The following is a 1,153,433-nucleotide window of genomic DNA, read 5'->3' on the forward strand; positions in this document are numbered from 1 at the left end:
GTTAGAAATTATTTGAAATGTACTTTAGAATCTGTAAACTTTCTGGATCTTAGAAGCATCTCAAAATACTTGTCCTCTGAGAGAATGAACTTTCTCATGAGAAGAAATAACCATGAGACTGGCAACTTGGGATTTCATGCAAAGTTTACAAAAAATATTTGGTCATCCTTGACTAGTTTTAAGATGAAGTAAACATGTTTTTCCTGCAGTGATTACAGTGGGATTTTTTTACACTGTTTATTCAGAAAACAAACGTTTCAGTTTGACATTTTTGTTTTATCTTTGGAACTAAACTAAATCAAATGTTAGCTTATATATGTGCGTATTTTACTTAGAGAACACCTATGGTCTAAGGAAAATATATTTTTTTTCTGAATCACAAGATAATTTTCAGAAATCCAAATCTAAAATAAATTTTAAAAACTGTTTTTATCTGTAAAATGATAAAATATAATCATAGTTGCTGGTGTATGAAAAATAAATACTTATTTTTAAAGTAGAGTAATGAAATCATTAAAAAATGGCATGAGGGATTTACCGTCAAGGTTAAAAAGAATAAGCTGATGTGAAAGTACTAGAAAATGATACAAGACATGTGAAGGCACTTTAGAATGTGTTCGATCGTGAGTAGCTTAGGTTTGCAAGTCTATCACCCACACAAGACTGAACATTCCTCTAGAGCAGAGGACGCATTTGTCATTGTAACTCCATCTGCCTACCGCTCAGTGTAGCCCCACACTATTCTCCATAAAAGCTGGCTGATTTCTGTTGTATAACTAGGCAGGAGAGAAAGCAAAGACACTATTTTAGTTTGGTAGAATTATATGGATACCCTGGTCAGTGCTTGAGCATAGACAAGGGAGCCCAGATAGGTATCAGAGATGACTGGAATAGCACAAGTATGAGGTGACATGGAACCTGGCTGCTGGCAGAGAGACTGAAAAGGGAGGGATGGCTCAAACAGAGTCTGTGTGGGGAATAAAAGGGCAAAGCTGATCAAAAACAAACAAAACTAAACAAAGATAATTGTAAAACACCGATCCTGCAAAACTGGGACTAAAATAGGAAGACTGATGAACTAGAGAGCAAGGGTTGGGAGAGGAGATGCTGATTCCCCAATCCTGAAGTTCTCCCAGGTCAGCTTCCTGGGGTAACAGTGTGGAGGCACAAGCAAGGGCTGAGTGTGGCAGTGACCAGTGTTCAGAGCCAGGCCAGGCATCAGGCTGCTGAGACCAGTCTCGGTGATGCGTGCGAGCTGGAGGGAGCCAGAGAAGGGGGGAATATGCCAGGAAAGATGGCATTACAGAAATCAATGAAGGTGATTTCCAAAATCAGGGGATTCCACAATATAAATACTACCACTGAGGCAAATAAATAAGGAAACAATTTCTAATCAAGCCATTCCCTGTTATTGCTTGTGAGAAAGATCATAGGAGAGAGAACGAATTTATGGTGAAAGGAGAGGATAGCACAGTGCTAAGTGGTACAGTCTGTCATTCAGGGCCCTCCTTGACCCAAACTAATTTATCTATCCTGGTAGGCAAGAGCAGGCCTTCTATTCATGGTTCTTTTCCAATTCCTTCCTTCATGCTCTCATACCTACTTTCCTTTTCTGGAGAGCACCCCTCCTTGTGTAATACCTGCCAAAAACCCCATCTTCTCTCCAGTTTTGTCTTCTTCCTGAGCCAGGCAGATGTCTTGTATTCTCTTGAACTTTCCTGCCACTTTTCAACATTTGTTCTGGCACGTGGAATATTTTGGATGCTTACATATATATTTTTTGTGTGTTGCCTTGCCTCCTTTGCTAGACATATGCCTTCCAAGAGAAAAAACACCAGATTCAGCTTTTATTACCTCTGTGTGAATGCTTGGGAATGAGAAATGTGCTTCACACATTTCATTTATTCCTCCGTTTAGCAATCTGAGGGCTGATTGATGCCATATGTTGTTTTGGGAGTTGGATTCTGAGTAAAAAGATAGGCAGGATCTTGCCCTCTGGAAGGTTACTTTCCATATTTGGAGTTAATTAACTAGTTAAGTCATTCCAGTTCTAAAGATTTATTGCTACAGGGATCATTTTCTAATTATAGTAGTTAAAACAACATTTAAACATTCTTCATTAAGATGGTCTTATAATTATCTTCCATGTGAGAGAAGATATCTGAAAGACTACTTTCAAATAGAAAATTATTGCTTACAATCATTATTAAGAAAAGGAGAAGGTATTTTCTCATAGAAAATAATCAAACTGATCTAATTCTTAGGAGCTAAGTTTACAAACACTGGAGCAGAATGTCCTAGATGAGGAAAGACTCTGGTATAATGAGTTCTTAATGTTTTCAGTGCGTCACTGGAAATATAATGTAATATATCAATTTAAGAGAGAAACTGCTTTCTCTCTCAGGGTGTAACAAAAATATCTAATATGCTCAAGTTACCAATTTGCATAAAAACATTTAAAGCCAATGCATTCCAACAATTCTCATGGCAGGTAGCAACATGTTACTTTATAAAAATAATGCCTTATAACAAAAGGATGACTCAGTGTGTCACTGAAACAACGAGCAACACTCAACAGCTAGTGCTAAATGCGTGCTGGCAATGAGAGGATGAAAACACATCTTGATATTAAGATTAACTAGTATAAGCAACATTTTGGGAAAATGTGATATTCTATTTCACAAAGACAAATAAATGAGTATGGTAACCTCCCTGAGCACCAGGTTAGCATTTGAAGTAACAATGAATGGGATTCCTCTCACTTATTTTACTAAGCAATTTATTGTCCCGGTATTAGGCAAGATCCAAAGTTTTTCTCCTTGGAGAAATGGTCAAGACATTCATTGATTTCAGTTCTTATTTTATCTTTTCAGCCTTTATTTTATACATAAACAAACTGAAGAAGTCTTCAGTCCATATAACTTTCTCTTGATTGCATCACAAAACATTTAAAGATGCTTAGCAAAATCCTACCTTCTTATTCACCTGCAATCCTACCTTGTATCTATGACAAACTTCATATTCATTGAATATTTCTTTTTAAAAATCAAGATAAGGCAGATATTTGGAAGATTTTAAAGTCAGAGATTAGAAGATTGGGGGATGAATGGTAATTTGGAAAGCTATCAAATAACATAACCTCTATTTAAGAAACAGGAGGATAAGATTTCTCCAAAATTTAATATTGATAATAACCTATATCCATCCCTTTTCAAGTACTGACAAAGTGGTACAAGTCCCTTTCTGTCATTATATAATTTTACCTGATCTACCATGCACTGATTTTCTTAATTTCCACTAACAATTTTCTCCTCTCCCTCACATAATATGCATCCACTGTGTATTGTATACATGGTATTGGAAAAAGGGTAGAGAAACAGACAAAATGCTATTATTTCTGTTTTCTGTGCCTTGATTTTTCCCTTTAATGCTTTAATACTACACCTTAGTATATTTCCTAAAAATTGTAGGATGACTTAGAGTTTTTAATCTAATGGAAATTTCCAAGAAGGAAAAGTGGTACGTGGTAATCCTCAAACTTATCTGAGAAGGGATCCAATCTTTTTTTAAATTGCTGACTATCTCTAAGCCTTATAGAACACAATTTTGGAAACATCACATTAGAGAGAATGGGGCGGAGCCAAAGGATCAAGAAACAGTCACTGCTAATGTTGTCCTGCTGTGCCGACGGATTTTTAATTCAAAGCGAATTGGAAGATGAAGTTTTTCTTCAGTGAATTTTTAAGACTGCATTGAAGATTTACTTCAAATATTTAAAATTTGGGGGATGATATCTACGTAAAGGAGTCCAAGAAGTCTAATAGAATTGCACAATATTTAATTTGTATCTGAATCATTTACGAAACCTGGTGCAAAGATTAATCTAAAATAATTATTAAAAATAATTTCCTTAGGCATAATATTCTAGGTTTATTTGTTAAATTTTCCTTCTTTTGTTAATATTTGTTGGGTAAAATTGTTTTGTTTCAGATAAATATATATACTCTTATGCCTAAGAGTTAAATGTCTTGAAATAATTTTCATTCTGAGGAAAAAGAAACAGGAAAAGCTAAAATACTATAAACTGAATAAACTCTAATACTCAAACACCTCTAAATTAAATACCTCTTTTCTACATTGACATCTGAATATCAGGAAGACTGGTGAAAGTCACCTTTGAATAATAACTCTCCCAGAAGAATTTTAAGACATAGACTCTGACAGTCTATGAAGGCAAGTAAAAATCACTACTCTCAGGACAATGTCTCATAAAGACAGATTTAATCTTATAATTGATTACAAGTAAAAACAATAAGATGTTTAGATACTGATAGGTGCTTTTTTTCTGCCTTTAATTTTTAATCCAAGCTATTTCAGTTCCCCAATTTTCCATCAATCCAAATACTTTCTTTTAGAAATACTAAAGTTAGTCTCTTCTAGAAGATTATCATCCTTTATTCAACCTTTGAGAAGTATTTGTGAAGGGATTGAGAAGTATTTGTGAAGGGACTAGATGGATAATGGGAAACAACACAGACATGGTTTCTAACCTTATGAAGCCTTTTATTGGAGATGAAATATATTTAACCAAATAATCAGACACATTGATATATACCAAGGAATAGTAATAGATGCTATCCTACGGAGAAAATATACAGTATGTAGTATACAATGTAAAGAGTATCATATGTAGAATACATACTATATAGTATGTAATTTATATATATATATATGTATATATATGTATAGTATATAGTGTTCCCTACATTTCATATAAAAGATAAAGAAGTTTAGAGTTTTTGAGTGTTAGAGTTTATTCATTTTAGGTTTACTGTTTCTTTATCCTTGATACTACATGTAGTATACATCCAGTATATAGCAAAGTATGTTGTATATTATAGTATATGGTATGCAGTAAAAAATATATAACATATGTGGCATATATTTTATACAGCAAATAATCTACAGTATGTAGGATATAGTATAGGACAGCTAGGTGAAAGGCTAAGAGTTGAAGGATGCTTAGGAGTTAATTGGGAAAATAATAGAAAGATGAAGGAGATTTCTGGTCAAAGGAAACAGACTATGATCAGCTCTGAGATGATAAAGAATATGGCTCCTTTGACAAACTGAAAGATGCTAGGACAACTCACCCCTCCTGTTCCTCCCACACGCACAATCCCATATGCACATTGCCAATGCGAGGCTTGGTGAAGGGGGTTAGAGGGGAGAAAGCTATCTCTAAGGACCATCTTGAGGGATATCACAGGGCAGATTCCAGCACTGGCCAATGTGTCAGTCAGAGTTATCTTTCAAAAGTCAATCCAAAAATGAGGGGTTCTCCTGCTTAGGAAGCTTCCAGCCTCCTATGACTCTTATGACAGAGACAAAGGCCCTAACACAGCCCAGACCAACCTGCAATATAAAATCAAGGAGCTTCAGGGCAGCAATGACTCTGTCCACTTGGAGACCTTGTATTTTCTTATAATTCAACCCATGAATCATACAATCTATGTGGCCTGATTGTAAGAATATGTGTAAGTGGAGTCTCCAATCAACAAATGAATTTTGCGAAACATAAAACTGAAGGAAGTTCCTCCCACCAAATTCCTCCCAACAAGGAAGTGAATCTGGTCAACAAAGCCGTTATCATCCAACGTCTTACATAGCTGTATGACTACTTAGAGGCAGGAATTCTGCTTTATCTTTGAATCCCTGATGTTTACTTTAAAGTCTGATGCAAAATAAGCAGACATAAATGTGGAATTAATGAATGGATATTTTAAACTATTCAAGGCCAACCTCTATTTTAAATAATCATATTTTTGAAGGCTTTATTGACAGTCTAATTTAATCTCCAATTTTGAAATGAGCAAATCAATCTGTAGAGATTAAATAATGTTCTGGTCCACATCACTAGGGAGTAGCTCAAGGATCTGCACCAAATGTGACTCTGAATGTGATGATCTCACAGGGCACCAGGCCATTCTCTAGAAGGTTCTTAAAGATGATGTTGAGAGCCTGACAACCATGGTGATACCCTTTTCAGTTTCCTTTGAGAAACCTCCTCCGGGTTGCTGCAAAGAGAAAGGTGGAGCGGGGGTAGGCGGCAGGAGGAGAGACTCCAGCCTTGTGTTTACTCTTGACGACCCACTTTGTGAATCATGAGCAGACTGGCTTTTCCTCACCACTCATTCCTCCCTCCCAGCTGCTTGGAGAACACATGAACAGAATTGCACAATGCATGAAGCCAAATAGAAACAAATTTGCTTTTTAATGCATATGTCATTACTTCTTGCCATTAATGTGGATGATCATGTTTATCAAAATAGTCATTCAAGGTTGTCAGTGTTACAACTAGTTATAAATCATTTTACCTGAGAGTTAGAAGATATTTTCCTATGGATATGACATTGTATATTGTGATTATACCTTTAAGCCAGTCCAAAAACAGGATATTGATTTATGTGTCACAGATATTTGTGGTATATGTAAAATGATTCTGGAAGAGAATGAGGGAGAAGTAACACGAAAATGGATACTATTTCAACATATGCCAATAAAAGGTGGGTGGAAAGTCTCAGGGAAACATAAGTATCACCTCATTTCCTAAGGTCAAGCATTCGGACCGCTGTGGTGCTCCCCAGAATCCGGGACCAAGAAGAGCTGGAAGCTCTTATGTTAGAGTTGGCAAGACTGCAAGAAGAGAGGTGACTGCTGCAAATGTGTTTTATGCCCTACTTAACAACATTAATAGTGAAATAGAGAGTGAGAGAAAACCCACGTGCCAATAAATTTGTACATATAAGACATTTGTGTAAACTGATGCATTAAAAGCAACAAATACCTACATGGAACCTAGCTGCTGCAGTAAAGAGTTGTTAATTTCATTAGAAAAGCAACAGTGAGCAGTTAAAATAACCTATAAAAATATGTATTACAGAATGTCATACACTGGAGACTAAGTCTTCAGGGAATACTTATAAGGGACTGGAGTTGCTTTACAGAAAATTCCTAAAGAAAATAGAAACCACTGCAAGACATTAAAGATAGGAGGGAGGCTTAAACATTTCAATAGTTTTTTTGAAGTGAAAAAATTTTAATGTAAAAAACTTTACAACAAAAATCATCAATTTAATCCTAACTACTGCTGTTAATATTTTCAGTTTTCTTACATTCTCTCTGTCAGCAATCCCATTACGTTTCCCTAGACAAGCCATTCTTTCAAGGTAAATGTGACCATGTCATATTGTGTCCTCTCTCCTCAAATCTACCACCTATGCTCAGATTTCCTCACTTTCAGCTAACTTTACTTCTTATTTCACTGTGAAAGCAGAAATAAGCAGCAAAAACTTAGTCCAGTCTTAGGCCAACTCCTTTCTTCAGGTACTAGACCCCAAGCCCTTCTGCTCTGAAAGTCTCTGGTCCTTCGATTATGTCTTAAAACAAAGATGTGTCAGCTGGGCGTGGTGGCTCACACCTATAATCCTAGCACTAGGCCATGTTAGCCAGGCTGGTCTCAAACTTTTAACCCCAGTTTTCTCACACACACACACACCCTTACACACACACACACACACATCCCTCCTTTAACCCCACATCTCTTCCAGCTATGATGCTATTCCTCTGTACCCCTTCACAACAGTCTTTTGATGGCTTGTTAAAAATGCTATCCCTGGATCCACATTCAATTTCCTCTCCACCTCTTCCTTGAACCCACGTCTCTCAGGTGTCGGTGCCCAGGACTTTTTCAAAGCTGTTCTTATCGATATGAACAGTGACATCTACATGGTCTATCTAATGCTCATCAGAGCACTTGAAGTCCTTTGTGGTCCTGATCTTCCATAAAACAGTAATAAAAATTATATAACTGCATTGTTATCAACACAAATATAAACCAGGTGGGTTTCATTTTTATATATTCATTGTTATTATGTTTATGTTTTTCTTTTGATTTGAAAATAAATAAAAATTAAAATATTTCGTGGGTCTCTAAAAGTATTGTGGGTCCTTAGCACTGTGTCTCCTCTCCCTGATGTCTGAGTTAGCCCTGACGGTGAGATTTCTGTTCTCACCTTCCTTAGACTCTCAGAGGCACCTCACGTAATTTTCGCTTTCTTGAAACCCGTTAGCAAATGTCTTCAATGACACTGCACTCTTGGTTTTCTTCCCACCTCTTTGGTTGCTGTTTCTCAGTCTCTTTTGGAAGCACACTCTGCCTCTTCCTGCTTTGTAAACATGGATGTACTCCAGGACTGGGTCTAGGATACCTTCCCTAGCTACCTGGACACAATCATTTGGCATTCTTGCCCTATGTCACAGTTTTACAAACTGATAACTTCTAAAGCTATACCCCAGCCCCTACTTTTCCTCTAGACTTTATACTCAAAGATCTTAACTGCTTATCTGACATGTTCATTGGAATATTTTACAGGCATCTTAAATTTACCATGCGTAAAATAGGATTCCCCAATCTTGCCCTTCTGCAATGTTCTGTATCACAATACAGGGCCCTGCCATTTGCTCAGTTGCTCAAGCCAAAATCCTTAAAACCATCCTTAACCTTTTCTCATACCCCTTACATAATTTATAGCAAATATTATTGGCGATCCCTTCAAAATAAATCCAGACTCTTCCACTGCTGGTGATAGAGACATATAATCCATTTAATAGAAATAAAAGTGATTAGATTTATGGGCTAATGGATAGTAAAAATAAAAACAATGACTATATCTTGGGATAAAGGCTATGGTGCAAAGAGAAACATGACAGAGTATTCTTTTTACTCTCAGAAAGATAACGATAATTATGCCAATGTGCTGCAATTTAGGAAACATAAACTTATCTAAATCAAAATAATTTAATCAACACATGTAAGATGATGTCTAGGTGGAACAATAACGTGGAATGTAGACTGTGGATTTGGTAATACAGCAGATAGAAAACTTCTGAAATATAGAAATAACCAATGAGAAGATTAGACCACAATGGTAGCCGTCCCTGAGCTAAAACAGACCAGGATCTCTTAGAAAGGTTGGTAAAAATCCAACCAGGCATGGTGGCTCACACCTGTAATCCCAGCACTTTGGGAGGCCGAGGTAGACAGATCGCTTGAGGTCAGGAGTTTGTGACCAGCCTGGACAACATGGTGAAACCCTGTCTCTACTAAAAATACAGCAATTAGCTGGGTGTCGTGGTGAGTGCCTGTAATCCCAGCTACTCAGGAAGCTGAAGCAGAAGAATAATTGCTTCAAACCAGGAGGTGGAGATTGCAGTGAGCCGAGATCACACCACTGCACTCCAGCCTGGGTGACAGAGCAAGACTCCATCTCAAAAATAAAATAAAACAATAAAATAAAATAAAGGTTGGTACAAAAACCAAGATATTGTCACTTAATAGACTTTAGAAGAAGAGAATGCTTCCTGAGGAGGAGATGGTCAGTAGAACCTAATCCCACAAAGAGGTCAAGAATGCAGGTCAGTCAATGGCCTTCAGAGTTGTGAAGGTGTCAGGGCACTACTGACTTCAGCATCTGAAGTTAAGTGACAATCCACCCAGGAAGCAGAGTAAGAACATTAAGGATCTTTCAATGATAAGTATTAATCAAAGACATCTTTTAGTAGAAAAAGTAGCACAATGACTGAAGATGGAAATTAGGTGAAGTAAGTTTTCAAGATGTGAAATACAGAGATTTGAGATATGAAGTGCACAAAAGCTGAAAAGAGAAAGCAGGAAACTTCAAGAGGCAGAAAGGACCGATCTGGAGAGTAGATTCCTTAGCAGTATCAATCTAAAGAATAAAATGATTCATGACAGTTGGCACGAGTTTGCTTTATTTGGGTGCATAATTCAATTTCTCCTTTCTTGACTCATAATTAACACAAACTTACTGATACTGGCTGAGCTGAACTGAAATGAGAGCCGTCCACCTACTTTGAAAGAATGTGGATGAGTAGATCACCACTACTCCATCCTCTCAAATCTGCATCCTCACACATCATATTTAGAAGCCACTGTATCCCCAACCCAGATGCCATCAATACTTATCTGTATCACTATTTTTCTTTTTGACATATTTTAATCATTTGACAGAGAAAATTTTACAAAGAAGAATCATAGCTGTTGGCCAATAAACGGCTTGAAATCTTAATAACAGGTTCAAATTAAATTACCAAACTAGTGAGAACAACATACAATATAATATGGTTATTGTCATTTAATTGTCAACACAATTCACAATTTGCTGTTAATTTTTTAAATTTTAGCATAGGTGGATATAATTAGGGCTGTTAATACATAGCATGCAATTTTCATACTCAATTGAGATGAGTACCTAGCAAACACTGTGTTCTGGTAATGGACATTTTCAAGATCACCTGACTGAACAGAGAATCAAAAGGTATAGTGCACCAAATTATCGGCAAAAAATATTGAAGAAACCAAAAGTCGCTCCTCCCCTTCCTTTCTGTCACCTGTGTTGCTAAGCTGTTATCAATTACTCTGCAGGCCAAGGCAATTTCACCTGAAATTGCACATTAGGGGTAGAGAAGAAGAGCAACAAGAATGACATGTCCAGAGCAACCATGTTCTAGTCAACTATGAATTAAATTAGGTGTCTTCTGAATTACACAAAATGCCTGCACTTGGCTGATAACACAATGTTTATTGTACTTCTACCCTTTCCCTTGGAGGGAAAAAAAAAAATCACTGACATCACATCACTTCCATGTTATGGATTTTCTGTTATGTTACCATGGAAACTTAGCATTTCCTTTCATTACCTCTCTCTCACACACAAACACACAAAACAAAAAATGGAATTACACATTTATAAACACTTCATTACAAACTCCTCTATGCAGACTAAGCATTTGGTAACCAGGTCCAGTGAGAAAGAACAGAACTCAATTCTTGCTATGTCAATCACTGGTTTAACCAGAAATCATTCCGCAACTTTTCCCCAGTGCAACACACGGTTTTCCATGATTGGGATTATTTCCATGGATATATCAGAATTTGCTAGACTAAGAATCTTTTAAAGTTTGTGTCCTTATTGTGTAGTGACAAGAAGGACATTTTTTTTTGCTTTCTTTAAGCTACTGGCCCAAATTCCTCTTATAAATTTTGTAACAGGGAATAAGTTGTTAGATTCATATTTTCAATTAATTCATTTTTGAAATAGGTGACATGTGAAATATAATATTTTATTTTTCTTTTGCATCAATGATACATACTGGTTTAGGTTTTCAGGCCCCCAAAATCATAACTGTGCAGTATTACTTTTACATAAAAGCTATTTTCATTTTTTAAAATGTCTACATTAGAATGAATCACTAAAAAAAAATAAATAGAAAAACAGATGATATGATACCAATTAAACCTAATTAAGAGAATCTCCCTAGCAACATAATCACTTCCTCAGCTAGCTCTAACTAGGTTTTATCCTCCCAGAACCTTCCTAGCAGATCTCTTCAAGTGAGAAAAGTTCTGTGAAAACGACATTTTCTGATGACTCAGAGGCCCTCACTCATAGAACTTAGCACTTGTTTTTCTTATTTTGCTCTACATGGACTATTAGTTTATATTTTCTTGCTGAGCAAAGAAACCCCATACAATCAGTATAAAGAAAAACTAAATTTGAAACAACATTCTTTTGAGCATCTGTGAGAAGTGGACAGGAAATGAAAGTACTCAAAATATACAAATTTTCGTTTCTAAATAAATGTCAGGTGGAAGATTTTTAAAACTACGACTTATCAAAATGATGGGCCATCAGGCAGAAATTAGATTTACAAATTAATATTTACATGGTCATAACATAATCAGACCTTAAAAGAGCAATTTGTATGAACTAGAAGATCTCTTTTGTATGGCTGGAAGAATATGCTACGAAATGTTAACAGTGATAATTTCTGGTTGTTGGAATTAATGGCGATTTTTTTCTTCTTTTGGCTCTTCAGTATTTTCCAAATATTTTAGAATGTGGTGGGTTTATGATACTTTATTATTATTATTATATATTTTCACATCAAGAAGTCTGAAAATGACAGTTGTTGGTATTATTTCAGCTGCTTAATAATGATCTTATTTCAATTTTTCCATTCTTAGCTTTGTCACATTTTCGCTTATCAGCTTTTTGCTTCATGATTTTAAAAAATGGTTGCCTTGGTAACAAGGATGACGTCTAATTTCAAGATGGAGAACAGGGCCCAGGACAATGCTAGCCAGGCCTATTGCATTCAGTACTTCTACCAATGCTCCCTTTTGAGAACTAACTCCCAATCTGATTCTTTTCTTATGCCTCATTTGTCAGAATTGGATTACAAGGCCATCCAGAGCTTCACGGAATACAGAGATAGACTCCCATAATTGGTTTAGATTCATCATAAGCCACTGCCTACATCTGATGGCAGCAATGTCATCTTGAACAAAATCAGGATGCTATTATGCTGGAATGAAAGTGAGAATGTGTACAGAATAAGACGGTAGGCTGAAAAATGCCCTAATCATCCCCTCCCATCATAAACATCTTCATATCTTAATCTCTGGAACCACGAATGTTACTTTATATGGGAAAACAGGTTTCTGAAGATGTGATTAGGTTTAGAATTTTGAGATGGGCCAAGCCTCCTGGATTCTCCAGGTGGGCCCTAAAAGCAATCGCATGTATCCTTATAAGAGGGAGGTACTGGGAGATGGGAGATTACATACATACATATACACACCCACACACACATGATAATGATGTGAAGACAGAGCAGAGAGAAGATACTGGTCTTGAGGATTGGAGTGATACGGTCACACGTCAAGGTCTTCCGGCTAGAACAGGCAAGGAACACATTTTCCTGTAGAGCGTACAGAGAGAATGCAGCACTGACAATTCTGATTTCAGCTCAGGGACACTGGTTTTGGACTTTCGGCCCCTAGAACTGAGAACGTAAATTTCTGTGCTTTTAAGCCTCCCAGTTTGTGGTAATTTGCTACAGCAGCCACACTGCTCCCCGGAAAAATACAAATAAAACTGAAAGGAAACTAATATTTTATATCTGCCATATAGTCAGTCTCTCTCTCCACCACACACTTTATAAGAAATATAAATAATACAAATATATATTATAAATAATATAATGTAATGCCATATAAATATATATAACTTAATACTATGTAAATATAACTTTAAAGTGATAGTCACATTTAGGTGACTTTTTTTTTTTTTTGAGACAGAATCTTGCTCTGGCACCCAGGCTGGAGTACAGTGGCGCAATCTCGGCTCACTGCAACCTCCACCTCCTTGGTTCAAGTGATTCTCCTGCCTCAGCCTCCCAAATAGCTAAGACTACAGGCACGTGCCACCACGCCTGGCTAATTTTTTGTATTTTTTAGTAGAGACGAGATTTCACCCTGTTTGCCAGGATGGTCTTGATCTCCTGACCTCATGATCTACCTGCCTCGGACTCCCAAAGTGCTGGGATTGCAGGCTTGAGCCACTGCCCCAGGCCTCTAGATGACTACTATTATTAAAATTAAATAATTTGTAAAGCAAAGCCATAACTTTTACTATATTTCCATTTCAAGAGAATAATATATTTTCAGCAAGGAGTTGCCTCAAATTTGAACATATCTTCACATGATACACAGGCATCAATAGCAAATTTCCACTGACTTTGGCAGAAACTACCTGAGTGTTTTCAAAAGTAGATTTGGCTGTCTGGTGTAAGTTGCTGATATCTTAATGGTTTTTGATTCATCAGTGTTCTTCTGTTCAATAACAACTTTAAAATTAGAAAAGAAAAAGTTACAAGTAAAATCAAAACAATTTATACAAAGTCCAAAATGTACAATCGGAGGAAACTTTTAAGGAATACATTCAAGAAATGGGAAAAAGATCCTGCTCTCAATTTTCCTGCAGAAACAAGGCTAAATAGTAATAGTATCTCTAACCTGCCATGGAAAATAAATGAGGGTTGACAGAATATTGGTTTTCACTTCAAAGTCGGTTATTAAATTTTTTTCTTTTTTTCCCTGCAGAATGCAACACGACATGGGCTATTTTCAGACTATGAGGTCTCTTTAATCAAAGTCAGCACTGGCTGTGAAGACCACCTGCTCCCAGTAATTACTGTAAGCACACTCGGTGTCTCCTGATTCAAATGACCTATTTCTTGGTGAAATAAGACATCTCTTAACTTCGACTGTGTTAAATATGCTCTCAACTCTAAATTACTTCTTCACAGGAGACAAATGCCCTTAGATCAATTCAAGGCACTGATCTCGCTCAGTGGGCCCATCAGAACTTGAATCCCAAGGCACAACAAGAAAACAATCCGCTGAGTACCCGACAAACATGATTAGATAGATCTGAAAACCAGCCAAATGGAAAACTGCAAAACTTTTTCTGAAATTTTTATTCAGAGTAACATAAGAAGGGAATTAATTTTGCTTTTTATCGTGTATGAAGCAAATAGATCCTACCTTTAAAAGAGTAGGTTGTTTGCCTAATATTTGTAATAATTTCATATGCACCAATTAACACATTTTTTTTTTTGCCTGACTTCTGTCCTAAACACATGCATCTATAAATCTGCTTGGATTTTCTAGCTTCAAGATTAAAACAAAATACATCACAGTAATCAGACCTACAAAACAATTACTTAGGTTTACGAACTAATAATTTATATAGAATATAAGCTTGGGGTCCTTATGGCTGAATGATTTCTCCTACTTGATTCGTTTCTGTGTCTGGTGTGGTTGGCCCCCTCTTTGTTTTAAGACTATTTCCTGCCTTAAAATCTGAGTACTTGTCCTCTTTCTTCTCTTCCCCTTGCCCCTTGCCTCTTAATAGGCTTCATTGTCTCTCTTTTTGCTGGTGGCTATTTAAATACTCATAATTTTCTGCCCTTTCTTTTTATCATCACCTACACTCCTCTCCATTCCCTCAACTTTCCTTCCCTTCTCTTCTCTGTTCATCCCTTTTTTGGGCTTCTGTTTTTATCCCAAATTTCTCCTACAACCTTATTTTCTTTCAGGGTGATTTCATTATCTATAAGGTAATAATTCCACAATTAGTTTCTCTAGCCCTGACTTAAAAAGCGGGGGGCAGGGGAATGCCCAAATCATTTAATAAAAACTGAAACATGCACAGAGGGATTTGTTATGCACAAGATACTAATTAGGACAAGAAACAGAGTGGAAAGACCTTTGAAAGGTCACACAGTACCCTCCTTTTATTCCAGCTAAGGCTTTCCCTAAATCAGCATTCCGGAAGTATTCCAGGGAACACTCATTCTGCAAAATGGCTCTGGAAAAGAAAAAAAAAAGGAGTTCTATGGCCAAATTAATTTGGGAAAAACTGCATACCATGTCTTCCCTCATGAATTTCAATGAACATTAACATTGTAAAAACGGAAACATCTTAGAAGAGATATATTTATTTGCATTTAACCCAACATTACACAAACTCATTTGACTCTGAAACATTTTTAATAAATCATCTTATCTTCAGCAACATTCCTTTGGCCGTTGCAGTAACCTCCTATTTTCTGCTTTAATCATCACTCTGCTCCAAGCCACTTGAAACTACCACCGGAATCATCCATCTAAAACATTAATCACACCTCATAACTCATCTCCCTGAAATAATCCAGTAGCACTAGACTGTATACAAGATAACATCTGTACTCCTCAGTGGAGCTCAGGATTTCTAGTAATCCTATCTCCAGCTTCCTTGCCTTCACATTTTTTTGCTACAAACTACTACTTAACCCATTCTCCTTCAGGCTACCTAACACTATAGTATCACCAAATTACTTAAATTCTTGAAAATGCCCACTTATACCTGTTCCTTTCCCTTCTTACCCCAATAGACTATTGCATATTTTTTTCCATAGTTCATGTGTGTGCTCCTTTTAAACACACTTTCGTGATCACTTTCCTTTATGTCCAAGTGAGTCATTTGTTCTTTCCCTTGCGTTTCCTTACCACTTTGTAAATATCTCTAGAAACATCAATCCCACTGAATCTATTGCACCTAGGAAATTGCAAGCCTGTAGACTTCCACTGTCTAAAACTGTAGGATTAGCTACCATGTGACTTTTCAGCACATGAAATGTAATGAGTTTAAACTGACATGATTTTAGCATAAAATATACACTGATTTCAAAATTTAAAAAAGAATAAACTCATACCATTAATAATTCAAAATATTGATTTTATGTCAAAATGACATTTTGGAAATATTTGGTTAAATAAAATATATTCTTAAATTAATTGTGCCTGTTTCTTTTTACGTTTTATGCAACTATCGGAAATTTTTAAAATTACCTGTGCTGTCACATTTGTGGACCACATTATGTTTCTATTAGACTGTTCTAATTGTGCAGTTCTAGTAGGCTTGCATCTTCTCTTACAATTACAGGACCTAGCTATCATTTGGAATCAATACTCAGCAAACGTTTCTTGAATCAATGAATAAATAAATTAGCTGCTGTCTTTTTACATTGTCTTATAAAATAAAATTCTTGCAGTTCGTTAGCATGACATGAGTCCCAGAGGAAAAAAAGTCTTCCACATGAATGATCTCAATATTGGATGGCTCTAAATGGTGTCAGCAGCAACAGCAACAATACTCTTTTCTCAGAGAAGGAAAGGAAAAGAGAGAAAAGGTCCAAGATCATATTGACCTTTTAAATAAACCCTATACCTTGAACTATTCTAGGTTAGAATGCACATAAAACGGCATCACAGTCTCTGTAACTTTCTATAGAATGCATGCTACCAGACTTTGATGAGGGCAGAAGAAAAGAATAAAGAAAATAAAGAAAAAAAACTCAGTTGTAAGGCAGCCCAAGTCCTCTATCACTTCCTGTCATAAATTTTCTTTTACGAATCACTTTGAGAGCACAATTCCAGAGAGAAATGCTATAGAAACTCTGGTGTAAGCCTGGACAGAAAATCAAACCCATATGAGTTTTTGTTAGTGAAAAATCTCTGTGTGACCTTATGTGAGTTGTCTAGTGTCCATGTCTTAGGATATGCCATAAAGTGATAATTCTGAAAACTATAAAGCAATTGGAACAATCTAATGCTGCTGCTGATGTTCTCAGATAGTTTAAGTCATATCCAAATTACTTTCAACCAATGTACATGGTAGCATGTTCCTTTGCTTCAGCTACAAATCCAAATGGTGTCTTCACAAATGATGAAGACTTTCGTCTAGAAAAGATTTAATAGATGGCAAAATATTATGTAAATTATTTCCTCTGTTACTGGGTTTTCTCCATGTATTTTAAATTTCTGTTAAAACCATTTATACTGTTTCCAATTAATGTGGGAAGTAAGGAGAGTAAGCTGCTATTTACAAATAATTTCACTTGAATTTAAAAGATAGTTGGCTGGCACAGTGGCTCATGCCTGTAATCCTAACACTTTGGGAAGCCAAGGCCAGGGATCACTTGAATTCCGTAGTTTGAGACCAGCCTGGGCAACAGGTGAAACTTCATCTCTCACAAAAAATTAGCTAGGCATGGTGGTGTGTGCATACCTGTGGTCCCAGTTACTTGGGAGGCTGTGGTGGGAAGATCCCTTGAGCTCAGGAGGCAGAGGTTACAGTGAGCTGCGACCACACCACTAAACTTTAGCTTGGGCAATCAAGTGATAACTTGTTTCAAATACATACATACATACATATATACAAGATAAGTTATTTTTTGTTTTTAGCTATTTTCTCTCATGTGGTTTTGTGGTAACTTACATATAAACTCTTTTCTGGGAAAAAAAAAATGTTATTTATTTCCTTAACTGAACAATAAACATTCCTGAACTGGGGAGAGCGTAAGTGAGTGGCCACCAAAGACTGCCACTCCGTCATGACTACAAGCATCATGGCTGTGAAAACCAAAGTTCATTTGGGGCTCAGCAAGGGTGAAATTCAAATTTGCCAATGGATGGCCCATTAGAAACAATAGACATGGACTCTAATTATTAATATAGATATTGATAACCCTAACATCCTATATTAGGATTCATATTCTCCTAATATTTCTCTTATGTTCTCCTAAGTTATGGTCTAATATGAAGATTGGGGAGAGAGAAAGTAAAATAAATATTATGGTGATTTATTTTATACACAAAGTTGTTCCATAAAGGGATGATGGAATCCAAAAATCTACTTGTTTTTCCCCTAGACTTGTATCAATAATATAGTTATAATCTCAGGTTTATCCATTATAAGAACAGAAGAAACAATAACATGGATATTAGATTTGTTTCCTGTGGCTGCTGTAACAAATTTCCACAAACATGGTGGCTTAAAACAACATGCATTTATTCATTCACAGTTCTGGAGACCAGCAGTCCAAGGATCTGTATCACTGGGTTGAAATCAAGGTGCCAGCGAGGCTCGACTCTCTCTGGAGGCTCTAGGAGAGAATCTGTACTTTACTTCTTCTGCCTTCTGGCATCCCTTGGCTTGTGGCCACATCACTCCAATCTCTTTCTCTGTGGTTGCAATGCTTCCTTCTGTTCTGCCTATAAAATAGCCCTCTCCCTTCCTCTTATAAAGTATTTGTGATTTGCATTTAGGGATGACCTTGAAAATCCAGCACGATCTCCCCTCAAGATATTTAATTTGATCCTGTCTGCAATGACTTTTTTTTTCTTTATGAGGTAACATTTACAGGTTTTAAGGAATTGGGACATGATATCTTTGTGTGGCCATTATTCAACCTACAACACATAATAAATATTTTATTCAAAAACACTGGGACATTCACTTCTTGTCAACAATCAACCTCTATGAGATTTTGTCCAAAATCTATTTCCAAAATTTAAATGCCTTGTAAGCATTTTTAACATCTTTTAAATTTCTAAAACCTTTGTAGTTATGGCCATTCAACCAATATTAACTGAGCACTTACTATGGGTCAAGTGTTGCTAACAGTATAGAATTTATAAAAATATTTATTCAAGCAAAGTAGAATCTTAATTTGAAAAGTCAATAACATGCATTTCCCAACATTAACTGTCCTGTCAGTGTTACAGACTTTGAAAAATAGATCTCCAGATAAGGCTTAAAGTAAATATATTTTAAGTTGTAAAAGTCATATGATCAGTTTAAGCCTTAATTTAAAGCTAAAAGCACTGCCCCTCAATTACTTATGTCATATTTCACAAATTACAGAACCACAACCTGAAAACACTGTGGTCCTTTCCTTCTTTCCTCCATAGAAAGCATTTGTTAAATTGTCCATGTGTTCAATTTCCTAGGACATAATAGGTAGTAAAATGAAGTTTCACTTAGTCAATATTTGTCTAAGGCTGTTGTTAGATATATAAAATTCACTCATGTATTTATCCAGTAAATATGTTTTAGCTGTCTTTGATGTCTATGATAGGCATTTGCCTAAGTGCTTGGCTAACAGTGAAGCCATCAAAGAGCGTGGAGGTAAAGGGAGGGAGTTGCAGCACAGAGGAAAAGATGTTTTACAACAGGTCGGAGGACCAGGTACTACAGAGAGTAGTCCGGTGACACAGAACTCAGTCTTGGGGGCTGGGGGTGGTTTCTGTGCAGAAGTGCATCAAGCTGAGGCCCTAGGACCTGCAGGGATAGTCCAGGCAAGGAATATGAGAAGGAGGAGCCCTCCCAGACTTAAAGATTTGGAAAGTTCAAGCATTTATAAGGGACCGAAGAGGAAGAGGGTTAGGGAAACCTGGAAGTAGTTAAAAATGGCTGAAACTCAGTGCAGGAGGAGGAGAAATGAACAGCCTCAATTTCATGAAATTCCTGCTGAACAGAAAGGATAAGTCCCCTCTTAAAAAGGTTATGTGAAGGTTACTCTGTTATGTGAAGAAAAGTTGGAAAGGCAAGATTAGAATAACAATGAGTCAGGAAACCATAAGAGCTACATAGGAGAGAGGGGAAGGTGAAGACTGAAAGTATGTAGAAAACTTTTTGCATTAGAGGAAGATTTAGACGTACAACTGTTAGAAAAATGAGGTTAAATATATGGACAATATTGTCTCCAGGGCATGTGAGTAGAAAAACTACGCAACTCATCTCCCTGCATATCTTCCCCTCCATCTAATTCATTGACTGTACTCATCACCAGGGCCACTTCTTGCTTGGATTTTGTGGCTTCCTAATCCTCTATTATCATTTCAGATGTTGCTATAAGAGTGTTGCTTTATATTCCGTGAGAAAGAGTTGCTGTTATTTGATTTTGGTGGAAACTGTACTTTGAAAAAATAACCTTATATCTGAGAATACACATGGGCATTTTTCCGTTTTATATTTCATTCTTCTGTCATCCTCCAAAGGATGACATAAGATAGAGATATGAACCACTGTTGAACCACCATGAACGCCTGCGGGTTCTGTGCACCCAGCACTTAGGACAGCTGGTTTACCCAGTGGGAAGATTCAGCTTCATTTGTGGTGAGCCAGCTTCCTTGATGCTCAGCAGTGCCCTGGCAATGCCAACTAACCAAGGCTATAGTTTGCCAGAGTGCCCAAGTCAAGGCAACGATGGGCTTTCCCTCTAATCTGCAAAAAGAGACTTGAACCTAAGACCCATATCACTCTTACAAAGTCAAGATGCAGCCTGTGTTAAAATAAAAAAGTTGGGACCATCACAAAATGTGTGGATGTTATTTGTTCCACGTTTCTATTTCAGTTAATTATTATTCTCTCTTGGGCTGTCTTTTACTTGCAATGAACTAGCATATAGTAAGTTTTGTTGATGCACTATTATCTCTCTCAAACCCCTCCTTTCTAGTCTTTCACTTTGGCCCAACTTGCACACCATTGTTTTTTAATCAAACTAGGAAAATTGTGACTAGGACCCTATTTTCCATCTATCTTCCATGATATAAATGAAAGAAAACCATAATAATTTTCTCCCAAAAACCCTCAATGACCTCAGTCTACTGGTGAGTAAATAAAGTTAGTTCAACCTTCTCCTAATACCTAGGACTTGTACATAATATTACTCATCTGTCTTCCTGGCCTTCTCTCTTAGTAACTCTCACCACAAGTCACTGAACTACTCAACATTCTCCAAACACATGTATGCAGTTTACTTGTTCTTCTACTACTGCTGCCTGTAATTCTCTTCCCCAGCTTCTCAGCCTACCACAAGCCTACTCTTACTTCAAGATTCAAGCCACATGTTACATCCTCCGTAAGAACTCACGACTCATACATTGGAAATTGATTTTATGTCTAGGCTTGCAAAGCCTTTGCTAACATCTCTACATTGTATTTAAACACACACACACATGCACACATACACACATATACATTTTTTTAAAATTTAACAGCAGATCTTTAAGTTTTACTAATGTTAACATTCCTTATTTTGACTATGAGTAGCTCTGAAGATCCGTGACCCGTATTACTTATGATTTTGACAAAGCACAGATTCAATCACCCACTGTTGAAAGAAGATGGATACTAGAATGAATCTGACAATGAGTTGTGAGCCCAGCTTATGCCTGCATATCCCAGAAGCGATGTGCTCCAGAAAAGGTCAAATGCCATTTGGAGGAAAAATGACATACAGTGTTAATACTCCTAAATCATAAAGTAGATATATTCTTTAGCAAATATAAAAAGCAGCAAATTTTCATTGAGTGTTTAGCATTTGCTAAGGACTGCTCTAGGCATTTTCAATATAATATTATTCCTCATAATAATTTTTAAGATAGGTGTGATTGTTATACCCAATTTTCAGATAAGACGACTAAGGAAAAGAAGACACAAAGCTGTAAATAGCAGGGACAAGATTTGAACCGAGGCCATATTATTTCACAGATTGCCCCTTTAACCAACAGACTCAGTTGCCTACCAGGTGGAAATTATGAATAGTTTCCTATGGTTGGTGTTTACAATCTATCTCTACCTTTCTTAGGGACAAAGATCATGCCTTTTGGTTTGTTTCTTCAACAGTACCCAGCAGTGTCCCATGTAAACAGCAGACTCTAGTACTAACAACAGGCTTTACAACTATTACTAAATCGAAGTTCTCCCAGAGTAACAGCTGTTCACTAAATGTTGAACCCCAGTAATTCTTCTCAACCAAGAAAAACAGCTTATTCACTTATAATTCTGCTTTCCTCTTAAATGCAAGGCTACAAATTCTCATTTGCCTTGGGGATCTTCACTAAAAATAATTTAATACATACTGGAAACATTTAGCTCCTTCATTGCAGCTATTTAAAATAAGCATTGGCACAGAAATTGCAGCATTAGGAGATATCTTTACTCTACACATTAGGGACCACTTGTCAGAAGCAGAGTTAAAGTAGATTTGAAACATCTCCAGGCTGCTTAGGTCTCTAGTGCTCTGAAGTATTTGAATGTTCACTCTTTGACCCATGGCTGTTTAGATCATTTTGATTTTAGGAAAAGAAAAGGAATAATGATTATAGAGCCTGTTCCAGAGGAACTTATGCCTTCCGTTTCTTTCATTCTATTTGGGCTAAAATGTACTTCATCAGCGTTCAAGTTAAGGCATGAAGATGGCAATGTGACCAAATGCTATAACCAATGTGCCCTTTGTGCCTTTGATTAAAATGTTAGGAAGCTTCACGAATATGTTGGAAGTGGTAGGGAAATCATTAATAAAAATTCTAATGAAATACATATGGGCAGTGAAAACCATAGTCCCATAACAGAAACGCTAATACTAAATGTAGCCTATTTATTTTTCTTTTAAAACAAACTGCAAATATATCACCCTTGGTTTTAAATTATCTACTTCATTAGGTTAAGAAATTGCTTTTTCATTGCTAGCAAGTGGCTCTTCATCAGAGATAGTATGTCCAGCTGCCAACAAGTCAAAGCCTAACTATTTAAACTGTATGTAATGGAGGAACAAAAATCACATAAGGTTAGAAGCTCCTATTGGATCTATGACCACTCAGGGTTTTACATCTGTAGCTCAAGAAATATCTCCCTGGACAACATCAGTACTTATTGGCTGGAAGTTATTCTCCGTGGAAGGCAAATGGAATGAGAATGATGGATTGTGCTTTACTCTGTGGAAATGGACAACTTGGCAAATTTTTTAAATTACTCAGCAAGCCAACCATTTTTAGTAGTAATAAATTATCTTAAATATTCTCTGAGTTACAGGTAGATCCTCAGTAGCTTTGAGCTAAACAGCTCACATGAAGACCTCCTCTGCAAGCCAGAGTATGGAGGTGAGGGTGGTATCTACAAACTTAAGAAGTGGTTCTCAGGTAAAATTCTGGGTCCTGTGTAGACCCGCGTAGCCTTGCTACAAAGCAAAGCAGGTTTGACTCCAATAGGGAAGACAGTCCATGTATTTGAACTAACAACCTAAAATAGATTTGTCTGTCATAAAATTCAAATCCTTCGAAAGCATCTTTTTGACATTTGTGTTCTTTTTGTTGCCTCTCCAGAATTAGGGGCTCACAGGGAGTCCTTACTAATTATGAATGTATTCTTTATCCTTTAAAATTCAGAAGAAATGTCTTCTATGTTCTTTTGCCCTAGATTTAGGATCCAACAGGTTCTATATGTTAGGATTTAATCTTCGGAAAGACATTGCTTTTAATACAAGCTATGTATAAGTGGCACAGCAGTTATTCAAATTGGCGCTTACATCATTTTTTTGAAGTTAACTGCTTAGGCATGCTACAGGCTTGATTTTTCAAGGAGCTACTACAAATGTTCACTTCAAGAATGGGTGATTTTAATGAGGTGATTGTAACAGTTGCTGTCTCCTTGAATCTTGTTCTTGAAGAGAGGAAAAAGAAAACCTACCCTTCTATGTATTGTCTTGAGATCTTATCCAAATGGCAACTATAATGTGAATTTGAAGAGGCCACTGAAAATTCTGCATTTGGACCAAGCTGAGAGGCGCCTGTAAACACATGCTTTGCATTTAGGAAAATGTCAAAAACAACATGCAGAGTGCCCTAATTTCCTAAAAATACAATGTAGCAAAGCTGGGCACAATGGTTACTGCCTGTAATCCCAGCACTTTGAGAGGCTGAAGTGGGAGGATTGCTTGAAGCAAGGAGTTTGAGACCAGCCTGGACAACATAGGGAGACACAGTCTCTAAAAAAAAAAAAAAAAAAAAAAAAAAATTAAGTAGTCAGGTGTGCTGGCTGGTGCCTAACATTCCAGCTATGTGGGTGGCTGAGATGGGAGGATTCCTCGAGTCCAGGAGGTCCAGGCTGCAGTGAGCTATGATCACCCCACTGCACTTCAGCCCGGGAGACAGGTAAGACCCTGTCTCAATAATAATAATAATAATAATAATAATAATAATAATAATGCGGGGGCAGTGAGTACAGTAAGTAAATATATTATAGATTAGAGCACAGATCTGGAAAAAGTTAATGAAAGTCAGTAAGTACTAGCTATCTTTAAATACAGTCAGAGCACAAACCAGTGAAAATAGCAAGCATGTGTCCCCAGTGAAAAACTCAGGATGATGGAAACAAAACAGAGGTGACATTGAGCCTTGTAAGAACAATATTCTGCTTTGCAGTCTAAATCTTAACTTGTCAAGCAAACCATTACAAGAAAGTAATTAGATTCTCTATTAAGGGATGAGTAGTGGCTTATTTTTTCCTTTTGCCATTTATATGCAGCTGTAGGAATTTATGCCTAAAACCTCTCATTGCTTTCTTGACAGTACAAATAGAATGATTTTTATAACTACATTTTTACTACACAGTCCTCACTGACCAGATGTTACATAAAGGCACTCTGTTTCTTAAAGTGTATGTTGTTTCTCTAGGCACGCACACTAACCGTGAGAAGCCTCTTGGGGATGTGTTGAAAATGACATGCGCAGGTCCAAGTGTCAGACAGTCTTAATTGTGTAGGAGTGGTGGTACCTAGAGGTAGTTAGATGGGTTTTTGGTCCCCATATCCACATCACTTTCCCACGTCTCCCCAAATCAAATCATAACAATTAATTCTAAGTATCCATTTCGTATATAGTTTGACATTTGAAATACTAGAAAATGTTGCTATTTTTACTAAAATGAAACAGAATCTTAGCAAAAAATGTGCATACTATGCAAACTCGGCTTAAAGATCGGTTAGCAGATCATCCTCCCCTTCCCTCACCTTCTAACCAGGTTACTGACCCTCAGCCCTTCCTTCATGGAAATTCCAGAGCTGGTCCTGTAAGCAGGACATTTTAGAGAAACACTCCAAGTAATTCTGAGGCAGAGTCTGCAAAGCGTTCTAACATTTTACCAGTTCCGTGCTAGCCACCTGCTGAGCACAAACTGTTGAAAAACACAGTTGCAGTTTAGTCTATGAAAGTAAGATTTTTTTTTTTTTAAACAAAAAAACTAAATCTCACAGTTCTCATTCTCTCTCTCTTTTTTTTTGAAAGCCCACAGATGAGAGCTTGGTACTAACGGTGCCAAGCTGCTTGGAGATGTGCTTAGAAGCAGCCATTCCACAAAACAACCCAGCACCTCTAGAGGAAAAAAAGAAATGCATGCTTTTGTCCTTGACCCCAGGGTTGTGTCATTTACATATGAAAAAGGCGAGATATTTATTCCGAAAGAAAGACACTGAGAGAAAGATGCCACTGGGACCATATTAAAAGGTACAGCTTTCTCGACAGGGAACTTTTCCAGAACCAGAACTCAAATGAATTACCTTTTTCTTTTTTTTTTTAAACCTCTGCCACAGCCTTCATGAGCACCTTCAGCAGCTGGTTCAGAAATCCTTCACTGTACACAGTCTTGACCAAATATAAGAGAGAGGAATTTGTGACTGTCCTAACAGGCCAAGTTTTCCTTCTCTCCAATAGTTTATCTACCAAGGGCAGCCAACAGCTGTGTGTTGTTCCATACAGCGGTCTTTTAGAGGAATCTCATGGTCTGCAAGTTAAGGTATAAGGCCAGAGACTAGTTTATTCCTTCTAGCCTATACTAGCCTCTGGCCCTACGCCTTAACTAGGCAGCTGTGGTTTCAAGGAGGTATTACTGTGTCTTCTCATGCCACCTTCCTGCTTGCTGTAAGGCTGGCTCCAGCTTTTTGGAGCCTTAATCAAAGACAAGGTCCCTGCAATCAGAACATAGTGACTTTAGTGAACTTAAGTATCGCTTTGGTCCAAAAGAGCTCTATTTCCAAAATTTGACTCCTGCTCAGTTTAAAGCCCAAAGCCACTACTCCCTTTGTTCATCCTCATGTAAAAATGCCTGGTCACACTGCAATAGGAGCTCCTCCTGTCTTGGCCTTACCCATTTCTAACCCACCTCCATTTCTGCGTTGGTCTACTCTTGAAGCCCCAGTGCTTCTTGCTGCCAAATTGCAAGACTTAGGATAATACGTACAAAACACTTAGATTTTCTTGTTTCTTCTTAGTCTGGGGAATCTGTTTTTAGTTTGTAACTATTATATTGTTAATTAAATAGTCGCCAATAACATAAAAATACGTATTGGTTAATTAAGTGGGGATACCTACTATTCCTAATGGAACTGTTACATTTCAACCAAGAATCATGAAAATCTTTTTTCTGCCCTTCTTTCACTGCCACATTCAGCAATTTGATATTAATTCAGTTTTATCCAGAGGAACCTTGAATATAATAAACTAGAGCTGTGGGTTCCTTGTTTTAGAATGGTACTCATAAGCCCTTTAATAAACAATTTAAATACTTTTTCTTAACAAAATAGACAATTTCATGAGCAATTTTTACCGCCTCAAGCTCTAAAGCTTAAAATATTTTGAAATAAAAATGATTATAAACAAAGCTGTATACTGTATACTCTTAAATATTGTTTATTTTGCTTGACAGATGCATAGTAAGAGATAATATTAAATAAAAACAAATACACTACAGAAATTACTCCTATCAATTTTTACCAAAAAGAATTTTGAATATTAATGCTGTTTGAAAAGGAATATATGCACATAGTCATCATTTGAAATGCAAAAATGATTGTGAAAATTATATCTCTTTCCCATTCCTAATCTCCAGGCATCAGCCAAGTCTCTTAGGGGGTTACCACTAGTAATAGCTTCTTGTATCTCTCTAGAGATTTTTCTTTTCTGCTCACTTGGAAGCATATCTATGTTTCTTCCAAATTATTTTAGAGATAGCTTATGCATGTATAAACACATCTGTCTGTATACACATATATATACACATATATAAATGTACATATATATGTCAGTAACATTTATCTGCATCCTGTGTTTTTTTTTAATAAGAATACATACTTAAGCATTCATTAAGTATCTCATAAAGGCCGCAGAGTATTCTACTATGTCATATATGTTTTAAATATTTTCCATTGTTTTTGTTTTATTTTATTTTACTTTAAGTTCTGGGATACATGTGCAGAACGTGCAGGTTTGTTAAATAGGTATATATGTGCCATGGTGGTTTGCTGCACCATCAACCCATCATCTAGGTTTTAAGTCCTGCATGCATTAGGTGTTTGTACTAACGCTCTCCCTCCTCTTGCCCCCCACATCCTGACAGGCCCTGGTGTGTGATGTTCCCTTCCCTGTGTTCTCATTATTCAACTCCCACTTATGAGTGAGAACATGCAGTGTCTGGTTTTCTTTTCCTGTGTTAGTTTGCTGAGAATGATGGCGTCCAGCTTCATCCATGTCCCTGCAAAGGATATGAACTCATTGTTTTTTTATGACTTTATAGTATTCCATGGTATATAAGCGCCAAATTGTCTTTATTGAGTCAATCATTGATGGGCATTTGGGTTGGTTCCAAGTCTTTGCTATTGTAAATAGTGCAGCAATAAACATACATGTGCATGTGTCTTTGTAGCAGAATGATTTATAATCCTTTGGATATATACCCTGTAGTGGGATTGCTGGGTCAAATATTATTTTTGGTTCTATATCTTTGAGGAATGGCCACATTGTCTTCCACTATGGTTGAACTAATTTATACTCCCACCAACAGTGTAGAAGCATTCCTATTTCTCCACAGCCTTGTCAGCATTTGTTGTTTCCTGACTTTTTATTAATCGTCATTCTAACTGGCGTGAGATGGTATCTCACTGTGGTTCTGATTTGCATTTCTCTAATGACCAGCAATGATGAACTTTTTTCATATGTTTGTTGGCTGCACAAATGTCTCCTTTTGAGAAGTGTCTGTTCATATTGTTCACCCAATTTTGATGGATTTGTTTTATTCTTGAAATTTGTTTAAGTTCCTTGCAGTATTTCCCAGGTTTTATTTCTCTTTTCTTAAGTGAGGGCATTTAAATGCCATGAATTTTTAACATACGAAAGTTTTATTACATGCATTTTTTCAGTATTTTCTTTTATGGTTTCTAGGCTTTGTATCAGTCTTAGAAAAATGCTCCCAATATCAGGATTATAAAATAGTTCTTCTCTTCTAACATATTGTTATGTTTTATAATAAAATAAATCAGATTAATTTAAATAATATATTTCAAACACTGTGGAAAATAAGATAATTCAGAATATAAGTAGCACTGTATACTTACACATGGGAGAAATAAAACTCTGATAAGTAGTGTTAGAACAAATGGGTAGCATTCTCTGTTAAAATAAACGGGTAGGAATCAGATTCCTACTCACTCCTTATAATCATGATTATAAGAGGACTGAAATATAAACAACATTTTTTGACAGAATATTAGGAAACTAGGAAATAGAAACATTAACACAATGTCACCATTTCAAAGCAGTCTTAGCTCTTCCTTTCATTGCTACGTATTTCTAAAAAACTACCATCACAGTATACTTAACAATATTATATCTTGATTATCATGATGAATATTCTTTCCTTGCTAACACATAATCTTGTAACACTCATTTTTACTCATATATTCCATGACTCTTATTTTTCAAACCATATGGAAATTGGGAGTACGCAATTACCTCCAAATTATGTTATCAGCTATTAGTTATTGGTTTTTTTTTTTTTTTTTTCTTTTTGACAGGGTCTCACTCTGTCACTCAGGCTGCAGTGTAGTGTCATGATCATAGCTAACTACAGCCTTGAACACCTGGCCTCAAGCAATCCTCCTGCCTCAGCCTCCCAAAAAGCTGGGACTATAGGAGTGTGCCACTATGCCTGGCTAATTCTTTTTTCTGTAGAGATGAAGTCTCACTGTGTTGTCTAGGCTGCTCTCAAGATTTATTAGATTCTATCTAAAATAAAATAAATAGCTTTAAAAATTCCTCCAAGATAATCTTTAATTATTAAGAGGTAGAAAGGTGAAAAGAGTGTGAGAACAGTGAACTTGGTTTATAAAAATACATTGGAGTAAAAGTTTGAAAAATAGTTGTATTTTCAAGGCATTTTGGAAGAAACTAGTAAGTTACCTGACAAGATTATCATGCTTCAAAGAAGAAGAAAAAGAAGTGGAGAAGGAGGAGGAGAAGGAGGACAAGGAAGAAAAATAATTTTTTTTCAGAACTTAATGACTAAAACATCATAAATAGTAAATTAATAAATGGCAAACTTGCTTTGTATATCTGGTCACAGTTAAAATATTGTTAATGTTTTCACTCTATAATTTATACTTTTTTTTTTTTTTTTTTTTTTTTACAAAATCTAATTGCTCCAAATTATCTTTATTTTATATCTTTCTGGAGTCATCTAAAAGTGCTGTGGATTTTCTAAATAAGCTATTAACTAAATTATGCTTATTTTTAAAATTAGCTGTGGAAATTGACAATAAGCCAATTAAAAGACATTTGTCTTCCATTTTCTTTGCCTTCAAAAGAAGCTTCTCATTTGAACAATAATTTCAGTAGATTAAATGAAGATCTCTCTGCAGCCCTCAGGCTAGTCAGATCAACAAAGTAATCTAAACTCATCATAACCCCATTAGAATTAGCCAACAAAATATTTAGATCTATTTACTCTTTTAGTACTGTTTCTCAGTTCCAGAGCTACATAACTGTAAATGAGAGCATAGTTTTTAGCTACTTTCACATTATACCTACCGCTTTTCTGTAATGTATTAAAAAATAGAAAAGGATCTCAAAAATAAAGGTAGTAATGAAATAGTGACTACACTACACTTGGAATCCAGTTCAAAGGCCAAATGTCACATATAAATTGGACTAACATTTAACTTTGCAAAGTTGGATCTTTAATACATTTTTTAATTGGATTGTTAGCAACTAGATAAAACTCAAGGCTACCTGGATGCTTCCCAGGGGAATGTCCATTTCCATCCCAATCATTTTATCCACAACTACCTTTATGCTTTGATGACTTATCCCTACAATTCTTGCTATGCAAAAGACAGAATGAATATGTGGGTATAATAATATATATGTCTTGCTGATAATAATGCCTTCCTACCCAGTTATAAACTATTCTGTCACAATTAGAGACAGATTTCAAGATTCTATCATGTGTTACAAAATTGTTAAATTTTGTAAGATTTCCAGACAGTGTCCCAAAGTCCCAGAATCTCATCATGGGACAATCTTTAGAGAGATTCTGGACAGCACCAAGAAATGATAGATGTAGCCATCCTGATCAAGCAAATATCCCAAGTTATTTACATGCTATTCTACTTCCCAGACATGAATGGTTGAGCCAGCCTTTAAAAGGAGCAGTTAGAGATGACAATGGGTTAGATTCCTAAGCATTCCTTAAGTCCCCTTCTATGCTTTATGGAGAGAAATCTAATGAATGAGGTCATCAAAAAGACAACAGACAAACTAAAAAGGCAGCAGCAGCCTTAAAGAGAAAGCATTCTGAAAAGAAATAAAAGAGAAAATGTACTTGTGGGGAAAAAAACGCCGTAATAGCATATGCTATCTATGTAGTATTTTCTATGAAACAGTTATCATTAACATATGTTAATTAATTTAATCTTCACAAAACATGTATGAACTAGTACTTTTATCATGCTATTTTACAGGTTAGAAAACTGAGACCTGAGAGATAAAGTCATTTGCTGAACATCATAGAGTTATGATTGGCTTGGCTTATGAACCCAAGTATTTAGATTCAAAAGTCTATTTATCTTAACCTGGAATGCTGATTACTTCTCTAAGAAAATGCAACTCAATTTCTGGCTTAAGCAGGAATTTAGGGAGCTCTCTTGAACTCATTTCTGAAATGGCCAGGGTGTAATGTCTGTCCTGCACTATTTACTATTTCTTTCCTTTATTTTCCAAGATTGGACAATGTTAGAGCATCTGGCATACATTGTTACTTTAATAATTAAACAGAGTCACTTAGACACCCTTTATTTTCAACTGGAATGATGTACTGAAGCATGTGCGTAAAATGGCTATTTATCTGAATTACTGCTGCAGTGACTAGGAAAGGCTACAAGCAAAAATATTATGGCCAGTGCCTCCAATAAAGCCTGGATCTGCTGGAAGAAGATGAATGATGCTTTTCTGGTATAAAGATCCCTAAGGGAATATTCTAGTACTAGTAACTGGTGGACTCTTCTGTGGCTGTTATGGCAATAGAAGGGGATGAGCCTAGAGACCTTACTTTTTACCCAAACCCCCATCTCAGCTGATCTACCTCCCCACATTCCTGTCCTCCAATCACAACTTAACCATCATGTGCCAATGATCTGCTCTTTTTTGGTCCACATCTAATTAATTGTCTTCCTTCATTCTACCCATATTTCTGCCTCTTGTATTTTTCTTGCAGATTTCTCTTGAGTCAACTCTTGCTCCTGGTTGGTTCTTCTCTGGGTCTCCCACTGGCTTAATTTCCAACTATCCCACCCCTGCCACGGGGAGCCAGTGCTAATGAAAAACTGCATGTGTGGACAGCCATGCAGGAGAAACAAAGGTGTTTGTGAATATGCAATTCATGATGGACAAAACAATATAGGCTGGCTCAGTGTCTCACACCTGTAATCCCAGCACCTTGGGAGGTTGAGATGGGAGAATTGCTAGAAGCTAAGAGTTTGAGATCAGCCTGAGCAACACAGTAAGACCCCACCTCTACAGAAAATCTAAAAATTAGCCAGGCATAGTGGTGCATGCCTGTAGTCCAAGCTACTTAGGGAGCAGAGGTGGGAGGATCACTTGAGCCCAGGAGGTCAAGGCTGCAATGAGCTGTGATTGTGCCACTGCACTCCAGCCTGGGTGACAGAGTAATATCCTGTCTACAAAATAAATAGATAAATAAATATCTAATAATGGCCAGGCTGCTGAATCTACTGCTGACACTAGACAGTTTGAGGGAGGAGTAAATTATCAAGGACAGCTCAGATGAACTCTCAGGTTTTTGGAGGTCTATTTCAGAGAATCATTTAGATGCAACAGATCAGACATCACACAATATATCTTTCTGTCTAGGAATCCTTGAGACTTGAGCTTGTAACTTGAAATTAGTGAACCAGGTTGGAATGGATTTACTTTAATCCAGCATCTAACTCTTTAGTATCTTTCATTCATGCATAGATCTCCAGATAACCATAACCTGTGATCTCTGTAAATAATAATAATAACACAAAACAACTCCATTCACCTTCTCCCTAGATTCAGAAAGTTAATGGACACACCATGCTTTGTTTTATGGGCTTATACACTTGAAAGAAGATATGGCTGGTATTTACAAATCAATCATCATGAGTAATAACTAACTCTCTTCCTCTCCTAAAAAGCCTTTTATTCCTGTTATTAATCAAGTCCCTATAAAAAGTATGAAATATTATTTGGGACTACAATTAAAATATTACCATTTGAAAGCCAGAACAAAAAAGGAACTGGGAGATTTTGTAATATACTTCCTGAAAACCCAGTGAAGATAACATGCATTATTATTTTTAAAAATCTCTTTGTGGGAATATTTAAATAGAAAAAAAGCTAATGATTATTGGTCAGATATAGGAAACTACTCTAAATTTGAATTTTAACATACCATACCTCAAAATTAAGGTATTTTTTTCTTGGGAGGGAAACTGGTGAACTAAGAGGCAAAGGAAAAAGGGAGATTTACATTGTACTTTGGCCTGTTTGACTTTTTAAGTGTCCACATTATTAGTTTTTCAGATATTTAAATGTATTACTTAATATAATATTTTAATATTTTATTAGTTACCACATAGCAAATGAAATAAAAGAGAGCTAAAATTTAAACAGCTTTCTTATGAAATCTGTAAGTAGAAACCTATGTATAAAGAGAAGACAAATTCTTCATATGATCAAGGTAAGTAATACACATTCATTATTAGCCTTTAAATTTACATCACCTTTGCTTTTCAATCTCATGTCCAACTGCCCACAATTCCACACATTGTCTTAATTAAGAATCACCATCTGTCTACATACTTCCATACCGGGGCCAAAATTATTTGTATAACGTTACCTCTTCTCTTCCCCATTACATAAAGTAATAATTAACCCATTTCACATGCTCCCATCTCATCACAGTAATTGTACCCATGATGGACTCAGGTAAAAATATCATTCCTAGCGATGGCTATAGAAATTACAAATCAAATCCTCAAACTTATATCTACATTTTTCAAGCATTTAAAAGATTACACTAGCAGCATAATAAAAAAGAACCAATTAAAATATTCAGATAGAAAATATGCAGTGTGATAAAAAAAAAAACACATCTTGGTGATATCACTAATGGAAATGTTTTAATGAAATTCACAGAGAAGTTGTTTTCTAGTGCCTGAAATATTTGTATTCTGAAGTATTTTTGACATCGAAAGATAAATGAATACTTTCAGATTTCACTATCAGTGAACCAGAAAATAAAGATGATATTTTCAATTCATTTGGTACATATGGATGATTGAAGCTTTTGAATATTAAAACGCTTAATAGGCAAAGATTTTATTTTTATAGTTTATAAATAAATGAGCAGATGTTTAGTTGTAATTTACATTTTAAATTAGAAACTTAAGCTTATTCATAGTAAGATACGCATAACATACAAAGACGGGCCGTGGTAAACTATATATACGTCTATATTGTTAAACAACTTTCCATTTTTAAATTGTGCTGATCCTAGCAATAACATAAGACATTATCTTGACTTAATTTCAATCTTAAATTTGTGTCTGTGTGGAGAGAGAGAGAGAGATTTCAAGGAGATATGGGAAGTGGCAAAACCATGAAGTAAGATGAAGAGGATTGTGGTTTAAAGCATTCACTTTATTTATTTGTACAGCTTGGATTCACCTTGAAAACATATCACTTTAATTTTTCCCATACCCAATGTAGAAACAGGTTCAAGAGGAATTTGTAAACACAAAAAGAACTGGACAGTCAACAAAAAAGGCATCTTTGTGTTTCTACTTAGAAATCCTAGCCCCAGGTCTATTTAGAATGGCCTGCAGTCAACTTTATTTAACCTGACTTGTGGTTTTCATTTTTCTTCCAAGCCTTCCATGGTTAAGAACCGTTTTAAGATTGTAAGCATCTGTCAAAAAGGTTTGTCTGATTATAAGATCTGTCTGGTCAATCACACAAGAGATCCATCAAAAGTCTATGGTTCAGAAGTCCTTGAAGCTGTTCTTAGCTTGATTCACTGCATACTACTGGATCCTTTTGGCTGGAAGTCTTTCTGACCACAGTGATCTAAAAACTCAAATGATGGGTCTTGCACTGGGTCCATGTGTCTTTTTCCACTGTACCCATCCTAGTTCAGGCATCGTATCCCACGAGAAAGTATTCAAAAAACTGGTAACTGCTTTTTATGTTTTCACTCCCTTCACCCTTTCCACTCACAGATCAGGCCAGATCTACTTCTCTGAGAAACCCAGTGCTTGCTGGATGTCATCTAGATTTCTAATGTTCAAAGTACTCCACATCACTCTTCCCAACTCCCCTTCACTAGACTCAATCCAACTCTCTCTTCAGGATAAACTAATTTACTTTACAGCCCTCCAAATATGCCCAATATGGGCTCAGCACTGTCACTTGGCTCAGCATACCCTTGTCTGGAATGCCTCTTCCTTCTCCACTTCTCAACTGCCTCTTTGCCTACTAAAATTTTACCTTCCTTTAAAGTCAATGCCAAAGGTTAGCAGTTTCCCAGACTGTTCTTAAGACTGGCCCAACAAGCATCATCTCCTTTTTGAGCAAGCTTCTGCTCTTTCAGCACTTGCAGTCAGCCTTCTCTATTGCTTATTCACATCATGCCTGTATTAGTCTTTTCTCATGCTGTTAATAAAGGCATACCAAGACTTGGTAATTTATAAAGGAAAGAAGTTTAATGAACTCACAATTGTACATGGCTGGGGCAGTCTGACAATCACGGCAGAAGGCAAAGGAGGAGCAAAAGCACATCTTACACGGTGGCAGGCAAGAGAGAGTGTGGGCAGGGAACTCCCCTTTATAAAATCATCAGCTCTCCTGACACTTATTCACTAATCACGAGAACAGCACAGGAAAGACCTGCCCCCATGATTCAATTACCTCCCACTTGGTCCCTCCCAAGACATGTGGGAATTATGGGAGCTACAGTTCAAGATGAGATTTGGTTGGGGACACAGCCAAACCCTATCAACACCCCTTCCTCTTCTTTGATTCTACTTCTGAACTTAGCTTAACCTTCTCTTATATAACAAAGCATCTTGTATTGTGTGTTTTATAGAAGCTCAAGAAATACTGATTGAATGAAATGAACAAGGGAAGAGCAAGCAAGCGATGTACTTAGCAGGAAACTTTTACATGACACTCAGGTTTCATTTTGAAGAAACCCAGGTCAATGTGTAGATTATCTTGGCTCTACCTCTTTAAACAGAGCACAGATTGAAATATGCAAGTTGCATGCCAGTATGTTTTAAGTAGAGAAACAAAAGGAGTGCCTTTACATTAGTGTTTCCTTGAAAGAAGATAGAGATCATTCAGGACACCAGATTTTTTTCACTTATTTTGAGGATCTTTACAAAGGAAAATGGCACTTTCAAGTCACCATGATAATATAGCCATCTGTTTGGGTTTGATCTACCAGCTCTGCTAGGGGAAGTCTTACTTCATATTGGCTGAATTGCTGACATGAGTCTTAAAGATAAGACAATTTGAGAAATTGAAAATACAAAACTGTCATTTTTACCACTGTGTGTACACATTTTAAACACATGTGGTTCATAGTTCAGTTTTTAAAAATTCAAGAGAACTCTGGTCACCTAAATTTCAGAAAACATGCCTAATGTCTGTATTTTAAGATCATCATATTTCTGTTATATTTTATGACATGAGAGGACAAGATATGATTCTTGGCTTATTGGGGCCATCCTTCAATTTTCCTCTTACTCTTTTCATTTAACCCTTCAACAAAATTAATCAAATGCCTGGCACTATACTGGATATACCTGATAAGCTCAAAAGACATACTTCTTGTGAGCAATGCTATTTAGATATAGTCCTTTTTTTCACACAAAATTTCAGTTTCACTATTGAAGCCACTGGTTTTCCCTAAAGCCAGTTCTTCTTGACTCCGTAATTGGTACCAATGGTATGATTTGTTTTCCTTGGGTTGAAGCAACAAAATCACCAAGGGCTTCAATATTTTTCACACAAATGGTCGCAATATTCTTCCAATTAAATGTACTAATTTTAATATTTTTATACTTTAATGTATTATACATGCATCTATATTCACCTTCCTAAAGTTTATTACTTAATTAAGGGCTAATGACTCAAACTATCCCTTATGGCATTTTGTAAAATTGTCCCAACCTACTTTTCCAATCTTAATATGCCACATTTTTTGGTAAAGATACCAATGACATAACTCAAATTCAATTATTTACTATCCCAAACATACCTGGCCCTTCTCCTCATTACTCAGGATCTTCCTCTCTGTGACCCTCTCTTCCTTCTCTGCACAACCACAGAAATTCTCATACTGTCCAAGAAACACCTCGAACAATTTTTCTATAGTCTTAAATGACTCTCATTTAAGACGCATACATATTTGAGTTATACCATCCCTGGAAACCTATAGCTTATCATCTGTATTTTATTTTTCTGATTTTCATTTGCTTTTTCTTTAGAGACAGGATCTTGCTTTGTTGCCCAGGCTGGGGTGCAGCTGTGTGGTCATAGCTCACTGCAGCCTCAAACTCCTAACCTCTAGTGATCCTCCTGCCTCAACCTCTCAAGTAGCTGAGACTACAGGTGCATGCCACCATACCAGCTAATTATTTTATTTTATTTTATTTTATTATGTTCAGAGATGGAGTCTTGCTTTGTCAGCCAGGCTGCAGTGCAATGGCATGACCACAGCTCGGTGCAGCCTTAAACTCCTGGCCTCAAGTGGTCCTCCTGCCTCAGCCTCCTGAGTAGCTGGGACTACAGGAGCACCCCACTATGCCTGATCAATTTTTAAAATGGTTTTGTAGATATGGGGTCTCACAGTGTTGCCCAGGCTTGTCTTAAACTCCTGGGCTCAAGTAATCCTCCCACCTGGGCTTCCAAAGTAGCTGGGACTACAGGTGTGAGCCACTGCACCTGGGCATATTTCATCATTTGTATTTCCTAAGCAATTCTCCACATTCTGCCTTACTTTGCCTAATACTCCACTAACCTGTACACCTCTAAGGTAGAGGTAGCTTTATTTACCATCACTCAGAGTAGTTGCTCACAAAACTTCCATTTGCTTGTTGATCTTTCTAATTACAAATCTTCTTCTGAATCCTACATATCTTCTAGGTCTTATATTAAAATATGGCAATGCTCACCATGGTTTCAACACCATCCAGAAGACTCCTGGGAAGATACAGTGAAGGAAAGAGACTCTGTCTATGGTACTTTAGGCATAGACGCTCACAGCCTCTTTGCACACCTATGCGATTTCTTTTAATTACTTCTTTACTTACTGTTCCATTTTTCTGTTTTTTACTCCTTCTTCCCTACCCCTTCATCATAAAGCTTACAGGGATATTTTCTGGCATTTTGCTTATCTCTTCTAGTAGCACTTGAAGATTAAAATATTTCTGACTTCTGAGATATACAGTAAAGAATGATAATTACTTTGCTAAGATATTGCTAATCTCAAAACTAACCTCCAAGCTTGTGGAGAAAAATAAACTTTAAAAAATATGAGCTGGATTTTAGCTTTTATTTTAAGACTCTCAAATGAGTTGTCAATCAAAATAGGTAATATAGTCAAGAAAAAAGTGATCAAAGCTAATGTGCATATGGTTGCATGTTTTTGTATACATATGTGTGTGTAAGTATATATACATATACACATATATGTATACATATACATGCGCGGACACGCGTGCGCGCGCGCGCACACACACACACACATATATATATAGCAACTACATACATTAAAAGAAAATTAAAGTCACCAGCAGCTTCAGTAAGCAGTCTTTCTTTCTAGCTTTATCCCGATTTCTGCCATTTGGACAGTCTTACCATAGTACCAAAAAAAAAAATGAATTAAAATTTAGAAGAAAAGCCGAGTTGATCTAGGCTGAAAATTATCATAAATTTGTTTTTCTGCTGAAAAGTTTTTCCAATAACAATACCCTTCCTTTGATTTTATTTACACCTATGACTTTGTGAGAAGAGACAATGGTTTTCTCAATAAATATCCATCTTGAAATATAGAGTAAATTAAAAATAGTAACTGTAGTCAAACCATAGATTACTTAAGGTGAACGGGTAGAAAACCACTTACCCCCGGTTGCCACAGTGATTTCACGTAGGAAGTGGCCATAAAATGGAAAATCGAAGGACAGATTCACTCTCTGCAAAGAACAACACCAGAGAAGAAAATCAATAATGTATAGCATAGTAAATGTAAAATGAAGAGCCTTTCACTTAAAACAAAAATGATGATTCTACTTTACGCCACAATTTTTGTAGTTCACTTTTAAAGCCTAAGTCCTCGGTGATACTAAAGAATATTTTTCCTGGTAATTAAAGGTTTGAAGTATATGAAAAGAATAAAGTTAACATCACCACTGCATTTTAGTTGTCCACTGAATAATCAGTTCAGTCATGATGATGAGCAACTTATTCTGAGGTTCTTTTTAGTTTGACTAATTCCTCCAAAATAGTAGTGCATGTTATGTCAAGATTCATGGGATTAAAAAGCAAAAGTGATTTTATGTTACACTATGTTACATATTTAGTTTGTTTTCCGTGCATTCCATAATGAAAAGCAGTTTCATAGAAGATGTCTTGCACTGACCAACAGATCTAAACCTGCAGACTTTTTTTTTTGAGATGGAGTTTTGCTCTTTTGCCCAGGCTGGAGTAAAGTAATGCAATCTCAGCTCACTGAAACCTCTGCCCCCTGGGTTCAAGCAATTTTCCTGCCTCAGCCTCCCAAGTAGCTGGGATTACAGGCACCAGCCACCACGTCAAATTCATTTATTTTATTATTAGTAGAGATGGGATTTTGCCATGTTGGTCAGGCTGGTCTCAAACTCCTGACCTCAGGTGATCTACCTACCTCAGCCTTCCAAAGTGCTAGGATTACAGGCATGAGCCACCACACCTGGCTGATCTGCAGAGAGTTTTATCTTTCAAATACAATCAGCTCTCCAAATTTAGCATATTATGTCTACTCTTAAAAACACAAGAGTTGTAGGATAAATAATATTGGTTACTGAAGAGCTTCTTTTTTTTTTTTTGAGTGGACGTATGTTTTTATTTCTTTTGAGTAAATATTTGGTAATAGAATGGCTGTGTGTATGGTGAATGCATATTTAACTTTTTTTTTTAATTGTATTTTAGGTTTTGGGGTACATGTGAGAAGAGCTTCTTTTAGTTGGTTTGGAGTAAATTACAGAGACTTAGGGAGAAAGTTCATAGATTGTACCCTTCGTTTTCCTAAAAAGGGGCCTGATGCTATAGCTGTTAATATTTAACTGTACATGTATATAGTGTATACTTTTTAAAAAATAATATATTTTAAAATGTTAAAAACCATAACATATAAAAATCCTAATCTTTGTTATATGTTTGAAATGATATTAAGTAGATATATTATTATTAGGCAAGAAACAAGAGAAACACTAAAAGTAATGGCAAAAACCGCAATTACTTTTACACCAACCTAATATAATACAGATGATCAAATGAAATAAAAGTATTCAGAGGGAAAGTAATTAGCTGGTTGAGAGCCCAACAGCACACAAGTACAACCTCCCTATAATAAAAGGCTATTAAGTTAAAATTCCACAATTGGTATATCACCCCGATATGCACATTTTAAAACTAGAAAAGTATATCTAGATTGAATTTAGCTTTTTCCAACTTTGCAAATGATTGCTTTTTTATAGCCATCATGAATTTCTAATGATTTATTTGGCATGAAATTAATCACTCATAAAGTGCCTTTCAATTAGGTTTTCTTTTCTTTTTAATGCAAGCCTCATCTTTATAAAAGATTTATGATCATTTTTATTTTGTGCTGACTAACAGGAACAACAAAACCCATTTTCACAGAGCTACCTGAAATAAGTGGTCACTAAGAATGCTACAATGAAAGAAGGGTTCAATGGCAGATCATTTATCTCAAAGATGTCAGGAATAATTTTGTGAAAGCACTTGCTTAGCATATTGTTTTCCATCATTCTAATTTATTTCCATGCTCATCAGTAAATTGGGAAAATTTACCTTATGCATTCTTACTTTCAGAGTCAGAGTTTGATTTAAACATATATCACTAATGAACCCTATCAATTACCACCAAATACAAACTAAAAGGCTGTTAACATGAGTTTCTCAGCCACTGCAAGTATTTAAATATGTTTGGAATTAGATTAAGATACACGGATACGGCCAGGCGTGGTGGCTCATGCTTGTAATCCCAGCACTTTGGGAGGCAGAGGTGGGTGGATCACGAGGTCAGGAGTTTGAGACCAGCCTGGCCAACATGAAACCCCGTCTCTACTAAAATGGAAGCAGGAGAATCGCTTGAAACTGGGAGGCAGAGGTTGCAGTGAGGGGAGATCAGACCATTACATTCCAGCCTGGGTGAAAGAGTAGAACTCTGTCTCAAAAGAAAAAAAAAAAGATACATGGATACAGATGTAAGTCAAAGACCTTTTCTTGAGGACAAATAGATATTCAAAGGAAATTTGCAAATACATCAATAATTCTGAAGAGTAACACCAATGACTGAAATGCTTCCCTGTTTAAAAGACCAGTTTTATAAGTTACCACTATTGCCTGCTTCACTCTGATACGGAATCATAATGGCAATTTAGGAAGATGCTGTCTTCTAAAGAGTTGTGTAATCCATTCATTTCTCACCAATCTGATACTCTTCTCCAAACACAGGTCACTGTCATTGCAATAAGTTCCTCATAAGTGTCATGGCTCTATTTCTCTTTAAATTTATTCTCTATGCCAGGGCCTCAACCCCAGGCGACAGACCATGGCCTCTTAGGAAATGGGCCAGGCAGCCAAGAGGTGAGCAGCAGGCAAGCCAGCAAAGCTTCGTCTATATTTACAGCCGCTCCCCATGGCTTGCATTACTGCCTGAGCTCTGCGTCCTGTCAGATCAGCAGTGGCAGCATTAGATTCTCAGAGGAGTACGAACCCTACTGTGAACTGCACTTGCAAGGGATCTAGGCTGCATGCTCCTTATGAGATCTAATGCCTGATGATCCATCATTGTTACCCATCATCCCCAGATGGGACCTTCTAGTTGCAGGAAAACAAGCTCAGGGCTCCCACAGATTCTATATTATGATGAGTTATATAATCATTTCATTATATATTATAATGTAATAATAATAGAAATAAAGTACACAATAAATGTAATGTGTTTGAATCATCCCAAAACAATCCCCTCCTACACTCTGTGGAAAAACTGTCTTTCACGAAACCAATCCCTAGTGCCAAAATTATTGGAGCTTGCTGCTCTATATTATCTAGCATATCACTCCCCCACTTCAAATCATTCAATCTAGAATCCCATTCTCACTGAGTCATGTCAACATAGTGAACATGAGTTCTAGGGCACACCATGAACTGGTCCCCGCTACTTGATAACTTTCACCCTTATACTCTCTGCTCAAGCCAGCCATAGGCAACATATTTTAGTTCCTTGCACATGCTACCCTTAACTCTTGATTGTGGTGCTTATATGTGACGTCCTTCTGATGGCAATATTCTCTCAACCTTGGTCAGTCATCGCTTCCATATTCTTCAAGCCTCAGCTTAGTTTGGATTACCCCCAAAGCCAATCTTTATATAAGGACTTAGGGGCAGGCAGTTTATTTGGAAGTTGATCCCAAATGGCACTTGCTCAAGGAAGTAGGAAAAGCAAAGCAAGGAAAAGAGAAAAATCAGTAGCAGGTACAGGATTGGACATGCTATCATTATAGGCGGTTGGGCCTCAGTACCCATGGACTGAGAAACAGTAGAGAAAAAAAAAACATGCCTCAGAATCACTTCACTGGACATCAGGAGTCTGGGACATTAATCTCTCCTATCCTACAAGAAGGACTTTGTGATTAATTGGATATAAAAGTTGGGAGTGAGTGAGGGACATCTAGAGTCAAGCACAGATTTCTAGTTGGGTGACTGCTGAACCATAGTGTCACCAATTAAGATTATGAATGCAGGAAGAAGAGCTATTTTGGTTAGGTATGAATGAGAAAACTTGCTGTGTCACTAATTAGCATCCTTTAATTAAATAATAAATGACCTCAAATAATATATAAAACAAAGGAATCTTCTGCAAACAAAAAGTCTAACAGAACCCTGGGCATTGTCATAAAAAGCAATGTCAATGGCATTTCTTTAAATGTAATACTGAAACAATGGTGCCATTGCTACAGCTTAAACATTATATGCTCTTGGATTTCATCCTTTAAGAAATATTTAACACGAAAGAAAAAAAAAGATTCAAGAAAATGATGGTGGGAAGACCCAATAAATGGATTAAGAGTCTTGACAAAATAGAAAATAAAAGCTCGGAAGTAAAATATTAAAGAACATAAGAGGCATAAATAAAATCAACTGAATTCGCTAACTACTTTCTTAAAATCTATAGAAAAGAGTTAACTAGTTGAAAGAGGGGGAATGGCAACTTTGAGACAAGCAAAAGAAGTATTAGGTCTTCATATGGTAGAAAATAAATTTATGAAACATTTTTGAAGAGTTGGTAGAGGTGTACAGTCTAGGTGGTCTGCAGTAAATTTATGGCACCTACATGCATATATGACTGTGCCTTCAGGTCACGTCATGCTTTCCCAAAACACATCCCATTAAAATTTCTGCCGACAACAGACTATCAGACTCATTCAGGGTCATACTCCTAGATTTCCGAGTTTGCCTACACGTCTTCTTACCTTCTTTACATATTTTTTTCTATGCTAATTGCTATTCATTTTCACACAATTATTATAATCTCTACTAATTCTTTTTTAATAACACAAGAATTATAATCCTAAATATACCCAATTCCCATTTGACTTGTTTGCCTATTTCTCAGTGGTATGGCAAGGATGAATTAATTAGTCAATGCCTCAAAACTCTGAAGACAGAAACCTCTTAATAAAGAGTTAAGAATCTGGAGTGGGCACATTTATAATCCTCAAAACCATGTTTTAAAATGTCATTAATAAAAATGTCTTTTTGTTTTAGGACAGTTTCTTATTTACTGTCATAAAACCATACTTTTCTGGCTCCCCAAGTCTTTTTATTTTAGTTTTATAAGAAATAATCCTGTGGAAAGCAGCTTGTGGGAAGAAAATTAGTAGTCACTGTGGTTTTAATAATTGTTGATCTCATGAGTTTATGATAGCAAAGGATCAAAAGAATACAGTGAGCATCCACTTATTCAAAAATAAACAAATTAATCATTAGTTTTTACACACATATTTTGATATTCTAGTTTTAATCATTCAAATAATTATATGTTTGAGGGGCACATATTTATCTCCTGAAACTCTCAAATAGGTGAGATGGTATTATTATCGGCAAAGCAATATTTATGTTATTTTTTTCAAAAAACAATTCCAAATATAAAATCAAATAAATATTGAGTCATAGTGTTTTCAGTTCATTTATTTATGTCAAATATTAACTTTGGGAGGAATTGTAAAACATAAGAAAAATTATATTTGCTTTATTTACATAAGTATTTCTAGTATATTGGTTTATTTCCAGTAAGATTTATATCCCTAATACATAAAAATGATCCAATAAACACCATATACCTATGATAAATTTAATTGGGATGTAGTATTTTCTTCCAAGCTACATTTAACAACTTACTTTTTTGAAACTGTATAAGGTCCACATAAAATTTATTCATCTATAAATGCTTAGAATAGATTATTGTTGCTTTGCTCCTTTACTCATCATAGAACACACATTTTATAATCTTCTCTTAATGGAAGTAGATGGAGCTTAATTTTTAAATTTTTAATTGCTCTTTCCAAATTATTGTATGCTTTAGTATGGCTTTGGAGTCACAGAGACCTAAAATTACATTTCTGCTTTGGTACTTAGTAACTGTGTAACTTCATACATTATTAACCTTTTAAAGCCACAGTTAGCTCATCTATAAAGTCAAGACACTTCTTCAAAAGGTCACCATAAAGACAAGGATCAAATGACCAAATAATACCTGGACCATCACAAGCATTGAGTCAATGAAATATAACAATGTGTACTGTGTACATGAAGGTGTCTAGCAACAGTTCTTTAAAACTAGTTTCCTAAACAAGCATAGCTCCTTATTTGATTCCCAATAAATAGCTGAAAATGATGTTCTTTCAAATATACCAGTGCATTATCACAGTACATTAAAAAAAGAATTAAACCAATTCTGGTAAATTGCTTTTCTAATAGAATCGGTATCACAATTAGACATGTTTCTGGGCAATATTATGATGTCTTCATTTTTGTTATATTAAAATACTCATAATTATTGTATATGCAGGTGTTAAAATAATGAAATTAAGATTTAATATATCAGATATTATGCTAAGTATTTAGCCTGTATTTAGCAAGAATTTAAATGCCAAAATCAGTAGGTACAACTATAATGAGAAACAGGACATTTGTAGTCTCAAAGCATCTTGCAACAAGATTTTTTTGAATTACAAAATAAAAAATAGTAACTTTACAGTGAAAAGACAAAACCTGGTAGGCATCACCTTATCCAGGTAAACAAAATTAACCTCACCATTAATGAGACATATTGTCATCATGTACCTCCTGATATGATACACAAAGAAGGACATCATAGTACTGTCAAAAACAGAGATCTATATTTAATCATGAAGATATAGTAGACACTCAAAATCAGGGACATTGTACAGAATAACTGGCCAATACTCTTTAAGAGTGTTAAGTTCATGAAAAACAAAGACTAAGGAATTGTTATAGACTGAAGGAAGCCAAAATATGTGACAAATAAATGCTACCTGGGTCCTAGGTTGGATCTTGAATAAGAAAAAATAATTTGCAGACAATTAGCAAAATTGGAACAAGGTCCATGGATTAGTTAAGAGTATAATACCAATGCAAATGTGTTGGTATTAACAATGGTACTGTGGGTATATAAGGTGTTAACATTTATGACAGTAGGTGAAAGCTCCATGGAAATGCTTTAAAAATTTTTCGCAAGTTTTCTATAAGCCTGAAATTATTTCACAACAAAATTTTACAGAAAAAAAGGATGAATGGTAAATACGAACAACCAGTAGGTATTACAGCTAAGACTTCAATCCAAACGTGTTGGGCTCCAAAACTGCATCTTGACAACTGTATCATTTCTGTCTTTCTTCTTTCATACTGCATGGTTTATTTCCTTCCTGTTATAAGCCTTCAGTGACTGTGTTTTCTACCTGGAATCTTTGTCAGTCTTTTGCTCTTGGTAGACATAACAGCACAATTTTCGTTAAAATGCAGTAACAATAAAACATTTTTTTTTCAGATGGAGTCTTGCTCTGTCACCAGGCTGAAGTGCAGAGGCATGATCTTGACTCATTGCAACCTATGTCTCCCAGGTTCTAGCGATTCTCCTGCATCAGCCTCCTGAGTAGCTGGGACTACAGGTGAATGCCACCACGCCTGGCTAATTTTTTGTATTTTAGTAGAGACAGGGTCTCACCATGGCCAGGATTCTCTCCGATCTCCTGACCTCATGATCTGCCGGCCTCGGCCTCCCAAACTGCTGGGATTACAGGCCTCAGCCACTGTGCCTGGGCAATAAAAGATCATTTGAAAGCACCCAGATGCATGAGTGCATGAGGTCCAGAGACACAAAAGAGAAAATCTGAGAAATGTGTAGAGCAGTCTAATCAGATTAAATGCAACTGGGCTAACAGAGCACCAAGCCAGGCTGAGCCCTTGCACCACTGTCAACACCTGGGCCTGGTCACAACAGGGAGCCCCACGCCGGCCCAGCCTCAAGGACTCTTTTTTTCTCACATTCCAGGATCAGATGCTTTCATTTCTTACCCTCTAAGGATAGTTCTAGGAGCCTGTCTTCTAAATGTATAAAACATTTACTTTCTTATTTAAAATTCTCAATGATAATTGTCATTTCATGCTTTATTCCCCTATTAAACTGAAATAACTTTGCTTATAAAAGTAATATAGGCCAGGTGCGTTGGCTCACACTTGTAATCCCAGTGCTTTGGGAGGCAGGAGGCTTGCTTGAGACCAGGAGTTTGACACCAGTCTAGGCAAAATAGCAAGACCCTGTTTCTACAAAAATAAAAAAGAATTAGCCAGGCATGGTGGCCTGTAATCCCAGCTACTCGGGAGGCTGAGGCAGGATTGCTTGAGCCCAGGAGATCCATGCTGCAGTGAGCTATGATCACCCCACTGCAACTCAAGCCTGGGTGACAGAGCAAGACTGTGTCTCTAAAAATATAAAAAATAAAAGTAATATAAACTGAAAAGTGGTTGACAGAAAAAAATAAAATTGGCAGGCTTTCACAACAAGCAACTATCAAAGAGGGAAAATAAAATATGGAGAAGAATATATGTGAATAACAGCATTGCAATTTTTTTTGTTATACCCTAAAGTAAGATTCTGCTTCCAGACCGTAAGTAAGTCTAGTGTATTCCAAAATAAAATAACACAGTGGGCAGGATAACTAAGAATGCTTTCACAGTGTAGAATTTTTTTTTAATGGAATATTAACCATTCTGATACTCTGGGAGGAGTGGACAGGACATGAGTCATTAATCCAGGCCCGGAAAACACTGGGGGCTGATCAATATATAAATATACAAACAGGGAATAAGCTACTTCTTTCAGAATAAAGTACATCAATTGAATTGATTTTCTGAGTTCGAAATTCTAACCTCTTCAGCACTTTGTTTCATAGCGGAACTTAGAACTTAATTAATCCTGGCTATTGAATGATGCTTTTCAAGGGAGTATACATAAATTGGAAAACAAAACGTAACCATTTGCAACTAGCTGATGCTGGTGCACATGAACTTGAGAGTAAGTGAACAGTCATCATTTTGACCTCTCTCACTGCATGGTTCCCAGCAAACACGTGGCTACAGTAGCTTGCCTGTACTTGCAAATGCTGAGAATTATTCATATTAGTCATGTGATATTTACAACTCAGGCAGAGTTCAGAGAGTCCAGCTGTTCAGGGGTACAGAAAGAGTGGGACAGGATTTTATAAAGAATCCTTCAAGGAAACAAGGGTTTGGGTGAGAGCCAGAAGGAATTGCTTCAGGATTTTTCATGCTGCCCTAGAAGCAAGTCAAGGGACTTCTCCAAGCTTCTCAAACCTCAGTGTGCAAATCAATCACCTAGGATTTTTGTTACAATTCAGATTCAGATTCAGGGGGCTGAAATCCTGCATTTCTAGCAAGCTCCTGGTACTTCTGATACTGCACCCTGGACCTTACTTTGAGGAACAAGGCTCTGTGTTATCTAAGTGGTCTTTGAAACTCCAAAACCATTGCTGTAAGGAAACTTTGGAAAGAGTAAAATAGGTTAAAAGGATGAATAGACTTGTTTCTGGAAAAGATCATCTCACTTTACCTGGTAGCACTTGTATGGCCTAAAATTTTCCACTGACAGAATTGAAATCTAGAGGTTCCTGCTAGCCAAATGCTTTTAAAACAAGTTTGCAAAACCTGAAGGTTGTGACGTTCTTGACCAATGATCCTCAAAAAAGGCAAGACAAAAAAAATTTCCTTGTATTTATCATTCAGAGCATGGAAAGGTCCTTCCTTTACTCAGTTGATAACAGTCTGCCTTTCACTTCCTAATTTTCAGTGAGTGGAAAATACCTGTTTTAAAGGTAAATGTTTGCATAATAGTTATTATTATCGATGTAAAAGATATCTTGGACACTATGCCAGGTATTGCTTTAAGCATTGTACAAATAATTATTTAATCCTAATGACAATCTTAGGAGGTAAATGCTATTATTACTTCCATTAATAGGTTAGGAAGTGATTAAGAAAGAGTAAATAACATGCTCAATGTTAAACCTCATAGTTGGCCAAGGGAGGACTAAAATCCAGGCAGTCTCGTTCCAAGTCCATGTGTTTTGACACTAATTCAAACTGCCCCTCCACTGACATGTGAGGATGAAATGTTCTTAACACACAGCAGTGATGAATCCTCTAGGAGATGGGTACCCCAAATACTCCAACTGGATCATTACACATTCTATGCATATAACAAAATGTCACATGGACCCCATCAATATGTAAAAGATGTACCAATTAAAAAATGTTTGGGATTTAGTGAGCAAAGTTCATGAGTGAAGTCACTAAATAATTTGAAATTCCATTGATGATTGAAATTGACATTTAGACCAAGTTCAATTTTAATTCTTCAACCTCATTTGCTAACTTCTCTTTAAAAAAAAAATAGAAATAATCTCAAATGAAAGAAAAGTTACTAAAAAATAATGCAAAGAACCCCCTCACCTCTATTTTTTAGTGCCGATTCATCTTTCCCATTTTGTCACATTTGTCAACTTTCTGATTTTTTTCAAAAACTAAATAAACTAATGCTTCACAACACAGCGTCCAAGAGTTGCTCCCTTATGACATCCTACGGATCCCTACAGTTTGGCCCACATGGAATCAGGACTAATGTGCTTAACCTTGGCCTAGTTATTAAACTTGAACCTTACTTGGCATTTCTTTTCAGACAGATGCTGCAGGGTAGGCAATTTCTGGCAATCTATCATTAATAGAGAGTGGCTAATAGTGTGTCACTTCTAGTCCCATTGGCATTTTAACAGAGCACCTCTAGCAAAATGAGAAAAAAGATGCTTACTCTCTGGGGCTGGGAATTCCAGGCACACTAGACGTTCTGATGGGAATGCAGTTTATAAACAAGCCACATAGAAACCTGGCCATTTTGCATAGAGTACTATCTATCCATCACCTAAGTGGTATGCTATAATTAGGTAGGAAGGAACAGACAAAAATAAAGATATTGGGACCAGGTATAAAAAAAAAATGTTTAAATATACTGAAATACTAACCTGTCCAGGAAATCTGAATCCTCAAACACATTCTTTTATAACGTGTTTCACAGGAATTAATATTATCTGCTTTCAGATGTGTTTACTCTAAAAGAACATTATATTCCATCTATAGTTTGCTAAATTTTCTGTTACAAAACATTTTCTTTCAAAGGAGTCATGTAAAATCTTTATCATCTTATAACTTTAGGATGAGAATGTGTTTTACTTTCACGTTATCTAAAATTAAACTGTTGTAAGTCTTCATAGACTCCTGAAGAGATGGCAGAAAAGATGATAAGAAATAAGTTGGAAAAGAGAATCTCAGGTTAAAGGCAGAGTAAATATACTTGTTTATTGCATTGGAGACATGGTTGAGGGGTCTCCTTTTTAGCAGTCTTTATGATTATGGAAGTTTAATATGAAATCTTCTAACAGGTTTTATCAGAAACCTAAATTGTTTACCTCACTCACGACTTTAAAAGGTGATTAGATATTTATCTATCTAGAATTATTTCATAGCCATCACTGGTAACAGAGAATATATTATATTACTTTCCATGATTAATTTTATGTAAAAACTGGTGCTCATCCTCCACTAAAGACCCAAGATGTAGAAATAAGATTAAATTGCAATGAAATATGAACTCAAATATGATCTGTCAAATAAAACAGCAACTTCTTGCTTTGGGAAGTGAAGGTTTGTTATATGCAAAAGAAATTGATCAATGTCAATTTCATAAGGCAGCTGTCCTCAAGGCTCTCCAAAGTCCTTTCCATGTCTAAAATTTGGTTCCTAGATTCAGAAAGAATAGATTAAATTATTAGTAATATGCATGTGTTTATGTAATTATGTCAGTAAAAAGAGTTGGTTAAGATCAGCATATTAGGTGGACCCAAGGAAAGTTTAATCTGTGTCGTGAGTGCCAACAGCAGGACAGGGGTACATTGTTCCATGTACTTATTGGCTTCCAGGCTGGTGGAACAGCCCTTTTCCCAGGCATGCAGAGAAATACAACTCAGCCACTCTAATCATGTTAGTTTTGTGCAATGAAAAAGAGTCAGGCCCTGAAATAATATTTGGGACAAAGGGAATTAACCTCAAGTTTGGTAAGTGACTTAAGTATAATTCAAGTAAAATGAATTAATGGTAGAATTTGTTAAAATATATAAGTAACTATAAAGTGCCATAAAATCTCATTTGACCGAGGCAGGTGGATCACGAGGTCAAGAGATCGAGACCATCCTGGTCAACATGGTGAAACCCCGTCTCTACTAAAAATACAAAAAATTAGCTGGGCATGGTGGCGTGTGCCTGTAATCCCAGCTACTCAGGAGGCTGAGGCAGGAGAATTGCCTGAACCCAGGAGGTGGAGGTTGCGGTGAGCCGAGATCGCGCCATTGCACTCCAGCCTGGGTAACAAGAGCGAAAATCCGTCTTAAAAAAAAAAAAAAAAAAAAAAAAAAAATCTCATTTGAATCTATTGTATGTGGAAGGCAGGACAGACGTTACTATCACAACTACTTAGTATGGGAAGAAATTGACAGGGAATTTAGGGATTTGCCTAAGGTCTCAGTTGTAATAAACTTGAATTTGGATCTTATGATGCCAAATCCTATGCTTTTGAATTCCTATTATTTTTTAAACCAACTAATCCATTATTACTTTGGAATTACATCTGTTTCTTAGGAAGTTGAAGACTAGAACACACCTTTTAAATATCTAAAGAGAATTCCTTTGACATTTTGTAACTATATGAATTTTTGGAGTATTTAGGATTTGATTAGAGCAAAAATATAAATAGTATTGAATAAAATATTACATTATGTCAAGTATATTTCTTCCTTTATGTATGTAGAAGACTTTATTAAACCAAAATTAAGCTATAGAGACATATGCAGATACAGCTTATTCCAGTCTGTTATTAAACTTGATGAAAATCCTATGAGCAATGACAAGTAAGACCAGGTTGATAAACTTGTGTCTCACTTGAACTGAAGTAACTCAAAAGGCAGAATGCACCGAGTTTATTCAACCAGTCAAACATAAGAGTAAATAAAAAGCAACCTATTGTTAGACATTATGAACAGCACTCAGGCAAAAATGTGCAGTCTAGATAAAAGCCTGATAGAGAAAGCAAATTAAATTGCCTTTCAATTTAATCATTTTGAAAAATGAGCACTTATCAACAGATTTTTTGATGCACAGAAAAAAATAAATGTATACAATATGAAAAAGCAACTTACTAAAGTCACCACAAGCAACCAAATTTAGCTCTCCCAACATAAACATTATGTAAATGTGAGACCCATGGTCATGCTAGCTGAAGCAATAAGTTCTTTTCCTGAAGGGAATAAAAACAAAAACCCTCTAGAAAACTTAATTTTTTTAATGAAATTTTCTGTGTATATTCAAGTAGTCAGAAATGCCATCAAGGACAGTTCAATATAAAAATTTTAAATGATCAACACATAAAAAGTCATACAAGTTTCATCAAAAACCTTACCTGCATTATGACAGAGATAGAGTGAGATAGACAGAGAACAGCACTTCAACCATTTCATTTTGCTGGTGTTTCTTATTTAAAGAATCAATCTTCCTACCAACATATAGAAAAATAAAAAAAATTTAAGCCAGAATATGTTTATGTCTGGCAAACAGTATATTGGCAATTGCTTGGCAAAAAATATACATAGAAAGATATAGATATAAATACAAAAAATCACCTTTACCTATCTATCCATCCATCTATTAATATATCTATCTATGGGCTGTCTTTCCATCTATCTATCCATTTATCATATACCTATATCTCTATCCATTCTTCCATCCATCCACCCACTCATCCATCCATCCATCCATCCATCCATATTTTTGCATCTATGTATTTCTTCCATCCATCCACCCACTCATCCATCCATTCATCCATCCATCCATCCATCCATCCATCCATCCATCCACCCACCCATCCATCCATCCATATTTTTGCATCTATGTATTTATCTATCTGAGAGAGACTCAGATACTAACTTATTTGGGGATGACAAGATGCCTCCCTTGACCAATCTTTAGTCAGTCTCTGCTGAGGCATCTTCTCCACGAGATCACTCTTGTCTGTGGACTTCTGTGTCTATCTTTGCCTCAGTCAGTTTCAGCAAAAATCCTGCTAAGTAAGTTTAGCAAGATTCTCCACCCTTGAAATCTGACCACCCTCAATACTGATCAAATCCTCATCCCCCACCGTGGTATCTAATCACCCCAACCCTCCTTCAGTAAGAATCCTAACAAGTCAGTTTAGGCACAATTCCCACTTATTTCTCATGTCTCCTCTTAGTAAGCTTCCCTCCACTGACACTCACTCTGCTCTTGGCCATATTTTCCCTCTTGCCCATGCTACATTCGGAATTGAGCCCAGTTCTATATCAAGGTTCTTTCTCCCATTGCAATTGTCCTAAATACAATCTGTTTTTACTGCTTTACCTACTTTTTTGACAAGGGTTATTGTTTGTTGTTGTTGTTATTGTAAAGCATTGGAACTCTCAAATAATAATACTCAGCAACTGTATCATTTTGTTGAGGTTGTCAGTGTCCTTTCATAACTATTTCATTTTTATTCTGAACATCGTCCTTGGAGGTAGTCAAGGGAGGCATTTTTACCCCCTTTCTTCTAGGTTACAACGCTGAGGTGCAAAGAGGCCAGAATCCAAGAAAATAAGTGTTGGAGCTAAGGTCTCATAACTTCAAACCCTGGACTCCTTCCACCAGGACAGAGATACATCTCTAGGAGTTATGAATTAGAACGTGATCAACTGTCATTTCAGAGGACAAAATAATTCTAATATGTCTGGCAGTTGAATCAAACATCGTTCCCAGAAACATATTAAATAATATAGATGTAGAAATATAGAGGAAAATCACAAAAATGTGGAATTTGAAATGTCTAGAAAGAGGGAAAAAACAAGTCCAGGCTGGTTTCTAGGTTTGTAGTCAGAAACTTTTAGATTTGTAACCTGAAAACTGTATGACTCTGAATGAAGGACAAAATACCCAGATAACTGTGAGAATTTTAATATAAAGTGCCTGCCTCATTGCTTACTTACCGTATGGTAGGAACTCATACCAGTTCTTCACTTTGCTTTATCTAGAAAGACATGGCCTTTCCCTTAACTTGTCAACTGCAAAACTAGATTTTAGCATCTGCTTACTTTGCAATGATTTAAGACATGTTATTTAAACAAAAAGGACAATGGAGAGATTTGAAAGCACATGTAATCAAATTCCAATATACACATGTGTCATATAAACACTAATGATTATGGTTGAGATTATAAAAGGAAAGAGATATCAATGTGTTTGGGCACCTCACATATGTGAATTAAGTGATTTCTATGTTTATTCTGCTCTGAAATGATAAGATATTATTGTGGATGGGAGAAAAGGGAAAACTTACTTTATTTCTACCCTCCTCCTCTTTCAAGAATATTATCTAAGATTCCAAAACACTGTTTGGACCATATTTATATGCAGTGATAGTAAAGGGGGAAATATATTTTTAAAAAAATAATGTTCCTAGGTAACACATCTCTTGTACCCTCTTCTCTTCCATTTCAGGAAGGAGGTAAATGGGTGGGAGGGCCTCTTCTAGGAGGGCCAACATACTTGCTTTCTTACTCTAGCTCTTGCTTACTCAGGGCTAAATTGTTAGCCCTCTAGCCCTGGGTCTGGTCTGTCCCTAGCTAAATCTTTCTTCTTCTTCTTCTTTTTTTTTCTTTTTTGCATAATTTGTTGCTAGAATATATACTTTTGGCCATGCAAATTACATGAACTGTGATAAGATTTGAGAAACTTCCTTCTTCCCTTTGGAGCTTAAATTTAAATCCTGTTTCCAGGTAAATTACCAGAAAGCTTTTTATGTCAATGAGAACAGGAGCAAAGCTAATTAAGAAGGTGGATTCATGTTTGCCATTTTCCATTTTGCCTTGTGCTTAACCACCTCAATAACATGAAGTATGTGTGTGTGTTCCTAGGCCTACCAAATAAGAGATTTGTTTTTTATACTGATAAATGAAAGCACAGGAGAGCACAAGACCATGCATAGCAAAGCTCTGTACTGAGTCAGCCTTGCATGAAACACATCGTAAAGTAAAAACCATCATGATGGAATCAAATCTGACAAGACGCAGGCCAAAAATACTCAAAATGAAGGGAAAACTCTATTTAAAATAATGTTTAACCTCCATTGTCATTAACAATGAATCCAACCCTAAGTGTATATTGGGTCTTGAGCTATAGTATAACCATAATAGCACATATATAATTTTTTAAAACTTTGTTTTGGGGTCAGCAATATGTGTGAAAGTTTGTTACACAGGTGAACTCATGTTATGGGAATTTGTTGTATGGATTTTTTTCATCACCCAAGTATTAAGCCTATTACCCAATAGTTATCTTTTCTGCTCCTCTCTCTCCTTCCGTCTCCCCCCTTAAATGACTCCAATGTCTGTTTTCCCCTACTTTGTGTTCATAACTTCTCATCATTTAGCTCCACTTAAAAGTGAAAACATGTAGCACTTAGTTCCTGTTTCTGGGTTAGTTTGCTAAGGATAATGACCCCCAGTTCCATTCATGTTCCCACAAAAGACATCATCTTATCCTTTTTTATGGCTGCATAGTATTCGCTGGTGTATATGTACATTTCTTTATCCAGTCTGTCACTGATGGGCATTTAGGTTGATTCCATGTCTTTGCGTTTATGAATAGTGCTGCAATAAACATTCACATGTGTGTCTTTATGGTAGAATGATTTATATTCCTCTGGGTATATACCCAGTAATAGGATTGCTGGGTTGAATGACATTTCTGTCTTTAGGTCTTTAAGGAATCATCATTCTTCTTTCCACAATGGTTGAACTAATTTACACTGCCATCAACAGTGTATAAGTGTTCCCTTTAATCTGCAACTTCACTAGCATCTGTTATTTTTTGACTTTTAAATAACAGTGATTCTAATTGGTGTGAAATGGTATCTCATTGTGGTTTTGTTTTGCATTTCTCTAACGATCAGCAATATGGAGCATTTTTTCACGTGCTTGTTGGCTGCATGTATGTCTTCTTTTGAAAAGTGTCTGTTCATGTCTTTGCCCACTTTTTAATGTTTTTTTTTCTTGTAAATTTAAGTTCCCTATAGATGCTAGATATAGACGTTTGTCAGATGCATAGCTTGCAAATATTTTCTCCCATTCTGTAGGTTGCCTCTTTACTCCCTTGATAGTTTCTTTTGCTGTGCAGAAGCTCTTCAGTTTAATTAGATCCCATTTGTTAATTTTTGCTCTTGTTGTGATTGCATTTGGTGTCTTTGTCATAAAATCTTAAAATCTTTGCCTGTTACTATGTTCAGGATGGTATTGCCTAGGTTGTCTTCCAGAGTTTTTATAGTTTTGAATTTTACATCTAAGCCTTTAATCCATCTTGAGGTGAATTTTTGTATATGGTGTAAGGAAGGGATCTAGCTTCAATCTGCTGTATATGGCTAGCCAGTTATCCCAGCACCATTTATTGAATAGGAAGTCTTTCTCCATTGCTTGTTTTTGTCAGGTTTGTTGAAGGTCAGATGGTCGTAAGTGTGTGGCCTTATTTCCGGGCTCTCTATTCTGTTCCATTTGTCTATGTGCCTGTTTTTGTACCAGTAACATGCTGTTTTAGTTTCTGCAGCCCTGCAGTATAATTTGAAGTTGGGCAACATGGTACTTCCAGATTTGTTCTTTTTGCTCAGAATTGCCTTGGCTATTTGGGCTCTTTTTTGGTTCCATAAAAATTTTAAATAAATTTTTCTAATTCTGTGGAGAATGTCATTGGTAGTATGATAGGAAGAGCACTGAATCTGCAAATTGCTTTGGGCAGTATGGCCTTTTTCATGATATTGATTCTTCCTATTCATGAGCATGTTTTTTTCCATTTGTTTGTGTCTTCTCTGATTTCTTTGAGCAGTGTTTTGTAATTCTCATTGTAGAGATTTTTCACTTCCCTGGTTAGCTGTCTTCCTAGATATTTTACTGTTTTTGTAGCAATTGTGAATGAGATTGCCTTTCTGATTTCACTCCTGGCATGGCTGTTGTTGGTGTATAGGAATGCTTGGGATATCTGAACATTGATTTTGTATCCTGAAACTTGCTGAAGTTGCTTATCAGCTAAAGGAGCTTTTGGGCCTAGACTATGGAGTCTCTAAATACAGAATCATGTCTCTGGAAAAAGAAATAGTTTGACTTCCTCTCTTCCTATTTGGATGCTCTATTTCTTTGTCTTGCTTGATTTCTCTGGCTAGGACTTCCAATACTATGTTGAATAGGAATGATGAGAGAGGGCATCCTTGTGTTGTGCCAGTTTTCTAAGGAAATGCTTCAGCTTTTGCCCATTCAGTATAATATTAGCTGTGGGTTTGCCATAGATGGTTCTTATTACTTTGAGGTATGTTCCTCCCATGCCTAGTTTCTTGAGCATTTTTAACATGAAGAGGGTTGAATTTTGTTGATAACTTTTTCCACCAATTTCTCTTAAGAAATGTTTGTTAATGGCTTACATACTCATGGATAACCAAGAACCCAAGTTATGACAATGGCAGAGTAGTGAAAATAAAAGCCTCTAACAATTGTACATATTTAACAATTAACATAAAGAGCACCAGTTAAGTTACAACCAGAAGTTCAAGTCCTTCCATTTATGCTTGAGGCTACCTCAAGTGTTAAAAGCAACAAACAATGTCATTGCCACACTAACAATAAGAAAAAAATGGACTATTTACAATATTATCATTTTTCATTTTTCATGAGACAACCAGAGAATCCTCACAAGGCAACCAAGTAAACCCTATTGCGAAGAGAACAGGCTTCTTTAAGGAGAGGCATAAGACAAAGTGTCTCACCTTGGGGAGGGCAAAGAGGAGAGAGGTGGCAGCCATATTTGAATAGGAGAAGAAATCAGCTAGTATTTGGAGGAACTTCTTCCTCTCCCTGTATATATTACCCATAGTGACTGACACTAGGACTAAGCCACATCACAGAAATCCCATGTGCTTACACCAACATTCAAAATTCCACAAAGTATATTTTATACTATTAAGCACTGTGCTATATATAGTAGGAAGGTTGTCAAATGCAATAGATCCCAGATAGACACTGTTCGAATCTCGTCTTTATTATTTTCCCTTCTTTTGAAAATCTGTTTGAAATTCCACAGTGAATTATTTCTAAATCTGTCATCTTGCCTACCTGGGGTTGTCTGAATATAGAAAAAAGTGGGTGGGGGTGGATGACGGAATTTAGCAAAGAAACGTAGCTACTTCGTGTGCTTCTCAGACTCAGGAAGCATGTGCTCTACACTGAAAATTAAATGAATAATCATGGTATACTATACTTAATTTCCATTTAGCTTTTAGAATTTGATCTGATAACAGAAACATCTACATATAAACATGGAAGGCCACTGCCAAAAATTTTGATATTTAACATTTATCAAATCAATGCCTCTCTAAAAAACTCCAGCCATTGACTGCATTAGTCCTATCTTTATATCAATAATGACAAAAGCACCTGAAAGGTTAAAATTGTTTTCTTTTCACGTCAGGTCATACTAAACTGAACAACTCATGGCTTCATTGATGACAGCATCACCACTGTTACCCAGGCCGGCAAAACCAAATACCCTTTAAAATGTTAAGTCTGGCGTTTATCATAAAATGATGATCAAAGAACATTCTGAGAATCAAGTGTGATAAATTTTACACACACAATTTGAGCATCAGCGTGGCTACCTAGCTTAACTTCCCAGCTTACCACTTTCTGGTGGAGACCCTTGGGGAGGTTATCTGAATTTTCCAAGACTCCTCAGTTCTCTTATCTGCAATGTGTAATTTTATAATATTTAAATCATAAGATTGTTGTGAAGATTGAAAAAGCTAATGCATTTGACCATTCAGGCTAGCGCTTGAATAGGCTACTCATAACCATGCAAGGCAAGGAAGGCTGGTATTAATACTCCATACTCCTTCTCATCTCCAGTTTACACATGCAGAAAGCACCTCAGAATAGTTAAATTATTTATTTCAGGAAACACAGGAAACAATCAGCCCAGGCTTAAAATATCAGTCTGATCATTTCTAAATTTTATTCTTTTTCTTTATATTAAACTTCTTTATTTAAGACCATAATTTGGTCTATATATGTTATCTAAGTCATAAATGACTTCAGTTAAATCTTTGGTTAAATTCAAGACCAAGAACAATAAACCCATGTAAATGGGAAGATACCAAATTCAAGTAATTTTAAAAAATGTTCCATATACTCATGGATTATAAGAAAACTAAAAATAATCCAAGATAAAGCTCAACTCTGAATCCAATATACATTCATCAGATATACTAAGAAAATGGTTCAATTAATGGTAGTTTATCAAAACAATTCTATTTCATTTTCTTTAATACCTTGTATGCAACTAAATCTAAATTACAATTGCAGAACTGAATACATTGGAAAAGTGATTACCACAGATAAGACTATTCTAATATTTAATTATCAAACTTATATAAGAAATGGTTATATGCCAATCAAAGCAACCATTTTTTCACAGTAGGAAAAAAAGAACCCTGAATGTCAAAACACTTACTGCAGCTTGCCGATGAGTATTGGACAATATTCCATGAATCTTCACTTTATCTTTTTCCATTTGGTCTATATTCACCCACAAATCCCGGCTGGCAGAATCAGATGGACCATATATCCGAGATATATAGTAATTGTGGTCTGTATCCTCCTGCAATAATAGATAATAATGTATATCAAGAACAGAGAAGTTTTCCCTACAATTCTTTTTAAAAATATCCTTTTGAATTTAACAATATTAATAGTCTTTAACAGAGCCAAGGGATTTAACTAACCTGTAAGAGAAGTGAATTTGGATTAAATAAATGTGCACATACACATACACACACATACTCAAACTATAAGAATAAAAGAAAAAATGTTAAAGAAATAGGTCTATGATTTGAATAATAATGTTTGGAAAGTGAATTTTGTCTAATTCATTTATTATCTAAGTACTAATTAAATAAAATAAGATGATTCTTGAAATCCAGTAAAATCATGAATCCCATGTATTTTCCCCCAAATCATCAATCTAGATATATATGTGTAATTGATCACAAAAGGGAAAAGAATATTCTCAGCAGTATTCTGAACAGATTTTGCCTTATGACTAAAAGACTATAATCCAAAATGTAAATGTTGAGAATAGTGATTAAACATTTGTATATTTAACAATTTCAATATATATTTCCAAGTTTTGTATTTTGTGTGTGTGTGTGTGTGTGTAAAATTAGTAGTATTCTTTAGAAGAAATTGTTAAATATACAAGACTTAGAAGGAAATATATACTGTGTAAAAAGATCTAAACCAGAATCTTTCTCACCAGAACGAAAATGTTCTTTTTGAAAAAAATGTCTCTTTCGAACTTACTACTAAAACCCTAAGGTATAATCACTATTCGTAATGACAAATTGAGACTTTTCTTCTTTAAAAATAACGTTATATCAGGGTCTGCTTTTAGCTAATGGTCCTGGGAATGGAGAGAATATTTTTTTTTCTTTAATTTGGGTTATTAAATTCTACTTTTATTTGAATTCTCATTACTGGTGTTACCATAGTACCTGTCACAAAGCCTTTATTAGTCATGCTTCCCACTCCCTGAAGAGATTTAAATGTTTTAAGAGGCAATTTTGATGATAAATACCCAGAAAAATTATATGATTCTTGGTTAATTCTGATTGCAATGTTTTTTAACCATGAAATGTAATTGTGCTTATCAATTTGAGGAGTTACTAGACTGAAAATATTTTAAAACATTCAGGTAAATGTAAAAAAATGTTGAATAAATTGGTCTATGATTTAAATAATAAGGTTTGGGATGTGAATTTTGTCTAATTCGTTTATTATCTACGTGATAATTAAATTAAAAAATTTTTTCTTGAAATCCAGTCAAAACATAAATCCCATGTATTTTTTCACAAATTCTCTCTCTCTCTCTCTATATATATATATATACGTATATATATATACGTGTGTATATATATATATATATATATATATATATAAATGGACAATGATTACAAAAAGGAAAAGAATATTCCATACAGAATTCTAAATAGATTTTGCCTCATGACTAAAATAAAGACTATGACCCAATATGTAAATGTTGAGAATAGTGGTTAAATGGTAACAGTAAGTTTGTAATCCCAGCACTTTGGGAGGCCAAGGTGGGTGGATCACTAAGGTCAGGGGTTTGAGACCAACCTGGGCAACATGGTGAAACACAGTTTCTACTAAATACAAAAACTAGCCGGATGTGATGGCACATGCCTGCAATTCCAGCTTCTCGGGAGGCTGAGGTAGGAGAATTGCTTGAATGCTGGGGGTGGAGGTTGCAGTGAGCCAAGATCATTACACTACACTCCAGCCTGGGAGACAGAGTAAGATTCCATCTCAAAAACAAAAACAAAACGCTAGCTATATCTGCAATTAAACTCTGGGTATGGCACACAAATTATATGTACACCTTAGTGAAAAAAAGAAAGGTCTTTACTGGTGGAAGAAGAACCCAAAGTAGTTATAAAGAAAGAAGAAGGAAGAACATGAAGTCCCCAAGATCTTTGAAACCTCAGTGGGTTTCCCACCCTCCCTCTGTTTCAGAACCTTATAACGACACTGATAGTTTGGGCTGTCTGAGGGTGAAACACACTGTGCAGGTGTCTCCTGCGTATGCAACTCCTCTGTGCTGTCTTGGCTTCACCACTGGAAGATTTGGAGGTGGGAACCTTCCTTGACATTGGGCACAAGCCATCTTGCTCATGTCATTACACTGGCCACAGTGGTTGGTGGCATGCATGAGCAGATAACCTAAGAAGGAACAAAGTCCTTACTCAGACATTCAGGAATTTAGGTAGAGAAGAGATCATTTCCCTGTTCTGATTGCTGAGATGTGTAGGTGTGAGACCTCGAACCACTGCCTCCATTTTGCTACCATGAGAAAACTCTGCCTAAAGATAAAGCAAATACATAGCTTAAAGAAGGAATTGCAGGCCAGACATGGTGGCTCACCATATCCCAGCACTTTGGGAGGCCGAGGTGGGTGGATTACCTGAGGTCAGAAGTTTGAGACCAGCCTGGCGAAAATGGTGAAACCTGTCTCTATTAAAAATACAAAAATTAGCCAGGCATAGTGGCGGATGCCTGTAGTCACAGCTACTCGGGAGGCTGAGGCAGAAAAATCACTTGAACCCAGAAGGCGGAGGTTGCAGTGAGCCTGGGTAACAGAATGAGACTCCGTGGAAGGAAGGAAAGAAGGGAGGAAGGGAAGGAGGGAGGGAGGAAGGGAAGGCAGGCAACCAAACTGAAGCGTCTTTGACCAAGGCCACCTAGAGTTCAATTCATTGAATATTTTCTTCAAAGCCACCCTTTAATACCATTCACTGAATTTTTTTAAATTAAAAATTAAATTATTATGTGAAATAATAATTCATTTAATTTTTCAGTAAATGGTAAAAAATGGTGGTTTTGAAGAAAATATTCAATGTGTTTAAATCAAAATGTAAATTTTTATCCCTATTGACAGTGTTATTACAAAGATTTCGGCAACACTGAAGTTAAAGATGTACTCTTCAGGTGAATTACATAACAGATTCTATGATGCTGCAAAATTTCCCTATAATCACTAAACAGATATTTTCTTTAAAATGTCAAAATTTCAGAATTGAATTCAGCATCATTTTTGAAATCAGCATTTATAAAATAACCCTGGCATTTTCCTTAATCTCTGGATTTCTGTGATTAGCTAAGAGTCTTGAAGTTGTCATAAAGAACAAGAATACCATTGTACTTAAATAATGAATTATCTGCAAAAACACACATGATTTAGTCTAATTACAAATATCCACCACTGATAAAGCCATGTGAAAATACACCTTCAGTTTTACTTAAATCAGAGCTGCCAAAAACAGTATCACATCTTTGAAATACTAGAGCTTGGTATTTGACTTCTATAGCCCATGCTTGCCAAGTTGTCATGGCAACTTTTATTCAAAAAGGAAGACAATTTATTGTTTACTTAGGAATGCAGAGACACAAGTTATTAAATTCCAGAGGTGTTTCACTCAGATATTCAGAAAAACCATAAAATAGATGTCTCAAAAAGGTGACATTTTAGCACTAGTAAATTATTCAAAACATGTCTTGTCCTTTTTTAGGAGTAATGGCACTTAAGATTCGTCAAAAGCCACTTTGAGTACAAAGATTTTCATTTTCTGCTCAAAAGCAAACTATTTCTAACACCATAGAAAATAAAACAAAACACTACTGTGATATGCCTAGTTGCCAATTCATTTAGGAAACCAACTGTTAGAGAAAGTAGATGGCACAGCATGTGGTTATAAATCATATAAATCCATGTTCCTCAAAAATGCATGGAAACGCTCAGTTGTAGACAAACAGAGGACATACACCAAAAACACAGAGGAAAAGTTATCATAACTGCAGCTTAGCCATTCTGCAGCAATCAACCAATCTGCGTAATTCCTAACCCAAATGCTGCCTCCTTTTCTATCATGGGTGTTGATTATGTGATGGACAGTGTTTATGAATGCCTCACGTTGCCTCGTGCAGTAATAATATTTGAACTCCAGCTTCATTTCACTTAGAACTTAAAAAATAAAAGATCAAAAACATATTGCATGACTATCACTGTGGTAGTCATTTGATATAATGGATACTTGAAATATAATCAAAATTCTTATTAGGATTATTTAACATTGAATCAATTGGCCACCTCTTAAAGATCACTCCTTAATTAATAAAGGGAGATTATAATTTGAATTATTCTTGCCAGGTGTTAACAAATAGACTGCAATCTTAGAAGAATGATTTTAAAATACTACTTGTGGATATTACACTCCTCAGAAATAAAGAGTTAATAAAAGAGTTCTCTGTGATCTAAGAAAATTCACGTTAATATAAGAAACCAAAAGGATGTGATGAAATAACAAGAGGAGAGAAAGAGTGAACTGCCAGTTGTCAGGTAAAGAATTACAGAGACGAACCCACTACTGGCCAGAATAAACATGACTAAATTACCAGTCAGAACACAGGAAATAGTCCCGAGGTACATACAACATGAAATGAAGAAGAATAATGAGAAAAATGTCTAGGACGAACGTTATGGATTGAAGTTTGCGTCCCCGTGACAAAATTTGTAAGTCGAAGCCTCGATGCCGAATGTGCTTGTATTTGGAGATAGAGTCTTTAGGAAGGTAATTAAGGTCAAATAATGTCTTCAGAGTGGGGTTCTGATCCAACAGGATTAGTGCCCTTGTAAGAAGAGATATAAGATTCATTTTCCATCCTTCCCTCTCTTTTTAATATCTTTCTCTATCACGTGAGGATACAGTAAGGAAGCTGTCTATAAGCCAGAAAGGGAGCCCTTACTAAGAACCCAAGCAGCTGGTACCTTGATTTTGGACTTTTAGCTGCCAGGACTGTGAGAAAAAATATTTCTGTTCTTTAAACCACCTAGCCTATTGTATTTTGTTATGTCATCTCAAGCTGACAAGACAAAAGTCATCATATAAATTGCAGGAAAAAAAAGGAGATCAGATGTATACATAGTCGTTGTAGAAAAAAAATTATATATTTAAAAATTTTTATATCTCCATTTTTTCTGAGATAAAGACTTGAATTTGCACATCATATCCCAAGAAAATCTGCAATAGAATTTTGAGTACTGCAAGATTTCCTAATGAGGTTTTCTATAGATTAATGAAGAAGTCTTACAGGCATCTAGAAAGATAAATTGAGCTATCAATATGGAGGAAAAAACATTGAATAAGCTGGTACCTGGTACCTCTCCATAATATCTGTCATCAATAACGATTATACAATCTTAGAGAATAAAGCTGTGACTCAAGATTTTTTTTTGTTCAGTCAAGTTGTAATTTAAATATATAGCAACAAATGTATTTCTAACACACACAAATATACAGAGACTATACCACCAATAAGAAGTGTTTAAAAATATAATGCCTAATTATACACTGAATCAACCAAGGGGTGAATCAATGTTCCTATGATAAAAATTCTGTAACTATTAGCTGTATTTAGCATGTGGCTATCTACGGGAATAGAGAAACTAAAGCAAATCTTCTGATGGTGAGCACCGTCTCCATGAAAACTATATAAAGAGAAAAAGGACAATTTCATTATCATGGTTATAAATCAGAATGCTATTACTATCAACCATGAAAATATAAAAATAACTAATGTTTCATAGCAGGAAATTGACAGAGAAATCTGAAAGTCTAAAAGTTTAAAAAGTAACAAACTCAAAATTTTGATTTTTTAGATAACCTTTTGTGGTAGAGGTCTGAAACTTGTGACATTCAGGTTGTATACATGGCACTGAAAGCCAGTTGAAAAAAAAATTAAATTCATAATTTTCCTCAAGCGTAGTATTATCAACTGAAGAATCACGAGGTTCACGAATTTGGAAGGAAAGCTTTATTTCTCCTTTGCAAATTCTAATATAATTAGGAAACTTGAGGGAGGGGATAGGAGCTTTATCTCACATTGCATTTCATGTAGTCCACTCCCAAACCAGCTTTGAGCTACCAGTCATTCCACAAGGCAGTCCCTGCAAGCTACAGACTGGCCCACTCTGCAGACTGGAAAGGGTATTTTCCAGCAAAAGTATAGAGCAAGACAAGACAGGGATTTATGTTAATCAGGGTAGCTGAGTATACATATTCAATAAGCTACAGGAGGAGTCATGAGTATGAAGGGAGAAACATGTCAAGTGCAATTGAGCTTTGTGTCTCTTCAAGGGTCACGTGTACAAAAAATGTTGTTAGCCAGATCCGAGGGTGGAGTTCTGGGTCCCCTGACATCAAAAGGTGAAGCCAAGGACACAAAACCTGTCACTGGGCATCCTCCTTGAGTCAGTGGAAACCTGTCCAGACGTGGCAGTCTGGGTTTAGGAGGGGATGCATTGTGAAACTGTCGAATGGTAATGTGGAAATTGTAAAGTGGGAGGGGGAATCCAGTTGCTGACTCAGATGACTGTCTAATGGTAATAAAGGAATGGCTCATCCGTTTCTTGTTTTCCAGAGCTGATTTCTGCTTATTCCTTAGAAAGAATTCTGGTTCAAGATTAATAAGGAAGGGGCATACTGGGGCATGACCGACCTCCCACTCCACCATGGCTGAGAACTCAGCTGTTTTAAGGTTTCTCTGAGGTCCTCTTGGCCATGAAGCGTCCACTCAGCTGGTTAGAAGATCCAAATTTTATTTTTACCTCTTAGTACTTATGCTATAATCTCAATTTTGCAAAGTTACATCTATTCAAATATGAATGTGTACATTTCTACTCACCTATCTATTTCTCTATCCTCTCTGATAATTTGTCTAAAGATATGGGTAGAAGATGTTTACCATAGATTGGTTAAGTCTAGATGATGGAATTTAGAAGGAGTCTCTTCTCTCTCATCTGCATTATTTGAATTTTTTATAATAAACACATTATATGAAAACCACTTTTTTCTTTTTGTCTATATAAAGCTTTAGAAAATATGGGCCGGGAGCAGGGGCTCACACTTATAATCCCAGCACTTTGGGAGGGCAAGGAGGGAGGATCTCGAGGTCAGCAGATCGAGACCATCCTGGCTAACACAGTGAAATCCCATCTCTACTAAAAATACAAAAAAAATAGCTGGGAGTAGTGGCATGCGCCTGTAGTCCCAGCTATTCGGGAGGCCAAGGCAGGAGAATCACTTGAACCTGGGAGGCAGAGGTTGCAGTGAGCCGATGCCATGCCACTGCACTCCAGCCTGGGGGACAGAGCAAGACTCCATCTCAAAAACATAAAAACGGAAAAGAAAGAAAAGAAAAAGAAAATATGTGAAAATGCTCAGGGGAATTAATAGTTGATTTTTTTGAATCAAACTGCCAACATATATCAAGAGACCCAAGGCCACATGCTATATACAGTAAATAGTTCTATAGAATTTCTATCATAAGTAATTTGAAGAGTTCTCAAAAAAGAATTCTTTAACATATTATAGATCAGATATTCAGTATAGATATTCAAGTTCAATAACTTAAAGTTTCTCTGTGAAACAGCTGATATATAAATTTCCATTACCTTTTCTTTCGAATACCAGCTTTGACAACTTAACTGCTGTAGAATGCAGTGTTTTTCACTAATTGCCATAAACTAAATCAGCATTAAGAGAAATGCAGTAAAATACTCATTTCCACTAACTTTTGAATGAGAGATTGGAGTTTGAATCTTTATAAAGTGATTTTTTATTGTTTTAAAGAAACAACACCAAATCATCTCCTTTTTTCATTCATTTATATAAACAGTAAACTGGACACACAGCTACATTCTGACATAGTTGTGGGTAGATCAGGAACCAGGGGCAGGAGGAGGATATCCTTTGGCCAAAGACATTAAACTTGCAGACAGGCCAACTGATCTCTAGTTCTCACTGGCTTGGTCTCTAACAAGCTGTAACTTTAGTGAGGTCAATTATCCATTCAGTTCATTTCAGTGTGACCTTTCCTGCACATAGATTCCCTCTTTTGTCAGAAGTAAAATCATACAGAAAAAGGCAGGAGTTGTGGACTTAAAAAGCTGACCAGTGGAATGGGTAATAACTCCTAGCTGGGTTGGAAACTGATCTCACTGAAAGCAATGAGGTAAAGATCCCACCCCTGAATCTCCACCTTTTTCCACTACCTTAGAAGGTGACTTTACAGGGAGTAAGGGGTGGGCAGATAATTAAGTCACATTAATTTTTTTATTAACAAAAAGTGAATGATAGTATTTAGCTTTTTTCCACTGGGTTGCTAAATAACTAAATTAAATGAACATTATTTAAACACATTTGAAAAGCATTAACAATAGAATATAAAGTATTCAGCATCCTTAAATCAAGCCCTGACAATTTCGGCATAAGAACAATTACACATTAGCTCTGAATAGGCTTCAGTGCCCATCAGCAAATACTACATTAATACCTTCTTCAGATGCTAAGAACCATCAATTACATGGTATACAATTCAATTCACTGTTATTGTGTTAGAAGAATTAAAATCTATCCATCTGTCTCCTGTGGTGATATCAGATTATTGCACCAGCTCTCATTATGCACATCTTTTCTGTGTCATTTCAGTTGTTTACCCATATCTTCATCATTTCCCCAAGAATTTTTACCTATTTGATCGATTTGCAGCATGGTCTATCCCTCTAGCGAGATCTTATCTATGACGTTTGTGAGAATGATTTATTTTACCACTCCTTCAGAAGAGTTTAGTTAAGTGACCCTCCAAAAAACGTAAGATTAGTAGAGAGGGGTGTGTGTATGCATATGAATTTACTGTGAAGTCAGAATACTGCACAACACATAAAAGACAGGATTGCAGATGTATTTCTATTATAAAACAGTTTCCATTTTCCCAGTAACAATCTCTCTTGTAGATGAGATTGTCCTCTCTGCTATGCAGAGTTGGGTGAGCCAGATGGCCATAAAAGCACAATACCTTTGTGATCTTTCAAATTTATAACAAAATTAACACAGTTCATTCAGTTAAGTGCCTGCCTAGATCTACAAGCATTTTGAGGTATATTAGTATGTGTTTATGTTAGTTCATTTATTATGAAATAGAATGTATTTTTCACTTGAGTATGCTATATCTTTATTTATCTACTCCTGATACAAACCTTTAATCTTTTCGAGAATGAGCCCCATTGACTATTCCCAGTCATGGAGTGATGAGATAGAAGATGCTAAAAAAACCATCTGAGGCAGAGTTTTAAACAAATTATTAGCATCTCAATTTGTCTTTTATAAATACAACCAAGTGATTCCCAATCAGTGTCATCTAAAGAGGTGCACAGCCAATCTACGAGGGATTTCTGAGGGCTTCACAAATCCAACAAAAAATGTGATTCAAATTTTTTTTAAAAATATGTATGAGATTTCTACTAAAATGCATAAAATTAGCATTAAAATAATGTAGCTCAGAGGAGATTTGAGTTGAAGCACAGGTTCTGACTCTAAATAGCCACTGTAAGTTCTGGGCTTTAGTCGGTATAGGAAGGAGTTGAACTAGATCTCTCATAGAATGGCTTTCGACTAAGCTTCTAAGATCTATGGTCACAAGGCAAACAGAAAGTGATTGCTAGGTATAGGTCAGAAGACCATTTGCCAGATTTAAGAGGTCCTCACTAAGAGAGATAAAAGCCTGTATTTGAATAGCTAGTGCAGGGAGCTAGTTACTGTTAGCACTGGTATCAGTTCCATTGGTACATAATCATCCTTGTTGAGAACTTGTAGATTGGCTCCAAAGTTGGAGGCAAAGTTCACAAATGTGTTGCAGGAAAGATAAGAATCTTTGGAGATACTATGCATTATCTACATAAACTGAATAAATTATGGGTCTTGCATACATGTGCGCAACTATCTTTCAAATGCACAATACAATTGTGATGGGTAAAATGCATGTTCATTTCTCAGAGCCACTGATTTTTTTCTGTAATTTTTGATGTTGTGATTTTCCAATCCACTGAAAATAAACAACTATGGTGTGGAGGGGCTTAATATGTTCTAATTTTTTTTTTAAAAATCACCATTTGTGGAGAGAGATCCAAGATGGCTGATGATTAGCAGCTCGGGCACGTACCTCCCAGTGAAAGCGCAAAGAACGAGAGGACGCCACACTTTCAGACGAATATTAGTTGCTCACGGACCACGAGATTCCCAGTGGAGGAGCTCCACGGGTCGCCAGGGCGACTCTTGTGGCCGGCGTGGCGGTTTTGCTGGTGCCTTAGCACGCCAGTTCTTGGTGCAGAGTCCGGATATTCCCGGGCAGAAAAGCACCATCAATCTTAACACCGCTCTTTTGGCCGGCTCAGTGGATTGCTCAGATTTCGGCGCAGGGAATCAACAAGTTGGATGTCAGAGACCCAGTTAGAAAGTCGGTAATTATAAAGACGACAGACGGACAAATATATAATGAAGGGAAGAAACCAGTGTAAAAAGGTAGAGAATACTCAAAATCAGAATGCCTCTCCCTCTACAGGGGATTGCAATTCCTCATCAGTAACGGAACAAGGCTTAATAGATTACACCGGTATTCCAATAACAGAAGCAGGTTTCCAAACGTGGGTGATAAGAAACTTCTGTGAATTAAAAGAACTTATTCTAACCCAATGCAAAGAAACTAAGAACCTTGAAAAAAGGTTTAACGAAATGTTAATGAGAATGGACAATTTAGAGAAGAATATAAGTGAATTGATGGAGCTGAAAAACACAACACGAGAACTTCGCGAAGCATGCACAAGTTTAAACAGTTGAATTGATCAAGTCGAAGGAAGGATATCAGAAGTCGCGGACCAGCTCAGTGAAATGAAACGAGAAGACAAAAATGCAGAAAAAAGGATGAAAAGGAATGAGCAAAGTCTCCAGGAAATATGGGACTATGTGAAAAGACCTAATTTACGTTTGATAGGTGTACCTGAATGTGATGAAGAGAATGAATCCAAGTTGGAAAATACTCTTCAGGATATCATTCAGGAAAATTTTCCCAACCTGGCAAGGCAGGGTAATATTCAACTCCAGGTAATACAGAGAACACCACAAAGATATTCTTCAAGAAGACCAACCCCAAGGCACATAATTCCCAGATTTATTAGGGTTGAAATGAAGGAGAAAATACTAAGGGCAGCTAGAGAGAAAGTTCAGGTTACCCATAAAGGGAAACCTATCAGACTTACAGCAGATCTCTCAGCAGAAACCCTACAAGCCAGAAAAGAGTGGGGACCAATATTTAACATCCTTAAAGAAAAGAACTTTCAACCCAGAATTTCCTATCCAGCCAAACTAAGCTTTATGTGCGAAGGAAAAATTAAATCTTTTGCGAACAAACAAGTACTTAGAGAGTTCACCACCACCAGCCCTGCTTTACAAGAGCTTCTGAAAGAAGCACTATACATATAAAGGAACAACCAATATCAGCCTTTCCAAAAATATATCAAAAAGCAAAGAACTTTAACACAATAAAAAATTCACATCAACTAATGGGCAAAACAGCCAGCTAGCATCAAATGCTGGTATTAAACTTACATATATTTTAATTGGATAAAAAGCCAAAACCCATCGGTATGCTGCATCCGGGCCCATCTTACATGAAACAATACACAAAGACTCAGAGAGAAGGAGGAAGATTTACCAATTGAACAGAGAGTAAAAATAAACTAATAAACAAAAAGCAGCAGATGCAATTCTCACCTCTGATAAAGTAGACTTTAAAGCAACAAAGATCAAAAGAGGCGAGGAATGACATTACATAATGGCAAAAGGATCAATGCAACAAGAAGAGCTAACGATTCTATAGATCAACGAGATAGAAAATTAACAAGGATATTCAGAACTTGAACTCAGACCCGGAACAAGTAAACTTAATAAATATTTATAGTACTCTCCACTTCAAATACACAAAACATACATTACCACCTCACACCTATTCCAAAGGTGACTATATAATTGGAAGTAAATCACTCCTCAGTAATCGCATAGCATTTCATAGGTTTAAATTAAATATTGGTTGGCTGTTTGTTTGTTATCTTCTTCCCTTACTCCTTCCTGATTACATCATTAAGTATAATTATCAGTATAAAAGAGGTTTTCAATACCCATTACTAAATTGCATTCTAGCCTGGGCAAGAAAGCAATACTCCCATTCTCTCTCCCTCTTTCTTTGTTTATAAAGTGTTTGATTATCACCAGAAAAAAAAAAAAAAAAAAAATCACCATTTGTAAAAGACGGAAATTTCTGTTCTAGATTTAACATCCATGACAGGGCTGGAAATTGGGTACTGTTCACACAATGCCTTAGCTCAGGCTACCATAACAATGTATGATAGACTGGATGACTTAAACAACAGAAATTTATTTCTCACAGTTCTGGAGGCTGGAAGTCCAAGATCAAGGTTCCAGATGATTTTGTTTTCAGTGAGGGCTTCCTGGCTTGGAAAGGGCTACTTTCTCCCTGTGTCCTCAGGAGATCTGGAGAGAATTCCCTGGAACCTTCTCCTCCTCTTACGGGAACACAAGTCCCATGGGATTAGGGCCCCACCCTTATGGCCTTATTTAACCTTAATTACTTCCTAAAGGCCCTGATTCCAAATACAGTCACACTGAGGCCTAGGACGTCGACCTATGAGTTTGGAGTGGGTGGAAGGCACAATTTTAGTCCACAGCCCATACACACAGTTTCTTTATTAAGTTTGGATTTGTAAAAAAATCCCCAGGTGCCAGATACATTACTTTCAAAAACTCATGTCATATTCTAGTACTAATCAGAATTGCCATTCAAGCTTTCTAATATAAGAAGGCTTTTGGAAAAATCCAGTTCTCTGTCTTTACCTATTTCTTACCAAAGAAAAATGGTAACTGACTACTATTTATAATTTTAAAAGAATTATGCAAAAATTTACTCAGGATTAGTTTTGAAAAATTATTAACTCAGTTAAGAATTTCACATAATCAACTTCTGTGGAAAAGCTGGGTGGTTTCTTTCTACCAACTTGTGACTACTTGACCAATAGTCTCATTTTTAAGGTAATTGTTACTGTTTAGTCTGGTATTTCCAGTGACAGGTAATAATATACATTTTTTTTTTTTTTTTGAGACAGTCTCACTCTGTCGCCCAGGCTGGAGTGCAGTGGTATGATCTTGGCTCACTGCAACCTCTGCCTCCTGGGTTCAAGCGATTCTCCTGCTTCAGCCTCCAGAGTAGCTGGGATTACAGGTGCACACCACCACACCCAGCTAATTTTTGTATTTTAGTAGAAATGGGGTTTCACCATGTTGGCCAGGCTTGTCTCGAACTCCTGACCTCAAATGATCCATGTGCCTTGGTCTTCCAAAGTGGTGAGATTACAGGCATGAGCCACTGCGCCCTGCCTAGTATACTTTTAGTCAGATTTTTAAAAATACTATTACTCATTTAATGTCAAAGAATGAAACTTTTCTTTAGTCTTTTTTCTTTGTTTTCAACTTCTCCACATCTTTAAAATCTTAGCCTCCTAGATTCAGGAAGTGATCAATAAGCAATTCATCAGCTGTAAATGGAATTTTGCGATGAGGTTTGATATCATTTGCCATAGAGTTAGAATCTAATACTACATTACCCTTCTGCACATCATTTTGCAAATAAAGATAACTTTCTGACCTTTGTCTTCAAGATTACAAAACAGAAGTTAGAATAAAAATAATGTCACAACACTGGAGTTATAGCTACTTAAGATAAACATAAATATATGTTGGAAACTATAAAACACTATTAGATATCACTTTTGTTAACACAAACAGAGTCATTGGTTGCTTAATGACGAGGTTCTGAGAAATGTGTCATTAGGTAATTTCATCATTGTGCAACCATTATGGAGTATACTTACACGAACCTAGATGGTATAATCTACTTTACACCTAGGCTATATGGTATGATCTACTGCTCCAGGTTACACACCTATACAGCAGCTAACTGTACTGAAATCCGTAAGCAACTGTAACACAATGATAAGGATTTGTGTATCTAAACATAGAGAAGTTACAGTAAAAATATGGTATTATAACCCTATGGCATCACTCTTATACATGTAATCTGTCCTTGACAGAAATGTTGCATGCATCACATGATTATAAACCATGGCAACAACAACAAAAAATCAGACATTCTACATTTTTATGCTATTAACATTTATAGAAGCATGAGTTCTCCTCAAACATCAGAGATCTCAACACAGGCTTTACAGAGTGAGCAACGATCTGTAGCCTCTAATATTGGAAAACAATTTTACAAATAAACAATATTCTGAAAACTCCCTTTTTACTGAATTTTATGTGTCTCTAAGCATATAACTTTAATTATGAAAATATGTCTCCAACAGAAAAAGCACAGAAGGAACAGCAATCAAATAAATTAATTTGTCCATTAATAGCATATATTATACCAGCATAGATAATTATTACCCTAAAGAGAATAAAGAGAATATTTATCCTAACCTAATTCTATGAGAATACTGTCACTTTTAATAGTAAACCTAGTATTCAAATGTATTATCTGTCTAATGGGATTAACAACTACTTATAAAATGAAATCATACATATGTAATTGAAATTCTGGGACTGCATTTTAAAAACTTAACAAGAAGGACCGGTAAAGAGGACATGCTATGTTGGGTAATTGTTTTCAAACTTACAATATTTCAAAATGGTAAAACAATATATAGATAAACGTTGATGGAGTCTCTCTTTATGTATTTATATTTGGATAAAAAATCCTCATAATAAACTTTTTCACATTTTGCATAATAAAACCTTTCTAAAAAAGCAGGATGCATGGTACTAAGAGTCAAAAACAAACTTATATTTCATATTATTTAGTTTGTCTCACCTTTAAAGTTTATCACATTGTTTTAAGGAATGCTGAACATGTGAGCAGAAAAAGAGCAGTAATAAAGAGAAAACAGAGCTTTAAAGCAAATTAATTTTTTAAAATAACATACAAATATATGCATGAAATGGTTTTGCTGTGTCCCCACCCAAATCTCCAATTGTAGCTCCCATAATTCCCATGTGTCATGGGAAGGAACCAGAGGGAGGTAATTGAATCATGGGGGCGAGTCTTTCCCATGCTGTTCTTGTTATAGTGAATAAGTCTCACGAGAGCTGATGGTTTTATACAGAAGAGTTCCCCTGCACATGCTCTCTCTCTTGCCTGCCACCATGTAAGATATCCTTTGCTCTTCCTTCACCTTCCACCATGATTGTGAGGCCTCCTCAGTCATGTGGAACTGTGAGTTCATTAAATCTCTTTCCTTTATGAATTACTGAGTCTTGGGTATGTCTTTATTTAGCAGCATGAAAATAGACTAATACAATGCATAATTGATAAAAGGGGGCCATATCAGTTAGTAAACTAGAAATGAATAAATAAGCTATAACACTTGAAATGCCAAAATGAAGAACACTTACTTTCTGTGCTTCAGCATCCCCTTATGTAAAAATATTTCTAGCAAGCTTCAAGAAGTATCAGGAATATTGAATTAGGGTTCTACATTCTCTCCATTTTTAATCCATTGGCTCAATCCCTGCCATCTATCATAATGAGATTTTGGTGCTTGGTTCTTCTTTTGGATCTTTTATTTTAAAACTAACAAAATGATTAATCACATATTTACAAAACTGAGTAATAAGTGTAACTAAAACTTATGCACCTATGATATTACAAAGCCCTCTGCTTGGTACATAATATATAATATATTTAATCCTTGCAACAAACCAGTGAATTGGATACCACATTAAAAATAAAGAAACTGAAGCTGAGACATATGGAGGAGCTTGCCTAGCACCACATCAATCTCAGGGATACAAAACCACTTCTGTATAACACATACAAACTCCAGAGTCAATATTCTCTCCACTTCTACAAAACTTTGTAGTTAACAAAATTTTTAGGACCTCAAAAAAAAAAAATCACACACTTGCTCAAATTGTTTCTGTTAGGCTACTTATCAGACTCTCTGTGAGCTCTCTCATGGGTCTCCCTGCTTCTCCTCCTCCAAGTTCCCCTCACTCTAGTCTCTACAGAGTAGAGTAATCCTTTTTGAAAAGTAATCCTATTAAAACAGCCATCTAATCACATCATGCCCCACTTCAGGAGGCTTCCCATCAGTCTTAGAATAAAATCCAGTGTCTTTACCACACACTGTGCTTGACACAACCGTCTCTCCAACTTCATATTCTCATCTCATATTCCACACCAATCACACTGGTTTTCTTGTTGCCCCATGAATATGTCAATATTCTCCAACATCAACATTGTACCTGCTGTTTCATGCCCCTGAAATAATCCTCTTTTACACTGTTTTAATTGCTTTAAGTCCTTTAAAACATTGTTTAACATCGGATTTTTTCTTCTTCTTTTACCTCGATTGAACTTCTTTAAAAATCTCTCTCTGGGCCAGGCATGGTGGCTCACTTTGGAAGACCAAGGTGGGCAGATTACTTGAGGTCAGGAGTTCAAGACCAGCCTGGCCAACATGGTGAAACTTTATCTCTACAAAAAATATAAAAAATTAGCTGGGCACGGTGGCACATACTTATAATCCCAACTATTCGGCAAGCTAAGGCAGGATAATTGCTTGAACCCAGGAGGTGGAGGTTACAGTGAGCCAAGATTGTGCCACTGTACTCCAGCCTGGGTGACAGAGTGAGACTGTGTCTCAAAATAACAATAATAATAATAATAATCTTTCTATGTAGCATATCCAATTCTGTGTTCTAGTGATTAGAACTTTGCCTAGTACCTAATAGGTACTCAATACATAGTTGTTGATGTTAGCGCTTCTTTACATTTTACAAGGCTAATTTCTTTGGCTTTGTGACCTCCTAGAAAAAAAGTCACAGTGGGCTGAGTGTGGAGCACCTGACCAATCCAAAGAATCCTGAATGAAGGGATAGTTGTTTTAAGTCATCAAGTTTTGGGGTTGTTACTTAGCAACAGACTACCGATAGAGGTGGCTTGGGACTTTGTATAATAGAGCATGGCCTTTCAAGACTCAAAAACTGAATAGTTAATCAAGTTAAATTGGACTGGTTTGTAATGTGCTACTACTTCGTCCTTGCTGTTATGAAGAAACCAGCACTGTGCCTTTTGTTTGTTTGTTTGTTTGTTTTGATAGGATCTTGCTGTCACCCAGGCTGTAGTGCAGTGGCAATCACAGCTCACTGAATCCTGGACCTCATGGGCTCAGGAGACTCACCTACTTCAGCCTCCTGAGTAGCTGAGACTACAGGCACATGCCACCATGCTCAGCTAACTTTTTAAAGTTTTCTGTAGAAATGGGACCTCACTATGTTGCCAAGGCTGGTCTTGAACTCCTGGCCTCAAACAGTCCTTGTGCCTCAGCCCCCAAAAGTGCTGGGATTACAGGCATAAACCACTGGGTGCAATTCTTTCTGTTCTGCATGGTATCAGCTGAGTTCACGGCTGGCCTGCAATCAGATGGTATGTCCGCTGGGTCCTGGTTGGCTTCAGTCAGCCTCGGTCACATGTTTAGGGTCTCTATCTTCATTTGCTGTCTCATTCCTCTATATGGGCTAGATTGGGATTATTCATTGAGAACAAATGTGAATCTGAAAGAGCCAGTTCTTCAAGATGGATCTCAAGTTGTTAACTGAGCCTAAATTTAAAATAGAGCCAAGTGGCCATTGGCTGATGGGGTCACACATACTCTGAGCTCCCCAGAAACCCACACCTTTTTATTTCTGGGACATTCAGAGCTCACCTGAACCAACTAATCAGCGCTCAACTGTCTCAGTCAGTCAGGGCTCAGCTGTATAAAGCAGTCAGGACTCAGCTGTATCAACCAATCAGAGCTAAGCAAGTTTCAATCCTTTAGTTACATAAACAGACCTGATTGGAAACTGTGGCAGGAATCTTTGCTACAGAACCCGAGCCTTCCCTTTGCTCTCTGGAATGTACCTTTGGTTGTACACTGGAGGCTGCTGCATCTCTGTGGTTTGCAAATTGTTCACTGGGATAGTCTCTTTCCTCCAAATTCCTTTCCAGATAAGTTTATTCACATCATAAAATGACAGAATCTAAGAGGAATAAGAGTGAAAGCTGTACAGCCTCTGGAGGCATTGCCTCCAAAGTACACAGCGTCACTTCACATTGTTTTCATCAGAACAAGTCACAAGGTATGGCCTGGACTGAAGAGATGAGAAGAGAGATCTTATCTCCTTATAAAAGGAACTGCAGGAATTTATGGCCATTTATATAATCCAATGCCATCCAGTTTTTTGTTGTTGTTGTTCCTGAGCAGTTGAGCTGTCTGGCTACACATAACTATATGGCCTCTCAGCCCGAAAGAGATTCTGTACCCATTTTCACTTTGTTGAGAGATCATTTTGATAATATTCTTAAATAGCATCCATTTTCTTTTTCAAGTAATCTCTAAAAGTGCTTTCATTTGGCATAGAGGAACTTTTAACAGTGTAAATCTTCCTACTGCTTTCTAAATAAGAATTTAAAAGCCTGATTCAAATGATAAATTCTTCTAGAATCACATCTTAGAAGAGGGAAAACCTTGTAGCCAACTCACTTAAGGTCAGGTAGCTGACTTGGATGGTAAATAAGGGCAGAACAAAAGAAGAGAGGTTGCAATCCTTTCATGAGTCATTAAAAATAAAGTAGCAAGAAGAAAAAGCACAATCTGTTGAGCAGTTTTGTTTTAAAATTACCAATGATACATTCAAACAAATAATTTCATAATATGGTTTTGCTGATTTTGCAGAAAGATTCTCTTTCAGATCGATAAAACTGGCATTTATACTTTGCAATAAAATCATAAGATAGCTAGAAGAGATTTTATTTCAGTGCAGCCCAAGAAGCATTTGTTCCTTTCTTTTTCTATTTTTTGGCTTCTTTCTTGCAAAGTTCCAGGGGTGAGGAGGGGAATCAATGTTATTAGATTTTCACTTTCTTAAAAACTAGCTGGAAAGACCCCAAGAAAAAGAAATGTACAGATAAAACATTCAAGAGACTATAGTCTAATGTAAGAAGATGCCATCAAATGGCCTATTTTTTTTTACAAGCATTTCTTTTACATGTCATGCATTTAAGTCAACAAGTATTCATGATTCATGGATTATGTATGTGGGAGGTATGAAGGGCAAGTAGGTGTTTATGATCTAGTCCTTGCTCTCTAGAATTCTGCAGCAGAGAAAGATGATACTGATATTCAAATATCCCTTTTCCAAACCAGCAGAAGATAACTGCTGAACTAAAGACAGGACTCAGTCCATAAGCTTTCTAAGAAAGAAAATCTCATTCAGTTTTAAAGATAAGAAAAATACGGTTCATAGAAGTAAGAGCATTTAACCTGGGCCTTGAAAAATGATTTAGAAATTGAGAGGGTCACTCTCTTCAGAGGGACTGGTCTAATCATAGGAAAAAGAACAGAAATAAACTACAAGTAATACAGAAACTCTCCAGAACAAATGCTCATACACAGAAGTAATGTGAACTGAGGACAATTTGATATGCCGAAATTAGAATGCACAAAGCCTCAGTCCAGAAAGTCTGAACTTAATTCTGTAAAAGATGGGAGCCTTGGAAGCAATGGATTAAATGTGGACTTAGAAGAAACAATCTAGAAAATACAGTGGATATGAGAAAGTACAAATTATAATCAGACATTGGTTTGGAAGCGATTTCAATAGGCAAAGAATAAAAATCATAATAGCTCAAAGTGGGTTACCAACAAGAACAAAAGAGAAAGAGGCTGTTACGAGAAAGGCTGTGGAAAATGCAAAAGATCTGCCGGTATTTGAGAGGGAGAGGAGCACTCAAAAATGACCCTGAAGTACTTAGTATAACCGAGTCAATCCAGAAAGTTTAGAGTAACTACTGCCAGTTAAAGTTTTAAAACAGAACTTTTCATATCTATATATCATTTTAAATACTAGAAAACAAATATGGGAAAATAACACCATTGATTCCCAAATATAGTACATACTCAACTCGCAGAAGCAAGGTCTTAGGAGTAATTAGTTATAACTGAGAGGCCTTCATATTCAAATAACACCTACATTTCTATTTTTCTCTCACTGAGTATTTGATGCATGCTCAAGGTGGGACATGCCATGATCTAACAAAGCCCTTTGAACTAGAGCCGTGGTTCTCAAATTTGTCAGCACATTAGAATCACCTGGAGACCTTGAAAAATTCCAAACCCCAAGCCACACTTGACACCAATTAAATCAGAATTTGAGATGGAATGCGGGGTATGATCACAACATGCAAACAAGCCTGGGAACCGCTGAATTAAAAACAAGTAACACTAATTAGCTGAAACTTCCAAATTGCAACTGAACACACTGTTTTCTAGATGACCATGCCCAAACCAAGACTTTAGAAATCTATAAAATATTTCAATTTATCCTTAAAGACTGATCAAAATTTAAGAATTTCACTCACAAAGTGGTAGAGCTTACCACTTTGCAAATCATGTACACCAAGGTTTATGTTCCAGGCAAGTGTAGGAAAATAAATAGTCCTAAGTCTGTTTTTGAAATGGTGACTCTTAAAGTTCTACCCATGTCGAAATCAATCTCAGTAAAGTAGGCTATGTCTAGATTCCTCTTCCTTAATGGATATCAGATCTAGACAATTTCTGAGATTTTTTTAATGCTTCGTAAGTTGCATCTATACGTGTTCCAAATATAGATATGGAGTCCTCATATCATGGTTTTTGCTGCACTGATTTGATGTAGAATTTTATGGTTTTGTTTTTTTCAGGTTATACCAGCTTCAAAACAAGTGTCAAGACAAAGTATCTTCAAAAGTGCGATGGACAAGCTGCATCCTGTTGAGATATCCACACAATTTTAAAGATCATTAATCAGACTGCAAGCACAATGCCTTCGTCCATTTGTGCTGCTATAACATACTTGATAATTCATAAAAAGAAGAAATTTATTTTCTCATAGTTCTGGAGGCTACAAAATCCAAGATCAAGGCCCACCTGGTGTGGGCCTTCTCATTGCATCCTCACACAGCAGAGGGCAGGAGGGCAAGAGAGAACAAACACTGTAGCCTCACGTGGAGGACAGAAGGGGATGAATCCACTGTTGCAAGCCCTTTTCTTAACAACATTAATCTATTTATGAAGGCAGAGCCCTTATAAACTAAACACTTCCCATTAGGCTGCAACTCTCAAAATTATTGCATTAGGGATTAAGCTTCCAACACATGAATTTTGGACACACATTCAGACCACAGCACATAAGAACTAGGCTTTGCATAGCTATGTCATGCAAATCATTAAACAGTGGTAAACTGGGTGTGACCACACCAAATATAATGATAATTATAAATAGGACTTAGTAGGAAGAGGTTATATTTAGCTTTGGGAAAATTAAATATGTGCATCCATCAGTTTAGAAATTTTGGCTAATTTGTGGTATTTGCTCTTGTTTGGTGGTTCCCAGACTTGTCTGCATGTTGGAATCTCATCCTGCACTCCAGCCCAGATTCAGATTTAATTGGTCTGGAGTATGGCACAGGCTTTGGAATCTTTAGAGATTTTCAGATTATTTTGTCCATCATACTTTATCCTTAAAAAGTTAAAAATTGAACCACTTTCCTGAAATGATACCCCTTCACCTATTTTTTCTTTCCTTCAAAGAGATAAATCACATGATTAAATTGACCAGTTTGGACTTCTTATTGGTATTTCATAACCTTGGCTAGACACTCAGAGGAGAATATTCTCTTTCCAAGTGTTTGCAGTTGAAACATCAACCAGCTGCTTTTTCATATTAAATATCATTCACTATTAGGATATTAGAAACATTTATTCAGGAGAATTTCATTTTAAGAAGCGTATAGTCAGCAACAACAAAAAACCCGCAGTCTCTGCATTTACGCTGCTTATAGTTTAGTGGAAAACATAGGTATTAAGTGATAATATTAATAACATAACCTAGAACCACTTGATTTACCTGTGCATCTCAGATGAAAAGTTCAAAAGAAATCAGAAAAGAAACTCAATTGAGTAGTCAAATACTCTACATTAGAACTCCATACACTTGTAAAAGCAGACAAGTTTCATTTACACATAGATTTCCTCTGCCTGAGCTTATCTAAGTAGTTCTCTTCACTAATCTATAATGTGAATACAAATTGCTTAGAATTGTCAGCAATTAATATAATGAATTTATTTAATTTATATATAAAATTAAAAATATTACTTAATGGTGAAAATACTAATAATAACCTGGAGGGGAAAACAGGTGAGAAAAAGCTTATGTCAAAGTTATGCTTGGGTCTTATATCCAGAACTTATAAGGAACTTAAACCATTGAATAAGCAAAAAACAAACAACCACATTAAAAATGGGCAAAATACATGAATAGAAACTTATCAAAGGAAGACATACCGGCAGCCAACAAAAATATAAAACAAAGGATTATCATCACTCATCATCAGAGAAATCCAAATCAAAACCACAATTAGTACCATCTCATGCCAGTCAGAAGTACTATAATTAAAACGTTGAGGCTGGGTGAAATGGTTCATGCCTGTAATCTTAGCACTTTAGGATGCCAAGGTAGGCAGATCACCTGAGGTTGGGAGTTCGAGACCAGCCTCACCAACATCGAGAAACCCCATCTCTACGAAAACTACAAAATTAGCCAGGCTTGGTGGCACATGACTATAATCCCAGCTACTTGGGAGGTGAGGCAGGAGAATCGCTTGAACCTGGGAGGCAGAGGCTCCAGTGAGCCAAGATTGTGCCATTGCACTCCAGCCTGGGCAACAAGAGTGAAACTCCGTCAAAAAAGAAAAAGTCAAAAAAACAATAGGTGCCAGCCAGACTGCAGAGAAAAGGGAGCCCTTATACTCTGTTGCTGGGAATGTAAATTAATTTAGCTACTGTGGAAAGCAATTTGGCAATTTCTCAAATAAATTAAAACAGAGCTACCATTCAACTTACAACACAACTACTAACTAGCAATAGAATTGCTAGGTATATATCCAAAAGAAAATATATTCTATCAAAAAAGATACCTGCACTTCTATGTTCATTGCAGCACTAGTCACAATAACAAAGGCACAGAATCAACCTAGGTGCCCATCAATGGTGGATTGGATAAAGAAAATGTGCTACATATATACTATGGAATACTATGAAACCACGAAAAATAATGAAATCGTGTCCTTTAAGCAACATGGATGGAGCTAGAGGCCATTATCCTATGTGAATTAATGCAGGAACAGAAAACAAAATACTGCATGTTCTTACTTATAAATAGAAGCTAAACAATGGGTATTCATGGACCTAAAGATGGCAAAAACAGCTACTGGGGACCACTAGATGGGGGAGGGTGGGGATCAAGGGTTGGAAAACTAACTCTTGGGAACTGTGCTCAGGACCTGAGTATCAGACACAATATATCCAAGTAACAAACCTGCACACATCCCCTTGTATCTAAAATAAAATTAGAAATTGTATTAAAAAGAGAAAAAACAGAAACAAAAACAAAAATTATCCTTGCGTTTTCCTCTGGGAAAAAGTTTATTACTCCAGAGTGCAAGAATGGAGACAACAGGGGAAGAGAATAATGAGAAGAATTCATATGTTCAACAGGAGACCAAAGGTCGTTAATAAATATTCCTTGGAATCAGATCAACAAATAGCACATCAGTGTTCTGTTACAACTAGCATAAAATCCAAAGTTCAATCTAGGTCTTTGCACCAGATTATTTTGACTTGATGATTTCTTACTAATTAGTCCAATATGAAGGACATCATTTATCAAATTCAACACATATTTGGTTCCATTATGTAGGTGAGATTTTATAAAACTTGTGATGGCTCAGAGCTTTTTATTACAAGAAAAATGCCAACAATCGTTTTCAAAACATGTAGAGGAATAGGAGGAATGTTTTTAAAGGTCAAGGAGGCAAAATAAGCAGATTGCCTTGGAAACTGTAGGTGGAAATTTCCCCCAGAATATCATGTATGTTCCTATTCTGCAGACCAATACATTGACCAATATGTCTTATATATAAGATCAATCAATGTATTGGTCTGCAGAATAGGAACAATGTAAAGCAACGTCCTGGCAGTTGAAATAAGAATTCTTACTTGTTGCTATTTCTAGGGTAATGAAGTCTGGCCCTAGAGATCTAGAATGAATAAATAAATCCTCTTTTCTACCTTATCTCTGTCATCAGATGCCATCTTAAATGCAACAGATACAAACTGAGAAATATATTAAGCAATCCAATAATCTGCAGGGTTTTTTTTAATAAAATGTTTTTGGGAAAGTGGTTGCATAAATAACTTTTGTGGATTGCAGACCATCTTAGTCTGTTTTGTGCTGCTGTAACAGAATACCACAGACTAGGTAAGTTATAATAAACAAAAATGTATTGGCTCATGATTCTAGATTCTGGGAAGTCCAGATGGAAGAGGCAGCATTGGATTAGGGCGTTCTTGCTATGTTAACTGATGGCAGAAGAGCAAAGAGGGGGCAAAAGAGAGCAAGAGAAGGGAGCCTAACTTATCCTTTTATCAGAAAACCCTCCACCAATTACAGCATTAATCCATTCATGAGGCAGAACCCGCAAGGCCTAATTAGGCCCCACCTCCCAACATTGTTGCCTTAGGGGTCAAGTTTCCAACACATGCTTTTTGGAGGACACACTGAAACCATGGCATGAACTTATAAGGCATTTATGACATCGAGAAATGTTTTAGATCTCCAGTAAAGAATTTATAAAGCAGTACTTCCCAAAGCGTAAAATGTGAATAAATGAGGATAATCTGGTAAGACACATCTAGTTATTTATCAGTCATTGATTCTCTCATGTTTTATTTCTTTTTAATGCTTTTTCTTAAGCAATGTTTCTATTTAAATGCCATTACTTTTCAAAAGAAAAAAAAACATTAAGAGCCCTTTTTTGGTTGGGGGGAGGGTTAAGATAATATCCAAGTGCCAGAGGCCACTGCCAGAGTGTTAAATCTGTCTCCCCCTTTAGAGGTAGGGTAGAACATATTTAAATAATCCAAAATATTGGTCATTACATTGCAGAGCTAAAGTCCAGAGTATTTCCTATACTCTGCCAAGTATTAACATATTTTATTCACAAAAACTCTAGGAAAGCTGCAATATTTTCATCTTCAAATTCACAACTCCCTCACCGCAATAACAATAATAATGAACGTAGCAGATCATTATTTGCATGTGCATCACATTTCTTTATCTTGGTACAGGGCCTTAAAGAACTCCTAAGCTCATTCTGGTTACCTACAGGAGGCTGAGAGGTTATTGTGCAAGCGAAAGGACCAACAATGAATTTGTCAAGGCCTGTAGAGGAGGGAGTTATTCACGTATTTCTAATCTTCTAACTCTTATTCTAGAAAGCTGCCTGCGAGGTCCTCTAAGGATTAAGCTGTCCATAATATAAATAATAGTCACAGAATATATCAGTTTCCAAAGAAATGCAAATTCCCTCACGTGGCTTTCAAGGACCTCTGGGCTCTGACCTCAGTCTTTCTGACAAGTCTTCCCAACCATCTTATCTTAGAAAACCTCTCTCACCCTCATCTAATGACCCATACGTCTGCATCCATTTTCTTTCTTCATATTTATAGTCGTAGATTTGTTTACTTTATTTCTACCCAACCCCACTAGATTGTAAGCTCCAAGAAGACTCCATTTGTATCTGCTTCATTTACTAAAAAATACTAGCAACTAGCACTCATGAAAGAGTTGTTGAATAAATAAACAGATGAACACAATCTAGGAACCCTATTGCTTAACTTGTAAAAAAGTGCACTCTGAATTTCTAGATGACAGCTGACAAATAGATTTACAGAGGACAATCCGAGAGTAAATGGAGGCATCATTGCTAGTCCGCTGCTAGCCACATAACAGTTCTGTGATGCATTCTTGCTGAGTACAACTGTAAGTGCAACATTTTAAGGAGATGTCTACAAAAAATAAAATGTGGCTGGAGGATAAAGACCAGAGTGAGTGAGGCTTGTCATTTGAGAAATGAATGAGGAAGAGACCACAGCAAGACAAGAGGGGGCGGCCTTATTGTGTACAGAGGTCAGGATGAGAATTAATACGTGAATAATCTGAGGATGAAAAATTTGGCTAAGAACTATAAAACAATTTAATAAAGTAAGAGGTCTAAAACAGAATTTTCTCACTTAAAACAGGATAAAATTACACCACAGCCTGTCAGGGGTAGAGGGCAAGGGGAGGGAGAGCATTGGGACAAATATCTAATGCATGCAGAGCTTAAGACCTAGATGATGGGTTGATAGGTGCAGCAAACGACCATGGCACATGTATACCTAAGTAACAAACCTGCATGTTCTGCGCATGTATTCCAGAATTTACAGTAAAATTAAAACATAAAAATATAAAAATAAAATGGAGGTAACTATATGCTAAAACAAAACAAAACAAAAACAGGATAAAATGACCATAAGATTTCGAGCAAAAGCTGTTGAGAATGTGCAAATGTTTCCTATGTGTGGATTAAAAAATGTATTTTATAATATCTGACATCATTTTAACTAAGCTTAACTGTATACTATGCTTTGTTTTGTTAAAAATACTTCTGGAAGTAAATTGGTGACTAATAGTTTGCTACTCAGACAGGAAATTCGTCTGAATTTTCCAAAAACCTCTAGATCACTTTTTGTCTTCTCTCTCTTTCCTTTCTAGGTTATATTTCCGGCCTGTCCTCTGTTATTTGGGTCAGAGCTCTTAGGACACTATCATTCTTACACAATATCTCATTCTAAACTGGATTATCCTGGGTATAAGAAAAAAAGGGTTGCTAATTGATGTTCAGTTTTCTTATCAGGCATTAATGTTTATTGAATAATATATGCAACTGTGAGTAGTTCTGTTGACATATGCAAAATGTAGTTAGAGATATAAAGGATTTCAGCTACCCAATTCTGTTTCAAAAATAGCCTAAAACTTTAAGAACATTAAGGAATAGTGTTTACAAATAATAGATCATGAACAGAGATACACATATATACGAGAGGGTATGAATCTCTTCAGCACCATAACCAGAGGGAGTCCATGTGAATGAAGAAAGAGAAACCGAGTAGTCTGGAAAATTAAAGTGGCTTCTTTTCTCTAGGAGATAAATGATCACAAGTTCACTGGGAAATGGACCATGAGGAAATGGGATTGAAGATGTACTAAGAGTCATATATTGTCGGTTATCCATGCAGCCAGTCACAGGATTCAAGAGTAGTTGTATTCTCTTTTAATAAAAAAGGTGCTTTGGGGCCAGGCGTGGTGGCTTACACCTGTAATCCCAGCACTTTGGGAGGCTGAGTTGGGCGGATCACCTGATGTCAAGAGTTTGAAACCATCCAGGTCAACATAGTGATGTCTCTACTAAAAATACAAAAATTAGGCAGGCATGGTGGTAGGTGCCTGTAATCCCAGCTACTCAGGAGGCTGAGGCAGGAGAACTGCTTGAACCCGGGAGGCAGAGGTTGCAGTGAGCCGAGATCAAGTCGCTGCATTCCAGCCTGGGCGACAGAGTGAGACTCTGTCTCAAATAAATATATAAACAAATAAATAAATAAATAAAAGTGCTTTGGGTGGCTGAGGCAGGGGGATTGCTTGAAGCTGGGAGTTCAAGACCAGCCTGGGCAACATAACAAGACATCCTCTCTACAAAAAATTAAAAAATTTAACTGGATGTGGTGGCATGTGCTTATATTCCCACCTTTTCAGGAAGCCAAGGCAGGAGGATCACCTGAGCCCAGTAATAGGCTGTAGTGAGCTCTGCACCACTGCACTTTAGCCTGGGAAGACAGTGCAAAACCATGTCTCAAAAAAAAAATTTTTTTGTTTTGTTTTGTTTTGTTTTTTAGAGTACCCTATACTGGCTAAGATTAGATTGGCAGGTTAGGTGTCCAACAGATGGAAAATTCATGAGGATTCCTTTTGGAAAAATGTTGTGCAATAGAACATCTTTCCACACATATGTAAGTCTTAATATGTCCATGCTGCCATGGCAGCTTAGCAGCCATAGCAAAATACCATAGACTAGATGGGTTAACCAACGTAAATTCATTGTCTCACAATTTTAGAGGCTGGAAATTCAGCATCAAAGTGCCAACATGATCAGGTTATTGTGAGGACTCTCTTCCTAGTCTGCAGATGGCCGCTTTCCCACTGTGTCCTCACATGGCCTTTCCTCAATGTGTGTGCATGGAGAGAGATGTCACTTTCTCTTTTCATAAGCCCACCAGTCCTATCAGATTAGGACTCCGTCCTTACAACCTCATTAACCTAATTACCCCCGAAAAACCCTATCTCTATATACAGTCACATTAGGGGATAGGGTTTCAACATATGAATTTAAGGGGATAAAATGCCGTTTATAGCATCAGACATCAATTACCAGGAAGCAGCAGAAAGGGCTGCAGTGTGGGAGTGAAGGGAAAAGGGTTCACTAAGATCAGTAGCTACAAAAAGAAGATGTGGGTCCTGACTCTGGCCTTGCCTTTAATGTCTCAATCTACACTGGACACAGTTACTTCATCACGCCTCCAAAACCAGTGTCTTGTGTAAGATACCAGATAGCTGTATCTGTAGAAATTGTTATAAACATGAGAAAAAATGCAACCAGTTCTTGGATTAAAAGCTTGCCCCTAAAACAGTCAGTTACTCGGTTTTCATTCTTTTTTATTTGTTTGAGCTTTATTATTTACAATTTTTTTTCTTATATTACCCTGCCTGGTCTCAAACTCCTGGACTAAAAGGGTCCTCTCACCTTGGCCTCCCAAAGTGCTGGGATCATAGGCGTGAGCCCCCACATCCAGCCAAGTTTCACTCCTTTTTATTTAGCTGAGTATCATTCTTTTTTCCCTTCAAATCTATGCACAATTTAGAAATACCTATAGCTATTTTATATATACTCAATCTATCACATACGTGGTGTTCATATGATCCTACAGTTTAACCCCATTTATTTTTAGTAAACTAGTAATCACCATAAAACATCTCCTGTTATTAAGAATTGAATCTTTTGCCAATGTTTCAAATCATTTTGACTTTCTAAAGTCTTGCTAACAATTCTAAAATGTTTCAGTCTTAAAAAAAAAAGAGGAAAAAAGATTACATGAAGAAATGTCATTGTTTAAATTACAGTATTTATATGCAATTAACAGTAGATATGAGCTTTTTTTCTCCATGTTTAAATACTTTTGAAAACTTGTAGTAGCAAATCAATTATACCAAGCAGCAAATTTCCTGTGACTGCAATTTCAAACTAATATTTCAGAGAAATATGAAAATGATCTTGGAAGCTCTCTTCAAAATCTCCAGTGGAGATGAGAGCTCTAAAACCATCTTCCATTTCTTATTTTTAATAATTTATTTTTAACTGAAGCAAAATGAAGTATTTTATCTGGATAGTGCTTATAAAATAAGTATAGGAGAATAATGGAGAAGAATTCTGGATAATATATCCAAGAATCAGGTATCTTACTGATTTCAACTCAACACAGTATGGGGAAAACAGGTAGACAGCAGTGACGTGTCTCCTGGAATCTGGAATAAAAGGTTTTCTGGGAGATGACCTAGTAAGTTTATATCAGGAAGGTGTTCACTAGCAATAGCAACTGGGGGCCCAATTGGAGAGAGAGCCTTGTAGAAATATTTTGTCATCACTGCGTTGGGCTACATATGACTAAGAAATAATGGCTGAACAGCCAATATGTAAGTGTTTGGATGTCTTTGGAGAAACTAGGAGATCTGGCATCCTGGGCCCAGGGTCTTACATGCCCTAATCCTCTGCAGCTGAGTGGTAGTCCTGTTAGCCGGGTGTTCTCCTGGTGGTCCCCATGGTCCTGATGCCTCATTGTTTTCCTGCATCCAGAAAGAAAATCCCTTACGATAGATACCTCATACTATGTGGGCTTCTGTCTTTATCCTTCTCTTAACACCTCGACTATTTACCTGCATGACTCCAAGGCCTCTTGAATTTGCTAATTAAATGTAAATGCAGTGATCATCTTTCAATATGAAAATTTAAAAAAAAATACGGAACTGAAGAATTTGAAATTCTTAGAACTCTAGTCAAGGAAACTTTCATGAACTCTCAGCAAAACAAATTTGGTACATGCTGGTAACTGAGAAAGTGGAAACCTCTTCTACGGTATGTTTGGATGAGTTCTGTTCAGAGGAAGCCTGTGTGAGGACAAAGGGAGTAATGGATCCAAAGCAGTGGTTAATAGAGCCCTTTTTAAAACTGGAATTCGATTTCTTCATGTGAGAACCAGGCAGATACATAATCCTTCAGGAAGATGGAAAGAGAAATTTCAGATGGATCACATCACAGGGGAACTCGGAAGCAGGTACTTCTTGATACCTGAGAAGGTTAAGAGATGGATTATTGCATGAAAGGAACCTGAGGAGGCCATGAATGAGTCTACAAGTTGCAAGTGGGTGCACAACCTTAGAAGGGTCCCGTGTTTTGATCAACCTTGTTCCCTGTCTCCTACCTAGCTGCCCAATGGCACCTGCCCACCTAGAAACACTGTGATGCCTGCTCCCTACTGAGAAAGCCCACTCAGCACTCAGGGAGGGCAGTGTCAGATTCACAGCAGTGGCTTCAGCTTGTCTGTCATCACTGACACTGACAGGAATCAGTAAGGTGCTTCTCTGTTCTCTCTATTTATCTCTCTCTGCCTCTCTCTTTCTTCAGGCATGTGTGCTTTGCAGCACTTCAATTTGTGATTGACTGGGCGAGAAAGCAGAGAGGAAATCAGCAAAGTAGGTAAAAACAGCTACCTCGGAAGCAAAATGACCAACGTGGAACAGAAGCTGCAACGTGCTAAAGCCAGGAAGATGTTTTCCCTGTAAGCCCCCTCATTGCCTTTGGAAACTGCTGGTGCTTTCACTTTGCTTTGTTCCAGAATTCTTCAAGGATTGAGGCTGCTAATATAAGCATTGCTTCCTCTCTTATTTTGTATGTGGACAGCCTCAAGTCTGTAACTCTTCCCAGACACAGTAGCTTGAGCTTTGATCAGCACAGGTTAATAAGGGCTATAGTGGACAAGCAGTTTCCAGAAGATACTAAGCATTGTCCTGTGCCGGAGGGCAGACAGATTTTGACATCATGGCCACCAGGTAAACACTTTCTCAGTTCCTCTATAACTACCTTACTTTCCTCTATTTTTCATCAATTTATTCTTTTGCAGAAGAAACTGGTACTCAGATAATTTGAGTGTGTAAAAGCAAATCTACTACTAGACAAAGAATCCCAGTGGCTAAGCTATAATCACATATTCTACTTCACTATTCATTTCAGTGTGGAAATGGTCAAGAAAAAATATCAGGCTTTCGTTAGCAACCAAGTTCTACTTCTTGTCACATGGACTCCATTTTACTTCCAGTCCAAACCACAAATGAGTCTTGGTTTTCTTGGTCAAAAAGGAAGTAGTCTCTCTATCCTTTCTGGGTTTTATGTCTAACCCTCAGTTAAACACTACTTTCCCTATATCCAATACAAGTTGCTTCAAATCAGTGGACAATTTATGAACATCAGCAAAGTACCCAGCACTGTTTCTTTTCTGCAGTCTGAGTTAGATTTTCCCTAGACTTGGTCTTTTGAAACAGCCCAGTCATTTCATGGTTACTTGGCTTGGAGCGATATCCAGAGAGTTTCATTTGCCAAACTTTGATTTAAACAGAGAGGCCCTTTTACTTATTCCAGAAGAGAATCGACTGTATACTCACCCATGGATTTGCTGTAATGGCGACATGGGGAATGGTTTCTGACTACACAAGTTGTTACTAGTATATGAGTTTTTAGTAAAAAGAAATACTTAGTTGAGAGGTAAATTCAAAATTGCCAGTAAGAAAGCAGAGTGACAACGATGGCTGGAACAGACCTAAGCAAACAAGCCTCATGGGAATGTGTATGTTTGCATTGGAAGGAAGCCGATGAGGGATCAGAGGATTGGAGATTGTCATTCATGGTGCCCAGAATCTTAGGTTCACCATCGTATCCTCTCTCTACCATTTCATAATTTCTGATCCCTGTTTCTTTTTTTTAAATTCATTATACTTGGTCTCTTTGCATTGTTTCTCTTCCTAATTTCCCAGAGCCACAAACTAGAGAGCATGTAAAGTTTAAGGAATTCAGTGGAGCAACATGGAGTCTTGGCCAGTCTTCCATGTACCTGTTCAGTTAATATTGATTGTAACGCTCAGTGAAATAACATCTAGTTGAAGAGGACACTAAGTATAACGTACAAGGGCTATCCAAGCCACCGTTAATTTCTCCCACAGAAGTCATTTTTAAATTAACATCTTTAGAAATAATGCACACACATGTTGAGTATGCACATACATACACACACGCCTTGGTCTTTTGAAACAGTCCATACACACACAAACACAAAGACACATGCACACACATACATATTACCAGATCTCTCTCTGGTAATTTGAAAAGAAACACTTTAGTATATTCCAACCTTGCCTAGACATAAGGATTTTTAAAAGCACTGTTTACAATGTCAAGTTCTTGAGTTCCTAATTTTGCAACTGCAACCCAAAGGAAGACAATGATACATTGGTAAGGTGGACATTCAGCAGAGAGAGGATGACGGGGGAAAGCTCTGTTGGAATAAAATGGAGCAAAGTGAGAAAATTAATGTGTGTCCCAGATTCTGATTCCCTGCTGTCAACTCACTCCTGGCTTTATCTCACAGACGGCTTCAAAGTTGGAAATTATTTGCTCTTCCTAGATTTTTTATGACCAACATTTAAAAACTCAAAAGAAAATCGGGAGGAACAGTGCCACAGCCATTTACCATTTGCTGTAATTTGCATTCACAAGTGATCACTAACTGAAAAAAAAAAAAGTTCCTTTTGAAATGTTTCAACATTGTCCTTAAGGAAAAGATAAAAACAGAGATTTTCTTTCTTCTGTCCTTTTATGCAAATGATTTTGATTGTGCACAGAATATATCACATTCTTTCTTTAGTAACAAGGTAAGAAATACACATTGACAAAGCAAAATTTTTTAAAATCCTTGAAATGGCAGTTATAATTATTGCTCAGCAACAAAATTATCTGAACAGAGCCCATTAAATGCATTCTAAATCTGCTCAAACCATAGCAAACCTATTCAAGGGCACAAAATAACATTTTGACTCTCATGGCAAAGGTAATTTTATTTTATGGACAATAGCTCAAAGTCTCCTGCTATAAACAGATTTACCTTAGATAAAATTTACCTTGGTTGAGGAAGGAAGGAAGAAAAGAAGGAAGGAGGGAAGGAGAGAGAGAGAGAAAGGAGGAAGGGAGGGAGGGAGGGAGGAAGGGGAGGAAGGAAGGGAAGAGAGAGAAGAAAGAAAAGGAAAGAAAGAAAGAAAAAGAAAGAAGGAAAGAGAAGGAAGAAAGAAAGGAAGGGGACTTCTTTATATACTAAATCACTTTATTTCCTTAGGTACATGATGGAAAATTATTTCCTTAGGTACATGATGGAAACTTTTCACAGAGCTTTTGAGGAATAGTAAACATACAAAGATCCCTCTAAAGAGTGTGTTTGCCTTTAGGAGATGATTTTACTATCATCTGGTCCAATTGGTAACATGAGAAAATTTTCTAATGAATAATTATAATTTTGTTTTACCACATTTCTATATTTATTCATAGTTATTTCCTTACAAACCCTTATTTAACTGCATTTCTCCCATTTGAATGTGACACTCTTCTGATGAAGATTAGAAGTAAATCCCATTTACTTGTAAAAGAAATAAAGCAATATCTGATTACTCAGTGGACAGAGGAAGATAAGTCATTTTTATTAAAATATATTGAAGATAAAGAAGATGATCATTTATACCTGTTTTTTAAGATAACAGATAATCCTATAAATCCTATTTGCGATGAACAAATGAATTGTTTTCAGTTCTTTGGGAAGGTTTGGTGAGATTCCTTGTAAACTTTTTTAGAGCATAGAATTTTAAACTAGCTTTTACTCCAAACTAGTTTTAAATGACAGAGCAAGTAAAGATTTCCATTCAGCTAATAAACACCATGCAAAGCACTATAATCTCACAAAAGTGAAGAATATAAGAACCTAAATATTCTTAAGAAAAAATCTGAGAATCAAAATCAATGCATTCATCTTTGAAAAATTACAAAATATTTCATTAAACCCTAAAAGATCAGACAGGATTATTTATAGGTAGAAAATCTTATCATGAAATAAAACATCTTCAGTTTTGGAAGTACCTAAAAGATTTCCTTAATAAGAGGTGAAATAACAAGTGAATTTTCAAAATTTAAACAATATTAATAGAAGTTTGCTTTGTAAGTTTTTTATTTAAATTGCTTTGGGCACAAATGACAACTGCCCTGTGAATTCAAAATAAGAGACAGACGATAGGTAGTCAGGTAGATAAATAGATACTTAGGTAGATAAATAGATAAATAGATAAATAGGTAGGTAGATAGATAAACAGATTGATAGGGACAGATCTCTAGATATTATCTAAACGGTGAATATAAGTGATTTCCATAGCTTAGCTCTTCAAGCTAGAGATTGCATAAATATATAAACTCTACAAAAGAGTTAGAAATTACTTGTAAAAGAGAAATCGTTCCAGCCATACTAGTTTATTCTATTCATTCAATTCAGTGCAATGGATTCTAAACTACTACTTCAATTTAATAGCTAAGGCTTGAAATAACGTATAGAAAATAACTCAAAACAACTGTTCCCAAGGGCTGCCAAGTTCAGTGCTTCTCTTGTTTCTAGACAGATTCAGATATCTATGCATTGCGCGGGCATGAACAGAAATGTTTTCTTACAGGGAAACACAGGAAGAAAACTAAGGCAGTCTCTTTTCATTCTAAATGTTACCATCTTTTCTTGAACATTTGTGTATTTGATGCCTTCTTTAACAGAGCATAGAGTGACACATTAGCAAATATTTTTATCACAAGTGCAAAAGCAATGCATGAATTAGACATGCAAACATTTTTATAAAGAGACCCATTTCAGTCCAGATGCGGTGGTTCACACTTAATAATTCCAGCACTTTGGGAAGCCGAGGTGGATGGAGCACCTGAGGTCAGGAGTTTGAGACTAGCCTGGACAACAGGGCAAAACCTCATCTCTACTAAAACAAAAAATAAGCCGGGTGTGGTGGCAGTGCCTTTAATCCCAGCTAAGTGGGAGGCTGAGGCAGGAGAATTGCTTGAATCCAGAAGGCAGAGGTTGCAGTGAGCCAAGATCACGCCACTGAACACCAGCCTGGGCCACACAGCAAGACTCTGTCTCAAAAAAAAAAAAAAAAAAAAGAGAGAGAGAGAGAGACCCTTATCTAGCTTAGATCTGCTTCAGAAATACAAGGTGAACTAAAACTCCCTGAACATCTAGCAGAGTGTATTATACATCATTGCTTAAAAATAGAAACATTTTTTCATACATTATGTTTAGATAATCAGAGAAGAAAATTAAATGTCTACTCTATTTGTGATGGCCTATTGATGTGTAGAACTAATAGTGTTTCCATCTAAGTTATAATATTTGACAAAGATGCGTGAGGCATTTTTGAGAAAGATTCATAGAAACTTCTTATTGCCACAAACAATTTCAGAAATCCCTGTTTATCAGACACCATCATCCTTTATGTTTTCAATGAATTGGTACTAAATTGTTGAGTACACATTAATTTGTGTAATAAAATAAATGGCAAAGACTCACTGTGATTCGTGTACCCAACTGGCATTAGCCCTTGTAAAGATTACCTAAGTTCACGGGCAGAGTAGATGCATCCTACGACAGATCTTCATGGAAACAAGCAGTGGCTCTGATGCTCACCAAGATTCAGTAATAAAAATCATGCTGTCAGCATGCCCGTGCCAACCCAGATCTATTTGTCTTTTGAGCTACAATCACTTCATTATTCCATTTGTAATTCTGAAAATCACAGGAAGAAAAACTAGTCCATAAGGTCTAATACATTTATATAGAATGGGATTGCCCAGTGAATGATCCCAGAAGCTGTCTCCTTACTGCCAAGTAATCTAATAGCTGAGAAGATGAGTTATGGTCCCCACAGGGACGTGAGCTGAACTGAATTCAATATTCTTTGAGACCTGGTAAACCCAATCCAGGTGCTGGTAGATGACATTTTTTACATGTTGCAAAACTGCTGGCAGATAAGCCTGTACCACATGGTGTGGGATCCTCAAATGTGAATTTCCCTGTACAATCCCCTCCCGTGCTTGGGAGAGCAAAGAAACCCTTCCCAGGAGCACCGTCCTTCTCTGGATGTATCCAGCTGCACTCTGGCCCAAGCACACCTCTCCATGAGCCACCAGGAGATCGGAGCCTCCTGCATCTTCTGAACTCCCTGCTCCTGATTTCTAGTCCATGCTCAATGGCCACTTGCTCCTTCATGCTAAGCCCTTTGTTCAACATGTAAATAATGAACAAATTTTGAACTACCAAAACAATTAATTTTAACATGATTTTAAAATTCAACTACACAAATATTTAGGTCTATGACATTGGGGCTGAACTATAATTTTCATATTGAAAATAATAATTTTCATCTGCGTATATTTGATGTGTCCTTTTATAAATTAGTATAAACAAAGAAGAGAAAGATGTTTGCAAGATGATAAAACAGAAAGTCAGCTGATTAAGTGTAATCTGGCATTCCCTATGTTCAAATTCCTGTCACTGTCACTATTAAATGCAGAGTAAGGATATATTAAAGTTCTCATGAATGACTATGGAATTAAGGTAGAAAGAACTTGATGCAATGATTATATAATTAATCTTGGGATCTCTTGGGGAATGGGAAGATTAAATATTAGATTTATCTTTGAACATGGAGAATGCAGGAATCTTATTCACCCTGAAACATAATTCTTGTTCTGAAAATAAATTATATGACTAACACAGTTAATAATTTTACAACCTGTATGTATCATTCTAAAGACTATTTTCATGCCATGACTATAAGTAAACTCAATTAGCTAACAGTGAAGCATCAAAGAGAAAATTCAGTTATTCTTCATAGAACTCTTTGAAGGACAGTTATGGATCTTTTTCCACTTTTGATTCAATAAAGAGCTGACATGTCAAGCTAAGAATAATCTATAATTGAGCAAGATATATGATACTCTATTTTAATCCTCATTATCTTTTTAGAGGATGAACAATAATTGCAGATATCACTTCTGTCTGATTTACTATTTTCGGTGCACTTTCTTCTTTGCAAAGTAAAAGTCCTCATTAATATGCTAAAAGAAAATGAATGGGATAAAATCAGAAGTTTAAAATCCATGTGTTTTTGCAAATTACCCAAACAGAATAAATTGAAATAGATTTTGCTGTCAGTTAACACACAACCTTTGGCAATACAGAGTGGAAGAAAGAAGGCCAGTTCTCAACCTGTATTAGATAGGGGCGGTCAAAGTAGTATCAGGCCACTCTGCCAGGAAAGGCAATGGCAGAGACCTGCAATTAACCTTCAGAATCAAGCAAGGAACAGAAGGCTGGGCAAAATTTCAGCAATATTGATTAATTTAAATTAATGAGTAGAAATCTAAATATTTCTGAAATTCATATGCGCATCCATAGCCTTTTCCTTAACCACCATCTCATGTCACACCACAACAATTCTGATCTAAATTTAACTCATCTTTTCATTCTTAGATTTGGGATTTCTGATCCAGTTCCCATAGCAATCAGGTAGGAGCATCAATGCAATCTTGCCTTTCCCTATTTAATATTGCACAGCAGCTTCCAAGTACCTTCCTGATAAATTCCAAACACCTCAGTGTCATACACAATGAAGTTTAAAATCTCGCTCCCGCTTATCTGTGAAACACTCTATCTAGTACGACCTTGACACCTGGCTATCTTCTGACACTTTCTTCATGACTTGGTTCAGATGACATCTCATCACTACACTAATTCTGCCTCTCTACAAAACAAAGGCCTCCTTCTGCCTGTTCATGAACCTGTGCAATATTTCTCCTTTTCAGTTGCATGCTTTCACGTGCTTTCATTCTCATCTTCTGTGGAAGCCAACCTGACACCTACAAGCATTTGGAAGATTTCAATTCACTTTGAGGTCCAAGATGTGTGCTTCTGCAGGATTAATCTTTGCCTCCCTTTGCACAGCTTTCTGATTTTGCAGCCACGTTAAACATCTACCAGTTTAAGATTCCCCCAAAAGGAAATACTTCTCTATATACAAAAAACCTCTATCAGATTTTTACATTCATAATAGATATAGTTAAAGGACTGTTCAGTATCAAATGATACTTTCTTTGGAAAAATGTCAAAAATCTACACTATCACATTCTTCTTGTCCATAAGAGTTTTCTTCTAAGAATTCACTGATCACAATGTAGCGTAAAGACAGAACCTTCTTCTAAGAATTCATGGAACACGATAGTAGCGTAAAGACAGAACCAGCATAGCAACATTCTGCAAATTTTTATCACTCTATTTCTATGAAATGGGATGATGTCTTACAACTCCTTTATAGTTACATTCATTATTGTCACTGTCAGACCTCTGAAATTGAGGGAGCTTACTTAGGCTTAAAATACAGACGCAGAGTAAGATTTTGCACATCTAAGGATGATCCAGTGTAATCTCTTGTATTAGTCCATTCTCAGGCTGCGGATAAAGACACACCCAAGACTGGGTAATTTATAAAGAAAAAGAGGTTTAATGGACTCACAGTTCCACATGGCTGGAGAGACCTGGCAATCATGGCAGAAGGTGAAGGAAGAGCAAAGTCACGTCTTACATGGTGACAGGCAGGGGAACCCTGCTTTATGAAACCATCAGGTTTCATGAGACTTAATCACCATCATGAGAACAGCATGGGAAAATCCGGTCCCTATGATTCAATTATTTCCCACTGGGTCTCTCCCACAACACATGGGAATTATGGGAGATACAATTCAAGAAGAGATTTGGGTGGGGACACAGCCAAACCGTATCATCTCTATACTGCAAACACACCATGGAGATTCTGTCCACATCAACATTACAAAATTTGCTTTTTCTTCATAAAATAATCAACACAATCACTTTTTTTTTGAGATGGAGTTTCTGTCTCGTTGCCCAGGCTGGAGTGCGATCTCCACTCACTGCAACCTCTGCCTCCTAGGTTCAAGCGATTCTAGTGCCTCAGCCTTCTGAGCATCTGGGACTACAGTCATGCACCACCATGCCTGGCGAATTCTGTATTTTCAGTAGAGATAGGGTTTCACCATGTTGGCCAGACCTGTCTTGAACTCCTGACCTGAAGTGATCTACACACCTCAGCCTCCCAAAGTGGTGGATTACAGGCACGAATCACCATGCCTGGCCTACATTCTTTTTTTAGATTAAGTATTTGCTGGTGACTTCTTTCCTCTCAAATAGATTTTCTAGTTAAAGGGTGCAGTGAACTATTAGAGTCCACACAATAAGCTTGTGTACAGCAATCAGCAACCGGTAAAATTTTTAAAGAAACATACTGCACCATTTGTAAAAAGATGCCAACACAACTGACAGTGTACGTGTGATAGCTGAAGACCAAAGAGAGCTTTTATACATGCATTTAAGAGAAAAACTGTTTATCTCTACTTTTAGCTAAATCTATCACACATATCTGTTGATCATTCTTGACTGTACTTTCTTCAGATATGAACTTCAATGCACATGAATAATATAACGGTTGCTGGATGCAACTGAAATTTTTAATTAGGTACCAGAATGAGAACTCCGTGAGACATACTCTTGGTAGGCAACTAAATTTAATCTAAGATTTCTTCTCTCAAAACTAATAGCTAAATCCTTGTAACCCAAAGTGTGGTCTGTGGCCTGTATCACCTGAGAGCTTATTAGAAACAGAATATCAGACCAGCTCCAGCCTAGAACTAAGAAATCAGAATGTGCATTTTAACCAGATTCCCAGGTGACTTGTAACCTTGTTAAAGTTTCAGAGACGTTGGCCTAGTTTCCAATCTCTGAGCCACTTTTGATCATGAAACTATACTAATATGATCCATAATCCCTATTTTTAAAACCTCCCTTCTTCAGTCATCCAGTGGCTTTTGAATCAAGGCAAAAAGCACACAGTACAGTCCTTTTCATAAACACTTTTCATAGGACACAAATCTCCCAAGGTCGCTATGAGGACCAAACCGCACAGCATCCACATAGTATCTGGCAGATCCTGGCCCTGAGTGAGTACCCACCAAACAGTCCTGTGCGCCATCCTTCTGCCCTCTTTCTTTCTTTCTTTTTTTGAGATGGAGTTTCATTCTTGTTGCACAGGCTGGAGTGCAATGGCACGATCTTGGCTCACTGCAACCTCCACCTCGCAGGTTCAAGCCAATTCTCGTGCCTCAGCCTCTCAAGTAGCTGGGATTGCAGGCATGTGCCACCACACCTGGCTAACTTTTGTATTATTAGTAGAGATCGGTTTTCTCCATGTTGGTCAGGCTGGTTTCGAACTCCTGACCTCAAATGGTCTGCCCACCTTGGCCCCCTAAAGTGCTGGGATTACAGGTGTGAGCCACTGTGCCCGGTCCCTTCCGCCCTCGTTTTACTAATTCAAAACTACTAACACCTTTGGGAGGCCGAGGCGGGTGGATCACAAGGTCAAGAGATCGAGACCATCATGGTCAACATGGTGAAACCCCATCTCTACTAAAAATACAAAAATTAGCTGGGCGTGGTGGCACGTGCCTGTAATCCCAGCTACTCAGGAGGCTGAGGCAGGAGAATTGCCTGAACCCAGGAGGTGGAGGCTGCGGTGAGCCAAGATCATGCCATTGCACTCCAGCCTGGGTAACAAGAGAGAAACTCCATCTCAAAAAAAAAAAAAAGAAAAAAAAAACAAAACACTTTTTGGTCTTCCTCTGTTAAAGTAGAAAGTAGAAAAATTGGCTGAATAACAAAATTACAGCTACAGTAACCACTGGGATTGTATTTTCAGGAGTGTTAATTTACCCCCAGTCAAAGAGATTTCTTATTTTGTAAATGATTAAGAAAATTCAGTACTCCATGAGAGAGATCACGGAGTTCTTGGAATCTGTGTTTAAGAAAATTCAGTACCCCACAGGAGAGAGCACAGAGTTCTTGGAGTATGTGTTCTCCTCTTTCTTTTTTAAATTTTTTTTAAACCTTTATATACTTAGTGGGTACAAGTACTGATTTTGTACATTTCGTCGTGGTAAGGTCTGGGCTTTTAGTGTACGCATCACCCGAATAGTGATGTGTTCTTCCCTTTCAATCTCCATTGAGTCCTAGTTCTGGGCAGAGAGTAAACGCCTCTGTTTCTATTCAGTTCTCCTTTCTTTACCCTGTACCACAGCTAAAGAGTGACCCGGGGAAGAATTTTATTGCCTGCTCCAAGTTGCTATAACTTCATCGTTGCCAAAATAGTGGGTCACACTTCAGGAGCCAGAATATCCTCTTATAGATCATAAGACTTCTGCTCCTAACACATCGACCGCTGTCTGGGGCAGCCTGGGAACACCATGGCTGCATAACAGCTAAGGCCATGAAGCGGGGTTTGAGAAATTGCCGTATTTTTTTAACATACCAAATTCTCACAGCCTGTGCTTCAGATCTTCTGAGGATTTCTCTCACTACGAGGGAACAAAATGATGCCTTGATACTATTTGCAGGACTAGGTAGTATCTGCTTCAGGAAGCTGAGTTCTTTTTCTTAAATAATGAGTATTTCAGGGACCCTGGTGCAGTAAAAAGAATGTTGCCTGGTTCTCAGAAATCATAAGCCTGTCACCTCAGAGAAAGTAGGAACTGAAACTTCAGGTTGAGAGAGAATGTACCAGCAGACAATAAGCAGATCATACATAACAATAGAACTCTGATGCAACCTCTACTGCAGCAAGTTCAAGAAGCCAAACCACAGCCTTGGCAGTAGTCAGCGCAGTAAGGTCAGGACTTCCTTAGTAACTGAGAGCTTCTCTATTTCTCTGTCTTCTCATCACACTCAGGACCAACCATTGAAAGTCAAAGATGTTCCTCAAACAAATCACAAAAGGTGCTGTTTCTGGCCGGGCTATGGTGGTTCACGCCTTTAATCTGAGCCCTTTGGGAGGCTGAGGTGGGTGGATCACTTGAGATCAGGAGTTCAAGACCAGCCTGGCCAACATGGTGTAACCCTGTCTATACTAAAAATGCAAAAGTTAGCCAGGTATGGTGGTGCACACCTGTAATCCCAGCTGCTCAGGAGGCTGAGGCAGGAGAATGGCTTGAATCCAGGAGGCGGAGGTTGTAGTGAGCTGAGATGGTGCCACTGCACTCCAGCCTGGCTGACAGAGTAAAACACAGAAACAAAGGAAAGAAAAGAAAGAAAAGGAAGGAAGGAAGGAAGGAAGGAGGGAGGGAGGGAGGGAGGGGGGAGGGAGGGAGGGAGGGAGGGAAGGAAGGAAGGAAGGAAGGAAGGAAGGAAGGAAGGAAGGAAAGAAAGAAAATATGCTGCTTCTAATTAGCTTACCTGCAGGTTCCCATGGCAAAAACCTCCAATCAGAGTGCCTCTGAACCTTCTATTTTTCACTAAAAACCTTTCCACTCCCTGACCTGCCTTAATATCTCTGCTGAAAACAAGTGATGGCAGCTGAAGCCTTGCCCTAGCAAACTGGATAAATCACCTCTGTTTATTCTCTTTTGGGCAGTCTTCACTTTTTAGCCCAAGTTTACTTGCTTGGTTCTGTTGGATCTAGTTTACAAAAAAGATCTTATTTTGTGATTTGCAGCACTAAGGACTACAGAAACTTAAGAAATGTAACACTGCCTTTGAGTCCTTTGAGCAACCCTAAAATCTGCCTAAAATGCACCCTCTGCAAATGTCTGTACTCAGCAAACTTTTCTCTGGTCATTCTCCTCCTTCCTCTTCATAGCTCCAACCATAATAAATAATAACTCATAGACAGAGAGACCAATCACCCCAGTTTGTCCAGAACTGTCCCATATTTAACACTGGAAGCCATCCTATGTCCCAGAAAATCCCGTGGCCCTGAGCAAGCTGGGACCAGTGGTCACCCTATGAGATAGTCCTGGATATGCCATTCTATACCTCAGCCAATGCAGAGGCATTTACTCTGCCTAGCATGCCCCTCCCTTTTCCCATCAACAGGTCATCAATTAGGTGAACTTCTCTCAATCCATCAAGCCCCCATCTAAATGCTCAGTTCTAGGCTAAGCCTCTTTGACAACACCCCAACTCTCAATCCCAAGCAGATTCATCACACCCTCCTTCATGCCACACTATAGTCCGCATATTTTTCTGTACATATCACATGGTACTGGGATGATCTGCTTATGGTACTTAGATGCTCTTACACAGGGCCAGGCGAGATGGCTCACGTCTGTAATCCCAGCACTTTGGGAGTCTCAGGTGGGTGGATCACCTGAGGTCAGGCGTTCCGGACCAGCCTGGCCAACATCGTGAAATGCCATCTCTACTAAAAATACAAAAAATAGCCAGGTGTGGTGGCATGTGCCTGTAGTCCCAGCTATTCAGGAGGCTGAGGCAGGAGAATTGCTTGAACCAGGGAGGCAGAGGTGCAGTGAGCTGAGATCCTGCCACTGCACTCCAGCCTGGGTAACAGAGTGAGACTCTGTCTCAAAAAGAAAAAAAAAAAATAGATGCTCTTACACAATGAATTCCTTGAGAGCAGGTGCAGTATTGTTGCCTTACTGTCATCACCACACCAAGCCTGTGTTTGTCTGAAAATGAATTAGTGGATGGTAAAGTGCCTTAGCTATTGTATATATTAATGAATTAAATTGCTCTTTAAAAGAAATCCAAAAGTGCTAGATTGAGATGAAGAGACAACTTATGTACATATAAAAGTTGGGCACCTAACATGACATACATTTGTTAATCCATGTCAATTACCCAGACTATGTATCTACCTCAATCTGGGTGTTATTGTCCTGCCCATCGTCTAACAGCAGGTCCGTGAAGCTTCTGGGCTCAGGAGAGTCTTGGCCGACGCTTGTTCGGTTCGTGTCTACCGCCTTGAGAAAGTCCAAGCTTCTTTTCCACCTGTGGCTGTATGTGTGTGAATTGACTTCCACCTCCTCCTCTGTGTGAGGGAAGGCCTGAGCAACTCCATACTGCCAATCTGTTTGAATAAAGAAAGAAAATGTGTTATCCCTCATTATGTGTACCATATACATGCATGCACTATTGGCTTGAGAAGGAAAAATAGTTATGTTAGGCATGAGAATAGAAAACTAACTTGTAACAGTGAAATCTGTTTACTTGTAATATCTTAAGCTGGTACGAACATCTCTGATTGGAATGCAATTGCAGGAAACACCAGGAGTTGTGACAATGGTTAGCGGGCAGATCTTGCAGAGTTTTTAAAAACAGATGTGCAGCCCTGAAGCAATGCATTTTTATTCCTTTCCCTTGCCCCTTCTGCACGCACATTTCATAAACATTCTCTAGCTATTCTGAGAAAGCAAGCTAGAATCCAAACGAAGGGATGAAATCGAGTGATTGTCAGATTATTTTGAAAATAAAAGTCAGACCTTATTTACTTGTAAGCTTATATTTATTTCACTTGAGTTGTGCTGGACAGCAAGGGGACACCAGTATATTTGAATGGGTTAAATAATACATGAAATTGTCTTCGTGTAAATGGGCGAAACTACCTGGTAGCTTACAAGCCAGTCTTGGTTCACTGCCTGACCCATTTAATAAGTAAGACCCTCAGGAGTCATCACTGCACTCTTGTTCATTTGCACTGTCCTCACCTTGAAATCTTGTCAGGGTCTAAAGGATGACAGTGATGGGCACTTATAGAAATGGATGGGAAGGCGAGGAGATGAAATCACAAAGGCATTTTAAAGCCATCTGCTGGGACTGGCCTTGCTGACCCAGCTCATCCTGCTCCTCCAGGAGTAAAAAATGAGATTTAATCATTACTCCTCGTCTTTCGTTTCGGTAGGTCAGCAGTGGAAGATGTGTCACAAGTATTGGAAATTCAGTTTCCGAACAAGAACAGCCTCCTTGCAGCCAACTATTACCAAAAGATATGAATGGACAGGTTTTAGAACTGGTAAGATATGGGTTCAAAAAGGGAGAAGAGAGCAGTGATTTAATTATAGCCATTATGTTTCCCTTGGTACGAGAACATTCTAAGAAACCAAAATGTATTTAATGCAGCTTATAATACAATGACTCAACTACTTAGAACTCTGATAACTAACTTAAAGTTACCACTACAGATCATAGGCATAATTACCTAAACTACCTCCTTTTTAACTCAAAAGTGCTAGTAATTCTTCTAGACAGAGAGGATATTATTTGGTTTCACAGTAAACTTAAAAGATCTCTAATTATCTGATATTTTGGTGCATAGAACCCAGAGGGAAACACTACCATGATGTCTACCATCCAGACCTTTCCTTGAGCTCACAGACTGTTAGAGCTCAAAAGGACCACAGAGACCAAAGTAGCCGAAACTTCACAGGGATAAACCCAAGAGCGAGAGAAATGTACCATTTTGTTCGTTTTATTAAATTGCTGTAGGGAAAAAAAAAAAACCTCACGTACATAAAGGGCTGAGTGTGGACACCCTCCCGGCCTCCACACAGTAAGTCTTTAATAAGCACATCTAAGCAGTGTTGTCATCATCACTGTAGAAAATATCACTTTCTGTAACAGCATCGTCCCTACTGGCTATCAGGTAGTACTCAAAATATGTTTACTGACTGACTGAATGAGTGGAGGAATGAATTTTTGACAGTCTATTTGGAGCAAGCATCACCGGACCAGGCAAAATTAAGTAATGAAAAAACTAACGTGCAAGGAAGAATCCAGGAGACTCGAGCTGGAATTCTTTCCAGTAGGTTTGCTGGTTGTATGATCCGGCATAATTTTAAAAAGTCTCCATGCTTTTGTTATCCTGTATTTTAAACAGCAATGAAAGCATCCTGCCTTCAAAAGCAGCCAGCTTTTCCTGAGACTGTGTCAGGCTCTAAGACCTATGGTTTTAGGGAAAGCTACATAAAGCAATTTTACTTGCTTTATTTATATATCCTGCTTCATTACCAAAAATATAGGAGACAGCTTATAACCCAGGTAAGCAACAAAACTTCATGACAACAAGATAAGTTCTCCTACCACAACATCTAGGTCAATGTCAGATACCTGCATTTTCCTTGCACTTGCTGTAGTAGCTCTTAGCAAGTTACACCCCTGACATAGCTATGCAAACACAGAGTCATGTAGGAACCACTGAAACCCATGCAAGATCCTTGTTAGAATGTCAGCCTAGATAAGAAATGGTAGCAAACCTAATGGAGAGAATAGATTAAATGATTCTAGATTGGAAAAAAAAATGGTATTAAAAAAACATACGCACTAAGGGAATGATGTCAACCAGAGGTATGTCAGTCTTCCAAAATATAAATCAGAAAAAAAAAAAACCACACACACACACCTACAACTTCAAAGACTTTGTCTTTATTAAAATCTTCAAAACAGAATTTCAAAGCAGCTCTTGGTTTCTTTTAAATAAGTGTTACTTTTTCCCTCCTTGATATTAATTTTTACCATTTTTCAGATATTTATAACATAAGCCAAAACAGAACTTTCTAGAATACCCATTAGCACCTTCCTTGCCCTTTTAAATTAGCTTCTGGGATCCTGACCCAGAACAGACAGTAAACGGAATGCCTAACCCTGGAGGAGACTTCTGCATGGGATTCTACTTTTCAACTTCCTCAGATTCTCTTTCCTATTTTTATTCCTGCCTTTTTTCTCTAGAGAGCATATACAAATGAACTCCAAAACTTAGAAACGATAAAGTCTCCATTTTGCATTTAAGTTGAAATTTGAGAAGTCTGATGAATGTGTTGAACTCTTGTTTTTGTACTGAACAAACTCCTGCTTTAGTAGGATTATTAGGGAAGAGTGGATTTGGCAGACAGGTAAGCATCTGTATGAGACAAGTATATATCTCTTACTCAAGCACTTTCAAGGTTTGGTCTCTAGACAGCTGAGGTTTGACTTTTTTTTCCCTATTGTTTACCAGCATTTTATGATTTTTGTATCTCTCGCCTGCTGTCTCCATTGACAGCTATTACAATCAAATGTTCACAAACCTCCATCCCTGTGCCTACTAGAATTTGCTACCTCAAACTTGGAACACAGATCACTTGCTTGCTCTAATTGTGTTTGCAAAGAGTAAACAGGATCTCAGGAAAAACCTGAGGGGTTTTCTAATGAGAATATTTGTGAGCTTTGGGGTCTGGCATCCATGAATATCCTTTTGGTTGGCATTTTAAACCGAATTCTTTCTCTCTGGTTACGTCATGAATAAACAAGCTACCTGGTCGTGCAGAGAGGAAATCCTATTATATGTTTATAATTTGGTAATACATGGCTCATCAAGACTGAAAAGTATGAAACTGACTTAGATTTTGATCTTACTTCTAAATGATTTTTAGAGAAGACAAAACAAGTCAAAATAGATGTTTTACAGACTAAAGACAGGATAATCAGAAAAAATCACAGCTTTGTTATCTATATTGTAAATTACTCCTCTGCATTTCACAGACTTTCAAACTCATACAAATATTTTAAATTACTCTTTAAATCAGCACCAAAACAAACTATTCAGAAGCAAGACGAAGGAATGTATGTGATACAATTTTTCCCTTTCCAGCTGTAGTAAAAACAAAATCAACAGGAGGGATCTCTGAGTAGTCGGGATGCACAGATTGTTTGCTTTCTGTCTACTGCATGTTAACTAAACCACTGATGGAAAAACCTTAAAGATCATTTTCCCCGACATATTTGGCTATAGATTGCTCATGGAAACACTAAATACATTTCTTGATTCCCATTAGAATATAAGAAGAGAAAGCTTTGAAGACACACTTCTGTAAACACAATATATAAATTGATCTTAACAAATTCTTGAGATATTTTATTAAAACAGCAGATAAAATATAATTGAAGAAAGTCTTTCATTGTTTTTCCAATAAACATTATTATGAAACCCCACGACGTTCAGTTAATCTGAGAGTAGAATAGGAAATTCACGTATATCCTCTTATGTATCCTATTAGTCTTTGCAAACCTTGCAAGTCTCTTTTGTGTCATCATATATTATAACATAAAAGCAAAAGGGAAGAAAGCCGTGCTGGGAAGGATATGTTTATGTATTATTCTAATAATTTTATTAAAATACCTTGCATTTAACTAATAGTTATTTGCTGAAAACATCTGAACATTTTTTGAGTCCTACATACAAAGCACACACATAATACATGTGGAACCACCAAAAAGTAACTGCATAAATTGACATGCATCTTATGTAATTAGGATCCGTTCTTACTGTACCTTCTGACAAACAGTTTGACCTGCACTTTTCAAGTGAACCAAATCACTACTGTAAATCCTCTGAAACATTCAGATTGTTCACTGAAAGCAGCTTGGCTGGCTAGATGCAACTGAGACTAGATGAAAATATTTGGCTAAGACAGACTGCCATATGGCTTAGCATGTCAATTCATTGCAGAACCAATGAGAAAATTCTATAGAAAATAGTTATATCCTTAAGTATGCCAATAAACTGGACTACCCCAGCTTTGAGGTTTTAACTGGCATCATTAAAGACTAATGTAGCTATAGAAGATAAAGTTTACAGAATGTTCGGTCCAGAGATATCAAGGGGCTGAATGGGACCTAGACACCCTATTTCATTAAAGCTCTGAGGAAGATTTTTGTGTCTGCTAGGATGAAGTCTGCCTCATATTCCATTCCCACCATAGGTACTGATATGGTTTGGCCGTGTCCCCAACCAAATCTTAACTTGAATTCCCATGTGTTGTGGGAGGGACCCAGTAGGAGATAACTGACTTGTGGAGGCAGGTATTTCCCATGCTGTTCTAGTGATAGTGAATAAGTCTCATGAGATCTGATGGTTTTATAAGGGGAAGTTGCCCTGCACAACCTCTTTCTCTTTGCCTGCTGCCATCCATGTAAGATGTGAATTGCTCCTCCTCACCTTCCACCATGATTGTGAGGCCCCCCCAGCCATGTGGAACTGTAAGTCCATTAAAACCCCTTTTCCTGTATAAATTACCCAGTTTCAGTTATGTCTTTATTAGCATGGTGAAGAAAATGGACTAATACAGGTGCCTTAGGTCACATTTCCATCATCTTTTGTCTCCTGGCTTCCTAGCCTATTTGTTTATTTGTTTGTTTTAGAGACAGGGCCTTGCTTTGTCACCCAGGCCTTAGTGCAATGGCACAATCATAGCTCACTATAACCTCAAACCCCTGGGCTCAAGTGATCCTCCTACCTCAGCCTCTTGAGGATCTAGAATTACAGGTGCACACCACCATGCCCAGTTAATTTTTAGTTTTATTTTTTGTAGAGATGGGGTCTTACTTTGTAGCCCAGGCTGGTCTCAAACCCCTGCCCTCAAGTGATCCTTCTGCCTCAGCCTTCCAAACTGCTGGAATTACAGGCATGGGCCTCTATGCCTGGCTAATTTTTAATTTTATTTTTTGTAGAGATAGGGGTCTCATTTTGTTGCCCAGGCTGGTCTTTTTTTATTTATTTATTTTTTTTGAGACAGAGTCTTGCTCTGTTGCCAGGCGCCAGGCTGGAGTGCAGTGGCACAATCTCGGCTCACTGCAACCTCCGCCTCCCGGTTTCAAGCAATTCTCCTGACTCAGCCTCCCGAGTAGCTGGGACCACAGGCGCGCATCACCACGCCCAGCTAATTTTTGTATTTTTTAGTAGAGATGGGGTTTCACCATGGTTTCGATCTCTTGACCTCATAATCCGCCCACCTCACCAGGCTGGTCTTAAACTCCTGGCCCCAAGCAATCCTCCCACCTTGGCCTCCCAAAGTGCTGGGATTATAGAAGTGAGCCACAGTGCCCAGCCCTATCTGATCTTATATTGTCAAATTCTTCCTTTTCCATCCTTTTCTCCACTTGCAACCAGAAACAACTTACAAATTTTTCACTTCACTTTTCTGACAAGCATCAAACGACTCCTTATATCCACTCAACTATAAGATATTCCATGCTCCAGCTACTCCCCTATCTCTTCCTTCTCCCCATCACGCCAATGCTCCCATCACACAGAATTTAACAGTCTCTTTACCTACAATGAATGAAGTTACCATTGCATGGATGAAAGCCTTTACTCTGCCCCAAGATTTTGGGCAATCTAACAACTCCTTCAAGATTCAGCTAAAATATTGTCTTTTTAAATGAACTTCCCCAGGCAGAGCTAATTGAGTTTTCTTCTATAACCCAGTAACTCATTTGCCATCAACACTCTTTTGCCTACCTCCACTGGAATGGGAGACTGTGCAGAGAAGAGTTAACACAGCAGGCATGCGACTGCTATCCTTAGAAAGTGCTATTCGCAAGGCTGGCATCTGGGAACTTAGATTTAGGGAGGGTTCCCATCATTCCCTAACTGATAAAAGTGGATCACAGTGCCTAAACTGGGCAAACAATACGGTTTATACTGAAAACCTTCCTTCCGTCTGGGAGTCTGGAATTTGGGTACATGTTAGACAAAAGGTAGCTTACATGACCAGCCCACTGTAAGACCTTGGGGACTGAGTTTTGAATGAACTTCTGGGATAGACAATATTTCACACTGTGAATGTGTTATAACAATTCATTGCTGAAAGCATGAAATGTATACTGTGTGTGTGGAGACTCTTAGAAACCTGACCCTGGTTTCTCTGGACATTGCTCCATATATATGCCTTTTCCCTGTGCCAATTTTGCTTTGTCTCCTTTTGCTGTAATAAATCATAACTATGAGCATGGCTATATGCTGAGTCTTGTGGATCCCTCCAGCAAATCACCAAAGCTGGGGTAGTCTTGGGGACCATGACACAGAGATGTCTCAAAATAGGGACTCTCGCTTATTTGTATATTTTGTCCCACCAATATAAGCATGAACATTGACATATAACAAGTATCTAAAGTTTTTTTAATAAATAATCAATGAATGAATGATTAACCAGGTTACTGCTCATCTGAGACAGTGTCTTAAAAGTTTATGTATGCAATCTCTTGTCTAATTTGTTAAGATTTTAGAATGAGTGCAGTGGCTCATGCCTTCAATCCCAGCACTTTGGAACACTGAGGCAAGCAGATTGTTTGAGACCGGGAGTTGGAGACCAGCCTGGGCAACACAGCAAAACCCCATCTCTACTAAAACTGCAAAACTTAGTAAATTTTGGTGGAAAACATTTGGGTGTGGTGGTGTGTGCCTGCAAGCCCAGCTACTTGGGAGGCTGAGATGGGAGGATCGTTTGAGCCCAGGAGGTCAAGCTGCAGTGAGCTGTGATGAAACCACTGCATTCCAGCCTTCCAGCCTGGGCAACAGCAAGAACCTGTCTCAACAACAACATAAAAGAATTTTAATCATGTTTCCGAGTAGTCAGAGAAAAGGGTAGAAAAAGGAGAACACAACAGGAAAAAACCTATAAAAGCTTCTATTTATCCGAGATGATCTTAACCCCAAAATAGCTCACTGGCCAGGTGGGTAATGTTTAGCTACACTTATGATTGCAGTTCATCACCTCTGTTCTTTGTGGTTAACAAAATCTGCAATAAATACAACACATGTGTTTGGAGAATGTGGGTGTGGCCCAGTGAGATTAGAAGGCTATGAACTACATGAAACAAATAACAATTTTAAGTTAAAACTAGAAAAAAAGCAGAGAATGACTCTGAAAGTTTGAGACATAAGGGTTCGATCTCTGAGGCAGCAGAGATCAAAGGCCTATGGCCAAGATGCAAGTACCCTGCACATCCCCTATTCTCCGTCCTTACCCTTCTCTGTCTTCAAAGTCATTGCAGGAATTTGGGTCATTATAGGGTGTTGTTTTGGTGAGAAACATTTGGCAATTTAAAAAATATATAAATAAAATGAAACAGAATGGAAAAATTCAATTAAGCAAGCACTCAATCCAAAATGCACACTTGGCCAGGCACTGTGGCTCACGCCTGTAATCCCAGCACTTTGGGAGGCCAAGGCGAGTGGATCACCTGAGGTCAGGAGTTCAAGACCAGCCTGGCCAACATGGTAAAAGCCCCTCTCTACTAAAAATACAAAACTTAGCTGGGCATGGTGTTGTGTGCCTGTAATCCCAGCTACTCGGGAGGCAGAGGCAGGAGAATCACTTGAACCTGGGAGGTGGAGGTTGCAGAGAGCAAATATTGTGACACCTCACTCCAGCCATGGATATGGAGTGAGATTCCATCTCAAAACAAACAAACAAACAAAAATACACACTTAACTAATTTACACTTTTAAAATGTAATGGTTTATAATCTTACTATTAAATAAAAGAATAAAGAGACGTTATAACTTTATGTGCAACAATGGTATATTGTTCTATGGAAAATAAGGCATGCTAAGCCTTATGAACCATCATTAATAAAATTTAAGACAACTTTAAGGTATTGCTACATCTTTACTAAAGTATTAAAAATAAATAGAATAAAAATGTATTAATGGTTATAAAACAAGGGTGTTTTATATATTGCTTCTAATGATAGGTTGATAATCATAACAATAACCCTCATTTAGGGTTAGTAATGGGCTTGGGCTTGGCATGAATTATTATTCTATTTTACATATGAGGGAACTGACGTATGTTAGAAGTCCAGTGATGGTCTGGGAAAGCAGCCAGACCTGGGTCGTGAGGCTGGGTCTTAACTCCTGTAAAATCTGCCTCTGATTAACTGTTCAGAGAATCAATATAGCAGTCTATCACAAAGCCTAGTGATATAACACAAGAAAACAATCAAAGAAAAAATAATCTAGGCAAAGTGTGCTATTTAAAACAGCAAAAATCTGTAATCTAGGCAAAAATCTGTTATTTAAAGCAGCAAAAATCTGTAAACAATTCAGCATGGAAAAGCAAATAAGAAATGGGATATCCCATCATGTTGACTCTGTTAATGGAAGGAAATAAAATGATGTTAAGGTAAAAACAGAGCAGAAAGTAATAGCACATTAATATTGATTATCGTTTTCTATTATATCTTGAAATATTTGAGAAGTACTTTAAAACAATCTTTGCATTAATTGAGGGTTTTCTATTAACTGCTTAGTAGAAATTTAAAAGAAAAATGAAATTCAAGATGATTTCAGCACGTGTTATACCGTGATAACCGCTTATCTTATAATAAAAAGAAAAATGATCAAAGAACTCAGAGCATCAACTGAATTTTTATATAAAATTTGTGAGATTTAAGGAATAGGCTTCTTTCCACAGGAGCCAGAATCCACAGATAACCTATAAATAGAAAAAGAGCATTTAATTAAATCTGAAAATATATCTTTTAATGAGGTTCTTGTGATTTTTCACGAAGAATATTGCATCATAAACCCAGAAGCCACATAAAATGTTTAGGTATGTAACCTCCCACCATCGCTAAAACGAGAGGGTGCAGCTTTATAGCCATATGGTCCTTCCCACCTAAAAATGTCTACTATTCTACAGTTTAGCTAAGTATCTTGTTTGTGTACTTTAGGCTATTTGGGGTCATATATTAAATACTTTACATTCATTTTCAAGTTTTCTATTTTACTTGTGAAAATTCATGTATTATAATAGTTTAGTGGTTCCACAGCACAATAACCAACTAAAACCACTTCGTAAAACTCTTTAACACTGCTATTGTTCTTCAGTTATCTTAAACTGCTCTTGTTTCCTATGTTGGGCTAATTTATAATGAGGGCTCTGAACTAACAGCTAAGTTCCACTGCATGAAAAGTTTGAGTACGCCAACCAGGGGAGATGGAAAATTCTATAAACAAAGACCAGTCATGGCCAATAGCCTCGCTATGGAAAATATAAAATGTCTGAGGCAGAAGAGGCCAGATGTAATCAATTGTTTTACTGGTCCCCAGTGTCAGAGATAATCTGCAAATGTCTAAGGCTCAACTCACTGAGGGCCTTCTATTTAATCCAGGCTGCCAGATGTCTGACAGAATCTCATTCCATATTGTCATAACACTATATTCAGTTCATGGGGTCAGAATCCATAATGGTGCAACGTTGAGCCCAGGACGACTTATCCAACAACCACAGACAGTAGCCAACACATGTACTTCTATCTGATTATGTTTTATAAATTGTGTGATTTAGATCAAATCAACCATACTGTTATCATCAACCTATCCAGTTCCCATTTTGATTAATTCAAGCTACTATGAGGGGTAAAATATTTTGATATGAAAAACATGTTTCTCTATGTAAATGTATGATTTTGAGTTAAAAAAGTCACTTTTCATTTAGCCTCTTTCTTCAAAATGGTAGAACTGTAAGCCAAAAAAAAAAAAAAAAAAAAAAAAAGAAAGAAAGAAAGAAAGAAAAAACTGGGAACATGATGAGAAGTAGAAATTTCAACATCAGTATAAATTTAACAAAGAAATATTGGGTATTCACAATCTAAACCATAATTTCAATACTATTTCACTCCATTAAATTTAGTAAGTTTTTTTCTCTTTTTTTGGAAATAAAACATTTAAATTTGGATATCAACTACTATTCATCCAAGTAACAGTTTTAAAATAAAGTTCCCAAGAATTTCTAAAATGCTATGAATGTCTGAATTCTGACATTACTTTTCTAAATAACATTCCCTAATTAAATTGCATGATTGCATGTATTTATGCTGATTATATAATTCAACTAACATTGTAAATAATCCACAATCAACAAAATTACATTAAAAAAAGATATCAAGACAGCAAAAACTATACTAAAATTAGATTTCCATTTCTGTGATATATTCCTTAAATATACAAACAACCAGTTAAGAATTAAGCCACTAAAATGAGATGGAAACCCACGTTTCAGAAGTAATCTATCAAGCCAGTAAATGAGTAAAGTTCTGACACTTAGAATCCAATGCTTCTCTTTTCCTTTATTTTTGAATTACATTTCTATAAAGGGTTTTCATAACTCATAAAGCACATTCTAGATAAACTAGAAGACTCTCTGCTTTAAGTAGTTGTTAAAATATATATTTAGGATAAATTCCTTCTAAGGGTGTGGCCTACTTTAGTACAAGACTAAGAAAAATACCTGAATTCCATAAATGGTTGAAAAACAGTGTCTTTCATATCAGACAATACATTCTTGCCAGGATTTTGCTAAAATTATGTTTTATATACACTCACTAATGCTCCCAACAAAGTACTAAGAGAGAAATAATATTCTTTATTTTATAAACAAGCAACACCTGCACAATGTGGACTTAAGAAAACATAGTCTAGTTCAAAAAGTCAGTAAGTGATGGATTTCATTGTATAAATAAATAAATATCCTTGCAGTAAGCATGACCTCATTCTAGTTAAAAACATTGGCCAAGCAAAGTGGCTCACACCTGTAATCCCAGCACTTTGGGAGGCTGAGGAGGGCAGATTATAAGATCAGCAGTTCAAGACTAGCCTGACCAACATGGTGAACCCTTGACTCTACTAAAAATACAAAAATTAGCCAGGCATGGTGGCAAGTGCCTGTAATCACAACTACTCCAGGGGCTGAGGCAGGAGAATTGCTTAAACCCCGGGAGAGGGAGGTTGCAGTGAGCCAAGATCGTGCCACTGCACTCTAGCCCGAGTGACAGAGCAAGACTCTGTCTCAAAAAAAAAAAATTCACATAAGTAAATAACTTGAAAACTTGAAGGGCTTTAAAAATTATTAAATTAAAATAGTTTTTAATATAAAAAATCATTAAAAAGGAAAAAAGGAAAGAATTAAAATATTATTCTGTTCTGAGTACAGGGGCCAGACCTTAGTCAATATCCATCCAGAATATTTCTCTGCAAGCCTGCACATGTAAGTATGCATGTGTGTACATACGTGTGTGTGCATATATGTGCATAATTTGATTTCAGCCCTACATAATATCTTTCTACATTATTGACTCTATTTATATTTAATGGACAATTCGTGTCTAATAAACTAATCCTGAATTGTTAAAATTTTAATTTGATACTGGAGGCTGTATTTTTGTGAACAGTCTCAATTCTTTTCTCAGAAACAATTTCTTAGTAGAATCTGTACACTATTGCACTCAGCCTCTATCAAGTTACACACTCACCAGCAGGACATGATAGAATACCACGTTTTATAGGGTAAGTTCCAAAACATACTTTACAAACTTTTGCTTTTAAAAAAACATTTACATTTTGTTCAGCATCTCCCAGATATTTTCTTCTTACTCAGACTAAACCATAGAAAGGGTATTACGTTGGTATAAAAATATATTATGGGATGGCGGGATGCAGGTGACATTGAAAAGCTAAACAATCTTTAAACAAACTAGGAAAAGGAAAGAGAAAGCAACATTGTTTAGGTGTAGGCATTTAGAATGGTGGCAAAGTTGCATAATAATAATTGTGGAGTTTGTTAAAGCGGAAGGAACATCTTTGGAAACAAGCTGATCGAACGTGTGGTTATTCTATGAAGGCATTAACTGCTGTGGTGGGCTCCACGCCTGGGTCAGGGGCCATCTCTCTAGGCGCTCCAGCCAAATGGGATTACCCTCGCCTGCCTTTTCACTCAATACTGAAACCTGGGTAATGGCTCTGCTCGGTTTATGTATCAATTAATGTAAACAAGAATAGTAGTGCTTGAGAAAATTGCGAAAGGCAGGTATCAGTGAAATACACATCTACCTTTCTCAATTAAACATATATCCCACAACCACTTCCCACTTCAAACATCGGTGATAACTAGCCTTGAGCACTTCCAGTATTCATGCGCAGAAATCACTATTTGTCTTGAACTCCAGCACCACTCAAAAGTAATAATCCTGCACCTCTTTTAGAATAAATTAATGCACATTAACATGTTCCCATTCTACACAGATAATTTTCTTTTGCATTTCCCCAGAGGAAAAGCAAAATGCTCTGAGACAAACTTTCAAGTATACTGCTTATAAAGAATGGCATGTGGATAAAGAAAGGAAAATACATCACTATGTTCTCACTCTAAGTTTACATAATGTCTCACAACTCCCAGTACACTGCTCTGGAGTGAAGTGTTTTAACCTGCCTTTTGTTATGAAATATTTGTCTGGGTAACCGACAGGCAGCTTGGGATTTTTTTTTTTTTAAGCCATCAACATCTTTCAATGCTATTTGGAATGCCAAGAGAATGCTTTGTTCCAGTCCCATTTATCAATCGAATACTTTATGAAGTTTAATTAAAATTAAGTCAAAAATATTCTCCGTGTTTGTATAAACCTTAAATTTGTTAACCTGTTATTGGATTTTCAAAAATACCTGTTTAGAAAACTCATTTAATTTTCTATTTATATGTAAATTCCAGTTTCTAAGCTTGGACTCAGGTCTGTTCTGAGAATGCTAATCCTAACTCGACCATATTTAAACTCATTGTAAATACACTTAGAAAGACCTCTCACCAGTTCATAATATGTTTATCAATAACTGGCATTTTAAACATTTCAGAGTGCTCTGCAAAATGCCTAAGTTCCTGTTTATGAAAAAAAAGTGCTTTCTCTTCGATTCAATGTGAATTCATTCATTCATTCATTCATTCAAATCATGGTGCCAGCTTCAAACTTTCCAAAGGCTTTCTAGTGGTTTACAGAAGCCCCAGCCAAAACACGGCACCAGCAAGAATCAGCCTTCTACTGGAGGACTGGAAGGAGGATCAGTGTGTCTGGAGTGGAGAAAGCACAGGCAAAGTGGTCTGAGACAAGGAGGGAAAGTGAGAAAGAACTGTATCTCCCAGGGCTTTGCAGAATGCAAGGAAGTTGGATTTTACTCTAAGGAGCTGTAAAGTCATTGGAAGGGTTTTAGGAAAAAAGGGCTTGATCTGACACGTCTTCAAAATAGATTGCTTGAGTATATGTTTTCACCACCTTAGGCTCACCTGATAAAAGCAAACAACGCTTTTATTCTGAAGATATCCGGCCTATCACACATAAAGTCAAGAAGGGGTTGACTAATTTGATGAGTTGTTAGCATAAGGAGTGGACTCAGAGAAGAAAAGTAAGTACTTGATTAGGCTGACAGATGAGTAAGAATTTTAATGTCTAGGATTGTTAATTCTCCATTTCATGTATTTAATAAGACATATGAAACACTTGACTGAGTTTTCCACATCATCAGCAACTTCTCTAAGTGGAAATAAGAAAACAGCTAGTCACTACTATAATCCACTACAATAATCTCTACTATAGAAAAAGTGGATTTAAACTTCATGCATCAGGGTGTGGCATGGAAGAGCAAAAATAACCAGATTTGTTCTTTGTTTAACATTCTAACAGGTAGAAAATAACCAGATTTGTTTTTTCCCCATTTTACTCTGTTTAATATTCCAACAGGTAGAAAGGAAGGCAAATTAATTTTAACAAATAAAATCAAAGACAAGAGCAGGGAAAGGGACACCCTAAAATTTATGGTGGCTTATAGTTCATAAACAGAGACTGGGTCTGAGGTCCACATCTTATGAGCAATCTGACCAAAGCATCTCAGTTTACAATGCATGTATTGCCCTGATAATGTAGGAATGTAAAGAGTAATGAAATTGATTTCCTAAACACATAATAAACCTTCACAGCTGTAGAAGATGTTCAAGAAATCTTTGTTGAATGAATGAACAAACATTTCAGAAAAAAGAAAGCAGAAATACAATTTCCTTTTACAAGAGTAAGGATTTAAGAAAAAATTAAGGATAGCTGTTATAAAACTAAGAAGCCTACACATTGAACATCAGTAAAATCTCTATGTTTTTCCTAACATTAACAATAAAAGTACACATAAACTAGTTTCTCAAACCTTAGAAGGCACTAGAATCACCTGGTGTTTTCAAAGAGTCCTGAAACCGACACGCTTCACAAAGACCCCAGGAGATACCGAGGCAGGTAGATCAGAGAACTATACTTGAAGAAACGTTGATGTCAGTAAAACACCGAACAATTCTATTTGGCCTGTGTCTCTGAAGTTCAAGGTCATAAATCTATACTTTGAAGGCATCAGCCAAAATTGTATGTGGAAATTGAGTGAATATATAAGATAATCTATAGATATTGGTTTTGATTTTATTTTAAAAATGAAAAGCCTTGTTCAAGTATTTGCAACCTTGTATTAACTCCTTAGCGGCATACACCTCTTTGAAAAGTGCTTTCTTATGATCGACTTTGTTTTTCACAGTAGCCCTTGAATTATGCAAGGCAGTTCCATTGCTCCAATTTTATAGAAGAAATTCAACTGCAGGTTGAAGGGTAAAGTGCCCTGTCTGAGGTCCCACCATCAGTCATACACAGAAATCACTATTTGCCCTGAACTCAAGTCCCACTCAAAAGTAATAATCCTGCATCCCTTCTAAAATAAATCAATGCACATGAACATGTTGCTATTTGACACATATAATTTTATTTCCCATTTCCCCAGAGGAAAAGCAAAATGCTCTGAGACAAATTTTTAAGTGTACTGTTGATAAAGAATGTCGTGTGAATAAAGAGAGGAAAAGACATCACCATGTTCTCACTTGAACTTTACACAGTGCCTCGCATCTCAGGCTGATGGCTGAGCCTGGGTCTTCAGACCTCAGGTTCAGTTTAAGCTCCCACACAAAGTCCACCTGGGATGTTCGGTGCCATTATCCCGCCTATTCCTACCCTGCTTTCACTAGGACACACCTGCTCCAGCACCAGACCTGTTACTGCAGTGGCCATCCAGAAATGAAATTGGGATACACAATGGAAGTGAGGGATACCAGGGACCTGAATTCTTTCTGGAACTTGAATTATACCCATAGAGGAAACAGATATGTGAAACTCAAAGTGGTACCTTCTGTTTTCTCTTGCCTGACACTTTGACAACGCATGGGAATATGTCATTATATGGAAAACTGCTGTACCAAGTCTCAGTAACACATTTAAACTGATGTATCACCCTATAGGTTAAGCCTACCTTTTATATTGTAAATATCAGGATTAATTATTGGAGTGATGAGCTGGGCAGGCCAGGTACTAAGGAAAGTCTAGGAAAACCTCCCACAGGCCCAGGATTCACATGAGAGAAGGTGAGGGACTATTAAGAGTGAAAATGCAGATCTGACTTGGGAGGTCCCAGGTGGGCCTGGAGTTCTGCATCTCTGACAAGCAGAAATGGTGTTGCTGCTGCCACCCCTGGTCCATGGATCATACTTTGAGCAGCAAGGTTACAGGAGGGACCCATTAAACCTTGGATTCCAGAAAATAACAGGAACAAAAGAAGAACCCAGATAGAGGAGGGAGGCAGAAAGAAATATAGCTACATACATATTCTCATCTCACTGGGGTGCTAGTTTCCTTGGAGTTACCTAAAATTTCTAAGTAAGAGCAGCTATTACACCAGAAGACTGAATATCTTCATCCTCTCAGCAGTACATTGTGCTAGTCCAGTGGATAATTCCTCCTCCTGACTTTGACTTCCAAAAAGGTCAAGTAGGCATTTATCCTCGAAGAACAAAACAACACAAAACCTTAGGAAGCCACACGTATCAATGTAGGAACACTTACAGAATTAAAGAAAAATGTTCCTTTCCTTTCTTTTTGTTTTTTGCAAGATAAACAGTATGACCTGTTTCTCAACTCGGCCGGATTAATTTAGAAGAAGGAATTAATTTTAAAATGGAATTCACCAATTATTCAGTGCAGACCTGATTGCTGTCAAATCTACTACTGATAATTAGAAGTATCAAGTGATTCACTCAGTAAATAGTAAAGATTTAGAATTTTCTCATTAGTGATTAAGCAGGGGTTACCTACAGAGATACGCTGCTTATAAGAGGATTTATATCATCAAATGTGATATGAGTATTTTAGATTAGAAACAGTCTAAAGACCATACAAAAGGTATAAAAAAGTATGTTAACACTGAAAATAAATGGTTCTTTGGAGACTACCACGAAGTGCTGAAATGAAATTTTTAAAATAATATGTCTAAATTTTAGCAGATTTACTGCTTATAGAAATAAATCTACTTTCAGATCTACTGTTCTTTGTTCAATGAAGAGGCAATTGTATAATGATTCGATGTCCCCGCAGTAATGTGAATGACTATCTGAGTACAATGAAGGTTACTTAGTTTATTTCCTTATAATCCTGTATTGCGTATCCACCAAAACTAATAAAGAAGCTGACTTTTACAGGCCACTTCCTTTTAAAGATGTAAAGGCATGTTTACTAGATGCTGGGTAGATATCTCGAAAAGGAAAAACAAAAAAGCTTACTGTTGTTGCTGCTGTCTATCAAAAATTGAGCGAGTGAGCATGTTTTCTATTTTTAAATCATGTAACAATAGTATCACCTACCAATCCTGCATAAAAACGTATATATTAATTAATTTTGCTGTCCTAACATTGGATTGATGAAACCAAATTAGATTGTTAATACTACTGTTGGTATTTCTAGATCGGCTGCAAAGAACAGTCTGTTCCATAGCTGAAATAAACCCAGGAATCTATGGTATCCGAGAAGAAAGATTAGGTGTTTGAAGCAGGATACTGCAATAGTAGACTTGGAGTTACCAAATAGACAAAGACTCACAGAATGGAGGGACAGTTCTGAATGTGTCTACCATCAGTCAGTCACAGGTGACCATTCAGGGACTCCAGGATTAAAATTTGTCATGTGACATATTGTTTCTTCCTCAAGGAAAAAGATTCTGAAACACTATTTCAAATGACTCCTTCATTTTAATAAGATTTTACAAAAATTCAGTTTTAGAACAATGAATGTATTTACTCTATGGAGAAAGTTTCTTGTCATTTGTACCAAAATGTGGAATTGCAGCAATCCGCAGAGGCAGGCATCACGAATGCCATGTATTCTGGACAAATGATAACAGCACTGGAGACTCCTGCTTTACTCTGTGAAAGGGCTGTGGGTGTTTTCACATGCATTGCCTCACTGGACTGACCCCGCTCAAAGAGAAGAGAGGTTAGGAGTTTCCGGGTGGTTAGTTATCACAAGAAAGCTTTACAATGAATCGGAGTTTGAATTTCATCTTCAGAAAGGCCTGATGAGCAATTTTGCTCTCATTCCGCAGTGGGTCCTTACAATCAATGCCATGCCAATTTGAAATAATCCATTATTTTATGGAGTACGTAATTTCAACTTTTTGTGTTTATGTTTAGAGATACCATTTACAAAGAGTTGACTGCAATCTAACCAAAGGGTGCATGCTGAATTAGCCACCAATGAAAAATAAAATTCACACCTACTAGCCTAACTTTCACTCATTCTGTGAAACTCCATCTCAACCCATCATTTTGTGCAGAGATGCTTCCAGGCTCTAAGTAAACTTACTAAGAAAAGACAGGTCAGATGTCTGGGTGAGTCTCAGAGATCTTTTTCTGCTAACACTCTGCTGCATCATGTGTAGAATATATTCACCTATTAAATCATCTCCAGAGGAATGAAGAATGAGCTTCAAGTCTCAATTGCACCTCCAACTACATCAACTGACAAAAGAAAAAAGCATGTACTACAAACCAACGTATCAAGACTTTAATATCACTTCCCTCTGGGCCTCACTTTCTTCATGTATAAAATTCCATGCCAACTATATCATCTTTAAGGTTTAGGATGTGAAGCAGAGCTTGAGAGAGGCAAACACTAAATTGTTCAAATTGCATTGACTCTTCAACAAACTCAAATAATTTTAAGTTAAATTTAAAACACAGAAACATAGAGCCACTATTGAAATTCTTTGATTGAAGATGCAATAGTCTGCAGTAATTGTCAGTAACTATTGTGAATAATGGTTCAGGAATTGTCAAAGAGCTGAGAAGCAAAAATAGCACAAGATTTTTAAAAAATCTTATACTTGTCACAAAAATCGTTAGGCACCAATTCTCCCCATTGAAATAAAGATATAAAACTGCTGTGGCATTTTTCTTGACCACTTTAAATTTAAACATTAATAAATTAATCAAGACCAACTCAAAATGAAAAATACAACAAATTTTATAAAACCAAATGTTATGGACTAAATGTCTGTGTCTCCCTATGATTTGTATTTTGAAATCCTGACACCTAGTTTGACTATATTTGGCGATGAGCATCTATCGAATTAAGTAAAGTTAAATGAGGTTAGAAATTTGGCACTAATCCAAATTAGAAATATTGGCTCAGTCATCCCTGATCCAATAAGGTTAGTGTCTTTATAAGAAGAAATATCAGGTTGCAAGTGTTCTCTCTCCCTGCTTATAATCTTAACTATCATTATTACAAGTATTTTCTTATACACATGTATGTATACACATAGATGACTTGACTATGTTCTTGCTCTATCATTTCCATAGATGTCTGGCCCATACCAAATAAATGCCATGTGAGGACGCAGCCAACAGAAGGCCAGCTATAAACTGGGAAGAGGTCCCTCACCAGAATCCAGATCTGCTGCCACCTTGTTCATGGACTGGTAGCCTTCAGAACTGCACTGAAATACATGTCTGTTGTTACACCACCCAATCTATGGTATTTTGTTACAGCAGCCCTAGTAGACTATGACACAAGACATCACAAACATAACTGATGCTTTACTGTGTGTTTAGCAGCTAATTAGTTCCTGTGAGGAATACATAAGAATATAGGGTTCCATCCTAAGTACAACTTGCAAAAATCTGTCAATACATTGAACCCTTCAACTAGATATATCCACTACAAAGACCCATTCATTTAAGCATAAAAGAGATGTCAAAGAAAACAAGATCATCTTGCTATTAAAAAATGCAGTCACGCCATCAAATTGACATTCACTCTCATCTTTTCTATGTCTTGTTTGTCAACAGTTTAGCAAAATATAATTGAAACACAAAGAGGCTCTGTGAAAATCAAGCAGAGTTTGAGTAACACTTAAAATGCTTTTATATCACTTCAAATGGTACCAAGGATATACGACACTAAGAAAAGGAAATTGTTTTTTAAGGAGACATTTTCGATGATACAGATTCAATTAGAAAATGAACCAAATGCCAGGCTCCCGGATGAGTCTGAATTATCTAGGCTTAGGCATTTCTCCACTGTGAAAAGGCTCAATTCCCAGGAGCAAGTTTATTTTAGGAGGTGGTAACAAGGAGTTCACATTGCCACATGTTAAGTCATGTGACTAACCCCTGGCAGTAAGGCAAACTGGTCAAGTGGTACCTTCAGAGAGTCTAAAGCAAGAAGGAAAACAAAACCCCAACTAACTCAGATGATAATTTGAAAAAGTTGCTTTAAAGAGGCACAGTGGCTCTTGCCTGTAATCCCAGCACTTTCAGAGGCCAAGGCAGGCAGATCACTTGAGATCAGGAGTTCAAGACAAGCCTGGCCAAAATGGCGAAACCCTGTTTCTACTAAAAATATAAAAATTAGCCATGCGTGGTGGCAGGTGCCTGCAATCTCTGCCACTCGGGAGACTGAGGCAGGAGAATCACTTGAACCCGGGAGGTGGAGGTTACAGTGAGCAGAAATTGAACCACTGCCCTCTAGCCTAGGCCACAAAGAGAGATTTAGTCTAAACAAAAAAAAAAAACTATCTATCTATCTATCTATCTATCTATAGGTAGGTAGGTAGATAGAGATTAGATAGATGAAAGGAAGAAGTTAAGCTTATCTAAATTGGCTCAGATTATTTTGAAACTATTTGTTGAATACTGTGCCAGGTACAGAACTAGGATCAGGAGGCACAAAGTTAGCATTGTGCAGAGATATCACGAAATTGACTTTAATCTCCCCCTTCCTTTTTCCTATGGGAGCATTTAAAGCCTTGTGCAGAAGTGGAAGCGAAAAGGTCTCACAGCAAATAAAGTTCGTGAATGTTTGGTTAAATCAAGTTAAATATATGTTAAGTCTGAAAAACTACTATGTCAACATGGACTGAGAATCTTCAACCTGGAGATCTTTTATCAAGAGGCATTTCTTTCCTTTCCCATTCCACAACATACCCACTTTATATATACATGCATACATAAAATGAAATACTTGTAGGTAATAATAGTCAAGATTACTCTGTTCTTGTTCCATCATTTCCACAGATGTAAGAAATAATAATTATGAGAACTTATTCTTACCTTGTAATCAATACTTTGCAGAGTAGTCAATAACCCATCATTGTAATAATGAGTTACTTGCCTCTCACACCTCCAATTTACTGCCCATCAAACAGCAGGTCCAATTGTAATCAAAGCTAAAGTGCTTTTATGTGGAATTATGAATGATTGGTAGCACACTATTTAAAACCCCATTCAAATGCCAACTAATTACCGAGGGGTGAAACTAGAAATAAAACACACCTGCTATTGCTATGTTTCTGAAATTCTAACACCCATTAGTAACACTGAATTCTGCTGGTGATAACCTACTTTGACATCAGAACTGGGTTGAAACTAAATTTGAAAATGAAAACTTCTTTACACCCTAAGATTTTCTTTTTCAAAAAAGAATATATAGAAGATTTCTCTATCACTAAATCCTTTTTTTTTTTTTTTTTTTTTGAGACGGGGTCTTGCTCTGTTGCCAGGCTGGAGTGCAGTGGCACAATCTCGGCTCACTGCAACCTCTGCCTCCTGGGTTCAAGCGATTCTTCTGCCTCGGCCTCCCGAGTAGCTGGGACCACAGGCGCGTGTCACCACACCTGGCTAATTTTTGTATTTTTAGTAGAGACGGGGTTTCACCATGTTGGCCAGGATGGTCTCAATCTCTTGACCTCGTGATTCGCCCACCTCGGCCTCCCAAAGTGCTAGGATTATAGGCATAAGCCACTGCACCTGGCCTACTAAATCCTTTTTAACACAACACTCTTTACTGCACTTATCAATCAAGTATGAATGAAAGAGCTCAGGGCTTTATAAACAGTGGAATAAAAATAAACTGTAAAGAAACAAGTAAGAAAAAAAAATCCAAGTAACAAGTCTACGTAGATAATAGAGAAATTGGCATGTACAATTTGGGAGTCAGAAGGAATCTTAAAGATTAATCTACTTCAGGTTAAAAACTGTAAGCTGAATCTATACATTTGTTTCTGCTATTATTATACAACTCACTAAAATCCAGGTTTAGGGACCTTTAAAACCATAAACCCATAAAGCAAATAAAATAAAAAAGAATGGAAGAGATACAAAGTTTAGCCTCCAGAAAAAATAGAATGCTGATTTGCTCACAGATTGGATATACCAGAAACATAGGGAAGGGAAGGTAGGAAATTTAGGAGGATTAAGAAGCAGTTAGACTACCAGATGATCTGCTCAATTTAGCAGAAAACTGGAGGCATATTATCTGGAAAGGGTAAAATAGAGGGACACCCGGTGCTATTAATTAAATATTTATATTCTCCAAGTTTATATATTGAAGCCTAATCTCCAATCGGGTGACATTTGAAGGTGGAGCCTTCGGGAGGTAATTAGGCTCAGATTGGGTAATGAGGGTGAGCTGCCCATGATAGGATTAGTGCCCTTATAAAAAGAGACACATGAGATTCCATGTCCCCATTTCTCTGCCATGTGTGGATACAGCCAGAAGGCAGAAAATACTACTCCAAAAGGACTCAGACCTCAATAATAGACCACTCACACACACACAAAAAAAAGAGAGAGAATATAGAGGTGGAAAAAATTAATCATCCAAGACAGTTTCACAGCAACGACAAGTTTTCAGACTGACAGAACTGACTGTGTGCCCTGCAATGGAAGAACTGTACCCACATCTGGGCACATCATTATGAAACTTTTGTACACTAATGGCAACTAAAAATAAGAGACAGAGAGAGAAAGTGAAAGAAGAGATCGAACACCAAAGATTAAAATCACTTAGGGCTGGGTGCGGTGGCTCACACTGTAATACCAGCACTTTGGGAGGCTGAGGAGGGCAGATCATGATGTCAGGAGTTCAAGACCAGCCTAGACAACAGAGTAAAACCGAATCTCTACTAAAAATACAAAAAATTAGCCAGGCGTGGTGGTGGGCACCTGTTATCCCAGCTACTTGGGAGGGTGAGGCATGAGAATCACTTGAACCTGGGAGGCAGAGGTTGCAGTGAGTGCAGTGAGATCATGCCACTGTACTGTAGCCTGGGGAACAAGGTGAGACTCGGTCTCAAAAAAAAAAAAAAAAATTACTTAGGATTTCTCAACAACAACACAGGAAAACTAGAAGACAAAAGAGCAATGCCTTCAAAATTGCATGGATAAATGAATTTCAACTTATAATTCAATATGAAGCCAGCTTTGCATGGGGTAGGCTACTTAGGGATGAAAAAGCTGAGATATTTATCTACAATGCATTTTTTTTTTTAGAAGGAGTTTCGCTCTGTCGTCCAGGCTGGAGTGCAGTGGAAGGATCTCAGCTCATTGCAGTCTCCCGCTCCCAGGTGCAAACCATTCTCCTGCCTCAGCCTCCCAAGTAGCTGGGATTACAGATGTGCACCACCATGCCCAGTTAATTTTTGTATTTTTACTGGAGATGGAATTTCACCATGTTGGCCAGACTGGTCTCTAACTCCTGACCTCAAGTGATCCACCCATCTCAGTCCAAAGTATTCTTTTCCAGAAAACTACTAGTGGATATATTGTACCTAAATCAGACAGTAAATCAAGGAAAAGACAAGAAATTTATGAAACAGGGAATCCAACTCAAAAGAGAGATGAAGGAAATAATATCTGAAACTTCTCAGATCTAAAAAGTGCTTTCATTAGTAACAGAGCTAACAATGTTAATATCGGAAAGCTGGCAGGAAGGTGGGTGACAGGGGGCTGGATTACATTTAAAGAGCTAAAATCTCATCTTCTGTTGTGTTTTAAGAGATAATTATTAAAGATGAAAAACCAGAACCAGCACTATAACCCTATTATTTAGATATATATAGAAAAATACCATCAGAAAACAGCTAAAAATAAGTGAAAACAGTTGCCTCTGGGAAGTGGGATATGACAGAGCTGATGGTTTACAACTCTTTAAACTGTCTGTTCATATGACTTTTATGAAAATGAAACAGCAATAAATTTGTCTAACACACTTATTTTCATTATGAAAGTCAGAAGATGACCTTTTCCTAGTTCATTGAACAGTGTGCCTTTAAGAATCAAGACCAGAGCATTTCATTGTTTCATTATTTAAACTGGCATAATTCTGTTACTAAACATAATCACAGTCAAATTTAGGTATTTGTTCACTCATTTATTTAACAGAAATCTACTGAATGCCAACTAGGTTCTCCATGGGTTTCGTAGTAAGCAAACCAGACCGAGTCCCCGCCCTCACAGTTTTTAAGTGGCTAAGAGACAGTACAGGGCATTTAGAGCTAGCTGTGAGAAGACCACAAGATTTTGAAATTAAGTCCCCTAATTGTATACTCATCTGTTTCTTTCCTTCATTCCCCGTGAAAGTTTTTCTTCCCACATACAAGATAATTCTTGACTTCACTTCCAGACACAGTAAACACCAGGACAATTTATTTTTCCTTTCTTCCCCTGAGCCGAGTCCAGCCATCAGCCAGTGAAGTACAGTCTTTGAGCCACTACAGATTTCCATGTTGATATTGCTTTGTCACCAACATTTCGGCCCACAGACTGGCTGACAGCCCTCCCCGGGCCACAGAAACCACCAGCTGGTTGTGGAACTAACAATTCACATCTCATGGTGCAATGAGGATCCAGTAATAAGTTTATTTTGTTGAAGACTGTGGAACTACATGAGAAATTGGCCACTTACGTACTTCCTGAAGCAAACGTGACATAAGTAATCCCACTTAAAGGAACAGCCTCATAATCTAGACAATTGAGTCTTTCTCTAGTTTTTCAAAAATAGCTTCAAAAGGCAAACTCTTCCTGCACTCTGTCAAACTTGCTTTCCACCCTTTTAGGCTCTCCAAAGTAGGATACTGAAAATGTTTGACATTTAAAACATGGTATACATAAAATATCTGGGGTCTTACTTGTTAACATAATCAAAGTAACTATCACGATTCTAGTTTCACCTATCTCTTGAAAAAACGGAATGTTCTAATTTTAGTTTCTTATTATTTACTCCAAATGAAGACTTTTTCTGTCTCTTTCAGGAATATTTTACACGCTTCCATTCATTCTCTTACTGACAATTCCGAGTATCAAATGGAGGTAGAATGGCACTCTCCCAGGGAGCTCAGCCCCCACAATGATGGGTGTTCAACCAAAGAGTGCTTATTAATGGTTGTTCTTGGGGCTTTTGGGCTGGTGGGCCATCATTCCCCAACCACTTCCTCTCAGACTGGCAATTCATCATCAGAGGGAAAATTCCAGTATTATACCTTCTTCCTGGACTGACAAAACTGCTGTTTCTCTAAAGGTAAACCTGAAATGCATGTTTTCTGATTCTGTAGAGTCTACCAAAGCAAGATTTTTTTGTGTTTCTACTTACAGATTTTAACATCTGATAAAGGTAGAAATTCTAATTAGAAGTGGAAAGCCTAAAATATTCTTGAACAAATATCCTTCCTTTCCCACCAAATTTCTTGACAATAATGAATTTTATAGATAAAATTTCCTTTACTATTCTTAAACTTTAAAAATATACATATATATCCTTCTATATCTGTGTCTATATGTGTGAATATATAGACACATATATACATACACACACATATATATATAATGAAATCTTGAAGAATGTTAATCAAAACACCTCCACCAATTGAAAATGACAAAGTTTTCACAAAGATAGAAATTAACCTTAGGCGTAGCTTATTAAGAAAAAATATATAATTAAAATTCAAAGTTAAGAACACTTTTTAAATCTCATTAGGGACTCTAAGTTAAAAATCTAAATTTTAATCTGTGGATTGAAGAGTTACTGCATTGCTTCCACCATAGGAAAGTTAATAAAATCTTAATAGGCTTTTCCTTTAGCAAAAATACAAGTTAACCTACAATTTAAGATATTTTTCTTAATTCTGATTATTCACTACATGTACATAGGAAGTAGTGTGGTTTTAAATATATTTGTTTCACCAGTGCAGTAAAAAGCTCCCTAAGGACACTACCCCAAATTTCTCCAACTGGTACATTAAGTACCAGTTCCTTCTTATTTCAACCATACATAAAAGTTAAGGTTTTTTTAAAAATAACTCATGTAACACCTCAACTGTGCCCTGTATCCATTCTCTCCTCAATCCACTCTCCCTTGGTCACAATTGCCAGATACATCTTTTTTTTTATTTTACTTCCAAATTTTATTGTGGGATGTGCATGTGCAGGTTTGTTACATGGGCAAGTTGCATGTTGCTTGGATTTGGTGTACAAATTGTTTCTTCATCCAGGTAGTAAGCACAGTACTCCATAAGTAGTTTTTCGATCCTCATCCTCCTCCCATCATCCACCCTCAAGTAGATTCTACTGTCTATCGTTTCTCTCTCAATATCCACATGTACTCAGTGTTTAGCTCCTACTTTTGAGTGATAATGTTGGGTATTTGGTTTTCTGTTTCTGCATTAATTTGCTTAGGATAATGGTCTCCAGCTGCATCCATGGTGCTGCAAAGGACATGATTTCATTCTTTTTACAGCTACATGGAATTCCATGGTGTAGATGTACTGCATTTCCTTCATCCAGTCCATCACTGATGAGCAGCCAGATACATTTTAATAGTAGTAGAAGTCCTGCTCAAAAACATAGACTGGCTCTAAATTGTCCACAGGATAAGGGCTGGGCATCCTAGTCTGATCTTCAAGTCAATTTCAAATGATGTCTCAATTCACCTTTCAAACCTTGTAGCTATAATGAGGGGCTCTCCCACTCCCCAGGTAATTATTGAACCTTCCTCTCTCTATGCAGAATGCTTGCCACTCCTTGTTTCTAGGATGTCTCCCTTCATCTGCCCTGTGCTTTAGCCGCCCCTGCCCAATCAGATCCCCAGCTTGATTACACATTCGCCAGAATCTTCTCCCTCTTGGCATGGCAATGAACATATGCCGACTTATATCACATGTAAACACATCTTCCATTCCTTCTTGGATGGGCTGAGTTGACTTGTTATAATCCCAACTTGTTATGGTCATAACAAGTTATGATCAGACACATTGCTTCATGAAAAAGGAGCTTAATAAACGTTTGTTGAGAGATGAATAAATGGAAAACCAAGCAGAAAAGTCTAGAACAACACAGTTTCTTAGTAAATCTCTGAATGGAGAAAAGCCCAAAAGCATTTATTTTGCCCAGAAGCTGCTCATTTTTCTTCAACCAAGAATTTCAAACCCCAGCCTTTACACTGAGGCCCTATCCAGCCTTCCTACTCACCAGGATACACAAGGTACATCTCAGCCCCCATTTCAGCCCTCTTATTTAATTCTTACCTCTGATTTCTAGTATAACAACCTTGATTGTTAAGAGAAAATAGTAACTAGCATGTACATTTCTAGTATTTTTCTACTTATCCATTATAACAAGGAACTGAACTATGTGATAAACCCAAATATACAGTTAATTGGGAAATTTAGTTTTGGCCAATGATTTTCACCTCTTGAAATAACTCACTCATTTTATGATTAGCATATAAAAACACAGGTGCATTCAATCCTCTCATTCTCAAGAGCTTCTTGAAAAACAGAAATAAAAGGTAAGCAACAAAATATAAAAAGGAATAATGAATCTCAATAGTCAGCTTCTTTAAAAATTGAAACAATAATCACCAGTGGGCTGTATTATCAATTAATCACATATTATTTTAAATCATATCTAAAATCAAAAGTCTTGCTAACACAAAGAGAATCAGGAGCAGTGCAGAACTGGAAGTCTCTGGGAACAGCTGCATGGTTTATCCTTCACCTACCCCTTAGATTTTAGGCTTTTTAGGTCCAAGCCAACTTCAGCAAATCCTTCTGTGAGACTGGAACGAAGCTCAGAGACAGTCTCTCATGGTAGAAAATGTTTAGTCTAGATTTCTTGGGACTCCTTCAGGACTACCCAGGGGCACCAGTGCAACACCAGGCTTGTTCTCGATCGCTTTTTCACTTCCCTAGTTCTTGAACCAATAAAGGTGCCACCCAGATGTTTCATCTTACTCCTCAGAAATCCTTTTCTGAATCATGGCAGTATTCCCAGGAGCTACAAAGCCACACTTGAGGATTTGAGAATTTCATAGTCAAAGGGTCTAAAATATGGTTTTATGTTTGCTCAATGAAATCAACAGAAAAATGCCGTAACTATTTTCTGAATTTAAAAAATAGGAAACCAAGATAATGTCTTCATTAACTGCAGAGAAGGCTACTACTTGTGCTTTGCAGTTAGCAACAGCTATGAAATCTGAAGGATGATGTGTGAAATTCAACAGAGCTTTCATTATACATGAAAAGCTTAAGTTCACATCACAGTTACACACCAGAAGGCATTCACTGTCTATTGCTTGATTCCATTTTCCTCATATAAACTGTCTTGTAAATGTCATTGTAATCTTCCAAGGGGATTACTGTTCTCAAACTTTAAAAGGATCCAGGCTCCTGATTATGATGATGATGGGACAGTTGATGCACACCAAGTATGAAGGCCATGATGACCAGAAAGTTGTTCTCAAATGATTAATCAGCCGTTCCTGACTGGAATAAACTAATGAAATACAAACCAAAGCCCTGACCAAAGCCAGTCATGCAAAGTGCTTTCTTTATTTTAGAGAATAGAATAATGCCCAGTAGAAAACAATGCAGCATATGAAGATAAGGTATAGGGAAGAGGCTGAGGGACAGAGGCCAAAGAACATAGGCATGAGATTGGAATTCTTCCAACGCCCTCTATCGCTTTGTCATTTAGGCTAAAAAACGTAGCCACATTATGTGGCAGACTTCTGCCTTAGAGTTCTCTATGTTACTACAGAGAAAACAGAAAATGTGGAGGTGAGTAAACTTCTGGATTGCATGCAGTATATTTTATTTGACTTCATATAGCATTTATTTTTCAAAAACAGGGTATTTTAAATCATTCTGTTGTTTTCCTTTATATTTCTATTGTTTTATGACCTGTCTCAATTGTTACAGGTGCAGAAACTTACTATTTCCATAAAGCAAATGCTTTTCTGACAAATTACTGAGTACAGTCAGAAGAAAAATTATCGTACTGTATTAACTGAAATATTGGCCAATAGCATTCAGGAATCTACAGAAATCTTCCCATGCCATATCTAAAGGATTCTAAGCTATTCGTTTTTCTCCAAACAAAGTAGCTTGGCTTTTCTACTAAATTCTTACTTTCCATCATACTTTCCAAAGAAGCTTTGAAGTCGAAGACCCAAGGCTTGGAAAATACCGATTTTAGACAATGTTAGCAATTTATCTCTTTAGCCATTGTCTTACATGTCAATTCCCCTATGAATAAACTTTAATTCACTTCCATCTCCATCGGGGAGAGGGAGGATGGTAGAATATCATGTCAGAAAGGTTGGTAACATACTTTAACCATGAGTATTTTCAGTTCAAACCACAGTTTGGTTTTCGTGGGCTTTAATTTCCACTGAACAGAAACCAAGTACATATGTATTTGATTTCTCCTTAAGGGTTGGTTACGGATGAATGACGGAATCGGAGAAACCCTCTAGCCATATAGACAGACAAGTTCATCTTGCCTTCCATCACGTGTTTCTGATCATTTTGTGTCACAGAAATAAAATGTCTGGCTGGCATATTGCAACTTAGGCTAACAAAGTAGAAGAGAATCAAACAATTGTCAAAGGTGATCACAGGCATGTCTATTGTATATATTACAATTCTAATTAAATAAAGCTGTGAGGTTCTTCAGCTATTAAAAATGTCATCAGTAATGAAGCTAATTTGTGTCTGACCAGGGCTTTTACAGTAACTGATTATTTACAGATGCCAAGTCCCCCAGGGAACTTTTGCCACCTGTTTTCAATTTGTGGATTGGCAGCCTTGCCCTGACAAAACTTACTGGTCTGACACTGGGTTATGCCATCTGTTGCAATGATGTTGGTACTTAATCAATAGTTTTACAGGACACCATCTACATCACTCGAAGACATTTTATTTGAATATTTCCCCTATATCCTGCTGCTATTTATAATATATGAAAATAAAATGGCTTGAATGAATAGCACTGCTCAAATATTACAGCCCTGCATAGTCGCTGAATAAGTTCAAAATGACACTCTGCCCCAAAACCAAACAAAATTTCAGAAATGGGCCAGATGCAGTGGCTCATGCTTATAATCCCAGCACTTTGGGAGGCCGAAGTGGGTGGACCACTTGAGTCCTGGAGTTCTAGACCAGCTGGCCAACAATGGTGAGACCCCCATCTCTACTAAAAATACAAAAATTAGCAGGATATAGTAGTGTGTGCCTATAGTCCCAGCAACTCAGGACGCTGAGGCACGAGAATCAGTTTAACATGGGAGAAAGAGGTTGCAGGGAGCCGAGATCGTGCCACTGCACTCCAGCCTCAGAGACAGAGTGAGACCCTGTCTCAATAACAGCAAAAAAGAAATGAAGAAGATCTGTGAGGCCATCATATTTAATCACTCATACAATACAGGAACTCCTTCTACCATAAACCTGAACAACTGACTTCACCTTCCATTTGAACAGGGTTCACTGTCTCAGAGCTCTTCATCTCACCTTTAATTAAACAGCTGGCAATTTTACAAAACCTGTCTTATCTCTGATTTAACCTGTTTACCCGTTAACTTCAACTTAACGATTGTTCTTTTGTCCAATGCAATGACATAAATGAAGTCTAAATCTTCATCTATCTGACAGCCTTTCAAATATTTGAACTAGCTTATCTTTCTTCTCAAATCTTTTCTAGGCTTTTATATTCCAAATCCTTTCAGCTAATGCACATAACATTTGTTCTCTTTTCTTCATAATTTTAGTTCATAAAAATCAGGTCTGTTTCATCAACATCAATGTAAACATGTTCTCTGAAAACACAATACCAAATAACAGTTTTAATGAGGACACATCTTTGATTTTCTGGAAACCAAACTTCTGTCAATATAGCCCAATGCCACATTCGCTTTTGACGCAGGATGATCTGATGTTTGACTGTTTTCTCTGCTTTAAAATGAGAAAGAAAGCAAGTCGTGCTGCTAAGGTGGACATGATATAGTATCTGCAATTTTTTTTTCAGTGTGCTGCAATGTCACTCATTTGTGCCTGGAATCTTGAACTGATTTTAAGCGGTAAGGTCTGATTTTTACCTATTTTTCACATATTTGATCTCTTCTTCTGTTTTATTATGAATACAGTTCTTTCCTCTTTGTACGTTTATTCTGTTTTTCGTAGTTTGAAGATTATGTTTCATTACAGTAAGAAATGAAATAGTGTTTTTTCTGGGCTTAAGCCCAAATAACTAAATAATTTTGTGTTTTAAGCCCATTTTGTTACTTACTTTTCATTTGTCTTTTTAAACTCCCATGTTTGCCTGATTTCATTAAGATACAGTGTAGTTCCCATCCTTTCGTTTTATTTGTCTTTGATACTCTTACCATCTTTCCATGTTTTAGGTATATCTTTTAAAAATCTAGCCCAGTATGAGAATGTGAATGAACTCACATTGGTTCCGTAAAGTACTATTTTTTGCTCAACAAGTCCATCGGTGATTTTGCTACCACCACAAAATTTAGAGTGATGCAGCTAATACCTGTACCAAAGCATGTATGTTACAAACCTGTGCTTTCTAGACAGAGGTGGGGAATGTGATGCTATCGTTATAGTCACGTTTTCTACAAGGGTGGCTGCTCCAAACTGTGTATAAAGTCTGTGCCATAAAACAAGTCTCGCCGTGAGGTGGCCATCTGTTAGCACTGACAAAGAGGGGCTGGGATTTATGTCTGGGCACCATTCACAGCTCCGGAATGTGGCTGTGGAAACAGGGACCCAGCAGCAGCTGTGATAATCGCACTGCTAGGTCCTGGGAGCCCTCTTCCCAGTGTTCTCCCTGGCCTCTGCATTTCAGGTCAGGATACGTGAGGGAAGCTCAGAAGATACTGGGGAAAAAATTGTAACATGAACTGTTCTCTTCACAAGAGGCCTGTTCTCAAATTATGGGTCTCTCAGCACAGCGGGAATGTCTCAGGCCTAGTGTGGTGTGACTACAGTCTTGCTTTATGTTCAGTAGTATTAAGAAGGGCAAAGGGAAGGAAAAGGAAGAGAAAGACAAGTTCAATAATAAAATGCAAAACTGTGTGTTCAATTCATGAGACAAAAAAATTTAATAAAATAAGCCTATAATGACAATCACTTCCTGGTTCACACTATTCAAAAATGTGACAAAAATTATAATATGTATGCATTTCTATATATCACACACCTACATTGGTCTACCTATCTATCTATATGTGTGTATATATACACACATTATATATATTTTATATATATGTGCACATATGTATATGTATATATGTCTCTCTCTATATAAAATGTCTAATACACATATATTAATATATACACTGTATTATATATAATTATATAATATATATACTATATCATATAATTATATGCACTATATCATTATATAATTGATATATTTTATGGGTATATAAAATTATAAGTATATATAATATAGTGTATGTTATATAATTATATATGATATATAATTATATGATGTATGTGTATTTAATACACATATATAATTATATATGTGTATTATATACATATATAACATAATTATAATTATGTATGGGTACATATACTATATATACGCATATATATGTGTGTATACATACACATATATATGCGTATATATAGTATATGTACCCATACATAATAAAACACAGAGTGAAGTTATATTTCTTTCTCTCTTTATGTGTATACATACACATATATATGCGTATATATAGTATATGTACCCATACATAAATGTATGTATACACACATATATAGTATATATATATAAAAAGAGAGAGAAAGAAATGTAACTTCACTCTGTGTTTTATAGTACCTGCATTTCTATAGTTATATCTCTGTCTAATTTGTAATACTGGTGATTGCAATGTGATTATAATAGCCCTTCCTAGTTTTCCCTAATTTGGGAAAATTGCTGAAAGTCTACTTGTCCCACTTTGCTGATACCTGAAAGAAGCATCTTCTAGAATTGAGACTAAGATCTCATTAATAAGAAGGACACTATCAATCCATTGAGGGCTACTGGGATATAATTAAATTAGGAATTTCATTTTAAAACTAGGGCACACAAGCCCAGTGTTAATAATGACTGTTTGATGGCATGCCAAAGTCTGAAGTTAATCATCTTGATTTCTGAGATTCATACATTAAGACACTTTCACTGAATTGTGTAACAAAAAGAAAAAAAAAACTGTTTTCCAGAGAAATCTGCCATGCAGACATGGATGGTTCAAGTACATGCCACAATAGGCTTTCTGACTCACAGAAGCTGAGGTATGTGCTGGCACCACAAACACAGCTTTATTATTCCAGAAGCAGATGTCTGATTGAATTGACAATGTGACACACAGAACATGCGGGAATTGTTGATACCCAAGAATCCCAGATGACATATTAAGGAATTCAGGTGATGTGAAAGTAAGTTCTATTAAAGGGTGATTTCTTTTGCAAATGCATAGCATTTGCCTTGGGACCAAAGGCACATATCCACCTCTTCAATGGCAGTACCTACCCCTGCCAATAAATGGCCAATAATCCATAGCAATTATTCAACATTATCCAGGATAAGACTTTATGATTATGGTAGAACTTCTCAAAGCATTTGCAGTCTGCCTTGAAACGCTATCAATCACATTAATCACAGCTAAGTCAGGTGATTTCAGTGCCCAATGATAGAAAGATTTTTAGGAAGTCAAAGATTCTAATGGATCATCCAGTTTAATACTACCCTCAAGCAAAGGGCCACTGGTTCCATGTGATACTCATTTTTGAATAATGCAAATTATTTCATGCTGTGCATTACTGCAGAAAAGTGGCCAAATGAATTTCCACATTTCTCTATGCAATATTCAAAATGTCATAAATTAAATATTGTCTCTGAAATGGCAACTTGCAAGTAGGAGGTATGTTACAGAGCACTCTCAGGAACAATTCCTACAAAGGTGTGAGGGAAGCTGGATTAAGCAAAGGGAAAATTTAATTGCAAAGAGGCTACAACAGAAGGCTGGGTTGCTCCCAGGGGGAGATCTGGAGCTGGAAAGGCCCTTAGAGTTGCCCCCTCTGGAGGCACAGAAGGCAGGAAAAGAGCCTGTTATTAACCAGGCACTCTGCTAAGGTCTGGAGATAAAGAGAAAACAAAAACAAATGGTGCCTGCCCTCAAGGAGCTCAGGGTCTACTAGGGCAGAGAGACACACAAACAAATAACAACAGCAAGGGGACAAGTGCTGTGACAATAGTGTGTGATCCTGTGACAGAGAAACTGCATAAGCAACCCAAGCCCAAGGCTCAGGGGCATTACTACATGGATATATGTAGGATGATGTGTGCTTATTATCTTTCCTATAGGGGTCAGTTTTTAACTCCTTTCAGTGTATAGCTCTTTTGAGTTTCTGAGTTATTTCTGCAGTGATGAAAAATGGAAAGCTATTCGGTATATTATGCAGGAATTCGGGAAGCTGGAGATTGGAAAAGACCCAATCCTGAAACTCCATGTTGCTCTCAAAAAGGACTGATGAGCATCAGAGCAACCTCCCTTCCTTCTTACTGCTGTGCTCACCCACCCGAAAACCAACCAACTGACAAACAATAACGTCGTAAGCCTCTAGGGGTGAGTTGGAGCCGGCTCTCAGGAATCAATGGTCTGCATCTCTCACCAAATCCATTTTGAGTGTGGTTTCGTCAGTAGCTCGACTTCAGACTTCAGCCACGGTGGGAGTAGCCAAAGAAATTGGCAGAGGCTACAAATCAGGGACTTTTTCTTTCCATAGAGAGTCTGTTGTTAAACGTTTACTGGCAGACCGTTGCTTACAACCCATGATGCTGCTTTGGCAAAGTGTTCCTAGTTGCCATATTCTTTATATTTCACCCAGTAATGAATTTGCCATTATTGCACTTACATATTTTAGAATCGCTGCATGTAGAGGTGAAAAACTACTGCTACCTTCCCAAAGGACCAGAGTTGAAACTCACTTTCTGACTTCAGGCAGGACCCAAAGCCTAAGGAAACAGAAGCTTGGTTCTAATCAGTGCTCATCAAAAGGGCTCTTTGGGCATTTTCCATCATGCCCTCCCCAGATCTGTATTCTTAAGTCAAATACATCAGATGTCAGATGAAAGTAACAGTAATGAAAAGTATTCAGACTCTCGTAGGGTTCAGTGGAGTGTGTTACTTCCGATTTCGGGGAAATGAATGTACCAGGGGTTCCCCTTCCTTCAACGTCTACTACTGAAATCTTGTAAACCTGATGCATAAAGTGAGCTACCAACAGAAAGAATCCAGACAAAGGAGTCTCTCCACGGATAGGAAAGGGAAGGCTCTGAGCCACAACCTATTAATCAGGAAAGAGAAAAAATTAAACATGATTGATAAGATGGCTGCAGACACTTCAGAGAAAACTCAAGAAAAGGTCAAAATGGACCCCCCAAATATAAGTAATTTATATTATTGAATGATTTCTTAATAGTTTCTCAGGATCAACTATTAATAAATTAGATGCTATATTTCTCCAAATTTGAAGCTATGTCTCATTTTAAAATAAATTTATTTTTAGTTCAAGAGTACATATGCAGGTTTGACCAACACGGTGAAACCCTGTCTCTATAAAAATACAAAAATTAGCCAGTCATGGTGGCAAACATCTGTAGTCCCAGCTACTCGGGAGGCTGAGGCAGGAGAATCGCTTGAACCCAGGAGGCAGAGGTTACAGTGAGTTGAGACCATGCCACTGCACTCACACAAAAGCAAAAACAAAAACAAAACCTTTCTTTCATCACGTTTTATCATATTACTGTTGTAAGATAGAACCCTAGTTTCAAACAGATGACCTGGGATATATTTCTTTTCACTGTAAGCTCTCTAGAGAAAAATGGCAAGACATAAAACCACCTAAGTGCTCTAAATTCAGTAAGATTTAGCTTGCGACATTCATCCCTTTATTTCCTGAAACAAGTATGTCTTATATAATTTTTTCCCTAAATTTAAGCTTTATGGCAAGAAAAACCCCTGATTTATTTCTTTTCATATTTGAAACACAAATAAGTATCTAGTCACTAAAAGTACTTCATTTCCATGTGATAAAAGGCAATACATTCAGTATCATTTTCTTTCAAAAAAGGCATAGGAGATGTTATAGTTGGAGCAAGCTCTCTGCTCACTTGGTATACACCAATTGCCACAATAGAAAATGGATCATTCAGATTTGTAGGCAAGTTCATGACACAGGAGAAAATGTGTCATCATTTTGAGGGCCTTCCTACCGTGGTAAAAACATCACCCATGCAAAGCAATCAAGCTTTGATTCAGAAGTTGAGGCAAATATGAGGCGGATCAAATTGACTCCTCTCATAGGTCATTGCGATACTTTCCCAGAGCAAACATTTTTCCAAGGTCTTTGTGTAATGTACCACCCAGTCATCAATGGCTGATGTGGGTATCAGTGCCATTTGACTCATTGAGGTGAACTACACACATTAACAGGATTGACTTTGTCTTCCATAACTTCCTGGAGAGTTAACCTGGCTCACTGCATGAATTCTAGAACTGATCATGTCATAGGACCGTGATTCCTGCTGAATCCTCTTTATGTGCTTCTGGTCTCTGCAATTTTTGTCACCTCTAGTGTATGAGATTTTGCTAATAGTTCTTCTCTTACAAGCTTTATTTAATGTGACACTTGTGTCAGAAACTTAGCAGAATGTTAGGAACAAAAGATTTTCAAGTTACATGTATTCAGATGCGCTTTGAGCTCCACAATGACCCAACTGTGGCCTCGCATTGATCATCAAAGTACCACTATCTCATGTGGTTGGACTGTCGTGACGCTTGTGGACACATGCAAGGAGAATCAACGACTTCTATTTAGATCTTGAAAATAATGAATTTGAACAGTGTACATCTCTGCCATGGAGTTACATCCATCTCCATGAGAACAACGAAGTAACTGTTTCATTTGAGGTATTTTACCAATAGGAAATTAAAGAAATACTACCCCAAAACACTGCATCTGCAGTGTTTTGTTATAAAAGCACGCGGGCAGCATCCTGCTAATAATAGCTAAATGAATTCAAACAGCCCATGTTGTATGGTCATAACTAGTAGCTTTCAGAACTATCTAGTAACACAGAAATACAACTCAGGGAAAGTAACTTATGGCTGCCCAGCTTTCTGAGGCACTAAAAAAACTGCTACACGTAATCCCCCATCGATTTTATATTCTTAGTTTCCACGGACAGCAAGCTATATACACTGATGATTTGTATTCCAATTGATTATGTAAATAGCAACTGAGGAATAACACATTTTTCAAGGTCTGTGTTGCTTTCATGTCTTAATATGAAAGTTTTATTGTAATATGGGAGGAAAAAAATTGTGTAATCTGGCACCACAATTCCCTTGTCAAGGAGTAAATGGGAACTGCCTTTGCTTGGAAAGCTATTTTAATACATGTTGAGTAGACGGTATGAGAGCAAGGTCATAGGACATTTGAACAATTCAACTTTAGAGTCTCTGGAGAGAAGTGTTTACTCTCATGGAGGACAGAAGAATAAGAGGGTAGAGGAGAGAACAGGGAGGACAAAGAGAGGAGCTAGCAAAATCAAGAGACCTCATCCTCACAAATGTCAGGGAGTTGGACTGCCCAAAATACACTTCAGAGATAACCTCTGTTTTATTTTGCCAGTTTTTGTTACTGTTATATTATTTTATTCTTCTTATCTATCTCTCTGTCTTAGAGGCAGGGTCTCACTCAGTCACCCAAGCTGGAGTGCAGTGGCGAGATCATAGTTTATCGTGGCCTGGAACTCCTGGACTCGAGTGATACTCTCATCTCAGCCTCCCGAGTAGCTGGGACTACACATGTGCTCTACTATACTAAGTTTTTTACTTTTTATTTTTTCTAGAAATGAGATCTCGCTATGTTGCCCAGTCTGATATCAAACTTTGAGGCTTAAGCAATCCTTCTGTCTCAGCCTCCCAAAGCACTGGGATTACAGGCATGAGCCATCTTGCCTGGACTTGTTACTGCAGTTTAAACCCCTTTTCCAGAATTCCCTTTCCACAACAAGTATTTATGAAATCATGATGTTTTGTATGAGTGACTTAGGGAGGGACTCAAAGATGCTACAGATCTTCACATCTATGCCACATAGCACAGCATAGAGAAAATATGTAGGTGACAGAAGTCTGAAATAATAGAGACACAGACAATGTCCTGGGCATTTTCAGAAATCCTGGCCATGGCTCTGTATTTCTATAGGTCATAGAATTCGGGGTGAAAGTGTTGAGCAATCTCTTCATAGAAAATCTTCAAAATCTGTAGGTCCCTAGAGTTCCATTTGGATTACTAGATGTTTTACATTCTAAATACATCTGGCACTCCCAGGAAAGAAGGTTATAAGTGATACATAGACCCCAGGTTTTAAATTACTAATTTAAATAAAGACCTATGCTATTCACTCTACACTGTAATATATCTCAGATAAATATATTTCTAAATTTAATTTAAGTAAGTATCAAGGAGAAAGCCATTTCAGGATTCTTAAATTAAGATATGAACTCTCAACTCACAGTCAGCATAAATTTAATAAAAACTTGGATAATGTCCTCGCTAAGAAAGGCACAAAATAAACTCACTGCTAGAAAGATATCATTTTAATACTCGCTGTTTTCTTTTCAGTGATGAATTGTTTTTCAGTAGCTTTTTATCAAAAGGTAAAGTTGGATGAGGCTTTGACCCCATCATTTCTAGTAATAAGCTCTTTGATTTCATCTCCCTTTTTAGTTAGAAATGTGTTTCTCAGAAACACCAAGATGATCATTCCAGGTATCTTAATTATCTTTTCCTTAAGAATCATTCAACAGTTTTGTAAGATTAAAAAGAAAGGGTTCCTCAGATCGATAGTGGGATGATTTTTATGGTTTTATGGAAGGGATGATAATCGTGGGCAAATTGCTCAACATCTTAGGATTGATGTTTTCATTTGTAACATGAACATTTAAGGAAATGACAGTCCAAATTTAGCTTTGTTTCTCCCTTCTATTCTGATATCACAAAGAAGAGTAACAACTAGGTTGCTTTCTGTTTCAACTTCTAACCAGAAGCCTGTCTGCCATAGGCCACAAAAACTGGTTGAAATCTGTATCTGCTCATGGCTCAAAATTTCCTGTTAGCTACAAGATAATGTGCCTGGACAGCAGTGATAAACTGCTCATCTTAATTCTCTGGAAACAAGGTCTAGTTGACTTTGGGAACTTAATTTGAAAAAGAGAAAAAAAAAAAAACTTACATACGCTTATCTGATATACTTATTTGTACAGATTTAAACACAATTGTTTAAGATGTTCTGTCCTTCCTTATACCTAATTTAAAATAAAATTTTTAAAAAATCCCTTCCTCAGACCAATTCTGAATTGAGGGGGGAAAAAAGGGCAGATAGCTTTGGAACTAACTTCAAGTACTGAACTACGTTACAGCCTTGGATGTATTAAATTCTAAAGGCCCTGGTCAATAATATTTTACATACAGCTCCAATTACATTTAGAATGAGAGGAGATCTGGTTACAGAGACAGATCTCTGTAAATGGTTTTATCAGACATCTCATTCATGGCCAAAGGGGATATACAGGCTTTCCAGTTCAGATTTACATGTTTAGACATCAAAGAACAGGAGAGCAAATAGGTTCTAATTTATTGTAGGTGTGTAGGTTTTGTTACATATTTAACCAAGCACATAGTGAGTGCTCAAGAAATTTCTCTCAGTTCAGAAAGGAATCTAAACATTCACTTTCCACAATAGCTTGAGACAGCTATGGATAAAACCATAGAATTGGTTATTTGCATCTCTCTTAGAGAGTATATTGTATAACAGGTACCTCACTGCTATACAATCAAGCTTGATTTCACCCTGAGGTAATTAAGAAATGGACTATTATCTGTAAGGCCGGTTGCCTCGCCGGGAGCACAGACGCACACATCCCCCCAACCTTTTTCTGAAAGCTCAGACAAGCCCGGATGAGCTCGGGCAAGCTCAGACATGCTCGGGCATGTTCCCTTCTCCCATGCTCGCACAGCCTGGCCTTCCCTTAAAGAACCCAGTATGCAAACAAGGTCTTGTAACCCTAGCCTCTTGCCAACCAATAGCAGTCAAGTCTTATTGACCAATAGCAGTTGAGTCTTAACCAATAGCAGCTAAGTCTTTCCAGCCAATAGCAGCCGAGTAATTTCAACCAACAACAAGCCAAGTCCTAGATGAAGGCTTGTAACTTTACCCAATAGCAGTCCTGCTCTCCCACAACCAATCGAACACCTCCACTCCCTATAAAAACCCCATGTCTGAGAGGAGTCCGTGCAACTTCTCTGGCCCCTCCTGTCAGACCGCAGAACCTCACCCGGGAGCCTGAATAAACCCTTCGCATTGGATCTTCTTGTGCTGGCCTCAGTTTCTTCATTTTAAACTCGGCGAGAACAAACCTTACATTATCTTCATCGGCTCTTTTCTATATGAAACACCAGCAATATACATAGAAACAGCAATTTTCATTTAAGAAGAACATGTGTTAATCCAAGAAAATATTAGATATAACTAAAAACAAGTTAAACTTCTAGCTGAAAGCTGAGCTTACAAAATATACAGATCTAAGTCAGACAATCTCAAAAGAATAATTTAAGTATTTCACCTTGAGGAGATCACAGTCAGAAAAGTATTTATATTTTTAAGCTTTCTGGTCGCACCTAATATATAGACTGCATAAAACTCAAACTCTAAAGAATAAATGTTACTGTCCCAGTAACTTTCATTGCAAAAACTAGATTAATATTGCTAAGGAACATGGAAACAGAATGTAAATTGGTACAACTTCTTTGAGGAGAGTTCAGCAACATATATTAATATCTGTGTAACCCTGTCCCAGCAAGAACATATGGTCGAAATTTTACTAAAGGGCCAATCAGATTAGTGCACAACGAGTCACTTCATCACAGTGTCATTTATATCAAAAACTGGAAAAGGTGGCCACACCCATCATGATGGGCCAGGTTACGTATATTATGATGCATTATTTAGTGCAACATTATCCTGGCATAAACATGATAATTTCATGTGTTGATATGGAAAGAAGATATTTCTAGCATATTATTGTACGAAACAGCTTACACAATTGACCTAATTTTTGTAAAATTGTATACGTGTAATCTAAATGTGTGCATAGCTAAAATGCTGTCTGGAACTTTGTGTGTGAAAATATGTAAAGGGCTACTTTTGGGTATTGAAACTCAGATCTTTTTGTTTACATTAAACTTTATGAATTATACATATTTTTGCAATGAGCGTTTACAGTGAATCATTTCTAGAGTCAAACTAAAACTACAAAGAGAGCAACATCCTTCTTAAAGTGTGACACAAATCAGTAGCATACTCTCTGCTCAAAAACTAATTTCCACACGGTCCCAGTTCAAAGACTAGAATTAGAGATGGAAGTAAGTTGGTACTAACTTGCTTGTGAACTCTTAAAGCCCCAGTTTTCAAATAAAGCATACAAATCTTCTTTGTGATTTATAAAATTGTTGAATTTCATAAATTGAGTTGCTTTATATGAAGACAGGAACATCTGTGCTGACATTTCACAAATTACGCGAGTGCCCAAAGAGTAGATATCTAAAACTGCCCTTTTATAATTAAACAGAACTGTTCCCAGTAGCACTTCTTAAATGCTAAGTTGTCTTAAGTTTTTACCATCTGCACTACAAAATAGAAAGAATCATGTAAACTTATGGGTGTAAAGCAAGCCATTACTCACAGACATTTCAGCACTGAGGTAGTTCAATACACTAGGACTAAGCCAATCAAATTTTTAGATAATGCTAATACGTAAGACATGCATACAGGCACTTAATTGACAGAGAATGTGCTAAATGCCTTGGACTCATAAATGTGTGAGACAGATACAGTCTGTGCCTTCATTGATCTATTATTCCATCTCCCTTTTTGTCCTTCCATGTGTACATTTGCTCATTCATTCATTTACCTATTAATCTACATAATAAATCAGCTAATGTCAATTATCAGAGATTTGTAAATTCACAAGTCTAAAAGGTAAATTTAAAGGTAAAATTACATTTAATAATATATTTCAGTAAACCTGGTAGATCCAAAATTTAAAATAAGATCTACGTAAATGAAGTTGTATTGTGAAAACAAAATTAATGTTCTTCCTATGTTTTTGTTGTAAGTCTTATATAGACAGTATAGAATACAAATGGATCAAAAATGAGATGTCACATGCAAATAATAAATTACTTCATTTTACAAAATGCAAATCATCTGAAACATGTGAATAAGCTATAAGATGCTAGACACTTACTCCTGGGTTTCTTCTCAAATGGCATTTACCAATTACATTAGCTGCCAATTACGTAAAACTGGCTTAGAGAGTAAGATTATTCAAAACATCCATAAGGATAATAAAAGATTAATATATACCAAATTTGGTTTTTAGGAGATAGTGTTAAATGGGCTGATGGAGAAAATCAGTCAATATACCAAAGGCTTACCATACTTTTCATCAACTGTCTACAAAGAAATTGCTTTAAACGATAAGCCCACATATTTTGCTTAACTGAATCAATTCTTCTTTGATTATTATTATCATAATCTCTGCCTTTTCCAGTGTCTACCTCCTCTGTCCTTCTTCCATCAGATTAAGCTGGATTTATATCACTGCTGTAAATTACTAAGCTTCCAAAGACCCAAGCCAAGCTTTTCACATGAGTTAAATGCACGATTTCATCACCCCACCCACACTTCCAAAAGTTATCAGCTGTCACTTTCATTTCCGGACTCTTTGAAATTCAGACAATCACCAAGGCTTGGAAGAACGTAATTTCATCAAAACAGTATATTTGCTGTCATATTTAAAAGAAAAAAAAAACAGACTGGTTTATTTTCATCCTACATTAAGGATAGTTTGTAATAAAAAATTTTTAAATCACTCTTAGGGATCACTTTGAGCATGATAATCATAAACTCTTTTTAGAAAAATCATGTTAGAGTTCAAGAAAGATAGAAGATTAACAGCTCTGAAATTGAAAGTTGAAATATCTTTTCCCTACCGATCTTTCCAGTTTTAGACAAATCTAGAAGAGTGGATTTTAATGCTAATACTACTTCTAGACCTACTGGAAATTTGAACTTCTGATCAAACTGAAAACAAGATTGGCATTTTTGCTAGACCTGTTCTTCTGTTTTATTGTCCAAAACAAAAAGAAGTTACCTCAGATTTCTCCTGCTGCTTCATATCCCATTTCTCGACACACTTTCCACCCTTAACAAACAAGCATGTGTGCACTTACACACTCACAAGCATCCACATCCAGTGTTTCTGCAAGTTCTATTGGCTCCACCCCAAATACTTAGAATCAAATGTCTCTCCTTTCTTCCCCTCCATTCCACATCCCTATTCCAAATCACAACCACTCAATCTCAATGGACACTCTGTTCTCACTGCTATCTCCCCAGAATTCATTTGCAACATAGCAGTCTATACTAACTAGTCATATAAATAAGGTTTGAAAATGATAGCTATAATATCTTAAGTTTGTTTTTTAAAAATGTACAGAAACTATAGAATTCCAAGTTACACATTGAGGTGGGCAGATCACTTGAGGTCAGGAGTTCGAGACCAGCCCAACCAACATGGTGAAACCTCGTCTCTACTAAAAAATACAAAAGTTAGCTGGGCATGGTGGCACTTGCCAATAATCCCAGCTATTTGGGAGGCTGAGGCAGGAGAATAGCTTGAACCCGGGAGGTGGAGGTTGCAGTGAGCCAAGATTGTGCTACTGCACTCCAGCCTGGGAGAACAAGACTGGAAAGAAAGAAAAGAAAGAAAAAAAAAAAGAAAGGAAAGAAAAGAAAGAAAGAAAGAGATACAACATTGAAAGAAAAATTAAATTTCCTTAGGTTGACTTTCTTCTGGCTAGACAAAAACAGGTTAACCTGTTTAAAATGCACCTCTCCTGACTACGTCTTACTTTCTTTCTGGAAAATCCAAAGCAAGTAACAATAAGCCAATTCTTCTACAGATTTGACTTACAGCTCAATGTATTTCCAAGACAGCTGCTTTTTAAATAGGTACACACCCAAGCAGGTCCTCTTCACCCAAGCAATCATTTTAGAAATTCAGATACTCAACATTTCCCTGTATATTCTCTGAACAAAACATGGAGGCGATGCTCTGAGTCAGTCTGGTATGCTTTGGGGTTTTTGACTGCTAAATGGAATTTCCTGCATTTCAACTCCCATTAGTTTTATACAGCCCAAGATTGTTTAATTTCAGCTGAACAATTTTTGGTTTGCTTTTGAGATCCTGTGGGAAAATCCATACAGTATTTATTCAATTATGGTTGAATGAATTCAGACGGTTGATTTTCATTACTTACTTGAGGATCTTAAGAAATCAATGTCATTTCTCAGAAAGTCAGCAGCCAGTCAGCTGGTGAAAAGGCTGATCTCCATGAATAACTCACTTTATGGTTCAAACAACAGCTGCTGTTAAGCAGCCAAGTGGACAGGGGGAGACCTCCTGGATACTCAAGGGAGGAAGGAAGAAAGGGAGGAAAGGAAGAAAATACCACTTTGTTTTTCTTTTTACATTTTAAAAATCTATTTTTTTATTTTAATAATTCCAACTTTTATTTTAGATTCAGGGGGTACATGTGCAGGATTGCTACATAGGTATATGGCATGATGCTGGCATTTGGGGTATGACTGACGCTGTCACCCAAGTACTGAGCATGGTACGTAATAGTCAGTCAACAAGTACTAAGCATGGTAAGTAATAGTCAGTCAACTCTGGCTCCCCTTCCTTCCTTGCGCACCTTGTAGTGCCCTAGTCCCCAGTGTCTACTGTTGCCATCTTTATGTCCATGACTACCCAGCGTTTAGCTTCCACTTATAAGTGAAAACATGTCGTATTTGGTTATCTGTTCCAGCATTCACTTGCTTAGGATTATGGTCTCTGATGCATCCATGTTGCTGCAAAGGACCTACTTTTGTGCTTTTTCATGGCTATGTAGTAGTCCATGGTGTTTATGTTTCACATTTTCTTTATCCAATACCCCATTGATGGGGACCTGAATTGATTCCACACCTTGGCTTTGCATATTGCTGCAATGAACATACAAGTACAGGTGTTGTTTTAGCAGACCAATTTGTTTTCTCTAGGATGTTTACCCAGTAATGGGACTGCTGTGTAGAATGATAGTTCTGTTTTAATTTCAAGAAATCTCCAAACTGCTTTTCACAATAGCTGAACTAACTTACATTCCCATCAATAGCGAATAAGCATTCCCTTTTCTCCACAGCCTTGCCAAGACCTCTTGTTTTTTGACTTTTAAATAATGGCCATTGTGATTGGTGTGAGGCAGTATCTTATTGCATTTCTCTAATGATTAGTGATGATGAGCATTTTTTCATACGCTTGTTGGCTCCCTATGTGGGTGTATGTGTTTGTTTTTGAGAAGTGTCTGCTCATGTCTTTTGCCTACTTTTTAATGGGGTTATGTTTTTGCTTGTTGAATCAAGTTTCTTACAGATTTTGGATATTAGACCTTTGTCAGATCATAGTTTACAAATATTTTCTCCCATTTTGTAGGTTGTCTGAGTACTCTGTTGATAGTTTCTTTTCTTTGCCATGCAGAAGTTCTTTAGTTCAATTAAGCCTGATTTATCAATTTTTGCTTTTGTTGCAATTGCTTCTGAGGACTTAGTCATAAATTCTTTCCCAAGGTTGATGTCCAGAATGGTGTTTCCTAGGTTTTCTTCCAGGATTCTTATAGTTTGAGCACTTACATTTAAATCTTTAACCCATCTTGAGTTAATTTTTGTATATAGCAAAAAGTAGAGGTCCAGTTTCATTCTTCTGCATATGGCTAGCCAGTTAACCCCGCACCATTTATCGAACAGAGAGTCCTTTCCCTCTTGATTATTTCTGTCAACTCTGTCAATAATTAGATGGTTGTAGGTATGTAGCTTCATTTCTGAGTTCTCCAGTCTGTTGTAAAGGTCTATATGTCTGTTTTTGTGCCGGTACCATGCTGTAGCCATATAGTATATTTGAAGTCTTTCCAACCTTGTTCTTTTTTGCTGAGGGTTGTTTTGGCTATTTGGGCTACAATTTGGTTCTATATGAATTTTATCATAGATTTTTTTTTTCTCATTCTGTCAAAAATGTCATTGGTAGTTTGATAGGAATAGTTAAATCTGTAGATTGCTTGAGCAGTATTTAACAATATTGATTATACAAATCTATGAGCATGTAATGTTTCTCACTTTGTATATGTCACCTGTGATTCTTGTCGGCAATATTTTGTAGTTCTCCTTCCAGAGATCTTTCACCTCCTTGGTTAGATGTATTCCTAGGCATATACTGTGTGTGGCTATTGTAAGTAAGATTGTGTTCTTGATTTGGCCCTCAGCTTGAACACATTGGTGTACAGAATGCTAATTATTTTTGTACATTGATTTTGTATCCTGAAACTTTCCTGAAGTCATTTATCAGTTCCAGGAACATGTTGGTAGAGTCTTAAGAATTTTCTAGGAATAAAATCATATTGTCAGTGAAGAAAAATACTTTGACTTCTTTTTCTACTTGAATGCCTTTTACTTCTTGTTCTTGCCTGAGTTCTCAGGCTACGACCTTAAGTACTCTTTTGAATATGAGTGGAGAGAGTGGGCATCCTTGTCTTGTTTCAGTTCTCAAGAGAAATGCTTCTAGCTTTTGCCCATTCGGTATGCTATTAAGTGCGGATTTGCCATAGGTGGCTCTTACTATTTTAAAGCATGTTCCTTTGTTGTCTAGTTTGTTGGGGGAAAATACCACTTTGAAAGAGAGTCTTCCCATCAATAATTCACTTTGGTCTCCAGAAGTTTGGCTATAATAATGTATCTGCCTATCTTATATTGAGCATGTATAAAATGATCAGTACATCTTCTGTGACTCAGTTAATGTTCTTTAAACAATATTATTGCATTATGGCCAACAGGGCACATACATCACTAACTACCCTTTCACTTAAAAACTGTCATAACTGGAGCAAGAAAATTAATCTATTATCACATTGCTATTTTCTAGTCCCAACGTACATGTAGACCCACTTACAGAAGTCTCCAATATCAAGATGAATTGTCATTTTTCTATTAGATATTCACACAGCAAATCAGTATATATTAAGAAAAGAATATTCCTTATACATTCTAACATATGCTGCATTTACCAAGCACCGTTCTCGTTATGTTATGATAGTTCTCTCAAATGTTAATCTCATTTATCACTTTCAATGGAGGTTAAAGGTGCATCTCTGATCTACACCTTCATATTCCTATTTATTGTTTTAGTTTTTCACTGCATCCAGCCTCATGTATTCTCAGAAGCTATTCAGAGCCCTCTGCTCTGACAAGCCCTGAAAAATGATCATGTCAGAACAGCTGTTAATTCTTTCATTTCTGCATATCAAAAATTTTTTTCCCACTAGACTACTAAAGGTCAAGTATTCAACTAGGATTAGCCTTCAAACACCCAAAGAATTAGTACTTTGATGCATAAAATGCTTTGTCACAAATTTAGACCCTCCCAGAATGAATATCAAAGCATATATTTTATACATTAAAATACTTTAAAATTTAAATATATAATGTATGTGTATTCGAATGCACTTATTAAATAATAATGCAATGCTTTATCGTTTAATAAAATACAAAAATAGGCAGCAGAGTATTTGAAATAATAGCATGCCATTTTTAACTATTATTTTTAAAGGTAAGTTCTTTTATTATTAACACTTTTCCACAAGAAAAGAAAGGGTTAGAGAGGTTAACTATGGCTCAAAGGCACTGGAGCTCTAAACGACAAAGCTGGAATCCACATTCAGGTTTCTCTTCCTTCAGAGCTCAGAGCATTAATTACCGCACAGTCATACATTTTTCTGATCCTAGACATCGTTTTCCATTGAAACAATCAAGCACCATTTAGAAAAATCTATCAGCCATCAACAGAGATGTGGAACTAGCAAACTGTTGGTCATTCTATTCTGAGTAAGAGTGAATGGAAGACCAAAATCATTCTTAACTGAGGGCACTGAACTCTTTCTATTATACCCAAAAAAGAAAATCACTCTGCAAAGCCATTCTCTACTTGCTTGCAGTTAATAGTCTTGTTTATTTTCTGCATTTCCCTTCATTGAAATTTGGGGAATGGCATCCATAGAGAACTAGGCAATAGGAATGAGAAGACATGTCTATTCATTTTTACCCTCTTCTGAGGTCCTGGTAATAATATGCTGAGTGTCTGGAACCTTTACTATATAACACATGCCAAGGATACCTTTGGGTATTAATTTAATGAAGAATTGTACTACAAATGACAGTTGTGAACTTAAAATTCCATTTCAAAGGAAGTCCTTGAATAAGATTATTTAACCATTTCATCCTTTAACATTTCTAGTGTTTACTGCACTGCACATGATCCCATATAGTTATTAAAGTGAGTAACACAGTCTCAAACATAAAATATCTTATTGGATGCTTAATTTCACAAGACTCATGTCAACAGTTAAGTAAGATTTCATAAGCATTGTGGGACATCTGCAATAAGCAAGGGACTTTCCTAAACCCTCAAGGGAAGGAGGGACTCAAGTAGGAACAAAACCTGTGTTAGATACAGGCTCTTCTCACTCCACAAGACTCAGTTAACTCACTACTATCAAGAGACAACTGAATTTACTGCAAGCATATGAGTGTACTTGGGAAGAACAGACAGGATAACATGGAAACGCTGTGGAGTCCTCTGCAGATCTGATGAATCCAAAGACAATCCATCTCTTCAAGGAGTTATTATTAGTAGTGACAGTAAAGCAAATATAACAATTAACTATAGTAAAAGTTGTAACTTGTTAAACAGCAAAACACTAGAATTGTGCCAAAAAAAAAAAAAGGAGAGAGAGAGAGAGAAAGAGACATAAACTACCCTGAGGATTATAACAGAAAGTTTTTAGGGAAGATGTAATATTAGTGCCAAATTCAATGAGACAGGTCAATTTTTTCCAAAAAGAACTGTGGAGCTAATAACATTAGCAAAACATGGTAGCAGTAAAGCAAAAGATGTTTTTCAATAAAGGACATATTTTGTTATCTGAGCATCAGTGAACAGGGGAAGGAATCCAAGTGCTATAAAATGTCCCGAACTTGCCAGGGACACAGAGCTAGTGTCAGGGTCAGGATTCAAACCTGATAGCCCGGGCTTCGAGTCTGTTTTTACAACTACTACAGTCAACAATGGTGTATTTATCTCACATTGCCACTGTAGCAAGTTACCACGAATGCAGAGGCTGAAACAACCCTAATCTCTTACCATATAGTTTTGGAGGTCAGAGGTTCAAAATTGGTCTCACTGGAAAATCAAAGTTTGCATTGGGCTGCATTTTTCTGCAGGCTCTAGGGGATACTTCATTTTCTTTCCTTTCTTTCTCTCTTTTTTTTTTTTTTTTTTTTTTGGCCTTATTTAGTTCTATAGGTCACTTGCATTCCTTGGCTGTGATCCTCCCCTATCTTATCTACAAAGTCAGCTGTCTAGAATCTTCAAATCTCTCTTTGCTCTCTTTGTCTCGGTTCTGGATTTTTACTTATAAGGACCCCTGAGATCAGGGGTCCCTAACCCCAGGGCCATGGACCAGACAAACACAGGTCTGTGGTTTGTTAGGAACCAGGCTGCACAGCAGGAGGTGAGCGGCAAGTGAGCAAGAAAAGCTTCATCTGTATCTGCAGCTACTCCCCATCACTTGCATTACTGTCTGAGCTCTACCTCCTGTCAGATCAGTGATGGCACTGGATTCTCATAGGAGCACAAACCCTATTGTGAACTGCACACTCAGGGGATCTAGGTTGCATGCGCCTTAGGAGAATCTAACGCCTGATGATCTGTCTCTGCCTCCCGTCACCCACAGATGGGACTCTCTAGTTGAAATAAAGTGCATGAGAAATGTAATGTGCAAAACCATCCCTCCTTCAACCCTGTCCATGGAAAAATTGTCCTTCACAGTACCAGTCCCTGGGGCCAAAAAGGTTAGGGATTGCTGCTTGAGATTAAAGCAGGCCCACCAGATTAATCCAGGATAAACTTCCCATCTCAAAGGAATTGATAAGCAAATTTAATTCCTTCTGCAAACTTCCTTCCCCTTAGCCATGTAACATAACAGAGTCACAGGTTCTATGGAATAATAGGATGTGAACATCTTTGGTCAGGGGAGGGAAAGGTATCATTCTTCCTACCACAAACAACATATTTAATTTGGTTGGTGCAAAGAGGCAGAGTCGAAGCTGAAACCAGAAAGAAAAGTTATAAAGAGTATTGAATATTAATAAGTTTATATATTTGTTTTATCTGAGCAATAAGAGGCTTCCTCATCTTTTATTATTAAAGCTACATTTTAGAAGATTACTCACTCAGGCAGTAGCATCTAGAATTAGGTAGAGGAGGTGATGCCTGGAGGCAGGGGATTCCATGAGGAATCAGCAGATTCAACTGAGCTGCCTTGAGAAAATTCTCCATTATGCCACAACCAATTCATAATTATGTTAACAGTCATTTCAATATTGGAAGCATTCTGCCGGATCCACTGTTATCCTTAATCAATGGGCAAAGGGAATTTGAGCAGGATATATTAGGTCCAATTTGAACCCACAATGTCTTGTGTGGTCTTGTCCAAAATCATAACAAGGGGTTTGGAAGCTGGTGTGAAAATACATTTCCAGTCCTCTGGAAACCTTTTTCAACTCAACAGGGAACAGCATAATATAAATCCTTCATATCTGATTGGAGTGAACTGGGGGCTTTTTCACAGTGAATGAAAGTAGTTTGCTGGAGTTAGATACGGTCTCTTCTCACTCCACAAAATTCAGTTAATTCACTGATATCGAGAGGCAATTGAATTTACTGTAAGCATACGAGAGTACTTGAGAAGCACAGACAAGATAACACGGAAACGCTGTGGAGACCTCTGCAGATCTGATGAACCCAAAGACAATTCAGGTCACATAATAAACCGCTCACAGCCAAGGATTTCACTAGAACCACAAGGCTAAAAGCCATCCTCCATTCCATCTGGGCTGCACAGGGATGAATAAAAAACCAAGGCCAAGAGAACTGAATCCAGGCCAGCATGGCCTTGGCAAAGAAGATCCTCGGTGAGTGTTGCCAGCATGGTATCCATTTCCAAACAAATTGAAGGTTTGTAAGATGAGAAGAATACCTAATCACCAGCAGGACTGCATGACTTCGGTCTGCTACAATCACATCAAGATTTTTTTATGAGACTCTTTTGTTAAACCACCTGGGACACTGACAGAAAGACAGACTCTTCAATAAGAAGCCACAGTACAGTTACTAGGTCAGCACAAGAAGCCTTTATAATAAAGGGCCTACAAGTCCACAAGTGCTCATGTATCTGTCTGGGCAGAAATATGAACATGTTAAATTAAGTTTAGCATAAAGCTGCCTCTTTACATATTTTAAAGGTTTCTTCACACCTAGTGAACTATAACCTAACCGGATGTGTAAATAGACTGTAAGCTACTCTTGTGTCAGTCACTGAGTTTTGGCCAATCAAAGGTGGCCAAGTGTTCACACCAGGTTCAAATAAGGCAAACTGCGAGCAGTAACCAATGCTTCTATTATTTGTTCCTTTTTTTTTTTTTTGAGATGGCGTTTCACTCTAGTTGCCTAGGTTGAAGTGCAATGGTGCCATCTTGGCTCACTGTAACCTCCGTCTCCTGGATTCAAGTGCTTTTCCTGCCTCACCCTCCCAAGTAGCTGGGATTACAGGTGTCTGCCACCACACCTGCTAATTTTTGTATTTTTAGTAGAGATGGGGTTTCATCATGTTGGCCAGGCTAGTCTTGAACTCCCAACCTCAGGTGATCTGCCTACCTTGGCCTACCAAAGTGCTGGGATTACAGGTGAGAGCCACTGCACCTGGCCGCCAATGTTTCTGTTTCTGTACCTTACTTCCATTTTCTATACCTCACTTTCCTTTCTCTGCCCATAAATCTTCTTCAATCACATGGTAGCCCTGGAGCTTCTGAACCTATTCCCGTTCAGGGACTGCCCAATTCACCAATGGTTCTTTGTTCAATTAAACTCTGTTAAATTTAATTTGCCTGAGATTTTTCTTTTAACAAATAAAAACTTCACTAAAACCTGCAACAATATGAATGCAGACATCTTTTTTTTTAAAGCTACCAACCACAGGAGTTAACAGATAAGGAAATACACATTTCAAACATGTAACATCTGGCATATCCATGTGAATTCATATATACTCTGAAGATTTTCATGTCAGAGGTTGGAGGGAAAAAGCGGATTCTTAATCTGCATCTTATTTCCATTTTATAAATACAGAAGCCAATGGGATGAATTCTCAGTGAGCTTTTACCATTCATTTCTCTATTCTTCTGGAGAATATTTACTACCACCAGACTGCAAGAAAACTCGAGAAATTCTGCACCAACTGGAAAGCATATCAAACTGATTTCAGGTTCATGAGAATATTACAGTCACAATCTAAAATTCTAATCATTATGAAATTTGTGGCCACTTCTACATCATAGCTATGGGAAAGTAAAAAATAGCCCACGAGTCTTTAGAGGAAAGTAGTAAGAATTAATACCAAGCCATTTTAATGGTGCAAAGGCAATATTCTATCAAATGTGGCAAGTAATGTTCCCAACAAACAATGCCCAGCAAAAGTCCATTTCCTCCGAAATGAAACAAAAATCACCTGTATTATTACCTGCTCTTCAAGTAAACAAGCCACTGAAATAATCCATTTTCTTAGGATGAGTCAGTTTGATTTAATAAATCTAAAAGGACAAGACAAGACTGTTCTTACTTGAAGAATTTCTTTAGAGGGCTGTGAGGGTACAAGGCAATAGGGAAAACTATTCAGCAAAGTGTATGAAGAAAGCCAGTGGCCCAGGGAGCTTCGTGTGCTCTAATGTTTTACAACACACAGCAATTTTGTGCCTCAACCAATAAAAGTCATGGTAATAGCATATGGCTATGCTTACATGTTAAAGCACTATATGAGATGAATTTTGCATAATGGCTCCTCAATTAAAGAACTTTTCACTCTGCAAAGGTGTGGTCTTATTTCTGAGAAAGATGGCAAAGATATAAAACTCCTTACATTAGAAGCATAGCATATTCACCCAAGACCTAAAGTAGGTTATACAGAACATGAAAGAAATGCTTAAATTCAGCATCTATTACTGTAAAAATACAGGCATATACTGAAAAATATCCTAATGTTACAGAACACTTATAAGCAAAAAAAAAAAAAAAAGCCCTATTAAATCAGAAAACAGCAAAGGATGGCTAAATCTGAATTACTCAGCTAACCGTGGGGTAACTCCATACATCAGCTCCAGAGTCCTCCTCTGAGAAAATGTTCAGCCTACATCTGATCTTTAGCCACTCTCACGGCAAGTGTAGAAGGATGGAGATGAAGCCAAACAAAATTATTACAACTTCTCTAAGTAAGTGCATGAAACAGAGACTTTTTTAAAGTAGTAAGATTAAAATTAGTGGCTAAAATGCTGCTTTAAAATTAACTGGAGGCATAATTATTCATAATTTGTCATCTTTGTTATTACAGATAACTGCTTGACTTTTCCCCTACAAATATTTAAATGAACATTTAGTCAACGAAGGATAAAATGATATAATATACATTAAATTAGACCAGAAAGTAGATTTGACTTTTCTTCGTAATATTTTTTGAAGAACCCAATTAGTTTTTGTTGTTGTTGTTGTTTTGAGACAGAGTCTCGCTCTGTCACCCAGCCTGGAGTGCAGTGGTGCCATCTCTGCTCACTGCAACAACCTCCACCTCCCAGGTTCAAGCAATTCTCCCGCCTCACCCACCCGAGTAGCTTGGATTACAGGCACCCACCACCACGCCCTGCTAATTTTTTTTGTATTTTTGGTAGAGACGGTTTTTGCCATGTTGGCCAAGTTGGTCTCAAACTCCTGACCTCAAGTGATCCGCCTGCCTAGGCCTCCCAAAGTGCAAGGATTACAGACATGAGCCACCCCACCCTGCACAATTAGATTTAATGAGAAATGTTTTGAGTCATGTAAGACAGTGCATAGTAACTACAGAATTTGCCTATCATAAAAGAAAGTTATGGAATTATTAAATGTGAACTCCATAAGACAGTACTCAAAATTATTAGGGAAAACAGTAACCACAAAATACCAGACAGATCAATATCCTGTCTTTTTAGCACTATAGAAGGTATTATATTGCACTGTTTACCATACTATATGATAGTCAACAGTTTTTACCATCTGGACAATCTTTTTCTTTTTTAACAGAATTTCTTTACAAAGGCATATCTAATATTTCAGTTTAAGTCCATTTAATCTTACTATGGTCTTTGGAAAAGATAGAGAATGATTGCAAAATTACCACTATCATTACAAAATAGCCACTGTAGATAGTTACTAAATATTCCCCTTAGTTCAAGATAAATAACACTTGGGCTTTCTGCTTCTGTGTCAACTCTTCAATCGCTTTAAAAAGCTCCACTCCAAAACCAAAGATTTTTATTTTTGATTGTTTTCTAAATTTTGAAGGCTGGAAACAAACACAATTCAAAACGGGCTTGAGTAGAAAATAGGTGTACCTCATCTCATGAAAAGATAAAAAATACTGAACAGTTCATTGAAATAAAATGAGAAGAGCTATGTGAAACAACACACAGTACATAATGAGAACTCAACACATGTTAGTAGAGTTGAAGGGTATGAAGTGAAGGGGGAAAAACAGAAAGAAGGAAAAGAAAACCCTGGGTGGCCCTGTTCATTTCCGTGAGTGAAGGGTAAAATTCTTTGTACTTTTAATAGTCACAAAGGGCATTCTTCTCCCTTCTGTAAAGATCTTCAAAAGGATAAACACAGATCAGGCATTATTGAAAGTGACGGATTCCCATTTGAACTGGTTTAAAAAAGATCAATTTCTCTAAAAGGTTTAGTGGTGTGCTATATAGTCAACACGCTGGTTCCTGGGTATGACTGGCCCCAGACGTCGAAAACCAGCAATGTTCCAACAAAATGCTCTGCCCATCATGTTCTTGCTGTCCAACGACCAGCTGCACCTCCTTCAAGAGCTTACAGGATGCCACCAAGGGCACCTGCATTCACTTGGAAAGGACAGTCATATGACACTAACTTTCTGTCACAATTCCCCGGTTCAAGAGAGAGGGCTCTGATTGGCCCACCTTGGTTCAGGGACCCATATGTGCTGAGGGTAGCGCCATGATAAGAACACATTATCTCTATAAAGTGAAAATACAGAGCAGACTCACACAGTATTTTTGCACATCAAGTTACTTTAAAATGTCTATTCTCTGGGAAGTATCTTTGGAAGTTTCTATGACTAGGAATCAGAAGCATTTGTGCTTGAGATAAAATGAAACAGAGGCATGGGAAATTCCACTGGGGATTAAGAATTCTCTCACTGTATAGCTGTGTAAATTTAATCAAATCCTATTTGAATTCTGCTTTTATTAGTTTATTTACCTATGAAATTAGAGAAGTGATCTCTTCTTGCCCTGATACTCTTTAAGTCTACAAGTAAATGATTTTAGCGACCTACTTCCTGTGTGAGGTAAGCTCCTGAAACCCAACAAGATAATTGTTTAAATGTTAAACACACCTCACATCTCAGAGACAGCTCAAATTAGGAACATCCAATGTTTACAGGTACAGCAATTTGAAGAATTATTAACAACGTCCCATGAAATATTTAATTCTACTGCTTCTCTATCTCATAAATTTTTGTCAAATCTCAAAAGTACCAAAATGTCTCAGATTCTTCTATTAAGGTGATTGGCATGTATTTCTTCTATTGAGGTGGCTGGCATATCTCAAAGTCTTCTAATAGGTGGTTGGCATGTATTTTTTTATTTCTTATTATTCAAGTAGACAGTGATGATTTGTTTTCAGAAAGTTATTTTAGAAACGGTTGAACATCCAAGAAAAGTTGTTGGGTTTTTTTTTTGTTTTTTTTTTTGCACAATCAAATAAGCTTTAATAAATAATGAGATGTGCTTGGACCTACCCAAATAAAGCATACAATAAAGGAATGACCTGTCTTGGGAAACTCAAATTATAGAAAAAATACTTATTCCATGACTCTTCAATTAATTGTAGCCAAAATTCAGATTTAGTTTAAAGGGATAAATCACACAAATGGTTTCTTTGATTCTATATATTGTTCTGAATATTAATGTGCAATTAAAACTTACTAGTGGATTAAAAAAATTTTTTATTAGAGTATATATTTCCAAGTTCTAGAGTTCTTAGCACAAATCACATTACTATGTTCGAGGTTCTTCACTATATTTTAAATAAAGTAAATTTTCCCAGAAGGTAGAATTTTTATGACATTAAAACACATTATTTCTCTACCTTCCATTTCCAGCATATGAATTTGCCCAACGATTAGGCCCTCTCATCTTGAAATTATTTTGCATGATCATATTAAATCACCTAAACTCTTTGAAATTACTAAAATTTGAATTTATTCAAGCAACCAGCTTGAACATCCATGTAAACAGACATATTACATAAAAAGCCAACCATACCAATGGAATTTATTCCCTTCTTTGACATCTCAAGTCCAAATATAAACATCTTTCAGATTTTATAAGCTATATAGTTGGAAAATTAGAATTCTCTTCTGCTCATACTTCAAAAAATCCACGTTTTCTTTTATTAATGTCACATTTGTCACATTTTGTCCAACAAAAGGCTATAGTAGAACCCTACAAACAATGGGTCTTTTTCAGCTACTGTGGCCCATTTTCCTTTCCACACATCATTATATGAAGGAAGTCCTTTCCTTCATTGTATGTTTCTTTGGGTAGGTACAAATACATCATCATGCGACATTTTTCCAAAGGAAAAAGTAAGGAAGAGGAGAAAATTCTCAGCCCTTTTACATGCTACTCTTTTGAGATTTCAGTTATAGAATCTTGTATATAAGTTGGAAATGGAAGTTTAAACGTGTAGTCAGATAAATGCTAGAGCTGTGATACTTTTTTTGGGGGGGGCATTTTGGAAAAACCATGTCCACAAGTCCTAATTTAATGTAACTTAACTATCATTGAGAAAACTCTGACCAGGGTTGTCCCTTATTGTTGGATATAACCCTGAGATCCCTTCTTTTAAAGCAATATTTTCTTTAGATTTTTTCCTCCATTTCCAGAGGGGGTGTAATCTATTCCTCCAACTCCAATCCGTACCCAAGATCACCGCTAATGTTGCTTTACATTGTTAAAGTTCTATTGCATCTTAGCCTAGAAATGGCTGTTTCATTTATTTATGAAGCACAGCACAGATATCCCAGAGGGACACTCAGATGTGTTAATTGGTTACTTTGTATTATTCAACAAATTTGCACCTGTTTATCCCTTGTTTATCTTTATTTCATCTGAGGCTTCTCAGCCACTGGTGCATAAAACCTTGAAATATTTTTGGATTCCACTCTTCGATTCCAGGGTATTTATTTCTCCCTCATCCTTGTATACAGCTGGCTCTGACGTTCATGAAAGTCTATCTCAGTTTTTCTCATGCCCACCTAGCCTCATCACCCATCCTTACTGCCACTTCTTTAGTTAGAAACATCATTACATTTTTTTCTGGACCACTGCAACAGACTTCTTACAAATTGTTTGGTTTCTGTTTCTTACTGCTCCAATTAATTCTACACACAACTGCCAGCTTAATCTTCCTCTAACCCAGCTCTGATTACGACACTGTTGGTAATCAACCTTCATGTACAGCTGATTGCTTACCCAGTAAAGCCCATCTGTGAAGTTACATTTCAAGACAATCCACAACTTTGTCTCACTACCTGGTACGGTTTGGATCTGTGTCTCTGCCCAAATTTCATGTCAAATTGTAATCCTCACATTGGAGGTGGGGCCTGGTGGGAGGTGATCGGATCACAGGGGCTGACTTCCCTGTTGGTGCTGTTCTCGTGATAGTGAATGAGTTCTCGTGAGATCTGGCTGTTAAAATTGTGTACCAACCTCCACATCTCTCTCTCAGTCCTGCTCCTACCACGTAAGATGCCTGCTCCCACTTTGCCTTCCACCATCAGTAAAAGCTCCCTGAGGCCTCCCCAGAAACAGATGCTGCCGTGCTTCCTGTACAGCCTGCAGAACCGTGAACCAATGGAAACTCTTTTCTTTATAAATTACCCAGTCTCAGGTATTTCTTTATAACAATGTGAGAATGGCCTACTACACTACCTTTCCAATTTTATCTTCCCATGGTACCAGGTAACTGAAACTCTTGCTTATGAGTGATCAGACTCTGGCCATGGGACCCACCAAATGCTTATGCCTGAGTTAGAGCCTCAAGCCTCCCTAGGGTGCTAGGGGATTATGCCAAGGTAAGATAACCAACGTTTCCTGTACGTAATATATACAATCTTGTATCTATGGACATGGGGTTTGCAAATCAGAAAAGCTAGTGATGCCACCATGCAAATAGAGGTTATGAGTTTTTATAACCCACTGAGAAGTCAAATGCAAAAGGAGTCCAGGGCTGAAGGAAAATGTGTTAGCTAATGTTGGCCTGTGCCTAAAACCATGATTACCACTGATATCAGACAAAGTCAACACTGTGCCACCTAAGTGGGTTATGAGCTCTCCTAAAGGTGTTCTGAAGACAGGATAGTGACCAAGGACTGGTCATTGCCTCCTTCTCTGCCTCTTTCACATATGTCCATCTGAACAGGAACCCTTCCTCATCTAGAAAGAAATTCTATGTAGATAAACTTGCCCAGAGATGGTTGGCGCTGCCACAGGGTGACAGCAAGAAACCTGCATTATCTCTGTCTTTGTGTTTCCTTGTTTTTCTGAGTTGCAGCCCAGCCATCTATTGGCATGCTAGAAAAGTTATGGCAGGACAATAGTCTGAAGAAAAATACAGCCTCTGTCCTCAGACAAGTTGCAATTTTAATATATATATATATATATATATATATATAATATATATATGAAATAATATATTTTAAAAAATTAATAAAAATTGACTATAATGTGATATGTGTTCCGATAACATTAAGCTCCAATAACCATGGGAGCACAGCAGAGGGAACAATTCATTCTGCTGAGGATGAGGCTGCCAGCAGGGGTTAGAAACTAGCATATTCTGATTGAGGGCAGACCAAGCAAAGGTCTGGAAATGATCACAAGGATGTGGGACTAAGACCATCCATGACATGCTAAAGACGACTACATTTAACTTCTGGGCATCAGGAGCATTAATTTGTCCCACAAGCAGATTAACGTAACACTTTGAAAAACATAATCCTGGAGATCGTTGTAAAAGATGAACTGAAGGAATGGAGGATCAAAGGAAATGAGGACAGTTTTAGATAAGAAATGTTGAGGGCTGGGTCTAAGTCTCAATGTCATTGGAGAGCAAGGAACAAATGCAAGAGGCATTTCCAGAGTCAATAAGAACATCGAAGATCTACACTGAAAAGATCAAAAGTGCTGAGATGAGCTCTCAGTATCTGCCAGTATCTAGAATATTTTAGAAGACCATCGTTGTATCGGAATGCGATACTTATGTAACAGCCATCTTTCTAAGCAGCTCATATATAAAGTATCTCTGGATTTTTCCATATCCCCAATGCAGATGAAGAAACAAAGGCTTGGAGATATCAAGTGAATTGTCTCTGAGATCCAACCCTGTCACATTCTAAGGTAAACAGTTTGTGATAGGGAGGCACATAATGTGTAACATTTGCCAATTTCTGTGGTGTAAATACTCCACCATGGACTATTTAAAGTTACCAACAATACATCGCTGCATGCATAGTTAGGATGTTATGTGCACAATGAAATCAGTTCTCATAAACTGGTGTGAGCCCGTCCCAGTGCACCAGTGGATGGAGCTCACAAACATATTGTCAGGCATTATATAAAGCAGAGGCTGGCAATTATGACCCATGGGCCAAATCCAGACATCACCTGCTTTTGTAAATAAAACTTTACTGGAACACAGCCATGCCCATTTATTTTGCTATGGTCTAGTGCTACTTTTGCAGTGCAATGTCAGACTTGACTAGTAGCAACAGAAACTCTATTGCCCCTAAAGCCTAAAATATTTACCATCTGTCTGTTTAGAGAAAACATTTGCCAACCCCTGAAATAAAATAGAAAGTAGATAAAACCAATCTATCCCATTGGAAATCAAAGCAACAGAGACCCTGAGAGAGGTGAGATGAGTGGGGGATTCCAGAGCAGAATACACAGGACTTTCTGGAGAACCAGTAAAGTCCTGCTTCTTAATCTGGGTTCTGGTTACCCAGTGAAAATATATCAAGCTTACAATTAGAATTTGTGATTTTTCTATATGCAAATTAGACTTCAATAAAAATGTTGTCAAAGAAGAAATCAAGACACTCCATGAGCAAATTCATACACTCTGTTTCTCAGTGATTTCAACGTTTTCTAGTTTTAATATCAAAATAGACCTAAAAACTAAGACATGTTTGTCTATTTGATGTACAAGAGATACTGATGAATTATTTAGATAGCTACTAGGAATAGCAGTAACAGGATCTAGCTACTGGATGGATGTGATTTTGGCCCAAACTTTTTTTCTGATGGTTGTACTAGATTTTTCACTTTTTTAGTTTGCTGGCAGAGTTGTCATGGTTATAACTTCACTGTCCTAAAATGTGTTTTTGAATACTAATTCCTTTGAATGGCATTTATTACTCTGTTCATAGGCTTGCTGCACTTCCTCAGGGAAGTGACTCTACGTTGTCATGATCGTGAACAGGACTTTAAAACATAAGAGGCCGGTCAATACATCAGTGTTAACATTCTCATGGGTGACTGAGTTCTCTTGGATGCTGAGCCAAGCATCTCTTTGCCTCTTGCTAACCCAGAGGCAATAGCTGATGTGCGATAGCCCAGATGTGCATTGGGGCAAAAGAGGAGGTGATGACATGTCCAGCCTGAGCTCCCAGGTGTGCTTCCTGGACATATACGCATCCTCTGGCCAGCTCCCACAGCCCATATTTCTCTCAAAGATGAAAGGTGAGGAGCTGGAGCTCATGCGTCCTCGGGCTCTACCACGGGCCAGGTTGCAGTATGGCAAATTTCCAGATTGCAGATTATCTCCCTCACTCCAGGCCCACACCACCTGTCTGCTGTCAGGGCAATAGCTGGCTGTGTCTCTTGCAGCTGGCCAGGCTGTTACCCAAAAGCCAGGCGCAGAAGAACATGGCTGGTGGTGGAACATCTGAGGAGAACACTGATCTTATCAAAGAGCATTCGGTTTCCACTGTCAGCCTCCACCACCCCGAACCCCAAGGCAGGGCCAGACCAAGTGATGTGTACAGTAGTTGCGAATAGGCTAAAAACCCCCACAGACAAATGGTCAATGATTTATTGAGCAGAACAATGAATTTCTGACTCTTCTACTAAATTTTCAAGAGGAGCATATGTCCTTTTTCTGGACAAAGGGCAGCTCTGGGGCATTAGCAAGGCCAGTGTTGACACTGAAATACTGTGGACCCTACACATCAACACTTCTCCTGAGATATATAAGAGACATTTCTTGAACACTTTTTACTAAAAAGCCAATGAAAGGGCTTGTTTCACCTTAGTGAAAGAAACACAAAAAGAACAGGTCTCGATGAAGACCCTATCATTACAGATGATTAGATGGTTCTTATACAAACTCAGGGAACCGCTGAAGAAACAGTCTAGAAAACAAACTAGTTAGCCACTGCCATGGAGAGGAAATGCTTCTAAACTGGAACACTGAGATTATTTTCACCAACTATACCACAACCTGGAAAGAGAAGCAGAAGCTATGCCCATAATCATTCTTTTGCCACCAAAACACCTCAGCAAATTGTAAGCAAATTTGAATAGGAGATTGAATGGAGTCAGGCCAGGACTATTAACTAAAAAGCCAATGAAAGGGCTTGTTTCAACTTAGTGAAAGAAACACAAAAGGAACAGGTCTCCATGAAGACCCCATCATTACAGATGATTAGATGGTTCTTATAGAAACTCAGGGAACCCCTGAAGAAACAAGGACAGCCTAGAAAGCAAACTAGTTAGCCGCTGCCTTGGATAAAAGCAAACCAGAAAACAAACTAGTTAGCCACTGCATTTATTTTCACCAACTATACCACAACATGGAAGGAGAAGCAGAAGCTATGCCCATAATCATTTTTTTGCCACCAAAACACCTCAACACATTGTAAGCGAATTTGAATAGGAGATTGAATGGAGTCAGGCCAGGACTATTAATAAGACTTACCTTTGCTTCCCATCAAGGTGACTAATGCCATGAGTGCAATAGAAATCTCACACTTGTATGTACTTACTTTGGGTCTGAAACTATCAACCTTATGCCAACGGTGGCATCTCTATTGTTGTTCTATTGTTCAAAGGTATGAATGAGGTCATTACATGTCATTACATTACATGTACTGGCCAGGCATGGTGGCTCACGTCTGTAATCCCAGCACTTTGGGAGTCTGAGGCATGTGGATCACAAGGACAGGAGTTCAAGACCAGCCTAAGATGGTGAAACCCATCTCTACTAAAAACACAAAAATAAGCCAGGCACGGAGGCAGACACCTGTAATCCCAGCTACTCGGGAGGTTGAGGCAGGAGAATCGCTTGAACGTGGGGGATGGAGGTTGCAGTGAGCTGAGATCACGCCACTGCACTCCAGCCTGGGTGACACGGTGAGACTCCATCTCAAAAAAAAAAAAAAAAGTCCCAAGATCTTGTTTTATATTTGCTTTTTCCTTTGCTATGCTATGAATGCTTTGGTCTAAAAAGGGACCTGAGAAATTCTCAAAGTAACTTTAACTTTTCAGCTCTTTGCTTATCATTTCTTTCTCATGAATGGTCATGAGCATTATGGAAAATTGCAATTTGATAAATTAATAAAAATATTAGAAATACAGATCCTAAATAGCTTCAGGACCCATTGTGTAATGCAAGTAAGTCAATGGAATGTCTACCAAGACAGAATATAGTAATCGTATATGATAATGAAATAGGATCCCAATGATTACTTATTTTACCTAGCTATTTTACCTAGATGGCTCTTATAGAAACTTAAAATTGGAAGGAAAAGTAATGAAAGAGAGGATTAATAGGACCATGCAATTATTATTTAATATTCCACAAGAAGAATTGACAAAAATAAAAAAAAAGATTGTTCAAAGCAATTTTATTTGATGCCTGCCTTCCTTCCTTCCTTTCCTTCTTTCTCTTTCTTTCCTTCCTTCCTGTTTTCCCTCCCTCCCTCCTTCCTTTTCTTTCTTCCCTTCCTCCCTTTTTTTCTTCCTCCCTCCTTCCCTCCTGCCCTCCCTCTCCCCACTTCCTTCCTTCTATATTTTACCTTCCTTTTCAGTGGAAAATGAAAGAACTTATCTTTTTCCTTCAAGAATAATCCTCACGTGTGTGTGTGTGTGTGTGTGTGTGTGTGTGTGTGTGTGCGCGCTGTGTTTTAACTGCTCTAATTGGTGATTTGGGTAGAACTAAAATAAAAATCTGCAGTTGAAATTAACTTTTCTATTTCCACAGTAAATAGTCTAGGCCAAAATTTAACATTACAAAAGATGGTATAAAATGTCTTTAAGAGGAAACAGAAAAGAATAACGAATAATTTTGCTGAAGTAGAAATTTGGCTTGACATGAGTTAAGTAGTTTCCCAAAGATCTCTCAAATACCAATTGAGTTAGCCAGGAGTCCAACCCAGGCCTAACTAACAATACTTACATGCTTGGTACCATGCCTGTTTGACACTGATTTTCTTCTGTTGTCAAAATAGTATCTAACCTCATTTTGACAAAGGGAAGTTATATGTGTGGCAGCAAGAGTGTCCTAGATAAAAGGACTAATACAAAAGGTAACTGAACATGCCAGGTCCCCTCTCCTGCTTCTCCATATCACTTTCTATTTGACCCAAAGTCATGAACTGGATTCCATATATCTCTAAGGTGACATATTACTTGAATGGAGCACAGCAAATTCAGAAGAACATTTGGTTTTGAAAGTGTAGTATTCAAACATGCTTAGAATGTGTTTTTTTAAATTCCCATAACATTCTGGCTTTAGGTTCTGTAACTAAAACCTCCAATTTGAGATATGAGGATAATCTATCAAAAGATTATGATTGACTTAAAAGTCATTTTGCGTGGAGAGCTATCTGTTTCTCTCCTTCCATTGCCAGTACATATGGTTGGTTTCTTGCTCTGCAGAAGAAAACATAATCCCAAAGTGAGAAAATCAAAAAAAAAGAGAAATCATAAAATGCTGTATAGTGTGTGAGACAAATAAACATAAATGAAGGAGGCTGAAGGCAAGCCTATGAAAGGCCATGTTTATTTTAATACCTGCTGAAAGATATTTGGAGCCCTGTCATCCTGATAACTCTGGCTGACTAAATGGTCTTGGTATATAGAAAGGAAAGGCTGGAAGGGAAGATAAGTTCAAGATCAGGAAAGACACATGTGTGCCAAGAGCAAAGAAAGTGGATGGAGTGTGGAGAAGGATGAGAAAAAAATAAATAGAGGAGTGAAAAATAGACCCTTCGGAAGAATCGAGAAATAGGAGAAGGACTAACACCAGCCATTGAGTTGGTTTCTGATACTTTGTCAATATTTTGACAAAAATAGTGAACACTACGTCATCATGATTGCAGTGAAGCAGGAAGGGATGTTGACCCAGGACCCACTGGGACTGACACGTTATTTGAACAGCATGTGATACACAGTATCAAAAATCTGTTTGTACAGTCATGCAAGTTCTTCAGGCAGGAAGTTTTTATAAGATTTCATTATTTAGCTTAAACACATGCAGACCCAAACTTACCAAATTAGAAGGTATTTCCTGTTTTGAAATTAAACTCCATCAGGTATATTTCCTGAAGTTTTCATCCTTGAAGCTCCAGTAATATTTTTTTATGTGACTATGTGATTCTTCATCAAGGTTCATTCACAGAAAGAGGGAATGTGGAGACAAGTCTGAAACTGCTTGGTATGCAGGGAGGGGGAGTCAGACAGAGGCGCAGCCTTTCTGCCTTTTCCTCCTGCCAAACCAGCTGATGCTCCTGTGGGGCAGGCAGGCAGCGACAACATTGGTAAACAAGCTGGTGAAGTTCAATCTGGAACTCTGCAGAGCACGACAGCCTGAAAATATATCTCACCCCACTTTAAATCTATCAAATTTACACAAGGCCAAACCTAGGGGGTGGTGACCATTACTGGTATTAGAAGGAGAGTCTTCCCTTTCAAAAAAGATTTGCTGTAGGGTTCCTTTAAATAGTGAGCCTACCAGAGCATTTAAAATACCTTTTCGAATGATTTACGTGCACCTTTTAAATCACACACTCACAGTGAGTTAGTTGCTGAATCACGTGCACCTGTAAAACAGCTGTTTGGCTGAAGCTTAAGGACGGTCATTAAAAACAGCTTGGCTCACAGCCTGGGCCTAAGGCAAATCAGCGCCTCCACACAGCATTCAGAGGTGCGAGTCAAAGGGGGAGTGCGGGCTGGAGGCTGAAAAGGAGAAAACGTGCCAAACTGGCCCGTCCTCAGGACTTCTGAAGAGTCCAGGTTCAGCTCACAGAGGGAAATAGATCATGCTCTTGAAAACCTTTCTCCTGCCATGCATTTGTACTCTTCATCTACCCAAAGTCATCTGAACTAATCTGACAAGCTCTCCTTGTGGGTTTTTGCTGGTTCCAGAAGACAACACTGGCTGCTATGACTGTCATCATTCAGCAAACACAAGCACACAATCTCTTTTCTTATCGTTCCTTCCTTTCCCTTCCTTCCCCATTTCCTCCCCTCCCCTCCCCTCCCTTCCTTCCATCCCTCCCTCCCTCCTTTTGACAGAGTCTCTCTGTTGCCCTGGCTGGAGTACAGTGGTGCAATCTTGGCTCACTGCAACCTCTGCCCCCTGGGTTCAAGCCTTTCTCTTGCCTCAGCCTCCCAAGTAACTAGGGTTGCAGGCGTCCACCACCAGGCCTGGCTAATTTTTACAGTTTTAGTAGAGATAGGATTTCACCATGTTGGCCAGGCTGGTCTCGAACTCCTGACCTCAGGTGACCCACCCACCTCAGTCTTCCAAAGTGCTGGGATTTACAGGTGTGAGCCACCACATGTGGCCTTTTTTTTTTTCCCTAAACCGTCTGTTTTAGGTAGTTCAGCAATCTTCCCAAAGAGAGCTGACATATTTTTCAAAATCAGTATACCCCTCTGCTTGCCATAGAGCAAGTATTATTGTTCTGGTCTTCCTACGTATTTAGAACAGGTCCAGTGTGCCTGAAATAAAAATTCTAAGTATATATATCAGCTTGGTTGCATTTCATTGATAAGAGTCAACATATCCTATAAGTCGGCAAATATTCCCCGACAACCATGAACTATGCTAAGATCACAGAGCTAAAGACCTTATTAGTGGTTTGCAGAGAGATCAGGTGGAAAAAAACCATCCCAACTACTTTTGAAAAGAAAAAAAAAAAAGGAAGATTCTATCTTTCTATAAATAAATAAATATTTGCTACTGAAGTTCTACTGTTTCCAACTGAGACATATCATCCTCATTTTAAAATTGATTTCAGTCAGTCTCTTAATGAAATAATCTCCTAAAATGGAATTTTAGAATTTGGGCCTAAGAAGAGTATAATGTCTCCTGCATAAATGACCTTAAGGGAATTTGGGCAACTTAAAATTTATCTGAAAACAGAAAAACAGTGGGCTGGAGCAATGAAATTCCAGGGAGGAAAGAAAATGAACAAATGAGCATCTATACTCTTCCAAGAGCACTAAAAGATGTTCAAATGACACATCCTCCAGATCGGAGGAGAAATTTTCCTTTGGGATCATGCAAGCAGGCAAGGAAACTCAGCACCACAGCACTTTGAGAATAACAGTCGCTAACACAGTTCCACCTACAAAGCGATTTTCTGCAACTGAATATGGACAGTGTGAAATGAATGTGGGGAGCATTAACATAAATTTGCAACAGAAACTATTCTCTTGTCCTTTACCTTGGGACAGGAAACCAGCAGGCACCTTTTTTTTTTTTTTTTGTTATCAGTGGTTATATTTCAGAGTGCCTGGATGGAAACTCAGCTTTGTTTTATTTTTTTTCTTCCTAACTCATAGCTTTGTGCTAGTCATTGCTTAGACTCTGATTCTGCACAAGAGAGAAAAAAAATTGATCTCAATCTTGTGTGTGTTGGCATGTGTACAAATAGCTTCCAAGTCAGAAGGAAAAAGATCCAAGGACACTTTAGAACATGATTTTTAAAAGATTTACCGTTAAAACATTTATTTGTCCGTCAGTTGTTAAAAGGTGTGGACACATTTCCACAAAGACTTGGACATTTCCTTGATAATCTATTTAACCTTTCACATTGCTGAAACAGAACCTAATTACTCCACATGCAGAAAAGCAATTTTGAAACCACTGGGGGCTTAGGCTAACTCTCCAAGATAGAAATCTGAGGGTTGGGTATGAATCAACGGCTCTCTCTGATCCCATTTGAGTTTCCCAGTAAAAAACTGTTACCCTCTAGAGAGTGGGTTCTTTTTTTTCTTTTTCTTCTTCTTTCAGTAGAGCAGGGCTGCATCATGTTGGCCAGGCTGGTCTTGAACTCCTGACCTCAAGCAATCAGTTCACCTAAGCCTCCCAAAGTGCTGGGATTACAGGCGTAAGCCGGCTACCATGTCCAGCCAAGAATGGGTTCTCTTTGAATGATAAAAAGCCCTATCAGTTGAGCACAGTGGCTCACATCTATAATATAAGCCCCTTGGGGGACCGAAGTGGGCGGATAACATGAGGTGAGGAGTTCAAGACCAGCCTGGCCAACATGGTGAAACCCCATCTTTACTAAAAATATGAAAATTAGCTGGACATGGTGGTGCAAGCCTGTAATCCAAGTTATTTGGGAGGCGGAGGCAGCAGAATCACTTGAACCCAGGAGGCAGAGGTTACAATGAGCCAAGATTGGGCCACTACATTCCACCTTGGGAGACAGAGCAAGACTATGTCTCAAAACAAAACAAAAAAGTCCTATCTTCCCTTCCATCATCAAATACACTTGATCTAGGACAGAAGAGATCTCTATAATAAAACCAGTGAAACTCCAGTCTACTCTCCTTTCTCTCAAATGCAGCGAGGTCCTGTGAATTAAGCCCCGCCCAGGGTGGGGACCTGAATCTCTGGCACACTTCATAATAGGATGGTCTCCCAAGTGCCCCCATAAAATTATTAATGGAATATAAGTCTTTTCATTTCTTCCACTTACTTACCTGTTTTTCCAAATCTTGCCATAAACACAGATTATTTGCACTACAAAAAGTAATATTTGTAAAAGCCTTAATTAAATTAAGGCACTCAATTTACCATGTTAACTAAAGCTAAAAACTCATAAAATGGTATACTGTACCCATCATTAGTTTGTCCCGACTTCCTCCTCCAGATTTAAAGCCTTTCACAACCTACTATGAACTTAAGATTTGGTGGAATTGGATAAGAGTCACTATATCGTAAAGATACCTGCACATGTATGTTTATTGCAGCACAATTCACAACTGCAAAGATATGGAATCAACCTAAGTGCCCATCAACCAATGGGTGGACAAAGAAAATGTCATATATATTCACCATGGAATACTGCTCAGCCATAAACAGGATGGGAATAATGTCTTTTGCAGCAAGTTGGATGCAACTGGAGGCCATTGTTCTAAATGAGCTAACTCAGAAACTCAAAACCCAGGACTACATCTTCTCATAAATAGGAGCTAAGCTATGGGTACACAAAAGCGTACAGAGTGATATCATGGATATTGGAGACTCAGAATGGAGGAAGGTAGGGGAGGTGAGGGATGAAAAACTACCTATTGGGTACAATGTACGCTACTCGGGTTGACGAGTACACTAAAATCCTAGACTTTACCACTATATGATTCATCTATGTAACCAAAAACCACCTGTACTCCTCAAGCTATTGAAATAAAAAATATATATAAAGAAGTTAGTGACACTGAACTCATTTTTCCAGGAGGATATTATACCTACCCATGATTACTTGTTCTCTACCTGGATTGCCTGTCATTCCTAACTCATAAGAAGAAAATCATCTTATCCTTCAGAGAGCAAGTGAAATGTCAGTGTCCTCTGGGATCTCCTAGGAGGTGCCACTCCCTCTCCTGCGCTCTCAGTGCCCATGACTCATAACCTACCCTGTGTTACTGCACTTCAGTGTCTTGTGTGTTACTTTCTCAAGGGGGGATTGATTTTGTTCCAATCTTTTTATTCCCAGAATTCTAACAGGACACCTTGAATGTTTTAGGCACTCCAAACAAACTGAATGACTACTGAATAAATAAATGAGTGAATGAATAAGTCAGTTTTGTCAACAACAACGACGTCATAGTAAATCTCAGAATAGATGGATAATGTCAACGAGAAGGGAGGCTGATGTCTCTAGGGCTAGAACATTAGAAATGAAGATGTGGAAAGAGACAGAAAGAGTTAGGACAACCATCATTATTCACGTTGAAGAAAACTCTTAGGTCAGGAGCTACCTGTGATCTTCTGAAGTCCATCTTAATAAAAGACGCAATGATCAAAATGTCAAGGGCTCTCATTGATCTTTATAGATATTCAAACAATTATTTTATCTCACTGATACACGACATGGGGTCTTTTATTTTAGTAACTGAAATCCCCCACCAACTACGTGCTTTCTCATTTCACTGTGAAGTCTTCCATACATTTCTCCAAGGCATTGTTGAAAATGGGTGAAGTGCGTGCTTTTAGCAAAACTAACGTTGAGTCTACTCTCACAACCAATGTCTCACCACAATATGAGAACAATGGGGAAAAAAATGGAAAGGAATTCTGCATTTGCCCATTTTTTTCCCATCAGAGATTCTTGAGAAAGTGATTCAATCAGCTGTTTCCAGGAACTGGCTATTACATTTCTCAGGCAAGATGAACACAGTGCAGTGAGCCCATGGATTCCTGCCTGCTGATGCCTCTATTAAGCAGACAGCCCTTTCTCTTCTACTCCTTTAGGCGATCTTCTGACAATATAATACTGCAATACTGCAGACAATAAAAACCTCCCACCCACCCTGTTCAGAAGTGCAATAAAACTAAGCTGCAGCGAAGGCACTGTCCATTCCAATGAGGACGTAATCTCACCTGGATCACTGGCTAAGCACAAATAAAAATCATAATTTCTTGCCTTTATTTGAGACCATGGGTTGATAGAAAGTCACAGATCCATAACAGGTGGAGATTGCTGTGTGAGTAACTGGCAATTCTGCTTCTCTAAATTTATTTCTGGTGAAACCAGACCAGGTAGGATTGTATTTGTGTCACCTCTTTTACTCTCCAAATTTTCTATGTTTATTCCTATTTGCCCTATATTAAAAAATAAGAAAAATATCAACTTTAGCCCCCCCGAGATTGCTGCCTAATGCATCCATGTGGATAGACTAAACGTTCATAAGTGGGAGACTCTAATGCCCGTGGACAGGTATAATGAGCACACTGTTTAGATGATCAACCCCGGTACAAAACAGCAACTGAGAAAAACTCATCAGTTTACCTTGTGGAAAACAGCAGGCAGCCTCAACTCAGTGAATGTTACTCCTCACCTAAGTATTGTCGTACAGAGGCTGATCAAAGCCCGCTTTGGCATGGGCAGTTCTAAACAGAAAAGTCAACTCACTAGCCTGTGACTTCAACTCCTCCCCGTCCCCCCCATAGCAGTCCCTCACTCAAAGTTTGTGCAAAGCACATGTTTGTTTTGTAAATATAATTTTACATAAGACCCAATGATGAAATACATACTCAAAGTCACCTTATTTTCAAAGATATGAATGCAATGCTGATTGCTAAAAACAAATTTTCAAAAAGCAGATCAAAAGCCTCTCTACGCCTTTCTGTCATTAAGTATACTGAAATGAGGGATTGTTCACCTCCCTTCTGGCTCTTTTCAGGCCTGTCATATGTCTCTCAAAACTGTCCACACAAGGCCCACTTACAGCAGAATTGCTTGGCTGTTACGGTGCATGCCAAGTGATAACTTTACTGGTGTACAGAGGCTACGCAGGCCCTCCGTGCCTTCTGCTGCCTCCTGCTTCCAGCTGAGCCACAATAAGCTCGACAGACTTTCCTGCAGGACCTAGCTGACCTTCTCTGGTGTTTGATGTTAAATACAGCTCACTGGTGTCACGGCTGGAACTTAAGTGAGTTAACTGTACTGTCTCAAGCGGGTTCACAAATTTATATTCTATACAGTCAGAGTTTGCAGACCTTTAACTTCACCCCAATTTTGAATCTATTTACTGTCAACCTCCCAAACAGCATGGCAAGGTAACCAGTAAGAAATACAACTTCATTGAAATGTGGGACAAGCCATTATGGTTCCTCTATAGATGTTAATAAAATGGGCACCAGGAAATTCCATTTTCCATCTGGGGAGTGAAGTAGATTTTACTAGCACTAACTCGTCACCTTTATTACAGGTGAACACACAGACACCAATATCTCTTTTATAAACGTGGAAACTGCACCATCAAGAAGTTGCATGTCTTTGCCAAATTTGTGAGTTGATAGAGAAGAAGAAATGGGGACACAGGATAGCTGTCATCTTTCCAGATCCCCTCGAAATGATTAACACAGACTGCCTGAGAGTTAAATACAGGTCTGGGGATTTTATATACATATTTTAAGTCTATCTGGAACCACACTTCTCATGTTGTGGCTGAGAAAGATTGTTTTCTATTTATCTTTCAATGTTTTCATCTGTGACTAGATAAGGACATTTATTGGCCACTATTATATAACTTTCCAGAGGAATCACAGGCTTTCACTCATCAGAAATGTCAATGTAATTGCTAGCCTGTGCATGAAATTTGAAGGAAATAGGTAAATTATATACATAATATATAACACACAAGGTATATATAAAGGAGAGTGAACTGTGCAGGTACAAAGAAGGGTGGTAGAGGGGGCTGGGAATGGGAGACTTCAAGAGACAATCTCTCCTCTATGAAGCCCAGACTCCAGTCCTAGGTTTTGGCACCAAATGTTAGGAAAACATAAAGGAAGAGTGTGAGAGACAGGAGGCAACTCAATGGCCAAACAGGTTTATTCCCACGAAACCCCATTCTTTTTAAATAAAACTAGCATTCAACAACATACCTTCTGCTTAATACTGGCAATTTACAACTTCCTGGTTTAAAGGAATAAAGCCCTGAACTGCTTATAAAATGACTTAAGAGATTTTTTTTTTAAACGTAAGCCAACCTTGGCTAAATGGCATTTGGATGAGTTAAGAATAAACAACATAAAGAGACAGATCGGATTTCCTTTGAAATCACAAAAGTCTCAAAATTAAGAGTTTTAAAAAGCTTTGTATTTGAGAGGCTCAAAGGTTTTGGACAACAGTTCAGTTGTTTTTTCAACCCTCAAAAATGCTTGGTACTGTGTCTGTTAATAAGGAAATAGTTCAATGAGTCAGTGTCTGAGCTTTCATTGCCTTGAAGCCAGTCCAAAACGGGAATTTCTGGCACTTGAGACCAACTTTATGAGCTTTCAAAACATACTTTAGTTTTCGAACCACTGAGCTGGATTTTGCCATTCAAATCACTAAACTGAGTCTCATATATACTCTCCAGGGTGACAAGCGTTTATCCCTTCTTGAGTCTGGCCATCCCATACAATTAAGCTGTAAAGTAGATGCTGCTGCATCTGAGTGAAAACACACACAGTACTGGTCACAAATGAAGCCTCCAACAAGCTCAACCCCAGGGGCACTCCAAGAGGCTAAAGCCAAGTGAATCATGACTCGTAGAGGGAAACCTCACCTCCAACACCATCTTCTTCCTTCTGATCCCAGAACCAGTGCTTTAAAAAATATATCAAGTAAACAAAGCTAACATTGATGTGTGTCTCACTGCCTCTCTATGCCAACACACACACATAACTCTACCCTCCAGGAAAAGCCTCATAAAGTATAAGTTACGATAAGCTTTTAGCCATACCGGAACACTATCCCTCAATTCACACTGGGTAGGCAGAGGCATATGTCTAGCTCCAGAGCCTCTGCTAGCCTGTGAAGCACTTTTGTGAACGTTAGAATTGGGTGTCCTCTGGGTGAAACATTTAGACAGAGTTATCCCAACTGAGTGCAGTGGCTCACACCTGTAATCCCAGCATTTTAGGAGGCTGAGGCAGGCAGATCACTTGAGGTCAGGAGTTCAAGACTAGCCTGGCCAACATGGTAAAACCCTCATATCTTAAAAATACAAAAATTAGTTGGGCATGGTGGCGTGTGCCTGTAGTCCCAACTACTTGGGAGGCTGAGTCAGGAGAATCACCTGAACCCGGAAGGTGGAGGTTGCAGTGAACCAAGATCAGCAACTGTACTCTAGCCTAAAACAGAGCTAGACCTTGTCTCAAAAAGGTAAAATAAAATAAAAAAATAGACACAGTTGTCCCAGCTGGCCCTAACACACTGAGCTTGGCATGTAGAACGCAGGCTAGATTTCAGCCCCTTCCCTCCCTAGGCCAAGGCCTCTGTGCAGAGCACAGACCACACAACGCAACTGTACTGCAGCCTTGTGTAGCCCCTCTGGCTCCATGAAAGCTAGAGCTGCAACCTTAAGGAAGAGGAAAATTGTAATCATAACAGAGTTTTCGATGGGGAAAAATGTAGCTAAGAGTAAAATTAACTTAGCATGTTTTGTTTTTGTCTGGTTATGTAATGATGCATGGTCTAAGTCAATTAATCATTTGAGAGTCTATGTTCTGTGAAAGCAAGAATTATGTCTTCTTAGAATATTTGCCAAATCCCTAAGTTAATGTCATAGCTTTCCAGAATAAGGGAGGTTCTCATTATTTAGTTATGAGGAAGATGGCCAACAAGGATGAAACTGTCCCTCTAAAACATCCATAAAATCATATGTCCTCTATACTTTTGATTAATTCTCTCTCATTGATGTCCTATGAACACACTTTCTCAAATTTAACACATAAAAATCAAGATGATTTTGTAGGTCACATTCTAAGTAATTTTTTTTTTTTTTTTTTTGAGACGGAGTTTCGCTCTTGTTACCCAGGCTGGAGTGCAATGGCGCTATCTCGGCTCACCGCAACTTCCGCCTCCTGGGTTCAGGCAATTCTCCTGCCTCAGCCTCCCGAGTAGCTGGGATTACAGGCACGCGCCACTATGCCCAGCTAATTTTTTGTATTTTTAGTAGAGACGGGGTTTCCATGGTGACCAGGATGGTCTTGATCTCTTGACCTCGTGATCCACCCGCCTCGGCCTCCCAAAGTGCTGGGATTACAGGCTTGAGCCACCGCGCCCGGCCTCTAAGTAATATTTTTAAAATCATGAAACCAAAGTTCTGTCTTTTAAAAATAATGCAAATTAGGGGCTGGTCACAGTGGCTCATATCTGTAAGCCCAGTGTTTCGGGAGCCCAAGTTGGGGAGGATCACTTGATGCCAGAAGTTTCAGACCATCCTGGGCAACATAGCAAGACCCCATCTCTACCAAAAAAAAAAAAAAAAAAAGAAAGCCAGGTATGGTGGTGCATACCTGTAGTCCTAGCTGCTTGGGAGGCTGAGGTGGGAAGACTGTTTGAGCCCAGGAGTTCAAGTCTTCAATGAGCTATGATCATGCCACTGTACTCCAGCCTGGGAAACAGAGCTAGACCCTGTCTCTAAAAAAACAAAATGAAATAAAGTAATAAAATAATACAAACTAAAGTGAATTTAAATGCTCACTTAAACAGAATAAAGGCTGGACATGCTAGTTCATGCCTATAATCTCAGCATTTAGGGAGGATGAGGCTGGCAGATTGCTTGAGTCCAGGAGTTCAAGACCAGCCTGGGCAACATGGCAAAACCCCGTCTCTACAAAAAATACAAAAATTAACCAGGCATAGTGGTGCACACCTGTGGTCCCAGCTACTTCGGAGGCTAAGGTGGGAGGACTGCTTGAGCACCAGGATATGGAGATTGCAGTGAGCTGAGACAGCACCACTACACTCCAGCCTAGGCAACAGAGTGAGACCCTGTCTCAAAAATAAAGAAATAAACAAGCAAACAAGTAATAAAAACGAATGCAACATAGCCAGTCACTTTGCACTGTTAAACATCATAACACTGGTTTGAGGAGACACCTTGAGCTCAGGGCAAAACTCAAACATAAACAGGGACTTGGCAAGTACCATTAAGGAGGGTAAAGTGCCATGTGTAAAGAAACCAAGATGCAGGCGAAACGGGAAAAGTTCCCTTGTCCCCCTCACAGCGTGTACAATGGGGGGTGGCTCCCTTCTTCAATGCCCCACTGCTCAGACCTCTAGGGGAGCAAACAGACGGGCAGACTGTGGGCTCCGACCCCATGGGCAGTATCTAGGGGTGAATGTTTGCAGCTCCTGAAGCCCCAAAGGGCATGTGCTACTGTGTGTTCTTTCAGGTTATTTTGCTATCTATAGGCGGCTTGTGTTAGTCAGCTCAATTAGACCCTTTACCTTGTCGCAAGGAGAGGGCTTTCTATATCCTGGGTTTTTGCCTTGGTGTGCTGGAAGAATCGGATCACATCTAGGCTTGGAGAATGAGTGCAAGGTTTTATTGAGTGGAGGTAGCTCTGAGCATATGGGGGAAGCCATAACGGGGATGGGGTGAGAGGGTTTTCCCCTGCAATAGGGCCACTCAGCAGCCTGGGCTCTCCTCTGACTGCTCCAGCGAAACTCCCCGTCCTTCCGCCAGACGTTGGCCTGGCAGTGTGCTGGCTACACTTGTGCACTGCTCTTGACATCCAGCCACCTGTGTGTTCCTCCACTGAGGAACACATGCTCCTCTGGACATCCAGCCATCTGTATGTCTGCCTGCTAGAGTCTCTAGGGTTTTTACAGGCACAGGATGGGGGTGTGGCAGACCAGAGTGGTCTTGGGAAATGCAGCATTTAGGCAGGAAATGCCTGTCCTCACCTAGGTCCCTGGGGGTGGGGCCCTAGCCAAGGACCATACCCTCCTCTGCTCAGCACTTCCTTTCCCCCCTTCCATATTATTTAAAGGGACCACACTCTTCCCTTCCCAGTACTTCCGTAACACAAGCACAACCATGACAGCCACAGGAGCTTGGCCTCGGAGTTGGGGATTAGCAGGGGTAGACAACAGGTACTGCCCCATCTAAAAGTGGTAAAGTGGCAGCAACTACCACCTGCAGCCACTGACGGCTACGTGAAAATGCCGTTGTTATAAAATTATCTGAGTGTGTGTTTGGGGGTGGGTAAAGTGGTCATTTATTTTCTCTTACTCCATTGCTCCTAAACCAACACTCGGCAACTATGCAGTACCATAAATCTCTGACTTTTCAAACAGCCTTTCAAACACTAGAAGGTAGTTCACACCTAGTGTTTGCCTAGCGTTTTCCTCTGCAGACTAAACACAGTAACATTTTACAATCACCATGTCGTGCTGTGTCTAGAACGGAGTCATCTAGATAGAGTTTGAACACATCATGAACAGAGGGTATGGTTTAATAATAAAAGGCAGAAGAGAAAGTCAAAATAAACCAAAAGTCTATTGCCAAAAATCACCACTATCAGCTGCAGATATATATCAAAAAGAAAATGTATTATATAATACCAAACATGTCCATGAGAAATTACTGAGGACAATACATATTGCTATCTTGCTCTGAATTCACTTTGCTTCTTGCTTTTTAATTGGGAAGATTAAGTATCAGCTCAATTTGTTAATTTCTTTCCTTAAAACAATTAACTATTAATTATAGTCACTGTCATTAGCTATCTCTAATTCTTCCAAGCTGCAGATACTTTTACAGCAGGCTCCCAACAAGATTGGCAGTTTAGAATATTCCCTGCCAGCAAGCTGCATTCCTCTCAGCAAGTGCCTACATGCAAGATTATGTCCTTTTTTAATAAGGTTTCTGTGCAAACCAAAATAAGCACAACATTATAAAAGTACACCGAATATCGATTAAAACCAAAGTGTTTATAAGATGAATTTTTATTTTCACTCTTTTCAATCAATGCAATAATAACATATTGCATTGATTGAAAAGCAGTTTTCAAAGAGCACATTATTAGGAATAATCAGAAGCTATTTACAGTTAGACAGTGTATTTACATTTCTCCCTATTTTATAGCCACAATGCAATACAGTAAATACTCTATGTTTACAAATGTACAAAATCAAAGTTTACATGATCAACCCTGCGCTTCTCACAATCTTCACTGATCCATCCCATGTGTTCAGTAACTATCCAGATAGTTTCCTGGGAGACGGACCTCACAAGACCCTCAGATGCAGGAATGCACATTTATAATATAATAATGCCCTGCAACTCAACTTGCACTCCGTACATGATGAAATAACTTCTTAGCAATTTAGAAATGCTTAGCAATCTATTACTTGGTACCAAAAGAGAAGCCATCCTTATCCATGCCCTCTTAAGAAAGTTTATTTGTTATTTGGGGTAAGAGAAGCTTACATAATCAAGTCGCTCCATACTTAATGTTCGTCGGGAGTCTCAATATTAAAGTATGAAAAAGTACTGTCTGTGTTAATATTTTACTCTTCTTTAATATGTCATCTCACACAATTTCCAAGCCTTCCAAATCCAAAGTTGGAGGCCAGGCCAAGCTTCTATTTTTGTTGTTTTAAAATACATCATAGCTGAAAACTTTCTTTCATTACAAAATAGTTGCATCAATTTGCTCAGCTGGTGTTTAATTTACCTGATGTTAGAAAAGATCGGTCAGCTCAGGATCCTCCATGTCAATATGTGCTTCTCAGTGTTTCCAAGGCCTTCCTTTCACAGCTTCTGTTAATGCAAAGAATAAACTGACCTTGAACTCTACCTGCCCTGTGTTTCTCATCACTTAGGCTTACAGGAAGCTCCACCTGCTTTGCAAAGCGTTTTCTCAGTCACTGTAACCCAGGTTAATTACATTCTTTGGAAGAGACCAGTGGGATTCTCTGACTCTTTCATGAACCAGCTACACATCTTAAACCACAGATCTCTTCATCTCTCATATCCTAATCGTCTCTCTCAAACAATGGAGAACTAGATGAAATTGGCATGCCTGGCACAGCTCATCGAAACAAGGATATCTGACCTGCTCCACTCTTCTGGCAGTAACTACAGGGCTACCGTACACAAATTATCCAATGGCTGAAATGGAGTGTGGGAACTTAGAACGTAGTCCAAAAGTGCTGAATGCAGCAATGGGACACCAGCATGGAAAGGGTAAATATATTCCACTAGTTCATTCAAACCCAAGGAGAAATATGGTGGGTTCTCTTTGCACAATTCACCAGGAGAGTGTGTGCTGTGAACTTTACAAATAGGTTCACTGCTTTAACATGAGGGAAAAACCAATCACGACTATGTTTTCTTTGTTGTCCAGTCCCCTGGTTTATGAGTTATTCACAGGAAGCTGAAGCATAATATAGGCATTTAATTTATTTTATTGTAAAGCATTCAGATGAGTAGGTTTTAATACCCATTAAAAAGTTTACTCAGCTGTTGACACATATCATAGACTTCTGGAGAATTAAAGGTCTCTAAGAGACCCATATTGTCTGAATCCCTTTCTTACTGATGTGAGAAAATACAAACAGACTAAACTTAAAAGGACAGTTATTGAAATTCAGACTGAACATATGTGTTTAACATCAAGAAACTGCATTCCCTTTCTTGCTAAAAAGGATAGAGGTTGAATTGAATCAGACATTTGCAAGAATTTCAAAACGATTTGTGAAAATTTATGTCTAAAATTCAAACGAAAGTCATAGAATTTGATGAGTATGAAGCATGATTTAAGTTTTTGTGATACTTTTGATGCTCAATTTCAGGATGGATTTGAAATATCATGGAAAATATATTTTTGTTTATAAGGTAGTCCGGCTGAGCTTAAAGCAAACTGTGGGTCATGAGAAAATAAAATATCATTAATGTTGTTATAGCAGTACCAAAAAATTGAACACAGTTCTATCCTGCCTCTGTGGCCAGACGGGGAGCAATGCTCAGGTCATCATGAAAGAATTCCTTCTCAAACTGCACTGGTAGACTCAATGCTTATGCCACTCTTAGTAACATAAAGCAAGAGTCAGACTCAAGAAAAGCCCTGACTAAATAACTTCACAATTTTCTAGAAGAGTTGAAACACTGTCAGTACTGACTTTCCAACTTAGATGATGAAAATCAGTCAAAAGCCACAGTGAGCCTTCTACAAAGAATGGTCTTCAAACTCGTTTCATAATACTTTTATTATTTCTAATCATCCTTCTTTATGAATGACTGAAAAGCTATATTTAACCAATGTTGCTACAAAACTCTCTGCTCTGCATACACATGGAATTTTACTCTAGAGACTCAATGTTGGGAAATCATGAATATAGCTGGATGACATGATTATTTAAATTACAAAAAATTATGACTATTACTCCAGTTCTCAAGCACTGAATAAATGACAGGTACTGTACATATTTATTTATCATCCACTGATCTTTGGGGGGAAATCTGAGCTCACTGCAGCTCTACCACTATGTAGCTCAGTAAGATTTGTCTCTGTAACTAAATTTCTTGGTCTGTTGAATGGGGATAATAATAATAATAAATAATCATTTCCTAGAGTGCAACAATGTTTGAAATAGTACATAACTTAGCATAGTGCCTATAAATAATTGTTAGCTACTGTTACCATGTTACCATTGTAATATTTACTCGAGAATTTTTCAGACTTCAATCGCTCATCCATCCATATGTAGTTTGAAAAAAGAAAAAAAAAGGTCTCCTTCCAGGCCAGGCATGGTGGCTCACGCCTGTAATCCCAGCACTTTGGGAGGCTAAGGCGGGGGGACCACCTGAATTCAGGAGTTCGAGACCAGCCTGGCCAACGTGGCAAAACCCATCTCTACTAAAAAAAATACAAAAATTAGCCAGGCGTGGTGGGATGCACCTGTAATTTCAGCTATTCAGGAGGCTGAGGCAGGAGAATCGCTTGAACACGGGAGGTGGAGTTGCAGTGACCAAAGATCATGTCACTGCACTCCAGCCTGAGCAACAGAGACTCCATCTCAAAAAAAAAAAAAAAAAAAAAACCTACCTCCACATAACTTCCCTGTGAATATTGTATCTATGTTGATATAGCTCATGTTCTTAACCTGCAGAGCATTTCCAAGTCAGATGTACTTTGTACTTAACCAAGATGCAAGAGAGGTAAACATGAAAGCACCACCTGGCTGTTAGGCTCGAGTTGAGACAGAGGGAATGAAAAAAATAAGCTCTCTATTCCTAAATGAGCTCTCAGCAAGTTGCAGAGGTTACAGCAGCCATTTAATTGGTTTCACATGAATAAATTTAAATGAGTATAGGGAGGACTTCCAGTTCCAGAAGAATGGGGCAGCATATTTTGCTCTAGTCCTCCCTCTTATCATACCTAAAGCCCTGGATAAAACAAATGAACCAAGGAGCGGAAGATTCTGAAAGGTAGAGACAGAGAAAAAGACAGAGTTTTTAGGGACCACAAGATACAAGGACAACTTGGTGACCTGAATAAAAGAACATTAAAGGAAGTTCTTCAAAGAGAAAGAAAATGACAACAAAAGGAAACTTGGAACATTAGCACAAAGGGAGAACAACAGAGCAGGAAAATATATGAGTAAATAAAATACACTACTCATTTTCTCACGATTTTAAAGATTTAAGTCAGATGATTGAAAGCAAAATTATGTATTTTAATGTAGTTTCAATGTATGTAAAGAAGACATTTAGGACAATGTGAGATGGCTAAAGCATCTTAAATGATAGTAAGAGTCATAAATTTCATTTGAAGTGCCAAAATATTGACATTAGTACACTCTGTAAGTTTCAGAGGTATTGCATAATCTCTAGAGTAACCACTAAAATATATACAAAAAGATATTCTCAGAAACACTATAGGTAGAGCAAAATGGAACACTAAAAATGTTCAAGTCACTTACAGGAAAGCAGACAGACAACAATCAAGGAAAACAAACAGAAAACAAATACTAAAATGACAGAGTTAAGCCTTAACAAATTACCAATAATTTCCTCAAGTGTAAATGTTCTAAATATACCAATTAAAAACAGAGATTGGTAAATTAAAAAAAAAAAAGACTCATCCATACAATGTCTATGAGAAACTCACTTTGACTATTGTACTTGCATGACCCTCAGCTTCAGTTTTTTAAAAGTTTCTCTAAGATTCTCTGTTCCCATCCTAAAAAAAGTGGGTTGGGGGGAGCGCAGGACTGATGGAGCCTAAGCTATAGACTTGTTCAAAGGTATAAATTAGGTCATTACATGAGTGTACTAAGATCTTGTTTTATATTTGCTTTTCTCTTTAGCATACTGTAAACGCTTTGGCCTGAAAAAGAACCTGAGAAATCCTCAAAGTACTTTGTCCCTTTGAATATTCTGGTAAATTGTTTAACAAAATGGACTAGAACTTAGCTATAACATGAAGAGAATAGGACTGAATGTCCTGAACATTATGGAAGATTGCAATTAGGTAAATTAATAAAGATATTAGAAATACAGTTTCTAAATAACTTTAGGACCCATTGTGTAATGCAAGTAAATCAATGGAACATCTACTGAGACAGAATATGGTGATTGTATATGGTAATGAAGTAGGATCCCAATGATTATATATTTTACCTACACTTCTTTTCAGAATTAAAATTGGAAGAAAAAAATAAGGAATAAGCAAGATTAATAAGACCATGCAACTATTAGTTAATATTCTACAAAACAAGAAATGAAAAAAAGAAAACATGATTCTCCAAGTAATTTCATTTGATGCCTTCCTTCTTTTTTTTCCTCCCTTCCCTTCTCCCTCCCTCCCTCCTTCCCTTTCTCCCTCCCTTCATTCCTTCCTTCTTCCCTCCCTTCCTTCGTGACCTTCCTCCTGCCCTCCCTCTCCTGCTTCCTTCCTTCTATGTTTTATCTTCCTTTTCAGTAGAAAATGGAAGATCTTATCTTTTCCTTTCAAGCATAATCCTCACCATTGTGTGTGTGTGTGTGTGTGTGTGTATGTGTGTCTGTGTTTTAACTATTCTAATTGATGATTTGGGTAGAACGAAGATAAAAAGCTGCAGTTTAAATTAACTTTTCTATTTCCACAGTAAATGGTCTAGGTCAAAATTTAATATTATAAAAAATACTATAAATGTTTTCTAAGACAAAGAAGAAAAAGAAAATAATAATGAATGTATTTCCCCACCCCCAGCACAGTCTTCTATCACCTGCTATTGAGAGCTGACAACACAGCATCCTAAAGCTGGAAAGCACTATTATTTTCAGCCATCATAATTGATCAAAACACTACAGTGAAACAGAAAGACTTACACATTTACCCTACATTTCCACTTAATTTTAGAAATGACTGAACTTACCAAAAGAGTTACTAAATGAATAATTGTAAATAAAAGATTTGAAATTTGAAAAAGTTTGAAGTCACCAATGCACTAATAGGAATAAAACTGAGGGTATTAGTCTGGTCTCACACTACTATAAAAAAAAAAAAAAAACCTGATACTGGGTAATTTATAAATAAAAGAGGTTTAATTGCTCACGATTCCACAGGTTGTACAGGAAGCATGTTGGCGAGGCCTCAGGAAACTTACAATCATGGCGGAAGGCAAAGGAGAAGTAAGCACATCTTACACGGCCAAAGCAGGAGGAAAAGAGAGAAGGGGGAGGTGCTACACACCTTCAAACAACCAGATCTTTTGAGACCTCTATCACAAGAACAGCACCAAAACGGGAAATCCACCCCCATGATCCAGTCCACCTCCCATCAAGCCCCACTTCCAACACTGAGGATTACAAATCAACTTGCCATTTGGGCAGGGACACAAATCCAAACCGTTATCACTGATGTTCCTAGATTTCTCTGGGGTATTCAATTCATTGTGTATTGCTGCATTCAAAAACATTCAGATACTTTGACAACTTGTGAGATCTAGGGCACTAGAGTCTATTAAAAGTCATGCTCTCAAGTCAAAGCTTAAGAAAATACTGTCTTTCAGCTGTATTTTTGATAGTTAAACTGCTTTAGGAAAGAGGTACAGATTAACACAGCTCCAGTAGCTCCTGGTTTTCTGTACTACACAGTTAGGAAAGCTAGTAATTTTAAAAATATAATGGGATCATTGGATGATAATCAGAAGAAACACCCACTGTCTAGCTAGAGAAACAGCTAGTGAGGTCATAATTTAATTTTACCATATTTAATTGTTGTCACATCAATTTTTAGGTTCTTAGACTTTATATGCCACTAACTTCTAAAAGGATTTGTGGCAATTTTCAAAGTGATTCCTAATGCTAGTTATTATTGTTTTTAAAATAAGTAGAATAAGGATCTTTAAGAAGGAATAAACAAAATAAATGGTACCAATACCTCTTATCATCAGATGTTACCAATATCATTACTCCTGTTGGCCAGGACCAATGAATTTGATTCTGAAAAAAAGTGGTATCAAAGTCATATGTATCATAAGCTAATTAAGGCAGGAATTGCTAGCCTACATAAGAGATGTTTGATAACTAACTTGTATATTCACTTCCCAAAATCCCATTCTCTTCATATTATAGCTAAGTTCTAGCCCATTTCTGTTAAAAAATTTACCAGAATGTTCAAAGGGAGAAAGTTCAGGTTGATTCCTATTCATTTGATGAATTTGATTTCAAGATAAGCTTATAAAAGTCTATATTAATAGACAAAGAATAAAACAAGTTTTTGTTTTTCTTTTTAAAATACCAACTGGCTTATAGAAAAACAGGCAAAAAAACTAAGATAAAGCATTCAGCATCTCAGCTCTAATAGCTCTGTACACTCAGACTAAACTCCCTGTAGAATGCTAAAGAAGTGAAATGCTTCAGGGCTGCTCATCCTAAGTCTTGAGATGCTGTGATTGAAAGTAACATGTGGAATCAGTTAAGTCGAAAGAAAATGGCACAAGTAATAAGCCAAGATAGAGTGGAGGCTGTTTAGAGAAAAGAAATAGCTTCAGGGAAATATTTTGAGTCACAGCAGACAGAAATTTCAAAGAAAGATAAACAATTTGCTTACATAGAACATACACTCTTAAATATGTATCTCTCTATTTACTATCTATATTTGCACAGAATTTAATACTGATCCCAGAAAAATTGTAATGTATTTCATTGATAAAATAATTTTCTTTTTTAATGAACTAAAATAGAAAAGACTGTATGTGTCTTGGCATGGCAGAAGAAGCTCTCAACTAGAGACAAGAGAACTGGGTTCTAGCTGGCTCACTCACCAAAGGCTCTGGTTTCAATGGGGAGGTTCATTTTTCTGGATCTTCAGTTTTCACAACTATAAGGTGAAACAAGATGACTTCAAAGTTCCCTCAAGTTCGTCTATGAATCCATAAATATAGCATCTCTTATGCCTTGGATGTTTGACAAAGGCTTTACCGAAGCTGATATCTACTTTTTTACCATCACAAGCAAATACATAATGTAAGGTATATGGGAAATTTTATATGGCAAAACAGTAACCTTGGATAACTTGAATGAGATGGTTAAGGGGAATTTATTTAAAATTATGCTAGAACAAATTGGAAAATGTTTACAGGAAGCATTTAGTATTTAAAGCTATGTACGAATGGAATTAAGTGTGTATATCTTAAAATGTGTATAGGTGAAATATACCTAGAAGGGTAAACTTTATTTTACCCTTCTAGGGTATTCTAACTTGTTATTCCATTCCACAGATACATTTCAGTTTTTAGCACTATCTCAAAATGATCAACACACTCACTGACTCCTTTCATGTTTCTGGCTTAGTTTTTGAGCATGCATGCTAGATAATCTGTACTCACACATTCAAATACTATATGGTCTTAGATCAATGGTTAACACTAGGTAATACCTGCAGCCTATTTACTGGTGAGCAAGTCACATCCCCAAGAAGGACCAAACTTTTGAGAGGGAGATGAGGCATTAACTAGGCTGTTCTTTTTTCTTTTTTTTTTTTTTGAGAGGGAGTCTTACACTGTCACCTGGGCTGGAGTGCAATGGCGTGATCTCGGCTCACTGCAGCCTCCCAGATTCAAGAGATTCTCCTACCTCAGCCTCCTGAGCAACTGGGATTACATGTGCCCACCACCACGCCTGGCTAATTTTTTGTATTTTTATTAAAGACGGGGTTTCACTATGTTGGCCAGTCTTGTCTAGAACGTCTGATCTCGTAATCCACTCACCTCAGCCTCCCAAAGTGCTAGGATTACAGGCTTGAGCCACCATGCCAGGCCTGAACTAGGCTATTCTTAGATAGTGGTAACTGGTGAGGATAGGCATGGAATGTTCTATCTTCCACCTTTGAAGCAGCTCCTCAACCTTCCTGTGCCTCTTCTAATAACAACCCCTTTCAAACAACAACAAGAAGCAGCCACTGAAAAAGTAATGGTTCTTGAACTCTCAGGTGATCAAAAGGAAAGGGAAGTTATCAGAGCTCTAGTGGAAAGACCCAGTCCTTTACTATTTAGCAGAAGGCACCAGATCATAATTCCACAGTCTCTCAGTGACTCATTTTCCTCACCTGGATAGTGGTTATAACAGTAGTATCAATTTTGTTTTAAAGATTAAATGAGATAATCCATTTAAAGGGCTTAGAAAAATGCAGGACACACATACTACATGTCATAAAAATGTTGTTGTTCTTATTGTCATTACTATCATACAGCAGCAGCATCCTGACTCCCTGGACAATGAATAATTAATTTACAAAGATGAAAGAGGTTTACAAGTATAAATCCACTGAACTGGCAGGCAAATGTACATGCAAGTGTACAGTTTACTAATCACTGTTATGTCCTTGTTCCTGGGATTCGTGGATGTCAAAGATATTGCTGTTACACAATGGTGACTTCAAAAATTTTAATATCACCCTGGACAGCTTAGGTCTTGTAAAATGTACGTGGAAGATTAACACAAACCCAACATTGACTTTTTATTTTATGGTCTGTACTAAATGTTTCCCGAAATATGTGAAAGCAGAATTTTGGAGTCCCAAGTATGAATGGCACTAAAGATGACATCCTAATGAGTCCTCTAGAAATACATCAAACATATACTCATTTTACGGCACCTACAGCATTTGAGATCTAGAGGGTCTTAGAACACTGCCTGGCTTATGGTAAGTGTTATGAAAGGATCTGTTGCTGTTGTCATGATCGTCATCATCATTTGTGTAATGATCTATGTATCTGTGTCTATTCTCTACAGCAATTAGACAACAAGCGTCTCCAAAGTAGGGATCATAATTTATTCTTCTTGATATCCCTACTACGTTGAATACTGCTTGACCTCAAAAGCATTCACTAATAAATGAATAATTCAATACATAAACAAATGCAATAATTAATGGTAAAATAATTAAGAGAGAGTAAATCAGAGCAAATAAATTTGTTGGTGGTATTCTCTTTTGCTGTGGTGGTTATCTGATCATTTCCTTACTGTGTTGCCAAGCTATTGTCAAGTTTGATTTGTGACTTTGGTGAAATATATGCTGGCTTTTATAAGCCTTATTAATCTCTTTCTTCTTGCTAACTTGCATTTGGATAATGCAGTGCTGAGGTGGTATGACTCTGGAATAAATTCTGGCTTTTCTACAAAATGAAAATAAAGTCTAGATTGGGCTAGATAAATATGAATCTAAAGAAATGAGATTAGCTTCATGATCTCGTGTGTGTCTATGTGTGTGTATGTAAAATTGTCACACAATATTTACCAACATCCCTGAGGTTTTGATTCAGGGATTCTTAGCTTTTATGAGACCAGTCACCTTCTTTACAGGTCCAAAACTGCAATTCTCATCCACAGAAACTTGGTTTCTGAGTAGTAATCCACACTATCCAAATTCATGAGAGGTTGATATACAAACAAGGATGCTGATATTTTCATGTACACACATCATAGGAAACAGTCATAAAGACTACTTTGCTTGTGTATGCATTCCTTGAAGGGAACTTTATTTTGGTGGTCAAATTACAATCAAATTTCCTTGGTGAACAAAAACTCAAAACTAAGGAGAATTACGTGGTCTTAACATAACAAAGCTCAGCAAAGAAAAGCAAAGTAGTCTTCTCATTGTAGGGACAGAGCTTTCTGGGACCTATCTTTAGAAACTCCCTTCCCTGGAAATATACAAAGACCCATGTACAGTATCCTGGTGTAGTCTCAAGAATTGCTGTGGGCAAAAAATGAGGTAATTTATGTCAGGTAAGTCATAATACCACTGAAGAAATACAAACAATTATCTTGATCCTAAACTTAGAGTCACTATGTCTTATAACTGATCCCTGAGAATACCCTTCACTCACTGGAATCTTAATATGTGCATTTTTTTTTAGGAGTTTTAACATCTGGGCACTAAGGAAAGGATAATTCAACTCCTATGTTAGAAGAATGTTGTTAATCAGCACCCCTAACTCCTATCCCATCCCTCTCTTTCAGATATAAATTATCAGTAGTATGTTGTCTTTTATGTTTAATAACTGCTTATTAGAAAACTGAAAATACTTGTGATACTTTAATCAATTAGGTACTTCTAGCAATTGCAATCCTAACTCACTCAATGTAGAGAAAAAAAATATTGGGGATTACCGCTACAGAAAACTTCTTAAAATGTCCTATTTGAATTTATAAACATGTTTTTATTTCAAAGAATGAGAATAAATTGATTAGTAAAAGATTTTTAAACTTAAAATAAATTACACTGACAGAAATTTTGTGGTGGAATAACAATGAAAACATAATTTTAAGATAAAAAAACCATCTAAACATTCTTTTAAGATCTTATTTACATATATTTTTGGTAAATAGTTGTGAATTATAAACTGCTATTTTTTTTTACATTGATTCATTTTAAAGAGTGACATCACACTTTTACAGCCAGAAATTACTTCTTTTGTAACACAGCAACTAGATCTTATAATGAAAGATTTTGAAACATGATATACCATAGCTGGGGCCCATGTGGTACCAGTCGGGGTGTGAAAACTGGTCAGATTCTGGGTCTGTTTTGCTGATAGAGCCCACATGATTTTCTGAAGATTAGAGGTGTGTGCGCGAGGTGCATGGCAATAAATTTAGAGCCAAGGAGGGAACAGTCTGCTGCTAGCCAGTCCGATACTCCTTTTATGTCAACTATAAAATAACTGAGGAAATAGAGAGGTTTCCACATTTTTTAACTAATATACAAGAAAAACATTTGAAGAGCACTGGAGTAAGGTGATTTCCTGTTTTCTGTTGAAGCATTTTCTACTAAAAATGTCAATGTTGCTGATTTAGTCACAGATTTAGAAAAACTAATATAATAAGGTCTACTATCTATGTTGTGGTTGCTTTAATGTTTCATGACCTCCTTAATCATATTTAATGTTATGCTTAGGTATGGTTATTTTGCTTTTGTTTTGTTTTGCAGATCATGGACTGAGTTTGTCTTCAGTTTGTCTATTCATAATGTTGATCTCAGAACACCATCCTTCTCTGTGTTCTTGTGTTAACTTGATTTTCTTGTGTACCCTGAAGGTGGGGAGAGGGTGAGGACATCATAAACAAGGATGGAAACATCTTGGGACAAACAACAGAACAGTCAGTGTTACTTCTAGGTAATAAGACACAAGTGGTTAAACCTTAAGCTTTTTTTTAAAGTATTCAGTGGAACCAGAAACAGCAAGATCCTTAAAGGAAATGATCATAGAGAGTCACCACTATCATCTAAGCCAGAATTTCAGGCTCCTAGCACTCATCAAAATAAAATTTTAGTTCCTGAAAATCAAAGGGAAATTTAATGAATACATTTCCATGGAAAAATATGATTACCATGCCACAATAAATCTTTCTAGGAGTTACACTGCCATCTCTTTGAAGCTGACCAACTTTAGTTATTGATCAGTTGTATGTATGCTTCCTTACTTGGAAAAAAAAGAAAAGAAAATATCAGAACCCTCTAATAGGTGACAGACAGGCTATCACACGTGACTGTGCAGTCCATTTACTGCCAAACATGGAGTGGAGAATGGGAGGTGTAGATATCTGGGCTCCAGGCAGAGAAAAGAATAACGCTTAGCACTTTAGGGGAACAATAATGCCCAAATGTCATTTTATATGTGAAATCTTCTCTGACCACCTCATTTTAAAGGGCAGCAACACACACATATACATAGTATTAAGTATGTCTTTATTTTCTGTATTTTTGGTGCTGGGGCCTTGCTGACTCAGGATAAACTGCTCCTTCCTGGATTAGTCCATTCCTCTAGAAATAGGTGGCTCACGCCTGTAATCACAGCACTTTGGGAGGCCAAGGCGGGTGAATCACGAGGTCAAGAGATCGAGACCATCCTGGTCAACATAGTAAAACCCCGTCTCTACTAAAAATACAAAAAAAAAAAAAATTAGCTGGGCATGGTAGCACGTGCCTGTAATCCCGGCTACTCAGGAGGCTGAGACAGGAGAATTGCCTGAACCCGGGAAACAGAGGTTGCGGTGAGCCGAGATCGTGCCATTGCACTCCAGCCTGGGTAACAAGAGCAAAACTCCATCTCAATTAAAAAAAAAAAAAAAAAAACCACTGGCCTATGAGCACACCTACGACATGCAAACCAACCAGTCCATGGCCCACACTCCCAACCACCTCCCCTATGGGGCTCTCACACAATCTCTGCCCACCTGCCCTAATCTCCCCAGAGTCATGAGTCACGTACCAGACAACTAAGGACAGCCCTTATGCCACAGAATCCACTAAAAGTATTCACATTAGTCAATCCAGAACCTGTTTCCCCTGCCTCACCTGTTCATTTCTACATAAACCATAATATAAGCTCTTGTCCATATTTTCCTTTTGCTTGTCTGCCTCCTGACTGACCCTGGTGCTTCCCTATGTGGCCTTGTGTGGTATGGCCTGAGGTGTCTTCTCCTGGGACACCTGATAAGTATAAACTAGCACTCAGTGCCAATTGTTTCCTGATCCACTGGCCACCCTATGCATGAATAACGCACATCTTAAAACACACACACATGTGCACATACACATTCACACACACACACGTGAGCACACATACACACATACACATGCATGCACTCACACTTTAGTCCCTCTCTCTTATTTTAGTCCATCGCACTCATCACTGTCTAACACGCCCTATAATTCACTTCGGTTTGTGTCTGTTTCACATCAATAGAATGTAAGGTACATCAAGGCAGAGATTTGAGTCTATTTTTTTTTTACTATTTTATCTCAACAGTAGAACAGGGCTCAGATATCTAATAGGTGCACAGTAAATATTTCTTGTAAAAATGAATGAACTAGAAATAACCTCAATAAACGGTCATTCCAACTTACCAACTATTGTCAAAAAAAATGTCTTAAAATCTTCTACTCAAAAACTAAAATCATGGTGTTTGGCAGATTATATCCAATGACACCAGGAAAAAAGTCTAATATTTTGTAACATTAGGGTACCTTGTGCAATGGTGAATTCATTCTGGAGTATTCAAAAGGACCTACTGATTCTAAATCATAATTTCATAATTTATCTGAGAATGCAATTGAGAATTTTCTATTGCTGACTGGTTGAGTTAGATAAACAAATCCAAAGAGTACTCATTATAGGGACCCTCAATGCTTGCAAAATATCAACAATCCTACCATCTTCCCCCACACTCTGTTGATCTTTAAGTGTGTGAGTCTTCACAAGATCACTTACTCAGAATGCCTCCTTTGGGCCTCTTATAAGAGAACCTCAAAACAATCTTTAATTGCTTATTTCCCAGAGTCTAACAAAAACCCAGTCAGGAGAAATAATGTTTACAAAGAATGGTTTAAAAATATCAGTTTTGCCAAAGGTTTTATATCTCAATTAACCCAAACCATCAGACAGTTGGATGCTTGGACCATGTTTCTTTTGGTCTCTAGTTAAATTATTTCCACTTGCTATCCTTTTGGATTCCTGGCTATGGCTACACTGAAATCATCCAAGAACCCATCCATACACCAGTCAAAATAAACAAAGGGAAAAGGAAACTCTGCTCATCTATCAGAAAAGAAAAAATTACAGTGAACCAATCAGGGCACATGAGGTTCTGTTTCCCATTAAGATTTAGGGTGCCACCTATCGCCTACATCTTAAAACTAACCTGAAAGTGGCAAGCAGCACATAATATTTCTGTGCATGTGAGGTGGGTCAAATGAATAATGTCTGATGACATAAAAGGCTAACACACATTGTGGAGGGAGGGTGTTCCTATTCCATATGACACTAGCTGAAGTGGAGATTAAAGAGGGTCTCAATTCCCAAGAAGTAGTAGTTTATAGCTTTCAAAGATGTCAGCTCAAATCTAGGATTCTTAAAATCTTTTTCCTGGTAACATACATCCTTGGCTTATACTAAGAAACTCTAACACAGGAAGATGGTGGATAGAAGGCAGGACTAGCCTGCAGCTCCCACTTGGATAGAGCAGCGTGTACAGACTCACATCGTGAACTTTTGCTCCAAGAACTACCACTGGAACATACCAAGAAATCCTAGAGAATCCACAGACCCTTTGAAGGAACTAGATCACTGCTACAGGTTTCATGAGACACTGAAAAACTGTGAATCTGCTTGCTTTCTCAGCAGGGAGGCTTGTGGTCTGGGGCAAGTTCTCAGCCCTGGTTACCAGCTGCCTGGAAACAGACTCGATGCTGTTACTGGGATGGCAGGGGGCAGGGCATGGTGGGAGTGAGACCAGCCTTTGGGACTGTGGGCTGCATGGGAGCGGGGTGAGGCCTGTGACTGTCAGGTTTCCCTCATTTCCATGGTGACCTGTATGACTCAGCAGAGGCAGTCATAATCTAGTAGTAATTACCACTAGAGCTAAGAAATGAGATAGACAGCAACACAGTAATAGTGGGGGATGTAATACTCCACTGACTGCACTAGACAAGTCATCAAGACAGAAAATCAACAAAGAAAAAAGGGGCTAAACTATATCCTACAACAAATGGACTTAACATATATTTACAGAACATTCTACTCAACAACTGTAGAATATACTTTATATTCATCAGCACATGGAACATTCTCCGAGACAGACCATATGATAGGCCACAAAACAAGCCTCAGTAAATTTAAGAAAATTTAAGAAAATCAAAATTATATCAGGTACTCTCTCAGACCACAGTGGAATAAAATTGGAAATCAACTCTAAAAGGAACCCTCAAAACCATGCAAATAACTAGAAATTAAATAAACTGATCATGAATGACCATTGGGTCAACAATGAAATCAAGATAGAAATTTAAAAATTCTTTGAACTGAATGATAATAGTGACACATCCTATCAAAACCTCTGAGATACAGCAAAAGCAGTGCCAAAAGTAAAGTTCATAGCTTTCATGCCTACATCAAAAAGTCTGAAAGAACGCAAATAGACGATCTAAGGTCAAACCTCACGGAACTGGAGAAACTAGAACAATCCAAACCCAAATCCAGCAGAAGAAAAAAAAATAACAAAGATCATAGCAGAATGAATTGAAACTGAAACAAACAAAAATATAAAATATAAACAAAACAAAAAAACCTGGTTCTTTGAAACGATAAATAAAATTGATAGACCATTAGCAAGATTAACCAATAAAAGAAAAAAGAAAATCCAAATAAGCTCAATTAGAAACAAAATGGGGTATATTACAACTGATACCATAAAAATACAAAAGATTATTCAAGGATACTATGAGCACCTTTATGCACATAAACTAGAAAACCTAGAGGAGATGGATAAATTCCTGGAAATATATAATGCTCCTAGATTAAATCAGAAATATGTAGAAACACTGAACAGACCAGTAACAAGTGAGATAGAAATGGTGAGATGGTAATTAAAAAAATTGCCAACAAAAAAAAAGTCCAGGACCACACAGATTCACAGCTGAATTCTATGAGACATTCAAAGAATTGGTGCCAATCCTACTGACACCATTCCACAGGATAGAGAAAGAGGGAATCCTCCCTAAAAATGAAGCCAGTATCACCCTAATACTAAAACCAGAAATGGATATAACAACAAAAAAGGAACCTACAGACCAATATCCCTGATGAACATAGATGTAAAAATCCTTGACAAAGTATTAGCTAACCCAATCTCCCAGCATATCAAAAAGATAAGCAGACATGTTCAATTTGGTTTGATATCAAGGATGCAAGGATGATTTAACATACATAAGTCAATAAATGTGATACACCACATAAACAGAATTAAAAACATAAATGATGTGATCATCTCAATAGATGAAGAAAAAGCATTTGACAAAATCCAGTATTCCCTTATGATTAAAACCCTCAGCAAAATCAGCAGAGAAGGGCGATACTTTAAGATAATAAAAACCATCGATGACAAACCCACAGTCAACATTATACTGAACAGGGAAAAATTGAAAGCATTCTCCCTGAGAACTAGAACAAGACAAGGATGCCCCCTTTCACCACTTCTATTCAACATAGTACTAGAAGTTCTAGCCAGAACAATCAGGCAAGAGAAAGAAAGCAAGGGCATCCCAATTGATAAAGAAAAAGTCAAACTGTCACTATTTGCTGATGATATGATCGTATACCTAGAAAACCCTAAAGGCTCTTCTAAAAAGCTCCCAGAATTGGTAAATGAATTCAGCAAAGTTTCAGGATACAAAATTAATGTATACAAATCAGTAGCTCTCCTATAAACCAACAGCAAACAAGCTGAGAATCAAAGCAATAACTCAACCTCTTTTACAATAGCTGCAAAAAATAAATAAATAAATAAAATATTTAGGAATATACCTAACCAAGGAGGTCAAAGAACTCTACAAGGAAAACTATGAAATACTACAGAAGGAAATCATAGATGACACAAACAAATGGAGACACAAACAAATGGAAACACATCCCATGCTCACGGATGGGTAGAATCAATATTGTGAAAATAACCATACTGCCAAAAGTAATCTACAAATTCAATGCAATTGCCATCAAAATACCACCATCATTTTTCACAGAACTAAAAAAAAATCCTAACATTCATATGGAACCAAAAAAGAGCCCACATAGCCAAAGCAAGACTGAGCAAAAAGAACAAATTAACAAATCTGGAGGCATCACATTACCCAACTTCAAACTATGCTATCAGGCCATAGTCTCCAAAACAGCATGGTACTGACATGAAAATAGGATAGACCAATGGAGCAGAATAGAGAACCCAGAAATAAAGCCAACTGATCTTCAAGAAAGCAAACAAAAACATAAAGCGGGGAAAGGACAACCTACTTAACAAATGGTGCTGGGATAACCAGCAAGCCACGTGTAGAATGAAACTGGATCCTCATCTCTCACCTTACACAAAACTCATCTCAACATGGATCAAATACTTAAATCTAAGACCTGAAACAACAAAAATTCTAGAAGATAACATCAAAAAAACTTCTAGACATTGGCTTAGGCAAAGACTTCTTGAACAAGAACCCAAAAGCAAATGCAACAAAAACAAAGATAAATAAATGGGACTTAATTAAACTAAAAAAAAGAAAAGCAAAGAATAAATGAAATAATCAGCAGAGTCAACAGACAATCCACAGAATGGGAGAAAATTCTTCACAAACTATACATCTGACAAAGAATTAACATCCAGAATCTACAAAGAACTCAAACAAATCAGCAAGACAAAAAGAAACAATCACATCAAAAAGTAGGCTAAGGACATGAATAGACAATTCTCAAAAGAAGATAAACAAATGTCCAACAAGCATATGGAAAAATGTCCACCACTAATTATCAGGGAAATGCAAATCAAAACCACAATTCAAAATCACCTCACTCCTTCAAGAACGGCCATAATAAAAAATAAAAATAAAAATAAAAGATGTTGGCATGGAGGTGGCAAAAAGGGAACACTTTCACACTGCTGGTGGGAATGTAAACTAGTACAACCACTGTGGAAAACAGTGTAGAGATTCCTTGAAGAACTAAAAGTAGATCTACCATTTGATCCAGGAATTCCATTACTAGATATCCACCCAGAGGAAAAGAAGTGATTATACAAAAAAAGATACTTCCATACAGGTTTATAACAGCACAATTTGCAATTGCAAAAATATGGAGCCAGTCCAAATGTCCATCAATCAATGAGTAAAGAAATTGTGTTTTATATGTATGCGTGTGTGTGTACATATATATATGTATACACACACACACACACACACACACATGGAATATTACTTAGCTATAAAAAGGAATTAAATAATGGCATTTGCAGCAAGCTGGATGGGATTGGAGACTACTATTCTAAGTGAAGTAACTCAGGAATGGAAAACCAAACACCATATGCTCTCAGTCATAAGTGGGAGCTAAGCTATGAGGAAACAAATATATATAAGAAGGATACAATGAACTCTGGGGTCTTGGGGCAGAGGGGGGGCAGTGAGGGATAAGAGACTACATATTGGGTACAACGTATACTGCTCAGGTGACAGATGCACTAAAATCTCAGAAATCACCACTAAAGACCTTATGCATGTAACCAAACATCACCTGCTCCCCAAAAAACCTATTGAAATAAAAAATAAACAAAAATAGAAAACCGAAACACAGAAAACCATGAGGCATCCACTATTTCCAAAACTATATGGATGTTGGTAAAATCTTTGACCACTACGCCTCAACTTGAAGAAATATTGCACAGTGTTTGCTTTTTTTCCTCACCTGAAGTTGAGGAAAAATTTTGTTCCTTTTAAAAAATGGCACACATTTTCATAATGGACATTGAGAATCCTGTAACTGTTGGTTTCTCTTTTGCTTTAGTCTCCAAGAAGTTTAGAACCAAAATCTCAACTTGGCTAACTAGTTGTTTAAAAGATGTGGCTCATAAGTTATTCCAAATACCACTTCCCACCATACACCTCCCAGGCCCTCCTTGATCTTCTGTTCTCTATATTTTCTCTAATTCTCATATTGTATCTATTTGTACTGCAATCTTATTGTGTGCTATTCAAAATCCTTTGTGGAGCAATGCAGATAATCAGATAATTAAGTAGGCACATGAAATCTCACTGGCTACCTGTCTTTGGAAATAATCATTTAAATTCTTTAAAGTAGGACATAGAAAAATAATGTGGCCAAATTGAAATTCCAAGAAGTGTGATAAAATTCCTATTTTTATGTCTATATCTTTTCCCATTGTGATATATCTTGAAGACTTTAAATATAATAATTCTCTAACCATCTATAAAAATATGGCAAAAAGTTAAATAACCAGATGCTCTTGACCCAAGAAATATAAAGATTTGAAGTTAACATAAAATTAGGACAGGTGAGCCAGAGATTTTAATTGAAAATACTTCAATTAACCCATTTTATAACATAAACGCATAAAGGTGTTGAATCTAAAATACTAAACTAGCATTTATTGTATTAATGTATACTGCTAATTTAGTATCCTATCATCTTTTCACATTTGGCTACCATATGAAGTTTAACGATTTATAGAGTTTTAAAACTTCACTTTTTTCCCATAGGACTTTCGTGCTGATTTCAGACCAAATATATATTTAAAATTTACAATTACTAGCAAACTATTGCTCCATTTTATACTTTGATTGTGGTGACTCAAGCTTCAAAGATCCTTTTTGAGGCCTGATAAGGTTCATGAGTATTTATTCTCATATAATATGTGCAATTAAAAAATCCTGCATTAATTTTGTAGAAATGATGTCTTAATTAGGCAGCAGTTGGTAATTTAAATGCCAGAATGTCTAACTCTCAGAACATCACCAGCTCTAGTAGCAGATGAAGGGGAAGCAGGTTTGTGATCTTCATAAACTACCTGGTTGAAAAAGAAATTGGACCTTATGGTACCTTATTCCTTAAGTGACCAGCATACGAAGTGTGCACGTTTTACATAAGCATAATGCAAATATCATGAGAAGCAGCTTTAAGGGCAAAAGTCAGATAAACAACCGATCTGAGACGTCTCAATGGGACTAGAGGTGATTCTCTGGGTTGAAAATGAAAAACACATGAGCCAGTGTGGAAAAGGAGTAGCAGGAGACAGGCAGAGAAAACAGTTACCATCCCCTTCCCAAATCCTGAGCGAATTACACACGTGGTTACTGGGCCATCTTTTGAGTTTCTGGGTCCTTTTTATTTTATAATCTATTTATTTCTATTTCTCTTTTTGTTTTCTAGCATAGACAAAGTGTTAAGAAAAAAAGTTGTAAAATTCTCAAGGGCAAGAACTCTGTATATGGAATCCAGCCCAGTGGCTATAGCATTGTAGCTTCTAAGTAACTATTTGTTTAATGCACCCTTCAAGCTTTATTTTAATATATATTTCATGAATATCGGCTGTGTGTAAGAAATTGTTTTAGGTCAAACATATCTGTGGGCAAGGAGTAGGTAATTACTTGGGTTTGACAATTGCAATGATTTGACAGTGGGACAGGTCTCAACTTACACGGATCCATAAACTTCCTGGTTTTCTGCTTCCCCGAAAAATAGATATATAAGCCATAGGCATTAATCCCTAAATTAATGTCAGCTTTTTTCATTGTCATTAAAGAAGTTTGCAGTTGCTGTTAATTTTCTACCAGCTATGCTCGCCAGACTAGATGAAAATTAGTCTTGGTTGTTGTTGTTAAAGTTAATTTTTGTTGTCACTGTTAATTTTCCACCAATTGTGCTTGTAAGACACATGTGTAAATTAAGATTAAAACCTGTTTTAACATTTTCAGACACTATACAGAAGTAATATTCTTAAGCGCAGTACAAGAAAGAGAAGTTACCTAGGTATAACAAATACAAACCTGATGATTATTATATCTAAATTCCTTGATGTCAAGTTTAAACTGTCTTCCCTAGGATTATTTGCACTCTAAATCTTAATGCCACACAATATACTCCAGTAACAAGCTTGCACATGTGCCACCTAAACTCAATAAAAGTTTAAAACAAATAAAAAATACAAATAAAAAAATAAACTGTCTTCCCTGTTTTTTGTATTTATTGAGAGAATGATTCAAGGTTAAGCTTCAAATTGTCTGTCCACTTGGAAATAATATTGTTTATTTTTCTTTTCAAAAAACAATCATAAATATAACTTTCAAGTATGTGGTACTCAATAAAAAATAATTTCTTAATGAGTTTGATGTTACAGGGGAACAGGTAATTTTTCAGTTTCATTGATTACAGAAGCTAAACATGATATAACTTTTATTTTCACAAAAGAAATGTTGCAGACAGTTAAAAATTATTTAATTATCTTATTAATGAATATTACATCTGAAAATTATCATATGTAATCACACGTATTCTCAAATTAGGGAGAACTAACATCTATTCTTAGCTCTGTTACTAACTGGTTGCAAGGTATTGGGCAAATCATTTAATTTCTCACAGTGTCAGCTTTTCACATGTAAAAATGATGAAATCAGCTAGATAACCTCTAAAAAAATAAACACCATATATTATATATAGTCTTTAAAAAGTTTAAAAATTGAATTACAACACAGAAGCATATACTTATGTTTTCTGCTCCCTAAACTACTTTCCTAATTCCCTCTTGACTAAAGAAGGCAATCACGGAAGAGACATGGAGAAAAGAAACAGCAGACCCACATCATTCTGAGATATAGTGGCTCTTTAAACAAGACAAGTCTTGTACTCACAGAGAAAAGGAGCTTTGCTGCTAAGAAAAGAGTGTAAAACTCCCAAGGGCAGAAACTTATGTGCAAGAAACTGTTCTAGGTGACAGGGGACAGCAGTAAAGGAATAGGTAAAATCCCCCATTTGTAGGGAAGTTACATTTTTATAGGGAGTGAGACAATAATTAAGTAAATATATAGAACCTCAGGTGGTACTAAGAGCTATGCAAAAATTAGACAGAGAGAGGGAGACATTTTGTGAGGCAGAGAGGCTACTGTGTAACAAGATGCTCAGGAAAGGCTTCATTGATAAACTGAGATTTGACCAAAGACCCAAAGGAATTGAGAGTCTGAGCCATGCAGACACCTCAAGGAAGAGTGTTCCTGATGCCATTTTATTTTAATGGCACTGGTAAAATTCTGCCCGAAATTATCTCACTTCCTCAATCCTAAGTGTTATTTACCAAGAGTCCACCATTGTGCAGAACTGCTAACCACGAAGCTCAAATCTAAAAAAACCAAAGGTGGAAATCTGCCTAGCAAAGTGAGTGACAGGAGTTTCCCTGTCACTTGTTATAATGATATAAATAACAAGCATATACTGAGAACTTACGCATGTCAGACACTTTATACTCATTCCTTCATTCAATTTCAAAATAACCACGGTATACAGAAAAACTAATTCAGGAACTGATGTAAGGTTATGCAGCTAGTAAGGGATGCAGCCAAAATGCAACCTAGGTCTGTGTCAATGTTCAGGATATGAACTGCAATTCTTGCAATTCTCTGCCTCTCTATGGTGCTAGATTGAGCACCATGGTTTGCCAGAATGTGCCTTTCCTTCCACATGCGTGCAAAGCTAAGGTTGTGTGGGCAAAGCCAAGGCTGTGTTTGCAAAGTAAGGTTATACAGTCAGTTCATGGGCTGCTTTCTTGGTTGCTGATTGGTAGATGGGTTGCTGAGTCAGCTCTCAATAGCTGTAGAACTCAGCCAAGATCATGACAGACCAAGAGAAGATGAGTTGGATGGCTTTTGAACTGGAAGCTTGGAGTGAAGGAAAGCGAAAGACTGCAGAGTCAGCTAGGGCCCCCACCACCTTGACCTGCTCTAAGACCCTTCTGAAGTGGTACCATGATTCCGAAGTGGGCATTCTTCTTTTTAAAATTTTTTTAGAGACAGAGTCTTGGTCTGTCACCCAGGCTGAAGTGCAATGGCATGATAGCTCACTGCAGCCTCAAACTCCTGGCCTCAATCAGTCCACCAGCCTCAGCCTCCTACAGTGCTGAGATTACAGGCATGAGCCACCATGCCCAGCCCTTAGTCTGATTCTTAAAGGGCAGAAGATGATCCTACGTGGTAGCTGAAAGCCTCCTTCAGGGGCCTCACCAAAGGAAATTTCAGAACTGAGCTGTCCAAGGCGTGGCCACTAGCCATATGTGACTACTGAGTGGGTGAAATGGGCAAGTCAAAGATGAGATGTGCTCTAAGTGCAAATACACACTGGACTTCAGTGACTTCAAATGAAAAATTATGGAAAATAAACACCACACAAGTAATTTTTATATTTGTTACCCAATGAAACATTTTTGATATGTACAGTGCTATATATTAAAATAAAATATATTTAAATTATTTCCATCAGTTGCTTTGGCTTTTTAAAAATAATATGGCTACTGGGAAATTTCGAATTGCACAGGAAGCTCACTTTAATTTCTCTTTCTACAAATTGGGCTTTGACTTCCTCCTCCGGGTGCTTCTCTGAATTCATCCCATCTGTGGGAAGAGAATCACACCAAATCCAACCCTAGGGCACTGAAGAGGGTTCAAGGGATTTGAGCTGTTAGCATGGTGGAGCCCTCCAGTTGGTAAAGTCATTTACTAAACTCTATTCGTGAATATACAGATTCCTTCTTCAAAGTTCACTTAGAAGGTTTCCTGAAAGCAAACAGTGCTGAGAAGGTCTGTGTAACTAGTTGAGGAGACAGGAGTTGTCATTTCTGACATGACATGCTGATGAGAAAGTAGAAAGGCTGTAAAGGACTGTTTCACTTACTACAGAATTTCACTTACAATAAGTTCTGTCTCCAAAATTATTTTCAATTGCTTATCGTATCACATCTAATGCATTCCCCTTAATTCCAGAAGTACCGCTTCTTGCAAAAGGAGCCATTATTATATTGGTCACAGATCCATCTTTTTGCACAGAGCTTCCACCTTATTTAAAACAAGCCCAAAGTCATCAGGAGGAGTTTATGACCAGCCTTATACTAGGAAAACTTCTCTCAATTTATTTGTGTTAGATGACTTTCTAAAGACATTTAAGACTGAGAATGACATTATAAAAATGCACGCTGAGGAATTCACTACAAAAAATTTAAGCAGTCCACAGATTATTATAAGTCACCAGCTATGTCAACCACGGAAACAGCTGACTATGGTAGTTTTTTCTTTCAAATATTATTTAATGCTTCCTACAACAAACATCAAGAGTATTACACATTCCTAATGTATATTCAGCCTCGGAAGTAAGCAGACAGTAGGACTTACGATTCAGCATTATATGTTTTTATCCATACTGGACTCCTAGCTCTGTGCTTGTCACAGCCACATCTGAATGAAAGCAATCCCCACACCTAGGCGTCCCTCTCACCATCGCATGCATAAGCCGATATGATTACCTATGCCAGCCCCCTTAGGACAGGAGTATTACCCCTCTTTGATGAAGGTCAGAGCCACGCCCTAAGGATGTAATATAAACATAAACCTAGATCTCTAAATATTTATGGAATTGAACTGTCTTGAATCTGTTTGTGATGACAATGGCAAACTGTAACAGTGGCAAAAAAGACCATTTCAACTAGGTCAACAGTAAGAAAGCCAGGTTCCTCCTGCTGTCTGATTGGGTCTTAGCTTGTACTGTATACTAAGAGTTTTATTTAGAGAGAAACAAAATCTTTATTGAGACTTATTGCTGTGTCAGTGCACCAGAGAACATCAAAACATACTGCTGTAGGGAGTGACCATCAAATTTAGGGATAGTTTGCAGGAGAAAGCAGAAGAAATCCCAAAGTATAAGAAGTCTACCTTAATTTACATAAGCTATCTTTCCTTTAAATAAAATTATACTACAGGATTGGGCTTTCATAGCCAAAGATGAAGTAATAGGAATGATCTGAGTTAAGAATTTACAGCAATCAATATGCCTAGACATGACTATGAACATAGCATGAAGCAATTTCAGTTGCAGTCCTAGCGGTAACTTTACATCTGAAGTCTTCCTGCGTAGAATTATTTCAACAAGCATTTTTGTCACGTGATTCCACAAGCAAGTCCTTTATTTATCAGCACTGGGCTAGCAGTGTGGCATAGTGGTTGAGGGCGAATCTTGGAAGCCAGACTGCTTGGGTTTGAATCCCAACTCAACTTCTTACTAGCTGAATAACTGTGGACAAATTATGTCATTCAAGTTGACCATGCCACAGACCTTCACCTCTAACACAGAAATGATTAACAGCACAGACCTCTTTAGGTGGTTGTGAGAATTCACTAACAGCCCTTAGAGAGTGACTGGTACATAGGAAAATAAATATTTAAGTATTTATTAAGTATTACCGTTATATATAAATATTTATTAAGTAGCTACTGAGTGCCAGGTACATATAACTTTTATAATAAATATGCATGTAACCTGAAATTTCTCTGCACTGTCAATATGAATATTCTGTAATTCTAAAGTCCCTTGTTTTACTTTAATGAAAAGAAGTGTCTCTTTGAGTTCTTTTTTTCTATAAATAAGCAAATTAAGAGAGAATGATCTAATATGAGAATAAAGCTAGGCTATCCTTTGTTTCAGTAAGGATCTCTTAACTTATTCTGTGAAAAGAAAGATCCAATTTTTTAAATCAAAGAAGCAATTTCACATGTAATATTATTTGGCTTTGGCTTTGTTGAGAACTTGAAAGTGAAACCGATTCTTTGGTTTATTAGACTTGTGTTTTACTTCAAAAGGTAAGTTATAACAGCTAGATGAAATTAATCTACAAGCGAAAGGGAAGTTTCCTCAATCATGCCTAGCTTTATAATCGCGCCAGAGGTTACAGCCCTCCCAAGGGCAGCTGGTCTAACATTAGGCCTAATCTCTTTGTAGGGAAGACACAGGACGCTTTTAAGCAGGAGGCAGAGGTGAGGAGCTGTGGCTTTTTCCAATGGCTGCAGTAGGTGCTGAGGAGTTAAGAAGCCCAGCTCAGAAAATAATATTTCCCATGTTAGACTCTGGGATTATGCCATTCAAAACTCTATAGCACAATCTAATAGATGTGAATTACAATTACGGAACATTATGGAAGAAAAAAGGGAGAAAAGTGAAAGAGGGAAAGGAAAGTGCAGGGCAAAGAAGGTAAAAAAAAAAACAGCTGTATGTGGTACTTTAAACTGGGACACAGAGAAATGGGAAGCCAAGAAATGATGTGCTTTACTCACATGGAGTGACACACAAACCATTATAATATTGCATTTTGGTGTTACTATCCAGAGAACAGAAATACTAAGTATCCAATACTTTTTTTTCTAAAGGAGAAAATAGCATATGTTGCTTTATTCTAACTTCTTAACTGGGTACTTATATTTTGAGTGAGGCTGGGAGACAGAGAAAGAAAGACGTAAAAGAGAAGCAATCATAGATGTCTAGGCAATTGCATTGGAAGAAGAGTGCATGGCAGGTCAGTGAGACAGAAATAAGGTCAGAATTAGACCCTACATGGGAAAGTCAGAAATAATGGAATCCCAAGTAAAGCAGCAAGGAGTGGGAAAGGGAATTTCTTAGAGCAGAACATTTCCAATTGACTTACATGTATTCTAGACTTCAACAAGCAGGAAGCATATATATGTTGGGGAATATCAGTATAAATGAGAGAAATACATTAGTTATATACAGATGCATGCACATCTAACTATATTGCACAAGTACAAGAAGTCTAAATGGTATTAAATAATTATTATATGTTATCCATAGTTCAGTTTTTAAAAGTGGGGTTTAGCAGTTCTTGATTAAAAAAAAAAAGCAGTTCTCAGAAATCCAAATACCACATATTCTCATTTATAAATAGGAGCTAAACATCAGGAACTACGGACATACAGATGGCAACAACAGACATTGGGGACCACTAGGGAGGAGAGGGGAGGGAAGGATAGGGGCAAGGGTTGAAAAACTAACTAGTGGGTACTGTGCTCAGTACCTGGGTGATGGGATCATTTATACCCCAAACCTCAGCATCAACATACCACACACAATATACCCAGGTAACAAACCTGCACATACACCCACTGAATTTAAAATAGAAATTGAAGACAAAATTAAAAATAAAAAAAATTAATTAACAAAATGAAACAAGCAGTTCTCTATCACGACTCTAGAGTTTAAAGGAATTAGAGGAAGCCCAGAGCTATCCCTCCAAGCTGACGTAATAGACTCCCTGTCCTTTACTGACAGGAGGTCATCAAATTTGTCACAGAGTGGGCATTAATAATTGAAACTGGAATAAAGACATGAATGAATGAATGAATGAATGAGAAAGGGCACTAAAACGTGAGACTGCCTCTGTTAGGTTCCCAGTTCTGCTGCTCATTCTACCTGCAATGACTCTAAGCCTCAATGGCTTCCTCTGTAACACCCAGGCTAATCTAAAAACCAACAACCCCATAGTATTTTTGTGAGAATTCATTTGAGAAAATTCAGAGATAGACTTAACCCAGTGCCTACACAGTTAGCCCTTATTTTAATTATATGGGTTACCTCTTGGCACTATTTGGAGTTCATCTCAGAGCACAAAATGTCAAGGTCTGTCTTGATCTATGTTTTTCCTGCCTGTAGATGTCTAAAATTAAGGCCAAGAAACACATTATCTCTTAAAGTTGCAATATTACAAGGTTTTTGTGCTATTAATACATATTTACAGTTGGTACCTCAGTAAGGCATGTTGGGAAGGCCACAGGTAGGGAAAGGAAAAGAAAGCAAATAAGAAAAGTAACTCATTCCACTTTATAACCCCAGCGTAGTTGTGGTCACTTGATAAATTCTCTTTTCAAGAGTGCCTGAGTCATTTAACAGTGAAACATTTTGAGGGCACTAGGACACTATTTAATTGAATGGCTAAAGCAAGTTATTAAATGAGACCCTAGTGGTTTGAAACAATTAATGAGTCATTTAATGAATTGCACTCCAGTGTATTTGGAGGGGCCCAAGTGGCTTGAATGAGTTAATTCATGGCCCCAAGTGCATGATTAACAGCAGGAGTGACATGGCCATTAACAGAAATAAAAATAACTGGCAAGGAAAAGAATAGACAGAGATTGTCATCATACAAATTTGAAGGAAAAAAATATATAGATAGATATAATTATGTTAGACCCTATACTTTCCCGTGTAGGGTCTAATTCTGACCTCGTTTCTTTTTCACTGATCTGTCATGCACTCTTCTTCCTATGCAATTGCCTAGACATCTACAATTGCTTCTCTTTTAGGTCCTTCTCTGTCTCCCAGAACCCAAAAACATAAACACCCAGTTAAGGAGTTAGAAAAAGCGACATATACTGCATCTCCTATATGTGTATATGTGTGTGTGTGTGTGTGTGTGTGTGTGTACAGATACATGTAAGTATAAATGTATATACATATAGACATATATGAACATTATATATATATAATGGGGTGTGTGTGGGTATATATATATATCTATATAATGGGATGTGTGTGTGTGTGTGTACAGATACATGTAAGTATAAATGTATATACATATAGACATATATGAACATTATATATATATAATGGGATGTGTGTCTATATATATATAATGGGATGTGTGTGTGTATATATATATATATAAAATGGGATGTATATATACAAAAAAAATTTATGTGTGTGTGTGTATATATATATAATGGGGTGTGTGTGGGTATATATATATCTATATAATGGGGTGTGTGTGTGTGTATACAGATACATGTAAGTATAAATGTATATACATATAGACATATATGAACATTATTATATATAATGGGATATGTGTCTATATATATATAATGGCGTGTGTGTGTGTATATATATATAAAATGGGATGTATATATACAAAAAAAAATATGTGTGTGTGTATATATATATATAATGGGGTGTGTGTGGGTATATATATATCTATATAATGGGATGCGTGTGTGTGTGTGTGTGTATATATATATAATGAGGTGTGTGTGGGTATACATATATCTATATAATGGGATATGTGTGTGTGTGTATATATATATATAAAATGAGATGTATATATACAAAAAAATATGTGTGTGTGTATATATATATATAATGGGGTGTGTGTGGGTATATATATATCTATATAATGGGATGTGTGTGTGTGTGTGTGTATATATATATAATGGGGTGTGTGTGGGTATATATATATCTATGTAATGGGATGTGTGTGTGTGTGTGTGTGTGTGTATATATATATATATATAAAATGGGATGTGCTGTGTCCCAAAATGATCGTGCAATTTAAGTCATAAACCAGGAGGAAATGAATGCTAGTCCTGGATCATCTTTCCAATAAAGCAATGGGTCAAAATTTGTGCTCTATTATGTTATCATAAAAAATGTTTACGAGACGTTTATGGTATTTTTTTCTACTACCTTCTGCAAGATTAAACGATGGGCTAAACTTGAAAAGAGATGTATATCAAATTACTCCAAAGTATTTAATTAATGTTCATAAGAGCTGAAATTCCTTTGGAGGTAGTCACCAAAGAATACAGGTTGGCATTGTCAAAACTGTGACATTTCTGTCCTATAAACAGATAATACAGCTTGCCTGGTTTCCAGCTCATCTCCCTTTTTCATGACATTCTTTAGTAACTGTGCTTTCCTTGATTTTACCAGTTTCACCCTACCCCCTCTGCAACTCCCACAGGGCTTGCCAATTCCACTTCAAACCTCATCATTTGACAAACTTCTCAGATGTATGTTGCTTGGTCACCTAGATCTGTGCAAACACCGTCTCTTCCAGCATTGTCCTTGTCTCTGCTCCATCTGCCTGACTTAAAATGTATCCCTTACTTGCAAGTGAGCTTCCCTGGTAATGACTGCTGGTCTGTGCCCTACAGCCATACTCTGGTTACAATATTGCCCACTGACTGCTTTTGTTTCCAACTCCCCAGGCCACCCGTCTATCAATCTCCCTTAGATAGTGATCTCATGGTAGGGCTAACTCCCTCTAGGCCACGGCACCCTGCTGTTGATAATCCACTCCTGTTCATTTTATTATTATTATTATTGTTTTGAAGGTTGCCAAACAGTTTGTTGGAGATCAATCACCAGAAGAAAAAGAACTTGGCCTGAAAAATAAAATCTGTAACTTATGCCAAATCCTAGATACATTTGAACAATTTCCCAGTTGTCCTGTACACTCTCAGAATCACACTGAAATTCATATCACCTTTGATCCACCCCGTTCAATAAATATTTGTGAAATGATACTTTCTTATCATTCTTTTGGCAAAGTCAATAGCCCAGTCTGCTAATTTGTTGGGTTTTTTTTTAATTAAAGGTATGAAAGGAAAGCTCTTCAAAAAGGGACTGCTTTAATTATAGCAAATCCATTAATAATTTCTCAAAGTTGAACACCAAAGCATCTTGCACCATCAGAAGTGGAGTGATAGGCGGGTTCCTTCACAAGACCACTCAGCAAACAGCAATTAAAAAATTAAACGTGACAGAACGTGGGCCGTGTGGAAGTAATTCAAAGTCATGCTTTCTTCCTTCTTTTGGTCAGTTCAGCATTAACACCATTTGTAAGTGACTTACGTCCTGCTGATGTTGTCTATGTAATTATAAAAAGCTGTCCATCACTATTTCAATAAATAATCTATTTTACTCTTACATTTGTGTCAAGTGACCTGAATAAGTTTTAACACTTTTACACCCAAGACAGAAGAAAATACTGTCTATGCCACCATTGATATTTTGAGTGGTTTCTATTACTTCATTCTCTGTTAACAGGAAATCCATTTAGATTTTACATATGTGGCATACACTTGTGAACACGCATGCACACACACTTTTTATTTATCCTCAGTACTCTTGAGCCAACATTTCACTCATATAAATCATTTTCCAAGTTTCTTTTTTTCTTTTTTTTTTTTGAGGTGGAGTCTCACTCTGTTGCCCAGGCTGGAGTGCAGTGGTGTAATCTTGGCTCACTGCAATCTCTGCCTCCTGGGTTCAAGCAATTCTCCTGCCTCAGCCTCCCAAGTAGCTAGGACTACAGGTGCCCGCCACAATGCCTGGCTCATTTTTGTATTTTTAGTAGAGATGGGGTTTCACTGTATTGACCAGGCTGGTCTTGAACTTCTGACCTCAAGTGATCCACCTGCCTGGGCCTCCCAAAGTACTAGGTATCAGGTGTGAGCCACCGCACCTGGACTATTTTCCAAGTTTCAATTGCTAGCTTCTCTGCTAAGATGTTTCAATGAATAACTTATCCATACATAGTATACAAAAGATGTTATTGGTAACTACGAAAGACTTAATTAGAAGATTTAAAAACACACACTAATATCCTAACTAGTGGTTTGCAAAGTAGTGTATTCTGGGAAACTGTAGGTGTCCCTGAGATCCTTTCAGGGGAGCTATGAAGTCAAAACTCTTTTCATACTAATACTGAGACACTATCTTTTTATTCTCATTCTATCACAAGTATACAGTGAAACTGTGTAGAGGTTATCAGGATAGCATGAGAGACTGAATACAGAAGCAGATACGCAAATATAGTCATTTTCCATTGAATTGAATGCTGAAGATATTTGCAAAAACGGAAATACATATTGTAACTCTCCTAAGTTTTTTTCTTTTCAGAATTATAGCATTTTTTCCCATAAAAATGTCATTTATGTAAAGATGTAGGGGCTTATATTTTTAAAGAAGTTGTTGGGCAATTTTTTAAACTCTAATCTTTAATTTCTGACATAATAAATATTGAGAGATATAACTCACAATAAACAAATTATTACTAATAGGTCCTCAATACTTTTTAAAAGTGTAGGCTGGGCACAGTGGTTCACACCTGTAATCCTAGCACTTCAGGAGGCCAAGGTGGGTGGATCGCTTGAGCTCAGAAGTTCGAGAACAGTCTGGGCAATGTAACAAAACCTCATCTCTACACAAAATACAAAATTCATCCAGATGTGGTGGTGCATGCCTGTAGCCCTGGCCACTCAGGAGGCTGAGAGGATCACCTGAGCCCAGGAAGCCGAGGCTGCAGTGAGCCGAGATCAATCATGCCACCATACTCCAGCCAGGGCAGGAGTGAGCTCTTGTCTCTCAAAATAAAAAAAAAAAGTAAAATAAATAAATAAAATTTAAAGGAATCTTGAGACAGTAATATTTGCACATCACTGATCTAAACAAAGATGCCCTTCCATAGCACTAACAAGCATGGAGGTGAGGGAACACTGGATGATTGAGAGGCACATATGATTTGACGCAAACTTCTTAAACTGAATTTTACTTTTCATTATCCATTCTTCTCTATGATTTTTTTTCAAAGTCTGAAGAAAGCAGAAAGAAATAGCATGAAAAGAGCAGCCAAAAGATTGTTCCTAGGAGACACTATTCAAACTATTTCAATATTCTAGGAAAAGAAAAGAAGACATAAGTTCTCAGGATTATTTTTTGAGTGTTCCTTGTGATCAAACACTCATTTGGAGTCAATCATTATACACTCATGTAAGAAGTAGAGTAACCTATACAGATATAAAATAGGGAGAGGATCATAAATTTCAGTTATGAATTTCATGCTATGAATATTAAATCTGGACAAAATAATCTGCATATTGAAAAGAAGAAGGTTGAGTTTTGATGGCAGCTATCATGGTCACCAAGGCTATCACTTTACTGTTATACTCAGGTTAATGTTGCTTCTCTAGAATAATGCATAATAATGCATTGATGTTTACTGTGTAGAGTAGTGGCAGAAATAAACATAAGTGAAATGTTTAAGATTTTAGGAGAAAAAAAAAGCAACTCTAACTTTGTGTGAGCCCGAATCTTATTTTAAACATGCAAATTATTTCAGTATCATATGGCGTTCCATCATTTAGGAATCCATCATGAGAAAAGTCTACTAGTCACGTAACTAGGCACTTAGCAAACCCTCGATGTCAACATTACCAGAAACACGTCAAGTACTAACACATGAACTTGAGCTGGAACCAGCAGTCAAAACCTTTCCAAAATGTCTAACAACATAAGATGGTTTTATGAAGAAGTAACTAGAAAAATAAGTTAAGCTAGGCATTCTTTCAGTTCAATGAGGAGGACATTGAGAATTAGTACACTGTCAACATAGGCTTTGCATAATAAGATATACAAAATATATGAAATGTCAAGACCCAATCACTTAAAATTGCTAATAAATTACCATGCCTTCTACAACAATTATTGGCAGTTTCAATAATTAGGAAACGTATAAGCAATTTTGATTTGGTACCATAATTATTGAAATTATTTGACCCTTTTCATATTCTCAATAATGTAATGAATCTTAAACATTTTTGTTGTCACATCTTGTCAGAAAGTAGAAATATTCTGTTAAAAATTCTGTTATCTGGCATCGTATAGATGATGTCAATCAGTAAATCTAGTAGATATTTCATTGAATTATAAAGTGCTCATAGTTGCTAATTAGGTCTTTGTAAGAAGCCTTAGCCTTAAGCATTGAAAGATTCTCAGTGTAAATGAGTCAATGGGGGAGAAAGTGAAAGGCTCCGGTGGTAAAAGAAGTTGGGGGTGGCTCATGCCTGTAATCTCAGCACTTGGGAAGGTGAGGCGTGCAGATCACTTGAGGTCAGCAGTTCAAGTCCAGCCTGACTAACCCTGTCTCTACCAAAAATACAAAAATTAGCCGGTTTGATGGTGCATGCCCATAATCCCAGGTAGTTGGGAGGCTGAGGCAGGGGAATCTATTGAACCCAGGAGGCAGAGGTTGCAGTAGACTGGGATCACACCACTGCACTCCAGCCTGGGTGACAGAGCAAGACTCTGCTTTAAAGAAAAAAAGACATCTTACATATAAATTTCAGAGGCAGGAGAAATGGGCGGTAACTGGGATATTGGAAAAAACCTTCAACTCATTCAAAGATGTAGGCAGCCTGAAGGCTCATTTGAGCATCACCTAATTCTAAATTACGCTTGTGTAATAACTGGAAAATAACATTCTGGATCTCATAAGATTGTTAAAAAAAAATAAAATGAGGTAATTGAAAGTATTTTTGCAAACTCCTAAGAATTAAAAACATGCAGTTAATTTTATGAATCATCTTTGCTGATTTCTATAGTACATTAAATGGTTCTTGAAGACGCAATAATTGCAATTAAACATTCCAGGGGTAAGAAGAGCATGACATAAGGTAGAAGCATTAAAATAATAAGAAAATAGAAAAAGAATAATGAAAGTGAAGACAGATGATGTTGAGAGAATATAGGTAACTCATGGAAAGTCCTGAATGCTTTATTTCTTAGAGAATTCCAAAATATCACTTCAGCGACCCTGCATTTTCTTTTCATTTTCTTTTTTCTTTTTGAGACAGAGTCTTACTCTGCAGCGCAATGGCGCGATCTTGGCTCACTGCAACCTCCATCCCCCTGGTTCAAGCAATTCTTCTGCCTCAGCCTACTGAATAGTTGGGATTACAGGCACGCACCACCACGCCTGGCTAATTTTTGTATTTTTAGTAGAGACTGGGTTTTCCTATGTTGGCCAGGCTGGTCTTGAACTCCTGACCTCAGGTGGTCCACCCTGCTTAGCCTTCCAAAGTGCTGGGATTACAGGCATGAGCTACTATGCCTGGCCGACATTGCTAATTTTAATTCAGTAGTCCCCCTTATCTCAGGTTTTGTTTTCCAAAGTTTCAGTTAGTCACGGTCAATTGCTGTCTGAAAATAGATGAGGTCAGGACAATATAACATCGAGAGAGAGAGAGAGAGAGAGAGAGAGAGAGAGAGAGAGAAAGAGATTGCATATTTATATAACTTTTATTACAGTATCCTAATTGTTCTATTTTATTATTAGCTATTTTTGTTAATCTTTTGCAGTACCTAATTTATTTAAACTTTATCATGGGTATTTATGTATGTATAGAAAAAAACTACAGTATATATAGGATTTGGTTCTATCTGAGATTTCCGGAATCCACTGGGAGTCTTGGAAAATATCCCCCAAGGATTAGGGAGGACTACTGCAAATATGTTTTTAAGAAGAGTGTAATAGAAAGGGCATTTTCTCACTGATTCCAAATAGAAAATAATTTTTAAGGATCACTATTCAACTTTGCCATGTAATAGATACCATCATGTACCAAAAAATTATTCAAAATACACTTCAAAGAGTGGACATCCAAGCTTTAAAGAACTGATTATCATATTGTGTTTTCAATGTTTTGAAATCCTCAAGTTACGGTCTAAAATGTTATCTCATGTTGTGGTTTCTTACATGGAATTGTTTTGCTACTTAAAATAACATTGGTCCACATGAGCCAAAACAACTGAATGTCTGTTTCAAAACTCACCATAATATTTTTCTCCTTCAATAGTAACAACAGAAGGAAAGAAAGTCCCTAGATTAGGGGTTTCCAAACATTCAGAATGGTCAAGAGCACCCAATCAACTCACTGATCACAAAAATCAGTTTAGCCACAATTTTACACTATCTACTTGTCTCCTGAATTAACCACAATAAGTTCCAAAGTGGGGTCCCATCTTTACTTCCTTCATACTTTAATTCATCCCATAGGACACACCTAAATTAATACTTCTAAAATGTACTTTTACTGCATTTCCTTGATCATATGTGTACAATGAATTTGTATTACCTACTGAAGTCACTACAACCTTCTCAGCCTGGAATTCAAGGTCTTCCATTATGTATTTATATATAGTGTATATAAATCACTAAAAATTGTATTTGTAGAAATGCAAGCACTTGGCAAAGTGTCTAGTACATAATGGGCATATAAAATTGAATAAATAATGGCACAATTTGATTCACACAGTCATACATAGAGATATAAAACTCACTGACTGCCTGAATTTACATAAAACAGTATCCACATCATTCTAGATGAATAATATTTACCAAGAAATCAGCAGACCTTGGCTGAGTATGTGCCCAGCACTGTGATACTCTCATGGTATTTTATAAATAATCGAATCTAACCAGAGCCTAAATATTTCAAATGTAATCAGGCTTACATTTGCATTTTATTCTTTAGGATATTTTGGAAGTTGTCATTTTCAGGGTCTTAATTACCTATCCTCTCATTGTTTTAGTCCCCTAAATGAAGGGACGTTATTTTTCCTCTTTATGCATGTTTAAGAAATTTTAATCCCTAGATTCTGCAATGATTCACTGGCTAATGATATAGGCAGAGACAAGAATAGCTCACTTACTTAAAGACCAGTCCACCTGCGTAAGGTAGTGGCATCAATAAAAACTAAGGAAGTTCAGGATTAGACTAAGCTAAAAAGGAAATATTCTATATATTTGCGGAGAAGAAACCCTCTGCTTGTTCTTAATTCCCCATGGTATGACTCAAGTTTACTAGTGAAAATCAAAATGCCTAATGAAAGTCATTTCAAAATAGTATGACACCCAGAAAAAGCCAGGGTTCGTTTTATACATCTTCTCTAATATCTGGGAGATGACAGGGCAATTTGAAGCTGGAAAGTGTTGGTGGAAGAAAGACACAGAACGATTTGTCAATAAAAACAAACTGAGTTGTGAAAACTATGCAATACAACTAATGAAACAAAAAGACCTTAAACTATCTTAGCTTCCATTAACTATCGGGGGTAAGGATAGCTTATGGATGGATTAAATTATCCAAATGCCAATGAGCACATTATAAATTAAAGGAGTTTGCCTAGAATTGAGTATTACAGTTATCCAAAGATTTTCTTTGGGAATTCTATCATTCCCAGAAAAAGAATATTTTAGTTAAACTAGACTCAAGATTGTATTTTCTAATGCAATTTGCAACCTTCATGTTTCTTTAAATGTTTATGTCTTTTTCCAAGAAAAAACATTTTTTACATCCAAGAGATGGGAAAAAGCTTTTATTTTATTTATTTTATTTTATTTTTGTACACTGGTGCATGGCTATAGCCCAGATTCTTGGGAGGCTGAGATGAAAGGATCAGCTGGACCCAGGAGTGTGAGGCTGCGATGAGCTATAATGGCATCACTGCATGCCAGCCTGGGTAACAGAGTGAGACTCTTTAAAAAGAAAATCAAGAGTCTGAAAAATAATATGTGATATCGATGTGATATTTTCCAAATATTTACATCCACATATCTTATAGCCAATAATTTGTAAAAAGTACATTTAAAGCTTATAGAACAGTCATTCTTACTCATTTTCAACTACTTGACAAATTCTTTCTTGCCCAAGCCCAGTCTAAATGTCTTTACTGTGCATATTCTCCAAATTCATCAGGGTTGATCCTTATAGGACATACTGTGGCAATCTGCTGGAAGCTGCTCAAACCCCACCCAAGGCACTTGCTGGCGTTTTGTTAAGCAGGACACATTACTCCATTGATGCAAACTCATGTTAAGGACCACATAAGAGGGAAGGAAAACACATTGAAGCTTTAAAGAATATACTTCAAGTACTGAAGTCATGAAGGAATAGGCTAACTTATTATAACAAAGCCCCAGATATAGTGACTCAAGGAAGTTACAAGTTTATTTTTCTCTCCAGAGGCAGGCAGGGGGCCAGGGTGAGGGAGCCGTTTTGCTCCATGAGGTCATTCAGGGATGCAGGTGCCACCCACTTCATCATTCTACTAAGGCATGGCCCTTGAATGCATACTTGAAGCTGGGTTACCAGGTCCACATTCCAGCCCACAGGGAAACGAAGTAATCTTTTACTTCTTAAAGTAACAGTGAGATTTTGCACACAGCATTTCTACTCATAATTGGCAAAAACTCAGTAACACAGTCATATCTAGATACACAAGTGGATGAGAAAATACGTCATAAGCTAATAGCCATGTGCCCAACTAAGAATGTATTACTCTGAAAGCAAAGGAGAATGAGTTACGGAGGCAAAGAACAACCTATGGAGTTGGATTTCAATACAAAGTAATAGAAATAATGGTGACCCCAAAAAACTTTGTCAAGTCCCAATTTGCTAGGGTTATATCATCTAATCTCTCTCTCTCTTTCCCTTTTTTCCCCTCCCTCTCCCTCTCTCTCTTTCTCATTCAGTCTCATTTCATCTTCCCTCCCTTATTTACTGATCTAAAAAATAGTTTTTATCAGAATATCACTTATGTTATTTTATCACAACAGAATTCAATTATCAATTTATATTCAGTGAAATGCAAACAACTTATTGAGATCATCTTCAAATCTTTCACTGAATTTTCGTTTTAGATAGAATCACATATATTCTAAGTTTTTTTTCAATGTGGGCAATCTGTGTCTAATATTAATTACTTAAAGAAGATCAGATATGTTTTTGTATGTGTATTTTAAGAACCTGCCATGTAATTTGTAATAACACCTATGAAACATCTGAGTTTAACCACTTTAAGTTAGCCAAAAGATAATATTTAACCTGACAACAGTTATGGTTGTTAGAAACACAGATGCTTTTATCTGCTATGCAACATTGACATAACTAAAAAATCTGAGAAACACTGTGAAATTAAATTGAAAAACACTGATATACAGAGTTGCTATTGCTAGACACATTCAGGAGTGATTCTGTCATTCGTAACTACTCAGATGTAGTGATGTTTTGTTTTCTTTTTTTTCTCTGAGATAGAGCCTCACTCTGTTGACAGGCTGGAGTGCAGTAGCGTGAACTTGGCTCACTGCAACCTCCGCCTCCCAGGTTCAAGTGATTCTCCTGCCTCAGCCTCCCTAGTTGCTGGGATTGCAGGCACGTGCCGCCACTCCTGGCGAATTGCTTTGTTTTCTCTTAAAAAACTGGATCTTAAAATTGTTTCCTTTCTTAGAGGAGGATATACATGCAGCGTAGTGTGGGTTGAGAAACCAAAATCACCTCTTTGTATACATTTCACCACAATCAAGCTGAGGAAAAGATCCAGTTTCTGCAAAGATTTTCAAATGTTGAAGCTTAAGTTTCTCTTACTGGTTTAAAATCAGTTTCAAAGTTAGCAAAACTCATTTTACCACAATAGAAAAAGCTCTCTTACTCTGCAATCCCAAATCCTTCCTCCTGACCTTTTTTTTTTTTTTTTTTTTTTTTTGCCTTCTGGTTCCTTTATTACTCTCCCAGAACCATAGTGTAAATAGAAATTGAAAATAAGAAATGGGGAGGGAGAAACTAGGAACCAGTGTTTGAACTCATAATCCTCGCCACTGATTATCCTCAAATTTTGTGGGGTCTATCTGAAGAAAGTGCTCCAGAAAAAGCCTGCTAATTTTTTTTTCAAGGCAAAATGTTACAAAAATATCAGGAGTAAATTTGCATAGAGTGCTTCTGCACACATTAAAAAAATCAACATGTCAAGCTATTCTCTCTTAATCAAAATGCCTCATACTTTACATGACATTGAAGTAGAGAGAGATGACAAAGATCTTTCATCCCTCTGATTCTCAAATGCCCGCGTTTTATTTTAGTTTGACAGAAGAAATAGACAGTTGAAGGAAACAAATTTTGTTGTTGATGCCTTAGAAAATTTGAATTAATCACATTTTTTATTTCCATTTCTGCTCTAAAACAAATTCACAGTAAGAACTGTAAATCCTATTTATGCTCAGCTGAGCATTCTGGGAAGAGATTGTACACGGACTAGTGCACATGTGTGCGCACACACACCATACAGTACCTTTATTTCCATCTTACTTATTCTTTTTTTTCTAGCCAAAATTTGGACATTTGACTACCTCTCTGACTGTTAATTATCAAGGCCATTAGCTGGCTTAATTCTAACTTTGTTATTCAAAATTTCTGCTTAAAAATATTTATGAAAATGAACTTTACTCCATTGTATCTTTTTAGCCTCTTGGATTATTCTTTTTGAATAAAAAAACCATAGCATTCTTTTATGTCCGTGATGTTCATTACAACCTTCAGTTACCTACCTTTTGTGACGCAATCAAGGAGTAAAATTAAGAAAGAGCCACTAACTCCATCCAGCATTTCTTTCCTGTTTATTTCCTATCACTGCCATTTTCTTGAATATTAACTGAAAAACTGAACAGCATATAATCCTGCCTTCTGCACCACTTCCTGTATTAGATGCTAAGGAAGCTTTATAAGGCTAACCATATGCTATGGAGCACCTACCAACTGCTTTGCATTTATGATTTAATGTTTGGACCTTCAGTCTGAGAAAGATATGATTGGCTCAACGAGTGATACCGTTAAACGGTGCCAGAGAAGTCATTTAGATGAATCATCTGCCCCACACCAGGTTTCCTCCACAACATTTCTGACACTTGCTTCTCCCAGATCATAAGTACCTTACGTTCCTTAGCCTTGCACAAGAACCTCCAAGAACAGGTGACAATGAACCTTCCCATCCTCTTCTCTGAGAAATTCCTCAACTTCCTTGACAGTCCAGCCAGATGTCCCCCAGGTTCCCTGGACAAGCACTCAGCTTTTCCGGCCTTCTGATCCCTTTAACCGAAATGCTTTCTGCCTCTAACTCTACCTACTAATGTCACATAAACTCTTTAAAGTTCAATTCAAATGTTGTTTTTTTTTTCTTTCAAAAAGCCTTATCTAATAATACCCCAGCTCCTAAAAAGAAAATTATCTTGTCTGCATCTGACGCTTTCAGTCCTTTACAATATGATCCGGTTCTCAAGCATACGATACCTTATATTCTAAGTACTTGTGTGTTTTACTATTCCTCTTTTAGACCTAGAGTCCTTTGAGGGCAGGGATCCTAATTCTGCAATTCCTACAGGTTACAACATCTTCTTCTTTTTTTTTTTAATTGTGCTTTAGGTTCTAGGGTACATGTGCAGATCATTATAATGAACATGACTGAGAGTCAATGGACAGCTGAAGTTGAGCAGAGTAGGAAAGAGACAGCAACTTATGTGCCCTGTGGAAGTTAGGAAGACTCCTTCTATTCTACAAAGTAAGTTGCTCTGCTCAATACTAACCAGTAAGAGGAGACTCCATGGTTTAAAAGAAAATTGTTTGGCCGGGCACGGTGACTCATGCCTGTAATCCCAGCACTTTGGGAGGCCGAGGCGGGTGGATCACGAGGTCAAAAGATCGAGACCATCCCGGTCAACATGGTGAAACCCCATCTCTACTAAAAATACAAAAAATTAGCTGGGCATGGTGGCGCGTGCCTGTAATCCCAGCTACTCAGGAGGCTGAGGCAGGAGAACTGCCTGAACCCAGGAGGCGGAGGTTGCGGTGAGCCGAGATCGCGCCATTGCACTCCAGCCTGGGTAACAAGAGCGAAACTCCGTCTCGAAAAAAAAAAAAAAAAGAAAAGAAAATTGTTTCACATCTGCCTAATAGAAATTGTTTCTAAACAGAGGAAAAAACTTTATCTCAAATGCTCTGTGGGTCTATTGCATGCCAACTTCCTGAAGTTAGACCTGCATTCATTTTTCAAGCTCATTCACAGTCCTACACTTGCTACTGATTTCACTGGCAGGAGTAACAGAGCCAATTCACTGTGATCATAAGTGCTGTAACTTTGCTAGAAAGCTGTGTATTGGATTAAGCCTAATTTAGTGAGAAGATTTTCATACATCTGTCTACTACCCTGCTGAACTGGCTCTGTCCCTCTCTGCCTTCTTTGACCTCCCAGATGCACGTCTGAAGTTTTTAGAGTATGGAAATCTGGCTTAAACATAAAGGAAAAACCTCACAAATCATTTATGGTAAGTCCTCATAAGAACTAAAAAACGGGTTCCCAGAAGTTACTCTCAAACTTTGTTTTGACTCCAGACCATTTGAGGAAGTACCAAATACTGCATGCCACCCAACACCCATAATCCTACTTTGCAGTGGAAACAGATCTTTGTGATACCAAATAAATGAAATGCAATTTCTTATCATATACTTTCTTTAGTAAAAAAGTAAACGTTATGTAATGTTTTGTAAGATATTTTATAAATGTTTTGTTCAAGTCCAGATTTGCTAAAACTACACTTCTGGTTCAGTGTGCAAAAGATCATACTTTGATAAACACTGGATTAAAGAAACGTTAATTCCAGCTGGCACTATGATGCACACCTGTAGTCCCAGCTACTCCAAAGTTTGAGGAGAAAGAATGGCTTGAACCCAGGAGTCTGAGGCTGCACTGAGCCATGCTTGTGCTACTGAACTACAGCCTGAGTGAGGTAGTGAGACCCCATCTCTTTAAAAATAGAAAAAGAAGAAGAATGTTAATCCCTATAATCCAGAAATTGGAAGCCGGATTAGATACATTCCCTTTAAATCCACAACTATAATCCATAAAACAAAACAAACAGACCCACAAACTACTCTGTTGAGTGTGCCATCCAATATTCATAGAATCTGTCAGCATCTCACAGAAGAGATTTTTATTTTTTTATCATTTCTAAGGCATCTCTAGGCTCCCTCCACCCTAAATCTCTGCTGCAAAGCACTCTGGGAACTCCATGGACAAACATCAGTCATGAACTTCAGTGCACTTTGGCGCATATGATAAAAACACTGCATGAACACCCTTGTTTTGAACCTGTAACGACCCTTCTGCTGTATTAGGAGATTTCCTGTCAAAACAATTCTTTGGTGCCAATAGTCAAACTGTTCTGTTAGGAGTTTGTGCAATCATTTGAATCAGCATAAAGATTGGACATGTGGAAAACAGGAATTAACCAAACAGTCCAGATTCTTTTCCGCACACTGGTGACCTTCAAGGAGACCCAGAGAAACTTTAAAAGCATGTCCTGGGGTGCAAGAAAATGGTGTTTTTAAAACTTGGGTTGACTTATCCCAGGGAACACCTATGTCCCATGACCATAGACCCTCTTTGCCAGAGAAGACTCTGGAGCGGGCTCGTGGATGCCCACCCAAGCCCAATCACCCCCACCCTGTCTCTAACTCCACCCAGCTCCCCTGAACCCCACCCAGTTTCTCAACTCCACAGCTGACACCCCTCTCCCTCTGGAACAACCCGAACTCCAAACCACATTTGTCTAGGTGTGGTTGAAATGCTTTTCTCCTTAGTTAAGCTAAGCCAATGTTGAAATTATTCAGGGAACTTTACGAAGCGTTTAAGGGTAAAACTACAAAAACATTTCAAGTACATAGTGTCCTTAGGACAAAATAATGAATGACTGACACCAGCTCTCCTGGGATGATTCTCCTTATAAGGCCACAAATTCCCGGTCCTGATTTTCATTCTTGCTACATTTGCCAACTTTGACCCATCATGCCTTCTAATAGGGCTGTCACCACTGTCAAGGTGAGTGGGATTTCCTTGACTTTCCAACCCTGCTTTGAATGTATTGTTTACATCTGGGAGCTTGCCATTATGGGACTGAACATCACCTCAGGGATAAGATGGCCTGGGCTGGCTTCTACAATTTCTCCCTACTTGATCTGTGTTGCTTTTGCAGAAGCCTTCTTTTATGTCCTTGACAATTTTATGGCTAATGGTCCTTGAAATTCCTTCTTGAACCTGTTGGATTTTCTGAAGAAAAATAATTCACCCATTGCTCCAGACCAGCATTGCAGCCTACTCACCCTGAAAAAGTGCCTTTCATTCATTCAATAACAACTTATGAAGTGCCTAAAGTGCCAGATGCCCATCCAGACTCTGGAGATATAAGAGTGAATAAAAAATATAGAAATGCCTGCCTTTATAGGGTTTACATTTAAGGAAAGGGACCCATACGGTAAAGAATATAATTTTTTTTTGACAGATTTGCTCTCCTTGCCAAGGCTGGAGTGCAGTGGCACGATCTCGGGATCTCGGCTCATTGCAACCTCCGCCTCCCAGGTTCAAATAATTCTCCTGCCTCAGCCTCCTGAGTAGCTGGGATTACAGCCACCTCCCATAACATCCAGCTAATTTTTTGTATTTTTAGTAGAGACAGGGTTTCACCTTGTTGACCAGGCTGATCTCAAACTCCTGACCTCATGTGATCCACCTGCCTCAGCCTCCCAAAGTGCTGGGATTACGTGTGCAGCCCGATATAATTCATTTGTATGATATGTTAGAGGACAAGACTCATGGGAGCCAAATAAATGGACATTGGGAGAACAGTCTGCACAATTAAATGGGAAATATCAAGATGGTCCTCACTGGTAAAATTATATTTGAAAAGAACTTTTAGCTCAAAGAATCTAGAAAAAGACAGCTTATAGTAAAATATCTCACTGTGATAGATACAGTTTGACACTAACACAATACCATGGTCTGTCTTCTGTGTTTTGACAGCTTTTTAATTTATCTTGTAATTATTAAAAGGTTCATAATGGTATGTCCCCAAGTCAACATAATGTGGTTAAAAGAATGACAAGGTCCTCATCAATCCTTTGGTCGTAGATGTGGACAGTTCTCTTCATGAGGTCCTAAATTTTTAGGAAGAAAAAATGGTGCTGCCTCATTACCTCTTGCTTTGTTTTTCTGTTCTTTGGGACACTAAATACTATAATGTTCCGGCTCCCAAGAGGATCTCCACCTACCTTCTGTCCCTGACAGATGAGATGAGAAAGCATTAAATCAGTTCCTAATGGTTCCTAGCAATCAAACCGCCCAGAGGTCAAATCCCAGCTCTTGTCTTGGGCAATTCACTCAATCTGAATGTCAGCTTATTCATCTGTATAAAGGAGATAATCACAGAACCTACCTCATGGAACTGGCTTTGCTGTATGTACTACATGAGATCATGCATATAAAGCACATAACACAGAATCCAGGGCACAGCATGCAGTATTTAAGTTATATATGACAGATTTTTTTCTCCTTATCTGAGCCTAACACCAAACTGGTATTACATAGAAACGAACGTAACATAACAGTAATAGTTGAAGTGCAAATAGTAGTTCTAGGCTAGATGCGGTCGTTCATGCCTGTAATTTCAGCAGTTTGGGAGGCTGAGGCAGGCAGATAACTTCAGGTCAGGAGTTTGAGACCAGCCTGGCCAACATGGTGAAACCCTGTCTCTACTAAACACACAGAAATTAGCCAGTAATGGTGACAGGCACCTGTAATATCAGCTATGCAGGAGGCTGAGGCAGGAGAATTGCTTGAACCTGGGAGGCAGAGGTTGCAGTGAGATGAGATTGTGCCACTGTACTCCAGCCTGGGCAACAGAGCAAGACTCTGTCTCAAAAAAAAAAAAAAAAAATTAAAGCTAAGCTTCATTTAGTGCTTACTAGTGCCAGGAAATGATCTAAGCATTTTCATTTTTCATATAATATTTCAGTAAACTCATCAGCTATAACTATATTCAGAGAAAAAGAACAGATGTCATGTTTTCCACTGTAAATTTTGCTGAACTACCCTCAAGGATTTTATCTTTTTTCTGTGATGTGCATTTTTCCTCCTTCCTGTCTACCTTTACTTACTTTGAGTTTTATGCTGCAGTATCTCATCAATTTCAATCATTTTATAGTAGTCACTTGGGTAGGACCCTAAGTCTGTTCCCTTTGTCTAATTTGTACAAAACACTGCCATGAAATCTTTATTCTCTCTTAGGGATCATCCTGTTTTCCTCTCCATCACTATGTGAGTGTCACCAGAAATTATCTTTACCTTATTCCTTCAAGATAATTTCCAATAGAGTGCTTTTATAAAACAACATCAAAGGATATGCTCATAATGACTTATTAAAGGCTTTGATGACCACTGCATTATTGCATATTCCTCCGCAATGAATCCTAAACTATATTTGCACTTGTTTTCTAAACCCTATGTTAACAGGGTGAGCTGGCAGGGGGGAGTTAAAAAAACTTAAAAAAAAATAACAGCTTTAGCTATGTTTCTAGCATTGCTATTACATTAAGATAAAAATTAAACATTTCAGATGATTAAATACAAATAAACACCATTCAATATAACATATTAATTACCGAAATATTTAAATTTAACATTAAAAGTAATATAATAACCAACCACATTGTGCTTATTCTTTAATTCTCCCAAGATTCCTATGATACAGTTACCAATACCTTGTACAAAAGAGAAAAATGTAGGCTTAGAGAAATTAAACCAACTTTTTTCCACAGGGTTTTTGTTTGTGTTTTGTTTGAGACAGGGTCTTGCTCTGCCACCCAGGCTGGAGTGCACTGGCACCATCTCAGCTCATCACAACCTCTGTCTCCTAGGCTCCAGCAATCCACCCCACTGAGCCTCCCAAGTAGCTGGGACCACAAGCACATGCCACCACACCTGGTTAATTTTTGTACTTTTTGTTGAGACGAGGTTTCTCCCTGTAGCCCAGGCCGGTCTCAAACTCCTGAGCTTAAGTAATCCACCCACCTCAGCCTCCCAAAGTGCTGGGATTATAGCCGTGACCTACCACACAAGGCCCCTTTTCACTTATTAAAGGTAGAAAAGTCCAAATCTTGAACCCTGAGTTCTCTGACTCGAAAGCCTATATTGAATCATTCTAATATCCCTATAAGAATCTGTAAGAAAGTGCAGAAGGGGCTAGCATATTTTTAATTAAAAGATTATCACTGAGGGTATAATCAAATGTTAACATTAAAAAAGAAATAAAAAATAACTTACATATTTTAACTTAAGATTTGCAGTTTCTCATTAAAAGTTTTGAGTTAACCACAGATATGTTTCATCTTGGTAATTCCTATATGCTTGGTATGTTTTGAAATAACATTTAAAGAAGAATAAAGTGTCAAGGTCAAAAAGTAGAGATTGATAAATAAATACTAACACTAAAACATTTTTCAAAGAAAACAAATGTATTTTACTGAAAAGAGGGTTTTAAAAAAATAAATCAACAGAATATACACTAGCAGTGGTCTCCACCTACTGACTGGGTAATTACTTAACTAAATCTGAAAGGGTCATATGTTTTGTTTCAATTGTATAGATTTAAACTTTTCTTTTCGAGCTAATTTTATAGAGTGAGAAAATGAACAAACCACATTAAATTTGGATCAGGTGCAAACGTTGCAAGACATTGGTTTCTATTTCCGAGAATGTGCCAATAGATTGCTAAATGTTGGCAGATTTCCTTGATACATGGACTGCTTTATTTATTTTTTTTATTTTTTTTTGAGACGGAGTTTCGCTCTTGATACCCAGGCTGGAGCACAATGGCGCGATCTCGGCTCACCGCAATCTCCGCTTCCTGGGTTCAGGCAATTCTCCTGCCTCAGCCTCCTGAGTAGCTGGGATTACAGGCACGCGCCACTGTGCCCAGCTAATTTTTTGTATTAGTAGAGACGGGGTTTCACCATGTTGACCAGGATGGTCTCGATCTTTTGACCTCGTGATCCACCCGCCTCGGCCTCCCAAAGTGGGACTGCTTTATTTTAATGCACATGAAGATGAGTAGACTAAGACTTTCAAATCTCATATAAAACTACCTATTAAGCTAAATATTGAGAACACATGGGCACAAAGAAGGGCACAACAGACACTGGAGACTATTGACGGTGGAGGGTGGGAGGAGGGAGAGGATCAAAACACGACCTGCGGGATATTGTGCCTATTTCCTGGGTGACAAAATAATCTGTACACAAAATCCCCACGACACAAAATCTATCTATGTAGCAAACCTCCACATGTACCCCTGAATCCGAAATAAAAGATTAAAAAGACAGCTTTTTCAATTCATTTCAAAAAATATAAACAAAAATATCATAAAGCCAACTATTACATTTAAACAGGTTCTACAGCCCCCAAATAACAGTTTTAATTTCTAAATTGGCATTGACAAATGACCTGCTTAAACCTAGTTAAAACTTTCCAATATTTTTAAGGCTAATGTCTTATAGAGATTTTATTAGCATATATTTACTAATGTTGACAACAAATAACCGAATTTCAGACAGTCTCTCCTGAGTTTTCAAGGGTACATTTATACATGTACACTATGTATGTTTTTTTCTTCTTCAGTTTCCAAGGATGAAACTTTACCTCCACCCAGGTCATTATTCTCATATTGAGAATACCCTGAGACTGGTGAGAGAGAGAGGGATTTGAAGATGGTACTTGAAGATGGCATATGGAAGAAGGCCATGAGCCCCAGTTTCTGAGTGGCCTTTAGAAACCTGCCACAGGTCTCTGCACAAGCATGGAAATAAAGGAAAAATTGTGCGTCTCTTCAAGAGAAATTCCAGGTACCTAGAGACCTGGCTAGAGTCACACCCACATATCAAACTATACTATTCTTTTCTGCTGACCCCAACTTTTTAGACAAATCCTTGCTTCCTTAACCAATTGCAAATCAAAGAATCTCAAAGTTTACTGTTGACCCGTAAGCCCCCACTTGAAGATATCCCACCCTGTTGGGCCAAACCAATGTATAACCTGTATGTATCGATTGGCAATTTTGCCTCTAAGTTCTTCTTTCCTAAAATGTACTCTGTCTTTCAATTCTTATCTTGTTTGGCCATCTGGAAGTTCAGGTCTTAAGCAGTAGCAGCCTGCTCTCCTTGCTTGGGGACCATACAATAAATAGTTCGATTTCTCTTGCTGAAATCCCATTGTCAGTGTGTGTCTTGTTCTGTGTACTGGGTGAATGAACCTAAAAACAGTTCAGGGACACAATGGGGAATTCCAGATGGAATTAAAGTTACCCATCAATTGATTTTAAGATAAAGAAATTATCCTCAATTATCCATGTGGGCCTAGTGTAATCACAGGGCTCCTTTTAAGTGTGAGAAAGAGGCAGAACAGGAGACTTAGCAAGAGGTGTCCCATGGAAGACACATCAGAGAAATGCAACTTTGCTGGCTTAGAATAAGGAAGATGGGGCCACAGGCCAAGGGATGCAGATGAGCTCTAGAAGATGCAAAAGGGAAGGAAATAAATTCTCTCCTAGAGCTTCCAGAAGGAATATAACATTTCAACAACTTGATTTTAGGACTTCTGACCTCCAGAAATGTAGCAGAATAAATTTTCATTGTTTAAGCCCCTAATCAAATAAAGAATACCCTAAGACTACATAAATCAATTATCTTGCTATGCAGTTCCATCCAAAAAAGATACATCTAATTTCCTTTGTTTTCAATCATTCTAAAGAACCAAGAAAACTACAAATTACCTACAAGATATCTTTTTTATAATGTATCCATTCCAATAATTTACTCTTTTCACTTTCCATGAAGTATAAATGAGGGGGGAAAGGTGTGAATTTGTGAAGCCAGCAGAAGCATGTAAGAATCTTTGAGATGGCTGAAATAATAACCAGGAGGGTGGCAATGGTAGCCGCGTGCCTGTTAGGAAATTGAGGGAGGATTTAAGGGCATAATACTGTAGGTGTTCATCATGTATTAGACAGCTGGACGTTAAGACTGTGTATTTCCAGAAAGGGAGCTTAAAGAAATCTGTTACACAACTGTGAAGACTGACCTTATGCTTACCACTGCATTAACAGTTGTTCTTTCTAAATTTTCCATTTTTAAAATTTCATTTCTTTATGAAGCTTCCTAAGATGATCAAGCGCTGAAAAGAAAGCACCAACCTTCAAGCAGAACTTTCACAGGAAAGGTGCTTTGAGGTATTTTCAACATTTTTTTTTTATTACCCATTATACTCTGGGATGCTAAATAGCAGAGAAGTAGCAAAGTAGATGACGACGGCATAGGAAAGAGTTAAAACCCAAAGTGAAGAGGCTATCTTTGGGTCCATTCTTTCCAGTAATGAGAGGGCAGAACCTCCAGGGTACAATAAAGCTTTTTCACTATTTGCAAAATGAAGCACAGCCCAACTGTACCACTGTGATGTAGAAAAATACATTTCCGAAGAATAACAAAGAGCCAAGTTTTTCCATTAGTGTTCTGAACTCTTATGCTCAAAATGAGAGCAAAAGATTTTAACCCAACATGAATCCAAGCTCCCCACAGGGCAGAGCGTCCAGGAGAGGAACCATTTGATTGTGCAGGTTTAACTTTGGCTACAGGTCAAGAGTCACTGATACATCCCTGCTTTCAGATAATCCATGGTCTTACACAAATACACCTGCTTTCCTCTTCCACTGCTTTCCTCACTGTGTCTATGCAGAATCCAGCACTGAGAGACAATCTGACGACTACAACTTTGCTGGTAAAACAACTAAAGAAGAACAAGTTCCACTTGTCTATTCTCTCTCTTGCAGTCTCCTCCAGCCACACTGAACTGCGCTCCTTTTTCTAAGACATCATCTTCTCTATCTTCTGTGAACACTGATGAAGTTGACCCTCAATGGCAAGAATGCCTCTCTTCCTGGATTTCTCTGGCTTTCCCAGCTCTCACTTACTCAGAGGAGGAAGCCCCCCTTGACTCATCCTTTACACTTACAGTATGTCTAAACTGTGACTACAGCCCGACGTGAATTTCTTCCTGAGTTCTTTTCCTACTCCCCCGAGAAAGTCTCTTTATTTGTTGCCTAGTCCACTTACCTGTGCTCTCTTTGAAGGACCTGCCTCTTATTCATCACTGCATCATTGCCTAGCACAACACCTATCATAGCTGCTTCATGGATAATCATACCACGTATAATTAAACGAACTAGCTAGTTCGCATCTGGGGTCCATCTTCTCCCATTTTTCTAAATATCAACATCTCATCAGCACTTTCCCTGAAGCTTTACTATTAGCAGAAAGATAATAATTTTGATAAAAAAATTATTTAAATTGTTCCACTTTTGATTTTCAAATTGTTGAGGCTGTATAGATTTTCATAAAGAATTCTAGACCAAAATCAAAATCAGGAGACAAAACAGGTTTTCCAAGTGATAGTTTCAGAATTCACCTAAGATATGTGCCAGATAGATGCCTATTTTAGCCTAACAAACATGAATATGATTAATCAGCATGCAATCATCCTTTCTTATATTCAAATTTCAAAATCTCGGCCGGGCAAGGTGACTCATTCAAATCATCTCAGCTCTTTGGGAGGCCAAGGCTGGAGGACTGCTTGAGGCCAAGAGTTCCAGATCAGCCTGGGCAACAGAGTAAGACCCCTATCTCTATTAAAAAAAAAAAGGAAAAGAAAAAAATTTAAATCAACTACACGTGGTGCACCTGCCTGTAGTCCCAGCTACTCAGGAGGGTGAGGTGGGAGAATCATTTGAGGTTACAGTGAGCTATGATCACACCACTGCACTCTAGCCTGAGCAACAGACTGAGACCCTGTCTCAAAAAAAAATTTTTTTTAATATTCCTGGATTTAATAAAAATGGCATTTTGCTTCAATTTATGCATTTTTCTCCCTCACCTAAGAAAGTAGTATGTTGCATTATTCATAGATAATTAGCTTTAATTGGTCAGAGACAAACATATGTTTCATTAATTATTATATCTAAATTCCACATTTATCAAGTCCAATACTCTTTCCCTCTGATATTAAAAAATATCTTGAATAGTATGTTTGGTCTACAGCTTCAGACAAAAAAATTTTTTTTGCTCTCATCCAACATACACCTTATTTATTACTTTGAACTGAAGTCAAAGCTGCTTGTTAATTTTTAATATACAAGCTACAGAAATCCTTTGACTTTACTCTTTTCTCCAAAAGATGGAAAATCCATTAAAATATATAAAAATGATATGGAACTAAGCCATGGCATGCATGTCTTGTTTCCTTCAGGTTCTAAATCATTAACTTATTCAAGTAAAAATTCCTTCCTTGGAGTGATCCGTACAACGAAGCTTACATACAAGGCAGTGCTGCGGGCCACGCTTGCCTTTCTGCAGGGCTGTTTGAAATCAGCAGTGATGCTCCCTGAATTCTAGGATATTCTGTCTAACATACAACCTCTCACAACATCAAATATAATTTCTGCGCAGCCCAGCTTTCAGTTTATGAAAGTCAAATGCAAACCGCTCCATGCAACGTACCAGCCCTGCAAGCACATCTAGAACATAACGTCAGCCGGCAGCTGTTTCTGAACAACTCCCAGGACTAAATATTGTTTTGAACTGGGATCTGCACCAATATCTTTGTCAATACAACTTTTGCACAAACATCTACCCAAGATCCAAGATTCATCTAAACAAAACCCGGATGGAAAAGGGCCCCAAAACATAATAGCACAACGTTCACGTCCTTAGTGTCACCGATGCCACTGAAAATGGAAATACGACATGAAGATTCAACGATGAGTGAGGTGGTTCATTTTACACGGCAAAGATTAAAATCACCTCCTCTTACCCTCTAAATATAAAAGCGCAAAAGGAAGCTTCCCATTTGTTAGTCTGTTCTTGTCATTTTAAAAGAAAGCCAGGACAGGGTTGATAGAAGACAGACACACACCAGTTTTGTGGATTATAGAAAGCTCTTCACAATCTACTTCTGCTATTCCTCAAACCAGATTTAAATAGAGTTGCAGCCCCACAGAACTCACCTCCACACTTCTGGATTCTGAAAGAATAAAAGAGCAGGGCTCCAGGGAGTCAAGGCAATAAAAAGAGACATATGCAAACCTACAATAAGTTTAAGGAGCTTGGGTGTCTCTTGGCAGGGTGTAAACAGATCCTACATTTACTTCCATTTTTCTTTGATTGGGAAGTTTCACGTTGAAAAGAAAAGAAAAATGAGTAGCTGTTGGATACATCTTGCGTAGTGTAGGTATTATAAATGCCCTTACTAGCTATATACAAACCCAGTAAACTTTCTCATTTATGATTCATGGGCTGATTCAAATTCTTAAACTTGAAGAAAACACAAATTAAAAGAGCCCTCACCTCTTTGTTCCTCTTTTCCACAATTCTGTGGCCTTATTGCAACACTTAGCTATCTTTACTGCAAACCTTTAGACAGCTACTACATTTCCAGTGCCTGAAAGAGTGCCTTGGAAGTAGTAAGCATTTAATAAATAATTTTTAAATGAATAAACAAGTATTGGCTACTTACAATTTTTGCTCCTTGGTTGAATGAGACTACTTCCATAATTTCACATACATAAAAACACCACATCTCAGGAAATTGACACATATGAGTGATTGATATAAACAGTAATCACAAGAATCACAAGGTTTTTAGAGAATATAACTGATTCAAGATGCTAGTTGAATTTTAATACTTTAGTTTAAATAACTTTGTCAGGTTATGCATCAATTATGGCTATACATATAATTCACAATTTTTAATTATTATATTCTTTTGATACACAACTAGCCACTATAAGTTCTACCAAAAAAAGTAGACATTTAGAACATCTTTCCTCATCTCCTATGTGAAGAATTGTGTATCTTTAAATATCACCATTTAAAGTTGAAGAAAATGAGCTAGCTTTTCCCTAGGTGGTTGAAATCAATCCCACTTGTTAATCAATGGTAGTAGCCTACAAACAACACCTTCTCTGATTGAAAGACCAAGATCTTGACGTAGCTGCAGGTTACTAAGGAAGAGTCCCAGCCATCAAGTTCAGAGTCCAATGGAGATATTAGCATGAAGCCAATTATCTTAGCATTCAGAAGGGTTACAGAAGATGTGCTCCAACTCTAACTGAGGTGGAGCTAGAGGTCAGTGGAGCTGCAGAAAAGGTCAAAAAGATTGAACATTTGAACTGAGGTTTGAAAGATGAGGAAGAAATTGCAAGGCAAAGAATCAGGGGCAGAAGAGAACCATGGATGAAAAGAATAGGAATATATATGAGAGAGGATAGTGCCTTAGTTGAACTCAAGTCACTTAGGGTAAGCTAATCTAGAGAGGCATAAAATGAGTCTGAAAAGGTTACTTGAATGTCGTGCTAATTAAAGAGTTCAGACAACGTCATGGTGGCTAGGAAGATATGCAACTTTTAAGCAAGGAGGGTGGCAAAGTAAGGATTTACTTTTGCAAAGACCAATCAGGCAAGAAGAGGAAGGAAGGAGACACTGACTGGAAGTGTCTGGTCGAGAGGCCACTGCAAAAGAAAAACCATCCAGCAGGCCGGGCACGGTGGCTCACACCTGTAATCCCAGAACTTTGGGAGGCCGAGGTGGGTGGATCACCTGAGGTCAGGAGTTCAAGATCGGCTGGCCAACATGGTGAAACCCCCATCTCTACTAAAAATACAAAAATTAGCCAGGCGTGGTGGCAGGTGCCTGTAATTTCATCTACTTCGGAGGCTGAGTCAGGAGAATTGCTTGAACCCGGAAGGTGGAGGTTGCAGTGAGCTGAGATCACATCACTGTACTCCAATCTGGGCAACAGAGCAAGACTCCATCTCAAACAATAATAATAATAATAAAAAGAAAAACCATCCAGCAAAGCAATACAAGAGTCCTGCAGTAATTAAGTGTCTTGGGGACCAGAAGGAAGGGGACAAATTTAAGAGACGTTAAGAAGGTAAAATTGCCAGGCTTTGACAAGCCTTTAGTTGAACAAGATAGAAGTAAAGAAGATTAGATAACACTGGCTCCCAGATTTTCTCTGGTACTGAATATTATGTACATACCAGTGCCTTTAACAAAATACCCTGCAACACAGAAGAGAATGAGCTTAGTTCCAACTGCCCAGTTGCAAGTTGTACAGACAGAAGGATCCATAAACAGTACATTCAACACATATTTAGTGAGCATCTGGTCTGTTCAGCTGGTGCTGGGCCCTGGGTATAGTAGGCATTTATTGATGATGAACAAAACAGACATCTCCTCTATTCTCATGGAAGTTTGGATTTCTCACAAAGCAAAGGCAGATCTCTACTAGAGAAAAGGGTGCCTTCAGAGAATGAATTCATTCTCCATTGGTTCATTTCTCCCCAAAATATTTTTAAAAAGAGCCAGAACATTGCACACTTAGATAGTCTTGTGATGTCTAGATCAGTGCTCTTTCATTCATTTCTTCCACTCATTCATCGACATGTATTTATGAAGTGCACTAGGCACTGTATTAGACACTATGCCAGGCATTCTTGCTGCTGGAAAATCTTAGTACCATGGCAAGCACACCGAACTGGGGACCAGACTTAGTTTGCTCTTAACTCATTTTGCCAAGTTTCTAAATGTCACTGGATTTACTTAACCAGTAAACAAGCATAATTATTTAGATCAATGATTGCCAACTGCACACTGCATGCCAATGTCTAATTAGAGGCCAGACCCCACTGGGAAAAAGAGAAAGAAGAGGGAAGGAGGGTCCTGTTGGTAGAGTGATTATGCTCACCCTCAGATCAGCTTTGCTTTTATCTGTATAACACATTTCACCTAAAGTAAGATTTTCTTTGAATAAAAATAGGCTTCTGGCAGGGCACAGTGGCTCACATCTGTAATCCCAGCACTTTGGGAGGCTGAGGCAGGTGGCTCACTTGAGACCAGGAGTTCCAGCAGCCTAGACAACATGGTGAAAACTCATTTCCACTAAAAATACAAAAATTAGCTGGGCATGGTAGAGTGTACCTGCAATCCCAGCTACTCAGGAGACTGAGGCAGGAGAATCGCTTGAATCCCGGAGGGGAAGGTCGCAGTGAGCTGAGATCGCACCACTGCACTCTAGCCTGGGCAATGCAGAGAGACTCCATCTCAATAAAATAAAATAAAGTAAAATAGAATAAATAAAACTAAAAATAGGATTCGGAATCTTAAAAAGTTAAAAATCCGTTGAGTTGGATGATTTCTAAGATTCCTTAAAATTCTAAAATGCTGTCCTGTGCATTTTCCACATGGAAAAACTTTAACAAATGGTGATAGGTCCCCAGGTCAACCTGCTACAGCTTACTTGACTTATACTATGTCTGAAATGTAACATTAAAAGGTACAGTCTGAAAAATGAGTGTTAGAAATAAGAAAAGTTGTAGCAAGGAAAGGAAGAGAAGGATGTAAAGCATTTAATGCCGTCTCTTGGGCACTAGAGAGTTTGTGGTTATATAGCATCTCTTTGGCATCTGCTATTGTATGGATGTGGGGGTTTTGGTTTTTGTTTGGCCCTGTGGAGTCTCATGGTGGAATCTGGCTCCCAATGTTGAAGGTGGAGCCTGGTGGGAGGTGTTTGGATCCTGAGGGCAGATCCCTCGTAAATGGTGTCTTAGTCCCATTCTCATGCGAGTAAATGAGTTGTCACCCTTGCTTCCTAAGAACTGGTTGTTGAGAAAGCCTGGCACCGCCTCCCCCTACCCGCCACCACCGCCTCTCTCTCTCTCTCTCTCTCTCTCTCTCTCTCTTGCTGCTTTTCTCATCATGGGATCCCTGCTCCTCTTCACATTCCACCATGAGTGGAAGCTTCCTGAGGCATTCATCAGATGCAGATGTTGGCGCTATGCTTTTTTTCATAGCCTTCAGAACCATGAACCAGTAAACCTCTTTGCTTTATAAATTACCCAGCCTCAGGTGCTTCTTTGTGGCAACAGAAATGGACTAAGACATTATCTTCAGCCTTCTCTTTAGCAGTCTCTCTTACCTTCCTAATGGCTTCTAGTGCCATTATGATGCCTTTTTCCTCCTCTCTTCCTGCCCACGGGACCACTCTCCAATGCAAAGTACTCACGATGCCCAACACTACTTACTTTCCTTCTCTCAAACTCTCCCCTGCACCTGGCACCCTCGATTTAGACTTATGTTTCTTCCATGCAGCTAATTTCAGCTAGACGTTAACAAGACAGAAATGTCAACAATTCATTCCTACGATCCTGAGAGCCTCTGACTCTACTGAAGATATTTGTAAATTTTTACAAAGTAATATTAGCTAATTCAATGAATGTCTAATTTGGTGTAAGGTCACTGCAGTCTTAAAGTCAAAAGTAGAATGATTTCAAGAATTCCTCCCCTCATTGATTCAACAAGTATTTACTGAACACTATTTTGTGCTTAAAACTGCATCAAACACTGTAGATTTCACTTTGAAAAAGGAGTACATGGTCCACTTTCAGGAGCCCATAGTTAAGCGGGAGACAGCAGGTTAGCTGCACAGTAAAGGTTCCTGGCAGATAGAAGAGCATGGGAAGAATGAGTGGCAAAGGAGGATAATCTGGGGGACTAGAGCCATCCTAGGGAGATTTTTGCTTGAAAACTTGTCCCCAGAAATCAGCAACTCTAAAGTATTCCTGCTATTCATAACTTCTGCCCTTTTCCACTTCTGGTTCTGTTCCTCCAAGAGGCCAGGTAAGTGGTTGGCCAGACTATCTGCAAGTTGTTTTAAAAACCACAGTAACAAAGGCAAACAGATGAATGGGAAGTCATTTATAATTTCAAGGATATGCTTATGTAAGTCAAACAATAGGCAAGTCCAATTTTTAAATGTCTCCTGGCCGGAAGTGGTGGCTCTTGCCTGTAATCCCAGAACTTTGGGAGGCCGAGGCGGGTAGATCACAAGGTCAGATTGAGACCAACCTGGCCAACATGGTGAAACCCCGTCTCTACTAAAAATACAAAAAAAATTAGCTGGGCGTGGTGGCACTCGCCTGTAGTCCCAGCTACTCGGGAGGCTGAGGCAGGAGAATTACTTGAACCCTGGAGGCAGAGGTTGCAGTGAGCTGAGGTCGCGCCACTGCACTCCAGCCTGGCGCCTGGTGACAGAGTGAGACTCTGCCTCAAAAAAAAAAAAAAAAATACAAAAATTAGCTCGGGTGGTGGCAAGCGCCTATAGTCCCAGCTACTCAGGAGGCTGAGGCAGGAAAATGGCTTCAACCTGGGATGGGGAGGTGGCAGTGAACTGGGATTGCACCACTGCACTACAGCCTGGTGACAGAGCAAACTCTGTCTCAAAAAAAAAAAAAAGTCTCCTAACAAATATATTTAAAATCCCAACTCTTAGAGAAAAGAAATGGTATTTTAAATATTTTGATCATGAATCAATTGCCTGTGGATTTATTGATTCATTATAAATCGGGTAAATAGGATTTCTTTACATCCATTCCTGTGGATATTGTTCTAGTCCCATAACTAATACTTCAGAACTTAAGCATGTCCAGCCACTAAAGGGAATGGAGAACAGGCAAATATTTCAAGTACAACATCTCCAATGTCTTGGTCAATTTCCTGTTTGAACTCTGAGCCATGATGCAAATTGCTTCCTCAAACTGTGCAGCCATAACAATAGATGGAAAAAAACTTTACAAATTAGAAAAGAATGGTCTGACAATGAACACTTCAGACAATTGCCACTAACTAGAGAAGCTAATTTTCTATTAAACACAAAAAGAAAAGAAAAAAATTGTTCATCTATGCAATTTCTAGATATCTTCTAAAGTGACGAGAAGAATATTAAGGTGAATGAATAATTCTTAGTCAAAAAAGTACACAAATATAAATGATTCATTTCTATCTGCAGTTCTAATTAGGAGCACAAATGATCTTATCCCTCAACTGATTGGGTTCAGTTTGCAATTTTAATATTAATTCAGCTTTAAGAAGCCTGTGGGTTACAGATGTAAAGGACAGAGAGACAGGATTTAATTATAGGCCATTTTGGTTTTCTCTGTCATTGAAATCTAAAAAGTGAATAGTGTTAATTATATTGTGAGAAGCTGAAATAAGTAATAAAATGACTTCCTATGCCAGTAAGGTTCTTGGCTAGCTCTGTAACTTACTAATTGTAGAACTTCAGGCAAGTAACTTAATTTTGTACACCTGAGCTCCCTCAGTTGTAAACTAGGTAATTTGTTGCTTATTGTGAAAGTTTAATAAAATAATCTACTTAAAGGGCATGGCTGAATGTCTGGCATATAAGTGTTTAATATATTATGACTATTATTATTTGTCCCTTAAAAAATAAAAGAGCCACAGCAGAAACTCAGTTTTCATGATCCTAGTTACTTTGTACATATTTGTCTTCCCTGACGATTTCTAATAAGGAAATTATTTGAGCAATGATTGTTTTCTTTATCCCCACAGTCATGGTATGATGTATCTTCAAGGAAGCACTTAAGAAAGATATTTAAGAATGCTTTTGAATTAAGAAGTAATGGAAAATAAATAAAAAGTCTTCAGAACTGTCAAATTTTCAGTACAAGTTGTTTTGATTTCCCCTTTATATTCATGTCTGGAAACAGTTTATTTTTGGTATGGAGAAAGCAGATGAAATGTGTGAAATGCCAGCATCGAGCTGTCAGGGCCAGGAAAGACAGGGATGTAAAAAGATGAAGGGAGCATCAAAAGCTCAAATCATTGCTGCACTAACAGTGATTAACTAATGGTTCTCAAACTCAAAGTGAACTTGTTGGGGGAAGGTGCCAATGCCCCTCTCTGGGTCTAAGTTCACCACAGATCATCAAACTGGCAGATGATGATGTCTGGCAAACAAAGTTTATTATAAGGAGAGTTGATATTGGTGTGTGTGTGTGTGTGTGTGTGTGTGTGTAAAGCATCCACTATTAGTTATCTTTAATGAAAATCACTTTTATTAGTATAATGTTATCACGCCAAAGCCAAAAAGCAAAAAATAGAAAAGGATAAAGAGCAAGAAAAGTATCTAATATACATGTAAAAGATAAACAGTTCACGAAATGTGCTACATTATTAGTAAATATATTAATTGACAAAATATCTCTGATTTACAAAATCTGACATACCCAGTTGTTAAACAGCACCCAATTTTTGAATACTTCCCTTGCAGGCACTAAACTATGCCCATTCTATTAGCTTATTTAATATAGATTGAGCATTCCAAATTTGAAAATCCCAAATCCAAAATACTCCAAAATCCAAAACTTCTTGAGTGCTGATATGATGCTCAAAGTAAATGTTCATTGGAGAATTTCAGATTTCAGATTTTTAGATTAGGGATGCTGAACCTCTAAGTATAAAGCAAATAGTCCAAAATCTGAAAAATCTGAAATCAGAAACGTTTCTACTCCCAAGAATTTCAGATAAGAAACATTCAATCTGTACTAAGAGTTTGACAAAAGAAGAAACTAAGGCTTAGAAAGTTCAAATGAATTGCCTAAAGGTACACAGATATAAGAGGTAGAGCTAGGACTTGAATCCAGTTCTGTTTGATTCCATAAATATAAACATCTAAGGGGGGAAAAGTAAAAACAAAAACCCTCCATTTCAAGAACTTCAAAAGCCAACTATCGATGATAATTTGAAAGGACACCAGACTTTGATGGGCCTGGTACATCTAATATATTAACACAGAACAACAAAAAAATTGTATTTGAGTTTTAATTACTTGTATATTTATATATTCCTCTCATAAAAGCTGTCATTTCTACTACTAAGATTGCAAAATTATATTGAACAAACACTTATTGTATGAATCAGGCACAATTTTAGGCTTGTTGAATACACCCATAAATAAAGATCCCTGTCCTGAAGTCATTTACAATTTAGTTCCATCACAGTTGAATCTATTCATAGTAATAACAAAAGTGATTTTAGAACTGTGGGAGATTTCTTCAAATTGGGATATATAAAATATTTTAAATGAATGCTGAACCGATTCTAATAACTGTACATATGTTTGTAATATAACACAATTTTCTCACAGTGGAAAACTGTCATAAATGGTAGCCAGGCTCACAGATGTGTGTCTACTCCACAAACTCTCAGGACTAGGGTGACTTAAAGATTCTAGACTGAATTCTTGGCCTTGAACACAAGGATGATAAAGATGTAGAACAGAGGACTTGGGAGCAAAGATCAAAGCCTAACCTCTCATCACTGTACAATTGGCTAAGGATAAAGTTTTAAATATGTGAAATTTCTCCCTGGCACTCTCCAGCACCTCTTCTGGAGTTCCTGGGACCCCTCTTTCCCAGGGGCACTGATTACCCAAAGACGTTGGTGTTTGTGGAAGGCCATGCTAGGCTGGAATTGTAACTGAGGGACAGGAACTGAGGTGTTTAACTTCACTTGCCAAATAAAATATCAAATTAGCCTTGCAATGTAAAAAATACCTAAGTCTTTTGTCTATGCCAACATTTCTCGACCAAGACATTTTGGGATGGATAATTGTTGTAGAGCACTGTCCTGTGTATATCAACTTGTTTAGTAGAATCTCTGGCCTCTACTCACTAGACACCAGTAGCACCCCTCAAGTTGTGACCACCTCAAATGTCTCCAGCCATTGCCATATGGCCCCTGGGAGGCAAAATTGCCTTGGGTTGATAGCCACTGATTTATATTAAAAACAACATATTTAGGCCCATGTGTACTGTAGTTTAGGCTCGTCTGATTGTTGTGGAAAGACAAATGGGTGTTTTCTTTTAAGATGCTATCATTTCAGGCAATTATGTAGAGACTGTCCTAAACACAGTTTACATGATGTCCCGATCTGCTCAGGCCACTTGCTCCCAGACCTCATCCCCTCACCCTGCTGCAGATGAGAGCAGTCCCCAGAGATTCCAGCCAGTCTGATGGCCCATGTAAGGCACCCAGCTGTGGCTATGATAGCTTTGTCTCCTGTCACCACAAATAGACGCAGTCTCCCCGGGGGTCGAGGGCCAGTCTTCTGTGCTGATTCCATGGCATCCACCATGGTGGGAGCCACAACACCTCCAGTGCCCAGGTCTGGCCCAACCAGAGCCAGGGAAATGCTGGTCTCTGTAGAGCCTGTTCAGAGGGCCAGAGTAAGTAAAGGAGAGTTTGGGCCAAAGAGACATAAAAGATGGGAGAAGCCAGAAAAGAAATTGATCTGCATAAAGATCTTTTCCAAGACATGTTCATGTCCAGCAACCTCGCAGGAGATACAATCTGCGGAACCAGTCACCCAGCTGTTTCCTTACGAAACCGTGGCCTTTCATTAACTGTGTCTCCTTCATCCCTCCTTTTCTCTTTGTCTTCACTCTAGTTTTCGAGAAATGGCAAACCTTCCCAAAAGCAGTAATGGTAAGTTAACTCAAGTTCCGTGTTCTAGAGACCCTGAAGAGAGACAGAACCTCGAAGGGGAAAGAGGAGAGGAGTGAGGAGGAGAGGCTGGGGGTGGGGCCTCACACCCGAAATCCCGACATTTTGGGAGAATGAGGCAGGCGGATTCCTTGAGATCAGGAATCCAAGACCAGCCCTGGCAACACAGCCAGACCTCATCTCTACAAAAAAATAAATAAATAAAAATTAAAATAAAGGAGACAGAGAAACAGAAGGAGGAGGGGAAATTTGTTCCAGCAGAGTAGTAAAATCTAATTATACATGTACTCTTCAGCAAAGAGAAAGCAATGTATGTGTACATTCTTTGCAGTTCTCAATAAATAAGGAATATAGGAATAATTAGTATTGCTTCTAATGAACTGTGATGCTTAATCTAGGAACAAAACTAAGACATTACTCACTTTAAGTCCTACAGTTTCAGATAATAAATGGTTCCATATTTGATACCTTGTCCATTCCTTCAGCCTTTTAAAACTGTACTCTATTTTCTGTACTATCTTTATCTGTAACCTTTATTGAGCAACTGAAAGAATGAATCTTAGAGTAGTTCAATAAATGGCTTTCTTGAATTGTGTCCAAGATTCAAATTACCTTGATTAGTTTGTGTCTGCAAAATTAGTAAAAAGTATTTTCACTCAGCCTGGTGATGATTATATTAGTTATTTTATTGCGCAAGACTAAGAACATGACTGAGTTAGAAACTATCACTACAATTTGAAGAGATCAAAATGTATTTTTACACAATCAGATTCTTTTGCTTAATAATTGACTCATGGTAATGTTCTCACCTCAGAAGGGCCTTGCAATGGGCACTATTCTGTAGAATAGGCAAAATAATGAACTCCTTCATAAAAATACAGATTTCTAATGAACTAAATGGTTCAAAGTCCACAATATCGTCCATTTGGCTGAATATGTGTTTTGATGTGATTACTCATCATTTGCATATTATATTATCTATAGTCAACAGATTTTGTGGAATATGAGAATTAACAGTATCACCATGGCTGAAAAATTTTGCTTTCTAGAATCCATTTGTATTTCTTATTTTTCAATGATTTAAAAACTTTTCCACTGAACTTAGAACAATCCTCTAAGTTTAATATGCACAGGAGTCTATCGAAAACCTTCTCTTTTTTTTTGAGATAGGGTGCTGCTCTGTCACCCAGTGTACAGTGGTGCGATCTGGGCTCACTGCAGCCTCAATTTCCTGGGCTCCAGGGATCCTCCTACCTCAGCCTCCTGAGTAGTTGGGGCCACAGGCATAAGCCACCATGCCTGGCTTATTTTTTAATTCGTTGTAGAGATGGGGGGTCTCAGTGTGTTTCCCAGGCTGGTCTTGAACTCCTGAGCTCAAGTGATCCTCTTGCCTCAGGCTACCAAAGTGCTAGGATTACAGATGTGAGCCACCACACCCAGCCTTGAGAAACCGTTTACATGCAGATCCTCATTCAGGAGTTCTGCAGAGATTCTGCCTTTCTCAATAGCTCCTGAGTGAAACAAATGCTGCCATGGACCATACTTTGAACAAGACTCTAGATTACCTTTTTGAGGCCTGATCCAATTTTTTCTCTCATCCCTGTATGTAAATGTCAGGCTCTTTCTTGACCAAAATCACTGCTCCTTATTGTCACCATCTGCTGGTTTTCACTCAGGTCTGGCTACCCGGGCTTCTTCAAAGAGTAAGAGGAAAGAGGCCAGGCGCAGTGCCTCATGCCTGTAATCCCAGCACTTTGGGAGGCTGAGGCAGGTGGATTGCTTGAGGCCAGGAGGTTGAGACCAGCCTGGCCAACATGGCAAAACTCTGTCTCTACAAAAAATACAAAAAATTAACCGAGCCTGATGGTGCATGCCTGTAATTCCAGCTACTGGGGAGGCGGAGGCATGAGAATCACTTGAACTCAGGAGATGGAGGTTGCAGTGAGCTGAGATCACACCACTGCACTCCAGCCTGGGTGACAAAGCAAGACTGTCTCAAAAAAGTAAAACTAAAAATAAATAAGGGAAAAGAGCTGAAGGAAAGCATGGGTTACTCCAGCTCTCTTGATTGGTCATATGCTCCGTCAAAGACAGCTTCTCAGAGTCATAAATGGTTACTGACAAGAGAGGTACCAAAACATGTGAGGAAGGATAAGTTGCAAGGAGGAAATCTTTGTCAAAAACTACTAGTTGTTGGGCCGGGCGCGGTGGCTCACGCCTGTAATCCCAGCACTTTGGGAGGCCGAGGCGGGTGGATCACGAGGTCAAGAGATCGAGACCATCCTGGTCAACATGGTGAAACCCCGTCTCTACTAAAGATACAAAAAATTAGCTGAGCACGGTGGTGCGTGCCTGTAATCCCAGTTACTCAGGAGGCTGAGGCAGGAGAATTGCCTGAACCCAGGAGGCGGAGGTTGCGGTGAGCCGAGATCGCGCCATTGCACTCCAGCCTGGGTAACAACAGCGAAACTCCGTCGCAAAAAAAAAAAAACTACTAGTTGTTAGGTGTGACTACTGCTTAAACAACAACAAAAAAAAAAAACCTTAAATATTTTAAGAACTAGAAATGTTACAATTCAGGTCAAATGTTACAATTCAGGTCAAACTTGAGAGGTTATTGTAGGAAAGGCCCTAGTTTATGTTACTTTATTCCTTTGGATGATGACAGTGGAGCAAGAGAAAAGCAATCCTCCCGTGATCTGACTTCCTTGGAAGGAATAATTCTTCGCCATCTATGTCCCACAACATAGCACTGTGAAGACACCATTACTTATAACCTTATCAATGTCATAAAATGTTTTGTTGATATATCTGATTTTGCCTATTTATCATAAAATCCTTTACTTTTGAACACTTCAAAAGCAAGAAATAGGTCTCGTGACTCCTTAAATCTTCTGGGGTTACATATCTGAATGCTTGGCATGTTGTAAGCATTCAACAAAATGTTTGTGAAAGCAAACTGAATGATATGCAAGGTCTGCTATTTTTGAAGCAGAGATCCCTCTTTGAGTTCCAACAGCACAGGACTCTGGGCTTTATGGCTGAATTCATTTTTCACATTAGCTCCAGGTCTGGGGTTGTCATTTGTGAACACTGAGTAAGCCCTGATTTACTTTCTTATCTGCTACTTGGAAATGCATTAAAATTCATGCCTTTCCTAAAGTGCAGTGTACGGGATATTTTATTTAAAATGCATAATTTGGTGGCTCTTATAAAGAATTTAACAGATAGTAATTTAAATGCAGGTTGTTTGCTTTAGAGTTTCTTAGTATGGGATGTGTAAGTAGTGGTCACGGAGGAACAGATTAGATGATTAGTTGGGTCTTTTGTGATGAAACATTCATGAGACATTAATCTTTTTAGCAAATTTGCTTTGCATTTCGCCTTCTAATTATAATGCACAGTAAAGAAGAGTTAAAGGTTCAAAAGTTTTAAGGCCATTGTCTATAAACAACTCAGCTGACTTCTCGTTGAATATTTTGAAGTAGAGAGACTTTTATTAAAGAAGTGTTAGTATCACATACTGAAAATTACTGCTGGGGAAAATACATATTTAATTTTTTCTTATTCAAAATGTGTGTGTATCTAAAAAAAAAAACCTATAAGCTATGCAGATGCAGTTTTCTCCTAGGTTAGATAAGGGATATTTCTAATTTAACTATACCGGACAAGAAAATTGACATGTAAAGCAATTACTGTCAGTGAAGTCAGGCAGTGAGGTTAGCATTACATAGTATCACCCACCCTCCTGACCACTACTTTCTGTAGAGGGTGAAAAGTATATTGATGAATGTTGCTAAGGTGGGTGACAATTACTGACCACCACCTTAGGTCAATCAAATTACTGTAATATAATTTAGGGAGTAAGGAAATGTAACATAGACTACTACATTTAATGCTGCTAGAGACTGTCCTACTTAGACCATCCTCAACGCCCATACCACAGGTGAAGCAGACCTCCCTTTAGGAAGAACTTTGGAAAACCTCTACTGCAATTTATTTTCTCCTACCACTAAGTGCCTATGTCTCTTTATAGTCTTTTAACTTCACAATAATCTATCCCATCCATTGAAAAAGGATAACACATATAACATGTACTGTATTAGTCTGTTCTCACACTGCTATAAGAACATAATGGAGACTGAGTAATTTATAAAGGAAAGAGGTTTAATTGACTCACGGTTCTGCAGGGCTGGGGAGGCCTCAGGAAACTTACAATAATGGTGGAAGGGGAAGCAAACACGTCCTTCCTTACATGGCAGCAGCAAGGTGAAGTGCCAAGCAAAAGGGGGAAAAGCCACTTAGAAAACCAGCAGATCACTATCATGAGATAGTGAAGGAGTTCACACAAAGAACCACTGCCATAATCTAATGTCCTCCCACAACGTCCCTCCCAAGAACTCGGGATTATGGGAACTATGATTCAAGATGAGACTCGGTGGGGACACAAACTATATCATCTACTATATTATGTTTCATTTTGTAGAATTAGGTTTTCATTAAAAAATATGGTAACTCGTGTGTGTGTGTGTGTGTGTGTGTGTGAGAGAGAGAGAGAGAGAGAGAGAGAAAGAGAATACTTGTCTACATATACATAACCCAGTTTATAATATAATCAATAAATTCACCACATGGAAAAGAAACATGCATTTTAATTATTTTATTATTTTTTATTTCCATTATCTAAAAATTATTTTTTGTAACAAAAATGTTCTTCATTTTTAAAACTATGTACGTGTATGGGTTGCAAAACTACTTGTATAAATTCCCAAAATCCCTATGTTTAAATAATAAACAAGGGTACTGAAGGGTCATAAAGGAATTTAAAATTTCCTAAATATATGTGACACAAGATATTAATAGGATATTAATAGAACATTAACAGGGATTACTTCTTCACATAATCAAATCTACTTCTCACTTAAACTGGAAAACTTTTTGTATCATTGCTTAACATTATAGCAATGGAGTGAAATAGTCTTTCCTGAAAGCTTATTTTCATGGGATGAAGAGTGAGTTCTTTAAAAAAATCTGCCATCTTCCCATTCCAAAACCCTTAGAGGCAAACAGCATCACTTCATGAAATTCAAGTGCAACCAAAAAGAACAGCCTGTGGGTACAACACAGCCACAGGAAGGAGGACTGCAATCCTAGTGGGTACTTCATGGAAACACTTGAAATTCTCTATTAACCTACGTGGAAGATGTTTGAAAATTCAAGTTAACAACAATGAAAACAGTTTTTCTTCTTTCGGTACTTTTACTAAGTACTTTCAATTTATTTTAGCCATTTTCCTCCAATGCTTCAGGTGGTTCCCTCCTTTATCCAACTTAGAATTTTATTCACATGGAAGAGACTTTACAAACTACCGTATCATTCAAGAAAGCTCACTGGATGCCTCCTGTGTCAAGAACCCTGCTGGGGAACTGAGAGGAGTCACCAACAGATAGAGCTCCTCTCTTGTAAGAATTTGCAGCCAGGTGCGGAGGCTCACGCCTGTAATCCCAGCACTTTGGGAGGCCGAGGCGGCAGATCACCTGAGGTCAGGAGTTCATGACCAGACTGGCCAACATCGTGAAATCCCATTTCTACTAAAAGTGCAAAAATTAGCCAGGCATGGTGATGCATGCCTGTAATCCCAGCTACTAGAGAAGCTGAGGCAAGAGAATCTCTTGAACCCAAGAGACAGAGGTTGCAGTCAGCCAACATCACACCACTGCACTCCAGTCTGCGCAACAAGAGTGAAACCCAGTCTCAAAAAATAAAACACAGAATTTGCAATTCGCCTGCAGGGAGTAGAGATAGGAAACACACAGTGCAAAACCACCAAACTGCAGAAACAGATGACAACAAAAACTGAGCTGAAATGTCTAAAGAAAGGATCCATTCCATAAAGAAAAGCAGAGAAAGCTTCCAGGAATAGGTACCTCTTGTGTCTCATTTTCATAGCGGCTGCAGAACTGGATTAAAGAAGGAAAGTGGTATTTTCTAGGTGAAACAGCTTGCACTAAAAAAGTCAGGGAAGACAACTGTTTCTTTTTATTAAAAATTTTTTTTATAGAGATGGGGTCTTAAACTCCTGGAATCAAGCAATCCTCCTGCCTCAGCCTCCTAACATACTGGGATTACAGGCATCAGCCACCTCACCCGACCTCAATTTGTAATGTATGAAGATGGGATTCCATTGGGTATGGGACTATTTTATTCTAACACTGGTATCTAACTGCCTAGCAATCGGTAGGTATAAACAATGAGTAGTTCTATGGTTAGGCACACAGATTTAGGAGTTAAACACTGGATCCCAGCCCCTGCTATTTACTAATTGCGTAATCCCAACACAGTGTATCACTGTAAGCATCAGTTACCCCAGCTTTAAAATGAAGCCAAAATACAGAATCTAAGTCATAGTGCTATTCCAAGAACATGATTATTTATACATGTAAATTGTTTAGCACAGTCCATAACACCATTTAGACTGTATGTTAGCTACGACAAGTATTGGGTCAAAATACATCGAGATTGGGACTATTAGAAAATGAGACTGGGGCAGTAAAGTGATCTTCAAATTTAAATGTATATGGAATTTCCTGGAGGCTTGTTAAGGCACAATTGAAGCCGAGAGCCCAACTTCTCATACATTCCCAAGTAATGCTGAATCTCCACATGTGCGCAACCACTGAGTTAAGAGCTACATGCCAGGCGGCCTTTTCCATCAGAGATAATGACTTACGCCAGTAGTTCTTAAAACGTGCTCTGCAGACCTGCACAAACCAAAGTGACTTCTTCTGAGTTCCCAGAAGAAGTTCTCAGATCATTTATTTTGCCACACATGAAAATCCACTCTTTGGAATCATCTGGACTTTTCTCTACCCTCTAAACAAATATAGAAAGCATGCACATTCAAATATTTCATACAAAAGCCTATGAAGCGTCACATTATTTTCAGGAAGAACTTCATGTAAATGAGAACACAAAGACCAATAAGTTATTTTTGGGGGAAGTGATACGGCCTGGCTCTGTGTTCCCACCTAAATCTCACCACGGATTGTAATAATCCCCCCGTGTTGTGGGAGGGGCCCGGTGGAGGTAACTGAATCATGGCGGTGAGTTTTTCTCATGCTGTTCTCTAATAGTGCATAAGTCTCACAGATCTGACGGTTTTGTTAAGGGAACTCCCCCTGCACATACTCTCTCACCTGCTGCCGTGTAAGATGTGCCTTTTCCTTTCTGCCATGATTGTGAGGCCTCCTTGGCCATATGGAACTGTGAGTTCATTAAACCTCCTTTTCTTTATAAATTACCCAGTCTTGGGTATGTCTCTATTAGCAGTGTGAAAACAGACTAATACAGGCAGCTTGTCACAATTCTGAGATGGACACGATGCCAGATCAACTCTGTGACTTGAGGTCTTGGCCTATGAGACTCCTCTTCCACGTTTCCCTCTTCCCACATCACATACCTTGACATAGGCTTCCAAAGTAGTAACTCATATCAGACCCGCCAAAAAAGTTTGGTGAGCTAAAGGAAATCTCTCATACAAGGTTTATTAAGGAGAAATCCCAAAATTAATTTTATTGTAATAGACCAAAAAAGCTTATAGCAGGACTTACTCTTTATAATAAAACAGAGGTGGGATATATGAAAAAAAGATAAATGGAAGGTATCACATCAATAACACAGTCCCTTTGAAAACCAAAAGATCATTCATAAGCTGATTCATAATCCGTCAGTAAGACTTGACTTTCTTTTTACCTCCTCGAGATTTAATCACTTCATAAAGCCCCCATTTTCTCTTTCCAATCTTATCTTCTATGGTAAAAATACCAAATCATAGGAGATTAACAGAGAAAAATAATGTTCTTTTCCTTTTATTTTCTCCTTCTCCTCCTCCACTAAAAACAGCTTTCCTGCCACTACCAGATCCAAATTATTCACCTTTGGCACAGGCACCGGGTTTATATTTATTCTTTATGGTGGTTGCTATGACTACACTCACGGTACCAAGGAAGAAGTGAAAGGTTGGACTCAAGCAATCTTTGAGTGCAGCTTTGTAAATTTTTGGCCTGGATAGGCTATTTTTGAAATAAAGAGAATTGACCTAAAAGAATTAAATAAATAGCCTCCACAGATACAGCCCTACTGAGATAGGAGGTGGGATTCAACTCCAGGGTCAGGGCTCAGATCCTGGACCAGATTGAAAACTAACTGAAACAGGGCCATGGAGGAAACTGCTTTCAATCAGGCCCACCAGTACAGCATGTCAATTTACCATTGCCATGGTAACACCTGGGAGTTACCGCCCCTTTCCATGGCAATGACCCAATGACCCAAAACTTACTACCCCTTCTTGAGAAATTTCTGCATAAACTGTCTCTTAATCTGCATGCAATTAAAAGTGGGTATAACTAGAACTGCAGAACTGCCCTGAGCTGCTTCTCTCTGCTGAGGAGGTAGCCCTGCTCTGCAGGAGTAGTCGAGGAGCTGTAACATCACCAGGGCTATAACGTTGCCTCTTTCGTAAAGCTGATTCCTTCTACCTCGAGCTTGCCCTTGACTTCTTTTCTGGGCAAAGCCAAGAACCCTCATGGACTAAGCTCCACTTTGGGGCTCGTCTGCCCAGCATCACTATTAATTTAGTCATCCTTGACATGGCACGGACTTACTGGGGAGAAGGGTTTCCTGCCAGGGCCTTGCTCTATCATTAACACTCAGAAGAAGAGTTTTCAAAGATCCCAAGGAACACCTCATGCCACAGGCTTAACCTGACACTTCACCTCCTGCTTGCAATAAATTACCCCTACTCTCTACAGCTCAGTTTAACATTTCACCCGACAAGAAGTCACCATAATTGCCTCTCCAAAGCTGCAGCAAAAAATAAATCCTACACGTTTATGACAATTTATGGGCACACTGGTGGAACATTCGTGTTATGGCATACCTGGCAAGAATTTCAGACCTGATACACGGGACTTCCTCTACAGACAGGGAACGTGGAGAGCAGAGAAGGGAAATGACCTGCCCCACATGTTGGGGGTGGGCAATTCCCTCTGAGAACCACATCTGGAAGCAGACAGCTTGCAAGGGCAAACCTGTGTCATGTCCCGGCAGGTTCCTACCACATATAAGAAGTGTATAACCAAAGCAAGATATTTTCTTGTACAATTAGATTCTGAACCAAAACTGGGGCTATATTCCTGGTTCCAATGTCCAGTACCCTGTGAATTTTGGCCATCACAAGTGACTTTTTTGGACAGGTGTGGTGGCTCATGCATGTAATCACAGCACTTTAGGAGGCCAAGGCCAGAGGATCCTTTGAGCTTAGGAGTTCAAGACCAGCCTGGGCAACATAGCAAGACCTCATCTCTACAAAAAGTTAAAAAATGAAAATATTAGCCAGGTGTGGTGATGTGTGCCTGTAGTCCCAGCTACTCAGGAGGCTGAGGTGATAGGATCACTTGAGCCCAGGAGACAGAGGCTGCAGTGAGACATGGTCATACCACTGCACTCCAGCCTGGACGACAGAGCTTCTGAGAGCCCTGTCTCAAAAAGAAAAAAAATAAAAAAACAAAAAGAAAGAAAAAACAGTGACCTTTTATATGACCTCAGCATTGCATTAGAAAATACCTCATTCCTGTAGCCTTTGAAAAGCAAGATCCTCCTGCATTTGTGAGTGTCCAGTGGTTTGTAATTCATCACTTTTGATTAAGTCACTACATTTCTACCCATTCGTGCACAGACTTCAGCAAGCATCCAGGAAAATGTCCAGCTTCATTCAGCTTTTTGGTTACTTAGTCATTTTGACTGAAACTCTTTATCCACTGGGATAGGAAACACGGGTTCAAAAATAAATTTACAAAATAAACTATGATCCTAATCCAGTTTCACCACTAAACATCAGGTTTGTTTTTCAACAAATCATATTTTTGCTCTTCACAGTCATGTCAGAAAAGGTTCTGAAGGAGAGAAATTGAGGTAATTATGTTGAGAATACCTCCTGCTACAGATACAATTTTTGTGTATGTCCGCCTTATCTACTCTTTAAATTTTTTGCATTTTATTTACATACATAATATTTTACATATTTGCAGAATACATGTGATATTTTATCACATGTATAGAATGTGTAACGATCAGTCAAGGTATTTGGAGCACCCATGACCTTCAGTATTTGTCATTTTTATGTATGAGAAACACTTCACATCCTCTCTTCTAGCTATTTGAAATACACAATAGTTTTGCTAACTATAGTCATCCTACTCTGCTACAGAATGTCAGAGCTTACTTGTTCTATTGAACTGTATGTTTATACCCATTAACCAACCTCTCTTTATCCCCCACTATCACCCACACACCCTACCCAGGCTCTGATATCAGTCATTCTATTCTCTAGCTCCAGGATATCAGGTTTTTTAGCTCCCTCATATGAATGAGAAATATGTGGCATCTTTCTTTCTGTTTCTGCCTTATTTCGGCTAACATAATGTCCTCCAGTTCTATTCATATTGTTGCAAATGACAGGATTTCATTCTTTCAGATGACTATCGTGTATATATACCACATTTAGTTATTTACTTATTTTTTCCTCTAAATTTCACATCTCTTTTATTTTCTAGCATTTATCGTTATCTCTTTGATTTTCTTCTTCACTAGAAACTATCTTAATGCAGCCAGAAGTTCCCAGTGGCACTCATGGATGGAGTCCTTATTGAGGAATACTACAATAGCAGTGGTAGACTCTTTGAAAACCCAAAAAAAAACTTTACAAATAAAGAGCATGAGAATAAATCGATATTGGATAAATTGATATTGAATAATTATCAAATTAATACCTTAGCTTTAAATTGTGAAACAAACAAAAAAAAAATTCCATTGCATTTGCTATCTTTTAAAATGCAGCGATGAAAACCATGTTTGCCACGTGAACACTTTGTTTTCAAACAGTATTCATGAATAAGTCAATTGCACTAAATATGACCTAAAACTACTTTGGCAGGAAGCCAAAATGCTCTAGACATAATGGCAGGTATAATAACAGTTGCAAAGACATCAGGGGCCCAGTGAATTTTCTAGAAGAAAAAAAAAATGTGACATAAGTTGAAAGCATTACTAAGAAGGAGGATATGTAACACAGAATACAAATATATTTTAAAATGGAAGCTATCTGGGGAAAATATATCTGATAATAAACACTGAATACACTTATAGCTCAGCTCTGTACTGCCTTTTTAAGTTACTTCTATCAGATTTATTTACATCTTATTGGATAATATAAACATGATGTCAAAAGATTAACAGCCTTTATAGAGCAAAAAGGAAGCTCTATTTATGGCCTATGTTAATAAGAATTCACAAGGGAGAGAAGGATACTCACTAACCCACATATAAGGAAAAGTCTAGCCATAAGGTAAGACTTATATCCTTCTTCTAAATTTGCAATGTGTTTAGCTCTCTTCAAATTCACCTTGTCAGAGCAAGATAAAAGCTTCTTACTGGCTTAGGTTTTACAGATAATCTTTAGGCCTTTGAGTCGAAGTCAGAATGAGTGTTACTTATAAAGACGTTCATTATGCTGTGACTTAAATAAGTGGGAAAATAAGGTGGTTAAATGATCAAGGTTTCAGTAGGTAATACAGGGGAGAAATCAACACAGAGCAAGGACGTTGGGAGCTGCAATTGTCAGGACACTTCTTATGAAAGGGCAGGGGTGGGAAATGTATACTTTTATCTAAATCCTAAAAAGGAAATCCAGCATTGAAGCCCACTACTGTATACCCATGAGTATTTTAGATGCCTCAAAACATGCTAAGATGTCCTTGAATCATATCTCCATTCAGTGAAAAGACATAGATAACACTAGAGAGTACCAAGTTATCAAAAGGACGTCAGTATTCTACCCCAAATCCGAAACCTCAGTGTAAATGTAGTGATCTGAAGCTACCTGTAAATATTATCATTTATCCTCCTTGTCAATCTCAGCCTCCAGAATAGCTGAGATCATAGGCATGCACCACCATGTCTGGCTAATTTTTGAAATTTTTGTAGAGATGAGGATTTTGCAATGTTGCTCTAGCTCGTCTTGAACTCCTGGCCTCAAACAATCCTTCCACTTCAGCCTCCTAAAGTGCTGGGATTACAGGCATGGGTCACTGTCCCCGGCCTCAAGTGGTTTTTAATGTGGGGCATTGCAGACTATCCATTGAGGTGTCTTGTTTCTTTTCATTTCTATTTTTTTATATGTTATAATGTACATACTATGTATGTTACAAAAATACTGTTATGTACATATATATTACTATGTATGTTATAAAAATACTGCTATGTATGTATACACTACTATGTATGTTATAAAATACAAACAGAAATGAAAAGATGTACAGGCACAAAAGATATAAACAAGCAATGTTGAATAAAAATCATTTGCACTTATTGAAAGTTTCCTATGTCCGGCACTCTGCTAGTCACTTTACCTGAATTAACTAATTTAATCTTCAAAGCCACATATGAGATAGGGTTGTTACTATTCTCATTTTACAAATGAACAAAGAAAAGCACCGAAGTCTAGCTTTCTAAGGTCACAGTTAGTGACCAAAATAGATGGGGAAACATGATAGATACAGCAATGGATAGATAGATAGATAGACAGACAGACAGATAGGCAGCAATTAAAAAAAAAAAAACCGAAACACACCATATTCTAATAATGGTCATTTCTGACCACTAGATGATAAATAAGATTTTTCTTCTATATACTGTTTTGTAGCTTCTAAAACATCTATCTATAATAAACAGAACTGTTTTCATAACTTGAAAGAAATATGAAATAAGAAAAAGCATTAAATTTTAAAATGGAAACACTAAAATTTAGTGAAAAGGGTAGAAAACCAAAAGACACTGACGAACAAGGTAGAAATTTACATTAATGGAAAAATAAAGAATGGGCATGGGCTGATTTTTTAATCATAATGTGCACATTTCCAAGTGTGATCATAGTCAAATAAAAACGAATCTAAAAACCAAGCCTCGGTCTGTGAAAATCAGCTTCAAAAAGAAATTAAATCACTTTGAAAAAGATGTAAGATTTAAAGAGAAGGATTCAAACGCTGATGTTCCATGGTACCGTTAATCGAAAATGTTTAAATGCTTTTAGATTGTGATGGGTAAACGACACAGATCAGTGCCCATTCTAGACAGCTGAGGAAAATTACTTGCTTCATAAGGATTCTAGGCAGGTTTCTGGAATTAAGTTGGTGGCAGTAATCATGTTGTTATTAGTGTAATTGCTTTCTGACATCTGTTTCACTGTCATAATCAGTTCTTTGATAATAGCAAATGACATGAATAGTATATAACTAATCAGTAATGTTCAATGCTTCAGTAAAATAAAATTGAAATTATATACCAATTATATATACTCCTTACGAAATTCTCTTCAATCATGTAATATCACACATATGATATTTAGTGCAATAACGAGGATAGGCCACTCCTTACTGTCCTTTCCTAGTAATTTGTTTTCAATAAATTTTATGAAGTCATATAAATTAGAAGTTCCTTGATGAAATAAGAATAAAATGTACACACTGTGGCTCAAAACATAAGGATGTGTAATTTGTAAACAAATTGTGTTTTTATTACATTTTTATTACCAAAGCTTACTATTCAATGTACTCTGTCTTGGAACTGTGAACTTAGTTTTAATGATAAATTTAATGTTAATAATAGTAAGACTGAAAAAGCATTCTAGGGTTGAGCCCGCTACCACAACTATGGTTATGAACTTTGAAAGTCACATAAACTTCCTGGATTGTATTTGTAAAATGAGGAGATTGGACCACATAGCCCCTAAATCCTCCATTTAGGAAAGTTTTATAATCTTATTTGAAAGCTGCATATTTATCTAAAGCTTAAACACTTGAGTTTTCAGTTAATGTTAATCTTCTCCATTCTCTGTAGTCAAATGAATAAAGCTTTTTAGTTTTAATCCTAAGAGATTCCTTTCCTGAAAAAAGAAGATAGCATTTCACGATTACATACAGATATTAACCGTCAATCCAAAACACACTGCTGGACCCTGGCGTTTCCAAGATAGATTCTAGTGAAGAAAAATAATCTACAGGACATCAGTGCATCAGAAGGTGAAAGGAGTGTGGTGAACAGACCCTTTATGCTTCCAGTAACATTACATAGAAAATTAGTTAACATTTAGTTTTTGTCTTCAATTATTCCTCCTTATCAAGAAGTGATTTTAAAAATATTCTACTGCCTAGCCTATTCAAATCATAAAATTGTAGACTGTTTGAAGATCTACATGGCTATTTAGAATGAAAGCAAGTGAATTTTTGGTCAATCTTTATTATCATAAGATGTTAATACATACGTAACCTTAACAGGTAGCAAGAAAGTAAATGGATGTACCCCCAAAGTCTACATTCTGAAGAGTATGCCATTACACATTAATCTCTGTTGAGTATCTCTAGTATCTGTTTAACAAACAAGTAACAGCTACCACTGGTGAATGTTTTGTATGTTCCAGTCCAGGTACTAAGAGTTTTCTATGTTTCATATTTTCATCATGACACACACAAAAATGTGAGGTGGATATTATCATTTGATTTTGCACAAGACAAAACCAAAGAATTGGGGATGCAGCATTTCCCAAGAACACAGAATTAATAATTCATGAAACTGGGAATCGAACCCTGTGAATTGAGTCTAGACCAGGGGTGTCCAATCTTTTAGCTTCCCTGGGCCACAGTGGAAGAAAAATTGCCTTGGGCCACAGATAAAACACACTAACACTAAAGATAGCTGATAAGCTTTAAAAAATTGCAAAAAATTCTCATAATGTTTTAAGAAAGTTTACAAGGCCAGGCACAGTGGCTCATACCTGTAATCCTAGCACTTTGGGAGGCTGAGGTGGGTGGATCACCTGAGGTCAGGAGTTCAAGACCAGCCTGTCCATCAGGGTGAAACCCCATCTTAAAAAAAAAAAAAAAAGAAAGTTTACAAATTTATGCTGGGCTGCATTCAAAGCTGTCCTGGGCCACATGCCCAAGGCACGTGGGCCATGGGTTGGACAAGCTTTCTAGACCTTCTCTGTTGTTTCTAAGCCAAAGGTAGCAGAACAGTATTTTTAAATTATTATTTTATCTATTTATTTTATTTGTTGAGACGGAGTTTCATTCTTGTCTCCCAGGCTGGAGTACAATTGCGCAATCGCCACTCACTTCAGCCCCCACTTCCCGAGTTCAAGAGACTCTCCTGCCTCAGTCTCCTGAGTAGCTGCCATTACAGGCACCCATCACCACGCCTGGCAAGTTTTTGTATTTTTCGTAAAGACGAGGTTTCACCATCAACTTCAGGCTAGTCTCGAACTCCCAATCACAGGTGATCCAGTGGCCTCAGCCTCGAAAAGTGCTGGGATTACAGGCATGAGCCTCCGCACGCAGCCCCATTTGCTGTAATCTTATGCGATGCTTAGAAGGAGCTGAAGCTTAAACCTGTAACACCCAGAGTCATGAGAAGTCACTGGTGAGTGCTACAATCCAGCTTGCATGTGTCACCACTTTTCTAGTCAACCAGCACATTGTTAAAATCAGCAATTATATCACACTTATTTATCTTTATTCCCAATTATGAAACAACCATGATAATAAATTCAATTAAGCATAATTCAGATGGAACTATTTGAACAGGCTGCAATGGTGCACACTGTCACACTCAATTTCCAAAATAGGCTTTTATAGCAGACAAACATTTCTATCTTTGTTCTATAAGACTGAATAATTGACTTAAATTCATCTGAGCTTGCATGTTTTCAAATAATTTCAACACTTCCATAAATTTAAGGAGACTATAGCCAAGTGACTTGTCTGTTTTACTGGGACTTAAATTCCTCTGATTACAGATTTCCAATGTTGTATTTATTATCATGGACTGGGAAACCACAGAGTAAAGTTAACAAATAGTATTGAAAATTCTAAAAGCTTGAGTTGTTTCCAGTCTTTTATATGTAAATAAAGAATTCCATAATCTATTCTAAAAATACAAGTGAGTATTTAGAACCTGGAAGTTTACATTTTTTAAAGTTATATATTAGTCGGGCATAATGGCTCACAGGAAGGCCTACATGGGAGGACTGCTAGAGCCCAGGAGTTTGAGACCAGCCTGGACACCATAGCAAGACCCTGTCTTTAATTAGCAGGCACAGTGGTGCATGCCTGTATTTGGTGCTAGCTACTCCTCGTTAGTCTGGGCTGGAAAGACAGCTTGAGCTCCAGGAGTCCGAGGCTGCAGTGAGTCATGATCGCACCACTGCACACCACCCTGGGCGACAGAATGAGACCCTGCCTCAAAATTAAATCAATATATGTATATATGTATATGTATAAATATACATATATACACATTCATTTAATTACAACTATTTTTTCCTTCCTGTTTCACCAAAATGCAAGTAATGGAAAGAGGAAATAGTTTTATGTTAGTCGCTTTTTGCTAATATCTTGCCAGGTTAAGATCCTTAAGTGAAAAAGAAATAAACTACACCAAAACAAAAAGGACAGGCTGCACTGCTGATTTATGTGGAAGCATGTGACAAACCAATTTACATAGACAAACAATGATAAATGACCTAACAAGTTCAGTTACAAGCTGAACAATCACTGCAGACCGATACACATTTATATTCCACGTTAGCATTTCTGCAAGTCTTATAAAACAAATCCAAAATCCTTTAATTTTGCATTTTGGTGTTTTCATGTTTTCAGTGCATTACAAAGTTAAACTAGGTCGGATCATTTAAGCAAGCACAAACTATGTAACCATCTTAGTGTGCATCCATAAATATTGTAAAATTATCAGAACCTGACCTAAGCCACCCATTTACCATCTTTCACTTTCTTTCCAACTCATTTACTTGTCCTGCCTGCCCACCAGCACACACACACCAACACACACACACACCCCAACACACACATCCCAACACACACACACAACACACATACACACACACTGAGAACGCAGAGCAATGTTGCAATTACTAAGACAAACAACCTTATAATCTATCCTGACGGATAACCTACAGATAAGAAGGGCTTATGGGTTTTAACTTTTGTTCTTGTTTGTAATTTCAACCTTGCATAAGCTTGGTATTTCACTTCTTCATTTTTTTTCACTTCAACCTGGTCAGGAATGTCTTGCTGGGTAGCATGTTACAGGTGATTACAATCAGCCCTTTTAGTCCTCAAACAATCAACTGTTGAATTAAAAAAAAAAAATACCTTCAATTCACCTAGCAGGCAATACTGGGAGAAAATAAATAATGCCTCTTTTATAAGACTTTACAGCTTATTACTGAGAAGAGAGTTCCAAACATTTCTTGAAAGGCGATCTTGAGCTCTATTCCTTGATTCCTTAAACACAAATAAAAGCTAAAAAAAAATCTTTATTTTCACAAATACTTACTGAGTACCTACTATGTGCAAGGAACTATTTTAATCACCAAAAAATTTCATCTTTGCAATAGCCATAACATTAATTACAGTGAGGAAACACAACATTCTTTTTTGTATCTATTATTTTAATTCCAGATCTCCTTATTAGTGAAAGAACAATGGAGTCACGATTGTCATTCTTTCAGGGTGTAAAATTGGCTTTAAAAAGTGGCTGAAACTAACCAAATTATTTTACATACCCTGTTCTCGAATGCAGCTATTATTTCTTTATGCTGTTAGAACCATTTCGTAGCCTACACTTCACTGATAAAATAAAATGGAACTTACTCATTTTTCCTGCTGCCACTTAAGATGAGATTCTCTTTCCAACAGACCTGATTCTATTTGAGTAATTTCATGGATTTAAAGACTTTGGGTTACATAAAATGTGATATCATCTAAGCCTTAATTAAATTTTTATTAGACGTCACAGCAATATTCCTGCATGTGATAAAAGAAAGCCTTCTTAAAGCCAAGTTGCATTTTTGGAGGGCTGTGATCATTTTTGTTGAGACAATGATCCTCACATGATTTCCTGTATTGGGGTAGTATAGATTCTCAACTTACTTATGTATCTACTGGTTATTTTCCCCCATGCCTATAAATGAGCTCAAATCGCCTTCACCAGCAAAAACCCTCTCTCTTCTCTTAGGTTCCCCGCTGGCCACTCCATCTCTATCATTTATTTCCCAACCACACTTTTTTTTTTCTTTTGAGACAGGGTATCACTCTGTTGCCCAGTTGACTAATCTTGCCTCACTGCAGCCTCAACCTCCTGGGCTCAAGTAATCCTCTCACCTCAACCTCCTGTGTGCCTGGGACCACAGATGTGCACCACCACATCCTGCTAATTATTTTTAGTTTTGTAGAGATGGGGTCTCACTTTGTTGCCCAGGCTGGTCCCAAACTCCTAGGCTTGAGCCTCCTATCTCAGTGTCCTAAAGTGCAGAAATTATGGACTTGAGCCACCGCATCTGGATCTCAGCCATGTTTTTTAAAAGGCTGGCATGTCATCCACATTACTGCATCCTCCTCTGACCTTCATCACTATCCTACTGCAATCTGCCACCAGCCAGCCACTATTCCTCCATCAAAACCACTCTTACTGAATTCCCCAGTCCACACTAGTGATTCTGCTTTTCCCAATCTGCTTCTCACTCTTGGTTGCTCCTCCTATATCTCCTTCCTGGGCCCATTCCTCAGTTTACCCTTCTCTGACTACCCCTCTAGGACTCTGACCTTGACCCTCTGCTCTTCTCTGATTATTCTTGCTCTGACTAGTTTCCACCACCACCAGGTACACCTGGATGATTTGACACCCTCATCTCGTCTGAGCTCTCTCTGCTGAGCCCCAGCCCTGGGCGAGTTGCTGTCTCCACTGGTATGTCCCAGGAACACCTTGGTACTCGCCAAGTCTAAGGTTAAGATCATTTTTCTATTCCCTAAAGCACCTGGAAAACATGAGAATTACCTTAGCTGTCCTCCCCTTCTCTGAAACCCGCATCACATTCCATCTTTATTGATCCAATAGTGCTGAATTTGGTCTGTCTCCAAGCCAGCCCTTCCTAGCTGCTTTCCACACTGCTAGGGAGAGCCTTCTAACAGCCCATCTGAGTTTGTCACTCAGCTGATAAAAAACCTGTGACTGGCCAGCTGTCAACTTCAGGGGACAATTCAGCACCCAGATGGGTGAGCAAGGCCCTTCCCAGTCTTGCGCCTGCTCTTGCCCAATAGGCAAGGGCAGTTCCCAAAGATTTCATGGTTCCCTGCCCCAGGATTGTTCTCACTGTTAAGGATGCCCTTCCATGGTCTCTACCTCCTGTCACTCACACTTCAAATGCAGATGCAGACATGCCTCCCTAGGAAACCTTCCCTGACCCTCTAAGCTAAGACCTATGCTCCCGTTTCTCCAATGCCATAGTGAATGCACCCACTCTCTCTCACACATGTACGCACACACCACATTTTCTTACAATTGTCCTTTTTACTTTCCTATTTTCAAAACTTCATGGTAACCTCTACCTGGCAGACTGCATTTTGTATCCTTTCACAGCACAATGCTTGACACATGATACATCTAGCAAATGTTTGTAGAGTGAATACATAATTCTTCTCAAAGCTAAACCTCACCATCAACCCAAACCTAACAGCATATTAATGTCATTTTAATCCAGTCATCTCAGTGCTTTTGAAATAATTGTATCTTGAGTCAATTTTGTTTAGTTTATAAGCTAATACAATTAGATAATTTGGAAAGCTTGAAAAGTTCTACTCACAACTGATAATATTAACAAACAGTCTATGAGTATATGTGTGTTAAAATGGTGGCATAGGTGGTATACAGATAGTGTAGCAAATGGGATATTGATTCGGTCCTCAGAGCCACCTAACCTCTTTCTCGAGCAGTTTTCTCTCAGTCCCTTTTTGGCATCTGTCCCTCTGCCTTTTTTAACTCCTGCCTCTTCATAGACACACACACACACACACACACACACACACACACACACACTCTCACTCTCTCTCTTTCAATGATCTTGTGCTGTTCTTGATCTAACCAGGAGCCTTACCAAAGGCTTCCTTTCCCAGTTCATTGAAACTTGGACACTCTACCCGTGTGTCTAGCACACCTGTTCTAGGTTTCAAATGGAGAGGATATGGATGACCATTCCTCCTCCTTGAAAAATATTTCACATTTTCCAAGATATATTACCTAAACCTAAATAAATGACTCTATAAGTTAATGACGACCTGCAAATCCATGCAGGAACAAGGACTGGTTCCACCACTCTCAAATAACACCATGAAGATGTCCGCTTCTATTGCCCAGAGGTATAGGGCTGGCCTCAACTAAAACACTAAAGGCCTCCATACAGCTCTGGAGGGAAAAAAAAGTAAAATATGAAATGGTCAGGAAACTCTGAACCCTGGATGTTTTATAAAGATTTGTATTCATTTTTTATGTTGACATTTCTTATCTTCTACTCTTTGATGCAATCTTAGGACAGCTGTCTTGTTCTTACACATAGATTGCTTACCTTTTCAATTATTTCTCTAGCACACAGGTAACATTTTGGATCCCTTTATAAATAGAGAATCATTATCCAAAAAAAGGTAACTTGTCATCCAAGGGAATTGTGTAATCCTAAGGTGGTTTATTTATCCCTAGAAGCAAGTACATTAATAAGGTCAAAGTATTATTTTCTCACTTCAAAGTAGATGACACAGCAGAATTTCGCTTCGTGTCCTCAGTCCATGCCAAGGAAACTGTTTCTGAGATCTTCATCTCATTTTACACAACATGAGTTTGTTAAAAAATAAATCCTTTGAGTGTTCTTTTAATGCATGTTTTATTGGAATAATGTTCTTCAGATCGAGATCTGGCCCTGGGCTATCAATGAGCTAGGGGGAGGACTGTGAATAAGAGAAATGCTTTGCATTCCAGCAGGCAGCCAGGCAAGTCCCAGCCTGCTGGACGTGCAGTCAGCACTCCTGGTTAGATATTGCTGCCTGCAACTTACTGCTCCCATAGCCATCCAGGGCTCTCAGGGGCTTGAATTTTTCCCAGACTACAAGAGTAGCACCACACAGGACCATCGCCAGACCAAAGGTGATGGTTTTATCTCTGGCACTTTGAAATGTAGATACATCACTAACTAATATTAAATGAGATTAAAATTTTCAGAGAAAACGCCCTGCCCCTTTTTGTCTCTGTCTCTGACATTCTTAACTTCCCACTTCTAATTTCCTCCACACCTTCAGAGAACGGACATTTTTGACAACAGTTATTATGACTGGAGAGACGGGTAATTTTACTGCTGTGTTACAGATGAAGAAATGGAGGTTCGGGGGTTAATATTTTTGCCCAAGGTCAAAATGGCAGCGAGAAAATGTCAGAGCCAAGATTTGGACTCAAGCCCATCTGGCATCAAAAGCATCCTTTTAGCAACCACCAGACATTGGAATGTTGTCTTCCCCGAAGAACTTTCCCACCACTCACACCCCCGCGGGACTCTTCCCTGGCTCTCTCGTGCACCCACAAGTATTGGTTTGTCCCTTGCACTATATCCATGTTCTATACATGAACATAGTCTCTTGTAAATCACACCCCTTATGTATAGAAACCATGTCTTTTTCTGTCTTACACAGTGAATTACAAAATTCAATTAACAGTAGAAACATCTTCCAGCTGAAGTTACCGTGGTGGAGGGAAAGGTTAACTAATATAAAAATTAGGCAAATTGAACTTTACAAAGGTATTTCAAATTATATCATGAAATGTCATATATTTTAAGCACACATCACACATAAATGTATAACATATGGCAGTCTCCAACTTATGTATAAACAAAATGAGATAGAATGGCTAGGTTTCCAATTAACCTACAACAGCCTATTTTATATCTAATAAGTGCATTGATGCATTCCTCCATGTGAGTTACTGATTAGTTACTGAATAAATAAATGGAAGGAGACGAGTCAATGCATTTATTAGAAGCAAGACAGACCTTTGTGGACTATTCAATAAGTCAGTCAGCAATTTTTAAATTAAGAGCCTACTATGTGCTACCTCCTATGTCTGAAGTATAGTTATACTATTTTTGTTTTATTTCTAAATTTTTAAAGTTCTGGAAAATCCCAATAAACAAACGTATTAAACAAAAAAAAAAAAAAATGAATAAGCATTGGCTATGGAGCACTTATGGTCTGTTTGATGGGTTATTTCTGGGTACGGATTATTGGACTAATAAAATCTATAATATGTCATCCATGAAATAGTTAAAGCTCTGGGTGTATACCTAGTAATGGGATTGCTGGGTCAAAAATATAAATCATTCCACCATAAAGACACAAGCATATGAAAGTGCACTGCAGCACTATTTACAACAGCAAAGACATGGAATCAACCTAAATGCCCATCAATAATGGACTGGATAAAGAAAATGTGGTACGTATACACCATGGAATACTATGCACCACCAAAAAAGAATGAGATCATATCCTTTGCAGGAAAATGGATGGAGGACGTTATCCTTAACAAACTAATACATGAACAGAAAACCAAATACCGCATGTTGTCACTTATAAGTGGGAACGAAATGATGAGAACACATGGACATAAAGAGGGGATCAACAGACACTGAGGCCTACTTGAGGGTGGAGGGTAGGAGGAGGGTGAGGAGCAGAAAAATAACTATTGGGTACTAAGCTTAGTACCTGGGTGACAAAATAATCTGTACCACAAACTGCTGTGGCACAAGTTTACCTGATAACAAACCTGCACAAGTGCCCCTGAACCTAAAATTTCTGAAAGTTAAGAAAAAGAGTTAAAGCTTTCTCTTTCATGGTCTCCCACTGCCTGGAAAGTTTATCTATACCCATAGGAAAAATAAAATAATGACAGGAACTGCTAGGCAAATAAAGGAAGACACTAAATGAAACACCAAGAAAGATGAGAAAAATAAGACCCAGGTACAAGAATTGAATATGTAATGTCAGAATGAGACAAAAAAATTACCTAAGAAAACCAACAGAGAAGAATCTATCACCAACATCCGAGATTTGAATCATTTTAATGAGAATATGCCCTACCAAATGAAATTATGCAGAAAAATTTATTAAGTATTTATCAAGTGCTTTCTATATACCAAGCACTGTGAAAGTGCCAAGAAAACAAACAAAAAAATGGAAACAAATCTGGTTCCTACCCTCATAGAGCTTACAATTTAGTGGGCAGAATAGTCCTCAACTGAATACTTATACAATTACAATATAATTGAAAACTTCGGTGGATTTCTCAAGACTCTTTCAGCGGCAAGTAACAAATCCCAACTCAGAATCGGAATTTCCTGGTTTATGCCTTTGGGCAGTCCAAGATTGCCTATGGACAGGTGTAGACTTTTATATTCCCAATGCAGCAACTCCCAGAAGAAAGACAGAAAGACAGAAAAGGAGGGAGGGAGGGATGGAGGGAAGGGAAGGAGGGAGGGAAGGAGGGAGGGAGGAAGGAAGGGAGGAAGGGAGGGTGGGTAGACCTTCTGTTTTCCAGAGCATAGTTAGAGAAAGACCAGTTAGCCTGAGGTCCAAGGGTGAAGGTATACTCTGCATGGCCACTTTTTGGACACAAGCTGGTTATGGGAAATATATCAGTATTATAAGAAACCCAAGAGAACAACGTACAGTGGGGAGAGGACATTCCTAAATAATAGGAGGATGCTGTTACCAAAGGATGGGAGCAAGAGATACTGAGCAAATAAAAACATCAGATGTTCACACCATACGATGAGTATGGAAGAAAGGAAAAACCCTGGAGAATGTTTCAAGAAAAACAATAAAAGCCAAGATAAGAAAAAAACGTGCTCTGAGTATAACAGAAACAAACTGTTGAGTACATAGAAGATGCTTTCCTGAACTGATTAAAATGTGAGCGAGTGGATTCATTAAGACCATTAAAAGAGTTAATTAAAGTCACTGAGTGCAGTACTAAGAGATCGTTTGGATTTTTTTGTTGAAAAATATTTAAGAGGCTGCCCAGTTATCTGTATCTGAAAAATCTCTTGAATATCTAATTCCCAGGGGGTATTTCCCAGTTGGAACCTTTCGCCTTGAGATAGGTGGATGCTGATTATGCAAATTTCATGGCTCTATCTCTAATTTCTATTTCATTCGTTGTTTATCCATATATCATTTTTAACTTTGGAATTTTCTCCAGAGAAGCAAATTAACCAATTTTAATATTTTATCAGACAATTCAAGTTGTGGATTATAAATTATTAGAGAGGATTAAAATTGTCCTTTCCCAGCCTTTGAAATGTTACTCAGATTTACAAAGCTCAGAAATGTAAAACTACTCTTGATAACACCAGTTAAAATATTCCTTTCTCTGTTCTTCCTAGCTTGCTATATGACTGCATCATTTGTAAACCATCCTTTGTAAATGAGTTCTGTTTTTTATATATGACAAATTCTCTTACTCTGCAGTCACTCCATCTCTACCTTCTCTGTACATTTTGTCATTGTTTTAAGCTTTATTTTTGAGACAAAGTCTCACTGTCACCCAAGCTGGACACCCCCGCCTCTCGGGTTCCAATGATTCTTGTGCCTCAGTCTCTGAGTAGCTGGGACTACAGGCGCCCGCCACCACGCCAGGTTAATTTTTTGTATTTTTAGTAGAGGCTTCCCAGAGTGTTGGGATTATATGAATGAGCCCCCGTGCCTGGCCTGTCACTGATATTTTAACCCAGGATATCACATTATAGAAATTATAACTGAGAAATTTTGCCCAAAGAAACATACGGTAAGAAAGTATCAATAAACCTCTGCATGGGTGATAAACCTGAAAAAATACACCATTTATAAAAGTGGAACACTAACAAGCATCCTACAGCACATTTTCAGAGAGCTTCCTATACTTGGAGCTAGGGACGCATTAGGAATCAGTCACAGAAGGCAGTTTATAGTCAAATGCAGGCACAAGTAATTACCATTGATGATCAGTGAAATGATGAAAACATGTAGGGTGCACTTGGGTAAAACGCCACTCTCAGACTTGGTGCTGGGGCAAAAACCCTAAATTTAAAAAATGATTCACTATATCAAAAATCAAGGCTAAGTGGAGACCTGGGAAAAAAACAGGAGAAAAGGGTGCCCCAAAAAGAGGTAAAGTCATGTGCAGAATTTCAGAACAGAGACGATGTATAGGGATCCTGGGGAAGGGCAGAAAGTGCTGAACTTGAACCTGAAGAGGTAGAACAGGACCAGATGCCTTCAGCATGAGAGCAAGAGGAAGGCACAGGAGTGGTTCCCACAGAGGAGGGACACAGCCAGATCTGCATTTTGAAAGATCTTTCTGGCTGTGGAATGAAGAGTGGGTTCCAGCAGGGCAATTTTGGAGGCAAGGTGGGAAGCCTTTGCAGTAAGCCAGGCTAGAAAGGCCAGGCCTGTTGAAGACAGGACAACTGAAATGGGGATGGAGAAAAGCCGTCCGAACTCAAACACCAGTGCTTGGCTTAAAAAAATATCAGCTCCTTATTGGCCGTGCCTACTTTCAAACTTCTCTTCTAAAAACAGCTTGACAAAACTGAGATTGCACCAGTCTGGCTTCCTGTATGGAGCTGTTTTGCAATGTCCAGACAATGAGACAGTCATGTGCAGAATGACTTTAAATCTTGCTTGTTTTTAAAAATATCTGAAATGAACAACAGATGTTAAAAGGATAACGAAGGCTAAACGACCAAGAAATAAAACAAGCTGCCTGGCTTTTCCATGTACTCCTGATTATAAAATGCTCAGATCACTATGCCTGAGTTAGAGCTGTAGCCAGTCACCAACTGTGCTGAGCTGGAGGTGGGGTTCACATTTTCAAATCAAACATGAAAATCGTAAACCTCTAATTTGCAAACGCCTGTAATCTAAATAAAATCATAAATTCTATTATCTATAGCGTGGTAGCAACTTGCAAACTGTACTGTCTTTCAAAGTAAATCTCCAATGAGATCAAAATGAATCAGCCGGTGAGCAAACACTAAGGAAAATCCGAAATCTTGGAGATTTTACGATTCTTTCAGAGCTGTTTCTTAAGATGCAGCAAACTTAAGACAAAGCCTTGGTTGGAACATTGCTGGTCCAGACATACAATGCTAAGAGGCACACTGCAAAAATGTCACCACGTCCATGTGTTATTTGCCTTCAGTTCACTTTGTGATAGTTCCTAAGAAGCCAGGTATTAATATTCCCTTCCCTTAGCTGAGTTGTTCATTTTAATTAACCTATCATTCCCCTATTTGTTTCCTAAGAAACCATTGGATGTATGGTTAGTTTGATGATATGATAAGAAAACCCCCCAGTTCTCCATCTAGAAACATCATTTCAACTAAAAACAGGTCACTGCCAAGTAGTCACCATTAACATTTGTTATGATGTCTGGGTGCAGTGGCTCATGTCTGTAATCCCAGCACTCTGGGAGGCCAAAATTGGTGGATCACTTGAGGTCAGGAGTTTGAGACCAGCCTGGCCAACATGGTGAAAGTCCATCTCCACCAAAAATACAAAAATTAGCCGCGTGTGGTAGCGCCCTGTAGTTGCAGCTATTCAGGAGGCTGAGGCAGGAAAATCACTTGAACCCAGAAGGTGGAGGTTGCAGTGAGCCAAGATCGTGACACTGCACTCCAGCCTGGGCAACAGAGTGAGACTCTGTCTCAAAAAAAAAAAAAAAAAGTTATGAAGCCCTGTGGTTCTTCTTCTGGCCATTAGATGTTGTAGGAAAAATAATTACATAGTCTCCCAGTTGTTTAGAAATTACATTCTTTACAAAATGATCCAGAGATTTAATGGGATTGCAGTCAAAAGCCCAAGAGTTTGTAGCAAAATCTGAAATGTTTATTCTAAAATGGCTCTGGAAAAGGAAAGAGTCTCCTGAAATAGCCAACTTCTGAAGAGCAAGAACCAGGAGGACAGGTTTGCTTCATCAGATATAAAGACTTATTACAAAGCTATAGCAATTAAGGCTGTGTGTCAGTAAAGGCATAATGATGGGTTCCCCTACCCTCTTTATCTTCAAAGTACATTATCTTAGCAGGGCTTATTTCAGAATTTATCTTTTTGAGGTAGACCTTTCACAAACCCAATAATCCAGAAATTCTAGCTCTAAATAGAAGTCAAGCATCTCCTGCATGTAAACAGGAAAAGACATTTGTAAGGATGCTCATACCCTGATGTTCACAAGAGCACTAATTATCCATGGATGGAAAATAGAATAAATCAGTTGTGGATCAGCAGATTATAATTAAGACCAACCCAAGTACATGCAGTTACTAAAAACAAAACAGCAAGTGATGTGATTTATTACACAACTCGGTCTCCACCAAGATTGTTTCACAACATACCCATCAGTACTTTACAAGTCTTTCCATATTAACAAATGTGACCATGAGATTCTGATACAAGAGCTATATTCACTCACACTTCATATAAAACAAAAGGTTTTCATAAAATTCATTTAGTTTGAACAAAAAATAAACATGTTTTAATGCTACATCAAATTTTTAAAGCCAAGTTATGATTCAAAGTAGGTACAAATATATATTATACAAGACATATAATATCCCATGCTAGTTTAACAAAACCAGCATATGAAAATAAAGCACTGAGCAGTATCTTTGTAATACAGCAAGAATGCTCTCAAATTAAAATGTGAAATAAAATTTCTTTTAACCTCACAAGTTAACTTGATTTTCACGGGGCATCCACAGTTTTCAAGGTATTAAAATATTCTTTAAATTTTTGTTGTATGACAGAAAAACTGAAGGGACCCTTCTGTTTCTGCTCCAAACAAACACCAAAGGAAAAAAAAATGCAAAGACACAGTGGTATGTCTCTTAGTTCAATTTTTGTTTCTTGGAATTAGCAAATCAAATGGCTAAATGACAAATCAACAAAAAATTCAAAGGTATATATTCCCAGGACCTATATAAATAGTAAACACAATTAAAATGGCTAATATCAGAAGCAATAATTCTTGAAAGAATTATAGACAGGCAGTACATTTTGGGTAATCTTAAATATAAAAGTATGGACTGATAAAATAATTCAGAAGTTGGATGTTTTTAAATTAAAAGTTGAGGACAGGATTCCTTGAAATCACAGGAACCCAAATCCACTAAGAACATGATTCAGTATGCCAAAAATTATTTCATATACTTCTCACTGGAATATTTTGCAATGCAGATTGTATTTATGTAATTTGAATATAGACAATTCTCAGTGAATTGAAGGGAAAATATAGGAAAAGGAGAAGAGACAGCCAAAGGGAGGAGTCAGCTGGAATACCAGACCTGCCCCCACCAGCTATGCCCACAGGAAGGTCAGTGGGCCCTTCTGACCAGACAAATGAATGAAAATACAGCATATAAATAACCAGGTTCATTAGGTCAGTGGTAGCTACAGTCTAAGTTTGTATATCGGAAAGAAATAAGCAAATAGGTATAATAGATTCAGCATGAGCAGTACCTAAAATGTACCTAAAAGACTTTCCCATCTTAAAAATCATCATTATTGGTGCATTTCATGATCTAAAATGATAAATTCTACCTATCTTACTTCCCTTTTAGGCTTTAGAGAAATAAATATTTTATTGGATGTCCACATTATGCTTTCAGAGAGAAAAGGGTGGAAGTTACCACTGGAAGCAGATACACACAGAAGCTTGTAACTACTACCCAAAAAACATTATTGAATGTTGAATGTTCCATATTCCAGCTGGACCCAAGAATACAGTATCCTAATCTAAATGAACCAGTGTGTACTTACCAAGCATCATGCTCAAAGAGAATGTATCAGTTTTATTTAGACTTTTCACATCACTGAACACTCCAAGGAATATATAGAAAATTGACTTTTAAATATTCAGATTCCTATGCAGTTTTTCCACGGGGCAAATTCTTCATATTCTCTCCATATTCTCAAAGCCTCAATGAGCTTCACACCTTACCTACAGGACAAGACCTCGAACACCACAGATTCTAAGGAAAATGTCCAATTATGGAGTAAAAAATAATTGAGGAACTGAGTAATAAGATTCCAGATGAATAAAAAGGAAGTCAATCTGCCTCTTGGCCTGTGACCCTCTCTTAACAAAAATCACAGACCACTCTCTATGATAAGGGCTCAAGCAGAAACACTGAGGACAGCTTATTTTAATTTGATGGGTAGAGGAAAGATACTAGTGCTTAGATCTGTTTGGATGGTCTCTGGAGGAAGAGACTAAAAGTCTAGATTTCCAGTAAGGTCACATAGTATCTGACCCCATGTTCAGATCTGTAATATTTAACAGGCTAATTCCAAACAGGCCCCTGACAAGACCTCTAATTCTGTTTAAATATACAAATCTATACTATCATTTCACAGCTTACCACCTTTTTAATTAAAAAGAGGAAAATTAAACCCAACAATAAATAGGAAATGAGTTCACTGTCTGGTTATAAACACACGTGGAATATTTCATATTCTCATCTTTTCTCAACTATCATCCTGTTAATTTATAACACAATAAACAGTGGAAGAAAGTGCCTTAATAAAAGCATCACTACTTAGTCTGTCATTCTGTAGTAACTTCCTCAGCTTAACAGAATCACTGTGTGGGAGGCAGTGAGGGAAGACATCCTGTGTGAACTCAGCGAAGAAAGGCCTCTTAGAATGGAGTACTCTACAGAGATAATTAAAGGTTTGGGGAAATGTGCTCAGAATAAAGCCAAAGGACTGGAATTCATCAGATTAGGAGAGGGCGGAAAGCAACTCAGTGATACACAACCTTATGTATTATGGCGATTCAATTTTATTTGCTTTTTCCCCATATCCAAAACAAATACCAAATAAGATTTAAAGTGAGAAAAAGTAGAAAAGGTAAGATGAAGACAGAGGTAAGCTAGTATACAAAATGTAGGCACTGCGATTTCAAGAAACCAAAATTTAAATGGTAAAACTTCTTAGCACTATTTATAACGTCCAGAAGATACAAACGAGTTCCAAAGAACTATGTCTGTTATTGAAACATAAGGTCTCTCATCCTATCTACATCTCTTTCTCTCTCTTATTTTCTGATGGCATACTATCTCGGGGAGCAGACACTATGCAAAGTATTGCAGAATATCCTCATCTACCTCCCTGTAACAGCTACCATAGCAAGTTTTTCATTATTTTATATTTTTTGAGACCGGGTCACACTTGTTGCCCAGGCTGAAATGTAGTGGTGTAATCACAGCTCATTGCAGCCCTGACCTCCTGGGTTCAAGTGATCCTCTCACCTCAGCCTACCAAGTAGCTGGGACTACTGGTGTGCCCCACCAAGACCAGCTAATTTTTAAAAACATGTTTGTACACGCCTGTAATCCCAGCACTTTGGGAGGCCGAGGCGGGTGGATCATGAGGTCAAGAGATTGAGACCATCCTGATCAACATGGTGAAACCCCGTCTCTACTAAAAATACAAAAAAATTAACTGGGCATGGTGGCGCGCGCCTGTAATCCCTGCTACTCAGGAGGCTGAGGCAAGAGAATTGCCTGAACCCAGGAGGCGGAGGTTGCGGTGAGCCGAGATCGCGCCATTGCACTCCAGCCTGGGTAACAACAGCGAAACTCCGTCTCAAAAAAAAAAAAAAAAACATGTTTGTAGCAATGAGGTCTCCTCCCTATGTTTCCCAGGCTGGTCTCCAACTCATGGACTCAAGCAATCCCCCTGCCTCGCCCTCCCAAAGTGTTTGAATTACAGATGTGAGTCACTGAACCTCACCTCCTAACAAGTTTTATGATAAAATATAGATATACTTAAGATGGAGTCTCCCTCTGTCATCCAGGCTGGAGTGAGGTGGTACAATCTCAGCTCACTGCAATCTCTGCATCCCAAGTTCAAGCGATGCTCCTGCCTCAGCCTCCTGAGTAGCTGGGATTACGGGTGCACGCCACTACGCCTGGAAAATTTTTGTATTTTTAATAGAGATAGGGATTCATCATGTTGTCCAGGATGGTCTTGAATTCCCGACCTTGTGAGCCAACTGCCTCAGCCTCCCAAAGTGCTGGGATTACAGGCATGAGCCACTGCACCCAGACGAGACCATATTTTTAAAGCCTCCTTCATTAAAGTTTATTGGCAGGAGGCCTAAAGACAGTTTAATTCAAAAGCAATTTCACAAAGAACAAAAATTACTTAATAGTCTTCATCTTCAGTGAAATAACACACCACCACCATCATATATGGATGCATCTATACTGTATTTCAAGATATTAAATTAAAAACATAAGTAAACATACAGTCAGAAAAGCAGTAGAGGAGAATAATGGAATAAACTTTCTGAAAGTCCTACCTATCAATAGAAAGTTTAAGTTAAATAACCTGATTTTAAAATGGGGAAAGGACCTAAAAATAGACATTTCTCCAAAGAAGACAAAAAATGGCCAACAGGTATATGACAAGGCGCTCAATATCACTATCACGAGGGAAATGCAAATGGAAACCACAATGAGGTATCACCTCACACCGACTGATATTAAGATGGCTATTGCCAAAAACACAACAGATAACAAGAATGGGTGAGGAAGTGGAGAAAAGGGAACCCTTACACACTGTGGGTGGGAATGTAAATTGGTACAGTCTTATAAAGCACAATATAAGTTGCTTCAAAAAATTAAAAATAAAATTGCCATATGACTCAGCAATCTATCTTCTGGATATATACATGAAGAAAATAAAATTAGTTCCTTGTAGAGATATCTTCACTCCCATGTTAATTGAAGCATTATTCACAATAGCCAAGATATGGAAACAACCTGAGTGTCCACTGATGAATAACTGGATATATATTCCATATACAGTGCATATATATGACATATATAGTACATACATATTATACACATTGCATATATAGTGCATATATATCATACATATTACATATATAGTGCATATATATTGCACATGTGCATATATATTATATATTGCATATATAGTACATATATATCATATATTGCATATATAGTACATATATATTACATATATTGCATTCATACTACATATATATGCACAGTGGAATATTATTTAGCCTTAAAAAAGAGGGTCTTGCTATTCGCGATAGCATGGATGAAGCTGGGGAACACTGCTAAGTAATTCAGACACAAACATACAAATGCAATTTGGTTTCTCTTATACATAGAATTTGAAAATAAGCAAGCTTCATGTTGTACAAGCTTAAATAGATATAATTACAAATTGAAAAATAAATAATTGTTAAAAGAAATGTATAAACAAAAAGATATAAGATTAAGAACATGAGTGAACATTCACCCAGAAACCAGCAGGATAGAAGAATGGCTGAATGAACTTTTTGAAGTTCCACCTATTAGTAGGATAGTTTAGCAGACTTCTGGATATTATGCTTTGGTTTTAACAACTATCCTGTGAAATTAGTTTTATATTTATTTCTATCCTATTGATGGAAACAGTCTTAGCATGGGAATTATTTAAAAAGTCTCCCAAGGTGACATTCAAGTTAATAGCTCAGCTTAAACTATAGTTCTATTAAGTTCAGTTCAGTCCAACAACCATTTAACACAACTATTTATTGGTAGTTGCCACAGCAGATTCAGAAATATATGGTCTGGTCTAGTAGAATACACGAGAGAGATGCAGACGTGTAAAGAAAAGGAAACCCTACAATATCAAGCAAAGTCATGCAAGTGCCTTTGGAAAAGGCATAAAGTGTGCTGAGAATTCTAAGACAACACATCTTTTTGTGGAGAGTGTCACGTGAGATAAATCTGTAGAAAAAATTAGAACATGGATGGGTGGAGACAGAGTTAGAGAAGGACGAGCAGGAGAAATGGCAGAAGTGGTAATGCATGGTACACACTCAGGGAACTTCCAGAAGCTCATGTGGTGAGAGCATTAAAGAAGAGGCAGGGTAGATAGGGTGGGAAAGTGCTTGAGGCCACATGGCAATGGCCTTGAAGACGACCATGGAGAAGAGACTCTATAATGTGATGGGGAAGCAGCTGAAGACTTTACTTCTTTATTTGTTTAATTACTTTTATCCTTTTTTTTTTTTTTTTGGCAGAGTCTCCCTTTGTTGGCCGCCCAGGCAATGGCGCGATCTTGGCTTACTGCTACCTCTCTGCCTTCTGGGTTCAATCGATTGTCCTGCCTCAGCTTCCTGAGTAGCTGGGATTACAGGCATGCGCCACCACACCCGGCTAATTTTTGTATTTGTACTAGAGATGGGGTTTCACCATGTTGGCCAGGCTGGTCTCAAATTCCTGACCTCAGGTAATCTGCCCACCTCGGCCTCCCAACATGCTGAGATTATAGGCGTCAGCTACCGCACCCAGCCCTGAGCTGAAGACTTTAGATCCCATGATCAAGTTTGTTGGTCAACTTATTCCTCTTTAAAAACATAATGTTTCTGCAATAGGAGAAAGCTTTTAGGAAAAAAATGACAAAACTTATTGATAATGACACATATTTTCTACATCTCTCCATGAGAATATCTGATTCTAGCAGTGAAGAAACTTGTCTGGAGCAAAATTAGTATCTTTAAGTTTTATTCAAATACATTCTCCCTGACAAGAGTCAATTGCTGAAGAACACACTGAAATGAGCAAATTCTCCTGATTATGATAATTTCAAACCTCTATGCAGACATCTATGAACAACAACAAAAAATTATCTCTAATATGAATGTTGTGCACCACAATTACGTCTCAGTCCCAACTTAGCCAACCTCCTGCTTCAAAACTTGTATGTATTCTCTAAAGGAAAAAGAAGCTTACATTTCATATTTTTAAAGTTTTGCATGCAGCCCCAAATCACTGATTGACAAAATAACTTTTATCCAACAATATGACAGATGTCCATTTTATAATAAATATTCACTTGAATTAACCCCTCTAGGTTTATATGCAAATAGAAACTAGTAATTATGTCTCAACAGCAACACTCTCACAACAAACTCCACAAATAAGTAATATTTCAAAGTTAATTGTTTAACTCCAACAAAAGCAGAAAACCAAAAAACATTCAACCAGACAAAGAACAACTAAAATAAGCATAAATAATATGATAAGAATAAACTACTTCCCTCTAAAACAGAAAGGGAATAGAGGAAATTAGCAGTTTCTCTGCCCTCTAGTGGCAATAAAATTAACTGCAGCATTTACTAAAGCAATACACAATAAAATGTCCCTGTTATGAAATCAGATATTTTTCCCGTGCCAAAATGTCTGTAATAAAAATCCTGATTGTTGCATGCCAAATTTCAAGACTGTTGGACTTTTTCCCCCATGTTGAACTTTTACATAGGCTATTTTACAAATAAAATTGTATTTTTTCCTGTTTCACCTTGCTATTTTTATATATTCAGTAAGCTAACCATTTAATTCCAATATTATTTCATAAAACTACGTATAAATTGATGTCTAGGGAAGAAGCTACTTTGGTTTATTAAAAAAAAAGTATTCAAAAATTTGCCAAGGAATTTAAAACTATTCTTTTTAAAATCAATTCTATCAATATATGGATTTCTAGAGAATTCCCATCAGAAATATCCAACTAGTTTAAAATAACAGTACATTGATGTTGAACATTTTAAGTATTTTATATTTCCCAAAGCAAGGGCTTTTAATTATACAGCCAATCTTACTTTGGGATGAATTTCATCTTCAATTTCAGAACTTCTTGGAATAGAAAATGTAGCGTGTGTGTGTGTGTGTGTGTGTGTGTGTGTGTGTGTGTGTATGTGTATATTCTTTTTTCAGTAACACTGAAAAAGGTTTGGAAAAAGATAAATATTTTGTTGACGTTTATTTATTTAAAATTTTTTTTTACTGCAAATGCATTATTTATTCCTAGTGTCAAAGAAAATTTAAACAAACAACTTGGGATGCATGTTGGCACACACATCTTTCTAACCTCCTCTGTGGTAGAGTCATCTATTCATACCATGAATAAGTACATGAAAATTACTGTTGTAATTTTTAAATAAATGTCTTTCCTGGAAGGCTAAAAGTGTTATTTTTTTCCTACCAATGAAACATATGGAGAAATAAGCAAAAGGTATAGTCTCCTATCATAAATCATACACAGTCAAGAACAACCTAGGTCCATTAATGCAGAATAATTAAATGTGATGAAGACAAATCAACACCCAAGAAATTTGCATTTTATTCTCAGCTTTAAGTGTTGTCATCATATTGCCTCCCTGCACATACACTCCAACACACACACCCCTCCAATCGTAAATAAGAGCGCAGAGTCAGTATCTGTGCTTTATCTAGAACAATTTACACCAGGTGTTGTGACTGTCTTCTAAGTCTCGGCTTGTTAAATTTCACTCAAGGGTTTCCTTTAAGATCTACAAGATTCACCTTGCCTGGAATCCCCAGGTGTCCCCAGCTTTCCATCTGTGCCTCTCAAGTTTGACTGTTGACCAGGTGATCATTAAACACACACACACACACAGCGGAACAGAATAAATTGATTATCTTACAGAGAAAGTTTTCCTTTTCTTTTCCTTTCAAGTTTTTTATTTTTATTTCTCGTTTCACCTCCTAAGTGCACCCGAGTTCACCAATTTCTGCCAAGATCTCTTTCTGCCTGTGTCTTCACTTTCTTCACTGAAAGGCAGAAATGGGAAGTAGGCACCCAGTTCGCAGAGGGCAGGGTCCCAGGAGGCAGCCGGCACCTCCCGCTCGGCGATCGCCCCGGGGACGGGGCTCCTCGCAGGACGTGCACCTGGCTGGACCGCCACTAAGAGGGCGGAGGTCGGGGGTCCTCTCGGGGACAAAGTTAGGGTGTCCAGGCCTGTCTGTGAAGCCGGCAGGTGGAGGACAATGGGGGCAGGGGTAGGTCTCCAGAAGCGCGCCCTTTCCCACCTTTTCCACCTGCTCCCCACCTCTGCGCCTGCCCCACCTACCCCGCCCCACTTCCAGCGCCCGCTCAGACCAGTTCACAAGACGGAGCTAGTGGGGATCGCCAAGGAGAGGAAGGTGCTGCCACAGGGAATGTTCTCATGCAGAGGGGAGACCCGCAACCCTGGGCTTTCACCATGTCCCCACGCACCCCCACCACACACTCGCTTAGTTTAACCAGCAGCGAGGAAGGAGGGGAGACGGAGAGCAGGCAGCCTGGAGATGCCAGGTGCTAGGAGACGTATCAACAGAAGAAGCTTTGCTCTCACACTGGGCAACTTGGGGGAGACAGTACCACCCCCTGCCGCCCAGGTGAAGTAAGCCCAAAAGCCTCAAGAAAACCCTTAGTCCCCGGCGTCCTTCTCTTGTTAACCCTCTTTTCCCCATTTGAGAAGCCTAAGTTTACCCGAAAAGCAACTGCAGTAACTTTCCCCAAGGGCAGACAGGTGATGCGGGGGGAGGGGGTAGGAGGAACGAGGGTGCCAGAGAGGTCTTCAACTGAGCACAAAATCAACAAGCCAAAGTGCTTCTTACCATGGATTTGGTCTCCGGGCTTCCCTTCGGCGAACTGAAACTGGTCCAGGAAGAAGTGGCAAAGTAGCACAACTCCTGCAGCGGCCAGGTCGGCCCTCGGGAACCTCGCCATGCCGCCGCCGCCACCTCCCTACCCCGCCCGCCAGTCCTTCGCCGGTGCTCGGGGACTCCCGAAGCGATAGGGGCGACTGGGTCAAGCGCTGCGGACCGGTCTCGGCGGGATCCAGAGGCCTTTGTAAATTTCGCTGGGATTTCACAGCAGGGAGCCGAAGAGGTGAAGACGCCAGCGCCAGCAGGAGCGCAGCCCTCTCCGGACCTCCGGGGTTTTCTTTGCAACTTGCCACCCTCGCAGCCTTCACCCGACCCTGAACAACAAGCCACCCGGGTGCCCGCAGACGGTGACTTCCGAGCCCCCTCGATGCGCTCCACTGGGTTCAAAACAGATCTAATTCCACAGCCTGCGCCGCTGCCAGCTCCAGATCCACTAAGGATGGTCGGCTCCGCAGGAACTTTCCTCGGTCTCGGGATGGCCCCGGCAGGAGGTTTAGGTTTGCAGGAAGGAGGTTGATGCCGAAACCCTTCCGACAAGTTTTGCTTCTCTTCTTCGCCCTACGCAGGGCGCGCGTCCTTTCTCGCAGCCGGAGGAATGGGCAGCTCCAAAGAGCTAAGCCCTCGGAACGTTCGGGCTGCAGCAGTCTGAGGTCCGAAGCCAGCAAAAAAATGTGTGTTTTTTTTTTAAAAAAAAAAAAGGAAGAAGAAAGGAAAAGGGTGGGGTGGGGGGAGTCTGGCTGGAACCTATCGGGAGAGGGCTCCTCCAGGCTCAGGAGGAGGTGGACCCAAGCCCCTGCGGAGCCCCAGGAGTTTGGTGGCGGAGGAGGCGCCGCCGTCGTCGCGCTCCTCCGCGCTCCTGCTCCACACTTTGAGGAGGGAAGGCGGCTCGCAATTTGCCAGATCTGCCGCCGCACCCTCCTCCCTCCTCCCTCCGCCCTCCCCTTCGCTCCTCCAGGCTTCTCCCACCTTCCTCCCTGAAACCAGCAGCCCGCACAGACCTGTCCAATGGCTGCACTTTCCTCGAGGCTGGCACAGGGGTCGCCGCCAGCAGAGCGAGCCGGGGAAGCCTAGCGAGGGGGAGGGAGAGGGCCACTCCAGCCCCGCGCGCCCCCGGCAGCCGGCGGCCCCGGAGCGCGGGGAGAGGGGACGGGCCCCGGGAGCTAGCGGGGGAGCGCGGGGCGGTACCTCCGCGCGTCCGGGGCACCATCCCCGCACCCGGCCCGCGCGCCCTGGGCAGCTTCACCAACTGCGCCCCCACCCACCTGGCTCCCAGGCCGCCTTCGCGCGCTACTGCGGAGGGCGATTGCGCCCCGCCTCGACACTGGCGGGGGTCTCCCTGGGCACTAAAGGGTTAACCACAGCTCTCCCTCCCCGCCTTCCCGGAGGCTGGGTCTGGCCTTGGCTGGGGTGTGGAGAAAGCACACCAGAGTCAGTTCTGGGTTACTGACCCTGCGAAGCCCCCTCGGACCCCAGCCCGGCGCGGGAGGGCGGCAGAGGGCGGCGCGCAGCAGCGTGGTCCCCGCCGCCGCCGCGGCTTTGTAAAGGGTCCGCGGGGGCGAAAGCGAGAGTTTAAAGGAACAGGAGGCCCATTGAATTTCCTACCGCGGCTTTCGGGGGCTCTGGCTGCCCGGTTTGTTTTTGTTTCTTCAGCTCGGGGATGTGTTTCCGCGTTAACCCTTGCAGGCCCTCTGGTTAGTTGACATCTTAGTTTGCATACAGTTAATCTTTTTTGAAAGCGATAAATACAAGGAAAAGAAGCCAAGCGCTATTGGTTAAAAGTACAGGATCTAGAGCCCGGACAGTCTGAACTGGAATTTCACCTCCCCCACAAGGAGCAATTTACTTTTATCTCTTAGCCTCAGTTATCCATCCACCAAATGGAGAGAATTAGAGTAACACCCTTATAAGGTGGTTGCAGTGGATTGGATGAGTTAATCCTCTGTATTTAATAAATGGAGAACATTGCCTCCGCAAAGTACGTGGCTTTAAGTGTTTCCTAAAACAAAAGTAAGAAAAGAAGACTTCAATCACATAACAAATTTGGTGTGTTCTAAGTTCAAGGTCTTTTCCACTCCAAGCTCTGAAGAGTCTATGGATGCTGTCAATAGATGTCTCAGCTTGCCACAAAACCCACTGGAAGTGGATTCCAATAATCAATCTACTTTGCAAATGTGGTGCCCAAAGCATGGCTCTCTCATGGGAAACGAGAAATATGTTTCCCCTAATCCAATACCCAATTTGCTCTTTATTTCCGAACAACAGATATACAAACCCAAACATATGTCTTGCCTACACTCTGTCATGCCAAGACCCTCACTCTCTCCTCAGCTTTCCTCCAATAGGTTGATTTCTACTTAGGAAACTTGGTTATTCGACTTCTGCTTAACCAGGAGTGTTTAAGTTCTATGTAATATTACATCCGAATATGAGTACCTAGATACATATCTGCTTAAAATCAAGTTTGAAAACTGAGTCTTCTTATCAAAACTTGATTGTGCAGTTGACCCTTGAACAACAGGGCTTTGAACTGGGAGGGTCCACTTTTGCATGGATTTTCTTCCTCCTCTGCCACCCCTAAGACAGTAATGCCAACCCCTCCTCTTCCTCCTCCTCTTCAGCTCCCTGGATGTGAAGACGATGAGGATGAAAGCCTTTCTGATGATCCACTTCGACAGTATGTTTTATCTTACTTATGATTTTCCTAACATTTTCTTTTCTCTAGCTTACTTTATTGTAAGAATACAGTATAAAATATATAGAACATACAAAATATGTGTTAATCAACTGTTTATATTATCAACAAGTCTTCTAATCAACAGTAGGGCATTAGTAGTTAAGTGTATGGGGAGCTGAAATTACACATGAATTTTCTACAGTGTGGGAGTCTTTTCCCCTGACCCCCATACTGTCCAAGGGTCAATTATAGTTTAATTGATATTGATTCTTTTTGTGCACCCCCAGTGAGGTCATAAATCCACGTGGAAATCTTCCCAAAATATTCTGCACAACTCCATCTCCCATGATATGTAAAATAATGGGGAATCTAACAGAAACCATTTCAAGAAAGCACCTCTTTTTTTTTTTTTTTTTTTTTTTAGTCTGGGTTTCCTCTTACTTTCACAGCAGAAAAATAGGTGTTTCCTCAGAACAAACAAATCCCCACCTCTCCTTGCTATCCTTTTCTTTTTTTTCCCCTTATTATTTTATGTGCGTATTCGTAGTGTTCATTTTTCTTGTTACTTGCAATCATCAATGCTTTGCCCTCCTGATTGACACTATATACTTTCTGTAAGTAGAAATTTAATGCCAATATTTGAAAGGGGGTTAAATGGGCATTCAGGGTCAGTCGGGAAAGACTTTTATATGTTTGGCTATGTCACCGATGTTGCTGAATTGTATTGGCTTACCCCTATCTTAATTTTATTCTGAAGAGCTACACACACAGAAATTTCGGAAGTATGGGAGAAGATACAAGTAAACAAAACTCAGTCATGCTTGATGAGATTTGCTATTCAGAAATAAGGATGAAAGAGCAGCATTGTATAACAATAAACTCAAGCTTTGATCATTTGCCTGAAATGTTGATGAATAATTATTTGTTAAACTATATTCTGCCTTTACATTGTAGCAAGCAACTAATAAATAAAATGTAGGTAGGACAGTATGTTCAGAGTGAAATGGAAAAAGTAGATTACTCATAAAATTCTGGCTAAAGTAGCATATTTTGTGGCCTAAATTACTTAGGTTTGCCATATACATTTCATCACAGTAGAAGTGTCTCTTTCCATTTTGTGTGGAAGATGTTACATCTTCCATCTGACATGAGAGAGAGATGTGTAATGGCTGGAGGTCTGTTTGTATTTACTATATACATGGGAAAGGAACTGGTGGTTCTTTCATCCACTCCCTTAATTTTAGCTAATCTCTCCAGGAACAAATGAATCAGGAACCACAAATGAATAGCACTTAGATTCTTTGTCCATGACAAAGATCTGGAAATCATAAGGCACTCTCTGCTTTAAAATAATATATGAGAATCATTCACTATTAGCATGTGTGCTATCGCTGTGGGGATTTCAAAGCTGTTTACAATCCTCATCTCTATCAATCTTCAGAGAGATTTTCACACATTCCAAGTGCAATACTCTCTATAGAAATGTACTTACAATTAATCGCCTCATCCCATTTCTGTCTTTACAGATGTTGTTTCCTAGGACCTGTCCAAAATTGGAACTTGGCTTACAGGATGCTGAAGAAAACAGCATCCTCACTTGGAAAAAAAATGAGATCCTATACGTGCTGTAGAATACTCAGCATTTATTATAATCTTTTCTTAACTATTCAGAAAATACTTTTTGTCCATTTTAACAGGATTTTTAAAAACTTTCTATAATTGCTGTCAGATGAAGGGAAATTGCTATTAGTGAATTGCTTTTATTCAGTCCAAATATTATGACCTTTCTTCTAGGTCTCAGCATTTCCTCTCCCTCCTCATTTGGTAGGGCTAATTTTTTGACCTCTGGTACGCAATTACAAGACTGATTTGTTCATCTTGGCTGATCTGCTCTCAGAATAAACTGGAATTCTATTGTACTGTTGATGGATATTTCAGCTTTTTGTACTTTATAGTTTTAAGGAGCTAATTTTATCAATCATGTGTTTGAATTGAATAAACATTTTTTAAAACTCAACAGCTAACATTCTCTTTAACTGGAACATTTAACATACAAGAATATTTAATGCCTTTTAGCCTCATATCAATACCACATGTACTATTTAGATGAAATTAACAATATAGGCATATTCATAATGAAATAATATCCTGCATTAAAATGGCATACATGTTTATACACTCCTTCTGAATCTTAATGAACTAAAGTGGTTTCAACTAGTAAATAGCAAAGCACAAAAAAAACGTGTAAGTCAAAATACTAGAAAACATATTAATAAAATGGAACACCATATTATCAAAAATGGATAGAAGCATTATGTTACATTTATTTTTAAATGGCAACAATGTATCATAGAAACTTAGACCTTATTCCTAAATTGTACCCAAAGATACATTAAATTCCTGCATTTTGCAAATAAAGGAAAATGGGCAAGTGCTCAGCAAGCACTTAGTGAATTGAAAAATGAAATAAACGTGTTAAAGAATATGCTGTACAATGCAGAGTGATGGAACATGTGGAAAAGTTCTCAAGTGATTATTGCTTTGAACATAGTTGTCAGCCTTATATCCTATCCAGATTTTGCTAAACTGATGGAAATATCTAAACTGCAGAAAATTTCACTCTCAAGTATCAGCCCCAGGAGAAATTGTGCTTCTGCAGAGCCCCTAGTGGAGGCTATTACTCCTGGCACAGATGACAGGGCTTTTTGTGTTGGAGGCAGGAGCGCTCTGATTCACAAAGGCACCACCACTGCTAGTATCCGCCCTGATGGCTTGTACTGAATTTCCTTTCCTCATCTTGCATTCATCCTGTTTTCTTTTGCCCTAAATTTCTGGTCCTTATATTTCTATCTCTACAAAATGTTTGTTGAGATATAATTTATATAACTTAAGATTCACCTTTCTGAAGTGTATACAATTCAGTGTTTTTTAGTATGCCCACAAGATGGTAAAATCAAGACTACCATCTAATTCCAGAATATTTCATCATGCCAAAAAGAAACCCCATACCCATGAACAATCACTGCCCATTCCTCTCTCTCCTCAGCCCTTGGCCAATACTAATCAACTTTCTGTCTCTGGGAATTTGCTCCTTCTGGAGAGCTCACGTAAATGGAATCATACAGTATATGCCCTTTTGTGTCTGATTTCTTTTGCGTAGCATAATGTTTTCAAATTCACCGATGCCCTTGACTATATCTTGTACTTCATTCCTTTTTATTCCCGATAATATTCCATTGAATGATATTATGGATATTCCTTTTTATTCCCGATAATATTCCATTGAATGATATTATGGATAAAAGATTAAATCCATCAGTTATTGGACATTTGGACTGTTCCCACTTTTTGGCTATTATGAGTAATGCAGCTTTAAAAATCCATGCACAATTTGTGTGAACATATGAGTAGTATGGTAAATGACAAACTGTGTTCCACAGTGGTTTCACCTTTTTACATTCCCAACAATGCACGAGGGTTCCAGTTTCTCCTCGCCATTGCAAATACTTGTTATTTTTCATTTAAAAAAATTACAGTGATCTCAGTTGGTGTGAAGTGGTACGACATTCTGGTTTTTCTTTGCATTTCCCTGATGACTAATGATGGTAAGCATCTTTTCATGGACTTATTGGACATTTCTGTGTCTTCTCTGGAAAAGAGTCTCTCCAAACCATTTCTCGTTTTTAATTCGATTGTCTTTTTATTGTTGAGTTGTACGAGTTCCAACATAGTCTGGATGTTCAGTTCTTTAAAATATGTAGGATTTGCAAACACTTTCTGAAAGGAATGAAATAATATGAGTTGTCTTTTCACTTTCTTGATAGTGTTATTTGATGCACATTGTTTTGTACTTTGATAAAGCCCAATGTGTATATTTTTCTTTGGCTACTTCTACTATAAGTGTCACATGTAAGAAAGCCATGCCTGATCCAAGGTTGATTTATGCCTATAGTTTCTTCCAAGAAAGTTACAGTTTCATGTTCATATTTAGGACTTTGATCCATCTTGTAAAAAATTTTGTATAAAATGTGAGAAAAGGGACAAAAATTATTCTTTTGCATGTGGACATACATACATTGTCACATCATACATTGTCCAGCCACTTGTTGAAAAGATTGTTTCTGCCCTGGATGATCTTGACATCATTGTTGAAAATCAGTTGGCCATACACATTCAGGTTTATCTCTGTACTCTCAATTCTATTCCATTAATATATATGTTTATTTTTATACCATACTGTTTTGGTTATTGTAGCTTTTTGGTAAGAGTTAAAATAAGGAAGTGTGAGACCTCTTGCTATGTTCTTTTTTTCAAGATTGATTTAGCTATTTTGAATGCTTTGCATTTTCATATAAATTTTAGAATCCATTTGTCCATTTCTCCAAAAAGGGCTGTTGGCGTTTTGATTGGGATTGAATTGAACCTGTAGATTAATTTTGGGACTATTGCCATCATCTTGACAATATGAAGTCTTCCAATCCATGAATGTGAGATATAGTTCTATTAATTTTGCTCTTTAATTTATTTCAATATTGTTATGTCATTTTGTAACGTCAGTGTACAAGCAATACACTTATTTTGTTACATTTATTTTGTTACATTTATTTCTACATTTATTTGTTACATTTATTTCTTATTTTGTTACATTTATTTCTACAAAAGCTTTGTCAATTTTATTCTTTTTGATGCTGTTACAAATGAAATAGTTTTCTTAATTCCATTTGTAGATTTTCAATGGCTTTTTTATTAGTCTGCTAGACTAATAAAGCACAACAAAGCACCACTGATGGATGGTACAAACACTCGCATTTCACAGGCTGAGTCTCAGGTCAGGGTGCCAGCAGTTTTGGTTTCTTCTGAGGCCTTTCTTCTTGGCTTGTCAACGGTCACCTTCTCACATGATCTTTCCGTTGTGTTCACGTCTTTCTTTCTGTCCAAATTTTCTTTTATCATAAGGACACCAGTGCGATTGGATTGGGAACCACCATAATGGTCTCATTTTAATTTAAACACCTCTTTAAATGCCCTATTTCCGATTATAGGCACATTTTCAGGTGCTGGTGACTCAGTCTTTAACATATGTATTTGGAGGGGGACAAAAATCCAGCATATAGCAGCTAGTAGATAGGAATACAACTGATTTCTGTTTATTAATCTTGCAACTTTGCCAAACACATTTAATATGTCTAATAGTTTGTTTGTTTGTTTGTTTTTACAGGTGTAAGGATTCCTTAGGGCTTTTCTATGTACAAGATCTGAAAATCTTTTTTTTTTTTTTGTCTTCCTTTTCCATATAGACAAATGCCTTTTGTTTTATTTTCTTGCCTAATTACCCTGTTTAGGACCTCTGGTACGATGTTAAACGGACGTGTTGGCAGTAGTTGTCTTGTTCTTCATCTTACAAGGAAAGCTTTAGCTCTTTCACGATTAAACATGACATCAACTGTGGAGTTTTCATTGATATCCTTTATCAAGTTGAGCAAGATTCCTTCTATTCCTAGTTTATTGAGTATGTTTATCATGAGTGGGTGTTGGATTTTGTCAACTTTTTTTTCTGCATCAACTAATAAGATTGTGCATTTGTTTCTTTTATACTATTGGTATGGTATATTTCATGGATTGATTTTAATATGTTGAATCAACTTTATATACACAAGAGAAATTCTACCTGGTCATGGGATATGGTCCTCTTTCTCAGATACTAAATTCAGTTTTCTAACATTAAAAAAAAATAATTCTATATCCATATTTATAAGGAACATTAGTTTTTATTTGTCTCCTCCTATGAAGTTTTTGTCTGGTTTTGTTATCAGGGTAATACTGCCCTCACAGAATGAGTTAGGAAGTGTTCCTCTTTACTTTTTGGAAACATTTGGAAAGTATGTATTCATTTATCTTTAACCTTTTAGTAGAATTCACCAGTGAAGCCATCTGGGTATGATTTGTGTGTGTGTGTGTGTGTGTGTGTGTGTGTGTGTGTGTAAATCTTTTTGATTATTAATGTACTGTTTCTCTTTTTTATCAGTCTAGTCAGATTTTCTGTTTGAGCCTGTTTTGATATTTGTCAGAAAATTTCCATTTGTTATCTAATTTGTTAGTATACAATTGTTTATAATATTCCCATGTAATAATTTTTATTTCTGTAAGATTTGGCAGTAATATCCACTTTTTCATTTCTGACAACTTGGGTGTTCTCTCTTTATTTATTGGTAAATTGAGGTAAAGCTTTGTCAATTTTGTTGATCAAAGAATTTTTAGTTTTGTTGATATTCTTGATTGTTTTTGTATTCTCTATTTCATTTATTTCCACATTAATCTATCTTGTTTACCTCCTTCTATTTGCTTTAGGTTAGCTTAAATTTTTTTTTTTTTTTTTTTTAGTTTCCTTTTATTTTATTCTTTTATCTCCACCATCTTTTTTATTTAGGCTATTGGCTAAATATACTATGTTGATACTGTTGCCAATATAGTGTCTTTTTCTTTTCAAAAATTACCAATTAATATAGCCATACATTGTTGAAGTGGCAAATCATGTTTCAGTTAAAAGGACACACTATTTAGTAAGAGGTTCCTTATTTTTTTAATTTTTTTTTTTTTTACTTTAGGTGCATACTATATCTGGCATTTCTCCCCATGTTATCCCTCCCCACCCTCCCCAACCCCCACTGTCTCTCCCCTACCTGCCCCCAACTGCCCCCAGTGTGTGATGCTCCTCTCCCTAAGTCCACGTATTCTCAAGTGGAAAGTTAGGTCATTGATTTTAGATGTATTCTTTTTAAATGTAGGCATTTATAGCTATAATTTTCTCTCTGAACACTGTTTTTGCTGCATCCTAAGTTTTGATATATTGTGTTTTATATCATTAATCTCAAAATATTTTCTTATTTCCCCTGTGATTTCTTCTTTTTCCATCAGTCATTTAGGAATGTGTTGTTTAATATGTATATATTAGTGACTATCCTGTTTTCTTTATTATTGAAGTCTAACTTTATTTCATTTTGGTCTGAGAACATATTTAGTATGATGTCAAACCTTTTACATTTATTGAGACTTGTTGTATTGACTAATATATAGTCTGTTTTGAATGTTTAGTGAACACTTGAGAAGACTATATTCTGCTGTTTCACAGATGTTCTACAGATGTCCACAAACATAGTGTTCTGCAGATGTCTCTTTAGTATAGATGGCTTATAGGTTTGTGCAAGTGTTTGGTAGTATGTTTAATTTTCTGTTTACTTGTGCTACCCACCATTTAATGTCTTCAACTATTATTGTTGAGTAATCTTTTTATCTTTTCAATTCTTTCAGTTTTTCTTTATGTCTTTTATGCTCCATTGTTAAGGGCATATATGTTTATAATTGTTATATCTGCTCAGTGGGTTGACTCTTTCTTAATTATAAAAAGTAATTTTGATCTCTGGTAATAATTTTTGTTTTAAAGTATTTATTGTCAAATATTAGTATGGACTTTCCAGTTCTCTTAGTTACGCTTTAGATGGTGTATGTTTTCCTATTCTTTTAACCTTTTGTGTCATTGAATCTGAATTCTGTCTCTTAGAGTTAGTTATAAACTTTTTTAAAAAACTTCATTATGCAATATCTTCCTTCTAATTGGAAAGTTTAATCCATTTAAATGTAATATAATTACTGACAATTAAGGTTTATATTTGTAATTTTGTTATTGTTTTCTTTTTTGTTGTTGTTTTTTGATGGAGTCTCACTCTATAGCCCAGGCTGGAGTGCAGTGGCACTATCTTGGCTCACTGTAACCTCCACCTTCCAGGTTCGAGCAAGTCTCCTGACTCAGTAGCTGGGATAACAGATGTGTGCCACCACACAAAGTTAATTTTTGTATTTTTAGTAAAGATGGGTTTTCACAATGTTGGCCAGGCTGGTCTAGAATTCCTGATCTCAGGTGAACCACCCACCTTGGCCTCCCAAAGTGCTGGGATTACACTTGTGAGCCATCATGCCTGGCCAGTTTTCTATATGTATTTTTCCCCATTATTTCAGACTTACTTTGTGTTTATTAGATATACTTTATAGACTACCATTTTAACTCTTGTTTCTTTTTATTTTATTTTCCTAGCAGTTGTCCTGTAGATTATAATTAATATTTTAATTTATAATGATCTAATTTTAATTAATACAAAATTAATTTCAATAGCATAGAAAAATTTTGCTCCTATGTAGCTTTTTTATCCACCCGCCATGGTTTTTGGCATAAATTACATGCTTATACACTATGCACCCATCAACACAGATTTACAATAGTGCTTTATGCAGTTGTCTTTTAAAGTCAGGAGAAAAAAAATTACAAAAAAAATAAACTTACACTGTCTTTTATATTTACCTATGTAGTTGTTTTTACTGGTACTTTTTAGAAAAAAAAAAAAATCATGTGAATTAGAGTTAGTATCTAGTATTCTTTCACATTAGCCTGAGAACTCCTTTTAGTATTTCTTGTAGAGCAGGATTTCCAGCTATTTCCCTTGGTTTTTGTTTATCTGGGAATGTTTTATCTTCACATTCATTTTTGAAAAATAGTTTTGCCTGCTATAGAATTCTTGGTTGCCAAAGTTTTGTTTTGCTTTGTTTTGTTTTCTAGCACTCTGAATATACCATTCCAGTGTCTTCAGGTCTCCATGATTTTTGATGAGAAATTAAATCTCAGTCTCATTGAGAGTTCTGTGTATGTGATGACTCACTTCTCTCTTGGTACTTTCAAGATTGTTCCTTTGTCCTTCAACAGCTTATTATGATGTATTGAGGTGTGGATTTCTTTGATCTTTTCTTAGTTGGAGTTTGTTGAGTTTCTTGGATAGGTAACTTAATCATTTTCATCAAATATAATAAATTTTTCCTACTACTTCCTCAGATGTTTTTTTCTGCCTCTTCTCTTTGTTCTCTCATTCTGGAATTCTATTTTGCATGCATCAGTGCACTCGGTGTTATCCTACCATTCTCTGATATGTTTATTTTTCCTTAATTTTTTCTTTTTGTCTCTCAGACAGAATAATCTCAGTCGACTGTATTCAAGTTAATGATTCTTTCTTCTGACTGCTCAGATATTCTAATTTACCACTCTAGTAGATTTTACATTTGTTATTATATTTTTCAGCCCAGAATTTCTTTTTGGTTCATTTTTGTAATTCAGTGGATGAGCATGAATTCTCATGCTTCTAAAAACAACTTACTTAGGCATGGCTTATTGCAGGGTTTTGAACACATTTGAAATAGTTTGTTTAAATTTTTGTCTAGTAAAGCCAGCATATGAGCTTCTTCAGAAATAGTTTATGTTTATTTTTCCCTGTGCATGGGCCAAACATTCTTACTCTTTTTCATGTCATAATTTTTTGTTAGAAACTGGACATTTTAAATAATACAATGTGATAACTTTATAAATCAGATTCTCTCCCCTCTCCAATGTTTGTTGTTATTGCTGCTTGATATAGCTGTTGTTGTTGATCTAGCAAATTTTCTGAACTAATTTCATAAAGTCTGCATTCTTTGTTACATGTGGCCTCTTAAGTCTCTATTTGGTTAGCCAGGTGTCAGTTAATGGTTAAACAGAAATTTCCACCAACAATTGGATTGAAAACATTATCTCAGTCTATACCAAGGGCTCTGTGTGCCTGTTGGGGCAAGCCTTCAACACTCATACTGGCAATCTACAAATCTGCTTTAAACCATTACTTTCTGCTGATTGTCAGCCAGAGGTGAGACCTTACAGCCTTATAAGGTATTTCTGTAGTCTTATGCAAGCATGTGGACTTCTACAGTCCAGAAATACATTGGAACTTCTCAAAACTCATTTAGGTCTCTCATTCTTCAGTTTTTCCTTTTAAGCTTTTTGGTTAGCCTATTACTTGCCCCATCAATTATCAATCTCCACAGGCAACCACAATGGTAAAACTCCTGCTTATAATTGTTTCTGACAAATGCCCTCACACTTACCTGCCATGTGGCTTTTAGTATTGGGAACATGCCAAGGTGCCTTGTAAGTGAGTCTTTCTGGAATCCTTCATGCAGGTCAAATAAGGACAGATATTCAGGAATGACTCTGAAGTGGCTCCAGCTCTGTTTGCTAATTCCAATAGCTACCAAGGCGCACCAGGAATGCAGACTGTTATTTTTCATGGTTGCCACTGAGCTGAAGAGTAAGACATAGAAATAGAGCATGATAAAATGCCACAAAACTCCCAGATTTTCGGTTGAGTTTATCTATTTTTTCTTGAATAACCACTTTCTGGGTTCCTTCAAGCATTTGGTTAATTTCTAGAATCCTGAAAAAGATGATTCTGTTACCTTTGCCAGTTGCTTTTCTAGAGGAGCAAATTTTGGATATCCTTATTCTAACATTTCTACTGATGTCACCCCTGCACCTTTTAAACAGTCTGAAAACTTTAGAGATTAAGGACCTTTATAAAAAACAAATTTGAAATAATTAAAATATAACAAGAAGAAAATATAATACATAAAGTTATAATATCTGGTTTAACATTAAAGTAAGTTAAATCTTTCAAAATATGTGGAGAGAGAATAGCATCACATTTGTATATTATTTTGATTTGAGAATATTTGTTAAGAGATTTAAAAACTACACTAATTCCCCCCTACCTTTTATGCATTTTGGTTTTAAAATTTTAATATATGTCATAATAGAAAATATTTATATCTTTAAACTCATTAACCTTATGCTGCCTGGTCCTACACAATGCAGCATTGCAAACTACTGCTCAGCATCCCTTTGCATAATTTTTAACTAAATAATATTCACTTTTAATCTATAAGATAAAAATGAGTTACATCGGGCCAGGCACAGTGGCTCACACCTGTGATCCCATCACTTTGGGAGGCAGGTGGGAGGATCACTGAATCCAAGAGGTCTAGACCAGCCTGAGCAACATGGCAAGACCCCATCTCTACAAAAAACAAAAAAATTGGCCAGGCTAATTCTCTGTGTGGTGGCACATGCTTTAAGTCCAGCTTGAGCTTGGGAGGCTGAGGCTGAAGTGAGCCATAATTGTGCCACTGCACTCCAGAAGAGCAAGATCCTGTCTCAAAAAAAAAAAAAAAGGAGTTGTATAGATGGAATTTGACTTCTGAGTTCTGAGTTATCAGAAATCTTAGCAAATAATTCAAATAAATATATTGATTTATTTTCTCACTTGACTTCTTGTAAAAAATTAAAATCTTTTATTAATCAGTCTAGTCTCAATAAGTAAACAGATATAGACCATGTCATCATGTTTTGAACATTTCTTAAAAGAGGCAGATTCACCTTAAAGACATTTCTTTATACATGTATGCTCACTAAAATGGCTCATTAAAGTGATTTGTCTTAATAGATAATAGCTCTTTTAACACTAATGGACATTGACCTCAGCTCATTATTTTGTGCTCTCCATACTCTTTCTGGTTAGATTTTAGCATGTTTCTGAAGTGATCCTAAAGATCTTAAATGGGCTAAGGATGTTTCAAGTTCTCTAACCTCCTATTTTATTGTTGTTGTGGTAAAATATGCATAACATAAAATTTAGCATCTTAACCATTTTCAGTGTAGAATTTAATGGCATTAAGAACTTTCACATTGGGCTAGGTGTGGTAGCTCATGCCTGTCATCCCAGCACTTTGAGAGGCCAAGGTGGGTAGATCTCTTGATGTCAGGAATTCCAGACCAGCCTGGCCAATATGGTAAGACCCTGTTCCTACTAAGAATACAAAAATTAGTCAGGTGTGCTGGTGCGCACCTGTAGTCGCAGCCACTCAGGAGGCTGATGCAGGAGAATTGCTTGAGCTGAGGAGGTGGAGGTTGCAGTGAGCTGAGATCATGCCACTGCATTCCAGCCTGGGTGAAATAGCAAGACTCCATCTTAGAAACAAAGAACTTTCTCATTGTTGTGCGACCAACACCACTCTCCACCTTCAGAATATTGTCATTATCCCAAAGTGAAACTCTGTGTTCATTACACAATAATTCCCCGTTCCACATTCCCCCATCCTTTGATAACCTCTATTCTACTTTCCATCTTTATGAATTTGACTAGCCTAGGTACCTCATATAAATGGAATCATATAATATTTGTTCTTTGGAGTCTGGCTTATTTCACTTAGTATAATGTCCTCAATGTTCACCCATGTTGTGGCATGTATCAGGATTTCATTCCTTTTTAAGACTGAATAGTATTCCTTTGTATGTATATAACACATTTTGTTTACCCATTCATCCATTGACAGACATTTATCTAACTTCCTTTCTTAAGAGTTTTAACAAAAACAATGGCATATAACTAGTCCGTTTGTTCAATCTAAAACTAAGTTGTAAAAGAAAATTATGCTAGCAAGTGAAGAAGAAAACACATTCACATAAACGCTTTAGGCCACATTCATACTTCAGGATACCACATTTACATGACTAGACTGCAGGTACATTTGAATTTTTAATCTGTTTACCTGCATATGGACCATTCACTACTGACTTCTAGCTGTAAATTAACTTTTACTTGCTTTTTTATTTCATGGTAATGTACTTGGTGTAAAAATCTCTAATTATTCTCAACATTAAGATTTGTAAAACATATACATCAAAAGTCGTAAGTACTACATCATAATATATCCTTTATGGCAATGGTTTTGCAATACACCAATTTTAATTTTTTAAAAGACAAATTAGTCCTGTTTGTTTGTTTTTTAGTCTTGTTACTCTGATTTCATTCTTATTCTAATCCACCTCCATTGTCACTTGTTTCAGAATTTTCCTGGAGATCCGGTTTTTCCCCTAAAGCTTCTCTTTGCCTCAAAAGCTACTACCTTTTTTCTTATGGTATTGCCCTTCCATTTCTATTTTATTTTTTTTATCCACAACTAAGAAAATACCATAGAATTGATTTGCTATAAACATATTACTGTAAGGTAGGAAATGTAGTATCAACATGATTGCAGATATGAACCATTTAAATGTGATAAATGTTACCAGATTGTCACAATTGATCCACGTCCATTAAGGAATGAAGGAGGCTAAATCTCACGTGGGATGTGGATAATTAAAATCAGCATATACAAGAGTCAAGATTGCTCATGTAATGTGATTTGAAAGCTTGAGAAGGCAAGAAAAGGGTGTGGTGAAAACTCTTTCTGCAGTGTATGCAATCAGCTGAAACTTGATGGCTTCAGCAAGTTCCTGCACACTCACATCAACAGCCCAATGTCAACCCAGTTATCTCAGGGATTCTTCACTATGCTTCTTTCTGGCCTCGATGAAAAGATAAACCCACTTTATTTTTACTTACTTATTTATTTTTTGAGGCAGGGTCTCACTCTGTTGCCTAGCCTGGAGAGCAGTGGCATGATCTTAGCTCACTGCAGCCTTGACATTCTGGGCACAAGCAATCGTCCAGCCTCAGCCCCCTAAGTAGCTAGGACCACAGGCATACACCACCACACCCAGGTAATTTTTTTTAATTTTTTGGTAGAGACATGGTTTCAGTATGTTGCCCAGGTTGGTAAACCCAGAATTTTATGGGAAATTATACTTACTTCACACATGATACTTAGCAGATCTGAATGTGTATTTCTGAATTTAAAAACAATATAATGTTCCTTCTTGTCCTGATCAATAAATAATTTAGTTTACTTTATTAAATGATTAGATAAACTCTGTTATACTAGAAGAGAATTAGTAGACAAATATTTGGGAGATCAGTTTAGAATAAGCTAATAATCCCTCATTTTAACGGAAAACATTGAAACTAGCTTTCAGATTGAGTTGATGCAGATAGCACAGGCAAGTCAGGCAGAAGACTTCTTTTCACAGTTTTTAAGCCAGATAGAATGAACTAGCATCTTTCAAAAGAGAAATATGCAAAATCTTGGCTCTGAAGGCATTGTGCTCCAAAGGTCCATGTTTGTCATTTTTAATTTTTAACCTGCAACATATATGCCCACTAGCAAATATGTTGTGCTAAATGTTACAAAGTATGTCAACACCAAAGTAAGTTGCCAGGACAGTCTAAAATATGTTTTTGGTTCATAAAAGTACTGAAATTGTACTTACAGCAGAAAAAAATGAGAAAAGTAAACATATAACCATTAGTATTATATGGTGACTACACACATAATATGATCCTGCAAGTTAACTACAAACTAAAAAGGATGGGAGATATTTCAGAGAAATACATATGATAATATTACATTGATCTAATAATAATACGACTAAAAGCCATGAGAGCAAAAACAGTAATACGTAACTTTCAAGTAATATGTTATTGTACACTTTGAGCTTTCCTATAGCTTCCTATTGAGTTTGTCAGGGTCACGTACTTTCGAAGTTACAGAATTTGGTCACCAATGCATTTTTTCAGTAGGACATAAGTATTATTTAATCATATCTAATTCACTGAAATATGTATGCACTATTTATTGAAATCTTGCAAAAGATGAAGGAACAGTGAAACTCAGGTATTCTCTGACCTACTTAAAATGACAGACAAATCACACTGTAATTTGTGTATTAAAAGGCAAATGAAAGCTTTAGAATCTCTTAAGAGCATCCAAAAAATTCTAATGAATGCTAATGTGCTATTGTTAATGAATGCCTTTTGTGCATAACTGGAAAAGTCTATTAGTTTCTTTTAATACTTAGAGGATTCCATTTATTATTAAAGAATTCAATACTTTCATTTTTTTCTAGCTCTGCAGAATGTGGTCTGACATATTTTACTACCTGTGTGCGTTCTCTCCTTCTGATTTAATTTTAGTTGTCCTGATTAAATCATCCATCATTTTTTAGGATGATTTTTCTCCTTATTGGTTTTTGGGACGGCCTCACTAGCTTTAGCTATTTGAAACTTTCTCTTTCTGATATGTCACTTTGAAAATAGTTCAGTGACTTTCTTATTTAAAATTTTTCTAATAGCATTTTAATTTCAGTTCATTTTTCTATTTATTATTCTTTATGCTCTTCCTGTCTTTTCAGTAGTCAATATGACTTAGGCTTTGAAATTTTGGATTTCTATCTCAATTTGGGACCCTCAATAAAATAAACAGCTCCCCCAAATAAAAAACATTATCCCTGTATTTTCATTATACACCTTGTAAATATTCCATAACCTCTAAATCCTATGACAATGAGAGGGAAGAACTTTCTAATGTATTGGATTAAGATGATCATGTTAGTTAGTTACTTTTTCTTATTTTAGGGACTGAGAGTTGATACGGTTTGGCTGTCTGTCCCCACTCAAATCTCATCTCTAACTGTAACCCCCATATGTCAGAGGAGGGGCCTGGTGGGAGGTGATTGGTCCATGGGGGAAGATTTCCTCCTTGCTGTTCTTGTGACAGTCAGTGAGTTCTAAGGAAATCTGATGGTTTAAAAGTGTGGCATTTCCCCCTTCGCTCTCTCTTTCCTGCTGCCATGTAAGACGTGCTTCCTCTTTGTCTTCTGCCATGATTGTAAGTTTCCTAAGATCTTTCCAGCCATGCAGAAATGTGAATCAATTAAACCCCTTTTCTTTATAAATTACCCAGTCTCCAGTTGTTCTTTAACAGCATTATGAAAATGGACTAATACAAGAGTGTTTTGTATTAATCCCCAAAGACCATTTAAACTTTATATTTTGTGTAGAAGGGAAAGCAAAAAGATATATTGTTTAGGGACCTGAGGATTCACTTTTAAACTTACTTGATGAAGGCCAACCAAGATCAAAGTCTATACAAGAAATGTTTATGCTACAGTACAGAGCGCATACACTATCCCTGGTAGTATCGGAACATGAAGATAGAGGAAGTGTAAGAGGAGAAGGAGCAAAGAATTCCATGCTTGAGTGGGAGGAAGTTCATTGAAAGATAAAAATCAAGAGGTAACATTTTAAAGACTTAGAAGATCTGTGAGCAGGTATAACAACGGAGCATTTTCTGGATAGATTATATGTATATTAGCAAATGATGATCACAGATAACTGACTTGTAGTTCTGGAGACAGCACCAAAGAATGATTCCAGATACAGGACAGAGAGAGATACAGAGATAATGTGATCAGAGGATAGTCATGGAGTTACAACCCCATAATGATCTCTGTCTTGGTTCCAGGTGATACCCCAGAGTCCTCACATCATTAACCTCATGACTTGTGTAGTCAATTTTATAAACTCTAAAATTAGATCCAAGATTAATAATGGAAACTTGACTCAGTATCTGAATTTTTATTTGATGCAAATACGTATCTGAAATGTATTTATTTATTTTTGCGATAGGGTCTCACTCTGACACCCAGGCTAGAGTACAGTGGTACTATCTTGGCTCACTGCAACCTTGACCTCCCAAGCTCAAGCGATCTTCCCACCTTAGACTCCCAAGTAGTTGGGAACACAAGTGTGTGCCACCAGGCCTGGCTAATTTTTATTTATTTTTAATTTTTGTAGAGACAAGATTTCACTGTGTTGCCCAGGCTGGTCCTGGACTCAAGTGAACCTCTTTCCCTGGCCTCCCAAAGTGCTAGGATTGTAGGCACGAGCCACCATGCCCTACCAAAAATAATAGTTATTCTTTTTTTTTGAGACGGAGTTTCGCTGTTGCTACCCAGGCTGGAGTGCAATGGCGCAATCTCGGCTCACCGCAACCTCCGCCTCCTGGGTTCAGGCAGTTCTCCTGCCTCAGCCTCCTGAGTAGCTGGGATTACAGGCACGCACCACCATGCCCAGCTAATAATAGTTATTCTTAATGGGGCTGTGGTGTAGCTGCCATACCCTGAAAGTGGTGCATATGAGAAAGGGATGAGATTTTTATGCTTATTAAAAGAGAACATTAAATAGCACACAAAATATCAATGGTGTATCATGGCTAACTGGTGCTCTTACACAACTGTGTGCAGCAGTCACCATTTAAGTAGCTTTAAATGGCTTAGTATCAAATTGGGTATGGGGCTAATTTAGTGACTCCACAAGGACTGCCATTATTATGGGCAGTTCCATTGGTTGTGAATCATTAGTTTAAGAAGAAGCCTCACAGGCCGGGCACAGTGGCTCACGCCTGTAATCCTAGCACTTTGGGAGGCCGAGGCGGGTGGATTGCTTGAGGTCAGGAGTTCAAGACCAGCCTGGCCAACATAATGAAACCCCAGCTCTACTAAAAATACGAAAAATTAGCTGGACGTGGTGGTGGGTGCCTGTAATCTCAGCTACAGTGAGCCGAGATTGTGCCATTGCACTCCAGTTTGGGCAACAAGAGAGAAGCTCCATCATAAAAAAAAAAAAGCCTCACAAAATAAAGAGATCCTCTGGTATTATATTGAAATGTACTATAAGGAAGCTTTGTAGAGCAAACGTTAGAGAAACTTGACATTAGCTCCTAAAGCAATGTTGCTTGAAAGTCCCTCCTTCCACTGCCTCCACCAGTATCACCAGATAGTCCTGTTTCAGGTGCAGACTTCCAAGCCACACCCAGCCTGGTGATTCTGATTCAGTGAGTCTGACTCCGGGTGGAACGTGGGAAAGTAATTCTTTAACAAGCTTTTTAGGTGATTAAATGATGCAAGTCATCCTAACACCACACGTCCAAAACAACCCTAGGTTAAAGGCATCACAATAAATTTCCATTAAACACCTGTATATGAATGCATTTTTTACTCTCTCTCTTGAATGTTAATGATGAATGAGGGTAAACTTAAAAGAAAATGATGAAGCTGGAAACCATCGTTTTCAGCAAACTGACACAAGAACAGAAAACCAAACGCCACATGTTCTCACTCATAAGTGGGTGTTGAACAATGAGAACACATGACACAGGGAGGGGAACATCACAAACCCGGGCCTGTTGAGGGGTGGTGGGGGGCTAGGGGAGGGATAGCAGGGGGTGTGGGGGATAGGGGAGGGATAGCAGGGGGTGTAGGGGATAGGGGAGGGATAGCATTAGGAGAAATACCTAATGTAGGTGAGGGGTGGGGGATGGATGCAGCAAACCACCCAACATGTAACAATCCTGCAGGACCTGCACATGTATCCCAGAACTTAAAGTATAATTTAAAAAAAGAAAATGTACCTTTATAAAATAATAATGTATAATATTTATTATTTTTATTTTTTGTAGAGGTGGGATTGCCTAGGCTTGTCTCGAAGTCCTGGCCTCAAGTTTTCTTTTCTACCTCAACCTCTCCAGTAGCTGGGGTTATAGTAGAAAAACACATGCCTAGTTAATGAATAATTTTTTTACACTTCTCCAGTGTCTTTTTTTTTTTTTTTTTTTTTTCCCAAAGACAGAGTCCGGCTCTGTCACTCAGGCTGGAGTGCAGTGGCACCATCTTGGCTCATTGCAACCTCTACTTCCCGGGTTCAAGCCATTCTCCTGCCTCAGCCTCCCGAGTAGCTGGGACTACAGGCATGCACTACCACACTTGCCTAAGTTTTGGATTTTTAGTAGAGACAGGGTTTCACTCTGTTGGCCAGGCTCGTGTCGAACTCCTGACCTCAGATGCTCTCCCGTCCTCTGCCTCTGAAAGTGCTGGGATTACAGGCATCAGCCATTGTGCCCAGCCTCAGTGTCTACACTTCTGAAGTGGGTTTTATTTGGATTAGAAAGTAAGAAGCATATATTAACAATTAAATATGAAGCACATTTCTCTAAGATGAAATCCATTTGTGTAATGAGTTGTTATTCAGAATTTAGGAAGGACAGTAATAGGTAAGTTGAATACCAGCCCATCTTATTAAATGGCTCCTCCCTGGTCCTGTTTAAATGTTACCAGTCCAAGCTTAAATCCTTTTGGTTCTAAAACAATAGTTTCTCCTATAGGGCTTTTTAGAGGTATTTATGGAAAGTTTCTTCTTCCTTGCTCCATTTATCAGATTAAGTAAAACATACCTGTATAGGGCGGTACAGTATTCATATTGTCATTATTTTAAACAGGGACATAATTGATATCTTGGAAAACTTACCCTTTAATTACAGATGAAATCTCTCATTGCTTATACATATATGTAAATGACATCTATTATTTGATTATTTATTTTAGCTTAAACAACTTTTTACATTACTGAAAGCAATGAAAAACACATTATTCACAGCTTTAATAAAATAGTACAGACATTAAGAAATACATACTTTGTGTTTCAAGGGTTCACTGTTACACAAATAATTTTTAGCTTTGTGATGTATGCTTTTGGTTATATAAAATACTTTATAGGAATTAATTCAAAATATGTATCATTCAAATGGCAGTAAATTTATATCTTGTTGTTTTTATATAATTATATTATCTAACACTTGTGCTGGAATATTTATTTATTTGCTTACACAAGATCTCACTCTGTCGCCCAGGCTGCCCAGGCTGGAGTGCAGTGTCATGATCTTGGCTCACTGCAAACCTCCACTTCCTGGGCTTCAGTGATCCTCCCACCTCAGCCTTCCTAGTAGCTTGGACTACAGGTACACACCACTATGCCTGGCTAATTTACATATATATATATATATTTTTTTTTAGTAGAGACAGGCTTTCACCATGTTGCCAGGGCTGAAGAATATTTAGATTGATGAGGGTTCAAGGCTTGTTCTTCCAAATGAATCAGAATAGTTGTTCAATAGAAACTGATACTGTCATATATACAGTTTGGAATGTAAAACTTATTAAAAAGTTACAGACCTTGAGAAAATCTCATATTTCTTAATTTGGGGATTCTGTTAGATCAGCTTCTAGTTTTGTGACATTCTATAGTAGGAATGAATCCACATCCTCATAACGGAGTTGTGTTCTGCGCAAACACAGAGTTCACCCAAATTAGGAGCAAGTTTGACAGAAGGACCTCTTCTCAAATCAGATTGTGAAGTAGCCACTACGACACTCAAATAAAACAATGGGTTACAGTAAAGGAAACAATATCTTTTTTACTGCCTTTTCTTCATAGCTCAGAACACAGACCAGTCTGGCTAATTTGGGAAAAGTGACAAAATTAGTAATGGTTTGTAGATGCATACGTAGAAGATTTTTGAAATTTTAACTTTTAATACTTTAAATGTCAGGTAAAATCAACAGAGAAAATGAAACGACTATCTAGAAAAAAATAGCTCCGATTAGCCCATTATTCAATTCTGCCTTTCTGTTTTCCCATTCTTCTTTCTTTTAATGTCTGTATCTGCCTTTTCTTGTCTATGAAGATATTTTGGAGTCTTAAAGGGTTATTGTCATAAAGAAGCTATAATGTATAACCTTGGCTAGTTTCTTCAAGGGTGTTTTTTAAGAATAAAATTAAACCTTGGTGCTTGCTTCATTAATATATATACTAAAATTGGAACAGCACAGAGATCAACATGGTCCATGTGCAAGGGTGGTTCACATGTTTGTGAATCTTTCCATATTTTTCAGTCTTTGTGTTGGAAGAAATGAGAGTATGAAGGGAGGATGGAAAAGGAGATTAAAGGTTACTTCATCTCTATCACTAATATTTTACTGCTTATATTATTAAAAGTTCATCTTCATTTATGAATCTAAGTGTTAGTTGTATGTTTCTCTCTCCTGTCTTTGTGTTTAAATATTTTTTAAAATATTACAGCAGTCATTTCACTTCCAGGTTTTTATTTCCTCAAATTTTATTTATTTATTCAGAGACAGGGTCTCAGTCTATTGCCCAGGCTGGAGTGCAGTGGCCCAATTACAGCTCACTGCAGCCTTAGCCTCTGGGGCTCAAGTGATCATCCCACATCAGCCTCCTGAGAAGCTGGGACCACAGACCTTTGCCACCACACCCAGCTAATTTTTGTATTTTTTTGTAGAGATGTGGTTTTACCATGTTGCCTAGGCTGATCTCAAACTCCTGAGCTCAAGCAATCTGCCTGCCTCCTCCTCCCAAAGTGCTGGGATTACAGGTGTGAGCCACTGCTCCAAGCCATTTCCAGTTTTTTAATCTAAAGAAAATAAATCAGAAGTGTGTGCTAAGATTTACGTACTTCAGGACTATTTATAATAGAAAAAAATTGAAAACAAGCTAAAAGTTGAACAATACAGAAATGGTAAAGGAAATTATAGCAAAGTTATATGATTATTATGCATTTATTTGGAAATCTTACTTTTTGTATGTTTCCTATTGCTGCTGTAATAATTACCACGGGCCTGGCATTGTGGCTCACACCTGTAATCTCAGTTCTTTGGGAGGCCAAGGCAGAAGCATTGCTTGAGCCTGGGGAATTGGAGTCTGGCCTGGGCAACATAGCAAAAGCCTATCTCTACAAAAAAATAAAAATAAAAAACTAGCTGGGCATGATTGCAGCAGCCTGTAGTCCTAGCTACTTGAAAGCCTAAGATAGGAAGATCGCTTGAGCCCAGGAGTTTGAGACTGCAGTGAGCTATGATTGTGCTACTGCACTCTAGCCTGTGGGACAGAGCAAGATCCTGTCTCTAAAATACATACATACATACATACAAACTTTGTGGCTTAAAACAACACAAATTTATTACCCTACTAGTCTGGTGGGAGGTCAGAAGTCTAAAATGGGTCTCCAGGGAAAAATTAAGGTATTGGCAAGGCTGTCTTTCTTCTCCGGGGAGTACTTTTCCTTACTCTTCTCAGCTCCTGGAGGCTTCCTGCATCCGCTGGCTCATGGCCCAGTCCTTACATAGCTCCAGCCTTTTGCTTTCATCGTTACACTTTCTTCTACTGACTGTGATTCTCCTGCCTCTCACTTGTGATTTTATCGTGTCCTCCCAAATAATCCAGAATCATCCATCTCAAGATGCTTAAATTAATAATACCTGCAAAGTCCCAGTAATGAGTATATATTCAATATATATAAATTGTTCTATCATTTTGTGGTAGAATATTTCTATTCCTTTGGTTATATACCCAGTAATGGGCATATATAAAATAAAATCAATAAAGAAATGAAACAATTCATATTGTTCCCTTGGCTGTTGAATTTTGTTTGTTTTAATGGTTCCCCTGCGTTTTCCCCTGAGAATTTAAAGGTCTTTTTAAAGCTGCATCGGAGGGAAGAAGCAGACATTCAGCACTTCTTGGTGCTTAATTTTGAAATGTAAATTCTTTGATTTCCACTGTTTCTGAACATTTTCTTCTTTCAGTAAGTAGGATAATGAGAGTGGTCATGATTCAGTATCATTTTGTTATCTCTGAGTTATGAGAAAATCTAGAAACTTTTTATTCAGTGTCTGATTGTTAAGGAAGAGATCTGCTTTCACAACTAATTTATTCACTGTCTTAATTATTTGAGCTTTTGTCACTGATACCCAAGGCTCCACTGTTAAACCTTTAGGAATTTATAAATACTTTCTTAAAAATCAGATAAAAATGTAAAGTGATAGTCAATTTTGCTTTTAATTTTGAAGGTTTTCTTGAAAGGACAATCTTTAACTTCATCTAACTGTACCCATGTTTTACATGTAAAAGTAATTTAATCCAGTGTAATAAAAAAGAACTTTATAATTCACATCATGATAATAACTACCATTTATTTAGTATCTACTATATGCTGGATGCTTTATATACATATATGATTCTCACAAAAATCTAAAGTGATCTGTATCTTAATACATATTTCATAAGTGTATAACCCAACTTTTTAACTGAATAAGTTGCTCAAAGTTATGTAGCCGATCAATGACAGAGCCACGTTTTTAATCCAGTGCAAACACACGTACATATTTTCCACAATGCTGAACTAGCCAAGCATTTAAAAATTATCAACTGTTGTCAAACTGTCTGTAGCATTTGTAAAAATGAGACAAAAGAAAACATATAGGTTCCAAAATCTCTAATTATTTGAAATTCATAGTAGAGATCAACTGACTATTCTATATTGTAGTATGCCATGCCTGTACATACCTCTAGATGTCACTAACAAGTCTAATGCATAAGTAGAGAAAATGCAGAAAAACAAGGAGATAGTAGAAAAGAAAAACAAAGAGAGAAATAAAACAGAGGATACCACCACTAACTGGCTACTAGAGAACCCCATTGGATAGATCTACTTTCATGTCAAGTGCATTTTTGAAAATGTGGGTGAAAGTCTCAGGCACATTAATCAGATAATAATCAAATATGGAAAGAGTTTCTCTTCCCAGAGAGTTTAAAGAAAAAAGGAAAAAAGCAACCTCTTTTTGTTGCACTTAATCTTCCATAACAACATTCTATACATATTCTTAAAGTTGGGTTTTTGTTTTAATTGCATGGTAGACCTGCTAAAATCTAATCAGAATCCAGTATATATATACACACACACACACACGTATATATACATATATACTATATACACACATACATACATATATGTATATGTGCATATAGATACATATATGTATGTGTACACATACATATATATCTATGTGTATATATGTGTGTATATGTACATATATATACATATGCATATGTTATATATATGTATATGTGTGTGTGTGTGTGTGTATATATATAAAACTTTAAAACAATTTTCCACTGCTACTTTAAATGTTAGGTTTATGAGAATCATAGCTCTTGTCAGCTGAGTCAGCATGTTCTGTTTTTCAGTTTTTGTATTTTTTTGTCAGGCAATAAGGACAAAATGCAGTAAGATGAAAATAATTATAAAACCTCTGGTGCACAGAAAAGGTAATGCCATCAAAACTGAATAACCTCAAAGGAGTTCTTTCTCATGATAGCTTAAAATGTGTGTCCGCTACTTATGGAAGTCTGAAATCAGAATTCTGAAGGTTGTTTAAAGGACACAGATGTATAATTTGTGAAAATTAAACTTCTATGGAAGATGAAAACATTTTCAAAAAGGTAACTGCCTATAATTATCTACATGTTGTCTCCTTGGTTCAATCTTTCTGAGACCATCTTGTGTTTCTTTAACTATAATTTATCAAAAATAGGACTGCATTTTAAAATCTGAAGTAGTGAAAAGTTCATTCACTGAGTTCTTTTTTTTTCCAAGTATCTACAAGGCAAATACCCTCTTCCATATACCATGGAAAAATGTAAGAATGAATCAGACTGAGTCTTTTCTCAAGGAACTACAAACCCTAAATCCATGAGAAGGTAAAGACTTATGTGACAATGCTGAATTACACTGGAAGAGTGAGTGGCAGGCCTTCAACGAATATTGGTTGAATGGATGAACATGGTCTAAGAAGAGGAATGTGTGCTATATAAACATAGGAAGGAAGGAGAGAGAAAAAAGAAAGGAAAGAAGGAAGGAAGAACGGACTGAAGGAAAGAGAAGGGGAGAGAATACTGAAACTAAAGAGTTTACAGCCATGGGAATCTTAGCATATGTCATCTATGAAAAACCAGTCCAAGGTATTTCATTTAATAAGTGTTAGTAAGTGATAGAATTGAAAATTATTTTTTCATGTATAATTCTCAATACAATATTTTCCCAACAATGTAGTAAAATAAACAAATATGTATTAAATACCCAAGGTGAACTGAGGCAGGATCAGGCTTTATAAATGATATAAGAAAAATGTGACTAGATTTCTTTGCACATTACTGTGTTTGCACAATAAATGGTAACTATCATTTATTACGTAGTTCATGTCTAGAATTATGAGGATGCCTCTTAATAAAACTATAGCTACAAATACTTCTCAAGAAGTAAATAGGAAAATAAGAGCAAAAGGAGTCAAGCTAATTTTATTTTATTATTTTGATTTTATTTTATTTATTTCTTTATTATTTTAGGTTCTGAGGTACATGTGCAGGTTTGTAATGTAGGTAAATTGGTGTTATGGGGGTTTCATATACAGATTATTTTATCACCTAGATACTAAGCATTGTACTGGATAGTTACTTTTTTCAAATCCTCTCCCTCCTCCCACCCTCATCCCTTAAGTAGGCCCCAGTGCGTGTTGTTCCCCTTTATCTGTCCATATGTTCTCATTATTTAGCTCTCACTTACAAGTGAGGACAAGCAGTATTTGCTTTTCCGTTCCTGCATTAGTTTGCTAAGGATGATGGCCTCCAGCTCCATCCATGTTCCTGCAAAAGACGTGATCTCATTCCTTTTTATGGCTGCACAGCCTTCCATGGTGTATATGTACTATGTTTTCTTTTTCCAGTTTACCATTGATGGGAACTTAGATTGATTCCAGGTCTTTGCTATTGTGAATAGTGCTTATGATAGAACAGTTTATATTCCTTTGGTTATGTACCCAGTAATAGGATTTCTGGGTAGTATGGTAATTCTGTTTCTAGCTCTTTGAGGAATCACCACACTGCTGTCCACGATGGTGAATGAATTTATACTTTCAACACTGCATAAGGGTTTTCTTTCCTCCACAACCTCACCAGCATGTTATTTTTTTACTTTTTAATAATAGCCACTCTGACTGATGTGAGATAGTATCTCATTGTGGTTTTGATCTGTATTTCTCTAATGATCAGTGATACTGACCTTTCTTTTTATGTGCTTATTGGCTTCTTGTATGTCTTATTTTGAGAAATGTCTATTCATGTTCTTTGCCCACATTTTAAGGGGGTGTTTTTACTTGTAAATTTGTGTTCCTTATAGATTCTGGATATTCGACCTTTGTCAGAAGCATAGTTTGCAAAAATTTGTTTCCCATTCTGTAGGCTGTCTCTTTACTTGGTTGGTAGTTTCTTTTGCTGTGCAGAAACTTTTTGGTTTAATTAGATTCCATTTGTCAATGTTTGCTGTTGTTGCAATCGTTTTTAGCATCTTCATCAGGAAATCTTTGCTCATTCCCATGTCCAGAATGGTATTGCCTAGGCTATCTAACAGGGTTTTCATAGTTTTGGGTTTTACATTTAAGTTTTTAATCCATCCTGAGTTGAGTTTTATATACAGTATAAACAAGGGATCCAGTTTCAGTCTTCTGCATATGGCTAGCCAATTATCCCAGCACCATTTATTAAATTAAGAGTCCTTTTCCCAATGCTTATTTTCATCAGTTTTGTCAAAGATCAGATGGTTATAGGTGTGCAGTTTTATTTTTGGCCCCATCTTCTATTCCATTGGTCAATGTGTCTGGTTTTCTCCCAGTACTATGATGTTTTGGTTACTATAGCTCGTAGTATAGTTTGAAGCCTCTGGCTTTTTTCATTTTGCTTAGAATTGTCTTGACTATTCAGGCTCTTTTGTTGGTTTCCTATAATTTTTAAGTAGATTTTTCCAGTTCTGTGAAGAATGTCATTGGTATTTTGATGGGAATAGCATTGAGTCTGTACATTCCTTTGGATAGTATGGCCATTTTTAACATTGATTCTTCCTATCCATGAGCATGGAATGTTTTTCCATTTGTTTGTGTCATCTCTGTTTTCTTTGAGCAGTGTTGTATATTTTTCATTTTAGGGATGTTTCAATTCCCTGGTATGTATTCCTAGGTATTTTATTCTTTTTGTAACAACTGTATTCGTAGGTATTTTACTCTTTTTGTGGCAATTGTAAATGAGATTGCACTCCTGATTTGCCTCTGGACTTGAATGTTGGTGTATTGGAATATTATTGATTTTTGTACATTGATTTTATATTCTGAAATTTTGCTGAAGTTGTTTATCAGTTCAAGGAGCCTTTTAGCAGAGACTAGGGGGTTTTCCAGACATTGAATTATGTCATCTGCAAACAGGGATAATTTTTCTTCCTCTCTTCCCATTAGGATGCTATCAGAGTAATTTTAAATAGCATCATAACATTGCAAGTCTTTGCCATGCTTTATACACTATTTGTCTTGGTTCTTTTCAACAAATAGTTTACTAAACATCTTTCAATGTCACAAGACATTTATTCTTTAAGATAAACTAAGGCTATTAAATGTTTCTTTTGAATTTCATTTATACCTTATCTCTCGAACTCCCGACCTCAGGTGATCCACCTGCCTTGGCCTCCAAAGTGCTTGGATTACAGGTGTGAGCCACCACGCCCAGCCTTATACCTTATCGCTAGTGTTCTTTGGAGGCCTTAAAGTTTTTCACTTTTGATTTCTGAATGGTGCCTTCCCCTGAGGCTGTTATCCTATAGAGAAGGCAGATTAATCCAGCATATATCAAATAAGCTGCTCATTTTCCCTGAAGTAAGCTGAACAGCATCGCTGAGTTAGACCAAGTGCTGAAAAATACTTTTCCAATACCTAGACAGCAATTGCAGGCATACTTGGGAACTTGCTTCAGAGAGTGGTGGTTTTGTTATTTGTTTTTTTTGTTCGTTTTTTGTTGATTTTTTTTTTATTTTTAGGTTAGATTTGCTTTTAGGGTAAATAATGACAAAATATGAAATGGGATGGAGAAATATTTGCTGTATGATCGAGCAACAACTTGAATTTGTCTACATAACAGCTGCACATGGACTATGTTCACATAGTATAGTACACTCGCTGCATGAGGAAGGAGCTGTCGGGGTCATCAAAGCAGTGGACATGAAGGCTTCGGGAGCTGGCAAAATCACCATATCTGCTCAGAAAGCTCAGATGGTGTATTAGTCCATTTTCACACTGCTGTAAAGAAGTAACTGAGACTGGGTAATTTATGAGGAAAAGATGTTTAATTGACTCACAGTTCTGCAGGCTTAACAGGAAGCTTGACTGGAAGGCCTCAGGAAACTTAGAATCATGGCCAGAGGTGAAGGGAAAGTAATCACTTTTTTCACATGGTGGCAGGAGAGAGGGAGAGTGAAGGGGGAGGTACCACACACGTTTAAACCATCAGCTCTCATGAGAACTCACACGCTATCACAAAAACAGCAAGGAGCAAATCCACCCCCATGATCCAATCACCTCCCACCAGGCCCCTCCTCCAATTCGACATGAGATTTGGGCAGGGTCACAAATCCAAACCATATTATATGGCTAAATGAAATTATCCATAACACCTGCCATCACAGTCATAAAACTTTTAGAAGAAAAGAAGAATGTTTGTGGACTATTCTGGCATTTTCTACATGGAGCAATTTTAAGTTATTAGCTTTTAAAGTGAGTAATTTTTAATGGAAACAACTTGACCAAAAATCTGCCACAGAATTTTCAGACTCATTATAACAACATTTAATGAGAAAAAAATTATATAGTAATCATTCACATTTAACGTATGTGTCTTTTCTAGAACTTAAAATGTCTGGATCAGAATATAGATAGCTATGTTTATTTCTTAGATTTCATTTAAGAATCATAAGTTCCTTGAAGTTATAATGTGTGTTTGATTTGTTTGTTACAAATCAAATTTGTAACAAATTGATGTTCCCACACCATATCTTAAGTATTCTGGGTGCTGCTGCAAAATATTACTTGACATTACTAATTAATTAACTTCAGACTTAATAATTATACACTGCAAATTATTTAATGCAGTCACTAAATTAAACCTTTTTAACATTCAAGAGCAATCCATGTTTGCTAAAGAATATTGAGAATATTTAGAATAGGGTTTAAGTCATAATGAGAAATCAAAATTGTTCATAGCTCACAAATAAGAGATGCATTTGCTTTTTCAATATTGTTCACCCCCACCAGGGGTTAGGCAGGTCCCCTTCCCATTGGGTACAGAGCTCAGACAAGCCCTACAGTCACAAAGCCTACATTCCCGTGCTGGGAGACAAACTGCAAACAAAATGAGCAAATGAAACCATAAAACTTGGAAGGAGCATGTTCTGGGGCAAAGATCATGAAGTGGGAAAGAATTTTATGTATGTGAAGCTTTCATAGCTGGAACAGAAAGTGAGAATGGAATGAACATGTAGACATTTATGCATGTTAGGAAGTTGAGTTTTGGGAAAGTGAGAATGGAACGAACATGTAGATGTTCATGCATGTTACGAAGTTGAGTTTTTACTGTAAGTACAAAAGGAAGCCATTGAAAGCTTTTAGATAGGGAAATCATGTGTTATTATTGAAAAATATAAAATAAATCTCCCAAACAGAAGGCAAAACCAAACCAAACTGCACTGATTGCTGTAAGGATGCTGGGGGAGCAAAACTGGACCAAAAGAGCTCCAACAGGAAGCAGCTGCAATAGTGTGTCTAAGAGATGATGCTGGCTTATATTAGGCGGACAGCACAGGAGGAGAGAATATGATAGAGTCAAGATGTTTTTTGGGAAACAGAACTGAGAAGAGTTGCTGATGGAATGGAAGGGGTAGGAGGAGTGAAGAATGACCTTCAGATTTTCACTGGAACACTAAGTGGACAAGAGTTCCATTTCCTGAGATAGCAATGGCTGACGGAGAGTTAGCATGGATGAGACCTGTGCTTGTCATGCATTACCAATACTCCCTTTCCTTCTTGGTGTCAGGATTCAGGTTTTATTAAGGATGGGAATGGATCCAGCCAAAATATATTTTTGCCTTCCCTTTCCTGAAGCTAGGTTCGTGGCCTTCAGCTGGGTTATGGCCAATGAGATACACGTACTCAGAAGTATGATGTGAGATTTCTAGAAAGGTGTTTGAGACTAAGTGATGTGACCCTTTTGTATTAAAGCTAAGCGTATGTTTATCCAAAAACATAACAGTTCTATTCTTAAATACCCAGCAAAAATGCATACATATGTTTACCACAAGGCATGTCCAAGAATATTCAAAACAGCACTATTTATATAACTTCAAATTAGAAACAGGCCCAAATGTCCATGAACAAGTAAAATGGATAATTTTTGGTATATCAATTCACAATGAAAACTGCTGCAGAATGCCACAAGATGAATGAATTTCCCAAATATAATGTTAAACAAAAAGCAAGGTACAAAAGAATATATATTATTTCATTTACAAAGAAAATTATAGTAACTAACATATGACATAGGAAGTCAAAGAGCAGATAGCACTGGAAAAGAGGTGGGATTGATTGGGAGAAGCCATTGGGGGAGGGTTTTGGGGGTGCTGGTGATGGTCTATGTTCTTTACATGAGTGCTGTTTTCAAAAGTTGTCTTATTCATTTTTGCACTCCCTTCACTTAGCAGAGTGTCAAATATAATAGGCATTCATTAAAGATATGTGTTGAATAAACTTGTTAAATTTAAAGTGAGAAGGAGTTTTATCAGTGAGAAAGTAGCTGTTGTATTATTTCAGTACTTTATACTAATTTATACCTCTGCTGAAACCAAAACAACAAAAATGGTTAGGCTGTGCTTTACATATTCTTTTTTTTTTTTTTTTTTTTTTTTGAGAAGGAGTCTCACTCTGTTGCCCAGGCTGGAGTGCAGTGGTGCAATCTCAACTCACTGCAGCCTCCCCATCCTGTGTTCAAGTGATTCTCCTGCCTCAGCCTCCCAAGTAGCTGGGGTTACAGGCACCTGCCACCACACCTGGCTAATTATTTTTTTGTAGTTTTTAGTAGAGATGGGGTTTCACCATCTTGGACAGACTGGTCTTGAACTCCTGACCTCTTCATCCACTTGCCTCGGCCTGCCAAAGCACTGGGATTACAGGCATGAGCCACTGCACCTGGCCGCATATTCATTTTAAAGCAAGAAAACATTTGTCAACCATATGTATTTTCCACATTTTGAATATTTAATTAGCAAATTCCTAATTTCTGGAAATTTTCTTGTTCAGATTATTTCTTCCCTGATAATCCCAGATTAATTAGGTAGTGGGGTGAAAACATGTACATTGGTCACTCAATCCATTTCTTGTGGTAATATTGAAGACAAAATGATTTTCATTAAATTTCAGAAATGCAATGTCAAAGTTAACTTGAAGTTTTAGAAAGTGCCAGGAGAGAAAAATAGGAAAGCTTAAAAATGTCCCTAAAAGGATAAGTCTTTCCACTCCACACTAACAGATTCTGAAGAATAAATTGGAATGCTTAGGAACTGTTACATGACAAATGAGAATAAAAATATTTTCTTTTTCTAAATGCGCTAAGAAAAACAAACAAAGAGAAAGATAAACACTTCCCAGATAATAACTAAACCATAGAAATTCAGACCATTTCAAATTTATGAGATATTAAAGCCAGAAAGCATCTCACATGAAATAAATTCTAATAATCTTAGAAAAAAAAATCTGGTAATCATTTGTCTCCATGGTTAAAGGAAGGTGATGGATTTCAAAGGGAAAGGAAAAAAAATCAAGTTTGTACTTTCATTTTCTTCTTTCCTATAACTAAATTTCAGCTTTTCTACTTGCAGAAAAGGAGTGAATTCCCTTTTGTATTATAAGGTTAAAGAAAAAGGAAATCATTTGAACTCTTGATCACACTTTGAAGTGGACTCTGATTGTAATAATACTTTATAAACATCCCCAAAAGGCTATTCATAAATAGTTATCTTAGATTTAACAACAAACAAAAAACCCCTAATATTTCCTAACCACAGATTACATTTCCAGCTCCATTTAGCCAGCCCCACAAGGGTGCTCCTATTTAGAGGAACCAGGGGAGACAGCAAATAATTTTGTTCAGTGCAACCCATTCAACTCATCAAAAGACTACTCAAGCATGGGCCTTATCAATGGGTATCTATAGTGTCATTGATTAGTTATCATTACTATGGAATGTACATTATGAGAGGCAACTGGACTTCATAGTTTAGAATACAAATTCTAGAGGCAGATAGAGTTTGAATGCTTTCTCCACCACTTTTTTTCTTGAATGACTCATTTTTAAAAATTATACTTTAAGTTCTGGGGTACATGTGTAGATTGTGCAGTATTGTTACATAGGTATACACATGTCACGGTAGTTTACTGCATCCATCCCCCCCGTCACCTACATTAGGTATTTCTCCTAATGTTATCCCTCCCCAATGCCCCTACCCCTTGTGATCCCTCCCCTAGCTCTCCCACCCCCTAACAGGCCCCAGTGTGTGATGTTCCCCTCCCTGTGTCCATGTATTCTCATTGTTAACAACCACTTATGAGTGAGAACATGCAATGTTTGGTTTTCTGTTCTTGTGTCAGTTTACTGAGAATGATGGTTTCCAGATTCATCCATGCCCCTGCAAAGGACATGAACTCAACCTTTTTTATGGCTGTATAGTATTCCATGGTGTATATGTGCCACATTTTCTTTATCCAGTCTATCATTGATGGGCATTTGGGTTGGTTCCAAGTCTTTGCTATCATAAACAGTGCCTCAATGAACATACATGTGCATGTGTCTTTATAATAGAATGATTTATAATCCTTTGGGTATGTACCCAGTAATGGGATTGCTGGGTCAAATGGAATTTCTATTTCTAGGTCCTTGATGAATCGCCACACTGTCTTCCACAATGGTTAAACTAATTTACACTCCCACCAACAGTGTTCCTATTTCTCCATACCCTCTCCAGCATCTGTTGTCTGCAGATTTTTTAATGATCACCATTCTAACTAGCGTGAGATGGTATCTCAATGTGGTTTTGATTTGCATTTCTCTAATGACCAGTGATGATGAGCATTTTTTCATATGTTTGTTGCCCTCATGTATGTCTTCTTTTGAAAAATATCTGTTCATATCCTTCGCCCACTTTTTGATGGGGTTGTTTTTTCTTGTAAATTTGTTTAAGCTCTTTGTAGATGCTGCAGGGGTAGACTGCAAAAATTTTTTCCCATTCTCTTGGTTGCCAGTTCACTCTAATGATTGTTTCTTTTGCTGTGCAGAAGCTCTTAAGTTTAATTAGTTTCCATTTCTCTATTTTGGCTTTTGTTGCCATTGCTTTTGGTGTTTTAGTCATAAAGTCCTTGCCTATGCCTATGTCCTGAATGGTATTGCCTATGTTTTCTTCTAGGGTTTTTATGATGTTAAGTCTTATGTTTAAATCTTTAATCCATCTGGAGTTAATTTTTCTATAATTTGTAAGGACGCAGTCCAATTTCAGCTTTCTGTGCATCGTTAGCCAGTTTTCCCAACATCCTTTATTAAACAGGGAATCCTTTCTCCATTGCTTGTTTTTTTCAGGTTTTTCAAAGATCAGATGGTTGTAGATGTGTGGCATTGCCTCCAAGGCCTCTATTCTGTTCCATTGGTCTATATCTCTATTTTGGTAACAGCACCATGCTGTTTTGATTACTGTAGCCTTGCAATATATCTTGAAGTCAGGTAGCATGATGTCTCCAGCTTTGCTTTTTTTTGCTTAGAGTTGTCTTGGCTATGCAGGCTCTTTTTGGTTCCATATGAAGTTTAAGGTGATTTTTTCAGTTCTGTGAAGAAGTTCAATAGTAGCTTGATGGGGATAGCATTGAATCTATAAATTAATTTGGGCAGTGTGGCCATTTTCACAATATTGATTCTTCCTAACCATGAGCATGGAATGTTTTTCCATCTGTTTGTGTCCTCTCTTATTTCCTTGAGCAGTGGTTTGCAGTTCTCCTTGAAGAGGTCCTTCATGCCCCTTGTTAGTTGTATTTCTAGGTATTTTATTCTCTTTGTAGTTGTGAGTTCACCCATGATTTGGCTCTCTAAAAATATGGAACACTTCATGAATTTGCATGTCATCCTTGCACAGGGACCATGCTAATCTTCTCTGTATCATTCCAATTTTAGTATATGTGCTGCCAAAATGAGCACGCCTCCACCACTTCTAAGCTGTGAATTTGACTAAATTCCTCAACTACCAAGGGCTTCAAAGTCATTAACTGAGAAATGAGAATGAACAGAGTCGTACATCACTTCATGATGGGGACACATTCTGAGATATGCATCAATAGGTGATTTCATTGTTGCACAAACATCCTTGGGTGTGCTTACACAAACCAAGATGGTAGAGCTGGCTACATATCAAGGCTCTATGGAATGAATAGTCTGTTGTTCCTAGGCTACAATATTGCACACATGTGCAAGGAGAGCTAGGGGAGCAATAGCAGGGAGTGGGGGACTAGACTGAATCCTAGAGGCAGTTGTAACACAATGGCAAATATTTGTGTATCTAAACACAGAAAAGATACAGTAAAAGTACAGTGTATAAGAAATAGTAGCTGGGAATGTTGGCTCACACTTGTAATCCCAGCACTTTGGGAAGTTGAGACAGGTGGATCAGGAGGTCAGGAGTCCGAGACCGGCTTGGCCAAGATGGTGAAACCCCATCTCTACTAAAAATACAAAAATTAGCCAGGCACGGTGGCAGGTGCCTTTAATACCAGCTACTCGGGAGGCTGAGACAGGAGAATCGCATGAATCCAGGAGACAGAGGTTGCAGTAAGCCAAGATCACACCATTGCTCTCTAGTCTGGGTGACAGAGCAAGACTCCATCTGGAAGGAAGGTAAGGAAGAAAGGAAGGAAACGCCTGTATAGGGCAGTGACCATGAATGGAACTTGCAGAACTGGAAGTTGCACTGGATGAGTCAGTGAGTGGGTGGGGAGTGAATATGAAGGCCTAGGATGTGACTCTGCACTACTGTAGACTATACATACTGTATACCCAGACTACATTTATTCAAAAATATTTTTCTTTCCTCATTAATAAATTAACCTTAGCTTATTGTAACATTTTACTGTATAAACATTTGATTTCTAACTTTTTCACTCTTTTGTAATAACACTTAGCTTAAAAGACAAATACATTGTACTAGTATATAAAAATGTTTTCTTTCTTTATATCTTTATTCTACAAGCTTTTTTTCTTTTTAAAATTTCTCATTTTTAATTTTTTTACTTTTGAAACATTTTTGTTGAAAATTAAGACACAAACACACATACTGGTCTAGGCCAACACATGGTTGGAATAACCAATTTCACTGTCTTCTGCCTCCACATCGTGTCCCACTTAGAAGGTCCTTGGGGGCAATAATACGTATGGAACTGTCATCTCCTATAAAAACAATGCCTTCTCCTGGATTCTTCCCAAAATATATTTTTCAGGAAGAAAACGTATAAAATATGTTTTATAGTCAACTTTTTTTTAAGTAAGTAGAAGGAGTACACTCTATAACAATAATAAAAAGTAAAGTGTGGTAAATGCATAAACCAGTAATAACACTGTTATCACTAGCAAGTATTATGTATTATACATAATTATGCTATATGTGCTATTTATTTACATTACTGTCAGCACAATAGACTTGTTTACACCAGCATCACCACACACATGTGAGTAATGTGTTGCACAATGACATTAGGATAGCTATAGTGTCCCTAAGTCATAGGAATTTTTCAGCTCCATTATAATATTATGAGAACACTTCCATTTATACAGTCTGTCTTTGACCAAAATACTGTTGTGAAGCACATGACTGTATATTTACCTCATGGAACTATGAAGATTAATGAGTTACATGTAAATAATGTGTTTATTATCTAACACCTAGTAAGTTCTAAGAAATGTTAATTATCATCATTGTCACTTTTCTTGCTATTATTGTGTAACTCAGAGAGTAGGAAAGGTCAGAGACTTATGAATTTTGCCCTAAGAAAAAGGGACACACAAGTCATAATTAAATTGATCTAAGTAATTACAGCATCCCCTAGGGCTGCTGTGGGAGCTCAGTGTGGAAGAAAGAATCAGTTGCCTAAAAGGTTTTCTTCACCACTTCCTGTTCTAAGGGGGAGGTCCTCCACCACCACTGGGGCAACTGCAGCTCTTCTTATGGATGGTAGGAAAAGACATGAGAAGGTCCACTACCTGCTAGAGAGAAGATGAATCAATCACTGTCAGACTGAGAGGTAAGACCTTGAGGCTAGGTGGTGTGAGATGCTTGATGATGACTGAGCAATGGGCAGAGGACCCAGATGAGGACAGTGAGGGGAAACTGGTACTCGTGCTGAGTCTACCACACCTCTAACAACTTTAAGGAGCTCTTTTTGTTGTTCGTTTGTTTGTTTGCTACGGGGTCTCACTCTGTTGCCCAGGCTGGAGTGCAATGGCGCCATCTCAGCTCACTGCAACCTCCACCTCCTGGATTCAAGTGATTCTCCTGCCTCAGCCTCCTGAGTAGGTAGGATTACCTCCCAAAGACTCTACCTCCAAATATTATCACATTGGAAAGGAAGGTTTCAACACATGGATTTTGAAGCAAAACGAACATTTAATCTATTCTCTCTGTGTATGTGTGTGTGTGTATCTGGTTTCTTTTGCTAGGTAGGGTAGTGAGGGAGGCATAAGTAAATGTAATGTGCCCTTATGTTTTTGATAATGGTAAATTAATTCAACTTTCTAAGCTTCTCCCTTCTGTTTTATTTGTCTAAACATAGGATTTGTTTTGCCCACTGAGTCAGTTGTGATGGGCCTGTCAAACATAGGAACAGACTATTGCCAAATAGCCTCCAAAAAGCAAGTGCTGCTTCCACGATATGAATGCATGCCAGCACAAACACTTCTCTATCAAAGCACTGAGCCAATATTTCTTAAAATCTATAGCAGAATATATGTTTTACATCAAGTTTACAACAAAACAACAATAGCAAAGAATGCATTCTATGTAAGGCAGCATATTTAGCATTGTTGTGCATCGAAAGACATGCAAAGACTCTCTAGGTACACAGTAATAAAGTAGAAACACTGGGGAATGAGATGCATTCATTCCTGCCATGCTAACCTGTGAATTTTAGCCATTTATTTAACCTCTCTGGGTGAGCCTCAGTGCCCCATACATTTGCAATTCCCAGGGTTGAATTGAGACAACGTGGAGGTTGTTCTTACTCTTGAAATTCTTGAAATCAATCCGACTAGAATGTATGCACAAGAAATTTAGCCAATAATGTCAAAATATAAGGGAGGGGTTGCGTATACAATGAGTTTTGTTGCTACCATGCGAGTTCAGGGCAAAGAGTTCACGGCAGGCTGAGTGGTGGAGGAGAGGCTTCCTGGAGAAGGGAGGACTTCACTGGAACCTTCAAGGACAGAGTAAGAGATGGATGGGCAGTGAAGACGGGATAGGGAGTTTTATTTGGTTGGCATGGAGGTAGGATTGTGGGTGATAAAGACTGGGGTAATGACATGAGAAGAAAGTTTTGTTGAAAATTAAAAAACACAAGATAAGTTTGGGAAAATATCCTGCAACTTGGCTATGATTCACTCATTCCTCACTTTTCTGTGAAAAAAAATCTCAAAGAAATATATGATGCCTTGTGAAATGAACTCATTCTGGCAATGCTATTGTTTATTTTTATAATTTTCTAATTATGTTATATATTTAATAAATTATGAAACTGAAAACAATGATCTTTTATAACATTTCCTAGTTTTTAATTATTTTCTTAAAGCAAATAAACAATAAATTTGTATTAATGAAAACCCTTTCTAGTAATGATTAATGTTAAATATCAAGTGAAAAACAACAAATAATCATTTTGTAATATATATAATTGGCCTAGATGTCAGCAAATATATATTTGGCACCTGCTGTGTGTCAAGCTCTGTGGCAGGTGTTAAACAGACACAAATCAAAGTGCTCTCTAAATGGAAGAAGAAATAATATTTGAAACCAAGAGTGAGTAGAATAAGGAAGAAATTTTGAAACCAACAAAACTCAGTCAATAATATAATGCAAATAGGTCTTTCTGATAAATGAGGAGTGTTTTGATTCCTATGTACCTTATTCCAAAGAAACCTGACAAATATTTTTTGCCTTGATTTATTAACATCGATCGATCTGATACATAACTTAATTTCATTCAACAAATATATTTTTACAATATCAATGCAGAATATTTAAATTAGATTGATTATTCTTAGCTTGTAGAGGTGACCAAATTTATCATATAATTATTTCAAAATATCCATTTATTAGAAAGAAGGAAATAAAATCTTCTGAAGTCCCATAAATGTCTACAAGCTGTTTCCTTAACTACAAAATAAAAAGGTAGTGATAGAATTATGACATTACTTCCTAAAAGAAAATTTTACAACATCATGAATTTGGCAGGGCATATCCCGATCCATCAATTTTCAGAGTTAATATGGTCTGGATGTGTGTCTCCTCCAAATCTCAGGCTGAAATGTGATTACTAGTGTTGGAGGTGGGGCCTCGTGGGAGGCATTGGAACAGGGGAGCAGATCCCTTATGAATGGCTTGGTGTCATCCCCCTGGTAATGAATGAGCTCATGCTCTGAGTTCACGCAGGATCTGATTGTTTAAAAGTATATGGGACCCCTGCTTCTCTCTCTTGCCACGTGATGTGCTGGTTCTCCTTCACCTCCTGCCATGATTGTAAGCTTCCGGAGTCCCTCAGCAGAAGCAGATGCTGGCACTATGCTTTGTGTACAGTCTGCAGAACTATGAACCAAAATAAAACCTCTTTTTTTATATAAATTACCCAGCCTCAAATATTCCTTTATAGCAATGAAAAAAAAAAGACTAACACAAGAGTCTTTTGGATTTTCCTTGAAGAAACAAAAGCTATAGCAGCAGGCACACAAAAGGTTAACTGCATATTTGTTTTTCAGGGAAGAATTTGTCAAAGCAGATATGCTTGGACAGTGTCACAGGCTTTTCACTTGTTCTCTAAGTCCCCTTCCTTCCTCTATTCCCAAAAGATTTTGCTTCTGTACTTTCTCTGAGTCTACAAAGTACCCATCAGTTTTCTCCTACAAATGACTAAATAGTCACATTTTAATTTTTTAAGCATAGTGATTAATGTTAGCATTAACAATGGTGGTTATTTATGGGGTGTGGCTAAAATGGGATCAGGAAGATGGAAGAGAGGGGTGAAGACTTGGAAGCTGGGGACAGAGACAGGAGAGAATATCTCACTGTATATCTTTTAATGGTTTCTGGTATCTGAAGCACATAACTGTAGCCCCTTGACAAAAACACAAGTAAGTGCCTAACAACAACAACATAAAACCAAATACCTATTCCCAGCAACACTAACACATCTGGAAAGAATATAATTCACTCTTTAATACATATGGGCCTTGTTAGTGTTAAGTTATAACAACCAGAAGTTGTAGTGAATAAAGGTAAATTAGGTAAGATATTTCAACTGTGAACTTTTCCTGTAAAATATGCAGCCTACACAACACTTTTAATAGTTCTAATGGATGGGTGCAGTGACTCATGCCTGTAATTCCAGCACTTTAGGAGGCTGAGGCAGGTGGATCACTTGAGTTTAGGAGTTCAAGACTAGCCTGGGCAACATGGTGAAACCCCATATTTACTAAAATACCAAAATTAGCTGGGTATGGTGGTGTACACCTGTAATGCCAGTTACTCAAGAGGCTGAGGCATAAGAATTGCTTGAACCCAGGAGGCAGAGGTTGCAGTGAGCCAAGATTATGCTGCTGTACTCCAGCCTGGTCAACACAGCCAGACCTTGCCAAAAAAAAAAAGAGAAAGAAAGAAAAGAAGAAGAAAGAAAGAAGAAAGAAAGAAAGAAAAGAAAGAAAGAAAAAAGAAAGAGAAAGAAAGAAAAAGAAAGAAAGAAAGAAACAAATCTGCTTTAAAATATTTACTTATTTGACATGTTTATGCCATTAGCCATCTTTCCAAGTCTCAAAGGCCTCAGGCCATGTTACTGTGACTCTACATTTGTGGGAAGGATATCAGTCTATTTCCTCACAGCTTGAGCTAAGGTAAAATATTGCATGGTATCAGTCAAGTTGATTTTACATATGATAATTCACAAAGAAAGCCAACATTTCTCAAGTTTTTTCTATTAAAAGAAAAGCTCTCTTTCAATCCTTTCTAAAAGTAAGGAAGAGAGGAGTTTCACTCGCTTTCTTATTACATGCTGTTTTTCTTTTTCTTTTTTTTTTTTTTTTTGAGACGAAGTTTCGCTCTTGTTACCCAGGCTGGAGTGCAATGGCGCGATCTCGGCTCACCGCAACCTCCGCCTCCTGGGTTCAGGCAATTCTCCTGCCTCAGCCTCCTGAGTAGCTGGGATTACAGGCACGCGCCACCATGCCCAGCTAAGTTTTTGTATTTTTAGTAGAGACGGGGTTTTACCATGTTGACCAGGATGGTCTCGATCGCTTGACCTCGTGATCCACCCGCCTCAGCCTCCCAAAGTGCTGGGATTACAGGCTCGATACATGCTGTTTTTCTAGTAAAGAAAACATTCTAAATACTTTTGCCATTCCTGGGTTCTAAGAAGAGTCGTAAAACATTGAATGATTGTGGCTGCTCTAATATCTTACATCTCTAGAAAGCCTTCCATAGGCAATTTCAAATACATTGCATTTAGAGTACTATAGTGCTATCCTTATTATACAAATGTCAACAAAGGCTGAAGAGACTAAGGGAGTTATCCAACATTGCAGAGTTAGTGGGGAAGTATGTTTTCAGAGAAATCCTGATTCAGACACTTTGCTGATGACATCTGACTACAGGGTGGAAAGAATGAACTATGACAATGTGGAAATGTATATACCTACACAGGGTTAATCCATCCGTGATCTTATGATTTGAGAGGTTTTATGCTACAGACTATATGCTTGGGTCCCCCCAAATCTATATGTTTAAACCTAACCCTGAATTCCATGGTATTTGGACATGAGGCTTTTGGGAGATGATTAGGTAAGGAGGGTAGAGCCCTCATGAATGGGATTAGTGCCCTTATAAAAGCAACCCCAAAGAGCTGCCTCACCCTTCACCATATGAGGATATAGCAAGAAGGCCATCTGCAAACCAAAAAGCAGCCCCTCAATATCTACCAAATCTGCCAGAGCCTTGATCTTGGATTTCACAGCCCCTAGAACTGTGAGAAATAAATTTCAGTTGTTTATAAGCTACTCAATCTAAGCTATTACATGACAGCAGCCTAAATGGACCAAAAAGCTTTTCTACTTAAATATACATCTTCCCAGAGCTTGCAATCAAGCTGAACCTTGTGGCTGTAATGCCTTCTCTTCAGTCATGGTTTTCCATTAAGCACCATAGGAATACTGCAGAAAGAACATGAGTTTTCCAGGAATGTAAGAAAATGTTGGAAAATGGAGAAACTATACTGTATTAAATATTTTTAAAATCACAAAATTGAGTTGATGAACATTTAATGTCTAGAAAGTATACACTGTAGTATCTTGTCAAATGTAATTCAACTCATATGATTATGCATAAATAGGCACATTTTAAATATGCTTCATGTCATTAAGTACTTCAAAGAGTATCAGAGCCTCTGAGGGACGTAAAAGAACCCCACCTCTTACCCTGGCCTGCCTGGAGATAACTCTTTACTTGTCAAATGCCAGCTCAAGTTCACTGCCTCTGAGAGGCTGTTTACTATTCTGCATTCCTGCTTCCTCTAGGCTAAAAAGTTAAGCATGTATTTCTCTGTGTTGTGGTGATAATTAATTGTTATAATGATTCAGTCATTTATTGTAGTTTTTGTTCATTTGCTTGTTTCGGGGTTTGCTCTAAAATACTGCCTGGATTTTCAATTAATCTAGAGCAGGGAGCAGGTATTACCCATCTCTTTACTCACAGTAGTAAAAATAGTACAGGTAAGATAGTAGGTGCCCCACAGTCATTTAAGGGATTAAATTTTCTTTCTGTTCAGATGCCAGAGCACCTGAAATTATATCTATATAATTATACGTTTTTGGAGTTTACCTATGCTTATCATAAAATGCACAAAATCTTGAGAATTATACTGGAGTACTTTTTCCTGGATCTTTTGCATAGCTTACTATTTTACCTAGGAGTGCATACACACAGAATATTATAATCATATTTGATCATTTAACTTTTACTCAAAGGATGATGGCTAACCTGAAACTGCCTCTCTCCTCCATTTACTTTTTCTACTTCTTCTCTTGATTATAATAAAATGTTTTCTCTTCATTCCTTCCAATTTGGACCTATCATAAAGGTTTTTACCAAGAATCAGTTGTCTTAAGGGTTATCTCAAAACTTTGACAATTCAAGATTTTCTTTTAAATAAACCTTTTCATAATTTACTCATAATTCTAAAATATTCATTTTCTCTTGTAGTGAATAAGAAAAAAACAAGAGACCGAGACTGGTTATCCTCATATTTAATATTTTTACATTTAATGATTCTTGATTAATTACAATATATGCTACAGATGTCCAGCATAAACTGGATCATTTAATGCATAATTACTCCTTTTAGATGAACTCAAGATCTATTGCTGTTATTTTCCATGGGCTGCAGCAATTATGTGCCTGAACAGAATTAAGTTCCCATCTCGTCATGTCACGGGACATTGTCTCATGGAACATGAGAAAGAAATAGAAACTAACTTGAGAAGAAATTAACCTGAGGAAAGTGTGGTACACAAAACTGTCCTACAAAGCTTATCACAGCCAAAGTGGTACTTTTATGAATGCTTTGAGGTTCCCGAAAGGAGGAAAACCGCAGATATCACCATTAACTCACGTAAAAAACAAATTACATTTTGCGGAAACTAATTATTCACATGATAGTATGTAATATTGTCACTAAAGGAGTAAGTTTTCACAAAATACAAATGGACTTGGCAACAAAATATTGCTCTTATGCTTCAAATTTTTTAAATTAACAAGAAAAACCTAAGAAAAAAATTCAGCATTGAAGAGATGAAAGAGTCAAATAAAGTCTATCGTGTATATTATTGCTTCATTCTGAAGTTTGTTTGTCATATTGACATAGAGCTAACAGATGTGTTAGTTTTTCCATAAGGATAACCATTATTTATGACAGCAGTGTGTGTGTCAGGGCTGAATTTTTGGAGACAACAGTAACCTTTTTACAATTTGATTGGTTTAATGTCATAAGAGCATTAGAATTCCAACACAGACTTTTGAAGAAAAAAAAATCACCTATATCTGCAAATTATTTAATTGAATCATGCACCTAACACCTGAATTTACTTGTCGGTTTTTATCTCTTGTCTCCTTCTTGAAGGCATTTTTCAAATGGGAATAACAAACTGCTAATGTGCTTTTGAGCCAAAAAGGTTACATGTCAGGGCTGCCTTCCAAAGGCCCACTTTCATAGAGCATTTTATTGGGGTCTAAGGGAAGTTTCAGAATAGGGGGATGAATGTGGAGCCCGCTGAATGGCAGGGTTGATATGGCAGAGTTGTAGGCTACAAGTCAGAAGTCAGACTTAAGCATTCAGTTCCATAACTACACTGTGTGATTGGCTTTAGGTAGGCAAGTCATAAATCAAATAAAATCGGGGTGAATATACCTCATTCGAAGAAAGGGTTTGAGAATTTGATGAGATGATATATAAGAAAGCACTTGAAAAGTGCAAAAGATGAAACAAATCTTAAACTCTATTTAGATTTTCTCCTGTTCTGCTACCTTAAAGTATCAAGCTTGACCTAAGGTTGAAGTATTCTGTTAAACCACAAAACTGTACCAAGAAGCACTTCTTTGAATTTAACTTCAAACACATTACAGGTCGAGTGTTCCTGATCTGAAATCCAAAATTGAAATGCTCCCAAACCTGAAACATTTTTAGTGTTGACAGGATGCTCAACCCTAATTGGATTTTCAGATTACAGAGCTCAGCTGGTATGTATAGATCAAATACCCTCAAATCAGAAAAAAACCTGAAATCTGAAACACTTCTGGTACCCAGCATTTCTAATAAGTGATATTCAACCTGTATGTACTCTCTTTGGGTGATTTAATTCATCTCTATTGATGCAAATCATGACTTCATAAATATACAGCATCAAAACTTAGATGGGAGCCTAAGTTCTGGTGTTCTCTTACATAGTATGGTGACTATAGCTAAGAACAATGTACTGTTACATTTCAAGATAGGTAGAAAAGAGGATCTTAAAAGTATCACCACAAAGAAATGATAAAGGTTTGAAATGGCAGACATCCTAACTACCCTGATTTGATCACTATACATTATACACATGTATTGAAACATCACCCTGTACCCTGTAAACATGAACAATTATCATGTATCAATTACAAACAAAATAAATGGCATCGTAGCTGTCTTTATTGAAACACTGTGCATATCTAATTTAATCACCAACTAAAAGCTCTATGTAGTAGCCCATATTATTTGTACTTTAAAAATGAAATTAAAAGAACTTGTTTAAGAAAACCAGAATGTAGGCCAGGTGTAGTGGCTCACTCCTGTAATGCCAGCACTTTGGGAGGTCGAGGCAGTGAGGTCACCCAAAGTCAGGAGTTCAAGACCAGCCTGGCCAAAATGGTGAAACTCCGTCTTTAGTGAAAATACAAAAATTAGCCTGGCGTGGTGGTGCATCTCTGTAATTCCAGCTACTCGAAAGGCTGAGGAAGGAGAATTGTTTGAACCTAGGAGGCAGAGGTTGCAGTGAGCCGAGATTGCACCACTGCACTGCAGCCTGGGTAACAGAGCAAGACTCTGTCTTAAAAAAAAAAAAAAAAAAAAAAAAAAGAGACAGAGAGAAAAAGAAGAAAGAAAGAAAACCAGAATGTAAATCCAGATCTGCCTGTTCTCACCTTTACATTGGTCTGGAACTGCAGATCCATGTTACCTGCAGCATATTGGAATCTTCACTGGCATATCTAGGTTACTCAAATTTAACATGTTTAAATCTGAATTCATTATTTTCCTTCCAAGATGAGATTCTGCCTTAAATTCATAATTTAATTAATTATAACAATATCTACTTAGACTTACAAGCCAGAACCTACAGTCATTTTACATTCTCTTTCTCTAAACCACCATTGCCAAATAGTTAAAAAAAAAAAAAAAAAAAGGCCAATTCTACTATAAAAAGTAGGTTGCAAAATCTTCTATCCACACAGCCACATTTTTAGTCCAAATTCAAATAATTGTTGGTTGGTATGATAGCCTTTACATTGCTCTCCTTTCTACCAGTTTTTCTTTATCCAAAACCCTTTATCATGTTGTAACTGGAGTTGTTTTCCTAAAACAATAATTTTGTAAAAAATGCGTGGTCACACCATTTCCTTGCTAAGAGAACCTTCATGGGTCTCCTGGTAAATACAGTCTAGAATCCAAACTCCTTGTCAAGACACAGCATCCTTTATTAACATGCCTTGACCTATGTTTCTGGTTTCATTTTCAGCATAGTTTGTATCCAATCCTCAGACATATGAAATTTGTCTAGAAAGTGTTTGTTCCAGCTTCCATTTCAATGGGCTTCCCTAATATTTTTTGCCTTTAAAACTCTCTTTCATTCTTCAGACTTAGCTTTTCCTAGCTCCTTCATTAAGTCTTTCTTTAGTAATCTGTCTGCCACCTGTCTGTTAGCTGATAAATTGACATCTCCTGGAAGGTAAGGCTCAAGATTTAGTCCCCCGTGCCTGAAAACTACAGTATTATCATATATAGGAGTGGTTTATATTTCTTTTGTGAAATAAATGATTGAATTAATAGTCTACATCTGAATACACTGGAAATTCAAAAGGTTATCAAAACCATAATTTATTTTAATAAGGTCTGGACATATTTATACTCAGTAATATTATATAGACATAGAAAATGTTAACCTTAAATAATGAGATTCAGAAAATATGATTAAGTATAGAGTATATTCTAGCTCAGAGCTTGAGGATAGCCACCTGGTAATACAAATTCTGGTTTCCCTGAATATATACTCCAATTAACAGCAGTTACAAGTAGATTTTTAAAGAAAAAAGAAGCCATTGCTAAGTTGTTTACCAAGAATTTACCTTAAAATAACATAAGCTCTTGATTGGCTGTAGATTGTTTTTTCCATCACAAATTCTAGGAACATGAAGGTCATGGAGGAGGCAGCTAGTCAGGAACCAAATGTCCTTTAACAATTGCCCTTGGCTTGAGTGTGGTAGATGAGGAGTGGAGCATGACTGAAATCTTGAGTAACGCCCCCTGCAGGAAAGGGACTCTGAATCGAGATCCTTGTTGCCTTTGGCCAGACCACCAACTGGCCCATTACTCAAGATAACCATCGTAACCAGGAAGCCACCTGCAGCCCCTTATCCACTTTGCCTAGCAGAGCCTGCATATGGTATCCCTGTTGTTGCCAGAAAAAGAAGTCCTGATCCAGACTCCAAGATAGGATGCTTGGATCTTGTGTAGGAAAGAATGCAAGGCAAGTTACAGAGTACAGTGAAAAGAGAAAGTTTATTGAAAGCTGCTCAGTTACAGAGTAGGGTGTTCTCAGAAGCAAGAGAAGGAATGCAGCATATTTGTTTTAAGTTTCTCTTATATAGGGGTCTTATCTATGTAAAAGCTAAGCTAAATTATGTCTGCGTGTGGGTGAGCTGAAGGAATGACAGAATTTATTACTTTGGTTGATTTAAAGAAAGTTATCCTTGGCATTTTAGTGCATAAGCACGAAGCATTAATATTATCATTTTAAAAGTGCATATTGTTATATAATATCGGGACATCTGGGTATTTTGTTGTCCCAGGTGTTTGTCCTTGCAGGCATTATTAAGCTGCTTCCTCAGCCTTAAACACTATATGACCATGGGTCATGACTGGCAAGGAATGTGCCTTGCTAGTTTTAAGATGAAGTTGATTTTTAAAAAGGTATTACTTGTCTGGGAGCAGTGGCTCACATCTGTAATCCTAGTACTTTGGGAGGCTGAGGCAGGCAGATCACCTGAGGTCAGGAATTCGACATCAGCCTGGCTAACACAGTGAAACCCCATCTCTACTAAGAACACAAAAAAATTAGCCAGGTGTGGTGGCATGTCCTTGTAGTCCTAGCTACTTGACAGGCTGAGGCAGGAGAAACGCTTGAACCCGGGAGGTGGAGGTTGCAGTGAGCCGAGATCGCGCCCCTGCACTCCAGCCTGGGCGACAGACTGAGACTACATCTCAAAAAAAAAAAAAAAAAAAAAAAAGGGTCACTCCTCTGCCTCTCCTATGTTCCCATTTTCCTAACAAAGTCAATTCCTGCACTTGGCCTAATTGGCTTTTTAAGGTACCAGCTGGAGGATCCTTGCACCTCTGCTGTTTCCCTTGCACTGGAGCACAAGCCCTGAAATAAAGCCTTATCTGGGGAATCTGCTTGGCCCATGTAAATTGCCATTACGTAAGGACCCAAGAGCCTGTGGTCTGTAACAAAAGCAGGTCAGAAATTAGGTGATAAACTTCCAGCATGGCAGCACGAGGAGCCATGCTGCCCTGTTCCCTACTGAAATGGCTGAAAACTACAAGAAACAACTGTGCAAAACCTCTAGAAATGATCCCAAGGACAAAGAGCAAATGAGCAAACATCTATTCAAGAACATCTCTGAAAATTTAGTAATAAAAGCAAGAATTTACAGGACTTGAGCCAAGACCTGTTCCTCCCGACTCACTGTCATCTCAGTGAAGCAGACTTGACACTGCTGACCCCAAGAACACAGGGCTGCCTTTCCTCCCAGTTCACAATTGGAGGACTTTCCTCCCAGGAGGAGCAGGGCATCCTTGCTTTCCATTTCTGATCCCAACTACCTGCTGCTGAGGCAAACTGCTGCGTGAGTGCAATGGAAGAGTGGGGATACCCGTCTGCTTAGTCATCACTCCTGGGACAGAGACTCTACCATGGGTGTACTATGCTGAAATACTGGGGCCCTGCTCACTCTTGCTCTCACTCACAGTGCTGGGGTCCTAGAGCAGGGATGTCACTCACAGAGACTGCCATCCTCTCCACTCATAATTCCAGAATTTCAGTTCAGAGATTTTGCCTGGGTGAAAACAGGTCAAAAACTAGTTAACACTTGATTTATTTTTAAGGAACTGACTTCATTTGCAACAGAGAGGAGAAATTCAATCCTAGAGGCACTGTCAAGAATAATTGCAGTTGTAGCGAAAGGTAATTGAAAGGAGATTCAAGATCTCCTTGTAGGGTAGGTCTGGCTAGGCTAGGCTCATGCCTGTAATCCCAGCACTTTGGGAGGCCACGGCAGGAGGACTGCTTGAGCCCAGGAGTTCAAGGCCAGCCTGGACAACAGAGTGAGACACCATCTCTACAAAGAAACGATTTTAGAAAATTAGCCAGTTGTGTTGGTGTGCACCTACAGGCTGAGCTACTCAGGAAGCTGAGCCAAGAGGATTGCTTGAGCTCAGGATTTTGAGGTTGCAGTGATCGTGACTGTGCACTTGCACTCCAGATTGGGTGACAGAGTGAGACCCTGGCTCTTAAAAAAAATAAAAGATATAGTCTAAACTGTAGTTCAGCAAGTTTGAAGAAGAGAACCAGGGAATAAAACATCTGGAAAGAGTCTTCCCAGAGTCTGCCTGAGGTCTGAGCAAAAATCAGTCACTTCAGTAACTATTCTGTCAGAGAAGCTACAATTTGATTGGATTAGTTCATGGAATAATTTATGTCTTAAAACATTATTAAAGACAATAGAACAATCTGCCAGCAACTGGTGTAGTTTAAAAGGTAAGAGTGGTCAAGGAAAGAGATGAAAATAGTCCTACTAGTACCACTGTCATCCCAGGGTGACTATGGGCATACCTGAAGCTGTATCTTCCAGAGAAAAAACATCAAAAGCTAACACCAGAGGTGAAGAGAAATAGATTTTGCTGAAGTAATCCACTCAGGCAAATAATAACGAGCCCTCCCTGGGGTTGGGTAAGTACTCAGAATTTCTGAGTACTCTTTGAAATTAAATAACGTTTACATTAAAATATATATATGACATTATATATACTATATAAAATGTTCAACAAAGAAATTATGAGGCATACAAAAAAGGAAAGTACGACCTGTACAGTAAAAAAAAAAAGACAATAGAAACTGTATATGAGAGAGACCTGATGTTAGATTGTTCAGAAAAAGACTTTAGCCATTACAAGCACGTTCACAAAGCTAAAGCAACGAAAAATAAAAAAGTAAAGAAAGAATAATAACAATATTAAATCAAATATACAATATCAATAGAGATAGAAATTTTAGAAAACAAATGAAAATTCTAACTAATTACTAAAATCAAAAAATGCACCATAAGGGCTCAATGTTAGATTTGATCTCGCAGAAGAAACAATAAGGAAGTAGAAGACATACCAACAAAAATGATGGAAGCTAAAAAACCGAAATGAAAAGAATGAATATAAAGAATGAAGAAAAGTGACAAATGCTTCAGGGAAATGCGGGGCATCATTAAGCTTATCAATATATGTGTAATGGGAATACCAAAGGAGAGGAGAGAAAAGAAGAGAAAAAAGTAGGCAAAAAAAAAGAAAAATAGCTGAAAGCTTCCCAGATTTATTGAAAAACAGTATTGTACACATCCAGAAAGCTCAATGCATTTTACATAGGATAAATTCAAAGAGAACCATAAAAGTACAAATCATAGTAAAAATGTTTAAAGACAAGGAAAACATCTGGTGGGCAGTAAGAGAAAAATTACTCAGTACTTAAAAGAGAACCCCATTAATATTGATAAGCCATAGAACAATCCTCAATAACTTTAAAAGGATAGAAATAATGCAAAATATGTTCTCTGGCTACAAAGAAATGCAATTAGAAATCAATAGCATTCCAAAAACTGGGAACTCATAAATATGTGGAAATTAAACACACTCCTGAATAATCAGTGAGTCAAAGAAGAAATTTTAAAAAATCAGAAAATACTTTGAAATAAATGAAAATGAACTTACACCATACCAAAACTTATTCGATGCAATTGAAGCAGTGCCTAAGGACAAATTTATTGCAGTAAATGCCTATCATGTAAAGGAAGAAAATATCTTAAATCAATGACCTAACCCTCTACCTTCTGATGCTGGGAAAGGAAGTGCAAACTAAACATAAAGCAAGCAGAATGGAGAACATAATGAATATTAGAAAAGAAATTAATGAATTAATAAATAGGAAAGTGATAGAGAAAAATCAATTAAACTAAAAGCTGTTTCTTTAAAAAGAATAATAAAATTTGCAAGTCTTTAGCTAGATTTACCACAGAAAAGATAGAGGACTCAAGTCACTTGAATCAGAAATTTAAAAAGGAACATTACTATGGACCCTACAGGAATAAAAAGGATTTTAAATGAATACTATATACAATTTTATGCCAACAAATCAAGCAGAAAAATGAACTTAGAAAAAATGAACTAATTCCTAGAAATGTATAAATAGACTAAAACTGACTCCAGACAAAAATAGACAATCTGACTGGACCTATGATAAATGACTAGACTGAAGAAGTAATAACAATATAATAAATCACTGACAAAGAAAAGTCCAGGCCTCACCACTGAATCTTACCAAATATTATATTTAAAGAATAATTAAAACCAAAAATTGCAAAGTCTTTCAAAAAATGGAAGAAAAGGGAATGTTTCTCAACTTTTTAAATGAGACTTCTATTACCTTGATCTCAAAATTAGACAGAGACATCATAAGAAAAGTACAGCTTAATATATTTTATAAATATAGGCATAATTTTTTTTAACCAAATACTAGCAAACTAAATCCAACAACATAAAAAGAATTGTACATCATTGCCAAATGGGATATATCCCAGAAATGCAAAATTGGTTCGATATAAAAAAATTACCATTATACATTTTATCAATGTAATAAAAAACAAAAATCACATGATTATACCAATACTTTTATGATAAAAACACTCAACAAACTAGGAATAAAAGGGATAATCCTCAATCTGATAAAGGCAAGTATGAACAAACCACAGTTAATATCACAATTAATTGTAAAAACAACAACAACAGAAAACAACAACAGAAACTGGAAGCTTTCTCCCTGAGAGAAAACAAAGAGAAGTATGTCTTCTCTCACCACTTCTATGCAATGTTATACTGTAGGTATTATTTAGAGTAACTAGGCCAGCAAAATAAATGTATTCTTTAAGATACTTAATTGGAAAAAAAAGAGATAAACTATCTTTGCAGATGACATGGTTTTGTATATAGAAAATCCTAAGGAATTCACTAAAAAGTATGAGAGCTAATAAATAAGTTCAGTTAATTTGCAGAACAGATGACCAATATTCAAAAATCAATCTTATTTCTATCCACTTGCAATGAACAATCTACAAAGAAAAATTTAAAACATTTCATTTGCAATAGCATTAGAAAGAATAGTGTATTAGTCCGTTCTCATGCTGCTAATAAAGACATACCTGAGAGTGGGAGGTTTAATGGACCAACAGTTCCACGTGGTGGGGGAGGCCTCACAATCATGGTGGAAGGCAAAGGAGGAGCAAAGTCACATCTTACATGGTGGCAGCCTAAAGAGAGCTTGTGCAGGGAAACTCCCCTTTATAAAACCATTAGATCTGGTGAGATTTATTAACTGTCATGAGAAACAGCCCTGGAAAAACCTGCCCCCATGATTCAATTACCTCCCACTAGATCCCTCCCATGACATGAGAGAATTATGGGAGCTACAATTCAAGATGAGGTTTGGGTGGGGACACAGGCAAACCATATCAGATAGGATACTTAGAAATCAATTTAAGAAAAGAAGTACAAAAATTATACTCTGAAAATGGCAAAGTAGTGTTGAAAGAAATTAAATAAGATGTAATAATTGAAGAAATACCATGTTCTTGGATCAGAATACTTATGATGGTAATACTCTTGAAGCTTATCTACAGATTCAACACAAATACTATCAGAATCTGTATGATTTCTTTTATAGAAATTGACAAGCTGATTCTAAAATTCAAATAGAATTTCAAGGGTCCTGGAATCACCAAAACAACTTTGAAAAAGAGAAGCAAAGTTTGAGGACAAATGCTTTTCAATTTCAGAAGTTACTATGAAGCTTGATTAATCCAGACCTGGTGGTATTGGAACAAGGATATGTATATAGATCAATGAAATAGAATTGAGAGTCCAGATACCAATTCACATATTTACAGTCAACTATATTAAACAAGAGTACCAAGGCCATTTAATGAAAAAAACAGTCTTTTCAGTGAAAATGGCTGAGACAACTAAATAACTACATCACCCAAGAATGAGTTTGGTTATCCTCATTATACTATATACAATAATTTACACAAAATGGACTAATATTGAAATACAAAAGCTAAAACTATAAAATTCATGGAATAAAACATAAAAATAAATCCTTATGCCCTTGCATCTGGCAGTGGATTCTTAGGTGTGACACCAAAAACATGAAAAACAAAACAAAAAATAGATAAATTAGATTTCAACACAGTTTAAAAAAAAAAAAAAACAACTTTTGTGCTTCCAAGGACACCATCTAAAAAGTGAAAAGACAGTCCTCAGAATGGCAGAAAATATTTGTAAATCTTATAGCTGAAAAAGGACTTACAGCCAGTCTATATAAAAAACTTTTACAATTCAAAAATAAAAAGACAACCCAATTAAAAAATGGGGAAAATTATCTGAATAGACACTTTTGTAAGGAAGGCATACAAATGCCTAATAAGCACATGAAAAGATTCTTAACATAATTAGTCATAAGGAAAATGCAAATAAGTATCACAAGTTATAACTTCATAAACACTAGGATGACTAGAATCCTAAGTCTGATACTATCAAGCACTGATGAGAATGTGGATAAATTAGAGCCTTCATACACTACTGGTAAGAATGTATGATCATGCAGCTGCTTTGGAAAACAGTCTAGCAGTTTCTCAAATAATTAAAAATATATATCAATTAACTCAGCAATTCCACTGCTAGATTTCACCCCAAATAAATAAAAACATATGTCTACATAGAAACTTGTATAAGGATATTTATAGAAACACTATTTGTAACAGTCAAAAGGTGGAAACAAATTAAATGTGCATCAACTGATGAATAAACAAAAGATTGTATAGCAATGCAATGAAATACTACTCAGCCATAAAAAAGGAATGTAGGACTGATATGTTCTACAACACAGATGAACCTTAAATATGGTATGCTAAGTGCAGAAGCCAGTCACAACATGCCACTGATTATACAACTGCATTTATATGAAAATCTGAAACAAAGAAATCTGTAGACACAAAGTAGATTTGTGGTTGCCTTAGGCTGGGTCGACAGCTTGGATGAGGATGATACCTTGAAAATTATGAGGTTTTTGAGATGAAAAAATATTCTAAAATTGACTATAGTGATGGTTGTACATGGATCTGTGAATATATTAAAAACCATTGAATAATAGTACACTTTAAATAAGTGAATTGGTATGGTATGTGAATTGTATCTCTAAATAAAGTTTTTTTTTTTTTTTTGAGACAGAGTTTTGCTCGCTGCAACATCTGCCTCCCAGGTTCAAGCGATCCTCCTGCCTTAGCCTTCGGAGTATCAGGGGTTACAGGTGTCTGCCACCACACTCAGCTAATTTTTGTATTTTTAGTAGAGATGGGGTTTCACTATCTTGGCCAGCCTGGTCTGGAACTCCTGATCTCAGATGATCCACCTGCCTTGGCCTTCCAAAGTGCTGGGATTACAGGTATGAGCCACCACACCTGGCCAATAAAGTTATTTTAAAAAAGAAGAAATCAGGCTACGAAGAGAATTCAAATGATGGCTACGAAGGTAATTGGCTGCTGGTGGAGACAAGCTTGGAGTACTACTACTTCAGTGGTCTCTACTGCAATGTAGGTGGCTTAAATCACTGGAACAGGCACAGCAGTTCAGCTTCTTGTCCATATACGAGGAGCTCAGCTGAAAATCCATGTCCTCTGGGTAAGAGTAGAAACAAAATCCAACTGCCTGTAGAAGGGTAGGTAAACCTCTTGTATCTAAGGACATAGACAAAGGTCTATTCCTGCTAGAGAAGTGGGGACAAAGGGAATGGACTGGTTTGCTAAGGTTGTCCTAACAAACTACTACAGACTGGGTGGCTTAAATAAGAAATTTATTTTTTCAGAGTTCTGGAGGAAGTCCAAGATCAAGTGGCAGGTTTGGTTTCTTCTGAGGCCTCTCTCCTTGGCCTGAAGACAGCCACCTTCTATGTTCTCATGTGGCCACATCTTCCCAGGTGCACATTCCTGGTGTCTCTATGAGTCCAAATTTCATTTCCTTGTAAGGACACCTGTCAGATTGCATTAAGGCCCATCCTAACAACCTCTTTTTAATGTAATGGCCTCTTCAAAGGCTCTGTCTGCAAATACAGCAGCATTCAGAAGTCCTGAGGGTTAGGGCTTTGACATATTAATTTTGAGGAAGACATAATTCAGTTCTTAACAGCATAGAAACTGTAACTCCAAATCCTTAGAAAGACCAGAAAACTGTCTTCTCTGGGATCCTAAGTCAATATCCAGAAGAGATCTATTAATGCTGGGTTAGGTGCAGAGAACTCTCTCCTCCTTAAGACCAATGCCACAGTAAGGACACCCAGGAGTGCTGATGAAGTGCCACCCCAGAGGGCCAGCGACACACACAGGCCAGAATAAGACCACAGAACTCCCTCCATTGCTGCACCCACCCTGAATCTAGCACTTCGTGGGGATAGAAAGTGAAGAAAGACTCAGTTTTTCAGCTTAGACATGCGGATGTTGCTGAACATGAGGGTGGAGCATGAACACCTTTAGCATCATAGTCTATACGCAAAGCACAAGGTAACAAAAGCCAATTGCTAGAAGATTTGAAGTATGAGAACAGAAACAAAGATGCAAACTTCTCATTAAAATAGTTCAAACCCACACACTAAAATCATGACTAAAGAAGAAGTATATGCTCATTTGTAGACATAAATACTATTTACTTCAGTCTCTGTGTTCTATGTATGACATTCAGGATTCAATAAAAATCTATCAGGGCCACGTGCTACGGTGGCATGTACTTGTAATCGAAGCACAAGAGGAGGAGGCAGGTGGGAAGATAGCTTGAGCCCAGGAGTTGGAGGCTGCAGTAAGTCACCGTTGTGCCACTGCACTCCTATCTAGATGACAGAATGAGACCCTAAACATGTATGATAAGAAGGGAAATTTCAGCAGATAAGAAGAAATAATTTCTTAAAAGTCAAATGACAACTTAAAAATAAAACGTAGGATATCAGAGGTGAAAAAGTCCTGCAATGGGCTCATCAGTCAGCTAAGCATAGCTGAGAAAATAATAAATAAACTTGAAGATGGGTCAGTAGAAATAATAGAGACTGAAGCTCCAAGATAAAAACTAAAAACAAACCCAAAACAGAATGAGCTCCCAGGAGCTTCAGGACAACATCAAATGGTCTAAAATATATGAAATTGGAGTCCCCAAAAGAAGAAGACAGAGAATGGAACAGAATAAAAATATGCAGAGATAATAGCCAGATATTTTCTCTCTCTCTTTTTTTTTCCAGACACTGGAAAAGGCGAGGATTGTTTTTTGAAATTTTTTTAAATTAATGGAAAAATATAAGCCACAGATCTATGAAGCTCAAAGAGCCCTAAGCAGGCCAAATTACTGAAAACACACCTATACACATCACGATCAATCAGCTAAAAATTAATGATAAACAGAAAAATATAAAAAGCAACCAGAAAAAATATAAATATTACATAGAGATGAACAAAGATAGTAATTTCATTAGACTTCCTAGAAATTCTGGAACTCCTCCAAAAATTAGTGATATCTTTAAAGTAGTGCAAGAAATCTTTAACATGACTTTTATACTAAACAAAAAATATCTTTAAAAAGTTAATATGAAGTTAAAACTTGATTAGGCAAATAAAAGCTTAGAGGATTTGCTGACGTCAGCCCTGTGTTTAGTAAGGAAGTTATTTATTCTTTAGACAGAAGAATGTGACATCAGATTGAAAATTAGAAACGATCCAAAGACATAGTGTGCTGGGAAGGGTAAAAATAACGGTAAAATATAAAAGACATTTTTTCTTTGAGTTGCTTTAAAAGATAATAATGTAGACATAGTAACAATGGAGTTTTGACACACATAGATGCAAAAGTATACAACATATAGAAAAAGAGGGAGAAGATGAAAGAATACTATTGTAAGGTCCTTATACTATGCATGAAATGACATTTGAAAGTTTATTGTGATAAGCTAATGATATATAGTATAAACATCTACATCGATCACTTAAAAATAATATAACATTTTACCTATAGTAGAATACAAGAAATCTTTAAAAGTATAACAATTTAAATCAATATTGATAATAATTAGTGATCTGATGCTCTCATAAAACCTTTGCTATCAATTGAAAGTATAAATATTTTAATGTAAGTCTTTAATTCTAAAATCAATACCTTTATCTTTTTCATGCTATAGTTTCTCTGCAAATTCAAATATAAAATAATGAAGATTAGCTGGGCATGGTGGTGCATGCCTGTAGTCTCAGCTACTTAGGAGGCTGAAGCAGGAGGATCACTGGAGCCCAGACCAGGAGTAAGTTTAGCCTGGGAAACATAGTAAGAGCCTGTTCCCCCCGCCAAAAAAAAACATAAACAAACATAAAAATCCCCTAAGATTTATATAGTAAAGGATTTTGTGGAAGAAGTGAACAATATTTTGTTAGCAAGTAATAGGATGAATTCTTCTCCTTTCCACTTCTTACCATGGTACAAAAAATAATGAACTTGCATCACAAAATCACTTTTTAAGTCATTATACTTCTAAACATACCACTGCAAATATACAGACAGTGTAACAAGCTTTAGCAAAAAGAGAAATTTTGTATGTGGAGCTTTTAATAGAAAGAAAGGACGTTGTTTATTTGGTCCTAATGCTTTTTACTCCACTTTAATTAATATTGATATTTTAGATAAAAAAGACACTAAAAGAATATTTATCTTTTTAGTTGCCATAAAACCCATTTAGTTCCAATAAAAGTTGAGCTTTTAATTGTAATATCAGCTTTGATAATTTTTCAACTTCCAAATTACAGTTATTGCTGTAATATGATTCATAGAAACCCATCAAACACTGGCTCCTTTCTTGCACTAATTGATCTACATTCATTCTGATCTTTGGCTTGGTAGTGGTTTTATGCCCTGCATGGGAATGAACGCTGCCCAGGCTGGTTTTCAGAAATCTTTTCCCATCATTCTTCCTTTCTTTTCAGTTCTGCCTCTAGATGCTGCAGTAGATGCAGTAGATCAAACCATCTCAAAAGCAGCAACGTGCTCATTGTCTTTTGAGTCATGGTATGATAGAGAGTGACGAAGAGGAACAAGAATATTTGGAACAGCTACAATAGTATCTATTATGCATCAATCATAGAAGGACGAGCTGAACTGTGCAGAATTGATAAGCGCCTATTGTTAGAGCTTTTTCTGTAACGTCAAATAGAAATAACCATTTGGAACTAGAATTTTTTTAGGGGAAGACAGCCTCTGTTGGAGGAGCATTTTCGGTGTGGTAGGCGGTTCTGCAATGGTAAAGCACATCAAATGAGCACATCAAATGAGCAATTCAATTTCAAAGAACTGGTTTTAATTACTTTGGCAATACTAAATGACCAAGCATTGAAATGTATAACACCAAGCACTGACTGGCAGCCTTTTGAATCAGAAATAGTCCATTTTCATATTTGTGTCTTGCAAGCAGCTTAAGTGTGGAAAAATGCAAATGTTTTGGGAAACTGCAAATGGGTATCTGCCAAATAGGTATCCATTAGGAGAAAAAATTCTAGTGCTCTTGAAAATTGTAAAATTTGCTTTCAGAAATTTCTAGATCACAGAAATCCTGTTTGACACACACATAATTTGTCTCGTCTCCACACTTAGGGCACAGGCTACTCTGCCTTGTTTCCTCTGTTAACATTTACATTTTTAAATAAAAGGTTCCATATTTCATTCTATTTAATTATATGATACAATATCTCTGAATCTGATATATACTCTATCAAATGTTCTTCAAAAAGTGAAGTCGCAAGGTCTTTTTCTAATGAAAATTTTTAGAGGAATTTATTTTGTAGAAAAATGTACAAATTTAAGAAAAACAGGGATTTTTGTAGCTTTCTGATACTACAAAAAACATACATTTTCTAATAGGCACATTATTAGAATGAAAACTGACCAACTTTAGCGACCTGAAATGTAACTAAAAAGAAAAAAAAGTCTCATGTGAGAAGTTGATCTTAACTTATAGATTAAAGAATTTGTAAGTTCCTTAATGTTTTTTCCATGTAAGGGCAAGATCTGTGCCTAGACTATCACAGGGGGTTTTTCCCAAGAAACAGAGCTCCCAGGACCCAAGAACTGTACAGGCATAGAGGGGGTGACCTAAGAATTTACCACAAGGGGCACTGACCCACATGACTGGGCTGGGCAGGTGCAGAGAGGTAACTTCTTTCCTTCATGACCACAATGAGATTGGAGTAGTCTGAAGAGGCTAGCAAAAGAAAGGACTTAAGCCTCAATTTCATGATTTGACACAGACCTTTTTATCAGTACTTTGTTCTGCCATCACTACAAATTTCTCTGTTAAACTGCACATTTTTTGGACAAAATGAGTTTTCCTTTTGCAGTCTGTAATGTAACACCTGTATACAGACATGGAATGGAATTATGGGCTTGAACGTGCTATGTATATACCTGGACAGAATTAATGTCATTTAAATGAATACATTTCCTTCTTACTTCAGCTGAGAAATCATTACTAATTTTCAGGCACACTGACATAAATTATTATCATTTTTGATATTAATGTGATTATAGTGTCAGGTTCTATCATAAGTCTGCTTTAATTTGACATTAAATACCCTCTACTTCTTGAAATGTTTCCATGAGCAGATTAATAATGAATAGTGTTGAGACATGTATTTTAATGTGTTTCAAGATTTTTACAGTTCAGTACTTTACACATTTGCATCTGCAGCAAAAGTAAGGTCCTATAAATTGATTTGTGAGGAATAACATTTCACCACCTCAGAATGTTTCACCATAGAATGTTTATTAGGAAAGTCAAAGTAAAGTGGAATTGTGCTTATTGGAGTCTACTAGACCAAATGAGTACAAAATTCTGCAAGTAAATATTTACTGTGATTCTTCATGGTTTATTTTAAAAGCAATTTTAATAACTTTGCTAATTCAGTGATAACTTTTCATAAGTTTTATTTTTAAGGTATTTTTTATCACTCTCTTCTTACGATCTGTTCTCAAAGCACATAATGCCTTCTGTATTAGTCAGGGTATTCTTTCTTTTTTTTTTTAATTTATTCATTTGAGATGGAGTCTCACTCTATTGCCCAGGCTGGAGTGCAGTGGCGTGATCTTGGCTCACTGCAACCTCTGCCTCCCAGGTTCACGCGATTCTCATGCTTCAGCTGAAATTACAGGGGCCGCTACCATACCCAGCTACTTTTTGTATTTTTAGTAGAGATGAGGTTTCACCATGTTGGCCAGGCTGGTCTCAAACTCCTGACCTTAAGTGATCACCTACCTTGGCCTCCCAAAGTGCTGGGATTACAGACATGAGCCACCGTGCCTGGCCAAGTCAGGGTTTTCAGAGGAACAGAACTAGTATAATATATGTATATATGAAAGGGAGTTTTTTAAGGAGAATTTACTGACACAATCACAAGATAAAGTCTCACAATAGGCCATCTGCAAGTTGAGGAGAAAGAAAGTTGTGGATCGGTACAAGTTCCAAAACTTCAAAATTAGGAAAGCCAAGAGTGCAGCCTTCAGTATGTGGCCAAAGGCCTGAGAGTCCCTGGAAAACCACTGGTATTAGTTCAAGAGTCCAAAAGCTAAAGAACCTGGGTCTGGTGTTCGAGGGCAGGAAGCAGCCAGCACAGGAGAAAGATGAAGGCCAAAGACTCAACAAGTCTCTCTCATTCCACTTTCTTCTGCCTGCTTTATTCTAGCCACACTGGTAGCTGATAAGATGGTGCCCACCCAGTTTGAGGATGAGTGCCTCTCCCAGTCCACTGACTCAAATATGAATCTCTTTTGGCAATACCCTCACAGACATATCCAGGAACTTAGCATCCTTCAATCCAATCAAGTTGACCCTCAATATTAACCACTATACCTTCTGAAAAATCTATCAATATAATATTTTAGCTGGGCTTGATGTCTCATGCCTGTAATGCCAGCACTTTGGGAGGCTAAGGTGGGTGGATCACTTGAGCTCAGGATTTTGATACCAACCTGGACAATGTAGTGAGATGTTGTCTCCACAAAAAAAAATTTAAAAATAGCTGGGTGTGGTGGCATATGCCTGAAGTCCCAGCCTCTGAGGTGGGAGGATCACTTGAGCCTAGGAGGCTGAGATTGCAGTGACCCATGATCATGCCAGTGCACTTTGGCCTGGGTGAAAGAGTGACAGCCTGTCTCAAAAAAAGAAAAAAAAATCAAAATAATATTTTTTGTTATTTCAATAATTTTCTGAAAAACTTAACTTTTGATTGATTATGATTAATCCTGAATAACAGGCAATATGCAGAAGTATCTGTAAAGAAGATATGAAAGAATTATTGGAAAGCTGAAGGAATACATTTTCCTAACACATTCCTTGTCTGCATTCCCAGGTCCCCATTTGCATCTGAAGTTGCATTCTTATTCTTATATTCTCAGCCAAATCATATTTCCCACAGATATTATCTATTAACTAATAATGGCAAAAATGGCAGGTTCCTATAACAGTACTCTTATGAACTGAATGTTTGTGTACACCAAAAGTCCAAATGTTGAGGTTCTAACCTCAGTGTGATGGTATTTGATATGAGGCCTTTGGGGGGTAATTAACATTAAATGAGGTTATGAAGGTGGAACCCTCATGACAGGAAGAGTGCCCTTATAAGAAGAGCTACCATGCAGGGCGCAGTGACTCATGCCTGTAATGCAGCACTTTGGGAGCCTGAGGCAGGTGGATCATTCAAGGTAGAGAGTTCAAGACCAGCCTTGTCAACATGGTGAAACCCCATCTCTACTAAAAATACAAAAATTAGCTGGGTGTCGTGGTGCATGCCTGTAATCCCAGCTACTTGGGAGGCTGAGGCAGGAGAATCTCTTGAACCTGGGAGGCAGAGGTTGCAGTGAGCAGAGATCATGCCATTGCACTCAAGCCTGGACTAGCTAGATAGGGTGAGAATCCATCTCAAAAAAAAAGGGGGGGAAGGGAAGGGAAGGGAGGGGAGGGGAGGGACACCAGAGAGGTCCTTGAGTGTACACAAAAAGAGGTCTTATAAGGACAAAGAGACATTGTAGCCACCTCCAAGCCAAGAGGCCTCAGAAAGAAACCTGCCTTGTTGGCCCCTTGATTTTGGACTTCCCAGCCTCCAAAACTGTAAGAAATAAATGTCTGTTTTTTAAGCAACCCAGTTGATGATACATTGTTATAGCAGCCAGAACTAAAAATAGTACCAACTTATGCTGCTTAAGCTGATATTCTTTGGTTGTTTAGCAACAGAAACTAACCTTAATAACTCAAGCAAGAAAAAAAAGACACACTGGAAAGATACCAGGGAGCTCTTAGAATTAAAGGAAAAAACAGAACAACCAGAACCTGTGAAGAATGAGATGCAGGTTTGCTTTGCAAATTGCAGTATCAGGAGTCAGGTCATCATGCTTCCAGGCATTTCTCTCGGGTGCTTCAGCCCCTATTCACTTCTTAACCACCTTCCATTCTATGTCTTTGCTTAAGATGCAAATTCCCATCAGAGAGAACTTAATTGACCTACCTAGGATTGGTAACATTTATTTCATAATTTTTATATTAATTTTCATAATTAACATCCATCAAAATTATATTTTCTTTGCTGTATTCTAGTTTTTTGACATCATAATGCAGGTATCATAACTGAAAAAGGAGAACAATGGTATAGAATTGTTTAAATCACATGTACTTATGCTCTGTCCACCAGGCTGGAGTGCAGTGGTACAATCTGGGTTCATGGCAACCTCCAACTCTCAGGTTCAAGTGAGTCTCATGCCTCAGCCTCCCAAGTAGCTGGGACTACAGGTGCACACCAGTATGCCTGGCTAATTTTTGTAATTTTAGTAGATACTGGATTTCACCATGTTGGCCAGGCTGTTCTCGAACTGCTGACCTCAAGCAATCCACCCGACTGGGCCTCCCAAAGTGCTGGGATTACAGGCATGAACCGCTGTGCCTGGCCAAATCACATGTAAATATTTTCCTAGAAAATCTGAAATAATTTCCTTTGAAATCATTTTGCTTTCTGATTTCTCAATTTCTGCTATAGTTATTACTCCATGTTCTCTGTTATCTTTTGTCTCAATTTTTATAACTGTCATTTCCCTAGAAAATCATTAATTTTATCTAAGTTTTCAAATTGATTAGCCTTCATTAGTACAAATTACTGTTTATATTTTCAAAATCTGGCCAGTATTTGTAAAAGTTTTCCTTATCTCATTCCTCTTCCTGATTTTCATATTTTCTTTATTTTATTGAACTAGTTGGTACCTTATCTCTTTTTTTACTGTTGCAGTGCATGGGTCTCATAATCAATTTTAATATATTCCTATGTGTTATAATTTGTCAAATTTTGCATTTGATCTTTATTAGTCAGTTTTTAATGTAGTCCATAGGTTTGTCATTCTTTTGCCATTTTAATTGAATTAAATACAGAATTAAGTTATCCTTATATTTATTGGCAAAATGAGTAAAGTGACAAATCTTCATATGCCTACATCTTTAGTGACATCTCATAAATAGATAGTTCTTTGTGACCCATGCCCAAATATATTACATAAACAGTTATTTTATCTCTTTGTATTAACAGTTGTCTCTGAGATAGATTTTTATTTTCTATCAGGTAAACTAAGTTTTGGTTTGGTTTTTATTTAGGCCATGACGATTTCCATTGCTTTTTGAAAAGAGAATATAATTGATTTAGGTTATGCTAATTCATTGATTTATTTTAGGATACTTATAATGATCAATTTTTATAAATATTCCATGGGGTTTGGAAAGATATGTTTTTGATTGAGTATAGATTGTTATGTGTTTCTAAACTAGCCTTATTATATGTACTTTATATACATAAGTCTTTGATGTACTTGGTTTGCTAACGAAAGGGATAACTATGTTTAAATCTCTCCCTAGTATTGTTTTCTAGGCAGAGGAATTTTTCTTTATTTATTTAAATATTATATGATTTGGTAAAGAGGATTCTGCTATCATTACTGATCATATTCCTTATAAGCTTAATAAGAGCTCCCAGTAACACTTAGTGATATTTTCTTGGCTTCAGCATTTTCAAATACTAATTTTCTTAATCAGAATTTGATTTTGCTGACATTTTAAAAACTATGACTTAGTTTACCACTTTACTCTCAACTTCACTTTATATTAGGTGTATGTTTTGTAAACAGCAAGGGTTTTTGTGGTTTTGACCAATAAATATTCTGTTTGCTTTTACTAAAATATCTATGGTATTTATAAATTTTATTGTTTCTATTTACTGTCATTTCTAAGAGCTGGAAGAAATCATGTGTAAAGATCTAAATGAAAGTATAAAAATGAGGTCTCACCAAATACAGAATATCAACGAAGAGATTCATATCATAAAAATGGAACTAAACTGATATTATGCAGATGAAAAATACAATAACTGAAATATTAAAAAATTAGTAGAGGGTCTCAAAAGCAGATTCAAGCATGCAGAAGAAAGAAGCAGTACATTTAAAGATCATACAATTATCTAGTATGAGAAACAGAAAGAAAAATAAATGAAGGAAAATGAATAGATTTTAGAGATCTGTGGGAACTATTAAGTACACCGACAAGCACACATGGGAGACCCAGAAGAAGGAGGACAAGTAAAAAGGCCAGAAAGAACATATGAAGAAATACGGGTAAACATCTCTCAAATTTGATTTCAAAAAATTATACACATCCAAGCATTTCAAGAAGCCTTAAAACTCTTAGAAGAAAACACTATAAATCTTCTTGACCTCGCGATCAGCAAGAGTTTCTTAGATATAACATCTAACACACAATGAAGGGGAAAACATAAAGAAATCATACATCATAAAAATAAAAACAAATTGTACATCAAAGAACACAAGGAAGCGAAAAGACAACCCACAGAATGGCAGAAAATGTTTGTAAATCATCATTTGATAAGGGTCTAGTATCCACAATATATAAAGAACCCTTAAAATTCAACATTTTAAAAATAAGTCCATGATAAATGGCTAAAATATTTGAGTAGACAGTCTGTTTTTAGAGCTCCCAGCTAAACTGAGGTTCTAGTACTAGAGAAGCTAGCAACCCTCCCCTAACAGAATATCAGAAGAAGCTAGATGTAAGTGTTTGTGCTTTTAATGGGATACTTCTTTTACCTGGCAGATGACCTGGAGACTTGTTGTCCAACCTGTGACCAGGGTTTGTCTCTCACATGGAAAACTTGTGTCCAGTTTATGCTTCTCTGACTATGGCTCTGGTGCTAGGAACCTGACTGTGTTCTCTTCCGGTGTCCCAGGGAAACTTAACCTGGAGCAACCCTTGGTCCTTCAGGTGGAAGGCACAAATTTAATACACAACCACAAGAGGGAACAAGTTCAAAGGTTTTTATTACAGATCCTGGTCAATGAGGGCGCAATGAGTCAGAAGGGTTGTCCTTTATCCCTGTATCATGTAGGCAGGAATGAAGAGTCAGGCAGAGAGAGAGAGTGAGCTCATAAGAGTATATATAAGGGAGTAGGGTATGGTTCACTTTAAATTTGTGGGCAAATGCTTGAATAATGCATTTAAAAGAAGTGGCAGGAAATAGGGAATTCCAGTCTCCTAGGCAGAAGAGATGCCCCTAAATTCTAATCTCTGGCCACCAGCTTGAGTAATTTGGGTATGGTCTAGACTGGACACTGTGTCAAGAGTAAATGAGTGCTGCTGCTGGTGTGACAATGTTAAACTGCATGAAAATGGATGCAGGTGCAACATAAAATTTTAAGAATTCATTACACAGTTCTCCAGAGAAGATATACAAATGACTGATAAGCACATGAAAAGATTCCCAACATTATTAGTCATTAGAGAAATCCAACTTGATACCACAAAATACCACTTTATCACCACTATGGTGGCTATAATAAAAAATACAGATATTAACAAATCTTTGTGAGAATATGGAGAAACTGGAACCCTCACGCACTGCTGGTAAGAACATAAATGATGCAATCACTGTGGAAAATAGTTTGGTGATATCTGAAGAAGTTAAAAATATAACCCAGTAATCCTACTCTGGTATATACACAAGATAATTGAAACTATTTGCTCACACAAAAACTTATACATGAATGTGCATAGCAGACCTATTCATAATAGCTGAAAAGTGAACATAATCCAGTTTATCAATTTATGAATGCACAAACAAAATGTGACATATCTATAAGTATATCCATATATCTCTATATTATTCAATAATAAATAGTATTAAAGTACTAGAACATTCTACAAATGGATAATCTTGAAAACATTAGCTAAGTGAAAGAAGCCAGACATAAACAGTTACATAATTTCCCTTTTTCTTCTGTGATTTCTGCCAAGAAGTAAATAATTTCATTTATATTAAGTACGTAGAATAGGGAAATCTACAAAGACAGAAAGTGGATTAATGATCATCAGGTAATATAGGAAGGGGAGAATTGGGAATAAGGGCTCACAGATATGGTATTTGTTTTTGAGGTGAAACATTCTGGGATTAGATTGTGGTAATAGATGCACAAGATTAGAATATATTTAAAAACCACTGAATTTTATAATTTATATAGGGGTAATAAGGCTATTTTTTTTGTGAATTCTTGGATGATGATTGATTTAGACAGGAACCCTGTTAATGGGGGTAAACCTTTTAGGGATAGTAGAATTAGTGGAATTATAGTTGTCAATATGCTAATTTGTTCCAGGCATGAGATAGTGACAGGACTGTGGTGCTTATACTCAGGTTGAGTACTAGAAAATGCAATTGTTAAGGTAAATAATCAGGTTTAGGGTGGTAATGTAATGTTTGGGCTATAAATTAGTACTGCTATTATTCAACCTGTGTGAGTGACTGAGGACTAGGCTAGGATTTTACACAGTTGTGTTTGGTTAAATCCCCCTCAACCACCCACTATAATGAATAGGATTTTGACAGAGAGGAAGATGCTTGTGTTTGTTGATGGGAAAATTTGAAACATAATCGAGATAGGATCAGATATTAGAAAGATTCCTTTGGGTTACTGCTGGAACTCAGAAGTGAAAGGGGGTTTATTCCTGGTTTTATTACTAGGGCTACTATTATTATTAAGGACGAGAATTGACTGATAGTGTTTATAATTGTTCATTGTCCAGAGGACAGGTTACTGGAAAGGATGCCAATCATGAGAATTATAGATGTGGTTGCTTGTGTAAGGAAATATTTGGTGGCTGCTTCCGTAGAGAGGGGATTTATTTTTTTAATAAAGATTGGGGTAAGGGCTAGTATGTTTATTTCTAGGCCTGTTCAGATGAGAAATCAGTGTGAGCCTAGCATTGTGATAAGAGTTCCTGTGAAAGCAGTAAGGGAAATAATGCGTTGATCTAAGGGATTAATTAGCATGGGCAGGGTGTAACCAACATTTTTGGGGTATGGGCCCGATAGCATATTTAGCTGACCTTACTCTGGGACATGGTGTAATAGGTAACATGGAGAATTTTGGATTCTCAGGGGTAGGTTCAATTCCTATAGTTCTAGAAATAAGAGGATTTTAACCTCTATTATTTACTCTATCAAAGTAATTATCTTGTCAGACATATTTCCTACATTTGGGGTGAAATGCTAGAAATTAGGACAGGCACTGAGATATATCATATGCAAAATGCTAGTATAAGTGGTGGATTTGTTAAAATGGCCAAGCTCAGCAATGCATAAAACTTAAAACTTTATAATCAGAGGTTCAACTCCTCTTGTTAACAATATGCTTATAATTAACGTTCTCTTTATCCCCACTCTTATCACTATAGCATTTCTTATAGTCATGAAAAATCTTAGGCTATATACAACTACGAAAAGGACCCAACATTGTAGGTCCCTACAGGCTGCTTCAACCATTAGCTGATGCAACCAAACTTTTCACCAAAGAACCCTTAAGGCCCTCAACATCTACAATTACCCTTTGTATTATGACTCCAACCCTGACCCTTTCTATTGCTCTCCTCTATGAACTCCCCTCCCTACAGAGGGTGAATTCTGCTCCAAGGTCACCCCAACCAAAATTTTTAATGCAGGGATAGTAGGCTAGGGCCTGTAGGCTTGTTTGAATTTTTATTTGCATTAATGAATATAGGTCTTCTTGTTTTATTTGTTTATATCCTACTCTTCACAGATAGGTCAATTTCACTGATTAAAAATAAGAGACAGCTGAACCCTTGTGTGGCCATTCATACAAGTCCCTATTTAGGGAACAAGTGATGACGCTACCTTTGCAAGGTCAGGATACTGCAGCTATTGCACATATGTCACTGGGCAGGCAGTGCCTCTACTACTGGTAATGCTAGAGGTGATTTTTTGGTAAGATTTGCTGAGTTCCTTTTCCTTTTTGTAATCTTTCTTTCCTTAGAGCATGCCTGTTTTGGGCTAACTGTGTAAATAATAGGGTGCTTATAATATTGTGTTTTAATATTAATCTGTTGGTTAACTGTCAGTGGGCTATTCCAGTCTGATGTAAGCTTATGCAATGGAGAATGTCTTCATGTTACTTGTATAATAGGCTAAATGGTAAATGTTATGGTATATCAATTATTTTTCAACTTAAATAAATACATAGTTTCATGAATTATCACAAAAATCATTCTTGTGTCATAGCCTCTAAGTCAAAAAGTAGGTCACTGTCAAGATCTCCTTTTCATAGTTTCAACACCTAGACTTGCACACCTAAGTAACTTATTCCTAACATGTGCTTTTGCATCTACCCTCTTTCCTGAACGTGTGTTTTGAAGATTCGACACTGTTGCATGTACTGTAATTTTTTCATTCCATTGTTCTATTTTATTACTCTGCTACCCTTTACTTAAGGTATTATACACACACATACACACACACACACACTTGACAGATATTTGGATTTTTTCCTATTTATAATAATGTGGTAATCATTATTCTTATATATGTCTCTCAATCCACATATGTATGCAATTGTGTGTACCAGTTAAACATTTTAGTGGAGAGATATATATATATATAATTCCTGGATTCACATATGTATGAAATTCCTGAAGCGGGTGAATGGTAGGTTATAAGGTAGCCATATGCTCAGCTTTAGAAGATAATGACACGTTTATACTCTTAGCAGAAGGTATGAAAGGTCTAGTTGCTTTATTTCCTAGGTATTATCAATAGTTTGTTGGCAGCATCCTTGGTATTTGCCAATTGTCTTAGTCAACTTGGGCCGCTGTAACAAAACACCATAGTCTGGTGGCTTAGACAACGGAAATATATTTCTCACAGCTATGGAAGCTGGCACATTTAAGATCAAAGCTGACAAGGTAGGTTTCATTTTTAAAACTCCTCTTGGCTTTAGGCAGCTGACATCTCCTGTGTGCTCACATGATCTATTTTTTTTGCGTGCATGGCATAATAGAGAGTGAGATGGAGAAACAGAGACAGAGGCAGGAAGAGAGAGAGAAAGACAGAGAAGGACACTGAGAGAGGTTTCTCTGGTGTCTCTCATAAGGGCACTAATCTTATGGTGGTCCCATTCTCATGACCTCAGCTAAGATTAGTTACCTCACAAACACCCCATTTCCAAATTCTATCAGATTGGGGGTTAGGACTTCAACATATGAATCTGAGAAACAGTCAGTCTATAACACTAACAATTAGTATTGTCAGTATTCTTAAATTTTAGCCATTCTGCTTGGCAGTATGTATGAACCTAGTATCTAGTGCTATCTAGATGTACATTTAATTTGGATTTTCCAGATAATTTACAAGGTTGAGATTTATTCAAATGATTATTTGCTTATTTTGTTTTGTGAATTTCATGTTCAGGTGTCTTGCTAATTTTTCTGTTACTTTTTTCTTATGGATTTAGAGTTTTAAAAAAATATGTTCTGGCCAGGTATGGTGGGTCATGCCTGTAATCCCAGCACTTAGAGAGGACAACGCAGGATAATCACTTGAGACCAGGAGTTTGAGACCATCCCAAACTACATACTGAAGTGCTGTCTCTCCAAAAAAAAAAGAAAAAGAAAAAAGCACACACCAGTAGTCCCAGCTACACTGGAGGCTGACCCAGGAGGATTGCTCAAGCCCAGGAGATTGAGGCTGCAATAAGCCATGAATGCACCATTGCACTCAAACCTGAGTAACAGAATAATAAAAATATATTCTTTGTATGTGTATTTGATTAGTTTTATGCAGTTCACTCTCTTCCATCTCTTCATGGCATCTTTTGCTGAACAGAAGTGTCTGAATTTAATATCATCCAATTTATTAATCTTTTATGGTTAATTTCATGCTCATTTAAGAAGTCTTATTCTTATGGATATTATAATCATATTTTTGCATATATTATATTCTAGGTCATTCTAGAAGGTTTATTGTTATGTCTTTCACATTTAGATGGACAGATGCTCCTCCACTTATGATGGAATTACATCCTGATAAACCCATTGCAAACTGAAAATATCATAAACCAAAAATGCATTCAACACATCTAACTTAACCGAACTTCATAGCTTGGCCTAGTCTACCCTAGACATGCTCAGAACACTTACATTAGCCTACAGTTGGACAAAATCATATAACACAAAGCTTATTTTATAATAAATTATTGAATATTTCATATAATTTATTGAATACCATAGTGAAAGTTGAAAACAATGGTTGTATGGCAACTCGAAGTACAGTTGCTACTGAATATTCTTTTCACAGCATTGTAAAGTCAAAAAATCCTAAATGGAACCATCATAAATTGGGAAACATTTGTTCAATAAAACCCATCTGGAATTGCTATTCACATAAGGTATGTGGAGGATATCAGGTTTCACTGATTTTTCTGCATGGAAACAAAGTTTTAGCCCATCATTGAAAATGCCCTTTCTGCACTATTTTGAAGTGCCCTCTTTGTTGGAAATCAGGTACCCCTCTATGTGGGTGTCCGTTTCTGGGATCTCTATTCTTTCTCTGGTTTGTCTATCGTTATGGATAGACAATATCACAATGTGCAAATTATGCTACCTTTATATATGATCTTCAATAAAGAATTCCTGACACTACATTCCTCACGACTTTCTTGGCTAATTTTAGGTCACTGTATTTCCATATAGATTTTAGAATCAGTTTCTCAAGTCTTTAATATCTGGTAGAAATTTGATAAGAATTTTATCAAATCTTTACAGAACAATTTGAAAAATAAACATTGTATATGTCTCTATGCATGTGTCTTCTTTAATATCTCTCATTAAAATTTTTAAGTCATATGTGTCTTTTGTAAAATTTATTCTAATGTATATTTTTAACTTATGATTTTACTTAATTATTTTTTGTTTCAAGATCTATAGAAATTCAATTAAACATTGTATATTAATTGTATAACTAACAAACCTACTAAAGTCAATAATTAACCTTAATATTGTTCTAAATAGTCTGTGTAGTCAATCATATTACCTGTAAATAATTCCAGTATTTTTTCTTTTCAGTTCTTATACCTTATATTTATTTATCATGTCTTATTTTCTCATTAAGATATCCAGTAATCAGTTAAAATATTTTGAAAGAAGTGGCAATAGTGGTTATACTTGGCTTATTCCTCATATCAAAGTGAATGTTTTCAACATTTCACCATTAAGTATAGCTGTGAGTTTTTTTTGCAGATGCCTTTTATTACACTAATAATGTTAACTTTCTTTCATTTCCTAGTTTTCTGAAATATTTTCATTATGAACAGATGTATTTTACCAATTGTTTTCTATACACCTATTAAAATTATCATGTAATTTTTTCTCATTCTGCTAATGTGTGGAGTTACACTGAGGTTTTAAGTTAAACCAAACTTGCATTCATAAATATAAATATATATAAATATATATATATATATGGTTATTCACATATTATATATTTACATTATTTATAATTTAAATTTAGTACTTCACATTATATATTACATGATATATACTATATGTATACACTTAATGCTTCACATTTGTGTTTATATGTAACACTGGCCTAAAATTTTCCTTTCTTACAATGTCTTTGTCAGGGTTTGCATCAAAACTATGCTGTGCTCATGATACATGTTGGGAAATATTACGTCTTTTCCTATTCTTTGAAACTACTTGTATAAGTTGGTCATTAATTCTTAAATGTAATTAAATTAAATTAATTAACTGATAAATTCTTAAAAGTTGCTAGTGAAACTTATGAACCTAGAGCTTGCTGAAGGAAGATTATTTAACATGAATCAATTTCTTTGTTATAGGATTACTTAGCCTTTCTATTTTTTTATGTTTGTTTTAGAAAACTTGCGTTTTTCAGGAATTTATTTCTACTGAATTTCGATTACTTTTTTGTCATAAAGCTTTTTAAAAAAATTTCAATTATCCTCTTAATGTTTGTAAGATCTGCGGTGATTATATCCTTTTTATTTCTGACATTGGCTATTTGTGCATTGTCTTTTTTCTCTGATTTTAAAGTATTTATTATTGATTTTATAATTTGTTTTTACCAGAGGTTAATCATTTTTTTTATTAAGGGTTATCACTCTTTTCATAAAACCAACATTTAGTTTTGTTTACCAACTTCATTTTATATGTGTTTCTATTTTATTAATTCTTACCTTGTATACTTGAAAAAACTCCAGTACTGATAACTGAATAATTATGAGGCTGGCATCTAGAAGGTAGATGTCCTAGGAGGATAGACGGTCAGTGACCACATCATATACAATGTTTGTTATTCAGCTGTGATTTCACTTCCTCACTGCCTTCTCTTACTTCTTTCACTATACAGATTTTTGGCAAAGATTTGTTTAACAAATTAACAGCAAGTCAAAGTCTGTCACAGGGACTAAATCTTTCTTTAACCATCAGTTTATGGTTATTAATAGATTAAATATGTAATATTTTTGGTAAGAAACTGGATTTTTAAAAAAAACTAGATTTGTTATTGCTGATCTATTAAGATGTCATTTCTTTTATTGCCCTAAATTATATTACATTGGCTGCAGACAATTGTGCTAATTTCCTGAGCGGATTTCTTAGTAACAAAACTTTGAATAGATATTATGAAGTTCCAAGGAAGTTATCTCTATAAAAGCCAGACCAGGCCTGAATAAATAAGCAAAAATTTTAAAAATTATAAAAACAAAAGGCTCTTTATTATTGTTTCTCCATTCTAGAGGAGAAAAGTGCTTTTTAGAGCACTCTACTTGCTCAGAATGTTTAATGACATGTATCACTGTGAATTTTTAAATAGGCCCTTAAATATTATAATCACTTATTTTTTGTTCATGCATACTCACAAATACAGAGTTCTTTAATTCAAGATATGGCTTGTACCTAGTGTCATCAAAATTTTCACAAGTGGATGCTTGTAGAAAGTGATACCTTTCTACTTGCAATTAATTATTTAAAGAGTAGGTTCTTCAGTTTGATGATTTTTTGCTTTAGGTACTAACCCTTGCATTGGTTTTCTGGACATATTAGCATTGAAATGCAAACCATTTTGCAAGTTGGCATAAAGAAAAGCAGAATAATATTAAGAATTGCAAAGCTGTCATTGGTTTGACGTTGAAATATACACTTGCAGTTTGATTGTTCAAAAGGCCACTAGAGGAAAAAAAAGTCTAGTCTTTTTATATTTCATGATGAATTTTTTCCCTGGTTTTTATTTATAAGAATGAAATTTAAGACTACTTTTGCAAAAAAACAAACAAACAAACAAACAAACAAAAAAAACAACAACAACAACAACATTCCCCCAGATACAGTAATTGCTTTATCTGAATGCACACCTTTAAAAGCCAAACATAATGCAGTTAATATTTCAAGGAGAAGCTGAATCTTCAGTTTTTAGTGTGATAAATATGAAAAATAATTGAAGATCAAGAAGCTAAAAAGGGAAAAGCAAATTCTTACATAGTTTTTTCAGTTTTCCATCTAAATATAAAAAGGAATATTCAAAGATGACATGGATATAATAGAATGATATAACACATTTATCTTGTGAGAAAGCATTATTAAAATGAACTTCATCACATACATTTGCTAGTTTGTTTTAGTCTAAATATCCTTTGTATTATTTGTAATTTATTATCATGTAAAAATTGTCTGTTTCTAGTTAAAATACACATACTGAAAATAATCTCAGCACCAATTATATTAATAAAGACTACTGTACTATTTATAGTAGATTATTTCAACATTGTTCTAAGCCAATGCTCACCAAAAGAACTTATTGGGATGATGACAATGTTCTCTAGTTGTCAAATATAGTAGCTACCAGCCACATTTAGCTTCGGAGCATTTGGAATGTGGCTAGTGTATCTGAGGAACTACATTTTAGATTTTATTTAATTTTATTGACAGACGGCATCTAATTAAACTGAAGAGCTTCTGCACAGCTAAAGAAACTATCGACAGAATAAATAAACAACTTGCAATGGAGAAAATTTTTATAAATTGTGCATCTGACAAAGGTCTAATATCCAGAATCTATAACGAACTTAATCACATTTACAAGAGAGAAACACATTTACAAGAGAGAACAACATTTACAAGAGAAAAACAACTCCATTAAAAAGTAGGCGAAGGACATGAATAGACTCTTCTATAAAGAAGATATACAAGCAGCCAACAAGCATATGAAAAAAAAAAACCAACATTACTGATCATTAGAGAGATGCAAATCAAAACCACAGTAAGATACCATCTCACAACAGTCAGAATGGCTATTATCAAAAAGTCAAAAAATAATTAGCAAGATCTTGACTAGGTTTCAGAGAAAAAGGAATGCTTATACACTCTTGATAGGAGTGTAAATTAGTTCAACCATTGTACAAAGCAGTGTGGTGATTCCTCATAAAACTAAAAATAGAACTACTATTTGACCTAGAAATCCCATTATAGGAGATATACCCAAAGGAATATAAGTTATTCTGTCATGAAGACACATGTATGTGTATGTTCATTGCACCACTTTTCACAATAGCAAAGACCCTGAAGGCCCACCAATGGTAGACTGGATAAAGAAAATGTGGTACATATATACCATGAAATAGTGTGCAGCCCTAAAAAAGAGTGAGATCATGTCCTTTGAAGGAGTATGGGGGAAGCTGGAAGCTGTTAACCTTAGCAAACTCACACAGGAACAAAGAACAGAATAAGGAGAAGGGTATGCATATTCTCACTTATAAGTGGGAGCTAAATGATGAGAACACATAGAGGAGAATAACAGACACTGGGGCCTATGGAAGGGTAGAGGGTCGGGGGAGGGAGAGAATCAAGAGAAATGACTAATGAGTTCTAAGCTTAATATCTGGGTGACAACATAATTTGTACAACAAACTCCCGTGACACAAGTTTACCTACATAACAACCCTGCACATGCACTCTCAAACATAAAATAAGTTTAAAAATATATACATAATTTTAATTAATTTAAATTTCAAATTAAATAGCCACATGTGTCTAGTTTCTACAGTAGTACACAGTATGCTACTTATATTCACGAGTCAAAATACATAAAATACTTAGAACAGCATTTGGCAGATAATCCATACAAGTATTGCTTGTTTGTTGTTGCTATTGTTACATGATTTTATGCTTAAAGTATGCTTTGGAAAATAGGTTATATAATTGTGGGGACTGCACACTGCTGGTTCTCCCTTCCTCCACCTTTGTCTATTTTTACAATCAAGATGGTGCAAATTTGGACGTATGCCAAAAAGTTTTCCAAAGTTAAATGGTACAAAGAAAACTAAAATTTTCATTTCTGAATCTCATATCAAATAAAGAAAACTGAACATGGGCACTGAGCCTATTTTACTTATTGGATAAGAAAAATCAGCTTTATTCTTTTAGTTTCACAGAATTGCAATCTGTATTTATAAGGTCTTCCTAAATGCTTGCTTTAAACAGTTTAGGGTGCATATAACTTGCATCTGAAGAAAAATTTAAATACCCTTAAGAGTACTCTCTTTTGGGTATATACCTGGTAATGGGATTGCTGGGTCAAATGGTATTTCTGGTTCTAAATCCTTAAGGAATTGCCACTCTGTCTTCCACAATGGTTGGACTAATTTACACTCCCACCAACAGTGTAAAAGCATTCCTATTTCTCCATATCCTCTCCAGCATCTGTTTCCTGACTTTTTAATGATTGCTATTCTGACTGGTGTGAGATGGTATGTCATTGAGGTTTTGATTTACATTTTTCTAATGGCCAGTGATGATGAGCTTTCTTTCATATGTTTGTTGGTCGCATAAATGTCTGCTTTTGAGAAGTGTCTGTTCATGTCTTTTGCCCACTTTTTGATGACGCTGTTTTTTTCTTGTAAACTTGTTTAAGTTCCTTGTAGATTCTGAATATTAAACCTTTGTCAGATGGATAGATTGCAAAAATTTTCTCCCATTCTATAGGTTGCCTGTTCATTATGATGATGGTTTTTTTTGCTGTGCAGAAGCTCTTTTAGTTTAATTAGATCCCATTTGTCAATTTTGGCTTGTGTTGCCATTGCTTTTGGTGGTTTAGTCTTGAAGTCTTTGCCCATGCCTATGTTTTCTTCTAAGGTTTTTATGGTTTTAGGTCTTCCATTTAAGTCTTTAACCCATCTTGAGTTAATTTTTGTATAAGGCATAAGGAAGGGGTCCAGTTTCATTCAGTTTTTTGCATATGGCTAGCCAGTTTTCCCAAACTATTTATTAAATGGGGAATCCTTTCCCTATTGCTAATTTTTGTCAGGTTTGTCAAAGATCAGATGGTTATAGATGTGTGGCATTATTTCTGAGGCTTCTCTTTTGTTCCCTTGGTTCTATATATCTGTTTTGGTACAAGCATCATGCTGTTTTGGTTACTGTAGCCTTGTAGTATAGTTTGAAGTCAGGTGGCGTGATTCCTCCCACTTTGTTCTTTTTGCTTAGGATTGTCTTGGCTATATGGACTCTTTTTTGGTTCCATATGAAATTTAAAGTACTTTTTTTCTAATTATGTGAAGAATATAAATAGTAGTTTAATGAGAATAGCATTGAATCTATAAATTAATTTGGGCAGTAAATCATTCTACTATAAAGACACATGCACATGTATGTTTATTGCAGCACTATTCACAATAGCAAAGACTTTCACCTAAATGCCCATCAATAATAGACTGGATAAAGAAAATGTGGAACATATACATCATGAAATACTATGCAGTCATAAAAAAGAATGAGTTCCTGTCCTTCCTTGGCAGGAACATGGATGAAGCTGGAAACCATCATTCTGAGCAAACTAACACAAGAACAGAAAATCAAACACTGCATGTTGTCCCTCATAAGTGGGAGTTAAACAATGAGAACAAATGGACACAGTGAGGGGAACATCACACACCAGGGCCTGTCGGGGGATGGGGGGCTAGGGAAGGGATAGCATTAGGAGAAATATCTAATGTAGATAACAGGTTGATGGGTGCAGCAAACCACCATGGCACATGTATATGTATGTAACAAACCTTCACGTTCTGCACATGTATCCCAGAACTTAAAACATAATAATAAAAAAAGTATTCTCATTTCTATTCTTTGTTGATTTTCTGTCATTAACCTGTATTTGGGGCTCCTTGTATGTCATGAATTCTTTCAATAACCCTGTGAAGCCGGCCAGTTGAAGTTGTAGAATAATCTTTATTATCTTTTACGTAAGGAATTGCATTTTCCTACATTTTTAATGTAGTAGCCTCAAGTTCTTTACTGAGACCATAGCTAAATTTTAATTCTATGCTTTTTAAAAGAATACTGTATGCTTAAGCAAAGATTCTGAATCTATATGGATAATATTAGAAGTTATAAACTAAAACAAATACAACTTTCAAAAATGCGTATGTCCCACAATGCCAAGAGTCAGATTGAGTCAAGGACAAGAACACCTGCAATACAACTTACCTTGTGTGAATATTTCTGCAATCAAAAATGTTGGTGTCAATATGAAAGCAGCAAGTAGGAAAAGATAATATAGAGAAAAACAGTAATGCATTCAAAAAATTAATTTAGATAACATTTGAGATTACTATAAGTCGGATAATAAATAATATTTCCCTGCCAGTCTGTACTCTTACAAAAGGCACTAATAGAATAGTGAAACTTACATGGTGTACAACTGACTTTCCATTTGGTTTAGAAATATCCCAGATAATCATGTGGTAGTGGCTCCCAGCTCTTTCTCCTTCTATTCAACTCCTTGAGGGCAAAATCTGGGCAGATTGTTAATCCATTCTATCTAAATCCACTGAAGTTATTGCAGGACACATTACATGAGAGAGGAGCATTTCTTTCCTTTAGATGCTGATTGCTGCCTAATAGATATAATCCCCTTCACCTTTCCTAACTTCAATTTCATTCAAATACTTACTGTCATCTGCTTCACAAGCTGCTACACAGATATTCTTGGCCCCAGGGGTATAAGTGAAGGGTTCCAGCCAAACATGATGGTCTCATTGCCTTTGAAGACATTGGCTTTGCCTGAGCCCGGTATCTATGCTGGCCAAGAAGAAGAGTGCTGTGGCCAGAAGTGCATGGGGAAAAGGATTTTCTTGCTGGTAGAAAGTGATAAGCAGAAAGCAATGGGTCTTTCTTTGCCTCTAAACTTAGTTATTTTTTTTATTATACTTTAAGTTCTGGGGTTCATATGCAGAATGTGCAGGTTTGTTACATAGGCATATATGTGCCATGGTGGTTTGCTGCATCCATCACCCCGTCATCTATATTAGGTATTTCTCCTAATGCTGTCCCTCCCCTGTCCCCCACCCCTGCTAACCCTATCCGTAGCCCCCACCCCCTGAACAGGCCCTGGTGTATAATGTTCCCTTCCCTGAGTCCATGTGTTCTCATTGTTCAACACCCACTTACAAGTTCAACAACACCACTCATCTTTGATCAAAGATGTGGTGTTTGGTTTTCTTTTCTTGTGTCAGTTTGCTGAGAATTATGGTTTCCAGCTTCATCCATATCTCTGTAAAGGACATGAACCCATCCTTTTTCATGGCTGCATAGTATTCCATGGTGTATATGTGCCACATTTTCTTTATGCAGTCTATCATTGATGGGCATTTGGGTTGGTTCCAAGTCTTTGCTATTGTGAACAGTGCCACAATAAACATACATGTGTATGTGCCTTTGTAACAGAAAAATTTGTAATCCTTTGGGTACACATCCTGTAAGGGGAGTGCTGGGACAAATGGTATTTCTATTCTAGATCCTTGAGGAATCACCACACTGTCTTCCACAATGGTTGAACTAATTTACACTCCCTCCAACGGTGTAGAAATGTTCTTATTTCTCCACATCCTCTCCAGCATCTGTTGTCTCCTTATTTTTTAATGACCACCATTCTAACTGGCGTGAGATGGTATCTCAATGTGGTTTTGATTTGCATTTCTCTAATGACCAGTGATGATGAGCATTTTTTCATATGTTTTTTGGCTGCATAAATGTCTTCTTTTGAAAAGTGTCTGTTCATATCCTTCGCCCACTTTTTGATGGGTTTTTTTCTTGTAAATTTGTTTAAGTTCTTTGTAGATTCTGGATATTAGCCCTTTGTCAGATGGGTAGATTGCAAATTTTTTTCTCCCATTCTGTTGGTTGCTGATTCATTCTAATGATAGTTTCTTTTGCTGTGCAGAAGCTCTTAAGTTTAATTAGATCCCATTTGTCTATTTTGACTTTTGTTGCCATTGCTTTTGGTCTTTTAGTTATGAAGTCCTTGTGCATGCCTATGTTCTGAATTATATTGCCTATGTTTTCTTCTAGGGTTTTTATGATGTTAGGTCTTATGTTTAAATCTTTAATCCATCTGGAGTTAATTTTTGTGTAAGGTGTAAGGAAGGGATCCAGTTTCAGCTTTCTGCATATGGCTAGCCAGTTTTCCCAAACCATTTATTAAATAGAGAATCCTTTCCCTATTGCTTGTTTTTGTCAGGTTTGTCAAAGATCAGATGATTGTAGATGTGTGGCATGATTTCTGAGGCCTCTGTTTTGTTTCATTGGTCTATATCTCTGTTTTGGTACCAGTACCATGCTGTTTTGATTACTGTAGCCTTGTTTGAAGTGAGGTAGCATGTTGCCTCCAGCTTTGTTTGCTTGTTTTTGCTTAGGATATTCTGCCTCTAAACTCTATTGCAAACACAATGCTGCAGCTTGTGTAGACCTCATCTAACCTGTAGGGGAGCTGGCCTGAGAGCACAGGCTGGGAAGTGAAAGTCTTCTACTAACAAGGTGTTTACTGAGGTCACAGAAGTGTTACAACGACCATCCTTAGAGGGGCTCCATCTCCTAATTTCCTTGTTGTGGGGTAAGGATTGCCACATGATTCAAGACATTCGCCTGAAGAGTTTTCAGTTTCTTGTAGCTACAAGCTTCTTAACTCATAGGTTTAGCATTATTTTTATGTGTATAGAAAAGTATAAATTATTTGAAAAACACAAGAATAGGAGGATAATTTATCACTTTTTTTTTTACAAAGTGCTGAAACAACTCATGATTATGTTGCCTTGGCTTTCTGTGGTTTGTCCACTTCTGCCTATGTGTATACCAAGTCAGTTCACCTGTGTTTCTAAGCTATAGGGCAAAGAAAGAACATTTTAAAACTTCTTCACATTCAGAATCTGAAAAGAATTGATTCATCATCTTAAAAAAATCAAAGAAAAACAAGGAACTAGCTTAAGTTGAAATTTTATTAAAATATTCAGATGTTCAATGCAGATAAGGTACTGATTCTGATTCCATATAAACATTATATTCTGTAAGGAAATTTATTCAAAAACGTTATAATTACACTGGGATTTTGAATCCTTTCTCTTTTTACCATTGTAGATGAGTTTCTATCAGATTGGGGAGACTGCAATTTTTTGGAAACTACACATGTTGGATCAGACTTGCTCTCGATGTTGCTGTTTTAGATGATCTGCCATGGTCTCCAGGCCTCCTGATGTTCTGTCATATAATGGATTTGAGAAGGAATAGATAGAATTCTGAAGAAGAAAATCATAGTTGAAAGGGTAGAATTTTAGCCATTAAAATAAGAAATCTCTCCAAGGATCATGCAGAATGTAGCAAAGATCCCAATGAATTTTCACTGGAATAATAACTAGAACATCCCTGATTCTTCCTCTAGAACCTACAGACTGCAATGCTTGATTTTCTGACACAAGCGTAGATTCCATGTATCCTGGGGTCCTCTGGAATTAGGCACCACTACCTCAGCTCTGGTGGAGTAGGGAAGTACAATGACCAATATTTTGACTACTTCTTTTGCTGGTTTCACTAGGCTTTCTGTATTGAATATAGTTAGGTTAGACAAAATAAAGCAAAACCAATGGCTCTAAGTATATAGAGCCAGTTTATGTACATTAAAATGCCATTTCATTTAAGTTTTCTGTAAACTACATAATTATGGTTTAAACTATATAATTCTAGTTTACAGGAAAATCTAAAATGTGTGAAATTCTATAGGACAAGCAACCTGGTTTCTTCAACAAATAATGTGCAAGAAAAATAAGAGACAGAATGGAAACTAGAGATGAAAACAGATTTAAGACATCTGTCTACCCATTTGGATGCATATACCTTCTAAAATTTCTGATTTTTAAAATGTAGCTACAACAACAAAACCCCAATATAAAACCTTTTGCTTATTTATGAAGCTGGTGGGGTAGGTTGAACACTGAAAATCTGATGTCATTGAGACATTATTGTTAAATGTTTAGGTATGATCCTGCCGTTATATTTTTAAAAGTCCTTATCCTTTAAAAACACAACTGAAGTCTTTACAATTGAAATTAAATGGTATCTGGGATTTGCTTGAAAGCCTTCTGGAGGGTGAGGAAATGGAAGCAGGAGAGATGAAACAATAATGAATTTGGGTTGATAATCTTTGAAGCTGGCTGATGGGTACGTGGCAGTTGCTTACAATGAATATTGCTATGAATGTTGGCATCAAGTGCCAATGAACGTTGCCATGAATACTCTCTCCATTTCTGTATCAGAATGTGAATTTTCTCCAAGAGTTTAAAAAATAGAGTTTAAGGCCAGGCTCAGTGGCTCACGCCTGTAATCCTAGCAATTTGGGAGGCCAATGCAGGCGGGTCCCGAGGTGAACAGATCGAGACTTTCCTGGCCAACATGGTGAAACCTCGTTTCTATTAAAAATACAAAAATTAGCTGGATGTGGTGGCACATGCCTGTAGTCCCAGCTACTCAGGAGACTGAGGCAGGAGAATTGCTTGAACATAGGAGGTGGAGGTTGTAGTGAGCCAAGATGATGCCACTGTACTCCAGACTGGCAACAGAGAGAGACTCTGTCTCAAAAAAAAAAAAAATAGAGTTTAAGAGATAGACTTAGAGAAGTCTATCTTTCTGATGACAGGGAAAGTAGACCTAGTTTAATTAATACAAAGTCATTTGTTTCCGAAACAATAGAAATCAAAATAGCAACAAAGGTCTGGAGATGTGCCAGGATTTCTTCTTTAGACATTCATAATGAAAGGAAAACAGAAAACGAAAAAGGATTTTTTCTTTCATCAAAATAGAAAATAAACATAAATCACTTCCGAGGTACTCTAAAGTCATCCACTAGGCCACCATACTCATACACAGTGGAAACCATATTAAAAACACATTGAAAGGTGGGTCTTTGATGGAGACCCCTTCCTCTGCTTGCTGAGAAGTATGAATCTGAATGCAACAGAATCCATCTCAGTAGAAATAAAGAATGTGTAACACCTACTGAGCCACTTTTCAGTTACCACAAGTTTGTGAGGCATTAATATAAAAAATACAAAATCTAAAAGACTTCACTTTAATTCCTTATCTCATGTGTATCTTTCAGATAGCAAAAGTTAAACTCAGCTGAGGATAAAAAGTATTAAATGTTCTGGCCAGGCACAGTGGCTCATGCCTGTAATCCCAGCACTTTGGGAGGCCGAGGTAGGCGGATCACCTAAGATTAGGAGTTTGAGATCAGCTTGAACAACGAAGTAAAACCCTATCTCTACTAAAAATACAAAAACTAGCTGGGCATGGTGGCGTGCACCTGTAATCCCAGCTACTCAGGAGACTGAGGCAGGAGAATCGCTTGAACCCAGGAGGTGGAGGTTGCAGTGAGTCGAGGTCACACCATTGCATTCCAGCCTGGGCAACAAGAACGAAACTTCATCTTAAAAATGAATAAATGATAAATTTTCTTTCTCCAGTAAAAATGAAAATATATATTATACCATCTTATTTTGTCAAAGATACATATTTGTTTGCTTAAATATGTATGTATTTTTTACCCATTAAGTAGGGCTACCTTTTCATTTTTACTCTGCTTTGATTTACTTGTCAAATCATCTAAATTCATTTTCTCTGTGCTTTAGGAAATAATTTACTTTCTGTCTTCATTCCTACCAGAACAATACTAAAAATGTGTATCATATCATTGATTAAAACACAAAAATAAAAAAGCCAAGTGTTTTGTTAGGCTTCAACCACAGCACTCGAGGCTTTCAAACTACTAGAAACCACCTATGCCAGTAAACTTGCTACTCATTTTCAGAACAAAGAACAGGATAAAGAACTATGACTTATTTTCATAAAAAAGAGAATAATTAAAACTTTAGCTTTCTATAATACTCACTTTATAAGGAGTAAATTTGATATATGTCTAAAATTAGATGTAATAAAACTTTTATACTTCAGAAGTGGTGTGTCATAACTAACTTACTTTATATCCAGATGGATTCTCATAATACCTACTTAAGAAAGGAATGAAAAAGAAAGAAAGGAATGAGATGTTCATCAAAGAGTACAAAGTCTGTGCAGGATGAATAAATTCTGGAGATCTAATGTAGAGCATGTTACTATAGCTAATAATACTGTGTGATATACTTTAAATTTGCTAAGGGAGATCCTAAATGTTTTCACCACACACACACACACACACACACACACACACACACAACCACACACACACAGAGTTAACTATGTGAGGTAATATTTTAATTAGTTTGGTTGTAGTAATCACTTCACAATGTATACCTATGTTAAAACTTAATGTATACCTTAAACATATAAAAGTTTTATTCGTCAACTATACCTAAAAATAACTTAAAAACGAAAAAAACGAAATAAAGGAACAAGAAAGGTTTTCCTTGCCATTTTCACTTTGCTTATACAAGTAAGGGGTAGCCCCAAAAATGGCCTAGGAAGATTTAATACATCCTCATTTCCTTTTTTTTTCTAAGTTATCAGGTAATTTCCTTTTTCTCTTCTAAGTTATCAGGTAATGGCTCTCACTACTCACCCTAATTTTTTTTTATACTTTAAGTTCTGGGGTACATGTGCAGAAAGTGCAAGTTTGTTACATAGGTCTACGCGTGCCATGGTGGTTTGCTGCATCCACCAACCCGTCATCTACATAAGGTATTTCTCCTAATGCTGTCCCTCCCCTAGACCCCAACCCCTGACAGGCCCTGGTACTCACTCTAAATTTAAACAGAACATAAAATGTTATCCTTTCTTTTGTTTTTGAAAATAAAATACGAAAGACATTCAATGAATAGTTACTGTAAGTAGCTGACTAATACTCTGTGGGTTAACCTGATATTTTCCAGATTTGTCAGTTCTTTTTGAGTATAAATAGTGACCACAATGCCACTGAACAGTGAACTGATCTTACAAGCAGATTGAAACTGTCCTGAAATGGAAAATTCTCACAGGACATTTATAGAGACTGAAACTCCTTTCTACCCCCAACTGAAATAACTCCACTAAAACAATTATTTATGATGTAGAAACATGTTCAAACAACACTGGTTCATTTGTGTGTGTGTGTGTGTGTGTGTGTGTGTGTATGTGTGTATGTTTGTACATGTGTGTGAAATGATACAGTTCACCCTTGCCACTTACCTCTGTTTTCTCTGGGTCACTCCAGTTCCGGTAAACTGGATTGACAAAGGCGCAGTTACCACTTCCCTCTGTTTTCCTTAAAGCACATAGGGCCATCAAGAAAAAAAAAAGTATTGAAATTTACCATAGTATATTTTCAGGTTGTTTGTTAAGAAACTTTTGAGAGACACGTTGTCTAGCCAGCACACTTATTTTCATGAATGTATTACCATTAGTAAAGTTTGTTTGTTTTTAATTTTCTTTTTGCAGGACACCAAGGCGACCACATTCATGAAAGCAAATGTAATTTGAACTCTGAATATTTAGATCCAAATAAACCCAGGCAAATAAAAGAAATGGCAAACGTTAGTCTTAATGTTGATTTCTGAAAATACTACTCAGTGCAAAGCATCCAACATTAGAAAGAACAATGTCATATAAAGCTGTACTAGTGATAAAGAAAGGCCATCTTGAAGTCCTTGGCACTGCAAAGTGCCAAACCACTACATCCTGAAGACTGTTTTCCATGACAGTATCTGTCATAAAGATCTGTAGTACATGAGTCACAGTCTTTAACATTTTAATCAGCAAGTTTAGATATAAGCATTTTGAAAAATTCTTTATGGTAGTGTTTCCTTTCATGAATATCCAACAGCAAGTCCTTGGTAATATCACATATTGGACGAGATGTGCATAATTCATTATCATTAACTGGACTCTATAGATTTTCTTTTAATGTTTCACTTAAGAATTAACACACTTATCAGAAGACATGCAGCCCTGGACTACTTGGTGACAACTGATGAAGAAAAAGTGTCCATCATAGGAACAACAACAACAAGAAAACCAAAACCTAAATAAGTACAGACACACACATACACACGAAAGGATCATAAACATGCATGTACACGCACATACACACACACACGAGAATGGAAGACCAGTTCCAGGATGACTGTTTTAAGGGCTTAATGACAAAAGTAACAAATATATAATGTATGATAATTGTATAATACAATGTATAACATATGTATAAGGTACATATTTTTGTCTAATCAGCCTATAGTGAAAATTAATGTTTGTCAGTAATATACCTCTAAGTCCCAAAATGAAATATAGTAAAAAGGCGTCTCTTACTGATTTGATTTCTGAAAAGAAACTGCCAGAGGTATAACTGCCTATTGTATCTACCAAACCACATGGTTCTTTTTGAAGAAACTGCAGCATTAGTGAGCCTCACAGTCTAATCTGGCTAATTATATTTGGCTGGTAATACGTTTTTCCTGTGGATTCAGTGTCTTTTAAGCTTCCTGATCTCCACGGTTTTTAAGAAATTGGCTTAAATATACAATAGATTAAATATTTCGTCTTCATGAAGGCTATATTTTGCTTATTGATGAATAGGGCCACATGCATCTATTTTGTGGGTTATTATTGAAAAAAGTCTGAACTGAGTCAACAAATATGTTAATTCTGTAACCACCAACTGAATGCTTCTTAGTTGCTCTGATTAATTTGAGTAAATTTGACTTTGACTCTTTGCCTTTACTGTGTTCAGCACTAGTCTATATTAAATGCTCTAGTAGTAATCTCAGCACATAGTATGGTTAGTGCATGAGCTGAGCCAGGGATGATCTTGGAGTTGAGGCTGGGTAGGGAGTGAAATGCAGTTTTGAAATATATCAAAATACCAAAGCAGGAAAATTTGGACATGGAAGTAGGGATGATCGAAACAGAATAGAAATTAGGAACTAAGTAAAGGTAAGACAGCCACTGACACTAAGAGCTCAGAAAAATTAATAGAGGCTGAAATCAGGCATGAAATCAGGAAGCAGGAGGAAACCCAAACCACAGGGCTAGACAGGACAGATGGTCAAAGGCTGAGCATGCAACCAGGAGCTGAAGAGACCAGCTTGGCATCGGTTGCAAGGATGTGAGGCAGGAGCAACACAGAAGATCTTGATATGAAGCAATTATTTTTGGTCTTAAACTGCTGGGACTCCAGATGACCCAGACCATGGCTGGCAGTCAAAGCTGGGTAAAATTTATACAATTCCCAGCCCTGTTAATTCAGTTATTGCAGCTACTTATCTTCTGAAAAGGTTTTAAGTCTGAAATAATTTTATATTAAAATGAAAAAAGAACATTTGAAGGTGTTTGGCCTTCAAGATTTGGGTAACTACAAAGTAGGAAGATGATATTTAAGAGTAAGGATGTGGAGCTGTAATAAAAGAAGAAAGGGTTTCAGAGTGCGTATTGGAAAGTGAGCAACGGCAAATCCTTCCTACCTTACCTTTTGTTTTTTAGGAGTCTCAAATTGCTTCTATTCTTCCCAGATCAAAGTTCTAACTCTCATTCTTGAAAACCCCTGGATTATTTACTTTATGAATAAATAGAAACGACATTAAATTTTGAGACATTAAATGTTAATGTCTTTCCTATTTATTTATAAGGTAAAATATCACACATACCATCCACAGATTCTTCCATGAAGGAAATGCTAGTGTCACTCCATACATTTGCTATTTCAAGGTTGACAGTATGATTTTCCATCTTCATCAATTATGTCAATTTGATATTCAAATACAGGCAATTTGATTTAAAATGGTGGATCCTTACATGAGGGAAATAAAATGTTTGTTTCATTATTAAGTTTTCTGCAATTTCTGAAACTCAATGGTGGAATGATGAGTCTTCCTCAGGCAAGAAAAGAAAAAATGCAATGTTTGACTTACTGATTTTGTCAATATGCCAGTAGCTGTTAAGGAGTTGATGTTCTTTTTTTCCCTCCCCCAGTGAATAAGTGAGTTGTAAGAATTGAGATTCTAAAGAACATAACCACCTCTAGGAATAATGATCAAGGACCTGACTTAGAAATTCTGAGTAGAGGAAAGGAAGTTGCATGGATCATATGAGCTTTTCTCCCTTGACTTATCATGCATTCACATAAATTATTAAGTTTCTCTTACATCCATTACATGCAGACACTATGCAAAGCGGCATTCTGAATGTGCAACAGGAGACATATGTCAGGGCAGAACTAAGATAATTCTGATGGCAATTTCCGATTTTAATTTAGTGAGCATATTTATATTTCTAACAGAATTCACTTATTAACTGAACAACATCGTTCTAGTGTTGATAAAAGCATGGAAGTGTTTATAATAGTCTGAAATGATTACAAATGGAATGAAGAAAAACAAAAAGAATTTTAAAAACCTATGTTACATCCAGTAAACATAACATTGAGGTGAATATTTTACATTTTTAACAGCTTTATGTAGCTATAAATCACATGCCATACAATTCTCAAATTTAAAGTATACAATTCAGTGGTTTTCAGTAATGTTACTTTTATTAATTTTTAATCTTTAAAAGAATGGTAACCTATATATCAGAAAAAAATTGCTATTTTAACCACTTCAAGTATACAATTCAATGTCATAATTCCATTCACAGTGTTGTGGTACCATTACTACTATTTCCAAAACGTTTTTATCACTCTGAACTGAAACTCCATGGCCAGTAAGCATTAACATCACATTCTCCTCCAATGAATCCCAGGTAAACTCTGGTCTACTTTCTGTCTTTATAAGGCTCTAGGTACCTCACCTAACTGGAATCATGCAGCATTTGTCCTTTTGTGTTTGGCTTATTTCACTTAGCATAATTTTTTCAAGATTCATCCATATTGTATACCATGTATCAGAATTTAAATCATTTTTACTGCAGAATAATATTCCATTGTATGTATATGTCACATTTTCTTTATTTATTCACCTGTTAATGGAAATTTAGGCAGTTTCCATCTTTTGGTTATTGCAAATAGTGCTATGGTGAACAGTGCTGTATGAGTATCTGTTTAAGTCTCTATTTTGATTCTTCTAGGTGTGTAACTAGGCGTTGAATTGATAGAACACATAGTAATTCTTAACTTTTGAGGAATTGCCAAACCGTTTTTGATAGTGCCGCACCATTTTACATTCCCACCAACAATGTGTGAAGGTTTCTATTTCTCCTCATCCTCATCAACACTTGTCATTATCAGTTTTATTATTATTATTGCTATCTCAGTAGATGTGACTTGGTATCGAATTGTGGTCCTGATTTTCATTTCCCTAATGACTAGTGATGCTGAAAATCTTTTTTATGTACTTATTGACTGTGTGTAATCTTCTTTGAAGAAATGTCTATTCAAGTCCTTTGTCCATTTTGAAATCGGGTTGTCTTTTTCTTCTTAAGTTTTGTGCATTTTTATATATTCTAGATATTGAACTTTAATCAGATAATTTTGAATATTTTCTAGCATTTTGTAGCTTGCCTTTTCACTTTCTTGATAATGTCTTTTGATGCACAAAAGGTTTTGATTTTGACTAAGTCCCATTTACCTATTTATTTTTTATTGTTGTTGCTTGTGCTTTTAGTGTCATATTTAAGAATCAGTTTCCAAATCCAAGGTCATGAAGATTTATCACTGTTTTCTTCTAAATGCATTATGGCTTTAACTCTTACATGTAGCCTTTTGATCCATTTTGAGTTAATTTCTGTATGTGGTGTGAAGTAGGGGTCCATCTGCACTCTTCTGTATGTCAAAATTGAGTTGTCCCAATATCATCTATTGAAGAGACTATGTGTTCCCCCATTGAATGGACTTGGCATCTTTGTCAAACATCAATTCATGTATGGGTTTATATTTGAACTTTCAATTCAGTTGTCTAGTCTCATGCCTTTTAAGACTGTTTTGTTTAGTGTACTTCTGTAGTAAATTTTGAAACTGGGAAGTCTGAGTTATCCAACATTGTTTTGGCTATTTGGTACCCTTGCAATATATAAATTTGAGAAGAGGATTTTCATGTTTGCAAAAATGGCTGTTGGAATTTTTGAAAGAGATTGCTTTGAATCTGTAGGTTGCTGTATTAGTCTGTTTCATGCTGCTATGAAGAAATACCTGAGCCTGGATAATTTGTAAAGAGGTTTAATTGACTCACAGTTCCACAGGGCTGGGGAGGCCTCAGGTAACCTACAATCATGACAGAAGGGGAAACAAATATGTCCGTCTTCGCACAGCAGCAGTAGCAAGGAGAAGTGCAGAGCAAAAGGGGGAAAAGCCCCTCGCAAAACCATCAGACCTTTCGAGAACTCACTATCACAAGAACAACAGCATGAGGGTAACCGCCCCCATGATTAAACTACCTCCCACCAGGTCCCTCCCACTACCTGTGAGGATTATGGAAACTAGAATTCAAGATGAGAAACTAGAATTCACATCAGGTGCTTTAGTTAGTATTAACATCTTGACAACATTGTCTTCCTTTCCATGAACTTAGTCTGTCATTGCATTTAGTCAAGTCTTATTTAATTTCTTTCAATAATGTTTTGTGATTTTTAAGTGTATAAATCTTTCACCTCACTGGTTAAATTTGTTCACAGGTATTTTATTCTTTTCGATACTATTGTCAATGGAATTGCCTTCTAGATTTCATTTTCAGATTGTTCATTGCTGGTATGCAGCAATACAACTGATTTTTGAGTGTTGATTTTTTTTTTAATTTATTTATTTTACTTTAGGTGCATACTATATCTGGCATTTCTCCCCATGTTATCCTTATACCCTGTAACTTCTCTGAGTTTGTTTGTTTGCTTTAGCAGCTTTCTTGTGAGTTGTTTGGGATTTCTTATTTATAGAATCATGCCATTTGTAAATACTGAATTTTACATCTGCTTTTCCAATTTGAAAGCCTAATACTTCCCTTTTTCCCAATTCCTTTGGCAAAAATTTATTTTTGATAACCACATGTATCCCTAGCTTAGTGGGGCTATAAAACGTCCTTAATATAAACAATTTTAAAGCTAGTGTATGGGAAAATTATTACAGCAATGTTTGGACAGTTTTAGGGTAGAGTCTGATTATCACTTAAAGCAAACATCTCGAGACTAGATAAGTGAATAAACCTTTATCTGGGTTGAAAGAAAACAAAGTTGACAGTGAGACTAGCTGTCACTCTGAATGCTGAAGTGTCCAGGACAGAGTGACAGCACAGTGTTTCTGCCGAGAGGCCTGTCCTTCAAAATGAGCATCTTTTTATACACATTGCAAGTTTGTTAATTTTTAAAATACAATTTTATAATTTGTTTTACTGTTTTCTATTAACTTTATTTACTAAATTGATTGTCATTTTGGTGATAAATGGATGATCTAATTTCTTATCTTAACTACAGACATGTGGGCGTCTTTTTTTTTTTTTTTTCCTAATTTACCAGTAAGTCACTTGGTGTGTCTATAAAACTGTTCAGACACACCAAGTGACTTACTGGTAAATTAGGAAAAAAAAAAAAAAAAAAAAAACTGTTCAGGCTGCTTAGTGAAATTCACCAAACACCTAGTTTCCACTATTATCCCACGAGAGTAACACTGTTGCAGTATGTTCCATATTTAAAAGTAGGTTTAGAAAACACTTGAGAAAAATGAGCTCAAGACTTCTAATTTTTTTGTTTTTTATTTTTAGAGACAGAGGACTCTCACTCTGTCACCCAGGCTGATGTACAATGGTGTGATCATAGCTCACTGCAGCCTGGAACTCCTGGACTCAAAAGATCCTCCTGCCTCAGCTTTCTGAGTAGCTGGGACTATAGGTGCATGCCAACATACCTGGCTAATTTTAAAACTTCTCAGGCTGCTTAGTCAAATTCACCAAACACCTAATTTCCATTACCATCTCAAGGGAGTAATGCTGTTGCAATATGTTCATATTTAAAATTAGGCTTAGAAAATATTCAAATAAAATGAGCTCAAAGTTTAATTTTTTTTAATTTTTATTTTTAGAGACAGAGTCTCACTATGTTGCCTAGGCTGGTATACAGTGGTGTGATCATAGCTCACAGCAGCCTTGAACTCCTGGACTTAAGCAATCTTCCTGCATCAGCCTCCCAAGTTGCTGGGAATATAGATGCATGCCAACACACCTGACTAATTTTTTAATTTTTTTAGAGATGGGGTCTTGCTACATTGTCCAGTCTGGTCTCAAACTCAAACTCCTAACCTCAAGCAATTCTCTTGGTCTCCTAAAGCACTGGGATTTTGGGTGTGAGCCACTGTGCCTGATCTGAGCTCAAAACTTCAGCACAGATTTTTTAAGTGAAAGGGAATACCATTTGTGAAGTTCATGGATGATTATTTCTGTAGCATCTTGGTGGACTGTATTATAAAACTTTAGTGTTAAAACCTGTCCACTCAAATGTATGAAGAATCATACTTTCTGAAATTAGGATAATTACAATACAGCTGTCAATGGAAGCATAATAATTCATCTATCAGAAGCTATTTTCTCTGTATGGCATGTGTGGAGGCATTGGTTCTCATGCTTCCATGAGTGAACTGATTTCTAAACATTGTTTCTAAGATGTGAGACAATATCCTGAAATCCGAGACACACTTGTCATGAGTTTAAGTACCTGAAAGGAACTGATGCTCTAACAATGTGGTAACTCACTCTCTGTGATGGTGGAAAGAGTATTTTTTAATGTTACTTATCATTTTTCTTATTTATTTATTGAAATTCACCCAGCATGTCTAGGACACATACTATGTACTAAACGTTTCACTGGGTCCTAGACTTACAAAATTGATCAGTATATGGCTCCCACCTCTAGGGCTTCTCAGAGGCTGGCAATTGCTGGGTTCTGTCTCTTAAATGAAATGACATGTTTACGAAATGCTTATCACAAGTAAGCGCCCACTGATAGTTGAGTGCTATTCTCTTTACCTTCTTTCCTTATGCCTTCCTCCTTTCATCATTTACATCTTTTTTTAAACTTCCTCCTTCTTCCCCCTGACCCCCATACTTGTGAAATGAAAGGACATTGGTGTAAAGAACAATCTTAAGGAGGTGTCAAAATTAATAATAATAATCACTGTAGTACTTCTAACTTTTTCCACCTTCTTTTTAGAGACATGGTCTTGCTCTTCACCCAGGCCATGATATAGTAGCATGATCCTAGCTCACAGCAGACTCCAACTCCTGGGATCAAGAGATCCTCCTGCCTGACCTCCTGACTAGCTGGGACTACAAGAATATGCTACTACACTCAGCTAATTTTTAAATTTTTTGTAGAGATGACATCTCACTATATTGCTCAGGCTGGTCTTCAACATCTAGCCTCAAGCAATCCTCTCACCTCAGCCTCTGAACATTCTGGGATTACAGGTATGGGCCACCATGCCTGGCATTACTCTTAATTTTAAAAAACAGATTAATTTGGAGCCTAGCAAGAACCTTTGCAATCATCTTGTCTCTGTCATTTAATACAGATGAAGCAACTAAGATTCTTCCCCAACTAGACTATAAGTCCTCTGGAGGATAAGGAACATGTCTGGTTTCCTCATTTCTCTGTCACAGCACCTTGTGAATGCCTGGAATACAGTAGAAATCAAATGAATGTTTGTAGAAAGAATAATGATAATTGCCTATAGTCTAAAGGTTTAGTGATGAAGTCCATTAACCTCTCTCTGCTTATTTCCACCCCCAACAATATATTTCATCAACTCCCATAGAGGAAAGACAATTCAGTTTTTACTACTGTTCAATAGAGCCACATTTGTATGTAGCTTCCTGTTCTGCTTAGCCCAAGACTTTAAGTGGGCCAGGAGCTGACTTCTGCCCTCTGTTTTTTTCCATTCCTTTTTTACCTGCTTAAGTGGCAGCCCAGAGGAGTTTGGGGGCTTCCCTGAAGATGAGCAGAGTATAGTAGATTAGGCATGGCCTTTCTATCTCTTTCTGCTATGGAGAAACTCAGAAAGTTATATGGCTGGAAAAAAAAAATCACCTTGGTACTAACTCGTTATTTTACAATATTTGAAAAACAAAGAACTGTGTTCCTCCTAAGCAGTTCTTTTAAAAAATGGAGAAGTATGAAAGATCTATGCATAAACTTCAAGATCTTCAAGAGAAGTTTCAGGCTGTGAAGCATTTGTTTTGTTACTACTGGAGAGAGACGTTTCCTAATCATAAAAATGCATGGACTTTTTTTTCTTAAAGGATGCATCTAAATTATGAAAGACAATAACTTCACTGGTGGAAATAGGATTCATTTATTCTGGAGTCATGCCTATTACATTTTGTTTAGCCTAATTAATGGTGAATCTGAGTTGTCCCAAAGAAGTAAATCTTACTTCTCCTCTCCCTACTTCCGCCTCAGTCATTTTAAAATCTTCAGTTAGTTTTTCCCAAATGTTTCCAGTCTTAAGATTTAAGGAATTTGAAGCCTTTCGCAATAGTCTAATCTTCCAGATAAAAGGAAAATACAATATTCTAATAAAAATAAAATATTTCTGTGTTTCCATTTTAATCATACCTATTTTAAATGTTCATTAAATATATTTCCCTCTACCAAGAAGAGATCATTTTACAAATGTTTTGTAAACATTTGTACTGGTTTCTTTTTGTTTGTTTGTTTTTTAACTTTGTCTCATCCTAAAAATCAATGAGCTATGTTTTATTTTTATTTTTTCTTCCCTGGCTTTATAACCTAGGGAAATAGGTTTTGTGGTTTGTTTACTTGTTCATTTTTAACTTGCAGTAATCATGAGAGATTGGTGTACTATATTTCCCATGTAACTCTCTGTCTCAAATGGTTCACATGTATCATCTTTCTTGTCTCAAAACCTGAAAATGTTCTTTTACACCTTGTGTCTGATCATTACAGTCTTTTTTTTTTAGGCTATTTGAATAGACTGTTTAAGGAAAGTAATCATAAATTTTAATTTTAGGCACCATTTTGTCCTTCTTGTAATAAAGACAGATTTGTGGCATTTTACAAAAGAAAAGTTAGCACAGTAAATGAACATAAAACAAATAGGTAGGTAGAAGGCTGGAGAAAGGGAATCTGAGAACAGGAAAACAGTACTGAGCCAGCGGTAACAAGATGGACGGTTCATGAAATGGGCATCACTGGAGTATGTATATTTATTAGAGGCAGGATGCAACTTACACTTTCAGATTCTAGAATTCAAATTTAAGCAGGACAATCAATTACACAGGCTATAATTTCAAAAAGAAACAAACCAGATGCTTAGAAGCACTTCTCCTCTAACTCAAGAGATAAAACATTTATCGTGTGGATAGTGTTACTGTAATCTAGTGTAACCAAGTAACGAGTCCCTCACAACGTTATTTTAGGGAAATCAGCAAAGGGTTACATTAGGTTGCTTTAACTAATAACTTTCAAATATCAGGCTGAAACGATGCCAAGATGTGCTTCAGTAAAAGTTATCCAGAAAGTGTGGGCAAGGAGGGAGGGAGATTTTATGGAGATCTTGAAGCATAACAAGAGAATTTGGTTTTGGGGGCATTTTTGTATGTTCATGTTTATCATAAAAAAGTCAACAACAAGCTTATAATGTATAGTTCATAATTGCAGTGTAACACATTAGATCTGTTATAAAAGTCTCTAAGTAGAAAAAAATTGTGCAAAGCCTTAAGGTATTAGAAGAAATAAGTTGAGTCTGTCAAGTCAACCTAGTCTCATTGAGGTACATGCTCATGAAGTAACATGTTATTGGACTACTGCTAATGAGAGAGAGAGAGAGAGAGAGAGAGAGAGAGAGAGAGAGAGAAATTATAAGAGAATGTAAATAGTAAACTATCTAATGGGCTCTACTGTCAAAATGATGATTTAAAAAAAATAAACAATCTGGAGGAAAAGAAAGAAAAGAACAAGCCAATTTGAAAAAGCAAGGATACATTAGGGGGAAATGTCTATGAGCTCACATTTTTATTTCCAAGTCCTTAAGGAACAAACTGAACCAAATGTTTGGGTGAAAAAGTTCAGAAAGAACTGGGTTTGCAAACACAACCAGAAATGCCACAAAAGGCAGAGGAAAAGATTTATCACCCAGGGTCACAAAACCAAACAATTGGAACACCAGATTTTGCTAAACGGATTCACATGATACAGCAGCTGCTTCATTTTTCTTCTACTCTTTTCAGGGAAATAAAATATGCTGACCACAAAACCTGTCACCGTTTAAGCACTCTTGCTGTGGCAGAGCACTTTAATGGAACATGCCCAGGAATATGGAGGCAATTAGTAGGAATAAAGCTGACCCAGGTTTCTGTAACTTAACCTTAAAGAAAACCCAGGCTGCCAATGGGAGCTCCGTCTTCAACCCACTTCTCAAGTGCAGTGTTAGCAAATTCATAACCACCTAATAGAAACCAGATGCCTAGCAGGAGAGTCCCCTTGGAAATATATTTGATAGGATAAATATATATGGATTTTTTTTGGGACAGTGTCTTGCTCTGTTGCCCAGGTTGGAGTACAGTGGTGGGATCATAGTTTGACCTCCTGGGGTCATGCAACCCTCCTTCCTCAGCCTCTTGGGTAGCTAGTCCTACAGCCATGTACCACCATGACCAGCTAATCTAAAAATATATATATTTTGCTGAGATGAGGTCTTGCTGTGTTGCATTGAGCTCCTGGACTCAAGCAATCCTCCTGCCTCAGCCTCACAAAGCACTGGGATTACAGGCATGAGCCACCATGAATGACCTAACAGCACATTTGAAAACTCCATCTTTACCTAGTAAAATGACTAGGAGTTGGTCTTTAGGTAATAATTAGAGAGAAAGACCAAAATGTACATAGAAAAAATTTCATCACAAATTATCAATAACAATGAAAAATTAGATGCAAGCTAAACGTCTAATAATAGGAGAATGGCTAATGACAGAGCATTATTCAGCTTTTTCAAGTCATGCTTTAAAGAATATAAAGTGGTATAGGGCTGTGAAATGCTTTGGATGCTTGTCCCCTTCAAATCTCATGATGAAATGTGATCCCCAATGTTGGAGGTAGAGCCTGGTGGGATCTGATTGGATCATTGGCAGATCCCTCACAAATGGCTCTGTGCCATCCCCTTGGTGATGAGTGAGTTCTTGCTCTGAGTTCATGTGATTCTGTCGTTTAAAAGTGTGTGGGACCTCCTCCCACTCTCTTTTGCTCTTGCTCTTGACACGTGATGGTCCTGCTCCACTTCGCCTTTTACCATGAGTAAAAGCTTCCCGATTTCTCCCAGGAGCTGAGTAGATGCTGGCACCAAGCTTCTTGTACAGCTTGCAGAACCGTGAGCCAACTAAACTGCTTTTCTTTATAAATTATCCAGCCTCAGGTATTTTTCTTTCTTTCTTTCTTTTTTGAGACAGAATTGTTCTGGAGTGCAGTGGACCAATCTAGGCTTGCTATAGCCTCCACCTCCTGAGTTCAAGTGATTCTCATGCCTCACCCTCCCAAATAGCTGAAATTACAAGCATGCATCACCACGCCTGATTAATTTTTGTATTTTTAGTAGAAATGGGGTTTTGCAATGTTGCCCAGGCTGGTCTCAAACTCATGACCTCAAGTGATCTGCCAGTCTTGGCCTATCAAAGTGCTGAGATTACAGGTGTGAGCCACCATGTCCAGCCCCAGCCTCAGGTATTTCTTTATAGTAGAGCAAAAAATGGCCTAACATAGGCTGTGGTTTTCAAAGTATGGGCTCTGGACTTCTGGAGGTTTTAAGATACTTTCCAAGGGTCTAAAAATTCAAAACTATTTTTCATACTAATAATAAGACACATGGGTAGAATATTCACTAAAATTTAAGCTAATGAGTTTTTATTATAGTAGACTTTTTACTGGGATGATATTTACACTGATGGCCCAGATGTGATGGAGAGGAAAACGGCAAGTATCTTAGCACTAGTTAAAGTCATGGTACCAAACTATACACTGTGTTCTTCATCACCACCTGTTGCCAGTAAAGCCAGTTATGACTTTGATAAAGCCTCAAAAATTATTACTCATATTAACTTTCAAGTCTGCAGTACAATTCATTTTCATATTCTGTGAAGTATGCATATAAAGCATCTTTGTGGAATACTGAAGCACATGTTGCCTTATGGAAAAGCACTGAGACTGAGTTGCATGCTAAACTAGCCACTTTTTCATCTTGGAGCAAAACTTGGATTTGAAAAAATTACTGACTGAAAAACTATGGTTCTTCACACTAGGGCATTTGGCAGACATTTTCATAAAAAGGAGTGAAGCAAGGCTCTTACATCAAAGAAAACACTAACAGTTCTGTTGCTGAGAAGCTTCAAACATCCAAACAAAAATAAGAATTTTGAAAAATAAGTATTGTCCACCATGAGTATGACAAATTTCCAATACTTTACTTGACTGATGAGTGTTTTTGTTTTTGTTTTTGCAATATTGGATAATTAAATGGGTCAACACTTGACATACTGCATAAATCGTTGAACCAGTATTTTCTAAATGTAACATGCATGATGATGCAAAATCACACATAAGTAAATGATCCACTCAAAGTGAAAAATATACCAGTGAATTTTTAATGTAACAGTTCAAAATCTATGGATGTGGTTTCAGATTCCGCATTAAAACTGCATTTTATGAAACTATCGCATGTAATGCTTTGGCGTAATAGAAAGGTATCCATCATTATCTCAAAAGCTATTAAAATATATCTTCTGTATTTTTCCATTCTTGCATTGCTATGATGAAATACCTGAGACTGGATAACTTATAAAGAAAATAGGTTTAGTTGGCTCACAGTTCTGCATGCTATACAGGAAGCATAGTGGCTTCTGCTTCTGGGAATGCCTAAGGAAATATACAGTCAGGTGGAAGGTGACAGGGAAGCAGACACGTCTTATATGACTAGGGCAAGATCAACAGACATATGGGACAGGTGTCACACAGTTTTAAACAACCAGATCGGCACATATACATCATGGAATACTATTCAGTCATAAAAAAGATGAGTTCATGTCCTTTGCAGGGACATGAATGAAGCTGGAAACCATCATTCTCAGCAAACTGACACAAGAACAGAAAACCAAACACTGCAAGTTCTCACTCGTAAGTGGGTGTTGGACAATGAGAACACATGGACACATGGAGGGGAACATCATACACGGGAGCCTTTCAGAGGGTAGGGGGCTAGGGGAGGGATAGCATTAGGAGAAATACCTAATGTAGGTGACAGGGTGATGGATGCAGCAAACCACCATGGCACGTGCATACTTACGTAACAAACCTGCACGTTCTGCACATGTACCCAGAACTTAAAGTATAATAAACAAAAAAAGAAAGAAAGAAAGAAAAAAAAAAACAGATCTCACAATAACTCATTCTCAATAGAACGGCACTGAGGGTATGGTGCTAACCCATTAATGAAAATTCCGCCTCCATGATTCAATCACTTCTCATCAGGCCCCCACTTCCAACACTGGGGATTACAGTTGGAGGTGACGTTTGGTGGGGACACAGATCCAAACCATGTCACATCCTTTTTCATATATATTTGTGTGAAGTTGAATAGGTTTAATGTACTTCAACAAAACAAGATAATGGTTTTAATGCGTAAGTAGATGTAAGAATCCCACACTAGCCCTCAGTAAAGGTTTGTATTAGTTTGAGTAGTGATAACATTTGGATGTTTTGTCCCCTTCAAATCTCATGTTGAAATGTGACCACCAATGTTGGAAAGTGGGCCTACTGGGAGGTTTTTGGGCCATGAGGGCAGATCCCACATGAAGGGTTTAGTGCTACCCTTGCAGTAATGAATGAATTCTCACTACGAATTCATGAGAAATCTAGTTGTTTACAAGAGCATGGCACCTCCTCCCTTTCTCTCGTGCTGACTCTTGCCATGTGATGCAACAGATTCCCCTTTGCTTTCTGCCATGATTGTAAGTTTCCTGAGGCCTCACCAGAAGCAGATGCCAGCATCATGCTGTTTGTACAACCTGCGCAGCTGTCAGCCAAACAAACCTCTCTTCTATATAAATTTCCCAGCTTCAGGTATTTCTTTATAGCAATGCAAATGGACTAACATAAGTAGCTTTGTTCTACTAAGAACTGGGATTTCAAATGTGAAGAAATACTTATTTACTTGGCTAACATACTTTTCCTTCAGTAAGTTTTTGCTAGTTACCAGTTCTGGAAATATTTTTTTCTCTCCATTTGTTCAACAAATGTGACATCTCAAAGGCCCACAGTTGGTAAATGTCATTTTTAAATAAAATGTTATATTTTAAATACATATAAATATTATACATATACCTTATGTATACAAATATGTTTTCATAATAGGTTATAATAGATATATTATTATTTAAAAATATATTAATAAATATAATTGTAAATATGGTAAGTCTTGATAGGTATAAACCACCTTAAAAAAAACTCTTTGGGGTCAGTAAGTTTTAAAAGTGTGATGGTATGTTGAGACCAAAATGTTTGAGAATGGTCAGTATGGAGAAATAAGGAGAAATAAATTTCATGGCAATTTAAATATTAAGAGGAAAGTGTGCATGTACATATTTATACATTAATTAAATTCTGGGTTAAACTCTGGGTTATGAGATTAACTAACATTTTAAATTCTTTTCTGGCATGTAGTTGGATTTCCCAAGTTCTATTTATGTGTCTGTTGTGCATTGGAATCTCAGGGTAGGGGTGATAGTTTTACAATTTGGAAAGATCACAAGGTGTGTCCCCAACTTGAGCTCTCCACCTCCACCATGCACACACACTTTGTAGGACATTTGCCTAAATAAAAGATGAGATCTGCATGCCTCATGATCTTTCCTTCCCAGTCTGCTGATTCCCCTCTTTTATCATCTCTGCTCAAGCCATCTCCTAGCCCTGGGGCACTACTCACACTTTTTGGATGTGTCACATTGATAACAGGAGGGGACAGGGAAGTGCTAGGTAGAGAAGGGCAGGTACCTGGTGAGGGCTCCATGTCCAGGACTGTGCCCACAGACCTAGGTGAGAAGAGGCATTTCCGTTTTCTTGCCCAAATGTTGTATTTCCCAGACCATCTTGGCCTGCCAAGCCCCCATCCTATGCCTATAAAACCCTCGAGACCCTAGCAGGCAGACACACAAGTAGCCAGACGTTGAGAGCAGCACACTGATGAAGAACACACAAGCGGAGCAGACGCCTGCAGGCCGACCAGCAGAACGATGTGGAGTTTGCCTGCTGGGATGTTGGAGGGGAGCCCAGTCACTGGGTAGCCAGACTCCAGGGGAAAACCACCTTCCAAATCCATTCCTTTCTGGTTTCCCCATCTTCTGAGAGCTACCACCACTCAATACAAACCCTTGCACCCATCTTCCAAGCCCACATGTGGTCCAATTTTTTCAGTACACCAACGCAAGAATCCAGGATACAGAAAGGCCTCTGTCCTTGCCACAAGGCAGAGGGTCTGCTTGAGCTGAATAACACGAGCCACCTACAGACAGCTAGACTGAAAGAGCACACTGTAACACACGCCCACTGGGGAGATGTAAAAACTCAACCCTAGACACTGCCATGGGGTCAGGTCCCCACAACTTGCCCGTTTGCATGCTTCCCCTAGAGGCTTAAGCAGTGGGGCAGGGAAGGAGCAAGCCCCACACACTCATAACATGCTCTGCAAGAAGGATAAGGGAACTTTTCCCATTTCAATATTTTTCTTAACTCTTGAATTTGCTTTTGAATGCCTTTCTCATCGGCTAGAACCTTTGCCAGCTCCGGAGCCAGACTGACCACTTCTCTGCACGCCACTGTGCATTGTGCATTTTACCATGAGCATGTGTAGTACTTTCTCTCCTTGCAATAAAACATTTTTCCAACTAGATTCCTCTATATGCAAACTCACTCTATTTTCCTTATTAAATTCTCTTAGACATATAATCTCTTGGGTTGAAAATGAATTGTAATACTGCTGCCTTTGTGATTGTCCTCAGCACCTACCTAGCAACTTGCTTCTTTCTAAATATTTTTCAGACAATTAAAAGTTGACAACCTATATAAGAATCTGTCCAGAAAAATGGACATTATAGTTTATACTCCTCCATTAGAATATAAACTATTATTTATTCTTAGATTCCTAGCCCCTAACACAGTGACTAACACATAATAGGTGCTTAACAGATGTTTGCCAAAAAATATATGAATGAATTGCTAAGATTTTCTGATTTATGTGTTTCTTTCTTTGGAAAGATGAAAATAAAGTGGTCTTTGAAGAACTCTGATTCATTAGTGAGCTTGAAAATCCAACACAACAAACCTACCATATTATCATTACCTTCAAACCAAAGACTGCCTCTCCCTTTCCAGTGCTTTCTATGAAGTGATCGTATATGTTTGATATATGCTTACTGCATCTATTTATTTACATTCATGTCTCTTGAAGATTAACTTCCCATGGGCAGAACCAAAGTCTTTATTCTCCAACTTGCTTAAGAAACACTATTTGCGCTCCAACTATATGCCATATCCCCTACCGCATAGCCACTCAGAGTGTGGTTATGTATGGTTTTGGTCTTATCTGGATATGGTTCCAGGATCAGATAAGTATAAGAACTGAGAATAAATGTTGAGAAACATTCATAGGAATTTGACAGAGTAATTTTACGTCTGTTGGTAAGAATAAGAAATTTGGACTCATATTTTGCATGTCTTTTTATTTTCTGTTTCTGTGTGTGTGTGTGTCTGCGTGTGTGTGATGTTAAAGAGTGGAGAGTTTAATAGGCAAGAAAGAAGGAAGAAGGCAGAAGGAAGAAGCTCCCCCATACAGAGAGAAAAGGAGGGAGACTCCAAAGCTGAAAGAGGAGACCACCGTTTTATTTCCTGTTTCTAAGACATTTTTAAATTATATTTTACAAAGCATTGATATATGATGGATTGGAAACACAAACAAAAACAGAGCTGTTCTTCAACACACATCATTTGAGTGGCTCTGTTCTACTAACAGGGATATGAGTAAATATTCACTTACCTGGTTGACTTCTATTTTTCATCCAATATGGTTTTGCTAGCTATCTCTTCTAAAACTATTCTCTTCCTTTCCCCTTATGAATGTGGTATCTCCAAGTTTCCACAGTTGGAAAGGTCCAGGTACTGTCTAAACTTCTCTGATCAGAATGAAACATTTTTCCTTGCAAATTGCTCTATATGAAACCCACTATAATTTTCTAATTGGTTTATTATAGATGCATAATCTGTTTGATTGAAAACTAATTCAATGTTGAAGTTAATTATCAGCTTTCATGATTTCCCTTAGCAATCACCTAGCAGCTTCCTTTTTCCTAAATGTTTTTTAGACAATTTAAACTGAATAGCCTTACATAAGAATCTGTCTAGAAAAAAATGTCTTATTTTATAATGACTCCTGAATATCCACAAATTTCTTTAAGTATATCTCATTTTGGATTTATGAATATATTTAGTTAAACTGTTCTGGATCTATGAAAAATTTCAGTTTTTAGGACAATAGAAACATTGAAAAAGGCAACAAAACTGCATTTTCTTGTTATTTTAAGACAACCTATTTAAAAACAAATTATAGGCATAGAAGGACACAATTAGGATTTTATTAGATTTCTTTAAAATCATCTTTCTCTATTAAATTCCTAGCTAATTGCCCACCATTTTTTTCATCCTTGACCTGTGCTCTATTCACACTAACCATGCAGTTCTGAAGCTGACCCAAGCGTTTTATAGAGCTGATGCTTATGGTTTCTTTAACTAAACATAGAAATTGATATTTCTCTTATTTGAGTTCCTTTCTCAGGAAACCAACCATCAGGCCTCCCAGATAGTATCAAGGACCTGAAACTCATGAGACCACTGCATTTGGACAATGAGATATCAGATGCCTCAACCATTATGATTGTCCAACTGACCACCTGCTCCCTGTTGACCAGCTCCTCTTCCTTACCCCTCTCTAATTCCTGTTTTCCCACACATGGTTACACTTCTTCCCTGCTATATAAATCCCTGATTTTAATTGGTCAGGGAGATGGATTTGAGATTGAGCTCCCATCTCTTTGGCCACAGCACCCCATTAAAACCTTCTTCAATGGCAATACTTGTTGTCTCAGTGATCGGCTTTCTGTACAGCAAGCAGCAGGACCTAGACCAAACCACTGGTGTTTTAGAAACAATTCCCTGTCACAGTTTGTGCCATACACATGTACACATGCTGCTCTATTTTTTGGTATGCTTTTCTTTGACACTTGGTGTATTTCAATCCATGAGTCTAGATTTGAGTGATATAGCACCTCTGCACCAACCCTTTCTCAGCCTTCCAACCATATTATCATTACCTTCAAACCAAAGACTGCCTCTCCTTTTCCAGTGTTTTCTGTGAAGTGATCGTGTATATTTGATATATGCTGACTAAAGTGTTGAGATTGTTTGCTTTTATATATACCTCTTCCATTAGAATATGAACTATCATATTCCTAGTCCCTAACACAGTGAGTAGTCCATAATAGGTGCTTAACAGATGTTTGCCAAAAAATGCATGAATGAATTGCTAAGAGTTTCTGATTTATGTGTTTCTTTCTTTGAAAAAATGAAAATAAACTGGTCTTTGAAGAACTCTGATTCATTAGTGAGCCTGAATATTGAACACAATAAACAGATTGTGGAAGTCGGAAGAGTGTCCCTAAGGATGCATTTAAGGAGAAATGATGTGACAGAAGATTTGAAAGCAAAAAAGAGCCTATCAGGAAGATAAGAAAGCAATTATTAAACAAAAATTAAGAAGCCAATCTCCCTCCCAAGCTTCTACCCTTTGGTAACATTATTGATTCACACTAGTCAAAGGTGCTGAATATATTTGCTACATGCCATTGGAAAACTATATAACTTATTACCAATAAAACACTCACTTCTCTTTACTGTCTTTCTTCATTTACCCAAGTAACCTCTTTTAAGAGGCATCTCTGATTTGCCTACAACAGATCCATCTACACTGATTGCTTGCACAAGAAGCAATGCAACCCAGAAATGTCAGAGACTGAAAGGTTGCCTTCTTGCTGTGTAAGATTTACTGTGAACAGAGGGAGGGTACTGAAAAATGCTGCAACCCTTGCTCCAGGGACAATCCCTGCCAAACAGAGATATACTGACGAAATCATAATGGTAAAATAGCTGTCAGACCAAATAATTGGAATATGGAGCAGTAATATGGTAAATATATTTTATACAGTTTGTATCGCTCTGTAGATTGTTTGGAGTTTGTGTCCAAAGAAAATGGATTTAGAACAACCTGGGATACTTAGCAATAACAACACACAAACACATGTATACCAATGAAGTTTGCATTATTCAAGCCAATATTCCTGATACCTTGCACGTAAACTGATTTTGTGTGGTCAAATAATATCTTAAATGATCAGCGAATTGATTAAAGAAATATGAGATACTGGTTAAAACAGGAAATCATTTTGAAATGCATGTGAAATTTTTAATCGTTTCATCAATTAATATGACTATTACTTTTTTAAAAAGGGTTCATCATGTACCCATTTCCCTAAGAAAAATAACACAAGAGTGATACCCTTATCAGTAAAATTGGTAATTAGGTTGTCAGCTGCCAGGCTCTGCTTTTCAGGAACTTCAGGGCAGAATCTGTCACACATGTAGACATCCAAATTAAATAGTCTAAAGTGAGGGCAATATTGGAATGACTGACCACAGTCTCTCTGCTTGTTTTGATTTGTTTTTGAGACAGGATCTTGCTTTGTTGCCCAAGCTGGAGTGCAGTGGCAAGATCATGGCTCACTACAGCCTCCAACTCCTGGGCTCAAGTGATCCTCTCCCTCAGCTTCTGATTTTGCACCTGCCTATCAAGTTATTTATAAAATTCCCACCATGTGTTAGGCAAGATGCAAGACATGCAATGCTGTTCCTACTTTCCAGAGGTTTATCAGCAAATAGAATTACAACAAATGAGCCCCAGACTTTGTTGTTTTAACTATCAGTCAGTTGTGTAGTCAAGACCAGCATAGAGATAGAGTTGTCGAGGGCCTCATCTAATCGTGAATTGTAAATTAGGCATCTTTTTAATGTTTAAAATGAGCATTAACTCTTTCAGGGAGTTGTAAGGAAAGCTGAGTGTAGAACACTACTCAGGCAAATTAAAGGCACCCTAATAGCTGAAAGATTTAATGCTGAGTTACACTGCAACTTAGGAATACTTAGGAATTCCAACGTTTGGGAATACTTAGAACCCAAAAGAACTAAGCTCAATATTCTACTTAAATCATGAAATTTCAGAGCTGGGACAGAACCTTAAAATAATTTATTCTTTCCCATTATGTTTTGGGGGTGAATTGCTCATAAAAGAGATTAAGTTTAGGCAACACAATGATTATCATTTTATAGTTAAATTTCATATCAAAGGTATAATGAAAATATATTATATATTTTTAGACAGAATATTTAGACAGAATCTTGCTCTATCACCCAGGCTGGAGTGCAGAGGCGGATCTCCAATCTCAGCTCATTGCAACCTTCGTCTCCTCGGTTCAAGAGATTCTCTTGCCTCAGGCCCCCAAATAGTTGGAACTACAGGTGCGTGCTACCATGCCTGGATAATTTTTGTTATTTATTTATTTTTTTAGTACAGACGGAGTTTCACCATATTAGCCAGACTGGTCTTGAATTCCTGATCTCAAGTGGTCCTCCCACCTTGGTCTTCCAAAGTGCTGGGATTACAGGCGTGAGTCACAGCACCCAGTCATAATGGAAATATTTATAAATGGCACATCAGACCCATGATTTCATGAACATTTTTGCTTAGGAAAGAACAAAGTAAAAAGTCAATTTTTAAAAAATGGAAAAAAAAACCCAGGCTGATCTATGTTTCTGTGATACATTGTTTCAATTTAAAAATAAATGTGTCCAGGCACAGTGGCTCAGGCACGTGATCCCAGCACTTTGGGAGGTACTGGCAGGAGAAGCACTTGAGCCCAGGAGTTTGAAACCAGTCTGGGCAATATAGCAAGACCATGTCTGTACAAAATAAACAAACAAACAAAAAAAACAGCTGCGAGTGCTGGCACACACCTGTGGTCCCAGCTCCTCCTCAGTAGCCTCCTTAGGCTAAAATGGGAGGATTGCTTGAGCCTGGGAGGTTGAGGCTGCAATGAGCCATGACTGTGCCCCTGCACTTTAGCATGGAAAGCAGAGCAAGACCCTGTCTCAAAAAAAAGAAAAGAGCATAAAAAGAAGGTAATATTTTTAAAAAAACATAATATGTAGTCATGATCTAAATTGTGGGGGTAGAAGGTTGGGTAAAACTGATTTGTACCAACTTCCTCGTTTTATGCATAAGAAAATATACATGGTAAAAATAATTTCTTCCCTGCTGCCCAGATAAGCTTTCCTCTTCAGTTTTCAGATTTCAGTTAATGACATAATCAACTGCGCAGTCACCTAAGTATAATACTCTAGCATCATCTTTGATGCTTGCTGTTTTTTTATTTTTTCGTCACTTCCTGTATTAAGTCAGTCACTGCTGCTCAGGGTCAAGTCCTCGTCATCTCTCATCTAAGCCTCTGAAATAGGCTTATGTCCTCTAGACTGAAAATCTCTTTCTCAATCTTTTAAAATCTATTCTCGCACTCTGCATTCTTCTCTTAAACACAGACATGCTCTTGTCATTCTTCCGCTTAGAACACTTGCCTTGTTCATATCAGTTACGGCCCTCTCAGGAACCAGCTGACATACTTAAACTGAAAAATTCGACATTTCCATGAAGTGGCAGTTTATGAAGGTGTGGCCAGAATAAAGAGAAATCGTAAGTGATGTGCACTGTGCTAGGCTAATAACATCAGACCGGTTACCACCTTAAGCTGGAGGGAAGAAGAAGGAGAAAGAGGAAGAGGAGGAGGAGAAGGAAGAAGAAGAAAGCAGGAGGAGGAGAATGAAGAAGGAAGAAGGAGAAAGAGAATAATAAGGAAGAAGAAAGGAGGAGGAGGAGAAGGAAGAAGAGCAAAGGAGGAGGAGGAGGAGGAAGCGTTACTGGATGTTGCCAGCGTAAGGGTCTGCTGACTGGCCTGTTGCTCCAAGCAGCCAGCTGAAATTAGGTAGCAGGAAGGAATCCAGGGCCATGAATATCCAGTTCTCCCTCTCTTTCCTCTCTCAAGGTGCTCCACTTTGGTCAAACATAATATAAATTCAGATGACAGGGGACCCATTAATGGAATCTGTAAAAGCCAGCCCACAACCAGCTGCTATCCTCTTTGTCTCATATGGTGGACAATGGGTGGAGAGGAGAGACAGAAGACAACACTTGGCCCTTTAAAAATAATAAATAAATAAATCACTGTTGGTGGCTCACGCCGGTAATCTAAGGCGGAGGTGGGCAGATCACCTGAGGTCAGGAGTTCCAAACCAGCTTGGCCAACATGGCAAAACTCCCATCTCTATTTATTTATTATTATTATTTTTTTTGAGACGGAGTTTCGCTCTTGTTACCCAGGCTGGAGTGCAATGGCGCGATCTCGGCTCACCGCAACCTCCGCCTCCCGGGTTCAGGCAATTCTCCTGCCTCAGCCTCCTGAGTAGCTGGGACTACAGGCACGCGCCAAGGAGCCCAGCTAATTTTTTGTATTTTTAGTAGAGACGGGGTTTCACCATGTTGACCAGGATGGTCTTGATCTCTTGACCTCGTGATCCACCCGCCTCGGCCTCCCAAAGTGCTGGGATTACAGGCGTGAGCCACCGCTCCCGGCCCCCCATCTCTATTAAAATACAAAAGTTAGCCAGGCATGGAGGCAACTGCCTGTAATCCCAGCTACTAGGAAGGCTCGGGAGGCTGAGGCAGGAGAATCACTTGAACCCTGGGCCAGGGGTGGTGGGACAGAGGTTGCAGTGAGCTGAGATTATACCACTTCACTTCACTCTAGCCTCCAGCCTGGGTGAAAAAGCAAAACTCCATCTAAAATAAAATAAAATAAAAGGAAATCTCTTTCGTTAGCTTTCAAAGATCTTAACTACCTCTCTACAACACACTTTTCTAAATGTAATCTGTTTCCCTTCCCATACTACCTAGTTGTGTTCCTCATTTTTGAAACCATGAGTTTCTGCATTTTAAAAAATTTTCTTGAACTCCTTTTCCACATCTCCACCAGATTTCTTCATCCTTCAGATCTCAATCCAAATGCTATCTCCTTTTATAGCTGTCTGAATTCATCCATCCAAATTGCTGGCTCTCCAGTATCATCACCTTCAAGTAATATATCAAGGTGTACCTCTCATTTGACTCTGAAGGAGGTCTGACTTCGTGAAATCTCTGGGAAAAGGGTAGCGGGTAGAATGTTTTATGGGTGGAGTAAGTAACGACTGGGTTGAAAAAATCCTCTCTCTCCTTTGAAGCCTCTTTCTGGGCCCTTTTTTTTTTTTTTTTTTTTTTTAACCATTGCAGGACATGAAAACAAGGTTAGGGATTAAGGGGAAAAAAATCAGAGTAAGCTGTTTAGGCTTCTCTTTTAAAATAGAAAAGAAACAAAAAGAAGGAGGGGGAGAAAGAATAGGTGGTGTAGGAGGAATAGGAGAAGGAGGAATCATATTGATGGCCTAACCCCGTTTTTAAGGGTAAGGTTTTAAAGCCCTGTTCTCCATTTCCGTTTTCTTGCTCAAAGCTAATATTTTGCAGGATTGTCAGAGCATGGCCAATATATGTAAAGGGACTGGGATTTGGGAGTGAGGTTTTTGGATCTCAAACTGTGAGAACTGCTTTATTTCTTGTAGGCGAAGGCACATGTGGACACGTGGAGAGAGTAAAGGTTTTGCAAGCATTACGAAATGACCTCAGTTACTATGCTAGTGAAATTCCAGTTTGCTAAGGCTAAGTATTTCTGGGACCAGGACAGGCTCACTAGTCACACTTGAGCTGCAAAAGCAGCTGTATGCCTTGAGGCACAGAATAAGCAAGATTTTGATTTCTGCTAAGGATAAATATTCATCAGTGGGCGCAGGCTAAGCCTGTCTAGGGATGTCACACTTGGATAGCAGCTAAACTTCTGCCTTCAAAGATTCATATTATCATACAAATGTTTGCAGTGAGAAAGGGTCTGACAGAATATAATATTACAGGAATAGATATTTCATTTGGGTCAGGGCCAACCATTCAAGAATGGGTTAGCTAGACTAAGATTTGGGATCCTAATCACCTCTCTTTCTTTTTTTTTTTTTTTTGTAGAGATGGGATTTTGCCATGTTGCCATGGCTAGAGTTGAACTCCTGGGCTCAAGTGATCTGCCAACCTTAGCCTCCCAAAGTGCTGGGATTACAGGCATGAGCCACCACTCCTGGTCTCTTTCCTTATCAGAAATGTAAACAAGCATCATTCTCTTATTCATTTTCCTTCCATTTTACCCCCATAGTATTTTGGTTTACATTTCTATCATAACATTCATCAGCGTCAAACATATATTATAACGGAATATCAACCAGAAAGTGGGGTTATTGTTTGCTGACACAAAGGAAGTCTCAATAAATGTCTGTAGAAGGCAATGATGAGACTTTGTCAAGATCACATTCACATCTTGTAATTTCCTACTCAACAATCTTTCTACTGTTGCATACTTACTATGATGAACTAAACATCTGTGTCCCCCCCAGATTTGTATATTGAAGCCCTAATAAAGTGATGGCATTAGGAGATGGAGCCCTTGGAAGTAATTTGGTTTACATGAGGCCGCGAGGATGGAGCCCTCATGCTGCGATTAGTGCCCTTATAAGAAGTCAAAGACATTCCAGATCTTTCTCTCTGCCATGTAAGAATACAGCAAGAAGGTGGCTGTCTGCAAGCCAGAGAGAGGGTCCTCACCAAAAACCGAACCTCGATCTTGGACTTCTCCGCCTCCAAAACTGTGAGAAATAAACGCTTGTTGTTTATACCACCCACTTTATGGTATCTTGTTATAATAGCCCAAACTCACTTACGATTCTATGAAAATTACTTGGAATATTTCCAAATCTAAACTTTTCAAATAAATTTTCTCACGAATATATGTTATTTCTCAGCATAACTAAAAAAAGTTTCTGATTTTTAACTTTTGTTAATTTACTAAATTAGCACAATGCTTCAAGAGGATGTGCCCCAATGCTGAGTAGTAAACAGTTATTTATTGCAAATGTTTCCCCAGGCAAAGATGATACAGTCTAACGAAGGAAAGCAATGGGCATAGTCAGGCTGCTGGTAAGGTAAGAATAAATGGTTGTTGATTTTTACCCTTTATTTTTTATTTCATTCATTTTTTAGTCAGAGTCTTGTTCTGTCAACCAATGCTAGAGTGCAGTGGCGAAATTTTGGCTCGCTGCAACCTCCGCCTGCTGAGTTAAAGTGGTTCTCCCGCCTCAGCCTCCTGAATAGCTGGGATTATAAACATGACACCACACCTGGCTAATTTTTGTGTTTTTAGTAGAGATGGGGTTCTGCCGTGTTAGCCAGGCTGGTCTTGACTTCCTGACATCAAGTGATCCACCTGCCTCAGCCTCCGAAAGTGCTGGGATTACGGGCATGAACCACCGCACCAGGCCTATTTGTACCCTTTAAACTTGATTTATAGATATAGATTTGATGATTGCATCTCTCATCTTTTACTATGAACTCTTGAAGGCTGCTGTATTTACTGCTTCCTTTAAGGTGTCATGAATGAGAATCTGGAGTATTTTAAACCATGAGGGTCAGTGTAGCAGACAGTTTTCAGAGACCCTTTATGATGACTTCTTTTTTGGCCAGTCCCCACCACAAGACTGCCTTGGTATGGTTTCTCTGTGGCTATGGTGTGCTGTGGCCCCTGTCCCATATACATTCATCCTCTGGGCAACACTATTTTGTTACAGGGACAGGAAGCAGAGGAAATATACCTACAGAGGGAGAATCAAAAGTAGACAAGCAAAAAGAAACAGAGATGAGAGGCAGATGAAGAACTCCTCTGGCTCAGACCTTTCTGAGGCCCCACTCATTCATTCCCTCCCTTGGGCTCTGAGACATCCTGTGTCTTTACCCTAAATTCATTATTTTGATCAAATCAGCTTGAGTTGCTCTTTTCCCCTGTACTCAAAGTGTCCTCACTAACACATTAGGTGGCAAGTAGCTAACAGAAGAGTCACAGAATGTATAATAAAATCCAGGAAATCAAATCTCTAACAACTTTAAGAGGCTTGCTTCTGTGCTTAGCTTTGTCTGAGCACGCCATGCTCCATCTCATGTTTTTAAAAAGTAATAAAAGAAATTTTCTTTTTATTATTATTATTATTATTTTTTTTATTGCATTTTAGGTTTTGGGGTACATGTGAAAAACATGCAAAGTTGTTGCATAGGTGCATTCATGGCAGTGTGATTTGCTGCTTCCCTCCCCCTCACCCATATCTGGCATTTCTCCCCATGCTATCCCTCCCCAACTCCCCCCCCCGCTGTCCCCCCCACTCCCCTGCAACAGACCCCCGTGTATAGTGCTCCCCTCCCTGTGTCCATGTGTTCTCCTTGTTCAACACCCTCCTATGAGTGAGAACATGTGGTGTTTGGTTTTGTGTTCTTGTGTCAGTTTGCTGAGAATGATGGTTTCCAGGTTCATCCATGTCCCTACAAAGGACGCGAACTCCTCATTTTTAATGGCTGCATAATATTCCATGGTGTATATGTGCCACATTTTTCCTGTCCAGTCTATCATCGATGGGCATTTGGGTTGGTTCCAGGTCTTTGCTATTGTAAACTGTGCTGCAACGAACATTCGTGTGCATGTGTCCTTATAGTAGAATGATTTATAATCCTTTGGATATATGCCCAGTAATGGGATTGCTGGGTCAAATGGAATTTCTATTTCTAGGTCCTTGAGGAATCACCACACTGTTTTCCACAGTGGTTGAACTAATTTACACTCCCACCAACAGTGTAAAAGTGTTCCTATTTCTCCACATCCTCTCCAGAAATTTTCTTTCAAGTTACTGAAAGCCTCTTGTGCCACAGATTCTTTGTACAAAATCTAATAAAAAATCTTAAGGTTAATTTTAAGATGGTTTCCTGCTTACATGAAGTTCTGTGTATCTCAAGGTTTTGGTATTATTTTCAAAGAGGGCCACTGTTATTTCATTTAGCCATCTCTTGGCCAAACATTTCAACTTACTTTAGGGCTTAAATGATTTCATGCAAAACAGATTGATTTTGAGGTTTGGCTTGTAATATCATTATGTGGATGTAATCAATGTATATAAACAATGCTTTTGGTGATGCTTTGAAGTAGGTAATCTTAAATAAAGTCCAGATAATATTCAGTAACCATATATTAGAAACAATTAATGCATACAATCCCAGATACTGGAAATATAGAAATAAGGATAAATATGGAAATAGCTGTTACAACATGATGTCTTCATTGCTGTAACATTGTTGCTCAGGACAGTGTTCTGAGTGACTCACCTCGACAGGATGGCAGGAAATATTTGCCTGGTATCAAATATGCATGCAGTTGGATAGCTCCGCCAGGCAGAAGGCATGAAGGCTCTCACGATTTTGGGGAATAGTGAGACTTTTCCCAAGAACAGGATGTGGAAGAATGGGAACAGCAAAAAATTAAACTTGGTGTGGTTTTTGAACATTATCACTTGAATATTTCCTAAAATAATTTTGAAAGTCTATGCATCAGGCCGGGCGTGGTGGCTCACGCCTGTAATCCAAGCACTTTGGAGGCCAAGGCGGGCGGATCACCTGAGGTCGGGAGTTCAAGATCAGCCTGACCAACATGGTGAAACCCCGTCTTAAAAAAAAAAAAAAGAAAGTCTGTGCATCTCCTTTTGCATCTTTAAGTTCATATCTAAGATTTTTGCTATATGTTTACATTTCTAACATATTTATGTTGTAGATGTGCTTTAAATATAATTGCATGAAATTTTAAAGATGCAAATTGAGCTCCTTAAAACTAAAGAAATTTTCTGCCATCGAATCTAAAGGACAAAGACTATTGGGCTGTCTATCCAATCAATGAAATCAGAATTTTCTTTTTAGAAGAAGTTTGACTTTATTATCCAATTCAAATAGATGTGTTAAAACGTTTCCTAGCACAATCATCTCTATTGATTGTAATTTCTAATTCTAAGGGGTTAGAAGGGAAAGGAGGGAAGAGAAGGGAGAAGGGAGGAGGGAAAGAGAAGGTGAGGGAGGAAGAAGAGAAAGAGAAAAGGAGGAAGGGGGGAGAGAGAGAGGAAGAGAAGGGAAGGAGGGAAGAGGAGGAGAGGGAAGGGGGAGAAAGGAGGGGATGGGAGGAGAGGGAAGAGAAGGGATGGGAGGAAAAAGAAAAGAAAAGAGGGGAGGGGAGGGGAGGAGAGGGGAGGGGAGGGGAGGGGAGGGGAAGGGAAAGGGAAGGGGAAGGGGAAGGGAAGGAGGGAAGTGAAGGGAGAGAAGGGAAGAGAGAGAAGGGAAGAGAAAAGAAATATAGAAACTTGGCAACGGTTTATCTCCTGCTCCTTTTTTTCCATATTGCTTTTCTTGAATCTCATCTTTTGCTACTTAAACGTTTCTTTTTTGGGTGTTTCAGTCCCCAACTGTCCCTCTGCTCCATTCTTCCAGGGCATATTCCTCCCTCTCCCCAACACAGTTTTAAGGTTAAAGAAAAGTACATTTGAGAAAGAGGAAATTACAAAGAAGAACAGCAGGCTAGTGCACCTTCCTCAATCATGCCTTTCAGAAGGGAATACATGACATTTGAGCATCTGCAAAATGATTCCCTAGAACTATCTGGGCCACATCCCCTTACGAGGCCCCCGAGGCCTGAGAGTAAGCATCCTCTGATCTGAAGACCTTGAGTAGAGTGAACCTTTGGATCTGCCTAGCCATCTGCTGAGGCTGGTCTGCTGGTCTGCTTGCTTCCTTTGAGGGACTCCTCTCTCTCTCTCACTCTCTCTCTCTTTAATTTTTTTAAATTTTATTTTTAGAGACATGGTCTTGCTCTGTCACCCAGGCTGGAGTGCAGTGGCAGGATCACAGCATACTGCAGCCTTGACCTCCCAGGCTAAAGCAATGCTCTCACCTCTGCCTCTCCAATAGCTGGGACTACAGGCATGCACCACCACACCTGGCTAATTTTTGTATTTTTTGTAGAGATGGGGTTTGGCTATGCTGCCCAGGGTAGTCTTGAGCTAGCAATCCCCTCACCTTGGCCTCCCAAAGTCTTGGGATTACAGGCCAGGCGTGAGCCACCACACTTGGCCTGAGGGAGTCCTTCTCTCTTCAGTTCAACTTGTAAGAACTTCATTACCTTGGTTCTAAGAGCAGGTGTGGATCAAATGACTCAAAAGGTCACTAAGAGTGACAACACAGTCTGGGGTGACAATTGTTTTTGTCAGTCAGAGGGAATAAAGATTTTTGTTTGGAGATTTGGGAAATCAGAAGAGAAGGTACCAAGGAGAGAGAAGATGACAGGAAGGTAATCAGTGGGTTAGAGACAGAGATATTATCTTGACCTAACCCACTTCTATTATGCAGTAGAGACTAAGACCTGACTCACTCATACATCTAGTATCACAACAAGGTAGTTTAAAAATGTGAAAGTGCTTCTATTTTTTGCAATTATTCATTTCTTCCATATTTTATTGACCTCCTTCCTTCCTGGTCCAGTTCATCTATCTTGGGCAAATTTCATAAACCTATGGTCACTTTCAATGATTAAAGCTTAGTCCAATCCACTTTAAGGCTGTTAAAACCAAATTCCAACCTCTATTTGTCTCCTACTTTTTCCCCATGGCACATTGCAGATTTGTGCAAGGCTGCTGTGTGGAGAAAGGAAAAGGGGGAAGGTTATGCTTTGGCTCTGAAGCATACCCCGCTCTTTTGTCAAGGCTTAGCTGTGTGGTGTAGACACAGAGAAGAGCTGGAAACAGACTGGAATCTTCTTAGGTAACTTGTTACCTGTCAATAGTAGGGGGGTATCTTCTATTGCAATGGGTTAGTGTAGTTCTGACTTTTTTTGCTTGACTTTCCTGTTGTTGTGGCCTTCATGGTGATAGTGTATGGATTTCGTGTGTGTGTGTGTGTCTAAGTCAATTTCACTTAGGACCCTTCTATCATTGGATGACTTTTGACATATTATGATATGTTAATAGTTTGGTTTTTTGTTGCCATCCAGATCTCATGTTGAATTGTAACTCGAAGTGTTGGAGGTGGGGCCTGGTGGGAGGTGTTTGTGTCATGGGAGCGGATCCCTCATTCCTTGCTGCTATTCTCACTGTAGTGAGTGAGGTCTCACCAGATCTGGTCATTTAAAATTGTGTGGCACTTCCCCCCACCCCACTCTCTCTCTCTCTCCTGCGCCTGCTTTCTCCATGTGACGTGCAAACTCCTGCGTTGCCTTCTGCCTTGAGTAAAAAGCCTCCTGAAGCCTCTCCAGAAGCAGATGCCAGTGCTATGCTTCCTGTACAGCCTGCAGAACCGTGAGCCAATTAAACATCTTTTTAAAAAATGACCCAGTTTCAGGTATGTCGTTGTAGCAATGCAAGAATGGCCCAATACACCTTTTAAAGGAAAGGCAGCTGCGTCTACCTTCAGCTCAACCCTGCCCCCATCGCCCTGTCTGGAAAGTGCAACACTTCACCTGAATGACCCTGAACAGTGCTACAGTTCCAATTTATCTCTATTTTTCATGTTTCCTCAAATGATCTGAAAGTAAACTCCAGCTTCCACATTTTCCGTGGATCTGCACGACCGAGAGATTGTACAATTTCCTCCCTCCCTCCTTTCCCTCTAATACAATTTCCTCCATTCCCAGGTACATTATGCCATGCTTTTATTATTATTATTATGTTATACTTTAAGTTCTGGGATACGTGTGCAGAATGTACAGGTTTGTTACATAGGTTTACATGTGCCATGGTGGTTTGCTGCACCCATCAACCTGTCACTTAGGTTTTAACCCCTGCATGCATTAGGTATTTGTCCTCATTCTCTCCTTCCCCCTTGCCTCCCACCCTCAACAGGCCTCAGCGTGTGATGTTCCCCTCCCTGTCTCCATGTGTTCTCATTGTTCAACTCCCACTTATGAGTGAAAACACGCAGTGTTTCGTTTTCTGTTCCTGTGTTAGTCTGCTGAGAATGATGGTTTCCAGTTTCATCCATGTCCTTGCAAAGGACATGATCTCACTCCTCTTTATGGCCACACAGCATTCCATACCACAGTCTTTTTAAGACTTGCTTGGGCAGAAAACTCCAGTGGCATCTACTTTTAAAACATGAACCCAAAAATTGTCTTAACACTCTTAGAAACGTTTTCTGTACACTTTACCCTGAGGCAGTTCTGGGGAGTAGATTTTGTAGATTTTTCACCTGTTTCTAGGCATCATCAGCCTAAACTATTGATTCTCTTTGAGCCTTTCCGTCATTGGTTTTGGGTAGTGCTGGTGATGGTATTTTAATCTCCTTCCCATTTCTTTTCCCAGGAAAGAAGAAAACTTCTCACTAAAGATACTGCACTAATCCAAAGACAATAACTTGAAAAACTTTCATCCTTCTTTCTTTCCAGTCATCTCCAGATTGGAGTGCAGTGGCCCGACCTCAGCTCACCTTAACCCCTGCTTCCCAGGTTCAAGTGATTCTCCTGTCTCAGCCTCCCCAGTACCTGGGATTACAGATGTGTGCCACCATAACCAGCTAATTTTTTTGGTATTTTGGGAAAAGACAGGTTTTCCTCATGTTAGCCAGGCTGGTCTCAAACTCCTGACCTCAAGTGATCTGCCCATCTCAGCCTCCCAAAGTGCTGGGATTACAGGCGTGAGACACTGTGCCTAGCCCAAGATAGTCTTAAAGGATTAAAAATACCATTTTTTTTAAATGAACACCATAGTTCTATACTAGATTTGCTATAATTCCTGTTATCAAGATAGGTGTCTGCTTATTAACATGATTGCAGGCTAGAGATCTGAAGAGAACTCATCAGGCGGGATGTACAAGTTGACACCAAAGAAAACAGTGAGTTAACCTTTGCTCAGTGACATACTTGGTGTTGCAGCAGATCTGAATTTCTGACCAAAAACTCAGGTGTTGAAGACATGATGCACTTCTTTCATTTCTAAAAATTTTATTAAATCTTTTAGTGAGCCCTTATTTTGCTGAGTTCATAAAAGCCAATCACTTTCATTGCTTGGTTGACTTGGAAGCCATACTGGGAATGAGAAAATTGGTAATGGGTAGAAAGGATCCAGGACCCTTAATGGCACTGTGGATTGTGAGGGTCTTTGGGTCTTGCATGAGCCCTGCCTGCAGAGTTCCTTCCTGCAGGTGCAGCAGCTCTTGGCTCCTGTTTTGTGCGTTGCTCAGCACATGGGATGCTTGGGCTAAACCAGTAGCGGTGCGAGTCCTGTCTCCCTATGTGATATGGTTTGGCTCTGTCCCCACCCAAATCTCACTTTGAATTGTAACAATTCCCATGTGTCGTGGAAGGGACTTGGTGGAAGGCAATTGAATCATGGGGTGAGTTTTTCCCACACTGTTCTCATGAAACAAATACGTCTCACAATATTTGATGGTTTTATAAAGGGGAGTTCCCCTATACAAGTTCTCTTGCCCGCTGCCATGAAAGATGTGCCTTTGCTTCTCTTTTGCCTTCCACCATGATGGTGAGGCCTCTCTACCACATGAAACTGTGAGTCCATTAAACTGCTTTCCTTTATAAATCACACAGTCTCAGTATGTCTTTACTGGTGGCGTGAGAACAAACTAACACGCTGTGTAAGCCAAGAAAGAATTTCCTTTGCCATTCTGCTATCTTCCCCAGGCACCACCAGAAATGGCAAATATAGCCCCTCATCTGTTTTTAGTCTGTGGATGATGTCATTTTTCTTTTTTTGGAGCCCTCGAAAAGGCTCCTAACATAATCTGAAAAGTAAACTTCAGGCTTTATAGTAAAAAAAAAAAAAAAAGAAGAGCAATTCTTTTTAGGTAGCTCCTGCTTTCTGTCCAGAAAAAAAAATTCATAAAGCATAAAAACACTAAAGTTCCCTGTATATAATATGGGATGAGAGAAAAAAATAGCAAAGGAAATGTTGCAGAAAATTTTTCTGCTATGGTATATTCAATTCAGCAACTAAAGGCACCACTTACCTTATTGGCACTTTTCTGTTTGCAAGAAAACACAAGACTGCAACTATGATATGAGTCATCAGGAATGCTAATCCAATACCCAGGAGAGTCCATATATCTGAGATTTGAAACAAATGAAAAAGATAAATATGAATTGAAATATGTGGAGACCACCCCAAACTGAGCCATTTGTTTAGTCATAATGTCACCTACTGTTCTGAGAGTACGTGAAGTCTGTAGGGGGATTAAACTTGACATGGCATCTATTTCCTTTCCATCCTTGTCCACATCTGGAAATGAGATAAAATGAGACAGTTAAAAAACAGAAAAGTGAAAACATATTTGAACAGATCTATCATGGGGTAAAATGATGAATGTCAGTAAATAATGAGATACCAGGAACATGGATAACTTTGATAAGACACCAAAAACATTAAGTCAAAGCAAAACCAAAATTAAACTGTATTGTTTTCATATCATTGTGTAAGATAATTTTTTCAATATTTATCTTCTTGACTTTACAAGACAGAAACACAGTTTCCACATCATTCTTTGTTTTCAAAAACTGACTCATTTTTTACCAGTGTACAATATTACTTTACTTTATCCATGATTTCCCTCAAATCCAAAAGGGAGAGCATTTTTCTTTAGTGAAGAGTTTTATTAAGTTATTTCAGAAAACCAATGGAGAAGATTCAAATTTTACATTACCATAAATACAAACCAGAGAACATATTTATTTCTCAGTACAAAGGAATAATCCTTCAAGTGCTTAGATTTGGAAATAGGTTAATAATCTCATCTGATGTTCTAGTAAAATCTCAGACATTTACAAGGATTCCATCACCTTTGTTTTATTTAGGGACATACATGATGAAACTTTTTTCTTTTTTTCTTTTGAGACAGAGTGTTACTCTGTCACCCAGGCTGGAGTGCAGTGGCACAATCTTGGCTCACTGCAAACTTTGCCTCCCAGGTTCAAGACATTCTCCTGCCTTAGCCTCCCGAGTAGCTGGGATTACAGACACCCACCACAACTCCTGGCTAATTTTTGTATTTTTAACAGAGATGGGGTTTTGCCATGTTGGCCAGGCTGGTCTTGAACTCCTGAGCTCAGGTGATCCGCCCACCTTAGCCTCTCAAAGTGCTGGGATTACAGGCGTGAGCCACTACACCTGGCCCATGATGAAACATTTAACACTGATGTGGATGGTCTTGAGAAAGTTAAGAATGAAAGAGTACCTTCCACCTCTAAAGGATATGAGGTTTATTGCTAAGCCGTAAATGTATTGAAAATTTTCTTGTAATATGTTTGCATATGTATGTGAAAGTTTACATACACACCCTTGTTTACCAGAATTAACAGAAAATAAATTATGATGGGTTGGTCAAATTTCCTGCTAACTTCACAGTACATGCTACAAAACGGGACGAAAACCTAGCTTTTGAATATGTGTGTATAAAAAGAAGCATTAGAAGCAATGCTTCTTCAGCAACGCGTATTGAATTTTCACCTAATCGCTCTTTTAAATTTGAAAATTTGTATGCTCGAAAGCAATTCCTCCACAAAAGCAATCAGCTTCTTTAAATATAAAAGGCTTAGAAGTTCATGAACGCCTATCAGAATGCCTTTTTTTCTTTAGTAAATATTATCTTAAAAGTAGAAATTGAAGACAATTTTATTGTTCTAATGTTTATGCAATTCAAATTAAAATAAATTGGAATTATGGGAGATTGGGATATATGCCTTTTTCTCACAATCCTTAAGATGCATTCCTTGTCAGTCTTCATTTGACCCTATGAATCCTATCTGCCAATCCTTCACACGTGTGCACACTGGTATGATCTAGAGATGAGGACACGTTTTCACTCTGAGTTAATTCAATTCCTTTAAATGTTCAAAGTGCCACTTTCCTGGCCTTAGGGCTACAGTAATCATCTTAGACAAATAGTACATATTTGAATGTGCCTATTAAGATAAATTTTAGTGGAAACTGTCTTGGAACACCAGTTAAAAAAATAATGGAGAAACTCAAGACATACGGAGAAAGGATACGAATGCTGTCTATCTATTATTCTTTCGTTCTATCTTATTTCCACATATCTATTATCTATATTCCCTATTTATCTAAATGTATATGTATTTATGTATAAAACCTGGTGATGAGCAAATAGAGTACTGAGTGGCTTTTTGACAGTTCTACGGGGAGTTCAGCTAGCCTGAAATAATTCTTATGTTAATTTTATGTGTGTGTGTGGTATCTGCATGTGTGCATGTTCTATGAGAAGGTAAAGGCAAAATATGCATAGAACAAGGGATAAAACAAAAAATGAAGACAGAAAATTTGTTCTTACATTGATAAAAGTTTGCCTGTAAAAACAACAGGAAGATTTGCTGAGAAATAAACCTCATCACCAATTTAGAGGCACAGGATATTCTCCAACTCTGAACTGTAATAGAAGCATGTACTTCTCTCTTCACCTAGCTTTTCCTCTCAACAATGTATCATGGACTTCCTTAAGGTCAGATGTCTGTACAAACAACTGTCACAGGCATTTATTTTTAGAAATCATTGTATTGTATTTGTATATATAAATATATATATTTTTAGTTCAAACATTTTGTTGTTGTTTTCCTTGCCTCTCCTTCTTTCCTCTTCACCCCAATATATAAAGGTGGATGAGGAGAAGGAGAAGGGAGGGACATTTTCTGTGCTGCAGAAAGAAGCAAGTGAGAATATTCAACATGCATTTTCATCTTTGTTTATCAAACTAAACCTCCTCCATAGAAAATCCAGTTCAAAGTAATTGTGGCAGACTGATCTCTAGATATCTTTAAAATCTCCCTGAAAGGGGTGAGTTTTCAACCCTTCTAATGGCAAACTGAGAACAGCATTAATCACATGCTAGAATGATATGCTGAAGTTCCACCCATTCTTTGTGCAACAGTAGTGAAAGAAATTTCCCTCCTGCCATGCCCCACTGAGTACTGTGGGCTGGAAGCAAAAGTAGAAAATCCTGTCCACCCTAACTAGAGGTTAGTGGACTCACGTATCCTCCAAGTTGACCATAACTACTTATTAAGAATCATTAGGGGGCCGGGCACGGTGGCTCACGCCTGTAATCCCAGCACTTTGGGAGGCCGAGGTGGGTGGATCACGAGGTCAAGAGATCGAGACCATCCTGGTCAACATGGTGAAACCCCGTCTCTACTAAAGATACAAAAAATTAGCTGGGCATGGTGGCGCGTGCCTGTAATCCCAGCTACTCAGGAGGCTGAGGCAGGAGAATTGCCTGAACCCAGGAGGTGGAGGTTGCGGTGAGCCGAGATTGCGCCATTGCACTCCAGCCTGGGTAACAAGAGCGAAATTCTGTCTCAAAAAAAAAAAAAAAAGAATCATTAGGGCTGGGCATGGTGGCTCATACCTGTAATTCCAGCACTTTGGGGGGCCAAGGTTGGAGGAATGCTTGAGCTCAGGAGTTTGAGACAGTCTGGGCAGCAGAGAGAAAACCCTTCTCTACAAAATTTTAAAAAATTAGCCATGCAAGGTGGTGTGCCCCTGTAGTCATAGTTACTAAGAAGCTAAGGTGACAGAATTGCTTAAGCCCAAGAGTTGGAGGCTGCAGGGAGCTATGCACTGCATTCCAGCACTGGTGACAGAGCAAGACCCTGTCTCAAAAATAATAATAATAGCCCTGGCATGGTGGCTTATGTCTATAATCTCATTAATTTGGGAGGCTGAGGCAGGCAGGTCATCTGAGGTCAGAAGTTCAAGATCAGCATGGCCAATATGGTGAAACTCCATATCTACTAAAATTACAAAAATTCGCCATGTGTGGTGGTGGGCACCTGTAATCCCAGCTACTTGGGAGGCTGAGGCAGGAGAATTGCCTGAATCTGGGAGATGGAGGTTTCAGTGAGTTGAGATTGCACCACTGCAATCTAGCCTGGGCAGCAGAGTAAGACTCCATCTCCAAAAATAAAAATAAAAATAAATATAAATATAAATATAAATAATTAAGGTGTTTTACAAAGAAAATACTACAGTGATTTTCTCCATTATTTTTCAGATGGAATCTGGGTAGAAAAGCTTAGCTATCTTACTCATCTATTTATTAGATTGGTGCAAAAGTAATTGCAGTCGTTGTCTTTAAAAGGAACAGCCAAAAGCGCAATTACTTTTGCACCAACCTGACAGTTCTCAATAGTAAATCAGTAAGACTTGTATAACAAATGAAAAATTTAAAACATGTCTAATCCTGAAGGGATAAAACAAGTATTTGCTTTTAAGTGGTGTGTTGGGTACTGTTATAGTTGATTGGGGTAAAGGGTGAAGGCTCCTATACAGAGAAATTGGACAGGGAAACTGGAGAAGCTGGTGGGGTGGCGGGTAATTCAGGGGGTTTAGGATAGGCTGATGTCATCCAGAGAAAACCAGTGCAAGTGGGACATTTTAGGCATAGCTGCGGGGAGCTCGGTGGCTGAGTGGGTTGGTGGGTGGGTATGGGAAACGCTGAACAACTGTCTGAGGCCAGAAGGATCCTAAAGGAATAGCACAATGAGGTTCACCTTATGAGCTTGGCAATTACTTAAGGACTAGGATAACCCTTTGCAGGTAATCTCTTTGCTATTTTATGACTACACAAGGCTGAACGCAAATATGATTCTCCCCCTTGTGTAATCCAAAAAGATCCATAAAGACCACAAACATTAAATAATACTTGTACTAAGATACATCAATCTAAATTAGAATGCTTGTTTGTTTTAATGTCAAGAAAAAGATGTTGGATGTGATATAATTACTTTGGCAGTCTTGAATTTTTATAGGGAATTATCAGAATCAGTTTTGCTCATATTAACAGTTAAGCTTAACAGAAGGGGGAAAAACCCACTTGTTTATTTTATTTTTTTCAAAGATCACCTACAAATAAAAAGCTCTTTAGTTTTTACAGCAGGAGGACCTGATGTATTTTGAGCTTTTATGGGGCTCTATGTTTTACCACTTATTTCATATCTAATCAGCGTGAGTGTAACATTGCAACGTTTCAGCCTTATTTTTGGATCTCTGGAAGTTCAAATTATTACCCAATGTACGTTGCACATGCTGTGGTTGCCTCCTTCAAATTCATTTAGCCTTCCATCCTCACTCCTTTCCCTCCACAAATTATATAGCATTTCCATGGTATGCTTTAGATAGTTACAGTACGTTGCTAGTCAGATAGTAGCAGGGCAGGAGAAGACGCCCCCCCCCCAGTCCTGACCAGAAATGCCAGGTGACCATCAGGTCATGGTTAGGCAGTTGTTAACCTGTCTCTCTAAAATAATAATTGGCCACAGCCGGCGCAAGGGAAAGGCAGTCTCCCAGTAGATAGAAACGCCTGAAACAGGAGATCAGTAGCTTCCTGATAAGATCTCAGCAGTTGAGCAAATGGGCTCACACATGCACATTAAGAGACGAAATGGCAGAGTTTAACTCGTGTGTGACCTTCCTCTAGGAACATTGGACTGTAAGGGAAGAGCACCTCAAGCGAGCATCCGCACAACTCCAGTACACACACTGTGCACGGCCCCTCCCAAGCATTGCGGGCCCCCACGCACGCAGACAGCCCACCCCAAGGGAAGAATCAGGGGAGAAGGGATGCAAGACCCTGAAAGTCTGCCAACATGTTAAACTCCAAGTCAGATGTTGAACTGTGTTCTTCATCTCTCAACTTGCCGCAGGCTTGGCCCTCTTCCAAGTGTCCTTTACTTCTTTTCATTAGTGCTCTAAAGCTTTTACATAAACTTTCTCTCCTGCTCTAAAACCTGCCTGTGTCTCTCTTATGTCCCTCAGTGGAACTCTTCTGAGGAGGCAAGAACTGAGGTTGCTGCAGACCCATAAGAATTCACTGCCTACAGTGACATACTTAGGTGCTGCAAGGCTCAGATACTTTCCATCGCTAACAGAATTGGATCCTCAACCCGATTTCTAGGGCCATGCCATTTTTCCTACCGTAATGTGGGCTCAGGACCACATCTATCACCACACGGCATTCCTAATCCATGGGATTGGTTTATAGATACACACAGATGTAAGTTTGTCCAGTAAGAATTCCGTCACAAAATGGTACATTTCGATGGATAATTGTGGTAAGAGACATCTTCTCCCCAACTCTGATGTAAAAGATGAAGCATGAAGCCCTCTTAAGCTCAGGTAGTCATCGGCTACCATTCTGCTACAATAAGCAGCCTAAGGACAAAATCAACTGATAGGAAGACAGAGCCTTCACAGTCATTGAGAAATAGCAGAATAACTTTAATAGCATTGCAAACTTTTCCATCAGTTCATGTTCCAAGCCTGCTCTGCATGTAGACTTTTTAGTTATATAAGTCAATAAATTCCTATATTATTTGAGCCAGTTTGAATTGGGTCTTCTATTAGTAGCACACACACACACATCTACACAAAACATGTAATTCTTCTACTTCTCCATTTTGCTCCCTACAGCTCTTCTCATTAAATCAATAATCCTGTGTTCATAAAATATTTACTGAACATCTACTATGTACAAGGTACTCTACCAGATATAATAAGGATGTAAAGATGAACAAGCCATGGCTGGGAATTTGTAGAAGCAGGAACTTAAAAAGAAAATGAAAAATACATTTAAAAATAACTAGGATGCAAAGTAGAAAATTAAATAGAAGAAAGATAAAAGTTCTTAAAGAGAGCATGAAAGAATTGCTTCAAAAACCTTTATTTTTCCAGACCCAGAAAGTGAAAATTGTGCAATCTCACTTGGGCATTTATGGAACATGTTATATATTGCATTTTTTCCAAAGAAGGAAGTGTTTATATATGTAGACTATATCTGTGCCTTGAAAAAATTGGTTATCCAAGGAAATAAAGATCCTATAACTAATTTTATCAGAAGAGATATGTCCAAATATGAGTTGTTAATAGGATCCTAGACTAATCTGCAGATTTACTAATTCTATATCACACTATACTAATTCTATACCACATTCAGTCTCTAATTTTGTAGTTTTGAAGGATGTGGAAGAAAAAGTCCTTCAGAAGCAGTACATTTGGAATATATTCCAGATTAGATTTAGGTAGCATTGTTTTTCTTTTTAGCAGTCTTGTTTATTATTTATTTGTGTGTTTGTTTGTTTTTGAGTTAGAGTCTTGCTCTCTTGCCCAGGCTGGAGTACAATAGCACAATCTTGGCTCACTGCAACCTCCATTTCCCAGGTTCAAGCAATTCTCCTGCTTCAGCCATCTGAGTAGCTGAGACTATAGGTATGTGCCATCATGCCTAGCTACATTTGTAATTTTATTTGAGATTGGGTTTCACCATATTGACTGGCTGGTCTCAAAATCCTGACCTCAAGTGACCCACCTGTTTTAGCCTCCCAAAGTGCTGGAATTACAGGTATGAATGACCATATTCAGCCATTAGCAGGCAATTCTTACAGCAACGTAACTATGAAACTCAAGTCTTAACATGTTGAAAGGTGATTGTGTCACTCTCCATTCACATTCCATGCTTTAGAAATTATATAAAGCCTACCCAATAAGAAATATTTATTGAACACTCATTATGTGCTAGACAAGATTCTAAATGCTTTCCAGATTTTTCTGTAATATGATAATGTTACAAAGTCGGAATTATTTCTCCATTGCATAGTGGAGAAGATGAAGGCACAGAGAGATTGAGCTATAAATCACCAAACGGTGCAATCTGATGGAGATTTTTAACTTTGGCTCTGTTGACTACATGGTTTTACTTCCTGTGGTCTTTCTAAAGTTAAAATATGCAGCCATAAAAAAGAAAGTGTTCATGTCCTTTGCAAGAACATGGATGAAGCCAGAAACCATCATCCTCAGCAAACTAACACAGGAACATAACACCAAACACCGCAACACCGCATGTTCTCACTCATAAATGGGAGTTGAACAATGAGAACACGTGGACACAGGGAGGGGAATGTTACACACCGGGACCTGTCGGGGGGTGGGGGGCAAGGAAAGGGAGACCATTAGGACAAACACCTAATGCATGCAGGGTTTAAAACCAAAATGGCAGGTTGACAGATGCAGCAAACCACCACAGCACATGTTTACCTGTGCAATAAACCTGCATGTTCTGCACATGTATCTCAGAACTTAAAGTAAAATAAAATAAAATAAAAAAAGGCCAGGCATTGTGGCTCATGCCGGTAATCCCACCACTTTGGGAAGCCAAGGCAAGCTGATCATCTGAGATCAGGAGTTTGAGAACAGCCTGAACAACATGAAGAAACCCCGTCTCTACTAAAAATACAAATTTAGCTCGGCATAGTGGCGCATGCCTGTAATCCCAGCTATTTGGGAGGCTGAGGCAGGAGAGTCACTTGAACCTGGGAGGCAGAGCTTGCAGTGAGCCGAGATCGCGCCACTGCACTCCAGCCTGGACAAAAAGAGTGAAACTCCATCTCAAAAATAATAAATAAGTAAATAAATGTATGAATGTATAAAAAATAATCATTTATAATGCTAATCAACTTTACAGTTTTTATGTTATGAGAGTAACACTCTCATAACATGATAAATTTCTGGTTGTATAAGATCTGAAAATGTCCATTTATCACAAATAAGCCTCACCCTGCAAACATCTCAAGATATAGAGAGGCTGCTGTGGTGCTAAAAAGAGTAAGGAATGCAGGGTCAGACCACCTGGATTTCAAGTTAGACTCTGCTGCTTTCTAGCTATGTGGCTTTGGGAGAGTCAGTCAGCTTCAGCTTCCTATTTGCAAACGGCAATAGGTATATCACTATCAGAATGTGTATGAGAATTAAATACTATGATGCACATGAAAATACATTGTGGACTGTAAAGTGATATGGCAAGCTGTCTGCTACACAATCTTTAGCTTTCTGCTATAAATTCTGGTAGTGTCTTTTCCCAGCTGACCTTAGGCCCACGTTCCCTAAGAGTCTGGGCCGCTAGGGAGCTGGATCTAACAAGTGCAGTCTCTGATCCCATTGTGAGCACTAGGTTAAGACTTAGAAAGAGTAAAAAGTCATTGCCATAGTTTCTGATTTCATGGCTTACCAATTTTGCCATTTAAAAATGTTTCTTTTTGTTGTTCTTGAGATGGGGTTTCCCCATGTTGGTCAGGCTGGTCTTGAACACCTGGCCTCAAGTGATCTGCCTGCCTCAGCTTCCCAAAGTGCTGAGATTACAGGAGTAAGCTACTGTGCCCAGCCTCAAACCCATTTGATGTCTCAACAGGCTGGAGGCTTTTGATCCTGTCGTACAGGAAAGGGAAGAATCAACAGGTGTTGAAGATGCTCAGTGCCTGCCATGTGCATGACTTTTCCTGATGCCCAGTTTAGGTTTCTACCCCATCAGAAGTGCTCCAGGAAGGAGAAAGTACTGCTCCTCCAACTTAACCTGAAAGCTGCAGCTCAAGAGTGTTTTCTGGTCCACATGCTGAGCCTCTGTCAGCAGGCTCTGTCGGCAGAAGAGAAAATTGAGGTAAGTCCTTAGCAAGCCATTCAAATTGTCATGGGTGAATTATATTGTAACAAAATGAGAAAGCCAGAGAAGCCACTAAATAATCTCTGAGCCACAAAGTGCTAAAATTCCACTTTGAGTAGCAGTGATTAATTTGCTTGGACTAATTTCTTTCTCATTTAATTAGCTCTGGCATGTTTAATAATATTTATAAGTATTAGGCAGAGCCCACCTGAAAGAGAAAGATAAACATCCCGCTCCATTCATGCATAAGAGCCTGTTTTCTTAACATGAAAAGGAGAAAGGAAAAAATAAAATATAATTGGATGCTTTCAGCCACAGCCAACACCCCAATCTTTCCTAAATTCTAACAGGTCTTTTTGCTATTAGTAGGTTATAACGAAGGAGCTTTTGAAATAACTTATTTCTGAGTGTGCTTGGTAACACCCATTCATTACACATTAACACCTGGAACAAAAACTCCTCCCACCCTTATTGTCACTGTGTGCCCATCTCAGCTCATTTGTCTCATTGTCAGAGAAAACAAATGATGAACTGCACATTTTCTAAGCATGGGTTCACAGATTAATTTGGTTGGAACTGGCAGATGGTTTACTCTAGTATGTTAATTGACTTGAATTGTTCTAATAAGTCTGAAGTTAAAAAAACACTTTTATTTATATATAATTGTTTTGATAAGTCTAAAGTAAAATAATATGCTAACACAGAGATGTAGTTATTCCATAAAATGCTGGTATTTCAGTAATTAGCTGGGCGTGGTGGTGCATGCCTGTAGTACCAGCTACAGCTAATACGGGGAGGCTATCCTGAGAGGCAGGTAGCAGTGAGCTAAGACTGTGCCACTGCACTATGGCCTGAGTGACAGAGCAAGACCCTGTCTCAAAAAAAAAGTGACATTTCCCCACAAAAACCCCATCCAAAGGTCAGCAGCCTTAAAGATCAAAGGTAAAGTCATGAAGATGAGAAAGAATGAATGAAAAAAATGTAGAAAACTCAAAAAGCCAGAGTGCCTCTTCTCCAAATGATTGCAACACCTCTCCAGCAAGGGCACAGAATTGGGCTGATGCTGAGATGGATGAACTGACAGAAGTCTGCTTCAGAAAGTCGGTAATAATGAACTTTTTTGAGCTAAAGGAGCATGTTCTAGTTGAATGCAAAGAAGCTAAGAGCCATGATAAAATATTACAGGAGGTGTTGAGGTGTTAGCCAGAATAACCAGTTTAGAGATGAGCATAAATGACCTGATAAAGCTGAAAACACAACACAAGAACTTCACAATGCAACCGCAAGTGTCAACAGCCAAACTGACCAAGGAGAGTAAAAAATATCAGAGTGTGGAGACTACCTTGTTGAAATAAAACAAGCAGACAGGATTAGAGAAAAAAGAATGAAAAGGAATGAACAAAACCTCAGAGAACTATAGAATTATGTAAAAAGACCGAACCTACGGCTGACTGGGGTACTTGAAAGAGATTAGGAAAATGGAACCAGGTTGCAAAACACACTTGAGGATATCATACAAGAAAACTTCCTGAACTTAGCAAGACAGGCCAACATTCAAATTCAGGAAATCAAGAGAACCCCAGTAAGACACTCCAGAAGATCAACCCCAAGACATATAATCAGATTCTCTAAGGTCAAAATGAAGAGAAAAATATTAAGGGCAACCAGAGAGAAAGACTAGGTCATCTACAAAGAGAAGCCAATCAAACTAACAGCAGACCTCTCAGCAGAAACCCTACAAGCCAGAAGATATTGGGGGTCAATATTCAACATTCCTAAAGAAAAGAATTTCCAACCTAGAATTTCATATCTGGCCAAACTAAGCTTTATAAGCAAAAGAGAAATATTAATAAGATCCTTTTCGAACAAGCAAATGCTGAGGGAATCCATCACTACCAGACCTGCCTTCCAAGAGCTCCTGAAGTAAACACTCAATATGGAAAGAAAAACTGTTACTAGCCACTACAAAAGCACACGGAGGTACCAATGACACTGTGAAGCAACTACATCAACAAGTCTGCAAAATAACCATCTAGTATCATGATGACAGGATCAAATTCACACATAAAAATATTAACCTTAAATGTAAATGGGCTAAATGCCCCAATTAAAAGACAGAGAATGGCAAACTGGATAAAGAGTCAAGACCTATTGGTGTGTTGTACTCAATCAATAGATGCTGGTGAGGCTGTGGAGAAATAGGAACGCTTTTACACTGCTTGTGGGAATGTAAATTAGTTCAACCATTATGAAAGACAGTGTGGTGATTCCTTCAAGACCTGGAACCAGAAATACCATTTCACCCAGCAATCCCATTACTGGGTATATACCTAAAGGAATATAAATTATTATATTATAAACATACAGGCTTACATAGGTTAATTGCAGCATCATTCACAATAGCAAAGACATGGAGTCAACCCAAATACCTATCAATGATAGACTGGAAAAAAATGCAATACATATACACCATGGGATCCTATGCAGTCACAAAACAGAATGAGATCATGTTTTTTGCACAGACATGGATGGAGCTAGAAACTTTTATCCTCAGAAAACTAACTCAGGAACAGAAAACCAAACACCAAATATTCTCACTTATAAGTGGGAGCTGAACAATGAGAACACATGGGCTCAGAAAGGGGAATAACACACACTGGGGCCTGCTGGGAGACAGGGAGGGCATCAGGAAAAATAGCTAATGCATCGTGGGTTTAATACGCAGGTGATGGGTTGATAGGGGCAGCAAACCACGATAGCACATGTTTACCTATGTAACAAACTGCACATCCTGAACATATATCCTGGAACTAAAATAAAATAAAATAATAAAATATTGACATTTGCCCATAGTCCAGTGTAGAAGACATTATAAATGTAAACAAGACAACAGGATCCAATACTTTTCCCTGATTCAAGATAATGGGGAAAACACATCTGACTGCATTATTCAAATTTAAAGGAATTTCAAATCATGGCATTCCAGGCATCAGAAAGAGATAAGAAGGTTATATTTAAAATTTTGTAAGTTAAAAAATACGTCCAAATTCTCACATTCGCTTCGTCACTTTATCTTAGTCATGACTGCCGCATCAATTTCACCTCTTAAATATCTCTTAGCTACTTTCTCCTTCCCATCCTGAATCTGCATGTGGCAAAGGCCCTCATATCTCTAGCACTGTACCAGGCTCCTAGCTACATTTCCTGATGCCAGATTAATGTCATATGGTATAAGTTGCCTGACTCAAACGTTTACTACTTTCCCACAGCTTTCAAAATCCTGTCCCAATGAGGTGGTTTTACATACAGGTCTCTTGTTATCTGGCTTCTTGCTGGCACAGCTAGTTTCATCGCAATTCCTTCTTGACTCACAAACCCTTTACTCTTATTCAAAGCCCCTTTTTCCAAGAAACATACTCTCATGCTTCTAGGGCTTTCCACGACATCTGTTTTCATTGGCTAGAAGATAGCTTCACTTCTTATCAATCTGGCTAACTCGTCTTTATCTTTAAGTTTACAGACCAATTATCATTTATCTCCAGAAGCCTTTCTTTGTGCCTCTGCTTAATTTAGACATGTCATCTTTGGTCTCCTGGAATCCTTATGACAGTGCTTAATCACACAGTACTTCCCTTGTCAGTTTCTTTATCAATCTTTGCAAGCTATATATTTTTTGAAGACAGGATCTGTATCTGTTTACTCTTGTACACTACAATTAGCACAAGCTTATACATCAATATTTACTGAAAATATGCGTTACCATCACAATCACAGTAGTTAACACTTGGATAATGTGTTACAGTTATCAAAGCACTTTTTTGGACTACATATATTATCTCATTTAATGAATAAAATAATCACTTATAATTTTAGCATGCATCAGAATCATCTGGAAGGTTTATTAAAACACATATTTTTGAGTCTCCTCCCCAAAGTTTCTGATTCAGTAGTTCTGGGTGGCCTAATAATTTCATTTCTAACACTCTCAACTGATGCCGCTTCTGCTGGTCTGGGGTACACACTTTGAGAACCACTGCCTTAGAACATTCCTGTTAAAGGTTAAGTGTTATTATTCCCAATTTACAGAGGAAATTGAAGCTCAGAGAGCAATGGCTTTGTAAGTAGTAAATTCAGGGCCTCTGAACTGCTTGTCTGCTTGTCATTGTACCATGTGAATATTAGTGAAATAGTAAATTTATTTCAATTCTACATAAAAGGCAGTTTCATATTATCAGATTCTTTCCTTAGGAGATTATAATTTGAAAATGCAAATCATGTGCTCTTATGTGGTTTTTATTGCAATTTTCATTCAAATTGGTAGTCAAGTTGGACAGAATTGCAAATGTAGGAAGGAAGCACATTTCAACATTATTTCAAAATTATTACAGTAGAGTAGAAATAACTTTACTTGAGTAGAAATGAAGCAGATAAGAAGTGTTCTTCTTTTTCCTCTTTGTTCAAACAGGTTGATGATGTGATGTTATGGCTGAGATGATACTTAAAAATGTTTTAGTTAAAAAACTTTCCTAAAGTTGGTGTTTTTTGAATTTTCTTTTTCTCCTGACTTTTTTTTTTTTTTTTTTTTTTTTTTTTAGCTGTTATAGAGTAATATTTCCCTGGAGTTGGATAGGGAAAAAAAAAGGAAGAAGAAATAGAGAGGAAACTAAATAATTCACAAACTGGGCAATAGAAAATGGCTGCAACTCAATAGAAACTGGTCTTGTTTAAGATGAAGAAGGTGAAGGTATTAAATTTTTGCTGTGGAGTGTAGTCCTTCCAAGAAATAGGTTTTTGAAATTTTTCTTTTCTTTTCACAGGAAATCTGAAAGATTTTTCCTTTAAAATGTATATTATGGCCTCTTATTTCCAGTAAGATCTTATTCATGTTTTCTCTCTATCACTTGAAATATACATAAAACCACACAAATAAACACAAAATGGGAAAGCTGAAATTAGAAAGAATAAGCAATGAATTGCTGGGCTCTAGAAGGAAGGAATTTCCACCAACTGCAGAATCTATGAGGGGCCAGGCTGAGAATCTATGAGGCTCTAAGACTCTTTTTGACCTTTTGGGAAAACAAGGAGGTTCTCTACTTGCTCAACACAAAACAGGAGATTTTTCAATGGCTTTCCATCACATGGAGATAAAAAGTGCAAACTCTGAACGTGTGTTGGCAAGTGAGTAATCATTGAGTACCTTCTATTTGCTAGGCTTTGCTAGCTTTAGGCATCATATCCTGTCAAACCATGTGCTTTCTGGCCTCTGAACTTACTCACTGGAGATAAGGTTACACCATTCCCTAAATGTACCAGGCTTATCCTTTTCTTAGTGATTTCATGTTTGCTCTTTCCAGTGACAGATACACTCTGCCCAAATCTTAGAATATCTTGTACTTTCATGGAATTGTAGTCTTAACTCAAATTATACCCTCTCAGAGACGTCTTAATCAACAAGTCTAAGATCAGCCACTGCCATCTATCTCTTCCCCGTCTCTTTCTGACATCTAACTAATTTTCTTCATTGCATTTTTTAACTACCTAAACATTATGCACACACACACACGCACCCAGACACATACATGCACATGTATATATATTATGTATATATATTTAAAATATATTTGTAAGTGTAATAAAAGTATTAAACATTATGTACCTAAATCAAAAATAGATATATCAATAGAAATCTGAAAACCTGAATGATTTTAAAGAGATACTATAAATCATAAAACTGTAACAGAAACTATAGAAATCCATGATAGTTCAATAATATTTATGATAGTGAAAAAGTCTTACCACATGCTTTAATCTAGGCTATTTTGCTGTTTGTTCTTTCAAAGTTTCAGGAAATGGTAATCTTCATGCTATACATTCAGAAAATAAGCCAATATTTGCCTGATAATAGAAGCTCAAAAAATATTATGCACCGAAGAAAATCTGAGAACAGTGTCATTTGTAGATGTCAACAACTTAAATAAATTACTGGCAATCTGAATATAAGAGTATATTGTGCTACAGCATTTAGTGAAAACCTTCTCTTCCCTCAGTATACAGTTCTAATCCATAAGGAAAAGGCAAATAAATTTGTATAAAAAGCAGAGGGCCTTGTGGGAGAGAAGTAAAACTATAGCAGATAATCTGTTGTCCTAAGTTGCCAACAGAGGACCTCCAATAACATTTCCACCTAAGAGCACTGTACTTATGAATTTCCTCAAAGTCTTAGTGAATAAATAATTCTCATGTTATATAAGCTTTTCTAAACATATAAAATGAATAATAGTCAAAACTATTTTCCTATTAATCAAGAATCTCCTAAGATATTTTCTGGCCTCCATCAATTTACTGGTGAATTATCTCAAAAAATTTTAATGAACAGGTAATTCCCAGATCATATGTACTCTTTTAAACATACGAAAAGATGAAGGTTAACTGATAGGTTTCAAAAAGCTATATATTGGTCAGGCACGGTGACTCATGCCTGTAATCCCAAGACGTTGGGAGGCTGCAGCAGGTGGGTCATCTGAGGTCAGGAGTTCGAGTCCAGCCTGGCCAATATGGCAAAATCCCTTCTTTACTAAAAATGCTAAAATTAGCCAGGAGTGGTGGCACATGCCTGTAATCCCAGCTACTCAGGAGGCTGAGGCAGGAGAATAGCTTGAACCCAGGAGGCGGAGGTTGCAGTGAGCCTAGATTGTGCCACTGCACTCCAGCCTGGGCAACAGAGAGAGACTCCGTCTTAAAAAACAAACAAAACCAAAAAGCTATATATCTCTGCTGCATCAATCAAATATAGCACATCTACAAAATCGTTGATTGACTTCATTCAAAGATGTGCAAAATCCCAAAATAAAATGCAGTAGATAATCTCCTGTAAAGGAGCCTAAAGAACTGGCAGTAATATAAAATTATATATATAGAGAGATAGATCTAGGAGGAATTCCATTGTTTATATATCTTTGTTGTTAGATAACTTCATACCCTTGGACAAAATGAAATCTTCCTAGCCTTGAACAAAATGAGGAATGATGGTCTTTAATGTGTAATACCTGTGAAGATGGGGCTGGCGTTGACAGAGAGGTGGACTCTTCTGGAATAAGAATAGAGTGGTGTGGGGAGCAACAGAAGAAAAATGAGTCTGCTAGGGACTATTTAATGTTGTAATAATCTCATAAATTTTAAGGACAATAGGACATTTACCACCTGGCCCGTGGACACTCTAGTTGTTTAGGGAGAGAGAAAACTTGGAAAAAAGATAAAAGAATGAAAAAAAAAGTAAAAGGCGGAGCAAGAGATGATGCTGATGGATTGCTACCAAAGAAAGATTGTCTTATCTTTCACTAAGGGCTCAGCAGTTTCTGTCACAATAAATTCTGATATCAAGTGATTTTGCCCCACACCATCTACAGAGCAACAGGCATTTTCTGTTAAATTAAAAATGTATAGAGTTTTCATTTTTCCTGAGCATTTTACCACATTTTCCAAGAAACAAATGGACATGAACATTATAATTTTTAGGTAATGGATACATAGCATGTATTATATTGGTGGTATTTGTAGTTATAAATATTTAGTTTTTGTTGTTGTTGTTTTTTGAGACAGAGTCTCACTCTGTTGCTCAGACTGGAGTGCTGGAGTGCAGTGGTGCTATCAGAGATCACTGCAGCCATCGCCTCCTGGGTTCAAGCGATTCTCCTGCCTCAACCTCCTGAGTCGCTGGGACTACAGGTGTGCACCACTACACCTGGCTAATTTTTGTATTTTTAGTAGAGATGAGGTTTTGCCAGGCTGGTTGCAAACTCCTAACCTCAGGTGATCCAATCACTTCAGCCTCTCAAAGTGTTGAGATTACAGGTGTGAGCCACCATGCCTGGCCAATATTTAGCTATTTTTGTAGCATGTCATATTTACATATGTAACACACACACATATCGGTACAAAATAATAAAAGTATATTGGCACTGGACTCACATTACATATTTATATTAAATAGAAGGGGTTTTAAAGTTTAGATTTTAAAAACCTATTCAAGTATTTGTCATATTGTACATTCTGCAGTATACTATATATTTTAGGTGAAAACATCTTTTAGAAAATCATTGTGTTGTGAAATGAAGATATTACAGTGGCCAAAAATATTTACTGAAGGTTAGGTGCTATGTGTTAAGGATCAGGGTAGCAGCACAATATAATCCCCCTGACTTCATGAAGTTTACATTTTATTGAAGGGAGTGTGTGTACGTGTGGAAATAGACAATATGCAAAGGTAGAAGTAACCAGGTTTATCATGGAGTCAGAGAGGTTGCAGTGCAGTGTGAGGACCAAGCTGGAAACAAGAATGTGGTCAATTCTTTTGAGAAGTTTTATCATGAAATGAAAGAGACGAATCTTTTGGACGCTGGAATGGAAGTGGGGACAAGTGAGGGCTGTTTTATCTTTTTCTTGTTTTCGGGTGATGGCTACAAGAGCCTGCGTGTTGATAATTCAGCAGACAATTCAGTAGAGAGGCAGGTGTCTGAAAAAGAGAGCAAGAAAATAAGTTTGGGGAAGAGGAGGAGGAATGGATTTCCGAGTGTTGGAGGCAAAGGATCTTTTCTGAGAGAAGACAAGGATCACAACAGGTGAAGGCTGGCTGATGGGTGTGCTGATGGGATGACTTGGGAATTCTTTGATAATGAATCTCTTAAGAAAATTTATGGGTAAATAATTTGCTGAAGTGTGGAGTGGGAGGACTGAGGGGAAGATAAGAAAGCACACATTTGGAGTAATTTTTAACTTCCAGAAATAATTCAGACCAGAAACATGTAATGAAATTTTAAGGCAGTACTGGATACCTATTTGAGGTTATAACACTCTCTCAATCTCTCTCTTTCTTTCTCTCTCTCTGTCTGTGTGCGTGTGTGCGCACACATGCAAGAGAGAAAGAGACAGGGAGAAAAGGGCATTTTACTTTATTTTCATTTAATTATTTTATGCATATTGTTCTACAATTCAAGTTGTACTAGAAGTCTTGAGCTCTGAAGGAAAAGAATTTTGATTTATTTGTATCTTCTAGTGTGAACCTCTATTTTTATAAATAATATACATACATGAGGTTATCTATTTTATTGTTATAACTAAAAATTTTTCTGTATTATATAACCAGCAGGTTCTTACTCACTGCCTCCTAGCAGCCTCTCTCTACTATTTGATATAATTAAATTCATATTCAGAGTTTATAACATTATTACTACATAAATAGTATGACTTTCTGCTGAGCCAATAGTGTATGAGGATTAATCATCATGTGCTTTTTATTTTTTTTCTGGAGTGAATTATCTAATTTACTTCTATTTTCTTACCTGTCTATGCTTTGTGGCTAACTTCTAAACTCGCCAGCCACTTTTCAACATAATTTTGTACTAGATTAAAATATGAGATAAACTATCAGTACCTTTTTTCTTTAGGAAAGGGTAACTTATAAAAGTTTTGGAAGAAGATTTCCAAACATCCTGTCGCTGTGCTCCAACCTGGACAGGTGGCTCTCGGGGTCTCCCCTCAACAACTGGTAGGCCTTCTCTCGAACATCAGACCTGGGTCCCAGATTCCATGTCTTCTTCCTCAGTTTCCTCCCTCATTTTGCTAGAGTGCAGGGTGCATGGGGGGTTAATTTCTAAAGATTTTTTTTCAAATGCTATAGTCATAGTCAATTTTTAGTTTGGTGGGCTTTGGAACTTAGGTTAAAAAAATTATTTAATCTAACACACAATAATCTTCTAGCTTCTAGATAGCTAGATAGCTTCTTCATTATCTTCTAGTCTCTAGATAGCTCTATTATCTTCAAGTTTCTAAGAAGATTGCTCCAGGGTCTTCCATATTCCAGTGATTCTTTCCGTATTTATGAATCTTTATATGTGGACAGTTATATTCACAGATAATGTTAATGGATAGTGCTGCCATATCAGTTTCCCTGAAATTTCCCTAAGGAGGGCCTCGGCGTAAGTCTTTCCTAATTCACTGTACCTGGAAGTTAGAAGCCTTCATCAATCTGGGGAAATGTTTGCATTATTTATTTTACCATGTTCTCCCTGCTTTATTTTCTGTTTTCTCTTCCTGGAATTTCTACTATTTGGATATTGAACCTTCTGAATTGATCCTTACCTTTTCTTTTTCCCCATATTTTCCTTTTTTTTATACTCTTTTTTTGGAGGAGAAGGGGTTGAATTTATATTCCAGTATTTTTGTCAATGTCTAACATTTTTGAGTGTTGTATTTTAATTTCCTAAATCCCTTTTTTCCTCTGGTCATTACTTTTTCAGACACCAGGTATATTTTCTAACTATTTGCACATGTCAAATAGATTTAAATGTTTTTCTTCAGATCTCTGTATCATTTCTGTTTCATTGTGGTTATATTTTTCGACCAGAATCTGTTAATTTATTAGTTTTATCTGCCTTTCTTATTTGCAGTGTTCTCTCACATTGGATTACGCTCAGCTTTCTGGGTGTATTGATGAGTAAAGCCCTGAAAAGATGATCAATGGGTGTCTAGCATGGGCTGGACTGGGTGACTGATGGGCTATGTTTCAGGTTATCAGCCTTCTTCTCTTGGTGCATGCCCTAATATAGAATTTTCAAGGCTTCATTCTGGTGTCATTTAGCCTCCCTATTGAGTGATACTTCCATCTTTCACTTTGTGGTCGCAATGGGAGTTTGGCATGGGGAAGATCTAAGAGTGGCTGCTAGTATCCCAGGAACCAGGAAAGAAATGAGAATAGATTCTCTCCACTAAACATGCAAATGGGCAATGATTCAGTGCTATGGTCCAAATGTTTGTATATCCATAAATTTATTGAAAACTTAATTACCAATTTGATGATATTCAGAGGTGAGGTCTTTGGGAGGTATTGAGCTCATGAGGGTGGAGCCCTCATGAACGGGACTAACGCCGTTACACAAGAGGCCCCAGAGAACTGCCCTGCCCCTTCCCCCATGTGAGGACACAGCAAAAAGACACCATCTATGAACCAACCAGAGAATGCTCACAGCAGACACTGAATCTGCCAACACCTTGATCTTCGACTTCCCAGTCTCCAGAACTATGAGAAATAAATTTCTGTTGTTTACAAGTTACCTCTTCTATGGTGTATCAGGCCCTTGTTGCATTACCATAAATAAATACCTGAGACTGGGCAATTTATAAAGAGAGGAGGTTTGATTGGCTTACAGTTCTGCATGCTGTACAGAAAGCATGGTGCTGCATCTGCTCAGCTTCTGGTGAAGCCTCAGGCAGCTTTCAATCATGGCAGAAATCAAAGGGGAAGCCAACACATCACACAGTGAAATCAGGAGTAAGCAAGAGAGACAGACAGTGGCAGGGAAGTGCTACACGCTTTTAAATGACCAGCTCTCATGAGAACTCATTCACTATTGTGAAGACAGCACTGAGCCAGAAGGATCTATCTCCATGACCCAAACACCTCCCACCACTGGGCCCCAACTGTAGCACTGGGGATTACACTTCAACAAGAGATTTGGGCAGGGACACAGATCAAAACTGCATCATGTGGTATTTTGTTACAGCAGCCCCAAAGGACTAAAACACTGGAACAGTACCTCATAGCTGTCCCCTGCTAAGTAAGCTGTTACTGAGTCCAAAGGTCTTGTTGTTGTTGCTGTTTGTTTTTCTCTTTTTCATTTTTTAAATAGAGATGAGATCTGCCTATGTTGTCCAGGCTGGTCTCTAACTCCTGGCTTCAAGCGATCCTTCTGCCTCAGCCTCCCAAAGCAGTGGGATTACAGGTGTGAGTCACAGAACCTGGCCTCAGTCCAAAGGTTTGGTGCAATTTTTCTAGAGAATAAATCTCCTTAATTGAGAGGTGGTGATGGGGGTGGGGCCTTATGGGGTGCAGCTGGAGTTTGGATACCAAAGAACTCCTTACAGGGTAGCAAGAAATTTCTTTTTTTCTTTCCAATTTAGTGCTCCATTCTGCAGTGTGAGGTGCAGGTTATCTTTAATTCCTGGACCTCCTATGGTGTCTGTAAAGTGAATGCATTTGCTCCTCATTGATAGCTTCTTCTGCATAGTGCTGTATACTATGGTGCCTCAAAGAATACAGAACCATAGTATACAACACAATGGTCAGAAACAGTGATGTCTGAAATAGAGATACACAGTTTCCAGCTCTTCCACTCAGATAAGTCACTCTGCCATCTACAGCTTATCATCTAAAATGTAGTTATTAACTTTTCTTGTTCATTCTTCATTGCCCTGCCCTTGTAGATTTATATGGCTTTATTTTGTTGTTGTTGTTTTGGTGAGTCTGGAAAGGGAGAGGTGATAAAGGCTTATGTTACCAGCTACCCCAGCATTTAAAATTTTCTTCATCTACTTTAGCTGCTCTAATGTAGTCACTGAAAAGACAGGTAGTTGGGATTCATTTGGAAGTAAAGTTTTTCCCAATAAAGATGATCCATGGAGAAAGGTAAAAGGAAACTGACAATATTTCCAAGAGAATACTCTCAATCATGGATAATGGAATTTAAGTTTGGTAAGAATGGGAGTAAAGGAAGATGAGAAAAATGATGAAATATGTAAAAACTGCTTTGAGGTCAATAGTTTGAGAATCTGAATAAGAACAGGGAATATTGCAGTGAAAGTACTAGATTGATTCCACAGCCTGGTAGTATACACCACTATGGTCACAAACAGTAATATCTGAAATCGAAATACTGTAACTGCATATGGTAACAATGTCCAGAATGTGACAAAAAGAATGAAAAGATCTGAAAGTATAGAAGAAAAGCTAATTAGGGATAGTTCAGATAATTGAAAGGACCAAGACCATTTGAAATATAAACTCATGGATGCTTAGTTCACTAAGAATGATTACAGGAATGGAAATAAATACAGGTAAAAGGTAAAAATCAATAAATGTAAGAAGGATGATGCCAGGAAGTATGAGGAATAGCAAACAGGGTAGCCAGATGGCACATGCCTCAAAGAAGTTAGCGACTTTGAAAGAGGAGGGTGGACAAAAGTTTTGGAGGAAACAAGGATGGATGAGGAGGACACGTGTCTCCCTCCTGGGTTTGAATTTTAACCATTTGACTTGTGAACGCTTAACCAGCTTCCACTGAGAGGGCCACAGTGAAAGCACTGCCCTCCAGGGACAGCCTGTTTCTGTTAGGGAAAGGAATTAAAAAAAAAAAAAATTAGAGATGTCAAAGCTACAGGACAGTTAGTTGATCAAAGAGCTGGAGATCCAGGAGACACAAAGAAAGAATTTGAGAATATGGAGGGAGGACATGGATTTAGATAAGCAAATGTGTTCTGCAAAATGGGATCAGAAATCCTTAGTGGTAACTGAAGGCTTCGAAAGCAAAAGTGTAGCAAAGGTAATGTTTAAGTTAAAGCCACGAATCCCCACGTTTTGGTAGAACTTCAGGGCAGCTGCTGCATCAGTAGTGTAAGACGGTGTGATATCTTCGGGAAGGAAGGTGAAGGGGTTCTGAGTTATGTCACCCTAAAATTTGCCACTTTGGAAGAAGGATCACTTTCAGGCAATTGAGAAAAAGCCACAGAGGATGAACTCTCTACCATTCCCTCTATCTGCCTGAAAACAGAACATGAATTCCTCTTACGAAGGCCCTATCCCCGCTCAGCTTCCAGTACAAGGAATGGGAGAATGACCTTATCACTGGAGAAAAGATGGCACTGAGATGCTATGCAAATGAAGCTTACTAGCCAGCCCTCATCTAACATTAGTTTCCCCCATACTTGTCCCACAACTTTCTGCCCCAGAAGCTCAAAATCCTTTTATTTTGTCTGGTCACTTCTCTGTCAATGTACTGTTCTTTTGTTAGGATGCAATATAAGCCTAAATTCTACCCAGCTCTGAGTTACTCATCACGGAGTTCTCCCATGTGTATACATGTGTTAATAAACTTCTGTTTGTTTTTTTGTCTTGTTAATCTATATTTTGTCAGTCTAATTTGCAGAGCCCTAGTCAATGAACCTAAGATGGGCAGAGGACAAAGTTATTTTCTTCTGTTACAAAGGGTATAAATATAATCAATCTTAATAAGTACCTCTTGATCTACCAAGACTCTTGGTAATTGGCCTTTGGTTTAAATCTAAATTTTTGATGACAGGTGAATAATTAATATTATTTTACAATAATATTTCTAATAAAATGCAAACAGTAGCCACAATAAGTTGTATAAAAAGAAGCATTCCAATGGTTTATAAACAGTATGAAATCATGTCTTTTCTTCACTTTTAAAAGTAAAGATACACATATTAGTTTTGGTTATTTCTGAGGTTTTGGGTTTAAACTGGATAAGGTTCTGAATTTTTAAATTATTTATAATAAATATATTAGAACACTTCTTTTCACTACAGAAAGAAACAACACAAATTTTAAAAACATATCACAACTACAGGAATTACATCCTTTTCTTCCTTATATGTGGGCCTACTTTTTTTTAATAGAAGAATGTTGTTATTCTGTGAAGCCTTTAACTTAATAAACAAGTTTGCTTTTGACATATACAAAGGCTATTAAATTGAATTAACACTCGAAGCCAGCAATTTACAACTAGACTCCTCACCAGAAATACTAGGAAAGCCATTAAAACAAGAAGGAGGGGACAAAAAAGAGATCTCCTAAGCCTGCCTGAGAATTACTGAATCAAAAATTCCCAGAGTGCATTAGTGTTCTGATAATAAGATAATACATAAAATGTTGAAACCACTCTCACAAGAAAGGTACAAAGAAAAAAATTAAATGAGATCTAATTAATCATTAACAATCTAAATTAGCAGGTAGATGGGACTAGTCACCATGTTTCTTTTTCTTTTTTCTTTCTTTTACTATGACACTAGAGTCTTAGATGGAGTAAAGGCATTTCATTGTATTCTTCCAGCTGATCACAAGAAAAAAAAAACCCTGGAGAAAATATGAAAGTCACCTATAGAAGACTCTGAAGGTAAAGGAAAAAAAGGGAATTTGTTCAGGGACTTCAGGAATCAAGGAACCACTTGGAGGAACTCCCTCTTGTTTGTTTGTCTCTGCCTTGTTTCTTATGTGTCCCTACCTGGCCAACAGAAAAGGCCACAACCCGGAAACGTGTATGGGTTCCCCAAAACGCCTACTTCCCAAATAAAAGTTCCCCAAAAGTCCTATTTGGTCTAGCCAAAAAAAAAAAAAACACTGGTCAAAGCTGGCCCAGCAGGACAGAACATTTTAACCATATCCACCTGTTGTCCAGACCAGTATTAGGGAAAAAACTGCCATTTCTCTACCCTAACAAGTGAATTCTGAAATGGTCTGAAAGCAGTTCACCTTTTTCACAGACAAAGGATTTGAGAACCAGATGCTGTCTGTCTTGAGTGTTGTGGAGCTCTGTGGACTCTGAGAGCAGCCCCTATCACGCAACTTGGGTTCTGCTCTAACTTCTGATAACCCATTAAAAATCCTGTTCCAATTCCTCAAAGAACTAAAACCAGAACCACTATTTGATTCAGCAGTCTCTTTCATGGCTACCTACCCAAAGGAAAAGAAACCATTACAGTAAAAAAGACACCTGCATGTGTATGTTCATTATAGCACTATTCACAATAGGAAAGTCATGGAAGCAACTTAAGTGTCTATCAATAGGCAACTGAATAAAGAAAATGTAGTAGATATATACCATGGAATAATACTCAGCCATAAGAAAAAATGAAATCATGTCTTTTGCAGCAACATGGATGGACCTGGAGGTCATTATCCTAAGTGAAATAACTGAGAAACAGAAAGTCAAATACAGCATGATCTCACTTATGAGCGTGAGCTAAATAATGTGTACACATGGGCATAGAGAATAGAATAATAGGCACTGGAGACTCAAAAAGATGGAAGGGTGAAAGAGGGGGTGAGGGATGGGAAATTATCTATCGGGCACAACGTCTACTACTTGGGTGATGGTTAAACTAAAAGCCTAGACTTTGCCACTACGCAGTATATCCATGTAACAAAACTGCACGTGTACTGCCTAAATCTACAAAAATAAATAAAATATAGAAATCCAGCAATACCAAAATGTCCTGCTACAGGGCCACTGAAGCCATCCATGGCTATGGTATACTCCTTTTCTGAGAGCCAACATTCCATGATTACTGAAAAATTGACTCTTCTCTTGAAGCTCTTTACCTTGGCTTTTTCTAGAACAACTTCTCGACCACCTCAACACGCTTATCTGGGTGATCTCTGAGAGTTTTCAGAATTTTTTTGATTAACTTTCCTTACTCTTATTGCTTTTGTTATGGAATTGGCATAGGTGATAGGCCAAGTCACACCTTGATGAATCATAATCAGGATCATGTTTTCCAAAGCTATATACAAAACTGCAAAAAATGGTGCAAAAATGAGCATTTGGAAATTTTAAAAACCTGACTTTTCTCTTTCCTTAATTGGATAACTTGAGTAAATTATTAAAACGCTTAATACCTTGGTCTGCACACACCACTGTATATTCTTTACATCTCAGAAACACTACAAATGTACAATGTTTCAAGAGTGGGAAAGTCTTTTGGATTCTTTAAAAAGAATGACAGTATATTATACTCAACAATAATATTTAATTTTGTTAAATAACAATGGTGAATAAAAGAATTAGTTATCTCTCTGGTTTTCACTTCTGCAACCTGCTGCTCTGTAATGGAGTTAGTGTGCTTGTCAATCTCCTTTAAAGATCAGGTGAAGCAGAGCCTCAATGTAGACTTTCGTCTTAAAGGTCCTTTAACTTCCATTTAAGCTTGATTTTGCTGTATGCATTTTGCTTCAAATAACAAGTTAATTTATGTTGTATTCAATTATAAATACAAAATAGTGTCAGTGTTAAACAGTATCTAGTCAACAGCAAGAATATATGAAAAAGCCTTTTCAATTAATTTTTTCTTCCTAAGACTTAGAATAGTACATAATAATTATACTCTTTCATATGAAAATAGTGTGCGATTATATTAACAGATGCTACTTTTTTGGATATTTTAAAAATAAAAAACGGAATGTGTGTTATATTGAATCCATTTATATGTTGGAAAAAGAATTTAGAATCTCATTTTTGAACCTGAAGTACCTATTTTCTTCATCTTGGTGTCAGCCATGGTGTTTAATAGATGCGTCATTTCTGACAATAGCACTTAAGACTGTTTTCCTTGGTTTGTTCTCTGTAATTATATTATTCTTAATTTTCATCTATCATTTGTTTTCCTTTTTGCCAAACAAAAGTTGTTGAGGGTATTAAGAAGAATGATGTTGAAGTAACTGAAGTACCTACTACCTCTTTCTGCATGGAAAAATAACACGCTGGACTTAGGGGAAACATGGTTAAACAAGCAAATCCAACTGTAAAACAGTTCTTTCGGGAAGGATGAGAACTGTGGCTGACTAGGTTTCTCTTTTATGAAAATGTGAGGAAGTGGAAAAGCCTGCTAGAATTAATGCCACTGGTATTTTGACACCTGCTATTTTATTAGATTGGATACTTATGGGAGAAAATGTTCCAGGCTTTCAAGTGATTACAATTGCTCTGTACTCTCAAAAGTGAGTCAAGTCAAAATAAAACAACACTAGTTTTCACATGGAGAAAGGTGAAAGTAGTGCATAAGGTACTCTGGGCATTTTTACACGATGCATGATGACTGTAAACATGTCTAGCGTGCTGCTCTTCCACTCCCATTAAACTCATCATGCACAAAGAGTGACTTGTTAAAAGTGTATTTCTCCTCTCAGCCTCGAAGGCCCATGAAGGCAGGAGTACCATCTGTCTTGGTCACTGCTTGGTCTACAGATTTGGATAGGTTTGGTTTTTGGTCATTCAATTTACATATTTTGAATTAAATTGTGCTGACCTGGCTATATAACCTGGAATGTCACAGAGAAAAAGAAGAAAACTTAAGATCAATATTGACCGGGAGAAATTTCTTCAAATCATGAACCAGGCAGATTAAGACCAACATACGCAGGCTCTGACATATTGTCTGTATAACCAGACTTTAATCACAAGTTCAGAGTCAGTGCCTAGCAGAGAATAAAAAGTCATTTGGTAACTACAGGGGTATTCTTTTATCTCTATGGTCTTTCAGTGGAAGAAACCCCCAGAGAGCAACATGGCCCAAAGGTATCAACTGGGGCACATGGTGACTGTGTGATTTAGTTCTTACAGGTAAAGTCGATATAGGTGGGGATGGAGTTAGGGAGAAATTCTCATAATAGCTCAGGCTGTGCTCTGTATCTCTGAAAATTCAGTACCTGTTATTTACCAATTTAGCAAATCAGAGGACAAAATAGCATGGATAGGAAATTTTCTACCTCAGTAGAATGTGGAGCTGAAAATGGAACACTCATCATTCGATTTGAGAAGGGGCTTCAAATTACCCAGGCGGAAATGGAACAGGGACCTGAGCACCTTATATATTTTTTTCATTGACTTTATATAAAAACATGAGAAAATTAAATATGTAATCTTACCATTACATTAGGAAAAGTTGAAAAGTTGAAAGGAACACTAACCTGAAGATCCAGACAATGCTTTATTATAAGAAGAAATGGCTTTTATGAAGCAGACAACTGGTGAAGAGAATGAAACTGATATGAACAGGAATAAAATATGGAAGCCTACATTAAAATTTAAAATAATGTTTAAAGAATTTAAGGTTATCTATATATCAGAGGTAACGAATATAGAAATAAGTATTTCAAAAAAACAGTTGATTGATGAGGAGTAAAAACTTAAGAATCTCATCGTGGGTCCGGGCATGGTGGCTCATACCTGTAAACCCAGCCCTTTGGGAGGCCGAGGTGGGCAGATCATGAGGTTAGGAGATCAAGATCATCCTGGTTAACACTGTGAAACCCTGTCTCTACCAGAAAAACAAAAAACTAGCCTGGCGTGGTGGCATGCACCTGTAGTCCCAGCTACTCAGGAGGCTGAGGTAGGAGAATTGCTTGAACCTGGGAAGCAGAGGCTGCAGTGAGCCAAGGTTGTGCCACTGCACTCCCTCCAGCCTGGCAATAAAGGAAGACTGAAAAAAAGAAAAAAGAAAAAAAGAATCTCCTCATGTGAATAAGAAGATAAAGATAGATTAATGACTTAGCCACTTTATGTCTCTGCTTCTTATTTGTAAAATACACAAACATAATACCACCCAGCTCCTAGGGCTATTGTAAGTCTTATTTAACACATGTAAGTGCCGACAACTGTACATACCACACACTCTATGAATATTTGCTATTATTACAAAAACAACCATTTCATTAAGTTCCTAATATATGCAGTATATAATTACTAGAAGTATAAAGGCTAAACCAACTGACACACTGATAAAAGTTGTTCAGATAACTAACAGAAGACCGAAATAGACAGGAAGAGCTCTCTGTCCTAAAATAACCCTGATGTCTAAAGAGCAAAAAATAGGAAAATACACAGACTAGTCATTTTTATGGTCAGTTTGGTAAACAGGCAGCTTTCTGCTTTGCCAATTAAAACACTTACAAGATAACAAACCATTTGTTTTCCAAAGTAAATGTTTGGCTCAATTGATTTTTTGCTTCTTTCTTAAAAAAATATCAAGATTGTTTTTAATGGCATTCTTCTAGGAAAATCCACGCAGCAATGACTACTGTCAGAGGTAAACCATCAAGAGAGACCGAGCGTGGTTTTCGATGGCAGCCAATGGTACAGTGGAAAAGAAATGGTGTGAAATTAGATGCCATGCCAACTACCATGGTAGGTAAATAAGAGAGAGTAAGAGAAATTCAAGCTGACAGGGCCCTTAATTGTTCTTCTCGTCCAAGTCCCTGCCTCCACTTTCATTTACACCTAAGAAAACTGGAGATCAGAAAAGTGAATTAACTAGAGAAAAATAGCCTAGCTTTTAACTTTTAACAGAGCAGTTACTAAGACAACAAACCTTGGCCCTCTATATAAAGATCTCTCCAGTATTCCAAACTGGTGTGTGTGTATGTGTGTACGTGCATGTGTGTGTCTGTGTGTGTTTGGTGTGTTTTCCTAACCAGTAGACTACCAGAGATAAGCTATTCAGCTCTCTTGCTCTCTTTCAAAAGCTAAAATCTTTTGTTGCTTGATATCTACAGAATAGAAGCTTCAAATAACTTCTATACACATTATTTTATTCAGATCCCTGAATAGCCCTATTAACCACCCAAGGAAAACATTGTTACCACATTTTACAGATAAAGATATCAACGTTTAAAGAGGTCTCAAAAGCAAAAAAATAGCAGAAGGCAAGATGTGTAACCTAGACTTAATGAATGCATGATGGAGAATCTTAATGTTTTATGACCTGTATGTTTTGAAATTGGTGGAGTATTTTTTTTTTTTTTTTTGAGACACAGTCTCACTCTGTAGCCCAAGCTGGAGTGCAGTGGTGCAATCTTGGCTCACTGCAACCTCCACTTCCTGGGTTCAAGCGATTCTCCTGCCTCAGCCTCCCGAGTAGCTAGTATTACAGGAATGCACCACCAAGCCTGGATAATTCTGTATTTTTAGTAGAGACAGAGTTTCTCCATGTTGGTCAGGCTGATCTCACACTTCTGACCTCAGGTGATCTGCCCGCCTCAGCCTCCCAAAGTGCTGGGATTATAGGCTTGAGCCACCACGCCCAGCCAAAATTAGTGGTATATTCAACTAATTATTAAATGCATGTGTATATAATCTATACTGTTTGATTCCTCTTTCTTCATTCCTTTATTTTTGAAGTAAACAAAAAGAAAACCCTGTGACACTATAGTCAATAATTGCTAATTGTTTATTTAAAAATAATTAACAGAGTATAATTGGTTTGTTTATCCTAAAACATAAATGCTTGAGGTGATGGATACCCAGTTTTCTGTGTTGTGATTACTCATTCATGCTTATACCAAAATATTTCATGTATCCCATAATATATACCAACAAAAATTGAAATTTTTAAAAATTAAATATTAAGTAAAAAATCCCAACCCTGTAATTTAGTGTCTTGCAATCATTTCTCAGGGTGTAGGGAGGGCTCCTTTTTGACTGGGTTTTCAGACCCCTGGCCTGGAGTGTGTTCTTCCCAGGTTCTTCTGGAAAGTCACTCTGAGCTCTGAATTTTTAAGAAAGAGAAAGCAAAGACCTGAAGATCAATATGGGAGAATGTACATTGTTAGGATGTGGAACAGGGGAGTTAATTCAACAAAGAATAAAAATTCAATTGGTGTAAAGGCCAGATCAGTCTGCAAAGAAAAAGCTGAAGACAGGTCAAAGACAGAAAAGACTGCATTAGCTAATTAGGGAGTGGGCAAGGAATCTGAACACCTTTGTCAGTGCAGCAAAGTATCAAGGCTAAAGGAATGAAATGATTGTGAGAGGATGGGGATAGTAGCTGTGATTTATAGATTGGAAAAATGTGATGGATGAAAGAAAGTAAGGATACAAAACCATGGCTCACCATTTGGGCAAAATATGATCTGATCCATATCTACATTAGTGTAATACATTGAATTGGTAGCAACTATGCTCTTAGATCCTCTAAATTAAAAATAAAAATAAACCAGATAGATTGATAGCTCACAACAAAACTGCAAGTGCTTATAAGAAGAGTGAAGAAAGGTAATACAGTAAATGAGATGGAGTGTATGATAATGAGAAGAGTCCTAAAGGAAAATGCTTCCTGAAGACAAGGTCAAGAGCACTACTGGACAAGTTGATAGGCACCCTAATGAATAAATGATTGTCTGCTATAAAATCACCATACCATTCATAAAGCAGGTATATAGCTGAGAAACATTCACAGAATGCCAAATTTATATCTATTGGGGAAGTTTTTGTAAGATTACATAGAGGCTACCGATAAATACACAGGGCAGAAGGTTAATCTGAGTCAGACAGAAAAAAAAGATGTTTGCTGTGTGAAATATTGTCAGGATTTCTTGGGCCACAGTAGCAAAAGGAATACTGAGAATGAATGGCAGCCCTTCAGCAAGAAGTAATTGGCCCTTATTATTTTAAATTATATTTAATAAAGAAAAACACTTATTTATAGAATTAGTAAATTGGAAAGTTGAGGTGACTGTATCTGATTATTGTTCTCACAAAACATTAATTATAAGAGTAATATATAGGTTATTGTAAATAACACCAAGTAAAGCACTCTAAAATAATTGAACTTTCACAGATATTTTTCAAATATGAGTTTATAAGTGGTTAGCATAAATAAACTCAAGAATGGCTTGGAATCTCTGAACACCTCAAGTAGTATTAGGACTAATATACTTGGGTCAAGATATCAGATACTCTGCTTTTCGATAAGTTCTGTAAAACGGTAGAGCTTTTCTTAGTGCAAATCCACTGAAATAGTTATAGTTTCAAGAATTGAGCACTTACTGTATACCTGGCGTTGTTCTAAGTGTTTTACCAATATTCATTCATTTAATCTTTACACTTACACTCTGAGATAGGTTCCAGTACTACCGACAATCTATATATGAGAATACTGAAGAGAATGAGATTAACATGTCCAAGCTCCTGCAGCATCAGAGCCAGATATCAACTCAGACACTCTGTCCCCAAATCCCATACACTCAATCAGCTAGGTGGTATCAGAGCAACATACCTACTCAGATGCTCTGTCCCCACATTCCATACACTCTACGACTTGAAATCAATGAAAGTAGCTGTGTGGCCCTTTAGTGGAATAGAAATATGTGGAAATTGGCAGAAGGTAAATCAGAGATGTGGTAATAATGGGTCTTTCTATTTGAGTCACTATCTGCCTTAAAAAAAAAAAACTTTATCCTAGAGGTATTTTTTTTTCTGACAATGAGTATATCATATGTCTAGCTATATCTCACAAAGCAATTATGTTATATCTTACTTTTGATAATTAGAATAAGTTTGGATAAAACTATTATCTCCACAAATATATTTTACATATATACATATATACAAAAATACACACACACACACACACACACACACACACACACACAACTTCTTCCTGGGATCTCAAGGCTCTTTGATATCAAGCATATCTTCAAATTAACAATAATACGCTGAAGAAAGTAAGATCTGGAGGGCCAAATAATATGGAGAAAATCGGGGCCAGAAATGGTTTATAAAATCACTTGCCTCTTCCTGCCATTCAGGCATACAGAGGACAAACTTCTAGAAACAGACCCTTTTTCTCAAGTCTTACTTTAGAAATGTAAAAAGTCTCCAATTTGCATTGCATTTTCAAAATTAATTTGACCAAAAGACTGTGGAAGAACAACAACAACTAAAACGTATGCATGTTTCTTGTTTATCTCAAGTGCAGTTTCTACAACCTTTGCGACTTTATTCTGTGTACAGATTCCTATTCTTCATGATTCTTATTCCATAGAACAGGGCAAAGTATTGGCAAACTGCAGCATGTTAGTTTCTAAAATGCATCTTTAGTTCCACATAATTCTGATTTATTTAAAGTTATTAATAATAAGACAAAATGTGGCACTTCTTCACTCCCTACTGAACCCAAATAGCTCGAATCTTCATAAGATTTTTATGCAGGAGGTGGGGTAGGAAGCTGAAATAGTCCATACATATGTAAGAGTCCAGCCCCAGAACACACAGATGTGTCTATCTTTTACATTCCTTTCTTGCGTCTAATTCTCTTGGTAGCCACTTCCTGATTTCCCTTCTGTGCCTGAGTATTTTCAGCTTCAATTTTCATGCTGTCTCATTTGTATTTTACGGCACTCAACAACAAAGATAGTTTCTTTCGGGAACTTCATTTCCTAAGCTCTTTTTACTTTAAGAACATTGGATTTTAGATTCAACTGAAAGTGATTTGTTTGCAATTGAGAGTAACTGAAAGCAAAGAAAGGCAGTCATTTATCACCAGCAAAGTTTTCCTTTCCCAAATATAGTCAGAACAAGCAACTGCACTATTTAATATGACTCTCCTTTTGGGTTCATCTATGTAGAGATATTGATAACGGTCATTTGTCCTAGCTGAAGTCAGCCTTTATATATGTTTCCATTGATGCTTACCCTTCACGTACAGGCTTGAATGATGACTGTGTTTGGTTAAATGTGTTCTGCTACACATCTTGTTAATAAGACATGCAAAAAAACCTCTCACTTTTTTGATAAAATTTTTCTTTCACTTTTCTTAATCTTGGCTTAGTCTTTTATCCATCAAACCTGTTTGTTCCCACTGGATGGAGAATGCCAGGGGATACATCATTCCTGCCAGGTAGATGGCAGTGCTTATGGGAGGTGATAAATCATTTTGTCATTTTGAAAAAATCACAAATTCATCTGCTCCCACAGGAGATACTATTATGCTGTAAAGTAGCTATGGCTGCCTATTTTTAATGTGGCACATGTCAGGGAGCTACTCACTGTACTGGTAACTCTGCTCATTGTTAACAAAGAGATTAATTAAAAAGTTAACCCTTGTGATTACAGTTGCACTTGTATTTCACCCATTCTGGGTTGAGATCTAGAGTCATTTCTCAGCAGCAAAAGAGTGCCCAAATTAGCTCTCCATCAAAGTCTCAAAAAAATAGAGGAGGAAGACAAGACCTGATAGCAGAAAAATTACTGAAATGGATCACCATGGACCACCAAAGAATAACTTAGATATTACTCTGAAATTTACATAGACAATTTGCACATTGCCTTTGAGTTACCTGCTTAGAAAATAACTTTAATATTATTCTGAAATTTACATACACCATTTGGACATTGCCTTTGAGTCACCTGCTTAGAGGGAAGAAACAAAGTCTCCCAGAGGCAAGAATGAAAAATTAGAAGTGAACAAATGAAAACTTCAATATGAGAGGACAAAGGAACTTCAAGCTCTTTCCCAAGGACTTCTTTCTGCTACTATTTTTTGTTTCACTTTTAAACCTACCGGACAACAATTTAGATCTGAGGGGGAAAAATAAATCTTGCTTTGGGAGGCTGAAGTGGGTGGACTACTTGAGGCCAGGAGTTTGAGACCAGCCTGGGAAACATAGTGAGACCTCCTTCTTTCTAAAGAAATTAAAAAATTGTCTGAGTGTGGTGGTGCATGTCTGCAGTCCCAGCTATTCAGGAGGCTAAGGTGCAAGGATCACTTCAGCCCAGGATTTTGAGGCCACAGTGAGCTATGATTGTGCCAGTACACTCCAGCCTGGATGACAGAGTGAAACCCTGTCTAAAAAAAAATATTAATAAAATATAAAAGAAAAAAATCAGCAAGACATGGAAACTGACCAGATGTTTCCAGCTGACCAGGGATGAGAAAAAATGAATAGCTTCCAAAAACACTCAAGATTGCTGATTTGTACAATAGGTTGCTAGGAATAATGGTCTCTGAATAAGAGAGGCAGATATATTAGGTTTGCAAGATGATATTGAATTCAATCCTAGACATACTGATCTGTAAATTATGCCCATGGTGATTTCCCCTGTAGAGTTCTAAATGAATGTCTGGCACTTAGACAAGACTGCTGAGAAGGAAGCAACGCTGTATGGTGGCAGGGGCCAAAGCTTTTGGTCAGACTGTCTTTGGTTTGAGTCTCTGCTCTCTAACTTAGAAGCTATATGATCTTGATAAGTTACTTAAATCTCTAAACCTCAGTTTCTTCAACTATAAAATGAGAACAATCTCTATCCCAAGGCTTATATAAAGATTTAGATAATATATGCCAATCACAGAGTATACAATTTCCTTTTAAGCTGGTAGTTCTCAGGTGTTGGGGTGACAGATGTGAGTCACTGTGCCCAGCCAGTTTAATCATCTCTTGACAAATCCTCCTTACTTCAGTGCAGTGTTGACTGACACCCGGTTCACAGAGCATCTCCCATAGCACAGAGTGATTTTCATAAAACTCAAATCCCAGAATATCCCTTCCCATTTCTCCGAGGGTAAAGTGTATACTCGTTACAGTATCCTACACAAACTTTCAGGCTCTGGATACTATCTACCTTTGGAATTTTAACTTCCACGCCTCTCTCATATGGGCCATATTCTCAAGCAGTACTAAACCACTTGCGGTTTGAAAATTATGTTTTTGCACATTTGGCTCTTTCTTCTTAGAACGTGTAATTCCTTGCCTATTTATAGTAAGCATCTATTTATTGTTCAAGATTCACCTCAAACATGCTTTATACATGAAGTGGGAGGACAAACCAACCTCCTGTGATAAAGTCCAACACGCTCGACACTTGCTTTTCTGGTTTCCATGTCAGCCAGGGTGTTGGCACAGAACATAGGCTTTGCCAAGGACAGGCTCTCACCCTGGACTCTGAATTATCTAGTGATGCATCATGGTCACCCTCGCTGGCCCTGTTGGCAGTTTCATCTGTGGTCAGTTTCTGAGACAATATCGCCACAAGGCTAGCCCTAGGTTCAAGTGGCAGCCACACTGGTACCCCTTCTCTATCAGCTCTGTGGCATCAATTTGGCCTTTGTGCCTGGCTTCACAGACCCTGAGCCTTGTTCTCCAGACCTCCAGGTGTTTCTGTGGGTCATGCAACTTAAAAAAAAAAAAAAAAAAAATCCTTCTCTGTATTTAAATTCATCAGTCATTTCTGTTGCTTGTAACTAAGAGCCCTGACTGTCATGCCCAGACAGAACGAATCAAGCTCCACTCTCTAATATCATGGCATTCTTCCTACAGTGCTTACATGTCTTTTACAGTGAGATGGTGTGTAACATCTCATTATATTGTGGCTCTGTTGCTCATCTGTCTCACCCACTCTATTAACCATCTGGGAGCTTGGATAATTGCCTTCTTTATGTTTTTATACACATCTGATCCCAGGTCCTCAAACACAATAATGCTCACTGAGTATTGTTTCCTTGTTTGTTTGTTTGGTATGAGGGAACTATCTAATGACTATCTAAATAACTGTGGTTTTGAAGTAGAATGCTTTTTCACATTATGCTTTTTCTTCTTCAAATAATGGCCTTCTTTTAAAAGTTTAATAATAATATGTAAGTAGGATGCATTTGCCTACATTGAATCTGATTATTTAAAGTGTTTTCTAAAGACACACAGTTGAGGCATGAAACAATCCTCTTGTTTTTAATTTAGAAAGAAATATTAACTTTTTCAAAGTTAGGTAAGAACTAGATCACCATAGCACATCCCAACATATTCAAGGATGCTCCAGTCCCAATCAATTTTACTAACTAATCTTCAGTTAACTAGAAATATCAATTTCCTAACCATGATAGTTAATTTAAATTACTGTAATTAAGACAGTGACTAAATTCTTTGGACTTGTGGCCATTTAACATTTTTTTAAACAGAGAAAAAGAAGAGAAATGGTATTGTGTAAAAGATGCCATTATTGACTTAAAGTATTCCATTTGGGTCAAGAACAGAGACCATCTTTTGATATGGATAATGGATTCTAGAGATAGTGAGGAGATTGGCCTTCTATTATCCACTCAGTGGGTTTGGAAACCACTCCCAATGCATTCTCTCATTTGCAGTACAGTCTCCTGCTGTCGGGATTGACTGTCAGACCAAAAAGACACCTATTCTCACTGTTAGTAGACACTGCTACTAAACTGCTGATTCTAAACCTAATGGGAGACAAAGGAGGCAGCTCTGGGAGCCTAAGCTGAATTGAAAAATGCATGAAAATTGGTTAGAAATCTGGAATCTTAAGACGTACTAAAATGTTATTAGGGAGACATTAGTTGAGGCTGCAATCTACTTTTATCGACTTTACACCTCCCTATAATTGAGAAACTCCCTATCTCCTACAAATGTAATAACCTGACAACAATATAATTCCATTTCCTCACCTCATCGTTATTTTGCTATTATTATATCTCTTACTCTACCTATTTCCTATTTCCTACCTTACAATGTTACAGAAGACTTAGTATAGATTTGCTATAAGCTGTTAGTTGTCCTTTAAGAAAAAATAAGGAAAAACAGCAGTCTTCTATATTTATTTATTAATTGCCATTATTGACGCCTTTTTGTCTATAGATGCATGTTTTCATTTTGTTTTATTTCTCTTCAGCCTGAATGTTATTGTTATGTATTTCTTATAGTAGACAGATGCCGATGACAAGTTTTCACAGTTTTTGTTTATCTGAAGTTGTCTTGTATTTCATGTTTGCTTTCAGATATATATCTATGTTTTTGTTTTGTTTTTGTTTTTTTTGTTTTTGACAGAATCTCAGTCTGTCGTCAGGCTGGCATAGAGTGGCACGATCTGGGCTCACTCCAACCTCTGCCTCCCAGGTTCAAGTGATTCTCCTGCCTCAGCCTCCCAAGTAGCTGGAACTACAGGCACCCACCACCACGTCCAACTAATTTTTTTTATTTTATTTTAGTAGAGACAGGGTTTCACAATGTTGGTCAGGATGGTCTTGATCTCCTAACCTAACAATTCTGTTTTCCTTTATCACTGTAGACTTTTCCAGATAGGATAATTTCTCTCTTCAAAGCCACTGAACTTTTCTTCTGTCATCTGTAATCTGCTAATCCTATTCAGAAAAATTTTCAGTCCAATTATTGACTTTTCAGTTCTAGAATTTCTATTTTGTTCTTTTTTATAATTTCTATTTCTCTGCTAAGATTCCATATCCGTTTAAAAATTAAGGTCATACTTTCCTTTAATTCTTTGAGCATATGACAAAAGCAATGGGGAAAAGACTCCCTGTTCAATAAATGGTGCCGAGGTAACTGGCTAGCCATATGCAGAAGATTGAAGCTGGACACCTTCCTTACACCACATACAAAAATCAACTCAAGATGGATTAAAGAATTACATGTAAAACAAAAACTATAAAAATCCTGGAAGACAACCTAGGGAATGCCATCCTGGACAGAGGAATGGGCAAAGATTTTATTACAAAGACACTAAAAGCAATCATAACAAAAGTAAAAATTAACAAATGGAATGTAAACTAAAGAGCTTCTGCACAGCAAAAAAAACTATCAACAGAGTAAACAACCCACAGAATGGGAGAAAATATTTGCAAACTATGCATCTAACAAAGGTCTAATATCCAGAATCTATAAGGAACTTAAATAAAGTTACAAGAGAAAAACAAACAACCCCATTAAAAAGTGGGCTAAGGACATGAACAGACATTTCTCAAAAGAAGACAGACATATGGCCAACAAGCATATCAAAAGAAGCTCAATATCACTGGTCATTAGAGAAAGGCAATCAAAACCACATGCGATACCATCTCACATCAGTCCAAATATTTATTATTAAAAAGTCAAAAAATAACAGATGCTGGCAAGGTGGCAGAGACAAGTGAACACTTACACACTGTTGGTGGGAGTGTAAATTAGTTTGATTATTCTGGAAAGCAGTATGGTGATTCCTCAAAGAGCTAAAAGCAGGACTACTATTCAACCCAGCAATCTAATTACTGGGTATATACCCAGAGGAATATAAAGCATTTTACCATAAAGAAACATGAACATAAATGTTCATTGCAGGACTGTTCACAATAGCAAAGACATGGAATCAACATCAATGCCCATTAATGACAGACTCAACAAAGAAAATGTGGAACATATACACCATGGAATATTATGCAGCCATAAAAAATAACAAGATCATGTCCTTTGTGGGACCATGGATGGAGCTGGAGGCTATCATCCTTAGCAAACTAATGCAGGAACAGAAAACCAAATACTGCATGTTCTCACTTGTAAGTGGTAGCTAAATGATAAGAACTTATGAACCCAAAGAAGGAAATAATAGACACTGGGATCTACTTGAGGTGGGTGAGAGGAGGGAGAGGATCAGGAAAAATAACTATTGGGTACTGGTCTTACTACCTGAGTGATGAAATAATATGTACAACAAATCCCCATGACACATATTTACCTATATAACAAACCTTCACATGTAGCCCCAAAACTAAAAGTTTAAAAAATGTTACAATGATTAAAAATTATTTTAGCATGTGTGTGTGTATATATATATATATATATACACACACACGCACAGACACACACACACACACACATATATATATATATTAGATGCTAACTGCAATAATCAGACATTTTAGAGTTGGTTTGTACTTGCTGCTTTTTTCTTTGACTAAGGGTTACCTTTTTCTGAATCTCTGTAAGTTTGTATTCACTTGATCTGTAGGTTATATACTGGAGATATTTTGGTCATCTTCCTCTGAAGAGTGTTGATGTTTTTCTCTAGCAGTCAGTTCACTTATTGATTATTTTGAAACTTGTGAAAGCATGGTTTTAAGCTATAATAGGGCTAATCTGTGAAAGTCTAAGGGGTTTTCCAGGCTTCTCTAACTTGGTGGACTCACCCTTCAAACTTTCTCTCCCTGGTGCATTTGGCAAGGTTTGATTTTAGGTTTCGTTGTCATGATCTAGGCCTTAGTCTGGGGTGTGATTCTTAATCTAAAGCAAGGCTTTATCTTATAACAAATTTTATGTGTCTTGAATGAATATCAATGATACTAAAAATGTGTTAATAAGATCTTTCCATTTGGCCATGTTGGACTTCCAACACTCATCAGAGCTGCTTGATCTCCAGTATTTCTCTTTCACTTTCGGCCCCACAGCAGTTTCTCTCTAGCAATCCTTGAGGAGTTTTGCACTGAGCACTTGGAGTCCAGCCTTCACATTCTTCTAGGCCTCTCTTCTGCACAGGTTCCTCCTCTCTGAGTCCTGCTTTGCAAATTCCAGCAGCTCCAGCTTCCCTAGCCATCATACTCTTCCCCAGCCATCATACTCTTCCCCAGCCATCATACTCTTCCCTAGCCATCATACTCTTCCCCAGCCATCATACTCTTCCCCAGCCATCATACTCTTCCCCAGCCATCATACTCTTCCCCAGCTATCATACTCTTCCCTAGCCATCATATTCTTTCCTAGCCATCATACTCTTCTCTAGCCATCATACTCATCATACTTACTTTCTGTGCCACAATTAGGAGATTATCCCCAGGCAGAGAGTCTGCAAAATCACAGGACTTACCCCCTGAGTTTCCCTTCTCTCAGGGATTGCCGTGTGGTGCTGCCCTTCTGACCAATGTTGGAAAAGAGTTGTGTCAGATATTTTGCCAAGTTTTGTGGTTGTCGAAAACAAGATGGTTAGTCTTGTGTCAACAACTCTACGATAGCTGGAAGCAAAAGTTCTAATATTTCATATTATTGATTTAATGACTTCAGTTAGTCTACCTCTTGCCAATCTTTTTGATATATAAGATGCCAATATCCCAGGTTAAACCAGGTGGGCAGTTCTTGCTTTATCAGCTGCACAATTTACATTTGATTGCCATATGTCCTGGTTTACTTGAGAGAGTCTTTCTTAATTTGTCCTGGTTAAATTGTGCTCCTTTCACATTCAAGTGTGTTTCAGCTTGGAAAATAAATCATTGGTCACTTTACTCATTTATTCCTATTTTTATTCAGGTATAGCCAATTTCTGATAGTCACTTTCCTAAGGAAAGCCTACTTGCCATGTACTCCCAAGGAGACTGGGCATGGTAAGCTCCTCTGGCTTGGTTTTCCTCTAACAGGTTGGCATAATAGTGGTGTGCTAGGAATATTCAAAACACAGTAGAAATGGTGTGCTTAATTGTAAGACATCAATTAGATGAAATGAGTTTGGAAAAACATTGGTTTTTCTAAAATATGGTGTACATTGCAAATGTGAGTAATGTTTTCAAGATAAAACAGGACACTGTGAGGAAATGTCACGTTTGCAAGGAGCTGCTTCAAGCTGTACCCTCAGATTTCCCCAGGGTAGTGCATTCTTTTCTTCTTGATGCTAGGGCTCTGTTGGTGAAACATATTTGAGAACACTTCTAGGTCACCTGAGGACATTTCTCAAGTCTCATCCAACTTTTAAATGTGATCTCTGTTCCTTTCTCCTGTCTGCCCAATTACCTCTCATAGGTCTTTGATTACTCAGTGCTCAGCAAAGCTCAGTTATGAGTTTTCAGTTAAGGATTCCACCTCCAGCACATTTCATGTCTTTTAAACTACAATGCAATGCCTTCTTCTATCCCTTTCTTCTGTCACAAACAACAGTGAAAGACTAAATGTGTTATATCTCATTCAACACACAAAACAACTTTATAAAAATGTTTGTTATTATTATTAGCATTATCAATTTTTTTAGAAGCACACATTTGCCAGACACTGTTCTAGGTATCAGGGATACAGAGATGAGCAGTACTTACTCCCTGTTGTTGAATAGAGTCTAACAGAAGAAACCTCAAGACTGACTTTAAACCTATGTCTTTTTTGAGACACAGTCTCACTCTGTCACCCAGACTGGAGCACAGTGGTACGATCTCAGCTCACTACAACCTCTGTCTCCCAGGTTCAAGCAATTCTTATGCCTCAGCCTCCCAAGAAGCTGGGATTACAGGTGCATGCCACTACATCCGGCTAATTTTTTGTATTTTTAGTAGAGAGGGGATCTTGCCATGTTGGCCAGGCTGGTCTCGAATTCCTGGCCTCAAGTGATCTGCCCACCTCAGCCTCCTGAAGTGCTGGCATTATAACCACTGTGTTGAGTCCTAAAATAGTTTACGTTCTACAACTATTTTGGTCATTGGTTAACCAAAAGTTGGAAACGATGTAGTAGATAAGACAGTGTAGTGACTTTTCCTATTAGTAATCCCAGCCAGCAGCCCCCAAGTGCCAGCACTATTCTTAATGAACTGCTGTAAAGGAAATGCTAACCTTCACATAGTCTCAGAGAAAATAAACAAAAGAAGAAACAGTCTCATGTTTTAAACAAAAGAAAAAATTGTGAAAAAACTTCAACCATATTTATTATTTAAAAATTGCTTTTTCTATTTCTATAAGCTACAAAACTTACATTTAGTCAACAAGAACAAAAAAGAAAATAAAGGCAAACCAGAATTTGTTTCCACAGGAAAACAGACAAGTTGTTAATGTACTATTTAAATATTTTTAAAATAATTTGATTCCTATCCATTTCTAATATACTAACTTCAGAGGTCATGTCTAAGATTTTACAAGATATAATAACACTATTAAAATGAGAAAATTTTAAAAAAATCTGATAATTTCTTTGAATTTGAATTAATATGATTTCTTCTAAGTTCTAATCAGTACTAGATAATTTATTCATTCTGTTATCAAAACAAAACTAATTTTTACACATCTGTTACTTACTCCACCTGGACAATAAATAGATATGTGAACTATTGCTTTCTTATCTGCATTAAGAGGATAGTTATGAGGGTTAAGAGTTATAGGAATATTATTCACAGGTAGACAAATTGGGTTTACATTCCAATTCTGCTGCTTGCTAGCTGTAAGACTTTAGGAAAGCATGTCTAATCCTGAAATTCATCATCTGAAAACAACATTCTCGTTATTTTTCTTATAATTAAATGAGACAATGGTGCCTGGCTCCTATTTAAAAATGGTGACCATTTATATTATTAGGTGACATGTTGTCTACTAATACATTTTTTCTGATTTTGTGATGGACTAATATCTTCTTGAAAAGTGCTCATCTTTAAGACGGTCCTGACCTAAGTCCATTTTATGGCTTAGAATCAGATGCTGTCTTATACGTAAGGATAAAGTTATATAACCTTTACATACATAAGCACAAACTGGCCCCCATCACTACACTTGATCTAATTGAAGTAACTGCTTCCTTTTGTTCATGAGTCTGATGACCATAAACAAAGCATTTGGGGGCTTAAGTTTCTTTTAGCAAACTAGATTGATAAGGCAGTTGCAGTAAGAACCTTCTGAGCCTCCATGCAACATCGATGTCTCTTTCAAATGGATGATGATGTGTTTCTTCACCAGATCAGGTATCTAACACGAGCTTAGGAAGATAGTATCCCACCAGAATTCCTAGTTCCTGTAGTTAGGAAACCTATAAACCTATAGAGCATTGCCTTTGAGTCTTCTCCTTTCTTACCATCAAGAGTTTGAAGATGAAGAGTTTATCAGGGTTCCAGCAGAAAACAGAGGACAGAGTCAAGTTGGGTTTTTAAGGAGAGTCCATTGTAGGAAATATTACAAAGTACTGGCAAGATTTAGGCAATGTAACAAAAGATGGAGCAGTATGTTAGGTCAAGTAGCAGTAGAAAGCCGAAGGGGCAAGAGGAAAGAGCTCTTTGAAGAAATCTATCTCCAGCACAGAGCTGCTTGCCATAAGCTAGCTCTTACCAAAGCACAGTCTGCAGTGGTGCAGAAGGAAGGGAGCTGGGGAAGATACTCTCATTCTCCCTCTACCCTCTGACCTTTGCCAATGCATCCCGCTGGCTGAATTCAGTTAGAAGCTAGAGGACAAGGTAGCCTGTTGATGCAGTCCAGGATGGCCAGCATCCCAGGCACAGAGTGTGGGAGAAGAAAGGCAGAGAATAGATAGAGAAGCGGAAATGCAATGCATGCTTCAAGGAAGGGGACAGAATAGACAATGTTTCTGGACTTGATACTGTGTACTAATAAATAAGACTCTATTTTTAAAATTCTGGTGTCTAAATTTTAATTTCATCTGTTATTGGAGTGGTGTGGGGTCATAGACTCAGTACTGATTTTTCTATTCTAATGATGATGCAATCAGTATGAGCTCCTATTTTAAAATTATGTTGAAACTATTGGGCATTTTTACAAATAATCAATTAACTAGTTAATTGAATAAATAATACACACAGTTTTATTCATGAATGCTTAAAAAAATTTTTTTTAGATGGAGTTTCTTTCTTGTTGCACAGGCTGAAGTGCAATGATGCAGTCTTGGCTCACTGCCACCTCTGCCTCCTGGGTTCAAGCGATTCTCCTGCCTCAGCCTCCCAAGTAACTGGGTTTACAGGCACCTGCCACCATGCTTGGCATTTTTTTGTTTTGTTTTTGTATTTTTAGTAGAGACAGGGTTTCACCATGTTGGCCAGAATGGTTGCAAACTCCTAACCTCAGGTGATCCACCCACCTTGGCCTCCCAAAGTGCTGGGATTACAAGCATGAGCCACCGCCCCCAGCTTAAACAATTTTATTTTACCTGTATTACTATTAATTACCATGCTAGTTGATATACAACATTTTTTCCTACAATGGAGAGAATATAAAAAGGAGATATGAAGAAAACCTGGACTTGATCACTAGCCACAAGGAGGTGATAAGATAGTGATGTTCAAACTTACTACAAAATTACTACAATTATTAAGTCATAGTATGAACGAAGTTCAAAGAACCTGAAGAAGGAGTTTCTGGAGCCAATGGTAATAATCCCTTTGTCTGTTCATGCCTATCGTCAACTACTTCCTAAAACCTATTAGGAATATTTTCTCTCACATCCTCCCTCTTACCTAAAAACGTTATACCCCCTACTAGTAATACATAGATATGATAATCTTTGACCCTTTCCCTCTAGGCTCTCAAACTTGAGGGATTTAATCAAGGACTTAAAATTTCAGAAGTTCAGATCTTCTCCTAGAAATGTTACCTACATTGAACTTGAGGATTTCTATGCAGAATGTTTTTTGTTTCGTTTTTTCTGTTTTTGTTTTTTGCTTTTTGCTGTTGTTGCTTTTAGATCTTCCTAATTTGTTCCTAGCTCTAGAAGTCAGGTTAACCAGATGGATAGCAGGTATATTTACGGGACTGCTTATTTTGATTTTTTTCCCCCTGCGATTCTGCTGGATACATTCTAGCTTGTTTTATATTGTTTATTTTGCTTTTCTTTTATCTTCCACTTTTACTGAGGAGTAGGAAGTAGCAATGTAAGAGGGTCAACTACGCAGGCAGCCTGAGTTTCAAGTAAAGAAATTTGACATTCTTGTTAGCTTTGGTTAGCTCTTCATAAGTATTTTTATACCTCTGAATGGATTTCAAAAGCAGGAGTACATTCTCAGAAAAAAAAAAAAAGTTACCCATTTGCTAATTCTCAAGATCACAGAGTTCAATGTACCTTCACAGAAGGGTGTACAATTAAGATTAATTCGATTTTCTATAATAGTCTGTCATCTGGTTTCCACAATAATTCAAGACATTATGTTGAGATGTATAAACTAACAAGCAAACCAAAAATATGTTTTGCTGATATAATCCTTCGAAACAAAGTATGCTATGAACTTTTAATCAATTTAGTTTGGGGTTGAGTTTATAACATATCATTTGAAGACATCTTTTAGAAATATCCTCCAAATAATGAAGAACAGTTTTAATTTTGAGGGAGATTATATATTAATCTTATTTTTTCACTCAAAGACAATCTTTGACTGCTACTATTCTGAGCTACTTGTTATTTCTAATAATAAAAGGATAGACTTTAGATCTGTGGTTTGAAACACCCGTTGGATCATTTAACATATATGAGTGTTGAATGTACAATTGAACTCTGGGGAAGCCATGTCTAGTGACTGGGGAATATTTTGTAAAATGCACTTGGAATTAAATTTACGCTGCTTGTGCCAGCCATTAAAAATCAACTAATGAGCTTGCGTAAGAGAGGCAAGCTCAAGTAAGATTGTAAATTGAGAAACGTAGCTATGATGCTAATTCTTTCCTAACAAAGGCCCTTGACTCCAAGAATATAACAAACGGGTTTCTGAAGGTCCTGTTTTTTTCGGTAATTTATATGTTGCCTCCTACGATATGCAAAGAAGAACTAGAGCCTAACAAAGGCTTCTAAATGATGTCCAATATGGTCCTAGGGAAAAGACAAATGCTCAAAAAGTAAAACAAAATTATACATCTTTCTCAGGGCAGGTGTCTTTTGCTTGTAAGAACTATATTTTTAAAATAAAGTATTACCTTCTGCTTTGTTTAATTTTTGTATTTCAGAGTACATCCTTTTATTTTGCATGTAAAGCCTCTGTCTAATGATCAAGGGCAATGAGTGGTATACACATAACTTTTTTTATGCTCTGATATGTACAGTTTATATCTTTAGCATTGAACTATTTAATTTAATTATTTTATCCGAGAATGGGATTTTGAATGCTGGCTTTTGAATGTCACTAGGTATCTAGCTGTTTGTCACATTCATCCCACCATAATTTGTTGTCCTAAAAAAAAATTACTCACCATTGTAAAGACTGTATTATATTAAATATACCTTTAGGTATGTTTTAATCTGATAAATGCACGTAATAGTCTTTTTCTCTTATTTAAGCCTATATTTTTCTGCCAAGGGACCATCAGTAAAAGTGGATGTCCAAGATAAATAAATATACATTGCATTAAAATGGTAATATGGGTAGAAAGCAATTCTTAGATAATTTCCTATTGGATATGAAAACTATTTTTTTTTCAAATACAGAACTCCATTCTTCTAACAAATTATTTTCTCTGCTTTTTAAAAGATTTTCATTAGAAAAACAAAAAATATATACTTTCCACATTCCAGCTATTTTGCTGTGTAATACCACAAATACAGTTATTTCTGGATTGGGTAGAAAGGGGAAAGGAGGAAACTAGATAAGTTCAAGAAATGTAATTTTTAAAAAACCTTTTAACCACAGGGTAACAGTGACTTGAAAAGATACAAATTACAATTAGATGCTGTTGGATACCACATTTTCCGAGATAGACTAGTGCTAGGAGACTCCATAAAATACCGTATGTAGAACAGGATTAGTGTAGAAAGAAACACTAATAAATGTTATTTCAATTAGCAACTTTTTTGAAACTCCCCACAGACATTTATTTATCTGAAAAAAAATTAAAACATATTATCTTTCCCTGGCTCCTTTTCCAAGAATCTAAGTGCCTTTGGACGTTCCAACAGGACTATATGAAATAGCAGCCAGTGAGTTGAAGACAATGAAGGCCAGGCACAATGGCTCATGCCTGTAATCCCAGAACTTTGGAAGGCCAAGGCAGGCAGATCACCTGAGGTCAGGAGTTTGAGACCAGCCTGGCCAACACGGTGAAACCCCATCGCTACTAAAATACAAAAATTAGTTGGGCATGGTGATGGGTGACGCACACCTGTATTCTCAGCTACTTGGGAGGCTGAGGCAGGACAATAGCTTGAACCCGTGAGGCGGAGGTTGCAGTGAACCGAGATCGTGCCACTGCACTCCAGCGTGGGTGACAAGAGCCAAAACTCTTTCTCAAGAAAAAAAAAAAACACAATGGAGCACTCCCTCCGGTGGGCCTCACAGTCAATGGGGAGTAACTGCATTTACTCTCTATGCACTGGAGGAAAGAAAGTGACTTGACCCATTTCAACCGAATCTGCACAACTTTCCTGTGGACTTATCCTCCATCTCCATTCTCACCACTCCCCCCAAAATCCCATAATTTCTAATATATGTGAAATATAGACACAAAGCCACACACTAACTCTTTAGGGAAATGGTAACTGTAGGTTTAGTTAGTGGTGACTGAAACTAAATCTTGCCCTGTTGTGTTAAAAACATTCACATTATCTGCATTCTGAAAAGCATACTGTGCTTAGCTTCCCACCAGAGGCACATATGTTGGAAACATGATCAGAGAGCATACTAACATTTAATGGCTACACATTTATACTCTTTTAATTTCCTCTATCAGTAAAATCATTCATATCTGTCATTTCTCACACTAATATGGTGGAAGGCTTGAGATGCACACTAATGGTTCCCGTGTACTACAGGAGTGGACCACTGAGATTTAAGTAACTCCTTCAGGGATACTGTGCAGAGTGAAACTCTGATTTTGAAGTATTATTTTTGTTGCTGATTTCTCAAAATGTATGGTGTGAACTGAGGAAACGTTGCCTTAAAGGATATGGCATCTCCGTGTGTGGTAGGCACAGAGTGGATTCTTGTGGAGATCAAAGAGACGTGTCTATTGCATTTTAACTATCTCTGCCACTTGCCTAATCAAGATCCCTTAGAGACGACTATATCCTGCAGTGCTCTAGAGACAAATAATAAACTCCTAAGTTTCACACATCTGTGTACAGCTGGGTCCTCCTTGATGATATAATGGATCCTTTTTCTGAAATAAAAGTCCAGGATCAAGACTATTTTATTTTTCTTTGCTACACAACATTTTTTGAAGGAGAAAACTGTTGCTCATTTTTAACCCTGTTTGTGTTTCTACATCTCAACCTTTAGACCATCCTGGACTTCCATTTCCTAATTTTTACTTTCTGTTTGATTTTCTTTCTTAGGGAGCTCTGGATGATTTCTTCCCCAACCTCCACCCCCTCCCACCCCCGACCAACCCTGGGTAAAGCAAATTTTGAGAACTTAGTATTTATGAAGCTTCAATTACAAAAATAAAAAGTAAAATAAAATAAAATAAAATACAGCCAGGCTTCCTATTACTCGGGTCACCCACATGACCAAAAGGAAGTTAAACTGTTTGCTGACATGTCTCTTGTGGTTTGAGTCTGAGCTCCCTTCTCTAGGAGCCTGGCCAAATACCCAGCTTTCACAGACAATCTTTTGTGGGTGGTGACCTCACTGGAATCTGAGAGCAAAGGCTAAAATACATGCCATAATCATTGCAAACAAACCCCAGTTCTGGTGCAGGATTGCTAGCCTCACATTCCTGAAGTAGCTGGAAATATGCTTTTCGGACAGTTTAATAGAATAGTAGGTCTCTTCTCTTAAAAACAACACTTCTTCCAGACATTCCACTCCCCGCTTACAGTACAACCATTTTCCAAGTGATTAAAAAGGCTCAGCATACTTTGATTTTTCCTTCTTCTTGATCATCCCTCATTCATATTCAATTATTACATTCTAAAATCTCTTTTCTAAAATAAATGTTCTGCTACTCCCTGAATGCAGTATCACTTTACTTTTGGCGTCTATCACTTTTATTATTATTTTCAATCTCTCTAAACAATCTCTCTACTTTCATCCCTATCTCCATTTGTTTTGCCTGTGTATGTAACAAACTTGACATGTTTAATTCATGGAAAGTAACCAAAAGGGAAAAAGGAAAGAAGTAGCCTTTGGCATGTGACCTTATTCACAGCCTTTGCTTAAACACTCACCTTATAAAACCTTGGCATTCCTTTTATTGACAAATTAGCATGGACAGTTTTGCTGTTGTTACTGAATTCTATTTTTTTTTTTTTTTTTGAGACTGAGTTTCACTCTTGTTTTTCAGGCTGGAGTGCAATGGCACGATCTCAGCTCACTGCAACTCCGCCTCCTGGGTTCAAGCAATACTCCTTCCTCAGCCTCCTGAGTAGCTGAGATTACAGGCGCATGCCACCACACCTGGCTTTTTTTTTTTTTTTTTAGTAGAGATGGGGTTTCACCATGTTAGCCAGGCTGGTCTAGAACTCCTGACCTCAGGTGATCCACCCACCTTGGCCTCCCAAAGTGCTGGGATTACAGGTGTGAACCACCATGCCCGGCCCACAGAATTCTTGTCTGTCACATGATGCTCTCTCTCTAGGACCATTTGGCTGCTTTTCAAGGAAGTGATCTCAAACTTGGTTTGGGAACTGCATCTATTTTCACTACTGCATACCAATGCCCTCACTTAGCCCCAGGTGCCTACCACGTCATGTGGCTGGATGTTGGCTAATGCATTTCTTTTTTCTACAAAGGGAATAGGACAATAACCTCCCCCAAAATAATTTCAATCATGTGGCTTATGTAGTTACACACCATCAGCAACTCCTCTCTCAACTGGAATTCTGGGGTTAGTTCAACATGGTATCCCATTTTATCATTAGCACAAAGGCAAGCTTCTGAACCTCTCTATGACTAAGTCACTTTACCTGGTGACAATTAATAAATTTGATTTGCCAATACTTTATGATTTTAGCACTTACATTCATAAGAAAGATTGGTCTATACTTCCTTTGTCCTGTCCTTAATCATTGTTGATACCAACATTATCTCAAGTCTCATAAAATAAGTAGGATAGTTTTCTACCACCTTTTTTGTTTCTGAGATAGGTGACATGAAACTGATAATATTGTTCCATGAAAATTTGGTAAAGCTAAGTTTTAAAATCATCAGATATGGGAATTTGCTTTGCAATTATTTGTTAGGTTGACATATGTATTAACTTCAATTTTCTAAATGTATATTTCACATTAAAAGGTGAAGGAAAAAATAAATTTACCAAGTCTTATTGGTCATTTAATAGGATGACTTTTTGGTTATCAATTTCATTTATTTAGGGTGACTACTTTTATTTCATCCTAAGTCATTTCTGGTCATTAAAAATTTCCAGATAATTACCAATTTTGTATAGTTTTAAAATTTATTGACAAAATAATATAGTAATCTCATATTTAAAAGAAATCTACTCTGACTGGCTTTTATTCTTTTTTCAATCCTGGAAATGTGTTTTTCTCGTAATTTGGTCAATTTTTACTACATATATTTATTTTGAGGATGAGTTGTTTGGGTATTTAAGTTTATGAGGAATTTTTTTAAATCCTCCTTTATTCATAAGAAAGATTGTTCTATACTTCTTCTGTTCTTTCCTTAAACATTGTTGATACCAGCATTATTCCAATTGTTCTGTCTATCTTCACATTTCCTTTGGGGATAGACTTCTCTTTTTGCTTACTTACCAAGGAATTATTTGCTTTATTGGAAAGTCAATAGGTGGTAAATATTCCTAACTCTGTTTGGCTGACAATGTATATTTCAATCCCCCTGTCTTCATAGAACTAGTTTACTAGGGCATGAATTTCTAGTTTAACAATTACTTTGCCTTAGTATTTTCTTTCTGTTGTCTTCTGAAATCTATTGTCTTGAGAGAATTCCATGCTCTGCAGTTGTTAAAATTTGCATTACTTCTGTGAAGGCTTTTATTTTATTTTCCAAAAAATTAGCCTGGTGTAGTGGTGTGTGCCTGAAATCTCACTTACTGGGGAGGCTGAGGCAGAAGAATTGCTTGAACCCAGGAAGCAGAGGTTGCAATGAGCCAAGATTGTGCCATTGCACTCCAGCCTGAGTGACACAGTGAGACTTCATTTCAAAAAAAACAAAATTAAAAATAAATAAATAAAACAAAAATTTAAATATTATTTTTTCCTTGTTTTCCTGCAATTTTATGATACTATGTTGAGGTGTGGATTTTCAGTGTATGTTTTGCATTCATGTATGTGAGAGCATTTTGTGTATTAATTTTGAGGTCATTTTATGCAAATTTTATGTAAATATTCTCAGCTATTTTATTCTTTCAGTATGTTTAAAAAATATTTTAGCCTAGACTTCTAAAAATCCCAGCAGCCATACATTGTAGCTCTTCCATCTATTCATCCATATATCACATATATCATAACTGTTCTTCTGTATTTTTTAATCTTTTTTTCTTTCTGTGTTGTATTCTGAGTGAATTCCTTAACGACATCCTTCACTTTATTACTTCTCTCTTCAACTGTATTTAACTTAGAATTGGATTTGGTTTTAAATTTCCGGGGACTAGTTGTTATACCCAAGTTTTCTTTAATCATCTGCTTTTTAACTTTTTATTTTAACTCTTTTTGTTTCTTAGGAAATATATTTCTTCAAGTTTTTGAGAATCATACTTATTTAAACACATTTTCAGTTGGCTTAATCATTTTGTTTTATTAGGAGCATAGTTTTCAGTTGCCAATTTCACTTACTGTCTCTTTTACCAAGAGATTTTCTTACTGTCTTGGAGTTTTATTTTTGAGCTTCTTTTGAATTGAAGTTTTCTCCCTTATGATGTTTTTCTATGCAGTGATTGTAGGGTTACTTTCCTTACATTTTTTTCCACTCTCCAGTTAAGTCTTTTGCTGTTTCAAGGACCCTGTGCTGCCATCATCTTAGGGATTGTTCCTGTGGAAGGTTAGATCCAAGTACTAGTTGCAAGGCAGTCTGTAATCCTTGCTATGACAAATATTCAGTTCTGGAAAAGCTACAGATTAAGGTAAAATTGCACCATTTCTTTATCCTAATTCCATGGGTGCAGGATGTTGTTTGCACACCCATTTTAATATGGTGAACCTCTATTTCACCAATGTGGAAGTACTTTTTGTTGATTCTTTTAGTGGATAAGATGTCCAGACAATTTAGCTTTTTTTTTTTTTTTTTTTACAATCTTAATAGTTCTCTGGAATCTTCTGGAATCCACCTTTTCTTGCTAAGTTTTTATAGCATTCTTAGTTTTTATAGCATATAATTATTTTATAGCTGTGCAACCATGCTGAGGTCCCTGGTCTAGTTCACTTTGCTTGCTTTGCAAATGAGTATTATGGAAACTTAGCCCACATCTATTTTTTCCTTTCTTATCAACAAAACTCAGAACAATGCCAAGATGAAAAGCTGTCTCCATATTCCACAAGCATGACTTCTGGAATACAATTTAAAATAGGAATCAATTTTGTCTTCCATGATCTTTAAACCTGCTACACATGAATGACATTTCTAGTAGGCCTCATGACTTCCCTGATCACTCTTGGGTAAATGAATAATGTGATGGGCACTCTATGCCACAAATATGGGCCTAATTTTGGAATTTAAATGCTCAGTCTTCTGTAACAAACAAAACCTCAAATTCAGCAGCATTTCTTCCCCTCCAGAAAGTTGACGACCATCTGAGTAGGTGAGTTGGCATTTTCATTCTTCTTTAGCTACTCCAGTCCCAGTGCCTTCTACTCATCTGGCATTGGAGTCTGGGAAGGCAGCAAGGAAGGAGAGGAAGAATATTTTGATTTGAATGTGCTTCCAGTTCTCTAGGCCTGGCAGGTATTTTAGGAAGAAACTGAGTGGTCGGTGTGGTGGCTCACGCCTGTAATTCCAGCACTTTGGGAGGTCAAAGTGGGAGGATCGCTTGAGGTCAGGAGTTCAAGACCAGCCTGGCCAACATGGTGAAATACCATCTCTACTAAAAATACAACAAAACTAGCTAGGCCTGGTGGTGCCCACCTGTAGTCCCAGCTACTTGGGAGGCTGAGGCAGGAGAATTGTTTGAACCAGGAGGCAGAGGTTGCAGTGAGCCAAGATCACACCACTGTCCTATAGCCTGGGCAACAAAGCAAGACTCCATCTCAAAAAGAAAAGAAAAGTAAAGAAAACAAAAGGAAAGGAAAGGAAAAAGAGAAAGAGAAAGAAATTGTGGCCTATAACTATACTATCCTGAATGTGTTTGAGTGTCTGATCTCATCTGGCCTTGTCAAAGCTAAGCCAGGGTTGAGCCTGGTTATTACTGGGATGGGAAGCTTCCTGGGAATACTGTGTGCTGTAGGCTTAAAAAGAAATTGTCATTTTTTTTTTACACAAGGCTTTTTTAGAGTTTCTTTACCTTGAGGTCTTCTCAACTTCTGACAAAACTATTCGGGGAAATCTTTTTTTTTTTTTTTGAGACGGAGTTTCACTCTTGTTACCCAGGCTGGAGTGCAATGGCGCGATCTCGGCTCACCACAACCTCCGCCTCCTGGGTTCAGGCAATTCTCCTGCCTCAGCCTCCTGAGTAGCTGGGATTACAGGCACGCACCACCATGCCCAGCTAATTTTTGTATTTTTAGTAGAGACAGGGTTTCACCGTGTTGACCAGGATGGTCTCGAGCTCTTGACCTCGTGATCCACCCACCTCGGCCTCCCAAAGTGCTGGGATTACAGGTGTGAGCCACCGTGCCCGGCCAGGGAAATCTTTTTAAAACCACCGGGCTGGCATTACCACTATGGGTACAACATTCTGTATCTAGGATTTTTATATTTTTGACTCACTTTTAAGGGGAGACATGGAATTTCTGATTTTCTAGCTACTCTCACTCTGCTTTGACGTGATGGCCCACCAGCCACAGCAACTATCTTTAGATATCTCATGAGCTTGACAAACATTTCTATGAGCTTTTACTACTATAGGAAACATATCAGTGCTCTCTGGGAAGTCCCTTTGAATTACACTGTGCTTTTCCTTCAAGGGAGGTGTGAAATCACAACATGGCCAAAACATCTTCAGAAGTCCTCTCTCTCTCTCTTCTTTTTTTTTTTTTTTTTTTTTGAGATGGAATCTTGCTCTGTCACCCAGGCTGCCGTGCAGTGGCACCATCTCAGCTCACTGCAACCTCAATCTCCAGATTCAAGTGGTTCTCCAGTCTCAGCCTCCTGAGTAGCTGGGATTACAGGTGCGTACCACCACACCTGGCTAATTTTTGTATTTTTAGTAGAGATGGGGTTTCACCATATTGGCCAGGCTGGTCTCAAACTCCTGACCTCAACTGATCCACCTGCCTCAGCTTCCCAAAGTTCTGGGATTACAGGCATCAGCTACTCTTAACATTCCTTTCTCAACACTTTTCAGAGCCTCAGTGTAGCACAAAGGGTCTAAAAATGACAGTCTTATAATCTGTATAATCTCTTATTTATTGGTCATTGTACCTTAACCTAAATATACACTTAACATTTTTTTCAGCATATTTCTTAGGAAAATAAGACATATGTAAAAATTGTTGGGTGGGTCCTCTGGTTGAACTCTTTTTGTTTTTTTGCCCTGTCATTTTTAGGAGTTGTCTGGAAAGGGGTTAGGATGGAATTCTGGACCCAGCATGTATGGTAGGGAGAATCACAGATTTGTTTCTGACATCCTTGAACAAGTGAAACAATGTCAGTACTCATTTACCACTAGAATTTTTGTTATCAGAAAAATCATTATTCCTTAGGTTTTTAAGCCAGATCTTTATTTCTAGAAACTGAGGCCGGGCACTTTGGGAGGCCAATGTGGGCGGATTGCCTGAGCTCAGGAGTTCAAGACCAACCTGGACAACATGTTAAAACCCCGTCTCTACTAAAATACAAAAAACTACCCAGATGTGGCAGCATGTTCCTATAATCCCAGCTACTCCAGAGACTGAGGCAGGAGAATTGCTTGAAGCTGGGAGGTGGAGGTTACAGTGAGCTGAGATCATGCCACTGCTCTCCAGCCTGGGCAACAGAGTGAGACTCCATCTCAAAAAAAAGAAAGAAAGAAAAGAAAAGAAGAGAAGAAAAGAAAAGAAACGAAAAGAAAAGAAACTGAATGATATTGGTAACTTTTACATATACTAAGATAGAGATGGAAAGATTAACCAGCATCACTATGCTGGCTCAGAGCCTCTTCTATGCCCTATTCAGAGCCCTGGGAGAAAGGAATCTATGGATTGCTTTCCTATCCATGTTGCCTGGTTGTCTGGCTTCCTGCTGTTCTTGGCCAATGGAAGACAGCAACTGGAGATTGGAAGGTGGAAGGACAGAGAATCTGGAATATGTTTTGCCTGCTTCCTCCAACTTCTTCATGATGGCAGTAACCAGGTTGTCCTCCCACTGCAGATTTTTCTTTGAAGCTCTACCACAGTGCTAGTTCTCATTAGAAGCTAGTTATCCAAGGCCTACTCCTTGTCTCTTTGCATTTAGGCTTTCTTCTGCTGCTAGTTTCCTGGAGCCTCAATATGTTGTTCTTTCAACCTTGCTCATACCTTGATTAAAGTAAGAGGCTACTTCATGAAAGCTTTGTTATTTAGGCCATCTGGTTTGAATTCTCTTTCTATCAGATTCCTGACTGATACTGCTATGCAGTTATTAAGTCCAGCAGCAAAAGAAACTATCAACAGAGTAAACAGACATCCTATAGGATGGGAGAACATCCTATAGGATGGGAGAACGTATCTGCAAACTAGGCATCTGACAAAGGTCTAATAACCAGCATCTATAAGGAACTTCAACAAATTTACAAGATAAAACAACCCCATTAAGAAATGGGCAAAGGACATGAGCACACTTTTCAAAAGAAGGCATACATGCAGCCAATAAGCATATGAAGAAAAGACTAATATCACTGATCATTAGAGAAACGTAAATCAAAACCACAATGACATACCATCTCACACCAGTCAGAATGGCTATTACTAAAAAATCAAAAAATAACAGATGCTGGCAAGATTGTAGAGAAAAAGGAACCCTTATACATTGTTGGTGAGAGTACAGATTAGTTCAACCATTGTGGAAAGCAGTGTGATGATTCCTGAAAGAACTAAAAATGGAACTACCATTGGATCCAGTAATCCTATTAATGGATATGCACCCAAAGGAATATAAATTGTCCTACCATAAAGACACATGCACATGTATGTTCATTACAGCACTATTCACAATATCAAAGATATGGAATCAACCAAATGCCCATCAATGGTAGACTGGATAAAGGAAATATGATACATACACATCATGGAATACTATGCAGCCATAAAAAAGAATGAGATTATATCCTTTACAAGAACATGGATGGAGCTGGAGGCCATCATCCTTAGTAAACTAATGGAGGAACAGAAAACCATGTACTGCACGCTCTCACTTTTAAGTGGGAGCTAAATGATGAGAACGCATGGACACATAGAGGGGAACAACAGACACTGGGGCCTACTTGAGGGTGAAAGGTGGGAGGAGGGAAAGGACCAGAAAAAATAACTTTTAGTTATTAGGTTTAATACTTGGTGATGAAATAATCTGTCCAACAAACCTCCATAACTTGAGTTTATCTATATTACAAACCTCCACATGTACCACTGAATCTAAAATAAAAAGTGTAGTCAAGGCAGGTCTTTTAATTCCAAGGCCAGTCTTCCTTCTCTTGTATATCACAATGTTTCATACGCTATATAGCCAATGAATAATTTAGTTTTATGTATTATGATGTTTTGCCATAAAAATAAACTAAAAAATATAGGCAAATACTTGTCAATATGAATATATATTTGTTTGCTAGGGCAATTTATCCTAGTTAAATATATACTATAAATTTTTTAATATATAATACCCTTTAACTTATTTTATGTATATAATTTTTGTTCCTTTGATACCATAAAATTCATAAACGATAGAACAAACAATACATTATAATTTACATGCTAAGGAGAAAAGTTCTTATATCATTTTTAATTTCAACAAATGAAAAGGAATAATATATGTAAAGCCTTATTCTTACTACTGAAGTCTTTATTCAAACTAAACACATTCTCATTCTAACACTGTAACAGAAAAATATTGCTTTTTGGTTTTTATCTACAGAATGAAAAATGTAATTCTTAGAAAATGTTCTTATTCCAAAATTAGAATTCCCCCTATATATTCAGAAAGCATGCTACATCCGTTCTCAAAATTGTTAGATGGTGGTAGCACTAAAATAAAAAAGAGTTGCTATGAAGTGATACTATATGTTTTCATTCTGGATGCCCAAACAATAAATTTGAAAAAGATGTATTTTTAAATTTAATACCAAAATGCATGGTTATATAATCATATATAAAATCTCTAACCACTGATCATGAATAGTCATAATTCAACCGTAAACTTGGGAGAAAAAAGCATTTTCATTATCTCCTTCTTTTGCCTGGTGGAAATAAGTCTTTCTCTGGAAAATACAAAGGGATTTCCTACATAGCAGAATTAGAGACAGACAGCAGATTAGGGCAATGGCAAACATAAACTAGTGCTTTCAGAGGATAAGAAAAGTCCCACGGGGGTTTCAAAATTAAAATGCATTGAACTACTTAGACCTGTCAACATTTCACGACTAAGAGGGATAAGTTCAAAAAGTTCTACCTCATTTGCTAGATTTTGCTTCTGTAAGGCAGAGATCAGCCACCTAGCAACAGCACAAAAGCTTCTACTCTGACATAGTTAAACTCATGCTGGCTGAGCAGGAAGAAAAGCTGTGTAGGATCAGGGCAGAGCTGGATGGCCTCCCGTTCCAGGGCCACTGGGGAGGCCTGGTTGGGGAAATTGTGAAATTCAGTCTGAGGAATGACTTTTTGTCAGCATTCTTAGAAGCTAGTCTCTTGAGCGCCCCCACTGAGCTGCGTCTCTTGCTCCCATTCAGTAGAGTGCACTGGCCACATACACACACATCACACACAGCAAAGAAAGAAGAGGTGTCATTTTCAACCAATAGCTACCCCATGAAGCTTGATCGTGCACATACTAGGAAAACTGATACAGTGAAAACTGTGTATAAACATTTTCCTCTGCAGCTATTTTAGGATGGAGGATGGAGTGAGCTTTTCGAATCTGATTCTTATACTCTAGACAGCTATTTCTTGTTCTTTCTTTTAAAGCAAGTCCTCTGGCATTAGATACCACTCCACAAATAACCCACCACTCTTCTCGGAGGACAGAAATACCTACTTAACAATCAGGTCATACCAGAAACCTTGGAAAATATCTGGATCACAAATCCCCGTCAGCAATGACCAGTGAATGGAATCTGGGCCATGTCTTTCCTTAGAGGATGCCCTCCCTGGATGAGTCAACAGGAGGCGCCAACTATGAAAGCTTACGGCTATCACCAGGAGCCTAAAAACCAGTCAACAGCTAAGTGTACAAATATATCAAGAGGCTTTCTTTCCGGGAAAGGGGCAAAGAGGGAAGAATAGGTATTACTGTGCTTTTCATTTTTGTGACTCCATTGCCATATGTGATTGGAGTACAATCCAGCTCTGCAAATTAGGCAGGGAAGAAGGCTCAGCGAGTTTGGCGAGAGCTGTTTGTTGCTTCACCTTCAATCACATTCCTGGTCTGTCTTGCTTGCCTGGCTCTGCAGGAGGCAGAAAGTGTGTAATGCTTTCTGACAACATGGAAAGAAAAACTGAGGGACGAGCACATTTATCCACAAGACACTTCGTTAAAAGCAGCCAACTGGTTCTGCCTTTTACTGTAAGAGATGTTTGTATTTTTAAAAATATCAAAACTATTTTTCTCTTTTATTTTCTTACCTGAAAAATTAGCAACATATGATTTTTAAAATCTTTTTAATACCTTTTTAAGTTATAAAAAGCAGTACCTGGTAAAATAAAAATGCGAAAATTCTAGTATGAAATCTCCCTTTCCCCCAAGCCAATCTTCTACAGAGCTCACTAACTATTCTTAATAGTTTGATGTGTAACTCACTAGTCCCCTTTTTGTTTTTCATACACAGTCACACATTTCCTCCCTCTCCAAATAGGATCTTAATATGTATATTATTCTGGCATTTGCATTTTCACCTAACAATATGGATACTTTTCTATGGCAGGATTTATATCTTCTATTTTAAAAATTTTACATAGTATTCCATGACACTATTTGAAACACTGAACTGTGTTTTCAATATGGTACTGTTGCAAAATGCCAAGATCAACATGTTTGTGTTTATATTTCTTGTTAATATGTGAGTAGGCTAGATTCCTAGGATTGAGATTGTTAAGAACTGAGCGTATTAAAACACAGAATGGCTATTGCCACTTTATTTTTCCTAAAAGGTTCATTTTTCTCCATGTTGTATATTTAGAAAAGTTATAGTCCCACAAGCTATATATAAAAGGGACAGTGCTTCTATATTCTCAGAAATAAAAGATATTACCAAAATTTTTTTGTCACTTTGATAGATAAAAACAGGATATCAATGACTTAATTTGCACTTATTTATTAGTTAGGTTGATTTATTTTTTCAGATGTGTGATGACCATTTATTCTCTTTTTTCTGTAAATAATATTTGTCTAGTTTATCTGTTACATAATTTTTATTGTTTTGAGGTTATACCATACATATTATGACTAATCCCTAGCTGTAGTGTACCCTGTATATTTTTCTCCTGGCCTAGATTTTTTTTTTTTTTTTCCCAGACAGTCTTGCTCTGTTGCCTAGGCTGCAGTGCAGTGGCACAATCTTGGCTCACTGCAAAACCTCCACCTCCCAGGTTCAAGGGATTCTCCTACCCCAGCTTCTCAAGTAGCTGAGATTACAGGCACCTGCCACCACTCTTGTATAATTTTTGTAGTTTTAGTAGAGATGGGGTTTCACCCTGTTGGCTAGGCTAGTCTTGTACTCCTGACCTCAGGCGATCTGCTCTCAATGGAGTCCCAAAGTGCTGGGATTACAGGTGTGAGTCACCAAACCCAGCCCTGTTATTGTTTTTCTAAACTTTGTTTATAGTGTCTTTTACCACACTAAATACTTTTGTTTAAGAATCATCCATATGATCAAGTTTTCGAATTTGCTTATCTTTTATTTTATGGCTGCTTAGTAAGCTTAGAAAAGACTTTCAGACTTCAAGATTTTAAAATATTCCTTATGCTATATTTTCTCTAAGAAATTTTATACTTTTCCCCTATATACACTTGTAATAATTCTGAAATTAATTCCTGTGTATTATGTCAATAATAATAATTTACATTTTAAATTAATGGCTAACCAATTATCTTAATATCAATTATAACATAGTCCAACTCATCCATTCTCATTAACTTGAAACGCCACCGATTTTATACTAATTTTATGTAACTATATTAAGCTATTTGTAGACTTTTATTATTTTCCAAGGCTCTATTTGTCTATTTCTGTTCCAGCTTCACAATATTTATTACAATGACTTTATAGCAAGCTGTATTCTCAAGTATTGCAAATATCAATTTTAATTTTGGCTGTAAGTTTTATTTATTTTTTTCCAAGTGAACATTAAAATCCATTTGGCCTATTTAGAAATCAAACAAAAATTTAAAATATTAACAATTTAATTAGCCAATTTAATTAATTGGCTAATGGTCATTTGTACAGTATTGAAAATCACTGATTCTAGAAAGTGGTTTGTTCATTTTTTTTCTATCCATTTATTTAGGTTATCTATGAGGGTCCTTTACTTGAGCTTTTCAGCTTTCTTTATGTGGGTGATGCACATGTACTGTTAGGTATAGGTCTGTATATATAATAATTGCTGCTATTTCAGAATGAAGCCCTTTTCCAATTATCTTGTTTAATTATTGTTTCTACTGGTGAAAAGAAAATTCATCTAGTCTTGTATATTTATCTTATGTCCATCTATCTTGCTGAACCATTTTTTCAGTCTAATAGTTTTGCAGTAAATTTGCTTGGATTTCCTAGACTGTCAATATCTGCAAACATATTTGTTTCTTCTTTTTCAGTATGTTTAGCTTCTACTTATTTTGGCTTGTACCTTTGGCTACAACTTCCTGAGCAAATAGAATAATCCAAGGCCTGGCAGACCTCTCTGACTTAAAAAAAAAAAAAAATCCTGGTTTTAAGGGAAAATGTTTTCAGTTTTTTGACGGAAAACACATTGAAATTTTTTGGAGTGAAGGACTACAGTTCTGACTTAAAATTTCTCCTATCTCCACCAATCTACTCAACTTTTATCCCTATTCTTGGGCCAATTTTATACTTTTCTACAAAATTGTCTTTTCCATGTGTTAGATTTGAAAACAACACACCACACTGCATGGCCTCTCAAGTTTACTACCTAAAAGACATCTAAATATTCTCTACTTTAAATTGACTTTTTGAAACCTCAGAATTATTTTCCTTTGCAAAACATTCCAGTGCCATTATAAGTATTTTTGTTAGTCCTTAACACTTGAATACTATGCTATGTTTGAAAAAATAACAGCAGAGGCCATGGTCTTACATTTTGATGATTTGTTCTGTATTCCACATAGTTAAGAATGACTGTTGGTTGCTATGGAGATGATTTAGCTGATGTTAAATATGCAATTGGTGAACAGATTACTAGTGTCTCCCACTTAGATACAAAATTTTTTAGAAATATTCTTCAGTAAAGAAAACAATTATTAATGATACATTTCAGCAATTGCAGAACCCTCTTTTAATTCACAGCTTCATCATGGCAGAGAAGGTTTGTTTTAAGCAAATGTCCATTTTCATCCTCTGCATTTGAGAGTGGTTAGGTAATTGTTTTAAGTCATGGAGTTAGTTAGCAGTGGAGCTGATATCAAAACCCAGGTCTGCCTGTTTTTAGAATTGTATCTCTTTCCTTTGTTGTACACTGCACTGCACACAGGATATGATCTATATGCCCATGGGTTCGGGGAATGTTCTAGAGAGGAGATTCTATATGAGCTGGGAAGTAAAGGATGAATCTAGAGTTTTTGAGTCAGTCAAGGTGGGAAAGCTTAAAATAGGCAAAAGGAACCATATAAATTCTCATAGGAACAAAACCACATGGTGTGTTAAAGAAAAAGAAACAGCCAAATGCAAATAAAGCTAAGTTTTAGATTTTCTTTAAGGCATTTTATTCAAATTCGTACTCATAGTATCATGCAACCCTAGAATCATAAGCCATGTAGTCAAATCTCCAGAGACAACATCCACAAGGGTTGAGCAGAGATTGCAGCCAAAGAACTAGGTTTGAATCTGAACTCAAGCTCTGTTTTATTTTTTTGGCTCTGGGAAAAGTATTTAATTTCACTAAGTCTTCTCTCTCTCTCTCTTTAAAATAGGATTTTGTTCAGTCACACAAGCTAAAGTGAAGTGATGTGATCGCAGCTCACTACAGTCTGTGCTCAAGCAATCCTCCCACTTCTGCCTCCAAAATGCTGGGATTACAGATGTGAGCCACTGTGCTCAGCCTCATCTAAATGTTCCCCATCTTTTTTTTTCTTTTTTGAGACAGTCTCACTCCATCACCCAGGCTGGAATGTGGAATGCAGTGGTCTAATCTCCACTCACTGCAACCTCCACCTCCCAAGTTTAGGTGATTCTCCTGCCTCAGCCTCCAGAGCAGCTAAAATTACTGGCACGTGCCATCACCCCTGGCTAAGTTTTGTATTTTTAGTAGAGATGAGGTTTCACTATGTTGGCCAGGCTGGTCTCGAACTCCTGATCTCAAGTGATCCACCTGCCTTGGCCTTCCAAAGTGCTGGGATTACAGGCATGAACCACCGTGCCCACCCTAAATGCTCCTCATCTTAACTGCTAAATGACACATACTATTATCTGCTCTACAGATTTATGTCATGATCACAGGTATGTCAAATACTTAAGTGATGCTTGACATGTAATTATCAACAATAACACACTTTTTAGGTTATTTTAAAATTTGAGTCAAGCAAGTGAAAGAAAGCTACAGAACGGTTTCAGTGATGATAACTACACTTTTTTCATTTTCCTTTAGTTTACCCCAGAAAATAACTTTGCTACACCTGGCCCAAGGGATACTTCTTAACTGTTCTATGTTCCTCCTGCATTCCGTTGTATGGGTGTATCATATAATAGATTATTCATCCACTTTCCTATAGGTGGACATTTAGGTTGTTTCCAATATTTTGAAATTATAAAAATGACAGAGTGAGTAGCCTTACAGACATGTATTTTTATAGTGTTAGAACTGTACCTAAAGAATAAATTCTATAAATAGAATTGTTAGGTCTAAAAGTAAATGAATATGTAGTTTTGTTAGATGTTACCAAATTCACCTCCATAAAAATTATACCAATTTGCATTAGCAATTAGCAAAGTGTGTGTTTCTTCACAACTTTGCTATCAGAATATGTTGCTTATTCAGGGATGAGAAATGACATCTTAGCATGGTTTTAATTTGCTTTTTTAAAATAAATGAATTTTTTTCATATGTTTATGCACTGTGATGGTTAATTTTATGTTTTAACTGAGCTAAGGGATGACAAGACAGTTGGTAAAATATTATTTCTGGGTATGTCTGTGAGGATGTTTCCAGAAGAGATTAGCATTTGAATCAGCAGACTGGGCAAAAAAGATTCACCTTCACCAATGAGGGGAGGCTTCATGAAATCTATTTAGAGCCCAAATAGAATAAAAAGGTCAAGAGAAGGGGAATTGATTCCTTCTTAAGGTGGCACAACCATCTTGCTGCTCTTAGACATCCGAGGTCTTGGTTGTCAGCCTTGAGATTTTGGATGTACACCAGCCATCGCCAGTTCTCAGGCCTACAGTCTTGGATTGGGAGTTACAGCACTGGCTCCTCTGGTTTTTAGTCCTTCAAACTGGGACTGAATTACATCACTTTATTTCCTGGTTCTTTAGTTTGCAGATGGCATGTTGTGGGACTTCTCAATCTCCATTATCACAGGAACTAATTCTCACAATAAAACTTTGCTTACATATATATATCTCCTATTGGTTCTGGTTCTCTGGAGAACATTAATCATTCTCTATATTTTAAAATGAATTTTTTGTCCCTTTCTTCTCAGTGATATCTGGGCTTTTCCTGCACATTAAAATAGTTCTTTATTTATTACGGATATTTGTCCTTTTTCTGATACATGCAACATAAATATTTTCTCTCACACTGCCAGTTGTCTTGATATTGCTTATGGTGTCATTTTTTGTCATAAAAAAGGTTTACAAATTTTTTTTGTAATTAATATCTGTCTTCAAATGCAATTGCATTTCAGTCATTAAAAAAAGCTTTTTCCTACATTCAAAATATAAAGAAATTCATTTTGTAATTCTTTAGTGTGTATGGTTTCACTTCGAATTCTGATTTAAGTGAAGATTACTTTTGTGTATAAATAGTGTGAGGCATGGTTCTAAGTTTAACTTTTTCCAAATTCTTAACTAGCTATCCCAACACTCCCTTTTCAAAGTTCATCTTTGTCCAGCAATTCGAGATGCCATCTTTATCATTTACTAAGTTTTCATATGTACTTGGATACATTTTTTAACTTTCTACTCTATTCTGCTAGTCTGAAACGTCGAATTGTCTATTCAAATACCTGCATAACACTGTTTATTAATAAAAGCTTTATTCTATTTATACTGGTAGGCTACTCAGATTCTCATAGCTTGATTTTTTTTTCTCAGTGTTTTACTAGCTATTGTTCCACTTATTTTTCCATATGAATGTAACATTTAATTGTTTACCCCCATGAAAAGCTTGTAGATCTTTTTGCTGAGACTGTGTTAAACTTATAGAATTACCTAGGAAGAAGTAACATCTTTATGATGTTGAGTCAGCTCTCCAGGAAAGAAAATGTTTTTCCACTTAAGTTCCTCAAGGTTTTTTTATTATAAGATTTGGTTTTATTTTATTAAACATATTTCTAAATATTTTACCTTTTTGTTGTCAATGTGCATAGTTTTATTTTTCATTTTTTCCTTTTAATAGTTTCATCTATGTATGTACACTATTAATCTAAGAATACCAATTTTATAGCCTCCAAACTTACTAAATTGTTTTTATTGTTTTAATTAACTTTTATCAATTCTCTAGGGTTTTCCAGGTATACCATCATGACAACTTAACTTCTTTTCTAATTCTTAATGACTTGTTTTCATATCTGTGACTACCTCCAGTACAATGTGAAATATCAGTGAAACTAGTGGTTATACTTGCTTTGTTTCTAATTTTAATGGAAGTGCTTTTTATGGTTTTCTCTTAAGGAAAATGTTTTCTCTTAAGGAAAATGCTACATTTAGGAATAGGGAATATAGAGTTTACCATATTTCAAAAAATATCCATAAAATTACATTTTCCATAGTGCCTCTTTTTAAAATATAAGGAATGGATATTACATTTTTTCAAAGACTTTTTCACAACTCTGTAAACAATCAGAAGTCTAATGTAATCCAAATTCCTTGTCCTCTTGTGTTATTTGGTTCTCTTCCTAGAGGCCACGAAGATTTTTTCTGTATCTTAAAGTTTAATATTTTTACCAGGATATGCATTGGAGTTCTTTGGTTTCATGTTAAATTTTTCAGGTACTTGCTGACTTTTTCAATATGTAAATTCAGGTCTCTTCTCATTTTTGAAAAAGTTCACTTAAATTATAGTTTAAATGTTAGTTCTGTTCTACTATTTTATTTTCCTCTATAGGCACTCCAATCACATGCATGCTCTTTTTCTTCCACTTTTAACTACTTTTTCTTTGATTCTTCTTACTTTATTTCATTTCCGTTTCCAAAGTTTTTTTCCACCTTTGTTAAAAATATCTTAATATATTTACATTTGAATACAGCATCTCTTGAAAACCTTAATTTAATCTTTACTCTGTCAATATTTTTTTTTTCCTAGGTTCAATTAATTCAGTGAATTCAGCCAGTTTATTTCCTTGGGCTCAACTGATTCTTACTGTTTTACTGCCCTTTATATTTAGATTTTAAAATTTTTAAATTGAAGTGTTGCATGTGTTTGTTTTGAAATAGTCCCAATTATATAGTTTTTAAAACAACAATTAATTTAGCTTTGAATTGGAGTTCAGGGTCTTATAGTATTTCGTTTTTTACACTATGTTTCTTTGTTGTTTTTTGGGTGGGGAGGGGAAGTGTTCTAACCGAACTTTATTTTTAACAAAGGCTTTATGTGAATGAAAATTTCATTTGCCTCTTCATTTTATGGAATTTGAGATAGTTTACAAGATTTCTAATTTAAGAGCACCCTCTTCTGTCATTGTAATAAAATGGAATTTCTATAATAGATTACTTTTTTTCTTGGTAGTTGCTATGACCTATAAACTGGAGAGTAATTACTCTTTACTATGATGAACACATCATATGCTTACTCAATCCTTCTTGTTGCATACATAGAAAATCCCCACTAACTCTTTTTTGAATCGTACTTTGGGTTATGATGAGGTCATTTTCTCATATTTCAATACATTTCAAGAATATATTTCAATGTATTGATGCTTTTCTTTGAAATTACAGGACTTTTCCTTTACATTCATTCATCATTTCTTTTGTCAGCATATTATTCAAATAACTCTTGTAATGCCAGGTATATATTAGGGACTGGTCATGAAAAGTTATTAAAAATATGGCCTTTATTTTCTTGGACCATGATCTTCAAAATTTTACTCTAAACACTGCCAAGATGAAAAAGTGAAAAGTAAAGATTATCATTTTATTGCCTTTTAAGTTCCAGGTTAAAGTGCCTTTTTAATATAAGGGATTTCAAATTTACAAGAAGAAAACAAACAACTCCATTAAAAAGTGGGCAAAGGACATGAAAAGATCATTTTCAAAAGAAAACATACATGCAGCCAATAAGCATATGAAGAAAAGCCCAATATCACTGATCATTAGAGAAATGCAAATCAAAACCACAATTACATACCATCTCACACCAGTCAGAATGGCTATTATTTAAAAGTCAAAAAATATCAGATTCTGGCAAGGTTGTGGAGAAAAAGCAACACTTATATACTGATGGTGAAAGTGTAAATTAGTTCAATCACTGTCAAAGCACTGTGGTGATTCCTCAAAGAGCTAAAAACATAACTACCATTGGACCCAGCAATCCCCTTACTGGATATATACCTAAAGGAATATAAATTTTTCTATCACAAAGGCATCTGCACATGTATGTTTATTACAGCACTGTTCACAATACCAAAGACATGGAATCAATCTAAACGCCCATGAAAGGTAGACTAGCTAAAGGAAATGTGGCACATATACAGCATGGAATACTATGCAGCCTTGTAAAGAATGAGATCACATCCTTTGCAGGAACATGGATGGAGCCACAGGCCATTATCTTCAGCAAACAAACGCAGGAACAGAAAAGCAAATACCGCATGTTCTCACTTGTAAGTGTGAGCTACATGATGAGAACACATAGATACACAGAGAACAACAGACACTGAGGCCTATTGAATCATGGAGGGTGGGAGAAAATAGAGGGTCAGGCAAAATAAAAAATGAGTACTAGGCTTAGTACTTGGGTGTTCAAAATCCCCCATGATTAATTTACTTCTGTAACAAACCTACAAAACCTACACATGAGTTCTACTTTTTGCCTGATATACTACTGCATGTTTTAAAAAGATTTATGACAACCCACATATATTCCTTTTTTAGTTCATAATTTTAAAGAAAGAAAAATGTGAATGAAATGGCTAACATGTTACAATATGGAAAAAGTTTCAAAAGTCATTTTTTTCATACCTATATTCTAGGCAGCACTAATTCCAATATTTGTTTGCATTGATGTTCAGTATAGTTATTTCACTATTGGTAAAGTATTATTTGCTATTAAAAATAATACTTTAGAACATTTGATTGACTTTCTTAGTACTGAATTCCTTTCTATATTTTTTTCATTGACTTCCTTTCTTCTCTCAATTCTCTGTCTCATCTCCCTCACCTTAGAGTTGTCCCATTTGAGAGAAACAAGTTTAGGACTTCAGCATCTGGATTTTAATTTTTAAAGTTTAATCGAGACCATGAGGATGTTGCCAAAAATGTAAAGCTCTTTTCTTGCTCTTTCTGGGAGTTTTCTGGCCTATTAAAATTGAAGAGGACAAAAATCAAACCTCTTTACTGTAAGCAATTGACATTAAATAATATCCATTCAGCTGACATTTAATAAACATTATTTACAGCATCATTCTCAACTTCTTTAAGGAGATTTTAGAAACTAATATTATATATCCTATCTTTCCATCAAGTAATAGTTTGTGATAAATTAACTTCCATGGAAACTGATATGGGGGAAAGTATAATTTTGTTGACATGTTGAGAAATAAATTATGTAAAGCATTGAAAGAGAAAACCCTTCCAAGAAACTCATTAGTAATTACATTTCAACAATGTTAAACTAAAACAGTATCTAAATACAGTCATCATAAAATTTTTGTTATTGTTTTATTTGGTAGATGTTTTTGTTTTTAGGAATAAACTACTTTTCTTCATTATGTGTGTTGATTCCTAAAGAAATAAGGACTCAAACAACTACTAATTATTATTTCCCAGATACCTCTGTGTGTCTCATAATGACTTGAGTAGCAACCTTCAATGAGTTTTCTAATAAGGAAAGTGATATATCCATTGGTACACTAGATTATAAAGTCATAAACACAAATATAATGAAATATGCATCATTTCCTTTGGAGTTTATGAAATTGTTTTGCACAATTCCCTAAAGGGTGAGAGAAGAAATCAAGCCATCTTTGATATGCAATATAAATATTTCCCCAGAGAAATCACAAGACCTATTTTTGTTTACTCTTACTTTGAGTATGCAAATGTATTTCTTATCTATACCTTAACTTTACTTATAAATACCCACTGCATACACCAGCAAATGGTCTTATTTATAAATTAATTTCATCCTTTGTTGTTAAAGAGAAATATAAACATTGAAATAAAGAGAGAAAATGCAGCCACAAGGTTGATCTGAGGTAGAAAGATATTCATATAAGAAAAAAATCTTTTAAAAACCTGATGTAAGTATTAAATGCAAGGAATAGTGAATATTATCAAAATTATATATTCCACATATAAAATGTTGAAAAATATACACAATTATAATAAATAACAGATAGTTCTCTGAAATGTACTCACATATTCCTATACCTTATTCAGGAAAATAAATGTAAATAGTGCCATTATCCACTATTTTACCTTACTAACCACATACTGATTGATGCTCTATCATATCAGCCTATAGAAAAATAAGTAAGCAAGTTTCAACAAATGTTAAAAAAAAATTAAACAATGCTCCTTACCGACACATAGGACCATTCTTCTCCACTACACAAATTCCACCATTTCTGCAGTAATTTAATGGACATTCTAAAAAGAAGCATCACAAAGACGCCAGTTAATTATATACAGTATTAGGAGGAAGGAGAAGATATCACTATTTTTCATTACATTAAATCTAATCTCTGAGAGTAAATTGCTTTCCAGTTGCAAAAAGCAAAAGAATTCCCATAGGCCACTTTCCTGTACTCCCTCCAAATTTGTTCATCGGCCCCTGCTGCCCTGAATGTGTTCATGCTCTTCACATGCCTGAATGATCCACAAGAAGAAAAGACTTTAAAAAATTATTTACTTGTTTGGGGTTTTTTTTTTGCTATTTTTTCCTTTTCTTTCTTCTTCTTCTTCTTTTCTTCTTCTTCTTCCTTCTTCCTTCTTCTTCTTCTTCCTCTTCTTCTTCTTCTTCTGCTCTTCCTCCTCCTCCTCTCCCTCTCTCTTTTTTTATTTTTATTTATTTATTTATTTTTTGAGGCAGGGTCTTACTCTGTCATTCAGGATGGAGTACAACGGCATAAACACAGCTCACTACAGCCTCAGTCTCCTGGGCTCAACCAAGCCTCCCACCTCAGCCTTGAATAGCTGGGACCACAGGTGCACACCACCACACTTGCCTAATTTAAAAAAATTTTGTAATGGTAGGATCTTGCCATTGTTTCCCAGTGTGGTCTTAAACTCTTAGCCTCAAGCAATCCTCCCACCTTGACTTTCAAAAATGCTAGGATTACAGGTCTGAGCTACCACATCTGACCTCTTATTTTTTTCAATTGACATATAATAATTTTTCATATTTATGGAGTACAAAGTTTTATATATATATATATAATATATTATATATATATATTATATATATATTATATATATTATATATATTATATATATATTATATATATATATTATATATATATATATATATATATATAGTATATATATAATATAGTATATAGTATATATATATATATATATAGTATATATATATATAGTATATAGTGACCAGATCCGGGCAATTAGAAAATCTATGATCTCAGAAATTTATCATTTATTGTGCTGAGAACATTTGATATCCTCCTTGGAACTGTTTAAAACTATATGATATATTATTGTTAACTGTAGTCAACCCACAGTGCTTTAGAACACTAGAACTTCTCCCCTGTATTCGGTTTCATCTACTTATTTAGACTGTGTCTGCATGACATACTTATGATGATAATAAAGTGTTTTGTTTACTGAAATATTTCTCTAGTTCTACACAACAGTCCCTATGTCATGACAGACAAATGTCTTTGTGGTAAGTCACTCATTTATGAGCATGTAGATATCCTACCTCTGCATCAGTGATCAATTTCAACATAACTCAGGTTTGTCCCTCGTCCTTCTATTTTATTGCTTGTGTCACTCCCTAGTTCTAGTTTAACAAGAACATTTATTTTCAATGGTGGCTTACTTATAGGTTAAAAAGAAGCTAAATATCTTCACAGAGTAACTATTGTGAGAGTGGTTAGCCCATTTAGCTCCTGAGGTTGTGTTCATATGAACTGCCTCCTTATACCCTTATGACACCTCTTGACCCACTAAAGCCTGTCAATTCCCCTATTTAGTTAAGACCCAAGTTGCTCCCAGGTTTTTTGTTTTTACTTGACATATTGTAATTGTACATTTTTATGGGGTATAATTCAACACCTTTCTTGCAGGATACCAGTCCTCCCTTGTTGTTTACTTTAACTCCAACACTGGATTATAATTTCCTCTATCTTTAATTTTAATTGAACAAATCTATTCTGAGCACCTATTAAATGTCTGGCATTGGGCTGGGCACTGGAAATAAAATAATTAATAATACAGTCAGCTTAGTTTAGTTGTTAAGACTGAGGGCACAGGAGCCCAATTGCTGAAGTTGGAATCTCAGCTCAATTTATTAGCTGAGTAGTACTGGGTAAAGTAGTTAACCTCTCCGTGCTTCTGTTTGCTTTCTGTAAACAAGGTTAACAAATAATAACTATCTCATAGGGTTGTGAGCATGTTAGAACAACCAGTTAGTATGAATTTAATAAAAGTTGACTTTAAAAAGAGATACAGCCATGGTCCCTGCTCCTACTGTCCTTCCAGATGAAAAACAAAAAACAAAGTGTGAGTGTGACATTAAAATGCCGAATGAAAGTAATATATTGGGAGGGATGTTCTAAGGGTGATGGGAGCACCAAGAAGAGCACTTTGGTCACCTATGGGGAGTAAGAAAAGCTTTCCAGAGAGAATCCGTAGCTATTTATTTGGGCAGTAGTGTGCAGGTGTGTGTAAAGGTGAGCATAAAGACCCAGAGGCCAGAGAAGAAGGTGTTGCATGTTTGTGAAACTGAAGACAGCCCAGCCTGATTGAATTGTTCATAGTACAAAGACAGTGTAGGTAAAAGTCAGAGGTACACAGTTCCCAGACCACATCAGCCCAGCAGAGCCAAGATTTTAAGAAGGGAAGTGCCATGCTTCATGCATTAGAATTCTGGCTGCAGTGTGTCAACTCAACAGAAAGACCAAGACTAAAATTTGGGAGCCCCGTTAAGAGTATTTTGTAATAAACTAGCAAAAATATAATGATTGTCTGAATTAAAGGAGTAGGGTGAGCTTGGGGGTAGAAAGTTGTTGTATTTTTAAGAGATAATTAAATATTAGGATTGAAACATCTTGGAGACTATTTGGAAGAGTCAAGAATAATGTCTACATTTCTTGCTGGGTCATTAGCTAGTTGGCGGTTTCATTCACTGAGGGGGATTTATGGGGAACTAAGATATTTAAAGGAAAAGATGATGTTAGGTTTTAAGTGCATAAGGGGCATCCAAGTGGAAGTGACCTCACCCATGGAATTTGTAGGTCTGAGCCTCAGATGAAATATTTAATATGAAGCAGAGATACAGATTTGAGGCTTTTCTTCAGATTTTTTTTTCTCTGCCTTTTAGATAGCATCACTTTTCAGGATTTTTCCTCAAGTCATTTTGAGATCACTGTTTCTGGTACTATAGGGTCACGTAGACATGCTCCTTGTCTTTGACAAGCCCAATCTTAGCAGAGAGAGAGAGAGAGAGAGAGAGAGAGAGAGAGAGACCATTTACTAGAACAGAGAAATGATGACAACCACGAAGGATAGTGAAAACACAGAGAACTAGAAATTTTATGTAAGCAATACGTATAGAAGTAAAACATACAAGGAAAGGGTGGCTTGAAAGAGTAGATTGTTAAGCAGGGATAAGTGTTGGCTCTGTGTCCCCATCTAAATCTCCTGTCAAACCGTGATCCCCAGTGTTGGAGGTCGGGCCTAGTGGGAGGTGACTGGATCATGGGAGTGGTTTCTAATGGTTTATCACCATCCCCTTAGTGCTGTCTCATGACAGAGTTCTCCTGATATCTGGTTGTTTGAAAATGTCTAGCACTTCCCCCTTCTCTCTCTCTCTCTCTCAATCCTGCCAAGCACGTGAATATATGTTTGCTTTGCCTTTGCCTTCGATCATGATTGTAAGTTTCCTGAAGCTACCCTAGAAGCAGAATCCTGTACGGCCTGCAGTGAGCCCATTAAAACTCTTTTCTTTGTAAACTACTCAGTCTCAGGTATATCTTTATAGCAGTGTGAGAATGGGCTAATAAAGGCAGTCATTGCACACTGGAGAAGGGATGGCAGGCTTTAAGAAAGAGGAAAGCAAGGAAGGAGGGAATTTGCAGTTTAGGATCAAAAATGAAATATATCTTGTGTCTGGCATCATATTTGGTTTCAAAAAGAAATTAGCAATTTGCTTTCCTAGGGATGTATTTCCCATCTTGCCCTCCCTTAGTACTCCTTATTTAACTAATTACATAAAACAGGGGAGTGGGGTGCTAAAGATGAGAGTAAGGAGCTCCCCCCCTCAGGCCTGGGGGCCATGCTCCACTGAACAGAACAGACATGAAATCTCCTTTATAAACAAGAAATTTGCTGGTTTGACTGAAAATAGCCACCAATATGATAAAGCTTAAATCGGTATAAATCTTGTTAGATAAGCTTTTTAGTGGTTATTTTTCATCTTAAGTATGATTTCATTCTTCCTCAAATATGGATTTTGTTTCATTGAAAAATGAGAAGAGTGTCTGAGACTGCAGAAGATCAGAAAACTAACAGTATGGCAGAGCTGCCTATTTTTGGGTGGGTCATTCATATTTAATATATTACAGAAAATGAAACATAAGCTTGCTTTACATCAGAATGATTCTGTGGGAATCTAAATGTGCATTTTTGTGCTGTTTAGTGGAGCACAGTGCAAGGAACACAGATGTTCACTGGAACCAGATGTGAGTCCTGGTGTTTTGCAGGATGGAAAACTCACAGTTCATTTCTGTGAAAAGTTTTTATCGTTTTCTGCCTTAGACCCAGGTTCTTTATCCATAATACAGAAAGACACAGCACAAAGTATTTTCAGCTTTAATTTACTCCAAACAATTTTAAGCAGAGAGCAAATGAAATGGGGAAGAAGATGGATATGGCTAATTAGCCATGAAGAGGCTGAGTATTCCCAGGAGATAAGCAGATATAATTCCCACTATGGGAATTGGGAATCCATGGGTCAATATTACCATTAGCAGAGGTTCTCAATCTTTAGCCACAGCAATGTCACTCTGGCTTGTATCCCTTTGTGTTGGTTATTATGAATATGTGTCTAGAAACCAATACAGCTCACAATTGGTTGCACAGAAATATCATTCTGAGCATTTCACATTGAATCCCATGCTGATGTATCTCATTGGAAAAGCAGGAACACATGGATAAAAACAGTAGCAACTTTTAAGCTTAAATAATTTGCAAGTAAACACTTATTTCCCCCCTTTAATGTACATAGAGACTAGGGAAGCGACAGGTGCTATGTACTAGTGTGCTGGGAAGATTGATAACCACATGAATCCTGGTTTTCCCTCATGATACCTGGCTCAGTCATTTAAGAGTTATGGGACTTTGGGCTAGGTACTCTAAGTATAAGATTCTTCATGTAGAAATACGTATGATATCACTTCCTTACAGGACTGCTAAGAAGGTGAAATTAAATTTGTTTGTTAGCATTTTTATACTAGTGAATGGTGTGTATAAAGTATTTAATAATTGTTGTCAATCATCTCTCTATATTGGAGGGAGTCTTTGCATTGCCTATGAAACCTAGTTTCCTTGACATTGTTCTATCCATCTTCTTCTTCTCTTCTTTTCATTCCTTTGTGGTTATAATCACCATCACCGTCACCACTACCATTTACATAAGGCCTGCTATGTGTCAGGGACTGACCTAAGAGTTTTACATGTGTTATCTCAGTTAGTCCTCATAACGGTGTGTCTTGTACCATAATTATTCTCATTTTACAGAGGAGAAAAGTGAGGCCTCCAGTGGTTAATATAACTTACATGAGTTAATAGCAAAGAAGCATTTTAATTAGAACTAAACCCTGGTCTTCTGACTTCAAAGCCTGTTAGAGTAAAAACGTCAAATGATTAGCGATTTAGCTCAGAATTTCTACAACCGCTTGCAGTTTTTGATGTTGTGGGCATGCAAACCCCTTTGAATCATGTGGCATTAATGTACTGTGCCAGATAAATATGCATATACACAATTATCTGCACGTAGTCTGAAGAAATATATAAACCCTAGGAATCCACCCAAAGATTTTGTGCAGCAAACCAAGTCCCAGAGGGAGGAGATTATTCTCTTTATCTTGAAATCCTGGCACAAGGACTGTAGGAAAAACTATCAAACCTCAAAAGTTGCTATCATAGAAGCAGAGACTAGAACAATGCTTACCAATGGCTGGAAAGGGGAGGAAAAGGACAGGCAGAGATTGTTCTATGGGTACAAAGTTACTATTAGACAGAAGGAATAAGTTTTGGTGTTCTATTGCACAGTAGGGTAATGGATGAATAGTAAGATATGGTATATTACAAAATGGTTAGAAGAGAGGCTCTTGAGCATTCTTACTACAAAGAAATAATTAATGCAAGAGGTGATGGATAAGCTAACTACCCTGATTTGATCATGATACAACACACCATATGCACTGAAACATCAAGTTTTACCCCATAGATATGTACAATTATGATGTGTCAATTAAAAAATAACAATAAAAAACAAACTTGAAGTCACTCCATAGTATTTGCCTGAGAAGCATTTGTGTTTGTGTTGGTTTGGTTTTTAAATGTTTCTGAAACTTTATTAAGCTCCATCATCATTATCATCACCACCGTCATCAGTATTTATTACATATAGTATTATATTTATAATGCCTCATCCTACAATTTTACATTGTTAGTTTCCTTTCCTAATTCTCCTTCAAATGAATGATTATCATAGTTACAGTTTCACCTTAGCATAAGCTTTATTAACCTCTACTACTGCAAATGACTAGAAAAACACTTTCAGTTTAGATTCAGCCAGACGAATTCTGGCCAATAATTTCTAGTTGCATAAGCAACCAAAACTTGAAAATCTATCACTATCATTAATTATAATATGAGTTAGGCATGAACAGGATTCATTGAAATATATGTAGCCGGCAACATGTATACAGTGCCCGAGCACAATGTTCTTGTTTATGACTTAAACCTCAAGGTAGGTGAGGCCAGATTCTCACCATGGTGAGATCACTATGGGAATTACTGGATGTTGTAAGGATTGGGTTCACGAAAGCTTATTAAATGCTGATCTTAAAAGAATATAAGGTTGGAAAGAAAGAGTAATGTGTAATGTACATTGACAAATCCTTAATGTGGGTCCATCTTGAAGACATCTTAAAAATAGAAGCTTGACTTTATTATATTTGACTGACAAGCCAAAAAGCATACAACATATAAACAGACAAAACATAATATAATAGAGATTTTATTTCTGAAAACTGTGAGTTTCACTAGTTCTTTATTTTACCCTAACCCAATAGATGTGTCAACATGACCTGTACTTTGTAAGTGAACTATAAACATGACTGGTGACTGATGAAAAGAGACAGACAACAAAAATGTGTTCTATAGTGCTACCTACAGATTGTCTATCATTGGGTATAAATGACAAGTCTTCTGTTTTTCTGATCCTGTTCTTTAAAGTAGACTATATCAAAGAAGATAACAAATTATAACACATTATGTTTGTGCTCATTTAGCACCATGTCAAAGATAATCTTGCTTTTATGTAAATAAGTTTGGGTCTGGCACAAATACTGTGCCTTAATAGTTTCAAAGAATGGAGATATTCAGTAATGGCTTTCTTTCTCTCTGTAAAGAATATAATACCATTTCTCTTTTGGTATTTCTTGGTATCTCATCTGAAGTACATGCATTCCAAGTGCAGAAATAATGACAAAGAGTATTCATCTTTGCATATGTTATGGGGCCAGATCTGGTCACGTTTTTATTTGCTTTTGTACTCATAAAATGCAGCGCTGTGTGAGTACTCACTTCCAGCAGTATAAAGAATAAGACTTTTTCACACTGTGATTTGATTACAATTATCATGCTTCTAAGCGCATATCTCATAATGCTCTCCTTTCTTGAAAGATACAAAGAGTACTTTCTTAACTAGTTTTGATATAAAATATTTCCAACTTATTCAGGAAATCTGACTAAATCTATCACTATCATTAATTTATATTATCCTTAGTTATGATAAAATTATATTAACTTTAATGGTCTATAATTTCATATATCACCTATATGAAATAAAAATTCATTTACTCAGGAGAGATGTTAACAAAGGGCTACAATAAATTAGGAAATTTTAAAGCAGTTTTGATAAAAGTATAATCACAGATATACACAGTTGGTTCTTACATTGTGTAAATGTTCCAAGGTCAGAGGAAAAAAAAAAGTTTAATGTCAAATAAGATTTAATAAATTTACTTTTAAATACGTAACTAGATCATGCAAATAGGAAGCTCTTATAAAGAAGTAGGAAAAAGAAGACGACAATTAAAAAATTAATAGCACTAGAATGTATAGGGTTTCCTTTTTATAGAAACCAAGCAATTTTCATAGGAAAGATTATTAAATACTAATAATCTTAAGTTACATTGTGTTAAAATTATACATTTGATTTTTCTTATCAAACATTGTGTAGAACTAGCATGAGCCCATTATAGTTTTTAAAAAACTATATAAAAAATTACAATTTTTTAGACATGCAGCAATTAATGTCAACATTCTTTCTGCCCCAAAACCAATATTAGAAATCCAATTATTCCATGCTTGCCATTATTTAGAACCTGAAGTTTCAATATTTTCATTGTGTGCAGGTTAAATTGCTTGTTTGCATCACAAGAATATTTGAATGGAAACAGGGTACCTGAGCAGCTGGACTCATCGAGCTGAAAATCCATGCAGTCGGCAAAACCATCACAGCGCTGGTGGGCTGGGATACAGCTGTTAGAGGAGGCACATACCAGAGCTCCATTAGAACAGCTCTTGTTGGCTGCAAAAAAAGAATAATGATCATGGATGCAAGCATGTTTTGTGTGTGTGTGTGTCTCCCAGTGAATTCTCACAACAAAATAATATAAGACAGTTTATCATATCACTCTCGATATTTTCTAGTCTGATATTTTAGAAGACAGTTCTTTTTGGAGAAAATTTCAAATGCATTAACTTAAAAATTTCTGGGAAAAAAACAAAACAAAACAAAAACATTTGCCTGTAGAATCAGTTCCCTTATGGACTGAATTGTGTCCTCACCTCAACGTTCACATCTTGAAACCCTAACCAGCAATAGGACTGTACTTACAGAAAGGAGCTTTAAGAAGGTAACAAAGGTTATGAGAAGAAAGAGACATAAGGGATGCACTTGCATAGAGGAAAGGCTATGTGAGAGCACAGCAAGAAGGTGGCTATCTGCAAACCAAGGAGAGAGGGCTCAGGAGATACCAAGACTGCCTACATGTTAATCTGGGATTTTTAGCCCCCAGAAGTGTGAGAAAATAGATTCCTGTTGTTTTAGCTACCCAGTGTATACTACTTTCTTATGGCAGCCTGTGCTGACCAACACATACATTATGGAGTATTACACAAGTCATCAAATGCACTGCATGAAATGCAAGCAGACTTCGATCTGACTTCAAGAGGCAAACATTTTAATAGCATGGAGATGCTATTGCTCTTAAGACTTCGGTTGTTTCAGAAAAGTGTCCTTACTGATGCCCATCAAGAGCACTGATGACTGTTCAATGGTTATCTAGTCTTGCAAAGCACTTTACCTCTCTTGTATGCAAGTTGATTAATTTAATTGTGCCTGCTTTGTCTATTAGGAAGCTCAGTCTTCAGTTCTGAAACTGTATTATTTTCTTCCTTTCTTTAGGATTACAACTTCCTAGAAAGAAGAGGCTATGGTTGGAATCAGTTTTATAAGTTAGAGCTGAATGGGAACTTCTCATGTCAGCTGTTATCAAGTGTGAAATATGGTTCCTCTCCGTTTTCCTGCTTGCTTCAGGACCTGGAATAATTCAGGTCCTGAATTATTCAGGACCACTATAATTACTGGAAGACAAGAAGCCTGGGCTGCAGGCCTGACCCCTTTTCTGGTTCTACTCTGGTTTTGGTCTGTGCCAGTGATGATGTTCATCTTGTTTCTCAGAGTGTTTAATGGGATAGCTCTACTATCTAGCATTGTGAAGTGTCTGGAGCAGAGGGAATGTGTCAAAGCATGAACCCACTGCACCATTTTGTCAGAAAGTCTGGACAGATTTCAAAAGCACTAAATAATAATGGCATAGGTCTATTCTGGTTTTCTAACCCTGCTCCTCTGAGTCCCGGGGTTCAACAGAAATATGTCAAAGGCAGCAGTACATAGTCAGAACTGTGTGCCACTTAACCCAGGTTCAACAAGAACAGCTTTGTTTTCCTCTGATTTACTTAACGGTATCATATACAACTTCTTATTTTAGCATTTTAGTCCAAACCGGTCACTAAAATTTTAAAAAGGATTAGTCTGAAAAAGTCCTTGCATATGAATAAAGTTATAACCTTTTCAAAGTAAATTATTTAAATGACCCAGGAACAAATGTCCCCATGTATGGTTCTTATACAGATATTGCTAGTTCTTTCATGAATCATTTTTTTTCTTCAAGTATAATTATGGGTTGGAATGAATAATTTATTTTAGGTATCATAGGTAACTGACACAATTGATTTTGAAAATGGCCCATTATAATATACTTTAAGTTGGACATAAAAAATAGTGTTTTTAAGAATGTGCATCTCCATTGACTGAAAATGTTGACTCTGAAAAACTTAGGCAATACTTTTTATTGGGCAATTCTTTTTAAGGTGCTAGAATATCAGTTCACACCAAAAAAATACTGAGCTTCCACTACATGTAAAACAGTGTCTTAGAACTTAGAATGGAGAGTTCAGGGGAGAAATTTTAAAATGAATCATACATGGTGATGACAAGAGAACAACAATACAGTTGTGATAAACAGTTGAAAATAATAACAAAAGAAATTCTATAAGGTCAAACTTAGTAGGCAAAGCATTGTTGTTGATAAGTATTTACAAAAACAAAAACTCCTTTAGCATACAGAGATGTATAAAGGCTGAAAGAGCAGAATCTTGAAATATATTTTAAATTTTAATATTTCTAGGGAAAAGCCATTTAGTAAAGTGAGAATAAAGTCTACAGATGGAAAATCAGTAAGTTTTCTATTAGTTCAGTGAGTACAGCAGGTCACTTTTGACTAGGGAGATTGGATAAGGAAGTAGTACAGATAAACCAGAACAAAACAAAGCTGGGCACAGTGGCTCATGCGTCGAATCCCAGCACTTTGGGAGGCCGAAGCAGGCGGATCACATGAGGTCAGGAGTTTGAGACCAGCCTGGCCAACATGGTGAAACCCCGTCTCTACTAAAAATAAAAATAAAAATAAATAGCCAGGAGTGCTGGTTTGTGCCTGTAGTCCCAGCTACTTAGGAGGCTAAGGCAGGAGAATAGCTTGAACCAGGGAGGTGGAGGTTACAGTGAGCTGAGATTGCACCACTGCACTCCAGCCTGGGAACACAGCAAGATTCTTCTTTAAGGAAAACAAACAAACAAGCAAACAAACAAAAAACAGGTAGAAATTGTCTAGGGTTTCAGGAGAAGGCTGATCTTCGGCTTTTCCAAATGTTTAAATCATTTTACGATATACACAGACAAAATAAATTACATTGCAAAGCAAGTAAACTAGGAAATAATAATATTCCAACTCTTAAAATCTCTAAAAGCAAAATCTGGCATACATCTTCATTTTTTACAAGCATTATCTTGTAAGATTTTATAAGATAACATAATGCTTCTAAAAAGTGAAGATGCATGCCAGATATAGGTGATGGGGAGGAAGGCAGCAATCCACATTGCCATGTATGTACCTATGCAACAATTCTGCACGTTCTTCACATGTACCCCAAAACCTAAAATGCAATAAAATATTTTTTAAAACATGAAGATGCATGCACAGGCATATCTCAGCAATATGGCAGGCTCAGTTCCAGATAACCATAATAAGGCTAGTGCTGCATTAATGCAAGTCATACAATTCTTTTTGTTTCCCAGTGCATATAAATGTTATGTCTACACTATAACTTAGGAAACTAAATGTGGAACAGCCTAATGTCTAAAAAAGTATTAACTAAAACATACTTAGTTTTTAGCTAAGCCGGCCATAGACCTCTCCTCTCTAGACGTGGAAGTCTTACGCGGCATCTTTTTTCAACAGAAGGCTGCTTCACTGACGCTGAAAATCCGTTGTTCAGTGTAGCCACCTTCATCAATGATATTAGCTAGATCTGGATAACTTGGTACAGCTTCTCCATCTCAGCACTTGCTGATTCATCTTGTACTTTTATGTTACAGTGATGGCTTCTTTCCTTCAACCTCATAAACCAACCTCTGCTACCTTCCAATTTTTCTTCCAAAGCTTTCTCACCTCTCTTAGACTTTGCAGAATTAAAGATAGTTAAGACTTTACTCTAGATTTGGCTGGAGCAAAGGAAATGTGTCAAAGCATGAACTCACTGCACCATTTTGTCAGAAAGTCTGGATAGATTTCAAAAGCACTAAATAATAATGGTATTGATCTATTCTTGTCTTCTAAGCCTGTTCCTCTGAGTTTCAGGGTTCAGCAGAAATATGTCAAAACTTTCTCCAAATCCACAATAAGGCTGTTTTGCTTTCCTATCATTTGTGTATTTACTGGAGTAGTGTTTAATTGCCTTCAATTTTTCCTTCACATTCTCAGTTTGGCTGTTTGGAGCAAGAGGCCCAGATTTCAGCCCATCTTGGCATTTAACATGCCTTACTCACTAATAATCATTTCTAGCTTTTCACTTAAAGTGAGAGATGCACATTTCCTCCTTTCACTTGAATACTTCGAGGTTACTGTAGCTGGCCTAACTGCAATATTGTTTGGCCTCAGAGACTGGGGAGACCCAAGGAGAGGAAGAGGGAAATGGGGGAATGGCTGACTGGTGGAGCAGTCAGAACACACACAACATTTATCAATTAAATTTACCATTTTATATGGGCATGGTTCATGGCACCCCAGAACAGTTACAATAGTAACATCAGAGATCACTGGTTACACATCACCATAACAAACATAATAGTCATGAAAAAGTTCGAAATATTGTTAGAATCACTAAAATGGGATACAGACATGAAGTGAGCATATACTGTTAGAAAACTGGCACTGGGGCCAGCCACATTGGCTCACGCCTGTAATCCCAGCAGTTTGGGAGGCAGAGGCAGGCGAATCTTGAGGTTGGGAGATCAAGACCATCCTGGCTAACATGTAAACCCCATCTCTACTAAAAATACTAAACATTAGGCATGGTGGCATGTGTCTATAGTCCCAGCTACTCAGGAGGCTGAGGCAAGAGAATTGCTTTAACCCAGGAGGCAGAGGTTGCTGTGAGCTGAGATCATGCCACTGAACTCCAGCCTGGGCCATAGAGTGAGATTCTATCTCAAAAAAAAAAAAAAAGAAAGAAAGAAAGAAAGAAAGAAAAGAAAATTGGCACTGATAGACTTGCAGGATGGAAGGATGCAGACCTTCAGTTTGTAAAAAATGCAACATCTGTGATGAGCAATAAAGCAATACACAATAAAACAAGGTATGTCTTATTTATTTTGTATGCACACAAAAATGTGTTTATGTATCTATGTATCGATATGTGTGTACATATATACACACATTTTTGTGTGCATACATATTTTTATCATCATTATTTTCATTGCAAAAAGCTGAGAGATCATATAAGATCATAGCTTTAAGATTTTAAACAATATAACATATTAACATTTATATACAAATACCATAGATACTTCTCATCTTCTTGCAAACATATTTTGAACCCTTCCTCTATTGGAGATAGGAATTTATCCATATTTCTCCATCGAATTTCCAATGTGACTGGTAACTTATGTTCAAGTTAATAAAGAGCTCTAACTTATAAGTGGTACAAGTTCACAACTTTGGCACAAATACAGTTGAAACATATTAAAAAAATCAGTTAATGGTTTGAATATAAAAAGTTTTACTTTTTTCTTAACAGTTTAGTTAAAAAATGACCTTTGGCTTTATAAAATTTATAAACAAAAATTATATTTAATAGTTATAAATTTTCCTTTAATAGTTATAAAATTATAAAATTTATAAACAAAAATTATATTTAATAGTTATAAATTTTCCTTTAATGGTAGAAAACAAATTATGAATGCAACTAATATTTATTGGCATCTATAAAGCAAATAACATTGTACTGAACATAAGAAAATAAACTGAGCCACTTATTTTGTATTTTTCTTTCTTGATTAATATATGTACAACATAGAGTAATTCCAAAATTAAGCCAAAAACTTCATACATAAAATTCATAGAAAACTTAGGTTTTAAAATGTTTCCATGAATAACATCTATTTTTTGGTACACTGGCTTTCAGACATTATATTTTAATATCTATAAATACTTATGTGACTGAGCACACTGGCTCACACCTGCAATCCCAAAATTTTGAGAGACCAAGGCAGCAGGATTATTTAAGCCCAGAAGCTTGAAACCAGCCTGAGCGACCTAGCAAAATCCTACCTCTATAAATTTTGTTATGAAAAATTAGCCAGGCATGCTAGAGCATGCTTGTGCTGGCTGGGAGACTGAGGTGGGGGATTGCTTGACCCTGGAAGGGCAAGGCTGCATTGATTTACTGTTGTGTCACTGTTCTCCAACATGGGAAAAAGAGTGAGACCCTGTCTCAAAAACAAACAAACAAAAACAGTTATTACATCTATTATCCTTGAAATTGGTATTCTTTCTTACCAAAGTAGGCTAAGTAACAAGGCATTTTGTGCCATGCAGCTCATTCACTCAGGTTGATGATACTTTTAAAATATACAATTCATGAATGGGTCATTGGTGCTACTTCCTGAAAGCAAAATTCTTTTAATCGATTATAGTTGCTGCATGGAAAACATATTTGCAAGTAAAGTATGTAAGACTATGGATACATATACCCATTTTGTACTAAAATAAAATCTATATGCAGCAGATCAATATTTCTGATAGCAGAGAAACTTTGGTCTTGGGCCATAAGAATGAAGACTACAAGCCCTTCAGGGCACACACACCTAACATACAACAGGATGGATATTTATTTTATTCTTGATTTACATTCAACCAGTACTCTAATTAAAATACCTCAGTAATTTAAATAATTTTCAATAAACTATAAGATAATTTCATGGGGAAAGAATAATAATTTATGGTGTGTGTGTTATGCACTTTACCATATTCATTTCATTTACTCCTCTAACACTTCTCTAAAACAGATTAATTACCATGATTTTTAATGTTAAAAAAACTGAGGATCACTGTTGTAAAAAAAAAAAAAAAAGGAATCTGGTAAATGCAGAGGAATAATCTTTACATGGTTGTTCAAAGGCACTATAGGATGTTGAGATCATAGCTAACATATTTAAAGGCTAACAGCAAAAATATCAATGATAAAGTTTGATCTACAAGTTTAGGAAGGTGATGCATTCTAAACCACCAGAAGTGGCCTGCAACTTCACAGGACACATCCACTACTATTGGAAAGGAGGGAAACTACCCACTTCCCTATTTGTTTTTCACAGTTGTATCTGTCACTGATGCATAGTTTCCATGTGCTCCTCCTGATCTATTCTCCACCTTCTCTCCCCATCTGCAAGACTGGACTAGAAGGATACATTAGTAAGCCTTTTAAACTTCTGGTGTATGATTGGATTTGGCCAATGAGTAACACCAGCATTAGAGTAATACAGAGCAAAGAGACTCTTTAAGATCAGCATGGACTAACTGCTTCCCTTAATTAAATGTCATGCCTCCTATCAAGCAGTCTTTTCCACTCTAGGCTCAGGAAACTGAACCTCTTCTCACACTCTTTTGTCTATAAGTGATAAAAGCTCCACTCTTACTATCCCTTATGGCTTTGCTATGTATACTAATTCCCTAGTAAACAATGCCCTTATTCATATTTTTTCAATTTATGCAATATCAATACCTGTTTCTTGCCAGGATATTGACTGATACAACATCTGGTGAAATCTTGAACTTCCCGCTGAATAGAAGATGGCTATCAGAGGAATATTAGTAAAAAGACTCTTTCTAGTTTTGTGCTGTTCTTCCATATAATTAACCATGCTTATTTTTTCATTTGTTTTTTTTTTTAGGGAAAGGTCATAAGTTTGATAAAAACAGTATTGCTTCAGTTCAGATAAAAACTATAATGAAAAAATAATGTTTCCAATGGAAAGACAATATTCAATATGAAGTGTTTTTAAACGCTGAACTCACAGATTTATCTAAACATTTCTAATGCTAGAAAATTTATTTTTATAAAAATAAAGGCCTGTAAATATCAGTTCTTATTGATGTCCATCTAAAATTGCAAACATCTCCAAATCCTTATTCCTACAACATTTAAACATGGGAAAGCCACTGAAAACCAAGAAACCAATACTTTTTTCCTGCATCCCACTCCAATTACAACTGCCTGAAAGAGTTATCTACAATCGATTTCCCTTTTTGACATTTCCCATTTGCTCTTAAAAAAGACTGACATTAGAATTCCGCCCTTCCACTTCATAAATGTTCTCTAAGATCACCAAAAATCACCTTTTTGGCTTTTTCCAATTTATATATTCTTTAGGCCCTCTCTTATTTGATCTCTCAGAAACATTTCAACCTGTGAATATTTTGATACTAAAGGATTTCTGCCTTTCAGCTCATCAGTCTCTTGTTACCCCACTATGCCTAGGATCACATCTTCTCAGTGTCTTCAATGTCTGCTTTTTCTTAACGGTCTTTTAGCTGTTCCTTCAGGTTCTATCTGCCACTTTATCTCTTTTCTCTTTTATCTCATCTATACCCACAGCTTGAATAATCATATGCTGATGGCCATGTATCCCTATATTATCTTATTTTAGCATTGTAGCTCTCTCCTGAGTTTTATATGTACATTTCCAAACACATTCAGAACATTTCCATGTGCATGGGTCCCAGGTCTCATAAATACAACACATCTAAAAACGAAGCCACATCTTCCCCCAACACATCTGTCTCCTCTCATTTTCCCTAGCTCAAGCAATGGCACATAAGCTGTTCTGATGCCCAAATCAGAAACTTGGAAGTCATTCCTTTTTTTTTTAATTAACAAAAACCACTCAGACTGCATCTTCTCCCTTTTACTTTCTGGAAGGAAGAAAAGAACATAATCAATGGCAAATGGCAGTTGGAGCCAAGCAACACCAAGAGCCAGCTTCATGCTCAGGAGAGAATGCTGCACCTCCTCCTTGTGCTTCTGGTGCCCGACATGTGCAGAAAAACTTCTCCAGAAGCAAACCGTAGACACGATCCCTGAAAGCACAGTCTTGGAAATCACTGTTGATTCCTTTCCTCCCTCATCGCCTGACCATCCCTTAAGTCTATTTATAATCTTTACCTTATACCATTATCTAATCAGTTGCTTTGTATTCGAACTGTGACATCTTCTAACCAGTTCCCCTTCTTCACTCTAATCCATCTCATATCCAACTTAAGTGCAGTTACGTGGCCCTGGCAGGGTGGCATGGTGGTGAGGATTCTGCAAGATCTGGGTCCTGCTGCTCTCTCCAGGATTCTTTCTATATTTTCAACCACAGACTCTGCTCTAGCAACACAAAATATGCTTCAGTCTAACGACTTGTTCTCTACTCCTGGAATAATCTTCACCTCACTTGATTCCAGATCTCTGCTTTATTTGTCCAATGACTATTTGTCTTTCCGAATTTGGCTGTGTAATCACTCTTCTTGTTAAAACATAAAGACTCCATAGCACCATAGTTAGAGAGTTCCTTATGTGTTGCTAACACGGGGTGCTTGACTGTCACAGGACTGGTCATACAGTATTCCTGACTTTCACTGACTAGTCTCCTTCACTAATGTATAGCACATCTTCAGCCTGAGCTCGGACAGCGTCATATCCATCTGTCTCATCAATGCCTACATGGCCTTAGTTAGGCTCTTAATGAGGTTTGCGAATAAATGAATGAATGTGAGTTTACAAAACGTCATTCTAAACCAGTAGGGGAGCCCCCAAAGACTGTCATGTCTTCAAATGCTGGGTGAATCATGACCACTGAATTCCTTTATTCTGTAATTTTGCTCTAGCATTTTGTTCCTAGTCTATTCCTAACATGGGCTTATTTCCCTTTTGGAACAGAACTTCATAGGACTAGTCCAGTTTTCCAAGAAATGCCTAAATTTATAAGGACACAGTACTTTCCTAAGCTTCTCTTTAAATAGCAGTTGTATTTGAAGCCAAATATCATATGACTATATTGAAGTTAATATGATTTCTATCAGCCAAATTACACTAGCACTCTGATAGGAACAGGGATAAGTAATTTGGCAGACTTTCTCTTTTCTATTCACCTCCATTTGCTTACCTTTCTTCTAAGAAAAGGTTATAAGACCTGACAGGTTGGCTTTATCTCAGAGAGAATATATAGGTAGGAAATAACAGGGAGTTGGAAAAACAATTTATTAGCCTGAACCAGGAAAAGAGTTTCACTGATTTAAGGCTAAGGCCTTTAAATATCCCAAGGTCATCTCTTTTTTCTTTCATTCACCTTTACTTCTCTTCCAATTGTTCCAAATTTCTGGAGGCCCGTACTACACAGGACCCTAAAATAACCCACCCTTCTGCCCTTCCCTCTTTCCCTCCTTTCCTCCTTCCTTCCTTCCTTCCCTCCCTCCCTCTCCCTTCTTCCTTCCCTCCCTCCCTGCAGCTGTCCTTCCCTCCCTTCCTCCCTTCTATCTGTCTCCCTTTCATTCTTTTTTTTTTTTTAAATAGAGTCTCACTCTGTCACCCAGGCTGGAGTACGGTGATATAGTGACACAATCATAGTTCACTGCAGCCTCAAACTCCTGTGCCCAAGCAATCCTCCCACCTCAGCCTCCAGAGTAGCTGGGACTATAGGCATATACCACCACATCTGGTTATTATTATTGCTACTTTTCTATAGGTAGGGTCTCACTATGCTGCCCAGGCTGACTTTAACTCCTGGGTTCAAGGGATCCTCCCCTCTCAGCCTCCCAAAGTGCTGGGACAACAGGCCTGAGCTACTGCACTCAGCCTCTTTCAATGTTCCCCTCTTATGTTACATTTCAAACTGTTTTTTACTAATCAAAAAATTATGATCATTAACATATAGTTTATGAACCTCCATCACTGAAGGCCTCATCCAGAAATACAATATGGTATAACAAAATACAAAGTAAGTAAGGAAGCAAATAAATAGCTAAATAAAATGTTAAGGGTATTTGGACACCACCATGATTATGTACTCACTTTAAGATGTGTATAATTACTTCTTACCTAACATTCTTCCTTCCCTACCTGACAGTGGCTAATCACAATAAAAATCAAAGGTACTGAACATAGAGCTTGGAATTTTACATGAATTTGCTCAAATCGTCACAGCCTTGTAAGTTAGGTATTACTGAATTCACTATATGGATGACAAAACTGAAATTGGCAGCACTCAACTTCCCCAAGATTGCACATGTAGTAAGTAACAGGGATGAAATTCAAACCCATGTCTTTAGGATGCGTTATCCCATGAACTCTTAATCACATGACATCTACCCAGGTAATTATCCAGTTCCAACCCCTACCTATGTATACCCTTTAAAATAAATATTTGTCACCTGACCAAAAAGAATATCTATCAATATGCCCTTTACTTAAGCCATCATCACGAACCTTTATGATAGGAAGAAATTCTAACCACATTTCTTCAAACCACTTCCATAAACACGTGTTAATGAGATAAAAACACATAAGGGGATGACTTAGATGTAAATAGAAAAGGAAACAGGTTTAACAGAAATTAGTGTGACCACAAACGGAGTGTTGCTAGAAAGGTTAAGCAAAGGACAGATGCCTTGTTTTGCAACACAACAGAAAAAGCTATGTTATTGACGATACAATCACAGTAAGGTTCTAGGAAACTTCATTTCATCTGTCAAGCTTTCTCTCTCATTTTAAAGTGGCATTCCTTCCCTTGCACACGGAATTAGTGAAAATAACTCACAGCAGACGAGTTCATCTTCATTAAAGTGGCAGTCGGGCACCCCATCGCATAGCAGGAGGGAAGGGATACATTCGTCTGTAGAGCACAGGAACTCCATGTTACTACAGAGTGGAGGGGTGGGGCTGAGAGGACAATCCATTTCATCAGATCCGTCTCTGCAGTCTTCATGTCCGTTACATTTCCCTGAGAGAGGGACACAGTGGAGTGTGTAGACACAAGAAAACTGATCGGCTTCACAGGGTGATGGCTGCACCGTGACAGGACCTAAAAAAGAGAGCAAATCAAGGCGTTTTGGCTTTAGGGAAGTTACCTCCATCTGGTGTTAAGACATTACAGGTTGCATTTATTATTGTACAAAACAAATCTCATTAATTGAAGTAAATTAATTTCAAATTAGGAACAATATGAAGTCTACAAAACATGCAAACTTGATTCAAGAATATGCCTTATCATAATCTCAGGGACAACATTAAAACTTATTTTAATTTCAATAATTTGGGGGAATTATTAATAATTTTTAATAATTCCCACAAATTACTGAAATTATTGAATTATTAAATTATTTTAATTTTAATAATTAAAATAATTATTTAATTATTGGTTGCATTGATAATTTCTTTAGTGGTGCTTTCTGAGACTTTGGTGCACCCATCACCTGAGCAGTGTACACTGTAACTGATAGTCTTTTATCCCTTACCCCACTCCCAATCTTTCCCCTCTGAGTCTCCACAGTCCATTATATCATAATTATGCCTTTGCATCCTCATAGCTTAGCTCCCACTTATACATGAGAATATACAATATTTAGTTTTCCATTCCTGACTTACTTCACTTAGGATAATGGCTTCTAGTTCCGTGCTAGTTGCTGTAAAAGACATTATTTCATTCCTTTCTATGGCTGAGTAGTGTTGCATGATGTATATATACTACATTTTCTTTATCAACTCGTTGGTTGATGGGCATTTAGGTTGGTTTCACATCTTTGCAACTGTGAATTGTGCTTCCATAAACATGCATATGCATGTGTCTTTTTTATATAATGACTTTTTGAGGGGGTAGATACCCTAGTAGTGAGATTGATGGATCAAAGGGTAGTTCAACTTTTAGTTCTTTAAGGCATCTCCATCCTGTTTTCCATAGCGGTTGTACTAATTTACATCCCCACCAGCAGTGTAAAAGTGTTCCCTTTTCACCACATCTGTACCAACATCTATCATTTTTTGCCTTTTATTTATGGTCATTCTTACAAGCACAATATTTTTTTAAAAGGCATTATTGACATGAAAACTGACACCTTCAAATTAAAGAAGAAATTTTGATTTCTATGCCTTCAATTGGACTACTAAATCAGATTGTGCTCGAGAGTAAAGATACTTCCACTCAGTAAATTAGAAAGTTTGGAAAGGTGCACTTACAATTTTACCATTTAAAGGAATTGTTACCATATCAGAATATCGCTTATGTACTGCCTGTTAGTGGCCTCCACCCAAGGAATCTGGCTCTTGAGACCCTGGGCAGGGCTGGGCCACAGAAGTAGAGATCTGCTATGGTTTTGTCACACTGCACTCTGTCCTTGAATCTTGCTTACTGGTCAAAGGCTATGTGATGCCATATTTAAAGCCAGATAAAATCATAGTGTAATCTAAGATGTTCCACTAGGAATCTTAAACATAACCTGCTTCAAACCCAACCAACTCATTTTACAAATGAGGACACTGAAGCCCACATATTTTAAATATCCAAATACTCAATGCTAGTGTAATAAACTTTTCTTACAGAAAACTTTTCTTCCAGAAAACTTTTCTTCAGCAAAGGTTTGAGTTCACATTAAGTCAAACTTGAAGCAGAGGCTGAGTGTTGAGTGTTGACCATCATGTTTCTAAAGGTGAGGGAACGTATGTGAATATATAGGACTGCACTAACTGGTGATTAGCTGGAGGGTTCTTATACTGTGTGTTGTCTCTGTGCTAGTTAATGAGGGACTCATCAATATAATAAGGGAAAAATACAGTGCCAGATTGTAGTGGAGGCCAGTTCAGAAATGGTTTATTTTCTCTTGACATTTTAAACTATTTTTATGTATGGGTTGTATGAGAATAATTTATATTATACGTAAAGATGATACAGAAAATTCATTTTCAAAATTAGATTTGAAAGTCCCTCTCCCTCCTCAATGAACCAATAGTGAAGATATAGCTAGAAGGTATTTAGACTCTGATCCTATGAACAAAGCCATGTATCTGAGATATACATGGGCCATGCTTAGGGTGTCTATGTTCATGGAAATCAGTATGTTTAAGTAGGAGAGGGATAAATACATGACATGGAGACATCACTATCACGTTCTAATCTGCCTGAGATCACAGCAGCATATATTGCAATGCTCCAACGTACAAATTTTAAATTCAAACTTTGAAAGCAAGTTGGATTTAAATCTGTATACTTTTACATACAGCTCTTCTGATACTGAACCATGGTCAAATAAAGAGTTTATCTGCAATCTTTTCATTAGATTAATCTCATACTTAAAGAAGGATGGAAATTCTTAATTTTTTTGTAAAGTATTTTATATATGAAATTTTCATCTTTATGAGCTCACCAAAGGTTGAAAAGGTTTAACAAATTATTTGCATATAACAAGAATCTAGAACCATCTTTTAGTAATATCTATGACTTAGTTAAGCATTACCCTTTTCTTAAAAAAAAAATGAGGAAGGTAACATTCTCTATTTAAAAACCAACACAGACTCCTTATGTTTCCCAGTTCCTATTCAGAATGGTGTGTGTGTGTGTGTGTGTGTGTGTGTGTGTGTGTTCCTTTATATTTTTTCTTACAGTGGATATGAAAAGTATCCACTTTTGGAGGTAGCCTTTGCATTAAATGCCAAAATTATTTTCATTGAACAGTATCCAGAACTCACTTGTTCTAGGCCCTTCCATTCATTGACTGGTGAGTTGGAGATAAAATAGCCAGGCCGTATGTCACAATGTAGGGCATTTATGAAGAGCCAGTGCAGCTTCAGAGCTCCCCATGGTATTGGCTGAGCCCCTTATTGCATCTGTATCACAGCTAAACCCCACCCGCCACCCACCCAATACACAGTTATTTCTTCCCATCCTTTGCAGGGATGTTCCTGAGAGAATTTCTAATAAATCTCTGATGTGGAGTCTGCCTTAACGTCAGCTTCCGCGGGAACCCGACTTATAACATTATCCAAACATCAAAATGAATCTAGTTTAAACTAAGTCTCCTCTGAATTGCTCCTCAAATTTTCTAATGAAATAATTCTGATGTAAGGGAGAACATGACTTTGCACTCCTATGGAGAGTGTAGGTAGTCTCTTAGCCAAGAGCAGTCCTTCATTCACTCCATATTTCTTTTGTCTCTTGTTTTAACCTAATGAAAATTCTGTGTTCTACTATAAATCCATACTTTTTTGATATAAATGGTTTCCTTCAGGTAATTAAATAAAACTAATACTCCTAGAAGATGTTATCTTTTCACTTGGATGCACTCTGCCACATACATGCTTTAAGAAGTGTGGCTGGTCAAGCGTGGTGGCTCATGCCTGTAATCCCAACATTTTGGGAGGCCGAGGTGGGCAGATCATCTGAGGTCAGGTGTTCAAGACCAGCCTGGCCAACATGGTGAAATCCCATCTCTACTAAAAATACAAAAATTAGCCTGGCCTGGTGGTGCAAGCATGTAATCCCACCACCTCAGGAAGCTGAGGCAAGAGAATCACTTGAACCCAGGAAGTGAAGTTTGCAGTGAGCCAAGAGAGTGCCACTGAACTCCAGCTTGGGCAACAAGAGCAAAACTTTGTCTTGGTAAAAAGAAAAGAAAAGAAAAAAGAAAAGAAAAGAAATGTGTGGCCACTGTTAAAAAGTTCTTTCTAAAACATTAATGCTAACAGATTTATTCTTGGGTCTCACCCATGGATTTTCCTAATTATTACAGGAGGATTACAAATTTCAAGTGTGTTGGAATCAACCATAAAGTGTAGCTTATGTTGCAGTTTGCAGTTGATTTATCATTTATATATTGGAGCTGATCATAATATACAATTCCTTTAACTCTGTAAAATAAGAACAACATTCATGGTTCTCTTTTTAATACTCTGAAAAATCTCAGCACTACCTTAAATGCATGTTACTAAGGAAAAGAACCAATCGAAAAGGCTACATGCTGTCTGATTTCGACTATATGACACTCTAGAAAAGGCAAAATTATGGAGACAGGAAAAAGATCTGCCAGGAGTTATGGGATGGGAGGTAGGGCAAGGAGGAATGGAGAGGTAGAGCACAGGGAATTTGTAGGACAGTGAAACCAAATGGATGCATAACATTATAACTGTGGATACATGTCATTACATGTGTGTCAAAAATCCACAGAACTTTCAACACCCAGAGTGAAACTCCATGTATACTATGGACTTTGAGTGGCAATGTGCCAAAGTCAGCTCATCTCACTGACTGTAACAAATGTACCACTCTGGTGCAGAATGTAAATAGCAGGGAAGACTATCAGGGTGGGGACAAGGAGTATATGAGACATTTTCTTTTCAATTCTGCTGTGAACCTAAAACTGCTGTAGAATATAAAGTATACACATACACACACACATGCACGCACACACACACACACATACACACACAGAGAAACACAGGCACACACACACCATATATATATATACACATATTGATATTGAAACATAAAAACAATATCTTTCTATCTATAGATCTATAGATATCTCACCACATATATATTCATATGTGTATATTATCACCAATATTCCTTAGAACCTACATTGTAACCTATACCTCATGTTTGATGATTTTCTCTTAAAATTTCTATGTTCTAATTTCTCCAAATTTATTTGAGAATGTAGCAATCAGCAATTAAAAGGCATAACACTCTGATAAAAGTACTGTGCCTTGGTCAAGCACATTGATCCATTTCTCACTATGCCCAGCCAGCTGCTTAGTCAAGTTGCTTGAAACCGATGGCATTGAGGTGCAAGGCTGGTGACCATGCAAGGGAAATGCTGTCAGGTCAATCCCGACAGTAGTTAGCTTCCTTGGAAGTTCATGTTGTTGTTCATTACATGAGACAGTTACTGCGTGGAAGAGCCTAACATGCTCAGGGAAAAACTCAAACTTAGATCAGGACAGCAAATGAAAATAGCACATTCTGTGTTGATGGTGTTATTTATCATTTGCATATACCCCAAATAGTACCATCAGAAAGGATGAAGGCAGGTACAAAAGAAACATAGAGGGGCACTCAGAAATGGTGACTGTGATGGAGAGAAAGAGATAAGAAAATACATTCCAAAAAAAATGTTGATTAATTTTGACAAGATAATTCATATATACTTTATGGGTGTTTATTTGTGTTTTGTTAAGTCAACATTTTTCAAGCTACATCTGATTGGGGGTATTATACAGACCTAATGCTGGGGTGAGAACAAAGAGACTTTATGAAAGCTTAGTTTATATGTTTTAGAGACTGTTTCTGAAAAGGAGGATCTCAAGTTTCAAGTGTGTTGGAATCAGCAGTAAAGTGTATCTCACGCCATTGTTTGCAATTTATTTATTCTTTGTATATTGGAGCTGATTCAAGGCTGTACCAGCAATCAAGTTACTCTCACTTACTTGTACGCCACCAAATACACTTCCTTCAGTAAGGAACAAGGGTGTGGATTCACAGCTATATATACAGCCGTGTGTGTGTGTGTGTGTGTGTGTGTATATGTGTATATATATATATACGTATACACACACACACACGGCTGTATGTTAATATGTGTGTGCGTATATATACGTGTATATATATACGTGTATATATATATCTACACATACACATACACACACACACACACACATACTTTATCTATATAAACTAATATTGGTATACATAAATACCAATATTGGTATTGAGCTATCTCTCTATCTATATTGTACCAATATACCTTAGAACTTATGTTTCAGTCTGTACATCATATTTGATACTTTTCTCTTAAAATTTCAATTTTTTAATTTCTTCAAATCCCTTTTAATATGCAGTAATTCAACACTTAAAATGTACAATCAAACGTTTACCTTACCCTGAAATTGTACATCATTCAATATGTACAATTTCTCTTTTATCTTTATTGTACAAGTAATGTGACAACACATAAACATCAGCTAGTATGGGTTTCAGTAGAAAACAGGCTAAGAAATGTTGCTTTAGGCCAGAGGTGGTGGCTCATGCCTGAAATCCCGGCACTTTGGGAGGCCAAGGCCAGCAGATGACTTGAGGTCAGCAGTTCAAAACCAGCCTGGCCAACATGGTGAAACCCCATCTCTACTAAAAATACAAAAATCAGCCAGGCATGGTGGCATGTGCCTGTGATACTAGTTACTTGGGAGGCTGAGTTGAGACAATCGCTTGAACCCAAGAGGTGGAGGTTGCAGTGAGCCAAGACTGTGCATTGCACTCTAGCCTGGGCGACAGAGTGAGACTCTGTCTCTAAATAAATAAATAAATAAATAAATAATGTTGCCTTAGAATTTATGGAATTAGTATACAGATTAGTTTTGGGGAAAAGGATTCTGAAACAACAGAAAATCTCACAATCAAAGCTACACTTGTGTCATCAGGAAACTGCAATTGCATCACTACAAAAGCATCTTCATCTAGTTTTTACTCATGTTTTGCTCAAAATTGTGACTACAAATAGAGTTTGGACACTCCAAATCATATTGGACAAGTTTCAGCCTCTCTTTGACGATACACTGACATTCTAATGCCAAGCAGAGTAAATGGCATGAGGTATGTGTTCAATCAAATATTTCTCACATACATTAATGGTTTAAACAGTAATTTTACTTTTCTTGATAATTAATATGGAATTACATAACCAAAATGGATAAACTAAAGAATGCATTCACTGGTTATTTCCATGTACTAAATCAAAAATAATAAAACAGTACATTAGCAAAATAGAAATGGAAAGCTCTTTAAAAAATAAATTTTCTAATATATTTGAATATAAATTTATAATTCAGTAAAGAACTCTGTCATTCATTTCATATGTGTCCTACAGGTCTTTACCAATTGCTTCAGAAGTTTTATGTGATTTTACATAGAGGACTTTTGCAAATGATGTTGTATATAAATGTGTGTGTATATATGTGTGTGTGTGTGTGTGTATATATATATATATATATGGAATAAACCTGCCATTTTTGTCTTCTACTACATCTTATAAGAGAAGAAAGGAAAATATTTAAGAAAAAAAAAACCCCACCTAGGATAAGGGATTTAGGAACTGGCATTTAGGAACTTCAACATTCCCAGTAACCAAGACATCTCTCTGATTACCATATTCCACTTCACTTTGTGCTATGCAGACAGTTCCAATCCCTGACACTGTGGGTGTTTCTTTGTCCTCCCACAAGACATTAAGTTTCATTGTTCATTTAATGTCTGCACAGCAGTGAAAGCATATTTCTTACAGCAATAAAAATTATTTCACACTGGTAATTTAGAGTGAAATTCAATGAAATGTTCTCGTGAATTTCATACAAGTTCCATAAAAGACTAAAGTGCCCAAGGATAATCTGATGGATTTTTATCTTTATGATTAATATGTTTAGAGAAAAGAAAAATTGTGTTTTGCAAGAAAAATGATACGCACATAGAACTTCAATTTTAAAGGGCAGAAATTATGTTGTTGCCAAATATTGTCATACTCAGTGATACAGAGAGTAAAAATGTTCATTGTAAAATATAATACACCTGTTACAAATGGGTAATTGTCTCTGGCCAGCATTTGATTAACAGCATTCAAAAAGATTACAAAAAAACTATGGTTGGGGGGATCTATCATAATTTTGTAGCTGCAATTACAAGTATTCTTGTTTTGAGGTTATTGTGAATTATAACTTTATGCTTATGTCTCCATAAGAGTCCTTCATAAAGTATACAAATATTAATTGCTTTTTTAGTTTAATAAATTATCCTCTGTAGAGGGGACAGAGAAAAGGATAACTTGATCTTATTTCATTTGCATATATTTAATAGCTTAAATATTCCTAGAAAGATGGAACATGACCTCTATTTGACTAAAGACTCAGAGAGTCCTGGCATGTCTGGACTGTGTGTAGTGTAGGATAAGGAATGAGGAAGGCTCATTTGGCAATGACCAAAAAGTCAAAAGTCTGACAGAGAGACAAGAGTGAAGAAGGCTGGGCACAGTGTTCACATCTGTAATCCCAGCACTTTGAGAGGCCAAGACAGGTGGATCATGAGGTCAGGAGTTCGAGACCAGCCTAGCCAACATGGTGAAATCCCTTCTCTACTAAAAATAGAACAAAACAATTAGCTGGGCGTGGTAGCATGCGCCTGTAATCCCAGCTACTCAGGAGGCTGAGGCAGGAGAATTGCTTGAACTCAGGAGGTGGAGGTTGCAGTGAGCTGAGATCATGCCACTGCACTCCAGCCTGGGTGACAGAGTGAGCCTCTGAGTCAAGAAAAACAGGGAAGAAAACAGAACTTTCCAGAACTTATGTCCAGTGTGGAAACTAACAAGCATCTGAGAAGAGATGCCAAGTAGAAAGTGATAATTATTTTCAAAGTGAATAAGTACAGCTATTCAAAGCCAAAGCTAAAATCAATATAGGAGAGAGCTCGAAAAATTCAAACTTAATACAAACATAAATATACTTATGTATGTATATGTGATTTGTACAAATATGTGTACACGCATGTATACACATCCAGAGGCAGGTTACCTGAAAGCAGGAAGCTACTCACTAATAACAGAGGAGCTTTGCAGAAGACAGTTGGGCAGTGGATGACAGGCAAAGTCCTTCAGAGAAAACAAGAGATTGAGGTGGAGGAGTGAAAACCTATTATCAGAGTCCTTCCTTTTTCCCCCAGCATGTACAGAGGCTGCAGATTTGAAAGAAAATAAGATCTGAAGAAACAGAATGTCTTGAGAGGCCCCAAAAGTGTTATCACTTTTACCCAACATCAATATTTGCCAGAATTATAGAGAATTCCTCCCTAACCAAAAATAGTGATACCACTGAAAATGACTGAAATTGCATAAATGATGAATTTGCTGCCTTCATATAATGCCCAATAATCTAAAACGTATGTAAAAGTGGAAAATATATTAAAAATACAAAAAAGGGAGGGTGGTTGCTGGTCATTTCTTTCCTGCCATGAGGCCTGGAACCCAAAGAGACCCCTGTGGATTACAGATTCATTCCTGTTTAATCATTTCCAGATGGTGCTATAGTTCCCAGTCTGACATATCTGTGTTAGTGTGGCCTCAATTATATGCGATGTTGGACGAGGTTGTGTATTTGGCCTAATTTAACGCTGCTGCACACTGATAGCTCTAGTCCATATTTACTGCAGGTTTATTTAATAGCTAAAGCATTCCCCAAATCCTCAACTCTTGACTTCTAACTTTAGGCCCAATATTATTAAATACATTCCTCTTTCAATTCAACATTCACATTGCTTCCAGCACACATTTCCCAAAGGAAGAACTCTGCTTAAAATGCTTCTCCAACACCTTACAGGGTTAAGTCTACTGTTTTGAGTTGGTATTCAACACACTGACACTGATTCAGACTCACCTATGCTCACGTTCTTCCTCATAAAACTCTAAAATTGCAGAGGAAATAATGAATATTTCAAACGACAGAATGTACATTATATTCTTGGCTAGTTGGTGTAAGACCAAGAAGGAGAAAGTCATCATTGGTCCTATGAGTGGAAAGCTGTTACTTACAGAAATTATGAACAGGTGCTTTGGTACCAATCAATAATCAGATATTTCTCTTAGTGTAAGAGGCTGAGAATGGAGAGTGAGAAGCCATCTCTCATCACATACCATAAATATATACAATTAAAAAATTCTAGGAGTTTTAGACAATCTGTGAAGGAAGAGTGTTAAATTTCATATACACTTTGGGAACATCTGTTCTACCTGTCTTAGAAAGGTCAAAAGAAAGACAAATCATTTAGTGAGATGGGCATTAGAGAAGACCATCCAAAAGTCAGGTATCATTCTACAGTTGTCTACCAGAGAACTTCCAGGTGCAAGGTCTCAACCACTGTATGTTCCAACCAGATAGAACAAGTGGCTGTGATACCATAACTTCCAGTTAACAGTGACTGGCACTAAAGACAAACACAAATATAGCTATGTTTAACCGAAGAGTAACTTTTGAGGAATGTGAATGAGCAGCTTAACCTAAATTTTAAAGCATTGTATAGGATTATATCATTATTTTGTAAAACACAGAGGTTTACACTAATTTCTGCCTTCCTAATAGAAACAACTAAAAGTGATTAGATTAAATTGTGTTGAGTTATCTTGTCCCATTATATAACACATGTTCTTGGAGCTTGTGGGTCAGAACAGGCTGGCTCAAGTACTAAGATATATGCTAAAATATGTATATATGGAAAGCCACAGGGTGCACATCTCACCAGCATAGCACAAGTTACATTACCATCAGAAGGAGAAGGAAGGGCAGACTACAAAGTTTAGATATTTTGGCTTTTGGACTGGTCTTTAAATTGGTCAATCATGTATTCTGTGAAAAACACAACCATAAGCTTAACAATTCTCTTTTCTTCTTTTTCTTTTCTTTTTTCTTTCTCTCCTTCCTTCCTTCTTTCCTTCCTTCCTTTTCTCTTTTCTTTTCTTTCCTTTTCTTTTCTTTTCTTTCTTCTCACTCTGTCACCCAGCCTGGAGTGCAGTGGCATGATCTCGGCTCACTGCAACCTCTGCTTCCTGGGTTCAAGTGATTTTCCTGCCTCAGCTTCCCAAGTAGCTGAAGCCATAGGCATGCATCACCACATTTAGCCAATTTTTATATTTTTAGTAAAGACAGGGCTCCACCTTGTTGACCAGGGTGGTCTCAAACACCTTCCCTCAGGTGTTCTACCCAGCTCAGCTTTCCAAAGTGCTGGGATTATAGACATGAGCTACCACATCTGGCCTTGTCACCTCTTAGGATTATTTATTTATTTATTTTTACCGAAACCTGGTTATTTCTCTAATCCCATGTTTTCTATTTTGAGCAACTTTACATTGGTGAATAATGAAGACTCATATATGTATAAACAGTCACTCTTTGTTGAACCATTAATCCCCGCCCAGGTCCCCATTTTCAACTATTTCTAAAAAGAGCAACTGGTCCTTTCTGGGTAAAATATTCTTACACCTCAACAAGATGCTACTGTAAAAAATACTGGTCATTCTGGGAAAGTCCCTTGTTTTTCTATTTGAAAAAAAATATATTTTCTTAAAACTTATACTATTAAGCAAAGCAGTGTTGCTTTCTTCTATTTCTTAGGCAACAAATGAACTTGTTTTTATAAAGTCTGGATGCTTTCCAGCAAACAACATATGTGTTCCAGGGAATCAGGAAAATCGTAATAAAAGTAGATTCTCTTAGCCCAAGAGAACAAAACAGGGCCAGATTGACCCTGGCTGTGAAAAGCCCACAGAATCTCTCTGACACACTTGGCCTGGTAAAACATTTGGATGCTGAGCTTTTCTGAGTGAAAATAAGCGTCAGCAAAGGTTTTAACTTCCAAAAGTGACCAGCAATTTAGGAATTGATTATTGTTTCCACATGGTAACAAAATTACTGAGTTACCATGCCATGTTTTATTTTACATATATATATATATATATATATATATATATATATATATGTTATATTACAAACATTTTGATGCATATGTGTTTATGTGGTCAATGTCATTCTTCATGTAAAAGCCTTCATCTTTAAGACAGAGTGTTGGGACAGTGATTTGTGTTTTATCTTTGGGTTCTGTACGAGACACTTGTGAAATTCAGGTTAATGAAATATTCACACTGAGAGTGATTTTTCCATGGTTGTCATTTGGACTTCTTCCCCCTAATTCAACAAAATTCCTTCCACTCTGATGATCAACAGGCAACCAAGTAAAAAATACCTCCTAGAATAACCGGCAGACTCCTCCAAAGGCTGTCAAGCAGGGAATCCAGGTTTAACTCCCTTAAGCCTGCCTGGTATTAGCATTTAATGCCATTTTCTGGCTCTAGTGTTTTTGCCTTCAAATCTAATATCCCTTCTAGGAGTAAAAAGGAATTAACCCATCTTTTGACAAACAGTAAGGACTTCATGACCCACAATAATAGATTCAAAACCTAATAATATTCTATAATCCAATAAGTGAATCAGGATTAACTAGTAATCATTTCCTTTAGACTTTTATATATTTATCACTATCCATTTTAAAACGAGGCCTTAAGAATCACTAACTGAACCGAAAATCACAAAAATGACACTTGTATTAAAACCAAGTTTTAAATAATTTATCTATGATTGCTATAATATATGTAATGGATACCTACTCTATGTTATATATTGACTTGAAATTTATTTTACATTTTTCTTAATCAGCTTTGAAGTTAAAGATCACTCATTCTTGCCAAATCAAAAAATGACAATGTGGATTTTTCAATGTGGAGGAACTAAAAATGACAGAGAACAAGCTACAGATATCAACAGTATCTTCTAAGATATACTATAGAAGAACTGCAAAGTTAAGGCTAAGACAATCTCAGAGCATGGTTTCCTGTGGGGAGGATTAAGGATAAGTTCATGAAGCAGTCAGCTTTCGCTCTGCCCCTGAAATTGGAGAAGGATTTACACAAGAGGAGATAAAGAGCTATGCTTTCTCAGCCAGAGAAGTGGTAGGACTAAAGTCATGGAGATGAAGGGATACTTGAGAAACACAAAGAATCCTGTTTGAAGGGATCATTTTATAGATGGAGACAGACAAGTCAGTAGGTGTGCTAAAGAATAAGAAACTTATTCAGTAGGCAATTAACCACTAAGCATTTTTCTCCTCTTTATAACTTGCATGAGTTTATATATTTTGATTAATTTCCCTTCTATTTGTTATCTCTCTATTACACCATGAAAGTATACATAGAGGGTTTATTGTTGCTGTTTAATGTTATAAGTTGGCCCAAATGTTGCAGAATTTTCAAGCTTAATTCTGATAAAATGAGAATCAAAATGGCTACCATCCAGAGAGTCATGTTGTGGAAATTAGATAGAGTAACAATGTGACTTTGAAGTGTGGAAATATGACTTGGGATTGGAAATGGTATGCTCCAACCAGCACTTTTAATGTTGGAGGAGTGACATAGGGAGTATCAGAGATGATTCATAGTGATGGCAGAGGGGTAGATAGCTCAGCTTCCAAAGCAATTACTTGAAGGCAGTGGCATTAGCCAGTCTTACCCTCAAATGCTGTCAACCTCACTTGCTTCCTGCTCATGTCCCTGGTTTGGATTCTTAGCCTAACTTCTGAATTTTGGAGCAATCCAATATCCTTTTAGTAAACTTACTTTTTGCTTGAGTTAGCCCAAGTGCAATTCTGTTGCTTGCAATAACATACTCTTTTGGCTACTGTGGTAAGATAGGTCAGTGGTCTACCTTTCTGTCACTGACAACATAATTGAGACTAGAGGATTTAATTTGAAAGTTGTATATGCGTGATTAAATTAGATACATCAGTTATGTGGCCATTACAGAGATTCTGATTAATAATAAAAAGATCTCAAATGAGAATTTGGGCAGTAAGAAGAAACTTGGAGAAGAAAAAATGGCAACATTTATAGAACTTGCTGACTGAGTTGCATTGAGAGTAAGGATATGGAGCAGTGGATAATAACTGTTTTCGAAGTGCGTATTTAGAAAGGTACACACAGGCTTTGAAGACATTACTGGCATCTCCTTATCATTATTCATAAACAAAAGACTTTTGAGGCCTTCTTTATCAACTGAAACAAAAGGTATAAATACCCTTATTATGAAAAAAATACTGCTTTTTTGGCAATATTCTCTATTCATAATGCTGAGTAAATGTCATTTTGTTTGCTTGTTTTTCTTTTTGGGATGAACCATGGCCTTTGCTTTCATCCCACTGTCTAGCTGGGAGGGAGGTGGTTCTGTTGAATCTGAGGCTCACTCCTCAGACACTGTATGTAGCAGCCTGCTTGTACTGGTTTACCTGCTGTTACTGAGCATCTATTTTTAATATCACCTTCAATGATGTCACATACATAGCCTGAAATCAACCACGTTGGGAGTATTTACACCAGAGAAACAGGCAAATGCTACAGATCAGGGCTTTATTTAGCCCTGCTAGGTCCTGCCTATACCAATAGTTGGCACTCTTGCATTTGGCTAAAAAAAAAAATCCATGAATAAGTGAAACTGTGCAATTAAAATCCATTTTGTTCAAGGGCAAACTGTACTTTAAACTTTCAGGTATGCATCATTATCTCAGTATTTTCTTAGATTATAAACTCCTGGAGAGCTGTAGGTATTACCACATTCCTACCTGTCTTTCCAATCCAATTCAAGGGCAGCATATACATTTTCAACAAATACTGACTGAATGAATGGCGTACTTAAATTCACAGACATGCCCAGTAGTGAGAAGTCTTCTGCATCTAACTGCAATGACATTTCTACTTTTTCCTCGCTGCCCTAATTCCCAGACCCCCTTTAACTCCTCCTTATTTTCTCGAACTCTCTACTCTCCCATGTCATGCTCTGTGCCTTCTTTCTGCTTCCCCAATCCTCTCCTCCAAATCCAGCTTCATATAACCATAAAATGGCAGAGTTGGAAGGGATTTAACCAATCATCTATTTCACTTCCCCGATGACATAACATGGCCCAGAGAGTTTAAATGATTTGCTCAAAACTGTACAAGTGTCTAGTAGCAAAGCCATGCTTTCAACTCAGCTCTCCAAAATTTTAATCCTGTAGTCCTCTTTCCATCACTGGATACAGCCACACAGAGCCTGCTGGCCTATTCAAAAAGTTCATTCTCTCTCTCTGTCTCTTGTTCTCGATCTCTCTTTTCCCCAAACATGAAATTGAGAACAACGCAGGAGGCTGAGGTCACTAGTGAGTATAAAGAGAGAGGTGCCATATAAATTCAGCTGATGGTGACTTTTACTTAATTATCTGTTCATTCAACATATTTATCTAGTCACACAACATACTTATTGAGAGCTAACTACGTAACGGGAACTCATCCAGGCACGTAGAATACAGCATTGAACACAACTGACAAGATCTCTGCCTTTAAATAACGTGTGTTCAAGAGATTACACCTGAAAATTCTTACTTGGACTTGCTTTTCAAGCTTAGAAACGTGAAAGGAGAATGGGAGTCTCTATTCATTGATGAATTGAGAGTCATTATTTTTCATCAGTGAAACAGAATTTGTACTATTTTCCCTTGACTATCTTATGAATTATATTCATTTTGTCTGACACCTTGCTATTTGTCATTAACTTATATTTATCAAGTCAAGACAAAAAAGATGCCAAATGAAGACATTTCTTTTCTTTAGAATCTGCATTCACTCTCTGAAGATCTGTTTTCTTTCAATTCAACAACAACAAAACCTAATTGGGAAAAAAAAAAGTGCCCATAATGTTAATTTCCCAAATTGGAGTTTTCTCAGCGTTTGAATACATGGTAGCATCTCTTCTTATTTACTGTATTTATCTAAGGAAGTTTCAGATGCAGCATGTTTCAACTGAGAATATTAATCATAGATATGTTAGATCACTCAAGTATTATTCTAAGGTTTTTCAAAATGATTCCTCATCTGCATGAAATGGTCAATGCAACTCTTAGGAAAGCCATATTCCTAAGTCCTGACAATAATCATTTCATGGATGAAAAAAATCAGGTCCAATGAGTAGTAAGTTAGCATAATAAAGATTTTTTTTCTTTTTTTTTTTGGAGTGGGGGTAGGGGATGGCTGGGCATGGGAAAAGTTTAATGATTATTCTAGGAAGAGAAAAAATTGAGGCAGGGGCAAATCCCTGCTTTTCCTGCCTACAGTTGGATAAAATGTGCTTTATTTTCTCATTTTTCTGCTCCACTGGGCTTCCATGATTCCAGTCGCCTGGCTGTCTCTTCTATCCAGGTTGAGAGGAAGGGGCACTGGGGGCTGGCTGAGATGGGCAGGTGCCGTGATCCACCAGGCCTGCCATGCAGAGCCATGCCAGCCTTGGCTCCCTCCTGGGAGCGGGCCATGTTCATGTGGGGCTGAGACTTAACAGCTTCCAGGGCCACGGAGGGGTTTCCAACAACTTTGACCTGGGGCAGGATCCAGACCTTGTCCCGTGGTCAAGGTCACTGGCCTGCTGTATGGAATCTAGAGCTCATGGCTCAGTGGGGTTCCTTCCCAGACAGCAAACAAGAGAGAAAGAAAGCAAAGCAGGAAGCAGTGCATAATGAAAATTTGCACCCAGTTCTTGACTATAAAGTAGACTTCAATGTTCCCAGTTGTATTAGTTTCCTAAGGTCGCAGTAATGAAGTTTCACAAGCTGGATGCCTGAAAACAACAGACATTTATGCTTCCATAGTTGTGGGGGCCAAAAGTCTAAATTCAAGGTGTTTCTAGGGCCATGCTCTCTCTGAAGGTTCTGGGGAGAAGCTGCTCCACTACTTTTTCTTAGCTTCTTTTTGACTCACCATGGGCATTCAAAAAGACGCTATAAGCCTGGGCATTCCCTGGCTTGTAGATGAGTTGCTCCAACCTCTACCTCCTTCATCACATGGTGCTCTCTGTGTGTCTTGTCCTCTTCTTCTTCTTCTAAGGACATTGATCATACTGGATTAGGGCCCAGTCTACTCCAGAATGCCTTTAATTCACATCTTAATTACATCCACGAAGGTCTTATTTCTAAATGAGGTCACATTCTGAGGTCTTGCAAAGGACATGGAGTTTTGAGGAGATACTATTCTACCCAGTACATCTGCCAACTTCTATATGGAAATAATCCACTTCTTAGCTATGGAGCAAACTCCATAGAATTGTGTCTATTAGTATTCGCCACCTTATTAAACTCCTGACAAAACTCTGTAGATAGGTACAGTATTTTCAAGCCATTGTTGTTTCAAGTATTTTACAGCCTCGCACATAGTTTAAAAAATATCAGTGTCCTACCGGTGCTGTAAAATGTTTCTTCACCACGGAGACAGATGGGATCCTCTTTGTTTCAGATGATAGAAGTAAAACAGAAAACACATTTCTCCTGTGGAAACTCACATGGCTAAGGAAAACAGATGCAAGGAAAATAAACACACTGTTCTGCTGACTCAGAATTTCTGGAGATGTTTTATTTCATCAAGTTAGACTCATTTACAAAATGTTGCCCTGGGAAATCTAAAGTAATTAAGGTAGGACAAAGAAGTAGTAATGCAGAAAGTAAAGGCAGGTAGGGGACAGGACTGCTGCTTTTAGTGGAATCTTCTATATGGAAAGAAAACTGTAGGTAACTTGGGGTGACAAATGTCGTCATTCTAGAGTCCTTCCAATTAAGGGAGTTTGTGGCGGTGGTAAAAACAACAACACAACACCAATATGAGGTTGAAATGAAGTGGAGAGTTTGCCGTTTTTTATTGTAGGAAGTTAATCTGGACCTGAGCAGAAAGCTGGCATGTTCACATACAAATCTGGATGTCTTGTTATAAAATCTGAAGAAAATTATCTGTTAATTTAGGTGCCTTAGTTCATTTGTGTCTAGTCTGAGTTAACTAAGAAAAGACAAAGCTAGTGGTTGTAATGGCATAGACTTTTTCACATTTTCCTAAGGGCTGAAGGATGAACACTAAAAGAATACCAGAAAAAATCTATTGAATTTCTGTTTCTTGCTTTATTCAGCAAATATTCATTGTGGTAGGCCTTGTACTATCAGAATTCTTGCATTTTTAACAACTGTATTTCATTGGAAAACTGCATCCTAGAGATTTTTAGTCTACAAAATAGAAACTTTAAAGAGGAATGTCTCAAAATTTGACCTATTTTAAATTTTATGTGAAAAAGAATGCTTTCTTTGTCCAGCATTTCTGAGAAATGAAGTTTTTCTTACTAAGTACTAATACTTAAAAGATAATTTTTACCAAATGTCTCTGAGGCATACATATAATTGCTATTTTTTTTCCTTCTTGAACATCTAAAAATTCTGTCTGACTTTGTTGGCTGCTATTTGGAAAGTTAAGGCAACTGCAAGAAAAACTGCTAAGGCAAAACTAATTCTAGATTACTCATTCTTACACAGGATAAGGATTTGCTCCAGAACAGTGAAACATGAGATGCCTGAACTACTAGCAGAATAGCTCACCCGTAACATTTATTCTGCCTGATGTTCCCTAACCTTGGAAAATAAGAAGAGCTAATTATAATCTGTTCTCACATTTCTCAAAGAGTTTCACAGAGATGAGTTATTATTAACAGAAATAACTATTGGAAAAATACAGGACTCAAAGTAATTGAAATAAATCCATCTATGCAATAGTTTCTCATAATAATTCCAATAAATAACTTCATTTAGGGCAAGATTAAAACCATCATTGGCCCGAAATATGTGGTTCTTAATTATATGCATCATGACCTTACACTTTTACTTGATAAAGTAATGCCATTATTTTTCCCCAATTACAAACAACACAGTTCTAAGCAGACATTTTAAAATACGGGGAAAAAAATACCAAGACAAAAAGAAAAATAATTCACATTTGGATTTTTCAGAGACAGATATTATATTTTGTATATCTTTCAGGATTTATAGATATCTTTTTTGATTGACAGCTTATTAAAACTGGTTTCACACTTTACCATTTTTCTATGCTTAACAATAGACTCTTGTATTATTTAGCTCTTACATTGGTCATAACTTTCATATTCAACAATATATTGTGCATATTGTCTATTATATGACACAGGTGTTCATGGTCTAAATTATCAATTAGGCACCTCTCAAAATTTTCCACCATAGTGCCACAAACCACAGGGAAGAAGACATTAGTAATAGCACTAAAGGATCACGTTTCTTTAAAGCTTTATGTTTTCTCTTTGACATTCCACTCTATAGTAGATTTGTGTTTACTTCAAATGTCAAATAATAAATTATTTAACTTTTCTCCCCAAATGTTCAAGTAAACCCAATGAATTACATCAGATTTATTTGGTGGTATTGCATACTCCCTAGTACATTGCCGTGGGCATCTGTACACCCCAGTTTGAGGAGTGCTGGTTTAATTTATGACTTTCTGAAAGTATCTGCCTGAATCAATATTGAACCCATTCTGTAGAAGCTATGCCTTAAGACTCTGGATTTTGGAGGAAAGAATGGGTCTGGGGGGAGGTACTTCTATTACACAAAATGACAAAGAGAAAACAGTTCAAGGTTTAATGTCAAAGGTCTTAGTGGGTTTTTTTGTTTTGTTTTGTTTTTAAATCATCCTTGACAATAAAATCTGTTCTATAACATACTGGGAAAGAATAACTTTTATACTTTGGTGAATGTTAGGATGTTGTTCACACAATCAGTTTTCATTGTTATTATGTTATTTTGAAAAACAGTAATTTCTTAGGCTTCATTTCCTAGGCCCTATGTTAGGCTCTGGAGATGAAATACAAGCTCTCAAGCCTCTTTTGCTGACGAGGAGCTTGAAATTAGTAAAATACATATAAATATATATTATTCCATCATATACATATGGAATATATGTATATAAGAAATATATGTAAATATATATTCCAGAATATAAATATATAAAATGATACATATGGAATTATATGTATAGACTGTATGTTACTAATATATATGTTATTAATGTATAACATATCAGCAATATATAATATATATTATATACTTTCATAATATATAATACATACTATAGAATGTATATATAAATAAAAGACAGAGCCAAGAATTAATGGAAGGAGAGAGAGTGAAGATATGAGATACAGAAGACTTATATGGAGCAATAGCTGAGAGGAGTTGAGAAAGCAAATGTTCTAAAAATATGCATTCACTCTTGGGAAGATGGAGATTTTTTTTTTTTCCTGAGACACATGGTGAGAAAAAGAGTTTGGAGGCAGATGCAGGCCCATTTGGAGGTGAAAATGAGAAAATTTAAGGAATTTATCACAAAATGGCTTTATATCTATTCAAAGGACACAAGAAAGTCAGCAGAGTGAAGAACATGCCAGGGAGAAATGGGAGGATTTGAGGATTGCTGGAGAAAATTGGTTCCAGGAAATGAGAAACGCACGCGTCTGGGACCTTAAGAGGCCTAGCTAATGTGATAAACCGAGGTATTAAGTGATCCCAACCAGCATGACCAGCAGCAGTTTTGGAAAATTCAGATGGTTATGTGACCTCAATTGCAAAGATGATTAAAGCCATTATGGCAGAATATGAGATAAATGATCTATTCATATCAATATATGAATATATATCTAGAATCCATTTACAAGGATGTGCTGATAAATAAATGTATTAATATGTGCAAAATGTGTAGCAAATTGCCTGGCACATAGTATTCAAATTTATGTGAACAATTTAAGAAACAGTACATAATAGAATTCAAAATTCAGAATGCAAATAGATTTGGATAAGGTATTAATCATTAAATCTCTAATTACTGGGGGGGAAGTAAGAGGCTGTTTATGGAACCTCAAAAACCAGGAAGCATTCATAATCTAGAATATATATTTTTTCTTATTAATGTTACTAGAAAACGTGTTTAAGAGGAGTAATGAAGATGAGAAAGGGGTGATTACACGAGATTTTTAACCATAAGATTTCAAAAGGGATGATCAGGCCCTGAATGCAACCATGAGAGTGATTTATTGAGGAAGCAGGTGTGTGCTGGTTATTAGAGTCAAAGAAGCTGGCGTTTTAGATAGGGTGCATCACCTGAAGTCGAAAATAACCAGGATTTAGAATCCAGAGAAAAAACTATGAGAAGAATAAAAATTCAGATGAGTGGTCTTAAAAGAAAAGAAACTTTTGAATAGGGATATTAGGAAAAAAAAATCTTTAAAAGAGGCATTGACTACCTAGAAAGACAATAACTCTACTATTTAATATTTTAAAATGGAAGACTCGGGAAGGGAACAAATGGCCCCACTTAGGGGGGAAACATCTTAAACATCAGAAATTCAGATTTCAGTTAAAGAGATGACTTTTTTTAGAAAAGGTGTTCAGTACTTTTTTTTTCTTTTTGAAATAGAATGAGCATTTTAGCTTGTAAAGTAGAAATGGTTTAGAGAAGGAACATAGCTTGGGTAAGGGGAAAGGTTAATACAGATGGAGAAGACAGTCTGGAAGATAATAGGTAACCATAGGGGCCTTTGCCTTGTGCAGTTCTTGTAAACCTTTGGGAATAAGGAAAGTAGAAAATAAAGCTACATTCACAGAACAAAATCTCCTCAGGGTTTCTAAAACAACTTTAGTGCAAAGTTATTTTGTTGCCTACAGGACATGAAACTTTCATGGCAAAGTACATGGGCAGATAAACTTTACTTCTTACTATATATGATTCTTCTTCAATGTGTAAACGGAACTGGGCCCAAAAATAAATGTAATTCCTCAGAAATTCCCAAATATGTAGTATGCTTATATACTAAAACCAAATATTCCTATTTTCTGAAAAAATCACTTACCTCCAGTCACACACTCTGGGGTGAAAGAGATGTCATCAAGAGCAATAAAGATGTCCTCATTTCCATCCAAGTCAGCTTCAAATGCCACCCTGAATGGACCGTTACTGGAGAGAGGTGCATATGCATATGTCCATCCCATTCTTTCATTTCCAATCACTGACCACACCAGGATGTTTAGCCCTGATTCTTCAATGGTATACACCTTTAAAAAATCATTGAAAAATAACTTTTTATGATTGGATGTTAGAAGTATCAGGACATCCAGATGATTGATGAAAGAATGAAATCTCTGGCTATGTAACAGCTCAATATAGTGACTGTTGTATTTTCTATCTGTAGAAATCGTGGCTTATAAAGTGAGCCAATGGAGGTTACATTTTCCTTCATTAGTAGAACTTTCGTTTCCTTTTGTCGTCAACTTCTGTATGTCAAACTGGACATTAAAAAAAAACCTATAACTGCCTTAAGCATTTAAAAAGCTGAAAGAGATATAAACACAAATTTTTTATTGTTAAAGAACTTTGTCTAGGTTAGACTAAGGGTATGCGACTACAGAAAAAGAAGACCCTCATTATACATGAATGTGATAAATGAATATCAGATTATAGAAGTCATTTTGAAAACCACAGTAATGTGCAGAAAATATTTTAACATTCTGACAGATGGAAAATCTTCCTGGATTATCCAACATTGATATTTAGCAATTTTTAAAATAGTTCAGTGACTAAAAAATGCAACAAACAAGAAATGAAATAGACATAGTTACCTTTGAAATCAACAAACATGCAAGATGCTAATATTTTTGTTTATCAGTAGAAATGATTCAAAACCAAATATGCCATTTTCTAGTGCTATTTAAAAAATTCTATACTTAATGAGAAAAAAGGTAAGGATAAAGAGTTATATTTCTATAGTCTCTTTTTGCACCTAAATTTTATAGTTATCAGATGCCAAAGTTATATCTAATTTGGTAATAGAGTAATATTTATATACCATGCCACATATAATTCAATGCTTATATATATAATACTATTTATTTCTCTCTCTCTCGCTATATATATATTTGGCTTATAGTATACTTCAGCAATCATTTATGCAATCCTTTTTTTCATATGGGAAAAATAAGACCCAGAGAAAAGAAAACATATGGATATTAATTTTCTTCTATTGCAATAGTACATTTTTCCAATGACCTCCCTCTTACTAAAAAATCTTACTGTCTCACTATCTTAGTGTCAAAATTTATCTACAGTTAACTTATCCTATAAAATATATCCAAAATTTATACTACGAGAAGGAAAGAATAATTCCAGTCATCTTATTACATATTATGATATTAAATTGACATTCCAGAAACACTACCAAGAATCACCAAATATTTAAAAGCCAGAAGTTAAAAATGTTGCTAGTGTCTGCAGGTACAAAAGAAATCTAAAATCAATTTCAGAAATCTATCTGTTAATGGAAATTAAATAAAACAAAAATAAATCAAGATGATTATAAATGAAAGAAAAATTAAAAACTTGGCCAAAGTTTGGAAACCTGAAATGTGAGACTTTAACCCTAAAATAAAATTGGACGTTTTGGAAAAGATGATACTCAAGACATTCCTCGAGCAAAAACATTACTTTTAATATTGATCCTTTAATTAACAAAATAAGCTAGGATTCAATCTGAAGGGAATTTGGATCCATTGACTACTTCCAGTCTGACACGTAAGTACCCATTCCAAAGAATCTTCAGCTCCAGGATGTGGTGGATACTTGGTTTATAAGTTTATGCAATTATTTTTCTATTTATTAAAAACTAAAACTAAAAAGATATAAAGTTTCTAATTCAACTTGTCAATAACAGGACAACTATACAGAACCTATTTAAAGTGAACTCTGATTTTTGCACAAATCTTGGTTTACAACACAACTTAAAAATGAATGGCTTTATTATATTTATTTTGTAATTTTTTTTCTGGCAAAATTAGTTTAGAAAGCCAAATTACATGAAAATGTAACTCCAACACTTCGTTTTTCCCCCAAACCTCAGCACACATTTATTTTATTTATTAATGTACCCATTTTTATTGGTTTTGCAGTTTACTTTTCTCTCTGCATTTAGTCTTTTAAATTTTCAACCAATTCTACACGCTCTCGTCAAATTCATTTTCGTTCCATTCTCTTCTTACTCTGCTTCTCAAAACCACACCATGACATTCCCGCCCCACGTCATGAGCATGAAACTCTCCAATAGGCGTCAACACATCTTACTCTATTATTTGACCCTACCCCTAGTCCCAATTAATTCTGGTCAACTTTACTAACTTACTACTTATATCAATGAAATGACAAGTTTGTAGGTTATTTAGTTCATAACATGTATTTATAATAGTCCAGTGTATTATATTGAATAAGTACATGTTATGTCAAGTGTTTTCATAGTCACTGTGGCTGATGGGAAAACTAGAACTATTGTTTAAGAACTCATAATGTTGTTTATTCATTATGTCTGGTGGGAAACCCACTAACAACTAAAAGTGTAGCATGAATTTCTGACCTTCAATGGAAATAATATTATTGTATTCTGAGGGTTTTTTGTGATAACTCTCAGCAAAATGCTCAATTTTAATAACTTTTAAATGTCGATAATTTTGAAAAACTACAATGGGTAACATCCTTGAAAAATAATTGATTCTAATTCCATTTGTTTCTGATTCTACATTTATTAAACATACTTTATTAAAATGGTAACTCATCACAGTAATAATTGTTTGAAATAGCTTTCTAAAAATCAATTGCTGGATGAATTTGGCTATTTCTATTTTAATAATTTTAATTTTAGTCAAACACAGACCCAGTAATATATTATCTGTCATCATTATATAATGTAAAGCAATAATTTTAGCATAATTTTAGCATAAAATATGGATTCAAAGAACATATAAAGATTAAATTATAATAGAGTTTATGTTATCATCAAGGGTTATATTGTATGCAAAGTTATATCAAAGCTATAGCACATAATGTAGAACATTAAAAACTTAAAGAGAACTTGCTAAATTTAAACATAGATAAACAAAGTGATGTCATCTAAACCTAACTATTAAATTATCAAATTAAATCTATGTTAAATTTTTTGATGAAAAAATGCCTCAACATTTATTTTGAATGAAGATTCCTTTGAAGGAAAACATTCAGCAATAGATATAAAGAGGTAATAGAAAATATGGGTGTTAATTACTCAATTCCAGAATACATGGTTTATTAAGCCATGCTTGCATTTCTCTAAAGGAATACCTGAGACTGGGTATTCCTTTAGAGAAATAAGGTTTAATTGTCTCACAGTTCTTCAGGCTCTCCAGGAAGCCGGCACCAGCAACTGCTTCTGGGGAGGCTTCAGGCAGCTTTTACTCATGGCAGAAGGCCACTTGGGGGCAGGTACATTACTTAGGGAAAGCAGAAACAGGAGAGAGAGTGCTGGGGTGGGTGGTGTGCCACACTTTACAACAACCAGATTTTGTAAGAACTCACAGACTATGAGCCATGAGAAATCTATCCCCATGACCCCATGATTTGGAGGGGATTCCAAACTACATCAGATGTGTATTAGAGACGATCTACTTCAATAATGTCCTTGTATCTAAGTTGGCCGGGTAAGGGTTTGAAAGAAAATGATTAGGAGTGTTTCCTGAAATTCCTCTCCTGCAGTATCCAGACACTCCTGGTGCCTGCAATGTTAAAGTCAGGTCACTGGCACTGACCGGAAGTCTCTGAGTAAAATCTTGCTATCAGAAATACTGCATTTCATTAGGTGTGTAGCTTATTAAAACCAGTGTGTGAAATGCATCAGTGAGAGGACAATGTGATGTTTCTTGGCCCCAGCTACACTCAGTTGTTTTATTAAGGGTCTGCTCTTTAGTTACCACTGATAAGGCAAAGCAATGAACTGAGTTACTGCTTAATCCTTAGAAATGCATAGTTTCCTATGGGTTAGTTTGAAAATACTTAAATTATATATAAGAAAAAAGAAAAAATATCTAAATTAATAGAAAGGGAAATTTCCCTTGAAGAAAAGAGGTTATAGGTTTTAAGGTGGGTTAATACAGGATGGACATAACAACGCCACTGACATTAATGAAAATGTAGCTCATTCCCATATTTTTTGTCGTATGTCTCCTAAGTGATGTATGAGTGTAGGATAAGATCAATTAACTGCCCTCTACAGCTTCAGAATTGCAGATATATAGAGAGATCAAACAATCCATTCACTATACATGGCACAGATTTGCAGTCTCTGGTCTGGCATATAAGGAACTGGAAATCACTGCTCCAGTCTTCACATACAAAAAAGCTGAATAAACAGAAAACCAACAACTATTCTTAGATTCATTAGAGCAGTGATCCCCAATATTTTTGGTGCCAGGGACCCTTTCGTGGAAGACAACTTTTTCCACGGATGGAGTGGCAGGGGAAATGGTTTTGCAACGAAACTGCTCCACCTCAGATCATCAGGCATTAGTTAGACTCTCAAAAGGACCGCAAAATCTAGATTCCTCAGATGCGCAGGTCGCAACAGAGTTCACTGATGGACATTTGGGTCGGTTCCAAGTCTTTGCTATTGTGAACAGTGCTGCAATAAGCATACACGTGCATGTGTCTTTATAGTAGGATGATTTTTAATCCTTTGGGTATACAACCAGTAATGGGATTGCTGGGTCTAGATTCTTGAGGAGTCACCACACTGTCTTCCACAATGGTTGAACTAATTTACACTCCCACCAACAGTGTAAAAGAGTTCCTATTTCTCCACATCCTCTCCAGCATCTGTTGTTTCTTGACTTTTTAATGATCGCCATTCTAACTGGCATGAGATGGTATCTCATTGTGGTTTTGACTTGCATTTCTCTAGGGAACAGTGCTGATGAGCTTTTTTTCATATGTTTGTTGGCCACATAAATGTCTTCTCTTGAGAAGTGTGTGTTTATATCCCTTGCCCACTTTTTGATGGGGTGGTTTTTTTCTTGTAAATTTAAGTTCCTTGTAGATTATGGATATTAGCCCTTTGTCAGATGGATAGATTGCAAACATTTTCTCCCATTTTGTAGGTTGCCTACTCACTCTGATAATAGTTTCTTTTGCTGTGCAGAAGCTCTTTAGTTTAATTAGATCCCCTGTGTCAAATCTGGCTTTTGTTGCCATTGCTTTTGGTGTTTCAGTCATGAAGTCTTTCACCAGACAGATTCACAGGTGAATTCTACACAATTTTCAACAACACATAGGTCAAGGAAGTTCCAAGAGAAATTTTTAAATATTCTATTACAATTAAAAATAAAAATACACCTAATCAAAGTTTATGGATGAAGTGCAGCTGTGCTTAGAGGAAAATTTTATAGCACTGAATGCATATATTGGAAAGTAAGAAAGACTGGAAATAAATAAAAAGTTGATTCTTTGAAAAGATCAATAAAATTGCTAAATCTCTAGCCAGGCTACCTGAGGAAAAAAGAGAGAAAATCCAAAGCATTAATATTGAAAATGACAAAAAAAATCATCACTACTGATCCCATGAATATTGAAAGAGTAATGAAAAACATTATTATTATTGAGACAGAGTCTTGCTCTGTCACCTAGGCTGGAGGGCAGTGGTGCACTCTTGGCTCACTGCAACCTCTGCCTCCCCAAGTTCAAGCAATTCTCTCACCTCAGCCTCTTGAGTAGCTGGGATTACAGTCACCTGCCACCACATCTGGCTAATTTTTGTGTTTTAGTAGAGATGAGTTTCACTGTGTTGGCCAGGCTGGTCTTAAATCCCTGACCTCAAGTGATCTGCCCACCCTGGCCTTCCAAAGTTCTGGGATTACAGGCATTGAGTCACTGCATCCAGTGAAAAATTATTAATATATACCACATATTTGATAATCTAGATGTAACTGACCAATTCCTCACTCACTACTCTCTGCCTCCTTATGTTCTAGCACAAGGTTACATTGCCAACCCTCTTAAATACTAGAAACACTCCTGACTTAGGGCTTCACATGACTTTTTCTCTGTCTGAAATGTTCTCCCTCTGACATCCATATTTGCATGGCCCACTTCCCCACTTCCTCCAAGTGTTTGCTCAATGTTACATTCTTAATGAAGCTTGCTCTGATGATGGTTTTAAAAAGGAAGTCATGCCCAGATTTTCCAATCCTCTTACACTCCTTTACTTTTGATAGGGTTTAGATGTTTGTCCCCTCTAAATCTCATGTGGAAATGTGATCCCCAATGTTGAAGGTAAGTCTGGTAGGAGGTGTTTGGGTCATGGAGGCAAATCCTTCATAAATGGCTTGATGCCCTCTGCTGAGTAATAAGTGAGTTTTTGCCAGGTGTTTAAATAAGCCTGGCCACATGAGCTCAGCATCACTGATTATTAGAGAAATGCAAATCAAAACCACAATGAGATGTAGAGTCAAGCCCTACAGGGTCATGGGGTGTCCCCTATCACTGTGCTGAGGCACTGGATCCAAGAAGTAAAGAGACAGGACACAGAAGGACTGGAAAAGACAGCTGGGCTCAGGGGGCCATGGCACCTAGAAGCAGAGAAATGCAAGGCCCCGAATGTCCAGGAGGGTCTGTATTTATTGGGTATAGGTTAGGGGGCAGGGTACTAAGTCTGGTCATCTTAAGAACAGTCATAAGGTCAACACAATGACATGTGCGATACGCAAAGGGTCCACCCCCATTAGGTCACCGAGGCAAGGAGGTGGACCGTGCACAGTGAAGACGGTACAGCGTGCAATATCTCTTATCTAGGGGCAGGCTACTTCTAAGGAATTCTATAGGAGGATGCTTTTGGTCAGTACTGTAGCTCAAGAGCTGATAGGGTATACAGCCACCTGCTGGCAGCTTCCAGTGATTTCTATAGCAGGATGCTTTTGAGTCAGTACCTAGCAACAGAGCTGACAAGGTATACAGCCACCTAGGCACGATTATACCAGAGGGATTTTAAGCCTCAGACGCTCGTGGGATTGCTGGTCTGAGGGAAGTCTTCCACAAGAACTGGACGCAAGGTACTATAACCCCTTTTTCAGGAGGAGTGGCTCTTCCTCCAAGCCTGCCATACAGCGGGTATCTTTACGATACCAAATGCTGCTACCTGGGCCATAGATTTTTGTCCTAGTATAACTGTTTTTTCCTTAAATCATGCTCTGCACCATGTCTGCTCTAGACATTCCTCTGACCATAAGCTGCTTATTCCTTAATCCATGCTCTATATTGTGTCTATTCTAGGCATTCCTCTGTGAACTAAAATATAATTACATATATGTGGAAATAACTGAGTAGTAACACTGTAAACTAAGATATTCTTCAGGCACTAATTGTGCTGGGGATCTGCTTAGCTCTCCTTCCTTGGTACCCAGATGGGGAGTTACTCACAATGAGATACCATCTAATGCCAGTCAGAATGGCAATTATTAAAGAGTCAAGAAACAACAGATGCTGGTGAGGCTGTGGAGAAACAGGAACACTTTTACATTGTTGGTGGGAATGTAAATTAGCTCAACCATTGTGTAAGACAGTATGGTGATTTCTCAAAGATCCAGAACCAGAAACATCATTTGACCCAGCAATCCCATTATTGTGAATATACCCAAAGGAATATAAATCGTTCTGTTATAAAGATACATGCATGAGTATGCATATTGCAGCAATATTCACAGTAGCAAAGACATGGAGTCAACCCAAATGCCCATCAATGATAGACTGGATAAAGAAAATGTAGTATGTATACACCACAGACTACTATGCATCCATAAAATGGAATGAGATCATGTCCTTTGCAGGGACATGGATGCTCACTGACAAGTGGGATCTGAACAATGAGAACACATGGACACAGGGAAGGAAACAACACACTGGGGCCTGTGGGGGGTGAGGTGTGGGGAGGAAGAGCATTAGAAAAAATAGCTAATGTACTGCACGCTGGGCTTGATATCTAGGTGATGGGTTGGTAGGTGCAGCAAACCACCATGGCACACATTTACCTACGTAACAAACCAGCATATCCTGAACATGTACCCTCAAACTTAAAATAAAAATTTAAATTAATAAAAAAAAGAAAGAAAAAGCTTGGCACTGCCTCCTCCCTCTATCTCTTGCTTCTGCTCTCAGCAGAAGCCCGCTACCCCTTCACTTTCTACAATGATTGGAAACTTCCTGAGGCCTCACCAGAAGTAGATGCTGGAACCAAGCTTCCCGTACAAGCTGCAGAACTGTGAGCCAAAACAAACCTCTTTTCTTTATAAATTACTTGACTTCAGGTATTTCTTTTTAGCAAAACAAGTGGACTAATACAACTGAGTTCCATAAACCTTAAAGATACTACACAACCTGCTTATTACATCTGCTTACTGCCTGTGTCTTTCACTATAATATAAATGCCATGAAGGCAGGGAGTTTTGCGTGTTTTGCTTATTTATGCACCCTAAATGCCTAGAGCACTGCCAGGTACATAATAAGTACTCAATAAATATTTCCTAAAGAATAAAAGAGTGGGAAAGTTAAGGATTTAAGAACTTTAGAGTTAGAAAGGACCTTGGAGATCTTCTCACCTTCAGAGAGAATAAGGAATGTGCCTTTGTTACAGTCAATAATGGAAGTAGAGTAGAATCTCATGTGTTTCACTGTGTAATTGATACCACAGCACAACATCATGTATGCTACCTCCATCTATTTTAGGATGTTTTTATCACCTATTTATTACAGGGAGAATAATTTTTTTCATTTATTTGTTACAAGGAGAATAATAAATACATATGCTCAGAGCTGAGATATATTACTGATAAAGAAGGTAATAAATGGTCTTTGATGGAATTTTGAAGTAGATTTTACTTTATTCATCAGTTTCTGAATAACAAAAAGCCCCAGGTTTTAATTTAAATAGGAGATTTAACACTAGAAATCAGGGAATTTAGTTAAGAAGAGTATACAATTTTTTTAAAAGCAGTACAAGCTGTTGAAATCGTAAATGAAATTTAGAAGGAGTGTATACATTTCTGGACACATACACCCTGAAATTGAATCCCTGAACAGACCAATAACAAGTTCTGAAACTGAAGAAGTAACCAATAGCCTTACAACCAAAATATCTTTGATGAACATGAATGTAAAAATCCTTAGGAAAAAAATACTGGCAAACTAATCCAGCAGCACATCAAAAACTTACCACAATCAAGTAGTCTTCATCCCTAGGATCCAAGTTTCGTTCAACATACAGATATCAATATATGTGATTCACTGCATAAACAGAACTAAAGTCAAAAACCACATGGTTATCTTAATAGATGCAGAAAGGCTTTCACTGAGATTCAACATCTGTTCCGGTTAAAAACTCTCAATAGACTAGATATTGAAGGAATATACCTCAAAATAATAAGACCCATATATAACAGACCCACAGCCAATATTATACTGAATGGACAAAAGCTAGAAGCATTCCCCTTGAAAATCAGCACAAGATAAGGATGCACTCTCTCACCACTCCTATTCAACATAGTACTGACAGTCCTGGACAGGACAATTAAGTCAGATAAAGAAATAAAGAGCTTCCAAATAAGAAGAGAGAAACTAAATTACCCTTGTTTGCAGGCAACATGATCCTAAATCTAAAAATTTAAGATCAAAGCAAAAGGTTCAAAAGCTGATAAGCAACTTCAGCAAAGTCTCAAGACACAAAATCAACATACAAAAATTAGTAGCATCCCTATATACCAACAACAGTCAAGCCAAGAGCTGAACTGGGAATAAAATGAATGAAATACTTAGGAATACAGTGAAATAGGGAGGTGAAAGATCTCTTCAATGAAAGAAAACAGTGCTGAAAAAAATCAGAGATGACATCAACAAATGGAAAAATATTCCATGCTTATAAATAGGAAGAATCAATATCATAAAAACGGTCATACTGCCCAAAGCAATTTATAGATTTAAAGCTATTCCCATTAAACTACCATTGACATTCTTCACAGAACTAGTAAAGACTATTTGAAAATTTATTTGGAACCAAAAAATAGCCAGAATTGCCAAAGCAATCCTAAGCAAAAAGAACAAAGCTGGAGGCACCATGCTACCTGACTTCAAACTATACGTCAGGGCTATAGTAATCAGAACAGCAAGGTAGTGTGGTACAAGAACAGACATACAGACCAATGAAACAGAACAGAGAACTCAGAAATAAGACCACATACCTAAAACAATCTGATCCTTACCCATTAGTTATTAGGTAACAAGTAATGGGGAAAGGATGCCCTATTCAATAAATGGTGCTAGGATAACTGGCTAGCCATATGCAGAAGATTGAAATTGGACAACCTCCTTACACCATATACAACAATTAACTCAAGATGGATTAAAGGCTTAAATGTAAAATCCAAAACTATAAACACCCTCAAATTTAACCTAAGCAATACCATTCAGGAGATGGGCATGGGGGAAGATTTTATGACAGATGCTAAAAGCAATTGCAAAAATTGACACATGGGATCTAATTAAACTAAAGAGCTTCTGCACAGTAAAACAATTAACAGAGTAAACAGACAACCTACAGAATGGGAGGAAATATTTGCAAACTGTACATCTTATAAAGATCTAATATCCAGCAACTCTAAAGAACTTAAGTTTACAGAAACAAAAGCAATCCTATTAAAATATGGGCAAAGGACATGAAAAGATACTTTTCAAAAGAAGACCTACATGCAGCCAACAATCATCTGAAAAAAAAAGCTCAATCACAGATCTTTAGAGAAATGCAAATCAAAACCACAATATGTCATCTCACACCAGTCAGAATTACTACTATTAAAAAGTCAAAAAATAACAGATGCTGGCAAGGTTGTGGAGAAAAAGGAACACATATATACTGTTGGTAGGAATGGAAATTAGTTCAACCATTGTGGATGACAGTGTGGTGATTCCTCAAAAACCTAGAAACAGAACTAGCATTTTACCCAGAAATCCCATTACGGGATATGTACCCCCAAAATATAAATCATTCTATTATAAAGACACACACATGAATATGTATGTTCACTGCAGCACTATTTACAATAGCAAAGACATGGAATCAAACTAAATCTCTATTAATGATACACTGGATAAGGAAAATGTGGTACATGCACACCCGTGGAATACTATGCAGTTGTTAAAAAGAATGAGATACTTTGTAGGGCCATGGATGGAGCTAAAAGCCATTATCCTCAGCAAACTAATGCAGGATCAGAAAACTAAATATCACATGTACTCACACTTACATGGGAGCTAAATGATGAGAACAGGTGGACACATAGAGGGAAACCCACACACACAGGGGCCTATCAGAGGGTGAAAGGTGGGAGGAGGTAGAGGATCAGAAAAAATAACTAATGGACACTAGTTATTTGGCTTAATACCTAGGTGATGAAATAAGCTGCATATAAACCTCCATGACATGTTTACCTATGTAACAAACCTGCACATGTACCCCTGAACTTAAATTTTAAAAGTTTAAAAAACATAACTACTTCGTTGCACTAAAACTTCACCACAATTTCTGAGTTTGGATTGTCACTGAATTATAAATAATCTAGGGCATGTTATAAAGAATGAACCATAGACAAGGAGGGGAGCAGGTAATTATAAAAAACAAATCTTAGAACAATCAGAATTAGCATGAAATAATAATATACAACTTGGTTGAGTCATTAAAGATTGAGGAAATAGTTCACTCCTGTCTTTTTTCTTCACCTTTCTTATTTAAGATGAAGAACAAGAATCCCCCAGTTTTCTTTCTAATACCTCAAAGCAAATTACATGGGTTTATATATATGAAACACTTTTTCAAACTACAAAGGACTGTCCAAAATTGGTTGATGATTATTTGTGATATAGGGTGGCATTTCTGTTAATCTCCATTATATTTCAAAAGCATAAAACCTTCCCCAGTGTTTAACATACCTATTAGTCAGAAAGCTAAGCAATGTAATAGTTAGGAACTAGGACCCAAATTCAAAGCCTGTCTATGCCCAGATTAACTAAATGTCTTAGGCCAAGTTACTTAATCTCTTTAAACTCCAGTTTCCACTGCTATTAAATGAAAAACATATTAATAAGCATAGGTCAAAGATACTGCAGGTTCATTTCCAGACTACTGCAATAAACCGAATATTGCAATAATGTGAGTCATACAAACCTTTTGGTTTCCCAGTGCCTATAAAAGTAAAATTTATACTATACCGTCATCAGTTAAGTGTACAACAGCATTATGTCTACAAAAAGCAATGTACATATCTCAATTTAAAAATATATTACTAAAATATGAAAATGACCATCTCAGCCTTCAAGTTATAATCTTTTTGCTGGTGAAGGGTCTGGCCTTGTTGGGCTGCTCACTGATTAGGGTGGTGATTGCCGAAGGTTGGAGTGGCTGTGGTATTTCTTAAAATAAGATGACAAATAAGTTTGCTGCATGATCAACTCTTCCTTGCTCAAAGATTTCTCTGTAGCAAGTGATATCTGATAGCATTCTACCCATGGTAGAACTTCTTTCAAAATTGGTGTCCATCCTCTCAAACCCTGCTGCAGCTTTATCAAGTAGTGTGTCAGCACTTTCTGCTTCACTTTGCACTTTCACGTTAGGCAGATGGCTTCTTTCCTCAAACCTCATGAACTAACCAACTTCTGCTAGCTTTCAACTATTCTTCCACATCTTCCTCACCTCTCTCAGCCTTCATAAATTTGAAGAGAGTTGGGTCTGGCTCTGGATGAGGCTTTGGCTTAAGAGAATATTGCAGCTGGTTTGATCTTCTATCCAGACCACTCAAACTTTCTCCGTATCAGCACTAAAGCTGTTTTAATTCATTATCATCTGTGTTCACTGGAGTAGCATTTTTAACTTCCTTCACAAACTTTTCCCCTGCATGCCCAACTTGACTAACTGGAGCAACAGGTCTAGCTTTCAGCCTATTTCACCTTTCTACATGCTTTCTTCACTAAACATAATCATTTCTAGCTTTTGATTTAAAGTGAGAGAAGTGCTATTCTTCCTTTCACTTGAACACTTAAAGACCGTTGTAGGGTTAATGGTTGGCCTAATTTCGATGTGGTCCTGTCTCAGGAAATTGGAAGGCCCAAAGAAAGGGAGACAGACGAGGGATCTACAGGTCAGTGGAGCAGTCAGAACACACACAGTATTTGCCAATTACATTTGCCATTTTACATTACAGTTCATAATGCCCCAGAAAAATTACATTAGTAGCATCAAAGATCGTTGATCACAGATCACCATAAGAAATATAATGAGGTCAGGCATGGTGACAATTTTAATAAATCATAGAGCTGTTAAAGAGGATGGTTCAGGCCAATCAAATCTTGCCAAAGATCTACATTTACTTGGGTTATAGGTAAGTGAGAAGCATGCAATTAATTTTCATTCCTGATAGATAAGTACTTTAATAGACAATAAAAACTATTTCTACTTTAGAAAAAAGACACAGCAATTAAAACTTATAAACACTGAGAATAAGGAAGAACAAAAGAAAGCTAACCAACCCATCTAAAGACTCAAGTAGTCCCAGCATGGTGGCTCAAGCCTGTAACCCCAGCACTTCAGGAGGCAGAGGTGGGCGGATCACCTAAGGTCAGGAATTTGAGACCAGTCTGACCAATGTGATGAAACCCTATCTCTACTAAAAATACAAAATTAGCCAGGTGCGGTGGTGCACACCTGTAATCCCAGCTACTTGGGAAGCTGAGGCAAGAGAATTGCTTGAACTGGGAGATAAGGGTTGCAATGAGCTGAGGTTGCGCCATTGCACTCCAGCCTAGGCAACAAGAGTGAAACTTTGTCTCAAAAAAAAAAAAAAGAAGTATAATGATAATGGAAAAGCTTGAAATATTTGGAGAATTATCAAAGTGTGACAAAGAGATACAAAGTGAGCACAAACTGTTGGGAAAACAGCAGCTATAGACTTGCCGAATGCAATGTTGTTACCTTCAATTTGTAAAAGAAAAAAAAAGCACTATCCGCAAAGTACAGTAAAATGGAGAACAACAAAACAAGGTGTGCTGTAGCTCCCTGATAATCTGTTACTAGGTTTAAATTTAAATGAAGTATGTCAATTTAGTACCAACACTAAACACATTTTATTATTATCCACATGAGTGCTGTTACGTATCATATACCACGGTGGAAAAAAGGAGCTAATACAGAAGGGCACGTCATGTCATGTTAATGAGTGTTAACTGGGGAATTTCTTTATGAGTAGCTGGCATTCTTTTGTGGAATTAAAAAATAGTAATTTCAGATGTAATTTCAGGTTTTTTAGATTTTTTTTAAAAGCACTGCTGAGGTCCTTGCAAATAAGAAGGAGGAGAAGCAGAGAGCTTTAGAAATTTCTGAGTTTCTAATCCTGAGTGACTTGCAAAGCTGGGTGCTGGACACAGGTTTCCTGTGTTCTAGTCAGGCAGTCTTTCTTGAACCTCACTTGGTGTGTAATAAACATCACTAAATGTCTCACAGGAGGAAGAACTGAGAAAACTTATAGCTACTATGCATGTGGAAATTGAAATGGCTGATTTATATTTAGCTCTTCAACATTAACATTACATTACTGGAAAGAGACCAAGTAATCAAAAATAGGAGTAATCAGAAATAAAGCACCAAGAAAATACCTCTTCATAGCAAAATGACCCATGTAGCATTTAATGTTAGCCTGACACAGTCTTTTCTCTCAATGAACAATATCACTGCAGAGATCACATTCAGAATGCCTTCGAAACACCTTCCCTCAAATTGAAGGAAAATTTACACTGAAAAACAGCACACAGAAAAAAAAATGAATTTGTGAGCAGAATTACTGTTCTTTTAGTAGGTTCTTTAAAAATTGTAAATATTTAGAAAAATCATTTCTGGTTCTGATGGCTAACTAAAAACACATGCTTAGCTATACTCCCCCAAAATTTTCCACTGGAAAGACAGGAAAAACACTGACACAAATCCACAGAAGCACTGGAAAATCAGGATCACAGGTACTAGCTTACAAAAATAGCCAGGACTTTCAGGACGTTTTAAATCAAATGGAAACTGATGAAAATACATAAACAGAACTGAGACGTGTGCAAACACCTACAGGTAAAAGAAAAGAGCAGTAGCAACGACAAAAATGTGAACTGTTCCAGCCAAATTCCGGAAAAACTCAAACAGATGAAGACCAAAGAGAAGGAGTCATGCATACATCGCCATCTGGTAATTAATCCAACTCCAGAAAAGTCAGATCGATTCCTTGGGTTAGGAGTTGCTGATTCTAGCATTTGTACCCAGAACAGACGAGATGGATAAATATTGCTGAAATGGAGCTCTGACACAGGAGTTTCCAAGAGTTTGTACTGAGACCAGAGAAATGATGCAATGTCCCTTACGACTGCCATAAAATATGTGTACTTCCTTCAACACATAAACAAGCTGACAATACATTATAAACACAAACACACTAGAAAACAGCTAATCCTTTACATCAAAGCAATGTGAAACAGAGATCCTGAATCAGAATGCATATTCACTGTTAGGGGAAGGGAATTTTTTACTTGGTGTGAGAAGACAAAACACATATAATAATATTATTCAATCTAGACTCATTTACCTATAGAAATAGAATACTAATACTAAGTAACCAGACAGTTGTGAAAAACCGTAAAATAGAGACTACATTAAACAGAATACTGAACACCATGGGGAAGACTGTTAATGGAACCAATGGGAAAAGAAAGAAAGAAATATAATTAACTCCCTTAAGAGATTTGGGTGTCAATCATATCTAACAGGCAAATATGAAAGGTAAGCATTCAGAGTTCTTGGAAATTAACAGTTTGACTGTAAAAATAAAACTCCCAGAGATAGACTGAATAGCAGAACTGACCCAGATTAAATACCAAAAAGTGAACTGGAAAACTGAAAGAAGTGATCCTCTAGACCACAGTGCCAGAGGACCAAGAGCTGAAAACTTTGTGAATTTATGTTAGGGGTTAGTGGGGAAAGGTTCAGACGTTTGCAGATCTGTCTAATAGTTTTCCTAGAAGGAGATAACAAAGTAAATTACAGATAAAAATCTCTCTAAGGTGACAAATGTTGAGGACTCACTAAATTTCCAGGAAAATTTATAGATTCCAGGGAATAAAAATGACATTTTATTTACTTATGGGTAAAAATAGGTAGTGTAAAAATCCTGAAGGAGAAATAATCAGACAAACATCAGTCTAAAAGGTAGGCAGGTACTGGATATTAGCATGCAATATAGCCACATCTTCAATTACATAAGGAAAAATAATCTATACCCAACCAATCTTTCCCATATAGACACGATTTTTTTTCTTCAATCAGGAACTCAAAAGGTTAGCATTTATCTGAAATGCACATGAGCAAAACGTGTTGTTACAGGATGAATGTGTTCGCCTAAAGTTCATGTTGCAGCCCTAAACCCCAGTACCTCAGAATGTGACTGTATTTGGACACAGGGCCTCACTAAGTTATAATGAGGCTGTCAGAGTAGGTCCTAATCCGATGTGAATGCTGCCATCATAAAAAGAAAACATTTAGACATAAGAAGAAACATGAAGGATATGCTTCCATAGAGGGAAGACCTTGTGAGGACAGTGGGAAGGTGACCAGTGATCAGTCAAGGAAGGAGTCTCAGAAGAACCCACACTTGCTGACACCTTGATCTTGGACTTTCAGCCTCCATGACTGGAAGGAAATACATTTCTATTGTTGAAGCCACCCAGTCCTACACTCCAGCAAGCTAATGTGCATATCAAACAAAAAGAATCTAATACAGTAGATTGCATAGGCATTAATAAAGAGTAGTGAGCAAAGATAACTTGCCCACTGCTTGATATTATCAAGTAAAATGCATAGTTTTATTTGATGATAATAAACTGTGAACTAAAAAACTGAACAGAGGTCTTGACCATTTTTATAAATATGATTGCCAAGAAGGTAGATGACTTATTTATGCTTTAGACAATTTAGACAAATTATTTACATTTTCAGACAATTTTGATAAGTCATTGAGCTGTTAGAGAGGATGATTCAGGCTAATCAAATCTTGCCAAAGATCTTCTTTTACTTGGGTGGTGGGTAGGTTAGAAGTGTGCGATTATTTTTCATTCATAATAGATAAATACTTTAATAGACAATAAAAATTGTGTCCAATTTAGAAAAAAAGGGTGCAGCAATTAAAACTTATAAACACTGGAAATAAGAAAGAACAAACGAAATCTAGCCAACCCATCTAAAGACTCAAGTAGGCCTGGTGTGGTGGCTCACATCTGTAATTCCAGCCCTTTGGGAGGATTATGTGAGCAAATCATTTGAGGTCAGGAGTTTGAGACCAACCTGGCCAACATGATGAAACCCTGTCTCTACTAAAAATACAAAAATTAGCCAGGTGTGGTGGCAGGCGCCTGTAGTCCCAGCTACTCAGGAGGTTGAGGCAAAAGAATCTCTTGAGCCCGGGAGACAGAGGTTGCAATGTGCCAAGATCACTCCAGCCTGGTGATCCATCCTGGTGCAATGGCACACTACTGTGTTACAAGAGCGAGACTCTATCTAAAAACAAAAACCAAAACAAAGCAAAATGACTCAAGTAGAGGGGAAAAATAAAAATTAAAAAAGACAAGTAGAAACACAATCAAAAGGTCTATATGACAAAAAAACCATAATCACAACACATATGAAAAGACTGGGTCAGGCACGGTGGCTCACGCCTGTAATCCCAGCACTTTGGGAGGCCGAGGTGGGTGGATCACAAGGTCAAGAGATTGAGACCATCCTGGCCAACACAGTGAAACCCCGTCTCTACTAAAAATATAAAAAATATTAGCCGGGCATGGTGGCACACGACTGTGGTCCCAGATATTAGGGAGGCTAAGGCGGAAGAATCGCTTGAACCCAGGAGGCGGAGGTTGCAGTGAGCCGAGATTGCGCCACTGCACTCCAGCCTGGTGACAGAGCAAGACTCTGTCTCAAAAAAAAAAAAAAAAGAAAAGACTGAATTGATTTATTTAAAAAACTAGAAGCTCAAGTTGTGTGAAAAAATCACAATCCAGCCATATGCAGTTTATAATAGGCATAACTAAGGCCAAGTAGCATGGAATAATTAAACATAAGATATATATTAATTTTAAAAGGTGAGGCGAAATTAATGTTAAGTAGAGAGTTTATTTGGGCTAGGGTTGAGGATGGAAACTCAGGAGCATAGATTCCAGTTGCCCTGAGTATACATTTAGCAGCAGTTACAAGTGAATTTATAAATGCAAAAATGGGGACAGGGAGTGAGCTGATGCAAAGCTGTTTGTCAAGAATTCTCCATTGGTTTGCAGAAATAACATTGATTACTGATTGGCTATGCATTGTTAAGCTATAGGGTGTGGGTTACAGTGTCTGGTGTAGCATTATTAAGTTAATTTATAGATGTCTGGGGCAATCACAAGCAGTTTGAAGAGAGAACTACATAGCTCAAAAGGGGAGGAAGCTTGGTGTGGTGGCTCAGGCCTGTAATCTCAGCACTTTGGGATGCTGAGTTAGGAGGAAAGCTTGAACCCAGGAGTTTGAGACTAGCTTAGGCAACCTAGTGAGACCTCATCTCTTAAAAAAAAAAAAATCAGCTGGGCATGATTTTTACATCTATAGTCCCAGCTACTTGAGAGGCTAAGGCCAGAGAATTGCTTGAGCCTAGGAAGTCAAGGCTACAATGAGCTGTGATTGCACCACTGCACTCCAGCCTGACTGACAGTACAAGACCCTGTCTCAAAAAAAAAGAAGGAAAGAAAAAAGAAACCAGGAGAATAGGGTGTGACTGCTGTCTCATTCTAATGTCTCCTAGGATGTAATAATTAATAAGGCTCTTGAACTGCTCAAAGTTCTTTTATTTTCTCTTATGTATCTGACAAAAAATGAAGACAGTAGAATATCCATATTATTAACAAATAATACAGGATTTCCAGGGAAAGTAGAAAGAGGGCTATTTAATGTTGATAAAAGTTTTAATTCCTGAAACAGACATACCGTCTTGAATCATTAGGCATTGAACAATGTAACTTCGACACATAAAGGTCTAAGATGGATAAAATCAAAAGACAAATAAAGACGTTTATAATTGTAGTGGAGACTTTTAAAATACCTTTTTCCTACATTGACAAATTAAGCCTCTAACAGTAGGGACAGAGAGGATTATGGTTTGTCTCTGTGTTTCTATCATCTATTTATCTACCTCTCTTTGTGTCCAACTGAGAAGCTATCATTCTTTCATACATTTAAAGAAAATTTACATCTGTATATATAAATTTAACATATGATAGTGGAGGCATGTCCAATCAATAGGAGAGGACAAATAATTATGTCAATGATATTGGAACAACTGTCTTGCAATTTGGAAAAAAAAAAGTCATTAGAAAATTCTAACCTCTCACCACTCAGAAAGAAAAATGAATTATAACTAGATAAAGTAGTTACAACTAGAAATCACAATTGTATAACAATTAAAACAAATGAGAATATTTTGTTATTTTATGACAGAAAATGGCTTCCTAAACAAGGCATTAAAGCCAGACTCTGGCTTTAATGAAAATAAAGATGGGTACCTTTCATGAAACAAAAATGTAAAAGAAAAGTTATTTGAGCTTCAGGTATATTAAATGGTTTTTATAAAGAAGTCATATTCAGCTTCAGACCCAGACTTCCAAGTGAAGCTGATTTAGGTTCTTTCTCAAGGTGACTTTGTACCTAGTCCGTTTGTAGTCAGGTGTAAGAAAGACTTTTTTTTTTTTTTTTTTTTTTGCAAATTCTCATGCATCTGTCTTGAAACTGTGACTTGATTTTAATTTTTAGTAGCACAACTCTTCGACTTGACGTCACTTTTCTTTTTCTACTTTTATTATATTTTGAAAGGAAAGTCTATTTTCAAGGTCAAATTAGATTAGCTCTTTCTTTTGAATGTCAACCTTTGCATTTTGTGTGGGGCCTTCCCATCCTGCCTAATTTATAATTTAATAGCAAACCTAATGCCAGTGTTTTTTTTTTTTTGCCATCCTGTGGTTTATGTTTTTCTATTATTCACAATGGAAGGTACATAGTACATTTTAGCAAGGTTTACTCTAGCTCAGCTATCAAAGTATCTCTTTGCCATGAAGACCTGTAAACCCATCTTTGCTAAAATTGTAATATGAGCTGGTGATTCTTACTATGTGATAGATGATGCTCGTATGCTTGACATACTCCTAAGTGTACCCTGTCGCAAGATCCTAAGTGTCTCTGGCACACCAGACCAAAACTTGCCTTTTTCTCTTATTCAATAAAACATATTAGATTAAAATATAAGATATTGACATTACATAGGGAGAATCTTGAATCTATTCTTAGAAAGGGAAAAAAATCACTAAAAAACACCTTGGTTCATTTTAACTATGGCTATAGCACATTACTCATGTCATGTTGTACAAATAATTTCAATGTGCCAGAATGGGTGACGCATTAAGAGCCACTGCCCTAGAATATTACTTTTCATGTTTCTGCTGAAAATAGTATGAGACATGCTCAGACATAAGGCATAATCTAGCTTTTCTGCAGGTCTATTTAGAAATTTATTAGGTATACTTAAAAACTCCTACACATATCTCCCTACCTTTTATGCATGGGGATATTTGCATATGTCTCTTAAATGCCATCTAATATTCTCCAAAGCTACCACTGATAAGCAGTTTAACATCACTTGTAAAGACAATGGCCATGAAGTTCAGCATAAAAATGAAAGAGAACTGGTTAGTCTAGAAAATTAGTTCAAATATACTTTTAAAATGAATAAAATTATAGACAGAACACTGATAGGGCCACTCAATAACTTTGATAATAACATAAGGATGCATTTTTACAGTGTTAATAATAAAGAAAATAAAACAAAAAAGGCTGATGTTTATATTGCCTTAAGCATATGTTATACAAACTAGCACCCACTTAATTCCTTTCTTTTTTTTTTATCCTTAATACTTTCTTTTTTTTTCAAAGAGACAAGGGCTTGCCATGTTGCCCAGGTTGGTCTCAAACTTCTGGCATCAAGAAATCCTCCTGCTTCAGCCTCCCAAAGTGCTGGGATTGCAGGCATCAGCCACTGTCCTTGGCCTTTCATTTTTCATATTTGAAAATATATATTTTTGTAAATATATGTGAATATTCAACTTAGCATACTTTTTGCTTTTGAAACTTTAAGGTTTTTATTTTCTCCATTTTTCTTTTCACTCAACATATGCCTGGATAAATTTCTGCAATACAAGTGATAACTATGAGATAGGCTGGGTCCTCATCTATATGGTAACATCTTGTGAAAATAACCAGAGCCTTTTTAGCAGCTCATTAACAAAGATTATCATTTTCTGAATTATTACTTCACTGCAATAAATAGTAACCTAGTGCCTGATTAAGTGAATAAAAATATCAATGTATTTCCTCTATTATTAGAAACTCTTTATGCACCATATTTCATCGGTTTATTATTCATATGGCTGTGTTATCTTATTATGGGTTGTGAGAATAGTTGTTGAATGATGTATCAGAAGCCTTTCTACCTCAAAATACCTTCCACTGTGGGGCCACATGTCTCTGCACCACACCCCAGAGGGCCCACAGTCATTCTGCATTGAAGAAAGGCTGAGTTGGGGTAAGACTCCTTTTCTTCTCTGCTAAACTTCCTATTCTGAATATTAGATATCTGCTTTCATCACAGGGAACAGAATTTCCTCTTGCTCTGACCTACAGAAGGGGTCCTGGAAATGTCTGACAATTCTAACAGGACAATTGTAGATGTAATGAAAAATTCTAGATGATTAGAAAATCAAGCAGAAGGGCCCTCAGTGAGTTTGACAAGGAAGATACAGTCTTGGTGGCCCTTGTCCTTGAGCAGCTCATTCAAAAGTTAATCATCTCAAGCAGCAGAACATGCTGGGTGCGTGGCTCGCACCTGTAATCCGAGCACTATGGAAGGCTGAGGTGGGCAGATCACTTAAGCTCAGGAATTCAAGACTGACCTGGGCAACATGGCCAAATCCCATCACTCCAAAATAAAATAAAATACAAAAATTAGCTGGGTGTGGTGGCTCATGCTTGTAGTCCCAGCTACTATGACGGCTGATTTGAGAGGATCAATTAAACCCAGGAGTGAAGTAAGTGAAGATTGTGCCGCTACACTCCAGCCTGGGTGACAGAGTGAGACCCTGTCTCAAAAAATATATATAAATAAATAAATAAATAATTTTTAAGAAAGCAGCAGAACAAAAGGATTGAATGTAATATCTTACAGGCAACTACTGGTAAAACAGAGCATCCTCCACACTGGTTCACACACACTAAGCATTTGGGGACATAACTAACTATTTAAGTAACCATGATGCCATTTTGTAAAATATATAATTCAAACAAAATGTATACTGAAAATTACGATATGCAGAACACAAAATATGCAAAGTACGTTTTAAAGAATTCGATTTTATCAACCACCACTGGTAGAAAATATAAGACACGATTTTGAATAATGAAAATGCAAATCCTAAATATGTCATAAAAATAGCCCTCTAGTTCTGAAAGGCAGAAAAGCATAGTAATTATAAACACAGAGTAGAGATAGGCCATGTGGGAAAACTTGCCTAGCTCTATGACCTTGGACAAATTCCTGAAGCTTTCTCGATCTCATTTGCCTCATCTGTTAAAATGTAGATAATGTCAGTACTTGCCCCATTGGAGGGTATGAGAATCAGATTAATTAATTTATGATAAAGGACTTCAAATGGTGTATGGCATATCATAACCATCTGATATTATTAAGTCTGAGTCTGATATTAATCTCTGTTTTTCTTTTCTCTGCTTTTACTATCTTCTGAAATATTACACTGAAACAAAACAAAACAAAACTCAGTAGCACCAACTCACAACAATAATGGTTTTCTGAACTGGAACATTTACATGCTAAATGTCTTATCCTATGAGTTTTAGTGAAACTCATCTAGGCCTAAGAGCTCCTCAAATCTAAGATAGAGACTATTTCAACACCATAGACCAGTTGTTCTGAAATATTAACAGTTTCCAAAACCCCATTTATATATATATTAACCTATCTGTTATCACAGAAGTTTTGGAAAGTAGTTTTCTTCATGAGCAATTAGAAATTTGTAAAAATTACAAAAATATTATTAAAAGTATAAATTATGAGTTACCTGTTCACTTCCACTTCTTTAAAAATAAATCTGGGGTAATAAAACATATTAGTTATTTTTAGGGAAATTATCTTGTCCAGTGCCAAATTAACTGCTTTTTGTAGACTAACTCGATTGAGATAACACCAAACAACAAAACAAGACAGAAGGTAGGAAGTTGAATAACTGTAATTAGATAATACCATGAAAAATTAATTTGGTTTCATTTAGGGCGCTTTTGGCAATGTGGATCAAAAAGTGACCACCATTATTTTAAAGAGTGCTTTTAATTTGACATGTAAGTAGGTAGTTGAAAGGCAAAAACTAATCTTTGTAAGTTCTTCTGGTTTGGTATTACTAGAAAATAAAGCAATTACTACGTAAGTACAAATTAACATTGTTCCCTAATTTCTTCAGCCTTTGAACTGAAGGACATTGATGCCTGTGTGAACATTTTATTATTCTGATTATCAGTCATTTACAATGAAAAGATATTGAAGTCTTCCTAATTTCTATAAAATATTTCTTTATGCAGACCTCTACTTTCAAGGCTGAGATAAATCAGCATAGTTTGGCTTTTTATCCCTAAAACATAATAGGAAAATCATAATTTAATTTCACCTTGATTTCATGGACTGTACAAGTTGCTGTTGACTGCTTTAGCTTTATATGATATACTTAATTAATATGCTAATAAAATTTAGATATGCTTTATTTAGAAAATTATCTTAAAGGTCAGTGAAGATCTAAGTCCTGTGTATTATTTACAGGCATTCGTTTTCAGTTTATCCTTATAGTCCATTTTAAATCAGGCCACATCTTTGTTGCCCGGGACTTCTGAAATCATCTTCACTTTTCTCCCTGTGCAATGGACTGAATATTACTCTCCAAGATTCACATGTTGAAATCCTAAACCTGAAGGTGATGGTATTAAAAGGTAGGGCCCACAGAAGGTGACAAGATCATGAAGGGGGAGACTTCAGGAATGGGATTAGTGCTAAAAAGACACTGACGTCAAATACAAGAAATGACAGAAAACCAACAACACAGCTAACTATGAAATGTTCCAGGTGTGACTCAGAACCCTGGAAAAAAACCAGTTTCCCATGATAAGTAATGACTCATCTTCTGCTGAGAGAGGTATTTTATATCAAATGATAAGGAAACACCTCTGCGAAAGATGATGTTTGAATTTAGGCTTGAAATACAAGAAGCCAGCCTTGTGAATATCTGGAGAAAGAGGAGGGAGGAGAAAAAGGAGAGACAGAAGAGAACTCTCCCTGTCTTGTCCATCATGTGAAGTCACAAAATAGAAGGTCTAGTAGGACATCAAACTTGCCAGCTCCTTGATGTTGGACTTCCCAGCCTCCAGAACTGTAAGAAATAAATATCTGTTGTTTATAGGTCACCAAGTCAATGGTATTTGGTAATCATAACCTGAAAGGACTAAGATACCAAGTTTCACTTTCACTTTGGCCTCCTCCTACCCATGATTCCAGCCCTTTTCCATACAGCAGCCAAACAAACCTTTTATATATTTTTAAATTAGATTATATTATTTTTCATGTTGATACTCTCTGATGGCTTCCCATGGTTTTCAGAATAAAACTGAATCTCCTTATCATGCCTACAAGGTCCTAAAGGACCTGGTCTCTTCCTACATCTTCAATCGTATTTACCTCTCTTTATGTTGTTCCAGCTATACTATCACCAGAAATTTCTACATTTGAGCTTTCTCATTAACTTGTAACCTCTGCTGAGAGCAATCTTTCTCCAGATATTCACAAGGCTGCCTCCTTCTTGTTTTTCAACTCTAAATCTAAATATCACCTTTCTGAGAGGGGTTTCCTTACCATTCAACATAAAAGACCTCTCTCAGCAGGAGATGAGTAATTATCATGGGAAACATGCTTATTTGCTCCAGAGTTCTGTATGACAAATGGAAGGTTTGATAGTTATCTGTTTTGTTTGTCTACATGTTTTCTGTTTATACCTACTAGAACCTTATTCAGAAATAAGTTAATGTAATGAGGACAAATTCAACCTGTCGCTTACTTGTTTGTTTGTTTTTTTTAACTATTTTGTAAGGTCATAGCATCAAAAGATTTGTGTTTTCTTTACAGTGCATACTTATATCAGGAAAAATCAACTCTAACATTTAATATAGAGATATAGGGGACTGATTACAAAGGTTACGAAAGAGATGAGAAATTAGCAAGGAAATTATGATGCAACCTACCATATGTAGAATGTTTACATCCTAAAACGAGAGGGACAAAGGAAGAAAGTTGCCAAAGTCAAGCTGCTGGAAGAACAGGAAATCTGTCAGGCATACTTTGTGGGAGCTGGACCTACAGAAGCATGGCCTGTTTGGGGGAAGCTGAGTCACAGATAAGGTACAGTTAGAGACTAAATCCAAAATTGGAAGAGAGAGAAGGAAGGCTTGTCTTCTTTTCCTGTCCTCAGGTCTTTGGTGGGTGCCTTCCATTGACCAGACCTATCTAGGAAGGCAGAAAGCAAAGGAGCCAAGGAGTGTAGTTCTCGGGAATACAGAGCAGATCCTGGAAGAGCAGGAAATGCATAACACTTAGTGAGATTTCAGAAAACTTATGTTGACAAGGGACATACTCCTACAATTTATAATTTGGAATCTCTTTTGAGAATGTCTTGCTATTTTTATTGCCTCGTAAAGTCTCGCCTCTGAAAATTCACCTTAGGTATGTTTTTTGCCATATCCCTTTAGAAGGATTTATATAATCAACATAACAAATAGTTTCAGACAACTGTAATCTACCATGTACTCTGGAACCATATTTGCTATTTTTAACCATGTGTTTATGGTACATTCTGGGGCAGTGTCTCTCAACTCTTCCAAATATGAGGACCCTTTAGAAATACACAATTTTTTTTTAGAAAGCTAATGTAAGTTTCATGTAGAAAAATTATAAAATATATAAGGCTGCAAAATAATAAAAGAAACCTTTTCACCTCAAAATGTACAAATAATTATTTAAACTACTGTAGGAGGTATTTCTCTGTTTATTTATTTTCCCTCTCATATATATATACACATATTTATATGGGAAAATATCCATAGACATATACACATTTTCACACAAAATTTGGTAACTTTTAAAAATTGCATACTAATATACATATTTCTTAATAATCTGCTTAGGTCATTAAAAAATCATAAACATTTCTTTTTATAACAACTAATTATTCACTCACAGAATTAACTGTTCTACAGTGTTTCAGTATGACTGAATGTACTATATTTTAGTAATTCCTACTTTTTGATGTTTAAGTGATTTCCAATATTTGCTAGGGTAAACACTGAGATAAAAAAACTTTATAAATAAAATAACATACATATCTATCTTTATTACAATAAATTTCTAGATGTAAAATGTTTTAGTAAATAGCATAAAAATTATAAATTTTTAATTGTCAAAATATTATGCATAATTGCAAACTGATGGTCCAACTAACAATGAATATTTATTTCTTTGCATCCACACCAACAGTAGATATAATCATTTATTTTGTTCTTTTAAGATTTTTTATGCTCTGTCAACATTATTAGAGAAGGAAAAAAGGAATTCTTTTTTACTTAGAAAAAGAAGTTCTTTCCCACCACAGGTCCAGATTATATTAACTGAACTTTGGGTGTCAAATATTTGTGAAAATAGAACCACAAACATGAGTCCACAGCTCCTTTATAATGGGTGGTCCTGCAGCACTACAATGCTCTAAGTAGAGATTATAAGAAAGCACAAACTAGCAAGTGAAAGAAAAGCATGTTGATGGAAAGCCTCAATCCAAAGAACAGGGAGAATGGGTTTCCACTTCATTGGTTTCTCCACATGTAAAATTACTGCATGCTTAGGAAAGTGTTCAATCTGCAAATAAGTCAAGATTTTCCACAGCAATAGTTGCGAAAATAAGATTTGCCCCAGCTGCTATGATCCATCAGTGATATAAGGACACATTATGAAAACAGTTTTTGCTGAGTTTCTGTGATGATTAGGGCTTTTTCAGTAGCAAGTAACAAAAAGAGAATTCTACAAGTACAGGAAAAGTGAGATTGAGAGTTTAAAAAGATCAGGTACCTTTCTGTTTCTTCCTCTTTCTTTAGTTCTGTGTCCCTCTGTGTGTTAGCTTCTTTGTCAAGCAACCTCTCTCCCTTTGTGGGGAAAGATGGCCTCCCATAGCTGCAAGCCTAGTCTATGCTCCTATAACTTGTAATCCAGAAGAAATAGAAATACCTCTCTTCCTCTGCAGCAAATGCTACAGGAGCCTATAATTGGCCCTACTGAGGCCACCCATGAAAGTAGTAAAAGAAAGTCACTGTGGCAGTCAACCCCACTGATATAGTTTGGATATTTGACCCTGTCCAAATCTCATGCTGAATGGAATCCCCAATGCTGGAGGTGGAGATTGGTGGGAGGTGTTTGGTTCATGGGAGCAGATCCATCATGGCTGGATGCTGCCTTCACGATAGTGAGTGAGTTCTCACGATATCTGGCCATTTAAAGGTGCATAACACCTCCCTCTCTTGACTCTGTTTTTACCATGTGACAGCTCCCCCTTTGTATTCTGCCATACTTAAAAGCTTCTTGAGGCCTCATCAGAAGCTGAGCAGATGCCCAGTGCCATGCTTCCTGTACAGCCTGCAGAACTGTGAGCCAATTAAACCTATTCTCTTCATAAATTACCAGTCTCAGTTATTTCTTTATAGCAATGCAAGAATGACCTAATACACCACCAAGACCATTGCTGCAGAAAAGTCAATATCATGCTGATTATCAATTTCCTGCCAATATTCTTTCCAGTATAGACCTCTCTGAAAACTGCCCAGAGTAGAAACACATTGTTATACTTAACTGCTGCCTTCTGGTTAGAAAAATCAGTAGGCATCAAAACCAGGTATCAGAAATCAAGATGTGAGGTCAGCATTTCTATTTCAAAGGCTATTTACAGAAACATGACTAAACACAGAGGGCCACTTAACTGGGTAACTATGGAACTGAATGTCCAGCTGGTGAGTAGCTAAAGAATACACGGGTGCTCTTTTTGAATTGAGGAAGCAACATTTTCTTAGAAAGTGACCAAAATCTGCCTACATTATATGAAAACGTCTGGTGGCCTTTCCATTGATATTTGCTTTGATGAGCAACTGTAGACAACTGTCCTCTTTAATTGTAGCAACCCATGTTTAATAATGTCAGTAGAAATAAGGGGTTACGCAGTTTCCTCAAGTTCAGCGGTTATAAATTACACTGGATAAAGTTTAGCACAAGCAATAGGCTAATCTACTGAATATTCATTGATTAGATGTAAAAACTATTAAAAAATTAAAAATTTTTACATGCTTTGCATTTACTCCGTACTCCCCAGCTGTTAAAAATGAACCTCTTTCTCTGTTGTTTTACTGGCTTCCTTTGGAAAAAAAAAAAAAAAAGACATTCTCATAGAATCAGGATAAATTCTCCACTTTCCTTGCATGTTTAGATTTTTACTTAAAAGTTTCAATTTCTGTCAATGCCTAGAACTGATAGGGCCTTTATTCTTTCTCCCATTTTCCCATATATCTCTTCTGACTTATTTGGTGAGCCACAGAGAATCTGAGAAACAATACTAGGCAATAGACATAATATTTTTGAGGGAGAGGGTGCAGTGGCTCAAACCTATAGTCCCAGCACTCTGGGAGGCAGAGGTGGGAGGATCACGAGGTCAGGAGTTCAAAACCAGCCTGGCTAACATGGCAAAACCCCATCTCTACTACAAATACAAAAAACGCAGGGCCTGGTGAGGCACGCATGTAATCCCAGCTACTCAGGAGGCTAAGGCAGGAGAATCACTTGAACCCAGGAGTTGAAGGCTGCAGTGAGCTGAGATCACACCATTGCACTCCAGATTGGGTGACAGATTAAGACTCTGCCCTTCCCCACCTCACCCCACCAAAAAAAAAAGATATCAGATTTTTCAAATCAGAATTCTAACTGTGAAATCTTGGAAAAGTTAGTAAGCCTCTTTGAGTCTCAGTTTCTTTGTCGTAAAATTGGGAAAAATACAGTTATCTCATCGGGTAAAGGTGAGAATTAAAATTGATAACAGAATGTTTATAATACAAGTAAATATAAGGTGGCACTTAATAACAGCTGTTATTATTTACAAAGAACAGTATTTGCTATAAAGACAAAAATCCCAATTGTATTTATTCAAAAAGTAGGATGGATAATTGTAAGCTAATAGCACTAGGTGCTGTGTGCCCATATGTAATCATTTAATTAGAAACCAAGATCTTAACATCGGTGCATGATGATTGAAAAACTCATTGATACAATGAAAAGTATAACTGCAGCAACTTATTTCATTAAAGGTATCTGCATTTTGCACAGATTATTACCTTAGTCAAAAAAGAGCATGCATGTCGATTTTACTAGGAGCTGATATACACTTAAAGTCTCAAATTTGCTTTTCTTTTACTGAGTTTTGGGTAGAAAATTATCTTCTTCACCATTATGCCTCACATCACATTTCTTCACTGTCCCTAGCTAAGTTGCTAATAGAAAGTACATGTGGAATCTTCCCAGACTCTTTTATCTCCAGATAATCTTTTAAATAACATGCAATATAACTGAGTTCAGGTGGCAGCCATCAGCGAGATAAATCTTGAATGAGATTAAGATGAATGACAGCACAGCTTGCCAAAGTCCTATTGGCCCAGAAAAAAATGAGAAATTAATAGCATCAGCGTTGGTGGTGTGACCAACAAAAATACAAATAAGAAAAGGAAAGACAATGTTTAAAAATGTCACGCACATTTCAGTGAACATAAATCTGTGCCTTCTTTCGTACCTTTAATATTCCCACACTCCTGGGATCGATCATGTAGAACCAGAACCGAACAGTACACATTCCGAGGCTAGCTGGGAAGTATTTGGAGGTAGTAATTCTGGCAATGGATCCTTGCTTGGAGCCAGATGAGTTGATGTACAGGAAGTGCTGACCACTACCTTGAAATAGATTAATACAATTATTTTCAGTGCAATGATAACATGTTATCACGACTCAGAATGTATTTAAACCAACCACAGATATCTTTTTATCCTTACACATACACACAATCAAACAGAACTCATTTTCATTTTGCCAGTCATATATCAAAGATATTTAATTCTTCTGAGCCAAAAAAAGTGTCACTATAATCATGTGATTCACAAAATTCCCGTGAGCCAGTGACTCATAAAGTAACCAAATATTCGTTTTGAATATGAAGGTGTATTCCTATTCTCCTAATTTGCTCAAACCTGTCAGTTTCCAGCAATAAAATACTTTGTATGCTGTGCATACAGCAAGTACAGAGTAGGTATTGAGGACTGGTTGGCATTGTATATTATTTTCAGTTGCTCTGATTCTGACACTGGCCAGGGCAATAATGAATAACTATAATTGCAAAGTGAACTGTGATTCTGAGGGTCACTAAATTAGTTTTTTCTGAGTAACAGACTTCTTTTCTCATCAAATGCATTAGTATGTCAAAGATTTCCGCATTAAAACACAATTGGATTGTTTTCTGTTGCCATTGTCAGATATTCAACATAGCTACCATTCCCCATTGTGGGTGGGTAAAAATTATATATATATATATAGCACTTAAAGCAGGGACAGTTTTAGCTGTGGATTTTGAAAAAGTGTCTCTAAGTGCCATAGCTGATGAATTCAGAATGAATGATCTGTGTCAACTTGAACTGAGCATTTGTTTGGTAATAAAGGATTCAGTTATATTTTCATGCTTTGGCACTGATTCTCATTCTTGTCCATCAACTGTGAATTTTCTGTGTTAATTTCTAGCAGAGGTAATAGAATTAATCCAAATCATAGGTGTATTAAAGTCCAGATTGACAAGTATACTCAACAAATCAGGCACCGAGCTGAAAAAGGGATCGTTTCCCAGTGGGCTGTAATGCCCACATAAATCACTGTGCAAAAATTGGAAAACACAGACAGAAAGTGACTCGCCTAAGGCTTTTCACTTGAAAGTGAGTGGCTGACTGACTGGCAGAAGGCTGGTTATCAAATCCAAATCTCCTGTCCTCTAATTTCAGAGGGTGCACTGCCTACCGAAGGCCCAATTTTACAGTTAAATGGCTTAAGAAGGGCTTTACTGGATTGAAGTCAACATTAAAAGACATTAGATTCCATCGGCACAGTCTTTGGCCCCTTGTCTCTAATGAGAATTTGCCCAGTTACGATTGCAACATTGGGTCTAACATGTGAGATCTTCACTTTCAGCCAGAAACTCTTGATTAGGCTTCATTTCTTTAGGAGTTCCTGCTACAAAGTAAGAGCCAAGAACCCTCTTCAGCAAATGTGAGCTGGCCTCAGTTTTAAATGGGAAATGAGCTGGTTTCAATCAACGTCCTCTCACCAATCATCAAGAGAAATTTCTTAGAACATATATGTATTGTGTTTTTAGGTGGGTTGGGGTCTATCCAAGGTTCTGAGTAAAATGCGAACACTGGACGTAGGAGGTGCTGCTCAGACCCGGAGAAAGACACACAGACCCACACACACATACCCACACACACACACACACACACACACTCTAGACACACAACTTGTAGTGTCCAGCCAAATACTTAGTAGTATGAGGAGGGCTTTGAACCCATCTATGCTCCAAACGAAGAGACACCTTTCCCCTATTGACACGTCCATTCTCCCTCCTTCTCCCCAATCCCTGCCTCCTTCCCAAGCCCACGCATTATTACATAGAACACATTGAGGCAGGCCTATCCGGTTCAAGCATTGTCAATGACGCTCTCATTCAAGACAACAGCACAGTCAAACAGAGAGCATGCTTGCATATGAAATGTGATTAATTCTTTCAGACATGGCTCATGATGACAGGAGCCACACCGTGTGGACAGCAGCTCTGCTCTGCAACGAGCCTAGCTGTGTGCCTGGCCACCTCCCAAATTGCTTCACACTCTAATTTCACCCTCAGAGGTAGAGAAGAATACTGCAACGGACTCATGTGTCTCCCATGCTCTCTGAAAAGGACTCCCATTTCTCCTGGGGGCCAAAAGTAACAACAAAAGTAGCTTTTCATTTGTAGAGCACACAAGTTTTTCAAAACCCACAGCTAAAACTGTCCCTGCTTTAAGTGCTCTCTCTATATACATATGTATAATATTTATGTATTATTTATGTGGGTAGGTAAATTTGTATATGTGTATTTAAATGTATATTATATTTGAGAATATATACATATAGAGAGAGAGAGCTGGGAGTATACCTAGGACTTGTACAAGTAAGTAGCTGGGACTACAAGTGCATGCCACCACGCCCAGCTAATTTTTGTATTTTTAGTAGAGACAGAGTTTCACCATGTTGGGCAGGATGGTCTCAATCTCCTGACCTCATGATCTGCTCATGTTGGCTTCCCGAACTGCTGGGATTACAGGTGTGAACCACTGCACTCAGCGTAATTTTATTTTAATAAGATAACCAGGGAACTTTGAGAATTACTGCAGAAAAAATTTCAAAACAGAAGAGTAGACATAAAAACAACCTGAAGTATTCCTGTAGCATAGGTAAGCTATTTTCTATCCTCGTCCTTTGAAATATATTGTATGTACTACAAAATACTGGGTTAGGAAAACTGAACACAGTATTTAGTCACACAAAAAAAGTTTTCTAAGGTTCACATTTTGTTCCAAAAATATTACGTGTTTTCTTACTTGGAAAATAACAACATAGGTGGCATGTGAAGCCAATACACCTAGACAGCACCTGTCAAACCTACTATGAACAGTGGCTTATTCATTAAAAATGTACTTTTCTTAAATCCATGCTATTTTTAATTAAATAAGAACATCTGGATTTCCCTACATTCTGTTGCCTTTTACATACTTGAGGATTTCTAATGCATTTAGACTGTACTTTATCGGATAAACTTTAAAACATTATCTTCAGTAAGAAAAATATGGTATAATCCAATGAGGTGTAATAACTTTTCATGTACAGTAAGGGTTTAATTCAAAGTACAGAATATAGTCATCTTATATTGGATGTGAAAAAATAGCCTTGAACTTGTCTGATACATATATTTAACTAATATATTTGTATAAATTATTTTTGTAGTTCAGTTCTCAAATACTAAAACATACACAATGAGAACTAATGTATTTCAGTGTCAGAACCAGATCCTATTTAATTCAGACTCATATATTTATTTTTCCATGTTGTAGTGTCAACCCTATGTTGAAAGTCAAATGTTTGGAGCAGTAGGAAAAAATAGTAATCAGATTCATTAACACAAATTTAACCAATTTTGCAAATTTAGGAATGGAATTCTGATTTAAAACCTTGTAATTACGTACATTTATTCCTCCATTTGCATAAATACACTGAAACTTCACTAACTCAGATGTTTCTTTTCAATACTTTTAGTCCAATATTTAATTATAAAAGGCCAATTTTAAGTTTCCACAACAACCTGAATTAAGTCTAACCAAATGCTTCATCCTATGTAATCACTTATAGACTTCTAAAGTAACTTGAGTCACAACATCTTTAAGAGTTTCACTAATTTACTAATGAAGAAAAGTACTGAACAAACAGAATTGAGGTTTCTTCCAGCCTAGTACCTCATAACATTTCAAGTACTTGAAAATATTCTAACAACACTGTAGGTACTTGAAAAACTAATACACCAGTGGAAACAATAACATATGTATCATTTCATCCTTAAATATCCACAATTATTTTCTAATGGGGAGTGTGTCTATTGGGCATTACACAAATTCCCAAACCTTGAAATCAGACTGAACATCACCTTTTTTCCTATTCCACATTTTCCCCAGTAAATGTCACTTACGTGACAGCAAACACTCAAATCAGTTTAGCAAGGTGTGACTTCATAGAAAGGAATGTTATATAATCTACTGTTTGTATTTAAGACTATATCATGAAACACAATGTAAAGAAAATTAATTCACTGGGAATGACAATCCACCATTTCACCACAGCATATTTATTTTGGTACAGGACAAACAATGTCATGTAAGGACCAATATCAAAGCTAGCAATTCCAACTATTAATTAAGGGACTCTGGGCTGAGTTTTCAAAGTATACCCCCACTTAACATCTTCACCTTTGCATATTCAGTTTTGGTCTTACAAAATCCTGCAGTCTAACACAAAAGTCAGATAATTGATTCCTGGCTGAAGTATGAATGCATGCCAATGTATCCATTGTAAAATTTAAAAATGCAGAAATTTACCTGGAAATTTAGAATTAAATTTAGTGCAAATTTAATTCTAGTGCAAATTTAATCTTTGGCAATTTTTGATGCTGAAGCTCTAGCATATCTAAGTTTGATCTTATAAGAGGGATGAACTTTTGTGATGCCATATATATTTTTTTTGAGAATCAAAAAGGTGAAAAGTTGCTTAGCCTCTTGAAATTATTAATAGAAATACATGAGTTATCCAGAAACTATGTACTGTATCTTAATGTTATAAAACCTTATGTTGAATTATACTTTCAGAAATAGACTCATTTTTTATCTAGCAAGCTCAGACTAGACCCACTTTCAAACATTTATAAACTTTCAGTTGCTTTATTGAGAACTACCTATTCATACCTAACAAAATCCTTGGGGAAGGTCAATGTAGCCTCTCGAACAAAGTTCAGAATTTATTAAAGCAGGTAATAAAGCTTAAATGTCTGAACTGCCACAACATATTTAGAATTTAATGGTAAATCATTAAACCAACTCACTTTATTTGTATGACTATGAAATGATCAACAACATTCCCAGGACAGCTATTTATAGAAGCAGAATTTTTGTTTTATTTGTTTGATTTTGAACTGTTTAACAGCTTAGTACTTGCCATTTCTAAAGCTACCTAACTCTCATATATTCAGACCAGAATGCATTCAATTAATTTTGTAAAATCGATTACACTTTAATTAAATATTACCAGATGTAGTATTCTGGAACCTCGAGTTCCTTAAATATATCTGAATTTTACCTCTCCAAAACTGACACCAAATATTTTCTGTACACTTTTCATTTAATACTGCACTTTTGCTTGTGTAAGTTTATGATGATAAGTTCTTAAGATTCCTGGGGCACAGATTTTATATTCTGCATCTTAATTAGCTACAATTAGGCAATGCTAATATTCAACTTTTACTTTAAAAACTCTTTAAAAGAATTGTACATTTTTGAAAATTGGAGCTGCTTAATGTCAAATACAATAGTATAAATTCAGCATCAAAGTGTACTATCCTCAAACCATAATAGGTACTTAATATCTGAGTGCCAAATATATATTAGCCAAATTCAGACTCAATCCCTATGCCTCACGGATGTTTTTTTCCACATTGATGTCAGCAGAGAGTAAAAAATTCTAATTTGTATTTTAGATGTTTTTTAGCTACAATCTTGAGATTCTGAAACTGTTTCATTGAGTTATTCTACTATAAGGTAATCAATTTTACATTTTTCTGTTAAAAAAAAAAAAGTTGATACTTTTAAAGGAAAGCTAGCCAGTCTCCGTGGCTCACATCTGTAATCCCAGCACTTTGGGAGTCCCAGGCGGCGGATCACCAAAGGTCAGGAGTTCCAGACCAGCCTGACCAACATGGGGGAACCCCATCTCTATTAAAACTACCAAAAAATAAAAAGTAGCCGGGCGTTGTGTGTATGCCTGTAATCCCAGCTACTCGGGAAGCTGAGGCAGAAGAATTGCTTGAACCTAGGAGGAGGGGGTTGCAGTGAGTTGAGATTGTGCCACTGTACTTCAGCCTGGATGATAAGTGAAGCTGCGCTTTGACATCTTCAGGGTCCCAAGAAAGATCATACTTATTGCACTAAGGAAATGAAAGACAATTTCCCATTTCATGTGATCTGAATTCATTCCCTGCTTTAAACTGGAGGCAATTTTACACATTTTTGCCCCTGTTCATAAAATAAAGCGGATAATGTTTTTTTTTTTAAATGCTGTGCATTATGTCACTTTCAAAATAGCAAAATTTCCATTCTTTAGAGTCAGACTTATTCTGCCTGCCTCTGCATCCTCTATAATTTCTGCCCGTCTCTCACTCTCAATAGAAGGGTGCCTAATGACTATCAACTGAAACACCCTCAATCTCTTTTTGTGCTTATATATTTTTCCCCTAGATTTCCAAGGTGCATCTGCAATTTTTTTTTTTTTTTTTTTGAGATGAAGTCTCACTCTAACTCCCAAGCTGGAGGGCAGTGGCACAATCTCAGCTCACTGCAACCTTTGCCTCCCAGGTTCAAGTGATTCTTGTGCCTCAGCCTCCCAAGTGGCTGGGACTACAGGCATGCACCACCACGCCCAGCTAATTTGTCTCTACTACTTTTGGTAGTGACAGGGTTTCACCATGTTGGCCAGACTGGTCTCAAACTCCTAACCTCAGATGATCCACTGACCTTGGCCTCTGAAAGTGCTGGGATTGCAGGTGTGAGCCACTACACCCAGCCTGCATCTGTAATTTTGAAATGCTGTGAAGCGTCACTATGGCCAGTGAAAGAACAAAGTTTCCTCAAAGTTGTCAGAATGGAAAACACAGATGCAGTGTTTCTGGAGGTGAATGAATTTTTCTCACAGCATTTGATAAAAATGCCTGTCATTACATTATTTTGATTTGCTTTGTGAAGAGTGATACAATGACTGTTTCTTTTAAATGTCATTAATTATGATATTTCTTTCCAGTAAATTATGCTTTAGGCGTTAATCTCTTTTGAGACTAATTATTACCTCTTTAAATAAAAACACTTTTTTTATCAGAATGTGTCATTTCAATGCTATTAACTGTCATCAAAATCAACATTATAAATTCCTCTCTCCCACCAGTATGCGTTAATGTGATACAAAGATGAAGCTTTTGGTTGTGGCATGCCAACACAAGGTAGAGTCATCTTATTTTGAAAGCTCCTAATATGCTTAGCAGCAAGAATACCTCAATCACAGGAAGATAATATGTAAGCGAAATTTGCTGCCATTTCCTATAAGTTACAGGTAGAGATAAGGGATTCTGAATCTCTGCATCTTCACATTCAAAGAAGTCTGAAGAACCTCTTTAGGAGTTATTTGTCAAGATGCCTTTGGAAACATGAATTAGCTTAATATTTCTGTAACTTTATTTTTCAAATTGAGATTACAAGTAAAACTTGTTTCATGGTCATGCAGGAAGGCAAAACTAATTAAAACAATGCTTTTATTTAGGTAAAACGATAAGTGGTCACTATTATAAAAGAGCTTTGACTTCATTTAGATTTCAGATCTATTTTACCTGGAGGAGTGTGGAAAGCAAGTAAGAACAGAAGAATAGTTATTTCCATTGAAACTGAGAAAGATATTATCAGATTATTTTAATGAATATGTAATAAGCAAAAGTGTAGGCAGGATTGTCCATTGGTTAAGTCTGAAGGCACTGGAGCTCTAGACTTTGATTTGTATCCTGATTCTACCACTTATTAGGTATGTGACCTTGGGCAACCTACTTAAATTCTCTAGGACTGAGAAGCAATAAGAGATAATTATAGTACATACTTCAGCCTCATGGGGTTGTGGTAAAAATTAAATGATCTACTACATGTAAAGTACTTAGAACATAGTTGCAAATTAGTGCTACTCTCCTGGGAAATTTAGAGGATATAAAGATGATTCTACCAGTGTTTATTCAGCATACATCACACATCCATCTGTCCATCCACAACCCTTTGCAAAGCTTAAAATACTAATGAAAGCATCTTTATTTGAGTAGTTATATGTAACATTTTATTTAACTCAGTCTTCTTCCCCCACCCCCATCATCCAAAAACTCCTACTTTTCTTTTTTCCTATAGCACTTATCAACAACCAACAAACTATACAAATCTGTGATTAATAATGTTTCACATTGACTTTCTTTTCCCCTCTGCTACAATGTCAGCAGAGAAGGGCGGCAGAGATCCTTCTCTGATTTGTTCAACAGATATTTCAAGCACCTAGAACAGGGTCTTAAAAAATAAGCTTCAACAAATATTTCTTGGATGAACTAATGACTGAAGAAACATTTTTCTCATCATGCCAATGTATATTATTTTACTTTTGTGTCACTCACCTGTGAAAACTCCTCCATTTATTCACATACGTTTTCAACATGGTGACTGAAGCATCACAGAAACCCCAGATGTTTCACTTTAACACTCTCAGGATTTAATTCTGTTATTAGCATGACAATTGGTAGTAACTAACTCCTCTTATGTGTCCAAACACTAACCAATTTCACTAAACAGAAATTTGTTCTGAACTGGCATCACAATAAATTCCAATGTACTGTTTAAAAATCATATAAAATGAAAAAAGAATTTATGTATCATATTGTTATGTTTCAGTATAACTTGAAAACCTAGTGAAGAGATATTATTATTACTATTTATTGTATTCACTTCTATTTAGTATGCAATGCCCTTGGCAATTTCTAAATAATCAGCTCTAATTTCACACTAGATTTCATATTGTCAGGTTTTTCATTAGATTTGATCATATTCTAAACACCTTTATTTTGAAAAATTTTGCATTTATACCAAAGTAGAAAAAACAGATTAATGAGCTCCTACCTACTGAAAACCCAGCTTTAACCATTTTTAACCCATGGTGATACAGTTTTAGGTATTTGTTCCTGCCTAATCTCATGTCTAATTGTAATCCCCAGTGTTGGAGTTGAGGCCTGGTGGGAGGTGACAGGATCATGGTGGAAGATCCCTCATGACTCAGTGCTCTCTTTGTGAGAGTGAGTTCTCTGGAGATCTGGTCATTTAAAAGTGTGTGGCAACTCCCCTCCCACCACTCTCGCTTTCCCTCCTGCTGTCACCATGCAATGTCACTGCTCCCCCATCACTTTTTTCCATATTGCAAGCTTCCTGAGGCCTTCCCAGAAGCCAAGCAGATGTTGTTGGCACTATTCTTCCTGTAAAGGCTGTAGAACCATGTGTCAATTAAATCTCTTTATCAATTGCCCAGTCTCAGGTATTTATTTATAGTAATGCAAGAATGGCCTAATACACAGGGTCCATCTTGCTTCATCCATATTTCCACCCACATTTTTTAATACTACAGAAGTATTTAAAAGCAAGCCTGGTATCAAATTGCATCATCTTTAAATACTTCAGTACATATTTTTGTCAGATAAAGACTTCTTTTTTAATAGTAGCATATTACAGTTAACTATACTTATTATAATAAAATAGCTAACCAGTCGAAAATGTTAATATTTACTTAAATATATATACAGATCTGTATGGGGATATATACATATATATGGAAATATATATCACCAATATTTTTAACACCATGGTGGACATAAAAATGGTTATACTTGTATGGTGAACTGGTGATAACAGATAAGCATGATTGATGCTCATTTCCAAATCAATGCCTTCTACAGGTGCATGTGATTGACAGCTTTCATCCCAAGTACATGAGAAATTGCAAGAGATGGGACTTATCTATCTGGATAATAAACCCAGCAGCAGTTCTCTAAAGAGCAATGAGAAACATGATTTTTTGTCCATTATGCTGAGTTCTATTTCTTCCACGGATAACTGTTCTTTTCACATCCTCTACTTTCCCTTTCATGACATTGGTTGTCTTCAAATGTGTGGTGATTCTTGGTTATTCATTTAAGCTCATGAATGAAAGCATTCGTTGCTTAGGACACAATAAAGAATTTCCACAGACAGCGTAAAGAACTGTTTCCCCAACAGAGTTCTTTGACCAGGAGGATGAATAGCAGGTGCTTTGGATGTAGGTTGAGCATGCAGGCAGGTACGCTTCCCCGTAGGGCAGGAGTTCTCAACCTTGACCGCACACTAGAATCCCATGCAGAATTATTAAAAATCTTCATGTCCAGGCTACAGCACAGACCAATTAAGTGAGAATTTCTGTGGGTAGCACCCAGCTATTAGTACTTTTATTAAGTCCCTAGATGATTCTAATATGCAGCCAAGGTTCAAAACCACTCCCTATTGTGATGATCCTGTGTAACCCCAACCATGACACTGACTCATTTTCAGACTGTAATTATCTCATGATTATCTTTTCCCAGGCAGATGTTCAAATTTCCTTAGATTGCCCTTCCCTGACTTTATCCTGAGAGAAAAAGCCATTTATGTGAGCAGTGGTGTTTGGAAGCAGTGATCATTGGTGGGAAACGTGAGAAGCGGGGCCAATTTCCCAATTCCTCCAAGTGGCCTGAGTGAGTTACCCTGAAAAGCTCTTCGCAATCTTTCTTAGTATTTGTATCAGTCTGCTAGCACTGCCATAACAAAATACCAGAGGCTGAGTGACTTAAATGACAGAAATTTATTTCCTCACGGTTCTAAAGGCTGGAAGTCTAAGACCAAGGTTCCAGGAGATCTGATTTCTCCTGAGGCCTCTCCTGAGACTTGCAATGACTGCCTTCTCTCTGTGTCCTTATATGGCCTTTCTTTTGTACATGAAGATTCCTGGTGTTTCTCCTTCATTTAATGAGGACAACAGTCCAATGAATTAGGACTCTTATGACCCCACTTAACCTTATTTACCTATTTAAAGATCATATCTCCAAATATAGCCACACTAGGATTAGTACTTCAATATATGAATTTTGGAGGAAGGGGGCACAATTCAGTCCTTACCAGTATTTTTTACTTGGATCTTAGGATATCTGTGTATATGTGTAGCTTCTTTGGGAAGACCTATAGTGAACTATTTTTCTTTAACTTAGGATTTCTGATGTTCTTCCTCCATTCATTCTGATCCCATTTGCCTTTTTCCTCTTCCTCCTCCTCTTCCTCTTCCTTCTTCTTTTTCTCCCTCCAGTTCCTCCCCCATCTTCTCCTTCTTTTTCCTGGAATGCCTCAAAAATTTCTTGTCCAACAACTGAATCTTTAAAAAATGTGTTACGATATGGTCATCATATGTTTCTGTATGCGTGTGTCTGTATGTGTCTGTGCATGAGTGTTTGTGCAAGTATGTCTTTACGTGTATGTGTGTGTTTGAGTGCATGTGAGTAAGATCAAAGTGGGTTCAAGAATAATTGTCTGAGAATCATGTGAGGGAGGGCTGGCATTTCTATATCCAACTCCATATCCCTGTCCAATCTTCCCAAACAAATGAATATAGGAGTCTCCATCTACTCTATCAGAGACCAGAGTGATATAAATCTAGAGGCAAATTGAGATTTAGTGGCCCTGAATATGAAGGTTAAGGGGACTCAGTCAGAGCTGTATATAAGGAAGGAACACACTACAGTGATGTCTTGGAAAAGGGATTGGAATAGGATCCATACACCAGGGTTTCTGCCCTTTCTTACTCATTTTACAGGTTGAGAAAAATCATTCAATATTTATGTTTCTCATCTCTGATATCAGAATGATAATATCTGTCCTGTCTGCCCAACAGGAAGTACAGTTATCATCTGCATAACCTGCAGGACACTATCAACCAAATATCAAATTAAGTTGTGTTTTATTGAATACTATATCTTAAATTGCTATTATACATACGAGGGAATTAGCTTGCTAAGATTATTTGGGGGTATTTTTTGACCTTTAGAGGTGAGTATAGAAATGCACAATAGTAAACATGTGTGCTGTATCAGTCAGCATATTCGATTCCTTACTTACCAAAAGTTTAGTTAATTCGTATTCTCATTCCCAACACAATAAATGTTATTTAGTAGGCACTCAGGAAACACTTAATGCATTGAGTAATCCAAAATACTTCACTGTCAATAAATATAGTAGGGGATAGTTCCAAGTAACACGTGACCTATAAAAGTATCTATCAGGTGCAATTCAAACTTATATAAATGCTACAAGAGACGTAACAATAGCAAAAGATGTGACTCAGGTCTTACTGGAGTTGGTAGTCTAATTGTGGAGATGGCCAATTATATCATTAAAAAGAATATAAAGTTATGAAGGAAGGGAAAAAAGAGACAGCAGCAGCTTTGTGCCTTATGTCTTCATTAATTCATGCTACATAAATGTCACTCTTGCCATTCAATCTTGTATACATTAAGTCTAAACAGTATTCATGTGTAGACCAGAGAGTAGACTGATGTTTATACTTTCTTTCTCCAGCATCAGCAATGTCTCCAGAAAGGCTCACAAATTGCTCTGTGATGAGCACTGAAAATGGCCCCCTTATGTATCTAATGCTTCATCTTAATAACCATAAGTGCAAAGGTCCATAAATACAATTTTAATTAACAGCTATGTTGTGATGCTTAGAAATAGACTGTAGGCTCTTTGACTCTGTTGGCCTTCTCATGAAGATTTTTGTTTTTCCCAGAGCGTCAAAATTAATTAATGTCCTTACAATTTATTCAGCAGTCCATCATCTCAGAGATGCCTAAACAGTCTCAATCAGCCATATTAGTATATCAAGAATGATATAATCAGGCTGCTTTGAAGAGAGCACTCTGTAAAATGTACTGTCTCAAGTAGTGATTAATAAGGAGGATAATAAAGTATTCTGTCAGGATTATTGCTTTTTTTTAATCTGAAGGAAACACTGCTTGTATATAACATTACATAAATAACCAGATTCAAAACTTTTCATGTGGTCTTTAATGAACATATATAAGCTCTAAAAGTTCAAAAAAGAAAAATTAATACTCCTATTAATAGTCTCCAGTGTTTCCATTAAAAGATGTTTCCATTAAAAGGTATCAATTGATCACTCGCGTTTTTCTTTTTTGAACAACAGATGTAAACTTTCTCATATCTATTGACTATAATTTCATCTTGTTCTCAACTGAGCCTGTGGTAGTTTTTGTATCATTAGTATTATTATAGCAGAAGACATGCTCTGTAGTTTTCAAACACTGTTATAGGATAAGGGAAGATTGTGGCAGATAAAATCTAATGCACTCATAGGCATTTATGCCCACATGTTATTGTCTAGATCTTAGCAGAATAAATGAAATTGGCTTATTTCCCATAATTTCTCACAAAATCTCATATATTCATCTTCAAAAATTATAGAAGTAAAAAGTTCCATTTAAATGTAAATTCACTGCTGTGATATTATAATCAAGAAATAATATGTTTATAATCAGATTTTATATATTTTAATACAATCAAAAAGTAAAATACTATAACTTAATCCATGCTGTGCAAGATATTTTGCCACATATAAACTTGTTTACACTATATTTTTAGAATTACTAAATCAACTAGAAACCTATTTTTCTTTGAAAATACAGTATGAACAAACAGCTTGTCAATGGCTTTATCACCACTCTGAGGTTACTAAAAAAGTTTTTTATGCTTATTTATATTCTAAAAAATTTTAGAAAATGGTAGATTTAGTAATGTAAAATTAATAAATAGAAATATTGAGGAAAAAAATAAATATTAAAAGTGACAAGCAACAGTTCAGACCTCCAAACCTTAAACATATTCACCATGTTTTCCAGAAACACACAAATGTCCTACTACTATGTATGCTGCATTTTCTTTTTCTGTTATTTGCTGCTGCTTCTTTTCTGCTTCTTTTTCTTTTTTTTGGAGACAGAGTCTTGGTGGAGTGCAATGGAGTAAACATGGCACTGCAGCCTCAGTCTCATGGGCTCAAGTCATCCTCCCACCTCAGCCTCCTGGGTAGTGGGGACTATAGGCATGCCACCACATCTGGCTAATTTTGTATTTTTTGTTTTTTGTACAGATGGGGTTTTACCATGTTGCCCAGGCTGGTCTCAAACTCCTGGGCTCAAGCAATCCTTCTTCCTCAGCCTCCCAAATTGCTGGGATTATAGGCATGAGCCACTATGTTCAGCCTTGTTTCTTTTTATACTGAGTTTATTTCCCCTCTTCTCTTCTTTAACACGCCACTCATTCAAGTAATCTATGTCAATAAACAAGTATGAATCATTTTATCCTTTCCTCCATGCTCACATTCCTTCATAGAAATATCTATGTACAGATTTATACATATGCACAAATAAGGTGGCATTAGTTGTTGTCTGCTTTAGAAAAACTGGATCACACTATCTTAACATTTTGCATATTGTGTTACTCCTTCAACACTGTCTTTTGGAAATCCTTTCAAATCAGCTTTACATGACTAAACTCTTTTTAGTGGCTGCATAATATTGCATGTTGTGGATTTTACAAATTACCTTGGCTTCCAGGCTGTTTCTCTTAACAGGGGCAATTTCTAAAGACATTTTGGCTTTATTATGATTAGAAGAGGAGTGCTTCTGACATCTAGTTGGTAGAGGCCTCAAATGCTGCTAAATATCTCACAATTACACAGGCAGACCCCTAATTAATTAGACTGTCCCAAATGTCATTAGCAACCAGGTTGAGAGACCTTCTAACCACAGGCTGATCTAGCTCTGGAACATTCTTTCCTTAGGTACCAACAGGTCACTTCCTCATAGCTCCTTCAGGTCTCTTGTTGACTGGTGTTTTTCTCTGCAGGGTCTAATTTGACCAGCCTATTTGCACGGCCATCCTCCCAACTCCAAGGCACACACCTATCTTCTGGCTTTCATATTTCTATGTACTCTGTTCCTTTCTTTTTCTCCCCTTAACGTCTAACAAGCTATCTAATTTATTTATTTAGTATGTTTATCCATTATCTTTTCCCTCCTTCTACAATGTAAGCTCTACTGTGACAGGGATTTATGCCTATTTTATTCACTGATGCATCTGCAGGATTTGGCCAAGTGCCTGGCATTTGATAAATAGCTAAGTGAATGAAGGAAGGAACACATACATGATCATATAATAGGCATTCATTTATTTCCCATTATTTCAGTTAAAAGCAATGCCGACTTAAATATGCTCATATAAGTCACTATGTGTTGGTCCTTCTATGTCCAAGAGGCCAAAATGCTTTCTAAATTGGATTTAGAGCTGACTTCCAGGTTTTAAAAGTTGACTTACATATCAAAGAGGCCAAAATGATTTCTAAATTGGGTTTAGGAGGTTTTAAAATATCCTGCTCTAAATTACACATAATTTACTCTCTGTTTTCTTGCAAGAATTTTCTTTTGTTACACTTATATCTTTATCTAGATTTTATTGCTGCATATGATATTAAACTTGGATTTAATTTTAAGTCCTTCCAGGTGGATAACCAGATACGACAGCACCATACTATATCATCCATCTTTTCCCCATATCTACTTTGTTATATACTAAATCCTTCTAATTACTGATCTTAGTTTCTTGATTCTCTACCCTGTTCAACTTATACACGAACTTCATGTTTTTAAGGGAAACAAAAACTTGTGAAAGGAAAGGGAGATACAGCATAGTAAGTTAAAAGGAGTTAGAATGTTTAGTTCAAAGGTTAATTCTACCAGGCATAAAAAGAAGAGCTGGTACCAATTCTACTATTTCAAAAATTCAAGGAGGGACTCTTCCTAGCTCATTCTATGAAGCCAGCATTACCCTGATACTAAAATCTGGCAAAGCCATAGTGAAAAAAGAAAACTACAGGCCAATATCCTTGATAAACATAGACACAAAAATCCTGAACAAAATACTAGCAAACTAAATCCAGCATCATATCAAAAAGTTAATTCACCACAACCCAGTAGGGCTCATTCCTAGGATGCAAGGTTGGTTCAACATATGCAAATCAATACATGTGATTCACCATATAAAAGGAATTCTGGAAAATCTTTAAAACAAGAATGAATGCCATACTGTAACTGAAGAGCATGATACATTTAATCTGCCTGGAATAAATAATAAAATAATTGTACTCTTTTCACTAGTCATGTAATGGCTAGGACAATCTTTTGAGAGTTATTTAAATTCTGCACAATCTTGCTCTTTTTTTACTGTGCATATGCTTCAACTGTTTTGAAGAATATTATATTGGTTAGCGTTCTCCTGAGAAACAGAATCAATAGGATGTGTGTACATAAAAAAGGAGATTTATTATACGGAACTGGCTTACAAAGTTATGAAGGCTGCCAAGTCCAATATCTGCAGGGTGGACTATCAGGCTGGAGAACCATGAAAGCCCATTGTGCGAATGAAATCTGAAGACATTCTCCTGGGGATCCTTCTTGCTGCATCGTTGGCGTTTTTTTATTCTATTCAGTCCTTCAACTGACTGGATGAGGCCACATTATACTCAAAGTTCATCAATTTAAATGTGGATCTCATCCAAAACACCTCCAAACTGACACATAAAATTAGCCATCACAAATATCTTAGATATTTTTTGTCCCTAATGAAAGCTAGATTTCTAAGATAAGAAAAGTTCTGAGTCAGTAGGACTTCTTTGTAAGAGTAAATAAGACTACAGGCGTACCCGTACTTTGAGTCTATTAACTGAAAAGCCATTAAAGATTGCATAATCTGAAATCACAGGGCAGAAAGCAAAACTTGTAAAGTCTGTGTTAATACTCATTCATTCCATTACCACTTACCATTTTACACCTTGGCTTCTGTTCTTTAAAATGACGGGAATGAAAGTGGTGGCCAGCCATTTCATTGTTGTGACTGGCCACTGTCACAACAGGGTATAATTGTTAGCATTGCCAGTTGTATATCTTTGCCTACTGCAGTCATTAATCTGAATGCCACCCACCCACCCTTCCCCAGTTGGGGAACTGAATGACACCCTTAGGGTAGAGTCAGTAAAATCTGTGAGTTTCTTAAAATATGAGTCATGGGCTTCTTTGTTGTAGCAGTGTCAAGTCTGGGTCTATTTAGTAATTCAGAGTTTGCAATAGAAGGGACTAGCCCTCCTTCCATAAAACCTACTGAGCTCTGTCCCCATATACACATAGGGAAGGCACACTGACATTCACACATATTGTTAAAGCAGGATTCCAGATGAGTGGATTTCTTGGTCTGGGGTTAGCTACTAGATTTACCTGGTGTGTGATCAGAGTCTGGAATCAATGCTTCGGCAGGAATTCTACTGCCAATGGCCCAGTCCAAGTCATCCTCAGAGTCTTGAGTAAGACTGCAGTCTGTGATCCAGTTTCCTGGACTTGTTTCAAAATTGCAGCTTCCTGTTGTCCTTGTATATAGTGCTGGGGAAGGAAAAACATTAATGGAAATTTCTGAAAATATCTATCACATTTGCTATTACCTTACATTTGGGATCACTTAAAATTAGTATCTGCATATTCTAATTCTTTATAAATGCATTTACAGCATCAAGACATTTGTACTTATTAGTAATATCAGTTATACACTGTAACATTTTAATTGAAGGATCTAGAAGCAGCATATGAGCGTTGTCATTTATCCATTGAGGAGTTATACAGATTGATGAATATTTATAGATAACAGATAAAACTGTGTTTACACGTGAACAATGAACATAACATTATGTTAATACGGATTATTCAGGTCAAATAAATAAACAGCTTTAGTTGTCTGGATGTTTAACTCACTTCTTCTCTTACTGTGATGTTTGAATAGCATAGCTTATTAGTGACACAAAGTCATTTGCTAAAGAAAAGGCACTTTGAGAGAAGTAGTGAACTGTATAGGACACAAATACTCTCGGATACCGTACTAATCAATGCAGCATCACATATCACAGCTAATCACTAAATAAATTCTATTCTAAAAGTGTTGATTGATAACTCATTAGAAATTAAATTATTCACAATGAGAAAAATTAATAGATAATAACTGTGTCTACTTCTAATCATCTGTGAAAAGTGCCATCATGATACCCTGATCTAGGCTTTCATTTTTCTTTCTCTTTTTCATACATCAGTTGTTACTTTTGAGCACTCACTGTAAAATCGGACTGTGCTGTACAGACAGAATGAATAATTGGGTGATTTAATCGGTATGAATCAATTGAGATTGTCATTGGCTTTTTCTTTCTTTTTAGAAAGATAACGTTTGTATTATATTTAAAATTTCCTCTCATTCAGAACTTTCCCTTAACATACAACCAATGTTGGCATATAGAAATGTAATCAGAAAAAAGAAAATAGATATTAAATATATAGGAAGCAAAACTTTAATATTTCTATATAAAACTTTCTGGATCCTTGAGATTATTTAAATAAAATATTAGCATTTTACTTAAATAAAATAAATGCATTATACTCAAGCATTATTGCATCTTATCCCTACAAATTATAATTATTTTTATTCATGTATATTCCTTTCATTCATTCTATATGACTATATGATCTATTGCTTCTTGTATGCTTATTTATGGGCTCTGTGTGGCTTCTTTGTGCTTCTTATGCCAGCATTATATGATATAGAACAGGTCTTTATGATACAATATGGATAAAATAAATGAGACATTCCATTCTCCCAGCATTTAGCCAACACATCTGTAAACATTCAGAATCTTGCAATGGACATAAAAGACAGCCGCTATGTGTTCTTTCGAATGATGTCACCTGCACATTCTGTACTAGAGTGTTCTATGTAAGTGACTCCCTGACATACAACCCTACAATATCTATTCTACATTCTTTTCTATTCTCTGTGATCATCCTTGTACCTCCTGTCCCGCCTTGCTTAACATGTAACTTTATCTTCGATGTAAAAGATACTTATATAATCAGGATAAACTCTCTTACATTTCATTCTCTCATTCTCAAAATATGCCACTCTTCTCTTTCCTAGGGCTAATCTCTGTTTGTGATGTGAAGATGTGACATTTTCATGAACAATATCCGGAAAGCAATTTTCTAAGTTTCTTACTTTCTCCCTCTTTCAGGGATATCAATGATTCATAAATTTGCCTTATTTATATAATCCCATATTTCTCAGATTTTTTTCATTCCTTTTTATTTTTTTTCTTTATTCTTGTCTAACAATATTATTACAGTAAGCCAGTCTTCAAGCTCTGTGATTCTTTCGTCAGCTTGTTCTATTTTTGTGCTAATACTTAGGATTACATTATAAAAGTTTTGTAGTGTGTTTTTCAGCTCCATTAGGTCAGTTAGGTTCTTTTTTACACTGAATGTTTCATCTGTCAGCTCCTACATCATTTTATTATTATTCTTAGCTTCTTTGGATTGGGTTTCAATGTCCTCCTGAATCTCAATAATATTTGTTCCTACCCATATTCTGAATTCTGTGTGCCATTTCAGCCATCTCACCTGGTTAAGAACCCTTGCTGGAGAACTAGTGTAATCCTTAGGAGAACATAATACACTCTGGCCATTTGAGTTGCCAGAGTTCTTTCATTGAGTTCATCATTTATCTTTTTTACACATAAATCTTTCTTATTTATGTGTGCAGATATTCCTTTAACTTCAGTGTAGATTCAGTACAGTCATTAGAATTCTCTTAAGGATGTTTCCAGAGGGCCGAGGATTTGTTCGGGGTCTTCATTTGTAGCTGACTTCTTGTCTTCGGTTTCATAGAGGGTATGTTAGCAAAATATTTTTGGTACTGAAGTTACTGGGTATAATCCAGCAGGTGGTGCTAAGTGCAGTGGTCAGGAGGTAGGCTCTTAACCACGTGGCTCCTCTATATTTCCTCACAGTTGCAGTTGTGCTCCCTCTTAATGCTCTGAGAGTGTGGGCTCCTCTCTCACCTGAGTGCTGGCTGCAGTTTATGGGCTTAAATTTGTCCAAGTTTTTACTGTTTTGTGGGTGATTATTAAATGCTCTACTTAGTACCTCTTGCAGGGAAAATGGTTATTTCATAAGTGTTTTAGAACCTTTTTTTAAAAAACTCCATTGAAATTAATTCCTTACAGTCAGTAATTTAAAAAAAACATTTTTTGGTGAAGTTAAAAGAAGCTAGAAATAACACTAGAAAGTGTTATTCAATGCACTATAAGTTTTGAGAATTTATGTATTATGAAAGGGATACATGATATTTTATAAAATTAATATTATAATTCTATGATATTAGTAATACACTCTTAAGATGTGTTGATTGTTTTGACTTTTTAAAAACACTTGCATTTAAATTATGGAATGACCCTTGAAGACATTATGGTAAGTGAAATAAGCCAGTCACAGAAAAGACAAATACTATATGACTCCACTTATATGAGGTACCTAGAGTAGAAATGAAAGATCTTTTATAGAGATGAAAAGGAGAATGGTGATTACCATGGTCTTAGGGAAGGGGTAAATGGAGTGTTATTGTTATTGTTATTGTTTGGGAATGCTTGTACAACAATACAAATGTACTTAATGCTACTAAGTTATACATTTTAAATGGTTAAAATGGTAAATTTTGTATTATGTATATTTTACCACAGCTTTTTAAGTTTAAAAAATATATTAAATTTTTAAATAGAAAATGAGCCCACTGGAAGCATCAGTATAAGATCCTAAGAAATAAAAATTGCATTGAGCTATAGAATAAAAATGTAAATATGCTTGTGTGGTAGTTTGTCTCTAGAAAGGTCACCCTTCAACCTTCTCTACATTTGATGTGTGACATTTTCCCATTGAGAGGTGAAGTCTATTCCTTTTTCTCTTTGAATCTACTCTAGACTTCATTATTTGCTTGGCACTAGCAGGAATTGGGTATGGTATTATGGAATATCTGAGGCTAAATCAAAATAACTCTTGCTATTTTTCCTGGGGATTTGGGATGCTTTTTAGTAGAAGCCAGCCCCATGTACAATGGCTTACCACCCTGTGGCTGACATAATATGTACAGACCAAGCCACATGGAGCACTCTGGAGGAAGAGACACCATCTCTAGCAAGACAGAGAGACCAAAGAGCATCAAGAGAAGAAGTCATCTTGGATGTGATTATCCAGTTCCACCCTATCAGTTCGAGTCAGGCCCATAGACATAAACTGCCCAGCAGTGCCTTTCCTGGATTACTGACCAAAAAAAATGTGAGCAAAATGTAACAGTGGCTTAGACCACTAACTTCTGGGATAGCTCGTTACGCAGCAAATGGTAACTGCAACAGGTAGCTTGTATGATTTCAGTATTCTCTAGGAAAGCTCTTCATTAAGATATATGGAAAAAAGATTCTTTGAGTTTAAATATGTGCTCATATTTTAAAATTATATACTTAGTTTTATATATGAGTTTTAAAACATTGCTTGAATTAAACCTTGAATAAAAATCCACTAGGGCCATCCAGTCCTCTTTTTCCTGTACAATGTAATTGATAAAATTAATTACTAAACTGGCATTTATTAAAAGTGCTCATTTTCAGCTACATTTATAAAATCAACAATTCTAGGGGAAAAAAATAGAAGAAAAACGAAGACCAATAAAGAAAGAAAGATTGCTACTGCAGTTCCTGGAAACTTTAATTCTAACCCTACACATAGTGCTGCCTAATTACAGAATGGGATTATTTTTTGGTAAAATGATTTGCTATAGACTTGTTACAGTTCTCAGTACAGGGGTAAAGAATATGAAAGGGCTGCCATCTGTATTTGTATTTGTTACTTGTATACAAATCTGTGGAAGTATCTGGGCTATTCTAAATCTACTCTAGTGCATGAAAATAATATTTCTTCTCCATCATCAATGCCAATATATAACTCTACTTATAAAGGAAAATCTCTGCTGAACTGGCTTCCACACAGCAGACAGATTAACTTACCACAGTGAGCCTCGTCAGACCTATCAGAGCAGTCTGGTTTATAGTCACAAACAAGATGGGATGCAATACACTTCTTGTCCCGGCACAAAAAATCAGTGGGTTCCGGACAAATCTCAGAGACCTCTCCCACTAGGGAAAAACAAACAAACAAACAAAAAACAAAAGCAAAAGCAGTATTTAGTTAGTATTTTCATTAAACATGAAGATTCCTGTTAGGTGTTTTATAGATTTCACACTATTAAGCAAGTTAAGGATTTCAACAGTTGCCTGAGGTAGAGTTCCCCAACTTCTTCTTTCTCAGTCTCACCTTCAATGGTTCAGCAAGTTATACAGATTCTACTTCTGAAATATTTTTATGCACTTTGATGGTGCTGAAAATCTCCTTGTCTGTGATTCCCATGGATGAGATGCTCAAGTTTATGGCCTGCAAGTACCTGGAACCTAGTAAAGGATGTGTGCAGCCTGCCACCAAATCCTGCTCATTCTCGGCATGCACCGATGCGATTTTGTGCAGCCTGCCACCAAATCCTGCTCATTCTCGGCATGCACCGATGGGATTTTGTGCAGCCTGCCACCAAATCCTGCTCATTCTCGGCATGCACCGATGGGATTTTGTGCAGCCTGCCACCAAATCCTGCTCATTCTCGGCATGCACCGATGGGATTTTCTGGCCATTTGTGCTGCTCATAATCCTGGTGATCTGGGTCTATAGCACAGTCACTAACTTGATCGATATGTTCCTGTCTTAACTGACAATATTCCATTAAGAAGATTTTTAACTGAATTAATTTTTTATTGTTTAAAGTAACTATTTCTGCTGAATTTTCATATGAACATACTGGCTGGTCATGGAGGTTTCATACTCTAGATTTTATTTTGCTTTTCTGACTCCCATGGGGCAAGATTTTCCTTTTTAATACACATAATTAAAATGTCCATTGACAAGTACAGAGAACTAATACAATTTTATGCAAATTTTTTTGTAGATGAAAAAGCATGGACAGTGTTTAATACTCACCCTGGTATAAAAAATAGTTGAGCCAGGAGACGCTGTCAGCAAATTAATTGGCAGCAGATTTTAGGAAATGAATGTGTGTGTTTTTTTCCTAAAACTAAATAGCATGTACTGTGTCTTTTGCATGATGATCTGAATTTAATTTCCCAGTCTCATTTTTATTCATAAGCCAATTTTTCTGCACTGGGCCGAGTCCTGCTACCTCGGTCAGTATTGTTTTGATTTGCCACTTCCCTCACCCACCTTGGACTCTCTTCACTGCTCTCCCACCCTACCCTCACCCCCGTCCTGCTTGACTCCTTCTGTAGGATTTTGATGCTTCCTTCTGTTTACATCAGTTTTAAGGAGAGGTATGCCTGTACTCGCTTGTGCAGAAAACATCATCCCAGATTCAATCGACTGGGTTTATGTTCTTTCACATGGTTTTTAAGGTTATTTAATGTCTAATGTATTTTATTGTAACATTGTTTTGCCAACATTGTCTATTTTGGTGGCACATCATGATCTAGTTTAAAAAGGAAAATCAAACATTTTAAATGGACAAAGGAAAAAAAGATAAAAATTTTTCCTTTCAAAATTGAGATTTTATTGGTTGAGGATCAGTGCAGACATTTCAATTTATACACAATTCTTAACACATGTGCCAAAAATCTAAACAGCTACATACTGTAATTCCTTTTTAAAGCTATTCCAGTGACTTTCCAGCTTAAAATTTGGAAGCAATTTTTCCTTAAGAGGTTATCAAGTACCAGTATCTTCACATGTTGATAAGCTGTTATGTATGTCCCACCAATTCACAACTGAAGAGCATATACACTACATATTTAAATATTTGATCTTTCACAGCACAGTAACAAAGTTACTAGGAAAACAGGACTACCACAACCAAAGAGGGTACAGAGTGCCCACAATTCTGACAGGGAGAGCCATGATGAAGGAGTGGTTTTCTTTAGGAAACAATTCTACTATAAAACAGCATGGAAGTAGAAGTAATTTAAAATGTTAAAGACGTTAAATGCAGGACTGTGACTCCATATTGCCATTTAATTATGCTTTGTATTATAAGATATAAGAACTAACTCCCCACCTATGGAATGTTAAGCTGACACCCAAGACAGAGCATCCCATAATTCAATATCCCACAATATTCTGTGGTTGTACCAAAAAATAAACAACTAGCAAATGATTTCGCTTCTTAACAAAAAAGAAGCATTTTCACTTAAAAAAAGAGGATGAGGTGGTATTCCCTCCTTCTTAAAAATGTTTCTGGAGCTACTAAAAAACTCACATTTACAAAATAGTTGATAAAATATTCCTCTGGATTGTACAAGAAGGGAGATAGGGACCACTGATAAGACATGGCACATGGTATTAGTCAGACTTGGCTTCTTTCTCTTCCTCTTCATCAGGGGCTGGAATCTCCTCAGTTTTCATTTCCATTTTGTGCAGGTGGCTCTTCAGTTTCTCGGTCAGCCACTTCGGCCTGTTTTCCTCTTGCTCCCCTCTTCCCCTTTGTTTGCACTTGTCTGAAGATGCTTCCTTCCCTGTTGCCTTTTTCAGCTTCGCTTCCACTTTTGCAGGAGCAGATTTAGCTGACAACCATGCCAATGTCCTCTTGGGCTCTTCCTTGGCGGCCCCTTAGGCTGGGCTGACCTTCCTCTTGGATACCCTAGCACTTGCGGGGTGCCTGGCGCTGCTGCTTCTCCGCCTCAGAGCTGCTGAAACCCCTGGCAGGGGATGGTGGGAGAACCGGAGGGAACCGGATTGGGAGCCTGCCTTCTCCTTCCCCAACCCCCTCTGCTTTTTTTTCAGTACACAAGATCTTAATAACCCATATAATAACCCAAACTACTTCTTAGAAAATGAAAAAATTCTCAACAGAAATCCCAACTCTGCAGGAAGGTCATTCATGACATTTGCCTTCTTTGCATGGCCACATACCTTTCCATAGTTTTACAAGTGGGGACTGAGGCTGATCATTACCTATTACATAAATCCAAACTCCTAATAAAGATATTAAAGATCTTTTGTTCTTGGTTCCAGCTTAGTTTTCCAGTCTCATTTACTGTGACTCTTAAGTACCTGCAGTTGGTCTATAGCCTATGACTGAACGTTTCACAAATTTGTCCCTTGCTGTTCATTTTTATGTATTCACAGGAGCTACTTCCTCTGTCTGCCCTGACTAATCCTTCCCATGCCCCAGGTACCCACTGGCCAAACTTATGACTCAATGAAATGACTTTTTTTTTCTCTACTTTTGTCTTGCCTTTCTCGTTGCAGTCTTTGCCCCAGGCGAAACACTCCTGTTTCATGCCACCTAAGTACCCTTTTATTCCTATATTACAATGAGTATCATCACATATAAGAACTATTTACACATGGCTGGCTGTCCCCCCAGACTCCAAGCTCCTTAAAAGCAGAAGCTTTTATTGCATTCTCTTGGGCCTCACATATAACCTGATATATAGTTGGCTCTTTATAAATTCTGGTTATCATAACTGCAGAAACAATGGTTTCATCTAAAAGGGGCTTAGAAAAGTGAACTGACACAGAATTTTTAGAGCAAGTTATATATTTAAATATTATTTCATCAGATATGTAGTCAAATGACAATACTTCACAGATTAACAGTGACTTATATTAAAGGTTTAAAATTATTTTTTATCAGTTTAAACAAATTAAATAAAATTCAGCAGTTCCTTTATTACATAGGTGATTTTACATATATATATATATTATTGCACTTTAGGTTCTGGGGTACATGTGCAGAACATGCAGGATTGTTGCATAGGTACATACATGGCAATATGGTTTGCTGCCTCCATCCTCGTCACCTATATCTAGCATTTCTCCCCATGTTATCCCTCCCCAAGCTCCCCACCCCCAGCTGTCCCTCCCCTAGTCCCCTACACAGACCCTAGTGTGTGATGCTCCCCTCCCTGTGTCCATGTGTTCTCACTGTTCAACACCTGCCTAGTTACATAGGTGATTATAGGTTCAGAGGTGATGTACCTGAGGTGGAGGTAATTTACTGACAGTTAGGCAGTATTCCCATGAATAAAAAGAACACAACTCTACAGATGTGACTAAAAGCGCATATCTATAGCCTTTGGATTATCCCCATAATGCAATAGCTAAAACCTGTATGATATTCAAAAACAATTTACCAGTAAAACTTGGTGTGTACAAATAGGAAGACTGAAGAGAGAACATCTAAGATAACAGCAAATGGTCCAATTGTGGGCATTAATAAGATGAAGACTCAAAGGTGATTTTCATTGAGTAATTTAGGAATGTTGCCATATAATTTTAATTAACACTAGTGAGAATTTACAGTTAACCCTAGGGCAGTATGTGGACATTTTTTTCCATATGCAAGTCTATGTATTTGAGATTATTTTATTTTTTCCATGCCATAGGACGTAAAGTCACATAATTACTCCACAGGGGAAATGAGCTTCAACATCACTCTAAATAACTGGTTCTTTGTTTTTTTAAAAAAACATGGATAAAATAGACTATATCTCTAAATAAGGTTTATTTTCCTTGATAATATAGAATAGCAAAGCCATGGAGGGAAATAAAGAGATGCTTTGAATTGTGGTAAACTAAGAAATGACTAGAATATCTATGGAATATTAGGTGTCCAAAGAAATAAATAAATAAAAACAGCCTAGCATATCTTTTTTAAGACAAGAATATGGTAAATTGAAAAGGTAAATTTTTAAATCAAAGACTGTCTTGCATATGTTTAAACATATTCTAGTTTTTTATTCAGTCAAAATGGTAATGATAAAGGCAATAACTATTCACCTGGTTATCAAATAATGAAAGATATCTCACATATTCTATATTTGATGATACAAGAATGCATAGAACATTGGTGCTCACAATAAAACTTGAAAAGAACCTGGCTAGCAGATTATGGCATATGTAAAAACTAGAATAAATATTTATTTTGCTATAAAAAAGACAAACAGAGATCTGAAGAGCTAAAACTAAAGCATGAGAAATTGAAAGATCCTATGAAGGCCCTCAAAAATAATGTAGTCATAAGAAAAGAAAATTTAGGCGACCATTAAAAAATCAGGAGACAACAGATGCTGGAGAGGATGTGGAGAAATAGGAATGCTTTTACACTGTTAGTGGGAGTGAAAATTAGTTCAACCATTGTGGAAGACAGTGTGGTGATTCCTCAAGGATCTAGAAACAGAAATATCATTTGACCAGCTGGGTGTGGTGGCTCACGCCTGTACCCCCAGCACTGTGGGAGGCTGAGGTAGGCAGATCACGAGGTAAGGAGATCGAGACTATCCTGGCCAACATGGTGAAAGCCTATCTCTACTAAAATACAAAAAATTACCCTGGCATGGTGGCACGCACCTGTAGTCCCAGCTACCCGGGAGGCTGTGGCAGGGGAATCGTTTGAACTAGGAGGCTGAGGTTGCAGTGAGCTGAGATCACACCACTGCACTCCAGCCTGTGACAGAGCAAGACTTCATCTCGAAAAAAATAAAAAAATAAATAAATAAATAAATACCATTTGACCCAGAAATCTCATTACTGGGTATATACCCAAAGGATTATATATCATTCTACTTTAAAGACACATGCACATGTATGTTTATTGTGGCACTATTCACAATAGCAAAGACTTGGAACCAACCCAAATGTCCATCAATGATAGACTGGATAAAGAAAATATGGCACATATACACCATGGAATACTATGCAACCATTACAAAGGTTGGGTTCACGTCCTTTGCAGGGACATGGATAAAGCTGGAAACTATCATTCCCAGCAAACAGACAAAAGAACAGAAAACCAAACACCACGTTCTCACTCATAAGTGGGTGTTGAATAATGAGAACACATGGACACAGGGAGGGGACACCACACTCCAGGGCCTGTTGGGGTGAGGGGAGCTAGGATAGCAGGGGCTTGGGGGATAGAGGAGTGTAGCATGAGGAGAAATACCTAATGTAGATGACAGGGTGGTGGATGCAGCAAATCCCCACGGCACATGTATACCTATGTAACAAACCTGCACGTCCTGCACAGGTACCCCAGAATTTAAAGTATAATTAAAAAAATAAATAGATAAGAATTTTAAAAATTTTTTTAAAAAGAAAAGAAAATTTAATCCAGTAAGAATGTAAGATATATATAGGACTAATATACTGTGGATTTAAACAAACTCTTACCAACCTGCAAGTGACACCAATTGAAAACTAGTTTCATTGTACTTTGAAAAAGAATTTACAAACAAGTCCTTGACCCTATAAATTTCAATTTGGATTAAAATCCTTTTGTACACAGAGCTTATTACACTGAACTAGATATAAGCATTCTATAGATAATATTTATGAAGAAACACTTGTTTTTTTATTACTTTCTTAAGCTGATAACATTCAATATGCCCTGAGATTCCAGACTGCAAGTTTCACATGGGCATGCATTTCTAAGCACCTTTGTTTTTCAGGTAACCACATGAAGAATATTAAACATATAATGGGCATAATCTCTACTTTTTAAGACCATATTAGTTGACAAATTCCGTTGATTTGGGAATCAATGGAAAAGAAACAATTAGGGTTTCCAAGGCTCCTATGTATGTAGGGAAGACCTAGTGAAATGCCAAGTACAAGAGAAATTTCCCATGGAATACAGTGAGTCAGGAAACATATCTAAGGAAAGCCCTAAGCAAGTAAACATCTAGATGCACTGAAGGCATGAAAGAAGTTTACACCACAACAAAGAATTTTAACTATCATAGACTACTTACAGGTATTCATGTGTGAGTAGGAGTTAAAAAAAAAAAAAAAAAAAAAAAAAAAAAAACCTGATCAGACTTACACAGGTATGTTGTTCTGTGAAGTACTGAGAAACTTAAGTCTTTTGGTTCTGATTTAATGTGATAAGTAAATGGAAATCTCTGAGTTTTTAAAACATTATTATAATAAGAATTTAAATACATTATAATGTAGAAAAAACAAGAAACAATCTCTCCCTCTTTACACAATGCCTTTAACATATAGTCACATTTTTCTTTTTAAATTTTGTTGTAACTAGGTTATACACTTGTAATCATAATATATACACAATATTTTCTCTACCTTTTAATATGTATATCATAAATATTTTCTTGTTTGATTTTCATAGTAATCACTAATATCTATAAATTATAATGAAAACTGAATATATCCTTAATTTGGTTAACAATTCCATTAATACATTATTATAGAGTTTTTGCATTATTTTAAACAAAACTACATTTAGTTTCTTCATAATTGGAAGTATTTATGTAAGACAGACTCCTAAAATGCCATTATTGGGTATTAATGGATTCATGTCTTCTAGGGCTTTGGATATCTATCAATAAAATTAATTGCTTTTCTAAAAAGCTATGCTGATTTATTATTTTTTTAAAAAAATTTAATTTCAATAGCTTTAGGGGTGGAAATGGCTTTGGTTACATGATGAACTGTACAGTGATAAAGTCTGGGCTTTTAGTGCAACTGTAACATAAATAGAGGACATTGTACCCATCAGGTAGTTTTACATCCCTCGACCTACTCTCAACCTCCCTCCTTCTGAGTTTCCAATGTTTTTTATACCACTCTGTATGCCATGCCGTATACCCATAGCTTAGCTCCCACTTTTAAGTGAGAACATGCAGTATTTGGTTTTCTGTTCCTGAGTTACTTTCCTTAGGACAATGGCATCCAGTTCCATCCAAGTTGCTGCAAAAGACATTATTTCATTATTTTGTACGCCTGATAGTATTTCATGGTGTATATATACCACATTTTTTGTGATTTTTATTTGCATTTCTCTGATGACTGGTGATGTGCAACGTTTTTCATGTTCACTGGCTATATGTAGGCCTTCTTTTGAGAAGTGTCTGTTTATGCCCTTTGCCCACTTTTTAATGGTGTTTTATCAATTTAACTTCTTTATAGATTCTGAGTATTAGACCTTTGTTGCATGCATAGTCTGTGAATATTTTCTCTCATGCTGTAAGTTGTCTGTTGACTCCATTGATAGTTTTTGTTTTTTCTGTACAGAAGCTGTTCAGTTTAATTAGGTTCCACTTGTCAACTTTTGTTTCTGTTGCAATTGCTTTTTAAGACTTAGTCATAAATACTTTCCCAACATCAAAGTCAAGAATGGTATTTCCTAGGTTTTTTTTCCCCCTAGGATTCTTATACTTTGAGTTCGTACATTAAATCTTTAATCCATTTTGAGTTAATTTTTGTATATGGTAAAAGGTGGATGGCCTTATTTGTGAGTTATGTTCCACTGGTCTGTTTTTGTACCAGTACCGTGCTGTTTTGGTTACTGTAGCCTTGTAGTATAGATTAAAGTTAGGTAATATGATGACTCTAGCTTTGTTCTTTGTGCTTAGGATTACTCTGGCTATTTGGGCTCCTTTATGGTTCCACATAAATTTTAAAATAGGGTTTTATAATTCTGCAAAAAATGTTATTATTTGTTTGATAGAAATAGCATTGAATCTGTTGAATGATTTGGGCAGTATGGCCATTTTAATGATACTGATTCTTCCAACTCATGAGCATTGATGTTTTTGGGTGCATGATCTTTTTTGGTGCAATTCATTTTTCACAGAATTAGTTCTCCTCACAGATGAACTACTTATTTCACTTGTTTGCTCTCTTGTTCTAGAAGGAACTATCAGAGGCAAGTTTGCAAATAAAAGGACATCTCAGCACTGCCAATGACTTGATATCACATGACCAGTATTTTCAAATATCTAGAACATACACATAATAAATAGAATATTTTCTACTCACTATGATAATTTAAGTCTATCAAGTTCAAAAGAATTAGGTTTAAAGGTCAATGCACATATCAGGCAATTAACAGCAACACATCTGAAAGTGTAACCTTAGTGATCTCAGTGACAGCAAACTTCACTTTGCATCAAAATTATCAGAGGTGTTATCAGAGTTACTGGACCACATATTAGTGTGCAGAAACAGTTTAGAAAAATACTTTAAAATGTTATTTCACTGGCAATACACAAAGAAAAGGTGCATGCTGAAATGACTAGTTCCTAAAGTTTGACTTTTCTGATTTTAAATTAAAAGATGACTTCATAAACTGTGTATCTGCTTGAAAGAAAAGTATATATACCAAGCTCTGTTTTCTGACATGAAACTCATTTTATCTTTAATATTTTGTGTGTGGACATATTTTGAACATCCAGTTTTTAAAATTAATTCTCCATATAATTTTAGAACAAATGAATGCTGAACCTTAGGCTATGCATACCTCAAATCACTGGTTTAAAGTTTCAGATAAAAAAAAAAATCTGTTCAGAAGGCCTAGAAAGAGGGAAGAGATAACAAGAAATTAAAGCAATACCAAGAACAAAACTCAGAACTGTAGACCTCACAAGGACCACTACACTCGTGCATATAAAGAAACATTTTCAGTGCTTTAGTGATTCAGAAGTCATCATTCACTCTTTGCCTCTTAGTACCTTCTACTACTCCAGTAAAAGAACTTTCCTGTGGATATCTAATGATATCTAATTACCATTTAAAAGAAAAGTCAACCCTTCCCATTATGGATTTATTGCTGCTTTTGATATGCCGAAAATGCCTTCCATTTTGAAATGTCAGTTCCTTAAGCTCTTTGGCATGATATTCCCAGTACTCTGTCAATGTCTCAAACTTCCTTCTCCTCTCTTGGTTCATTTTCAAGTCCAGGCTTTTAAATGCTAGAAGAGCAAACTATGACCCCAATTCACTTCCAATTTTAATTAATATCTGGATGCTGATGGCCTGATGTCTACAATTGCAACCTGTCCCTTTTGCTGAGATCCAGACACATATTGTACATTTTCTGTGAGATTTCTCTGCAACATATCAGACAAACTAAACAAGATTAAAAATTCACACATTTTCTTCTTTCTTTGCCTCCTAATTTATCATTCTCTACTTCTTGACCCATGAGCAATCTCACGATAACCACCAATGTATGATCCGGAGATGTACACCATCTTCTTTCACGCACTCATCCCTCCTCAGCTGCGTGGTGGAGATTTCTGGCTATTTCTGTTCATGTGGTCACCCTTCTATAGCACACGCTTGTTACTGAGGTGTGGCTGCTCACACAGGCACTTTATCAGCTCCTTTTGTGACTAGGTGAGATCACGAGGCTGACTTCTAACCCACGGAATGTGAACAGAAGTAATGAGCACACATCCAGGTGAGGCCATACAGACTTCTGCACACTGGTCCCCATGTTCTGTTCCTCTCCAAGTGGATGGAAAAGCCATGATCAGTGGGGTGGACCTTGAAGGTCATGGACTGACGATCTGCCTGGATCCCTGAATAAATACATTAGAAAAGCCACCCCATCAATCTGTTTACCTGACAACTACTGTAAAGTGGATAGGAGATAAACTTCCTGGATTATGATTTTTTTGGATCTAATTTGTTATAGCAGTAGCCCGATATGATAAGGATGTGACAATGATGATGGTGACACTAGCACCTATGGAGAATTTATTTACCTGCCTCATTCTATTTAAGCATGTTACATATTAATATATTAACTCATGTAATTTTCAAAGCATCTTCATGAAGCAGGTACTAGAATTTTTCTTATTTCACTTACCTAATTTCATGTAGTTACTTAATAGCCAAACCAGAATTCATGCTTTGGCACCACAGTCTTTACTCTCAGCCAAAAAAATCCATATGTTCCCTCATTCTACTCAAATACGCATGCCTATAACTCACACCTTAGGTGCTGTTCCTTCCACAAAGAATTATCTGAACTGCCTCAAACTCATCTACCCATCTGGCTCTCCTAGGGCTCCAGATATCCTAATTATAGCACATGATATTGAAATGCTAAATGATGGTGCATTTTCTATTTGATTGCTTTACTCTGTAACAGATAAACTAAGCATGCCTCTTCTGAAAGAAAATGAAGAATCCTTAAAAGAAGGAACTGTATTATACTCATCACTATATGCTCGATACTAGCACAAAGCCCAGATAACTTTCAAGTAATCAAACAGTATTTTACAGAACTGTGTTTAAATTTGGTAAAACTGCTTGGGCTGGCTTCACCATTGCAATGAGAATAGGTGGCTATCTGAAACACCTAATACATTCTAAACATGCTATTAGTACTAGGCTAATTCCTGCATTTAATGAATTTAAAATACTTTGGGTAAAATGATTCTTAGAACATTTTACAGTTAAAAATGGTTGCTAAAAAAACTCTCAACCTTGAAAACCATTCAGAGGATAAATAGCCTGCGTGATAATTATTGTCATTGCCCGAGATAATTTCTGAAATGTGATGTATTTTGTGACTTTCATACTTTATATAAACACAGCTAATGAAGTAATTTACTGGTTGTTACATAGACAAGGAGGCCCATAGTACGTGATGAAATGAGACAGAAAGCAAAGGTAAACAAACCAGAATTGGGCCAAAGCAATAAGAAGTATTGAAATGATAAATGCTCTTTTTGAGAAAGGTGAATTTAGTACAAGATATAAAATTGCAAGGAAAGAAAAGAAATCAGACTAGGAAACTGTAATCCTCATTAAAAAGAGGCCATTTGTTAAGAGTACCTTTTCACATGCTGAATTTTAACTCTAACTTGGAGAAAACCATGACTGGTGAGATATGTTACGTGTTAAGTCTGAATTAGTATTTTCTAATTGCTATATTGACAGGGGAATGAACACATTGCTCATGACTTATCTCCAGTCCACTGAAGGTGAGGTGTAAAATGAAATTGTACAATAAAGCATTAATGTCATATATATCTGATAAGAAATGGCAAAAGGAGGCAGGTTCAACTAAGCATTTTACTTTTGTCTTGGGAGATTATTATTTCCTTCGTTTAGATAACTTTTGCTTAGAGTTTACACTGAAGCATTTGCATATCTGTTCAAAACAATAATGCACAGTAAGGATATGTGTTTAATTGGCTATACTGTATGATAAAATTGATTTATTCTGATGGAGTTTGAAAATGTTAGGGTAAGAGCGTCTTTGGTAAGATTTCCCTTTTAATAAAAAGCACCCCCAAATCATTTCCTTTCCAGCAAAGAACAGCCTGTAAAATTGAGCTGCAGATATAGAAAGGCAAACTAGAAGCCTGCAAAGGTGAATGCCGGCAACTGTACCAATAGAAAAGGGCTACCTGGGAGCCAGGCAAGTTCAACATGGAGCCTCCATCTTCCCATTTCTTTGCAAACCACGTGTACAGTAAGGAAAAGACAATATGGTGCCGGCCAGGTAGAGATCCCATCTTCATAATAAAGATTAGAGCAGGATGGCCAGCTTTTTCATTCGCTATGCAAACGTCACACCTGGTCCTACTAATCTCTTGGGCCCTGTGTAAATCATACACCATCTCAAGCTTATCTATGAAGCCCTGTGCATTTCACCACAAAACTAGAAGTCCCACTTGGGAGCCCCTCTCTCTCTGCAAGAGAAAGAGCTATTCTTTTTTATCTTTCTTTCGCCTATTAAACCTCCACTCTTAAACTCACTTCTTGTGTGTCTGCATCCTCAATTTCTCTGGTGTGAGACAATGAACCTCAGGTATTTACCATGGACAATGATGCTGCTTCATTACCAAGCAAGGCAACAATTACTGTGTTTATTTATATCTAACCGCTTTAGAGTAGCAGAATAGTCACTCGACTAAGAGCCAACAGGCCTTATTTCTATTTTCCCATTTGTAAAATCCCCAAAGTAACTTGGAATTATATTATTCAATTACTTTGGATCTTTAAAATTCTATGGAGTTTTGAATATTACCTTGAAGATACTTAGTTATTCATGACAATTTTCCTGTTGCCTTTAAAGTATGTAAATGCAAGTATAAAAATGCTATAACAAGTAATCTAAGAGTATCATTTTTCAGCTATGAAATAATATATTTCTCTTATGAAGTAAAGTGCAAGATTAAAATTCTATTAATAATGTTGAGAACTAAGAGGTTAAAACATATTCTTGTAGTGCATTTCAAGCCATAGGCATTTCCATCCCTGAATGTATGCTTCCACTGGAATGGATAAATCAAGAATTACATAGAGCTAAGAGTTTACTACCATTGATGCTAAAAATTGAGATGTCGGAGGTTGGGTGTGGTGGCTCATGCCTGTAATTCCAGTACTTTGCGGGGCTGAGGTTGGTGGATCACCTGAGGTCAGCAGTACAAGGCCATCTTGGCCAACATGGTGAAACCCCCTCTCTACTAAAAATACAAAAATTAGCTGGGCATAATGGTGGGTGCCTGTAATCTCAGCTACTCAGGAGGCTGAGGCAGGAGAATCGCTTGAACCCAGGAGGTGGAGGTTGCAGTGAGCTGATATCGTGCCACTGCACTCCAGCCTGGTGACACAGTGAAACTCCGTATCACAAAAAAAAAAAAAAAAAATGAGATGTTGGAATAGCTGGAAAAAATAAAAACATTGTTTTCCATTAGAAAACTTTTTTTTTTTAATTTGATGAAGAAGTTAGGTTAATGAGATGGAGAGTTTGGAAGTACACATTGAAATACAGAGATGTATTTCTAAAGTGTATGTACCTTCAAAAAAGACCCATGAATCTTCCATGTTCATTATGTGAGGATGTGTCATGTGAATAAAAAAGCATAGCTAGAGTCCTGTAAAATAAGTGCTGTTATGAGCATCCTGGACTGGTGTCCAAAGTAAACACAAAATGAATGTATATCCCAGTTCAAGGTGACCACTCAGGCCGTGGTTGTAGATCCACCTCTAACCTGTTCACATACAAATGCCTCAAATCTACAGTCATTGCTTAGCCATCCTGCCAGCCTGGGGTAAGCACATAAGCAGGGCAGTTCATCTGACAGAGGACAGAGCTGGGGAAGAGTCCTTCAAAGACCTCTGAAGTAGACGTGGACCACAGAAACCTGAGATCCTGGATCTGGAACAGGGAGCATGGCTCTGAATGGGCAAGGCCTTTTAGCTGGGCACACCTCCTGGCAAGCTGGAAGGTTGTAGCTCAGAGAGGGACAGAAAAGAGTCTTCAAATACTCATTATCCTAGATCTCAAGATGGTATTACGTGCTTATTGATCTAAGGATAGACAACTGATCAAAGACAGAATGACAGGACTGGGATTGACTGTTGTACTAAGACATGTAGAGATGCCAAGTTTGCAGGGGAAGACAGGCATCTAGTGGGCAACTCATTGGAGCAAATTTCCATAAATGCCTACTGCTTAGATCCTTGGAGCTTACTCTCCCCAAGGATGGCTTACACAATTGTTTCTTCACTTTTCTGACCCATCATCCCCAAATCTTTGGCAAAAATGCCTTGGATTTATTTAAGGGACATGCACTAAAAATAATATTAACTATTAATTGCATCTATAATTGCTCTCTTTAGGTCCTACTCTAAAAGTGAAGAGGGGGGCTGCAACAATAATCACCAATGTGTAATAAAAGAAAACAATCCCACATTCAAGGAAATATAACTTTCCCTAACATGAGGTTTTAGAATCTCTCTGATTTTGATAACATTAATGGGCTGTAATGAAGAATAAGAGATTTTGAGATGCTGAGCAATCACATTGAGACCTTTTAATTAGCTCGTCTTGTCTATTATTTATATAGAAAGGTCACAGCAGAACACTGTTACATAATTTTCAATTTATGTGCAAATTTCAGGGTCAAACAATGAACGAGTTGTGTTTTTCTGCATAAAATGAATACAAACAAGTCTAATCACAGCATAATATTATCTTTTACCTTTTCCATTGAACTTGCTTATATTTAGGAAATGTATAATGATTTAATCTCTACTGTATTTTTGACATAGTATTTCAATCACACCTTCAGAATTCCATAGATTTACGTGGACTGTGAATTATTATTGACACTGGGACTCAAGATTAATATTTTTACCTTATATTCCTTATTTTATAATTGTTAACAAAGCTACAAAAAGAAAATTTAAAGTGTTTTTAAATAAAATCTTAAAATCCCTCAGCAAAATTCTGCCACAACTGTGTGATTTGGTTAAATTTAACAAATCTTTCTGAGCCTCATATTTCTCATATTATAACTGGGGATACGGAACTTACTATATGAAGTGGTATGTAAACATCTATGAGCTAAATGAATGCAAAATTCTCAGTACGTGTTTAGCATTTAATAAATGTTATAACATTCATTTTTCTAGGGTTTTTTTTCCTCCTTGATTCTTAATTTCCTGTCCTGTTACACCCTTAGTTCTATAAAACAGGTTCTAGTAAGATTTTGCCAAGATAAAATAAAACATATAAACTTGACAAAACAGTTCTTGATTTATAGGAGATATTGAAAGATCTAATTCTTTTTGTTTTCATCCTTGGCCAGCATTCTCTTAAGAGCAAAATGCTTCTTTGATAAAACATAAATAATATTTTATATTATCATTTACTTTCTAAATGAAGTTATAAAATAATATGGGTATTAGTAGATAATATTAAAACTGACAACTTACAATGGGCTGATTCCTTGAAATGACACCAGGAAACAACATCAGCTATGCCTTAGAGCAAAGAATATTTTGTTACTAATGAGATGATAGCAAAGACTTGACTACTTGATGAAGAGATTTTTTAAATTTAGACACTTACATTCAAATCTCTTTGGATTTACATTGGGAACAGTATAAACATATAAATGTTTCTATATTTATAACCGCATATGTATTTATATTTTCTTATTAATTGCTCAATGACAGGGCAGAAGAGTGATCTTACCATTCATATTCATCCCTTTACTTATATAAAAAATAATTGCTTAAAACTTGACAAAGGCAATAACAAAAAATAACCTGACTAATGAATGGGCAAAAGACTTAAGTAGATATTTCTCCAAAGAATACACACAAATGTCCAGTAAGCACATGAAAAGACTCTCAACATCACTAATCATTAGGGAAATACAAATGAAAACCAAAATTAGATACCATCTTACACCCGTTAGGATGACTATTACGGAAAAACAAAACAGAACAGAAAATACAAGTGCTGGTGAAGATGTGGAGACACTGGAACCCTCGTGTACTCTTGGTAGAATTGTAAAATGATAGAGCTGCTATGCAAAAGAATGTGGTGGTTCTTACAAAAATTATTAATAAAATTACCATATAATCAAACTGTTCCACTTCTGGCTTATATTCAAAGGAACTGAAAGAAGGGACTTCAACAGATATTTGCACACTAATGTGATAGCAGCATTATTCACAATAGTCAAAATGCAAAAGCAACCCAAGTGTCCACTGCGAGATAAACAAAATGTGGTAAACGCATACAATAGAGTACCATTCTGCCTTAAAAAAATACGTTTTTTAATGGAAATTGGCACATGCTACAACACAATAAACTTTGAGGATATCATGCTAAGTGAAATATACCAGTCACAAATGGGCAAATAGTTATGATTCCACTCATGTGTGGCACCCAGAGTAGAAAAATTCACAGCCAAAGAAAGTAGTAAGGTGAAAGTCAGGGGCTGGGGAGAAGAAAACAATGAGTTATTGTCCACAGGACATAATTTCAGTTTTGCAAGATGGAAATTCTGGAGATGGATGATAGTGATGGTTGAACAACAATGTATGGATGTACTTAATGCTACTTAACTGCAGGCCTAACAATAATTAAGATGGTAAATGTTATGTTCTATATATTTTACCACAATTTTTAAATATTTTTTTATTACATATTTATTTGCTAATTGCCTGTAGTATGCTAGGCACCGTTATAGGAGCAGGGTATAATTCATAACCTCACTTCATCCTCAACTTAAATTTTGAGGATAAAGTGAGGTTATGAGCGAGCTCTCATATTTTTTATTTATGAACAAGCTGTGGATGCCAAAATGTTTAGCTTTGATTTCCAATGAGTGTGGGATATCATCATTTAAATGGCAAATAATATTTTCTAGGATATTAAAATCACTTATTTAAAAATACAAGCAAAGGATATGAGACAAATTCATATTTATCAATGATTAAATTTAGAATTGAGGAAATCATGATTAGAACAGAAATAAATGAAATAGAGAATGAGAAAAAAATAAAAAAGATCAAAAAAGCTGCAAGTTTGTTTCTTGAAAAGATATGCAAAACTGACAAACCTTTAGCTAGACTTAGAAAAGCCAGATAACAACATAAATAAAATTATAAATGATATTTCCACGGTTACCACAGAGATACAAAGATGATAAGAAAGAAACTACTATTAACAACTATAATCTAACAACTTTGATATCCTAAAAGAAATAGATAAATCCCTAGTAACATACAATCTACCAAGACTGAATCATGAAGAAAAAGAAAATCTGAACAGACCAATAATGAGTAAAGAGATTGAATCAGTCATGAAAAACTCTCAACAAAGAAAAGCCCAGGACTGGATTGCTTGACTGGTGAATTTTACCAAATTATTTTTTGGAAAGGATTGTTGACAATCCTTCTCAAACTTTCACAAAAATTGAAGAGGAGGAAATATTTCCAAGTTCATTTATGAGACCCATATCACCCTGATATCAAGAATACTACAAGAAAAGAAAATACAGGTCAATTTTCCTGATAAACATCCATGTAAAATCCTCAGCAAAGCTCTAGCAAGCAGAACTCAACAGTACATTGAAGGACCATCTACCATGATCAAGTCTGATTTATTCCTGAGATGCAAAGTTGGTTCAACATAGGTAAATCAAGAAACGTGGTACACCACATTAACAGACGAAGAATAAAAATCACACAATCATTTCAATAGACGGAGAAAAAGCATTTGACAAATTTTAACATCTTATGATGAAACCTGTCAACAAATTTAAGTACAGAAGGAATATAATTCCACATAATAAAAGCCATATGTGAAAGCTCAATGGTGAAAAGATAAATGCTTTTCCTCTAAGATCAGGAACAAGGCAAGAATGCCCACTCTTACCACTTTCATTTAACACAGTACTGCAAGTCCTCACCAGGAAAAATAGGTAAGAAAAAGAAATAAAAGGCATCCAAATTTGAAAGAAGAAAAGTAAAGTTGTCTCTGTTTGCAGATGACATAATCTCACATATAGAAAAACCTAGACTCCACAAAAAAAAGGTGTTAGAATTATTAAACAAATTCTGTAAAGTTGCAGGATATAAAAATCAACTTATAAAAATCAGTAGTGTTTCTACATGATAAAAATAAACTACATGAAAAAGAAATTAAGAAACCAAACCGATCTATGAAAGAATCAAAAAAAGAAATTTAAGCAGAGGTGACTGTATGCTAAAAAGTAAAAAAAAAAAAAAATGCTGAAAGAAATAGAAAAAGGGACATGTAAGTGGGAAGAAATCCCATGTTCATGAATTTGAAACATCATTATTGTTAAAATATCTGTACTATCCAAAGTGATCTACACATTGAATGCAATCCTCCTCCAAATTCCAATGCATTTTCCACAGAAATAGAACAGTCCTAGAATTCATACCAAATCCCAAAATACACCAAAGCAACCTCAAGTAAGAAAAAAAAGCCAAAGGCGTCATATTTCCTGATTTCAAAACATATTACAAAGCCACAGTAATGAAAAGGGTGAATACTGGCATTAAAACCAGACGTACAGACCAATGGAACATAATCAAGAGCCCAGAAATAAGCCCATATATATAGGATCAACTAATTTTGGACAAGGGTGCCAATACACAATGAAAAAAGAATAATCTCTTCAGTAAATGGTGCTGGGAAAACGGAATACCCACATGCACAAGAATGCAATTGAACACTATCTTACAAACAAAAAAAAAATCAACTCTAATGGATTAACCTAAACACAAGACCCCAAATGGTAAAACTCCTAAAAGAAAAGATGGGGGAAAGTTCCTGAACATTGATCTTGGCAATAAACTTTTGGATGTCAACCTCTAACCTCAGTCAACAAAAGCAAAAATAAACAAGTAAGACTACATCAAACTGAAAAGCTTCTGCATGGTAAACGAAACAATCAACAAAATGAAAAGGCAGCCTATACAACCAAGAAAACATTACAAGAAAATATTTGTGATCATATATCTGATAAAGGTTTAATACCTGAAATATATAACTAGCTCACACAACAGCAAAAATAATAATTACCCCCGAAAACTGGCAAAGGCCCCGAATGAACATTTTCCCAAAAAAGACATAACAAATGGACAACAGGTATATGAAAACATGCACAATATCACTAATCATTCAAGAAATACAAATCAAAACCTCCATGAGCTATCTCCTCACACCTCTTGGGATGACTATTATTTTGAAAAATTAAAGATAGGGGAAAATGCAGAGAAAGGGAAACCAATGCACATTGTCGGTGAGCATTTAAGTTGGTATAACCATACAGAAAACAGTAGAGAGTTTCCTTAAAAAATTAAAAATAAAACTATCATAATAAGCTGGCCATTCTACTTCTGGGTATATATCCCAAAGAAATTGAAATTAATATCTCAAAGAGATATCTACACTGCTATGGTCATTGCAGCACGATAATCAACATACGGAAACAACCTTCACGTCCATGGATGGATGAATACGTAAAGAAAATGTGGTATACACATGCAATGGAATATTATTCAACCTTGAAAAAAGAAGGAAATCTGGCCATTTGGGACAGCATGAGTGACTCTGGAGGGCATCAGCTCAGTGAAATAAGCCAGCCACAGAAAGATAAATACGACATGACTTTAGTTATATGTGGAATCTTCATGGAAGCATAGAGTAGTGATTGCCAGAGCCCGGTTGCGAGGGAGAAATGCGGAGGTAACGGTTAAGGGGTACAAAGTTCAGTTATGCAAGATAAATAAATACTGGACTTGTGCTATATAGTATAGTGCCTCTAGCTAACAACTCTATATTGAATATTTAAAATTTGCTAAGAAGGTAATCTTATGTTTAGTGTTCTTAATAAAACTTCTAATAATAACAAAGGGAATGGGGGGAGACTTTGGGATGTGAAGTATATGTCTATGGTCTTGACAGTGGTGACTTTTTCATGAGTGTATACTTAACCCCAAACACATAGAGTTGTGTACACTAAATACAGTTTTTTATATGGCAATCACACTTGAATAAAGTTTTTTCAAAAGAGAATAATAATTTTTGATTATACAACACTGATTTTTGGCTTGTAACTTAATTTTGGCATGTGACCCAGTTCAAACACTTGCAGGACAATGCAATAGCAAAACTTCAACTTTAGCAAACATCACAATTGTATGCAGATGAGGTTTCTTATTACTTCCATAAAAGCAAAAATTACACATAATGGAAATCTTTCTCATTTTAGAAACATTCATCCATGAGTACGTAAAGCAATTGATGAAAAGAGCGAGTAACAGCTCTGTGCTTAGTGAAGAATCTCAAACACTTATTTCTCAGAAAGAAGCAAGTCACCAAAACACATACAATTTTGTAGTGTGCCTATATAAAGAATCAAATATGCCAAAATTAAATAGCATTATTTAGGAATACAATCAACTATGTTAAAATTAAAAATAAAGTCAAGAAAATCATTAGCATAAAAGACATGGTAATGACTTACTCTAGCAGAAGAGAAAAGCACATAATTAGACAAGAACACATAAAGGATTTCCCAAATACAGGTAATATGCTTAATTTGTGTGGAGTAACTTAGGGTAATATCTTATTTTATTATTAAGCTGAAAGTGTACATCAAAAATACTCTTTTATGTGTATAATAAGGGTTCACATTACTGTCTGCACCTTAGAATAATCTAAAGCTTTAAAAAAGTATGGATTCCAGGACCCCATACCCAGATAGAATGATTTAATCAGTCTGTGGTGGAGCCCAGGCAGAAATAATATCTTATGCTTCTCAAAAGATTTTTATATGTAGCCAAGGTTGAGAACCACAATCACTGATGCATTTCACAAAAGGAAATAAATATGATTTAATTTTTTTAAACAAAAGAAAGAGAAGGGAGAGAGGAGGGAGAGAAAAAGAAAAATGAAAAGAATATAAAGTTTTGCCTGTTCAAAGAAATACATTTGTCATGGTGGGCCGTGGGTAACATTAGGATCAGAACCAATGAGAACAAAGGGCAAAAAATTAAACAAGGAGTGTCCTTCTGGAAATGGGTTTTCTGGGATCTTGTAAAGACTGGAGATACAGAATATTTCAGATTATATAATCCCTGAGGCTATGGTGGTTTAGGGCCTCCAGCTAACCTTATGGAGGCTGTGTTCTTACAGTCTCTTTCAGGTATTTCCTAGCTTATTGGAGAATTCCATCTATTGCCCAAAGAAAGCTGTATTCCACTCAACTTCATTTCAATGAGTTTATGGGTTTATGATATTTAATATATACCAAGACAACTTTTGATCAGTGATTCAACTCATAAAAACATATCTAAGAAAAAAAAGCCTACACTAAAGATCTAGAAATATGTAAACAAGAGTAAAACATTAATGAGTGATAAAATTATTAATTTCTAAATATACTCATTTCTTTTTTTCTTTTTAAAATTAATTCAACTAACACATTTAATCTTAGTCCACACTAAAAGAACCTTTTGATACTTTGGACTATGCTTACATTAAAAGCAATTAAGAAAATGAAAGCATCACACAGCCAAATGAATTCCTGTGAGTCTGTGATAATCAGGATAATCACCTAATTCCACATTTTAGTTTCCACCAGAGTGGGACAATTAAGGGAATTCTAATTAACCATAAGAAATAAACAACTATAATGAATATAGGATGTTCTCTTGGTGCAAAGCACAAGAGATTTTTTTTTTTTTTTTTTTTTTTTTTGAGTATGTAGGCCACACATGGTGGCTCACATATGTAATCCTAGCATTCTATGAGGCCAAGGCAGGTGAATCACTTGAGGTCAGGAGTTTGAGACCAGCCTGGCCAACATGGAGAAACTGAGTGTCTACCAAAAATGCAAAAATTAGCTGGGCGTGCTGGTGCATGCCTGTAATCCCAGCTGCTCAGAGGCTGAGGCAAGAGAATTACTTGAACCCTGGAGGTGGAGGTTGCAGTGAGCTGAGATTGTGCCACTGCACTCCAGCCTGGGCAAGATAATGAGACTCCATCTCAAGAACACTTTTTTTTAATTTAAAAAAGTATGTAGATTATGTAACTAGGAAAATAATACGCACCAGCGTTCTGTGAAGGGAAGGAAACCTTACTGGACCAAAAGTGCCACAAGAAAAAAAAAAAACCTTATGGCACATTATTTTGGTAGGGAACTTGGGAGTAAGGTAATGTTCAAGGGCATTTACATATGAGGACTGTAGATTATGGGGTGAATTACATCCTCTCCCCTAAAATTCCTAAGTAGAAGTCCCAACCCTTGGTATCTCAAATGGAGTCATATTTGGAAATAAGGCCCTTAAAGAGATAATTAAGATTAAATAAAATGGGTAAGCTGTAATCCATGTTACTATATTTGGAGATAGGGCTGTAAAAAAGGTCCTTAAATTGAACTGAAGCCCTAAGGGTGGAGCAGTAATCCAATGTGACCTGTGACCTTATAAAGTGAGATACAAATGCCAGGCATGTCCATGTTAAACATCCCTGATCTGAAAATCCAAAATTTGAAATGCTTCAAAATTCAAAATGTTTTCAGCATGGAGTTATGACATCAGTGAAAAATTCCACACTTGGTCTCATGTGATGGGGTCATATGTATTATTTAAAATATTGAATAAAATTAACTTCAGGCTATGTGCATATGTGTATACGAAACATAAGTGAATTTTATGTTTGGATCGGGGCCCCATTCCCAAGATACCTCATGTATATGCAAATATTCCAAACTCTGAAAAAACAAAAAAATTGAAACACTTCTGGTGCCAAGGATTTCCAAGAAGGAATACTCAACCTGTACATGCACAGAGGAAAGAACTTGTAACAACACAAGTAGAAGACAACCATCTTCCAGCCATGGAGAGAGGCCTCAGAAGAAACCAAGCCCGCCAGCACCTTGATCTTGGATTTCCAGCCTCCAGAACTGTGAGAAAATTAACTTCTCCTGTTCAAGACGCCCAGTCTGTGGTATTTTATTATGACAGCCCTTGCAAACTAAACATAAGCACTAAAACATAAAGGTAGAAAATATAGAAACACATGAATAATATTTATTTAACTTGGGGGGGCTTCTTAAGCCTAATGACAAAAGCAAAAACAACAAAAGAAAACCTTGACTAAATTAAACAAATTGGAAGAAAAAAGTTTTCATCAAAAGTACTAGAAACAATATGTGAAGACAATGAAAAGCATGACAAACATTTCTATTTTTTAAAAAAAAGTTTATATAGTTAATGAAGACAGACCACTTCTGAATCAACACAAGAAAGCAAGCAGCTCAACAGAAATTCTTGGCAAGAAAACAAGTGGAGGATTCTCAAAAGAAGAAAAATAAATGTTCAATAATTAGTACATGAATTTTTTAAAAAAGATTCAACCTCATTATTAATCATAGATGTAAATTAAAATAAACTACAATCTCATCTACTGATTAGAATTTTTTTGCTTAAAAAATTGGGATTTCTTTGTAAAAAGTTTGGTAAGAATTTAAAGAAATTGACAAACTATTTAACCTAAATTTAAAAAGAAAAGGAATCTTGATGGGAGTGGTGGGATTATAAGAAAGGTTTAAGTTTTTGAATTACAGAGACAGGAAAAGATATCTACAGACTCTGGAGAGGCCAGGCATGGTGGCTCAGTAATCGCAGCACTTTGGGAGGCCAAATCAAGTGGATTGCTTGATCTCGAGTTTGAGATCAGCTTGGGCAACATGGCAAAACCCTGTCTCTACCAAAAATACAAAACAATTAGCTGGGTGTGGTGACACGTGCCTGTGGTCACGGCTACTTGGAAGGCTGAGGTGGGAGGATTGCTCAAGCCTGTGAAGTTTAGGCTGCAAGCTATGATCATGCTACTGTACTTCAACCTGGATGACAGAGTGAGACTCTGTCTCAAAAAAAAAGTTTAAAAAGACTCGAGAATCAAAAGGCAAGCAACCTCAACAGAAAGTGTCTGAAGAAAGAGCACGAAGAACACTAGGTTAGGTGAAAATTTACCTGTGATACAAATTCTCAATTGACAATATATATTAAAGTCATAATTTTACATATTTTTAAGCTAAGAAATTACCTTATAAAAAGCAATTTATGACGAGCCCACAGCCAACATAATACTGAATGGGGAAACATTGAAAGCATTCCCTCTGAGAACTGAAACAAGACAAGAATGCCCACTCTCACCACTTCTATTCAACATAGTACTGGGAGTCCTAGCCAGAGCAATCAAAGAAGAGAAAGAAATAAAGGGTATTCAGATTGGTAAGGAGGAAGTCAAACTGTCACTGTTTGCTGACCATATGATCATATAGCTAGAAAACCCTGAAGACTTCTCCAAAAAGCTCCTAGAACAGATAAATGAATTCAGCAAAGTTTCAGGATACAAAATTAATGTACAATTCAGCAGCTCTGCTATACAACAGTGACCAAGCTGAGAATCAAATCAAGAACTCAACTCCTTTTACAACAGTTGAAAAAAAAAAAAATCTACTTAATTCCCATGAAAACACCACCATCATTCTTTACAGAACTAGAAAAAAAAAAGCCATTCTAAAATTCATATGGAACAAAAAAGAGCCCATGTAGCCAAAGCAAGACTGAGCAAAAAGAACAAATCTGGAGGCATCACATTACTTGACTTCAAACCGTACTATAAGGCCATAGTCACCAAAACAGCATGATACTGGTATAAAAATAAGACCACAGGCCAATGGGACAGAATAGAGAACCAAGAAATTAAACCAAATACAGCCAACTTATCTTTGGCAAAACAAGCAAAAACACAAAGTAGGGAAAGGACATCCTATTCAAAATATGGTGCTGGGATAATTGGCTAGCCACATGTTGGATAATGCAACTGAATCCTCATCTCTCACCTTAAACAAAAATCAACTCAAGATGGACCAAGGACTTAAATCTAAGACCCAAAACTATAAAAATTCTAGGAGATAACTTCGGAAAAACCCTTGTATACATTGGCTTAGGCAAAGACTTCATGACCGAGAACCCAAAAGCAAATACAACAAAAAGACAAATAGGTAGGACTTAATTAAAGAGCTTCTGCACAGCAAAAGGAACAGTGAGCAGAGTAAACAGACAACCTGCAGAGTGGGAGAAAAATCTTCACAATCTATGCATCTGACAAAGGACTAATATCCAGAATCTACAATGAACTCAAACAAATTAGCAAGAAAAAAATAATCCCATCAAAAAGTAGGCTGAGAACAACAATAGACAATTTTCAAAAGAAGATACACAAATGGTCAACAAATGTGAAAAAATGCTCAACATCACTAATGATCAGGGAAATGCAAATCAAAACCACAATGTGATACCACCTTACTTCTCAAAGAACGGTCATAATCAAAAAACAATAGACGTTGGTGTGGATGCAGTGCAAAGGGAACACTTTTACACTGCTGGTGGGAATGTAAACTAGTACAACCCCTATGGAAAACAGTGTGAATAGTCCTTAAAGAACTAAGAGTAGAACTACCATTTGATCCAGCAATCGCACTACTGGGTATCTACCCAGAGGAAAGGAAGTAATTATATGAAAAAGATTCTTGCACACAAATGTTTATAGCAGCACAATGCACAATTGCAAAAATAGGTAACCAGCCCAGATGCACACCAGTCAATGAGTAGATAAAGAAATTGTGGTGTGTGTTCGTGTGTGTGTGTGTGTGTGTGTGTGTGTATGTATACACCACAAAAAGGAATGAATTAATAGCATTCACAGAAACCTGGGTGGAACTGGAGACTATTATTCTAAGTAAACTAACTCAGGAACAGAAAACCAAACATCCTATGTTCTTACTCATAAGTGGGAGCTAAGCTATGAGGATGCAAAGACGTAAGAAAGAAACGATGGACTTTGAGGACCCAGGGGTAAGGGTGGGATGGGATAAGGGATGAATACTACACAATGGGTTCAGTGTATGCTGCTCAGATGACGGGTGCACCAAAATATCTCAAATCACCACTAAAGAATATACTCATGTAACCAAATACCACCTATTCCCCCCAAACCTATGGAAATAACAAGTTAAAATTAAATTAAATTTAAAAATAAAAGAAATAAAAAAAGAAATGACCTTATAAGAACCTGTGGTAGGCTATTGGTCCTCTATACAAATACACATTCTCTTCCTCTTCCCTAGTAATACAACTTAGTTTTGAATAAACACATTTCCTAGACCTCCTTATGATTAACCATGCAACTAAATTTTGGTTAATTCATTATAAGTAGAATTAATATACAAAAGCTTCAAGAAAACAATTTAAAAATACATCTAGTATGTGTCCTTTGCCTCTTTCTCTGCCTTATTTTTCTTGCCAGCCAGAAGGAATCTCTAACAACCAGAGCTAAAGCAGCCTTTTGAATTATCATTCCTCTCACAATATTTTAGGCACCCCTCTCCTCTTCTCCACTCTCACTGTGCTGTTCTAGTATAGTTCATTACTTTTTATCCTCACTATTGGACTAGCCATCCATTAGAATAATCAACTTAACTGTGTAATATTCTTCTATACTTGCTTGTAGGAGTTACTGTATTAATATCTATTGAGTGCATAATATCAGGTTCTAAGAATAGATTTTCAATGAGCTTATAGTGGATTTGTGTTTTCATTTAGGTTTTAGTAATATCTAGGCACGGTAAGGCTAACAGACAGGTAAATAACTGCCATGGAAAAGACAGGTTTTTATACTCACAGATCCTTAGTGAAGGGAGAACACCTCACTGCAGGGAGCTGCGCAGGGAAACACTCGGATTGATAGGGAGGCAGAAGGAGATGCGGAATTGTGGACAAGAGCCTTTATTGTAGTTTCTGTGAGAAGCTGATTTACAATTGGCTGGGTCGAATAATTTCAGTAAACTCTAAGGCATGGTGCCTATTCCTGGTGTCTGGTAGTTAACCCTTGGATGATTAGGGCAGGTGGATAGTGGCTTTGCGTGTGAGAGCTTCATAAAGGAAGTAGGTGGAGATATTGGCTCTGGATGGTTGGTCTGCAGCTAAAAAATGTACTCAACCAGAAGTGCTCTACTATTGCTAGGAAGCATCAGAATACAGAAAAGAAGACATGGTGAATATAATTTGTATATCCAGCTCCCCTATTCTGGTGACACTCTTTCATCAATAAGGTCACCAACGTGGAGTTCCAGTAGGCATGTTTGTCTAATGTATCCTGTCATCTGACTATAGGAACTAGTCTGAGGGTGGCCATTTGACTCAGCCTAAGTCGATCAGAGAATTTATGAATGAAACTAAAGGATGCCTGCAACAATGTGTGCAGGCTCTTGTAGTCCCTGGAGTCATGTTTTCTGTATACATATGGTAAAGCAGAGGAAGAACATTCCACAGAAAGGGAAATTAAACAGATGGACTGAAAGACACAGTTTCTGTCACCCAGGTTGCAGTACAGTGGTGAGATCAAGATTCACTGCAGCCTCAACTTCCCAGCTTGCCTCAGCCTTCTAAGTAGCTGGGACCACAGTAATACGCCACTACACCAGCCAATTTTTAAATTTTGTTTGTAGAGATGGGGTCTCACTATGTTGCCCAGGCAGACATGAACTCCTGGGCTCAAATGAACTTCCTGCCTCAGCCTCCTACAGTGTAGGACTACAGGTGTGAGCCACTGCCCCTACCCCGTCTCACTTTTTAATCTTTGATTTTCATATCTTCCTGAAGTTGCATTATATTCTTGATTTATGTGATTCCTTTTACCTTTAAATGTACTCCCTATATGTTTTATATTGTTGGCATTTAGAGTAAATCTAATTAACATAGAGTTTTCTCGGAAATTATAATGAGAATGTACAAAGACTAAAAGACCAAAATGTAAGCTAGTGGAAAGAACTCCAAAACACACTTGGTTTCTTTTTCTGAGCTCCTTCCTGACCTTTTAATCAACATTTTAAAACTCACTCTTCATTTCTCAACTCCTCCAAGGCAACTTTCCAGACAATTTGTGTGAGTCATTTGGCTCAAATCCTTCAATAATCCATTCCATATTAAACATCCTTATTCCCTGCTTAAATGAGATTGTGTATATGCTGGGTCTAGTATGACCTTGGCACCCACTGATTGTTCAATATCTATTCATTTCCTTCCATTGTCATGGTTGTCACTTATTCAATGCATGTTTCCGTAAAACAATTAAACAAGGAGGCATGTAGGCAACTGATCAATGGAGGAATTAGGTTAGTGTAACACAGAAGTTTTAGTGATTGGTACATGATTTTGACCATTACAATAATTCTTGTAGCATCAAGGTACAGCAGATGAAACCAAAGTGCACTTGCACAGCTGAGCTCAGCAAGTCAGAGGAATTCCAGGACCAAGCAGGTTGTGCTTAAACCAACATTTTCAGATGAGTTGTCCACATGCTCTCTTTTGAAAGTGCTTCTTTATTGCCTAGTCCTCCTGGTCTTTGGGTAATTTGCTCTTGTCTTCAAAATTCAACAGCTTAAACATTTTTATACCACCTTTACATCAAGGGTCCTTGCCTCCCTCCACCCCACTGTTTTAGGTAGAGTCATATATTTACTCAAAAGTTCCTCTATTTATTAGGAATTCAAGATACTTTAAACTGTACCAGTAGTTTGAATATGATTGCTAGTGTTTATATTGGTGCTGGATAACTAGGTTACCTATGATTATAGTGGTTTGTTCCAACCTATTTTTCCAAAAGCTTTCTTCTTTTCATATTATTCAAAACATGGGGTTTTTCAGAAACTCATAGATTATGTTATAGTAAAAAAAATCTGTGTGTGTGTGAGTGTGTGTATGATCATTTGTGTAAGTGTTCCACGAAGTGTAATGGACAAGAAAATTGGTTTCTAGTCCTGGCTTAATATTCAAGCATGTTTAAATATCTGTAGAATTTATTGTAAACTGTTTCTTTATGTTTGGTTCAACTAGATATAATTTTCATGTGTGTCACATCTACTCAAGTTCAACTGTAGCTTATACATCTTCTATACTAGTATATATTCATACTGATGTTTCAGGACTAAATAACATATATTTCAATTATGTAGTGGAAATAATATATATGACTATAAAGTAGAAGTCTTATTGACAAACATCAATATTCATTTTGAGTGAAAATAAGTAAAATATAGTTCAGTAAAAATTAAAACATCGCATTTTCACAAAAACTCTATGCAATGGTCTTACTGACCTAGATCCTAAATATGAAAATGTTCATTGTAATTGAAACAGATTCTAATTAGGAATTACATGAACTGAGGATAATGTTAACATTCAGATTTACTGTTGCTTCTATTTGAACCTAGGGATATTTCGAGGGCTATTTAAGTCTTACTAAAATGTCTGCTCAAATATATTTTAAATGAACCAAGTTATATCATTGTGCTTGGATTATAATTAAGCATGATCATATTAATACTAATATTTCTGATAATATGATTTAAATTACATCTTTAAATATAGACCTTTTTAACATTCAAATGCTAATTTTCTTAATTTTATTGAGAGACAAAGCAGTATTTGATGCTTTCTAGGTATGTAACAAATGGTTTACTTGAATACAATGTTGAAGTAATTAGATTCATCCATGGCTTTGATTTTTTTAATTTAAAATCGCTGATTGAAAGTATAATAAACTCAATCACACAGGTTTTGCATTTAAAGAATGGCTTTGGACCAGAAAAAAAGAACTAGTCCCTGATTTTACAAGACACAAATAATTTGGCTCTAAGGCTTAATGAAGAACAGTACAGTTAGTTGACCATGGCAATGAAGCCTCTCTTCTGAAGCCTGTCTCAAATCAATTCAAGCAATTAAAGAAAGTTAGATTTATAACTGGCAATGACTGGAAGTAGAGAGTTGATATTACAAAGACTATCTCTACCTCTTAGTTCAGAATTTGGTTTAGTGTCAACTTTATTCACTGAGGGTGCTTCCTCAAAAGGCTCAACCCACAAATGCTGGAAGCTCTTTGTTAACACCTTTAGACTGTTAGAATCTGAAGGTAAGTATACTTCTCTCTCACATCTTCAGTATGAATAAACCTGCAAAGGATTGATAGCTTGATTGTGATTTCTTTTTCCTTATTAATCAAGCAACCACAATCCTCAGACTGTGATCTTAAATACAGCAAATGTATTTGCTTCCAAGGTTGCAATGCTGGAAAACTCAGTGTCAAATAATGTCTCTCTATGTAATATTGCATTGTGTGTTAGGTAGTAGATTGAACTGTGTGTTAGAATAGGCTAGGTGGTATACTTTTAAAATAACACTTTCATCTCAATAAACACTACATATATATATTATATATATATAAATATCTCTGTGTGTGTGTGGTTGTGTGTGTGTATGTAACTCAACTATATGTATCTAAAACAAGCTGGCTAAGAAATTCTCCTCTACAGATTCTGGAAAATGAGGCAGATGTATCTGGAATAAGGCCCCTTCTAACATGCAAGGGAGACCTGGTGAGATTTACTTTTGAATCCAAAATAAAACAAATCTGTAATGATGAAAATTGCACACTACATTTTAAAGACTTCAACTGAAAGTGACACATGCTACTTTCTCACAGCACACTGGCCAGTCCTGGTTGACATGGACCCATTTAACTAAAAGGGAGACATGGGGAAAAAAACTAATAATATTCAAACAGTAAACATCTCTACCACATGTGGTGATACATTTTTAAAAAGAGAGCATCTGTTTATAAATCACTGACAATGATATCACCATTCTTATCTTTTGATAATCAAAATTCTTCAGTCAATAAAAATCAGTTACCTTTCACTGAAGAGTCAAAATTAATCTTTGCATCCATATATGAAATATATTTAGTAAAATATGCATATATAGATGGACATGTTATTAATATCAATAACTTGGAAGAGGACATATAATCAGGAGATAAAGTAATTATAACAAACTGTTTTTAAACATGACTTTGACCCTTTATGTTAATCAATATTTGCAGCGATATAGTTACTTCAGATAAGATGATTTTGTCATTTGAGACGCACTGTACACTTCATCCAGCCAATAAGAGTTTCATTTAAACTGCAGGTTTAAATATATAAGTTGATACTTACATAAAGAATACATTTAACAAATAATATCAATGTTTGGCAGAAAATTTTAGTTCTAGGTACAAAAGGTTCATTGCAGTGTATAAAGAAACCTAGAATAAAAATAGTCATATATAATCAGGTAAAGAAAGAAACTGCTATGACCCGGGTCTGGTTCAAGTTAAATAACATTTGTAGCTAAGGGTCATATACTTTCCCTCCCTTTCCTTACTGAAAACTTGTTTGAATCAAAAATAAAACAAACCTGTAACTATAAGGATTATTTGAATATTAAAAAATTTTTAAACATCACTTAAAAGTTTTAAAATACTTAAACTAGTATTACTAAAAACATTCTACTATTAGAAACATTAACGATACGTCTGATAGCACTTGTTTTCTTTCGAGAGCATTTGAAATCATTGGCAAACCAGATATTGCCAAACATTTCTCCCTGTGCCCTTGAACCAACCCAGTTCTCCCTAGTTTCTTGCTTGCAGTTCTCAAGAATAAATGCAGAATGTGCCAGGAATGCAACATCCTGAGATAAGAAGCAACGTTCTAGAACAGCCCGATCTCAGTCCCAATTCCTTTTAGAAACACAACATCCTCTCATGCTTTCACCTGAGGTATAAAACCAAGGGCAAGGGTGGGTTTTGCCAGATCATCAGCTATGGTGCAACAAGGTTTTGCACAGATGAGACTCCATCCACCCTGAGCAGATTTCCTGAGCCTTGGGGACCAGCTCAACAATGAACCCTAATTTTCTGTTGCCCCTTTCTGCCTATCTATAGGTAATAAGCCTGCTCTATGTAACTAGTGTATGAGGATTCTGTCTCACCAGGCTCAGGCAAGTTGGTAACCCATGCACAGTGAACCTGCTTGACAGGTATGCCAGGTGCTAAGTGACTTTTACCCCAAGTTCTTTATCATTATTTTAGTAATATTCTATGATGTTATGGCTAATTATGGCTATGATTCCATGCCATTAAGCATCAGTAAGGAAATAAACTCAGCTGATAACTGGTGTAACATCTAGGTATTTCAAGTTTTCAGAGTCTTAAGGATTCAATTAAATATGATGGTGTTGATGATCATGGTAATCATATCAAACATTGCTTGAGTAGTTACCATGAAGAGTTATTGTATAAAGCACTCGGCATATAGTAACTTTTAAATTCTCAGTATCATTCTATTAATATAAAGCGGGTTCTTCTTTTTTTTTTTTTGAGATGGAGTCTCACTCTATCACCCAGGCTGGAGTTCAGTGGCTCAACCTTGGCTCACTGCAACCTCTGCCTCCCGGGTTCAAGCAATTATCCTGCCTCAGCCTCCTAAGTAGTTGGGATTACAAGTGTGTGCCAAAACTCCCAGCTAATTTTTGTATTTTTATTAGAGATGGGTTTTCACCATGTTGGCCAGGCTGGTCTCGAACTCCTGACCTCAAGTGATCCGCTTACCTTGGTCTCCCAAAGTGCTGGGATTACAAGCATGAGTCACCATGCCTGGCCAGCAGGCTCTATTTTTGTTGCCATAAAGAAACTGAGACACTGAGTTGCTAAGCACTTATTCAAGATCACACAGCAAGTAAGTGACAAAGCCAGGATGTGAACCAGGGAAGTCTGACTCCAGACTTGGCTTGCTTAACCCCTATGCTGTCAGCAGGTATTCCTGATGACAAAGCTCTGCATAATGAGGACCATCATTGTCTCTCTACCCTTCTTCCCTTCTACTCCAGCAATGTGCTCCACTAGCAAATCTGCCTCACTGGTCACTAAGCCTGGATTTCTCTTCCCTGAGATGTTTGCACAGTTGACTCCTCATTTCACTTAAGCTGTTGTACAACTAAAACCTCCAGTCAGACTGTTTCTGCCCACTTCAATCAGGGAAATAATTCTCTATCACTTTTTCCCTTTACCATTCATAGCACTTACCACTACTACATAATATATTACATATTACTTTGCTTATCATCCATATTTGCCACCAGAATATAACTCAATAAAGACAGGAATTTGCTCTATTCTGAATATCTACACATATAACAAGATTTGAATGCTTGGTCTCTATTAAACCATCTGTCCGGCCATCCTTCCATCCTTACATCCATTCATTTATCATTTATGCACCCTTACATTATATAGTGCTACATATTATCTAGCCATTCACTATTAAAAATAAAATTCACTCTTAATTGTTTTATTAGGGTGAGATGTGCATTACTTTTCTACTCATTGTCATCTTCTTTTTCTTCTTTTCCTTCTCTGACAACATTTGCTTTAAAAGAAGACTGAGAGTGAGAGGAATACAACACTCGGAGCACTCAAATGTGAGCAGAAATACAGCTTTTCATGTGAACTAAGTGAAGAAGGTAAGTTCCGAAGTTAAAGTATGGAGTTCTCTTTATAGATGTACTTACTTGTGAACTTTATATAGAGCAATCACTGTTTTGTGATGTCTCAAGTTAAATCTGAATCCAGAGTGATGCTGCACTGAAATCATTATCATCATGCCGCTATTTTTCACTCCAGATCAATCACTGTTTAAAGGACACTCAGGGAGTCACACATACAGTTTGTTTTTAACAGGAAAAAAATGAAAGACGTGAAAGTGGCTATAATAAAAAAGAACGTCTTTTTATATCATGTGTGAAGACAACACCTAAGACATCTGAAATGATAAGAATGCTAGCCTCTTTTATTTTACCCACAAGGTATTTTGTTCTTTTCACAATTAACATTATTTGGGGGTGTGAATGTTTTGCTACGTATGAATGTAGGGAAAGACCGACTAGCTACTGTTAGAAGATTCTAGAAACATTATCTGTTCCCTAAATTATCTTCTCCTTTTCCTTGAACTGAAAACTGGTCATCATTCAGTTGGATTTTCTACATATTCAGTTGAAAAGGCAACATGTTGTACCATTATAGGATTCTACTGTGAGGTCCTCGGTTTACCAGTGTCTTTGAGCAGTTCACGGAGGGGTCCTGGAACTAGAACACATGGGGGAACACAATGGGGAAGGAGAGAAACACTGGGAATTAAGAAAGGGGCACTGAAAAGGGAAACAGAAAAATCCACAAAACTGAATACTGTGGAATGCGCACATTTTAGCCCAGCTCTCCATAGATGTGTGCAGTGCATTGCACAAAGCTTTCTGCAGACTAGAAAATCGATATTTGCTGAGCATATGAAAATGAAGGAATGAAACAGAATAGGATTCTAAATGTGATATAAAAAGTGTTGTGCCTAAAATAATGACAAGCCTTGCACGGTAGTTCATTTATACTTATTGGCCAATGAATATTCAGACACTTGCTATATCCCATGTGTTCTTCAAAGTACGTTGTATAGAGTTAGTAATTTAATCCTTATAGAACTTTATGAGATAGAAGCATTGTTATTACTATTTTATAGATGAAAAACATAAGGCAAAAGAAGATTATGTCATTTGCCTAAAACCATAGAGCAGATAGCAAATGGGTAAGCTAGCACTAACACCTAGTGGTCTTATCGCTAATCTGGATCTTAACAGCTGACATAAATGCTACTTAGTATTAACAGTAAGCTCTTTGAGTATCAGGTGAATTATTGTACTTAAGAAATGATTGTACTTTAAATAATATTCTAAAATTTCAGAAGTCACTTAAATTTAGAACTTTATAATTACAAATGATAGGATATTCCTTTCTTTTCAATATGAATTATCTTCCTACTTCTCTGTTCAGTGGAATGGTTGCTGCATTTATAAGATTTCTGTACAAACCATTTTTATACCAACTTGAATAAAAAGGAGACACATCAAATTTATAATCTGTCACTTATTTTTCTATGAATAAGCTACTTGCTTCCTCATTAACTTGTCCAAAAAGGAGAGATGCTTCTTATTGTGTTCCTGGACAGGCTACAGAATATGCCCATTACTTTGCTTTATTTTTCTTTTTAAAAAAAATACATTTGATAGTAAGTTGAAGATAGCACCATAATGTATTCAGAATGCAAAGAAATAGAATATATCTAGCTTCATGTTGGCTATTTTCTAAATATTATCTAACAAATTGAGTTGTAAGCTTTTGAATAGAAAGGAAGAAAGAAATATGAAACTTAAAATAGCTTTCTTATTTGCAGGTAAAGTAGATAATTACTAAATATGTACCATAAAATTATGGTATATATAACGTGTGTGTGTATGTGTATGCACACATACACAGACAGTCCCTGATTTACGATGGTTTGATTTATAATTCTTCAACTTTACAATGGGTTTATCAGGACGTAACCTCATCATAAATCCAGGAGCATCCCTGTTTACAATGGTTTGGCTTATAATTTTTTGACTTTATAATGGGTGTATTGGGTATGGAATTCATTTTCAACTTCTAATGGGTTTATCCATATATAATGCCATCATAAGTCTAGGAATATTTGTATACACCATTATATATATAATGTATATGTGTATATCATATAATTATATATATCATATGTATAATCTACTTTTCCTCATTTCCACGCACAATCAATTTAAAATTTGCTCTCAATGATTCTGAAATTTAAAAACAGATGCAGATTCCAGAGTTATATCAGACAATTGTAGAGAAATTGCAGAGATTACCTATTATCATCCTGTTGTTTTGTGGATAAGGAACCTGAGACTCTAAAAAGATATGATTAAAGCTATATGATTAGGGTCAAAATCTGAAGAGTACATAAGTCTATACATTCCATGTAAATCTATAAAAAATACCGTGATTGCTTTTTGACATTTCCTGGCTCAAGTTCTCTACCACACTTTGAAGTGGATCTTTTCTTGCCTTCAACTGTTCCTAGACTATTCAATTTGATTCCACTCCTGGGAGTGTTTTTATTGGCTTGTTTGTGTTTTAACTATTTGGTTTTTGAATGTGAGCTGTTGTCACAGAAGGGAATCCTGTTGGATCAATTTTGAAAGTTCAAATTGTTCCAGCCCCACAGACCTCATCAGAGATTTCCCGGACCCATTCATTCTTCAAGTGCAGAAAACCTGTCCACTGTTCATTGCCATTCTCAAACTGGGCTACGCTTTCCAGTCGGTATCTATTGGCTCTTCCATGATTTTCCTGCCTTTCCCCTTGTAGAAATAAATAATACACAAGCCTTGTCACTGTTTGCAGTTTGTCTTATTAGTTTGTATTTTGGATTCTGTAAGGATGTATTTTCATTTAATTTTGTTGCAAATGATTTTCATGACTTGCTGACTTTGCTAATTAGCTTCATTTTCTTTGTTTTATGTGAAGACTTGGAAAAATCTAAAAGCTGTTATGCCACTACTATCACCATCTTTCCAGAATTCTTGATTTTTCTTTTTTTTCTTTTCTTTTCTTTTCTTTTTTTGAGATAAGGTCTGACTCATCACACAGGCTGGAGTGCAGTGACATGATCATGGCTCAGTGAAACCTCCAACTCCTGGGCTCAGCCTCTTGAAATCCTCCTGCTTCAGTCTCCAGAGTAGCTGGAACTACAGGTGCAAGCCACCATGTCTGGCTAATGTTTTAATTTTTTTTTTTTTTTTTAGATGGAGTCTTGCTCTGTTGTCCTGGCTGGAGTGCAGTGGTGCGAACCTCTACCTCCACAGTTCCAGGGATTCTCATGCCTCAGGCTCCCGAGTAGCTGGGACTACAGGCACAAGCCACCATGCCTGGCTAATGTTTTTATATTTTTTTTTTAGAAGGAGTCTTGCTCCATCACCCTAACTGGAATGCAGTGGCACGATCTCAGCTCACTGCAAACCTCTACCTCCCTGGTTCCAGCAATTCTTGTGTCTCAGCCTCCCAAGTAGCTGGGATTACAAGCCTGTGCCACCACGCCTGGCTTATTTTTCTATTTTTAGTGAAGATGGAGTTTCATCATGTTGGCCAGGCTTGTCTTGAACTTACAGCCTCCATTGATCCACCTGCCTCGGCCTCCTACAGTACAGGATTGCGGGCATGAGCCACAGCGCCCGGCCTAAAATTTTTATAGAGATGAGAGTTCTGCTGTTACCCAGGCTGGTCATTTCTTTCATTTAAAAAGCTTTATTGATTTATAATTTACATACCATTAAGTTTAGCCATATAACATTTAATGGTTCTAATATGTTTATGAAGTTGTGCAGTGGTCACTATAAACAACTTAAGAATATTCTTATCACTCCATGAAGAAACCCATATCATTAGCAGCCATTCCCCTCTCCCTACTCTCTCACACCTAAGTAACCACTCACCTCCTCTCTGCGTTCATACATTTGCCTGTTCTGTACATTTCATATAAATGGTAGCATACAGTATGTGGGTTGCTTTGTGATTAGTAGAATGTGACAGAAACAAATATTTAATCATTTTTAAAGTTATTTATCTCAAATGCAGCACATCAATAATTTCATGATAAATTGTGTGGCGACCTGGTAGTTTATGATTTGAAGTTGGTTTCCTAATACGTGGCAATAAAGTACCATTTGAGAGTATGGCATGTTAATAATAATAATGATAAGTTTAATAATAAAATGTAACATTAATTTTGCTACGTGCCAAAACTATTCAAAGAACTTCACATATGTTAACGCATTTAATATTCACGTAAACCTATGATGGAAATGCTATTTTCATCTTCGCAGTTCTATTGGTGCAGAAACTGAGGCAAAGTGAAATGAAGAAACTTACCGGAGCCAGATGACAGCCAGATGCCACACACACATAGTTTGACTCAAGCTCCTTGTTCTTAACCACTGTAATACAGTACCTTTCTGACTTTGAGGTGTTTTGCTAAATATCATTCTCATCCTCCAAAGTGGTAACTGCAGACAGCAACTTAGTGTACCTTTCATTCTAAGCTCCTTTTGATCACCCATGTTACACAGTACTGATAGTTCACTGGCCCTAAAGCTAAAAACTAAGATGATTAACCAGAATGTTGTTTAATTCTATTCATAGTCTTTCAGACTTTCTCATAATTTTTTTGTTTTCTATCTTAACTGAAAAACAATTTGAAAATCCTCGTTAATTGTAGCAGGCTAGGCTGTTTAACACCAATGGCTACTTTCTTCCAAAAATGTATTAAATATGCAATTGACCATATTCAACTATAACTGACAACATGATGCCTCTTCACTTGATGACATAGAAAGAAGTATAGGTAGGCCTAAAAGTAGTCGATCACTAAATACAAGATATTAAAGTATAACTTAGTAAGCCAAGTGTTAGCCTGAATTAAACAAAATTCATTGTAATAATGTAAATTCTCCCAGAACTCTATAACAAAAAAGGGAAGAAAGAGCACAAACTTGTACATGAAACTGACAAAGCTAGAATAATAACTCTGTTTCCTTCTGTCCTGAATCAACCCATCTAGGAATCATTCTGCCTCCCTTGAGAGAAAAGGAATTTCCTATTGAATATAAGCTTCTTTCTTTCTAAAATGTTAGAGAAAGTTTTGAAGAATTTTTCCTTTTCGAGTTGCCAAAATCATTTCTAGATTGTTACTAACCATAATAGAATTTCAACATATTACTTGGAAAGTTACTAGGAGAGAGTTTAAGAAGCATATTCTCATGTCTAAGATTCCCTTTACACGACTATACGTGCAAAACTTCATCTTCTTTCATCAAGACACCCCTCTCCCAAGCATCTTCAAGCCCAAATCCTGTCTCCTGTATGACATAGGTACCTGGAGCTATGTGCTCCTTACATGGTGTAAAACACATAATTTTTGATTTTATGTAACATCAGCTGAATAACGACCACCTTTTGTGGAAACATAGGTTGGAAGAGAGAGAAATCAAACTTTAAAGAATGTATTTCTAAGCAGAATCTTTTGAAACAGCACTGCTCATAAAAAGAGCAGATGCTATAACACCACAAAAAACCAAAGTCACATTTTTGAACTGCTTCAGTGAAATGATATTTTAATATGAGAGCAACAATAAAATTAAATAGCAGTCAGGTTTAGCTCTTTCAGTTGCAGAGATTTGCTGCCAAGTGAATCAGTATGGAAAACCACAGAAGGGATATCTTTCACTGGCAGTATATCTCACACAGGATTATTTTGGAAACCAAATGAAATAATTCCTCTGAAAGAACTTTGCAAACTGTGAAATTATACAAATGTATTTATAATTATTTTTGACATTTTCTGGTAGTTTTGTAAAGAGAATCTAAGTGTAGTTATACTTTTCATTTAGAAACACGATAAATGGCAGTACACTTTTTTTCAAGTTACTGTTCACAGGCTGGAGTAGCATCTTTAATCCCCTAAGCACAGTTCCCAGCTCAATTTCTACTTGAATTTTGCCTGATGGAATTTATTTCTTATAGATGTTCTAACTACCAGATTTCTAACCAGTTTTTACTGGTTCATTCATAATTAGCTTAAATTTGATAAATACATATAAATATTAGGTTCATATTTAAAATTGTGTTGAAAAACAAATTCAGAAGGATAAGATTCTCCATGTTATAAAGTGGATGGTACAGAAGGAAGAAGGGAGTTACTTGTGCAGTTGAAGGATGAAGAATATATTGGTAAGGTCTGACTGTTTATTCTCCTCCCCTCATCCATATGTTGAAATCCTAAGGTGATATTATCCAGAGATGAGGTCTTCAGGAAGATGACTAGGTCATGGGGGTAGAGCCCTCATGAATGAGATTAGTGTCCTTGTAAAATAGGCTCAAGGGAGCTCATTTTATAAGGATTCCACTTGGACTCCACCAAGTGAACACACAGCAAGAAGGTGCCACCAATGAACCAGGAAAGGAGCCTTCACCAAATACCAAATCTGCCAGACTTGATCTTGGACTTCCCAGCCTCCAGAACCACAAGGAAAAAATTTCTGTTGTTTACATACTTTCCAGCTTACAGCATTTTGTAATAGCAGCCCAAACAGACTAAAACAGGTATTATCTTTTAACTTAGAGTTTTAAGTTCACGTTATAAAAGTATACCTTTCAACTGATTTGTGTATGTGTACAAAACACATAACAGTAAAGCATTTTAAACATGTGTCACAAAGATAAAATGGCTAGATTACAAATGTGCTTCCAAATGGAAGTGCTTTCTGGATACTTACCAGTTGTGCAGTTTTTAAATTCAATATCATCAATTGCAGCTCCTCCTCCTAGATCCCTTGTTCTGATACCTTGAAATATGACTTCAAAATTCCTTAATTTTCCTAGGAGGATATCAGCCTTTTGCCAATGATTGCCAGAGTTCTGCTTACTTTCTTCCCATACTTTTGATAGTCCTTTCTCTGTCTGAAAGTAAAGAATTTTGTATGAGGGAAATGACTAAATATGAAAAAAGACACCACAGTGTCAGGGAACACCCAGTTAGTTAGCTCAGAAGCATTTGACCAATAAAAACTGAAAAAAAAAAAAAAAGAAGAAGAAGAAGTATTGGATCTGTGAAAGCTAATCATACAAATTGAGTCATTCTTGTCAAACCCAACTGAAACAGTCAAGTGGTTGGGAGTTAGGGAAAGCACTCAGAGTACATAACACTGCTCCAATAATGCAATTATCTGCTAACCTGGCTGCTGAAACTGCCAGTTGTAACCTGAAACTAGTTGTATCTGACAGATACAGAAGCAACCTGCTGAGACTCTAAAACTAGTTTTACTTGTCATGCATCCGTCAGAGCTTGCCAGCGTTGCAAAACTTCACTAGTGCCAATGAACTTTCTTTTATAACAATATGGAACGTTTCTCTTTTTTTGATTTTGCTCTCTTTTGTTTTTCCCAAAAACTTTTATTTTAGGTTCAGGGGTACGTGCGCAGGTTTGTTATGTGTCATGGATGTTTGATGTACAGATTATTTCATCAACCAGGTACTAAGCATAGTACTAAACAGTAATTTTTACATTTCTCTTTTATAAAACCTCCAACCTTCTCTTTGTTCTTCAGATACCTGGTCTGTGTATATGCCCCAAATTACAATTCTCGCTTCTCTCAAAAAAATTTTTTAGAGATTGTTATCAATATTTTATTTGACTTCAACATGTCTTTGATAACTATGACATAATTTATCTCCCAAACAGAGGCATATTAATCTACTAAGGTATTACCCAAAAGAAAAACTAGCAGAATTAGCAATACATTTATTTTGGAATTTTTAGGGACACCATTATTATAAATTGCTCTACTCAGTAAAATCTGCCTGTACTTGCATTTACACAAAATTCTTGATATTTGATTAAATCTGAACAGTTTACTGAAGCCCTGGGTTTATAGTTCTGGATGTCCCTACTATCCAAACTTACATTCACATTGTTTAATTTTTCAAATTACACCTTCCTACAAAAAGCTTAAATCACTGATATAGGAAAACAGAAAAGGAAAAACATGTTGGAGAAATCACTTATTCTTGATGGATCACACTGAATTAAGTGTGGAGGAAAAGTGATAATTTTAAGACCAGTCAGATGTCAAAAAATTATATTATTACATAATCATATTATTTTGATGGTCATAAGTTATGTTATAATGTAATCATTATAAAGTAACAACTATAATTGTTTCTAGATAAAATTTTTAATTAAAAAGGAAAAATCAATATTCTAAAAAACTTATGTAAACATGAATATCTGAGGTTGGTTAACTAGTAATACAATATTCTAATATATGAACAGTCTCAGTATAATGTAACATGACATAAAATGACATATAATCCCAGTGGCCAAATAAAAATGACTTCATTAAAATAGCATATTAACCAGATGAGCACCAGACAAGGCTTAGATTGTATACACTGTTCTTTGGGATTCTAGGTCTGGTCCTTTCTTTTCTGGGAACCAACTAGTTCTCAGAACATAACACACAATATTATGTATATGGTTAATTCCCAGTTGATATTCCTTGGTCCTAGGTCATAGCATTTGCATGATGATTCACAAGGAAAACACTGTTTCTAAAGCTTGTAATGAAAACAGTAGACTACAGGAGAAGATTTAGGAAAATGACATACAGACGTGAAGCAAAATGTTCCAACAGATTTATAGCATACAAGTATGAAATGTCTAATTTACAGATAATTTAAAGAATAAAAGCTAAAGAGAGAGAAAAAAGGAATGTCTGAAGAGGAGATATCAAGGAGTTAGACATTCATAACTTCATACATTCAGGGAACTAATTTTAATAAATCTGTCTGATGCTTTGTTCTGCTGAGGTAGATGAACATGTTTGATCAAGTGGTTCTTCCTCTGCATGGTTACAGAAAGCACAACTATGCATCAGTTAATCTAAAATTAACTTCGCAAAACAACTAACAGTTTATAGATAGATCTTTTAACATCCTTATCAAAACAACAAATCTTATATCCACCGACTCATGTAACTTCTGTATTGAAAGGGATGGAAAATTCACACCTAATTAATGGAATTTCATATCTTTTTCATGACTAAAGAAGATAAGTCCTTCTCAAGGTTAGTTTTTGACTTTCAGTGCAGTCTTAGTGATTTGAAATCAAAGGGATGATTAGTTAAATTAAAAATTCCTAGCAACATTAGAGGCTGGATATTGTTGAAAGCCTGTCTTAATTTACAGACTTAATTCACTTTACTAACTTTTCCTTTTTATCTGCTTCTTCAGTTTATAAAGCCACTCAGTAGTTATGCCAAACCCCCAAAGAATTTTCAACAAATACCATCAAAGAAGAGCATATGATGACTCTAATAAAAAAATGTGAACCATTTCTTAAATCTTACAACTGGGCTTCTAGTGGGGAAAAAAAAAAAGAGACAAATAATTTATTCCCTGTCATTTTATGTGTTAGAAAAGAAAAAACTGAGGGTGAATTATTTTGCAAACCAACCATGGATCAACCTAATGATGATGTATTACAGGACAGCATTCTAATATATTAGCTATTGTTTCACAACATCAAATGTTATTCCCATAAATAGCAAAAATATTCATCTAAATGTGCAATGGAGAGTAATTTCCTTATCCTCCATTCACTAAGTTCTTTATTCAGCAAACTTACTTTCTAAGCTCACACAGTGCCAGGTATTATATTAGATGTCAGGGACAAAAAGGTGAAAATACATGGAGCCCGTCATGGAGATGTAATAATTTAATATATGAGAAAAAGTCATAAAAATAAAAATGAACTACTATTAAAGTGCTGTGTATGCACGTGTGTGTGTATATTCCTAACAGAGAAACTTTTTAAAAAGTGATTATGTAGTCAATTCCCAAATTTTTATTCCACGTATTTTGTTACTTCACCTATTTTCACCTGTTTACTTAATATGCTGATTTAAATTATTTTTAAATTATAAAAGTGAAAAATCTCTCACTCCCAATGCATAACTGTCACTGCTGAAGGATTTTCCTCTTGCATTTATATGGGTTCTAAACTCAATAACCAGAGGAAACAAGCACACGAAAATTTATTAACCACATTAATAGTAAAAAATAGACATTAATAAAAAATTGTTAAATTATAGATATTGAAAAATTACTTTGTTCTTGTAATTTAACCTTTTTCCCAATTTTGAATTGATGCATGCACATAGGCCTTTTGTCTAACATATTGCATATTTAATTTTATAGGGTGTTTGTCTTCATACTTTAGGCCAGTTTTTCCTTTTTGGGCTGTGCAAAGAAAGGCAATAAGAAACACTAAAAATATAGAACCACTTCAAACTGCAAAAGCATATTAATAGATAGATCTACTTGGAAGTTCCATTTCATATGTTTAAAGTGAATATATAGTTTTTTCCCAAATAACTAGCCATGTTTTCCAAATCATTTAATCAATACCTCTTTCTTTCCAACCATTTGAATCTGTTTCTAGAGTTTTTAGTATTTAATAAGGGTAAATAAATATAAGAATGGGTTTTAAGCTATAGACAAAAACCCTCATAAGAACAAAAGTAAAATGTAAAACTTGAAAAAATATGAAACAATAGCAATAAGCCTTACCATAATAATAATAGAAATATCAATAAACTACAGACTAAAAGCTAGTATATAAAAAGAACTCTCCCCAAAGTCAATGCAAAAACAACAGAAAGACAGAAAAAATGTGAAAGATAGCTTTACAAACAATTTACAGGAGACACTTAAAAGCTTGACAAGCATAAAAGGAAACTCTGAGACTTGTTGGTAATCAGACAGTGGAAGAAAGGACATCTAAAGTGTGATGAGTACGCCCCAGGAAGTGTTTTGCAGCAGCGAGAAGCAATGGACTGAATATATACATCAAAGCCAAGAAGGTTCTTTAAGACACAGAACGAAGTGGAAAATGTAATACACAAAATGAAAGTTTTGACACTCTTGAAATAATAGCACACATATTATAAAATGTATACAACCAAAGAATATACATTAGAAAGGCTGCCTATGTAGTAAAAGGGACATGGAGTGGGGAAGGGGAATAAAAAACTAAAATAAAATATGTACAATACAAAATGAAAGACATGACACATTCAAAATGGCATACATATATTATATACACATACATGTACACACACATACATACATACACACACACACCACACTAGGTACGTTAAAGAAAAAACTATTTTGTATATTTAGCTAATTTGTATAGCTAATGTACTGGGCTCTAAATGGTTTGACTAATTTTAATTATATTGTCTTGTTACTGCATAGGTTTTATTTATTCCTTGCTAATATTTATCCTCCTTTATTTTTATTTATTATTATTTTTTGAGACAGGTTCTTGATTTGTTGCCCAGGCTGGAGTGCAGTGGTGTGACTACGGCTCACTGCAGCCTCTGACCTCCCACGCACAAGTGATTCTCCTGCCTCAGCCTCCTAGGTAGCTGGGACTACAGGAATGCATCACCACAACTGGTTAATTTATTTTTATTTATTATTATTATTATTATTATTATTATTATTATTTGCAGAGACAGGGTCTTACTATGTTGCCCAGGCTGGTTTTGAACCCCTGGGCTCGAACCCCTGGGCTCAAGTCATTCTCCTGCCTTGCCCTCCCAAGCGCTGGGATTACAGGCATGAGCCACCATGCCCGGCTTCTTTTCTCTTTTAATTTTATTTTTACATTGCCTTAATCTTTCAGAACAATGTTTAACAATGAACATAATAGTGGCTGTTTTACTTAATTTTAAATTAAATTTTAATTAATTAAGATTGTGATTGTTTAAAAAAACAATCACAAATATAAATTCAACAGACAGGTAGTTTTCAAGTATAATCTGTGAAAATTTTGAGGAAATTAGCATCTTGCAAACATATTCATGACCTCATCGCGCTCCTAGTTCCCTGATGGAGACATAACTATGACAGTAAACAGCCAGTGGATTCAAGAAAAAGCATCAGTTGCCAGTGAATCTCAGATGTATGGTATCCATGTTGCAGGCTTTGAGTTCAGAAGAGCCTGGGATAGACCCTGTGGGAAGCATTTTTATTGAACATTGTTCACACTGCAATCTACAAAGAAGGCCTGTCTGTCTGAGCTGTGGGGTCTGGTGAGTACAAGAAAAAAATCAGTCACTCCTCAAGAGGACCCAATAACTTGTATCAACACTAAAGTGAACCATCAAAATCACATCAAGTCTATTTCACATCCACTAAGATGGCTACTATAAAACAAAATAAGTGTTGGTGAGAAGGTGGAAAAACTGGAGAATGGTGCAATCACTGTAGAAAATAGTATGGAAGTTCAATAGAAAACTAAAAATGGAATTACTATGTGATCCAGCAATTACACTTCTGGGTAAATAGTTGACAGCAGAGACTTAAAGAGCTATATTTGTAAACCCATGTTATCAGCAACATTATTTGCAATAGCAAAATGTGGAAGCAATCCACATGTGCATCAATGAATGAATGGATAAACAAAATGTGGTATATACGTCAAATGGAATATTAATCCGTCTTAAAAAGAAAGCCAATTCTGACACATGCTACAACATGGATGCACTTTGAGGACATTTTTATATTTGAGGACATATTGTATTTCTATTATGCAGAGTAGGGTAGTGATGAAAAGACAAATACTCCATGATTCCACTTATGTAAGAAAGACACCCAGAGTAAAAAAAGAAACACAGAGACAGAAAGTGAAATGGTGGTTTCCAAGGGTTGGGGGAGGGAAGAAGGAAGAGTTAGAGTGTAATGGGTATAGAATTTCAGTTTTGCAAGATGAAAAGAGTTCTTGAATAGACGGTGGCAAGGGTTGCACAACAATGTGAGTGCATTGCAAGTTACTAAAACAGACGCTTAAACGATGGATAAGATATTACATGTTATGTTCTATGTATTTTACCACAATTTAAAATAATAAAAAAATCTAAAAGTCACATCACGGACTTCTATCAAGGCATATTTAATAGCAGAGAAAGAAATGTTCTCAAAAATAAACTATCAAAAATCTTAAGAAAGGGCCTGGAAAGGGCAATTTAAGAATGTAAAGAATTGGGTCTATTAAGACAAAATTATTTCAGAAAAAATGCTTAAATGAATAATAAAATTGAGATGTCTAGAAGCCAAATATGTGATCTGAAAAGAGTGAAGTTATTTCAAAATAGAGCCTGTATTACTGTATTAATGGGCTCAGAAGGTAGATTGACAGGCCTAAAATTAAACTCTGCCTTTATCAGCAGCTAGTATTGGCACATAACATTTATCGATATTATATTCAAATATTATTTATTATTAACACTATTTTTAAGCAAAATGCCAAAAAATGAATATTGTGAGTGAAAAGACAAGCAATGTGAATGGATTTAGGAAATCTAGATCCAAACCTGAGTTCCACAAAGAGAAAAATAGAGGAGAAACAATAATAAAAAAATAATAAAAGACAATTTCTTAGCTGAAGAACGATTCAAGATTTTAAGATTGAAACATGTCTTGGTGAAATTTGTAAACTCAACTTTAAGAGAAAATGTCACAAGCTTCCAAAAATTGGAAGTAATTTACTTACAAAGAAAGAAAATCATATTAATATCAGGGTCCTCTCAACTGAAACATTAAATATACAAAGTAGTGAAACAAACAAACAAAAACAACAAAGACAAATAAAAAGAATAAACAAAATAAAATGAAGAACAAAAAAACAAAACAGGTGATCTTAGAACCAATACCCAAGCCATCATATCATTTATCTGCTAACTACAAAGATTTAAGCCTTGTATTGTGGCCTTGTCTTTTTCAGGTGCTTTGCCATTTTTCTTCTGCTACAGAATCCTGTGTACAAAAAAAAATCACACTCCTTTTGCTAATATTCATTGCACTTTCAGTATTTGAAGAATCATTATATTTTCCCTCAAATACTCCTCTAAGTGTAATTGTCATAATACTCTAGAAAATCCAAAAGTATAGAGATAATAAAGCTATCAGTGACTGTCAATGGTTCAGGGGTATGGGAAGATAACTGAATAGGTGAGGACCTGGGGATTTCTTTAGAGCAGTGACACTTTTCTGTGTAATACTGTAATGGTAAGCTCAAGATGCTAAGCATTCGTCAAAACAATCTAACTTAACAGCATGTTATGCCATTAAAAGTATGCCATTTAAAAAGATCATTTAGGAGTTTGAAGTATGCCAGAAGAAATGTAGAATCTGACCAATCCATGCAAATGCATTACAAATGTATGCAACAACCTCATAGAGGGATGAGTGGAAATAAGGTACTGACTTGGGAAAACGTGGAAATGAGTTGGAGTCTGTAAACTAAGGGGAAAAGGAACTGCACATAAGCACTGTAAAGCTGGTTACTAAAGCTGTTTCCCACAGGGTTAAAGGTCTGCAATTCCCAAAGCACTAGCCACGCCTACAAAAATCAAATGATTAGGGGATGAAACCATTTTAACAGAATGCTATGTAGAAACCAGGTTTCTTGCTCTTGGAGAAAGCTTATTACAGATAAACTAATGGAGAAGACTGGAATGATACATGTGGTAATAGACTGTAGTTGGAAATAATATAAACTTGTATTTAGATTAATTTAGATACAGATGATTACATATACAAATATTTATAGATATGTGTATATCCACGGATTTGTGCATAGATTCATGTCTCTTCGCTCTGTCAGCTCAGAGGCCCTGCAAGCCACACAGTGCTCAGCTGTCGTTTCTAATATTATTCTCCAATAAAAGAACCAGTGACTTGCATGTAGAATAACATCTGAATCTAGCAGATTAATATATATCTAATTCTTTAAATCATTTAAAATATTAAAAATTTGGAAAAACTGAGTAATAGAAAAGTTATATTCTTTAAACTGCAAACATTCTGAAATGTTTAGTTATATGTATATGTTAATCCTATTTTGAATTTTAAAAAATAAAATAAATCAATGCAGACTATTTTAAATTTACACAAAATCTCATCTACAGAAATTTATTGCAAACAGCTATTATTCTTGGAAAGATATCTGTATCAGTGGCTCCTGTGTTTACAACTTTTCTGCTGTGAGAGAATAATTATGAAGGTTAGATCAATATACTCATTGGGCAGATGTGTGATTTTAGACATACATTTTATAAAATCATTTTAAACAGACAGAATGTCCTCTCATTCTTTACTAGAATAGTGTTCTTTAAATCTAAAATATTTATTTACTGACACTTTAAAGATTTGGGGCAACCAATATGCAACTCAAAGGTAAAGGAGGCATTTTAATGCAAATGATAGAGCTCAAAGGAGCTGAAGAGGTAGAAACCATATTTTGTAATCATTTTCATTTTTACCTACCAGTCTTTCTCTATTTTTCAGGGTTTCCAATTACAGAATCATAAACTAATTTATGTTATACATGATAAAATGTTTAGTTCTCTTTCATTCACAGAAAAAACACATATGATATAAATCTGTGTGCATGTTTGTGTGTGTGTGTGTGTGTGTGTGTGTCTGTGTCTTTGTCATATAACTGCTGGCTAAGATCCTTCCAGGGTCTTCCTATGGAAATAGGAACCACATTCTCACCCTGGCCATTATTTGCACCCTGTCTGCCTACAAAGTGGTCACAGTTTCCATACATGACTCTCACTAAGCCTTTCCATTCTCCAAACAGGTGTTCATTTTTTTTTCCATGTTCAAATGCTCATTTTCTGCCATGTTCATGATCAGAAGTTTATAAAGCAACATCTGACAGCTGCCTCTAGGTCTTCAATATAGTTAATGGAGTTTAAAAATTTCCACAACATCCTAAAGCATGTCCAATACACCATGTAATTGACATGACTGTTGACCAAAATTTGACTTATCACTTGATCTTATGAAATTGATGCCCATGGCCGGGCGCGGTGGCTCACGCCTGTAATCCCAGCACTTTGGGAGGCCGAGGCGGGTGGATCACGAGGTCAAGAGATCGAGACTATCCTGGTCAACATGGTGAAACCCCGTCTCTACTAAAAATACAAAAAATTAGCTGGGCATGGTGGCGCGTGCCTGTAATCCCAGCTACTCAGGAGGCTGAGGCAGGAGAATTGCCTGAACCCAGGAGGTGGAGGTTGAGGTGAGCCGAGATCGCGCCATTGCATTCCAGCCTGGGTAACAAGAACGAAACTCCGTCGCAAAAAAAAAAAAAGAAAGAAAGAAAGAAATTGATGCCCATAATGTGACACAAAGAAAAGAGGCTCTCATGTTAAAAGGGTTGACGCCCTCTGCCCAGCTTCATTTCCTATCATGCTTCTGCTCACTCCTGCTCCGGTCATACACACTCTCTTTCGAAGAGTCTTACAATGATCCAAGATCCCTCCCATCTCAGGACATTTATATAAAATACTCTTTGTCTTTCCTCACTTCAACCCTCTTAATTCCCACACATTTCAGCAGAATCACTTCCTCATGTGAGCCTTTACTGATCCCCTCAACAAGGACGTGACTCCCTGCCATACACTGAGAGGACGATATACTTCTCCCTAGCACTTACTACACTTATTTTCCCTGGTATGATAACCTTATAAATATCTGTCTCTTTTATTAGATAAAAATAATATAACGATAGGCAAAATCTGATAGTGAGTACTACTGTGCCCTCAGCACAACGGATGTTCAATAACTAACTGCAAATGGAATAACTGTATCTACGTATACGTGCAGGTATGCAGAGACACTACAAGTGCATTACGTAATGGATACTGAGTGTGTATGTAAATCATGTTATTTTAAATTGTGTTTATTACAAAGCATCCAAAACTATTCAGTTTTATTTTCAAAATGTTCACAAGAGCCTTTGGATATGGCAAGTTTGAGGGGGAAAGAGAAGCCATATCAGGAATGCAATTATTGGAATTGCAGAAAAGCAATATTTAGTGATCGGCTTTTTCTCCTCAAATGTCACCTTGGAGAAGACTTTTCAGAACTTTCAAAATGGGCTCCATTCTTACTCATTGAATCAACTTGCTTTTATAGCATCTTTCACTTGTTTTTCAAAATCATATTTATTAATTGACTGTCTTCCCCACCATAATTTAAGACTCATGAGGACAAGCCCTTTCTCCATTCATTTTTGGATCTCCCGTGTCTAAAACAGAGCATTGTGAAGGCACTTAGTATTTATTTAACCAATTAATATATACCTAATTTCAACTGAATGAATTAAAGCATTACACAGAATTGTAACCACTGGCTAAAAGTTGACTCGAAACTTCCCTATCTAACTGTTAGATTCCAGATTCTTTCTCCGATATAGGTAAAAATTAATCTTAATTAGTTTAAATTGCATGACTAAATTGCACAAATGTAAAATAAACATTTTAAAATTGACTAACGGGCGTTTTTCCTAAACAGTGAATTGTTGCATTCATATAGGTGATTTTTCTGGGGCATACTATCATTGTTCCAAATCTTAGGTAACACAAAAATGAGTAAGCATTGTCTGTAATAGACAATAGCTTATGTTGCTCAGTGTTCTCACAAAGTTATATTCAGAATGACTCATGCCAGGTCTTTCCTATACTCTCTGTATAGAAAAGGCTCACTAACCTAATTACAGTCCCAATATGACATTCAAGATGATTTCCCACTTAGCGGTTGATGATAGCTGATTTTCACTGTCTTTCACACTACATTTGGTTCCTGATTGAGAAAAAAATTTCATATGGTGGAACATAGAAGAACAATGGGAAAAAATAAAAATGAAAAGTCCTTAGGAAGCATCTGACAGGAAGAGTAATAAGTAAAGGCAGCAAGGTCAAAAGCAAGGTGTCAGTTATGAGTGACTGTATCTGTCCGTGGCATACTGTCATTCATGAAGGTTGATAACCATTCAATGCAAACAGAAGGACAGTATTTTATGGCAAAATTATCGGACAGAACTCAGCTCACTGATCTTCCTTGAGGGGTGGGGAATAATAAGAGAGAAAATAAAACAAATGTATACATGTGAAACAGCAACTTCTGTATAAAGGAACAACAAATTTCAAGCCAAGATTCTTGTACCAATTTCTCTTTCCAGAGGAACACCTGCATACATTGGGTATACACGAATAAAAATCTTTCAAGGAGTATTAAAAGTAAAATGTTCAATGTGAAATTTACTGAAAACCAATACTATCTAACAGTACATAAAAATATAGAAATATGTTACTACTCAGAAAAGTATATACTGTATATTGTATACATATAAGAGAATGGGAGAATTTTCTGGCTTGAATAAATCGCTGGATTCTCCAAAATAGAAATACTATTTTGCATTTCCTTAACAATAGACAAGTCAAAATATCCAAACTTTTACTCTCAAAATATGCTAATGAATTAGAAAGACATACTGAAAAAAGGAGTACAAGCCTAAAAAATGAAACTTACACAAAAACAACAAAGTAATAAAGGAAGAATTTAGAATGTTAGAATCCCTACATGATAAATTTATTTTTTTCTTACTTATTCAACCCATATATGAGCATCAAGTCTATGCTAGGAACCCTTCTATTTGCCAGTAAAATGCTATAATGATAGAAACACAACTGAAATTTAAGCTTGTTTTACATAAACTTGAATGAGGCATATTTAACTTGCACGATACATTTTGATACTCCTTGGCGTAGGTGAGGGCACATAATGAAATCTGCACAGATACAATCCACATTAAGATCTTTTTTTTTTCATTCAAATCCAATTAATATTAAGTGTCCTTTATGCGTTAATAGAGCTGGTTGTGTCACCTGGGAAAATAAGACTGCATGATTTAAGGAGTTCACAGATAAAAGGCAATGAAAACATATAATGATTATACTTGTGTGTGAGCAAATTTTATCATATTATAGCAAAAAGGGAGAGTGCTTTAGTGGGCTCTCAGTGAAAGGAGGGACCTGCATGAAATTAGAAAGGTGTAATAAAGAGTGTAGCACTTGGAACGGGCTTTGGAAAGTAAACTGGATACCAGCAAGAGCACCAGGAAAATGAGGAAATTCCAAGCAAAGAAACCACATGATTGAAGGCACTGAAGTATGGAAATGTTTGAATATTTTCGGAACCTTGAATAGTCTAAGTTAGTAAGAACATCAATAGTGAGTTAAAGACCCTAAAAAATCAAGACTAGGTACACAGGCCATATTCTGAAAGTGTCTTTAATTCTATGATAAGGATTTGTGGGATGGGTCATGGCAGGAATCTTAAAGATGGCAGGGAATTTGGGGAGGTGAAACTGAGGGGCCTGAGAGTAGGCATGGCCTTGGAATAAGTGAGAGAATTGAAGGGTCACATTGAAGATCTAGTTGACATTAGACATCATGAGCTCATTAACGGAACTCATATAAGCTCAACATCAAGAACTAGAAATCAGATGAAGATAACTGATCATATGGGGGTAAAACATCTAGGGTAGGGCTGAGAAAATTGGGGGCTACAGCAGGTATCAAAAAAATCCACAGGCTTAGCAGCAACTGGACACAGGGTCTGGGTACCAAGTGACTCTATTTGTTTTGTTTTGTTTTGTTTTGTTTTGTTTGAGACAGAGTCTTGCTCTGTTGCCCAGGCTGGAGTGCAATGGCATGATCTCAGCTCACTGCAATGTCCACCTCCCAGGTTCAAGTGATTCTCCCACCTCAGCCTCCCGAGTAGCTGGGATTACAGGCATGCACCACCATGCCTGGCTAATTTTTGTATTTTTAGTAGAGATGAGGTTTCACCATGTTGGCCAGACTGGTCTTAAATTCCTGATCTCAGGCAAGTGCCTGCCTCAGCCTCCCAAAGTGCTGGGATTACAGGCGTGAGCCACCATGCCCGGACTAAGCGACTCTATTTGATCATTCACTAGTTATGTGACTTTGGGCCAGTCACTCAATTTATTCTGGCTTTGCTTTCCTCAGTCATAAAATGAAGATAATAGTAATACATATTCACAGCCCCCTAATTCAAGCCTTCGTGGTCAAGCGTGTTTTTAAATTCAGAATTGCTGAAATTTTAGAAAGTGTTTCTAGTACATGTAATACCATTATATTAGGTGTAATAATAGCCTAGTAAGTTTGTAATAGCAGTTCTATCCAAAGTAAAATGAAAGGCTATTTATATTCAATGGAATAAATTCAGACTACACATAGCTTCACACAGTTTTTATCATATTTGATGGCAAGTGAGTTACAATTTAAAAAAAATTCAGAGCTTTTTAGACATTGAATTTATGGATATTTTTGTAGAATAGATTTTATGCAAACCTAAAATAATCTATGGCTAATTTCATCTTATTTCTGAAAATTCAAAATGGGATTAATTTATACATAAACTTTAAACATTTCAGCATGCTTTCAGTTTAAATAATGTAACTTCTCTATTAATTGATTTTTTTCAAATTTTTGATATTTCAGATGATTGTAAAAGTTTATGGACAGGGGAATGTGTGGACTTTAGCACCTAAAGCATAAAGTTGTGATGATTAAAAGAGATAATACATGTAAAGGATTTTAGAGAGCATCTGGACATGGAAGCACTCAGTAGCTCCTGTGGTGGTGATGATGGTGGTGTTTATGAAGGAAAAGAAGAGGCAGAGATTAGGAGAGTAAGGTGGATTTGGCTTTACCATGAGATAGAAAAGTCATTTGAGATATAAAATGGCAGAAGATCATATTCAGATATTAGAATTTCAGCGTTAACGATTTCAGAATCAGATCAGAACAATTTCAGGTGAAGAAGACTTTTCTGAAGCACTTTCCTAGGTTCAGCTCTAAGAGCAGAAAAAAAGAGGAAATCAGATAAACCTATGCATGCTTCATAAAGGAAAACCTTTGATGAAATTAATCAAAGATGGAGCTCGCCATGAAAGCTCAGCAAAAGTCTTGGAGATCATTCATTCACCTCCTAACTGTGAACACCTCATCTCCCAAAGCCTCCCTGCCCATCCCAAGGAGAAACTAAGACAGTAGGGGAAAGTGACACTGGGTCAAACTGTTCTATACTCTGTCCACAAGGTGGGGACGTTGACCTGGAACAGTTGATGCTGGTCAGAGACTCTGGACAGGTGAAAGAGGCCAAGTATTTACAGCTCTTGATGCTTCTGGTTCAGGAAATTAGTGTATGCAATTTTAGATTTAGGGCTGCATTCCTATGTGTATATAGTGACAGGCGGCATACATAAGCTTCTCACTGGGATTGACTTCAAGACAAACTCCATGTCTTAATTACCTGTGTTCCTCTATCAAAGATGCCCAGTATAATACATCCTATGCAGAAGATACTCAGGAAACTGCAAAACGATTGGGACTCTTTTAGCCTTCATGTATGCATGTTCTATATATAAATTATAATAACAACCCAAAATAGATGTAACGATACTCAGATCTTACACACAGTCTACATAATGCTAATAATAACCCAGAGCAGACCTATTATTTATCCATTTTACAAATAAGGAAACTGATGCTCAGACTATGTAGGGAATAAGGCCAAAAACACACACCAAGAAATATAAGAGATTGAACCCAGATTTGTCTGAATCTGATGTCCGTGCTACCACCCACTACTGGGAACTAGACAGCTAAATTAACAAGAGGCCATCAGCAAGACATGGGTTAAGCCCCTGCTAGGCAACTGTCATATTTCTCTTTCAAATGGCAATAACAACACTCACTCTATAATCTATTATCGGGACATTTTAACTGCTGAAACACCAGGGTAAGAATTAAAAATAAAATTTTGATTTGGTTTAGCCTCTCAATTTATTATGTATATAAAAATATGATAGCCATGCTCATTAAGGTTTAATATTATGAAAGAGCTGTATATGTCCCTTAAAGCCTTGGGCAACAGCATTGAGACCCAAATGCCCACGAATAGTGGATTAATTACTCAGTAATAAATGGTAAGACATTTACTAAGGACAAAGACACTATACAGAAAGAATAATTATTGCTTTTATTAATTCACATCCTTGTTCCAAGGATTAAAAATGGAGATACTAGAATATAACAGTATAAAGCTAAGCAATAAAGCTGGTTAAGAGAAAATTCATGGAAAAATAAAGCAAATCCTAGTGCACTGACCTAGGTGTCAGCATAGACATTCTTCATAGTGACAGTCATTATGGAAAAGAAACTGCAAATATAGACATGCACACACAACACACATTTATATAATTGAAAAGAGGAAGCTATTAGGAGAGTGTTAGGAGACCACATTAAAAGGAAATATATATATATTCATTCGTACCCATAGACTTCAGATGCCAGAATTCATTCTTATTTATCAAAGCCTGATTTTTTTTTTTTTGGAGATGGAGTCTTGCTCTGTTGCCCAGGCTGGAGTGCAGTGGCATGATCTTGGCTCACTGAAACCTCTACCTCCCAGTTCAAATGATTATCTTGCCTCAGCCTCCCTAGAAGCTGGGACGACAGATGTGTGCCACCACACCTGGCTAATTTTTTGTACTTTTAGTAGAGACAGGGTTTCACCATGTTGGCCAGGCTGGTCTTAAACTCCAGACCTCAAATGATCCACCCACCTCAGCCTTCCAAAGTGCTGGGATTACAGACGTGAGCTACCATGCCCAGCCAAAGCCTGAAAAATTTAAAACTGCATGTGGCTAGTAGGAAAAAAAGAATGTCATGACTGATTAGTGATGTATTTCATGAGTGCTGAATGGGAAACAATAATGCTTTCTGCAGGTATTTTCCATCCCTGAAACTTCATGGTAAATGACAAATGAACTGAACTCTTTCACTATTCTCAAATGCCACTCGTTTATATTTACTTTATTTTGAACTCAATGGAGTATAACAGGAATAATCCAGCTCTCCATTTATGTGACATGTTTTAACCACTAAGTGCCCCATTTTCCTCATCTGAAACATGAAAACTGTCACATTCACCTTGGAGACTATTGTGAGGATTGGAAATCAAGGATTTAAAGCTTCTAACATGATGCTTGGCATATGGAAGACATTAACATTTTGCTGATATATATTCATATGTCAACACTCATTAATAAGGTTGTTAAAAAACATTCTTCTAAAATATAAATAAGAATTGTTTAAACAATAGCATTCTTCATCTTATTTTCTTTCCAGCGAAATTTTTTGGGAGAGAGATGAAGAAAAAGAAAACTAAGGAAATATATGTAAGTATGTCTTCATTTGTCATAGATTAGATTAGTGCTCTGGGATTTGGGCAGGAGGCAAGACTAATGAATGAGCTGGTAGCCTATGGGTCGAAGGAGACTCTAAGGACAGATAATCACCCTTATTTTAATTTTTAACAATTCAATCGTCCTCCTCCACAACAGAACCACAGATGTTTTCATGTTAAAACTGTTTGTTCTATCAAGAAATGGAGTCAAACACGGGCTGGAGGTCTTTTCCCTCTTACTTCCCTCTCCAGTTTAAAACATCTCAAAAGAATGCACTGAGCTCCCTCAATGCAACGGAGAGAACAGGTACATTGTCCCTCCCTTCGCTCTGCCCTTGCAGTTCTCTGCAGCCCATCAAGAAGAGTTGTATCCTTCCTCTAATGTGCACTTGTCAGCCTTCGGTTTAAAATATAGACAGAAAGACAGATGATAGATGTGTGGGTATGGATCCATGTATACATACACACACACCTATATACATGCACACACATGTACACCCTTCTACCAGAACATATTCAATACTACTATTCCTTAAGAGTCACTCACTTTTCCACAGGGCTGGCTCACTAATGATGAATAAAGGAAAGAAGGGGAAATCACAAATAATACATTAAGACCAAACTGAGGTAAAATGTCAAAAGCAATAGCCAAAACTCTATTATTAAGGCTAATAAGGAAAAGATGGATTTTTAAAGGCTAATAAAAAGGGCTTGGGTTTACTTCATATTGTCATTTAAAAGCTGTTAAAGGGCAGATCTCTACTCTCTTGGAAAGCCACTCCGGCAGATGAAAAGAGAAGAAATGGCCCCCAAGCACTTTTTAATGATGTGGTTAAATATAAAACTATCATATTTTAAAAGGCAAATCCAAAAATAATTCATGTCAACTGTGAACATGATTTTTGGAAAGTGTCCTCCCTGTTGTAATCCTATCCTTTTCTCCTTTGTTGCTTTTCTTTGTTTTCATTTCACTCTTTGGTTCTTTTGACATTCAGTTTTAAAGAGCCACCCTTTTGTCAGCTAGAGACCCAGAATTTTTTAGTGCCTGATCTTAATCCAGTTGCTGGTATCTGCTGCCAAGCAAACTCAGGTCAGAATTTCACTGCTTTTGGAAAAAAGCCATATCAAGCCTGAAAGAACAAAAGCAAATGTGATTCTTAAAGCAAATATGAATTCTTACCACCAAACACAATTGGAAGAGTTTCTGAAAAACCAAATCAGGTAATGCTGAATTGTCTATTTCAGAAAGCAGTGAACACATTTACGTAATATTTTAATTGTAACACTGAAAATTACTTTGGCTCTGATTGTTGAAATATCTGTGAAAAAAAGCAGATTTCATATTAGTGTATGTCTTCATGTAGAAAAGTGAATAATATTTATTTTAAAATATTTTTTTAAAACTGAAATTAGTTAAGGTTACATTAAAGTTATATTAAAAAATAATTGGGAGCCGGGCATGCTGACTCACCCCTGTGATCCCAGAACTTTGGGAGGCTGAGGCAGGCGGATCACTTGAGGTCAGGAGTTTGAGACCAGCATGACCAAGGTGATGAAACCCTGTCTCTACTGAAAATATAAAAATTAGCTGGGCATGGTGTAATGCACCTGTAATTCCAGCTACTCAGGAGGCTGAGGCAGGAGGATCACATGAACCTAGGAGTTGGAGGTTGCAGTGAGCTGAGATTGCACCACTGCACTTCAGCCTGGCTGGGCAACAGAGCAAGACAAAGAAAGAAAGAAAAGCAAGAAAGAAAGAAAAACAAAGAAAGAAAGAAAAAAAGAAAGAAAGAAAAGAGAAAAGAAAAGAAAAAAGGAAGGAAGGAAAAGAAAGAAAGGCATAATTCTAGAAACATGAGCTAGATTTCCAAACTCTTGGTTCAATTCATTTCATTAAACTTATATTCTAAATGAATTTCGGTTTTGGTTTTTTTTCTTTTTCTGTTTTATTTTCAAGTGTAGATGTTATGTCCATCTCTTCTTTAACTGGTTGCACTGATATTTGTACATGTCATCTCTGTAAGATTAACATCCAACATAAATGATCTACATGAAATAATCATCTCCATTAAGTCTTGTGACATTTGAGTCAGCCTCTTCCTATGTCAAATTGCGTTCATTGTTGGGATGGCCTCCCGTATGCACACTGAAATCAGCCTCCCTGCTGCATCTTGGCCCTTCATTAATAGCAGAAGCAAGTGCTTCAGGGTGATATGAATCTGCCAATTTTATATGTCTCTTTTCAATTTTGGGGAAGGAACACACGACCTCCCTACTAAGGCCTCACTCCCCTGATTTCTCCTCTCCTATTCCTGGCAGCTGAATGGGTATTCTCATCATCTGATACACAGGATGACCTCTCTACGCACCTATATTCTTCCACAGACACTCAAAGCACCACCTGTGCTACATATCTTGCAGACAGAGTGACTCATGGCTTCATGTATTTTGTTTGAACTTTGCCATCACCATTTGCTTAGAGCACTTCATTGTAGGTTTATGTTATTTTGGGAGATGGGAGGGCAGTTTTGTATCTGATTAATCTACTTATCATTTAAACTGTCCATTATTTAATATTTAATAATAAGCTTCTTATTGGGAAGGAATATACTACCTTAAAAGAGTAGAAATAATCATTATTGTATTAGTTCCTAGATTGGTAATAACTTCAGGTCCACAGACAGACAAATTTAGAGTCAATAAGCAAACAGGATTGCATTTTACCATGGAGTGGCAGGTGTATACAATATCCTAGATCTGTCTGTTGGAACAATATAAATAGCAACCTGACAAAATCTTCTACACAGGATTTAGATGAACCTCAATTAGCCACTGCTAGGCTTCCCAAAACTTCCTCGATTGGAATTAGCACACTTTTTGATTGATAACAGTCTTTAAATTCTAAAGGCACCCTCCAGCCTGACAGCATAGGACAGGAAGCCATGAGTCTATGGTGAGCACTGCAAGGGCTTAAGAACCTCACTTCTTAGAAGAGCAGTAGATATGAGCAGTAGAAGTGATAGCCAGAGGCTGCTTACTGATGGGATTGCCCTAAAGTGGGATAGAAACAGAGTGCAGGCCCAAACTGCCTCTCTTGGAGGCACACTTGAAACACAAGAGCCAAAAATGAAAATGCTATCATTATTCTGTACTTTTTGTCATTGAAATTTCCAGCCTAATTAGTGAGGCTTCATAAACTTCCACCATTGAAAGGAAAATGAAAACTCAGACAAAATAAACTTCAGGAAAAAATTATAGATGGTGAAATCTGGCTTAGAAGATGATATAATATAGTAATTATTTTACATGGTTCCAGTAAACCATAGATGCAGGGTATTCTACATCTAATCATGAAGTATAAAAATGCAATTCTCATTTGCTCAATTTCACTCTAAATCTGTATCTCTGGGGCCTGAAAGCGATTACTACTCTATGCACAAATAATACAGAGTAATAATTATCTTTACTATCCTTAAATCCTAACATTTTGTCTAACAAGCCTTCAGGTTTTATATCATGACTGATGCAAATGTTGTAAGTCTTCTGATTTTAATCTATGTTTTGCTGTGTTTACTTTCTATAGGTGACATTTTTAAAATCTAAAAGATATTTTCTTGCCAATATCTTTGTAATTGTTTTGTTTGAAATTTATTTCTCATACAGTGATTACTCTGTTCTGACACAAAGGTATTTTATCGATCATAAAATTGTAGAGATATTGCCTAGTAGCACTCCATCTCAGGGCTTCACAGAAAATTTTACTAAGTATTAGTAATACCGACATGAGGTTAGAAAAGAATACAATTTAAATGGAACCTAACAAGCAGTAAGACGTTCTAAAGGTTAAATCAATGTGGTTTCCTTTTGAAAATTTCTTCCTGGAAGAAATGCTATTTTTCTGCACCAGCATGTTTATCAGTCTTCCAGAGGATCTTGCTCATTATTGGGATCATTCACTATTCTTTGTTGTGTTTTAATTATTTTTTGTTGCATCATCAAAGGCTATTTGCTACAGATGGGTCCAGTCATATGCTCCTTCCATCCTTCTTGGCACAAACACACTCAGTTTGGCTCTGATCTTCAAAATCCTTGTATCTAAGCCAAACTCTCAACATGTCTTTCAAGTAGTCAGTTTAACCCTTTACTGGACAGGGGAAAAAAGGCAATAGCCATCTGTTGTTGAAAACTGAAGAGAAAGATGATTAATTGTAAAAATCTCCTTTATGAGCTGCGGACAATCCCATACTATGATAGTGGAAAAAGCGTAAGTGATGTTTTTAACCTTATTAACATGACTAGAAGATACAGGCTACATTGACTAGTGCAGCCATTAATCGTTGACACATTTAGCAAAATTTGCAATAATGAAATGTGTTTCTCATACTCTTTAGTGTGTAAAGCTTCTAAACATTCTCTAACCTGTGTGTAATTATCTAGGGACACAGTAATTATAGGACTTGGTATCTGTAATGCCTCATACTTATTTCATTGAACCCTATAACCAGAAAATAAAAATACTCCCTTTTAATGTTACCCATCTTTTCCCATAATTACTTGTTATTCCCTACTTAAGTTAGTGACTTTCTCCATTCCATCTCCAAAGCTGGCATTAGAATGTCAGTGCTTAGAATCTGAGTGCATCAGAGAGCCAGGGTTCAAATCCTGGTGTCATTGGCAGAGTTTCTAAAACAGGGAGCTTAACAAATTCTAGGCTTGAAGTCTGCACAAACACGCACACACACACAAACAGATGCATCAAAAGCATCTATGGAGACAGGAGGACATCGGGTATTGTTGTTTTGGCTGATTCGAAGGGAGCACTATCCCTTTAAGGTGGTTGATTACAGAGCAAGCTCTCTCCCATTAGCCCAGACTCTGTGCCCCCGCATATCCTTGGGAATATTCATCTTTATCATTCAAATCCCATAGTCGACCAATGGATAGAGTCATTTTGCAAGGGTAAGAGAGGGTAATCAGGTAAGTTTAAAGAAACAAAATCAAAATGAATGGCAACTCAAAAGAGACAAGTAGCCCCGTTTTCTTAGAAAATGAAATGCACCCTTCTGATTCCAGTGGTGCAGATGGCAGCCTCGCCCACTTCGGAGTTGCTCATTTGAGGGATGCTGTGAGCCTCTGATGACATTGCCACATCTCTGCATCATATTAATTGTGTATCTCTCCACCCCTGGAAGTTTCTGTAAGTCAAATGTATTTTTTAAATTTTACAATATTGCTATGCAGCATGGGAGACAAAGCTCTGATCCAGGCAGAGTGTATGTGCACAGAGGACTCTAAAAGACACAATAATAGGGATTTAAAAATAACATGCTCCTTATCTAGTTGCAACTCAATTAAATTGCTTGTAATCTAGAACGTAAATCACTGATGAGCGTTAAATATAGACATAACTTTCAGAAGAAACTGATTCCTCTGTTTCTCAGATGTGGGGAATAGTGAGTCCATGGAAACAAATATATGATTGCTTTTGCTTATGAAGATAACTTTTATCTTTCTATTTAATAGAGGGCAGTGAGAGCGACACTTATGTCTTCTTTTTATTTTTCCTAATGGTAGGATGGTATTTAGTTTATTGATCCATTCCATAAAAATTTATCATGCCTGGCTCTAAGCTTTGCAAATAAGAAAATGTGACTGCCATTCAGGAGTTCAGAGTCTACTGGAAAAGACAGCTGTAAATACAGTACTATAACTACAACAATTAAAGTATGAATATATTGCAGTGACCACTATTTTGGGCTGGAATATTTTAGGGAAGTGGTAATACTAAATGGGATTTGAAGAGTAAAAGAATTTTTCCATTTGAAAGAAGGAAAATCGGCTAGTCGCAGCGGCTCACGCCTGTAATCCTAGCACTTTGGGAGGCAGAGGCGGGAGGATCTCCGGAGGTCAAGAGTTGGAGACCAGCCTGGCCAACTACTCTTTTTAGTAGAGATGGTACAACCCCGTCTCTACTAAAAATACAAAAAAAAAAAAAAAAATAGCTGGGCTGTTGGCGCCCACCTGTATTCATAGCTACTCAGGGGGCTGAGACAGAAGAATCACTTGAACCCAGGAGGCAGAGGTTGCAGTGAGCTGAGATCGCACTACTGCACTCTAGCCTGAGCGACAGAGTGAGACTCTGTCTCAAAAAAAAAAAAAAAGAAGGAAAATCATTTTAAGAGGACCATGTTTAAAACCAGAAAAGTGTAAAGGATCATGAGTTGTTTAGGAAAATGAAGGTATTAAAAGATAAGTGTATATATATTATGTGGGATTTAGGTGGCAGAGGGTGGAGATGTGGAAAGGAAGGCTGCACATACTGAAATGGTTTGAGTTCATCCTCTGTGTCTGTGGTTATGGGGAGCCACCAAACTACTTTGAATAATGAAGTGATCGTGTATGTGCTCCACCATACTACTTTTTTTGGTGTGACAGGATAGACAGAATAGCTTACAAGGAGGCAAAGTGGATATAGAGCATTATCCAAGGCATTAAGAGAGATGTGAAGTTAGAATGAAAGGAGGCCAATCCCAAGATTGACATGTGATAACCTGACCTAAGATATTGGTTATAATCATAGAAAAAAATTATGAAAGGTTTATAGGTTAAATTGATAGAACATCATGATTTATTGTCTTTAAGATTTGAAATATACTTTTTTTCCCATTGGCAGATAAAGTGATAACTCTTCTCTGTGACTTTGAAAAGAAGCTTTTATATCATGTTTAGTGATTAAAATATGACATCTTAATTTTGGAATTATCTTAGTAACCAGAAATGTATTTTTTAAAAAATTATATGATGATAACAGTGTAGCATCCATACTGAAATTATTCTCTATTATAGTAAACAATTTAAGCCGGTTTTATGGCTTGCACTTGTAATCCCAGCACTTCGGGAGGCTGAGGCAAGTGGATGACAAGGTCAAGAGACTGAGACCATCCTGGCCAACATGGTGAAACCCCATCTCTACTAAAAATAGAAAAATTAGCTGGGCATGGTGGCTGCACCTGTAGTTCCAGCTACTCGGGAGGCTGAGGCAGGAGAATCACTTAAACCCAGGAGGCAGAATTTGCAGTGAGCAGAGATACCACCACTGCACTCTAGCCTGGCGACAGAGCAAGACTCCATTTCAAAAAAAAAACAAAAACAAAAACAAAGAAAACGCAAAACAACAACAAAAAGAAACAATTTAGAAATCATGGGTCGGGGGCACTGACTCAAGCCTGTAATCCCAGCACTTTGGGAGGCTGAGGCAGCAGATCACGGGGTCAGGAGATCGAGACCATCCTGGCCAACATGGTGAAACCCTGTCTCCTCTAAAAATACAAAAAACTAGCCAGGTGTGGTGGCACGCACCTATAGTCCCAGCTACTCAGGAGGCTGTGGCCAGAGATTTGCTTGAACCCGGGAGGTGGTGGTTGCAGTGAGCCAATATCATCACGCCACTGCACTCCAGCCTGGGCAATAGAGCAAGACTCCATTTGAAAAAAAAGAAAGAAAGAAAGAGAGAGAGAGGGAAAGAAAGAAAGAAAGAAAGAAAGAAAGAAAGAAAGAAAGAAAGAAAGAAGGAAGGAAGGAAGAACAAAGTAGAAATCATGGAAGGCACTAAAAACCAACATGAGCTACAATGTTACTATATGTCAGGCATAGCAGTAGCTGTTGGACTTCATTTAAAGTTGAATAAAATTTTAATCTCAATCTCCAAAAAATCTATGCTGAAATCCCATGAAAAATATAAAACATATCTAAAAGTAGATTAGCTTGCAAAACAATCATTTTTTATTTTTAATTTAAAATCTTCTAATTCATGGCATTTATGTTTGAAAGAAATATGTATTTGTGGGGGGGGAATAGTGCATTTTTACCTATTATCTAGTTAGCTAGTTTACTGAATGTATCTCTTTCCTAGGTGCAGATACACTATAATGATAGTTTATCAGCATATCTACATCAACAGACAGAGACAGAGAGAAAGAGAGAGAGCATTGATCTACATTCATACTAAGGCTTTCTTTCTTTCTTTCTTTCTTTTTTTTTTTTTTTTTAAAGATGGGGTTTCACCACGATGGCCAGGCTGGTCTTGAACTCCGGACCTCAGGTGATCCACCCACCTCGGCCTCCCAAAGTGCTAGGATTACAGGCGTGAGCTACAGCGCCCAGCGGCTTTACTTTCTTTATGAAAACATTCATATGGGCTCATCAATATAAAAAAAAAAAACTTGTCAAGTTCTTTCTTAATCTGTTTTCCTTAAGATAAATTAATCCAGAGGGCAGGTGTGTGTAGGGCTACGTATATGTGTGTATGTGTGTGTGTGTGTGTGTGTGTGTGTGTGTGTGCGCGCGCTTTGCTTTTGTAACCCCAGTGCCAGGCACACGGTAGGCCCTCATTAACTCAGTAAACATTTGTTCAACTATAAGGAAATGACGTTTTCACCATATCACACATTTATACGATGTGATACATAATGTAATGCATACAATGTTACACACATTCAACTCACTAAATTGAGATCTTACACTGTATTGAATTGAGAGTAAAAACAGCACCCCATAACTGCTGCTCACGGTGTACTTAAAAATGAATGATTGCAGTCTAGGAAAAACATTCTGGAATGCTGATGCAACATTCAACATCATATTCATTTAAAATGTTACATATGCTGACTTATGATATAGTTTGAGAGATCTCTGCTTATATAAATTAGTAAAGTTAATTAAAACTTTACTTCAGAGTAAATTTGTTCCACTGCCTAAAGCTGTGGAAGAAATTTATTTCACAGGGTTTGTCTTGCCATATTGATATGTTAATCAAATTCAACGAGTATTAAGTACCAAAGAGTCCCCTCTCCTGGTATATGTCATAACAAGTTGAAAAACACAAAATTTTATTTCAAAAACTCTTAAGTATTTACAACCAATTGGGGAAGATAAGTCATATACACATGAAACTATTATAAAATAAGGAAACTTAAAAATGTCCACCAAAATCAAAGTTCAACTTGGAATATTAAATTTATTGTAAATCCAATTCATTAGGCAGTTTGATATGAATTAAAGAATAAAACAGTGGACATTTATAGCTATATGAAAGAATACAACGACCTAGAGAGACCACGTGAAGAGAAAAATTAAGGAAGCAAAGACCGAGTCCTCAGATGATCCAGTATTTATATATTGGAAGAGACACAGTTGGAAAAAGAGGTAAGAGTAAGATGCTGGGAAAGTGGGAAGAAAACCAAGGAAGTATGATGTCCCATAAGCTAGGAAGAGAAAGGGCTTCCAGGAAGGGCTGGCCATAGTTGTTGAATGTGACTGAACAGCCAAGCAATTTGGTGACAGGTAGCAAAGTGTTCGTCGCCTATGGTGAGATGAAACTGATGGCCTTTCTAAGAGCACATTCTGTGGAGTTTTAGGGGTCGATCAGTGAATACAAACTGAAGAAGCAAGACTAAAGAAGTTATCTTCTGTATTAAAAAGTAATAAGAATAGGGCTTCCAACATTTTCAAAAAGCAGGTTTTTGAAGTTTTCCTGTGCAGAGAAACAGAGTAAAGAAGTGAAAACTCAAGCAAGAAATGTGATAGTTTAAAACCTTTTAAAGATGTTTGTTGGCTCATTTGCTGATGGAGAGGGTTAGATTTAAAATAGAAGAAAGAGTATCAAGTAAACAAGGTCCCTGAGCAGAAGAGCAGCATTAAAATCCAGAATATAGCTGGATGGTAAATACAGAGATATTGTATGGGTATGGCTGTAAGAGTTGATTTTTGTTGACAAACTGTTGAGAGTGATACATAAGAATTACTAGTTTGGACTTTTTTTCCAGCTGGTAATGAGGATCTGCTGAATATATTAGAGCAGATGAGAAGGGTTATAACTCATATTAATGAAGATCAAGCTGCCAGTGGTTATCAGGATGTCCAGGGGCAATCAGCCTCCAAGATGGACCTTAATCTCTACCTCTCAGTATTCATTTATCCCACCCTGTGGTGCTCTTAGGTAGTTCCTCCCCACACTGAATAGAGCTAGCTACTACAACTCATCATATATTGTCGAAATGCTAATTTGCAGCTTTTCTGATTCTCTCAGTTGGGTTACTTTCAGATAATATGGGAGACAGATCACTTCCTTGTATCTTTCATTTAGTTTAATTGGCACAACCATTATCTTGCTTTGTCTTTTAAATCTAACCTACTTCAAACACAATTAAGGAGAATTCCAGATCTTAAAAACCTGACACAAAGTACATCAAGATGATAGGAACTTCAGTTTCTTCTGGAAGTTAGTTGACAAGCACCCTGCACTTTCTTACTAATTTATCAACAGTTTGTTTATAGCCAGAGAGAAAACTTTCCTCACTCAATTCCTACTTTTTTAAAAGCCCACTTCATTAAGTTAAGTGAAAGTTGGAGTTTTACCAAATTTATCAAGCCCTATTTTTTTTTTTTTTTTTTGAGACAGAGTTTTCCTCTTGTTGTCCAAGCTGGAGGGCTGTGCCCAGCCTTTATTTCTTTATTTTTATCTTTTCTTGTTTCATTAGGTATTTCTCCTAAGGCTATCCTCCCACCCCGTGACAGGCCCTGGTGTGATGTTCCCCTCCCTGTGTCTATGTATTCTCATTGTTCAACTCCCACTTATGAGTGAGAACATGTGATGTTTGGTTTTCTGTTCTTGTTAGTTTGCTGAGAATGATGAAAGCCCTATCTTTAATACTAGGAATTCATGTGTGAACAACATAGAAAACTGATGACCACTGTTTACAAGATTTACTGTCCAGAGATTATAAAGACCATGAGAACACCCTTTTCTATTGGCAGTATCACAAAGTCAGGGTTTTTCACTTAATAAAATGTTAGTATTGTCTCTCTTTGATAAGAAAGCTACTAGGGTCTTTCAAAAATAATGATCATGTAGAAGTCTGTAGAAATCATCTATTCTCTAGATCCATTTCTTAAAAGAGCACATTTATGAATGTTTTGAAAATTCACCAACATTAAAATAATCTGGTAATTTGAGTATTTATTTTTTTAAATCTTGCTTTCCTGCTTTGTCTACATGTAGAAATAGTACATTGATTGTCTTTTGCCATGTTTAAATACGTGAATTAGTTAGACTTAAGATAGCACAATAACAGATTTATGAAGATAAATCATGTTAACCAACAAAAAATTAGAGGGATGTCTTTAAAGTACTGACTTTGTCTAATCATTCACAAGGGGGAATCACAGTATCATTAACATTTTTAAGGAAAAGTTTTAAGGAAAACCTTCATTCAAATGAATACAAATCTTATGTTAATCTTGATAAGATATGGTCAATGCCCTTTGTATGGATGTGTCTTATTAGCATGGGTACTTAGGTGGTCTAGGTACCCACACTAATGCAGTCTAGGTAGGTGTCACCGGGGCTCTTATCCTCACCTGAGTCTTGCATACCTTTAAGTTTAGCCATTTGATTCAACTGATGTGGTTAGCCTTTCTTCCAGGCCACAATTTCTGATTTGGAGACCTAGTTCTTCCCATTTCAGTCCTACTTCCTTGGTTTTGAACGTACAATGTCATTTTCTGTAAGAGTCCATAGCGTTCCACGGCCCATTCCTTACAGCAGGTCATTATAACCTCCAAAAAAATCTTATGTCCTGTGGTATTACTTTATACCTCTGGGGTAGAGGAACTGGAACATGAGTCTGGGAAGTGCTGGGAGGCTGAGTTTCTCAGGGAGGGACACTGGCCAATTAAAGGGGCAGTGACATCAGTGTAGACCTGGAACTCTTTACTCAGATACATCCTGGTTAAAGACTGGTCTACTCAGAGACACATTTAGAGTAAAACACACAGACACGTTAAAGAAAAAAGGAGAAGACTAAATGAGCTCATGAGGATATTCTACTGTAGGAGACAACAATAAAGTGAGGAAATTACAACAAACTAAAACAGAAAATTAACGCAAGGGTAAATAAGAAGGAATTTTAACCATGAAGAGTTAGGAGACTTGGACAACTAGGAAAGTTTAGCATTTTCAAATAAAAACATTTCCCTAAGTTACAATCTGAATAAACAAATAAAACGAATCTAATCATTAGTGTGAGTGATAAACCACTACTAAAGAAAAATAAACTTTAAAAAATTGAAATAAAATTAGGTGAACAGAAAGTATCATGTATGTTCAAGGACACAGACTTCCCAGAAACGTCCTTTACTTTCTCCACATACGTCATCACTCCTCCAAATTGAATTTTTCTCAAATTCCAATATCTACAAGTAAATCTAAAAACATGTTTTACAGGCTGGGTGCAGTGGATCACACCTGTAACCCTAGCACTTCGGGAGGCAAAGGTGGGTAGATCACCTGAGGTCAGGAACTCAAGACGAGCCTGGCCAACATAGTGAAACCCCATCTCTACTGAAAATACAAAAAATTAGCTGGGCATGGTGGCAGGCGCCGGTAATCCCAGCTACTGGGGAGGTTGACACAGAAGAATCGCTTGAACCCAGGAAGCAGAGGTTGCAATGAGTCAAGGTCGTACACTCCAGCCTGGGCAACAAGAAAGAAACTGTCTAAAAAATAAATAAATAAAAATAAAAAATAAATGAAAACCTGTTTTACTCAAGGCATGCGTTCACTTTGCTTCAGTTATCTCTAATTTAACACATTTAAAAATTATTGTATCTACTAATGATTATATTGTCTGTCCCATGTCCTGAAATACGGTTTTGGTGTTTAAACAACAAAAAAATGTTCTCCATACCTATTCTTTTAATTTCAAATATAGAGCTATCTTATGGTTCAAGTAGGATTTCATAGATTATTAGGTGAAACAAGCCATGGCTTATAATATTATTTCCATAGGAAATAAAAGTGTTATGAGTTCAACTAGATGGTATGCAGGTGATTTTATGGAAAATAAGATCATTTGAGGCTGTCTATAATCAACATGAAACCTGACGTGTTTGGCCTGTAGTAAAGAGTTGCACTATATATGACTTTCTTTTGTATTTATATACAAAGTTATGCCATTTATAAATTTTGCAAGAAACTCCAAGAAATTGCTAGCCTGTAGAGTTCTTGGGGGAATGGTGCCTTAGAAGACACCAACAACAGTACTGACTATCAACAGCTTTCACGAAGTCCTAGTTTCCCGTCCCCTACACTCCGTGACTCAACTATTACATCCTTTCCCAACTTTCACTAATATATTTCTGAGAATAACTACCAAACTTTCACCTCCAACTTTAACATCTTTCTGGACACAGCTATAAAATTCATATTACATGCCATATAAGCACTAAAATGATATGACAATCTAAAACTAATTCATCATTTTCTTCTCCAAAACTAGGCTGATCCTCTTCCTGAGATTCCTATTCTAATTGTAAGCTTTACCCCAATAATTCAAATAAAAAACTTAGGAGCTTTACGCCTCTCTTTACTTGGTTTCCCAATTCTGAGTCACAAACGACTTACTTAACAATACATGTTTAAAATGTATCACATAGGCTGTAACTTATTTGTGACAAAATGGCTTATCAGTTATTGCTTTGTGATAATTTTAAGTTGCACCTGAATGGATTTTACTTCTTGTCCCCCCTGTAGTGTGTCCTGTGTGCCACTGCTACAACAGCCTTCTGGAAAATATGTAGGAATTACTTATTCATAATTTTAATTATTGAACAGAGTTTATTATAAAATGTTCTGTAGGGTCCATAACTAAGATAACTTTACTGATAAAAATACTAAGTAATCTATTACATTTAAGAGGAAATTGAACTTAGAAGGAGTGAGAATCAATTATGAGGAAAGCAATGAGTAAAATCATTGTTAAAAACAAAATCACTGGCTGTGTGGTGGGGCAGAAAGACAAGGAGAAACTAAAGAGTAACAATGTGGTAGATGGGTGGAAAAAGTTGGGAGGTAATAAATTGCCCTAAAATCCTTTTTTGATTATTAAAAGAGAAGTAATCTAAGTTATTTCTATTAAAATAATTAAAATTGGTAGATAGTTTTCAAAGCCTAAATTGAAAATTGTGAACAAAGGAAATCTCTCTCAAAATCAATCTAGTAGAAAGCAGAAAATTGGTGTAAGACGCACAGGAAAAGTATAGTAAACTGAGTACGAGTGTTGAGGGTTAGGGTGCTTTTTCTTAGAACATAAATCTACCAGTATCTCAGACCTAATTTTGAAATAATGTTACAAAATGATAGAAAGTGAAAGACACTGTACAAAATGGAATCATGGTCAAATCATTAATAGTGCCTCGATTTCAAAACTCTTTAGTAGTTTTTGGTTATCAAGAACTATGAAGTCAGAGACTTAAAATCTTTGAGGCTCAGATTTTTATTTGTAAAATACGTGGATAACTGTTTCATAATTCTTTTTTTTTTTTTGAGACGGAGTTTCGCTCGTTACCCAGGCTGGAGTGCAATGGCGCGATCTCGGCTCACCGCAACCTCCGCCTCCTGGGTTCAGGCAGTTCTCCTGCCTCAGCCTCCTGAGTAGCTGGGATTACAGGCACGCGCCACCATGCCCAGCTAATTTTTTGTGTTAGTAGAGACGGGGTTTCACCATGTTGACCAGGATGGTCTCAATCTCTTGACCTCGTGATCCACCCACCTCGGCCTCCCAAAGTGCTGGGATTACAGGCTTGAGCCACCGCGCCCAGCCTCATAATGTTTTTAAGAGAATTGGGTTACATCATGTACGTGGCAGTGCACCTACACATAGGAGGTATTTCACAATTGATGTTTACTTTTTTTTTTTTTTTTTTTTTTTGAGACAGAGTCTTGCTCTGTCGCCCAGGCTGGAGTGCAGTGATGCAATCTCGGCTCATTGCAACTTCCGCCTCCCTAGTTCAAGCGATTCTCTTGGCTCAGCTTCCTGAGTAGCTGCAATTACAGGCGCACACCACCATGCCCTGCTAATTTTTGTATTTTTAGTAGAGACAGGGTTTCACCATGTTGACTAGGCTCATCTCAAACACCTGAGCTCAGGGGATCCACCCGCCTTGGCTTCCTAAAGTGCTGGGATTACAGGTGTGAGTCACTACATCTGGCCAACTATTACTTTTTCCCTAAAATTTCAGTCTATTTATATAAAGAGGTTCAGTTTGTAAGAATAAAGTTATATTCTAAAATATATCATTTAGGAATAATTTTTCTTTTTTGTGTAAAATAAAATGTTTAATCTACATAGTAATAGCTTTCAATTTACTTAACACATGAAATGTCTACACTTAACATAACTGTGAGAGAAAACAGTGATAGGTAAATCACGGAATAAATCCCCTTGGGAAATGAGTAGGATTTTCATTGAAAAGATGGCAAGACACAAGCTTGGGAGCAGCAGTAATGATGATTCTTCTGTTTTATGGTTGGCAGAGTCTGCCTCCTGGTGGCTCACTTTCTACATTGGTTTGTCATTTTTCACCATGAGTTCATCATTTGCAGGAAGTTGCATGTATATGTTATCAGTTTCTCACTATGGGGTTTCAGGTTCCACCCTAAAGATTCCAGAGTCCTATATTTGTTTTAATACTAATTTCTTAACTCAGCATGTCTTCATTATGCAATAATAGATATTTGGATTCCCAACTGATTTACTGTACAAATTTGGGTTTTCTAGTTACATCAGAGAAGCTTCAGACCTATAAAACACTCCTGTCAGATGACAAACTTCTTTACTCTTTTCCTTGCTGGTTGATGGAGTTTTTCTAGTACTCCTTTAATTCATTAAGTAATTTAATTTATGCAGGTTAAAAGCTCATTTGCTGTCATTTAAGAGAGTGAATTATAAACTTTTGTTTTTTGTTTTGTTTTGTTTTTTTTTAAGACGGGGTTTCACCATGTTGGTCAGGCTGGTCTTGAACTCCCGACCTCAGGTGATCCACCCGCCTTGGCCTCCAAAGTGCTTGGATTACAGGCGTGAGTCACCACGCCCAGCCCGTTGTTTGTTTTTTAAATGAAGTTTTGATCTTTCACCCAGGCTGGAGTGCAATGGCATGATCTCAGCTCACTGCAACCTCCGCCTCTCAGGTTCAAGTGATTCTCCCACCTCAGCCTCCCAAGTGGCTGGGATTACAAACACCCACCACCACCCCAGGCTAATTTTTGTAATTTTGGTAGAGAATGGGGTTTCACCATGTTGGCAAGGCTGGTCTCAAACTCTTGACCTCAGGTGATCCATCCGCCTTGGCCTCCCAAAGTGCTAGGATTACAGGTATGAGCCACTGCGCCTGGCCATAAACTTCTTAATACCGTTGCATGTTACACAATTTACTTAAGCAAAGATCAATGTAAAGTAAAGATATGAAAAACCAAGAGTGTACAGTCAGTTGTCCCACAAGGCTTATACTTTAATTTTTTTAATCAGCTCGCACACTTAATCAGAAAATTTTGGCAGCTGTAACATTTTTCTTCTATCCATTAACTTAATATAGTTCTATAATTAATTAGTAAAATTTTCTCTTACCAAGCTCTAAATCACTGCTGTGCTTAAAGAATTCTAGGAAAATGCTAATTAGTGTCTCTTGGTTGTTTGCCTCCTAAATGTTAGGTAAAGGCTGTGAGTGGAATTAGTAAGCCCTTGAGTACTATACCTTGACAGGTAGTCTGTGGTGATGGTTAAGTGCTTGTATCCTGGAGCTGGACTGTCTGGAGTTGTACTTTAGCTCAACCACTTACTAACATTAACAAGTTAACGAGTTCTCTGTAACTTAGTTATCTGAGCTGCATAAAGTATGATCATGGTAGCTTTTTTGCACTTATTATGCACATTAAATGAGACCATGTATTTAGTTAGAAGAGTGCTTATTTCATAGGAAAAGATGAATAAGACTTAGGTACCATTCATTGTTCCATTAAGCAAACATTTATTAACTGCCTATTATGAGCTACATTCTGTTGGATAATATTGGTATTAGAGAGCACCAGGGAAATGTTAGCTGGTGGTAGTTTTTGGAACAAGCGTATCTACTCACAAATCCAACTATTTCACTTTGTGCTCTTCATACCTTTACGTAGCTAACCCAAAAAAGGCAACCTGATGGAGTCTAAACATCTCAAAAGTCTGAATTTTGTATTTCCAGGATGGGTCACACATCATTATGGACAATTGCTACATAATATTTAAAAACCATCTTTCTTCCACTTACTGTTGCCTAAGACAATGGTCTGATATTTAAAGTCTTTTCATTCAAAAAGTCTCAGATTTGATATTAATCCTGTGTTTGATGTAAATATTTTTCTGAAAAAGAAACTGTAGCACACTTATCAAAAATGCCCAATTAAGAGTGAATAACATGGGAAAATTCATATGGTCATACATTTTATCAAGATGGACTATATTACTAGACAAAATTTATGTCAAAAAGATTTTTTATGTTCTTGTACACAAATTCAGTGTTTGACATAGATGTCTAAACCTGTATACTCTGCACTATCCCATAAGCTAAATGGAATTCCTAGAATATTAATTAATCATCTATTTGCTGCTATCATGTGACATTTATTCTTGACTCTTTATGGATTAAAGTAGGTCCTCACTAAACACTTATTTAAAAAAAGAAGGAAGAAAGGATGGAAGGGAGGGAAGTAGAGGGGAAGAGAAGGGGGAGGGGGAGGGCAGGGAAGGGAGAGGGAGGGAGGGAGTAAGGAAGGAGGTTGTCACTAGCTTCTGTCTAGTTCCCCTTTCCTAGCGTCCATTATCAAGGTTATTCCCTGATGTGCACAATGTTCATACTTAGCTGACAGATTTAATTCAGATTTTCAGAGGTCAAGACCTAGGCAAGTTTTTTGATTTGAAATGCCTGACTACAGCTTCATTCCAGCGTGCAAATTATTTCACCTATACTTTTTTTTTTTTTTTAAGATGGAGTCTCACTCTGTTGCCCAGACTGGAGTGCAGTGAAATGATCTCGGCTTACTGCAACCTCCGCCTCCTGGGTTCAAGCGATTCTTCTGTCCTGGTCTCCTGAGTATCTGGGACTACAGGTGCGTGCCACCACAGCCAGCTAATTTTTAGTAGAGATGGAGGAGTTTCACTGTACTGGCCAGGCTGGTCTCAAACTCCTGACACCATGATCTGCCTGCCTCAGCCTCCCAAAATGCTGGGAATACAGGTGAGAGCCACCGCACCTGCTCTTATTTCACTTACACTTTTTAAGTAGTGAGAAAAATGACTGATTTCTAGACTTGAAGTTCATGAAGATTGCCTTGAGGTTCACTTCAAGTGGTTTGTAATGAAATGAAAAAAAAAACTCTAAACTTGGGTGCAAAATATCAAAAACCATTTATTATACTAAATCTAGCTTAAATTACACCTCGACATTGGATAATATAGGTAATATCATCACACCAGTGCACTCTAGCCTGGGCAACAGAGTGAGACTCTTGTCTTAAAAAAAACATAAAAAGTGGGTACAGCTATTAGAGAGCAACATAAAGAATATTATCAATCAGCTGGGTGCGGTGCCTAAAGCCTGTAATTCCAGCACTTTGGGAGGCCGAGGCAGGTGGATCACGAGGTCAAGAGATCGAGACCATCCTGGTCAACAAGGTGAAACCCTGTCTATACTAAAAATACAAAAATTAGCTGGGCATGGTGGTGCACACCTGTAGTCCCAGCTACTCGGGAGGCTGAGGCAGGAGAATTGCTTGAACCCAGGAGGCGGAGGTTGCGGTGAGCTGAGACGGCGCCATTGCACTCCAGCCTGGGTAACAAAAGCGAAACTCCACCTCAAAAAAAAAAAAAGTCATAAGAATGGAATCATAAAGTTAGTCACATTTTGGAATCCTCATCTTTCACTCAGTCTAATTCTTTGGTGATTCATCCAGGTTGTTGCATGCATCAGTAGTTTGCTCCCTTTCATTGCTGAGTGGTAGTCTATGATGTCGACGTACCACAGTTTACTTACACCTATTCACTCACTGAAGGACATCTAGGTTGTTTCTAGATATCGGCTATTACAAATAATGTTGTCTCTAGATATTGGTTGTTACAATTAATAGAATGCTGTTATAAACATCTGTGTACAGGTTTTCATGTGAACATAAGTCTTCATTTCTCTGGGATAAACCACTGTGAGTGCAGCTGCTTGATTATATGGTAGTTGCATGTTTAGTTTTTGGTTTTTAAGAAACTGCCAAACACTTTGTTACAGAGTTTCTATACCATTTTATATTCTCAGCAACAGTGTATAATTATACAGTATCTCTATATCCTCCCGAGCATTTCGTATTGACTTTATTGTCATTTAAATTTTTTTTCACTATTCTGGTCAGTGTGTAGTGGTATCTCACTGTGGATTTACCTTGTATTTCCCTTATGACTACTGATGTTGAAAATCCTTTCATGTTTTTGTTCTCCCATCTGTATATTCTCTTCAGTGAAATGTCTCTTTATGTCTTTTGCCAATTTTCTAACAGGATCATTTAATTTTTTTGTTAATGCATTTCACTAATGTATGATTTTCATTGTTTGAATATATCACCCATTATTTAATGGAGTTTATTCACTGAAGGATCAAATATATGATTTCTTTAAAAGACTCAAAAGGAGAGTCAAACCTGAAGACAAGGATCAGGGCTGAGAACTAGAATGTGCTTTTGAAAATAAACCGTGTGTGAAGTTTGATATTATGTCTTTTCTTTTCTTTTGTGTTGAAACTGGCCCAATATTCCAACAAGCCAGATGCCCACACAACTGAAATTTGAGACACCTAGAGTTATACAATGAGATGTATCTGCTGCCTGCTGACCAATTCCTATTCCTTATCCTTCTCTAACTCCTGTTTTCCTTCATGTGTTTACAGTGAGACTCTAGACCCTTCATTCAAGCACCTGATGTCTGTTGACCAACTTCTCTTCCTTTCCTCTCCTGTTTTCCTTCCCATCTACATAAATCCTTTAGTTCCAGAGGAGGAATAGATTTGAGGTTTGACACTATCTCTCTGGCTGACATTATCTGTAATAAAATGAAGCCTTATCTGTCACACTCATTGTCTCAGTGATTGGCTTTCTGTGCAGCAAGCAAGGGGACCTAGACTGAATCCATGGTGTTTGGTAGCAATGTTATGGGAACAGCCATTCTCAGGGTTCTTCAAAACTCTCTGCTTTGAATATTTTTGTTTATACCTCTTAAACACACAGACAAGTATTTTTTCTAGAGAACATACAAAGGAGGAACACAGCTATGTAACAGGATAATACATGCAGCTTCTATTTTACTTAATACTACCAAATTATTATTATTTTACCAATCTGTACTCCCACCAAGAATATAATAAATTTTTAATTGTTTGTTCCACATCCATAGGAATCCTTGGTAATTGCTTTTTAACTGTTGCTCAGCCTTTGGGTACTTAGGCTTTATTTGCATTATCCTGACGACTACAGAGGTAAAGGATCTTTTTATAGGTTTATTAGTTGTCTTTTCTATTTCCTCTTAGGTGTGATACCTATGTATGTCTTTTGTCAATTTGTCTACGCTTTAGCAATTAGGAGTTTTTTTATTATTATTATTATTTTTTAAGAAACAGGGCTTGCTCTATTTCCTAGATGGGAGGCAGTGGCACAATCATAGCTCACTGCAGCCCTGAACTGCTGGGCTTCAGTGAGCCTCCTACCTCAGCCTCCTGAGCTGCTGGAACTACAGGTGCACATCACCACATTTGGCTATTGATTTTTATTTTTTGTAGAGAAAGGGTCTCACTATGTTGCCCAAAGTGGTCTTGAACTCCTGGATTCAAATGATCCTTCTGCCTCAGCTTCCCTAAGTGCTAGGATTATAGGTGTGAGCCACCATGCCTGGTCAGGAGTTCTTTATTTATAGAAGCAGCAGTATATGGTGGTTAAAAGCACAGGTATTGAAGATTAAACCTTGAGATACATGTTCATGAAAAGCCAGATTCCAGAGTTGAGGGTTGGGGAATAGAATCAAGACTAAAGGTAGAGGAGATAGAATTCATCAGAAAGACAGACCCCTCCTCATTTAAGATAGGAAGAAGCGCATGTGTTTGGTGGTGGAAGGTATACACAAGGTTCTATATGAAAAACTAAAAAAAATTATCTGATACCATATTAATCATCAGATGATCCTCCCTCTATTTAGTGCTTTTATGGAGAAGTTGGCAACTCTAATAACAGGGGAGGATGTTGCATTTTTTTCCCACTACAGAGCTACTAGGTGAGTTGTGTATGGCACTATGTCATGTTAATACTTTTCTGTCTGTGAGATATGGTCATTGTTTGAACGTTCATCATGTGCGAGAATGGCATAATGTTTTTTTAATGGAATATTTCAACAGATTTCAATGCCCTTCCTCTGTTTTAAAAACAAACCTTTTAGCTTTCCTTGGATATTTATTTACTATGAATAACTCACCCCTGACAACATTCTCCCTTTCTAACCTTATCTCCTAAATGACAGACGCCGTTAGCCAGGTTTCGGGAGCCAAACAATAACAGTTTGTACTCTGAACTTAACGCCTGACAGCATCTCTTCAAGGACCGGCTATCAGTGAACACAGGCACAAAGTTTAACGAACACCCATCCAACCAGACAGTGTATGAGAACAAACACATAGAATCAATTCTGGCATCGAGTGAAAGGGCATTTAAATGGAAACACAACAAAAACTCCTGTTCAGAAAAGTAACAGATCGCACAGTTTTAGATGATAAAGATATGAATTCAGTCTATTTTAACAACAGAACAAAACAAATACTCTGAATTTTACTTTTTCTCCCTTTCCTATGGTTACATTTGATGAAGGATTAATAGAAAACTTTACCTAGAATTTGTTAAATGCTTTATTGTTTCCAAAGCACTCTCTCATCCATTGTTATACTATTTGGTGGCCCTGAAAACAACTTGCGACTCACATTATAAACATCATTTTATACATGCAAACAAAGTGGCTTACAGATTCTAAGTAATTTGCCCAAGATCGTGAGTAGTAAGAGGCAGAGTTGACATTCAAATCCAAGTCTGTCTTCAGCTATGTGGCCAGTGATCTTTTGTCACATCTAGGAACCCACTGTGACATTCTGTTGGCTAAATACCTCATACCTTAGGAAATAAACTCTATAGGTCACAGTGTCTTCATCGCTCCAGGAAAAAGGAAAAAAAAATCATCCTAAGGCAAAAGTAATCTCTATGTTTAGTGAGCGGTGTTATCTGAAAATGGAGTCTAAGCATGCATTGGAAGTACAGAACATATGGCTCCTTTAAAAGATTCAAAGGACGGTCAAAATTGAAACAAAGGAATGAGGCTAGTAACTAGGATATTTGTATGGAGAGAATCCATGTGTGAAAGTCTGATATTTGATTTTCCTTTTGTACTCTGAGTACAGCCACATTCTATGTTCTAAAGTTCTAATTAGGATCAATGCTTCTGTATTATATGACATGCACGTAAGCCGTGTGTTGGTGTTTTTGTTTTGAATTGATAGATAGGACCAAAGAGAGATGTGGTTTTCCTCCTATAGAATCTTTGTTAAAAACAGTGTGTTAATTATAGCACATGATCAAGTCAGGGGTCTCAGACTCTCAGGCAGCAACTAGAACAGAATAATCAATGGCCAAAACTATAGTTGGGAGTTGCAGGAAAAAGTACACAATACTGAGAAGTAGCACTCAGTAAACAACTCTTTAGTAGATATAAAAATAATCCTAAAAACAGAAGAGTATGGTAGGACTTCAAAGAGGGAGAGGAGGTGACCTTTCTTACTGAACAGAAATTTTCAGAAAATAATAGTTTTGTTCATATTTCCCCTTCTACATTCTACCAGTAGTTCTAACGTCCTTCATGCAAAATAACAAAGAAGATATTGAAGCATTCTTACCAAATTAAGAAATATTTAGAAAGTTGGGGTAATGTACATATATGCTAAAGACCAACAGTGCCTCATTGTAAATTTCAATTATTTTCACAATTTTTGCCTTTTACAGGATTGATTTTGTTATTGTCATGAAAAACCTACTAAATAAAATGCTAGTTCTCTTCATGAATACATATATAGGCTATGCATTTTCATGGATGCAGTCATAAGAACTTTTAAGGAAAAGCAATTAGTAAATTTGCTTTCTCTTCTTTGTGCATACAATTTCAGATATTTTCAGAGCTTATGATATATGAGAAGATACAAAGGAATATATAAAGTGCTCTGTTGTGTATAATGATTCTGATCCAGGACATCCACACTGAAGTTACCACATTTAACAGAAATTTTCTGAAGTGCTATCTTTTTAAACAAAGAAATTATTTTAGCAACAGAATTTGAAGTAATTTGCAGTATGTGTGTGTGAAGTAAGTGAAGTGATATAAAACAATCACTTCCCCAGAGGTTTAGGAAAACAAAGTGACTCTCTTGCAGATATGTCAGCTATTCGCCATCATTGACTGTTTTCCTACTCAATGATCTGGCTATATTTACATTAATAAAATTTTCTAAAACATTTAACAGTGCTGAAGCCACTTAGAAAAAACAAGTATATTTGTGGCTGAAAAGTTTAGAGGAAAAAACATGGAAGATTTTTAAGGGAGCAACATGTATCAGAAATTTCTAATATTAAATAGAATATACTACATCTTAGCCAAAGAGAAGTTATCTGGAATTCCAGGTCAACACTCTACCCTTAATCATTCTACAAGACATAAAAAAATTTTAAGTACTGAGATATCTGCTTAAAATTATTGCATGAGTTAAGTTTCCTAATGATGTTTATTACTACATGGATAAAGTAATAATTTGAAAAAGCATGAATGCATTCTGAAATCACTGCAAACCATGTATCTATAAAAATAAAACTGTTCACAATCTCCCTACATCTAAGGAAACATAGTACATTGCAAAAGTTTTACTTATATTTTGTGTCAAATGGAAAAACCAAATAAAAAGCATTTTTTTCCTCTAAGCTTGACTATGTTTTTATCTTCTGCATAGACTTTCTTTAAAAAACCTCACAAGAAACAAAATTGCTTAGCAAAAAGCTTAACTTGTTTAATGCCATTTGAAGTATTATTTACACTTTTTACAATCTATGTTTTCTTATGTTTTACATTCTTTTGACTAACAAGAAAATTTAGCTCTGATTCTAATGAAGCCAACAAAGTAATTAATTTCAATGTTCTGCTTATAATTTGAGGATTTTCTGAAAAAAAAATAATTCAAAAGGAGACCTAAAAAGACTAAAGAATATTCTCACCATTTTTTCATCATTGGAGAGCCATATATACCTCTAACTTTGGTAAGATTTTATTTGCTGAATGACCCCCAGTAAAGCAAAAAAGAGTCAAGATAACTCATTAAAAATATGACCTATAAAATCCTTAAGGCCCATGAATGCTGAAGAAAAGAAATCCATGAATTCATATAAAAATATTTTCTTACCCTTCTTTTTAACCTTAAGTCTCTATGTCACTTCAATTGCTAGCACTCAGAATAATGATCCCTCAGCTCATAAATCTGAAGAACTAAATATGCTTTCTTGCCACCAACAGGTTAGCATAAAAGAGGACAAAGCAATGTACAATGATTATCTGTGGATATATTAAATGCACATTTGTGAATGGAAAATAAAATGTATCAGTATTTGTAACCCATAACAAAGTCCTCAATGAGTCATTCATGGACTTTTTAATGGCAAAACCCTAATACATATGGTCTCATTCATAAATTCATAACCAGATGGCTTAATTTATAAAAAGAATAGTAATCCATTCACTTTTAATAGCTTCTATTTTTTTATTCATGGAGGCATAATACTCACCACAACATGATATAAGGGTTTTAAATCAGGACTACAAAACTAGTCTTTTTTTGGAAATATAAATTCTTTTTAGACTGCATGGATAATTTCATCGTCAGCCCTCAATTGCCTCTAAATCTTCCCCTTTGTCAATTATTCTTATTAAAGGTTTACATACTTTTCTCCCTGTTTATATTTAAGCTTTAAACAATATAAATATCTTATTTTTCCTAACAAACATTTTATGTGTCTACAATGAGCCATTTATTATGGAGGATACAAAACTAAATTGTACCTACGTTCAACTTTCAAGGTAGTGGTAGTAAGTGACAAGACCCAGAAGAGAGAACATTCAATCTGGGTCTGGAAATATGTTCAGGATTTGGTTACGCCAAAATCTACGTGTGTGTGTTGGTGAGGGAAGGATGGACATGAGGCAGACATTCAAAATGTAGAAAAAGACATGGATTTAATAAAGACAAAGATAAGAAAAAGGCATAAGTAAGAGCACAGAAGACACGTGTGTATGGATAATATGTGGTTACCTTGGCTTACTGAGAAAGATTCTAAGGGAATAACTAAGTTTTTTATTTTATTCATTTCCTTTTTACATGGGGTGTATTAGTCTGTTCTCATGCTGCTAATAAAGACATACCCAAGAGAGAGCAATTTATAAAGGAAAGAAGTTTAATTGACTCACAATTCCACATGGCTGGGGAGGCCTCACAGTCATGGCTTAAAGGCAAATAAGAAGCAAAGTCATGTTTTACATGGTGGCAGGCAGGAGAGCTTGTGCTCCTTTTATAAAACCATCAGATCTCCTGAGACTTCTTCACTACCAGGAGAACAGTATGGGAGATACCTGCCCCCATGATTCAATTATCTCCACCTGGCCCCATTCTTGACATATGTGGATTATTACAATTCAAGGTGTAATTTGGGTAGGGACACAGCCAAACCATATCATGGGGTCTCACTGTGTTGCCCCTGAGGGTCTCAATCTCCAAGACTCAAGTTTAGTTATCGTGTTAAGTCTGACAGCTTGCTTTCTGAAAAGATGAAGAATGATTGCCTTCCCAAGACAAAGCGTTCTCAGAGACTGACAGATAGGACTTGGAGAAAAAGTAGAGGGTGTAACATGCATTCTTAAGAAGGGTCAATACTGCCCCACAGGGGCCAAAAATGGGTTCTAGGGGGAGCAGAATTTTAGATATCACATAGTTTGTGGCTTTCCAAAGCTCAGTGTTATGCATGCAAATCTCGTTCTTAAATATTTAATTATCTTGTTGGGTTTATGTAAGTATTATGATTTCTTAAGTATCAACATGAGTGGTATTGATAAGGAGTTCTTCAAAATTACATAAAAAGTACACAAGACAAATGCTACACAATGTTGGCAAATAAATTTTGATTAAAGAACTCTCTTTTGATTGTTTGATCAATCTTAAAGTCATATCACTGAAGGTGGCCAACATGTCCCTGCTGGCTGCTACTGACTGTTGTGTTAATGCTGTTTATGCTTCTTGGTGATTTTGTGTGAACTTGAGCTATTAGAATTAAATTAAAAAATTATACAGTGTTTATTCTCCAAAAATTATTTTATCTATCATTATGTCTATTGCTGCCAAGAAAATAATGTCAATGTCTGAATGACTATCTAGTAACTAAGTTGAAATTTCTTTTCTCATATCAAGAGAAAATTAAAAGTTAAGTTCATTCAAATAATATTGAAAGATTTCACTTTTTGTTTTTCTTTTGTCATTCAAAAAGTTTTGGATTAGTTTTCAATTTGATTACACTGCTATTATTTGTGTTGCTACACACTGCTAATTTACATATATAATTTGGTACATCATAACAAATTTAATTTAAATACATTAGAAGTTACCAAAAATAAATGATTATAAAGTTAAAGCTAAATATAAGTTAGTAAGTCAGAAATAATTGAAAATTAAGAAAAAATAAAAGCAATACTATGTTAAATAACACCAATAGAATCACAGTATTGGATATGCAAATGTACAATGTAGACTGTAAAGGGTAGAACAAATGCTTATTTTTTATTTATTTATTATTATTATTTTTTTAAAGATGGGGTTTCACCATAATGGACAGGCTGGTCTTGAACTCCTGACCTCAGGTGATCCACCCACTTCGGCCCCCCAAAGTGCTAGGATTACAGGCGTGAGCCACAGTGCCCAGCCTATAAATGCTTATTTTTAAATTGTCATTAAAATATTACTGTCATTAAAATTTTTTGTCGTTGTCATATCCTTAATTACTATCCAATAAGTGGTAAATTCAGGGCCCACTCAATACCTCCTAGGTTTCCCCTCCTTTCTGTATTCTCTTTGAAATAATGTTCTCCTTTCTTCTTCTTTTTTCTTTTTTTTTTCCTTGAGACAGAGTCTTGCTCTGTCGCCCAGGCTGAAGTGCAGTGGTATGATCTTAGCTCACTGCAACCTCCACCTCTTGCATTCAAGTGATTCTCCTGCCTCAGCCTCCCTAGTAGCTGGGATTACAGGCATATGCCACTACATCTGACTAATTTTTGTATTTTTAGTAGAGATGAGGTTTCATCATTTTGGTCAGGCTGGTCTCGAACTTTTGACCTCAAGTGGTCTGCTTGCCTTGGCCTCCAAAAGTGCAAGGATTATGGTGTGAGCTACCATACCTGATTTCTTTCTTTATTTTTCCAAATTCTACTCGTCTTTCAAAACCCAATTTTTTTATTTCTTCTAAACATTTTCTGCCTGTAAATATTTCAGTAGCTTTGGAATTCTTACAATATTTAATTATTCTGTAAAGTTGACATTTATGCACTGCTTGTACATTCAATTTTTCTTTAACTTAAAAAAAATATGTTTAAAACCTACTATGTGCTAGGCACTATGCTACTTGCTACAGACAGGACAGTAAACTAGGCAGATGAGGTCTGCATCATCAAACTTCCCCAGTCATTGGAGAAAAGAGCTTTTCACATACTCAGTCATCATGCAGGGTAGTAGTGCCAGGAGACAAAGATTTCATCATGGGGTAACACACCACTACCTAATTCAAACCCATTCCATGAACCTCAGAGAAGCGCCAGTACCAAGAATGTAGCACACGAAGTCATAAACTACCTTTTCAGGGAAAGGACAACTTCAGAAAGAGGAGAATTAAATATTGAGGACATTCAGGTTCTAGTGAGACAGTACTTACAACTTCTGAAAGAATCACTGCCATACTGTTGCTTTTTGCCAGCAGTTAAGCCCACTTTAAACTCACAAGCTCCATGAGAGTAGAGTGTATTTAGGAGAAGCTCACTAAATAACTGTTTAAATTGCAATGAATGAAAGCAAGGGTGAGAAGATTTGGGATGGAGCTGGAAACTCAGTACTTGCAGAAGAAATTTGTAATCCTAAATTAAAGGAATTGTTAGTTAGAAATAGTCTAAATTGGGCATAGTATATCCCAAACTGCTCAGCTTTTTTTTTTGTTTATATCTTTCACATAATACTATCTATAACTGGGGAATCATAGCAGAATTTACCAAAGAGCTTTATTTTCACAACAGATTATCAGAAATTATTCCTGAGTTCTTTATAAGATGGAGAGAAATATACTAATCTAGAAAATGTAAGTTTAAGTGTAATGTTAAAAAAGTTTAAAACATTTATTTTAATTAAAATTCCCTCAGAGATTACAAATGTTATTATTTTGTATATTCATTACAGAGATAAGATATATAAGATTATTGCCATTTTAATTGCTTATTTTATTGATGCATACAAGAGTGAATCACAAGGGTTTTCTCTCTACTCCAACTCTGTAATCTGTGATTGGTAAAAACACACTGCCAATCTTACAGCAGCATCTGAATCAGAAACGTGATTCAGTCAGAACAATCAGCCCACTGAAAAGCAATTCTACCCTACTTTTGTTGGAGCATGTACTGCAAACTCCACAGATAATGAACAGAGTAGGCATTAAAAATTAATTAAGAACTTATGAGTTCCACAAAGAGTTACTATCATGTGCTGAAAAGTTATAATTTTTCAAGCAATGCCCCAAAAAAAATGAGAAGAGAAAAAAAGAAAATGTTGCACCATGAAAAACTTGTTTAAAACAATCAAAATTCAAATATTATCAGTAAATAAGCAGAAGTTAAATTGAAATTAAGTGGCTGAGGCAGGAGAATTGCCTGAACCCAGGAGGCAGAGGTTGCGGTGAGCTGAGATCGCGCCACTGCACTCCAGCCTGGGTAACAAGAGTGAAACTCCGTCTCAAAAAAAAAAAAAAAAAAAAAAAAAAAAATTGAAATTAACTAGCTCTCAGGATTCCTACACAGAACAGTTTGGGTACAGCAATTGTACCTACAAAGTTTCTGTGGGCAAATGGACATTAACCATGTAAAGTCACTAGTCTACTATATTTTAAACTAGATGAGCCACAATATTGCTTTTCTTCTCTTCCTTCTCTTCCTTTTCTCAGATCTTGTAACAGTTAAGAAAACAATGTCTATGACTTCTTATGACATTTGAAGAGACACTTTTGAGTCCAGTGACAAATCTCTCACTACATTAATCCATGAGCAGCCAGTTTGGAAGTTGCTGACTCTACCTGGCTGCAGGCCTGATGTCTAGTTGGCTGAAATAGCTCTTTGCTGTGGCAGCATTTAAACCCATTTGTACTTAGTCTGCTCTAAACATGGTTCAGATAGAATGCTATCTTCAGTGACTTTATGGATCTCAAATATCAGGAGCTGGAATTGATTCTTCATCTAAGAAATTCCTCTGCAGACAAGGCACATTGATATTTCTTAATATACAAATGTAAGCACTGAACACATAAGATAGATGGCCTTATAAAACTAAAAATTCTTCAGGTTCCTTATAAATAGAATATTAATTTTCTAGAGGGTTATGACATGGATGGAAGAAATACATCTTTATCTTCACTAACTTCAACTAACATTTTGTGTTTTCTTCAATTTGTAGATACACGCAATAGATCGCAGGTATTAATAGTACCTGTGCCTCTCTCACCAATAATAATAATAGATATTTTAATATCCCATTACAATACTTTGGATATCTCAAAAGTATCACTTATGTTTATCACACCTTTAAAATAATGATAGTTACTTCATCCTCCATAAATATCTTTAACATATATTCACAAAGTCACTATAATAAAGTTTTAGAAATATTTTAATAATTGGTATTAATTTAATTTGTTTCTAAATCATTCTTTCCTCACTAACATTTAAATGCAGCTATTACTATAAAACTACTAGAAGAGGCCAGGTGCTGTGGCTCATGCCTGTAATCCCAGCACTTTGCCAGGCTGAGGCGGGTAGATCACAACGTTGAGACCGAGACCATCCTGGCCAACATGGTGAAACCCCATCTCTACTAAAAATACAAAAATTAGCTGGATGTGGTGGCCCATGCTTGTAATCCCAGCTGTTGGGAGGCTGAGGCAAGAGAATTGTTTGAACCCTGGAGGTGGAGATTACAATGAGCTGAGATCAAGCCACTGCACTCCAGCCTGGTGACAGAGCAAGACTCCTTCTCAAAAGACAGAATGGACAAGGATTTTTTTGGATAAGACCTCAAATTCACAGGCAACAAAAGCAAAAATGGATAAATGAGACTGCATCAAACTAAAAAGCTTCTGTACAGCAAAGGAAACAAACAGAATGAAAAGACAACCTACAGAATGGGGTAAAATATTTGCAAACTATACATCTGACAAAGGGTTAAGATCCAGAATATATAAAGAACTCCAAAAATTCAATAGTCAGAAAAGCAAATAATATGATTAAACAGTGGGTAAAAGATCATAAGAGACATGTCTTAAATGAGGACATATACATGGCCAAGAGATATATAAAAAAAAAAAATGTTCAGCATCACTAACCATCAGGGAAATACAAATCAAAACCATGATGGTTATCACCTCATGCCTGTTAGAATGGCTATTATCAAAAAGACAAAAGATAACAAGCATTAGCAAGGTTGTGCAACTTGGATAAGACCTCAAATTCACAGGCAACAAAAGCAAAAATAGTGTACCAAGTGTTATACTCCCAGTAACAATGTCCCCTTCACACTGTTAGTGGGATTATAAATTAGTACAGTCATTATGGAAAACAATATGTTAGTTTCTCCAAAAAAAAATTTTTTAAACAGAGTTACCATATAATATACCAAACCCACTGTGAGGTTTGTTCTTGCTGGGTTTAAAAAGGAAAGAAACTGAGGCCAACACAAGAAGATCCAATATGAAGGAATTTATTCAGGCTCCCGGGCGAGGTTCTGCGGTCCGACAGGAGGGGCCGGAGAAGTCGCACAGACTCCTCTCAGACAGGGGTTTTTACAGGGAGTGAAGGAGCTCGATTGGTTGTGGGAGAGCAAGACTACCATTGGGTGAGGTTACAAGCCTTTGTTTGCATACAGGACCTGGCTGCCATTGGCTAGAAAGACTCGGCTGCCATTGGCTAGAATCACAAGACCCTGCTTGCACACTGGGTTCCCCAAGGGAATGCCAGGCTGGGCGAGAAGGGGAAAAGGGAACAACCCGAGCATGTCCGAGCCTTCGGAAAAAAGGCAGGCGGATGTGCGTCTGAGCTCCCGGTGAGGCAATCAGCCTTACACCCAATACTGGCTATACATCCAAAGGAAATGACATCAGTAGGTTGAGATATCTGTCCTCTCATGCTTACTGAAGTACAATTCACAAGAGCCAAGAAATGGAATCAACTTAAGTGTCCAAAAATGAATAAATGGATAAAGAAAATGGGGTCTATATACACAATGGAATATTACTCATCCATAAAAAAATGAAATCCTGTTATTTGCAATAACATTGATAAAGCTGGATGAAAATATGTTAAGTGAAATACACCAGGTACAGAAGGACAGGCACCTCATGATCTCATTGATCATATGCAGGACTTAAAACATGTATCTCATAGAAGTAGGGAGTAGAGCAGTAGTTACCAGAGAACGTGGAGGGGACGGGGAGCTGAGGATGGGGAGAGACTGGTGGAGTATGAAGTTACAGTTAGTAGGAATAAGTTCTGGTGTTTCTTTGCACAGTGAGGTGAATATAATTAAAAATAATGGAGTCAGGCGTGGTGGCTCACTCCTGTAATCCCAGCATTTTGGGAGGCCAAGGTGGGCAGATCACGAGGTCAGGAGTCTGAGATCAGCCCGACCAATATGGTAAAACCCTAACTCTACTAAAAATAAAAAAATTAGCTGGGCATGGTGGTGGGTGCATAATCCCAGCTACTTGGGTGTCTGAGGCAGGAGAATCGCTTGAACCCGGGAGGCAGAGGTTGCAATGAGCCAAGATCATGCCACTCCACTCCAGTCTGGGCGACAGAATGAGACTCCATCTCAAAATAATAATAATAATAATAATAATGACAACATATATTTCAAAATAGCTAGAAGAGAGGATTTTCATTGATCTTACCACAAAGAAATGACAGATACTGAGGTTACAGATGTGCTAATTACCTTGATTTGATCACTACACAATGTATACATGTATCAAAACATCACATTGTACCCAATATGTGTAATTATGATGTCAATTAAAAATAATTAAAAAAATAAAATGCAGCTATATTAAACATGCTTTTAAAATGTCAGAGTTATATTAAATACGAAGGGAAATAATTTAGATAAATGCAGTACCTTTTACTAGATGCTGGCAAGCTAAGTTAGAAAACAAACTGCTGAAGTTGATGAACAAAGTAGCCACCTCTCCTCTCTAATGTGTGTGGAATATGTCTATAGATTTATTAATATGTAGAGATGGAAATTTCTGATTTGTATGACTTCAGAACCACTGGAAAACTTTGAGGGACGGTAATCTCTGACTCCTGAGTATTAGAATATTTTAAATTCTAATAGGAGAAGTTGAGCATAGTGGTTAAGTGCATGAATATTGAAGATAGAATTGGTTTTTAATCCTGATTATTCAACATACTGTTTATGTGACCTGGGTCTTAATTTTGTGGTCTGTAAAACTGGAAAATAAATCTTCCTAGCAATCTTATGTTGAATATTAAATGGATTCATATAGGTGGAAGACTTAGCACATGACATAGAAAAAAAGGAATTAGTCAGTATTTGGACCGGACACAAGAGTAGCAGCACTAGTGGGAGTAGAAGTAGAAATAAAATGGCAACAATAGTGGTCACAATGTCATTCTTTACAGCTGACTATATGCTTCCGTGTAAAGCAAAAACTCCTGGGCTCCGCGGATACATTAAACTACGGTGTTAGCATCCTAATGGAAATCTTTCCTTTATGACAGAAGACATTCCAGTGGAACTAGCTTCTTAGGAGTCCTACTTGGAAATAGCAGAGGCACTGAAAGAGGTAAGGAACATGGGAAAAGAAGAAGTTTAAAAGAAAAATCTCACATATTCCAAAATATGCCTGGAACAATTATTACCATGTTCTCTAAGATGATATAAAGAAACCTATTTTGTATAACCAGAGCGTTGTGATATTGTGGCAACTAACCTAATTAAACTCTGAGTGTGTTGGTATCTTGTGTGGCTCTACCTTTGTGAAAGGAAAATAAATCTTGGGCCCCAGAATCACTATGCTAAAGGGAAAAATCAAGCTGGGAACTGCTTAGGGCAAACCTGTCTCCCATTCTATCCAGTCATCCCTCTGCTCACTGAGACACATGCATATCTGATTGACTTCCTTGGAAAAGCTAATCAGAAACTCAAAGGAATGCAACTATTTGTCTCTCATCTCCTATGACCTGGAAGCCCCCTTCCCGCTTCAAGTAGTTTCCCCTTTGCTTCAAGTTGTCCCGCCTCTCTGGACCAAACCAATGTTCATCTTACATATTGACTGATGTCTCATGTCTCCCTAAAATGTATAAAACCAAGCTGTGCTTGGACTACCTTGGGCACATCTGTCAGATCCTCTGGAGGCTGTGTTACGGGCACATGTCCTTAACTTTGGGAAAATAAACTTCCTAAATTGACTGAGTCTGTCTCATATATTCAGTGGTTCACACCTTGACACGCAAAGGTCAACTTTTCTCCAATTATTTGGCCAAGTACACTACTACAATATAACAATACTATGCAGATTACACTAAGATACTGAAAGAACTCTGAAAAAGCAAATAAAGTTCTGGCACTAAAACTGTAGTTCAATTAATTTACAGTCCAAAATCCATATGATAGTCTTGGAGAAGTCAAATTCCCTATCCAGATTCTACATATCCTCTATGTTATGTATATCCTTTTTCTGAAATAATGAATAAAATGCAAACAGTGTACCCAAAATAACATTATTCAATAGATTGTCAATATTAAAATAAATCAAACTCTGAAAATCTGTCTGATTACTACTCTAGTATAAGCAATTACAGAATGAGTGTCCCTAACCCTGCAATCCAAAATTCAAAATGCTCTAAAATCCAAAACTTTTAGAGGATCAACGTAATGATCGAAGCAAAGGCTCATTGGAGCATGTCAAATTTTGGATTTTTGGGTAAGGAATACTCAATATGTGTTGTACATTTTTTCGAATTAGGGCAGTGGTGGGTTTGCATGCAGGGGATGGGTGGAGGTGGGTCTGGATGGATGCAGAGCTCTTACCATGCACTCAGTTGACCCTTTTCTACAACCAAAGCTCATTGCTCCATAGACTAAGGTTAAAAGTGTACCCAGAATGACCACAGTCTGTTACATAATCAAGAGAAGCTAGCTTCTTTTTTATCTGACATTTTCTGCAGTCTCTTGAACAAAATATCTATTTCACTATTACATTTCAAAATTGTTAGATACAATTTCTAGGAAGACAAGTAGAAGAGCCTTAAGTTAGAATTCAGAAAAACTAGATTCACATCTTGACTTTTTTCTTAAAATACCATTTGAGCTGAGGCAAGAAATATAACCTCTTACTCTTAATTCCTGCAGCTGTAAAATGAATAGCTGAGAGTAAGACCCCACCAACTCTAAAATGATCTGAACCACTAAGCAAGATAAAGCAACGAACTAATTTAATTATGGTCTTCCAGCATAACTAGGTTGCTATATCAGGAGAGCTCTCCTGAAACACATTATTTTTCTCTCCTTCTGGCTTGAATATATTATGTTTTCTATCATGACTGCATAATGGATAGTCCTGAATGCCTTCAATTAAATATATTTAAATTCCCTAAAGCACGCAGTAATCTTGATTAAAATATCAACAGTTTATTACAGATGGAATAGTTCCAAAAGAAGACAATGCTCTTCAGGTAGCAGGTGTTCCTGCATTTTATTCAAAAGGCTGGCTGAAAAGATGCAAAGGTCTTTTGTTGCTTGTGGAGGCTACCCAATGAAAACAAACTGTTGAAAACAAAGTCCATTTAAAAATTTCCCTCAGATTATTTATTTTTTTCTTTTTCTTTTTTTTTAATTGCATTTTAGGTTGTGGGGTACATGTGAAAAACATGCAAGATTGTTGCATAGGTGCATACGTGGCAGTGTGATTTGCTGCCTTCCTCCCCTTCACCTATATGTGGCATTTCTCCCCATGCTCTCTCTCCCCAACTCCCCACCCCCCGCTGTCCACCCCCACTCCCCCCAACAGACCCCAGTGTATAGTGCTCCCCTCCCTGTGTCCATGTGTTCCCAGATTATTTTTAGTGTATTAATGTATACATGTTACTCATCATTAATTAACCCCATCAGGAAACAAGTGACTAGAAAACAGGTAAAATAGTGGAAATAAAATTAGATATATCTGTAAAATGAGTCAACTTTCATGTTGTAAAACACTTATTCTACTGTTGAGCACTTGTTTTATTTTTTGTTTTAAATATTGGTCTGAAAGGCAATGCATTTAAATTTAATGAGAAATTTAATACTGAATACAAATGAATTAAAAAGATAAAAATGAGAAATGTTAGCAAGAATAAGAACACCATTTTAAAAATGAACTATTTCAAAAATCAGAAAAAGATATGGCCCACTTATTTTAACTTAAGAATACTGACATCCAAACTTCCTCCCTAGAAAGACATAAACCAAACCAATTGCGCAGACTTCCTGAACTTAATTTCAGAATACCTGAGTTCAAGTCATAGTTGATCCACTTACTGGTGACCTTGAGTTTATAACTTAGCCCATCTGAGCCTCTCTTGACTCACTCATAAAATGAAGGAGCGGAGCAATAGAGATTGTCATTGCTTCCCAAGGGCTGAATCTCATGCACACAGTGTTTGGCTTGGCCCAAGCAGAGAGTGAGAATCAGTCATCCTACCTGGTAAACTCTCTGATCTCAAACAAAACAAACTGTATTTTAAAAATTGTTCTTCCTTCAAAAAAGTTTACATCCTTTTAAAGCTTTTTTTTCTTATTTATAAATAAAGCAAACTTCAAGGAAAAGAAAAAATTAATATCAATTTCTGTTTTCTTATCCTCTTGTTATTCACTCATTACTTGATTAAAGACACAAAAATGATATTTTAGTTGCATCTCTCTAACGAAAAGTAGCTCTCATGTAACCAAAGGCAAAAAACACAGAAAAAAATGTATAAAATATGTAAGAGGTAATATGATACTGATTTCTATCAAATGTTCTCAAAAGAAATAGCTTTGCTTTATTGGGCTTTCTCTGAATTTACTTTATTACAGAAGTCATTTAAAAATCATATATGGTCATTCTAAGAATCTTGATTCTTTTTTTTTCTAAAAAGTTATTCTATGCAATGTGTATAGATCTGGGTGAAAGGGGATCTTCATTTCAATATTAAAGTCAGTGTGGAACACTTGAGGCTCAGGGTTGGGAGTAAACAAATGAGTTTTGGACATAGACATACTTGGATTTACGTTCCCACTCTGTCACTACTGGGTATTTAGCTATAGGGTGGTAAAGTTATTTCTGTGACTCCTCTATGCCTTAGTAAAATAAGGCTCCCATTATTTAACTCGGAGTGGAGTGCTAAGAAATAACCTAAGTGATGGTGTTCTATAAATGGCATGTTTATGTATACATTGTTGTACTGATCTATAATCAATATTACCCCATATAAATGATGCTACCAGTAAATTATTGCTCAATAGTGCATGATTTTATATCTGATTCCATGTATATGTTTCAGATTGAGATGACAGATTCTTCTTCAGACTAGACTTGAGTGTCACGCACGTAATACACAGTGGCCATTCCTTCACAAGGGTTGTCCTAAATAAGGGTTGGCTCCAGCCCAGCCACAGCCTCTGGGAGGCCACCAGTTTTTTGCTCCATCTAGTGGTCCCTTTTCTGAAGATCTGAGAGGGACACTTGAAGCCTAAAACTTCAACGCCTTACTCTTGAGATTTTACAATCGGTTTGATGAACTAGAATAATTTCCAATTGACAGCCAATTAGCAGGAATCTTTTGTAACACCGAGACACTCAGAAAATGGAGGCTAGGCTAATGCAGCCAAGGCAAGTTCTGCAAAGGCCGAGTCTTCCAGATTGGATGGGACTCGGAGTGGAGGTAAAAGATGGAAAATACAGAAGGGGGCCTTCTTAAGAATAGGCAGGGAGAGCTAAGCCAGAGGGAGCACATGTGTATACCGGAACACTTTAAAAGACAAAGAGTAAAGAAAGAATTCAGAGGCAGAATCCTTGCCTTTATTGGGTTTACCATCTAGCTAGGATGCTTTCAAACTAATGAGCAAGGTAAAATCTAGCATGATTCTACATAGAGAGAGCCACATAACTACTTTGTAATGATGGTCGAAAATACATATCTCATTAATCACCAAGATGAAATGATTGCCTTAATTTACATGAATATAAAATTTATATGTTATGAGGCATTTCTCTTCTTCACAATCAACTTGACTAAGTATAGGCAAATACTTTTTAAGTGTGTGTGTGTATGTGAATTTTAAAAATAGGCTTTTTAAAATGCTGTTAAATTTTCTTAAGAATCAATTACAGGAAGCACAGGAATTCTATGACTTGGTAGAAAGACTAATATTCCAAAATGGTCTAATATTACACTTTCTAGAAATATAAAGTTTGCTATTATAAGATAATTGAAATGTAAATACTATTTATTTTAAAATAATTAAAGCAAAGGCCACAGAGCAGTGCAAAATCTCTCATACGGTGCACACTACAGAATCAAGTATCACATTTCAAGAGTGCCAGCAAAGTCCTCTTATGAGAACTTTCAGCTCTATATTTCTATAAGTTTCCATCTTTAAACATAACAATGCTTCACGGTGGTTCTTGCAACATGTATTTTATTAGGCAGGCTTTTCTGCATCATTATAGAAGAGTCTTAAGTTATAAAGTCAATTTTGGTTTCCTATAAAACATAGACTCTACAGATATAAACTGCTCAGAAGTATAAGCTCTTTGGTATTCAGCTCAGGCATTTTCTATCAGTGCCAGGGCACTTAACCAAAGCTCATGTGTGATAAAAAAAAAAAACAGCAATGGTCTCCACAGCATGCTTTAGAGTAAGCTTTCCTGGAATTCTACCTAGATTCTTGAAATAAATACACACATACCTGTGTGCGCACATATATATCTCCTTTCAGCTGCTGTTTTAACTCAATAAAGAGTAAAGGTATTTAACCAAGTCTCATTAATATTAATATTTACTATGTTACTTTGTTCTCTGAACACTGTCATTTTGTTATACTAAATTAAAGCTCTGACAGAAACATCCAATTAATCCTCAGTAAGAAACTGCATTACTGTGTCACAGTTAATAAGCAGTTCCGTGTAATCATACCTTGATCATTCTCCTGAGTAGTTCAGTCCTTTGCACAGTATGCTTGGAACCAGAATGTTTATTATTAGTTCCCTTAATGATTGCTCATATGTGAGGAAAAATGGACAGCTGCTCTTCTTTCAGATATACAAATAATCTATTTTCTTTTATTGAAAAGGATAGGGAAGGAAACAACTAAATAGGAAGAAGAAATGTATGTGTCCTAGACTAATTATTATTATATAAGGAGTCTCTGGGATTCAGTCATAATCACAGGATGTGATGTTGAAGTTAAAGCTGACTCTCATACTCCAGCTTACCAAACCCCATAGATCATTTCAGCCATAGTAGATGGAACCTTTGAAAAATAGGGGGCCTTCTCTAGCCAAGTCAGGAGTGTTGTAACAAACTCTCCCAGGCCACATGCCACTTACAGAGAGGGGGCCAAGTATGGTGGTTCATGCATGTACTCCCAGCACTTTAGGAGGCTGAAGTGGGAGGACTGCTTAAGCATAGGAATTTGAGACAAGCCAAGGCAATAGTGAGACTCAATGCCTACAAAGACTATAAAGTTAGCCAGGCATGGTGATTTGTGCCTGTAGTCCCAGCTATCTGGGAGACAGAGGCAGGAGGATCACTTGAGTCCATGAGTTGGAGGCTGCAGTAATCCATGACCGCACTACCGCACTTCACCTTGGGTGACAGAGTGAGACCCTGTCTCTAGAACAAAACAAAACAAGCTCAGAGTCATTAGAGGCCATGTTCCTACCTTGATGAGAACCTGAATGGACCCTGTGGCCTTTGTAGATATGAAATACCAGAAGCTCATGGTGCAGGCTGCACTGGATTCTCGCCACATGGCACTCCTGAAGTGTGCTTTGTCACCCCGAAGGCCCACTGGAGTAGCCTCCAGATACACGAAGTGCCCTAGGAACAAGGACAGAATTCAGAGAAGACCGAAAAAACAATGACAGGATTATTTTAGCTTTTCCATTATAGTTAGGGTTTTTAATGACAAATCATATAATCTGAGCCGCCAAAAGTATTTTCATTTGGAACAGAAAGAAAATCTAATAGCCTTGTCTCTAGCTTAGTGACAGAAAAATTTCCAATGTGCTTTTAGCACGTGCTTCACAGTATGCAGATTAGCTGATCTGATGGGATATTTAAGCCATCAAATCAACAACATAGTGACAAAAATTATTTTATAGATCTCCCAAACTATCAAGTGATTTTAAGATAATGCAAAGATTACCTATGACATCTAAAAAAGGAGTGATACTATGTGCTTTTAAAAATTCAGTCATCTGTTGAGTGTGTAAATAGAATACTGAAAATTTTAATAAGCAACATGAGAAGAAAGGTATTCAATTTGTTCTTGTACAATGACATATCCAAAACATTTCATGTATGTAGAGCTGAGTGTTTGAATGAGACTTTGGTCTTCCTTTCTCTGGCTTTGGATCAGCCTTTTTTTAATTCATAGGTCTATGGAAGTTCGACATTTAGACTCTTTTGTCTATTTTTGCAGCATCCAGGGATTCAGGGTCCCTTCTTCATTCTGCTACTATCCTTAATCCCTTTACCAAGGAAGCTGAGTCTTGATCTCAGCTACTCACTACAAAAAAAGAGCCATGCCCAGTGCCCTTAACATATGTGGCTTTACAGTTAAATTTTCATGGCATCTCCATAGGTTTCAAACTCTTTTCCCTTCATATATATCACCTCTACAATCTCTGTGAGGCACCCTGGTCAAATTTCATTATCTCAAAATGGCAGATGAGGAATTTGAGAATCTGAAAAGACTTGCTAATGATCATATGAGTGGCAGAATTCAGGGTCACTGATTACAAATGTGTACCATTTAGGAAAGATGTCTGATGGCAGCACACATTATCATCTAACTTCAATTACTGAATTAGTGATTAACATTAGATTTTGACCAAAAGCTGTTATGGTTTGAACTGTGTTTCTCCCTTCCCAAAAATATGCCAAAGTTCTAACCCCCAGTTCTTATAAATGTGATCTTCTTCAGAAATATGGTTTTTGCTGATGATCAGGTTATGATGAAGCTGTTAGGATGGACACTGATCCAACATGGCTGGTTCCTAATAAAGAGGGAATTTGGACCTAGAAACAGGCATACTTATAGAGAAGATGATGTGAAGACCATCATCTTCAAGCCAAGGTTTTCCCTTCAAGATGAGGGAAAACCATCATCTACAAGCCAAGGAATTACCAGAATCTAGGAGGGGACATGGAAGAGACGATTCTCTCTCACAACCCTCAGAAGGAATCACCACTGTTGCCAGTATCTGGATCTTGGACTTGCAGCCTGCAGAAACTGAAACAATAAATGTCTGTTGTCTAAGCCATCCACTCTGTGGTCCTTTCTTACGGCACCCTAAGAAAAAACTACACTCACTAAATGTTTGATAGCCTTGCAATATCACCATGGTGGTCTCTCCAGAGCTCCCTACCTGCTGTCATAAAAGACATTTTGATGTACATTGTGAATATCATGTAAAAGCAATTACCACACCCTAATAACCCACCATTTTCATTTCCAAGTGTGTGGTCTTTGGGAGGTCTTAAGCTTTGATGGGAGCCAACCCCTAAAACCCAATCAAAGTTGTCGACCAGGGAGTTTTGCCAGCCACACCAGCCTTTTTCAAAAGTACAGGAGCTACCACACTCATTTTCATCAGTATTATCTCCACAGTCATCTATGAAGTTACATCTTTCTTCCAGTCTATAGCATTTGCCACTCTGACATTCCCAATAGCCAAGTGGGCAGAAACCTACAAAAAGGAAGAGAAAAACGAAACAAAATTAAACAAAAAAGAATGAGGGAACACTCCTAACACATTCAGTGAGGTCAAAAAGCATTAAGAGTTGATTCATTTTAATCTATAAAGGAACATATTGTTCTTAGGAATTTGAGGTACCTGAACCCCATCTCTGTCTCCCAATATGCTCCAGAGATCTAACCTTTAGATCACTCATGAAGATTATTCACAAATGCTAAAAAGAAAGCACTGCTTTACTGATCTAGGAAAGTACCACTCCTCATCTCCCCAAATGCAGTATTCCTTGTAAACTGTGTTCAAGGATGTAAATTATGTCTGAGAGCCAACGTGAGGCCTGCTATTTTTTATCCTGAAACAAAATCTTTAAGGCACTAAGAGGTCATGTATTATGTGGCATTTGGAAATACATTCCATTAGCATCCGTTTACTCCAATATTTTTCAGGAGCCATGATATGTATGATACCTCCTTAGAAGCAGGGCTATGCATATATAACTAATAACCAACACTAAAACAAATTTTTCTCTAAAACACATATTTGTCTATAATTTGGAATTTTAGGAGCAATTTTCTGCAATGCTATGTCAACCATAGAGATTTGTTGACAAAACATGAGAAAGAGCAATGCTTTTGAAGACCTAAATTTGACCTCTAGTGCTGATATTTATTAGTAATGTGACTTAGCTTATACCAACATTTGATAAACTTTAGTTTCCCTCTCTCAAAGAAGAGAGAAAAAGAGCAAAATCCTAGAGAAGTTAAGCTAATTAAAGAGAGTATGGTATGTATATCACCACTGCCTATAACAGTGCCTGACCCTTAGTGTGTTATTAGTAAATTTTAGCCAAATAAATGAAAGAGTGAAATAAAGTGCTTTGGAATAAGACAGTTTCGAATGTATGTTGAAGGTATTATTATTATACTACTCCAATGTTAGAATTTAACTGTCATGGGTAACAATATTTCTTTTTTTCTTTTCCTTTTTTTTTTTTTTTTTTTTTAAGACGGGGTTTCACCATGTTGGTCAGGCTGGTCTTGAACTCCTGACCTCAGATAATCCGCCTGCCTTGGCCTCCAAAGTGCTTGGATTACAGGCGTGAGCCACCACGCCCGGCCAGGTAACAATATTTCAACAGAAAAAGTTGTTCAGAAATCCAACTTGGGTTATCAACTTCACATCTGTTCTCTGACACTACAGGATCTGACATTTTCTTTCTTCTTGTCTTCCCCTTCTTCAGATAGAGGAGCTGATAAAATCACTCCTTGCTTTACTTCAAAGGTGGTAGCCCCCATGAACCTCTGGAGGCAAGTTACCTGGCAGATGAGGGTTGGTGTGGGTCACAGTTAGGGGATGAAGTTCAGATATTTGTTATAAGGCTTTGTGGGAGCTGGAAACTGCTGGTGATAAAACCACATATAGAAGGTATACATTCTGGATAAGTCTCACATTTTAGACAATAGATGGTCAAGAGGGAAAAGAGTAGAAGATGAAGATGAATGGAACGCCACAGCGAAGCCACTGGAGAGGAAACTGGTATTATGAAGGCTTCTGGAAATTTTGTGTGCTACACTGTTCCTGAACTGTTTGCCTAGTTAGATGGACTTTCCATTATGAAGCCACTGAAAATAAGTTTTAGCCATGTTCTCCGTCTCAGACAAAATTTCTTTGGTTAGGTTAACGATTAACATTTTTATAAAATGAAAATGCAACATAGCGAAACTTGTGAGATGCAGCAAAATCAGTACTTAGAGGGAAGTGTATAGTGATAAATATCTACATTAAAAAAAGATCCTAAATAAACATCGTAACTGTATTTCCCAGAAAACTAAAAGAAAAAGAACAAACTAAGCCTGAAGTTGGCAGAACAAAAATAATTATAAAGATTAGAAAATAAATAAGTAATATAGACAATAAACAATAGAAAATGTCAATAAAATACATGGTTCATTTTTTGAAAAAATAAACAAAACTGACAAACACTTAGCTAGATGAACAAAGAAAAAAGGGGAAGGCCCAGATAAATAAACTTAGAAATTAAAGGGGGAGCTATTACAACTGATGCCATAGAAACATAAAGGATCATCTTTAAAGAAGACACACATAAATGGAAAAATATCTCATGTGCATGGATTGGAAAAATTAATATTGTTAAAATGTCCACACTACCTAAAGCAATCTAGAGATGACATGTAATCCATATCAAAATCCCAATGTCCAATTTTCATAGAAATAGAGAAATCAATCCTAAAATTCACAGTGAACCACAGAAGATTACTAACCAAAGTACTTCTGAGACATAATAAAGCTGGAGGCACTAAATGTCCTAATTTCAAAATATACTACAAAGCTAGCGTAATCCAACAGTATGGTACTGGCATAAATACAGACACACAGGCCAATGGAACAGAACAGAGAGCCCAGAAATAAACCCACATGTACACAGTCAACTGTTCTTCAACAAGGACATTAAGAATATACAGCAGGAAAAGGATAGCCTCTTCAATAAATGGGTATTGGGAATCTGAATATCCACATGCAAAATAATGAAATTTGACCCTTATCTTACACCATACACAAAAATCAACTCAAAACGCATTAAAGTTTTAAACATAAGACCCAAATCTATAAAACTCCTAGAACAAAACATAGGGGAAAATCATCAAGACATTAGTCTAGGTAATGTTTTTTGAATATGACACTAAAAATGCAAGTAACAGCATAAAAAGACCAGTTGGACCAAACCAAACTAAAACTATTCTGAGCACCAAAGGAAACAATGAACACAAAAGATAACCTACAGAATGGGAGAAAATATTTGCAAACCCCATGTCTGATAAAGAAGTAATATTCAAAATATATATACATATACAGAAAAACTCTTACAACTCAGTAGCACAAAACCCAGATAACCTGATTTAAAAACTGGCAAAAGACATTTCTCCAAAGAAGACATACAAGTGGACTCTCTCTCTCTCTCTCTCTCTCTCTCTCTCTCTCCATATATATATATATATCTTCTGGTATCTTCCAATACCAAAATTATCTTTCAGGCTTTAAGTTTTTTCCCTTAGGGTTCCCTTTCTTCACCATTTAGTCTAAGTTAGGTTCTACTGCTATACATTTCCATAACATCTTATGTTTTCCCTATCATAGCACTCATCATACCTTATTTTAATTCCTTGCTTCAATTGTCTGCCTCTCTCAAAGTCCTAGAGAATGTACTATTTCCATTTTGCTGCAGACCCAGGGCTTAGCTTCTAGTATTTATTTAATGCTGAATAAGAAATAGACTTGAAATAGGCAGCCCATAAAGTTTTTGTTATTGGAAGAGATATTTTTGATCATCACATCTAAATATGATTTACCTAACAGAAATTAAAGAAGAAATTAAAGAAGATACTCATGTAACATGTTAACACATGTTAACATGCAATAGACTAAGCAGCATGAACCATATAAAGTATGTACTTAGTAACTCTCGGTCCATATTCATTATCAAAAAGTTACCAAAGGAATATAAATCATTCTACCATAAAGACACATGTACATGCATGTTCTTCATAGCACTATCCAGAATAGCAAAGACAGGGAATGACCTAAGTGCCCATCAACAGTAGACTGGATAAAGAAAATGTGGGATATATTAACCATGGAATACCATGCAGCCACAAAATAGAATGAGGTTATACTGTTTGTAGCAACATGGATGGAGCTGGAGGCCATTGTCCTAAGCAAAATAACACAGGAACAGAAAGCCAATACTGCATGTTCTCACTTATAAGTGGGAGCTAAACTTTGAGGACATATGGACACAAAGAAGGGAACCAACAGATAACTGGGCTTACCTGAGGGTGGAATATGGGAGGAGGCTGCAGATCACAAAACTACTTATCAGGTATTATGTTGATTACCTGGGTGACAAAATAATCAGTACACTAAAGCCCCATGACATGCAAGTTACCTATATAAAAAACATTTCATCTAGATTGGCAAACTGTGAACATAGAGTTGTTTGTAGTATTCTTTTATTATCCTTTTAGGGTCCATGGTATCTGTAATGGTGTTCCCTATTTCATTTCTGATATTAATAATTTGCATAAAACATTTAATTACTTGTAGTAGGTCATATAAAAAAGTTTGATACTGAGGGTGTAAGAATCGAATTACTAAAGAAATAGTATACTTCCTTTTGACATTTGCAGAAACACTGAGTAGTATGAGTGGTACAGGACGAAAATCTTCAATCAAAATAATTTTATCACACAAGTATCTATGTTGTTAAACATTCTAGTGTACGAACAGCTCCTACACAGTGAGTCTTCTGGTCAGTTGAGTTTAAGAGTTCCCTCTATTTATAATGACTCCCAGAGCAGACCAGGAAAATTAACGGAAAGAGCAAAGTTCATGAAGAAGAAAGCCCGGATCAAGATCTTCATCTGAATTAAACAGCAGCTGTAAAGCACAATTTACTTCTGCAGTCCTATGTTACATAAACTCCAACATGACGAGTTAAACTTCTATTACAAAATTTATAAAATTACTAAAATTAAGAGACAAAACTAGGAAAATATGCCTTCTATTTTGCGGTAATGTAATAGCAGATAAGCAAAGAATAAAACCATTTAGATATTCTAACTCATATGCCAATGTTCCCTTTTTATTTATTTATTTTTTCAGACAGAATCTTCTGGCTCTGTCACCCAGCCTGGAGTGTAGTAGCATGATCTCGGCTTACTGCAACCTCTGCCTCCCAGGTTCAAGCTATTCTCCTGCCTCAGCCTCTGGAGTAGCTAGGACTACAGGTGCATGCCACCATGCTCAGCTACTTTTTTGTATTTTTTAGTAGAGAACAGGGTTTCATCATGTTAGCCAGGATGGTCTCAATCTCCCAACCTCCTAATCCACCTACCTCGACCTCCCAGAGTGTTGGGATTAGAGGCATGACCCACCTCGCACAGCCCACTGATGTTCCCTTTACTATACCCATTTCTCTCCTTTTTCTCTAAGACACACACACACGCTTCAAACTATCAAGTAATATTAAATGTCATCACATGCATCACACTGTACTGCAAATAGATCAGGACTGTTGTGAATGTCAAATTTCCATTTATTTTTACAGGTATTCAGGAAAACACATCAAAACAACATTCTGTGAGGATGATTTAGAGTTTTTGAATTTTTCTTAACATAATAAAGTCTGAGACTCTTACATCATTAAAACAGTCCTTAACTGGTAAAGCCAGGCAGCATGCAAGAGAACAGGCACATTCTTGACATTAAGGGAAGAGACTGGAAGAGTGTTCTGAAGTTCAATTATCTACAAGCTATTTCTCAAGTATATACACATCTGAATATATACACGAACAAATTTTGTAGTGGCACTGGTGAAAAACAATGTTTTAATACATATCACAAAATCTGCTAAAACTTCACTCAGTTGGAAATATAGTTTCTTCCTCGAACTCTCATGTTGCCTTTTGTTCCATAATATTAACGATAACCCATTTTATTTTGTTGTATTTTATTTTATTTTTTGAGATGGAGTCTCACTCTGTCACCCAGGCTGAAGTGCAGTGGCGCTTTCTTCTTGTCTTCCCTTCTTCAGGCAGAGGAGCTGATAAAATCACTCCTTGCTTTACTTCAAAGGTAGTAGCCCCCATGAACCTCTGGAGGCAAGTCACCTGGCAGATGAGGGTTGGTGTGGGTCACAGTTAGGGGATGAAGTTCAGATATTTGTTATAAGGCTTTGTGGGAGCTGGAAACTGCTGGTGATAAAACCACATATAAAAGGTATACAATCTGGATAAATCGACTTAGTGCAAACAGTCTTTTCACAAGAGAAGGAGTTCCTTGCTTGGATATTAAGGTCAATTAGAATAATGTATCAGCACTTTGGGAGGCCTAGGTGGTTGGATCATTTGCAGTCAGGAGTTTGAGACCAGCCTGACCAACATGGTAAAATCTCGTCTCTACTAAAATGCAAAAATTTAGCCGGATGTGGTAGTGGGCACCTGTAATCTCAGCTACTTGGGAGATGGAGAAGCACTTGAATCCAGGAGGCAGAGGTTGCAGTGAGCTGAGATCATGCCATTGCACCTTAGCCTGGCAACAGAGCGGGACTCCATCTCAAAAAAAAAAAAAAAAGAAGAAGAATATACCAACTCTCAACTCTTCAGCTTTCAAATGTTTTTATCCTCCATTGTTTGTTCAAATAGTGCACAATATCAAAGAACATCTACCCAGCTGGTGTGAGGGAAGCAGTTTGTGATGTCTGAAATCCCCTGCTCCTCCCTGCCCCACGTTAACGGTATTTTGCCCCTATACATGTAACTGGTTCTTAAGGGGCTCCTCAGAGAAGCAGGAACTCAGTGCAACACAACTTAACCATCTTATTAACCACAGATTCATTAGCCCAGATTAAATAAGGGTAGAAATCTGAGGAAATGAAATATGAGACAGTTATAATTTGAAGAAGCTGAAGGCAAGGAAAAGAAGAAATTTCTTCTTCAAATGTCTGGTAAATCAGAGCCTGGAGATTTTTCTTTTTCTTTTTTTTTTTTTGAGACTGAGTCTCACTCTGTTACTAGGCTGGAGTGCAGTGGCGTGATCTTGGCTCACTGCAACCTCCGCCTTCCCGAGTTCAAACCATTCTCCTGCCTCGGCCTCCCATGTAGCTGGGATTACAGGTGTGTGCCACAACACCTGGCTAATTTTTGTACCTTTAGTAGAGATGGGGTTTCACCATGTTGGCCATGATTGTCTAGATCTCTTAACCTCGTGATCCACCTGCCTCGACCTCTCAAACTGCTGGGATTACAGGTGTGAGCCACCACCTCTGGCCACCTGAAGATTTTTCTTTTTGGAAACTTTTTAATTGTAAATTCAAGTTCCTTCATGGTGTACAGGATTGACTAGTCTGGTTTTGTTTGTTTTAATTTTTTCTTAGTTGAGTTTCGTTAGTGTGTGACTTTCAAGGAAGGAAATGGTCTCTCTCCTTATAACAAGGAACCAATAATTCTCAAATCTTATAACAGTGGTTCTCAACCAGTTACATGTCAAAATAATCAGTATAACTTAAAAAATATACAGAGAGCAAGGTCAAGCCTGAGACCTTCCAACTTAGTATGAGAGCATGGCAGGTGGCAGTATGAGGAGGATATCCGTCCTCATCCAGGGCCTTGCAGGAGATTTTGGTGTATGAACATGACTAAGCTCTATTACCTTCAACCCCAATGTATTGTTCTATAACTAAAGTTTTCTCCCAATTCTCTCTCTCTCTCTCACCACCACCAGAGAAAAAAATCCTTTCTCTATAATAAACACACTAGATCAAGCTATACCATCTTATATCTGGGTATACATTTGCTGTCTAACTTTTCATTCCTCTAGAGTTGCTATTGGCAAATTTCACCTTGGCATATACTGAGAAATATTATTTTAAAACCTGAAACATTAAAATTATCTATTGTACCTATTTTGGGGAATATTGAAAGTATTTCAATAGAAAATTTTATCAGATTCACAACTAAGATAAGTTGTATTTCTACTGACTAGTTATTGGTTATGGTGATGAGTGTTCAACCACATCACAATGTTATTTTCTTTTCTCACTGGTCAGTAAGAAGCTTATAGCCAAATTTTCAGTACCTGTAGAAAATGTGCAGGATCATAGCACTATGTGGCCCATTTTACTCTGTGACCATTCCTCCACAATGTATTATCATTGCACTGTGGTAGAGACTAATGTTTGCCCCTGTATCTGTCCTTTGCTTCTGATTTACAGTTCTTAGGTGGATACATGGCTGCCCAGAATGAAATCCATTTCCCAGAAAACTGTAGTAAGGTCACGCTACTAGGTTCTGACTAATATATAACACCGCTGGTCCTGTGATGACCTCCAGAAACTTTTCTTAAAGGACAACTGGCATGTACCTGTTGGCCAGTTTCTTTATCCCTTCATCTACCTTGCTACCCAGAAAGTGCATACCACCATGGTGGATCCTGAAAAGTGAGGACTGTTAAGAGCTGCCCAGGACACTGAGTTGGTTAAATCTTGATTTCATAAACCTTCAGTATATATATATATATATGTGTATGTGTGTGTGTATGTGTGCACATGTGCTAAACCATATGCATGTCATTTAAGTGATACTTCAGATCGCTTACACAATAAGATGTGATGCTAAATAAAATCATAAAACTGCTTCAAATATTTGCATAGACCTTCAGGAAATAAACTAAGTAGCTTTGTTATCGCTTGCAGAAAGCAGCCTATAGTAATTGTGCTACTGGGCTTTGTACCAACCATCAGATCTTTAATGGGAACATTTATCATGTAAACTATTACACTGAAAATTCTAATTTATCTGAAACAAGTTATAGCATTAATATGAATTGAAATCTGAACTGTATACTCTAGCAAGATTATACAGTATAATTTCTACAATATTAAAATGTTCTATGTATCACAAGAAAATGGATTTCTATATCAGTACTTTGTTGTAATATGCATGCAGTCTAAATTACTAAGGCATTTAAAAAACAGTAGTGTGTATTTATATACGCAGTCTAAGTCATTGAAAACATTTAAAAAGTAGCTAATGTATGCACATATTTAAATGAACTTTCTTTGGAAGGCAATAAAAATGCCAAAATTAAAGTCCCCTCACAAATAGCCGCTTAAACAATTTCCCAGTGCAAACAATAATTTATGCTGAGTAATAAAGAACTGTATCTCATTTAGTTCTATTGCTTTTGCACTATTCAGGGTGAGAGAGTAACAGACCAGTCACAAATTGTTGTGAATTGATAAATGTGTGTTCTTGTATGTCTAGTGCAAATCTAACCAGGAGAAAACTGCAGTTTTTCAGATTTGAAGCTGAAGTCTGGGTTACACCCACGAAACTAAAAACTGGCAAAGCTTCTTGGTTAATTGACCTTTGCAATTTTTAGAAAAACACTGTAACGACCAGCTTATGGATCCAAGAACAACCCAAAGTGAAGAATCGCACATATGCAAGAATAAATGTGTAAGAAACTTAGAACGACAAAGCACGTCCTTAGAATGTTATATAGAAATGTTTTTCCTCTTGTTTTATGTTGTCATTTTTTTTCCTTCCTCCACCCCTTCCTTCTCTCCCTTCTTCCCTTTCCTACTCCTTTCTTCCTTCTTTTCTTTTTTTTGTATTTAGCATTTGCTGAAATGCAAGGAGGAAACATTGTGGAAAAAAATAAGATCGACTTTTAATTTTCTGCTCTATCTACTGAAATTTCATCAATGAATTATTTTTTTCTCCAAAAGTATAAATTCACATTTTCTAAGACTTTTCATCGTTAAAAAGTCCACTTAAGAATAAGCATGGCCAGGGAACTTTCATTCACATGAATATCCATATTTATGTAATTAATTATCTCCACATAGATTATTTATGAGGACTATGATAGTGAAAAATATCTTAACTGATTAGTAATCTCATAGTCTTCAGAAACCTGCTGAGCTTTTAAAAACGACACCAGTCTTATGTATTCACTATGCACAACCCCTCTTATCCAGTTAAATTTGCATTTAATTTATATTTTTATTAAAGTAATACATAAATGGAGTTTTAAAAATTGAATATTGGCCAGGCATGGTGGCTCACACCTGCAATCCCAGCACTTTGGGAGCCTAAGGCAGGCAGATCACTTGAGGTCAGGAGTTTGAGACCATCCTGGACAACATGGTGAAACTCTTTCTCTACTAAAAATACAAAATTAGCTGAGTATGGTGATGGGTGCCTCTAATTCCAGCTACTCAGAAGGCTGAGGCAGAAGAATTGCTTGAACCCAGGAGGTGGAGGTTGCAGTGAGCTGAGATCACACCACTACACTCCAGCCTGCAAGACAGAGCAAAACTACGTCTCAAAAAATGAACAAATAACTGAATATTATTTCAAGACACCTATGTTTCATCCTACACTAATTCTATGTACACTTTGGACAAAATCATTTTTAACATCTTTATCTATTTTTCTGATATTTTCTGCATGTGTCTAAATAAGATATTTATAATGCTAATTTTTCAATTTGAGGTATAATCGATTACCTTTGTCCTATGAGGAATAAGAATATAGGTCTTAGGCTATTTCTTTCCCCAAGATGTATACTTTTCTCCCCTCAACAATCCAAGACTTGTTACAATTTTTGTTTAAACGTATATTCAGTGTTCATATTATAACTATATAAATATTGCCATTAATTTAGTCATATACTATGTTATGACTATATTTAAGTTCTCATACAACTATTATTTGTCTTGTTTTTTTTTCCTATATTTAACTTAATTGCATAACTGAGTTACAGAACTCCTCTAAATATAATCAATGTGCCGACACAATTGTTCACTTATATGTGTTCTGGAACACATCTCTCAGTTTATGACTCCAGACCCAAGCTGAATGAACAGCCCTTTAGACCTTATGTATATTCATATCTGTGGGAATTCCCTTTGCCTTTCCCATTCATTTATTTAAGAAGTACTTACTGAGCTCCAACTATGATCCAGACAGTAAGCAAAGCAATTAACAAGTTATCCCTAGCACCATGATGCTGAAATTTTAATGAGAGAAAATACAAAATAACTATGTAAATACATGTTTCATACATGCCTATACATATGCACACAATACATACTATGAGTGAATATAATTATAAGAACAAATGCTTTAAAAAGACAATTATAGAACAATGCCTTTCAGAAATGTATATGCAAAAATTTCAACAAACTATGATTAGCTAAAATCTAGCAATATGTAGAAAGGATAATAGATTCTGACCAAGTAGGGTTAATTTTAAGACTATAAGCCTGGGCCAAGATTTGAAAATCAGTTCGTATAATACCCACAGCTAGATATAAAGGGGAAAAAAAAGTATCATTTTCTGCATAGATTCAAAAAGAGCATCTGACAAAACGTAATATTCAATCATGATCAAATATCTTAGAATAATGAGAATGGAAGGAAACTTCCTCATACTGATAAAGGACATTACATAAAAAAAGGACAGCTAATATACTCCGTGGAGAAAGGAGGCTTTCCTCTAAAATCAGAAGCAATGCCAAATCTGTTTTTCATCTTTTCTTTTCCTTTTTAAGAGACAGGGTCTTGCTGGGTTGCCCAGGCTGGAGTGCAGTAGTGCCATTATAGCTCACTGCAGCCTCCAACTCCTGGGCTCAAGTGATCTTCCCAAGTAGCTAGGATGACAGGTGCATGCCACCACACTTGGCTTTTTTTATTTTTGTAGAGAGAGGGCCTCACTATGTTGCCCAGCCTCGTCTAAAACTCATAGTACTCCTTAAAAATATGACCTGGGACATCCTAGCCAACAACAAAAAAATAAAGCCCTAAAGTTTGAAAAGGAAGAAAAATACTTTTTTAAAAAATCACAGCTTTCATAATTTTAAATTCTAAAGAATTTATGAAAAGGTGACTATTAAAACTAATACGTGGGCCTCGTGCAGTGGCTCATGCCTGTAAGGCCAGCACTTTGGGAGGCCAAGGAGGGCAGATTACTTGAGGTCAGAAGTTTGAGACCAGGCTGACCAGCATGGCAAAACTGAGTCTCTACAAAATATACAAACATTAGCCAGCTTTGGTGGTACGGCCCTGTAGTTCCAGGTACTTGGGAGGCTGAGGCACTAGAATCACTTGAACTTAGGAGGTAGACGTTGTAATGAGCTGAGATCATGCCACTGCGCTCCAGCCCGGGCGACATAGCCAGTGAGACTCCGTCTCAAAAACAAAACAAAACAAAGTAATATGTGAATTTAGCAAAGCTGTAAAATACAAAATTATCATACAAAAATTAGTTGTAGTATTAATAGAGCAATGAACATCTGTAAATTTTAAAAAAGTATCAATTAACGATAGCATTAAAAAACAAAATATTTGGAGATAATTTTTTTTTAAATATAGGCAAGACCTATAAAATCAAGCAAAAAAGCAGCACTGAGACAAATGCAGGAATACTTGAATAATTGAAGAGATATATCATGCCCATGGATAGGAAAAGTCAGTATAATTCATATACCAATCCTCCCAGATTAACAGATTTAATAATATGATAATCAATATCCCAGTAGGGTCTCACACTTATATAAAATAGATAGGTTGCAAAATCAGTAGTAAAATTAGACAAACAGATTAATGAAACAGAACCAAGTACCAACTATACATCTGTAATTATATCATTAATTTTCAACAAAATCTCCCAGGCAATCAACAGGTAAATGAGAGTCATTTCAACAAATGACTTTGGAACATCATACATTACATTAGCTCATGATGAATCAGAGGCCTATATGTAAATTTCTAAGAAAATATAGTAGAATACCTCTGTGACCAGGGTCAAGAAAAATTCTTTGCAGAAGCATAGAAAGCAGCAAACATCATAGAAAAGGCTGAAAAATTGTATGTCATCAAAATCAGACATTTCTAGTCATCAGAAGACACCATTAAGAAAAAAAATAGAATATTTACTGAAGAAAATAATATAACAGTAATATATATATATATATAAAACAATACTGGCATCCAGAGTATAAACAAATATCTATAATTCAATGTTAAGCAGGCAGATACTTTAACAGATACCCCATAGAGGACTATATCTGTGTGTGTGTGTGTGTGTGTGTGTGTGTGTTTTCATATATATATATATATTTCTGTACTTGTGTTATATTTGAATAAATGTATCCAAATATATTTACATATATTTATGTATTTAAATATATAAAACAAGTATCTACAACCCAATGTTATATATTTATATATTTAAATATATTTGTATGAATACATACAATTTTATGTATTTAAATATATATATACAATTTATGCATTTAAATATATTTATATAATCATATTTATGTATTTAAATATATTTGTGTGCTTATAAATTTAAATATATGTTAACATGTTTATATAGATATATACACATAAATATATTTATATATTTAAATATATATAAATACACACACACACTATGATACTTGCATCCATTAAAAAAAATCTATAACTCAATGTTAAGCAAATAGATACTTTAGCAGATACTACATAGAGGAATGTGTATGTGTGTGTGTGTCTGTTTAAATATGTTGTATATTTAACATGCATATATACTACATATACAATATAATATACATTATATACAATATAAATGTTGTATATTTAAATATAAATATATTTATACACAAAAATTAATATTTAAATATTATATATATAAATACATCTGAATATATATAAATACAGATGCACAAACATATATTCCTCTATGGAGTATCTTCTAAAGTATCTATTTGTCTGCTTAACACTGAGTTATAGATATTTCTTACATACACTGGATGCAAGTATCGTTATATGTATATTACTGATATATTATTTAAATATATGCATTTATGTATCCACACACACACACACACACAAATCGCCAACAAGCACAAGCAAAAAACTATCAGGAAAAAGTAAATTGAAGTCTACAAGGAAAACTCCAAAACACTGAGGAAAGAAATTGAAGAGGATACAAACAAATGGAAAAACATCCCATGATCATTGAGCAGAAGAATTAATATTGGTAGAATAACCATACTATATAAGAAATCTAAAGATTCAATACAATTTCTATCAAAATATCAATGACATTCTTCACAGATATTAAAAAAATTTTTTAATTGATATGAAATTACAAAAGACCCTTAATAGTCAAAGCAATCCTCAGCCAAAAGAACAAAGCTTCAGGCATCACTCTATCAAACTTCAAAACACACTACAAAGCTGTAGTAATCAAAACAGCATGGTACTGGCATAAAAACAGAAACAGACCAATGGAAAAGAATAGAAAACACCAAAATGAATCCCCAATTCTAAAGTCAATTGATTTTTGACAAAGGCACCAAGAACATACATCGGGGAAAGGACAGTGTCTTCAACAAATGGTGCTAGGAAACCTAAATATCCATATGCAGAAGAATAAAACTAGGCCCTCCCCTCACACCCTAAATGAAATTAAACTTTAAATTGATTAAAGACCTAAATGTAAGACAAAAACTATAAGTCTACTAAGAAACACAAGAGAAATGCTTCAGGAATTTGGGCTGGGAAAGCAATTCATGAATAAGACCAAAAAAACACAGACAAATAAATAAATAAATAAATAAATGGGATTATATAAAAAGTTTTTGCACAGCAAAGGAAACAGTCAACAGAGTAAAAAGACAGCCTGTTGAATTGAAGAAAATATTGTGAACTATCCATCCAACAGAGGACTAATATCCAGAATATATGAGAAAAGCAAAATAATAATAATAATACAATTTTAAAAAGGCAAATGATCTAAACATTTCTTAAAACACACAGAAATGGCCAACAATTTTAAATATATACATAGATATATATATAAAGATCAACATCACTAATCAGCAGGAAATGCAAACCAAATCACAATGAGGTATCATCATATCACCCTTGTTAAGATGGCTGTTACACAATAAGATAAAAAATAACAAATACCGGTGAGGATGCAGAAAAAAGAAAACTCTAATATACTCTTCTTGAGAATGAAAACTAATGCAGCTACTACAGAGAACAGTATGGAGGTTCCTCAAAACACTTCAGATAGAACTGCCATACAATCCCCCTACCAGGCATTTATCCAAAGGGAAAAAATAATTAGTACATCAAAGAGACATCGGCACTCTCACGTCTACTGCAGCACTAGTCACAATATCCAAGATATCAGCATAGGTGTCCAACAACAGATCAATGGATAAAGAAAATGTGGAATTATATACACAATGCAATCTTATTCAGCCATAAAAAAGAATGAAATCCCATTGTGCACAGCAACATGGATGGTACTGGAGACATTACGTTAAATGAAATAAACCAGAAATAGAAAGTTAAACAACACATGTTCTCATTCATATGTAGAAGCTAAAGTAAAGTTGATCTCATAGAAGTAAACAGTAGAACAGAGGATACTAGAGTCTGGGAAGGGTAAGAGAAAGAGGAGTATAGGAAGAGATATGCTAAAAGTATAAAATTATAGCTAGATTGGAATAAGATCAAGTGTATGATAGCACAGTAGGATGACTACAGCTAACAATAACAGTAACAATAATATATGACAGTTTCAAATAGTCAGAAGGAAGATAATGTTTCCAATACAAATAAATAATAAATACTTGAAATGATGCATATGCTAATTAGCTTGATCTGATCACTACACATTGGATGTATTATAATATCACTATGTACCCCATAAATAAGTACAATTATAATGTGACAATTTAAAAAATTTCAAAAAGCAAACTGAAAGCACAATGCAAGCACAATTGCTAAACGTAGAGGCACTGACAAACCAAATACTGGTGAAGATGTGAGGCAACTACAAATTTCATACACTACCAGTGAGATTATAAAGTGCTACACCTCTTTGAAAACTGTTTAGTTATTTCTTATAAAGTAAGACATGCTTCTGGACCCAGCAACCATAGTTCCAGGTACTAACAAGGAGATGCGTACATAAATTTTTCACAGCAGCCTAATGGACAATATCTAATCATTTGAAACAACCCATGTTTATCAACAGAATCCCTAAGCACATTGTGAAACATTCACACAATAAAATGTTATTCATTAACTTAAAATAAACAAGTTAGTGATAGAACAGTATGGACATGTTACAAAAATATTATGTTAAGATAAAGGAGTCAGACACTCTAGAAAAGGGGTCCCCAAACCCCGGGCCATGGACCCGTACCATTCCATGGCCTGTTAGGAACTGGACCACATAGCAGGAGGTGAGCAGCGGGTAAGTGAGCTAATCTTCATCTGTATTTACAGCTGCTCCCCATCGCTCACATTCCCACCTGAGCTCCACCTCCTGTCAGATCAGCAGCAGCGCTAGATTCTCATAGGAGCACAAACCCTATCATGAGTTGTACATTTGAGGGATCTAGGTTGTGTGCTCCTTATGAGAACTTAATGCCTGATGATCTGTCACTGTCTCCCATCATCCCCAGACGCGACCGTCTAGTTGCAAGAAAATAAGCTCAGGGCTCCCACTGATTCTACATTATGGTAATTTGTATAATCATTTCATTACATATCACAAAGTAGTAATAATAATAGAAATAAAGTACACAATTAATGTAACGTATTTGAATCATCCCTAAACCATCCCCTCCCCTGCTACCTGGTATGGGAAAAAATTGTCTTCCATGAAACCAGTCCTTGGTGCCAAAAAAGTTTGTGGACCGCCACTCTAAAATACACATAAGTGACAGAAAACTCATGACAAACAAGTCTCATGCATGGTAACAGACATCAAAATACTGGTTGTCTTTGAGTGCTGGGGTAGAGGGCAGTATTACTGGGAAGGAGAATAGGAAAATTTCTGGCTTGATGTAGATGTTCTATATTTTGCTGTAGTTTAATTCATACTGGTCTGCATTTGTCAGAATTCATCGTATTGTATACCAAAATGAAAGGATAAGGTTACAAGACCCAAGTCTCATCAGAGATATGAATGAGAGAGAAGATTAAATGAGAGAAATCAATATTCAAAAACATACTAGCTTGGATTTCTTTTTTTAATTTATGAAACATGTCAATTTTCAGATTGAGGAATCTTATTGTATCTCAAACAGGATGAATAAAAAACCCATCCTAATTCACCTCATGCTATTGAGTGGAATACCAGAGAGAAAGAGAAAATCACAAAAGCTTAAAAAAGAAAAAAAAAAGACTTTGCTTAAAAGGTGTTACAATTAGATTCAGAGCTGATTTCTTATTTGCAAAATTCGAAACCAAGAGAAAATGATAAAATGTCTGTCAAAAATATCTAACAGAAAATAACTTTCAATCTAAACCTGCAGTATGTCCAATTTGACTATTTTCAAATACTCGCCTGAAATAAAAGTATTTAAGTTAATTACAGGTAACTAAAAAAGAAAAAAAAATCATTAAAGGAATTTCTAAGAGATAGTATATTTAAAGAATGAAGAAAATAAGGCAGAACAGAGAAGCCAGAAAGCAGAACAGAGACTTAAGGAGAAACAAATGAGTAGGAAAACTGGATAAAAAAATTTTAAGCATTTTCCCTTTTCATTTTAAATAAAAAACATTTCAAAGAGAAAACATGTGCCTGTTTACATTTTTATGGTTTAACACAAAATTTTATACAAACAATTTTAAAAATTTAAATGATATTCCTTTTAGAAATGTTATTTTTGTTATCTATTCATATATACGTGAAAGCAGATGATATGGTGGCAGGTTGGAAAGACCAAACATCACTTAAAATAATAGCACTCAGATATGCTAATTCCCAATATTATTTCCACAGAAATGAAAGAAATGGCTCACATGCAAAGAATCCTTGGAACAATGATAGACTTAAAAATTAAAGTATTTTAAACTGCACGCCTCACCCCATTACATAAGTAGAGTACAGCCAACTGGCATTTCAACTGAAGCTGAAATTTTCTAACAAATTCAGTTCATTGGGATATGAAATATATTTAGTTTCACACAATAATATTATTTTTCCAAGGGAAATGTAATGTGTTGTTTCACTTACACTCAACCATTCAAAATAGCTTATCATATGACCATTTTTGGTTTTTATTTAACTGGAACATATTTTTAGGAGCTCACACAGTAAAAAATACTTTAGTTTTAGCTTGATAACCAAGATAATGCCAATAATGCTGTAATTTCTAACAGCTTATATTTCAATAAATACTATCAGAAACACAAACACATATATTATTTAGGACATTAAAAAAATGTAGTTTTTTGGTTTTTAGAGCTCCTAAGAGCCAAATTGTGATTGCTACGGAACATATTGGCAACACAGAAGCATATTTTGGGGAATTATGCAATGACTTCATTCCTACCAATCATTTAACAGGAAATAAGGTAGTCATTGTAAGTTAGCATATCAAGTAATAAATTTAAATCATGTTAGTTGTTAGTCAACAATTATAGCACAAGGTGCTACCTTTGCAAGATCCACAGAGCATCACCCTCAGTTAATTTCATCCTTGACACTGGTCACTATGATCCTCACATTTTTATCCCCAAACAAGTGATTTCCAGTTCTTTCTTGTTCTCTAATGCAAAAATTGGTTTTCCCTTCTTTCTCCCATGCTGATTTTTTAAAACTTTTTTTGCACCTTCACAATCCTTTCCATATGCCCTATGATTCTGTGTTTGTAAACAAACTCCTTTATATTCTCAAGTCCTTCACAAAACACTACTCATCTCTTTTTTACTGCAATGCAATGTTTTCCATTCTGGTTACATATTAGAATCACCTGATGATTAGTCCTCAATCACAGAAATATTAATTTATTGGATTTTGGAAGTGGGACATCTGGGAAGTAAGAATTTTTAAAGAAATTCCTGATGATTCTTTGGAAGTCAGGGCACTATATCCTGGCTCTTCTCACAGGACATAACCTCCTTCTATAACTCCTAGTCTCACGAAGACTCATTCATACTTTGAGACCCATGTCGCCCACTTAGGAAACTTCCAGTCACTTCTTATTTATTGTCTTCTCTCAATCTTCTGGTCAACCTCTGTCATTCTCTATGATTTTGAGCTGTTTCTTATAGTCTCATTTCACTACAAGTTTTGTCATTATACAAGGGATTTCAAGGTTGAGGAGGAAGACACACACAGTGTAAAACTGCTCTCATAAAATTCACCATGCCTTGCAGATTGCTGAATCCAATGGCCAGTTTCAGACGTCATTTTGTTTAACCCAGCAGCAACATTTGATATAGACACTATTGGGTGATACTCATTTTCCTTTGGCTTCCAGAACACCATTCACCTGCTAGTCTTCCTTTCACTCTGGTCTATGTCTGTTTCCTTTGCTGTATTTTCTTTATCTCTTGACCTCATAATGTTGAATGTTCCAGGGCTTAGTACCTGGTTCTTCATTCTGCTCTGGATCTTCTCTTATCCTTTATTATTCATTAAGGAATAAATGTCTATTCATTCTTTGATGATTTTATATGCATATGACTTTAATTCTGACAATTCCTAAATTAATGTCTGCCTCTCAGACCTCCCTCAAAGCTTAGATTTGTATCCAAATGCTGAGTTGACATCTGTACGTGCCTACATGATGGACCTTAAAACTGAGCATGTCTAAACTGAATGCTTGAACTCTCCCCAATGAAATATGCTCCTCCCACGTCTTCCTCATTTCTTCTGATGGCAAATTCATCCTTGAAGAGCCTCAGATCAAAAGTCTTTCTTAATTCCTCTTTTTACCTCTCACCTGACATCAAGTCTTTCACTTAACCACCTCTTGCTGTCTTACTTGCCACCACACTGGTCTAAGGTATTATCATTTCTTGATTGCGTTACTTCAACCTCCTCCTATTTCTGCTGCTCTTACCTGGTTACCCTGAAATCTCTCTACGTTACAGCCAAAGAGATTCTAAATGTAAGTCAGATCACATCACTTGCAGTGTTTTTTTTTTCCATTTTGCTCAAAATAAAAACCAAATCCCTTGTAGTAACTTACAAAACCTGCCTCCCCATCTGCTCTCTGACTTCCTAACCAACTACCTTCTCCCAACTTTAGTTTCTCAGCTACACTGGCCTCTTCTTTAAATTTGGCAGGCATGCCTTGTCTTGGTACCTTCACCTGGGATGCTTCTATGCATGGGATAGTCTTTTGTCTGATATCTGCTTAGCTAATTTCCACATATCCTTTAAGCCTGCTCAAATAAACTGATATGAAATTACTTTTTCATTGTCTTTGCTTATCTGTATTATTTATGTGACCTGATTAAATTTAGAGCAAGTGAGAATGTGTTACCATTAGAGGAAAGTTACTAGTAATCCAAGACACACAGTAATAATTTCAATATCTACAGTTACCAGGAAAGAAGTATTCATTAAAGGCAAAGCATTAAAAGACCAAATGATGGTTTCCATAGCACAGAGTGAGAGGTGTAAGAAATTCAAGTATTACAGGAGTGAACTGGATACACTGAAGTTGATAACCAGAGTTTATAAAAAGAAATAATTGGCTCTTAAATGTAAATTCTTGACTCAAGGACTGGTCAGAAATTCAGAGTACTGCTGTGATAGCCCTAAAAGAACTTCTTGTTTGTAGGCAGAAAGTTGATATAGGCAAAAATCAGACACAGGATTTGACTCACCAGACTGCAGAATAAGAACAAAGATTAAAATCAAGCCTGGAAAGGTCTTATAAATAAAATTTGGGGCACTTTCTGAGGAAAAAAATTGAAACTTTAGAATGAGAATGGTACATCTAGAAAATTTATACAATTATAAATGATTCACCAATAAAACCAAACTTTTGATAAGAAATACTGGGGTTAGTCAGGGTTTGAATGCTGATGATATAAATCACTCTAAATATTTTAAGTAGAATGTAATTTGATGGAGAGGATTTTACATACATAAAGTGCTGAAATAGTTGGAGGAGTGAGCTCTGTTGAGGTCTTCCAGAAATTTCTCCCAGAATTAACTTTCCATGAAACTGACTACCAATACAGAAGTCACAGAACATTATTCTTAATGACTTCTGGGAAATTAGAAATCTTCTGAGCATAACTAGTGACAAGCCAACATTCAGTTAAATATCCTAGTTACATAGCACATAACGATGAAAGAAATAAGTTCTTTTATCAAGATGTAGGCTTAGCTGCTGTGCCAAACCACAAGATGAACTGAACAAGTGAGAGATTATTTTCTTTTTTCATGGAACAACATGAGCTAAGCAATCATAGGCTGATATGGAAGCTCTTTAGTGTTTGGGTAATGGAAACCAGACCACGTCTACCACATTCTTTGTTGAAGAGGCAGCTCTTCAACCTCATGAACTGAGATAGATGCTTTAGCTCCTACCCTCACATTCACCTGCTGGGCAGTGGGAAGCAGAGAACAGAATGCCTCTTCCCTTTAATTGCACAACTTATAGATTATGTATAATATCTGTTCACATTCTATTGGCCAAAATTTATTCACATGTTCCACACTGGTGATAACAAAGACTGGGAATATACAGTCTTTACTCTGTTTAGCTATGTGCCTATCTAAGTATTGAGAGTTTTATTACTACAAGAAGCAGAAGAGAATGGCTGTTGAGCAGCAAATGGCAGACTACCAACCCTCCAACCTTGGGTGATTTGATAAAATAATGACACCTTGTTTAGGCAGCAGTACTTACTTTTATATAGTTAATGTGTGTAATAATCAGACCACAGTAAAGCTACATGAAAGAATGAATTTTAAATAAAAACTTAATTGGTTACCTTAACCTTAACAACAAAAGAGAAATTTTAAAATAATACTATGCTACTATGAGCTAATATTACAGTATAATAATATGCAATATAATTGATAATATGTAATGTTATTACTATTTTCTACTAAAGCATTCTATTAATACATAATGATGTCATGCATTTTTAAATTGATGCACTGGGCAAATAAATTGATGCACTTATAAGACTGTTTACTATTTTTTTTTACATTCAAAACCAATTTTAATTATATTAAAAATATTAGGTAGTATTTCCAGTAGTTTTCTGTGTAAGCCATACAGAATTTTGTACAATTTCTGTTCTCTAACATCTGAAATTGGAAGGAGGAGGATAGGTAAAATATAGTTATACTACCAATAGAGGAATTTGGGAATGAGAGTGAGGAGGGATGGGTAGACATCCAGCTGCCATAATGAAGAAATTTTAGTTCTTGGGACAAATATACAAGAAAAGGAAAATCTCTCGTATTTAAAGGAGAGAGGCTGTGGAGCTATTTAGGTTATTTGCTATTAGACCCATGAACAGAAGATAAGCACTTTTTAAATATCCCTAGGTAGCAGAAAAGAAACAGAGCTTTCAGACCTTAAAAGGCTCAGTTCATCCCTGGCCATTCAGAGATCTGAAGTCTCACAAGTCCAAGTGCTGACCAAATATATACACCACCATCTCCCATGGAGAGCTGAAAGTAGAGCCCCCTCTTACATACTGCTAGTAATGAGTTCCTGAAAGTCAGATGTCCTGCTTATATAAATGAAATGCTATATCCTAGAGGCAATTTCCCATTATAATTATAGTAATTATATTTTTCTCTTTTTAAATTTCCCATTATATAAATGGGGATAATTATAATGTATTACATCTCTACCATCATTCTCATCTAAGTTCTTAAAATGCACATGAAAACCAGTGAAATGAATAAAGCTGTAATGTTTATCATGGCATTTGCAGGGGCCATAACCAGTGATGTCTATCAGTGTGATGAGCTGGGTTTTTGGGTCTTCACTGCTGTCTTCTTTAGACTAACATTACATGTTTATATAAACAAACTTGGGAGTGAATCCCTGTTAGATTTTTCCAAGAGTTCTTTAACTATATTTTTCATCTACTTCATCAAAGCCAGCTCTCCTTGGTCAAAATCGTTTATTCATTTACCTTCCCCTACATTGTGATGTTTTTTTTCACTTGCTTTGCTTTCCTCTCCACAATTTTCTCCAACGCTTTCTGAACTTCTAGGGCCATTTATAGTTCCAATTAGACAAAAACGTGACTACACAGGAAAAACAGTGGTGAAATTTATTTGGAAGAACTGCGCAACAGAGTATTGTATCTGATGCTGTGCTGTTTCTCCCACTTCCAGCAACACCCATGATGAACATCCTCCATTTCTACTCCACAAAATCTTCAAAACGTCTTTGTCTACCAGTTTGGAATGGAACCTGTATTTAGAATGGAACTTGTGATTTTTCTTGCCCAACATACTGTGAAAACTATCCTAGTGAGTTTGGGGTGATGTCAATAGGTATTTTCAATATAGATATTAGTCAAAAACCAAAAACAAAAGCAAAAAGAGGCATTCTGTGAAGTTTGGGTATTAAAAACCAAGAAGTGTTTTATTGGGAAAACATTAATTTGGAAAATATTCCGTGGGGTATACCAATATTTTAAAAAATGAACTTCTTTTCTCTTTCCCACACACATCATATCCAGCCAACGCATCAGCTTCTCTGAATCTCAGTTCTATTTTATAAGGTTTTCTAGGTTCAAAACTATAATCTCTTCTTTGTCTCCTTCAACCATCAGTGGCCATCATGTCAATTCTATCTCTGGATCTTTATTGTGACTGCTCTCTCTTCTCCATTTCTTATTATGAATAATCAATTAAAGCATCACATTTAGCAATTAGACATTTTAGGGATTTTTTGAAAGCTCTTTTTTTATTCTGAAAAGAACAGGGAGGCAAAGGAGATCTGAACCTTTGCTTTGAGTAGTGAATACAACATGAGGAAAAAAGAAGAGCAAGTATAAATGCTTTTAAGAAATGTTAACGTGTATATAGTTTAATTTCATAGTTTCCTTAGCAGGAATAAAGAGAGGCAAAAAAAAACAAAGTAACACCAAGCACCAATCATATGCCATGCATTGTTAAAGAAGTGCTATATGTTACTATCGGATTTATTTTTCAAATCACTCAGCAGTAGATTCCAATAGTCCCAATTTTACAGAAAACAAAGATAGGAATTAGAGAGATTAAGTAGACTACCTGACATCACAGAGTTAGTAAACAGTGTCAAGATCCAAGTTTATGTCTTTAAATCTCAGAATGGAACACATGTACTTTGCACTCAACAGCATGTATAGGTTTCACTAAATTACTGAGCCATACACAACCAGCCAGATATTCCTAACTCAGGACTCTGACTGAGTTGCTGTGCCAGCATTCTCATCACTAAGTACTAGTTTTAAAGCACTGCTAAATGTTGCAGGGAAATGAGTGACCTGAAGGATGAGCTAATATATTCAGTCCTCATTGTTTTACATACATTTTTAAAAGAAATCGGATTATGTTATATCCCAAAATAGCTATATTAAATAACTCCTATTTGGAAGTAGCTGTGGTGATTAAGCTCTCACACACACAAACACACATGACTTGACTCCTGCCCTGATTGTATATGCATAGGGTTTATTAAATATTTGTCAATAAGTAGACCAAATGACCATGGCTGAATTTGCATATGGACATTTAAAAGATGAAGGTTGGTTGTCTTTTTCTTATTAAAATTCATTAATTATTTTTATCCTTCATCATTTAGCAATTAACAAAACTGCCATCAAAATAAGCTCTTAAATATGACTCCTAGGGACTTAATAATAATTTAATATTACTTTTGCTAATAAAGCCCTGGGTCTATTTTGATTAATTAGAATCACTGATTTCAGATTCTGCTCAATTGCATCTCCCTAAATATATACGTATTTCCCTCTTGTCTTTTCTATTTTAACCTATCCTTGATGGAGTTGTTAGCCTACACACATGAACAGAGATGAAAAGTCTGTGTAAACTAGAGTCATTCCAAAAGTTTAATGGATGTTCTTACTGTTGGTAAAACATAAGGCCACTTATCCTGGTTTGTTCTGTGCAAATTCTAAGTTAAGTGTTTTTGCAGTAATGAGAAATTAAGAATCATTAAATATTCCAAAGATACACATATATACACTACTCATGAGACATCAAAAATAAATGACAGGTTTTCAATAAATAAGACTGAATGGTTATAACGAAATATAAAATAAGGATAAGCTTGTGATATCTGCAAGAAATAAAATTTTGCCAAAACAAATGAAAGAAACATGTTCTTAATAAAATGCAAATAAACGACGCTTTCTGTCAAATGTTTACATCAACTACAGAATACAGGTAAAAATATGAAAAATATAGGATAATGTAAAATGAGATTATTTTTATTGAAAAATGTCTACCATATGCCAGACGTTAAATAAATTACCAGGGCAGTTACCTCTTATAATTCTTAAGAGCCTTGGAGCCTAAGAAACACGTGGAAATTATCTCTGCTTTATAGATGAGGAAACTATCTCAGATAAATTGTATAAACAGAGCTAATGAGAGTCTGATATTAATACCTAATTCACTAGAATATGAATATGGTGTCTATGCTTTCACATTTGACCCTGAGGTGCCGTTTTTCATTTTTTTTTCTTTTTTTGAGATGGAGTCTCACTCTGTGGCCCAGGCTGCTGTACAATGGCAAGAACTTAGCTCACTGCAACCTCTGCCTCCCAGGTTCAAGCAATTCTCCCTGCCTCAGCCTCCTAAGTAGCTGGGATTACAGATGCCCGCGACTATACCCAGCTAATTTTGTATTTTTAGTAGAGACAGGGTTTCGCCATATTGGCCAGGCTGGTCTTGAACTCCTGACCTCAGGTGATCTGTCAACCTCAGCCTCCCCAAGTGCTGTGATTACAGGCATGATTTTGTATTAAGCTGGCAAAATTTGGGTAGATTGAATTAAAATACATCATAATTAATTTCATTTTTTAAAATGTGACTGTTAGAAAATGTAAAAGTAAATATGTGACTTACATTTGTGACTCTATTGGAAATTAATGGTATTCCTTAACTTGCTTGCACCAACTTCCAAGAATATCAAAATAAACATTCTGGCTTTTTATTTGTTCAAGATACCACTATTTCCACCTCTGGCTTTACCCTCCCCTCCATATAGATAATGGATGGATGTTAGATATAGATACAGATATACATATACATAGATATAGATGTACCTCACCAAGAAAGATGTTCTATAACTTCACATAGATATAAATGATAAATACAGATATGCACAGATATAGATATAAATATATCCCACCAAGAAAGATGTCCTGTAACTTCTCTATTAATAGTTGGTCTCATGGAGAGCTAATTCTGGGAGCCATTTCTGGAAGACCTCATTAGAGCTCATTTATCCAACCATTTAAACAATTTACACATATAAAATTCTCTCCATCGAATTGCACTCTGCTTAAAATATTTAGAGTGACTTATATTGTCTACATTCCAACCCTGACTAACCCCAGTATGCATGTGTGTGTGTGTATATATATAAATTTATATATATTTACATTTATATATATATAAATGTGTATATCTATATACATATACACATTTATATATACACACATACATTAATATATATTAATATCCGAGACTTCTGCAGAGTCTTCTAAACTCACAATGACATTAAGGTGCTTCAGAATCATTTCACAGCTTGAGTCTCTAAACAAAGTTTAGCATTTCACTTTTACCAAAAAATGGGTAAAGTTTCTGAAGGCACAATTAAAGGTATATCAAGTAGTTTATAGGAAGGTGAACTCTACATGCATTTATTTGTCATCTGCTTCACTTGAATGTAAGCATTACAGCTGAGATAACTATGCCTATATTACTTTATCTCACCTCAATTTTTGGAATGCTCCTAACCATAGAAATAAAGTCATTCAGTTGTTTTTCTTGGAGTCTTTCTACTGAAAACATTCCCACAAGTTATCATATTCTATATGAATGTACTTTTTTATTTTAATGTAATCAATTATATTAATGTTTAATACAATTAACCTTGTATATTAGCTTTTATATTCTTATATCAAATTCTTTCTTGTTTATTCTTTGTTTTCTAAGGTCATTTAATATCCTTTCAATGTAGGTTCATTCTGAGAAAAAATTAAACTAATACTCAAGGTGGTCCACAATTTGGCTCTGTTTCCTTTGTAATATCTCAGATAGCTACACAAGGTGCCCACCTCAGCCAAATTATCACCCACAGCCCACCCTGCAGTCTGCATGCCACCACCCCTGTTCTTTCTTATGCCATTTAGCCTGCCTACAACACTCTCAGCAGCATATCCTTCATGTGGTCCTCCAGTGCTCAGATTCCACCGGCCCTGCCTTACATACTGAAGGGATCTTTCCCTCCTATGAGCTCTAAGTGTAGTTCCAAATTCTTGAGCATCCTATAAATACATTTCAAATTAGATATCCCCAGCTGAATGTTTCCTTTAGTTTTCTCTACAACCTCATAAAAGTTTTTTTATTGCTTCCTTTTCTCCGTATTTCTTTTTATTTGTTCATACTTGTACATGTCAAGGAATTCTTTTTTTATTTTTAATCTTTATAGATACACAGTAAATATACATACTTAGTGGCATATGTGATATTTTAATACAAGCATGCCATATGTAATGATCAAATCAGGGTAATTGGGATAACCATCACCTCAAACACTTAGCATTTTTTAAAAAATGTTGGGAACATTCCAAATCCATTCCTCTAGTTATTTGAAAATATACATAAATTATTGTTAATTATAGTCATCCTATTTGCAACACTGATGGAAATGAACAATATTATGTTAAGTGAAACAAGCCAGGCACAGAGACAAATAGCAAGTGTTCTCACTCATATGTGAGAACTAAAAAAATTGATTCCACAAAGGTAGAGAGTAGAATGGTAGTTACGAGAGGCTGGAAAGTGTAGTGGGGGGGGGAGGTAAAGAGAGGTTGGTTAATGAGTATAAAAATTTAGTTATACAGAAGGAATACAATCTAGTGTTCAGTACTGCATAATGTTTAAATATTTCTCCTGGCATTTAGTTACCTCCTACTCAATATTAAAGTTATTCAGGGCATTTTTTTTCCTACCCACTTACCATCTTGTATTATTTTTAAGAATAATTTTTTAAGAACATTTTAAAAAAATAAATATATTCATTAAAAATTTTAATACAACCCCTCAAATATTCTGCTATTCAAAGAGCTCTGGCATGATTCATGTGTGCCCTTAATTTGATAATTAACATATAATCAACACTATTTTGTACATATATTAAAATTTTCCTGTTGCATGTTTTCTAAAAAATGACCTCATTCAATATTTTACTAGCTTAAGGTCTTAAAATCCTCAAGAAGATTGGTTTGTTTCTCTTGTATCCTGTTCAGTAGTTGCTTATTAAATTTTAAAGTGTTTTAATGTTCTTTTAGAAAAAAAAATGTTGCTCCCTTGAGCCTGGCATGGCAGCTCCTGCCTGTAATTCCCGGACTTTTGGAGGCTGAGGCAGGTGGATCACTTTGAGCTCAAGAGTTTGAGATCAGCCTGGCCAACATGACAAAACCTGTCTCTCCAAAAAAAAAGAAAAAAGGAAAGAAAACTTTTGCTCCCTCACCAATTGGATCCTAGAAGATTATTTTTTATTATGATTCAAATAATTATTCTACAAAGGAAGGACCAGGACTTACATAAACCTCTATCTGCCACCAAACATCCCACACAGAATGAAAGGGAAAGATTTTCTTGGAGAAGTAGTCCTGGGCATGTGAATCACCTTTGCATTAAATCCACCTACGTATATTTCCTTTTCACTACAGTCTTAAAATGTTTATTTGCTTTCCTCTATATTATTCCATATAGAGTTAGAAGCCCATCAGGCAAAGAGCATGTTTAACTAATTGTCAACTGGGAAAGATTTATCTAGAATCTTCCTTGTAACCAAATGAAAATACTCTCTTTGAAATAAATGGGGAAGGCAGAAATGGCAACATTGTCCATTCCACCTACTATGTTACAAGCCAGAGCAAACAAATCAGTTTGCATTTAATAAAGCATTTTCAAATTGATCAATTATAATAAATATAATTTAAATATTAATGAAACTACACTTTTGTTTTCCACACTAAACTCATGGTTTAAAAAATTAATATCTGCTGGGCATGGTGGCTCACGCCTATAATTCCAGCACTTTGGGAGGCCAAGGCAGGTGGATCTCTTGAGCCCAGCAGTTTGAGACCAACATAGACAACATAGTGAGATCCCATGTCTGCAAAAAAACAAAAAACAAAAATTAGCCAGGTGTGGTGCAGCATGCCTGTGGACCCAGCTATTCAGGAGGCTGAGGTGGGAGGATCAATTGAGCCCAGGAGGAAGAGGTTGCAGTGAGCTCGGACTGCACTACTGCACTCCAGTCTGGGTGACAGACCTGGACTGTATCTCAAAAAAAAAAAAAAAAAGAAAAGAAAAGAAAAAAATATCTGCCATATTAATGGCTAACAAAATTTACTCCTTTGTCATGTTAATAATATACATTGCATTTATTTTCATCTCAGACCTTTAATATTATATTGGTTAATGGTTCTTGCTAATTCCATTTACAACATTGTCTCTGTATAAATTATATTGAACGTCTGCTAACTCAACATTTGAATAAAATTCTTTAGATAAATTATCAAAAGTTATTTTAGGTTAAAAGGATAGGGACACATTCAATCATCTACTCTGTTTCGGTATCAAATTGGCATATCCATGGGTCCATGCAGAAGGTGGCAAATATTATAAAAACAAAAACGCCCAATTAAAATTGAATAACTCTGTCCTCAATTTACTTATGTTTTACTGGAAGTGAATAGATGTTTGTTTAGGATTAAATTCTGAAGCAGACTGCAAACAAAGGAGTCTTCTCTTATTTTATTGATCTAAGAGGAAGCTGACTAAACAGAGAAGCCGGGAACTGATAAACAGATGAAAGCTTGGGGAAAATGTGAAAGACATTTTTATGACTAAAGGCTTGAGAAATTTTATTTAAGTTTAAAGAGATCCTGTATTTTCTTTACAAAAGCAATAAATTGCTAGGTGTTTATGCTATTTTTTTTTTTTTTTTGCATTATCTTTCTTCCTTTCACCTTTCGCCGTGCAAAAATACCAAACACACACAGATCAGAATGTACCTGTTGGAAGAGGCGATGCTACTTCTTCTTGCACTGATTCATGGAGTGATAGACAATTCCTTGTAAGTACAATGTCATCAAGTGCAATGTCGCCATGCTGACCTTTTCCAATTCTACCTTCAAATTTGAGTTGGAAGTCTTCATCACCAAACAGCGACAATTCTTCCCTCCGCCAGAAATTGCCTTGTTCTACAGAGAGGTTGAGTAGAACCTTCGTTTGGTTTGTGACTGACACCTGCATTAAGGTGAGTGCCCCAATGCCATTTCCATACATGTGATAATGAAAAATAATCTGTAATCAAGAAAAGGAATATTACATATATTAGTATAATTAATGTGATTTTATTTTCAATTCTATCACATTGCCCTCTTCTTTATTAACAGATTTCTGTAGGAAAATTACACCTGTTTATTCTCTTGCTCTCTGTGCACTTTAACAGTGAGTGAAGTCAGAGCAGCCTTGAATTATATGTTGCAATGTAGGGGAGACAGGAGAGTAAGAATGAAATAAAAATTTAGTAGGAAAAAAGGGCTGAGTTTACTTTCTTTCTGTGACTTCTAAAAGCAAGATTCCTCCATAAACTCTTACAGCCTTTTGTCAAAGGAATACAAGATCATTAAATTGCAATGCATTATATAGACTTTTCATGATTAAGAAATAACAGGAGTGAAAGAAGATTTTTTTTAATCTCATGAAACTTAAATCATTTTCTTTTCTTCTTTTGCTTATTCCATTGCCGTTCTTGTACTTGAAACACTTTTTCAGTTCTGTAAGATTCTCCAGGCTCCATTTAAATACAGCAAAACCACCAGAACAGTAATTATCCAAATTTTACTTGAAATGCTACAAATGGGGCTTTGCAGAACAGCTTGGAGAGCTTTTCTCTGAGTAAAAATAAAAAAAAAAGTATTTTCAGATTAATACCTCAATGTTGCAAAGATGGAATTTACTAGATTTTTAGTAATTGTTACACAGTGGAAAAAGTCAGGAAAAATTCTGGGAAATGAACAGGACAGGTTAGGAGCAGTAGGAATTCAATGTCTTTAAAGCTTTTGTCTTGTCATTTGTGTGAATGAGGAAAAACAGTGACGAGAATGATCTGCACACAGGAAAAAGACATGTTTGAAATAGTAACGGTCACGTATATTATACTCTACAAGAGGAAAAATGAGCACCATTCAATAATATATGCAACGCATGAATTCAGAAAGGATCAACTAAGAATAGATGAGCCATGCAGTGACTCTACCCATCTTCCAGCTGATGAAATCTTCAAATATTATTCTATGACCCCAAAATACTTGTTCTATTCACTAACTTTTCCAACATGAGCTCCATGACCATTATGAATTGTCCTGGTACTGGTGAAACTTGGGTGCCATGACTCATTTGAGTGAGAAACAAAGTGGCCAGGGCCCAACCTCTTGGACAGCATGCACAGGCCCTGGGGGACCCAGGCCACCTGTGCGGCACACCGCCTGCAGCTACAAAGAGGGTCTTCTACCACCTTTTGCGTTTGTCTTATATGTGCAACAAATATGAGGTATATGTTTTATGTCTCAGTAAATATATCTATCTTCTTCAGGTCATTTGCTGAATGATGCCATTAGGTTAACATGCAAACAGATGCACCAACACCCCTATTTCCAAAGGGAACACCTGGTGACGACAAAGCCTAAACACAGGATAGTAAGACTGAGTAAAAATCTGCTAAGCATTGGTCAGGCATGGTGGCTCATGCCTGTAATCCGAACACGTTGGGAGGCCAAGGCAAGCGGATCACCTGAGGTCAGGAGTTTGAGACCAGCCTGGCCAACTTGGTGAAACCCCATCTCTACTAAAACTACAACGACAACAGAAAAAAATAGCTGAGTTTGGTAGTGCGTGCCTGCAGTGCCAGATACTCAGGAGGCAGGAGAATCACTTGAACCTGGGAGGCAGAGGTTGCAGTGAGCAGGTATCACACCACCGTAATCCAGCCTGGGCAAAAAAGTGAGATTCCATCTTAAAAAAAATCATTAAGGTTTGATGTCTTCTCTCATCAGCCTCTAAATGCATCCTTCCCATACACCAACCCCCACAAAGAAAAAAAATTGATTATCTCTGCTGGAAAGGTATTCCACAAGGTGAAAGGACAGAGGTGATTCTCATAAAAATCTGGGAGGTCAATCTGCTTACCTGATGAATATATTTTTAATATGGGAGACCCAAGATTTCCCAGCAGAATCTTTCCTTACTTGCTCTTATTCAATCTATATCATAAATATTCATAAAGTGAACCATTCATCATTAATTTTTTGACATTTATTCTAGGAATACTTCATTATTCTCACACAGATGTTTAAAACATTGGGGACTCTAGTTCTGGCACCAGGGGAAAATAGCAATGGATTAAATCCTGAGTTACTACAGTATGAAAAACATCCACTGGACATTTTCAGAAGTGTCTAAATAGAAAAGCTTGGACGTTGACCTGGAATTTTCATATTCTGTGTTTAATATTTACATAGGTTTATAAGACTAAAACTAATTTGTGGTTTTCAGAATATCTATAGACGCATAGTGCTAAATTTATAGATACACAGCCAACATACAGAAAATCTAGTGTGCTTGGGTTTTATTCCTGAGAAAGTACCAAGTACTGGAAGACAGCAAAAAACAGATAAAAACTATACTTGATAAAAACTCAATTTTTGCCAATTTAATTAAGTTTTGCAGTTATCATATGAGGCTGCTGCTTTTCCCAAAGAGCCATACAAGCTTCAACCTTCTTTCTACTTTTAATTCTCCACAGATTTCCTTCCATTCTAGACTGCTGACCAAGTTCTATCACTAAACCCCTCACCGATCATGTCACTTCCCTTGCAGGAAATCTTCACTGTCTATGTGACAGATGAAATTGCTCTATCAGAGTTAAACTATAAAATCAACTCACAATGAGAGAGAACAACTCTTAAAGTAAAGTAAAACTTTAACATGTATTAATACTATGCAGTGGCAAGGTGCTGAAGGCTGTTTGATATGTCTCTCTCCCATGGTTAGGGCTCTGTTAGTTGCGGACACAGGCACAGAGAAGTATAAGTTGGGCCGGGCACAGTGTTTCCTGCCTGTAATACCAACACTTTGGGAGGCTGAGGTGGGTAGATCACCTGAGGTCAGGAGTTTGAAATCAGCCTGGGCAACCCATCTCTACTAAAAATACAAAAATTAGCTGGGCGTGGTGATGCATGCCTGTAATCCCAGCTACTCAGCCTCAAGAGGCTGAGGCAGGAAAATCACTTGAACCTGGGAGTTGGAGGTTGCAGTGAGCCCAGATCACTGCACTTCAGCCTGGGCAACAGAGTGAGAGAAAGAGAGAAAAAGAGAGAAGGAGAGAGAGAGAGACAATGGGAGAGAAAGGGAGGGAAGAAGGGAGGGAGGGAAGGAGGGAGGGAAGAAGGGAGGGAGGGAACGAGGGAGGGAAGGAGGGAGGGAGGAAAGTTAAAGCTGGAGTCAGTGAAGGTTTAAATCACACAAGTGTCCACCAGTCTTATCTGATCAGCTAGTAATTTTCTGGATGTAATTCTCTTGTCTTTCAGAGTTCAAACATTGGGGAACACTAATCAGAATACATGTGTCCAGAAATTACAGAGACTACATTTCTTATTGTAAACACAAATAAATGACATATTTATTTCTGTATCCATCTCTTGTAAGCAAGAGATCTCTGAGTGCTTGTGATCTCTAAACACTTAATTTGTACTATATGGAAACCTAAATTTAGTTCCTAGCCTAGCTGACTAAAGTCTTTCACGAATATAAACAAAAAAGCAAACAATAAACAAAGGAAAGTGGAAAACCCTATAAATGTGTAGTTATCATATGAGGCTGCCGCTTTTCCCATAGAGTCATACAATTTTATTTATACTTTTAATTCTCCACAGATGTTTTCATGAAATTTTCACAGGCTAATGACTAAGTCATGTTTTCTTCTTGCCTGAAGAAATTATTCTACTTGCATTAGATCTAAGTTCAGATTCCTTTTTGTTTTTCATAAAGACCTCTCCAACATTTTTTTGTGGCTCTATCTCTACTATTCATTCTTAGAGATATTTAATTATATACTACTGTTTAATTCTGTTTCTGTTTGTAAAATTTCTATAGTTTTATTAATTACTAAACTTCTGAAGAGAAAACAAGTGATATCTTACTTCTGTATTTGCCAAGGTGTATTCATGGTTGTGAATAACAACCATGGAATTTTCCAATGGTTTCCAGTAGTTCAACATCCATGGAATTTATACATAGGAGAAACTCTTCTTCCAACAGTTACAGCAATCCTTTCCTTTCATTCTGAACTTTGTCTTTTTCCTCCCTCACATATTCAAAGTTGAATACATTCAAACTCATCTTTTCCCTGACCCCAGCCATTCTATTTTCCATACATAAATTTATCAACAGTTGCTCACAATAATTCTGTATTTGTTTGGATGATGGGTTTGATTTTCCCCATACCTTGCAGTTTTGGCTTCTCTTACTTATAACTGGGCTTGAAATTCTGGCTGTTTTCATGGGCTGCTGAGAGAACAAACTCTGTATAAAGATGTAATGACCAGATGAATTTCCCAAAGTGTGATCTGCTGCTGGCTCTGTGCCTGCTACGGGGTTGCTGCTAGCTTTCAGATTCCAGTCACAGTCGTCATCTTTCTCCTGCTCCCAGGAACAAAGATCAAATTCGAAATCACAGTGCCCACTGGAGGTACCTAGAAAATATTTCCAAATAAATAATACAGAAAATGGAAGTTCACTGACTTTAAAACATGCAAGTCAAAATTGCAGTGATCTTGCTGTGTCATGTAATATTTGGAATCTTGTAATGCTATCCTGATAGCAACATAGAAATAGACTATTTTGGTTTGCTATACACACAACTACTTCCATGAGTTATGTAAGTTCATTTCTCTACAAATCTGATCCCAAAGTCGATAAACTATTTTAGCATTTCACACATTTCCTCCTCTAAACACCTATTTAGTCAATGTAATTTATTTCTTCTGACTTCTCATCTATGCTTCTCAGGTCTTGGTAAGAAATTTATGAAGTTTATTACTGTACAATGCATTTTAGGTTGGGGAATGCTGCCCTGAGCAAAAGTTATCATTAATCATAGTATTTTTTAGAACAGTTCTATGTTTTAAGATGAGAAAATTATGAAACAGAAAAGTGAGGTAAAAGGTGTAATAATTTGAATTAACTTATTGTACTAAGTTAAAGAAATTAAATATGTTAAGTTATATTAAATAACAAACTATCTCCCAGGTGTTTTTTGAAGTATTTTATTACTGTCATTGCTTAAGTTCTTATATTTTCCAGTTTTCAAGATAGTAGTGATTACACAGGCATCTTTTTATCGTGCTTCAGGTAAGTTATAAAGCTGAAAATGGCAGTGGAGATGTTACAAAACTGAACTTTGTGGTATGAAGTTGTCACACCGTATAAATCTGTCTATTTAGGACTTTTGATATATTTCATTTTTAAATCAATATTCATGATTCTGCATAAAACCAATGAGGGAGGCCAGGCAAAGTGGCTCATGTCTGTAATCCTAACACTTTGGGAGGCCAAGGCAGGCGGATCACCTGCTGTCAGGAGTTTGAGACCAGCCTGGCCAACATGATGAAACCCCACCTCTACTAAAAATACAAAAGTAGCTGGGCGTGGTGGCGGGCACCTGTGATCCCAGCCTCTCAGGGAGGCTGAGGCAGAAGAATCGCTTGAGCCCGGGTGGTGGTGGTTGCAGTGAATCGAGATTGTGCCACTGCATTCCAGCCTGGGTGACAGGGCGAGACTCTGTCTCAAAAACAAAACAAAAAAATGAGTAATTTAATCATAAGTAACAAAATGTACTGTTTAGAATTATTTAATAACAATTCTTTATGAAGTTTTTTGAAGATTATAACTGAAATAAAAATCTGTAAAATCATAAGTGAGATAGTGTCCAAAAATTAAAAATACTTGAAAAGAACTTATGGTAGCATACTGATAAGCCTTCAGATAAATGTTTCTCTCTTAAAGAAACCTCATTTGAACAATTGCTCAAATTTTTTAAGGCAAATGAGGGTACAATGACTCTGTCATCAAAATACTCAGGGACTTGCTCTCCAATGCACAAGCCAAAGAAAGGCAGATAATCCCACAGATGCTATGGTAATTCCTGGACAAATCATCTACTCTATTTTATTGTATATGACTCTTTAAGAAAGTCCAAGTTCTGTTGTGCTTGGCATCAAATCAGTGAGGTTTTTGTTTGTTCCTGTATGGATATACACTTAAAGTTATCCTAAGTCAGATAAAATTGTCTAAATATGCAAATAAACCCTGTATTCTCTATAGTTTATAAGGTAGAGAATATGAAAGCATACGAGGCTGGGTGCAGTGGTTTACTCCTGTAATCCCAACATTTTAGGAGGCCAAGGTGGGAGGATCACATGAGGCCAGGAGTTCAAGACCATCCTAGCTGACAAAGTGAGACTCTGTCTCTAAAAATAATTAAATTTTAAAAATTAAAAAAGAAAACATGCAAGTTTTACCATTGTTTCCATGTCATTCGTGGATATGTAAGAAAAGACTAAAATGTAAGCTAACTTTATTACACCTCTGAGTGAGGAACTTCTACAATAAAGAAAAAGAGCTGAAAATGATTATTTTAGCTTTTGAAAGAACTGAAAAAAAGATCACTTAAAGAAAACATCAATACTAATAATTTGTTTTTCTAAATTGTTTTAACAGTCAAGATAATACACATCTGTAGTGTCTTCAAGGATAGAGATAAATTTTCTGTCATAATTTATGCCATCAAATCAAGAGAATGCCTTTTTAAAATCTAATTGCTAATTAAGTGTTCAAATGTCATTTGTTATATATTTTGTAATTTATTTTTCCTAGAATACACTCTAATACTTATAATCTCTTGTAGTACGGAATACTGAGGTTCTAAGTATCATTTCAAAGGACTGGGAAATAATAATGAACGCCAACTCAACATCTAGTTTAGAATATTAACTGCTGTCTTGGTTAAGAACTATAAAATGAAGTAAATAATTCAGCTGCCTTGTGTTAGAAAATTTAGCAGCCTGTGAGCAACAGATTAGCATATACAGCAGCATCTAGAGAGGCCATTCATATGAGAAAATTATGTGTGCTGCTGAAAAACAGATTTGATGTTTTTATTCATGTAAACATTGCTACATAGATCTTTACAATGTAAATCTTATTTTTCTTTTGATCTTTTCCCTCGTTTTGAAGCTATGTTTCCTTGGAAAGTTTACTTCTAATATACCAGTGGGGAAAATAAAAAAAGCAAACATAGGTTGTTTGAATTTCACGTCACCACGATGAGGGGAAACAACTTATAATTTCATACCCTATTATTTCCCATAGGCACCAGGTAAGAAAAGCAGCAAATAGTCTTGGGAGCTGATGCCAATTCCTGGCATTTCATGGTGCAATTAATGCCAATGCCAGGCAGGTGTGCCATCAGGAAGACAATGATCACCTTTGTCTACAGCTGTGTAATCAATCAAACTAGTTTCTACCTTTCTAAATGCTGTAATTTGTCCATTGATCAGTATCTCTATAGGTATAACATATGTCTCATCTGCAAAAGCCATTTTGAAGGAACATAATATAATTCCTTTTAAGGTCCTATCATCAAACTCAAAAAATTAAAATCTCACCATTTTATTTATGCATTCATTCAACATAAATTTACTGAGCATATTCTATAAATAAAGCACATTTAGGAAAATAGGAAAGGAGGGGTACTGTGTATTAAATATAATGTGTGCCAGGTCCTAAAACATTCTCTTTATATCTGCCATTTCATTTAATCCTCTCTTTGTCTCTATATAATAGTTATTATTCTGATTTTGGTTGATGAGAAAGCTGAAGTTCAGAGTTAAACTATGCTTAGTATTCCACTGTAAGATGCAGAGCTTTGAGCTGAAGAAGAGTATGACGTGGCTCCATTAGTACTACTCCCTTTTATGATGTGGAATGCAGCAGTTAGGAGTGACAGCTAAAATAAAACAAATTTACAAATACAACGGGATAAGAAAGTACAAGTGTCTATTTAAAACATTCCCTAAGCGACTCCTTCTTCCATGAGTAGGCAACAACATGAAGACAGCAGTCATTCAGTTTGGCGTGATTATTGAGGTATTATACCATGATGTAGTTCATCACTTCTTTAACTGTTCTTCTGAATACGAATGTCCTACACATATCAATTTATCATTCAAAGGAAGAAGATTCTGCAATCAAATGAATGGGATCAGTTCTATAAATTTTATCTTTCTTTGAAAGATTTTAAAAGATGCGAATATATTAAAGGCTCTGAGAATTCCCACAATATGCAAGCTATTTCTTTATACAATAGAGTATATTCCCAACTTATTTGACTAAGAAATCTCTCTCTCTCTCTCTTTTTGGCAGAACTATTAACATATTGTAGGATACTATGCTAATAATACAGGACAAGATTTTCAAATCCTGATGTTAAGACAAACAAGCAGAAGGCTTAGTCAGAGAAGCTAGTTTCCAATTCAGAGTGTGACACTTTCTTACTTTCTTAGCTGGGAAACTTTGAGACTCATTTGTCTTCTAGGCCTGCATAACAAAAGTACCACAAACTGGGTGGCTTACATCAACAGCAAGTTTTTCTCTGACTCCTTTTTCAGGCTGGAAGTCTGAAATGAAGGTGTTGGCAGCAACATGCTCTCTCTGATACCTACAGAAGAGAATCCTTCCTTGCCTCTTCATAGCTGCTGGTGGCTACGGGCCATCTTAGTGTTCCTTGACTTGTAGCTGTATCACATCAATCACATGTCATTCTCCCTATTTGTCTTCACATCATCTTTTCTGTCAGTCTGTGTCCAATTTTCCCTCTTCTTATAAGGACAGCAGTCATTGAATTAGGACCCACCTTTATCCAGCAGGACTTTAACTAGATGACATCTGCAAAAGCCCTATTTCCAAATAAGGTCACATACTGAGATTCCAGGTGACCATGAGTTTAAAATTCCAGGTGACCCAGTGTACACAAATTTTCAGTGGACATTATACAACCCAGTTACTTGAATGTTTACTTTTTTGAAGTTCTTGGGCTTTTGTGCTATATAATCATATCATTCAAAAATAATTATAATTTGGCTATCGTTAATTTCATTTCATGTCTTATATACTGATCAGGACCAAAAAAAGTAATATTAAACAGTAATACTATTAGTAGATAGTTTGACATGTTCTTGATCTTAATGTAAGTATTTTGGAGGCTACATTAAAACTTATAAGTATTTTCACTGTTCCATTTATTTGATAGATCACCTTTGATCTATCAAATAAATGGAACAGGGAAAATATTTACATTAATTTGATAGATCACCTTTAACACGTTAAAATAATCATAGGTGGGCCGGGCGCGGTGGCTCACGCCTGTAATCCCAGCACTTTGGGAGGCCGAGGCGGGCGGATCACGAGGTCAAGAGATCGAGACCATCCTGGTCAACATGGTGAAACCCCATCTCTACAAAAAATACAAAAAATTAGCTGGGCACGGTGGTGCGTGCCTGTAATCCCAGCTACTCAGGAGGCTGAGGCAGGATAATTGCCTGAACCCGGGAGGCGGAGGTTGCGGTGAGCCGAGATCACGCCATTGCACTCCAGCCTGGGTAATAAGAGTGAAACTCTATCTCAAAAAAATATATATATAAAAAATAATAATAATCGTAGGTATGCTTTGCGTATCATAAGAAACCACTGCTTAATTTAAACAAGTATTTTTAGCACCTATCAGCTTGCTATTATTTTCTTCAGTGATTTGGGTATATTAACGTATTAAAACATTAAAATACTCTTAAAGTGTTATTAGATCTTCATCTCAAAGTGCATGACATATTACTATGAATACTATATATATTATGATGAATTTAGTTTGCTAGCATTTTAAGTTTTTCTGCATGTATATTCACAGTGTGCTTGAATCTCACTTGTCTGATTTTTGGAGACTTCATTATCAGTGATATGTTAGCTTAATAAAATAAATTCTATCTTTTCATATGGTTAAAATGGTTTCTTTGGGCATTATTAGTTCATTAAAATGTGATAGAACTTTGCAGTATCTACCCCAGGAGAAAGAACTGGGGACATTTGTTGATAACTTATTTGATAGTTAACAATCTTTTGAGGTTTTTTGCTTTATTAGTTAATTTTGGTTATTTTTCCCCTAGAAATTATTTCATTGACATTTACAAATTAGCACAGTTATTAGTCTCTATATACTTTCTATGTCTCCTTTAGCAAAACTACATTTATTTGTATCTTTCTTCCCTGTTTTAAATTAAAAATTTATAAAATTTTATCTACTACCTCTACTTTTAAAAATAACAGTCTTGGACTTATTTAAATTTTTTAAGTTAGCATTTCTCATTTTCTTAACAATATTTTTACAAATTTTTATTTTGAAATAGTTTCAAACTTACAAAAACGTTGCAAAAATCATAAAAATATTTTCCATTTGCCCTTTAACTAAGTTCACAGATTTTATTCTTACCCTATTCTATCTAAATTCATGTGTATGTGGATACACAGGAACACCTCTAATATACTGCTCTGTCAATTCCACACCATTGCAAAAAAGTGAATATAACAGTAAAGTAAATCACATAAAATTTTTGGTTTCTCAGTGCATATAAAAGTTATGTTTACAGTATACTACAGTGTACTAAAAGTGCAATAACAGTATGACTAAGAATGTAAATGCCTTAATTAAAATAATTTATCCCTAAAAAATGCTATCATCTGAACCTTTGTGAATCACAACACTTTTGCTGATCAAGGGTCTTGCCTCAATGTCTATGGCTGCTGAATGGTCAAGATGGTTGTTGCTGAAGGTGGCTGCTAAGTTGGCTACTGTAGCAATTTATTAAGACAACAATAAAGTTTGCTACATTGGTTGACTCTTCACTAAAGATTTCTCTGTAGCATGTGATGTTGTTTGATAGCATTTTACTCACAAAACTTCTTTTCACTTGGAAGTCAGTCCTCTATCACCTTACTGTTGCTTTATCAACTAAGTTGTAATACTCTAAATCCTTTGTTGTCATTTCAACCATGTTTACAGAATCTTCACCACTAGTAGATTCCATCTCAAGAAACCACTTCCTTGCTTATCTGTAAGAAGCAATTCCTCTGCAAGTTTATGATGAGATCACGGCAATTTAGTCACATCTTCAGGCTCCACTTCTAATTCTAGTTCTTTGGCTGTTTCCACCATACCTGTGTTACTTCCTGCATTGAAATCTTGAAGCTCTCCAAGTCATCCATGAAGGTTGAAATCAACTTCTTCCAAACTCCTATTAATGTTAGAATTCTGATCTCCCTTGAAACACAAATTTCTTAATGGCATCTAGAATGGTGAATCCTTTCCAGAAGGTTTTCAATTTACCTTGCCCAGATCCATCAAAGGAATCACCCTCTATGGCAGTGGTAGCTTTATAAAGTATATTTCTTAAACAGTAAAACCTGATAGTCAAAATTAGTCCTTGATCCATGGACAACAAAATGAATATTGTGTTCGCAGCATGAAAGCAACATCAATCTCCTTTTATATCTCCATCAGAACTCTTGAGTGACTAGGTGCATTGTCAATAAGCAGCACTATTTTGACAGGAAAATTTCTTTTTTCTCTGAGCAGTAAGTTCGAAGAGTGGGCTTCAGTAAACCATGCTATAAACAGACGTGCTGTCATCCAGGCTTTGTTGTTCCATTTAGAGAGCATACTCAAAACCCATACTGAGAAAATACGGAAACGTGGATTCAGTATTATGAAAAACATTATTACAACAGGGAGGCTGACAGCTGAAAAGGCCTTTGGTATGAATCAATGTATCCTTTCTTACGAAATTGTTGAGTCAGGAATTAGGTGACTTCCTTTACCTCCATTGTCTGCCAAGTCAGGGAAGTTACAGGAATGAATCCTTTATTGGCTGGTGTTTCATTTGATCAATTAATTTAACAACATAATAGATGTTGGGTCTGGTTCATCAATAAGCATGTAGTGGAGTTTTCTCACATTTTAACAGAATGGGTAAGTGCTAGGATGGAAATGAAAAATTTTGGATTAATTGTAATTGAGTACAATAAATCATATACAAAAGTCTAAATGGTAGGTGGCTGTTTCAATGAACTTAAACTAAGACAGACTTAAAACCAGTGGGGCATGGTGGCTCTTGCCTGTAATCCCAACACTTTGGGAGGCCAAGGTGGGCAGATCACTTGAGGCCAGGAGTTCAAGACTAGCCTGGCCAACATGTTGAAACCCCATGTCTACTGAAAATACAAAAAATAGACAGGCATGATGGATACACCTGTAGTCCCAGCTACTCAGGAGGCTAAGACACCAGAATCACTGGAACCTGGGAGGTAAACACTGCAATGAGCCAAGATCGTGGCACTGCACTCCAGCCTGGGGGATAGAGTGAGATTCTACTGAAAGAAGAGAGAGAAGGAAGAGGGGAAGGGTGGGGAGGGGAGGGACTTGATACCTGTTTTTATTTTCTGAAGGCATGACTGTTCACAAAGAAAATCTAAGGAGTGTACTACGAAACTCTGGTAACTAATAAATGAGTCAGCAAGGTCACGGGACACAAGATTGACAAACCATATTACTTAATGAAAATTTAATAATTAAATTTTATTTCTGAATCCTAGAAATATAGAAATAAAAAATAAAATATAATACCATTTATAATCCTTCAAAAAATGAAATAGGTATAAATGTTGTAAGACATACACAGAATTTGTATGCTGAAAACTATACAACACTGATGAGCGAAATCAAAGATCTAAATAATGGGGAGAAGCCTACTGTGCTTATGATTGGATAACTCAATACATTAAAAATATGACTCCTCCCCAAATTTCCATGGTATTAAATGCAATTTTTATCAAAGTTCCATCAAAATAATTTGTAGCTACATATTTTTATAAAATTTGTATAGAATATCAAAGGAACTAGAATAACTAAAACAATTTTGAAAAAGAAGAATAGGGGGAATTAATCTATCTGATTTCAAGATATATGATACAGCTTTAGTTATCCAGACTGTCTTGTATTGGTAGAGGAATAGATACCTGGATCAATAGAACAGAAATACCTCCATTTAAGTATAACTAATCTTTGACAAAGGTACAAAATCAATTAAATAAAAGTAGGACAATCTTGTTAATGATGTTGGAGTAGTTGGATAGCTATAGGCAAAAATAAAAGAAAATCTGTGACCAAAATTTGATACTTGATACAAAAATTAACAAAATGGTTCATACTCTTAAATGTAAAATAATACCATACAACTTTTTAAAGAACACATAGGAGAAAATCAGGGACCTAGGCCTTGATGAAGTATTCTTAGACGTGATATAAAAGCATGATCTAGAAAAGAAAAGATCAATACATTGAACTTCATCAAAACTGAAAATATTTGCTCTGCATACGATCCTGTTAAAAGAACAAAAAGACAACCCAAAGCCTGGGAGAAAATATTTGCCATTTGCATAATCTGTCAAAGGATTTATACCCATAATGTATAAAGAACTATCAACATAGTTATAAAAAGTCTAATTAGAGAATGGGCAAAAGAGATATTTCAGCGAAGAGGATATATGGATTGTAAACAAGCACAGGAAATAATATTCAACATAACTAGCTATTAGGGAAGTGTAAATTAAGATCATAATGAGATATTACTCCTCACTTATAAGATGGGTAATGTAAAAATAAAATAGTAAAAACACCAAATGATTACTAGGTTGTGGAAAAACTCGTTCCTGTCTACTTTACTGGTAGCAGTGTGACATGATGCAGTCACTATGGAAAATACCACCCGGGTATGTTACGTGTATAGCACGAAACATGACTAAGCAATACAAAGGAAAACGTGATTTATACACACAACAACTTTGATGGATCTCAAGAGGACGATGCTGAGAGAATGAAGGTCTTTGAGACCTCTTCTCAAAGGTCACATCCTGTATGGTTCCATTTATATAACTTTCTCAAAATGATAAAGCAAAGAGATATAAAACAAAGTAGTGGCTTCCTGATGTTAGGGATGAAGGGAATGAGTTTGACTATAAAGAACTAGCTCAAGGAAGATCTTTGTAAATATGAAGTATCTTAATTGTGGCAAAGATGCTTTACACAAATTTGGACATGTAATGCAATGCTACAGACTTACACACACATTCAGCCAATATTAGTTTCCAGGTTTTGATACTGAACCATAGTTACGTAACCACTGAGGGGAAAACACATGAAGGGTATGCAGTATTTTTCTGTACTATCTTTGAATGTTCTATGAATTTATAACTATTTCAAAATTAAAGGCTAAAAATACTAATATCACTTGCTGATTATCATTAGAAATTTATGATATAGTGATTTCCTGTGAATGCTGTTATTCTGTGAATAATAATGAATATATTAAACAAAATTTTTCACATTGTGACATACATAATTTGTGTTCCTACAAAAAAATGCAGTTTGAGGGTAAATAATTTGGAAAAACCCTATGTGCAACAATCTTTTGAAAATTCACAAGGCACATTACATATCAAACAGGTGGAAAATATGGATAATCTCAAGAGTGATTCAGAGAAGTCCCTCACATATAATATTTTCTTCCCTGTGAACTACCTGATTTTATAATATGAAAAATATGACCCTAACACATGCCACTTAAGACACTGCGGTAATGAGAGCAGGGACCACTGATGGTAACTTTGGAAAGACAATGAATGTGGTCTTAGCTTCCGTTACTCAGCTGCAGCCAACTCTAATGAATTCCTCAAGATCAGGAGAGCTGATCCTTGCCAGAAAGCCTGTCTTAGTAACACTGCGATACCTGACCCACTTTCCAACATAATTTCTCAAATAAAACAAAAGCTATTCCCAGTCCATGCTTAATAACATCTCTGAAAACACACTGGCTGTTTTCAAAGCAGTGTGTTACTTTTATGAAAACCCACATTGGGATTAGTATTTATATATGACTAAATTAACTTCATTTTGCCCCTCCAAAAGTACTTGGCATTTCCTCTAACTCTCAGAAAACACAAGTGTTTATTTACTCATCTCTTACTAGACAAGAACGACCACAATTATTCAGGTCATATCTTGTTTTACTTTGTTTTTGCTCTAGGGCCACTTCTATTGGAGGTGCTTAAGGTTTACCAAAGAAATAAATGAAAAGGAAATCCGGTAGTAATATGTCAGATAATGTGAGTGTTAATTACAAAGTGCTTCCTTATATTTATATGGTTATTGACTAAAAACAAAGTAATTACCTAGGTCAGTGGTTTTCAGTACCCGGGATAATACACACTGGGGTACTCCCTCCCCAAGAGGCAGTCTACACTGTGAAATTAATATTTGCCACAACTCAGCACTAATTATGAAACGATAAAAAATTTCAGGTAGAATGCTGACCTTAATATAATAAATAATATATGTAATACAATCTTACTGCAAATGTAACAATTATAGCTTCATACCATAGTCCCTTCTCCAAAATTCATCTGTTTACTTGGAAATTAGAGAATGCTATATAGTTATATGCTACAACAAATAAAAGAGAGCATTCAAGATGTAAACATATCAACTCAAAAAACCAAGTAAATAAAAACATCCTGAGGGATAAAGTGTGTAGTGAAATTCTCCTTATGCATTTGTAGAAACCAACGGACATTGTTATTGACATGGTGATGACATAAAAGGGACTGTGTTTTAAATATTCTTGGCTTTTAAAATATTTTAGCTTTTTTTATTCCTTGAGTTATATTGCATATCCTTTAGTTTGATTCATCATTTTTCATTCTATATTCAAATATCAATTTTTCAAAGAGAATTTCTATGACTGCCCTATTTTGTTTTAATTATGAGCCACCACTCCAAGTATTTTATCTCACTTTTCTTTACTTCTTGCTGGACCACTAATCACTGTAATATATATGTATGTATGTATGCATGTGCATGTGTATATACACGCATATATATATATATATCCTTGTGGGGATGTTAATGAGTACAAAAAAACAAAGTTAGGAAGAATGAATAAGACCTACTATTTGATAGCACATTAAACTGACTATAGTCAATAATAAATTAATTTTACATTTTAAAATAACTAAAAGAGTGTAAATAGATTGTAACACAAGGGATAAATGTTTGAGATGGTGGATACCTCCTTCACCGGGATGTGATTATTTCTCATGGTATGCCTGTACCAAGACATCTCATGTAACCCATAGACACAGACACCTACTATGATATGGTTTGGCTTTGTCCCCACCCAAATCTGATCTCAAATTGTAATTCCATGTGTCAGAGAGGGACCTGGTGGGAGGTCACTGGATCATGAGGATGGTTTCTCCATGCTGTTCTTGTGACAGTAAGCAAGTTCTCAGGTGATCCAATGGTTTAAGAGTATGGCACTCCCGCCCACTCTCTCTCTCTTCTGAGTCCATGGAAGACATGCCTTGCTTCTCCTTCACCTCCCACTGTGATTGCAAGTTTTCTGAGGCCTTCCAAGCCAAGTGGAACGGTAAGCCACTTAAACCTCTTTTATTTCTTAATATAATTTTTATAAATTACCAAGTCTCAAATATGTCTTTATAGCAGTGTGAGAATAGTACTAATATAACACATACTATATACCTACAAAATTTAGAAATTTAAAAATTAAGGAAACAAATCACAGAACCTCACCACTTACAGGGTGAAAATAAGAAATGGTTTTTAAATTGACACTGAATTTTGCTGTAGTTTGTTACACAGCATTATCATGATACAGATCACTTATACAGAAATTAGTACTTCTAATTGAGTGCCAACATAAAATTACCTAAAATTTGTAGCAATGGCCAGGATGACAGTCAATAAAGGAATTGTTACAGGAGACTGAAAAATTGAGATCTATGTTAAAACACCAAAACATTTGATAAACCTGGTGCCCAAGATATTGTGGAAAGCTGAATAGGTAAATAATTAGGTTACAAATTTGTGTGAGGAGCTTTCTGGACAAAATGTTGAAAACGTGAATTGGCTACTACTTGATGTGTGTAACAAGATGCCAAGAGAAAAATATAAGCTCAGGAAAAAACTGAGCAGCTACAAAAGACACTTAAGAAGGCAAGGAGAGAAGTCAGAAATTCTGAGATTTTAAACTTTGGAAACAGAAACTTTGATTATTTAAATAGTGGACTGCTAAAACATGTCTTCCAGAAAAGACCAAACCCAGGGCTCCAACATGAAGGCATGGCCTTGGGACAAAGTCCAAACCAAGTGTAGAGCTGCAGATTCTTTTTCAGACTTTTGACAGGAAAACCATCCTCTCATGTACAAATGTAATATGTGTGTGTGTGTGTGTGTGTGTGTGTGTGTGTATATATATAAAATAAACTATCCTCATATATATATGTACCATATATATATAAACCATCCCTGTGTATGTATGTGTGTGTATATATAACGATATTTAGAAAGAATGAATAAGACCTACTATTTGATAGCACACAGGGTGATTATGATCAAAATATCTTAATTTTACATTTTAAAATAACTTAAAGAGTGTAACTGAATAACTCAAAGGATACATGCTTGAGGGGATGGATACCCATTCTCCACTATGTGCTTATTTCACATTGCATGCCTATATCAAAATACCTCATGTACTCCATAAACATATATACCTACTATGATATGTATTGGCTCTCTGTCCCCACCCAAATCTCATCTCGAATTGTAATCCACACATGTCAGAGAGGGACATAATGGGAGGTGATATTTTGTATGGTTTATTTTCTTGTGGTTTTACAAAAGTCTGAGGCATCTCAATTCTGAAAAATTACACTAAACTATATCTCTAGGAAAGAGATACACTGGTAACATTACACATAAAATTCAAAAGCATTATATGTGCTCTATTTAACTGTTACCCTTATATGTTCATGTGATCATTAAATGAAAATGGCAATGAGGAAAATGTACAAGCATTTGATACAAAAATAACTAAAACAATAGAAAATATTCGTAATGTAAAGATAAATGTTAATAAATACAGAATATCAGAGTAGTGAAGTACTTTTCCTGGTTCCGATAATAATGGATGAGAAATCATCTAAAATTGAAGGAATATAAAGTCATGTGATTTAAAAAGAACATCTATGTATATAACTTTAGAAAATATGTTTTACTTTGTTTACAACTGATATAGTAATTGTCATATTTATATGATACAGTGTAATGTTTTCATATATGTATATATTATAATAATGACCAAATCAAAGTAATTAGCATATCCAACACCTCAAACACTTGTCACTTCTTTGTGGTGAAAACATAAAACTTGTTTTTTGTTTGTTTGCTTTTTTAAGATTCAGTTTTACACAGGAGTGGTAGGGTACATGCAGAAGAATCAAGCTGGACCTCTACATTTTATCATACACAAATATTAACTCAGGAGGGATTAAAGACTTAAAGGCAAGACCTAAAACTATAAAGATCCTAGAAGAAAATCAAGGAAAATGAATTTTTGCCAACAGCATTGGCAAATAATTTCTGACTAAATCATAAAAAGCAATTAAAATGAAACCAAACATTGGCAAGTGGGACCTAATTAAACTAAAGAGCTTTTGCACACAAAAAACAAAAACAAAAACAAATGAACAAAAAACAAACCAACAGAATAAACAGACAACCTATAAAACAAGAGAAAATAGTCACAGACTATGCATACAAAAAGGTAAAATTTCCTGAATCCATAAAGAATTAAGTCAGTTCAACAAGCAAAAAACAACCCCATTAAAAAGTGGGTGAATGACATAGACACTTCAAAAAAAGATAAACAAGCAGTCAACAAACGTATGAAAGAAATGCTATCACTAATCATCAGAGAAATGAAAATCAAAACCACAGTAAGATATCATCTTACACTAGTTAAAATGGCCATTATTAAAAAGCCAAAAAATAACAGATATTGGAGAAGTTATGGAGGAAAGGGAACACTTATACACTCCTGGTGGGAATGTAAATTAGTTCAGTCACTGTGGAAGGGAGTTTGAAGACTTCTGAAATAACTCAAAGCAGAATTACCATTTAACTCAGCAATTCCATTATTGGGTATATAACCAAAGGAAAATAAATATTTCTCCCAAAAAGGTATCTGCACTCCTATGTTCATTGTAGCATGATTCATAATAGCAAAGACATGGACAAAGTGCCCACCAATGGTGGACTGAATAAAGAAAATCTATTACATATACACCATGGAATACTACACAGCCATAAACAAAGAATGAAATCAAGTCCTTTGCACCAACATGTATGCAGGTGGAGGTCATAATTCTAAGTGAATTAACACGGGAACAGAAAACCAAATAACTCAAGTTCTCACTTATAAATGGATGCTCAACACTTAGTAAATGTGGATATAAACACGGGAAAAATAAGCACTGGGGACTACTAGAGTAGGGAGGGAGAGAGGAGAACTAGGGCTAAAAATCTATTGTGTACTTGCTCACTATCTGGCTGACAAGACTCCTCACACCCCAAATCTCAGTATCACACAATATAAAAGAAACCTGCACATGTACCACTGATTCTAAAATAAAAGTTGAATTTTTTTTATTATAAGTTCTGGGATGCATGTGCAGAATGTACAGTTTGTTACACAGGTATACACATGCCATGGTGGTTTGCTGCAACCATCGCCCTGACATCTACATTAGGTGTTTCTCCTAATGCTATCACTCCACTATCCCCCACCTCTTCTATCCGTCCCCTAGCCTCCCACCCAAGTATTTTGATTTATGAACCAATGTTTTGCCCAAGCTATCATACCGCTTAAAAAAATTGAATTTTTTAAAAAAGAAGTGATATGATAGCTTGGGCAAAACACTGGATCATAAATCAAAACACTTGAGTTCTAGGACCAATTCTATCAGTACATGTTTTATGAACTTTGACAAAACCTTAACCCCTCTTGTTGACAGCTTCCTCTGTTGACTGCACTAATATCTTTCCCACATACCTCTTAAGGCTTCTGAAGTTCAAATGAAGATTAGTAAATAAGAAGGCTTTGAATGTTAAAAGTTTTATGTATATATGAGATCCATATACTGAAGCTGTTCATAATACTCCAGGTTTGGTTCCCAGAAGCAAATAATATCAAACTGCAATATTCTAGCTCAGAAATTATTAAAGGTAAAAGTGAAATAACTTGTCAACCTTCATTTTGACAATTTATGCTCACCTCATTTGCAGTTAAATGAAGCAACATTGGACTACGTTGCACAATTTTATAGGCTTAGCAGAAAGAGTACACATGGCCCATTTAGCTAAGGATATTTTAATATACGGTGTTCATTATGAGTTGATCTCCTTCAACCATATCACATAGCTGATATGTATGTCCTTGTGAGATCACTTTGTCTATTTTATATACAGTATTTTTCAGGGTGTTGATTTTTTAACAACCTATCATATCTGATAATATGCACAGAGAAATGACAGTCCTCTGAAATGCTTCAGAGCCTGTAGGCTCACCAACCCTGCATAAATTGTCTTTAATGAAAATTTTGCTAGTCATTTTTCCAAAAAAATAATTCTTTCATATAAAAAATACTTGTTTCCATTCTGTTTTTCTTTGAAGACTTGTTTTCCAATTTATCTCCAATTCATACACACACACACACACACACACACACACACACACACAGCCATCAATTAGTTTTAAATGAATTATGATTATAAATGAATTATTCTGAAAAAGGAGGAAATGTATCTAGTTGAATCACCTTACCTTCCTCTGGTGTTGATAGACACATACTCTGCATGTTGTGACAATAAACACAGCACACTGAGTAAGGTTGTGGGAGTTGAAGTCAAAATAAGAAGATGAATCCTTTTACTTACGGCAAATTAAAGTAGTCTCATCTGAATTATCCGCACAATCGTTCACAAAATCACACAGTTTGTCTTTTGCAATGCAGTGCTTATTAGCACACATGAATTCGTGAACAGTACACTTTCTCTCTGGGCCAAGCAAAGGGGAACAATCTTGGAAGGAAATATCATCCACTGCTACATCTCCTATGTAACTGATACCACGTTTGGCCCTGAAGACAATCTAAAAAAAAAAAAAACAAAGCCAATTACAGTTAAACTGTCAATCAAGTTCAAAATCAGGGCAAACACTAAGTGTGAAGAACAACAAGCTTGAAAAGTTCGAATCTGATTTTCTTAATGCCCCTATGTTGAATGTGACCCAGGAAATTTGAGGACCATTTAAGACCTAAGTCATCCTCAACACCCAAGAATGTAGGAGTGGCAAGACCACTGGCTCATGTGCAGATTTTTAAGATATGGGACTAGAAAATTGGCAGGAGTCATCCATCCACTACTGCCTTTGCCAGCTCTCAGATCAAACAAGACCTACTCCTGTTTTAGAGCCTCACTGCACAGTAAAGCAGGTCAATCAGGTGATGTAAAGCACGTCAATCAAATGACATATCAAGAGTGAAAAGACACAAGTAGATTCCTTACTTTGCTCAATTCTTGCCATTCCTCAGATTTGTCCATTCCAACTATTTGAAAGCTAAAAGATAAGTCCTCAATACCATGAGTTTTTAAAAAATGTGGCACATATTTGGAATTGAAATGATTTTGACTTGCTTTTGATTCATGTATGTGATGAAAAGAATCTTCATGTGTCCCATTGTTTGACAATGATTTCCCACATATGGCAACTTCAGTAGAATGAGGAAGAATGAAGAATACTAACAGGAGTCATTAATGGTTTTAGAAACTCCATCTTCTATCTTTGCTTAGAATAAAAATGAACGCCATTTCATAGGTACATAAAACATCACATATTCTGTAGTTTAGGATTTTTCAGTGAAATGAATTCAGCTTTTTTATTAAGTTTCTCTACAAGCTAAATATGTATATGTTAACATAGGAAACAGATATTTCAAAGTAATTTATAACAATTATAGGTGAGTTAACAAGTACAGTTTTACTTTAGTGATTTTGTATGAAAAACAATTACTGCTAACAAATTTCTAAATATCTTTTGACCAATTCTGGACAATTATTTTTCATAGAAGAAATAATTATAGTTTTTTTTCCTTTCAGATGAGGTAGGTCTTTATACTATTGTGTGAACCTGAGTGTTCTTCTCTTAACATGAGAGGATGGAATAATTGAAATCATGCCTCTCACATCAAAAGAAAAATATAACTGTGTTCATATATTGAATTTACGTAAAAGGAATAGACTGTCATGATAGCAGGTGAGCTTAGAAAGAAAAAAAGAAATGAGTAAGATAGATGAAAAGCTTGAAAGTGATTAAAAAGAGATGAAACCAAAAAGTATAATAAGGTCTATGACTTTCTTAAAAGGGAAATTGAGCCATGGAAAAATGTCAATATGCAAAGTGCAAAAGATAATTATCTGGAGAGTCTAAAATTTCAATATAGGCTGCAATGCTCTGTGAATTAGAAATCACATAATGCAATGACTGTTGTACTCTTAATTTGCTTATCTTCTGTCGCAGAGGTACAATCTCAATTGCTTTCCATGTCCAAGTAATCAAACCATCACTTACAACGCTTCATACAGTGTTGGTTGGGATTCCCTAGACTTTAATATTGAATGGGATTAACTGTTTTTAAAAAAGAGAGAAACTACAATGCATCTTTTTTTTTTCAGGCAGAATAAAGTCAGGGTTAATTATTTTTGTAAAATTTGGTAGGTAATGTAGCACAACAGTTGCAATGTAGACTGTAGAAGGCCTGACCGTATTTCCAGTCTGCCTCTGACATTCGTAGTTACATAACTAGAGCAAAATACCTAACTTCTGGGTATTTCTATATTCTAATTTATAATATGGAGATAATAATACCATGTAACTCATAAGATTATTGTGAAAGCAAAATGAGTCTTTAAAAAATTCATATACTACTACTTAGCACTCAGTAAGTGCTATATATGTGATTGCTCCAATAATAAAAATTATAATTAAATATTTTGTTTAAATTTTGGGGGCTCCCCAAATAAAATTATATGAACTTCCTTCCCAGTGATGCTTGAGAATACTATTTCTAAAAATATTTTATGTGTTTCATCAAGGGCTACAGGCACTCATCTTTGTGAGACTAAAGGGAATGATCTTATAAGAAATGGCAGAATCATGAAGACTGTGCCTAACTCAACACTGTGTATCATGTGCATGGTGCACAGCAACGCGCTTTGCACATAGTAAGTGCTCAATAAGATTTTATGGAAGGAATCATATAAAACAGCAAATACTCACAAGCCAGTAATATTTAGTTTTAAGAGTCAAAAAATCAGGGGTATACTTCTCTTTAATACAATCTCAATATGTGAAAAATCAGAAATTCAGAATGGATAAATAATTGATTGCACATGCTGAAATTCCCCTTAATATTACTTCCAACATGATTTTACTATACAAATATTATACATGCACAGAACTACTTAATTCTTCATTGCCTGGGATGGAGGCCTATGTGTAGCACAATATAACCTTCTACATGTTCTTGATGAGATTTCTTCTTACCTCAGTTTAAAGACCTGAGAGGCTGAACAGTTAGGATCCCTCTAATAAAAAGTCTCATATTGCGCAAGGCTATAAAATTGCTGTACAGTGTTTACTACTTCCAGTGAACTTATTTTTTACCCATATCCTAAATTATCTACAAATGATTCATAAGAAAATTGGATTTCAGAGAGAGGCAAAAGATAAATGGGATTTACTATATCTATCATTTTAAGAAATTGGCTGTAATACTTATCAATGCTTTCATACAATGGAACCCTCTATACTCCCAATGGAGTTGAGAGGGGCTGATCTGTTAGAGAAAGCACATAATTGTAGACATACTTATCTGAACATTCACAGCCAACTTGACTATCCCAGCTGCACACAGAAGAGTGAACATGCAACATTTAACAAGAATTTTATCCCTTCTATCTGGAGCTAAATGGCTCTAAATTCACAGAATTAAAACCCAGGCAGTTAAGACTAAGAAGAAAATGTTCTACCTAAATGGCTCTGTGTTCTCACTCTGCTTATTCAAATTTTAACAAATCTTCAGAGCTAAGCCTCATCTTCTAAGAAAATTCTCAATAAAACAACAGCTCATGGAGGTCTTGCTTTCTTGGTAATCCCTAAGAGAGATATGCTTTATGCCAAACATTTCAGCACATACTTATTTTCAGTTTAAACATTTTAATCTATGTACTAGTACATTTCTTCAGTTATTAACATGTATAGGTCTGATCCTCTTACTATTGTCACAAATTACATGAAGACAAATATGGCATCACACAATATTTTGCCTCCAAAAACTAAATGACGTGAATCTATTCCCTATAACAAGGTTTTACAATATAATATGTTTTCCAAAGACTGTCTTTTAAATTAGGTTTGAAAAAATTGTGTACAAAAGCTCTGAGAATATATTTGCAAAACAGAGGGAAATGTTCTTTATATGTGAGAGGCTGATTCAGCAATGAAGGAAGGTTATGCAAATTAAATGTTCCTAGAACTACGAATATCTAATTGGAAGAAAGTAGAGCATTCTGAAGTTATCAATTCCTTATGGAAAATGCTCCACGGAGTGCTAAGTGCTGTGTCTATGCATCCACAGGACACATCAGAAAGGGAATCGGGGGCAAGAAGACTGTGAGTAGAGAAAAAACTAAATGAGGATGGGAAAAAATCAGCAGAACTCACTCATCCCATAACTACCTGGATTACAAACCTGTGTATGTGACTGAATGCCTAAAAACACTTCTACTCTCTTCCAGTGTGCACCTTGCTGTCCAGTTTGAGCCCACAATTTAGAAGTAAAGTTGTCTTTCTTGATGAGTACCTGCAGAGATAAATTAGGTAAAAGGTGTTGAAGTATTTTTTCTTGAGAAATTGCAAAGATGTAAAATTTTCCCAGTGATTTTTTAGTTGTAATATCAACATGAAGTTTTTGAGAGAAGTGCTAAGTCATTTTTTATTAGATATCTTTGTTTTCCACAGCACTGTGCCCCTAGGGTACCTCGCAAGCTTGGTACAATAAAGATGTGCATGAATATCTGTCAATCAAGTCCTAAAGTATCTGGGCATCATTTAATTAAGAACTCAACTACATTAACTTTTTTAAAAATCTCGAAGCAGTAACAATTGCTGTTTATTAAATAATATTCATGTGGTCAAATGACAAAGTATGGAATTGTTTACTAAAACACTCTTTTGAGAATGATCTTTCTCATTAGATGGTTTCAGTGGGGCTGTAATTTTACAATGTCAGCCCATTTCATTGTAAGTACACAGATGGGTGAGATGAGTGAGCATCTATTTCTGCTGTGCCAGTAAAAACTTCCTGCCCAACAGCCGTGAAACCAACATATTCTCATCAGTACTGTATGCTCACCGTAAAGCAGAATCCAGATTAGTCTCAGCAGACAAACTATTACGGCTCTTCTTTTAGAATGGTACAAGATGAGCCATGAATAGAGTAACTGAGGAGAGTGGAACAATTTCGGAGTTTTAAAATAACTAACTTAGATAGTGTATTAAATATTTTCACGTTACTTTTTAAAAATAGAATTTATACAAGCGAAGAATTATTCAGATAAAAGATTTGTGAAAGTTCTGACTTTTAAAAGTGAAGATGAATTTTAATGATTTCATTATCTGTTTTTTAAATTAAATTCAGATTTTTAAAATGTAATTGGAGTTTCTACAGTTGGAGAAAAAAATGTGTTATTAGCAAAAGTACCATTAAATTATTAATCTATAAAGTTCAAACTAATATGGAACATTATCAAGGTCAAGAAAATATAATTTCTAACCAATAAGTAAAAATCAGTTTTGGAAAGCACTGAAAAAAATGTATAGGAAATAAGTATTCTTTATATGAATACCACAGTATATATAAATCTCTGAGAAAAACATATGTTCAAGAAACATATTAATGCAACATTTAATATTGTTTTATTTATCTATGCACAAAAATAAGGATCATAGATATCATTTTGTTCATTTTATAATTCTGTACTTACAAAATTTTAATTCTTTTTAAAAAGTTCATCTACCAATACCAAATTTTATTCTGAAAAAATGAAAGCACATTTCACATCATCAATCCTAACCTCACAATATTCCAGGCAAATAATTCTCACTTTATTGACAAAACCTTACAGTAAGTTGTAGTAATTGTTTTGCCTAAAACCATATTTAAAAAGTCAAATTACAACAGTAAGTTATGACTTCAACCCAGAAGACCATTTGGATGCCTTTAGATTATTGAACATAACCATGCATGTATACACACAAATATACTTTTAAACTGTTTTTAGTATGAAGTCTTACTTTATTATAAAAAGAAAATCCTAAAATTGATATGTAATACGTTTCCAATTTTAAAAAAAACAGTATTTTTGAAAGAAACTATGTTTATCTAAAGTTTCTTTAAAAATGAATAATAATAGCCAGGATAATCCTAGAATAAAACAAAATAGGAGTTAGGGGAGCATCAATTATTAATATTGCAATTAACCTATTGGGAAATAAATGGCCAAGCAGCTGGCCACAGTCTGTTTTTCTCTACTGGGGATAAACAAAGCAGGAAATTCACGTGTAATCTTGTTGCGAATATACTAGAGACTTCTTGGCAAACTAATGGTATTTGAGAGGGGGAAAGTCCTTATCAACAGATTGCCTCTAGCAAGATAGCCCTACTCTAACACTGCTTGTAGTATATACAATTCTGGAATTTGTGGATTTATTTTCATTCATAGCTTCCTGGAAAGTAACACACAAGCTATGAAAGAGTATAAATGAAGATGCTCCAAACTTGAGTTGGCTTCTTCAGTATAACTGATATGTCTATGCACATTACTTACAAACCTTATGCATTATTATCTACCAGGGCATTCACAGTATGGGAAGACAGGACTTGAAAATCTAACTGAATACTCCAGAACTGCTCTCTGGCCTGTATATGTTGGAACCCCCAGAAAAAAAAAAAAAAAAAAACTTTCTGAAGGAATAGTTAATTGCAGAGACAGGACAGGATAAAAATAAGGTCAAGTTTGGAACATCTTGGTCAAAAAGAAAAAATATACTCAAAGAATGATGGGCCTTTTCAGAGAAACATGGAGGTTAGTTGAAGGAGACTGTTATTATCAAATGTGACAGAATTTGAGGACCAAATAAATAATAATCTGAATAGATTATAATACATTGATTAAAACAGAAACTTATGAGTCCACATTGATATAAAACAGTAAGTCAGCAAACAGAGAGATTTTTTTTAAACACAAATCCAATCTAAAATGTGGACAAAATAATGGAATTAGAAAATCACAATTAGGCAATCAGCATTGTAAAATTGATTCAGGCAACAAAAAAAAAGCCACTACTGAATGCAAAAATTTGTGGGTAAAATTGAATTGAAATCAATATTTTACATACCCTTAAAATATCTCTTTGTAAAATATTTATTGATAAAAAAATGAAAGTAATGAGACTGATTAGGATCATTAGCTAATGGGATGCAATAAAAATAATACAATATTGGTTATATGATAGGGGAAAAAAGCTTAACCCAACAAAATTAAACTAAGAGACAGTATACAAAATGGCTTTGCTATAAGCTTTTAAAATATCGTTTATAAAAACCTAGGGAAGATAAGGAATTATTCCTGTTTGAAAGGCAGTAGAAAGAAATAACTTGGTGTAGTATGTTATCCTATACTGGATTTTTTTTGCCCTAAGGGACATTACCAGGACAACTGGTTTCAAAAAAAATAGTTTCCCTGAGTGAAGGGTATATTGGAGTTGTCTATGCTATTCTTGGAACATTTCATGCGTTGTTAAACAGTTTAATTTTTTTTTTTTTTTACAGAGAAAAACTTTGATGAAGACTATTGCAGAATGTAGCACAACAAAGGCAACAAGAAGACACATCCAGATATTGACCAAGTGTATATATTTATTTGTGTAATACTCAGAACACTGATACTGAAACCTCATGTTTCAATCGTCAAATAGTATTATTACCCAGAAGCTTTAACTTCAGCATAGAGACAACGTTCATAATTAAACAGAATAAAAATTACTTATTAGCTAGTCATGCCCAATTCTGCTAAAGCTTTTACTTCATCATACCTTTATGAAATCTAGTGAAGTGTTGGTAATTGTCCATTTTTACTTATTAAGAGACTATATTTTAATGATACCAAATTATGCACTATGAATTTTTACATAGAAAATTTAAAAAATGTGATAGCCTAAGCAGTACCTGGAGAGAACCAATGGTGGCCCCATTCATATATGTCCAGAACACCAAGGTACATTTTGGTCCCGTGAGTGAAATGACAGGAGTGAGAACGTCAGCTGTGTCACCAAATTTCCCATTAGAACTGTCAGCATACAAGTACCAGCCATCTGTGGTATTTCTGGAAAAAGAGTTTATCATATTATGAAAAGAGGAAAAGGCCAGGTGCGGTGGCTCATGCCTATAATCCCAGCACTTTGGGAGACCAAGGCAGGTGAATCACCTGAGTCAGGATTTCAAGACCAGCTTGGCCAGCATGATGAAACCCTATCTCTACCAAAAATATGAAAAAAATAAGCTTGGCATGGTGTCATGTGCCTGTAATCCCATCTACTCAGGAGGCTGAGGCAGGAGAATTGCTTGAACCCAGGAGGGGAAGGTTACAGTGAGCTGAGATCATGCCATTGCACTCCAGCCTGGGCAACTAGAACAAAACTCTGTCTTAAAAAAAGAAAAAATAAAGAAGAAAGAAGAAGAAGAAGAAGAAGAGAAAGGAGGAGGAAGAGATTGTGAAACAGTATAGTTTGTCACTAACCATATTTTATTGCTTTATATTTTTTCCTAAAAGTATAACATGTTATAACATAAGGTCCATCACCTTCATCAGAAATAATACATCTACCACTTTGATTTTGAATCTACAGTACTTGCAATGATATCAATTGGCACAACAGGTATAAAATTATGACAATGGTTGAAACTACCAAATCTGTAATAACTTGGTTGATATTTTTACAGTAATAACACTAATACTCTAATCAGCTTTTTAGAGCTCATTTTAATGTGAGTAAAATGAGGCAGAAGGAAACAACATGAATAAGTAGGGGATGAAAAACAGGTCTGGGCTTCAGCTCATTGATCTCAACAGCTTTCCATTCAAATTTATCTATATTGATTTAGTTCAGTTTCACTTCAACACATTTTCTTAACCTTGTAGATAATTTTAAAGAATATCCTTTCCTAGGCCTAAATTAAAAAGGAAATGCAAGAATGGAAACAATTAAATATCAATGTATTTTTTCCATAAAAGGAAGAATTTATGGCCCTACTTGGACAATGAATTTAAAAAAGAGAATACAACACTAAAGTCATTCTAGGTTATACACAGCTCTATAAAGAAGTGATCCGCACAGTTTGGGTAGTCTGGCATTCTGTTTTTTATTAACTTGATTTCTTGCCACTTTCTAATTTAAATATAGATGCTAGAAACTACAGAGTTTAAATTTGCTTCTTATTAAAGCTATTTTATTTTTAAAATTTTGATCTTTTCTGGGGATTTATGAATAGCAAACAGATGGAGAGGTGGAAGTAGTCATTCAGTCACCACATATTTATCGAGTGCTTAGTCTTGCAAGTCTTGCCAGTGGCTGTCTAAAGTTCTAGGGATATAATTGTCTGCAAAAGACACAGCAGGGTTTGGCCTCTGGCCTCCACATTTACTAAATGGTCAATTTAGGGCAGATGATTTAACTTCTCCGAACATCGAGTTTCTTCATTTCATAAAACAGGTAATTCCATGTATGGTGTTATTAAGAATCATAAATAAAATATGTGGAATATCTAACACAGTACCTACTCCAATTTATGTACTAAATGAATGGTAGTTGTAATTTGTGGTTATGTTTATATCATTCATTGTTAATAATGAAATAAGAACTTTAGCATTCTGCAAACAAGAGTTATGAGTTAATTTTTAAGAGGTAGAATTATCATTTGTCTGAATTATGTCTCAGTGAAAAAGCATTTCCAGCTTTCTTCCTAGCATATATATGCTAAATATCCCAGTAATAACAGGGATACCCAGAATAGGGATATATATATATATTCAGATATATAGAGGCAACAGTCAAGAAAAAATTACATGCACATATCTATATGTATATGATTTATTTAATCTGCAAATCATTCTTTAAGCAAATGTCAAGATTATTCTAATTTTATTATACTTCACTGAAAATTATTTCAGTGTGCTACATCTAAGTGTCCTCCATGAAACTGAGTTCTACTTAATGAGAAGTAGTTTGAATGGTCCATTCCTTTCCAAATTTAATGCTACCACCTTATCAAATTTTTACTTCCTTTTGCTTAGAATAATAAATCTCCTAATTGGTCTTTCACATCTACTGTTGATTCACTCTATTCATTCTTCACATATCACTTAGAGTAATCTGTTTAAAAAGGGACATTGGATTAAATCACGTCCCCAAGTCCACTTCTTAAAACCTGCTAAAGTCTTTTTAATAGACATAGGATACCAGGAAAGGGAAGCAAGAAGGGAAAAAGAGAAACTGATTAATTAGTACAAACATACAGTTTGATGGAAGGCCTAGTGTTTGATTAATCAGTAAGGGACTATAGTTCACAATAATATACTGTACACTTCCAAGTGGCTATAAGAGATTAATTCAGATATTTCTAACATTAAAAAAAGAGAAATATTCAAGGTGATGGATATCCTAGGTTCACCTACTTGACCTTTATGATTTAGTTGAATGTATTAAATTATCACATGTACTCTGGAGCTATGTACACCTATTATGCATCAATTAAAACATTGTTTTGAAATAAATAAAAATATGTATTTAATATGTCTTACAAATCCCTACATAACTTGTCTCTGTCTCACAGTGGAATGGGAGTTGGGAAGAGATGATTCCTACCATTCCTCCTAAGCCAATACAATCTAACTCCAGTATAACACTGTATGTGTGAATTATCACACTGTTTTAAATATATCATTTTTTCATAAATTTATTTAAAGATTCAATGAAATCCCTACACATTCCAGATAGACTTTATTTGTCAGAATTTGGAAAACTAATCTTAAGCTTCATATACAAATAGAAGGAGACAGGAATAGCCAAAAAATTTTATCATGAGAACAGAATTGGACGATTTAATCAGATATTAAGACTCATTCAGGACATAGGCATGAGCAATGACTTCATGACTAAAACATCAAAAGCAATTTCAACTAAAGCCAAAATTGACAAATGGGATCTAATTGAACTAAAAAGCTTCTGCTAAAAAACAAACAAAAAACAAACAAAAAAAAACTATCATCAGAGTGAAGAGGCAACCTACAGAATGGGAGAAAAATTTGGCAATCTATCCATATGACAAAGAATCAACAAAGAACTTAAACAAATTTACAAGAACAAAACAACCCCTTCAAAAAGTGAGTGAAGGATATACATAGACACTTCTCAAAAGAAGACATTTATGCAGCCAACGACCATGAAAAAAACTTCATCATCACTGGTCATTAGAGAAATGCAAATCAAAACCACAATGAGATACCATCTCACTGGAGTTAGAATGGCAATCATTAAAAGACAGGAAACAACAGATGCAAGTGTAAATTAGTTCAACCACTGTGGAAGACAGTGTGGCAATTCCTCGAGGATCTAGGACCAGAAATACCATTTGACCCAGCAATCCCTAATCATTGTACTATAAAGACACATGCATGCAAGTGTTTACTGCAGCACTATTTACAATGGCAAAGACCTGGAATCAACTCAAATGCCCATAAATGATAGACTGGATAAATAAAATGTGGCACATATAAACCATGGAATACTACACAGCCATAAAAAAGAATGCATTCATATTCTTTGCAGGGACATGGATAAACCTGGAAACCATCATCCTCAGCAAACTAACACAGGTACAGAAAACCAAACACTGCATGTTCTCACTCGTAAGTGGGAGTTGAACAAGGAGAACACATGGACACAGGGAGGGGAACATCACATACTGGGTCCTGTTGCAGGGTGGTAGGCAAGGGGAGGGACAGCATTAAGACAAATACCTAATGCATACAGAGCTTAAAACCTAGATGATGGGTTAATAGGTGCAGTTCACCACCGTGGCACATGTTTACCAATGTAACAAATCTGCACGTTCAGCACATGTATCTCAGAATTTAAAGTAAAATTTGTAAAAAAAAAAAGCAGTTTTATAAAACTCAGGTTAGCAGTTTACAAATTCCATTTCATATAGGGCTACAAAAATAAGAAAATAACTTTAAAAACTAAGATTTTTGGTCTACAAATGCATTAATGTTTTAAACGCAATAAATGTTCTAAGTACAAAAAAAAAGACTCATTATGAAAGTATAGTTATAAGGTGCTATGGCCTGAACATTTGTGTTCCCCCAAATTCATATGTTGAAATCCTAAATACAAAGGTGACCATCTTAGTACGCAGGGCCTTTGGGGAGTTAAGTGACCTTAATGCGATCAATGCTCTTATAAAGGAGATCCCAGGGAGCTAGCCAGTCTCTTCTACCATGCGAGGAAACAGCCAGCAGGCATCATAATAGGCCCTCGCCTGATACCAAGTCTGCCAGCACCGTGATCTTGGACTTCCAAGCCTCCAGAACTGTGAAAAATGTGTTTTGTTTATAAATCCCTCTGTTTATGGTATTTTTTGTTATAGCAGCTTGAATGGGCTAAAACATTAAGACAGAGTGGAATTATAACAAGAACAAAAAAATAACCCCATCCAGAGAACTATAAGAAATAGTCCTGAAACAGATCCACATGTATTTGGACACCTGATTTATGAAAACTGTGGCTCTTGTGAGTAGTGATGGAAACTATAATCTTTTTGGTAAACGAACTGAATAAGTTAGTTAGCCATGAGGAGGCAAAGTGAACCTTAACTGGTATTTCACAGCATTTAAAAATAATAAATCCCAGGTAGATTATACTTGGAATGAAAGTTTATATAACATTATTGTCATGATATGGGAATAAGAAAATTTGTTTTCAATAGTATATAAAAATCACTAACCATAAAGGGAAATATTGAAAAAAAAAATGAGACTGCATTCAAAATAAGGATTGCTGCTTATCACAGAAATCAATATGATAATGAAAAGCCCAACCAATCAATGGAAGGAAACATTTGTATCACGTTAAATGAATATAACATTTATTGACTGTCTTCTTTGTGGGATGCGAGCACCACACCAGATGTTAACTCTGTGTGTGTGTGTGTGTGTGTGTGTGTGTGTGTGTTATTATATGTACATATTTATTTAACTATATACCTACCAGCTAGAACTGGATAAAATATCCCAAAATGTTGATATATTTATTGCTTTATTTAGGGACCATATCCATTTTCTTTTCTGGAGTGTCTAGTAGACCTTTCTACAGTGTCTAGTAGACCTTCAAAATGGGTAAAATAACCAAGTGAGTCCAAAATTAATAAAACAGATGTGTAATAAGAAAACTAAGGGTGTGACAGAAATTGTAGACTCAGCTGAAACTATACATAAAAAGTTGATCATTGTTCCAGGCTGGGGAAAAAAAACAGAAGGTAAGAAGAGACAGAACAAAGCTAATACATCTGGAGACCACAGAGAAATTATATGCCCAGAGGTCACAATTCTAGAAATAATAAAAGCATCTGTCATTGGTTCTTCAAATAGAAGTTCCTGTATTAATTTCCCAGAAACGACACAAATAACAATTTAAAAAAACCTAAGGTAACTAAGGTATAATTTCCCCAATCCAACAGAATTCTAGAAAATTCAATCATAAGGACAAATATAAAATAAATTATGGAAACAATTTTCTAATATTATATATCTCTGAAATATCCCTTTCACCTGCAGGGAAAAGAAAAAAAAGGAGGTATGTCAGGAGATCAATTTGAAAAATGCAAACAACAAAACTGCATTTGTGTTTTTTATCAAACTGCGAACACGGTGCAATGTAGCAATATATCATTTGGTCTCCAGTCTTACAGGCATTAATTGGGGGCACATGATGTATGTATGATTCCTAATGGAAAAATGAAGAATTGCATAAACACTTGCCTGTGTCTGCAATGAGATTATTCAAGCATGCACCCGCAGAGGAAATCAGCTCCTCTCCCGGAATGAGTACAGCAGTAAAGACCACAGCTAACAGTACTGTCACTCATAAAATATCAGCATCCCTCTACCAACCTTCAAATTATCTTTTCTCATAAGAGCAGGAAGTAGGATGTTTTATAGAAGCATATCTTTTTCTAATAAAACATACCATAAACTACATAGTAGTAAAGGTTTAAGAAAACCGTGTTTTACTTTCAGGTATTGCAAAAGTAAAGATCCAAGGTGATAATGTACAAGTCATTCTAAAAGTCATTATAAAAAGAGATCTGATTTATAGTCCATGCTATTTTCACAAAAGTTGCCTAGGTCTCATAGGATAATCAGTTTCTAAACTATTACTATCACACAGATTAAGTAATTAAAACACTGTTTTTTCCTTTGGTGAGAATCTCCTGAGTAGTTACTGTAATTCAATAAGTAGGAAAAAATACCCATTCATGAACAAATCACAGTATTTTTCAGTAAGGCCCATTAATCTGTGGGCCTGGACATACGCAGTATAAGAGACATATTCTTCATATCATCATTCAGATGGAATCTGTCCTTTGATTCATTGTGATAGCTCAGGTTATTTTAGTATTTTTGACAAGATATAATCCACTAAAAACAATAGTTTGAGCAGTAGAAAATACAAAAAACTTGCTATGGTCTGAAAGTTTGGAGTCCATACTCCAAAATTTATATGTTGAAATCCTACTCCCCACGCTAATGTTATTAAGTAGTGGGGCCACTTGGAGGTGATTGGGTCTTTAGGGTAAAACCATCATGATTGGGATTACTGTCCTTAGAGAAGAGACCCCAGAACCATCTCAGCTCTTCCACCATGGAAAAACACAGCTAGAATCTCAGCTCTTCCACCATGGTAAAACACAGCTAGAATCTCAGCTCTTCCACCATGGTAAAACACAGCTAGAAGGCTTTACTTACAAACAAGAAGGCCCTCACCACACACCAAATATGTCTGTGCCGTATTAGCCTTCAGAACTTGGAGAAATAAATGTTTGTTGTTTATAAGCAACCCAGTTTATAGCACTTAAAAACCACAGCCCAAATGAACCAAGACTGTGTTCAATATTACCACTTTTCTTTTAAAAAATGTTTTTTAGTTTTATTTATTTATTATTATTTTTTGAGACGGAGCCTCGCATTGTCACCTAGGCTGGAGTGCAGTGGTCCAATTTTGGCTCACTGCAACCTCCACCTCCCAAGTTTAAGTGATTCTCCTGCCTCAGCCTGGGTAGCTGGGATTATAGGTGTGCACCATCACACATCACAGCTAATTTTTGTATTTTTAGTAGAGATGGGGTTTCACTATGTTGGCCAGGCTGCTGTCGAACTCCTGACCTCATGATCTACTCCAGGAAGTGGGGTTTCCTTAATTAAATACCATATTACCAACCTTTTCCAGCCTTGTCTGAGGTGGCCTGGGCCTCACCCTGCCTGGAAGCCTGTGGCTGACCCCAAGTCGGAGTGCTGGCCATCTCTTTGGAAGCCACCCTCTTTGCTGATGCCCGGGATGTGTTCGCCTCGGCCTCCCAAAGTGCTAGGATTACAGGCATGAGCCACCAAGCCCAAACTTTAGCTTTAATTTTTGCGTGTGCATAGTAGGTGTGTGTAGCTTTATGGATACATGAGCTATTTCAGTACAGGCATGCAATGCATAATAATTATATCATGAAAAGATTGGTATCTATCTCCTCAAGCATTTATCCTTTCTGTTACAATCCAATCATACTCCTTTAGTTATTATAAAAAGCACAATTACATTATTGACTATAATCCCGTTTTGCTATCAAATAGTCTTAATCATTCTATTTTTTGTACCCATTAATCATCCCCACCTCCCCCTTGCTCCTCGTATTACACTTCCCAGCCTCTGATAACCACCCTTCTATTCTGTATCTCCATGAGTTCAATTGTTTGATGTTTAGATCCCACAAATAAGTGAAAGCACTGGACTTCTCATAGCTTCCACAGCACTACCCTGGTATCTACCGTAGATCATTCCTCATTGTGTGGAACTGCTCCCCATTCCCACTAGCAACCCTACTGTGTGATGAAAAAAGTCCCTGACCCACCAACTGCTGGAGTAAGTGGGCTCCATAAACACACCAGACCAATCAGAGTTCTTGTGTGGGATTTTGTAACGTAAATTAATGGAAAAAGAACATTCCATCTTGGGTGTCCAGTCTCCTTACTGGCTGACTCCCATAGCTCCACACATGCCCTCTCTACTCTGCTGTGGTATTCTAGAAGAAACCAAAAAAGTGTTGTTTTTGACTTTAGTGGTCCTTTCCAAAATACACATCTAACCCTAACATCCTGCATAGAAATGCTCACTACATCTTTACTGACTCAAGGCTAGGTCCTTGAACTAAACTGTATGGCAATGCTCTGCAAGTAAATACACAGTGTTACTAAAACATATATATTTACCTGCAAAGAAAGTGTGCTTAGTAAAATTTACAAATGAGTTTAATGGTACCCAGAAATCAAAGTGCATGATTTACTTAAGTAAAGGCATGAACTCATAAAATGGGTATATATGGATGTCTGAGTAAATTCATAGGCATATGAATTTAGTATAATCGTTTACTACTATATTATTTTAGTAAAATTGTAGTACTTTAGTAAAATAACTATTTATAACTAAATATGAAAAATAATGAAAAAAATTCAGATAATATGGACTGTGTGTCTAGTAAATTATATAAATTATATACAATACATATTGCATGCATACATTATATATATTATATACAATACGTAATTATATATTAAATATATTTATTATATGTAACACTATAATATGTAATATATAATTAAATATGCAATATCATAAATATTATATATATTATAAATATATTTATATATGTATATAAATTATATAAATTTACTAAGGACAGAGTCCAGATCTGCTGGAATTATTTTTTCCATAGCAAGACTTTCTTGGTAAAGAAAGCAGTGAATTAATTTGCATTCTATGAAAGCTCATTATCTGGTCATATACAATATTTATAACTAACAACAGAATGGCACTTCACATTACACTGGTCTACAACTGGGGTCAGAGAAATTTTTTTGGTAAAGATACAGACAGAAAATATTTTAGACTTTGAAGGCCATAAGGTCTCTCTCTGTTAGAAGTATTCAATTCTGCCTTTGTAGCATGAAAGCAGTCATGGATAATACTTAAAGGAGTGGTATGACCATGTTCCAATAAAACCATATTTACAAAAACAGGCATCAGGTTGGATTTTGCCTACAGGCTATAGTTTTTGCTCACCCCTGTTCTCTGGATAAAGATGCAAATTGTTAGGCTCTGAGCAACAACTTTCTGTCCCAATTTCCATCTTCACATTTGACACATGAATTTATTCAGATACCCAGATATACCCATTTCATGGAATCATGCAATTACTTAAATACATCACACCTTTTCATTTCTCTCTGTCTCCTTTATATTGATCTTTCTTCTGGGCACACTTACAATTTCTGCTATTAGTCCTCCCTACATCATACTTAACATTATATTCCACAATATATTTCAAATGTATTCTCATTTTCAAGCCTTTTTAGATTCCTATACTCAAGTTTCTAAACTCAAGATTTCTTGATTTACCTAAGAATTCTACAGCACCTTCTATGTAACGTTTTCAATGCGTTCAACATTATAGTTATCAATTCATTGACTACATAGCCGTATGCCCAGTAATTTATAAACAAACCAATGTGCACATTTGAACTTCTTTATTATAATATTTAGAACACCTTGGAAATTAGCTTGAATTCAAGTGGTACTCAATAAATATTTGCTGAATCTGTTGCTAACTAAAAGTGACAGGATTCGTGCCTTTCTATATAAAATTCTCCTTTATGAATGTAAGGCATCTTGATTTTGAAAATACACTTACAATTTTAGCAGAATGCTTTTGAATTTCGGTTTCCTAGTCTCATGAAATAAAAATGAAGTAATGACAACATTTGTTGAAATGTTATATAACCACCTAGGGCTTAACCGACTAAAAAGTTCAGTAACAAGGTATCTGAGCCAATTATTCTAATTAGGAGCAACCACAGTTCCTGTTTCAATACTGTATGACATTCACTGGAGAATAACACTTTATGGAGCAAGTATAAACACATAAATAAAAAAAGTCTAAGAAATTACATGACGTAATGTGTTTTTATTTAAGATCTAATTTCAAACAGGACTTTAAGAGTCTCACTAAAGAAATATAAAGCCTTTATAAAAACATTTTTAATTGATTAATAATGAACATACACAGTTTAAGGGCATGTATGATTATTTAATACCTTCATACAATTTGTAAAGATTAAATCAAGGTAGTTGGGATATCAATCACCTCAAATATTTGTCTTTTCTTCATGCTAGAAACATTCAAATTATTCTCTTCTAGCTATTTTGGGGGAAAAGTCGACTAAAGTAAATGTAATATTTGTAAATTAGATTTTAGGCCAAAAAACATTCAAATCTGAGATGTATGAAAAGTTTTAAATACAGATTTTAGATCGGTCTTTAAGTTAGGAGGCTTTAAAATTAGTACTAATATTCTATTATTTAATATTTTCAATAAACCTGAGAAGTCAAGATTATAATCATGACTATTTCCTAGATAACTAAAATTAAATAATCTACCAGTGGCAATTTGCATGGTGAGTGCTGAAGCCAGGATTTGAGACAGACTGAGGTGCAAATGTTTTAGACTCTAAACCAAATGTTCTCTTAGTGTAGCACCTGATCTGGCAACATCAGCATCACCAGGTTGCTTATTAAAATGCCAGTTATTGGGGCCTATTTTACACCCAATGAATCAGGAACTCTTGAGTGAGGGTGCAGTAATCTGACTAACAAAATCTTTAGTTTATTTTGATGCATACTAAATTCTTCACATCTTCGTGTCTTAGAAGTTCAGGTTTTACAATTATCCCTGTGGCTTTCTTTTTCAGGCATTGATCATTTTCCTGCCCTTCATCTCTACTCATGTCTAACACTAATTCACCTACAGTAGCATTTCCCAGATTCTTCTGAAGGAAATTTTGGTTGTTCTGTCATCTAAAATCAGCATACAGCCTACCAGTGTACAGGACGAAAGCAGTGTAGAAGTACTTGATGTGGTGGTAGGCTTGTCAGATGTAAATGTGATCACCATTTTGCAAAGGAGTCAAAGTTTTCCAGTCTCATTCTTGCCCCTTCAATATTATTAGGGTCTAAAAAAAACTGGAAAAGAATCTTATGCTTAAAATTTAAGTGACTCCTATATACGTGTATTCATATATTGAAACACTTTTCTAGATGTTAATGACTATGATGTCTTAAAATTTTAAACACTTGTACCTCTGTGCCATTATATATGTATACATATACACAGACATTCATACACACACACACACACACACATTGCTCTATGCACCGTACTGAACCATAGGTTAATTAATAGAGCATAAGTAATAGCTATACTGTCTAAAAGTATCCACTCTACTGTGCTATACACAGAAAGCAGACCATTGGATATAAACATTCAGTGGAAGAATAGTTTGTTCTAGTTCTTAACCTCCTCACAGACACATTTACATGAGGGGCTTCACATGGTGCCGTTTCTTCCCTGTGCTTTGCCATTAGAGTTCAGTTTCAGTATTTTAATGCGTGGGATATGTACTTCGTTAAGATGATCATGAATTATCATTCTTCGACCTTTACATTACCCTACAGCTTTGCTCATCAGCAACTGCCTGTATCGGTTATTTATAGCATCATGGTCCATGATGGAAAGGCCAATTGAAATTCTGAATACATAAAAGATGCAGATCATGCTGGAAGTATTTCAGAAGGTAAACAAATACCACCACAGTGTTTTGTGACCTATCTCTGTTTTTATAATAACATGAGTACAAAATGTCACAACTGGAATTTATTCTAAGGCAATGCTAGCAGTGAGAATGGAAATTTTACAAGCTTTTAACAGTTTAAGTACTGTTGATAGGAAACTTCTCTTTGATTTGAACATGAAAAGTGAATAGGTCTAATCCATATTAGCCTAATTCAGGATAATTTAAGAGCATATTTTCCCATTTCATAAAAAATATATCATTACATTTCATTTTCACCCTGAGCTTTGAAACAATTTTGATTATATTGACACAAATATAGATTGTTCATAATTTACATGTTTTAAAATTTTATTGATAAAAATACCAAATTCTTGAATTTAATGACTTATTTTTAAAAAATATATTAATAAAATAAAAATTACTTACTTTCAAAAATCTATACTTTCTCATTTACTCACTAGAATACCTTCAGTTCATGACATCCTGGTAAATGTTTAGCTAGAAAATTTTGTATTTAAAAGAGAATAAAAGGTAATCGCTAGCAGGAACTTTAGATATTTAAAGTATATATGAGAAAATATCATTTTAAGCCTAGAAATTTCCTTAAAGAAATTCTAGCTCAGGAAATTTTTCTGTGTCTTTCTTCTTTTTTTATAAGAAACTTCCTACATACTCATGAAAAATATAACCAAGGTTAATAAAAGTAACATCTGTGCATGAGTTAAGAATATAACTTATAAGGAAATAATCCACAGAATTATTAGTAACTCTATCTACAGCAGCTTAGAAAAGAGAATTAATTTTATCTGAAAGATGCTATTATTGTCCTTGTCTTCATCTCCTCATTAACATAAATGAACTATTCCCTTTTGTCCAAATATTATGTGTTTTGACTTTTTCTTTTTATCATTCATGGTATCTTTCTCTTCTCACCTAGTCTGAGACCAGCACTAAGATAAATGTTGACTAAAACGTTAAATTTGTCAAAAAAAAAAAAAAGTTCAATTTGTCAGTGACGTTTCCCTTGAGATGCTTACAGATTCATGCAGGAGTTAAGCAAGTAAATCAATGTTGATGGTATTCTGGGACATGCACTGTAATATAGATAATACCCAGAGAAGGAATTGTGGGATCAGACTAGAGAGAGCCAGCAGGAAAAGTTTTCTAGAAGAGTTGATTTTAAACTCAGTTTGTAAAGATGATTAGGAGATCATTTAACAAAGGCACAGTGGCACAAAATAGAGTCATACTGGGAAAACAAATAAATTAATTGTATGGATGGGAGAGTGGGCTATTGATTGAATCCAAAAGAAGAAGCCTGGGCCACATAATAAAAGATCTTAAGACCAATTTTAGGAGATGAAGAACAGCTACTTGGATGTCTTCTAGTTTTCTGAAGCTAAAGAATTCAAAAATAAGATGGATTGTCTTCTGTGTTCACAGAATGTTCCTAATTGGACTTCTGACAATCCAGGTTTGCAAGTGTAAAGCTAATGGTTCTCTTTATCTAGCTGCTTTTTGTTTTTCAACATGCATTTCCAATTAATCATCATACTATATTGTCTTCACATCACAAATGTATCACAATTCAGTGTATAAATGTAGGTTTTATCTCCTATTGTCCTTTCTAACACCACTCCTCCTTCATCACTTACTCAGAAGATTTCAACAACGAAGTAGTTCTCATGCATAAAATGATGCCATGCTCAAATCAGTCTCTATTACCAATAATGTCAGTAAAAAAGCAAATCTAAGCACATGCTCCCCTTCATTTCCTGTCTCCTTTATGACTCTACTGTTTGCAAAATAGTCCCAACTGTAAGGACCTTTATGCAGCACATCATCCGGGTTCCATGAGCCTTCTGACCTTGAATGAGATGTGGCCTGTGCGAGACATGGGCAAGAGATTGGAAAATGAGAGGAAAGAGTTCAGAGTATTTATTTCCACAACTCCAATCCCTTTCCTCCCTGCCTCACTGTGGGAGCTGTTCTCTTTTAAAGCCTTTCCTCTTGGATGGGGCAATCCGGTCTCCTTCCCTTGTCCCTTCGGGTTTAGGGGTTGCCAAGGTTGGTGGTCTTTGGGTGCATCACTCAATCCTTTGTAGTCTTTGTAGTAAAGTCTCTTTGATTAAATTCTTTGTGCCAACTCTTACCTGCCTGGGTCCTAACTAACATAGCCCCCATCCTACCCTGTACCTATCTTATTTTTCCTCATGCAGCCTACCGTTCTGTCATAGGTAACCTAGGACTCTTCAGTCTTCCCTGTTTTAGCATAATCTGTCAACTCTTTTTAGAAAACTTTTAACCAGCTAGTTCACTCCATACATTTCTCAGTGTTAAATGCCAACACCACCTTTTCACCTGTTCACACAGTCTCTATTTACATTCAGTCTGTCTTCGTCTATCTCACCTCAGCAAATACCTATCATTTCCCCCAGTACCTGGAATGGTGCCTGTTCAATATAGTACCTTTGAACAATACTGGCCCATAAGGCTACTATAGATACACTGTAGAGAACCTTATATACAATAAATCTCAGTTACAGAGGTGTATATATGACCTGGTAAACAGATACAATCTGGTAAAAATTCCCTCCCATCTTTTATAAAAATGAAGTAAGCAGAGAAAATAAAAGAGATATAAATTCTTAAATATTGGTGAGTGTTGTTCTTTAAAAAGTAAATAAAAGGAAAAGGTACCACATTGAAGAAGGCCAAGTTTCTACTCTGGATGCCATTACCTAGAAACAAAATTATGCTCCATGCATCACTTCTGTGAGAATCCATCTCCACTGAATTCAGCGAGCAAGCATAAAGACAAAAATAATTCTGGTTCATTTAACAATGATGGATTTACGACAACAGAAGAAACCTTAAATCCTGCAATTTCCAATGCATTTGTCTTTCTTAATCCTGATTTGCAATACAAGCCCAAAACCCAGATTATAAAGTGTAGCATCATTTTTTAAAATATCTAAAACAAACAGAAACAAACATACTCAACATAATATTAGTCTTTCATACTACCTTCTCAGTTCAGCTGTCTTTGATTTATTACATTCTTAATGAGAAATACTTGTTTTTAAGGTTAAACTAGATTCCTTTCTCTGAATTTGGAAATTCACCTTAGGTAAGCTCTTTTTTTCCAAACACTAGACTAAAGCCCAAGGGGCCTGATACAGAAAAGGGACACACTTTTCCTAAAGGGCTCACAATGTAATAGGAGCAATGTATTCTTAAGCCAGTAATTACAGTAGGACAAGTATATCCAGGTATATTGTCTGAGTTTGTGATGTCATGATAAACTCTACCTGGTGTTAAGATATGGTAGCATCTCAAATCAGTATAAAATAGAGAATTGTAATACTGTCTTAGAAGAACAAAACAGCCTGCAGAAACTATTATCCAGACTGGACTAAGCCTAAAACTACCACTAGGACAAGTTTATCCTATTCACTCTGTCCACTTCTGCTAATCATTTCCTAATCTATTACTTGTTTTCCTATTTTTGGGTATAAAGAAAGTCCTGGTATTTTATATCACTGTAGAGTATAGATAACAATAATATACCATATAGTTTCAGATAGCTAGAGGAGGATATTGAATGTTCCCAACACAAAGCCATGATAAATGTTTGAGATGATAATTACCCTGTTCTGATCATTACATATCATATAAAATCAAAACAATTGAACACATGAACATAGAGAAGAGAAGGATGGTTACCAGAGGCTGGGAAAGGTAGTGGGAGTGCTGGGGAGAAGTAGGGATAGTTAATAGGTTAAAAAAAAACAAAAAATACAAAGAAAGAAAAAGACCTACTATTTGACAGCACAACGGATGACTATAGCCAATAATAACTTATTTGTACATCTTAAAATAACTAAAAAAGTGTAATTGGATTGTTTGTCATACAAAGGATAAATTCTTGAGGGGATGGATACCCCATTCTCCATGATGTGCTTATTTCTCATTGCATGCCTGTTCCGAAACATCGTATATACCTTAGAAATATACACCTATTACGGACCCACAAAGTGTTTTCAAAAGATAAAAGCATCACTATGTACTCCATAAACATGTGCAATTATTACTTGTCAATTGGAAATAAAATTTAATTAAATCTTAAAGAAACAACTTTAGAGTAAGGTTAGCAGTAGGTCGATAGGAGGTAAAATTCTAATTCAATTTTTTCATTCCAAATTCAATTCTCTATCCAAAATTTTTCCTCCCCACAATAAAACTATGGAGGATAACTATGTCTCTGGCATCAGCTTCAGCACAGAGTTTTCATTACCAATTTGCATCAAAGAACCATGCCATGCAGTTGGCAAGTAAAAATGTGCCTCAGCTTGTTTCCTTAAGAAGTTATCATCCTCTGAACTAATATCTCGTCCACACCACTAATGACTTATATATCATTGAAACTGTATATTATGACAGAACGTGTCAAATTATCAATTTTTCACATCTCCCAAGCTAAAACGTTAGAATTATTAGCTGTGTTCAGCTCAGCTCTTCCAGATCTGACGGACAGACTCCCTCCTGATAGTTGAGGGCTCATAGAAATTGTGTCCCAGCAGATCACAGAATACGGTACAGATAAAGCAGTAGTGGCAGGCAGAACTAATTCATCAAGTATCCCCCTTAGACAAATTAATGGAATACAGATAAAAATCCTTTGGTTCAGATGAGAGGTTGATGTTTCTGTAGCTGAGAATAGTTATGTCCTATGAAAGTATATAATGGGTACTCTCTTTTGCACAATGAATATGCAATGCAACCCAACTCAAGAAACAATATTGTTTATGTCATAACTGTAGACCCTATGCAGCATAATTGTTTAAATGTCGTTCCCTTACAATTCTCAAGTCTCTGTCATATATCCTCTGCTCAGTACAATTTGATGGTTTTCCTTCTGATATGATTTGGCTGTGTCCCCACCCAGATCGCATCTTGAATTGTAGTTCCCATAATCCCCATGTGCCTTGGGAGGGACCCAGTGGGAGGTGACTGAATCATGGGAGTGGTTACTGCCATGCTGCTGTTCTTTTGATAGTGAATGAGTTCTCACGAGATCTGACGGCTTTAGAAGGTGCTTTACCCTCTTTTGCTTGGCACTTCTCCTTGCTGCCATGTGAAAAGGATGCGTTTGCTTCCCCTTTTGCCATCATTGTAAGTTTCTTGAGGCCTTCCCAGTCATGCTGAACTGTGAGTCAATATAACCTCTTTCATGTATAAATTACCCAGTCTTGGGCATGTCTTTATCAGCAGCATGAGAACGGACTAATATACCTTCATTTAATTTTATTTTAAATATATTTATACATATATATGAAGAATTGATTGAATTTACCCAGCAGTGTGCTGAGGACAGAGAATATCAGGATTAAGTTACTTTATCTTTAAGAAGTAGGTATTATCCTCTAAGAGGATAAATACAGAAAGAATGAAATAAAGATACAGGCTGGAAAATAAACAAAAGATCATCAGTTAAGCTGCCAAATAATTGCCCATTAAATATAAGCTCTTCCTCACAACAATAAACTTGTTCAAAATTGAAAACTTGCAATACTTTTATTTAGTTTTGCACTGATTTATGCCTTATGAAGAACTGTCCAGTGTCTCATATTAGAGCAAAGTAGGTCTCAAATTACTTCAAAATGTACACAAACAAAAACAACAACAAAAAAATGTTGTCAAGTCATAAGCTGAAAACCGTATTTGGGGCATAGATATTTCTTAATTGCGTAATTTTCAAAGAATTTCAGCTAGATTTTTTTTTTAAGTATGTTCTATTACAACTAAGGTAGTACCTCACATCAATGTTAGACTGAGATTAGATTTCTTGGAATTTTTAAACAAGATACTGATATTTGCCTTATTGCCTCATTCCACTGTGTGATAGATGTTAAAATAGATATGCTCTGCTTTCTAAACAAGGGTCCATATAATGACAAAAACCACAGTTACTTTTGTACCAAACTAATAAAAAGTTTCATGGAGTCAGTTTTCAAAGTCGTTCAGGATTAGCATCGTAATGCTATGAATCATCTCCAGCTCAAGGAATCACTGAAAGCAACAGAAGGTAATAACTTCAATGACTGTGGATGCTTTGATGAGGGAAGGGTTCTATAAATACTTACTCTGCTATTAACTCCAATTCAAGGTTTTCTTTACAAAAAGGAATGCTTGCCAATAGGCAATGATCAATGAAAACAAAACTGGCGGTGTGATTTGCAGTTTCTCACTGATATCACAATGTGATGAACAAGCTAAATGTGAAGCTTCAAGAAATAAAGAAAAGCTTTTTTATGACCTCGGTCACAAAGGTGACAAGTACTAAAATCTATGTTGAAATGGAAACATTTCATAATACAATTCAATAATAATGATGATACATATTTTTCAAACATAAATTGAAATGCAGGTTAATATAATTGATAGGATTATGTAATTGGCTACAGATCTACAAGAAAAATGTGAAGAATGCTTTGTTGACACTGATACATTTAGAGTGGCTTTTCAATTTATTTATGATGTATCCCTTTGAAATTACTGTCAATAATATCAATTTAATGGAAGGGCTAGGGAATATATTTGACTTGTAAAAATGTAGTTTTGAAACTGATATGCTGTATTGGTTGACAATCTCCAGAGAAACAGAATCAATAGGATAAAGATAGATGATGATGATGACTAATAGACAGATGATCAAGAGGGGAGAGACAGTGAGAAAGATATTTGACAGACATTCAGACAGACAGACAGACGATAGGATAGAGACAGGCAGACAGACATGTGGGAATCGGCTCACACAGTTATGGAGGCTGAGAAGTTCCATGATGTCATGTGTAAACTAGAGAACGTGAGAAGCTGATGGCATAGTTTAAGTCCAAAGGCCAGGGAATCTGAGTGGCTGCTGGTTCAAGTCAAATTCACCTTCCTGCTGTCTTTTTGCTCCTCAACCAATTGAATGGTGCCTGCTCACTTGGTGAGAGCAAATCTTCCTTAGTCCACTGATTCAAGTGTCATTCTTTTCCAGAAACGCTCTCACAGGCATATGCAGACATAATACTTTATCAGCTACTCCAGTATCCCTTAACCCAGTCAAGTTGAAACTTAAAATTAATGATCACATATGCTTTTAAGGTAAAAATGACTTTTCTAAAAAGATGACCCAGCTTTTCATTTTTGGTACTGGACTTGTAAGTACATTTGAAATAATTTAAACATAGGAATCTACTTTTTCAAATGTATAACTTATGAACTCCAGAGAACAACTAATTCCAATGAGAATTTAGTTTTTAAATTGTGATACAGTATGTAATATTCACACTGGATTTTGAAGATTCATTATTTTAAAAAGGACATAAATATCTCAAATTTGTATTGATTACATGTTGAAATGAAAAGATTTGTATATATTAATTAAGTTAATGTATTATAGAAACGATCTCATCTAGTTTTGGTTTTGTATGTTGTGGCTACTAGAAAATATAAAATTATACAAACAGCTTGCATTGTATTTCCATTGGATAGCACCAGCATAGAGTACAAGAGATATGTATGGGCTCAAGTTTGCTAATTGCATTCATTCTTCTATGTATTTACTGATTTTTGTCTATTCATTTTCTCTTACAAAGTGTCTTAACAGCTCCCATTTTAATCGTGAGTTTTTCTATTCAAAACTGTGTCTTCTGATCATTCTGTCAAATATTTATATATTATATGATAAATTATAAGAGACACCAAACTTGGGACTATAATACATGCTTGGTGTAATGCCTATTTATCATTATAAAATGATTTGCTGTCTTGGTAGTAATTCTGACCTAATGTCTGTTTTCTGCGATATTTTTATTGTTATGCCAGCTTGTTTGTTTTGGTCTAGGCATAGCGTATGATTTTTTTTTTTTTTACCATACTATTTTCAAACTTGTTGAATCCTTTTATTTAATATGTTTATTTTTTAAGTACCATATAGTTGGGTTTGGGGATGTGTGTGCATGTAAGTGCGTGTGTGTTACTTTTCATCCAGTCTATCTTTGGCTTTCAATTATTTACCCCAAACATATTTAATCTAACTATTGCTACTTTAGGGTTGAATTTTACTCCCTTACTATTATCTATGCTTTGTTCTAACTATTTTGCATTTCTTCTTTCTTTTTCCATTTCCTTCCCTAACTAATTTACTGAGTTAAAGATACTTTTGCTTTATTTTTCTCTCTACTTTATTAGTTGGTATAAAATCTTATAATTTTCACATCATGAGAGAAATTAAACATGTATCTCTGATAGTTTTTAAAAATTCATCCCTCACCTATTGAATATTCACCCCCTTCTACTTTTACTTTTTTAAAAAAACATAGGCTTATTGAGTTGTAATTCACATATCATAAAGTTCACAATTCACATAATTTTTGAAGTACACAATTTAAAGAATTTTAGTATATTCAAAGTTGTCAATCTCTAATTCCAGAATATTTTGATCACCCCAAAAAGTAACCCCTTATCCATTCTACATTCCTCTGTCCTTTGGAAGCCTTTCTCTTTCTATAGATTTGCCCATTCTGGAAATTTCATATTAATGCAATAAAAATACATGTGGCCTTACATTTAACTTCTTTCATTTAGTTTAACATTTTCAGATTCATGCATGTTGTAGCACATAACAGTCCTTCATTCCATTTTATGGCTAAATGGCAATCCTTTATACGAATATAACACTTTTGTTTGTCCATTCATAGGATGATTGCCATTGAGTGGTGGTACATTTTATCTATTATGAATAATGCTGTTATGAGTACTCATGTACCATATTCTGTGTGGGCATATGTTTTCACTTCCTTAGGTATACACCTATGAGTCATATGGTGACTCACTCAATTGGTTGAGGAACTACTGAGTCATAAAATAATTCTGTTTGACATTTTGAGAAACTGCAAATGTTCAGACTTGCCTGTATAATTTTACATTACCACTGGCAACATATAAAGACTTCACTTTCTCCATATTCTCATCAACACCTGTTACTGTCTAATTCTCCTCATCCTCATTGCCTCCTAGTAGGTGTGAAGTGGTATCTCATTCTGGTTTTGATTTGAATTTTCTGTTGCCTACTGATGGTTAGCTTATTTTATTTCACTTTTAGCTGTTTAACTTCTTTGGAAAAACACCTATTCAAATTCTTTCCCTATGTTAAAGTAGGTTATCTGTCTTTTTCTGGCTTAGTTATTTATATATTCATTTTTTTTCAACTTTTATTCTGGGTTCAATGGGTACACATGCAGGTTTGTTACATGGGTCAATTCTGTGTCACTGAGGTTTAGCATACAAATTTGTCATGAGATAATGAGCATAGTACCCAATAGGTAGTATTCCAATCCTCACCCTCCTTCCACTTCCGCCCTCAAGAAAGCCCCAGTGCCTGTTGTTCCCTTTTTGTGTCCATGTGTACTCAATGTTTAGTTCCTACTTCTAAACAAGAATATGTGGTATTTGGTTTTCTGTTCCTGTGTTAATTTTCTTAGGATGATGACCTCCAGCTTCATCCATGTAACTGCAAAGGGCATGATCTCATTCTTTTTTATGGCTGCACAGTGTTCTATACTGTATGTAAGTACCACATTTTCTTTATCCAGTCTGCTATTGACAGGAATTTAGGTTGATTCCATGTCTCTGTTATTGTGGATAGTGCTGCCATGAACACACATGTAGTGCATGCGTCTTTATGGCAGAATGATTTATATTCCTTTGGATATATATGCAATAACGGGATTGCTGGATAGAATGGTAATTCTGCTTTGAGTTCCTTGAGAAATCACCACACTGCTTTCTACAACAGCTGAATAGATTCACATTCCCACTAGCAGGGTGTAAACATTTACTTTTCTCCATAACCTTACCACCCTGTGTTAATTTATGACTTTTTAGTAATAGTCATTTTAACTGGTTTCAGATGGTATCTCATTGTGGTTTTGATTTGGAATTCTCTAATGATTAGTGATGAGCATTTTTTCATCTGCTTTTTGGACGCCTGTATGTGTGACTTTGAGAAGTGTCTGCTCATGTCTTTTGCACATTTTCTAATGAAATTGTTTTGTTTGTTAATTTAAGTTCCTTAGAGATTATGGATGTTAGGCTTTTGTCAATGCATAGTTTCCCAATATTTTCTCCCATACTGTAGATTATATGTTTACTCTGCTGATAGCTTCTTTTGCTATGCAGAAGGTCTTTAATTTAATTAGGTCTCACTTGTCAATTTTTGTTTTTGTTACCATTGCTTTTGGCATCTTCCTTATGAAATCTTTGCCAAGGTCTATGTCCAGAAAAATATTCACTAGGGTTTCTTCTAAGTTTTTTTTACAGTTTTAGGTTTTACATTTAAGTATCTGCATCCATATTGAGTTGATTTTTGAATATGGAGTAAGGAAGTGGTGCAGTTTCAATCTTCTCCATATATCTAGCCAGTTATCCCAGCATCACTTATTGACTGAAGGAGTCCTTTCCCCATTGCTTGTTACTGTTAATTTTGTCAAAGAACAGATGGTTGGAGGCATGCAGCTTTATTTCTGGGTTCCCTCACCTCGTCTACTGGTCTATTTTTGTAACTGTACTATTCTATTTTGGTTACTGTAGCTTTGTAATATAGTTTGTTGGACAGTATGATTCCTCCTGTTTAATTTTGCTTAGGATTGCTTTTGCTATTCAGGCTCATTTTTGGTTCCATATAATTTTTAGAATAGTTTTATGAATTCTGTGAAAAATGTCATTGGTAATTTGATAGAAATAGCATTAAATCTGTAACTTGCTTTGGGCAGTATAGCCATTTTAACAACATTGATTCTTCCTATCCATGAGCATGAAATTGTTTTCCATTTGGTTGTGTCATCTCTGATTTCTTTCAGAAGTGTTTTGTAATTATTGTTATAGAGATCTTTTGCCCCCCCGGTTAGCTTCATCCCCAGGTATACTGTTCTTTGTGGCCACTGTGAATGGAATTGCATCCTTGATTTGACTTTCACCTTGGATGTTGTTGACATATAGAAATGTTACTGATTTTTATACATTGATTTTGTATCCTCAAGTTTTTCAAATCTAGGAGCCTTTGGGCAGAGCCTATGGGGTTTTGTAGTTACAGAATCATATTGTCTGTAAAGCGAGACAGTGTAGCTTACTCTCTTCTTATTCAGATGCATTTTATTTCTTTCTCTTGACTAATTGCTCTAGCTGAGACTCCAGAGCTGTGTTGAATAGGAGTGGTGACAGTGGGCATCCCTGTCCTGTTCCAGTTCTCAGGGAGAATGCTTCCAGCTCTTGTCCTCTCAGTATAATGTTGGCTGTAGGTCTGTCATAGACGGCGCTTGTTATTTTGAGGTTTGTTCCTTCAATGCCTAGTTTGCTGAGGGTTTAACACAAAGGATGTTGATTTTTATTGAAAGCCTTTCTGCATCTATTGAGATAATCATGTGAGAGTTAGTTTTATTTCTGTTTACATACTGAATCACATCACAATGATTGATTTGTGTATGTTGTGTATAAGTCTCTTTGTAGGTTTCTAAGAATTTGTTTTATGAATCCAGGTGCTCCAGTATAATTAGCATGCATAATTAGGATAGTTATGTATTCTCGTTGAGTTGTAACCTAATCAATATCTAAGGCCCTTCTTTGTCCTTTTTGATCATTGTTGGCTCGAACTCTGTTTTGTCTGAAGTAAGAATAGCAACCCCTGCTCTCTATTGTTTCCTATATGCTTGACAGATCTTTCTCCATCCCTTTACTTTGTATTTGATAGCTTTTGCCAGTTTTCATGGATAAGCAGAATTTCCAAGGTACTTATCAAGTGAAGTGCTCTGTTATACTGCTTTTTATACTACTAATTTTGTGTATACTAATCAATGTATTATATATTATAAAGCCATAAATATTTTATAGTCTATATTCATTTAAGTTCATTTGTACATTTATCTCAGCTTTTCATTCAATAATGCATTTATTTCTATCTAGGATTTTTTTCCTTCTGGTTGTAGGAGTTTCTTTTGTGTAAGTCTGCTGATGACAAATTTTCTTGGTTTCATTCGACTGGAAAAGTCTTTGTCTTCATTTTTGGAAAATATTTTTACGAGGTATAGATTCCAGTTTTGATTTTTCCCCCAATACATTGTGCACAGAACTACGCAAAAGATTTGAGGGTCTGGATCATGTTATCTTCCCTCTAAGAAGATAAATGTTTACTCCCTGGCAGCAAAATGTCTACTAGCAAAACATCTTTTTAGTGAACTGACTAAAGTTGGGCTTTGATGTCTCTCACCCCCATGAGCCAAAACTGCATTCTTCTTAACTTCTGCTCATGCTGCTGAGCATCTTGAGGTGCTGAGTACCTTTCTGTCAAGACACTGTCTCTTTTCTAGCCCTGCTGATGCTTTTAAAAAAAAAGCACTCTCCAAGGTTCCACAGTCATTCTCTTCTTTTACAGTTTAATCATGACTTTACCTATTTGACATTAATAATTTCCTATAGTCTCTCTCTCTCACATGTTCCCCCTAGATTTTTATTTCCCTTTGCCTCTTTTCTGCTTTTCCCCTTTTCTCCTTCCCTTCCCCTTTGTTTCCATTCCTTTCCCTCTTGCCTTTCCTATCTGTTTTCTTGCAAATCATGTCCTTTGTCCCATTTCAACCAAATCTCATGTTGAAATTTGATCTCCAGTGTGGCAGTGTTGGGGGTGAGGCCTAGTAGGAGATATCTGGGTCATAGGTGCTGATTATTTATGAATGGCTCGGTGCATTTCTAGCACCAGTGAGTGAGTTCCCACTCTTGGGAGACTGGATTGATTCTTCTGGGGAAGGGATTAGTGGGTTGTTATAAAGCAAGGAGGCCTCTCAGGCTTGGTCCTTCTTCCCATGTGCCCATTTCCCCTTTGACCTTTTCTGCCATGTTTTGATGCAGCACAAAAGTCCTCATCAGAAACTGAGCAGATTGGGCACCACTTCTTGTACAGCCTGCACACCATGAGCTAAATAAACCTGTTTCATTTATATATTACCCAGTCCCAGGTATTTCTTTATAGCAACACAAAATGGATGAAGACATCTTCTAAGTCCTTGCTCTTGGATACTAAGTTTTTATATAATAAAATAATTATTTATTATTTCCCCATGCTGGGTGTAGCCATCACTTTGCTTGACAAAATTTTGTGCAACGCTTTAAAGCCAACTCAAAAATTATCTTTCCCATAATGCTTTTTTTTCCTTTGTGGACATGAAGCCTCTCTTCTCAGTTCCCATCAAACACTCTGTATCTTCTTTCTGATCCTTGTATTGTTTTAAATGATATAGTTTTTAAATCTAAATTTAAAGATCTTTGCATCTCCTTCTGTTACTTGCATAATATATTTCTCATAACTTGTATACGAAATAGCCATGAAATTGCATCTTAACATGTCTTCAAAAGTAATATTTCATAGGGCATACAAATAATGCTATAAATATTGTTTATACATTTATGAGGCAGGGTGTGCAGTCACTACATTCTTATAAAAGTGTAACTATGTAAAGAAAAGTCTTAACAACAGCCATGATGATCTAGACTCTTACCCTAAACATTATTATTCCAGAAACTACATTACTTCTACTGTCATGCCACTAATAAAATGTCTAAATATTTTTTAGTTACCTAAAGAAAACCCAATCTATATATACACCCTCTTTTAATCTTATGATTATAGAACTTTAACTCTTTTTAATTATTTCATAGTGAATGAGAAAATGAATTACTTTATAAAAATGAAAACAATTATAAGTAAATATTTCAATTAAAAGAAAGTTCACAGAACTTGTATATTTCTAATGAGATCATGAATATTGCTTACATTTCTAAAATGTAATTTTTATTGTTTACATAAAACTAACCTTGTTCTCAAAATTTAATGTTATTTACAAAAATACATGCAATAGAGTACAATATAAAGAACTAAAAGATACACACACACACACAAATAAATATACTTACATATAAAGATAATACAAAGAGAAAATAAGAGCTGAGATACTAAATAGGGTCAAGAATAAAAGTTGATCACAAAAGGCTTTATAGAACTTTCACAGACTTACTAACATCAGATCAAAAATTTGGTTCTAAAGATTTCTATGATTCAATGTGAGCAAGGAAACATAATTAGTAATAATAATGAGAGCCTTATGAAAACACAAAACCAAACCAATTATTCAGTAAAATTACATCACGTGCTCATAAAAGACTGGAAACTGATTTCTCACAAATGTCTCCTCAAAGACAACAGGTGTAACGTAATTAACAATTACTTCAATCATATTTTTAAAATGAATAATGAAGGACTTCCAACAGTCTATTTTAGTTAACAAATACTCATATATATCAATTCAATAAATCAATACATGAATAGCCAATAAGATATTTAAATGTGTCCTTCATAAACCAGTCTCAAGTTATCTTGAAATGATACTGCAGTTGTTTATAGTAAGCATATGCCTTAAATCCATTTTCTTTTAACACTTAAGTGCTGAGGAAAAGTTGATAAAACCTCCAAGTAATATTTTAAGATTTAACCATTTATTATTTTAGAATAAGTAATCATTCCTAAAATATTTCCCCACAAAATGATGAAGACAGCAGTATTTTTCTAAACTGGAAAAATCATGCAAAAGCCAATAGGTAGGAAAGTCAGACTATCAACTTGCCAAATAAGAAACTGTCAGAAAAACAAACAAAAACTAGAAATGTAAACTAGTTACATTTGGGGAAAAAGTGTAACAAAATACAGTCATGTGGGTGCATACCCAAAAAGGCGATAAAGGTGAAAAAGTTATGAAAAAACCATTTTTTGGAGCATGAAATATTGCTGGAACTGTGTTTAAAGTTATCTGCCTGGTATAGATAGCCATTTCCCAAGAGTTGGCTGCCCACCTTTGCAATGCTTTGCAAAATAAAACCAGGTCTACCATCAAGATTCTGATTTCACTAAATGAAACAGGGCCTGGGTATCAGTATCTTCCAACACTGCCTCCAAGTAATTCCAATGTGCTGTCAATTTCAAGAACCAGATCTTGAGTAAGTGGTCCTCAAAGTAAGGTTCTCACAACAGTAGCATCAGCATCACCTGGGAAGTTGTTTAAAATGTAAATTCTCAAGGTGCATCCCAGACCTACTAAATCAGAAACTCTGGGGTGAGCCCAAAATGCCTGTGTTTTAACAAATATCCAGGCAATTCTGATGTGCTTGAGAATACAGCACAGGTAGAATGCACGCTGCTAGGTGCTAGGGCTACAATGGTGAACCAAAGAGCCTTGTTTCTACCTTCCTGGAGCTTGTGGTCTAGGGCAAATGTGTAAGATCCTCCCTTTGCAAAAATACAGTTTCTATCTAGTTTATGCCAATAAAACCTGTTCAACAATTTCAATTTATTTTCTAACTTCCAGCCTTTTTCTTTCTCCAACCTGTCTATATACAAATATCACAATAAATATTTAATAAACCTCTATTATCTTCTGACTTATTTGTATTACAAATTCTGCAATGGCTCCTCCAGGGCCACCCCCACCAAAGCCTCTATTAATCTTCTTAGTATAGTGTTTAAGGCTCTGCAATTTGATCCAATGTATTTTTTCAATCTTATATCACAACATAGTAAGCAACATTTCACATGGTATTATAAGACTTGTAATTTGATCCTTATTTTGCTTGCATTTTCTTACTTATGGCTGACAATAACCGTATTAAATATGTACTTTTATGTCAATTTTCCAGATGAATAAACTAAAGCACAGAGTTTACATCGTCACCTAAGTCCACACAACTAATAAATGCTGGATCTGGGATTTAGACCTTGTGTTTTCTGATTCCAGAACTTGGGCACTATAATAGGCTAAATCACAGATCACAAAACTGTCAGTTCTAATCCTTGCAACCCATAAATTTTGCCTTATATGGCAAGCCTATTCAACTGTGATAAAGTTAACAGTTTTGAGATGGGCCATTATCCTGGATTATCTGGATAGACTCTAAATGCAATCACAAGTGTGATAACAAGAGAGGCAGGGGGCATTTAATGTGGGGAGAAGAGGAAGGAGCAATGTGAACAAGGAGGCAGGAGAATGACAAAGCCACCAATCCAGGAATGCTAGCAGCCACCACAAGCTGGAAGAGCCACCAGAAGCTGGAAGAGCCACAAAACAGTCTCCCTTAGAGCCTATGCAAGGCATAGCCCTGCCGACATTTTGATTTCGTCCCAGCAATAACTAATTTCAGACTTTATGCCTCTAGGACTAGGAAAAAAAATTCTATTGTTTAACAGCATCAGGTTTGTGAAAATTTGTCACAGCAGCTGCAAGAAACTAATACAGGCACTGAAATCCTGCTCTCCCCTGCCACCTACAGGCAAAACCACTTGTTCACAAATCAGAATCCACTTGAGTAGGAATTTGAGGTTCAAGGTCATTACTTCCAAGTCTGTCCAGCAGTCTGGATAGTGGTATCAAACAATGTAAACCTAAACCAAATGGGATGCCCAGAGGCTGGGAATGCTCTCCTAAAATAAGGGACCAAGTCAGAGTAGAACCATCAAAGAAGTCTTAGGCTGAAAGTAATCCTAAATACTTAGGTCAGGTTCCTTCAGTTTCCACATACTGAAAGGATTTCATCCTTGAACTTGTGGCAGGGAGAATCCTGCAAGATGGGTATCATTGGTTGTCCTAGAAGAGAGTGGTGCCCATGTAGCAGCAGGCTAGTGAGGCAGGTTAGATTACTAGTCATAGGATTCCCCGCTGGGTAAGCAATCACAAGCACATGTGTGGTCTGATGGGCCAAGCAACATAAAAGCATCATGTGGATGTCTGGCTCCACATGGCAGGACTTTATCTTGGACTGATGCTACTCAGTACACTTAAAAAGACATGCTAGCCATGGAAAAACTCCGGGATCAAGACAGAGAGTCCAGCACCTAGAACTACAGGTCTCTCAATGGCAAAGGATACTTAGTGAAGCAAGACTGCATGTATTAAAAATGTCAAAGCAACTGGCTAATAATTATGACAAAGAGATTCTTTTCCCATAACAGTCAACAAAATAAATTGCCAGAAGAATTAAAGATATAATTGCAAAACACCAAAACTACTAAAGTAGAAAAAACAGATGAATTGTGTATAAATTTGGAGCAGAGAATGTCTTTCTAGGCACAATAAAATATAAACCATAAAGAATAAGATTGGCAGACATAACTATATACAAACTAAGAATTTTAAAACATAAAATATGATAAACAGTAAAAAAAGGTCAATAAAAAATTGGAAAAAGTTTTTTGCAACATACATAACAGACAAAAAACACATTGATGCTTTAAAATGTCTTGCAAATCAATGATGAAAAAATGAACATTGCACACTTCAAACCAAGCCAACGGCACAAACAGAAAACACACACACATGCAAAATACACTTGGACAAGGCATAAAAAGCAGTGAGGTTCATTAGTACCAAAGAAATAAAAAAATCCATAAAATTGGATACTATTTTAACCTGTCAAATTAGAAAATATGAAAAAATCTTTATATACTCAGTGTTGGCAAGCACATAGAAAAACAGACACCATGATGAACTGCTTGCAAAGGTGGTGAATTTTTGAGGAATAATTAAGACTTACCTAACATCTTAAACAATAATGAATAATGGTTAACACAAAATTCTATGTATGGTTTTATTTTCCTTTCAGTATATGATGTGAGATGTGGCAAAACTATCCATTTTTCCATAAAGACTGATTAAAATTGTTTATCACCAAAAGCAACTAGTAACAGTGATGACTTCAATTAGTGAATTTTGGTAAATTCACTTAATGGAATACTACTGGCCCACTATAAATATTGGTAAGTAGTTGATTATACATTGCAAACAAAATTAAAAGCATAGTCAAAAACAGTGTGGTCAATTAAATGCATATTTATTAAAAATATATATGCATATATGCATAATGATTATATCATGGTAGTAGGATTATGGTTAATGTCATTGTCTTTTTTATCTATACCTAAACATTTCCCTAAAATAAAATTTTTTTGTAGCAATAGAAACGCTAAGAAATTCTTATCAGTATATGATCTTTACCCATAGTATTATTTTAGTTAACTTGTATTAGCCAACAAACTCCAAAGATACAGAATGGCTTGGGTATCATTAAAGACAGACATACAACCAAGCACAAAGACCTGACAGACAGGTGGTTACCTCAGTGGACCACTCTTTCAGTAAGTAACACTTTCTACTGAGTTTTACACATTTACTTATATATATGGTTCCATGCCTAAAGTCTTCTCTTCTCACAGAGCAGGGGCTCAGGAAATACATGCCTGATGTTAAGGATAAATGGTATGCCTAGACAATGCAATGTATGAATCTTTTAAGCAAAAAGATGTTTGATTTGAGTAATTGATATGTCTGCGTAAATCACTATGTCACAAGATCATACTGATGTCATAAAAATGATTCATATTTCATATGGAATGTTCATTTTTTCAAGTTCTTGGCTTATTATAGGGAATTAAGTCTAATTTACCTTTACTTGGTTTCGGGAACATGTTTTTCCTAAAATTTTTGGGGCAATTACAACAATTCTTCACAGGAGTTAGAATGTAAGTATAATGATTTCTTTGTAATGTGGTTAAAGAAAAACCGTATTTTAAGATTATATCATGAAAATGAATTTTTAATTTTTGAGTGTAATTGTAACCATGATATAAAAATTATTGTTGGTCAAAAAATCTGTGAGTTTTGGTAACATAAACTTCTATACATTTTTATGACTATCTCCTTAAACCTTTACTTTGTATAGCAAGTATGCTACCTCACCACTCTCTCTATCATTTTAGATATGATTTGCATATTTTCAGCATAAAGTTTTCTTAAATCTCATGTATGTCAAGTGACTGCAGTTAATTTTTTTTAAACATTTAGGTTCAGGGGTACGTGTGCAGGTTTATCACATAGGTAAAACTCACGTCATGGGGTTTCTTGTAGAGATTATTTCATCACCCAGGTAGTAACTCTGATACCCAAGTTATTTTTTTCTGATTCTCTTCCTCCTCCCACCCTCTGCCCTCAAGCAGGTCACAGTGTCTCTTGTTGCCCTCTTTGTGTCCAAGAGTTCTTATCATTCAGTTCCCACTTATAAGTGAGAACACGTGGTATTTGGTTTTCTGTTCCTGCATTACAGTTTGCTAAATATGATGGTTTTCAGCTCCATCCATGTTCCCACAAAAGACATGATCTCATTTTTTTCAAGTTAATTTAAAAAGATTATCCATCTAAAATACCTCTGAATAAAATCAAAATTAAAGTGGTTTAATTTGCTTAGGCACAACGAATTACTGATGTATATGAAAATGCAAATAACAGGTCCTTATCTCAAGGACAATCTAAAATAAAGGCATTGTTTTGCATGTTTAGAGAGATAATTATGCTTAATGTTCAGTCCTATGGCAGTACTGCCAGAATGCTACTTGACAACAAGTATCAAAACAGTTAAAACAAAATAACTACATACTTGCTCTTGGTGTCTTGGCCGAAAAAAAAAAAAATGCAAAGAAAAAGAAAATGACCACAGTTAATTTAAATTTCAGCTGTTTGCACCACTTTTTATTGCAGTCGAACTGTTTCTAAGGACTGGTATTTAACCATTATTTTAGATTTTAAAATCTTGATCTGTTAGAAATTATGCTGGGAGAATGTTAAGGCTTCTAAACTGGCCTAAAAAATATTGGATTATCTTCTTACCAGAGAAGGCAATAATTCTGGTATTTACAGTCTAAGGGACTAAAGCTTTGAAAATTATTATCATTACAGAAAACAACATAATATTTTCTCTTTACTGAAGCTTTTATTCACATTCATATCCATTACTAGATACAGAAGGATACACAGGGTTAATGTCATACGGACATAGTTTGCATTACTTATGTGGCTTTTCGTTTATTATGACATCAAGTCTGCACAAATATATAATATACGTAGGAATGTAGGTGTATGAGCAGCAGTGGGGGCCATAACTCATTTCTAACTGAAAGATAATGATCAGTGTTATGACATTTTAAAAGAAAATCTGGGTACTTCTACTTTTCAAGATTGTGCATATTCAAATACTTTCTTGACCACCTATAAGCAAGTCCTAATATTTTAAGGAAATCCACAACATTTAAAAATATCCATCACCTCCAGGTAATCATGAGATTGGTACCTGTGTTTTTGTTTTGATCCAACAGAAAGACAAAGGTCATTTTCATTAGACAGAAGAGATCACTGATCATGTATGCAAAAACAATTGAGAAAAAGCATTGTGTATTGTACAATAAATGAAGCAAGCCAAAGGGTACCTTGAAATGACATGTTTTTAAAGCTGACTTAGAGTTTTCCCTCAAAATTATTTTACAATTATAATAGTTCCTTTATGACACACAAATTTGATTATTTTATTTTATAAATTCCATTTGATCCAGCAATCCCATTACTGGGTATGTTTTATTTTTCAGACAGAGTCTAACTCTGCCGCCCAGGCTGGAGTGTAGTGGCACCATCTTGGCTCACTGGAACCTCTGCCTCCCAGGTTCTAGCTATTCTCCTGACTTAGCCTTCCGAGTAACTGGGATTACATCCAACTAATTTTTTGCATTTTTAGTAGAGTCACGGTTGCACCAAGTTGGCCAGGCTGGTCTTGAACTCTGGACATCAGGTGATCCATCCACCTCAGCCTCCCAAAATGCTGGGATTACAGGTGTGAGCCACCTTACCCAGCCCACAAATTTTATTTTGTTTTTTAAATGGAAGGACCTTAGAGCATTTTTTCTTTCTTCTGAAACATTTTGTCTTTTAAAAAATTACTTATTAGATTTAGAGAAAAATGAATCTTCTCTGATCAAAATTGGAATTAGGTGAGAAAGCCCCTTTTTCTTTCAGCAATACCTTCCCCACTTCTTGCCTTGAAAGCCCCTAACCATGAGATTCTAGAATCACCTAGGAAATACATTAAAAATACAAATTCTCAACTCTATACCTTGATTTTTTTTTTTATTTTTTAGAGATAAAGTGGCACTCTGTCACCCAGGCTGGAGTACAATGGTGTCATCATAGCATACTACCACCTCAATTTCCTGGGCTTAAGTGATCCACCCAACTTTCCCCACTCAATGGGATTACAGGTGTGAGTGACTGCGCCTGGCCTCATTTTCAGGAATTCTGATCCAAGGATTTAGAATCTGCATTTAAAAATGTATAAGCAAATTTACATATGAACTTTCAGTGATCCTTTATCTTCATTTTGAGAATTTCCTCCAAGAGTTGTATGAGCATAGTTAGAAACGACTGACCTAGTATACACATAGGTATTCTACTAGACATCATTTCACATGAAGTGTGAAGAACATTATTTATATTGAGGAGATAATTTTATACTCCTGAAAAATCTTAATATTAAACATTATTTAACCAATAGACTGGCATTTAGTGAAATAAAATGTATTTGAGGACTGAGGACTTAAAACTTTGCTCTCTTTGGCTTCCAGCAATAAAAATGAATAAATTGGGTCAAATAAAGGCTTTTCTTATGAGATAAAAATGATCATAAATTTTATGGTGATTGGCTATGAGCCAGTTTACATTCTCCAGAAACACTGCCTGGGCTAAGAGACTAGACCAATTAAACTAATTGTGCAGGTCAGAGTACAGAATTCTGAGATCATATAAAATTACAAACTGAGAGGAATCATTACACAAGCCTTCCAAATATATTCTAAGCAGATTTAAATGTGAACTATAAGGCTCAGATTCTAGGTGACCCAAGTGTCTTGATTAAATAAACAAATAATAATTTTTTTTAAAATTTCTCAGCTGGGAAGGACTCATGATTTTGTCAACTGCCTCAATAGTTGTTGGAGCATGAATGGGTACAAACTCATTTTGCTTCTGCTTATGCTTTTTTTAAATACTAGATTATAGTTCTTTCCTCAAAATCCTAAGAAAAATACTTTTCTACTAAATATTCTCCTTCCCTACGTAATTTAAAGAAAATAGAAACCTAATTCAACTCCAATCTCAAAAAAAAAAAAACATGTAAATTGCAACTGATGATATGGACATTGAATGAATTTTTACTTTATCTTTCCATTGCATTATAGTTGAGAGCAATATTACCATATATGTTGATTATAATCCTAGAAATATCACACCAGGTGACCTCAGTTGAGCCCTGCTGAGCAGGATAAAGGGAGAATCCACTCACTGAACTCTGTGCTGAAAATGCCTAGGTCTACAAGAAGAGATGACTTTTTCTAATTCATGTAAAAATAAATAAACTTCCTGCATGGAATGGTGTTACTCTCCCACAAACAAATAGAAAATAAAGATGCAGTCTTAACTTTATATTACAGAGTTCATGTCAGATGTGCCAAGGATAGTCTATTAAATTGTGGATGCAAAAAGAGAATATCAAGTAGTCATGTCATTTTCAGGATAAAAATATCCATTTTAAGACCTTGCCTAAGACTCAACTACACAATTAAAATTTCTCTACATATTCGTACCCTACTGTGGCTTTCCTAGATTTTTTATTGCTTTGTTAAGTGTATAAAGCAAGAGAATATTTTCAAATACATTATTATGGGTTTTTTTTTCTCTTATACTTGCTTATAAATAATCCTTACTTTACTGCGCCAGAAGCAATCTTTGTCTCCAAGAGAGCTGGGATCAGAGCAAGAGAGAAGAAAGAACTGACGCAAAGCCTTTCAATTTTTAAAACTAATGTTGAGAATATTTCCAAAACAATATCCTTAAGAACCTGGCTTTAAATTTCTGTAACAAGACGCCTGAGAGGGAAAAGCCATTTTAAAATTAGAAAAGTTTCCCTTCAAATATAAACAACAAAATTTGGAAAACTGAGCTTAGAATCTTACTATAAGCTATACATAGGATATCTGATGCATAAGAACTATTTTTTTAATAAAAGAAAAAATACCAAGCCTTCCTAGGTTGAGGAAAGAGCCTAGAGAGAAAAGAAGAGGAAAATGAGAGAACATAGAAGTTTAGGGGCTGTTCTCGTCTCCATGATTTACTGTCATGTACAGTCCATATGTTAAATATTATATGACTATTTAAAATTTAATTTTTAATTAAATATTATATATCTATTTATTTCTATTATTAAATATTATATTTCTATTTAAAATTTAATTTTATGTTCTGCAGCCTATAACAAAAACACCAAATACTTGATGCTAATTAGCAACCAACTCACTCAACAAATAATTATTGAGCCCTATTATGCACCAGACACCTGAAAATAATGCAACAAATTGGGAAATCACAGCTCCTGGGATTCCTCGGGAAATTTTCAGTCTATTGGAGGTGGTAGGGTGGGAGGAAATACAAACAAATTACTGCCTTACAGTACTTTGGCACATTGCTACTTCCACCTTTACCACTTATGTGTGAAATTCTAGTCCACTTTTTCTTAATGGACATATAGCTTATTCATGAGATGCCATTTATTGATATCAGCCACAAAAGCTTTCTGTAAGTGTCCTTTGCTTTTCTTTTTTCTTTTTTTTTTTTTTTTTTGAGTGAGAAGCAGCCCAAGGGAAAAAAGTAAAATCTTTTTAAATCAAAAATTTTTAAAAACTCAAAACAAAATATTATATAAAAAGCTGGCACCATCTTAATACGACAAAAACAATGACAAAAGAGAGTTCCAAAAGCAGGGAGGGAGGAAAATCAGACTAAAGAAAATAAATGGATGCTAAAGATACTGCGCATCTCTTGGGTATAAGGCGCATCTACAGAAGGAGGTCCCAGACAGAGCAGCAGAGACACCACTAGTTTTCTTTGAAGTACCAACTACAGAGTCTGGGGATTATGAAGTTTTTAACTGTGGAGACGGATGTAAAAGGCATAAAGATTTTTAAAAGATTCTTTAACATAAGAGTGTCTGCAATAACATTTCTCTGGAATTATGAGAATGAGAGCAAGAAAGATGGGATGTCATAGGACTTGGGCACTCAGTGGAACTGTGGTCTACGAAACGGGAAAGTTATTAGTTACCGAACCTCAGAAAAAGAGAAGATATCAAAATAAATGATAACAAAGAACAAAAGGAAGCCACAAAATCCCTACTTAAAATAATTATTACCATGTAAATGTGAGGAGCAAACGAACAAGAAAAAATGTAAAGAAAAGGTAAAGAAAACGACACATGAAAAAGAAGCCAGAAAAGGATGAATACTTGTGCGGGGAAGAGTAGCAGGGGGCTGAGAGGGAAGTGGGGATAATTAACGGTTACAAAAAAATAGAACGAATAGGACCTATTTGATAGCACAACAGGGTTACTATCGTCAATAATAACTTAACAGTACCTTTTAAAATAAAGAGAGTAACTGGATTGTAACTCAAAGAATGAATGCTTGAGGGGATGGGTACCCCATTCTCCATGATGTGATTATTATATATTGCATGCATGTATCAAAACACCTTATGTAGCCCATAAATATGTACACCTACCATGTATCCACAAAAATTAAAACTAGAGGTGGGAGTAAGCTGAGATTGAGCCACTGCACTCCAGCCTGGGTAGCAGAATGAGATGTCTCAAAAAAAAAATTAAATTAAATAAAAAGAGATGAGTACTTGAAAAATGGGTACTTTAATACTTGAAAGATGGGCACATTAATATTGGAAAGTATAATTATCATTATTTTGTATGTCATGTTGCTTTAATTTTTTCAATTCATAAATCCATCTGAGTCAGTACCAATACATTCTTTCTCTCTGCTTGTTATACAGCAAGGAATATCCCTTCTTCCAAGGTAAAATTAATATTTCCACCTATGTCTTACATTCTGCTACCTATAAACAAGTCCTAATAAAAAACAGGCTGAGTAACTATATAACTATACACACTTATGTGTCGACTTAATGATGGAAGTAATTTCAGAGAAATGCATTGTTTTTGCCTTCACCTCAACATCACAGAGCGCAGTTACACAAAACAACATGGTATAATTTTTAAATTTATATAATTTTTATATGAAAAATAAAAAATCATAGCACCATTACTAAATACCAGTCATTTCCCCTACTTGGTTTTGGGGAATGCAAACTGATATTCCAATTGATATTGGGAAAAAGATCATTAAGTTCATGAAACATCTAAGGAAAATAAAAGGTGAGAAGCTTATTAATTTTCACATAAAAATATCATAAACAAAGTAAACAGTCATGCAATATCTAGCTCAGAAATTAAAAAGAATCAGAATATTGCTAAGCTAAAAACCTAAACAGAACTGTGTATAAATATACACAGTTGGAATGATGGGAGGGAGAGAAATAGGAATTTAGGGAGAGGAACAGAGTTCCATTCCTCATAAGAGGATGTCAAAAGAGGAAGTCTAAAGCTTTTGAATCAAGAAATGACTATATAGTCTTTTATAAATATGGACTAACACCTACAACCAGTCCCTAATAAAAGTGAGAAAAGTATAGAGGAGTAATTATATGATCTTAGGACATAATAGGGTATCTCCAGGTAATTGGACTGACGTTACTGAAGGAATAACAGCTGTCTCTTTGAGGCTTTTAGACTTGATGCATGCAGTCACTGTGATAAAAATTAAGTTGTTACATAGGATACATAAAGAGCAAAGTGGTAAACAACAGAAAAGCTGGTATATAAAATACATAAACATGCTTACAACACTATAAAATATTCACGCATTTCACAAAAGTGAAAAAAATTAAAAATGGACAAAAGCCTTAATAGTCAATACAATAAAGAAAAAATTACATTTGTTGTGTAGCTTGCTCTTCTTATCCCACCCCAGCCATGCTGGCATGGTCCTGGCTCAGGACCTTTCCCTTTGTGTTCCATTCAGAATGAATCCCTCCATCACTAATAAACCCTTTCCTTGTTTCCATTCTGCTGTGTAGCAGTTTACACTATCTGCAACACTTTCTATTTACTGACTTACTGCCTGTCTCCCTAACGAGAGCAAGCATCATCTGTTTCATTCACTCCTTTATTTCTAGTGCCTACAAAAGGGTTTTCACACAGTAGCCACTGTATTTCTTCTTTGAAGCAATTTTATAACATTGAGATAATATGAAATTCACTGGAAAATCCACTAGTTGAGAACAGATTAGTAAATTGTTGAAAGTACTTACAGTGAAATGCAAATAATGATGAATATTTAATGTCATGATTTATGAAAAGTGGAAAAATCTTTTCACTGATGTTGAAAATCTGCACATTTACCTGTGTTCATACATGTATAACAAACACACATCAGAGTGAGAAAAAGTAGAAAGAAGGAAAGGAGAAGGGAAAGAAAGGGAGGCTGAAGAAGATGAAATGGGAGGAGGAGGTGGCGGAGAGACGGAAAAAAGAAGGAGAAGAGAGGTTTGGGAAGGAGGAAATGCAAAGATCATTTTTAAAACAACATCTAAACAGGGCTTTTAGAAGAGTGATAATATTAAATTATGCTGTTCACTTATTCATACTCTTCTCTGGTTTCTATGAGATTCATGAGAGCATTCATTGCTTTTTTAATTGACACATTTTCCATTTTGTATGAAAGAAAACACTCAGCCTTTTCAACTTAAAATTCGTCTTTACGATAGCATTGGCCTAGGATAAGGTGGTGGGGACAGAAATTTGGAAGGCACTTAATACATATTTCCCAAGAGACATGTTCAAAATACGTGGTCACTTACTTTGTATGATCCACCGATGGCCTGTGGTTTTCTTCCCCATGATGAATGCTCATCCCATTCCCAAGTCCCCACCTGAATGTGTTTGAATCTTGAATTAAATGTATTGCGGTAGGTTGATACCATTTACACAGGCTTCCTTTCTCAAAGCTGCACACATCCATAACTTGGACAGGGTAGAACAAAGAAAAGGGGAGCTAATAAGTCACAATTACTATCTTCACAATCTTAATCAGCACTTGCTTCCTCTTTTTATTTAACTATAATGTAACTTTTAAACATTATTGAAATAATTAGGCAAATGGTTTGCAAAATCACTGGAAGAGTTTCAAAGAAATCTAGGTTTATTCTAGTCCAATATTTACAGAAAGAAAATATAGGAAAAATGCATATACTAATAATCTGGCTTCATGAAGAGGTGAGATTTTAATTAACTTCTAAAGCAGCAATTTAAGCATCTCCATTAAACACTGCCAGTTTCTTTGAACTTAACAATTACATTGCTTGCATGATCTCCAAGTTTTGACCAGTCTGTTCTCCTTTTCCCAGTCTCTGAAGGGGTTATCACAAATTCCCAACTATAGTTTAAGCAATGAGATTTCCAATAACTTTTATATTGGACCTGTCTCCTAGCAAGTTTTACAGACTCTCATAAAAATTTTATTCTAATATCACGGGAAATTAAAGGTCCAGTGATTTTTTAAAATGTACAGGTTACGTGTAAAACTGTTCTCTGAATTCTCTCTCTGAACGTGTTCATGTGTCTGTCTAAAATCTTCCACTGCTGAATAAAAAAGAAATATTCAATTCAATGAAGTTCTTGTGTATACTATAGAAAACCTGGCGTGCACTCTAGCTTTTAAATGGCATTAAAAGTGGCAGCATACCACTATGACCATTTAGTAACTTGGGTATATGAGATATCAGTTAATATAAAATCTGAAAAGAAAACATCCAATTTTATTTATTTTTTTGAGATGGAGTTTCGCTCTTGTCGCCCAGGCTGGAGTGCAGTGGCGTGATCTCAGCTCGCTGCAACCTCCAACTCCCAGGTTCAAGAGATTCCCCTACCTCAGTCTCCTGAGTAGCTGGAATTCAGGCACCCACCACCATGCCCAGCTAATTTTTGTATTTTGGGTAGAGATGGGGTTTCACCAGGTTGGCCAGGCTGGTCTTGAACTCCTGACCTCAGGTGATCTGCCCACCTTGGCCTCTCAAAGCACTGGGATTACAGGCATGAGTCACAGTGCCAGGCCTAAAAAAGTGTTTTTAATCATAACATTCAGGTGTATTAGTTAATCTCTGACATTAATATAGATTATATAACTATGTTTATCTTGTGAAGGGATTTAGGATCTAATATATCCCTGTTCTTCATATCATTTAAAAGATATAAATTATAGACTTTTAGAAGAACTATTGGAAAATATACAGTATCAAACAAGATTAATACATTCTAGGGATCTGATATACTAGGGATCTGACTGACAACATTGCACTAGGGTCAATCATAATGTATTGTACATTCAACATTTTGTTGACAGGGTAGATCTCATGTTATGTGTTCTTTATCATTTTATTTTTTGAGACAGGGTTTCACTCTGTCACCCAGGCCAGGGTGCAGTGGCACGATCTCAGCTCTTGCTCCCAGGCTTAAGCAATTCTCCTGCCTCAGACTCCTAAGGAGCTGGGATTACAGACACATCTGGCTATTTTGTGTATTTTTTTTTGGTAGAGACAGGGTTTCGCCATGTTGGCCAGGCTGGTCTCGAACTCCTGGACTCAAGTGATATGCCCACCTTGGCCTCCAAAAGTACTGGGATTATAGGCATGAGCCACTGCTTGTGGCCATGTGATGTGTTTTTATCAAAAATTTAAAAATCAATTAGAAAACTTGTATAGTTTACAAGCAGATTTGTCATATTTTATCTTACTAAAAAGTGAAGGAGAAAAGTTCTCAGTTTATTCATAAATAAAATGGTAATGAATCATGTATATTTTTTCAAAATTGTAAAAACTCTTTGATTAAAAATAACTTAATAGTAGACATTCATTCAGAACATTTAAATAATTTATCAAAACTTCCCATCTAATCATAAATGACATTACTAAAATGACAAAGTTGAACTTAGAGGAAATTCAGTATTCCCTAAAGGTACTCATTATGTGTCATTAATTAGGTTTTATGTAAACTCTTACAAACACTACAACTTATATAAGATCATAAGGGGATTCGAATGCCTTCCCATGAGCAAGTCTGAAGATCACCACACCTTCCACTGTATTATTTTCCATCTGTGATGCATGATATAAACCCCTGGCTAGCTTGAGTTAATTACTGTCTCATCTTACGCATAAAGTGAGTCAGCTTTGATTTTATGAGGTTTTTTTTAAGTCTAGATTAGATAGTTTATTAGTGGTATATTTGTACATTAAGAAACTTTTTTTTTCTGGGTTAAAAGAATAAGTATGAACCTCACTCTATTTCTTAAATCGTAGAATTTCTTCACAAGGTTGACATAAAACAAGAGTTTCACTATTCTCTCTGAGTTATCTGTCTGTTCTGAGCCCTTAATATTATCAAGGCACTTGAGAAGTATGATGGTACAGTCAATTCACAGGTTATTCCATAAAGAGCTGGGAAAGGAACGATATTACAAAGTATTTGCCCCTTCTGATCTTGTGTTTTGCTCATTCAGACACAAATTAATTTTTCTCCTCTCAGATTGTATCTTTGACTGAGAAGTCCACTTTTAAGTTAAATAACTTGCCTTTGATCCATTTAGGAAAAGCCATTGAATTGGCAGGTACCATTGAATTGGCAGGTGAAAACCAGGACACAAGGGATAAAGGTCCCATTTGCATTAAGATAGATTTTCTCATGAATTCTGCATATTTTAATAGTCCTAATGTTATATGTGCATTTTGGCAATGGCAAAATTTGAATGAATTAATTAATTTGACAGTACTGTAAAGCTTCCTCCCTAAACATTCCCTACTTTATAGTGTGAGGAGTAGAGATCAAAGGGAATGGATGGAAAGAGCTACTAAATGCTACTCCCAGAGTCAAGTAAAGTTTGGGAAAATGACAGTTTTGGATCCAAAACATTAATCTAAAGACACTTACCTGTTATTGGGCCTGGTAGAAAATGCATTCTGACTCTCCTATTACAATTTTCTATATGAGTAACTGTTACATTAAGAAGTTGCTCTAACTCATGTTGAAAATATCTAACTATGATACTAGGCTGTGCTTACATAGAGATGACTCTTGCATTTTCTTATCTATTTTGTAGTAATATTTAAACAAAATTTAAGAATCCACCTACCACAGGATGCTTCATCTGATTTGTCAGGGCAGTCATATTTAAAATCACACTTCTGCATTTTTTCGATGCAGTGACCATCAGACCTGCAGACAAACTCATTGTCTGTGCAGTTGTGTGGAGGTAATGTTACAGGAACTGAAGTTTCTGGTGGAGTTGGGAGGTCCACTGGCAAATTACCTTGATAACAAACAATATGTGGGCATCATTTAGCAGGCTTTCTACTTCTTTAAAGATTTTACACAAGGAAGCTTTCTAAATATGCCTCACAATTAACATCATACAGAACACTTGATAGTATTTGCTGATCTGCTAAAATAAAATTGAGTTTCTTTGTTTTAGTAACAATAAATAACTAAGTATCTTTGATCATAAAAAATGATGAAGGTACAGATGCAAATTACTGAAAAGGCTATTCAGAGCTGACCAAATAAATGGGAGACCCAAGGCCAGGACTTACAGAATCAGCAGGAACCAAGGGAGTTTCAGATTCTGTAATTAAGAGCCACTGTAAAGATCTAAATAACTTTCTAACCTACTAGGTAAATAACGTTTGTTCTTCCACTGCTACAATAAATCTAACGTCTCCTCATCTTTGTTTCACATATATAAAATTCAAGGTTTCAGGAAAGATTCAAACCAGAAATCTTCATCTAGAAATTTGGTACAAGATTACAAATTCTGAAATTACTGAGGATGGAAGACATTTATAGATGTTGACTGATTTATTAGTATTCAATAAATGTGTATTGATGACATATCTGTGCCATGTACATGGTAGATGCAGAGAATCCAAACTATGGAGGAAGAGTTTAATAGTAAATTTGAACTCAATTTAACATGGACACAAACAATGGTCACCAAATCCCAGAACGGGTTGTGTGAGCCACTTGAGGCGTTCATCCACTGTTGTTGCAGAGCAATCTCTATTTCAGTCTATTCCTATATGTTAGTTATTGAAAACCAATAGACAATCACAAAACCAAGTTGACCTCTTTGTATTCCTTGAGTCCAGTAATGACGGGCTCTTGTGACTGGACCTCATGCCAAACAACTCGTTACAAAAAGAGCAAGGGTCCCAGACTGCACTGAAGCTCCATGAGACCTCTCCTCGTCTGTGCATGGACAAGTGGCCAACTCTGGAGCCCAGGCTGTTGCTTCCCAGTTTGGTGGTAAATCCTCCATAGTCTGGTGAGTGTAAATATATATATATATATCTCTTTTCCCTTCTCCCCTTCCCATTGCAATTTGCTTATTATATCATTTGCTTCTTAAACCAATTTACGTATTATATTAATTTGCTTATTATATCATTTGCTTATTACATCTATATTGCCATTCACATGAGATAAACCTTGTTTACCCTTCAAGGCATTCTGTGTGTGCCTTTTCCTCTCCCTTCACATGTTTCCTGCACAGAACACAAGCCACATATGCCGTCTTTGCCATTAAATAGTTTACAGTCTAGTGAACAAGGTGGGCAGATATATCTTTCATTACAGTTATTTGGGATAAATTTATGGTAGAGTTATAACTCTATGGAAACAAGAATGGCATCTTTCACTCCTGCCTCCCTAGCACAATTCAAAGACCATGGTATATGGTAGGTATGCTAACAATGACAAGTGAATAAATGGATGGATGGATGGATGGATGGATGGATCAATAAAATAAGAAATGGAAGATTTTATAGCCTACTGAAAGAAAACAGGAAAACCATATATCAGATGGGAGTCAAAGAAGATATCTTGGCAAGCTGATGTTTAAACTGACTTTCAAAGGATGATGAGCTCATCTGACTAGGTGAAAAAGAATACAAGGTCTTTATGGGCAATGAGAAAAAAAACTTGTGTGAATGCATGGAAATATATTTTTTTAATTTTAAATACTATGAGAGCTTGGCATGAGAGTATCTTGCAGTATGATAAGCATGCAAGTGATTGAGTCATTAGATATGGAACTGGAGAGTAGACAGTTACCACAAAGAGCCAGGTGAAATCAACTCAGGAGTCTGAAATAAACACACAAAAATGTGGAGAAATACCAAGATACGAAATTTCTACTTCAAGATATATTTTTTGGCATCAGTGTGAAGTATGAATAGTAGGTTGCTCCAGAAAAAAAAAGAACAGTTAAGCACTTTCTTTAATCCAGGCAACTAATAAACCAAAGCAGAGATGGTTTAGAGGAAAGAGCAAAGATCTGAGCAATATTGAACATCCAGTGTCTGGAGGACTGGGGATTTGCATGCTGTTGGGAATTTGGGGAAAGTCCAGTAACTAGTACTTTATTTCTTAGCTCAAGTGTTGAGACAATTAAGAACTAAGATTTAGACAGTAGATCAAAATATCAACTTGGTATTGATATAGCTAATCCTGAAGAAAATTGCCTGTATCTGTAGACAAGTATTCTTCTAAAATTCGAAACCCAGAAATAAGACTCCCTGTTATAACCTACGCCTTCCAGGCTTCCCTGTGCGAAACTATAGCAAGGAAGAGTTGGCCAGATTTCCCATTTTCTTAGGGAGTTAACTATAAAATGTAAAGAGGAGATGAGGGACCAGGTAAGCATACTCAGGTTCTTCTTGAAAAGTCACTAATCCATTGTTGCTCTTCCTTCTTCTAGGAAGGAATAAGAAGACAAAGAGAGACCAGGAACGTTAGGCTACCAGATAGAGCTCGGTCTACATGAGAGACTAAGACCAAGGAAATAGTATTCTGATCCCATAGGGGTGAGTATGAAATGATTGATGGATTGTTAAGTAAATGAGCATGTTCTTCCCCAAGATTAGATGTATAAGATATAGAAGAGAAGGAGTCAGTTTTTAGGGATAAGAAATATTTTCTCCCCAGGCATGCTGGCTCACACCTGTAATCCCATCACTTTGAGAGGCTAAGGCAAGTGGATCACTTGAGCTCAGGATTTTGAGACTAGCCTGGGCAATATGGCGAAACCTAATCTCTACAAAAACAAAAAATACAAAAATTAGCTGTGCATAATGGCCTGTACCTGTAACCCCAGCCACATGGGAGGCTGACGTGGCAGGATCACTTGAGCTGGGAGGTTGAGGCCGCAGTGAGCCAACATCACACCACTACACTCCAGTCTGGGTGACAGAGTGAGACCCCGACCTCCACATCCCTCATCCCAAACTAAAAATAAAAAACAGTCAAAATAAAATAAATGTAAAAAGAAATATTTTCTATCCTAAAACAGAAAGACAATGACAACAATACAAAAAAAGCAGATCCAGGCCGGGCGCGGTGGCTCACGCCTGTAATCCCAGCACTTCGGAAGGCCGAGGCGGGTGGATCACGAGGTCAAGAGATCGAGACCATCCTGGTCAATATGGTGAAACCCCGTCTCTACTAAAAAATACAAAAAATTAGCTGGGCATGGTGGCGCGTGCCTGTAATCCCAGCTACTCAGGAGGCTAAGGCAGGAGAATTGCTTGAACCCAGGAGGCGGAGGTTGCGGTGAGCCGAGATCGCGCCATTGCACTCCAGCCTGGGTAACGAGCGAAACTCCGTCTCAAAAAAAAAAAAAGCAGATCCTAACAGATTGGAAACTTCATCCTATATCCAGTTGGATATACTCAAATCTAAGTCACTGAACAAAAATAAGAACGCAATTAGAAGTGAAGGTTATTACCTTCCATAGAAATTTGATGTATCCAATGTTATAATAAAATTTCAAAAAAATTTTAAAAGAGAATTATTTTATCATTTTTGAAAGCTGAGGATTTTGAAGATCTTGAAGGACGGAGTCTGAATCAGAAAGAAAAATTCACTAACCTTGGAGAAAAATTATTTTCAAATAAAGCTATCAGGAGATTATAAAAATCACTATAAGAGAATTTGCTGAGAACTGCAAAACATTCAATGGCCAGGTTAATGGATATTTTATATGTCTCAATCAAATATATGGAAGAAATTTCTTTGAAAATCACCCTTTCAAAATGTTTAAATATAAGGTCTTAAAAATAATCTTCTAATGGCCAGGCATGGTGGTTCATACTTGTAATCCCAGAACTTTGGGAGGCCACAGTGGGTGGATTACAAAGTGAAGAGATCAGCCTCACCAACATGGTAAAATCCCATCTCTACTAAAAATACAAAAACTAGCTGGGTGTGGTGGTGTGCCTGTAGTCTCAGCTACTCATGAGACTGAGGCAGGAGAATTGTTTTGATCCCCGGAGGCTGAGGTTGCAGTGAGCAAAGATCATGCCACTACACTCCAGCCAGGTGACAGAGCAAGACTTCATCTCAAATAAACAAATAAATAAATCTTCTAATTTGATCACTAAATTTGTTGTGACATTTCAGGGCATAATTTACTTACATAATTTTACTGAAAATATATAATTAAAATGCATTAGAAGATGTATATAAACTTTTTATTTGTATATCCTATATCAAAAATGTCATCTGGAAAGGGACATATTTTGTCCAAGTTTCAATGAGAGTTTGTGTTTAATTAAAGCAGGATGTCATGTTCTTTCACTCTAGCACAAACTCTTTCCATACAATCAATTACCAAGAAGGGTATTCACAATAGCAGGTAGATTTGCCAAGCCGGATACAGTTACAATGGTTACAGGTACTGTGAACAGTGTGAACCACTCTTAACAGTTCAAAGCTTTGAGTGCAGCGTGACCCAGTAATGCACCTCAGGGGGCCGAGGCAGGGAGGGAGAAGCTAAGATGGAGCATGTCAGGCTCACAGCTAAGATGGAGTCAGTTAGGCTAACACAAGCTAGGTTATTACAGCATGTGATGGGATCCTTCCTCCTTAAGGCTGCATAATATTTCCATTGTATTTATACACCACATTTTCCTTATGCATTCATCTGTTAATAGACATTTGGGTTCTTCCACCTCTTAGCTACTGTGAATAATGTAGCAACGAACAAGGGTAGGCAAATATCTCAAGATCCTGCTTTGAATTATTTTGGATATACATCTGAAAATAGGATTGCTACATCATAGGGTAATTCTATTTTAAATTTTTTGAGGAATGCTTTCCATAATGGCTGAACCACTTTACAGTCCCACCAAAAATGCACAAGAGTTTTGATTTCTCTGCATTCTCACTAACGTTATTTTTCCATTATTTAGAAAATGGCCATTCTAATGGGTATGACATAATGTCTTATTGTGGTTTTGATTTGCATTTTCCTTAACTGGCCATGTTGAGCATCTTTTCATATGCTTGTTGGATAATGGCATATCTTTCTGTTCTCAGCAACTGCAAATCTGATACCCTATTCCTGTCAGCACTTAGATTAGCAATTATAGTATCATGCAGAATAGTTTCACTGCTGTAGAAATCCTCCATCTATTCATCCTACTCCCTCCCCTAAACAATGGCAAACACTAATGTTTTTACTATCTCCATAGTTTTTCTTTTTTCCAGAATGTCATATTGTCAGAATCATAGGGTGTGTAGCCTTTTCTTATTGGCTTCTTTTGCTTAGTAATACACAGGTAAATTTCCTTCATATCTCAGCATGATAGGTCATTCTTTTAGCACTGAATAATATTCCATTCTCTGGATATGATCCAGTTTATTACTCATTTATGTACTGAAGGACATCTTGGTTGCTTCCAAGTTTTAGCAATTGTGAATAAAGCTCCTATAAACATCTATCTATATGTAGGTTTTTGTGTGAATATACTCATAGGGGTAAATACCAAAGCATGTGATGGCTGGATCACATGGTAAAGCAATGTTTAATTTTAGAAGAAAATGTCAAACCTTTTTAAAAGTGGCTATATTATTTGGTATTTCTACCAGCAATGAATGTTAATTCTTGTTGCTCCACATCCTTGTTGGCACTTGGCATTTTAATTTGTTTTTTCCTAATTATGGAAATTGTTGAGATTGTAAAAATTATGTAATTTTTACATTAAGAAATATTTTTGGTGGGAGTGTAAATTAGTTTAACCATGTGGAAGACAGTGTGGCAATTCCTCAAGGATCTAGAACCAGAAATACCATTTGACCCAGGAACCCCATTACTGGGTATATATATACCCAAAGGATTACAAATCATTCTACTATAAAGACACATAAACATGTATGTTTACTGAAGCACTATTTACAATAGCAAAGACTTGGAACCAACCCAAATGCCCATCAATGATAGAATGGATGAAGAAAATGTGGCACATATACACCACAGAATACTATGCAGCCATGAAAAAGAATGAGTTCATATCCTTTGCAGGGACCTGAAGCTGGAAACCATCATTCTGAGCAAACTAACACAGGAACAGATAACCAAAAACCACATGTTCTTATTCACAAATGGGAGTTGAACAATGAGAACACATGGACACAGCGAGGGGAACATTGCACACTGGGGCCTGTCGAGGGGTGGAGGGCAAGAGCAAGGGTAGCATTAGGACAATTACCTAATGCATGCAGGGCTTACATACTAGATGAGGGGTTGATGGGTGCAGCAAATCACCATAGCACATGTATACCTATGTAACAAACCTACACATTCTGCACATGTATCCCAGAACTTATAATAAATAAAATTTTAAAAAATAAAATATTTTAAAATACATATTTTTAAGGGGCCACTTTGGTATTTTGCTCTAGCTTATAACTGATGGTCCATATCTCCCAATCTTTTTACAATTGGATTAATTATTGTTTTCTTATTAATTTACAGGTTTATATTCCACATAATTTATTCTAATCCTCTATTATTTATCTTTATGACAAATACATTCTCCTAGTCTGTGAAATGTCTTTTTTGTATGGTGTCCTTCAAAATAAAATATAAAAAAATTTAATGACCTTTTATTTATCAATATTATATTTGGCATTTTTAGGAATAAGTAGTATTACATTGTTTAGGTTATCTGGTCTTCCATATTACTAAAACCAGTAGTCTAGTCTGTGTGTGTGTGTGTGTGTGTGTGTGTGTGTGTGTGTGTGTCAGAAAGAGTCTCACTGTCACCCAGGCTGGAGAGCAGTGTGGCAGGTTCTCAGCTCACTGCAACTTCTGCCTCCCAGTTCAAGAGATTCTCGTGCCTCAGCCTCCTGAGTAGCTGGGATTACAGGCACCCACAACCATGCCCATCTAATTTTTTGTATTTTTGGCAGAGATGGGTTTTCACAACGTTGGCCTGGCTGGTTTTGAACTCCTGACCCCAAGTGATCAACTCACCTTGGCTTCCCAAAGTGCTGGGATTATAGGCATGAGCCATTGCACTCGGCAAAAACAGCAGTCTGAACTGCATCTGTAGTGCTGATTTCAACTTAACTAAAAAATAATCCTTGGAGAGAAATCCTGGACATGAGTTGGATGACTTGGAAAAGAGAAAGATTAGTTCATATGAGGAAAAGTAGAAACAATTCATTTTATCTCAAAACGGTTTCAGAGAGTGACAAGTAAAAGGACAATACTCTAAGTAATAAAAAAAAAGGAAAGAAAAACTAAGAGTCTATAATTTTTAATCCTATTCTCATTACTTCTTTATTTATTACTCCACCAGAATGAGGAAATTTGATACACCAAATAAGTCCAATGTCTTGCATTAAAGAAAAGAGCACTAAGAGAGCTAATTTAGAAAAATGTTTCTCCCTCTGGAGCTGAACTTTGCAATTGGTGGTGGCTGTAACTAGGAAGATGGAGTTGCAGCTGATTTCAGAGATTCTGTGATGTGGAAGTAAAACAAAATCCAGAAACATGATCAGGCCAATACTTCATGTGTGACTGAGGCATGACAAAATGTAAGATTCTTGACGGGCTCTCTGGTCCTCACACATTGTTTACACTTTCCTCTAAGGGACATGAGGTCAACTCATTTAGCCTTGCAAAGACTTAGAAGAGTATTTTCTAAAGTATCACATTCTTAACTCAGATGATGCTAGAAATGACTATGCGGTATACAGAAAGAGACAGAGAGAGACAGAGTTCTCCTGTCTTTTCTTCTTTTTATAAGAACACTAATCCCATCATGAGAACACCATCCTCATGACCTAATCTAATCCAAATTACCTCTCAAAGGCCCCGCTTCCAAACACCATTTCACTGGGAATTAAGGTTTCAGTATATGAACTGCAGGGTGGGGCAAATATTCAGCTCATTGCAAAGCTTATAGGGTTTTGTTGACCTATAATTGCTTAGAATGAGGCTAAAGTTGGTAGCAATGATATGTTTAAAGTCTCTTTGCACAAAGAACACTAAATGATTTGCAGATAAAACAAAAACTGTAAAGATGAAATGCATATGACTGATGTTTGCACTAAGAAGTAGAGGTTAGTCTGGTTTGATTTGCTCTTCTTTTACATCCCTGAGCCACAGGGGAACCAAACTACCTGTACCTCTGTTATGCAGAAGATTTCATAAATAGATGCTTCAGGCTCTGAATGGACTCAGTGATCTAACTCCTCACTCTGTGAATTCACTGCAACCAAATACAATAAACTTTAGGCTGCACTAATATAATCTCTTTGGTATAATAGATTTTCCAACTTGTTTTATACTAGACTTCCCTCACTACACCCATTCCCACATTGATAATCAAGCAAATGAAACAGATATTTTGACATCCCTAGTCCCTGATAAATTATTACCAACTTTAGACATATTATCACTGAATGAAGTGCTTGACTAATATGAATCACTGCACTTTATATCTATCTTTAGGTAGCATGTGTATGTTTTCCCTGTGACTTCTGAAGTTAAGAAATATATTTAATATAAAAATCTAAGAGCATATTGAAGCTAAAACAGTCTCTTTAGAAAATTTAAAATTTTGAAATAGCTTTAGCTTTTGGGAAACATCATACATTTTTTTCTATTTCACTTAGTACCATAACTTAGATTTATACTCACAATCTAAAAGAACAACATTTGTTATGATTGTATTGAGGGGTCTGTGTTAGATCTACTTTCTAGGAGAAAAGGCTTTCTGAAAACATAGGTACTCTTTGGATATGATTTTAACAACTGTGTTATAACTGTTTGCCACAAATTATGCACTGATATTTTTTTCCTGTCTCCAGTAGCAAATCAACAATGTTTAAAATACTTTTGTTTTACAACATGGATTCAATGACATTTTCCATCTTTACAGATATTCTACTATATTTAAATGGGACTGCAAATGACTCAAGTAGGAGCTCAAAAATTTCCAAGCTGCACTAACCATTCAGACAAACTTCTCCATGTTTAACATTTAGCATTTCTCTCAATTAAGAGAGAACGTAAAACAATGTGAAAGTTTTAACTTTAAAATAAGTGAATAAGTTTCCAATTTTAGTTTATAGGAACACAATAAAACTGTTAAGTTGAACATATCACAGACTTTGGCCAAATTTTTCTTTCCTATGTATAGGCTAAATCACTTTGCAGACCACACCAAAGAAGCTAAAACCGTAATATTTAAGATTGAAAATACTAAGGCTCAAATTTCTTTATTTTTGCCTTGACATCTTATATTAAACTGCAAATATTTCCAATAATTTGGTATTTTCTTCTCAGTTTATACCACCTTTAGAAAAATACAAAAGAAAGGCATATTTCAAAACACAGTGCTTTCATGTAATTATAATGAATTTGCCAAACAGTACACTATTAGAAGATGAACAGCTGCAGGTGATGTCTTAAAAGTCAAGCCAACAGTATTTACACTGTTCCCCTTGCCTTTGGATTCACACGGAAACAAACATTCATCTCTGCAGAATAAAGAGAGACTAACACCATTTGTAAATAAAGCTGGTGAGACACTGAGGCTAATGAGAGGGGACGCCAACAATCTACTCAACCCAGTTCAACAACAACAGCAAAACATATTCAATGTGTAAGGGGTGGGGGAGGACATCATAAAAATTACATTAAGTGTCCTACAAATAGTCATTATATTTTATCAATTTTAAGGCATCATCAGTTGTACAATGTGCCACTGCTTTAGTAACAGTTATCATGGGGAAAATAAAATCCTAATAATACCTCAGTATTATTAACATGAATATTCATATATCTACATTCTAATAACTAATACTTTCAGTAACTAACAATTCTAATATGCATGCTAAAATCTGAAATTTAAAAATCCAACAAAAAGCACCTAATTTTTATTTCAATTTGCAGACGGTATTTTGTCATATAATCAGTATTTCATTTCTCTAAATAAACTAGATATTTCACCAACAATCCTTGGTGCAAGGAAGAAAATTCCTGCCATATGTGTTCGCTTGAAGAAAATATACTTCTGGCTTTTCTAAAGAAGAACAGAAAGAATAATGAAAAGCAAATACTTCCTTTGAGCTACATGCTTTTTAATATGAATGTCTGGGAGCAATTCCTAATCTAATCTGAAGATCTGATTCAAGGAAATCTCTTTAACTTTGTCATCATTCCTTACCATCATCTCCTCAGGCAACACACAACATCATTGTACAGTTATGCAAGGAACCATAGAAACGTGGCTAAGTTCCTACTGTCCCTGGAAATGTAATCAATTTTGCCTAATGGATTAGATTAAAATTAAGAATTTCTTTATATTTTGCATATCTATTAATAAATTATTGATTCTATATTTTTAATAACATTTATCTTTAGAGTTATGTGATTTACTCTTATCTTTACAGTACTAGTGTGCATTCTGTATTGTGAATTTAGTATAAATATTAAATTTTATAAATATAAAAAGATGTAAATTGTGAAATCAAAAACATAAATGTTGGGGTGGGAGAATGTGTAGGGTTTTTATATGGAATTAAATTGGAAATAGATTTAAGTTAATTTAAAATTTAAATTAATTTAAAATTAAGATTTTATTAGCTTAAAATGAACTGTTGTAACCATAAGCTGGTTTTTGTAAGCCTTATGTGAAACACATAGCAAAACTCTATAGTAAACAGACAAAAGGTAAAGAGAAAGCAATCAAAGCTTACCACTACAGGAAATCATCAAAACACAATGGAAGGTAGCAAGAGAGAAAGAAGGAAACAAAAGATCTATGAAACAGCTAGAAAGAAAATTTTTAAAAGGCTATAATAAGTCCTTACCTATTAATAATTACTTTAAATGTAAGTGGATTACATTCTCCAATGAAAAGATATAGACTGTCTTAATGGATCCAAAAAAAAAAAAGATCTAACAGTGTACTGCCTGCAAGACTCTCACTTCAACTTTGAGAACACAGATAGAATGTGAAGATAGACAGATGAAGCACATTCCATGCAAATGCAAACCAAAAAAGAGCTCAGGAAGCTAGATTTATATGAGACAAAATCAAAATATATTTGAAGTCAAAAATAGTAAAAAGAGACAAAACGTTTATTATATAAATATACAGTAGTCAATTAATCAAGAGGATATAATAATCATAAATATATATGTACTCAACATGAGAGAACCCAAATATATAACAAATATTAATTAATCTGAAGGGAGAAAGAGACAACAAAACAATAATAATAAAGGACTTCAATATCCCGCTTCCAACAATGGATAGATCATACAGACAGAAAATCAATTAAGACACATTGAACTTAAATGATACTTTAGAACAAATGGGACTAGCAAACATATACAGAACATTATATTCAACAGCAGAATATACATTCTCAAGTGCATACAGACCATTCTCCAGGATAGATAATATGTTAGGCCACAAAACAAGCATTAACAAATTTAGGAAGTTTGAAATCATATCCAGCATCTTTACTAATCACAACGGAATGACACTGGAAATCAATGACAGGAGAAAAGTTGAAAAATTCACAAACATGGCAATTAAAACAACACACTACTTAAAAATCAATAGATCAAAGAAGAAATAAAAATGAAATAAAAAATCTGAGATAAATGAAAATGGAAACACAACATACCAAAACTTATGGAATGCAGCAATAGCAGTTCTAAAAGGAAAATTTATAGTAATAAATACCTCAGAAATAAAAAAAATATTAAATAAAAAATCCCAAATAAACAACCTATCTTTATACCTCAAGGAACTTGAAAAAGAACTTGCTTTTCTTCTAAGCACGAAGTTAGTAGAAAGAAGGAAAACTAAGCACTAAGTTAGTAGAAAGAAGGAAATAATAAAGATCAGAGCAGAAATCATTACAATAAAGAAAAACTAAAAGATCAATGAAACATAATTTTTTGAAAAGATAAAATTAATAAACCTTTAGCTATAATAAGAACAGAAGGATCAAATAAAATCGGAAAGGAAGAGACATTACAACTGATGCCACAGAAATACAAAGGATCATACAAGACTGCTATTAACAACTATACCCCAAGAAATTGAATAACATTAAAGAAACTGATAAATTCCTAGAAACATATGACCTACCAAGATGGAATCAAGAAGAAATAAAAAACCTAAACAGATGAATTATGAGTAATGAGATTGAATCATTAACCAAAAATCTCCCACCAAAGAAAAGGCCAGGGCCTGAGGGATTCACGACTAAATTCCACTAAACATTTAAAGGATTCATACCAATCCTTAACAGACTCTTCCAAAAACTGAAAAGGAATGAACACTTTCAAAATTATTTTTTAAGATCAGCCTGATACCAAGCCAGAAAAGACTATCAGGAAAAAAAATTACAGGCTAACATGTCTGATGAGTATAGATGCAAAAATCCTCAACAAAATACTGGCAAGCTGAATTCAACAATAGCATAAAAGGATCATGTATCACAACCAAGTGGAATTTATCCCTGGGACATAAAGATGGCTCAACATATGTAAATTAATGAATGTGATACATAACATTAACAGAATGAAGGCTTAAAATCTTCTGACCATGTCAACAAATGTAGAAAAAGCATTTAACAATATTGACATACTTTCACAATAAAAACTCCAAACAAATTAGAAATAGAAGAAATGCTCCTCAATCCAGTAACAGCCTTAAAGCTTTTAGTAAGTGTTGGGAGGATGTAGGTAAAAGCAAACCCCTATATAAGCCCAAAGTTAACATCACACCCAGTGGTAAAAAGATAAAAGATTTTCCTCTAGTATCAGGAATAAGAAAAAGACACCTACTCTCCCCAATTCTATCCAACGTAAAACTGGAAGTCTTAGCTAGAGCAATTACACAAGACAATGAAATAAAAGGCACCTATACTGGAAAGAAAAGAGTAAAATGATTCCTGTTTGCAGATGATATCATCTTACATGTAGGCAGCTCTAACATCTCCACCAAAATGTTGGTCAAATAAGAAATGAGATAAACACATTATGAAACACAAAAATCAGTTGTGTTTCAATACACCAAAACAAGCTATCTAAAAACAATTAAGAATAGTATTCTATTTATAATAGGACCAAAAAGAAAAAAAAATACTTAGGAATAAATTTAACCAAAATGATAAAACATCTGTACACTAAAAACCATAAAATATTGATAAAATGAATTGGAAAATATCCAAATAAATGAAAATATATCCCATGTTTATGTATCAAAAGAATTAATATTGTCAAAATGTCCATGCTACTAAAAGCAATCTACATCTGTCTTGCAATCGAATTTAATGCAATCCTTATGAAAATTCTTACGGCATTTTTCACAGAAGTAGAAAAAACTATCCTAAAAATTCACACAGAACTACAAAAGATTCCAAATAGCTAAGGCAATTTTGAACAAGAAGAAAAAAGCTGATGACATCACACTTCCTGATTTCAAATTATATTACAATGCTGTAGAAATCAAGCATGGTACTTGTATAAAAACAGAAACATAGACCAATGGAGCATAATAGAAAGCACAGAAATAAACCCATACACATATAGACAAGTAATCTATAAGAAAAGTGACAAGAATATACGATGGGAAAATATAATCTCTTCAATAAGTGGTGTTAAAGAACTGGATATCCACATGCAAAGCAAAATGAAATTGGGCTCTTACATCATGTACAAAAATCACAATGGAAGAAAATATTTCTCAACTATGTAACTGATAAGGAGTTAATATCCAAACTACCTAAAATACTCATACAACTCAACAGCAAAAACAAAAAACAACAACAGCAAAGAATCCAGTTTTAAGAGGGGCAAAATACCTGAATAGACATCTTTTTTCCAAAGAAGACAGAGACAATAGGTACATGAAAAATCACTCACTAGCAGTAATGATCAGGAAAATGCAAATCAAAACTATGATGATATATTACTCCTCATCTGTTAGGGTATCTATTAACAAAAGTTGTAAGATAGCAAGGGTCACTGAGGATGTAGAGAAAAGGGAACTCTTAGACACTGTTGGTAGGAATGTAAATTGATACAACCCTTAGGAAAAATAGCATGGAGGTTGCTTAAAAAATTAAAAATATAACTATCTGTATAATCCAGCAATCCCAGTTCTGGGTGTATATCCAGGGGCATGATGCCATGAAAAAAAAAAAATTACTGGAAAGCATCAACAGTAACAATTTTTATGAAGAGACCAATTTTTATTTTTGTTTCATCTTACGGCAAGATTATATCAAAGTCCTTTATGAAACCTATGGATTCAACAGGCCTTGTGGTTTTGACCCATAGTTTCTTTTGTTATGAAGCCAGTGCAATAAAAAAACACACAGCTCAAACAGTTGGTAAAGTTCTATATTTTTCTTCCAAAACTTGAAACAGAAAATTGGGACTAGCACTCTGTAGCTGGTATTTCACATCTCTGCCTGTGCCTCTAGAAGCTGTTCTACCTCCCTTTGGAACTGTAAGCCAAAGAATGGATTTAACCAGATAATTAGGGCAGCAACAGTTTCAACAGTTCCATGTTTCTTTTCCATGTTCTTTTTTGTTCTCTTCTGCCTCTGAGGTCACAGTGTTTCTCTCTGATCTCAGATTTGGGGGCAATGTGGGGAAAGCCCTGGCCACTGAAATCAGACCAGCTCAGGTAAAATCACAATTCAATCCTTAATTTTGTATTCTCATCCAGGCTGCTTATGCTCTTTAATTTTTCATATCTATAAATTGGACATTGCAGCCTCTTCCTTGCAGGTTTAGTGTGTTTGCTGAGTAGTATAATACTAGTGGTGAACATTATGGTCCCGAGAAGTAGTTACTGTGTTCTGCCACTTTACAGCTAGGTACTCATGAGCAGGTTATCTCCCTTTCAATTTCCTCCATAAAACTGGGATAATAAAGGCATTTATCCTGCTCCACATACAACATCTATTCACCTATGATGGACCAGGCACTCTTCTAGACTCTTAAAACATTGTAAGATTAAGTAAGATAAAATACGCATGAGTGGCCAGTTGTAATACTGTGCCTACATATCACCTCCCTTTCTTGTAAAGATTTTCTATCTCCCCTACCCTTGCCCAGCTTCCTGTAGGTGGAAAATACACCTATGCCCCATTGTTAGGCTCTGATCAATGGATAATGAACATGAACAGACACAATAAGATGTATACCATGTCCCAATTGAAATTTTAAATATGCTTTTTACACAGACCTATGAATAAGATCTGTCCATTTATTTATCTGTCTGTCTATCTCTTTGCTCTTATTGTTCCATGCCAACCCACACACTTGAGAGCAAGAAATAAATGGGTCTGTAGTCATAAGCTACTGACACTTGGCTTTCAACAAAAGCTGACTGACATATAATATAGCATTTGGCACATAGAAATACTTAATATTTTAGTAATATTAAAACTAAACTAAAATATATAACAAGAATATATAAAACACCTAAAATATTGACATCCCTCTATCTACTTATCCATCCAACAAATATTTATTGAGTACTACTATGTGTCAGATACTGTTTTAGGTGTGAGAGATGAAACAGTGAACAGGTGATGTACCTGCTCTCATGCAACTAACATCATTATGGGGGAAAACAGAAATGTAACTAAGGGTGGTAGGTGTTGTAGAGAAAAGTAACACCAGAAATGGAAATAGAAAATGCTGGATAAGAAAGAAACTATGCATGTGTTGTGTTCAGAGAAGGCTTCCCTGAAGAAGAAACTCTAGCGGAGACCAGAAGGAAGTAAGGGAGGGAATCAGATAAACATCTGTGGGAAATCTGTTCCAGGAACAGGGAAAAGCAGTTGGAAAAGCCCTCACCATATGATTGGTTTGGCTGTGTCCCTAATCAAATCTCATCTTGAATTAGAGTTCCCACAATCTCCACGTCATGAGAGTGACCCAATGAGAGGTACTTGAATCATGGGGATGGATCTTTCCCATACTGTTCTCGTGAAAATGAATAAGTCTTACAATATATGATGGATTTATAAAGGAGAGTTCTGGCCAGGCATGGTGGCTCACAGCTGTAATCCCAGCACTTTGGGAGGCCGAGACGTGTAGATCACCTGAGGTCAGGAGTTCACAACCAGCCTGACCAACATGGTAAAGCCCCATCTCTACTAAAAATACAAAAATTAGCCAGGTGTGATGGCAGATGCCTGTAATCCCAGCTACTTGGGAGGCTGAGACAGGAGAATCACTTGAACCTGGGAGGCTGAGGTTGCAGTAAGCTGAGATTGTACCATTGCACTCCAGCCTGGGCAACAAGAGCAAAACTCCTCCTCAAAAAAAAAAAAAGAAAAGAAAAGAAAAGAAAAACAAAAGGGGAGTTCCCCTGAACCCACTCCCATTGCCTGCCACCATGTAAAATGTGACTTTGCTCCTCCTTCACCTTCTACCATGATTGTGAGGCCTTCCCAGCCATGTGGAACTGTGAGTCAATTAAACCACTTTCCTACATAAATTACTCAGTTTTGGGTATGTCTTTATTAGCAGTGTGAGAATGGATGAATACACCATGAATTGGCTGAAGTACTCTAGTATTAGCTCAGAGGCCGTTGTAGTAGGGAAAAGTAAGTGAGATACACACTGGTGAAAGGTGAATTCAAGGAGAAGGAGGGGTCAGTCATTTATTCCTTGGAAGCTATCATTAGTTTGAGTTTTGCCCTAAATTAGACAGAAATTCACAGGAAGATTCTGACAATAGTACAACACACTCTCATCTAAGTTAGAAAAGGAATATGTGGGCTGCTGTTTTCAGAACATAGTGCTCAAGGGTAGGAGCAGAGAGATCATTTAAAAAGCAATTACAATAATTCGTGCATAGACACTGGTTGCTTGGACCAAGTGGAAACTGGTGAGGGCAGTAAGAAGTGGGTTCTAAACCAGATTTGTTAATATAAACCAAATTTATTAATATGGAATAAGCAGCTAGACATAAACTGTCAGTTGCTCAGATAGGGAGGTGTGCAGGAATGACAGACTTGAGAGGCAACATGCAATCAGGAATTCACTTTTAGGCATTGAGAGGTAAGGGTAAATTTGTTCAATTCTGCCTCTCATTTTGCTGGCCTTCAAGAGAGGGATTTGGCTATCTCCAGAGTTCTATGAGTGGAGGGAAGGATCAGAGCTGCATCACATAGCTACAACTGAAAAGACTGGAATCAGCCTCATCCTCTGATTCTGCCAACAATAAAGTTAGTGCTCTGCTCAGCAATTGAGACTAAGATGATGGAGCAGGGATGGAGGTTAAGTTTTCAGCAATTGAGAATGTTGTTGGGTCCCAACCTGTGATCACTCCAGGGAGGAGATCATGTTCCCTCGTCATGCACTTTAAGAGCTCTCAGTCTGAGTGCCAAACTCTGAGTTTAAAATCCAGTCTTCCTAGATCACTATGTACTTCCCAGAATGGGTTTCTCCTAGTAACACTATTCAAGGCCTGAGTTGTGTTCATTTTAGGTTATTTTCTAGCATTTTCTTTAAGATGCCTACTAGACTTCCAGGTTGAGCCAGTGAGTAGGTAGTTAGTATGTAACTCTGGAGTTCAGGGGAAAAGTTTGAAAATGGATATATAAATCTGGAAAAAAATGTCATTTATGTCATTTTAATAGACATAAACCTATAACATAGTGAAGAAATGGTTGACAATAATCCTTAGAAATACTTTGTTTCCTGAGAGTAAAATACCACTGAAGATAACTGAGAAGTTAATGAAGTATCCAATACAATGTAATTATAAGGCAAATGGTTTTGGTTATTTTAACTCCTTAAGTATAATGGAATAACATTTTAACTTCAGGCATGACTTTCTAGTATTTTGCATGTGATAAGACATAGACATAAGTGATTCAAACATATTGATGATGTTGACACTTTAAAACTAATTACTAGCAAAGACCTAAAAAAAAAATATTTTCCAGAGTTAATCGATTTGAGAAACAGAATAAAGGCAAGGTCATGTTGGAAATTTTGTAGAAATGAAATATTGATTTCCTTGGAAGTTTTCCAAGTAAACAGATTTAGAAATAACCCCAAATTGAAATGTTCTCTCTTACCAGGGTAGAGGGTGCAGTCCATGAATGACAGATCATCGATGGCAATATCTCCAGCGAAACCATCTCCCACTGAAGCCTCCACCAATATCTAAAAAATAATAATAATAAACTTCTTTATGTGGCAAAGTAAATTTAGTTATTAAATGGTTAAAGAGGAATTTAGAATTTACCCAAATATAACACTCTTCTGTGCCATTAAAAAAATACTTTGTAGTAGTCTCCATAAGTGATCATCTTGCCTTGAATACTTCTAGTAACAAGAATCTCCATACTTTATTGAGCCTGTTAGATCCATGGAGCTCACTGTGTTTCTGATGAGTTTCCATTTTTGAAATTTCAATATATTAGATTGATATCCACTGCTCTATAACTTTCAACCATTAGTTCTAGATTGGCATTGTTTTCTTCTGGTCCTTTAAGTATCTGAAGGCAAATAATTGTCCCCTGATCCCCCTAGGTTATCTGTTTCCCAAGTTAAACCCCCTCATTCCCCTAGAAACCCAATTTGCTACCAGAACTACTTGCTAGGATATACATTTTTAAGGGCTTTAGAACATTTCTCACATGACGCGGATTCTGTAACAGTTTATGAAACTAGCTAATAATGATTAGATCTCCTTCAGGGCCACATTAATCAAAGTGAAATCAATGACATTTGTGCTGCTACAGGAGCTGCAGTTCCACCAAAACTTTAGTAAAATATGAAATACCACATATAGACAAACCACTGTAGTATGGGGTAGACTGTGATTACAGCTGAGATTTACTGTGACAGAATTAATCATGATGAATTATTTTACTACTTTTACAAATTGTTGCATGCTTACTAGCAATATCACCATAATTTAATAATATAGAACTTCTTGCAAACTCAAGCTTAGAAAAACACATTAAGTTTTTCCATTGTTATATGAACATATGTCTTCACTTCATTTTCCTCAAAATGTTATATGTTGGAATTGAAGTTTTACTTTTCAAGCTCTATCCTTCATTAAAAGTTATCACATACATTATTTGTTGACATTATCCCTGAAGAAGAAAGTTTTAAAAGGTCAAATTGCTGACCTCAAACCTCTTAACACCTTTCCCCAAATTTCTACTCTTTCTTGAGGTCTACCAGGATTTTCTCCCTTGTCACTGAGGAAATAAAGTAATTTGGAAAATGTTTCTTCATAGAACTAGTGAGCAAATATGGACCACCTGACATTGTTTGAAAAACGTTTAATGGTGTTATATAAGAAGTGTCCTGCTGTTTCACAAAGAGTCTCTCCAAACATAAAATGCATCCTTTTTTCCACCACCATCATGAATGAAAGACATTATAGGCAGAGAAAACAAAAATGTTAAAGAATGTTTAGTACAAAATCATACAATTATTTTCAACAAACATAAACCAGCAGATAGAATTTGAAAGAACATACGACAGGAAAATGTATTCTGTTTTATTTTTTAAAATAGAGTTGGGTGAACAATGGGGAAGTGGCACAAATATAAATTAATCACTAATGAATATCCTATGCCAATACATGTAAATCCCACTGCAACACAACACAGAACATGCTAACAAAACCTCAGAAGATACAGCGAGAAGGAAAAAACTAGAATAAAAATAAATACTATTGACTTGGCCACACTGCTCATGAGTACCATTACCTTATTAATGAGAAAGAATAGAGAATTGACATTAACATCCCAGTTCATAGAGAGTGAGGTTACTGTACATATAAATAGCTTTAGGGATATAAACCAACTTTAGGGATATATACACATATAAACCAACTTTAGGGATATATACACATTCATAGCTCCATTCTGGTGTTTGGACTCAACTGTTCCAATATTTGTCTTTATATAGTCACAAATTAAAGAGTTGACTATAAAAATTTCAGAAAAATTCTGTAACCCAGAGAGGGCCATAGCAGGTTAGCAGAACTTATGAGAGGATGTGATTTACACAGGCATTTTTCTTTTGGCATTTACTTCATATTGCATGAGAAGTATTTTAATATTGCTTTTATCTGCAGTCAAAGGCAATGGGAAGAAATAGAAACGAGTGAAAATAGAAGACAGTTGGATATTGCTCAAATACTCAATTTAATTTTTACCAAAATATCTTCAATTTGCTAACTCCTAAATGTTAGCATTCTTGAGAATTAATGAACAATAGTCACAATTTGAGACACTGAAATTGTCCATCTGTATGTACAACTGCAGTCTCAGTCTCTTTTGAATATTTAGGAAAAGCATTTTTCTGAGACTATTCCAAACAATCTATTTTTCAGTTCAGAACTAAGAACAATCTTCTCTTGTTATCCACTTATAATTTCCTAGAGGACAAATATTTATGCTCGATCTTATACTTCTTAATGATATCCATTTATTTTTCATTGGATTTTTCAATAATTAAAAATGTACAAACAGAATGAAAGGCATTATATGAATCTCTCTTGTAGCCCATTTTAACAACTGACTAATATGTTAAGTAGTTAAACTCTTCTAAACACATTCAAACAACTATCTAATATTTCACCACATGACCTACAATTCTTGGGAGCTTTTAGAAAATCAGCTTGGAATTGAAAACATTTTAGGCCAATACTTAGGGAAATATTTGCTGGATACAATATAAAAGGGTTTTTAAATCATCTTTACAATTGTTTACATAACCCTGAAACCAATCTCTATGAAATAAAACTAGATTTGGCCTGACAAATTTTATGTATCTCACTCTGTGGCTGACTCTATCACTTACACAAAACTGCAGAATAATTGGAGTTTTTCAATTATTATAGTAGATATATGAAAACCATTTATCATGAAACAAGGACGTAAGTGCCATATTAAAACTGTGTAAGAAACTGGGCACTGAAATGGATAATAAAAATAACATTGTGATAATAGTAAAGACAAAATAAAATGCTGGAATATGTAGTCAACAACTATAAGAGGATTACTAAAATGAAAAAAATATGATGTCTACCAAATCTGACTGTGTTCTTATTTTGGGAAAAAATCACGGCAAAATTTATGTTGATCTTTTGGCTTTATATTTTATCTCTTCTTAGCTAATGTCTGGCTTATAGCTTGCTGAGAATCTTTGATTCAGAAAAGAAAAATGAGTGCCTACTTAGGCATTGTGCCAAGTGTTTCCATGGTTACCAGGAAGAAATAAATTCATTCCTATCCTTGAATATCTCACCATTTATGATAGAGAAGAATAAATGGTGACCCTTGGGCTGGACCCAGTCCATAAGAGTTTAGTTTAACTCCATCAGTGCTCCTGAGTACTAGTGTCTGCAACAGCTGAAGAGCACTGCTGTCTTGTGAGATACTACTTTTGTGAGATACTGAGAGATAGGGTATCTCACAAGGAGACACTGCTCTTCAGCTGTTGCAGACACTAGTACTCCCTATTAAGTACTCACAAAAAGGTTGTCAGTTGCCATTCATTATTTTAAAGCTCACCTACTATATTAGTTGGTTCTCACGTTGCTATAAAGAATTGCATGAGACTGAGCAATCTGTAAAGAAAAGTAGTTTCAGCCAGGTACTGTGGCTCACACCTTAATCCCAGCACTTTGGGAGGCTGAGGCAGGCAGATCACCTGAGGTAAGGGTTTGAGACAAGCCTGGCCAACAAGGTGAAACCCCGTTTCTACTAAAAATACAAAAAATTAGCCGGGCATGGTGGCACACCCGTAATCCCAGCTACTTGAAAAGCTGAGGCAGGAAAATCACTCAAAGCTGGGAGGCAGAGGTTGCAGTGAGCCAAGATTGTGCCATTGCACTCCAGCTTGGGAAACAAGAGGGAAAGCAAGAAAGGAAAGGAAAGAAAGAAAGAAAAGAGAAAAGAAAGAAAGGTTTTATTGATTCACAGTTCCACAGGCTGTATAAGAAGCATGGCTTGGGAGGCCTCAGAAAACTTATAATCACGGCAGAAGGCAAAGGGAAGCCAGCATTTCCTATGTGGCTGGAGCAGGAGGAAGAGAATGAAGAGGGAAGAGGGAAAGTGCTTCACACTTTTAAACAACCAGATCTCATGAGAACTGATTATCATGAGAAGAGCAAGGAGAAATCATCCCCCATGTATCCAATCACCTCACAGCAGGTCCCTCCCCCAACACTGGGTATTATAATCCAATCACCTCACAGCAGGTCCCTCCCCAACACCGGGTATTATAAATCAACATGAGATTTGGGTGGGGACACAGACCAAACCATGTCACCTACTTCTTTCAGTTCATGTCACAGGCCTGGTTCCCATAGTTATTTGGGTTTGCCATTCCTTGTGTAGTTTAACTCAGAAAGCATGAAGGGCCTTAGATTTTATCCTACTTGGAAGCTAATGAGTTTGCCACTATTTCATATACATGCAGTGAGATAAGACACTAGGCCTCTGATACAGAAAGACAGGAAAAGCAATAACCAGAGAAGCACCTTCCATTTCCATAGGACAACATGAGGAGGGCGGGATGTTTACCCGTGTGTGCAATATATATCACCCACAGGAGAGGAATCCAAAATGGGGACACCCCAGCTGGAATATGCTGCTGGCGCGTCTGCCCATTCTCCCCTCCAGATAAAGAGAGGTGGCAAGGAGAGCTTATTTTTACTCTGGAATGTAAGCAAATGTCTCAAGGTAAAGGCAATTTAAATATACCCTTTGCTCAAAGGCTGAACTGTGCCAAACAGAAGAAATCCATGAGAATTATCTCCAAACAGGGCAGCTGGATGGTGCTACATGGTTGAAATATTTCATTTGTGGAAGCACTATGATCTTTTAATTCTTTTCTAATATTTCTGTACATCAGAATGGTTAAGTCAATTCAGCTTCCCTTCCCCTTATAAAATGTTTCATTTTATACTCTTCTGAAGGAAGGAGTCTCATTTGTTAAAGTATTCCAGATTCGACCACTCACCTGCTGCCCGCCCACAAAATCTTTTCCCATCAGAGTCTCTGCTGTGTTGAGGTCAGAAAGTAAATAATAATAATAATAATAAAAGAAATCAAAAAAGGTTTAAGAAATTGGGTCATTCAAAACCTCAGACATGTTTTTTTACTTGCATAGAATTCTTTCTTCTAATCTTGTTGAGTGAAAGAGAATACACACATTTAGAGAGAGACAAGGAGAGAGAGAGGGAGGATGTGGGGAGCTGAGTTTTAATTTGGAATGTAAACAGATGTCTTCCATTATACGTATCATCACATATATCATCTCTAAGTATTCAAGTCATATGAGATTAATTTGCTTCCTGCAGTTTTTAAAGGGTTCACAAGCCACAAAATTCATTTCAATTCCATTTTTCTCTGTATTTTTAGACGTACAAAAAAAAAGGGCCAAAATTGGGTCACATTTTTGTTTAGTTTTGATTTTTTTGCCTCCAATATATAACAATGCCTTCCTGAAACCTGCCTAAGTGGATTTTAAAAAGAATCACTATTGATCATCTTGAAATTAGTTTGCTACTTGAAAATGCACATTCACATGCTATTTTAAAGTATCCTCTGAGAATCCATATACCCTGTAACCCGCTTCTCATCTCATCTATTATGTGAATGAGGACAAATCATTCTCAATTTTTCCAATCCTAAAAATTACATGGAATTTATTTGACTAAAGGTTCCAAAAAATGACTTAATTGAAAAAAAGTCTGGTTGATAAGAAAAAAGTAAAGAAGGTTTAGAACTGTTGATTAAAATTTTCAGAAAACTGTGTTTTTGTTATTTAGAAACGACATGAAGTATAACAAGGTTTTAACAGATTACAATATAATACTGTCCAATCAATAGGCTCACACATGCCAAAAATTAAATTCTTAAATTCTTATTTAGGGTGTTTTGGTAATTTTTTTTTTTTTTTCCCGAGACAGAGTCTCACTCTGTCACCCAGCCTGGAGTGCAATGGCACGATCTCAGCTCACTACAATGTCCACCTCCCAGGTTCAAGTAATTTTCCTGCCTCAGCCTCCTAAGTAGCTGGGACAACACATGCCAACCACCACACTCACATAATTTTTGTATTTTTAGTAGAGATGGGATTTCACTATGTTGGTCTGGCTTGTCTCAAACTGCTGACCTTGTGATCCGCTGACCTCATCATCTGCTCACTTCGGCCTCTCAAAGTGCTGGGATTACAGGCATGAGCCACTGTGCCCAACCTAGGAAGCACAGTTTTAAATGTGTTAAATGTCATTTTTTCCCATCAACAGACTAATTTTTTTAATCTTCTACACTATTAAAGGTAATAAAGAGTTGAACTCTATTATTTTAATATACAGCTCTTTTTACAAAAATCATCATATGCCTTTCATTCTCTTTGTAAAAGGAGACATCAAATCCCAAATCTACCCCTATGTTTATATTTTTATGTAGCAACTTAATACTAATATGGACCTAAAGCAGAAATAAAACAATCAAACAATAGATTTAAATCCTACTTAAACCTTAACTAATCCACATTTGTCTTTTGTTCTAGCTCAATGTCCCATATATTCATCCATTAGTTATTGTGAATTGGAAATCCCATCTGAAGTTCCAGGTTAGATGTTACTTCCTCAGAGAAGTCTTCCTTGACCTTCAAGCTCAGGCTTTTTTTGTTGTTTTTTTTTTTTTACAAATGTCTTATAGTTTAGAATCACCTAAGTATTTGTGCATTTAATGTTTGTCTTCTCTATGAGACATTAAGGACAACCTCCAGGAAGGACACTGAAGGAAGCACTGCAAACACAGCATCCAGCACAGTGACTAGCACATTATATGCTCTTAATGTATTTTAAGGAAAAATGAAACTTCTCCTTTCAACTAAAACTGCTGGTATTACGCTAAGTGCCACGCCACATCCCACCTGTTTTACATGGCATACATTTATCAAAAAAAAAAGTGGCAAAGATACTGATTATGCTAATATTTCACACTCTATCTCAACTGTTGACAAATGATGTATCCTTTTGCTTTAAAACCATGTCTTTCTCTTCCTTACACGGCCTTGTTCCTGGATTCCAATTCAATTTCTACCTATATTTATATAGCTTTGCCATGGCCTTCCTCCTTTTTCCATTCCCCAACTTATGTCTGCATTTCCAAGTCCTTTCCTTCCATCTTCAGCTACTTATCAAGCATAACTTTCTATCTGGAGTAATAAAAATTTCATTTGTTAGAGGAATTAAAAGAAATATATATACACACATACACACATCTATATATACACGCATATATGTACACACATATATACAAACATATACATGTATATATTTGTTTTAATTTATATGAAATATAAGTGAAATTATATATTACACATACATATTTGTATAACATATTTTTAAAAATCTATCATTTTAATATCAAATGTGTCCATAGAGAACATTTTAAATCTAAAATCCTTATTTTACATTTCAATAATGAGACCCACAAAATTTAAATAACTCATTCATAGGTTCATAGAAAGACTGGTGGTTAAATGATGTCTAAAAAGTCAAAAATAGTCTAATTCTTGACTGGTTTAAAAAGTTCAAATGCTCCAATCAAATTTTTACTTTCATATTCTCCTTTACTTTTACTAGGCTTCTTAGCTTTTTTTTTTTTTTTTTAACTGATCACATAGTCACTAATAGGTGTTAAATGACAGAGGAAGCTATGCAAATAATACAAAAGCAATTTAGAGAGTTATTTATATTTAAATAACTATTAATCCTTATTATAGATTGTTAACATCTACCAAGTGGTTAACACTACATTATTAATAATATAACATTTTCTATATGTCACACATTTTTTTCATGGCACCTTAATATTCATTATGTAACTGCAGTTCAGATCTTTATGACAGGAATGAGTTCTGTAAAATAAAGGTTCTTCTAAAATAAATACTTTTTTAATTTAGATTTTTAAATCTCATTTTAGTGAAAATAATAACTGCTTTTGAAACTGTTAGGTTAAATTAAATTTGGCCTAAAGCTTTCTCTAGACTTAGTACCTTAGTACTTATACTAAGAGTATACTCCTATAACTAAGTGTCAGCCAATCACAGCAGCCAAACTTTAGCCCAAATGATTAGACCATGTCAATATAAAGCAAATGCCTCATCACACCATGACCAAATAAGGCAAACGCTGAGCTCTAACCAATCAAGCTGTCTATGTATGTCACTCCCTTTTTCTGTCTACAAATACTGCCTGCCCATGTTAATGGGTGGAGCTCTCTGAACTGCTCCTGGTTCTGAGTGCTGTCCAATTTTTGACTCTTCCCTTGCTCAACGTAACTATGTTAAATTTAACGTGGGTAAAGTATTTAACAAAACTAATGCTCTTAATGACATTTTCTTCTTTAAAATTTATAGTATGTTATTTGAAATGTAACTTTCAAGTGTTTTTATTGTCATGTTCTTGTCCACTTTGTAATTGCTCTTCAAATTTGACTTCCTTGAAAATAAAAATATAATGTTAATGTTGTCTTTTTTATTACTCACATGTGGAAATGCTTTCATGTCACCTGAGCCATTGATTCCCAAAATGGTATTTGAGGGTATGCTGAACATTAACTGTAACATAATATGCACATTTAATTGTAGTTTGGAGGTGGGGTAATTTAGCTCATCAAAATCTATAACTTAACATGTATCTCTCCTTACAATAAGACTAATATATACAACAGACCTTACAAGACCAAAGAATCGTAAGAACACAGGAATATTAAGAAATGTTGCAAACCCTTTAACATAGAAATTAAACATCACTCCTTAATTGCTTGAAAAAACAGATAATTTTAATTCTAGAAATCTAGAGTAAAATCTGCTTGGTGGTTCATACCTTGGGAAGCCCTTGCAACCCAAGTTATACTTAAGTATGTAAGAGATGTTGTATTACTTAAGTAATTTCTTAATGAGATAAATGTTAAGAGAATATTTTTAATGAAATTATTTAATTTGTGATCATGTTGAGGGTCATTAATTTCTTAAGGCTTTTTGTTATATATATATATATAAAATTTTTTTTCAGTTTGTGAAGATGTGTCAGTAGTGCAACCAAGTACTCTTTCATATGAAAGCCCTTTGACTTTTCTATTTAAAAAAATTCAATTTGGCAAGAACTTTCTGGATCTTCGTTCATGAGATCCTAGGCACAATCAGTAGTGCAACCAAGTGCTCTTTCATATGAAAGCCCTTTGACTTTTCTATTTAAAAAAATTCCATTTGGCAAGAACTTTCTGGATCTTCGTTCATGAGATCCTAGGCACAATCTAGACTAGCTGTGCAAGTTAAATATTTTTTATTGTATATTTGGTCAAAGTTTTGATAAATATCTTTCATCATAAGTTCACTAAACTAGGCAGCAGCCTTTCTCATACAAATTTGTGTAATGGGATTTTTGATGGCATTAAGTGACACAACTAAAGAGAAAAGAAACACACTGTTGTATAAAGCCACATATTCATACTAAGCTAAGTGATTGAAAGCATCCCTTTATATCAAACTGATGAAATTACCCATTAATGCTTTTCTGGAACTCTTCAAGTATCATATTTTTGTACATGCAAAAATAAAAATTAAAAGCATTCAATTCTTACATATTAGTATACTACTTTCCCTGAAAACTGGGAATTAGTTATCAAAACTATTCTCATTGCATATCTGGCAGCTCAGCAGGATGGTCCTTTATCCCAGTTATGCCGGGGGTAAATATTCAAACAGTCGCCTCAGCTTCATCTGTCACAAGATAAGCCTGAGTTCTATTTTTTGTTTTTATACTCTGGTGTCCAGCCACTGCCCCAGGCTCCTGTTTAAGAGGATGAGTTTGTCTCAAGCAGTGCCTCAAATCAGAAATCCCTTTAAAGCAGTAAGTCCGAAATTCCCAATCAAATTACATCCTGGCTTTTTCTCCTTCATGCCCAGGCATTTTATAACAGACGAAAATATGCACTAGTGCCTTAAGCAGGCCTCCTACAGTGTCTCCCCTCTGGGTGTATTCAGCTTGCTTCTGGTCTTCAGTGACCTGGATAGTATCCCTAGAAACTAACCATGAAACAATTGCCAGTTACTTAATTCAAAATGAAAATGCAACTCTACATGTGTCTGAATATTTATGCCAGCTAGTCATCAAATTATGGTTATCAGGAGAGGAAATCTACTTGAAAAAAATCAAGAATAGATATAGTAGAGGGAAGGAGGTATGGAATATTCTATAGAGATAGTATCAGCAAACTAATAGAGTCAGTTGTCTACCAACTAGAAAGGGATAGTGTATTGACACCCTCTCCTTTCTATGGAACTAAAAGCACAGATAAAATCTTCACCATTAACAAAAGCTCTTATTAACAGCATAAAACACCATCACTTTTTATAATTCAGCTATCTTCCATTAACTACATTTAAGTTGGCATCTTTGTAATGCAATTTAAAGAGAGCATACAGGGCCCTTGATGCTATTTAGGAGATAAGCTGGAATGAATTGTAACATTTACAATTCATCTCAGGAAATTTTTAAAATAAATTCTGACATTCAATAACGTGGGACTTACTTTACACATCATTTAATCTAATGTTTTTCCATTTGTCTTTCTTACTATCAGAATCACTAACAGTTTTTGCTAAAAATACAGATTCTTAGAACTCTCCTCTGGAGCTTTTGATATTGGTGCTTGCAGGGAATTTGCATTTTTGCATAAGACTTTAGGTATTTCTAATAAATAGAAAAATTTAAGAGTTACTAATCTAATCCAAGTTCTATGTTAAAAAGGACAAGTAGATTCCCAGGGATATAAAGTCCTTTTTTGGATAACTGAGATATTTTATATATTTTTTCACACACAAATAAATATCCTAGAAATATAAATTACTTGACTTGATAACTACGAGTGAATTATCAATTCACCTGAAATCATATTTCTACCTATTCAACCATGCAATGTGGAGAGAATAGAGTATGCATACATTTATTTTACGGCTCCAAATAAAAAATTTTGCTATCTTTTCTCTAGTCTATTAAGGAATCATAGTTTTACCTTGTAGCCTCCTGTAAAACCAGCTAAAGCCTACACACACACAAAAAATCATTTGTAATTTAGATGAGCTTTTTGTTTTTTTTCTGGAGGCAGAGTCTTGCTCTGTCACCCAGGCTGGAGTGCAGTGGCGTGATCTTGGCTCACTGCATCCTCCGTCTTCCAATTCAAGCAATTCTCCTACCTCAGTTTCCCAAGTAGCTGGGACTACAGGCGCCCACCACCAAGCTCAGCTAATTTTTTTAAATTTTATTCTAATAGAGACAGGGTTTCATCGTGTTGCCCAGGCTGGTAGTGAACTCCTGAGGCTCAGGCAATCCACCTGCCTCAGCCTCCCAAAGTGCTGAATCACCGTGCCTGGCCAATGAGTTCTCTATTTCTACTTCCTAAGAATCTATTCTGCTTTCTCTAGTTCCTTACATTATCTGGATTATAGTTAAAAAATAATGCTGCATCTCATTGGGAACTCTCAGTGTATAAGCTTGTATGGAATCTAGGACTTCTTCAATGACAACATTTCAAGTCATCTAAGATACTATTCTGACTTCTCTCTTGATGGTCTTAGTTCACTGGCCACCTGTGGGAGGGCGCAGAGAAGCAGTCACCTGACAACCATTTGTACTTGCTCTTAATTCATACCCAAGGCTGGGACGTTTCATATGTTAAAGAGACAAAATGCAGAATTAGTCTATATTTGGTCTGGCAGTTGATTTCTACAATAGTCAAACCTCAAAGGCAACCTGAAATCTCAGCTACATATTAAACAGCTTGGTCTTTAAGTTGTATGTTGCTATGTATGCTGGCTTCATAGAAAACGAAAGTAGTAATGGCCATTTTTAAAAAGTCATTAGCCCTGGAGCTCTCCTAGTTTTGAATCACATGGACACCAAATCTCACCAAACTTTTTTTTTTTTTTTTGAAACAGGGTCTGGCTTTGTTGCCCAGGCTGAAATGGAGGGCATGATCTTGGCTCACTTCAACCTCTGCCTCCTGGATTTAAGCCACCCTCCCACCTCAGCCTCTGGAGTAACTGGGACCACAGGCATGTACCACCATATCCAGCTAACATTTTTATTTTTCGCACAAATGTGGTTTTGTCACCTTTCCCAAATTGGTCTCAAAGTCCTGGACTCAAGCAATCCACCTGCCTTGGATTCCCAAAGTACTGTGGTTACAGTCGACAGCCACCGTGCCCAGCCACTAAGCTCGTAAAACTGAATTTTACATAAGATTATCTAAGCATTTAAGGAAAGATAAGCCTGAGAAAGCAGTCAATTGAGGAAGAAATGCAGCAAATCATACATGTAAACAGCATGATGTGATGTGGTAGGAGTATCACCTATCATACATTAAAGCATGAGTAAAAGGTCTTTTCTTAGAAAACTGGATCTTAGTTTATGATATATTTTTAGATAGGAGTCTGAAAAGTCCTATCATATTGAAGATCAACGTGCTTCCTTTGGCTAATTTTAAGAATAGGACATTTACTTTCATATAATTCAAATGAATCTTAGAGTTAATAATAGAATTTCCCTTCTTAAATCCTTACTTTCACACTTTTTTTTTGCATTTCTTTCACTTTTGTGTTCTGTTCATGACTTGTGTTTCAACATATTCTATTAAGCCTTCTGAAAACACATTTTATTTTCAACCTCTTCAGAGAACCATTACTCCACCTTCTAGCCTTCTAGAAAAGCAGACCAAAGCTTATTGTTACATATTTCTAAAACTAGGTGATCAAGAAGAATTGATACAATTCCCACCATACTTTTAAGTTAATAATCAGGTATATTCCGTTCCCAGGACAAGAGATAAAGACCCAAGAGTGTTGGCTGTCTAATTGTGCAGCTGGATAAACAAATCTAAACAAATCTTAATGCTTGAAAATGTTCAAAGGTTATTCTCACATTGATTGTTGGTAACTATGTGTAACAATATAAAAAGAAAAAAGAATATCAAAGCATTACCACTGATGATGACACACCATTTCTAAGGACATGAACAGCAAAAAAAAATTCTGCTGCAATTATTATTGAAAAAATATATTTATCTTGTGAAATCTATAGTGGCTGCTTATAAAGATTAGGCATTAGGAAACTTATAAACACTTTTAAATGAAAACATTAAGAAATAGAGTTTTTAAAAATTTAAACACAACCATACCAGTTTTCCATATTCTCTTGGCTGCTTTCATATTGCCATTACAGAATTGATTTAGTTGTGGTATGGATCCAATGTTCCATGGAGTCTACCATTCATAAAGATACAATGTAAGGCGGCTGGGAGCGGTGGCTCACGCCTGTAATCCCAGCACTTTGGGAGGCCGAGGCAGGTGGATCACGAGGTCAAGAGATCGAGACCATCCTGGTCAACATGGTGAAACCCCGTCTCTGTTAAAAATACAAAAAATTAGCTGGGCATCGTGGCACGTGCCTGTAATCTCAGCTACTCAGGAGGCTGAGATAGGAGAGTTGCCTGAACCCAGGAGGCGGAGGTTGTGGTGAGCCGAGATTGCACCATTGCACTCTGGCCTGGGTAACAAGAGCGAAACTCCGTCTCAAAAAAAAAAAAAGATATAATGTAAGGCAACAAAAATATGAATTGTGCACATGGGAGAAGTCAAGAGTATTTTTATGTGACCGAAGTTAAGTTGTTATCAGTTTAAAATAGTCTGTTATAACATACAGGACTCTGTATGTTAGCTCCACTAACCAGAAAGAAAGAAATTATAGCAGATACACAAACAAAAATGAGAAAAGAAACAAAGCTTAGCACCACAGAAAACCACCAAACTACAGAGGTAAACAGTAAGAAAAGAAGAAATGAACAAATAATCTAAAAAACAATAAAATGGTAGAAGGAAGTCCTAATTTATCAATAATAAACTTGAATATAAATGGATTAAACTCTAAAAGATATAAAGTGGATGAATGGATTCAGATAGCAAAACCCAACTATATGCTGCCTAAGTGATACTTATCTCACTAGTAAAGAAAAAGAGACTGAAAGTGAAGAGATGGAAAAATATATTCTATTCAAACAAATAAGAAGCAAGCAGGAGTAGCCACAGTCATGTCAGATTCTAAAAGACTTTAAGTCAAAAACTATTAAAAAAAAAGTCACTGTATAATGATAAAGGGACCAATTCAACAAAATGACATAACATATATATTACTTAGGTATAACTATATAGGTACCCAACACCAGAGCACCCAGATATATAAAGCAAATATTAGATTTAAAAGCAGAGATAGACTGCAATACAATAGTAATAGGAAACTTCAACACTCCACTTAAAAAATGGACAGGTTATCTAAAAAGAAAATCAAGAAATGTCAGACTCAAACTACACCATAGACCATATGGACCCAGCAGGTAAAGAAGATCTCATCTGATATCTGATCTCATCAGGTTTGGCTCTACATCCCCACCCAAATCTCATCTTGAATTGTAGCTCCGTTAATTCATACCTGCTGTCAGAGAGACCCAGTGGGAGATAATGGAATCAAGAGGGCTGTTTCCCCCATAATGTTCTTGAGGCAGTGAGTAAATTTCACAAGATCTGATGGTTTTTAAGGGGGAATGTCTTTTGCTTGGTTCTCATTTGTCTTGTTTGCCACCATGTAAGATGTGGCTTTCACCTTCTCCCATGATGGTGAGGGCTCCTCACACATGTGGACCTTTGAGTCCACTCAACTTCTTTTTCTTTGTAAATAACCCGGTCTTGGGTATGTCTTTAACAGCAGCATGAAAATGGACTAATACATCATCCGACAGCTGCAGAATATACATTATTCTCAACTGTACACCAAACATTCTCCAGGACCAATCATATCTTAGGGCACATAATAAGTCTTAACAAATATAAGAACACAGAGATCATATCAAGTATCTTTTCTGACTACAATGATATAAAACCAGCAAGCCCTTAGAAATTTTATAAAAACATGGAAATTAAATAACATGCACCCAAGAAACCAATGGGTCTAATTAAGACATTAATAGGAAAATTTCAAAAGTCCTTGAGACAAGTAAGAATGAATATTCATCATACCCAAGCCTATGGCACATGGCAAAACCAGTTCTAAGAAGGAAAATTATAGCAACAAAAGCCTACATCAAAAAAGAAGAAAGGTTTTCAAATACCAAGACAAATTACACACTTCAAGTAACTAGAACAACAAGAACAAACAAAACCCAAAATTGGTAGAAGGAAGAAAATAATAAAGCTCAAAGCAGATATAAAAGAAACAGAGATTAAAAAATATTTCAAAAGATAAAACAAGTGTAAATGTAAAATTGACAATTCTTTAGCTAAACTAGGACAAAAAGAGAGAAGACTCAAATAAAGATGAAAAGGGAGACATACAACAGATACCACAGAAATACAAGAGACTGTAAGACATTACTCTTAAAAACTATATGCCAACAAATTTGACAATGTAGGATAAAATGGATAAATCTCTGTACACATACAACTACAAAGATTAAACTGTGAATAAAAAGAACATCTGAACATATCAATAATGAGTTTGGAAATTGAATCAGTAATAAAATATCTTCCATCAAAACAACAACAACAAAAATCCAGGGCCTGATGGCTTCACTGCTGAATTCTACTAAACAGTTAAAGAATAACTAATTATCAATTCTTTACAAACTTTTCCACAAAATTAATGAGAAAGGAATACTTTCATACTCATTTTATCAGGCTCACAATACCCTGATTCTAATACCAGACAAAGACACATGCAAAATAAAAATCACAGGCCAATATTCCTGAAGAATATTGATGCAAAAATTCTTATGAAGATACCAGCAAACTGACTTCAACAGTGCACTGAAAAGATCATCCACTATGATCAAGGAGGATTCATCCCAGGGATGGCAGAATGGTTTAACATGCACAAATCAGTAAATATGATATACCACTGTAATAGAAAAACAAAAACAATGTGATAATTTCAATAAATGCAAAAAGAGCACTTGACAAAAGGAAACATTCCTTTATGATAAAAACTGTCAACAAACTAGGTATAGGAGGAGTGTACCTCAACACAGTAAAGGCCATATGTGACAAATGCACAGCTAACATCATATTTATGGGGAACAGTTAAATGCTTTTCCTCTATGATATGGAACAAGACAAGGATATCTTCTATTCAGTATAGTACTGGAGTCCTAGCCAGAACAATTAGACAAAATAAATAAGAGGGATCCAAACAGGAAAGAAGGAAGTCAGATTGTCTGTTTTTAAAAAATATTATCATACATATATATAAAATATCTGTGACATACATATATGATATATATGATCATATAGATATATATGATTTTTCTCTCTTTAGCGTTCTCTATCTATAGATATATAGAGTGAAAACCCTAAAGACTTGACCAAAAAATACTAGAAATAATAAATAAATTCAGTAAAGTTGTAGGATACATAATCAACACAGAAAATTCAGTAGTGTTTCTCTACGCTAATAGTGAACTATCTGAAAAAGTAATCGAGAAAGGAATTCCATTTACAATACCTAGGGAGGTTGGTTAACAAGTATGAAATTACATTTATATAGGAAGAATAAGTTTAGGGTCTTCTTTGCACAGCAAGGTGACTATAGTTAAAAGTATTATATATTACAAAGTAGCTAGAAGAAAGGATATTGAATTTTCTTACCACAAAGAAATGATAAATGCATGAGGTAATGGATACACTAACTATCCTTATTGGATAATTATACAGCATACATATTCATTGAAACATCAAATTGTATCTCATAAATCTGTATAATTACAATGTGCAAACTAAAAAAAATTAATAAATTACATAACAATTTTAAAATGTTTTCAATCACCAATTCAAAGTTTAGGAGCTTTATTCTTGACTTAGCCTTAAGACCGAAAATCAATGTGTTAGAAATATTTGCATATCCTCTCAATTTTGAAAGAATCCTAGCTAAACTATTGAAATATAAAATGTATTTTGTGTAATATGCTCTTAGGTATATTCTTAGGTGAACTCTGCTTTTATGACGCTTATAAAGCTGACAGGCATATCTGAAATAAAATTTTAAAGTATTTGGAAAATCACAGCTTCATCTATTTAAGACAAATTTTCTATACAGTAACCCTCCTTTTTATGCATTTAAAAAGGGATATACAATTATTTTCCCTGATGTGAAGCAAAATACAGAAAGTTGGTATTTTATCTGAGAAATTAACTTAGGAGACAAGAGTGAGAGGCAGAAGAGTGAGGGAAGAAAGGAAGGCTGAATATGAGATACCTTATCAAGTTGCTTAATGCTGTATTAGAACCTAACAGGCCTTCTAATGAGTCCTATTAAATAATCCAAAGCTTTATCCTTGACTGGTCACAGATTGAATCATGGGCATAATTTCTACTAAGCTTCTAGGTTACACTTGCTTGAATATCCCACATGCTTAAGTAAAAGGAGCCACAAACTGGGCCATTTCTCGTAAGCGTTGTATCACACCTGCACCAACTAGTCAAAGCCTGTGCAGAACCGACTGCTACAGCAGAGGCCAAAATAAGAAATGGGCTGAGAAAGTGAAAAGCAGTGCCCATATGCATCCAAAACAGGTTAAACTTATCTTTAGGAAGGAACAGATTTTTTTTTATTTGTACAAAATAAGATGCATATGGGTACCTCAAGGAGTCACCTATTTCTACTTTCATATGTAGAAATGTATTTTTAGAAAGCCTTGGGCTTCATAACTTAATTATTCTTCATTTGTAATCCAGGCCCATATTTTCAACTATCCCTATGTGTTTATTATCTTAAACCTCTCTTTGCTCTATACTTTTCCCCTAAACTTCAACCAGTTTATTGTCCAAACCCACGGACCGATATTTACACTTCCATATCCCATAGAAGCTTCAAAGGTTTAAAATAGCTAAAAACAACTCATCTTTCTCCATAAAACTCCTTCTGCCTCTCCTACTTCTAAATTTCAACTAATGGGTCCTCCCGTTGTTCCCACCAGAATCCTGAATGATCCCTATTTCTCCTCCTTCACTCCACACATGTAAATCTCATTAAGTTACTTTCTAGATATTTCATGAATCCTTTTCATTCTGTCTGTACTAGCCTGTGTTCCCAGTTTAGACCCTGGTGGCTGATGGGTCTCTTACCTAGGCTCTCCCTCTCTCTGTATATGTGAGCATATATATACATACACGTATACGTGTGTGTGTGTGTGTGTGTGTGTGTATGTGTGTCCTGAGTATTTATTACTTCTGGTTTTTGTTTTTTAATATCCAGAATCTACAGGGAACTTAAATCAATTAGAAAAAAACAAATAATGCAATTAGTAAAACGGGCGAAGGACATGAACAAACACTTCTCAAAAGAAGACATAAAATGGCCAACAAATAATTTTTTTTAAATGCTTAGAATCAGTAATCAGAGAAATGCAAATCAAAACACAATGAGATACCATCTCATACCAGTCAGAATGGCTATTATTAAAAATATAACAGATGCCAGCTGGGCTGTAGAAAAGAGGAAACATCTGTATATTTTAAACTATGGCCCTACTTCAAATGTGTCCCCCTTACAGCCCAAATGTGGCCTATCTAAATGGCTCTTCTGATCAGCTCACTTACCTGATTAAAACCTTCAACGGTTCCCATAGCCTGCAGGTCAACACACTCATTCATGACTATAGCATCTGAGATATCCTTGATCTGGCTACTGGTTTACCTCTCTGACTCAAGCTTTATAAACCATACATTCTGGAACTTTTTAGTTGTTTCCCACATCAGCATGCTACTTCCCATCCACGTACATTTGCAAAGACCTCCGCATCCTTTTAATTCCCAACTTCCACCCCAACAAGGGCCATCTCCTACCCATACTTCTAAGCAATACACCACCTTCGGAGACACCACCATGCTGAGTCAGATACCATCCACTCTGTATTGTAGTTCTTTGCTTGTGTGCCACTGTCTCACTTTGTCCTCTTTAAAATGAACTCCATGAGGACAATGATCATCTACTGTTTGTGTTAGTATCTGGATCAAGTGGCATAGTGCCGGGGGTATAGTAGGACCTATTTTCAAGGAACAAATGATTACGTCTATACCAACAGACGTGAATTAGCACTTACTTTTTTAAAAAGATAAGCTCCCTTTGAACTAAGTCAGTGTTTACAAGGGGAGTGATACTAAAAAGTTCACTTTTGCTGCTTATGTTTCATTTCTTTCAGGCAATTAATTAATTGTTACTTGTGGTAAATCAATACTTTTTATTGATACTGAAAAAAAAAAGAAAGAAACTAATGGCTACCTCTATCATAGTATCTATCGGTAAAATGTTAATTATCTGAAAGCCAATAATAAAACATAAACTGACCTTAAATGTTTTCTAGGGACTCAAAAACAATTAAAATTCACATAAGCATATAAAAAAGATAAGGAGAGTGTTTTTAAGATACGATGAAAGTTTTAGTTTCTTAATAGGAATTTTTGTGACCCTTACAACAGCCAAGAATTAGAGTTCAATAAATTATAATTTTAAAAATCAAATTTATAGAATTTTATAACTAGAAACAATTTATAGATCATTATATTATTCTTTCGAGGAATCAGGCCATCAGAATCTCAAGGAACACCTATAAGGTCACTAGATTCCTTAGTAGAAAATTTAAATTTCAGAATCCAGGTATTCTAACTTCTGCCTTGCTACTATTTCTGCTTATTACGTTGCCTCCCAGGGCTTTAAAAAATAAAAATGCTGGGCAATAACATTTGCCTTGCATGTAGAGCAACAAATGTCAAACTCAGCATAAAAGCATAACTAACATGGTATATATCAAAAACAAAACATTAAAACTTCATATTAAAAGCACCTCAGAGCAATTGAATATAAAAAACAGGGAAACCTTTTATAAAAGCAACACTCCCCACGCTCACCCCAAAAAATGAGAAACCAAGTGAAGACAAAAGAAATTCAGTGTAAACAAGTTGTAATATAACCTAATTCATTTTAATCCAATGCTTCGAACTGAAGCAAATTGACACTAATGTTATTTTTCTTTTTCATTACAATGTTGTTTTTCATTACATTTTGCTATGCTTTGTATTAAACATAAAATCAATTTTTCATCTTAACACATGCTAGAAATACAGTCACCATGATGGAAATCAGTAGAAAGTATGTTTGTTTCTAACTATATTTTTTATTTGAAAAGATGTGTAAAAAAATTTTGCAATTTTTAATTTTTAATAACGTAAAGAATGTAACTGAAAGAATGTATGTGGTTTTTTGTTTCCTTTTTGTTGTCATTTGTTTGTTATGAGATGGAGTTTCACTCTTGTCACCCAGGCTGGAGTGCAATGGTGCCATCTCGCCTCACTGCAACCTCCACCTCCCAGGTTCAAGTGATTCTCCTGTCTCAGCCTCCTGAGTAGCTGGGATTACAGGTGCATACCACCACGCCTGGCTAATTTTTGTATTTTTAGTACAGATGCGGTTTCATCATGTTGTTGAGGCTGGTCTCCAACTCTTGACATCAGACGATCTGCCCACCTTGGCCTCCGGAAGTGCTGGGATTACAGGCATGAGCCACCTCGTCCAGCCAATTAAATTATTTTTAACTCAGAGGATAAAAGCTTGAGAGGATGGATACCTCAATGCCCCATGATGTGATTATTTCACATTGCATGCCTGTATCAAAACATCTCATATACCCTATAAATATATATATCTACTATGTACCCACAAAAATTTTAATTAAAATCTTTTAAAACTAATTTTTTTTAATTAAACAACCTTATTTAAATAAAATCATTCTTCGTCATCGTGTCTTACATTCTAACAGAAAGATTAGAAACATCTTAAGGATGACAAAGTATTAAAGATAAGATGCTAGTAACTAAAATTGTTAAGTGTGGGGTGGACAAGCTGGATGCCTGAACCATTTTGTTCTACCTTAAGGACAGCTAAAGAGCAAAAAGTAAGGGTCGGAAGTGGGTTGAGGGGCACATGTTCAGTTGGGCATTGTTACCACTGTATTCACTGAAATTCATCTGCATGCTTGTATAGGTACCTTTGATTCTACCCGATACATGGAAAATTATATGAAATTGTTCTCTATTATTTAGGTAATTATAATCTAAGTGTTAATATTAAACTTATAATTTATATGAAATATTTATGTCCATACAGAACATTTCAGCTATTGCCTGGATAACAATCTGATTCACCCTGCACAAAACAGGCATTTAATTATGTCACTATGCCCTGGTTTGAGTCCAAAGAGACTTTTGTTTTTAAAATAATTTAGGTTAGTAGTTTAAAAATATGAACTCTGGGCTGGGCACAGTGGCTCACGCATGCAATCCCACTACTTTGGGAGGCCGAGGCAGGTGGGTCACTTGAGGTCACGAGTTAGAGTCTAACCTGGCCAACATGGCAAAACCCCTTCTCTACTAAAAAAAAAAATACAAAAATTAGTGTGTGTCAGCTACTTGGGAGGCTGAGGCAGAATTGCTTGAACCTGGGAGGTGGAGGTTGCAGTAAGTCAAGATCCCACCACCGTACTCCAGCCTGGGCAACAGAGTGAGGCCCTGTCTCAAAAAAAAAAAAAAAAAGAACTCTAGAGTCACACAGAAAATCTTAACCTGCTTCTACTACACATTGCTTTTTTAACATTTATTTTGACCTGATTTTAGACTGATAGTAAAATGCACAAGTAACACAAAATGCCCCCATGTCCCTCACCCTACTTTCCCTAATGTTAAAATTTTCAAAGCCATCTTTATTTTCTCTAGAAATGAGTAGAATTCTCCTTTTACAGATTTGGAAAGATTATAAAAAGATAAGGTACAAAGTACAGTAGCTGGCATGTATAAAATGTTAAATAAATATTAGCCATGCTTAATTGTTTTAAGTCTACATCAGTAAAGTTTTGATACAAATATAGGCTAGAAAAAAAACAGAAAATGAGAATCTGTGATCTGACTTCAGGCTTCTATGACTGTACTAGTCTGTTCTCACGCTGCTACTGAAGACACACTCAAGCCTGGGTAGTTTATAAAGGAAAGAGATTTAGTGGACTCACAGTTTCACATGGCTGGGGAGGCCTCACAATCATGGCAGAAGGCAAAAGAGAAGCAAATGCACATCTTAAATCACAGCAGAGAAAAAAAGCTTGCAGAGGGAAACTCCCATTTTAAAACCATCAGATCTCGTGAGACTTACTCACTACCATGAGAACAGTAAAGCAGAAACTACCACCATGATTCAATTATCTCCACCTGGCTCCATACTCGACACATGGGGATAATTACAATTCAAGGGGAGAGTAGGGTAGAGACACAGCTAAATGATATCAATGACTAATCAGGTTTACGTCCAGAACCTACTGAAAACCTGTCTGAGGCCAAGTTCCCTGTAAAGCAGATCTGAGATAGAGATCTAACACCTGAGGGGGAATAAAAGAAGCTGAATTGGATGAAGGCAGTTGAGATTTGACACAGTCACAACAAATACCTCAGCTAATCACAAGAGAAGGAACAAGAGCAAAACTCCATCTCCAAACAAATAAATAAATAAAATTAAAGACTTACCAAAAAAGTTGCAAAAATACATGCCTTTTCAAAATTAAGTCTTGAGAAAGTTGTTTGGTGTATTCTTTATAGTAAAAAAAATCATGTGTATATGCTTTGTATTAAATGCATGCTAAGATTGTTAGACATGTGATTTCACTAGAGACTCCAATATAGAGCATAGCTGTAACTACAGCCTAAGAGTGTTCTAATTGAAATATGTTGGAAGAAGATTCTAATTTTTTTCAACTCTTCTCAAGTTTGTACTCAGCAGATTTCCACTCTATAAAAATAACTCCTGTTCTGCAACTAATGTTAACAGATAAGCTCCAAACATATTTATAGCCCCATTTAAGTATAATGTACACACAGTAAAATTCACCATTTTAAGTGTGCAATTTAATGGGTTATATAGCAGATGAATGCCAACATTTAACCACAATCATGATGAAGATACAGAAAATCAGCATCATTACAAAATGTTTTCTTTTGCTGTTTTGCCTTTGATCTTTTCTCCATTCCTGAACACAGGCAACCACTAATCTGCTTCTATTGCTACAGTTTGCATTTTCTACAGTATCCTATTAGTGGAATGATACATTGGTATCTTTGATGACTAGTTTCTTTCACTGAGCATAATGCTTTTGAGATGCATTTATATTGCTGTGGTATCAGTTTGCCCCCCTTTTATTCTTGAGTGGTACTCCATCTATGGACTTGCCACAACTGGTTTATCCATTTACAAGCTGATGGATACATCTGCTATAAACTTCAAGAACAAGTCTGGGTATGGATATGTTTTAATTTATTTTGAGTCACAGGGGAGTTATTTGGCCATGTGATCAGTACTAAGTTTAATGTTATAAGAAACTACCAAATGGCTTCTCAAAATGTCTGCACCATTTTGAAGTCCATGTGAATAGCAATTCTTCACATCACGTGGTATGATCAGCTCTGCTCACATCAGCCACTCCAGTGGGTATACAGTGGTACCTCAATGTGGTTTTAACTTCCATTTCCCTGATGACAAGCAATATTAAGTATCTTTTCATTTGTGTATTAGACATCATCTCATTTTAAATTAAAATGTCTGTAAAAATTTTTGGCCCATTTAGGTCAAAATATTATGTTAAATGAGTTATTTGTGTCTTGTCATTTAGTTTTTTACTTAAATGTACTTTCCAGATGCAAGTTCTTTAGGACATATTGAAAATTATTCTGTCTCAATCTAGTTTGCCTTTTCATTTCTTCATGCTATTTCTTAAATAGCAAAAATTTTAATTTGATGAAGTCCAGCTATTTTTTTCTACTTTCATCTATGCTTTTCTTATCTAGAAAATTTTTTAGCTATAGTAAGATTATTAAAACTTTTTCCTACTATATTCAGTAAGCTTTATAATTTTTACATTTACATAACATATATGACACATGTTGAGTTACTTTGATGATATAGTGTGAGGTAATTCTGAAGTTTATATTCTCCATTCAATATCCAATTTTAATAGTACCATCTTTATAAAGACTATGATTTCCTTATTGAATTACTTTGGCAACTTTGGCTATATAAGGCTGGATCTCTTTCTAAATTTTATTCCTTTTCACTGATATACATATGTCTCCTTGAAATATCATCTCATAAGTATGAAATATTTATCAATAAACTTGCTATATATTACCATTTATTTAATATTTAATGCAATATTTTAAAGAACTGGGGAGAGAGGACATCATTGCATTTTTCACAATCTTATGTAGAAAGTATTAAGGCTTTCACCATTTTAAGTATGATGTTTGCTATAGATTTTTTGTAAACATGTAATCAGTGTGAAAACGTACTCTTCTATCCTTAGTGTGCTGGGAGGTTTTAATTTAAAAAATTGTGCTGCATTTTGTAAATTCTTTTTTTGCATCTGTTGAGAGTGTCACATGATTTTTCTCTTTTTCTCTGTCAACATGGTAGATTTTTAGTTGTTGAACCCAACTTAAGATAAACCCCATTTGGTTATAACACATTCTCATTTTTGAATACTGCTAAACCCAATTTGCTAATATTACATTAAGAATGCTGCATCTAAGTTCATAATGGTTATCAGTCTGTCATTTTTGAGTTGTGACATCTGTATTTGTTTTTGGTATCAAGATACTCTACACAAAACACCTACTTCTGTCATCAGTAATAATCGGATCAGGACTAACACCAAGAGTTACAGAGGAAGCTGTCGTTACTTGTGGCAGCAGAGATATCAGAGATGCCAAAAAGAAAAGCAAAGCTAAATTTTCAAATATAATCACACAAAATGTCAGAAAGCTAGAGGATAGAAACATAGGAGAAACAATGTCCTGGAGGTCAAAACAAGTAGTTAAGTACTGCATTTGATAATAAAAAATAAAGTCCTTTCCTAAGGCATAGCCTGGCTGCCGTCTAGCTTCCTTGACATTCTTGGGGAGTTTCATGGGCCTAGAAGGGCTTATAATTTAGGTAAAGTTACAGTCAGGGAAACTGTGGGTATAGGTTGGCTCTGTACAAATGAAGCAATTATAAGAACACTGCAGTTAGAAAGAAAATATTGCTGTGGTATCAGTTTGCCCCCTTTTATTTATCATAAGTACTAATGATACTTTGGTCAAACTAATAATACATGCTAATGATAATCATAGCAATCATGCTACTGACAAAATATTTATATATATATAATATTAGCATTCATCTATTTGCACATATACATAGGTGAATGGAAACATGAGTTTAAAGATATGAAAGTATAGTGTATCTGATAAAGATACACTCATGTACAATAACAAACATCAGTATAAATACAGGTTTTTGTGTACCAAAGAATTCTCCAATAGATCACAAGTTTGATGTTATGGGAAATGCCATTTTATCGTTTTTAGGACTTTTATTGATCTCCATGATCTCTATTCTCTACTTCCAACCCTCCTGGAGACTGAGCTCAAGGATTAGTAAACATTCTCAAACTTAACCATAGCAGATTTCATTCATTCTATATATGTTTGTTATTTTGCCCCACTGGCAGAAGGCTTTATATCATAAAATATAAAACATATCTTTGACAAACCTGACAAAAACGAGCAACGGGGAAAGGATTCCCTATTTAATAAATGGTGTTGGGAAAACTGCCTAACCATATGCAGAAAACTGAAATTGGACCCCTTCCTCATACTTTATACAAAAATTAACTCAAGATGGAATAAAGACTTAAATGTAAGACCTAAAGCCATAAAAACCCTATAAGAAAACCTAGGCAATACCATTCAGGACATAGGCATGTGCAAAGACTTCATGACTAAAACACCAAAAGCAGTGGCAACAAAGGCAAAATTGACAAATGGGATCTAATGAAACTAAAGAGCTTCTGCACAGCAAAAGAAACTATCATCAGAGTGAATAGGCAGCTTACAGAATGGGAGAAAACCTTTGCAATGTATCCATTTGACAAAAGGGTAATATCCGGAATCTACAAGGAACTTAAATTTAAAAGAATAAAACAACCCCATCAAAAAGTGGGCAAAGGATATGAACAGACACTTCTCAAAAGAAGAGATTTATGTGGCCAACAAACATATGAAAAAAAAAGCTCATCATCAATGGTCAATTAGACAAATGCAAATCAGAACCACATTGAGATACCATCTCATGCCACTTAGAATGGCGATCATTAAAAAGACCGTAGACAACAGATGTGGAGAGGATGTGGAGAAACAGGAACACTTTTACACTGTTGGTGGGAGTATAAATTAGTTCAACCATTGTGGAACATAGTGTGGCGATTCCTCAAGGATCTAGATAAAGAAATAATATTTGACCCAGCAATCCCATTACTGGGTATATACCCAAAGGATTATAAATCATTCCACTATAAAGACACATACATACATATGTTTATTGTGGCACTATTCACAATAGCAAAGACTTAGAACAAGCCCAAATGCTCATCAATGATAGACTGGATAAAGAAAATGTGGCACATATACACCATGGAATACTATGCAGCCATATAAAAGGATGAGCTCATGTCCTTTTCAGGAACATCAATGAAGTTGGAAACCATCATTCTCAGCAAACTAACACAGGAAAGAAAACCAAACACCACAAGTTCTCACTCATAAGTGGGAGTTGAACGATGAGAACACACAGACACAGGGAGGGGAACATCACACCCTGGGGTCTGCCAGGGGATGGGGGAAGAGGGGAGGGATAGTATTAGGAGAAATACCTAATGTAAATGATAAGTTAATGGGTGCAGCAAACCACCACGGCACGTGTATATCTATGTAACAAATCTGCACGTTCTGCACATGTACCCCAGAACTTAAAGTATATATTTAAAAAAATCTTCTACGCAAGTATAAAACAGGCCTAATAATGTTTAAGTTTAATTTAAAAACTTCAAAATGCTAACAATAGAAGTATGTTTCCAACAAATAGTGACATAATAAAGCAAGCTAGAATGTATGTTTGAGTAAAAAAAAAAAAAAAAAAAAAATTGCTTAGAGGACATCTTGAATTCCATTCTGAGGAAGTAGTTTTCAAAAGTTTATAATCAGATTTCAGTTTGGCAAAACGCAATTTGAAAATAATTTCTGAAAATAGCTTCTCCAGCAGTTCCACAGGGCAGTCCTGATGTAAGGAAATAGGGGCAATTTTGTTACAACCAGAAACATTGAGTTTCTTTTCAGATCTTGAAATTCTGGGAGGCCCTCCGATAATAATTACCTATAATCTTTTATTTTACATAGAAATATTTTTTATGTAAAATGTTAATATAAAAGCTTGCATATGAACTAAAATTGTCAATCTGGAACTTTTAAGAAAGAAGAATGCACTACATCCCTAATCTATAGTGAGTTGATATGTTCCATAAACAGTTCTGGAAGGAGGCTACATTCAGAGCATAAATTGGTATAGATCGCTTTGATCTCACAGAGAGCGACACAATATTTTCTGCTGAATGAGAAAAAGTTTGAAGGCATAAATCAAGATAAAGCAATCATCTGACAAAGAGTTACAAAGAGGCTCCATACGTTTTTCTTAGTGAACGCTATGTGACACATCGATTTTCCACTCAAGATAAAAGCCAAAATCATGTGTCATCGATATATGCAAGCAAAACTATTTGGTTCAATATGTTATACTACTTAAAAAACTTGCAGAAAAAAGACAAATCTGAAATGTTGCACATGATTCAAACAAGTCTGGATCAGCAGAGACATTTCAGAGTTTACTCCTAGAGAGTCAAGGATTCATTAGAGAGAAATAAACTGCTTTTTTGTTTATCTACCTATATACACAGATACTGTCTAACTAAGGTGATTGATACTAGGTATCCTATATGACAGGTAGTTATTTACAAAATAATTCATCCCTTATGATCTAATGCAATTTTCTTCATATTACACCTTTACATATGTATATTTAAATACTTCCTTGTGGAGGCTAGCCAGGTGGCTGTTAGCATATCCAGCACATTCCTGCAAATTCCAAAACGGCAAATAAAACGGCAGTTGAAATTTCAACCCAGTCTAGCATCTCTCAGCTGGACAACGTCATCACAGCAAAAATCTACAAAATCAGACATGGCCATCCCAGACACAAAGTCTATGTTTCTCATTCCATTCTACTAAATCTAGCCAGAAGGCAGGGTGAAGGGGCTTGGCAGTATCTATGAGCCGAAAGGGTTCAAATGGCTGGCATATGTGGTTCTGGGGAACTGAGGAAAGAAGAGAGGGAGGGAGGAAAAAAAGAAGGAAATGCAAGGAGAGGAAGCGAAGGAAGGTGGAAAGAAGGGATGGAGGGAGGAAAGGAGGGAGAAATAAAAGAAAATTACACCAAGTTTCAATACTGGCCACAGATTGAGAAGAGTTAAAGGACAGCTGAAATTAAAGTATTATGTTCACACTCACTATTTTTCTTACCCATTCTTGCAAGTTAGTAATTTAAAACATTACATTTCCACAAATTCAAATGTTTTCTTGTTCTTCTCTCTCCTCTCTTTTCCTTCTTTCCTTTCTGCCTTTCTTTTTTCTTTCTTTTCAACATAGGTTATATAAATATGTGAGCGATGTCACCAGTCTATATTAATCATCAGGATTTTCCTGTGTATTTCCAATTAAGATGACCCATAATAATATTCTACTATAAGTTTGGAAGTTCCAAAATACTAGATGGCATTTAGTGTTTTGGAAATCATAACAAGACTAACAGAACTTAAATAATAAACTTAGACATTTGATGTGTTTTCTTGCCTATACACTCTTTAATGAGCTCTGCTTAACCCTTTCTTTTTCCCTTCTCTAGCCGTAAATTCTTCACACTGGAAACCAAGATTTGCATCAGTATTTAATGAAGAGGTGACATAATAGACCATGGGTATATTTTAAATTCAGCTCAAGATGGTAGATGAGAAATCTCAGATTGTGAAGCAAGATTTACTGTGCTGTTCGGTAAGCAACAAATCTGAGTGTTGCTCACACAGGGTTCATACCAACAGGCTCCTAAAACCTTTCAATGCAAATTCTAGTAAATGCACACTTGGAAGAAAAATGTTCCATGAAGCTGCATATTTAATTTATACTTTCAGCATTTATATATATAATTTCAGGAAAAGTGGTATCAACTTAACATTATTAAATATGGTTCTATGTTATTTACAACATAGATTCAGAAACATTTTATTACCAGAAATACTAAAAAATGATGAACCATTTAGGATTTAAAACACATTCCATAAATGAAAAAACAAATTATGATTATAAACAACATTTTTAAAAAATCATGCTCTCTTTCATTGCAAAATCCACCTGGGGTAAAAAATATCTTTTTCTTCACTATTGAAGGATATAATCAGAGCACAGTGGAATTCTTCCAGATTTAGTCAGAAGGTTCTATGGAGTTGAGAAAGCTATTGGAGAATATTTTCTTTGAAAGCCTATGTCCTTTCCCCAGGCCTACATAATACATAAACATTTCAGGAAAAGAGGCTATGATAGGAAAAAGTGAGTTGAAGATTGTGAGCCCTGTTTCCAGGATGCCAAAGAATTCATAAGTTGCAATAAGCTGGGTTTTTGTAACACTTCTTTATGACTGCCATTGATAACTGAACTATGCCAAGGAACTCAGCCCTACCAAGGAAAAGCAGAAGGAAAACAGGTTTCAATTTTGTATAAGAAAGCATTTCCTGTCTGGGTCAAATTCTTAAAAAGAACGTTATTCTCAAGCTAGTTGTAATGGTAGCTAATTTTAAAAATTAACGTCTGTAAGTCTGATAAAAGCATTTATGGTAAACCAACAATAGAGGCGACTGAAGATATTTGTATAAAATAGTAATTTCTCATTATGTACCTGGACCTTCATGTAAGAAATTATACTTTTGGAAGATCGGTGGTAAGCTCAGCATATGAGAGTTGAAACGTTTTTAGAAGTTATTGTCAGAATTTTGCTTTAATAGTGTGATAAAGTGTCCATTCTCTCAGTCTTATTTTAATTCAAGTCTCTACAATTGAGCCTGGCTCATCCAAGGCCTTTCCCTCTTGAAATATGACTCCTCCCATGTCCCTCTACACAGGATATTCTATAACAAATTATTTTGCTATCTTGACAGAGACCTCATGCTAGTAGTAGAGAACCAGGACAAAGTGAGACATCTTATTAAAAAAGCCTGCTAGCAAAAGGAATCAGCACCGAGTTCTAAGGATACTAAACGACTTTTTAAAAAATGAACAAAGCCATATTAAACACATTAGTTATAACAAAATTAGATAAAACGATGAAAATTATCCAAAAAGAAAAAGTACATCAACTGTCTAGGTTTAAAAATATTTAAGGATGCCATCCAAGGACCATCTATGATAACAAGTACAGTAGTCTGTATTGACACAAAGTTTTAGTGATAGACATAATTACATTCCTTTGCTGGTGGTGTTCTGGAATAAACGGAGTATCTGCTGACCAAATCTGAATGCATCCCATAATATTAGTATGTAAGATCCCAGATCTACAGGTACTATCTCTTTCTCAGATCTATACTTTCAATATTATGTTAAGTTAAAATGAGAAATATGATAGAGAATGTCTTTTAGAAAAGAAACATTGGCTGGGTATGGTGGCTCATGCCTGTAATCCCAACACTCTGGGAGGACCTCTTGAGCTCAAGAATTTGAGACCAGCTTGGGCAACATAGTGAGACCTCATCTCTATTAAAATCTTTTTAAAATTAGCTGAGTGTGGTGGTGCACACCTGTAGGCACAGCTACTTGGGAGGCTCAATCAAGAAGATCACTTGAGCCTGGGAATTCAAGGCTGCAGTGAACTATGAACATGGCACAGTACTCCAGCCTGGACAACAGAGTAAGATCTTGTCTTCAAAAAAAAAAAAAAGAAGAAGGCAATGTCCTTTGTAGGGACATGGATGAATCTGGAAACCATCATTCTCAGCAAATTAATACAAGAACAGAAAACCAAACACCTCATATTCTCACTCATAAGTGGGTGTTGAACAATGAGAACACATGGACACAGGGAGGGGAACATCCCACACTGGGGTCTGTTGGGAGATGGGGGGCTAGGGGAGGGATAGCAGCAGGTGGGGAGGTTGGGGATGGATAACATTAGGAGAAATACCTAATGTAAGTGACGGAGGTATGGGGCCAGCAAACCACCATGGCACGTGTATACCTATGTAACAATCCTGCAAGATCTGCACATGTACTCCAGAAGTTAAAGTATAATTTAAAAAAAAGAAAAAAATGAATCAAAAAAAAGAAGAAGAAAGAAAAGGAAATATTGCACTACATACCCTATGATACTCTCATATAAACTATTTCTTTGCAGTATTCTAGAGGATTTAAGAGCAACTTACCATTTAATAATTTAGTATGGCATATTATATTAGTATAGTATGTTATGATATAATTAGTGTAAGAGACCAGCGCTGCAGCAACCAAACACATTTCACCAAAAAGTATTGTGATTCTAAAAAGTTACACTATCTAAATGTCATTATTCTCCTTCATAAGACCGTTATACCATAATTTTTCAGCACCATGAAAACCTACAAATGCCCTCTAAAATATATTTAGAAAACATATGGGAAAAAAATAACAGTTTCAGAAGACTCATATAATTTGAAAATTTGCCTTTTTGGAATAAATAAATCATTCTTTATGACATATAAATAAACACATTTTTTCAGTCTAGTGGGGTAGCATTTGGATCAGTCAAAATAATTAAATTACCAAAACTTGTAATCTTATTAAAAAATGGTTTACTCAGGGAATCATTGGAAATATTAGCCTTCAAGTTGCTATATATTGAATCTGAAGGTCAAAATAATTAAGATAATATTATTTCATTTTTCAGTATATCTCCTTAGTATTTTTGTTTCCTATTTAATGTGTGATTATATTTACTTATGTGAATAATATGGATGAAGATCATTACAGTGTGAAGATCACTGGGTTCAGATTCCAGAAACCTAAAGCCTCTTCTTTGTTCTTAAATACCTACAAGACTTTAAAGAAGACAGAGTTTCTGGACTCTGATTTCTCTATTTGTAGAATAAATGGGTTAGACCAAATAACTCCTTTCTGCTTATATATTTTCTAATTGCACGACTGAGCTTACACCTGGAAAACGGTCTATCTCCTGTACAAATTAATGATGGAAATGAAAACTACCATGTCCATGAAATTAGCCACATAAATATTAACATCAACTGCTCCAAGGGACTTAAGTGCAAGTGTAAAAGGAATTCTGAAGCACAGAGAACTGAAAATAGAAATATGACACTCTTCATATTTTCAAAGATTTTAATAATTTATATAAACACAGTAGCCTCTTCATAAGAAGAAACAAAGGCAGCATCTTAGTATATTCAGTGTTCAACTAAAACTACTACTTGAATATAAATCAAAGTAACGTTCACCTATCATAATTGGTATGAATAATTTTAAGTAAAACACTTTTATTTGATATTAACTGTGAACATTAAGCCAAAACAGAGAAAATTAATAAATTGATCAGTTATTGAAACTGAAATAAAAATGCATAGTGGACTGGGCGCAGTGGCTCAGGCCTGTAGTCCCAGCACTTTGGGAGGCCGAGGTGGGTGGATCACGAGGTCAAGAGATCGAGACCATCCTGGTCAACAAGGTGAAACTCCGTCTCTACTAAAAATACAAAAATTAGCTGGGCATGGTGACGTGCGCCTGTAGTCCCAGCTACTCAGGAGGCTGAGGCAGGAGAATTGCTTGAACCCAGGAGGCAGAGGTTGCGGTGAGCCGAGATTGCGCCATTGCACTCCAGCCTGGGTAACAAGAGTGAAACTCCGTATCAAAAAAAAAAAAAAAAAAGCATAATTATTGAAGCCTCTTATTATATGTAAAGCAATCATTGCTTAAATGAACTGACATCTAGTGCCATAGTTTCAAGTCAGTAAGGAATTCTTATGAACACAATAAAGAAACTAAAATTAAGCACCACGAATGATGAACTGAAAAGTAGTCTTGGCTTTCTATCTACTAATTAGGAGTACAATCATTCAGTCAAATAGTCATTCAACAAACACGCAGCATACAGTTTTTGGATACCAGGTACTGCAGTAGGTGCTAGAGCAACAAAGACATAGTCCCTGCGTTCAGTGAGCTAAAAGGCAGGTAAACCAGTAAGTATAAAGACTGCATGATAAATGAATACCTACAAAGGGCACAAGGGAATGAGTGGCTTCGCCTGCAGGCATGTGTAACAGTCAGTGTAAGCTTCAGGAAAAGGTAAGAGAAACTGAAGGAAAAAACTAACCTGAATCTGAAAAAAATAAGAAGGCATTTTCCAAGCATATTTGAGGGGAGAAGTTGCAGGATACGGAAGTCTTCCCAAGTACAAAAAAGAATGAACTCTGGACTACTGGCAACTTATGGCACACAGGAATCAGTAAATGTAGGGATGAGAGGCACACAGAAATATGAGACAAAAACAGGAATTTTGACTTTATTCCATAAATCATGGAAAACCTCCAATGGGTTTTAAGTAATAAAATACTAAGACCAGGTTTGCATTTTAGAAAGATCAATTTCATTTCAGTGAGTAGGTGCAAGAATGAGAGTAGCAAGGCCAGAGAGAAAGTACTATGGCAACCAGCTATGGTTGGAGATGTAGACCAAAATTAAGGTGAAAGTATTTAGAAGAAAGAGCGTGGATATAAGAGCCACTGGTTTGGCCTCTCCATATCTTTACTGCTATATTCATAACATGGGGATAAAAAAATTATTTGCATTTAAGGTATTATTGTTACCTGAAGATTAAACAAATAATATGACAACATCTGATGTTCAGGAAATATTCATTAAATCTTGAGAATAGGAAAGATGGAAGAAAGGAAGAAAACAGGGAAGGGGAGGGAGGAGAAAGGAGAGAATGTGGGAATGAAAGAAGAGGGAAACAATAAGAAAGAAGTAGAAAAATATATAGTATTTCTTAACCAAGAGAAGCAATTTCATTTTTCAATACTCTGCCTTTCTAATGTATCACTGACAAGGAAAGAGGCTTGAATAACTGACTGAGGTCAGAATAGGTAAGGGTTGACCGAGGTCAGAATAGGTAAGGCTTGACCGAGGTCAGAATAGGTAAGGCTTGACCGAGGGCAGAATAGGTAAGGCTTGACCGAGCGCAGAATAGGTAAGGCTTGACCGAGGGCAGAATAGGTAAGGATGGACCGAGGGCAGAATAGGTAAGGCTTGACCGAGCGCAGAATAGGTAAGGCTTGACCGAGGGCAGAATAGGTAAGGATGGACCGAGGGCAGAATAGGTAAGGCTGGACCGAGGGCAGAATAGGTAAGACTTGACCGAGGGCAGGATAGGTAAGGCTTGACCGAGGGCAGGATAGGTAAGGCTTGACCGAGGGCAGGATAGGTAAGGCTGGACCGAGGGCAGGATAGGTAAGGCTGGACCGAGGGCAGGATAGGTAAGGCTGGACCGAGGGCAGGATAGGTAAGGCTGGACCGAGGGCAGGATAGGTAAGGCTGGACCGAGGGCAGGATAGGTAAGGCTGGACCGAGGGCAGGATAGGTAAGGCTGGACCGAGGGCAGGATAGGTAAGGCTGGACCGAGGGCAGGATAGGTAAGGCTGGACCGAGGGCAGGATAGGTAAGGCTGGACCGAGGGCAGGATAGGTAAGGCTGGACCGAGGGCAGGATAGGTAAGGCTGGACCGAGGGCAGGATAGGTAAGGCTGGACCGAGGGCAGGATAGGTAAGGCTGGACCGAGGGCAGGATAGGTAAGGCTGGACCGAGGGCAGGATAGGTAAGGCTGGACCGAGGGCAGGATAGGTAAGGCTGGACCGAGGGCAGGATAGGTAAGGCTGGACCGAGGGCAGGATAGGTAAGGCTGGACCGAGGGCAGGATAGGTAAGGCTGGACCGAGGGCAGGATAGGTAAGGCTGGACCGAGGGCAGAATAGGTAAGGCTTGACCGAGGGCAGAATAGGTAAGGCTTGACCGAGGGCAGAATAGGTAAGGCTTGACCGAGGTCAGAATAGGTAAGGCTTGACCGAGGGCAGAATAGGTAAGGCTTGACCGAGGGCAGAATAGGTAAGGCTTGACCGAGGTCAGAATAGGTAAGGCTTGACCGAGGTCAGAATAGGTAAGGCTTGACCGAGGGCAGAATAGGTAAGGCTTGACCGAGGGCAGAATAGGTAAGGCTTGACCGAGGTCAGAATAGGTAAGGCTTGACCGAGGGCAGAATAGGTAAGGCTTGACCGAGGGCAGAATAGGTAAGGCTTGACTGAGGTCAGAATAGGTAAGGCGCTCCACCTGTGAATACATGAGAGGACTTAAAAAATTCATGGAAAATGCATGTTATGAAAAGAAAACTATGCAAGGATTTCAATTTTGGCAGCAAAATAAACTCATACTAATTTATTATAGTATGTCTGTACATGATCTAGTTTGAGACACTAAGAAGGAGAACACATCAGTTTGAAAAGAGCCCCTATCAGAGCAATGTAGATTCTGCTAAAATTGAAGCAAGAACAAACATTAAATCATTACAAAGCTTGTGAGAAAGAATGGTGAAATCACTCATGCTTTACAAGAAGCTTAGGGGACGATGCCCCAAAGACATTAGTAGTTTACAAACGGACAGCTTTTTTTCAGAAGGAACAAGATGATGTGGAAGATGAAGTCCACAGGGACAGACTGTCCACATCAATTAGCAAGGAAAAAAATTAATCTTGTTTGTGCCCCATTTGAAGAGGACTGATAATCAACAACACAGACAATAGCCAACATCATAGACAGCTTAATTGGTTCAGCTTACACAGTTCTGACTGAAAAATTAAAGTTGAGCAGACTTTCCACCGCATGGGTGCCAAAAGTGTTGTGCCCAGATCAGCCGCAGACAAGAGCAGAGCTCTCAATGGGAATCTTAAACGACCAGCGTCAAGATCCTGAAGCATTTCTTTGAAGAATTGTAACAGAAGATAAAACATAGCTTTCCCAGTATGATCCTGAGGACAAAACATAATCAAAGAAATGGCTACCAAAGGGTGGAAGAGATACAGTCAAAGCAAAAGCAGATCACTCATGAGCAAAGGTCACGGCAACAGTTTTTTGGGTGCATTCAAGGCATTTTGCTTGTTGACTTTGCGGAAGGCCAAAGAACAATAATATCTGCTCATCATGAGAATGTTCTGAATAAGCTAGCCAAAGCCTTAGTGGAAAATACCTGGTAAAGCTTTAGCAGAAAGTCCTCTAATGCCACGATGTTCCTGTTGATTCCTCTCATCAAACAAAGGCAATTACACGAGAGTCTCAATGGGAAAGTCATCAGGAATCCACCTGACAATATTGATTTGGCTCCTTCTGACTTCTTTTTGTTTCCCAATCTCAATAAATGTGTAAAGGGCACCCATTTTTCTTAAGTTAATAGTGTAAAAACAACTGCATTGACATCATTAAGTTCCCAGGACCGTCAGTTCTTTAGGGATGAAAAGCAAATATCACATTTTTAATGTTTATCTTTTCATTTCCACAAACTTTTTGAAGTTTCTCCATACAAATAAGCATCTACAAAATAGGTAGAGAGTCTCATTCAATGAACAGGAAGTTCTATGCCATTTAAAAATTATCTTAAGCAAGTTCAATGTGTAGCCACTGATACTGGTAAATATCAGTTAGGTTGACTTCTGCAATGACCATGACGGAGTAACAAGAACTAAAGTTTCTCTCTCTTCTGAAACAACCAAAAAAAAAATGGCCAAAATATATGCCACAGAAGTTTGTAAGACACTATAAAGTCAGTTTCAAACAAGGTGAGCCAGACGACTGCCCTAATTTAAGCCTGGAGAAAGTTTTCCAACCCACTGCTCCAAGAGAAGAGCCCAGGAGGAGCTCATTGTTCTCCCTGAGCTGAGGGGACAGAGCTGAGTGTCCAAGGAAACCACATTGACATGAGCTTTCAGGACAAGGTTTCAGAGAAGAAGGGGCTGCATAGAAAGTGAACTCCGGAGCTCTGCAAAGGGACCCCTAAAATACATAGCTAAGTAATTGTTAGGACAGGCCAAGAGAAAGGTGCCTAAGGTTGGAGAAAGAACACCCAGAAAGGATAAAAAGTAACAGTACACATGCTCGCCAAGGTCCAGGAATAGTGCTTATTTTATCAGCCACACCATTATTTTATCAGAAACACTTATTTTATCAGAAACACTTCACCACACTTATTTTATCAGAAACACTTCAAGATTCACAGGGATACACAGAATGGTCTTGCCTCACTAGCTGGGAGTAATTAGCTCTAAAATGAGCACTGGTCTGATCCCACCTAATAAATTTTATACGCAAGATGAAAAAGAGTCAAACTCTTTCCAACTAACTTAAATACATGCCAATACAAAGATCAAGAATATTTTTTATATATTTTCAACACCCAGTAAGATAAAATTCACCATATCTCACATCCAGACACAAATTAGCAGAGATGCAACAGCAACAACCAAAAGCAGAAAAATATGGCTCATAATAAGGAGAAAAATCACTCAGAACCGACCCAGAGTAAACACAGATGTCAAAATTATCAGTTAAGGACATTCAATGCTTATTAAAATAGTATTCTGCATATTCTACAATAGAAACGTGCAAGATAAAGGCTCATATCAAACTTTAAAGCAAATTTGTAATGTGTGCAATGAAAAAAAAGTATCACTGATAGCATATTAGGCATTAAAGAAGAAAAGACAGACACCCCTCAAAATAAAATACAGAGAGGAAATAAAATTAAAAATAAAAACATGAACAGAGTGATAGTAGACAGTAAATTTCAAGTAACAATTTATGTGTAATCTAAGTTCCCAAAGGAGAAGGAAGATGTGAAAACATTTGGGACTTTGAGTAAGGCAAAGCTTTCTTTGATATGACTCCAAAGCATGATTTATAAAATAATATATTGATAAGAAGAACTCATCAAATTTAAAAAAAGAATCTGCTCTTCAAAAGAATCTAGTAAGAGACTCAAAAGACAAGCTACAGGCTGGGAGAAAATATTTGCAATTCATATTTCTGATAAAAGACTTGCATCAAGAATATATTTTAAAAGTTCAAGATTTAATAATGAAAAAAAAACAACCCCATTTAAAACTTGGGTGAAAGACTGGAACAGACATTTCAAAGTAGACATTTGTTTGGTAAATAAGCATATGAAAATATGCTCAACATAATTAATGCTTAGGGCAATGCAAATTAAAGCCAAAATGAGACTCCACTATCTATTTTTAAATAGGTAATATTACCATGACTGATATTAATCAGTACTGGCTTGGATGTGGAGAAGCTGAAACTCTCATACACTGCTGATGGGAATAAAATATTGTAAGCTTTGAAAAACAGTTTAAGAGTCCCTTAAAAAGTTAAACATACTTCTATCATAAGACTCAGTCATTGCACTCCTGGGTATTTATTTCATTTCAAGAGAAATGAAAGTAGGTGGCCCGGCACGGTGGCTCATGCCTGTAATCCCAGCACTCTGGGAGGCTGAGGCAGGCAGATCATGAGGTCAAGAGTTTGAGACCAGCCTAGTCAATATGGTGAAACCCCATCTCTACTGAAAATACAAAAATTAGCCAGGCATGGTGGTGCGTGCCTGTAGTCCCAGCTACTCGGGAGGCTGAGGCAGGAGAATCATTTGAACCCTGGAGGCGGAGGTTGCAGAGAGCTGAGATCACACCACTGAACTCCAGTCTAGGTGATGGAGCAAGACGCCATCTCAAAAAAAAAAAAAAATGTAGGTGTTCATATAATTATATCAATACAAATGTTCATAGCACATGTATTTATAATAGCTCAAACTAGAAACAGTGATAATCAATATATTAATGAATCAACTTGCTTTATCCAAATCAATTATTGATAGATGCTGTAACATGAATGAATCTCAAAATAATTGTATTGAATAAAACAAGACAGACTCTGGACTTAAGCCCAGAAAAAAACATAAAATGTCAGACAAAAAGTACACGCTTAATATTTTATTTATATAAAATTTTAGACTGTATAAGTTACTGTATAGTGACAGAAAGCAATTTGGTGGTTGATAAGGGCCAGGAGTGAGAGGGCTGAGAAATGAACTCAGGAAACTACTGGAGGCGAAGTATACTTCCATTACCTCGATAATGTGGTGATGGTTTCAAAACTTTCAGTATGTTTAGTTTATTATATGTTAATTATACAAAATAGAGCTTATAATAAAAATAAGAAGATTGAACTGAGGTTTCATGTGTAATGATTTCCTGAGCCTTTACTGACCATGGCACACACAGCACTGACTGATTATTTCAATTGACATTAACAAGCAAGCTGGTTCCTGTACACTTACATGTACAATTTGTTCCTATCCTATGTCTTCCATTTTAAATGAGTGATCTTGAAAAATCTCTGCATTTTTCTTTATGCAAACATGGTATGAGCGCCTGCTATCTGCTGGGCCCAATGCTAGGTCATTCCATCTACCATATCACAGTTAATTAAAATGCTGGTTGTTATTTCTGCTCCTTCTCAGAAACTATGTCTATCCATTATTCAATGGAGAAAAAATATCCTGTTCCTTAAATCAGTGCCCTGCCCAGCTTCTTTTTTTTCTTTTTCTTTTTTTTTAGAGAAGTCGTGCTCTGTCACCCACGATGGAGTGCAGAAGCAGCTCTCGGCTCACTGCAACTTCCACCTCCAGGTTCAAGCGCTTCTCCTGACTCAGCCTCCCAATCAGCTGGGATTACAGCTGTGTGCCTGGCTAATATTTTTGATGTTTAGTTGAGATGGGATTTTGCCATGTTAGCCAGGTTGGTGGTGATCTACTGACCTCAAGTAATCCTCCCACTTCGGTCTCCCAAAGTGCTAGGATTACAAGCGTGAGCCAATGCTCAGGCCCCATTTTTCACTCTCTGGAAAGACAAATCCACATAGCATGGATGATCTCTGATTCATCTTTTCGGGCCTGAATCTTTATTTATTTTTTCTTTAAGGCTAAAAGAAGCCTTAGATAAAATCAATGAGAACACACCATTTGTAACCCAGGGTGGGTTTCAAACCTCAAGTTTCATGTTTGAGGTTCACAGCGAAAGTGTTCCCTGGTTAGTCCCACATTGATCTGGCTATGAAGCTATAAAGCTGCTTCCCTGCAAAGTTGATTTTCTCCTGGAAACCAATCCTTGAGTAAATATCATGAGAAAGGTTTATCCACTACCTACTAGCTTGATGCAAACTATAATTGACCCGATGAGACATTAAGAATTAATTTGAAGGAGAGAAGCCATTATTACATAAAAGTCAAAGGACCTCCTTTCCATTTCATTCCGTGTGATTACTTGTACCTTACGCTTGTGGCTAATGCCACACTGTAGATGGTGGATTAGTTCTCATGCCTTCGGTTTATGTCTATCTGGACAAATCTCCCATTCCAATGTGTCTTCACTGTAGAATCTACATCTATGACTTTCAGAAGCTTTCAAAAGGTGTCCTGGAGCTAAGTTCTTGGTTACAAAACTGTTAACTAGATTTAGACATTTAGATAGATATAGGGCTTTCAATTTGTGTAACTAAAGAAGTTTAATATATGCAAAAAGAAAAAAAAGTTTAGCCAGAGACAGATAAGACATTTTTTCCAGTATATTATGTATAGATCAATTTCACTGTACAATGAAAGAACAAATATTCAATCTCCCTGCATGTTACAGACTGCATGATATGTTGCAAAGTAAATAAATATGCATTAATTAGAAACAGTGAGTTCTAGCCCAAATCCCAGTTCTGCTGCCCATAAGCTATTTGGCCAGGGATAAACAATCAGCAAGATTTTTTCTTCGAATCTAAAAAAGTGGCTGAAAGGACTTCTGGCTTACCAGAATCAGAAAATTGCTGAGAGAATCAGATAGATAATATGTAAAATTCCTTTAAAAAACTGTAAATGCCACACACACATTTGAGCTTGCTATAGTAAGTCTGACTTTTAGAAAACAACAGGTAAAATCTGAAGTAAAGAATATTTCCCAGGAGTAAGGAGACCTACGTCCAAACTCTAGCTCTTCCTCAGAGAAGCTGTCTAATTGCTAAATAAAGCCTGGATTTCTGTTGCTTACCTATAAAATGATAAAAGTAAAATGAAATATGCAAAATCACAGATTTCAGTGTATGTGCTTTTTGCAAAATATCAGAGATTATGCAAAACTCTCCCTTCTACTTCCAGGTTCTTCATTTCAGTAGAACAATTACTTGAAATTGGATGGACCTGCAGCTATTGCCAATGGCCACGTGTTCATCTATAGAAATTCTAATCTTAAGTTATTAGGGGTGGTCAAAGAAGAAACAACTTAAAGAGCTTTGATACACCCTCAATTAAATGATAAATGGGTGGCAATGTAACGCTGATCAAATTCAAATTGAAAATTCAAGAATACAGTGATCTTTCATACTCCTTAGACATCCGGATGCATTTCAAATGTACATTATAAAACCCATTATCCATACCTGAAAGGGCTGCCTGCTGGAAATGTTGAGGTGTTTCCTTATCCATCTGTTGCCTTGATTCCCAAATATCTGCCACAGCAGCTGTCCTTTTGTGTCACTCCAGATTTGCTGGTAGATCGCCAACCTATAAATGTGCTTTCCAAACATGTGGTAATAGAAGCGGAAAGTGCAGCCTTTTGTATCAGTGGCATTAAGGACTGGGCTGAGTAAGGCAGCACTGTCTTGAAAAGCCTGTGGCTCTGAAGATTCTATGTAAAGATAGTGTCCTTTAGCTGTGCCCAGAGTATTATCTTTCATTGGCCCTGTGTTAAGTGTTGACGTTGGACCCTGGTTCCTGGTCCAATCGAAGTCATCCTTTGTATCTTGTTCCCAGTTACAGATTCCATTTTCAAAGTCACACTGCAGCTCAGGTGCTGAAATTCACATTAAATTAGAGTAAAAGATGATTAGGGACAAAAATACATCCAACCACATTCTATTTATTAATATTTAAAGAATGCTTGTTGATACTTTGCTCATGCCAAGGTAAGCCATTTTATTTTAAAAATACAACAGTGAAGTTTTAAAAAAAAGAGTAACTACAACCTAAATGATACATCAAGTAATAATATTTTATGAACTAAAGATGGAATTGCTTTGGACATTTTTTTCCAAATACTTTTAATGCACATCTCTTCTCCATTTCTATGAAGATAACTCCAGGCAAATGATCATGACTCCATGTCTGGCTCACTGTGAGAAACTTCTGGCTCAGTGGATTTCAATCTCAACTGAATGTTCCAATTGCCAGGGAACATTAAAAAACAAACACTAAAGCCAAGGATTCACCTCCAGAGGTGTGACGTAATTGCTCCTAGTGGTAAAGCCATGTATCAGGATTTTTTTCTAAGTTTCCTTGGTGACTCTAACAGGCAGAGCTGAGAACAATTGTATGTTAAGAATCACCCGGAACTCATGGTAAAATTGCTTACTTCATGGTAAAACATTGCAACAGATATTAGCTTATTGGATATAGGGTGAAGCCCAGAAATCCACATTTCTAACAAGCACCCTAATGTAGATGTTTTCCTGACCTCAATCCCAAAATCTTGTCTTTGGTGCCATCTCATCCTGCATCCTAGTGTCTCTACACATCAGTGCTAAGGAAACAATCCTTCAATGGGACTTATACCACTTCCTTCTCTAATCCAAATTCTTTCATACATGCTCATAGAATCTAAACTTAAATCAAAACTTCTCTGTCTTTCAGAGTCCACTTTCCCCAAATTAAAATGACTGCCTGGTCCCTAGCTATTCTTCCCCTTAGCCTGCACCACCTTCCCCGTGTATTCTAAACACCCCACCTCTCTCTCCACCTCTGTTTACCATAATGTTAGGTATGTGCCTTGCCATTTTTTTGCTGTGATCTCATAATTATGGGTCTTTTCTTCTCACTGGATTATAGCTCCTTCGAGCTGCAGCTTTTAAACTGCCAACTTCCTTCAGTTCCTAGACCAATTCAGACTTATGAAGAATCTTACAGCAGTCCCGCCTTATCTGATGTTTTACTTTTGGCAGTTACAGTTACCCACAATCAACTGTGGTCAAAAATGTGAAATGGAGAATTCTTGAAATAAGCAATTCATTTCGAGTTGCAGGTCATTCTGAGAAGCCTGATGAAATACTGTACATCACAAATAGTAGCTATCTCGGTTATCAGATCGACTGCAACAGGATCACAGTGCCAGTGTTTAACTCACCCTTACTTCACTTAATAATGGCTCCAAAGAGCAAGAGTTATGGAGCAGGCATATTGTTATAACTACTCTATTTTATTAGTAGCTGTTGTTGTTAATTTCTTACTATGCCTAATTTATAAATTGAACTTTATCAGTCTGAGCACAATGGCTTACTCCTATAATCCTAGCACTTTGGGAGGCCAAGGTAGGCAGATCACTTATGGTCAGGAGTTCAAGACCAGCCTGGCCAACATGGTAAAATGCTGTCTCTACTAAAAAACACACAAAAAAAAGAAAAAATAGCTGGGCACAGTGGCAGGCACCTGTAGTCCCAGCTACTTGGGAGGCTCAGGTAGGAGAATCGCTTGACCGGAGAGGCAGAGGTTGCGGTGAGCAGAGATCCCGCCACTGTCTCCAGCCTGGGCAACAGAGGGAGACTCTTTGTCTTTAAAAAAAAACAACAAAAAACAACTTTATCATAAGTATTTATGTATAGAAAAATACATACATATATCCCCAGTTTCAGACATCCACTGGGGATCTTGGAAGCCCTCAGGTAAGGAGGACATCTACCATAGTCAATTATTGAACATTCTATCTAAATTTCTAGGGTAACTTAGGAACGTGTTCATTTTTCTGAATGTGAGGATATACTGACACCTGATATTCACCTTAGGATAAATACTATAAAATGGGCATTTGAAAGTCTTTGAGAGAAGGGAACAGGTTTTAGAATTAACAAGTAGCTCCACATTTTAGCTTCATTTACATGTTAGTTTTTTTAAAATAAATGTCAACTGTCCTTTAACTATTCATCTTAGTAATGGCACTTGGTGCCAAAAGTGAACAAATATTCTGCAACAATAAATAAAAGGGTATGTGAATAAAGGCAGCCAGGCAAGAATAAGTCATCTGTCTTAGAAAAATCACAGAAGAGAAGCTTAGACCTTATGAAGGAAACCAAGTGAGTAAATGTCAAGTGGGAGATGAGCTTCCTTTGGATATTTCCTCACTTGTGACTAATCAACTTGTGAATGGCAAGTTGCTGCGTTTCTGACATAAACTGATGCTAAAGCAAACATATTTTTCTATTGTCTGTCTTGGTGCTGTCTGCGCACTCAAACTTCATTTCCAAAGAGAATATGCCTAGCTCCACCTTTCCGTAAAATATATTTTCCATCTCTAAATATATCTCAGGAAATACAACATGGATTTGTGGATCTCTCATGTACACTATGCAATGAAGTAATATGCCTTGATGGAAGGCCGTGTGAGAAATTGACATTCTTCCACTAATATATAATCACAAGAGGTTTTGTGATATTATAGTTGTACTCTCACTATCCAGTTCTACTAAGCGAATATAGGGAAGTTTGAGGGGCGATTTGCTTATTTTTAGCAGCAAATCACCATTTTTTAATGAGTGGGATTTAGAGAGCTTGAAAAGATGAAAAGGCTTTCTAAATTTGCAAAAATAAATTGGTCTTAGGAAAAGTTACACTTTGTATGATAGTCATTGTCCAAATCACAAATTTTAATTATATTTACTCAAATACTAGTATATAAATTTCATGAGAGGCATGGTAATTCTGAATTTAATAGGCCTGACTTTGATATACCTTTGATAATATGTGTACTGAAGATTACATATGTGCAAAACTCTCTACAATGATTTATATGGAAATTTTTTAATGTTTTCTATGATGTAGTAAGCATTTTATGTTTCTACTTTGGTTTGTAATTAGCACCTCTATTTCATGAACATAAATTTAGCACATAAAATAAATTTCATTAATAAGTAATTTATAAAAAAATTTCATAAAATATGAGTAATTTATTTTAAAAATGTAATATTCAAATATCTTGAGTTTTAAAATTCATTGCTATTTCTGGATGAGGAATCTGAGTCCAAGGAAAGATGCAAACCTTTTCTTTTCTTGACAGAGTTTTGTAATAAAAAATAAAAAACAACTACGCATCACTAAGTGTGGTGGGCAATACTGGCGGTAAATTCAAACTGTACAGAAACATACTACGAAGGCCTGCACATCTGACCTTCCCCACACTTTCATCCTTTTTATATTTTGGGCCCTCTTTCCCCTTCATCTCCTTGCTCTAGCCACACTGGCCATTTTCCTTCTGCCTTACAGCCACATCTCAGGGCTTTTAGATACATGCTTTGACTTGTGATTTTTTTAGATCTGATCTAAGAACTTTCTGATCTATAAGCTTTCTATAATCTCTAGAAAGTCCACTGCCACTATTAAATAAAGTCACAGCACAAAGCTACCATTTAATATCTCTTTATTAAATATTTAGATATTTGTATTTCGATAAGATTATAAGCTCCCACAAGGGCAGGGACTCTGTAGTTGCGTTTATCATTATATCTCTAGTATTTGATATCTAGTATCTAATAAATCTACTTAATAAATTGACTAATTAACCAATTAACCACACATAACATTCATCAGCTTTGGAGCTATGGTTACTGTTATTGGTTTGATTGGCAAGACAACAGTGAACTCATTAAGGCCATCACTTTCAAAATGAGAAAGAGAATCCCCCAACCAAAAAGAACTTACCACAGTTGACTTCATCAGTACGATCACCACAGTTATCCACCAGATCACATAACTGAAGTTTTTCTATGCAAGCCCTGGTGTGGTGACACCAGAAATGATCCAGCCCTTCACAGCTCTCAGCAGGAAAGGGGAGAGTACAATTTTCAAATCGGATGTCATCAATAGCTGAGACCCCATCATAAATGCCCAGACTGACTTTATCTAGTGACAAGTGGAAGGGCTGAGAAAGGCGCCCTAGCTGAATGACTGCCTCCGACCATTGGTTGCCCTGATTGTATAATACTCTCCAAAGCACTGTTGAGTCATGAGATTTTTCCATATGTAGTTGCAGCTCAGCCGCTCCCACTGACAGGCCATAGTTATAGAACCTAAAAGAGAGTAAATGTAAGAAATGCAAGTGATTTATAGAATAGACTACATATGTAGCCTTTAGACTTTTCTACTTGGTCAACAGTCAATTTTCATGAGTTATCATAAAAGACATTTTTCTTTCCTGCAATAACTGTGGCCATCCATTTGCAAGAGCTTATCTGCTAAAGCACACTCTGTGATTCTCACAACCCTGGGAACTTGTCTCAGGGAGCTCAGTACAGAACAAGAGGAAGCAATCTTAATTAAATTATAATCCACAGTTGGAAGGAAAGAGCCCCTTTCATCCTAAGGAAAAAAGGAACATATACTGATAACATGCTCCTAAGTAAAATGCAAATTGTGTGAATTTAATGCAACAGCTATTTTTGGAGTAAAACCAGCAGTAAACCACAGTAATGATAAGTGCAGAAGTGTGCTTGAAAATCCTTGACCAATAGGGTAACTGATCATTTTGTTTAATATTTACCAGAAGGAAAGTATGCATCCAGGTCCTGTCTGGCTGAAAGTTGGGCTCTGGAGCTTAGCAACTTGCCACAAGCTGCTGCTTTCCTTCAGAATGAACATAAAATGCCCTGTTGAAATACAAATACAAAACCTTCATTAACCTACTGGATTCTAAAATGAGACATCTGTCTCTTAACCCTATATTGAGCAAGATCACTGTCCAACTGAAATTAAAGTTATACAATAAAAAATCAATCAGTGACTCTTAGTCAAATTTGCTCTCATAAATGTTGAACCACTATCCACATCTCATGCTAAATAATACCAAAAATAATTAATAATTTCAGGTAGTTCAGCCAAAAATATATCTATATGCCATCTGTACCACCCATAAAGGCATCAGTCCATGCAGCACAATTATAATTGACAATATTCCAACTGACAGTTTGTTGTAGTATCACAGAACCATACCTTCCCTCTCTCTTCTGAGGTTTAACTACACAGTAAGTAGCAGTGGTTAGAGAGTCGCTGCTTGCTTCTTACCTTGAGATGTGTTGAGACTATGATCCCGAGGTGGAGCCTGGTGCTCAAAATCAGCGGAAAGTTCACTCTGAGAGCTCCGTACCCAGTCAAAATGGTCACCACTAATTGCTTCAAACCAACCACAGCTGTTTGCTTCAAAATCACACTTGGAAACTGAAGAACAAAAATATGGCTCTTATGCTGGCTCTGCAAACGGCTCCCACACTTTGAAAAGGCAGAGCTCAAATGGAAATCACTTTATTATGCTTCTCTATGTACATGAAGGGCATGAAGGGACACATTTGAGAACATAAAAAAAGGATCCTTTCTCATTTGCAAAAATGGACCTGCACTTTCCACACTAGAAATTGAGAAGGCAGAATTCTCAATTCAAGAAATTCAATTTTTTTTCCAAATATTCTAAGAAACAGCATCATTCAGCTCGGTTGCTTATAGAATTGCCAAGGTATATCTAGTTCATGCTGATACTTAATGTTAGTTTCCCAGCTACTATTATGTCAGCTTGAAGGTGTCATTGTTTCTGCATGGTGTTTTATGTTAACCATGAAAAGCTGCTACTTCTAAACAATTTAATATGTGAAGAATCCCAGATACACTCTATTTAATACAACATGTACCCCAGATTTGTATAGAGCTTAGTATTTCACGAAGTATTATATGCACTGCCTAACTGTTGCAGAAACAAAAAATTTGAACTATTTTCAGATAAATATGCAGAGAAATCAGTTATACTCTGCAAAGATATTCCAGAAGAGGAAGAAGAAAAAAGGAAAATGAGAAAAAAAGAGAAATTATAATGTTAGTAGTGTAATAGTACAGTTAATAGTTATTGAACACTTTATGTAATAGACCCTCTGTGGAATATATAGATCTGACTTTCACAAACAGCCCTGTAGGAAGGTATTATTGTTGTTATTTTATAAAAGAGCACAGAGAGGTTGAGAGTAGTTATTAATGTAAACAAGGTCAAACAGTTAAGAAGTTATAGAGTGGGATCGTAACCCAAATATTGTGACTCATAGGCTAATATTCTTTCTCCAACTGTTGACAATAAGTGTTAACTGTCATTAGATTGAACAAAAGTAAACCAAAAAGGCATAATCTGAATTTACTTGGAATGAACATTCAGCTGTTACTACACAGACCAAGGTAAAATGAAGTTCATTTTCATTGATGATGATTACACTGAAATTCTTAGCCATTAGCTATTTTTATCCAGGAATATAGTCATAAACTGTGTAGACATACCCTTGTAAAATAAATTAGGAAGCAAACAGTGAGTTTAGGGTAAAAAAGTATAAACTAAATCACTAAATGAGATTACAGAATTTAAAATTATAAGATCATTTTAATCTAATAACAAAGTTATAGGGAATTTAACCCAATTGTAAGAGCATTTTAACCTAATGGTAAAATTAGCCTTTTGAATCTTGAAAATGCCACTTCTACATGGAGAAGAATGTGAGATGATAATATTACAAACACCTTCTAAGCTTTGATAGTTTCTATGAAATGGCTAATTTCAAAAGCATATTTGCTTTCTATCAAATTTCCTGGCCCCAATTTGACTAGAAAAGTAGTTCTGAATCTTATCAGAATCAAAGGGAATGTATAAATACATCTATATATCTAAAAATAAAAACTTTAAAAATAACACATCTACTTTAATATGCAAGAGACAGCTATACTTCAGTATATAAAGACAAAAAAAAGTGAAATGAAAGCTTTACTATATTTAAAGATTTTTCAAGTAAAGTTTACAAATGTGTGATAAAGCAAAATCATATACTGCCCAAAAATTTAAAATAATAATAGTAAATAATACAAGTTAGAAATAAAATGCAAAGGATATTTGTCTTCATACAGTTAAAAGCTATCTCCGTAAGTATATAATAATATACAAACAACACATAAATATACATAGAGTCTAGGGTTTCAAAGTATGTAGATGTCATTTTGATACCTGGGAAGCAAATGCTTTTGATTCTTATTTCAGACAATCTGGGGAACTGGATCTAGGAGTTATTGTTATGTAAATATAAGAGGAAAACAGGTTATTGCTATTGTATAGTATCTATCTCACACACCTACCTGGAAAGGAAACCTTATTATCTGCTATTCAGGGAGATACTGCTATAGAAATAAGAGAATATTCCAATGGTAGCAAAATTTCAGAAATCATTGCAGTGACTTTGTAGTTCTCTTAGATAAGACTCTTCAAAGATAGTGATTTTTCAAAAGATAATTATGCTTTTAACATTCAAATATGCATTTCTAGTGTTCTTTATACTCAGATTTTAAAACTTTCCTTGATTGATCATAAATGTAATAATCAATCATTTGTTTTATTTTATTTATTAATTTATCTTTTTGAGACGGAGTTTCACTCTTCTTGCCCAGGCTGGAGTGCAACGGTGCAGTGTTGGCTCACCACAACCTCCGCATCCCAGGTTCAAGCAATTCTACCTCAACCTCCCGAGTATCTGAGATTACAGGCATGCACTACCACGCCCAGCTAATTTTGTATTTTTAGTAGAAATGGGGTTTATCCATGTTGGTCAGGCTGGTCTCAAACTCCCAACCTCAGGTGATCTATCCACCTCAGTCTCCCAAAGTGCTGGGATTACAGGTGTGAGCCAGCACGCCCTCTAGTTAGCTATTAATTGAATATGTGCTTCACTAGAACAGCTTTGAAAAATTATATATATATTTTTTCTACATAGAATTATATATCATAAATATATACAAATGTAGTACATATGTGTATATATATACACACCCACACGTATACACATATAAAATTTCTAAGTTAGAAAAGGAGAAATACAATAGCCTGGGAATGTTTTAATAATTGAGGTCCAAATATTTTTTAATGTTTCTGAAGCATTATTAACTTTCTCAGTTATCATCACCAGAATTCTCATTATTTGCAATAATAATTGCAATTAGCATTTATTCAGGGTTTGGTGTATAGCAAGCTTTGTGCTAGGGGCTGTTACAGGCATAACTTGATGCCCGTTGACACAAAATTCCTATTTAGCACATGTACCTCAAAGTCCAAAGTACAATAAAAATAAAATTATGACTGTCTATACTATGGCTATGGGTTGAAAAGCTAATGATTCTACAGCAGCTTTTAGTTACCATGAGAAAAATTACCTGAATGACCTCTACTAATTATGCAAATATCATTACATCAGTTCCCCCTTGAGAAAAGGCATTAGGGGATACTTGGTAGGCTGGCTCACAGGTCCATCCCTGTCATTCTTTGAGCTCTTCATTGAGATAAAAGAAACTGAATTTATGTAGAAGCCAAAAATCCTCATGCAGTGGGGGGAAAAAGTCCAAAATCAGAGTCTTTATTATTTCAGATTCACTGTCTCAGAACTTCTCTGATGGTTTAGGATGATTCTACTGAGGTTTGTTGGCAAGGAACAAACACGAAGTGTACAAAAGAGAAGTCTGAAGTCTAAGCTGGTAATTTGAGCCTCACACAAAGATTTAAAAATTCCTAGAAGGAAATATGTCCTGACACATCATGTGGTTGAACTTTGAACAGTTGAACTCCTTCTGGTGTTAGCCACAGAGGCAAGATGCTCATGTTTAGTGAGAAAAACAAAGTAAAACAAAAACAAAACGAAGGCTGAGCATGTGAGTAGTAATTTTAAAAAGTTAAAACCCAGACCCAGGCAAGAGGTGCCGTTGTGACTTACAGAAAGATCTGAACCAGAAAGAATATACATGTAGTGTAAAAAACATCTGTTGATACATATGTCATCTTATTTAATCCTCATGAAATATCAAAGGAAATACTGTTGTCCCTATCTTAATTTATTTTGAGACGGTCTCATTCAGTTGCCCAGGCTGGAGTGCAGTGACATGACCTCAGCTCACGACAGCCTCAACCTCCCAGGCACAGACAATTCTCCTGCCTCAGCCTCCTGAGTAGCTGGGAACACAGGTGCATGCCACCATGCCTGGCTATCTTTTTTTTTAATTTTTGTTGAGATGGGGTCTCCCCATGTTGCCTATGCTGGTCTGAGGGCTCAAGGGTCCTCCTGCCTCAGCCTCCCAAAGTGCAGGGTTTACAAGTAGTAATCCACTGTGCCTGGTTCTGTCCCATTTTTATATTTTATTTTATTTTATGATTTTATTTTATTTATTTGGAGACAGAGTTTTGCTCTATACCCCAGGACGGAGTGCAGTGGCACGATCTCAGCTCACTGCAACCTCCACCTCCCAGGTTCAAGCGCTTCTCATGCCTCAATCTCCCGAGTAGCTGGGATTACAGAGCCCACCACCATGCCTGACTAATGTATGTATTTTTAGTAGAGATAGGGTTTCGCCATGTTGGCCAGGCTGGTCTTGAACTCTTGACCTCAAGTGATCCACCCTCCTCAGCTTCCCAAAGTGTTGGGATAACAGGTGTGAGCCACTGCACCTGGCCCATGTCCCTGTTTTAGATATGATAAATATGAGATTGAAAGAGGAGTGACATATAATTTTTCAGAGCTCATAACTCTTGTGATGATTCTAATGCAGACCTGATGGCAAAGCTTATGCTCTTTAAAATTATACAGCTTCTATTAAGTTAAATCATCAATAATAACAATTTTTAAACAGTTATTCTATACCAAGCATGATGCTATGTGTTTTTAACAGAAGATAATACAAAATCAAAATATTATGACCATGGGACAGAGTCTGGAAATAGGTGTCAAACCATACAATAATCAAGGTTGTTAGGCCCACCACATTGACTCTTCTTGTCCCTTTTAAGATTTTTTTTCCTCTAGATTCTGTGACCCTACTGAAAGTTGCATGAAGGAGGACAAAAGTTAATTGAGTATTCTAGTATGTTGGCTTAGGTTCATAGAGGTTGTCTTTTATTTGATTAAGCATTTGTTATAAACTCCAAATGCATGAATACCATATTCTCTATTTTGGAAAATGTTCTGTAACACTGTAATTCTTTTGAGTTTCAGGCTTTTCCAAGCATTTTAATGGTTATGTGTTTGAAGTTATCATAAGGTTGAGGCAATTAAACTCTAGACTTCATCAATAGTTAATAGTCATTAATTATTTAAAACAAAATATACAATAGTAAGGGAATGCTTGCAAAAGTACCATAAAAATATTTTAAAGATGTGTATATAAATGAATAGAAATAATTAAATCTTTAAACAATGTCAGTAACATAAATAACTAAATCATTATTGTATTTGAAGTAAGAATAATTAATTACACTATTCTACCTATGGCTTCAAGGGTCTCCTGAGATCTAGACAATGCAGATACTATTGGGAGACAATTCCTCATGGGTCTCTTACGTTTCTACACAGGTTATGAGCAGGGCCATTAACTGCCCCTTTGCTCTAGCCCTTTCAAGGATATTTAAATAGCAGAGCTATGAAAGACAGATAGTGACCCCCTCTACAACAGAAGGCAAGTTATTAACCTGTAGAATAAAGAAAATGTCTCCTTCCAAAGAAAAGGTCAGAAAAGTTTGTTTGCAGCCCATTATAAAAGATTTAACTTCCGTAAGTTTAGGGCCTCTTTCGCAGTGATGCAAGCCTGCTTCATGTGTATACCTATCTACCTGGGCACCTCTCTATTGCCCCTTACTCTGGGAACATGGGGAGCAAGAAGAACCAATGCAAACATGTTGCTCATAACATTTGTCATACTATTAGCAATAAAGTCATCTGTCTGTGACACAGGAATCTCACCTCTTCTGTCAGCATCCATGAAACAACGGCAGTCTAACTTGTTTCCTTACCAGTTGGGTAAAATTTTAGACCCTTCACAATACTTGACACTATAGTAAATACCTATGTATACTATCACTATTGAAAAGCTCAGAATCTAGTGTGGGGAATTCATAAGCAAGTAGGCAATTATAATAGAGTAAAAATCACTATGTGCTCATTCATTCATTTGACAAAAACTTAGCAAACACATGTTATATGTCTGCCCAAGTATAAAGTCTAAGAGCACAGCAGAAAAAGAAAGAAAAGCTCTGTCCTCATGAATTTTACATATAAGAGTGAGGGGGGTGTGGATATTAGGGGAGATAACAATAAGAACACAAGATAAATGAGTAATAGTAAAAGGGCTAATAAAAATAAAATAAGGAAGAAAATTGAAAATGTTAGAGCAAAGAGCTGTAATTTTATCAATGATCAATGAACACTTTATAGAAAAGTTGGCAATTAGGTAAATGGCTAAAGGAGGTAGGGGAGGAAGCAAGTTGTGTAGTTATGCAAGTAAAGGACACCCACCACCAAGGGACAAAGCCTTGAGGCGAAGGCATGCTCCTCATGTTCAGATGGATTCAGAGACCAGGGTGTGGCAAGGACAATGAATGAGGGTAGAATAAGAAGACATTAAATTAGACAGCTCACATCTATTTTTTGGCTGTAATTTTGAATGAGATGGGAAACAACTGGGACATTTTAAGCAGAGGGGTGACAATATCTGACTTTACTGAAGAGAGTAGAGGACAAAAAAAGGAAAGAGAAGAATATTGCAAAAATCCGGACAAAAATTGAGAATGGTCAGGTTCAAGGTGTAATATGGTTCGGCTCTGTGTTCCCACCCAAATCTCACCTTGAATTGTAATTCCCAGGTGTTGAGGAAGAGACCTGGTGGGAGCTGATGGGATCATGGGGTGGTTTCCCCCATACCATCCTCGTTATAGTGAGTGAGTTTTCATGAGATCTGATGGTTTACAAGTGCTACTTCTCCCTCATTCTCTCTCTCCTGCCTCCATGTAAGATGTGCCTTGCTTCCCCTTCACCTTCCGCCATGATCATGAGTTTCCTGAAGCCTCCCCAGCCATGCAGAACTGTGAGTCAACCAAACCTCTTTCCTTTATAAATTACCTAGTCTCAGGCCATTCTTTATAGCAGTGTGAAAACAGACTAATACAGGATGGTAGCAATGCAGACAAAAATGGGCCATTCTGGAGATACTTGAAAGCAGACATGACAGGATTAATTGATAGCAAAGGCGTAGTATGAGAAAAAGAGAAGTTAATAGGATTTCAAAGTCTTTAATCTGAGCAGCTCGGGAGACAGGTTTGAAGGTTGTTGGGAGAAACAGAATCTCAATTTTGGATGTGTTGCGTTTGCTGTTCCTATTAGGTATTCAAGTGATCTTGTCAAGTCAAGAGCTGGAGGTATGAGTCTAGAGTTCACATGATAAGTTTAGGCTGGAGAAATAAATTAGAACATTACCAAAATGACAAAGAGAAGGCATAAAAATAGGAGAAAAAAACCAGAGTGGTGCCTCATGTCCTGGAAGCCAATTCAAGTTTAAGTATTTTAAGGAGGAGGGTGATACCATATGTGTCAAATGAAGATTGAGAACAGATCACTGGATCTAGGTGACTTGGATAAGAACAGTTTCTGTTGAATGGTGACAGCCAGAGCCTGATTGGACTGAGTTAAAAAGAGAGATTCAGAAGGGAAAGGTTAAAGAAAGTGAATGCAGTGAATTCTTTTGAGGAGTATAAAGGAAAGGAGGAAAATGTAAAGGAAATGAGAGAAAAATGGTACGTTACCTAGAAGGAGAAGTGAGATCAACAGAAGATATTTTTAAGATGTGAGAAGTGCAAATCTAAATCCAGTTTGTCATTGTGTTGGTCTCTCCTTGATTACTTTCCTGAAGGAATAAACACTGATGTAATTAAAAAAAAAAAAAAGATGTGAGAAGTAAAAGTGTGTTATGTTGCTGATAGAAAAGTCTGGTAGACAGAAAAATTTTCATTAGTAATGTTGTTGAACAGGCAGAGAGAGGTTCTACATAAAAGAAACACGGACAGTTTACTTGGGTTATACGAGAAAAGACTGACTTTACAAGTGGGTAGAAGTGGTGCTGGAACTTCTGAAAGTTCTTTTCTTGCTGTTTCTATTTTTTCAGTGAGACAGTATGTAAGATCATCAGTTGAGGCTAGGAATAGGGAAGTAGAAGACAGATGTTAAAGAAGACAGAAGAAAACTGTGTTACTCATTGAGGAGAGTGGGGGAGGAAATGGAGTGGGGAAAGCGCATGTGCTTACTGAGTAGCACTGAGAACACACTGTAGGGCAGCAATCCCCAGTGTAAAGTGAAAACAGGTGGCACTGAGTTTTTTGTTTGTTCGTTTGTTGTTGTCTCCATCTCTAGCCACATTCAGCTATGCTTTGTTGACTGGATATGGAATATAAGAAAAAGAGTAGAGTTAAACATGAGTACAAAGTTTTCAGCTGTAGCAACTGGAAGAATGGTGGTGTCAGGTCTAACCCTGGGCATACTATATGACCATGTTTGGAAGAAAATCCCAGGAGCTAGCAGGTGGGTATGAAAAATTTAAGATCCCAATTAAATATCCAGGGGAAGATGTCTAATAGAGAGTTAATCTGAGTCTGGAGTTCAAGGAAGAGGTTTAAACTACAGATACAAATTTGGGAGACATGATAATATCGATGGCTTTTAAAGGTGGAGACTAGATGAGTTTTCTAAAGTAATGAAGATAAAAGATCTAAGGTCTAGACATCAGAGGCAGAGACAAGAGCAAGCAAAGATGAGAAGAAACAATCAAGGAAGTTGAAGAAAACCTAGGGAATTTGCTATGTTGAAAGTGAAGTGAGTAAAATGTTTTCAGGAAACAAAATAACGGTTACTTGCAAACATTGCTCATAGTAATCCCCATTTATTTACATGGGATATTTTCCAAGACCCTCTCGTAGATGCCTGAAGCTCTGGATTATACTGAACACTACATACGCTGCTTTTCTGACATTCAAGTTGACTAACAAGCATGGGGGTCATAGACAGTGAGAATACACTGGACAAAAGGATGATTCACATCCCAAGCAGGACAAATAAGGACAGCATGGCATTTCATCACACTACTCAGAATGGAGTGCAATTTAAAACTTGTGAATTTATTTCTGGAATTTTCCATTTTATATTTTCAGACTGAGATTGTGGAAAGCAAAACTGCAGATAAGGTATAAATCAGGACGAAGGCTAAGAATTTACTTTTGGATATGATAATATGAGGCCCTTGTAGGTTCTTGATTATAGGAGAAAAAGCCTGAATGGAGAGAATTTAAGAAAATACTGGAAGAGAGAATAACTTTTGACAACATCTTTCTAAGACTCTGTCAAGGAAAACTGAGAAATGAGGTGGAAAGCTGTCATATAAAATGGAGTCAAGAGAGTTGAACAGCATGTTTATCGAGGCTCATGAGGAAGCCACAGTAGGCTGGGACAAAGTAGGTGAGCTTTGCTGGAGAGATGCCATTCATCAGTAAAGAAAGGATGGGATCTAGTTCACAAGCAGAAAATATCAAAGTGTCCAGACAGCTCATGTATGGTAATAGAGTGACAGAGTCATTATAGAAATTGTATTTTAGAAACTGGGAATGATGAAGAAACCAAGGCTGCTTGAGTAGCACTAAACACTGGCAGCGAAAGTAAGAGAACATTTTGTTGTTCCTGGATAAATGACTCTCATCAGGAACTCTTGTATCTCCAGAGTCCTAAAGAGGACCTGATAGGCTATGGAAAATATTTCAAAAATACAAACAATAACTGTGTATTAATTCATACTAAATTTTTACAGGCTTACAAAGAACCTATGTTTAGTTTCTTTATGTTTATATTTAAAAGTAAATATAATGTAGGCTCATCAGGGCCTCTAAGGAGGACCCACAGTTGTGTTTGAAATGTGAAATTGTATCAAAGAGCTTATGTTAATAACAGTAACCATTACTATGCTTATATTTATAAGAAGATTGTTGGTGCTGATGAGTGGTGATATGAGGTGGGTTGTTATTAGACAAATAATATAAATTTTTTTAGATAATCACATTAAGGGTATACTATAGTAATATAGATGAACAAAACATATGATTCATAAAAGACCCTATTATTTTTTCTCTGGGGGTAGGCAGAAATTTGTGATATCGTTTTAAAATAATGTAATTATCATATTAAATTTTTATTTATATTATCTTTGCATACTTTATATATATATGTGTATATATGTATATATATAATTTGTTTTTTCTCAGACTAAGCTAATGATCTCAAATGTTTTGTACTTCTTGGTAAAATCTCAATGACCTAAACAGCTAAAACATGAATATTTTAAGCTAAAACTCAGGTTGCTTGGTTAAAATTTACAGGGGTCTTTGATTACCCAAGATATCCTGCTCTCCAGGTCATAAGAAATCATTTATATTAACCCTACCCATTTTTACAACCAAGTCAGGTGAAATTGCATTAATATTCCCATACATCTTGTAGCACTATTTAATAATTCCATTTTCTCTTTCTCTTTTTTATATTGTACATATATATTACATTATATATATTTTATATATTGTTATATAAATTTATTTATATATCTTATATGCTATATATTATATTTTATATTACATTAACAATGTATTGAAATTTAATCTTAAATAATCATGCAAAAAGATTTCTTATTAAATGCCCATCTTTTATTCTCAATAGAATTTTCAACTGAGGAAGAAGAATCACTTATTTTCACTAATACCCTGAATTCTCCTAATTTAACAACATGGTTATCTGCAGCAAAGATTGATCAAAATGGCATGAGTTATTTACCAGATTTTACCTGTCTATAGAAATACTTTTCATTTTTCTTTATCAGTGATCAATGACTTCCATAAATGAGGATGAATGGACATTTTCTCCACTTCTTAGTTTTATGCCACAGAAATGATGAGCCTTCTCCAGAAACAATCTCCCATTAGGGTCTTTCACAGTGACATCTGCCTAGAGGGATTTGTCTGACTAGAAAATTGTTCTCTAGATTTTAAACTTGAGGACAATGAGAAGAGAATGGAAATCCAGTTTACTAAAGAAAAATAACTAGATAGCCTTATTTTTCCCTACAATGACTTATTTACCAATATGCATTTAATAAAAAAGGAAGATACTCAATAATTAGCAAATTTGGGTATATGTTGAGACTTTTTTTCTTTGTATTCAGGGCTATGGAAAAAGAATGTAAGACATAACACAGAAAACAGCAGCTCATTTTCCCAGATCATATTAAATTCAAAGTAATTAGTAATTATACAGAGACACATTATAGAAAGCTTTTGATATTATAATTAAGATTAAATATCTCCAATCTCACCAAAAAGGCCTTCTCAGAAACATTTTTCAGAAAATAAGCTGAAAAAAAGTCCTAATTCAAAGGGTAAGATACACACACACAAATACACACACACATTCTCAAAAAATATAGAGCAGAGAGTTGTATAGGAAATTCAATCCTTCTCTCATGCATTTATGTAATAAAAGCAAACATATGTATCAATGCAGAGTAACACAATTATTATTAATCAATAATGAGGACATAAGACACATGGCTTGCAAAGTATCAACACATATAAAATGACTGTCTCTTTTACACACATCTGCTGTGGAAATGCCAATGTCTAATGCACATATTTTTGCATTTAGCAGATATACTAGTTTGAGGAAAACATATAACCAGCACCTAAGATTGAATAAATAAATAAAAATAATAATAAATCACTCCTTTTTCCTTGTACTATTCAACCTGCCTTGGCTAAGGTTGTATTGAATTCGGCTACTCAGTAGAGACTTAGATGGTTTTTCTCATAAGTAGACAGAAAAGTAGAATATAGAAAGTTGCTTAGACTTTTTTCATAAAATTAGCACATGCACTTCAGACTAAATACATTTTAGACAGAAACAAATTATAGTGCTCAGAAATTATTGTTTGGAAATATTACAATATCTTTACAACTTACAGAGCTGCGTAAGTAAATTTTGGCTTTCTTGCCTATATTATATGGCACAGCTAGAACAAAATAATTTATATATGTCCTACTAATCCAATGTGGATGTGAGAAAATGTATCACTGATATTATTTGACACATATTATCCTCATTTTCCAGTATACACGTTATCTCCTGGAACTAAAGAAAGCACTACATAAAGTAGCATCATTTATTTTAGTCTTGAGGAAACAAAATATTAGTTCACAAAAATAGAAATTTATAAATAGTATTTGAATAATCATGAAATCTGACAGTAAATTTCAGAATGGACTTCAAACACAAGGACACTGCTACAGTTCTACTTTGTTGATATGACGGTTTATTAGCATAACGTTTTGGGGGAAACATTTGGCAAAATGCATTGGGTGTCATTAAGTAACAATTAAGGCTGGTCATGGTCCCTCACGCCTGTAATCGCAGCACTTTGGGGGGCCAAGGTTGACCACTTGAGGTCAGGAGTTTGAGACCAGCCTGGCCAACATGGCAAAATCCCATCTCTACTAAAAATGCAAAAATTAGCTGGGTGTGGTGGTGCACACCTGTAGGTCCAGCTACCAGGGAAACTGAGGCAGAAGAATCACTTGAATCTGAGAGGCAGAGGCTGCAGTGAGCCAAGATCATGCACTGCACCCAGTTTGGGTGACAGAGCAAGACCCTGTCTCAAAAACAACAACAACAAAAAAAACCACTTAAACCAAAAATTTCCCTTTTTATGATCTAACCTAAAGGAACAATTCAGAGTAACAATTTTGATCTAAGAAAAATAACGATAACTTTTCAAAAAATGAGGTAGCAATTTGATTGGCTTCTTCATCAAATAACCTGTCCAGGGGAAATGGACTTTTCAGAACACTGGAATTATGGGAAGACATGTAACTTTGCTCTCTGGAGCTCACTCCCGATCTGCCTCCTTTTAGGGTTTGTCCTGATGCCAAGTTTGGCTTGAGAGTGAGATGTGCGGATCATGTTTGACATTCTCTTAAATGAAAACATTACAGAGTATTTGTCTAGCTCCTCATAAACGACAACCTGACCCCGGGTCTAAAATCTACTCTGGCATGAACTTTTCTGAAATGTTGTAATTCGGCCATGTCCAAGCAAAAATTGTGTCCAACAGTGATTCACCCTGCATCCTGTCCCCTTAGGGGTTCTGAAAATCCAGATAAGTTTTGTTGAGATATATTGTATCTGTCATGCTGTGTAGGTATTTCAGTTCTTCGGTTAACGTGAATAAAATATCAGAGAAAATTTAACATTATAGTCAGTGTGTGGTGTTTTAACTGGCAGAGAGAGAGAGACTCCTTGAAAACCTGTACACCTGGGTTACAATTTAAGTAATTGTACTTTTATATTGTAATATAAATAAATATAGAAACATTCAATTAAATTATCCAAGGCTCAAAATTCTGCAAAACTTCATAACCTGCATGCATCCTTAACAGTTCTCAAACAAATCCAGTAACTCTTTTTCCCTCATTTACCAAAAGTGGTTACAATTTATATTTGCTATATTTTTTTCTACAAAATCTGAAGATATTTCAGGGCACTGAAGATCTAAATTCTTAGCAAACTTAATAACTCTTTTGAGGTAGGCCATAATCAGCCTCATGTAAAAGAGAAAGTAAATTGTGTTAAAGATGGTTGTGAAAGTGAGAAAAATTTAAAAAGCAGCATTAAAACATTAAATGTTTGAAATTCAAGAATAAGAATAGCAATGGTCCTTTTTAGGAAGATTTAAGTTCATAAATAGAAATCCTGAGGGTGGCATTGCATTTTCCTTGTTATAGGAAACCCCTGTTTTTTCAAGCAATTAAGGTCTCTACAAGAGAAGTGATATGTTCATTTGTTCAACACTAGAATCGCAGCCTAAATTTTGCATGCTTCCTTCAAACATTTTCGCTGCAGAGAAGACAAGAAAAAAAAAAGTCTACTTCTCTGTATTCTTCACAGTCTTTACCTCACCTCAACTCATTGCCAGAATCTTTAATGAAAGGATTCACAAAAATGGGATGAAGAATTAGCATTTCTAAGAATAAACAGATTCACAATATAAAATTAGCTTTTTCAAAAAGTTAGGCCAAAAAAAAAAACAACCTCAAAATAAGACTAGAGAAGAGGAGTTCAATTGCTAATTTTCTAATTCAATTCCCTACGAGGGTGGGTCCATTTTCCAAATAGTGAGCTTTTATTTTCCTTTTATGTCTATAAAATTATCTTTTAAGTCCCTGAAAAAATACTATAAGAATTAAAACAATGCAATACATTTAAGATTTATAAACTAGAATGTGATTAAAGAAATAATTACTAAGGAAAAGGGATTAAGTATTATTTTTTTTAAAGACATTCATTCCTTAAACTTCTAGACAGCACTTACTAAGTGACCATTTGACATCTAAGGGGACTAAGGGCATCGTTTCTCCTACAAAAGTAAAGTTTTGATGACTGGCTTCAAAGTTTTTATTGCTTAAACTGCTCATGTAGGGAACTTCATAGTTTCAAAAAAAAATCATTCTCAATATAATGACCTTAAAAGGATAGAAAGGCTGTATTATTTTTGGTTAAGAATGTAGGTTTTGGAGGCAGACTGTTTTTAAAATGGAATTCTAACTGATAAGAAACTAAATGATAAGAAAGTTATTAAAATGAGGAAAACAGTACCTATCTCTTAGATTTGTTTTGATGATTAAAAGACTATATAGGTAGGGTTCTTAAACCATGTACATTTGGTAACAGTTTTAATGTATATCAGAGACAGGCTGTTCATCTCTGTTGAGATGAACACTACTCTTATACAGCAAGTTGCAATAAACACTACTCTTATACAGCAAGAAAACTAGAAAATATCTTTAAGAAATTTCTGCTAAGGACTTACCTACCTTCTATTGTATCTATTCTCCAACTTCCTGGAGTTAAAATAGCTACTTGTTTACATCTCTATTCCAGCTATCATTACAATACTATTAAATCAATATATTTCCTAACTAATAGACAAAGCTTCTTCTCAATTTTTTAAAAAAATTTTTATTACGTATATTAAAGATACACAGCATAAGGTTATGGGATACATATAGATAGTAAAATGGTTATTACAGTAAAGCAAATTAAATATCCATTATCTCACATAATTACCCTTTTTCTTTTTTCTGTGGCAAGAGCAGCTAAACTTATTTATCAAATCTCAAATACAAGAAAGTGTTATTAACTGCAGTCCTCCAGTGTTATTAATTGCAGTCCTCAAGTATACTGTAGTCCTCCTGTTGTACATTACATCTCTAGACACATTTCTCCTCCATATTTGCTACGTTGTATCCTCCGATCTACATATCCCCATTTCCTTCCCTTGGCCACTGCCTCTGGTAACCACTGTTTTATTCTATATCTCTGTACATAATTTTTTAGATGCCACCCATAACTGAGATCATGCCATATTTTCCTTCCTGTGTTTAGCTTACTTCACTTAATATAATTTCCTCCAGATTCACCAATGATGTGAAAAATGGCAGAATCTCCTTTTTTAAGGCTGAATAATATTCCATTGTTTTTTAGATACCTATTCGTCCATCAACAGACATTTAGGTAGTTTTCTTATCTTGGCTATCATAAATAATCCTGCAGTGAATATGGGAGTGCAGATAGCTTTATGAGGTGGTAATTTCATTTCTTCTTGGTATATACCCAAAAGAGGGATTGCTAAATCATATGGTAGTTTTATTTTTAATTTCTTTAGAAATCTCTGTACTATATTCCATAGTGGCTGCACAATTCACATTCTCACAAACAGTATAAAAGCTCCCTTTTCTCCACACTCTCTCTAAAATTTGTTACCCCTGTTTTATTATAGCCATACTAATTGATATGAGGTGGTATATAAGAGAGGTTTTGATTTGTATTTTCCTGACGATTACTGCCAATGAAATGTTGAATACCTGTTTACATACCTGTTGACTACTTGTATGTCTTCCATGGAGAAGTGTCAATTCAGGGCCTTTGCCATTTTTTATCTATTTATCTATTTTTGAGTTGTATAAAACCTTCATAAATGTTGAATATTAACCTCTTATCAGATATATGGTTTGCAAATATTTTTTCCCAATGTGCAGGTTGCTATTTTATTTTGCTGAGTGTTTCCTTTACTGTGCAGAAGCTTTTTAGTTTGAGGCAATCTCATTATTTATTTCTGCTTTTATAGCCAGAGTGTTTGGTGTGACACTAAAAAGTCATTGTCAATCCCAATGTCAAGGAGTTTTTGCCCTATTTTCTCTTCTAGGAGTTTAATGATTTCAGATCTTAAATTTAAGACTTTCTTAAATTTCGAATTTATTTAAGTGTATAGTATAAGATGAAGATCCAATTTCATTCTTTTGCATGGGAATATCCAGATTTTCTAGCACCATTTATTGATGAGACTACTTTTCCCCACTGTGCCCTCTTGGTCCCTTTATCAAAACTTACTTGGTCTTTTATGTTTGGATGTATTTCTGAGAGCTCTCTGTAATAGATTAAGTTTCCTGAGGGAAATGATCACTTTCTTCTTTACCAAATCTCTTGGTATAGAGAAGATGCTCATAAGGTTTTCTGCAGGTCACAGCATGGCTGCTTGCCAATGTATTAGCACTCAGCAACAGTCTTGCTTGTTCTCATCATTCTCATGTGTGTTTTGAATGCAGAGGAAAGAATTTCTCCAACTCTATACCTTACCACACCTACGGAAAATGTCTGTGTTCTTCTATTGTCTTGACCCAAAACCATGTTGGTTTTCACCTCAGGTATGAGTTATCAACAAGACGGGATGCTTCTCCTGCCTTTCCTCTAGTCTTTTTTTGTGTTCAATAGCACAGTTATTTAAATACTATTGGAAAAGCTTATCAACCAACAGCCACCCTTCTTTCATTTTTTTCTTCTTCATTACTTTTTCAGGGATGCTAGGATAGCTTTAGTATCATTTAAGTAGAATGCAGAAAGAATGGAGGCATTGCCCTGTAAAATGACAAATTGAAAGGAGACTCTCAAAGGTGTAAAAATATATACAACTATCCAGGCTCTATAGTTTTATGACCATAGAACTATTTATTTGTACACTATCAATTGAAAAAACATTCTTTAGCATTATCAAGTCCTCTACTGCTAGTTGTACTGAAATAGCAACTGTTTAAGACAACATTATGATGTTAAAAATAATAAAGAAATGTTTATAATACATTTACTGTGATAAAGAAAATATGAGATCTATGCTCTTTTTTATTGGGAGGGGCAGACAGGGTCTCTCTCTGTCACCCAGGCTGGTGTGCAGTGGTGTGATCTCAGCTCACAGCAACCTGCACCTCCTGAGTAGCTGGGATTATAGGTGTGTGCCACCATGCCCAGATAATTTTTGTATTTTCGGTACATATAGGGTTTTGTGATGTTGGGAAGGCTGGTCTCGAACTCCTGGCCTCAAGTGATCCACCTGCCTCAGCCTCCCAAAGTGCTGGGACTACAGACTTAAGCCACCATGCCCAGCCAGATCTACCCCCTTAACACATTTTTAAGTGTACAATACATTGTTGTTGACTATAGGTTATACAGCAGATGTCTAGAGCTTATTCATCTTGTTTGACTGAAAAGGTATGCCTGTTTATTAGTAATTTTCCACTTCCTCTCCTCCCAGAATCTGGTTACCACAATTTTACTCTTTGATTCTAGAAATTTGACTACATAGATACCGCATGTAAGTGGTATCATGTGGTACTTACTTTTCTATGGCTGGCTAGATACATCCTTGTCCTTGTCTTTTGAGTTCTACCTGCATTTATTACAAATGTTATACTCCAACACAGCAAAATTGAAAGTTAACAAGACGTTTTCATTCATTGCCTCTAGTTTAAAGTGAATCTGATTTGTTCTCACTGGCAAGTCATTTCCATCATGCAGAGGTCTCTGTTCTGATTGTCTTCATCAAACAATGCTCACTTGAGTAGTATGCACTTCACATTCAGAGAGTAAATATGTACATACAAATATGTGCTGAAGGAGTCAGTACATGCATTTACAGCAATTAGCTTCATTTGCTCCCTTTGGGCACTCAGCTACAAAATCACAGATCTTCCTGAATGAAATACAACCTGCATCTTTACCTGGCACAAATTTGGCTTCAAGATTAAGAGCATAAAACAGGCTCTCTCCCTTTAACAAATAAATAGCAAGTTTAATTGTTTCATCAACACTAGGTTTTAAATATTCTGAAGGAGAAGAAGCTTGATTAAAGGCCAAATCAAAGTAGCACTTGTGATTTTCATCATGTGGACTGTGCTTTAAATGTGAGCAGAAAACTACAGCTCTAAGATTGCTTTGAAGTGGTGCAGCCATTTGTATGCCAATTAAACATTTCAAAAGCTTCAAGTCCTGTACAGGGTCTGGGTAAATCTTTGGCCATTCTGCTCTATACATTCAACAATTTACTGCCAATAGAGCATGACACATTTTAAAATTATCTTTTCAGTTTCTCTCTGTAAACTTCTGCCCATTAGTAATACTGAATTCCACAAATGAGATCCTATAATCATCTACTGGACATATTTGCAAAAACAGTAAGAAACTCTTTTTTATTCTTTGTGTATAACCATTGATCTTTCAGTAATCATTCAAGTAATTTTTCCTAATTAGAGACATAATCTAACCAACTGATCTGGTGTTCAGATGAAAGCACATATCCATGAATCCTGAGTGAATTTATGAAAGGAATTCTCCATAAGCAATATGAAGCAGTCTCAAAAACTTTTGCTAAGGTTAACTTTAGTAATGATTTAAAACCATTAAGCACACTTTTGCTTTGGCAGGAGCTCAGGAAAGGCTTTGAACTGAAGGAGACTGGGAAGTACCCGAGGAGCAAGGTCACTCTGATCTTCCCTGACCTTTCTGTGTGAGCACCGGTCATAAAGAAATACTCTGGCAAATCACCAGATAATTTACATAGGCTTTACATAGGCACGTGTATATCTATGTGACAAGCCTGCATGTTCTGCACATGTACTCCAGAACTTAAAGTATAATAATAAAAAAACATGAAAAAAAAGAAATTCTCTGACTTATCTTGCCTGAAATTAGGTCATAAGATGCTCTTTCTAAAGGGGTCCTTCCCTGCTCCCAAGGGGTTAGAAATTATACACAAAGGAGTCAAGGAGACTCTGAACACAAAGGCCTTGCTGGGTTTCCCCGCTCAGTCTGTCACCATTGGATCATGCCCTTTCGTCCAATCACATTTCACAATGACTGTCTGTCTTCATGAAAACTTAAGCAGAAAAATATACACTTTTCAGACTAGGAAAAGGGGCCGAAAAACAAATAAAAATGAAAAAATAAGATAAAGCACATGGTTTTCTCTAGATCTCGGCATCTTCATTTCTGAAGACTCCTATGTCAAGTAAAACTTTGATAACCACATTTGTTATGCTTTTCTCTCATTAAACTTTCATTCTAGGAGTGTCTAGGAAAGGTTTTTGTCGCATCTTTCTGCCCCTACACCTCCAAGTACTACATTCCAAGAGAACGCTCTTCAATGTCAACTTTAATGCCTTTCAGCTATTGCGATTCTGGTGATGTGGTAATTAGGAGAAAGAAAATGTTTAATTAAACAACAAAAATAAGATAATGCTGTTTAATCCTTAAAAAATTGTAAATCTTTAAATTGTCACTAAATCTGCTGCTCTGCACTTCTCAGTGTCTATCAGAACCATACAGACACGTGCACATGCACACACATACACATACATGTGCATTTTTTTTTAGAGGACAACACATTTAGTTTTAATTCAGTCAAATCACAACAGTTTCTTTTCCAACCTATGCAAAGTGCATCTGCAATATTCTATTACAGATCCATTTAAAAAGGTTTCTTGTGACATTACAGCAAGCCTCTTTTTTCAAACAGAGGAATAATGCCAAATTCTTTCTCAAATAAAAATAAAAACCGCATTCCAGTAAATGGTAAATACATAAAAATTGCAGTAAGCCAGACACCTGAAAGGACAGCCAAGAAGTCTTCCAACAGTTTATTAGAATGAATGTAGACATTTTTAAAAAGCCCCACTGTCATGAACATAAATTGAGGTTTTCAGCCCTGGTATAAGCTGAATCAAAAAAAGAAATAAAAAATCCAATAATGTATTAAACATTTTTCACTCATTTGCCATACTGACAGTGCAAATACAAATCTGGTCTAAATGTACAGACTCTCAAGCAACAATGCACAGTAATGGATGACATGGAATTCACCGAGGCCGAGAGCAACATGAACGACCTGGTGTTTGAGTAACAGCAGTACCAGGATACCACGGCTGAGGAGGAGGAGGAGTCTGAGGGGTGTGCTGAGGAGAAGGCAGACTAGAGGCTTCCTTTTCTAGGTAAAGGGGAAAGCAGTGTGGATTCTTTAGTGTGTTCTGATAGCCATGTGCCACTATGCACTCTTTGTGTCTTTACATCTCTTCCTGTTGCATTTTAAGCATTTTTATAGTATGCTGCTTTGCCTAATAAAGCATTTTTATAGCCAAAAAAATGTGCACACACCCATATGCGCACACATGCACACACGCACACTTGCATGAACACATGCACAGAGCTCAGAACGGTCTATTATGCAGGCAGGACACACATTCTGAATAAAGTAAATACATGTTAACCCAATATAAGTTGGCACCCAGAAATAGACAATCTCTAGAATGAAAGATGTCTTTAATAAAAGACCTTTAATTAAAAGTTCTATAATCTTCTTCCCAGTCCAGAATTATGTGCCCCAAATCCTTCTTGATTATTCCATTCAGCTCCTGTAAGAATGCAACTGTTCCATGCATTCTTACATGGTAAATATTTTCCATAGATACAGATTAAGAAAAATAAAGTGTGACACTTTTCAGGAAACATTTTTAATATTGTCTGCTTACTCATTGATATCCAAGGGTAGGAGTGGTCAGAGAAAAACATCAATTAGTACTAGAAAGAGAATGGAACTGAAGACATAGTGTAATCTCTTCAATGTGTACACTGATCCCAGAATCTAAATAATGATTAGGTTTTACAATACATAGTTGACTATAGGGGATCCATTTTTATGGCAACATTTCTGGCCTTTAATTGATATTCTCTCCAAAACATTTAGTCAAAGAATTAGACAAACTCCATCCATGAATTGAAAATATTAAATTTTGAATAGAAACACAGAATTTTAAGGTCCAGTTTTAAATTTCTGGTTGCCCTTACATCATTTTTCCAAACACAACCTTGATTTTTTTTTTTTAATTCCTGGGTGATTCTGAAATATGAATATTATTACATGCTCATTTAAAGTTCCGAATAAAATTAATAGAGAAGTGAATGTTTATAGAAGTGTATTTAAAACAAGTAAAATAATTATAATTTTTCACAATTTTTGTAATTAAAATATTTGGACGTAATAATTTCAGCTGCAAGCATAGAATATTTTCCATATTACTGGAAGAGAGGCTTAAGGACTAAACTATGATAGATCAGATGTTTACGTTTTGAAAAAGTATATATATTTTCAGTTTCAAGAACAGGTGATCAAATCCACATCCTGTTTTAGGTATTTGTGATTCTAATACATTTTATATTTTGATATTGAGAAGAGCTTAATTCAAAGTTTAAAAAAGCAACAATGACCAAAACAAAACAAACAAAAAAAAACTTACCTTTGCTTTGGGTACTAGTCCTTGGAAGTGACTTATAGGAAATTTCACATTCCTGGGATACACTGATGTCATCTAGAGCAACGGTAGCATTTGATGACAAAACAGTAGCTTCCAAAATTAACTATAATTACAGAAAGATAAATCTGTTAAAAACACATCACAAAAGTAATGTCTTACAATCATATTTCCTTGTGTAGAGGAACCCTATTTCCATCTGTCCCATTTTCCAATCTAATTTTAGAAAACTGTTCTGACCAGAACACCCTAATTTAAATTTATAAAGTCATAACTGCTTTGACAGCATCTTATGTAACCTTAATGCCAAAGGTAACCTTGTTTTAATTAAAAGTTGTAACATTCATCACTAGTGATGGTCTTTCTCCCCACTGGAGCCATTAAGGGTCATATGCATTTATAATGAGCTCTTTGGAGCAATCAACTGTGTGGCTTACAACTCAATTTGAGATATGAATTCATTTGTAATGAGTGTGCTGGAGGCAATGATTTCTTTCCATATTAAAATATTTAAGTATTTTATATATATACATAGAAACATAATATATATTAAATACATACACAGAAACATACTCAATGTAGTAAAGCACACATCAATAACCACATATAGTAGTTAATAATATTCATATACTAAAGCACTCAGAGACATCTATCTAAGTTTATTCTAACAGTCTGAATAATGACTGATATAATTTGTTTTCTTTCTTATCACTCATATTATGTTACTATTCCAAGAAGAAAAAAAGAGAGGATAAGAAATAAAGAAAAAGAAAGGGAGGGAGGGGGGGAGGGGAGAAGAGGGCGGAGGGGAGGAGAAAGGGGAGAAAGAGAGAAAGAAAGAAAAGAAGGAAGGAAGGAAAAGAAAAGAGAAAAGAAAAGAAGGAAAGAGAAAAAAGAAAGAAAGAGAGAGAAGGAAGAAAGAGAAGGAGCAGAACAAAGAAGGGAAGAGGGAGGGAGGGAGGAAGGAAGGAAGGAAGGAAGAAGGGGAAGGGAAGAGGTAATTTATGCCTAGAATCTATAAACCCACATAGTGGACCACCAGTCCAGGACACAGACAGTAGGTACATCTCTATCTTATCAGGGAGGGTCTCCAATCTCAAGGATCTTTAAAATTACTTGTGTTAGGGCTCAGAACATGCTATCCTAAAATATACCACCTTGGAGTCACTCTCTGATTCCCCCTGCCCTTTTCTTTGTGAGAACTGGCTATAAAAAATTATTTGACTTATTTCTCTTCAAAACAGGTCACAAGACCCTCATGTAACTGGTGTTCCACCCTATCTATATCTGGAGGAAAGAAATGCTATATATAGAGGCCAACAAAGATCTTTGCTGAGATCTCTCCAATTTATTGCCATGAGATCATACTCTTTTTGTCTAACTATATTTCTTCATAGCGGTCCATTTATCATTGAACCTAAGCATAAACATAGAGAGTTTTCCCTGGTCTTTGGGCCTTCGTTTTTGTAGCCCCTATGTCACATAAAATGTTAATAAATTTGTTATTTTTCCTATCTTTTGTTGTAGGGGTTCCAGCCATGCCCCTTGTGATGAGTGAGGAAAAGGTATTACTTTTTCTCTCCTACACTTGGTATCATACATTAACTACACCACATCATAAATGCTGTATAAGAAATAAAATACTAGGACACTCAAAGACGACACATCATTCTTTCTGCCAATAATGAGAGTTTGAGAAAAGATTTGGTAGAGAAATAATAGTAAGTCTCCATGATACCAAATTTTGTTGGGCAAAATATTTTACCTGGAGAAACTAAGGCAGCAATCTCAGCAAAAACACAAAGAGAAGAAAGTGCATGCTGTGTTTAGAAAATCTTGATGGGTGTTACAGGAGTATAAGACTTTAAGAGAACACCACATTAATCAGGTAATAGATGGGAAGGAAAATTCCATGAGTTGGTATAGTTCAATTGGAGAGCAAGGAGATGGTATCTATGAAAAAGAAAAATTGCATAGACTATAAAAAATTGAGTTCATTTTTTGGTATTTACCCTAGAGAGACACTCACAGGTATACACATATGAAGGCCTGTGGGGAATGTTTGTTTCAGTGCTGGTTTTGATGACAAATGACAGCAAAGAACTTATATGTGAATCAATAAATAGTGAGAAATACTATACTACTTAAAAATAATATCTATTTCCATGTGTCATTATGGAAAGAAATTCAACATGTGTTTTAGAGTAAAACAATTAAGTTACAGAAAAAAAAATTATAGTATAATATTACTTAGGCTGAAAATATACAGTAGTTTAGATTTCTGAGTATATGTGGTACATTTATATATATTAAGTAAATAGAAAATGGACTGGATGTAAAAATAAATTGTTATCTATAAATACTCAAGATAAAATCTATAATGGGTGATGACAGTGGTCAGCAGGGACTGTTGCTTTATTTGCAATTTTTGATGTTTTAATGCAATGTACATAATAATTTTTAAGATTCTGATTAGAGATGGCTTCTGTAGAATCGTAATGGAGAAATTTAGCCTTTGTACCAGAGGCAGAAAATAGCATAGGTTTTGAAGAATGATCTTGTTAAATATATACAAATGTCATACTTTACAAATATATTGTATTCAATCCCATTAAGTGACTGTCATTTTTTTAGACAGCTTTACATTTGAAAGAGTTTTTCTAAATTCTTTATTATAATACATCTTGCATTGATGTCAATTAAAATAGATGTTTAATTCTTCAGACTCATTAGACAAGCATTTGTTGACTATCATATTTGAAGGTCTGTGCTACTCAGAGAAGAGTGGAGAAAAAACAGACTCTTTGAAGCACTTCTCTATGCCCTTCATATTTATTTGAATGGAATGAATGGGCCCTGGGATGAGGTGAAGTAGAATCATGAGGTAGTCTTTAAAATGTGGTTACATTATTTTACCTGAAAGGAACCACCAGGTTCCCTTACATATTCATATTAAAATGTAAGGATAAATACAACTTCAAAAGCCAAATAAAATAATACTAGATCATCTATATTTTTGATTGCTTACTTCTATATAATTAAATTCATAATTATACAATTAGAAATTGTAATTCTACCATTAATCAAAATCATACCAATTTTTTAAAAAAAGTGGTTACTTCCTCCAAAAAACGTCTGTTATACCTGTAAATAATGACCATTTCATGGTTTCAAAATCATCTTGGCTGTTCCTATTTTTTATTGCTTGTTTTAATCAAAATAATATATGTAAATATTTTAGTTGTGACTAAAAGCAATTCCCTTTTGGAACTATGGTCAGCATCAATTGGTAATCGGTAAGTGAGAAGGAGATCACTCTGAAGAGCTGTTTCAACTATGGATGGAGGAAGACTGAAAACCTCATTTTATGATTCTTAAAGTAATTGGAGAATTTAAATTTTAAATTAAACTAGAGTACTCTCTCTTCTAAAACAATTTTTTGGGATCTTGTTGATTTTTGTTTTATTCAATTATATTACTCACTCTAAGAACAAAACAATTTGCTTTTAGGAACCACAAAAATTCATAAATGTTCACAATCAAGTGATTACTTCTTACAACTGAAAAAATGAGGGGCTTTTCCTAAAACATATGCAACTAACATAGAAATTTTGTTTTCAAAAAAAACCAGGAGGACAAAATACATATGAATCCAAGAAAATAGGAATATAGTAAAAAGGAGTAGAGAGAAGTGGGAATGTATTAATTTTTGAAGAATGATGGTATCAGTCATAAGAGCAACAGCCAACTTGTATTTAGCACTTACTATATGCAAGACATATTCACTTGTTTTAATCCTGTGAAGACGATGCTATTTTCATATTTTAAAGTGAAAGAAACAGAAGTTTAGAGAAAAGAAGTAACTGGTTAAGTCTCACATATCAAGTAAGAAAAATATGTAAGCTGAGCCATTAATGATTATACCATCCTACATCTCTAATGAAATAAAGAGATAACTGGGCCTTAGTGGTCAGAACAGGGCTGCCTGGAGAAACAAGATTTCATGCAGCCTTAGATTAAGCAGGCCAAGGACACAGCAACTTTACAGACACTCAATCACCTTTTACTTTCACATTATGAATCTTACTCTTCACTGAATCGTCAAATAATGTCAGGAAATTGTTATTGATTTATATCATTGACTCTGATAAAGAGAGAACATGGTATCCATCATTGTGGGAAATTTCACAAAAGGGTCATTTCAAAATGAAATCTAAAATATGATACAATTACCCTTTAATGGGAGGCTCGAAGAAAGTAAAGCAACTTGAAATCAATGGACAGTACTCAGAAAAAGTGCCACCCTGAGATACTAAAACTGAGCACAGCAGTTAGGGGGAAAAAGAAATATTAAAATATATATATTCGTGTGAAAAGCTGAACATAGCAAATGAGCAGGCCAAGTTAAAACAGATTTGAAAAATACTATTAGCTCTTTAACCTAAATTTTTCCAAAAAAATTCTCACAAGAAACAGAGGGAATATTGAAATGTCATTTATTTACTGTTCTTACAGAATAAACAGTAAACCTAATTCTTTGCTGGCAGGAAGAACGAATGCCCTTCCTAATTAGGGGTTCTTATTTCCTACGAAATCCAAAGCAATTCGTATTCTGTTATAATGTCTACAACTGACATCAAAAGAACCACACTGAATCAGAATTTCATGGCTAAAAGGGAACACAGAGGTCACATGATTTGATGTCTTCTTTCCAATATTTGGATTGGATTACACTGTACTGTATAAATATGTTCAGAACTTATTCGCATGTAACCAATGGATAGACAATGACTAAAGCCACCCTTAAATGATTTAGGCTACTAAACTTAAATCCTAGCCTATTTTCAAGAAGACAAACTTTAAATATTTGAATATTATAAAAGCTAGATTAACTATTTGTAGGTATAATATCTTTTGCATTTGTTGCTGATAAAAGAACAAAGTAGAACTGTACCTAGCTAGAATCCTCATGTATACCTCCATATCTTTAAAAATACACTTAGAGAAATGAGGTTAAAGCCAACATAATATTAGTACTTGTTTTTTTTCTGCAAAGGATAAGAAATGGGATGGAGAGATACAAGGACAAAAGTTGAATCTTCATGAGCAAACGAACTAACATTATAAGCAAACAAAATACTAACATTAGTTAATCCTGAGGTATATTTGGGTATTTGTTTCTCTCTGTATTAACTACTAGTTTGAAAAGTTTAATAGTAAATATACACAGCACTGATGTTTTAAATATTACCATGTATATATCTGTGCAAGTGTATCTATTTTTATGTATTATGTGTGTATAAAATCTGGACTGATTCACAACAGAACGTCAATACAAGTCCACGGTTCCTTATCTAAAGTCTTTGGGGCCAGAGGAGTTTTGAAATTCGAATAGTTTAGAGCTGAGAATGGTAACATAACACTGAGAGTGTTTATTACATGATACCCTCTGAGAGACTGGGGGCAGCACTGTTTAATCAAACCTATCATGAAATGAACTGCCTTAAAGGCCTCACAGTGGTTCAGGGCAGCTTGGGTTCTGCCTCTAAATTCATTTTTCAAAAGCTTATTGCTTTCCAAATTTAATTTTCTAAATTGCTGATTAGATATTATAGGGCTGTCCTAGCCTTCTTGAGAGTGAAATTTCAGGGATTTTTTTTTTCTAATTTTTCTTTTACTCATCTGTAGTTTCCAAAATAAATGTGTGCTGTAGCCAACTTGTAACCTAGTCGGGAGGCTAGAGGAAAAGTCTTAGCTTCTCTGAGGTAAATTAAGCATGTGAAGCCTTGAAAGAACTCAGCATTGAGGCTGATTGGAAAGAAAAAGCAACACAAGGTGCTGAGCCACCAGGAGGGGGATGAAGGGAGAGGGAACAGCAGGGCTGGGTTAGAAACTCTCACACATCCATTGCAGCCAAATCACAAAATCTAATCAAATCACTGGCCATCTACAAACTAGTGAATATGCCCCCAGATAATAAGGGATAGTCTCCATTTGCTCTGCAAAGTAAAACCATTACTATAACCAAAAAGGAGAAAATTAAAGAGAAAACAAAAACTGCATTCACTGAAACTTTTCAGTAATTGGGATGAGTCAAAGAGAGCTTCCAGTCATAGACAGGAATGGCGTATGTTTCAATTCATATTTCTAAATTAACTACTGCTAGAAAGGACATTCTGTTTTCTTTTCAATATGTCAATTAATGACAAACTATGAATGATCTTCTTGGTAAGTTCCATTCTAACTAAAAGGAAACCAAATGAAAATAATTTTTATATAGAATATAAATGCAGGAGGCAAAAGATCAAATTTTTCTGATTTCATTGCCCTGCTCCTTGAGATGGAGAATGACACCAGAACAATTCCATGACTGACCTTTGTGTCAAATGCTTCCCAATTAAGAGCTACTAGTATTCATGATGTCTTTGTCCATTAAATATGAGAATAGAATGATAAATTGATCTTTGAGAAGGGAATTTGGAGACCTTCACTGAGTGAAGAAGCCTTTAATGATTGAGCCTAGAGTTCTGATCAAGCGGAAATTCCCTTTTAAAACAGAGAACACTAACACTAATTGAGTGTCTACTATTTCCAGACAATATCCAAAGAATAACTACAGCAATAAAAATAGCTAAATTCTATTTAGCTATTCTTAGTTGTTTATGCCAGATTCTCTCCCATGTGCTTTACAAATATATACTATATAATCCTCACAATAATTCTACAAAGTAGAGAACAGTAATTGATTACAGTCGAGGCTTATTCTTCCTGCTTCCATGGAAAGGCAGTTCCCTGTAGTAACATTGCTGTTACTTACTCCTCACTCTTTCTGTGAGAGGAGGAAGATTTAGCTGACAGTGATGTTAGAAGAGTAACCTGGGTGAGCTCGACTCATCCTCTTCTCCCATTCAACACCCACTATTGGGAGCCAGCCTGTCCTCAGGAGGCATGCATTTTGATATTATCTCTGGCTAACAGTAAGAGACTTCCCCTAAAGTACGAGCTCTATATTTCTCCAGCACAGTCAGTTGTTCTCTGCGTAATTCTATTTATTCTGAGCTCAAGCATTATTTTAAATAGGTGGCTCTACATTCTAAAGCCATCTGCTCCAAAATATGTATTCTCTACCTGTTTAACTTCTGTATTTATCAATTTGTTCAGAAATGAGGATGAGATGAGGTGTGGTAGATATCACGGACCCTTACAGCCCCAGCTATTATCTTCACACCCACTAATGAAACTTGAACCCAAGCCACCAGAGCCCATGTTCATGGCTGCAATTTTAGCTATATTATCTTTAATATTCAGACTCCCCTGGAGTATGGCTTTTATTGTCACTGTGGTTTTTACAGATTAGGAAATTTGATGCTCAAAGACAATATTTATGCAGTCACTTAGCAACCAATGAGCAGAGCAGAGATTAGAACTCAGACCATCTGACTCCAAAACAGCGTATTTTCCAACATATTCCACTCCATCCAGTCTAACTTCCAAAATAGCTCTTTTCAAATGTCAGCCAGAGCACTTATGTACAGGAGGGTAGAAATTAGAACACCCATTTGACAAGATACAATTGCCCTCTTTTATTATTATATTTTATTAATACATAGTAGATGTACATATTTATGGAGTAAGTATGACATTTTGATACATGTATACAATGTGTCATGATCAAATAAAGGTCATTAGGATATCTATCACCTCACACATTTCTCGTTTCTTTGTGGGAACACTCCAAATCTTATATCCTAAATATTTTGATATACACAATAACTTGTTATAGCTGCACTACTGTGCTATCAAACACCAGAACGTATTCCTTCTATCTAACTACATTTTTAACCAATAACAAACCTCCCTTCATAACCTCCTCCTCCCCACCACCTTTCTCAGCCTCTAGTAACCACCATTCTCCTCTCTACCTCCATGTGATCAACTTTTTAGTTCCCACACATGAGTAAGAACCTGCCATATTTGTCTTTCTGTGCCTGGCTTATTTCACATAATATAATATCCTCAGTTCCCAAAGGTTGGTAACATTCTCTCTGTTACCAGGCAGCAGAAAATGAGGCAATAGGATTAAAATATGATTACAGTCCAAGTCATATTTTTTCACTACATCATATAATCCAACGTCTTCACTTAGAAAAAAAAAAATATCCTTTTAAGTTACTCTTCTCTCTGCCATCTTATTCAATTCTTATCTCCACCTTTGCTACTATTCCACAGATACATCTTGAGCACATAGTCAAAACCACTTCTCTACTCATCCCTGATCATGTGTTTGATCTCTGAATGTGTTCGCTTCATTAATGTTGAATAAATTCATAAGCTATGTGTGTTATTTTGTTATCTGAATGAAATACCATTAAATAAGTGTCTTCTGCTGAGTTGCATTAATTTCTTATGCGCTTACCTGAAAAGGTAGAGTAGAGTCTTCTGCTTTTGCAATGAGATCAATTTTTGCATGGCTCCACTGAGATTCAGAAGATCTGATTGTTTTGCCTTGCATCTGCAAGTTTCCATCTAGAGATGTTCTTGTAAAAACCGAGAGATGTGAATGTTGAGACAAATGATACCAAAACTGCACCTGTTGAAACATGTTTTCAATGATATGAATATTCCATTAACATGTCTAGTAGTTTTTCCTATGATTTGAAATATTCCTGACTTCAGGTGATCTACCTGCCTTGGCCTCCCAAAGTGCTGGGATTATAGGCATGAAACCCTGTCTCTACTAATAATACAAAAAAATTAGCCGGGAGTGGTAGCATGCACCTGAAATGCCAGCTACTTGGGAGGCTGAGGCAGTAGAATCACTTGAACCCAGAAGGCAAAGGTTGCAGTGAGCCAAGATTGTAACCCAGTCATGGGCAGCACTATTGTTTCCATGAAAGTTTTCAGAATCCTATTCTCTGGCTTCTTATAAATCTGGTAAGTACATGTTAAGATACCAAGTTACAAATATACATACTTGATGTTTCAAACACCAAACCAAGAAAAAGTTTCCTCAAAAATTATTTTCTTAGGTTAATTTTAAAAACTGAAATTAATACTTTTTACCAATTTAGTCTCTGTGGTAGTGTTCTCAAATAACTTGGAAGCTCACAGGATACTGTTCATCAATAATCGAGTCAAGTAAGACAACATTCTTTGAGGGTAGGGAGGCTTAATCATTTTACTTCCTATTTCCCATCAATAATGACACAATCTAAAGGTTTGATGTCTTAACTACATAGTGAAGAGAAAAGAGAGGATTATTCCAGGTGCTGATAGCAGTTGCCCCAACGTGAAATTTGGTGCTGTTATTGATTCAACCAATATTTACTGAGCACTTTCTAAGTACCTGGAGCAGTGTGAGGCAAAAGCTAATTCCCTAAATGTTGTCTTGATGATTCATTCTGTAAAATATGCCCACAAAATGTCCATTAAAACAAGTCCAGATATGCTATAGTCAAAATTTTTTGCTTCCTCTCATTATTATATAGCAGGTTCTAAGGCTGTATGTTTTAAAGAAAAACTCAATATTCAAAGATGAGGTCTCTCAAAAATGGAATATTTCTCTTTAGATTCAGTGACATTTTTTTAGGTTCATTAAAATTTCAATTCTCTTTAAAAAAAAATTTTCCCATTCATCATTGTGCTTTTATACTGATACATGAACAGATACTAGTGTATATATATGCAAGTCATGTATTTCACTGTTGGGACCCAATTCCAGTGATGAATGTTGACTGAAAAAGAAGTTTTAAATACTTTTTTAAAAAAATTGTTCATTTCAAAACATCAAGCATTCTGTTTGGTATACATTTTTATCAATGTCTACTTGTCACCACCTAATTTAAAAATTCTGACTGTTTATTTCATTTTAGATTTTATTACTATGTTTACTTTAATTAACACTTTGACAGATAAATTAGAAACAAAAATAATGGAAGTGTTTAATTAAATTCCATGGAAAGAGAGAATTCATGTTTCTCTACTGCAATTAAATTTTAGATCCCTGATGTAAGTTTCACTATGTCTCAAGCTTGTAAATACGCAAAACAGAGCTTTAAACCTAGTTGTACAAGAGATGTGCATGTCCCATCAGAATTTCAAGCTGTCAAACTGTCACTCAGTACATCACCAGTGTGAAGTTTTTTTAATAGTGTATTAAGTATAAATGCCAATGGGATCCATATTCAATGGAATAAGAGCTCAGAATTTATATTTAATCTACTTTTTTACAGAATTTGCATTCTTAAGTTATTAAATACCAAGAAATATTCCATTATCTTTTCAAGTTTCGAGAGTGAAATCACTGAACAAAAGTTATTGATACAACCACAATTTTTTCTTAATTCTTTTTTTTCTTTTTACTTATATTTTAGTTTCAGGGGTACATGTGAAGGTTTATTACATAGGTAAACATGTGTCACGGGGGCTTGTTGTACAGATTAGTTACCCAGGTACTAAGCCTAGTACCCAACAGTTATCTTTTCTGCTCCTCTCCCTCCTCTACCCTCCCCACTGAAGTAGACACCACTGTCTGTCGTTTCCTTCTTTGCGTTCCTAAGTTCTCATCATTTAGTTCACATTTGTAAGTGAGAATATGTGGTATTTGGTTTTCTCTTCCTGTGTTAGTTTGCTAAAGATAATGGCCTCCACCTCCATTCATGTTTCCACAAAAGATATGATCTTGTTCTTTTTTTATGGCTGCATGTTCCATAGTACATAGTACATATATCCACTTTTCCTTTATCCAATCTGTCACTGACGGGCATCTAGGTTGATTCCATGTCCTTGTTATTATAAATAGAGCTACAGTGACCATTCGAGTGTATGTGTCTTTATGACAGAATGATGTCTCTTTTTTTTTTTTTTTTTTTGGACAGGGTTTCACTCTAGTTGTCCAGAAATGCAGTGGCGTGATCACGGCTCACTGCAGCCTCAACCTCCTGAGCTCAGGTGATTCTCCCACCTCAGCCTTCTGAGTAATTGGGACTACAGGCGTGTACCACCATGCCCAGCTACTTTTTAAAATTTTTAATAGAGAAGAGGGTTTCACCATGTTGCCCAGTCTGGTCATGAACTCCTGGACTCAAGTAATCCATCCACCTCAACTTCCCAAAGTGCTGGGATTACAGGCATGAGCCACTGTCCCTGACCTATAGTAGAATGATTTCTATTACTCTAGGTATACACACCCAGTAATGGGATTGTTGGGTGGAATGGTCCTTCTGCTTTCAGCTCTTTGAGCAGCTACCATAGTCCTTTCTGCAATCGTTGAACTAATGTACACTCCCATCAACAGTATATAAGCATTCCTTTTTCTCTACAACCTTGCAAGCATGTTATCTTTTGACTTTTTAATAATGGCCATTCTGACTGGTGTGAGATGATATCTCATTGTGGTTTTGATGTGAATTTCTCTAATGATCAATTTTAAGTTATTGATACAAGTTGTGATTTCACATAAGCAATACTCAAGTGCACAAACTCTGTGGCTCTCAACCCACCCAGTATAGGCCAATAGCAGAATACTAAACCATAAACTCAAAGTCATAAAATATGTCATGAATTCCTCACAGAACCTGTTATAGTAATTTGTATTTTCTAGGTATTCAGTTAATATGTGTTTTTAAAAAAGAAGAAGAAAGAAATGAGTGGACCGTTAGCATCGATGCTTAAGTAAATGCCTGTAAACATTCACGAGTATACAGAGAAAGAAAGTGTGTGTGTGAGAGAGAGAGAGAGAGAGAGGAAAGAGAGGAAGAAAGAGAATGTATTGTATGTCAAAATAATTACACATTTTTAATAAGGCATTAAGGGTCCTTAGGGACTTCTGAGTCTTCGGGAAGAAGAGTGGTAAAAGAAAATGAACATTTAATTATAATTAACATAATTATAAAAGTGTGAAAATAGTGTGGCCATTAAATGTAAATTAACTAAAATTAAACAAAGTGAAAAATTCAGTTTCTCAGTTATGTTTTAAATGCTCAATAGCTCTATGTAGCTAGTGTCTACTATACTTAACATAGGGGAGATTTTCCATTAACCCAGAATGTTGCATTAAACAGATCTGCAAAGCATGTAAGTGAAGATTACACCAAACATTCAAAATTTACTTACTACTTGATCATTTTTAAAGAATATTTTCTCGATGCATGCCAGATTCATTCAAAATCAGTTGAATAAAATGTTAATAAAAAGGGCTTGCTTTTACTTTTCTTGGATCTTTACTAAGGCAGATTTTATTTAAAGTATGACTACTCAAGACTTTGAATCACTGCATTCAAGAGAATTTCATGTAGTTAAACTTTCCAACAAAGCGGTTCTTTTTGAAGACTGAAGACAAAAATGAAAGCTCCAATTATTTTAAATTATATTCTTAGATTTTAAATTATTTCTATTAAAAAAAAAATATATATATATATATATAAAAGCATACATTTTCTAACAAAGGAGAATGCATCTGGTGATTTACACCAGTTACTGCATATGGGTGTCTAAGCTGAAGAGGGGGTGATAGTCTTGGTTCCATTGGCTCTCGGGTCAGAACAGTTCCTCTGGGGCCTTGAGCTCTCTGATACTTCATTCTGGGACACTCAAGGTCATGATTCAGAAGTTTAAAATGATTTCTTCCTTATTTCTTTGTTTTCTTTTTTTTTTATTATTTTGATCTGTCTCCTGGTGTAATTCTCCTCTTTAAATTTTCTGCCAATTTTCTCAACTATCCTATGGCCTTTGTCCAATTTCTTCTCAATCTCAGAGCTCCTTGGTCAGCTCTTCATGTCCATTCTTAATTTTATTCCAAACCCTCAGCTACCTTTGCCTTCTCTGTGTCACATAAGGCCCTTTACATCTTCCTCAGTCTGCTTATTGCCACACTTGCTGCACCTTTAAAAGATCTAGAATACAAAGATACAGAAGAATAATAGCCAAAAAAAAGCAAAATAAACAAATAACAGAAAAGAAAAAAAGCTAAGATATCTGTAGCTCCTCAAAATTCATCTGAGAATATTATTATTATAATATTATATTAAAAGGGAATATATTCTGACTGGTGTCAATATATTATAATAATTATATAATATTTATTATATAATATATAATTATACTTAAATATAATCCATTATTATAATAGTAAACATATTATAATGTATAATATTATATGATGATAATTATTATTATAAAGAGGGAACCATTCAACACATACATAAACACACAGACAAACACACACATCCCTCACCATTACCATAGTGATTTGTATGGCTCCTAGTCAATTATGCTTTTTCCTGGGCATTCTTCTCCTGAACAAGCTTAAGTTCAGGTTTAGAATCTTCTGTAATAACCTACCCTGGGCTAGCATAACTGACTCCATTTTAGCTGTAAACTCCAACCTGGCTTCTCCCTCCTTACCACAGTCCCTTTGCATGCATAACTGGGTCATGCTGCCCTTAGAAGCATTGAAGCATACTGTTCTTAACACGTGTAACCACTGTAACAGCATCCTGCTTGGCATACCTCCCCACTGCTATTGTAAGAAAAAAGTTTCCCTTTGATCATTGTGTAGAAGGAGCCTGATCGTCCCCCTTCTTGGATCACCTGTGCCCACAGCCCCTTTCTCTAACCTGTTTTTCGGCTTCTGTAAAATTCCACTTCAGCTAGGTACTCCCCTCCCCTACCTAAATCAAGATATAAAAGATAATCAGGCCCCTTCCTCAGGGCCGAGGGAATTTTGAGCATTAACCGTCTCTCTCCGTCGCCGGCAAATCAATGAAGGACTCTTAATTTGGAACTCAGTGTGTGGTGCATTCCATCTAACTCGCTAAGTTACAACACTTCAATAAAGCAGAATCGGTTTGTCTAGTTTAAATGATTAATCTGCATGTGCTTTGATATACAGAGAGGAGAGAGCACCTGCTCACCCTTTCCCCCGTAGACTGTTGCTTCCTCTAGAATCCATCAGATATTCTAACATTGATCCTTGGATTAAACACAACAACCAGGGAATGGAGCACAACTGCACTGTTCTAGGACATGCTCCAAAATTACTGTTTTTCTAATTGTTCTTTGACTCGAGTTCATTGTCCTACTTTGGGCACATTGTAAGGCATGGCCTTTCAAAACTCTTTGAGAGAGTTTTTTAAGTAGAGTATTGTTATTCTACCGGACTCACCCTCTTGTAGCTTGTAGCATTTTACACTGAATCACTGTCAGTATCCCTCACTAAACTACATTTTGTTAGAGCAAGCATGTGTTTAGGTTGTTGCTATTATATTCCCCCCATCGAGGACCGTGATCAGCACAGAGCAGATAAGCAATATATGCGTGTTGAATCACAGGTAGAATGTTTACTTTGGTATCATAGCAAGCACTCAGGGAAGAAGTCTCAGAAGAAATATTTTTAGTTTTGTTTCTTTTTTACTTACTTGAATCTGAACCACATGTGGCCCTCTCTGCATTGGAAGACTCAAATGTGTAGGCTGGCCCTAATAAACTTTGCTTTGGGAACCAACCCATCTCTGTTTTCATCTAACTTTGTCCTGATTTTCTCATTCACATTTGTAAAACAATCTATGAATTATCCTATACTGAAGGAATATTAATGTAATTGCAAAACAAGTTGGGAGAATTAAAAACAAAAGAAATGCCAAAAGATGAACATACAAACTAACTCTGAAAGCAAAACTTCATATCATCCATCTTCTTGCATTTAATTGCAAAGTCCTAAAAGTAAGAGATTATGTTGTTAAAATAGTAACTCAAATATGATAACTCAGAAAATATTGGTACCCACATTAATCTCCTTCATACGTTACATTTCCGAATTAAGTGTAAACACTAACAGCATTCAACACCAATGAGACAGGATGGCTTTGGCTTCCTCGTGTTCTGTTTGTCCTGTCTCATATTTCAAAGAAAAATGCCAATTTTCCACCAGTGGCTGAAGGGACTTTTGAAGCACAAATTAAAGTCCGCATCTTGAACAATGATTAGTTGCAGGAACAACTGTCCATGCTGATGCCAGGTGTTGGCCACATATACAGTACAAGGTAATCCATGCAAAATGGCCCTAAAATTGTGCTGTTAGAAACGGCAACTCACAAGACAGCTTATGTTTATTTAAAGTGCCTTCAAAAAAAAAAAATCTTAACCATATTAGCCTGATAGGATTATGTAGGGGAAAAAATCATCTAATTTCAGAAAATGAAGGCCTTAATCATATCAAAGTATCCCGCACTGATTATCTCACTGACTGACTACTACCTAATAACGAAGGACATTGGTTCCGTGAAAGCACTATTATCAATACTTTCCAATTTGGAGGATCAGCTAGATTTTCCAATGACCCAAGAAAGTAATGATTTGGTTTTTTTTTTTTTTTTTGCTTATTCTGTAACTTTTATGGAAGAAAATATCACATATTGCCATGAACTTATGAAAAAAAGTCATATTATAGTCTTTAAAAAATCCTGAGAGAGAGCCTTAGCTATGTTTACCACCGACGATCAATAACATTCTTCTACAGTTTACTCCTACTTCCTAAACTGGAAAGCATTATAAAGTAACTCAAATATCCTTCCTGCTAACTCAAAGACTCCTAAAATTCAAGCACATAGAGAAAAGCGTGAAAAACAAATACCTCTTCTGGCAGTCTGTAGTGGCTCCTTTAAACCAGTCTCAGTTTTTCAAAAAACAAGGCAAACCGTTAAGTCAGTATCCATACCCTTTAGAGATTGAAGCCTTGGTTTTGAGATAAACTAGCAAGCACCTGAAGTGTCCATGTCAGCATTTTCACTGAGACCCCACCTAAATAACACCCCAACCCCAACTAAGTTACAAATTTAAACAAAAATTAAGCATCCTCAAGTGGAAGCAATGATAAACTAAAACTCAATCCTAGTGACCACGAATCAAAGGCTATCAGCAAGCATACAATGATGGGAAATGTAGATCAGCTTTTAAAATCACATACATCGATATGATTTCTCAGTGACTTTTGGTGAGTCATATGAATTTCTAATAAGCTCTTAATATCTTCAAATTTCTGTAAAGGAGGCAAAATTAACACATCGTATTCCTTTACATTCAATTTCTTCTATATATCTAACATCAGTGATCTCATCACATTGATGTATGACCTTGAATTAAATCTAAGTTAGCTTGTACTTTTAAAGAACAAGTGCTTCTGGAGTTTTCCCTCCCACCTTCTAAAAAAAAATCTGTATCTATCTTTCTTTTTTTCTGTCTATCTTATAGGACTTAATTAAAATAAAGAGGTGGGAATGGGTAAAAGGCATTTGGATAAAGTAGAAATAGAGACCAGGCAGTTGTAATTCTTATCCTCACAAAGAAATGGGAAGAAAAACAAAAGAAAAAAAAGAAAGTAGGACATCACTATTAAGAACTCAGGGCACTTCTACTTAGACTTACACCAAACTGAAAGTTTAATTAGCTTTATACCTCTGAATAATATATCCCTCATCAGCAGGGATGCCAAAGTAAACTGCTCTAATACTACACTTACATGCAATGAATTTACTGTGTGGTAGTATTGATCTCTTCACTATTTTCTGATAAGTAAAGACTAAAAAATGAGCTGAAATCCTAATGGCTGAGAGGCATGTTGGACCTCTCAAAAGGACTGAAAACAAGACAAGCTGAATACAGACACCTGATTTAGATGTCACTTTCACGGAAAGCAAAGGAATTATGCTTCCTCAATTAAGATTATATTTGGTCCATATATGCCAAAGGAATTATGTTTCCTGAATTAACATTATATTTGGTACATATATACCAAAGGAATTGTTTCCTGAATTAACATTGTATTTGTTACATATATACCGGAGTTTGATACAAATATTGTTTACCTCCTATGTACCAAATATTTTGCCAGGTGCTTTATCTAATCACATTTTAATCCTTGACATTAATCCATACAGTTGTATCTGCTTCCACTATAAATGCTGACTCTTAATCCATACAATTATGTTATGTTTCTGGTGTAGAGACTGAGTCTGAAAAGGAATATACAATTTGTCTGTACCACAATTAGAAAGTGGTAAAAGGGACTTGAACCAAATCTGACTAGTCCATCCTCTCTAATATGCAGTTGAAATAAAAAGAGTATTTCACTGCTTGGTTTGTGTTTACCCAGCACCAGAGGACTCATTAAAAAAAAAAAAAAGAAATTTCAGTAAATGTTATAATTTTTTCTGTATACATTTATCTTTACTCATCCATTTGTCTTTCTTTCAACAAAAACTTATTTAACTGATTTTATTTTTCTCAATCAACATTGTTGGCCAAAGGTTTTGGCAACATGTATCCACAGATTTAGATTATTGAAATGACTGTGTGAAAAGAATATAAAATAACAGAAAGCTTCTGTAACAGCCCTCAAAAAGAATGGTGCCAATTACGTGTTACAAATGGTCTTCTAGAAGGACATGGCATTTCATGTTGAAATAGCACATATAAATCTCTTAATTCATCATTAAAGTGATAGTAAAAAATGGCAGGCATTTACTAGCAGAGTAACCCAAGCCTAGCGATTTACAACCACAGAATGGCCAATAGAAATTCAGAACAGCTGATTACCTGACATGGGGTAGAAGCAGTGAGCAATTTTGTAAGAACAGGACTTCCAAGCTTAGCCACCCCAGGGGATTGCTGTGCCTCCAAATAAATAAATGATCCTGCAAAAACAAAGGGAAAGTGTCATGGATGCAAGTTCTCTTGCACATTTAGCTGTTCTTTGCTCCACAATCTTATCTTTGTACACATTAAACTATCCTTTAGATAAAGAAAATTACATTTTTACATATTTACTATTATAGTTTGTAGATAAGCAATGGCATTTATATATGTATAAAATTAAATACCTAAAATAACGGTTAATCAATTAAAAACAAGCTCTTGATCCAAATCACCTAAATGAACATTTTTATTGGCTTCACTCATATCATAGAGTTTGACATCAAATTAAATGACGCTTCTAAGCTGACAATTAGATATTCATTCAACACGCCCTTAATGAATTCTCAGAAGAGCTTTATTTTTTAGTTTCTTCACAAAGTACTGAAGGATATCAGCCTATGGAATGGATTTTGGGTTTTCCTGGGGCTCACATGTTTGACATTGTTGTCTGTGCTAGAGGGGATGAAAGCTTAATTAAAGATCTAATCTGAACATTAACAAAATAACTGCTTTTAGATTTTAACTACTGCGGATGTGCCTATGGCAAATGTGCGAGGGATAACATCTCTCAGCAGCTTAAAAGATCACACGTTCGGAGCTACTGTCTAGGGTAGCTTCACTGAATATTGAAGACTTACAAGGAAGGCTATGCCCAACAATGTCAAGGTCTGATCCTGCCCTTTGATAATCACAGTGAAGGGCAATTTGGAAACCCAATTATTCTCATTGGAAAATACCGTATTCAGAGAGTGAATTTCCTAGATACAAGTCAATGCCAACTGCACAGAAAGGAAAGGATTTAGAACTAGACTGTATGTTTTTTTTGTTTGTTTGTTTGTTTTTTGGTGAGACAGAGTCTCACACTGTTGCCCAGGCTGGAGTGCAGTGGCTCAATCTTGGCTCACTGCAACCTCCACATCCCAGGTTCAAGCAATTCTCCTGCCGCAGCCTCCTGAGTAGCTGGGATTACAGGCACCCGCCACTAAGGCCAGCTGATTTTTTTGTATTTTTAGTAGAGATGAGGTTTCACTATGTTGGCCAGGCTGGTCTAGAACTCTGACCTTGTGATTTGCCCACCTCAGCCTCCCAAAGTGCTGGGATTATAGGCATGAGTCACCGTGCCCAACCAGAATGTATGATTTCATAGACTCCATCACATGTTTAACCAAACAACCAAGGATGTGAGTCAGCAATGTCATCTTTGAGTAGGAAAAATGAAACCCAGTTTATATTGTTTTTAAATGTCAAAAAGCAACTTGGAAAGATAAAGATTACTATTCTCAAATTTCAAACTACAAGTAATGGAAACAGTGTATGAAGCAAGTTCATTAAATTCTCTACGCTTCTCCTAGAAAAAAAAAAGACTGGGAAAAGGTGATTTTGAAAAATTCTTCCACCTAAAAACCTTCAGATTTAAGTAAAACTCAACTGAATATTTTTAAAAGGACAACCAAAATTCTAAAAAAAAAAGAGCCGATATTCAAAGACCTTACTTCAGCAGTCATTTAAAAGAATATACACTATTTCCAACAAGCAGTTAATGAAGGTGAGAACATATACACATTGAGACTCCAAATTCCAAAAGAAGCAAAAGGCCTGAATAAATCATTTAGACAACAAAAGTAACTGAAAAAGTAATGAAAAGAAGACCTACCGAAATGTATGCTCCGACAGCTGAGTTAAATTTAATACTCTTTTCTTTCTTTCTTGTTTTTTCTCTGAGACAGGTTCTGGCTCTGTCACCCAGGCTGGAGTGCAGTAGCACGATTATGGCTCACTGCTTCCTGGAATTCCTGGGTTCAAACAATCCTTCAGTTTCAGCCTCCCACTGGGACTACAGGAGCATACTACCACATATAGCTAGTTTTAAAATTTTTTATAAGGACACTGTCTTGAACTCCTGGCCTCAAGCAATCCTCATGCCTTGGCACTAAAACAACTGGGATTTCAGGCATGAGCCACTGCACTTGGCTCCATATTTAATTAAAAAAAAAAAAAAAACATTTGCAACATTATTTGAGGGACCTTAGATCTTAGAAAAATATGGAGAGCTCCTTGATTCATTTTAGGTTATCAGAATACCTTTAATTTTTAATAAAACTGATGAAATTAGGACAAAATTTAAAAATCTATAGAGCAATCTCACTTGTGAGCATAGAAACAAATATTCTAATCAAAATTATATCAAATAAATTTGAAATTGTTCTCCAAAAATAATGTGTCTTAATTAATCCGAGCCTTCCAAGAAAGGAGTTTTGGTTTAATGTAGGAACTCGGTCACCATATTCAGTTACATCAACAAATGAAAGTGTCAAGTTATAGAATCCTATCTAAATGTTGAAAAGACTACGAAAATCTAGTGAACAATTTCAAAGTCACAAATCTTAATAAAATAACAAAAGGAAATAATTAAATAAAGACTAGTGAACAACCCCAAAATAAATAGCATTCTAACTGGCAAATGATATTACTTAAAATGAGAAATGACATAATATATTTCTGCAATAATTATCAATTAGAGATAATATTAGACAACATTTATTATCTTAGACTAATATTATCTAAAGGTCTAGTGAATGTAGAAGTCAAGGAAATAAAATTTTGAATAGACATTATAGAAAAATAGAAGTTCTTATGTTTTACCAATAATATAATTGTAAAAATAAAAACACAACATATTCTATTTTTTTATAATTATAATAACATTTAGACAATTTGGTAAGCTAAATGGAAACAGATATATTATAAAATTATTTCTCTTAACATTAGCAGTAAGTTTCTAGACAGAGAAACAGCAAGAAATGTCCAACTCCCGGTAACAAAATTAATTTTTTTAAATGTAGGAATAAATTTAACAAAAAAGGGACATAATTTATATGAAGAGCATTATAAACTTTGTGAAAGACTACAAACTCTCTGGTTGATGAAAAGAGATAACATGTTTCTAGATGGACAGATAATAGAATTAAAATATGAAGTTATTGACAATTGATTTGGAAGCTACATGCTACCCTATGATACCTTTAACCAAATATTTGGAAATTTGATAATATTATCTTAAAATGGTATGTGCAGATAAGGGGTATAGACAGGCTAAACTCTGACCACAGACCCAGGGACTTCTAGGACTATCTAGGTCTCTTGATTTATCTTTTTATAAGCCTGCTCTAAACAATGAGCAAAGTTAGAGAAATATGGAATTTACCAATTTAATTCCGGGTAATGCCAAGGAGTTCACTTCTGGTAATCAGAATTGTTTATGGTAAACTTCTTACACATCCACATACCCCAAAGGGGTTATATGATCAGCACAATATAAAAATTAAAGGATAGAGTGAAGAGACTCCCTGTGTTTAAGTGTTCACATCTGTCTTGACCTCATCTTTTGTAAAACTTGCACAATTTTTAATGCAATGGCCTAGAGGTAACACCTTACATGTTTTGAGAATGTTAGAGACTAGTCTTTATAATAAATACAAATGCAAAAGTTATAAACAAGCATTACTGTATAAAGAAATAAGTAATATATAAAATAAAATAAAACTATTCCAATCAGATTTGGTTCAGGAATGCAAGATGGGTTTAATATTTTAAAAATCAGTGTACATTATAGATAAAAGAGATAATCTGACAAATGATCACAATAGATACTGAAAAAAATATGAAATGTTTTAACATACATTTATTATTAATTAAAAAGCACACTCTGAATAGAAGGTAACATTCTTTTTTTTTTTTTTTTTTTTTTTTTGAGACGGAGTTTTGCTCTTGTCACCCAGGCTGGAGTGCAAGAAGGTAACATTCTTATATGATAAAGAATAAAATTTTTCAGTAAGTGCAGCACTTAAGATTAAACTATTGACAGTTTTCCTCTGAGACACAAACAAGTCTAGCAGCTATTGCCAGTTCTATTCAAGACATTCTAGAAATTCTACCCAGTACATAAAACAACAAAAGGAAAACAGAAGTCTTAAGATTTAGAAAAAAGGAAATAAAACCGTCATTATATGCAGACAAAATAAATGTGACCCTAGAAAATAAAATACATAAGTTCTTAGCTGTGATAAATAAAATTAGCAAGGCCACTGGATATAAGATCAATATTTTCTATAAAAATGCATTTATATGTCAGCAATTATCAAAATAAGAAGTTTTCTTAAACTAACATTTATAATAGCTACAAAAACCTAGGAAAATATTAACAAAAAAATTTTCAAAATCTTTACACTGAAAGCTGTAAAATATCATTTAGTAAAATTAAAGAACCTAAATAAATTGAAACTTGGAAACATTTAAAAACTATTTTTCAGTGAAATACAAATAACTATTACATACGAGAAATCATTATATACCCATTAATTGGAATTTTTTTTTAAGAGAATTGTAATGCTTCTTGCTGGTAGAAAAACAGGAAAAAGTACTCCCATTTTGCCACTGAAAACTGAAGTACTATAGTTTTAGGGGAAAGAAATCTATCTTTATTGAAAGTATAAATACATATCTTGCTTTAAAAATATAGAAGTCACACTCCTAGTTATCTATTGAATAAAAATAAAACTTTCCTACATGAGGAAATGGTACAAGAATAAATTCACAGCATCGTCATGGTACTGATGTCACTGGTTAGGGGAATGGCCAGACACATTATGGTGCATCCAAACCAAATAAATTAAGCTAAATGAACAAACATGAATTAAACTTCTGATTCCAGGTAAGATTGAGTGTCACAGACAAGATTCTATCTTCTGTCTTAAACTAGCAAGAAGATAACAGCATATTTAACATGAATTTTCAAATACAGGATGATGGGAATGTAGGATAGTGATACATCACAGGAGAGTGATCTCTGAGACAGAAGAAACAAATGAGTTAAGTCCTGTAATTCCACAGTTTACTGCCTAGACAGTTTCTAGGTGCCTGTGCAGAGGGAAACACAGGAGTGTGGTAGTCTCCTCAAACTGAAACAGTCAGTGCTTTGGGGAGACCCACATGGCTAGAATTCATAAGACAGAGTCCCAGCTGCCCCTTCCAGGTACTGGAGCTTTCTCTACAGCTGTGAAGACAGCAAATTCCAGAGATCTGCAGACAGTCCCACCTAAATCGCTATGTGAGGATCAATTAGTGTATGGATTGGAGAAAACTATCTGAGTCTGGGGGTATAAACACCTGACATGGATAGCTGGAATATTTCTCGAAGGTTATAGAAAGTCAGGAATGGTAGGATTCTCTCATCAACCAGAGTACAAAAAATAGACATAGGCATTGGATAGAGAACTCAAACCAAATAAACACTTATGTTCAGACAAAAACACATATGCAAAGTGCTTTTACTCATATTCAACAATATTTGGAAACCATGCAAATGTCCTGCAGCTGGTTAGTGGATAAATGAAGTGCTGTTCATCCACACACACACAGTGGACCCCGCTACTCAGCAGAGAAAAAGGAAGGAACTGCGGCTGAAGCCAGCGACATGGATGAGCCTCAAGTCCTGTATGCTAACTGAAAGAGGCCAGAATCAAAATGCTACATATGGTGATTCCATTTTCAAGACTTTCTGGAATAGCCAATACAGTAGGGATAGCAATCAGATCATTCGGTGTCAGTGGTTGGAGGTGGGAGAATTACTGAGTACAAAATGGCACAGAAGAAAGTGTGGGGCAGAAATGAAATTGTTTTATATCTTCGCGTTTGTGATGGTTACACAATCGTATATGTTGGCTGGAACTCAGTGAACTGTACATTAAAATGGTTGAATTTTACTACATTTAACCTATATTTCATCATAAAAAATGAAAAAAAAGTAGATAGTATTTGATGACTTGGAGCAATTGCCATAAGCTACCTTTAGTAACAAGACAGGGACAATAGTTACAAAATAATATATTTCTTATAAAATAACCACAGAAACACATATAATTTTAAATATGTATGTATCTACTATGCATATATCTGTGTGTGACTATATAACCATAGATAAAAGTGGAAGATAATTAAAATGAGTTGCCTATTTCAATGGAAATTTAACAGAGTAACTGGGAATGGGAAGGTAGAAACCAAACAAAAGAGGAAGGTAGGAAATTCGAGACTTAATTACACACATATACACAAAAAAACTACATAATGTCAACATATCCAGCCTGGCCAACATGGTGAAACCTCCGACTCTAGTAAAAATACAAAAACAAAAAAATTAGCCGGGTGTGGTAGTGTGCACCGGTAGTCTCAATACTTGGGAGGCGAAGGCAGGAGAAATGCTTGAACCTGGGAGGTGGAGTCTGCAGTGAGCATAGATCACACTACTGCACTCCAGCCTGGGCAACTGAGTGAGTCTGTCTCAAATAAATAAATGGTTTTAAAAGCTGTAATCTATATGTTTAAAGCTCTAAGAACAAAATGAACTAGAACTCCACTTTCTTAAATATCAGAACTATTAGGCTGCCTCTAACTCTCAGAAATTTCCATCTCACTTCCCTTTCTCTTCCTGTTCCTTTTTTTTCTCCTCTTCCGCACTTGTAACTTAAAACCACTACTGATTCTCTTTAAAGCTTGATAACAGCAATTATGGTAAAAAGATGTTGACTCCGTCCTTGATCCAGATATATATATATATATATTTGGCCCTTTCTAAAATGAGAAAGAGTGCATTTCTGTTCCTCACACTCTGTGTAAGATCAGCTAGCTACTCCCAGTTTTATCAGTCATACTGTTCTATTTCACTATTCATCTCACTGGAAAAGAAGTATGGGTCTTTCCACATTTAACACAGGGGCTCTATTATAATCTTTTTAATGCAAATCACAATTACATAGTAACTATAAGATGGCAAGAGTCTGAAGGTGAATCATAAGCATATTTTCTAATTGTCCTATCTGGTGTTATTTGTAGTCTTCTTATTAGAATGAACAACAAATACCTATTAATGCTTATGGAGCTCTTACTATATGAAAAACCTTCACAGCTGTTATTTCATTTAATCCTCATGACAACTCTACAGGCAAGCTACTTCTCTTTTCTCTATTTTCTATCTAATAAAACTGAAGCACGCTGGTATTTAGACACAGGTGCAGTGTCAACCAGCACAATCCTGGGCAGCCCATGCTCTTCCCTAACTGGTTATGGTAGCGCTTACATCAGACCACCGTGACACAGCATCATCCCTTTGGGAATCACTGCCTAGGCTCAGGGCTTCATCATCTCTCACTGATATTTCTTCAGCACATCCATGTTTTTTCAATCCAGTCTTTCATCCTCTCCATTCCCCTCATCTCAGCCAGAACAGCCCTTTAGAACAAATTTGATTGGTCACATGTTTTAATATGACTACCTGGGTCACCACCATCCTGCAGACACATTTTTAATTCTTCAGCACTCTCTAGAGTCCCCTTCCTTCCTCTCCTGTTTCATCATTGCTGTTCTCCCTGTCTAATCACACACATCTTTCATCCAAAGTGACTCTCGTCTCTCTGTCCTCTTTTGGGATTCTTCCTCTTTCGGGATTCTTTCCTCTAAATAGGACACAATCCCTGCCACCCCTCCTTGGTTCTGCCTTCTCTCCATATTTCATTACTTATGGCTTTCTGACTGCTTTGCATTTCTCTTCAGTGCTCAGTTCAGGAGTCATCTCTTTCAGTAAAGCATCTCAAATGCATCTAAGTCACCCTCCATCCTTCTTAAAGCATTCATCAGAACTGATTGCAATTCCTTGCTTATCTACTTCAGCTACTAGACTGAGACCACCTCAAAGGCAGGGATCATTGGTGTCCATCTTTGTGCATCCAGGTATTATTATATATGCTATATATTTAATAACTGGCTTGAACAAAGAAAAAGAAGCAAAACATTATATGAGTTTAGAGAAAATGTGCTGTTAGTACATAGTTCCAATGATTTATAGTCCCCTTTCTATTTTAAAATTTATTTTTATTTTTATTTTTATTTTTTATTTTTATTTTTTTTTTTTTTGAGACGGAGTTTCGCTCTTGATACCCAGGCTGGAGCGCAATGGCGCGATCTCGGCTCACCGCAATCTCCGCCTCCTGGGTTCAGGCAATTCTCCTGCCTCAGTCTCCTGAGTAGCTGGGATTACAGGCACGCGCCACCGTGCCCAGCTAATTTTTTGTATTAGTAGAGACGGGGTTTCACCATGTTAACCAGGATGGTCTCGATCTCTTGACCTCGTGATCCACCCGCCTCGGCCTCCCAAAGTGCTGGGATTACAGGTCTATTTTAAAATTTAAACTTAATATAGTCTGCCACAAAATGTTAAAGAAATGAGTCATGGCACAAAAGCAAAAATTAAGAACTTACTACATTGTTAAACAATAAACTGGATTTATGACTGTAGCCAACAGATGAAGGATTCAATTCTCCTACCCCATCCCCCAGCACCATCACCCACTACCACCAACCCCAATTTCTAATGGATGTAATTAAAAATATGATCAACATTTATTTTGGTATAATTCTTTGGAAGTCTGAAAGAAGAAAGAAATAGGATAATGTTCAATGAGGCTGAAAGATGATCTACAGTGTAAGTGCAGTTGTACTATCATAAGGTTGGTCAGGTGTGGTGGCTCACTCTTGTAATCCCAGCACTTTGGGAGGCCAAGGTAAGAGGATTGCTCGAGGCCAGGAGTTCAAGATCACCCTGGGGAACATTGTGAGACACTGTCTTTACTTAAAACACATACATTTAAGAAGTAATGTTAATATGATACTAACATCTATGGGGAATGACATCCGATGATAAATGTAAACAAAACAAAAGAAAAAAGAGAACAAATCCTTTCTGTTTTATTGGAGTTTCACAGGTGCTTACTGGAATACCACAGGTAGTCATGGTTCCTCTATTTTAAGAGAATATGTAAACACTGGAATGATGGTTAAAAATATATGTGTGTAAGAATAAGACTGTTTGTAATAAAGAAGCCTGAAGAGTGATTAAATTGCATTCAAGTATTTGTAGATTTATTTTACAGATAGTGTTAAATCTCTGTTCTCAGTTCCCAGAAAGGAGATTAGACTATTTTTCTTCCCGTTTTGAAAAAAATTGGATTGCTCTAAAAAGAAGTCAAGCATACTGTAAATGATTCCAGGAAACTTGAGAAAATGATCAGAAAAGTTTTCCACCTCTTTATGCCTTTAACCCAACCTTATAAAAACTGCAACAACAAAAATCTTGGTGATTAAAACAATGCTCCTTTCAGGGAACTCAGTTACCCACCAATTAGTAACTTGGTCAAGAGGTTTTAAAGCAAGACAAACCAGAGTTCCATGTATATAATCCACAGGAAAAAAATGAAAACACATGGTATCATCATTCCACAACATGCCAGAAAGAAAACTAATTCTTTTAAAAGGAGGAAAATGTCCTACCATGATTTATGTTTGCTGTGTGATCAGCTGCGGGAAAGTGATACTCTCCATTATTCAATCCTTTCACCAGCTTCCAGTGTGAATCTTCTGTGAGAAGTGGCTCCCAGCCACAGAAACCAGACTCAAAGTCACAGGTGAGATGCTTTACTGTTACATGTGGAAGAGAAAACAGGTGAGCAAAAATGAAGTAAGAGCATGCAGGGAAACACTGTTCTACATTAGCTAATCATCTTAGGAGGCCAGCATAATTATTCTGCGTGGAAGTGAATGTTTTCTGATGATGAGAATAGCTTTCCTTTATCCAGTCCCACACAATATCCCATGTGCTGTGCAAGCCATGACCCTTCCACATGCTTCTATCTGGAAGTCTGATGCATTTTATTCTAGTTGGCCATCTCTATTGTATTTAATGATGCAAGGTGGAACTACAGAGCTTTTCAGGGAGTAACTAATTTACTTGCCTAGTATAAACCTGCTGAGATGGTAGTTTAAAGGAAAAAAATCCACAGGGAAGAGGGGAAATTTAAATTAATTCTGCATACACAAACAACTTGAGGTCAGCAGCTCAGTGTTCATTTTATTATTCTATCCTAACACTTTCTAAAAAAAAAATACCTAGCCATTTGGAATTGCAGATAAATTAGATATTCTGGACTAAGCTTGTCTTTTTTTTTTTTCTTTTCTTTTTTTCTTTTTTTTTGGAGGTGGAGTCTCACTCTATTGCCCAGGCAGGTTGGAGTACAGTGGTGCAATCTCAGCTCAATGCAACCTCCACCTCCTGAGTTCAAGCAATTTTCCTGCCTCAGCCTCCCAAATAGCTGGGATTACAGGAACATGCCACAATGCCAGACTTTTTGTATTTTTAGGAGAGGCAGTGTTTCACTATGTTGGCCAGGCTTGTCTCAAACTCCTGACCTCAAGTGATCTGCTTATCTTGGCCTGTCAAAGTGCTGGGATTACAGGCATGAGCCACTGTGCCCTGCCTGAGCCTCTGCACCTGACCTGAGCTGTCTTCTCTTAATACATAACTAAAAGGTTGCCAAGTACTTAATTTCCTCCATTTATCATAAAATAACTGGTACTAGAGAAAGTTGGGGTTTGGAGCATGCTTTATAGGCATCTTTTCCAGCTTTGACACCAAATTCATGAGAGAAAACTAGACAGTTTCATAAAACTGGACAGTAAACTAGAAAGTCTAATAGCTTGATTTGTGCTTTCAAGAAATTTGTTTTTACGTGCTTAAATTTCCTTTTCCTATAAGAATCACAGTATCAGACTATCTTAGATAGTACTTTTAGGGATAAATTAATACAATTAATTTAAAAACATTTCTAAATATTCCTGTTTATACTGAGGCACTTTTAGAACAGTGAGGGAGAAAAGGAGAATTAAATTGTTTATCAGAAAACACCCAAAGTTTGGAAAGAATTCCTAAGATCTTCATGCCATTATCTTTAATAACAATAAAAACAGCCATACTACCACTGAGTTCCAAGTATGTGGCAGGTATTTCACATGCATTAATCTTAATTCTTACACTCTACCTAGTAAATATCATTTCCCAAAAGAGAAAACTGGAATTCAGAACACGAAGCAACTTGCCTGTGGTAAATTTTAGTAAATGGAACATCTAGACTTTGAACCTGACACCAAAAGCTCTTACTACAAAGCCTCCATAAACCAGGAACTGTTTCACAATTAAAAAGACTCCATCACCATGGGTTTGCTTCTGCTTCCGACCACTATGTTCAACTTGTAAATTTTAAATAATATGGCCAATTTCACAACAAATAAGCTCACTACATCTTAATAATCAAAGCATCTTCAAATCTCTCTAAATAGAGACACCTGATTTTATGACCACATATTTTATCACTGACATGTCAACTCTCAAAACACCGAAGTGCAGGAAGTAAATGACAATGCCACTTCCAATTTCTCTACATGCGAATTAAACCTTTAGAGCTGAAAGCAATGCTTGCTAGACAGTCATAGAAAAGACAGTGGGTCTTCCATTTCTGTGGGTTGCTTGTTGCAGATTCAACTAATCATGGTTCAAAAACATAGTAATAGCAGGATGTGTAACCTGCAGATACAGGGGCAGACTTTTCCCTGGGGGCTCAAGTTCTCCAGGGACTTGAACATCCATAGATTTTGGTATAGCATTTCTTTCATTACAAATGAATATTATCTTTTCCTCTAGATAGATTTCTCTAAAAATAAAAAACAAGTAAATTGACCACAGTATAATAATTAAAACATATTGCACATTGCTTAATAGTGCACCAATATGACAAGGAAGTGCAGTTTGCCCATATACCTAGCTGTAAATCTATTACTCTAGGATATGTTTTTCTCTTCTCAGGTCTGTCTACACAATTCATAGGATATGGCTGTTGATAAAACATTACTTTCCAGGGGAGAGTGTCTTTTATTTTTTGACAGTCTTGAGCACTTATAACCTAGCTGTGACTTTCTCCTTGGGCATTCACAGAACCTCTTGTCCAGTCCCTTGGTCCTCTGTGAGCTCTGCCACCTTCTAGGCCACCTCCCAAATTTTCTGTCAGTTGGTGGGGTGCAGGAATATTAAGACTCAAAGTGCATGTATAACCTCTGAAATGTACTTCAGAGTTCCAAATTCTTGGCTGTGGATTTGACCAAGGAATCCTTCCACCTACCTACAAGGGTACCCCCAATTCCTAGAACACACTTCTCTGGAATAAAAAATCTTGCATTGGTAGAGTGACCACATATCTGGCCAGGCCTGGCCGAGGGTTGCCTCAGTGCATGCCTGTTGTCCTAGCATAATAATTACTGCCTCTTTTTTCCCCTCTCTCAGTCCCTGTTTGGGTAATAAATTCAGTATTGCACTGTTACAGCAGCAAACTATGCATTGCTACACAAAGGAAGCAAGTCCATGCAAACAGCAATCTTCTTCACTGCAGATAGCTGCTGAAGTTCACATCCTAATTTCCCCAACAATGGTGTGAAATGGCAATGAAATCAACGAGCGTGAAAATGGAAAGTACTACATGACCGATGCACCCCACATCCTTACACAGACTCTTCACAATTGAACTGGTCACTCAACCGCAAAGATGTAAAGAAAGAAGCTCTCAAGATAAAAGCAACTTTTGATTGTATACATGTTAAAATTTGGTTTTAGGACAAAAGTTCAAACCATTTCTTTCATTACCTACATGTTTTATCAGTTAAACAATGTCAATCATTGTGCTTTTTACAGAACACTAAACACCACCGTCCTTTGAAAAATGAAAATTAGCTTTCAAAATCCATCACTGTAAAGATTTGTGAAAGCAACATGGTGCAATCACCTCGGTAAAAATCTTGGTGAACTGCTTGGCTGTTTTTACTAATATGTTCCTGTATACATAAAAGAATATTTTTTAAAGCTAAAAGTTCAAGGATGTCACTGTTCTGTAAAATACAAGTCAAATTCTGGTAACATAAATTAAAGTTCTTCCATTAATATCTCCCTACGTAGTTCAAAAACTTTACAGTGAACTTACAAATATCTGAAGAAAGCCAGGAGAGTCAAATGAATTCTGGCAATTATTAAATGCTTTATAATACTGTATGTGCTAAATGTAAATACTTGCAGAATCTAAAAAAATCTATTCATGTTATAAATAAAGTGCTTTCATTATAAACAATAACTTTGATTACGTGGTTGCTTTTATTTTAACTTTCTGTGATTATAGAATACACTTCACCATCTCTAAGCACTGTGTGAAGATATGGTGCTGTTCACAATTTTAGAGAAATTTTACTCAGAGTTCATCACTTAAAGTAATATTTTAAGATTATGACAAAGCTTTATCTTACATATTTAACCACTGAAGCCTATGAGCAGACAAGAAAAAATTTCATTGTGCAGCTGAGAAAAATTGTGGATCATGAAAAATAAAATATTTTATGAATCCTCCAGAAGTTAATCAGCTCTCTGTGAAATAAGAAAAAAGCTATGTATGGGAAACAAATGGGGAATATTTCATTTAATGAGAATACATTACATTCTAACAAGATTACATTATAAATATTTTGTCAACATGTGTTGGAAACCCACATAAATCATTGCTACACTAAATATTTATATATTGGTATTTCCTTTCCCTTCATAAAGTGTTTTAGCATTCAACATTTTTTTAATATGAAAGATGTCTAGAGACAATATCACAGTAAAAATTAATGCACTGTACAAGATCCTTGGTTTAAATTTCTTTCATTTGACTATTATACCAATTTCCCCTTTGAAGATACACAATTCATATTAGAATTTAAAATTATCTTAAAAGTCCTATAATTTTAAAAAACCATTTTTTTCATGGAATTTCTTTAACTATTTTGACTTGAACATAGATCTATCATGCCAACTTTTCTTGAACATAGTGAAGTAGATTATACATATATATATTTCCTATGAGTTATTGAAAATTTTATATATAAATACAAATGTGTATTTTATAGTGGTAAAATAGACATGACATAAATTTAACATTTTAACAATGTTTAATGTAAGGTTCTGTGGTCTTAGGTACATTCCCATTGTTGTACAATGATTACCACCATCCATCTCCAGAACTTTTTCATTCCCAAACTGAATCCTACTAAACAATAACTTCCATCTCCCCTCCCCTTAAACCCTGGCAACTACCATTTTACTTTCCGTCTCTATGTATTTGCCTACTCTAGGTACCTTATATAAGTGGAATCAAACAATATGTGTCCTTTTGTCTCTGGCTTATTTCACTTAACATAATGTCTTCAAGGTTCATCCATGTTGTAGCAAGTGTCTGAAAATGAGATCTATTTCATGTATAAACTGTTCAGGGACCCAATGTATATCTTTGGACATGTTTGGCATGTTGTATTTTAATTATTTTGATATAAATTTTTAAAAACATATTGCATATATATTTATTACTTTTTAAATCTTTATTGATGTATGATTGATAAATAAAATTGTAACTAAGGTACACAATGTAATGTTTTGATATACATATACATAGTGAAAAGATTATCATAGTCAAGCTAATTAGCACCATTTCATTATATAGTTACCTTTTGTGTGTGTGATGAGAACATTTCAGACCTACTCTCAGCAAATTTCAAGTATACAATACAGTGTTATTAACTATAGTCACCAGGCTGTACACTAGACCCCCAGAACTTATTGTCTTGTAAATAAAAATTTGTATCTTTTTCCCAACACCTCCTCATTTCTGCCAGGCCTCAGCCCTGGACAACTGTCATTCTACTCTCTATTTCTACAAATTCTACTTTTTTAGAATCCACGTGTAAGTGAGATCATGCTGTATTTGTCTTTCTTGGTCTGGGTTATTTCACTCTGCATAATCCCCTCCAGGTTCATCACTGTCGCAAATAGCAGGATTGTTCTCTTTATTATAACTGAATAATATTCCATTGTGAGTACATATACATTTTACACACACACACACACACACACACACCCCACTTGTTTGATCCATTCTCAGAGACTTCAGTTGTTTTGGTTGGATATTGTGAATAAAACTGCAATGAACATGAGGATGCAAATTTATTTTCATCTTAACTACCCTCATTTAATACAGGATTATGTTAATAAATATCCAAAATCTATTGTTTGGTATTATGGTGATGCTTTTAAGGACTAGCGAAGCAATCAGAGTTTTTGCTTCTACCCTGAGAGAACTCTGACTTGTCTGCCTTTCATTTTTATCAATTTTTTTAGATGCCATCTGTTTCTTCCCCTAGCTGTCTTCCTTCCTGAAGCCTCTTTGGTACAGTGGTTTGCAAAGTTTCACATACAGACAAGTCACCTGGGACCTTGTTCCATTCTCTGGTTCTGTAAGGCTGGGCCAGGGCCTGGGGTTCTGCATTTCACTAAGTTTCCAGGTCATGCTGATGCTCTGGTCCATGGAGTTTGCTATAGCAGCAAAACCCATAGGCCCTTTTTGTTAACTGCTTTTGAAAAGCCATTGGGCTAGAGGCTATGTTATGCCATATATTAAAATAATACCTAAAAGTAAGGGCAACTTGATAATGAGAGAACACCTGAGTAAGTATGCCTTTGGGGAAAAGCACACTGACTGTGGAATACCAACTGACAATCCTCATGAGTTCATTTTTACTCATTCTCCAGAATATTCCTGGTGCTATTCAAACCGCCTGCACAGCCACACCCTCCTAGAGATTCATTCTAAAGTGCAATAAAAAGAAAAAGATATAAAGGTATTTTTCTGGTGCTTCATGAACGGGGAAGAACTGTTTATGAAAAAAACTTGGTATTACAAATGTTGATAGAAAATTTTTTTAAAAAATTTGCAAAATACAAATGTATAAGTATGTGTAAAATGTTTCAAAGTGGTTTTAAATTTCAAAAGAAAAGCCTTTCTTACTTTGTAAGAATATGCATGTGTCTATATGCACAAATATATTAAATACTTCAATGCAGCAAATAGTATAAATTTCTATCAATTTGAATAATTCAAATCTATATAAATAATCTCTTCACAGCAGAAATAATTGTATAAATATTTACATGAAACACTCAGTTTGGTATCAAATACATGAATACACATATAAACTGCATGCAGTATGGCTTTTTATGACATATTCCCTATATCAAGTCAATCTCAATCATGTAAACATGACAGGTTTTCTTTGGACAAATGAGGTTACACTACTTAAAAACTTAAAAGACTAATAAAATACTGTTTTTGTTGAGAAACACAATTACCCATTCATGTACTCACTCAAAGAAAATAGCAGAATGGTATCAAGATATACTGAATTGGAAAAATGCCATAAAGATAATCAATGAAACTTCAATAAAGGAAGATAAATAAGAAAGTATGTCAAAAATCAAATGCTAAACAATTTTCAAAAGGTGAACATAAAGAATGATTTACTACGGGGAAAACAATGGAGGGAAAAAAAGCTAAGCTTCCAAATATGCAAGTGGGCTGGGCACGGAAGCTTGCGCATGTAATTCCAGCACTTTGGGAGGCCAAGGCAAGTGGATCACCTAAGATCAAGAGTTCGAGACCAGCCTGGCTAACATGGTGAAACCCCATCACTACTAAAATACAGAATGAGCTGGGTGTGGTGGCCCATGCCTATAATCCCAGTTACTTGGGAGGCTGAGGCAGGAGAATCTCTTGAACTTGGGAGATGGAGATTGTAGGGAGCTGAGATCATGCCACTGCACTCCAGCCTGGGCAACAAAGCAAGACTCCGTCTCAAAATATATATATATATATATATATACACACACACACACACACACACACACACACACAAAAAAGGAAACAAAGGAAAAATATTTTCCTTCAGTTACTGACATTAAGAATAGAAACTGTTAGAAAGATAAATTTCCCCAATTGAAATGAACCAAATTATCTGTAAAAAGATTTAATAAAACATAGAAACTTGACATATATTGGAGCAGATAAATTGTTCTTTCATTATTCATTGTGAACAAATGACGAGAGTCGCTCAAAAAATCCTTTCAGCTCATACTGATTAGCTGATTATTTGGTTTAAAGCTAGGAGACTGAGGTATTAACCGAATTGCTGTTGATGAACACAGCAGAAGAGGATTTTACCCTTACTTTCTCATCTCCTTTCTCCCCTGTCCCTCTGTGTTGCTCTTAATAAAATCCTAGTTTCTCAAGAGAAACCTATTAGACAGAGCTTTTCACTTAAAAGGTGGCATTTATCTTATTATAATATTTTCCCCTCTGCTCAACAAAACATCTCACTAAAATAAAACACTGCAGTGAAATAAATGTCAAATTTTTAATATTTTTTAAAAGCCACTTGTTTGTAATACAGAAATTGGATTCATTTTCTTGGAATTCATGTTTTCTAAAGAGACACAGGGATCTCAGTTGCTAAGTTACCTCATATGAGAACCATCCTGTGGATTGTAAATTAAACTACATTTTTGTTGAAATATGACTATGCTTGAATAGTAATGGGATCTCTTGTCATTACTTGTATCAAAGACTCTTCAGAAAGGCCTGAAAGAAAGGTTGGAGAACTTCTGCCCTCCCAAATGCCAGACATGGCTGAAGAGATTTCTACAGTCATCATGGCTGCCCAGGAGGAAGGGCCGCCCTCCTCCTACTTGCCCCTCCCCGCTACAGCTTCTAAGATGATTGACTAGAGAGGAAAAAAGCATACACTTAATAAAAGTTAGCAAGCCATACTCTATGTCTCCAAGGGGAATTTACAAAAAGGTTCCCTCTCCCACCCATCTTCTCTTTAATCAAAGCACACACGTTCACTCACCTAGCCAACAGTTATCACAACTATTCATTTGTTGAATAAATAGGTGTTGCAGTCTTTGCAACAAGAACCAAAACATTAAGTTTAATAGAGATCCCTGAAGGAATAGTGCTAATAGTTTCAGAGTGATAATGCATATTTATCATATTTCATTCGTATGACTTACCTTTGCCTTGAGAGAAACAAAGATCATTTTAAATCCAACTAACAGTCGTGAATTAGAGCATGTAAACTAGTAAGCCATTCACTCACTTACAGCAAGTTGCTGGCTCTTCATCACTCCCATCAGAGCAGTCCTGCCGAGAGTCACAGATGGATTCACTGGTGATGCACTGGCCACTAGTGCAAGGGAATTCATCTGCAGAGCAAAGCTTTCTGGATTGGGTCTGTCCACAGGCATAGACCCAGAGATGATCAAGCCCCATAAAACTTCTCTGGCTTAAAAGAGTCCCTTCAAAAATAATCTTCAGGGGAAAAAAAAATCAATTTATGAGTTTACAGTCTCCTTAATAAGACAAAAAAAAAAAAAAGCCAAAGAAGGTTGATAAAGACTAGTTATTGAGAAAATGTGTTTAAAGCAACCAAGGCAATATATAACCTATTCCTGTTTGATAAGCCTAACCCACACTCTTAAGACTCAACGGAAACATTTGCTCCACTAAAGGCTCAGAGAAAGCTTCCAGGATCAGGCAAAACACAAGCATCCCACTTAACTATCAAAAATGTCCCCAACCTGTTACATGGTCATCATCTTTACAGCTCTCTCTCTTTCATTTTCAAGGAAAATAAGAAAGTATCGTCATTACTTATAGAACAAGAGCTGTAACTGCATCTGATTTATTTTTTAACTATTCAAATTAGTATTTGAGTACATGAAGAAAAACATCAAGCAAATAGAAACAGACACAATATAGAAACAGAAAAATGTGAAGGAATAAACATAAAACTCTATTAAACTTCCATAAAAGAGTAATTCCTTTAATGAGAAAAGAAGTGCCATTAAAGTAAATAAACCTTGTTGTCATCAACTGAATTGCTAGCTTTTCTGGAGATAGGCAATATTAGCAAATGAAACAACCACACATTGCTAGTCAAGTAGAAGTAATGTCAAAATATTAGTATTTTTTGAGTTTCTACCAAGAGCAATTGTTACTTAACACCAAAAGTGCAGAACTAGAAATAGCTGACTGTATCACAAATAACTAATTCTTTGCTGTTCAAAACATTAGCCATGAGTACAAAGGACTATTTCAATTCAAATTAATTAAAATAAAATAAAATTTAGTTCTCTCAGTTATAGTAGCCAAATTTCAATTGTTCAATAGCCTATATGATCGGTGGCTACCATATTGGACATTAGATATAACGCATTTCCATGATGCAGAAAGTTCTATTAAACAGCACTAAATGTAGTTAAAATTCTGGCCAGATACTAAGAATAAAAATTGACTTCCTTCAGTTTCATCTGGCTTAAAGTTTATGAATAGATTTTCTTTTCAAAACACGAGGATAGGTGCAGAGGCTCATACCTGTAATCCTCGCACTTTGTGAGGGCGAGGAGGGCAAGTCACTTGAGGTCAGGAGTTCAAGACCAGCTCGGACAACATGATGAAACCCATTTCCACTAAAAATGCAAAAATTAGCTAGGTGTGGGGGCAAATGTCTGTAGTCTCAGCTGCTTTGGAGGCTGAGGCAAGGGAATTGCTTGAGCCCAGGAGGTGGAAGCTGCGGTGAGCCAAACTCATACCATTGCACTCCAGCCTGGGTGGAGCATGACTCCATCACAAACAAACAAACAAAATATGAGGGATATATATTTAGTTGTTCATTAAGAATTACTTATGATCAAATTTTCAGTTTACAAATATGTCTAACAATCTGGTTTAGAAAGTAATATTAAATTTAAATCATATCCAATAATAAGAAAACTTTGTATGCTGCTACATTCTTTTCCCATAATGAATATCATACATGTGAAAACTACTAACCTATAGCTGTGTATTTTTGGAGGAGCAAGAGATCAGATATGTGGAAATGATATCAATTTGGGTTTCAAAAATTGATGGGTTTAAACTTAGATCCCAAAGGCCTATAATTATTGAACAGCTAATTATATTTCATGCACTTGAGAATCTGGAATAACTCTCAAATTCATTTTCTTCACATTTTACTTTGCTATGTCTTTGAGTTAAAACAAAATTTAATCTTCAGTTTATGGGGGAAAAAAAACTTGTTTATTACCTGAGAAGTCACAAAAACAGATATCAGTCTACAAAAATTAGTGTCAAAATGTGAACTCAATAGGCTGTGATAGGATGAATGGAGTATCACCATAAAGAAATGGAATTGGTTTCATAACCCACACATATAACCAGTCTCATCATCCTATACTCACACTCCAGCATAAATAAACTTACACATTCTGTATATTATGTTGGTGCAAAAGTAATTGAGGTTTTGTCCATTAAAAGTAAAGGCAAAGGCCACAGTGGCAAAAGCTGCAATTACGTTTGAACCAACCTAATACAACACAAAGTGTCCATTTAATTTTTTAAGAGACAGCATTCCTATTCAGCCTATATATGTTTCATATATTTCCTGGTGTAGACAGAGCTATCCATGTGTCATAAAGATATGAATTATTGCATTCAAAACATTTGCCTATACTCGACTAAATTTTAATACCAGTTCACTATTTATCTGCTTCCTAATGCAATTTGTTTCCCTGGGTGCAAAGCACGATGCTGAGGAGCAAGAAGGGAAGGCTATGGAGAATGAAGAAGCTGTGAACAAGAGTAGACACATTCTATTTCCTCTGCTGTGGGAAATTTGGTCTGAGAAGGAACATGCACAATTTGAAAAGTAGGCAATTGCTCTCCCCAAGTACACAAATATGCATCCATAATTTAAATGCTAATTTAACTTTAGGAGTGTATGCATGATCACTTTAAGCTAAAACTTAAAGCATAATAAAAAATATCTGGTTTTTTTTTCTTTCATACCTTAAACGTCTTCAGACCTTCTGGTATTAACACATCTGCTTTCACCCATTGGCTGTGAGTTGATGTGTTATATGTCCAAAATATTTCTTCTTCCTTTGATTTGAAGAGAAAGACATCACTCATTCCCCATATTCTAATGTCATATTTACATACATGCTCTCTTAACTACATTTTAGTAGTTATTACCTTACCTGTATGATATAAAATACTAGGAAATCTAAAGTCTTGATAGTAAAAATGAAAAAGCTGGATATCATTTTTAAAAAATATGAAAATGATGCATGTTTATGCAGTAAAGCTCCTTTTTATAGGTAAAGAGTATTAGGATGGAACAAAAATGTAGATGAAATCTTTAAAAAAAACAGTACAGAACTTCAAAAATAAAATTCTGAATAACAGTTAATAAAATCAGCAATTTAAATGTTGATCTCAATAATATTACTACATTTTGTAATATTGCCATGATACTAGAAAAGAAAAAGATTACAGGCAAACATTTAATGTAAAGGTTAAAAATGTTATCAGATGCATTTTCTGCACAATTTCAATTTATACAAAATACTTTTTTCCTATGGAAACATTTGTTCCAAGTTCCGAACAATCCAGTTATTTTCTGAAAATTATAATCTTAATTTGATCATTCTATCAAAGGCCTTTTTACATCTTTTAGAGAAATCTATGTCATGCACCTTTATAATGGTCATTTTTCAGACTGCAAAATATATATAAAATTGTTACTACATGCTATGAGTTTACTAACAAGCCTTTATTGCATTCAAAACATTTATCGAGTATAAGAAACTGAATAAAAGTCTATGGTGAAACCTCATCTCTAATAAAAACACAAAAGTTAGCCGGATGTGGTGCTGGGCTCCTGTAATCCTACTTGGGAGGCTGAGGCAGGAGAATCACTTGAACCTGAGAGGCAGAAGTTGTAGTGAGCCGAGATGGCACCACTGCACTCCAGCCTGGGTGACAGAGCAAGACTCCAACTCAAAGAAATAAAAATAAAAATAAGAAGTATATAAGGTATTTAAAAATTGTGTCTATGGCATGTATGGCATTGGTCTTTATGATTTATGATGCTTTTATGCTCTCAAATATTATCTTTTATTAACATTTTATTAGACATTCAAGTAAGTTTGACATTTCTCTCCTAAAATAGACCAAATTCTACATAATGTTTACATATAGAATGCATTATTTTTTTAGGTAACAATATGGTAAAAATGTGAAGAATGACCTAATTATGTCTCAGGTTGAGCTCTGAGACTGGCTCTGTTCCACTTTCTAGCGTGAAACAGAAAATAGCCCTAAAAGGCAACATGTTGTAATCCAAATGACACATGATACCAATATTTGTCTCCCCACTCACTCAGCCTCACATATTTTATTCATGCCCAAGATTTTCTAAAACCGAATCTATTTTCAACTTAGTCCTGTACCCTCAGATGCCTACTCCAAATTTCCAAGTCCTAAATACTTCAGAAGAGAGTCTAAATCCATTGCAATTTACTTCATTACTTATTCATATCAACTGAAGATTTCCACAAGATGATGAGGCACATGCGGTGGACATATTTGTCAGCTGATAGCTTTCATGCGCATCAGGATGAACTAGAGTTATAAAAAGTTGAGACAAGCAACTGATTTTGCTTCTACTTATTTCTTATGCAACTTCAGTTATTTAGCATGAAAACACTTACACCCTCCACAGATGCTTTTAGTGACACCTCTTGGCAAATTGCATTCATCACTTTCCCTGGCTTTCATTTTATGAAAATAATTTAGAGCTATTGTGCTCTTTTTTCACAGTGAGTAATAGATTCCCCTCTACTCCCCCTGAAGATGGATGCATTTACATTTTTTTGAAAAGTTCGCACTGTTCTTTCCAAACTTAAATGGATTTTCATAAAGCCAAGTTCATAGTACACAGTGAATGAGATCTAGATTTTTCTATACATTTTCCAGTCTGATGGCACTAGCAATGTATTTTCAAAAGAATTTATTCTGACTAAATGAAATCAGGTTTTATTTTATTTCTGTTCTTACTCTCCCTCTTTCTAGTTACTTTTAACAGGGGTCAATGTAAGAAAGAAATCTGTAGGTCATCAATGCTTTTCAAGTGATGTTCTAATTTTCTTTTATCTTAAAATCAATCAATCAGTAAATAAATGTTAAAAAAGTATATCTTTGCTCCCCCAGCCCAGGATCAATAACGCTGATTTACCTTTCAAGAAAAATATTTAACATATTTATTAACACTCTATCCCTTAGAGATACCAGTCTATCCTTTTCTCTTCCAGTGAAGAAATAAAGGATACCAAACTAATGTTGTTGAGTTTCACTACTGCTGACTGCATCTAGGAATAAGACCATGTGATATGGTAAAGAATTACAAGTAAATTTGGTTGTAAAGAAAAATTACGTGTAAATTTTTTGGTAAATAATTACATGGAAACTCTACAAAGAACAAAAAGTAGGCTGTTCCTACAAGTATTATTTTATAGGTCATAGAGATCTAACCCAACAATGGTTAGATGGTACAAACTAGAATTGCTACACACTTCAGCTGATTCTAACTAGTGAATTTTTTATTTACCAACTTGCCTTCACCTGAGTTTTTCACTTCTCAAGTTCTAATGTCCTCTGGAAATAAAGAAAACAACTCTCCGCATTCTTGCTAGATATTTCTTGGCTTACCTGCTGACATTTACAGAGTAACAGATGTTCACAACAGAGAACAGCATTCTATTCATGGAAAGATGTAAAATGACATTTTCATCAGGAACTATTTTTTTAATGATAGGTTTGGAGTCCTTTTAAGTGTGTGTTAAAACATCGATTTGTGACTTAAATGTACTTTGATGCAGATTTTGCATCAGTGACTAACGTGTATAGAGGATAGCAGTGTCAGAAAAGACAAGACACCTCACAGAATACCGTCTAAGGAATCAAGCATCAGTCAACACTCTCTAAAATGTATAACCATTTGGTTCTGATTAATACACTAGACCATTTCCCTATGATTAACCTCTTTTCTTATATGAGAGACAGAATCTTATAATATGAGAGACAGAGCAGAGTTTTTTCCTATACTATGGAATCAGTTACCAGTTTGTTTTTATCTCTTATACTAATTGGAATACTGACCCAAGTTTATGCTTTAGAACTCTTTGAGCATGTTGGACAAGGAAAGATAGAAGAAGAATGAACTCACTCTACCCAGTGTGCCATTTTTCAAACTTCAGTGACTCATTTGTTAATATTTAATCAATAATTACCAGTCTTAAAAATTATGTCTATCACTACCCAAACAAGTAGTTTTTAACCCCTATATTTATAGTTCTGATGATATACAGATGTAATATCCAAAACAGATCACATGAGAGCTTCAATACAGAGCTCACAATACAGAATCTCAGTTATCTCATTTTTATTAGATCTATAGTTTCTTTAATATACTTTCATGAATTCTGAAAATTTTATGAAATAATATTGGGCAAATTCTGACATTAACTTTTGTACATGAGAGTGTCCCCTATGCTAGTTTCTTAATAATTCTTTTTAAAAGTATACCAAATAAAGTCAAGTTAAAGAATACCTAAAGCCTATGGGCAACTGAGAAACTGAAACACAAGTTGCCAAGAGTTAGAAACTTCATTTATTCAAGGAATTTGAAATAAATGCAACTTTCTTCTTACCTTATTATTATACAGTCTTACTCTCAGGACACTCTTTTCCATAGAATAATAGAATTGAAGATGACAGCTCTTGCCCAAGCAATGATACACAGAGCTATTTAGGTAAGCCATGCTGTCTAACTGGTTAACAGTAAAAGCATGTTTTGCCCCTACCCATATATAATAACCTAAAAGATAAAAGAAAGACAAGCAATTTAGGAAAACATTAGCTTCCTTCTGTCTTAATAAAACTATTACATTTCTGAAGTTCTCAAAACTGAAATTAAAACACAAATATTTTACTTAAAAGGATACAATGTTTTAAAATGATTACATCAACTACAAATAACAGGTTTTCATTTTTATGTTATATGTACAGAAATCTCCTCCTAATTTCTATTATCAAAATTTAATAATATCCTTTTTATAAAAAATCCTTTATAGTTTTAGGAAATACAATTTAAAATGCCTTCTTCCTTACCAAGCCACATAGAAGTATGAGATATCTGCAGTCCTTTTAAACTTCACCTATGGATTTTGTTTTACACAAAGATATGATAGATCAGTTTTTCCCATCTGATATTTAAAACTGATCTGAGCTGTTCTGGAATTTAATAACATTGACAACACACGTCTATAAAGAGATTTCTATAATTTTGTAACTTTATTTTTAAAAATAAAGTCCAAAATGCTTCATGCTACTGAAAGAGCTGCATGTCCCAGACGTTACTTAAAAAGAAGTCTCTAAGGAAATGCAAATACAACAAGAAAGACAAAAACAAGAACATTAGACAAAATTTTGGCCTCAGATATTTACAGCTACAGCAAATGCTAAGCATAATATAATCCTTAGCTGGATAAACGTAATGTAAAAGCTCACATTATTTATATGAATTCCTTTTATACAGTAAATCATGGCTGACTTTCAACAAAAAATTACAAGGCACCTGCAAGGCAAAAAGCACAGTTTGAAAAGAATAATTCTAAAAAGTAAAGTCTACTAATCTTTTTGAAAACAGTCTGCACCCTATTCACAATAGCAAAGACATGGAATCAACCCAAATGTCCATCAATGATAGACTGGATAATGGAAATGTGGTACATATACACCATGGAATACTATGCAGCCATAAAAAAGAATGAGATCATGTCCTTTGCAGGAGCATGGATGAAGCTGGAAGCCATTATCCTCAGCAAACTAATGCAGAAACAGAAAGCTAAGTAGCACACATTCTCACTTAAAAGTGGGAGCTGAACAATGTGAACACAGACACACAGAGGGGAACAACACACACTGGGGCCTGTTGAGGTGTGGGAGAAGGGAGATCATCAGGATAAATAGCTAATGCATGCTGGGTTTAATACCCAGGTAATGGGTTGACAGGTGCAGCCAATCACCATAGCACATGTTTACTTATATGTAACAAACCTGCACATCCTGCACACATACCCTGGATCTTAAATAAAATAAATAACAACAATAATAATATTACTACTGCTCCCAAAAAAATTTTTAAAAAGTCTGCATAATAAAACATATAAATATAATGCTAAAGACAGCCAAAACTAATTACATTTATAAATTGTACAAAAAATGAAATTAAATTTCATACAATTCTAATCATTCTATTAAAAACCATATTAAGATGCACTAGGAAATAAATGAGAAGATATTAGCAAGTAGAAACCTAAAACAAAAATAAATTAAGACATTAAAATTAAATGTCCAATAGGCAGAATATAACCTAGACTGGCCATAGTGTCAAAGAGAAAATTCATGTACCAGAAGCCCTGAAATATAACTCAAAATAGAGTATATTAAATAGAAAATAAAAAGGAGCAGTGAAGTTATAGAGTGTGTGCATTAGTTGTGTTTAATAGAAACTCAAGATGAAAACCTTAAAGGGAGTAAAAGAGAATTACTTGAATACAATAACAGATAATTTCTGCAAGTGATGATGTATGTGCATTGAGTATTAAAAAAAATTAAACATATACTAATTCCTGCACTCATCATACTGAAATTTTCAAATATCAAAGATAAAGAAACATTTTTAAAATCCACATTACGGCTGGGCGCGGTGGCTCACGCCTGTAATCCCAGCACTTTGGGAGGCCGAGGCGGGTGGATCACGAGGTCAAGAGATCGAGACCATGCTGCTCAACAAGGTGAAACCCCGTCTCTACTAAAAATACAAAAAAAATTAGCTGGGCACGGTGGCGCGTGCCTGTAATCCCAGCTACTCAGGAGGCTGAGGCAGGAGAATTGCCCGAACCCAGGAGGCGGAGGTTGCGGTGAGCCGAGATCGCGCCATTGCACTCCAGCCTGGGTAACAAGAGCTAAACTCCGTCTCAAAAAAAAAAAAAAAAAAAAAAATCCACATTGAACTAAAAAAGCATTAGATGCACTCAGACTTCACAATCACTACAGTACATATCAGGGGCTAAATGGGGAAAATCACCATGTTTAGAAATTAAAAAAAAAAAACTTTTATTCTAAAATTGTATGAAAAAAAGGGATAAAAAGAGCCAGCAGGCTTAACAAATAAAAAGCCTTTTAATACTTTTCCTTTTTGTTCACACAATATCTAATAACTCCTGAAGAAAACAACAGAGAAATTATTATTTAGAAGTGAGACCAATTTTAAAACATTTTAAGTTTACAGATACTATGGGAGCTCATCACCATAGATCTTTTCTAAATGAAAGAACAATTGATTGAAGAGAACCTTTGCAAGGGGATAAGGGGACCAAGAAGGAAAGCATGAAATCTAAAAAACGATGCGGAGTAAGAAAAGTAATGAAATATATAATCATCATAATTATAAGTATCATAACAAGATACTGACTTTAAAACTCTTTAAAATGTTCAACTGTAGCTCAGGACCAAAAAAGAATTAAATGCTAGTTTGGGGTACCCACAAGGTCTTTTTCATGTTCAGGAAGGCAGAAATACTAAATCACTTGAGGCTCTGTTATTTCAACAAAGAAATTTCATATAAAGAATATATCCTAAAAATTAAGAATAGTCATAACTAGGTATATAAATTTAAGCTTCTAGACCAGTGAGAAAAAAAATTAGTAATACCCCCCAGAAAAGGAAAGAAATTTAATGTTAGCAAGAGAAAGAAACTTATTGACAACACGGCAGTGATTTAAAAAAATAAATAAATAAAAAGCTAGCAGGCTCAGCCAGGCATGATGGCTCATGCTTGTAATCCCAGCACTTTGGGAGGCTAACAAGGGCAGATCACTTGAGGTGAGGAGTTCAAGACCAGCCTGGCTAACATGGTGAAATCCTGCCTCTACTAAAAATTTAAAAATTAGCCGGGCATGGTGGTGCAATCCTGTAGTCCCAGCTACTTGCGAGGCTGAGGTAGGTGAATCGCTTGAACCCAGCAATGGGGCGTTACAGAGAGCTGAGATCTCGCCACTGCATTCCAGCCTGGGTGACAGAGTAAGACCCCATTTGAAAAAAAAAAAAAAAAAGAAGGGAAAAAAAGAGCTAGCAGGCATAACAAAAAAAGCCTTTTAATACTTTTCCTTTTTGTTCACATAACACACAATATCTAATAACTCCTGAAGAAAATAATAAAACTTAAAGTTAACCTAGTACAATTTTTCTTTTACACCGTTGGAAACATAATTGCTATTTTCAACTTGCGAGGCTGAGGTAGGTGAATCGCTTGAACCCAGCAATGGGGCGTTACAGAGAGCTGAGATCTCGCCACTGCATTCCAGCCTGGGTGACAGAGTAAGACCCCATTTGAAAAAAAAAAAAAAAAGAAGGGAAAAAAAGAGCTAGCAGGCATAACAAAAAAAGCCTTTTAATACTTTTCCTTTTTGTTCACATAACACACAATATCTAATAACTCCTGAAGAAAATAATAAAACTTAAAGTTAACCTAGTACAATTTTTCTTTTACACCGTTGGAAACATAATTGCTATTTTCAACTTCAGCTCCAACAGCAGGATATATTTTCAATAAAACGCACTCAGTATGTTCACCAAGACACCCTATGTAATGTCGTAACTAGCAACCATAAGGCAGAATTCTAAAAGTAATACATAAAAAATATTATTTCTTTTATACCTTCATCATCACCTCTTTGATCCTGCTGAGGTGTGGATTCTAATGCAGGGACCTCTCTTGCTTTTGTGCGCATCCAGGAAATGTGGGCAGCAGATGCTTCGGACGTCCACTCACACATGTCAAATTCAAACCCACAGGCCTGACACACTAAACAGGGGAGAAAAAGATCTTGGTAGTCTATTAGTCTGCTAGAGTGGCTGCTTAACCAGTTTATGTGTTGTAATCAACCAAAAGGTTTAAACACACATACACACTAGCACACACTTATTCATATACGGAAGTTGGGATTCAAAAAGCCTTAGACAGTAGTACCAGAAACTCTATTTTGCAAAAAATTTTCAGTTGATCCACATGTACAATATCCTCTCAAGTGAGAACCATTGCCATAAAAAAAGGAGATTCCTAGTTTTTCTTGTATGTGTCACTGCTTCAGTCACAATATTTTTTAATTTTTTTAAGACACAGTCTTCTGATTTTTTAATGATCATCATTCTAACCGGCATGAGGTGGTATCTCAAATGTGGTTTTGATTTGCATTTCTCTAACGACCAGTGATGATGAGCTTTTTATCATGTGTTTGTTGGCTGCATAAATGTCTTCTTTTGAGAAGTGTCTGTTCATATCCTTTGCCCACTTTTTGACGGAGTTGTCTGTTTTTTTCTTGCAAATTTGTTTAAGTTCTTTGTAGATTCTAGACTTTAGCCCTTTGTCAGATGGGTAGATCGCAAAAATTTTTTCCCATTCTGTTGGTTGCCAGTTTGCTCTAATGATAGTTTCTTTTGCTGTGCCAGAGCTCTGAAGTTTAATTAGATCCCATTTGTCTATTTTGGCTTTTGCTGCCATTGCTTTTGGTGTTTTAGTCATAAAGTCCTTGCCTATGCCTACGTCCTGAAAGGTATTGCCTATGTTTTCTTCTAGGGTTTTTATGGTGTTAGGTCTTATGCTTAAATCTTTAATCCATCTTGAGTTAATTTTCTATAAGGTGTAAGGAAGGGATCCAGTTTCAGCTTTCTACATATGGCTAGCCAGTTTTTCCAACACTATTTATTAAATAGGGAATCCCTTCTCCATTGCTTGTTTTTGTCAAGCATGTCAAAGATCAGATGGTTGTAGATGTGTGGTGTTACTTATGAGGCCTCTGTTCTGTTCCATTGGTCTATATCTCTGTTTTGGTACCAGTACCATGCTGTTTTGATTACTGTAGCCTTGTAGTATAGTTTGAAGTCAGTTAGAGTAATGTCTCCAGCTTTGTTTTTGCTTTGTTTTGTTTTGCTTAGGATTGTCTTGGCTACATGGACTCTCTTTTGGTTCCATATGAAATTTAAGGTGGTTTTTTCCAGTTCTGTAAAGAAAGTCAGTAGTAGCTTGAAGGGGATAGCATTGAATCTATAAATTACTTTGGGCAGTATGGCCATTTTCAAGGTATTGACTCTTCCCAACCATAAGCATGGAACATTTTTCCAACTGTTTGTGTCCTCTCTTATTTCCTTGAGCAGTGGTTTGTAGTTCTCCTTGAAGAGTTCCTTCACATCCCTTGTAAGTTGTATTCCTAGATATTTTATTCTCTTTGTAGCAATTGTAAATGGGAGTTCACTCATGATTTGGCTCTCTGTTTGTCTATTATTGGTGTATAGGAATGCTTGCAATTTTTGACAGTGATTTTGTATCCTGAGACTTTGCTGAAGTTGCTTATCAGCTTAAGGAGATTTTGGGTTAAGACAATGGGGTTTTCTAAATATGTAATTATGTCATCTGCAAACAGGGACAATTTGACATCCTCTCTTCCTATTTGAATACCCTTTATTTCTTTCTCTTGTCTGATGACTCTAGCCAGAACTTCCAATACTATGTTAAACAGGAGTGGTAAGAGAGGGCACCCTTGTCTTGTGCCAGTTTTCAAAGGGAATGCTTCCAGTTTTTGCCTATTCAGTATGATATTGGCTGAGGGTTTGTCATAAATAGCTTTTATTATTTTAATACACATTCCATCAATACCTAGTTTATTGAGAGTTTTTAGCATCAAGTCCTGTTGGATTTTGTCATAGGCCTTCTCTGCATCTATTGAGATAATCATGTGGTTTTTATCTTTGGTTCTGTTTATGTGATGGGTTACATTTACAGATTTGTGTATGTTGAACCAGCCTTGCATCCCAGGGATGAAGCCTGCTTGATCATGATGGATAAGCTTTTTGATGTGCTGTTGGATTTGGTTTGCCAGTATTTTATTGAAGATTTTCACATCAATGTTCAACATGGGTAAGAAAACAGATGCTGGAGAGGATGTGGAGAAACAGGAATGTTTTTATACTGTTGGTGGGAGTATAAATTAGTTCAACCATTGTGGAAGACAGTGTGGCGATTTCTCAAGGATCTAGAAATCCAAATACCATTTGACCCAGCAATCCCATTACTGGAATATACCCAAAGGATTACAAAACATTCAATTATAATGACACATGCACATGTATGTTTATTGCAGTACTGTTCACAATAGCAAAGACTTGGAACCAACCCAAATGCCCATCAATGACAGACTGGATAAAGAAAATGTGGCACATAAACACCATGGAATACTATGCAGCCATAAAGAAGGATGAGTTCATATCTTTTGCAGGGACATGGATGAAGCTGGAAATCATCCTTCTCAGCAAACTGACACAAGAACAGAAAACCAAACACTGCATGTTCTCACTCATAAGTGGGAGTTGAACAATGAGAACACATGGACACATGGAGGGGAACATCACACACTGGGGCCTGTTGGGGGGTGAGGGGCAAGGGGAGGGATAGCTGGGGTGGGGGATTGGGAAGAGATAACATTAGGAAAAACACCGAACGTAGATGATGGGGGAATGGATGCAGCAAACCACCACGGCACATGTATACCTATGTAACAAACCTGTACGATCTGCACATATACCCCAGAACTTAAAGTATAATAAAAAAGAGAGAGAGACAGAGAGAGAGAAACAGGGTCTCACTCTGCCACCCAGGCTTAATGCAATGGTGCAATTATAGCCCACTGTAGCCTCAAACTCCTGGGCTCAAGCAATCTTCCAGCTTCAGTCTCCCAAGTAGCTAGGACCACAGGTACAGGCCACCATTCCCAGCCTTTTTATTTTTTTATTTTTTGTAGAGATGGCATCTTGCTATGTTGCCCAGGCTAATTTTGAGTTCTTGGCCTCAAGCAAACCTCTCATCCCAACCTCCCAAAGTGTTTGGATTACCGTCATGAGCCATCATGCCCAGTCAACAATTTTTTAAATGGCTTCATATTTTACCTTACCTACTTTATGGGGTTAGATTAGTTAGTTTAAATTATTTACTATTCATAATCACACTGAAATTTTATACAAGAAAGATTGCATATAATTCCAAGATGGCTTTAATTGTTGTTTACAAAATGACATTGTGTTAAATTGATGAATTTAGTATACCAGCACAGCCTCCCAATAACACTCCAGCTAAAACTGGGACACTAACGTCAACAAAGGTTGGCATGTGCATATTCCCACAAGTGGTCTCTGAGTCTCATATATTGCATACACACCAGAAAAGTGAGTATCTCAATTTAACACTTACATCTCAATCCTTCATATGTAGCATCAAATCTGCAGAGGTCTGTATCTGGATGGCATAGTTCCTGCTCAGCATTCAATGCTTCTTGACATGGTAAAATTCCATCTGTTAAATTTAAAGATTGGCAAGAAGTGAAATGCAGGTGCAACTGGAAAGATTCAAGTATTTTTCTAATGTTAATATTCATTCTACAAAGCACTCTATAACCAACTTCTCTCTATGGTATCATCACCCTTTAGGTAATCCTATCTCTCTCTCTCTCTCTCTCTCTCTCTCTCTCTCTCTCTCTCTCTCTCTCTCTCTCACACACACACACACACACACACACACACACACACTCACAAAGAGACAGAGAAAAACAGAATAAAACAACCATGCCAATGCTTCCATATTTTATTCATATCTCCATAGTGACTGACAAGCCCCAAAGCCAAACCTTCACAGGACTAAAAATCTCCCCTAATGTTGGAACTCAGAGTCTACCATTAGGACAGTTGTACATGTGTCAAATTTATCTGGAAGGTGGATCTGCCCTGGAACTGCTTTCTCTGGAGCTTTCTCAAATTGTGCCTGTTGGCTGGCCACGGTGGCTCACACCTCTCTTCCCAGGCATGGGCCAGCCTTTGGTAGCCCAAGGCAGGTGCATCACTTGTGGTCAGGAATTTGAGAACAGCCTGGCCAACATGGCGAAACCCCTGCTCTACTGAAAAATACAAAAATTAGCCAGGCGTGGTGGTGTGTACACTCATAATCCCACCTACTAGGGAGGCTGACGCAGGAGAATCGCTTGAACCCAGGAGTCAGAGGTTGCAGTGAGCTGAGATCATATCACTGCACTCCAGCCTGGGTGCCAGAGTAACACTCCATCTCAAAAAAAAAAAAAAAGTGCTTTTTGTTTTGTTTTGTTTTCTTTTCCCCATGCCCTCCCAATACAAAACTTGAAGGTAGACTAGGAGTCCTTTCTGCCCCATGCCACTTGCACACAATTCTCCCTCTGACCTTCTTAAATATCTAAGCTTTGACTCTCATGATGTCAAATGGCACCCCTCACTGTTCCAGCTTGTTACAGTCACCTACAGACACTGTAGGTGAGCCCTAAGAGTGCCCTGTCCCTCCACCTCTGAAGATTTTAACTCTGAGCTCACTGTCATTCTGTCATTTCGATATTCACTTTCATTCGCTTCTCAGTTTCTTGATTTCTTGTTGTTGATGATTTTGAAGGAGAACTTTGATGAAAAACGACATCTGCCACACTCCTCAAAAGAAGTATTACCATTACTAATGATGATAATGTTTCCTTGTCTTAATTTCAAGTGGTCCACTCCCTAACCATCATCTCTATCTTTCCAGCTCATTTCTCTTTATGTCTCTAACAATATTTCAACTGCACCAGGTTCTACAAGCCCAGGGTCCTAAATTCTTTTCAGTTATTTCCCTCACCTATCATGTCTTCACTTCCTTTATTACAGATGTTAGACAAGCAATCACTCCCTGGTCCTGCTCATTTCTCCATACTCTCATAGCAAAAACTCTAGAAAATACATCCCTCTACCTGCGCTAGCCTGTATCTGTGCAGCTGAATGGAGGGAAGAAATGTAGACTGAAATGGCTTTATATTCATGACACTCACTCATGGCATCATGGTGACCCTCATTCTTTCCTTTTCCACATTCCTAGATAACTCTTCAAAGCTTTCTATTCTCTCTTTTATAACTTCCAGCTCTTCCTTCCCTACATCATTCTCAGCTTTTCACCTTGCTTCGAATTTCACTGTGAACATGAGAAAATCAAAAGAAAACTTACAAGTCCCATCAACAATGTCACTCACCAGCCATCCACATGCTTGCTCCCTGTAGAACCAGGTAAGCTCTCTATGCCCTTCTCTGGATAACACCTTCCATTTAGACAGAAATTACATCTCTGCTTGGCTATTTAAGGAATCATGCTGCCAATTTCCTCTCCTCTCATTTACAACATTTTCTCTTTCTCTACACGATCATTTCCATGTGGGCCTAAAAGGCCAAAACTTCAACCACCTTAGAAAAACATTCTCCAGACCTGACAACCTTCTCCAACTAACTTCCAAAGTTCCGCCTGTTCTCACACGGACTCTAACACCAGTTCTTTCCCCTCCTATTCTCTCCTGAATCTATGTCAATAACAGTTCTTTTTTAATTGAGATAAAATTCACAAAAAATATCATGTGCCATTTCCATTTTATCTATTTTAAAGTAAGCCAAGCATAGTGGCTCATGCCTGTAATCCCAGCACTTTGGGAGGCTGAAGCAGATGGATCACTTGAGCTCAGGAGTTTGAGATCAGCTTGGCCAACACGGCGAAACCCCATCTCTACTAAAAATACAAAAATTAGTCAGGCATGGTGGCGGGCACCTGTAATCCCAGCTACTCAGGAGGCTGAGGCAAGAGAATGGCTTGAACCTGGGAGGCAGAGGATGCAGTGAGCCAAGACCGCACCACTGCACTCCAGCCTGGGCAACGCAGCGAGACTCCATCTCAAAAAAAAAAAAAAAAAAAAAAAAAAACGCCAGGTGCAGTGACTCACGCCTGTAATCCCAAATTACTCTTTTTCTATTGCAATTCCCCGTCTTGATGAATCGGTTCTGTCTAGGCAGTGGGCAAGATGAACCACTTGGGCGGTTACGATCTCAACAAACTTCTGATGTTTCTCAGTCTAAACTTTATCTTCCCACGGCCTATCTTATCCCAGTTAATGAAACCCCATCCTTCCAGTTCAGGTGAGAAATTTGGAGTCTTCCATGACTCATCTCTTTCTTTCTCTCTCTCTCTCTGACCAAAATATGCAACCCATCAGCAAATTTCTGCATTATCTATAAAACACATCCAGAATCTAACTACATCTTATGACCTCCAGTACTACCATCAACTCTGGCTCAGGGAACGTCATCTCTTTCTCAATTGTTGTCATAACTTCTTAATTTGTCTACCTGTGGTTGTCCTGGCTCCACTATAATCTTAGATATGTAAGTCAGATAATGTCTCCTCTGCTAAAAACCTTCCATGGGTTTTCATCCTATGTGAAGTAAATGTCAGTGCCTTACTATGATCTTCCTCATATAAACCAAGCTTACTCTTTCCTCGAGGCCTTTACATTCATAGCTCAATCTGTAAACAAAAAATAAAATTCTAAGCCCCCAACTATCTGAATGAACCCCTCCTCTCATCCATGGGTATTCCAAAGCTAACCTGAAAAACTAGTTCAGGCCATGATGGGAAAGCAAAGCCAGAAATGCCTCATTCTACCCTCCCTTTTGCAATTAGTGGTAGAACAAACTAAGTCTGATAAGAAACATCTATGGTCTATCCTCTCTGAAGCTTGCTACCTAGAGGCTTCATCTTGCATGATAAAACCTTGGTCTCCACCGCCTCTTATTGTAACCTAGACATTCCTTTCTATTGATTCCAGGTCTTTAGATAATAACTCAACCAATGGTCAATCACAAAATGTTTGAATCCACTTGACCTGGAAGCCTCCTCTTCCAGTTGTTCTGCTTTCCTAAACTCAACCAATGTATATCTTGTATGCATTGACTGATGTTTTATGGCTCCTTAAATTGTATAAAACAAATATGTAGCCCGACCACCTTGGGCACCTGTTCTCAGGATCTCCTGAGGGCTGTGTCATGAGCCATTGGTCACTCATATTTGGCTCAGAATAAATCTCTTTTATATTTTACAGAGTTTGACTCTTTTTATCAACATACCTAATATTCACATGGCTTGTTTCCTCTATTCTTTGGCTATTTTTCTGAGATTATATAATTTAATGTGACCATACTGACCATTTAAAACATCATGATCTCATCCTCATTTCTGGTACTTCTTATCACAGTTTTTTGCTTTACCGTTCTCCATAACAAATATCACCGCTTGACCTAAACTATATTTTTTATTTATTTGCTGAGTATCTTTTTTCTCCCTAACTAAATAGTAACCTTGGTAAATGCAATGATTACTATTTGTTTTTCACTGCTATCCCATCATTATGTAAAAAAATTATTGGCCTAACAGGTGTTCGACGTATACTTGTTTGATAAATGAATAAATTACCTAATAACAAACAACCTGACGAGATTTTTTTAAACATTGTAGACTCTATATACATGATTTTCACTTTTATTTGTGATAAAACTGAAGCAATTGGTTATGAAAATGATTTAGGAATACATTCACAATCTGGTTTCTCATAATGGGAGTTTACAAATGATGAATATGCAAATCCTCTTGAATGTAAGATCCACTGAAAATAAAACTGCATATGCAATTAACGGAATGTCGGCTATAAATGAAGCTAAGATTGCACAATAATGATTACCATGAAACAATTAAAACTGTAATTTTTGTAGATTCATATAATAGCTACAAATCTTCTGTCCCTAGAGCTACATAAATAAATATTGGTCACAGTTCAATTAAATGTTGTATATTATCTCTAATTTGTCAGTATTTATACAAGACAAAAAAAAACACCCAGAAGTAATATAAACAAAAATAGCAAAACAGTTGAGTACAAATTGCATGGAATTAAAAACGGAGATTGTGTCAAATGTATTAAATTTCTTTTGCCAGTGTCTACCACTTTTACTGCCTTTGGCCTGAAAACTGGAATTTATAACCATAAAAAGAGTGGTGTATGAGTATGTATTTTGTCATGGTATGCATAAACTGTCAATCAGTTGAGTCTCCTGGACAGCTCTTCTTATTGTAGTGAATTAATCCCAGAGCTCAAAGCTATTTAAAGATGTCAGTTATTTATATTCATGTTAATTCTCCCTCTTTCCCTCATTTCTCTCCTCTCACTCTTCTTCTCTTTTTTTTTTTTTGAGACGGAGTCTCACTCTGTCCCCCAGACTGGAGTACAGTAGTACGATCTTGGCTCACTGCAACTTCCACCTTCCAGGTTCAAGGGATTCTCCTGCCTCAGCCTCCCAAGTAGCTGGGATTACAGGTGCATGTCACCACGCCTGGCTAATTTTTGTATTTTTAGTAGAGATAGGGAGTCACCAAGTTGGCTAGGCTGGTCTTGAACTCCTGACCTCAGGTGATCCACCTGCCTCAGCCTCCCAAAGTGCTGGGATTACAGGCGTGAGCCACCGTGCCCAGCTCTCTTTCTCTTATTCTTATGTTGTACAACAGTCTGGCTGTGGAAAATTATTTTAGGGGTTTTCAAATCCTCCATCAATGATACTCAATTAGTAGAATGAAGCTTTGCCAACCATTTCAAGGTCTCTATACCATCGAAGTCACATGTCTAGGGCTGCCATCCTTCAAATCTTATCTTGCACAAACAGGTTAAATGAAATTGTCCAAACTCTCTCAGAAGGTAGAAAATGAAGCCCATGTCTCAAGGCCTTTGAAATAAAAGTTATAATTGACATCCACTTTTTATTCCAGAGGTTTTAGACAATTTGTCAATTTTCTTTAATTAGTAGTGATTTCAAGGAACAGTTACTGTCTTTTTTAAAGAAAACTGGAACCTATTAAAATTAAAAATGTTCTTAATTATTTAATTGGATAATATATACGCATCATTCAGATTCTAATAAAGGGATGGCTAGTGTATGTGAGGCCTTTACAAATGAGACTAAGGCCAAGTCCTGAAAAATCAATCTAAAAATATCCACAGAATATTCACAATATTCTGATTATGAGCCACCACATGAAATCTTTATATAATTTAAAATCAGCTGTTTCTATAAGAATCTGTGTTATTTAAGAATCAGTGTTATTCAAGAATCAGTGATTAAACAAGTTCTTATTTAATCACAAGAGCAAGCCTTGTTTTTTTCTTTTCATACTTGCTACTTTGGTAAAATCTAAAGTGATCCTCTTTTCAATAAATGTACAATAAATTTTCATAGCTTGGATGGGGCAGAGGTTAGTATTGATTGAAGATGTGGAAACAGTCTAAATAATTTCTCTCATATTAAAAAATTAGTTTTATTGCCCAACTTGCAAAGTGTTCAGAAACTGTGAAAAAAACTAAGTAGTTTTATAAATTAAATAGTTAATATACACATATATATATATGCACACACACACATATATATTTTTTTTTCTTTTTTTGTTTGACATGGAGTGTCACCCTGTCATCCAGGCTGGATGGCAGTGCCATGATCTCAACTCATTGCAGCTACTATCTCCCAGGTTCAAGCAATTCTCCTCTCTCAGCCTCCCACAGTAGCTGGGATTACAGGTATGAACCACCACACCTGGCTAATTTTTGTATTTTTAGCAGAGATGAGATTTCAGCATGTTGGCCGGGCTGGTATATTTTTACAGTAAAGAGAAAATAGATATGGTAAAATAATAGTTTTGTTTTCATAAATAACAGTATAATAAATAAGCTATACATTATAAACTTCCTCATCATCAGAATTTTTCCAACTTTAAAATTTGGTCATTTCATTTTCAAATTTATTTATAATTTACTTATACTAAAGTTCATATTTTCCAGTATTCAGTTCTATGAGTTTTTTTTTTTTAAAGAAAAAAAAGTTTTTATTTTAACTTTGGGGTACATGTGCAGGTTTGTTATATAGGTAAATTCGTGTCATGGGGGTCTGCTGTCACCCAGAGTATAGACCTCATATTGGGTGTCTCTAGACCCCCCAAGAAGAGGGAGCATATGGGAAAGTCTCAGCATTAGTCAGGAGGCAGAAGAAAAGGAGTGAAATGTGGGCAAAAATCTTTCTTTTGGTTTCTAGGAGAAGCAGCAGGCAAGGCAAGGTAAGCAAGCCTAGGCTGGCTAGTTTGAATGATAACATCAGGCCCTAGGACATAGAAACTGTTTCTAGTTGTCTAGAACTTGGTTATTATGGGCTGAATTGTGCCTCCCAAAATTTCTACGTTGAAGTGCTAACCCAAAGTAGTTCTGCAAGTGACTGTATTTGGAAATTTGGCCTTTACAGAGCTAACTAAGTTAAATGAGGTAACCAGGGTAGGCCCTAATCCAATATGGCTAGTGTACTTGTAACAAGAGTTTAGGTCATATTCAGGTATAGAAGAATGACCATGTGAAGACACATGGAGAAGATAGCCTCCTATAAACCAGGAAGAAAGGACACAAAACTCAATCAATCCTGCAGACATCTTGAATTTGGATGTCTGGCCTCAAGAATCATGAGAAAATCAATTTCTGTTTTTTGAGCAATGCAGTCTGAGGTACTTTGTTATAGCAGTCATAACATAGTAATACACTAGCCCTGGGGTGTAGGACAGGTGTATGGTGGCCTGGTGTGTGAAAGCCCAATAATAGAGGAGGTGGTTGGAGATGAGGCTGTAGATTTGTTGATTTATATTTGAAAAGCACACTGGTTAATTCAAAAGGGTGAGTTTTTTACTATCTCTAGGAATGAGCTTACCCTGTGAGACCCTTCAAGGCCCCAGATGCCACTGCATCAGAATACAGAAAAAAATAACAGTTAACACAATCGCTTCCTAGTCTCATTAAAAAAAATTTTTTTGAAAAAAAATTAGGAGACCCATTGATTTGAAGAAAGAGTAAAACAAGTCTTTTCAGGAAACCTATATATATATATATATATATATACACACACACACAAATATACATATATTTTCCTCCCAGGATGGAGTCTTGCTTTATCACCCAGGCTGGAGTGCAATGGCATGCAATCTTGGCTCACTGCAACCTCCACCTCCAGGGTTCAAGCGATTCGCCTGCCTCAACCTCCCGAGTAGCTGGGATTGCAGGCGTGGGCCACTACACCCAGCTAATTTTTGTATTTTTAGTAGAGATGGTGCTTCATCACGTTGGTCGGGTTGATCTCGAACTTCTGACCTCAAGTAATCCACCCATCTCAGCCTCCTAAACTATCATTTCTATAAACCAAGAAGACTTATCAAAAGGTAGCTATGTTAGAACTTAAGTCCACTCATTCCCTTTTTTAAAGTCCACTCATTTCTAAATACAATATTTCTGCTATAATATGACAAAAGCACCCACATGTCTAATAAAATATGGCAAATGCTTGGCCCACATTACTTCTTCTTCAATAAAGCCACATAATATAGCTTGAGGACCTAACTTTATTTTTCAGACTAAAATAAAAACCTAGAAATAATATAATATACTGAGCATAAATGTAAGTACTGTTAAAAACATCTTCCCATGATATTTTACTTAAATCTTCTTTTTTATGGAATGGAGCACACGCGTCTCAGAAGGATGAAGTCATCATCCCAAATCCCAAATATTTGGCATTTGAATAACTGCACATGTTCTTTGTCCATCATTTGGTCATGAATTAGACAGGGTAGGAACTATGCATGAAGGCACTTGGAATTTAGTCATAGAGATAGATCAATATTTACGTGTGTGTGTGTGTATATGTGTGTGTGTGTGTGTGTGTGTGTGTGTGTGTGTATAGGGGGTGGTAGTGGCAGTGTAGAAAGATTGTCTATAAGGGAAAGCTCCCCACACAAGAAACCTCAACTCAGCCTGGGAGTATAAATGGTGGAAGGGCATATCAAAAAAATAAAGATAGAAGAAAGAAAGAAAAGGAAGGAAGAAGGGAAAAGATGGAAGAAAAAGGAAAGGAGAGGAAGAGGCCATGGGAGGGGGAGGAAGGAGGGAGGAGAAATGTAGCAGGCAGGACAGACAGGAGAGCAAGGGGGAGAAAAGGGGAAAGAGAAGGGAGAGAGGATAGGGAGAAGAAAAATGCGTAGAAGAAAAAGAAATAAAAGAAAAGTAATGGAATGAGGCTGTCAGACAGAGGAAAAGAGGTTTGGATAATACCCAAGAATTAGAAGACACTGTGTTGCTGAACTCACAAGTAATTTGTTTCGGCCAGAGTATGGAATTCTTGGGGGAATTATGTAGGAGGACATTGGACTACTGAATACGAGCCGTATTGTGATGAGCTGATGTCATGATAAATTATTTGAATTCTGTCCTGGAGGCAATAAGACTTACTGATAGATTTATGAGAAATGGAGACCTGGCCTTATGGAAGTATCATCTGTTGGAAGTTGATTGTTGAGTAGAATACATTAAAACTGGAAGAAAAAAAATATCCCATAGGAAAAAAACAATGTGGGCTTGAACAAAGTCAGGGTTGAATAATAATAGTAATAAATAAGAGAAGAAAATTTAAGAAATGAAGTAGGAGATTCCCTCAGTATTTTTTAACCATATTGATATAAGGGTGAAAAAAAGAGAAGAATATGTAAAAATGACTCTTAGCTTTTTGAGTGAGACAAAACAACTGCCACTGACTCAAACAGGGAATGAACGAGAGGGAACAGATTTTGAAAGAAAATTGGAATTTACTTCTAAACATGTTGATTTTCAGTTTCTGTAGCAAATATGTTGGCTCACTCCACTCATAAATCTATTCCCCTTGCTTACCTCTATTCCAAAGGCTAAAAGCTAAATATTCAGTTTTGTTAGCCTTCCTAGTAACTAAAGTTATCCAGATAAAATAGTTAAGCCAATGATGTGGCCAAAAACATTGCCCCTTCTTATTTCTGCCTTCTTCCTGCCCAAAATTTGAGATGTACAGGCCTTCAACAATCATCTTATGGCTATAAAGTCACAAGCATAAGGCAGTAAAGCAAATACAAAAAAAGTAAGTTCTTGGTCCTTGACTTTAACAGTATTGGGGCTGATGAAACTGCCATAATTATCTCCTCCATTTCTGTAAGCAATTTAAGCAAACTTGCCTGTTTTCTTGCATCCAAATGCAAGAAGCCCTACGCCTACCCTCCATAGAAATTGGATTTTCTGATGACAATGTCCAGAAGATGCTGGACTGCATGTCTCCGATGCTCCCCCACCACCAACCCTGCCCCAACCACCACCACCAGTACTGCATGAGACTAAAACTATTCATTCTAGTTAGCTGGGTTTCTGCCCCAAGTACAATAATCAGTGTAATACCAGACCTTGTGGTTCACAAATGCTAGTCCTGTCCTTAAGCCTGGCTCTACTGGTTACACACACACACACACACACACACACACACACACACACAGAGACACTATCCTGAGAATCTTATTTAAAATTCAGGCTCCATTCACAGTGATTCTCATCTATCACTGGAGTGAAGCCCAGAATCAATCACTCCCCAGTGTGATTCTGATGATTAACTAGGTTTAGTCTGTTATGACAGTGCCTGAACTTGACTAGAGAGTCCCGTTTGGCAATTTAATGCTACTTAATTTTACAGTCTCTCACATTTCTGCCATTTACCAAGTGCAGCCCCAACCAAATGCCAGTCTCATCCCATAATGCTTTATGTTTTTCCTCTATTATTAATCTTCATGCTGCTGTGTTTTCCTCCCAAAAACGTAAATATGCACTCAATCCTTCTTTATTTGGAAAACAAAAACAAAAGCAACTACCTGTGTCCTCATCTTCAAATAACATACCTGGTGACCACATCTGAATCCTGGATTTCTCCATAAGAAAACCACTTCCTTCACAGATTTCCCAGGAGATGACATCGTTTTAATTTGTCCCATAAAAGGCAACACCTAATTCATCTAAATCCCCAATGTTGCTTCAACACAAATATTTATCTTTGAATGTGTACAAACATCTTGGCTCATGATATTCAACTTATTGTCCTTTGACATACATGTAGGTCTACTTTCCATATTCATTGATAACTTCAGCCTTAGATTTCAAAGTCCTCCTCTCCAGTCTAAAAGCTTATCATGTTATGTAAATTCCATATTCATGTGAAAGGCTCAGACAATATATGAGCCTTAAAATTTATTGATGTCTCGTCTTTAGTAAATTTCATTTCCACACCACCTCAAATACATTATGGTTATAATGATGTCTAGAACAATTGCCTTAGAAATTGCAGATGCTCATGTTTTTGTATTGGATCACAATTTTTCTTTGACTATTCAGCTTTCCGAAGCCTCGCTTATACTATGATTGCTTTTAAACTTCTATGGTGATTTTATAGAGCCTTTTAAAATACTACAAAATTGGCATTTGTCCTCTGAATCTATATGATGGTATATCTACTTGGTCTTTGTCCTAATATGTAGATTATGGGTAATTACGGAAATGGCTTTGGTTCCCAGGGCCAAAGATGGAAAGAAATTTATGTCTAAAATGATAGCAGAGCCTTATTACAGGCCGTCTCAACTCCCAAGCACCACCGAAGAACGTGTGTTTGTAAATTTGTAATATAAATACAGTTTCAATGGCAACTACCAATTCCTAACTTCCCTACAGTAAGAAAGTCCAGTCAAGAGGTGATTTCTTTGTCTTTTTCTCCTCTGAATGTGATTAGCCAGACTAGCTAATGATTAACACTAGTACACTAGTCAGGATCATCTCGTTTGACAGACCCTGACTTCTGCACAAACTATAAAATTGATATATATAAAGACACTGCTGAAGGGATCAGGGTCAAGAACCAGATGTCTCATGAAAACTAAGCTGGCTTTGCTGTGGACCCAGGAATACCATGCAAGGGACCAGAAGAGGGAGTATTAGAAAATATTTAAGTAGCAAATCAGTCAGCAGTAGAGCTTGCATTGCCTTCAGTTAACCGCATCCCTTTTGGTAAGTCCAATAAATGTTATTTTATAACAGTGAAAAGGCATTGAGGATGATACTTTAATTATTTACTTATAGGTATGAGGCAGGGGGATTATAATCTGTTCCCTTAAAGTTCTCTATTTCAATTTATCTAAATTTAAATGTAGCATATAATGATTTCTTACCTGAAAAATGCTAAGCACTAAAAATACAAAAGCGAATAAGCACTTTACAGGTTCCAGTGTTAGGAGGGGCTGTCATCAGCTCCTATAAAACCCAGGCTTGGTCTAGATAGCAAGAAATATCTTATCTGTAAGCTTTTATACTAACAGAAGAGATGTTAAAAACCCAAGCACGGACCGGAGTGATGTTAGCAAAACAACAGACTACAGGTGCCTAACGTATTTTCCCTCCATCAAAAAGGACTAAAATAATGAATAAACAAGCACATTTTGACTACAGTAGTTGAGGGCAAGCACCAGAGAGTTGCAGGGGAATGGCAGTGACCCTGTAGAGCATGGAGACTCAGGATGGATTCACAGAAAACGGAAGAAAATATCCTGTCTTTACTGTCCTGTCTCCCCAGTTGGGATTAGCTCAGAATTAGCAGTAATTATCCTTGCAGAGAAAAGGTAAGCCGGAGACCCCAAGTATCCCCCATCAAAGATCAGTCACCAGTTTTTGGTGCTATAGAACTCTGTGGTCATTACAGGCCCTAAGCCCAGTCTAATGTCACTGCCAGGAGTTCCCATGGCTGCACTGCTCCAAAGAAGGAGACCATGTTGTGACTTCTCTTCCCAAGATCTACATTGCTATTATAAAGTGCTACCTTGAGACTGGAGCCATGACTACAGTGCATCTTGCTCTGGGGTCCAGTAGCCCTGCATCTCCCCAACCATGAGGATCTGCTGGTACTACATTGTGCTCCCACTTGGTAGTGTACCATTCTCCAGCCAAAGAGCTACAGCTTTCTACTCTTGTGAATAAACTGCCAGTAGGCACGCCAACCTTCCATTTCCAGTGGCTGCAGCACACCATTCCAGCTATTTGAAGCCTATACCTAGTGGTTCTGCTGCAACCCCAGTGGCCAAGCTCATGAGATGCCTTGCCCCACAAATGATAGGCAATCTTGCCAACCAGGGAGGCCATGCCTGACCTGGAGATGCAGCAGTCCACATGCATCCTTGTGTGTGAAACAGTCTGACACCATGAATATCAGCAAAGATGCCACACCCAACCTGGGAGTGGAGTAGCCCTGGCACACCCTCAATACACAGAACAGCACAGCAATTCTGTCCCTGACAGGGAGGTAACGCTTGACCCAGTAACAGAGCAGCTCTCATGCACATTTGGCATGCAGAACAGCCCAGCATCCCCACCTCCAGTGGGGAGGCTTGTCCAAGGAGCTGCACAAAGTCCTACAACTTAAGCCAATGAGATAGATATTACCCATGTTGATGACAGCTGAAAAAATTGCTCAGAGACTACACTACTGCACCCACCTGGAACCAAAGTCAGTGTTCCCTACCTAACCAATACTCTAAAACACATGTGCAAAAAAAACAAAAAAACAAAAAAACAAAACATGTATGCAGCTAAGGTATCTTACCTAACCAATACTCTAAAATAATTATTCCATTAGTTGCACAGATATCAACATAGGGAAACAATAAATATAGAAAAGCAAAGAAATGTGATATCACCAAAGAAACATAATAACTCTCCAGTACCTGCCCCCCACCAAAATGGAAATTTATAAATTGCCCAAAATGGAATTCAAAATAATAATCTTAAGGTAACTTAATGAGATAAAAAAGAATATAAACAGTTCAACCAAATTAGAAAAACAATTCATGAGCTCAATGATTAATTCAACAAAGAGATATCATTTATAAAACAGAAATCTTGTAGCTGAGGGCATAAACAATGAAATAAAAATATACAATTGAAAATGTCAATATCAGACTAGAAGAACAAAGATTTTCTGAACTTGAAGACAAGTCTTTTGAAATAACTTAGGAGGAAAAAAAGAGATAAAAAATAGCAAGCAAAGACTATGTGACCTATGGGAAACCATTAAGCAGACAAAGTTTTGCATTATACAATTTCCAGAGGGAGAAAAGATGGAGAAAGTCACAGTAAACTTACCTATTAAAATAATAGTTAAAAACCTCCCAAGCCTTGGAAGAAATATGAACATCCATATCCACAAAGCTGAAAGTCTCTATCAGATTCAATGTAAAGGTGTCCTCTTTAAGACACATTATAATCAAATTTCAAAAAGTCAAAGACAAATAGATAATTCTAAAAGCAGCAAGAGAAAAGTATTAAATCCTATCTATAGAAATTCATTAGAGTATGAACGATTTCTCAGCAGAAACCATGCAGGCCAGAAAAGAATGAAATGATATATTCAAAGTTCTGAAAGAAAAAGAAATTGCTAGTCAAGATTATTCTATCTAGCAAAGCTTTTCTTCAGAAATTTAAGGAGAAAAAAGACTTTTACAGACAAGCAAAAGTTGAGGGAATTAATCATCGCTATACTGGCCTTACAAAAAATGCTTAAAGGAGTTCTTTAACTGGAAGTGAAAGGATATTATTACTATGAAATCATAAGAAAATATAAAACTTACTTGTTGAGATAAATTTATAATCAAATCCAAAATATGTAACTATTGTGATGGTGTTATATAATCTTTCAAATCTCTAGGATAATGAGTAAAAGTCAAAATCGTCAATGATAACCACAGCCACAACATGTTGTTAGAGAACACATAATATAAACAGACATAAATTAAGGTAACAAAATTACAAATTACAGGAGGAGAGTAAAATTCTAAAATATTTGGATGCCACCAAACTTAAGTTGTTACCAGTTTAAAATTGTCTTCTATAAGATTTTTTAAATGTAAGCCCCATGGTAACCACTAAGTAAAAATTACAGCAGATAAACAAATGAGAATAGGAAGGAATCAAAGCTTATCACTATAGAAAACCACCAAACCACAAAGATAAACAAGAGAAGAAAGAAAGAAAGTTCTACAAACTAAGCAGAAAATAATGAATGAAATGAAAGGAGTAGGGTCTCATCTGTCAATAATAACATTAAATGTAAATGAATTAAATTTTCAAAAGATGGATGAGTGGGTGAGTGGATTAAAAAACAAGACCCAATTACATGCTGTCTACAAGAGACTAACATCACCTGTAAGAATACCCATAGACTGAGAAAATAAAGGAATGGAAAAAAAAAATATTCCATGCAAATACAAACTAAAAGAGAGCAGCAGTAGTTATAAATATATCAGATAAAATAGGCTTTAATTTGAAAACTGAAAAAAAAATGATGGTCATAATATAATGATAAAGGGATCTATTTGGAAAAGGATAAAATGCTTATAAATATTCACCCAAAACTAGACCTCCCAATATATAAAGCCAATATTATTAATCTATAGAAATAGATAGACTGTAATGCAATAATAGCAAGGGATTTTAACCCTCTACCTTCAGTAATGGACAGATCATTCAGACAGAAAATGAACAAAGACACATCACATTTAAATTGAACTCTAGATCAAATAAACCCAAAATACATTTTCAGAAGACTCTACTCAATAATTACAAAGTATACATTTTCTCAACAGCACATGGAATTTTATCCAGGATATATCATATGTTAGGCCACAAAACAAGTCTCAAGAAATTTTTAAAAATCAAAATCATATTAATTATCTTTTCCAGCCACAATGTAATAAAACTAGAATTCAAAAACAAAATGAACTTTGAAAATTATACAAATACATGAAAATTAACCATACCCCTGAAGAACAAAATAAGCCAATGATGAAATTAAAAAGAACATTTAATTATTTCTTGAGGCAAATAAAGATGGAGACACAACCTACCAAAACCTATGGGATTTGCAAAAGGAATTCTAAGAGAGAAGTTTATAGCAATAAATCTCTAAATCAAAACATTAGAAAGATCCAAAAGAAACAACCTAATGTTATACTTCAAGATATTAGAAAACACAAGAAACTAAACCCAAAATTAGTAGAATGAAATAAATAATAAAGATCAGAGCAGATCTAAATGAAATAGAGACTAAACAATACAAAACATGACAAAGAAAAAATGTTTGTTTTAAAAAAAGATAAACAAAATTGACAAATAATAGCTGAACTAAGTAAAAAAAAAAATAGAAGGTGCAAATCAAATGAGAGGTGAAAAAGGAGATATTATGACTAGTTGAACAGAAATGCAAAGGATCATAAAAGACCATTGTGAACAACCATATACTGGAAAACCTAGAAGAAACAGATAAATTTCTGGACACATAAAACCTACTAAAATTGAAGAAATAGAAAATCTGAACAGATTGAATCATAATAAAATGTCTCCCACCAAATAACCCAGAACCTGATGGCTTCACTACAAAATTCTAGGAAACATTTAATAAGTAACTCATAACCTCTCACTCATATGTGAGAGCAAAAAAAAAAAAAAAAATGATCTCATGGAAATAGAGAATAGAGCAATAGATACCATTGGCTGTGAAGGGTGAGTGGGTGGGAAGGGAATATAAAGGGAGGCTGAATAGTGAGCACAAACATATAGTTAGATAAGCCCCAATATTTGATACCAGAGCAGGTATATAGTTAGCAACACCATATATTATCTTTCAAAACAGCTAGAAGAGAGGGTTTCAAGTGTTACTAACAAATAGAAGTGATAAAAACTCAAAGTGATGGACACCTCAAATATCCTGATTGATCACTATACATTCTATGCATGTAACAAATTGACATGTACCCCATAAATATGAAAATCATTTCACTCATAGAATAAATAAATAAATAATAACAATTCTTTTCAAACTATTCCCAAAATAATTGAAGAGGAGGGAATTCTTCCAAACTCAGTCTGTGAAGCCAGATTCACCCTTGTACCCAAATCAAACAAGAACACAATATGAAAAGAAAACTACAGGCTAATATCCAAGATGAACATAGATGCAAAAATGTCCAACAAAATACTAGGAAATAAAATGCAATAGCAACTTACAAAGATTATTCACCATAATCAAGTTGGAGTCATCCTGCAATGGAAAGATGTCTCAACATACACAATTAACAAATGTGATACATCACATCAACAGAATTAAAAACAAAAAAAATACATAATTTAAATAAATGCAGAAAAAGCATTTGATAAAGTTTAATGTCACTTCATGGTAACAAATCTTAACAAGTTAAGTACAGGAAAAAACATACCTCAACATAATAAAGGCCATATATAAAAAGCCAAAGGAGATAAGTTGAATGCTTTTTATCTGTGATATGGAATAACACAGGAATGCCTTTTATCACCACTTCTATTCAATACAGTACTGGATTCCCAGTCAGAACAATCAGGCAATAAGAAGGAACTCATATTGTCCCTATTGGCAGACAACATGATCTCATATACAGAAAAGCCTAAATATTTCACAAAGAAACATTTAGAACCAATAAATAAATTCCATAAAGTGGCAGGATATAAAATCAAAATACAAAAATCAGCAGTATTTCTAAATTATAATAGTAAACTGTTTAAAACAGAAATCATAAAAGCAACATAATTTACAATAACTACAATTAAAACAAAATATGTAGGAATTAGCAAAGAAGTAAAAGATCTCCACGATGCACTTACAAAAAAATTATGAAAGAAATTGAAGCCAACACACACACAAAATGGAAATATATTCAATGTCCATGGATTGGAAGAATAAATATTGTTAAAATGTCCTTACCACCCAAAGCAATTTACAGATTAAATAAGATCTCTATTAAAATACTAATGACATTTTCACAGAACTAGAGAAACCAATTCAAATATATTTATGTAACCACAACAAATCTTGAATATATAAAGCAATCTTGAACAAAAAGTACAAAGCTGAGTCATTATGCAATCTGACTTCAAAATGTACTTTAAAAAACAGCATGGTATTAGCATACAAACAGACACATAGACCAATGGATTAGAATAGAGAATACCAAAATAAATACATACATTTTCAACCAATTGATTGACAAAGGCACCAAGAACACACACTGGATAAAGGAAAGGTTTTCAATAAATTCTGCTGGGAAAATTGAGCATCCACATGCAGAATAATGAAACTAGGCCTGTATCTCTCACCAGATACAAAAATCAAGGCAAAATGGATTAAAGACTTAAATATAAGACCTGAAATTATAGAAGTACTAGAAGACTTAAGGGAAATGCTTCATGACATTTGTCTGGGCAATGACTTTTTTGGACAAGAACTCAAAGGATAAGCAACAAAAGCAAAAATAGAAAAAAAATAAGATTACATCAAACTGAAAAGCTTCTGCACAACAAAGGAACAGAGTGAAGACACAACCTACAGATAGGAGTCAATGTTTGCAAACTATGCATCTGATAAGGAGTTAATATCTAGAATACATAAGAAACTTAAAACAACTCAACACCAAGAAAACAAATAATCAAATTTTTAAAAGGACAGAAAACCTCAATAGACATTGATCAGAAAAAGACAGAAAAATGCCTAGTAAACAGAATATGAAAAAAATGCTCAGTATCATTAATCATCAGGGAAATGCAAATTTAAACCACAATGAGATATTATCTCATACTTATCAGAACGGCTATTACCAAAAAGTCAAGGTTAACAAATGCTGGTTTGGATGTGGATAAATATGAATCCTTATATACTGTTGGTAGAAATGTAAATTAGTATAATCATTATATAGAACACTATGGAGGTTCCTCAAAGAGTTGAAAATAGAATTACCAAATGATTCAGCAATCCCACTTCTGGGTATTTATCCAAAGAAAATGAACTGAAAGAGACATAATTTCATTCTCTGTCAAAGAGATTTTTGCATTCCCATGTTTATTGCAGTACTATTTACAATAGCCAAGATATGGAATCAACGTAAGTGTGCATGAATGGAAGAATGGATAAAGAATTCGTTTTTATTTAACCATAAAAAAGAATAAAAGTCTATCATTTGTGACAATATGAATGAATCTAGAAAATATTAAGTGAAATAAGCCAGACACAGGAAAACAAATACCATATTATCTTACTCGTTTGCAAAATTTTCAAAAGCCTATCTTACAGAAGTACAGTGTAGAATAGTGGTTATCAGAGGCAGGGAGGACAGCGTGGGTGATGTGTATAGAAACTTCTCAATGAATATAAAATTACAGATAGGAGGAATAAATTCTGGTTTTCTATTACACAGCAGAGTGACTATAGTTAATATATTGTGTATTTCAAAATCACTAGAAGAGAGAATTTCAAATGTTCTTATTACAAAGAAAAGATAATTTTTTTTTAGATAATGGATAGGTTAATTACTCTGATTTAATCATTACACAATGTATACATGTGTTTAACGTCACACAGTATCCCATAAATATGTACAATTATGTGTCAACTGAAAATAAAATAAATCTCTTTAAAAACAAAGCACAATATCAAGATCCTATGGTCTCTCTTAAGTAGATGAAGACATCTTTTCTTGTTTTGAAATATTATTTACCACAACTAACATATATTTGTACCAAATTGAACTCAGAAGCCTTATCTATAAAATAGCTATCTTTATTCTATCATGCCATGATAGAACAAAATTTTTAAAAAATAAAAACCTGAAATATATATATGACTGATTATTTTTTATTATTATGCTTTATATTTTATGCTATTCTAATTATAATCTTAATATTGAATTGTTTTGGGAATAATATAAATAAAAAATAGATTATCATTCAGTTAATATAATCAAAGGAACAATATAAATAAAATTTTGCATCTGATACATGTGGCTTATTGATGTGTCAAAATAGAAAATAGATTATAACTCTCCATTTTGTATCTTTCAGCAGAATAATCAAACCAATTGTCCAGGAAGACAATTTCAAATCTATGGAGGCTAGTTTTCTCCCAGTCTCCTAAAAGGCACAGAGTTCTCTTGTTAAGATTTAACTTTAGCCACTGTAAACATTGGTACAAGATTTCAAGTCTGAGACTAAATTATCCCATTCAGTTCTTTACAGCATCAGTCAGTGAAAAATAACCAATCTTCCCTTCTAGTATAGATCCAGTCTGTTACACAATGTGTTAGAACAATGAAAAATATCCCACATGAAAATATCAGACAAAACAGCAGATTAAATCCATTACAATGCTCAAATTGCACTGAATTCTTTATATACAGTAAAGATCAAAATGAGAGAAAAAGTTCTTACCATTAGCAGGCAAACAGCCTGAACTGAAAGATACATCATCAATAGCCATGACTCTATCCTGTTCATCAGTTGAAGCCATTTGACCTTGAAAAACAACCTGCACAAGAAAAACAAAACAAAACAAAAACACAAAGCAAGGAACATCACTTTCTCACAGTGTTATAAAAGAGAACTTGCAACAGGAAACATGTCACTCTCTAGAAGCACTTGGGTGACCATGTCAATTCTAGGTGCAAAGAAATCAAAGCAAACACTCTCAAAAACAAAGGAAATGTAGGGTCATCACTGTATCTCAAATGTCCAGCATAGGGTAGGAACCTGTTAGTGAAATGCAGCAATATTCACCCGGATTCTTCCCTACAACCATCTCAAGTGTTCAGTTCCTATATGTTCATACCGCTGTGCATTTACCAGCTTTCGGATCCGTTCTCCATCTTGAGTCCAGTTCTTGGCATCTGCAGTTTTGTCCCATATTCCCCTTTGGTTTTCTAAATCTTACCCACTCTTGCCTTAAATGTCATACTCATGCTATCCTATTGCACATTTTCTGCCATTACATAAACATTGACTAGGAATGATTGTTCTGTGACTTATTGTTAAAATGACTGAATGTGACTCATACCTGTAATCCCAGCACCTTGGGAGACTGAGGCAGGTGGATCACTTGAGGTCAGCAGTTCAAGGCCAGCCTGACCAACATGGTGAAACCCCATCTCTACTAAAAATACAAAAGATTAGCTGGGCGTGGTGGTGGATGCCTGTAATCCCAGCTACTCAGGAGGCTGAGACAGAATTGCTTGAACTAGGAAGGCAGAGGTTGCAGTGAACTGAGATTGTGTCATAGCACTCTAGCCAGGGCAACAAGAGCGAAACTCCATCTCAAAAAAAAAAAAAAGGAGAAAGAGGTGGAGGAAGAGGAGGAGGAGGAGGAAAAGGAGAGGAGGAGAAGAAAAAGCTGGTAGAGGAATAAAAGAATGACTACTCCATAGTCAAAGCAGGGCATTCCCAAAGTAAGAGGAGGAATGTGTCCACCCTAGGTACAATACTTGTTTATATATAGGATTAAAAAAAGGTCATGGGGAGATGTACTCTGCTACAATCCTTTGTGATAAAGGATTAATTTTCTAAATTACCGTATTTTGCAAGAATCTACATTATCTTTAAAGCAAAATTACGAATGCTTCTGTTCTAAAGCTCTCAGGATACTAAGACATTCCCAAGTCTAGGTCTGTTTAGTAAATGTTATCAATCTCTTCCCTTAACTGTAAACATCTAGAGGCTAGGAATATCTACCTTTCCAGAAAAATAGCCCAGAAACATTGACTGCCATTACATAAACATTGTAGAAAGTCCTAGCCTCATTTCCCAGCCCTCTGTCAAGATAGAGTCCCTTTGGTTCTAATGGCTCTGACAAAAGAAGGTTTCACTTCAACTGGGGGCTAAATTTCTACTGTATGTTTAGTTTGTTTTATTCTCTGTCTCCTTGAACATTTTAGGACAATGGTAAAATTAATTGCTTATATCTGCAATTTCTTAAAAAATGTGATTGCAATTAATTAGCAGCATGCAAGGCCTAAAATTGTTTTATCCAGCACAGCAGACAGACGAATATTTAATGAGTCAGACACAACAGATTTGACCTGACTAGAGGTTGTTTTTTTTTCTCCCCTATGTATTTTAAATGTAATGCTTTAACATAATAAAAAAAATTATTATGGCTCAGTGAGATCTACCCTAGAGTCTAAGCTGGTATGGGACTTAGTAAGATAACTCTCCAAAGCTTGTAATTCTCAATGAACTACAGAGTAAATCATCTTTCTACCCTAGAGGATTTTTGTGAAGTGTCAATATAATGATATATCCAAAGAAGTAAACATAGTGCCTTACACATAGTAAGTGCTCAAGAAATTTTAGTATTATTATTCCATAAATATCTTCAGAAACTCTCCAAAGTGCTTCTGTCTTTGCTAAGTAGATAAACAGTAATCCTTGTTTATGCATAGCATTCCCTCATAAATTAACCTGCTTCAATTTCATTAAAGGATAGACCTAGTCATTCACAGATGGAGGTAACAGAGCCCCCAGGTGAACGTCAGCTGCAGAGGCTTTCTCCAAAGCCCATGCTAAGCTGGGATCCAGCTGGGATTGAAATCTCCTATTTGGCTATTTTTAAAAGAAGGATGCATGGCTTTTAAACTATTAGAAGTCAGCATGGAATGGAAATGGCAGAAAATGAAATAATTCTCAGAGGCTTGTAAGTTGATGAGGAAGCAGATATTGTCTGAAGACAGTGATTACAGAATTCCTTCGAATAAGCCCGTCACAAAAGCTTTTCAGGAATGAGATACTAGATGGTTGCAGGCTGTATTACAAGCACAGCACTTCTCTGTGGCCCACCAAACAGAAGCAAATGAACATCTGCTCACTTGCTGACAGGATAGAACTAAAGCATACCTGCAATCCGAAAAGACTGGTGTAGCTGAAGAATCCCGAGAGAGTCATATGGTCTCCTAATTTTTGCATAGCCTTTAAGGTAAATTCACTGTTTTCATATCAGCAATAGTGTATTTTGGGAAATAAAATTAATATATTGCACATGCATCTGCTTTAGTTGAAGCCACTGGTACATTTAAAGCACTCAAGTGAATAACCTTGCTGCCTCAGCTACAGCAGAATCACCCTGGATATTAAATATTCTGGAGTTTTATGGTTTTTTTTAATTGATCTACTGCACATATTTAATCATCAGAACTCAAGATGTATCACTTGAGAATAGAAAGCTGAGCAAAACAAGGACGTTATTTTAAAGGTTTGACCTACAAGATACAGTAAGTTCCAGCTCTACTCAACACCCTAATGTCTTATGCTTCTCAGAGAGACCTTGACCGAAAGACAGGCAGGTCTAAGTAGGCACAAAGCTTGGCAAAAGTAGTTTAAGACTCCCATACCATCAGCTGTTTCAAAGCTGAAGAAGATGTGTAAGTAATAATGGAGTCAACTGGTAGATAAGATTCTCATCTCAGTTATTAAATCTCTACAAGAATGGAGAGAGATGGAACTTCAGCAAGTTCATCCTTCAGAGTCTACTCGATGTGACTCAATCTCCATAAAAGCAATCTTGGCCCGGTTTTGTTGCTTTTGTTGTCATTGTTGAGAAAAGACAAGCAGACACAGGAGATTAAGAAGTGTAAGAAATAAACTAAGAACTTCTCCAGCAGTTAACAACACTTGAGCATCCACAGAAAATTAAATACATTATTGGTACTCAGGGACAACTCATTCTGCGTATCACAACCCGTGAAAGTCACAGATGTCTTGAGGGCCCAGGGACACGTAGTAGCCCCACCCAACACTTGTCAATCATCTTCTCTTAACATGGTATACAGAACTTTCCCTTCATTGTACCTACCACATCCCAAGAGGTCCAAATTAATCTTTCTTAAGTAAATAAATGAATTGTTCATAGAAAGACTTAAGTGCCTGATGGCTTAAGATGCCTTCCCAACCACTGCACCCCCAACACTGATATTTGACTTCAATAGAGTACAGCCTCAATCTCTGGTTAGTGTTTCCAGTGAGAGTTTCTCTGAAGTCATGTCATGAAGGTGTCATTTAACTATCTGTTAAGAGATTTTTTGTAGACTTCTTTTGATCCCCATTAAGTTTATCAAAGCCTGAAAATTTGAAATTATAGTGATTTCTGACCAAGCAATTAAGAAACTATGTCATTTTTATAATTCAACCTTTACAGTGAAGATTCTGTTCATTTAGTCATTCTTTCCCTCTTAGCCACTCAAAAGAATCAAAGGTAAAATTCGATCCAGTTTAATCCCTCTATTTAAGCAAGTGCTAAATCCACCATATAACAAATGATTTTATTTATGTCAAATTTATAAAACCAATTATTATATCATTCTAATAACATAATAAAAGAAACCTACTTGGATTAAATTGGCTCACAGATCAGGATTAGAAAATAATTTTTTAAGGAATAAAATGCTTTAACATCTCATGTTTAACAGGAAAATTTTGTTTGATTGTCCCAAATGTTAAAATATGCAACACTTCTTCAAGAACTTGTAATAATCATTAGATTATTATTTCTACCATGTATAAGTTTTATTAGACTGCATAAATAACTTTGTCTCTTATAGGTTTGAATTGGCTTTAATTCTCTAAATTATTTTAGAAAATAAAGGCTGTGTTGAATTTATCTATGAAATGAATATGACAATTATTCTACTTCAACATTTGGAATTAGTATTTAAATTAAACATTCTCCTTCCTCATTACCCAGAATTCCCTTCTTTCAAAAGCATAATAAAAGTCTGGAAAGAAGAAGAAATGAAAAGAAAGAGGAAGTCAGAACAGTAAGAAAAGTAGAGAGGAAAATGGAGGGGGTTCAAAAAATTAAGATAAAATTAAAGGTTGTATTTTATTGATATATCAGTATATCTTAAAATATATCAACTTTAGTTTTAATACATAAAGTTTAAAACCTTATTGTAGAAGTGTCTTTTAGGTGGACTAGCCATCCCAGATTACCTGAGATGTCCACTTTCAGCATTTGAAAGTCAACCCCTCAGTCCCTGGCACACTGAGACAGTCGCCTAGCTCACCTGGTGTTGAAGATCTGTATCCTATATTTTCTTCAAAGCCATAGCTAGAGAATAGAACACACATACCTGAAATCTCTGTGAACTCTGGATTTTGATGACATTTCTCTCCCACTGATTTGGGAGTGCAGCTGTGTTTTGCCATAAATGCTGAATAGGACCTCCACATGCAGTTTGAAGTCCAACCATTAATTTGCCACTCTCTTGGCTGGAGAAGTAATAAAATGTAATCTGTGAAAGACAATTAGTACCCAAACAATTATGATAAAGAAGTCCCCAAATATGACAAGGTATTTAAAATGCTGTGTGTTTTCAAATACCTGGCAGTCACATTGATCATTTGTCGGAAGGAAAACTCTGCTTCTTAAACTTGAGGAAATAAAATCCACTCTGGAAACCAGTGAGAGAAAGTGAGCTGTCAGAAAGAAGAGAGAGAAAGTACTATATATATATATTCTCTCTCTATATATTTATATATATATATATACTCTCTCTATATACATTTATATATATATAAAGAATAAGTAAGACCTACTATTTGCTACCATAACAGGATGACTATGGGCAATAGTAATTTCATTACATATTCAAAAGTAACTAAAAGACTGTGGCTGGATTGTTTGTAACACAAAAGATCAATGCTTAAGGGCATGGGTACCCCATTCTCCATGATGTGATTATTATGCATTGCATGCCTGTATCAAAATATCTCATGTACCCCATAAATATACACACCTACTATGTACCTATAAAACTTAAAAAAAAAAAAAAAAAAGAAACAAGAGACAATGTGTTAGATTCAGAGTGATCACTGGCAAATTTAAGATGCCAAGTGATAATTCAGGTTCACATCCTTATTAGATTAACATTTTTAGGTTTAAACAACAAATAATTTAACCACATCATTTACTTTTGCAAACCATCTGACTGATATTTTTTCTTCTTTATGTTGCCCAGTGAAATAGCTAATTGTGATTATATTCCCTATAATATTGTTATGGGCTACAGTTCAAAATCAAATTTATCACATTTAACATAGAAAGTTACATCTCTGCAAAGATGTTATCTAGGGAAAACATGGTACTATTGGGATTGCCTACCAAAATAAACAATTCAATGAAGACTTTTGACAGAGCATTAGTACCATCATCTTGGACAAACACCACCATTTTAAGTTCCAGCTCCCTCCTAACCCCATGCATTTCAAGGAAATCACTTCTAACAAGCAGCCAGAAAGAGCAGACAGTAAAACGTAGATAAGACAGCTCAGGCATAGAGAAAGTGGAGAAAGTCTCTTGAGTAACCACCAAACTTCACACTCATACAATGGGGCCAAGTAAAACACTGGGCCCTAATACATACATTCCTTTCCCTTTAGGTGCACTAAGAGAGGGAAGCTAAAAGCAGCCTCCAGGCATATGCCTGCAGCTACAAGAAGATGTATGGAAACAGACACAAAACTCTCCCTCCCAGATAAGCAAGACAAAGAGACATAAAAACATTGAGAGTCTGTGATAAGCTCTCCCTCTCTGAACCCTTAAATACTCTTAGTCTGTGAGAGAGAGGGCTCTTGACCTAATTTGGCCAGAAGCCCCTCTCAGGTTTATTATTTAAAATAAACCTGTTTCTGACAGTTGGGTCGCTTTTCATGTTTCTTTCTGTCTTCTTCAACTCTTAGAACTTTAGAAGAGATAATTGCTCACTGTGCTTTTGTTCAGAAAAAGTTGGATCAGAGAGTCCCAGCTTTTCCTAGGATTATGGAAACAACTCTGAGCCCTGATGCTTTCCTAGGCACTGCAGTACAGATAATACCAGTGGACTCTCATGGTTTAGAAGCCTGTAAAATAAATGTTGAGCATTCCCTGGGCTCTCATCGATTTCCTGTGATGCTTTATGTGGGTTCTAGCATATAATCTGAGAACCATTGTTTTCTGCCACTCTATTTCATGTGCTTTTCTCTGTCCAAAGGAATGAGAAATATGATGATGATGACTATGATGACATAGCTACCTAAGTTATTCAGTGGTATTTTAAAGCCATATTGGAAATCAAATCTAATTGTGACATAATTAAAACAATCAATAGTAAAATTATGAAGCTTAAGGAAGAAACTGCTCTTCCCTACTCCTATTCCAAAACTGCATCCTAATTAAGCAGCAAATAGTGACATTAATGATTACTTATGAATATAGTCAGACACATAACTGAAATAACCGCAGTAACACAATTATTCTAAGAATATACTTCTTGGAATTATTATGTAAACAGTTTAGATGCAGAGCTGGTAGCATGGTGGTGCAAGTGGACTATCATTAGTTGGCTCTTGCAGCAAGTAAACAAATGTTAAGCAAGTGAATAATCAAATAAGCATAATGAGCCATATGCATATGTTGTTTTAGGTTTAAATAATATTATTAGCAATCCAAATGGTAATAGCATTCAATCAGCTCTAAATTGTTGTTTATAAATATTCAACTACTAAAAAGCATCCATGAGATACACAGCAAAATTATTTTCATTTATCAAGGAAGTCACTTAAATTATTCATATTTATTTTTAAAAGCTTGATATTAAAAATCAGATTTGACATATTAAGTTATTAAATAATAAAAGTAGCATTTTTCAGTGATATTTTTCAACTTACATAAGAATAAATTATTTAAATATTTAAACAGAGTGTATTATAAATAAAAACTTTGTCATTTGGTATGTGTTATGGCCCTGTAAATTATTCTGTATTTTATTAAATATTCAGTAAAGGTTAATCTTCAGGTTATAGTAAAAAGCAAAGTTTTAAATTCAGAAACAGCTTGATATCTTTTAACATCTGCTCTAGTCATAAACTTTTTTCTGTATGGGGAAAAAATGTGTTCAAAATGCACCCAATGGCAATATCTGTTTTCTATGTTTAATTTTAACTTAGTGACAATAGCAATTTTTTTGGTACATTCTTCATTTTACCTTGCTCCTTTAGTATGAGTATAGAGTTTCTTTAATTCACAGATGGAGATGTTCCCTAGAGAAAAATGTCACTTTATGGACTGTTCCCTGGCTTTCCAGAGAGCATTTATCATCACAGCTGTTTACGAGTTTAAGAAAAAAAAGCAAATTTTTGACAGCATAACTTTTCTCCACGTGACCATTCCCTCATTTAACACTCCCTTTTACTACAGCTCTAACCATCCAGAAGAGACTGCATGAAGCTCTTGGACAACAAAGTATATATTCAATATTCTCTCTATAAACTTCTCATACTTCTTTCAACAGCCTAATGATACACCAATCACATGCAAACACATAATCACCATTATCATCATATATCTCTATTAATCTCTCCACCATACTCATTTCAGCTTGTCTATATGATTCTTAAATTCCCGTGTTGTGCCTGCATTCATAAAAGTCAATGCATAACACGTCTTTAAAACACATGCATAACAATCTTGTGAAAAGGGTTAATTATCAAAATGATAAAATAACATAAATAGCATAATTTCATTTATAATCTTAAATGCTTGTATTAGAAGACTTTTAAAAATACTTTTTCTCAGTTACTGGGTAAGTATTGGAATGAAATCCCAAGTCTGATGACAAAAAAGGAGGTATATAAAATATGAAAGCAGCAAAAACCATGAATCAAGGTTAGAGAGCTAAATCCAATAACTTTGGCAGTGAATTCCATCAACCTTGATCTTCATGAAAGATAAAGTAGAATTTTTGGTCTCACTTTCCTCAACCATTGATGGGCAGTCTTGCACTTCATCCACTTCCCAAGTTCTGAGTGATTAATGGAGCTCAATGTGAGCTGGAGAAACATAAATCCTGTTGCATGTTACAGAGTAACCAATCGGCTTGAAGGAACCAAAAAAGGAGCATTTTAACAGTGAGATAATATCAGTTCTCAAGAACATTTTTTTAAAAAATCAGGCTGTAGGAAATGATCACCATAACAAGATCTAAGGCTTGAAGGAAATGTTAAAATGTCAAAACTTATGGAAATAGGAAAGTGCACTTATTTCTGACAAAAATATAGTTTCATTCAAATAATAGCAAATAATAGTCTTAGATACAAACCTCTTCAAGTTGATGATTTCTACGTATTTATTAAATTCTGTTTCATTTGAATCATAAGTTTTGATTCATACTTATTTATTAAGCTCACAAACTCAACAGAACCAGGTAATATTTGCTAAAATGATATCACTTAAAGAATATCCTCAAATAGTAATCCCTTATCATTACTAGCAAGGTGTACATGGATGCTGCCACGTCGACTTATGTCTGATTTCAGTGACAAAGGACTATGAGAGTCACTTTAGGAGATCATAAAATACGTAATAAACCACAGGAGTATTGTTAATGAAAATGCCAGAATAAAGACCTCTGACAATTTTTCCCCCACAAAATCCATTTTAAAACTGGCAAAAATGTCAGAATCAATTTGTCTGGAACTCTGGAAATTAGACAAAGTTTTGTAGTAATTTGGAGGGCTTTTATTCAATAAATAGCAAAATCTCAGTTTTAAAAAATGGTGAGTTTTATGGGCTTTAACTTGCACCAGTCTCATTGCCCACTCTCCAGCTCCACATTTAACTTTGAAAAATTGCAGCTTGCATTCCTGGTGCAGCCTGGCAAACACAAGAATGAGTAAAATGGAGCTAGAGCTTTTTCAAAGCCTCATTCTCAAATAATTGTCATTATTTGATCTGTTTTTTAGTTCCCTGAAAGACCACAATTCAAAGGCCATCTGAAATTCACCATAACAGCTTGCTCAGTATAAAAAGCTTTTTCTACATAAGGGGTTTGTTGAAAACAATTACTAGCAAGTGTTACAACTTCATAGTCACCTAAGGCAGTGTGTAACAGTTGGTGAAAATAATAGACTAATAGAATGAGACACTGATAAGGACTTTAACAAGTTCCAACATATTCCTGCAAATCTAGCCAGATATGTGCATGTATAGGGCTGTGCACATGCTCTGGAAAAAATGGAAAACACCCTAAGCCCTAACATCTGGCTGATATTGAGGCTCTATGAAAGCAGGAAATGGAAACTAAGGCGGAGTTATCAGCTATCTGGGTGAGTATGCAAGGTGCACCCTAACATACACACAGAGTCCCTCAGCAAAACATAGAGATTTATTGGTTCCAGGCTGCTATGATCTGAATGTTTGTGCCCCTGCACACGTACACATTCATATGTGGAAACATAATCCCCAATGTTATGATATTTGGAGATGAGACTTTGGGGAGGTGAATAGATTCTAAAGGTAGAGTCCTCACAGATCGATTTAACTCATTTATAAAAGAGGGCCTAAACAATTGCTTAGTCCCTTCCACTATGTGAGAACTTAGCAGGATAGTATTGTCCTATGAAAAAGGAAGTGGTCCCTCACCAGACACTGAATGTGCCAGTGCCCTGATCTTGAACTTCCTAGCCTACAGAACTATAAGAAATAAATTTCTATTGTTTATAATCTACCCAGCTTATGGTATTTTGTTCTAGCAGCCAAAATTGACTAAGACAGTGACATCTAAGAAATTCTCAGAGTCACTAACAACAAACAAAACAACTATAACTACAACAAACAGTAAAAGAAGCAAATGTGTGGGAATTTGGGGGACTGTGAGCATCTGATTTCCAGAGTACACACAGGGCATTCTTCAAGAAAGATAATATTTTAGGTAATAAAACAAATCTCAACATATTTAAGAGGATCCAAATCATACAAGTATGTTCTCCAGAAATAATAGAATGATTTAAATCAATAACAGAATAAAATCAGAAAAATTCACAAATATATAGACTTAAATAACAATCTTCCAAATAACCAATAGGCTAAAGAGGAAATCACAAGGGATGTTAGAAAACACTTTAAATAAATGAAAATGAAAATACAACAAAACAAAATGAATGGGATGCTGTTATTTCAGTGCTTAGTAAGAAAGGTATAGCTGTAAATGCCTAAATTTAAACAAGGAAATATCTAAACGTTAACAATAAGAAGCTAAACGAAGAGCAAACTAAACCCAAAGCAAGCAGAGGAGGAAAATAATAAGTGTTAGAGAAGAAATACATGAAATAGAAAATAGAAAAACAAAAAAAAATTAAGAAACAGAAGTTCTTGGAAAGATCACTAAAACTGACACACTTTTCACTAGAGGAACCAAGAAAAAATAAAATTAAAAACTGAGTTTACTAAAATGAAGAGTGAACAAGGGTCAGAACTTCCAACCTTACATAAATAAAAAGAATTATAAGAGAATACTATGAATAATTTTACGCTAACAAATTAGATAGCAATTTAGATGGACAAATTTCTAGAAAGACACAAACTACAAAGCCAATTCAAGAAGAAATAAAAAATCCAAATAGACAGTAACTAGTAAAGAGAATAAATCAGTAATCAAAAATCTTTCCACAAAGAAATGCTCCAGCACGAAAGGCTTACTAGTAAATTTTATGAAACATTTAAATGATCAGCATGAATACTTCACAAACTCTTATAAAAAAACAAAACAGAAGGAAAGCTACTTCCCAACTCATTCTATGAGGCCACTATTACCTTAACACCAAAACCAGACAAAGACTTCACAAGAAAAGCAAACAACAGACCAACATATCTGATGAATATACATCAAGCAACACATTTAAAAAAGTATTCACCATGGCCATGTGGAATTTATCCTAGGAATGCAAAATTGGTTCAACGTATAATAATCAACCAATACAAAAACCATATTGAACAAGAAAAAGAAACACACGACCATGTCAAGACGCAAGAAAAGGTATGACAAGATCTTAACACTCTTGAAACACTCAACATACTAATAATAGAAAGAATCATGCTCTGCTTGATAAATGGCATATATAAAAAACTTACCACTAATATCACACCTAATGGTAAAAGATTGAAAATATTTCCCCTAATAGGAACAAGACAAGGCTGTCTGCTGTCACCACTTCTAGTCAACATTGCACCAGAGTTTCTCTCAGACAACTGGGCAAGGAAATAAAATAAAAAGCATCCAGAATGAAAACAAAAAGTAAAATTATCTCTATTTGCAGATGACATGATCTTCTATAAAGAAGATCCTGATAAACCACCAAAAAAATAAATTAATTAAAAACTATTAGAGCCAATAAGTTGTTAAGTTTATGGAATATAAAATCAATAAACAAAAATCAGTTTCATTTCTATACACTGGTAAGGAACAATCTAAAATAAAATTAAGAAAAAAAACTCACTTAAAATTGCCTCAAAAACAATAGAAGACAGGAATAAATTTAACAAACAAAAAGCAAGATCTGCAAAATAAAAATTTTTTAAAAATACAATGTTGAAAGAAATCAAAGAACACCAAAATAAATGGAAAGACCTGATGCATGATGGACTAGAAGACTTAATATTGTTAAGATGACAATAGTTACCAAATTGATCTACCAATTCAGTACAATTCCTCTCAAAATTCCAACCACCATTTTTGCAGAAATTTGAAAATACTAAAATTCATATGGAAATGGAAGAAACACAGAATAGACAAAAAAAAAATCCTGAAATAAAATAAAAAAATTATAGGACTTACTCTTCCCTAAAAGAAGGTAGTGTGATACTGGCCTAAGTATAGGGAGAAAGATCAATGCAACCGAATTAAGAGTTCAGAAATAAACCAACACATCTACGAATTTTGACCAGATGTTAAGATAATTCAATGGGGAAAGTATAGACTTTTCAGTCTATGGTGCTCAGACAACTAGACAGGTACATGCAAAAGTGGATACTTCACACCATATTAAAAATTAACTGAACATGGATGAAAGACCTAAGTATAAGACATAAACTCTTAGAGGGAACTACAGGTGTAAATGTATGACCTTGGATTAGAAAACAGTTTCTTAGATACAACACCTAAAACAAGAGCAATCATATTAAGAAAATAAAGAAGTAAGTACATAGGTAAGTAGGTAGGTAGGAAGGAAGCAGGTAGGTAGGTAGGTAGATTAAATTTGACTTTATCAAAATTACACAGGCTAGGACAGTAGGGGCAGGTGGCATTAATGGAAGACAGATCCTTAATTTTTGGAGTGATCTAAAAGATAGCAAAGAAATTAGGGGTAACAATAAAAAAAAAACTAAACAGGGCCGGGCGCGGTGGCTCACGCCTGTAATCCCAGCACTTTGGGAGGCCAAGGTGGGTGGATCACGAGGTTAAGAGATCGAGACCATCCTGGTCAACATGGTGAAACCCCGTCTCTACTAAAAATACAAAAAAATTAGCTGGGCACAGTGGCGCGTGCCTGTAATCCCAGCTACTCAGGAGGCTGAGGCAGGAGAATTGCCTGAACCCAGGAGGCGGAGGTTGCGGTGAGCCGAGATTGCGCCATTGCACTCCAGCCTGGGTAACAAGAGCGAAACTCTGTCTCAAAAAAACAAACAAACAAACAAAAAAAACTAAACATATAAATGAAAAACTAGAGGAACTAGAACCATGTAAAAAAGAAAAAGCAAGCCCGGGAATTTCCCCCTAAATCATACCATCAATTAGTGTTTAAGTAGAATCCAGTCTCCAGATGACTTTTAGAATTGTTCCACTTTACCCAGTAAAAGACAGATTTTACTCACTGCAAACGTTCATTAGCAAGAACAGACAATCAAGAAAATATAAACCTTTCTTTCCCTAAAAACTTTGAAAGTTAGTGTACTCATTTTCTATTGCTTCCATAACAAATTACTACACACCTAGTGGCTTAAAACAACACAAATGTATTATCTCACAGCTTGTATAGGTCAGAAGTTGAGGCAAGGTGTGGCTTAGCTGGTTCTTTGCTTACATGCACTAAAGGCTGAAATGGAAGTGTGGGTTGCCTGTGCTCCTTTCTGAAGGTCCTAAGGATGAATATGCTTTCAAGCTCATTCAAGTGGTTGGCAGAATTCAAGTCCATGCAGCCTTAAGAATTCAATTCCACACAGCCCTAAGACTGAGATCCCTGCTTCTTTGGTGGCTGTTAACTAGTGACTGTTCTCCACTTTTACTTGCTCCTGTATTACTTTCTTGTGATCCCCTTTCTTTATTTCCAAAGCCAGCAATGCAGGTCAAGTCCTCAAACTTCAAATCTCTCTAATCTTCCCTTCTGCCTCAGCTCTCCTGCCTTCCACTTCTGCTTTTAAAGGCTCATGTGATTACACCTAGCCCACTTGAACAGTCTAAGATAATCTTACGATTTTGAGGTCAGTTGATTAGTAACCCATTTACAAAATGTCTTCAGAGCAGTGCCCAGATTAGTGTTTGATTGAATAACCAAAGGATAGGAAACTGGAGGGAGGGGGGAGCTTTTATAATCTGCCTGCCACAATTAAGCAGACAATAATTTGATTCTCTTTTTCCATTTGCAATATTCCAAGGTATTGATCAAAATCTGTAAAGCCTAAAGCAGTATGAGTCTCTGCAAGCTTCCTAATTCACTTGTAAGATGCTTAAAATGAAAGTGAGTGGTCATGATAGTTCCCAGAGTTCATATGCAGAGAAATGGCATCTACAGGTACGTTCCAACCAATTTCATTAGTAAAATATCATGATCACCCTCATTTGACAGAAACTCAGTCAACTGATTCCCTGATCATGGTTCAAAAGATGTATCTTTTGAAATTTGTAATATATTTATTTTAATATACTATTATGGAATTTTTATGTATTTCTGTAGAGCATAAATTTTTTTCAGTTGTGTATAAATTAATTTGAAGAATATATCCATCTATAAATTTAACAAGTAATCAAGCCATCTGCTGTAAAAACAAATCTGTTGCCAAACAAAAAGCAAATGATGGGTAGAAAAATATTTCCATTTTTCAATAGAGAAATTAGAAAATGTGTCATTTTTAGCTCTCATCAGTACTCTAAGATATTTGATAACTTGACTATTAATATTGTATAGCAAAATTTCATGGATATGATATCAGTTAATTCAAATAAGTAAGTTGTCAACTATGATTCCATTACCAACGTATAACTCTGAATTTGAAATAACGGGAAAAACAGAACAAATACATTATCCAATACACAAAAGATGTCAAGATTGTTGAGGGACTATGAAAATCTCATATATTTACCCATTTCAAATTCATGCACACTCACAAACACACACATATCAAGGACCTTGGTATCCCCTTAAAAATGAAAGAATCTTTGCAAGAAACTAAAGCTCTCTGGAAAATACTGCTTGAGGTAGAAGGAATCATTAAGTATCAAATATGCATGCCCTTGAAATTCCTTACACTGTTCCTCAACCATTGCCATAACATCCATCAATGTCTCTCATTTTTGCTGCCTGATTGGACAGTGGCAGAAATAGGATTGTCAACTGTAAAGGAGTTTGGGTACAGGAAGAAAAAGTAGTCAAGGAAATGGTTCAGATGAGCAAAATCAGTAACCTTTGGATGACATAATTCTTGACATTCGTAACATACACTTTCAGCCTATCTTCTTTATTTCCAGTCATTTCTAGTCATAGTAGATTCTATGTCATCGCCTGAGCACTGCAATTATTTCTACCTGGTCCTTATGTGGTTCTGTCCATTTGAAATATCATTTCTCTCATCTCTCCATTCACTGAAATACCACTCATCTTTCAAGCATTTTCTCAAATGCTCTTCCACTTTCTAGAGTCAGAATTTGTCTCTAGCCTCAGAGAAATTCATTCAAACCCCTATTTTGTGCCTTTTTCTTTCTCTCAATAAGTGATTGTTTTATTCCCAAGCATGTGTCTCAAAGAGATCACAAACCGCTGATATGTAGCCTGTAACTTAATGCAGGTTGAGTATCTCTTATCTAAAATGCTTGGGACCAGAAATGTATTGTATTTCAGATTTTTTCAGATTTTGGAATATTTGCACATACATCTTAAAGATGGGACACAAGTCTAAACATAAAATTCATTTATGTTTCATATATACCTTATGCACATAACTTGAAGGTAATTTTGTACAATGATTTTTAATTCTTTTGTGCATAAAACAAATTAGAAAATCATTAGAAAGCAAAGGTGTCAAGTGTGGAAATTTCCACTCGTGGCATCATATGAGCACTCAAAAAGTTTCCAATTTTGGAGCATTTTGGATTTCAGATTTTTGGACAAGAGATGATAAACCTGTAGTCTTTATTATCTTCACAACATTATCATGATGTCTTACACACTGGAATTAATAAAAGTTTTTGTATTGAAATTAACAATAATCATCAGCATATATAAATCTAACCACATAAATATACATATACAATAAATTTTTATTTTAATATTTTTACTTTTAAAATAACACAACTATCATATTAAAAATGAGGAAGAGGCCTGGCATGGTGGCTCATGCCTATAATCTCAGCACTTTGGGAGGCCAAGGTGGGTGGATCACTTGAGGTCAGAACTTTGGGAGGTCAGTCTGGCCAACATGCTGAAACCCCGACTCTAATAAAAATACAAGAATTAGCTGGTCATGGTGGTGCATGCCTGTAATACCAGCTACTCAGAAGGCTGAAGCAGGAAAATTGCTTGAATCAGGGAGGCAGAGTACAAAAAAAACTGTAGTGAGACGAAAATGTGCCACTGCACGGTGACAGAGTAAGACTCAGTCTAAAAAAAAAAATGGGATAAGTGAAAAAAGACACTGTAATTCCATTTTGTTAACATATCTTGTTTGTACTCTCAGTACAAATAAGTACTAAAAGTATTTTAAAGAAAGAGGACTAACAAAATTTCCTCAATTGAAAGTTCAGATACACTGATTCTGATACAGAATCAAAGTCTGCTTCACTTATGTTTGTTATAAATGTGAACATCGCCACTAAAATTAAGATTATAATTTATCTGTGTTCTTAGAGGAAGAATCATATTCTGTATTCATTTATGTGCAATATTGAATAGTGTCAGACATAAAAATGCTCAATTAATGTTTATTGTGAACAGACATGGGGGCAGCAAACTATAACCCCCAGGCAAATCTACCTGCCACCTCATTTTGCATATCCTGTGAATTAAGAGGTTTTTATATGTCTAAATAATGAAAACATTCAAAAAAATAAAGTTTTAAACATCTAAAAATGATATTAATTACACATTACCATGTTTATAAATAAAAGGTTAACATAACAGAGCCATGCTTAATCTTTATGTATCATGTATGACTGTTTTTATAGTGTAGATGGCAGAGATGAGTTTTGGGGACATGGACCAACCATATGGCCCAAAAAGCCAAAAATATTTACTATCAGCCCTTTCAATGAAAAGTGTGCAGACGCCTGGAATAGATGAGTTGTTTAATGGAAATTCCTCAGATAACAAACAATATAGATGCTCCCAAACCTCATCTGTAAAGCACACACACCTTATCTTTGTCACATCGTGAGCTTTTAAATGTGGACATGCAGATAAGCAAATGGCTGCTGGTTGCTTATTTTTAACTTTTAATATATTATCACAAGTACATGTTTACGGTTTATGCCTCTGTTCACCAGGGACAAAAGCTGAATTCTTGTTCACTTTTATATCTTCAGGTCCTGGAAGAGCATGTGGAGCAATGCAGATATTCAGTAAAGAGTTTTCAAAGTAAACATAAAAAGGAATAACTGCACATTAAATTTTCACTGATTTAAAAATAAATAGATATTCAGACTATAAGGGCTGCAGGAATGCAATCTAGAGAGTGATAATGTGGGATTTTTGTCTCCATGTTTGGCCTTTTACAGTTCCTTCTTAATAAAAGAACCAAATTCACCCTGTATGTAGCATAGCCTGCCTATTACTTAGGAATGAATTATGGTTCAGTTTCCCTTCAGAAAGGGCAACACAGAGCAGCTTAGGAGATGCTGGTGTTCACTCAGCTGGGAAACTCAGTGATGAACATAATGATTGCATTAGAAAAATAAGAAAAATCTCTAAGCTGGGACCACAAGATGACTCTGAGATAAAGCGAGGAGGCATATTTTTAAGGGATAGGAAACTTAGGTGATGGGATCACATCAAATTTAATTCTGTCAAGCTTTGGCATAGGGTCCAGCTGCAGCTGCAGGTGGAGTGCAAGGCTAAAACTCTGATAGAAGGGCTTCTCTCTCCTTGGCCTGAGGAACCGGGAAGGGAAGCCTGGAATAACCAGGTCTGACAGAAAGAAAGGAAATAAATTCTATAAAGTAGAGACCCAGAAAAAAATCAAAACAAAACAACAAAACAACAAACCAACAAACAAAAACAAAAATGAGTGCCCCATGTTCTATGTATAATTTCTGTCCAAGTCTCTTGCCAAAGTGGAAACCTGCATGTGTAGGGAGCACTTCTACCAGCTAAGCCTAGAGGAATTGTATTGATATTCGGACTGCTGCCCACAGCAAGCAAGAGTTTGTCATTTGAGGCTGGGCACAGCAGCTTACACCTGTAATCTCAGCACCTTCGGATGCTGAGGCAGGCTGATCACCTGAGCTCGGGAGTTTGAGACTAGCCTGCCAACATGGAGAGTCCATCTCTACTAAAAATACAAAAATTAGCCAGGAGTGGTAGCACAGGCCTCTAAATCCAAGCTACTCAGGAGACTGAGGCAGGAAAGTCACTTGAACCCAGGAGGCAGAGGCTGTAGTGAGCTGAGATCATGTCACTTTACTCCAGCTTGGGTGACAGAGCAAGATTTCCATCTCGAAAAAAGAAAAAAAAAAAGTTTGTCGTTTGAGTCTATGCTACTTAATCATCTTCTTAAACAAATTATCACTATGCTCTGAAAAGAATACATAATGCATTCCAGAGCTGCCATTCACACAACCAAGATAAAACTCAAAATTATATGACAAAGAACTGGGACAACATAATCATACACAGGAAAATGGAATCAGCAGCAGGTAAATCGGAGATGATGCACATAAGGATTTTAAAACTCCCATTATAATTACGCACAATGAAGTAAGGGAAAATATTCTTATAATGACTGAAAAGATAACGAATTTTAGCAGAGAAGTTTTCTAAAAAATAAGAGTCAATTAAGAATTATAGAATTGAAAAATGCAGTGAAGACAATCCCTGACTTAAAATGGTTCCACTTAGGATTTTTTTTTTGCTTTATGATGGTGCAAAAGCAATATATATTTAGAGGAACACAACCAGTCTGTTTTTGACTTTCAGTACAATATGCAATAAATGACATGAGGTATTCAATACTTACTATGAAATAGGCTTTGCATTATATGATTTTACCCAATGTATATGTTCTCAGCAAGTTTAAGGTAGGCTAGGCTAAGCTATGATGCTCAGTAGCTTATGTGTATTAAATGCATTTCCAATTTATGATGAATTTGTTGGGACATAACCCTAGGATAATTCAAGGACATCTGTGGTTGATTTCTTTTTTAATCACTAGATAGGCTTATCAGTAGAATGAAGATAACAAAAAAAAAAAATCACAGAACTTGAAGATAGATCAATTGAAATTATGCACTCTGATAAACAGACAGAAAACAAGATCAAAATATATGGTGAGACCTCATCTAACAGCATGTTAGACTTACAGTCTAACACATTGATTATTGAAATACAAAAGGGAAATGAAAGAGAGAGTGGGACAGAAGAAAGATCTGAATAAATAAGAGCAAAATACTTTTTAAAATTAGCAGACAGCGTACATTTCAGATTCAGGAAGCTTAGTTAACATGAGTATCACAAAATTTAAAATGTTCATGCCGAAATCCAACAATAAACACCAGATTTTGAAAGCATCAAAACAACAAAGATATATTATAGACAGAAAAAAATGAAATTGTGGATGTCACATTAGAAACTAGGTGAAGACAGCAAAACAATGTCTTTAAAGCACTAAAAGAAAAAAAAAGACCATGAAAAATTATATATCCAGTAGGAATACATTTCAAGAATGAAAACAAAATAAAAACATTTTCAGGAGAAAAAATGAACATAATTTATCACCAGCAAAACTGTACTACAAGAAATACTAAAGGGATTTCTTCAAGTGGAAGAGAAATGATACCACAGACAAAGTCAGACAGAAGAAATAAAGAGTACTGAAAACAATAAATATGAAAAAATGATATTTTCTTCTTAATTTATTTTTAATGCTCTCTAAAGCAAATATTATAATATTGATTTATAGGGTTTATAATATGTAGAGATTATAAACACAATATATGTGAACACTATAGAAGAAAATAAAAATATAAGATGCTGTTTAATAGTGTACATGTTTCATAATATTTGAATTTGAGATCTAACAATTGATCGGAATAACAAAAGCTCTAATATCCCCATTTAAAACTGATTTTAAATGCCCAAATTAGAAAATAATAATCTGTGGCATAATGGGAAATATTAACTTTTCAAATAAATTATTTTTTAATCTTTGATAGATTTAAAGTGAATTATACATTTAAAAATCCCTTTATTACCTTCAATATCAACGGAACTTCAGAATTATTTAAAACTTTCATATTCATATTCCCATCTTTAAAAGTAGTTTTTCTGTCCTTATGAAGATGTATTTGATTTTGTTGTAGTGATACTGCTTTATCTAAATGCAATGTTACATTCTTTTAAAAAATCAGTACATTTTAATCATTCCTTCCCGGAGCTTTACTAGATTTCAAATATTGACAACAGTGATGTTTTTAATGTTCCAACTGATTCTAAGACTTGCCACTCAAGGCACCGATTACATGATGAAAAATAATGAAAAATATAATTTTGGAGCACTGGCAAATTACTTCAAGAGTAAGTTAATAAAAAAATTGGCTAATAATTATGAAATAAGAATTTTTGAATAAAGACAGGATTCAAAGACCTTTTTTCTATAAATATTTTCCAACAGCTAATATCTACAACCAGAACACTTGCTTACTTAAAATTATTGCTAGAGAATGCTTTTACAAGTTAACATTTAATTATATTTGTAAGAGATGCATGACTATTACCAAAGTCACCAGCCTTCAATTAGTTATGCCAGGTAATATTTTATCTCTTTTTTCTATGCAGCTTGCGTTATTATTATCTCTGTTTTACAGATGAGGAAACTGAGACGACAAAACTAGCTGATTGGCAGGAGTAGGCTTCAAAGCCATCTAGTCTGACTCCAGAGATGTAAAGTCAACCCAGATGATACTGTTCTATGGTGTCTGCCTATACAACATCTCAGCTTTGATGTGAATTGCCCCCATTTTACCTCTTGACTAGGCAATCAAAAATATGTGTAAAAAATGAGGGACAATGTCAAAAAGATTAGAGAGAGAGAAGAAAGTTGGGAAGCACAGTGTCTTCTGAATTTATTTAATTCCACAGTAAGGAGGCAAGCAAGAAGAATTCAGTAAGAGCCACAGACAAAAGTCTAGAGTAAATACATTTGCACTGTGAAAAACCTTCTGAGTAAAAGAAAGAACAGAGAAGAGATCCTAAAGGAGAGACATATGGAATCAGCAATAAGCAATGGCCATTAGGTTGTGAGCAAGATTCAATATCACCATCTAATATAACTAAATCTGTAATGAAAGTTTCCTTTATTGTAGTTAGTGGTTGTTATTATTTGTGAGGCCGGTCCCTTTTCAGTAATAAAATGACTCCTAAATATTGTTAAGAATTCTAAACAAAAGTATTTTTTGACATCAAAGCCAAACAAAATAAGAAACTCTGTCTAACCAATATAGAAGTAACATTAGCAACACCAAAATTATTCAGAAATGGACTGAACATCTACTTTGAGTGCCAGGTTTTCTATAATAAGCTCTATCAACAATTTCTCATGTAGTTCTTAGAATAACCATCCTAAAAATTTAGCATCATTATTTCCTCTTCTTCAAGTTGTAAAAACTAAGACTCAAAAACTATTTTCTTAAGATTTTACAGCTAGGGAGGGACAGACCAGGGAGTCTAATCCACATGTGTAATATTTATGAAATCATTGCCAAACTAACATTCAATGCCTGAACATTTGCTTATTTCAAATTACCTCCAGACAATAACCATACTTTAACACTTAACTGAATTTATTTAAGAGAAGTATCACTTATAAAAATAACTAGCTTCTAGTTATGCCAGGAAATGTGTTACTTCTTTTCCTAGCATGTGTAAACCCATCAGACAAAGGCAGGCATGGAGTCCATTTTTGCTCCCTAATGCATCTTCAACACCCGGTACCCAATGTTGAATAAATGGAGTTCATTAGTTAATAAACAAAGAAATTTCTGGCTCCAGAGTTACCTCAAAGTCTAGAGAGCATTTCAGTAGAGCTTTCTAGTCAACTTGATTTAAACAAGTGGTACTAGACAGAGCTGAAACTAGTCCAGTCAAGATAAAATAAATTTGACTGTCTAATTAATCGAGGTATATTGTCCCATTTACATTTTATAATTTCCATAAAGAGTAAGAAAAACTGGAAAATCCTAATTATCTAAATAGACCTATTTAATCCCAGGAACCCAATTATGAGAACCCAATGTGATATTTTAAAATCATAAATATGTTGAAACTGGTTAAAGAATGCATAAAATTAGACATTTTAACTACTAATATGTATATATCAGAGAAGATTCCACTTCCCTAATTAAACATTTCGGGGGGAAAGGAAGAAAGGGAGACAGGAAGGAATGAAGAAGGAAGGAGGGAAGGAAAGTAGGAAGGGAGAGAGGGGAGAAAATAAATTTAAAGCATTTACCAGACTTATCACCATTGTGATCATAAAATGGAGGTGACAGACCAGTCATCCCATTTCTCTTTGTCCAGCTAGGTTGCAGACTCTGATTTTGATCCATACTACAGAGCCCATCCTCAAAATCACATCTTTCATAATTTGAGCCTAAGAAGAGAGAGAAGAGAGAGTGGTTTTCACAACTGTGCTTGGCTTTTTAAAAAAATAAGACAATAGTAGAAAAATAAAGTTTAGCAAAAAATGACAAACATAAGTTAACAAACAAATTATTCCTTACAAATCTAAGTCTACTTTACTAATGCAAAGCTTTTTATGCATCCAATATTCTAATAAGTTACCACAACAAAAAACAGTGTGTTCAAATAGAAAGAATGCCACATGACACAGGGTCAGAAGACTGAGAACCTAATCTGATTTTGACTCTCACTAACTGAGTGTCTTAGCTTAACTACTCAACCATAGCAAGCCTTTTCTTTACTTGCAAAATCAGAGCAATAACATCCTGTTCTGTGTCTCTCAAGCAATTGCTATGAAGATCTATGACACAATACATATAAAAATACAGTTGGGGCCGGGTACAGTGGCTCATGTCAGTATTCCCAGCACTTTGGGAGGCCAAGGTAGACGGATCACAAGGTCAGGAATTCGAGATCAGCCTGACCAACATGATGAAACCCTGTCTCTACTAAAAATACAAAAATTAGCTGGGCATACTGATGCACGCCTGTAATCCCAGCTACTTAGGAGTCTGAGGCAGGAGTGAGCAGAGATTGCGCCATTCCACACCAGCCTGGGCAACAGAGCAACACTCTGTCTCAAAAAGAAAAAAAAATCAGTTGGCCCTCCATGTCTACGGGTTCCTTATCTGTGGATTCAATGAATGGCAGGTCAAAAATATTTGGGAAAAATAACTGCATCTGTACTAAACACATACAGATTTTTTCTTGCTATTTCTTAATACAGTATACCAACTATTTACATAGTTTAATATTTGTATTGTCTGAGGTATTATAAATTGTCTAGAGGTGATTTTGAGTATACAGGAAAATATGCATAGGTTATACGCAAATACATTATTTTATATCACAGACTTGCTATCCATGGATAGCAAGGAACCATTCTACTTTACAATCCTTAGGTACCATAACATATAAGGAATTATTATTAAGGTTACATCTTAAAACTCAACTTGAATCTTTATGCCATGAAGGCATATCAGAATGTCAGGTTTGGGCAGATCAAATCACAGAGGCTCCTCTGATGGAAACTCAACCATCAGTGGCTGAGACATACTCCTGAAATTAAGTACAGCACCCCATGGTTGAATCTCAGTGTTTGTGGAAAGTTCAGTGTTTTCAATCACAACAAAGACATTTCTGACTCTTTCTCTGGGTGATCCAAGAGGCTAGGGAGAAACAGAAGAATTCGAGCACATGGTTGTTCACAATATCTACCCATGTAGGGCTTTATTCTATTATCCAATGTCTATGAATGTCACATTTTAAAAATAGATTATCTCAACCACAAATGGTCCCTCCCCAGGTTGTAGTCCTCAGCAACTGTAAAGATGGTCCTTTTGAGGTAGGAGAATGGTAGGACTTGTCTTTTGGTCACAACCCTGCTGACCAAAATAGGAACTGGTCCAGTCAGGATGCAGTGAAGAAGCTGGCAGAAACCAACAGATGGCTACAAAGGCAATCCCTAGATGCTCTCATTGCTTATTAGCGTAAGACACTCCCACCAGTGCCATGACAGTTTGCAAATACCATGGCAATGACGCAAAAGTTACCACTCCCTTTCTAGAGATTTCTAAATGGGCTGCCCCTCAATTTGCATTAACCTGCTCCTTACTTTGCATGTAAGTAACAATGGGTATAACTACAGTTGCCAACACCCCAAAAGCATGGCTCCAGGTGCACTACCTATGAGTCAGCCCTGCTCCGCATGAAGCAGCTACAATTCAATAAAATAAAAGACTCATGTTTAACACCACCAGCTCACCTTTGAATTTATTTTCATTTTTTATTTTTTTGAGATACAGTCTCATTCTGTCACCACTCAGGCTTGAGCGCAGTGGTGTGATCTCAGCTGGCTGCAACCTCCATTGCCCGGGTTCAAGTGATTCTCCTGTCTCAGCCTCAAGAGTAGCTAGAATTACAGGTGCATGCTGCCATGCGCAGCATATATATATATTTTTTCTAGTAGAGAGAGTTTTGCCATGTTGGCCAGGCTGGTCTTGAACTCCTGACCTCAAGTCATCCACCTGCCTCAGCCTCCCAAAGTGCTGGGACTACAGGCATAAGCCACTGCACCCAGCCTGAATTTTTTTTAATTTCCACAATTCATGTTTAATACTTTTGTTGTAGTCAAAATACGTTATATAATGCTTTGTTCTCCTTTCCCCCTTTTTTTACCCTTTAATGCAGAATAACATATTCCATACTGGCAAAAAACAAAGCAAAAGATATTCCCCTAATTTCTTTAACTCTAATTCTCTTTTCAGCTTGACTCAGAGTTGCCTAACAAATCTTAGAACTGTTCAGTTATAAGATTATGACAGTGAACTTGGAGAGAGTAGAAAGAACAAACTTTAAAAAACAGTGGAGATTTTATACTCTCTGGTCCATCACCACTGTGGCTTTGGGATTTCAACAGTCTTTTTTTAAATTACTTAAACAAAACTCTATTGCAGTAGAAAGTAGCTTTGAATTGCACTGAACTTGAAATCATGGTCAAGGCACAGAAGAAGGCCTTGACCATGATTTTAATCATTGTTAAACAATTGACTATATATCCAAAGCGTTGCAACCATGACTATGAAACTTCTTTTAGCAAATTCTTTCCTAGGAGAATTCAAGAAACCTCCCAGGCTAAGCCCTAATTTCAGGGCTCACCTGCACGCCTGCATCACTCTGACAAGTTTCTTCATTTCCTGACTAGTTGCACAAGCTGTAGCTGAAGCAAACATGCTGCTTAATAGTTAAGTTGCCAGTACTTAGCAACCTAGTCAAAAGAATGTAATTTTCATTTCATGCTATCACAAAACAATTACCTCAATAAATTGCAGCAATGAGAAATCTTATTATTATTACAGAATACCGCTGGTTGGCAAAATCTTCCAAAGTAAGGGATCTAAGAAGTAAAATCAATCAAACAGGCCATTGGTACTGAAGCTTGCATGTCTGTGGATTCACCATCTGTGGATTCAGCCAATCACATGCCATGAAGCCTGCTTCATCACCATGGCCTATTTTTATTAATTTTATTCCTAGATACCATATTTTAAAAGATTTTGCTAACCAGATGAATTGTATAACAATAACAAGAATCCTCATTGCTACAATGTACTGAGGTAAGGTAATTGTTGTATGTTATTTGAAGTAACTTATTTCTTATAACGACCTCATGAAGCAAGCCTGTTCTTCCATTTTAAAGATGAGAAAACTTAAGATTGTGCCTTGCAGATATTAAGTAACTTGCTCAAAATAGAAGAGTTAGTGAGTGCTAGTGTTGAGAATGGAACATAGGTCTTTTTTACTACAGAACCATAGCTCTTAAAGCTTTCTTCTAAGGCATAATTATTAATCCACTGTCCCATTTTTATTGCTGACCTAGAATTGAAGCTCTATCAGAACTCCTAGTTAGCCTAAGGAAACAAGTATTTCCAGATAGAGTTGATGTCATTCTCTTCAAAAGCAAAGAAATTCTATCAGTCTATGAGTGATACTATGATTAAATATACAGTTTCTATAAGGCCTTTGAAATATTTAGGACAGCTGGAATATCCAAATTATTATCTTATAGACTCCTAGTTATCCAGGGAGTCTAGTTGAACAAAGAAAAGGAACTAAATTATATAGTCATTTGTATATGTGTTTGTGTGTATATGAGATTCAATTAGCTACACACGTATTGCCATAAATATGCATCTATTTTCAAGTTTGTTTTAGTTCTCCACAATTTTTACAATGATCTATGATTATAAAATATTCTAAATTATTTTATCGCATTTCAGCAATTATGTGTAGGAAAGGTACACACATTCTCACACAGGTGGTCAAACATTTTTTAAATACCAAGAAATTTAGCTGCAATAAAATTAGTTGATGTCTGTCTGCAATTTTTTTTTTTTTTTTTAATTCACAAGATAATAATTTTGGAGTGTTAGAACTAGAAAAATAAGAGAGAGAGATCCAAGATGGCTGATCACTAGCAGCTCTGGCTCGTAGCTCCCAGTGAAAGCGCAGAGAACGAGAGGATGCCACTTTTTCAGACTAATATTTGTTGCTCACGGACCAGGAGATTCCCAGCAGAGAAACCCCACGTGTCGCCAGGGCGACTCTTGTGGCTGGCGCAGCGGTTTTGCTGGCGCCTTAGCGCAGCAGTTCTTGGTGCAGAGTCCAGAGATTCCCGGGCAGAAAAGCACCATCAATCTTAACACCGCTGTTTTGGCCGGCACAGTGGATTGCTCAGATTTCGGCGCTGGGAATCAACAAGTTGGACGTCCGCTTAGAGACCTAGTTAGAAAGTCGGTAATTACAAAGACGACAGAGGGATAAATATATAATGAAGGGAAGAAACCAGCCTAAAAAGGCAGAGAATACTCAAAATCAGAATGCCTCTACCCTCTACAGGGGATCGCAATTCCTCATCAGTAATGGAAAAAGGCTTAATGGAGAACGAGTGTGTTCCAATAACAGAAGCAGGTTTCAAAAGGTAGGTGATAAGAAACTTCTGTGAATTAAAAGAACTTGTTCTAACCCAATGCAAAGAGACTAAGAACCTTGAAAAAAGGTTTGATGAAATGTTAACAAGAATGGACAATTTAGAGAGGAATATAAGTGAATTGATGGAGCTGAAAAACACAACACGAGAATTTCGTGAAGTATGCACAAGTTTAAACAGTCAAATTGATCAAGCAGAAGAAAGGATATCAGGTCGAGGACCAGCTCAGTGAAATGAAATGAGAACACAAGATTGGAGAAAAAAGGATAAAAAGAAATGAGCAAAGTCTCCAGGAAATATGGGACTATGTGAAAAGACCTAATTTACGTTTGATAGGTGTACCTGAATGTGACAAAGAGAATGAATCCAAGTTGGAAAATATTCTTCAGGATATCATTCAGGAAAACTTTCCCAACCTAGCAAGGCAGGGTAATATTCAACTTCAGGTAATACAGAGAATACCACAAAGATATTCTTCAAGAAGACCAACCCCAAGGCACATAATTGCCAGATTTATTAGGGTTGAAATGAAGGAGAAAATTATGAATGAAGGAAATTATGAATGAAGGAAAATTATGAAATGAAGGAAAAATTAAATCTTTTGCGAAAAAACAAGTACTTAGAGACTTCACCACCACCAGGCGTGCTTTACAAGAGCTTCTGAAAGAAGCACTATACATATAAAGGAACAACCAATATCAGCCTTTCCAAAAATATATCAAAAAGCAAAGAGCATTAACACAATGAAAAATTTACACCAACTAATGGACAACACAGCCAGTTAGCATCAAATGCCAATATTAAACTTACATATATTCTAATTGGATAAAAAGCCAAAACCCATTGGTATGCTGTATCCAGACCCATCTCACATGCAATGAATGATACACAAAGACTCAAAACAAAGAGAAGGAGGAAGATTTACCAACCAAACAGAGAGTAAAAATAAACAAATATACAAAAAGCAGGAGATGCAATTCTCGCCTCTGATAAAGTAGACTTTAAAGCAACAAAGATCAAAAGAGGCAAAGAAGGACATTACATAATGGCAAAAGGATCAATGTAACAAGAAGAGCTAACGATTCTATAGATCAATGAGACAGAAAATTAACAAGGACATTCAGGACTTGAACTCAGACCCGGAACAAGTAAACTTAATAAACATTTATAGAACTCTCCACTTCAAATACACAAAACATACATTACCACCTCACACCTATTCCAAAAGTGACTACATAATTGGAAGTAAATCACTCCTCAGTAATCGCATAGCATTTCATAGGTTTAAATGAAATATTGGTTGGCTGCTTGTTTGTTATTTTCATCCCTTATTCCTTCCTGTCTACATCTTTAAGTGTAATTATTGGTATAAAAGAGGTTTTCAATACCCATTACTAAACTGCATTCTTGCCTGGGCAAGAAAGCAATACTCCCATTCTCTCTCTCTTTCTCTTCCTTTTTCTTCCTCTTCTTCATTCTTTTTTTTCTTTCTTTCTTTCTTCCAAAAAAAAAAAAAAAAAAACCACATTTCTGGGCAGTCAATTTAATCTAGTTAAGATTAAGGACACCAGGCCAGGCACAGTGGCTCATACCTGTAATCCCAGCACTTAGGGAGGCCAAGGAGGGCAGATCATGAGGTCAGGAGTTCAAGACCAACCTGACCAATATGGTGAAACCACCTGTCTCTACAAAAATATACAAAAATTAGCCAGGCATGGGGGTATGTGCCTGTAATCCCAGCTACTTGGGAGGCTGAAGTAGGAGAATCGCTGGAACCTGGGAGATGGAGCTGCAGTGAGCCAAGATGGTGTCACTGTACTCCAGCCTGGGCAACAGAGGGAGACTCCAACTGAAAAGAAAAAAAAAAAAACAAACACACAAAGATTAAGAACACCTACTAGTATGCTTACATAACTTGGTTTCTGGAGAAACTCAAAAGAGGACAAAAAACAGAGGCAGAGGACAAAAGGAGGAAAGAGAGCACCATGCAAAAAGAAAAGATGGGGGACTCTAAGGTCAGGAGAGACTGAAATGAATGAAGGAAAAAAAAAGAACTAGAAAAATAGAGCTAAATAAAACATTTTTTCTTCTACATAGTCTCAACAGGGGTTCTTTCTGTTATAAAATGAATCTAATGAGCACACATTTTCAATTAATTCTTACCAAAAAAAAAGAAATCCTGAACTTATAATAACTGCCAGATGACTCAAAAACACATCAGAAAATTTTCTAAATACTCACTTTCCCCAATAGAGATTTGCACATTTTAAACAATTTGAATAGATTTCCTTGAATTGTAGCTGCTTTACCTTTTAACTTCATATGCCACACATCCACATTCAAATCTGAAACTGGCTGTTGTAATAAAATCTGTCACCATGTAGATTACAGCCATCACTAAATAGTGGGAAGTAATAATGCCACAGTTGGACAATATAATGAACAATTAGGAGTGCTATACAGGAACTTATCAGTGGAATCCAAGTTCCTGGACTTTTTGAACTTGTGCAACTTATCGCTTTGTTTTCAATTTTATAATCCCAAAGGTCAGATGTACTGCAGTCAGAAAGGGAGGACTGGAAGGTTGCTTGGAAGTCACAATTATCTCCTGAGTTGGCTTCCATACTGTCAGATTCTCTGATTAAAGAATCACTAAACAATTCCTCATTGTTTTGATCTTTAGCATGCTAACAGAAAGAAAAATATTAAATAACATGCCAAAGTGACAGGCAGCTTGGGGCATGCTTTTGAAAAAGTGGGAACGAATAGGATAAAGTTTTCAGTCATAATGGTGAAGAAACTCAGATAACCCAGAACTCAGGATTAACTCTGGAAAGTATGGTCTGGGTAAAGCACCACAACATAATGTTCTTTTTTTTTAATCAATATGTTTTATATATATATATATATATATATATATAAAATACATATATATATAAAATACATATATATATATAAAATACATATATATGTATTTTTTATATATATATACAAAATGTATTTTATATATATATATATAAAATACATATATATATGTATTTTAATTGTACTTTAGGCATTTAAAAAAATTATTATACTTTAAGTTCTGGGGTACATGTGCAGATCATGCAGGTTACATAGGTATACGTGTGCCATGGTGGTGGTTTGCTGCATCCATCACCCCGTCAACTACATTAGGTATTTCTCCTAATGCTATTCCTTCCCAATCTCCTCACCCACTGCTATTCCTTCCCTAGGCCCCCATCCCCCAGGCCCTAGTGTGTGATGTTCCCCTCCCTGTGTCCATGTGTTCTCATTGTTCAACACCCACTTATGAGTGAGAACATGTGGCAATTCCATTACTGGGTATATACCCAAAGGATTATAAACCACTCTATTATAAAGACACATGCATACATACGTTTATTGCGGCACTGTTCACAATAGCAAAGACTTGGAACCAACCCAAACGCCAAACAATGACAGACTGGATAAAGAAAATGTGGCACATATACACCATGGAATACTATGCAGCCATAAAAAGGATGAATTCATGTCCTTTGCAGGGATAGGAATGAAACTGGAAACCATCATTCTCAGCAAACTGACACAAGAACAGAAAACATAATGTTCTTAGAAGACAGAACACAACGTAAGAATTAGGAAAAATCTAGGAAGGGAAGAGATGAGATAGAAACCACACTTGTTTCAAAATTTGCCCTGGGTCCATATTAATAATGTACATTTCTCTTTCTCCTACAGGTTCTATGAGGCACAGCTGTAGTCTAGTTGTAGTCTTCGTATCACAGAGTCCTACTCTTTTTTTATTATTATTGTGGTAAAATATACATCATAAAAAATATAACATTTTAATCTTTTTTTTTTTTTTGAGACAGGATCTTGCTCTGTCACCTAGGCTGGAGTGTGGTAGTGCAATCAAGGACCACTGAGGCCTTGACCTCCCCAAGCTCAACTGAGCCTTCCATCTCAGCCTCCAGAGTAGTTGAGTGCACGCCACCACAAGTGTGTGTTTTGAACTTGTACAATGTATTGCTTTGTTTTCAGTTTTATAATCCCAAAGCTCAGATATCCTGCAGTCAAAGAGGGAGGACTGGAAGGTTGCTTGGAAGCCACAATTATCTCCTGAGTTGGCTTCCATACTGTCAGATTCTTTCATTAAAGAATCACTAAAGAATTACACCTGCACAGCACCAAACCCAGCTAATTTTCTGCATTTTGTAAAGATGGCATTTCACCATGTTGCTCAGGCTGATCTCGAACTCCTGGGTTCAAGCAATTTACCAGCCTCAGCCTCCCAAAGTGTTGGAATTACAAGCATGAGCCACTGCGCCCGGCCCATTTTAACCATTTTTAAGTGTATAGTTCTGTGGTATTCAGTATACTGACATTGTTAAGCAACCATCACCACCATCTATCTCCAGAAGTCTTTTCATCTTGCAAAATGGAAACTGTACCCATTAACGCCACCTTTCCATTTCTCCCTACTCAACCTCTGGCAACCAAAATTCTACCTTCTGTCTTTATGGATTTGAGTACTGTAGGTAACTCATATAAGAGGAATCATACAGTGTATGTTTTTTTGTGTGTGTGAGTTGCTTATTTCACTTAGCATAATGTCTTCAAGGTTGATTCATGTTGTAGCATATAAAATTTTGTTTATCCATTCATCTGTCAATGGACACTTGGATCGTTTTCAACTTTGGGCTATTGTGAATAATGCTGCTGTGAACATGGGTCTAAAAATACCTGTTCTTTGGTTTCTTTTGGGTACATATCAAAAAGTGAAATTGCTGTATCATATGGTAATTCTATTTCTAATATTTAGAGGAATTGCCATCTGTTTTCCGAAGTGGCTACAAAATTTTACATTCCCACCAGAAAAGAACAAGTGTTCCAATTTCTGCAAATCTTCCTAAGTATGTCGTTTTCTAGGAGATTTTTTGGATGGTTATAATACCCATCCCAATGGGTGTGAAGTGGTATCTCAGGACATTTATATATCTTTTTTGAGAAATATCTATTCAAGGACTTTGTTCATTTTTTAATCAGGTTATTTGTCTTTTTGTCATTGTTGTTGAGTTGTAGTTCATTTTATATTCTGACAGCAATCGTTTATCAGATATATGATTTGCATATATTTTCTACCACTCCATGGATTGCCTTTTCACTCTGTTGATACTGTCCTTTGATGAATAGTTTTTAATTTCAATGAAGCAAATGTATCTGTTTTCTTTTGTTGCCTGTGCTGTTGGTGTCATTGAATAAATCTTCGCCACATCTAATACTATGAAGCTTTTCTCCTATGTTACTAAAAGTTTTACAGCTTTAGCTCTTATATTTAGATCTTTAATCCATTTTGAGACAACTTGTTGTATATAGTGTAAGGTAAGGGTCCAACTCCAATTATTTTACTTGTGGTTACCCAATTTTCCCATTATCTTTGTTAAAAAGACTGTCCTTTCCCCACTGGTCTTGGGTTCCCTCTCAAAACTGACTTGACCATATATTTGAAGGTTTATTTCTGGGCTTTCTACTCTATTCCATGGTCTACATGTCTGTTTTTATGCCAATACCACACTCTTAGGTACTGTAGCTTTTTAATAAAGTTTAAAATCAGGAAGTGTTAGACCTCTTACTTTTTCTTTTGCCAGATGTTTTTGTTGTTGTTATTTGAGATCCATTGAGATTCCACATGAATTTTAGGATAAATTTTACTACCTTTACAAAAGAAAAATTATTGAAATTTTGACTGAGATTGCACTAAATCTGTAGATTGCTTTGGGTAATACTGAAATCTTAACAATATTAAATCTTCCAATCTATGGACACAGAATATCTTTTCCATTTATTAGTATCTTTTTAAATGACTTTCAACACTGACAGTTTTCAATACATAAAATTTTTGCCTCCTTAGTCTAGTTTACTCCTCAGTATGTTATTCTTCTTGATGCTATTGTAAGTGAAAATGGTTTATTCACTTCATTTTTAGACTGTTCATCATATTGTACTAAAATGCAATTCAGTTGTGTGTGTTTGTTTTGTATCCTGCAACTTCACTGAGTTTTTAAACTAGTTCTAACAGGTTTTTTTTTTAAAAATAGAATCTTCATGTAAGATCATGTTGTCTATGAATAGAGCTAAGTTTTACTTCTTCCTTTCCAATTTGAATGCCTTCAAATTTTTCTTGCCTAATTACATGGTCTAAAACTTTAGGAACTGTGCTGAATAGAATTGATAAAAAAAAAAAAAAAAAAAAAGGGGCATTCCTGTATTGTTCCTGATCTTAAAGGAAAAGCTTTCAGTCTTTTACCATCAAGTATGATGTTAGCTGTGGTTTCTCATACATGGCTTTTATTATGTTGAGGTGGTTTCCTTCTTTTCCAAGTTTGTGAGTGTGTTTTATCCCCTTCTGAGGAAAGCTACGTGATATGGGTTGGATGTGAGACTATTCCAAATCTCAAAAACATGTGATCCCCAATATTAGAGGTGGAGCTTGGCGGGAGGTGTTTGGGTCAGGAAGGTGGATCGCCTATGAATGGCTTGGTGCCCTCCCCATGGAAATGAGTGAGTTCTCACTGTTAGTTCACAAGAGAGCTGGTGGTATAAAGGAGCCTTGCACCTCCTCCCCTCCCTTGCTTCCTGTCTCACAATGTGACACACCTACTCCCCCATTGCCTTCTGCCATGAGCAAAAGCTTCCTCACAAAAAGCCAAGCAGATGCTGGTCTCCTGCTTCTACAGCCTGCAGATCAACCTTTTTTCTGTACAAATTACCTAGTCTGAAAGATTCTATGACAGCAACACAAAATGGACTAACACAATGTATTACATTGTCACAAAATTTTACATACAATTCAGTGTATTGTTCTGGAAAATCATTTCCTTCATTTAGATAACATACAAACATATTTTCATAAAGAATGATTTCCTTTACTCTCAACTATTGTAAAAATGAGTGGCCAGTTCCTGAAAAGAATGAAATGAATCTAAAATATTCCAGTTAAGTAAAAGTAAAATTTCAGAATTCTCAAGAGGAAATGTCAGTGAAAGACTGCTATTATTTGGCATGGTGATTTAAAAGTATTAATTAGTTTTTATTAAGGATATCTTTGTGATCATTTACATTGAACTAATGTTAACATTTTCCTTGACATAGAAACAGAAAAACCCTAAGTCACAAAGGTATATTACAGTGAATTGAACGAGTACTGCTAGAGCTCACACCAGAATTATCCAACTGGATTTTTCAGTTGGATTCTTGTCATATGTAGTTGATTCTATCCTTAAGTCTTGAGAACATCTTTGGCAAGGATTGTGTCATCACTGGTATCTCTATAAATGAGAAAAGGATTACCAGACCGTGTTTCAACTTTATTACTGCCTTTGGATTAGTAACCTTCAAAGGAGGTCTTCAGTGTTTGCAGGTGTCTGATGATATTTGCAGAAATATTAACAAGGTATAGCATTCACTCCAGCTTACAGCAGTATTCACTCAACATTATAAGTGTCATATGGTTGTTTACAAATAATTCTCTATTCCAGAGAAGCAGTTTGGCCAGAGATGTAATGACTTTTCAGTAGTTTCTATAAGGACAAATACAGGGCCCTAAATAGAAAGTTTAATATCTTGCATGGACAAACTTTTCATTAAGCTAATTCATGAACAAATGAACTCCTGACTTTTTTTCCCCCCAAATAGGTTTTCAATCTCTCTCAAAATAAGTAAAATCTCTTTTCCAAATTCAATCAAGCATTTCAAGACTTACCCAGTGGAAAGTCACAATTATTTCTGGGTAGAAGAGAAAATTATATTCTATTCATATTTCTCTGATGGAAACTTATTTAAAAGCTGAGATTCAAGGACTCTGCCTTCATAAATTTGATAGCATTCGCAACAGAATGCCAGCCTTCTCTCAGAATTCCTAGCCAAGCCTACAGTGTCAACGTGTAAATGAAGAAATGTTTATTTACAAACCTTTTTGCTTATAAGCAGAAAAGTGTACATGGGATGACAAGCATGGCAGGAGTTCTATCTTTGTACAGATATGGGCTCAGAAGACATTATGCTTCGGAGGAAAAAATTCACCACTTGACGTTGCCAGGTGTCTTTGAAATCTTCAAAGGGAGCTCACAAACTGAATACTATTCTTGTGTGATATCAATTTGCACACTTGAGGCACAAAATAGAAGGAGACTACATTGTAAGACTGAATAATTTTATCCAATTCCATGGTGAAAGAAAACAATGCGACTAAATATTCCTCCACTCACTCAGTCAATCAGTAAACCAGTAATATCAGCCAGTCTATGTAATATTTATTGACTCTAAGTGCCAATCAGTATTCTAGAAGTGGAAGAACTAGATACATTTCCTGACCTAATGGGGATACTATTTTGCATTTTCATGACCTCCTTAAAATACCAGACAAACTGTTTGCAACTTTGGAAGAACAGTATCATTTCATACAGAAATATTTCTTTTTTTAATTAAAATCTCACTAGAGTACATGATCCCACCAAATTTGCCCTAATTGTTGTAAGGCATCTTTTATTGGAATTGTGATAAGAAACCCTGTAAGATAGGTCAAAATAAAATTGCAGTAAAGTCTTAGTTCCTCCCTAGGAGAAAGACACACAAACTTCACTTATCAGCTGTTAAATCCTCAGAACTAAGGTTTTTCCCCAGAAAAAGATTAATGGAAACCAATTGCTTTTCAGACTTGATAGCTGCTGCTTCAAAAGGTGGTTTTACACAAATATTAAATTAAAAAAAAAAACGTAGTACACAATGAATTGCTTTTATTGCTGTACGCATCCACATTTCCGCCTTTAGTGGTCCTGAACAGAAAGGGAAAAGATGCAGCAATTTGCCAGCAGGTCAAGCCCGCCAATTTCGAAAATCTGCTGTGCACATCGGGTTCTTTTTTAATCCCTGCTGAGGGTCCTGAGAAGCAGCAGCAGCACCAAAACCAAGGCATGCACCGGATTCCAGGTCACATGACAGTGTTCAAGGTACATGACCCCACCAAATTTGCCCCAATCGTTATAAGGCATCTTTTATTGGAATTGTGATAAGAAACCCTCTAAGATGGGTCAAAATAAAATGTCAGTAAAGTTTTAGTTTTTCCCTAGGAGAAAGAGTCACTGTGCAGCCAATTTTCAGCATATGCTGAGAACACTTCCTCAGTTCACTGCTTTCATGTTTTCACAGCCGGGAAGTACTGCCAGTTTTGTACATCATACCCAGAGATGAAAGACCAATCCCCATTACTTATGGTTCATCTTTTCTTTTATATTTCCATTGACCGTTATGACACAAAACAGTCTACAACTAGGAAGCAATTATAGACACCAAAATATATTAAAGAAAATGATTTCTGTTATACCACTGTGTACACCAGCATCTGAGTCATACAACAATTGACAAGAGTGAAAAGTTCCTAATGGTGTTGTTTGGCATGAAAAGTATTTTATGAAGACCATTTTCAAAACAACAGAAGGAATCTAATAGACGTATATCCCAAAAGAAAAATAAAAGGCATACCCAGTTCAAGGTCTCTCAGAAGTCCATCCATGGGACCAAGATTAAAATCAGCTCTCTTAGAAGAAAAATAGCATTGAAGGAAACAGAAAAGGTAACACAGAAATAATTAAAAGCATTGAGTAATAATAATAAAATAGCATTGAAGGAAGGAAAAAAGGGAGCATAGAAATAATAAAAAGCTTTAGGAGGTATGTTTATTTTAACCAAAATAAGTGAAGAAATTCCTAATAAATACTCATATCGTTGATTCATTAGTTACAAGTAAGTACTTGTAAATTTCATATGCTATACCTTGCTCACTGGAAAATTCTCAAAATCTACATCAGTAAAAGTTTCAACAAGGAGTTCAATGTGTGTTGTTGTTGTTGTTTGACCATAAATGTAAGGATTTATTTCTGGTTTCTCAATTCTATTGTTTATATATCCAATTCTACCGTAATGTAATTTTTTTTAATTTTCAACTTTTATTTTAAGTTCAGGGCAACATGTACAGGATGTGCAGGTTTGGTAATGCAGGTAAACATGTGCCATGGTGGTTTGCTACACACATCATCCCGTCACCTAGGTATTAAGCCCAGCATCCATTAGCTATTCTTCCTGATGCTCTCCCTCCTGATGACTCCCCCGCAACCTAACAACAGGCCCCATTGTGTGTTGTTCCCCTCTCTGTGTCCATGGGATCTCATTGTTCAGGCCCCACTTATAAGTGAGAACCTGCAGCATTTAGTTTTCTGTTACTGTGTTAGTTTGCTGAAGATAATAGCTTCCAGCTCTATCCATGTCCCTGTAAAGGGCATGATCTGGTTCCTTTTTATGGCTACATAGTATTCCATGGTGTAACCACATTTTCTTTATCCAGTCTATCACTGATGGGCATTTAGGCTGATTTCATGTCTTTGATATTGTGAAGAGTGCTGCAGCACATCATACAAGCTGCTTTGACACTCTAGGATCTTCAATGTAGAAAACTGTGCTGACAAACCTTGAAGTCTTAAAAATGGTGTTTTTCTTTTTTCCTTTACCTTCTGCTCTGTGATCTCACTCTGGTCATTGCCTCTAGGAAAGTTACAACCATTATAAACGAAATACAAGGAAAAATAGACTGTCCAATTTTGACTAAGAATTGGTCCTCGAATAGCTAAAATGTCTGAATGATGGAGGGCTTAGGTTTAACTCCATAGAACTAGAGTCGGAAAACCATAATGGGAGAGTGAGAAGACCCCATCCCTGGGAGGCCAGGTAAGGATAAGGGGTCTGAGAAGAGGGCAGGAAAGATGGGCATGACTTTGCAAGGGGTAGATTGGAGAAGAGACCAGAGAGAGAAAAAAGGTCCTGGTTTCCAGAAACCACATCAAAAAAGAACTGTGTTCACCTTGTGTGATGATTAAGCAACTTCTAGGCCGGCATCAGGGAGCACGATGGAAGCTGAGCTCAAACTTGCAAACAAGTTGTTGCTTTCAAAGAAACACCAGCACAGAGGAGCCACATGAGCTCCTCTTACCGCTGTAAGATGAGGTACTTCCATAAAAACAACCGCATGGGGCAGAAGGCTCACCAAAGCAGCATTGGTGGATACTGGTGGGTACACACACACAATCACACAAAAGAGAGCCTGGACAAAACAAAATAAAAAGATTGACACCTAGATGGGCAGTTGTGACGGGGAAAGAAAAGTGCCAGACTCTGAAGATGAATAGGACTGGACAATGCGTGGATTTAACCCTGATACATAAATACTTTTCATGATGATATTGACTGCCTCTGCTAATATAACTTTAATATTTTATTTTACTAGCAAATTCTCAATTTCCTGATTAAAAAATAACATTTGGTCAGGCATGGTGGCTCATGTTGTAATCCCAACACTTTGGGAGGCTGAGGTGGGCGGATCATGAGGTCAGGAGTTCAAGACCAGCCTGGCCAACATACTGAAATCCTGTCTCTACTAAAAATACAAAAATTCACTGGGCGTGGTGGCAGGCACCTGTATTCCCAGATACATGGGAGTCTGAGGCAAGAGAATCACATGAACAGGGGAGGCGGAGGTTGCTGTGAGTTGAGATCCCATCACTGCATTCCAGCCTGGGCAACAGAGCGAGACTCCGTCTCAAAATAAATAAATAAAATAACATCTGCAACAACAAAGAAAGGAAAACAAAATCTCTTTCATTATTTTGAGGAAAAACATAGAAATGAGAAAGAAAGGGAATCCTGCTACATGGCATATATTCCTAATATTTTCTTGCTCTCATTTCTAGAATAAACACAATTTCTAATAGGAAGGCTGTTTATCAGATCATTTTAAAATATCGTTTTACCCTTATTATAAAAACAATAGATGTAGAGACCAGCGTGGTGCCTCATGTTTATAATCCCAGCACTTTGGGAGGCCGTAGTGGGAGATGACTTAAGGTCAAAAGTTCAAGACCAGCCTGGCCAACACAGTGAAACCCTGTCTCTACTCAAAAACAAATAAAAAAATAAAATAACAAAAACATTAGCTGTGTGTAGTGGCAGGCACGTGAAGTCCCAGCTACTCATGAGGTTGAGGCAGGAGAATCACTTGAACCAGGAGACAGAGAATGCAGTGAGCCAAGAGCACACCACTGCATTCCAGCCTGGGCAACAGAGCAAGACTCCATCTAAAAATAACAAAACAAACCCCCAAAACAATAGATGCTATTTTAGAAAAGTTGGAACGATAGAGATACACCAAAAATAAAAGTGGTATATAAGCCCAACACATAGAGATAATTCTGTCTCATATTTTATGTGCAGTACCATACTATATCTTTAAGTGCAATAAATATATTGATGGGTAATCATGGTTTTTCCCATAACGATATATCATGAGCATTTTCTCATTTTTAAATAGCATTAAAAATTATGAGAGATGGCTGCACCGATGTCCATATTATCGATGCATCATAACTTATTTAAATATTAACCTAATATCATAAAATTAGATGACTTCCCATTTCTACCATATTAAACGATACTTTGAGGAGACTTTTTTCATGAGCTCATTTTGTTTCTTAGAATAAGTTTCTAAAAGTGAAATTACCAGTTAGAGGGCATGAACACTTTTAAAATCCTCTTTCATATTATAAAAATACTAAACAAAAAGGTAGGGTTTATAATTCTCTTGCCTGCAATGGTATCCACCTTCCTATACCCTTCCCAACAATGAACATGCTTTTTTATTTTTCATATTTATTTTATTTTAAAAATATTGGTAGCTTTTTGTTTTCAATTGTGATTTACAACTAATAGTGAAGTTGGTAACTTCACCATATGTGGTCCTTTCTGTTTGTGTGTGTGTGAGTTGTTTTTAAGAATTTTACCTGTATTTCTATGAAAGAAAAATGTATCTTTGATTTATTGACCTGGAAAAGAATTATTGGTCTGCTATATCGCAGACATTTTTCCTCCTTCATTTTACTTGCGATGTTTCAATATACTGAAACTTTTAATTTATACATTCTAATTTATTGACTTTTGAAGTTTTCTTCTTTCATTTAACACTTACAAAGGTCTTTCCCATCCCAATACTTATTCAACATCAATATTCAACAAACGTACTTTGAAAATCTACTATACATCAAAAAAAAAAAAGAAAAACTTGCCTTGACTTTTCAAAGCTGATTATTAGGGGCAATAAAAACTATGGCTTCATTGTTAATATTCAACATTTTATCTTTAGAAACTTTTGTTATCTGGAGCAGATAAGAAATGTATTTCATGAAATTGCCTGATACTCATTTATTGTATGTAATAAGAACGGCATGGTATGGTGGTTAGTATTGACGGTTTCAGGATCAGATAGTATTGTTTGTGAATTCCAGCTCCTCCATGGAACAGCTCTGTGCCCTCTGGCATTTTATTTTACCTAATCTAAGACTCATTTCCTCAAGTTGTAAAATAGGAACAATAATAGAACTACTATTCCTACTATTTTTGTCTTTGGTAAAGATTAAACAAGACACTGGATGAAGATTATTTAACAGTGCTTAGCATATAGTAAGTATGTATACAAATCAGCTGAAATTATTATTAGCCATTTTGCTTTCCCAACTAATTTGGAATGCCAACTTTATTTATTAAACACATTACAGATATGCTTAATATTTCTAACAATCATATTCTTTCTAATTATAAACTTTCATATTTTTAGTGTAGTTTATATGCTACACTATTATTCCTATTAATGAAACTTTTCTCTTTACCTTCTCCCTTTTTCTACCTATTTATCTCTCATTTGTCTAGATATACTTGCAAGATACTTTCTCAGGTTACAAAATTTATCCTTGTTAGATTTTGTACTAGAATATAATTAAATTGATTCCATGAAAATGGACCTATTTCCAGCATTGAAACATCCCATTAAGAAGCATAGTCTTGTCATGAATCTTTTTTCTGTACATCTGTATTTTTTCTGATTTTCTTCAGATAGGTTCCACATATTTATTTTTAGATTTCTTGCATAGATAATTATGTTGTAATATAAACTGAATGTGTGTTTCCCCTAAAATTCATACTTAAAACCCTAATTGCCAATGTGATAGTATTTAGAGGTGGGGCCTTTGGGAAGTTATGAAGTCATGAGGGTGGTGCCTCCATGACTGGATTACTGCCCTCTCAAGAAGAGCCACAGGAGAGGTGATCTGTCTCTGTGCCATGTGAGGTCTTAATAAGAAGGCAGCCATCTGCAGACCAAGAAGAGGGCACCAGACACTGAATCTGCTGTCACCTTGATGGTGCCAGAAACTAACAAATATACTTAATTACCTATCAATACTTATCTTGAATGCAAATGTATTGAATTCAGCAAAAGACATAGAGTGGCTGAACAGATAAAAACCCATTTTATGAGACCAGCATTACCCGGATAATAAAGCTTATAAGGGCATTTAAAGGATAAAAATTACAAGCCAATATCCCTGATGAACACAGATGCAAAAATTTTCAACAAAATATTGGCAAACTGAGTTCAGCAACACATTAAAGAATCATTCAGCATGATCAAGTGGGATTTAGCTCAGAAATGTATGTATGGTTCAACATATGCCAATCAAATAATGTGATACACCACATTAACATAATGAAGGACAAAAACCATATAACCATCTCAATAGATTCAGAGAAAGCATTTGAAAAATTCAAAATCCTGAGAGAAAAGGCCTTCACCAGGATCCAAGATGGCCGGTTAGGAGGAACTTGGGATTGCAGCTCCGAGAGAAAGTGCAGAGGGTGAGTGGATGCCGCATTTCCAGATGGATTTTTACTGCCCACAGACCAGGAGATTCACAGGCGGAAGAGCCCCACGGGTCGCCAGCGCCGCTGGTTTGACCGGCATGGCTGCTTGGCCTGCGCCCTGGGGCAGCGGCTCCCTGTGCAGAGTGAGTGAGACTGAGTCCCCTCTAAGCCAGCAAGGGGAGCTGAAACGGGGAACCAGGCCAGGAGATCTCTGGGCAAAACGCCACGAATCTCAGAGCCACTGCTTCAGCCGACGCAGTGGCTCCCAGGGCAGCGGATTTTTACTACCCACAGACCAGGAGATTCACAGGCAGAGGAGCCCCACGGGTCGCCAGCGCCGCTGGTTTGACTGGAGCGGCCACTTGGCCTGCGCCCTGGGGCAGTAGCTCCCTGTGCAGAGTGAGCGACACTGAGTCCCCTCTAAGCCAGCAAGGGGAGCTGAAAGAGGGAGTCAAGCCAGGAGATTCCCGGGCAAAAAAACACCACGGGAAACACAACTGAACCCGCGACAGTCCAGCTCTGTGGAGGAGGGGCGTCCTCCATTACAGAGGCACCCTGCAGTTCCCAGGGCAATCAGCCGTAACGAAGGCAACCTGCCACTAGAGACTCCGTCACTACAGGGGCGGGCCAACATAGCGGAAGCAGTTCTAACTACACCCATATAAACAGGACTACAGGGAAGCTCACACGGAAGCTGGGCAGAGCCCACAGCAGCTGAGCGAAGCCTCTGCAGCCTGAGTGTGACTAGGCTGCCACCTTGTGGGCAGGGAAAACGGCAGCAGGACAGCGGAAAATCATAAAGCTCTAACTCCCTGGGACAGAACACCTGGGGGGAAGAAAAGGGGGTTTATGAGTTCTGCCACAGCAGACTTAAAATTACCAAAATCAGAAAAACAGCAACTACAAAGTCGACAGATGGATAAATCCACAAAGATGGGAAGAAACCAGCGCAAAAAGGATGAAAATACTCGAAACCAGAACACCTCTCCTCTTACAAGGGATCACAACTCCTCACCAGCAAAGGAACAAGACTGAATGGAGAATAAGTGTGATGAAAGGACAGAATCAGCTTTCAGAAAGTGGATAATAAGAAACTTCCGTGAGCTAAAAGAACATGTTCTAACCCAATGCAAAGAAACTAAGAACCTTGAAAAAAGACTTGACGAAATGCTAACAAGAATGGACAACTTAGAGAGGAATATGAGCGAATTGATGGAGCTGAAAAACACAACACGAGAACTTCACGAAGCATGCACAAGTTTCAACGGCCGAATTGACCAAGCAGAAGAAAGGATATCAGAGGTCGAAGATCAACTCAATGAAATAAAATGACAAGGCAAGATTAGAGAAAACAGGGTAAAAAGGAATGAACAAAGTCAACAAGAAATATGGGACTATGTGAAAAGACCTAATCTACGTTTGATAGGTGTACCTGAATGTGACGAAGAGAATGCATCCAAGCTGGAAAATACTCTTCAGGATATTATCCAGGAAAACTTCCCCAACCTAGCAAGGCAGGCCAATATTCAAGTCCAGGAAATACAGAGAACACCACAAAAATATTCCTCTAGAAGAGCAACCCCAAGGCACATAATTGTCAGATTCACCAGGGTTGAAATGAAGGAGAAAATACTAAGGGCAGCCAGAGAGAAAGGTTGGGTTACCCACAAAGGGAAGCCCATCAAACTCACAGCAGATCTCTCAGCAGAAACCCTACAGGCCAGAAGAGAGTGGGGGCCGATATTCAACATCCTTAAAGAAAAGAACTTTCAATCCAGAATTTCATATCCAGCCAAACTAAGCTTCATAAGTGAAGGAAAAATAAAATCCTTTGTGAATAAGCAAGTACTCAGAGATTTCATCACCACCAGACCAGCTTTACAAGAGCTCCTGAAGGAAGCACTACACATAGAAAAGAATAACCAGTACAACCCACTCCAAAAACACACAAAATGGTAAAGAGCATCAACACAATGAAGAATCTGCATCAACCAATGGGCAAAACATCCAGCTAGCATCAAAATGACAGGATCAAATTCACACATAACAATATTAACCCTAAATGTAAACGGACTAAATGCCCCTATCAAAAGACACAGACTGGCAAATTGGATAAAAAGCCAAAACCCATCAGTGTGCTGTATCCAGGAAACCCACCTCACATGCAAGGATACATAAAGGCTCAAAATAAAGGGATGGAGGAAGATTTACCAAGCAAATGGAGAGCAAAAAAAAGCAGGAGTTGCAATTCTCATCTCTGATAAAATAGACTTTAAAGCAACAAAGATCAAAAGAGACAAAGAAGGACATTACATAATGGTAAAAGGATCAATGCAAAAAGAAGAGCTAACGATCCTAAATATATATGCACCTAATACAGGAGCACCCAGATACATAAGGCAAGTTCTTAAAGACTTACGAAGAGACTTAGACTCCCACACAATAATAGTGGGAGACTTCAACACACCATTGTCAATATTAGACACATCAACGAGACAGAAAATTAACAAGGATATCCAGGACTCGAACTCAGATCTGGACCAAGCAAACCTAATAGACATTTACAGAACTCTCCACCCCAAATCCAAGAATATACATTCTTCTCAGCACCACATCACACCTACTCTAAAATTGACCACATAATTGGAAGTAAATCACTCCCCAGCAAACGCAAAAGAACAGAAACCATAACAAACAGTCTCTCAGACCACAGTGCAATCAAGTTAGAACTCAGAATTCAGAAACCAACCCAGAACCACACAGCTTCATGGAAAATGAACAACTTTCTCCTGAATGTTGACTGGATGAACAATGAAATGAAGGCAGAAATAAAGATGTTCTTCGAAACTGACAAGAATGAAGACACCACATACCAGAATCTCTGGGACACATTTAAAGCAGTCTCTAGAGGAAAATATATAGCAATAAGTGCCCACATGAGAAGAAAGGAGAGATCTAAAATAGACACCCTATCATCAAAATTGAAAGAGCTAGAGGAGCAAGATCAAAAAAACTCAAAACCTAGTGGAAGACAAGAAATAACTAAGATCAAAGCAGAATTAAAGGAGATAGAGACACGAAAAACCCTTCAAAAAATCAATAAATCCAGGAGCTGGTTTTTTGAAAAGATCAACAAAATAGACAGACCACTAGCCAGATTAATAAAAAAGAAAAGAGAGAATAACCAAATAGATGCAATAAAAAATGATAAAGGGGATATCACCACAGATTACACAGAAATTCAAACCATCATCAGAGATTATTACAAACAACTCTATGCACATAAACTAGAAAACCTGGAAGAAATGGATAAATTCCTGGACAGTTGCCTCCTCCCAAGCCTAAACCAGGAAGAAGTCAAAACCCTGAATAGACCAATAACAAGGTCTGAAGTCGAGGCAGCAATTAAGAGCCTACCACCCAAAAAAAGCCCAGGTCCAGATGGGTTCACAGCCAAATTCTACCAGACATACAAAGAGGAACTGGTACCATTCCTACTGAAACTATTCCAAATAATCCAAAAAGAGGGAATCCTTCCCAAATTATTTTATGAGACCAACATCATCCTAATACCAAAACCCGGCAGAGACTCAACAAGAAAAGAAAACTACAGGCCAATATCCATGATGAACATAGATGCAAAAATCTTCAATAAAATACTGGCAAGCCGATTACAACAGCACATCAAAAAGCTTATCCACCATGATCAAGTAGGATTCATCCCGGGGATGCAAGGATGGTTCAATATACGCAAGTCTATAAATGTAATTCACCACATAAACAGAACCAAAGACAAAAACCACATGATTATCTCAATTGATGCAGAGAAGGCCTTCGACAAAATTCAACAGCCCTTTATGCTAAAAACTCTCAATAAACTAGGTATCGACGGAACGTATCTCAAAATAATAAAAGCTATTTACGACAAACCAACAGCCAATATCATACTGAATGGGCAAAAACTGGAAGCATTCCCTTTGAAATCTGGCACTAGACAAGGATGCCCTCTCTCACCACTCCTATTCAATATAGTACTGGAAGTTCTAGCCAGAGCAATCAGACAAGAAAAAGAAATAAAGGGTATTCAATTAGGAAAGGAGGAAGTCAAATTGTCTCTATTTGCAGACGACATGATTGTATATCTAGAAGACCCTATCGCCTCAGCCCAAAATCTCCTGAAACTGATAAGCAACTTCAGCAAAGTCTCAGGATACAAAATCAATGTGCAAAAATCACAAGCATTCCTATACACCAATAACAGACTTAAAGAGAGCCAAATCAAGAACAAATTGCCATTCACAATTGCTACAAAGAGAATAAAATACCTAGGAATACAACTAACAAGGAACGTAAAGGACCTTGTCAAGGAAAACTACAAACCACTGCTCAACGAAATAAGAGAGGACACAAACAGATGGAGAAACATTCCATGTTCATGGTTAGGAAGAATCAATATCGTGAAAATGGCCATACCGCCCAAAGTAATTTACAGATTCAACGCTATCCCCATCAAGCTACCAATGACCTTCTTCACAGAACTGGAAAAAACCACCTTAAACTTCATATGGAACCAAAAGAGAGCCCGCATAGCCAAGTCAATTCTAAGCAAAAAGAACAAAGCGGGAGCCATCCCACTACTGGACATCAAACTATACTACAAGGCTACAGTAATCAAAACAGCATGGTACTAGTACCAAAACAGAGATATAGACCAATGGAACAGAACAGAGGCATCAAAGGCAACACAACATATCTACAACCATCCGATCTTTGACAAACCTGATAAAAACAAGCAATGGGGAAAGGATTCCCTGTTCAATAAGTGGTGTTGGGAAAACTGGCTAGCCATATGCAGAAAGCAGAAACTCGACCCCTTCCTGACACCTTACACTAAAATTGACTCCAGATGGATTAAAGACTTAAACATAAGACGTAACACCATAAAAACCCTAGAAGGAAACCTAGTCAAAACCATTCAGGACATAGGCGTAGGCAAGGACTTTATGACCAAAACACCAAAAGCATTGGCAACAAAAGCCAAAATAGACAAGTGGGACCTAATCAAACTCCACAGCTTCTGCACGGCAAAAGAAACAGTCAATAGAGTGAATCGGCAACCAAGAGAATGGGAAAAAAATTTTGCAGCCTACCCGTCTGACAAAGAGCTGATATCCAGAATTTACAACGAACTAAAACAGATTTACAAGAAAAAAACAAACAAGCCCATTCAAAAATGGGCGAAGGATATGAACAGATACTTTACAAAAGAAGACATACATGAGGCCAACAAACATATGAAAAAATGCTCATCATCACTGGTCATTAGAGAAATGCAAATCAAAACTACATTGAGATACCATCTCACGCCACTTAGAATGGCGATCATTAAAAAATCTGGAGACAACAGATGCTGGATAGGATGTGGAGAAATAGGAACACTTTTACACTGTTGGTGGGAGTGTAAATTAGTTCAACCATTGTGGAACAGTGTGGCGATTCCTCAAGGACCTAGAAATAGAAATTCCATTTGACCCAGCAATCCCATTACTGGGTATATATCCAAAGGATTATAAATCATTCTACTATAAGGACACATGCACACGAATGTTCATTGCAGCACAGTTTACAATAGAAAAGACCCCAATCCAAATGCCCATCGATGATAGACTGGACAGGAAAAATGTGGCACATATACACCATGGAATATTATGCAGCCATCAAAAACGATGAGTTCACGTCCTTTGTAGGGACATGGATGAACCTGGAAACCATCATTCTCAGCAAACTGACACAAGAACACAAAATCAAACATCGCATGTTCTCACTTATAGACGGGTGTTGAACAATGGGAACACATGGACACAGGGAGGGGAGCACTATACACTGGGGTCTGTTGGGGGGGAGTGGGGGGGACAGTGGGGGGTGGGGAGTTGGGGAGGGATACCATGGGGAGAAATGCCAGATATAGGTGAAGGGGAGGAAGGCAGCAAATCACACTGCCATGTATGCACCTATGCAACAACCTTGCATGTTTTTCACATGTACCCCAAAACCTAAAATGCAATTAAAAAAAAAAAAAGAAAGAAAAATTCAAAATCCTTTTATAATAAAATATTTCAACAGATTACACATAGAGAGAACACAAGAAAAGCCATATAACCAACATGCAGCAAACATCATACTTAACAGTGAAAAGTTGAAAACTTTTTTTATAAGATCAGGGACAAAACAAAAATACCCAGTCTCACCATTTATTTTCAGCTTCATACTGGAAGTCCTAGCCAGAGCCTTGAGGCAAGAGAAAGAAATAGAAGGTATTCAGATCAGAAAGAAAGAGGTAAAACTGTCACTGTTTACAGATACATCATCTTATATGTAGAAACCCAAAAAACTCAACAAAAAACTGTTAAAGCTAATAAAAAATTCAGTAATAGTGAAGGATAAAAAGCAGCATACAAAAATGAATAGTTTTTCTATATACTAATAAGAAACTATCCAAAAAATTGAGAAAACAATCCCATTTACAACAGCAACATATAAAGTAAAAACTTAGGTATAAATTTAATAAACAAGGTGAAAGATCTGCATACTGAAAACTATAAAACACTGAGAATTAAACTAAAGGAAACACAAATATATGAAAAGGTATTCCATGTTCCTGGATTTAAAAATATTATCAGAATGTCCATAGTACTCAAAGTGATCTACAGAACTAATGCAATCCCTATCAAAATTCCAATGTAATTTTCACAGAAATAGAAAAAAAAATTTAAATTCATATGAAATCACAAAAGATTCCAACTAGTCAAAACACTCTTGAGCAAAAAGAACAAAGCTGGAGGCATTACACTATTTGGTTTCAAAATATACTATAAAGAAACTCTAATCAAAACATAAAAACAGAAGAACGAAAATAGACACACAGACCAAAAGAACAAGCTAGAAAGCCCTGAAATAAAACAACACTTTTCTTTTAACTTTAATTTTAGGTTCTAGGGTACATGTGCAAGTTTGTTATATAGGTAAATTGTGTGTCATGAGAGTTTGGTGTAGATTATTTTGCCACCCAGGTAATAAGAATAGTACTCAATAGGTGGTTTTTCAATCCTCACCCTCTTCTCTCCCTCCACTCTTAAGTAGTCCCCACTGCCTGTTGTTCCCCTCTTTTTGTCCATGTGTACTCAATGTTTAGCTCCCATTTATAAGTGAGAACATGCAGTATTTTCTTTTCTATTTCTGTATTGTGTATCAACTGACACATTTGTAGTCAGTTGATTTCGACAAAAGTGACAGAAACACACAATGGAGAAAGGAGTTTCCTCAGTAAATGGTGTTAGAAAAACTGGACATCCATATTCAGACAAAGAAAATTGGACTCTTATATCTCACCATGTAAATAACCAACTTGAAATGGATTAAAGACTTAAATCATAGGCTTTAAACTATAAAACTTCTACCTGTAAAAGTAAAGATGGAGGAAAGTTCCACGACATTGGTATGGGCAATAATTTTTTGGCTATATCCCCAAAAGCCCAGGCAATGAAAACAAATTAAAACAAACAGGACTGCATCAAACTAAAAAGCTTCTGCACAGCAAAGATGACAATTAACAATGTAAAGACAAAAATCCACAAAATGGTAGAAAACATTTGTAAACCACACATCTGATAATGGTTGACATTCAGAATATATAAAGAGCACAAGCAACTTCATAGCAAGTAAATAATAACCTGATTTAAAAGTGGACAAAGGATCTGAGAAGACATTTCTCAAAAGAAGATATATACAAATATTCAATAGGTACATGAAAAAAACTCTCAGTATTACTAATCATTATGAAAATCCAAATTACAACCACAATGAGATATAATCTCCTATCTGTTAGAATGGTTTTTACCAAAAATAGATGAAAGACAACAAGTGCCGCAGAACGCAGAAATAAGGGAGCAGCACCAAAACCAAGGCATGCATGGATTCAAGGTTGTTTTTGGTCCAGTTGTCAGATTCCAAACTAAACCCCAATGGATTGCAAGGATGACCAAATGAAAGCCCTGTTTAAAACTGCCTCAATTTTTAAAAGCAAAAGCGATTACCGGAAAGTAAAACAATTAAGAGAGATCATGTGTGCTTACAAGTGTCTTCATGTGATCTTTCTCCAAGTTCAACCACCAAGGACTCCGAGAGCTGGCAGGTCTCAGTAACCCTGGTGACTATTCTTTTCACCTTATCAAAATCTTAGCTGAAAACAATGGATCAGCCAATGACAGCAGAGGGTGGCAGGGCTGAGGACGCAATATTCATTTCCCAGGCTGATGGAGAGTGAAAAAGTACAGTTCCAAAACTAAACAAGGGAGGTTTTCCAACCTTACCTGAAGGCTTCTGGCCAAAGCAAGGAAGTATCACGGAAGGTGTTGGGTGGTGACGGTGCAAAAAGGATTTTGAGGAGGAGGATAGAAAAAGCAGCACCCCTCAATAAAAGTGGGGAAGAGAGAAGATATGGGGAAGTTCTGAATTCCTCACAGAAGGCCAATCTCAGAGAGGAGTGGAGGGGGTACGACCTATGCTTCAGCACAGGGCAGGAGTAGAGGAGTGTGGGGACAGGATGATGACTTGGAAGGGGCATCACTGAAGACTTAAAGAAACCAGGGGTGCAGGCAAAGCACCCCACACGCCCAGCAGTAGTCCCACATGCTGGGACCTGAAACTTTCACATCTACTCTAACAAGCCCCCCAGGCTAGAGGGCTGTTGTTGCAGGGAGAGTGGGAGGTGGGGGAGGGGAGGGAAGAAGACAGAGACCCCAGACCGTGTAATCAGCAGCAAGGTGATTGTGTGATGTGCCTTCTCACAGTTGAGTTAGATATGCCCCAACACTTATAATAGGAATCAATTTAAGTAGACTTTCTTGATCCCAGAAGTTCAACTATGTGAACAGTGGTTATACTTGACAAGATGATTTATTATAGCACAACTTATATAATTCAAATGGACAAAAAAATTAGTATCATTTACAATATCTTAAGATAAATTTCCAGCCAGTTGTAGTAGCTCACACCTGTAATCCCAGCACTTTGTGAGGCCAACGTGGATGGATCACAAGTTCAGGAGTTGAAGACTAGCCTGGCTAATATGGTGAAAATCCTTCTCTACTAAAAATACAAAAATTAGCTGGGTGTGGTGACACACGTCTGTAGTCTGGGAGGCTGAGGCAGGAGAATCGCTTTAACTGGGGAGGCAGAGGTGTTACAGTGAGCTGAGATTGCACCACTGCACTCCAGCCTGGGTGACAGAGCAAGCCTCCATCTGAAAAGATAAATGTCCTTTGAATGGGAGGTTCCTTTCCAGTATTTTGAGGTCCACAAGATGTATCTAGAAAATTTACTACTGAGGAAAATGAAGACTACTTAAATTGAATGGGGGAAAGGGGAAGGGCTTGTGGTTTTTCTTTTTGATTAATAGCTGTAACACTGTCCTTCAGGTGGCTGAGGGAATTTCATATCTTCTTTAGACATCATTAGGTGCCAAAGTGTTTGCATGACAACTTTGATGCTATATGAATTCTGCCATTTTGCTAGCACTGACGTGGCCCTTGGGTCCACCACTCGATTAGAGCTATTAAGTCCATTCATATTAATTTTTGTTACAAATCTTACAAAGGGGGTGCTTCTGGGTATTTAGGTCCACATGCTATTTTAAGGCTGTATATTTGGTTTTCATAAATTGTTCTTAGAGGCCCAATTATCATCCCTGTCCATCTTGTAAATGTCACGTCTTCATCAACTTCTAGACCCCAGCGAATTGTGCCACCTCCTACTCCTTTCTGGCCTTCTTCAAGTTCTTCCAACAGTGGGAAATTGCCAGGGACTTTGACTCCCAAATCCATGGTGGCTGACATCTTGAGTCCAATAACTTATTTTCAAAAATGTATTAATGCACCAGATGCATCAGAAATTTAACTTCAACTATGCCAACTTTATTCAGAAAAGTTGACATATTAATCTATTTCTTTAAAGGTCACACAAGTTGGATGTTAAAGGGGACACTGATTTTTTTTTAATGTGGCTACTGTAAATCCTTACAAAGTTAGTTAAAAAAAAAAAAAAAATCTAATCTATAAGTTTAGCATCACAAGTTTCCATGAGTGAAATTGCTTAGCTATTGTTGTTTCTTCATAATATTTTTCTTCTAGCATGAAATACAAAAGAAATTCATGCTTTAAAGTGATTCTCAATTTTTATCTGCAGATTCTCACCCACATTTTAAATAAAATGCCAAAGTGGAAATTTCTGAGAAATCAAAATGAAAAGCAAGAAGGCCAAAAGGTGACCTCTCCATGTAACATTTAAAATGAAATCTGTTTATTTGATAGATATATGCCTTCACTTCTTTCCAAGGCTGTAAGTTATTAGAATTTTTCATGCAGCCAAGACCTTTCCTACTCAGCGGCTTTCCAATTCTTCACGTTAACCTTTTCTCTGAAGCAGGATCATGCATGTTATCACAGCCAGGGTACTGAAGGAGGATTCATATAGATTAATAATGGAAGAGACTTGGCACTGCTTGTCAAAACAGCCAAGTCGTTCCTCTTTGCTGCTCATCAAGGAATAGTAAGGGCTCTTCCAGACAGGCCAGAGCAAGGGGCAACAAGCCTACAGTTAGCATCTCTAGGGAAACTGGACAAATACAAATGAATCCTTGCCCTTGGCTGCACTTGGTATTGAATGGTTACTGAGTAGTAACAGCATGACAGCCATCCGAAACTAAGAGAAAAATATTATTAGCCTGTTTCATTCTACAGAGAAAAAGTTTTCAGTAATCACTTTTCTTGTTTTAATGTAATAGCAACTGAATATATAAATGGAAGGCAAAAATGGCAAAATCAAATACATAGAACCTCATTTTAGCAGAAGAGAATGAATTCTGTAAACATGAATTGATATTTTATCTGAATAAAAAAGAAGATATATGTTTGAGTTAAGTGACCTATAATAATAGAATTTGTGCCTCTGGATAATTAATTGCACTAATAGCTACCATGAACCAGCAATGAGCCCCTGGTAATTTTATGAAAATGTGGTTCTGGAAGGGCGATTTTGTGTAAGAATGACACTAGTCTCCATTGCTGAGAGTGCCCTCACGATTTCATACTGCAATAGAAATGACAGGAATGTGGGTGTCGTTTCCCACGTTTTCCCCTCGTAAACTTCTTCGTTTATCAGTGTTCTCCCAGTATGCCATGGGGCATTTTCCCACCTGTGAGAGTTGCTTTATCTCATCTCATGACCTCTTATAATAAAATAAAGGTTCAAAATCACACAAGATTTGGGTCCCAGATGACTCATCCAGGACGTAAATCTAGGTCTTGCATTCTCCAAAGCTTGTGCCCTCCTACTACTCTGAAATCAAAGGACAAAAGCCAGAGTTGTATTCCATGTGCAGTTGGAAGCAACCCACCTGGCAGCAGTGATCTGTCAATGAAAATAAAATCTACCCATCCAATCTAGTATTCATTACAAATATTTCCACATTAAATTCACACTTAACCCGTTCATTTCCACCATAGCATTTTACAGCTGCATTGAGTTCTTTTGAATTTTGTTTCATTCACATAACATACAAAGCTACATTTTTGTTTAGTACTCTTTCATAATCAGTGAAAACTGACTGAAAATATATTCCATCAGGTTAAAATCTTCATGATTTGATAATTTTTATATATGGACTTGTCTCTTTAGTAAACAATATATCTTAGTTTCTGATCTACACTAAAGGCATATAAAATAAGATCCATACAGAACCAGGTATCTAGCCAAATCTCCCAGACTTCTCAGAGGCCCTGGTTTCAAGATGTACAGGGAAACTAAAACTGGAGAAAGGAGTATGTCACTTACAGTGCCGTTCATCACTGTTGTCCCCACACTGATCTGTGAAGTCACAAACACAGTCAGGAGGCAAGGAGACTCCATTGTCACACTGAAAGCTTTCTGTTTCTTGCCAACCCAGAGCAGAAGTGAAAACACAGGCAATCCAAAGGAAACAAAAAGCTTCATTCATTGGGAATGCCAACATTCTGTCCAGGAAGAAAAGCATTCCTTGGTATTGTCTATTAGAGATCAAGCAGTGGTAATAAGTAAGTCCATCATTGGAAACATTCTTTTTTTTTCGATATTCTTCCTTTCCCAGATTTGCTTCTTCTAAGTGGATACTATTGGTAACTATCTGCAACTGTAACAAATTACTCCTCAGGCAGTTAATTTACTCTTTCAGAGGAGTGACTTTAGAAAATATTTAACTCGAGTAATTGCATTGCTTCTGTATCTAGCTAACCAGAGATGATTGTTGCTCCCTGTATGCCATATTTACACAATTTAAGCCTTTATGGTCATGCTATCTCCTGAAAGACATTTGTAAAATATAAAGGCCAGGAAAATAAATAGGAGGAGAGAGGGAACCATGATAAAGTTATAAGTTGCATTAAAATGGTCTGTGGTAATTCCTATACTCACTTAATCACATTCATGTAATTTAGAACATTATGGTGAACACTAAAACATACTCAAAATTTCAGGCCCAATTATTAGAACTGCTCTATGAAAATAAAATGCTTATCCATTATCACTTTGCTTTTTTTTGTTTTGTTTGTTTGTTTATAGCTCACAGGTGCTAGTAAGAGCTTTTTGAGATAAATTAAGAAATACAGATTTTTAAAAGTTGAGGGGACATTGGATGTTATTGTTTATAAATCATAAAACTTCAACCCAAGGAAGTTATGGAATATATGTGAGAAAATACAGTAAATTGGTGTAAGAAACTAGAGCTCAAATATCCTGCTGTTAAGCACAGTGTTCCCTCTCCTGTAGCACAAGAATTCACCTGCCAATTCATCGTAATTGACTTTTACAAGTGAAACACATGATTTCAGGATGCATATTCAGAATGAACAATATATTGAAGTTGAGATCACACAGACATATTAATTACAAATCTTATGAAGATGAATATTATGGAAATTGTGTGATGTGGAATGTTCTGAACATTCCTTTATATTTGATTTCTTAAGGGCATGTTAAAGTTCTATTTCAACTATTTTAATTTCTGCAGTGTAACCACAAGACACAAAAATAACTGGAGAATGTAGAGTGAAAGGACCAGAGACCAGGAACAGAATAGGCATCAGAATTTTTTTAAATGTTCTAAAAATCACCTATATTCTAGGGAAATATATATATGGTGTGGACATTCTGGATTCTGGGGGGCAGGGGGACAGGAACCCACAATTCTGCCTTACATCTGAGCACTCCACATAATCTAACATTGTGTTGCACTGTGCTTCAGTCCTGTTTCAGAAATTTCTTCTTCTTATCTCCTGTTTTACAAATAAATACTAATAAATACTCATCCACCTCTTTTTGCTTGTCTCTTCAATGTTGACTATGCTTATAGTTCCATTTTATGTTCCCTTTTCTCCTAAGATTATATTAATACGTTTTTCTAGGCTCTCTCTTCACCCTTATGATTTCAAGTATGATCACTTTGTTTTTGTTTCAATTTATATCTGCAATCCTGATACACACTTATTCCTGAGTGCACACACGCACACGCGCGCGCACACACACACACACACACGGGCACACACACAGGCATACACACTCCTGACACATCTACTTCAACAAAAAACTAAACTCATCTTCCTTTTCCCCACCAGCCAACCAGCTCTTATTCCCATGTTCCATATTTCAATGAATGGAATCTTTCTTCTGTTCAATTACCCAAGTAAGGACTGTCTATATTGTTCCTGAACTACTGTCACCTATTCTGCCTATTAACCACCCTGGCTGGTATTTTTTGTATTTCAGTTGAAGACTCTATCCATTCACACCTCAGCACGTTTCTAGTTCTCACACCTTATTTCCTAGTCTTTGGGTAGAGTGACCATTCTAAAGCACAAATCCACTTCTATATATTTCCCTCTGAAATCTGTATAACTGTCATACTCTGAATACAGCTTACAAATACAGCTTACCATGCAAGGTTCAGTGCTTCCTTATGCTCTCAGCCACAGCCTTACTGAGTGACTGTGCTGGCAGTTTTCTAAACATGCCATCTCTCAACTCCAGATCTGAGATCCCTTCCTCACACCAATCATCAGCTTAATCATTATTCTTTATTTTTCATCTTAGGAGACTTTCTTTAAGGTATCTTGGCTGATTTACTCAGGTTGAGTTATATTCCATTCCTCGGTTCTCTCACAGGTTTCAATACTTATTCTTGAAAGAGCACCTGAAGGTCCAGTATGGTCATTGTCTCCTTATGTGATTCCTTCACTATCCTATGAGAATGCAGCAGACTGTGCATTAGATCTCTAGACTTGTTTATTCTACAAACATGCTACATTGTATCCTATGAGCTACATTTCCCCATTTTCTTGTGCAATTCTGATAAACATTGATTTGTTTTTTACATCTGTATATCTGAATTTTCACATATAAATGAGATTATGCAGTATTTTCTTTCTGTGTGGCTGGCTTATTTCACTCAGCATGATGTCCTCCAGGCTCATTCACACTGTGGCAAATGCCAAGATCTTGTTCTTTTCAAGGGCCAAATAATATTTTCTTGTATATATCTACCACAATTTCTTTATCCATTCATCTGTCAGTGAACACTTAGGTTGTTTGTTTCCATATCTTGGCTTGTGAGCAAGTATAAAGATCTAATATACAGGCCAGGCACAGTGACTCATGCCTGTAATACCAGCACTTTGGGAGGCCGAAGCAGTTGGATCATGTGTGGGAGCTCGAGACCAGCCTGGCCGACATGGTGAAACCTCGTCTCTACTAAAAGTACAAAAAATTAGTCGGGTGTGGTGGTGCATGCCTGTAATTCCAGCTACTTGGGAAGCTGAGGCAGGAGAATTGCTTGAACCCAGGAGGTGGAGGTTGCAGTGAGCCGAGACTGGACCATTGCACTCCAGCCTGGTCAAGAGAGTGAGACTCTGTGGAAAAGAAAAGAGAAAAAGAAAAAGCCGAGGTGAGGCAAGGCAAGGTGGGCGAGGCGAGGCAAGGTGGGGCGAGGTGAGGTGGGGAGGAAAGGAAGGAAAGAAGGAAAGAAGGGAGGAAGGGAGGGAGGGAGGGAGGAAGGGATGGGAAGGGAGAGGAAGGGAGGGGAGGGGGGAGAGAAAAAGAAAGAAAAAGAATAAAGAGGGAAGAAGAAAGAAAAGAAGCAAAAGAATGTAAGGAAGCATGTGAAGATACAGAAACATTCTAAATTCAGGTCTCGTAACATTTTTTACTTGAAAAAAAAGTCACAAATTTTGTTGCTGTCATAGCTGTTTGCTGCCTAGTTTCAGCCCGTAAACTGCTTTATTAACTGTTACTACCTACTAAAAATAACATTTCTCTATGGTGTTTCAAGTGTCATTCATCATTTAAACAAGAAATGAACTGGAATGGTGGCATCCAAAGTAACTCTGTATCATCCAGTAGTGTAATATTTTATAAAACAAATTTATATTTTGTTTCTAAAAGATAAAATTATTTTCCACTGATAAATCTTTATCACTTTTTCTCTAAATGTACCAGAGGGGGCAAGGAATAAAGGAATAATGCTAGCACCTAGGGTTGCTTTTATCCAGTTTATTGAGGAAGAAGAAGAAAGCCTGATTAGATCCTAGTGCTCTAACACTGTGCTGGCTGCTTCATAAACACTGTCATTATGTCTGATGTTTCCTCCTTTGTTGTTCCCTCCTTTTACTTTAAAAACTAACATTCAGGCCGGGCGCGGTGGCTCATGCCTATATTTCTAGCACTGTAGGAGGCTGAGGTGGGCAGATCACTTGAGGTCAAGAGTTCGAGACCAGCCTGGCCAGCATGGCAAAACTCTGTCTCTACTAAAAATACAAAAAAATTTGCTGGGTGAGGTAGCACACACCTGTAATCCCAGCTACTCAAGAGGCTGAGGCAGGAGAATAGCTGGAACCTGGGAGGCAGAACTTGCAGTGAGCTGAGATGGTGCCACTGCACTCCAGCCTAGGTGACAGAGCAAAACTTCATTTCAAAAAACAAAACAAACAGACCAAAAAAAAAGACCAATATTCGACATATTATAGTAAGCATTTGTCCAAGAATACATAATTATTAAATGCAAGAGCTTGATGTGAACCCAAGAGAGAAAACATACCCACATGTTTTAATTGAATTATATTGGTAGTGACTTTTATCATGGATTATAAAGCTCCCAATTGAGACTTCCACAAGGCAATAGATTCCAAAGTAACCATGTAAACCTATTAAAGACATGGTTTCCTCTTGTATTAAAAAGAAAATGAGCACCTATTTTATGCTAGATATTGGAGATAGGTAAAAGGAAGACAGAAGAAATACAGTGAGTAATAAAGCCACGTCCCTGACATTAAAAAATTTTAAACACAGGGAAGGATGTATAAAGGCACTTGCAAAATATGTACACACATTACTTATAGTTTCGTCAAGAATGCTTAATTACATTTCCGATTTTTTTTTTTTTTTTTTTGAGACGGAGTTTCGCTCTTGATACCCAGGCTGGAGTGCAATGGCGCGATCTCGGCTCACCGCAACCTCCGCCTCCTGGGTTCAGGCAATTCTCCTGCCTCAGCCTCCTGAGTAGCTGGGATTACAGGCACGCGCCACCGTGCCCAGCTAATTTTTTGTATTAGTAGAGACGGGGTTTCACCATGTTGACCAGGATGGTCTCGATCTCTTGACCTCGTGATCCACCCGCCTCGGCCTCCCAAAGTGCTGGGATTACAGGCTTGAGCCACCGCGCCCGGCCACATTTCCGATTTTTTAAAAAGCCAACTCTGTAACTACAGAAAAGCTGTATTTTGGATGGAATGGGATATAAAATACTCTTAAATGTATAACCAAGTATTGAGCTTGCAAAATGTAAAGCCAGTTTCCAAAGTTGAAAAGGAGATTGGTGGATATAGAGGTGACACAACAGGGAGTTTATTACTAAAACATCATGTTCAAGAATATTTTAAACAAAATTCCAGGATTAATGTAAAATAAGCATTGAATAAAGGTTTGAGATGCAAGAAGAAATGCTGACAAAAGCCTGGAGACACATTATCGAACTGCAGAAATCCAGACCCCTAAATCTTAAAAGATGAACTGGGAAATGTGATAAAAGGACTTGAACCTGCATAAATGGAGAATTAGAACGTATATCTTGCATAAGCCAGAGGAAGAATTTGCTAGGAAAAAATTCCTGGCACCTTTAACAAGGCACTTCAGGACTCCCATAAATTATATCATCTAAATAAGAGCTCAAGCGAAAGATTAACTGGCATACAGGAAGGAAGCCTCTATGACTCAGAGCCAAAACAACCAAATGAGCAGAGGCAGAAGTAGACACTCAAAAGACCATTCACTGGCATTGTGAGATAGATAATATAAAATAACTATGTATCAAATACTCTAAAAGATTAAAATTTAAAATTATGCACAATGAACAATAAACTAACAAAATAACCAATCATGATTTTGTTAAATAATTAAAAATATAATGATTGAAAAGAAAAATAACAAAGAAGTGAATACAGAAAAATATTGACGTGAATATAGCACTTAATGAATTGCAAGGTAGATACAAATAAATTACATGAAATGCAACAAAGATGTATAGAAAATATTAAACATATATAGCTTAAGAAACTTGGGACAGAGGCCTTGTACAGTGCCTCACACCTGTAATCCCAACACTTTGGGAGGCTGAGGCAGGTGGATCACCTGAGGTCAGGAGTTTGAGACCGGCCTGGCCAACATGGTGAACCCCATCTCTACTAAAAAATACAAAAAGTTAGCCTGGTATGGTGGCAGGCGCCTATATTCCCAGCTACTTGGGAGGCTGAGATAGGAGAATCACTTGAAGCCAGCAGGTGGAGGATGCAGTGAGCAGAGATAGTGCCATTGCACTCCAGCCTGGGAAACAAGAGTAAAACTCTGTCTCAAAAAAATAAATACATAAACCTGGAACATAGAATAACAGGTCTAACATATGACTACATGACTACATGAAGTTGACAGGGGAGATAAAAGAGAAAAAAGAGGCGATATATATTAATTAATATATAAATGTATATTATATTATATATTAAATATATAATTATTAATATATTATTGATTGATGTGCATTAATATATTGCTTAATACGCATATATTATATATTATTCACATAATATATAGTTTAATATAATATATAATATAATAATATATTATACATTATATAATAAATATATAGTTTAATAATATATATGCATATATTAAACTATATATTTATTTATTATATTAATGGGATTAATGAACATAATTTTCCAGAAATTAAGAAAACATTAACTCTAAGATTCAGAGTGCAGAATAAATTTTAAAAATATTCAGCTACATATTTTGTAGTTAAACAGAAAACTCACAAAGAAAAGAAAAATTCTTAAAATCAACTAGAGAAACAAAACATATTACTGACAAAGAAATACTATCTAGACCAGCAATTAACTTCTCAACAAAAATCATGTAAGCAAGCAGATAGTGGAATTATGTTTTCATACTGATGGGAAAAAAATTACACTTGGACTTAAACTGAGTACCGAACTAAGTGTTTATTCAGAATAGGGAATAAAATTAAGAAATTTGGGGACAATTAAAAAATGAGAATGTTATTCACAATAGCAAACACACGGAATCAACCCAAATGCCCATCAATGATAGACTGGATAAAGAAAATGTGGTTCATATACATCGTGGAATCCTATTCTGCCATAAAAAGGAATGAAATCATGTCCTTTGAAGAACATAAGCAGATCTGGAAGCTATCATTCTCAGCAAACTAACACAGGAACAGAAAACCAAACACTGCATGTTCTCACTTATAAGTGGGAGCTGAACAATGAAAACACATGGACACAAGGAGGGGAACAAAGCACAGTGGGGCCTGTTGGAGGAGATGTGGGGAGGGAAAGCATCAGGATAAATAACTAATACATGTGGGGCTTAATACCTAGGTGATGGGTTGACAGGTGCAGCAAACTATCATGGTACACATTTACCTATGAAACAAACCTGCATATCCTGCACATGTACCCCAGAACTTAAAACAAATAAAATTAAATGAATTTTTATTATTATTATTATTATTGAGACAGAGTCTTGCTCTGTTGCCAAGACTGGAATGCAGTGGCATAATCTTGGCTTACTGCAACCTCCACTTTCCAGGTTCAACAGAATCTCCTGCCTCAGCCTCCTGAGTAGCTGGGATTACAGGCGCACGCTACCACCCCTGGCTAATTTTTGTATTTTTAGTAGAGACGGGGTTTCACCATGTTGTCAGGCTGGTCTCAAACTCCTGACCTCATGATCCACCAGCCTCAACCTCCCAAAGTGTTGGGTTTACAGGCGTGAGTCACCACGCCCAACCATAAATTAAGTTTTTTTAGAAAACCTGAGAGTGTTTATTCCTAATAGCCACTAACTAATAAATATATTTTAAATTCTACACCAAACAAGAATGCATGGAAATAAAATACTAGTTTCTAAAACTAGTTTCAAAATATCTCAAAGATCTAGTATTACACAGATGATATTTCTCTGATAGCCATGCCATTCAGTGTAAAACCAGAAAATAAAAGAAATTTTTAAAAAAACACAAATGAAACATTTAGAAAGCAAAAAAAAATATGTAAGTTGGTAAGGCATTGTGTACAGATGTCCTGGGAATGTGAGCTATCTGCTTTTGGAATTTGAGACTTCATGGCCTGCTCAAGTCTGGTATATACTGTTTTACTGAACCTTGTATCACTCCATTGATGATGGAGCGCTGCTTGGCACACTCAAATTTATAGCTTGGTGTATCTTATTACATTCCATTTATTTTGAGCAGCTCAAGTTGCAAGATCATTAGTGTCTCATGGTGAGCACTTCAGTCACTATCTGAACCCCAACAGCTATTTCTCAAGAGAACAACTATTTCCTGGCCTTGCTCCAAAACTTGAATGGGTCTTGAAAAATAAGGGAGGTTTATTAAAAGCATAATCAGATTGTGACTCTGAAAACAGCTGCTCTTCCAATCGTAGTTTCTTTACTGAAATACAGTGCAAAGCCCCCGTCCAACTATCAATATGGAAGATATATTGACTTATTTATCCCAATAAGCAGAGAACTCTAGAAACATTTTTTCATTCAAGAATACATCAACATACCTTCATGATCTTAATTCAGAGCACTAGCAGCCCACCTGCTCTGAGACATATGTGGTGTGCAGTTCTTTGACTGCCTCACTGCTGGACTGGGCATTTGTTCTTCCTCTACGGACACGGAATTTTTTTTTTTTTTTTGAGGCGGAGTTTCACTCTTGTTACCCAGGCTGGAGTGTAATGGTGCGATCTCGGCTCACCGCAACCTCCGCCTCCTGGGTTCAGGCAATTCTTCTGCCTCAGCCTCCTGAGTAGCTGAGATTACAAGCACGCGCCACCACGCCCAGCTAATTTTTTTGTATTTTTAGTAGAGACGGGGTTTCACCTTGTTGACCAGGATGGTCTCGATCTCTTGACCTCGTGATCCACCCGTCTCGGCCTCCCAAAGTGCCAGGATTATAGGCGTGAGCCACCGCGCCCGGCCCAGACACGGAATTTTTTTGACAGTTTCTAGTAAGGAGGGATTAGCAGGTTCTCTAAATACCTAAGCATGGATTAGCAGGTTCTCTAAATTGGTGGAAGCCATATATAAGAGGGGTATGTAACCCTGTAGATATATAGGCTTCTGACACTTTCATGAATTTACTGGGAATAAAGATAACTCTCAAAGTAAGAGGTGATTTGCAGCCTCTTATACCACTGGGAACATCAGCAGCACACACAGGACTTCTGCTTCCCCAGCTGTTCAACTGTGGCTTGATTCTAACCCTTCCCAGAGCTTCTCTGACCTCTCTCTAGATTTCAGGAGGTTTCAGTTTTAGATTTTTTTTTTTTTTTTTTTTTTTTTTGAGAAGGTGTCTTGCTCTGTCACCCAGGCTGGAGTGCAGTGGCGCGATCTTGGCTCAGTACAACCTCAGTCTCCCGGGTTCAAGCAATTCTCCTGCCTCAGCCTCCCGAGTAGCTGGAACTACAGGTGCCCACCACCATGCCCCACTAATTTTTGTATTTTTAGTAGAGATGGGGTTTCACCATGTTGGTCAGGCTGGTCTCGAACATTTGATCTTATGATCTGCCCTCCTCAGCCTCCCTAGATTTTTTTTTTTAATTCACTCCCTCCCTGTACTGATTAACCCAAATTTTTACAATGAAATGGCCCAGTTCTTCTTTCACTGGGCACCAATATGTGATGAACCAAAGCCAGTATATGAATAAATCAGAGCCTCACTTGGCATGCCAGCCCCGTGAGCTCTGTCACTGGCTATCCCATACAGGGACGGATCTGGTGTGAGGGCTCCTCTGCTGAACTGTCTCAAGAGACAAGTCCTTCACTAGTCAAAAGAATGGCTTTTATGAGAGCAGAGCCTATCATTAAGGCAGACGGGGTCAGAACAGCCCTTATTTTTGCCTCCAAGTTCACCTTTCAACTTATCCCTCATCCATTTACTTATTTACGTCACTGGAAAGAAAAAAAAATTGAGCGGCTTATGAAGCTAAACACCTTTTTTTAAAAAAAAAAAAACAGGGCAAATATCTTCAGAAATAGCCTTAAATAATTTGAATATTGAATTAGCACTAAGTTATCATTGACATAAAGCAAAAGGAGGTTGCACTGGGCCACTGTCACAATAATTACTATGAAACTGCCCAGGAGTCACTAATCGAAGCATTTTAACATTGCGGATGCTGCTTGCATGGTCTCCTATGTCTTCTTCTAAGTTATCTGCCTGAATAACTCACGCTCATCCCTCCAGACTCAACTATCATGACATCCCCAGAAATCCATTCCCAACTTCTGCTATCTCTCAGCTTGTCTGTTTGTTTCCATAGCAGCCACCTTACCTTTCTGCTATAGACTGCATCTTGATGGTTGGCTTCAATGTCCAGTCCCTACTTCAAAATTGTGACCTCTTTAGAGCTTTATTTATTGCGTTTTTTTAAATTTCCAATTTTATTTTAGCCTTGGGAGTGTATGTGCAGATTTGTTACATGAGTGTATTGCATGACACTGAGGTTTGGGGTATGAATGATTTTATCACCCAGGTAATAAGCATAATACTTAATAAGTTTTTCAACCCTGCCCCCTCCCTCCTATGTCATTCCCAGTGTCTATTGTTGCCATCTTTATGCCCATGAATACCGTGTTTAGCTCCCACTAATAAGTAAGAACATGCAGTATTCGATTTTCTGTTTCTGCCTTAATTTGCTTATGGATAACGGCCTCCAGCTGCATCCATGTTGTTGCAAAAGACATGATTACCTTTATTTTGATGGCTGCATTCTATTCCATTATGTATAGGTACATTTTCATTAACCAATCTGCTCTTGATGAGCACATGGATTGACTCTCTGTCTTTGCTATTGTCAATAGTGCTGTGATGAACCTACAAGGGCTTTATATTATGTTTTATCTTTTTATCTCCACTGCTAAGTATATATTATTCATCACATATTGGTGCCCAATAAATATTCATTGAATGTACACACAAATGAATAAATGTTATATTATAAAAATGATTGCCTCTAATACTCAGTGTGGATTTTTATTTCTTTATTTGTGTACCTCTCCAGCACACATTTCTCCTTTTGGCAATAACACACTGATGTTTTTGAGAAACCACCCAAACTAGTTTTAGGCCCTATGTGATTTCACAGGAGATGGAGGTTTTAGCACAAGTCTTAGTCAAGAGCAGTCAGATCTATGCATCTTCTTGGCCACAGTGATTGGCTCAGAGATAAGCACGTGACCCAAGGGAGGCCAAGCAGGAATAGTCCCCAGGTGTCAGAAATTGTCACAGAAGAGGTGCTTTCCCCTGATGACCTGGCTAAACTAAGACAATGTGGCCAGATCCTCCAGTGGCCCTCTTTGGCACCATTTGTAAAGACTCTCTCTGAGAGTGAGGCAAACACAGATGTTCACTGAGTCAAGAGATGAAGATGAATAAATTCCTATTGACCCTGCATAAGCTTCTAAATACAGCTATGCTGAAAGCCAAATTTACAAATGAGATTCTTCACTTACACAAGCTGATTTTGTGACCCGATTGAGTGTCTCTTCCTGTCAACCAAAAATGTCTGAACTAATACATACAGTTTTTAAATTGTATTATATTTAATATTTATTTTGAATTTAAGGAATAAAATATTCATTTTCAACTTAAAAAGGAAAAGGCATATTTTAGCACAGATCTTTCAAACACCTACTCTTTATTCAACTTGTTTTAAGAAAGCTTTATTCTATAATTAAATTTAAAGACATATTTTCTAAAAATTATCATCAAACCAGCAATTACCTCATGATTTTTAATATACAGCTACTTAAAAGAATGTTTGTGTAAGACATATTTTCAGTAAGTTATAATGACAATGCTGACAGCAGCCTTATGGTATTATTGGAAAGTCATAGGAAATTCTAGCCTCATTGTTGGAAATAAAATGTCTGTTGGAATTTAAAAGCGGTTCTTTAATAGAATAAGGTGATAGAGAACCTAAGAAATGTGACAAATGCAAAAATGGAAGAAATAGGGTCTTCTCCATTTAGGGTGAAGTCTGTGTAGTAGTTGTTCTCATTGTGAACAGGGTCAGGGCAAGGATGGGTGGGGATCACAAAACTGAGACTGAGAGACCAGCCAGTGCTCACCAACCCATAGAAGAGGAGAGATTTGCATACATGAAGTCCAAGTGTAAACACCGGGATCTCATGCCAAAACAGCAAGGAAGCTTAAATGAAAGACACCCCACGGTCCCCACATGCTAAGTGAGACAACACACCTGCAAAACTGTTGGGAAATGACAAGGTTGGGAAACAGGAGAAAGTAGCCAAATACAAGATTACTTTATCTGAGTTTACCCCACTTATTTAATTCTGTATCAAAATATGAATGGTACACAAGGAAAGAACATTCTCTGATTTAGTATGACAGATATTCCCAGGTAAGACTCTATACCAAAGGAAGCTGGCAGTTTAGGAAATCTTTAACCCTGGTAATGACTGATGTCCTGTTTAGAAAAAGAATCCTACTTACAGTGAAATTCATGTAACTATACAAAACACTGCAAAGGCATTCTAAATAATGGAAAAGAATCTCACTCTGGTCTTCTTGCAATTGTTTCATTTTTGTAGTTAAATCACATATGCAGCTCTAATACAGTGCCACTGTTCCAAATAATAGTGATTAAATACTATTAAAAATTTATTAGGCATTCAGGGGGTGCTGGGCATACAAACCTAATTACAATCTTGCCCCTACTTCATGGAAATAACAGTAAACTTTAAAGAACTGCATATGAGTTAATTCTATAAAATACGTACTTTAATAGGTTCAACCTGTACTAAAAAATTATCTGAAACTCTGTTAAAGATACAGCGAATACTTTATTTAGAAAAAATCAACAACATATAAAAGTGTGTCACCTCTGCAGGGGCAATTCCAGGAGGAGAAGATGCTCTCGTTACTGTCTCCCAAAATTTCCCCCAAATTGTAGGCTTACAGATAATTATCCTGTAATGTGTATGATTTTTTATTTTATCAAATATTAACAAATATAGTTGCAATTAAAATATAAAGAAAATGTTTTAAATTTTACATTACAAGATAGCACAGTATAAAATCTAATCTCTCATAATAAGAAGGCAAGTCAGAATTAGTAATAAGAATGTGGCTTTGGCTCAGGGGAGACACTTAGATGCCACCAGACTTATTCTGAAGTGATGAAATACAGTCTCAAAGACTGCAATAGATCACAGGAAGAAAGTCTGATTTCATCCCATCACAGCTCCTACAATACCCATCTGTTTAAGACCAGAACTCATTTAGTCTCTTTGATACGGAAGCAGACATATTCAGTGGTAACAACACACCTAAAGCAATATTTTCAAAAACTTCTGAAAGATTTATCTCCACCAAGTGACATGTTACTCTGTACATAAAATGCAGCCAGCCCTTGAAACCAGAAATTCACCAAACCAAATGAACAGAATCATAGAGTTTCTTAAGGTAAGGATGCTTTCACAATGTTCTTGAAATTGGAAAACTTCTCTCAATGTCAAAATATGCCGATTTTCTTTATCCTTCCCATTTGTTTTAACTGTTAAACAGAAAATTCATACTGTGGTCTCAGAATTCAGAACCACTATTGCTGGGAGCTTGTTTAGTTGAAATGGATCTGTCTACATTGTCAGTTTTCTATTCAATCTGTACAAGTCTAAGTCTTGCATTTATCCATAAAGTTAGCTCTGCCTCAATTAGGTAGATGGCAGTGTCATAATTAGTGCCTCTAAATCAGTTCAGACCTTCCAGGGCGTTAAGATAACCTAAGAAAAAGATTTCAGCTAGGCATCTTTACAGAATCTTGAAGCTGATGAGGGCTTGAATATGTTTGCCCTACAAATAAAGTCTTGGCTTATATGAATCTCATGCTAATCATCAGAATGTATTATAATGGCCTGCTTGGCTGCTCCCCACTGGAATTGAGGATCTGCTTCATCAATGTATCCCCAGTGCATGACAGGGTAGACCCAAAGAAGTACTCCCAACAAATAAACAATGGGGAATCCACAAACTGCAGACCAGGAAAATATTTCACAATAGTTCAAAGAATGTGTGTGAGTCATTAAAAAAGAAAATGTTTTAATACATTAATAAATTTAAGACTGATCACAGCTCATCTTTTGATGATCTCTGACATTATTAGGATTTAGATTTTTAAATGTATGTTTGGTGTGACTACAGTTATTTAGGATTCAGTGTTTGTTTAAAAAGTTTGCAGGGACATGGATAAAGCTAGAAACCATCATTCTCAGCAAACTGACATAAGAACAGAAAACCAAACACTGCATGTTCTCACTCATAAGTGGGTGTTGAACAATGAAAACACAAGGACACAGGGAGGGGAACATCACACGCCAGGGCCTGTTGGGGGGTCAGGGGCTAGGGGAGGGATAGATAACAGGGGGTTGAAGGATAGGGAAGGGATAGCATTAGGAGAAATAGCTAATGTAGATAACGGCAGGGGTGGGGTTGGATACAGCAAACCACCATGGCATATGCATACCGATAGAACAAACCTGCATGATCTGTACATGTACCCCAGAACTTAAAGTATAACAAATAAATAAATAAGCATGTTGGGAAAAGAAGTTTCTAACAATTCTGGAATACACACTGTCAAAGTAAAAGTGGACACTGTTCTGCTGTCCTCACCAAAAGATTAGATGCAGAACTTCTGAAGACATTCTCCAATAACTAGAAGCTACGGATAACAAATAATAACTTAGATGACAGCATCAGTCTCTTACTTTAATGTATTACACTTAGCTTCAAAGATAGTTACAATATGTATCAAAAATTTAATCCAACAATTCCACTTCTAAAATTTTCTCTAAGGAGAGAGCAAAATTGTTCAAAAATTATCTAAAAATTTTATCCCAGAGTTTCTTAAAATAGGGAAAATGTAAATAGATGAGAAGTTTATGAATATGATGCACGTATCCAACTTAGTTATTGAAAAATCATAATATAGATCAGGGACTGCCATGCTATGGGCTGCAGGCCAAATGTGGCCTATGGCCTGTTTTTCTATAGCATGCAAGCTAAGAAACAGTTTCTACATATTTAAAATACCATAAAACAAACAAGAACAGCAACAAAACAAAAGGGCTATACACAAAATCGGCTACATGTGGCTCACAAGACTAATTAAAGTACTTGCTATCTATGTTGCTTGAAAAAAGTTACTGACCTCTGTGATAGATCAGTAAAAAATGACATGAAAGGTATTCATAAAACAGATAGTATACAAAACATCATGTGTAGTATTTACTTTTATAAAATTTTGCAAATGTATGTGTGTAGATAGGCAGAAACGTCTGAAACATGAGTACAATTCTGAGAGTGGTAATCTCTGGGGAATAAAATTTTACTTTTTCTTTATTCTTTTCATTATAGATTCATATTTAAAGTAACTTACATTTATCATTTTTATAATAAAAGGCTATTTTCATTTTGAAAAACTGAGCTACCTAAAATATAATAAATACTAATACTTTTAACTGTCTTAAGTTCTATGCTAGGCACTGGTCTCAGGACTTACCAATGCATGAATCCTCACAGTATTCAAAGAAATAGGTAGATTTTTTATTTTATTTTCAAATTTCAAAAACTAAGGGTCAGAGACTTCACTAGTTGTCTAGGCTTGCACAGCTGGTAGTGAACAGAGCCAAAGTCCAAATCTCAACAATCCTAAGACTATGTCTTTAACCCCTAGACTGTACATCACATATGAAACACATCCTCACAGCAACACTTGGGCAAAACTCCTTGGTCTTTTTTGATATTAACATTATATGATTTCATGTGTGATATGGCATCTAGGAAAAGCAAATCAATCTATTTTTTCTTTTTTTTTTTTTGAGACAGAGTCTCATCTGTCACCTAGGCTGGAGTGCAGTGGCACAATCTCGGCTCACTGCAATCTACACCTCCCAGGTTCAAGCAATTCTCCTGTCTCAGCCTCCCAAGTGTCTGGGTGGCACACACACACCACAATGGCCAGTTAATTCTTGTATTTTTTGTAGAGATGGGGTTTCACCATATTGGCCAGGCTGGTCGCAAACTCCTGGCCTCAACTAATCCACTCACCTCGGCCTCCCAAAGGGCTGAAATTGCAGACCTAAGCCACTAGCCCTGGCCTGTAAATCAATCTTTTGTTTCACAAATAAAAGGAAGGCTATTTTAGCCTTCCGGGACCAAGGAAGCTGCAGTTTTGCTCCCCATGGAGAGTGACCAAGAATACTCTGAGAATTGCTTTCAGTCTGATTATTCTGCTTGGGGAGAAACAATGACATTGTGAAGCATTTCAAAGAGAGAACAAGAGAAAAATCAAGAGGGCAAACTGACACAAATGTTTGTTCTAAGATAAACTAAAGAGTTTAGCAGAAGAGGAGATGAATTAACAAAAATTTCAGTTATAAAGGAAGGCTGAGTCTTGTATTCTGTTGTTGTTCCAAGGAGCAGAAATAGGACCATCAGGTATAAGTCACATAGAAGTACCTACCACCCTTGCACATGTTAGAATGTATTTTTTAATGCCTATAGAACAAGAAATGGACTATTCACTTAACTGGTGTGAAACTTCCCCAAAGCATAAAAATGCAGACTAGGTTACTTTGCTGAGAATGATGGCTTCCAGCTTCATTCATGTCCCTGCAAAGGACATGAACTCATTCTTTTTTATGGCTGCATAGTATTCCATGGTGCATATGTGCCACATTTTCTTTATCCAGTCCATCACTGATGGGCATTCGGGTTAATTCCAAGTCTTTGCTATTGTAAATAGTGCTGCAATAAACATACATGTCCATGTGTCTTTATAGTAGAATGATTTATAATTCTTTGGGAACAGAAAACCAACCACCACATGTTCTCACGCTAAGTGGGAGTTGAACAATATGAACACATGGACACAGGGAGAGGATCATCACACACCAGAGCTTGCTGGGGTTAGGGGAGGGAGAGCATTAGGACAAACAGCTAATGCATGCAGGACTTAAAACCTAGATGACAGGTTGATAGGTGCAGCAAACCACCATGGCGCAGGTATACCTATATAATAAACCTGCACATTCTATACATGTATCCCAGAACTTAAAGTAAAATAAAAATTAACAAATGAAGACTGGGACACTAATTCAAGGGGCTTGAGTGTGCTAACTTTTGGATGGCAGCCATAAATGGCATTGTAAAAAATGGCAATAGGCTAAAAGGTAAAATTGTTCCACACACTAGGGATGTCTCGACAACACACACACACAAAAAATCTATCAAAGAGACCAGTGTTTTGAAACTACATAGTAGGAAATACCCATCAGTGAATAGAAAATTATGATCTCCATTTTCATAAGGACACCAAAAATTGCATATATTTAGACATTTTAGTTCTTCAAGTATGTGCACAAAGTACAAGATAAGACCAAGATTTCAATTTCAATATTCAGCCTAGATATTGAAACCAAACCCACATGTTACATCTTCATTAGCATTTCCTTACTCTTCCAGGACTGTCCTTGGGTTTGCACTGTAAAACACTTTGATTTTTTGCCTCAAAGTTCTAATCTGGCTGTTTCTATCAATTCTGAACTGTTACATCAGTTCTAATTCTACTCAAGTCTTTGCACTGAAAAACCTGCCTTAACTCAAATGTCTAATTCTTGATATATCTGACCTTATCTTTCATCCTGTGACTTATTGCCAAAGCTTCGTGAGTTGGCATTCTCCCTTTCCATGATAAGCATACAATCAGCTTTGTCTTATAATTAGTTGTTAGTAATGTTTGGAGAGTTAGTTTTTGACAAAGGCATCTAGGGAAAAGTAGCACCAAAAAATAACGATTACACAGCGAAAGGAAAAAAAAGAAAACATAAAAGTTGTAAGGTCTGAACAACTTCGCAACATCACAAGAGTGACACTCTAATGTTAAGGTGATTAGTTCAAGAAATATGTGATGATTAATGAGTAAATGAAATAAATTATGAGTCCACATAGATGTGTGTTTAGAAAAACAATAGAAGTGAAATTATGCAACTTCTGTTATCTAACAAATGGCTAAGAATCTTATCCCTCCACATGACATATGGAGGACCTGCCATGGTAGGCTTAAAGACAGAAGCTAGACAAATAAATCAGGCACGGAATATGCCAAATGCTGTGATTAAATCTTGGTGATGTGCAATGCCTCGACATTTGCTTTTGTACTTGCCCTCCAACCTTCATCCTCTGGCAGAAGTGAAGAGGCAGGAGTGAGGGGAAGGGAGGGCAGGATAAGCTGCTTATTGTTATGGCAGAACTTCATAGAATTGAGTTTCAAAAGCTTGAAGGAGAACAGGAAGATGTTCAAGTAAATAAGAAATGACTTTTTTTATTTTGCCCTTTAGTGATAAAGACAGACATGTCTTGCCTTTCTCAGTCTATTTACCATTCTGTTTTCCCCTGAGCTACTTTTGCTTCCATCATTAAAGGCCCAGATCCGTTTGCAGTTCTTAAAGTTACAGTTGAATAAAATCTGAAGTCAGAGAATATATAGGATGTGTATCATGAGGTGGAGGTAACAAAGCATAGGTCAGAGACACTTGCACACCATTGAAGGGTAAGTTTAAGGCAGATAATTCACAAAAGCAAGCAGAACTGGGAGAAATAACAGAAAGATTTGATAAAGATAAGATCAAATCACCAGTAAGAAGTTGGAATTGCACCTATATTAAATATACTATATCTGTAAGAATTTAACTAGCAAGAAGAAAGTGGAATTAGAAAAGAAAAAAAAGCCATCATCTATTATGTGTGGATATGTTATAGAAATATAGAGAAGTTGCTTATGAAACAATACAAAAGTGTACAGTTCGTGGAATGTGACACAAAAGGTATTTAGAGAGTGCATCTAACCAGAAGAATATGACTGCTGTTGACAATTCTGGAATCTAATAATATTATATATAATATTTTACTTAAAGCTATATTTGGAGTATTTTACAGGAGCATGGGAATGGTCTTCTTTGCTCACTCCCATTCTTAGAACAATTGTGAAGGAGTAAAGAACACTAAGCACCAGGGTATGCAATGATGACATTGACTGTAATGAGAGATACAAAATGTGAGAAAGAGGAAGGAATTTATCTGCTGGGTCTCACCTTCTATTAGTGTTAACTTTCCTGCTGGGCTGCACAAGCGTGGCTGCGTAGCATAAGCAGAAAGGTTCCCAGGTGACAGAAATAGAGACAGGAGGCAAAAACAAACAAATAGGCACAGAGCTGGAACAAAAGACAGTGAGGATCTGAGATGGTACACAGAAAAAGAGGATACACAAGAGGTACACATGACAGTGGATGCCAACAGAATTGAAAGCCATGTACAGGATTAAGAGCACCAAGGCAGTGAGAGGAGACAGAAACTGAATTCATGAGTTACTCCAGTGTTTAAAGGCCAGAAATACAAAAAGCAAAAGTGGTGGAGAGGTTGGGGAAGTAGATGAAAGCCAGGAGAGTGTGGGGTCCTAGAAACTAAATTAAGAAAGGAATTGAGCTGGGTAAGGTGGCTCATGCCTGAAACCCTAGCATGTTGGGAGGCCAAGGAAGGAGGATCACTTAAGTCCAGGAATTTGATACCAGCCTGGACAACATAGTGAGATCCTGTCCCCCTCCACACACACAAAAAAAAAACTATAATTAGCCAGGCATAGTGGGGCATGCCTGTAGTCTCAGCTACTAGGGAGGATGAAGCAGGAGAATCATCTAAGTTAAGGAGTTCAAGGCTGCAGGGAGCAATGATCACACCACTGCATTTCAGCCTGGATAACAGAGTGAGACCCTGTCCAAACAAAGGAAAGAAATAAAGACAGATAGAGACCGAAAGGGAAGGGAAGGGGGAAAGGAGAAAGGAAACAGTGATCAACTATATCATGTCAAACACAGCCAAGACATCAACTAAGAAACTAACCAGCCATTGCATATAGCAATGATGTGAGGGTTACTAGTGACAGTCAAGAGCAGTTGAGAGAGCCTCCTTGGAGTAGATTAAATGGGAGGACAGGAATTTGGGGAAATTATTATAAGTAACTCTTTCCAACAGTTTTTTATTGCTATTATAATACTTTTAATCAACACTTAATCACTGAACATGTTTATGGAATAAAATGTGGTATTTCAATACATGTATACACTGTGAAATGATCAAAACAGGGTAATGAGCATATCCATCAGCTCGAACAACTTTTTTTGTTTTAATATTCGCTCTTCTAGCTATTTGAAAATGTACAATAAGCTGTTGTAAATTATAGTCACCCTACAGTGCTACAGAACATTAGGACTTTCTCCTATCTAGCTGTACTTCCGTATCCCTTCACCAGCCTCTGGCTATTCCCTCTTCTGCAATCCATCCCCACCTCTAGTAACCACTACTCTACTCTCTACTTTGATGAAAGCAACTGTTTTAGCTTCTACATATGAGTGAGAACATGTGGCATGTATCTTTCTGTGCCTGGCTTATTTCGCTTAACAACTCAAAGAGTTTTATCACAGTAGGAAAAAAAAGTGAGAGAGTAGCTGAAAAGAAGACCTGGGAAGAAGGTGCTGCTTCTTTTAAGAGCAAGGTAATTACAGCATGGTTATGGGAATAACCCAGAAGAATGGTAAAAACTGAGAATGCAAAAGGGGAGAAAACTGCTGAAGGATTACCCTTGAGTGGGTGAAAGGAGATATACTCTAGTGCCCACGGGAAGCAGATACGGGGCGGTTTATCCATATTTGCTGAAGATGACACAAAGCAGAGGAACACAGATTTAGGCAGGTGGGTAGGTAATAGTGGTGATGATTAAAGACATTCTCATTCTTTTTTTTTTTTTTCCCTCAGGCAGATTTACGTTTGTGACCCAGGCTGCAGCGTACTGGTACAATCTTGTCTCATTGCAACCTCCACCTCCTCAGTTCAAGCAATTCTCCTGCCTCAGCCTCCCAAGTAGCTGGGATGATGAGCACACACCACCAAGCCCAGCTAATTTTTGTATTTTTAGTAAAGGCAGGGTTTCACCATGTTGGTCAGGCTGGTCTCATACTCCTGACCTCAAGTGATCCGCCCACCTCAGCCTCCCAAAGTGGTGGGATTACAGGCATGAGTCATTGCACCTGGCCTGCATTTCTTCAATTTTCTTAGACATATAGAAAGCAAAGTCGTAAGCTGAATGTGAGTATTGGAGAGGAGGTACTGGTGGTTTGAGGAGAAAGGAGATGTATAAAATGAGCCTACGGAAGATGAGGGGGAGTATTATTTATATATATCACATAAGTGTTTATAATATATATTGTTTGCATATTGTAAATATATATCAGTGCATATAATATATATTGCTTATATATTGTAAACATATATAGGTGCATATAATATACAGTTTATATATTGTAAATATATTATACATATTATATATATACATGTTATATACTTATATATAATATATATTTACCTTATATACTTATATATTATATATTTTATAACATAACATATAAATAAGTTACATATTTATATAATTATATAAGTATATATATACTTATGTAATAATATATAAGTATATATTTGTATGTATATATATATACACATATAATGTATATTGTTCACATATATACATATATATGGAATTGTGACTGAAATAAAGATTCATATGTGTGACTATTGTCTATATTAACATTAATGACCATGAACTCAAATTCAAGAAAAGCACCAAAGACCAACATTTACCAGTCACTTAGCTCTCTCTTCTTTTGCCACTAATAATTTATCAAGTTCTGTTAATTCTAATTAAAAAATACTCAAATGTCACATTGAATTATAAAAAATTGCTGATATTCAATTGCTAGTTTTCTACAAAAACTATATAAAAGTGGACCTATCAAGTGCCCTCATTTGTGTCAGGCCAACTCTCACGGAGGTACCCAAACCCTAGCCAACTACGAGATTTACACAGTACTTTACTGGCAAGTTTTTTTAGCCAAGATACAACTGTCTTGCAACCTTTCCATATATTTTTCTATGTCTATTCCGATTTGATTCTAGAACTTTATGACATTTACACACACCACCAAAAAAATGTCCTCTAAGAACTTTCTTTAAAAACGAATCACGGCAAAAACTATTTTTCTAAATCAAAGAAACAGGCATCTAAGTTAGTTATGAGAAGAATGAGTGATGAGCCCTAGGAAGCCGAAAGGAAAGTAATGGATCCGCGGTGAAAAAAGATCAATTGAGCCCTGGAGGGAGGAAAGGAAGCTTCAGTAGTGACACCCTAAGCCCATGTCTGAGATTTCCATGAAAAATATCACAAAGATGAACAGCGAACTACAGGAGAGGCAAAGGTCGGAAAATGAACAAACAAAAACTTCTAAAACAGTCAATGCTCATTAAAAAAAAGGAGAAGAAACTGAGATAAAATGACTTGCATTGTTTTTCCTGCAATACACAATGTAATGGATTCTACCCACTCACTCACTTCATCCTGCAAACCTCCGAATGATATTGCTGTTACTTCAGTTCCCACCAAAGGAGTCAATTAAAAAATAAATCTAAACTCTTCTGAACAGGCTTAGGTACTTGACAGATGATAATTTACCTTTACAAAAAGGTAGTTACGGCCGGGCGCGGTGGCTCCCGCCTATAATCCCAGCACTTTGGGAGGCCGAGGCGGGTGGATCACAAGGTCAGGAGATCGAGACCATCCTGGTCAACATGGTGAAACCCCGTCTCTACTAAAAATACAAAAAATTAGCTGGGCACGGTGGCGCGTGCCTGTAATCCCAGCTACTCAGGAGGCTGAGGCAGGAGAATTGCCTGAACCCAGGAGGCGGAGGTTACGGTGAGCCGAGATCACGCCATTGCACTCCAGCCTGGGTAACAAGAGCAAAACTCCGTCTCAAAAAAAAAAAAAAAAAAAAGGTAGTTACAGTTTCTGAAGAGTGGAAAAAGCATTTGTGTTCCATCTGCTGCTTCAGTTGTAAGGGAGCCTGTGTTTGCCGTGTCTCTATGCTGCGTTCCATCTAACTGGAGAGCACGCCGGAGTGGAGGTTGCAAAACCCGCCTGGGTTCCATGCTTACGGGCAGCATTTCACCAACATAATCAGTTTTTATATACACAAGCTTCTGCCTGTGTTTACACAGGGACCATTTTATTTTCGAAGTTAAACTTGCAAAAGTAAGTTCTGTTTCCAGACGAATTCACTACCAAACTTCTTCATTTCTCAGCTGAGGTGCCAAGATGCATAATGCATATGTAATTTATGGAATTCCTACACATTTTAATTGCCAAATTCAAGTTGAATAAACGATATTAATGAAAACCCAAGCAGTTGCAGGAACCCTTGGCAGAATCTATAACAGGTATTGACAGGCACTTTTTTAAGAAGGCAATAATCACACACCATCTGCTGCCAGTTAAATGAAACTAACTCAATTGTTAAATTACAAATGTAAGGACTGAGTTATAAATATGTTTGATTAAAATGAACCTTGGGCAGATTTTTTTCCATTGCATCTGGTGCAGCAAATTCTCAATCATTTAAGGATGGCCGATTTGGACGCTTTGCTTCTTTTTCCTTCATCTCTGTGGTTTTAGTGTATTAGCCATTTATGCCAGAGAAAGGGCAAATGAGAGGTAAGGAACCTACATCCATTCCTGCCAATAGTGGCTCCAACGTTAGAAACAATAACACCACACATCATTTAAGCTTCTTTTTAAATAACCAGAAAATGACCAAAATTCTATACAATAATAAATCCCCCATACGGTAACTACAAAAGAGTATTTTTCATTGTATCATGTAGTTTTCAGATTACTGACTCTCTACTTAAAAGACATATTTTGTGATGAAATTGTTATTAATCACTTTCTTAATTCATTCAATTCTCCCTAAGTCAATTTATAAAATGTACATTCTCCTGGGTTGATTTATAAAAATGCCTATGAATTTTAGTTAAATAGAAGATATTCTCTTTGATTCCTAAGCCTCTGAGGATCGGAGACAAAAAATATATATATATAAATGAAAAGTACAGAGATTAGGAAAGAAGATAGCATAAAATAGATCCCAATGAAATTCTGAAACATAGAAAGTTGATAGAAAAATTGTAAATAGCCTAGCAGAGAAAAGGAGGATAAAAGGATATTTACCTCATGGAAATCTTGATCATTCCAGTAACTGGAGGCATCAGTACCTTGGAAAACAGAATTGAGTTGCAGGAATAAAACTTCAGACTTTAGTTCAGGCACCATGGCTCAACTTTGGAAGATCAAGTTGGGAGGACTGCTTGCAGTCAGAAGTTTGAGGCCAGCCTGGGCAACATATCAAGACTCCATCTCCACAAAAAAAAAAAAGTTTAACTAGTTAGGTACAGTGGCGCATGCCCATAATCCCAAATACTCAGGAGGCTGAGGTGGGAGAATCACTGAGACCAGGAGTCCAAGGCTGCAGTAAGCTGTGATTGCACCACTTCACTCTAGTCTGGGCAACAGAGAGAGAACTTGTCTCTAAAATAAAAATTTTAAAAAATAGGACTTTATAAAAAGCCTGTATATAAATATTAAATTCTCTCAGATCTCTTCCTAACTCAGCACATTTAGTCCAATGTTTTTGATTCTAACACTTTCTCCCTCCATTCTCCCAAAGATTGGCCTCCAAGAAATCCTAGACTCTCCAATTAGCTTTTAATTGCATCATTCACAAATGACTAGCTAGCCAAAGATGACTACTATTTGAAGAAGAATTTGTGCTGGATATTCTCTATTTGTCTCTCCAGAGCAACCCCACTTCCTTCTCTACCCCATGCTGTGACCCAGGAGGCTGAGCCCTAGAGAACGCAGGAGCCAGACCCCTAGAGAACGCAGGAGCCAGACCCTGGAGCCCTAGCTCCTAGGCGGATTATGTTAAGGAGAGGCCCCAGCCAGAGATTCCAAGAGAAGAGGGGAGTCTCTCTCCCTGCTGAGCCAGTTTGGCCAAGTTACATTCCTCTATTAAATTGCATAGTAATATTATTTAAAAATAACTGTAGCTACTTTCAGGCAGCTTTCTTCTCCAGTGGCAACCATAGTGTTCTAAGTCCCATTAATTTCTCTCTCTTCTAGCCATTTAGTCCTAGAGCAGTAAGAGGTAACTGTTAACTTCTGCTAGCAGGTAACTGCTAACCTCTGTTTTTTTGTTGTTGTTTGTTTGTTTTTACCATCTAGGGGTTGTTTCTGCTAAACCCTGCAAGCAGACCCTTTAAAGAAGCCTTTCTATCACCTTGCCTGAGTGTGACAACTATTACCTACCAGGATCCTGATAGAGCGTCTGACTTGAAAGATACAGACCAAATCAAACCAGTGGAAAAAGAGACTTTTTAAAGAAATAGCTATAGCCTGGAAGAAAAGATATAAAAAATAATATCAGAGAAATGAGAGAAGATATTAAGATATTACACCTCACAAACATTAACAAGAACAGACTGCTGAAGAAAAGAAACAATCAGAAAAAGAAAAAAAGTCTATTGAAAATTAAAAATTTAATCAACTGAAATTAAAAAAAAAAAAAAGATGATAGAAGATACAGCAAAGAGAATCTACCAGAAACTAGAAGAAAAAAGACCAAATCAAAAACTGGGGAGAGAAATTATAAGAAAATTTAAGGATCAGATCAGAACACCAACTTCCCACTAATAGATGTTCCAGAAAGAGAGCAAACAAAGGCAGTGAATTAAAAAATAATAATTTTTGAAATTTTAGAAAGAAAAACCCAACTGAAGACCTCAAATCTTCAAAACAAAAGGGCCCACAGATTGTCCAGCACATCCTTGTGAAATTCCAGCACATGAAACTTTTCCAGACTAAATAAACTGGAGTAAAGAAAACTGATGCTGAAAGCTAGATGTGAAGCAATAATGTAGTGTCTCATCCTGGATGCATCCTGGATCAGGAATAATTTTTTTTTTTTTTTTTGCTACAAAATAAAGAATCTGTAGATTAGATAACAGTATTAGATCAAAATTCACTTCCTCATCTAGAAAATGCAACTGTGTTAAAAGAATTCCCTTGTTTTTAGAAAATACAAATTGAAGCATTTTAAGAGAAAAGGAGCACCATATCTGCAACTTATTCTCAAATAGTTCAAAATAAATAATAATATGCATGTCACTATAAAGAGAAATTGACAGACTAATTACAAATATATTTTAAAAACTGGTAACATTCAGAGAATCTGGGTGACATATACGGAAAAATTATTTTTATTATTTTGACATCTTTTTGTAAGGCTAAAACTATTTCAAAATGAAAAGCTTATATATATGATAGGTATGTACATACATTTATTATATATACAAATTTATTTTGATATATGTATTTTAGAACAAACATTATCTGCAAGGATTAGAGTTGCACTAGACAGAATTCTCAACAGAAACAATGGGTGTTTAAAGGCAATGGATCAATAATGTCAAAATTTTGAGGGAAAATTATTTTTAACCTAGAATTTTGAACCCACTCCATTGTCAATCAAGTTTCAAGTGTGAAATGAAGACATTTTGAGACATGTAATCATGAAAAGAAACATATCATCAATGTTCCCTTCCTTATGAAGCTGCAATAACATGAGTTATAGCAAAAGGAGATAGAAAACTAAGAGCGGACAGCCTGGGATTTAAGCTCAAGGATTTCGGACACTGGAGCTAGAGAGTAGGAAGTCCCGGAACAGCAGCTGTGCAGCAACATCCGGAACAAGCAGCCCAGGCAGGAGCCAGGAAAGGCCATAGCAGGAGGTTTCCAGGGAAAACAAAAGATTGTGGGTTAATGGGTTTCTTTAAATACTTGGAAAGTTATTGGCCTGTTAACTATTTGGTGGATAAAAGGGATAGATAAAAAGAAACCTAAGCAAATGAGAAGAGAGAGAGCGAGCCATTAATTTCAAAAAACAACAAAAGGCTGTGCCAGAAAGAAACCTATCAACAGTATTCACGTTATAATGATCTTGTGAAACTGACTAATGGTGTAAATGAAACTATAATACAATTACATCAGGGCAATGAGGAGGGAGCTGGTAAAGGAATGAGGTGGTATAGGAGAGGAATATTATTGACTACCATAACAGGAAGCAAATAAAATCTAAAATTAATAATCTGGAAATAATAACATTTGCTGTCGTTTAATATGAATGTAAATATCAGAGGCAACAGTAAGAAACTTGTAAGTTTTTGCCTTTGTAGAAAGAGACCAAGGGTTGTGGGGAGGGAGGTGTTACTTCAAGTAAACTTGATGTTTTAAGTATCATATTACCTTGATAAAACTAAAATTAATTTAAAGATTAAAATATAATGACCAAGTACTCATATATATCTTATTTAATATTAAAATATATTTATTCATATATTCAGTTCTATAGATATATTACATTTTCTTCAAGGAGCTTGGTAAAATAAATAAATAAATGTGGAATGGAAATAATGATGAACCTTGAAATCCCCTAGACCCATGCTCATCTAAGATTTTCTGGAATAGTCATAATTTCAAATATTATATCCCACTGTTCCAATAAATATGCTTATGCTTGTCAGACAAAGTGATCTTGTTTTCTGACTAAAAATTGTTACTCTAACCATATCTTTAACCTTTTGCTAATTCAACTTAGGCATCTCAATTTAATGTTAGTGCAGTTTGAACTTTTACACAAGATATGGAAAAATCTATTGCGTCTATCTTTAGTGTGATAAAAGGTCATCTTCAGACAAAAAAAATCACTGTGCTATTTCAAACTTCGCATTTAAAGAATTACAGCTATGTTCTAGAAAAAGAGATTCATTTTGAAATCACCTGCTACAGTTGAACCTTTTAGATAGCTAAATCATAAGGCATGTTGAAAGTGAGGTAAAAAACTTTAAAAGAGAACAAATAAATGGTGGATGATGAAGATATGAGAAAAGGAAACAACGGTATGCACATATCTATCAGTTCACTGAACTCTCTTAACTGCTTGAAGTTGATTATTCACAGGTTACAGATGAGGAAACTAAAGGTCAGAGAGCATGTAACTTAACTTGCCATGGATCATCTAGCAATTTCACTGAACAATTATTAAACAATTACTGTGCGCCAGATACTGTGCCACCACACACTAGTAATGTGATAGTGATGGTGATGGTGATGGTGACGGTGACGGTGATGGTGATGGTGATTTTCAGGGAGCTTACAAACTCAGGGGGAAAAACGTAAGAAAATGGATAAGAAGTAAATATACAGCATGCTATGGAAGCACTAGAGAGGGGTAATGGACCCAGGCCTTCCTGGAAAGCTAATAGCTAAGCAGAAACCTGAAAGCTAAGTAGGAATTAGCTAGACAAAATGGGTTAGCTGAAGAGTGCTTCCAGAAGAGAAAAAATGGAATATATTTAAAGCCAGGATTTAACTGACTTCAAGATGCAGGTCTGTATTTGAAAGAAATTGGCATCATTTGTTCATTTAAGTAACATTGATTCTGCATCGGTTGATAAGTATTTGAGGAAATACCCAATATATGCAACGTGTGGTTCCCATCTGTTATGGACTGTGTCTTCCCAAAATTCTTATGTTGAAGCCCTTACCCCAATGTGATGATATTTGGAGAAGGGGTATTTGGAAGGTAATTAGGTTTAGATGGGGGCAGGAGGGTAGTGCCCTCATGGTGGGATTAGTGAGTTTCTAAGAAGAGAAAAGAGGCCAGGCGTGGTGGCTCATGCCTGTAATCCCAGCACTTTGGGAGGCCGAGGAGAGGAGATGATGAGATCAGGAGTTTGAGACCAGCCTGGCCAACATAGTAAAATCTCCTCTACTAAAAGTACAAAAAAAAAAAAATTATCTGGGCATGGTGGTGGGCACCTGTAGTCCCAGCCATTTGGGAGTCTGAGGCAGGAGAATTGTTGGAACCTGGGATGTGGAGGTTGCAGTGAGCTGAGATTGCACCACTGCACTCCAGCCTGGACAACAGTGTGAGACACTAAAAAAAAATTTAAAAATAAAAAAAGAGGAGGAGACTAGAGCTCTCCCTCTCTCTCCGCCATGTAAGGACACAGCCAAAAAGCATCCATCAACAAGCCAGAAAGAGGATCGTCACCAGGGACAAAATGGACCTGCACCTTGACCTTGGACTTCTCAGTCTCCAGAACTGTGAGAAATAAATTCCCATCATTTAAGTCCTCCAGTTTATGGTATTTACAAGTTATGGCTGATAAATATACCATCTTTTATAAAACTCAGAATATACCTAGAAGGCAAGAAAGAACCACAAAACACATTAGTAAGTCAAAAATTGGCTGAACTGGATCCAATGAAGAATACCATCTGCTATCAAAATGACTTGGTTTGGGATCCAAATCCCTCAATAAAGTGACTGAACCCCTCCACGTTTCACATCTCTAAATTAGTAAGTACACATATCTCATAGAGTTGCTGTGAGGATTGAATGAGATAATGGAGTCCTTGTAAAGGCTCAAGAAATGATAACCATCATCATCCCAATTAATACTAGTTAGCATTTTTAAAATATGCTTGTTTCTCTCTTCCACACCTTTGCTCTTCCTTCTCTCTTGAGCAGGCTCCCACTGTCTCCTCCCAGGTACGACCTCTTCTCATCTTTCAGATTTTTATTTTATTATCACCTCCTATGAGAACCCCTCCCACATGTCCCTTATTCTAAAGAAGCCTCTCTTTACTCTTTCCTTAATGGTACTATTTCAGCCCTATATTCCTTAAAGACTTGTCACTACATCAAACTACCTATTTTAATTGTGTAATTGTGTTACTGATCTGCTCCTAACAGAAGGTAAATACCATGAAACTCGAGCCATTTTCTTATCTAATGCTCCACCCCAACACCTAGGATGAGTATCTAGCACACAGCGGTGACTCAAAAAAACATTTTAATAAATAAATAAATGCCATTAATTAAAAAATTATAAATCATATATAGAGAATTCAGTGCTTTCGTGGGGAAATTGGCATCTATGTGAAATCTTGATAGTATCCGTGAGGTTCACCTCCAGGAGAATAATATTCTGTCCAGGAAGCCAGTGCCCACAAGTTCAGTATCTGTGCCCATATAACAGTAGAATTTACCTTGATCTTGACACACAGTCCATCAACTTGACATCTTTTCATCTTACCCACAGTTATTGACCAGGGGCAGTATTACCTCCTCATGGTATACTGTTTTGTCTCATTTTATTTTGTTTTGGCTGGGGGGTATTTTTTTGATAAATATCACACAATGAATACTACCTGGGAAGTTCTGCTGGCACAGAGGGCCTGAGAATGAGGAATGCCATGTGCTCTGCAATGCATCAGACAATCTCTCACAATGAAGAACTGTCCTGAGCAAAACTCCGTTTAGAATGGAGACAGTGCAGAGCTAAGCTTCAGTTTCTCAGCTGTTGAGGCTGGGAACCTGACAATGTGGGGTTTCCTTTTTGAATAACTGTAGCTGCTTGCTTCCTGGCTAATGAATACTCTTCTTTCTGCTCCCTCATTTACCCTTATCCCAGAAACAATTTCTAAACTGTCTTGTCATAGAATTCCTCACTTCTGGTTAAGGTAAATCTCCCAGTTGTCTATCTCATGCTTTTAAGTCTGCAATATTTTAGTGAATGTCTGAAAATCAAATTTTCCCACAGTCTATAGTCCGAAAAGTAGTTTAACTGACAGCAGTACAGCATTTAAATTTTAAAATACAAGTTTTTATAACAAATATACTAACTTGGTAATCTATATTAATAGGATTTGAGAAGATGCAAACATAGGAACAGGTAATGTTACCAGGCATTTCATTTACTCAATATGTAGTGTATTGCTCCTCTAATCATATAGGCATTGGACTAGGGACCTGGGTGGTATAAGCACATATAGGACTCCATCCTTGCATTAAAGACATTGGGAGACAATTCTCCACGGTTTGTTCATGATTCTGCACATTGCACTAGCAGTAGCACTAACCACCTTTTTATCTTGGACTATCTTTTCAAGGATGTTTGTAGAGCAAACAACAATTGGAAGATGCAGAGAGCAGAGATCAGGTTTGCTGATTGTCCATTATAATAAATATACTGTCTCATTCTGGAGGAAAACAAGCTTAAAGGCTTATTTAACACACCTTATATAAGACTCGGAGCTTATACATTTGAGACTTCTCAACTGTAACACAAAGCCCAAGAGTGCACAATATCCACCTGGGCTTCTCTTTGTTAATCTCACTGGAATTTAGAAACAAGAAAAATCGACAAAACATGAAGCCCATGTTGTCTGCAATGCCCTATGTATTAAGGCCATTTGTCTCTGACCCAGGAGTCTCATGTCTCCTGGGTCCACGGAGGTGCAGAACAGTGTCCATGAAACTGTAACTTGCTAACTTGTTATTAACAGCTTGCAATTAGGATAAATTCCCAGGCTGTTCATAGTACTTGCCAATAAATAAATAGTAATTACAGTGTAAACTAGCATATAATATATACCTTGAAACATATCATAAATAAAATTGCTTCAGAAATGAAAGGAAGAAAAAAATGACCTTGGTAGCATTTGATTAAGATCTCAAAAAAATAAATGTTTCAGTGATAAAGGAAATACATCTCAAACGGGAAGAAGTGTCACATGCAGAAGTACAGAATTGGAAAATATGATACAAGTTTAGGAAGTGACAAATAATTGTTTTAGCTGGACTATGGAATTGATTAAAATAAAGCTAAATATAAAGGCATTGCTTTCTGGCATGCAATATTTATTCTGGGGACTTAGATTGTAGTCTCGGTGATCTATTGCCTCAGAGACCACTGAATAGCCTAGAATTTGTTCCTTTTGCTTTTGGAAATCTTTTAGTCTGTTTTCAAGATAAAGACTAGCTGTATAACCAACTCTCAGATCATATCAACACTCACTGGCATGACTGCAATGTCCTTCTAGCTCATCTCCCCACCCCAGTGTCTATGTTTGTCCCACCAGCTACACTGCATTCCTATCCCCAAATTGGTCAGAATAATCCTTTTTTTCTAAATTGAAAAATAATGATTGTATATATTTATTAGGTATAATTTTTCAAGATATGTATATATTGTAGAATGATTAAATAAATCTAATTAACATGTTTGTCACCTCAACTGTCATATTTTTGTGGTGACAAGATTTAAAATCTACTCTTTTAGCAATTTGGAAATACACATTGCTATTAACTGTAGTCACTATGCTATGCAATAATAGATCATTAAAACTTAATCCCTATCTAATCAAAACTTTGTACCCCTTGACCAATATCTCTCCTTTCCTTACTCCCCAACATAACCACCAGCCTCTGGAAATCACCATTCTAATTATCTGCTTTTATGAGTTCAGCTTTCTAGACAAACCTGGAGGACATTATGCTCAATGAAATAAGCCAAGCACAGAAAGATAGATAGTTGCATGATCTCACTTACACATGGAATCTAAAAAAGAAGAACCTTTTAAAATTATAAATCAGATCCAATAACTTTTGCTTTAAGCCTTCAAAGGGCTTTTAATCATACTTTGAATAAAATCCAAACTCCTACATTATCTAGTCCTGGTGTAGCTTCTCTTCCTTCACTCATTCCATTTCAGCCACAATGAGAACTTCTATCAGCTTTTCCTAATTCTGTATAGTCTATTCTCATTAAACTCTGCAAAGCTAGCTCCTTTATCTTATTAAAGCTACAGTATAAATGTTACCATTCAAAGCCATCTTCTCTGACGACACATTAGAAAGTGGCCACCCAGCTAAGACTGCTGCATTGCACAACTCTGGAGTGCCTGTGACACCAAAGCCTATGTGAACAATATCCTAGGGTTCTCCAACACACATTCATTCATACATAGATTAAATCCCCACAATCACTCCCTGCACATTTTCTTGTTTTATTATATCACTTATTACAACATATTTTTTGTTTTTATTTTTTATTGTCTATCTCCCTACCTTAGTCTATTTTTTGCTGGTGTAACAAGGCACCACAAACTGGGTCATTAATGAAGAACAGAAATTTATTTCTCACAGCTCTGGATGCTGGGAAGTTCAAGAGCAAGGTGCCATCATCCAATGAGGGCAGCTCTCTGCTTCCAAGATGGTACCTTGAAGTGCTATGTCCTCCAGAAGACAGGAAGGCTGTGTCTTCACATGGTGGAAAAGACAGAAGAGTGAAAAAGGGGCCAACTTTCCTCCATTATGTCCTTTTATAATGGCATCAATCTGTTCATGAGAGTGGAACCTTCATGACCTAAACACCTTCCAAAAGAGCACACCTCTCAATGCTGTTACATTAGGAATTAAGTTTCAACATGCATCTTTGGAGGTGACAAAAGCATTCAAATCATAGCACACTCCCCCTACTTGGATATAACCTCATAATACTATTATGTTTTCCTAAACTGTGACATCATGTTATACATGTTATTTTATATTTCTCAGATGAACCAAGAAATGTGGCATTGGTTCATATTATTTCTATCAATTTTATTATTTGGCAGATATTCACAATATATGAGACAAACTTCATTCTTAGTAAAAGGCAAATAGATATTTTGTCATTTGGAAAACAATACTAAATAATGAGAAAGAGAGTTTGCTATAAGTTTTCTTAACCAACCAGGAATGTCACAATTTGATAAGACATCTACTTCCTCCCAAGGTTACCACAGAGTAATAAACTTCAAAGGTTCTAACTGATACAATCAAAAGTACAATCACCTATGTTTTTAATACAGATTATAAATACTAGGATTCTATTAGAAAGCAATATGGTATCTGAAAGCTTGCTTCAAATAACCATGGGATAGTAGAGAATAAGTTGGTCAGATTAACCTTCCTGTATATTTTAGAATCTGGAAAAAACTTACATATATTTATGCAGTATAGCTATGCATGTGTGTGTGTGCTTGTGTGTGTGTGTGGTGTGTGTGTGTGTGTGTATATATAAATTTCCTAGGGATGCTTTAACAATATGCCACAAACTGCATGGCTTAAGTGACGGAAATGTATTGTCTCACCGTTCTGGAACCTAGAAGTTCAAAATCAAGGTGTTGGTAGGGCTTTGCTTCCTCCAAAGCTTCTACAAGGGGGGCATTCTCTGCCTCTTCCTGCTGCTGGTAGCCCCAGACATTCCCTGGATTGTGGTTGTGTAACTTCAATCTCTCCCTCTGTCTTCACATGGTCTTCTTCCCTCTGTGTGTGTGTCTAAATTGTCCTCTTCTCTGAGTAACGAGTCTCTCTTCTTGGATTGGATTTCCCTCATATTGGATTAAGGTCCAACCCTACCTTACTCCAGTATGACCTCATCTAAACTAATTATACCTGAAATAATCCAATTCCCAGATACAGTAGTCCCCCATCTATGGGGAATATATTCCCAGGCCTCCAATGGATGCCTGACACCACAAATAGTACTAAACTCTATATATACTATGTTTTTTTCCTATACATACATACCTAATATTTAATGTATAAATTAAGCACAGTAAAAGATTACCAACAATAAAATGGAACAATCATAACAAAATACAGTAACAAAAGTTATATGGATGTGGTCTCTCTCTCTTTCTCAAAATATTTTACTATAGTCACTCTTCATGTGACAATGTGAGATGATAAAACATCTGTGTGATGAGATGAAGTGAGGTGAATGACATAGACATTATGATGTAATATTAGGCTATTGTTGATTTTCTGACTATACAGCAGAAGGATCATCCACTTCAGGGAGTCCTGGAACAGCAAGCCATGATGATGTCAATGGCTGGATGTCAGGAGCAGACATGTCAATGACTAATGTGTAAATAGCATACACAGTGTGAACACTCTGCCCAAAGTGATAATTCACATCCCAGGGAGGACATAGTGAAATACCATGAGATTTCATCATGCTACTCAGAACAGCATGCAATTTAAAAAGTATGAATGGTTTATTTCTGGAATTTTTCATTCAATTTTTCAGACTGCAGTTGACTGTAGGTAACTGAAACCACAGAAAACAAAATCCTGAGTAAGGAAGGACTACTGTGTGTGTATACATATGTGGAGGCATTAGAGAAATCAGGCAGAAACTGAAAAAAAGTTTGTCCTTAAAAGCTGAAAAGCAAGGGTAAGATTCATAATTTTCCAGTCTTTTTCTTGAATGAACTTCTCTGACTGTCCACCGCTCAGATGTACTACAGATTTGTACCACAGACTTACTGACTTGAGGTGTCAAAGAAGAGTTAGGGGCTGGCAAAATAACCATAACTTTGGGGTGGAGATTAAATCCAGAAAAGGAGGAAGAGAAGCCACTTCGGTGCTGAGCTCCAAAGATAAAATTCTTTTGAATCCCTGGCTAACTTCTAATCTACATATGCTTAAGAAGAGGGTAGGGGGGAATCCAGGAAACTTAGCAATAAATAAAATAAAACAACAAAAACAGTAATAGCAGCTCAAAGCTGAAAAAGCAGAGCTAGTTTCCAAGACCAAAGAGACAGAATTGAGAGTAGAGTCCAGCCTAATTAACTGACTGAATAGCAACAACAAAAACATGCCTCAGGAGAAAATAATAATAGAATCTACAATACATACAAAGTATCGCATATTGAATCCAATTGAAAATTACTTCATATGCAAAAAATTAGAAAATGTACCTATACTCAAGGTAAAAACCAGTCAATAGAAACTACCCTAAGATGAACCAGATGTTGCAATTAGCAAAGACTTTACAGCCACTGTTTTAAACACATTCAAGAAAGATTTGTTTGTGGTGGGTGAGCAGTCATTTTGAACAATCACATGGGCTATCTCAGCAAAGAAATTGAAACTATAAAACATAACCAAATTAAAAAAATCTAGAACCCAAAATTGTAATAACTATTAACAGAATTAAAAATTCCCCGGGTGGGCTAAATATAAGACTCATGGTAGCTGAGCATTCAGTGAACTTGAAAATATATCAATAATAATTATCCAACTTCAGAATAGAAAAAAATTATTGAGAAAAAAAGATGGACAAAACTGAGAGACATGTACACAATACAAAGTGATCCAATCTATATGTAATTGAACTCCTAAAAAGCTAGGAAAGAGAATGGGACAGAAAAAGTATTTGAAAAATAATGGCAGACTTCCAACTTCCATTCTGATGTGTAAGGATTTTAGAAGTCATCAGTCCATCCTAACAACAAGCAAAAAGCTGAATGAGCTGAAAACTCAACAGTTCTTCTTAAATTCATCAGAGAAATGAAACATATGACAAACTACTTGGAGAGGCAGGTGGATACAGACAATCCCAAGACCTGCCATCGAGAGAAGCTATTTTACCGCATCCTGAAAGACTGGGGTATGACTAAAGCCTAACTGACTTGGGTGGAGGAAAATACCCAACTTCAGCCTCCTGTAGTCATCCTGTTCCTCCAAAGAGGGTGAAGAAAATAAGAACTGAGAAGCATTTGTGAAGCTCACAGCCAGAGAGCTTAGACACATGAAAAGACTAAGGCCTAATCATAGGACTACAGGACACTTCTTATCCAACATCTTACAATTACATTACAAAAGGTTTATTGCTGCAGTTTCTTTTATCCAATACATTAATAGCAAGTGCTATACCAATCAATGGGCTTGCTGCCCAATGCACATAGAGGCCAATACCATGGCGCTGTCTGCCTTTCCAAACAAAACTTCAAGGCCTGATAAAAGTAAAATAAATAAATAAATAAGTAAGTAACAGTTTGAAGCAACAGAACAAACATCAGAACCAGATGGAAATTTTTGTACTACTCCCTGGTAATTGCCAAAACAATCAGACTATCAGCCACCTTGAAATTATTGACATTAATAGGTACTATATCCTCAAACTGTAGAACATATTTCCTTTCAAGTGTACACCTACATTCAGCTAAACAGACCATATGTTGAGCCACAAAACAATACTAATCATAATCCCAGTGAGAAATTTTTATAGAAATTAATAAGTTATTTCTAAAATTTATATGGAAATACAAAGGACCTAGAATACCCAAAACAATCTTTCAAAAAGAAAAAGTCCAAAAACGTATACCATTTGACTACAAGATTTATTATAAAGCTATACAATCCATCTGGACTTGGAATACAAATAGACAAACAGGTTATTGGAATACAATGGAGAGCCCAGAAATAGACCCACATTTACCACAGTTAACTGATATTTTACAAAGATTCCACAGCAATTCAAAGCAGAAAGGAAAATCTTTTCAACAAATAATGTTGGGACAACTGGAGAGCCAAATAAAAAAAATCAATAAATAACCTCCATCCTTATTTCACACAATATATAAAAATCATGCTGTAATGAAGCAGAGTTCTAAATGTTAAAGACAAAATCATCTTGACACTTTTCTTTTTTTTTTTTTTTTGAGACAAGAGTCTCACTGTCCCCCAGGCTCTAGTGCAGTGGCACAATCTCAGTTCACTGCAATCTCCACCTCAACCTTTCTTTTCAAGCAATTCTCTTGCCTCAACCTCCCTAGTAGCTGGGACTACAGGCCTGCACCTCCAGGCCCAGCTAATTTTTTTGTGTTTTTAGTAGAGACGGTCTTTCCCCATGTTGGCCAGGATAGTCTCGATCTCCTGACCTCGTGATCCGCCTGACTCGGTCTCCCAAAGTGCTGGGATTGCAGGCGTGAGCCACCATGCCCGGCCCCATCATAACTCTTTTAAAAGGAAACAGAAAAATGTCCCTGTAGGCAAAATTCCTTTCATAGAAAGTAGAAAAAAAAAATCACAGAAAAATAAATGATAAATTACACTTTCTCAAAATTAAACATTGCTTATCAAGAGACATTATTTAAAAATTAACAGCAAACCACAGACGAGGAGAAAATAACCGCAAAACATATAGCTGACTAAGGTCTCATATCTAGAACATATAAAAACCTCTTACAATAGACGCTTATCAAATAAATAACTAGAAACATATGAAAAAAAGTTCAATATCATTTTCCAATGGGGAAATGCAAATTAAAAGCATAAAACATTACTGATAAAAAAGTAGAGTGCTACAACCATTTTGTAGATATATTTGGCATTTGTTGTACAGTTAATCATACACCAACACCTTGGTCTAACAGTGCTACTCCTAAGTATTTATCTAAGAGAAGTAAAAACATATGTTCAAAAAAGGGACTCATACAATTTATATATATATATATATATGTAGCAACTTTTGATCAACATCCAGAAACATTACTTTAAATTGCCCATAAAGCATTCAGCTAGGTAGACCATGTGCTAGGCCACAAAACAAAGGCAAATAACTATCATTGGGAAAATGGAATGACAAATTGCCATATAATTGTAAGATTGAATGCTACTCAGCAATGAAAAGAAGCTGATTACTAATACATACAAAACAGGTAGAATGAATGTCATAGATATTATTCTGAGTGAAAGAAGTCAGAAATAATTTAAGGGTCCCTAAATTCAAAGCTGGACCAGGAGAAAAAAATTAAGAGTTTCTGCTGTATCAGTCAATTCACATGAAGGTCTAAAACAGGTAAAACCAAGTCATGGTGAGAAAAAATCAGAATGGTCATTACTTGCCTAGGAAGGGTGGTAGTGATAGCAGGGGAGATTGCCTTGGTGATAGAGGAGTGGGGCAGGGAAGGGCTTGGTAGAAAAAGGCAGGGTCCCCGGCAAGGGCTCCACCTCGGGCCTGTGCTCACAGACCTAGGTGAGGACAGGCACTCCTGTTTTCACACTTAAATGTTGCATTTTCCAAGGCAGCCCTTATCAGCTACACCATCCATCCTATGCCTATAAAAACTGAGACCTGGCCAGGTGCAGTGGCTCACACCAATAATCCCAGCACTTTGGGATACCAAGGCGGGCGAATCATGAGGTCGGGAATTTGAGACTGGCCTGACGAACATGGTGAAACTCCATTTCTACTAAAAATACAAAAATTATCCAGGCGTGTTGGCACAGGCCTGTAATCTCAGCTACTCAGGAGGCTGAGGCAGAAGAATCACTTGAACCCAGGAGGCAGAGGTTGCAGTGAGCCAAGAAAAGAAAAGAAAAAAACCCAAGACCCTATCAGGCATAGACACAAGCAGCTGGACGTTAAGAGGAACACACCAGCAGAACATACAGATGCTGACAGGCCATCGATGGTGGAACAATGTAAACACCTAGGGAGATTTGGCTGAGGGCAACTGGAGAAGAGCCTGGCCACTGAGTGGCCTGACTCCAGGAGAAGACCACCTTACCATTCCATATCTCTTCTGGCTCCCCATCCATCTGCTGAGAGCTACCTCTACCATTCACTAAATCTTGCACTCATTCTCCAAGCTTATGTATGATCCGATTTTTCCAGTACAGTAAGGCAAGAACCTGGGATACAGAAAGCCCTCTGTCCTTGTGATAAGGTAAAGAGTCTAATTGAGCTGATTAACACAAGCTGCCTATGGACAGCTAAACTAAAAGAACATACTGTAACACATACCCACTGGGGCTTCAGGAGCTGTAAACACTCAACCCTAGATGTTGCTGTGAGGTGGAAGTCCACGGTCCCCACAACCTGCCCATCTGCATCGTCCCTCTAAGGGTTTGAGCAGCGGCAGCACTAAAGAAGTGAGCCAGACCCCCATCGCACACCCTGCAAGGAGGATAAGGGAACTTTTCCTATTTCATTGGAAAGGATGTGAGTGAACCTTCTATGCAGATGAAAATGTATTATAATCATGATAGAGGTATAGTTCACATAGGTATGGAGATTTGTCAAACATTGTACTGATAACATTTATGTATTTCAATATATGTAATTTTACCTGAAAAAAATCTTTAAAAAATAAATAACAATTGAGTCCTCACTCAGTTATTGAGTAGGTGATAGGGAGACTGGATGACATGAGAATGGCAGAATGATGATCATTACTGAATCTGAATGATTGGTACAAGAGATTCATCATACTATTTTTCTTATTTTGCATGTGCTTGGTATCTCTTATGATATGAATTTTAAATTGTTGTATAATGATTCCTTGATTCAACAAATTTTTCTTTGTGATTTTGATGTGGTAAGTACTACTTTCAGTTCTGATAAGAACAGAAACCAATACAAAAAAAAATGGGTATTGTCATAGAATTCACATCCTGGTGAAGGAGGATAAACAAGAAACAAAATATTGAGTAAATAAACAATAAATGAATAGGTAAAATATACAATATAATGCATGGTTTTAAGTGCTCAAGAGGAAAAGCAGACAAAAAGGGAAAATAGCATGTGTTATACCTAGCAATCAATGGGCTTGCTGCCCAATGCACATAAAGGCCAATACCATGGAATTGGCACTTGAGAAAAGTCAAGGAGAAAAGAGGAAATGCTCAAATATGTCTCCATGTGCTGGGGGTTGGGTCAGGTTTTATAAGCATAAAGTAATAAGGTGTAATCCGATTGGATCTTGCAATGAGGTGATACCAGCAGGCATGAACCAACTGGATCCTGCCATGGATGTCATGGCTCAATGTGATTGGATCCTGGATCCTGCTATGCATTGTCCACTTCTTAATTCATTCCCCACTCCTCTGTCTGAGAACTTAGGTTCCCCCTGAGGTCGCACACTTTGTTGGTCAGGGCATGCTCAGGTTGCATGACCCAAGAGTCCATGGCAACTGAGAAACAACTCACAACACTGATACATAAAACTTGAACCAGACGGTTGTGATGCAGTTGCATGAGGAACAGGGGCTGAGAATATCATTTTAAACAGAGTGACAAAGGGAACACTGAGAAGCAGACAATTGAGGCAAGGCCTGAAGAAAGATCATGGGTGCCTGGGATACAGCAAGAGCAAATGCCCCAAGATGATAGCACCCCCAGTGTATTCAAAGAGCAGCAAAGCAGGACAGAGGGCTGATTGTTTATCAACCTCCTAGGCCAGGGCAGCAATTTTGGCTCTTAATTATAGTGCAATGTGGAGCCACTGAAGGATTTTAGAATAGGGGCTTGATCTTATTTACATTTTAATAGAATCGCTCTGGCTCCTGTATTGGGAATAAATTTAAGAAGACCAAGGTGAGAACAAGAAGAACATTCAGATAAGAGAATGTTGGCTTGGACTAGTGTTGTATTTATGAAAGGTGTGAGAAATGGACAGATTTGAGGCGTATTCTGAAGTCAAAGCTGCCAAGTTCTGCTAAAGAATTATTTTTGGTGTGCAAGAGAAAGAGAAGAATAGAAAATATCTCCCAGATATTGGCCTGACAACTTAGAGATGGAGTTATACCTTTTATGGAAATAAGATGATAGGAAGGGCAGATTTGGAGACATACTTCATTTGAAGACATACTTCATTCTAGGAGGGCAGGGTGAAATCCTGAGAGTTCTAAACATTGGCACTCCTATAGGCTTAACATCTGATCTGGCAAACTTTGGGGCTTTCTAGTTTTCGAAAGTGGAACTCTGCAAGGTGAACTAAGACTGTATTATGCCTTGTCTGAAGGCTTCTCCCCCAAAAGGGTAAAGGCGGGAATTTAGGATGACAGGAAGGAGAAAGGAAATCCAACTCTGTTCCATAGAAAGCAAGGAAAAGGCATGTGACTCTAAAAATCAGAACTGCAATCATTCACTATCTCAAATGCAATTTAAAATTCCTGGTGGGTGGGAAGAAGAAAGTTGGATGAAAACAGTTAGTTAGTATTAAGAGGTGGTGGGAATGAGAATACATTATGGAAAGGAGAAGGGAAGGGAGGAAGGGAGGGAAGGAAGGGAGGGAGGAAAAAAGGGTGAGTGTCAACTTGATTGAAGGATGCAAAGTATTGGTCCTGGGTGTGTCTGTGAGGGTGTTGCCAAATGAGATTAGCGTTTGAGTCAGTGGACTGGGAGAGGCAGACTCATCCTCAAATTGCGTGGGCTCCACATAAGCAGCTGCCAGCATGGTTAGAATAAAAGGGGCAGAAGTTGGAAAGACTTGATTGTTGAGTCTTCTGGTCTCCATCTTTCTCCCAAGCTGGATGCTTCCTGCACTTAAACATCAGACTCCAAGTTCTTCAGCTTTTGGACTCTTGAGCCTATACTAGTGGTTTGCCTGGGGCTCTTGTGCCTTCGGTGACAGACTAAAGGCTGCATGTTGGCTTCCCTACTGTGAGGTTTTGGGACTCAGACTGGCTTCTTTGCTTCTCAGCTTGCAGACAGTCTATCATGTGACTTCACCTTGTGATCATGTGAGTCAATTCTCCTAATAAACTACCCTTCATATATACATCTATCCTATTAGTTCTGTCCCTCAAGAGAACCCTGACTAATACACGGAGTGAGGGACAGAAGGAGGCAAAGATGGAGGGAGGAAGGGAGGGAGGGAAATAAAGGCCATCAATGTTTTTGTGCTGTAGAACCTTGTGGAAAACAAAAGCTAGAGGGCCTTTTCCTAACATTACTGACAAGGCTGCCTCTGATGGTTGTTGGTTACCCATCGGCATCATTCCAGTCCTTTCCCTTCTTCCTTTTTGCCTAAGATTGTTCCCCCAGTACAGATCAGAAAGATCTCCTAACCTTCCATTTGTCTGCTTCTGAATGCTGTTGTGTTGGCATCTAATGCTGCAGTCATTCAGTGATATGTAGACACCACATCCAAAGGTACGAAGAAGTCATAACCAACACAATGAGGACTTCACACTAAAGTAGAAAGAGTACGGGGCCTTTAAGGACCTACTGTGCCACTGAACCAACTCTGAGACTTACTACTTCTGGAATTCCTATTATGTGAGATTATTTGTGTAGTTTAAGCCACTTGACTCAGGTGTTCCCCTACATGTCACATAATGCAAGCCATCTGAATCACTTCTTCTATAGCATAGCAGGGTTCTCAAAGTGTGATCCCTGTACCAGCAGCATCAGCCTCACCTGGAAGTTTTACAGAAATACCCATTTCTACACCTATCCCCCGAGTCTGTTTTAACAAGTCCTGGGGAAAATGCTGATGCACTTGCAGTTTGAGAATCACGGCTCTGTACCTAAATGATCAGGACCAGATGGATAGGAAAATCTTCACTGGAAGCCCCTGAACTGAATCTAAAAAGTAGGTTCTATCAGGGCAGCAATGAAAATCTACTTTAATTTAAAAGATCTATGCTTCTACTTCAGAAACTTCAAATAGGAAGTCTATGATTAAAATGGGCATTATCATGAAAAGTTTGCAGCAAATGTGTGGTACTGACCACAGGTTTATCCTCCTAAGAATAATTATTCATGAGAGATATTGAAAACTTCGCTATTAGGAAAAGAAGAAGGTATTAAGTCGGCTACAGGCTCTAGAACAGCCTTGTCCCTGAACACCCACATCATGGCCAAAGCTAATTTCACAGCCATCGCTAAAACCCTTTCTATATTCACATTTTAACTACCTCACCTGTAATCCCCAAACTTGGTCCCCACTGCTAAATTTATATATCAGTTGCTGGCAGCAGCCAAGTTTTTTAAGCACTGCCAATCATATTCCATATATTCTGAATTTAAATCACTTGAAGCTAATTTAATGGTTATGTCGAGCATTAGATACTTTTACAACAAACTCTTACTGCTTTCCTGACTGATCGAACATGTAATACAATTGCCACTGTGTATTTTGACTGTCAAGATGATTCATGATATCTCATATACAACTTTTTTCAAAAAGACAGAGCAGGTTCTATCAAATATTTTGAATAAAAATTTAAACCCAAGGTCATCAAAGTGCTTGAGACATCTTTTGAATTAACTGAAATGCAGGTATGGTCACTGAAATGATTTGAAATCTCTTCCCAAATATATAAGTCATCTGAAAGCAACAACTTTCCACCATGCTAACTGGGCTGTTAAACAACTATCAGTGACAGCTGTAAGTTAAGGATATGCCAAGGAAGACATGCACACAGCCAACTCTTTAATTCTTTCAACTGACAGCTACTGGATTAAAGTTTGACACAGTTCTCCTTTATTTGTGATAATGGAGTCCCTAGAGGCAAAATCCTCTGATATCCTACTAAGTGCCCAGATCTGCACCGTGTAAATTTACACACCTCTCCTCACACCACTTCAAAAAGAAAAAAACAGAACTCAAAGAAGACAAATGGTTTTCCCAGGACTCTGAAACTAGTGATATTCTGATGTCTCTGATTCCAAAGTGCTTTTCCCCTCTATAGCATGCCAGAGTTTTGTGTACAATATTTTCCCTAATTATTAAATCCATTTTGTAATGTGAGATGCCTAAATTGTAATGTATAAGAAATCAGACATCTTTCATGTTTCACTGTAAATTTCAGAGTTGTCCCATTATAAACCAGTTCTTTGAGTGGGTGGTGGAAGCAGAGGAAGGTAGAGGAGGAAGAGAAGGCAGACAAGGACCCAACCATTCACCAAGTCCCTACCATATGGTGGGTATGGTGCCCAATAATTTTTGCACATGTGAACTCACTTGACATCTTTATCTCCAATATCCTGTGATGTTAATGTTCGTTCATTATATTTTTTTAAGATGGAGACTTGCTCTGTCACTGAGGCTGGAGCGCGATGGTGCAATCTTGGCTTACTTCAACCTCTCCCTCCGAGTTCAAGCGATTCTCCTGCCTCAGCCTCCCAAGTAACTGGGATTACAGGCATGCACCACCATACCTAGCTAATTTTTGTATTTTGAGTAGACATGGGATTTCACCATGTTGGCCAGGCTGTTCTCAAACTCCTGACCTCAAGTGATCCACCCACCTCGGCCTCCCAAAGTGCTGAGATTACAGTGTGACCCACCACGCCCGGCCGATGTTTGTTCTAGTGGTGAAGTGAAGTCTTAAATTGGTGAAATAAATTTTCCCACAGATTACAAAACTACTCAAAGGTGCAATCAGGATTAAAATTCAGTTCTGCATGATGAAAACCTATTGATTTTTCCATTACACCTTTAAGATATGTGCACTTATCCCCCACCCACTATTCCTGGAATAAAACTCTAGACAATAGGGTAACTTTCTATTGCCCTGCTGTAGACAAAGGCCTCCTCCGGCCACCCTGGCTTCAGTCCTGATTAATACTGAAAAATATATGACTGCATCACTCAAAACCTTCATGTTTAGCCAAGCACCTGAACTTCAATTCTTCCCCTGTCTCCTGGCTGCTGAGCTCTGTAGGTGAGTTTCACCACCATTGATTTCCCCTGGGCATCCTTCTGATGGTTGAACTGTGAACCGACTATGAGTTGAAAAAAAGAAAACAACCAACTGAAGAAGTTTACAGCCTTGTTACTGGAAAATTAAATGCAACTCCCTTACAACATGTTTTATTTTTAAATGATATGTTAGTTACAGATTGACTTACCTTAAATGTTGTGTAGGCATTTTCGCTGAGGAAATGATAGCTCTCAATCCATTCATTCACTTACCAAACAGAAACTTTTCAAAACCTAGCATGCATTAAAGGGCCTACTTTATATAACAGACTCAGAAATTTTTCATTGTAATAATTTCCCTCATTTTAATGACTTTCTCAGCAGTTCTCAGCACTGTATTTATCAGTGCACATTTATCAAAATAAAAAAGGTTTAGATCTCCACATACAGTTAATCTGCAATGACTGTCAAATGTATTCTAATTGATTTAATGTTCATTAAAATTCTATTTTGAAATATAAAAAACCCAGACATGTAATAAATAAATGATCAGTCATCTAGCACAACCAAAAAAAAAAAAAACCCACATTGATTATAAATTATTCAAAGTGAAGTGGTATCTCAGCAAAATCTTTAGACCATCTCTGTCTGTGAATTAGATAAGGAAGAAGAAAAATCAAGATTTTAAAATGTATTTTCATAGTCAAATTGGTATTATGCTTCAAAAGCCTATTGCTAGTTGCTGGCAAATAATATTAAGACAAGCTTAAGTATTTATATTACTTCTGCAATATTCAAATGAAGAAAATAAAACCAAAAATTGTCCATTAAAATTATGAAAATTATTTACTTCGAGGTTATGTTAGACCAACTACTGTTCCAGGAATCTAATATGGCATGAAATGAATCTTGAAAAGCCTGGAGGTATTTAAAAAAAAAACAGATAAATTTCATTCTTACTAATAAAGAAAAGGAAGCAGATACCAAAGCTCACATATTTTCAGCATTTAACTCTTTGAAATCTCACTCTCTCTCTCTAGATAAATGTATATATATATATATATCTCCATATTTTTAAAATATAAAATACATATAAACAGATATTTTAAATCTTGTATATATGATATATATATCTTATCTATCTTACAGTTATCTCGTTTCTCTCTACACATAGATATCTAGAAATATCAATATATAGAGAGAGCTATCTCTAGATAACAATATATAAATATCTCTAGATACCTATATATAAATATATGTATTGAGATCTAGATATGTATTGAGATCTAGATATATAGATATCTAGAGAGATATATAGATATCAATACGTATTGATATCTAGATATGTAGATATCTAGAAAGATACATAGATATCTCTATGTATTGATATCTAGATATACAGATAACTAGAGGGATATATAGATATAAATCTCCATCTATCTATTTAAATATCAATATAGATTTATTTTAATTTTTATTTTTAGTACAGATGGGGACTCATTGTGTTGCCCAGGCTAGTCTCGAACCCTTGGCCTCAAGTGATCCTCCCACTTTGACCTCTAAAATTGCTGGGCTTATCTAGTTATATTGAAATATCTGGATAGACAGATACATACATACATACATACATACATACATAGATGATAGATAAGGAGAGCATGAGAGAGTAAGATCAGGAAACACAGCAAAGACTGGACATATTTGACCACGTTATATCTTGTGAGAAATTGGTCAGATGATAATTCACAAAACCAGATTGGATGAATCCAGTAACCATGTACAATGGGATATGTGGTAGCTAGATCATAACTTCTTTTATTTCTGCTTCTTCTGGGTTATTCTAAATGCATAGGTTTATTGAGTGAACGTCAGAAATACAAATCATTTGACACAATGTATCACAATTCATGTACACAGATTGATGAAAAAGTCATTATTACTGCACAGTTAATGCAGTGCAACTGTGCGTAGCACATCTAAGTATTCATTGCTATTTCTTTGGGCAAACTCACTTCCCTACTTCATTTGTGGGTGATTTAATCCTCCCTGGCTCAAGGGGTTCAATCTGTGTCTGAGATCCAGTTTAATGGCTACTGTTATTGGTCTAGAAATGTGTGGGTAACTCATTTCCTGCCAAAAAAAAATACAAGTCTATTCTGGCTTCTAAGAAAGATGTTCACCTACTCCTCTGAAAAGCTTCTAGAAGGACCCTTATCTCTCCTAGAGTGACAAGAAAACATAGCTCTGGTAATGGCTGGCAGCACCATTACTTAAAAAAGGAAAAATAAGAATAAAACTCACACTGTCAAAGGTAAATTGGAGAAACATAAATAAACTCAGTTCTCGATGAATTGAATGAACCACTGTATCAAACCAGGCTCATAGACCTTTACATTTTCCAGATAGTTGAATCAGTGAACTTCTGTCATTCTTTATGCCAGTTGAAGATGGTTTTCTGTTCCTAAGAATCAAGCTCATTCAGAATGACATACTAACTTTAAAAAGTGCTAATTCAATCAAAAATATTTATTTAGCTTCCACTTTTAAAGAGAAACTAAAATTTGTGAAAAATAAAAAGGCCATATTTCTAGGCCATAGCCAGGCAACAAAATAACAGGAACCCTGTATCACTTACCTTTTATTAAGTTACATGATGGTAACAACCCCAAATTCCATGGCTTACAACAATGCAGTGTTATTTCCCATCTAAGTTACAGGTCCATTTTTTGGCCTTTCATATGTTGTCTTAATTCTAAATGTGTATTATTGTTGTGGTAAAGCTACACACACACACACACACACACACACACACATACACACACCCTCTGCTCCTAAAGTATATATGGAAGTGACATGGGGGAATTCCACCTATATTTGATTGGCCAAAGCAAAGAATGTCAGCAAGCGTGATATCACATAAATATCATAGGGAAGGCATAAGAATAACTGAGAACAATAATAACAATAATAGATAAGATCATATGCCCTGTAAGTTGTTTTTATTTTTTATCCTAAAATCTTACTCTACTAAAGACATATGTAACACAAATCTACTATTTTAAAAACAAAAATGGCTGAGTAAGGTGGCTCATGTCTGTAATCCCAGCACTGTGAGAGGTCCAGGTAGGTGGATCACGTGAGCCTAGGAGTTTGAGACCTACCTGGGCAACATAGTGAGATGCAGTCTCTTCAAAAAATTTTAAAAGTAGCTGGGCATGGTGGTGCACACTTGTAGTCCCAGCTACTCGGGAGGCTGAAATAAGAGGATTGCTTGAGCCCAGGAGGTGGAAGTTGCAGTGAGCTGAGATCATGCCACCACACTCCAGCCTGGGCAACAAAGTGAGACCTTGTCTCAAAAGAAAATTAAATTAAAAAATAAAAACAAAAATGATGAAAACCAGGAGAAAATGAACTGGCATCTTCCCATTGCTGAGAAAAAATAACTGACAAACTAAAACGCTGATGCAAATGAAAACATCCATTTATGTCTGCTTATTTCACATAGCATAGTCTTTCAGGTTTATTCACATTGTCACAAATGTCAGAATTTGCCTCCTTTTTGAAGGCTAAATAGTAGTTTATTTTATGTATATACCACATTTTCTTTATCATCTCTTAATAAAAATTTGGGTTGCTTCTCACATCTTGGCTATTGAAAATAATTCTGTAATGAATACGGGTGGGTGGGCAGATACCTCTTCAGGATCCTGATTTCAATTTTTGGAATATATAAATACTACATGATCCCATTTTTACGAGGAATCTAAAAAAGTCAAACTCATAGAATTACAGAGCAGAATGGTGGTTGCCAGGGGCTGGGTAAGTGGGAAGTGGGGAGGTGTTGATTAAAGAGTAGAAGTTTCTATTATGCAAGATATGGGGGGATTCCACTTGTATCTAATTGGCCAAAGCGAAGAATGTCAGCGTATCCTAAATGTCTCCTATCCTACATAGGATTTACTAGCACTGTATATGATATAGTATAGTAGCATATGGTAGATCACTATACAACATAATGCTATTGTTAGCAATACTGAAAAATCTTCTAAGAGGATATATTTTACATTAAGTGCTCTTATCTTGCACAGAAAAAAAAAATCTTATCACAAAAATAAAATGAAGAGGGTGAGAAGAAATCTTTGGATGTTCTGGGTATGTTTACAGCATTGGTTTTGGTGATGTTTTCATAGGTATATGCTTATCTTCAAATTCATCAAGGTATATGCATTAAATATTTACAGCTTTTTGAATGTCAGTAATATCCCAATAAAGTCATTTAAAAAATTCATCAAAAGTAAAGCAGAAGAATTCCATTTCTAGAATGGTGACATAGCTTCTTGTTGACCAAACGTTTCACAGATTACAACAATAAACTCTAGACAAAGTATAAAAATAAACCAATTGATGTCAGGCCTAAGGTTTCAAATATTAAGCCATCAAAAGCAGTCAGCTTCTTAGTCTTGAACTTCAGAGCAGATCTCGTTGTGCTGTATGTGGCCCAAGAGTTGGACATTTATGGATTTCCCACTTAAAAACATGTTCAAGTAAGTCTGGAAAATACTAAGGCGAGCAAAGTTGATCATGGGTCTTTTCAGTTTTATTATGCCTAATATTCTCTGTGCATTTCTAAAAGAATAGTATATTGTAGTTCATTTTCTAAACTTGTTTGAACAGGCATACCTTTTTTTATCAAATGCCTCTTAACATCTCAAAAAAAATTAGTTTTTTAAGAAAACAAAATTTTGAGAATGTTTTTGATCTAAAGTTTATATATTTGAAAATATAAATATATTAAAATTTATTACCAAAAACAACTCAAAAATATATTAAATATGCTTTCTTCAAACTATGTAAATATATCCCACTTTCTCTCTAGGAAATTCCATCCTCCCATCCCTAATTGAGAGGCATTGTCCCAGATATTCCAGAAATATGGGAGAGAGCAAAAGTTATGAGAAAACCTGAGCAGGAATATGACTTACAAATAATAAGACAAAAAGACAATTTATAAGAAAAGAAAAGGGAATTATAACAGGTGAGACACATCAAACAAATATCGGAGACAGAAAAGAGACAAGCAGTAACTGATTCAGCATTTAGCAGAATGATGAAACCCAACTGCTTACAAAAGAATACAGTAAAAAGGAAATCAATTTCCACCATGACTCCAAGCAGTACAAGAGGTGGAGAGACCAGATAACATACCACTGAAAAAACTTTGGGTGGGGTTGAAATAGGAGACCCATTGAAGAAAACAATCCAGGCTTCAAGCTGATACAGACAGAGGCTGCCCCCACCCAAAACAAAGAAAGGGTACTCTTAAAAGATGCCGAATCTGAGACTCTCAGGACTCAGGAAACCAGGAATGACTTAAGACAGGAGTAAGGGGTACTTAAATTTTAAAACTGAAATTGTAACTGGCTTACGTAATTAGGGTGCCTGACTAGGCAAATCTGAAATCTATGGTGCGGGCCATTAGGGAGGACAGGCTACAATTCTTGAACACAACTGAAGCTGCTATCCATAGGCAGAATTTCTTCTTTTTCAGAGAAACCTCAGTTCTGCTGTTTTTTTTTTTTTTTTTTTTTTTTTTGAGACGCAGTTTCGCTCTTCTTACCCAGGCTGGAGTGCAATGGCGGGATCTCGGCTCACCGCAACCTCCGCCTCCCCGGTTCAGGCAATTCTTCTGCCTCAGCCTCCTGAGTAGCTGGGATTACAGGCACACGCCACCATGCCCAGCTTATTTTTGTATTTTTAGTAGAGACGAGGTTTCACCATGTTGACCAGGATAGTCTCGATCTCTTAACCTCGTGATCCACCCGCCTCAGCCTCCCAAAGTGCTGGGATTACAGGCTTGAGTCACCGCGTCCGGCCAGTTCTGCTCTTAATTCCTTTCAACTGATTGAATCAGGCCCACCTAGATTATATTGGGATATTCTCCCTTACTTAAATTAATTGATTGTGGACTTTAATCATAGCTACAAAATACCTTTACAGCAACACCAGAATCTATTCATTGAATAACTTAGGACTGCAACCTAGCCAAGGTTACAGGCAAAACTGACCATCATACTAACATTAGGAGAATGCTCCTAGGAAATGACCAGAACACCATCCTAGGGTCTTCATTTGATAAGCACCACCTGTGTACACAGAACATCCAATCAAAAGAATAGGGTCCCAATGGTTTACAATAAAAGAAAGAATAATGATAATAAATATTTAAAGAAATATTATCATTATTCTTATTTTGAATAAGAATAATGAAACAAGAAACTAGGAATCAAAGAAAGAAAAACCTCAAGAAACAGAAAATGTTCAGAGAGTAATTTTAAAAACTTAAAAGACTAATGTATATCTTCATACAGATGAGAAAATTTTATCATGATATAAAAATAGAATGCTATTTTACAGGAATATGCAAAGAATTAAAAAGGGAATATGGCATTTTAAAATTTAATAACATTAAGTTAAAAATTCAATAGAAGATCTAGAAAAAAAACTTGAGAAGCCATGGGGGAAAAGCACTCATGATACAAAACACTGTCAAAGAAAGTAATTCTCTGCAAGCCTGACTGCTTACACAGTTGCAACCTGAAATCAGTTTCATCCATAGCTTCTGAGATAACGTGCTGCAAATCTAGGAATAATTTTGCCCACCACCACTGCTTACCAGTTGAAGCCAGCCAGTTCCTCAATCCCTAACTAGTGCCAATGAACTTTCTCAGAGAGTGATATATAACGTTTCTCCTTTCTTGTAAAACCTCTTTCTCTCTCTTCTTTGGACAAACCTGAGACCACTTGGTCTGTGAGTATGCCCTGAAATGCAGTTCTTTCTTCCCAACTAAAACATTAAATTTTGAGATTTGTTTATTTTTATTTTGGCTTTGACAAGTACTTTGGTATTACGAACTGTATATCAAAGCAAATATTATCATGGAATGCAATGTAGTACACTTTCTAAAAATACTCATCTTATCATTATTGTCATATCAGCAATATTATCAGAGTTTGGACAGAGGACTGCTTTTTAAAATTATAATATCTATGGTACCACTGACTTCTTAAGTTATACACATTTATTTCTCTCATTAAAAAAATTTTAGTGTAATCCCAGCACTTTAGGAGGCCGAGGCGGGTGGATCATGAGGTCAAGAGATTGAGACCATCCTGGTCAACATGGTGAAACCCTGTCTCTACTAAAAATACAAAAAATTAGCTGGGTACGGTGGCGCGTGCCTGTAATCCCAGCTACTCGGGAGGCTGAGACAGGAGAATTGCTTGAACCCAGGAGGCGGAGGTTGCGGTGAGCCGAGATCCCGCCATTGCACTCCAGCCTGGGTAACAAGAGCGAAACAAAAAAAAAAAAAAAAAAAAAATTTTAGGCCAGATACACTGGCTCACACCTGTAATCCCAGCACTTTGGGAGGCCAAGGCAGGCAGATCACCTGAGGTCAGGAGTTCAAGACCAGCCTGGCCAACATAGTAAAACCCCCTCTCTACTAAAAATACAAAAAATTAGCCAGGTCCAGTGGCAAGCACACGTAATCCCAGCTACTCAGGAGACTGAGGCAGGAGAATCGCTTCAACCCGGTAGGTGGAGGCCGCAGTGAGCCAAGATTGTGCCACTGTGCTTCAGCCTGGGTGACAGAGAGAGACTGTCTCAAAAAGTAAAAATAAAAATAAATACATTTTAAATGTAAACTAAAAAAAAAAAATTAAATTCCTAAATTGATTTTTTTATTCTATTTGTAATATATTTAATTTTCTATCTAAAATGAGAGGTTTGGCCAAATTATTTCTATGTTCTCCCTCATTTCTATTGTTTATGCTATGAATCTATGTGTTTATAGACATGATTTATATCATTCTACTAGTAAAGAATTATAAATCTGTAAAAAGAAAAATCTCATTAAATTTATTTTTGAGCTATTTTCTAGGGTTCACCTTTGCTGAGTTAATAAGCTATTTTCAAGAACCATTTACTGGTGTAATATAGCCAGTTTTAATCCCTGCATTCCAACCTTTAAGAAGCAGTATATCTTTAAAAGCCGATGAATGTCCAGTGAATTTCGTGACTGAATTGTCTTTCAGAAAGGAGATGGCTCCCTGGAATACCCAATAGTTGCCAAGTCCTTGCAGTCCCTGAACCTGCCCATAGTCTCCCTAAATGACTTTTAAGTTATTAATATATTTTTCTTTTTCTGAATTTATTAGTTATATTTTTGAAAATGAATTGTATGCTAAAATTAATGATAAAGTACAAGAAGACTCTGACTAGTTTATGACAAGGTAAAATCCAAAATCAAAGAAGTACAATTTGCTTTTTCATGCTGAAGGTAAAATTTACAAAATGGCTCTCGAAGGCACAAGTCTGCTTGTTGACTTTATCAAATAAGATCTAGATGTATTGACTCAATCATTTTGACTGGCAACCCAACTGTACAGAATATGCCCTACCAGGAAGATTACCTAATTCTATATTTCATTCTCACAGCTGATACTCAAGCTAAAAAAGACAAAACTAATTTGGTATAGTTGTGCATAAAATCTTTTATGATGCATAGCTTCAACTTTTTAATATAAATCATCTTAGAAACTAAGAGCAATTATATGTGAACCTTCCCAATGATATAACTAAAGCAAAATTAGAGAGATTGTCACTTGAATTTTGTCCAAATATTTTACAGCCATATTTGGGTCTGGGCATAGTGGCTCACGCCTGTAATCCCAACACTTTGGGAGGCCAAGGTAGGCAGATCACTTGAGGCCAGGAGTTCAAGACCAGCCTGGCCAACATGGTAAAACCTTGTCTCTCCTAAAATTACAAAAATTAACCAGACATGGTGGTGTACATCTATAGTCCAAGCTCTACTAAAATTACAAAAATTAATCAAGTGTGGTGGTGTACAACTGTTGTCCAAGCTACGTGGGAGGCTGAGGCAGAAGAATCACTTTAACCCGGGAGGTGGAGGTTGCAGTGAACTGAGATAGTGCCACTGCACTCTAACCTGGGCAAGAGAGCAAGAGTCCATCTAAAAAACAAAGTATTTGGGTATCTCCTTGATGTATTCTGTATAGTCAGCCTCCATGAGCCAAGGTTAAATTCTCTACAACATCAGGAAGAATTCCCAGTATATTCCTTCTTCAAAAATATAATAAATTGTTACTCACTTGCTTCTATATTATGCTTAGAAAGGTAAGATGTGAGATTTGATACTAAAGCATTCATCAGTTCTGAAATTCAGGACTTAGAAGAGTTAAGTATCTGCGACTTAGGACACGTTTAGTTGTAAGAGTAAAAAAAAAAAATGAATCAAATTGGCATTTAAAGCAAAATAAGAAATAAGAGGAAATTATTGCTGATGTAGCTGAAAAGTCCCATTCAGAATGTGAAGTACTCTTAGGACTCAATGTCTTTCCCTTTCCTCTGTGTTGGCTTTTTTTTTTTTTTTTTTTTTTTGAGACGGAGTCTCGCTCTTGTTACCCAGGCTGGAGTGCAATGGCGCGATCTCGGCTCACCGCAACCTCCGCCTCCTGGGTTCAGGCAATTCTCCTGCCTCAGCCTCCTGAGTAGCTGGGATTACAGGCACGCGCCACCGTGCCCAGCTAATTTTTTTGTATTAGTAGAGACGGGGTTTCACAATGTTGACCAGGATGGTCTCGATCTCTGGACCTCGTGATCCACCCGCCTCGGCCTCCCAAAGTGCTGGGATTACAGGCTTGAGCCACCGCGCCCGGCCTGTGTTGGCTTTATTAACAGATTTTATCAGTGGCTCTGAGCAGTCAGTTAAGCATCCCCGCTGGTGGCAGAGGCCCCAATACTGCAATGAAAGCACACAGTTCCCTTTCCCAACAGGCCCAGCGGATATGCCCTTGGCTCTAGTTGGTTTTAAGTCTATCATTAAACCAGTCCTTGGGGCCGGTACAATGCAGTGTTTGCAAAGGTCTAGACTGAGTTCCAGGTCTACCAGCCCAGCACATGGACTAAGAATAAGAGGAAAGCAATTTCCGATTTGCTCCATAAGTCAATCAAAGACATTGTTCACTGTTAGGCTCTCCTTTGCCCAGTGCCATGCCAGAGAGGACTGATCATCTCCTTGATTCGGTTTCATCTAAAGCATAATTCTGTTCACACCTCCCCTTCCCATGCTAACATAATCTTAAAAGGCATAAAGGAAGCTCTTCGTTATGGTAATGATATAGCAATAATTTAATATATTCTAGTGTGCCAGAATTCCTGAAACAGATACATGTGTTTTAAAGCTCTAATTCTTAAACCTAGGAACTTATTTTGCATTCTTTATCAGCTTTATAGGGGATAGTAAATTCATTTTTCAAATCAAATATTAATGACACACTAGTTAAGAGAATATTTCCACTTTTTAAAAAGTTAATAGTTTTCTGTTCCAGAGTTTCAAAGCACTTTATATTATAACCCTATGTTCTTCAATTTTCTTCAAAAAACGAACTGCAACCAGGCATGGGGACTCATGCCTATAATCGCAGCACTTTGGGAGGCCAAGGCAGGTGGATCACCTGAGGTCAGGAGTTCAAGACCAGCCTGGCCAACATGGTGAAACCCCATCTCTACTAAAACTACAAAAAATTAGCCAGGTGTGGTGGTTCATGCCTGTAATCCCAGCTACTTGGGAGGCTGAGGCAGGAGAATCATGAGCATTGCTTGAACCCGGGAGGCAGAGGTTGCATTGAACCGAGATTGTACCATTGCACTCCAGCCTGGGTGACAGAGCAAGACTCCGTCTCAAAAAAACAAAACAAGTAATCGTAGATATTAACTCAATTTTTACAATGGGGTAGATCAGATTTCTTATAAGATTATGCAGTAATAAAAACACAGGACCAATTTCCAGGAAAAGATAAATAAATCCCACCATCTCAGTCTAATCAATAATAATTCAGGGGACAAATGGCACTCGTAAGTTATCAGATCCTTACACAAAGAAGTGAATGCCAAAGCTCTTCCCAATTTTATGATCCACACCCTCTCTCTTACACATGATTTCCATGTATTATCATTATTCAAATACGGCACTAGGTTTTTTTGGGGTTTTTTTGGCCACTTCTTTAAAAATAATCAATTGAAAACAAAAAGACTTAATTTACTGTATCAGACTAGTTGGACTCAAGTCTAGTTTTTGTTTCCGACTGATTCAAAGTGGTTTTCATGTAACATATCACACTGAACAAACTTAAAATGTTGTGGATGCATCTTTCAAACACCTTTAGCTTCCTTTTTTAGCATATTATATATAGTTAATTTTCATTATTCCCAGTACTTACAGTCTATGAAGCCTCTACAAACACTGAATTCGTAAGGGGTAGAACCGGTCAGAATTCTGTGAGTTTCTGGTCACATTTTCCTCAGTCAATCAATAGATAACCTTGTTTTATGTGTGTTTCTGTTGAAAGACCCCCCTAGTTCTTGTTGACTCATTATGTATGTTGTTGTTATATATATGATAGATTCGTTAACGTTAAACTCACAGCCATCAGCACTGTAATTCATACCTTATCTAACATCCCTTATCTAACATCCATATTTTCTCCGTGAGGCTCATCACAGCCTTCTTGTGCTTAATAACTTTAGATGGCACTTCAGCACTATGCCTGCAGGTCATTCTAAACAGTGAAGTCACCAGAAAAAAGCAAAAAAAAAAAAAAGCAAAAAATATGGCACTAAACAGACCTCAGAAAAGACACCTGACAGTCTAAGAGGTGAAACAAGAAACCAAAATATTGCCTATTTGCATCTCAGCTGAAAACATGATGTTAGTGACTCAAATTTTTTTATTGTTCTGCATGTCTGTGAATGACAAGGCATTAAGAGTATGGGGGTCACATATACATTGGACCAAATAGATGAATTTGCAAATATGGTACCCATGAATGACCAGGATGAACTACATCTCCCATCTATGGCTTTTTAAAATCCTTCTTTAATATTTTATAAAGTCCTTCTTTGGCTATTCACCAAGTAAACCAATACTTTATTTGTTCTAAATGCATTTATCTCAAAGCTTTCATAGACATCTTTCAGTTATTCTCTTCCATAATTTTTTTTCAGATTCGAACAAAGTATGTTTGATTTATTGTTGTTTATGTTCCAACTCCATTTTGGAGAAACTAGAAAAATGTTCAAAATCCTATTTATTAATGCATGGCATTTTGTTTTACCCCAGCTTTTTAGATTTCATTTGCTCTGTTTTTGTATAAATAGTTCATTTTCAAACTGTAAATTGTACATTGATTAGTTGACATTTTTAGGCTTCTCTAAAGAAGTAGCTTCTCGGTGGGTGAGGCCAAAATGAGATTTGCATAGTCTTACATTTAGAGATTAGAAGTCAAGCTGGAATTGAAAGCTTAATTGTGACCAGCTCCTGCATTGCTGACTTTCTTCGCATGCTGAATTAAAGACAGAATCAACAGATACCTGAAATTTTAAAATATGAGCCTAGATGCCAACTTTGAAAGGTTTCAATCCTCTCCATAATGAAGAGAATTTACTTCCTTAACTGTAGATTTTAGGACTACGAAAAGCCACAAAACTGTCAGAACCTTTAAATTAGATCTCAAAACCATTTTAACACCTGTTATAACTCTTTTCCAACTGCCTGGGCTAATTAGGTACAGAAAAAAAGTGAGAACATATCTATCCCCTCAACTTTTCAGTAAAAGATAAACTAGAATTTCAAGGATTCTACCTTTCCTACTTAACCAAACTATTTATTTCTGAAGGATTAAAAAAGATACTTTGTGTATAGTCTAGATTATACTCTGAAATATTAGCATTAAGAGATATGAAGAGAGAATCCTTCTGTAGAAATTATGTGAACAGACTTCCTGAATTGTCTTCATAGCTCTTGATGGTTTAATAACTTTCTTTTATTCCTTTTCCCTCCCACTGACACACGATTCTTCTGCCTGGTGTCATTTCACTTGCCACTCAGTTAAACTAAATTTCTATCACAGAGAACCAGCAACATTTCAAAGTTCAAATTTATATTGCTTTATCCTTGTTCTGATGTCTGAACTTTGGCCTAATAATACACAATACTAACTATAACACCAGGGAAGATCAAGATGGGGATAAGGTTGAGTTAGTGCTGTAAAAGATAAAAGAATCAAAAACAACACTGATAGTGACTTTCATTTTAAGTTATCCCTCTGTAGATAGTTCTTATCTAAGTTGCAGTTGATCGGTTATTAAACTTGGATTTTCTGTTTTTATGTGATTCACTTTTTGGGGAAACTAATTGTCCTCTTTGTTGATGAAAACTCAATCTTATTAAATAACTATGCATATTACCATTTTAGATTTCAATAGTGTAGGTAACGAAGTCTAACAAATTTGAAATAGGAATGTATAATAGTTTATATTATTTAGTCCATCATACTGTCAAAGTTGAGGGTATGATACCATAAAGACAGAAAATCTAAAGAGATCATCGCACTTCTTTTACAGCCTCACTCACATCTGCCTTTCTGTTCTGACAGGCAAATTCCAACACAGACATTACTGTACTGGGGCTGGCTCACACTGGCTCACCTGAGACCAAAAAGTACACATTTCTTCCCAAACTCACTCTCAGTGAGTGTACAATAACAACCTGAAATTGACCATGGTGGAAGAATTTTTACCTTGGAAATCAGAAAATGTAAGCTTTTCCCCCCCTGGGAAGTTCAGCTGTTAAATATTTATCAACATGCCACTGAAGTACAGAAGCCCTTCCTTATCTGTGGGGAATTAATTCCAAGAGTGCATATATATACACACACACACACATATATATATACACACACACACCTATATTTATGTATACATGTTAATACTAATGTATGTATGTACATACTTATGATAGTTTAATTTGTAAATTAGGCACAGTAAGAGATTAACAACAACTAATCAACTAGAACAATTATAACAATATATTATAATAAATGTAATATGAATGTGCTTTATATCTGTGTCTCTGTCTCTGTCTCTGTCTTTCAAAATATCTCATTGTAATGTGCCTTGGTTGATTGCAGGTAACAAAAATCATAAAAGCAAACCACCAGTAAGGGGTGACTACTGTAATGTATTTCAAGACTAGTAAAGGGAAGAATAGCCCGCCTTTCAGAGTAGCTGGTTTCAGAAAATAAGACGACCATGGCTCTAAAGGAACATGTCTTAGGTATTAATACCCGTAATTTTGCCCTTCAGCCTACACAATGTAAAAATCACAAATTGCCCCACTGGCTATTGAGTATTTAGTCATTTGCAACCAAAAATTACTAGACATTGCTCCAGAGTATAAAAGACTCAGGCTCTGAGAATGGCAGGGACCTATTATTACCTGGAAAGGTCCTGGAAGATTACCCATAACTTAGACACACTAAAAAGCAAAGTGACATTTCATAAAAATCAGACTTCATTTCCAGTTGTATGTCTTGGCATTTGCTGTCTCAGGAGAATTTTGTAATTATTTTTATTCACTGATCCCACAGAAATACAAACTACCATCAGAGATTACTACAAACATCTCTATGCAAATAAACCAGTAAATCTAGAAGAAATTGATAAATTCCTGGACACTTACACCCTCCTAAGACTAAACTAGGAAGAAGTTGAATCCCTGAATAGACCTATAACAAGCTCAGAAGTTTAGGCAGGAATTAATAGCACACTAACCAAAAAAAGTCCAGGACCAAACAGGTTCACAGCCAAATTTTACCAGAGGTACAAAGATGAGCTGCTACCATACCTTTTGAAACTATTCCAACAATACAAAAAGAAGGAATCTTCCCTAACTCATTTTATGAGACCAACATCATCCTGATACCAAACCTGGCAGAGACTCAACAAAAAAAGAAAACATCAGGCCAATATCCATGATGAACATTGATGTAAAAATCTTCAATAAAATACTGGCAAACTGAATCCAACAGCACATCAAAAAGCTTATCCATCACGATCAAGTCAGCTTCATCCCTGGGATGTAAGGCTGGTTCAACATTCACAAATCTATAAATGTAATCCATCACATAAACAGAACCAAAGACAAAAACCACATAATTATCTCAATAGATTCAGAGAAGGCCTTTGAAAAAAATCTAACAGGCCTTTATACTAAAAACTCTCAATAAACTAGGTATTGATGGATCATATCTCAAAATAATAAGCGCTATTTATAACAAACCCACAGCCAATATCATACTGAATGGGCAAAAACTGAAAGCATTGCCTTTGAAAACTGGCACAAGACAAAGGTGCCCTCTCTCACCACTCCTATTCAACATAGTATTGAAAGTTCTGGCTGGGGCCATCAGTCAAGAGAAAGAAATAAAGAGTATTCGAATAGGAAGGGAAGATGTCAAACTGTCCCTGTTTGTAGATGACATGATTATATATTTAAAAAACCCCATCATTTCAGCCAAAAATCTCCTTAAAGCTGATAAGCAACTTCAGTGAAGTCTCAGGATACAAAATCAATGTGCAAAAATCACAAGCATTCCTATACACCAACAACAGACAGACAGCCAAATCATGAGTGAACTCCCATTCACAATTGCTACAAAGAGAATAAAATACCTAGGAATACAACCAACAAGGGATGCAAAGGACCTCTTCAAGGAGAACTACAAACCACTGCTCAAGGAAATCACAGAGGACACAAACAGATGGAAAAACATTCCATGCTCAGGGTTAGGAAGAATCAAATATTATCAAAATGGCCATACTGCCCAAAGTAATTTATAGATTCAATGCTATTCCCATCAAGCTACCAATGATTTTCTTCACAGAATTGGAAAAAAAACACCTTAAACTTCATATGGAACCAAAAAAGAGCCCACATAGCCAAGAAAATCCTAAGCAAAAAAAAAAAACCAAGCTGGAGGCATCACAGTACCTGACTTCAAACTGTATCACAAGCTTACTGTAATCAAAAGCTCATGGTACTGCTACCAAAACAGAGATACAGACCAGTTGAACAGAACAGAGACCTCGGAGGCAATGCCACACATCTACATAGGCAATACCATTCAGGACACAGGCATGGGCAAGGACTTCATGACTAAAACACCAAAAATAATGGCAACAAAAGCCAAAATAGACAAATGGGATCTAATTAAACTTAAGAGCTTCTGCATAGCAAAAGAAACTATCAATGGAGTGAACCAGCAACCAACAAAATGGGAAAAAGTTTTTGCAAGCTACCCATCTGACAAAGAGCTAATATCCAGAATCTACAAAGAACTTAAACAAATTTACAAGAAAAAAACAATCCAATCAAAAAGTGGGCAACAGACACTTTTTAAAAGAAGACATTTATGCAGCCAACAAACAAATTAAAAAATGCAAATTATTACTGGTCATTAGAGAAATGCAAATCAAAACCACACTGAGATACCACCTCATACCAGTTAGAATGGCAATGATTAAAAAAATCAGGACACAACAGATGCTAGAGAGGATGTGGAGAAATAGGAATGCTTTTACAACGTTGGTGGGAGTGTGAATTAATTCAACCATTGTGGAAGACAGTATGGCAATTCCTCAAGGATCTAGAAACAGAAATACCATTTGACCCAGCAATCCCATTACTGGGTATATATCCAAAGGATTATAAATCGTTCTGTTATAAAGACACATACACACACAAGTGTATTGCAGCACTGTTCACAATAGCAAAGACTTGAAACCAACCCGAATGCCCACCAATGACAGACTGGATAAAGAAAATGTGGCACATATACACCATGGAATACTATGCAGCCATAAAAAAGGATGAGTTCATGTCTTTTGCAAGGGCATGGATGAAACTGGAAATCATCATTCTCAGCAAACTGACACAAGAACAGAAAACCAAACACTGCATGTTCTCACTCATAAGTGGGTGTTGAACAATGAAAGCACATGGACACAGGGAGGGGAACATCTGAGACTGGGGCCTGGGGGGTGGGAGGCTAGGGGAAGAATAGCAGGGGGTGGGGAATTGGGGAGGGACAGCATTAGGTGAAATACCTTATGTAGATGACAGGGCAATGGATGCAGCAAACCACCACCATGGCACATGTATACCTATGTAACAAACCTGCACAATCTGCACATGTATCCTAGAACTTAAAGTATAAAAAATAAATAATAAAATAAAATAAATTATTTTTATTGAGAGTCGAGCTATCACTGCTTCACCATGCTCCTTAATTTTTCTAGTGTGTTTCACAGATTGGAAGCTCTCTGAAGATCTCAACTTTATGCAAAATATTGGTTGCAGCACCTCACTCAGTGCAGGACAAAGATCATAAGCCCTGTCACCATATTCTGGTTAAAACTAGAGCCTCCTTCCCCATGTCCACTGCCCTGAGGATTGTGTTATTATCAACTATAATTTAAAACTATTCCTTTGATTTTTGTCTTCATGTCTGGACATTTCTCCCATATTTTTATCTCTTGAAGTTGGTAATATTTAAAAATTATTTTATATTATTTAATCCAGAATTTTTACGTATTTATACTAGTAGAATAGGTATATATCAATTCAGACCATCCTGTTTCCTTAACAGAGTTCCTCTTTTTTCTTGTATATTTGTTTTAGTTCTTTGTAGATTCTGGATATTAGCCCTTTGTCAGATGGGAAGCTTGCAAAAAAATTTTCCCATTCTGTTGGTTGCTGGTTCACTCTAATGACTGTTTCTTTTGCTGTGCAGAAACTCTTAAATTTAATTAGATCCCATTTTCTATTTTGGCTTTTGTTGCAATTGCTTTTGGTGTTTTAGTCATGAAGTCCTTGCCTATGCCTATGTCCTGAATGGTACTGACTAGGTTTTATTCTAGGGTTTTTATGGTGTTAGGTCTTATATTTAAATCTTTAATCCATCTGGAGTTAATTTTTGTATAAGGTGTAAGGGAAAGATCCAGTTTCAGCTTTCTGTACATGGCCAGTTTCCCCAACACCATCTATCAAACAAGGAATCCTTTCCTCACTGCTTGTTTTTCTCAAGTTTGTCAAAGATCCGCCTCAACCTCAGACCTTGCCTATTGGTCTATTCACGGATTCAACTTCTTCCTGATTTAGTCTTGGGAGGGTGTAAGTGTCCAGGAATTTATTCATTTCTTCTAGATTTACTGGTTTGTGTGCATAGAGTTGTTTGTAGTAGTCTCTGACGGTAGTTTGTATTTCTGTGGAATCGGTAGTGATATCCCTTTATCATTTTTTATTGCATCTATTTGATTCTTCTCTCTTTTGTATTTTATTAGTCTGGCTGGCAGTCTATCTATTTTGTTGATCTTTTCAAAAAACCAGCTCCTGGATTTACTGATTTTTCACACAGCTTTTTGTGTCTCTATCTCCAGTTCTTCTCTGATCTTGCTAATTTCTTATCTTCTGATAGCTTTTGAATTTGTTTGATCTTGCTCTTCTAGCTCTTTTAATTGTGATGATAAGGTGTCGATTTTAAAACTTTCTTTGCTTCTCATGTGCACATTTAGTGCTATAAATTTCCCTCTAGATACTGCTTTAAATGTCTCCCACAGATTCTGGTACGTTGTGTCTTCATTCTCATTGATTTCAAAGAACATCTTTATTTCTGCCTTCATTTCATTATTTATCCAGTAGTCATTCAGGAGCAGGTTGTTGAGTTTCCACATAGTTGTGCGGTTTTGAGTGAGTTTCTTAACACTGAATTCTAATTTGATTGCAATATGATCTGAGAGCTGTTTCTTATGATGTCCTTTCTTTTGCATTTGTTAAGGAGTGATTTACTTCCAATTATGTGGTCAATTTTAGGGTAGGTGTGATGTGGTGCTGAGAAGAATGTACATTCTGTGGATTTGAGGTGGAGAGTTCTGTAAATGTCTGTTAGGTTTGCTTGGTATGGTTCTGAGTTCAAGTCTGGATATCCTTGTTAATTTTCTGTCTCGTTGATCTGCCTAATATTGACAGTGGAGTGTTAAACTCTCCCACTATTATTGTGTGGGAGTCTAAGTCTCTTTGTAGGTTGTTAAGAGCTTGCTTTGTGTATCTGGATGCTCCTATATTGGGTGCACATATATTTAGGATACTTAGCTCTTCTTGTTGCATTGATTTTTTACCATTATGTAATGTCCTTCTTTGTCTCTTTTGATCTTTGTTGGCTTAAAGTCCGTTTTATCTGAGACTAGGATTGCACCCCCTGCTTTTTCTGCTCTCCATTTGCTTGGTAAATCTTCTTCCATCACCTTATTTTGAGTCTATATGTGTCTTTGCACACACTTCTCCTGGTGCATCTGGGTAGAATTTTCTCTAGACTATATAGCTTGGATTTAAATTGCTGCATTATAGGATAGGCAATTAAAATATAATGGCCAATGTTTCAAGTACCAGCATATAACCTATCAGTAATATGTAAAGGATCCAGAGAATTTATATCTCTAATGTTGGCAATTGTCAAACTTCTTAATTATTGCCAGCATGAGTTTCTCCATCTTTGAAATGACTATTTGTGTATTTTACTCATTTTTATGTTAGTACCTCTGTACTAACAACACACTGTCTTCATTACTATAGCTACATAAGAATCTTGATATATAGTAAGGCAAGTTCTCTTTCATGCTTCTTTTTTTTGAGGGGGGGAGGGTGTGTTTGTATTTTTGTATTGAATTGAAGCAGTTCTATGAATAATCTGTTTACTAGTACTTTTTCAGGTATTTGTAATATAATTATCATTTCCTAGGCTGTAGACTCTCTTTTTAGGTTCTCTAAGGTGTTTTTGGTAAGCAGAAATTCTTAATTTTAATGTAAAAAATGTACCCATAGTTTCCCTTATGATTAACACATTTTGTATCTTAAAAATTTCTCTCTGGCTGGGCATGGTGGCTCACACCTGTAATCCCAGCACTTTGGGAGGCCAAGGTGGATGGATCACTTGAGATCAGGGGTGCGAGACCAAGTTGCCAACATGGTGAAACTCCATCTCTACTAAAACTATAAAAAAGAAATAAAAAATTAGCTGGATATGGTGGCATATGCCTGTAATCCTAGCTACTTGGGAGGCTGAGGCAGGAGAATTGCTTGAACCCAGGAGGCAGAGGTTGCAATGAACCAAGATCACACCACTGTACTCCAACCTGGGTGACAAAGACTCCATTTCAAAAAAAAACAAAAACAAACAAAAAAATCCTGTCCAATCCTAAATCTAGCAGAACATTTCTTTATGTTTTCTTCTAAATGTTTTAAAGCTTTGTTTTTGATATTCATGTTAATCTATTAGTTGTTGAGCTTTAGTATGGTGCGATATAAGTACCAGTGTCATTTTAGGTTTTCATATGGTCAACCAGTCCTTCCAACTCCATGTATGGAATGGTCTCTGCTCCACTATGGATCTGCTTTGTCATCTCTGTCAAATATCAAGGTCAAAATCTGTATGGTCTATTGTCATCTTTCTGTTCTCTTTCATTGTTCAATGTGTCCTCTGTACTGACACCACACTGTCTTCATCACTGTAGCTACATAAGAGTCTTGATATATAATAGAGCAAGTCCTCTTTCATGCTTCTTTTTTGGAGTGTTTTGCCTTTTCTGGACCCTTTGACACCCTTATAATGTGAAAATTGGTTTTCAAGTTCTGTGAATAACTGTTGGAATTTTTATTGACCCCATATGGACTTTATAGATAGACTGGGGTAAACTGAATTATGAATGATATTATCTGCTTACACATGAATTTAGCATGACTCCACTTTGAGTTTTTTCAAAGCCTTTAATAAAATTTTATTATTATGTATCTTGTTCATCTTTTGTTAGATATATTTACACATTTTTCAGTTTTTGTTGCTAGCATAGGTGGTACTGAAAAGACTTTTTTGCTGGTGAATGGAGATATAATTGATCTGTTTATATTGGTGTTATATCTTGTCTTGTTAATCTTCATTTTAGATCTAACAATTTTTACTAATTTGTCAGATTATTTTAAATTTTTATGCAGACAACTATATTAAGCAAAAACCAGCAACAGTTGTATTTCTTCCTTTCTAATCTTTCATGTCTTTAATTTCTATTTCTTGACTTGATTTACAACCTAAGCTTCTAGTAAATTGTTTAATACAAATAATGACAGTCTGTGTATCTGTCTTTCTGGTGATTTTTAAAGTTCTGCTGCTAATGTTTCTGCATTTAGGAAGATGATTGTTATGTACATATAATAAATGCTGCATGTATGTTAGCAATATATTACCATTTGATTTTAAGTATTTTCACTGTTTTGACTTGAGTTTATAGGATTCTGCTCCTTTCCTTCAAATCAATAATTTCTGTATTTTTAGTAGTATTTATGGTGACTCTCAGTTATTTTTGCCTGCCTATCATCTCTTCCTCCTTCTTCTGAAACATAAACCCTCTTTCTAAGTCACATTTTATGTGGCTTATGGGAAGGTGAAGTCTGGTATTTCTCCTACAGACTTGAATAATCAGCCCAGTTCTTTCAAGCCATAGTGATTACTATCCCAAGAAGTCATCCTAGCTGGAACAACAGAGAAAAGAGAATCTGTCTTTTTCTGGAATCACAGATGCTAAAGCTTATGTAAAGCAGAAGCTATTAGGGGCTATCTGGCTAGAATGTGGAGAAAGCCTACCTGAGAATAAGCCCAAGAAATGGGGGGTGACAGTCCTCTAGTTCAACCATCCCAAAGAAGTAACCTACACTTTTCAGTTTTATGTGCCAAAAGTTCTCACCTACATCTATGACTTTTACTTTTACTATCTTGATTTTTGTTTCTTTTGTTTACAATCAATCAAATCTTAAATATCACACAATTAGTATTCAGTCTTTATATTCCAGTGGTTCTAAAACATGAAAACAAACATCATATCTGTTTTTACTCACCATTATATCCCTAGCACCCATTATAATGGCCAGTTAGTATAGTAGCCATTATAATAGTAGACAGTTCATTTTTAGCAAGTCAATGACTAGACTAAATAAGTATGTAAAAACTATGTTTCTGTAGAGTGTAAGATGATCTGTTTTTTTAAACATCAATCTAAATTTTTTTGACAATTTAATCTTCTATGCACAACAAAATAATGATAAAGAATACACTTTTAAAAATCTTTTTCTCTCCTTTTATAATGGTCACTCCTGTTTTTTTGCTTTCATTTAACATTATAAACCCTTATTTCTGGTCTTATTCTCCTCTCCGAGCATTCATTGAACAAGAATGTATCACTTGCCTCTATAACACCATGCTAGATGCCCCAGGGTACTGAAAATGGAATAAGGCATGATTGCTACCTTCAAAAATCATCCCCATAATCTTGCCCATGAAAATCCAAATGTCTTCTGTGCATATAATAGAAATAAAATGCAAGGAGGGAAGAGAATAGTGATTTCTAGATGACTTTCTAGTAAGCCCAATAATAAAGTACTGTAGGCGTGTGATCTTTCCTGAGGCGAGCATGAAAATAAACAGAAAAAAAAAAACAGTAAGAAAAAAACAGCTAAATGTAATATGATGATGAAGAGGTAAAAAATAAAGAGAAATGATAAAAGCCAGAGGCGTGTACTTAGGACTGTAACAGATGCTTAATCACCAGAATCATTTTTAAAGTCACATTTTACAAACAGCCAATCATTTCCAAAATCTTAATCTATAAAGTCCTTTTTCAGATAAATTGCCTACATTTAGCTAGAGCTGCAAGGCTCCACATTTCTTCCAGGAGTCTCAAGGAAGTAATGCCTTTACACAACATTTAAGCTAGTGGTGGTGCTGCTGGTATTAATCTGGCCATTTATATTGTTGAGAAATACAGCCTGCACCTCAGTTTCCTCATCTGTAAATGTAAAAACATATTTCTAATACTCTAACTCACATGGATATTGGAGAAACTAAGTAAAATGCTGCACTTGAATGTACAACATACACAATAGGGACTTGATGTAATTTAACAGAGAAAACTAAGCAGTCACTACATCAAGAGAAATATTTGCTATTAAAACAGAAGAAATGCCATAAGTTTTATATACAAAAATGACTTTTTTTTTCAACTTTTATTTTAACTTCTGGGATACATGTGCAGGATGTGCAGGTTTGTTACATAGGTAAATGTGTGCCATGGTTGCTTACTGCACTGATCATCCCATCACCCAGGTATTAAGCCCAGTATAAATTAACTATTCTCCAAAAATGACTCTTTTCAGATTATTGCCAATCCCAGAAATTATTCTTTTCCTCTCCAAATCCTATAGTCTTTTCTCATTGGCAGAGCATAGATCAAAGTTCACTGAGAAAAGTTTCAGACAGAAATCAATAGTGAACAGAAAACTCATTCCTAGGATAACAGGCTTCAGAAGCATCCCAGGAACTTTAATAAAGGAGAAAGAATCCTCCTATGTGTCTTCTTTGCTCAGATATTCATAGGAGTCATCAGAACAAAGAAGACATGTGTTTAGATGATGCTCAGCAACCTACTAAGCCCTTGGCCTAGATCAGTACTATGCTCCCCGATGGGGCCACACCACCTGGCTGCCAGAGGTGCCCAGACATGTTTGAATCCCAGCAGCTGAGAAGATTAAGCCAAAGCTGCACTTGTCTATACATGTATTTAGAGGTGACTAAAACAAGGAACACTATGGTAATATTAAAAATGGGTTCAGAGGATGATGACACAGGATCAGGTCAGCAAAAGTAGGACCAAGGAAGCGATAATATGGAGTTACACACTAGTTATAATGTGTTAGGTATTTGTTTTATATATAGACATATATGATTATGTATGCACTGTGTATACATATATGAGTGAATGTGTGTGTATATATACTCACATATATATTCACGTTTTACCTAATTGATAATAAGCTTAATGTGTTGTATATATTCAACACATTGTTACATTCACACGTATGTGAATGTAAGTGTATATATATACTCACATATATATCCATGTTTTAGCAAATTGACGACAACGAATAAGTAAGCTTAAATTATAAGTAAAAATAAGTCCTACTTTCTTGTGTGGGCTTAGTCATTTAAACTAATTATGAGGTTACCTTTAACATTTCTACATTAAAACGCTCCTATTTTTTTTCTTGCCCTATACTCAGTGCTAAGATTAAAAATTATGTGTAAGCATTAACCCTTCAGTCATCAGATCTGAGTGATGAGAAAATCTAGACAGCTTGAAAGGGAAGAAGGGAGGTGATACAGTTTGGCTGTATCCCCACCCAAATTTCATCTTGAATTCCCAGCTGTTGTGGGAGGGACCCAGTGGGAGGTAACTGAATCATGAGGGCAGGTCTTTCCCATGTTGATTTAATGATAGTGAATAAGTCTCATGAGATCTGATGGCTGTATAAGGGGGTGTTTCCCTGCACAAACTCTAACTTTGCCTGTTACCATCCATGTAAGATGTGCCTTTGCTCCTCCTTTGCCTTCCACCATGATTGTGAGGCTTCTTCAACCACATGGAACTGTAAGTCCATTAAACCTCTTTCTTAAATTGCCCAGTCTTGGGTATGTATGTCTTAATCAGCAGTGTGAAAATGGACTAATACGGAAGGGGAGGAAGAATACTTAGGAATATCAAGGAAGCAGCCTTTTAGCAACCAGTTCAGAAGTATTTCAATATTCTATCAACTGGTATAACTATGCCAGTATGTACCCTTTATGCATCCCTAATGACAAATGCAGTTAAGACTGTGGCACCCAAAATAGACAAGCCAAATAAACAGACCCCCTTATAGCCTGGTGACAATGAAACCTATGCTGCCTGAGTGAGCTACATTATAGAAGAGGGCATATTATATGACCCAGGAGGAAAACAAGAAATTATTCACCGTGTTAAGAAAAAAAAGAGAGAGAGAGAGAGAGAGAGCAGGGTTAAATAGATGGCAGTGTTTAGGTAAAGATTAGGAGGACACGGGAGAAGAATTTCATAGGATGTTAGTCAACTTACCAAAAAAGGCTGAGTTTCATTGAAATATAAGACTTTTTGTAGCATATGTGACTTGCAAATTAAGTGCATCCCCTAAAACCAATTCCGACGAAGCATCTACCAACCTAGCTACTGCTGCTATTGCTACTAAGCAATTGGGATATGCCTTAGCTTCTCGGCTTAGTTGCAGGCTATACCATACAATGGACCTATGTTTTCCCCTGTATTCTTCAGCAACAACTGCTAGTGCTTGATTTTTCACGTTTGTGAACAAACAAGGTAATAGGTTTAGTGTAATTTAGAAGTCCTAAATCTGAGGGTTGTTGTAAAACCTATTTCATTTGGTTAAAAGCCTACTCATGACTGTCTTCCCAAGAAAAAGGCTGTCTTTCAAGTGTACTTTACTTTATTTCACTCCTGCTCTAAAGATTTTTAATAAACTTTCATTCCTGCTCTAAAACTTGTCTCAGTCTCTCCCTCTGCCTTATGCCTGTCAGTCAAATTCTTTCTTCCAAGGACGCAAAACCTGAGGTTGCTGCAGACCAGATGAATTTGCCACTGCTAACACCTATAAATCTTCAATAAATTCTAGCCTCATTCGTTTAAAAAAAAAAAAAACTGGAAAGACTGGAGTGTTACAAGGATGAGAACATGGAATTAGAAGTCCTTGTTTAATTATATCTTCTATAATTGGTGACAACCCTTGAATTTCTTTGGGTTTCAGTAGATAATGAGGTAACTTAGGCAAAGGTTACAAATGGTCTATTTGGACTTTTATAAGTTCCACACATTTAATTCTTCCTGTGTCAGTTGAGAAAGAAGCCCTTAAACATTCAGGTATTTTAGAAAGGTCAGAGGTATCACAGGCCTGAATTCTGATCTTATCAATTTCTGCCATAGAGAGCATAACAATTCTGGTTCAGGAGAGACAGGAAACTCTAAGATTATTTATGCCTCTGAGGAGAATTTTATATACCCTTTTAGCTTTTCAAGTAAGTCTTGGGATGCAGTCTGGACCCCTAGAGGCGGTGGAGGTAGATGCCTGACAGAAGGTACCTGAACTGCAGTAGGCCCTATCTGGAGGCCACAGGCCACCCACTCACCCCAGGCCCATCAGCCGCCCCTCCCCTCCCTATGCCTAGTCCCTGGCAGGGCCAGAGAGGCCACCATTACCACCCAGGCAAAGGGAAGCCAAGAAACAGGTCCTGGGGAAGAGCTCATGATGACAAGACAGCAGCTCCAAGGAGGAGACAGAGGCTGTCACTGTGCTCATCACTAGTGTCCAGGATGCTGTCTAACGCAACCATCCTGCTTTCAGCCCTCACCATCAGGGTGGCTCTCACCACTTCAGGCTTGCTGCCCACACAGACTGCAGAGTGCAAGAGAGTGGGGTCCTGGCAGCCCCATGGCTTGTATTCTTGTAAAGAGCAGGACCGGAGCATATTGTAGCTGTGCCTGTGGGGAGCAGGATTCCAGGGCAGAAAACTCTATTGCTTTCTTCAGGACACAGCAGACATGCTGTGGCCCCAACAGCACCTGTCCAGCAGATGGAGCCTGCACCCACCCAATTTGGCCAAAGAGGCCCCCATACTCTGCATGAAAAGAGTTTCCAGAAGCTGTTATGTCAATAACAAAGTCTCAAAAAAAGAAAGCAAAAAACCACCAAGCCACCAATACTAAAGATTATTCTTGGGTCTGATTTGAAAACTAGGGTCAAATTCTGGAGAGGAATTCAAGTGGCCAAATATCACCCTATAGCCAGATGTGTAGGGTTTATCCATCATGCCAGGGAAAATGCTGCATTCAGCATTCTCCTTTGGAGAAGTTTTAAAGCTAGTGGGGCCTTTACCCACATACTCTTATTCACAGATCTGAATATGGAGGTCAAGAGAGGAAAGTGATATATCCTAAGTAAGAGTAGAGTCAACAAAAAAGACAAAGAACGACTAAGCCCCTAGTGTACACTGGGCACTGGTGAGCTACTGGGGAATGCAGAGATGAAGAGAACACAGTCCCTTCAAGATGCTCAATCTAGTAAGGTACACAGCCTCTTTGTAGGTGGGACCAGGCTTCCCTGAAGCAGAAGGAAACTTGAAATTGGGGTAATGAGCCCCACCAGAGACTGGTCACCACGTTGCCCTGAGAGGATCTTGTGTGGCAAGGCCTGCTTTGATCCTCTAGCTGTGCTGTAGAGCCAAGTTGGGCCTGGAGTGGCCTGATCTAGGGACTACCATGAACTCTTCCCACTCCCCCAAGGAACTGCATAAGTAATGTCACCTTCTATTTGAACAGCAAAATCAGGGACACAGTTTTCTGGTACACAGGGTGACTCCCCTAACCTCAGCTCAACGAATGGACTACCCAAGTTGATGGGCCCTTGTTGGAGTTAGAGGTGGAATATTCCACAGTGTTGAGTGCTCAGCTGTGGTTCACACGTCAGTGACAAGTGAAGGCAGAGCTGCAGAGCCCTTGGGAGACACGGAGGGCCTGCTGCCAATCACGAAATGCCTACTCAGCTACTGCTGGCCCACCTGTGGGCAGTAGTACTAACATAGAATCCTGGTACTCATGCCAGCAACCTTATGGATACCCGGTGATCCAAGCACGCACTGCTGTGGTGGCCTTTATGGTCAGGAAATTATATGTGGTAAGCCAGTCCAAAGAGATTCAGCCCAGCGTGAAGTCGACAGAAAGGCCAGAGACAAGATGTGGCCAGCAACTCAGGCCAGTGGTGGCCTCACATTGTCCATGACGGAGGCTAGTTCTTGATTGCCCCAAACCCTCTACTTGAGAATTCCAAATGAAATGAGCAGGTTTTCCCTTCGGGACTCAGGTGAGCTTCTAAAAGCAGCACAAGAAAGCAGGCCTTCTGAACTTCCCTAGTGACTGACACAAAGCACATCCTGCACTCTTCACAGCATGGTGGAGAGGATCTTCAGGGGCAAAGCATGGGCAATCTGAATGACATCTTGGACTGTCAGCAACCTGCAGAGCTACCAGACCAAGAAATTCCAAGATGGAAGCAACCTTTGCAGGCAAAGAAGAAAAGGCCAGAAGAGGCCAAGGCAGGAATGGACCAGCCTGCGAATGTTGGTGTGACCTCCCTGGCCCACACCTCACCAAGTATCCTGCATCTGCTTGAAGGTGGGAGAGACCACATGGAAGATGGGGACTTAGCAGTGGAGGGGAATAGGGAAGCAGGACATGGTGGTGCCTCAGCATTCTGGCCACAATTCCCTGTGAAGAGTGTGAGTGATGATGGTGACGTGGGTGTGTCCTTTGAATGTCCTAAGGGGAGATTGGAGAAGTAGGCATGCCACTATGGGAAGGAATCCAAAGAAGTACAGAACTCACAGCACAAATCTAAGACCTGCTCAGCGGGCAGGACTCTGCAAGATGCAACTGCAGAACTAGAGAGGGAGCTCAGATAGCTGCCGCTCATGCTTCCTACTCCACCTGAACTGCACCAAGAACACATGATAAGACCTCAGCAGGAGTCTCTCGTCAGGTTCCAGACAGTACATGGCCTCCTTCTGCCTGGACCTTGACAAGAGACTTTGCAAGCTGTATGAAAGCTTGAACTGTATATATCACACCAGCAACCGCCACAAGAAAATGGCCCGAGACCTGGCCCAGGAATTGAAGACAGATACTTCCAATTTTCAGAGGGAGATCATCTTCTATGAGAAAATGGTCCAGGAAGGCTGAATGGTTACTGTGTCCACTGAAAGAGTGCTCCAGGCACTCTGGAAAGAACATGACAATAGGCAAAAGCCAACTGACACCAAGGCCAAGTTCTAGCCTTTCCTAAGTGGCCCCTTGACTCCTAGGGCTCCACCCACATCCCATGGGGGCCTGGAAGTACCAAGGGGACCATGGGCTGCCAGGGACTATAGGAGGAAGGTGAGCCACAATGTGAGGGATTGGATCTAGAGTACCTGCTGGTTTGATTCTGTTTTCCCTGTAGCCAGGTCCTGAATGCCCAGAGACATGGTAGAAAAAGAGTCAGTATTGCTCCCTTCAAAGCACTTTTGATTGATCATTTGTTAGTTTTGCTACTGTTCATTAGTTGATGTTAAAATTGCTCTACTGAAATTTGATAGATACCATTAGGATTATAAGGTGTGGGAATTCACTCAGGATGGTGGCAAAATATTAAGAGATAGTTATAGGTTATAGTAACAAAGCTTCTTGGAAGGCCGAGGGATTTGCATTAGTTTCAGTAGAAGTTTTGGCTGAAGGTAGCCAGTTTCTACCTTAAAGCATTAGGTCACAGGGTAAAGATTAGGGATACTAGAAGCTTCCCCAGTTAAGTCTGTTTACCCCACATTCCTTTGTCTCTACTCTGTTTACTCATGTAAACTTTGTACTGGATGGTCCTCTCAGGGGGAGATATTACCCATTAACAGTGTTTGCACTGGGCCCCAGAACCAAAAGCTTTTCTCATTCCTAAAACCATGCTTTTAACCATGTTAATTATCCACAAGTGTGCTGACTTAGAACCTTTAGAACCTCTGTTATTAAATCTATACTGAATAAATGGGAGGAGGAACAGGGAGTAGGGGTCTATTAGCTGCAAACACCCTCTGAGAGCAGCTGATGACCTCCCTAGCCCACTCAATTCACTGTACTGTGGGTGAGAGTGTATTCATTCATCCATTGCTGAGTCAGGGTCAGCAGGACAGATCTCGGCAGGTGGTGATCAATGTCTCAGTAGGTACTATGTTTCAAATTCAGGTAAGTATCAAAATTTGGTAAGTCCAGGAAGTATGTGTCCTCATCCTGCCTGAACCTTGATGACTGACTTCACAAGCTGTATGAAAGCTTCTGATCCATTTTACGGTACTATTAAGTAAAATTTAGGTTAGTACCAGTAACCTTTTGGCTAAATTACCCTTTCACATGGAAGATGATGAGAAAAGAAAAATTAAACAAGATGCCTTACAAAGTAAGACCTTCTGAACAGTCAGGCCTTCCTGCTGCAACCATCTACACTTCACGGTCTAAAACTGAGCTTAGAGCCATTGTAAAGGGCTTCCCTGATTCAAGGGAAAATCATCAAAAATTTACTGAAGAATTTAGAATTCCCATAGGAAGTTATGGCCCAGGATTCCCTGAGCTTTCCCAATTTATTCACTTGACATTGGGGCCTGGTAACACTTGAAAATGGAAGGCAACAATGGAACTGGGTGAACGAGGAGGATATTAAAAACCTTTCAAAAACCTTCTCAGGAGAAGGGCCAAAAGAAACTAGAAGAAATTGCTAAAAGCCTTTTAGATTCAATTCCTAAGATTTTTCCACAAAAACTTGATTGGTCCATCAAACAATCTTGTAGACACAAAAAAACAAAAGAAAGGAAAAAAGGAGGAATAAGCATACAGCAAAGAGTATTTCCTGCAGGAACTGAAATGACATTAACTGTTCTATTTATAAATGGACTCTGTCTCTAGCTTAGCAGTTTAATTAAAAAACCTAAACTGAGATAGGAAGTTACAGATATGACTGAATGAGTGACCTTAGCTGGACATTTTGTGAGGACTCCAGGGCAAGAAAAAACCCAAAAGGCTAACAAGCTTATGTCTTACCAATTGTAACAGTTACAAAGGACAAAGCCAAAGCGACCTCACCCTTACTTTAAGTTCCAACCAAGAGGTCCTAGAACAAGAAATTCTTTACTTGAACTGCCTGCCTTTATTGCAAACAACCAGTGCACTAGCAAAAAAAAAAAAGATTGTCTGCTTTTATAATAGTACCTGGCAATAGAGTACCGTATCTGTACAACAAAAACGGCGCAGTGTATGCTGCTCTGGTGGGTGTGCTAGGATCTCACAAATCACCACTGAAGAACTTACTCATGCAACCAAACACCACCCGTACCCTAATAACTTATGGAAAAATAAAATTTAAAAAAATAAGGATAAGTAAAATAAAAATAAAAAGGTCTTACTTTGTAAGGCATCTTATTTTTCTTTTTTCATCATCTTCACTGTGAAAGGGTAATTTAGGGAAAGGTTAGTGGGCTCAGAGTATATAGGTAGAAATGGACAGAGAAGGGATAGTTGGTGTTGGTTTGGTCACTGTATAGCCCTTTTTTGTCATGTTCTTGGTCTGTTACTTAAGCTTCCCATTTGCTTTTTTGCAAAAAAAAATATATATATATTTTAAGGCAGCTATTTTTTATTTGCAAATTCTTTTAGATGTCTCCACATACAATTAAAGAATACATTCCATTGTTTTTGCAGGATTTTTTCATCCTTTTTCTTACATGCCTCACAAATGAAGCATTTTTTTCCGAATTAAAATTTCTTCATTGTGGCCATACTAATTCTAAGTTTTCTCTAGTAAGGTTAACCCATCTCTCTAAAAACGCATACATTCTGGGCTCACAATTTCTATACATAAAATTAACCAGAATTCCAGAAGGTGGAGTCCCAGACTCTTTGGACTGAGACAAACCCATTATTGAAAAGGCACCTGCCTGAGGTCCAAGGCCTCTAAGTCAATCCAATCCAGTTAATTATCAAATCTAATCTAATCCTTGATCCAGTGAAGTCTAAATATTGCTCAAATAAGTTCAGAGAGCATGGGATACAAATTAGCGGACTTCAGAATCTAGGAGAAAACTCAGGTATGACCTTCAGTTTACAAACAAGAGAGCAGTGAGCAAAATTGGCTCTGTGGGCACCTCACGTGGTCCCTTGCTGTTCCTGGGGGCCACCAAAGTTTTACTTCAAATCTCACTTCTGATACCAGAGTTGAAATAAAAACTTTAGTGAAATTAAATTTAATAGAGTTTAACTGAGCAAGACAAAAACCATGATTCATGAATTAGGCAGTCTCAAGAATTAGAATAGATTCAGAGAGACTCTGGGACTGCCAGGTGGTCAGAGATTTACAGGCAGAAAAAAGGAATGTGATGCATGAAAACCAGAAGTGAGGCACCAAGGCTGGGCATGGTGGTTCCTGCCTGTAATCTCAGCACTTTGAGAGGCCAAGGTGGGTGGATCACTTGAGGTTAGGAGTTCGAAACCAGCCTGGCCAACATGGCAAAACCCTGTCTGTATTAAAAATACAAAAATTAACCAGGCATGATGGTGGGTGCCTGAAATCCCAGCTACTCAGGAGGCTAAGGCAGGATAATCTCTTGAACCTGGGAGGCGGAGGTTGCAATGAGCTGAGATCGTGCCACTGCACTCCAGCCTGGGTGACAGAGAGATGCTGCTTCAAAGGAAAAAAAAAAGAAGAAGAAGGGAGGCACAGAAACAGCTGGATTGGTTACAGCTCAGCGTTTGCCTTATTTGAAAACAATTTGAACTGGCTGCCTGTGCATGGTTGAAGTAGAGCTGCTGTGTTTGCTGAGACTTAACTCTACTTACAGACACCTAAATTAGGTTTCCTGTTTATTTACTTACTAAATCAGGTTGCAGTTCATACGCAATAATTCAAGTGTATGAGTACAGAGGCTTTTGCAGACCAGATTTTAGGTTTATTTAACAATTGTAAAAATAAACACACATTCAATACATGCATGTGTTGACTGAGTGTTTGAGGGAGGAGAGAAATACTGTTATCTACTAGGATTAAAGCTTGCACTTAAATCTCTTTCCAACATTGTGAACAACCTAGTGACATTTCCAGACTCCTGCAATTTCCCCACTGCAACTGGCTACATCCTATCATACAAAAGGGCCAAAAGAAGGGCTCAACATTTTCTTGTGTTCCAACAAGTCAGACCCTGAGCAAAAATCAAGTGCTTGTAGTTTATTTGAGAGATACAAGAAACCTCTATCAGGGAATAAGGATGTGACCACAAAGAGAAAGCAGCCCCAAAATGTGGTGTCATGAAGCCAGCTACCAACAGGTGTGACAAACAATTGAAAATACACCCCTAGAGTTATTTTCCAGAAGCCAGGAGTCAAATGGTGTTGCCAGTGTTTGAGAGCTGCTGAGAGGGTGGGGAATGCACTGGTGAGTTTCTTGACACTTCCAAGACCTCAAGTTGAGCTGCTTTTGGTTTTAGAGAAAGTCCTCAAATAAGTTAGAGACACTAGCCATTGGAATATGACCTTCAGCTACTAATGTGGTATCCTAACACTTAGTCAAGCTGCCATAACAAAACAGCATAGACTGGGTAGCTTAAACAACAGAAATTTGTTTGTTTCTTTGTTTTTTGTGGTTCTAGAGGCTGGAATTTGAAAATCAGGATGCCAGCATGGTCACTGGTTCCTGTTAAGGAATCTCTTCCTGGCTTATAGACAGCCACTTTGTTGCTTGGTCCTCACTTGGCTGGGAGAAAGAGAGAAGTAAACGCTCTGGTGTTTATTCTAATAAGGACATTAATCCCATCATGAGGGCCCAGCCCCACGACTTCATCTAAATCTAATTCTCTCTCAAAGGACCCATCTCCAAAGACCATCACATTGCGGCTCAGGGCTTCAACATATACATTTTAGGGGGACACGGTTTAGCATATAGCATTAGTAAGATCAGCAACGCATAAGCAGGGCACAGGCTACAAGCACATTTCCAAATCTAACTTGGCCACATAAAAACAGCCTATGATCTTGATCCACTAGCTTTCTGGCCTAATCATACACAGTCATAGGATACCAACCTTTGCCTCAAGGACAGACTTGAAAATTGGCCCTTTCTAAAGCAATTACAATCATGTTTTCTCAGGAATATTTTGCTCACAATTATTCAGAAGATAAACTGAATTAAGATGTTCCCAATTCCCTATCCAAATGTAAACTTCAGAAGAATTAAGTGAAATTTTTGTAAAAATGTAATTAGTGGTGATCATTAAGTCTTATCCTACAGTATTTTTATAAGAAAGCAAAACTAAATAAAATATGAATGAAGGTGGTTTAAATTGGAAAATCAGTCGCTGTAACCGAGCACCAAATGGGTTTGTAGATGGAAACTAAATGAGTTGGAAATGAAGGAGTAATGCACTAGGGATGCTATTCTTCATGTAATACGTTTCTTGTGTCTGAAGGACTCTGAATTGACCATCTCATCAATATCTCAGGAGATGAGAATGCCAGCATAGAAGAAAAATGTTAGAACTGAAATTTTTATTGTCCATGGTATTCCTTTAACTCTGATGACAGGAAGCCTACAGCATGAGTTATTTCTCCAAACACAGGTGTACTTACTATCTCCCTGCAATTAAGTTATAAGCCAAGCTCTTTAGGGATTAAGATCATATCTCAACAGATCATACCTTTCATTGTTTAAAGTATATAACTCTTTGAACATTTAAGAAATTAAGAGGACATATTGATCACCCTTATTTCAACTAAGCTAACACTATGTACATTTTTCCTGTCTTCCTTGACGATTCTCCTCCATACTCAAATGGTTTTAGTTATCACAACAGCTTAAAGATAATTGTAGGTTGCCAAGTTTGTAGAGTATCTTCAAAGACTTCATCAAGTTGATTTCACAATTTATATAACCAACGATTTCCTTTTGTCCCTAACATTTTTAGCCTTTAAAAAATTTTTATATTACAAATAAATTGGTAAAAAGCTGCTTCATGCTTTTATTTTAAATGATGTCCACAGGGGAAATTTCTTTCTAAGTAGGATACATTTTCTATACCAGCATCAGAGTATGAAACTATTTTGTAAGTAAATGTTTGCTGGTAGCAGTTGAAAAATGATGACAAAGATCAAAGTAGGCCAAACTAATTTGGTGAGCAAAATATAAGACCGTGTTTACACAGGTAAATTGAGTTTAAAATCATGGCAATTATTCAAATAATTTGATAAATGCAATGCCATAAATGAGGAAATACAGTTTGCTGGGCCTAAATTATTTAGTTGGGATGTGAAAAGACTCCACCTCTTGTTGCCTAAGCCTCTACGTCACTTTGCCAGAAGGAAATAAGCAGTTTCAAAATCAGCTAACTGAAATAATTTTTTTCTCAAAGTGAAATACCACTTCAATGTGTTAGTACTTAACATTATTTAATTACACCATTCTGACTCTAAAAGCAATAAAGTTTTATTTGAATTTCACACATAATTTCTTTTCTTATTTAGTTAAGCATGTATTCAGGCCAACCATGTATAAGGTTCTTTACTAGGCATGCAAGATTCAAAATGAATATGACATACGATTATTGCCTGCAAGATTTGCTTTATAGTATATCTAAGAAGCATAGAACAAATGTAATACTCTTTGTTAATTATTGTTCTTAAAAATTATGTATGCATGTATGTATATTGCTATTTTATGCCCAAGAATGAGGCAGCTTATGGACATTTATGCTTAGTTTGATTCCTAAGAAGTATTCAGTCTAAATGTAGTTGTCTGTTGCCTGTTTTCAATGACCTTTCTTAGTTCACAAAAGGACCCATATCACCCCACCAGTCACTGCTGCATCCAAAATCTTCCCCAAAGACCTGCTTTTATCTGTAACATACCTGATTTTTGGTAGTACCAATAACAATAGGAAAATAAAGATGAGATTCAAAGTAATTCGTACTATTAAATTGTATGCCAATGTTGGTGTATATCTTGTAGACATCTGTTTAGAATTAGAATTAAAAGCTTATTATCTTAGACCTCTAGAAATGAAAAGGATAATGATGAGTTTTGGCCATCAGTGAATTGACAATCTCAAAACAGCATAAATATTGGCAGGAAAGAGAAAAATATAAAAACCTTTGAAAGGGTGAAAAATGAGATAGTGGGTTGAGTTCAAACTGGAGTTTAGGGCTGTCTATGTGAGGAAAGTCCCTAAGAACGAATTCATGTCCATTTCCCATCAATATAAGCAAAGGCAATAGATAATTCTTCACTGTTCTGTAATTCTCCATGAGCCACAGGGATATGCTTCCTGGATAAGTTAATTTTGGCAAATAACATAATCTAACCAAATCCATTTTTGCTAAGAATAGTTAGTATCAAGAGAAACACAAGAAAAATTATTGTGACCATGAAAATATTTTTTCTTGCATGCATTATATACCTACAATGCAAATGTCCTCAAGTCTTCCTACCTTTTAAGGTCACCTGTTTTGTTTGTTTTTGGTCTCTCAATATGATGGCTTAATCACTCATCCTATGCTACAAATAATCCAGCTCCTAAGAGTTTCAGGATTCAGTAGCTGAGATTCTTCATTCAATTACAATTAAAAGTCATCCCTTCAGGGAGACAGCATCCTGCCCCAGACTCCCCCATTTCAAGGAGAGTTAACAAGATAAACTCATTTAAGAGTACTTTAAAAATGTCTGGTCATTTCTCTTATTTCAGACTCTGATTATTAAAATAATAGACCAGGCAGGGCAGAAGGCCAGTAAGAAAACTATGTTTTGATGGGTAAATAGGCCCTCATGGAATCCTTCCAAATATAACTTGTAGATGACCACATGGTTCATCCAATTTTATCTTTTAAAAATCACGTTTTGGCCGGGCATGGTGGCTCATGTCTGTGATCCCAGCACTTTGAAAGGCTGAGGTGGGAGGATCACTTGAGGCCAGGAACATGAGACCAGCCTGGGCAACAGGCTCCCACCTGATCCCTCTCTCAACATGTGGGGATCCTGGGAATTACAGCTCGAGATGAGATGTGGGTGGGGACACTGAGCCAAGCCATATCATATGTTATGTATATTTTACCACAATGAATGAAATCAAAATTAATAAATAAAAAAAAAAGTTCTGAATAGTTAACAAAGTTAGCATTTTGTTCTGGGAAACATAGGTAATTCATCTTGCTCAATACACTAGATTTAAAATGAGTATATTCTAAAAGTTGTAAAGTATTATCTAAGTGAGGATTGGGATTTCCTGTTTGTTTTTTTTTTTCATTGTCTAACATTACATCTTTGCCTGTTTGATAATGGAAGTGTGGGTGAGAGAGAAGATTTCCAGTGTAAATGGAGAATAAGAACTTAAATCCTTAAATAGTTAAAAACACAAAAACAACATCCAACTCAAGCTGGGATAAAAAGGGTTAAAGCTGTTTCTATCCCGAGCCACTGGAAAGTACAGAGATGGGCAGAAACCAGAGTCAGGGCCAGCAGGGCTGGTTCTGCTATTGGGATTCCCCTCAGGCTCACCCTTTTTGTGTATGCTTTAGGTTCATGATGAGTCAGACAGCAACCTTGGCCTCACATCTGCATCCCAGAATAGACAGAAAGAGGAAGATTCTCCCAGAAGGCTCTGACAAATCTGTCTTTGAAGCTTATTCTTTCAGATTAAATCATAAATCCACTCCACTTCCTGGCCAACAGGGTATTATAAATCAACCAGCTGAAACTCCCTGATCCCAAATCTATCACTGTGGCAAGACTGATCAAATTGCCCTGTTGGCATAGATTAGTAAGTCCCTCTCCTTTGACGCTGAGATCACCCCCATGTTACCTGACTACTATATACAGGGAAAAGGATAAAATGGATGCTGGAAAACACCCACAATGACACATGAAATTCTTCATTTCAGATATTGGAGAAATAACACAGTCACTGCAGTCCAATATCTCTGCTTTAAGGGGGGAAAAGAGCATTTATCAAGTAACTACCATGTTCACTTTCGAAGTATTAATGATATATATGAACACAGTGGACACAGTGCAGTCCAATGGGAGGATAAGACATTAAAATTTATACTAATAAATGATTAATTAATTCCACTTAAATAAATGTTAAGGAATGTAACCGGGATAGTGTAAAAGTTTATAAATGATAAAACTTAGATGTTCTGAACATCTTTCTTGAGGCAATGATTTTAAACTGAGCCCTGTAAAATACAGCAAATAGCCTGTATGAAAAAGGCTCAAAGACCCACAGGAGCCTGGCTCATTCCAGTACCACAAAATGACCACAATATAGATTGGGAGGGGAGTTGTGATGGTTAATATTGAGTGTCAACTTGCTTGGATTGAAGGATGCAAAGTACTGTTTCTGGGTGTGACTGTGAGGGTGTTGCCAAAAGAGATTAACATTTGAGTCAGTGAACTGGGAAAGACAGAGAGCCACTTCAATCTGGGTGGGCACCATCTAATCAGCTGCCAGTGCCAGAAGAATAAAAGCAGACAGAAGAACATGGAACAATTAGACTGGTTCAGTCTTCAGGCCTCCATCTTTCTCCAGTGCTGGGTGCCTGCTGCCCTCAAACATCGGACTCCAAGTTATCAGCTTTGGGACTCAGACTATCTTCCTTGCTCTTCAACTTGCAGATGGCCTATTGTGGGACCTCACCTTGTGATCATGTGAGTCAATACTCCTTAATAAACCCCCCTTTATATATACATCTATCCTATTAGTTCTGTCCCTCTGGAGAACGCTAATACAGGAGTTTATCTAAAATGTACCTTCTAAGCACTCAACAGTTTTTCCTTAACAGCTACAGCCTGTTACTATTTGATTTGTGGAATTTTATTTAATATCTGTGTTTTTCATAATTAGTTATAAAAAATATAATGAGTTTCTTGTAAGGTAGGGACTCTTTCTGTGTTGCTCACCAACAACACACAGACTAGCATGTACTGACACAAACTAGGTATTCTACAAATGTTTATGTAAGTAAAGGAGGGAGGAAAGGAGCCAGAAAGCAATGGGATTTGAGGTTTGTCCTTTGACACACGTGTTGACAAAATAACCACTGAACGCAATGGCCAAAAATTTAAATTTAAAAAAGATGCAAAATCAAGTAAAATTACCAACTGGGATATTTTGCAAACTTGGGAACATCCCATACAGTTAGTGACACAGCATCTTTGCCTCAAAAACAAAGGCTCTCATGAATGGCATGCACTTCTATTAGCATCCAGCAATCCTTACCCAGCTCATATTACAGAAACTGACTCCTGAGTCCTGCCAGTTTCAATTTTTTATACTATTTATTTATTTATTTATTTATTTGAGACAGAGTTTCACTCTTGTTGCGTAGGCTGGAGTGCAATGGCACGATCTCGGCTCACTGCAACCTCTACCTCCCAGGTTCAAGTGATTCTCCTGCCTCAGCCTCCCAAGTACCTGGGATAACAGGTGTGCATCACCATGCCTGGCTATTTTTTTCTTTTTGTATTTTTAGTAGAGTTGGGGTTTCACCATGTTAGTCAGGCTGGTCTTGAACTCCTGATCTCAAGTGATCCACCCACCTCAGCCTGCCAGTGCTTGGATTACAGGCATGAGCCACCACACACGGCCAACATTTTATGCTTTTAAAAGGAAACTTCTCAAGAGAGAGACACAATCAAAGAAATAACAAATCAGATCTAAAGAAGAGTGTCTCACAACTAAAGCATAGAACTCTTAAGGTAAGACAGAAATGTAGTAAATTTATATTAAGGAAGCTAGTGGGAGGAATTTTAGCAAAGGACCCTAGCCAGAAGACCTTGGTGGCTAATCTGTGATCACACCATCACAATTGAGAGTTCCCGCAATTTTCTGGTGCTAATTCTATAATACTTTGACTCTAGTTCAACTTGTCATAATTTAAATATCTCATTAGGTTTTAGATTTTTTTAAATACCCAAATGGACATCTCATTGGATTTTTACTAAATGTATACCAAGTAATGTCCATTCTACATGTGTGACACTTTTTTTCTTCTTTTTCTTTTTTTGAGACAGAGTCTTGCTCTATCGCCCAGGCTGGAGTGTAGTAGCGCAATCTCAGCTCACTGCAACCTCCACCTCCTAGGTTCAAGCAATTCTCCTATCTCAGCCTCCCAAGTAGCTAGGATTACAGGCACACACCACCACACCCAGCTAATTTTTGTATTTTTAGTAGAGACAGGGTTTCACCATGTTGGCCCAGATGGTCTCAAACTCCTGACCTCAGGTGATTCACCCTCCTCAGCCTCCCAAAGTACTGAGATTGTGGCATTTTTTCTTATGGTACCTAAAAGAAAGGATTCATTGTGAGAGATTATATCATTTTTCATTTCAGGAAAGCTGTGAAATGCAGCTCAGAATAAATTTCTTCTTTATTTTTAATTCCAGGCATATTATCTGAATACTTGCCTCCATTCCTGCCCTAAAGAACACCTAGCTGAATAGTTTTTTTAAAAAGTCAATAAACTCACGTATCCACGGCCCCTCAAAGAGTCGATGCATTTTTTGAAAAAACAGGAGTCCATGCTAAGACTTAGGCCTCAGTTTAACACAGAAACTATTGAAAGAAGTTAGATAAAATTAACAGGTTGGCAGATCTCATAGGAAATCTGTTGGCATTCAACGTGGATTGGGAAATTATAGAGTGGGGTGGAGACCTAGACGTTGATACCTCATCTGAACTTAGTAAACGGTTGATAAATTAATTGATGATAGCCAATGTAGAGGTCAGGCAGAAGATAATTCACCCCATAAGCAGATTGCCCATAAGTAGCTTTGGTTGATGGAGAGAAAACAGGAAAGAGAGACTTACAATACTGGCAGTAGGCCAAAAGTCAAAGAAAAAGGAGATTTGGGCCCATTTCAAGTGCTAGCACGAAATGTAAAGAGTTGAAAGAGAAAAGATTCACATAAAAGAAACGTAGGTGATTCATGGTAGTGAATGTAGGGAACTGTTGGAGCAAGGGGTAATTTCCAAGTCTAAGAACAGTTTAACTTAAATGCAGAGGTCATAAGACAGTGAAAGCATGTCAGGCCAATTTAGGAACAGAGGAACAGATTGAAGGCATTGTGGTCTGTTAAGGGGGATATAGGAAGTGGAAAATTTGGCTTCCAGTTCTGAACTGCCTTTCGTTTGCTCTCCATTTCAGTTTTATTTCTATCCCTATGCTTTGTCATATTTTGTTTTTCCCTTTCCCTGACAACATTAAAACTCTAGTTACACCCATGTTATCATTCAGTGTATGCGTTAATTAAACACATTATTTATTTCTGAACAGTAAAAGCAGTTTGAACATTGCACATATCATTCTACTTTTCAAAATATTATTTTTCAGCTGGTCACGGTGACTCACGCTTGTAATCCCAACATGTTGGGAAGCTGAGATAGAAGGAATGCTTGAGCCCAGAAGTTCAAGACAAGCCTAGGCAACATAAAGAGATCCCATCTCTATAAAAAAAAAAAAAAAAAAAAAAAAAAAAAAACTGGGCCGGGCGCAGTGGCTCACGCCTGTAATCTGAGCACTTTGGGAGGCCAAGGTGGGTGGATCACGAGGTCAAAAGATCGAGACCATCCTGGTCAACATGGTGAAACCCCGTCTTTACTAAAATTACAAAAAATTAGCTGGGCATGGTGACGTGTGCCTGTAATCCCAGCTACTCAAGAGGCTGAGGCAGGAGAATTGCCTGAACCCAGGAGGCGGAGGTTGCAGTGAGCCGAGATCACGCCATTGCACTCCAGCCTGGGTAACAAGAGCGAAACTCCATCTCGAAAACAAAAATAAAAAATAAATAAATAAAAATTGAAGAATTAACCAGGCATGGTGGTGCTTGCCTGTAGTCCCATTTACTTGGGAGAGTGACGTGGGAGGATCGATTGAGTCCAGAAAGTCAAAGCTACACCAAGCCGTGATTGTGCCATGGCACTCCAGCCTGGGTGACAGAGTCTTATCTCAAAAAATAAATGAGTAATTTTTCGTGTATAGGACATTACCCTACATATTTTTATTCTTTGGATAAGAAACTCTCAATAGTCATGATTTGCTACCTTTCTTTTCTAAGCAATTATAATGAATTTAATATATACTCATTTTTCTGATCACATTTTCTTGTAGCCCCAAAAGGAAGGCCTACTGAATCAATAAAAAACATATAAAACTGTATTCTTTCTAAGAAGAGTATACAACTCTAGAAATTTCTCTTAAAATAACATCATTTTGTATTAATACATTCTTGGCAATTTTGATTATAAGCATTAATAACTAAAAATACTATAATCCTTTATTTAAAATAGAGGATTAAAAAATATTTTGTATAACAACTACACCCACCTAAACTTAATTATTTTGAATACTTCCAAATGTGTAAAAGTGAAAAAAAATCATGCAATCACAAAATCAGTAACATTAGGTAAATTCTAAAACCTGTTCAGAGTGCCAAAGTCCCAATTTAGAAGAAAGGTTAAAAACTTTTAAACTATTATGACTTTTCAAGTACAGATATTGTACTGGATATTCATTGGGTTCTAGCTACTCACAGTCATTTCACTTTCTTTGATAATAACAACTGAATTTCCTTTTGTGGAGTCATTTCTTCTCCATTTTGATATTGTCAGAAGGAATTTTAATCAATGTATCTTGCCATCCCTTATACAAAGGGTGAGAATTTAAGTCCGGAAGGGTCAATGTGATACTCTATCCCTGTATTGTGAATCTTGAGAAGTATTAAGAAAAGACTGAAGCTGATCAAAGCTTATTTGTAACAGCTGTGGTGACCAGAGCAGCATGTTCCTACCTGGTCTAAATTATAGTTGCTGCTACTAGCTCTTCTAGTCTCCATTCATTGACAGCCCCAGATCTTCAAACTTTCCATCAACTTGTAAGCTTTGAGATTTTCTTTATTCTGCTCTTAAGTTTCTTTCTTTCTTTCTTTCTTTTAGGTTTGCCAAGTTAATTTCAGTTGTTTGCAATTGAAACAGGCATGTTTAAACCAACATTTGAAAACAGATATTTCTGTGGATTCTAATGATAATAATGAAATCATCATTTACTAAGAGGAAACAAAGAAATTAATTTAAAAATATCTTGCATCCCTACCACAATTGAAGTATGATATTGGTTAGGAAATCCAGAGTGACTACAGAAGTCAGAAGCAGCTTATAAAGAAAGAACAAAGCCCTAGATAGTGAAAAAGAAATGACTTAAGTCATTGGCTGCAGGATGAGGAAAACCGGGCAGCCACATAAAATCAATAGGGCTTAAAGAAATCCAAATTGCCTGTGGGAGCAATATTCTAGAAAAGTATTATAGCTCAATCATTTCTAAACTCAAACACACCTAAAGTATGTTGAAAGAGATTCAGTTTCTAAAATCAAATGTCAATATTATTTTACTTTTCAAGTCTAAAATTTGTCAGACTGTCTATAAACTTCATAGAAGTAGCAATGTGATTCTGAATTCATTGTAAGAAAAGATAGAAATAGCCATGCGTGGTGGCTCAGGCCTATAATCCCAGCACTTTGGGAGGCCGAGGCAGGTGGATTACCTGAGGTCAGGAGTTCAACACCAGCCTGGCCATCATGGTGAAATCCCATCTTTTTTTTAAAAAAAAAAAAAAAGAAACAAACAAAGAAAAGAAAAGATAGAGACATACTTATGCCAAATTCATCTTTATCATAATGCATTTGCTCTTTAGGTACCTATAAGAAACTTACAGTTAATTACTGATAACCTTTACATTTGCAAGAGCATAAACAGTCACAGCAGTCACAGTAATCTAGGTCAATATTTTTCTTGCAAGAATTTTTTCTTAAGATAGCAATTAATGTCATTTAATTTTCCTGATTTTTGATGATCCACTTTTACTACAGGGACCCAGGGACATGCAAAAAGGGAACAACAAAATGGAAGAAGCATGAAAAATTCACAAACTGTACAACCATCTGCTACAAATTCAGTTGCCTATAAAATGGCACTCAGTTGTAGAGAAAGAAAAATTAAACAGAAATGGGAATTATTCAAATAATCATGTGGTTGCTATGGCCACATAGCTCTGATGATCATATGGCATTGTCTCCCACTCATGTGGAAGTCTCTGAACAGATAATATAACCAAGTGTTTAGTCCTGGTTGAAGATTAAGTCCTTAGTACAGCATGACAGACATGTTGAGATTCCTCTTTTTGGTTTTGTGAGTCTGGCTTTGTAAAGTTAAAGGCTCTGAAAACTATTTTTATTATTTTACAGATCCAATTCAGCTAGAACAGAAGTTCAATTGTCATCCTATCTCAATCTTATAGTTTCAAAAAAAAATTCTTCAAAAATACCATATCAACTGCCTTCTGACATTGAAACATACTTTCTTAAGCGACAACAGAATCCTGAAAAGGTAATGAGAGGGCACTTCTACCCAAGCAGAAGAACAGATGAGGACTATTTTTTCCCTACATCTACATGGATGAGACTTAGACAATGTGTTGAAAAGAAATTGAACAAAAATGGAAAAAAAGTAGCCCTTTTATTTCAGAACCTTTCCCTCAAAAATGGTCAGGAGAAGGAAGTAAGATAGAAAAGCCAATAGTCGCTCAAAGATACTGAAGCATTCCCTTTGAAATGTGGCACTAGACAAGGATGCCCTCTCTCACCACTCCTATTCAATATAGTATTGGAAGTTCTAACCAGAGCAATCAGGCAAGAAAAAGAAATAAAGGGTATTCAATTAGGAAAGAAGGAAGTCAAATTGTCTCTCTTTGCAGATGACATGATTGTGTATTTAGAAGACCCTATTATCTCAGCCCAAAATCTCCTTAAACTGATAAGCAACTTCAGCAAAGTCTCAGGATATAAAATAAATGTGCAAAAATCACAAGCATTCCTATACACCAATAACAGAAAAACAGAGAGCCAAATCATGAGCGAACTCCCATTTACAATTGCTACAAAGAGAATAAAATACCTAGGAATACAGCTAACAAAAGAGGTAAAAGATCTCTTCAAGGAGAACTATGAACCACTGATCAAGGAAATAAGAGACGACACAAACAGATGGAAAAATATTCCATGCTCATGGTTAGGAAGAATCAATATTGTGAAAATGGCCATACTGCCCAAAGTAATTTACAGATTCAATGCTATCCTCATCAGGCTACCATTGAACTTCTTCACAGAACTGGAAAAAAACACTTTAAACTTCATGTGGAAGCAAAAGAGAGCCCACATAGCCAAGAAAATCCTAAGTAAAAAGAGCAAAGCTGGAGGCATCATGCTACCTGACTTCGAACAATACCACAAGGCTACAGTAATCAAAACAGCACAGTACTGGTACCAGTACCCAAACAGAGATATAGACCAATGGAACAGAAAAGAGGCCTCAGAAGCAACGCCATAAATCTACAATCATCTGTTCTTTGACAAACCGGAAAAAAAACAAGCAATGGGAAAAGGATTCCCTGTTTAATAAATGGTGTTGGGAAAACTGACTAGCCATATGCAGGAAGCTGAAACTGGACCCCTTCCTTACACCTTATACAAAAATTAACTCCAAATGGATTAAAGATTTAAACATAAGAACTAACACCATAAAAACCCTAGAAGAAAACCTAGGCAAAACCATTCAGGACATAGGCATAGGCAAGGACCTCATGACTAAAACACCAAAAGCATTGGCAATGAAAGCCAAAATAGACAAATGGGACCTAATTAAACTTAGGAGCTTCTGCACAGCAAAAGAAACAATCATTAGAGTGAACCGGCAACCAACAGAATGGGAAAAAATTTTTGCAATCTACCCATCTGACAAAGGACTTATATCCAAAATCTACAAAGAACTAAAACAGACTTTACCAGAAACAACAAACAAACACATTAAAGTGGGCAAAGGATATGAACAGACACTTTTCAAAAGAAGATATATAAGAGGCCTACTAACATATGAAAAAATGCTCATCATCACTGGTCATTAGAGAAATGCAAATCAAAACCACATTGAGAGACCATCTCACACCAGTTAGAATGGCAATCATTAAAAAATCTGGAGACAACAGATGCTGGATAGGATGTGGAGAAATAGGAACACTTTTACACTGTTGGTGGGAGTGTAAATTAGTTCAACCATTGTGGAAGACAGTGTGGCAATTCCTCAAGGACCTAGAAATAGAAATTCCATTTGACCCAGCAATCCCATTACTGGGTATATATCCAAAGGATTATAAATTGTTCCATTATAAGGACACATGCGACACATGCATATGTATATTCATTGCAGCACTGTTTACAATAGCAAAGACTTGGAACCAACCCAAATGTCCATCAATAAGAGAATGGACAGGGAAAATGTGGCACATATACACCATGGAATACTATGCAGTCATAAAACACAATGAGTTTGTGTACTTGTAGGATGAACCTAGAAACCATCATTCTCAGCAAAGTGACACAAGAACAGAAAACCAAACACCGCATGTTTTCACTCATAGGCAGGTGATGAACAGTGAGAACACTTAGGCACAAGGAAGAGAACAACACTCACAGGGCTAGGTGCGGGGGTGGAGGGGAGGGGATGGGGTGCAGTGGGGAGGTGGGGAGGAGGGGGAGGGATAACACCTGGAGAAATGCCTAATGTAGGCAATGGTGGGTGGGGATGGAGACAGCAAACCACCATGGCATGTATATACCTATGCAATGATCCTGCAGGATACAGTTTGTGCACATGTACCCCAGTGCCCAAATACAATTAAAAAAAAACTACTTTACGCTTTATATGGAACCAAAAGAGAGTCCATTTAGCCAAGACAATCCTGAACAAAAAGAACAAAACTGTAGGCATCATGCTACCTGAATTCAAACTATACTCCAAAGCTACAGTAACAAAAACAGCATGGTACTGGTACCAAAACAGATATATAGACCAAAGGAACAGAACCGAAGCTTCAGAAATAATACCACATATCTATAACCAACTGATCTTTGACAAACCTGACAAAAACAAGCAATGGTGAAAGGATTCTCTATTTAATACATGGTGTTGGGAAAACTGGCTACACATATGCAGAAAACTGAAACTGGAACCCTAATTAACTCAAGATGGATTAAAAATTTAAACGAAAGACCTAAAACCATAAAAACCATAGAATAAAACCTAGGCAATACCATTCAGGACATAGGCATGGACAAAGACTTCATGACTAAAACACCAAACGCAATTGCAACAAAAGCCAAAATTGACAAATGGGATCTAATTAAACTAAAGAGCTTCTGCACAGCAAAAGAACCTACTATCAGAGTGAAAAATTTTCTCCCATTCTGTAGGTTGGGAGAATGGGAGAAAATGTTTGCAATCTATCCATCTGACAAAGGGCTAATATCCAGAATCTACAAGGAATATAAACAAATTTACAAGAGAAAAACAAATAACTCCATCAAAAAGTGGACAAAGGATATGAACAGACACTTTTCAAAAGACAACATGTGGCCAACAAACATATGGAAAAAAGCTCATCATCACTGGTTGTTAGATAAATGCAAATCAAAACCACAATCAGATACCATGTCATGCCAATTAGAATGGCGATCATTAAAAAGTCAGGAAACAACAGATGCTAGAGAGGATGTGGAGAAATAGGAACACTTTTACACTGTTGACTGGAGTGTAAATTAGTTGAATCACTGTAAAAGATAGTGTGGCAGTTCCTCAAGGATCTAGAACTAGAAATACCATTTGACCCAGCAATCCCATTACTGGGTATATACCCAAAGGATTATAAATTATTCTACCATAAAGACACACGCATATGTGTGTTTATTGTAGCACTTTTCACAATAGCAAAGACTTGGAACTAACCCAAATGCCCAGTAATGGTAGACTAGATGAAGAAAATGTGGCAAATATACACCATGGAATATTATGCAGCCATAAAAAAGAATGAGTTCATGTTCTTTGCGGGGACATGGATGAAGCTGGAAACTATTATTCTCAGCAAACTAACATAGGAACAGAACACCAAACACCTCATGTTTTCACCCATAAGTGGGAGTTGAACAATAAGAACATTTGGGCAAAGGGAAGGGAATGTCACACTCTGGAGCCTATCAGGGGCGTGGTGGGCAATGGGAGGGATAGCAATAGGAGAAATATCCAATGTGGATGTTATAGCTGAATGTAGATGATGAAATGATGGGTGCAGTAAACCACCATGGCACATGTATACCTATGTAACAAACCTGCATGTTCTGCACATGTATCCCAGACCTTAAAGTATAATAATAAAAAAAAGAAAACGCAAAACAAAACAAAACAAAAAACCACTAAAATATATTTTAATAAATGTGATGCTTAAAAAAATTAATTGATTGGTGATGACTTCTTAGAATAACAAAAACATGGCTCATGAAAGAAAAAAACTGATAAGCTGAAATTCATTAAAATTAAAAATAATCTATTTTTTCATTAATTTTACTAACTGATGAAAAGTTGAAGCTCTTTGATTATTCCAAATATAATTTTAGTGCTGCATTGCTCATACTAATGCAAATGCATAGTTTATAGAAATAAATATGTATAAAGAAATAAATGTGACTGGAGGCAAATGACATAAGAGATTAAACTTTCAAAAAAAGCTAAAATTACAAAGTGCTTTGATATTTTCATTCCAAAAGTTGTAAAAATCCCTGTCATTGAACATTTTGCTCACATTTTCCATTCAGTATCTACAATTATAACAACCACCAGAGTAAAGTTTGTAAAAATGTTTCTATTAAAATTTCCTATTTTCACTAGCATATGACTTCTTTGAACAATCTCTGAACAATCTCTGTTAATCTTTTTCCTGCTTATAGCTGAATGAGAAATTTGAAAGATGTGCTGAAAATACTTTAAGTTATGATTGGTTTTACTTGTTAGATCTACTATTGAATTAGTAGACTGAAAATGAGATTTTTATTTTATTTTCCCACTTTTTAAAAATTTCCTGATATCAGTAACATAATGAAGTACTGAAAGTTTGAGGAAGAAAATAAATTAAATAGGGAAGATTATGAAAATGTATGAAGTGTGGACAAGGGTGCTATTAATTTTTAAAGATGGCAATATATATCACATGACTCTCCAACTAGAATCAATAATGCCAGAAAAATCCATCCCATTTGTTCATTGTATAGTGAATACCTGCTACTCACAGAGCACTATAGCAAGTGCCAGTCATTTGTGCGAAAAGGTTGATAAAAAGCTGCTATAACCTTTAAATAGAACATATTATGTCCTGATGCAGTGACTGTAATGTAAAGCAACTTTAAAAGTTGTTATCATCTCACCTTCTCAAATGAAAACACCAATGCCTGCAGAGACCAAATGACTTGCTCAAGACACATTCAGCTACTTAACAGATGTGAACATTAATCTCAGGACATCAAGAATGAGGTTTCCTGTTGATTTCAAAGAACACACCTTCTCCCACCCAGCTCCCACTTTGAGATCACTGGGTTTTAGCTTTTATTCCTTTGCATCAGACGTGTTTGAAAGGAAGAAATCAAAAAACTAGTTAGAGTTTCAACCAAATACACAAGATACAGAAAGAACAAAATCCATTGCATGACAGTCATCTTAAAACAAAGGCTTATCACAGGAAATCAAAGAACTGGGTTCAGTTATATAGAAGCACTTCTGCTTTACATTTAAGGAAGCCTGGGCTCAAGACAGAAGACTCAGGAGGAGAAAATATTGGGGAAATACTACAACACTGAAAATAAGGAGCAGGTCCCATGTCTGCTAACCTCTAGCAGGAGTGGATGGCAGAGTAGTCAGCAGAAATCTGTGAATTTTCCTCATTCTTGTCTAAAAAAAAAAAAGGGAAATATCTATCTTTGCAAGTATTAAGCTATCTTTTTATTTTTCTACAGAGTTTATTACAGCATAGAGATTGATTAGTCAGTAACAAGGGACCTATATAAATACATGAATGTTTTCTCATTGCATTAATGTGTCTTCATAAAGGTCACCAATCTCGCTGGTTTCAGCATTCTTCCCTTGCCTTATCAGTGCCAAGGTTCTGATAATTTCGCACAATCAGTTTCCAGAGGACAGCCTGTCTCCCTTATCAGTAGGTGAATCAAGCTCGGCCTCATCATTCAACCTTTCATCTCTGGGACTAAGCCTTCCAGATAAATCAGGTAAAAATAAATGCAGAAGGCTTGGGTATCATTAGGGTCTAGTTCCTTGTTCCTCCAACGGGCTAACACTCATTTCCACCTCTGAGTCTTTTCTTCAGCTTGTCTCTTCTGAGGCTACCTACCTGCTACCTAGCCTAATAGGCTGATCCTCCAAGACATGATTCCTAATTACATCCACCCCACAAGACCCAAGTACACACCATTTTATAATTTAACAGAATTTGTTATCCTCACACTAAAATTATTTATCTTATTTTGCATGTCTGAGTGTCTAGTATGGCAGCAGACAATTAAGAAATCTTATTTGCTGGGTCTGATCTCATAGTCATTCTTCCCTGCAGCCATTTTGCTTCCCATGTACATGTCCAGGTAAATGCTGACCTTATTTTATTAAACAGGAAGGACCAAATCTTGCCCTTCTTTCTAATAAATAATATATTTTTAAATCTTCATCTTAACATGGTGTTAAATAAAGAAATTGCCATTCTACTTCTCTTCAGAACCATTTGAAACTCTCCTGATGTTTTTTTATTGCCGGAAAGGGTAAGTTGGACAAAGCTAGGCCTTTTATTTTTTCCTTTTTACTTCACTACTATAATATTACTCTATTTCTCATTTAGGTAAAAGTGTAGGCTAGCCATCAAGGCAGCTCAAGTGGTCTGTGTGTATGCATATGTGGGTGTATACTAATTTGGGAAGGAAATAAGTAAAATATAAATTCTATATTATCCTTAAGTAATCCTTTTTACTGGAGTATATTCCATGCAGATACAAAATAACCCACAAAGACATTTACAGTATGGGTATCGAATGATTTACTTTGAACTGATTTTTTTGGAGGAAAAAAAAAACCCTTTATAGGCCTAGATCTAAATATACATTTTATTATGCTATTTATGTCTTGATTATGAATAAAGAATTTGCAAATTTGTTAGAAATAGTCTGTGAAAATATCTTTGGTTACTACCTCTAATAATTCCAGTAACACTGAAAATATCTTTAAAGCATATTAGAAACAGTAGAAAATGCCAACTTTTAGTATCATGGTAAATTGTAGCCATTTCAATTAATATTGTTACAGGCAGTTGAGCAAGGCGAAATTTTAAGTCTCACAATGCCCTTGCTCACATTTGACAAACAAAAAAGTCAGACATATAGCAGCTGATTACTTAGAAGGATACTGAAGCTTGAAGCACATGTATTAAATTTGGGCAGTCTTGGTGAAAATGAGAACTGGTTTCCTCATTATACAATCTGACATCCTTCATCTAAAAGCAAATGAGATAATAAAGTAAGAGAAACGAGATATATTTTCTGCATAAAGAACCATATAATCCTTTACCTCATTTAAATAATAGATTCATAATTTTATTCCCACTAAATTATTCTGTGAAATATTAACATGCTTACTAATGCCACATGCTCAAAAACATACATGCTATTTCTGTATAAATGTTATGTGTGTAGGTACTAGCTTGTTTAGATTTCTGTCTAGTTATTTTTACAGAGCTTTTTATATACCACTTACTATAAACTGTAAGAATATACAGAGAGAGTTTTCTAAAAATAGGGTGAAAAGCTACTTTTCATATAAAACTGAGAGTGAGACTGAACTAACAACATTTAGTGCACCTATTAAAATGTGAAAATGATCCATATACCATTCTTAGGATATCCAGTTTAGAAATAAGATTTTTAATTCCTGGGGACAGAGTTAACTTTAAAGAATCAACTCAAATTTGTCATGACTGTATTTAAAATATCATGAAATGGTACACTTTCTCAGAGTCACTTATTTTGCTTTATTCTTATATTTAACCTATTTTCTAAATTCTGAAACAAATTGGGTGGTAGACACATAGACGTTCATCATATTATATTCTAGACATTTTTGTCTACTTGAAATCTTTCATTATTTAGAAATAATTTTTAAATGCCTTTAAATTTTCATTCCACAAGTGCCAATGAAATCTCTGAAATTTAGACAATGATTCTATTTCCACGTTCCAATATGTAATGCAAAAAGCAAATATAAATTTCACATAAACCAGTAAAACATTATCCTTTCACGTATGCATAAGCAGACACATCCCAACCCCACCAGTCCCAACAACTGCTACCTAAAATCCATAAAAGCAGATAAACTTCTAAAAATAAACCAACTTTCTGAGATTATTGAGTGGTAAGACTGTTAAATTTTTTGTTCCTTAGTTCTTCCCTCTCTTACAAACCTTTTTTGAAGTCACAAACCATCAATTCCATAATTCAGTTCAATAAAAGACACTGAATAAACATAGGTACCTTCCTTTCAGGAATCTGGAATCTAGTGGGACCATCATAATATGATATCAATGGAGACTTATGGAAATGTTTTTATTAACCAGATTTTATATTCAATAACTCATTGGAGTTCATTGTTATTGTCCTATGCACAAATATCTACCTCCAAATCCAAAATAATGAGTAAAGTGGGGCCAGGCACAGTGGCTCAGGCCTGTAATCCCAGGACTTTGAGAGGTCGAGGAGGGTGAACCACTTGAGATCAGGAGTTTGAGGCCAACCTGGCCAAGACAATGAAACCCTGTCTCTACTAAAAATACAAAAATTAGCCAGGTGTGGTGGCAGGCATATGTAGTCCCTGCTATTCGGGAGGCTGAGGCAAGAGAACTGCTTGAACCTGGGAGGTGAAGTTGCAGTGAGCCGAGATCATGCTACTGCACTCCAGTGTGGGCAACAGAGACAGACCCTGTCTCAAAACAAAAAGAAAAAAAGGGTGAAGTGGTTCCAAAACAGCCTTGGCGTTCCCAGTGACTTTGTTGTGAGAGTGGGGATTTTGAGCCCAAGCAGAGGGACAGTGACACTCACCATCCCATTTCTTCCTCGAGCCTGATCAGCCTATTGTAACAATCTCAACATCTCTGACTGGACACTTCCAACTGGGTAATACTAGTATGAAATAGATCCACCTTTTTTATTTTCAATTTAGCTAGGTAATTGGTACATGTGAAAGAATGCAGAAAAATACCAACTGCATTACAATTATAGATTAGTCTTTCTATAATTATTTTTGGAAGCTGCATGAATATAAACAGAGGAATGCAAGGTCAAAAAATAAGTAAAATCTGGAATAAGAGGCAATTGTACAGTATGCCATGCTCCATACAAGTTATCTTCCTTTTCATAAATTACAGTCCTCTATCTATTAAGTAAGTGAAGATAATGAGCACTGAGTGAGTCTTTTTCTTAAATGAATCTTGGGTGACTGCTCAATGATGAACAAACCTTCAAACAGAATCATCATCAGTCAGAATAAGTGAAGAACATTCAGCTTCTCAAGCTGCTTAAGAGCTGTCAGGATCAGTATAAAAAAGAGCAAATCTAAACATACAAACATACATGTAATAAAATTCCATCATGAAAGTAGGAAAAAAGTGAATGTATTTAGGTTGATGACTGAAAGTTAATGCCATGTTTGAAAATTCCAATGAAATGTAGAAAACACTGAATGGATTGCTATTAACCTAGGAATTTTTCTGATTGGCAGTTGATTTGCTAAGAAATACTAGAATCACATTTATTATCTTAACATATTTTAACACCCCTAGCATTCACTCTTTATTGACTTAATTGAATATTTATTGATTCTCTACTATATGTTAGGAATTCCAAATATAAAGGCAGCCGGAAGAATACGCTGCCCTCACCTTAAGAATCTCAAAGTCTAATCATTTTCCCCTTAAACAATGGTCTCCCTAAACTATGTTTAAATTCTAAATTGTGAAAATGTAATACTAATTTCCGAAGCAAAAAACCTTGCTTCAGAATTTTTTTTTCCAAAATAAATACTTGCCTGACATATGATTATACTTTAAAACAGAAAGGAAATTTATCTGACACTTAAGTATTTATGTTAAAACTATAGACCATTAACACAATGTGTAAAGTGATGGAAATAATAAAAATCCAATAATCTAATTTCTTTAAAAATATATTTGTAGTAAAAAACACTATTTGGAAAACAAATATTTCTTGTCTTTTTACTGTGTGCCAAGTATTGTGCTAGACATAGAGTACAAAGAAATGTGAAGTGGCTCTATCCCCAAGGTATTCATAGTCTAATCTAATCTATTTTATCTGCAAAACTAGTCACTTTAGAGCACTTCAGAAAGGAAAATGCAATGCTCCTATTAAAAATGGTAATAAGTGACTATTATCACTTCCTACACAAAGCCAGTACCAGAAAGGCCTAAAACACTGACATTTGCTATGCTTCTTTTTGAAATCATATGAAAGCATATTTTTCAATTTAAGAAAAAAGTATATAATGATTCTTTACTTGGATTCACCTATTTTTTAAACAAATACGTATTATAAAACTTGTTGGCTTCATGCAGTGGCTCATGCCTGTAATCCCAGCACTTTGGGAGGCTAAGGCAGACAGATCATGAGGTCAAAATATCGAGACCATCCTGGCCAACATGGTGAAACCCAGTCTCTATTAAAAATATAAAAACTAGCTGGACATGGTAGTGCATGCCTGTAGTCCCAGCTACTCAGGAGGCTGAGACTCCCAAGTATTGCTTGAGGGCAGAGGTTGCAGCGAGCTGAGATCATGTTCATAGCATGATTTACCGACTATGGAAAACCCACTGTTGAGACCTACTCCTCAGAAAAATAAAAAATAAAAAAGATTTCTTTCAAAATATTAATGATTATTGGCAATGCATCTGGTCATCCAATAACTCTGATGGAGATATATATGGAGATTAATCTTGTTTTATGCTGTTAACACAATATCCATCCTGCAGCCCACGGATCAAAAAGTAATTCACACTTTCAACAACTATTATTTAAGAAATTTATTTCATAAGCCTATAGCTGCCATAAAAAGTGATTCCTCTGATGAATATGTGAAAAGAATGTTGAAAATCTTATGCAAAGGATTCATCAGTCCAGATCCATTAACAACATTCATGATTCATGGAAGAAGGTAAAAATATCAACATTAACAAGAGTTTGGAAAAAGTTTGTTCTAACTCTCACGTATAATTTTGAGTTCAAGACTTCAGTAGAGAAAACAACTTCAGATGTAGTAGAAATACAAGAGAACTAAAATTGAAAGTAGAGCCTGAAAATATGACTGAATTGCTGCAATCTCATGACAAAACTTAAATGAATCAGTAGTTGCATCTTACAAATAAGTGAAGAAAGTAGTTTCTTGAGATGGAATCTGCTCCTAGTGAAGATACTGTGAACATCATGGAAATGACAACATAGGGTTTAGAATATTACATCAACTTAGTTGGTAAAACAATAGCATGGTATGAGAAGATTGACTCCAATTTTAAAGGAAGTTCTCCTGTGGGTATAATGCTATCAAACAACATTACATGCTACAGATAAATCTTTTATCAAGTGAAGACTCAGTGTGGCAAATTTCATTGTCATCTTAAGAAATTTCCAGAGCCACCCCAATCTTCAGCAACCACCACCCTGATCAGTCAGCAACCATCAACATCAAGGCAAGACCCTCTATCAGCAAAAGGAATACAATTCACTGAAGACTCAGATAATTAGTAGGAGGTTTTAGCAATAAAGTATTTTTTAATTAAGTTATTTATATTTCTTAGATATAATGCTATTGTGCACTTAACAGACTATGATATAATGTAAATATAACTTTTATATGTACTGAGAAACCAAAAAAAAAAACTATTTTAACTCACTTAATTATGATATCCACCTTATTATGGTCATCTGGAATTGAATTCACAATATCTCTGTGGTTTATCTATAATAGTAGAGTAGTCAACTCTCCCATAGATAATACTTATCAACTCTTGACAAAATATGAATAAAAACAACCATTTTAAGGCACTGGAGAATGAGTACCACTTACATAACTTAGGGGAAAACACCCTTAAAAGAGAGTAAATGCCCTGGGCAAAATTTTGTTTTTTCAGCTTTTTCTGTGAGAGTATGCCCAATCTGAATAGGTGAGGATATTATGAATGCATAGGATGGAGTTGTCTGACAAAGAAAATCCCCAATGAAGAGAGCTATAAAGGAGAAGGCCTTAATCTGTTTATAAACTCTACCCAAATCCTTGGTTAAACCCTGAACTATATATATTGGAGGAAATAGTGGAGGTCCAAGAAATTGAGGAGAAATTTCAACTGCTTGTTCACCAAAGAAGTGACAGAGTTAGGAGTTGCAGTTTAGCTAAATTAATTGTTGACTAGGACAAAAGTCAAGATTTCAAGATTTTTTCATTGAAAGATAACAAAATTCAGAATGCCTACAATATATCAACTAAAACATATATTACACAACAAAAATTACTAAACATTATTTTCAAAAGAAAGCTAAAAGCAAAACAAAAACAAAATTCCTGTAATCAAGAGATAAAACAGTCAATAAAAACCACTCCACAGTTACCCAGATGTGACAATGTAGATTTCAGAACACCTATTATAAACATGTTCAAAAGTGTAAATAAAAATATTACTGAACAAATAAACTAACAGAAAATGTTAACAGACATGTGGAAATGATAATTGTGAACTAAATGGACATTTTAGAACTGAAAATTACAATGTTAAAATCAGAATTTTGCTTAATAGGCTTAACAGCAGAATTGAGATTCCAAAAAGAAAAGCACAATAAATGAAAAGAGATAAATAGAAATGTTCCAATCTAAAAAACAGGGAAAGAAAGATTGAACATATGATTAGAACACAGCTCCAATGATAGATATGTGAAACAATATTAAGTCATCTAACAGTTAAAATCAGAGCCTAAAAAAAAGAGGAAAGAGAAAGAAAAATATTTTTAAAAAACAGTAGTCAAAATTATAATAAATTTGGTGAAAATTACTACCTTGAAATGGAAAGGAGGGGAAAAAAAGCAAAGTCCAAGCAGGATAATATAAAAAAAAACAAACAAATATCTAGGTATATTATATCCAAACAGCTGAAAATGAAGAGTTGAGAGAAAATCTTGAAATCAACTGGAGGAAAACGAATATTACATTTGGAAAAGGAGAGCAATAATAACCAAATAACAAAAACAAAAAACCTATTAAGGGCCAGAAAACAACACGACAACAACTTTAAAGTACTGAAAGAAAAATCTCAACCCAGAATTGTAATCTCTTGCAAATATTCCTTGAAAAATTCTAGCAATAACTCAACACAAATAGGCAAAGGCTTTAGGTACTTCTCCAAAGAATATATACAAATGACTAATAAGCATATAAAAATGTTCAATATCATTAATCAGTAGGAAAATGCAAATCAAAACCTTACACCCATCAGGATGGCCACTATCAAAAAAACAAAAAATACTAAGCATCAGTGAGAATGCAGAGAAGTTGAAACCCTTGTGCACTGTTGGTTGTAATGTAAAATGGTACAGCTATTACGGAAAACAGTATGTAGGTTCTTCAAAAATTTTAAATTATAGTTAGCATGTAATCCAGAAATCTCACTTTTGGGTATACATCCAAAAGATTTCTAAGCAAGATCTCAAAGTATTTGTACAACCATGTTCACTGCAGCATTATTCACAATAGCCAAGTCATGGAAGTAACCTATATAGTTATTAACAGATGAGTGGAAAAAGAAAATGTGTGTGTGTGGGGTGTGTGTGTGTGTGTGTGTGTGTGTGTGTGTGTGTGTGTATCATGCAGGCTTAAAAAAAAAACCTATCACATGCTACAACATGGATGAACTTTGAAGACATTACGCTAAGGGAAATAAGCCAGTCACAAAAGAACAAATACTGTACTACTCCATGCATAGGAAATATCTAAAGTAGTCAAAAATCATAGAAAAAGTAAGTAGAAATGTGATTAGAGGAAATACAGTATTAATATCTAACGGGTATAGAGTTTCAGTGTTGCAAGATGAGAAAGTTCTAGAGATCTGTTGCACAAACATACTTAACACTAACACTACTAAACTATCTACTTGAAAATGGTTAAGATGTTAAGATGGTAAATTTAATGTTATATGTTTTTACCATAATAAAATAAAGTGGGAAAAGCTATAAAAATAAAGACATTTTTAGATATATGAAAATTAAATGTGTTGGTGGCAGACATGCATTACAAGAAATGCTAAGGAAAGTTCCTGAGGCTGAAGCAATACCAGATGAAAACCTGGATACAAATAACACCAGGCAATAACTCACGTAAATAAGAGCTGCATAAATGGAATTAAACTGATGCCAGATTGCTGTATTTGTTGGAATTAAGTCAGTACTAACTTGAAGTAGGTGAATGTGTAATATGCATCATTTTCATGAGCATATGAAACATTCAGTAGATCATATTGTAGGCCATAATACAAGTCTCAAGAATCTTTTATGTTTTTAAATAAAATGAAATGTATTCTCTAAACACAATGAAATTAAATTAGCAATCAATGGAAAGAAATATAAGAAACCCCCAAATATTTGGAAATTAAATAACACTTATTTAAATAACATGAATCAAAGAAATCACAAAGTAAATTAGAAAATTTCTTGAACCAAATGAAAAAAAAAAACTCCACAGCGTATCAACATTTAAGTAATGCAGTGAAAGCAGTGTCACTTGGCTCTTGTCCCATGACTCTGAAGGAATTGGAGCTCAGGGAATCTGTGACAGAAAATTATAGAACTATTCCTACCGCTATTGCTGTGAGCTGCACACTGTCCTTCGCCTCTAACCCAGGAGTCTTTATCATTTTCCAGGATCCAAAAACTATGGCAGGCTACCTTGTTAACTCAGAAGCAGGATAAAATCTCAGATCCTTCATAGTTCTTGACAAAAATCTATAAATCATAATCCAGAAATAGATCTAGTAATTTGAGAAGTTAATGTTCAACAAAGGAGGAATTTTAATTCAGAGAAAAACTATGAAGTTCAACAAATGGTATTGGAACAACTGATTTTCCAACTGGAATAAAATTAAAGCAGACTTATTATTTCACCATGTACATCAATAAATTTCAGAAGAACAAAACACTTAAATATAAAAAATAAAACAATAAAATTCATGCACAATATACAATCTCAGGGGATCTTCTTTACCATGGATAGAAACCCAGTAGCTATAAAAGAAACTTATTTGAGTTATAAAAATTTAAAAAAATTATATGATATTAAGTACCAAAATGTAACAGATGAACAAGAGACTGATAATACCGCGATGCAAACAAAAAAGATCAACATATAATATGATGAATTACACCATGAGCTTTTAAAAACAGGCAAAGTGGAGATAAACCACCCTGTAGAAAACTATACTAAGGATATGAAAAGGCAATTCACAAACTCCAGATCTCAAGTGATCCACCGGTCTCGGCCTGCCAATGTGCCGGGATTATAGGCATGAACCTGGTCTCTACTAAAAATACAAAAATTAGCTGGGCGTGGTGGCATGTGCTTGTAGTCCCAGCTACTCAGGAGACTGAGATAGAGAATTGCTCGAACCCACGAACAGAGGTTGCAGTGAGCCGAGACCACACGTGTGCCACTGCACTCCACCCTAGGTGACAGAGCAAGACTCTACCTCAAAAATAAAAAAGAAAGAAAAGATAATTCACAGAAGATCTCACCCAAATGGCAAAAAAAGAAAAAAACTTAAAAAAGATGTCCACCTATAGTAGCAATAAGAGTGCAAATGGAAATTTGCTGTGATACAACATGTTATTCCCATAGGCAAAAATTAGAAATCATCATCTCTTGCAGGTGGAGCATAACAGAGCATAAGATTATATTCTTATATACTTCCTATGGACAAGTAGCTTGTTAGAAACTTTAGGAAAATAATCTATCAACTATTAAGAATATTGAATCTGTACCCCTTCAAAATAGCAACCAGACATATGTACAAGAATATTAAATACAACACTATTCATAATGATGATATTGCAAACACACTGAATGCCCACTGTCAAAAGAATACTGGACAACTTAAAGGATACATGACCATGATATATTATGTAGCCAATCAAAAGAATAAAAAAGAACTAAACTGTTGAATTTGGAAAGATTTCCAACTGCATTGTTAAATGAGAAAAGCAAAATTCAGAAAACTATATATTACTTATTATTCATATCCATATATGTATATTTTATGTGATTTAAGCATTAAAAAGGAAAATCATGTTGTTAACATGGTATATCTGTGTGGAGATGGAGGGTCAGGTTGATTTGATGGGAGAGGAAAGAAAAAAGGAAGAAAAGTTCAGCAAAATGTAGAGGGGGTTGAATAATATAACATAAATTCATAAAATGTGTTTATTTGCATGGCTGTGTGTGTGTAAAATTTAACCATAAAACAACACAGGAATGTTTGAATATGTAAGAAAATAACAGAATCTCTAAGTCATTGTGGTAAAAGGTAGAAATGTACACATTTTGATTAAGTGACCTGGCCTTCAATGTTCCCTTTGCCAATTACTAGCCTTCAAACTTTGGGCAAGTTCAATAATCTCCCTGAGCCTCAGTTTCCTCATTTGTAAAATTTTATTAGACACATCCTGAATTATTTACTTACACAGGGTTGTTACAAGGGTTAAATTCTATAATGTATATTTATAATAAATTGTAAAATTTGTACTGCATGACTGTTGTTATATTATAATTAGCATCATATAAATTATAGATTGCATCTTAACCTTTCCATAAGCCGCTAAAGTTACCACTATGCAGAAATTATCCAATCTTACTTCCAAAGGCAAAGTTGGCACCAAAATGGAAAAGAATGACAAAAATTTTAAGCATGTAAGTGGAGATTACTTTACTATAAGTTTTCCCTACGGAAACCATAACTTACTCTCCAAAATTTTAGATTAAATCTAAGGTAGCCTGAGTGTATTTCATCAGAAATATTAGTCATGCACAATTTGTATTTTACCTTGTTCATAGTAGAACAAAATACTGAACAGGTGTTATTTTTCTGATTCTGCCTTACTGTTTTCCTCATGGTTACATGAGGAAATCAAGAGTGATATTAGCGATAAAGAAACCAGCTGCAGATCACTGTAGAACCCAAGTGTCACTCCCATACTGGCCAATTACTGGCAGAGCAAAATTCTCAGTTGCATTCTCAGCCTTGCTCATCATAGTGTGGTCCATGCCCCCGCAACATCAGCATCAGCTGACAACTCATTAAGATGAATAATCTTAGGTCCCACCTCAGGTCAAATGAAGAATCTGCATTTTAACAAGATTCCCTGGGTGATTTACTTGTATATTACAGTCTGAGAAGCAAAGTCCTAACCTATGTCTATCATGGAAAGTTATATATGGCTGCAAAGATGCATGAACTGTTAGAAGATGACATCAGAAGTCATTTTGGCCAGTGATTTTTCTGGCCAATGTGGTGGCTCATGTCTGTAAGCCCAATGCTTTGGGAAGGTAAGCTGGGAGGACTGCTTTAGGCCAAAAGTTCAAGACCAGCCTCAGCAACACAGCAAGCCCATCTCCACAAAAAATAAAAAGCATTAACTGGATGTGGCAGTGCATGCCTGTAGTCCCAGCTGCTCGGGAGGCTGAGGTGGGAGGCTCACTTGAGCCCAGGTGGTTGAGGCTACAGTGAGCTATGATGGTGCCACTGCACTCCAGCCTGGGAGACAGAGCCAGACATTGTCCCTAAAAGCATAATTTTTAAAAGGTGGTTTTCGTGAGCCATCCTGAAGGAGAGTTGTCAGTGAATGGAGTTTGCAGGAGTTGTGTGTTGTATGAGGCAAGGGGTGGAGGTGGGATTAAGTAGGGAAAGACAGTGAAAGTGGCATAGGGGAGGGCTTAGCATCTGCTGGTTACAACTTGCCTAGCCCTGAAGATGTCTATCTGAGTGCTACAGAAAGGAATGTCAGGCCAAAACTGAAGGTCTACCCCTCTGGAACCCTGGGAGACCTCTGCTCACAACGTGTGCTGCTTTAGTTCCAGGTGGCAAAATGTCACAGAATGAAAAAAGAGATTCAGTCTTCACACTTCAACCCACGACACAGAGCACAATCATGGTCAGTAGGAGACTTCAGGAAAAGCTTACTTTAGCACCTTTAAAGCAATCATCAGGAAGGGAGGAAGCATAGACCCCCACATATTCTCCTGATGGCCACTGGTACCTCTGATTGTGCTGAAGCAGCCACCAGCAACATCCTCCTCGGACTCAGCATCAGGAGGGAGGGCTGGCATAGTGGAGAACATAATGAACATTCTCATTGCAGAGGAGTGAGAAAGCCTTGCTCTCAAGTCACTTCTGGGGACTTCCTAAAGTAACAGAGGCAGGGCTCCGGAGGCTCTTCATGGGCAGGTGGTGATAAGAAAGGTTGGTTCAGTTTTTTGCCTTTTTTTCAAGAGACAAGGTCTCACTCTGTCACCTAGGCTAGAGTGCACTGGCATGATCATCGCTTACTATAATCTCCAACTCCTTGGCTGAAGCAATCCTCCTGCCTCAGCCTCCCCAGTAGCTGGGACTACAGCTACATGCCATCAAAGTAAGGTAAATTTATTTTATTTTTTTAAACATAGAGTCTCACTATGCTGTCCAGGCTGATCTTGAACTCTTGGCCTCAAGAAATTCTCCTACCTCAGCCTCCCAAAGTACAGAGACTAAAGGTGTCAGCTACCACTTCCAGATAAAGATGGCTATTTTTCATGTGATTCCATTTGTCCTATGCTAACTCATGTACCTTCACATCACTTGGGGAAATACAGGTTACATTATGCAACATTTCTGTTTTCTTCTTTCTAAAACAGCATGTAAATGTGGTTAAGCTATTCTTAGTAACTTCTAAGTTTCTGGGACAAACAAGTTTCTACATATTCAACAAATTTATCCACTTGGAAGCACAAATATAGTGGACTGATTGACAATCTGCTAGTCGTAAATTTATAGCTAATGAAAGCATCAGTCTTCCTTCTTTAAAGCTATTTTTCCAGGACAGTAAAAAAACCAAAGACTGCTAATACATTATTTTGCTTTAGACTACATTTTTTCTTGTCATTAACAATGAAAATTTGCCTTTTTACAGGGAGCAAGTTTAAAAGATGTTTTCTATATTCTTAATTTAATTTGGTGATTATATAATCATCTCCCTTCTAAGGGAAACCAGTGGCACTGTGGGTTTTGGTTTTTGTTTTTGTTTTTGTTTTTTTCCTATTCTCTGAACTAAACTCCTACAATCAAACAAGGAGACGGCAGGGCAAAAGTGTCTACTCATTTATAAGTAAAATAAATTGAACCTTGACTTATTAGAAAATGCAATTTGAGAATGAAAAATTACTTTCTTCACATAATGGCTTGGCATTTCTCATCCTTGCATAAATCTGTTCCTGTTAAACTCTCAGCATTTAGGCCTTGGCTGTTCTCATTATATTTAGAAAAACTGTCTTCAATTACATGACCCAAACCAGGCCCTGGGCTCTTTACAAATCCATTTCTAATGTGTTGATCTTTATGCTGCACCTCAAAGACTCTTATCACTATGACTGAATGAAACTTCGTAATGCTGGAGAATCACTATTTCCAGCATCTTACACACTAAATGAATAGTCAAGCAAAACAGAATCCTGGTGCTATGTACAACTGTCTCTGTGAAGTTAAAATTACAAGATGTTTCAGATCTCAAGTGTCAGCCCACTTTCTCCTCCCAAATAATCTCCATTACAAAGGACTTCTAGTGCAGGTGGTAACTTTTTTTGACATTTATTTAACAAAAATGTATGAAACACCTACTATGTGCTTGCACTGATCCTTGTATTTGGAATTAGACTATTACCAAGATACGTGGAATTGTTCATGATTATATCTGTGTCAATGTGGCTTTTAGTTGATTCCATTTCTATCTGTAGATTCCAGAAGGAAATAATCACATACGAGAAATATTTAATCCAGGACACAAGGTACTAGTTGTTACGGTATCAAAAACTTATTAAAAAGAAATGGCAAATACAGAATAAAGTACAGTATTCCCCTGGCATTATGTGCTATTCAAGTTCTTAGTTTCTCTTTTTTTTTTTTTTTAATATACTTTAAGTTCTAGGGTACCTGTGCAGATTTTGCAGGATTGTTACATAGGTATACACGTGCCATGGTGGTTTGCTGTGTCCATCAACCCATCATCTACATTAGGTACTTCTCCTAATGCTATCCCTCCCTATCCCCCTACCCTCTGACAGGCCCTGGTGTGTGATGTTCCCCTGCCTGTGTCCATATGTTCTCATTGTTCAACTCTCACTTATGAGTGAGAACATTTGGTGTTTGGTTTTCTGTTCTTGTCTCAGTTTGCTGAGAATGATAGTTTCTAGCTTCATCCATATCCCTGCAAAGGACACGAACTCATCCTTTTTTATGGCTGCATAGTATTCCATGGTGTATATGTGCCACATTTTCTTTACCCAGTCTATCATTGATGGTCATTTGGGTTGGTTCTAAGTCTTTGCTATTGTGAACAGTGCCACAATAAATATACATGTGCATGTGTCTTTAGTAGAATGATTTATAATCCTTTGGGTATATACCCAGTAATGAGATTGCTGGGTCAAATGGTATATCTATTTCCAGATCTTTGAGGAATTGCCACACTGTCTTCCACAATGGTTACACTCCCACCAACTGTGCAAAAGTGTTCCTATTTCTTCACATCCTCTCCAGCATCTGTTGTTTCCTGACTTTTTAATGATCACCATTCTAACTGGCATGAGATGGTATCTCAATGTGGTTTTGATTTGCTTCTCTTTATTGGACTCTCCTTCATATCATTAAGAGGGACAAGAGAGACGTGAAAGAAGCATGTTCTTTGCTCTTTGCTGATTCAACAGCAAGTCAAAATCTCAACCTGGCGGCACAATATGTTGCTTCCAATGACAGAAATCAATTAATCTGAGGGAAACATCCTTCTTCTCAGATTTAGGTGTAGTCTTTTACTACACACACTTTCATATTCTTTCAATGAGAAGCAAAATTCAACATTTTCTTAGAATGCATTTCTATTTTTTTTTAAATTAAATGTAGCTATAAATATACATGCAAAAGGACATTCCTTGCAGCAATGTTTGTAACAGTTAAAACGAGAAACATCCTCAGTGTCTATCATGGGAGTCAGATTAATGAATTTTCGTACAGCTATATAGTAAAATACTACACAGAATAGAAATCATCCTGTTTTTGCATTGTGGTAGGTTATCTTCATCACCCTAATTTTTCACAGCTCCTGGTATTCACATTCTTTGTTCATATATTGCCACACTGATTCTGCACTTGACCTTGTGATGGGCTTCAGTCAATAGGGTAATGTCAAATTTGATAAAAATAGAGTCTTGACCAAACTTTTATTGCCTCTGCATCAACTCTTGGATCCCTGTCTCTGAAATTAAAACATGTCTGAGCTAGCCTGCTTAAGAGATGTGAGAGGTAAATGATGAAAAGCCTTTCCAGCTGATACCATTATAGACCACCCAGCTCCTAGCCCATTTACTAACAGATGTACAAAAAAATACAACTAAGATCAGCCTATATTTGAAGAACTACCAGCTGAACCTATAGATACATGAAAGATAATAAAGGGCTATTGATTTAAGTCATTAGGCTTTGGGATATTTTGTTACACAGCATTATGCTGGTAACAGATTACCGAAATATATTAACTCAATCTCAACAAATATATTGAATCATGAAAGCAAGTCACACAAAAATGATTATAGGATGATTACATTATATAAAAAATAAGCCTGATTCATATATAGAAAAAAAATCTAGTACAGAAGGATATACACCAATATTTACAACATTTACCTCTAGGGAGAAAAATAGATTGAATGTGGAGTATAATGTAGACTCTTACTTTAAAATTTATATAATCTTCATTGATTAAAAAAAACCCCAGTGAGCATATTTCATGCATTACTTATACAATTTTTTAAAATCTTCAAGATAAAGCATAGCTATATCACCACCACAAAATATATTTTCTCTTCACCTAGTTCATTGGTTAAAAGGACATCAAACTTTCTATGATGAATACTTTAGTGAAATTTCATCTGTCTTGCAGAACACTTCGAAAATTTAAAAATTTGAAAAAACCTCTTCAAGGAAGACATAAGATAAATAGACAGACAAGCATAAGAAAAGATACCTGGTTTAATAAGTTCTTCATATTACTTAACTATAGCCTTAATTAGGTTAGATGGGCAATAACAGAAAAAGAAATACTCAGAATCCTCTTCATCTATCTAGGAGGCTCAGCATTATCAGAACATTAGATATAAATACAATTTCCTTGAGCCCAGAATCAAACCAGTACTTCAGTTGTGAGAGATGTATCATTTTAGAGCACCTAATTCTAAAGCATCTTTATTAATGAAGTATCTTAGTCTTTTTTCTGTTTCTATAATGGAATGCCACAGACTGGGTAATTTACAAAGAACAGAGGTTTATTTAGCTCACAGTTCTGGAGGCTGGGAAGTCCAAGTATATGATGATGGTATCTGGTGAGGGCCTTCTTGCTGCATCATAACATGTCAAGAGGCCAAGAGAGTGCCAGTTCAGGTCTCTCTTTTTCTTCTTATAAAGCCATCAGCCTCATCATGGGAACCCCAGCCTGATGACCTTATCTAATTCTAATTATCTCCCAAAGACGCCATCTCTAAGTAACATCTACATATGAATTTGGGACTTAAGTTTCCAACACACACAATTTGGGGGACATATTCGACCTGCAGAAGAAAGTTTCCATTAAGAATCATAACTTTTGAATTTGATAATTTGATATTTATATCCCACTTTATTCACTTTTTTAAATCTTTTGGAGTCTGAATTTTTAAATCTACATAAAAAGGTAATATGTACACTCTCACAAGATAATTGTGACAATTAAAGAAAAGACTTCCCTTCACTATATAAATAAATAAAATTTAAATACCTTTTGAACCCACCAATAAAACACACTTATGGTGTAAGATTTTGAGAAAACTTGAGTGTATTTTCCTGACCCTAAATATCATCCCCTCTCATTTACTCTGGATCACTGAAATTTTGCATTAGAAATCCTTTACTTGGTCTAAAGAACATTTCTTTTTTAGATTTTTACATCTAAAAATCCCTAAGGGGAGAGTGAAACCTTAATTTAAGAATAGTGAGTCTGACCTTCACTAGCTATGCAATGATGACTACAATTTAAGAAAAAAAAACTTATTTTGTAAATTTGTGGGAATCAAATAAGGTACTAAACATAATCATGCTTAGAAGTAAGACTGTCTCATGTTAAGAAAGCAATAAACATTCTGTTGATCATTCTGACAAATCCAGTCATATTAAGTAGACTCCTAAAGCCTTCATAATCCCTTTGGAAAAAAAAAAAACAGCTCAACAGAACTATAGATATCTAAACATTACAATCAGATGGGGCTGTTAGACTAAATTTCACTGAGCTCCTTTCATCTGCCAGGTACTATAATAGACCCAACAATCGAAAGTCAAGTAAAATAAAAATACCTGTCTCCACAAAATTCTCTATCTAGTTTAGAAAAAAAATGAAGGAAATAAGAAGTCATTGAATAATGTGTTAAATGCAATAACACAGTTGTGCTCAGGGTGCTATGGAACTAACCAACACAACAAAGCTAGATTTCTAGTCCAGCTCTGTCAAATATGTCAGCTGCCAGCCATATGTGGTTAGTGTGACTAAATAAATAAATGTTTAATTTTTATTAATTTAAATTTAAATGGCCACATAGGCTAGAAGTTACCATATTAAAGAGTGCAAATTTAAACATTTCCATCACTGTAGAAATCTCTGTTGCAAAGTGCTGCTTGAGACAAGGAGTCAGTAAACATTTTCTGTAAAAGAGCAGATAATAAATATTTTAGTCTTTACAAGCCATATGTGCCCTCTCAAGACAACTCCACTTTGCCACTGTAGTCCAAAAGCAGACCAAGACAATGCATTACACAAGTGAGTGTGGCTATGTCCCAATGAAACTTTATTTAGGAATACTGACATTTCATTTTCATATAATTTTCCCATGTCACAATATTCCTTTTTTTCCATCTTTTTAACCATTTAAAAAATGTAAAAATCATTCTGGACCATTAGGCCATCCAAAAAACAGGTCCTGATTTGTCCTGCAGGCCAATGACCCCTGCTCTAGACAAGAAACATACCCCAGACAGTTTTATTTCATTTAAATCTGAAAAACTAGCACTAACCAGGCTTACAATGTTCTAGAGTAAGTACAAAAGGAGGAAGAGAAGAAGAGGAAGCAGAGGAAAAAAAAGAGGGGGAGGAAGAAGAAGAAATGCAGAAAGAAATAAGGATGAAAGAGTACAACACATTCAGGGAACACAAGTAAAGCTGAGTATAGAAGACATAAGGTTGACAGCAGCTGAAAATAAATTAGAGAAGCAGGGTTAGGAACCTTGTAAGCCATTGTAACGTCCCTTTTTGTAGGGATATTTGAATTCAGCTAAGTAGTCAAGCACACAATAGTAATAAGCTGCACTTGGCATGAAATTAATTAAAGTACTCAGGCAAGACAGCAAGCCCATGTCAGGCATGTTTCCTCAGTAGGAGTTCTCACAGCAGTCCACAACCCAGTCCTCTTTATCCCCAACCCCAGCTAACACTTGAGTACTAAGGAATGAGATGGTGGATGTGGGAGCCACATTGATGTAGTAGCTCCATGCCCCAAATAGGAACCAATATATCTTATAACAGTGCTGTAGACATAGTTTTTTGGGATCCAAAGAGACATGCCCCAATGACACCATCACCACACTTAGGGAGTCAGTCCTGTAGTTTCCCACTCACAATACTCCTTGAGCAGGTGCAGTGTGTTAATGATAGGCAATTTTTGGCATTTGTAATATGGCCCAGTAACACAGCTGGACATTCCACTTTTATTGGGTCTTCAGGGGAAAAGAACTAGAAGCACTTAATTCAAGATCAATTTCTCATGTAGAAAGGAAAAGAGTTGTTGACACTTTACTTACAACTATGCTAAGGAACTTGGTCTTTTCACAGGCAACAGAAATCAATACAATCACCATTGCGTTTTTAGGAAGATTACTATTATATCGACATGGAGGATGGAGGAAGTTGGGAGTGGGGAGTGGGTTAGAGTCTGAGAAGCTGAAAAGACGTTGTTGCAATAATGCAGGAGATCATAATGGCCTGAACTAAGACAGAAATCATGGAGAGAAAATTGAAAAGATTTGATGACTAATTCAATATTGGAGGTGACAAAAGTAGAATGTGTCAAAGGTACCTTCCACATTTCTGGCTTAATGACTAAGACGTTAGTGGTGTCAGTCATTGAAAAACATATTAAAAAAGGAAAGCTGCCAAGAGTTGTACTAACTTGGCCAGCCATGGTGGCTCATGCCTATAATCCATCACTTTGGGAAGCTGAAGTGGGCATCAAGAGGTCAAGAGATCGAGACCATCCTGACCAACATGGTGAAACCCTGTCTCTATTAAAAATACAAAAATTAGTTGGGTGTGGGGGTGCACACCTGTAGTCCCAGTGACTCAGGAGGCTGAGGCAGAATCACTTGAACCTGGGAGGCACAAGTTGCAATGAGCCCAGATTGCACCACTGTACCCAAGCCTGGTGACAGAGCGAGACTTTGTCTCAAAAAAAAAAAAAAGTTGTATTAACCTTTCAAAAAAAGTAAGTTGCAATTCAGTACCATTTACAAAAGAAAAACACAAAACAATTTCTATTTATGTTTTCTTATGTGATATCTTGACCCAGAAAAAAATGCATAGTTTTCAGTCTTAGAGCTATCTAAATACAGAGAGTAGTGTTGCAAAATGCACCCACCTATGTTAGAATACTTTGTTAGAATTAAGAAAAAGTGATTTCTTTTATTCAACTACTGACCAACAGAACAGATTACTATAAATCCAATTTATTTGATGTGGTGAGGTAGACACTCCCTCATTAACATGCAGCCAACAAAGGAACTGATGTGGAAGGGAGGATCATTCCCAGTGCTTAATTTGCGTATTTGTTCGCATCCCAAATCTTGGTATTTCTTCTTTTGAATGATGAATATATTTTGTCCATGAAATGGTCTTTACAGTAAGGGATATAGCCTGGTCATATCCTTAAAGAGGCATGGGAAAGTATGAATACAAAAAATAGACGGTATTCTCCTTTTAGAGCTCCTTAGATTAGTACTTTCCAATAATTTTCTGATGGTAGAATACACATGACACTATCATATTTGAAAATAAAAATAAAAAGACTAGAGTTAATGGAAAAACCTACTACATGTCCTATCTGGCAACCCTAAAACCCACTGGTTTAGGAAATCTGTGCTAGATTACACATGAAATTTTTACTTTCTAGTGTGTCCCTAGCTCCCACTGCATTAGTGATCCAAAGCCAACCACAGAGTCTGTTTGAGAGAAGATGGTTCAAGGCCTGATGAGCCTGGGCCTTGGGAAACATTTCTAGACAATCATCAAATCCATACCTTTTCTGTTACTACTACATCTGTAATACATTGCAATGCCCTGAATATCAGAAAGGTGGGAGAGTGGAGTTCCATTCCAAAAATGAAAAGTCTTATTGTTAATTATTCATTAATCCTTCACGCTTATGGAAGTCTAGAAGGATGTACAGAACAAGTCTTTACTTTCAATGAGTCATCTACTGCTGTCCACAGAGTCCACCTGAAATCATTCTTTACACTATTCAAAATGACCCACCAAAACCTTAACAATCCAAACAAAAATTCCATTTCACTTCTTAGAATCACCCCCAAAAATGGCACCCTCACCATGCACTTAACATCAGAATAAAGGTACAGCCCAAAACTTCTCCCTGGGTTTTGCTGACAGCTAACATATTACAACATTTGGGTCTGGACAGAAAGATGCATAGAGCTATCTTTCACTACAGATTTATGGCACATTGAGATTCATAAGGTTCCCTATTCAGTTCAACCTACCTGCTTCTTAAAAACCCATCAGGACTTTATTTTTAACTGCAAATATATTCCAATTTTCCCATTCCCAATTCTTTGTTAAGAGGAGGTTTTTATGTCCTATAAGCAGTTGCCCTCAGCTTCATTTTTCTTCCCATCAATGAAAATAATCTGTCTCTATCACTTTTTTATTACTTTTGGCTACTGATGCAACATCCTAAAAGACACAGAGAATTACAGCAAAATAGGCAGAAAAAATATAGGAAGGACTCAGACTGGTTTCAATAAACAACATTTGCTTAAATCTGGAAAAAGAAATGGAAATCAATACAAAAATCTACCCTGGGGTTTCTGGCACATGTCATCCCCAAAGAGTTGTCAGCAGGGCATGCATATCAACAAAGTCATGGTCCCCTCACAAATCTCAAGGTTTCCTGGAGCTTTAATCTTCTGCTTTGGTGTTTCCATTCATACCTCATAGTAGAGGATTTCTGTGCAGGTTAACAAATTTCACTGCTGAGCAGCAAACAAACATTCATTAGATGGTTGTCATTGCAACCAATGGTTAAACAAACAGCACCTTCACTGCAGGTGGCCGTCTATAGACTAACAGGAAATGAATGGGCACTGTAAGAACACTTCTGTGCAATTCTGCCAAAAACAGGTAAAAGTTGAGCATTAAAAAAATACTCAACTTCATGCACTCCCCTTTCTTTAGTTGAAGCAAGTTGGGCTATTATTAACCACATTTCCAGTTTTTGGAAACTTGATGCTTTAACATCTGCCTTACACATGTATGCTGGACATGTCTTGTTCTAGACAACACAATAATATATATGACTTGCTTTGCCTTGGTCTTTTGCCTCCCTCATCATCCTTTTTTCCTCAGGAGTTCACCTCCCAGGGATGTACTTTTCAAACAAATCAATCAAACTAGAATCCACATGCCTCTAAACCTACTGAAATTATTCAAACTAGCCAATATGAGGCCTGTTCACCCTGACTCACTCATTCCTTCCTGCAGAAATACAATAAAGGCTCTTCCTACTGTTTGCCCCCTCTCCCTCTGCCTCATGTCCAACTCCAGTGCTAGCCCATGTGGTGCCCCATGGTGTGACATGCCCTTCTTTTGGGAAGTGTGGGTAATAAACCATCCTTTTGATAGCAATTATCCCCTTATTTTTTGAACTTACTATACCTCAAATTTTCCATTAAACACTGTATTTTAGAACACCTGCTGACTTTTACTATAATACACAACTGAGGAGAGAAAAACCACAGTGATTAGAAGAGAGAATGTACTAAAGTTAATTAAAGTTAAAGTTAATTCCTACTAACTCTTATTTAGGAAGAAAACTGTTAAATAGCTACCATCTCCCAAGTGGCCCCATGTCGTGATGCCTCAGTTCCTTCAGAAGAACGGAATAAGGTACCGAGAGTCAAAGCACTCAAGTCCACAAGCCCAGTCTGGCTCTATTTCTTTTCTAAGGTATTAAACACCTTGATTAAAACATAAATAAAATATTTATTTCAAACACATGGGTGAGAATTAAAGAAGTAATTGATGTGAAGTGTCTGTTCCAGCACTTGGCACACAGTAGTTGCTCAATAAATGGCAAATATTATTACTGGTACTACTAATAATACCACCACTATTCTGTTTCATGTTTTAGTTTAATGTCTCACTTGATGCTGAAATGGTAGTTATGAACCAAAAAGACCCCAAATTTCTGAATAGCTTCAAAAGATTTAAAAACCACTGATTCATTTGTCAATGAAAAAAATAACATTTGTTATTTTATCACTCACAAGTATTCTGATTTATTTTCACAGCAACCAGCCAGCTTGTCATGTTCCAGCCAATATAGCTAATAAATTAGTCATACTGAGAGGAAGAGAAGTCATAAGTGTCTGTGCCAAGGCAAGAAACCCTCAAGCATTCGGTAATAAAAAGGCCTAAACCTAACTATAAAATATAACATTTAAACATCAAAAAACCTCGATCAAAAATATCACAGAATATAGGTTCCAGCTGTGCATAGTGTTGGTGAATTGTGTGATAGTTGTTTCCATAATTGGGCACAGGGTGCCCAGATAGTCAAACATTATTCTGAGTGTACCTCTGAGGGTGTTTTTCAACAAGATGAACATTTAAATTGGTGAATTTAGTATATCAGACCACCCACCCTAGTGTGGATAGACATCATCCAATTAGTTGAGGGCTGGAATAGAACAAAAAGTCTGATCCTTCCTTGAGTAAGACAGGATTCCTCCTGCCTGAATGCCTTTCAACTGGGACATCAGCCTTTTCCTGCCTTCAGACTTGAACTGAAATGTCAAGGCTTTCTGGGTCTCAAGTCTGCCAACTTCAGGGCTGAAACTACACCATCAGCTCTCCTGTGTCTGCAGCTTGCCAATGCACCCTGCAGAACTTGAAACCTGTCAGCCTTCATAATTCCATTAGCCAATTCCTTTTAGTAAATCTCTGTCTATATATTTGGGGACTTGAAAACATTTGTGGAAATAGGGAATTAAAAGATAAAAAATATAAACTTTATTTTCCAACTAAGCTCAGTCAAATTCAGGACACATCTGACATTGTATCAGGCATTGAGTCCATCCCTGAGAAATGCGGGTCCTGGCAGTTCAACCATGTCAATTTAGTCTTTTTATACATTGTTAAATGAAGAAAAATGGGCATATTTCAAATATTTTTTAAAATTAGGGACCAAAAAGAAGTCAGAAGGAGCCCAATCAGGACTGTAAGTGGATGCTGAATGACTTCCTATGGAAACTCACAAAATTGCCCTTGTTTGATGAGACAAATGAGCAGGAGCATTATTGGGATGAAGAATAACTCTCTGATGAAGTTTCCATGGTTTCTTTTTTGAGTAGCTTTGCAAAAAAAAAAAAAAAAAACGGAAGGAGGAGGGGAAGGGAGGGGAGGGGAGGACAAAAGAAAAGAAAAGAAAATCTCATAAGAGGCAGATGTTATCATTCTTTGGTCCTCCAGAAAGTCAACAACCAAAATTCCTTGACGTCCCAGGAAACTGTTCCCATAACCTTTGTGGTCTTGAAAAGTCCACTCCTTGGTAGCCATTGCTTTGATTATGCTTTGTCTTCAGGATCATACTGATAAAGCCATGTTTCATCTCCTGTTATAATTCTTTGAAGAAATGCTTCAGGATCTTGATACCACTTGTTTAAAATTTGCATTGAAAGCTCTGTTCTTGTCTACAGCTAGTCTGGATGCAATGGTTTTGACATGTGACTGGAAAGTTTCCCCAACTTCAATTTTCAGTTGAAATTATTCAAGCTGAACTAATTGAGATTATCTATGGTGTGGGCTATTTTTTGTACTGTTAGTCATTGGTCCCCTTCAATTAGGGCATAAGCAAATCAAATTTTTTCCTCAGAAGTTGATATGGATGGTCTTCTGCTGCAGGCTATATCTTAAACATTGTCTTGTCCCTTCCTGAGTTATCCATTTGAAACTACTGATTTCTTTGGTGCACTGTCCCCAAAAGCTTATCATAAAGCATCCATGATTTCGCCATTGATCTACTCAAGCCTTATCATAAATTTGATGTTTGTTCTTGCTTCAATTTTAACAGAATTCATGTTGCTCTGATAGGGGCTTTTTTCAAACTGATATCTTATCCTTCATAGTATCCCAAACTAAATCCTGTTCATATATGTTATAACAAGTTAGTATAAGTTTATTTAGGTGTAAAACAAATTGAAATGCATGAGTAGTTTATTCATAGTATGCATTTTTAATGAACTTTTTGAAGACCCTCTCCTATATACATCTTCTTGATTGTTTTCTGAAAAGCCCTAACACCCACGTCCAAGGACCTGTAATAATAATGAGAAGAAATAATCACAGTGTTTACTATGTGTCAGGCACTGTTCTAACCCTTTGTATTTTTCCATTCCTTAACATATTTCCCATTTGCACCAAGAATACTGCATGGGTAGTGGACTGTACTTTTTTTTTCCTAAATGGGAAATGGGTTAAAAAGCAACCCAATAAGGATGGTATCATTGATATCTACAGTAGACAAAACTTAGGCATAGAGAGATGGAATAATTTGTATCAGATTATATAATCAGGATTTGAATCTACACACTGTGGATCCAGAATCTATGCTTCTTTCCAAAATGGTGCTCTGCCTCTTATGTTGAGGAACAAAATACCTAGAGTGACATAGACCATCACTGGAAACCTAGTTATACTGTGAACAACTCTGTGTGACTTTAAAAAATGACTTGTAGTTATTTTATATGAATTAAATATTCTACTTAAAATAAGTAAAGTGCCTACCACATTTTCCTAACACTCATCTGATACTCAATGGTTAGTACTTTCTTTCCCCATTAAGAATGAAATTTTCTTGATTATATTACCATAAACTTAGACTACATTAACCTACCAGTATTTCTTTTCACTGGAAAGTAATACACTGCTGTGTTCTTTCATTCTTTGCTCTTTTGATGATTTATCTTTCATACACTTTCAAAATTAGCAGTAAACATAAAATCAACTTAGTTTTAATATCCACATTTCCGTCAAGTTATACCATGCTTGCCCATATTGTAAAATATATTTTCATAATTTAATTATCATGATAAACTGAAAAATAACTTGAATTTTGACATTAAAATAATATACCTTCTCTAAGGGCTCTAACTCTAGTTTCACAAATGTGACAGATTATTTTCTTACCCTACTCATGCTTTATGTGGGAAATTAACTTGAAGTTGAAGTATATACAATTTGCGTCATTCTATATTGTTCCTTATAAGACATAAACTACAAGAGCTCATAATTTTTATAAACTTAAATTGATAGCAGTAGCAGTAATGTTTTATATACTTTGCATTTCTTTACATAAAACTGACTGTATTAGCATCTTTAGTATATTTTCATCCAAAGAATACTCAGGGACACATCCATAGGCTTGCTTCTCTACAGATGAGAAAATGTCAGTTTTCTCCTTGCCTATTCTTGTTTGGTTTCAATTTGAATTTGGATATATAAGCAAATATAATTCTTTCTTAACAGCTCTGTTAAGGTATAATTGCCATATAATAAACTGTACATTTTAACTATATAATGTTTTGACATGTGTATATATCCATAAAATAATCATTATAATCATCACAATCAAGATAATGAATATATCCATCATCCCCAGAAGTCTTCTTGCGCCCTTTTGTAAGTCTAGGCCTTTCTCCTCCATTTGGGTGTCTTCCCATTCTCAAGGTTATCTTACAGACAAAGTAAGATACTATTTATGCCCTTGCATAATCTCCTTCCCATAAGTGTAGGCTGAGACTTGCTGCTAAACAAAAGAATATGGCAAAAGTGGTGTTCATATTTGTCTGGTTCCATTGCTTGACTCTATATGTTATCACATTAGGCACATTAGTTTGCCTAACTTGGCCCTTTTTTGCTACAAACAACAACAGAAATGGTATTTGTTTTTAACAATCTAACCTCCACCTACTTCTTAAAGCCTATCTCCCATTAAACCCATGCCAAAGCCCCTGATCCAATCAAAATAAACTACTTATCTCCAAATAGGTCACAATTCCAAGGATTTTATTAATAACTAAACAAGGTATCTTCCTACTTATATAAACCATGCCACCATTCAAATTGTACCTCTACCTTGGGACCTAATCACATATGTCTTCAGCAATGATGACTTACTCTGAATCAATGAAGCCTATCAGTAGTGTTTTCCATTTGTATTTCATGTACTCAATAAAGCAAAGTGATTACCTCATAAATTCTATGAAAGTAGCATCTACTTCTGCTCATTATTGTATCATAAGAACCTAAAGTAGTGCCTAACAAATAATAAGTGATCAACAAATACTTACTTCAAAATGTAACCTTTTTGTATTTCTAAAACTTAATGCTAGATAGGGATCAATTATATATGATGATGATGATGATTAACAAAAAAAGAAAAATTAAAAGAAAGGAAGATAGGCAGGAAAAGAAATGGGATTGGTGGAAAAATACAGTGACTGCTTTTTCTCTGAAAACTTAATGTACATTTTTTCTTCTACTTAATGATCATTGTAATAATTTTATACTGAATTAAACCCTGTTTCATACCAGATAATGCTAGATAATTTGTATTTACAGTTGAACAAAGTATTTTCACTCTCTTCTATTTACATTTATCTCTTTATACCCAAGAACCATGGGACCTACACTGTTAAAAAAAAAAAAAGAAAACTTTAGAAGGCTTACTAATCTGAAATCCACAGCTTGTACTTCCCATCAGTTCAGATCAATAACCATCTATTGAGTGCTAACTGCAGGACAGTCATGCTTAGGTGTCAGGGATGGAAGATGAGTAAGAATGGTCAATATTCTTGAGGAAGATTTTTTTGTACTCTGGACTTATTAATAAAAACTTAAATAGATTATTCCAATGCAATATATTAAAGAACATGAGATAGAAGGCACAACTTCAAGGGCTTGGCACTGAATAGTAAGCACGAGGCTGTGTGGATATGTTTCCTTTCCAGTTATCAGAAATATTTTCACATCATCTTGATATTAAAAACATTTCACCCTACCAATATAAGCCCCAAATAAAAAGGCATAAACTTCAGGATAAGGGATTTTGAGAACAAATTAAGAAGGAAAAAATTCACATAATTCTTCTTTTGTTACCGTTGTCATAGGAGGGACTCTCAAGTGATTTTCCATGACCTTGCTGACTTGAGTCTGTTACATCATGTTAACCGAATTCTAAGAGAGAGCATCTCAAGGACAAACATATGAAGAGACAGGTAGAAGCTCAAATGCCTCTTGCAACCTTGCCTTTGTAGTCATGCAGCATTGTGTCTACCCTATTCTAATGGCAAAAATAGAGTTCTAGGGTAAGGCAGGTTCAGAGACAGGGGAATACACAATGCTGTAAACACTGGGAAATAGGCCAGGCATGGTGGCTTATGACTGTAATCCCAGCACTTTGGGAAGCCAAGGCAGATGGATCACCTGAGGTCAGGAGTTTGAAATCAGCCTGACCAACATGAAGAAACCCCATCTCTATTAAAAATACAAAAATTAGCTGGGTATGGTGGTGCATGCCTGTAATCCCACTACTCAGGAGGCTGAGAGGCAGGAGAATCACTTGAACCCAGGAGGCAGAAGTTGCAGTGAGCCAAGATAGCACCACTGCACTCCAGCCTGGGCAACAAGAGTGAAATTCATCACAAAAAATAAACAAAAATACTGGGAAATATGATTTATTGAGGAAGGTATCCTTGGAGGTTATTTACTATCCAAGAACTTTTTGATCATAAAAATGCATTTACTCAGTTGACAGTCCCATCTGAGTTCCCAGCTGAAGACCAGCATCAACCGTCAACCACATGAGTAAGCTACCAGGAATCTCTATCCTGGCTGGGGGATGGATGGAGAATGGGGAGATCTTAGACAAAAAGAGGAAGTTTCAGTTAGATAGCATGAATAATTTATGAACCTCTAGTGTACAGCATGGTGACTATCATTAATAATAATGTACTGTATACTTGAAAATTGTTGAGAAAGATCTTAAATGTTCTCACTAAAAATAAGTATATGATGTGATTGATATGCTAATTAGCTAGATTCAATCATTTTACAATGTATAAATAAAATGTTGTACATCATAAGTATATATAATTTTATTTGTCAATTATGCCTTAATACAGCTGGAAAAAATAAAAAGCAACTCCTTCCAATAACTATCCTTCACGATCAGAATATAAAAGATGTCAACATGCTCATAAAAAATAGAAAACACATTAAAATATTAAGTTCTTCTTTAAAGAAATAAGAAACTAGCCCAGTTAAGTTTTCAGTAGGCACTAGCCCTACTCATCATCTAATTAGAACCATATAAAAAAACAAAATAAGAATTGTCCAGGTAAGTCCAGATGCCACAGAAATATGAGAAATAACTGTTGGCTTAAGGCATTAAATTTTGTGGAAATTTGTGTTATACAAAAATAGATAGCAGAAACACCTTGCATTTTCCAGAAAGTAAGAATGTGTACTATTATATCCCAAGTAACAACTAAAGGAATAGAAGACTGACTATATAAATAAAAAGCTAATAAGTAGGAAAAATATGAAGCAATAAAAATAATCCATTCAAACATTAATTTCTAGGTATAATGTACTGTTTCAAAGCAGGCCAGTGCTCACGAAAAAATAACTAGAAAAAAAGATAAGTAAATTGTCCAAATCATACTTTTAAAGTTACTAGAAATCTATGGCAACAAAAAGAGTTATTTGAAATAAAATTCGAAGGAGAATTCTAAGAAGTATATAAGAGAGGAAACTTTCTGAGAGAAGCTAATCTAATAATATCCAGGGGTTTTATGGTTTTCAGGTTTTTTGTTTTGTTTTGTTTTCATGGAACATGAGCTAATTTCAGGTGTACAGTAATGATTTGGGTTGTGCAAGCTTCAGGCTTGCCTAAGCACAAAGCTTCTAATGAGAGAACTGTAAGCCAGAAAGATTTCTAGTAATCATAGAGGAAGTAGCGTGGCAAATTAAAAACTTAAAATTGAAACAATAGCTGATGTGTTTATAAGACATTTTCTGCATTTTGATTTTGTAAAGAAATAAAATGATATAGGTCAAATTTTTTGTAAGCAGACTGAAATTCTCTCCATTTTTCTAATGCTAAGAAATAAAAACTTGTTTCAAGCACACTGTCAAGTTTTTCTTCAAATATTTGCCACATTTTGAAGACATGCAGGGTGTAAGCCTAGAGGTTTGGGCTCTGAAGTAAAGAACTTGAACTTCTTTAGTATTTACACCTGAGAAAAATAAAACAATCCAAGCTCTACACCTGAGGTTTGGGAGAGCGACATTCTCAAAGCAAACATGAACCAGAGGTCGACTACGCATTGCTAAAATTCAAACTCAGCTCCTACCCAGCTCAGTTTTGAATTGGACTGTGGTAACGAGATTCTCACCTTACTTGATTAATAGAGGAAAGCAGAAAGAACTCTCTCTGCTGAAAGTTTACAACATCAGGAATTTCTTCAATTCTTTGTATGTCCAACATATATAAATGTTCAAAATATGTAATAAAAAACTATTATAATTGGAAAGAAGTCAGAAAATGTTACCTATTAAAAAGAGAAATGGCAGATAATAGAAACAGACATATAAATAATCCGAATGTAAGTTTAGCAGACAATAGTATTATAAAACAACTGCAATATGTTTGAGAAATAAATGAAAATATGGATCAAATAAATGAAAACACAGAATTTAAAGGAAAACTGGACTCTATAAAGAGGTTCAAATGGACATTCTAGAACTGAAAATAGAAAAACAGAATGTACAAAATAAATAATATTATTGATAAGTTTAACAACAGACTGAATACAGCAGAACAGACAGTAGTATATTGAAAAGTCAGTAAATAAAAATACTAAGTTAAGCTTGCAAAATAAAAAAATAGTGGGGTTGGGGGACAGAACAGGGAATAGCAGGTAAATGTTAAATGCTCAAAAAATCTATCACATGTATAACTGATGTCCCTAAATGAGGAAAGAATGGGGCAGAAACAATTTGAAGATACAATGGATGAGATAATTTCAAAACTAATGTGAGACATTAATGCACAGTTTCCAAAAAGTTCCACAAACCCAAAGCAGGATAAACCAAAGCTAAAGAACAAACCTTCAAAGTAGACAAGGTGGGAAAACATTGCCTTCAAAGAAACAATAATAAAAATGACAGCATGCTTCTTAACAAAAATAATATGAACAAGAAAGAAATTAAAAGGCATCTCCAAAGGTCTGACAAAAATGACTGCTAACCTAAAGTTCTATATCCAGTGAAATCAATATTCAAAAATGAAAGTCAGCATAAACAAACGTGTAGACAATAACTGAGTTCACTTATTTCCCAGTCATAAACAAAAGAAAAACTGAGAACTCTTCAAGCAAAATAAAAATTATTCTAAATGGAAATACAGAAATACAAAATGAAGTAAATATCACCAGTAAGGATATATATAAATAAACACTAGGGGTATGTAAATATATACAAATGAATGTGAATACGATACAAATAATATATAAGGGCATGATATTTTGTGAAATTTTAATTACATGTAGAAAGATATAAAAAATAAGATAATGTAAAGGTAGAAAGTGAGTAAAAACATTTTAGAGATTCTAAGGCTCTACCAGTACTGGGGAAATAGGAAAATTAATACTTTGCATTAGTGTATAATCAGGAGGTGATACATATTATAATTTCTATAGTAACCAATAAAAGATACTAAAATAATATATAAACAACATTCAATTAATACAGTAAAAGGTAATATAATAAAATAGTAAATACAAAAGAAAGAAGATAAAGAAACATTAAAATATGAATAAAACAGAAAATAGTAATAGTATGATGATTTTAAGCTCAACTATTTCAAAGTTGCATTAAATAGAAATGAATTAAATACCCCAAGGAAAAGCATAATATTGTCAAACTGGATTAAAAAATAACAACTACAGTTTAACGATGCATGTAAGAGACTGACTTTGAATAATAACAAATATGAGAAATGGAGCTTAGCATAATTCTTACCATCACTAGTCACTGGGAATATTAAAATTAAAACTACAATGAAATACCGAGACACCTACCCAAATGGTAAATTCTAAAATGCTGACAGCACCAAATTTTGTTGATTATGTGAAAAATGGAAACTGTCATACAATGCTGAGAAAAGTATAAATTGGTAAGGCCAAGATGGACAACTATTTGGCATTGTCCACTAAAGTTAAGCATATGCTCTTCTTATGATTCAGTGAACCCAGTTTTATGTATATATCCAACAAAACTGCTTGTGTATGTGCACCAGAAGAAATGTATGAAAATGTTCATAATAGCATAATTCACAACAGCAAAAACTAGAAATAACCCAAATGTCCAAAAGAAGTCAATTAAATTGTCTTACACTTATATAAAAAAATATATAAAATAAATTTACTGTAGCTAGTCACAAAAATGTGATTATCATAAATTTAATATTAATCAGCAGAAATGAGACCCAAATAATATCTTAAAATGATTCCAATTATATAAATATACCAAAGTTAATAATAGTGAAACTTAAACTATATGCTAGAGATCAAGGTGAAGACTGTGGTTATTTTGGGGGGAGCATGTAGAAAGACTGGGAAAGGACATGAAAAGTGTCTTCGCTAGTATTGGCAATATTCCCACTTTTTTTACCTGGATGGTAGTTATATACTCTGTGGTAATTCATTAAGCTGAGCAATAATAATTTCTTTTTTTTTTTTTAAATGAGTATGTCAGTAGAGAAATTTCAAAAATTATACAGATGGATCTGTTTTTGTGAGATAACACTGCTGGGCTTAATAGATGAGCTGAAATATTAAGCAAAGATTTATGAAATAATTCTTCCAGCAGACATCTTTTTGGCAGACATAGAAATGTAACAAGACAACGTGGGCTGAAAACACAGAGGATGAAAGAGGAACAGTTCCAAGGGAAGGTAGCCAGCACTGGAAGATGCTTGTTATTAAGAAAGGAGCAAATCTACGAAATTTTCTCTATATCAAATCACAACATAGCAATATGAAAATAAATGGAGGTTTTTTACTTATCACTTAAGAAAAATGGTTTTGTTTTTTTTTTTTTTTTTTTTTTGAGACGGAGTTTCGCTCTTGATACCCAGGCTGGAGCGCAATGGCGCGATCTCGGCTCACCGCAATCTCCGCCTCCTGGGTTCAGGCAATTCTCCTGCCTCAGCCTCCTGAGTAGCTGGGATTACAGGCACGCGCCACCGTGCCCAGCTAATTTTTTGTATTAGTAGAGACGGGGTTTCACCATGTTGACCAGGATGGTCTCGATCTCTTGACCTCGTGATCCACCCGCCTCGGCCTCCCAAAGTGAGAAAAATGGTTTTTGTAGGTTGTTTTGCTATCTACAAAACTGATCTGACTAAGCCTCATGATATTAATAGTCAGTTGCCATCTAGTGTACAATCACAAAGTTTGGAGATGAAAATTATCTATTTGATCTATGCAAAAAAAATCACATCTAGAAAGTAATATAATTTTGATAATGTCAATGTTTAATTTCTAAGTAGTTATTTAAACAACTGTGTAGGGATTTGGCTTAATGAATGCTGAAGAGGCAGAGGAGAAAAAAATTCATAGCTATTCAGTTGAAATTCTGCATAATTTCTTAATGGAAGTCCTGATTGCACAAATTGGGACTACAGAACTTCAGGTCTCCAGGTTTCTAACTCAGGTATGTCAGGTAAACTTCTTTCATTGGCCAAAATAGCAATTATCATAACATTTAATATTACTGGCACTGTGCTGAAGTTGGGATACAAAACTGAAATACACTGCAACATAACTTTATAAAGTATGCCATTAGTAAATGGAGCTACAATCATCGTATTACTCTCAGGAAAACTAAACCTATGATACTCTAGGAAATATATGCAAAGGTAAACTATGATTAAAATTCACCATTTTACTGTTATAATGTTGCTAGTATTTGTCTACTATTATAAATTTATTTTGTATTATTTATATAAATTTGCTATACATTATATATGTCTAAATAATATAATTTTTACATATTATTACATAATAGGTAATGTTTGTTTATAATTCATATATTTATATTATAAATTTATTTTCTATGATTATAACATTTACATATTATAAAGTTCACTATTATTTACTCAATTCCAACTTCTCATCTGTATACTACTTTATAAAGAATTTCCATTTTTATCATTAAAATCTAGTTTATTACCAGTAAGCAGAATGTCTTTAATTGAATTCATTTACTCAAACTACAAAAATACAAGGTTCTTAGATATTAAGTCCAAAAATATGTACAGATTCAATTTGTAGATTGTTAAATCTTACTAAAGTCCATTAAAGGATACCTACATGAGGCTAATTTTTATACTATTATTTTAATCAATAAAGTCTTAGTTATCCAGAATCTATAAAGAATTCTTACAAATCAATTATGAAAAGACACATGAGCCAATGAAATATAAACATACAAAAGAAAATAAAGGCATTTCACAGAAAAGTAAATAAAAGGCCAGAGAAAGACTTTTGACCTAACTAGTTCTCATGGAAATGTAAATTAAGACCAAATCAAGATATAATTTCATACTCATAAAAATGAGTAAAAGAAGTCTAGTGATATTATTTTGACAACAATGTGGAATCCTGGAGATTTTTACATATTGTTAGCCAGATGTAAATTACTGCAACTACATTAAAAAACAATTTAGCACTTTAGCTATTTCTTATAAATTGAAGATGGGCATGCTTTACCATTAACCAGTTCCACACTCAGGTATATGGCCCATAAATGTGCACATGTGCAAAAAGATTTGAGTATTATGAACAAAGCAACATTGTTCATAATGTTAGCAAAAAATAACAGCAGACAATCCAAATGTCCAAAAACAGCAAAATGAAAAACTATAGAATATTAATATTAAAAATATTTTATAGTATTGAAAACAATTGACTTAAAATCATAAATGACTCTCTCAAATATAATTTGATTTTTTTACATTTTTCTTTTTAAGTTCTGGGATACATATGCAGGATGTGGAGGTTTGTTACATAGGTAAACATGTGCCATGGTGGTTTGCTGCATCTGTCAACCCATCACCTAGGTATTAAGCCCCACATGCATTAGCTCTTGATGCTCTCCCTTTCCCGCCACCCTCCTCAGCAAGCCCCAGTGTTTATTCCCCTCCCTGTGTCCACGTGCTCTCATTGTTCAGCTCCTACTTATAAGTGAGAACATATAGTATTTGGTTTTCTGTACCTGTGTTAGTTTGCTGAGGATAATGGCTTCCAGCTCCATCCATGTCCCTGCAAAGGACATGATCTTGTTTCTTTTAATGGCTGCATAGTATTCCATGGTATATATGTACCACATATTCTTTATCCAGTCTATAATTGATGACGTTTAGGTTGATTCCATGGCTTTGCTATTGTGAATAGAGCTGGAATAAACATACACATGCGTGTATCTTTACAATGGAATGATTTATACTAATTTGGGTATATACCCAGTAATGGAATTGCTGGGTCAAGTGGTATTTCTGGTTCTAGATCTTTATGGAATCACCACACTGTCTCCCACAGTAATTGAACTAATTAACATTCCCACCAACAATGTAAAAGCATTTCTATTTCTCCACAGTCTCACCAGCATCTGTTATTTATTGACTCTTTAATAATCACCATTCTGATTGGTAAGAGATGATATTTCATTGTGGTTTGGATTTGCATTTCTCCCATGGTCAGTGATGTTGAGCTGTATTTCATATGTTTATTGGCCACATAAGTATTTTCTTTTAGGAAGTGTCTGTTCATGTCCTTTGCCCACTTTTTGATGGGATTGTTTGCTTTTTCTTGTAAAGTTAAATTCCTTGTAGATTCTGAATATTAGACCTTTGTCAGATGGAAAGATTGCAAAAATTTTCTTCCATTCTGACTTTTTTCTTTTAAAATGAATTTTAATAAAGCTCACAAACAAAATAAAATAATATTTAAGGAACAGAAAAGCATTAACGACAGAATAGTAGTTACTGATCAGAGCAAGGGTACAAGAGAAGGGTATTGAAGGTATGTGTTGACAATGCTCTAGATCAGGGCTCAGCAAACTATAACCATGGGTCACATCTGGCCTGATGCCTGTTTTGTAAAGTTTTATTGGAGCACACTCATTTACATATTGTTTATAGTGGCTTCTATGCTACAAAGGCAGACTTGAATAGTTGTAATAGAGATTCCATCTAGTCCACAAAACCCAAATATTTCTTATCTGGTCCTCTACAGTAAGTATTTACCAACCTCTATTACAATTCATAAATTCAATGATAGGTTCCTGGCTCATTATGCTTTATAACTTACATATGTAATTTAGATACATCGCACATATTCTTTTGTATGTATCATTACATAACTGTTTCAAAACAGTGTTCTTATAGAAATACATTTTTACATTAGATTACTTGGATTGGCAATTCTTCTTCCCTCTCCGGTTTTATTTGTTTGCTGTTGTTGTTTTGCTTTGTTTTTGAGACAAAGTCTTGCTCTATCACCCAGGCTGTAGAGCAAATGGCATGATCTCAGCTCACTGCAACCTCCATCTCCTGGGTTCAAGCAATTCTCTTGCCTCAGCCTCCCAAGTAGGTGAGATTACAGGTGCCTGCCACTACGCACAGCTAATTTTCGTATTTTTAGCAGAGACCAGATTTCACCATGTAGCCGAGGCTGGTCTTAAACTCCTGACCTCAAGTGAATCACCCACCTCATCCTCCCAAAGTTATTACAGGCATGAGCCACCATGCCAGGGAATTGGCAAGTCTTCATATCAATGTGGCTGGTGGGAAACTTCATGCCAGCACCCTATTCTAATGTCATCACTTACTTTTCATTAGATCAATCATGCAAATTACCTACTCCCAGTCATGGGGAAAACCATTTTGCAAAAATTTTCTTCTATTCTGACTTTTTTCTTTTATTCTGACTTCCTTATTTATGTTAGGAAAATGGGCCTAACATAAATAAGATAATAAGAATTACAATAACACTAACACAAAGGGTAGTTGATACATTGATTTCTTGGCTACCATAACAAAACAGCTCAGACTGGGTGGTTTTAGACAACAGATATTTATTTTCTCACACTTCGGAAAGCCAAGCATCTGAAACCAATGTGTTGCAGATGGGTTTCTTCTGGAAGCACTGAAGAATCTGTTCCATACCTCTCCTAGCTTCTAGTGGTTGCTGGCAATCCTTGGTGTCCCTTGGCTTGTATACACATTACTGTGATCTCCACATCTTCCTTCACATGGCTTTTCTCTGTATGTATCTCCAAGTCTTCATATGACCTTCTTATAAGGATGCTAGTCACTGGGTTTAGACTCCACCCTAATTCAGTATGACCTCATTTTAACTAATTACTTCTACGAAGAGTCTATTTCCAAATAAAGTGATATACTGAGGTTTTAGGCTGACATAAGTTTCGGGAATAAACTATTCAACCCAGTATACCTGTTATCCCCAAATGAATAGATTGCACCTCTGTGCTAGGGTATAGAAAACTCTTAAACTCCTTTTCAAGGTCCTGGCAAGTATGTTGTTCAGGGGCCATTCAGGAAGACAGAAATCATTCTAAGCATTTAAAATAGAAGTAATTTAGTAAAAGTAATTGGTTACAGTGGTGTTTGGAAGAGTGAAGAAGTCAAGCATGGGACAATGAGTTAACCTGGACATTTGCACAGAAGGAAGCCAACATCTCGTGGATAAAGCAGCCTGCAGGTGTCTACCTTACTGTCGAAGAAAAGCTACGCAAGGAAAGGCTACAGTGGGTCAGAGGGCAAAAAGGCCATGACCAGCCCAGCAAACATAAACAAAGGTTAAAAAAAAATTCCCAGATGCTTATAATTTAAAGGAAAGATTAAAATCAAAAGTTTTAAGAAGGTATGCAGCACCTCAAATGTTTCTTCTCTGTTCAGCCTTCTCACTGATAGGAAACTTCACTTTATTAGTAATCCCAGCTGCTCAGGAGGCTGAGGCAAAAGAATCACTTGAACCCAGGAGGCGGAGGTTGCAGTGAGCCAAGATTGTAAGATTGTGCCACTGCACTCTAGCCTGGTGACAAAGTGAGACTCTGTCTCCAAAAAAAAAAAAAAAGGAAAATTCTTAGAAGAGCATAGTACATTTTTTTAAATGTTGACTACTATGTACAACTTAATATGTTAAGTATGGTTTTAACCTAAGATTCCAAATACCTATTTTCTCATTTAACCTCTCTTCTGGGCTTGTTTTGAGCTTATATAAAAGCATTTTCTGTATAAATGACAACATTAATAAAGCAAGAATAATATATATCTACTTTTCTCTTTTTCCTTCTTCCCCATTAGAATTAAGGAAAGGAAAAAGCATGAAAACATACAAACATACTCCTCCTTGAGAATAATCCACTTACACATTCTGACTCAAATTTTCTAAACAATTTTAAAGTGTTTCAAAGTATTTTTAATTTTGTACAGAACTTCAAAAAGAATGTGTTCACCATGCATAGGTTTGATAAATAGTATGGAAATGTCATCAACATTGTTATTTTGTGACTTGCGAATAACCTGAGTGCAATTTACTACATCTATTAAGAAAAAGCTAAAGAGAAAAAAAAAGCTTTGATGAAATGAAATGGTTCCAAAGCTATTAAAACCCTCCACATTTTGGACAGATGCCAATTTTCTGCTTCATGTCATTTTTAAATAAATGACACAATAATAAAATAAATACTCATTGATATTTGATTTGCTTTGATGCAAACCCATTCTGGGAATAATAGCAGTACAAAATATTAGGATTCGAACGATTTTGTTGAACTTGAGTGATGACACTACTACATGCAAAAACCTGAACCAAATGAGATGGTCAAGGTATGGACTTTGCTGGAGGATCTGCGATCTAAAGCATAATTCACAACATCCCTGGCAGATGGCACACAGTTGTCCAATCATCTTTGGAAAATAGCAAGAGATTTATTTAAAGCTGCCATTTCGATCTTTTTTTGTTTGTTTTTTCAGATACAGTCTCGCTCTGCCGTCCAGGCTGGAGTGCAGTGGTACAATCTCAGCTTAGTGCAACCTCCACATCCTAGGTTCAAGCGATTTCTTGCCTCACCCTCCTGAGTAGCTGGGACTACAAACATGCACCACCATGCCCAGCTAATATTTGAATTTTTAGTAAAGATAAGGTTTCACCATGTTGGCCAGGCTAGTTTCAAACTCCTGACCAAAGGTGATCTGCCTGCCTTGTTCTCCCCAAGTGCTGGGATTACAGGCATGAGCCACAGCACCTGGCCAGCTGCCCTTCAGATCTTAAAGACTTGATAAACAGCAAGAATTGACAGGTTTAGGGTTCTTTACTACTTAAGTTTTCGCTGGTCATTTGCCTACATCTCAGTAAAAGTACAAATAAATAGCTAATGTATTCCTTAATAATGACATTTATAAAAAGCATTAATGAAATGATTTTTGAATAAAAATTATTTGGAAAAAATGTCATTTAGACAAATTCACTGTAAAGCTATCTTGATAATTTTCTTAAAATTTAAACAAATTACATGATTTGATACTTTTAAACCATAAAACAGTATGTGAAAATTGCTCTGTGATCTTCAAAGGTATAATTGAAAAACAAATTAATTTATTTTTAAGCCCAGTAAATTGCTTTCTTACCCTTTTGTTTCACTGGCATTTATCTTTTTTTTAAATGTACTTTGAGAGTAAAGCGAGCCAATAAAAGACCCATTTGAAATGTAATTATAATTTGTAGATTAAACAGGAAATTTTACTACGCAATTAAGCAACCTGGTTATATAACAAACGATTAAGCATAATTGAATTATACCTCAATTTGAATTTCCAGTTGTTTTCAGGGGTAGATAGCCAGGAATAGGCTCTATAGAGGTTAGGAACCCAGGCTTTGGAGTCAAGTACGTCTGGATCAAAAACCAAGCTCCGCCATCTACTATCTGTGACCTTGGGAAGTTAAACTAAGCTTTTGTTTCATTGTTTTTTAAATGGGCTGATAATTACACTTATGCCTTTAAGAAGTAAATGAATGGCATGGTATCTACAAAGTGCTCAGACCCTAAAACTGAATAATTGTTCAGTAAATAACTTTGCAATATTGTTTTATATCACTATTGAGGCATGAAATTATAAAATTCCTTATTTCCTGGTTTTCCCAAAATGTAACTAAAACAAGCAACTTCAAATGTTAATCAGGTCAATTCAGTTCAAAGTATACTCTTAAACCACTTGGAGAAAATATTTTATGAAAGGAGAAAGCCCAAACAATTCTGTTATAAATATTATTTGTTGTTCAAATTCTCAGCGAGTCCTAGGAAATAGGTTATGCTAACCACAAAGCAGGGAAGAGCTCCAAAGATGAGTGCATGGCTCAGCAGCTGTTGAACAGACAACTGGGTTTTAAATAGAAGGGTAGGGAGAAATACCTGGGGGGGCCAAAGTCTTTTAAACATCACATTTAAAAATGTTTAACTGTGACTAGGCTACCTCCACGCTGGGCAGGGCATCTCTGAAAAAAGGCAGCAGCACGTCAGGAACTTATAAATAAAGCCCCACCTTCCCAGGACAGACCACCTGGGACAAAAAGGCGATTATGAGTTCCCCTGCAGCAGACTTAAATGTACCTCCCCAGCAGCTCTAAATGGAACAATGGAGCTCACAGCTCAGCACTTGAATTCCTATAAGGGACAGACTGTCTCCTCAAGCAACTCCTTGACCCCCATATATCCAAAGAGACACCTCATAAAGGAGAGCTCAGGCTGACATCTGACAGGTATCCTTCTGGGATGAAGATATCAGAAGAAGAAACTGGCAGCAACCCTTACTGTTCTTCAGCCCCTGCACGTGACCCCCAAGCAAGCAGGGTCTGCAGCGGACCTCCAGCAGTCCTACAGCAGAGGGGCCTGGCTGTTAGAAGGAAAACTAAAAAACAGAAAGAAATAACTTTATCATCAACAAAAAGGATGTCCACTCAGAGACCACATCTGAAAGTCACCAACTACAAAGACCACAGGTAGATAAATCCACAAACATGGGAAGAAACTAGTGCAAAAAGGATGAAAACACCTAAAACCAGAATACCTCTCCTCATCCAAGGGATCACAATTCCTCACCAGCAAGGGAACAAGGCTGGAGAATGAGTCTGATGAATCGACAGAAACAGGCTTCAGAAGGTGGGTAATAACAAACTTCTCTATGCTAAAAGAACATGTTCTAATGCCATGCAAAGAAACTAAGAACCTAGAAAAAAAGGTTTGACAAAATGCTAATGAGAATAAATGGCTTAGAGAAGAATATAAATGACTTAATGGTGCTGAGAAAAACAACAGGACAATTTCGAAAAGCATACACAAGTTTCAATAGCTGAATTGACCAAGCAGAAGAAATGATATCAGAGATTGAAGATCAACTCAATGAAATAAAATGAGAAGGCAGGATTAGAGAAAAAAGAGTGATAAGAAATGAACAAAGCTTCCAAGAAATATGGAATTATGTGACAAGACCTAATCTACATTTGATAGGTGTACATGAATGTGACGGAGAGAATGAATCCAAGCAGGAAAACACTATTCAGGATATTATCCAGAACTTCCCCAGCAAGGCAGGCTAATATTCAAATCCAGGAAATACACAGAACACCACAAAGATATTTCTCAAGAAGAGCAACCCCAAGGCACATAATCGTCAGATTCACCAGGGTGGAAATGAAGGAAAAAATGCTAAGAGCAGCCAGAGAGAAAGGTCTGGTCACCCACAAAGGGAAGCCCATCAGACTCACAGCAGATCTCTCAGCCAAAACTCTACAAGCCAGAAGAGAGTGGGGGCCAATATTCAACATCCTTGAAGAAAAGAACTTTCAACCTAGAATTTCATATCTAGCCAAACTAAGCTTCATAAGCGAAGGAGAAATAAAATCCTTTACAAACAGGCAATTGCTCAGAGATTTCATCACCACCAGGCCTGCCTTAGAAGAGCTCCTGAAAGAAGCACTAAACATAGAAAGAAACAACCAGTACTAGCCACTCCAAAATGTATGAAATGGTAAAGAGCATCGACACAATGAAGAAACTGCATCGACTAATGGACAAAACAACCACCTAGCATCAAAATGGCAGGATCAAATTCACACATAACAACATTAACCTTAAATGAAAATGGGCTAAATGCCCCAATCAAAAGACAAAGACTGGCAAATTGCGTAAAAATTCAAAACCCATTGGTGTGCTGTATCCAAGAAACTCATCTCACGTGCAAGGATACACATAGGCTCAAAAGAAAGGGATGGAGGAAGATTTACCAAGCAAATGGAGAGCAAAAAAAAAAAAAGCAGAAGTTGCCATTCTAGTTTCTGATAAAATAGACTTTAAACAAACAAGATCAAAAGAGACAAAGACGGACATTACAGAATGGTAAAAGGATCAATGCAACAAAAAGAGCAAATGATCCTAAATATATACTCACCCAATACAGGAGTACCCAGATACATAAAGCAAGTTCTTAACGACCTACAAAGAGACTTAGACTCCCACACAATAATAGTGGGAGACTTTAACACTCCACTGTCAATATTAGGCAGATCAACAAGACAGAAAATTAACAAGGATATCCAGGACTTGAACTCAGACCCAAGCAAACCTAACAGACATTTACAGAACTCTCCACCCCAAATCCACAGAATATACATTCTTCTCAGCACCACATCTCACCTACTCTAAAATTGACCACATAATTCGAAGTAAATCACTCCTCAGCAAATGTAAAAGAATGGAAATCATAACAAACAGTCTCTCAGACAACACTGCAATCAAATTAGAATTCAGGATTAAGAGACTCACTCAGAACCACACACCTTCATGGAAAATGAACAACTGGCTCTTGAATGTTGACTGGATGAACAATGAAACAAAGTCAAAAATAAATAAGTCTTCGAAACCAACGAGAATGAAGACACAACATACCATAATTTCTGGGATACATTTAAAGCAGTGTCTAGAGGAAAATTTATAGCAATAAATGGCCACATGAGAAGCAAGGAAAGATCTAAAATCAACACTCTATCATCAAAATTGAAAGAGCTAGAGGAACAAGATAAAAAAAAAAACTCAAAAGCTAGCAGAAGACAAGAAATAACTAAGATCAGAGCAGAACTGAAAGAGATAGAGACAGAAAAAACCCTTCAAAAAATTAATAAATCCAGGAGCTGGTTTTTTGAAAAGATCAACAAAATAGACAGACCACTAGCCAGATTAATAAAAAAGAAAAGAGAGAATAATCAAATAGATGCAATAAAAAACGATAAAGGGGATATCACCACAGATTCCACAGAAATTCAAACTACCATCAGAGATTACCACAAACAACTCTATGCACATAAACTAGTAAACCTGGAAGAAATGGATAAATTCCTGGACACTTGCTCCCTCCCAAGCCTAAACCAGAAAAAGTAGAAAATCTGATTAGACCAATTACAAGGGCTGAAGTTGAGGCAGCAATTAATAGCCTACCAACCACAAAAAGCCCAGGTCCAGATGGGTTCACAGCCAAATTCTACCAGATATACAATGAGGAGCTGGTACCACTCCTTCTAAAACCATTCCAAACAATCCAAAAAGAGGGAATCCTCCCCAAATCATTTTGTGAGACCAACATCATCCTGATACCAAAACTTGGCAGAGACTCAACAAGAAAAGAAAACTTCAGGACAATATCCATGATGAACACAGATGCAAAAATCTTCAATAAAATACTAACAAACCGATTGCAGCAACACATCAAAAAGATTATCCATCACGATCAAGCAGGCTTCATCCCGGGGATGCAAGGCTGGTTCAACATACACAAGTCTATAAATATAATTCACCACATAAACAGAACCAAAGACAAAAACCACATGATTATCTCAATAGATGCAGAGAAGGCCTTTGACAAAATTCAACAGTCCTTTACGCTAAAAACTCTCAATAAACTAGGTATCGATGGAATGTACTTCAAAATACTAAAAGCTATTTACCACAAATCTACATCCAGTATCATAATGAATAGGCAAAAACTGGAAGCATTCCTTTTGAAATCTGGCACTAGACAAGGATGCCCTCTCTCACCACTCCTATTCAATAAAGTATTAGAAGTTCTAGCCAGAGCAATCTGGCAAGAATAAGAAATAAATGGTATTCAATTAGGAAAGGAGGAAGTCAAATTGTCTCTATTTGCAGATGACATGACAGTGTATTTAGAAGACCCCATCGTCTCACCCCACAATCTCCTGAAACTGATAAACAACTTCAGCAAAGTCTCAGGATACAAAATCAATGTGCAAAAATCACAAGCATTCCTATACACCATTAACAGACTTAAAGAGAGCCAAATCAAGAACAAAATGTCATTCACAATTGCTACAAAGAGAATAAAATACCTAGGAATACAACTAACAAATGACATAAAGGCCCTCTTCAAGAGAACCACAAACCATTGCTCAAGGAAATAAGAGAGGACGCAGATGGAGAAACATTCCATGCTCATGGTTAGGAAGAATCAATATTGTGAAAATGGCCATACTGCCCAAAGTAATTTATAGATTCAATGCTATCCTCATCAAGCTACCTATGACCCTCTTCACAGAACTGGAAAAAAACACCTTAAACTTCATATGGAACCAAAAGAGAGCCCACATAGCCAAGTCAATTCTGAGTAAAAAGAACAAAGCTGGAGGCATCAAGCTACCTCACTTCAAACTATACTACAAGGCTACAGTAATCAAAACAGCATGGTACTGGTACCAAAATGTAGATATAGACCAATGGAACAGAACAGAGGCCTCGGATACAATGCCACACATGTACAACCATCTGATCTTTGACAAACATGACAAAAACAAGCAATGCAGAAAGGATTCCCTGCTTAATAAATAGTGTTGGGAAAACTGGCTAGCCAAGTGCAAAAAGCAGAAATTAGACCCCTTCCTGACGCCTGACACTAAAATTAACTCCAGATAGATTAAAAACTTAAACATAAGACCTAACACCATAAAAACCCTAGATGAAAACATAGGCAAAACCATTCAGGACATAGGTATAGGCAAGGACTTCATGAGTAAAACACCAAAAACATTGGCAACAGAAGCCAAAATAGACAAATGGGATCTAATTAAACTGCAGAGCTTCTGCACAGCAAAAGAAACAATCATTAGAATGAACCGGCAACCAACAGAATGGGAAAAAATTTTTGCAATCTATGCAACTGACAAAGGGCTAATATCCAGAATCTACAAAGAACTAAAAAAGATTTACAAGAAAAAAAAAAAAAACAAACCCATTCAAAAGTGGGCGAAGGATATGAACAGACACTTTTCAAAAGAAGACATATATAAAGCCAAACAACATATGAAAAAATGCTCATCATCACTGGTCATTAGAGAAACACAAATCAAAACCGCATTGAGATACCACCTCTCGCCAGTTAGAACAGCGATCATTAAAAAATCAGGAGACAACAGATGCTGGAGAGGATGTGGAGAAATAGGAACACTTTTACACTGTTGGTGTGAGTGTAAATTAGTTTAACCATTGTGGAAGACAGTGTAGTGCTTCCTCAAGGACCTAGAAATAGAAATTCCATTTGACCCAGCAATCCCATTACTGGGTATATATCCTATGAATTATAAATCATTCTATTATAAAGACACATGCACATGTATGTTCACTGGGACACTGTTTACAATAGCAAAGACCTGGAACCAACCCAAATGCCCATTGATGATAGACCGGACAGGGAAAATGTGGCACATATACACCATGGAATACTATGCAGCCATAAAAAACGATGAGTTCGTGTCCTTTGTAAGGACATGAATGAACCTGGAAACCATCATTCTCAGCAAACTGACACAAGAACAGAAAATCAAACACCACATGTTCTCACTCATAGGTGGGCGTTGAACAATGATAACATATGGACATAGGGAGGGGAGCGTCACATACTGAGGTCTTTTGGGAGGGAGTAGGGGAGGGACTTCAGGGGGTAGGGAGTTGGGGAGGGATAACACGGGGAGAAATGCCAGATATAGGTGATGGGGATGGAGGCAGCAAACCACATTGCCATGTATGTAGCTATTCAACAATCCTGCATGTTCTTTACATGTACCCCTGAATCTAAAGTGCAATAACATATACAAAAAAAAAAAATGTTTAGTCTTCAAGAACTTCTGTACATCTAACTTTATGCTGAAGGCAAAACAATTACTTTATAATTACTAAATTTATACTACAGAATGAACTACAGGCTAAGTGATCTTAAATATACAGATAATACAGTAAGGTCTAACGACACTGTGGTTATAGTTACAAGGGCTGTGCAGTTAAAGGTGGAAGCAGGAAGAACGACTAAAATCTAATTGTGAATACTCAACTTCAGCAGAGTATTTAAGACAAGAAAGGAAAATGAAAGGGATGTTTTCAGGTGAGAAAATAGTTCCTTCATGGGGTTAAGGGTAAAGCCCTTAATCAGGAATGGGTTGGATGTTCCCATTCAGGTTATTGTCTAGTTTTATTTATTTGTGTCATCAAACTGAGAGTAAACTCTGGAGTCAAACATAGGAGTTTGCAGGCCGTGGCTAACCCTCACAGCCTCTGTTTCTATACTTGCAAAGTCAGAATAATAATACCTGACTCAGAACTGTTTCAAAGCCAAAAGAAGATAACATATAAAAAACGTAGTAAAACCAAATTTTCCCTGACCCCTTCACCGGACTCACTAAACGGGTGGCTCATCCACTCAGCCTGCAACTCTCAACCCCTCACGGGAGGAGGACCATGTAGGTGAACAAGTACAGGGGCCGGGACAAGTACTTCCAGGTGTTGGCAGGAACAGAATTCCACACGGCCCAATGGCAGCATCTAGGGGGTACCTGTGACCCCCTGGAGCCCCAGAGGGCATGTGTTACAGTGCACTCCTTTAGCTTTGCTGTCCACAGAGAACTTAAGTGTTTAACAGCTCAATGTGGCAGTCCTCTGTATCCTGAGCTCTTATTTGGCATCTAGGAAGAATCAGGTTGAACAAACAAATTGAAGAAGGTAAACACAGGGGATTTTACTGCTGTTGAAAGTGGCTCTCACGAGATTGCACCACTGCACTACAGCCTGGCGACAGAGTGAGACCCTGTTTCCAAAAAAAAAAAAAGGAAGAAAGAAAGTGGCTCTGAGTGGGATGGAGAGCTGGGAAGGGGATAGAGCAGGAAGGTAGTCTTGACCTGGAGTTCAGCCATCCCCAGCCAAACTCTCCTCCAAGATCCCGCCATCAAGCCTCACCTCCGAAGTCAAGCTGCTTCTCACCAGCGTCAAGCTACTTCACTTCTCTCCTCTCTGCAACTCTGCTGTCAAAGGAGCCTGAGGTTTTTATGGGTACAGGATAGGGGGCAGGGCAGGCCATGGGTGGTTTTGGAAAAGGCAACATTCCAGCATGAAACAGGAATGCATGTTCTCACTGTGAGCCACCGGTCCAGGTTTGAGGGTGGGGCTTCACCAGGGACCCCCATCCCGGCCCTCTTTACCCAGTATTTCCCTGCCTCCTGTCTCTATCACTAGAACCAAGCCATCAGCCATTCAAGTAATCACTATTATTTCATTCTGAGTCAGCCATTGACATGCTTTGATAATTCATGTTCAACTTCTCATGTTTGCATTTGAAAGGAATAATGAAATACTCTTCACCTCTTCAATTTCCTACATTCTCAAGAATAATACAAAAACTATTAGGAACAAAAGTAACTGGAAATGGTCCATTCATTTCTCTTCTAGTAACATTTCCTAAGGGGATAATGTGAAATATCAGCAAAGGTTTATGTACAAAGGCTTGAATATGCTTAACAATTATGCTTACCAAGAGGTTTTATGCCACCAAAAAATTCTAATAATGCCTGAGAAGAATCAGATTCAAAATTTTATCTGCAGTCTGAACTCAGCCATTTTAAAATGCACAGAGAAAAAGGACAGAAACAAAGATGTGCTTTGAAACTGACCTCTACTTTCTGAACAACGCCCTCCTGCCATAAGCTTTCTTCTGTGTGAGTTTTCAGATCTTCCCAGTTTTAGGCAGGGGCATAGAAACTTCTGGGCCAAAAGTTGCCTGGAAGACTCTCTTATATTATTTGGAATCTCATTGCTTAATGAGTGTTTCCTATCATTTGCAATTACACACAGCCAAGCTCTAATGGCTGATATGAAAAGCTGCTTGTTGCTACAATGGTGCAATGAAATATATGAAGTCATGTTTATCCCATGCAGTAGAGTAATTTCTTCATTCAATGAAATTCTTGAAACAACAAAAACCATTGCTTCTCTCCAATTCCTTCTGTTCCCACTTTTCTAGCAGTATCTCATACACAGACTACTGAAAGAGTTTCAGCACTACTGTTCCTACTAATAAACTCCATCTCTCTCATCCATTGTGTGACTACAAAGAAAGAAATCATCCCAAACCAAGTGTTGTACTGGCCTGAGCATAGAAAGTCAACACCAAGACAAAAGTATGCCAAATTGCAGGATCTTTACTGCCGGCGGCCACGGAGGACTCGAGTCTCTCTAACCCGTGGCCCCAAAAGGAGGGTGTCAAGACCTTTTATACCCGTAAAACCACCTCGGGAGTGAGGGTGGGGGCGGGGGTGGGGGTGAGGGGCTTCAGACATTCTGAGGGTTAGTGGATTCTGTAAATCACCTCCTGGGCGGAGATGAGGGTGAGGGGCTGCGGACACTCAGAGGGCCAGGGGACTGTTGACATTCTGATTGTTACTTAAGTGGTTCACACAAGTCAAGATTAGCATTTGTTTACACATTGTCTGGGTAGGGTGGAAATTACAGTCCTTAATTACTTATTCACATTTCGGTTATAGAGAGCAGTTTCAACAGAAAGCCAAGGTATAGTTGAGGTATACAGTTTTATGGGGCTTTTACCATGCCACGCAAGGTTTAAATTATATTATTCTCATAATAGATGCCGATTTCCTAACAAAACCTATGCTTTTTGCAATTTTGCATTAGTCTCAAATTTTTAATCACCCCTTCCCCAGAACACAAGATCCCTGGTTAATCTAAATTCCGCTGCATTCCCCTGGAACATATGCTAGATAAAAATATTTCAAATGAATACAACAGCCAAAATGCACCCATCAGTCCTCCACAATCCCATATAATCTAGCATCTATCATGTGTGCATTCCCTATCAGATCGCTTTGTAGCATGACTACTTCTGCCTACTTATTGTTCTCTGCTAAGTATTAATTACTCAAATACAGAGAATGGTTTATACAGTTTTCTTTTTATCATAATAACTCACATTACCCTCTGACCATGTCCGTGATTATTCTGTGCATCTCAGTCATATCTCTCACCAGGACTGTTCCATTCTTTGTTAATTTATAGTGTGGCTGAGGGTGAGTCAGAGCTTCTCTAAACTATAACTTTCTGGCCTGTAAAAGGAGACAGTAGGACTGTGTGATTCCTTTTCCCTTTCAAATTCCAACAAGCTATGATTATTTTAGGGCCTGAAGGTAAAGGACCATGAAGGCAAAAAGGGTCCAGGTTACCAGAAGACTTTCATTCAGTTCAGTGTGTTCCATTAATATGCGAGTTAGGAAGTCAGTTGTTATGCACTGCGGGTAAAGCTTATTTATATTCAGAGCATTGGGAAGTTTCCATGTAATACAAAAGAAATGTCTAGCATGCCAATGAAGTTTCTGTCCTTTGAGGACTGTCCAACTTGAAAAACAGAACAACAAAATCAAAGAATTGCTAGAGGTAAAACGTGTCAATCTTTCATGTCTTCGGGTAAAGGCATGAAGAGACTTCCTATCAGACATAAATAAAGTCCTTTAATGCAGATATAGTTTTACCGCCCCTGCCAATGATGCAACCCCAAACCCAAATTAGCATTTGAATATCCAAGGCTTTTGTGTTTAAGGGTTTTTTTGTTGTTGTTTAAAAAAAGCTATCTAACAATAATTTATTATGTCTTCAATCTATATTTTCTAAGTATCTATTATATTCCAGTTCTGGATTCTGCATTACTAGCTATGTGAACCGGGGCACAGAATTAATATACATAATTATAATACCTGTATATACAGAATTAATATACATAAAACCCTAGAACAGGGAGTAGTACATAGTTAACCAGCGGTTTTTTCAGTTTTTGGTTTTTTTGAGATGGAGTCTTGCTCTGTTGTCCAGGCTAGAGTGCAGTGGCGTGATTTCGGCTCACTGCAACCTCCACCTCCTGGATTCAACCGACTCTCCTGTCTTAGCCTCCCAAGTAGCTGGGATTACAGGTGTGTACCTCCATGCCCAGCTAATATTTGTATTTTTAGTAGAGATGTGTTTCACCATGTTGGCCAGAGTTAATCATTTTAAGTGATTTATTTAATTATTGGTGTTACTGTTGTCATTAAGTTATTGTTATTTTTGCATGCAAGGCACTCCACTAAATACGTTGTAGAATTAAAAAAAAGATATCACAGAACATAATATCTACATTTTGCTTCTCAAAAACTTTAACATCATAGAAGAGGTAAATATACTAAAAGAAGAAAGTGACGATAAGACATGAAGATAAAATGCTATGAAAATTAAGAAAAGAAAGAAATACTTACATAAACTTCTATTATAGACCTTAAAACATTATGTGACTTTTTAAAAGATGCTTTTTGTTCCTCTCTGCTCCCACTCCTACTGCCCACGTCAGACTAAATGTCCCTTGGAAGGCAGCACTACGGCTAGTTCAGTTTTGACTCACCTTGCCTTGCACAGAATACAATATAAAGTAAGGCATCAACACTTCCTGGTTTAATGGAGTAAAAGTGTTGGAATCAAGTGGATAGCATTTGACTGTAAATTGAGCATCCAAACAGAAAAGTCTAAGAAAGAATTAGAAAAAAGTAGAATTAAAGTTTCTGGAGTAGACAAAGGCCCATATACTAAGATTTTTGCTTTCAGAAAAGAGTCTCATACTTGTCTGCAGAATGAACTGGTAAAGAAAAAATAAGTCAGAAGGACATTTAGATTTTCCTGTGTTAACTCAAAATCTTCAATTTCCCAAGTTTTACATCTTTAATAAGATATATGGAAAACACTTCAACTCTATTATAGAAGTGGTGTTACTTGGTTTATTATGAAAATGAAATCAGTACTTTCTAAATGTGGGGCTTATGCTGAAGTTATATCGGTTCTAAGATAAAGTTAGTGCTGTAGATACTACCAGAAAGAAGGATCTTAGAACACAGACTCAGCTGAGAAAATTTTATTAGGAATTCTATGATTGTGACTTTCTGTATATCTAGGGTTCCCCATAAGAATTTGTATATAATCTATAGCCTTTTAAAAGTAATTTAGGGCAACAGCTTTACAGTAAGATAGAGAATGGAATTAAAAATTGAGTCTCTTCTGTACTGCAGGCATTGCAGAAGTTGTGGCTAAAGTAAAATGTCACCCCTTTGTGATACATGACCAAATTACTCCGTGCCCCTGCCAAAATTTGGAGTCATTTGCAATATACCTTCCCACATCACTTATTTTCTTTTTCCCTGAAAGTTTGGAGTAATTGAAATGTTGATTCCTTGTATATCTGAAAATAAGGTGAGACTTCTTTTTTCTGGCCATTTGGGGATTAACATTCCAATCTCTCTACCCCAATCTATAACACAAAAAAATACATACTAGATACATTTTTTTAAAAACCCACGTACTTTAAATGCATTATTAAGCTAAAAAGAAAGTCCAGAAAAATTCCCAAAGGCAAAAGAAAAATGAACATAATAATAATAAGTTACAAGCACAGTGAGAAAGAAAATACGAAGCTGGAAATGTCCTGGGGGCAGATGTCAACAATAGGAACCTGAAGCTTTGGGACTGAGCTCACACCAGGTGGATAACTGAGGGTTAGACTGTGGGTCTTTGCCAGCGTAGAGACTGCTGGACATAAGCCCCCTGTCAAAAGAAACAACTCTAACGAGGTGGAAGGATGACTGGGCAACTCAGGCCTGCAGCAGAGTTAAGAGAGCTAAGAAGAAAACTTGTCTGTCCCAGCTTCAGTTAAAGGAGAGAAATATATTAGAAGAAAAAAAAATAGTCTCATAAAAAATTCTAACCGTAGACCGCCACCACATGTGGCTAGGGCTTGATTTCATAGCATGTGTGTAATTTGGGGAAACAGAGTCCAAAGTATTAATTGAAGTAGACCCAGGATGACAACACAAATCCTCTTGGGAAAAAATCGTCTTCCACTAAGCCCTAATGTAATTTTTTAAAGTCAAATATTAGACCAAAATAACTATCAATTACACAGAAAACAAGTTATCTTGAGTGAAAGTCAGTAAAAATAACAAAGAGGTTCAGAGCCCCAATAGCAGAATTTTATATTATTAATTTAATATCATTTTAAAATCAATATTTAACACAATTTAATATATATCATGTTTTTAAGAAAACATCTTTTAAAAAGTCATAAAAAGATAAAAGAATAAAACAAAGATAAAGGAATAAGAGAATCAGTAGCAGGATTAAATGAAATAGAAACCAAAAATAAAAGTACAGTACATTCCATTTATCCTCGTCACATCAGTGAGCATGGGACCCTCTGTAACAGACTCAAAAAGAGACCCTCATATACAAGGAAACATAATATTTGATAAAGTAGGCACTGCAAATTAGTAAAGATGAACTGGAGCTTAAATAATGATGTTGGAAACGTGAATTTATGAAACAGTGAGGCTGGAATAATTGGTTAAACACATTAAAATACAAAGAAATGGGAATTCTTATCTCACATCATACAGAAAAATCATTTCTGGATTAAAGATCTAAATGTGAAAAGAGATTTCTCAATTTTAAAAAACATACAGGTTAATATTTTGGGGACCCTGTATCCTGTTTAAGAAAAGGAAGAGTTTCTTAAACAGGATACAAAAGCACAAATGATGATTGAAAAATAAACTTGACTCATTAAAATTATGGTTTCTTTTTGATAAAAAGATATTTTAAAAGAAGATGTAAAATCAAATAGCCTAAAAGATACTCTTAAAATTGGTAAAGTTAGAATACATAAACAATGCTCATGAATCAAGAAGGAAGAGACAAATGACTAACTGAAAAACACATAAAAAGAAGAAATATAGCCAAGTGCAGTGGCTCACGCCTGTAATCCCAGCACTTTAGGAGGCTCACTGCAATCTTGGCTCACTGCAATCTCCACTTCCCGGATTCTCGTGCCTGGATGACAGAGCAAAACTGCACCTCAAAAAAAATAGAAGAAGAAGAACAAGCCAAAGTTTCACTGGCAAGAGAATACATAAATAAATACTTGTAGTTATACAATTACTATACTGTGAAGTGGAATTATTGTTTGTGAAGATGAATGAATTCCTACTCCATACAATAGCAAAGATGAACTTCCAAAGCTAATGATGTATAACGTAAAGGTAAATATAAATTAAAAGAGAAAAAAGTTAACTTTCCCTGCTGCAAAAAGAGAGACACCACCTTCTCCTTTTGCTTTCAGATCATTTTCTTTAGAAAACTTGTTATGATAAATGCCTTCTATGTCCCTTTGAAATGTAAATCCTTTTAAAATCTAAATAAGCCTTTTGCCAACTTTACAAACCAAGAATTTCTCAAGCACCTGGGAGCCATCTCTTTGACATGCAATCATAAAGAAAGACAGTGTCCCATCTCCCAGTTTCTATCAGAGGAGTGGAGTCTCACTTAGTTGTGCACCTTACTCCAACACTAACTACATTTTGTCATAAAGGTATGAGTTTAGTTTTTCCTTTGGATAAAATCAATTAGCTAACACAGATGGTGACTTCAATTACCAGGTAAATTTACCACGAACTATGATAAATGATGCTGTCACATCCTTTTACTTGAAGAGTAGTCATTGCATATCTTGAGAACATATATGTGATGGGTTGTATTTGTATAGCTACGTAGAGGAGTAAGATCTCTTTCTGTCTTTATAATCTCTTTAGCAGACTGCCTGTGGTGTGCATCACATTGTGATTTAATGGTTATTCAATAATACAACTGTTTTCCTCCTCTTCTACCTTTGTAGAGAGGTTTGCTAGGTTGAAAGTTGTATTAGAGGTCTTCAGATAAACAGAACCAACTGCTGTGTGTAAGAGAGACATTTATTTTAAGAAAATAGCCCATGTGATTATGGAGGCTGGCAAGTCCAAAATCTGCAAAGTGAGCTGGTAGGCTACAGACCCATGAAAGAACCAATGTTTCACTTCCAGTCTGAAGGCTTGCAAGCTGGAGACTCAGGAGAGTCAATGTTCCAGTTCAAATCTGAAAGCCACCAGGCATAAATCCAGAGAAAAGCTGATGTTGTAATTCAAGTCCAAAATCCATCATCTGCTGGTAGAATTCGTTCCCTCTTGGAGGAGGTCAATCTTTTGTTCCATTGAGGGCTTCAACTGATTGAATGAGGTACACCACATTATGCAGGGTAATCTGCTTTACCCAAAATCTACCAGTTTAAATGTCAATCTCATGCAAAAACATTTTTCAGAGAAACATCCAGCATAATGTTGGACCACATATCTACGCACCTTGTGGTCCAACCAAGTTGATACATAAAATTAACTATCACAAGTGCAACTCTTGTCAACCTGGCACCCGTACACATCTCCTTAAACCATATTAATCTCCAAATAACAACAATAAAGTCATACTTCCACCTAACATGATCAAGTATTCTGCACACAACCAAAAACATACTCTTTCCCCAGAAGAGCATATAAAGTTCTTGAATGATGTTAACTCTTCCTTTCTTTATATTCTATAACTCAAATGTTGTAAAATTAAGAGGCTGGGTGTGGTGGCGCACACCTGTAATCCCAGCTCTTTGGGGGGCCAAGGTGGGTAGATCACCCGAGGTCAGGAGTTCGAGACAAGTCTGATCAACATGGTGAAACCTTGTCTCTACTAAATACAAAAAATTAGCCAGGTGGTGGCACATGCCTGTAATCTCAGCTACTTGGAAGGCTGAGGCAGGAGACTTGCTTGAACCTAGGAGGTGGAGGTTGCAGTGAGCCGAGATCGTGCCGTTGCACTCCAGCCTGGGCAAAAAGAGTAAAACTCTATCTCCATAAAAAAAAGAGTACTTAAATACTATAAGTCAGTATCTCTTATGCTACAAAATAACAGGATAACAGAGAAAAATAAAATAAATATGCACATACATATTCACAACAAAATAAGGAAAAAATACTCATGACAATTACAGTCTTCACTTCTGTAACTGATCATGTGTTCATAGCTGGTATTAATATGTATAACTACCTAGGTCAAATCAGCAAAAGGTCATCAATATAATGGACCAGCGTAGTATCTTGTGGAATGGAAAGTCTAACAAGATCCCTGAAAACTAAAATGTGATGCAAGGCTGAAAAGTAGATGTACCACTGAGGTAGAACAGTGAAGATGTATTGCTAGCATTGACAGTTGAAAGTAAAATCTTTCTCATGAACCTTATGGGCAGGTATGGAGGAAAAGGCACATGTCAGAATAATAACTACATGCCAAGTGCCAGGAAATGTGTTAATTTGCTCAAATAATGAAACCACATTATCTGATACAGCAGCTACAATTAGAGTCACCACCTGGTTAGGTTATACTAATTCACTGTCATTCTCCAAGATCCACCTGTCTTCTGCACAGGCAAAATAAGTGAATTGAACAGGAATGTGGTGGGAATCACCACCCCTATCTCTTTCAAGTCTTTGCTGGTGGCACTTATCTCTTGAAACTCTCCAGGAACATGATATACATTTCAGTTTACTACTTTTCCAGATAAAGGCAATTCTAGTTGCTTACACTTATCTTTTCCCATCATGATATCCCTGATTCCGCAGGTCAGAGAATGAATGTGGGAATTCCGCCAGTTGTTGAGTATGTCTATTCCAGTTATGAATTCCAGAACTGGGGCAATAACCAGGATGGATTTGGGGATCCACCAGGCCTACAGACCTAACCTAAAGGTCCGCTGACGTCCTCCAGAAGCCCCTATTGGCTGATAGACCATAGCAATGGTTTGAGTCTCTTGAAATCAGTACTACTTCAGTCAGTGTCCAGTAGCCCCCTAAAGTCTGATTAGTTATTTTTTCCTTGTGGGTAGCTACCATAGTAAAAAGCTATAGTCCTTTGGGGGAAAGCTTGAAGAAAGGTTAACAGTATAAATGTTTAGCAGTGGACTAGGGTTCTTCCTCAAAAGGACTTAACCTCCCATTCATTCAAGGCATTCCGTGTCTATAAACTCATTCAAATCTAAATATTGACTTATAAGCCATGACTCTGTCTTTATGACTCAGGTTAGACTTTTTTCTCTTGACCTAGAACTTTCTTCTTACATAGATCAAGGATGAATTTAATAGTCTTCCTATCTATTTCACCTCTGGGAACACAACATTTAACTAGCCAACGCCACAGTCGGCATGAGTCAGACTAAGGTAATCACAGCTTTGCCTCTGCTGTTCATTACAGTAAGTGTATCTACCTGCCTTAGGTTGTTGAGTGCCACCACTTAGCCCCTGTCAACCCAGAATGCAATTATTCCCACTGCATTTAGTTTTCCTAATTCAGTGGCTGTGGCTCCCACTATAAGTTCTGGCCCACAGGAAACAGTGATCCCATAGATCTTCAAGAATATTGGGGCTCCTCTAACAAATTCATTTCCCATACTTGTAGGGAAAGCTCCCAGGGTGGGTAAGTAGGTCTTACATGACAAATTCACTCTAACATTCCAAACTCCTTAACCTTTTGAATTGCTTCCTCTACGGTAACCAAGGCAGATCTGGCATTTCAAGTTCATTCACTATGGGACCCTTTTTGCTCCATGTTTCAACCAAACAATCATCCACCCACCCACCCACCCAACCAACCAACCAACCAATCTGCGAGAATTATTTGTAACTCCCTGAACTATGACTTTAAATGCAGGAAGTCTGATTAGTGGACTCACATCAATCAATTCAGCCTGATCCAGCTTTAAGTTCCTTCCACCATTATTCCACACCCTAAATATTCATTTCCACACATATCCACAGGTTTCTGTTTGTATAAATTAAAAAACCAAGAAGTTCTTCTGGTCAGTAGCATACTTCTCCATGACTCACATTTTGTAATTCACCTTTGGGGACCTCTAAACTTGAGTCTAGTTATAGGTTGAGAAGCAAAGATGGGTATTTGGAATGAGTCCTAAGGAGAATAAGCATTACCTTGCTTGGCAACTGCCTCAAGGGAGGCTATTGCAGTTTCTTCAGGCAATGCAGGGTTAAACTCTTCATTGGTGATGGAGAGGCTACTTCTACAGGCAACGGAGATGCATTCAAATTTAGGGATTCAATGTCCTCAGTTTTTCATGGTTTTCACACATACACTCTACAACTTCCTGAATCCCATTCCTTTTTAATCAATGCCCTCACCTTAACAGTAGACACCCTGTGAGAATGAGAATTCAATTTGCTTTGTAATGCAATCACTTACAGGATGAGATGCTGGTTTAGAGTTCAGCAATCTCAGCCCCACAGGGTAGAAGTGTTTCATTCTGGGAAGACATAGAAGCTTTCAGTTCATTCATTCTATGCTTGAGTTAGGAACTTGTATCCCTGAGTTCACCCTTTTCTTTTTCCACTTTTACCAGCAACATTAGGAGCAACAAGCCAATCTCATTACACTCAGTTTGACAAAAATGTTCAAAGGCATCCTATGCCTCATCACCCAGATCTTTGTCCTTTTAAGATGTTTAAATTACGAGTATTCGATGGTGATATTTTGCTTCTCTTTCTGTACACATAAGCAAAACAGACAATCTTATGAAGAGGAAAAAAAAAAGAATGAATCAATCAAAGATCCAGGGGAAAAAATGAAGAGAAGAGGCTTCGTAGCTGGAGAGAGAGAAAAGATTTATATGGAAGAGTAAGATCTGCTGCTTTGGCTTCAGACAATATTTCGTTTTGTTTATCTCATTTTTTGTGTGACCAAATGATACTTTCATCCTTAGGCTCTAAAAATTGCTTTTGTATATTCATAATAAATCTTTTTTCACTAAAAATTATACACTAAAAGATATAGGTTACTCAAGGATACCACAAAGATCAATAAATCAGCCAAGTTTTCCAGAATTTCAAAAAAAAATTTGTTATTTGTAATGAATGTGTTTAATATGAAAGATACTAGTGTTCCTTATACATTCTAGGAAGGTGGTTTTTATCAGGCCAAAGGAATACAGATTACAAATTATACACAAATTCAATTAAATTGCTAAAATGAAGAACCCAGACCATTTACGTGTCCTCCCTTGCAAAAATATCCCTGGGATAGTATGTTCTTTGCCTCCTATATTTTCCTCTTTTTTCATAACATCAATGTTTCTACTTTACGTCGTGATTTTAGTATTTCAATTCCATTGACATGGAAAGTTAATTCCTCGTAAGTCTGCCTATTTGGTATCACCATTTTTATTGACTAACTTGTCTACTTGAATTTAGAATTTGGAAAAAGGAAAAAAAAAATACACACACACACACACACACACACACACACACAATATAAATGAGACATAAGTCATTGATACCGGAGCATTTTTTATTATATAATTATATGCTCACTTGTAAATACCTCCATGAGATCATTACCATAGAAAGTGAAGAAGTGTTATGCAGCACATTCTTTTGCATACAATACATTTTTCATAACAAAATAAAGAAAGGCCAGCATTTCAAAGACAGTGAGAGACAGGCAAGTGAACTACCAAGGCTCTCCATGTTGGGGAGTACCTTGGTACTTGAGCCTTCCTGCTTTTGCCTTTTTTCCTGATATCTTGGCTCAGGTTGCCCCAAAAGACAAGAATTTGTACAGGTAGTTTGTTCTGGGAGGTGATCCTAAGTCACAGGAATGGGAGATTGGGAAGAGTAAACAGAGAAGGAAAAGCACATCACAATGTGCATTTTTGAAATATGGCACATATACACAATGTAGCACCATGCAGCCATAAAAAAAGAATGAGATCCCATCATTTGTAACAACAACTGGAGGTCATAATGTCAAATGAAATAAGCCTGGCACAAAAAGACAAATTTCACATGTTCTCACTTATCTGTGGGAGCTAAAAATTAAAATAATGGAACTAATAGAGATACACAGTAAGAGAATGGTTACCACAGGCTGGGAAGGGTAGTGGAGACAGTTAATGGCTACAGAAACATTGTTAGAAAGAATAAGACCTAGTATTTGCTAGCATAACAGGGTGACTGTAGTCAAAAAAAATGTACATTTTTAAATAATTAAAAGAGTACAACTGGATTGTCTGTAACACAAAGGAAAAATGTTGAGGAGATGGATACCCCATTTACCTTAATGTGATTATTATGTATTGTATGCCTATATTAAAATATCTCATGTACCCTATAAGTATATACACCTATGAGGTACCCACAAAATTTTTTTTAATGTGCATGTTTGAACTGAGCACCTCTGTGGACAACTGGAGCTGAGTTCTGCTGTTCTTGTTGGATGCACTTCATAATGTTTGCATGAAGGACTGAAGAGGAAAGTATTAATGCACAGGCTCCTGCACCATGAGTTAAGGGCTAGTCCACGAAGTGTTAATTTTCTCAACCTTCCATTTTTATGCATAGCTTAAATGGGTGGAATAGATTTCAGTGGACATCCTACACAAGAGTTAGCAGAGAAGTCCTGGGGCAGAAATATTAGATCAGCTGAGACAATGTATTATAGGATTATGCCTGCATATAGCTGGGTGCCACAGCAACCACTGGAGTACAAAGGTCATGAGGGTATCAGGAGGAGAAGACAGTGGTGAGCAACACTGCTGAGGTCCTATTCCTCTTAATATCACATAAATCATATATCCTGGCCAGGTGCAGTGGCTCATGCCTACAAGCCCAGCACTTTGAGAGGCCAAGGTAGGAAAATCACTTGAGCCAAGGAGTTTGTACCAGCCTCAGTAACATAGTGAGACTCCCATCTCTACAAAAAATTAAAAAGTAGCTGCACATGGTAGTATACGCCTATCATTCCAGCTACTCTGGAGGCTGAGGTGGGAGGATCCCTTGAGCCCCAGCGGTTGAGGCTGCAGTGAGCCATGTTCACATGAAAGTTTTTAATTTAAAAACATATGTATACTGTATTTACTTAACAAAGTTTCAAATTAATGGTTTAAAAAGTAAATTGGTTATCTTACTGTGCAATAACAAAAGCAAATATAAATAAGTAGATCTTTCTTCTTAGTGGGACAAATATCAAAGCATTTACTCTTACCATCATTGTGTATGATGCTGTGATCAACAACCAGTTGAAAGAACAATCCTAAGTTATTAGTGGATATGGATGTGGTTACAGATATCAATTTGTGATTTCCATGGTCCTTTCAACAGATGATTACATAAGTAAATTTATTCTGTTAGGGTAAAAGGCAGACTTAGACTGCCTTTTAGGGTTCTCTAAAGGGACAGTACTAATAGAACAGATAGATAGATAAAGGGGAGTTTATTAAGGAGCATTGGCTCACATGATCACAACGAGAAGGCTCACCATAGGCCATCTGCAAAGTGAGCAGCAAGGATGCCAGTCTGAGTTTCAAAACCTCAAAAGTAGGGAAGTAGACAGTGTAGCCTTCAGTCTGTGGTCAAAGGTCCAAGAGTCCCAAAGCTGAAGAACTTGGAGTCTGACGTTCAAAGGCAGAAACCATCCAGCAGGGGAGAAAGATGGAGGATAGAAGACTAGGCCAGTCTAGTCCTTCTACTTTCCTCTGCTTGCTTTCATCCTTGCCATGCTGGCAGCTGATTAGAAGATGTCCACCCAGGTTGAGGGTGGGTCTACCTCTCCCAGTCTACTGACTCAAATGTTAATCCCCTTTGGAAACATCCTCACAGACACACCCAGGAACAATACTTTGCATCCTTCAATCCAGTCAAGATGACACTCAATATTAACCATCACACCCACCACGCAGAAGAACAAAAAGGTGATTGATTTCATGCCAATAATGAAGAACAAGTAGATTTAACAAAGTGGCATGAAAAGGTCCATATTCATTCAGTCATTATAGTAAGAAGGTACATTAAGTGAAGGAGACACACATGAAATCCAATAATCTGTAATAGACATAAAAGAGTGATCTGATGAGGGCTAATTGTCAGGACAGCAGAGAAGAGCATAAAGTGAATAGTGCTTGGGGAACCAGGGAGGTCCTCAGAGAAGGTGTCCATGATACCAGCTATCTCACGTGGCCATCTCCTTCTTCCTCAGGACCCCTGGAAGGAGATGGCTAAAACAGATGGTCTTGCTATTACAGGAGTCTTTGGATTTTACTTTGGCTGGTATTTTCAATACCTAATGTTAATTTAACCTTCCCCTCTGTGACTCATATTTTTTACTACAGAAAAAAACTCATCCCATTTTAGACTATTTCATATCAGGTTCATTTATCTTCCAACCTTGACTGTTATAAAGCTGTACTTCTGCTCAATCTTCTCAAATTGTGCCCCAGCGAACATTGTAAAAGACTTGTGGCCATTCTATCCATTTAGTATCTCTATCTTAATATTCTGGAGCTAGTTACAAAGCCTCCTACCTATCCAGAACTAATGTTCACAAAGCCTTCTCTACTTCAACATGTGGATTGTTTTCCCAACCTTGATTGGAACTCCTGCCCTTTCCTGTTGAGGATGTTTATCAGTGACATTGATTAAATGGTAAGAATGCTCTCACACAAAGTGTATGTATGTTATAATTTATCAGACTGACTGCTACTAGCTCTACTCTGACCTTTCCTTTTCATGATACATTGATGTCACTGATTGAAAGTTTCTTGATAACGTGTTTCATTTTTCTGAACTGTTATTTAATTTTAAGTTAATTTTTCTGAATTACTTTATGAGTGTTTTAATATTCTTAGAGGTAGGTGACAACAACTTTTTCTTCTGCCTTCTAATTCTTTATCCATTTGTTTCACTAGAAATTCATATATATATATATATATATATGAATAATAACTATGATGGTGAGAAAGATGTAGGCTATCAAGGGAACATTCCTATTTTAAAGAAAAAAGTTAAACATAGTAACTGCTACTTACTAGGATGCATGATAAATTGTCAGTAGTTCAGAAACTGTCTACTGGGTGTGGTGGTTTTAAAAACGACCTCCAAATTTTTTGACACACCTTTCATTGAAAGGTGGCCTCTAGGTCTTCTCCTCTTGAAATGGGGCTTTGTAAAAACTTCAAAAACAGAATATAGCAAAACAACACTGTGCCTCTGCCTGACTCCAGGCTTTAGGAATTGGCAGCTTCTACTTGTTGTCTCTTGGGGTACTTGCTCTTGGAATCTGACATCTTGCTGTGAGGATCTACAAGCAGCCCATGGAGAGGTCCAGCTGAATCAGAACCATACCCCATACCCACAGCACTGAGGTCCCTGCCTGTGGCCTACACCAATTTCCTAGCATCTTAAAAATGGATCTGGGCCAGGCACAGTGATTCATGCCTGTAATCCTAGCACTTTTGGAGGCCAAAGCAGGAAAATCACTTGAGCCCAGGAGTTCAAGACCAGTCTGGGCAATGTATTAAGACTGCGTATCTAACAAAAAAAATGTTTTAATGTACCAGCTAGCCACAATCATGCAGCCCCAGCTGGTAGCCAGCAGAGATGAGCTCCTTGCTGTCAAGCTCTGTCCAAATTTCAGATCCAAAGAATAAAAAAGAAGAAAACCTTACTATGTCAAGCCACTATGTTTCAGGATGATTTATTTTACACTAATAGACACTGGAACAGAGAATGTTATATAATACCTTAATAAACTCTTAAATGTCACACAAAAGTTGGAAGAAATAAAACTAACAAGTAATAAAAGAGGTTATACACACCTTCCAGTTTTAGAGATGTTCATGTGTTCTCACTGTAAATGGAAAGATGGTCACCAAAAGGTTAAGAGATTTGCCCAAAATGAAGAATTTAATGAGAAGAGGCATTAGGATTAAAATGCAATCCTCTGGCCTCCAACTTTGATATTTTGATGTCTTGCCAATAGCCTATGCCCCTTTGCTGACAGCCTGTGTTTGAAAGGAATTTGTTTTCTAGGGCAGGCCTACCCTTAATTGGCATTCTTGAAAAGATAGCCCCAGAGCTAATCAAGGTAAAGAAAACTCACATTACATTGGAAGTCAAAAGCATGTCCCAGATGTAAACATTTATTTTAGAATCAAAGTTCTTTCCTTAAGCCTCAAGTAAGAGTAAAATTTATTAATTACTAGCAACAAGACTATCCAAACACCTGGGTGGTATAATTATACCAACAAGTGAGGAACACAGAACAGCATAAATTCCAGCAATGACAAAAACGATGGCCAAATGAAATGTTAAATGTTAGCAAAATAAATATGTCATGTGACAGGCTGTGGTTGGATAACCGATCACTGAAAATAAATTTAAAATAGAAATATCCACTTCTCATCTTTATTAGTCTATTCTCATGCTGATAATAAAGACATATGCAAGACTACGTAGTTTATAAAGAAAAGAGGTTTAATTGACTCACAGTCCACCATGGCTTGGGAGGCCTCAAGAAACTTACATTCATGGTGTAAAGGGAAGCAAACATATCCTTCACATGGTGGCAGCAAGGGGAAGTGCTGCACAAAATGGGGAAAAGCGCCTTTTAAAACCATCAAATCTGCTGAGAACTAACTAGCATGAGAACATCATGAGGGTAACCACTCCCATGATTAAATTACCTCCAACCAGGTCTCTTCCATGGCATGTGGGGATTATGGGAACTACAATTCAAGATGAGATTTGAGTGGGGACACAAACAAACCGTATCACCATCCTAGAAAATATCACTTGTTTCTATTTCTGTCAGAAATTTACTGAGAAGGGACCCTATGTAACTGGTGTTTTCTACAGTGCTTGTAGGTGATTAACGTCCAGTAAATATAAACCAGCAAAACCAAATAACATAATGCCCAGTGGAAGAGATTAGACAAACCTGATAAAGTCAAGCACACAATGGAGAAAATATAAGTAGATGAAAATCTCATGTGTATACTCAACCAAAATACCTAAAGCACTGCTCAGGACTCCCTTCTACACCAAGACAATGAAACAGGAAATTTCCTGCTCTTCTGATTGCCAAATAAAATAAATAATTCTCTACTCCTGTCCCTGTTTTGTCTCCTGTTTTGGCAGATATGAATCAAATGACTATATAAATCAGAATTGTAGTGCACATTCACTGGCTGTTATAGTCAAACAATTTCATCAGCTAACGGACAATGTCCAGGCCTGGAGGGATGACAATTTCTTTTTTATATCAAGTTTTTCTCTGAAAACAACTTCTCTAAAGGCAATGACAGATGTCTGTTTTCTAGAGATGTTCTCTACTTTGATTTCTCTGATGTTAACACAATTGTGTCTTTGTCTGTTTCCAAAAGATAGTTCAAAATATATTTTGGAAATCTGTTGACTGAACTTCTATAAATTCTGACTACTAAAAATGACTACTAAATCTAAAACACCTATTATTAATTAAACCAGGCACTTTATGTCTTTGTAATAATAAAGTAGTTAAGAATCAGGAATGGGAACCACCAGGTAGACTTGGGTTGCAGTCCTGATTCTCTTCTTTTAGCACTATGACACTGGGAGAGTTACCAAAGTTCTTCGATCTGATCTGTTTTTTAAGGATTAAGTCGGATTAAACAAGAATGTTTTTGTTTTGTGAGACAGAGTCTCACTGAGTTGCCCAGGATGGAGTGCAGGGGCGCAATCTCGACTCACTGCAACCTCTGCCTCCCTGGTTCCAGGGATTCTCCTGTCTCAACTTCCCATGGATTACAGGTGCCCTCCTAGGATTACAGGTGCCCACCATTATGCTCAACTAATTTTTTTATGTTAGTACAGATGAGGTTTCACCATATTGGCCAGGCTGGTCTCAAACTCCTGACCTCAAGTGATCTGCCCACCTCGGCCTCCTAAAGTACTGAGATTACAGGCATGAGCCACCGCACCCAGCCTGAGGAAGCAATTTTGAAGATTTTTTTATTTGCCCGTGGATGAAGAAGAATTGGCCCAATTAGTGATAAAACTACATTTTGTCTGTCTCCAAAGCTCCTACTTTACCTACTGTGCAATACCATTTCTCAGGCCATATATGAATTATACATTGAAGTGCATGGCCTCGAGTTACTGTTCTATGTAGTATTGTTTTAACAGCATTTAAATATATAGTCACTCTAAAACTTTATACAAATTATGACATTTTCTGAAAAATATAACAATGTCACCATATGTGTTCTCATGAGAAAATAACCTCTCATAACAATTGTTGGAAGACAATTCTCCAGGAGTCCCTCTGAAACAAAGAGCAGCCATGCTTACTCCCCATTAAAATGTTCAGGTTCCCTAAACTCAGCATCTTTCTCTCGTAATGTAATTCATTGAGTATGCAAATGTCATTTGATTCTCTTCACATCAACACGTAGGAAGTGGGGCTTGGGCAATGGATGCCAAAATGCTGGTATTTTGACTACTCTTATTGCTATGGATAATAAACTCTCCTTCATCTTTGACTCAAGATGCTTATTTGTTCTGCCAGCATTCATAAAACTCTGAAAGGCTAAAAACATAAACTCTTAGGAGAAACAGACACTATAACCACCAAAGAGTAATTAGGTCTACAAGGAACACCAGCAGGATTCATCATTTCCATCATCATTATGGGTTTGTGTCTCCTAAAACAACATGTTGAAGCCCTGGTCCCCAGTACTTCAGAATGTGACCTAATTTGGAAATAGGGTGATTGTGGACGTAATTAATTAAGATGAGATCATACTGGAGTTGGATGCATCCCTGATCCAATATGACTGGTGTCCTTGTAAGAAGAGAAGACAACAGGGATGCACAGGAAGATGACCATGTGAAAACAGAGGCAAACACTGGAGTGATATATTAATATCTACAATTCAAGAAACACCAAGTGTTGTTGACCACCATCAGAATCCTTTCTTGGATGGATTCCGCCCAAAGTCTCAGAGGAAGCATGACAATGACAAAAGTGAACGAACAATCTGAGGCTTGGGGAATAGCCCATGAAAACAGCATATACAAAGGCTGCATAAAGCCCAAGCTGAATTCTCCTCAACAGTCTCCTACTTCCCATGCTTACACACTCCATCCTACCACTACCCCAATGAGACAAAAAAGAAACAGAGTAAAATGTGTTGCTCTTCTGTAAATCAGAGAAGACAGCTCGTAGGTTGGTCTTTTTTTCTCACACCACACACCCAATCCATCATGAAATCCTATCACTTGCAACAAATATATCTAGAACTCCTCATTCCTCACCAACTTCACCACTATCACCTCCTCCAAGTCTGCCATTATCTTTACTGAATTATTGTAGTAATCTTTTAACTAATGTCTCTCTTGCTTAGTGTCCCTATATTTCCACAATGCACTAAGAGCAATCCTGGCTGGGCACAGTGGCCCACGTCTGCAATCCTAGCACCTTGAGAGGCCAAGGCAGGTGCATCATTTGAGGTCAGGAGCTTGAGACCAGCCTGGCCAACATGGTGAAACCCTGTCTCCACCCAAAAAATACAAAAATTAGCCAGGCATGGTGGCATGTGCCTGTAGTCCCAGCTATTTGGAAAGCTGAGGAAGGGGAATCACTTGAACACAGGAAGCAGATGGACGTTACAGTGAGCTAAGATCACACCATTGCACACTAGCCTGGGCAACACAGTGAGATGTGTCTAAAAAAATAATAATAATCTTATTAATTATAAGTCAGATTATGTCTCTCTGCTCAAAATTCTTCAATGGCTTCCCATTTTTCTCCATATAAAATTTAAAACATTAGCCAGGCATGGTGGTGCACACCTGTAGTCCTAGCTACTTGGGAGGCTGAGGCAGGAGGATGGCTTGAACCCAGGAGTTCAAGGCTGCAATGAGCTATGATTGTGCCACTGCACTCCAGCCTCATTGACAGAGTAAGAACCAATCTCTAACAAAAAAGTAAAAATTAGAAAATTAGAAATTTTTTAATCCAAAATTCTTAGATTAGAACAAACAAAATAAGTCTTAAAATAACCACAAGGTTCTGTATAATCAGGCTACCTACTACTCTCTTCTGTCCCTTCCTACTTCTCCTCCTCTACAGTGGCTTCCTGGATGATCCTTAAACATGTCAAGCCCACACCCATCGGCATGTTCCTCTGCGTAGGACAGAATGGTTTGTTCTCTCATATTTTACAGATCTCTGGTTAAAAAAAAAAAAAAATCCCTTATCAGAGAGGGCTCTCTTAACCACTCAAAAACAGTAACACTCTCTTCCTTAACACTTCCCTTCCCTAGTTTTTTTTCCTAATATGTTTACCCATATCCATCTAAGATATAGATTCTGCTTTATTGATACATGATTATTGAACTGTTGTCTGTTCCCCTATTATGTTTCAAACCCCTTAAGGTAAAGGGTTTTGTCTGTTGTTTTCACTGCTATATTCCCAATGCCCAGAATCGTTCTTAAAATATAATATCCATTGAACAAATATTTGTTGTTAAATAGGTGAAGATGAGATCCATGAATTATCTAGTGGACATTTTCGTAAAAGTAACTGAAAGTCTAGATAGATGTGCCCTACATGAAATAAAATAAAACGTGCTTCAGCTAAAAAAAATTTTTTTAAGGAAGTCTTAGGTTATTGTCCCCAAAAGATAGATGACAAAAAAAGAGATTATGTCTCATTTCTCTTCAAATCACAATTCTTACTTAATATATAGTTGTTTAATTAACTTTGTTTTATAAGTATTAGAAATTTTTTTTCTTTCCAATATAGTAATAGTCAAATCATTGGGCAATTCATATTTCCCCTTCCTATGGTCTATATATAATGGTTAATTTTATGTGTCACCTTGACTGGGCTAGGGGATGTCCAGATATCTGGTAAAACATTATTTCTGCGTGTATCCATGAAGGTGTTCTGGAAGAGATTAGCATTTGATTTAGCAGGCTGAATAAAGATCTGTCCTCACCCATGTGGGTGGCACCATCTGATATGCTGAGGGACTGAACAGACCAAATGGAGAAGAAAGGGCAAATTCTCTACTCTTCTTGAACTGGGACACATCCTTTTCTTGCCCTCAGACATCAGAGCTCCTTGTTCTCAGCCCTTCAGATCTCCATCCCTACCCCTAGGCTAGCCACCCCAAAACTCTCCAACTCAGTTCTCAGGCTTCAGCCTCAGACTGGGAGTTACATCATCAGTTCTCCAGTTCTCAGGCCTTTGAACTCAGTGTTTGGAATCCTAGCATTTCTGTTTCTCTGAAGAACCCTAATGCACTATAATACAACTTCTCTTTCTCAGAAAACAACCAGTATTTACAAAAATTCAGTTACCATCTCATTCAGTCAGTGACCAATATGAAAAAACTAATCCTCTACAAAAACTGATTCTAACAATGTCACAAAAATAATCTCACTATCTAAAATGAATGCAAATGCAAGAAGTTATCTTTCAAATATATTTAACTCAAATATAAAATATATTGAATGTTTTCATGATATTTATTTAAATCCTTAGTGGGTTAAGTCTCACCAATGGGAAAATTCATTTTTCTCTCGAATTTACCTTTTTAAACTTTCACACTTTTTAATAACTATATATAAAGTAAAACATATGTTAATATTTCACCATGCCTTCTCCTCATTTTCATTAGACACATAATAATGCATAGTATTGCTCAACAATAATTTTGAAAGACATACACTCCAAACTCATTGAGTTGTACATTAAATATGTACAGCTTTTTGTATGTCAATCACATCTCAATAAAGTGATTTTTTATTTGAAAAAAAAAAAGAGGCATGCAAGGTAAGGAGTAGAATTTGCAATTATGTTCTTGAAATTCTGCAAAGTTTTGAAGAGTAGAGCATTCTTCAAAATAATATGCATACTAACAGAATTCAAATGTTTCACTAGCAATATATGACCAATGGGATATAAGCAAAATTCCTACTGCCCAAAGTTAATGTATAAACTTGTCAAACATAGTAATGAGCTCTATACAACCATGTACATCACAAGCCTAGCAAGGCATTTACAAGTGTATAAACTGTTGGGATAAATTATTTCCTTCACTTCTTGGATTACAATGTTATTGGAACTTGGTGTTTGAGAGAATTGGAACTTAATGAACTTTACATGAACTGGGATATGGGTGGCTGCCTCTAATGAATCATTGTGACAGAGGCTGCTTTCCTTCTTTCTTTTTTTTTTAATAGGAAAGTGAGCCCACTGAGTTACAGTCTCTTTCCATCAAAAGCTCAGTGAGAATTAGCAAGGTGAGTGGGAGTGTAAGACTTTGTTTCGATGAATAACTAAAATGGTTTGCTTACTGAACACTACTACCCAGCAGTTTGCCAAGCATCTAGAAAATACAGCCTTCCATAGAGTTTTACAAAATAAACTTGGAAGCAATTTAGAGCACAACATTTCTTCAAGACAGTTCATCAGTCAGAAGCAACCTCACTTCCCACTGGCACACTCTGAATCAGCCAAGAGAACTGCCTTTCAGTTCCTGGGATGAATAGAAGGTTTGGCTTGAATTTCTAAGAAAAGAGTTTCAAGAGAAAGTAAGATTGCAGCAATTGCACAATTCTGGACTTCAAGTCAGGAGATAAAAATTCTAACATCAACTGACTCCTCTAAGAAGAATTTCATGCGTAAGGGATCATTCTCATACACCCAATATCATGATTCTTAACAAAGGAGAAAAATTGTATTCTACTACCTTTTCCTTTCATTTCCTCTCTTTTCTTTCCTCCTTTCCCTCTTCATATTAGCACTATGGCTATAAGTTTGCATCCCTATCAATTTGCCTTTGAATTGCAGGGTAACAAAGCTGCCATTTTAGTCTCCACAGCAGGGGCAAAAATCACTACTAATCACATAAGCAATTAATCTGAGCGTATGTCACATAATAGCTGAATATCCCATGGGGAGCTAAGAAAATAAATCAAGAGGAACATCTTCTTCCTAATGCAATTTTTCTACTCTCACTACTCCAGATAAAAGAACAATGCTTATTAATGACTGAGATATTATTTAATTTAAAGTAACATGATGATACAGTGAACAAGCTGCCGATAAAGCCCAGCTCATTGGAATTCAGCATGGCTGAAACAATGTCTAGCTGCAGTTAAAAAGCAGCCCCAGTTTTATTCCCCTGAAGGCTTTTCAGAGACTGGCCCTGCCAACTTACACTAAATGTGTTCAGTCACACACATCATCCAGTTAGCACCTTTTGAAAAACCAAGCAGGCCAAAAAGTCTCTCATTAACGTCTGGATTTTCTCTACTTTCACTTTGACTTGGCTGCCAAAAAGATAGACCCTGCCAGGCCATGGTTCTAATGATGCCGTGGGTGCTGTCATACAAATGTTTGCTTACCTTGCAGGATTACATCTGGAGATGAAGTTGAAAAAGACAGCAGGGAAGGTTGCCAACTGGACAATGTCACCAAAAGGATGTACCATCCAGATCCTTTCATCCTATCACTAATCATTCCAAATTCTTTAGAGTTTGCTCTCCCTACCGGACTGCACCAGTTCTGGAACCAGACCATCTGGGTCAGAATTCCAGCTTTCCTATTCTTGGGTAGGTTATTTTATCCTCCCTGTGACTCAATTTCCACGTCTGTAAGATGGGGGTAATATCAACCTTACAGGATCATGGTAATTATTAACTGACTTAATTCACACACAGAAATGGCTAGCAAACACTTGCTGTTTGTGGTCGTAGTGGAAGGGACTCAATATTCTTTTGTCTATATCCTCAATTACTCATTCAGTATTTAACCCAGAGAAGATACTGAGGAAGCCTGTTGGTCAAGTGGCCTTGGGCAAGGCATTTAAATTCTCCAAGTTGGTGAGAAAGAGAAGTATGTATTTGGGGGTGGCACAGTATGGGGAACAGAGCTGAAACAAGATGTGCAGATATCAGTAATTCTTGAATCTGGATTCCATAGGGGTTATTTATACTATTTTCCTTATTTTTCTACACATTTAAAGATTTCTATGGTAAAATTTAAACAAAAAAAAATAATTATTTGAGCTTTAGTTCCTTCACCTATGAAATAATAATAGCCTGTTTGCAAAGTTATAGAAAGGACGAGAAATACGTGAAGTACAGTGTGTGCCGCATGATAAGGGCTAGACAAACAGTAATTATTATTATCATTCTTCTTATTAACTGAGGAACTAAACTGTTATACCAATTTGAACCAGTGATATTTAAATGCAGGCACCTTGTTCTTCAGTTTATACCTTTGTTTTTTAAGGTCTGCATACTCCATTATATCCACACACCCAGAAAACTTCTCAAAACCCAATTAAAATTAACTCAACACATAAAAAGTTAATAAATAAACCTCTGCACTGATTCACTAACTCTCATTGGAGATGGTGGGGAGACTTAATTAATAGTAAGAGAAGCCAAAACTCAGGAGCAGTATGATCCCAATAGGCATTTCTTTCATCCCAATAGGCACAATAAACGAATTCCTTCTAACTTCAGCCTTCCCCCCACTTCTCCTCCTCTCTCTCTCTCTGCAGAATAAAAGTTGCCAGATTCCTAATATCAAATACCCTTTTTCCCAGCCTACAGATCACCTCTCTTTCTTCAGATGACTTAATGCTACCAATTAAGCTATGATTGTATTTCATTGCTCAATCTTTCCTAGAGTAAAAAATAGGAAACAAACAAAAATCTCACCTCATCTCCCTTCCTCTTCCAGGTACAGATCTACCCTCTCTCAAGCTTTCCCTTCATGCCATGTCTTCTTTCAAAAGTGTCTGCACGTGCCTTCATTCCCTCATCTCCAATTTTCCACCCATTCTAATTTGGTTTCTATAACTGATCAAAGCTACTCTCCACCTAAGGCTACCAGTGACCGTGCTGCCCGTTTAATGTCAAAATAAAATATTTTAGCCTTAGAGATTTATCTTTGTGCTGTGAAGATATTTCATATCTTCATAGGAGTTTGAGACCAGCCTGGACAACATAGCAAGACCTCATCTCTACAAAAAAATTAAAAATTAGCTAGGTGTGGTAGCACATGCAGACAGTGCTGTGAAATATCTTCACACCATTCTACACTGGTATACTGACGACTCTTTTTTGCCATTTCTTCTTCTTCTTTTTTTTTTTTTTTTTTTTGAGAGGAAGCCTCACTGTTGCCCAGGCTGGAGAGCAATGGTGTGATCATAGCTCACTGCAGCCTCAGTCTCCCTAGTAGCTGGGAATACAGGTATATGCTACCACGCTTAGCTAATTCTTTATTTTTTGTAGAGATGAAGTCTTGCTATGTTGCCCAGGCTGGTCTCAAACTCCTGGTGTCAAGAAATCCTCCTGTCCGAGCCTCTCAAAGTGCTGGTATTACAAGTGTATGCCACCATGCCCGCCCCTATTTCTTTCTAAAGGGGATGGGCATGGTGGCACACACTTGTAATCCCAGCACTTTGGGAGGCCCAGACAGGAGGGCCACACTTGTAAAGCCATCTTTTCCCTGATCTCACATTATTCTGGTAAATTTCTCTACTTTCTGGCCTTGCCTTTGCTGGCCCATCACCCCTCATTGCCTTTAGATGCTACAGATTGTCTAGGTTCATTTCTGCCCCATTCTTTCACCATTATATGCTCTCTTCCTAGATTTAACAAAATTTCCTAAATTAGTGTTTTTCACCCAGAGCTCTACTCTAAATTTTAAATCTATGTAATAAATGCACACTTAACATCTCCTCTAAGATGTCACAAAGTCACTTTAACTGCAAATGTACAAAACTGAATTCAGCTACCTTGCCTCAACCAAACTTGCCTCATGTGTTCCTCATAAGACATCCAGGCCTATATGCCAGAAAAAGCAGTAGTTTCCCTGACATCTTATTTTCATCTATTTCTTCATTTCTTATATATACATATAACATATGTATATATGTAATTGTGTATGTATGTGTATGTGTATGTGCACTCATGCCTCCTGGGGGATCACTGGGTACTTTTGACTGCCTGTTTAGGGTTTATAATAACTAATTTAAAGTGAAATCAACCAATAAGGTTGTGTGATTTGTTCTAGAAACATTCAGCTGCTAAGAACAAGTACAAAAGGTCAGACTACAGAGTTTAGGATTGAGTTTTTCCAGATGAGTATTCAGAAGAGAAGGACAAGGAAATGGGGGATATTGCAACAGAGTGATTATAATTAAGAATCATAAAATCTATGATGAGTAATAGAGAAGTTAATCTAAAAGGGAGTGGTGATTGATAAAAATAATAGTGGAATTAGTGGATGAAGATCTCAAGAAAGTCAAAGAAAATGAATGGAACAGATTGGAAGTAAAGAATGAACTGCTAGGCCGGGCGCAGTGGCTCATGTCTGTAATACCAGCACTCTGGGAGGCCAAGATAGGTGGATCATCTGAAGTCAGAAATTCAAAACCAGCCTGGCTAACATGGTAAAACTCCATCTCACTAAAAATACAAAATTAGCCAGGCATGGTGGTGGGTGCCTGTAATCTCAGCTACTTAGGAGGCTGAGGCAAGAGAATGGCTTGAACCTGAGAGGCCGAGGTTGAAGTGAACCAAGATCACGCCAATGCACTCCAGCCTAGGAGACAGAAGAAGACTCCGTCTCAAAAAGAAAAAAAAAAAAAAAAGAACTGCTAAAAATCAAGGAATTAAGGGCCAAGTTTTGAAGGAGGGGAAGAAATATGTTAAAGTCACTGATAATAATGGTAGGAGAGAAAAACACCACCAAATTCTAACAATTTTATTTCTAAATATATCTTGGACCTATCCATTTGTTCCTGCCAACACAATGCTACCACGTATGGAAATGTCCAATGCTTACCATGTATGGAAATGCTACCATGTATGGAAATGTCCAATGCTACCATGTATGGAAATGTCCAATAATATATCAATTTAATAAAATATATATAATCATTTTCAATTTTATTTCTAAATTGCCTAAAATTCAGAATACTTCTCTAGAAAACAGAAAATAACAAAAAGAGTATATCCACGGAGACTATCAATGTTTACTAGAGCCTTATATTTTTAAAAATTCCTAAGTATGCACATTACAGAACAGGCATAACCTATAATATGTACATTAGTTAAATTCTTTACTTGTAAAAAGTATGGGAAAAGTAACTGAAAATATAAATTTTAAAATATTTCTGTAGTCATAGATTAAAAGGTAAATGTTGATAAGCAGTATAATTCTCAATATAGTTTATACTTCAGAAATACCTTAAACAATACTGCACTGTCAAAGAATAATATGTCCTCTACAATAAAAAAAAAATACAAGAATTTGCATTCTTAATAAACGTGGCATTGCGGCATAAGAGGATGTAGCTTAGCACCTCTTGCAAGGCAACAGAAATATCTGAGTTGACAAATGAATCACGTAGCAGAAACTCTATTACAAAAAGGCCAAGACATTCTGGCATATGGTGAAGATATTTCAAAGGCTATTACTTCTGGTAAAGTGCTGTAAGTGTATTTTTATATTTAAAAAGAATATTTTATAAATACGCTTGGTTGTGTATAATGAACATATAAATTTAAACATCTTTATTGATGATTATATAACAGTTTGAGCTCATGACGTGCAGACAGAATTACTAGTTTTACATGTTTGCAAAAATGCTTCTAAAGAAGAGGAGTTTTTCAGTTACCCTCCAAGCATATCCTTTTAAGTAATAGAATCATCCTTCTAAATGGCCAGAACTGGATGATAAAATATGCCCTGCCAAATTCCACCTGTACAGATACACTCTTCAACATATAAATTTTGCACTGCTTTAAAATGTTTTATTAATAATACAACAGTGACTGAAAAAGAGTAGGTACAAAATCCAAAAGATGTGAACATCGTATCTTATCATGGCTTCCCTTGAAGTTTAATCACAGAAATGGCTATGAGAGCACACAGATTGATCTTTTTTATTTTTGAGACTGCATGAGGAAAAGTCATTTTTCTAAGGTAGCTAAAGCCCAGTTAACATTTTTTATGTCAACTAAACATGTAGAATTGCAACCTGGAGGTGAATCACAAATCATCAGTAATGCATATAAGCCTCATAATTCTCAGAGAAATTGACCAAAATGTCTATCTTAAAGGAAGGGTGCTTTAAAGGACACCTTATTCCACAGGTGTCATAAGGCCCTTGCTAAAACAGAGAGGAAAAAGTGTGAAAATGAAAATGATACTTTTTGTGATTTTTTTAAGTACTAAAAAGGGGTTTGAGATTATAGGAATGAGAAATAGAGATTACAGAAATGAGAAAATAAAGAATGAAGTAATAATACTAGGTTATTTATATCATTCCTATCCTCAGATGATAGATATCACTGATGTTACTGATGACAGAGTATTAATCATTCAAATAATTCTTTTTTAAAAATATATTAATTTTTAAATGTAAAACAGAAAAACAGCATTTCAAAGTAGAAATTACTGCTCTTTTACCTTTTGGTCATTCTGCTACTCATTATCAGAAAATAGAGAAAGAAAAGTTGAATCCCGGCCGGGCGCGGTGGCTCAAGCCTGTAATCCCAGCACTTTGGGAGGCCGAGGCGGGTGGATCACGAGGTCAAGAGATCGAGACCATCCTGGTCAACATGGTGAAACCCCGTCTCTACTAATACAAAAAATTAGCTGGGCACGGTGGCGCGTGCCTGTAATCCCAGCTACTCAGGAGGCTGAGGCAGGAGAATTGCCTGAACCCAGGAGGCGGAGATTGCGGTGAGCCGAGATCGCGCCATTGCGCTCCAGCCTGGGTATCAAGAGCGAAACTCCGTCTCAAAAAAAAAAAAAAAAAAAGAAAAGTTGAATCCCAAACCAGAGACATTTTGCTACTTACTTCTAGTTCTCAAGAACATTTTGGTGGCCAGGTCCTGGTGTATAATGGAGGGGAGGTAATTTTTAGCTGGAAGTGGACTTCACTGAATGAAATGATTCTGGCCCACATCTTACTGTAAAAATATTATAGAAATACTGTCTTGATTTTACTTACCTGATATTTAAGGAAAGAAAGCACAAATGTCCTACTAGGTAACACACATGTACTATGAAGCTAGTAGATCCTAACCACAAGGTATTACTGTAACTATCACCAAGTATTGTAATAAAAAGCTCTGACTCATTAATAATTTTAATAAAATTGACTCTAACTTTTTTTGAGACAGAGTCTTGCTATGTTGCCCAGGACTCGAACCCGAGGGCTCAAGCAATCCTTCTGACTCAGTCCCCCAAATAATCAGGACTACAGGCACACCATTGCACCTGGCTCTCTTCAATTTTGTTACTATGAGATGTTCAAGCTAAATTCCCTAAGATAACATGGAACTAGGAAATGCACTAAAATACAAACAAAGCCTCCAAACAAATTTGATCCAGATTCATGTCATATCCATGCTATTTCTCTAGGAATAGATTATATTGACTCACTATGTCATTAAAATTTTTTCAAAATTTGTGTTCTGCACTTATTTCTAATTATATAGATAACTACAATGTGACATGAAAATGGCTGTTTCACTGAGATCCTAAAAGTATGGTTTCTTGATAGACACATTATTGGTATTTGAGGTAGAATAAGTCTTCAAACCTGGTTCACCAGGTCCAGTTTTGACATCTCTGAACTGCTATGGTGATAAAATCCCAGAGGACAGGGAATTCAAGAGAAAGACATTTAAGCAACACATCACTCCCTGCTCTATCTCATTCCTTCAAGTCCCCCACCACACCCCCAGGCAGCCACTAATCTGCTTACTGTCACTGTAGATGAGTTTGTATTTTAAAGAATTTCATAGAAATGAAATCATATAGTGTATGATATTTTTATCTGGCTTGTTTAATTCAGCATAATTATTTTAAGATAAACTGACATCGTAGTATGTAACAATAGTTCATTCTATTTTATTGTTTAGTAACATTCCATTGTATGGATACACCACAATCTGTTCATCCATTCATGTGCTGGTGGATATTTGGGTTGTTTTCAGTTTTTGACTATTGCAAAAAATAAAGCTGCTATGAACATTGGACACATGTTTTATTTTATGGGGTTTTATGACAGGTATGTGGTAGATTATATGTCTAACTTTTTAAGAAACTGACAGTTTTTCAAGGGGATTATAGTATTTTTTCATTCTTACCAGCAGAATATGAGGGTTCCACCACATCTTGCTAAAATTTGCTTTCTAAATTTATTAATTCTTTTAGGTAAAATAGTGGCATCTCACTGAGATTTCACTTGCATTGTCCTAAACACTAATTACAGTAAGTGTTTATTATGTGCTTGTATACTAAAAGTATCTTTTTGGGTGAACTGTCTGTTCTTATTCATATTCAATCTAACAGATAATAGTTTAAAACAAGAATAGCAACAGTGTATTTGGTGATTATAGCTTATGAATAAGTAAAATGAATGAGTGAGTCAAAAGAAATACTATTTTCTTCTTTGTGATCAAAATTAAGTTGTTATCACATCAAAATAATCTGTTATGACAATAAGATGTTTTGTGTAAACCTCCTGGTAACAACAAAGCAAAAATCTTTAATATACTAAAAACAAAAATCAAGGAATCAAAACATACTGAGAGAGAAAACTGCTTAACAACAAAGGAAGACAGTAAGATGCAAAAAAGAATGGATCTACAAAACAACAGGAAAACAAATAATATGGCAGTACCAAGTTCTTCACTGTCAGTAATTACTAGCATATAAATGGATTAAATTTTCCAATTACAAAATAGAGGGGCTGAATGAATAAAAATCAAGACACAACTATATGCTACCTGCAAGAGACTCACTTTATTTGGAAGGACATGCTTAGATTGAAAGAGAATGAATGAGAAAAAGACATTCCTTGCAAATGCAAACCAAAAGACAGCAGGAGTAGCTAGCTCTATTTCTATCAGATAAAATAATCTAAAGTTTCTTTTTAAACTATAAAAAGAGACAAAAAAGATCACTATGTGACAATAAAGGAGTCAATAAAAAAGGATATATGACAATAATAAAGATATATGCACCCAACATCAGCACACTCATATATAAAAAGCAACCATTAGTAGATCTAAAGAGAGAGATAGAACATAATAGTAATAGCATACTTCGACATTCCACTTTCAGCAATGCGCAGATCACCCAGACAGAAAAACAACAAACACATATCAGATTTAAAATGCATTCTAGACCAATGGACATAACAGACATTTACAAAACATTATATCAAACAGCTAAAGAGTTCACATTCTTCACAAGTGCACATGGAACATTCTCCAGAATAGATCACATGTTAGGTTACAAAATTGGTCTTACCAAATTTGAAAAACTGAAATCATATCAAGTATCTCTTCTGACCTTAATGAAATAAAACTAGAAATCAATAACAGGAAGAACATTGAAAACAGTATATACAGAAATTAAATAAAATGCTCCTAAATAACACATGGGTCAAAAAAAAATTTTTTTTAAATCTCTTGAAGCAAATAAAAATGGAAACACCAAAGCTTACAGAATACAACAAAAGCAGTCCTTAGAGGGAAGTTGATAGCAATAAAGGCCTAAATTAAAATAGAGAAAGAATCTCAAAAAAACAATGTTGCAATGGATTTCAAGGAACTAGAAAAGCAAAAATAAACAAAGCCCAAAATTAGTAGAACAAAAGAAATAATAAATAAAAAATATCAGAACACAAATATAACCTTAAAAAAAAAAAGATCAGCAAAGCAAAGAGTTTTTTTTATAATAGACAATCTCAGAATCAACAACCTTTTGCCAGATTAAGAGAGAAGACCAAATAAAAAATAAAATCATAAATAACAAAAGGAGATCTTACAACTGAGACCAAAGAAATACAAAAAATTATAAGACACTGCTATGAACAATTATGTCAACAATTGGAAAGCATAGAAGAAATCAAAACTGAAGCAGTAATAAGAAGTCCCCATTGAAGAAAAGTTTGGCACCTAATAGCTTCACTGCTGAATTCTACAAAACATTTAAAGATTAACACCAATTATTTACAAATTATTCCAAAAAAGTAAAAAGGTGGAAACACTTCTAAACTTATTCTACAAGGCCAGCATTACCCTGACATCAAACTGAGACAATAAAACAACAACAACAAAAATTACAGCCCACTATCATTGATGAATGCAGATGCAAAAGTCCTCAACAAAATACCAGGAATCAGAATTCAACAGCACATTATAAAGATCATCCAGTATGATTAAGTATGATTTATCCCAGGCATGCAAGAATGGTTTAACATACACCAATCAATAAAGTGACACATGATATTAACAGAATGAAGGACAAAAACCATATGATCATTTTAATAGATGTAGAAAAAGCATCTGACAAACTTCAACACCCTTTATGATGAAAACTCTCAACAAATTAGGTATAGAGTGAATGTACCACAACATAAAAGAAGTCAAACGTGAGAAACCCACAGCCAAAATCATATTGAATGGGAAAAAGTTGAAAGGTTATGACAATGTGTAAAAATAATTATATACGACAACTAAGTGGACTTTAATTCAGGTAAGCAAAATGGGCTCAACCTTCAAAAATAAAATAAAAATAAATTAATGTAATCCATCATATCAACAGGCTAAAGAAAAAAAATCACATAATCGTATAAACAGAAGAAAAAGCTTCTGACAAAATCCAGCCCCTATTAATGATATAAACTTCCTCAAACTGATGAAGATCAAAAAAAACACCTACAGCTAACATCATACTGAATTCTGAGAAAATAGATGCTTGATGACAGGATGGATGACAGCAAAGATGTCCACTTGCAGCACTCCTATTCAACATTGTACTAGAAGTCATAGCTAAGGCAATAAGACAAAAAAAGAAAACATACACAGATAAAAGAAAGAAATCAAACTGTCTTTGTTTGTAGATAACATGATTGTATATATGGAAAAACCCAAAGGCACAAAACAATAACAAAAACTCCTAGAACCAATAACCAATTACAGCAAGGTTGCAAGACACAATATTAATATTAAAAAGTCAATTGCTTTCCTATACACCAGCAATTATCAATTGTAATTTGAAATTGAAAACACAATACAATTAACGTGAGCACCTTAAAAAAAAACTCATGTATAAATCTATGAAAATATATACAAGTTTTATATAAGGAAAACTACAAAACTCTGATGAAAGAAATCAAAGAATGAATAGAGAGTAATTCCATGTTTATGGATAGGAAGACAATACCATCAAAATGTCAGTTCTTCCCAGCTTGTTATATAGATTCAACACAATCCCAATCAAAATTCCAACAAGTTACATGATTAATACCAATAAATTGATTTTTTTTTTTTTGAGACAGAGTCTTGCTTTGTCACCAGGCTAGAGTGTAGTAGTACTATCTTGGCTCACTGCAAGCTCTGCCTCCCAAGTTCAAGTGATTTTCCTGGCTTAGCCTCCCAGGTAGCTGGGACTATAGGCATGTGCCACCATACTTAGCTAATTTTTGTATTTTTAGTAGAGATGGGATTTCACCATGTTGGTCAGGATGGTCTCGATCTTTTGACCTCGTGATCTGCCTGCCTCAGCCTCCCAAAGTGCTGAGATTACCAGATGTGAGCCACTGGGCCTAGCCAATAAATTGATTCTTAAGTTTGTATGCAGAGACGAAAGACCCAGAATAGTTCCCACAATATTGAAAAACAAAAAAGGAACATCGGAAAACTGACACTATTAAACTTTAAGGCTTTCTGTAAAGCTACAGTAATCAAGACAATGTGGTATTTAACTTGATCACCCTATAAGGTTTACAAGGAAAAATAATTAATCTCATCTAAACCTGTGCCTTCCTGAGTTCTACCACCTAGAGGAACTACTTTCTACTTTCAGGCTCTTTTTTTTTTTTTTTTTTAATTCTACTTCAAGTTCTGGGATACATGTGCAGAATGTGCAGGTTTATTATATAGGTATACGCATGCCATGGTGGTTTGCTGCATCCATCACCCCATCATCTACATTAGGTATTTCTCCTAATGCTATCCCTCCCCTGCTCCTCACCCCGACAGGTGCCAGTATGTGATAGTCTCCTCCCTGTGTCCACATGTTCTCATTCTTCAACTCCCACTTATGAGTGAGAACATGCAGTGTTTGGTTTTCTGTTTTTGTGTTAGTTTGCTGAGAATGATGGTTTCCAGTGACATTCACGTCCCCGCAAATGACATAAACTAATCTTTTTTTATGGCTGCAGAGTACTCCATGGTGTGTATATGCCATATTTTCTTTACCCAGTCTATCATTAATGGGCATTTTGGTTGGTTCCCACATTGACTAATTTCCTAAGGTAAACCAACCTTGTATTGCTAACAGTCACTTATACATGCTGTATTATCCTTTTCATATATTGTCGAATTTGGTTTGCTAATATTTTGTTTAGGATTTTTGCATGTATGTTCATGATATTTGTAGTTCTCTTTTAATGTCTTTCTAGTTTTTTGATAATTACATTCTTGATCTCATAGAAAAAGCTGGAAAACGTTCCTTGTTCTTTAATTTTTTGGAGATACTTACTTCCTTAAATGTTTAGTAGCCTTCACCAATGAAGCCATCTGAACTTGAAGTTTCTTTGTGAGAAGGTTTTCGACTACAAATTCAATTTCTTTAATAAACATAGGGCTATTCCGGATGTCTTTTTTTTTTTATTTTAACATGGCAAGATTTCATCATGAGTCTATTTCTTCTTGAATGATATTTGTAATTATGCACTTTTCCATTCTTCCTAAATTGTTGAATATGTGAGGATAAAGCTATTCAGAATGATTTCATATTATACTTTTAGTATCTATAAAACCAACACTGAGGTTCCCTATTTCATTTATTGTATTGGTAATATACTTCTTTCTTCTTTTTTCTCCAACTTCTCTGGTTAGAAATGTATTGATTTTATCAATATTCCCAAAGAATCACGGATTTCCACTCTGAATGTTATTTTTTTCTGTTTACTTTGAGTTTAGTTTGTTATTATTATAGTTTCTTAACGAAGAACTGAAGTCACTGATCTGAAAAACTTCTTCTGTTATAATAAAGACATTTGGGGCTATATATTTTAATATGTTGTGCTTTTATGCTTTTTAAATTGATTGATTGATTGATATTTTTTGAGATGGAATCTCATTTTGTCCTCCAGGTTGGACTGCATGGCACCATCTTGGTTCACTGCAACCTCCGCCACCTAGGTGCAAGCAATTCTTGTGTCTCAGCCTCCCGAGTAGCTGGAGCTACAGGCATCCGCCACCACACCCAGCCAACTTTTGTATTTTTACTAGAGACAGATTTCACTATGTTGATCAGGCTGGTCTTGAACACCTGACCTCAACTGATTGGCCTGCCTCGGCCTCACAAAGTGGTGGGATTACAGGTGTAAGTCACTGTGCCCAGCCCAGCTTTTATGCTTATTTAGTTTAAAATATTTTCAAAACAAATTTAGTTAGTTCTTTCACTTACAGATTATTTGGAATTATGCTATTTTGCTTCCAGATATTTGAGACTTATCTAGAGAACATGCTGATAAATTTCCAGTTTAATTGTCTTTTTTACAACAATTATATATATATATACACACACACACACACACACACACACACACACATATAGGGTTTTTTAAAATTATACTTTAAGTTCTGGGGTACATGTGCAGATCTTGCATGATAGCTACATAGGTATACACATGCCATGGTGGCTTACTGCCTCCATCCCCCCATCACCTATATTAGGTATATCTCCTAATGTTATGCCTCCCTAATCTCCCCACACCCTGCTAACCCTCCCCTAGCCCACTATCCCACAACAGACCCCAGTGTGTGACGTTCTCTCCCCTGTGTCCATGTGGTCTCATTGTTCAACACCCACTTATGAGTGAGAAAACGAGGTGTTTGGTTTTTGATTCTTGTGTCACTTTGCTGAGAATGATGGTTTCCAGATTCATCCATGTCCCTGCAAAGGACATGAACTCATGCTTTTTTATGGCTGCATAGTATCCCACGGTGTATATGTGCCACATTTTCTTTATCCAGTCTATCATTGATGGGTATTTGGGTTGGTTCCAAGTCTTTGCTATTGTAAACAGTGCCGCAACGAACATACATGTGCATGTGTCTTTATAATAGAAAGATTTATAATCCTTTGGGTATATACCCAGTAATGAGATTGCTGGGTCAAATGGAATTTCTATTTCGAGGTCCTTGAGGAATCGCCACACTGTCTTCCACAATGGTTGAACTAATTTACACTACCACCAACAATGTAAAAGCATTCCTAATTCTCCACATCCTCTCCAGCTTCTGTTATCTCCAGATTTTTTAATGATCGCCATTCTAACTGGAGTGAGGTAGTATCTCAATGTGGTTTTGATTTGATCTAAAAATCAGTGATGATGAGCATTTTTTCATATGTTTGTTGGCCTCATATATGTCTTCTGTTGACAAGTGTCTGTTCATATCCTTCACCCACTTTTGAATAGGTTTATTTGTTTCTTGTAAATCTGTTTTAGTTCTTTGTAGATTCTGCATATTAGCCCTTGTCAGATGGGTAGATTGCAAAAATGTTTTCCGATTCTGTTGGTTGCCAGTTCACACTAATGATTATTTCTTTTGCTGTGCAGAAGCTCTGGACTTTAATTAGATCCCATTTGTCTATTTTGGCTTTTGTGGCCACTGCTTTTGGTGTTTTAGTCATGAAGTCCTTGCCCATGCCTATGTCCTGAATGGTTTTGCCTAGGTTTCCTTCTAGGGTTTTTATGGTGTTAGGTCTTATGTTTAAATCTTTAATCCATCTGGAGTTAATTTTTGTATAAGGTATCAGGAAGGGGTCCAGTTTCAGCTTTCTGCACATGGCTAGCCAGTTTTCCCAACACCATTTATTAAACAGGGAATCTTTTCCCCATTGCTTGTTTGTGTCAGGTTTGTTAAAGATCAGATGGTTGTAGATGTGTGGCATTGCCTCCGAGGCCTCTGTTCTGTTCCATTGGTCTATATCTCTGGTACCAGTACCATGCTGTTTTGATTACTGTAGCCTTGTAGTATAGTTTAAAGTCAGGTAGCCTGATGTCTCCAGCTTTGTTCTTTTTGCTTAGGATTGTCTTGGCTATGCAGGCTCTCTTTTGGTTCCATATGAAGTTTAAGGTGTTTTTTTTCCAGTTCAGTGAAGAAGGTCAATGGTAGCTCGATGGGGACCACATCAAAGCTGTAAATTACTTTGGGCAGTATGGCCATTTTCATGATATTGATTCTTCCTATCCATGAGCATGGAATGTTTTTCCATCTGTTTGTGTCCTCTCTTCTTTCCTTGAGCAGTGGTTTGTAGTTCTCCTTGAAGAGGTCCTTCATGTCCTTTGTTAGTTGTATTCCTAAGTATTTTATTCTCTTTGTAGCAATTGTGAATGGGAGTTTGCGATGATTTGGCTTTCTGTTTGTCTGTTATTGGTGTATAAAAAATGCCTGTGATTTTTGGCACATTGATTTTGTACCTTGAGACTCTGCTGAAGTAGTTTATCATCTTGAAGAGATTTCAGGCTGAGATGACAGGGTTTTCTAAATATACAATCATGTTGTCTACAAATAGAGACAAGTTGACTTCCTCTTTTTCTAACTGAATATCCTTTATTTCTCTTTCTTGCCTGACTGCTCTGGCTAGAACTTCCAATACTATGTTCAATAGAAAAGCTGAAAGATGGCTCCCTTGTCTAGTGCCAGTTTTCAAAGAGAATGCTTCCAGTTTTTCCCCATTCAGTATGATATTGTCTGTGGGTTTGTTGCAAATACCTTTTATTATTTTGAGATATGTTCCATCAATACCTAGTTTATTGAGAGTTTTTAGCATTAAGGACTGTTGAACTTTGTCAAAGGCCTTCTCTGCATCTATTGAGATAATCATGTGGGTTTTGTCTTTGGTTCTGTTTATGTAATGGATTACGTTTATAGATTTGTGTATGTTGAACAAGACTTGCATCCCCAGGATGAAGTCTACTTGATTGTGATGTTTAGCTTTTGATATGCTGTTGCATTCGGTTTGCCAGTATTTTATTGAAGATTTTTGCATCTATCTTCATCATAGACATTGGCCTGAAATTTTATTTTTTAGTTGCATCTCTGCCAGGTTTTGGTATCAGGAATAAGTTAGGGAGGATTCCCTCTTTTTGTATTGTTTGGAATAGTCTCAGAAGGAATGGTACCAGCTCCTCTTTGTATGTCTGGTAGAATTTGGCTGTAAATCCGCCTGGACCTGGACTTTTTGTTTGGTAGGCTATGAATTGCTGCCTCAACTTCAGACCTTGTTATTGGTCTATTCAAGGATTCAACTTCTTCCTGGTTTAGTCTTGGGAGGGTGTAAGTGTCCAGGAATCTATCCATTTCTTCTAGATATACTGGTTTATGTGCATAGAGTTGTTTGTAGTAATCTCTGATGGTAGTTTTTATTTCTGGGGATTCAGTGGTGATATCCCCTTTGTCATTTTTTATTTCATCTATTCAATTCTTCTCTCGTTTCTATTCGTCTGGTTATTAGCAGTCTATTTTGCTGCTCTTTTCAAAAAACTAGCTGCTGGATTTATTGATTTTTGAAGGGTTTTTTTTGTGTCTCTATCTCCTTCAGTTCTGCTCTAATCTTAGTTATTTCTTATCTTCTGCTACCTTTTGAAATTGTTTGATCTTGTTCTTCTAGTTCTTTTAATTGTGATGATAGGGTGTCAATTTTCGATCTTTCCTCGCTTCTCATGTGGGCATTTATTGCTACAAATTTCCCTCTAGACACTGCTTTAAATGTGTTTCAGGGTCTTTACCATTTGGTATGTTTTTGCAGTGGCTGGTACTGGTTGCTTCTTTCCCAGTTTAGTGCTTCCTTCAGAAGCTCTTGTAAGGCAGCCCTGGTGGTGATGAAATCTCTTAGCAATTGCTTGTTTTTAAAGGATTTTATTTCTCTTTCGCTTATGAAGCTTACTTTGGCTGGATATGAAATTCTGTGTTGAAAGTTCTTTCCTTTAAGGATGTTGAATATTGGCCCCCACTCTCTTCTGGCTTGTAGGGTTTCTGCCGAGATATCCGCTTTGAGTTTGATGGGCTTTCCTTTGTGGGTGACCCAACCTTTCTCTCTGGCTACGCTTAGCATTTTTTCCTTCATTTCAACCCTGGTGAATCTGACTATTATGTACCTTGGGGTTGCTCTTCTTGAGGAGTTATCTCTGTGATGTTCTCTGTATTTCCTGGATTTGAATGTTGGCCTGACTTGCTAGGTTGGGGAGGTTCTCCTGGATAATATCCTGACGAGTGTTTTCCAACTTGGATTCATTCTCTCCGTCACATTCATGTACACCAATCAAATGTAGATTAGGTCTTTTCACATAATCCCATATTTCTTGGAGGCTTTTTTCATTTCTTTTCACTCTTTCTTCTCTTATCTTGCCTTCTCACTTTATTTCATTGAGTTGATCTTCTATCTCTGATATCCTTTCTTTGGCTTGATCAATTTGGCTATTGAAACTTGTGTATGCTTCATGAAGTTCTCATGCTGTGTTTTTCAGCTCCATCAAGTTGTTTATGTTCTTCTCTAAGCTGGTTATTCTAGTTAGCATTTTGTCTAACCTTTTTTCAAGGTTCTTAGTTTCTTTGTATTAAGTTAGAACATGTTCCTTTAGCTCAGAGAAGTTTGTTATTACCCACCTTCTGAAGCCTGCTTCTGTCAATTTGTCAAACTCATTCTCCAATCAGATTTGTTCCCTTGCTGGTTAGGAGTTGTGATCCCTTGGAGGAGGAGAGGCGTTCTGGTTTTTAGTGATTTCATGCTTTTTGTGCTGGTTTCTTCCCATCTTCGAGGATTTGTCTACCTTCAGTCTTTGAAGTTGGTAATTTTCAAATGGGATCTCTGAGTGGACATCCTTTCTGCTGATGTTGAAGCCATTTATTTCTGCTTTTCAGTTTTCCTTCTAACAGGCCCCTCTGCTGCAGGACTGCTGGAGGTCCACTCCAGACCCTGCTTGCCTGGGAATAACCTGCAGGGGCTGCAGAACAGCAAGGATTGCTGCCTGTTCCTTCCTCTGGTCACTTTATCCCAGAAGGGTACTCGCCAGATGTCAACCAGAGCCCTCCTGTATGAGGTGTCTCTTTGGATATACAGGGGTCAGGGAGCCACCCGAGGAGGCAGTTTGTCCCTTATCAGAGCTCAAGTTCTATGCTGAGAGCTCTGTTGCTCCCTTCAGAGCTGCTGGGCAGGGATGTTTAAGTTTGCTGCAGCAGAACTCCCAACTGCCCCTTTTCCCAGGTGCTCTGTCCTGGGAAGGTAGGGCTTTATTTATAAGTCCCTGATGGGCTGCTGTCTTTTTTCAGAGATGCCCTGCCCAGCAAGGAGGGAGTCTAGTCACAGTCTGCCTGCAGAGGCATTGCTGAGCTGCTGTGGGCTCCACCCAGCTGCTGTGTAAACTTCCTTGTGCTTTTGTTTACACAGGTGAGAACTGCCTCGGTAATGGCAGGCTGCCTTGGTAATGGCGGACTGCCTCAATAATGGCAGACACCCTTCCCCGCATCAAGCTCAACCATCCTGGGTGGAGCTGAAACTGCTGAGCTGGCTGTAAATATCCAAGCCAGTTGGATTCAGTTTGCTGGTATCCGTGGAGGTGGGACCTGCCAGGCCAGATCACCTGGCTCCCTGCCTTCAGCCCCCTTTCTCTCAGGGGTATGGGCGGCTCTGTCTTGCAGGCGCTCCAAGTGCCAGCAAAAACAGGTCCTCAAATTTGTGCTGGAAATCCATGGCACCTGTGAGCCCAGGGAAATTTCTTGGTCTGTGAGCTGCAAAGCCCATGGGAGAAGGGCAGCATCTGAACTGGAGCACTGAAGTGGCCGGAAAATTCCCCGATGGTTTCCGTTGGTGGTGGGGGGGTCCTCTGGCCCGTTGCACTTCCTGGATGAAGCACCCCACCCCACCTCGTTTTGCCCTCCTTGGGCTACACCCACTGTCCAACCAGTCCCATTGAGATGAACCTGGTCCCTCAGTTGGAAATGCGAAGATCACTCGCCTTCTGCATCGCTCTCGCTGGGAACTGCGCTCCAGAGCTGTTCCTATTTGGCCATCTTAGTGGAAGTCCAGCAATTATATTTTCATTGTTTTATTCTGTCAGAGACTATACCTTATATGACTTGAATCATTTTAAACAAATTTAAACATGTATCTTGGATGCGAATATGATGTATCTTGGCAAATGTTCCATATGACTTCAAAGCATGCATTCAAGCCTTGTTGTGTGATATGCTCTATAACTGACAATTAGATCAACTTGGTTGAGAATGTTTATTAAGTCTTTTATTATCTTCACTGATTCGTTTTATCAATTATCCAGAGATAGGTACACAAATCTCTAATTTCAACTGTGAATTTGTCTATTTCTCCTTGTAGTTCTATGAGGTTTTGTTTCATTTCATCTTGCTTTGCTTCATGGATTTTAATGTTCTGTTATTTGACAAACAGACATTTCAGAATGGCATGACTTTTTCACACAATGACCATTTATTCTTATTTGGTAATATTCCTTTCTCTAAATTTTATTTTGTCTCTTATTAATACAGACAGTCTTTCTTTTGACCAGTGTTAGCACTGAATATCTTTCTTATTCTTTTACTTTTAATCTATCTGTGTCTTTGTATTTGAAATTGATTTACTGAAGGCAACATATAAATGAGGTCTTGCTTTTTTATCTTACCTATCAACCCCTGCTTTTATTGGGCTGTTTATAATATTTACATTCAACATGCCTATTACTATAATTAAATCTGTCAACATGTTATTTTCTACTATTTGCTTCATCTGTTTTTTGTTTCTTTTTTTCATCTTTTACTTTTTTATTTAAGATTGAGTATTCTTATGAATTCATTTTTCTCTCCTGGCATATAAACTTTTGTTTTGATATTTCTGTGATTGTTTTAGGGTTTATAGACTACATTTTTAATTTACCACAACATACCTTCATCTATACTATGATATACAGTAGAACAAATTTTCAATAATGTACTTCGATTTCTCTCTTCCTTGTCTTTATGCTATTTCTTTTTACATTTTTGCTTATATAGGCTATCAGCCCCATAATACATTTTTTAATAGTCAATTATATCTATAAGATAGATAAATAAGGAAAACATCTTATGCATTAACTGATGTAGTTACCATTTCCACTGCTTTTTATTCCATTGTGTGGAGTCTGAATTTCTTGGTTCCATGAGACTACAGTTTTCATTACATGTCGCAAATTTTCAGGTTTTTTTTAGTATTTTTCTGCTTACCCAACTTTGGGAACAATAACATGCACATTAATATACTAAAGTTGTCCCACAGCTCACTAATGCTCATGTTTTTACATTTCTTGTTCTCTGTGTTTCATTTTGGATAGTC

General features: G+C 36.5%; 2 protein-coding genes, 3 non-coding genes and 1 pseudogene across 5 annotated transcripts in view; 1 reads left to right on the top strand and 5 right to left on the bottom strand.

Moving 5' to 3' along the window:
• The window catches only part of PLXDC2 (plexin domain containing 2), a 438,114-nt gene extending 158,671 nt beyond the window's left edge, over window positions 1-279,443 (bottom strand). Inside the window, exons 1-4 of the mRNA XM_012450101.3 lie at window positions 278,496-279,443; window positions 103,021-103,232; window positions 59,012-59,158; window positions 38,595-38,664 (exon numbers count right to left, since the gene is read on the bottom strand). Coding sequence (XP_012305524.2) covers window positions 38,595-38,664; window positions 59,012-59,158; window positions 103,021-103,232; window positions 278,496-278,607 — 541 coding nt within the window. The 5' untranslated portion in view covers window positions 278,608-279,443. The remainder of the gene's footprint in view (window positions 1-38,594; window positions 38,665-59,011; window positions 59,159-103,020; window positions 103,233-278,495) is intronic.
• Window positions 279,444-301,466: 22,023 nt separating this feature from the next.
• Window positions 301,467-301,570, top strand: LOC135271428 (U6 spliceosomal RNA). The gene has a single exon (XR_010339570.1). It is a non-coding gene; the product is annotated as a U6 spliceosomal RNA (small nuclear RNA).
• Window positions 301,571-314,529: 12,959 nt separating this feature from the next.
• LOC135271410 (U6 spliceosomal RNA) lies at window positions 314,530-314,636 on the bottom strand. Its single transcript, XR_010339555.1, has one exon. It is a non-coding gene; the product is annotated as a U6 spliceosomal RNA (small nuclear RNA).
• Window positions 314,637-360,582: 45,946 nt separating this feature from the next.
• On the bottom strand, window positions 360,583-969,897 carry MALRD1 (MAM and LDL receptor class A domain containing 1). The gene is made up of 40 exons (XM_064368444.1): window positions 969,699-969,897; window positions 938,292-938,432; window positions 920,931-921,025; window positions 920,680-920,841; window positions 915,995-916,091; window positions 896,143-896,244; window positions 892,561-892,707; window positions 888,488-888,654; window positions 884,784-884,876; window positions 882,038-882,245; window positions 873,469-873,615; window positions 863,992-864,089; window positions 854,816-854,989; window positions 846,385-846,505; window positions 824,868-825,020; window positions 824,347-824,452; window positions 823,509-823,876; window positions 819,206-819,618; window positions 777,620-777,707; window positions 759,327-759,503; window positions 756,001-756,163; window positions 717,445-717,601; window positions 713,908-714,018; window positions 710,033-710,246; window positions 693,520-693,767; window positions 689,025-689,316; window positions 659,125-659,370; window positions 657,339-657,496; window positions 601,664-601,847; window positions 561,391-561,519; window positions 556,742-556,903; window positions 539,680-539,837; window positions 509,576-509,777; window positions 488,007-488,270; window positions 476,712-476,837; window positions 468,358-468,424; window positions 398,926-399,002; window positions 398,734-398,830; window positions 364,812-364,887; window positions 360,583-360,895 (listed from the first exon to the last, which is right to left on the bottom strand). The coding sequence occupies exons 1-40, from the start codon at window positions 969,895-969,897 to the stop codon at window positions 360,794-360,796; spliced, it is 6,489 nt and encodes a 2,162-aa protein (XP_064224514.1). The 3' UTR covers window positions 360,583-360,793.
• LOC135271404 (small nucleolar RNA U3) lies at window positions 485,089-485,302 on the bottom strand. Its single transcript, XR_010339551.1, has one exon. It is a non-coding gene; the product is annotated as a small nucleolar RNA U3 (small nucleolar RNA).
• LOC105726131 (ubiquitin-conjugating enzyme E2 variant 1-like) lies at window positions 967,260-967,702 on the bottom strand (annotated as a pseudogene).
• Window positions 969,898-1,153,433: the final 183,536 nt, after the last annotated feature.

The sequence above is a fragment of the Aotus nancymaae genome, unplaced genomic scaffold (assembly GCF_030222135.1).
Source record: "Aotus nancymaae isolate 86718 unplaced genomic scaffold, 86718_ANA_hifiasm-v0.15.2.pri h1tg000077l, whole genome shotgun sequence".
Taxonomy (NCBI): Eukaryota; Metazoa; Chordata; class Mammalia; order Primates; family Aotidae; genus Aotus; species Aotus nancymaae.

Coding starts and splice junctions, on each gene's coding strand:
- MALRD1 (XM_064368444.1), bottom strand. CDS start 969,897: ATGCTTTTCTTCCTGGACAGAATGTTGGCATTCCCAATGAATGAAGCT. Junction 888,655..892,560: donor TCAAAGAGGTGATGATGAAG/GTATAAAAGAAA, acceptor TTTATCTTTTAG/GTTATTATATATGGGTAGGG. Junction 657,497..659,124: donor CACACTTGGAAATGAAAATG/GTGGGTTATTAG, acceptor CCTTGTTCCTAG/GGCACTTCGTGTATCTGGAG.